Source organism: Platalea leucorodia (assembly GCF_965183815.1).
Source record: "Platalea leucorodia genome assembly, chromosome: 6".
In the NCBI taxonomy this organism is placed as follows: domain Eukaryota; kingdom Metazoa; phylum Chordata; class Aves; order Pelecaniformes; family Threskiornithidae; genus Platalea; species Platalea leucorodia.
In genome coordinates this window covers 34,059,915-35,144,884 of record NC_138828.1, presented here as the reverse complement: position 1 = coordinate 35,144,884, position 1,084,970 = coordinate 34,059,915, and the positions used below count along the sequence as shown (strand labels likewise).

Sequence of the window (1,084,970 nt, the reverse complement as noted above, 5' to 3'; positions counted from 1 at the left end):
CATAAAAAATAATTCTAGCAAACAGCTCAAACAGTCTAACACAAACATCGGTTATTTCCTTGAGCCAATTTGAGGGCAAGTGGAGTATTGCTATAACCTAGAAAGCAACCTTGAGTTGTGCCTTAAATATAGTTCTACCAAATAAACTTTTTAAGGTTGACTTTTTTGCCCTGCTTGCATGCTCATAAACAACACAGCAGTAAGGTTATTTCCTGTTTTACTTTAAGTAGAATGCTTAAATGTGTGCTTAACTTCTGTGAGTAGTTTTATATAATTAATGTCAAGAAGGACACGTGTATTCTGGTGAAGCCTATTGGACATGAATTTGCATTTTGAAAAACAGAATTTATAACCCAGCCTGAACAGATTTTCTGAGGTTACCCAGTGGCTGTAGCATAAACCAGGGTTTGAAACTCTCTCTCTTAAATCTAAGTCTTATGCTTCTAAACACACCTTCTCTCAACTTTCCTGTCTAACATCTGCACTTAAAGTGGTGAAGGTGACAACTTCTGCCCAGATGCTTTTTGTAGTAATAATCTGGAAATTCTCTTATTTTATTCATTATGATCCAAAGGATCTGCCTAAATTCTTACAGATTTATTTTTAAGATAAATCTTTGTCATCATCTTTGCGGTCTTGTGTATGTGAACATATAAGGATTTTTAAGAGCCTGAGGTGGCTGGAGAGAGATACTTGCTGAAACTGATTTTTTTTTTTTTTTAATTTTCAACAGTGGAAATCAAGAAATGTAACGAATGAAAATACAGAGCTTACTTTAAGATGCTGAAAAGATAAGGTATCTTTGAAGGTTGACCCTTCATTAGCCCATTGGTAGTGTTGACAAGTGCTTTCTCTTTGTGTCAGGAGTATATTATGCTTTTTGTTTCATCTTTCTAGGTACTGATAAACCCCATAAAAAAAAAAAAAAATACACTTTCTGGTCTGTGCCAGTACATACATGTGATTATAGTGACAGCATGTCAGCCTTCACTGCAGGGCAAGGAGTAATACATATAATTTTCTCCAGTCTATCACTTTCAAAAAACCTGTAACCTATTTTGTGTGGCTTTACAACATAGGACCATGTTACCTCTTCCAAGCTGACTGCTTTGAGCTATGGTGCTGTGTGTTCTAGGTGACTAAACATTTTGGTGTCGTGCCCCCTGCATCCAAGGGCCATCTGGAAGGGTTATCCCCCTCCAAGTGTGTGACTAATGGCACTGTAATAGCATATCCTTCTGCCTCAGTCAGGTAACAAAGCTACATTATGCAGGAAAATGATAAGTCTTTGAAGTTACAAATACATCATAAGTGATGCGTCATAGTGCATCACAGTTTGGATACTGAGACCTGCGTAAGCAATGATACAAGCTCATTACAAGCTAAGCTCTCAAATATTTGGCAAGACATGTTTTTTCTAACTTGATGCTCTACCTGAACTATTGTTTGATCCTGAACCAATTCATAGGAAGTTCTTGTAATCACAGTCCATATAATGTCTGAAACTTGGATGTGCCAGTATCGGCATTATCAATATTTACTTCAGTTCCTTGTGGGTTTAGAGTATTCCAGGTTATAGGTCAGAGTTTTTCACTTGATCCTTGTAAAATTATTCTTGTCATGAGTAATAAGTCAAATCTAGTTCTACTCGGGTTAATGGGAGCTTGTTTCTGATTTGACTGACCAAAACTATGAAGGCCAATTTTAATACTTCGGCTTGCATCAACTATGTATGCAAGTACATAAACATGCAGTACTGAAGGGAGATCTAAGTGATCACCTTTTGGTGTCGGGAGTAAGATGAACTACAATTCCTGTTCTTTGCCTTAAAAAAATCAGACTTTATGTTTCTTTTTTTTTCTGCTTTTCAGTCCAGTACAAAACTGTAACAATAAAAAGTCATTAAAAGTTCAGTACAAATGAAAAGTGGCTAGAAAACCAATCCCCTACTTAACCCTACTTAAAAAGCTTTAACAGGTGTAGAGGTAGCCTTCCAATGAAGTATTAATCCTTACATACAGGCATATTACTTGTCTGCTTCCCCCACCCCCAATCTCCAATCCACACAACAAAGCAAAGCAAAAGAGAATCCAAGGATAAAGATCTTACTGTTGCATTCTACTTTCAGTAGACAAATATACAAGACACAGATAAAGGTACAGACATGTAGTAACAGCTCTTAATAATTAAACTATTGTTTATAAAAACATTTATCACTATTATGAAGCATTCTTTTCCTTGGTGGTGTTTTGAATACTAATGTACTGCAATTACAGTTTTAGGTTTATAATAAAAAAACAAATGCATTATCCACTGCAGTGGAAAAATCTGAGAGGCTCATGGGGATGTTGTCCCAAAAACTTGGGTCTGTTACCCAGTGTGCATCGCCCAATTCCCACACAGTGTTGAGGTATTTTCCTTTATTATGGAAATGCGCAAATACGGGTGCATTGTACAAACCAGCACACCGTTGATTGTATAAATAACTGTTAGTTTACATCATCTAATACATATTCATTGTCACTTTATTAAATGATTGATTAAAATTCTTCGCCTGCCATGTAAATTACTACTCATGCTCACTACAATTCTCGAGACCTTTACTTCCTTAATCTTTTGGGTCAGTGGGTTTCTTGAGTGGGTGGTCCTTGAGTCAGTGGTGGTGATCCCCCCCTGCCGGAATTACCTTTTCCCTAAGTTCACTTAACTTTGGCAACACTAAGCAGTCCTTTACGGACTGTTAGGGAAGCAAACTATCATTCACTTTAGAGTTCTTTGTTATGAGACATATATATCCTGTTTCATGATGCCATAGTATTGTTAGGGTAAAATGAGCAAGGTTAATCTTTACCGACATCAGGGACAGGGGGGATTGGAATTTGCTCTATGAAGTTTTATTTCTCCCTTTCCTTCCCTCACCAACAGGTTTTAAGTTGGAAGTCTCGCTGAATGGTTTCTGCTACTTGTGTACCTTGATGTTACAAAAATGAAATTTGCAGTGATTCTGTCCAGCTGCTCTGTCTACTCCTTCTGGGACACTGGCAGTGGGGTTTGGATATTTTTATTTTTTTTTTTGTTCACTGTTAAGTGAACCTCTATGAAATGGTAAAAGCTGAACTCTGAAAGGTGGGGTTTTTTTGTTGTTGTTTTTGGTTTTTTAATAACTGTGGAACAGATTTCCTCATTTCTCATTCCAGGAATACCTGTGGCTTTTTACAGTATGCTTGTGTGTTAATGTTAGGTTTCTTTCATGCACATATTTGCACTCAGATACCTGCAGAATGATTCAGACCAAAACACCCTAAAATGTGTAAGCCTGCAGGGTTTTTTTCTTGTATTCAAGAAAATCTGCACCTGTTATTAAATATATGTATTTCATTTCTGACCCAGTTTTCTCTTGTTTTTCTTTGTTGTTAGAAATGCAGGAAGAAAAAACTAGCATGTTTTCAGAAAAGTTATCAAAGATCAGAGTTTTATTTTTGTCAGTAAGACAACCAAGGAAAAGATACATCTCCATGATAGAGAGCTGAGGGGTTTTTTTGACAGCACTTTAAACTATGGAAGTAGTTGTAAGACACATGCCTATTCAGTAGGAATTCAGTTACCTAATTGCTAACTTTTCTTGGAAGGAAAAAAAAAAGTCACATGATCCTATAGCCATTTTAAGTTTTATATAAGGCGTCAACAATAGTCCCAGACTATTTTAGGAATTAGGTTTTCCTTATTACTGGTTGCTCTTAAGCAGTTATAGGAGGATAAATTCAACATGTATTTTAGATCTTTGTCATTTCCAGCTATTTGTTCCCAGATTAAGTAAAGAAACACCCCTGTTGCAAAGTCAGCAGAACTTGCTTACAGATTTCCCGGCAGGCTCAATACATGCAGAGGGTAGGACTGGTCTGTAGAAACACAGCTGAGTGCTGAACACCTGCTTGTTTATACATGACTGGTTGTTGTATTCCACTGGGAGCATGACATGAGTTTTCCCTGTGATAGCTATGGTTCCCAGAGGGCATGTACTCACACCTCTGCTATTTGCTAAGGAAAAGGACTATTCTTCATGGTTAATAAAGTCATGCTTCCTTTGGGACAAATTTTTGTGTTGCTTTGACTTCCAACAAAGGAGCAAGGACTTAAACTGGACTTGGCCAATTTGCCACTTTCACAATTTAAGCCAAATTTTAGCTGGATTCAGTTAGTAATTGCTTTGAACTTTAATCCCTTGCTTCGTTCTTGGAGTTCAATGTGAGCTCTGAAAAAACTTGCTACCTGTCTCGCTCTGCAGGGCAGCCTGGCAATCCTGGCTCTCACCTGTAGGTTCTCCTGGCCCCTAATGCTTCCCTTGGGGAGTGCACTGAAATGACAATCTTATCAGCAAAGAAGTGTTGAGTTTCAGGAAAAAAAACATATGACGAGCTAACAACTCACCTGACTGCCAATATTGGTTTCTTTCTTTTCCATAATGACTGAGAGTAGTAAAGCAACTGAAGATAAGAGCACTTTGGAGGAGAAAAATTATCCTCATTGAGCATCTGTAAACCATTATAACATATTTCGGATTCCTTATACAAGGAATCCATGACACTGAAAAAATGATCCATACCTCATATGAGTTAACATCAGTTATGTTGATGTACAATGTGCAGTAATACTAATTTTAAAAGTTATTTGATCAGAATTTTTTTCTTCTTATGACTCAGAATGCACAGCCTGTACTAGGATATAGTGGAAACATTTTCCAGGAACAAAGCACATGAGCCCGTTTTGGTTTTGTGGCTTGTTTTTGTTTGGTTTTGGTTTTTTTGGGGGGGGAGTGTCCAAACGGGTTGCTGAAACATATAAATGGGTACAAATTGGGATTAAACTGATTAATGGAAAACAGGTCTCTTGACCATTAAACCATGCTTACAAAATCCCTAAATCAGTGAATGCTGTCACTGGGGCTGGTATGTCACAAACAGTCAGGGCATTAATTTGGTGAGTCTTCTACTGCTTCTGGCTATTGCCAGAGATGGTCTAACTCAAATCTAATATCGCTACGTATGCTCTGAGAGTTCAACCTGTTGCTCTTCTTTCCTCTTCCTTCCCGTCCCTTCAGGCACCCCTCAACATACACCTTGAAGAGAGTTTGCATTTGGGAAGATGTTCGGTCTTTGCACTTCTTCATGGGATCAGAAAGTCTAACAAAGACTACTGCTGTATGTTTTGCCCTTCTTGTACGAAAACTTTTACTTTCACAGGAGGCACATATTTGTGCAATTATTCAATTTAGTTTACAGGAAGCTTCTAAAGAGCGCGTAGACTAGACATGTTTTAGAAGCCTTGGAGTAGGGTCTGCCAGGCTCTCTGAAGTGCAAATAGCAGGGAACTGATTTAGAAATTATCCAAAATCTGTTGCGTTAGTGACTAGACTAAGAATTTCTGATTAGCACCTTGTTGGTGAGGAATTCATAAACACATAGAGCTAGTTTGAACAGACTGGAGGTGATAGTACAAGGCTTGTGTTTAGGAGGAATTTACATGCTTTACTGTAGAGATAGCCAAAAGCTAGATCACTCAACCTTCTAATCTCTGACCAAAATGAGGAACCTAAACTTTTTGGTGACAGTATCCAGAACTATTCAGTCTTTCCTTTCTTCCAGCAACCTTTCTGAAACTTGTCTTTACTGTTAGATTTACATAACATAACTTCACAAACATTTGATCTGTATTATGGATTATGAGAGTTGCAGAACACAATGTGAGGAGAAACCAGGAGCAAAAAAAAAGATGAATAAGTAGGGAAGTTGGGAACATGAATGCACTCTGATGTGAAGCAAAAATATAAACTTGTTGAAATTGAATTTATTTTGACCAAACTTTAGTTTCTAATCTCAGGTGACAGAGTTATTCAGGCAAAATGGAGGAAAACAAATAGTGAAGTTGGAAAGACACATTCTAATGTTTTGTCTTTAGCTGTTTTTAGTAAAAAGTAATTGCTGAAGTCATACAATGAGATTGTGGCAGGGAGGATAGGATTGTGCACAAATGAGCAATTTAAAAGATATACAACAACTGGTATGGATTACAAAGAAGCCTGAACTGCAAAACATGTAGTTCAGAGATGATAGTCTCCAAAATTATCTGTTCAGGTTACAATAACAAGGAGAGAGTAGGAGAGCCACACATATAATAATGATTTAAAATAACTTATTTAGGTCAAACATATCAGGAGAATAAACGCACTGCTATGACAAACAGTCTAATAGATCCTCAGGTCTCACCTACAGGAAGAAAATTTGTCTGGGTTAGAGTAATTCAACTCTAACACAAGCTTAACACCTCTTGGCAACAAAATTGTGCATACATCATAGACATTATTAGCATTTGAGGTTTTTTATAGGTACACATCATTGACTACAAGCCTTTGAGAGCTGAGTAATACTTTTAGAAAGGACTAAACTCTTGGATAACCTTGTTTAAAAAAATAAGGAAATATAGGTATGGAGTACTAAGCATTGATTCTACTGTGATGAAAGCAAGCTGTTAACAGGGGCATAGAAAGCTTAAATTACACGAGGAAACTCCCTAAGGTCTTAACAATATAGATGTAAACGACAAATTTCATTAAATATGCTCAGATCAGCACAGAAAAAGGTACCCAACTATGTATTAAAACCTCAATTGTGTTATTTCCATGGACACAGAAAGTAATGTGTTTAATTTCAAAGAAGGTCTAATATCAGAAAGGAGTCCAAGAAATGCTGGAACGTAAGGGTATATTCAGTAGGACAGTTATAATGAGCACATAGTTGTGGAAGGAACCTAAGGTCACCTTTTTGACAGAAAAACAAAACAGACAAAAAAAAAACCCAAACCAAACCAACCAACCAAACAAAAAAACCAACAAACCCGAACACCCAACTTCCAACATGCAAATTGAACATAAAGCTAGCCATCTGGGCAATCGGAAGTATTCCAACAGCATGATGGTACCGCAAAGGGAGTTGGAGAGCAAACTGCTTTCTGATTGACTCCCATGCCTCCAGGGTTTATTTTATTGTGTCTTCGGTGAGAACAAAGACTCAGAGCCAGACCCTGGAAGAGGCTAACTGTCTCCTGGCTTCGATGAAGGCTCTACACTTCATGAAGTGCTTTGGAGCTAATCATGTTTAATGGGCTCCTTCATTAAGAGTAGTGTTTCAGGGACATCCAGTAGATATCCTACAGGCACAGGCTTAGCCCCTAAGCAAGGTAGTAATTGAAATACACCTTTGTAAAGGATTTTAGATGAGTGGAGATAGAAGATGTTGCATTGTTTTTAATGAAATGTTAAATGTAAACTAATTTTCAACACCAGAAGCTACTTTTCACTTTACGGAAGATCAGAAGTGTGTCAAGCACAGGAGCCTAGGGGAAACCTCTAATTACATGTGGCATGGTTTCAGTTACTCACAATATCCTTTGAGGACCAGATGCCAAGGCTGGAGCTACAGATCAGTGACCCTAAATGTTCAATTATTGTTACCAACTTTAACTTTTCAAACAATGACAGGAAATCTTAGCAGCAGCAGGGGTCCAGCAGAGTGCTCCTTCTACTGTGCTGAAAACCTGTGCTAGCAAAAATGATGCTATTTAGTCTGTCATTGTAAAGTTTAGTTTGCCACCAAAGTGAGCCTCAGGAGGGAAAGTCAGACAGAGGACAAATATTCACTGCATTAAAAATGCCAGTAAATAGGTTAAATCCACACTAGCTGTAAATTACCCACAGATGCTCTATGAACACAGATTTTTCAGGAAGACTATAAAAGTTAAACTTATTCACCTCTGACTCATATTTTGAATAAAAAGATAAATAGTTTAAAAGTACCTTATTTTTCTATTATATTACAGTGAACAGAGAGTTTGCTCCTAGTTGCAGCAGATGACTACTTCTTTCACCTACCTAGTGTCATTTCAGGCAATATTTTGTAAGAACATCATTAGTGACATTTCCATGGCTTTTTCTTGTAGTCAGGTGATAAGACATTGAAAAAGTAGCAATGGCAGCATGTGATATCATCATTGCACCTGAATTCACATTGATGTGTCCCTTACTGCCCAAATATTCAAGTAGAACTAATTTAGGAAGGAGAGTGTTGAAATCTGAACTTGGGCAATTGCTTGGTTTATGCAAATTAAAATTAATGAAAATATATCTGAGTATATTCTACTTCTTAAACATTTCTATGCTAAGTTTATTCCAAACCTGTGCTCTTGGAGGCCTGTTTTTGGCTGATGTGCTTTTGCATGTGTGTATTCCAAGCAGAGGCCAAAAAGGGTATTGTTACACAGGGAAGTTTTCTGTGAACTTGAGAGTCTACTGAAAGAGCTACCATGTACATATTAGATGTCATTAAGGTTGGTTGTGAAACACTGGTTTCAGCAAGCTCAGATTTCGTAGTTTTTATTCATACAATTTCCATGTTCTCCTAACAAGAAATTGCATTGAACTTCTGTTCTTCCTCTAACAAAAGAACTGTTGTCTATAAAAAGATTGCAAACAGTTGTATGGGAAAAGATAACTAAACAATTTTGTGTTGCCCCATGGAGATGAGGATTTTGTCCTACATTTCCTTTTTCCCTAAAACACTACGTTCACCAATGCAATTCTTCTGGTAAGAATGGAGGAAGCTAGGACTATGAAATACTATGTGGATGGTCTAAGAATGCTAATAATTATTTTGATTCTGCTTCATCATGCAAGAACGAGCCTACATGCAGCAGTGATTCAGTGACTATTGCTTTGCCAAGCACGTGCAGCAGTGATTCAGTGACTATTGCTTTGCCAAGCACTTGAGATTCCTTTTGTCAATAATTGTAACTGGAGGTGCTCATCCTTATGAAAATTGCTTATAAGCCTATTAAACTGAGGAACCAACACTGGAGTCTTTACCAACATGTTTCTACCACATTCACCGCGTAACCCTTACTAGCATTCACAACGTGTATTAGAGCATACAACAAAAGGCAGAATGTATGATGTTCTATCAAGTACTCTCTCTAGTCATCTCATTGTAGAAAGAAGCTGTGATACAGAGGCAACAAGCTTTATTGGGAAAGTAAGCCACAACTGAATTCCATAAAATATGTCTACTTTGGTATTTTTAGGCTATTTTAGTGTGAGTTGTTAATTTATTACTCCAGCACTCCCTTAGCATAATTTATGATTTTAATGAAGTTTCAATAATGAACAGAGTAATCCCACTTAGATATTACTATCAAGTATGTTTGTTAATGTATAGATTTATGCAAGGTTCAGTAGGTTTTCAGTTTCTTCACTCTAAATGGAACTGTAGTCTCAGGATGACTGGTCGCTTGGAAAGCAGAAGGGGGAAATTGTTGATTAGGCAGCCAAGTTTGTGAGATAACATCTGTTTAAAGAAGTGGCATTCACACCTCCAAGGTAGTGAGACAATTCTGGTTTTGTTAGACAATTGGAAGGATTCTTGTAAAGTAAAGGTAAATAATTTTCTGATGAGGAGAGATGATGACAGTTAGCAAGTCAATTTATAGCCCCTGGAGGCATTCAGAAATGAAGAAAAGCTATGAAATATGATGTGCTAGGTGGTAGATTTCTCTAATGGATGCAATTAAAGAACAGGTTCCTATTATCAGAAAGGCAGAAATCCTGAGAGAATGAGTGTCAGGAATGTATCAATAGCAGGTCAGATGGTTAAAGGGAGAGAGCAAACCTTCAGATTTAATCCTGAGACGTGTTTGAGATGGCTGAGCCAAACTCAGTGCTGCCACAAAGAGATGATCTAAGTATTCCAACCTGTACTCTAAACCTTCCTGTGTCTGCTTTAGTACTTGACTGACCTCCTGATCAGCCAGTTCTGCTCAATAAACCTGCAAAAAACATGAACTATTTGTCTCTTTCTGAAACACTTTTCTGTCACTTTGATAAGCCAACCCAGTTCACTGAAGAAAGTTCTAGACTTAGACAACTGAAGCACTGAGAGGGCACAACTTAATAGAAGGAGAAAATGGTGGAATCAAATTACTTTTTTTCTTTTTGACAGCAAAGAGCCTTTAGTTTGGCACAGCTGTCTTATTACCTTTGGATTAAGCAGTTTTTAATTTTATTTTAGTGTTCTGGGGCTTCTTATAATGGTTTGCTTCTCTTCTGGCTATAGCTTACTTGATCTTGAGGGGAGAGAGGGGAGGGAAAGGGATGACAAAAGATTTATCAGTATCACTTCTCTCTTTACCTGTGCCAGAGTAGGTCTTCTACAAAAGCTGTCTTTTACAAAACATACTGATATTTACCTTTCAGTTTGCCAGAAACCTTAAAGCCAAACACCAGAGAGCACTGTACAATCTTCTAAGCTAAAAATCTGAACAACAACAACAACAACAAAATCTTTATTCCTACTATTCTCCTGCTTTAAGGTTAAATTTTTAGTGTCACATGGGGAGACAGGGACTTGACTTGTCAGCAATAGAGATTTTTGTGCTCTATGCCCACGTGCATCCATGGATGGATATATTTATCTCATTTTAACCTGGAGTTAGAGAGAATTGTCACTTCCAGAGAGGTACTCTCTGGAAATCTAAAAATCGGAGGGCTTGGGAAGCTGTAGTTTTGCTGCTGTTGTTTTTTTTATGAGAATTTGTAGCTACATATTAGACATATAGGACAAATATCTGTCTGCCCAAAACAGAACACTTTATGTATAATATACTCTTCTGCACAAAGTCTTTACCATTTTGAAGTACACAAGTGTAGCGGGGGGGAACCAAAAGGACAGATGGAGACAGTATTACAGGAAGAGTAATGAAAGAGATGGTACACCATCCTGAAAATATGTAAAGATTTGTGTGCTCCACATTTAATTAGTAACACCCCTTACAGTAAAGGTAATCTGGAGATTGAACATGACCATCAAGTTCACTTATGCTACAAAAATATCTGGCAACTAAGCAGCATTATGAAATAACATTGTTTAAGGTCTAGGTTCTGCTATATATAAAAGTATAACAGACAATGGTGGATAACCCTGATTTCATAAAATAGAATACATGGAAATATCAAAGGTTCCATAATGCTTCCAAGATATAGTCTGAAGTAATAATAAAAAGTAGCAGAATAATATTGATCAAGGTGAAGATGATAGAAATCTGACAATTTAGGTCAATTTATTTGGATTCAGATTTTAGTCCAGATACTTTGTCTGTTTTTTGTTTTCTTCTCCCTTCAACCTCACTTGGGATGTCCCTCAGTATTTATCAAAAATATAAACTCCAATTCCTATGTCACGCAGAGAACCATACATACTTTGGGTATTCAATATTTCTTCTTCTTCATAGCTGATGTTTGAAGGAGAACCAACATTAATCACAGTCTAAATGTTACCTTACTACTAGTCATCTTTATTTTCATCACATTTCCCTCTTCTAGTAGTGATTTATCTTTGATAGAGATCTACCATTGATGCAAAAAGGTGTAATCGTTGTGCTCTATCCTGTTTTTTGGTATTTGTTTTGTTTTGGTTTTGTTTTATTGAGGACAAGACTTGCGAATTCAAAAGGCTAGCATGTGATCTTATTCTTTTCATATGGACTGTAGCTGCACTTGTATCTATCTGAGATTAGTTTCTGTTCATGATCATATTTAAACTTGCCATGATATAAAGCATTAGTTTTGTAAGATATAATACAGAAGTATCATTCTCTGACTTATTACTCTATTTTCATTTTCCTGCCCCATAGGTTCACAAGGATTGACCTTTGATTATATGTCCAGTTAGTTCCCTTGGTTTCTTGCACAGACAAGAACAGCTGTTCTGAATTTTTGCACTCTTTCTTCCTAAACATAAGAGTGTGTTATTGCATGTTGCTCTGCAGGTCGTAACCATAAAATATAAAAGTGTTGAACTCTCACACCAATTCTGTAGTCTTGTTTTGAACTGATTATCTCTTAATAATGACCTCTTCCCTTCTGGTGTGCTCTCCTTAAGGAGCGTTACTCCTTTTTGTCACAGGTTTAAGCCACTTGCTGACTGAGGTTCAATGCAAGGGTCCCCATTGCTCAGTCCTCCCACTCACTTTAATTACTATGGGACACAGCACTCCTGGCTCCTACAAAAAGCTGTCAAACAAAGCCAGCTTAGCTCATCCTTAATCAGCTATAAAATCTCTGTTTGCTAAACCAGTGTTCCCTCCAGTCATTCATCACACAAAATACAAAATATGCACCTGTTTCTATAAGCTACCTTCTGTAATTCTCATGTTTGCTGTCTTCTGACTACATTTTTTCTTCTGTGTGTTGTTTTTAACCCTCCTCGTAGTCACTCACCTCAATCTGCCTGCTCTTGCTTTCATTCCCATTCTGATCAAACTCTCTGCTAGGATTCATATTACTTCTCCATTTGCTGCACTGCTGTTGCTCTGAATGCTGAAGTCTCTGAAGACAGACCTGAAAAGGCAATGCAGAAAAGAAGAAAACAAAACAAAAAAAACTTAACAAAAAAAACTAGGCAAGGCAAAGTCTTTAGTATTTATTATCAATGCTTCAAAATATATAAGTTTACAACCTAGTCCTTTTTTATCTTATAGATTTTTAAATTTTATGTCAGATCTCAAACTTTTATAAGTTGCTGTATATCACCAATTTTTAAAAAAGCTTTATTCTCTTATTTTTAATAAAAGTACATAATTCTGTAGGCAGTTTATGAACACTGAGGAACAGGATCTTTTTTCATTCTTAAATATTATAATATGTTATCTGAAAGAAGTACTACAGGGAACAAACACAAATCCAAAACCTGTTCTCAGCTACAACCCTATAAATACAGAGTAATTCCATAGAACTGAGTGAAACTATTCTCTTTTATTGGCATTGCTGCCTCTGAAATGCAATACAGAAACATAGATACCTATTCCCACTCCACTTGTTCCTTAGAACATATAATGAGTCAAAAACGTAGTATATAAGGTTTTGGGGTTTTTTTCAGATTACTAAATGGAATAGAGTGTAATATTAATACAAATCACATTTCTTGGAGATGAAAATAATCTGTGGGCATTCACTAAATTTGTGCTATAAAATGTACTACTGATTTTTATATAACCTCTAAGCTGCTTCTAATCCATTAACATTTCACTTAAAAACCTTCTTTGGCCCAACATTCACTTCTAATTATCATCCCTTTCTATGCAGTGTTATTCAATGCAATAGCTTTTCAGACTCTCCAGATTCATATAAATTTTAAGCTAACAATGGCATTAACATCTGAGAAGTATTTTTATCTTATGCTTATGAAAAGTAATCTCTTTGGTACTACATACTAGCTCCAGGCACCTCAAGACGGAAAATGGTATTTCTCTTCCATCCATTAATATTCGTCTTGCTGATTCCCCCCAATACTTACATTCAGTCTTTTCCAAAATATAAAAAGAGCTAAAAAAAAAAAAAAAAGAATCTAAGTCTCCAAACCTTTTTATTTTTCCTAGATTATTACTTCAGCCTCATCTGCTTTGTGAACACCATTCTGAATGAGTATGTGAGGAACACTTTCTTTAAACTGATCGTTTTCTCTCTCTAAAAGATTTCAAATATAGTGAAAGGACAGTGTTTTCTGATAATACAAGATTGACCACCAGCTAAAAGTAGGACTGTTATTTTTATTGCCATTTCTTTTCTCCTATCAGCAAAGTAGAAAGATGGGATTAATACTTAAGAACAACAACAACAAAATCCTATCCTACCTAGGTTTTATAAATTCTTTGAGGTAAGGACCATTTCCATGGATGTCTCTTAAAAAACAAAACGTGCCTTCTAGCATAGTATATTACATAATAAACTCTGACCCTTGACTGAAACCCTGGGGGTGCTATAAGAGATTTGAATACAGAGGAAAGCAGTTTATTTCTTAAGTTGGAAGACAGGATATTTAAGTTTTGTAGTATGGTGTTTTCTGGGGGTTTTGTTTTGTGTTTTGTGGGTTTGTTTTTGTTTCATGGTGTTTGTTTTGTTAGTGTGGTGGGGTTTTTTTGGTTTTTGTTTTGTTTTGGTTTTTTTTCACCCTCAGAGCAGTATGTACTTATGGAATTGTGGAAAGAAAGTGAAACTGCAAGATAGAGGTTGCATCAGTGGAAACAAGCACTGCTATTTGTCAAAATGGGTTAGAATAAGCTGCTTTATCAATGGAAAAATATGTACTTAAAGTAGTCATGAAGTTTTAAAGGAATTTGAAATGGCAAAGGACATTTGAAAAACATGGTGGGAGAGCTAGCTTGTGGATAGTGATACGGAAGCGAAATAGCACATTAGAAGTATACCAAAAAAGTAGGAGAAAACATTTCTATGACTGTGCAGAGACTTTAAGTGATCAAAATGATCCTGGGTTAATAATTTGGGGTGGAGGCTTTTATTTTTTGGCAAACTGAAAATGCATTCCTGACTCTATATGCATATTTACTATTTTGCATTCTAAAATTCTTGAAATGGGTTAATCCTGAGGACTGTCAGGGTCTGCAAGTACCTAGAGAGTACGTGAACTCTTCAGTTTTATCAATATTCTTTTAGCTCTTGTAAACTTGTTATCAGAAAATTATTTGCCAAAATAAAAACTTTTCAAAATTTCTAACTGGGAGCACATTCTGTATAACTTGACATTGGTTAAGACGAAGTTTCAGAACAGAATAGCATCATACGCTATTCTACTTTGCTTTAGGTGAAACTTCATTTTTAATGCGTTGGTGAAAATTTGAGCAGTTGACAAATGTACAGACCCAGTGAGTGAGCTGACATATTTATTAGCATAGCCCAGGTATGACAGGAAGGTAGGTGATTTCTTTTTTTTTTTTTTTTTTTTTTTTTTAATAAAGGACTTAAGGTTACAAATTTTGCTTTAACGGGAGCTTTGTCATTTGAAGTAATTCATACATTAATTATGCTAAAGCAAATGTGACAGTGGTTACAATGATACTTTTAACATTCACACTGTAGTTGCTGTGTAGGTGATTGTGGAATCGTGCTGTGGCTCATAAGCTAGTCTCATGAACTGCTTGAGGATCCGCTTCCTACAGAGTGGCAAAATAGAAGTGTGCCATCACGTTATGCAGTCTATCAATGGCTGGCACTTAAAAAGTTTTTGCAACTTGAAATGCATGATCAACAAGCCTTCTAATGCATCTCACTATGTTGTTCTAGAAAAGACTATTTTCAGTGATTTGCATTTCTGAAAACAATGCAAGAAAGTTGATTTGCTATAGTACATCTTGTATGTAAAATGGTGAGAATATTTGTTAGTGGGTCTGTAGGAAACTCAGGCATCCTAATATGGAAAGACAAGTTTCACTGTTTGCAACTACAGCATTCAATATAGACACATCTTAATAGTTCATAATACACAATCCTATACTCGGCTAGATCAAAATTCATCATTGTAAATCTGCAGTAGGTCTGGCACTTACTGTATAAGTGCCTGGTTTCTGACACTGAGAATTCAGGGAACATTTGCTCCTTACTTCTGTTTCTGTTCTTGGCTATCAGGATTCTGTTTAGAGTAAAGTAATTTTGCTGAAGATGAGTGCTTTGAATCTTTTACTGAGTATCTGAAATCTCTCCTTTTTGTGAGAATAATGAAGGTACCAGATGATTGTCATTTCTGTATCTTGCCTATTTGAGTGTATTCTCTGTATTTAAGTAGTCTTCAAAGGATTCCTTGCTTTTGCAGTGGGCTAGTTTTGCTTGTACTGACAAAAACATTGCTGGTGTTTGTTTTTGGTTTTTTTTGTGTTTTTTTTTTTTTTTTTTAAGGTAATGGTATTATCTTTTTTTAGTAATCCTAAATTTTGCATAATGCTAAGCATTTTTTTGAGAATTTTTGGGGTGATTTTTCTTTCCTTATGTTTGTTCTGTGTCTTCACTGCCAAGACAGAGCCCATCAAAGGAAGACGTGAAGTTCTAAGAGGTGAAAAGGACAAGCATCAATGTGGCATGTATACTCATTGTGTCGGAGTTCTTTGTTTGGTATAGCTTTACATTTATTTGTTTCACTACACGGACAAAAAGAGATGCTGAAGATAACTTGCAAAGAATTGAACTTCATTAAAAACTTACCTGAGCGAAGAGGAAGAACCATGGAAAAAAAAAAAAAAAAAATCTCACCTATTCCGAAAAGCCTAAAGTGACTAATCTAAATCAGAAGATGATGCATAACTTAAATGATATATAACTCATCCCTAGGCCTTGCCCATTCTATGTTCAAAGCAGTAGGCTTTTAATCATACCAAAGAAAAAGGAGGAGTATGGAAGAAAAATGAAGAAACTAATAGAGTATTTTGGGGCAGAAAAAGAGATCAATTGAAGAAAGGTAAACCAAACGGGCAGAGGGGGAAAAAAACAAACAGAGAAACTGAGAGAACAAATTCAAAGCAAAGCATAAGGAAAGAGAAGACAGTTCAGAGGGAGAGAGGGTTCCTGAGTGTATTTGTGGGGGTTTGAGTTGCAATTTGAGGCAGATTAATTTCAGAAACCCCAGGGGGCTTAATCACTTGCTATATTTCATCTTTTGTGTTAAGTTGTTTAATTTTGTTCCTTGTAATGTGTATTCTGGAGGGATACTATTACTTCTCTGAGTAATTTGGTGGTATTGTTTCTGTTTGGTTTCCTAGGCATGAAGAACACTTTTTATGCAGTAATGGTTCTATATTCCAAGATAATCTTTTAAGAGGATTTCCCTGTTTGCAGGGCTGGAATGAATCTCAGTAGATACTTGATTATCGAGCTCAATCACACAATATTTGAAAAGAAATATTTATTACTGTGTATTTTGCCAACTAGTATGGCACGGTTTAAATTAGCAGTACAGTTTGCTTAACTAAAAGTAATTTGCAATAATTATAAATTTGCTCAATTATTTCTAGAAATATAAATTATTTACTAGGAAGCTTAAGCGAGTATGTTCAAACGAAGAACTGAATGTTCACAAATAGCAGACATAGAAATACAAAGAAACAAACCCTGTCATGTTGGGGTTTTTTTTCGGTGTTTTTTTTTTTTTTTGGTGGTGTTTTTTTTTTTTTTTTGTGGGAAGGAAGCATGAGGATAGAAGAAAGAGGCTCAGGATAGGAGTACATTAGGACATGTGGTCTTAGATACTTCTGTAATCATAAATGAATTGTTTTACTTAACGAATGCACAATAACCTCACCTCAAATCTGCACATAATTGAAAATTGGCTAAATGTCATTTAAATAATGACATCTCCATATTGTGTATATAAATTGCACATAAATCCTTCAAAAACTCATGTGCATATTAGAAAGGATGTTGACCTGCTTCAAAAGCAAGGTGACTAAATGGAATTGGACATGTCATTACTTTTTGGCATCCACTCCTGATATTATGGCCTCTTGACTACAAAGTAATATCACATGCATTAAAATGTCCAGGTTTCATGTAAAAGGAGTAAGTGTTAGATGAACGTGCGGTGTGGGAGAAGAGAAGGAAGCTACATGTTGCATGTTATGTGAAAGAGACTCTATTAAGCTAGCACAGAGTTTCTCCCAGAGTCTGGAAATGAGGAAAGTTAAAGAAACAATGGAGAAAAAGAATCAAAGAAAATGTATATCTTTTAGGGCTCTTTCTGGCCTCTTCAGCTAACCATTTCTTCTCATCTATGACTATGCTCTTTTTAAGATGGAATTCTAGGGCATCTACTGTAACTGGTGTGGCTGGCAAGCACTTCTTTTTATTCCTCTATCTCTCTTTCATTATATTCTGATAGTCCTGGGAACTCTTATTTCTGTTTAGCCACTGCAGATGCAACTGCTTTTCAATTTCTCCTCTCTGTCCTGGACCATGGAAAAAGACTTGGTGGCTAAGAGGACTGCAAAAGTGTGCATCCTTGAGGGTCACACAGGGGCCTGCTGGCTCTTCATTACTGGTAGAGATGTGCGAGAAGAAAATTATCCAGATTTCAGGGCCAGCCATTAGTGGTTGCACCTTCAACTAATAAATAAGGACAGGAAACAAAATCTGATACCTACTGTAATACTTCTGAAATAAGTGTCCTACAAATGGCACCAAGATACAGTAAAAGTAGAAATATCTCCATATACCTTGACACAATGCTGCTTCACTTGATGCTTCTATGGATAAAGCTATCTTGATTCTTAGGTCTATTCCATAAAAAACTAATAAGGCTTTCAAATGGTGTTTTTCCAGGCTGAACCTGACACTTCCAGCCTCATATTGAATTTTAATTGATTCTGCTTTGATATCCTGTTGTTGATTTGCGACAGTTTTGCTACAATTATTTGGACTATTACACTCAATTTATTCACCTAGAGATATACTTCTGTCAATTACTTCACTGTGTAGAATACAGCATATAAGGTATCTTACAGCATTACAAGTATCATGCAATTGGAATAAGAAACAGAAAGTCAATTTAAATGAACTGTACCAAAGGTTCTTTCAATAAATTCAGTACATAGTTCAATGAATAATGCATTGCTGAAGGTGTTTCTAGATATGGAACATCAGCTAATTTTACTCACTGTCACTTATTTATAAAATAGTGTTTGATGTTTTTTACCAAAGAGCAGAAAGCCCAGCAGTCGCCTGCTGTGAATGTGTTCAGGCTGAATAAGCTCCAGCTGCCTGATTGTTTTAGTCTGAATGAAACATGTTGTGAATTCCTGCAGCTATCATGCATCAGATAGTCCACATTTCATATCAGTATAGGCATATTTAATACACAATCCATTTTGATTAGTAAATATTAACGCATTTTCTGAGGTGATTATATTGGAGTCTGTATCCCTTCACAGAAATGGATGTACACATGCAGTAAAATTCATCTGCTGTTTTCTACTGCAGTAATAAACTTTTTAAAAAATCTAAAATAAACATATTTCTTCATATTCTACACTTTGATCTCTCTCCCACCCTAACTTACCTCCCACAAAATGACATGAGCTGGCCAGATAGACTTTAACTGCAATGAAACCTAATAATGAAGAAGCCACAGTACTCTGGAAGGAGGTGGTTGACTCCTACTGTGCAACTGGTCGATCGTATATCTACCAGTCATAAGGGCAACACACAGGAACTTAAAGAAAAAAAGACAGCATAAAGCTGAGTGTGTTTGAACAGGAAAATTGAATGAAGTAGTGTCTTACTGGTCTAAGTCATTCCATTGAAATGAAATACTCCTGTCTGATCAATAAGGGCCTAATCATCTGATGCATACCTTGCAAGAAAATACACAATTTTTGCTTTCTGATATGATGCTGTGGAGAACTGTGTCCAAATCAGTAAACAGATTATGGCTGTGTATGAATAGATAGCTTCTAGCTTCCATAGACAACTACAGCAGTGACAAATTTTCTTGTCTGTTACAGAGATGAGAACGAAAAAAGATAATAAGGCATTTTCTAATTTTTTTTTTTTTTTTAATGCTATAAACCACAACCAGACTGAAATTCTCCTCCAGCTCTGTTGCAGTGTACCCTCAGTACTGCTAGAACCACTGACAGCAGCACCTGTGTCCCTCTATCCTAAGGTCTTTTTTTAAAGAGGTGCTGACTGCAATTATCTAATACAGGAGAGTCTGCATTCTTCTGACCCTGAATATTCCTGGTCCCAATATGCTTTGCAATTTACTACACTTAGACGGCATTTCCCTCCTCCTATTCCAAGCATACAATGCCCTCAGGTATCTCCCTCCTTTGTCCCTTCTGCAAGGAGAGATGAAAGCACCATTCAGGAAATGTTTTCTTTTCAGAATATTTTTGCTCTGTTGTGCTACCTCTGAAAAGATGCAATTTTTGAACACTGAGCATAACATGAGCCCTGGTTTTTGTTCTCAGGTTTAACAAACAAAGAAACAAAACCCCAAAGAGTTAATAATTACTTCCTTTTTTTAACTCCAGTGGGAGCTTGCCATTTCATGTTTTTATTAGTAGACCGATGAATGTCAAAGACTTTAGTACAGCAGATGCATGTTATTGGTTGGAATGTAACTCTGACAACAATAGCATTTTGATCTACCAAGTATTCAAAGAAATTAATCTTTTTAACATTTGTTCTCTTAATCAGTGCAGAGCAGCTGCTTGAAATTTGGCTTGGAAGATGCTTTAATGGTGAATTCTGGGTAATGGACTCAGTTCCTTGAACTGTGAGATGTTAAAAGCTATTGAAACTATTAAATACCTAACACCTTTAAAAAATGAATAACCTTGTGGTATTTTTATTCAATCCAAATTTCCTATCAAATGCCTAGAAAATGAGATCTAAATTCCACATGTGATGAGCAGTCACTAATGAGACTAAATATATTAAAAAATGTTATTTAGTGTGATTGCAGTTTTGAACAGACTAGGAAATACCAACTGTTTATTCAAGACGCTTCTTATCACTTCTGAAGTAAAAATTGTATTTCATGCATCTTTCCTTTAAAAATAACTTTGTAAATGTCCTCTGAGATCCAATAGGTGAAAATATTTCAAAACTTACAGTATAGGGAACAATGCTGTTGGTACGCTGTAAGATGAAAACTATAAGCTCATGGTTTATTTAAACGTGTATAGATGACTTGCAGAATACATTACAATATTCAAACTGAGATAAGAAAAGATAGGTTTGCATTCATATCTTTCATGGGTTATTTAATCTGCTCTGTATAGTTTCCAATTTCAGTACTAATAATACCATATTCTGTTCTGAAATTTTTCATTTGTTGAGTGAAGTTGCTGTTGCTTCTTTGTTATTAGCATATATCTTTTTCTTCTCTCCTTTTCTAGTTAACTTTCATTTACCTGTTGTTTATACCATTTTCTTCCATCTACAATGGAAATATTTCTTTTACACTGCATTCACAATCACCATCTTCATTAGTAATCCTGAGAAGACCATTAGTAATGGATTCATTATCATTTTCATCACTTAAAAACAAGTACATTATTGGATGAGGTGCAATTTTCTTCATATGCATTTTGAGATCCTTGATTTTTTTCTTTATAATCTTTTCAGACAACCCTTCCTCACAATCTATAAAGACAATTTATGCATAGATTGTTAAGATTCTCCTTATTCCTTGTGATACTTTTCCCTGTTGCTTGTCTGGCTATATATGCTTGTGGGGAAAAAAAAAAAAAATCCTCTCGCACTTTTCGATTTTGTTAAATTAGAATGTTTAATTGCTTAGGTTCACTTTATTGAGTTGGATATTTCACTTTAAAGGTCTTTGAGATCAACAAAAGAAATGTTTTAGCAAAAATAAATATTTATTTTACAATGAACATTCCCTCTCATCATCTCATAAACACACACTCATACATAATCCACACATTTTAAGGTATCCTTAGAGGTGTCTTATATAAAATCTGAATTTTTACCTATTTCGTATTGGTACAGTTCTATTGACTTGGAGTAACTTATACCAATGGAACTGACCAGGCTGTTTGAGTGCATGTGCACTTTGTTTAGTACTTATACATAGGCTTGTTATAGGTGCTTCAGTGAAAGAATAATTTCAACTTCATGATCTGGTCCTCACTCTGTGTTTGAATATAGTTGTGGATGGAGATGCATATATATGCATCTATAGACAAATTAAAACAAACCAAACCCCCCAACCCCCCACCCCAACTATAGTTGCCTATAGCCTAACATATCTCTTAGAGAAAATATTCTTGTTTCTTCTGGACCAAATCAGACAGTTGACTTTTTAAAAATATGGAGTTTAAGTATGCTTCATAAAATCAAAAGGCCAAGTGCTGATTAGTGTAAGTTGGCTGCTAACTTAATTGAAAAAGAACTAGTTCCCAACTAAAGATATAAACCCGGACAATGATTTCATTAATAAGGTATTACCTAAAAGCACTCCTATCCAACCCTGAACCCTAGTATATTTTCAAAGTACAAGTATGTAAATTTTTAAAAGTAAGACATTGTAATGCTGGATAGGAATGTATGATTTAAAGTATTTCAAATTTATTAATACAGCATAATCACTAAGAAAATACTCTAAGGCCCATAAAGTATTGAACGTAGTCAAATAAAATAACTTTTTATTGTGAAGAATTATTGGAAATATGAGCCTCTGTTCTACTATAACTTGAAATATTCAAAGCCTGTCTGTCAGCCTAACACAAATATGATTTCATTAATTATCATTATATTTGGAGGAATATCTGGCTAGAAAATAATTTTAGATGATTTGTATAAAATGAGATTTAGTCTAAATTAAATCTTCATTAATCAGTCATTCTCATAAAAGTATATGATTGGCTTTTAATACTTGGAAGAAGCAGAGTCATATGGTATTTTCTCATATGCTTTAATTTTGCTTAAGATGAAACATTTTATTTCTAACTTACTTCATTTGAAAAGACATATTGCAGAAAACTATGATGATTTGTCAATCAATCCAAATCCCAAAGTGTGAAAAATCAGATACTTTTCTGCTCTGATTAGTATGTAATAGTCAGAAGAGTTCAAGAGAAGACTTACTTGTTAGTTTGTCTTGGTTTGGATTTTTTGGTGGTTTGTTATCATGGCAGTTAAAAGAAGACATTTGAGGAAAAAAAAATAAAGGTTCTAGAGGGTGAAAATAAAACCTTATTGTTGGATATATAAGGTAGCATCCGAAATACATCAATCTATTAAACAAATTTCCAAACAGATAAGATGACTTTTTTACCACTTTTCCTGTCCTTCTTTTTTTTTTTTTTTTTTTTCCTTCCTTCATTGGAGATTAAATAAGACTGTACTAATGGCCCTCAATGGGTCACTAGCAGCCATGGGCTATAAAACACTAATAATTTTCCATGAGGCTGTCACATGGAGTTCTATAAGAAATCTGCAGTTCTAAGAAATTAAATTGCTTTTCCCCAACCTCACCCCCAGTTTAACAAAAATAACCACAAAAGCTTGGATTTGGAGAACAGAAGCAAACACAGCACTAGTTACTCTAGTTCTGGCTTCCTACTCGTTTGCTGATCGGCAACCTCTTCCTCTGTTGGCAGCTAACAGAGTAAGAAGGGACATTAGATCTGTGCAAAGATGAGCAGCTACCCATTTTTTCCTATTTTCTGGACAGGATTTTTCCCTCCTGCTGAAGAAAAGATTTTTCTCTCTGCTCTTCTGCCCTGCTGTTGTGAGGTAACAGCCTCACTGCTGGAAAGGAATTGGTGCTCCTTGGTAGGTTCTTGATGTCTGGGCAGGTCCATTTTTTTTGCTCTGCCTCTTTGTGCAGCAAATGTTGGGAAGGCTGAGTAATCCTCATGGAGGTGCTAGGTGAGAAGGATAGTAATAATGATTATACAGTTTACATTGGTTTTATATTAGAAAGATGTACTGCCGAGCTCTTGAACATGTGTAAGGGCCTTACTGATAGGAACCATAGGACACCAAAAATGCAGAACAGCAGCAACAGGGATGAGGAATAAGAGGCTCTCATCTAGCTGTTTTTCTTCTAGGCTATTTAGTACCTCTTCTTAAGCCACAGTCCCTACAGTCGTAGTCACTGATCACAAAAAGTAATCTTGAGTTTGTTTACCCTCCCGTGTGTACTTTTTTGAATTTTTCTATGTTAAGTTTAGCTCATGGTATTTCATATATTCTCCCTGTATCTGAACTCCGATTGTTCTGAATAGGAATTTCTCCAATTACCTGGGTTAAATTCAGATCAAGATGATGTGACATACTGTAGGAAGAAGATTGTTTCTCTTTGACCTCCTGCTCTCAGTGCAATGAACAATTCTTGCTTACAGGGCAAATTCCTGAACTGCATGCACATTGACACCAGGAGCAGACATACAATAAAATCTGACCTGACCTATACTACATTTGGCAAAAGTCCCAGGTCAATCAACTTTTTTTATGTGATCTCCCCTCATCCCCCCCCCCCCCCCCCCCAATATAAAATTTTTGTATGCAGATTTCAACATCACTACCACTGCTGATTCTTCAATATTGCTTCTGGATTATTCTTAATGCAGCATTTATCTTAGACTCTAACCAGACTGCTTTTCTTCCTCCTTTTATTCTCTTCTTATCACAACTCCTAAGTTATTCAGGAAATTGTTGAGTATTATCCCTAATCCTTTTGTTTTTATTAGCTCACACTTATTTTTTTCAACTGGGGCTATATGATTCAAAGTTCACCTTCCCCATCAGAATGCTGCAGATATACATCTTTACACACACACTCACTAATTCTTAAAACTTGGGGTGGGGGGGAAGTGCTTTGTCAATCTGTCCTATTCATGCAGAAAAATAATATCTCCCACTAGCAACACAGGAGGACTGGTACGTAGTGAAACCCTAGCATGTGTTTTGTCTTCAGAGATGACAATGGTAATATTATAAAGCAGAGATTTTTGTAACTGAAGTTCCTTGATGGTATTTTTCACTGGGGGATTCAGATGCTAAGTGAAATCAGTTTATTCAAAACATAGTCCTGGAACATGAGAACAAAATATATCTGTTCCTTTTTACTGTAAACTCCTTTTCACTGTACTGTTAGGTCCTTGCCTAGATTAGTATTCTCTATCAGCAGTTAATTATGTCCTTACTATGAACTTCAGAATAGACCAGAATCTGTAGCTACTTAGCTCAATCAGGGAAAAGACCTAGTGACTTCAGTGAATATCATGCCTGAGGCAGAATTTATTTTACCCTTGTTATGAATTGTTTGATTCATGAGACAAATACAAAATAAATTTTAAAGTAGAAGACTGCTAAAAGGTAATCTACATGAAAAATAAGGGATGAAAGTTGGGAAGTTGTTATCAAATTCAAGTCTCAAATGCAGGAAATTCTACTGAAGATGGATATGCAGGACATGTAGGGGAAGCTGCAGTTGAGGAAAGTGAGGAAGGAAAAAAACCAAAGGTATGCAATTTACCTTTCCAATTCTGTGTTTGGGTCACAGTTTTGTGGACCATTGAAGTCAGTGGCACTTCATAGTTGATTCTGAACTATTTGTAGTTGTTATAGTTGTACTTTGAACTGCTTTTAGGTTATGATTTTTATTTTTGCCTAGATTGGTTTTAATCTACATCATTGCCTGGTGCGATTTGCAGTTTGGTTGCGCAAATATTTGGACCAAGGTGAGAGTGGACGTGGACTGGAGGTGGGTGGAACAGTGTTTGTACGTATGTCGTTTTGATCAGTGGTATTAGTTGAGATGTGAATCCCTTGCTGACATGAGTTATGCCAACTCTGGTCCCTGAATATGCTATGCAAGCTGGCATAGATTGTACTGCCTAAATAGGACACAGAAACAGAAACACTTTTAATACATCCAGTATACTGTATTCTCAATCTAAATAGCATGAAAAATATCCCTGTTACTGTAGAAGACAATCGAATCTTGTTGAGGTTTTCCTTTGGCAGTGGATGCATTTTGGGACAAGTCTTAGTTGTTTTTTCAAGGCTAAGAAGTAGATTTATATATATAAATTCCATACCATCTAATGGTGTAAACTACCCACTGACTTTGGTAATACTGTGAAAGTTTGTATGCACTAACCATGAACCATGTGATATTAAAAAAGGAGGGAAGGGGACCAAATATAAATTTTGTAAAGGAAGTCAAGACTTTGGGTTAAGTGGTCAACACCTTTTTCAGAGTAATCTTAAATAGAAGCACAAACAGTGACAAGAAAATCAAAGAAAATTATTTGAGTAAAACTATGCAAAACTAGGCTATGCAAAGTATCACACTCAAGTGATTAATACATACACGCATTTTTATGGCCAGTAATTCAATAGCAACTTTTCATAGCAGATAACTTAACACAGCAAAAGACATTTCTATCCTCAACAAAACCGTATTTTGAACTCACAAATCTGTTAACAAGAGAAATTAATTAAAATATAGATGAAAAATATAAATAAATAAAACATCCTGGGATCTCTAATTTCCAAAATAAATTACAACAATTCCTTGGAGATATATTGGAGAACTGGGATGGAACAAATAAAGGTCGTGGCCTTAATGATTCAAAGTAGAAATCAATTTCTAAAGCACGATACAGCTTCAGTTAATATGAGTAATCAAGAACAATACTCTAAAACTAAACACAAAAATAGTGAAAAAAAATTGTTCCAATAGGAAAAAGTGCTGTTGTAAGGTATAAATCTTAGCACCACTCATGTACAGGCTTGGGAAATGAACTAACTGCAATCTCTGCCTGACTTTCAAATCTTCTCAAACTGACAGTGCTTTGCTGGTAAGAATATTTCTCTCTATCTGTGCAAAAGCGTCAATGGAGTTTGACTTCTGACATGGATGTCAAGACACACCTGGTAATCACACCAAAAAGTGAAACACATTTCAAACTGGATTCTTCCAAAGAGCCTAAATGACATCAACAGATATGCACTCTTAAGTCAGCTACATGCCTTTGCAGACCTACCTTGAGAAACCTTTCTGTCAAATCTTATTAAGAAAGTATTTGGCACTACTGAATACTTTTAGCAGTTCAGGACTTCCGTCTCCCTCCTTTTTCTGACGCTAGATTCCCTTATTTCTGGTGACTTAGGTTTGTATGCCTCTTCTCCACCATACTTACCCATGAAGACAATGTTGAGAGAAAATTACTGAAATGATGTTGTGTATGTATTTGTGGATGAGGTTCAATTACATCCAGACACATGATGGATGCCTCTAATCAAAAGACAGGGAAATGATAGGATTCAGTAAAATCATACTTATTGCCTGTATGTATGATCACTTCACTATTGCAAATGCATTTAAAAATTAGAAAAATCAGTAATCTTTTTATGTACATACGCTGGTGGGCTGTAGGAATAAAATTATCTGAAAAGGCTGACAAAGATAAATATACTCTGGAAACAAAGTAATAGCACCACAATAATGAACAATCAAAATATTAAAGATGTTATTGTAAGAATAGAAGTTATCTTAACAAAGGGATAGTTTAGAAGTATAATCAATTGCTGTCTGTGTCTAGAGGTAGATGAAAGTGATTCTCAGCTGAATAAGAGAGAAATGTCCTGACACTGGAAACTAATTTTCTACAACTACCTCAACTCTTCTTTAGGTATTGGGGTTGGTTTGTTTGGATAAAATTTGTAGATGAGGAAGCTGGGGCTTGATTTCCTTGGACCCATTTTCTACTTGCTGCTGTTTGTGCTGCATGAGTAAAGGAAATTTGTGTGCCAAACCTGATTTTCTATAGCTTGTGATAAAAGTAACTGAATGTGGGTTGATGAGGGAGGGAGTTTGAGGAAGGAAAAGCCTCTGCAACAATTAATGTAGGTTAGTGGTATGAGGCAAAACCAATGTAGTTGAGAACAGGTTCTTGAAATAGAATTAGTGACCATTGGAGAGGCTACTCTGGACATAAGTAGCAATAAACATCAACTAACTCTGCTGTTTTAAAGTATATCAAATGTAGATTACTGTAGTAAGTGAGAAAGAATTTCCTTTAAAAATTGTGGAGGAGATGAATAGAAGAAGAAAAATCTATCTTCTGCGCTGTAATTTCTAGGATGTAATTACAATAAAAAGACTAATTTTCCAAAAGTGGGAAGGATGGTCTAAATTTTACATTGGAATCGAGGTGGCAACAGCATTCCTCTCAATAAGCGTCCATTGCCTTGAAGTGTCAGGGCTGAGTAGTGCAATGCCAAGCCACACTTTCAAATGGACAAAAATTGCAAGAATTTCTTAATGGGCAACCACTGTCCTGTACATGTGACTTTGTCCTTTGTCAACTTGCATCCCAATACTAGAAAAAAATGTGATGTATTAAGCATTAGTAACACCACAGCATTACATCCAAGCTCAACACAGAAAGTTCATATTCATGCTAGTGGGACAACCTGTCTTTGCGGGGACCTACTAGTGATCCTATAAGATATTTCATTGTTTGGGGAAAAAAAATTACACGGGAGTTTTAGCTCTCATCTTCTCAAAAATATTTCTGGTTAACTTCTGAAAGATGGTGCAATACTTTTGCAGCAACTCCTTAGAAGCACGCTCCTATGTTGGACAGTGGGATTGAGAACTCTGTTTTACAGCAGGAATTCCTAACCTGTTGCAAAGGAATTGGACAAAACTGAAGGTTTGTCACTCTGATGTCAATTCCCCTCTGACATATGTACTTGCTGAAATCTCTCCCGTGTGCACTAATGTAGTGTCGTGGTTTAACCCCAGTTGGTAACTAAGCACCACAGAGCCACTCGCCCACTCTCCTTGCCCCCCTGTAGTAGGATGGGGGATAGAATTGGGGAAAAAAAAGTAAAACCCATGGGCTGAGATACAGACAGTTTAATAGGACAGCAGAGGAAGAGAAAAAAATAATAATGATAAAAGAATATTCAAAACAAGTGATGCACAGTGCAATTGCTCACCACCCACTGACCGATGCCCAGCCCGTCCCCGAGCAGCGATCGCTGCCCCCCGGCCAACTCCCCCCAGTTTATGTACTGAACATGATGTCATACGGTATGGCATAGCCCTTTGGCCAGTCTGGGGCAGCTGTCCTGGCTGTGCCCCCTCCCAGCTTCTTGTGCACCAGGCAGAGCGTGGGAAGCTGAAAAGTCCTTGACTGGTGTAAGCCCTACTTAGCAACAACTGAAACTTCAGTGTGTTATCAACATTACTCTCATCCTAAATCCAAAACGCAGCACTATGCCAGCTACTAGGAAGAAAATTAACCCTATGCCAGCTGACACTGAGACACCTAGAGCTCCTTTGAGATATGTAACCTTCAAATAAGTGAATACAGATCTACTGAGATCCCAATGCTTTCTTATTGTGTGTGAATGCAATGGGTCATTTTGTTTCTCTTCAGGTGCAATGTATCATCCTAATAACGTGCTTTAGGCTCTCTTCTTATGAGAATAAAGTTTCACAAGTCTGCTTGGCTTCTAATAAGCTACTGTTTTTATGCTGCTTCACCCATGTGCTTGTCCATAGTAACAATGAAAAGCTAGCGTTGTCTGTTCCATTAGTAGCAACAGTCTCACAGACAATAGGATATTTCACAATATAAATTTGGATAGCAACAAAATTACATTCAACAGTGAGGTTTTAGAAATAGTTAAATCCCCGTTTGTAAATTGTAGAATAATTCTCTCTCAATTTCAAGTATAGAAGAGACATGATAGGCCTCATTAAATGATCCAACAACTGCAAAGTATGTTACTCTCAAACTATCTAGATTACTGTCTTGATTCATTATAATAGCAGTTGCTGTTCACACTACTAAGACTGAGATTCATTTCTACTGTGGTAGCGTTAGTGCTCTAAATCACATTGCTTGGAGGTTTATAGCTTAGTAACTTATAGATGGCCTTCAACCAAAAAATGTCTTATAGAGATTGTTTGCCTTTGTGTAGAGGTACAGACATAGGTTTATGGTTTCTGGTTTTTCAGTTATAGAGGGAAATGACAAGAGTATGGGGGTGTGTTCAGGAGCAGTGTAACAATAGCTCTACATAAGTGGTGTCAGCACTAAAATACCTGAGGCTTTGTCATTTGAGGAAAAACTTTGCAATAAACTGTTGTGGGATTGGAGATTAAAATGGTCTTCAGTAGAGTATTCTTCATGTTGCCGTTAGGAATGCCTTGTTTGATTCATTGTGCATCAGGGTTAACTAGGCCAACCTTCCTGCAGAAAATTAAAAATCACCACGTTGTTGTAGGTCAAGGGATGGATTCTTGGGAAAAGGGAAGGAGAGTAATTGACACTGAGGAGACGATGTGTAAAATGGACATTGAAAAGATTTTGTATTATATGATTCTGAACCTGTTCAGTATTGACATGCTAAGAAAGCCTGGATCCTTCTTCCCTCTCTTGCTCAGTTTCTGAGTGTTCATTTCTGTTTATCTGCTTGTCTTTTATTTTAATTATCCCTTTAAGGTGGAGAATATCTTTGCGGTGTGTCTAGGAAATATTGAATGCAATGAGGCTCTGTTCTCGCATTCAACTGGTGTTGACATGGTAATATAGTTATTGAAAAAAAGCCACACAACATCTGTGTTGCTCTGGTTGTGTTGCTTAGAACAGCAATACGCTGACAGCGTGAAATAGAAACCATTAGCCATAAGCTCCTCAGAGATCCCCTTGTACATAGATGTTGCAGGTTGAACCAGTTTTCGGGCAGGCAGGACAATGGGATTTCTTTCTTATTTTTGTATCTTCATGTAGGTGATGAGCATGTGCTACGTATAATCTGAAGCATTTCACACTACTTGGCTATCTGACAGAATAGCATAGTTTATTGTCAGCAACCCACATTCACTGGTCAGGAGTAAGAGTTGGGGAGGAATTGTTCATGCCTGTAATATTCAACCAGATTTCCGCTGTGTTTGTATACAAGTTTGTCAACAATCTGTCACATTGGATCCTAAATAACCAGTTTTGTTTGGAATTGTACCTTCTATTTTAACTTCTTAATGGGCAAAGTAGGACTTTTCAAAAAGCACAATAGAAAACAGACAATATACTCCTTATTCTCAGGTGAATCAAACAGGTGGCTGGCATTTGTGCATTTGAAACCTCCCTTTATTCAAACGGTTTAACAAGCGGATGAGGGATTGGTTATATCCATATTTTGCCAAAGGTTATGTACAGAAATTATGATTATTTTTTTTTTCCAGTCTACAAAAGGTGTCTCAGAACCACTCTGTAGAAGCCTACTAAATGATATTTTTTTTCTGAAAGCCTTTTCTTTTCTAGCTGAATCCCAATATTACTATTAACTGGCTATTAAGTGCTGTGCGACATGAAATATAAGTCATTGTAGACTATTTATGCCAGTATGATATAATACTCTGGTCAGCTCATGTCACAGTTTAATAAAAAAGCCACCTAGATATTTATATGGAACTGATTTTAATAAATATAGTATAGCGTAACATATATTTTACCTTATTAGTCTCAAGGTGAGCTGAAACTGTATTGGCAGTACAATTTAGTATTCATAATATGCTTATATTAAGACACGCGCAGTAATGCAACTTTCTGAAATTAATCACTTTTATTTGTATGTTTTTAAACATCTTCGGGGGAGTTGATACCATTCATCACTCTGAAATACTGAAGCCTGTTACTGTATTGTTGTTATTCTGCTGGACGCTATTCAACCTTACTGTACTTGGCATGCCTTTTATTATCTTCTGATCTTAAAGACAGAGGAGACTGTATTATAATACAACCTTTTTCCAAATAAAGTTTTCCCATGACTTTTTGTTACTCTGGGACACAGAGTTGGAGTTATAACTGGGTGCATATGCAAATACCCGATATTGAAACTTCTATGGCTGAGTTAGCTGTTTGCTGTGCTGTCACTGCCGAGGTCAGCAGAGCTTCCAAACTGAGCTTTCCTCCTGTCTTAAGGAGAAAGGGATGCTGGCAGGATTGTCTTTACCATCTGCAGTAGCGTGACTTTGTCCACCTTAGGTTTGTAGGCACAGGTCTTCCACTGGGATGCTAGCAGTGAGGTGTCCACTGGTGCTTGGGAGAAAGGTGTCTGTCATATAATTCCTAGCAAGCGTGTCAAGGAAAAATATTGTGTTTTAATTTCATGATACAAGTTTGATTCACAACAAGCAGAGCAAACTTGGGAGAATTCTGTTTGGAGGATCAGTGCAGCTTTCCCTCTCTAGTTTCCTGTCTTCTTATGTAGCACCAGAGAATTATAAGGGTTATATAATTACAGTAAGTAGGATGGTATCTCTTTAGTAGCTTTTGTCTTTCAGAAGCCTACCACAGTAGTGACAGACAAGATGGCTTTGCTTGTTTTCTGTCTACCAGAAATCACCCACTCCAGCATGCTCAAATGATCTTTTCAAACAATCTGTGGTTAAGAGCAAAAAAGACGAAGTTATTTGTGATTCTACGGAAATTGCGAAGTATGGACCGTTAGCGATACTGCTGTAGCTGAATGCAGGCTTCTGGCTTCACAAAACCAAACTGTTGCTATAAACATTCAAAAGCAAGCAACAATTTACTGCTAACAGGAAATAAGCAAGGGTTGGAATATAACAGCGTAGCAGGTTTTTCTTGGATTTAAAGATCTTGGTTAAAATTTCCTGACTCAGCACCAAGGAGAGATGTATGCCCATTAAATACCAGGGTCTGCATGCCAGATTTGTCCTGTGTGCTCTGAATAAAAGATGCATGTGGCAGCAGCAGGGCTGTACAGGAGGGTGAGGGTGGGAGCAATAATAATATTATTGTGCAAAAATTAGAAGTGAACTGAAACCGTAAGTGTCCAATATGGGGGTCTTGGCTTTGTCCCTGTTGAGCAAACAACTACCCATCCAGAAAACAGATGCTGCTTCTCCTGAAGTCAGAGTAGTACCAGTGAATTTACTGGCAAGAAAACCAAGAAAGAAAACACTAAAGCAAGCTATTTACTAGTGTAAATTTGTGATTGTAATGAGATGGGTGACAGATCTGTGCTTCAGTCTTGATCAAATTGTTTGTTATGTAATTAATGTAAGCATCAGATATTTTTTTTTCCCACAATTTTAGAATGAAGTTTTAACATACACACAAAAAGAAATTTTCTGAGTGAAGTGCTTTACTAACTGAAATTGTGAAACATGTCTGCAGGCAGTTCTCTCTGCTATTCAGGCCTTGGCAGAAGATCAGTCATATTCAATTATATGGTGAGATTTTGGCATGCAATATAGGGGATTTTTAAAAAGTCAGAAATATTTTCACTCGAGACTTAAAAAGACCAGACTTTTTCATTGTAAAGGGCAAATTAAAAAATCCTGGATATAGATGTCTAGGCATTCTAAATCTGCATAGCAAGATTTGATCACTGAGGCTAGAGGCTGAAGCAGTTGTGAGAAATCTTAGCTCTTTTGAAGTATCACAGACCTAACAGTTGGCATGGTAGACAGCGTATATTCAAAACCTGGAAGGCATCTGATGGCACATCACGTAAACTATAACAGCTAATCTGAGAATAAGTGATATTCACATAGTTTACAGTGTGCCCATGTAAAATAAGACTATACCATTCTGAGACTGTGAATAAGTCAGATATTTTTAAATATTAAGGCACCACTAACCAATACAACCGAACTGAATTTAAACGTAGTGTTGCTGGTTTTGTCTAAAAAGGTAGGCCAAAAAAGTGATGATAATGGCCATAGTAAAGATTGCATCCATGAGCTTACATCAAACTCTTGGCCTTTCAAGGAGCTATTCTTGCTTATACTTTGTTTTGATCTGGCTAGCACGAGTTAAAGATCTGTGACTTCAACTGTGAATTTTTTTCCTTACTTTTTTCCCTCTTAGAAGACTTGACAAAGTCTAGGCCTTCTTCCTTGACCCGTTTTATTATCTCAGGTATTAAAACAGTTATTCACAATTGCCATCTGTATCGTGCAGATCTCTAAATGTGCTAGATACAATTCACCTATCACTTACCTGGGAAGTACATAAAGTAGAAAAAAGTTGTGGAAGAAAATTTGGCTTAAGCAGAATCTCTGCAAGGTTGCTTATTGCTCAGAGTCAGAGAAAACAGAAAAATATAATATACAGGGCTCATTAATCAGCATTTGGGGGTCAGGCTGAGGTAAGAATCCTGAAGTGCGATGTCATTTGTGCTAAAATCAACATTTTAACTATTGATCCTACTCCTTAGTAGGGGAAGAAGTTAAGAGGAGACAAAAGTTAGTGTGTTCCTTATGACATTGGTCAAAAGAAAACTCTATAAGGAATTATATATAGAAAACTGTGATCTAGCTGCATTATTGATGATTCTTTGATCTATGAACAATTTTTATAGCATACTGTTGACCTGTACTACCCTATTTCATGTTGCATGCAATAATTGAGGGCTACAGTATCTGAGAAAGCCTTACCCTTGGTTATTCCCTGCCCTTTCTTTTCTTATGCTGGACCTGTTCTCTTTGTTAGGTTTTTCTTAAAAGCTTGTTTTCTGTGTGGGAGTTCTGTACTGGTTATTTCTAATATTTTAAGTCAGATTATAAATGAATGATTAACACCAAAGGAGTACAAGTTTCAATTAGAGTAGAGCCAGGGAGCTCGGCAGCAGGACTTCTTTTTATTCAGTAGGTTGTGAAGGGAACAAAAAAACCCAAAAAGTTGTATGGTATTCTCTTTCCTGCTTTTTCTATTTTTTTTTTTTTTTTCTCCAGCCTCCCATTTAATGAAATGTATTAGCTTGAGCCTGAAAGAAAACAAAAAAAGAAAAGGAGGGAGGAAGACAACAACTTTAATTTCTTTATGTCCCCCTTAGTATTGGGGAGTGTAGAGGAAAAAGAATGCAACCTGCCTATCTTTCAGTGGTGTATGGTCTAGGGGGCCACATTTAGCCCTTTCTTCTATTTTAAAAACAAAGTCTTTTTCACCTTCCTTTGCATCTTTCTCCAAATATGCATACAGGCTGAAATCTGAGAGCAAATTACATGTTCCCTAGGAAATAATACAACAGGAGTGTATTTGATTCTGCAGCCCTAATAACTAAGGAAAAAGGGTTGCCTGAATTAGAAATGCAAAAGTTGGAGAATTTGCAGATACGTTCTTATTAAGATTTTGGATGGATGAAACAAAAATTCTAAGCAGAAAATTGAAATGCTTATGATGGCATCTTTTCATAATTAAAGTCATTTGCAGTGTGATATCTGGAAGTAGTCCTGGTATACATCTATGAATCTAGAGAGAAATACATAAATGAGTTGTGATAATTTGAATTATTAGGCTGGCTTTTAGGCTGAGAAATGTAGCAGATGCTTATTCTTAATGGTTTGAACACAGAACTGAATGGCTGATGCATGGATAAGTGGGGTACACCTGCATAAACTAGCAGCAGAGTAGGAAAACTGAAGATAATACCTCTTCCCAAGTCTACTGTCTTTCATGCTTACTTGTGCCACTTCAGTGAAGCTTCAGCTCAGAAAAGCCCAAATAAAGCTCTGCTCCTCAGTTCAGTTAGGTATACATAAATATTTGTACGATTGAGTGCCTAAATTACAGGGAGAACTAAAGAAAGACCCACTTTTCTGGGAATGAGTGTTTTATCTTCCTGTTTCTCTCTGTTATGTTTTTTTTTTTTTTTTCATTTTGCACAAATGCAGCAACTGTTCGATAACTGAACATTAAGACGCTCTATTTCCCTCTTTAGTGGAAGGAAAGAGCTGCTCTATTTTGTAATGTAAATAAGCTGGAAATCATAATCCTGCCCTGCTCTCATAAGTGCAAATACACTCAAATATTCTTTTTCAATATCCAGTAGTATCAAGAAAAATGCCACATAATTTGTTTCATCATAATAATTAAGTTACTCTTTTTACTACTTTATATTTTATATTTTCTGAAATTGTATCTATTCCCCCCTTTTTAAAAAAAAAAAATTCAAACTTGGATCTCAAAATGTGTAATTTATCCAATATGTTCTCCACATATTGTTACTGCATTCATCATTGTTGTTATGTGCATTAAAAAGCCCTTGTAAACCCGCATTTCTATGCTTCCATATTGGGCTGCATGTTGCACGTAGATAGAATAATTCCAGTAACTGCAAGCATAGCGACATTATTGGCAAACTGTGGTTTTGTCTTCCCTTTCAGGTGGTATTGCTCTTAAATCCTTCCTTTGATATCAGTGTTCTTTATAGAGGAATGGATTCCACCAGCCTTTACTCATTCTTTCATTCAAAGGCAGACCAAGGCTTTGTAACACTCTGAGACAAATCTTAAATAAAACTTGACTATTTTTTAAATCTGCCATTTTAAAAAGCAGTAACTCTGCCACGTTAAGAGGGCTGCAGAGAACTGTGAAACCACATGCCAGAGGTGAGAGCTCTTTAAAGACCATTGTTTCTAGGGTTGACTTATTCAAGAACAACAGAACAATAAAAGGACAAATGCAGATCTGTAATACTGCCGTGATCCTTGACTGTAACTGCATGTCTAATAACTCTTTGCAGTCACAAGAACTTCAGACAGTGATGCTAGGTGAAATAGTGTTGAAAACGTGCATAACATTTCAGCATCCAAAGTCCTCGGGTATCCTAAAAAATCTAAATACAAAACCACATTACTGATTTTCTCCATATGCATTGAGAATTGTATAAAGCATATTTTCCATGAGCTCTCAGGAGCAAATTTTAAAGATGAAAATTGACTAATGTTTATTTTACATACAGGCATGGTAAAAAGGGAGCAACATGCTCACTTCTCAGGTGAAAATATCTATTTTACTTTGTTTGCATTTAACCCTTGTTAATGCATATTTCTTGTAATAAAAAGACTTCTCACTGTGCCTTGAGAATAGTGATCTCTCTTCTAAAGCTGGCTAGTCATCACTTTCCAGATTTGACTAACTGCCAGGATATTTTCTTGTTTTTCTCCTTTCCTCCAGCTAGGATCTGTTATGTGCTGGTTATAGGGGAAAACGGAAAAATTGCTAGTATTGTTTCCATCTGGATATTTAACTAACCTGTATTGGGAAAATGATACTTTTGCTTTTGAGTGTTAGGAGGAAATGAAATTTAAACTTTACATCCGGTAACAGAAATTTGGGACCCTATTTATCATATTTGTGCTCAGGACAACAGCAGTCCAACACGACAGTTTGCAAGGAGACTAATAGACTGCATGGAAGTGTAGCCCTAGGCAAGAATGGATGGATAGGAGCTCGTCTCCCGTGCAATTCTTTTTGCTGGTCTCATTAGTAAGCATCATTATCTTCTGTGGTTCTTTTGGGAAGACAGCAGAATTACCAATAATATGTTAATGTAATTCCCTGAAGAATCATGGACTGGAGGGACAGAACTGCCCATCCATTGATTTGTTGTTATGCCTTGTGTTCACCTACAGTACAGGTATTTAGGACATGTAAGTTCTAAAGATTTCATTCATATCCGCACTTAGCCCACAATCCTTTTGATTCATCAGTCACTTCTTAAAATGCTGTAAGCTGTGAATCTTTTGAATCTATTTATCCCACTATTTCTAACTTACTTCTCTCTTTAGCAGAAGATGCATTGTTCCCTGAAGTTCTGAAAAAAATAAATACTTTCCCAAAAGCTGCACCCCAAACACATTTTCCCTACTTCCTATAAAAATGAGGATATACTAGTATAAAGCCTACACTTCAGCAGAGATCCCCTGGACTATGATGTTAGAAGCAAAAGCCACAATTTTTTCCAGCTCTTAATGCATATGTATATATATACAGACACACATATTTGTACACAGGTATATATAATATATATATTTTTATAATAAAATTATGTATATTTTTATGCACACCTCTCCATGCACTGTATCTCCCTGGCCCTTCAGCTGGAAAAGTTTGTTTCCTGTCAAAATACTTGAAAAGATTCATTATTTACTTTCCAAAGATTACTGCGATTTGACCTTGGCCTATCAGTTCTTAGACAGATTTGACTGCAATGCTCAGAAAATAAATGTCTCTGCCAAAACCACATTCTAAAATGTAACTGACAGCTGCTTTCTTTCCAAACCTTGTCCATTAAAGAACTCTTGAGAAAAACAAACAAATTTAAACCTAAAACATGAGAGAAATTAACTTATCTTGGCAGAAACTTGGAGATTATTAACAAACCGTAAAGTGAAGAGATTGACTCTACTCTGCAGGGACACCAGGAATAGTGATCTCTCTTGAAGAGCATTACTAATAAAAGGGATTGATGATTTGAAAAGTTTCTCTTAATTTTTTACATACAAGGTATTAATAACTAACTTTATTATCTCATCTGACTTCAGAGTAGTGGTCCAGCTGTAATGAGTCCTTGTCCTGGGAGAGGCAAGCTAGTTGTATTTGTCTAGTATGTCTAGCTGGTTTTGAATGGCACTATTTAAAAGGTTTTTTTGATCATATGGTATAGCTAAAAGTTGCATAACATGAGGGTTTTTTGCATTTCATTAAGGCAAGGTTTTTGGTTTTCCTTGGTTCAGAGCTCCTATACCATCCTAAAGAAGTCTGCAAGTCTCAGGACTGTCTACCAAATGTCCCAAACTTTGCCTTGCAAAAAGAATAAATGGCCTGAATCACCTTCCCCACCCCCAACATCTGCACACTTACATAAGAAGAATCAACTTTTTTTTCTTACTTGGACACTTTCAATTTTTTCCAGAGTCCTTCCCCATCCAGATCCAGGGATTACTATGTAGATAAGCATAAGAAAAATCCCTAGAGCAGTAAGGGAAAATAGCCTTCTGGCATGACTGAGTGTAACTGCAGAAGCATGACCTTGTTTACTCCCACCCATTCTTGCTTTCCCTCCATTTTTTGAGAGAGCAATACCTTTACCCACCCATTACATGATTTTAGTTTATCTGGTACTTCATAACAGATGTAGAGGCTCAGGAATTAAACTGATTTTACAAATGAGATCAAAGACCTCATGAGATGAGACCTCTCAATGAGATCATGAGATTGCTGAGTCTAGCACTAACCATGCTGCTTCTAGGTCTGAGAAGCAGTTTGGGCACAGGGAAAGTGATTCCAGGACTTAATATTTTCTCCAGACACAGTATGATGGAGATATATCCACAGTATGATGTGGATATAACAGCTGAGTAAGTGGAGAGGTAGAGGTCTTCAAACAGTAGTCCCTTGCACAGCACAGTAGAATAAAGCTACGTGCTGTTTCAAAGTAGGACTTAAGTTCTTGTTTTTATAGTTACTTTAGGATAATATTATCTAGGGCTCAGTAACAAACTTTAGAATCAAAACTTGATGCAAACACTAACCTCTAAAAGTTTGGAAGACCTCTGAACCAAAACTTGGAAGCTAGAGTCAGTACATTTAAAGCACATCGCATATTTCAAACCCTTTAAAGCCAGAGATAAAAAAAATAATAAATCCTAAATTGCAACCCTACACATTTTCAAACAGCTCCAGCCTCACTCTTCTAATACTGTCATACTTTTTTATCTCAATTTTCCACAAGCACATAGAAGACTGCTTCTGTTCCTGCCTAAAAAGGCTTCAGTTTTGATAGGATTGAGTATTCTAGTTCACCCTTAAAAAGAGTCACTATCCAGAAACAGGTTATTTTCTTCCCTTGCTGCTTTCTGCCTCATGGATCTTAACTCAGTAGTCATTACTAGAGGATACAGGCCATTTAAAAGAGAAAGAGGAATATTTCTCACTGCTTTCACTGCTCATACAATAGCCACGCTTAATGTCTTTGTACATGACTGTTAAGAGACCCCTTTCAGATTTGTTCTCTACCTGAGGCAATTCTCATGCTCATGTTGGGTGGATTGTAGCTATTTTTATGTAAGATGTTTTCCATAATTTCTTTAATATTAAGAGAAAAGGGGAAAACTATGAATAGAAAAATGGGAGATTATGATATCATAGTCTCAGGCATGTCACTGGGCAGGAGAATCCTATTTTCCATTTACTACTCCAAGGCTTATTCAGAAATTTTACTCTAAAAAAATAATTTCACTTGCAACTCTGCTCTTGCACTAATTTGAGCTCTTTTCTCTTTTTTCCTCTAGCAATAAAGCATTTAATCACAAAATACATTATGCGAGATCTTCTTTCATATAGCCAAGGTAAGAGATTCATTATCATTACTACTTCCCTCTTTTTCTCTTCTTCTGCCCCTGCACTTTTTTAACGGGCTTTTAGCCCCACTATAAAACATATGATCTTGCTCTGTTTTGTGCTTATGACTTATGAATTTTCTTTTGATGCTTTTATCAGTGTTGCTGGCAAATTTTTTACTTATCTCCTTTAGTCCAACTTGAAATTAATGAGCGGTTCCAGAGCAAAAAACCATTTACCCTGTGCTGAAGCAGACTACCAATCTCAGGAAGAATTTCTCTGAGAAAACAAAACAGAGCTGTTTTCCTCCTCTCTGTCTGTAAAGGAACACCACTGGTGTATGTGTACTCAAATAAAGAGCAGTTCTTTCATCTCTTTCCAAGCACCAAATAGCATCACCCCCAGAGCAGTGTGCTTAGGGTTGTAGGTTTTGAGGGTTTTTTTTTGCTTTTAGTTTATTTTTTAAGACCACCAGCAGGATTTAGATGGCTGTTCTAGTGCTTTTTGTAGTCCCATTTCTCACAAGAAGAAGCCCTAGCTGATTCGGGACCAACAGCAAAGGCTGAGGGGTAAGGTCTCATCCCCCAACCTTGCCATGTATAGACAATTCAGTGATTTTTGGTTTTCCTTGGTGCTTGAGTAACTCCTAATGGCCTTTTTTTGTAATAGCAATCACCAGGGGCATGAAGGAGAAGGGCAGATCAGAGACAGAGTGCTTTACTTGCAGGTACTGCTGGAAATTCAGGAGCATCCTGGGGCAAGCCTCAAGGGATGGTGGTAGGATGACATGAAGCCATGATCCATTTTACCGTATAGAAATGTGCTAGCATTTAAACATTTACATTTGGGAGAAATCTACTTTGAGCAGCAGTAGTACTGATGTTCCTGCAGTAGCAATTGTCATTATCTCAAGAAAAGAGCTAAAAAGGAGATGAACTGGAGGGACAAAATATATTCAAATGTTATTGCCACTTCTCTGCACCTCTATACTGAGATGGGTTAAAGTAATGGAAAGGAAAGGTAATAATAAAAGTTGAGCCTTGCAAAGCTGAGATGAGATCCTTGAGTATAGTAACAGATGTTTTTTTAGTTCTTGCTTCTTTACTGAGACTCAGGGTTAAACAGCATCTTGGCTATCTTATGGGAATATGGGGCAGGAAAATGGCTGTATTGTTTAAATATTGCACTGCTGAAAGAAATTTTTCTGGCTGCTTGTAGATACCCGCTACTGCAAAACAAGGAGATGTCTCAAACAGCCTGGGTGCTAAGACCACGGCGCAGAGCGATGGTCGCTAGGACCCAGGACCGGACGGTACCTGGTGCGAGGGTGAGGGAGGGAGCCCTGTGGAGGGGGGGGCCCGGCCTCCGCCCCATCCCCGCGGGCTGTGAAGCCTCTTATTCCCCCCCACACGCACCTACTGCCTGGGGGAGGGCCATGGTGTCGCTCCTCTTGGTTTGACTGGTCGCCCCTCTTAATTCGCCTGGTATCTCTACCGCTCCTGAAACTGGGATGAGAGAAGGTTCCAGAAGTCCAGAGATGGAGATCTATAAATAGGGACTCTCGCTCTCTCTCGGGGGCTCTCTCCACCAAACACACCTGTTGGCAAGTCCAACGCTGGATCCAGGACGGCTGATTCTCCTCTTTTTCCCTCTTTCTCTCTCTCCCTCTCTCTTTTTCACTTCTCCAAAGGTAATTAAGTCGTCAAAGTTGATAAATTTTGTAGTTAAGAGTACTGCATGGCCTACCTCGATTTTCCATAAAGCCGCATAGCCGGGGTGGATATAATCGTGAGAGGGTTGGCGGGTATCGAGTATTCGTACTCCACCTCTGCCTCTATAAAAGTTTTCTACTGAAGCTGGTGTTTGTGTACGGACCTTGAGTGTTGGCCCACCTTAATCCACACCGAGAGGATTTGCGAACTTTAGTCGCTCCTCCCCAGGTGGGACGTGACGCTGCTTTTCCAGGCTGGCACAGGAGAGCTGATGGAGGAGGAGACCAAATTCCAGTCTGGTAACTTTTAAGCATCTCCTTTCAGCTGAAAGGGCCTAAATACAAGATTGTCTTTCCCCCATGAACTTTGGGCCCTGCTCCTGCCGTTACTTGTTCCTTTCAGTGTTTATAATAATATTTAACAGTTGCTGCAATTTACCATCATCTGTTTAATGTTTTTATTCATGTTTGGGTGGTAAACAGATTCACAAGCCTATCTTGTGGATTAGTTAATTTCTAAACATCCCTGATGAACTCTCTTTAGAATTCCATTTAACAGAGCCGTAATTACTCGGCTTCTGTGTGCATATACAGCACCTCGCAGGCTGCTGAGGCCCTGACATAAGCCAAGGACACAGGAAGAGCTAGGAGGTTTAAATTCCTCTGAAAGTATTACTATGCAGTTTTCCAATGAGGTAATTTCTGAGCAGAAAAAAATTTATTATAGTAGCCGTGCCTTACTGCTGTAAAAGAGGAATATGGTGGGTAGCTTAAACGAAGGCAGGGCCCCGTCACTTGAATAGAAAATGAAATAAATGTTATACTCGCCTTGCTTTCTTACTATTCTGTGGCAAAACTCACCAGTTTTCTCATTTGGAAGATGGAGATAGCAATACTTCCCTTCTTTAACGATGTTTCGAGAGCTATAGACAAACAACCTGAATGTAGACTCTTTAGTTGGTAAGGTTTTCTTCTGAGCACATGCTTGTTTTGCTAAAGCTCTTGGTCACAACACATGAGAAAATGAGCTTCTAATTTATCACCATCAAACTCTCCAGAAGGCGAAGTCATAATCAGCTGGGACATTTTTATGTAGGATGCTATCTCTCTTAGGTTGGATATTAGGAAAATCATCTTCACTGAAAGAGTAGTCAGGCACTGGACCAGGCTGCCCCGGGAAGTGGTTGAGTCTCCATCCCTGGAGGTATTTAAAAGACGGGTAGACGTGGTGCTTGAGGATATGGTTTAGTGGTAGACTTGGCAGTGACAGGTTAATGGTTGGACTCGATGATCTTAAGGGTCTTTTCCAACCTTAACGATTCTATGATTCTATGATTCTCTCCTTCAAGAGTTTGAAGCTGTTAATAGAGCATAGTCATCCAGAATGCAAGTCAGTGCTTTTGCTGGTGGTGATACTAGATCTTGGGAAAGAAGTTGGCATTTCATGTGAATTCAATGGTCATGAGGCAAGCACATACTTTCAAAAACACACTCAAGCATCTAATTATATTTTAGACAATGAAATACTAAAAAAAAATATCAATAAATCCTACTTGAACCTGTACAGGTTAGATCATCACAATGTTTTAAAATGGAGGCGGTTGCTTTCATTGACTTTCTATCACTTGTAGAATTTACCGTTGAAACTGTTTTAAATTTTCACATTTTATTTTCATTTTTACTTAGAGAAACCCAAGAAAACTACAAAAGTGCCCCTGGAAGGGCCACATAACCTGTTTTATTTCTTGTAATCAGTAACTATTCACGTATCTAAAAGAATGACCATAGAAAACCCCCAAGGAGTCAATTATAGTTCCCAAAAGTTTAAATAGATCAACTACTGGCTCATTGACTTAATGGATCTGATTCACTTTTGCACGAATGTTACTTCAGAAAGCAGGAGTTGTGTGAAGTGGTCTTAGTGTAAATGGCAATCGTATTTGAAAAGAGTCAGCACTTGAGTTTAGTCTTGTTTGTGGTAGTAGAAATTTAAACCATCCTTGTGAAATGGAATATGCCTGATTCTCTGTTACGTTAAGGCTATATCAGTGACATTTTATCAGTTTCTAAAGAAGCTTAATTGGGATTGGTCACTGTCAGAACTGATAGATTTCTAAAGAAGGTAATCGTAAACATAGGAAAGCACAGAATTCTTGTGTCTTCTGCTACATGATGACAAAATAGTTTACTATCTTTTTAAAAAATGGGATTATTAGAACAACCAACTACATTACCTTAAAAAAACAGATTAAACCAAGGCACTATAAGAGCAGTACACTATAAGAGCATGTTTGCCATGCAAATATAAACAATAAGTCACTAATGTGTACATTTACACTGAAATCTTATAACTGGAAACCTGTCAAATATGATATCTGTATACAATTTGAAAAGAACCAGAAAAATTATTTTTTCTTTGAAATGGTTACAAAAATTTTTCACTTCCAAAATTTCTTATTTTGAATATAATTTTTAATACAATGCATTTGAATATAATACGTGGTACATAATATATTATGTTTATAATTCTTTGGTTTATAATTCTTTGGAAAGAAGTCTTCTTTCCTTTGTGTATAAAAGGGAATGGAAAGGGAAGACAAGGATGCAGCAAAATTACTGTCTGGAGAGGAAAATGAAACACAAACCAAAAATCATTCTTTTTATTGTCTATCATCTAATTCACAGCATCTTCACTGCAAGAAAAAGGTGGGGGGGGACTTATTTCAAATAATTTTGACCAGCTCATGCTCTTACAAAGCAACCCATAAACTATGCCTTTATGCACATGCTTTGTCATTACGTATTTTGTTATGAACATGTCATCATTCCTTTGCCAGACATGAAAAATAGAAAGCCAAAAAGGAAAGTGCACTTGTACCTTGAATTATAAAGTGTTATCTTGGTTCTCACTTCTACCTTTGCAATAGGAATACAACCCTATGAGGAATCTTCATTTACGCAAAAGATCTTGTGCTTGTCTTAATGAATACATCTCTTGTGAACTATGGAGAACTAGATCTTCCCCTTGAAAAACATAGCCATAGATATGACTGCATGTCAGAATAACAATTTGAAGGTGCGCTTCCATAATATCTCCTTAATTGGCAATATCTCAGTGGACAGTTTTGGTCCAGTTCAACAGCTTTCCCAAAACAGTAGGAGATAATTTTTCCTTTAAGTGTTAAAAGACTAAATGACATAAAATAGTCCACTGTGTAAAGATGCAAGAATAAAAATGAGATTCAGTCTGTTTCATCTGTATTTGATCTTTGCTTCTTTAAATTTTTAGTCAGCAACTTCATTATTAATACACTAGCTCAGAGTTTCACACCTAATTAATGCCTGGTTAAACACCGTTTAAAAAGTGAATCATGTTTCCTTGAAAGGCAATTCTAAGGCCATAGTTTTGTGTACAATTAAATTGGCATAAACTACTCCTCTGTCTAAAAGAAGCATTTTCTGTTTGGAGGTTAGGTCTGCATAAATAAATAAGTAAATAAATCTGACTGGTGCAGCTTTGAGCAAAGATTGTTTCTCTGCCCCATTTCATTGGGTAGGCACAGCAATATTCATGTCAGCATCCAGCAACGGATGGTGCAGAGGCAGGGCAGGGCTGCTTCTTTAGGAGGTAGTGTCATGGGCAACACCTCTCAGGGAAGTTGGGAAATTTTACTTGAACAATCACCTATTAACACAAATTTCTGATCACTGACCTGAATATTGGTAAAAAGGACACAAACTCTTAGACAAACCACTTGAGTGAAGACTTATCCTCCCCAGGCTCTTGCCATATTTTTGCCACAGAAATGTCAGAACTAGGATATTTTTTGCCTCCCACACATATGTGTTGTCCTGCCCCAGGCTCCACATTGAGAAGCTCAATAAGCTGAGCGGACAAACAAGGTATTGTTGCCCTGCCACTTTTTTTTTTTTGTTTGTTTGGATTTTCATAGGAATTGCAAAAGGCACATTTTTGACACCCAGACATTTCACATTCTAATTTCAAGCCTTCACTTCAAAGCACATAAGCTTTCCAGCATAGAGTAAAGCAGTGTATTTTTGTCCCCTAAAAGTAGGCTGAACTATTTTAAATGAAACTTGAAGGAAAAAGAAATCAGTCCAAGGTAGACATGCAACATAGAAAATGTCAGTCTGAGCAGCTTAAGTTTGTCTGGTGTTGTTTCTAGGCTAATTTAGGCCACAAAGGATGCAAACTGTGTATGGAAAATTAATTTAGGAGGAAAACACCAGGCTCTTATAAACTCTATGTGTTCCTACATATCTCGAATTTAATTTACTGAAATGAAATTCTTATTGTGGGAAGTTTCCAGCAACATTAGCTAGGGGTGTTGCTCTAGCTAGATCCTATAATGATTACACAAAGTGTAATCTCAGTTTATAATGCACACAAACATGTGGCTTGATAGCTGGATGAGCCAGGGTTTCAAGTACTTAGCAGACACAGCTGAAGTCAAACTTTCAGCAAAACTCAACTCAGGTGCTGAAATGTTTCAAAAATCTGGCAGCAGTTATCAAAATACAGGTTCATAATACATTTGGAATTTTAAATTTCACATCTTATTTTAACTCCAATTTCCTATGTTTAGGTAAGGACAGAAAACTTTTTTTTTTACTATGAAAAGGTTTTATTCACCATCAGTGGTACAGCATTCACAACAATAGCTTCATTATGTGGAATTAGAAAGAAATATGACCTGTAAAAATACTATTCATTCCATATGAGTATACTAAAAAGTGCAAAACAATTATCAAAACTTCAGCGTCTTTCTTTGTACCACAAAATTTACAAAATCTAACTGAAAAAAGAACCATGGAAATGCTTTAGCCAAAGTAACAGAAGGAAATTTAGTGTTAAATATTCAGCATCAAATACCTAAAGGGACTACTTAACATTATCATACTGTACAATGTTTAATAAAAGTTATAGTTCCCACGGCAATTTTAATTAACTTTTCTTGTATACAGGTAACATTTCTGAACTACTGTGCTTGTCATTGTTATGTCTTCATATGACCACACAAGGCAGTATTGAAGACTACTTGAAAATCAGTGTGAAACAGAGGACTAAACTGAGGGGTTGGAACTAGCATTATCTATTTATGCAATTATTACTATACATTTGGTAATACTAAATTGGCAGCTCCTGAAGTCACACGAGCCTATGATAATCTCATGGTTTTTCCCCATTACTTCTTTTTACATGATATTGCATTTAATAAAGATATGGTGTAGTATGAACTATACATTTTATAGATTTTTTTAGGATCTATGGAAATATAGAAAAAATAACCCAGCCCAAAAGACAAGGATTAATCAAAGGAGCAGTCGGAATCCTTATCCTACTGTGCTTGTTTTCCTTAGAGCTGGTTCCTGTTTAATGAAAGACACTTTGATTCTTCTGGTTTTTCAACAATTTCAACCTGATATCTAGTTAAAGGAGAAGAAACTCATTAAAGTTCTGGGCCTCAATGTTCTAAAGAAAGCTTGGAAGTTTGAACCTTAAAAGCTCATGAAACTGTAGATGCATGATAGGTAAGTAGTATATATATGTGGGTATATAAATATATAGATAGATAGATAATGAAAATTGTGCACAAATACCTTTTCTAATATTTGAATGTTCGTGGTACTGCAGAGTGATTAACAACCACTGGATTCTGCATAGTGCATAGCAGGTGTAGAAAATGAAAAATGAAAATGAGAACTAATATTCTCTTCATATTCCACTTCTCTGGTAATTGGCAATTCTATTCTCGCTGACTTCCTCATGATTTACTTCTTAACAGCTTAACTGTTTAATTTGAAATCAACACTCTTTTAAAGACTATCTTAAATTTCATTCTGTGCACTATGTTCCTGAAAATGTGTTAAAAAAAAAAAAAAAATCATCTTCTGTGCGCAAAGCTCTGACTCCTTTTTTCACTTAGTGTTTTGTGGCCCTTCTCCCTACTAAATATAGCTTTTAAATTTATTTTTAAAGCATCAAGAAGGGCAGATATTGAATATTTGCTAATTTCTTGCTACAGTCTTAGGGAAGGTGGACTTTTCTGAGGCGTCACTGCAATATGTCAATGTTCCTAGTAGACCTGTTCAAAAAGAGTCTAACTTCAAAACATTTTGATGGGAAACAGAGGAAAAGAATTCATGAGATCTCCCCCTGTCCTGATAAAAGGTTTATTCTACAGCAATTTTCTGGTTTTCCCAGTCTTCAGCTGACAGGATATGTGGATTATGGAGTTGGCCAATACCCAACATACTGCTTGTGGTTTATTAGTGTCCCTAAGGTCACAAAGGGATAAGCTGTCCCACTGAAGTTCTCTTTTGAAGGAAAGAGGAGCAGGAATTAACATGTTCAGGGTAGATGATACTATTTCCACCTTTTTTCATGTTTGTTGTCAATGAGTAGCTGGCAGCTATGTTGTGGTGGGTTTCTCCTGTCTGTACTTCTGAGGAAGAACCTTACCTTTATCTGATATTCACTGCAAGCTGCAGTTATTCCATTGTAGATTGCTTTGGAAAGCTGCTAACTTTAACTGCTTATTTTCAGAGATAATATGAGAGGTTTCCTGTTCATTAAACTGTGGAAGAATTACTCAAGTTAATAGTTGTAGTTACCTCTACTGAAGTCATTACGTAAAATTCAGTGCCAGGGATGCAATTTACTGATTATGACAAACTGATATTGTCCTAGGACTTGTTAAAAACTCTTATTTCTATTAAAAATACACTAAATCTGTAAGAGGCAATTTCCAGTTGCCTACTGGAATAACAATACTTGCAAATTGGTTTTATTGTAGCTTAACTGTGTATGTTATTTAAAGAGCTAAATAGTCAGCTGCTGGTAAGGTGATGAAAATCTAAGCTGCAGAGCTAGGCAGAGTGCAGCTGACATGAGGTTAAGAGACTGAGATTTTCTGTTATAAATAACAATAAGGCTAACATCACAATATTAAGGTTTGCTCTCTTGCTATTAGACTGGAGATAGATAGAGATCAGGGGATTAGTTTATCCTTATGGTATTTGGTTTGGACCTTAAAAGATTATTCTTCAGATGACATTAGTTGGAGCAAAAGCTGAGCCCTCATCAGCAGGGGCTGTGCAGGAATCATCTAAAGCAGGAGTCAGTTCACCACTGCTGTGAATCTCCTGAATCAGAAGAAGAATTCAGTCCTTCACTCATGCTTTGGTACCCCCTAAATGGTGTTTTGACTCCATTTATATCCTATTCTGTTTCCATCCACAAACCTTTTCAGACCTACCTGATCACTAACCAGACACTGTCCATCTTTATCATCTCTTCAACATTACTTCTCGTAGTCCATACACATCAAACTCTGCCTCTCTTGGCTTGGAAAGAACAGAGCAGCTTCATAACCCCATGATGATGGGTGGCGGTTGTGGAAAACTGGAGAGAGTGACTTCTCAGCAGGACTGCCCAGTGGAACTTTTAGTTGGTGGCAGCTGAGATCTCAGTATGCTTTTAGGATCACAGCTTTTGCCCTGCAGTCAGCCTGAACACTGTGAGAGTGTCCAGTGGGGCTGTTGCTGGTTTTACTGCCAGTAAGCTCACTGTGGTGATGGAGAAGTGAACCAGATTTATGTCTCGATGTCTTTTTTTTTTAGTTGCCATGCTTATGTCTAAATTTTGGAAGTAGGAAATCATGTCCCCTCCCTCTCTTTGAATTTCTTTGTTTTTCCGCTTATCTCCAAATGTGTGCTACTGTTTGCATGCACCTCCTCTCCTCTATGTCTTTGATCCTTTTATATTTGCTCCATTAAAGTTATCTTTAGATTTGTTTGTTTTTCTTTGACTCAGACATCAGTCAGCAGCATTGCCTTTGATGGCTGGATTAGTCTGACATTTGTCTGTGAAAATACAGTAATATTTCCACCGAGAGGCACCAATCTTCTGATTTGCTTCTCTAAATTATACAGCCCCTTGCTGGGTGACGTTACAGAGGACATGCAGCAATCTCTGGCTGCAGCACTGGTTTCTGGGCTTATGAAAAACCAGAATCCACACTGGTTTAGAAACTCTGGACTTGATAGAAAGATGCATCCAAATTTCATTAGATGATTTTTTTTCCTTCTCTGATTTTCTTGAAAGGTGACGTCTTATTATGTTAGTAGCTAAGATGTAATGACTTCTGACAAATATTTCTTGCAGATTTATCATAACTATTCTGAGTGAATGTTATCCGCTTACTCCAAGGCAGTGAGTAACTGAAGGCTAAACAAATAATTTGAATATTTTGTTATTCAAAATGGAGAGGAACCTGCTTTCAAGTGTGCATGTATACCCACTTGCATAGGCATAACCCATAGATGTATCAAAAAGACGTATTAGGGTTGGAAACAAAAGCAACACAAAGCATTTCCTAGATGCTTTTTAAAAAATAATTGTATTTCAGCAACAGTCTTCGTATTCATGCTTCACTAACAGAGTTAAGTGCAGTACACAATAAACTTACCTACTTAAAATCATAACAAGAACATTAAAAAGACTGTCCTATTGTAGTGTAACAACATCCCATGGCACTATTCACTTTTAAAAAATCATCTGCATTTTTGTGATATGCAGATAAGTATTTTAAACAGCCAAAAAACTCTTCAATATCTTCTGCTATTTTAGCCTGCTCTTTAGAGTCCAGAAAAAAAAAAAGGGGGGGGGGGGGGGGGGCCAGGGAGGGATACAATCAACTTTGGAGAATAAAATGATATCTTCTTGTTAGGTTTCAGGAACAGATAATTTCTCATTTACAAATCTATGCTTCAGGCAGAATTCAATAAAATATATAAAGCTTTTTTGGCCTTGTGAGATTCTGCAGTGCAGAAACTGGATATATTTTTATTGAACCTATCTTTTAGAAATTTATTGAGTAGCAGCCATGAGGTTCTGTTTCAGCTTCAGAGCAGTGTTGCAGTTTTATTATAGTAACATCCAATTGTAATGCTCTGTTTAAAGCTGTTCAGACATTTGTGCTATATCCCCTCTTTTCAGAAGCTTTGTCACTAAGTCAAATGGAAGTCTGCAGTTTGTGATAAAATGGGCTTTAAAAAAAAAAATCTCTGATCATGAGCAAATGTTGATGTATTATGAAAATGACAGATTATCCATCTTTCCCCCTCTCTTCTAATTTTAACATTTTAATTCATCTATCAATTTATATACACCTTGGTTTTGTGTCTTCATGCATTAGTCTATGTCATTTACTTTTTGTTCCCAACAGTTAATGCACCATTTCAAATTTTCTCCATCTTCACAAGTATTTTTGATTTTTAGGGTTGTGGGTTTTGGGGTGTTTTTTTGCTATCCATACTGAGTTACCAGTGAATAGGCAGTAAGAGGTGTCAAGAGAGAGAGGACACAAGTAAGACCAGAAATTTTTAGGTTTCTGAAGAACGTTCCTTAGGGATCTGAAGTTGGAATTGTGGGCAACAGAACCACAGTTGCTTCTGCTGGCATTTCTTTTTGGAGATAGGAAATTATTTGTTCCTGGAAATTCATGCCACTGATAATAACTGATTTCTTTCAATCAGATTTATTCTGAAGAATATATCCAAAATGTGTTGTCAGGTTGTTTGGGGTTTTTTCTTCTGTAAAATCCTTTTTTCATTCTGGTACATAGAAAGCTTGGCATGTTATAAAAATGATGCAAAATACTTTTAGATAAGACCAATATTCCTTTGGGTATATTTACATCTTGGAAAAAAAATGCCCTATAAAAGCATTCGTAGCAAGTCTACTTGTAAGAAAATTATACTCCTGGAATGTATTTGCAAGGGAAAAAAAAAAAAGCCAGAGATTTTGTTTTTTTCCAAGTTTAGCAATAGCATGCAAGAATGGATGACCAGGAGTTGAGAAGGAAATAAAATGAGAAGATAGGGATATTCCTTTAGTTTTAACATAGAATAATTTTATAATATTTTTGAATTAAAAAGTGATTTGATTTTTTTATTCATAGCAAATTATTTTTCTTAAGGCAAATACTATGCCAATATTAGTCCTAGAAACTTATTTTAAAATAACATCTTTTTCAGTTGTAATTATGTTAATTTAATACACATTTAATGGACAACAGTAGGTTATTAAAAAGCCACATTTTAAGCTGTTGCTACTTGTCTCATACTTTATTAAAAGGCAACATTGCTATTGTTATTTCTCAAAATCTCCATGCAGTGAATGGTGCCTTAGGTACCTCAGTGCAAGCTGACATTTTACTGTTATGTTAAAGATTAGGTCTCCTTCCCAGAAGAACACTAAAATAGAAGAAATACAGTGAAAATTAATGGTTACATAAAGATATTCCATAAAACTGTGAAGAAAACCTGTCATATACCTGGCTAGTCTAATTGCATAGCTATTAGAAAATAACTAGTCTAAATCACGTACATTGGCCAGTTATCCTATCTAGAGGCAACCTTATATACAAAGCAGTTCCAGATGAATATAGCTATGATCTCTCTGCTGAAAACAGAATTCCTGAACCAGTTCTCTTGTCCAGCTGGACATGAATGTGTAATTTGCCCACATAAGTATGCACACATGTTGATTTTGGAAATCTGCCTCTAATTAGCAGGTGTTTAATATTCCAAATGTATTTGTTCAGGTATCCACAAGCAAGCAAGCTTCCACTTCTACTTTGTATGCAAGGAAATTCTCATCCATAGGTTAGTAATGGAAAGTGAATTGAGTTACAAACAGTTGCTAGAAGAGCAGCTAATGTCCTGAAAAGAAAGTCTTATGGCTATTCCACAGTCCTATTAATTAAAAAAAAAAAAATGTAGTAAAGAATTAAAGATGCAGAATAAACTGGGTCTTCTCCTAGGACAAAGGAAAACACATCTAATTATAGCAGCAGTCCCTGATGGTATAACCTGAGGGCTACTCTTAGCTGTCCAGACTACAAGTGGAATAAAAGGAGAACAGTGAAACTATGGACCAGTATTACATAGGCTGAGGTATTACCGTGCCTCTTCCCATGGCGGCGTAGTGTGTCATATCAAAGGCATTCTACGTTTACTGTACTAGACAACCTGCCAGCAGTGGGGATGGGTATGCTTGCTCTTCATCTGTATTCCAGCAGAGGATTAATGCAAAGTATTTAAAGGAATATAATCTATGCTTTATGAACCACACTTCAGTAGCTAAAAGCCAGGTTATATAGTTGCCAAAAAGAAAAAGAAGAAAGGAAAAATAAAAAATGTACCCAAACAGCGGATGTATCATCATATGCACTGTGGCACAGCATGTCGCTTCACTATTTCATCATAATTGTCTAGTTTAGAGAGATCACTGCACCACTGTGCCAAACACTTGCGAAAAGAAGGAAGGAGGAGAACACAACCTTAAAGTGACACTATTTTGAGCACCAAAACAATAATTGCTAATCACTGTATTTGCATCAATACTTTGGTGGAAGAAAGTTACAATCCAGCCTTCGTGTATACTAATTATTTTAAATAACAAAGTCCTGTGAAAAATCTTAGAAAGGACTTTCAAATAAATTAGGTACAGGTAAGATCATCTGGTTTTGGTGACTTGTTTGATGGTGCCTTATCTGAGTCTTCAGTGGCTCATTTAATTGTTTTTTTTTTTTCTAGGCTTTTACCTGATATTACAGATCAAAATGATTGATTAGACATGTTTAACATATATTACCAAAACCCACACCGAGCTTAGTTTTAATATTAGTTGTCCATACCATTTTCCTGGTTTCAGCTGGGATAGAGTTAATTTTCTTCCTAGTAGCTGGTATAGTGCTGCGTTTTGGATTTAGTATGAGAAGAATGTTGATAACATGCTGATGTTTCAGTTGTTGCTAAGTAGTGCTTACACAGGTCAAAGACTTTTCAGCTTCCCATGCTTTGCCCGGTGCACAAGAAGCTGGGAGGGGTCACAGCCAGCACAGCTGACCCAGACTGGCCAAAGGGCTATGCCATACCGTATGGCGTCGTGCTCAGTATAGAAACTGGGGGGAATTTCTAGGACAACCTTTTAACAGGCACAACTTAATTATGGGCATAAATTAATGAAGAGAGGAGATTATTGTAACAGATGAAAAGTCAGCAGTAAGCTACATAAGTCTGGAAAATAAGGGTTTGCTCTTATTTCTATGTCACAAATAAAAGATGTATCTTCTGCACTCATGTTTGATCCAGTGTCCTTTTGCTGAGATAAGATCCTTTGCATCTTATGTGAAAGATCTGAAATTCAGGCCATGTTAGTCATGTTAGCTGAGATTTGTTAAAAGTTTGAGTTTTGTGAGAAGTGGGCAAACTTCGTAGGTGAACTGCCACCACCAAGAAGAGGTTTCAACGGAAAAGGCTCCATTCATCTAGTTCCATTCCCAAATATCTCCTCAAGTAACTCTGTAATCTTTTATTTAAATGGAAGTCAACCATGCGTAAAATCCTCCATAATATTGACACCTATGACTTACAACTAAATAAGTAAATGTAGTATTGTGCATCTTCTCCATGTTGCTAATGTACCAGAGATGATCTGCAAAGTACAAAGAGCTTATTATCATGCAAACAATCTTCTGCTCATCTTGAAGCAGATGGATCCTGTCTTAGTAAAATTGCCACACTTTCTGCAAATGACAGAGCCCTCATGTTTCCACATGTTGGATTGCTCCCAAAGGAGGAAGGCAAACAGATTCTGTTGCTGCTGATGCTGGCACTATTTCTGCTCCCTTTTGCATGGAACATAACAACAGATATGTTGTACTCAAAACTATCACGACCCTTCCCACATATCCCTCTTCTAAAATGATGTTGTGTTTAGAGGAGAGAAACAGGTTTCAAGTGATAACTATTAATTTAGATTTAGAAAGATGAAGGTGCTGGGTTTGCCTTATTGATACAAGAAAATGTTGATAGGGAAACAGAAAATCTTCCAGACCATCAAAACAGTTATCAGGAATTTGTGTAATTTCTGCACATGGGATAAAACATAGTAATCTTAATCTGTAGACAGAGAATTTATGTAAGGAGGTAAATCCGGAGTTTTTAAGAACAGGTCACGCAAATATCTGCCTGGGATGTCCTAGGTATGCAGTTCGTATTGCCTCAAAGGAGGAAGATGAACGAGGTAATCCCATTGGATGCCTTTCAACCCAGCACATCTTTGATTTTCACATCGATAGGTACTTTTGCTGTTTGAAAGAATTAGTGTAATGAAGCACAAACGAAGGTGTTACCCTTTAAATGCTAGATATGTTTGAAGGACAGCCTGATTCATTGGAAAAGATTTTGGAAGGCCTCCAGTTCTTTACTTTTGCCCATCACTGAACTGCTCTGCTAATTTGGACAAGTCGTTTTCAATGTAATTTTTTCCTAAGTGCCACATAAACAGAAACCCAGCTCTCATCTCAGTCAGATGTGTGGTTGCTACTGCAAAAAGAACAGTCTATTTCTCTATAGGCATTAGGTGACTGTTCAATACCAAAATGTCTCTTGGGATGGTCATACTGATAATTTTATTTTTTAAAATTCAGTGACTGTCTTCTTTCATAGACAAGTATTTTGGTTTGTTTAGGAAACGGCAGTTTTCATAAAAGTCAGCGGGAAATGGCCCTTTGATTTTAATCCTGTTGGGTAACTTTTTTCAGTTTATTTTCTGTCTTCAGAAATGAACTGGGCCTTAGCTCAGAAGAACTTTCTTGGCCATGATGATGTAGGTCTATTATGATCTACTCATACAAGTTTGAAACAGAAAAGTAGCTTTGAATCTGATACTATTTTTTAAGTAAGGACAAAAAGAAGTCTCTAGTTTATGAATCTTTAGGACAGCATCATTTTTCTTTCTATTAAAATAATTTTTGCAATAATTCCACAGGTCTGACAACATTCAGAATGTCTGATATTTATTTCATTACATCATAACAAAGTGAGTATTTTCAGATAGTTAGCTCCAGCCTTTGTGTCAGAAGAAGATTGCAACTGTGCTGGGAAATAACCAGGCCCTTCATCATCTTTTAGTTTGACTTGGCTTATTTGGCATGAATCTTGCAGATTTTGATAATATAATGGATTTTCTTTTAATTATTCTATTGAAGAACTCATCTCTTCACCTAGGCCTCCTTTTAATTTTTTTTTTTTTTTAATTTTTAATTTCTTTCCCATTCCTAACGAAGATCTGCAGATGCTAGGTCCATTACACAGCAACTGGTATTGAAAAGTGTTGCTGTATTTCCAATTGTAACAACTGATGTAGCATAACATGAAGAAGTGTCTCAGGAGACTTTGCCTCTGTCCAAGCTCTGCTCAGCAGAAAAGCAGTGCTGAAGTTAAGTATTTTTAAGCCACCTGTATCTTTTCTAGATTTCAGGCCATTTGTAAGCAGCCTGTAAGGCATGATTTCAGCAAACACGGATTAGACTCTCTCAGCTGTCTTGCATCAGTGTGCAAGAGGAATGATAATACAAGAGATGATACAAAGGCCACCGTAATTAGAATATTCAGGAGTAATCCTTGTCAGGCTTCTTAGCCAGGTTTATTCATGCTTATAGAGAAGAAATTAAAGCTTCACCAAAACCTCACAGAGTATGGCACAGTTCAGCAAGGGAAGAGTTCATGTGAGGTGATGAAAACAAGTTGTGGTACCTGGATTTCTTTCTTGAAACTTATCAGATGGTCAAGCTCAGCAATGAAACCTGAACTTCTTTACCTCCCCCATGGTTGCTGTTTTCATTTTTACAGCGCCCTTTGTGTGGCTGATACTTTGCAAACAAATAAGGGAACATAAGAGAAACGTCTCTTGCTGCAGAGGCAGTGTATATTAATAGCTAAAAGCCACACCAACATAGTGGGTTTCATTTCCACTTTCTGTGCAAAGGCAATGCATGTCTTGGTACATCACATCCTTGTATTCTCAAACTAAAACCATCCATGTCGTGTTATCTTTATCTATGTCTGTAATAATTATCTTTTGGGATTATGACATGTATTGTGATATTCTGTTCTTTCCCCACATTTTGGTAATTATTAAATTCCTAACAAACAGTTTTATCACTGAGCTGAGACTCCCAAAGGCATAATTTCTCCAGTGCTGTGACAAGAGCTAATAAAGCCAAAGGCTCAGTCTTATATTTATTTTTATTGTCTCAGAAATGGTGCTACTCTAGAATATGTAAGATTTAAACTGGTATTACTGAGGTGAAAGGTTGAACATAGTCTCTCTAACTGCTCATTGCTTTCTTTTTATGCATCTCACCATCTGCTTGCAATTGTTTATTTTTTCCCCTTCCCTGCATACTTGGTATTCTGTCTCTGAGAATCATTTGAAGATTGTACTCCTGTCTTCCTTCATTAACATGTCAGAGGGTGCAGCTACCAGGACTAAACCGGCATTCTGTATGGTTCAATGGAAATTGTAATTAATGAGAGCGTAAGCACCCTGTAGTCCTGACGTGCCTTTTGCAGACTGTCACTCTGGGTGCCATCTCGTGGCTGCACGGGCTTGTAATGATGGCAGGTTTGCCTCTACCTTGGCATGATGGGTACCCTTGGACAAAATTTTTTCCTAGGTCGATAATTTATAGAGGAATATGAAAGCCATGGATTTTGGAGAGCTTGTTACCCCTGTTCTTTGCATAATGTTCATGCACAAATGCTACTATGGTAATAATGATAATGCTTCCTCATTTCAGATGTTGATAACTTGCCAATGTTTTATCTAAAGCAAATATCGCTCTCACACCATGGCTTTTTGCTAATGACAGATAGATTATGACAACGAAAAGTTTCTTCCCTCCCCTTGTGCATTTTCTGTATTCCTAGTATTTCTCAATAGTAGTTTTTTTAGAAAGATAGTTGTTTTGAGCTTCTTTCTTAAACTTTTTTTTGTTACGCTTTAGATTCATTTTCACCAGGTGCCAAGAAATAGCTAGGGTTGGTTAAGAACAGAAAATCTGGGTTGTGTTTTTGGGGTGGTTTTTTGGGTTTGGGGTTTTTTTTCCAAAAGCAAAAGATGTCAGCTTGGAAACTTTGTAGTAAAATGGTCAGAATTCTAATGCTCTTTGTCTTAAACATGCTTTGTGACCCACTAACAATTTTAGCTGCTTTGTTCCTTTGTTTTTATACTTCATCACCATTGTCATTTTATCCCTCTGTGAGGCTCCACTGACACTTTAAACCTGAGTCATACTTGGTCTCCCTGACTTCTCTGTGTGCTCTGGAGCCCTGTTTGAGTCATACAGTAAAGACTTTGTTACACTAGTAACACAGCTCTAGCGATACAGAGTGTTGCCGGACTTCAGTTCCTTTGAGGAGAAAAGGCTTCTGTGGTTTTGCCCTTGGTTACCTCATAGTAAAAGTAAAGTTTGTATAAAACTACTTGCTTTGGCAGAAGAAGTCATTTCCATTCTTTTCTTATCAGTCACAAATATTTTGGAGATGTGAAATAAGTACATATATGGTTCAGGAGAAAATTTGCCTTAACAAAAATGCCTGCTGCATAGTCTAATGCCACCAAAGATCTTCCAGGCTATTAGATGACATACAATGTGAGGAATACAAAGTTGTGATATAATGCATGTTGTTTCAAATATCTTTTCAGAACCATTTATTGGTATGTGAAAACAGAATCCAAGAAGAACAGATGTTTTAGATGTTTATTTCCTATTGAGTTTTCTAGACTTCTTGAATATCTGAATTTGCAGATACTAGCCCATCCAGACACCTGAGGGAATATGAAGCTTAGTTTTGGTTTATTATATCTATCAAATACATATAAGCTGGGATAACATGTCCAATTGTCATTCCATTTCTTACACATGGGGTGACTAATTGTGGAAAAGACTTTATAGAAATGCATTTCAAGGAACATAATTTAAACTGCTGCCATGTATAGGTGTTTTCAGAAAAGAGATACTATTCAATGCTGTACATAGCTAGTATATGTCTCATTAAACTGCTAATACATTTGTAGCTTGGCTGTCTTTATTATTTTAAGATCACATGAATGTAGCCTTATTTAGCTGAAAGAGTTTTCAGACCAGATCCATATTCCTATGGACATAAAGATGTACAGTGAATTATCTTCTTACGTTGTCAAAAATTAGGTTTTGTTTGAAGTTACCAATTCTTTTGCCAGTTTACAAAATTAATTTATCAGCAGAATTCTTTTCAAGTTAAGATAGAAGTGTCATTCTTTTCTTCTGAGTAAGACTAAAACCAGATCTATAGTAATAGACATAGTTTAAAAATCTTTTTGGTTTTATAGCGTGTAAGTATACTAACATGCAGAGGAGCCTCGTTTTCTCAAATAAATTGTCATCAATGATTCAGAGGGATACATGAATAAATTATGCCTAATTAGCATCACATTTATGGTTATTAAGCATGTTTCTTAACATTAAACATTAGAACTAAGTAATTTTAAATAACCATCTGCTTTCTTACATTAAATCACAGTATTCTTTCTGTAACTAATATTATTCTGTTAGTCTTCCAGGCAAGATAATAAAGCAAAAAAAAGATGTCTATATATGAATCCATCACCAAAGAAAAACAAAATGCTAACAAGTATCAAGGAAATAAGTAATTAATTAGTATTGTGAGTGAGCAATATGGTATTCAGCCTTTGAAAGGCTGAACAAACAAAAGAGTGAGAATATACAAACATTAACATAAGCTTGCTCCTGTTGATATGTAACCTTCCATGTCTGAGTTATGCCAGATGTTTGCTATGTGGCATTTTAATAACGTATAAATGACATTCAGTTCCCAGTCAGGTTGTAAGTTATCCTGAATATGATATATCGTACCAGACTTCTAAATATCAACTGTTGGTGCTGTATCTCAAAAGGGTCCATTTCATTGCCTATGTGGTGCAATGTATCCAGCTGGGGACATGGCCACAAAACTTGTAGATCATTGACGTATTGAGGATGCCTGGTTTGCCGTTTGCAATACAAAAATCTTGTGGTGATTGGATTTGGCTCCATGGGAATACCTGAGTAATGTTGCTACCAGATGCTTCAGAGCTGCTCTCCCAGTTCTGAGAACAGATGGAATTGACGGTATTGAACAGGAATTGTTTCTTTTAGGGGAATAATTTGTCCAACATGTAGATGGAGGGGAATTTCTTCAAGGCTGCCAGTCCAGTTAAATGACTTCAGTGTAATTTTTTATTAAAATGTCCATAGAAAGGTATTTGTCTTAGGTTACACCTTTAAGTAAATAATTTGCATGCATTTTGTATTTCTGTATGAATTTAAGACATTGCAGATCATTTCTTCCAACTTCAAACTTTGACTGCTACATACCCCTTATATTAGTCTTTTGCTTATTCAGAATACAGTGGAATGGTCACTTCTGAGCTTGACTGTTTTGATCATGTTTGTCTTGTTTTTCTTTCTTTGCAGTTGTTAAGTAGTTTAACTTGATAGGTTTATAAACTTTTGAATAGGATAGGTTATATTTAAGATTGTCTCTTTAATCGAAATACCTATGGACAGTCTTTTGGTGCAGAGAACGCATTGGCAGTAGAAACCTAAACTGAGAAGATGTCGTTCCCCGCACGCCCACTCTTCCCTCAAAATCCAGCTCATTTCACCTCTCAGTACAACCAGTATTAAGTAACATGTAAAGGAAAACTTGCAATGTATATAAATAATCTCTGCTTTTCTTATTAAAAGATGAGAAACATTTTTTCAGCTTACATAGAACCTAATGCCTAGAACCTCTACAAGGCAGTTCAGCTGAAGCTGTATTGAAGGGGCATACCTCACCTATAAAAGCATACAATATAAAAAAAAAAAAAAACTCTCAAGATTTTTTAAAAGTAACACAAGACCTTTTGACATCATTGCTGGGAACTCATGGTTCTGTTGGAGGGAAGTCTAATTTCACAGTGGACTTCAGTGAGCAGAATTTTACCCTGTACATTTTCTTTCCCTAGTAAAAGATGGAGGAGTTATTTTAGTCAGAAAAGAACAAATTTAGAATTGGAAACTAGTATAATGATTAGCTTAAACAATTGCAACAGTGAAATGCTTTTGTGACTCTAGCTTATCACACCTTGAAGACCAGTGATTTTTTTAAACAGTCCTCCTTACTGTGCATTTTTAGCACTTTACAAAGGCCGGGTTTCACCATATGTCTCACCAAACCCTACTGAAAAAATATTGCAGAGTATAATACATATAATCAGTTGTATGGCTGTGGAGCACAGCGACAAGGGTCTGATTCTGGCCTGTCTCTAGTTTTACAATGAATGCCTTGTTTTGAATTATTTTTATCGATGTTCATGAGAGCAGAGCCAGAACAATTCAAATGCACCATATTTTTAAATAAGATTTAATTGTATTTAGTTAAATAATACTGTTGTATTTATTCATTCCAAAAGTTGGTTTGAATGCAGCATTCTTAGGCAAATATTTCATAGTACAATTAACTCTTCTGTTTACTTCTTGTCTGTTGCTTTTTTGAGGAATATGGATTTAAGGAAAAAAAATCAGTTGCAATTTTATTGATTGTATACTAGAGGGATCCTGTGAGGATTAACAGCTCATTTTTACTTATAAGTCAGGATTAAGGACATGTTTTTCCTCATTATTCTGAGTAGCTCAAATCAGCAAGCGTTGTCATCGTTGCCATCATTATCATTATTATTTCACAGTAAAGATCACATTGAACAGCATAAGAAAGGTCAACTACTTCGTTTCCTCTACAGTGAGATTCCAAGCGCCTCCATAATTTTCCTTCAAAACAAAGTGGGCGTTAGTTTAAAACTTCCATGCTCTGCAGGTCATTCTGTATAAACGTTAATCTTTAAGTTTCAGAAGAAAATACTGTTTATGTCTGTGATGCTTTGATGGTAAGTTTAAATGGATAAACATTGTAAAATGCCTTTACATTGCCTGTATCTTCAATAAAAAGTCAGATCTGATAGGAGACGACCCCGCATGAATACACAGATGGTTAAAGAAACTGGCTTCATTAAAACAAAATAAGGCAATGGATTCTCTCCTGCTAGGATATTGAGTAAATAACAAGTTGAAATGTTTTTTTTTTAAAAACTTAAAATACTTTCTGACTAGTCTGAGAGTAAAAAATGAGGTTAAATAAAGTTATTCTAGCAGAGTTCTTCAGAGAAGTAAGATGCTCACAGAGCCAAAAAGATCCAGAAAGATTAAAGAAAAAAAAAAAAAAGTTTTAATACTGCCAGTCTGTGAGCCTTGAAATCTGCTTGAGACAGTTTGAGAGACTCAAGCAGCCTTTCTGCATTTGGATTTGCTTTAGCAGGGAAGCCAACAAGGAGGTGAGCTCTCCTTGCTCTGTCCACTGAGGGCCACTAGGGGATCCTACTGACAACAAATACTCTTGTGAGACATTTATTGCACGCCAAGTCTTGCCTCGGATGTTGCACTGGAAGTGGGATTGGTTATAGTTCAGCATGCTATTCTGCACACGTTGCTGCTTCGTCCTGATTCCTCTGTAACCTACTGTTTCCTCCTTGCTTTTTAATGTCAACAAAAACCCCCACAAAATAAAACTCAATAATATCTGTTTATATCTGTTTGTAACAAAAGCAAGAGAGTCACACAGTCTGCAATGCTGTGAATAATACAGCTAGCTGGGGAAATTACTGTCCTTGACACTCACTCATGCTCCATTTTTGAAAATGGGGTGTTTAAAAGGCCAATAGAAGAATTAAGATGCAGCAGGACTTTTTATTTCTATTTACTTTTTTTCCCTCTGCATGCTATCCCTAGTAGGGCTGTAAAGGTCATACAGCTCATTTCACAGCAGGGTGAAGGAGAGAGAGTCTCTTTATTGAAGATATTTGGACTAGTGTAGCACACAGAAGAAAATGAAGATGAATAGGGTATTTGTGGTGGGTGGTGGACGTCATAGATTGCTCTGGTTTTGACCTTATCATTACTTCACTGATAGCTTTAGTTAAATTCAGACACTAGCATGTCAAGCTATAGGCAAATATTAAACCAAAAGAGGTCTAGAAAATTATATTTGAGGTAAACAGTTACATAAAAGAAGAAGGGGTTTAATTACAAAGTAGGTGCTGTAATTGACATTATTTTTTATTTCACAGTTTATAAATATCTTCATAAAACCCTCAAAGTCTCCAAAAGGTATAAGGAACATTTGCATTTATGATAAACTTCAGAAAGTGTCAGAGTTTCAATACAAGTCAAGGACAGGACATTTATATTTCAAGTCAGTCCTTTTAGAGAATACTGAGCATAACCACCTTGCAGAGACAAGCCTTTGTTAAAGACCTGAGACCTTCCCATACAACGTTTGCCCACCTTTTTGAAGCAAAATCTTCCAGAAGACTTGCACTTTACTGTGGCATGTCAACAAGTCCTCATTTCAAGCTGTTTTGCTTTTACTTATTAAAATGCAGGCTTTTTGTGTAGTTTGGGTAATAAAAAAAATAACGTAACCTATTATATACATAGGATTTCTCTCCTTGTTTTTCCTTCACAAATCCAGTTATTTGTTATAAAAGTTATTTGTTATACACAACCTCATATCCCTGAAAAAAAAATTTGAAATCTTCAGCTAGAGATAACTAAGCAGATTTTTAACCTTGGAGTCCTTTTACAAGTCACAGACTGTAAAATGAAAAAAAAAAAATAGGCCAGAATTTTAGTACAATCTTTCCCTTGTGTTTTAGATTTATACAAAAAGGCCTATTTCTTTTGTTCTCTAGTCCTCAAATTGTGTTTGTCCTGCACACGTGTTGCACAGACACAGTCATACACACAGTTTTAATGCTTAGATTGCAGTTTCCAAATGCTGGTGTCTACATTTAGTACATGCCATTATGTACCCAGGGGCAAGACCCTCAGAAGTATTAAAAGTCAGTTTGAATTATACAGAAATGCATTTAAGGATCTGTGTCAAGGTGCCTTGAAATACTGAGACCTAAACACCATCTGGTTCTATCAAAAGCTAATGTGTTAGACGAGTCAAGCAGTTCTGAAAAATCAGGCCACTTAGAGCTTCAATATGTAACATGCTGAGCAACTCCTGCCCTTCAGGATCAAGCTGCTTTTTAAAAACTTAAGTTTGAAATGTTGGACATAATTAATTTTCTGCTACAATTAGTTTGAGGCCAAACAATAGAATACAGTTGCAGATCCAGGCTTTAACTGGATCCTAAGGACATCCTTGCTTTGAAATGTAATATGCCTGAAGAGAGAGAGAGACTTAGTCCCACACTCTTTGTTCCTTATGAGAATTTAAATATTTAATGTGGGAGAATGTAGAATTACATTTTAAGTCTATGTACTGAATATAGCTAAGGCACTCTTATTACATATTTCTCTGTTAAATTTGTTCTTCAGAAATCCTTTTGATGATTTATTTCCCATGTCAACAGCCATTACAGGGAATATTACTGAAACATTTCATGTTATTGTTAATTTTTCATTAGGTTTTATTATTTTAAATTGGTATACTGTTGCTAAAAACCCCACACACTTTATTAACCAAAACTCCTACTGTAGTAAATCACATGGTATAATTTCTGCTGAGCTTTTTGTTTGTTTGTCAGTGTTTTGTTTATATTTATCCTTATCCAAGGTCATAAATAATGAATCTTTCTCTCAGTAGGCCTTTGCAGCCTAGTCCTGAAATCCCTGAGGTTTGTGGTGAAAGACTGTTGAGATCCTAAACCTGATATCACCCAGCCTAGTGTTTCTTTTGAAAGATTTTGTTTATACTGTGTACATCTTCAGCATCACTGTGTGTGACTTTCACTGGTCTGCAAGACTTATGCCTGTATATACTGTCTAAAAGAAAGTAAGAGGGAAATGAAAAAGGTGCTTTGCTGGCAGTCGCCTATTCTTTCATCACACACATAATGTTTCTGCGTTACGCTCATTTTTGTTCCTCCTGGTCTCATCTACAAAAAGAGATTTCTTGATAGGAATCTAAACACAAAGAGGATGATGATTTTCAGCTGTGCTTAATACCGGTTTGTATTGCTTGGAAAACTGTTAGTGAGGTTATTCATAGCTTTGATAACACTTACCTGCTTGCCAGAAATGGCTGTTTCCCACAGCTTTGCTGGGGGCTATGCAAATACCCCAGAAACTTTTCAAACCATAATTTATGAAAGCACTTCTAAAAGCTTAAAAAAGTAGGAGAAAGAAAAGAATGAAACCCCCACAGACACCACGACCACCACCACCGCCACCCCTTGTCACGACCACCACCACCGCCAGGTTAGCCAAGAGCATAGATGTTTGCTGTTGGGGGTATTTCCCTGTTTATGGGTAAGCGTTCCTTATGCATAAAACCAATGAAACAGGTTCCCGTTGTCTGACCAGACAAGCTATGTGTGAACTGCTCAACACCTGCTCCAAACACATTCATCCCTACCATGATCAGCCAGGCTGGAATAGCTGCACAGATCAATTATTGTAATTTCTTACTGTTCAGGAAGAGTATTAACTCCAGCTAGCCTAGGTTCTGATACAGGAGTGCAGTAAGAACTGGCAACGAGTGACATTCATAATGGTCATCAACAGTGTTGTTATTAATGTGAGTACTAAACAGTAAAGACTTTCAAAGATTTAATTTACCTTTTTTGCCACTTGAGACTTATTTGGGTTTGCATTTCACTTGAGTAAGATGATAACATTGATACATGCAATTTTCTAATGCGCTCTTTCCTTGTAACACTTGGTTCAAAATTACCAGGAAAAAAATTGAATAGAAAGTAGAATTGAAGAGTGGACATGTTCTCTACTAGTTTCAAGTATATTACATGTCCTCTTGGTGTCTGAAACTGATGACATCATCTTAGTTACCAATGGCATGAAAAATCTAACTACCAAAATGTTTTAAAACTAATTGTTCCATCAGAGAGACATACGTGATGAAGTACCATACCTTATGCATTAATATCATCCACTCTAGCTGCCCGCAAAAAAAAAAAAAGGAAAGAGACCCTCCTCAAAATAAAAATAAGTTCCTGAAAGGTCTCTATTGGAAAAGCTAAGATTTCACCAGAAAGCTTGTAGTAGCTTCACAAGCTAGAAGTTATAGCCTGGCTTTACTTCTTCCTCTAAGATTTTTCTCCCATGCCTTCACTAGTTCAGCTGCAGTCTCATGCCATTGAGCGACACAACTACAAAGAAGCTATCCTGAGGACTGTGCCAGGATCCAGCATTCATTGTGCCTGGTACAACTGGAACTCATCACCATTAATTAATACTACCAGAGCAATAACCTGGCCCAATCTTCAGCGGTCAAACGAGCAGCACTCTCATCCTAGCAACAGCAGCTCAGCTCTGTGTCAGATGATGATGGTCAAGATGATACATACAGCATAAGTAGGGGAAAAAAAAAGTATTAAAATATGTTATAGCTGATAAGAGAAGCACCCCTTTTTCTTCAGTGCTGGCTTTGAAAATATCCACTTCCCAAACACTGAGATGCTTGAAAAATGTACTGATTATTAGAGTGGAATTTCTAATTACAACATAGTTGACTGAAACATGTTTCAGATTCCAGGAGTAGCAAGAAAATCTCCTAACACAAAAAAAACTGAAATAAGGAATGCCTTGGAATTGCTGCTCGGGCATACGGGTGAATAAACTCGTCATTAGCTCTGGCACAGCACAGTTACACAGAAACACTGTGGCTGTTGCTGTGTACTGATCCCAAGTGGTATGTTGAAAGTGAAATACAGATGAAAAGGAGTGTGGGGTGGATGGAGAAGAAAAAGAGAGACAAATACCAAAGAACTTAGCTTGGAGGGACAGGACGGCTTGACTAGAATTTTTCTCTAGATGTCTTGTTTACTGAATGTAAATGCTTAAAGTTGTTCAAAGGAGCTAAGCAAACTTCCCTCCTTTTCAAAGGATTTTAATGTATCTCACATGGTGCTTTTAAAAAAAATTTTGCACATAGTTTGTTTTCTCTGTATGTTTTAGGAAGCGATTGATGCTGCTTACAGAACTTCATTAACCTCTTCCCAGTTTCTGCACCTGTTTTGTGTTTTCTTCGGTTTTGTTATAAATGTTTGGACTTTAAGCAACCTGCTCCAGGTTATTTTGAAATGTTGCTCCATGCCAACGGCACCTTCATTCTGTTGCCTCCTAGCAGGTTCATTAAAATCTCTGTGGAGTAGCATGCATTTTATTTGGCATTAATTCTAGCACAGCTCCTGAAACAGCAGTTTCTGATTGATCTTGAAAGCTACTTTGGTTTTGGCTTTACTGCAAACCCCTCTGGTGCACCTTGTGCACAGTGTTCACTACAGCCAGCTTTTCAAACAGTTTAAACACTTGGAAAGCTATTGCTACTTTAAGTTTCAGTGAGAGTTCTTGTTTGTTTTTTTTTTTTTTAAATCTGAGGGTAGCATGGTATAAAACACTAGTAAGCAGCTATTTTTTCCTACTGCTGTTCACCTCTTTTCACCAGAACATCTTTCACATTCTTCTAGCTGTAATACCTTTTTCCTGCACATTGACATGATTTGGCATTTGTTTTCATTTAAGCTATGCCAGTTTGCACAACTTTTTTTACTTTCCATGTTAATGGCCAACACCTTACGCAGTTGTAAATTAGGGGAAAAAAAAATCAGTTTACACTTTTTAAGCCAAGTATAATTGAGTTATTTTTATCTCCATTCCCTTCCCCAGCTTTGGAAATTTGTTAAAACAACTGCAAGTAATATATCTAAATCTTTAGTATCTTCTTACATTTGCAGAGAAATGAGTGTTCGTATTTCTGTCTGGAATAAGTAAGTCTTAAATTATAACTATTTTCCAGCAATGAGATGCTTCATCTCTTTTACAGCCTGTCTCAAGGACTGTATTAGTATGTAAAGTACTGCATGGTTCTGTGTTCTTTCTACTGATAAAGTGAAAATTATTCAGAAAACCCAATTACTGCTTTGCTAATGTCTTCTCTGAGTGACATGGCTTTATTGGAGAACAGCTTCTTTATTCCGGCCACTTTCATTCTTACTATTAATTATGGCCATATCTAAAATCCTTACTCTGGGGTAGGACTAAATTGTACTAGGTTTGTAGAAGTATTTACAAAACAGGGAATTCCTGCCCAAATGGCTTCTGACCTAAACATTAAGTAGAGGACAACAGAGGAATATTTGCAGAGTCAGGCATACAGAGCCAATATTGATTAGTTTGGCAGAAAGAGCCCTCAGTACAATGGAACTTACAGAGCTTCAAGCTTCCAAAGATTTTAAAGCTTATAAAGGTGTTCTTAAAGTTTTTTGAAGAAGGATAACAAGAGGGCGAGAGGGTTTTTAAGACGGGAATTTGGTTCAGCCTGACCATCTTCCCCCTCCAGTAGGATAAGGCAGTGGTTGGAACTTTCAGATGGATAAAAATGTTAAACTAAATCCACAGCTATAGTTTACCAGACCATCAGTCTGAAGCTACAAGGACTTTCCACGTGAATGTGTGTTTGTCTCCACATGGAAGGGCACCAAAAGTTAGACTTCATTGCTTATTGCATGTGTTTGATATGATAGATTTTTATCTGTTAGGGAATCCACTGTATCTGCCTATGTTTTTCCACCTGGTGGATGTCCACTTTAAAGAACTCAGATTAAGACATTTTCTCTCTGCCTTATCTCAACAATTTCCACAGATGAATAAAAGTTGGTGGGAAATATTTTCCGCTGCCCAGGATTTTTCTGTGTTCAGTTTCAATTCATGACTTTTAATATAAGATAGCCTCAAACCAACCTTTGTAATAACATTACCCTCCTTTTTTTCCTTTGATGTCACACTAAGACATTCACCATGTTTTTGAGTAGAAATATGGCATAATATCAGTTTTTTTAAATGTTTGATGTTGCATTTGCAGTGCCTCCTTTTCTGCCGCTTTGGAATGGCACTCAGCTTTCAGCAACGAGGGAATTATTTCCCATTTCTCAATTCCCAATGCCCGTCTTTTTAAATTCTGCAGACTGCCATGTGTGTCAGTGCTCTATTTTGCTTCGGAGTTCTGCACTCTGTAAGTTTTTAAGCTGTGAAGCACAATACTAATGTGCTCAAAGATCATCTTAATGCCGTTCTCTTTCCCCTTTTCTGTTTCCTTTGCACCTTTCCATTTGATGACTATTCTGGGGCCTCTTTCTCTGAGTATGGACCTGGGCTCATACTGAAAACCATTTTGAGCCCCGAATACCCCCAGTGAAGTCACTAGCGGTCTTGCAGAGCAGATTGCCAATCATGGTGTTCCAAGACCAGCTGAGCTCAGCTCCCGTTCTCCATGGCTATAAAGTAGTTTTGTACTTCAATTTTACCAGGCGTCTGATTGCATTAGGGATTACTGATATTCTCTGAAACTATGTCCTCTGTTAACACCCTTTGCAGTTTTCTCCCCTTCTCCTTGCCTTAAAGCCCTTCCCTTTTTGATTTCCCTATGTGCTCCACTATGAGCCGCACGGGGACGGCTGTTTCCTGGTACCGCACAGCTTGACTGAAGCCATCGCTCTATCTACATACCACGTAAGTGAGAATAATGTCATAGCTTAAGCATGCTCATGCACGTGGAATAAGGGTTGCTTTACCTCTCTTCCTTTTCTGATGATGTTTTCTCCCACATTAGGTCACTCTCCCTTGCTCTACTCCCATAGTTCTTTACTTTTCTGTGATGTTGCTGTTGGTATTAGACAAAAATAAAACTTTCAAAAGTCCTGAAAGAGTGGAAATATTACAACTCTGAGGAAGCTATGATAGCGTAATTAATCCTTTAAAAAGTCTTATTTCCGTAGTTAAACGATGAATGTTCAAAGGCTGCCCCTATCAGTGCTGCATAATGTCATTTATGTTTGTTATATTTTACTCTTTTATAACAGAAACTTAGGGCTTTACCTACTGTATATCTGCACATAAATACATACACTATACATAGTAATATAAACACATATCATGATATTTACAGAATGACACATCTATCAAAGGGTGAAAATCCAACCAAGGTATCCCTGCAGCTCAGAAAAAAAGAGATCAGATCCAAACTCTCTTTACAGGCTCTTCAAAGTGTAACAGAATTATAAGTGAAGAAACATCTTTTTTAATCAATAACTTGACAAAGACCAGCAATTGCAGCAGAAATGACAGAATAAATTCTCTTTCCTCCAATTGCTTGAATTGTTTCTAACGATAAAAAGCCAAACAACACACATTCACTAAATTACCTTATTTAACGAGAAAACTATAACACATTCAGGCACAACATGGAGAATAAGGAAAATGGAATAAAGCCAAAGGAAAATTAAGAAACATTCATTTCTTTTTTTTTTTTTTTTTGTGGCAAAACATACCCCCTTTCTGAAAAAAAGACCCTTATTCTGATGCCTTTACGGTAAAGAACTGCTCTATATCTAGCTGCAGAGGCTACGAGTGGTGGCAATGCGTTTTCTGAATGAGCGTAGCAATGGAAGGAAACTGGAAGGAAGGTGAAACTCCTCCTGGTTTGCTCTTGGTACAACATAGGCTCACTTGGCAAAATATCTGATAAACATGAACGAAAGAAAAATAGCATATAATCTGTTCAAATGTGTTTCATTGGCTACGATATGCATCCAGCTACAGTATCCATTTTTGAGCAGACATTTCAAAAAGCTCGTTGCTGCTTCTGAATGTCAGCACATTTATATATTCTAATGTACATGTGCACTATGAAAACAGAGATGCAGAAGGTTATGGATTTTTATAGCACGCTATGACTTTTTGGCAGTAGCAAGACCATTTGCACATACTATTGAAATTAGAAAATTAGATTTTAACCTCTAATGTCTTTTTAAACATAGCTAGCACATAAGTAAACAGCTGTGCTTATTATAGATCCAGAATGTAATAATAATAAAAAAATAATCTAATTTGAAGCTCGCCCTTCCAAAGCATTCCTCTGAGATGAATTCTCTTGGCTCCCAGCAAAGGGAGTGGGAGCCAGAGCTTCTCATTTTCCCGAATCGGGCCCTATGAGAACAGTATGTTTGTTCTGTAATATTGTTCAGTAATATTTAATACCCGGAAAATGCAGATTGCCAGCTGTTACACATCATCTCACAGCAATAACACACTGTGATATTTAAATCTTATAGTTATTTTTGTATGAGTGATACTCAGGAAATTTGAAACTTGTCAGTAAATAAATATTTGAGTGTTCCGCTTAACTTGTTTATTGGTACATCTGCTTGGAAACTTGATAATACTAATCAATATTTCAGAAAATTAAGCTAGCAAAGGTGATTGGAAGGGTTTTTCTTTTATGTTTGTGCAAGTACATAAGCATGGTCTATTCTGTTCTGCTTGAGCTGTAATAGCAAATTAGGAGGAATCCTCAAGTTGGGAAGAAAGTTGGTGGAGCAGGCTGAACCAGAGGGCTGGATGCTTCCCTGTGGTCCTGCCTGCACTGCGCAAGGGTGAACTGTGATGAATCGTTGGTTTGCCACTCCTGATTTTCTCATCTTTTTTTCCTCTTTGTGTAGTTTGCTTCTGTTTGTGTCTGTGTGTGCTTAGGGGTTTTTTTTTCTGTTTTTGTCCTGAATGGAAATAAGGCGGCAAGAAAGACTATTCCAGCCGGCAGTGCACAGGCAAGAACCAGTGGAGCTTCTGTTGCTTTTTTTTGTCCTCTCCACACCTGCCAGAGAGACAAAAAAAAAAAATGGAGCAGTTAGTTACAAATGTAGTTGTCTCTCCCCATAAATGCAATGAGCTTCTAGTGGGACAACTGCTGAATGGCTCGGGCGCAGGAACTGCCTGACAGCCGGGCTTTCCTCAGGCAGCACTCATGACTTCAGCGAGGCTGAATGAAGCACTCCACTTTGCAGACTCACAGGATGCCATTTGGAGAGTACGTTTTCAACTGATGTTATTATACGGTATTTAAAGGGAAACAGTAAGACTCCCATGCAGGATGGGACTCCATCTGGACTATGAAAAGTGTATTGCTTAGCAACTAACATTTACGGTTCTTCTCAATTATTTTTTTTTGTTGCAAGTATATCTCCAAACAAGTCTGTCTGGATTTTTTTTTTTTTTAATCCATTTAAAATACAAACAAACAAAACGGAAAGTCTCCAAAACCCAGAGCTGCCTTGTTACAGCATGCGTGGCAATTCCTGTGGGTCCATGCCCAAAATCAAGACTACAACCTTGCATACACCACTATGCATTACCATATAAAAAGACAGACTTTTGTGTAAGGCCCAGCTATCCATGCCTAACTAAATATTCTCTCTTCTTATATTCATTCACTGGTTGTGATTTTACATCTCTTAAAATAAGTGATGTATCTGAGTTAAGAGCTTCCTTCACTTCCTATACAAAGTAAGCATTTTTCTTCTATTTAGATTTCTAAAGTCTGCAGTATTTGAACTTATGAAACATAAAGCATGAATGCACACAAACGTAAGTATACACATACCCATGTATATCTCTGAATACCTGGCCGTGTTTCCCCCTTTATCTGAGAATAGCAGATCACTTTCAAAGTACTTATTCAGCTCATTCTCTTGTTGGATAACCAAGAATCAGCATACATAGATGGTAAGGTGTCCACCAAAAGACTGAGCAACTTCTTAAAACCATATAGTAACACAGGGTAACCCACTTGTGACTCCTGACTTTTAAACAGTTCTTTTGTGCCCTCAGAGCAGTTGTTTTTGCAGAGCTGGCTTGTAGAAACAGTTGGCTCTTACACTGTGAATAGGTTTTCTTGCTAGAAAGGCTATTATGGTGAGGTAAATTGATGTAAAATCATAATAGTACAAAAAAAAACTTCAAGAAGCTGTAGGTTATTTTCTTCATTTTCAAAGAGTTTATAAATCCTGTTTTCTTCATAATGGAAATGTTCACAGATTATTGGAAGCATTTTTCACTTCCCTTGATAGAGTACAGGATGAGGATCCACTGTGCATGAAGCACCTGCTGCACACACTGCATTCTTCTGAAACAACCCTCATACTTGAGCCTTTATGAAAATATTTATTATCTTTAACACACATTTCAGAAGATGCCCGATTAATATTTGAACTGGCCTCGCTGGAACTGAACCTGGCTTTTCACTCAGTGTTTGCAGAGCATCAAGTGGAATAAGGGTTTGATTCCATGACCAATTCTGCTATTCATTAAAAAGAAAATAAAATCATTGTGATGTGAGGGGGGTTTTCTTTCTTTCTTTCTTTCTTTCTTTCTTTCTGTCTTTTTTATATATATTATGTGTTCCTCATGTATTTGTGTGTTTTGGGAACCATTTATTTTCTGTATGCCTCAGGATACAGGGTGACACTAGTCGTGATTTGTCATTTGAAACAAAGTAAGATTTATTGGTGTGAAAAGATGCAGTATGCATACTAGACCCACAGTCAAGTTATTGTGGGTTAATGAGCTACTGTCTGTCAGCTGGGGTGCATTGAATGACCATAGTATCTGCTTAGCCTGCAGTAAATAGAAAGTAAAATATATTAACATAAGGCTCCATGAAAAGAATCTAACTTTCTTAGACATGAATAAAAGAAGTATGAATGTTTATTTTATGTGCACCATGATTTTTCTTCTCGTACTGTTTTTGACAATGCTGAATTATTTTTATTCTTTTCTTAATATTTTTTCTTTATGAAATAGATTTCTGGGATATACATTCCTTTTTATTTGGATGGGCTTTTCGATTTTTGATTTTTTTTTTTTTTCCTAGAATCTGAGGCTATGTGGTACTTCCCTTCTTACCATTGTAGTCTTTTTATTTTTAACATGCAAGACAGCTATTCCAGCACAGACATAAAATTAGTTTTGCTTAATGGATTTCTTGTCATGCATGTGCAAAAAGCTTCATTTGCCTCCAATTTAAAATTTTGTTTTCCTCTGGTGACTCATTTTGCTGCATCTGTGTTTATTCTATAACCTGTGGATAAGGCATGTTTTCCTAGCTGGGAGCTGGCTGGGCTTTTGCTGATGACTGCCATGTGTTGGTTTAGTCTTGCATGCAATTCTGTCTTGATTTCTCTAAAGCTCTCACTGTCAGCATTTCCCCAAGGTGCTCCACACAGTTCTTTTGGGAAGCCCTTCAGGTAGAGTTCCTCTTCAGGCTTATGGAAGACATCACAGATGCTTTGTCCTTTGTAACAAAGTTTATTTCCCTCTGATAAATATGCATACTTCACTGGTCTCAGTGATAGATGATTTATTATTATAGTTTATCTGTTGCTTTATAGATGTTATTTTGGTCACAGTGACTTGATCTGTTTGGGGTTTTTTGTCTTTTGCAGTTCCTACTTGGTATCATTTCATTCTGTACCTTTTCAATGAGCTTCAGCCTGCATCACTGCAGTTTCTGGCTGATAGGAAGAGGCTTATACACCAGCAGGACTAATGACAACAAAGAGGTTGAGCGATCGTTTTCTAAAGTAAATTTCTAGAGAGGCAACAGTGTGAGTTTGAGAACAGTTTTTTGTCTATGAGAGACTAAACTTTGTTCAAGTACGTCTGTATGTATTGATATTGTACTTCTACTTGCACTGTAAACGTTGTCGATACATTTTATTTGTTCTTAACTTTCACTGTAGAAAGGGTAATGTAGGTTGCTTTAATATAGTTTAGGCTTTCTGTGGTATCCTCTCTGCCTCTCCCTAAGTGTCCCCTTATCTATGCTAGTATTCACGTACTTGCATAAAGAGCTATCAGATGTGCACAAGGCTTGCTGCTTTTCAGAAGGCATCCCGCTGGTGAAGCTTGTAGTGGCTTTATTTATAAAGGTACATAAAGGTTTACAACATACATAAAATGCAGGAAAATCTTTTGAGGTTACTGAACACGTGTAGTTTAGCTTCAGAACGGCAGCTGTGGCTACCTCTTTGTCAGAAAGATGGGAGACACCTGTGTGCCAGGGAAGCAGGTGGAGAGCATTATGTGGCAGAAACTCCCCCCAGAAAGAAAGCAGGGGACTCTGAAGGGAGGGTGCTGTTGATGTTAGGTTATGAGTATCTCCAGTGGATGAAACCCAATGCATGAAAAAGAAATACCTGAAAAACAAGAGACAACTAGGTCAGATTCCTAAGACAGGTAAGTGTTGCTGTGCTCCGATTGGTGCACCCATGAATCAGATCTTGATGAAGCACAGCTGATCAGTGTTTGTCAGACCTTCTTAACCTATAAGTAAACGTGAAGAAGAATTTGTTACCTCTTTGGACGAGGAGCTGATGGTAGTAGGAGAACAGAGAAATCCTTCTGTTGGCTAAAGTGAGTTTGGTTTTAAGTGCTGTGGTCTGTCCTTTTGCTCTGCTTTTTTCCTTGCCTTCACCCATCTTCCCTTCACTCTCACCTGTTTCTCAACAAGTAATATCTGGAGTTGAGCCGTTTAAAAGAATTTCTCCTGTATGTCTTGTTAGTACTGAAGGCATTTATTTCTGGTTGTGACAATGCTGACTCCTTTTCTGTGTGTTTCCCTGGGCAAATAGTGGGCCTGACCTTTCCTGAGAAGGTGAAACCACCTGAGAAATTAATGGAAGCTTTACCCAAAGACTGTAAAGTTGACCCCATGTCTTGCAATGGGTTATATCAAGTTGTAAGTCAGTAGGTTGGGCTTGAGCTTGCTGATATCTAGACTTGTGGTTTTCAACATTAGATAGCTGTTGGGTGATGCTTAGCAGAGCGCAACCTGTGTTGTGCTGGGCAGTGTTGTATTTGTGGTGTTTAAGATAAAATGGTTCTTGTATCAGGCACCAAATGACTTGTGGGATGCAAAAATCTTCACCCTTTAACATTTGCTTAGCAGCAGTTAGTATGTTTCTGTCCTCTCAGAATACTGCAATGGCAGAATTATCCTGAAAATTATTTTAATATAGTTTTGTTCATAAAAATAAATATAAACATTAGAGGTAATAGTTTTGTACTTTTTTTTTTTCTTTTTTCTTTCTTTTTTCTCCTTTATGTGGCTGTCTGTGTCATTCAGAAGCTGCTTCTGTGCAGCAGAACCTTCCTCTTTAGGCTGAAAAAGCAGGTATTTTATTAATTTTTTGAGTCAAGATATTACAGACTTAATGTCATGGTAGACTGGCTTATGTACCTCTTCTTACTTGGCACTTGCTACTTTATTAGAGGCTGCTTGTGGCTTTGTCTCCTCTGTTGTTACTAACGTGCTTCAGTGTGAAGTGTTTGTGTGTAAATAACAAGTCACTCCATACTGTTATGACTCAATGGGATGATAGATTTCTTGTTGAAATGAAAAATTAGTTTTATTTACAACCTTCCCCCGAAAGGTTCTGATGAAGATGCTCGAGTACACAGCCATTCCTTCAGAGTCTTTATGTTCCTCCATTTAAAACTGACTTGATAACTCTGTGTGCAAAAAGAACCTATGTCTGCTGCTGCAAATTTTTGGTTTAATGGGCTGTATGCATGCATGGACTCCATAAGCACATGCAGATCACTTAAGTTTGTGGAACAAGAGGAATACTCTATATATCTTTTTCACTGCAGTGCACATAAGAAAAATTATTTGGAAATCCAATACAGAAAGGCACAATGCAGCTTTGGCTCTCCATGCCTGCAGGAGACTAACTGTAAGCTACTGTGACCATGGATGCAATGCTGCCAGATAGTTCTCCATGGGTTTATAAATGTGCATATCAGCCCTCTCACATGACTATGTGCACAGATCCTATTACTGCTGTGTATTGGCTACCTCTAACAACTGAATGAGCTCTTAAATGATAGCAACTACTTTAAAATGCCTGCTGTTTAAAATGCCTCCTACCAAATTGCTTGTCAGTCACTGTAAAAAAGCAGTTATTTCAGCTACTACCAAACCCTTTCCACATACAAAGACTGCTTTTTCTCCTATTCTGCACATGCCTTTGCAGTGTACAGAACCAGTCAGCCAGGCTAATTCCAAAAATGAGAGGAAAAAGGCAAACCTGGTTACTCTTTTCTTTGGCATTTCCCATCCAGTCTTTCTTATAGGTTCTGAGGCTGGAAATATACAGGAATAAGTGGATTCTACTGCATACAGCATCAACTCTGAGTGTTGTGCATAGGGATATATTCTAAAAAGGGAATTGGTCGGCTAGTACTGGGTAAAGGGTGCAAGAGTGAATGTTGTGGCTGGAGTGTACTCTTGTCAACTGCAGCTACTGAAGAGAAATATCTGAGTTGGAAGCAGGCATAGCATTTAAAAGAGATTTACCATGGAACTCCTTTATTTTTGTTATAAAAGCTTGAGGACACTGTTGAACTTTGCTACAGAGTAGGACATCTTCTGTCGGGCAAAAAGTCTAAGCAAGTGGTATGAAACACAATTCTCCGAGTCGTCTTGTAGCTCTTTTTGCTGTCAGTGCCACTTTACTGTCAATGAAAAATTTTTGCCAAAGACCTTGCCAAGTAACTGATCAGAAAAGATCATCTGCAGACCCAGAGTCTGTTCTTGAGGGTGGTAGAGAGGTGGAGTAAAACACAAAGTATTCGTATGCCTGGCATCTAAATCCAAGTTGTGTTGACTGCCAAAGGTATAGCTACAGCTGCTGGCTTAGCTTGGTAAGCAGATACCGCTCAAGGGTAAAGAAGAGACAAGTCAAGAACAAAGGAAAGAGCCAGTGCCAAATAGTTCTGTAACTCACAAAATAATTTGCTTTACAACAGTCTTAATATTCTAGCATTTTTACGGCAAGAGTATGAGAGCCATTCTGAATAATCATATATTATAAAATATCCCTGTCCAGGCACTTTCCAGCAGATGATATAACATTGGGTCAGATTGGTTTTATATACTGTATTTTCTCTATGAAGTAGGAAGAGTTGGGGAATAAAAAGAAACCCAAACCCATAAGCTTGAGCCCTAGTGAATTCTCATATTGCTTTCTACAGGTCATATCCTGGGCTTGTCATAATCCGTAACACAAAGCCTTTCAGAGCTGTACAGCTTGGCCACAGCAGGCAGTTCATAACCTGAAAGACAAGAATATTCCCAGTGAGAGCTGTGTAGCTGCACTGTGAAACTCTTGAGAGTTTATAGAGATGCACTTATGTGTTGCCATATTTAAAGTCTTAAATTTTGCTGCTGTTCCTGGGATAAATAGGATGATTTTGCAGAGACTGTGCATTAGGAGGTTATCCTTTACTTGCAGGGAAAGCAAGCTATGTTCCTATATAGGAGAGTCCCCAAAGAATGCCCCAGAAAAGGCAATGTCAAATGCTGCTGGCATGAAAATTGAGGACTTAGAACATTTGGGAAGGGTAAACCTGCTGAGTTTTTTCTTCTCAGTGTTACCTGAAATATGAAGATCTGTCGAGAGGTTCTTTTGCCTACCCAGACATGTGAAGACCCTACAGATGCTTGGAAATGGAGAAAATCTGACATCTGCAATGTGACAGCACCCAGCAAAAGCAACTTTTAAATTTAAAGCTAGAGAGTGGAAAATACTTGTATGAAAAAGTGCCTTTTCTCAATATGAGAAATATTATGTGCAGTTGTGAATGGTTATGCAAACTCCATGAACTTGGAAAGCAGTTAATTCTCAGTGATTATTTTAGGCACAGGATTGCTTACCATAGTGAAAAAGGTTCAGGTGCACTTTCCTGCAGTTTTAAACAGCCTGAACAACCTATATAACTTCCAAAATTTTTCCTTATTTTCTTTTTTTGGGCAGCTGTCTTCTGACTAGTAGTGTATGAAAAAAAAGTTAAGGCAAAAGAAAAAAAGTCCAAGTCTTTAATCAAGTTTTGCTGATATCATGGACTAGTTCAGTGCCACAGATTTGCACTTTGCAACAGCTGGCTCTAAATAGCCTTGCCAGCAGCTGGAAATCATTATAACCTTGAATCCAGGACCAACATGCCCCCACCCCTATTAAAGTTACAGTATTGCTATATGGCTATAGGAACCCTTGCATTGAAGACACAATGGTCTAAACTTTAGTAAGGCAAAATGTCTAGGATTTGTAAGTATGGGAAATAGCAAGCTTTGATAAATAAGCACTGACTGGGGACCTACCTAAGCTCTTTCATGGGATTGCAAGCTCAACTCTGGAGCTGTAATTCTGAATCTCCTTTGCAAGTGAGTGCCTACGCCCTCTTTCCGAACAGGGCTAACTCGAGGGGTGTGATGTGTATCTTCGAAGCCCTCAGCTGCAAAGTTATGTGGCTGGAGCTGCTCCACAAGCTGCAGGACTTTCATAGAGACTTGCTGTAAAATCAGCAAGGTCGGATTTGGGTAAAGCTAAGCTAAATGTTCATCAGACTACTGATAACTGCTCAAAGGAAGCATAAGGCACTGAGCAGTGGAAAAGGAGAATGGGATGGATTGTCTGTGTTCCGTTCACCTTTATTTTCTGTGCCTCGTGACTTGTAAGCAGCCTTAACATTATTGGGTGCATTTCATTAATTTTAACTTTGCTTTTAGAATGCCAAAGCTTTTTTTTTTTTTTCCTTTCCTGATGAAAAGCCTTTCAAGGATCTCATAACTAGATGCTGAGTAATCAGGTCATAGGCATTTGTGTGTATGCCTAGAAAACAAATCGTGATGTTGAGGTGACTAGTGGAAATGCTGATACTTGGCAGGATTGGGGTAGTTTTGAGCTGTTTGTCTCTACCTGCTTAACTTCAAAAGCTTAGACTGAGTTAATTTTGGCTTTTTGCAGTGCTGCTGAGGAGACAACAGTGGTCCCCATTGGGGTATTATACTGATGTAAAGATTAGAATTCATAGTCTGTATTTTCTTGTCAGCAACTGATATCCTTACAGAGCTTTTTTTTTTTTGTAAGATGCTATTTGTGTTGTTCTGACATTTTATATACATATAAATATTAAAACAAAACAAAACAAAAAACACAAAAAACCCCACACCAAAACACTCAAAAACAACAACCCACAAAACCTCATGAAAGTAGGCAGGCAAGCTTTTGATGTTACTTTACGACTCTCAGATAAATTGAGGTCTTAGGAGTTGATGATAATTATAAATGATACTTCACATAATATGATCTCCATGTACTATCAATAACATCTGAAACTTAGAGGAATGAGACTAAGTTTTAGCAAGACACAGTGTAATTTTTCTAAACTCGATATCAAGAAAGAAGTTAGAGGAAAAAAATAAACACTGTAAAGTTAGCACCACGTGGTCCTGGCTGAAAACTACTGGACACATTCCTATCATCAGGAATGATTAGTAAAAGGAGGGGGCTTTTCACAGTACAGTTTTTCTCTCTTAATGATGACTGCTTTATTGATTCAGGCTGTAAATATCATAAAATACAGTTTAATACGACACGCTATGTGGTTTTGGTCACAATGTTACTTTTTTTAGTTTTGTTCATGTGATTTACAAGGCTTTTGCAGAAAGAAATGAGTATGCCAGTCTTAACACAAGAATTTGCTTGTCAAATGTCTGTTCAGACACTTTTCCACAAATCTTAACTCATTTGAGAACTAGAAAGAGGATAAAGGTTTACAAAGAAACTGAAGACCTAAAAGTAACACGAAGAAGCTGCTTGGTGGCAGGTTTATTTCCCAATGAGGTACATCTGTCCTACCTCTCTGATTTTCTTCCCTTCTGTGGCCCCTCTACAGCTTCTGAATAAAATCAAGGTTAATAGTCCACTGATAAAAGACATGCTAAAGGCTTATCAGAAAGCAGATGCCTGCATTTAAGTCTCCTTACTGTACAGTAACTCTTCTCTAAGTCTAAGAAACCAAAGTGCCCTTTAGCTGTTATGGTTCTTTCCAGGGGTGCAGATTTGTTTGTGGTGGCTCTGGCCATTCTGGCTGTGTACGTTTCTACTTTAGAAAGAATAAACTAGCTTCAAATCTTTAATAATTTACTTTTGCTGTAGCAATATTCTCTTTTTGTCAAAATCTTCAAACACCATTTCAGCAAGGAAAAGATATTTATTAGAAATGGGGTTAATATTGTATTTGGATGCTGCAAAGTGAGGGTTTTTTTCCTCATATTTTAACCATTTGTCTGGTTAAAATAATTTTAAAAATCTGGTGACTTCTATTTAATGATCTGTCAATATGGCGTATGATGAGGAAGCTTGAAGAAAAATGGTTTCCGGGTTGTTATGTGCTGTCACACAGTAGAGATGGGAATCATGGATTAGGCAATACTACTGCTCTATTTTTTAATTTGTCCTTTTTGTTTAAATTGAAGTTACTAAATGCAGCTAGCTAATTTGACTAAATAACATGAAATAATGCTTTATAAGTATTTCCTAGTATGATGAACTGGTCTATTTTAATTAGCAGTTGCTGTTCTAGCTGGGATGAGACTTTAGCTCAAGCAGCTCTAAATCAAGCAGTGCCTGTGCTGATGATGGCCCCTGGCCTGTCTAAACTAGCACTCTCTCTGCTGCTGCATGTAGAAGTACTATAACAATATCAGATTGGGGAAATGGCTTGCCATGGATTGCTGAGGAGCCTTGAATTGTTTTTTATCTAAAGCTTTGTATCTTTTAAAATCAGATTACTTAGTACATGGTGAAATAAATACTTGAGAGGGTTTATTATCCAGAATATCTATTATTATGAAACAGAATTTAAAATCAAGGAGGGGTGAGGGAATAATACCTTCCAAAAGCCTGAAGGCATAAGACAAAACAAAAAACGTGGAGCTTTTCTACCCAGTTCATTATAAAACAATGCGAGATCAGTATCAGGACAGAGCATCACATAATGTTTCTAAATGCAGAGGATAACAGAAGCATTACATTCAGAAATGAAGTTTATAAGAAGAAAATACTTTCCACTGCCCTCTGCTGACTGCAGGCTATGTAGTGATCTGGTTCTGCTCAGCTGCGTGTAGCTATGTGTGCTTTTCTCAAAGCCATGCACTTGAGAAGTAGGTGCTAGCTGCATTATGAATGGAACTGTGAAGGTGAGTCATACTTTGAGGATAACTTTTTGCTGCAGGTGCTACTATAATATCTAAAAGCTTTTCTTTATGCTCACCTGCAACGAGCCATGATATATTGGCAGATGTAAAAGCTTTTTCAAGTCAACTTTGACTGCCAGGTTATATCTGGTACTTAATTTTGGTGTACTGTCTTTGTACCTCCACTGCTTGGAGCCATGTGAATTTTGGGCTCCTAGAAAAGTACAAAACACTGTTCTGGCCTATTTGTATTGCACAATGTCAGTTTTATTCCAGTCACTGAAGAAAAAAAGAAACAAAAATGCCCCTTGGAACAGAAGTTTGCCCTGCTTTTTCCAGAAGAGCATTATGGAACTTTGGAGAGTAGAGGGCAAAGTAAGCTTTAGCATTACAGCATCTTCATGCCTTCTCAGCCCTAGGCTGTTTTGGGATCAAAACTGTCTTTAGGGTAGTTTAGTATGAAGACGTTATAACTTTCCTTTACAGGCGATGCTATTGCTAACCAGGCTTAGGATGCAATGTGAGAGTAATGCAGCTCCTGCTTGCTGACTGTGCTGTGGATTGTTGGGGAGCCTTGACTTATCCACCTCAAAATTAAATCTTTCCCCTGTAACTGTTTGTAGTCTGGATCTAGTACCAGGTTAGGAGATACAGTGTTATTGAAGCAGAAGGTAGAGGCTGACTCCTGTACTATGAATCAGAGCAAGAAAGATAAGGTAACTGTCAGTATTATAAGAATTATAGCCCTATATAGCATTTCTATACATTAATTATAATCTAACATTTGTTCTAGTATCTTTCTCCCCCAACTTCTGTAGTGTCTCTATGCTTTAATTTAAACCAGAAATGTCAACATTCTGCACTAGTTTCTCTGAAGCAACTTATTTGGATGCTATGTGCAGATAGCGTGGTGTGGACAAGCACCAGACACATTCTTCATTTTCTAAACTTGAAAGCTAGGCTAATATTACAGGCCAAGTAATGACTCTGGGTCAGTAGACATATTTCAGTAAATATCACTTGCTTAGGTCAGGTCCCAGAAGTAGATTAATCACAGTAAGATGCTTCCCAGGTTAGTCTTTTGTCTTGTTCTGAGCTCTGTGCAATGTGGCTGAATGTTACCTTGTAGCTCAGGTTAGCTGCAGTCAAGCTATATAGATGAATTCATGGTATATGGCTGTCGTCAGGTCTGAGGATCATGTAGATGTTAGACATGCTTATTACCACAAGGAAAGCAAAATGCAAGGTAGTTTCAATTTTGTAATTCAGTATTTTCCTCAAGCTATTGTTTTTCATGATTGTGCTTCCATTCAGAGTGCTTGCAGGCAGCAGCCTCCTTCTGTTTCGTATTCAGTATCACAAGCGGTCTTCAGGGTTTCTTGGATGCTGCTGCAATGCAACCTGTCTCACTGGCAGCCAGAGCTGCTTCTGAATCCTGCATCTTCCTCTCCTGTAGATTTGAAGTACTCTTGGCACTTATGCATGCACACGTGGGACCTGCTGTAAGAAAGCATGTGCCCGTCATCTGTCGAGTTCAGAGGCCTCTACATCAGAGAGACAATTTGGAAGGTTATATGACTACACAGTGTGAATGCACCTGAGGGTCCGGACATGGGTGGATAATGTAGGTACCCAGCTTATCACACCTGTGGTGTCCAGTATGTTCAGTTTACTGGCTGTAGGCATAATTCTGTATGAAATGGTTGTCTAGCCTCTGCATCCTTAAATCAGGTCAATGATCACAGTTAAATGTAGCTTGGAGGAAGGCAGCATATGAAAGTCTGTCTTTTTCTCTAGTAAGAAACATGGTAGCAAAAGCTGTGCCAAGATTAAAGCCTGTACAGTTATCAATACTTCCATAGATGGAGCACTTGCAAAATTGCAGTTATCACTAATTATAAAAGGTGACCTTGTAAAGGAAGGTAAACCCTAAGAATGGTCCTGCAAAGTAATGTTTTCCTGGCCTATCCTAAAGAGAAAAAAACCCTCTATGGTTATGTCTTGTGTGGTCAAAACACTTCCGTTCAATCAGTTCCAGCATGTTTTCTAAATGAAATAAACAAACTTGCTTTTTCTTGCAAGAAAAACCCTTTAGAGGAAGGTTCATGGGATTTTACCAATTTGAACTTTGGCTTCTGCTTCGCTCTTCTGTGTGTTGCACCCATCTGATGCAAAATTTTTCAGAAATCTTGTGATCTACAGAATGAACCTCAAACCATGAGGCATGTTTGCTTATATATCGTTGGCTGTTACTTTATTTTGCTCTAACACCTTTAATTCCTCCTGGAATTGGGACTGTGCAGTATCTTTCAGGATCAATGGCTACAGAATTGTATTTTAAGGCTGTTTCATTCAGCATCTAAATATAGACAATGGCGACAAGGGGGAGTTCTATTTTGAAAGCAAACTTATAGTTAAAATATCATTGTCATTGGCTGCTTTGATAGAAAGATATCTATTCTAGAGGCATCTGTCTATTGACTGAGTTAATTAGCTATTAACTGACTTAAATAACTATCAACTACGTCTATTTCTATTAAATGAGTACAGTTAATTTAGAAATTATTCAACTTGCAAACTAACTGCCAGCTCTGTAAACAGTTATGGGGACAATTATGATTACGTCTTTCTAGCATCCATTTGATCAGTGGAAATGGAGCTCTGCAAGCCAATTTAAATCCACTTCACAATACATTTGCAAAGTGTAATTGATTAGTACTTAGTGACTGTTCTGTCAGTCAGGTATAGAAATAGCACGCAGATCATTCAATCTATCCCAATCCTGTAGGACAAAGAGGAGTAAAATGTACCACCTTTTATTTGACCTGAAGTCAGATGATATGAGACTAGCTGCTTGTGAAAAGAGTTGAAAATTGTCATTTTCATATTGTCTTTTTTTCTGAAGAGGATTGCAAATTAACAGTTCTTTTCAAAGGAGATTTTTTTTCCTATTAGACTGGTATAAAGTTTTTAAAATGTATTCTAATCAAATTTGAACTATTAATTTGGGTTTGGACTAAATATGCTACTCTTCAGTAGGAATTAATATATCTTCCTACTAGTTCTGATATCAAGCCAAGGTTCTGTGTTGCCTTTGTAGACAGAGAACTCCACAAAGATCACTATTAGAAAAATCATATTTTGTCAAGCACTACAAATTAATGTTTTCCATTTCTGAGTCATTAATATAACAGGATAAGTAAGTCTGCAATGTTTTTTAGTTTTCAATTATCTTTTGTGAAAAATGACTAGAGATGAGTCTCCAAAGAATATTACTAGGAGTTTTCATATGACCTAGCCCCAAAGACTTGTTTTGAGAAGAGTATCTTCTCCCTCTCATGAAAGATTGATGAGGGATTGCCTTTAAATAGAAAGGGTTTTCTCACTCTTCTGATAATCCTTTCTGTCTGTATAGCTGCAAGGTGCTTCTTCCATGCAATAACAGCTACAGCCTTTCGGTCAATCAGAGGTTTCCCCAACCTTTTGACAGAACCTGTGAAAAGTATTTGAGGGGATCTGCAGTTATTTCAATGTGTCCCAATTACATTTCCATGCAGAAGCATGTAGGTCCTTGAAGGGAGCATTGCACTATGTGTGTTTCTCCAGCCCTTCTCCTCAGTTCTGCAGGGCTCTAACTCTGCTCAGGTTCAGTGGACAAGCTTCTTCAACTGAAGAGTCATGAAAAAAAAAAAAAAATTCAAAGGTTTAAGCCTTTAGAAAGTGATCTGTTGGATCGCAAGCACTTTTATTCAGAAAATCAGAGACTGTTGCAATTGTGCAGTTCTCCTACCCGAGAACTAAACCCCAAATCTTCTTTATAAAAGTCTTTATAAAATAGCCTGAAATTGTTTATTTACTCTAGTGGGCACTTTGGGGCTGTGCTTTTTCTTTGTTTGTTATAATTTTATTTCTCTTTTTACCTAGTTGTAAGGTAGGTAGTTACGTGCTCCAAGTCCCTAGATATTGTTTGAGGCTCACTAACTAATGCACTCAGGCAGGACTAGGGAAGCTGCAGTTAATAGAAGAAAGAGCTAGTTACTCACTTTTATAATTTGATAACTGTTTTGGGAATCACAGAGTCACAGAATGGTTGGGGTTGGAAGAGACCTCTGGAGATCACTTAGTCCAACCCCCCTGCTAAAGCAGGTTCACCTAGAGCAGGTTGCACAGGATCATGTCCAGGCAGGTTTTGAAAATCTCCAGAGGAGAATTTACAACCTCTCTGGGTAGCCTATTCCAGTGCTCTTTCGCACTCGAAGTAAAGAAGTTTTTCCTCATATTCAGATGGAACTTCCTGTGTTTCAGTTTGCGCCTGTTGCCCCTTATGCTGTTGCTGGGCTCCACTGAAAATAGTCTGGCCCCATCCTCCTGATACCTGCCCTTAAGAGATTTATAAGCATTGTTAAGATCCCCTCTCAGTCTCCCCTTCTCCAGGCTAAACAGACCCAGCTCTCTCAGACTTTCCTCATAAGAGAGATGTTTTACTCCCCTAATCATCTTCATAGCCCTCCACTGTACTCTCTCCAGTAGTTCCTTGTCTGTCGTGAACTGGGGAGTCCAGAACTGGACACAGTACTTCAGAGGTGGCCTCACCAGGGCAGAGTAGAGGGGGAGGATAACCTCCCTTGACTTGCTGGCCACACTTTTCCTAATGCACCACAGAATACCATTGGCCTTCTTGGCTGCAAGGGCACTTTGCTGACTCATGGTTAACTTGTCCACCAGGACTCCTGGGTCCTTCTCAGCAGAGCTGCTTTCCAGCAAGTCAACCCCTAACCTGTACTGGTGCATGGCGTTATTCCTCCCTAGGTGCAGGACCTTACACTGCCCTTCGTTGAACTTCATTAGGTTCTTCTGCGCTCAGCTCTCTAGCCTATCCAGGTCTTCCTGAATGGCAGCACAGCCTTCTGGTGTATCAGCTGCACCTCCCAGTTTTGCATCATCAGCAAATTGCTGAGGGTACATTCTGTCCCTTCACCCAGGTCATTGATGAAGTTGAACAAGACTGGACCCAGTACTGACACCTGGGGAACACCACTAGCTGCAGGCCTCCAACTAGACTCTGTGCCGCTGATCACAACCCTCTGAGCTCTGCCATTCAGCCAGTTCTCAATCCATCTCGCTGTCCACTCATCTAACTCACAATTCCTGAACTTACCTGTGAGGATGTAACGGGAGACAGTGTCAAAAGCCTTGCTGAAGTCAAGGTAGACAACATCCACTGCTCTTCCCTCATCTACATGGCCAGTCATGCCATCATAGAAAGCTATCAGATTGGTCAAGTATGATTTCCCCTTGGTGAATCCACGTGCTTAGAGATGACATCCAGAATGAGCTGTTCTATCACCTTTCCAGGGATGGAGGTGAGGCTGACTGGCCTGTAGTTTCCTGGGTTCTTCTCCTTGCCCTTTTTGAAGATTGGAGTGACACTGGCTTTCCTCCAGTCCTCAAGCACCTCTCCTGTTCTCCATGACCTTTCAAAGATGATGGAGAGTGGCTTAGCAATAACATCTGCCAGCTCCCTCAGCGCTTGTGGGTGCATCCCATTGGGGCCCATGGATTTGTGGGTGTCCAGTTTGCCTAAATGATCTTTAACTCAACCCTCCTCGACCAAGGGGAAGTCTTCCTTTCTCCAGACTTTCTCTCCTACCTCCGGGATCTGGGATTCCTGAGGGCCAGTCTGAGCAGTAAATACTGAAGAAAAGAAGGCATTGCCTTTTGTGTATCCTCCATCACCAGGGCACCCACCTCATTCAGCAGCAGGCCCACATTTTCCCTAGTCTTCCTTTTGCTACTGATGTACTTGAAGAAGCCCTTCTTGTTGTCCTTGACATCCCTTGCCAGATTTAATTCCAAGTGGACCTTAGCCTTCCTTACCACATCCCTGCATACTCTGACAATGTTCCCATATTCCTCCCAAGTGGCCTGTCCCTTTTTCCACTTTCCATAAACTTCTTTCTTCCATTTGAGGTTTGCCAGAAGCTCTTTGCTCATCCATGCAGGTCTCCTGCCCCCTTTGCTTGATTTCTTACTCATAGGGATGATTGATCTTGAGCTTAGAGGAAGTGATGTTTGAATATTAACCAGCTCTGTTGGGACCCCCCCTACCTTCTAGAGCCCATGGGATTCCTCCAAGTAGGTCCTTGAAGAAGACAAAGTTAGCTCTTTTGAAGTCCAGGGTTGTTATCCTACTTATTGCCCTGCTTCCTCTACACAGGATCCTGAACTCCACCATCTCATGGTCAGTACAGCCAGGGCTGCCCTCAACCTTCATATCCCCAGCCAGTCCTTCTTTGTTTGTTAGTACAAGGTCCAGCAGCACACCACTCCTTGTTGGCTCCTCCACCACCTGCGTCAAAAAGTTATCATCAATGCTTTGTAGGAGCCTCCTGGGCTGTGTGTGCCTACCTGTGTTGCCTTTCCAGCAGATATCAGGGTGGTTGAAGTCCCCCATGAGAACCAGGGCTTGTGATCGTGACAACTTTCAGCTGTCTGTAGAATGCCTCATCGACTTCCTCTTCCTGATCAGGTGGCCTGTAGTAAACACCCACAACGGTGTCACCCATATTAGCTTGCCGTTAATTCTTACCCATAAGCTCTCAACTCATTCTTCATCCACCCCTAGGCAGAGCTCGATACATTCCAGTTGCTCTCTCACATAAAGAGCAACTCTGCCACCTCGCCTTGCTGGACTGTCTTTCCTAAAAAGTACATGGCCATCCATGACAGCATTCCAGTCATGTGAGCCATCCTACCATGTCTCCATAATTGCAATGAAATCATGGCCCCGCAACTGCACACAGATCTCTAATTCTTCCTACTTATTCACATGTTGTGTGCATTGGTGTACAGGCATTTCAGAGAGGTAATCAAGCATGCATGTTTCCGAGGAGGGGTGCAAGAGGATCCACCACAGCCATACACACCCTTGGGGTGGTTGGCCTTCTGGTTCTCATCTTTGGAGGCAGCTAAGGAACATTTGTCACTGCTCTGCTTGGCCTGGCTTAGTCCCCAGTTAGATGCTATGTTGTGAGCATTGCCGCTTTGGACCCTGCCCACTGAGTCCTTCAGTTTAAAGCCTGCTTTACCAGGTTGGCCAGCCTGCTGCCAAAGGAACTTGCTGCCCCTTTCTATATTTACATATATTCCTACTTGCTGCCAAAGCTGGGTTGTTTTTCTAGTTTGTCATTATTATCAATGTCTTTATTACAGTCTACTTGCAGATATTTGGTATACAGAAAGACAGCAGCATGTATTGAAACAAAAATGTAGGGGCAAATTGTTGGTTTAGGTCTCTTTCTTGGTAGTCAAAAAAGATATTGAGGGATAGTTAAGTCACAGAATTGGAAATAATGTCTTAATACTTATTAAGAAATGTATAATATTTCTCCTGGTGCTTACAGCACCCTCTGGAAGGTACAGTGATAGAGATCAGTGAGTGAAAAATACTTTGTTTGCTAGCCAGATACAAAAACATCTTAAATGCTTCCTGACAGGAAAAAGTTGTACAGCTAATACAGAACTGTACCGTATGCTATCTACTGCAGAGCTGCATGCTAAGCCGTTCAGGAAGAAGCAGTAAGGGGTGCGCAGTCTAGTGACAAAGGCGCTCAGATGGGAGGTGAGGAGCTCCGGACACTGTTCTGTAAACTGTTTTGACTCTTTACCAAACATTCAGTGTTCACAATATATAGTGTGTGTGTATATATATATATATATGTATAAATACATGTGTGTAAAAGTATAAAGTATTTTGGAAAGAGAACAGAATGTTCCCCCTCCCTCAAGCTGAGCACACTACTTGGTATGGCAGAGCGTCAATAGCATCGTGCTCTTTCTGGCTCTAGAAGAGACCCGAACTTGGTCTCCAGTTTCCTGAATTGAGGGAACTAATAACTTGTCCTTAACACAATAAGGGAACCACTGTTGGCATTACCAGAACTGGCACCCAGTTAAGAGGAAAAATTGATTGGTCCTTGTGAAGACTTCTGCCTCTTGACTCCTGGGAAGGATTTGGGGCTGTAGCAGCTCAGAGGCAGGCACAGTGTGAGCCCAGTTCGGAGTTAAGTGGCCCAGGGAAAGGGAAGCAGTTCACAGACATTGTTAGCATAGTATTGTACATTGACTAGTTTGAAGTCCTTGCCACATTTTGTACAGGTTTTTGAAGTGCTCAGCTCTTCCCCAAACATAGCATGTAAAACCTTGGCCCCTAATGCTGGCTTTGATACTACTATAGAGGCCGGATCCCCTGAAAACTTAAACATTTCTGTATCTAACTTGTACTAATGCAAGGCTCCTAACTTAACACTTTTGATAAACAAGAAGAGTTATTCAGCAGGTGCTATTCATTTTGTATATCACTTTACCTTCAGCACTGTATCAGGAAAATTAAAGCCAGATCCATTACATCAAACCACGTTCCAACCTATTAGATCATATCACCAGGCTTTTCTTCCCTTGTGGGTAAATAATGACAATCTAGTGCTGTCCCTAGTGCAGAGTTATAATTAAGGTCTTTCGTAGGCAGGTGTACAGTTTATCTATTGTTTAGAGCCATGCCAATATGCTGTGGTGAATCTGCTCTCTGGCAGGAGTCTCAAATAGAGGGGTGTGACATTTATCAGAACACTGATTAGTGAATGCTATTGTATATGTAAAGAATATAGTAATACAGAGTGCAGATATCCTTATTTTTGTTCCAGTGCCCTGTTACAACTACTAGCACTAAATCTGAAGTGTGGTGTCCTGGGGTCCCCCCACCCCACCAGGATTTTCAGAGCTGTTGGCATCTTCCCATTTCAGACTGAAATTTTCTGTGCTTCCTTCTTGTTTAAAAATGATTAGTTTTCTCTTCCTTCTCTTAAGAGACTGGATTACACTGGCTGTCATTTTACTTGACCACTATTAATGTGGCAGTGGGAATAATTCTTTTTTTGCCAGAAATTCTTTCAAGTTTTAAGCTTACATAGCAAATTTGAAAGACAACAATCAGTTTAGAAATTTGGCTTTATGATCAGTGCTTTGATTCCCATTAGCCTGTGAACACTTCCTATAGGATATCAACAATAGATTTCAACACAAATGCCCAAACTATTCCAAGTTATTACTTGTATATTTAAGTATATGAATACTAACTTTGTAATTACCCAGTAAATACCTGGTTTTCATAATTTTCAGGTAAAATATGTAGTTTTCCCAAATATAAAAGTCATAATTTTGGAAAGAGCAATAAAATATTTTTAAAGTTAGAATCAGGACGTTATGAGACCTTCTTTCTCCTGAGCTGTTCTAACAAACTGTTACAGGATGCTCAGTACCAACTATGTGTGCACTTCTACACAAAGATTTTTGTTCTGATTGACTCCTCCTGTTATAAAACTCAGAAGAGCTTGGAAAGAAGGATCGCTCCATGGAAATCAGCTCTACTTTGTCATCACATGAGAAGATGCAAGGTGGTTCTTCTCTTCAGTGGCAAAGCTATACAGCTATACAACCATTTCCTTGAGATCTTCAGGAAGTCAGGGTTGTCTATGAAAAATAACCACTTCACGTCTTGCAGTTCTTTTGGCCAGAATTTTTGGCAGGGGAACTCTGCTAGCATTGTTGTCACCATGTACAGGAGCCTTGGGAATGCCAGGCAAGGATGTCTATGTAGGGTAGTGCCTTCTGTAACTTTCTAATTTTTAAAAGAAAACAACAACAACAACAACAACAAAACAACAACAAAAGAGAACCCACCAAAAAAACGCAACCCACAAAAAAACAACCCCACCCCTTTTTTTTATGGAGCTTGCAGGTAAATGTGGATTCTTGGCATTATCCACAGCTTGTTCATGTCAGACTGCTGTGCACCAGCCCATGAGATGGACTGTGGCATTCATTTCAGCGTAGTCCGAAATTAAACATCTGAATTATTTATATGAATTATTTATATATATTATTTAAAATGCAGATGAGCCCTTTTCTCTTTAAGGTTGTACATCGAAGCAGCATGTTAGTGTAAAATATTTTCCTTGTAAACTCACACCTGGAATTTATTATGATGTGTTTAAAAAGATCAACAAATTAACCACTGCTTGATTTCTTTAGGCTTATGTATGTTTTTGAGGACTTTTTGCATTTGTAGCTACCATAATAAAGACAGCCTTCTGCAGATACACTGCTCGGAAAGCAAATGCTGTACCTAGATAAGTAACTTTTTCAGGCACTGCCTTTAGGGGGAGAAAAAAATCCAAACTTCTTAAAGGTCACTTTGTAAACCAATAGTTTGTGTTAAATGCTTCTGCAGCTCTGGACACTCTCTAGTGGTCACCTATAATTGAACATAGTAAGAAAATGTCATATCTTGTCTTTTTGTCACTTGTTCTTTATCTCTGAGGACCAACTTCCTTCCTCCCCCACTCCCCCACTTGCTTTGGCATTTAAGTAGTTCCATTTCAGTGTATCTCATTAAACAATCTTGCAGATGGCCCTATAGGTATTTTTTTCCTCCACAGCAGAGAAATCTATCAAAATTATTTCTTTTCTTAAAGAAAATATTAGAAAATAATAGTTTTATGTTTCCATCTTCCATTTTTTTTTTTAAAGCAATGAAATGTGAAACTTGATTCTGAAAAATGTTTCTTTCTATGTTTGTCGATCCATCACATAAGAACAGTGTCAAATTACCTGTGCATTTGTCCTCATTTCCCTGGTTTGTACCACACTTAGCATAAAAAAAAAGGAAGTGCTTGGTTTATTTCAAGAAGAGTTTGAGATGCATGGTTTTGTCTTGATCCCAGCAGAACACAGTTTGACTATAGAGACACCTTTGGTGATATTTTTCCCACTCTGTGCCAGCACCTTCCAGCCTTTCCACCTGCTTCTCTGGCAGCTGGATGGCATGCCCTGTCACCTTGTTCAGTGCCGTTTTCCTTGCAGGCGATGCTAGACTGGAGGTGTTATTTCTGTCACCCTGGGTTTTGAGATGACTTCTACCATGCCAAACTGCAGAGGTACTCATGACGTGCAATTTGCTAGCTGGCTTAAGGAGTGCCCACAAACTTTAGTCATTCTCTGGAGGACAGTGACAGCTGGAAATACCTGCTGGGCAGTTGGTGGTTGGCAGAGCCCTGGAGTGGCCCATGCTGCTGCTCAAGGATCTCTGCCCGTGAGGCTCTCTGCCAGCCTTGCTTTAGGCTGCAGATAGTGTGGGGTCTAAGCCATTGGTGACTGCAGGGCGCGTATGGAGACAGACAATCCTTCCACCTTCTTGCAGCACATGTGAAGGAGGAAATAGGAGAAGGGAAGGCAGACTGTTGTCACCAGATTAGAAATACAAAGTTGCTGAGATTAAAGTTGCCTGTAGCCATTCTTATTATGTGAAATTTTGTTTGGATGTTCATCTTAAATGATTATTATTATGAGACAGTACTATTATCACTAGTGATAAGCTGGTCTGTCTGGAACTTCCTTTTCCATGATATTTTAATATATAAAGTCAAGGGCTTAGTTTTGCTTTTATTAGCTGGCTGCGTGTAGCATATCTATGAGGAAATTCACAGATGTGGTTAAGCCAAAAGCTTTTAGTAAAGTTTTGGGAGAATATTAAATTACCTGTAGAAATTAATTTTATGAGAAGTCTGATGTAACACTTGCTAAACAGCACATCTATACTTGCCTGAAGCCTATTAAGCTTTACAGGCACAACACGCTCTGCAAATACTACACTTCACAGCATCCTAGAAATTTAAAATAAGTGTGTCCTTAAAGTTTTGTACTATGCAGATATAGTATATCCCATGGTAATGCACAAGATGTACTTATAAGATGTAAATCCTGTTATTGGAAACGTGCACATATGGTATCTGTCACTGGCTGCCTCTCTTGCAGCTGGCCTGGTACTGCTAGTTGTGTTGATTTCCAGTTGGACAAATCAGTAAAGAACATAATCAGTGTGCAGGGTACTTGCCTTATGAAAACATCTACTTTTAGCTCTGGTAACAATAGGTAGCCAGTGAGAGTTATAAATAACATTTTGAGCCATTGCATCCAAACTGGGAGCTAGTGCCATCTTGCCTTCAGCCTTTCAAGTGCTTATTCAATCACCCTCATCTCACTGCTTAGCATATAACTGTATTTTGTACTTAGCCCAACTGTGGTACAAGTGCAGCTTCATCATCTACAACAGCAGAAAATAAGTGGGGTCCTTGAAAGAATGATAGGCAAATGAATCTCATTGACAACAGCATCAATTAACGTAGTAATGTATTACTGTTGCTGTCAGTAAAGAATACAAGCCTGAGCAATCTTGAGGATCCTGGCCTTGCACGCCTTGCCAGTGCAGAACTGCTAAAGGGTAAAAACAGCCAAATAATCCTTGCAGAACTAATGAGTAACACTTCAAGTGATACTGGTGGGTCCGGTTCAGCATGCCTGCTCCTCCCTCTCCTCATGCACACATAGTTTGAGACCACCCTCCACCGGAGCGTGCTCTACATACTCGTAATTGATCGGTAAAGAGCTTTCAGAATAACACTGCAAATGCATACCACCAGCAAGCTGGCGTTGGTGTTGCTGGAACCATGCTGGTTAATTAGGGCTCTGTGGACTTACAAAGCAGCCTGTAAGTACACCATGGCTTCGGTGTGCTGCTTCTATCCTTTGGTTCTCTGTTGCTTGCTTTAGCTGCAGAAACACGGGGCAAGTGTGTTAAACAGGTCCTGGAGGCACTACTGTGGAGGCATAACTGGTCAGTCAAGGTCTGCAGAGAGGTATTGCAGGCAGTGATGCTTGTTACCAGACCTCTCTGAACCCTAGAATATGCACAGGGCAAGGTAGTAACCATGGTAGTTTACGTTTTTGCTATTATGCATGTGACTGGCATGGTACCTGCATTTGCAAGACTTAGTTGCAACTTCATAGTGAAGTAACACCTATGAAGAGCTAGTTTAGTTTTCACCCACCCAAAGATGATCCAGTAAAAAGCCTTCTTTGGTAACTGTGTCCTTATACCAGTCTTTGGTTAGATAAAGGATATCTTGAGGGAAGATGACTGTTTAAAGTTGATGTTATCAATTCTAAGCTCTTAAAGTGAGTGCTTGATGGATTTCCTGCTTAAAAAGCTTAATGTCCTGAGTCATCTTCAAAATACGTATTGAAAGTCAAGTATTTTAAAGTAAGAAAATGCAAGAGTACTAACTGCAAGAACACTAACTATACATGTTGACTTTTTTCTCCCTGTTTCTGTGTGCATTCCAAAGGTAGGACAGCTTTTGTAAGAAAGAGAAAAAGAGGACGTGACTGACTCATGAGAGTCTGCATCATAATACCTACTTAAAAGGGGTAGGATTAAGATGGAATTTATTGTAGTGCTTGGTTTTCTAATTTAATGTCCTCTTGTTACAATTTTCATGGTTACAGTTTCTTTTGGAAAGATGGTAGTAAAGATTAGCACTTTCTTCAACTCTTAAAATATAAATATATATATATTTTGCATGTTGGTATTTTCAGTTTTTCCTTTTGCCTCCATTTTCTGAATGCAATGAGAATATTCAATGTGAGGGAATTATTTAATGTTGTTTTTTTTTCCCCACCTTTTTAAAAAAACTTTTGTAAATGACAGCTTTCCCAGATTTAAAGACTTTAAAATTCTTATTGGTATAAGGAAAAACATAATTTTTCAGTTTTGTTTCTTGAGGGTGGCAAGGCACCTCCATTTTCTGAAGGTTTTTCTGTTTACTATTTAGTTACTTGCATAAAATTGGAGGATTTTAAACCTTTCCAGCATAATCAGAAAGAATCATAGGCCTGCTGATAGTTATAGATGTATGGAACTTTAGATATGGATGGTAATGTATTTTGAAAATTGTAATTTGCAGTAAAGAATGTACTTGCAAGCTATAAGTTCCTCAATAATTATTGAAACTTGATTGTTTTCTGTTTTGACATAGCTGACTACCCTTTTTTGATAATATTTTTTAATGACAATGACACATGTTCACAAATGTAACTGTCTCAATTCCTATGAAAATGATGCATACTGTTCAACAGAAGTCTTAAGGATCATTGCAGGGCACTCAGCTAAAGATATGAGACTTCATTATGCCCTTATCAAGGAATGTACTATGTAATGTGATTATAAGTGATTTTTTTCAATTAAGGTGTACCAGTTTCCAGTTATAACTCTCTTCCTAGTTAATAATATTTCTTCAGTCTCATTAAGGTATGTTATGCAAGTAACCATTAAGAACTATCATTTAGTTCTTCTGCAAGTAACAAAGGCAAAGAACTGAGGAAGGAGACCCAGCTAGTTTGACAATTCAACCTTACATAAACCAGAGCCTGAAAAATAAAGCATACAGTTTAAACTTTATTCAACCTCCTACATTGAACCTATTCCTGCTGCCCTTATTGCGGTGAAAATACTGTTTCACCTCTGGTGGTAACTTTACATCTAGGCTTACAGGACACAACTTCTCTTTTTAAGGACTCGGTCTTGTTGTGGGAAACAAATCTGTAATTTCTCAGCAATAAAGGTTTAACAAATTCCATTGGAGCTCAGTGCAAATGTAACAATCCTGTGCATGTTGAATTGCTGCTATCTATCTAACAAAAGTATAAGGGATACTATTACCATTTTATTATTTTATTATTCCTAATAGTAAGCACACTAATAACTAACTTCTCTCCTTTTTTTAAATTTGGATTTTATTAAAATTCAGATCTGAATTCTGCCATTCCTTCTGCTGTTGGCTAGTAATTTTCTCTGCAAATAGTAACTCAGGCTACTGGCAAAACAAAACGTTGTTCAACAGGATTCAGGGTATTGGAATCACCTTAAATTGTTACTCTTGTGCAAATATTATTGTATTTGAAGCTCTTGCTTTCTGGAAATGGGAGAAATTGATCTCTTCAAGTGAGTTAGAAATATAATATTAATGAATTGAGATTTATACATTGAAACACCTTCAATGTCATTTATTTTGTCCAGATTATAAAGTATAAGGGTCGTTTTTTTCTCTGTATGTCAACAGGCATTCAGTGGTCTAACATGTGCAAAGCATGTAAATTAGTTTGAACTTCCCCTCCTATGATTTAATGTATTCACATATAGTAATCAAGGCACAGAAATTTTCCCTAAGTTACTACATTAAAACATAAGCAATAATACCATAGTTTAAAAACTTTATGGTTGGATTGTCAAGCAGAATATGTTTTTGTCTAGTTCCTATCAGGATGGTTAGCTGGAACATCCACAATGGGAGGGAATGAAGATTTGGGGTCTGCCGCCACCACCACCACTTCCCCATTCCTTATAGTTCAGGGTGTGCATAATTAAATTCACGTGTTTGTTTAGGTGGACTACAAATCAGAGTTCGTATATGCATGCAAAATATGGGCTGACAGCAATTCCTGCCCCGGGCACCTCTAGATGTCTCAGTGATTTGGCGGTGAAGGTGATTACCTGCTCTTAGTCACAACAATGGGCTTCTGGGCATAACAAGTTGAACTAGACAAAAGGCCTAAAATGCCAGAGAATTAGCAATGACAGGACCCAGGTGGGTGAAGGAAAAGAGCAACTTTGCTGCTGAGCTTAAAAGGTAATTCTCTTTCTCCTCTCCCACTTTAAACTTAGTGAAAAGAAAAAGAAAGCAATGGCGGAGCAGTGAAAGAGAGGCAGTTTCAGACAGTCTATTCAAACTATGAGGAAAGATATTATAAGGCAAAATAGTTTTTGTGACACAGGTTAGGTGTATATATATGGGGATGGTTTATCTGTGCACAGCAGTGCGCCAGTTTCAGGGTCACAACTACACCAGCTGATAAAGTTGCTCCTTCCTTGGGTTCCCATTCACTTCTGAGAGGATGCAGAGTTATCATGTAAATAGGCACTTCAGGGAAGGTAGTTACTCGTGAAAACTTGCCTGATACTTTAAAGTTTTAAATGGACTTTTACCCTTTGCCACGTCCATTAAGGCACTGAATGTCCCTTGTAATTGCAGAGCAGAAGCATCACTCGTGCCATGTAAACAAGCTGTAACTACTTTAATGAGAAAAGAAAAGCATGATGTGATTATAACTAATATTAGACATAGCATTGTAATCCTACACTAGCAGGATGTTTAATATTCTTTATATCTAGTTCCTTATACTGGGTTTAGATGCAAGTGGAGGCAGTGACAGGCTGCAGCTAAGGAACACGACGGAAGAGACTAGACGATAGTCTTAAGACTTGCAAATATTTACCGAACAAAATATTAAGGGGATGCAACTCTAGAGCAGAAGGGCAACACATAGAAGTGCATGCTGTCAAGGACAAGACAAAAGAAGAGACTGGCTAGAGGAGAAAACAATATAGTTATCAAATAAGATTCCTGCACTGAGGAACAAATACAAGTAAAGGCTTGACAGAAGATCTCACAAAGTAGAACTTAATTAATACCAGAAAAACAAAGGACTTGAAGATGACTTAGACAAAGACTAAGGACAGTAGATGAAGAGAGAGGAGGAGTGAAAGGGTTGAGGAAAGACAAACAAAAATACATGTGAGAAGACAGGAGATTCACACCAGTATGAAGATGAGGTGTCATAAATAACTTTGAAGCATGAAGGGGTCTGTCACCAGAACACAATGAGGAGGAGTGCTGTCTGCTGAGAATGAGGACTGATACAAACATGAAAAATCCATTATCAGATAAATAAGAATTTTAGAACGGCTGTCCAGTGTGTGTGGTAAAGGTCAAATTCTAGATGATTTTGAAATTAATCTTGTTTAGTATCTGAAAATACATTATTTGGCATGGCTGTCTGACCAAGACTGTTCCTTTTGCTCTTATACACATAAAAATTACTGGTACCTAAAAGGAATGGTTTCGACATGTATTCAGCACAACAGTGGGATTTCATGGTTGTTTTTTCTTATTAGATCATCTTTGAATTAGTTTACTTCATAAATGTCACAGAACCTCAATAGCGCGCACACACCTACAGGACAAGCAGTTGTTTATAGGGAATCCATTGCAGCTCATATGGTGTAATAGGAGATGAATGGAGGCTTCCTGACACTCAAATTAAGGGAACAAAATGGAAATAGAGCATGAAAAGTGCTTAACAGTGCAACAAAAGATAGGGTTGCTAAAGAAAATAAATCTATTTTGTTACAAAATTGTAGCTTAGAATTGTAAGGTTTAAAAATGGTCACAGCTCTCTAATTATATCCTATTGTCCCTAATGTGTGAATGAGAAGAATGAGTATAATGTTTTGATCTGAAACAGTTGTTTTAAAGTAGTGTTCAGATGAAGAAAAGAAATTACAATATGCAGTTATTTTTTTATTTCATCATTTTAATTTGTTATGTATATAGTTTATTATAAATTTATACAGTCTACAGAGTATATCAGTATAATTACATGATTTCTTTCTTAATCTAACAGCTGGTAATAAAAATAGAGTTCAAAAACACTAAGCAGGCTTTGCTGGGAAAAAAAAAAATGTTAGTGTTTGTTTTGGATGTTGATTAGTTTTGCTGTGCTGAGGGTTATCAGACATTTTGTTTCAAGCCACAGCAGTGATTTTTAAATTTTTCTTCTCCGAATTTTTGACTGAAACAAACCCAAATTTTAAAGGAAGTCAGTCAACACCATTTAATCTAGCTATATAGTAGTACATTTTAAAATAAGAATTCTTCACATTTATTGAAAATTTCATGAAGTTAAACAGATCAGAGCAAAAGGAGATGAAATAGAGAAAACTGTGCAGCATTTGATCTTGTTCTCATACATATATATGTGTGTGTGTGTGTATATATATAAAATATGTATATATATATATAAAATATGTATATATATATATATATAAAATGTTTGACCTTCAATGATTTGTGTGATCTGTACCTACTTTTTCACTCTATCTTATTGTACTATTTTTCTGGACACACGTGCACTACTAGAAACCTCTGTGGCTGATTCTTTAAGATGACAGACACTATCACATTCAGGTCAACAAATGGATATTCTTTTTTGTGGATAAGTGTTACTCTTTAGCAGAAGGTTTAAAATGCTTTCCAGAAGAATATTTTATTATTGGGGGCTGTACAGTACCAGCACATAGTGAAATCTTTTACTTTTCCAAAATGGAACCTGCAGACTGAACTCAGATGAATTAAAGCTCAAAATCTCAAGAAAAAAAAATGACAAAAGGACTTCTTATTTCCATGTGAACAGATCAAAAACAAAACAAAACAAAACAAAACAAAAAAAACAAAAAAAAAAAAAAAACAAAACAAAACAAAAAAAAAAACCATGGCATTATCAAAAAGAGCTAAGTCCCCTTAGACTTCCAGTACTTATTCCTGCTTTACAGACAGCATGTAGCTTTTCCTATGCACTATATTCAAAGCGATGTGAAGACAGATCAGTATGGGTAAGAGCATGACTTAAGATGCTTAGAAATACCTTTTAGGATGGGTGATTTGTTAAAGAGAAAACAAGTGAGAGGTGCTCGTAGCTTGATTTGAAGTGCTTCTATTTATACTGGAGATGCTAGTATCAATTAACCCTAGGACAGAGGGCTGCCATCGTAATGGTTTCTCCCTGAGTAGTTAGCATACCAGCTTCCACTGCCTTCTGTTTTAAGTTTCTTAACCTAGGCCCCCCAAATAATTACTTCTCCGCTTTTATTCAGTGTTACGTTAAGGATTCTGTTACTGTACAGGGCTTAATGGGAGGGAACAGTGACTATCAGAAGCAAGACTATACATCTGGAAAACTTTGAGTTGCCTAAGTGATTAGGAACCACTTCTTGATGTTTTTTCTTTTTCTTTTTTTTTTTTTTTTATGCTGCATATCTTTAAGTCACCATTCTGAAGCAAAAGAGAGAGAGATCAATCTTGCGCAGAAAAATCATGGGTGGGTGAGGATGAGATAACAGATGTGAATATAAGACGACATTTTCGGCTAAGCTGGTGAATTTCCTACATCAAAATATGACTGACTTACATGAGTACAATATGTGCACCGTGACTACCACAAAACTGAAAATCTGGGTAAAGCAGGTGTCACTTTCCTCCTGTTTTTCCCTTTATTTTTGAAGACACTTAACATGAGGAGGGAAAAAAAAAAAAAGAAAAAAGAATCCCAATACAGATGCCAAATCTTGAAAAGTACAGTGAATATAGCCCAAACATATTGAGAAGAGATTAATGTGTTATTCCTACAAGACAAATTGGAAGACTATTAGAAAACAGAGGGAGGGAAGGACTTAGAGGAGTCTTTCCATGCAGGGAGCCTTAAGGATAAGGAGGAGGATAATGATGATGATTAGAGTATGATCCTAGAGCAGAATGTAAAGGTTAGGTGTCATATACAGTATCTGTTAGTAAATTATTGTTTCTTTTCTGTGATGGAAAGGCGCTGACATAAAATTGATTAGGTCCAGGTCAACTTTATCAGTTCTGAGAATGTAAGTGAATAGATTTCCTTTTGAACAGATACTGTTGACTCACCTGACTTGGACTGATTATGTCAAGTAAAACTGTCCTATACCACATGTGTTTTATCCCAGTTATTTCTGTGACCTAGAAATACTTTGCTCACATGGAACTTTGACTTTGAAGAATATAACTTATAATATGCGAAGAGGAAGCGCAATGTAGAGCAAGTCACAGATCCATTGAGACTGAAACCTCGATAACTGAGAGAAGAGAAAAAGTACTTTGATACTCATATGATGCCCTGTAATTGAAACATTGGCTTACTTGAGTTACTGCTTCTATAAATTCAGGTGCACAATATGAAGTGACAATTTCCTCATGGGAAGGAGGCAAGACCTTGGCCCTTTAACAAGATATGCTCAAAATAATGAGGTGCTGTTCTATGCGTTAGCTTCAGAAATATTTGCAATTTAAGACGTACCGATTAATAAATCACAAATGTCTTAATTTGCTGTTCTCAGTATGAGAAACTACCTTATTAAGTCAGACTGACATTAAAAGTAATAAATTACATATACCAAGTTTATTTTTCATAATGGAGCAAAAAAGATAATTTTCAAGGCTGTAAAAATAATGGTTTGGATAGATGAGTTATCTTTCAGGAGAGTGGTGTGGAGATTTTCTTTTAAAAACTTGATGTGCAAAATGCAAGTGCTTTACAGGATTTCCCTCATCTCTGAAAATGAGCTCTAATCCTGCACTATAAATGTTCCTTAGCTGTCCTTGCACACATGTCAGCCTCTCCTTCGGCAACCCTAATCATAAATTGCTGTGATCGTATATAATGTTCTGGGCTATACTATAAGCAATTACAGGGTAAGGCCCTCACTAACTGGGACTTGCTGCTCTGTTTTGTAGGGCTCTTACTCCAGTGAATGGAGTACTCTCTCCCTGCTCCCCCTCCAAAGGACATGTCTAAACATTAGAGAACAGAAAACAATTAGAAACTGTAGGAAAATTTATGTGTTAATGGCTGTTAAAATAATTAACTTATTGCAACAAAAACACTCTGCTGTTTCATGTAATAGAGATTTTACCCTAATAATTTTCATGCTATAGGAACCTTCCAGCTTAAACAAATTAAAACATGTGATTAAGCTCATGTGTGTGTTGTGAAGCTGAGAGAGAAGTTTATAATAATAACCTGGTCACTGTCTGCTGTAACAGAAATATGAGAGTCTTTTCAATGAAGCAGGCAGTTATTTACAAGCGCTCCAGGGTACCCAGCTTTGGAACTGTCTAAGAAAGAGAAATTATTTTAATTACTGTTTTAAGTAACTTAATCTCAGAACTGGCAAATTTTTTTTCTCAAGTATTCACGCGCAATTTTTTTTCATCAACATGATCTCCCATTACTGAATGCAAGAGCATTTTAAGCCATTGCAACTTAAGGCATTATAGGTTATAAGAACACACCATTTGGCTTTCTGTCCTGAACAGTAAGTAATGTCCTGCATGAAATTACTTCACATTACTATTTGTAATGCAGCAGCATGTAAGCATCTCAGCTACCACTGATGAGCTTGAGACTGCCCCTGTAAAATGATAATCTATATAGTCCACAATGGAGGAGGAAGCGGTGTTCTGCTGCCAGGTCTCAGACTGCCCTCAGTTATATGGGTGCTCTTAGACAAAGCTGCAGCTTGAACACTGTCAAATGGAAGTAACCACAACAGTGCCCTTCTTCCAGGCAGCTGGAGTAAGAGCAGTCAAGATTGTGGAAGCTTGTAAAGTTCAGCCAATGCAATTCAAAACTGTAGGAATGAAAGTAGGTGTTAGTCTAGATAGTTAATTTGCAACTTTAGAGGCATGCACTGGGATCCTAAAACTGGTCTTCTCTACCTGACTTCTCTGAAGTATTTAATAGTGCTGCAAAGGTAAATGTGATTTTTCAATGGTCTACTTTTTTTATGTTTGGGCAACAGACAGAATGTGATTTTGTAATGATCAGCTGTAATGCCATTGTGTCTTCACTGTTCAGTTGGTGAAAGTTGTGGCTTTTCTTGTTCTCTCTCATATACTACATAATATTAAAATGACTGGAATACATACTTTATTCACGTTATCTAAGGCTTTATCCACTGCTTCTCTTACCTTCTGTGTTTCTCATTCTTCTTAATGGCTACATAAGAGTTGTATTAATTTTCTAGAGCTAATTTTCCTCTGATAAAATAGTTAACAACAAAAAAGGGTTTTTCCATCCATCATATAAATCAGCTTTGTTTTTTCCTAATCTTTGTATCCATCATGAGTTGTTTTCACAATATGTACTTCTGTTGAAATCTCAAAACCATGGACTTCTAAATGACTGCATTAGCACTCTAGTCTAAATTGAATCCATGTGTGCTATTAAAGCCCCACGATGCTAAAGAACTGCCAAGAACCTGCGAACAGTTTGGTTTTATTAATGTAATATCACAAAAGTAGTCCAATGACTGCAATGGGAAAAATGATTTGAAAAATGAAAAAATATTAGATTAAAAAAATTTTATAATTTTTCTGCAATGTTCACTTGTAACTTGCTGTCTATGTTAAGTGTGCTTCTTGGCAATCTCCTGTGCTAAAATATTCTTTCTACCACACCTCAAAATGTGAGAAGGGTATGATTATGATTGAATCGCTTGCATTTAACGCATCAATTCCTCATTTAAAAGGTCTGGCTACCTTGCTGATGTTGCAAATAAAGAAAGTAAATTCTAGCTGTCTAACCCTTATGGGTTTATTAAAAAAAAAATGGAACTGAATTACTTTTTTTAGCATTAATTTAGCTATGATTTGCACAGGTCACTTTCCTAGCAGGCAAAAGGGCTACAGAAAATCTGTTCATCACTGGTTCTTCTTGGGTTTGCCTCAGTGTGACACTGAAAGCCAGCAATTGTTGCTAATAGAAATTCTTCTTTCTAATTCTCTGCCCCCCCAAAATCATGAGCACTTCCTTTTGTTTCATAACATGGATTTGTCTATGTGAATGGGAAGTGTTTATTCTGTACAAACTTGATTATAAAGCATCACCATGCAGAGGAGAACTGGGCTACTTCTGTCTTCTGAAGTGGAAAATAGAATATAAATATGTTTGTTTATATACTTTTTATATCTGGTTATTCACTTTTTCTTCCATAACGCATATTTCATTCTATTTGAAGTGACTTTGTGGTACCTTTCCTTCATGATAGCAGGAATGTAAGTCAATAAATCAGAGACTAATAAAGATGTACTATTCATTAGACATTACAGCATTGGAGGATCTTTCTATAAACTGAAATCAAATACGCCAGTAGCGTCAATGCATTTCTACCAGGAAAAACTGCTATCCCAGATCACAGTTTCAAAGAAAATTATTGGTTCATAATTAGGCAGTTGATATGTGGAGTTTTTAGATGTTGAACATGGTTCAAAGTTTGTGTTTCCTGCATGTTAAAATGCCTATGTGTATATACATATACCAGGGTACATATGGCAACAGGAGATAGATTACTAGAAAGATTGCTTCGTTTTAAGTGGTAATTTTCTCGGTATTCAGAATGACAACTTGTTTTTAAGTATCTGGACATTTGTGCATTAGAATTTGCTGCAAGGATAAACCCCACAATAACCATTGACCCACTACAGCAGTCATACGTGAGGCCTTTACCTGAATCATTGGGCTCAGAGCATTTAATGTGACCTCTGTACAACTGAGTATATGAAATTTCTGAGTGGATGATATTGTCTCCTCACTTGCAGCTACAGTACTTGAGTTTTATTTAGTTTTCTGTATTTATAGCTTAGCATCATGGAAACTGTAGACAGTTATATAGGCTTCTTAGGCTTATCAACAAGAGATATCTGAAAGGTGATGGAATTAGATGGCCCAGGAAAGAGATCAGACCTTTCTGCAGAAAATAGCTGTAATTTGTGGTGCAGACTAAAGAAAGCTTACTTTTTTTGTTCACTGTAAATTTACAGAGCATGTTTTTGTCATCTTTCTTCAAAGATACATAAAGGCATGGGTCTGTGAGCAAAAAAAAAAAAAAAAAGTACTGTACTCTTTAAGAGTGGATTCAAACAGAAACCAAGTCCTGATTGGACTATGGAACTATTAGTGCAGGGCTGTGTCTTTCTCTGGTTTGTTTGTTGTTTGGTGTTTTTTTTTGTTTGTTTGTTTTGTTGTTTTTTTTTTTTCTCCTTTCCTCGCCCCCCCCTTAGGTACAAAGGAACAAACCCAGAACTCAGGCAGACTTAAAAAGTCAAAGGCAAAACATAAAATGGGCAAAATGGTGTTAAATGTGACATTTTAGTTAATGAAAACTAAGTAAAACCTTTTTTTACTGCTCAGGTGTGTCGATTGACTTTAATGGAGAGACAGATCCTAAACCCAGCTTAGACTTCAATTTGAATAGTATCTTAGTCACTGTTTGCACATTTTTACCCTAAATTTTAACCACATAAGGACAAGACTAATGCATTAATGCTAGGACCAGTTTTTAAGAGCTTGCTTAGTATAGCTAGTTGTTGCTAGAACGTGAAACTTCATGTGTGTATCAAACTTTGATTTGTGCTTTGCTCCTTCAAACATCGCTAAGTGCCGCTTAAATAGTGTATGTGTCTTAAAAGGAGTGAATTTGAAAGTCTTGAAGCTGAGAATTTGAACTGAAGTTGAAGTTGGAAAGAGGTGCCAAAGCTGAGATGGACTGAACTGTTAGTAAACATGTTCAAATAGTAATAAATATCTCATTTCTGTATCCATTCCAGCAAGAATTTGGAGATTAAATTGACTTTTGAAGTATATGTTAAGTGTAGCAACTGAACTACAGCAAGGAGTAAGACACCTCTGTACTACTTACTCGACTGAAAATGCTAATATAGTTGTTCTCCCGATGAGACAAAAGGACACATCAGGACAGCATAGATAAATCACATAAACAGGTCAAACTCTACAAAACATAGGGCTTGCCAGAAAAATGGAATAATGGATTCCATTTAAATAAAGTGTTTTATTTAACTATAAATAAAAGTCAGACAGGAATAATTCCTAGGCATCATGACCGCAGTAAAGTTAGGATTTAAGGTAAGATCTAAAAGGAGAGTTTTTCTGAATACATGTCTTCCATAGGAGTGTTTTCTCATGTACAGAAGACATACTGTGGAGGGAGGGGAAAGCCTGAAGGTGGTATTACTATTAGATTGTCGTCAATAGAAGTAAATTAAAAGACCCAATAGAGAGGACAGAGAACCACTGAAGGCAGTCAAAGCAGAACTGTCCATTCGGGTGCCGTGCAACGGTACTCTAGAGATGCTTTGTTCAGCTTCCTTGTTAGCAGCAGCCTTTTCCTCCTGGACAGAACTGCAGGTGTAACTTGACTTTCCTGTCATTAGTGACAGTAATATTTCACTCTGAGGGCCTGATCCAGCTCCTGTTATTGATTGACATGAACTTCACTGAGAGCAAGAGTGAGCTGTGCCAGAGCAGTGTTTCTTGGGAGTCTGTGGGAGGCTGGTAGACGTACTCTTTAGGTAGCATACTGTGAAAACCTGTCAGGCTCTCATATTCGCAGATAAGTAGTCTCTAAGAAAATTCAGAAATGTAATTAAAATATAGTAATCATTTGTAAAACGTCATTCAAGAAAGTACATTTCACTTGCAGATCAAAGTCAAGACGAGATTTAGGGGGGGTTGTTTTCATTTAAAGTGGGCAAGCGAATCGGGAATGCAGAAAGATTCATGAGCAAAATTCAGGTTAAAACGCTGGAAATCAATGGTTTACCTAAGGACAAAGGAAGGTAATATAAAGAAATGGTTGTACTGGGATAGGTTGAACATTTATCTAGCCTGTTATCTTGTTTCTGATAGTGTCTGGGGGGGAAATGCAAATGCTTGAGGGAGAGTATAAGACTGAGGCAAGCATGTAGTAATACTTCATTACTTTTCCAAACTCAAATCGTTCAGAACTTGGGAAGTTACTAAGCTAGAAGGGCTTTCTGTGTATTTTTTAACCCTCAAAGGATTTCTCTTCCATGAAGATACCCAGGCTCTCCTTGAACTTGTACTAACTTGCTGCATCCTGCAGTCAGGAATTCCACAGCTTTGTTACAAGCTATGTGATGAACCACCTCCTTCTGGTTATTTTAAAATTGCCACCTAGTAATTTTTATTTGGGACACCCTAGCTCTTGTATCAGAAGAGGTGGTGATCATTCTATACTTTTTTCCTCCATGCCATTCATGATTTAGTAGACAGTTGGGGCATATCCTTCTCTTTATCCAGACTAATAAGCCTGTACCTGTTGATTCATAGAGTAATTCAAGTTGGAAAGATTTCAGGAGGTCTTCAAGTCTAACCCCACTTCTTTGTACAGAATCCATCGAATCCTTTCGTCTTCCTTTTTTGAAGACTTTGCAGTTTTACTAGAGCCTGTGTAAACAGAGGATCATGCTGCATAGTCCTTGAGATGCAAGTTCACTATGAGTTTGTACTGTGTTATAATGATGTTTTCTTCTTTGTTCTTTATTCCTGTCCTAGATATTTGTATCTATCTGTCTGTTGTTTTGGTTTCTTGGGGGGTTTTTTGTTTGGTTGGTTTATTTTAACTAGCCTCTTTAAACTGCAGGACATGTAAGAAAAGATTTTATACATTATAAAGTTGTGTTTGTGAAGACAAGTCATGTGTGCAAACTTCATCCAGTTAAAGTACGAGCACTCGTTGAAAATCTGAACATAGAAAATATCTTACACTTCAGTTGAGAGCTCGTTATGTCAGTGGAGTTTTATAAGAAAAGTAGTAACTGTCTTTCTACTATTAATATTCATAATAATGACATAAGATTAAAAGGCAAGACCTTGTACTTAACATAGTATTAAAGATAGAAAATGATAGAGGAAATATATCACAGAAAAACTCTCCCTCAACTACTTTTAAAACTGGGGGAAAGAGTAAAATTACAGCATTTTGCAGTGAATAGCACAGCGTATGTTTAAATTGTGGAATTTGTTATCCACAGAAGACTTCTGTTGTATGTATTGTAAATAGCAAATCTATAATCAGGCTTTAGAAAAATCTGAAATTTTATCCTAAAACCTGTAAATTTATCTCTAATGTAGACTTGTTACAGTGGAATTTTGATAACATTGCATTTCATTTGGATGTGCTTCTGTTGACATAGATCATACACTTTCATGGGTATGCCGCTTTGGATCATATTGGTAGTAATATAAAGATGGCCCAGTCATGGACAAGAACCCAAGCCTAACATTACTGAAGGGAATAAACAACAGGTACATCCTTCATCAAAGAGTATGTAAAGCAAAGGTAGTATATCACACAAAGACTAAGGTTGTATCAGATTGAACTTTCCCCTTGCTTCAGGCAAATAAAGCTTTCATGCCAGGTGAGATGTGACAATAGCAGGTATAAAGCCTGTTACCCATTCATCCTTTCACATCCTGCCATCACTTCTTCAATGAATGTAAAAAAAAAAAAACAGTTCTACAGACTGGTGAAAAGGTGTCTGAATGGAGTTTTCATGTTGGTCATAGATATTGCTGAATGCTGTCTAACTTTTATATAAACCTTATTTACATATGTGCAACACGTTTGGGCTTATCTTTAATGTCATATACACAGCCCTCTGAGGAATAACATGGTATTATTGGTGATTGTGCTTAAAGGTAGACAGACTATACGGATGCTGATCATCAGCAAAATGAGGAAACAACACTTGCCTACTGCTTTATCAGTAGTGGTGAAACCTTAGCTTAATTACCATTTATAATTTTTTGCACCATGCTTCATGGAAATTGTGACTAAGGGAATAAAGTCTAGAAAATTTCACAGACAAAATGATACGAAGATTAGGAAACCATAAGGCTTGGAGAAGTCTTGAAGGCAATGGATTCTGGGATATAAAGAAGACAGGAGACAAGGTGACAATTTCCAAGTATATGAGAATTAGCTGCAGTGAAAGAATTAAGTATTTTTCCATATTCTCCTATGCATCAAACGTGACATAATGTGCATAAAATACATTAAAGATGTTTTTTGTCATGTTAAGATAAGTTTTGAAGGAGATGGAGGGAAGGCTTGAGGAATCTATATTGCTACAGGTTTTAGAAAGGGGTTACAGAAATGATATGGGAGTGGTAGCTACTGCCTTGCTACCAGGAGATGGTCTTTTGCAGGCGTTTTCAGTATGTCTTTTGTGCAGCATAGAAGATCTGCGGTAAAGAAGTGATTTTTACCTCCATTTTTCTGTAATAAAAGTAATGTTGAGGCTGATTCCGCTGCACTGCACATTCTGATGTTGGTATTTAATGGAACAACAACCTGAAGATAATGTGGAAAAGAGCCATAGAAAATGATGGACAGGCTTGAGAAAATGTACTAATGGGCTATTTTAATCTAATAGAAGAATCATAACAAGAACTAATGGCTAGAAGCAGAAGATGCATAAACTCAAATTAGAAATAAGACACAGATTTTTTTATGTTGAGAGTGATTAACTTTTGAAATAAACTGCCAAGGGGAAGTGTGGATTGTGTATTTCCTGAAGATTTCAAATTAATGCCAAATGTCCTTTCTGCCAGTTAGGCTCCAGTTAGGCTTGATAACAGTCCACGAATAGTCTAGTCTTTATTATGAGTGGAATTGATGTTTGTTTTGGGTTGGGTTTTGGGGGTTGGTTTGTTTGTTTTGGTTTATTTTCATTATCAACAGTTATCCTGATAAATTTTGGCTTCTTCCACTCACCTTGCTACAACCACAACATCAGCTACTGACCTTCCTTTTGGATTCTAGTTGGTATCAGCCCCTGGTTTAAGTAGAAGGTGTAACCAGTGGGTCACAGGAAGCAGTAGCACTGGTTCGGAGTTTGGACATGGGAGGGCCAAAATAAGCATTAGATCATTATTTCCTTCTTGTTCTGTTGACTATAGTCAAATCTTGGTTCTTGGCATGCTATAGGGAAAACAGACAAAATTTTTAATTGGTGAAATACTGGAAATCAGATTAAATGATGTAATGATGTTTTAAAGACTATGAATGTATTAACTCATATCTAGCTACTACTAGGAGATGGCAATGGTGTGATTACATCTGTTTAGTAATTTGCACCTTGCCTGACTTAATGCTATTATAGGTCAATTTCTTAAGTAATAAAAGGTAATAAAACAAGTATTTTTTTTTTCTTTTATGATATCTTGATTTTGGTCTTTAAAGTTCACCTGTAAATTGCACTATAAATTTAATGTGCAGTGTCATTACTCAGTATTGAGTTCAATGTTCTGTGCAGTGCTAAATTCAGTGCTTTAACCACAACTATAGTTTACATTGTAATCAACCCAATGGGATTATACAACGTTCTTGTTGCCAGGCTTCTGTAAACTGTTTGACTGTCATTAAGACTGTAGCCATGATAACAAAGGTCTCTCTACAACTGTTCTATGTCTTTTTGCATGTATAAGAATATAGCAGCATTTTTGAAGTGTAAAAGTTAACTAGTAAGAAAACAAAAAAAAAACTTGGGCAAGGAGGGAAATCTCTTTCTTTACTTGACATTTTGTCAATAGGAGAACTCGGCAATAAATATTAGGCTCAGGATTCTTTGCTTGCTTAGACCGCTTATTTACTACCTAGTTAATATTTGTATATTCAGTAGTGCCTAACAGCACAATCAAAGCTTGTTCTGCATACAATAAAAGCTAGTCCCTGGCTCCAGAGTTATATAGTTTAAGTGTCAGCTTGTAATACTCTTGCTCATTTTGCAAAGATATATACTTTGCAAATAGTCATTTTGGATTAAGCCATGTACTACTCAGAAGGAAGAAAGGATGCGAAATGTGGCCCTAAGGATAAGATTCATCTCCCTTAAATTAGCTATTCAAAGTGCAGTTAGACATTTCCTACTTGATCTCTTTTAATATTGATTCAGCTCCCTGGCCCAGGCAGACATTTCCCTTGTATATCTAATGTACTGTACTTTGAACAGTTAGGAGCTTGACTTACGCAGTGCACTTCTGGACTCCTACACTCCTGCTATGATTCTTAGAGCTCCCAGACTTTCCCTGCATTGGTTCCTTCATAGATGTCCACTGTTTGCTGTACCTGTCCCAACTCCTTTTTATAGAATCATAGAATCATTTAGGTTGGAAAAGACCTTTAAAATCATCAGGTCCAACCGTTAACCTAACACTGTGAAATCCACCATTAAACCATGTCCCTATGTGCTACATCTACACATCTTTTAAATACCTCCAGAGATGGTGACTTGACCACTTCCCTGGGCAGCTTGTTCCTTTCTGGTTTTTGCAGAAAGACATTTGAGGTATTCTGTTCCCAATAACCTCATATAAGATGAGGCCCAGGGGAGCAAGAGAGTTGCAGGGAAGACAGTAGCCAAGCTGAAAGCCATGACAGTGCTTATGTCTCCTGGTGGTGTGTATCAGGATCATCTGGATGCAATAGATTATTTCTCTCCTGCACACCTCATCATTTCAGACTTGGTACCTGAGGTAGAGGTTGCTTGCTACCTGGTGCAGAGTAGAGGTCTGAGGCAGCAGGGTAGCTATTCTGGATAATTGGAGGGTTTGACACTGGGATGCCATCAGTAAGAATTGGTGGGAGCAACAGGAAAAGCTCTTTATCATGAAATGGCATGTGGGGAAGGAGGGAAGGGAATGTGCCAGAGAAGACTGCTCCACAAAGACTCATGCTTCTCTGTCCTTTATGAGAAAACTCCCGGAGAAGGTGAACTTCAGAAACCATTTCAGAAGCCTTCAACAACATTTCAGAACACAAGTTGTGTGTCATTGTCTCCCCCCAGATGGGGAGAACCCCCAAATTTATGTAGCTTTGTCTCCTCCCCAGATGGGGAGAACCCCCAAATTTATGTAGCTGTGCTCTACAAGCATCTAATAATTCAAAGGATGCTTACAGACATTTGATCTGATGAGCTAAGCATGGGTCTGATTGTTGCTCCTGCCTCTGCATGAACCAGCTGTGTAATCTTGAACAGGTGTCTTTGCTTTCTCTCACTGCTGGTTTCCCTATGCATGATATGAAGACCGTAATACCTAGCCAATTAGCTTCTGAATTTCAGTGCATGGATGTCACTAAATTTTGTCCACTGTACTAAAGAACTAAAATTATCCAGAGCATATGCTAATCAGCACTGCTTACTAACACCCGTCTACCTGTGAAGTGCTCAGGCATTACGTTAACTGCTGTATGTTTGGATTCATTATGCTAGAGTGGGCCCACATCTATCTCTACAAAGATAGATTATGCAATGCTTAGATTATTCTCTCCCTCTCCCTCTCCCTCTCCCTCTCCCTCTCCCTCACCTTGGCTAACAATCTGGTACTGTTATAAAACTGGGATTGTTATAAATCTCTGCTGTAATATCTATTATACCAGACTGGGAATTGAGGTTTTTCTCTTGTGTGCTTATGGTAATGAATTGCGGGTTACCAAAATTACCACTTATTGTATCCACCAAATGCAAGTCACTAACTGACAAAATTACCAATTACTATAATGCAGGTAATTGTTTTCCTTGAGGTTTTAACTCTTCTTTTGTGGGATTCTTAATTCCTTTAGATGTTGTTGGTATCCATCTAGCCAGCAAAACAAATAGATCTGCTGCTGTTTCTTTACTTTTAATGATTTTTTTTAATAGGTGTTTCTTATTTATCTTGGGGTTTTATGTGTTTTCTGAGAAAGTTTAAATGGAGTTTTCTACCTTGGAATAAATGTACTTATAGAATAAGTATCTATTTTCTGGAGGGTTTTCATTGAACAGAGTGTGTATGCAGAAGAGCTTATGCAAAAAAAAAAAAAAAAGGCAGTGGGAAGGATTAAAACAAGTGGTGTATAAATAGTTTATCAAAACATTAAGTATTATGTCTAGATATAACTTGATATTTCTGTCTGTCCTTGTAATTACACTCCTGCAGAAATGCTATTCTATGCTTCCCAGATAACTTTTAGCAAGCTATTTAAGTATTTAACTAAGGGTTTTTTTGGTGTAGGGTGAATAACGTAGACAGAAATCTCTCCCTCACAGATAAGTGCTTAGGGATAATTAGCTGGAGAGCCTAATCTTGTGTTTCTTATCCATAGTATAAAAGTTCAGAAGGCAGATGTGCCTGCCCAGTGAGACTGGTATTTGTATTTGAACCGTTCATTTGGAGAGGAGAGCCAGCTCTGTTTACTAGTGAAGGAGGAGAGAAGGCACTCACTCTCTTCTTTAATTTGTCCCACCTTGGTTTCCGTGTACTTTGAGATACCCCCAAAGAATACAGTATGTTCAGGAAACTGGTAGAGAGACAAAGCTTTAGTTTTGCAAGTGGTGATAGGAAACTCTCTTGCAGAAACTCAATTTTAAGTTTGGAGAAGATTTCTTTTAAAACACTTCACTTGACCCACAGTATCCCATCCCTCTGTTTAAACAGGCATTTTAGTGGTACAGGCCTGGCATCTGTCCTGTGTGTGACTTGCAAGCTAAAGTTCTCCAAAGGTGCTACCACCAATATTGCTAGCAGGATATTGGAGAGAAGCAATAATTTCTGGAGATCCATAATGCAAACTCTTAAATGTGTTTGTAAGGACTATAATGAAGTCCGATTATATTGTTTCTCAAGAGCTAAAAGCAATCTTTGTCTATATTGAATCAAATATTAAGTGTTTTCCCACTGAATGAAATGTTCTGTCTCATCTGTAAATGTCAGTTGGCAGATTTTATTTGCTCATCCTGTCTTTGAGGAATGTATAGACAAGTTGGTCTTTTTTGCAAAATCTGATAAAAAGCTTGTCTCTTCTTTTGCCCTAGAATTTTAATCAAATAAACTGCTCCCTACTTGTAATAGGATTTACCAGGGAGAAGCCTGCTGCCGTTCACTTGTGCAGTATGGACGCATAGTTAATCTCTTGGAATGAGAGACACTTGAAGGATTATAGGGCAGTGAAATGGTCAGCAGGACCCCCTCCCTGTTCACTTCCAGATTTTTTACTTTTATGTGATCTTTTTTTGTTGTTGTTGTTGCGTAGGTAAAAATGGTTTTAAATGAGAAAGTGCTGCTGGTGAACTACAGTGGGTATATTCTCTCAAGCTTAAATTGTATTTAATAAAAACAAGTTCACAAACATTTAGACATAATATCCGTGTCCTGACCATAGCAAGTAATGAGATAAAAAAAAACTAATCTCTTCCAATTCCTGATAGAAATAAACTCTACTCGTTTTTAAGGTTCCACTATGTTTCTAACCTCTCTCTTCAAAGGAACACTTTCTCACACTCTACCATATATTGCCTTTTGTTCCCATCTTTTTCCAGCATATCCTAAATTCACAATTACATGAATCCATGATTGTCTGTTGCATTTCAGTTCAGGCTTACAAACCCTGTCTAGATACATTTCTTTACTAAATTAGACAAGGTAGCTGAATATTTAGTCAAATGTGAAGGGTTAAATTCATGCTGTTGATTTGAATTTCTGTCACCTGCCTTCCTGCACTTATCTCTACACTATTTTATGTAGTTTCATAAAATGTTTAACAGGTGCTAGAAAAGAAAAGCTGGTTCAGAAAAAATAAAGGTCACTCAAATAAAGACACAAAAATACCAAATGCAGCTAAAAAAGGCTCAACCATTTAAAAGGTCAGATTAAATAAGATACACTGTGGGGTAATTTGCCCCCCAGTTGCTTAACTTTTATGAAAGTTGATGAAAGCTCAAGTGAAAGCCCAAAGGTGAATGAGCTGTGGTTTTAGAAACAGTTTCTGAAGCAAAATTTGATGAAGATAGATGTCCCTTCTGTAAGTTGTCCTTCAAAGATACCTATCCACTTAATAGGTGAATATCTTTGTGCAATGATCACAATACAGTTGTATCAGCTCTCAGGTCTCATAAAGCAAGTACTCTCAGTTAGAATTATAAAGGGACAAAGACGGAAGGAAGTTTAAGAGCTGTCTTGGTCTTTGGTGCATCTGCCCTTGAATTTTTATGTGATGCCTCTGAGTGTTGACAGATTGAAAGCTGGATTATGTGCTACACGTTTGCAACTGATAATTTGTTTTTATTAAATGCTTCAATTTTTTTTCTGTATTCCCCTTTGAGAAAAGTAATGTATTGCTGTCATTTGTAGTGTATGTCAGTGAATGCTTTAAGAAGGTCATGTTGTCAAAGAGCTTTCCTGCGTGCTTGTGGTAAACTATCTGTTTTACGTCCGTCTTTTCCCTTTTACGTTACAGAGAAAGGTTCAATGATATGTATTCAGAGCAATTCTGTTTCAAATATAATACTTATTACCTTAGCACAACTCTTTGGGGGTGGCTCAGAAACTGGTAGGTAACACTCTACTTGCAATGAAAAGAGGTCATATGTTTGTGTAAATACGTGCACCAGGTGCTATCTTATATGTGTTGATCATAAAGAGAATTAACTTATCAGTGAAAGGAAGGAGGAGGAGATAACACTGGCTGTCAAAGATGTTTTTGTCTCGGAGTCTGGGAAAATTGGGAAAAACTTTGGTAAAATTGTTTTCTGTTGTAAGAAATTTCTTATTTGGTTAGCTGGTGTTCTCCCCAGTTTTCTTCCATGTTTCTGTAGAACTAGAAGGGTTAATGAGAAGCTGTAGGTCACAGTAGGATAGTCACATGCCTTATTTCAATTATCATTTAGTTACCACTAAGGAGTGTCTTCTGCTGATGCTTTTGTATCTACAGTGATTGTTATTCACACAAAAAAGGGGATTTGAGGCGTGGTGTTTGGTTGTGCCTGTGTTTTGGGAAGGATTGTTTGTTTAATTTTTTTACTTTTCTAACTTTCATCCAACTTCCATCTGGAGAGTGCTGTTTCAGACCATATGCAAACCATGCTGGTAATCCTGAATCTGCACTGAGTAGGCATTGAACTACAAGCAGAATTCACTAGGAATGTGAGGGAGCCTGGCCACATGCTCTCTGGTGCAGATAGTTCTCACAGTTCTCTCCTTGGTACAAGGAATTAATCTGCAGGGCACAAGAAAAAGCGTCTCTTCTGGTTTTGGGAATTATTGAAAACGGATAAATAGAAAATATTGTTCCCCGGTGTGAAGCTTGCATCTCATAAGTGACTGAATTTTGAGGATTTTGTTTATTGGTCGTATTTTAAGCAGAGTATGTCTGATTGCCTTTTATTTTGCCCTAGTTTTATTGTATTATACATAAAGCAAAAGTATTGAGAGCTTAGCTCCACACCTTCTCATGTGTCATGTTAACATGAAATAAGAAGTATATTTACTCACTTGGATAACATTGTCACCTGAAATATTTTTAGCAGTCTTTGCCTCTTTTTTGTTTTTAAATAGGCTGTTAAGTTGAAATATTGTGGTAAAGATGACTGGTTTTTCTGCATTTCTGTCCCATATTTGTTCCTAGGGTTCCGTTTGCTCCATCAGTTTTGACATTTAATCTTTGTTAAAGATGCTTTCTGATTTTCTGGACAGAATAAACTGCTGCTACCCATTAAGTTTGATGCAACTACAAACTTAGTGTTAAATCGGGAACTGATGGTTGTCATAGCAGGAAGGAATGTCCCAGTTGAATTGCAATATGTATTTTATTACAGTACATGCTTTCTGACATAATCAAACACCCCACTTCTGAAGAAAATTCAGTGCAGAACTCTGTAGTAACTATGAAATTCACCAGTGTTGGGGGCCTATACTTGAAGGTTAAAGTATGTGTTAATAGGACCTTTAGCATACATTTTAATGGGGACTGGTAAATCTCATCTCCCTTCCATGCTACTCAGAGTGCTCCTTTTAAAACAGCTTGAGACAGGAAGGGATACCTATAGGTATAGGCATTGGAACAGACTGCCCAGGGAAATGGTGCAATCACAGTCCCTGGAAGTGTTCAAAAAACATGTGGATGTGGTGCTTAGGGACATGGTTTAGAGGTGGACCAGGCAGTTAGGTTAACGGTTGGACTTGATCTCAGAGGTCCTTTCCAACCTTAATGATTCTATGATTCTATATGTTCATAAATATTCTATTTCTGGGTTTGCTTTAAAATTTACCTTTTTAGCTATAGGATATACTATGTTATACTGTACTTGGTGGCAATCTTGAAAAACATTTTTGTAAGCTTTTCAGCCTTCTCCAGAAAGCATAAACAATACCCAATGTATTGTTGGAGACCATGTAGCAGATATGTAGGTGTAGGAGACCATGTAATACAATCAATAAATACTTGAAGCAATAGCTCCAATAGTTTCTTTGTATACATAATGGCTTTATAGTTCCAAAAATAGATGGTTTTGTTCCTGTAACACTACACTAACACTTCACTACAGTAGCATTCCAGTTGTACTTACTTTAAGTGTTTTTCTTTGTCTCAGTCTAGTTGGGTATAGTTCTATGAATCATTTTAGTATTTTTAGAAGGCAATACACTGTGCACTTTTGTGCAAATCTAAAGTTCCTATACCTTGTCTGATAAAACCAAGCAAAGCAGAGTAGTTTAATGCTTGTATTAAAAAAAAAAAGAAAAAAAAAAAAAATTTACCACAACAAATCTGTAGCTAAAGGTGCATTTTTCTGACCATGTGCTATGGGATAAAATTCCCCAAATAATGTGCAGCTTTCTGAAACTGACTTTCTACTGAGAGGTAATCTTGAGGTATTTACCGCTTCTAAAAATAGAAGGAATCAAGAATTTTTCATCAAAATGGTCTAGTCATGGGAGATTTCGGATACCTTCCTTAGAATCTAACTGCTTACAACTTCTTTTGTGATTTCTGTTGGATGCGCTATTCGTTATCACTACATCTCAATGGTAAATGCGCAGTATGCTGGGTGAGCAATCATACTTTCCCAGTGACTAAGGCCATTTCTGTACATGGCAGCATGTAAAATTCAGAATGAAAAATTGTCTAAATGATAAACAACATGAGTTTATGACATTTCTACTGAGCCATGCCAAACCAACTTCTGTGTTTTACATCCAGTAGTTAGTTGATTGTGCAGATAAGAGAAGGTAGTAGATGCAGTAAGTGTGGATTTTGTTAGGGCATTTTTAAACTTTGCCGAAATAACATTTATTTGTTGTTTTGCTGTTGTTTTGGGTTTTTTGTTTTTTGTTTTTTTTTTTAGCATGTATTGCTCATTGAAATGTATGCAGTGCTACACAATGGTTAGAGCATGTTACATTGTGTTACACTTGAATTCCATTGTGAGTGCCATAAGGTAACGTCACTGTGGTACGGTACTATATTGTTACCCTGTAATGCTCTCATGGTCCAATCCAAACCCAACTCAGTTTTCAGTATCTACTGCTCCTGTTTTAAAGTAAAATCAGAAATAAACATATGCACAAGCCAGCTATTAGATTTTTTTTTTTTTTTGGCATGACCTACTAGGTTTTCAACAAACCTACGCTGTTTATTGGTTTTCACACGTTTACTCCCACATCTTTGTATACTGTCTTCCTTACTACATGCCTGATTACTCTTGCCAAAACATAGAGCTCTGTGTCCTGTTTCCATGTTTCGATCATCAATTAGCACATCTTCTTTTTGCTAGTCGTGCACTATTTCTCCCGTTGCCCAATTTCCTGAAGACCATTTTTATGCCAGTGGGACTTGTTTGGGTTACTTGTTTAAGGAGCAGCAGGTCCCCCCCACTTGAAGAGAGGAGCTCATCTCGCAGACTTAGGCTGTGCAAACTCCTGATTCAGCACAGTGGAGGAGGCAGTGCTCAGAGGTGATGGGTTGAACGGGCTGACTGGAAATTGCCTGAGCAGGATGGGAAAAACTGGAACTGAAGATACTGATAACACAATAGCAACATGGTGTGTTTCAAGTCGGAAGCTGCAATTAGGTTTTAGCTCTTGTATTACAGGCCACTTCCTCATTTTGCCCTGTTACAACTGCTTAACACTGAATAAATTTTTTTATTTTTTTTTTTTTAAATTTGAATCATGCCTAACTTACAGAAAGGCATCCAGTTTCATTCTGAAAACTCAAACACTTCTCTTTTCCTTTTGTTGCACAGGAGTTGTAAATTCCTTTCAAACCTAAAAAACCCTCTATCTGATTTACAGCTTCACCCTGCTTAAGTCTAAAAACCACTGGGCACAATAATCCTGACTCAGCATTTTAAGTTACTAGTGACCAATACAAACTGTAATACAGCTGAAATAGTCTTAGTGGCTGTTTAAAAATTCGGATCAGGCCTTCAGCTGAATGAGCAGCACTGAACTGAATTTTTAGCTGGAATGTGAGAAATAGCAAAGGAAAAACAACCTTTATTTTTGGATGTTTGAATCGCTTCCAAATATTTTACTTCCTGTCCATGCATTGTGGCCATTTGCTTTTTACTATTAGTGAGGATAAATTTTTGCGAGGGAGACTGCTTCTAAAAGGTGAAAATTGAGGCTGTGGGTAGAATACCTTTAATGGTTAAGGACAGGCTATCTCCGCTCCTGTTCAGCGGTAAAGAAGAGTATGAAAGAGTAGGCACTTGGCTTATCCCAGCCACCTCTGTGATTCCAGCCAAACTGTAGAAAGCCTCTTCTAATTTTCCAGCTTCCTGACTGAGAGTAAATAAGTTGAGAGGGGAATGGAAAGCAGAAGAACATCTGACTTCAGTCCCTGCTCACAGCAGGAGGTAGGCAGGTGTTTCCATGGATGAGAAGAAATTATTTCTGCTCTGTCCCTCTTGGGCACACATGGAGTTAGAGAAACTGAGGCATTCTAATATTTCTCTATTCACAGGGCAGTTTGCATTAAAACAGTAGTCCCAGCCCCTTGTGTGAATTTAGGTTAGCCTTTCGAAATACAGGAATAGTGTATGATTACAATGACACATCCAATAGGTTAATAATAGATCCCAAATACTTGGAGGGCAAAGGAATAAGTGAATAAATTACCAGTTCTTACTGATTAATGGAATGGAACTGTTATTTTTGTAGAATTTTTTGTTTGTGTATTTGGAAATAACAAATCACTGTATACCACGGTCTTTTCATAGCCTGTTTAGGTGTAGAAAATATGTTAATTTCACCGCATAGAAGAAAAATTCATAGCAGCAATTAACTCCAGGGGTTACAAAAGCATATGTTAGTTTCTGAATCTTTAAGACACTTGCTCTTGTCAAAATACATTTTGAGAGGGAAAGCCCTAAATATAAATTAGATATATACTTTGTAGAAAAGGATCCGCATAGATAAGTGAACATGATAAATGTATATGAAAGAAACTACTGACTATTTGGAAAGGTAATAGTAGAAAAAAAAAAAATGTTGCTAGATTAGGACAACATGCAGTACTGTTTTAGCCAAAGTGCAAAAGAAGAATTTTTTTGTCACTTGCAATGCAATGTATAATAAATATATTCATATAAATATATGTTCTTTTCATGTACCAGGAAGTGAAAGATACTTATATTCCAAGGCCTAATGTTAAAAAGTTTTAGGATTGATCTCTGCTGGCAGATATAATTCTTAGTTTTTAAGACTCTTGTCATTTATTATACCTGTCAAGCTAATGCTCCTGTTTGTTGTTTATTCCCTCTCTGTCTTTGTACTAATCATTGAAACAAGAGCCTACTTGTGATAATGGGTTTGTATGTGGATCGCTGGTGTCACCATGAAAGGGTGACATTGAAGTTAAAAGAAAGTACTAAAGAAGGTCTCAGGGGAAGTGAAGCTAATTAGTCAAGTTAAAAAGGGATAATTCATTGCAGCCTTTGTCTTAGAAATACATTTCAAAGTTTCATTTCCATTTCAAAGTTGCAGACGGTAACTTGCAGAATTATCATGATGTATGTAGCTGAAAAATAACAATCTGGTTCTTTCGGATTGGTAGCTGAACAATACTCTTAATGGCATGTGAGTCCCATGTCATCATTATTTTAAAAAACTTAGAAGAGCACGTTTCAGGGTGATCCCTCCCAGTTACTTTGAACATGCTTTCCTTCTTAGCTTTTTTTTTTTTACTTACAAAGCTTAAAAAATAATATGCACAGACATATAAAAATCTCTGCCTTTGAAAATCTTGGCAGTTGAAGTTCTGCACAGGATTGTCCAGCAGTAGGTTAGTTTTCTCTATATGTTACAGAATATAGAAGGTACGTGAGCAATCAAACTGCCTTCCAGTTATCTTTACCAAAGAGTGAGATGGTGAGGGCTGTGGCAATCAGAATAATTGAGGTTTTGTTTTAATTCCCTCTAATCAGAACTGAAAACTTTCTGAAGAGTTTCACTTTGGGTAGATAACTTTTGGGTAGATCACTTCTTTCAAGCGAAGTTGCTTGAGAATACAAGGAAACTAATGAAACATTATTTCTCTACTTCAAAACAAAAGAAAATACTTTAAAACTTTTCCAGCAATTATAGCTCTGAAACAACATAATTTATAATGAGCAGTAGTTTATAATCTGTCAAGTGAATGCCCCAGTGACCATACATTTAATTGCAATGTGTCAAAAAATCTTGTTTCCAAAACATAAATAATGCTAATTTTATGCTGTTGTCTTAAGCTAAAAATTATATGTTGAAGGAAAGTATCAAGATGGCAGGAAATGATCGAGTTAATATCCCATGTTCCACGTTAACTTTACCTGTTGCCTGTGTATATCAGGACGTGTATGTTTTTTCAAATTATGTTTATAGTAGCGTACAATTATTTCTAATATAGACACTCATCTTTTCCTGTGGTTAACTACAGTTTATGGCAACAGAGTATCTTCATATTGTTTACAGTATAAAAAGCCCAACACGCAATTCCTATTCAACAAGCCAAAAGTTAATTATAACAGTGTAAAATGAGAGAGAAACATCTGACACATGATACCTGAATCTGCAGTTGAGCTAGCTTCACAATTTAAAAGATATTTGGGAATACATATATTTTGAAAGCTGAAGATAACAGGTATACCAATGATGGCTGACTAAATTGGAATATATACTCTAGCCAGAAGATAGCTTACCACATTTGCCTATCCATAAAGGCCTACTGGAGAATTATGAGGAAGCACCTAAAGCAGAAAAGAATGAAAATAATGGCTGAAATACTACAGAGGATGCTTAATCATGTAACTTAAGTATTATCATTACTGACAGAGAACAAAAGTAAAAATAAGATTTATCCCCTTGCAAGCGTACTGAATAAAATAATTTCTTAAGAAAGGAAGCACTGAAAAATACAGTAAATAGAGTAACTTAATATAGAATATAATTTAATACCTGTAACCTACATAAACTAATTTACTAGTATTTTGCATTAAATGACAATATTAATACATAATGTAATGAAAATATTGTAGTATGAGGAGTAGACATGACCCTTGTGTTTAAAGACCTGATTATACAAATAGATGAGCAGCCACAAATCTCACTGGACTCAACATGTAGCCTTAAAACACAATGCATTTGAGTGTGTCTGATGCTTGCAATTCTAATTCTAAGTAACGTGGTCTGGAAAAAAAATCCTCCAAGGGAAGCAAATCCTATAGAAGAAAGATGTAGTGCAATTTCTGTAGCAGTCAGGTATTCAGAAACTTGAAGAGGGTCTAGATGGAAATACAGATTCTGATTTGGCAGGTAGAACTATTTCCTTAGTGAGACTGCAGCAGTTAACAATGCAGGCCTTTGACATACAGAATTTTCTTGAAAACATGAATAATCTTTCGGTTTGTTCAGAGCTTTTTAATATCTTTCTTGGTGCTCTGTGACATATTGAAATAAACACAGAGCTATTGTTTATTCAAGTAGTATAGTAGGCCAGTATACTCAACAAACAATCACCTCCATTTCTTACTGCTTTTTTTTAACAATACTGAGAGAGAGAAATCATTGGAAATAATTTTGTTTGTGAAACACTTAAATTGATAGCATCTGCCAACAACCTAGCCACAGAAAGCAACAGTAACAAATTTCTCTGTAGCATGTGGGGGTTGCTGTCCCCTCCCCTTTGCACTTTAGAGGAGCGCTTACTCAATTTTCTTTACATAGACAGGTATATTACAAAGAGACCATGTTAGCTTAGGCTTTCTTCATTTTAAGCTTTTAGCATTTACACTGATGGGAGACAGGGTGGTTCTTGACCTTTTGAAGTCATTTTGCTGTGGCCATTACTCACTTTCAAGCTCATTTGAAGAGCACCTCAGTATCATCCTTAAGGCAAGAACTTCACTTATATAATTATTTTACTATACAAAGGGAAAAAAAATCTCTACTTGGTAGTAGAGTCTGATAGTTTAGATTTTTTTTTTTCCCTCCTCATTCCAGTGGAATCGTAATTATGCAATTATGTCAGCCAGTCTTTTATGTCAGCAGACAGTCTTTTTCTCAAAAGACTATTTATTCTATTAGGTAAGTCTGTGAAGTAATCTTTGCTCCATTATGACCAGCAAAACCCCGTGGCATTGTGACTTCATTTTTGTTTAACTCCCTTGTGAGAAAAATTCCCTCTACAGAAGTTCTGCAGAAAGCAGCTCTTAGCTTTTCTCACTGCCTGTGTAGAATTCCAGAGTAACCAGTGACGGAACCAATTTGTGTGGTGTATTTTGTCCTCCCTTCTCCTTTTTGTGTCTGGGTGTTTGTGTACGTGGTGTGTGTTTCTTGATTATTTTGATGTTGTTTTTAAAATAGTGGAAGGCAGTATGTAACATGGTGTACCATTGAGTGGGTAGCTAGTTGTGTCTTTTAAATTATGTCAATTCTCCATCTGAAATGCCTTTAAAATAAAGTGTTTGAACTGAAGCCTACCGTAGTCAAAAGAAAGATTCTCATTTACTTGCACGTGCAAGTCAAAGGGCTCAGACCTGCCAAAGGGTAAGCAGTACTCTATCTGCCTGAATAAACAGTGCCATTCCTCCAGTTAATAGGACAGTGAACAGGAAACTTGAGATATAAGCTGTTGGTAAATGTTGTTTTCTAATAAAATGATAGTATTAAAAGATTTATTTTTTTTAATTAAAACTACTAATATTCTTTCCACAGTTACTCAGGGTAATCACCATATTAACCTAAAATATCAATGGTAACTTCCTCTCCATCATTTACAAAAAGAATGAGCCACAGAGTGACTTGCTAAGAAAATTTATCAAACTGGAGAGAAATGTCTACCTTTTTTTTTTTTTTTTAAGTGATAGGTCATTCAGCCCCATCAGCTGAGGGTGAAACTTCTAATTACCTAGACCATCATCATAGTATGAGTAGACACGAGTAGAGCTGTTTAAGACACTGTCATATGTCAGACACAAGACCCCATTTTCTTATACGGTTGAAGATAAATTCAGATATTCCACTGTGTCAAAAAGCATAAGATGAAGCAGATCTTCATTTCTTTTCTTTAAATGACAGAAGAAATAGAGGAAGATTGAGATTAAAATATATTGGACTGCAAACTAAAAATGGAATCCCCATTCCACAAGGGTACGGTTACAAGTAGAGGCCACCTTTCTTCTGTGTAGAGATCACCTTACTTTCACATTGGCCTGTATCTGTTCTCATATGTAAAGCAGGACATAAAGATTGCTTTTAATTTCAGTGGGAGTGAAGAGAAATGTGTATTTCTATGAAATAGAAACGCTATGTCTCCATGGTCTGTTGTTCCAGTTCAGTAGAATATTTCATCTATGAATACTGATAAAATGAGGGATGTGTTTCTTAAGAAAAGGCAGGTGTCTGAGACTGCCTTCTACTAACACTTGCTTAAAGCCTAAGTAACACTTAAAATATATAGAAATAATAAGCCACTAGCCTCGTTTCAAGAGGCAGGTTGGAGCAGATGACCTCCAGAGGTCCTGTCCAACCTAAACTATTCTGATTAGTCACTGCAAGAGACAAAACAAGCAACGGTGTAAGTACAATCTTTATATTGAAGTGCAACAGTCTATTATCAAAAAACACCTTCCCCCCCCCCCCCCCCCTTTTAGGTTGAACTCCAGTAAATCTTAACTGGATTTTCAGCTTACAGTTCTTCAGCTAAATTATTCAGATTATGACCTATTTAGGCTTCTAACAAACCCTAGAAATCACCAGACTCTTCATAAATCATCTCTACAGAATAGCTGAAAACTATCTGTTCCAGAAGCATAAAGCATTTTCCTGTAGCTGTTGTAATTGCACAAGTCTGGGTGCTTTATCGGAGGACAGAAACACATTCTCTCTTGTGACTGCAGAACTGGGATATTAGCTGTATTTCTGGTTCTTCTGTTGGAAGAGTCATTGAACAACTGATTCTCATCCTTTCTCTCCCCTTTACTCAAGATTTCAGACTCCTAAATACCTAGTTTGGGCTTTTTTTGACAGCTGTTGAGTGCTGCCCTGTGCAAGACCCAGGCTACTGTTCAGACCATCCCATGGCTTCCATGGAGCATGTTCGGTGGTGGGAATGGCTGATCCAGAGGTTTGAGGCTAGAAGAATACAGATTTGTTAATTTAAACCAGGTATCACTGTGAAGGTTATGAAACATTTGTTCAGGGTGTAGAGCAAATTTTTGATCATTTATGCCACCTGTTTGAACATGGTGATTACACTCAGCTCCATCTTGAAACTGTCAGCTTGCTTATATTCTCCCGCTATTAATTTAATCATTACGAATGTGTTGAAATTTTTAGACTGGGTCAGTACTCAAAACTATGTTTTGATAGGAATTTCTGCCTGGCTATTGTTACTATAAAGGGCACTGGGGGCAGGGTGTGAAGAACACTACAGTCTATCCCCCATCCCAAAATCACAGACAAAAAATTAATTGATCAAAATAGCAGTGACAGTCTCTGTTTTGCTGGGAGTCTTGCAAGGCTTACAGCACTGAGGGATCTCTCAGATGCAGAGCAAAAGAGCTATGTGACAAACAGGTTTGGTCTGTGCACAGGAAGGTCATGTTGAGTGACATTCCCTTGTCTGAGGATCTGCTACATGTTAATATATGCATCATCTTTGTATTTGAGGGGCAAAAAAGGGTTGGGGGATTTTCAAGCCCAAGAACAGTCTTAGATATTCCAAGCACTGTTTCCTCCTTTTACATGTTTATGGTGTTAAGGATGCCAGGAAGGTATTTGCTGGCTCTGCTTGTCTTGTGGCTGTGCAGTTAACTTGGGGACAAGGATAAGGTGCCCCAGCTGAAGGCTGCTGTGCACGTCTGAGGAGTGTTTACAGAGGCACAAGAGCCTAGCTGTCAAAAAAAGAAATTGATTGTTTGACTGTGATTATCTGTGAAAAGCCTCGCACCTATGTAGAAAAAAATACTGAATGTGAAAGCTTGGAAGTGCAGATGTGCTATGAACAGAACTGTAATGTAAACCAGCACCAGTGGTTCATGCTTGTGGTCTAAAATCCAGAAGAAGGGCAGGACTATATTATCTATGATGTGGAATGTATGCGGGAAACCAGGATGCGTATCCCAAACTACATTTTTGCCATGGAGTTATTACTGGATGCCCCTTAGGAAGAAGAGACAGGAGGGAAAACTGAATGAGAATGGGAGTTTAAAGGGGACACGACAGGTCTTGTGGACTATATTCAGTTGTTTATGGCCACAAAGTTTTGAGGCTACACTTTCCTGGCATATAATGCCAAAAGCTATGATGGCTGCTTTCAAAGAATCACAGAATACTTTGGGTTGGAAGGGACCTTTAAAGGTCACCTAGTCCAACCCCTCTGCAATGAGCAGGGACATCTTCAACTAGATCAGGTTGCTCAGAACCCCCACGCTTTGTTGTTAGTCAGCTTCTGAAGGAAAAAATGGGTGTGCAAATAATCACAGAAGGTGGTGAATTCATGTGCATAGAAGTACCCAACCTGAGTATGTGTTTCACAGACTCCTCAAAATTTTTACCTATGAAATTAAGCAGCTTCCTTCACACTTTGGGCATTGAGGGCTGCAAAGGTTATTTCCCCCAATTCTTTCAGCACTGATGACTTGCAAAAAAACCCTGAGTTACTGTTGCCAACAAGATGTAAAAATTTTGAGGGAGCCCTCCAATTCATACAGGTATGGGATTATGGTGATAACCCAGCGCACATCCTGTGAGAAAGAGGGCGGTGGAATGGTGAAGGCTTATTGCGGTATAAATCCCTTTCAGGATACTACTCTGGCCTCCACTTGCATGTTCATGTTCCTTAAGCCTAACATGGTTGCACTCCTTTCTCTCCTCTAGATGGTTATCATCTGTTCAATGGTTTATATACATGGCTGAAAAGTAAAATATTGAAATCTGTCATGAGTTACAAAGTGATGAACATCCTTGGATGGCTATGCAGTCATTGATTGGGTGCTAAAGCTTTTGAATTTAATGGATGTTTTTCCCATGGTGGTATCAAATGCTACCATGAAAATGACTGGAATCCTCTGGCAGGTGCCACCTTTGGATATTTGTTTTACACAACACTACAAAAGGTGGGCCACCTCAGAGATGCACTTTTCAGCAGCAGGACAAATGCCATTGCTCTAATTGCAGTGATCCTATTTTGTATAAATACTTCTATTTTTATTGAGGCATAGGTTTTTGTCTCTGGCTTTGACACTTCAGCTGAATGCCTCAAATGCCTATAATCAAATAAGAAACACTGAAGGCAGTATCTGCTTAAAAATTTTGTGGGCCCCAATATTTTTCTGAGATATATACACAAGGAATAAAAGGCCCTGTGTTGATTTGAGAACACTGAGGTGTCCTTTTTCCAAGGTCTACCCTAACTGTCAGATGATGTCTCTCTTGATGTAGCTCTGTTTATGGGGTTTTCTGCACAGCTGGGGAAAAATAGAGTAATGCCAAGAAGGGATTCGCTGCACAGGATTATTAGCAGATCTTGTAAGGTTGACACAAAATCAATCATGATAGCCACCAAGAAATTGAAGTCATGTGCTTTCTTGAGGTTTTGAAATTCAATACTGATGAATGGTGCATGCCTCATGGTAAGAGACTCTTTCAGCTTTGGAGTAAATGGGCTGATAGTCTGTTGCTTGACCACCTTTTTTGTTTGGTTGGTTTTCGTTTTGTTTGGTTGGTTTTTTTGGGTTTGTTCTTTTTTATATACTTTGAGGCATAGAATTCACCTGCAAGGGTTCTTCACAGGATTTTTTTTTTTTAATGTCCCACTGATTTAGGAGCACAAATCCCAGTGAAAATCCCTGTGTCTATTACCAATACAGAATGATGTATATGAAAATGCCAGTAGCTTGAATAAAGAGTAGAACCCAGATTTTTTTTCGCATGGTTTCCCACTAAGCTGATATTAAGCAGAATCTGTTACTGAAATGCGCAGAGCAAAATAATCTTCAAATATCTCTTCACAAACCATGAAAATAAAAGCCTTTGGACTTGGTGACCTGTCATTTTATTGTTGAAAGATACAACTGCTGGATGAACTTGCATAGTCTTCAGCTTACTGTAGATAAAATCCTACAGGCATTTTAATGTTAGATTTATACAGTGAGGTCTTGCCAGGAGATGAAAGATATCAGAAGTATGTCTTTTTAAATTGTCACTCCAGGTAAAATACAGGCTATTTGTATACTTTTTTGGTAGGATTCTGTGTTCATTATATTTCACTTGTTTTGTTTATTCTCCCTGTTTAATGTATACTCATTTGTAACATAAAATTTGTCTTGCAGCCCTGCAAGCATACCTTAGATTTAGCAGTCAAGCTGACTTCTTTCCTTTTCATGTATTGTCTGTAGTCAGAGAAAGCCCGCAGGCCTGTCGCTTCCCCTAACTTTTCCTGTGCAACCCAAATCTTTTTGGATTATTCTCCTGGGCTGCTGATCCAAACCCATTTAAGACTAATAGGTATGTATACGTGTAACTGAGTGAATGAGCTGAAGTCAGATAGGGTTTCGCAGATGTATCTCTGGGTCTGCAGTCCCTCTTTTACTTTGGTTAGTGTGGTCTATGAGAAGAAGCTGATAGAAAGGAGCATCTGATCCCAGGGAGTTCATAGTGCTAGTGTTTTTATAGATATTTTCTAGAGAAGTCAGTGGAAAAACACTGCCCGTGGAATTCCCAGTATTGTTTCCACAAAGGCGTTTTCTTCAGAACCATACATAAGATCAGATGCCGGTGCTATTCCTGGAAGATCTGTGACAAGCAGAGTGGTGAGATCTGAAATTTTCTAATTTCCATGTAAATTGATGTTCCTGCCATAGGAAGTGAAACAAGAATAATTAACACCACACCATCCCACCCCCATGCTCATTTTCTAGAATTTCTATGTCCTAGTGATTAGAGCAAAGCCTGACTGGATATTCTGGTGATTGAAACATTAGTCAAATAATTTCATACCGCATCAGTGGACCTAACTGTTCGTGGCTCCCGTGAACATGGATCATACAGTCATCTGGAAGTAAAAAGTAGGGAAAAGTGTAGCTGATTAGAAGAGTTCTCAGCTTTCAGGTATATGTGAGAAGGGAGCATAAAGTTCTGACTCCTACCCTGGTGTCATGGCAATCTGATATGTGACATGCTGCACAATTAAAAAAAGCACTCAATCTTGCTCTGACACTAGATGACAAAAAATTGACTGTAGACAGAGAGGCAAATTGGAGAAATCGGTGGAGTTCATGAGAAACAAGCAACTGTCAGTGCTTAGCCAAAGAAGTGAGAGCTGTAAAATTTGCTTGCAGTAAATTTTGACTAAGCAAATCTCTCTATATAGAAAATTATTAAAAATTCACTTTTTTTTTACATAATGGAGTGCAAATTACAAAGAGTAGCCAAATTTATTGCATAAAAGTTGGAAAAACTGCTAAACCCATGTTTTATTTAAAACTTTATTTTTGAACTAAGTAGTTGTACAGGGAGGTAATGAAAGGCATAGGAAATCTCTGGACCTTAGATTTTTTGGAGGTTCAGAGACAATCTTCTGAAAATATTAGTTGCCTCATTTCTTGTATTTTCTACTTCTTACACTATTTAGAGAAAGTGGACATATGCTTTTGGCCACAGTTAAGAGAGGTTAGTGGTTAGAAACCAGTCCTAACCAGTTTTACTTTACATTCTTATTTATAATGTGTGCTAAAAATGTGCTGATTTACCACATTTTATACTGTTGTTTCCCATGTTGATTAACTGTATAGCATCAATGAAGGTGAAATCTAGATCCATGACATGCGCTCACTGCTGCAACAACAATGATAGTGCATAATATACGCATTAGCTCATTGGTATGATCCTATGTTATCGGAGTTCGGAATCAGTAGTTTTAACAGATCTTTCCCAGAAATCTTGTTAATCTCAGAACGGCCAACACGAACCATATTTTTGTAATGCATCTTCAAATAGGCTCTTCAAAGCCTTTTATGTAATATAAGAAATCGTATGTAGAAATTAGTTTCACACATTTAGTCTACAGTTTGCCCTAGGTAATAGAAGTCATATCTTCACATATGCCAAAACCAGTATTCTCATGTAATTGTCAAAGCATTTAAGGAATGTTTAAGTGTGTATGTGTAGTCAGAGACAGACACAAAAACACAAGACCAAAAAAAGAAAACAGTCATCTTTTTTTTTTCTTTTTTTTCTTCCCCTAAATGAATAGTGGGGAACAATTAAAAAAATTGATATAACGACATAGAAGAAGGGCCAATATGGGGTATCTGAGGATTAGAAAAAGGAAACTATAACAGAGGATGAGGAAGCAGTAAGAGAAGCTGGTGAAGCTATCTGAGCTCTTGTGAATGCTGTTTGGCTTTCTCAGCCATCAGTGGGACGTTTAGGAGAGACTCTGCAAAGACATTTTGGACAAAAATTAAGATAAGCTTGGGCCCTATGTACATAAACGAAAACTGCTTGGGATATCATAGAAGTACTGTCTCTTTAAAGCAAAACTCTGCTCTGCTTCCCTAGCAAGAGTTTCACAACCATCAGTTCTGGAGAACATCATGAACCTACAATAAGTGAGTCTGTATGTCAACACTTTAGATTATTCAGATCTGTCTAAAAAAATCAGGTATTTTCCAAACTCTGCAGGAATGAGGCAGTTAAGCAGGAAATTCCTTTGCTGACAAATCTATTGAAAATGTTGACTAACTGTGGCAACTTGAGAAATCTTAATTAGGCATGGAATTAATATTTGGAGAAAGCACAAAGTTTAGACATACACCTTTCTGAGGCTAAGTGAATGCCAGGTGAGAAGGAGTAAGTTTTCAAAGTTTGTGTTTAAAAAATGGAAAGTAAAAATACATGATCCAATTACTAAAGAAATTTTATGCACTCAAGGAACACCACAAATTGACAGCTTTGAGTGAAATGAATACATCAGCTGAAAGAAAGTGGAATGTCTGAAAGTGAACAAATTATGTGGAAACAGTCTGATGTATCTAGATAAGTTATTAAAATGTCAGCAGAGTATTACATTAGCAAAATATGGATCCTCATAATTGTCAGGGTCCCACACCTACTTATAAGTATTCTTGGTGATCAAAGTAGCATTGCTAGACATAAAAGAAAAATCTAAAGAATATATAAAAATAAATCTGTTGGATCTCATTGAGCAGATTTTATTTATGATAAGGGATGATCAATACATACCCATCATCATTAAATTTGCAAGGAAAAAATAAACTGATACATAACAATTTTTTTTTTTTATCAAATTAGCTTGTTCTTTTTCCCAACTCCCTCTCTTAAAAGTGATCTCAAAGACTTGTGGACCTATGATTCATCTATATTCTTGATGTTCATTTGCTGTTGACCAGAGTATATTTGTGTTTCAGCCAAAATTATAAATACTGAAGTAAATATAAGATGAACTCAGCAGATTTTAATCTAATGAGAGCAAAAGCCTTCAGGAAAATTCCTGGGCTGAAAAAAAAAAATACCAGGAGAAGAAGTCATACTTTTTCTAAATGCTGTTTGATTGATGTTGTACATTTATTATCTCCATGATCATTAACTTCCATGATATGGAAGAACAGCTGAGATAAGACATTCCTTTTAGAGAAATGAACTACTTCAGGGGTATCCCTTTGCCTTGCAGTATATACTATACACCTTTCCAGAATACAGAGATGGACTTCTGGATTTTTAACTACTGCTGATTAATGAAAATAGTTGGTTGATGCTCTGAAGAGGAGTAGTTTAAGCCCACAGCTCAAATAAGAACCCTAACGTTTCTAGGAATTCATGAAAGTTTAAAGTAAAACTTTGAATCTTGCCTTGCATGGCAGGTCACATTAAGACACGTTTCATACAGAGAAAACAAACCAGACTTCAACGATTATGTTTGGTTGCTGAAATATGTGTGCATATATATGTGTGTATATATATTTTTATATATATATATTTGCATGTGTGTATATATATATATATCTAAAGTTAAAATTTAAAAATTGTTTATTGACTTGTGAAATATTAATGCTCCTAGCTTTATCTGAGATTTTTCTTTACTTTGTTTCTTTACTGTTTTGGGGGATATGTAAGATATGCAATAAAGCTAATATTTACATGCCTTATTGAAAGTAAATGGAAATCATTGAAATGTTGAGAGGGAGGACTTTACTGCTGGTATAACAGGCTGTGGCTTTGTTCTATCTTTTTTGTAGCTTCTTTAGTTCAAAATGATATAACCGCATGTTTGAATTTTAGAAGTTTTGTTTGGGAGATTTTGATGGAGTCTCAAAAATATTGCATCTTTCAAGCAGCTTACAGGTTTTCCCCTATAAAGGAAATGGGCTTTGCTCGGTTCCCTAGCCAGAGAGTATAACATTTTGTCGTGTAAAAATCCAAAGCATCACGCATGTAAAGAAAAGAAGTATTAAGGGAACTTTTAGCAAGAACAGAAAGCTACCTCAATGTAAACAGAACTACCCCAGGTAAATCCAAAGCCAGTAATAAATTGTGTTTATATTATATACAGTATGTGAAAACAATGCAGGTAAAGTTGTCTTAACTTCAGAAGTTTTCTAAGGTTCAGTGCTAGTACTCTAAACTGGAATAGTTTTATACTTTAGGAATAGGTTTTCTTTTTAAAGACACCTCAGATCTACTCTTGAAAGTGCAGTATCAGTATACATGTAAATTTAAATTCAAAGTGCACATAAATACTAATTTGGAGGTAAATATATGTGGATATTTGCTTATCGACTGTACGCACTTTTTTGCCTCCTTTTTAACTCTGCTCCACAATTGAATTATGAAACACATGACATACTTGGAAAGCAAATTATCTGAACGTATGTGAACATATTTGAAGTTTCCTAATCACACAGACAAAACCTAATGAAGTAACTTACCTTGTCTTTTACATCACTGTGTTGTCTGTTATGTAACATTACGATAAAAAGATGGCGTAGCATGCTGAACAGGCGCTGTTAAAAATAGCATGGAAACTTACGTGACACAGATAGTTTTCACATACAGTATATGTCAGTAACTATGAGATGATGTGGACTAGAACTGCCCATTAGAAATCATCAAGCAGAGTGTTTCCCTGAAAACTGGAGAGCTAAAGGTCTCTTGTGTGATAGTCTAAGTGGTATCATAAATGTCACTAACCAGATGAAATGTTTTGGAGGGGTGTTTTTCCCCCCTCTTATTTAAGGCTAAGATGCGTGTTTTGGAAATGTGTGTGGGGAGGTTCAGTTGCATGAGGATGCATATGCAAAAAACTATTTTGGTTAAAAATTGAACAACCAAAAGTTGCCTGACAGCTATTGTGTGTCATTAGCACTTAACCTTTATTATTGTATTGGGTTTGCGTGGCAAGGTTTTGGTAGCAGGGGGGCTACAGTGGTGGTTTCTGTAAGAAGCTGCTAGAAGCTTCCCCCATGTCCAATAGAGCCCATACCAGCCAGCTCCAAGATGGACCCGCAGCTGGCCAAGGCTGAGCCCATCAGCAACAGCAGTTGCGCCTATGGGAGAACATATTTGGGGGGGGGGGGGGGGCGGAACCTGTGCAACTGCAGCCAGAAGAGAGGAGTGAGAATATGTGAGAGGAACAACTCTGCAGACACCAAGGTCAGTGAAGAAGGAGGGGGAGGAGGTGCTCCAGGTGCCGGAGCAGAGATTCCCCTGCAGCCTGTGGTGAAGACCATGGTGAGGCAGGCTGTCCCCCTGCAGCCCATGGAGGTTAACGCTGGACCAGATATCTACCTGCAGCCCATGCAGGACCCCATGCCGGAGCAGGAGGGATGCCCGAAGGAGGCTGTGACCCTGTGGGAAGCCTGTGCTGGAGCAGGCTCCCGGCAGGACCTGTGGCCCCGGGGAGAGAGGAGCCCAGGCTGGAGCAGGTTTGCTGGTGGGACTTGTGACCCCGCAAGGGACCCACACTGGAGCAGTCTGTTCCTGAAGGACTGCACCCTGTGGAAAGGACCCACGTTGGAGCAGTTCGTGAAGAACTACAGCTGGTAGGAAGGACTCAGGCTGGAGAAGTTCATGGAGGACTGTCTCCTGTGGGAGGGACCCCACGGTGGAGCAGGGGAAGAGTGTGAGGAGCCCTCCCCCTGAGGAGGAAGGAGTGGCAGAAACAACGTGTGATGAACTGACCGCAACCCCCATTCCCCGTCCCCCTGTGCTGCTGGTGGGGAGGAGGTAGAGAAATTGGGAGTAAAGTTAGGCCCGGGTAGAAGGGAGGGTTGGGGGGAAAGTGTTTTTAAGATTTAGTTTCTATTTCTCATTACCCTACTCTGATTTGATCAGTAGTAACTTAAACTAATTTCCCCAGGTCAAGTCTGTTTAGCCTGTGAAAGTAATTGGTGAGTGATCCTCCCTGCCCTTATCTTGACCCATGAGCCTTTCATTATATTTCCTCTCCCCTGTCCAGCTGAGGAGGGGAGTGATAGAGCAGCTTTGGTGGGCACCTGGCGTCCAGCCAGGGTCAACCCACCACAGTAGCTCTCAACAGCACAGCGTTAGCTCTGCCCATGGCGCTATTCTTTAGCTTTTTCTCTCTAAAGATTTTTCAGACTGACTTCTACCAAGGGATGGAAATTGTACAAAAGGCCAAGAGCAATGGGGAGCGTTACCTGTTGCTGAACACTGACCCTGTTTCTCTGTCTCCCTGGCAATTTCTTTTTCATAAAGCATTCTTGTCCCTCCTCTAGGGGTACTAAAAGGAGCTGAAACAAAGGGTAGCCCACTTTGATATTAGGCTGGAGTTCAGGAATAAGTCTGTATGTTATATACTGGCTTTCCTTTGAATGGTTATGACCTGCTGGGGATGTGTCGAATTGGGGATGGGCTCTTCTACTTGTGCTCACTTTTACAGCAAACTCTTATAAAGACCAGATGAAGATACCTTTGATGTTTTTATCTCATCTTCATTCATTTCCTTTTTAACTATTTTTTTAAACGAAGATGGGTGCACATCTTTGTCTTTTCCCTTATGTCCCTCAGCACTTTTAAAGCCAGAGTTGAAAACACAAAATAGTTTCAGTGCCACTGGCTCACTCTGCTATGGCAACTTCAGTGTAATATCTTAAAATTGTGGATCCATTTATATTATACCATGGATTTGGTATGTAATACAAGCAATCTATTTCACAGATGTTTTTAAATCTGTGTCTTTCCTGTAATTAATCTTAAATCTTACCAAGTGCATCCTCAACAAAAAAAGGAAGGGGGGGAAAAAAAACAAAAAAAGAAAATAAGTCTCGGAATAACCGCTACTTCTATGGACAGGGCCATTCACTGCAAATGTAGAAGGTCCAAATTAAATCATATGCGAGACTAGCCTAAGCAGAGAGTCCACCTCCCTTAGCTAGAGCATTATTTATAGAAAGCAGGACAGCTCTGTCAGGAGAAGCTCAGGTACGTTGTTTAAATTGCTGAGCTCCTAGCACTGCATTTTCACCCTAGCTGTGTCGGGCTCTGGTCCTAGGTGTGTATGAGAGCCTCTGTCCTGCCAGTGATTTGGTTATCTAGGGAAGGTAAATGTTTATGTTCTGGTCAGGTCCTCTCCTAGGGAACCATGACCTGAGAGCTGCAAGCACCATTCAGCCAGGCCTTATTTATAACCTAATAATTCAGGGACTCACCTGAAGTACACAGATTCAGGTTCCAACCACTGTGTTGCCTTAGAGCTTAATCTGTGATGATACTGCTGCCTCTGGGTTTTTTTTGTTTGGAAGGTTTTTTTGGATAGCAATGTATCATGTAAAGGTTTTGTTTCAACTTGCAGGTTTTGCATTATTTTTCTCTCTTTTTTTTTTTTTTTTTTTTTAAGGAAAATTAAATTGATGGCAAAACTCCAACCATCTATTCAAATGTACACCATTCTTGGATGAGTCCCTTTGTATTGCTTTGTATACCACAGGAAAGTGAGATTAGGATTCAAAATTCACATCCGTCATTTGGTTTACTGTTGTTTCCCATAGGGTTTATAAAAGTCCCCTCCTGCTTCAGTCTTTATCTACAGTCTTGTGTTGTTTTATACATGGGTCTGGATAACAAAAGGTTATCCAGAAGAAGGAGGACACGTTGTGTGTGTGGGGGGGGTTTGTTGTTGTTTGTTTGTTTTTTTTTTCCCCTTAGTCAAAAATTCTGGAAAAATATCATATGGCTACATATGAAACTAGTTTTGCTGCCTCTGGATGCTTTAATGATAAGTCCTTAGAGACTTCTTTTTCTTTTTTTCTGTAAAGGTGGCTTTCTAGCAAATAGGGGAGGTCATTCCCTTATTTCTGCTCCCCTGAGTAGACCCAAAAATTCAGTTCTCACTTCATTCTACTAAACGTCTGATTTTTATATTGAAATAATTCTCATTTTATACCTCGCTTGATAGAAGACAGAGCTAATTAGTCTAAAGTGCTTAATTCATTACTTGATTTTTTTTTTTTTTAAATTCAGTTTTGCCTGCTGGACTTCATCTGTGTAACCCTTTTAATGACTATATTCAAGTTCAAGTCCAAGTTTGATAGCCTTCTGCAAAGTTGCTTTCTTTTGCAAACAAGCAGCTGCTTGCTTTCTATTCGTAGTGAGATTGAAATCAGATTTCTACTTCGTATTATGCCTGCTAGTTTCGTCGAAAGTTGGGGGTAGAAGAATCTCTCTGACAATGTGTTTATTAAAATTTCTTATGCTCTATCATCTACTATATTTTTTTTTTTCTATTTAACTTGGACAGCCAAAAAGGAGACATGGCAGTTCCTACAGATTATTGATTTTTATGCTTCATTTTGTTAAGAGCAGTGGTAAAAAAAATGCCATGGAGAACTGATAGACAAATCATATGCCATTAAACTCCAGTCCTTCAAACTTGTATTTGTGTGTTCAGCTTTCCGTACATGGGAAAAGCCTCTGATTTCACTGAAACTCTCTGAAGCAGAGAGTTGAGCAGCTGTGTTTAGCCTCGACCTAGTTAAGACTTTAACTGATCCGAAAGGGAGTCAGATGCTAACACAAGTTTCTGGATACATTCAGAGTTTTAAACCCCTGAGGTGATTTCCTGCTTTCCAGTTTGTGCCAAGATTCACCTGTCAAAAATGTTTTAAATGTGATTTAATGCAATTATTGTCCCCCCTCACTGGGTACTTCCTGTGTCAGTATGAAAATCACTTTCCGAGAGCGGCAGTTGAAAATCTGGAACTGCAGCTCATCAATTAACTTGGACAAGCCAAGGGCCACAGTCTGATGTGCGTGCCACTGTCAGCTGTCCTTTGCTCCTTAAGCAATTCCACTACGCTTCCCTGCAATTACTTGAGGAGTAACGTATATTAAAGGACCAAAACGCTATGTATTTGTGTAAACATGTCACAGTGTCTGTATACATGAAAAAGAGCAAAAGTGGGAAATAATAACACAGTATTTACAGCAGACCTTCAGACCTGAATCAGAACTTACTGAACCTGAATAACTTTTTTGATACCCAAGAGAAGTATGCAATCAGGCCACAGATATTCAGGCTAAATGGTTTACAGCTTTTGAAATAAGTAGCTCATGTGTCAGTAGAAGTCCATTCAGTTTTGTGCATGTAAGGAGGGTCATAAAACATGTAATTGCTTATCTAAAAGGATAATTTATATGCCTTTGCAGGGTTACACTACTTGGGCAATTGTCTAATAAAGTAATTAGAAAGTGTTTTTTTTACAAAGGTGCATAAATTGCTCAGCTTTTTCTTTCAGACCTTGCTAAGCATTTGAAATATGCTGCTGTTATAGCGTAACATACGCAAGCATTCTGTTTATTGAACACCTCCCCCTTTTTCCATAGCCAAATGACCAACAGAAGTACTGAATGTTATTGAGCCATTCACTACACTTTGACGATATTACTGTCAATATCTTCTTTTCTGAAGATTAAAATGAGGCTTTATGGAGTAACTTGGGGGGGGAGGGTGGTTATGTTCTTCATTACTGGGATGTAGAAAGTATTCAGTGCAAGTAATACTTAAAAGAGCTAAATTATTGTTAACACTTGCTTTTTCAGAATAGACCACAAACCTGAAAGGCAAAAGACAACAGAATGGGGCACTTTGTCATCATTCCTGGTAGTGAAATTGTTCTCAGCATTTCACCCAACAGGTAGGTGCTCAGAAGTATCTTATACTTCACTGGTCATCTAAATGTATACTGACCATCCGCTTATTTTTTGTGACTTAAGCTGCTGAAAAAGAGACAGACCAGAAAAGTACACATTAAAGAGGAAAAATGAAAAGAGATTAAAGAACATGAAGAACAGTAACTGTTGGAATGCTTGTAATATAAATAGATAGCGTAGAATTTTTGTGTGTGTGTGACGGGTATGATGCAGGAACATTCAATATCTGGAGTCATCTAAAGCACGTTTTATAGTCATGATAATAGGAATTGTTTCAGTTTATCAGCATGACTTCACTAATATGAAGAAAATGTTTAACCTAGTCAAAATAGAAAATGCAGCTTTTTTCTTTTCAAAATTCACTTGTTAGTAATTCTAAGCAAATGAAGTAGGCATCAACGAAAAGTAGGTCATAATAGGAAGATAATTTTACTTTGTGTTTCCTTCTTTCCATCTATTGTAGGGTTTTATTAGAATTATATGTTTTCAAGAGGCTCTTTGAAATGAAATCTTTCTGACTGGCTTTCATTGAAAGAGTAGCATTTCAGAGTTCTGTGGCCTTTCCAGTCCTGTTGGGATGGTTATATAGGGTAAATATTGTGTGAACAGTACTTGCAGAAGCCAGGTCCAACTGAGAAAAATAGGTTGTTTATTTTAATTTTAGGTACTGTACAGAAAAAATTGAATTATCTTAAAAATCACCACAAATAATTTATCGTGTTAGTTAGGTACTTTCTTCCTTGCCATGTCATCGGATCTAATGGTTCTTTCTTAATTTATGACAGAAATACTGTGGAATAAGGTAAATGTCAACTATAATGATGCTGTTTGTTATGATGAAAACACAGAGAGAAGGAAATTATGTTTAATGCATCAAAGCAAGAAATTTCAAATAGGTTATTTCAGTTACCTTGATTTAATATTTCTTTTGGGGAGAAAGGAATGAAGGAAAGGTGAGGGATTATTACTGAAAATAACAGTGTGAAAATGTGCATCATAAAGAATGGTTAAAGACTCTAACATATGGAAACATATTTCTCTCATAGATGAAGGACATATGAACTCTTTCAGAGACTACTAGATGTACTAATACCCAACTATGTAATGACCAATTAGTGCCTATTGGCATGGAGAATTATTTGACTTGTCACATGAAGACTAGTGATTTATGCAGTTCTCAAATTCAGCAGTCATCTTCCTCTACCTGGGTTTTCATTTGGTTCAGTTAATGTCTTGTTTGTTGGAAAAACCTTGCACCAGTAATCGTATTGGACAGCAAATCTTAGGCAAGACATGAGATTTATTTTGTACTGAGAACTATTTTTTAAAAGCCAGCACGTAGAAAGTAGCACACACCATAGTTCAAATCTTGTGTTACGACAACTTATAAAATGTTTCTGGGATCCTGACACTAAAAACATGTGCAAGTTCACAGGTAAAAGTAATTTTTCTCATGTTGCTGCCTCTGCTCGAAAGAGACCAGATGGTGTTCAAATGCACCCAGGAAAGAGAGTGGATAGTTTTGGCGGGGAGTTTCCTGTACTGCAACTTGTGAAATCCAAAGTCTGCTTCAGATTTTACGACATATGACCTTGGAAATACGCTTGACTCTCTTGTTTCCCTTCCTGACTCTTGTTTTTCTTGTGTAATCAGAGTGTACTGTATTTGTGGTGAGGACTATTGTGCTATGCATTTTGTCCTGTATCTGCCACAATGAAATCTTAGTCTTGCTAGAAGTCCTAATGTAACACTAATGATTACTACTAAACAGAGATGCAGTAGAAAAATATGTACAGCTTTGCAGGTGCCAGCTTAACTGCAGTATTAAATAACTAGTAATGCCTGCGCTATTTGTCTTTCACAAATAATTGAGTTATATTTTTGTTAAACCACCAAATTTAACAGGCTTCCTGCTAACTTTTCCAAATATGTAAAAGAATCTAATGTGCTGGGTTTTCCCCTTCTTGAACCATGGGATCGCAGAGTAACAATAATTCTGTTTTCCAATACTAAGCCTTTCTGACTATCTCTTCCACTGCCCGCAGTAGTGAAGAGTGAGCTGATTCTGGTCTTGCATGATATGAAGCAAACAGACAGCATGTGGCGTTTCTGGTTCAGTGATGACTTCTGACTGGCCTTTCTTTTACTGTCACAGTTGAAACTCCCTCCTCTCTTCTCAGCAGCAGTGAAGATACAGAATGAGATCAGTTAAAATGTTTTGCTCTTGGTTGGCTCTTTCACTCCATATACTACCTAGAATAGTCCGAGTCCTTCAGCTGTGTGACACTAAAAGCCTACATGAAGAGCTACTCAGATCTGAACTGTGACTTCACCGTGCTCTGCCATCGCTCTGCCGTCTGTCTTTCATCAAAGCTTTTCCACAGATTCCTCTCCACTATAACGCGTCATGTTCTCAGATCTAGTTTTCCAGTCTTCCTGATGGCTTCTCCTCTGTGCACACCTTTCCCAGTGACTGGTGTATTTAGCTTGGTGGCTTCTCCACAGAATATAAGCAGCCCTTGTTCTAGTTATATTATAGCCTGAACCTGCGGCTAGAATGAGCCAAAAGTCACTAACGTTGTCAGGCGAGGAGCTAGGAGTGAGATGGACAGACATCAGAAAGAAAATTTGCGTGTCTTTTACCAGTTGCTAAGAGTGCACTCTCTACATTTGTCATTCGTACCCTACCCAAGCTCTTAGACCTGACTGAGCACTTGCTGAAGTGACTTCTCTCCTGCTTCTGTTAGAAGGCCCACAGGTAGATACTGTAGCTGTAGGTGTCAGCATATCCCCTGCTTCTCTTGCTTCCTCTACTGCCTTTCTCCCCCATTTGTGACTTGCTTTTCACCAGCATAATTGTGAGGTGGCTTTGGCAGAAAGAACCTTATATCTCTTTCACCCTTCTACAGCTCTTGAAGGGAAAGGAAAGAAGTGGTAAAGGGAAGATAGCAGCACGAGCCATGATTGTGAAATGTGGTGAATAATAGGAGGAGGAATATTAGAAAGACACAAAGTGCCAGCGAGAGAGAACAGTGAAACTCTGTGTGTGTATATATATATATACACACACACACTATATATAGTATATAGCAGTGTTGAGGTATAGCAAAGAATCTTCAGGAGGAACCAGGAAAGTCCTGGAGGAGAAAACTCTGCAAAGTGGTGAATAAGAGGGAGTTTGAGAGAGATTCTCAGAGATGAAGGTGGGTGAGTAGCTGGGTGCTTACAGAGACACAGAAAGATTTGGCACTAGACGAATTTGGCTTGATAGTACTCACTGGGCAGATGAAGCAAGAGAAGGGAGAATTTATTCTCTGGTTTCCTTTTAACCTAGGTAAGATTGAAAAGATGTTACATATATAGATATCTCGGAGCACGGCATTCTCTTCTGTGCCAATGAAATGAATGACTTGACATCATTTTTCCTTCTGTTTTGGTTTCTCAGGTTTTTTTTTCTGTTCAGATCAAGAAGTCTTACTGCTATTAGGCACTGTGTCCTCCCTCCAGTAACATAACGGCTTCTAAGTGAGGTACATAACAGGATGGCTCAGGCAACACAGGAGATCTATAGCATGAGTTTAAAGGGAGGCAAAATAAATCTACCTCAGTAGCATTTCCCACTAATTCTCTCTGATAACATTGGTTTCTCTAATGGTTGACTTTACTTCATAACCACATTCCAAGTTCTGTGTAGTGAGGCTAAAGGATAAGACAGAAACTCTCTACTAAACTAAATAACAATGTAGTTTTAAAAAAGCAAAAAGCTTTGAAATCCTTGTTATGTACTGCACAATTTTTTTTTTTTTTAATTTCTTCTGCCCAACGGAATAACTCTTGATTCTGGTTTGGTATTTGTTCCTTTGTGATAAGATATTCAAGGCCGTAACATGCACTGTCTGTTGAAATGCAGTAAATATTTAATGTTCTGTTTATTTGCATAATGGCCAAATGAAATTACTTTCTATCTATTTATCTATCTGCATGTGCACATACACGCACACTCTTGCAGATATACACGCATTCACGTTTAAGCTGTGAAGAAACAGAATGAAGGAAATTGGAAAAAAGATATAATACTTTGCATTTGAAAAAGCGAACTAATTTAGTCCTCAAACTATTCCATTAAGTAAGGGTAAGATTATCCCCATTATTCAGAAGTGGTGACAGAGGCCCAAGAGTGCATGTTTCACTCAGTGTGACAGGACAGATGGAGTCAATGTCTGGGCCACTACTTAGAATTCAAATGGTCCTATTAACCTGGACCTCTTTCATAATACCGAGAACAACCTTAAAGTCGGCAGTAGGCTAAAGCTTTCATTTAAAGGTTATTTGGTGGTCACTGAAGCAAGTCTATTTCCTAACGGACAGTTGTCCTCTTAACTAAAGCCCTCCCACATGACTTCTTGTTTGAAGCTATGCCAGGTAAAGCAAAGACTGAGTAGACACGTCAACTGAAGTAACCTCTTGGAGCTAGCAGCTTTCCCTGAGAGTCTGGGTGCCAGCTCAGTGGCAGAGGAACATTTGCTTGTGGCACATGGTCTCTTGATAGGTCTGTCAGTCAGTTGCTTTATATCAGCACTTTAAGAATGTGTTTATTTTTTTTAAAATATAGCAATGCTAGGTGAGGGATATTTATCAGTTTGTGTTTTTAAAACAGGGGAAACTCGGTGTTTAGATTGAAATACCATTGTCAAATAGAACAAGGTGCCCTATGTGAATTAGGGGTTGGAGGCCCATGGCTGGTTGCCTTACTATCATGAAATATTTATCTGGCCAGCCTTAAGTATCCCAAGTTTTAAAGTTAGGCAGATCTCACAGCCTACATAATAATAATCGTAAGTAACAAGAATTAATATTAACAATAACTTTTTTGCCTCATCACATATAAATTAGGATATGATCTGGGAGTGGCATCCTTATGGGGATGCCCACTGAAATGGCTCTCTGCAGGGAGCTGCCTATGCTGATCTAGTTGCTGAATCTGCTTTTTATCTTTCGAGAGTTGTAGTACTGAGGGTGTTACAGGGTCCTGCGTTTCATCTATAATGTTACTATTTGGTGACAAATCAGAACTTCCAAATATTATATGAAGAGAGAAAAAAAGCACATGCTTCTGTATAGCCATCAAAGAAATATGGAGATTCACAGAATTACTGTTAATTTTCCCTTGTCAGGAGCATTCATTTAAAAAATTACCCACAAAGACTGAAAGAAGAAGCTTCAGTGAAAATGAAAACAAATTATATTAAAAGTCCAGAAATAGCAACCAATCTTAGAAATAGTAGGTGGGCCTTCCTGGTCTTTCTCCCATGTTCAGATGGCATCAATAACAGTTTGGTTATGACTGTTACGTATTTGTGATTGATGGTTCTCTCCTGTAGCAGATGATCAGTTCTTTTTAATCCCACCCCTTAATGCAATAATATTGAACGATCTTATGAAAGAGAGGGGGAGTAAATTAGAACCAAGTAAAAGAAATGTTTTTTTTTATGGCCAGTTGGCACTGCTTGAATTCACTGTTAACAGAAGGTCACAGAGTTTAATGCTGCTGTTTGGGGTTTTTTTCCCTTTTTTATTTATTTTATTTTTAGGATAAGTTTGTGTCTGTTAACAAGATTTATAGCCATGCAAGCTAAGATGAAAAGGTGAATTGAATATCAAACTTCAACATAGGAGGTGACGGCTTAGTAAGGGTCAGGAAGGACCCTACTCCCTTTCCCACTGTGCACAGCACAGAACAGTGGGATGGAAGCATACTGGTTTTTTTTCCTCTGAAGTAATGACTTACGGGCCTTCATGAAAAAGATGTTGGAGCAAATGGACCAGTGGGCTAACCTAAGGTGTAATCCGATTTCACCTCATCTAAACTTTTTGTAAGTTTAAGCAATACACTTGAATATAAAATATTGAATCCTAATGTGCAAAAGGCGTGTTTAATGCTCATGTGTGGGAATGGTAAATACTTGCTGTGTAATTTAGGACTGTCATTGTAAGGCGTAGCTATTCTGTTTACCTCTTAACACTGAAGATTGTAAGCGAGCTTTATCACTATGTTAATTTCTTCAAATAGCTGAAGGATCTCCTGGGACTTAGAATTAAGCAAATCAAAAGTTGACCTCTGCATGGCCAGATCTGTTTGTATGGCCAACCAGATGGGAAAAGGGGCAAAATGCTTTCAAAATTAAGGCTTTAGATGAGTGAAAAGCATGTGAGACTTCTGTATTTAGCTATCTTTCATCTGTAGATAGAAGCTCAGGTCCCAAGCTGACTTGGTTAGGGTAGCAGAGTGTTATGTGTGGGTGTGAGGAAACAAATGTTAGATGGACACTTTTTTTCCCTCTGCTGCATATGTTTTACAAGAACATCCTTTCGTTGCTGCTCCTCTAGGGGTTGCGTTAATGTGCAACACTGTAGTAGCTGATCAGTGGAAACATAAGGTACATCAACAATTAACCACACTTTAGCTAGACTACTAGAAAGAAGACAGCTACTCGCTGTTGTTAGAAACATTGGTTGGTCGATGGTGGTGCTTCTTCCATGGATGCTAATGGTGGAGCTGAAGTGATGTTGATGTAACTGAGGACATTTTGGGAGAGAAATTGTAGTGAAGGAAGAGCAGCGTGGCTGAAACCTGTGGGACTTAAGTTTCCAAAGTGCCTGAGGCAGCAATCACTGAAGTCCTGTGAATGGTGCTCATGGCTTATCAGAGGCCTGCATTCATAGGGTTTTCACAGTATCAGTAGCTCCTGTTCTGGAACTCTGTCTGTCCCCCATCCCCCCCCCCGTCCCCACCCCCACCACCCCTTGAACTTTTTGCAAATGCTTAGCATATATTGAATAAAAGAGACCGTTATCCTTTTTCCAACATTTTTCTCTGAAACCTCCAGCTACCCACATAGCATAAGATTTATTTTTTTTTGTCTATTTAAATGGATGATACCAGGTTTTGTTTTTAATGAATAAGAACTGAAGAGAATGAAGGTGAGGAAGTACAAATGATTTTCTCTGTGGTGGATGCATATGAAGTCAGTGTGCTTATTATTTAAAGTAAGTTTGTTTGAATTTACTTTTTATCTTTACTTCAGTCTAGTTCCTGTCCATTTTTCAGGTAGTGTTCTTTACCACTGGAATTGTTATTCAGAGCTACACGCCAAAAGCATTTTTTTTATTAGTTAGAGGGTATTTGTGAGCTACAAACTCTTGGCTGTGCCTCCTGTCCTGTTAAGTATGTCTACACTTAAGCAAAAATTTCCATTTAGTGTGGCCAAGTCAGGGTACTGGATGCTTTAAAGAGTCAGTAAGGATAGCTGGTTTCTAGATAAGGCCTCAGAATTCTTAGTATTATCTAAACGGAGGATTAAAAAGTTATAATTTTCCAAAGGTTTCAATTACATTTCCTATTCAGCCTACTGTGCATTGTGCATTATTAAAGAGTACTGCTCTGACATGCCCCCCAAAGAAGCGAATTAACATTTCTTGTGAACTCTCTTCTTTTGTGGAGAAGTAATAATGACTCAAGCAGCTCCAAAAGTTTCTCAGATGAATCAGAATTTATTACTTGTAAAATTAATGCCCGTTACACTCACTGATACTGTGCATAAACTGTCATTTATAGGGGGAAAAAAAAAAAAGCCTTTTTTTACTGTTTGCTGTTATCGATAACAGATCTGTGACTTGCACAGAGGATACGGACAAATGCAGCACATGAGTGACATAATTTGTGAGACTTTTGCTTCACGCTGCTCATCATCTTTTGTTCTCTTTATGTACCTTTTCTTTTGTCTCTTAAAGTCAATTTTAGTTGTGATTTGTTACGGCTCTTAGAAGAGAGAAAGCCCGTTCTAGCCAGTGAAAAGATGCCTTGTGCTTTGGATCTGGCTTGAAGCCTTTTGCGTGTTACCATTTTTAGGGAAGTACTCACCTGCCAATGTGGACCTAAGCAAAATAGAAATTGCTGCTGGTATTTTTTTAATAGATTCGATTATCTTGCTCCTTAGCACTGATTCAGTTTGTCTTTTCTTAAAAATCTTTTTTTTTTCCTCTTGAACTAAATCCTTAAATTTTGTAGGTATACAAGTGTGCTTGCTAACTAGTCCCATGGCTGCAAGAAGACACATGCAAGTCAGGAGAAATACGCAAGTCAGATATGATGAACTTAATCTAAGTGCTGTAACTAAGGAGATGCCTTCAAAAAAGGTTCTTTCCGAAGAAAAGGGATTGATTGACCTCTATTTAGACTTCTAAAAGGACCACCAGGTCTTATCAATGGCTTATGTGAGTTCAGGATGTAACTAACTGCTGTGTTGGAGCAATTCTTTGACATCTGCATCCTGTCTCTAGTGTGACTAGAAAAATCAAAGTCAGAAGAAAGTGTAATAAGACATAAAGTGGGGATTTAGGCTAGTCTATAGGAACATACTTAACTTCTCTCTGCAATTCTCTGTCTGTGTGATGGGGATAATGTATTTAACTACAGCACAAGAAGTCTGCGGATTAATCGGTTAATGAATTCATTGTACCCTGAGCACGAAAAGTGTGCTCTAAATGTTTTCCCATAGAAATTTCTCCACTACCTAAAGAGAGAGAAAGAAAAGAGCCAATTCATTGTTTTAAAGAATTGTGAGAATTCCATCAAGAACACAGATAATTAAAGTAATATTAATAGATTTTTAGGTCTTTGTTTTCCCCTTGAGGCCAGGTGTCCCTGATTTTTTCTTCTTTTTTTTTTTTTTTTTTCCTTTTCCCCTTCAAGCAATGTCCCTGACTCAGTTGTCAAAGACCGAGAAGCAAAAGTGCTCATCTAGCTTTGAACTTGATACCTGCTGTGGAGTTACAAGGTTAAATAAATGGGGTGGGGTGGTGTTTTTTTTTTTTTTTTTTTTTTTTTAAGCTGAGCATAACACTTAAAAAAATCTCTTCCCCCCCCCCCCCCCCCTTTCCCTCCCCCAATGTATTTTTAGGCTGTATGCGCTCCTGCCTATGCCTCTTCCTTAGTCCCAGCTGAAGATTTCAAGGGAGATGAGAGCTCTATTTTGTTTCTCCCTTGTATTGCAGATAGGGGGAGGAGGTGGTTATTAGAGAGAAGCGCTCTCACTCGCTCGCTCTCTCTGTTTCTCCCTCTCTGGCTGATAGCACTTATCTCTCGCTCTCTCTCCTTCTCCTAGGTGATCCATTTCTAGGCAACGTGCTGGCTGGTGCTGGAGCTGCCAGCTCTTTCTGCATCCCACCAGCAAAGCAAGCTCCAAAAGCAACCTGCAGACCATCATCTGCTTTCCTCTGCCTTGCTCCGGGCACTCCTCCTCTCGCTCCTGCCCTGTCCAACCACTACCTTGCGCGACAGAGACAGCACGCCGGGCTTGATTTGCAGATTTTTTTTTTTTTTTTTTTCCTCCAGTTGTGGGAAGCAATTTTTTTAGGCGAAGGGTGGGGGGAAATCTCTGCATTACTATCTGCATTACCTTGAAGTTCACTTTGTTTTTTGGCCTCCGGGGGGGCTTTTCCTGCAGGAATCTGGCTGCTGGAAGCCGGATCGCCTGCTCTCCCGGTTGCCCGCTCCTCCTCCCTCGCTGAAGGCGAGCTGTTTGCTGCGGGCTCCTGGGGCTTCTCTGGCCAAGAGGGTTTGTGCGTGTGCTTGTGTGTGCGCGTGTCTGCGTGTGTGTATGTGAGCGTGTGCGTGGTGTGGGCTGGAAGTTGCTGTGCAGCAGCCGGGACCGAGCGGATCCCTGGACCCGGCGGAAGGATGGGGATTGTCTGACCAGCAGAGGCGTCTGCTGCCCGCGGCGGCGCCCGGGCTGGATGGATTTGCTGCCGGCGCTCCCAGCAACTCTGGTGCTGCCCAGGAGCCCCCCGAAGTGACGCGGGGTTTCGCCGAGGGGAGAGGCGCTCGGAGCCCCGGGCTCGCCCCCTGCCCAGCCGCGGCTGTGCGCCAGCCACCGGGATTTACACGCTCCGCCGGCGGCACCTCAAACTCTTGGCTTTCCTGCGCCGCGCTATCCTCCGCGGTGGCACCGTTTGGCGAAGAGAGCTGTTGTTACAAAGCCTGGACCTCCGGAGGAGATGGAAGTTTTTTCCCTCATCCTGGTCGTGTCCGTCTGTTGGACTCGAACCTGGAAAGCGGCGATTGCAGATTCTATCATTCATATCGGTAAGGGGGTGCTGCGTCTGCTGGGTGCTGCTGGACACTTTTCCAGCTCTCCTTTGCAACCTTCCCACTCTTGGCAGGCTTCCTCCCCCCGCAGCCCCCGCTCTCTGTTAGCCCTTGCTCGCTTACCTTTTTGTTTTGTTTTGTTTTGTTTTTGTTTTGTTCCCCTTTTATAATTGCTTTCCACCAGGATCTTGGGCGTCCTCTTTTCCCCCTACCGCTCTGTGTAAAGGTTCTTGCCGGCGGGGTATGTGCGTGCTTTAGACCTTGAGGTTTTGCGTGGCTGCTGATCTGGGGGAGCCAGGGCTCGGGCACTTCCCCGGTCCCTCCCCGCATCCCCTCAGCTCCAGCCTGCCTTCCTCCTGCCCCGGCTCGCCCTCGGGCGGGGGGGGACCGCAAGCCTCCCCCTATTTCCCACACCACCGTGACAGCCACGCAAAGCGCCCCCCTCCTTCCTTCCCGCACCCACCCCATCCCGCCTTCCTCTCCCGCGGCGGAACAGGTGGTTTGGCAACGTGAGCTGCCCCCGGGGCCGCGGCGCTGGCGAGGGTAGCGGCCTCCCCCGCCGGCGGCGGGGGCAGCTGGCAGCGGCGGCGGGCCCCCCCTCCCGGCCGCGGCGGGGCAGCTCGGGTGATGCCCATGCACGGCGCTGCCCGCACTCCCGGCCCAGGGAGAGAGCGCCGGGGCTCCCCCCGCCCCCGCTGCCCGTCCCCTCTCTCTCCCCGTTATCCGGAGCCATCCCCCGCCCGGCAGCCCTCCCTCCGGGAAGCGCCGAGCCCCGCTGCCGAGCGGCGTTTTGTTCCCGCGACTGGCGAGAGCGGGTCGCCCCCCTGCGCCGGCCGGGGATGCGCGGGGAGAGGAGGGCGCTTCCCCCGCGGCCGCTCGCCCATCTGCAGGCACCGCACGCAGGGAGCCTGGAAACGCGGGGGCGGGCGGGCGGCCGGCGCCGCGCTGCCCCGGGGAAGGTGCATTTGGGGGCAGGGCCCCGCCGGGGTTTTGGGGAGGTCCCCGGGGCGGTGCCGGCCCCAGCCGTGGGGCAGCCGCCGTTCTCCCCGGGGTTGGCTTTATAAACATGTCTGCCGGTGCCTGTCGTGGGGATCCGTAGCGGGTTTCAGTGAAAGGGGAAGCGGGAAGAGCGTTTGGAAAGCCGGGCCGTCAAGAGCTTTCCTGCAGGACGCCGATATTTGGGCAATGATGCGCCAGCCCTTCGTGTAGCCCCCCCCACCCCGGAGCCCACGGGTACCGCTTGCCTTAGGTACCGCAACTTTACAGGGGTCAGTCCTTACAGCTCCGTGCGACTGGAGCATCCAGTATTGCACAGGGGAGGCAGCGCTTTATGCCCTCCTTTTAAAGGGAGAATGACTTTTTTTTTTTTAATTCTTCCCAGTTGTAGACTGTTAAAGCGACACTAGGAGACGGTTATGTCTTACGATTTCTTTTTCAGGAGCTTGTAACAAGCCGATCAAATCTTAGGATTTGGGGGGAAATTTTGACTGTGTAGCAGACGAGGAGTTTCTTTGCAATCCCTTGTCTCCCACGCTCCTGGCTGAGGGAGCGTTGCCGGGTGAGCTGTGTGCCTTTGCACTAGCGTCAAGGGAGATGATAGCTTTTCTCCCTTCGTGTTAATGACAGTTGTGTTTGTTTCACTTGTTTATATCTGATGAATGCAAGACATTTTACCACTGATGTTTTTTATAATGCAGTTAGTGATTAGATGCATCAACATAGTAAATTCTCATTGAAAGCAAAGAAAAAAAAATACTAAAGTAGTTGCTTCTCACGCAATTAATTTGTCTTGAGAGACAATTAGTACAGTTGACAAGGGGATTACCTCTTTTTATAGACTGGTTTACATTGCCATGAAAATGGCAAACTAATAATTGTTACACAGAGCTTTAAATTTATTAGAATGAATACACTGAAAATAAATGACCTGAAATTAGAACTAATTTAACACTAAATGGGTAGATAGCTAACTATTCCAACTTGTACAGCTCAGATGAAAATTTGGCCCCTAGTAACACCACTGTATTTTGTGACCTGGATGTTCTGACCCCCTTTTGTTTTCTTCCACTTGTACTGAGTAAACTTATGTATAAAATATTTAGACATAAATAATAAAGTGTATTTATTTGTATGAGTTATGGAAAGCAGTAGCGGGGTACTCTGTGAACAAATTAACTACAGAAGAATTCATAAAGCCAAAGAACAAAACAAAATGCTCAGTTCAGGGGAAAAGAAATACTGCCAGAAGTAGTACTGATGCCTTAGGCAAGAAACAAAATAAATGCATTATCTTTTTCTCATTCTACAGTGTTAAGATATTCAAGTGGAAAATATTTTCCCATGTTTGGGAGGGGCAGATGGTCATAAGAAATAACACGTTACCTGTTCATACCCTTTTTCTGATAGCACTTACTTTTTCAGTATAATGCACGGTCTTGCCTGCCTACGTATTATTTGATGTATTTCCTGTAAAGGGATGTTTTCTGTATTGAATTATGTTATCAGCCATTTCTTAGACAATGACAGAAAATGTTACAATTTAGTGGGTAGAGATTAATGACTTGGTGATGGCAGTGGGAGGGGTACGGTGACTGGTATTTATCTGTGATAAGCTTTTTCATATTTCTGTCTTCTGAATGATTATAGCTGCTTCTTTTGATCGTTAGAGCAGGTCTGTGTGTATGTAAATGCCCACATTTAAAAATAAACATTTCCCTACATCATATTTTAAATGTTGGTAGGGCTGCTTATAGTCTGTAAGTTTCTGCTGCCCTGCTATTATAAATAGGAACCGGCCGTTCAGAAAGACTACATTAAGCACTCTTGTGAAAATGTTGAAATGAATCGACTCCGCTGTAATTTTCCTTACCCCTATATAAAAAAGAAAGGGGCAGGGTTACCATGTCAAAACTGTGCAATTCTGTATTATGCTGCTTCTCTCAGCCCATGCATTGATTGAGTAATTTCATCAGCCCCACATTACTTGATTGCTTAGAAGTTTCCTAATGATCTGTATGCTGTAGGAAGAATCTGAAAGTCGTGAGTGGAATGGCAATGATTTTGTGTTTTATGAGGCTATTCAAATAGTCGCTCTGATTTATGTAGCTCGAAAGCTCCAAAGTCTTTGAGATTAGCCACGCTGCCTGGTATTTTCTTCATACATCAGTCGTCCCACACTTCTCACTCCCTAAACAGGAGTTCAGAACAGTGCTTTAATTAAGCAGGGATTAGGTGGCATTTCTTGTCAACTGCACAATTTGTGTGTGCTTTGTATCTTCTATAGTTGGTCTTATGCTTTTATATTTTGTACTTTGTGCTCTTTTTTTTTTTCCCCTTGACATGTACATAGTAATACATTTGTACATGCATGTGGATCTCCTATTGTGCCTATAGAAATATATATGCAAATATGCGTGTATTAGGTGCAGTAAAATCACCTAGGGCAGTGGTCACATAGTATGATACAGAAGTTTTTGCCGGAAAAATACACCAAAGTTATTTTTAAAGGCTAATTCATCACAGCAGTGTGCAGCAATAGTTCAGCCACCCTGATTACTGCAAGTTGGTTTTTTTTATGTTTATCAGTGGCTTGAGTCATATGCAGTCAGTTATGTACTGCCCTTAGCTTTTTTATTTTCAATGGCAAGTTCAGAAATATATATATGTGCTTTTAACATATATTTGTATGTATACTTTTAAAAAAATATTTTTTTATGTATATTTTTTCCTAAGAGAGAGAAGTACATCTGCTCTTCCTTTACTCCTCTCAGCTTTTAGACTTTGCAGGCCAGAACTGCTGCATTCCCTGTGTTAGAGAAGTTCCCAGCATTGCTGGGTCCTGAGTTTTCGTTCATACTTTTAAGCTCTTCTGTACCACGGATAATAATACAGGGCAATTCCAACATGGGGTCTGTTGCTTACTTCTGCTGTTGATATGGTAGTGCCCTTAAATTGTAAAATTTTTTTTGTAAGGGAAAGGGATTCATCTAGCTTGGTGGTATGCATGCCCATGTTTCATCTTGTAAGCTGTTGTACTACAATGTAGCTTGGCTTGTATTGTGTTGTGCATTGGTAATAGGAATTTAATTTGCTGTGCTATTGGTAAAGCCTCATTAGAAGGTATGTAGTGTATGTCAGTAACTGTTCATTACAGTATTCTCACATAGATTTTGTGAAGCGCAAGACAAGCGAGCAAAACAGATTTATTAAAACCAGATAAATCTGTGTGCCTATAGTGTCTACAGATGAGCGTTAAGGTCTCTGTTTTCCCTGCTCTAGAATGTGCCAAGGTTACTTGCTTATTTTAAACATATATACAGATGAAAACGTGGAATACAGCGCGCTGTGGCTTAGCAGGCAGGAGGTTTTATTAGTAACTATGTTCTACTTAAATGCACAGCATGCGTGACATAATCTGTGTTTCTGTGTGCACTATTTCTTAAACTCTCTCCCAGGTGCTTAGATTTGTGATAGTATTTCAGTCCCTGTAATGTGTTTTAGTGCTAGTTACTCTGCAGCTGAAGAGGGATAATTTTCCATGCCACAGATTATGGCTTGTTATCCTCCAAAGGCATGCTTGCCATTAGGTGTCACTGCTTTCTGGAGTGTTTCTTAGTGATCACCAGGGCCTGATCCAGAGTCTGTCATAATCCAGGTGAGTCGCTTAGTTGACTTCAGAAGATTTTAAACTGAGCCTGTGGATTGCTGACTACAGCAGGCGGCTCCTTTTCATGTTCTTAAATAATTCTTAGCACTATTTCAAGTTCTTTGTCCTTGATAAAGACGGAGAAAAAAACCCAACCATCCATTTTCAAGTGGTGTCCTAACAAATGCCTGACATGGCAATCACTGCTGCTGCTGTGTGCTTTTGGATGACTACTTATGGATGCACGGAGTCCTTATTCTCACAATGCAATCTTTGAAAAAACACACTGGAGAAAAATCTTTTAAGACTGTGACTACATAAACCTACCAACTAAGGTTCATTTAACTTAATGAACAAAGGCATTAAGTATGGTTCTCTTCCACTCCCTGGCCCTGTAAAGCAAGTGGTATTGGCAGGAGATGACTTTTGTAAGCCATTAGGTTACTCCCTAGATATAGACTTGAACTGACATCATTTTCTTCCATTTGATATATAGCTATCTATAATTTGCCATGACAGTCTGGTTTTTGCTGAAATTTATTGGAGGCTTTTGCCTTTTGAGGTTTGTATTTTTACTCTTTGTCACTGCTACTCCATTGCTTGATCCCCGCCCCCCCCCCCCCCCCCCCATGCTAACAATGGTTTTAAAAACAGTTTATATGAAATAGTTGTTCTATTTGGCTATCAGTTTCTGGTTAATTTCCCTAATTACCTGAAATACATATGACAGCATGGTAGAACTCTCTTCATCTACACGCTTTCCAAACATAGTTAGTGTTTTATATCTTCAGTGTTTAAAAAACTTATTAGGCATAGACAACTACTGTTGCTGTTTGGACTTATGAGTGACCAACAGGAAAAGGAAACAGTATTCATAAAATTATCTATATTTTGAACAAATAGGAGAAAATAATCAAACTCTGAAAACATGTTATGTAAGTATATATTACAATATATGGTAGCTTGGTATGTGCAAAACGTTGACTTTAGGTGATATGCTGGTAATGAGGCAAACTAGGATATCCTTCTGCATCTGCAAACTCAGATGTCACTTTTTGGGTGTGTGGTGGTTTTTTTAATTATATTTGGATTCCAGAAGGAATAAGTTATTATCTAAGCTGGTGAAATTGGAAGAAAACTTTGATTTCAGAGGTGGGCTTGGCATGCCTGTTAAAACCCGGATGGCTCCACATTTGTGCATCCTGTAGGCCTTACAGTCCAGTTCATGGCTCCGGTCATGCTGACACCTGTCTCTGAGAGCCCCAGATATACTCATTTGTTTGTGCTATCTAGAAGTGCCAGGAGGCAAGTATGACAGTCACAGCCCAACAGTAAAGCATAACGCACAGTTTGCTGGCAAACTGTCATAGTGGCTGGGAAATGGGCATGAAAGCTCATGTTTCTCTGGGGCATTTTGTACCCTAGACTGACTGGCTGTCTAGCAACTAGCTTCCTACTGGGCTTCCTGGATACAGATGTGATGTCTTTCCTTCTGTGACATTATTTTATCTTCTCGTACTATCTACTATGTCTGTTAGCAAGTAGGGGCTGACCTGTTGCTTGCAGTAGTTACAAAAATGAGCTACATTGGCCTTTTTTAGAGTAACGTTTACCACGGCTTTGCTGCTTGTCTAAGCTAGTAGACTGTATTGGAGAAGGTGCAATACTGAGCTGGTGCAATGTGATACTTGGTATGGAATATGTGCTAAATGCATGTTAAGTAAGTGCGGTGGTGCGGTAGTTAAACCATCCTCAACACTAGGTAAGGAAGGCCTGGACAAAACCTTCTGGGCACAGATTTTAGCTCACTCATGCATTTGAAGCAACACTGGGAGAAAAGGTAGTGCTGTTGTCTCCCACTACGAAGTCGAATTTAATTGTGTAGTCTTGCCGTAGAAGTAGTAATCTAAATGTAGAGACTAAAATGGAAGTACCTAGTGGAAGGAATGGGTGAGGAAAAGGTGTATGTCTTGCCCTATCTTTCTGTACTTCAGTCTCTTCCCATGAGCACCAGCAGGGCAGTTTCCTGTGCTATTCTTCATTACAGGAGTCAGGCTTTGTTTTCTCATTATTGTTGGCCAAATGGTTATATGGGAGATGATGGAGTAAGGGAAAGATTCTCTTCTGTCTGCAATGACTATAATTAATAATGGTTTATGTGACTTGGAGAGTTATAACTGATCTGTGTAACAGGGAGGACACAGGCTGAAATTGAAGGTTAGTAGATGAAATGTACCGGCGTTTGGATGACGGTTATGAAACTTGGCAAGGGAATGGGCTTGAAATTGTGCAATGCTGTAATTTTGTAAGGTTCAAAATTTATATCCTAGTTTCAGTGATAATATACTTAACTCAGAGAAGGAGGTATTTTGTATTCCATATTGTACCGCAGAGTGCACTTCAGCTTGGAGAGTCTTGTTCCTGCTTTGGTCTGGGGTAACCGCATCAGCTCAAGGAAGGGATATTCTGTGAGCTCTAAGTGTTGCATTAAAAAAAAACAAACCCAAAACAACCCACAAAAAGTGACACTTACTGTATTATCCTTTCTCATTAAGCAAGGTATTCCTTCGTAGCATTAAAATTGTAATGGGAGAGGTGGTACAGAGACAAATACTGTAGTTTTAGTCAACTGTAGACTAGTAGATTTGTAAGTGAAGGATTAGATTTAAAGTAGGTTTTATTGCACATGTTAGTGCTGGAATGAGAGGGGAGTAGGGTGGGGAAAAAAAAGATGAAAGGGAAAAAGTTTCCTGAAAGTTATGCTGAGTTTATCTGATAAGCTATGCTCAAGAGGAAAGTGAAGAAGAAAATGAGTAAAAATGCAAGGAGTGGAGGAAAATAAGATATCAAAGGCGAGGGCCACTAGTTTTCTCTGTTTCTGTTTCTTTGGGAGCTGTATAATGTTCTTGTAAGTGCTATGCTAAATGGAAAAGTTCTGAACCAGAAAGGGGAAAATGTGAAGATACAGAATTTAAATGAAGAATTATATGTGTATTTTAACCTATTAGATAACACTCTGTGCTGAAATGCTAATTATTCCTAATTGTTATATTTGCTTTACCCATGAATAAAATATCACATATCTAATAAAATATGCAGTGAAAATCACTGTAAAATTCCTCTTGGAGTCTTTCATGCAGATTTAAAGGATTTAATCTCTTATTTCTTCATTGCTTTTTAAATCATTAACTTTCTATAATCAGTAGGATTGCTAAGGCCAATATCCACTGAACCTAACAATAATTGCTTGTTTTGCAGAACAATTTTTTGTTAGTCCAACCATATCTTTCTCAGAGGCTTAAATTGCGTTGGTGATTTCATTATAATAATTCACTCGTAATAAATCAAAACCAAATAGCACCGCTCTGGTGCTGTGGAAAGTAGCTCTGGATGAGAGCTCTGGAGAGAGCAGAGGATGGCGTAGCAGCAGACCTGAATGTCAGGCCTGGATTTGCTGTGCCTCATTTTAACGTGTACAGATATAACAATGACCACTTTTGCAAATCCATTTTAAATAGAGAAATGAAAATGCACACAGGACCCAGACCTGATGACAAGACAGTAACTTGATTTGTTTTTAAAGCACGCAGGAGCTCAAGTCTGACTGACTGCCAGCCAAGCTTAGGCTCCTGAGCCATTGAGATGTTTTGAAGATGTCAGTTGTCTTCTCAGGAGACAAGAGACTATTGCAGAGTTACCTCACTGATTGCAACCAGTATTAAAAGTTTCTGGCAGTGTACCATGGGCTGAAAGCACACAGTGGGGACATCTCTGGACCAAACACTGTTAAGCAAGGACATTTGTTGTTGTAGACCCATTGCCTTCTTGCAGTCTTTATCGTGTTCAGCTTAAAATATTTGAGAATGTTTTACAATCATTTTATGTACCGGAGAGTTGTTAAAGGGAAAAAGACAGTAGAAAAAGATGCAGTTCTCTTTCAGTGAAGCCAGTGTAGAGCACTGGCAGTGTACAGCCAGTGTACAGTATGGGCTGTGTGTTAAGTGGCAAGTGAATGGTGATAGCTATTGTTGGCTGTATTAAAATACATATGCTTCTCCCTTTCACTGTTTTAATTCATTTCTTTCTCTCTTGTATTCCAAGTTCATGGCAAGCACTTATGATGGTTGCTACGTTCTGTGCTCTTAAATATGTTTTTTTTTTTTCTGTCCAAGAAGACTAAAGTTAAACATACTGTAACACAAATATCTGTTATTTGGACAGATGAAGCTGCTTTTTAGTTCTCTGGAATTCCACTTATTTGCCCTCTTTTGAGACAAATATACCCCCAAAAGTTGATTATCCTGCTTAAGGCTAGTCTTTCCGCAGCTCTCCCCTTTGTGAACATATAGACCCAAGCCAGTATTGCAGTATATTCACTAATATATTTGCTATAAATATCTTTTAAAATGTACTACTCAGGTACTAAAATTCCCAGCTCCGTGATACAGGCTAATAACTAGCAATGGGGTATGTATTTATGTAAGCATGTACAATGTATAAACGCACACTTTTTCAGTAATCAGATGGATTATTCTTTTTGAAAGTATTTGACTGGATTTTTCTTTAATTTGGGATGACATTAGTTTCTACCTTAAGTAACAACACAGAGATATGGGAGCCTTTTTACTTGCAGGAAGTCATAACATAAATACAGATCGTGAAATGGCACCCCACTGTGCTAGAAGCTACACAAATATGAAACAAAATGTTGGCTGTCAGAAGATTTCAAGATGAAGTAAAAGAGAGGGCTTGGATCTTTCTGCGACTCAGACAGTTCGTATACCAGGAGACAAAGTTGCAAATCTTTTGGCATCTTCTGAGATTCATTCGTTCACGTTCATGAATGATCGCTCTGGGTAGAAAGGAATGAAAGCACATAGATATGTCTACAGGTGGGTACTGACAGGGCAGATGCGGTGTGGCTCGTGTCAGTACTTCCCTGGTTTGGGGCACGTAATAACAAAAGTTACAGTGCTGTGAGGTAAGAGAGTTAATGGGAAATGAAGGCTAGCAATGTGTATATAATCATTACCTACAATGCTTTATTGCCAATAACATTGGTTAAATTGGCAAAATAAAACCAGTTGTTATCTCATCAGCTGCCAACATATTACTTTCTGGCTTTACCTAGTACAGGAACGAATGCCTGGTTATGCACGTGCATGCTCACTCTCTGTCTCTTTTGTTGGACAAATATTTCATGGTACAGTTTTGGAAGATGTCTAGGTAGAAAGGAAAGAGCCCTTTCTGGGAAGGTGGAACAATCTATGTTGCAAAATACCCTAGTTTGTTTAAGAGAGATCTTTAAATATAACCAGCGATTCTAAAAGCATCTGTAGCCTCGTTAGCTAGCCTTGCGGAGTTTCTAGAATGTTACTGAAATATTATCGAAACAATCTAGAGAAATGATTTTCCAACTCCTTGGAGTAGCTCTCATGTTATGGAATTGGACTGCATCCTGGAGATACATGAGGAACAGCCATCTACTTGAAAAAGTTCTCTCATCCAGTGCTGCAAAGAGTGTAGGGACTACTTCAAATAAAATGGCTGTGGGGAGCGGGCAGGAGAAAATCGTGTGCTGTATATAATGTATATGCTAGACAGGGGATGATCAGCAGCGCTTGGTGTCGCCATCATGGAGGGTAATGTCTCAGGCACATCATCGATGCTGTGTCTAGCTGCAAGGAGAAGAGGAGTTTGCAGGTAAAGGACAGCATGAGTTGACATGAAACGAAGCGTTATTGGGGGTCTTCTGCAGCAGAGAGGCTCTGGGAGCAGGAGTACTATGGGGAAGGTTCTGGTGGTACCTTCTACGTGGGAGTTTTGGAAAGGGGTGGAGGGTTGTGGTTAGCAGTGGTGGGAGGGAGTTGGTTGGGTGGTGAAGGGGTGCAGGAAACATTTGGAGGGGGCTAGCCTGAGTGATGGGCCAGGCTAGCTTTGTAAGAGTACAGGATACTTCTGCGGAATAGCAGGTAATGTTACACTTACATGGGCTGGAGACTGGGCTTTAAACATTTGGGACAGGCCTTATAGAGGAGGTATATGTGTATGCATACGAGGGAAGCTGGGAAATCCAAAGGAGTGAGGCACTGGAATGGCCCAAATATTACTGAAAAGAATAATAATATAATGCAAACAATGCTTTGAGAACAATATATCTAGAAGGTAATATTAAGTCTTAAAGAAACTAAATTATAGACTAGAAAATGGGATTGTTTCTCCCCATCCAACTTCCTATAGTTTTACTGTAATGCATTTGATTTCTGTGGTACCTTTTTTTTTTTCTTTAGCTGATAATTGTACCTGGTTACTTTGCAGAAAATTGAGATCCCTTTTATCTTTGTATTGCCTAGTACTATTGTACACAGATACAAACAATGAGTACTGAAGTGTCATCTTCCACCCCTCTGCTCCCAGGATAACTCCGAGTATTATACCTCCCTGTGCCTTAGCATTATCCCTCTGATTAAATAATCTTCCTTTGCTTCCTCTGTGCAGCAGTTTATCGCCGGTCTGTACCATGCCTCCGTGTAAACTCAGCTTCTGTGGCTGGCGAGTGGGAGGAAGGGATGCACAAAGCCACAGCTTCTGCTCCATTGACTTCTGACCTAATTTAGGAAGGAAGGAAAGGGGAAATAATGCAGCGTACTTCTGGATTTAAAGCCTGTGGTGTCTTTTGTGGAATGAGAGGGAGAGCTCTAGCTTTCTCCTCCTCTCTTGAATAGCTGTAGAGCTTACATTAAAAGTTAGACCTCTCTTCAGTGAAGCTCCAGAGTGGTGAGTGAATCTGCTTTCATGCTTATCTTGTGGTGTATGCCCTCATTTGGTCTGTTGAAGCTAAAGTCTGGTTTTCTGTCAACATTAGCCTTGTCCAACCCCCATTCAGAGCAGCAAAGGGACAGCCACTAACTTGTATTTCCTCTAAATGAGACACAATAAGAGCTGGGGATAATAGGTTTTTAAATATTTTTCTGTTTGAGGTCAGTGATCTCTAATAACAGGGCTGAATGATGTATGGGAGGAGGAGGTAAATACTTCCTCAGGGGAAGGTAGATAATGATAACATTTGTAAACTGCTATTCCTGAAAATAATCTTCTGCATGATTTAGGAGTTAAAAAAAAAAAAAAAAGCTGTTCATTAAAGTACCACAGGGGTTTTTTTTAGCTTTTTTTTTTTTAAAGGGATGCATTTTTTTCCCCCCACTTTTTGTAAGCCTGCCAAATGTCCCTGAGGCTAGAATTAATTGGCTCTTTGTGTTGTGTCAAGTAAGGAGTACAAATGTTTTCAGAAAATACTAGGTTTACAGACTCCCATCCAGGACATGAAAGGGAGAGAGAGGCTAACTTTATATAAACAAGGTCCTTGCATCGTTTTGTACCATTAGCTTGGAGTAACAAATAGAATATTGAAATTGTCGGTGCTTTGGAAGCTGTTGAAGTCGTCCCTGTAACCCCCATCCCTTCATTCTCCCTGAGCCTCCCTGTAGAACAAGCATGTGCCACTTTCTTTTTCTCTCGCCTCCAGGCACCTGCAATGAATAATCAAATGTCTGCTACTTAGGAATAACCAGCGTTTGGGTTTTGAGGCAGATTCAGGAGTAAGTGCCATGGAGAGGTATTTTTTGTGAGGGGTGCTTTAGCAATACAGCAGAGGTTACCGGTTGCGGTTTGTTTCACAAACTCCCCCTGACCATTTTGGCTTCTCAGGTATTTTAGTATTTTTAATACTGCTGTTCCCAAGGCCGCTTCTCATGATGGTAAGAAGTCAGTGGACGGCAGCAGATGTAGATGTAAGCTTTGAAATGGCTCTTTTGTGGAGGGGTTCGAGGAGTATGTCTTGGAGCTGTTGCATTAAAATTCCAAAGTGTTAAGTGTAATAATGCTCTGACAAAGTGCTACTACCATCTGCTAGTGAGGATTAGTACTATTTAAATATCTCCATAATTCCCAGAAAGAGCAGAGGAGTCATGGTGTGAAGAAAGGTCCAACTCTAATTTAGTATTTTAGTTCAAGGAGTCGCAAACTCTTTGTCGGGACCACTGCCTACTAGAGATTTTGTGTCACACTCTCAGCTTGCATAAAGGAGTAAATATTTGTGGTATATGACTAGTGATGCCTGTTTCTAACAGTTTCCAGCTTGGCCCCCGGTTTTGCAGCAGAATCCTTTCTGTTTACAGCCGCTTCTTATTCATGTCACAGTAACAAGTCAGTGGTAACTACAAATAGAGGTTGTATGGCAAAATAACATGGGAATGTGCTCACCGTGGGCAATTAGAAAGCTTCATTCCTTATCATTTAGCTCTTGTGGACTGAGAAACAGTTCTTTGCGTAGTGTTTCTATGGGGTTTTGAACACCACCTAAACACTTGCCCCATTCTGTACATGAAAGCTGGTCTACACTTAGAGGATGATCTGCTGCTGGAAATGTTCTCAGTAGCAGAACATCTCCATCCCCAGAGTGCTCTCAGCTGAACATGCAGAAATAATGCAGTGTCTAGTAAGAAGAGGGTCAGACCAGTTTCCAACCTATGCCAAAAGTCAGCGTAATTTACTGGTACCTGTTAGGAAATGCTTTCTGTGACAGTATTAAGGCTCCTGTACTCATATTAACCAACACCTATATCTTGCACAATATTTAAAGAAGGGAGCAAGAAGAGAAATCTAGTAATGACAGACTACATGTAGCTGTTGATCACCTAGATTAGGAAGGATTTTGGAGATCCATATTAAAAGATGCATTTTATAAAAATTCCAGTTGAGAAGAAAAGGGAAAATGTGGCTAACCAGAAGTATTTTTGGTGTCTTCCTTTTCCCTTTCCTAAAAAGGATTCACTGAGTTTTATTTACTCACAGTCTTGCACGGACTATAACTAATGGTCTTAACTAGCTCTCCAGAGAAGTAGATTATATCCCTCATATGCCTTTAGCCAAAATGATTTTTGTCAATATTTCTTGCTGAGGTACAGGTGGTGTGTATATGTGTACATATGCCTGTTGGCACAATGGCTATGTGGTCCATGTAGCTAAGACATACTAAGACCAACTCTCCTGGAGGATATACCAGTTCTACTTTCTACTATACTTTTTTGTTATGTTTCCATGCTGTAAGTACAACAGGAACTGATTGTATGTTTGAAGACTCAGATCTCTTTCACTTGTTACTTTTGGTGTAAGGATCTTCACCTCTTCCAAACTGCCCCTCAGGAACCCCTACATTCAAAGCATATACGAGCAGGAACTGAACTTTATTAAGAGGCAACTTGTGATAGGGCTAGGGAGGGCAACTTCTGTCTCGTGAATACCTTATTTTTTTTGGATGGACTCACAGCTATTCCTAGCACCTACCTTTTCACTGACCCCTCTCATTCCTAGCATCTTGACAAAGAATGTGATGGATTTCACCAGGAGAAAGGGAAGGAAGAGCTTGTTCTAGTAGCACCAAAGAGGAAGGGACAGGGAAGGGAGGAGGTGGTTTTGTTGCAGGTCATCATGGAGTTCTTGCCTCCAGTATAAAAATGATGAAATGCTGTACAGTGCACGTGTTCGTTATCTGTTTCTTCCTTTAGAATTATGGGGTCTAAACACTTTTAAAACTGTACAGAAAGGTGCTTTGTGAAATTTAAAGAAAATTTTTTAGAAGTGCTCAGAAACATAGTCTTTATGGTGACTCCTCCTCAGTCTGAATCTGAATTCTCTCAGTGCCAGGAGGCACACAAGGCGCGAACATCGTTCTTCCACTTCGATGGGTCCGCTGCTGCGTGCTCTGGAGTCAAGGGCCACAGCGCAGTCTTCCGTCGGTTTCCCCCTCAGGACACGACCGATCCAGCTCCATCTCCTCCTCCTCACTTCGTTACCGATTTTCTCCATCTCCGCCATTTCTGATGCTCGTCGTTTCTGCAACTTTTTTTTTTTTTTTTTTTTTTTTTTTCTTCTGGGAGGAGGTAGTTGGCCTCCTGACCAACCCCCATGACTTGGAGGGCCAGTGATTTTTCTGTCAGGGTGGCCTTCCCTTAGGCTGTGTTGGTTCGTGGCACCTTCTTCAATTTTATCCGGTGCACCCTCCAGAGAGGGATCCCCTATCCACCACCCAGGGGACGCATCTTCTAGCCGTGCAGCCCCAGCCGAAGGACTCCTCCTCAGTACCTACCTCTATTTATAAGTAAGCAAATGTCTTTTAAAAAGTGTGACTGCCAAAAGGTAGAGCCACCTGGCTGAAAGTGAGTAATGTCAGGGGCCTAAACGAGACAAAACTGAGAGTCAGTTAGCCCAGGAATATCCTGGTATAGTTTGCTGAGGAGCCGCTCATGGTTGCTAAGCCAGCTCATAGGTTTATATCAGGCTGGTTGCAATACGGGGCCAGTGTAATGTCACCCTCCTTTAGTTACCTTCTTACCAAATAACCTAGGACATGCTCCTGGCCACCTGACCCTCCTGCCTTGTGTGTATGCCTACCTTTCTCATTCCCAGCAAGCTGCTTTTATCTCATCCCATCCCAAGTTCACCCTTATCCTCCTACCACAGAAGCCACCTCCAGGAGAGAGTCAAGGCTTTAACCGCATGCCAGCAGTTTCTTGCGCTCATAAAATTTCAAGGGGTGAAGCCAAGCAAGTGGAGAGTTTTCTGCCAGTTGGCTGGTGCTTATTGCAAGCAGTTGTCTGTCTCTCTCACCATGTCTTGGGCCAGTCCCTCCAGACTGAATTTGATACCTGCAATGACGTTTATCATCACAGTACCTATGTTGCAAACAAGACCCTTGACTTCTTGGAGATCAGACCTTTTAAGATAATGTGACTGTACGTTTGTTGATTGGTGTGTAAGTATTTATGTTGGGATCTGGCATAATGGTAGGAAGGAAATGGAGAAGTTTCTGGGGCAACAGCTTTTCAGGCAACAGCTGTCACTAAAATTTGTAGCTAAACGGCAGGAAAAGTGTACCTCATGTTCCCTGGTGCTGTTCATCTAATAGCATTGCTTAGTATCCATGTTGTGGTAATAGTACCTGAGATCATGGCCCTGTTTTATGTGCTGTCTCTGTACATAGTAAAAAGCAGTCCATGGTGAAGTTTCTGTAATCTTGCTGTCTTGTTTTTTCTTGTCAGCTTCATTTACTTAGTCTCATGCCCCAGGACAATGCTCTTGTATTCACCTTACCAGAAAGGAAAGGGAAAGCTTCAATAATAGTTTTAGCCTGCAACTATGTGGGAAATGTTTTTCCTTCTATTACCACTTATTTTCCCCCGTCTGTGCTGACAGATTATATTTATTAGCACAACATAATTTTTGGAGCCAAAATACTTATTAAAATCCTCTTTAAATTGCTTATTTATCAGTCTGCTCCTTGTAAAACAGGATTTTTAGGTTATTGCTGGTGTCATTTCCATAGTATACTACAATACCTTTAAATGGCATTGGTTTGGGTCCTAGGGCTAACTCACCTGGGCAAAGCACCAAACTCACTTTTCCTTGGTCTTCTGTTCAATGTACAGTCTGTATTCAACTGCTTTTATACACAATCAAAACCAAAGAGCAGATAGAGAAATTGGTTTTTGGGTTTTTTTGGGGTTTTTTTTGGTTGTTTTTTTTTCCCCCAACTGATAATCATAAATTGTGCAGCCAAGAAGTTTATGCAGTGGCACAACAAAGGATTTTGCATGCATTTATTTTTATGTCATGCAAAACAATATTTTTGCCTTCAGCTGTTGACCACTGAGGCCACTGACTGAATACAGCCTTGAAATATTCTCAGACTTTAAGTTTTTCCTATTCTGTAAAGATCTGAAAGAACTTGTTGTCGTCTCATCTCACCTGCTGAGCAACCCAGACCATAGTGTGCATTTGAATGTGTTGCTGGATTTGGATGGAACTTTATTCCTGTATTATTTCTTTTCTAGGTAATAGCTCCTACTGGAACGGTCATCAGGATAAAGACTCCTAGCCATGCTCCTTTTTCTCATTTCTAACTGGAATGTGACAAAGGACTAACAGCATTTTCGAAGTAGTCACTGACTGTCACTTTTTCAATCAGGGCATGTAATTCATAGCTCACGTTATTTTCATAATCCTTAAGGGCTGTGGTTGTGTGGCCACTAACACAGTCTGATAGATGTGTGTGTGTGTGGATAGTATCTTTTTTAGGAGGTATGATGGGGAAAAACAGAAAAGATTTCCCATATCACACGTTAGAAAAAGCTGCCAGAGCCATTTAAAAGGAAACAAAATGGGCTATAACTCTCTTCTTACAGATGATTATTTTAGAGTAAACATCACGTCCTCTGTTTTAGAACATTTGGAGAAATAACATATCTACCATTAGGCCTAAAATCTGTTCTCTGCCTTTTCACACTCCATCTCGCATGACTTCTGAAGTCAGTATGAATCATTCCATTGGCTTTATTGGACTTTGGATCACATCTATGTCTACCCAATTCCTTCTTGTCCTTTTATCCTTCCCTTCTCCCTCCCATCAACTATTTTCTTGACTTTTTTTTTATTCAAAGTCATTAGTAGCTGCCAATACTCATAAGCAGCCTTTCAGTAGTGCATGTGGAGTATTCATGCACGTGTGAACTGAGGGAGACCGATTAGGGAAATTGTCACATTTCCAGATTTAAACACAGGTGGAAATCTCACTGACATGTTATTCCTATTATTGTTATAATCTTTTGTATTGCTTTAAGTATTTTTGTCTCAAGATGCAAAAACCTTATTCAGAAGCTAATTAATTTACAGTGAGCTTAATGCCTTTCGGAAGCATTGATCACTGTCAGCTACCACAGGCAGGACAAGATGGACCATTGGTCTACAGGGATGTCTGTCCAGGGCAAGCCCCATATATCTCCTACTCCATGCTTTGTTCTTATTTCCACTAATAGGAAAGGAGAAAAAAAGCAGTTTTATAGTTAAAGAATAAGTCTAAAATTTGTGAAAGGTGGATTCAATTTTGAACTCTTTTCTGACCTTGAGGAAGACATACCATGATTGAAGCATATGAGCTGTCAAAATGAAACCATCAGGGCTCCTTAGGAGCTAGGGTTGCATAGGCTGGGTTGTACCCTGTTCAGCTGTTGTCTTGACTTGTTGAACCTCTGTTTTCCATGTGGATAGTTATATCCCCTTACTGAACACCTTTTGTCTTGTCTGTTGAGTTTGCACTCTTCAGGTAGAGCTCTGTCTCATGCTGTGTTGTATCTGTGTGGCCAATCACAGTGACACCATTTCAGCTGAGAGCTTTGAAGTTTACAACTGTTAGTTGTGAAAATGTATTTTTTGCATCAGTGACTAGAACAAGCTATTCTGTTTCAGGAATGCAAAATTTGGATGCAAGCGATGAGCTTATTCTCTGATATGTTTCCAAGAAGATTGTTCGTGGGTGATGGAGCAGGACTGTTCGCTCAGTTATACTGGAGAGTGGAAATCCACATGCTGATGTGGATTGCTGTTGTGGGCAGAAACTGGGACTTGAGGTGCAAGTTGCAAATATATATGTATATTTATGAAAGCAGTCAAGCTCTAGGTTGTGTAACGGTAGCCATGACAGTGTCTCAAATGGCACTGTAAATGCATCTCCACAGGTATATGAAGCTACCTGTTTCTTTTTTTACATATTCTTATCTGCTGTTGCAGAAAAACTTGTGTTACCTGAAGGATTCGCTCTATTTGGCATTTGCTGCAATATTTTCAAAATATGCAGCTTGAAAACCTAAAACTGGAAATTGTAAGTGATTTTCTGAATTACCAGAGAGTTATGTTTGTTATTTTTTTTCTCTGACATATAGTAAATCGTAAATCCATTGTATAGCATGGCAAATCTGCCAAATAGTCGGCTAATTAAAACCCTGTCATATATTCTACAACGCAAAGAAAGTATTAATGCAGAGAAGTGCGCATCTGTTTTTGAACTTCTGGTTGTATTTCAGCAGGTGGGCTTTATAAGCTTCTTTTGTTTCACACCTTTCTTTCTTCTTACCAAGGTGCTGAATCTAAATGGAAAAGTATTTTGGAGAACTACATGCCCATTGGAAATATTAAGAGAAGACACTGTAATAGCAGTTACCAGGAATAGCCTGCTGCAGACATTGTGTGTTTTTGAAGGAAGGGCACCACTAAATGGATGTGTGCCCAGCAAAATGTATACAATGTGTAAAATGGTCCTAGTGATCAGCTGACTTTCAGAGTAATATACATCTAAAAATGGTCCACAAGCAGGCACTAAAAATCGTCTGTAGGGTCATTGCTTACATTCATCTTTCAAATATATATATTTTTTTAAATTAGTTCAAAGTTGGCATAGGTATCAAAAAAGAGGTGAGCCGTGTCACCTGAGCAAAGAAAAAATTATGTATTCTTCCACTGAACAGGGCACATTCAAGACAAATGTTTTCTCTCTGTGTCCTTACTTGTATGCTGACACTTGATCAGCTTTACCTTTTTTGTGATTCAGATAATGTCCACTGTTATGTTCTGAATGATGTCCTACTGTCCTGTTTTGTGCCTGGAGTTTCTGTAATTTGGGATTAAGCCTCCTCATCTGGCTGTCCAAGTGTGCATGTGTCAGTCTCTCCAGTTGTGTCTCTTAGGGGCAGCAAAATCCCTTCAGCTTGCCTTCCCTGTTCCGTCTGTACAGGTAGCCAAGGTGTACAAGTGTAAAGCATATCGTAAACGTGTTCCTTTATTTGTTACCTCATGGGGATGTCTGTACACTGAAGTCTACAGGTTTGCAGCATTGTATACTTAAAATATTTGAAGGGATTAAGTTTGAATAAGCTTTCAAAAGTTCATGTACTTCACAGCTTATTTTAAAGTAGTTCAGAGTCTTCATCTGGAAGTCTCGTTAAAATCATGAATAGTTTTATGGTGTTTCATGTCAGGCCAAGCATTGTAAAAGTAGGATTTTTTTGAAGTTACCTAACAATTTTAAGTCTTAAATGTTAAGCATGAATTCACATTTTAGGAAGATTTGGATTGTTTATTATGCTGGCTGGATTAGTCAAATCCTATTTAAAATACTCATACGAAGAAATGTCAGCACTCAGTGTAGAACTTTAGCTTTAGTAATATCTTCTGAGCAAACAAGGTCAGATTAGTAGCACACTTCAGAAGTGAAGAATAGTGCCATGGTTAAAGCACTTGACTTGCACTTGGGAGATTGCCGTGTTTTTTTGACATTTCCGCAAATTCTTGGGTGACATTGGGCACAGCATTCATCCTGTTTTATTGTGTGAATAACTGAGCAGCACTGGCTCTGTCACTATCTTCAGAATATTATTTTGCAATTATTAGGATTTAAAAGGGAACATGGAAAAGTTGTGGCATCCTGAACAGATAAGCAGTATCCAGAGCTTCAAAACAAACAAACAAAAGCCCCTGCCTTGAGCTTTTCCATGTCACTTTGAGGCACACTCAGAATGTTCTGTTCCCTCTGAATGATATGATCTGTAATATCTAACTAACGTTGTATTGCCAGATTTTGACAAGGTGATGACAGCATATATAAAAAATGTTTTACTGTGGCAGTGGGAATACTTCCTAGACTGTTCATACACATATTTACTTATAGTCACATGCAACTGCATACTTTTACTATTTTGTTCCCCCAACAATACTCAGAGAGACAATTTACTTGCACTATTACCGAAAATGGAATATTGCTTCTATTTCAACAACTGACTGAAAATAGTTGTTTGAAGAATTTCCCTATTTCTGATTGAAGGTTTGTTACAGAACCATGGCTGGCCCACATACTAATATCAAAAGTGAGGGCAGTTATATGTAAAGAAAAAATATCCTATACCTTACTCTTTTTATTAAAGACAAAGAAATTACATTGGCAGGCATTGGTTATTTTTATAGCTTAATGAAAACTTCCTTGTAAGATTTTTTTTTTTTTTTTTTTAAATGTTGTGCTGTTTAAAAATGATGCCTCAACTCAGAGTGAGACTTGGGTACTTTGGCAATATGGATATCTGCTATCCAAATTGGTAATGTTAAGACTGTTGTTATTGTAGAGGGCAAAGAATTCTTTCTGGTTACTAATGTTTATTTTTCGTGCATACCAAGTATTTTTCCTTCTGTTTCAATATGCATATGTAGCTCTTCTTCTGTGGGTAGTTCTGTATTTGTTTGTATAATCCTACAGTGTTTTCTGATAGATTAAGGAATTAGTTTGTCTTCTAATTTTCCTCTTCCTTATTCATTGTTTGTAACTATGTAGAACAATGATTACAACAAGAGGGAAGAAATGTAGTGTGTTGATTGTTCTTTAAATCCATAGCTGCCTATTAAAAGAGACAGCTATAAGCTCTGTTTAACTGATAAACAGAGTGTTTATTTTTGGAGGGGGGTGTGCGAGTGTGTATGCAATATTAGCAGGGAGGTGGTAGCATTAGCAGGTAACTTAGCCTTCCATATGCAAATATTGCTATTTTTGTGTACCCTACTGGCTCTATTAAAGTTCCGCTGATATTCTTGAACTAGACCTAATGCAATATCCTGTTCTGTAGGAAGCAAGTAATTTGGTTTCTGGACCACAACAGTTCTTAAAACTTCCTACAAGACTCTGTGTCAACTTTGCCCATTGACTTTGCTCTGAATGGAAAAAAAAAAAAAAAAAAAAAAAAAAAGTATTTTTTGCTACATAAAAAGGCAGGCATAAAAATACATTCCCTGAACTCCGAAGAGGAAGCAAATGAGTGTCCTAGATGAGATTAGCCTATATATTTTAACATTTTGAGCCATTCTGGAATTATACTGCGAGTTGTTAGATTAGCTGGTCAGAGTTGTGCTGGAGGATGATATGTTTTAGGCATTAGCACATTAGCAATGTGAAAAAGAGAAACACGCTTCTATTAACAGGGCTGATGGACCAGTCAAAGTAGCTGGAAACTCATTAAGTGATGTGTTCCCAGCAACGCATATGTCTGTAGCGATTGAAAAACACTTAAGGAGCTGGAGACTTCAGATTATGATTCAGACACTTGCTTCAGTAAGGCATTTGTTTTTGTGCTAGCTGTTGTACTTAGAAACATTTCTTAAAATGCTATAGAGAACTACTCTGCAGTTTCCTAATCCCCACACCGTTGTGCAGCTATCTGATGTCTGCAAAAGAATTTAAGGTTATGATGAGTAAAAAGACAAATACAATTTGCAAAATTGTTTGCTTGATTTGTGTGTTTTACCACACATGAGATTGATGTGGAAAATGAAAGACGAATACATGACAAGTAATACATTTATTCAATCTATACTTTCAAAATATGAATGTAATTGCATTCTAGTACTTGTTTGCAGCAGTGTTTGCTGCCTGTGATAGCTTCTGGGCTGCTTGCAGTCAAATGTGAGCAAAATCTGGCTTTCACAGCATCTAATTCAGACTCCATGGCCCCTTGACTTCCAACTGGTGGCTTGAACAACTTCTGCCCTAAATAATTTCGGGGTTTTGTTTTCTAGTAGGAAAACTGCCCTTTTTTTGTGTGGTTGTTTTTGGTTTGTGGTTTTTTTTGTTTGTTTGGGTTTTTTTTGTTTTGTTTTGTTTTGGTTTTTTTTTTCTTTTTCCTCCTCCTGTCTGGCAAGTGATGGCCTTCAAAAGATTTCTCTGCAGCAGAAAAAAGAAAAGTCATACAGGCTCCAGTTGTTCTCTCCCTCCTATGTACAGCCCTCTGTAAAATATCGCATTCTTTTTAATCACAGGCGCCAGGCCACTGCTGCCTTTTCACTCTGTTGTGATGTTTTCCAAGGGGAATTGTAGCTCTTGGAGTAAATGGCAGCTGAGGACAGAGGGAGCAGGTTATCTCAGTGTGTTTTTGGACTAAAGAGAGTCTGCGGTTTCTGCAGAATCGTTTCTTGGCTCAGTTAGTTCCTCTGAGGACAACGGCTTTGCGGTGACTTGCTAGAAAATCAGTGGAATCTTGGACTTTTTGAAAATTAAGTTAAACTCTTCATGCATATTTCATGAATGCTTCTGTAAAGAAACGGCTTCAGTGTCCACAGCATGTGCCAAATTACAAAGTCTCTTTCTCTCTCTATGTATATGTACAAAGTCACTGAATAATTACTGGATTAGTCACTGAACAGTTATGGTGCTTTAGGATGAAGACACCTGGCTCAGCTGCGCAGCAGAGTTCGTTATCCCATTAGCCTCCAAGTATCTGAGGTAAATCTGGGTTGCCTATCATCTTATTTCCAGTTGCTCCTGTTACTGTTAATCTTTATGCAAGAATTTGTGGTGTTATCACTGGCATATAGGGAAGGAATATGTGTTAATTCAGCTTGGATGACCAGCTAGCCCAGTCCCTCCATTTAGCAGAGACAGAAGTGAATACAGCTCCAGTAAAATTAAGTGACGAGAAGTTAATTGAAATATAAGTAGTGCTATTAACTTTATTGTTAAAAAATAACAATAACTTTAGTAACCTAATATATTTACTAACCCAAGAAATACAGGGGAACCACACAGAAAAGGACTTTGTTTAAATTACCTGGTGGTGATGAACATTCTTGGTCAGGTTGGTCCTTTTCCACTGGTGTCTTATTGACTGAGCTGGTATTGATCTAACGGCCTGGGAACTAAATTTAGTTTGTGGCAAGGAGGTTGGGGCTGATGCCTTGTGATCATTTCTGGCCTTGGAAAAGATTATTCAAGCTCTGTCTTTCACAGTAATCGTGGAAAACAATCTGTAAGTGAGAATTTTTCCTGTGGTTCCAATAACAAAGAACTGTAAGAAATGTCATTATTCATATAAAAGTAATTTGGGTTAATTAAAAGAGAATGCATATTTACTTTCAGTTATCAGAATTTTATTTGTTTTTGTTTCTGTTCTGCTGTAATTTTAATTGCAAGTATGTATTTTACCTATAGCAGTCTTTGGATAAAAAGAAATACATGTCCATCGGCGGGGGGGGGGGGAATCTCTTTATTCCACTTACTCAAACCTCTCCTTCTAACAGTATTCTCTCATCATTACTGATGTTATTCAGAAAGGTCTCCTACCACTAATGTGGCTAAGTTAGACAAACAAAAGTCACTACAGCATAGGAAATATGCAGACTGTCCTGTGTTTGGCTTTAGACACTAGGTTTTATCAGAGGGTCTCGAAAAGGTTGTGGATTGTCTCTTCTTGAACAGTGTCTTTCTGTGTAATTTTCATTGGTTTAAAAAATACGATCTCTCTTGTCTCTCAACTTAATGTTCAGATGTATTGATTTTGGAACAGACTGGGGCACGCATACCTAAACAAAATACTTTTCAGAGAACTTCAAAGATTCTCAATTTGCTGACATGCAAACTGAATTTAATGTGATTATAAATTTAAACACAAACCCAAATTAAATAACTTTTCCATAATTGTGTACGTATTTTGTAAAAACAAGAAAAAAAAGCAGCTTTATATGGGTCACGTTACTTTTGTCTTTAAACTGCAGGCTCTAGTTCTAGGTGCATTGCTAGTGTAATGAATTGACCAACTGGTTGAGAAGAAAGCAAACAGATTCTGCTGAATTAAACAGGAAATTAAATGTACTATGTATAAAAAGCACACAGTATATAAAGATGATAGAATTTTTTTTTTATTTTTTTTTTTTTCAGTCAGCAAGGCTGTGTTTTGCTTTGTTTCTGTACAGGGCTGTTTGCTTCCAGGTGGGAAATATACTCCACCTGAGAGGAGGAAAAGTAGCATGCAGCTGTTTTATCTTTTTGTGCGACATTCGCTGATGTAGAGTAAAAAAAAAATTATCTCAGCAAGCTAAAATTCCTGGCAGAGGAAAGTGTTAGATCTGGGGAAATGGTTTGGAAAAGACAGACAACTTTAAACTGCTTTTTCAGAATTTTGCTGGTCAAGGATTGCTTAAGAACTTCTCGCATGTCTGAAGTGAATAAACCATGGTCTATGAATTTCAGTAAGCAGTTGGCGTAAATGAAGCTTCAGAGGAATGATGACGGTAATGTTTGCAATTGCCACACTAGTAGCTTACCCCACAAATATGACCACTTTCCAGAGGCTGATCCCATGCTATGGGTGAAACTAGCTCTCCGGACAATAAAAACTGTCTGAACCCTACAAAGTCACTTAGAAAGTGTGCTGAAGCTCACCAGTGTTGCTTAGTGTAAGAATGTCAGGGCTCCGAGTGACTTGTTGTCATGCCACCTTTAATGATTTGTGACTTGGGCTCCTGGATTCCCCAGTGAAAGATCTCTCACACACATGTCCTCGCTTGGGATTAACAATAACCTGTAATCAGCAAGTAAGAGCTCTTTCATACCAAGTAGTAACAAATTCCTGAGCTTCCAGTTTCAATCACCGCCCTCTCAATGCTGCAGAAAGGAGTAGGTTTTTCCAGAAACAGGAGGTGACCCTGCCTGTTGGGGTAATGGGAGCCCCTCCGGCACAGCCACCAGCAGCCTCTTCCCAGCCTGAAGGGTTAGCAGCGCAAGCTCATATTTATAGCTGGTTTCTTGGCAGGCAGTGCAGGTCATACCATGAGCTGGTGTTCTTTGTCTAGCGAGTGGCAATTTCTTACAGGATTTGGTGTTTCAGCTTGTCCTGTTTGAGGAGAGGAGCTTTCAGGGTTGCTGACTTTGGGCAGCATTCAAGGCCAGGGGCACACGCTTGAGCTTTGACAAGACTCAAGGCCAGGGATGAATGCATGGTCACACTTGTACAATTTCACCTTGTTATTTTATTGTATTGCATGTACTTCTCTGTGTGACAGCTTGAAGCAAGTGTGATTAAAGCTTAAATATTTCGCTAAGCATCCTGTCTCTTTGTACAGGGTTTTGCTGTCCCCACTGGAACACCATAGTAAATTGCTACTTAGGATTCTCTGTGTGAACGAAGAGCTGGTGAAGGGCTGGTTACATGTAATCAATTGATAGCTAAGGAAATAAAATGCTATTATAACATTTATTTGATGCTGCTTAAAACAAGACTCTATATAGATTAGGAAGTATAAAGCATATAACTTTCCTGCATGCCATATTGATTTATATCAAACCAAAGTAATGCATATTGATTCGTATATGCAATTCTGTTGGTGCGTGACAGTCCCTTCAACAGCATCTCCTGGTTTGGTTGGATTTTGTTGTAATGATACTAAACGGCCCACAATAAATCCACCTTAACAGGTCTCCAAAGTCTAGCAGCATTGCCCCAGGACTTGGCTGCAGGGCAGTTTGCAAAACAACAGGGTAATGATGTTTTACTGTTATGTTTTGCCCTCTGAGTTGGTAAGGGACTCAGGGTAAGCGCACAGTTGCAGATATTTCTAGTATTAGTACCATTAGTATTACGAATATTGAGAAATACTCATGTAAATGTGCAGTTTTATTGTTTCTGTTGAACAGGAGTAGAATAGTCTACATTTGAACTTCAAATCAGGCGCCATGTGGGCTTGTGCAGAAATTATATCAGTTACATGTTATGAGAGTCAGAATCCTCTGCTTTCTGGTGGGTACTCATGTAGTATCTGCTTAAAAACATATCATCCAGCTTTATTTTAGAGCTCTGAATTTTGCTTTAACTAGAGGTTACTTGCATGTCAGTGGACAGTAAAATGGATAAAGTTGTCTTTACTAAAGGTATTTATAAGAACTAGGCATGTTCTCTAGTTTCATCTTAACAAGCCTTTTCACTTATAAACCTTATATGCACACTATTCTGTTCATCTAATTTGTTTATGTGGCTATCTTCCCTATGCCAAAATTTCCTCCTTTTGAACATCACACCTTTGACCTTTATACTGGAGTTTCAAAGACACATGCACAACTTAACAATAAACTTAACTTCTATTCTTCTTTCTTTCTTGCTTGCTGATTCATACTATAATGAAAACAAACTTTTTACTTCCTCTCTACAATCATTGAGTTAAGGGATGCTGCCCAGATGAAATCAGTTTGCCCTTGTTGAATTTGTTTGACCGCCTTCTGGACAAACACTAACTGCCTGGCTTTTGTAACACGTATCAGAGAACTGGTATCTCTCCTTTGTTTCATTAACACTTCTTCTACAGAGTCATTTCTTAATGAGATCAGGGACTGGGTAATTTATAATCCTACAGCTGAGGATGTTACAGTTTATTACATTAATAGAATGTTTGCTGCTAAACCGCTGAGATCTGCTTAATAAAATAGATGATTTCTTGAAGGAAGAAACTTTTCCAACCATTTGGAAGAATATATTCAAAATAATGATTTTGGGTGGGAACCTAGGGATAGGATGCAATCCAAACACCTTTTTTGAGCTTAAAGGAGTAGATGAAGACGAGCTTATGGGACTGAATTGAAACCAGGGAGGCTGCTACCTTGAGAACAGTGTTGTCTAATGCCACCAGAGCTTTATAACCCTTTATAACTTTTCTGAGCCTTATTTCCCTCTGTTGTTAACTGTGGATGGTGCATATCCACGTAACTGTGGATGGCACATCAAACCATCAGCAGGCATCAGTGAGGCCTTCCCTGGTTATTCCCACAGTCTTGGAGACTGGCATGCCACAAGTCAGCCTGAGCAGAAAACGGGATGCATGGGGGTACGTTACAAGGCCTCAGCACCCTGGCTGAGCTATGCTTTCATTTCTGGGATGAGTGGTAGTGGCAGTGATTTATTTTCCAAATGTGTTTCAACTCTCCTTTTTATGATGAAGCTGAATGGGATAGTTGTTTTTTTTTTTTTTTTTTTTTCCTTGAGATCCTTACTGGCTAAAAAACATTGGAGTCACTACTGATACAAGCCTCATATTTACAGAAGTTTATATTTGCAACACAAGACTAGATGATTTAGGAAAGCATGTAATGTACTTGCTGTCAGTCTTGCTTATTTTTATTTTAAATTAGGCAAAATTTTAGCTTTCAGAGAACTTAATTACAAGTAAGAAACCTATGATGATTGTAAGGATGATAAAAGCTTTCAGACAGCTGTACAGAGGAGGACTACTCCAAAGATGGACCTTTCAAAGAAACAGATTTAGTGTGGTTTTTTAGTATTACATGTACATGTTTGTGTGAAATCTCAGACCTACTGCTGTCTTGACAGATGGATTTTGGGTTTTATGTTGAAATAGTTTTATGGATAGTCAAAGTCGGTCTTTGAAAAAGTTGAGCTTATCATCTGTACAGCAAAAGTTATTCACTGTATTTTTGGAAAGAAAAGAAAGATAGGATTATGAGAGGGTATCTGCCAGTTAAGAAGAAAATCAAGGAATATAAATCATGCATGAAAAAGAAAGAAGTTAAGAAGAAGAATTAAGAATATAAATCATAGATTTAAAAGAGGAAGATTATGGATTCTGTAATAAGAAAGAATTAGGGTCTAGCATAAACAAACACCCCTATGAATTGATAGAGTTTTAGGGATTTGAGGAGAAAAATCAGTGCACTGTGTTCATTAGTTACAAAGCCCTTCTTCAGTAATAATCTTAATCAATAGACATGTTTTGTCCTGTAAGATCTTACCTCTTCATTGAAAGCTGAGGTAATGACTATTGACGTTTCCAGGGACTTCTGAAAGTGCGACTGCCCTTAATATGCTAGTGTGATCTTAGCTGTTGTTATTATTTTGCCTCTAATGAATATCTGGATGTACAATCTTTTTTTTTAGTATTCTCAAATACTTCAAGTATTGTGCTTATGAGTGACTGTATGCCTTATGAAATACTCCAGCAAAAGTTACGGAGAGACAAAATTAGCGTTTCTGTATGCTCACACTTTATAACATCATCTCCAGAATGCTCCTAGGTTTCTGAATTCAGAGAGCATGACCATGGCGCCTTAAGCCTATCCTAGTTAGTTGTTCTTCTTTTTGGCTGGTACGTGTGACCTTCTGCAGCAGCAGCAGCTAGCTATTAAAGGACATTCAAGGAAGTACTTTGAACTAATTTGTACAAGCCGTAGTCACTGAAATTTAGGACAGTTGAGAGTTTTCAGCTAGTCTTACTAGTATCTCATCATGTTTTGTTCTGCTTTTGACAGATGTGGAGTGAGCTTAAAGTGGCTTTCTATAGTTTATGCTACCACTGTGCTCACACTTAGATGAACAGTTTATTCTTAAATCAGGATACTCCCATGCAGTCAGTGGAACCTAAACCATAGCTGAGTAGACTTGCATGGGACCCAGGCTTGGTCTGACAATATGGATATTGGGCTTGTTAGGTGTCTACTCAGTTTGCAACCTGGTTCATAGGAGGAGGAACAAGGCTAGGTATGACAGGCTTTGAGCAGCCAAAGTCTGGCTTATGCACAGATAGGATGTTCAGGTCTGCTCTCTGGCATTCAGAGCTGTCCTGCCTGGTTGCTTTCTGACCCAAGTCATGAGGAAATACTCTAGGAAATGAGAGGGCTCACCCTTTCCTTGGACTTAGCATAAGCCATGGATTTACAGCAATGTTTATGGTGCTGGCAAAAATGGAGTTGGGCTTGTTCTGGTTTGTAACCCAGACCGATACATTCTCAGCACTAATAGTGCCTTATGTACTCTCAGGAAGTTTCAAGGGTTTAATTTTGCTTTGACTGAAATTAGTAATTAAACTCTCCTTCAGTTATAAGGTAGAGTGGGAAGAGAACTGGAGGATATACATTATCATATTCGATTCTAAATGCTGTTTGGATATTTCTGTTACCAGTAGCTTTACCATTCTTAGTTGCATATTACAAATAAGAATAACATATTCACATTCTATAGAATAGACCTCAAAATATTTGTTTCTTTCTAGTCACTAGTCATCTTTGTCAAAGTCTCTGTGAGGTGATTATATTGTTTAGTGGAAACGGGAGAATTTTTAAAGCTTAATTTGAAACGTTCATTTCTGCTCGCTTGTTTGAGGTGAATATGGCTAGAAGCTAATGACTTGTTTTTCTGAATCACAGAGCCATTTTATAGTACATTCAGAGTAGCCCAGACAACAGGATTTAACTATTGTATTTATATAGAGTATACCTGATTACTTACTCTTGCGATGTTAGAAATCTGGACTAACTCTATAGAATGCTGTTAAACCAGTGAACAGTTGTAGGTACTGGAATTTGTAGTAGTACTGTAGCACTTAGACTCTGGTCTTTACCACAGATTCTACTGTGTTACTACTAAACTGATAAAGAACAAAGATAACTTGAAATTCTAAAGCGCCTACAGTATGAATACAAGATGAGATAACAGCTGGATGTAGGCAGTTACATCCAGACAGATACTGTGGGACTGGATTAGTCAGCTTTGTAGGCAGTCCCAGAAACATTACTGTAAGAAGGGAGAGGAGTCCAGACTTTCTTTTTTTTTTTGGGGGGGGGGGAAATGTGGGTGTTTTTATTAGCTGAGCATCAATGAAGCATCAGAACTGACATTAGTTGCTAGTATTGCTTGAATTATTGGTAACAAAGGATGAGCAAGTAGGAAAGATCACACCAAAACGCTGTCTTCTAATCTGACAGAGAAAATGGAGGTATGTGTTTCATTCCAAATGACCTTATGACCCTTTATAATCAGTGATCATCAATATCAAGTAAGTGCCATTGATGTGGGCATTGCTTCTTCCTGCTGTTATCTGGATTGTCAGAGGTGAAAGAAAGGCAATGTTGCGGTGTACCCTGAACTGACATTGGTGTGAACAGAGATGAAAACATGGAGGACTGGATACTTGCTCTTTGAGAGATGCTGTTTTCCCAACAACTTATTTTTTCCATTAAAACTCTCAAAAGTAATTTTAAACCATACATCAGTGCTCCCCAAATGAAACTGAAGCAGTTTTATAATTGTGCTGACCCTCGACTCCTCTGAAATTCATTGCTGTGGAAGGTTATTGTGCTCTTTTGGTTTTGTCAGATATGCCCACCCACCCAGATCTCCCAAGCATGTGTACATGTGTGTGTGTTTGCCTTTTATTCTCAAGTAATGTTTTCCAGAACGTCAGTATCAAATAATAAAGAGATTATTTTGACAGAAGCTCGGGGATGCTGTGACTGGAAGGGGCATGTCCTTCACAGTCAAATCATGGAAACTTTACCTTCAAACTGATGTTCTCCTGGAGGCAGGCCAAGAAGAGTTGCAGTGCTTTACAAGCCAGTATGACAAAGGAATAAAGTAGTGGGGAAGAAGCGATTTAGAAAATAGAGGTTGTGTGACTATCTAGATGTGATTTTTTTTTTTTTTTTTTTTTTTTAAAATCTGATTTTGCTATTTTAGTTTCTAAACCATTTGCCAGTGAAAAGCTGGGAAGTAACTACTGTTAACAGTGTTTTGGGTTTTTTTTTGTTTTAATTTGATAAACCTAGGTTGGCTGAGTGACTGATTTTAAGCAATTCTTTAAGCTTCGATGAGTCTGTTAGTTTACTGCATCACTTTCTGGAAAAAAGAAAAAGAATGCTAATACTGCAGTCTGTGTCAGTAACCTTCCTTTTGATACAGCTGCTGAGTTCAAATGAAACACCAACATGGAGAATGGAGGGTGGATTTAGCACTGCATGATGATTTTTTCATGTAGAAAGAAGGAAGGGACAAGCATGGGAACTTCAGATGGTGGAGTAGCATATTTTCTTCAGTGTTCATTAGTCTGACAGTCCTTGTGGAGTCTGTCAATATGTAGTACTGATGCATTTGTTTGGATATTTTGTCCTACTTCCCTTCACCAAAGTTGCCTACAAGTTCTGAGCAAAACAAAAAGCCATTATAGTAGCATCTTGGAGCACAATTGCTTATGTCCAGTAATCTTTCCCGATTTGATGCCGGTGACATTTCCACAGGCATCTAGTCCTTTGCAGTGCCAAAATTTCTACCACTTGTCACGGGCAAATCTGCCTTGGTTTGCACAGTCCCCTGAGGCTGATGAGCCTTTCAGACCTACTCAGATGGAGACCCTGGAGTCTGTAAAGTTGAGTCCTCAAACTGAATTCTCCTTCCCCGTGGCATTTGGTATCATATTGGCTTTTCTTTAGTTAGTAACCTAACTCCACTCTACGACGTAGGATGAAGAAGTTACTGGCCTTGAAAGAGTTCAGAAGTCTAAAGATGAGCAAAGCTGTATTCGTACCTGTTTTAAAGGTCTGGACTATGGTGCCGACTCAGCTCAGTGGACTTGGCAGGTGGGAATTCACGTTCTTACTTCAGGCATGTTCCTGCTGATATATCTTATGCGTGTTCTGGTGCCGCAGAATGATTTTTTTTTTTTTTTTTCTTGCCACCAATGAATTTCTGCACTGTTTGGATCTGTGATGTGCAAGAAAGGTCTGAGTTCCTTTATTAAATTTTTCTCTCTCTTTTTTTTTTTAATTAAAAATTCAGACCTTGATTGACTGTGGAACTCTGAGATACCAGTTTTGTTTTTGTGCTTTAATTATACCCAGCTGTTATCTATAGTTTTATCCTTCATAAGCTTTGAGTAAAAGTCTTTGTTACATATTTGCACTGTAAGTAGTACAATTGGCTAACAAAGCACTGACATAAAGATGTTATTCAAGCAACACTTGAATAACTGTGAAAGGAAACAAATTTTAATCTTTTGAAATTTTTCTTATTGTTTAATTAAAGCACGAGGGTTGGGGAAAAAAGAAAGATGCTGCCTCTGTTATGAATTCACTACTCTGTCTCCATTTGGAGGAATGAAACAGCATTTTGGTCACATCTCTGAAATATTCAGCAAATTAAATAAAACCAAATCATAAAGATTTGTGTAATCAGGAAAATCTAAGTCTCTAAGTAACAAAAACCATTTGCTGTTCGAGAATAAATCGGTGTCTCAGGCCACCTTTGCGAGCAGTGAAACAAAAACATAAGTCATTGATCCGTTTCTTTCTCTTTGCTCTTAGCTATAATTTTCCTCTCTTCATTCTAGTTGTCTTCCTCCTCACAAGCTGCTAATACAGGTGCAGTCAGGTGATGATTTCTATTAGAAATGTTATTCAGCACTGCTCTGCTTCTTTTTGGAACAAACGAAAGGCTCCACTTGGTCTCAAATGTTTAACTCTGTGATCCTGTCATAGCAGAGTCCTCAACTGCTGCAGTGAGGTTGGCATCTAAAAGAAAATTTTACCAACTTCAAAGCAAACGATACCAAAGTACTTTCAATCAGAGCTGATGTAAGAGGTAGACACTGACACTAGAGGGTTCTGGCTTGAACACTGAAGCAACAAGAATTCCACATAGCTCCTAATTGAAGGAATTGTGCAAGGAAGAGAGGACACGCTATTCTGGTAGTTTTCTAGGCTTAGTGCTGATTTATTTTATCTAACTAAAACTTTCTATAGTAGGAGTCTGAGTAAACTGGCTATCCAAATAGGATGACTAGACCTATGCCTGGGATTTTTTTTCTGCTTGTGTCCTCTCATTTGCTCTAAAGGAAAATACTAATGGATAGTTACCAGGTTTTATAACCATGGGACTCTTCCTAGGGCTGCTTGGAAGAGACAGGATCCACCTGACAAAGCTGGGGAAAAAGCATCTTTGCCAGAAGGCTGGCCAATCTGCTAAGGAGTGCCTTAAACTAGGGGCACGGTCCTGGGCAGCCAGCTCTAGGTGGCCATGCTTGAGCAGGGGAGTTGGACCAAACGATCTCCAGAGGTACCTTCCAACCTCAGCCATTCTGTGATCTTAATAGAAGCAACTTGAATATACAGATTAATTAAAAATTAGCAACTTTAAAGCAGTCATGTGTGAGGTGATTATGTCGTGTAGGTCAACAGAAAATAACTGTGGTAGTTGTGTGAGGTTTTAGGAGCGACTGGTGTGTATGCATACAAAATATTTCCATTCTGCAGGATATATATAATGGTCTGAACACCAGGGTGGTTAATCTAGGTGCGATTGCTGGTTCTCTGGACTGCTGCAGGTCTTCTAAACCATTCTCTTTGGAGTTTAGGGTTTTTTTGGGGGTGTTTTTTTTTTGTGTGTGTGTGTGCGCATTTATTTTTTCTTTCTGTCTCTTTTTTCCTGCCCTGTGTGTAACTTGGGGAGTAACACTTCAGTACGGGAAAGAAGCTGTGAGGAGATTAAGTAGATAACCTTAGAAAACCACTTTGGTTTTAGCAAATAGCTGTCTGTGAATACGGTAAGCAAAACTTTCTGAGAGGGCATTTAAAGAAGGTACGGAAAACCTCTGTATTTTGGTGAATTCAAAATTTGCAAGAAAAGCAAAAGTGAGAGGAAGATACAGAGACTGAACAGACTGGTTTAGTGTGGGGGAGAAAATAAATAGGAAAACAGAGGTGTACAGGGAAGCATACAAAGAAATTTTCATCTCTACTGTACAAAGGACAGTCAATAGAGGGAGTAGATAAGAGCCATGGTCACATCAGCAGAATTAAGAAGATTGTATCTGTCAGTGCAGGAGTTTGTGTGGAGGCAAATGATTACAGACAGAATAATCATGTTTTCTTCTTAATAAACAAAGTTAACAGGAACTTTCTAAAAGCAGCATGTAGAAAGTGGCTGACTTTTTTTCTTCTTTTAAACTTATCTGCATAACCTGTGCCATGAATCCCTTTTCCTTCAAGCAGTAGGTCTGCCTTTCCTGAAGGAGCAGCAGGATTTGAACCTCAATCTGTCAAATGCAGATAGATCATTAGTCATTTATTTTGTGTGGTGACTCACTAGGTGACCCAGTCTTACCTTTTCATGCTCATCTTGCACAATAAATTAAAACTGAGTCTGTTACCCAGAAGCAAAATGAGACTGAAAGCTATTGACAGGCTTTCCTTTCAATTAAGACTTAAAGTTTATCAGCTGACTTTAGTCCTGGCTTTCTGAAGGCAGATTTGAAGACGCAAATCTGGAATGTTTCTCCTTCTGATAGCTGCAAATCAGAGCTATAGTGAGCTTTAAACAAAAACCAAACAAACACAAAAAAACACAAAACAAACAAACAAAACCCAAAAGAAAACCAAAAAAACCCAACCAAAAACCAACCAAAAAGATTTTTTTGCATACCTTTTGAAATGCTCTATAGTTCTGACATAGAAATGTTTGAATTACTGTGCACCACACTTCACTTACTCCTAACAAACTTAATTAGAATAGCCGCAGTACTGGGATGTCTCTCTGAGGGTAACCTAATGATATGGAGATGCAATGGCTGCTGCTTGATCAGGGTGGAATTAGTTGATGTTCTGCTCAGTGGCACAGCAGCTCCCTGGTGCTGTGCTGCTAAATGTTGTTTAACCAGGTGATAAATAAGTGTGAAATTCTGAATCCTGATCTCTTTTAATGCAACAGATTAAAATGGGAAGTAAACAAATTGTGGTAAATCTTGGTGTTTTTAAATTTTAATTTATTTTAAGCTTTTTCGTGCCATTTAGTCAGGGCCTCCTTCCTCCACCAGGAGTAAAAATATATTTATTTTTAATTTTACAAATGTTTTCTACTCTGTCATAATCCTTTTGTGATTTGAGGGGTGACCTTAGACCTTTTCTTTTCAAGCATTTCTCCATTGTTTGCTTCCATTTTGAATTTCCAGTGGAGGCTTAAGAAAATCTTTGGGGACATGGTTAACTATAACTTGAGATAATGTGTTTCAGCTGTTCTTTCCAGCTCTCAACAGATAGGGTAAAACTGCAGGTAAGATGCAAATAACATGATACTGCTGTTTAGATCTGCTAAATATCTTCAGAACAGCATCCCTTTTACCCACTTCATCCTGTCCATTCTTATCTTGGTCTAAACAAGGAGAAACACCCAATCAGCTTAGAGGATTGGACTAAAGTCTCAAAAATGAGAACATTTATGGTGTACGTGTGTCTCAGATGACAGGGAACTGACGGGCAGGTATATTGCTTATGGCTGCCGAGGCTACTGATCTCTGTGAGCTGTGTGTACATTTAAGACACGGATTGCTAGGAGACACTTGTGATAGACACCAAGATAAGTATATATTTTATTAAATGAAATTTAAAAGTTCTGAAGTGATATTGATGTCAATTTGGGTCCTTGTCCACATCAAGAGTCACTGGGCGCTACTGCAATGCGAACAGAAGTGTTGTTGGGGAGAACCAGGAACTGTGGAAAAAATGGAATTACCAAAAGCTTTCAGCTGGAGTTTCTTTCATATCTTGAACTTGCTCACACATCCAGAGTGAAAATTACTGCATAGAACATTTCCATGAGAGCCTTCATCTTTGTTGTACTTAAAGAAAAAACAAACAAACAAACCATAAAGTATGGATGTAATGACTGCTTTGTTAGGGAACAGCACGCTTTAAAGTTCTGAACAAAAGCTTTTATCTAGTAGCAGGAAATTTTGCTGCTTGGAAGTAGCAGGAAGACATTTCTCTTGTAGGTCTGTGTTTGCCCATACACAGATGCTATATAAGCATTTAGGAGAATTGCATTTGTTCAGTGTTGTTGATAATCACAGGAGTTCAAATTGTTTTCTAAGGTGTCCCCAATATGTAAGTACAACATTCCAGTGCTGTACAAGTAGCATGGGACTTATTGCTTTTACAGGAATATTTGATGTAAGCAGTCTTGCCAAACAAATAAAAAATTATCCAATAATGTGAAAAACTAATAGGCCTTGACTGTAGCTTGAAAAAATGCTGATCCTCCTAAGGATCTAAATCATTCATGATTCAGTCAGATCAGCAGTGAATGATTCTGTGCATCTTTGGCTCCATTCCAAAACAAAGGGCTGGATTTTTGAAAGTGAAGAAATTCGATTTGCATGTGACTTACATTCCAGCTTATTTTGTATTTCAGCAATCAGATGGAGACTTTTCCTAACCTGGTAAATGTTTGGGTTGCCTAACTCAATACATCCTGCTTTTCAGGAGTGCTAACCATCTGCCTTCTGGGTTTGAATCATTAGTCCCTTCCAGAAATGTTGACTTTAGTCTTTTACTTAGTTCTTAAGCCAGCTAGATTTTTATTTACTGGAAAACTGTCATCTAACAGTAATTGTACCAGGATTTGAAAACCAGAATGGCAAACTGACTGTAATACAGAAAGAAAATAAATATAGCAATGAAGAAGGTCAAAATTTAAACTGACCTGAGCCCCAGTCTAACAAACGAATAGAGGAGAAACTGTATGAATTTGAGTAGCCTCAGGAAGTGTGGGTATGATGCTGGCGTTGTTAGTTAGCCAAACTGAGAACAGTGAAAAGAGGAATCAGGTAGTACTAAGCAGAATAAAACTATCACTTCATTATTTTAGGATGCTATAATAATTGTTTACTTCACTTCTTTTAATGTGTATTAGGTTGTAGTGGGCCAATAAACACTCCTTTTTCAGGGTATTTACAAATTTGAGGAAAGCATTTTGTATTACTACTTTAAGTGGAACTAAGCATGGAATTGAAGTCATGTTGATGGAAGTCATCACCAAACCACCCATTGACTTTAGTGTGTATGACCCATACTACTAAGTCTGCAAGACAGGAACTGCGTTTTAGATGTAGCTTGTATGTTGAGGTCATATCAGTTGCTTGTCTATGCGACTGGAATATGTAGATAACATTCAGACAAATAACACCAGTCAGCTAATATAGCTTAAAAAAATCAAGCGTTCACAATGCTAGACAAATATTCTCCTTGTGTACCTACATTAATAGTCTTTATTTATATTATATTTTATTTTTGTTCTACACAGCTTCTACCTCACAGTGCATTGGATAGATTGAACAGATTCCTTCTGTGAGCAACTTTCATACTTTGCTTTTACCTTGATGTTCAATGTGTATCCCTAGATCTTATTTACTGCACTCCATTTAAATTCTTTCTGAAGTCAGAATTACTCATTTTCTCATGAGCTTTTCCATGGCAGTCATTGCCATAGTATCTGAGCGCATCACAAACATTAATGAATTTATTTTCACAACAGTGACTTCCGTTGACTTCAGTCACAGTTGCAAGTGCTCAGCACTTCTGCAAATCAGACCCTAGGGTCTCCAGGCAGGCAACCAGAAAATGAGAGCATGCAATTGCTGACTGTCTGTGAAAGCCCACTATATGTGGGTTTTTCTCAGATGGGATTCATAGATGCTTGCTGACAGCAGTGTTGGTGAGACTGGGGATTCTCTGGTTGCATTCCAGGCCCTGGTGTGGAATGTACTCCATTTACTCCAAATTATCCCATGTCTGATTCCACTTTTCTCCTTTCCTTGTTCGAGGCTCTTTCTCTTTACTTACTGAGACCTTGTTTTCACTACTTAGGCTTCTTGCCAGTGAGTCTCTCTCCCCCTCCTGCCATTTTATGAGTCAGTCTTTTTCTTCTTTTTTTTCCTCACCTCTTCTTCTGATTCTCATTATGAGATTCCTGTTCCCTTCTCCCTGTCCTCTGGATCTAAATCTAGGCTTCATTGTTTCCTTCCTGTTCCATTGTCCCATTCCATCACCACCCCAGCTCCCCGACAGTCCTAGGTTTAGTTCAGATCTTTGTTGTTTTCTTTTATAGCAATTCCATTTCTTCCCCTTAGCTCCTCCTCCTCAGATTTCTTGCAGAGCAAATCCAGACTCCTGTTCTCCAAATTTTCTACATTTTCTTATATCCTACCATTCATATTCCTGTTTGTCCCAATCCTTATCCAAAGTGTTATTTCATTCCTGCTTACTCTGCATCTAATGAAGTCCTGGTTTCCTCTCAGGACCATTCTGGATGCCTTTCCTAAGCATGTTTTCCTTGAATTTTAGACACCCCCCCTTATTTGCCTTCAACCTCCCACTGCTAGTTTCCTCCTTTAGTCACTTTTCTTACCTACCTATGACTGTCACTCACCTTCTCCCTCCCCTCCATTTTCCCCTTATTCTCCCATACCCCTCCTGATGTCTGTCTTGTCCTCTTTTTGTATTCCTGTCATGAAGGTTCCTTTGCTGTGGTCCGTCTTCCTCTTCCAATAAATCTGGGAAAAGTACTGGAGAAACGAGCTGCCTGTTCTGTGCTCCAGTTCCTGGGCCGATTTGACTGCAGTCTACTAGAGCTGCAGCATCAGGGACAGTCTCAGTCAATCTTGCGCTGGAGCTCACCAGTGTGGAGTTGGTAGGGAATTCAGATCAGAAGAGACCTTGTGAATCAGGTGTCAGTGTACATTTGAACCCCCTTGTGTCAGAGGTCTATGAGGGTGGCTGCAGCATACCTTTGAAATGAAACCTGGGTGGACTGGGAAAGGAGGCTGAAATGGTAACATGAGGAGCACTATCTCTTCTACAACACCAGTTTAATTGCCTTTGTTTAAAAAAAAGATAAATTAGACTCGGATACTAGAGGGAAAAAGAAGTGCTCAGGTGGTTATAACAGTGATAAGGAATTTATAATTGTCATATCAGAATACATTTGTCTGAGTGAAAAATTGGCACTATTACCTACAGATTCCCCCTTGCCCCCCCACCCCTTTTTTTTTTTTAACAGCCAAAGGCAGATGAGGCATATTTGCGTCTGGTAATCAACTTTTAGATGAATGCTGTTGTGACGCTGCACTTTGACTTAGCATGTCATCATTTTGTATATATGCAGCTACCCGACTTCTGTGTGCACAGACAGCTATTCCATTTGTTGGCACAAATACAAGTGGAAGCGTTTCCTAGGTTCTCAGTATATCAGTTGATATAAACAAGTGTAAGGAAACATGAAATGTTTATTATTTTTTTTTTTTTTTTCCTTTCCTGTTGAATAGTCACAGCAATTTTATACTAGCTACTGGGAGAGGTGAATTCTTTTAAATATACAGTGCTTACAGAGAAAATTTTAGGGGAACAGTTTTAATTTTGATATGTTGTTACAGAGTATAAAGAGAAGTGGAAAACTAGGACTTCAATGGGCCTCAAGAGGTAATCCTTTTGCCCCAAGTCATTTTATGTGTGTTGTTCCAAGCAGATATCTGTCTTGCCGGTTCTAATTACAGTCTTTCCACATCCTCGCCAGGCAATTTGTCACAGTCTGTTACTCTTTTCGCTGTTTGAAAGTTTCCATTATGTTTAATATGCATTGTTCTTGCTGCAAGTCGAATCCATTAATGAACATGGAAAACAGGCTATTCCCATTCTCTTTGTTAGCAGCCTTTTATGTACCTGTGGATTATCATCCTGCATCTCCTCTAGCTTATCTATAGCCTGTCCTCAATGCCACCGCACATTATTTTGGTAATCGCTGAGATCTCAGATGAGAGTATTTTATCCTGGCTTCTTAAGTACTATTTGTTGGAGCTTATCTGAAATTCTGAAAAGGCAGATACTATATCCAGGCAGGCAGATGGGTAGATTTAAAGGGCTGAAGAAAGCCCTCCTTGTTTACCTGGAAGAAAATTTCACTACTACGTTTCTTTCAGATCTATGTGGACTATTTTCATACCTAACTTGTTGTCCTTAACAGACTTTTTTTTCTGCTGTGTGTTGTAGATTTTGCAGTGTTACTTTTTGTCTGCCTTAAATTCAGACTGTTCAAGGTGCTCCTGCTTCTGTAACTGCATAATGAGTTCAATGCATTTTAGAAGTAACTGGGAACTAAGTTAAATGAAGAACTTTTTGTTTAGATAAAACACTTTTACATCTTTCTTCAAAAAAAAAAAAAGTTAAAGTAATTGTTAAGAAAATGTCTATTTATATGTGTGAAATTTAGACAAATTTGTTATGGTTTGGCAAACAAACCACAGAGGATATAACCTGTTTAGCCCCTTTATGTTTTTCAAGCAATGTAAGGGAACACTAAGAACATAGTTAAATTTTAACATGTGGCTTTGTTGTCTAAGCACAACTGTCTATTCAATCCCTTTGCCCAGCAGCATGGACCTGCTGCACTTGTTTTCAGTGCTCCCCATCTTGTGAGCGGAGCGAAACCTTTTGTTGCCCTGTTTGCATGGCAAGAGGATTGCTCAGATTGGTTTCTTTCTTCATCATCTCCACTTTTCTCAGGTTCCCTGTCTCGGTTTTTGTGTAGTTGGCAGCCTTGGACTTCACGCCCCTGGTGAAGCACACAGTAAAAAAGCATGAGCTTGGGTGTAAGCAGGTGTATGCAAAAGAGGAGGACAGGAATAAGCTTGGGGTGCAATGGGAGAGCAATTGAACTTGTACGTATTACTTGCCAGAGCCTGCGCTTGAACTCGTTCACAGTTGATGGTTAGGATCAGTGAGATGTGATTGTAGGGTAGACATCTAATGTTCTTCTACAGACTGTCTACACAGAGGATCACAGTATGGTTCTAACAGTTATTTTATAAGCTTATTGTATTAATCTAATTATATGATCACGTGTTTTTTAGTTGTTTGTTTTTTTTTTTTTAAAGGCTGTATGTATACATGACAACCTGTGCTACGGGAATGAAGCAAAGTTGCATAGATTGTCCTTTGCTTTCCTTACTTGATGCAAGGCACATGGAAAAAGAGGCAGTGGAATAGAAAGCAAAATAGTCTGGAAAACTTTGCTATGGAGAACCAGCATTTGCTGAATATGCAGCGAGTCATGCGAACTTTCATGTTTGTTCTTTCCTGACTCCCCCACTTGATACACGTGATATTTCATTTGAGGAAGTTCTGAGTGGTTGTAGTGTTAATCATATCATTGGAAATGTGTTTTAGAGAGATATATAGTGGGTTCTAAGATATTGTTTCCAAATTAGCCAGCTACAATTAATTGACTCATGGACAATTATACCTTTAATTGCTGCCCCTCTGTTCCTTGTGTATAATATGGACCACCTAGTTTTACAGGAGAGCTATGATGCTAGATTAATTATGTTTGTTTAAAAGAGGAGCACACTGAGATAATACAATAAGAGAACCATAGAAAGCCCATGAGGAAAGTAATTCTGTATTCAGCGCAGGCTTTGGATCGTGTCCAGTAAATACATTGTGGGATTATGCTCCAGGTAGTGAATGTGGAAACAAAAGGTGAATAACTATCAATTTAGTACTATCCATACCCTGCCTTGAACAAAACATATGTCCTGTAGAAAGACAGCATTTGAATGTAAACAGAGAATATGCCATACGCATACAAGGATGTCAGGGAGAGTTTGTTTAGACAGGCTTATTTCTGGAATTGTCCAATGGCTGAGGTATTGAATTTGCCACTGCTGTATTCTTTAAATGCTATAAAAAGCATACTGGGAATTTTCTGGAAGGAGAACAAGTACTGGGATAATAGCAAGCTAATATATGAAAGAGTAGGTCATGCACATGGAGAAATAGTGCTATGGAGTAAATGAAATGCAAGGTTATATCAGATAAACAAATTAACTATGTCAGGGAGTAATTAAGACTCCGTATTGAATTTCCAGGCCTAAATTTAGTATAAGTAATAAGACTATGTTGGTAAGTGCTTGATCAGTGGAGACAATGAATGTGGCATATCAGGAGAGGTCAGAGACACTTGTCAGGAAACACAAGAGAAATGTGTTATTTCAGCTCACCATGATTGTTGCCTCCCCATGTGAATTGGGTAGTAGCTGTGAAGTCATTTCAGACTAAACTTTTACACACCATAAATGACTTTTCATTGAGGAAGCTAATCAGAGAATCAATGGAGGGGCAGTTTATTGACACAATGTTATTATCAAAGTATGTTCTGTAACAACGTGCTTAAATTCAACATCCTTTCAGGAGCAACAGAAGTCAGAAGAACCAGTACAGCAGTACTTAATTCCACAAACGGGAGTTTTAGAAAAATGAGGATGTTTGTTAAAAAGAAACTATGAGACGCAGTTAAAAAACAAATGAACAAACAAAAAAACCCCAAACATCTTTACAGATGACATGGGTATTGTTTCAAGCCACTGTACTGGAAGCTAAAAAAAAAAATGCATTAAAGCATTTTAGAAAGACAAAATTAAAAAAGCATCATTGTTGAACACCAAGATTAGAGAGATTACTATATACACAAATGTTCTTCACAAAACTGAATCCCTATTCCAATATGAAAAATAAAAAAGAATGTAAAATCTGTTATGTTAAATGTAAAAAATGCAGTAAGGCAGAGCAAACAAGACTGAGGAGGAACTTCCAAAGACTTTTTTGTAACTCACCAGGTGTGGGTTGCCTGTCAGATAGTGTGTAAGGCCAGCGGCGGATCACAGTATAAGAAGTTGAAGGACGGTGCACACACAGACACACACAAAGGATTTGTTGTAGTAACAGTAAATGCAAAATAAATTGGGCAGATTCCCACATGGTGACATCTTATTTTGCAGGAGTTGACTAGAGAATGTAATTCAGTAGAAGAGGCAGGAGAGCAAACTGACAAAATAAGCAGTACATATTGGTTAAAAACATCTGAACCTAGTGGCATTTGCCCAAGAGTTCTAGAGGACCTTTAAGGGTGAAACAGTTAAACTGACCTGTATTTCCTGTGTTGCCTCTTGCCTAACACTTCCTTGATCCCAAAGAGTTGGAATAAGATTAATGTGATGTCAAGCTGTAAAACGATTTCTAGAGAGTATCCAGGGAACTACTAACCAGTAAGCCTGCGTTCAATAAACTGATAGAAACTATAACAAGGAATAGTTATTGGACATATAAATAAGTATGATATGCTGGGGAAGGCTCAACGTGGCTTATTTAGTCATTCCTCACTGTTAGAATTCACTTTGGGGGCTAGAGTAGTCCTGTTGATACAATCTGCTTAGGTTTCCGGAAAGTATTTGAAAAGCTTTCTCACCAAAAAGACTATTGAAAAAACTAACTAGCCATGAGAGAAAATGAGAGGTACTCAACGTGGATAAATATGCTAAAAAAACCCCAAACAAACAAAGAAAAAACCAAACATGCGTACACACACACACGCACCCCCAACCAAAACACCAGGCTGAGAAATAGTGTTTTCTTAATGGAGAGGATGTCACAGGATTTTGCACAGGGGTCTGAATATTCTGGAGAAGTGGGTTTATAGTGACTAATGATGAAATTCTTGCGAGATTGCCAAACTAGTCAAGATAATGGAGAGAAGGAGCAAATTCTAAGAGCAGCAAAAAAGCAGATGAATTCAATCTAAGTAAATGTGAGAACATGCACATGGAGGTAAAAAAAAAAAAAAAAAATCCCAGTTGCAATCATAGACAGTGATGGGTAATTGATTAATTACTGCTTTTTATCAGTGAGATGTAGGTGCTGCAATGAATAATTCTAGGTAGATGTCCTCTCAGCTGTCTATGGCAGTCAAAAAAAAAAAAAAGACAGTAAAAATTATTGGGAAAAGAGTGGAAAACCCTCAGAAACATTTTTCGTGGCTTTGTATAAATTCACAGTATGCCCATGTCTTGAAGACAATCTTAGAAGGGTATGTTAGAACTTGCAAAGGTAAGAAGAATTATTACAAAGGTTATTAAAGAATTGCTTTCTCCTAAATAGCAATCGAATAATCAAGGACTTTTCAGTCTAGAAAGATATGACTAAAGGGTATATGACAGGCATCCAGAAATCATTGTTAGGCTGAGGGAAGATGAATGGAGAATTATTATTTGCAGTTTCTTTCCCTACAAGAACAATAGGGCATCAAATGAAGCTGGCAGAAGGCAGTCTCAAAACGAGCAAGAGAAGATGCTCCTCAAAAGACATAATTAAGCTGTGCAAAACTGTGCTGTTGGGTGTTAGGAATGCTAAGTGCTTTTTATGGATTTAAAAAAGCAAGTGCACAAAAGCAGGGAAAGAGATTTCAGAGGACTGTTAAATATAAATATACCACCGCTGATTGAGAAAGCTCCTAAGCAGCAGATTGCTGGAGGTAAGGAGCTTTAGAATGATGGCACAAGTATGGGAAAGGAGAGACAAAGTGTGGATTTATGATGAGAGGAGGCAAATAATAACAGTGGTAGGAATGGGAAGGTGTGGATGTGCTATCTGAGAAAGGGTGGAGACAGAGAGGAAAAGCGAGCAGAGCTGGTAGAACTGCAGGTGGTTGAAAGCAGCAGTGGGAATTTGGCACCAAATGGTGCGTAGTACTGATGTAATTTAGAAGAGGAGTGGTATGAAAACCACAAGAGACTAGCAAAGGAAGGGAGTTGAAAATGCATATGTTTTGTGTGTATAGCAATATTTCTTCCTTGGATTAAGTGTTAGAAAGCCTATTGATTCTGATCTAATACTATACTGTAGGTTAGTTGATTTGAAATATTAGACTGAGTGAATTTTAAAGTACAAGAATTATATGTAAGATATGTTTGCAGGCTATTGTGTTTAAAGAAAGTAACATAAGAAAGTTTAAGAATCAGAGCTGTATTGAGGTGTAAATTCAAGTACAGTGAAAGTTTCTTAAGTATGTGTTTTCTCACAAGTATGATAATGAAACAGGGATCATCAGGTAGCTTAGTAGATTCATGGAGCTCATACTGTAATTTAATTCCTGGTCTTGTCATAGACCTCTCTGATATCAGTGGTATATGTATTATTTTGTTTCTATGTTGTTTTGTTTTCTTATTCATTAGTTCTTTATTTTGTCAGAGCACAGTCAGTTTAGCTTGTTAGCATAGCAAGGACCAACAGAAACATCAAAATCTTCCAGGTATCCAAGCAAAAGAAAGTAGAAATGAATCTCTATGAACTCCACTGCTGCACATTCTTTAAAAAAAAAAAAATTCCCCAGTGAATGAAATGGTATTATAAACTTTCCAAAGACTTGATTCCAGAGAGGCTCAGGAAAGGCCACTGAGTATGAGGTAAGGGGCTATGTTTTACTTAGGCTGAGACATAGATTTAAGGCTGATAAACACAGTGCTTTCAAAGGCATGCTGAAATTGAGCTCAAAGTCATAGCTAATAAAAGAAGCAGGGAAGAGGATGTTTTGCTTACCGAGTAACTTTTTTGCCCAGATCACTGGTTAATCCTTAATATAGTTATTTCTAACATCTTGTTAATTCAGACATGCAAAATACTTCCCAATTACACATTTCATACAAAACAGAAATTATCCAGTAGAACGTCAGTTCCAGGAACTCTGCTAAATCATGGTGATTGCTCTCTAACATCTGCTAGTGAAAGACAAAGATTTTGTGGGGTACAGTTTTGCTAGATTTATTTGTCTCGTTCAGATTTACAAGAGGATTAGCTTCCCTTTGAAAGCTGATTCCTTTGATTACTAGCATGCATGGTTTCATTTCCAACCTAATATTCTATGCAGAATACATTGCACATGACTCCAAAGTAGTTCTGTTATTTATTTGTCCCGCTGCAGTGGGAGCTGGTTCAGAATGAAAATCCTGTATTATGTGTTGGACAGGTATTAAAGGCAAAGTGTGAAACCACAAAACCCACAAGGTTTACCTGATGATTGTTTTTTACTGCAATTAGCTTAGTCTCAATGTTGCTAATTGGATTACGTGTGAAAATGCAAATAACCCTGGGTTTTCAAGGTTTGAATGAGGAGTAACCGTTTTGCAACTGTTTTTCACACTAAAGGGAGATCTCTTTGAGGCTTAGGTCTTACCTGCCATTCAAATGGACTGTGATCGTGATTTTGGGCCAACTTGACAAAGTTGCCTGGTAGTTGGTATTTATCTGCCTATATAAACGCCAGCAGCTATTCTGGGATCTGGGGAGGTTCAGTGAGTTTGAGTGTTCCTTGAGAGATGCAAAACCATCTCTCTCTTCTCTTTCACTGGTTGTCTGAAGATTGTTTCAGAGCTGGCATGTGATACAGAGATAATCTGTCCCTTTTTTTAGGGATGAGATTAGGAGAATCCTCCTGTTGACTTCAAGGTGTGTCTGAGGTTGTCAATGAAAGCTGATGCCATGTAATTTGGTTTGCAGGCATCCAGTTTCTGTGTCATACAGAACCTTTCACAAGACCATTTGGTGACTGTTACTTCCTCAGATAGGCCTTCATAATAGTCCCAGTTTTTTCAGTCTGATTTTGTGGCCAATATTTGGTGAGTTATGTGATTTGACTCTGGTATACTTAGAGCTTAGGTCTTTGCCTGACTGAATTTTCTTACATTGCGTTTTTAAATGCATTCTGATTCGAAGCAGAATGCTGTTTTTCTGCAGATGGCGCCTTTTCTGTCTGTCATATTTATTTGTATTTTTCACATTTTCTGTGTAAAGTGAAGGCAATTACTCTACCCCTCATTGTGTTTAGAGGTTTTTCACTGGGCTTTCAGTGTTACTTCTGTTATCATTCATTTCTAGAAACCTTTTTATTTGTAGTTCTATGAAATGCTCAAACTGGATATCTGCATCAGTTTTATCTGTCTGGCATAGTCTGTCCGTCTAGGAGTACTTATCAGTGGTGAAAGAACATTGCCTGTCTAGGAGCAGTTATCTGTGATAAAAGGACTTGTGCAGAAAAGAAAGGAAAGGGATATTTTACAATGAGTTGTAGAGATATTCAGGAGAATGTTTTGGATTTGCAATTCTGGGGTCCTGATGCAATTTTTATTGAAATAGTGACTTCGGATGGATAGTGTTTGGTTTCAGGCATAGAGGGTTTGTCAGGAAATAGCGAACTGAGTTGCATTTTAGGTAGGAATTGTAAGATTCCTTAGAGACTGATCTGCCATTTATAGTACATGCTGGACTGCCATTTAAGTCACTCTGAGTCTGGGATGCCTGAAGAATAATCAAGTTGTTTCATCCACTTTAGGTATTTTTTCTTTAAGCAATTTGTTGTAGTGAACTGTCACTGGGTAAAGGCAGAGGTATATTTTAGGTCCTCACACCTGTTTGCAGAATCTATACCATCTGCCTGGTATTGCTGAGCATTGACTAATCTAGTGTTTTATTGCTCTGAATCACTGACTGGGAATGCTACTATACATGCTCACACCCTGCCATCCTTCATTTGATGAGTACTAACAAAACATTAAAAAGTGCTGATATAATACAAAGGAGAAATGTATAGACCTCTTGATTGATAGTTTCACTTAAACAATATTGTGACAAAATAGTGTAAACCATATTTCTCAATCCTTTCAGTATTTAATTATACAGGGTTCCTTCCCCCCTCCCCGGCCCCGTCGATCTCAAATGCACTTGAGTCGTCAGGGGAAAGCTCAGTGAGGTCATCAGAACACAAATATTGGGAGGGGAATATTATTTTCCAGAATAATTTGAAATGATGTGGCTGGAGATGTTACTGTTACCAGGTAACCTGAATATTTGAGTGCTTCGAGTGTGTTTTGAGGGACTTCACGGCAATCTTTTTTACCAGTACGATGAGACAAATGCACTTCAAGACACATTAAGACAAATGATACCCATGTGAATGGTACTATTCAAAATGACTCTACCAAAAGCTCTGGTAGTGCTCTTTTATACTGCCCAAAATTCTACTACTAGTAAGGCAACTTTTAACCAGGGGGGCCACAATGAGAGTCTGGTGTGGTATTTATGTAGATCTGTATTTTGCAAATGAATTCATTGGTGGTTTTTTCTATCTTTATAGGTCTTACGATTCTTTTTCTTTCAGCTGTAAATGACATGGAAATGATTTCTTTCACATCAATTAACGGATCTTTCTTTAACCGCTTCCGAAATGTAGAGGGTTTCACTTTCATTTCAGTCCATTTAATTTTTTTCCATTTCATAAACACAGTATACATACAAACCCACACATTAAAAAGGTTCTTGTGCATGCGTGTTCTGGTGTCAAGTGACAGTTTCATGAAGACTTCTGTGAATGCTATTACACTAAAGACAAGTTCCTAAACATACTTGTCTTTATAAATAATGTTAGACTAATCATAGATTTAGATATAGATATCTTTATTACATAAAGGTTTGTTACATAAGGTTTGTTATGGGATGTTAAAGTATGGCAAGTAACAATAAACACTTCACTGATATTTCCAGTGGAAATCTTAATTCCCTTCGAGATCTATAGACACCATGCTAAAAAAGACTGACGAAACCTAATTACACTTGCTTCATAGTTAAACTTTCAGCTGTGCACTGAATAATAAAATCATTTTTTCTGTATTTTATTCATCATCCCTTCTTACTGAAGACCTAAGTTTGAAAGATTCATTACTGTTTTCCATAATTACATGTGCTTTCAATAAAAATTTGGTTTTACTTGATATAATTACCATTTGCATGTAGTAATTGAAATAAATTTGTGTATGTAAATCAGAATACTTCTTAGCATATAAGCTACTTTTAATAGCCATGTAATTTTATGAAGTTCTGTATTCCTTTAAACCAGCTCTTGTTTTCTAATTTGCATATGCCTAACATGCAAATTACTCATGTTCCCCATATCTCACTAATGTTTTACTTAGTTTTAATTGCTAAACTTCTTTTCAAGTACTTTGAATGGGAGAGTTACCCTGTCTTTCACACTTCTGGCAAATAGGATTTTATTTTATGAGCCTCCACATAATAAAGAGACTTCCATTGAGTCATGATTTGAAAAGCAGATTAAATAGCAAACCCCACGCTACTACTCTTCTTTCCTGCCAGAGTACATGGAGTAGCAGAGACAATGAATTTAGGTGTATTCCACACGCCTTCTCCCTCCAGTGGTCCTTTGAATTACACCAAGGAAGATTTAAAAAAAAAATAATTAAAAAAAAAAAAGTTGCTTCTTCGTTTCCTATGTCTTCCACAGCCCCGTGGCTGCGCGTATGGCAGTGCACTAAAACTGACGCAGTCAACTGCTTGTTGCTTTGTTTTCTTTTTACTTGGAAGTATCTAGTGCTACTAATATAGTTACCCAGCGTAGTTGTTTGTAGATGGAATTTGTTGCTTACCTGTGCTGTAGGAAGTGAAACTGGGAGAAGACATTTGCTGAAGAAGAATTTTGAATATTTCATCATTACCAGTGCCTTGCTAATTCTTTCTTACTCAATTCTGTTTTTTATGGTCTTGTTTGACGTTTTTGGCAGCTCTGTTAATTAAGCAGAAGTTATCCCTGATTAATGTACTGTAAGCTGCTTCTGAAGTGCTATAAATAATGTGGTGATTAATGGCTCTATCCAAACGCAGTCATCCCTTAGCATACTTCACAGATGGATTATTTTAGTGAAATGATGTCCCATTCTCATGCATGTTAGAGACAATGATTGCAGAAAAACTTATCACTCAGTTTTTCTGTTTTCTTCCAAATAATTTATGTGTCTCGATCATTAGGACAATTGATATAGAGAAGCCATTTTGAAAATACAATTGTAATCTTCCTGTGGATTCAGTACAAAACCATGCGTTGCAATTGAAAGAGAATAGCATAAAATGTCTGAGCTCTGGGATTTTCAACTTTGTTCAGCTCTTAAAAGCAAGTTTACAAACCATGCACAAAGAAAATACACACCTTGGAGGACAAGGTAAATATTTCAATCTGAGTTAGCAAAACAACTGTGGTTTTCATGTTTTTTCTTGCAAGTAAGGCACAAAATACGCAGACAGAATTGTGATTTATTTTTTTTTTTTTGTTGGTAATGCCCAATTTGTGTCACAGAAAAGGCTGAGTATAATGAACCAAAAGTTTATATTAATATTTCTGAATAAATCATCTTTATTTGAGATTCTGATTTTAAACATTTTAACTGGAAGGAGACTAGTAGTACTAAAATCAGCAAAGCTTTTCAGAATTTGTCCCTTTCAGAAAAGGAATTCTCTGTACTGTTCTACTTGCTTTTTAGATCTGCGTAACTATTTTGCTTCTACTAACATTGACAGAGAGCCAATTATCTTTTCCCACACCTGTGAATAGAGTATTTTAAATTGTGTGTGTATGCATGCACAAAGAAATCTGTGGGAAGGGGTGGCACTTGGCAATGTAGACAAAGCCTTGGCTTGAAGTCAAAGATCTAACAGGATAGTTGAACACTTTCACGCAGCTAGCCAATTAGGGTAACCTGCTACAATGACTTTTGTACAGGAGTGGACACGTTATTGGTCATGGTTCTGTATTGGCCATGAAGGCCTGTCTATTTGCTTCACAGTCCACTGGATCAGACGCTGGCTGTGTTTCAAGGACTGCAGCAGTGAAACAATGTGGTTCAGAAATTCTGGACTCTGTGTGAAAAATGGTGTTTGTCCAGATGGGATCTCACTGAAGGACAACTCTATGGGTTTATTATAGAGGAGAGGGTAGGGATGGCTGTTATGTATAGGAAACTTCTAGTCTCAAATGCTTTGAATATCACCTTGCAATTGATCTTACTTCCCACTTCTCAGGACTGAGTCATGAGCAGCTTGTAGTAATATAATAGTAATATAATAAAATCAAACTTGCATTATGACCCCATGCGATAAATCTTTTGTTTAGTTTGTTTAGTAATAATTTAGGGTTATTATATTAGTTTATTGTATAAACATTAGGATTATCCCATCATTTTAGAGAAGACGTTTTTGAAAATTCTTAATCTCCTAACTGCAATTTCCTCAATTTTTCCAGAAACCAAGGTAGTAAAACTAAGTGCTACTTCTGTTAAGAGCCTTGCTTATTCAGCAAGAAATATCATCATCCCTGGGCCAGACTGGGCTTCTTTGTTTCTACATGGTCTTAATTGTGACAGTGGGATTCTTTGCCGATAGGAAGAAATGGCTGACAGTCTCAGCCCATTACCTTTAAACAGGTGTTTAAGTAGTATGGTTTGTTTTTACCTGTTAATAAAGTTGTCTTGATTCTAACATAAAAACTGTATTGAACTCTTTCTCTAGCTCTCAAAAAAAAAAAAAAAACCAACCAAAAAACACCAAACAAAAAACAAAACTGAAACCAACAAACAAACAAAAAAACCAAACCCCAAACCTGATGTCTCTTTATGACTCAATAGCAACAATCTTAAAGACGATTGCCTCTCCATTCAGAGACTGTCTTCACAGTCCAAACTTGTACCATAATCATCTTTTCCAGTAAGAGAGGAGAAATGTATTTCTGTAATTGGCCTGGGTAATTGAGAGAGCAGAGGAAAATGAACTGCTGACATGTCCTTTTTTATAAGTGGTGGTGTTTCTTTTCTTTACTATCTTGGTATTGTGTTTGTATTGATGTGCAAAATGCATTACTTGAATATGGAGAAGTTAAATCTTCCGGCATTTGCAAGCTCAAAAACCAGCAAGAAAAGGTAACATGGAAAGCTAGGGAATTCTCAATTTAATGATTTGTAGGAAAATGTAGGTGGTGTGGCATTTGAAATAGCCTCAATTGTTATTGATACTTCTAGCTGATCTATTCGTATCTTTAGGCTAATTATTAATTAAGTCTGTGTGCTGATCTCAACTTTTCACTTTTTTCTGTGCATTTGAGAAGAAGGTATGCTAGTACTGCTTCAACAGTTTGTGTTGTTTTTTTTCTTCCCCCATTAGAATAGCTTTTACAACAGATAGAGTAAATGCATAATTATATAGAGAATCAAGATGACAACAAAATATTCCATCAAGTATTTTCTGAATTGATGCCACCTATGTGTAGAGCTCTTTGTACATTTTAGAATCTGTCCTACATTTGAAAGTACTCTCATACGATAGTTATTGTAGATGTTTATAGCGGACTAATATACTTCTGTTCATAAAGTGCAAACAGATAATGGTGAGAGTACTATGAACAAAATATTTAAGAAAAATAATGTGTATATTATAGCATATTTATTTATATGCCTTTTTTAAGCCAGGAATATTTTCCCATGTGTTTTACATGCACCATTTAGATCAGTAATTTATGAAAACATCAAGTATAGCATACATTCAAACTGCAAACACAGCTGTTAATAAGGAGGGCAGTATATTTGCAAACAGGCATTGCGCTCTTCCTGTCTTCACAGATGCCCTGCTCCTTCTAATAGGAACTAAAAAACAGCTTAACTGGAGTTCAGCTGGCAGGTATTTTTCACCAGTTGTCTGTTGCTATTGACTGTTTTTCCAGTTAGCGCTCTCCTTGTGACCATAGGACAAAATGCCATTGCTTTGTCAGCCTATATATAAGAAAGCAGAGAAAAATCCTAAATCTTAAGGAGAGTGCTTCTCTTCCCCTTCCCAAGAGAGATATATTGTCAGATACATCCTAGAAGTGAGCCATAGAAACTGAAGTCTAAAATCACTTCCATCATTTCACAAGCTCTGGTTCTCACAAATAATGTCATGTGCTACCAAAAGTTTGAGAGAACTGAAATGTGAAAAACTTACTGAGAAGATGTCTTTCAGCTGAGGACAAAGCCATGAGAGCAATTACTAAACTAAGGGTATAAGGTGTCACGTTTAGTGGGTAGGGAGATAACAGATTAACTATGAAGAATAACTTAGTGATTTGTAAGACTGTATCAAGGAGAAAAGGGCATGCAAGGGCTCGTGATACATTATATATAATTTCTGTACTGAAGTGTACAAAAAGAAATTATGTGAATGCAGCTGATAGCTGCTAACTGTGAAATAACATAGGTAAGGCTAAATGTCTGAGTAGAGGGAAACACTTCAGAGTGCAAATCTGGTGATCCTTGAAGAAAAGATGATGTCCCATAATACAAGTACCAGTAAGAAATGAACAATATTACACTACTGTGGGAGGCAGGCTATACATAAAAACAACTTGTCTTGTGGTGACTTACACCTTAGCAAGAGGTATTGTGTTTCACTGCACCTATATTGGACATTAAGTTTTTTGGGGTTGGTTGGTTGGTTTGTTTTTTAATCTAGTATTTGACCATTTTGGCTTTGCTACTCTATGTTGGTGTATACCTTATGCGTTTCCTTGCAAAATCAGGGTTAAAACTCCTCCTGTTGAGGGATTCAGATCCTTCCCCTTATTGGCATAATTGTATAAAATAATTGGTTTGTGTTCTGCCATCTTGGGAAGTCAGATATGCAAGTCTATTAAGCTTTTTAATTAACTCTTAAAAAAAAGTAGTTGTTTTAAGTGAACCGATGTAGTACACTCCAAACTATAGCATATACTTTCCTAAAAGCTAGGATGGAACTCATCTTTCGTCGCCAAATGTCCTAATTTCTGGTCTAAAATGCAGTAAATATACTGTCAAATATCTATATATTTTTTAAAATGGTCATCCAGAAAGAAGTGTGTTATACTCACCTTTCTGAAATTCAGAATTCAAGGTCAAATTACTTTTAAAATATAGTGTGGAAGTAAAGTTTTATTGAAATAGCTTTTATAAAGGTGACACCTTTTACAGTGGCCTTTTTAAATTGAAAGAATGTAAATTACACATTTTTTAGGGCATAAAAGTTACAGCCAAACTGCATTTCCTGGAATAAGGACACTTAGTTTCTCTTGCAAATGGGAATTTATATTTTGCAGTACACTGTCAGGACTCGGTAGAACTCAGTTTCAAGTCATATTTAACACTCTTTCAGTTTTTTTCTACGTAATGGGCAGGTTAGTAGAGGAAAACTAAAATCCAATGACAACTGGCAAGACACATGTAGAATCATTCTGTTGTGGTGGAAGACATTTACTTTCTGTAGTCAGCAAAGAAAATAGACCTACAACTGGAATAAGACGTGTGCTTTTAAATACCTGGTTAAAACAGTTAAGTTCTGTATCTTATTTTTACTTTTGGGTAAACCACTCCCCAAATATTCTCCAGGTTTCTCTGTAAGAAATAAAGAATCAAATCATAATCATCTGCCTTACTTTAAATTTTGAGTAGCTAACTTGAATCATTGAGTTGTTCTTTTGAGGTAAGTGGGATTATGTGCTTAAAATTAATCGTGTTTATGTACTTTGTAATGGAGTGATCTTAATTTGCAAGAACACTGTGAAGTCTTCTGACTTTTAAAGGCAAAGTTCATAGCCGTTATGTATGTCTGTTACATGAGTATGAAAAAATTTACCATAGTTGCAATGTTAGGTAACATTTTCAAATTTACACAGGAAATCTGTAGTCCGATATTCAGTTTTATGTGTATGGTGCTCACACTAGGCAGCGTATGAGGAGAAAAAAGTATCAGCAGTTGTGTGAGGAGAAATGTTCTAACTCAGAGTATTGCTGTCAATGAGAATTTGCCTTTCTGTATCTGCAGCATACAGCCTTCATGTTACTACACTGCCTGCGGTGGGTTGGCCAGCTGCCGGATGCCCACCCAGCCGCTGTCTCACTCCCCCGCCTCAACAGGACAGGGGGAGAAAACAAGATGAGAAAGCTCTCGGGTCACGATAAAGAGAGGGCCGTTGCGTACCTATTACGTCATGGGCAAAACAGACGTGACTTGGGGAAAACTAGTTTAATGTTCTGCCAATTAACAATACAGCAGGATGGTGAGAAACAAAAACAAAAATTAAAACACTTCCCCCTCTCCCCAGTTTCTTCCTTGGCTCAACTTCACTCCTTCATTCCTGGCTCCTTTATCTGCCTCCGCCTGTGCGGTGCAGGGACACAGGGAGTGGGGGTTGCAGTCAGTCCGTAACAGCTCCTCTCTTCTGCTCCTTCCTCCTCACACTGTTCCCCTGCTCCAGCGTGGGTCCTCCATGGGCCTCAGCATGGACATCTGCTCGGGTGCCTGGAGCACCTCCTCCATGTCCTTCACTGACCTTGGTGTTTGCAGGGCTTTCTCACACTTTTTTTTTTTTTCCCTAACTTTGCTCTACCAACTGCTATGCAGCTTTTTTTTTTTTAACCTTTTCTTAAGCACCCTTCCCCTGAGGCGCCGCCATCTTGGCTGAGGGGCTCAGCCCTGCCCTGCGGTGGGCGGGTTGGAGCCGGCTGGAACCGGCTGTGTCCGGCCCGGGGCAGCCCCGGCCTCGCCTCACGGAGGCCGCCCTGTAGCCAGCCCATTGCCCGCGCCTGGGCCCTGCACCTGGTACAGCGTCCAGCCCCTTCTGCCATCTGCTGGTAGCTCATTGTCTTTTGTAGGTTTGTTATGGAGCTTTTCGTGAAATGTTCCTCATTTTAAGCATCCATGTACAGTGGGAAACAAAATCAAATCTTTCTTTCAGAGCATGATTTGACAACAGCAAAAGGAAGCTGATAGTGTGTAAAAAAATAAATATACTCTGCATTTATTTGTTTTTGCATAATTGCATATTGACAAAGGTAGGGAGCATTTTTTTTGAGGTGTTTTGGACATGAGGAAGGCAACTAGAGAATATTTTTGAGAGAGGGTAGAAAGATTTTCCTCATTTTTGGAAGGGAAAGAACAGTATTAAATTGTGTCGCTTGGGTGTCACTGGCTTGTCAAAGGAATGGAAGCTATGGTACGGAAGAAAGCATCACCAGTGAATTGACCAAAGCAATAATAATCACGCATGTATATTTGAGGTAACTATTAAGATTTCCGTATTCAACAAATGAAATACTGTTGTGAAGCTCCACTTTTATCTTAGGGTGATGCAAAAAATTGTGAAGATTTCGTCCAAATCTTCTCGCCTGTTCGGTGCTTTGCCCAGGAAAGACTGAGATGAGATATTATGTTGATATTTATTTACAGGTAAAAATCAAGCCCACCACTACAACAACTGCTTTATGACTAGCAGATTAATAGCTGCAGACAAATATTGTCGATAGGACACAGTCAAATTTTGAAGATGAATGCCTAAATGCCAGAGAGCATGCTACTTCTGGGCCTCAGCAGGGCTGTGGCAATGTTGTCTATTTCTCCAGAAGAAAAGGACATTGGGGGGTTTATGAGAGGGGGAAACAAACAAACAAACAAACAAAACCCCAAAACCCAACCAAACCAAACCACCTTTATATTTTGTAAACATTGACTACCTAGAGTTACCACTGCAGTGAATTATTGTTAGCTGTAGAAATGGACTCCCCCCCACCCCCCCCCCACCCCCCGCTGCCCTGCCCAAAAGCACTGATAGCATGGACTGAAACACAGTAAAATTCAAAAAGTTTTACCTTAAAATAACGGCAGTTATCAAAATATAACATTCTTTCTAATATCCCAAATACAATACAGAATTAAGAGTTATAGTCTGTCATTTCTTCTTTGAGTAGTCCTTAATATGGATTTATTATGGAAGGTAGCAAAATTTCTCTCCCCAGCTTTGGACAGTTGGACCTAGAATGGATAGAAGTTTCTGTACTCAAAAGTATAGCAAGGTACAGGTCAGGGCACTGCTTGATATCCCAGTCTTAGGTGGGAAGGGCTGAAGAATAACAGAATAATAGAAAACAAGATGATGCTTTTAGCCAGATGGACAGGGTGCAATGGAAAAGCATGTGCAAAAATGTGCTGGCATTCCAAAATGTGCGTAAAGTTGTTAACATTCTCCTGTCTCCATCAAGAGAGCTCTAGCATGTTTTTCTTCTAGACAGAAGACAAAATGCTTCTGTTTTAATCCTGAAATTCATGATTCTTCCGTGTTAGGTCTGAAGGCAAAAAATGAGAACTGAGCCCCAACCATATTAATTTGTTTGTGAAATCGTGCAGTAGATTAATACCTCTGTTTCCTATACTGGAATATTTTTAAAAAAATTACTATGAAAAAGTAATCCTATATAAGAAACCAGACTATCAGTGATCATTATTCTCTCTGATGTAAAGCAGAGTATAAACAACATAAATTTTATATGCATGTTTTTATGTGCACATTCTATATTAATCTTTATGCTGATCAGAACTCATCTGCATTACATGTTTCAAATTAATATATACATTAAATGCACTTTAGTCATGCATTTCTAGATGTATTTGCATATAAGTTATAAATAACATTAGTAGGGGAGGTGACAATTTTGAGATAAAAAAAGATATCTGGAGAAGTATGGTTATTTGCTTATTGTTATCAGGACATGTAATTAACATAAAGCATTGACATTTATGTTTCCCTTATTAACAGAAAAAAATAGTTTAGTTATAAAGATTTCAATACAATTTAAAAACATAGTTTTTTAAAATTTATGGATAAATCACTAAAAGCACTTGGTGGTATGTCCATGATGTGAGGCTGCTTTCATGGTTAAGACTTTATCCAACATGTTGGAGGCCGTGTTAGAATTTTTTTCTTTTTTCTATTCAAATGAAGATATAAAATTGATGACTGAAACTTTGGGTTCTTTCCATTAGTTATGGCTTTCTAGTGATGGCTTTCTACATTTTATTTTTTGAACTGGAAGCCCTTCCCCACAATATGGAGAGAAAAAATAGGTGAAACTCAACAGAGCAATTTTTGAAAAGTTTTTCATCTGTTGAGGCAAGAATTCAGCCAGAATTTCTAGCACTTGTGACACTACTGCCAAGTAGCATTGACTTAGAAGTATAGGGTCTACTTAAATGACTGAGGCTGTGGGATGTCTTTGGGTATGGGATCTTCTGTATCAGCAAAAAAATGTTGAAAAAATGAATGTTTCCCAAATATAGTATTTCTTTACCTGTGTTCAGCTGTAGCTTATCATTTGCATCACTCAAGATACAGCCACTGAATATATGTAATATCTATGTAAATATGTAATACTTATGTAATAAGTTGGGTTACGCAACTTATTTTAACATTTTTTGTGTGTTTTAATACAGAACAGGAAATGCTTCTCTGTAGCTTTTGTCCTTAGCTTCCTCTCATTCAATTGATCTATTTCTGTATTTTTTTGCATATGAACTGTTTTAAAAGGCATTGTTAGCATAATGAGCTAAATGTAATGCATTGGTGGAAGAGCATTCTTTGAAATTCCCCCCTGCGCACCCCCACCCCACCCCCCCTTGCCCAGTAGTAGCTTTAGGGAAAGTTGTGGGTTTTTCTGTTGTGTGGTTTTTTGGTGTTTTTTGTTGTTGTTGTTTGGTTGTGGGTTTTTTTTGTTTGTTTGTTTGTTTTTTTCACCTGGACCAATACAGCATCTCACTATGAGTTAAATCATACTTTAAAATGCCTAAAAAAACTATTTCAGAGGCAAAATTACCTCAGATATTATTACAACATAATTTAATTCAGGAAACTGGTTATCTGGTTAGAAAAATATGTTATGACTTGGGAAGGACAGAATGTACTAAAGATGTTGAAATACTCATAAATAAGCTGTTTCTTTCATGATGCTAGTTTTATACTGAAGATAACAGAATGAGATCTGTGATGATCGTATATTAATAATGAAGAGTAAACAGATGATCTGGAAAATGGATTTCATGTGAAGCGTTGGATTTGTTTAAGGAAAGAAAACAGGGTCAGATCCTCATCTAATATAAATTGTTATAGCTCCATGGAGAACAGTAATATAGATGCTGAAAAATAATTCTGTATCTGTGGAGGTATTTTTAGCATACAGCAGAATAGCAATACCATTAAATGGTCAAAATGTAACATTGTTTAATACAACCAGACTTATTTTTACAAAATGAAATTGCAAAGTATTTAGTTATGTGCCTTTTTATTGTTTGCTGTGCAGTTGTCTTTACTTTTTAAGTCATTTCTTTTGGCATGGGTGGAAAGAAGAGCAGGGAATTTAATTCTGAAGTCAAGATTATTTGTTACTTCTAAGTAATTGTTCAGCATTTGGTACAGTACTGGCTTGTTTTCACTTATTTATTTCCTTTTAGATATTTGCCTGACTAGTATATCTAAAGCTTACACGGTGTGATCCTTATATATTGTGCTGAGTGATCCTTTCCTTTCTGGCAGTAAGAGACAACTTGGAAGTCTTTGGTTTGGCCCTAGTTAATGAAAGGTTGAATTTGTTAATGGTACATTTAGACTGGAAGTTTGTATTTCCGCCACTCTTAAGTGCTTTTCTTACTTGTATCTGGGAATGTTTTTCAACCTGCATAGCTTGGCATCATTGGCACTGTATTGTCCTCTAGCTGTATGGGCTACTATTTATTAGTTGTTGGAAACAGATGCGATTCCTGTAATAACTGAATAAAGCAAGCCCTACAGCTACTTTCAGCCCATCTCGGTATAATAGTTTTGGCTAAAATACAAGATAAATTAGTGCTGTTTGAATTTAATTATGACTGTACAAGACCCAATCTGCAAGGGCAGAATGACTATGTAAGGGAGCATAGTACAACCGCTGCGGTGGCTGGCTTTATGGGGATATTTTATGTGTGGTGCATAAAGCTGCAAGTATATTTATGTTAATGGAGCTGGGCATGACCTAAAATATGCTTTGATTTATTGTGTTAGATGGGAAAGAGCAAATTTTGGTCAAAGTGCCCCAATCAGTCAAAGCACTGCTTAATTGTTTGCCTGGTGGAATTCTACAGACCCAGAAAGTGATATTTTTGTTGTGTCCCCACTCTTCAACTGTATTGGATATGCATGAAATATATAGCATTTACCTGCTTGGATTGGAGTCTTAAGAAGATTGTTTCCTTTGTATAACAGATGAAAAATACTGCTTTTTCTTGATAGTGTGTGATAAGTTCTGTGATTGGGAAGAGAAATGGTATCATTTCTACCCAAATGATTTCAGTACAGCTTATGAACTTAGAGACTTTAAACATAGCCATTTAATCATGTTAGTATTACAGAGGATTTAGAATATAGCCACCTTAAACTTGGGGCCTGGGGAGCACATAATACATGTATTGGAGTGCAGTGTGTATTCTTGTCTGCTCTTTTCACACACCCTTGAATTTAGGAGTGGGATGACATTATAGCATTATGTTTTGGTTAATTGTAAACATCCTAGGAGCAGAAGCCAAACAGCAGGTTGCTGTGGCTTTATTATGAAGTACAATATAATTTAAAACATTATTTAAATAAAGATACTTTAGATTCAGTGTGTGGTTGCTGAAGTCCAGACACCCAGAGAGGCTACCTTCAGTACAAGCACAGACTTGGAACTGGAGGAGAGTTAAAGTAGGGGAGGTTGTGTGAGAGAAAGAAAGGGAGAGAGAAATCAACAGACATAACAATGAAAAAAAAAAATTCTCTGGAGAGATCTATGGTAACAGTTTTAAAAGTAGCCTTTATCTAGATGTGCTGGAGACCTGTATGGTTTTGGGAAGAATTCTCAGGCTAAACAGCTGAAGGGTATGGCGTGCCTCTGCTAGTCTTTCTTTTCTGCCTTTCTGTTTGTACCTCAGGTCAGGTAATGTATTTTCTGCTAACACGCACAAATCTCTATCTTGCATCCACATGCAGTACGTTCATTTTTAGCTTGCTTCTCTGTCACCTGCTCTGTATCTTGGCTAGTATGCATTAAACTTTCCACCTGTATGTAACTGTAGATTAAATCAAACCTTACAACTCTTTATCTTATTTTAAATTTGGGGGGGTTTTGTCATGTTTTTGGTAAATAAAATTTAACCAATGTCTCAGTTCCTATCTGTACAAAAAACCCCAGTTGTTATGAAACATGCGTGGTAAATATGTGTACTTCTGCTAGGTGTATTCCTGTTAGACTGAGATCCATATATTCATGGTTGCTTGTTGTGATCAGGTCACAATTGTTTAGATCCCCAATGGCTGCAGGATTAGAGAATAAATTTAAATGCCAATTCAAATAAGCAGTTTTTCATCATCCATTAGTTTGTGTGTCATCTTTTTCTTTTCTTTTGAAGGACAAAAGCAGTTTTGTATAAACAGGACATAAAAATATTGGTGAAAATATGACTTAGATTCTCGTGGACTGAATCATTTAAAATGTAGAAATCAGCAGTAGGGCAGCGGCGACTTATGCCAGCTGAATGGTCTTGTCAGAGGAATCTGACTAGGCAAAGATTTAGCATATGCTAACTTGCAAGTAGATGCAAAAACTCTTTACAGAAGCTGTGTCTTCATAACTTCTTGCATAATAATATTAGTTGTCTTCCTGAAGCACCAGAATAGTACTGATCTTATGGGATATATGACATGTTGAAGTAAAGAAGAAGGTTTGCATGGATTGAATTCTGTGATCAATCAGGCAAGATGATAGTTTCAGTTTTCTTGCTGTTGTTGCTCTTCTCCCCCCAAATAAATATGCACATTAGTTCAAATAAAAGAGATTTTCATTCACAGCCATTCCTAAAGTGCACAGAGGGAATATATTCCAAGTGATTCGCCATAGTTTCAGGGCAAGGCTGCTCTCTACCAGCTCTGTATTAAAAGGCAGTTGTGGCCAGTTCTGCTGTTTGTGACTCATGTGCCCTGGTGTATAAATTATGAGCCACTGCTAGTGAAGTGCACCCTTGCTCTCAGACCCGTAGTAATGTTCCCCCTTCCTGATGGCTGCTTGTGCTCTGGCTCCCCATCCATAGAAGGCCGGTTGTAAGCATTCTCTCCCATTATATACACTTAACACACAGTGTTAAAACCTTTGGCTCCTTAACAGAGAATGCCTATGTCTACACTCTCTTAGCAGAGTCAGTGCTAAATAAACCACACTGTCTTTATCTTCAAAATCTTATGAATTGCCCTGTATCACTAGTAACTGCATTGTGCATCCAAATGTGTGTTGAGTTCTTTGAGGGTACTGTAATTGGATTAGCAAAATTCAGGCTTGATTAATTCGTCATTGTAATCAGGTTACAGAACAATTCACGATGCTCCTGATAACTTAACTCTGAGGGAGTGATAAATGGCTTTTTATGAAAGATTAAAGAATAGCTGACCCTGCTTTGGGCAGGAGGTTGGACCACATGACCTGCTGAGGTCCCTTTGAACCTGAATTATTCTGATTCTATGAAAAACTATTAGCATACATTTCCAAATGCCACGGGCAGATCTTCAGCTGGCATGATTCAGAAGACTTCCTTCAGAAACAATAAGCCCAGGTCACTTCACACTTACCCTGAATTTTTATGTCACTAATGAACTAGCAAATTTTAATTGTCATACTATGTTCTGATGAATATGCTTTTCACCTGGGGCCTTAAATTACGCTGTAAATATTAGTTATGCCTCAGGTTTCTTTGCGATATTATAGAATACTATAGACTCCAGTTGTAAAATAATTAGTGGCACAGCTAGAAAAAGAATCCAGGAGTCCTAAACCTTAATTTTCAGCTATAATCAGTTAACTGCACTGTCTCGACACCAACCATCATGCCGTTTTGCTGTGCATCAGGATATGTATGCTGCTCACAGCATTCCGTGTAAATAATAGAATAAATAATCTTTATTCAAAATTTGTATTAGATGTATACTGATTAAAATAAAAGAAGCCTTCATGCCACAGGCACAGCAACTTTTCCAGATGTGAAAGTTATATAACTCTGTCATGCACTATGACATTCAATGTAGTACTTCACGACACACAACACTGGCATACGTGAAAGCTCTGGGAAAAAATACGCAGGAGAAGGCAAAGGCATACTCCTTACATTCTGCTTGTGCTAGTTTTGTATTTTCTGTCTCAAAATTGTCATTGCAGGCCTAGAAAGAACCTTTGATGTTTTAAACACACAATGTGTCACAAGAACAGCCTGAGGAAGGAGATGCAAAGGCAAAGGAAGAAGGATCATTCTGTATTTGCCCTTTGCATTCATCAGCATCTGCCAGCAGAAGTTATGGGTAAAATAGTGTCAAGATGAAACAAAGCTTTTGTGAGTCCAACTGTCATCCAAAACCAGTATCACCTCCTGCAAATTACTATGAGTTTTAGAGAACCCAGTTATTGGAATACCTTGTTAGGAGCAGCTGAGTGATCCAGACAGCTTTTATGTTGCCTTATAACTACTCATATTTCAGCCTTAATTTTTGCCCCTTTGAGTCTGAAAAAGTTAAAGTTCACTAGCCGTGGGAAATGGAGTAGGGATTTTCTAGTCTGCTAGTAATTTGTTACCTTGGTTCTTAATGAAATGCACTTTCAGCTTTTACTGTCATCTTTGACTAAGTCCACATTATGGCTGACTCCCAAACCAGATGCAAAGTTGCCTTTGTCCTCATCGGTCCTACAGTGAAGTGAACACTACAGAGTGCTTGTCCTTGGTAATCTCTACATCCCTTTATCATGATGATTATTTCTGGTCTTTTTTGGGTGTTTTTTTTTGTTTGGTTTTGGTACAGACTAACTGAAATAATGCGAAGCCTGTGTTGCAATCTGCTAAAGTTGTATTTTTGAAGGAAGAGAGCAAGGGTAGGTGTTAAATGCCATGGGACTTGGTATAAGGAGGCATGAGAGTGTTTGAAGGCACAGAGCCCACTCGGAAAGTGTTGGAAAAAATGTTCCAGGTGTGCATGGGGGGGGTCAAATGAAGTGTAATCTTGCCCCTACTGCATATGAGAAATAGTATCCAGAGAAAAATCATCTCGGAGGGAGCTGGTTCACTTGCTTGTAAAGACGGTTTGTAACTGTGGAAAATTAGAGACCCAGGACTCAGGAGCTCAGTTCCATGATAATGTAGTCATGATTGATAATGTAAGCTTGATAACAGACTGAAAAACTCAATGAGTTTTCCAAGCTCTGGTGAATGTGTCTTGAAAATTTAAATGGGGTAAATGCGTAGGATGGTGTTGTGGTTTAACCCCAGCCAGCAACTAAGCCCCACACAGCCACTCGCTCACTCCCCCCCGGTGGGATGGGGGAGAGAACCAGAAGAGTAAAAGTAAGAAAACTCATGGGTTCAGATAAAGACAGTTTAATAGGTAAAGCAAAAGCCACGCATGCAAGCAAAGCAAAGCAAGGAATTCATTCACTCCTTCCCATAGGCAGGCAGGTGTTCAGCCATCTCCAGGAAAGCAGGGCTCTATCACGCATAACGGGTACTTGGGAGGACAGATGCCATCGCTCCAAACATCGTCCCCCTCCTCCTTCTTCCCCCAGCTTTATATGCTGAGCATGATGTCACATGGTGTGGAATATCCCTTTGGTCAGCTGGGGTCAGCGGTCCCAGCTGTGTCCCCTCCCAGCTTCTTGCCCACCCCCAGCCTGCTCGCTGGTGGCGTGGGGTGAGAAGCAGAAAAGGCCTTGACTCTGGGTAAGCACTGCTTAGCAATAACAAAAACATCCCTGTGTTATCAACACTGTTTCCAGCACAAATCCAAAACATAGCCCCATACTGGCTACTATGAAGAAATTTAACTCTATCCCAGCCAAAACCAGCACAGGTGGAAATAGATGGCCTCTTCCACCCAATGTGGTGAGGCTCCTAAAAAGTCAGGCTCTTTTCTGAAGATATTGGAGAAGAGAAAGAAATAGGAGCTTTTCTTAACTCCATTTGCCAATATGGTATATTATAGAGTAGGAGAAAAAGATATAAGAGAAAAGGTAGAAAAACTGACAGTACATTTTTCTTCCTATATAAAGCGTGAAGAAAATTCTTCTGTCACACCTTTCTATATAAAAAGTTAAAACTGACCCTTTTTTCTGATTTGTCTTTAAAAAAATATACACTGCAAACAATGAGACTTGCTTCTGCTATAGGAAACTTAGCCCTTAATAGTTCACTTAAAACACTATTATTCTTCAAATATCCATTTGCTGTTTAAAAGAAAATCCTGTGTCACTAGTTTGCTAACAGCAAACATTGCCTTCTGTTTTTCTCACAGCAACTCTAAAAATACTGCTGCTTTAATTAATTCCATTTCCACTAACTTCTTTATGGTACATTGTTGGGTCTTGTTGCTTAAAAATCTTGGACAAAACCAAAAAATAATAAAAATAATGGATTTTAATGTTTTTCTCACCTCTTGCTTACTAAAGCTAAAAGCCATGTGAGGATATGTGGTATACCTAGAAGATGCTATTTCGTTGGTTTTCCTTTTCTGTTTTGTTCTGGTTTTTAGTAGTTTGTAAAGACTAACTATTTAGTAGTAATAGAAATTGGTCTCACTTTAATGAAATATACTCTTTATTTCAACAATAGTTACAGACCTTTCCCTATAATAACGTTTTTCTTAGTTCTAAATATTGTTTCATACTTCATATTTGCTATTGTTGAAGTCTTGGAAAGTTAACTTTTACGTTTATTTCCACTTTTAAAATGTTGTTATAACTCTCACAGGTGTTTTCTGTTCTGTGAGGGGATGGGAAGGAAGAGGTAGAAATTTGAAAAACATCATTTGCATTGTTACACAGAAGTATGCATTTTTTTAAAACGTTGTTTATTTTTCCTTCCTAGGGAATTAATTATGTCTGTTCCATTGAGAACACTCATCAACTTAAAGCTCTTAAAGTTTTACAGTCAAGTAATTAACAAGAGACTTGGATACTGTCATCTATGTTAACAGATTCATGATGAATGTTACCTAGTGTAAAATTATCTTGCACCATTCCTATCTGCTTCGCTGCTGCAGGAATTTATCCACTTTACAAAGAAAGTAAGCATGACTTGCTCCTTCTAGAACAGAACAGTATTTGTAATGTGCAAATTTTCAATAACTGTTAAAATCACAGCAGCTGAGCTTCATCTTCTACCTGATGGATGACATGTGGTAGAAAGGCCTCTCTGAGGGCACCTCCCTGCTATAACTTATTTCCAACTCCTGTTCAGAAAGTAAGAGATGATCTAAAAAGTGGGTGTTGCTGCATGAAGAGAGAATGTCATAGATACCACTGGTCAAATGGTACACACCAGCTTTTCATTGAGTCCCTGTAAAGCAATTTCTGCTTTGTAGGAACAGCGGAGTAGGATCCTTTGGGATAAGGCTTAGGGGTTTTTTTTTTTTGTGATGACTTCTCTGTGAGGACACAGTTTCTGCTGGTACTGAAGGGAGGAAGGTGTAATGTGAGTACATCTCTGAGTCAGCTCATTTATATGAGCATTGTCACAACTTATTTATGGTAAGTGAGTTTCATTCCCAGATGCTATTTATTTCACTGTCTGAGAGAGAAGTCCTTTGGTGATGGCTGCAGATGGAGGCAAGTCCTGGGGAAAAAAACTATCAGATGTCTCGGAGCCCTGGTTCAGTATGTGAAATGCCCTTTTTTTCTAGTAAAAGACCTTTTACTACCTATGTTGTGTACATATGAATAAAAATGAAAGTTAGCCCTGCCAAAAGTGCTAACAATTATGTTGGTATGTATCAAGCAGATGCTTGACTCTGTTGTATGTGTTTAGAGGTATTCAGGTCTGACTCCAGACTGTTTCTTGACATGAGTTTATTGATATCTATCTTACTGACCTCTTTGCTGCAGAATGTGGACTTAGTTATTATATAATTTCATCTCTAGTTGTAGCATTGTTTGTGAAGGCAAAATAAGAGTTGGTGGGACAGTGGCTTTTGACTTTATGCCAAGGGCATGTACAGCACTCCAGCCATCACTCTGTAATCTGCATGACCAAGGTACTGTATTGACTGAATTTGAGCACTTTGGTAAATGGCACAACTGGTGTTTAAGTTAATAGGAGTAGGGAGGCACTTTCACAAAAGATGTATTTGGCCTTGGCATGTTGGAATGGTTTGTAAGCCAAGTTTATTTGCTTTTTCCTGCTACTACTTCCCCTGTCTGTGCCAGAAACATTGTTTAGATGCCAAATTTGCCATTTGTGCCCATCCTCTGGCTGCTTTGCCTCAGCTGTATAATTAACATCACTACCTAGATTACAGCAGAATTAAGTTCTTACAGGAGTTTAAATCACTTACTCAAGGCTATTTTGGCTCCATTTGGTTCTTTGCCTTTTTTAAGTGACCTCAAAAAGAACCTCTCCTGTCTTCATCTAGGCATTCAAATTGGGTCTACACACTTTAACTGCATTTTTTTTCAAGATTTTTTTCTCAAGGCAAGAATGACTTCTCTGTTCCTTTTTTATATAAGCCACAGTCACCCAAACGAGTCCGTTTGGTACTGCTTTCAGTCCCTGGGCCAAAGTTTCAAGTTTCTGAGTTAGTTGTCTTATCTGGACCTGGTCTTATATCTTGCATGGGCAGGCAGTGCAATGCTAGGAACATGCTTTGGAGTTCAAACCAACACCCTTTCTGCCTAGCTCTTCTGATTCATCACATAGTGATTACAGTTCCCTAAAGACACGGAGAAGAAAACCTAGTCTCCTTCCAATGGTATTTTTAAATAGTGCGATATAATGCTTCATTTTTTCTAAAGGGGATCTAAAAAACCAAGTAGATAGTGTTTGCTATCAAATACCTGTTCCTAGAGCTGTTCAGCTAGCATACTGCCTCAGCTTAATGGAACGTTTTTGTTAGGAGAAATGTTGGCCACAAATGCAATTCTGCTCTGCTACAACCTGTCCTCAGAAAATGCTTTGCTCAAACCTCTTCCTCCGCCTTCAGTTTGGTATATGAAATTTGAAAAAATAAAGAAATTTGCCAGCAGAGTTCCAGTTGGATTAAGGACACAGTTAAACTAAACTAAATGAGATTTTATATACTGTCATTGTTGATCTTAATACAGTGAGGTTAGTTTTACTTGGTGGTACCTTGAACATAATGCCTACCATCTTCTGAGAATGCAAAATGTGTTATGATCTGACCGGGACTTTCAAAAGCCACTTTCAGAACTAAATTGTAGTTTTGCCTATATTTGCTACAATATCTTGTTTTTCTCTTGTTAGCAGATCTTCTTTGTCTTTTTTTTTTCCCACTGCTTTGTACAGAAGAAAAGTCATAATTAAGTGTGTATCAGGTTATTATTAGAATGATTTTTCTCTTTAATCGATACAATTTTGTTCTTGGAAACAGTGCTGGGCTTTGGATTGCTTTTTGATGAAGCTTACTGGAAATCAGTTTTCTTCATTACTTGCCCAGCAGAAGCATGGGAAATAAATACTGTGTAGGAAAAGGTGTCTCTCATAGTTGCTGCAAGAGATCTGTGGGGAAACTTTCCTCTGAGTAACACCCCAGCCTAGAAAACAAGTGGGCCTAACTAATACATAACCAAGCATGTTGTCCTAGAGTGAAAGTGAGACTTTTGTTCTCACTTTTCCTTCTTTTTGTGTCTAATTCAGCAGTATTTAAGCAACTATCTAATTTTAAGTGCATGAACAGCCCAATTGATTTCACATACTGAAATGCCTTAAACTTTAGGGCAATGCGCTTGGCATTTTATTCCTTTTGAGAAAAGGAACATTGGTGTTTGTGGCAGCACAAGAATTATATTTCTATTCTAAGGAATTGGAGGCATTCGTTCCGTAATAATATTTGTAAGAATTACATTTATTGCCTTGAAGTGAGAGTTGTTATCAGCAAGTAGTTTTTGATGTTAGAAATGGTAATATTTTATGGAAGTAATTCAAGAATGATTGTTTATATCTTTCTTTTTTTTTTAATGTTCCTTTTCACCAAGCCAGCATGATGATATTGTGACATCTTTTAGTGACTGCACTTCAGTCTCCTTATAATGCAAGGGTTCTGCTGGGTAAATGCTGTCTTTTGATTTCTGATGGGAATAGTGTTCATCAAATGTCAGAGAAGATGGTTTTGGGTTTTAGGTTTGTGTTTGGTTTTTTTTTTTTTTTCTGGGATGAGAAGCTACCTTGGATGATTCCTTGAAAAATCTGAGACTTTCAGGAAAGTAGGAATAAGGAGGATATTTGAAGTCAATAGGACTATCAGAGTATGTGAAATCAGTACATTTGTGTGTTTGTGGAGGGGCCTGTTCTGCGTTTTGCTGCAGGGAAGCCAGTGTCAGGACAAGGCATTCATTTATACTTCTGTGAACTGTGTTGTTTTGTTTTCAGTGACAAATTACTGGTTGCATATAGAATATTTTTTTCCTTTGTTTGTCATTGTGTGAATTAATGTATATCATATGTAACTAACCTTAAAGCACTGGAGAAAAAAAAAAAGAAAAAAAAATAGTGATTTGGTACATTTCAGGAATAACTCATGTCAGTGCTGATTAAAGTTTGAGAACAACCTTAGTATTTGCATTTGAATAATGGGGGTGTATTATCTTCCTTTAGAATATCCGCATATATGCTCTGGGGAATTCAAACAATGATTTGTGCAGTATTGGAAGAAGTTCTAGAAAAATCACTGTTGTAGCAGTTGGAGCTAAATATTAGAAAGAGGTGAAAACCAGTTTTAGTTAAAATGAACATGTCAAAGTTCACTTCCTGTCTTTTCGTTCTTATCTATTCCTTTCTGCATCCCACAAGAAAAAAATATATCCTAGTTTGGGGTGAAATAAAGAGTACATATTTTTTTTTTTCTTATTTAGTTTACTTATTGTTTTACTGGGCTTTCAAGTAAGGAGATGTATTTGTGTGTTAGACTGTTTATTTCCAGAGAGTGACCAAGCTACATAGCATGTGAGAGCTAGCAGGAAATTTAATGTGCTGCTTGTATTTGCTGGTCATTCAGATGTTTCTGTTCTTCATAAAACATTAATGATGCTTTTTGCTAAATTGCCTCTCCAAACTAAATAATGCTAGAGAAATGAGCAACTTTATTCTCCTATTTTGATGGTAGCATAGTCAAATACATTAGTCCCTGAATCGGTTGTTCAGACATTTGAAAGGACAGCTTCATTAGCAGTACAAGGGTTATCTAAATAATCGTGCAGAAAGGATTTTCTTGCTGTGCTTTTAAGGAGCTTCTGTGTATCTCTTTGGTTTCGTGATGTAGAATTACAAAATCACTCGGGTCAGAAGAGATCTCAAGAGGTCCCTAGTCTAAGGTCCTGCTCAAAGCACAGTCAGCATTAAATTCAGACCATGTTGTCCATGGCTGTAAAGTCTTTGAGGAGAGACCTTCCACAACCTCTCTGGGTTCTGATGCTTCATTATCCTTATGGTGAAACCCTTTTTTATCCCACCTTTATCCAGTTGGAACCACACATTTCTAGTTGCTGTCTCTCAACCTTCCACTGTGCACCACCATGAATAACCTGGCTCTGCTTTCTCAATAGCCTCCTTGTAGGTACTGGGGGGTCTGCCTTTAAGCCCCCTGGAGCCTTTTCTCTTCAAGGCTGAACAAATCCTCTTTTCTCCAGCAGGAGAGAGAGACAAGCCTCAGGGCGGCATGCCAGTGTTTGAGAGACGGTGTGCTAGTAAGGTCCTTCAGTCTGCCATCTCCGTGGAGGTAGGGGATGGAGATCCATGCGGCAGCAAAGACACAAGGGTTATTAATGTATTAGAAACCACGGAAGCGCCTGAGAATGGTCACATAGGAATTAGGGCTTCTCCCCCCAAAAAGGTGTCAGGATCAATAGCCCAACTGAAGTGCATCTACACCAATGCACGTAGCATGGGCAACAAACAGGAGGAGGTGGAAGCCATTGTGCCGCAGGTAAACTGTGACATAGTTGCCATCATGGAAACACGGTGGGATGACTCGTACAACTGAAATGCTGCAGTGGATGGCTAAAAACTCTTCAGAAAGGATAGGCAAGGAAGGGGGAGGCAGTGGGGTAGCCCTGCGTGTTAGGGAGTGTTTTGGTTGTCTAAAGCTTAATGATGGTGATGATAGGGTTGAGTGTTTATGGGTAAGACTCAGGGGGAAGGCCGACAAGGCAGATATCATGGTGAGTGTCTGTTATAAACCACCCAACCAGGATGAAGAGGCAAATGAAATATTCCATAAGCAGCTGCGAGAAGTCTCACAATCGCTAGCCCTTGTTCTCGTGGGGGACGTCAACTTACCAGATGTCTGCTGGAAATACAACACAGCAGAGAGGAAACAGTCTAGGAGGTTCCTGGCGTGTGTGGAAGATGATAACTTCCTGACGCAGCTGGTGAGGGAGCCAGCTAGGGAAGGCGCCTCCCTGGACCTCTTGTTTGTGAACAGAGAAGGACTGGTGGTTGATGTGATGGTTGGAGGCTGTCTTGGGCACAGCGATCACGAAATGATAGGAGTTTTTGATTCTCAGAGAAGTAAGGAGGGGGGTCAGCAGAATTGCTGCTACCTTGGACTTGCGGAGGACAGACACTGGCCTGGTTAGGGGCCTGGTTGAGAGAGTCCCTTGGGAGGCAGTCCTGAAGGGCAAAGGAGTCCAGGAGGGCTGGACATGCTTCAAGAAGGAAATCTCAAAGGCACAGGAGCAGGCTGTGCCCATGTGCCGAAAGATGAGCTGACTGGCTTGGCTGAACAGGGAGCTTTGGCTGGAACTCAGGAAAAAAAGGAGAGTTTATGACCTTTGGAAGAAGGGGCAGGCCACTCAGGAGGACTGCAAGGATGTCATGAGGGACACACAGGGAGAAAATTAGAAGGGTCAAAGCTCAGCTGGAAATTAATCTGGCTTCTGCCATGAAAGACAATAAAAAAAAGTTTCTATAAATACATTAGCAACAAAAGGAGGGCCAAGGAGAATGTCCATTCTTTATTGGGTGCGGGGGAAAAATATAGTGGCAAAGGATGAGGAAAAGGCTGAATGCCTTCTTTGCCTCAGTCTTTAAGAGTAAGACTAGTTGTTCTCAGGGTACCCAGCCCTCTGAGCTGGAAGACAGGGACGGGGAGCAGAATGAGGCCCCCGTAACCCAAAGGGAAATGGTCAGTGACCTGCTACACTGCTTAGACACACACAAGTCTATGGGGCTGGATGGGATCCACCCAAGGGTACCGAGGGAGCTGGCAGAAGGGCTCACTAAGCCACGTCCCCTCATCTGCCAGTGGTCCTGGCTAACCGGGGAGGTCCCAGTTGACTGGAGGTTAGCAAATGTGATGCCCATCTACAGGAAGGGCTGGAAGGAGGACCCGGGGAACTCCAGGCCTGTCAGTCTGACCTCGGTGCTGGGGAAGGTTATGGAGCAGATCATCTTAAGTGATGTCATGTGGCACATACAGGACAACAAGGTGATCAGGCCCAGTCAGCATGGGTTTATGAAAGGCAGGTCCTGCTTGACTAGCGTGATCTCCTTCTAGGACGAGGTGACCCGCTTAGTGGATGAAGGAAAGGCTGTGGATGTCGTCTGCCTGGACTTTAGTAAAGCCTTTGACACCGTCTCCCACAGCATTCTCCTGGAGAAAGTGGCTGCTCATGGCTTGGACGGGCGTGCACTTCGCTGGGTAAAAAACTGGCTGGATGGCCGGGCCCAAAGAGTTGTGGTGGAGTGAAATCCAGTTGGTGGCCGGTCACGAGTGGTGTTCCCTAGGGCTCCGTATTGGGGCCACTTCTCTTTAACACCTTTATCAATGACCTGGATGAGGGGATCGAGCGCACCCTCGGTAAGTTTGCAGACGAGACCAAGTTGGGCGGGAGTGTTGATCTGCTGGAGGGTAGGAAGGCTCTGCAGAGGGACCTGGGCAGGCTGGATTGATGGGTCGAGGCCAACTGTATGAGATTCAGTAAGGCTCAGTGCCAGGTCCTGCGCTTGGGTCACAACAACCCCATGCAGCGCTACAGGCTTGGGGAGGAGTGGCTGCAAAGCTGCCCAGTGGAAGAGGACCTGGGGGTGCTGGTCGACAGCTGGCTGAACATGAGCCAGCAGTGTGCCCAGGTGGCCAAGAAGGCCAATAGCATTCTGGCTTGTATCAAGAATAGCGTGGCCAGCAGGACCAGGGAGGTGACCTTGTGCCCTGTACGCAGCACTGGTGAGGCTGCACCGTGAATACTGTGTTCAATTTTGGACCTCTCACTACAAGAAAGACATCGAGGTTCTGGATTGTGTCCAAAGAAGGGCAAGGAAGCTGGTGAAGGGCCTAGAGCACAAGCCTTATGAGGAGCGGCTGAGGGAGCTGGGGTTGTTTAGTGTGGAGAAGAGGAGGCTGAGGGGAGACCTTATTGCTCTCTACAGCTACCTGAAAGGAGGTTGTAGCGAGGTGGAGGTCGGTCTCTTCTCGCAAGTAACAAGCAACAGGACATGAGGAAATGGCCTCAAGTTGTGCCAGGGGAGGTTTAGATTGGATACATTTGGAAACATTTTTTCACTGAAAGGGTTGTCGGGCACTAGACCAGGCTGCCCAGGGAAGTGGTCGAGTCCCCATCCCTGGAGGTATTTAAAAGATGGGTAGACGTGGTGCTTAGGGACATGGTTTAGTGGCGGAGTTGGCAGTGATAGGTTAACGGTTGGACTTGATGATCTTAAGGGTCTTCTCCAACCTGAATGATTCTATGATTCTGTGAATCTTGGTGGCCCTCCAGTGGATTTGCTTAAGTTTACCATAATCTTTCTTGTTATAGCCCAGTAGGCTATCAGCCTTCATTTATTCCAGAGTCCATTGCTGACTCATCTTTAGCCAAACATCTGTAAGGACCTCTGGATCCTTCTCAGCAAAGCTCCTAACCAGGCACTTAGGCCCAGCAGTACCAGTGGAAAGGGTCAGTCCATCTTAGGTGCAGGACTTTGCTTTGCCCCTGTTGAATTTCATGAGGTTTCTCATGCAATTTGTATTTATATAACAATAATGTATTGTTTAATTAATTTGTACTTTGTTGTACAGTGTGTCTTGCAACCGATTTTCACAAAAAAAACATAGAAGGGTAGACCAGGAAAAATTTCAGGAAGTTATCCAATTCATTCTGTCTGCTTGGGGCAGGATTATGATGCTGAGACATACCGCACGTTGTTTTTTGGTTTTGGTTTTTTTTTTTTTTTTTTTACATTTCATGTAGTATTATGCATTAACTGTGAAAGCATTTATATTTTTTACAACACTGCATATTAAGTATTATCACCACGAGGGGAGAGAAAGAATGGCTTAGTAGATAAGACATTCACTTGCAAATTGTGAGACTCCTACTTTGTCAATGACCTATTATCTATCTTTAACAAAGATTCTGCTTGTATTTCTTGCTCTTTTTTTTTTTTTTTTTAATCAATCTAGTTGTCAAGGTATGACATTCCTCCTGCCACCTCCAGTGAACAAGTAGCAGAACTACGGCATCTTCTTGTTTTAAAACTTTGAGTATTGAACCTTGATTCTTAATGTAATGTTTATGTTCTTCAATGGCTTGCAAGTTGGGGTATGGGGTAACACAGAAAAATAAATAATGGCTTTAATTCAGATGAAAGAACACACCTTTAAGCAGATCATGGTTATATTGAAATTTAGAAAACCAACAGAAAAATCAGCAATTACTTTATCTAGTTGGCACTATGGGACACTCTCTTAGGCAACATTTGGGGAAGATGGCTGCCACTGCGAATAAAAACTTAACTTCTTGTAGAGCCTGTGCTTTTAGGTCATTCATACTGAGTACCATTTTTAACCAGGTTCTACAAATGACATAGTTTTTCTCAATTTTCCACTTGACCTCAGCAGTCATTAGCATAACCAATTGTTTTTTTTGTTTGACTTTTTTTCCATTTCAAATAATGACAGGTGCTATATCATCCCTATAGGGATTAATATCCCTTGAAGTGCTAGATTTTTTACAGAAATATGTAATTAGATTTCCTTGCACACTTGGAAATCTTAGTACTACTATGTATAACTACTCTTGTTTACCTTCTCTCTCTTTTGTCTTTATTGGAGACTGTACAGACGTGGTACAATGTACTTGTGACAGATTCAGTCCTATTGTAAGACTTATTGTAACTGCCTTGCAAAACATGGTCAGTGAGTCTTAGTTGAGTCACCTTTTAGTTTATAGAGGTGGCAAAGGTTATAAGAATACCCTTCAGGAATAGGTTAGTTCATGCAGAACTTAGTCTGAGTGTTAGCCTTGCTTTAACTCCAGGTATGACCTATTCATCCAGGAGTTCCTCTGATGGAGAGGAGGAGGATATTTTGAAAGGAACATGTTCAATTGCATATGTTTGCTGTCATTGAACAGGAGAGGGAAAAAAAGGGCAGGGGGTAAGCGAGGAAAACTGAACTGAGTGGATGTTTGGTAGGCAGAAGTCTTCCACAGAAGTGGCCATATCATCCTGGAGGCCCTGATGGTCACAGAACTACTCACTGGTAGCAGTGACTCTCTGAAGGTGGAACAGAGTCTCTTAGAAAATGAGTGCTACTCTTTTTGAAAGAGAAAATCCTACCTGTAATGGCTGTAGTGCTTGATTTTCTTACTTTGTCCTGATTTCTGATTATTTGTTCTTGATCTAAAGTTGTGGGTCTTTTTTTATCATTTTCTAAGGCACTTTTAAACCCACTCAGGAGGAGGGGAGGTGCTTTCAAATGGACTCATAAAGGATTATGGTTTGAATCAATTCTGAGGTCAGGAGTTAATTCGGAAGCCTTAGACAGAGCTCACAGTAGCCATCACCTGTAAGCCAGTATGTCTAAATTGACTTTCTTTGGTTTACAGGGCAGTCTTTTTCTGAGATCTTTAAAATGATGAGACAGTGAGGAGGATGTGTTATTGACTCTACCAATGCTGTATTGACTCAGCAGTATTGCCCTATTTACACAGTGGGCAATTTCAGTTCATTATCCATAACAAGCTTGTGTTTATGCTCTTCTTCCTAGCTAGATATTTTTGTACATATTGGCATTTACAAATTAAAAGGTCTATTTTTGACAGATTGGAAAATGTGTGTAATTTCTTACCACTTTTGTCCCCCACTTCTCCTCTGACTCTGCAGATTATTTTTTTTTAAAAGCAAGTAGTCCACTTTGTGTTGAAAAGGGAACCAAATAGCAATATGCATTACAACAATTGATCACTGAAACAAAATATAATTCATTTCAGTATGTGGGAGCTCAGGAAGGGAGAAATGCTGTCTCTCTATTCCATTCCAGCAGGGGGGAATTCCAGTTCTGAGAGTGTAAAGCTAAAAATATCAATGCTGGGTACGCTTTTTTCCCCATATACCACAATTCCCCTCCTACCCCTGCCCCCGTATTCCAGGGATTGTCCTGGTTATGGAACATTTAAATGATTGTTTATATCCCTGTATACATGTATTTAATTAATCTTGTGCTTTGAACCAGTTTCTGGCTTGTAGAAGAATCAGCTGTTTTCTGAGACAAAACTGTCAGTGTCACTATTGACAGTAAAAAAGGCCAACAGCCAAATGACTAAAAGCCAGGCTTGCCTTTTAAAGTCCAACAAAGTAATTTGTGTCAAAGGTAAAAGCAGCTGATGTACTTTCTCCTGTTAGCACTCGCTGTTTCTCTTTTGATGGAAATAGGAGTGATTGATTAACATAATATATTTCCCTATTGAGGCAAGAAAGGAATGGCATCTTAGTTCTGTGAACATCGAGACCTTAAAATGGTGGTGTTTAGTACTTTAGATGCATGTGAGAGTATGGAACAATTTCACAAGGTATCCGAAGAAAATGAAGAGCATGCAAAAATCTGCAGGCAAGGTTTGTAGACTATTAATCCTGTAGGCTTTGATTTTTAAAATTACTCTTCTAAGGCCTAGTCCAGAAATGTGAAAATACAAGGTTGTAAAGAATAGCATCTGAAGTCCCTAAAATTTTTTTTTATTTATTTCAAAGTATCACACGCAGAGTCAAAGAATGGTTGGGGTTAGAGAGTGGAGGTCATCCGGTCTATCCCCCTACTCGGAGCAGGGTCAGCTAGAGCTGGTTGCTCAGGACCGTGTCCAGTTGGGTTTTGAATATCGCCAAGGATGGAGACTCCACTACCTTTCTGGACAACCTGTGCCCAGAGGTTTCAACCACCCTCACAGTGAATAAGTGTTTTCTTATGTTTAAATGAGGTTTCCTGTATTTCAATTTGTTCATGTTGCTTTTGGTCCTTTCTCTGGGTACTATTGAGAAGAGTCTGGCTTCATCCTTTTACTGCCCAGCATCAGGTATTTATACACATCCAGAAGATCCCTGTGAGCCTTCTCCTGAGGTTCTTCGCTGGACTGTCTCCAGTATGTCCACATCTGTGTTGTACTCGGGAGTGCAGAACTGGACTGAACGCTCCAGGTGTGGCTTCACCAGTGTCGAGCAGAGGGGAAAGCTCTGACTTCCCTTGACCCTGCTGGCAATGTCCTACCTAATGCAGCCCAGGATTCTTTGCTGCAAGGGCACATTGCTGGCTTGTGTTCATCTTCTTGTCCACCAGGACTCCCAAGTCTTTCTCCTTGGGTTCTTACACGTTTCATATGCTATTCTTGTACACTGCTTTTGCACAGCCACTTATTTCTGAATCAGGCAGAGAGCAGCATTGCAGTTAAGAGGCCTAAATCCAAACAGGAACTGAGGGTACTCAGCCCTGCAGGATGCACTTGACAATTAGCATGATTGGATCCTTAGAAACGGACTGGCATGCCAAACAAAAACGCCTCAATAGCCTACTGCTAGCAGTTACTGCCTGATTTTCTTCTTATGCTCTGCTCTGGATTCTTTGTTGAGGAAATTTTTCTGTTTGTGCTTAAGGTATGCTAGAGGTTCTCCTTATGGCAGTAGAGAGGTTAAGGGCAGTGATTTTTTTTTTCTTTTTTTTTTTTTTTTTTCCCCCCCAAGCAGACTTTAACAGAGAAGTGATAATAGGAAAGAAGCTTCAATTTTTTTACCAGTGATGGCTTAATAAAAGCTTGGGTTGTTTCAGGAACTATCTGGCTGTTCAAGGTGTCCTTTTTACTTAATTCTTCCAAAGCATGAAAGTACTTTTTGATTCTTTTTGAACTGGAAGATGATCAGCTTTAGGTTAATTGAATCTTTTAAAAATCTTCAAAATGTATTCCTGTCAAGTATGTATATGTAGTTCACAGAGCATTGTACTTGTATTTGACATGTACTTCCACTTTGTCATGGTTCTAAATTGGCTGCTGTTATTATAAATAATGAGCTTGGGAAAAGCTAATACAGAGGTTTGCCCAATTTACTACTATTTTACGCTAATGTGAAAAGCTCTAATTTTATTTGCATAGGTCTTGATTTATAGATCTACTTACAGTTTGCTACACAAAATGGGAAATTTCATTGTTTGACATCAATTGTGAATTGAGAGGGCTTATGAAGGAAGACTCAGTGGGAAACCAAAATACTTTAGAACAAGAAAATCAATTAACATTGAAATGAAGAAATAATTATAGAACTTCCTGTCATAGAAGTCACAATATTTTTCACTGGTCTTTATTTTACCATGGAAGTACCTCTTTTTGCTTGAGTATATATAATGTATACTTACCCCTACAGAAAAATTTATTGTTTTTTCACTGGGAAGGAAAGTATAAGAAGGAAAATGTGGAACACGGTTACAACACTGGACAAAATTGTCTTCTGTTTTTCCCCTGATTTTATTTAATCATTTTAATTTTTATAAAACTTTATTTTAATGTTTGATTTTAAAAATTATTTTATTATTTTATCACATCATCATTGTTTTGATGCTGCATGTAACTTCCATAAACGTTTCTAAATTCCATCTACAAAATGTCTATAGACTTTATATTAACAATAGGCCCTAAATGTAGTAATCTGAAGATTTTACAGGAAGTGCAATAGGATAGTAAAGCTTTCAAGCACCAGTAAGAGTTTGGGGCAGTTGCTGTTTTGCAGAACAGTTTTTGTCATGATTAGATCTTTGAAAGAATAATTAACCTAAGTGATTTCTTCTTCGGTTCTCCTCTTTTCTCAAACTATCTTATGCAGATATTTATCGAGTTAACAATGAGACTTAGATATGCTTAATGTAATGTGAAGTTACAGTATTTTTTTTACTCAAGCAAAATAAATTCTTTTTAAGTCAGGTTGGATTTTGCTCTGGGTTACTCAAGCACTTCATATTACAAGGTATTGGGGGAGTACATAATGAAATTATTGCATGTGTGTAAGCTATGCAGTTGTCCCCAGTCTTCCCCTGTGCAGAGACAGTGTTGGGTTCTGTAAGGAAGACTGCCTATAAGACGACACTATTTTCTCAAAGTCTAATACTTTCTGTATTCAAGTTATATTTCATTTAGAAGTTTGTTTCTGTTTTAATCTGGAATCCTGGGGATAATGTGTTCAGTGTCTGTCCAGTAAAAAGGGAAGAAGTCTCCTCTTTTGCCTTACTGTAAATAAACCTTCCTTCATCTCTTACTGGGTTAGTGTTATTTCCATGCAAGAGAATAACTTCGGCATTTAACCAACATTTTCTGTGGAGTTCAGTCATCTGACCTCCATGCTTTTAGGACAGCTTACATATATTGAAACACAGTGATTGTAACTTCTGGAAGTTCAAAATTGTTGGGAACCGGGCAATCAAAGTGAATATTCTGAAACTGAAATTTGGATTAAGTTTCATGCCCTATGCTGCCTTACATTCTTTAGTGTTCTCTCATTGTAGCTGGCAAGAGGAAAGAAAGGAAAATAAGTATGTTCTCATTCACATGGCATTAATTGAAATTCAAGCATATGGTGTCAAAAAGGTAACATCTTGCTGAAAGTTCAGGTTTACTTACTCATGTAAATGAAAATACTGGTATGAAAAGGGGCTGTAAAACTAGAACTTTATAAATGATCTCATTATACATAGTGTATCCGAAGAAATGACACAGATAAAAGGTTGCTTCTGACATATTTTACAAGACTGTATTCTGAAGCTGGATGGTATATTTAAATTGTTTTGGTAAATTACATTTCCATTAATATAGTACTGATAACACTGGAAGTACATCTGACTATCTTAATCATAAATCAAGAAAACAGTATTATTAAATGCAGGTGCTTAAAAATTGCAATGGAACTATTTACTTATTGAATATTTTATGGTTCATATTTGACTGGCTATTAGGTTACGTTACAGCAATTGTAAATATAAAGCAATTGGAAGATATCTTCTGTTTGCATAGATGTACAGCTTTCATTAAAGGAAGAAAATGGTTGTGTTTTTAATACAGAGCTACTGCTTTCTAGGGTTAGCTGTATGTTGGTTTTTTGTTGTTTTTTTTTTAAATATCTGTGATTCTTTGCATATTTCCACTTAAATTTTATTAGCTGTATGGCTATGATTGGATATCTTACATACTGAGGTTGTGCAACTTGATGAATTTTTCCATTTCCCATCTCACTCCACATTTATGTTCCTATTCTCAACCTCCATTATGGTAGTCTGACAAACCATTCTTCCTCCTAAACAGCCAGTATATAGCTTTAACTTGGGCTATAAATATATACATAGCTGTGCAGATTTTAGTCTAAGCCTTCATAAAGCACGTTCACCAATGCAGGAGAAGGTAAGAGTTGAAATATATAGATGAGGGTGGGGGAGTGAGAAAAGATATAGGTGAGACTGGAAAGAGGAACTGATGGGTGGAAAGTGGAGTATTCAGTGATTTAGCTACTTATCTCCTTTCTTTAATTGATCTTTTGGAGGCATGCTGGCTATATAGTAAATCAAGACTTTTGCATAGGAAGCAGGTTTTCTACTTACATGTAATTTCATGACTTTATATAGCCCATGGATTTAACAGACTGTTAAGTCTGCAGATAAGCAAGACACTGTAGGTAAATGAGACACAGGTACAAAATGAGAGTTGTCACAAATGTGCCAATGATCATAATTGTGAAAATAAAGGGAAGTCACCATGACTCAGTTAAATGACAAACATATTAAACCACATAATTTTCAATATTGCATGTTCATTTTTTCACTTGTATACATTGTTATGCATTTTAGTTTGCTGTGTTAGCTACAGGATATTCCTCGAAGAACTCCTTGTATAGGTCATGACAGACTGAAAGAGATGAATGAGACAGATGGAGAATGAAAGTTTGAGGTGACAATACAGCAATGAATGTAGATCTCGGCTCAGCATCATGTTAATGCAGATGCTTATTTAGAAAACAAATAAGGCTTTAAAATAATTGCAGGTGATGCATTTTTGTAATATATGCTACTTGTCAAATGGTCTTTGAGCTATTTCAAAAGCATATTTTTTTCCATAATTCAATAAAGCATTAGGTAATGATTTTAAACCTCGCTGCGAAAATACGAAAGCAGCCTATCATAGATTTAAGTTAAGAGAATCTTTTCCGTATTTGTTTAAATTTATCTCATCTAATAATGTGAACAATAGAATATATGAAGCATCAGTTCTGCCTATATTATTATAGCATGTCTATATTATTATAGCATACCTGAATGTGAAGTTCTGGGTACTCAGTTGTAGCAGATTGTTTGAATGTATCATTAGATAGTAATAAAATATGCAGCTTCTGAAGTGCAACTGATATGTTCATCCTGACTAACAGGCTAACAAACAGAGAGTGTAATGATTCATATAGGAAAGGATAAACCGACATTTTAATATGCAAAAAATTCTAATTTAGAAGAGCTTGCACAAGTTGTCAAAACCCCCACAATGAAGTTAACAGTTCCTACTCATCTGCAATGAAGTCTATTCTAAAGACTTCATTAAAGAAGGAAACTACAGATGGCAAATTATGGTAACTGTGAAATAAGTTTCCTCAGGGGCACTTGGAAAACTTGTAGTTTTCATTTTTTATCAGGGAAAGTGATGGTCAGTGTCAACAAAATGCAATTTGGTAGTTTTTGCCTTTCTCTACAATTGCCTAGGCTTTGTTGTGGGATTTTTTTTTTTAGATGTGGAGTGGGTTGGTTTTTGTTTGGTTGTTTTTTTTAACAGGTATGTCCTATAAAATTGGATCCTTTCCCCAATAAAATTATTATCTTTTTACAGCTGTTGATATTTCAAAGGAAAATGATTTTCCAAATTGTTTACTGAAGCTCATCAGGAGAGGAAAAAAGAGCGAAAGAAAAGAAAAGTTATGTACTAAAGCACTCTATTTTTATTAGATGAGAAGGCAGATTTCTGTAATTTATTCTTTCTGGAATTTGAGTAGTTTATTTCCTAATAATTCCTTATATTAGTCTGGAATTTTACCTGTATGGAAATTGTGGTATGCCAAATCAGAAGTATTACTTTGTAGTGTAGTAGCTAGTCAACAGCTTACTGTGTATAAGAATAGGGTGTTCATTTTGATCTCTAAGAACTTTGCTGAGACCTTAATATATGAATTACAGTCTCTGTATATGATGCCATAAGGCTTTTAAGCTGGATTATTACCAGTTTAACATGAAACTGGCTTGCAGACCTGCTACTCTGGAACAGGTTTATATGCTGCTGTGGAGGGACCATCAGGGTGTGCACAGGCAGCTGTAGAAACTCATGGGATTTGTGTAGGGGTTCTGGCTGGGGATGCCAGTGGGTCTTAGCTGCAGCCCTCCATATTCATAATTTAGAATACTTGACTGATTTTGTTATTCATACTGCTTTCCTAGTTTACCCAGTTCTCTCCACTCTGAGCCCTTTTGAGGGCATTATGCTACATACTGAAAGTATTTGAGAAGGGAGGAAGAGAGATCTGACTGATTCTTCTGAGCTTGATGAAGGATGGTACCTTTTCACCTGTTGCAGGGCCTGAAGGTGGCAGGACAATCTTGTTGTGTTCACGCTAAGTATTTCTCTTGGGGTGGAAAGAAGAAATTTAAATGAAATAATATTTTACGATATTTTAATTAAGGCTGATTTTTTTTCTTTTTAATTATCATTTGCTGCTGAAGTATTTCCTATGTAGATTAGAAAAGGGAAACTTGCGGATTGTATTGGAAACTTGGATATAGCAGGAAGCAGAGTAGAAGCAGGAAAACAGAAGTTGAGAACACGAATGAACAGAGAGGAACTCTTGTATCTTGGGGGCGTGATGTGACGTGTGGTGACTAGCCTCGTACAAAGTCAGCAGGGCTGTGTTAGAAACACTGTGCTTAAATGAAGTCTTTTAACTTATAAAAGGCTGAACTCAGAATGTTGTATCAGCAATGAAGAGATGCTTTAGATCTCATCATCTCGTGCATTAAAGATGTGAGGTATTTACCCTGTTATTAATGCAGACAGGCAACTTGTAAGTATGTGGAGAATAATAACTTAAAAAAAAAAAAGAGAAAAATTACCTTCAGATTATACTTTTATAGACCATTTTGTAATGGAGAAGAAATGAAATAACTGGAAGGAGTGAAATAAAATAGTACAAGTCCACATAAGTGAAACTGACAATTTAGAAAATTGTCTTCAGTACTCATTTGTCCTTAATTTAATACTTATTTGCAAGTATGCTGCCACGATATTTTTGTCACAGCTTACAACTGAAACAAGAAAAATTTGGAGAGACTGGAAGCTATTAGACACTTCAAAAATCTTTTGTTGAGTACTGTAATATTAGTTGTAATGGAAATGATAACTGAGAGATTGCTGTAGGTTGTTTGGATCTACAATCTGTTATTATCTTAAGTCTTAAATTGTGGAAAATATCTATAAATTCCAGTTATAATTCATTAATTAGTAGCCATCTTATTTCAGTTTTTCCCTGGGAACAGATTAACTGTCTATAGGTTTTTCTTGAATCACTGCATGGTCATGACATCACTTTAAAATGCCCACAGTTTTCAGGCAGTGAGAAATTTAAAGTCGGGTGGAAAATTACTGAGAGGAGGATTCTTGTAGTTTTTCTAGATGGGCTGTCAGAAGAAAGGGCCAAATGTTATGTGGCACTGGCTCTTCATGCAATTCCCAGAGCAACCACAGAGTTTAAATTTAAAATCTGACAACCTTGTCCACCTGAGTTCTGTGAGGCATTTTTCATGGGTAAAACTAGGTTTTAAGATTTCAGTTTAGTTCACTAATACTAGTTAATGTTTGCACGTTTAGTATTGTAGTATAAACTTACAAAAGAGCAAGTCTCCGGTCTGAATGACACTGAAGTCTGAGTTGAGGCAACACTTCCCTAAGAGTTGCTTTAAATTGACGTGTCTGGTACACTTCAGTATTTCAGAAATAAGCACTACAAGCATTGCCAAGAGTGAAAATTACTTTTATTTCCAAGTACAAGGTACATTTATACCTGATTTTGCAATTTTCTAACCTCTCTACTTTTCAAACAAAGCACATTAAGACTGCTGATTCATATAGAAAGCTTTCCATGTTTATGTATAAATACAAATTTTGTATTTAAAAAAAAAAAAGTGACTATATAGATATGTGTGCAAAATGTGTAAGTACATGCAGTACTTGCAGGTATGTTAAAAGCAAATACCATACAAGGGAGTGCATAATGGTGGTGCATGGTACAAAGTTTCATTAATGAAACTCATCTGTTCATTCTTATTGTCACTTTGCAGATTTCTATTTAACAGCAAGTAAGCAATCATAGTAGTTCAGTCATGAAAATTATATAGGAGTCATTTGGGAGTTTAGTGATTCAGAGGAGTGACCTTGCTTCTTTCCATTGTTGTGTTTTTAGCGTTGTGGTGGGTTGATCCTGGCTAGACTCCAGGTGCCCACGAAAGCTGCTCTGTTACTCCCCTCCTCAGCTGGACAGGGGAGAGGAAATATAATGAAAGGCTTGGGGGCTGAGATAAGGACAGGGAGAGATCATTCACCAATTACTGTCATGGGCAAAACAGACTTGACTTGGGGAAATTAGCTTAATTTATTACCAATTAAATCAGAGTATGGTAATGAGAAAAACTAAATCTTAAACCACCTTCCTCCCCACCCCTCCCTTCTGCCCAGGCTTAACTTTACTCCTGAGTTCTCTACCTTCTCCCTCCGCGGGGGAATGGGGCTTGTGGTCAGTTCATTACACGTTGTTTCTGCTGCTCCTTCCTCCTGAGGGGGAGGGCTCCTTACACTCTTCCCCTGCTCCACCGTGGGGTCCCTCCCACAGGAGACAGTCCTCCATGAACTTCTCCAGCCTGAGTCCTTCCCAAGGCCTGCAGTTCTTCATGAACTGCTCCAGCGTGGGTCCTTTCCACAGGGTGCAGTCCTTCAGGAACAGACTGCTCCAGTGTGGGTCCCTTGCGGGGTCACAAGTCCCGCCAGCAAACCTGCTCCAACCTGGGCTCTTCTCCCCACGGGGTCACAGGTCCTGCCAGGAGCCTGCTCCAGCGCAGGCTTCCCACAGGGTCACAGCCTCCTTCAGGCGCATCCTCCTGCTCTGGTGTGGGGTCCTGCATGGGCTGCAGGTGGATATCTGCTCCACCATGGAATTCCATGGGCTGCAGGGGGACAGCCTGCCTCACCATGGTCGTCACCACAAGCTGCAGGGGAATCTCTGCTCTGGCGCCTGGAGCACCTCCTCCCCCTCCTTCTTCACTGACCTTGGTGTCTGCAGAGTTGTTCCTCTCACATATTCTCACTCCTCTCTTCTGGCTGCAGTTGTGCAGGTTTTTTCCCCCCTTCTTAAATATGTTATTGCGGAAGTGCTGCCACCATTGCTGATGGGCTCAGCCTTGGCCAGCTGTGGATCCGTCTTGGAGCCGGCTGGCATTGACTCTATTGGACATGGGGGAAGCTTCTAGCAGCTTCTTACAGAAACCACCACTGTAGCCCCCCTGCTACCAAAACCTTGCCACGCAAACCCAATACAAATATGAATGTTATTGGCACAATAACAACAGTGATGGGTATTCTTTCCTAAAAGAGAGAATCTCTTAGCAGTGGGTATCTGAAGTCATTCTTACAATCTCTTCAGCCATCTGTCTTTGGAGCTTAGCAAACAACTTGAGATGGTGTTGTTGACCCTGTGGTGGGAATTTGTTAGTGTTCACAGTTTGTGTTGGGTTTTTTTGGTGTGTGATTTCTTTTGGGTTTTGTTGGTTTTGTGTTTGTTGTTTTTTTTTAATAATAATTAAAATTTTTTATTAAAATATTAAAATTTTTAATAATAATTTAAAAAAAGCATTCTGATCAAGAACGAACAATGTTCTGTGACATGGTTATTGTTGGGTGACTGCTTTTCCCATTCTGGTAGTAGAAAATCAAAGAAAGCTAATGGTTTCATTTCTTAGCCTAGGTTAGCTCAACATAGTTACTTCATAGATCAGACCTCAGCGTTACTGATGTTTATATAAAACTAGCATTTTACTTATACGTTAAATGTGTACAGAAACAGTAGCTTGTAGTAGTTTTCAGCTTATTCTTCAAGAAGTGGGGTGGAATAGAGGAAGTGAAAATTATTTGAAATTTTTCACAGGCAATTTCATAAAGGTGGGCTTACTTTCAAATTGCAACTGAATGAGAATCTCAGTATTTCCTCTTTTCACACTATGAATATTTTTTAATAATAAATTAATTAAAAATATTATATTTTCAGTTATATCTAGCTGTCTTAGTCAAAATCTGTTTTTCTTCCCTTCAGGCTAAATGGCACTGAATAGAGACCTGATCACTTGTTAATGTTTTGAGTATATCAGAAAATTTTGCTTGTCTTTCAGCCAACAGCTCTCATACGTATTTTTGCTTTGGTGGATCACCTTTGAGGTGGAGCATTGGAAATTTTTCTGAGGATGACTAATCCCAAAATTCCATTTAAAAACCTCCAAATAATCTTGCATTCTTTTGCTCTTAGGATGTTTGAACTTCTGCAGCTGTGAAAAATAATAAAACTAACCTGTAAAGGAAGCTGATTGAATGAACCAGAAGGGAACAATACAGGTGTCTTTCCACCTATTCTGTGTGTAGGCTGAGACTGGAGTTAAACATACAGTCCAATTTACCAGTCTTTTCTGCTGCTTCTGTTCTGCCACCTCATTATTTTGTGGTTGGGAGTTACAAATTAGTACATCCTGTATGGAGGAAAAGATATTCTCTCCCAGTAACAGAAAAAGATATTGTATAGTTGAGACATGAATTTATGATCACAGCTTAAATACATGTCGTCCTTTCACTTTAAAAGCCCAGCTTGCAAGGCCTTTGGAATATTTGTTTCCCTGTCAGAAAATAAAAAGTTGCATAGAATGTGAAGACTTTTTAATAAAATGCTTTAAATCCTTACTCTAAAAAATGTAAATGCATCATACTTTAAATAAAGACCTTAAATAAGGACATTGTTCCTATCTGAAGAATCAGTATTCAATACATTTTTCTAAGTAACTTAAGGAAGTTTGAGATACCTACAATAGAGGTTTTTCAGGCATGTGTTTATTGCCCTCTTCCTTTATGTTCTTTTTCCCCTCTAGTTACTTTTGATCTGAACCTGTGCGCTCTTCATCTGCTGGATTGCTTTTTCTTTCCAGTAAAGGCCATTGTTATGCTTGGAAATCTACAGGGTGATGCTGCTGTTCTAATCTTTGGCACTGGGTGGGTGTAGCAATGGCAGGGTAAAAGTTTCCATGTTTTTTTCATAGCAGGCACTTGACACCTAGAACCGATTCAGACTTTCGAACAGAATAGTTTATTTTCAGAGATACTTCATCTAAAAAATTGCATGATTTGTGTGAATGTAATTTTGACAATTTTCAATAGCAAAAAAAGTCCAAATTAGTTGAGAAGCTGTATTGAGAGAAAAAGGTTAGTTTCCTTTGATAAAACATTTCGTATTTTAATGCCAGTAAATGTAGAATATCCAGATTCAAATGAAATCATATTCTAGTAAAAATGTTAGAATTAAATTAATTGTAGATATACAGAAGGGACAGCAGGTTTACTTACTGAAATATAATGTTTTTATCTGAATTGAATGATTCAACAATACTAACTTTACATTCACATTTCAGTAGTCAAACAATACAAATATTTTCAAAATAGAATTTCATGGGAAATTTTTACTTTTGTTGGAGTCAAAAAACAACTGAAATGTTGGGATATTCTATGAAACGCAGCTTTCTAACAAAGCTACTGTTGGATTCTTGCTTTAGTCTTTTTACTGATGGGTTGGAATAGGATTTCGCTCTAAAATAAACAGAAGGGACTAGTTTCCCACTGTGATTATTGGCCTATCCCAATTTAAAGGTTTTGCAAATGAATTTATGGTAACACCTATGATTTTCTGGGTACATGTATGGCTGCAAAACTAACACACACTGCCTTTCCAAATGTACAGTCTGAACAATTGCTTTTTTAATTAGTGGTTTGGTTTTGTTTGTTTGTTTTTTTCTCTCCCCATCAGGGTGGTCTCTGTGTTCATGTTTCTCTCAAATATAAATTGCTGTATGTATGAGAAGCTTGGCTTCCATTAACCTCCATCTTTTCCAAATTAAGAAATCATATAGAAAGCCCCCAGCTCTGGGGTTTAAAGAAATTAAACACCATCAACAGGAAACAGAATTACCTGTTATTGGCAAACTGAAAATATGGCAGCAGCATCCAGCTTCTAGTAGGCAGACATCTGCCTGCAAGAGGGAAGACCTGTTCATTTACACACATGCTATCACAACTTTTGAAGAATGCTGGCCCTCTTAGCAAATCTAGATATACAGTCTGTTCCTTCTTTGAAACAGCCTTAAATTAGTGCTTATATACTATCCAAGATACCTTTATGATGAGTTTTTAATGACATGACCTGTTTACCCATTCCCGCTTTGCATACAGTGGAAATGGGGTGATTCATTCCTTTTCATTTTCTTTGTCTTTTTGAAAAATGTATTTACTTTCATTCTCTTCAGAGTATCAACACTATAAATCTATGTCGAGTTTATGTAAGGAAAATATATCAAGGAAATTCCTACAACAGTATATGGAACTTCTTATTCTTCTGCATTAGCAGAGTACTTTTTGGTCCAATGCCAAATCAGATTTTAAGTAACATCTCAAGGGTAAAGCTTCATTAAAATAGAAGGATTAAACCATCAAAAGTTCTTCCAAATTATGTAAGTCTCTATGATGCTTTGGTTAACTGGAGCAAATTCATGTCAGAGGCTAGCTTTCTGTCCTTCATTCTTTATATAAATAAACATAACAGAGCCATATTATGGAAACAGTAGGACTGTGTCTCATTCCTAAATAACAGAAAGGATGAACACAACATGGAAAATTATTCTTCTTGGCTATAACCTTCATTTATTCAAGGCTTTGAAGTTACGTTTGGACTGCAGGTTGGAGCAGGGTAACAAAAGAGAGTAAAGTTTATTATGAATGTATTTTTAAAAAGAAAGAAAAATCCAGGCCTTCGAGTTTTGATTTTTTTTAATTTTAATTTTTATTTTTTTTAATAAGAAAGTAACTTTAGTAAAGTTTGGTTGTTACTTATTGCTCAGTATTCTGTGGCTACATTGAGACATCCAGCATTCCGGTGTGATGAGTTTATTGTAAAATGTTGTTAAACTAAATGGTGTATAAAGCTGGTATATCACTGCAGTGTTGATTTACAAAATCATGGGGGGGGCGGGAATCTCTTAATTATGGACCTCTCGGTCTCAGTGCGGGAAGTATAGGCTTGTATTTTGTTTCTTCTGAAAATTATTTGAATGCTATGTGTACGTGATAATGAATTATTGGGTTGTTTTTGAAATACAGTTCTGAATGTGACAATACTGAGAGGTGGAGCTCTCTGTTTCTTACTTTTTGATAATAAAATCCTTGATTCAGTTTTTACAAAAGTGTTTGACTTGCACTTTTTCACACCACAATTTTATAACTAGTTAAATGAAGTAAAATACTTTATCACACAATATTTTTTTTATTGCGAAAACTTGAGTTATCTAAAATTAATATTATGTGAATGTGGAGAAAGCTGATGACCCCAAGCTGTGGTCTGTCCAACCACTTTTGAAGGTACTGCTAAAAAAAAAAACCCAAACTTTGAAAAAGCAGCTGTGAAATAATGCGTGAAAATTTAGAGTGCTAGAGTCTTGGCTTTGAACACTGATGTTTGCTTTGTCACAGAATAAGGCAACATTAAGGGTGATGATCTGAACCAGCAGGCAGCATAAAGTGCAGCGCAGATCCTTGTGGTCTGCCTGCTGATTTCTGCATCATTTTTGCCAAGAGAAGCACAATACCACATTCTCCTGCATTGAAATGGAGCTTCTCACTCTGCTTCACTACTAATGTAGTCAGTGGAAGCTGCAGAACAAACTTTTCCAATCATAGGTTTCTGGTACCCGAGATAACTAGGAATGCATATAATAGTATACATATTAGTAAAATATTTTAGCAATTTTGTAAATGCATTTTTCCAGCTGTGATTCCAGGGATACTGGCTTGTATGTGTGTGTGTGGTACAGCCTTTCATCTGAGGATATCAGTGATGTTTATCATTATACTTGCAGCATCAGTAAGAGACAGTTTGTGTTGTATATTATCTACATGTTAAAAATGGCTAAAGTACCTAGAAGTGATATGATTCTCATTATCATTGCTGAAGATATGTTCCAGGAAATATATATATATATATATTTATAGTAAGGTTCAGTGACAAGTGCTATTCCTTTTTCTCAGTAGAAATAACAGTTTGGAAGACAACAGCACCAGCGTGATGGAAATCTGGTGGTTTGTCAAAATGCCAGTCCAGGATGGAAAAAGTAATTTAGAACTTGCATTCCATGGAGATATCTATGACATATATAAAGGGATGTAAATAGATTATGGATGACTAGGCATCAGAATTTGGCAATATTGAGAAAGAAAAAGAGAGATTTGTAAAGAATTGAATTCCTCGGGATTGTTTCTTATATTATCTAATATCAGTTAAGGTTTGCAGCCTTTTGGGGTTTATGAGACCTTGATAGAATTGAAAGAAAGTGTGTGGGGAGGAGAGATAGCATGTTTTTTGTGGGATGAATTCTATATCTAAATGTATAAAAGAACTGGTATTTATGATCCTGTCTGTATTAATAAGTGGGCCATAATAAAATGCTATTTTAAAAAGACTAATCTTATGAAAAGCTCTCAAATTGCATATTTAAGCTGTTGGCTGCTTCATTTATATGTGGATAGAGAGAATTCCTCTTTCTTCAGCTGAAAGTAACAATGCCAAGACCCATTTTTTTCCTGTCTTTCAAAGATTGTGGATTTTTTTGGTTTAAAGTTTTCACTTTGGTCAATAAAACCCGCATAAATACATTACTAGGAATGGCTTCTAAAATTATCTTTGTTTAACCTTGCAAAAGAGCAGTTTGCCTTTGCATGCAAACCGTATTCCTCTTCTCCTGTCTGCAATTCTTGCCTCTTTCATGACCCAAAATGAATACCAATGAAACTGTGGTGACTGACAACAGTTCCTAAGTGGAGGATGCAGTAGTTTTTTTGCTTTTAAATAGTAACTTAAATATAAACTTCTAAAGACTTCTGGGCTTCTTAATCTCTGTTATTTCTGTATATTCTGTTATTTTTAAAAGTATGTCAAATTATAAATGTAACCAATGAAATAATGAATTGTAATCCATATGAAATTAAAATACGTTGTTGCTGTTGCATTAACTCAGCTGCACAGCAAAAAAATGTAGGGTTCTGTGAGAAAGTGTTGCAGCAAGGGATCTTTTCATGCGTGAACAGTGTGATAGAGGATAAAAAGATAATACACCAAGATCTGAAATAAAAAAAGTGATAGCTTTAATGGAGTTTGGGCAGAACTTGAAATCTGAAAAATGTGCTAATAGTTTGCAGTTGTGCAGAGATTATGGTGACTTAAAAAGCAAGACGAACTAGAATAAAATCAAAAGAAAAATCCTTGCAGAATACAAAGTGAACTACTGTGTTCTAAGGATTATGAAATTACTGTTGTTGTCTTGGTAAATGAAAAAATTCAGCCCGATACCAAATGTCACCTCAGAAAGAAACATCTATATGTATTAGATTAAAGGTATATCTTGGAAGTCATGGCTCTACTATGTTAAGGGAAAAGCAAGTGCATGGAGACATTTTTGCTCCGAAAGTGACAACAGGTGGGTCAATCACAATGTCTTTTTTTTCTTCAAGGAAATAGTACTGGGGCCTATTACAGAAAAATATTGAAGAGAAAAAACACAAGCGAGATATGTGTAAATCATCAGGATTTTGGTAGTTATTTTTTAAGATCGATAGTAAAAAAAAAAAAAAGAAAAAAAAAAGGTTGCTTTTGACTAGAGTTGAAACTAGGAGACAGAGAAACATTTTGAGGCAATAGTAAGTCTTATATTTTCTTCTGGAATTTTGGGTAAATCCCACAAATGAGAACCTGAAAGTGAGACACCTATGAAATGTTTGTATGCAGAAGTGAGCAAACATCTCTCCTCCACTCGCAAATGTGCATGTATTTTCTTCCGTTCTTTTTTCTGAAAGATATTTAGACCCTAAACTCACCTAGTTAGAATTCACACGTGGATAATACAGGTGTGCATTCACACATGCACCTGCATGTACTCTGTGCCTGTTGAGGTATCAATTGTAAATACATGGGCATGTGTGTGGATTTTTTTTTTGTTCTTAAGCTTGGTCTATTTGAGGAAGATTTAACACCTTCATTTGAAATATGGAAATCTCAGTGGAAACTGCAGCTGCTTCTAAAACCCCTCCTTATAACTCTGTGGGACCAGAGAAGGTGATGGACCAAATGGAGTTCAAAGTTCACACACTGCTGCACACTATACCACCAGAGCTGTGTTTGGTGACCTCTATCCAAATCTCCTCTTTCCATTTTAGGGTCAGTTTTTGTAGTCTTGCCTCTGACAACTATACTTATGATGTCATTGGCTTTTTCACTAAAACTGTATCCTGCTGTAAGGGGAAAAAAAGAAAAAGGGGATGATTGATCATGCGTGGGTACAGGGTCATTGTGTCTTAGGCTTGCATCAGTCTTGATAGCAATCCTCAGACTGAAATTATGAAAGTAGACTTGGCTGACGAGCCGATGGGGTAGTTCCTACCAGCTGAGTTTCCCGAGGTAACATTAACCTGTTTTTTGGATAATAGCTGTCCAGCAAAAATCATTTCATGCATCTGCTATGTTTTTTTATATTACACAGTAAATCCTAAAACACATTGTCATGCCATCTGTCAGAAGCTCTTCACAATATTGGGCTGAAAGTATAAGCTTTTTCAGTGGATAACTGAAATTCAATTCTTCTAGAACTGGAAATACAACTGAACGTAACTTGGAAAATAACTGGAAAATTCTGCTTCCAGTACCAGACATCATGGTTATACAAATTGAAGCTTTCATTATTTCACTGTGTTACAGTTCTGAGAGAAGGCAACTGAACTTCTGGGGTGTCTGATACAGTCTTAGAGTACAAAGGTGTCCTTTAATTACAAAGGACACTTTTAAGATGCTATTTTTTACATGGAGAACAATGCCCCATCCTAGAACATAAGACTTTTCCTATCTCCTCTGATTGCTTATTTCAGGTACCAAAGCAAGAATGAGGGGCCTCAGCATCAGTGCAATCTAACAAAGGGGAGATTGTGTCCCCTTACATGATTGTTTTCTATGTCCATTAATAAAAAGAAAGCCTGATCACATTATCTGTGGATTGTTTCAGTGAGGAGATATTGTTGATGAAAGCCGATATCTGATGCAATCCTAGTTAAGTACAAAGGATGTATTAGGTCCAATCTCTCCATGCATTACTGAAATCAAATAAGAGGGAGCTTCTTTGCTGACATCAGTCAGCATTTTTCAGGAAGGATTTGTCTTGAAATACCCCAACAGACTCTTCCTAGACTTTTTCCTAATTTTTTCTGTTACTACTTCATTTTGTTTTCCTTCTGCTGACATTCCTTTCTCTCTCGCTCGATTTCACATATGCCTCATGCTTTAGGTCTCTGAGCAGTTTCACATTTGCCTTAGTTTGTGGTACCAATAGTTGTCTAGCTCTACATGGTCTTAGAGTTGTTAGAGTCTTAAGAGTCGTTAGAGCTCTACATAGTCTCAGGCATCTCCTTCCATATTAAGTCTTACTGCTATTTTAAATAAGGTTGACAATTAGTCTTCTGTTATGGTGCACAATATTATGCTTTTCGTTCTTTGAGCTTTTTCAGTCCTTTATTTGTGCTGGACTTCCTGGTACACTGCTTGGGTTATGCCACAGTGCAAGTAGACCTTTATAACTTCAAGTAAGGAATTAGAAGTAGTTAAGATAATAGGGAACAGTATTTCTTCTGTATGTTCTTTTTTCCCCCTCTGTTTTTTGATTTCTTTTAATCCTGCGGGTTTTATCCTGTCTATCCCATGATTCAGGGTCATTCGACTTGTTCTGTCCACAGTTCTGCTATGGGCTCTATCTTTAACCATAAATAATACAAATCTATAGATAGATAGATATAGCCTGTCCAAGTCCCCTTATATAAATAGGATCAGTCCTAATCATTTCATACAAAATGGCTGTTTTGGACAGAAACAAACCTCAGAATAAAAATATAGGGCTTGATTCCAGTGTCTGACACCTAGGTAATGATCTCGCAGAAATCTATTGAACTACTAGTGACAAATGTAGCGTCTTGCAGAAATACACTCTAAACAAAAGAGCACTTTTGAGTTTTACAGAAACATCATCATTGATTTCTAGTAGTGCCTAAAATGTGCTAGATTCAAATCTGTTTACACAAAAGACAAGAGTCTATAGCAGGAAGAATTCAAATCTTAAAGGAGGGGAACAAAAAAAAAAAAAAAAAAGGTACAGCACAATTGTGCTGTAAAGATAGGTGACTTACTGATAGTGAGGCCTGGTAAGAATATAGAGGTTTTACTCTCACATGCTCCACAGTGCTACCCCTTGCATTATTAGTTTACCTGGGGTTTGTGGGTGGGTTGGGGTTTTTTTGGAGGTAGAACGGATATTGTGATAAAGTTAAGTGTTGTTGATGGGAATCCTTCCTGTGAAGGACAGGGAGTCGTCATAAGTAGCCACGTGAATAGTCTTCCTCCTTTACCAGTGACCTGGATTGCTTATGGTTCACAGACTGAAATTCTAATCTAGTTGAAAAGATTAGAATGATCATACTTACCAAATGAAAAGAAAGAATGATGTTAACACACAAAGCTTGAATATCAATGGATTACTCCTTCTGTACAATGTGCACTTAAGTATGAATAGAAATGAGTCATTCATACAAATACATAATTGTCCCAATTAGGTGTCTGTGTATGGTTATGCTTGCCTGCTTGCCTCCCTTAAATGATGGATTTCCTGAACAGAAAGGCATTTTGTTAATTTGATGACTATACTTACAAACCAACTGTTGTCAGTTTTTTATTGAGCTGTTTTCAGTGAAGGATAAGGTATTGTGCTTAGTGGTTTGTCAAGTACTTAAAGAATGATGGCCGCATGCAGTGAGGTATGTAAAGGATGCATGTTAGCAGTAAAACGGAGAGTGAAGAGTTCCGTGTTTGTTCTTTCTACATAACAGATTAATTCTGGAAGTGAACATCTACTCAGGATTCCCTGCAGCTGCAGTGCTCTCTGAGGAATAAATAAAAGCAGCATGTGAATAATTTTGTCTTTCTCCTCCCCACCTGGCTATTCCTATTCTATGTATTAATTTTGCTGCAGAAACAATGATTGTCTATGACCTTCATTTTCTTTTTTCTTAGAAAAGCCTAGCAGAGACTGAAATGGCGTGAAATTTCAAAATTCTCAGCTTTGTCTAAATTTGATTATGGTTTGGTTATCCTGTTTTTTGACCCTAGTCTGTGGCAGGAACTGTTACTGCTTACGTTAATACAGTTCACCCTTGATACTAACTTGGTCTAAATGACACATAAAAATAAATGTAAAGGCAGAATTCTGATCCCCCCCTGCTACTAGCCACTTCTCTTGCAAAGAGATTCAATTTCTGGCCTGTGCCTTTTTTTTTTTTTTTTTTTTTTTTTCCCTTCTTCTAGAGCGTTATCTGTTTATCCATTTAAGAATCCATACTTATCAATATTATTTTATAGAGATAACCACAGAACAATCCTATGGGAGGGGATCCTGATTTACTGAAGTGTCCTTATAAAATACACAACAGGATATGCACAGGATAGAATCTGACAATATATGATGGTACATGTTTTTGGATATAACTGAAAATAGAAGAGTAGTTATGATGTTGAAGCCTGCTTTGTTCATCTTCATTCATTTACAACTGGTCTGTGCCATGGAAATAAAAAGGAAAAAGAATGGGGGTAAGAATGAGCCGCAGCCAGTTGGGGGAGTACCTCAAAACGGATGTATCTGTTCTTAGAGAGGCTGCATCCCTTGCATTCCTCTTCCATTTGTTTCTTGTTCATCAGAGTGTGAGCCCTGTGCAGTCAATTCTCTATTAGAGAACCTCCCTAAAAATAAAGAACTGGTTCTAAAAGCATTTTTATGTGATGCTGTGTTGTTGTCAGCTACTACAGGTATGATAGTAAACTTTGTAAAAATGACAATAATAATAATAAGAAGAAATATTTTCCATTGGGAAAACAAATAATCAAGGATGTGAGAGTATTTTTATTCTCTGACAGGAAATCAGCTTTTTTTTTTATCCCAAACTGGTTAGAATTATTTCATTGTGAGTTACAGACTCAGATTTCTGAGGCCTGCTGAGATCCTGTTGCATGAAGTTGCTGAATTTTTTTTTATATTACCTTGTATGTGCTGTAGGCTGCCTAAAATCACTTTGCTTTGATAAAGAAAATTAATTCTAATAGTGACTTCATCTGTCTTTCTGCTCCTGAATTTGGTCTTACTGTACCATTTTGTAGAATGCTTTCAGAAGGATTTAAATTATTCTAAAAACTTTTTACCATTGTGGGTTGATCCAGACAACTTTATTGGCAAGGTAAAAATACTAAACACATTTTTTTAATGTGTGCCTTATGTAACTACTGGCTCCTCTTGGATATCTTTCATCAAAGCACAAAGATCTCAAAGCAGTTTTAAAGTCAGTGTAATTCCTCCAACACTTTCAACTTTATCACTGGTATCAACTGGCAGGGCCCATGGCCAAACTGGGAAAAGAACTTGCTAGCATCCCGTCCCCTGGCAATTATTATAAATAATACAAACGGACAGGAAGGCAAGTTTACTAGACTTATTTTCATGCTGCTGGGCTCTTTAGTGATAGCAGCCATGTAGCATAAATGACATATGGAAGTTCTGTTAAGAAGCTTAATTTTTGTACTTGGCTTCATGCTTAAGACATGGAAGGAACTGAAAGGATAGGTCCCTACCATTTTACCTTAATGTTTCTCCTCTGATGGAAATGTTGCTGGCAGGATAATTCCTATATCATGCGTTGCTATTGGTATGCTTAGCTACTTATGGATGCTGGGCAGGGCTAATAGAAGTGTGTTACAGTGAAAGCTGAAATCTAGAGAAAGCAAGTACAAAAGCTCTTTGTAGGGAAAAAACTAGAAGCAGCTGGGTCTTGGAGACATGGCTAAGGAAGCAGCAGTGGTTCAGAAAGGACTCAGGGGCTGATTTTCTACTATGGCATATGTGTGCAAAGGGACTGCAAATCATTCAACGTGAGGACAGAGGACCTCACAAAGCAGTGCAAAGTTAAATTCTGTATATTCAGCTCTCCTTGGAGTTATTTGGATTCTCAGAAAGGTATTGGTATACCTTTTGGTGTAAAATTGACTGTGTAATTATTGTATTTGGTAATGGTAATTCCAAGTAGGAAGCTCTGATTGGATTTCCTTTGCATATCACCCACCTGGGAGAAGAACATTTATTATAAATGTGGTTGAGCAGGAGAGTTCTGGCAGCCAGCTGAAATAGCAACTTGTGTGTTTAAGCCTAAGGGAACTTAAACCTCAGTCTTTCTGTTGATGATCTAGAAGAGCAACAGCAGCAACAGCAAAACAGCTTGTCATCTTGGCAGAGAGAACTTGACACATGACTTGAGAAGCTCCTACTGTAAGAAGAACAGTTTAAAGGTTCTTAGACATCAATATTGTACTTGACTCAATGCTTTTGATATTTTTAGTGGTAATTGGTTGTGTCATTTGCATGTAAAGGATTCCTAGTGTGAGAGTCAGTAGTTCTCTCAGTGCTTAGAACCAGAGGGAGGAGAAAGCTGGTTTTCCTTAAATCTTAGTATAGATAATTTACCATAAGTGTATCCAACAGTATGGTTTTAGTCACATTAATTGAAGCCGTTTCCTAGAAGAAGTGGCCTGTTGTGTCCCAGGCCTTCTACTGGAAGCGAATGGAAGTGTTATAACTGCTTTCGGTCCTCGGGCCAGGCTCTACAGTCATAGTGGGATTCCAAATGGAAGTTGTCTGTCTAAGTGTGCAGATATGCTGCCATTGGCTCTCATCCCTTGGTTTGTCCATTCAGGTTTCTGAGGTGGAAGAACAATTGAAATATGTACTTCTAACAGGTGTCTTCCAAACCTGGCGTGTGCTTGAACAGAGTTGCCTCTCTGATGTCAAAGCAGCTGGAGGAGGCAAGAAGGGAAGTAAAACAAAGTGAGTTGAAGACTGGCTGCCCAGGCACTTTCTAGTAAGAATAAAGTGCAGCTTTGTGCCACAATTGGGGGGCAAGCGTCAATACTGGAGAACTGCTAAATCTTACCAAGCATTTTAGTGGTCTCCAGACCTCCCAAAGCTGTGAAAGCAATCTGGGAAGGTAACGAAGAATGCTTTTTACTAGGTATCCAGTACAATTTTCTTCTTATCAGGCTTCCACTGTGGGAAGTGTCAGCCTTTCTTAGCGTTGCATTTAGTCTTGTCGAGAACACAGTCACAAAACTGTAAAAATGAAGACGATCAATATTTTTATTAACCTATTTTGACTCTAGAGCCTCAAGATTGAGTTAAGTTTAGGTATGCAGTATAATAATGGATCCAGAAAGTTTCTCCTTACCTTAACCTCAGCACAGAAAAAAAACAAAACAGTAAGCTATGTCATGCTTGGCAGTTTATTTTCAGTAATGGAGGTCCTGCCAGTTTGAGACAATCCGAGGCAGATGAGTTAAAGGCATTTGCCTGCCTATAGAAATTGGAAAGAAGTGACCAAGTAGTTGATGCACATTAATTTAATATATGCTAATTCTACACAGGGCATGTAGAGATGGCTCTGCCTCATTGCACATGCCTAGCTTTTCTTTAGTGGCTGTCTTTTAGTTTACTTGCTAATCTAATTCTCTAATTCTCAAAAAAAAAAAAAAAAATAGAAAGGAAGGGGAAAAAACTTACAAATTTCAAAGTAGATATTTTGGTGCAGTGCTTGTACCTGTCACCAAAGCTTTTACACAGCTAGACTCATTCGTTTTTTGTTATTGATGCAGGTTTTTCTCTTCTCATTAGATGAAACATAAGTGTTACACCTTGCTTGGATCTCATTAGTTTGCAGTGGAAATGTTCAAGAACATTGCCAAGAACAGTTTATGTCCTCAACTTATTATTTCCTTCTTATTTTTTAAAAAAGGAAAGTTAGATGGCAAATTGGTGGCGGATAGTTCCCTGAATGAGCACTGAAGACCTGTCAACATATCAAATATAATTGAGTCTGTGAATACAGATCCAACATAGGTACACTTCATAGCCTGTTTGTAGTAGTGTAGCGACAACTAAAAAGCAGAGACAACATCCTGGGGGGGGGGAATTGTTGCAGTGTAGGTGTGCGGTTCATTAATGCATGCTGCAGACTCCTAATTTCAGTGGTCTCACAGTTGATTCTAGACATCTGCCTGAATCTAATTCTGTGTGGTTTGGTTTTTTGGTTGGTTGGGTGGGTGGGTGTTTTGTTGTTTTTTGTTTAGTTTTGTTTTGTTTTTTTTCTTTTGTGTCTCTGCTCTTAGGGTGATTTTCTTTAATGTGAAAAAAACCTTCTATGTTCTATGATAGGAACACGTTAGGTTAAGTGTCAATGGAAATGGTGTGACTTTTTTCCTAAGAATGAATTAAAAAAAAACTAAGAGCAAAGTGAAGAGAGGACTTAATAAAAATGCATATTTAATTGTAGTTCTTGCTTTGCTTTCGAAGCACATTTTCTATTTCATGGCAAAAGGAATATGTGTGTTTGAGCATGTGCACCTCTGTGTGTGTGTATACATGTCTATATAAGTCAAATATATGTATATATAATCCAAAAACTTTTTATTGATTGATGTATGCCTTTAGCCAAGTCATACTGGCTAAGGGATAGATAAAAATATAATCTGGATAGGTGACGTGTGCTACTCAGAAGAGCTCAGAAGGGCTAAGTATATGTGCTGTGTAGGATACCTGTTTAGGAAATAATTAGTCCCTTTATCAGATAATATATTAGATTCTTATCTTTCACTTCAGCAAAGCAGGATAAAATTGTGCTTCATCTCTGTTAATGCATTCTGACATCTAGGCCCCAAATCCCGGGGAAAAACAGCGAGGCCAGTAATATCTATCTCAAATACAGCTATAGATAATTGATTAATTCAATTGATTGAAAAAAGGGTTAAAAGGTATTATTCCCACATTATTAGTATTATTATTATTAAGAAAGTAGCAGGCAGTATAGCTAATGTCAAAGATTTAGGGGATTTGAGGCTATGTACATCTGAGGCACTTCTGAACAGTCTCATAAAACACAATGTCATTGCTATTCCTCTCACAATATTTGGATTCTCCTTTCAGTGTGCAGATCATTAGGAAACTGTGAAGCAATCAAGTAATGTAAGCCCAATGAAATGACTCATTCCATTCCTGGGCTTATAGGGGATAGTGGATGTGTGAAAGTCTGGCTGCTAAGTAGAGCCTGCACTGCATAGCAAGTAGTCTTCATGTGAAGACTACAAGGTACTGAAAACTAGACATGTGTCATCTGACCATGGAAAAACAAGTGCAACCTCATTTAGATTTGCATTTTTTCATGCAAATGTAATCACAAAACAATCTGTAGCTTTAGGACTAGATGTCACTGTGTGGAAAGAGACCAAAATAGCAAAGAAATTTAGAAACGTAGTCATCCATAGTTAATAAGGCTGCCCTCTGCCTTCTTTCTTTTTTCTTAGAGCTGTGTCTACTCTTTCCTCCTCTATCTTGTAGGCCTTTCCAGTCTGCACCTGAATATTTAATTCAATATTAATCTGTGCATTGAGAATGCTATGCTCCATGCTAAAAAGGAGAAAGGGATACTGAAAGAAGTGACTACTAACTTAGGTCTTGAGGTGAAAAGAGTGATTTTTGTACTGTGAATAGGAAGTAATGTTTCCAAGAATGACAGGGTTATGATGGAGATGGATTGCTTTAGTTTAGGGGAGCAGAAGTGTTGTGCAGTTAGGGTTCCTGAGACCAGGAACTAATTTAAGCACAAGAGAAGGAAATTTATCTTTCCGATGTCTGTATAGGTGAGACTATGACAGTGGAGCTAAAAATGAAGTAGCCACCTCAAAGACTTGACTAAAAATGTGAATTCTGGAGGTTAGGCATTGTCGAAGAGAAGGTAAGACTTTTACTATCTTATCCGTGATCAATTCACCATGGAAGAGATAAAATGAAATAGATCATCTTTGAAAACAGATTTCTCCAGAACAGCTTTTCTGGCATGATGAAGTTCCCAACAATTCTTTGAAACCATTTAATTTTTTTATTCCAAAGAAGGTACTAACAGTGGCAGTCATCAGCTTACTTTCTTTGATTGTATTGAATTTTGTATTTCTCTCTAAAGGATTAAAAATAAATCTGTGGAACATTAACAACTGCACCTAATTTTCCAAACAACCAGCCTAACCTCCCCTACAACTTCTTTATAGTTATTAAAACCCACCAAGTTATATGAAGGAGTTATAAAGTCATAAGGCAAAAGATAACCTTAGCATATATTTAGTTTAGCAGAAGGAGGCTAAGATTGTCAGAGGTGAGACACATGCCAGACAGTTTTAGCAACTACTGAATAGTTTCTTGTAACACTGGACACACTTTCAGCATCAGTCTGCTTATTGTTGAGGTAATTTTTGACTTACATTTACTGGAGTACTGAAGAGCTTTAGAAAATTATCACTGGAGCAGTGTCTCATGCTGATGCCTGTCCTTTTTTTCCTCATTCAAAGCATATTCTTTTTATTCTCTTGAGGATAGTACTACACACCAAAAGTCATATCTGGCTTTTTAATTCAAACTCTTGCACTTGAACAGGGCTGTATTTGCTTAATTCTACAAGTGGTCATTAAGTGTAACCACTTATCTTGAGGACTCTGTATCTCCATTTATCCTTCCTACAGTGGCTCCTTGCAGTTTTAACTAGTTGCCTTGGTGTCGTCGCCATCCACGGAGCTGTATCTTTGACGTGATTCTGAATTGCTAACAAGTTAATTTTTGTTCATGCATAAGTGCTGAGCACTCGAATGGACAAGTCTCAAGATATGCATGAAAAACAATAATAGCAGCAGGGGAGAATTATTGCTATACTGACAACAGAAAATCATTGATATGAAGTTGGTTCCTAGGTGTTCAGTGGTGCTTGGATGGATGTCCTGTTTGTTTTAGACATGTAGTGAGAGGCATTAAGATTCTGAGTGGAAGTTGCTAATCAAACAAATGTGTCTGCAGAGCAAGCAAGAAAACTATGTCTTAGTATTTCTTGCGGAGGGGCTGCTATGGTCCGATTTTTCCTAAAATGTAGGTTATGTAAAATTGAAATAACACAATATTAAGCCAAGTACCGTACCGGCTTCTTAAAGAGGCAAACAACCCCTACTACAGATTCCTATACAGAATCACTGTTCAGCTTTTTAAAATACTTCCCCTAGAGTGTTTGAGATTCAGATGATACAGGAGTGTCCAGGTGCTTGAGAACCTGAAAATAAAATTAATGGATATATTGATCAATCTATTTTTATCATTCATGAACTTCAAAAAATTAAAGCAGAATGTGGAAAATCTGATTGATCTGATTTTCTGTTTTTGAAGCATTTTATAAATGCTTCTTAGTCTACCTGTTGAATCATTTCTAGCCACATGGAAGGGTGGTAGGAGGCAGTGTTGTAGGTTCATCTGGAAATAGTGGGCTTTAGGCTGGGGTCAAGTACAGGTTTGTAACTTCCTATGATATTTTATGCCTGGGTTAGTCACTCTCCGTACCTCCTCCCTACAAATTCCTTCAGTTGCAGCATATATTTTTAAAAAAATCTCACTTCCTCACTAGTTGATACAACCAGCCTTTTATATGGGGAAAGCTAATGTGGGACTGGGGAATGGGCAAAGTCAGGGCTCAAAGCCATTTAAAAAAAGCCCCGTGGGTGGGTGAAATCACTGAAACATCAGAGGAGAGATTAAGGCACCCAGCTACTGAAAGTGGCGGCAGGGTGACTCAGGCTTTTCTGTAGTTTTGAAGACAGAAGAGGAAATTATAGAAGAGCCTAGTCTGTAAAAGAGGTTGTAGCAATTGCTTTGATTAAAAGAGGAGCTGGAGAATACTCTGTGCACAACTTCCATATAGTTAAATAGGATTTATACTATTCATCAATGATGGTGTTACAGTTAAACCACAAGGGTATTTTCTGTAGTTCTTTTCTCATCATTAGTAATTAGAATGATATTTGCCTGTCAATATAAGTCGTCATCTCACTAATTAGCACACTACTCTGGTGCAATTTGTTCACCAAAGCTAAAGAATTAGAACTGCGTCCATGACTCATCCAAAAACACAACTCGGCTCAGAAAGCAGGAGGGCTATGCCATAGTTCAGTCTGTTAGCAGAAGAAATAGGTTAGTTCAGAAAGAAAAAAGTTTTAGTGACTAAGACTCCAACAGTTCAGTCTAGTCTAATGGAAATCAGAGGCGAGGCTTTACTGATTTCAGTGTCATTGGGTAACCTTTGAAAATCAGTTGAGTGGTTAGAAAACTTAACGTCAGGCATTAGGATTTTTTTTTTTTCTTTTTTGCCAATAATTGGCTATAGTAATGACTTCGCAGTTGGAGTATCTATTTTAAGTGTGCATTATGTTAATATGCATATTCATATTCATGGAATATCATAGGCAGCAGAAAGGGGACTGGTCTATTTGCTCTTCTGGTTTGAAATTTCCTTGAGATACAGAAATTTCATTGTTGTATATTTTCAATTCAGTTTTATGACAAGCATATACTGCTTCCTCTAACGAAAACCATTTGTAACCCAATTCTTCCCATGCTTTGAATTTCCTTCAGCATAAAGAATCTTCTTCACAGTGATGTGGAGTAAACTGTTTTTAAGAAATGAGGTTTTGTTCTGTCCTTTTTCTTCATATTTTAACTTTTCTTCTCCCTGGAAGGCTTCTTCTCTGAGAGTTGTGAGATGCACGTTATTTGTTACACTGGTGCGTATGCTACTACGTTATATGTTGCTATGTTCTTCGGTGAAATGGCTGAGAGCACAGACATGGTAATGAGCTCTGAAGATGGCAGGAGCAATGACAGTGGAGTTAAATGTCAAAAATTGTACTTAAACTATAAATTTTTCAGCTTCTTAATTGTTGAGATCTTAGTCTCTTACCCTTTGGGAGCAAGTGCTTTCACTTGTTATCCTGTTGTCACAAAATCTTCTGGCTACTGATGTAGTGTCTGAGTGTGCAGCAAAGCCTGTGAGACCCAGGTGCCAGACTAAAAGAAAAAGCAAGGGAGGGAGCTAAGTCTTTTTGATTGTCTGATTGCGGGGTCTCATTTTTGTATCTCATACCATGATCTGTGCCTGTGGAAGACAAATGTGACTTAAAAATTTGGAAGGAATAAGTATTTCAAAACTAAAAGGCTTCTTAGCAGCAACAATTAGCTTTTTTCTCTGAAAAATCTAGGGGAAGGGAGGGTGAGAGTAACCAGCAATGCCCATGTGCATAACACACCCATTTTGTGGGTGTGTTACCTTCAGTTTCTATCCCAATCTTTTTTTTTTTTTTTTTTTTTTTTAATATCTCCTAATGAAATGAAATCTCAAGTTCTGCATAATTAGAGAAGTTCTGTGTTGGCCATTGGGTCAGAAGGCTACTGACTGGAAAGGAAATGAGTAATTGATGTTATCTGTGGCATTAAGGAGGGCTCTGAAAAAAAAAGAGGTTTAATGGGATGTAGGCTTGAACATAGTAAGCGTGATGAATTTCACCTGTCCTGTAGAAATCTCTAACCCTTGTTTCTGTTCGTCCAATTAAAGCAAGAGGGGAGAATTTTTGTAATGCAAATAGAGGTAGTGTGGCATTTTTGGCAAAAAGGAGTATTTTCCTTGGACTGTGGCCAGATTGCTCAGTGTACTAATGGAACTGGGTAAAAAGTTAGTACAAAATTACTTGTGCTGCAAAAATGCAGATTTTTTTTTTTTAAACAAACCAGAAAATCAATTCCTATTAAATTAATTCAGCAAATCGTTCACCCCAAACGCTTTGTTCCATTTTTGTATTGTTTATTTATGACATAGAGCTATGTAATTTCCAAATTCCATTATTTTATTTAACAAATCTTTTTACAATTTCTGAAAGCAAAACAAACCAGATTAACATAAAACAATTGTTTTTGAGCTGTCAAAATGGTCGCCTTTAGCCCAATGCTAAATGATTTCTACTTACTCAACTTTTCAAAATTGCTAATGAACTCCAAAATTATTAACCATGCACTTTTAACAGACCAGTTGTGTTTGAAACCTGGAAGTTCAAAATAAGAAATGTAAGAGATGTTGAAGTTGGTTAGTGATGAGGTTGTTTATGGTGTCTGTAGGAATTAAGTATCATTTACTTGTCTTTGGAATTATTGTGTTGAACTTTGCCTTCTCTCATCAAAATATCTGGGGGGAGAAAGAAGAAATATGTTCCAAGGATGGAGTAGGAAATTGAATAGTTAAAAATATAAGGTCCCGAGGTGTTTCTTTTGCTTTCTTAATTATCCTCTTGAAGGTGGAAAGGGTAATGAAGATTATAATACAAAAGTTAATATTCATAGAAAGATATCTAAAGCTAAAACAGAGGAACCTTATGCAGTATGTGAAACAATATATCAGTTGCTAGTAGCAACTGCTGTAAAATACTTTCCCTTGTAACTCCCACTTTTCACACATCTATAGTTTTCCTTAATGTTCCCTCTCAAAAATAAAATTTTCTGAGTTTTTTTTCTTTCAATCATTACTCAATCAAAAGAAAATGAGAGAAATATTGTCTAGGTTATTTTTTCTACCAATTTTTTTTAATAGAGACATGAGAAAATTATTTACCATTTGAACTAGATGTATTACTAATTGAAGGTATTTGATTTTTCCAATATAAACCCTAGATGTGGTAATTGCAAGCTTTGAATGGTTGTATGAAGATTAAGATTAGTTCTTTTCTTGCTTTGATATCTTTTCATGGTATTGAGACCATTATCGTATGACTATTGTGGAAGCTTTTTCATCTGTAATCAGATCAAATGTTAGTCTTAGATTTTAAGGATTTCTAAAGCTTTTGGATTGTGTGAATAAATTAATCTCTGATGGTTTTTCCCTGGGGGTGATTTCAGGGTAAGGGAGGCAGGCTATAAGGTATTCTGTTTCTGGAGTACTATGTGGTTATTGTCAGTCTTAGGGTCCTGGGCCATTCTGTCAATGCCCAGCAAATGACTGTTTCATGATCACTCTGTATCCTTGCCCCAAAGCAGATTTTGTTTTGTAAAATCATAATTAATAGGATTGGAAAGGACCTGAAGAGGTCAGACACTCATCCCTCCTGAATCTTCGCACAAATGTTGTTACATTTTTATGTTGGGTAGTTAAAGCAAGTTGAAAATATAAAAATAAAAAATAGAATGAGGGGAATTCCATATGAATTTTCTTAAAACCCAATGAAAACGTCTTCCTGTTCTGTCTTCAGAAGTCAGGGAAGCCAGAATTGTTTTCCTTCACACATAATGGCTATTTTTGCTTCTCCAGGATTAATACTGTTGTTGGAGAATCTGGGTACTTTAAGTGCATAATAACACAAGTACAAATTAGGGCAGGTCAGACAGAAGCTTTATTAACTGTGGTCATAGTGAGAGAACATTGGGACGGTGTCTCCCCCTCTGAGCCCCTGTCCTCTGCCAAGTGATTGCAGAGACCCAACCTATAGACTATTTCAGAAAAAAAGAAAGAGGTGAGGAAAACCAATCATGTCAACCTTAATAAAGCCAGGTACCCATACCTGGAAAGGATGGGCTCAAGTAGCTTGCTAACTGCCACAGTTCAAAGAAAGAATCAAACAGTAAATAACGTGACAGTGTGGGGAGAGGGCTTTTGGTGGAGCCTATAGGAGTGGCACACCCGGAATTACCTTAGCTCAGAAGTGGGGAGTTGGAAACAATCACAGCTTCTTAGCTTTTAGTTAAAAGAAATGTTATTTTAGTAGAGATCACTTCTTAGCCAGACATCTCAAATATTAAATATTAATAATTTTACCACCACACTGTCCTTCCTTAGATCTTTCCTCACAGATCAGGTTTTCTAGGTTTCATTGTCATCACTGATGTCCTGGTTTTGTGTTGTGGTGGGTTTATTTTTGGTGGTGGTGGTGGTGTTGTTTTTTTTCAGAGGACCATCTTATGGTCCACCACCAGACTTATATTTTTCTTTAAGTGATGTGTGCAAAGTGGAATGCACTCCTGCAGCTTCCTTCAGAGCACTCTGCACAGAGTGAAAGAATTCACTGGTGTCTTTTATAGGCTAAACACCACTTTATACATCTTGGTGCGATGTTTATCTTTCCCTGTAAAAACATAAGTGTTTACTTATGTTGTTTGTGATCCATTATAATATGTAAATTGTGTTCTGCAAAAATATTGCCTAACTTGTCATTTTTCATCTTCTGTTATAGAAAATATGCTGCACCCAATGGGGCAATAGTCTTTTAAGAATTCGTATGTTTATAATTATGCTAAACAATTAAGAGCTCATATGACACTTCTGCTTTCAAGATTAGAGGCTTGCTTTCCGTGTGTTTCCCTCTTCTTTTATCACAGGAAATTAAATTGTGTTTCTGTAGTGGCTACTATCCCAGACCTCAACACATTTTACAAGCATTACCTAGGAAACCTCAGCACTGAATTTTTTGTAGATATTTTAGATCCTTAGGAGAAATGATTTCTTTATTATGATTGCAAGCAGGTCAAACAATTGCCCGTATGTTGTCTAGCATTAGTCAGTGATCTGTAAAGTTTAGCATCATTTTTATTCCCAGTGAAGCTAATGAGATTAGTCATAGAAAACAATCTTTCTTAGCTGAAAGGATCATACCTCTGTAAAGGCTTGTCTAGCAGTTGAAATCCAACTACAGAGGCTTGTGCGATTATTATCTCGGTACTGTTAATCACATCAATCATTAGTAATGTCTGGTTTTCAGAATCCACCTTCTGAACATCTTGGATTAGCAAAGAAAATATGGGATTAACAAATAAAAACTCCAACCCTCTCAAAAACTGTCTTGGGGGGTTGGTTTGTTTGGGTTTTTTTTTTTGGTTGGTTGGTTGGGTGTGTTTTGGTTTTGGGTGGGTTTTTTTTGTTTGGGGTTTTTGTGGTTGGTTTTTTTTTGTGTTTTTTTTTTTGTTGTTTTTTTTTTTTTTTTGAGAACTGCAGAGGGGTTTTTGTTTCTGCTGGTTTTTTTGTTTTCTGTTTTGGTTGTTTTTTCCTAAAAGTTCTTTCCGTTTCAAAGCATGAAGGGCCACCATAATGTCACAGCTAATGTGCCAAATAACTTACACGGACTGGGCTTCATCTACAAAAACTAACACGTTGTTATTCTGTCAGAGAGATAAAATTTCTTGTAATCTTTTTCCATCATTATTTACTATAATCTCTCCTTCTACCCCAGAAATGTTCTGGAATTTATAGCCGGTCTGTTGTGTTCTTATCTGGTATTTGTGTCATCAGACTTTCTTCACTAATGATAGAAGTTTCAACTGCTCGAGTACTGCAAAAGGCGATAAATACTGAACCTTCATTAAGTTTTACTTTTTTTGTTGGCATTGTGCATTACTCTAGCCAAAGAAGATGCAAAGACTGGACGTGTTGCGAGCTCTTCTGTAGTCAGTTGAGAACAGTCTATTTGATACTGAGAGTGAAATCTCCTAGATGTCATCTTAGGAGTCATCACTGCATTTCTTCAAGTGCATTTTCTTATCAACATAACAGGGCTTCATTCAATGAAAGGAATGTTGAATTGAAACAATAGATTACATTTTAATAATACTTGACCCAGAATGCACCAGAGATGTTTCTTGCTCAGTGAAGTATGGCACTCTGATTCCAGTCTTTTCCCTAATTTAGAAAGCTGTGGCACTGACATGGCAGGACTGTAATTTAAACACTTATAATGCAAGTTCTGGTGATATAAATCCTGCAGAATATAAGTGGTAGGAAAAGCATGCCTGTTCAGACTGCCATCTACTTACTTCTAATCAAGTTTTCCCATGAGGTGTATTTTAACTTTCTCAGTTTTCTTTATGTAATGTTTAATTCAGGCCTTAATCTTTGTTAATGTTGAATATTTACTTTTACTATTGTTATTTTATGGCATAAATCCTGCATGTAGACTGTGTTTTTGTTATGCTAGCCCCGGTTCAAGTTGCTAGGGAAATGCTGCCCTGTGCTATTCACAGTCTAGGCAAATTTAGAAAAAAAACATTCAAGACTTGGCTGGAAAGAATATAGTGTTACCTCGTGCCTCAGTCCATGAGTACAGCAAAATATCTCATACTTGCTCATTATTATCCAGTTGGCAAGGGGACTAATCTATTGTTTGCTCAAACATTATCAGTCAAGCAGTGAAATGCTTAGGAATATTTCAAAAAGTAAATATTATACACTTGAACTTTGAGAATGCACTCGTACTTGCAGCTGATAATGCACAGATTAATTCTGAAAGATACCACTCTGTCTACAGTGTCATAGGAAAAAAAAAAAAAGTTTGTTTCTAGATAATTGCCTTTTTCATATACTACATGCTGTGACAAAATTACTCAAACAAGAAGTCATTGTTAAATCCTGAATACCACGTATCAGAAACTTTCTTTCCTTGGGAATTCTTTGAAAAGTTGCCAAAAGAGTTTCCAAATTTCAGGAGGCGCTTCATTTTATTGGCCTTCAATGTAAGGCAGTGTTGAAGCAAGGTATAGCAAGGTGGGTTACCTTTGTGCCGTTACAACTGGGGCCTTACAGCGTTTTTCAGCTAATACCAAAAAAAAAAAAAACAAGAGCAGTAATACCATTTTTATACATTAGCTGAAGAGTTCCCATTTCCCCCTTAGGGATGATGCAAATTGTAATGATAAAGATATACTTCCTGGTTGAACACTTTATTTTTCCAGTATTCTGAAATACTTTTTTAATGCTATGCTTCTTAAAAATATGACCATTTTCTCTAATATACAGAAGTTTGTGATTTTAAAAAAGCACTGAAGGGAGGGTTAGATCAGAGACTTCATTGCAGATTCTTTGGTCTTCTTTAACTGTTATCTACATGTGCATCATTTCAACTTAAAAAAAACAAAACAAAACACAAAAACCAAACAACTGAGAGATTTTATGTAGCTCTATATAGTAGTTATCAAATGCTTGGTTTTGCATTTTTATTTCAGTGAACGTCACCTGATCTGCTACATCCACTTGTTCTTACCTCCTCTTCCCCAATGAACTCTTCATGATATAAGAATCTTTCTTTTTTCAGTTCTAGGATAGGCTTTTTGAGATACTGTGATCACAGCTGCATGCAGTATTCATTAAGTAGCTACACCAAGGATTTGCAGAATATGAAAATAATTCCTGTTTTATTCCCTCTTCCTGTCTGAAGAATTTATTGAGATGATGTATTCATAGAACTTGCCATAATATTGTGTGCTGGGAGGTTTCACACAGTTTTTAGTAGGAAGTTATACAGCTTTCCCCCAAACAGTTTTCTATGATTTCCATAAATACGAGGAACTTACTATCTCAATCTCTACCTGAAAGGCAGGACCAGAAAAAAATGCATTCATTGTGTAAACATATTTGCAGAAGTGTACTAAATATTATGAAGGCAGAGTTTCACTCCAAAGCTGGCTCCACATCAAACAGTTTTAGAGATTGATTTAAAAAATGAAGATATATTGAAATAATAAGTGGAAACTTGTCATAATAGATTTGTACATGGGAGGATAGTTGACGTGTACAGCTGAGATCAAAGTACCTGATTTGCTAAAAGAATCAGTGTTTGCTAAAACATCTTGAAATAAATTTCATTTTCTCCGTATTTCCAGCAAACAAAGGTGACCTGCTAAGGTGGAGAAAATAACCAAGGGAGCAACTATTTCAGACTTGATTCTAACAAATACCGAGGATAGAGCTCAGAGTCTGAAAGCAGAAGGCCATTAGGATGAAAGTGTTCTGAAAACACCTTAGAAACATAATACTTCAAAGGACTGCTTGGACCACTGAGTACCATCTCTCTGACTACAAGAAAAAGAAGGAATGATAGTAGAAAATCAGCGGCAGTGAGCATTGAAAGGTAGACTTCAGCCAACTTATAAAATAATTACATAGAAGAAGTCATTTAAGGGATAAAGGTCTTGGGAAAGGTTCCTTAAAGAGGCAATATCAAAAGCACAACACAAAATGATTTTGATGTAGAACACAGATAGGAAGTATATTAAGAGAAAAATATAGTTTAATCAGAGCTTTCTAAGACCAGAACAAACTATATGGTAAGTGGTAATAGCACCATCTTGCTAATGGCACATATAAAAGGGTGACACACGTATAGGGACAAAATTAAAAAGATGTAGAAAGTTCCAGTGACTAAAAGACATTAAAAAGCCATAAAAGTGTTCTATTTGCCATGTTAGTTGTTAAAAGAAAACAAAGGAAAACCATAAATCCATTGCTTAAGTGGGAGGAAGATAAAATAATGGATAGCTTGAATGAAGCTAAAATGCTCCATTTTCTTCTATGTTTCAGGCCTTTTAAAAAAAAAGTTACTTATAACATTTTAACATAATTAAAATGAACAGTAGGATGAGAGTATAGGCCAGAATAGGAAAAGCACAAGTCAAAGAATATTTATCCCAGCTCAGTGTATTTAAGTCAGCTAGGTCTGATGAGGTTTACATACAATCCCTCAGGAACTAACGGAATCAATGGCTCAGAAACGCAGCGCTGTGTATCTTTGAGAGCTCATAGAGGATGGGTTGGCCCCAGAGGGCTGAAGAAGGGCAAACAGAGTAATTAATCTTTCAAAAGAGGAAAAGCAAGCGTGACTGATCTAACAGTCTTTCTTTCCCAACTTCGAGAGTTGAAAAGAGTCTAGAGCAAATTGACAAACAACCAGTTCTTAAGAACCCAGAGAACAAGAATAAGCCAATATGATTTTGCAAAGAAAAAATAACGTCAAACCAATGTGACTTCCTTCTGTGTAGGAAAGTTTGCCTAGCAGGTGTGATACGGTGAGTTCTTTGGTAGTCTCGCAAATGACTTTAAAGAAAAGAAAATTGTAAATAATGCAAATACAACATGATTCTAAGATATTTATGCCTCATTGGTAACCATGTTTACAGTAATCATCACTAGTTCTCTGTAATTTCATTAAGAAACAGGAATCACAGTCCCAAAGGATGTGAAATTACGTTGTTATAAATTTTCAGAGATTACCTGAGATCAGTAAGGTGAAATCGAATAAGAGGAAATATAAAAGGTTTATTTATATTCCTACTTAAGAATTAAAAAAAAAAAAAAAAAAAGGATTCAAGACTGGAAAATGGAATAGCTGAGTTGAAATCAGTATGATAGAAAATCATCTGGGACCTGGTGTTGAAAAGGAAATAATAGAGCAGAAACTGCATGACAAGTCAACAGGGTAATGAAAAAAAAAAAACAAACCCAAAACAAAAAGCAAGCAAACAAACAAAAATAAAGCAACCAAAAAAGGATTTAATTAAGGACTCCAGTGTCGAATATAAGGCTGCGAACATTTATTTTACTCTTTTCATCAGCAGTGGAAAACCTTATGCCGAGTTTTCTGTTTCATTCTGGCCTCTGGACTTCAAGAAAAAGTTGGACAAAGTCTATAAGCAGTTGACAAAAGTAGGAATGCTAGAAAATGTGGTTTTTGTGGATTTTTGGAATATCTGCATTTGACGAGTTTGGAGTAAAAAATGTTGGGATTAGATGTGATTGTCTTATGTGTAAAAACCTTTTATGGAAATGGAACTATTCAAATTTGTATTCAAGGAATCAGCTGCCTTAGCCAAAGTGAGATTTAATTAAGGCATACAGAGGAAAACTAGTTTGGAGAAACTGGACGTAAAGAGGAGACTTTCTTGGTGCAAGAATGGCTAAGTACTGGACTAGGCTGCGAATTCTCTCTGCTAGGAGGGGATGTTAAAACAGGTAAAGCAAGCACAGGATCGTCTGACTTTTTTTGGTGAGGGAGGTAGGTGAAGTGAGTTATTTGAGGTATTTTCTAGCAGTATGTTTGTCTCTTGTTTCTAACTTAGAAAAAACAAGGTAGAAGATATAATTTAGTAATATCTCATTCTAAGGGTAATGCATTTTTCTGAATTTTTATTCCTACTCCCTGATGATGTGAGTTGATCCTTGAGTGCAAATCGTTGTAGCTGGAATTGGCATGGGGGCAGGAACATGCTGTTGCTGAGAGCTTTTGCCATGAGCAGTTTTCCAGGTAGATTTTTTTTTTTTTTTCTTTTAAACAGCTGATGGTCAGCACTCCCTATTTTAATACACCTGCTGAGTACATGTAGGCAGAGCTGATGGAGATCTTAGCTTTGACCTGTTCTCTTCTGTAAAGGCACCTCCACAGCTTTCAACTGTGCTGTACCTCAGAAGGATCGCTATGAAGGTGCAGCAGAAGAAAACCATATGCAGTCTGCTTTAGGTTCAGTTAAAGCATGGCTTTTTGTACTAAAATAACTTCCTGTTGTAACAACGATTCTGTTGACCCCTGCAGCAATCACGGAGGCAGAATCTGAAGGCCTTCCCAAGGAAGAGAAATCTGTTTTTTTCCTGTAATTTGTGGAAGAGCACATTTTTCTAACTGCAGCTTATATTTTAGTTTTCTCTGCGTTCTTGTTTTGGCATTATACTTCAATTTCTTTCTCTTAACAGAGTGGCAGTGGGAAGTAGCAAGGATCGTTGTATGTAAAGTTAGAAAGCAACATTTTGCTGATGGTTTTTGAGGACCTGCATGGCTTCCCCCCTACACCAACAGCCGAGGCACTGGATCTGTGAGCAGGGAAGGAGCTAGACACACTGAATATTTATGGGATGTGATAAAAATGAAAGAGGAAAGATCTCTTCCAGAGATGGGAAAAAATTTACTACAAACCACCAAATCAGGAAGCCAAAGTCTGACTGAGACCTGAATCTAGGCAGCAAGGCAAATAAGTCATCACCACTGCTACTTACAGTTCAGTTTAGATGCCACTGCTACTCACAGACCAGTTTAGATGCAACCTCTCTGTTTTGGTTTTATGAAAGTGGATAATGGCATTTATCTAATCTCTGAGGGGAGGTATAAAGATTAATATGCTAAAGGAGGTATTGTGGCTAAGAAGCTTCAGTAAAAGGAGTCTTTGCTAGATAATGGGAACCTGCCAGCACATCTTCATAAGCTGTCAAGTATATCTGGTCTAAAGAGTAAAATTAGGAAACACAAAACATGGAAATTACTTAGGTGTTTTTTCACACTACTTCAGAAATTTGTTTACTACAATCAAATACGTATGTGTATACACACACGCAAGCACAGGTGCATGTATGTATACATACACATTTGTATATAGACACATAGTTTTTGTGTATATATATCTACACACACACACACAGAGGGTGAGAGAGAAAAAGAGAAAATATATATTTAATGGTGCTTCAACACCAGTTTCCTGTAGGTAACAATAAAGCATCCAGAAAGAGCTTAAGGCTTCAGTAAAGGACTAGATCAGAAAGGTAGAAAATGTTACATGAAATTAAAATAAGTCCAAGAAAGGACAGAATGATTGTAAAGAAATATCAGAAACGTTAATTTTAATGAGCAAAGTGTAATAGAAATATTTATGGACCACATGGCTAACATATGGGTACTGTAGTTTCCTGAACTCCCCACTCAGTGTTGGAAAGTAGGAGGTCAGGAAGCAACCAAGTTAGAATGCTACAAATTACAGCACAGGCTCTAGTCCCCCAAAATACTAAGACAGCAGAATCATGATATTATTTTGAATAAAATTTGAAAGAGATGTATTAATGACTATGCTCCCTAAGTAAGTATCACTGAGGCAGAAGCAATGAAGAAGTTGGAATAATCCTTTATAGTTATGCTCATCTACATGATTGGCACAGCAAGCAAACAAAAATAACAAATAACTGATTTGTATAAGGGCCCAGGGGAGTATACATACTTTGACACTGCTGAAAAAGTACTGAGTCTAACCCAGAACATTGTAAATATGGGAAAGTGGGAAGAAAGTGCTTACTACTTTTGCCTTTTTCTATTTGAGTTGAGACAAATGTCCTAATAGCAGAAGATACATTGCTGTAAGTCATTTGGATAGCTTTACATGCACCTTTATAAAAAGAAAAAAAAATTCCTTATAGTTTTTTTTTGGTTTTTTTTTTTTTTTTTTTTAATGTCAGTTCAGTGGTTTGTAAGGATCTAACTCTATAAATTAAGTAAAGCTACCATGGAGGCTTTTTGGAAAAGTTATGAAGAACAAGGAAGTTGTGTTGCCTTCTGGTAGCATTTAAGTATGAAACACATTTACACTACAGAAATAACATATACTTTGGTAAATAAATTTGTTTTAGTTTGGCACTCATCCCAGTAGTCTGCTTCTGAAAGGGTTACTTGAAACATGGCAAACTCTGTTTTAACAACAGCCTTCATTCCCATGGTCATTCAAGCACTCCTTTTCTCCTGTTCCCTCTCAAGGACTTATGTTTTGTCTTGCAATTAAATACTTCACCTTCTGGATGCTTAAATACTTGTAAGCTTTGGCTGTGTTTAAGGCTGTGGTAAACTTTTGCTGTAGTTAGCCATAGACCAATGCTGGATAGTTGTGATATCATTCGTATAGTGGATGTCTATCTTTCTCTGTTACATTGTTTATATTTAAATTTTTGCAGTAAAGATAATAGATTTTTTTTTTTTGTGCTGATGTTTATGAGTGTTACAAGAGAAATATTTCCCCTTGGCAGAGCATTTCTCAAGCAGTGCCATAGGTTTGACAGTTACAAAGGAGATTGGTACTGAGATTGGCAGTCACTGTGCAAGGAAGACTGACCTCAGGAGGCTGAAAACCCAATAGCTATTTTTAAAATTTTCAGAAGCTCCTTTTGCACTAAGGAAAGTCTGCCTGAATGTTTGTTTAAATGGGTTTTCCAGTAGGAATAAACCTTTAAAACTTTCAAATGACTGTGAAGGCTTTCTCCTTTGGAAGACAGAACTCAAGATAGCTCTTGCTGGCGCAAACCCATTTTGAAGATTAGGATTTTTCATTTGAAAAGTCAAAATAAGGCTCTTACAATTAAATGACCACAGGGAATTTCCTCTTCCTACGCTTTCGCTCTCAGCCAAGATAACACCCAGAAGAACTATTGTGTAAATGAGTAGGGGATCTAGATTATTAGTCAGTTATTTCACATGTGTGAGTAGCTGGTTTTTTTTATTTTATTTTGGCTTTTGCTTTAAGAACGATTGCTAGGTAACTCAACTCCACCAACACCGTTAAAAAAAAAAAAAAAAATCAACTGTCTTCCTGCTCCTCTCCCATAGCTGGTAACTGTACCACCATGTTGTGGTTTAACCCCAGCCGGCAACTAAGCACCACGCAGCCGCTCGCTCACTCCCCACCAGTGGGATGGGGGAGAGAATCAGAAGGGTAAAAGGGAGAAAACCCGTGGGTTGAGATAAGAACAGTTTAATAATTGAAGTAAAATAAATTAGAACAGTTAAATAGGCAAAGCAAAAACCGTGCACGCAAGCAAAGCAAAACAAGGAATTCATTCACTCCTTCCCATCGGCAGGCCGGTGTTCAGCCATCCCCAGGAAAGCAGGGCTCCATCACGCGTAATGGTTACTTGGGAAGACAAACGCCATCATACCCAATGTCTCCCCCTTCCTTCTTCTTCCCCCAGCTTATATAGTGAGCATGACGTCATATGGTGTGGAATAGCCCTTGGGCCAGTCTGGGCCAGCACCCCCCCGGCTGTGCCCCCTCCCAGCTTCTTGTGCCCCCGGCAGAGCAGGGGAAGCTGAAAAGTCCTTGACCGGTGTGAGCGCCACTTAGCACCTATTCAGAGACAGCTTAGCACTACTCAGCAAGAACCAAAGCGTCAGTGTATCCTCGACATTGTTCTCATCCTAAACCCAAAACACAGCCCCATACCGGCTACCAAGAAGAAAATTAACTCTATCCCAGCTGAAACCAGGACACAACAATAACTCAGTCACTAGAGGATGAGCAGGAATATGAGAAATATTGGGATCCTCTCTTCCTTGAAATTAATTACACCATCATCTCTTGTTTTATATCACTGCAACTTTTTAAAACAAAAGGAATCTCTAGAAAGTAGAGAAATAAATACAGGGGTGCATTATTTATTTACAGGGCCTGATACTCTTACTGAGCTACCTTGAAGGATTCAAAAGTAGAAACTGATAACTTGAAAGACCAAGAAGGTTTCGAGAGCAATAAAATATTAAAAGAATTAACACTGAAGTAAAGTAGCTCACAGCCTGAATTAGAACTATTACTTCCTTCTTCATAGCCTTTGGTTACCTTGGCCCTTGAATTCAAAGTGACAGTGATGATGCCAGCTTGATGCTACTTCAGTTCTGCTTTGCTCTGTGGAAGAGGTGTCTCCACCTACTGTATAAATTTAGCATGCTTCACTACGATACAATGTGCCAGGCTTTACTTAATTTACTTTTGTTCTCCTTCAGAGAGTTCACATTCTTTGCATTTTAAGTTTCCTTAATAAGAGGATGCTTCTGGCTTAAAGTTGCGTGGCACCTTTCGATATCATTTTCTGCCAGCGCAATTCTGTGGTCTTAGCTGCTCAGTCAAGATTGCAGCATGCTGATACTTCTGTTAGAAAAAACCTGGACAAGAAAACTTTGTTCTTATATAATGCAAATGCTTTAAGGAATCACTTACCTGCACCTAATAATCATCTGCCATTGGGGATCATTTGAATTTAAATCTGCATTAGATTGCTGTATATTTATTCTTTTTTTTTAGTTAACAAAGTGAACTACGTATATACATGTAGCATACTCTCAGTAGTAGGGACAAACTATGCTGGCTCTTGAAGAAAGCAAGTAATCAAGTACTCAAATTATGTATTTCTTTTTTGTGCACCACACACTCCCTTGTGAACACGTACCCAGAAGGCACTGTTGACTCATGGTTTTAGAATGACATTGGAGCTTCTTATATCTATTCCCCGCTGAGCCACTTATATGTTTTATGACCTTTGGCAAATCACATAATTTTTCTTGCTTTCTTCTTTTTTTAATTTATCTCCTGTGATGGAAAGAGAGGTTAGCAGGGATATCCAGGCAAGTGTAATGTTTTTCAACCTCAGGATTGTGCCATCTGATTTTTCTCAAGCCAATATTGCAGCTAATCAATTTCTGTTTGTTTTCTGGTGATTCTTTAAGTCACAACTGCATAGCATGCACATAAAATTAACTGATTTGTAATTTTAATGCGTCAGGGACAGTGTGCTCAACTCTATGCTGTCGTGCTTAGGGCTAAGTCTGCGTTTTCAAGATACAAAACTAAGAAGTCTGAGATAAGACCAATGTAAGGAAGGGGGAAAAAAAAATCAAATAATAACTGCTGATACATAGTCTGTCATCCAAACCTAATGGATATTTTCAGTCTCATGAATATATTCTTTGTAACTCTTAAATAGTACTAAATCAGTCATGAAGATTATAAATTGTGAAAATGAAATGCACTAATGTAGTGTTTTAAATTTTCATACCAGTTTGAGTACTTGCGTGACCTTTACAAGATAAAATAAGCTTTCTAGGTTTAGTATGCACAATTCAACACACAGGTCAACTTCCAGGTCTAATGAGAGGGGGAGAAAGAGAAATCTATCAATCTGTTGAAGGCAGTTAACTGGTAACTTGGCACTTGTGTGCCACCTTATGCATTCAGATATTGATAGGTGAACTCTGCAGATGCATAGTCATGTCTACCACTGAGTTTCTAGCAGAACACCTTGAGTTTTTTTCTGCAGATAAAATAGTTATGGCTCAGAGGAGACTTTATAGGTAGAAGCTGTTTTGATATTACCCTGAACTTTCCTGTACTCACTTGGTACGAAGGGAAAAAACTGTGTTTTTAAATCAAGGGAGGTGACCTGTAGTTCACTTGATGAAGTTCTGCTGATGGAAAAGAGGTTTCAATTTTAACATGAATCTGGTGGTCTAGGTAACTAACCAATATCTGTGAATCATGCAAGTACTTAATATTTATGGTTAAATTTATGATCTCGCTGGGACTGTGGAAGCTTCTAGAAACAGCAAAGTGACAGGTTAACAGTCATTGTAACTTTCACAAGAACAGTTTATCAACCTAATAGGACAGTGTCTGCAAAAAAGCCATAGACCTTACGCTTATGTATTGTGAGATGTTATTGGTTTTCATTACGTCTTTACTGTTTACATACTCTCAATTTTAGTTGTTTTTGTGACCTTCATTATCTTTTTGCATTGCATTAAGCCTCCTGATAATTAAAATTCTGTCAAGATTTTGTGATGGGTTTTCTTATGAACTGTCACATGTGCAGTTCATTAATTGTTTCTGTTTCTCTTTTTAATTAAGATCATAACTAAATGATATGTACATAAAGTAACAATGTCCAGTTTTTTTTAGCTGTGTGCGCAGAGGCGATAGCCATGAGCCTCTCAGTTTATCTGGCGTGCATGCGTTTATACAACTATGTTAGTCTGTATTGCCTTCACATTTTATGTCCTTTTACATGTTAGAATATGCATGTGATTAAAAATCCAAACAACAGTGGACCTTTTTAGTATTGTGACAGAAAAATGTGGAGTACATCTTTGTTTTGTATCACCCAGAGTTACAAATTTAGATATGGACCAGCACAGATGTCAGAGTATCATAGAAAGTTAAAATCTGGTTATGATGAATGCGGCCTATTTTGCAGTATTATTGAATTCTTGAGAGAGTAAAGTGCTACTTAAGTATCTCTAATTGCCAAGATTTCTGGTTTGATGAAAAGTGCTGTGTGCTTTGAGGCATGGATAGCCTAATATTTGCCATTCTGGATGATGTTTTGTGGAGAGGGCTCTAGCAATGCTGCATAACAACATCTCTCTCACTGCTTAGGCACCATACACTCCGCTGTGTGTTTATCTCCTGCTTTTTCAGCTTCAGATTTTCAACACTGGAAGATTTGGGGTTTTTAAAACTGCATTTTATTAAAATGATGCACAGATGTAAATATGTTCATGACTTTCTGCACAGAATAATATTCTTTTCCCAGTGCAGACCACTCTAAAAAGAGGAAGCAAGTCAAAATTTTGGCCCAAAATCTGGTTTAGTTGAGCCATACAAGATGTTGTCAACAAACTTTGAGTCATTAAATGTACTTACCAGTTTCAGGACAGCACAAGGAGTAAATCTAAGGACTATAAATAATCTACAAATAGTTTACAGTAGTGTTTTCCCCATTCTTCTTAATGCTACAATCCCTCCAGAGCAAACATATGTGATTGATTTGATGACGTATGTGAGTGATTTCCATTTAGTATTAATTGCTCAGAAGATGGTTGTCTTGCTGATACTGTGCTTTGCCTTTTCTTCGTTAACATCCTGAAAAGCTTCTGGTTACTAGATACTTGCCAAATAAACCCGCATGTTAAATAATGTTGGGATTTTCTGGTGTTTTGTTGTTTTTTTGGGGAGTGGATTTTTGGGGTGGTGGATCTTTTTTTTAGCTAGTGAAGTAGCTGGCCTACAGAGCTTATAGGTTTCAATTAAGATTTTCTGCTATGTTACATTCTGGCCCTGGAGTCAGCCAGGTGCAAAGGGAAGGGAGCCTTGTATAGAGAAAAGAAACAAAGTTTTGCAGACTGTTCTTTGAACAAGTACTGTAAAACTGTTAGGGGAACCATCTAATAGAGAAATCTGTCAGAATTAAGATACAGCTTTATAGGAGAAGAATCTTGGCTTAAACTTGAGAGCTATTTTCAATCCCCAGGCAAATCAACTTCTCTTTTATTTTATTTTATTTTATTTTATATTTTAATGGTACCCCTTGGGTTGTATTTCTTAGTAGCACTTTCTCTGCAGAAGTAGGTTTTTAATGCCACTGCAAATGCAATGATAAAAAATAGGATAAGGCTCTTTAAAGTAGCAACAATATATAAGGTATATTATGTATTCTGATCTTTTTTTTCATTCTCTATATAAAGTTTTCTTTAGATATTGTTTCTCATTGCTCTCTAGGTGTTCTGAAGAGCCCAGAGGCCTGAGAAATACTATGTTTTGGACTAAAGTTGAAAAATGGTCCTAATTGTTGCAAAATTTTGTGCTAATTTCCTAACATTGGCAGAAATTACAATTGAAAGTATAAAAGTGAAACAAATTAGTAAGTACGGATTTTTATAAAGTCATCTTGAGAGAGAAACCAGAAATTAGAAAAGGCCTTTTCATGCAGTCACGTACTAAATCTGAGGAGCTATGAGTAAGGAGCTAGTTCCATTTGGGCAAAACACACTGAAGGAAAAGCTCAGTATTTGTATGATTCCTGTCTAGCATAGCTCACAGTAAATGTTTTACTGTGCTTTTAAAATACTGAATAAAATGTGCCTATTTAAAATCTACAGAGGAAATAATTGTAGCTAAGCTGATGATCAATGTTTATTGCTATACTGCTTATTAATGTTGAATTTATTCAAATTAAATTTTGCTGACAGTCTTCTCAGACGATTTCCCTAGAGTTTCATACAAAAGTATCTATAAGCTCTTAATACACTTTTATGGAAAGCAGTGCATGTAAATATTAGTGTAAATTTGAGAAACTGTTGGGAAACTACTGTCTACAAGAGTGAGATGTTGGGTCACAGACCCTTCTTGTTTCCCAGACACAGTTGTGTCCATTTCTTCCCTTAGAATTTTTTTTCTCTTCTACCTATCAAAATCTCATGTTCTCTATTTTCGCTCCTTGTTGACCAGGCATTAGGGATGATTAGTTTCTTGTTTGTAGCATGAAGGACTTCTTAGTGCTTGAAAAGTTTGTGTTGTTAACTCTGTTTCTCTGTCTCCAGTCTCATTCTCTGAAGTTACTTTGGTCCCTTCAAATATCCGGGAACGGAACTAATTAATTGTGTATCACTTTTTCATAGGGTGACCACCAGGAGCTCAAGCATCTCAGATTATATGACATTACATAATCTGGTCCAAATTAACTGACATAAATGTCATTAATGTCATTTTCCTTCATAGCTGCTTTGGGCTGAGTGTTGAGACAACAGAGAGATGTGTGAGCTAAAAGCGCAGAGGAAAGTCTTCTTGCTTCAGGGCCTTCAAGCATATCCAGACCTGAAACCTCAAAGCAAGTGCTGTGGCTTTTTGATCCTGTGATTATGTATATTGCATTATGGGCAAAACCTCTCAGTCAAGCCTGTTCCATTGGTTAAAGTCTGTTGGAATAGTTGACTGATACGTTGCTTGGCTCTTTGTTTCCCTTCTCACATAACCAGCCTCCATCTCTGCACTCAGATACAGATTTTACTTATCGTTATATCAACATATATATATATATATATGTTGTGGTAATTACTGTTTATAGGAAGAAGTTCTTTAAATTTAAAAAATAACATGAGGGCTCATCTAGAACATGGGGACGTTAGTCCAGTAATTAAGAAAAAAAAAAAAATCCAGATAAATGAGTAAAATGTTTCCTTTCTGCTTCTACCCTGTGCCATTATCCTTTCAGAACAGAAAAACAGACCAGTACAAAGATGAGCTTTTCAACATGGTAACATAGGCAACGTGACATCTGGAATAGATTTCCAAAGCCCACTTATGAAATACGCACTGGTCACAGTTTCTCCTAGCTGCAAGTAGTTACTGTTCTGAGTTCTTTTCCCCTAATTTAAATAGAAGAAAGAAGAAATTACGGTAAGCAAAATAAAGTGAGAAATATGGTATGGGGGAAAAAAAGTTGAGAAAGAACATGATGAGCTTGATCTATAACTTTCAAAGTTTCTCCAGAAAGAACTATTTTCTCAAGTATTAGTGGATTTGAGTCTCAAAGATATCTCTTGGTTTCCCTCAAGCAATCACATTGTAGCATGCTCTTTGAGTTTTGTTGTTGCCTATAGCCATCCTGTTTTAATGAGCAGTTTGAATCTTGGGGATGAGTTGAACAGTTAGCTCTTAGAACCCTATCAAGTCTAGATCTCATCTGTCGAAGAGTTTTAAAGACAGCTCTAGAAGGTGAAATATAACTGGGGGAGTGAACATGTAAAAGCAGTTCCCTGCTGCTTTCTTACAGCTATTTGGAATTGGTTTTCATTATTTTATTTTTTTTTATTAACATAAGTAAGAATTAAATTGAACAAGAGATAGTCAGGAGGTTTTGCTAAGTGTAATTCAACTAAGTTGCTGCAGCATCCTCTTCATGGTCTGAAATACAGCTGGGTTGAAGAGTTCAGGTTCACATTTACATACAGCGTGTTTTGACTGTTGGCTGAATTTAATTTCTGACAGCCCTAAATGCCTTAATGGAATACAGACGTAAGAGCAGAGACTATTTGCTTTTAACAGCTCGTCCTATGAGGCACACAACCCTTGGGTGATGCATGTAGAAAAACACTCAAAGGCTGAGCCAGTTTTGTTTCCTGCCATTCCTTCGAAGGGAAAGGAAAAGTATGTTACCATGTACTACTGTGTCCTTAGGGCGGGCTGCACCATTCTGTGATGGTATTAAGCCTGATCTGAATCTAAAGACTGGTGATAAAAATGGTAAAAAAAAAAAAAAAAAAAAAAAATTAGATGGTCAGACTGAGAGAAAGAGCTGAAAATATCTTGAAACAAAAGGAGGGGAATGTAGAGTTTCTATGCTGTTTTTTTTGTTTGGGTTTTTGGTTTTGTTTTTTTTTTTTTTTTTTTTTGATTCTGCTTCTTTATGATGTAGGCCTAGAAGGTTTAGCTTCTTTAATTTTTTTTTTTTTTTTTTTCTTACCAGTTTTATCAATTCTTTTGCTGGAGATCTTCCCGGTGCTCATAGCTCCTTTGGCCCTTAATCACAAGGATTTCCTTCCAACTGCTTTGCCAGATGTCTGAGTTAAATATGTGTTCACCAAAACAGAATATTTAAGAAATCTGAACAAAAGTCACTTTCTTGCTTATTATGTCAAATATAACTTCTTCACGGCTCTGAAGACATAATTCTTACAAGATTTCTAATGCATATTCATTTGAGGAAAAGAAAATCCTACAGAATTTTTTTTTTTTTGAGGCCTTTCTGTATCTTTCCAGAGACAGTCACTATTGACTTACTTTAAAATACAGAAAGATATAAATCATCTACTACTTACTACTTCTGCATATCGCTCAGATATCCATGAAAAAAATGGAGAGATCTTTGCCAAGGGATTTTCTCAGCTTGCAAGAATCAAGGTTAAACCTGCACTAAGCAGACATGGTCCCCAGAGTTCTTGAAGACAGGGTGGATAGAATCAGGCATTTTAATTCATTAAAAACTTTCTTATTTTAGTATTTCTTTTCAGTCCATATTGGAAGAAAATAATAAATGAAAGGGAAAAGCATTTTGAGGTAACCAGTAGGGAAGAATATCATGTTCACTTGAAATTTGAAGGATCCAGCTCCAAATCGGGACTGAGTCTTTAACTCTGCCTCAACCAGAATTTTCATCCTGGGCTTCAGAAGCTTTCTTGACTGATCATTGTCCAAACAAAGGCATTAAATCTGAAGGACTGGGGAAAACATGTTCTTGAAAAACTTTGAGACACAGTGGGAGAGTACAATAGATACAACTAAGCTAGTAAGAGCAGATGATAGTATTTGTATGTCGTTGCTTCTCATGTAAAGTATTAAATCCAGGGAATTGTTGCTTTCGGGTGCACTTAGATTAAATCTGGTTAGTGTTTTAAAGCATTTGTTGGATTTCCAGGTTAGAGTGCAGCCTGGGTCATTAAGAATCATCAAGCACTTGTATCTTTGCTTGCAGGAAGGCAGGGTGCTTTGCTGTCAGACTCTGAATGTTAATCCAGGTCCCTCCTGGCCTCTTGTCATGGAAGAGAGCATCTGGGGCGTTGAGGTGGGCATATTGCTGGCATAAAATTTTGGCGGAAGCCAGGCTCCCCTCAGTAGTGTCTGTGGGACAGCTAGAGGAGGTGTTAATGCTGTTCAGGTTTGGATCCAGGCAAACTAAAGTTTATCTCCTGGGTGTGGAAGCTGCAGGTGCCAGTTGTCCTGTATGCCCACCTTCTGCAGCGCTCTGCCAGCTGCAGAAGCTTCACATCAGAACTGGGATGGTTACAGGCTTTCTAGTCTGATGCTCAGAAAGTTACCTGAACACCAGCTTTCTGAAGGTTTCAAATGTTTTTCGTGGTCTTCCAGAAAATTGTGTGTTTCCCTGTCCATTCTTACAAGTGAATAGCAGATCATCTCCCAGCTGTGCTGGGATCAGGAAGAAATGAGCTTCAAGACACAGCTCTATGAAGATACTGTTTTATTTATTCTGTTGGTATTTTTTGAAAGCTCTCAAACACTCTCACTGTTTTTCTCAACCTAAAATTTAGCCCGTCAGTGTGGCTGTACTGAAAATGAATGGAAGAAAAAAAACCAAACACGCCAAAACATAAGAGAACAAAAAACCTGTACAGTAGAAAGGCAATGAGCATCAGTGTAGAAAACACAAGAGTCCTGTTTGTTTCACACTGACAGTTTGAACTACTCCTTGAAGAAAGGTTTAGCAACTGTCACTGTCATTTGAGTCAGTTTGCTGACATTTAGCTGGAGGAGCTAAGAAAATAGATCTCAGTTATAACTCTAACTTTTATTTCCTTCTGTGGTAGCAGAATCAGTATCATCAAGGTCTCTGGTATTTAAGCTTTCTGGCCCCCACCAACAGCACCTTTTTTCCTGCTTGAAAGTTTGTATTTTTAATTTGTTGTTGTTGTAATATACTGGTGCCCAAGCATGCTAATGATTCTTCGGAAATAAGCAAGTCACCTCACCTGCGAAGTCCAGTGCACTATAACATTTCCCCCCGCCCCGCAACGGTTTCCTCATCCGCATGAAACACTGTTGACATCAGAAAGCCAGCTAAATAGAAAATGTACCTTTGGCTTTACAGTTCCAATTATGACAGGGGCAAGCATCATCTTGTTTGGATTGGGAAGCAAGTACAAGGGCCACTGCTTACCACTGAACAGTAGAGAAAAGCATTTTTCTATTCCTAGTCCCCATGGATGGCTTTGGTCTTTTAGCACTTTCATGCTATGCAGAGTTCCAGCTATCCTTTTTTTACTCTCTTGTTTTTGGCGCAAGGTCATCCCACAGAAGACAGCCGCAGGGAAAGATTTTACAATATTCATGCAGAATTAATGTAGATCTATACAACAATTTCTATGTAAAGGAGAGCCTAGTTCTATTTTTTTTTTTTTTATTTTGGGTTTTATTTTATTTTATTTATTTATTTTATTTATTTTATTTATTTTATTTATTTTATTTTATTTCTGGTTAGAAGGTAATGTTCGGGCATCGAGACCAAATTTTGCCTACTGTTCAGGTGTCAGTTGTTTGTCTTGCTGCCTAAGACTGTAAGCTGTAGTTTTGAGCTTTGTGGGTGAGAATTCATTATAGTAATATTTACTGCAGTTAGACATGTTAATTGCAAAAACACGTATGTTTAGATAGGATACAGGTGTCTCTGCTTTATGCTGCATATCCTCACACCAAATGAGTTTTCTTTGATTTATTTTAATATAATTAATAAGATAGGAATTAAATACATGCAGACTATTGTTTCTATGTTGTTAAGTATTTGTGTTTGGTGTTACAGAATCTGCTGTCATTTAAAGTCTATATTGCTCTTTCTTTTTTCTTTTCTTGTTTATCTTCATTTCAGGCTTCTCAGACAAAAATCATTAGCTAATTCTCAAACTGAGTTGCTCCAATTTCCCTCTCTAATTTATGCATGCAAACCACCCTTTCAACAAATTTCTTTGTGACCCATTCAACCCAACTGACTGTTAACCTGAACAGATGTCCAAAATTTTACCTATTATAGCAGATGGCTATCATCCTTAATCACTTACTGGTGTCAATGAAGAGCCATTTTTGTTGAGGAAGAGAGAAAAGGGACAGGAGATTGGTCTGCTGTTTGTTAGGCTGGCCTTTAAGATGATCTTTATTATTGGAATTTTCCACCTTTTGAGTTGTTTGTTCAGACCATATGATCTGGTACCATTAGCTACAAGCTCGTAGAGCCAGTTGAAGATTGGGCTTTCCTGAAATAAGATTTCTGTTTCCACATGAAGACAGTTTTGAGACACACGCATTCTTAACTTTAAGAAGGTATGTGCTAATATATACTTACAATACAATGGTCTCTTCTCAATGCCACATCTATTTTGTTAGTTGGCAAAAATGTAGAATCAGACAGAGAGATGGGTGGGTTAGGGTCAAGCTGACCATGGCTGTACATTACCTGAAGCTGTACATGCCCCAGACATAAGTACTTTTATATTCAACGCAGTTGTAAGGGCTTCTGGTTCTAACACGCCGTGGCAGGTAATTAGAAGAGAGAGCTGACAGCAGGACTGCTTGTGCACACAATGAAATAGCTCTTTTTGTTCTAAAGAAGGCATGTTTGCCCTTCAGGATCATCTTTAGAGGTCAGTGTTGTTGGCTATCAGCTGTAATATTAAATGCAGTACCCATGCAGGGTTGCATTCTTGATCTGTTCTTGGACCAACTGAGTGACAAAAGCATTCAGGAGACATAGCACTGAGAAGAAACATTTTCTCAAACCATTAGCAGTCATGGCAGTGCTCAGGTAAGCTGAGAACCCAAGTTCTTTCTGGTTTGACTGACAGTTTTTTTGTTTGTTTGTTTTTTTAATATGACAAGAGACCAAAATTGGCTTGCTAGTGAAGCAAATGTAGAAGTATTTCTAGGGAGAAGACTATTCATGATCTGGATAACCCAACCATAGCCATTCTTAAACTGTTTTTATCTGTTATGGTGAGGAAGTACACATTCATTAGGCTGTAGGGTGAGAGAAAATACATCCTCATGACATTTGGAACTGAATTCTAGAAACATTATATTGTAAGGTTTTTCTATAAAACTCTTTTTTTATTAATATACACCCTTTGAATAGCTAATTATATCTGAGTGACTCCTGCAGTTTTCCCCTCCTAGGGTTTGCACACATTCTGCAATGCAGAAAGGGACGTTAGCTGAGTTTTATGCTGGTTATTTTGTGTTTGGCAGGTAGCAGGTGTTTGCTTTACTATTGTCTGAATTATATTTTAATGGGAAAGACACATGCCGCAACAGCACAGTTAACTGGAAAATAAAGGCCTTTTTACTTCATTAATAAAGTTTATGAGAGAAAACTGAAGCGCTGTGAATTTTTTGATGCTGGAAACTGTTGGCAAACCTCTTCTTTATCAGTGGGCAAACTGCCCTGAAATGCTGTGAGTTGATTAACATCTGAATGAGAAGTGCAGGTCTTCTGGCTGCACTTTCCCTTTTTGAGGTTTATTTTATTCTTTCAAATAAAAGCTGATATCCTATATGGTTAGATATCATAAATGGAGTGCTCAGTTTATTGTAGGTGAATGAAGATAACTTGATATTTTAGAAACATTCTGCAGGAGAAGGTAGCCGTAAGTTTTGTGTCGATGAAGAACAGAAAAATTGGATTGTATATTCTTTTCAGTTTATTATACAGAATCAGTATAAGCAACTGAATTCAAAGGACAGATGTTTAGCTACTCTTCCCTGTTTGTGGTGGTAAAAAAAAAAAAAGCCACCAGGGCTTCATAAATTGTGTTAAGTCCCTCAAAATTTGACCACGATCAGGCCTGAATAATTGACATCAATTTGTGTATTTCGTTTTTATTTGGATTAAAATAAACCATCAACAATATATCCCAGGTCATCGCATGAGTTATAATTTAAGCTCCTCAAGTATACAGACATCTAGATAGCTCAACAGTAGACTAATTATGTCTGACTATATTTTAATTTTTTTATGCTGTTAAAACAGCAATGAAGGATTACATAATTTGGTAAAATTACCATCTCTGAAGGTTGTGAAAAACCACATTCTACTATGTGGCAAAGCTTCTCCTGTCTCGGACATAAATTATGCAGTTTGCTGGTCTAATGAAAGTAGCACTATGGAAGCATTCACCATTTTTCTTTACCGGGGCTGGCTAACGTTGAATGTCTGATTACTTGTGCTCTGTTGTTGGTTTTTTTGTTTGTTTTTTTTTTTCTTTTACTTATAGCTTTGATTCCCCTTTTAACCTTACCCTGACATTAATTTACAATGTAATTCTTTCTTTGTGCCTTTATAACAGGTGTTTATAAGTACCGGTGGAAAGTAGTACTTCAAAGGGATGTTGACAATTCAAAATCTTGTCATTTTCAAAAAGATCAATTTCACAGTGGTTTCAGAAATTGCATCTAATTCTGGGCCACCCTGCCAATTTTGTTGTGTTCTTATAAATGGAATTTCATGTGTTTTATCATCCTTGCTTTGTTGTTTAAAATAGTAATATACCAATGAAAATGAAAGCTGACTTCCTGACTATAAAAAGAGGTGTGACAATTACTGTATAAGGAACTCCATGTAGTTCATAAAGTTAATGTAAGGAATAAAAGAATACCTGATTTTTTTTTCCCATCAGTAATTTTAGATACAGTTAATATAGTGTGTTTGTAACACCGCTAAAGTGGCACTCACCTCTTCAAATGAACATCAACCTTTTTTAACTGAAGAAAATTCATTCAATATAGTGTGTTTGTAAATCGGTAACTGTGACTAAAGGTTAGTACATCTTCAAACTGTAATCATGTTCCTTGGACTGGTCATCTGAAGAGAGAGAACTGTTGGCCCCTTTGTCTGGAAACATGAACCTTTATTTCTTGAGGTAGAAGGCAAGCCTGGTAATTTAGACTCTGCAGTTTCAGAATCATAAAACGTCTTTGGGGTTTTGTGAATAGACAATGGTGTGCTGTGTCAGTTGAAGTTGTACTTGTTCTCCTTAATGCAGAAGCCTTTCAAGTCTCAGTCTAATTCTGTTCTGTACAAAGGGAAAATAGTTTTGCAGCGAAGGCGGAAAGATATTTCTAACCCGGAGCAATTCACAGTCTGAGTCATTTGAGGCTTGGTAAACTACAGTCAGCATCAGGCTGGCTTTCACTTAGAATAAACAAACAAACAAACAAAAAAAAGCAGAATTAGTATTTTCTACAGAAACCAGCCAATTGCAAGGTGTTTCAGTTTTGATAAGAAACTGATGGTGATGAAAACCACATAGAAGCCAGACAGGGTTCCAACGGAAACATTCCTATTGGAGAGGAGTTACCATCAGAAACTTGCCTAGTTTCTTGCCAATTCTTTTTCTGCATGCTTGGCAACTGGCCTGAATGATTGCAGAGTTTTATTTTTTGTCACCATCCAAAACTTCTCCTGGCCAATCTCCTTCACCTATATGTTCCTCTAATCTATGAGCCCTTTTCTGGAACTAGTAGGCGTCTGCTTTTCATTGCCTTGACCCCTCATTCTTCTCAGTGGAGTAACCTTGCTTTCAGTTCCTTGAAACCTCTCCCTGCCCTACTGATGCAGAGCACAGATCTTGCAATTGTTAGGCTGAGTGTTTCTCAGACACAAAAAAAGTTCCCCGAAGGTGCTAGAGCTCTCTAGTCTTTATGTTCAGTAACATTTTTACCCAAGGTCTTCCCATCTGAAGACCTACCAGTTTGTTTCAGATGTTCTGTTTCCTCTCTAAGACAAAGTAAATATTTAAGAAAGAGGTGCATGAGGTGGTCTTAGGACTGCCACACCTACTCTGGATAATGATGCAAGAAGGATAAAAATAAAAACCCAAATGAATCTAGCACTGTGGAGGTATTCCCCAGAATCTGTCTTTGAAGACTTGACTTAGGGGAATCAAAGCAGCAGTGAGCTAGCTCTGCTGTGGAACAGAAATACATCTCTTGCAGCTACTCAGTCTTGGGTGGAAACAGAGTTAAGGTGAATCAAAGCAAGAGGAGAGTGAAAAATGAGCCTAAATCAAATGGAAGAGATTAAATTTCTGTAATTCAGGCCTTACTGGAAGATAGCTGTGTAGAAGAAGAAAGTTTCTAAAAAGTATACTCTGCAATAAATCTTTCACACTAGAATTACTTATGTTGATCTTAACTTTCTTGAGTGTGCTAGCACAGAAGAGCCTTTGACAAAGAAACTGTTTAGCATGCAGTATTGATCTGATGGTTAGAGGTGCTGAGTACCCAGAATCTCACACAGAAAAGGTGAATGGAGCACATCTCAAATGCCGTCTAAAAACACTGCTTGCATATGAGAGTATGCCTCACTTTAGAAATCAGAGCGATACTGATTTTACGAAGACCATTACATGAAGTTAAGTACATGTTATCCTTTCTTATTAGGAAATAAAATGCTGAGGCTGTGTTCACACCTGTTGGACACGGGGCAGAGCAAGGGAAGTGTTTCAGGTTCCAAGCATGAGGGATTTCAGAGAACAGCGACAAAAATGTTTGTAGATGAAGGTATTTTATAAGGAAAAATGCAACGTGTCCAGACAGCATTGGTGCAGTGCTCCAAAGATTATTGGGTATCTAAATGAGGTAATTTGAATACTAGAAGCCTTATACCTGTTTTAATATTTCATTTGGGTTAATCTGACTGGGGAAGTGTTTACTCTGAGTTAGTACCCTGTACTGAGGCTATAGGCTGACTGTCTTGCAGTTAATTTCCATCTGTGTTAGTACATTATCAGTAGACCAGAAGACCCTAGGTTCTTGAATGCAAAGGTTAATATTACTAGGCTTTCAATAAAGTTAGTAGCTATTGAGTTAGAGGGAAATCTAAAAGCTTGTCTTCAAAGCCAAGTTCACTTTTGTAAGGTTAATGGTACCTGGGTTTTCAACAAAATCATCTGTTCCTAAATGAGTGGAAGTGAAATTCATGCAATGCAGGGTGTCCAAGCTGATGACATAAATTCTGTTAGAGCAGCATGCCCCCAGGAGGAAAGACAGATGTGAATTTTTAATCTCTTCTTTTTGCTGGAGGGGTGAGTTGGGAGGTGGTAGAGATCTATCCTGTTGTTAGCTTGATTTCGCAGACAGCAGAGAATGAAACTTTTCATAAGCTTGGGCTGAAAAATTCCCATTTGACATCAATGTTTGTAAAGCAGTGCCAGAATGCTGCCTCTTGGTAACCAGAAATAACAGTGCGTACTAATCTTTAATGGATTAAGAAAAGTCACTGAGTATGCTTCTAATGACAGCAACGGAATATTGTCTGGAGTCTGAAAGCTTTTCAGAAGGTTATGAAATTGTGCCTGATGGGCAGGCTGCAGCAGTAGGTGAGTGCTTTGGGCAATTTTGTCATCAGCTGTTTGCTGTGTGCTGTTCTTTCCCATGTTAACTTCATTAATGTCTGACACATCGAGGAGAATTACATTGACCGATCTGCAGTAACAGCCTGATTCAATGCCCAGTGAAGCTAATGGATGTCTTTACACTGGCATAAGTTGATTTTTAGATTCCAGATGCTCTTCATTGCATATTTTAATTAGCACCATTGTTCTCAGAAAAGAGAAATGACATCTCTGAAATTGGAAACGGCATATCGGCAAAATGATAGAAATTTTTGCTCTTGCATTGGGACTGATTGATTTCAGTCTTAATGTAGTATTTCTATTTAAATTAAATAAAGCCAGACTAAGTCTCATGATGTAAAATGTTATTTTGAAGTCCTTCTAGAATAAGTAAAAACATATACTCCACATTACTAAGTCTTTATATAAAAATCCTTACAACTTATTTCATTATTATTACCTAATATTGGAATCATTGAGCTAATCTGTAACATCAGATTAGCAATGCTGCAGGATGTCATAACAGTAATTATTACAGGTAAAAATATTCTCCTGATAAAATGGCAAGTATGCAATCACTAGAAGTTCATATATGGGGGAAGTCTGGCCTAGTGCACTTCTGAAAAAGAAAATTGATAACTATGCTAAAGCTTTTCTGATTTTAGCTATTGGATGATAACAGCAAGGAAATGGTCCAGAGAGGAATCCAGACTAAGGTTTCCTGACTTCCTGAATTCTCACTTTGATGGATTCATTTGCATTCCCTTAGAATATGGACATTTACTGATTATCTTTGAGTCGCTAGAAAAATCGGAGGTAAAGACAAATTCCACCTGAGGGCTCCAATGGTGACGGATGATACTTAGCTGAAACCACTGTAGTATCAAAAGATTGCACAGTTCTTCACGTACTTATCTTCATAAAATTTCTGTGAGATTGGAAAGTGACTATTATCAGAAGCTTTTGGAAAAATGTTATTTTTCTTTCAAAAAATAGGGCCAAAATATAAATGATGACCTATTCAGCTCTTATTTCTATTTGCAAACAGCCAATGATAATTTAATTATGTTGATTTAAATCTGATGTAGGCTTCTGAATTGAGTTGATTCATAAAAATGGAGAGATTTTTCTCTTAACATTTGCGCTCCTTTCTTGTAATTTCTATTTACTTCTCCTCCTACTTATTTGTGTTTAGGTGCAAGAAAGTGGATGTAGCAGGAGTGCAGCAATTAGGGTTTGTCATGGAAAACAGATAGATATGCGACTCTAAGGTAATACTACAGCTGGAAATGAGGGAAATGGAAGTCACAATTTCTTTTAAATAGCTTTGTTTTCAAGAAGTCACTGTAAATGTGTAACTGAGAGTAAAAGTTTGGGATGGAAAATAGAGAACATATAGAAGTGATTAGACTTTTTTTGTCACCTTTTCCTATTTCATTTTTAAGCATTGTATTTATATTCTAAAGGCAGACTAGGATTTATAGGTATGATTGAAAAACATGTTCCTGAAAGAGACGGCAAGGCAATGGAAAAGCTTAGCGGATGAAGTTAGGAGTAGATGGGAGATAGTGTGGTGAATGGAGCAGAGAAAAAAAAATTGGAGCTAAGGCTGGAAAGGGAAAGAAAGGAGGTGAGAAGAGAGAATGCAAAAAAGGATCCAGGTGTTAGTGAACAGAACACTGAAAACCAAGATTAAAGAAGAAATTAATGAGACTTTTGTAAGAGGACCCTCGCTTGGTTGTGTCATAGGCTGAGGTCACTTAACATGTTTCTTTCAGGGACATTTCCCACAGGATGAAAATGGTATTATTTGGTAATCAATCCTATTACCCAGTTAGCAAGTTAAAGTTGAAGCATGTAGGTGTGGAAAAATTGCCAAGGGGAATTTGTTCTTTCCAAACTCTGCAGATGGTGCATCCCAGAAATTTCAGGATATTTTGCTCAATAATCCCTTAAAAATACAGGGAGTTTTTGTTGTTATTTGTTTTTTTGGTTTTTTTTTTTGTTTTGTTTTGTTTTTTGGTTTTTTTTGTTTGTTTGTTTGTTTTTAAATCATTTGCAGTGGGTCATGATCAATGGAGAACACACTGTCCAGTCTTTTAATACCACTCAAAACATTTGTCAAAGAACTCAACTTTGGCAAGCCATTTAATTTTTCCCTATTTCTTCATAAATTTGTAGAGTTTTAAGTAACGAGACTACTCTGTAATCTAGCAAATCTTTCGTACTTCAATGGTGTCATCAGAAGCGGAAAAAGGTTGGGAAGCAGTAGTAAAGTTTAAAAATCTCTCAATGTGTAACCTGCTGATTGGGGTAGCCTGTTAAGTCCTGTAACCTTAAGTGAACGTCTCCTTCCCTCACTCCTCCTAGGAGGAGCTACGCAGTTTATTCAACTTCTGGATGTCACTTTTAGGATATCTTGCAGCTTAGAAAATTTTCTCCTTTTTTTGCAGGTGCCCAAACTTTCCTGAAACAGACTGATAGACCTCTGCTTTTTTTCATCCCGCTCTCCCTAACATCATTTATTTCTCATTTGATTCCCTGCCATTGCAGTGACCTAGGGGTCCTTAGAAGCCTGTCTTCCTTCCTGAAGCTTGAGGGTTAAAAAGAGTAATGCGATGCAGTCTGTGTGATTGATAAAGAATAGATATCGCAGTCTTTCCTATTTTGTCTAGCAGGGTGACTTTCTGCCATCCATTGCTTTGACAGCCTCTCCCTGTAGGTTGTAATTTTGGTCTTCCTTCAAATATGTGTAGGCCAGAACCCTGGCAACTTATCTTTTTATCATCTTTTGATTTCATTCATAGTGGCTGTGGTATAAGCATCTCTTTAGGCAGTTCCTTTACTTGGCCACAGGGAAGGCAAGAGGTGGCATTCCCTACGCTGACAAACGTGTTGCTTTTCCTAAGGGGAAACCTGAAAGGAACCAGTTTGCAGTGTGCGTACGTTTTGTTGTTGTTGTTCTTTAAGCTCAGGGCTAGTTGCCAGTTTAATCTGTTTTGAAAATGAAACAAAACCAAAGCTGCCTTCTGGCTTGTCATTGACTTTTAAGGTCTTGCAAGTCACTGTCCTTGGTACAGAAGTTCTGAGCTTGAATCTATGTTAGGCTTCATGCTTTCTTGAGGGATAGTTCACTCACATGTTCGTTTACCAGTACAAAAAAACATCTGAATAAGGTCCAGACCTTACTGAAGTCCTGGACAGTGTTTTTTCAGGAAATGTGTCCGTTTGTGACACTACAGGTAAAATATTTTCCTAGAGAACAACACCTTTTATTTTTTTTTGCTTTCACCTCATCATTTATAAATCTCTTTATAAGACAAAACAATTTTCATTAGCATTTACTAAGTTTCATTTCATTTTTTAACATTTTATTTTGGCTTAAAGAATTATTTCTTTACCTGCATGTGAAAAAAATGTAGAAAAGCTGCAGTTTTTCATTAGAAGTGGTAGAATAGCTATTGTCTCAAATACCTGTAGAGCATTCAGACTTTGCCCACATTTGAATCCTAACTTGCATGTCCCATGTTGAGGTTTCTAATTCAATATGAGCTCTTTCTGCCCACAAGCGCAGAGCTGGCTTAGGCTGACTTAATGATCAAATGACTGGTCAGGCTGCCAGTCATGATTAAGAGCATGATTAAATTTTGGGAGACTGCTCCCTTCAGAACCTAGTCATTGTAAAGCAATAATTATAAATGCACACCTACATGTATAAATATATATGCGTGTGTGTGGTAGCACACATGCATGCACTGGAGAGGTGTGTCCCCCCAGCCAGCGCCTTCTTTTGAATCTCTCTCAGCTTTGTAGTGAGGAGGGAACACAGTGAATTTCCCCAAGAGATTGGTTTCATTTCAAAAAGGGAAAACCACTTCCTGCTTCCTAAAGGGTTATTTTTGGAGTCCTTTTGAAAAAAAATTAAATTAAACCTGCATGTGTTTCTTTAAAAGAGCGGCTCCGGCAGATGCAGCATCGTTCGCAGCATATTCTTCTTGAATCCAATGGGATGAGTGTAAGTTGCCAACAACAGCAACAAAAGATGGTGGTGGGGGGAGGCAGAGGGAGAAACAGAAAATGTGTTGACAGTGGATCTGACCGACACAGCCCAAAACAATAGGATGCATGTTTAGCATGACTGGCTCTATTCATTCTCCTGTCAGCACTTGGCGTGCCTGCCTCTCAGGCAGCAAAGCTGCAGGAAGTGTCTCTTCCTCACACAATATATAGAGAATTTTCCTTGACACTGTATTCTTCAGCTGCTAACGGATGGTCCTGGTGGGTTTTTGGTTAACGAGCAGCTTTAAAAGATCTGGTAACTCAATAGTAATGATGCTAAAGAATAATATGCATGCATGAGAAAGGCCTATTATATAAATCAGCCTGGTGAATGTTGAATGGGTAAGCTTTTCTCTTGTGCTACACAGCACAGTATTTGAGCCTGCCGAAATGTATAGGAAAAACACTGTCTGCACCCTATAAATGCTGTTTTTCTGGTTCAGATTACCTCAACTGCATTGAGTCCTAAGGTGGCACATGATCAGCTGCACTTCAAGAATGTGTTTCCCTCGCAGCTGACAGGCAGCCCATGCCACATTTTCCTTTACGTAGAACCTCAGGCCACTATTTAATCACCTACCAAGCCCTTTAATTTGGCAAGAGAGATGCTTGAAAATAACATGTAAAAAGTGAACCTCCAATTACTCTATATTTGCAGTACTTCAGCACAGTACTTCACTTGCACAATAGCATTCTGTTGCAAAACAACTGTGCCCACTTCAGGTTGCCTGCATAATGCCTCCAACCCTGCTGCAAATCCATGGGAAGTAATGCAAAGCTAGAAACTCTTTTTTAGTAACTTGCTTGCCATTTCTGCCTCTTTTGATCTCATCTTCAGCTTCCGGAGCTGCTTTTTTTCACACTGACTCCTGTTTGTAGGATTTGCAATTAAAAAAGCAACTATATTCAGTATATATTTAAATATATATATATAAAATATATATAATCAAATGTATTAAATTCATTTATAGTGTAACTTAAACTGATGGATGTATGAGGATTCCTGATGAAGGGCTTCAGTCTTTATCTTCTGGTGATTTTTTTACTCCCTGGAGTACGAGCTAAGCTTTTAGCTTTGGTTTCCCATGGTTGATAAAAACCTTTGTCTGTTTAATTTCCATGCCCTACCATCATTGAGTCTCCGCTTGGTGAGAATCTGGTTTTGAATGGTTTTGTTTTAAAGATGATATGTGCTCGAGCAGTGCAGAGATGTCGAGCAGTCCTGCGTGCGCTGATAATCTATTGAAGAATGCAGGCCGAGTGTCAAGCTCTTCCTGAAACACACAGAGTTTTTCAGGTTTCTCAGGAAATGTGTCACAAATAATCTGTCTGAAAATTAGTTCTAGTTTCTCAAAGAAGCACTTGATTATAACCCTACCAAGACTATTTCAGTACATGAACAGCGTAAGTAGGTGAAAGGTGGGTTAGCCTCTCTGCAGTGATTATCATGATTGCTTTCCTGCTTGCTGCTTAAAAAAATCCCCTATTTTACAGGCTCTCTTTTTACTGAAATGGCAATAAATATTTTTTTAAAAATACAGATACTATTTCCGGTATATGAGGGTAACCTGGTACTTGCGTGCTTTGCAGTGGAGCCACCACACACTTGTTGAAACTTGGTTCTGCACCCCTTTACTTTCAGATGATGCCAAGATTTTGATATGGTTGATAAAAACTGAATATAGTGTTCAATAGTGAAAAGGCTGCAAAAAGCAGCCTAGGAGATACTGGAAGATATTTTCAAAAACAGATTTATTTATTAATTAAACAAGAGTAGAACTGCAGATTGCAATTGATTCTTCAAATGTTTTTGGAAACACAGGCTACAAAATAAAGATACTGCCAATGACAGGTGCATGGATAGCTATTTACTGCTGGATTCTTAGAAAAAATAATCTCATAATGGGAGTTTATTAGAAAATATTTTTTCTTTTGCATTTAAGAAGTGATTATGGCTGCTAAATCACTCTTAATTATTATTTGATGATCTTATTGTACATAACTTTTCCCATCTCAATATGAATTTCAGGTATTATTTTTGTTCCTGGAATTCTCTCTCTCTTCTGCATATTTCTGAGAATAAAGTAACCTAAAATAAAAAGTGCAAAAAAGGCAGGTAATATGCAAATCTATATTTGTAGTATGGTAAACAGTCGTATGGAAGAGGAAGTTGGACGATGTTATTTATGGAAATTCAGGTGAAAATTACACGGTTTTATAATGACTCAGTAGCATAAGTGTTTACTTAAAGGAAGAACAACTGACCCCACAAGCTTTTTTTTTCTTTCAGATTCACTGCTTTTTCACTTTTGCCTGAATGGTTATAACTTCTTTGGGGTTATAACCATCTCTGAAAAATGAAGCTTGAGACATGGACTCATATATAATGGACTATATATGCTAACACTGAAGTATTGTAATGGAATAATTAGTCTTTGTTAGCTTTGTTGTTCTTACATGGTCTAGGATAGTGCTTATAAATCCCAAATGACCTCTACTTGACCAATTTTTATTATACTTTTAGAAAGCTGTGCCTTCGCTTTGAAAATATGATGTGCTATTTCTCTTTGAGGAAACATATTCTTTTGCTTCTTCACTCTTTTTCAGAGAGTGTGTATGTATGAGTATGCACAGATGATAATTCTAGATGGTGTTCTCCTTCTGTGAGCTGGTACATGCATTTTCATTTTTTTAATCTAAGTTTCCATGAATTTCATATTACAGGCTGGCTTATTGCAGACTGTAAATATAACAACGTGACCTTTTAGAGTGATGTTTTTATTTATATACCCTGCATAGATAGGGAAGGGAACTTCCTTGCCACCTTACATAAAGAAATATTGAGGGATTTTCTAAAGTAATTGGAGAAGCAAAATATGGTAAGTCATTCATCTTCAACCCTGAGTAATAGTTTTCTTCCTAATTTTCTGCACGTATGTATTCAGACACAGAGAACTAAGATAAGCAGAAATAGAGACTAAAAGCTTCTGAGGATAACTAAGTATTCTAACGTCAGTCTATATGAGGTGGAATAGTCAGCTTTATGTGTTCAACAGGGTAAAAAGTTACCCAGGCATCAAACTTGTACCAGCTACTGGGCCTTAGATCAGAAACACTCACGGTCTGCATGTGTGTATTGCGGTTATGCTTGTTCTGAGATGACCAAAGAGGAAAGCTGAAGCTTCAGCCAGAATGCCTCTTGGTCTCTGCAAGCATAGCTCATGACAAAGGTGCGCTTTCAAACCTGGTTCTTTCCTGAGTTGTGAGAAGCAGAGAAGTATAGTATGAAAGTCCTTTGGGATTTACAGCCTTGAATCTTCTACAGGAGTCGGATGCATGAACTCGTTTGCCTATGTAACACAGTGGAATGTGGGAGGGTCCTGCAATTTCCTCATATCAAAGAACTCGTAAAAAGCGCACAAGATCTCTGCTCATTTTTTTTTCTGTCTCAGGAGTTTAACTATGTCCCATGAAAATATCCCAGCCACTATCACAGTGTCCTGGTACTCTGCAGCAGGCGTATTTTCAGCACTGGTGAAGATGTTCTACTGTCCAGAAAATAATTGAAAGTTTATTGATGCAAAGCCCCTGAAAGTGAAGGAGGGAGGGGAACAGAAATGTGGGAAGATTCTGTAGGGTAATGACTCATCTGGCAGGGCTCTGCGTTCTTGTTCCCTCCTTCAGTGCCTGGTGTAAATTTTACCTTATGCTTCAGGGACTCTTGTTCTGACATTCTATTTCTAAAACCAAAGAGGAAAATAATGTTATCTGTATGTGGGGAAAAAAAAGGGCAGGGGGAAGAGAAAAGTGGAAAAGCTTATGTATGAATGGTGTGTAAGATGTTTTGTGAGGCTCATTTTTCTTCAGCCTGTTAATAGGAACCATCAGGAGATGTTTCACTGGGATGACTAGAGGCTGGAAAAGTAATACTGAAAGAAAATCTTCCACAATCTAAGAATCAGGGAAATACTTTTTGCTTGCCCTGTCAATCCAATGAATAATATTTTTTTCTGTAGAGTATTAGCTATTTTTGAGGTTTGATTCCCCGCCCCCCCCCCCCCCCCCCAAGAGGAAGGAAGTGGAATTTTGCTCATGACACTGTGGATTGCAACCTACAATTTGATTTTAGAGCTGCATATCTGAATACAGGCTTTCATTGCATTGTATCTGGAACACAGGATATGGAAGAGGAGATCTGGATGTGAAAACTTGCTGTAGTCCTATTTCTCCAGTAAATATTCCTCTTCATTGAGGGCTAGTTTAGTGTACATACTCTGTTGTTATGCAGCATGTACGTAGCTCTCAAATCCTGTGCAGTATAGTTTTCCTGTTCCTCAGGAATTTTCTCTTACAGTAAACTTTACTTTGTTAACAGTAAATGATTGTACAGTGATGATCTAGCATGGGAAATCGTGACTTCCGTAAAGAAATACCCACTTTTAAAAATAAGGGATTTGGAGTAATGCCTTCAGCTGCAATCTAATTCCTAGAAATGCCTTTTCTGTTACTGTTAAATACAGGATATTTAGATACCCTCTTTTTGCTTGGAAACAGGCCAACAAGAGAAATATATTAAAAAAAAAAAATCTTCTAAGAAACTAGTTGTGTTTGGAACAGTCTGCTGGGGAATCCCTGTAGCAGTGCTTAATTTTGCAGAATTTTTACTAACCTCTGGTAAGGAGATCAAGTACCAGGAGTTATGCGCGCACCAAGCATTTATATTAGGTAGAATTCTGGTGTAGCCTTGTGGAGTCATTTGGCAAATTAATTCTGCATTCTCCCAGATAAAATGTGCCACAATATACTGAAGGTATTATGTATTAATTGGCAATAATAAAGTAATAATTAATAATGTGCAGTAATAATTAAGTGATACAGTAATAATGAGATTCAAAATCTGTAGACAAATTTTAAAGCTTTATGTCTAATCATGTGACAGGCCTGCAGGCAAAGTCAGTGTGAGCTAAGTATACTCATCTTTTCCCAAACCATAAAAGAACTTTATTAAGTCAGAAGTAACTGGAAAATGGAGCTAAATGTATCCGCTGAAGTATTTAAGTGCAAAGGAGGGCAGAATTTGGATTCTAGGGTTGAACATAACGTGTCCTTCTGCTTTGTAAAACAATTTCCCCATTTCCTTTAATGTTCATATTTCCCATTTACAGCAATTACTGGGGTTGTTTTCTCAAAGTTGCAGAAGCAGTTTATAAGAAATGTCTTTTCTTAAACTAGTGAGCTGGGAGAGTTGCTAATAATAAAAGTGACTACAAGAATAGTATGAAGGTTATGCTTCTCACATGGGTTTCCCTGTGCATTCATCACTTGGGGACTTATCAAATGTGACAGAAAATAAAATGCACATTTTTTACAGGTGCTTTTCTGCTGACTCAAAGAAAACAAAACCTTGATCTGTTCCCAGGATGTTGGTCACAGGAACTATTTTAGGTTGTATTAGTGTTTTGCTCAAAAGAAAATCTATTTTTTTTTTAATCCTAGTGGGAGTTTTACTTGTTCTTTATTATCACTTCTGTAAATTAATAAGCAGATTGTCTCAAAATGATCTGTTGGCTACAACTGGCTGCTGCCAAAGTGCTTCTTTCTCACTTTAGTTGACTCCTCACAAACTTGAATTCATCAGTAGAGTTCATGCAATAATAACAACAATTTTTATCCCTCCACACGTATCACTTCTGGATTTTTTTTTTTATTCGTTTTCCAGTTTCTACATTGCATGTTTAAATTGGAATATGGTTAATAACACAATATTTTTTTCTTGTTTTTCCAGTATAAGTTTAGCTTTTATTTTCTTTAGCTACCTTCCAGCTTGCAATTTTTTTTCCTAATTTCAATGAGATGTTAAAATTTAAAAAAGATCTTTACTTAAGTTACTGGATATCAAGTCTATTTAAGTTAGAATGATTTTCAAGACATTACACACAAGATTTTTGTCACTTTCCGTTTACAGTCACTTCACTTAAACAAACAAACCAACCCCCCCCCCAAAAAAAAACCAAAAAACAAACCAAGAAAGCAAACTGAAACCAAAACCCACAGCCAAAACCTCTCAAAAAAATGCCACCCAAGCCCCTTTTCCTATGAAATTTTCAGATAAAGTGGGATCTATAATAATAGCATACTTACTGTCATTTTATTATCAGTGTTCCAAGATTATATGTTAAGTGATAGAAATAAAGACAGGTACCTTGAGTAATCAGTTTTTATTAGGTTCCAGTTTTGACAAGCGACTAATTACTGAGTGTCTGAGCAAGTCACTGTACATCTGCTTAATATTCCTTAATCTCTAAAATGGGAATGTAATTATTCACTTTCATATGGCTTTTTATAAGTGGTTCTTGACAGGCGATAACTTAAAACAAATGTGTGGTTCTAGGTTTCATTAAAAAAATCAAAGGTTAGACTAGTTTCTCAAAAATATTTGTGAACTTGGGGTGATTTGAGTTTATAGCAACTGTGGACCTGGAGCTGGAGGTTGAAATTATGCTTCGTTTATTTCTCCCACGGTTATTTCTTTAAATGTTAGAGCAATAGGTTCTCAGCCTCAGGTTTGTAAGTAGCCTATTGCGTAGCACTATCTTAGGAAGTCTTCTACAAATGTGGGAAAGAGGAAGGGAATATTGGCATTGAAAGAGATGTCTGACACATCCATAGTTTATGGTAATACCTCGGCTGCTGCCTCACTCTTACCTTTTAAGTTTGCCTTCTAAGAGTACAAAAATAATAGAAGCCAATGGAAGAAACAGCTGTTCTTCATTCCTCACGCGGTTTCTGTCTTAAAATCAGAAATTATGACTTGATTTTAAAAAATCCATTTTTTATAGACATATATTGCACCCTGGAAACTACTCTTTAGCAGAACTTGACTACATTTAATTGATTTGCGGTGAGGCTTTGGGAAATGTAAATTCACAGGCATTTCATATGACAGCGTTATAATTTTAAAAGAGCTTTATATTGCTGAAGAACTGTAGGGTTATTAAAAACAAAGCATGAAGTCAAATTGCAGCAGAGAATTGAAGGAATTTAAAGCAGACCTTTTTGGTCATATTTGGTGTGTCTCATGTAGAATGACATTAAGCTTTCCTTAGTCTCCACTTCTTCTTTTGCCCTTTCCGAAATAGAAGCATCATTACCAGAATTTATTGGGTGAAATTTCTGAAATAAAAAGTGTAACTCAGCTTATCTGCGAGTTACACTCCGAGAGTCTATTTTTTTATACACGTGTAAATTATGAGTTGTGAAAGTAGAAATTTTCTCTAACATGAGTAAGAACTACAAAGATGATCTGGCACTATCTTCTATAAAAAATGGCAAGGAATTTAAGTATTCAACATCCATGATTATCCAGTCAGTTTGAGCCCGTAGCCCTGAATATTTGGAGAGCAAATTTTAGAGCAGCGTGCATTGTCCTTTTACCAACATGATAAAATACAAAGTTTACAATTAAGGGGAGTAACACTAGTTCAGCAAATTCTGTACTGAGAAGTAAATAAGATACACGTTAGTAGAAACAGGGTCGTTTGTACTCTTTTTGGAAAGTGGCTATTTCTTAGGGCATTTTTGTATGTATTTTTTGTGTTGAAACTGGAAACTGATTGCTTCCAGATTTGTTACCCTCTGTGATGTAAGAGTGAAAGAGGTTACATATGATAATTTTCAGCTGGAATGTAAATTGCATTCTACAGGACAGTCCTCCCTTGGAACGAAAATGGGCTAGATGACTGTGAGACTAATTTGTTTGGTTTCTTCCATTACCCTTCGAAGAGTGTGTTTTGTGTGTAGATTTGCTGAATGCATCTCCTCCAGCAGAATAAAAACCTGCTCTAAAGAATAGAAAAGAAAAGCTGTTTAAGAAAAGGATTAATTTCAGAGTCAGCCTTTGCATTTTTAGACAGCCACGAAGAAGTTTTTCACTGCTGCTTTCCTCCCTGTTGTTGCTTAGTTCTTGACTGTGGCATTCATAACACTACACCTGGGATCAGACAGATTTTTAAAAGTAATGTATTTAACAGGTATCTGTCTGTACTTCTCTGATACCCAGAGAAGGTGTGGATGCCCTGTCACTGGAGGTGTTCCAAGGTCAGGTTGGACGGGGCTTTGAGCAACCTGATCTAGTGAAAGATATCAGTGCCCACGGCAGGGGGGTTGGACTAGATGACCTTTAAAGGTCCCTTCCAACCCAAACCATTCTGTGAGTCTATGGTACACTCACTCAGCACCTCTCCGTCTTATTTTTTACAATGAATAGAAGGCTGGATTTATATACTGTGGCGCTCAAGAAATAACCTCTTACTCCTGTAATGCCCTCCCAATGGCCATCTTTAGTGTCAACACCCGTATTTCGGTGTTGTAAGCCAGGCTGCTCTATTGCATGGAATGGTTAAACTATTTGGAGCAAAAGGCTTGTGTAAATTTTAAAATGAAACAGGAAGGAAAAAGCAGAAAAATGCCCTCTAGAAAAATCTCACACTGTAATCTTGGCACTTTTACATCTGTGTGTGTGTATGCAGGCATATCTTTGTGTATTAACATCTCTAACATAATGGTAATCTCGTTCTCCACAAAGTTCAGCTGCTAGCGGAGTAAGGTGCTGCAGCTGCTCCACGTCATAAAGAAATGAATTGGCAGCAGTCTTCCCTCCATCTCTCCCTAGCAGTCTGCATCATTTGATGAATTAAAGCATTAGTTTGTCTTTCAAAAATTAGAAAGCAGAATTGCACATAGAGGTGGAGCAACAAGTATGAGAGCGGAAGACAGTAAGCAATGATAAATGCTTAACAAAAATTTAGGGTTTTTTTATGATGCAGTCATCCTTGTTGACATTGCTTTGTGAGGTGTTCTTGCATTCACAAGTAGGGGCTAATAAAAATGGTGAAATAGTAGATCCAAATCAGTGTTTGCTCTGGTTCTAAAACAGCATATAAGCAAGCTCTGAATGTACATTATAAGGTTTTTTTTGTTGTTGTTTTTGGTTTTTTTTTTTTTTTTTTTTTTTTTCAAGAATGCAGATACTATTCAGCAAATTTATGATCATCACACTAACTTTCTGTATGGGATATTAATAATGTGGCAATAATATCTACCAAACCAGATGCTTTTCACAGCTAGACCCCAACTTGATAGTTATGGATATGATAGAAAACATGAAAAGCTTCTCATTATTATCAGCTCATTTGTTGCATAATGAATGTGAAGCTATTATCACCATAGTTAATCACCACATCAAGTTTATAGTGGAACAGTGCACAGAAGATATCTTAATTCTTATCCTGTGAAAGGTACATTGTGTATAAAATGTATTGTTTATATGATGATAATATTGTGCCCTGCTGCATCTACAGAAGTAGATAGCAGTCTCCAATGACACAACAGGCATTTTTGCAGTACTTTTCAATTTGCAGGAACAAATTCTTTGTGGCTCTGCAATTTGTGCAATCAGTTAGTTGGCTATAAAAAAATGCAAGATGTACGTCAATTGTTATTCCTTTGATATAGTAGTTTTTACACTCATTTTCTACTGAAGGATCACTTAAGTTAATGAGAATGTAGAGCAATTGAGAAGGGATTTCATTATTTACCAGGAGATGTTGTAGAATCGCCTTTTTAAGATGCCTTTGATTGTGTTGCATACGAAAAAAATGCACCTGAATAAATGTTTTTTAGCAGGACCCCGATGTTTTGCCTTCCTCTCCCTCTGTCCTCCTCATCTTTGTACTCTCTTTACAACAATAACCCTTTCCAAAAAGGGACTGGCAAATGACAGGTGGGGTTTTTTTTAATGAGATTAACAAGACTCAGCAGACAATTTTGACAAATTGTACCATTTGTTGTATTAAATATAAGTGTAAAATGGTGGTTTAGAACTTGAGAACAATTAGAAATGCCTGTCAAGATGAGCTTAAAATAGCTCAACAGTGATTGGAAATTGTTCGTGCTTGTGCATACGTGCCTGACGGACAGTGTAAATAAGGAGGATAAGATCTTCGATTCTGTTCTTTCCAAATGTGGACATAATTCCCAATGACACCAATGTGTATCCACAATGTTGCAATAGAATTAGGCAGAAAAAAAATCCAAGGTGCGTACTAGCACTGCAAACTGTGAGAGCAGTAATTCTCAACATTTCCTAAGAGCTCCACAGATGTCCCGCACTTGTTGCGGCCAAATGAATTGACCCCAGACTATCTGTAACTGTATTAAAATTAAATTTTGTAAAGGCAATGCAAAGACAATTGATTCCATACCTTTAGGCTCGTGTTTCATCTTTCCTAGAAATTCTACATTGCTTTGTAATTAATAGGTTTGACATACAATACCTGAAGCATTGGTTCTTACTCTATGTAAATCTGTTCAGAAAAGCTCATAAAAAGCTGAGTCTTTGTTTTTTTTTTGTGAACCTGTCAAGCCACTCCAATACTTCCAAAACTGGGTAGTATATTCTAGAGAGAAAAAAAAGAAAATTGAAAAAAAGAAAAGGTGTAATACAGTGGAATACCCTACTGTAGTCAAATCATTTAAAACAAATAACAGCCTTCAGAAACAAGCAGAGCTATATTGGCTGTTTTACTGTGAGACTGGGGCATTAAAAAACAACCGTGCTTCAGCAGAAGAATGGAGGGACTTTTCTGTGTTTAGACGATAACTGCACTTTTCTTACTTTCACTGTATTGGAAACAGACTTTGCCTCTAGCAGTTTGCCAAATTGAAAAACTTATAAAATTCCTCATTCACCTCTTTGTTTCAAATATTTAAAGTTAGAAAACAAAAAACAACAAGGAGAAGGAATTGCTGCATTGTTTACATGATGTTCCAGCCATGTAGCTGCACTGAGAACAGGGGAAACTCAGGGAAACTGGCATTGCTTTTGGCGTGGCCTGGAAAAATATCAACTGTTCCCTATCAGAAGTAGACCTTTACAAAAGTCCGTTGAAAAGAAAATGATAGTACATCTGATGCTTCTTTTGCTTGAGCATTCTTGCATCAGTGGTAATCCAGAAACTTCACTGCAGATTCTCTGGTCTCACATGTGCCACTTAGTCACAAGTGGACCTTCCATATGTACGTGTATTTCCATATGATTTAGTGTTGGCAAATATGTTCTCTTAAACTGATTATTTTAATTTTCTTTTACATGTCTGATGATAACTAGTGGAAGATATGTGATGATGTATTGTTCAATTTCTTGAGCTGTGCTTGTAAAAATATGAAATATATAAAGTAGAAAGAGAAATCACATGCCTTTACAGTTTGGCAGGCAGGGGGACATTACTTTCTCCCCAGAAGCAGCTGGCACAGGTGCTCCTAGGCCTACCCTGCTGTCTCTTTCACCATCATCAGGGGAGCTGTGAAAGTCTTGAAAAATTAAAATGAACAAACAAGTAGTGTTTTGAAAAATTTCAGCTTGGCCTAGATGCACTCTGGTGCTAAGATCCCTGTGGTGCAGAGCAGGGAGCCTCTGGGGAGAAAATGCGTGGGGCTGATGATTTAAGATGCAAGGGACTGGCTCTGCCCTGAGCTAGAGCCCCAGGTTGGCCCCGTATGAGCCAGCCATGGTCCCCGAGGGCTGGGGGGCTTGATGGCCAAGCCCTGTGCCACACCTGGCATCTGCAGTGTGACGTGCAAAGTAGCTGAGGACACATCTGCTGTAAACTCCCTCTTTATACAGAGGATTTCCACTCCCTTTGTGCTGCAACGACAAAATCAAGCTTACTGTGCCCTTTCTAAAGGGTTTCTAAAACTTAGTTAACTTAAAAGAGAAAGGCGAAGCATGCTGATATTTTCCCTTCGCTGACAAAATCAAGATGTGATTGCACGTACTCAACTGCCTATCAGTCAATAGAGAAATTTAACAGCAGCTCTAAATGTGTCACAAGTGAAATTTAGGGTCCGGCTGTATTAGTGCATGCTGAATATCATGATAGTGGGAGCTGCATATGCAAGGGAAGGTCTCTGTATGTGACCTTCTAAATTACTATATGAGCTCAGGCAGACTCTCAAACGCATCAAGTCCCTCTTGTTCTTGTTGACAATAATTCCATTATAATATAATTGGCCTTCTAAAGCTGTATGTAATTTATTCATTCAATCAGACATTTACCATTATAGTTAAAAATGAATAGATTCTATAAAAATTTTCCCAACCAGACAGTCATATGGCCTAGAAATAACATGGGATTTTATTCTAGTGTATCTCAGGATCTCAAATATCAGTGTCATTGATTTAAGCCCCAAGAAATTAATGTCTCCTAACCCAATTTCTTATGAGGGAGCTAGACCTGTGGTGATGCGCTTATAGCCCTGCAGGACATCTCAGATGAGGTTTGCCATGAGGACCCAAAACCCCCAGCTTCCAGTTCTGAGTGCTAACAGCATGGCCATCCTTCTCCCAGCAGCTGCATTAGGTTTCTCATTCATAATAATAATATAATAGCAGCAGTTGAGAAAATACATTGGAATTGGATTCAGATACTGGAACAGGCTGGCAATATCGGTGGGACAAAGAATTTTCATAGAATAGCAGCTGCTGAGAACATCAGATAGTCACCTAAAAAGTTACTGTGTTCTACATTTCCCCCTTTTATTCCTTTTCTCTCCAAACATTCCTGGACTTGTGAACAAGTAAATTATTGGGCAAAGTGTATATTGCTTCTGTTGGTGAGGTATGTGTGTGCAACATTGTAAAGTGAAGATCAAACTTATGTGCTGAAATTGAACTGTGACCTCAATTCACCATGGCATTTAATCTATGTACTCCCCCTCCTCTTTGAAACGAGGTACTTAATTTCCTGAGACTAATATGGGGCACTGAGGTCCAGAAATGTCATACTTTCATAGATAATAAAATTATAACACTTGAAAACACTGCAAGCAGTAGACTTTGTCCTTTCTTAGTCAATAGAAAGATTAACATTAGTTTAAATCTTTTTGCTTTTCATCCTTGCAGTCATGACACATTTCTCTCCCATTTTTATGTTTTCTGGGCTGATTCCAGTAGACTGCGCAAATTACTGTAGAAATAGCTGATAATATCTAATTTGGATTATGTTTTTATATGTATGGGTCAGTAGGACAAGTGATCTTTGAAAAGCCTTTCTAATGATGTCATTGGTATTTGGTGAACTTATTGAGCATTTGTATGATTTGATCTATATTCATTTAAATTGACAGATTTCTGGTGACGTGGTAGAGTGCGAATGAGATAGTTAAACACAAAGAATTCTCTGCTAAGCTACAGGACATTATTGATGTGCTGAGGGTTTTTAAAAAGCCAGTAGAGAATTATATTTGTGCTGTCCTCATCCAGATCCTGAAATAAAGCTGAAAGTAATGACATGCTAATAAAACCGGAGGGGGAAACTGGTGCAAAGTAGTTGCTGTGTCAGCATGTCGGCTCCTGATGCAATCATGGGAATACTCCTTGAGTATAGTTAGAAATGACATGTTTAGTGTGAGGCCTGTTTCAGCTGAGGTGAGCGATGGAGGGTGGAAGAAAAACAAATAGCATCTACTTTTGTATAATTTTGAAGACTTTTTCCCTTTGTAAATAGTTTTGTTGCATCATTTTGTAGAGAGAGAGAGTCTTACAGTATCTGTAGGAATAATTTGCTTTTTCTCCTCAGCTGTTCATTACTTTCTGTAACAATTTTTCCTATAGCCAAAAGGGTTCGTTTTGGACACGTACTCCAAATAAGTTTGTGATCATTCCAGTTCTCTTATTTTGCAGCTCTACATGAGGAAATGAGAGAGTATGTAGCTCTCACTATAGAAGTAATTTTAAAGTGTGATACCCTTTATTTGTTCATTTGGATTTTTTCTTTGTTTGTTTGACTTGGTTAAAAGACTATGTTAGAAAGAATAAGCATCAAAACTTCGGTGTGATTTCAGGCCTCAGCAAGGAAAGAAAATTCAACCTAATACAAAAGTAGTTAGGGCTGCATTTCAAGCTAGCTGTAAACATGTCGATAGACCTGTTTCATGTCAGAAAATTCACTCCTGTCAACCAGAGGATGATTCCTGAAACCACAGGAAAAGGAAAATGTTCCAGCAATGTTAGCACAATCCAAAAAATGCCTTTTACCTTTTCATTGAAAAGGTTTTTCTTTGAGAAAACAAACAAAAGTAATAATAATCCCCTCACCTGTGTAATGCAGAGACATATATAGACACATGGAATATAGTTGAAATAAAACACAGGGACCTAAAAATGTATATATGAGAGTAGGAACAATTTCAAAATGATTCAGGGTTTTTGTGTTGGTGTTTTTTGTTGTTGTTGTTGTTTTAGTTTTCCAATTGCATTTGAAAACTGTAATTAAACTTTGAGAATCAATTATGAAATAAAAATGAAAAAACATTTCTCTTATCACTGTTTAAAGTGTAACGCATGTGCTGCTGTGCACTGCCATCTCCTGAAGGAGTAGTGTCATCTTTATTATATCTTAAAAGGCTTTTTGTGGAGCTAAGATAGATACTCGAATGAATAAGGCCTTAGTTTCTGAAGGGAGACAATCTAATTCCTGCTGGGATGCTCAGGCGGGAACTATGGTTACAACGTTTTTTGCAATTCACCTATATATTTATTTGTTTTACCTATGGAGATACTCCTACACTAGAGCATGGATAATGTCTCGTTTCTGTGAGGCAGCTTGTTTAAAACATCAGATGTAGTATTGGTTAGAGGAGAAATTTTGAAATTTGTTTCTGATACATGGAGCTGTAAATGAAATAAGCGGCGGTCAGCGCAAAACTGGAGCAATTGTACTACAGTGAGAAAGAGCGTCATTTGCAGAGGCTGCATGGAGTTTCACCTAATCCGGTTCCTTATACGTCCGGATGCCATCAGAGGTAGGATTTGTGTCAGGCTGAGAAATGGGAGAAAAAGGATAGTTTATTAGGGATATCTGTGTGTGAAAGAAACAAGAAAGATTCTCAAGAAGGTTCATTTGTTGAGAAACTTGATGCTGGACTGGCGAATGCACTGCCTTGGGAGCAGTTCTCTGCTGCCTAGTGGAAGGGCTGTGGGGCTGAAGAGGATTTTTGTGATGGCGCATGCAAAAAAACCCACTAGATAACTTGGACTTTTCTGTATCCTCTACTCAATAAATGACCTGGATTATTTTGGGAACAAATCCAGGCTTAAGATGACGTTTCCCAGCTGTAGAGTGAGAAGCTGTACTCCACAGTGTTGGCTGGAAGGTCTTTGTTTTGCCATGCTGTTCTGCAGCACAGTCAACAGCTGCCCTGTGTGTGTGCATGAAACCTGTGCATGTTCACTTCCTTCCAGTGTGGCATTCGGTACAGAATTACTCTACAGGGATAGAATTTGACTAATTACTATCATTATTTTCCAACTTTTTTTTTTTTTCTTCTTAATTTTAAGCTTGTTACTTAGTAGCCATGTAAAATTGTTCCTTCAAATGTTTGTTATCAATGTTTGCTGGGCTATGTCATCATCATCAGTATAGGTGTATTCCCAAAATGAAGCATGTGTGGGTTTGAACTGTTCCATGATGTTAGAAACAAACATGTTTTAAGGGATATCATTGGGCAAAGTCTTTTGTACCCTTAAATGCTACCTGGATACACAAATAGCCATTTTTGTGGAGAAGACATGGTTTGCAGCGTCTTGTATACCAAGCATATTCTTGGCCATGTGCGGCTTTGCTTTATGGAGCTAAATAAAACAAGGGAAATAGAAATGGAGGCAAGGGAGAAAATGAATGTTTTTCAGCTGAGATTTGCACGGAGATGACAGGTGAATGAGGTGGAGAGGTAAAGAACAGCTGTTCCAGATGGCAGCAGCTTCAGGAGGGAAAATGCTGGAGTCAAAACGGTCAGATTGTAGGGAGAGATGACGCTCATGTAGGATGAGTGGTGCTGGCAGGGACATGAGTGTTGGAGGTCAGTGGGAAAAACATGATAAACACTGTGTATGAAGTTTATTTCTTTTAAAGTAGCCATTTCCTGTAAATGAATCTTTTTCAGCTCTTTTCAGCACTGATTGCAGGTATTTACCTGAAATAATCAGTGATCAGTGCTTTCTATTATCTTTGGCTGCCTCACTACATATGCTGCCTTAGTTGAGTTTTGTATTGACAACAGACAGTCAAGAATAAATAAACCTGAAAACTGAAGAAATTTCATAATGATTAAATACGGTTTTCAACAGTCTGTTTTTGAAGCATCCCTTCTGTCTCTTTAATCTACTGCCTGGAAATGAAAACTTTAAAGGTACTTGAAAATATAACAGCCTTGATTTGAGGGTTTTAAACAATATAACATTCTTCACAGGACTATAACAGTGTAATTTGAGACATCTCTGCATAAATAGTTCATACAAGAAGCAAATATAATAATAGGAAATTAGTGATGCTTAAAGTGACACTATAGTTTAAAGAAAGCAAAAAAAGCTAAAACCTCTGGATTAGCCTTGGAGTTATTTTTCAATACACCTGAAGAATAGGCTGTGCGAGGGTTGGATACCCTCACTCTGCCAACTCCTACTGAGTGTAATGGTTCCCCGTTTACGATGCTCTGCTTGAATGTTTTGGGGAAAAAGGCAGAACAGTCACTTTGACAGATTTATAAAGGGAGAAATTATTTTAATTAACCGCTTAAACTTAATTAACTCACTTCGAGTTAGACAGTTAGCTGGAGTGGTTGTTTTACAAATCCAATAGGGATTAGACCTGAAATTGTTTATATCAGCTGGTGACCTGTCTATTGACCATGGTTGTCAATTCTAACTCATTTTCACAGTGCTGCTACCATTTTAGGCTTATTCTCACCTCATGTGAACTTTATATTTTTTAATTGTCTCTAGACATGATGTTAAATGCATATCCTAGCCCATTGCAGTCATTCAATGCATTAAATGCCACCTTTGGAAATGTAACTAGTTCTCATTTCTTAGCCATGTTCTTATACAGATACTTTGTTTTGTTCTTAAATAGATTTCCCCAATATTTCTAGCTGGAATTAATGCTTCTCTTCAATTTATGTCTTAAATTATGTCAAAATGTAGCAATTCTGTATATTGTGAAGTAGCTTCTGGACTCTGTGTTGAGATACCGGCCCTTCAGGAGTGAGTGAAGGGATGATGTTAGAGTGTAAAATGTCTTAAGTGCTTATGATTAATACTTTGGGATACTGCAGGCGAAAGGTGCAACATGATTTTTGTTCTTTATTTTTTCCCCCAGGGGCGATTTTTGATGAATCTGCCAAAAAAGATGAGGAGGTTTTTCGAATGGCAGTTGCTGATCTCAACCAGAATGATGAAATCTTACAAACAGAGAAAATCACGTGTTCAGTGACATTTGTGGATGGCAACAATCCGTTTCAGGCGGTTCAAGAAGGTAGGACATCTAAATAGATTTCCTGCTGTTGTTACTGCAGAGGCATGCAAAATACTACCCTGATAGCTTCCTTGCTTTATGAGAAATTTGTAATTATTGTTGGCTTCTTTTTACATAGAATATCAAATATTGCATTTGATTTTGGATTTAGCTGCTATGGTTTGTGTTGGTCTAGTGACTTCAAGCTATAAACTTAGCTTTTATCCATTTTGTAAGTAAAGGCTCTTGAAAAATGGTAGAGAAGTCAGACACAGTTTGCCTACATCTTCCCTCTTTTTCCCAGGCTGTTTTGAAGTTATCGTCAAACCGATAGTACTTACTTTACGACTTTTTAATACTAATTTTTGGTTTAATTTCGTGCAACTAACAGCACTTAGTTGGAAAACATAGGCTGTTGTGTGGATAACCTTTTCAGCGCACACACCTGAAAAAGTTACCTATTTTATAGGAGGGATTAGAGATAACCTGAAGACTCAGAAAGCCACCTGTGTCCAATATGATTTTGTACTCAGTCCATCCTTTGTCATTCCCCAATTACTGGACAAGATATGAGGATGTTGCTTTGGGCTCCTGTGATAGCGGTAGGATGATAACAGGACTCAATATTTGAAAACCCTCTGAGCTGGATTAGTAAATCGCTGGTGTGACTGAGCAGCTGTCTGGAAAAACAGCTGTATGAAGTCTTTAGAAATATGGATTCAAATTTGTTTCCTAAGCATTCTTTATTTCTTTGCCATTCTGGCACACTAACTTCTGTCTGAGATGCAGAAGATATTTATTGTAGGTATATTATTAAACTTTTCTTAACAAGAAAACAAAATTTTGATGGCTTTCTATATCCTTATTGGCTCTGTATTGACACTTGAGGTGGAACTTGAGATTTAAGCAGCAAACTTGTGAAGAGTTGCTCCGATACTTGTGAAGTCAAAGATCAATACCTGTTTGGCTTCAATGGATGATTGACAAAGCAATGTTAATGAAAAGGCCTTTAATGCTTATATGATGATTTTTTTATCAGTGACGTTCTTAATTTTTGAGAATTTAGAAATTTTTTTGTTCTGTTAAATTTTACAAGTGGATAGCCCTGTGTAATGGGAAACATTACAGTCTGGGCTTGCTAAGGCTGAGGCAGAAAAAGAAGTGGTTTTCAAAGTACTCCAATTGGAATCAATTCAATCTATTTTCATCTGAAAAGGCCAACATAAAAACCAAAGCTATCAGATACTTTTAGAATCCAGAGGGGGAAAATGGGTACGTGAGGTCAATCTTTTTTTAGATACTTTCCGCACTGTTAGTGTTTAAGCTTTTTTCCAGTTTATCCAGGATGGATAATGTTAGCTGATGCTCTGTGATTAACATTGATTAACGCTGAAACTTAGCAATTAATTTCTTTTATCATTGTTAGAACAGTTGCAAATTATTTCACAGAACGATGTTTTAATCAACTTATTTGTTTCTAACTTAAAGAAAATAGGAGTGTCTAGTAAAGTAGAACATTCCAAAGGAGTTAATGACCTGATCTTTCAATATTCAATTACTTATTTTTTGCAAAAGTTACATTTGTCATTTTTGAAAATATCTTGGTATAGTCAGTATTTGAAATATGAATGGAGTAGATTTGACAAATTTTATTACCATGTGTTGGGGGGGAAAAGGTCTGTTGTGATACTGATGAGTTCAAGAAAGTATTTGCCAGTAATAACTGTTCCTTGCAAATGAATGGTCAAATACAGCTACATGGCTAGCAAAGCCTCATGTGCGCTATCTTTGAAGTGCCCTGTGGGTTTTTTGGCATAATTTGTGTGAATAACAAAGGTTGCATCTTTTGCGTGTATATACCTGTGAAATTTTGCTTGTCAAACTATTTTTACCACAGTTAATGTGTTTTCTTTTAATTTGTTTTAACTGAATATAGGCATAAGCTGCATTATAATGTTTCAGTTATTTTGCACCAGTTTTCTCCCTTTCTTCCACATCTTTATATCACTTGCCCCCTGTTCTCAATTGGATTTCTTACAAGCATTAGTAGCAGAGAAAGGGACCTCTGTAACTGTTGCCACATATATCATGGTTTATCCCTTGGAAAAACACTCAGCCAAAATGCACTACACTAAACACCAGAAAAAAATCATTTAAACACTCAGGCTATTTCTGTATTCCAGTGTAAAAGAAATACTAGAATGACGCTAAATCTCATGTTTTTAAATGTGTATGGCATTTAGTATGCCCAAACTTGCTGTTTACATGCCAGCGTGACCCTTTCCTTGGAAGCCTAACAACACTAATGTGAGTCTGAGGCACCGTGGCCTCTCCTATCAGGTAGAGCCTAATGTGCAAAAATTGTTATTTATTTATGATTATGTTCTTCTATTTATTTATTTATTTTTATATAAACTGCTTAAAGTTTGCTTTTTTTTTAATTCACAATATCTGGGGTTTTTTATGGTTTTGACTTTTTTCATCTTGTCTAAACTACAGAATAGCCTTTAAAAGAAAAACTTTTAATGTTTGGTAAAATGTTAATTTAAAGCATTAAAGCCATAATAATAACTTAAAATTGCTCTTAATTTGTCTAAAATATGTCCCTTTTAGTGAATAGAGAAAGTTCTTAAAAAGCTTGCCTAGGATTTTGAATTTCAAAAAACAAGAACTCATGAGCAAAGATCTGATAAAACAAGTCCTTAGGTACAGAGGAGATATTTACAAATTTATTTTCATAATGATCCGCTAATGGACAGCATGTATTATTTCTACCTTTTATTTCATTTATTAGCAAAATTAGCAAGTAACTCCCAAACAACGTAAACAGGAACACTCAGATAATATTGATTTGGCGATGTCAAGATAATTAATTTGAGAGGATGGGCTGCTGTGTGGTACTTACTGTTCTTTCCTCTGAATCTGTTTTTATAAGTTATTATGGTGCCCTGAAATGTCTTCCATTTGTACCTTAGGGCATCTCATTAACAGTTCTGATTGGAGCGATGAGACTGTATTGCAAAGCTGAATGGTTTTATCCTAGAAGAGCTGTGAATGACATGCCCCATAATATCACTGGAAGTGCCCTCAGGGACAATTTATAGGCATGTTCTAGTGCACAGAAATAGGAGGTGAAATTGAGTTTCTTAAGTTGGGGAAATTTTTCTCCCCTTCGGTATATGCTCTGTCAGAGAGGGCCAACAGCAAGCATGATGCATGCGGTTTACCGTGCGGCGCGTGTTTGCATGTCAGCATCGTGGGGTGGCACAGGCACTCATCAGGATGGGATGAGGTTGAGGTTGCCCCGCAAGGGGGGAGGCAAGTCAAGGGCAAGCCTGGTTGGTAGGTCGGGGTGAGGGCCAGCGAGGTGCATGGCCAGGTGTGCATAGCTACAGCCTGATGGGCGCAGGGGAGAGTTTGCAGAAGAGGAGAGTTGCTGAGAGGTGTGACTGGGGCACGTAGATGGTGCATCCCAGGTCCTCCCGGCAGCTGCAGCCCAGTCACTGAGATGCGTCACAGTGACGTGCACCTATGGAAATGTCCAATAGGGCATGTTCCTTCCTCTCGTCCTTTCTTTCTTCAGTAGAGAGTACTTCACGATATTTATAATACTTTTTATGTGATCTCTCAAAACATTTGTGTGCCTGTGCGATTGAGAGAGGAAGAATATTGTGGCTGGCTTTTTTATGCTGTGCCCATGTCGAGTGCTACAAAGGGAAAGCAGGAATTTAAGTTTTCTTCGTATAGACAATGAAAGAAGTGGGCATACTCAGTTTTTGCATGATAGCAAGTCGCTATTTTAGCACCATGAAACAAGGAATTATGATGCCAGATCCATACTAGTGGCAATAATAATATATATTAGCGTGAACTTTACTTCCTTTCTTGTGAAACTTCAATTTACAGAATTTAAACAGGGGTGGGATAGGCCTTCAAAAGGCCTGTTTTTTTTTTTCTCTCACTGGGAAGTTTGATTGAAGTAAATACATCGCTTCTTTCTTGTTTGTCAGAAAATCATTGTGTTCTCTTATTTTTCTCTTACTTTTGTTATTCTTGTGCTTACTTCAATACACTAATAATTAAAGCCTAAATTTTGTGGTTCAAAGCCTGCTATTTCCTCCAATCCTTAATTTCTCATTAATAATGTGATCATATGGTTGCTGAATGGCTAATGTGAAATACGCAATAGCCTGTGCATTTTTGTGGGATTCTCTGCTGAGTTACCTTGGTAGACAAGCTACTAAATGTCTGTTTCAGTCCACTGGTAATGATTCTCTAAATCCTCCTTGTCTTCTAAACGTTTTCCACAAAGTCGTATTCTTGCAATACTGTTTTAGTTACATTTGGGGAAAGGTGTTTTCCGTTGATGCGAGTGTTACTGTCTGCCGTAATTCCTATCCCAAGGCAAGTGGAAGGAGGGGGGGCTTTGGTAACTTGAACCAGAGGTAACACTTTGGCTTGTGCTGATCTGCCTCCTTGGGCAGCACAGTTTCTGCAGCCCCCGTGCTGCCATTTCCACTTGCACGCCAAGAGTTATGGAGCAAACTCTGCATGTGTTTGCAGTGCTTGAGGCATCCGCAATATCTTGGAAGGTTGTCGGAGCTCAGCAGGACCCACGTCCAAAGATGTGTAGGGTCCTCGGAGATCTATTGCCAATATTTTAAACCTCACAGCAAATATTTTCTTTTTACTTGGTGCTGATATTTTTTTAGTCCTGATCCTTTCTCCTACCTCCTTTTTTGACAACATCATGTTTTACCTAAAATAATATCTCTATAGTAATCCAATGTTTTCTTCTATAGGCTACCTATAATGCACAACAAATAGATTTGACTGATGCTATTTGAAATCAGCTTTGTTTGACAAGTTTTCCTGTTGCAATCATATAGATGTGGGTTTTCTTTTTCTTTCTTTTAAACCAACCTTTTTGTCATTCAGGTTAGTCACCAGAGTATGCTTACAGACACCAACTCAAGCCTTCGTAATGGCTTTTGAAAGCTTATTGTGATCAGTGAAGTAAATAAGGCAGTGAGTCATAACTAAATGAGATTCAGCTGTAGAGTAACAGAGGTTTGTAGGGCAGCAATACGTATGAAGGTCACATGCAGGATTTTATTCAAGCAAAGTTTTATGGTCAGAAATTACAGCCTGATGGATACATCTGCTTTGGCCTTTGGGACTAGATGAATGTAACAAGATTGTCCTTTCCCATTTCTCTGTTTGCTGTAGAAACCTGTTTAAATCCACAGATTTCATAGACTGCTAAACTTTCTTTCACTTTGTATCACTTATTTCTTCAAATTTCTTAGCCTTTCTTGTGCTGTTTATTAACCAGTACATGTTCGGTCTGAGATTAAACCTTTACAGGGTTGCACTTCTTCACTGCCCTTCCATTTCATTCCAGAGTTGCTTTCTTATTTCCCAATAAAATGGATTTTGATGTGAAATGATATTACTAATACTGAGGAGGAAAAAAAATAATTTTCAACTAGGATTTGAACTACAAAAAGTTAAGGTTGAAGAGGAGAAGCATGTCAATAGTGATACAAAACTCTATTGTAAAATCAGAAACTGTTGGAAATGTTTGCAATTGAAAATTCTTGTATCATCAGTACTTTCAGAAAATATGGCAAAAAATCTTTTGAATTGCCTGTCCTCTGTGCATCCACATAATGTACCAGCAGTGGTGGCACTGTGCCCTGTTCTCAAAGTGCTGGGTGAGAAGCCTGGTACTCTTGCACAGGCTTTGTTCTCATTTTAGTCCTGCTAACCCCACAAAATCAATCAGATCTCCAATTTGCAGAAATGCACCGCGGGAGTCCAAGTGTTGTCAGCTTAAGAAAAAAGATTTTACAACACTGGTGATAACATCATGACAGTTGGGAAGACAGTGGTTGCATGGGAGAAGATGAAGAAGGGAAGAGTGAGCATTGACTGAACTAGAAAAGGGACACGTAATAGAGGCTTAGTTTAGGAGGAACAGGATGCATATTTAACACATTTTCAGCAACAATTTCAAAGCTATTATGACCATCCTTTGCCTGGAAGTAATCTGCCCAGAGCATACTGCAAACTGTAAAAGGGGCCCAGATTTATTTTGAATAAGGCCTCATAATGTTACAGCAGTTACAGTAATTGCAAGACTTCCACCGCTCTCCAGTCTTTGAATTTTGGGCTCCAATGTTTTCTAGTTCCTAATTGTTTCTCTAGTAATGTTTTCTCCAATTGCAAGACAACTTCCATTATCTTTGTTTCCAGTTTGAAAGCAAATTCTGGCAGCTGTAAGCTGCACTAGACTTTCAGATACTTGAAGATAAAAAAATCATTTATCTTCATCTCCAAAAAAATCCCTCCAAATCCAAATAAATTAAAAAAAAAAAAGAAATCAATCCATCAAGAATGGATTTTTCCGGGGTAGTTTAAGCAATATGAGAAATATGGTTTGAGGAAAAGAGATGCAAACCTCAGCAGTCCTTAGTATTTGCAAATAGCAAATCTACAAAAGTTAAACTATACATCTTAGTGCATTTGAAGAGCCTCTTCTGAAGTATGCTTTCCAAATCGCTGAGCCAAAAGGGGGAAAAAGAGGCTTTCTACAGTGCAGGCTAGGGTAAGATCCTGCCATCTTTTAGTTGCTGTTATCCATGTTGTCTCACAGAGTACCTAAAACCCGCTGAACATACGGTTTATGACTGCTGCATGTCTTTGTTGTGGTTTAAGGAAAGAATATTAGTGTTTCTATGGAAACCAATTTTCTTCAGGTGACCAGGAAACCCAGTAGCATCCCACTGTTACACTCAGCTGCATCACAGCATTCAGATGCAATGATACGGCTGGAGGTATTTACGTAAGACCACACATCAGATCAAGGACTAGTGTTTCAGAGTTTGCATTACCTACCCCACTATCTTTCCGGAGTCTTTTTTTCCTTCTGCTTTCTCATCACTTTAAAACAGGAGGAGTGCTTTTCCTAACACTGATGCCATTTGCCGTTGCCAGTTGCCAAAGTTTGGCTCAACATTAACTTTTATGGCAGATTTTGACATTTCTATCAGAGCTTCCACTTTCAAATGACAGGCAGGAATTTTAATAGGCTTGAAAGAATTTCATTCCCAGGCTTTTGCTTAAGAAGCATGTGATTGTGAGGCAGGCTATTAATCTCTTTACCATTTTTAAAAAGGTTAATCAAATAAATGAATAAATAACTGGACAAGTGCGATGCCCTTTCATGGAGTGCAGAGTGAATTTTATCATATTAGTATAGGAGTAGCTAGATAGACTGATATTCTGCAGTACTTACACTTTAAATCCAGATTGGATCATTTCTGATTTTGCAATATGCATATTTCCACTTGCAGTTCACAAGTGCCCAATACATGTTTTCATACATTAAACTCAGTGCTTCGGTCTGCTGTGTTAATGTTCTCTGACACACTGCTAGTGGTTTACTTTTAAGAGAGCTATACAAATTGTGATGTGACTAAATAATATCAGTAGTACATTTAAATGTTTAAAGCCACTGTGCCTGAAGGCTTTTGGGGTATTTTAACAGAAGTATAGAGACAAAGCAAATGAGAGATGCTTCATCTTCCTAGATGCTAATTATTTAGCTAGCACCCTAGGCTATCAGTCCCCCAAAGTAATGTCCTTAAAGAAGTAATGGACACCCTATCCGGATTTCCCCCCCGTCTTTTTGTGAAGCAATGTCCACTAAAATCACTACAGCAGTCAATCATCACTGTCCAACCAGAAATGTATATTCCCAGACAGGCCTCACGGCCTGCAAGCTTGCAGCAGGTTGTGGCAACTACCAAGCAATAAACAACTGCATTCAATTGTTTTCTGCTATATGGACTCCTCCTGAGTCCTCTTGTAAAATAATGTTAATCTCGGATTTTGCTTTTGCTTTTCCTAACTAAATTCTCTGAATTAAGCGAAAGTCACTAAGTCTTTGTTTCACCTGAGAGTTGAGGTACAAATATGTATCCGACTGCATACAGATCCATGTTTGCTGTATGCGTCTAGATCTGTGTTTGTCTAAAAGTCAATGTAATTAATTAATTTTAATTAATTAACTGCTTAATTTAATTCTTCCCTTTGAGCCTTCCTTGCTCCTCTTCTTTCCCTTCTCAAATATCTTTTGTTTCACTTACAAGCTTTTTTTGTTGTTGTTGTAATCTGTTAGCTCTTTGGGCACAGGCTGTATTCTTAGGAAGTACACTGATCTGTATTTCAGGCAATTGGGTATTTACGTGATGCAAATAATTTTAAACATACTCCTCTCTATGTATATAATCAGAGACAAAGTGTACTTTATGGAGGACAGTAGTGTTTTAAAATCTAATTCTGATAATGAGGAAATGAGCTATGACACTCTGGAGGTGAAGCCTGAAGTGAATTATGAAGGTCATTCTCTTAGATGGAGAAATTAATTATATTTTAGCCTGGTTCCCTGTTACTTAGACCCTTTATATTGTACACTACCAAGTAATTTTGACTAAATATCAATTTATGAAAAATTATCTGAGCAAAAGAGAGCAGTTAGAAGGACAGATTTTGAAACTATGCAGTGTTTTATTAAAGCACTAAACATATCAGAAAACCATAACCTTTCATGTTATCTTTTTGAAAGGATGTCTGCTCTGGGATTTTAATGGTCATTCTATTTGACTGTCAGTGTGCGTTTAGCTTCTGTGGTTACTGGCCCTTCTGAAACTTTTTTTTCCTCCTTAAAATCCAATCTTTTTCAGTTCTTTATTGTGTGGTCTGAAAGAGTACTGAGGTGAGCCAAGCCACTCTGAAGTATGCAGCCGTTAAGTGGAGCACTCGCAAGGGAAGATGCAACAGATAATGTTGATGGTAATCAGAAAACATTTACTCTGAGACTGGAATAGACACGGGAGCCTTGCAGAGCCTCTCATGTGCTGTTGACACACAAGAGGGAGTTTGGCTTTGGGAACTTTTTGTAAGGGTACAAAGCACTAACACATGGGACTTAACTTCATGTGGAAATTAAGCACCTGCTTAAAGGCTTTCCTGAGCAGGGTTATAGTTAAGCAATCCCAAATCAGTCACTTAATTTTCTTTGGCAGCTGGTATTCATTATTTTGTTTACTTTAAGGGCATATTTTCTTCAGAAACATAGATCTTAGCAGCATTTTTCGCATCCTGCACCTCTGGTTGCACAAATGACTGTGCCAGGTGGCTGTAGCTCCTGTGCTATTGCTGGAAGCAGAAATGTGGCTGCAGGTCATGGCCATGCCCTGTGATATCTGGAAAAAAGTTTGAAATAGCAATGAATCTTCCAGAGTGCCAGGCCACAAAACACAGTTAAATAAGTAAAAGTCTACAGAGGTTTTGCTTCTGACACTATGTTTTATGACAAGAGGGTTATGATGTACTGGGCTTGGTCAGCACAAAGTGCCAGAGAGCTGTACTCAGAAATTGCAGTTTCATGTTACAGGTAAACAATTTATGTTCAGCCCATCCCTTTGTGACCTGGTGCAGGAAAGGAAGCCAGCAATTTTTGAAAAATGTTATGTTATGTCTCTTTAGTACCAAGTTGTGGCTCAGTGGCAAGCCTTGTGATAGCCAGCCCTTGCAAAGGGCAGAGGAAGGGAGCATGGTTCCACCTTCCAGGTGCAGCCAGACGTTGGACCAGCTTTGCTGTAATTTTGGGCACCAGAAGCTGAAAGCAACTGGTTGTTAATTGGTCAAATACAGAAGCCAGCTGCCCTAAGTGAAGAGACTTTTGCATTTCTGAGATGCCATTTCAGTGAAAAGGGGTGCCAAAACTTTGTTTCCTGAACAGAGAAGAAGAATGTTTGGAGAAGATGAAATCCATTCAGACTACCAGAAGGAGTTAAAAAAAAATTCCTGGGTTATAATAGCTAACGTGCTCTCTCATGGCTGCAATCTGAAGTGTGAGATGATGCAAAGAGACGGACTTGTCAAGACACTTGTAAAAATGCTCGGTAGTTCTACTTGAAACATGAAATTTGAGATTCTTCCTGAAGTCTTTGCCAATCCTAATCCTCTGATAGAAGAAAGGAGAAGGGAGTAAATGGGTATAGATAAAGGAATAAGACAACTTCCACTTGGTTTTCTTGCCTTTCCAATGTTTCCTATCTTTTTTATATATTTTTCATTTCGTCTTAATTTGGCACTGATAGATAAAGTGCTGAGCCAAAATCATACTCTTCTGTGTGCTTGGCTCATTGAGTTCCACACATCATGGGCTAGAATTTATTTGAGATTTACTCTTGATTTAGAGTAGTAGTAACTGAGTGTAAAACAAACCTCTGAAAACACTAACTTAAGAAAATGTTTTTAAGTAATTTTCTTTGCTGTGTTAGTTCACCTATGGCATTAAAAGATGTACTGTTCTACCTTATCTTTATCTTGAAAAAAATATATAAGTATTCAGAAAAGCATTTTTCTGTATTCCAGAAAGCAAGACTTTTTCTTTGTAGTCTTTACTAGTAACAACTTCCTTCCTAATAGGCAAATTTTATCTTTCAATACCAGATAACAGCATTATATTGATAGTTCACAGGAATTCTGTAGTTAGAACATTTTTTTTTTCATTGACTTTCATTATTTGGAGGATTAACCTTTTAAAAGAAGGTCGGCATTGAGGGAAGCCCTGTGCACAGTTATTGCTTGGCCCTATGAGTCACACTCAATTCACAATTATTTAAGCATAGAATATGCTTCTTTTTCAGTATTTGTCAACTTCTTTTTTGGAGAGCCTTGGAGGGAATCAACATTTTGTTTTTTATATTGCAATACACCACAAAGAATTTCTGTAACACTGTTTTGTTTCTTTCTCTCTGCATAGGATCCCTTGACTCTCATCAGTTGATACCCGAAAATATATCATTAATTTTATTGTGAAGGGTTTTTTTTGGTGTCAGAAGGGAGAATAAGCAGTCATAATTCATGTAAAGTGCTACTTAAACCTTCCACCAGCTGAGCCTTTAGGTCAGTAAGGCTTGCTTGAAGTAGGTTCTGATTCTTCGCAGACAAAATGCCATCAAAAATAATTTGACCAGTTGCAATGTGTTACAGAGCATAAAAATTCTTTAGGAATTGGTTTCCACATACAAAAAGCAGTTGTGGAGGTAACAAATGGGGCTAGGCATGGCTAGCCTTCATTCCTCCTTTCGATAAACTTAGCAAGAAAGGCAGTGTGTTAAGATACTTGTTTTTAGCAAGTGCTGTAATCCTAAGACTCCTTGGAATTTGAGCAGCAATAGTTCCAAAGCTCAAATCACTTCTTTTAAATGAAATATACCTGTTAAATGTATTTGACCATGCCAAGATCATATATCGGGAATTTCTAACTCTGATTTTTGTGTCAAGTTGCTAAACTAGGTTGATACATATAATAGATTTGCCAGTTCACATACATTTCTCCTTCCCCTTTGGGTGATTTTCTGCTCTTCAGACATCATTTCATGTGCAATCTAACTTTATGAGAAAGTTAGAAGCTGCTATAAATCAGCAGATGCTGTTTTCTTATCTGAAGCTGAAGAAGTAATTTATTTTACAACATAAAAAAAAAAGTGAGTTCAAAACTGGCTATGGATAAGTGATTTCACATTTGATTTGATAATGAAAAGCAGAATTTTGAGTAGTTTTTCTTCATGTGAATGCTTCTTGTATTGCTAAACTATAATATTTTCTTCCATGAACAAATTCTAGAGAACTGCTTGAGCTTTTCTTTAAGGGATGACCATAACATATCCACTCCTCTCCCCTTGCCCAATTTATTCCTGTGGGTTATTTCTGTCTGGTCATTGGTTATTTCTGAGAGTGCTTCTTTTTATCTGGCCCGTTGTTATGACATGACTATACAAGAATCTAGAACAACTTTAGTTAGCTTTAGCCGGCATTGTGAAAGAATAAAAATTCCAGACTCTAAATTACCTCTGAAAATCAGTATGGTTACTCATGCTTGGAAGCACCAGGCTAAGCAAATCTTTCTGGTAACTTCAGTGAGATCAGTTGTACAATAACAAGTTGGAAAAGATTACATGTAAAAAATCCATGGACTCAACAATGTGTCTGTTGTTGTGATTTTATTCAAAGTCAAGGCTGAAAATAATAGAAACAAAATGGAATCAACATAAGTTATTGTCTCACTGTAGTATTTTGTGTGTTTTGCAAAGTTTTCTCACTGCATGAGATCTTGGTGGGTGCCACTCTTCAGTAGAATTTATTTCAGAGTTCAACTCAGATTCTTCACAATGCAAAGGGGTGTTCAATCTTAGTAAAAGTAGCTGAAATATAGTAAATTTAAGAAAGGTCTGTCAAAAAGCAACAGAAGCAACGTAGCAAATGAGACAGACTGCCATCATATTTTTTCAGAGAAAAATTCTTTATCACAAATTGACAAGCTGAACTGTGCCACTGATTTTTAGGAAAAGAGTGAGGGATGGTACAAAGTAAAAAAATCTGAAAGTAACATTTAAAGATTTGTTAGTACCTTTCCAAACATGCCTATCGTCATGCATGTTAGAATGCAGTGGTGTTAATGCTAGAGATTTTGTTAAACTATCCAAAGGGCAAATGCAACAAGTTCATGGTGACTTTTTTAATGCTTTCTAGAAGATATAGAAGTGAAGTAAACAAAAATGTAGGTGTTTATTACAATAAAAATGGCTTGAAGTCTTTCTTCCCTGCAACCTCCTCAGATTTTGAACATTGCTGGTGATACGGAGCTACTTGGGAAGCAGCGCAGGATTAATTGCAAGACTCGTATTACTTATATAAGAGGGCTTGTACGTTTTTGAGAAACAAACATCCCAGCTGTAAGCAAGAGATTTTGAATGTAGTTTTTGGTGACATCTCTGCATCACAGGAGATCTGTACTTGCTACTCAGCTGCAGGATTACAGAGTGAATGAAGGTTCTCTTAACGAGGAAATTATCACTTTCTCCAGCTTTTCAAATTGCTCTGTTTCTTGAGGTGAGTTAGGCTGGCTATTTTGATTTCCAAAGATAAGTGTAAGTCTTCACACACATGCTACTATTCAGACTTTGCAGAGTTGGAGAGCTTTGGAAGTATTGGGGTGTCTGTGTTTGTGGCTACTGAAGGGGTTAACAGACTTTTCAATTACGTCAGAAGAGTTTAGTACGAAATAGTTCTCTCTCTTCTGTAGAGAGCTGTATTCTATAAAGACTACAGAAATGCTGGAGAAACATTTGTACATACAAAAAAATCTGTGCTATTTCTTTCTGTTTCTTTATGGAACCTGAAGAAGAAAGGATTGCAACCTCTGAGGGCCTCAGTTGTTACACACAGAAGAACTTATGCAAAATTAACCAAATTTGTTTTAACTGTAAATATTTATCAAGCAAGAGTAAATTATATCATGCCAAGGTCTAAAATGTATTTGTGTATCTGGTTCTTTTGTAACAGGAAATGAAAGAAACCCTTAGAAAAACATGAAATGCACCTACTTGTCATGAGTTAAATAATTTACTCTAGTGTGGCTGACTAACCCAGGATACCTTTTTCTTCCCCCCTCAATTTCTACTGAGGACTCTCAAATTCTCTTAATAGAGTTGAAAAGCTATCTCCCATGGGGTTGGGTTATATCTTTTTTAATTGGTGTATAGATCACAGAAACAGATATGAAGGGTTTAAGCCTAATTCTCTAGCTCTCACTTTCAAAATAGGAATTGAGTAGAAACCCATGCCTGTAACCTCTGTTGAACTCTGCATAAAGCCTGAACCGCGACATTGCAAGAAAGGAATGGGTTTGTAGTTTTCAGCTAATATAAGGAATCTGAGGATATTTCTTCAAATCAGCCATCTGTATAAATTCTTGGTATTTATACCTAGCAATGCATTAATGGAAAAGAAAGTACTGCAATTAGGAAAAAAAACCCCAAAGAATAGTTTTGGATAGAAGTATGTGTGGGTACGTACAGGATATTAACTTGCGATAAAATTGTTATAGTTACCAAGGCTACAAGAACATACATGATGTCATCTTAAAATGCATCAATAATCTTTTCCGTTAAACCTATCATTGTAGCAGCAACTTGAGCATTTGAAATAGACATTTCCTAAAGCTTTACCTGGCATAAAAATTACCTGGCAGAAGTATCTGTCACGCAGAGTCATTACATCTGGCAGCTGGAATATATGTCTAGATAGAATGGATTGCAGTTTTGGAAATATCAGACTTCTGGAAAAGTAAAGTATGATTCCCAGGTTGTACGTTACACTTGGATGAAAGTGAACTTTGAAATGTTTACCTGCTTTTGATAGCTTGTCTGTCAGGTCTCCTAGAGTTCACTCAAATTCTGCAGTCTGATTATTTCTTAAGTTCTTTCTTTATCTCCAGATTCATATAAGTTAAATTTAATGATAAGATTTCGTATCTTGAATGTTGCTATAAAATTATATAAAGCGTAAGTATATATGTGTAAACTTAAATTGTCTGGTTTATGAGGTTTACCTTTGCTGTTTCCAGGCTGCTTCTTCAAACAGTTGAACCAAGTTTTGTCTTTCTGTATACTTTGCTTTGGACTTCGCGAAATTTGGAAGGAGCGCGTGCTCCTTGGCTGGGTTCCCTGTGGCAGACCTCCTCGTTACAGATCTGCAGGGCTGTGGTCATAGGGACTAGTAACAACAAACCCACAGTGGGCCAAAGTGGGATGAAGGTTACTTTGTACCCAGAGAAATTTATTTGTGTTAAGCTAGGATATGAATTAAAAGGGGAATAACTATTTCTGATCGAGTCTTTTTTTGGTCTCTTCTAGTCTGCAGAGACTATTGGCTATGAATGTCCACGAAGGTATTTACTTAAGAATAGCTATTTTGGAAGAAATTTCCATGCAGGTAGAATCTAAGGTATTCAAATTTCAGATTACTTGAGACAAAGATTCACCGTAATGTGTAGGGGGAAAAACAAAAAACAAAAACAAAAACAAAAAACCCCAAACAAAAAAATCCCTTACTGTTTAGGACACTTTCCTTTGCTTTTCTTGTTGCTTAATATTCTTGTGTGTAAACAACTTACCTGGTTTGGATAAGATGGAAGAAGAGGGATGGGAGGGAGCAGAAGAAAACTTCTTAGTGCTCCTGGAGGTGGAATTTTCCTATCTTGTTTTAGTGTTTTATTTGGCTATCTACCTATACAACATGAGGTTTTGGATAGCATTTAGTTTTCTGCAGAATATGTAACATATAAGATTTCATTACAGACAAACTGTCTTGTGATCTTACTAGGAGCTGCTCTAGGGACAGTTATTGTTTCATGCAGTTTTGCCTCTCCAGGCAAATAAGAGTTTATGCAAAGCCTAATTTGGGGATTTTCTAAAATATATTGTAAAATATGTGTTTTCCCATGAGTGTACCTGCACTGTATCTCAGCCTTATACAGTTATCAGACTGATTGGCACCAATTATAACCTGTCCTCTAATTCTTTATCACCTCTATAATTTTTCATTATTTTATTTGTGGTGGTTGATACCACAGTGAGAGGCCTGTAGTTATTGGGTCACACCCCTTCAGTATTGCAATAGTAACACTCTTAGTGTTGCAGAAAATCTCCACTATTTCAAGTTTTATTTTAAAATTTAGAACCAGCATATTAGGAATTATTTCCTCAGGTAACTTTCAGGATTCTCGGATTATAGACATTTAGCTTTACCGATTGGAAAACATTTCTCCTTGATGGATGAGATTGTTTCCAGAAAATAATGTAAACAGATACTGAAAATGCATCCTTTTATGAATGGTAGTGCTGCTTTTCCCCGCTGTTTCTCTTTGCAGCAGCCCGCTGCCAGCAGCCCAGCCTTCCTATCCCGCTGTCTCTCTTTGCAGCAGCCCACGGCCAGCAGCCCAGCCTTCCTATCTGATTACAGCATCAGCATTTGGGCTGTTCTGAAGGGCTGTCTGCATTGTGTGATGATGATCCGTCAGAAAAAGCAAGACTGTGATAATATAATGCAGATCTCCAAGTAGAAGAGAGAAATACTCCCTAGACTGAGCTAAAACCGCTTGCCATACGCAAGTTTTGGAGGCTCCCAGGAGTGGCATTTAGCATAATGCATGTTGTTGGAGGCTGAGAAATCCAGGGATGGGGTAAAGATGTTTCAGAGGACGATAACTGCTATCACTTGAGCATCATGAATCTGTTCTATTCCCTTTACCCACTTCCTGTGCTATCATGTTCTGGTTGTTTTCAATAGTTGTACAAACAAATTAAATCTCCTTATTCTAACCAGAACTCTGAGTACGGGATAGACAAGCCCAAATTTATTGCCTGATTCACTTTTTGCTCCTTGCTCTGCATTATTGTAAGAGGGCAAAAAAGCTTCATGTTTTATTCAGTTAATATAATGTATATTTAATTTACATTTTTAATGTTTTTGAGGGTGAAGGATAACAACTTCAGCAGCGCTGAACATGGTAATTGAATTGATTGTAAGGTAATCCTAAGATTCTCAGAAATGACTTCATTGGGAAATCTTGTAGAGCCTTAAACAAGCGTACCAGTCAAAAGCTCACCTGTATTAAACTGTCACCTTCACCTCAAGTAGCAGGGAGTTACAGCTGCGCACCTGTCTTACTGTTGCCTGTTCGTTTCATTTCAAATGTTTGCAGGAGGAGAAACAAAATCTAAAGGGATGAATGGAGGCTGCCAAGGCATGCTAAACACTGCTGAATGCTTTCCTTAATTTCTTCGTCACTGGAAATGGTTGAGGTTATAATTTTGAAGTTATTACTTGTGTACCTCCTGAGAAATGGAGGAAGAAAAAATGACCCATATTAAAAGGGAGTATATAAAGTCTGTGATAGTGAGATTTATGTCTCATAATGCAGTGTCTGCCTGCAGGATCTGGGTTTCTAAGACAGCATTTTTTACCTGCGTGGCTTGTGTGTTATGAAAGATACCACAAATAAGATGAGACAAATGCACCCCGGGAATTCTGATGGCTAGTGTATGCCTTCTGCTATGTTGTTGCTGATTTAGAGAGATGGGGACAGTTCTATCAAGCAAAAGGATCTGCATTCTTCAAATTAGATGCTGAGGTGATAATATTTTCAACCCGCTAATAAATGTTCCAAAGTGTGAACTCAGATAGAAAAATCTCTTTAATCAAATTAAAGTAATTAAAGTTGGTCCAAAGAGGCTATTTTTCTATAGTGTGTAATTGTACTGCTTACGTTTTATCAAACAGTGATTACCAAAATAGAGCTCACTTAAAAAAGAAATTAGGTACTGTTTTTACAGTGTTTCTTCAATATGGCTGAGTGACCGCTTTTTTGTGCTACTTATAATATTGGTGGTAGATGCAAGTCTCCGTTTGCTTAAAAAGATGTATGTCAGCAGAGCTGGTGTCCTAGTACTGAACCACATACATACAGAGGCACAATATATGCTTTCTTCTTTCAAACCTGCTTCTACATCTTCATTCCAATTTATAGTTCTAGACTGGTGCATAATACACATCTTTCACTGTTTTCTTCTTTTCTCTAAAGCTTCAATTCTTTTGAAGCATTCCTGAAAATCAAGGTTTTTTTTTGTTTTTGTTTTTTTTTTTTTTTTTTAGTGTGAAATTGATAGTTACAACATGGATATGAAAATAGCCAAAGTGTCCAAAACAAAATTTTTGACCTGAATTGGGTGAATCTTTCCAAGATTCCTCTCCTGCCTGTTCCTACAGTGATATATCTTCCTTATTATTTTTATCCTTCTGGTGTATTTTTTTACCATTTGGAAAACAGAATTATGAAAATACTCATTATTACTTATCTGAAGTTGAAAAGGTGTTCTATACAATGTGCAGGAGGTTGGCATTTTGTTCATTAACTTTCTCTTCATTAGGCAGATTTTTCGGCTGCTTAACTTTGTAGTGTATTTGTCATAAGAATCGCCCAAAAAAGGTGGGTGTGTTGTGACTCACCGCATCAAATATCCTTGCACCTCCTACTGCCCCTTTAAAGCCAAAATATACATATAGAATGGGTCAGGGGATGATTTCATTGAAAACACTTATTTAAAATTAGGTCACAATAATTTCAGCAGTATCAAGCCATAGCGTTTGTAAGGCAGTTTAATTCTGTATGAATTATTGTTTAGATAAAGGTTATTAATTATCATCTGCTCTTCAGTTAATGGCAACATGCCAAGAAAGCACTCAGAGGCCTCTTTGTTCACCTGTCTATCCATTGTAGTGAGTTGGAGTCAACTCGAGTATTTGGCTTTAGAGCAGAAAACTTCAAAGAAATTTGGCTGTCAGGCTTTTAAATTCTTTCTATTAATAAAATGCAGATCTGCAGCATCATTTTTAATGTCCGGATTTAGGTAGAGAGGGAGGAGAGAAAATTGATTGGGAATTGTATTACTACTGTTGTGTCATCCCACCTACTAGCAATTGTTAAAATTATTATTACAGGTACATTAGTAATAAACTCCAGTCAAAGCTGTCTCCAGTTGTGGCTGTTTTCCTAAGTCACTGATCTCTTTTGAAAGTTACTTAATTTTTATTGCTTATTCAGGTATAATTTCTTCTATCCATCACTCTTTCCTTTTTTTTTCCCCAAGAATATTTATCTTTGCAAGACATGACCACACAGTGTAATATATTTTTACCTACTAACAAGTTACGAAGGCCCAGTGGAAATTGTATTATTATGGCATATACAGTGCAATAACCTATTCAAAAATATGAAGAGAAAATCAAGGGAGAGTAAATTTATTTTCATTACACTTATGCTATTTGACACTCGTACTTTTTTATGTAATGAACTAGTGCTTTCAGATGAAGAACAGTCAGAGAGTGTGTAATTCATCTGTGTATACTGTAGTGCAGGGTTGTGAAAGAAAAGCAGGACACTTCACCAAGTAGCTCCACAACACAAGTGATAACTTCCTCCAGCCAACTCCTGCATAGCACTGGGAGACCTGGGAAGAGCATCCACTGGCTAAATGAGCACATCATCCCCAAAGAAGCAATTGTAGGAATTTGACTCCAGGGTTGACAGACACAGCGCTGCTTTAAATGTGCCTGTCTTTTATTTTTAGTCTAACTATACAACAAGTGGCCTGAAGGGAACCATGCAGAGATGGTTAAACACTTATACAAAGGAGTTTATGTATTTATAGTGAAAGAACAATTCTGGGTCTGAAGCATTGGTTTAAAAAATGGCATTAGTGAATGTCACGGTTATGTTTAAAACAAGCAGCAGAGTCCTACATGGTATTTTGGCAAAAGGCAGCCAGTGTTAGGCTCTTTCATTCATGATACAGGTTTTTTCCCCTGAGATTACCCTGCTCAGTTATAACCAAAGAGCTCTCTGATAAATTGTCTAGGTGCAAATACGGTTTTCCAGGAGATTTCATCATTTAGAAAAAGTTTTACAAGAAAATGATGTAAGGCCTCAAGCAGAAGCTCTTAAAGCAAGAAGCTTTAACTTTATGTATTATTAAAAAACTATAACATGTAGAGAGAGCCATGTAAAGAGTGGTTACTGAGAATTGTCCTTGAAGCTGTCCAAATAATCTTGGCACCAAATAATTTCTTGTCTTTTTGTTGCACATTTTATTTCTGAGTTTTTGTTTAAGATATGAGCATGTATTTATACACCACGATGTATATAAATAAAATGCGAGACTGCAGCAAACAGGAGGCTTAGCAACCTTTTGTAATGCTTGGTACGTGTATTAAGATGTTACTTATCTGTCAAACATCAGTACCGGTTTAAACCATTTTTTCCAGCTAAAATTTTTACTTTGGCTATGTTAATAGGCTAAATCAGCAAATGAGAAAGCACGATGGGATAAGGAGGAGAGAAATCGGCATGTGGCTTGTTGGCTGTGGTGTAGAGAGTGTGACAACGGGTTGGCTCCAAGAGGAGGAAGATCAACTGTTCATAGTCTTTTCTTCCCATGGTGGTAGGTTTTGCCCCACTGATGCTTGCAGATCACAACAGTGTGATTCAGCAGGCTGGGGTTTCATACCTGGAAAGTTATAGAAGTGCCCAACACTGTTATTTGCCTAGGTACCTTTGAAAATAATTTGTGCGAGTTCAACATAGAGTAAGAGGAATTTATTTATTTCCACAAGGAATTGTAGGGCGAGATGAGAACTTCTCATCCAAGGAATAGTTCTGCCTGTGCTTTCACTGTAGATCCACATACCAAGTAAGCCCCACGCCCCTGGGAAAGAACCGAACCCAAAGCTTGAGCTGTGTAACAACTTTCTGTGAATGACTGACATTCAGGATATCATTAAATGTAACTGCAGGCAGCTTTCTGTTATCTCACACTTCCACTGCAACAGTTTTAGACTAGAGGAGCATATTTTACGACACCCTCTCGCCTCATGGTACTCCTACACTGAAGGATCTGCTGTTTCCTTTCATCTCATCCCTTCATTCATGCTCTACGCAGTCATAGGAAGACTTTACATTCAACTTGGTACACATATACCTGGCAGCACAGGACAAGCATCTGAGGATACAAAGAGCTGCTGGAAAATGAAAAGGTCCCTAATATTCTCCTTATAGGGAGAGAGAAAGGGAGAAAATGCTATGATGTACGCATTTTTTCAGACAAGTGGAAGGAATGGGGGAAGTGGTACTGGCAATCAAATGTCTTGGTTCCAGCAATGGAAGGAAGAGGAGGTATAAAATGGTGACTGATGAGGAACTGTTAAGAATACTTATTGTATTTCCACTTTCAAAATCTACAAGTAATGTCTTTCTTCCCTCTACTAAGATACAAATGTCCAATGTCCTGACATAGGTACACACCATGCTGCTGAAATTGGCATTATTGGGAAGGAGGTAATTTTTTCCTGCCATCAAACCAACATCGTGCTAAATCAAGAACTCCTTCCAAAGCATTGTAGAGATAGATGCCTCAGCTCTGCAGGCATCTCAGTAGCAGATGTGCACGCAGGAGAAATGCTGGGAAACACTTGTATTTGCTGCACATGGCTTCCTGTGCTTGCTTCCCAAGGTCCTCTTTGTGGTTGTTGAGCAGAGCTTTCAGTGACAAGTCCCCACAAGCTGCTGTCTTTGTCCATGTCTTTTTCCTCCAAACTCTGGTGGTTCTTGCTTGCTCTGGACTTTCCATGTTTGTTGACTCAGTTAACTCTATTTGTCCACCTTTTCTGTCTGCCTGTCACTCTCTCTCTCTGGAATTAAAGAGCAAAAGCCAAATTGGTTGAAGGGATAAACTGAGATCATCTTGTCTAACTCCATATGTGATTAGCTAGAATAAGAATTATGCCTCCTGAAGTCTGTAAAGCATTACTGTATATTATCAAATAATGTCTTTGTTTTCATCCACAGGCGGATGGATATTGAGTTAGACAAACGGATCCCTGAACAGTAATTTTTTTTTTGTACCATATGAGGTTTAGGTTGTATTTGAGATCCTGTTTGATGAGACAAGCTATGCAGAGGGAAGCAGATCATGTGGGCTTTACTAATGTGTAAAAACTGGTTTCTTCCTTTTCTGCTTGCAGTAAAATAGTCAGAGGGGAATTTGTTAATGGTTCCAGGAGAATGATATTGCTGGGTTAGTAACAGGGATGTGAAGTAGAAAACGTTTTTTTGCCTGACCAAATGGCCAACTTTTATTCTTGTTCCACTAATGTCCTGTTCCACTAATACCTATTGGGGAATTCAACACATATTTTATTAGGAGGATCATAAAATTCTACTCAGCCAGCCTACCCCATCAAACTTCTTTGATGTGATGTTAATGTGCATGTGCTTATTTTCATTGTCTGGTTTGTTGTGAAGATGATCATCCTCTCCTCTCATAATCATTATAAGTGGAAACAATGAGTCTTTGCATCTGCACTGATAAGTTTTCATGGTGATTTTATAAGTCTAATTTAAGCAACCATCTATTTTGGAGTATAGGGATTTCTTAATTAAACACAGTTAGGCTTGAGCTTATGCTTTATATTTCTTGTCAGAGACAGCATCAAGCACTGTTACAGGCATGTAGAACAATTGAAGCTTAATTGTGGAATGAGATAAACACGCATAAAATCCAATTTCTATTCTTATTGATCTCCCATATATTTCAGTGAGATAATTTATGCCTACGTACAGATGAGTAGGTCAGTTGGAGAGCAATTTATACCTTCTTCTGAGGCATCAGATCTTGCTGGAGGAGCTGACAGATTGCAGACATCAACCATTCCACCCTTTAGCATGGTAATAAGAAAACCTTTGTTAATGGACTTACTGGATTTGTTCTTTATTGGGTATTGCCATCAGTCTGGAAGCATGAATACAGATAATGCATGATGCCAGACTTCATTTAAGCAAGCTAACAGTAGTACTTAAAATAGAGTGGAAAGATTTATTCACTCCCGGTTTGGTGTGTGACTTGAAATCCCTTTGTGAAATATGTCTATTTTGTATACTTTTTTTTTTTTTTTGTTAGTTTGTCTATTGAAGAGTGGCTGTGTTTCTCAAATGTAATGAGCTCTCACAGCACTGCTTAAATAACATTCTGGTAGTGTTATATTTGGAGCAGAAAAACCTAGGGCACAGCGCTGTGATGGGTATGGATTTCACAGTTATGGGGATTCTGAAGGCAAGAGCTTTCATTTTTATTCTGCTCTTATACTTGGCAGCTTTTAGCGTTATGCCTATTAACTTTTATAGATGTCATACATTTTTATGTTAATGGTGCAGCTTTGAGTATAGTGAGAAGCTCAACTTCTGCTCGTCAAACTAGTGTACAAGCAAAATTATGACGCTTCTTCAAAATGGTTAAAAAGCTGCTTTTATTGTTTAATGTCAATTTATTGCTTGTGTGTTTTTATGGTAAAAAAGGATTTTTTTGAGTGTATCAGGACTAGCAGAACTCAACACCTGTTTAGTAGAAGGATTTATACTTAATTTTATTTTTGTAGGTGTCAGCACTGGCAATTTCAATTTTGCTGAGGCTCGTGCTACATTTCACAGTGAGGTAGTGGAAAAGCACCTCTGTTTCTGTGGAGTTTCTTTTCATCATGGATAATGAGTATTCTGGCAGTTGTGTGTGCCTTTGCAAAGTCCCACACCCAAAGAGTATAAAGCCTTGTTTTATTTCCTTCACTATAGCTAGAGGCAAGTTTCTGATTTCATACAAAATCTTGTGTGATTCTTGCAAGGGAAACACCATTTGTAGTGTAGGCTGATGTATCCCAGAAATAATTGAGAGCCAATCTGTATTAGAAATCTTCCAGCAGCATGAAGTAGCCAGTGAACCATGCAGAGAAAGAAAAATGACTCCACCTCTGTTCTGCTGGAAGAGCTCCTGGCACAAAGGAAAATACACTGGCAGAAGGATGCTGCTGTAAGTCATTTGGCCTTTTGTACGTGCCTACCTTGGCAGAAGTTGCTTCCACTGACCTATACTGTTTCCTCACTTATCAGCTCTGTTTCTTCCATTGTTCTTCTAGTACAGAAAGGCTAGACACTGTGCTTTGGTTTTGGGTAAGTTTAGGGTTTGTTGGATTTTATTTATATTTTTTTTCCAGAGAGAGAGAGGAGATAGGTGTAAATTTTTGTTATGATTTCTTGACCTGTGTGAAGAGATGCTAAGAAGAAATTGTTTGTTTCCTTCCCTTCTTTTGTTTGGTAAGTTCCATATCCAGAGTCATTGCTAGGAAAACGTCCTTATTTATAAACAGGTGTCCATCAGATCCAGGAAAGTACAGAGTGGAATGCAGCGCATTTCAAAATTTGGCTGTAAAAGTATTGTAGTAGTATTTTGCTTTCGGTTTAATGTTTCGCAAGTACAAAGTTCCACACACACTCACAAAGTCAGTGTTCATTGTGGGCTACTTTTTGTTTTACCTCACCCATTTAAGTTCAGATAGAGGCAAAACAGGAAGGATGTAGTCCATCTCTATTCCTTGTGTGACCTTGATCAAATCACTAACGCAATTTCCTTGAGATAAAGAAAGTAAAATGGTGTCAGTAGAAATAGTTACTTAGGTTTTACAAATTGTTGGTAATTGCTGAATATGGTGATGTTAATAGTCAGAAGCTTCTTTTCCTCTTGAATTATACAGTGACCTAATCTATCAATAGACCTTAGCCAAATCACCATTTTTTTAATGTGTGTATGTGAAACTGGACTTACTATAAATTAAACTCATGAGAAAATTCACTATTATGTTGGCTTCTCATTCGATCACCTACTGTTCTTTTCTTGAAAGTCTGGTGTAAGATTTTTTTTTTTTTTTTAAAGTGTTTTCCTCTTTTCCCACAAACCAGCGCAACAGTTGCTATTTCTGCATGGTCTTTTTGTCAGCTTGGACGTTTTTTGATTTACAAATCATAATTTACTGTTGTTCTAGATGGACCTTTCATACCAATGTAGGATTTTTTTAATTATACAAATTCTAACCAAATACATGATAAATAGCAGCATTGTCTGCATCCCAACTAGAGATGGCCCTACTCTAAGATAAGAGATTTTGTTCATTTGAGCAGCATGCAAGTTTGGAAGTTCAGATTTGTATAGCTGAGCTATATAACCCAAACCCCAACCAAAAATCTTATAAATGCCATTTAATGTACTCAACATTTGCTCTGTGATTGAAAAGAAATATGATGTCTGTGGCTTGTTTAGCCATTTATAGCCTTAACTTTACCATATGTATGGCCATGATTGTCCACTGACTTGCATTACCTATATGTGTCTCCACATAATAAACCAAGGGAATGTTAGAATTATTTACGTGAGATCTCTGAGGCATGTGAGATTAAAAAAAAAAAAAAAAAAAAAATCAATGCCTCTCTGAAACCTTTCAAAATTAATTATTTACAACATCTGGATGCAAAACATTAGCAGATTAAAATGACACTATTTTTTGATCCAGTTGGCATAATTTGTGAAGGACCGTACACAGGTGCTAATTAGGAGAAAATCAGCCCCTGTCAGCCAAGGTGGAAATATCAAAGATGAACAGTAGATCCAGTGGAAAAATGTCTGGTATATCTGCCAAGTAGGATTTAATTTTTATCTGGTGTCATTTCTGTCTGTGACTTCCAAAAGGAGAGCAGTGATATTGTTATGAACACTGATGGGGCATGAGAAAGACAGGGTGAGCACTGCTGAGCCCAATGGCTAGGTCAAAATAATTCAGTAAATTCAGTTTACCTCTGGTAATACATTCAATAAACTTATTAAGTGCAGTTAGAGCAAAAGCAAAACAGAAATGATATATAAAAATGACAAAAGGAATGAACACAGTGTTTGGCAGAGGTAGACATGACTCTGTACCATAGATATGAGAGGCCTGAGATTAAAAGATTCTCTTTTTTTGAGAGTGTAACTAATCTGTATGGTGTGTATTAGTGAGTTTCTCTTAGTTTTGAACCAGGGCCATGTAATTTATTCCTGGAATTACTGCAGTAATACTACTCTTGATTAGTACTAATCTCTCTCCTTTGGGATGTAGTGCAAAAAGTGAAATTTTCAAGAGGGTACTTTTAAATGTTAATTTTTTTTTACATCATCTTCGCTGCTTATTATGATTGTTTCTTTCTTGCCCATTTTCCTTAAGAAATATGAATTATAAAGGAAAAATATTCCTTTATTACTACAAACAGAAGAAGCCTTAACAGATCTCAGCCACATTAAGAAAAATAAAATGTGTAAAATCTGCATCACAATTCAGATAACTTTGTTGTACTGTAGAATATGTCTGTTGTACTATAACAAATGAGTGTTAGATATTTGCCAAGCATAATATAAAGGCTCAGATCTGGTAAGGTATTTAGCTTCCTAATTTCTGCTAATATTCTTTGAGGATATTGGAATGAGAGTTAAGCCTCTGAAAATCAGTGACGTAACTTCTTATGAGATAATTATGCATAAATTATATCTACTGTATATTGAGTAGAGTCTTTTTAATGTGATATACAGATAGATTAAGAAGAGATAGTTCATGTACCATATAAAAAAGTGGAAATTTTCAATTTCTTCTCCCCCCCCCCCGTGGTGTCTGTATCCCTTATTTTTATTATATATCTTATTGACTAAGTTGCTTAGGCTGGGAAAATAAGAAAGGTGTTACATCCAAAAAAGTTTAATTTAGAACAGCACAAATATTGTGTAGACTGTAAGATGTACTGATAACCAAGTTAACCACAGTGAAAGAAATTACTGAATGGGAAAAGCAAAGGCTCATTAAATCTAATTAAGTGGTGATTTTGCCTCCTTCCTTCTCACTCAAAAAAATCACAGTTTCTTCAAAAGGAAAAAAAGCAATCTGGTGTCAGAGCCAGCAAGGTAAAGTACTGACTTTGTCTACTGTGTGTCTCATAGATTCTCATTAGCCATCCCATTTGGCAGTCTGCACATAGACTTTAGATTAGTTTGCTATGCAACCAACAAAGCACCAAAGACAGGAGCCTTTTTCTATCAAATAAATTAGTGAAGTGGCCTATTTGTCTATCCTATCTGTTAGGTAAGAATCAGAATATGTTTCTATCATTAGAAAGATGCAAGAAGCAATTAGAGGCTGCTGTAACAACATACATATCATATATAGATATAAATATGTAAATAAAACACATTTATTTTGGATTTTATATCCGTTCCACCTGAAGAAGTTTTCTGATGTGGACTGTCATAAGCAGCTGGGCAACTTGACCTGTTCAGAGTCATCCCCATCAAGTATAGGATGGGTGAAAATCTCAGTTCTACTAGATTTTCGGATCAGAAAACAACTGGCAGTGACTGTTTCTTTCTTTTTTAATTTCGAGCTCCTGCAGCTGTATGTACAGTGAATCTAGTACTGAGGGGTAGATTTCTAGCAGGCTTTTCCTCCCAGCACCATGCAGCAAAATACCTTTGTTTGTAAGTGAAAAAGGAAGAATATATACCTTATAAATCTGTGCTTCTCATGGATATGTTTTTTGTACAGCATAATGACTCTGCTGGTCCAAAGGTGCAGGATACTCTGTCCATGACTAGAACTGTAAAGGACAGAAAGGTACAACTTGAGGATAGAGAGGAGCTAAGAAGTTTTGAATTTGGCTGCTGACAGAAATCATCATTAGTTCAGGGTTCCTTATATATCCTTGTGCTGAACACTTGAAAATCCTACAGTACCTTTATTTTCTTGCAAAAGCAAACTTGGCAATCACAATCATCTGTAGGGAAAGCACTTCAAGTATTCCTTCCAGTTGGCAAGATTGGTGATGGGGTGGGGGTTTTTTTGTTTGTTTGTTTGTTTTTTAAAACTGATTCTATATTCCAGTGATTGAAAACACTTTCCAAATCATTGGAAATGTTTGTGTTTTACTGCAGTGTTTAATATTCTGTTTATCTCCACATGCACAGACTTTCTGGCTTCTCTCACACTGCCCAGCCAAGTGTTCCTTCCGACATGAATTGAAGCCCCATTAGGTCTAGCACAAATACCTATATGTTTGCAGAAGATTTGTAAATAATGTTAATATTTACTACCTCTGGCATGAGGAGCAGGTGGTCAAGTGCGACCTGGTATTTTTGCATTTGTAGGTATTGTGAAGTTCGCCCAGGTTTTTGGACAGGGTACGATACAGCTCTGGTGCACCCGGTGTTTCCGTTAGTGCTTTGCCCAGATTGCAATTTTGTGCACTCACACATGCCCTTTCCAGAGTGCAGGTTTTTTTCCACTGTCCTGGCACAGCAAGCTGCTTTACGTCCCATCACTCTGTATCCATTGCACCCTTCAGGTGATGGGAGCTGTTGCTTTTTTTTTTTTTCCCCTCTTCTTTCCCTCAGTGAAAGTATATTACCCCACTATGCACAGAACCTGCAGATACTGAAGATTGCCTGAGGATGAAGCTCAGCAGAACCTCTGAGAGCTGCCTGGTACAGAATTAATATTGCTCACTGAGCTCTGTGCCATCACAGTTATTTGGATTTTTTTTTTTTTTTTAAAGCTAACTGTTCCATTGTAGGTGGATCTCAGAGGTTCAGCTTCCTAATTCCTGCATGTCAGTATAAAGGCCTTTGACCAATATCTGATTAAGAAGACTTAAAATAGCTTATTTGATCAGATACATTCAGAATGAAGGGAGAAAAATGTAACCTTTGGAAAGACCTACAGACCTGCACTTCAAGCAGAGAGTAGCGTTGGGACATCTGTAGATAAGCTCTGCGATTATGGCTTAAGATATGACGCAAAGTAACTTAAGCTATGAGGAGGCAGAGAAAATTCTCCCAGGTGTCTTTCTGTAAGTTGTGGTAACATAAAGGAGATCAGTCACCAGATTTAGAGCTTGGCAGAAATTTTCTATCTCAGGTCAGGTCAACAGGATACTTCAGAAATCATTTTAGAATGGAATCATCTTTCCCTTCCTCTGTTGCAGTTTGTGCAGTTAGCTATCTCAGCATTAAGGAGGTAAACTGAGGTAGAAGTGATATTTCTACAAAATAGAATAGATTATGCCCCCGTTCTTTCCAGTTCTGCATGATTTGTGTGTACTTTGTGGTGTCCAGTTGAAAAATGATCTACTCTTTGGGCAAATAGTGATTGCATGTCAGCAATACAGAAGTGGTGACAGAAGGAGAAATGATACAGATATAAGTGCTCATCAGGATGGCTACCCCAGCATCCAAGCAAGCTGGTGAGAAGGGTCTCTCAGCATACTTTTGTGTGTCAGGTCAGCTTTTGCTCCTTGATGAGTTAACCTCCTTCACTGCTTTTTGCATTTTTTCACACTTGCATTAACATGTTGCTTAGGAAAGTGTTTATAATCACATATGGGACCCATGTTGAGATGAGAACAAGAACATGAACAGAACTTATAGGCCCATATTTATAAAGTAATTTCACTACATCTGGGTTGCTACTGTGTTATCACTGGCAGGAAGGGGACAGGCTGTTGTTCATCCAATTTTAAGCAGGAGTGAAAGCGGTTAATGGTAGATAATCAATTTGAATGTCCTTTGATTTTCCAGCTCCCTTAAATATGCTATTCCTGGGACTGTTGTCCCAACTCAGCTAATAATTTGATTTCACAGATATGAAGAATCAAAATTGTCTTGCTGTTTAGAAAAGAAAAAATATTTTTAGTTGCTTTTCTAGGTGGCCTCATGGAAAGCTCATGAAATCCCGTAGGTGACAAGGGGGCGGGATATAATCCAGATATTATGCCATTATGTTGCCATGAGTTGTGTGAGTAATTCTGCTTTCAAAATTGGCTCTGTGGTGACAGGATTGTGTCAGGGAGACAGGCAAGTCACTTTTTGGAATATAGTCTGAAAATTATGAAAATTTCAGAGCAATTGCTTTCTAGATGTGATGTGCCTGAAAATTAAGATGGGCTGTTTTTATGAAAGCTTGAAGCAGGCACCTCCTTTTTATTGCAGTATCTTTTGTTTCTTCTAAGGTCGTCTTGAGGCGATAGCTAACACTCTGTAAACAGGATTGTTATCTTAGAAACTTTATTTTGCTGTACTTTGTACCTAATGGCTAATTTCAGTAAACCACAATTCTTAAAACAATTTGGGTAACAGAATCAACAGGAGTGTTTCATTTCAGTATCACAAATTATTTCTGGTGACAGATTTTAAGCAGTCTAAAAGAGGATGGAAGTAGGAATTGAGATTATGGTGAAAGAGGGGAGTAAATCTGCGCTCTGTCCCCTTCCCAAATCAAGGCCAGTCGATTAACACAGCAGTGATGAAACCTTTTTGGACAAATGTCAGCAAATCAGGCTACAGGGCTTGTTCTGCCTGTAGTCTAAATGGGTAATAACTCCCAAGTGCCTTGAAGCCAGACAGCTTTTCAATCCCCAATCTGAATTACTGCTGCAATTTTAACCTGGTTACGTGAATAAATCATTCTAAAAAAATAAAAGTAAGAGGATATTGAACAGCCTAAGTATTTATAGCCTCTGGTTACACTGGTGCCGGACACAGGGCAAGAAAACCAATTTCCAGGGGTGGCCTACTTCATACATCACTAGTCAAGTATGCTAAAGTGCTGATGGCTAGGAACACCTAACTATGCATGATTAGACCACGGTGGCAGCACACATTTTTTTCCTTTTATGTTCCTTGGCTTGAAATTTAGAGGACACATCACTCTTCAGCTTAAAAGATCAGAGGTCAAGAAGTTTCAATCTCATCCTTCTCACATCACAACCTTCATTTCATTTTTCTGTCCAAAACACTATTTAGATCCATGATTAGATGCCGTGGTGAGAGGCACTGAAACATCTATGTCTTTTGCCTGTCATCTGTCTGTCTCAACAAACTACATACAAACTATGAACTAAATGTGAGAAATAGCTAAATAAGGCCAGGTCATTGCAAGTATGTCCCCCTTTTCTCTGTTGGATGTAAAGCAGACTAGGACTAAGTGGAATGACTTGGTAGACTATCCATGTGTTTGCATTATCTTGCATAGGTGTGATGGTGGCACAGACCAGGAAGTCTTTGAAATGCGAAAAAATTGCAAAGATGAATCTGTGTTCTAAACTGATGCTCTAATGGCATCCTCCCAGGCCTTTTGCTGATGGGAAGTTGCATCACTGGGCTTTAAGCAGATGAGGAAACTCCCCACAGAAAAAAGTTTTGCCAAGACTCGAGATGAGTTCTTTAATCATGGCGATTGTTTATTGACTCGTAGGTAAGAATTCTAAAATATCTCAAACTGAGCAGAATGCTTATATTCGTTGATTGGTGTTGGGGTTTTTTTGTCCTCTTCTAGTGCCTGAGAAGGAATCCGTGACAGTTTGATTATCAGCCAAGTCACCTATATCAAGATCTCAGAGTTCCGTATTTCTAGTATTCAAGCTTTGCAGCTTTGTCATACAATCCCTCAGTTGACTTGTTAAAAATATGTAGTTAATATTCCCTACCAGAATGGACCAGAGCAGCGCATTACATGCTTGTACTATCATTAAAATTGTGAAGAAGGTATCTAAAATACCCCTAAACTTGGTGGCAGTCCTTTTGTGCAAGTGTAAGTGAATGCAGAAACTGCCAGGTAATAAATAAGCAGGTCTCGCGGTCTTCATTCCTCAGATGTATTTGAGGAGGTGGTTATTACCTGAGAAGGTGGTTCTGTGTTATCTCAGTCTGGCCTGGGAGTGCTGGGACTTATTAATTTATTAATATTTAAATTTTAAATGGGGCTTATTAGTATTTAATTTTAAATTAACTTGTTAAATTATGACATTTAATGCGCATGTGAGGTTGCATGATCTAACAACATCCTCCCTCCCTCCACTCCTGGCCATGTGCTTTTTCTGCCTCCTTGAATGATCTCCGTGGGTCACTTATTCCCTTAGGAAGTCGATCCAGTTTACCAATCTAGGAGAAGACAAACCCAGCCAAAAAGAAATGAGTCTCCTGTTCAGTGGAAATACGACTGTGAATAGGAGGGCAGGAGACTGGGATTTGATAACTGCCTGTTTTCATAAACAGCAGCTTGTTGGATCAGCTGTCTTGTGAAACTTCGTTCTCAGAGCAGTTTCAGGACTCACAGCTTCAGCCCTCCCTGGCTAGGGTGCACAGCAGAGGTCTTCCTTCTGGCAGCAAAGTGCAGTCCAGGCTTATATAAAAATAATTTTTATTAGCTCTTGCTTGGCTTTTAAAAATAATTTAAGAAAGTCTCCACGTTATGATGAGAGTTATGAAGCTCTGGATGTGACTGCAGTCCCGTGAAATGTTTCTGACACAGGGAATCGTGTACATTAATTCAGTTGGTACGAGGTCTGTACTTCTCGAAGTAGGAAGTTAAGAGGTTTTCCTCACATGTGCGTAGGGAAGACTATGGCGCTATTGATTCTTAAAACTGCCTTGGACTTTCAGTCTTCATACCTGAAAGAATGAATAGCCTCAACATGTATGAAGGCATCTTCTATAACAGTATAATGGTGTACAATAGGATGTGTTACAGAGTTTTTGCTCTCTTCTGAACTATCTGTTAAAGGTCTGATGAAGTCAGAAGCTGTCATCATCAATTTGGTACGGTCTCCTTTGTTCTCCTGTGCTTTGCAGCAATGAAGATAGACAAAACAGGATCAACCTGTAATACAAGGACTTCTTTTTATGTTCAATAACATTTATAGCTCCTCATACTAAGAACAAATCAGCAAAACCTGTTTTTCAAGATGTATAATAATACTAGAAGAAAACAACAGCCATCTAAAGCAATTGGATAGGTGCTGCATGGTCAAGCTCCCTGAAGCCTCTGTCACTGGCTTACTGGCTTGATAGACCAATAGCCTGATGCAGTCTGGCAAATTCTGTGTTGTTAGACTTCAACAATGCAGTTTCTGTATGGTTTTTAAGATTCACTTAAGGAAAAACATCTTTGAATGCATTTTTGTGTAATTGTAAATTATTCATTTTAGCAAATTTGTGATCTCCTTTTCTCTGCGTGACAGTCACCTTTCTTTTCCCTTCATGCACACAGCTGAATTCTCCTTTTCTTCTCCCTCATCTCCAGTTTTTATTACTGAAAATGTAGCAGGCGTATTGGTGCTTTGTCACTGCCCTCTGAGACCCAGAGTTGTATAATGGAAGACAAGGTCATGCCACAAATGTATGAATTCCATTTCAATTTGTTAATATATGCAAAAATAATATGAATTATTTGAAACTGGATCAAGTTCTTAAAAAGGAGAGTAGAACACAATTTGTACCAAGCAGAAGATGTGTCAAAATCCTAAAATTCTTTTTTCACTTTTTTCAGTAGTCCCAGACTAAATAGTGATGGAGAAGTGCAGAAAGTTGGCCACATGTACCACTTGATTAACATTTTTGTTTTCGTTATTTCCACATATAAAGCTGAGCAAGCAATTCAGATATTTGTGGGGATAGATGAACCTTGCTGAACTTCTTCAAACAAACTCTGTATCCTCTTTTCCTTATTTGCTAGTTCTAGCATGCAACTTTGCTAGCATATTAGTATGTTTCTAATGACAGTAATGATGTGTGAAAAATGCAACTTTAAATTGCTATACTTAATTATAGCTATTTTTCCCTCTCTGCTCTCCTGCAAACTTGTTTCCTTTTTTATTTAATAGCCAGTGATCAAATGATTTAATGAAATGATCTGTGGAGGGTTTCTACTGAAAGCAGATTTGACACCTCTAATAATTCAAGAGGTTTTGGCTCATTTCTTAGGAGAAATGGCTTTAAAGAGTCTCCAGGGCTTCAATATTAAGTTCTGCCTATAATTTAACTTTTGGATACTGTTTTTAAGAATGCAGTCTGTTCAAAATTGCATTCTTTGCTATTTAAAGCCTAGTATTCAAATGATCTGATGAAATTATCTCTGGAGGTCCACAGTGGTCTAAAGCAATCTCTCGTGATAGACGTCAGCTACCTTTAGATTGAGCTATAAAATGTTACATTAGTTACTAGGTTTCAGGAAACGCTGTCTTCATCCAAGAGATCTTATTAAAATCTATGGACCCTTTTAGCACCTGGATTAGCTGCGAATGCTCTGAGTAAATATATTTGAAAGAAAAAGGAGGCCAATGTCTTTTCTCTAAATTCCTCTTGGTTATCATCTCAGGTGTCAGTAAATTGGATGTAGAAATTTGAGGTAGAAATGTGCTTTTTCTCCTGCAAGTGAATGTTTCTTTTGCCTGTAGGGCACAATGTGAAGCCTACTGTCTTCTGCTCAGGGGACGTGTTGCATGATGACAACAGAAGGGGGGTTTATTTGTATTCTTTTAAATTCTAACTTCAAAATGCTTTTAAATTTTAACTCCAGGCAAGGGTGGGAAGAGGTTTGGGGTGGGAAGGAGAGGCACATGGGATGGCAGGGGAATTGGAATTGCTATGAGTGGGTTAGAACAAAACAGCTGAAATGGAAGGAAAAATTGATATGCTAACTTATGCCTCTGGTGCCATGTTACGACAGAAATAAGTTATGCAGAAGAGAGAAGTTTATGCTGAAGTTATTGCAGCAGACAACAGCATCTTTCTAGTGCATATATGAGCTTGTGAACTAGAAGAATACCTCTTCGAGGGCAGAGATATTAGCAAAAGAAGAGTAGCGTAAAATGCTCTCTTTATCCTTTCCACTCCATTAGTGCAACAACGTAATGAAGTTTAAGTGAGATAGTTCGTTATGATGGAAGCTTTGCCTCGGTGCTAACCCATAGTGTAGAGGAGGTCATGCACTGCAGTGTCAAAGAAAATCAGTGCTAATGGAGTAACTTAATTAAAAATAATTGCATATGATTCTTTCTCTTAAATGTAAGATTGATGTAGGTTATTTTCATCTGCTTAAGGTTAAACTCAGTTTGCTTAAGATATCCTATGTTCTTTCTTTTCTTCTCTTATTGACATACAAGCTGAAGTACATTGAAATGGTTCAAAGATTTGGAGAGTTCAGAGTTGGGAAAGACACACCAGGCCATCAAAGTCTGTTCTTCTGCTAGGCCTCATTAGCATCTATTCATTCCCTCATTCCTCAGCATGTGTATTAATTCATGTCACAATAAGGACGGTGTTTATGAGGGCAAAATAGAATTACATGTGACAGGACATGCTACGTGTTACCTAGCATCTGAACATAAAATCTGGCCTTTTCTCATTCAGTGACTTTTTCAGCACTGCCTCAGCTTTGATATGGTAGCTGCAGACTATGACCTATAAAAGTGTATTTTCCATATCATTCCATGAAACTGGCAAATGTATCTTGATGGAAGATGAAAAACAGGTATCCTGTTAGTCTTTTGTAGAACACTAATTTAGGTACTTACCTGCGTTTTGTATTGCCCTTGGGTAAAGCCTACAGAGCATGCATTTTCTTATGGCTGATGTGCTATTTATTTACTATTCTTGCATGTACCAGAAGGTAGCATTTAAAAGTATAAATATTTGTGGATGGAGAAGGAAAAAGGAAAGGCAACAAATGCAGTTGTGCATATTCTTGTTGTTGAAATTGGAATATAGTGTTGATTCATGTTATCATCCCATTTTTGCTGTAATGCGTTCCAGGGAAGATCAAATTGCCTTTATTTGTGTCACTGTCGCCACAACTCTGGAACAGTACCTGTACGTACCACAGACTGTATAATCTTCCACAAAATATTATCTAGTTTTACTGCATAGTTGACACTTTATGAAGTAGAAAAATAAAAACCAAATGGCAAAATCATGGCAGCCCACAGTCTGTGTCTTGCTTATTGTTGTGCAAAGAACTTGTGCCTTGAAGAGCTGTAAATTAGGTTGCAGAAATTGTTTGGGTTGCAACTCAGGTCAAATGCCTTCAATTATTAAAAGGCATACCACTACAATCAAATGTGCATTGCCTCAGAGAAAAAGAACTAAAAAAAAAAAAAACCCTCGGACGCAAAACAGGCATGCTCAGTGTTGCTTCCCTCCAGAATTTAAGTAAACACTGGGACTCAAAAACTGAACTTGCACTTATCTACTTTCCTGCTTCCCCCATTCTTTTAGCTGATTTCTAATATGATTATGATTTTTGTTGCTATTTTGAGACTACTGAGGGAATTGAGCGAGTTCTTAATTTTTGAGAGAGTTCAGTGATTAAAGCACCTGCTTGTCTTTGTGTGTGTGGCTGCACTGATATGTACTGTGAACATGCTTATTCTTCAGTGTGGTACTTCCTTTGTAAGACAGAATACTTCGCTAGCGTTTTGCTAGTATGAGCTAGTGCTGATACATTTTTTTTCTCAGACAACTCCTGTAAGCTGCTAGAGAGATCCCTCAGTTTTCTACTGAAAGACCAATGAATCATTAGTACCACAGGAGAGAGTTGTCATGAATTCTGATTAATCTGTAATACACCACCACTCCAACATTCTTTTTAATGGAATTTTTGATTAGATTAATATTTGAATTATAAGGGTTTTCATCAATTCCTTCTGTAAAAGCTGTACATGCAAGTGGCATTACCATTTGGGAGTATTTTGTTGGCAGAAACTATAGAGGACCAGTCCCATCTTGACATCTCAGTCCAAAGTCTGCAGGGATCTGTTCATTCTTGTAATGGTTTTCCTCAGCTTCTCTTACAAGCTAAATATAGTGACCAGTCACTACTGCCAAGACGTTTTCCCTACCTACTCTTTTCACAGACTGATGCCTGCATTTTATTCCTTTCTAGGCAGATATTTTCAGCAGACTGACTGAAAGAGAATTAGGCGGGCATTGGGTATCTGGACTGGGTTTTGGTGTTGTAGTGCATAACCTGCTGTGTCAGAGGCTGAATCTGAACGTAAGGCAGTGTCTCTGGTGTACTCAGACAGTTCCCCTTGTAGGATTAGCTGTCCTGAACAGGTTTAGTCTGTGCCCTGTTTAAAATTTTGTATCTGATTCATATTTCATCCAAATTTTCTTAGCCTTCAGTAAGGCAGAACCTCAAAGTGTTAGTTACTGTATCTCCACCTCTTGAACCACTGAGAAGACTGTGCTTCAAATCTTTGGATGATTTTTATGAAACCTAGAAAAATAAAAGTTCTTTTAGTTCTGCAGGAAACTATCAGAGAAGCTTCCATGAGAGCTTTTAGATGATGGTAAATAGCCTTAATTTTTGAAAGTTTTCAGGCTGCAGGAACTCTGTAAACATAACAGCGAGCCTCCTGGAAGGCAGGGAAAGTAGAAGGCCAAAGATTCCTCAAAAACTGCCATGGATCTGTCTGGAAAATGAATGGATTTGGGCAGCATTTAGATAATACACTAATACCTTCCTGGGAGATTATAAAATGGATCATGTATAAGGTAGTTCCACATTTGTATATACCTCTCCTCTCCTTTTATTGAAAAACACTTCAGTTATTTAGCAGAGAAAACGTCACTGTACTTGCCAAACAACTAGTTGATGTATTTTGTGCATTGGTATATTTACCAACTAGTGAAGAATATTTAGCAAATATGAGGGGGATAGTGTATCAGACTGCATTTCTTGAAGTGCAAATAAACTTCTGCAGAATACCTCAATATAAATGCATATAAATGTGAATTTCATCAAAGTGCTTGATAAACTAGATCATTTTTTGAATTATGCAAAATAAGCCAGTACTACTGCTGAAATTATGAGAGCGATCAAGCGTTAACCTGAAGGAAAGATCCAGGGAGTTCTACTTAATAACAATAAGTCATCAAGGAGACCGGCACTGAGCAGAATAGGGCAAGTGTCTTGGAAATTGAAACTTACTGTACACAAACCCATTTTTAGAAAGCTAGCTCTCCAATGAGCGTACATAATAGATTTTAAAAACATGACTGCAGTTCCTACATGCAAGAGTCATGAATTTTAGGAGGCTTCCTGGCAGAGTTGTGGTATCTGTGGGAGAGAGGGTGCAAGCAGAAGTGCAAGTTTGTGTGTGGGTAATCAAGCTTCTCGGTCTTCAGATGAGAGCTCATGAGTTCATATTTTGTGTGATAGAATAGTCTCACAAATATTTGGCATTCTGTGGGTGTGATAAGACTGAGTCTACAGTCTACTGAAGCTATGTCTTCTAGGTGGATTCGCCTAGACTCTTCTCTGTAGCAAGTGTCTCCAAAAGACAAAAATAGCTTTAAATCCAAAAGCCAGACTCACCTTGAGTCTAAATTATAGCAATTAATATTTTAAAGCAGAAAATACCCTCAAAATAGCCATGTAAACTGAAACTGATATTAAAAGTTTACAAATTTTACTCTGCCTGACTTCTCTCCACTTGTGGTCTTCACATCGCTCTCCCTGGTACCACCAGAGCCTTTCTGCCGGGCTTGGTTTCACCCCAGCAATTCTGTGGCTAGAGACAGTGTTTATGTGTCTCCTCTGGGTCTCCAGATAAAGGCTTTTATCCATCACCTCCGAGGCCTGACCGTGTGTCTGCTTCTCACTCCTCTCAGCCGTTTCTGCTGTCCAGGCTCAGGTCCCTTTGGTAAGCTCCCATTCTCAGTCCTCCTCCTTCCTCCCCTCTCTTCACTTACCTTGCATCTCAGCCCCAAGGAAGTACTTGCTGTCCCCAGAAGCTTCATCATGACCCAATGTGCAGCAGCAGAACAAAGAAAATAACAGCTTTCTCCCTGGTGTGCACCCCCAGTGTGCTATGTTACAACATACCTTATACAGTATACATGTACATTATATAGTAAATGGCAAATTAAAAATAAAACAGATAGTGGTCATCACAGCAGAGCATTGCACATTTGCAGGAGAATGTAAATACGTTAGAAAATCAGCAAAAGTTTAGAAGTGTTGGATATGCTGTGAAGACTGAATAATATGCAGAGGATAAAAAGGGACACAGTTTTTATTCACTAACAGTCAATTCGTGGTAATACTAAGGTCAATGGCAAAGCTTTCCCTCATTTCATTAGAACTGGATTTGGCCTTACTTACTTTTACTTAAAACACCCTGAGGAATAAAAACAATATTTAGAGTTGCAATGAAAAGGGTAGTGCAGTGGATACAAAAGAGAAAATATCAATAAAGTGGAAATGTCTTTAGCGTTATGATATATGGTCGTGTTAACCTCAGACTTGAAATACATACTGTGCATGGTTTTGGCTGTCTAATATAACCACCTGTTATATTAGCAAGTAGAAAAGCAAGACCATACATGAGCGGTGATCAGGTCAATGCAGATAACAAAAACATATTTTATGAAAAAACAGTGCAAAGATAAAATTTTAGATGAGGGATAAAGAGACTGAGAGATGACCTCATTTTTTTTTTTTCTCTCTCTACACACATTAGGCATTATACACTGTAAAAGAATATGAAATATGACCTGTTCTTTTCTACTTGCAGGAAAGACCTGTTATTGTAATTCACAGTCACAGCTGGAGACAGTAGAAGTTTGGGCTAGGTATACGATGGGTTCTCTTTTCTCATAGTTCTTAAACTGCAGAACAGTTTGTCGTATAATGCTCACTCATTCACGTGTGACTAGCAAAGAATGATTTTTAAGGAAGATGTCTTCCCTCAGTATTCTTGATAAAAGATACAAATAAAAGTATTCTCACTTCCTTCTGCTGTATTTTGCCTACCTTCATCTTCATATCAGAGCTGTTCTTTTTTATGACTGTAGTTTTCCTTGGCAGTCTTAAGTGTATTATGAGGTTTCAGAGCTGACATTTTGAGGGTTGAAACATGTTCAAGCATAATTTAGCAATGCTAAAAGAAACCAAAACAATTTAGAGAATTAATTAAATACAACAACATGACTGTCCCATGGGGTCATTTACTGGCAGTGGTAGTGGCAGGTCTTTAGGAAAAGAATAGAGAAGTACTTTGGTTTGTCTTCTCACATCCCTGCTACAGCTACTGCTTTGTGCTTTGCAGGCCTGGGTGAGTTTCCATGAATTGTGTTAATCTGTTTTTGAATGCACATGTGCTTGCATATATAGCCTGTAAAAACCACCCCAAAGTAAAAAAAACAAAGTATCTTTTTTTATTACATACTTAATTTCCAATAATTCCTTTCTCATCTCAGTTTCTCTGCAATGAATTTCCAAGACAGCAAAACTTACTGTCTCTTAGATGAAAGTACCAAACAACCTCTCTCTACCTAAAATATCATCTGCAAAAAATATGTCAGTGTACTTCATAGTTACGTGAAGAAAGAAGTATCAGAAATTCAGCTGTAAGTTCTGTAGAGATCAATTTGAAAATCTATATGCATGTATTTTGTAGTTGAAAGTGAGGTCTTAGGACATATGTACTAATTATGGGCTAAGCAGACTGATGTTGTTCCAAAGACATGAATGTGCCAAGTGGATCTTTGGTCTTGTATAAACAGTTCTGTTTTCATTTTTCCTTATTTTCTCTGTCATAAAACACAATTATGAAAGTGGAGTGTTAGTGATACTGTAGATAGCTGTGCTCATTTTCAGTTAATTAAATGCAATTCTAGGATGCTGTCTGGCTTTAAGAAAAGCATAGTTCATGGAAGTAATTTCCTTTCATGTATTGTGATAATCCTTAATTTAGTCTGTTATAAGTTTAGATGCTTTTAACTTCCAACTGCAGGTTTAGTTTGATCATTTAATCTTCTTACAGTAGCATGGGAAGGGCCGTTCATCTTCACACTACTTTATTAAAACAACAAAATAAGCTTCTTACACGGATAGCACCGGCAAATCAGATCCAATAAGAAAAGCACAGAGAAGAACTAATGGCCAGGCTAGAAACATAATTGATTCTTTCCTCTGGACTTTTAATTAGAAATGTATACATTTCCAGTGGTTCAATTTACTTCATAGAAATGAATCATTTCTCTTAAGTTCACTTTCATATGTTTTTTCTCCTCTAATGGGTTGTATCTTATGTATGTTCCATAATGCAGTTTAGTCTTCAATATATTTTTTTCACACAGTACTGTATATGCAAGGCTGTTGTCCACATTTTATGTATTTTTGTTTGTTTGTTTGTTCCCAAAACCCTACATGGAACTTTTTCAAGTAGAAATACTTAGACATCAAGCCTTGGGCTGTATGGATATAACTTTACACTCACTACTTTGGTGCTGATTACCGCTGTTACCAAATGCTCAATCAACAGGGTGGAACGTTTCCTTTTTGCCAATTCAGGAGACTCCAGTTTCCAGGGCTTTGTCTTCTCACTAGTTTGCTCAGGAGAGAAATTGTGTTTTGCTGTTTGTTGTTTACAATGCAGATATATGCAACCATTTTACAAAAGCTGAAGACCTAGTCTGTTGCGATCATGGCAAATAGTTTCTGGATTTTGTCATTTAGCTGAGAGGGGACACTTTGGATGTGATGTTTGGACAATCACTAACAATCATGGACCTATGGCTATGTCTGACATGCAGAGACTGTGCTTTTTTTGGTGTTTTGCCTTCGGGTTGTGTATTGGGTATAGGTGTCTTGTAGGTTTGTTTTCTCCCCCTATCCTGTTGCAGAGGGGGGGAGTAAGAGAGCGGCTGGGTGGTCATCTGGCAGCCAGCCAAGGTAAAATCCACCACAGGTTGTAAAGTTAGTTATTTTAGAATGGTGCTATTTACTCTTTGAGTGAGTAGAAAAGTACAAGGTGCTGGGAAAATACGCAGGGATCATGGAGAAATGCACCTTCCCCATCCAACCTGGGGACCTGATCTCTGAGAACAGCAACAGATGTGTTGCAGACCTGCATGACAGATGTGGTAGGGTCTGAATTTGCTTTATGATAGAAAAGGATTCAGTGAACCTTCATTTTCTAATGAAGTAGTATGGAAACTCCAAACTGTTTCTCTGAATATCAGCTGCGGAAACTGTAATTACAGATATAATGAACTTCTAAAGTCTTTGCTTGCCTGAGAATAAAGTAACAAAACAAACTTCAGTAGAAAAGCTTCAGGGAACTACTTTTAATCTGTAGTCTCTTAAGAAGCAACTGTAGTTTGAGGGAGTTCAAGAACATCTGGATACAGATGAATCTATATGGTAATATTGGGAATTGTTCTGTTCATCTGTTCTTAAATCCCTACAAGATTTTTCTTATTTTCCAAACCAACTGGAACAGGGTAGTGCTGGAGAGATATTAATACCGGTTGCTTTGCCAGTCTTCTAAATTAAAGAGGGAAGGGGCAGAGAGGAAAAACAGAAGTTCTCTGACAACTATATAGCTCCAGGTTTGTGCTTATTCCAGTTAGATCTTTTAGCAATTAATACTTAGTAAAAGCAGAGCATTTGCTGTCCAGCACTACTGATATGCCTCACAGAGGAAGAAAAATAGCGTTAGTGAATGCATCAGGATTCTGGTGCAAATAGTCACACCCTGCCTCAACACTAATTTTGTGTCGTGTGTCCCCCTGCTTTTTTTTTCCTGATTGTAGTGATCTGGGTTAAATCTTGTCTTCCAGCCTGTAGAAGTACACTTGAAATGGCTGTAGTTCTGTATATTAAGTGTCTCTGATTTTATTTCTGGCTTGCTCAAGTGCTTGTCACAAATTAGAATACTACTCCTCCTCCTGTTTCTGTATTCCATTTCCTTTTCTTCTGCTTCTTTTTTAGAAACTGGGTTGCTCATGAAGGTGTGTTTTTCAAATACCTTTCTTCATTTTACTTTCTAATTACATGACAAAGATGGAGTTATTAATGCTGTAATAAACTATCTGACTGAGTTAGCTGGAGGGAATTCCATTTTTGCTTAACTTCCAACATTTATCAAACCCTAAACTGCTAAAAATTAAATTGGGGCCCTTAGAGATAACACTTCCTTGCCAGTGTTGTGTTGAATCTGACACCAACATCCAGGGGTTATATTCAGTATTGCTTGATTGGCATAAGTAAAAATCAAACTGAAAATTACATCACATTTCTAAAACATGAGGTTTTATCTTTGCTTATAGGCATTGCTTTTGCCTCTTATTATAAATTAAAATTACAGCTAGATGCATCAGTATTCCGTACAAATGATGCCTAATATTATCAACTGTCAGGTCTAACAGATATCAAAGGCAATTCTTGGCCCATGTTGCCTTGACAACACATCTTGGTTTTGGCCTTCTTTGTCAATTCAAATTCTTGAGTTCATAGAATTTAATTAGGCTGACTTTTTTTTTTTCCTGAATAGGAATCATTCAGGGATGCCACTGAATTGGAAATACATTCAAATAAAACAATTAAAAGTGGATGCTATAACAATTTGTTTATATTATCTGCTGGAAACTGAACACATCTTACCTTCTTATCATCTGCTCTGCTATGAGGTTTCAGTGTGCGGGACTGTCACCTAATGGAGACCCATTCACTGCAGTTATTTCTCCCCCCATACCCCCCAATCATTTCTCCAGATTCAGTGTTGGAAACCTTTCTTTGAGGAGCTGTCGCTGAACTATAGAACTGTGCTTTTTGGAAAGCACCGAGCTTAGTGTTTCTAATGCTGCAGAGCTGATGTCAACACGTGATAAGGTGCTTCAGTGGTTCATTGCCTCCAATGTTAAAAATATCCTCCTTATTTTTAGGCTGTATCAATCTTACTTCAGGTTTTGGCCATTAATTTGTGATTCTTCCATTATCAAATTTTTCTGCTTCATGTAGTTCTTAAAGACTGTAATCAAGTCACTCTTTCATGTTCCTTTAGATCAGTGAAACAGATTACCGCTCCTTTTTACAGCATACTTTCCTCGTTCTTTAGGCTCAGGGCTTGAGGCTGCGTTTTGAATCTTCTTCGGTCTTCAACGATTTTGCTTAAGTATGAACAGCCAGGCAGGACCCAGCAGTCCAGTAGTACTTCGATTCAGCGATAGATGCAGAGGTACCAGGACCCTCCTGAGCCTACTCAGTGTTTGCTTACCTATACACATCCAAGCTCATTTTTTGACCTACACCATTGCAGAGAGTTGCTGAGGTTCATCTGACAAGGTGCTGTGACCTGTAAATCTTCATATTCAGATGCTGTTCCCTAGGAGAATGTCGCCATTCATTAAATCTAGTCTTTGCTGTTGACTCCTAGGAACATCAGAGTATAATAGTCTACATGGAAAAGCAAGAAAAATGAGGAGGGGAAAAAAAAACAAAAGCAGATGATTTAGTTCAAAGTTGTCATTACAAAATTAAATTACATCCTAGTTTTGTAGAAGAGAAAAAAAAAAAAAAATCAGACTTTGGTATTTGTTTTGACTCCTACCCATACAGATTGTTTTCCTCTAATTTACTTGAAATTCTGGGTTTACTGTCACTCAAAGTCATTATCTATTTATTGGTCTGCTGCTCAGTAAAAGGGTAGAAAAAGTGACAAATCATCGATCAAGCTGGAATATAAGTGATCTTTTAATATAGTTTTGTTTTCAAAATAAATAACTGCTGAACGACAAAGCCGATGACTTGCCTACACATCTTTTTGTCTGTTTCCAGCAATTTCTTTTCTACTGGAAAATTCAAACTTTCACCTCTTTGATGCAACTCAGTCCACTTGCTACTATTGTAGCACAAAGCTATATTTGTTACTGCATTTGTGCCTCTAAATTACTTACTTTAATAAATACCTGATAGACCACGTTCCAGTTTCTGGAGAACCTTTTAAAATTTAATTTTGTTATTTTCATAGATATACATTTCAGGTGAAGATTTTGTCAAGAAGGCATTTTGTATTGCATTTCTTCAGTTCTATTCAAAGAGCAAATGGACAAGTACTTTTGTGGTGGGATATTTAATTATTGCCATTTAGAATGAGAATACATGTTCATTTTTGTCTTCAAGAAGCTGAAATAACACAAAACCGTGGGAAAAAAAAAAAGACAATTTGTTTACCTACATTGGTCTATGTTTGAAGAAATACACCAGCTGTGTTATTCACACAACTCCAACAGCTTGTAGGTTTTCTGTAACCATTTTGATCTGGAAAGAGCCAAGTTTGTTGGGTTGTTTGTTTGTTTGGTTGGTTGGTTTTTTTTTTTTTCTTCTCTTTTATGCTGGTAGTGATTTATGGGTTTTGTTTGCGATAGCACCAAAGGTCCCAGTCAGAAATGAGCTATCATTATCTATTCTGTGCTTAGCTGCCTTTGCCTATGAATGGGCCATCTAGTATTTTAGTCCCGTTAAAAGGAAAACACAGTAATTAGGACTAAAAAACAGAAAGAGAAGGGAGGAATGACAAAGTTTAGCATTACAAAATATGACCATGATTTAAGATAGCTTTATAGTTTCAAAGTATGGCGTTGCGTGTGTCGATAAATAAATTATAACAGTTTTCTGCAAGTGCCACTCAGTTTGGCCATTATTTCTTAACTAATAGCTTTTATGAATCATAGACGAGAATTAATCCTGAAGAGAGATTTATTGGAGAAAAAGGCAGAGTGCATAGAAGAGGAAGGTACCCAAATAAAAAAAACAAAACACCAGAAACACAACTTGTGTATTACAAAACTGCCTTAGAAACAACTTCTCTTTTTCCCTCTCAGACTGCATCCTTTGCTCACTAGGCCAGATTAATTTGGACTACAAGGGTGAGACATCTGCCAGTGTAAACTCTATCTCAGCATAGGGAAAACTGCCCTTGGCACAGCAGACCATGGAGATTGTGCAGGACAGGGGACAGCTTGTTGCATTCATGTGCAAAGAAGTATCTGCATTCAAGGCTTCTTGTTTTACTCCCAAACTTCTCTCTTGCATTTTTAAAAAACAAATATTTGCTTAAATAATAAATACCAATTTTAAAAAGTGCACACATCTTTAAAAAACTTTATGCTTATACTTTACAAATATAGCTGTTCCACAGAATTAAGCTTCTTCCTGACATATGTATGATTTTTATCCCTAGCTTGGAAAGTATTGTGACAGACTTGAAAGCATGTTTAAGATACATTTGTGGAGCACAGGTTGTGTCTGAACTCTGAAAGCTTTGGAGCAATTTTTGGTTTGCAAGGAAGGGTTATAAGAAGGCTCTATCAGAGAAATTGGAAAGTGGTTCAATAATAGCCCAGTGTAGATTTAAAGGAGTGAGTTTGAGCTTTGAAACTATTACTGGTAATTCAGTTTTCTGAACTGGGAGTCCAAGGAAGTCTCAAAATGATTGTAGATGTTACTCATTTTTGTACCTCAGAAAAATCTGTGCCTCAAGTGTATTAGCTCAAAAGGCCTGGGATAGGCCCATGATTTATGAAGAGATTCCTGTTGGATTCAGTCAGAGCCTGTTTGAATATCGTGATATCTCATGAGGTTTTAGGTTGAAAGAAGCGTTAATAAATTTTATCTCACTTTCTCCTCTCTTTCCTCTTTCCAAAGGTACTATTTGACTTTGCAGCAAAGGGCCCTAGTTCAGGTTGTGGAGCTCAGCCCGTGGGTGATAACTTTTTGTTACCAGTGACGAAGGGCGATACCCAGGTGGCAAAGGGCTAGAGAAACCTTCCGAGGGTGGCTTCTCTGTGGTGATCCTCCTCTACCCCCCAGCAAGCGTTGCACATTTTTTTTTTTTTTTTTGAGAATGCATTGGCCAAAGAATTCAAATTAATGGGGAGAAGTGGAAAGAGTGATAGTGGACCCACGCTTTTTCCTTAAAATTAGGCTAAGCGTGTTGTGCAGGTTTTTATAATATTTGTTTTTGTAGCTGTGAACATTTTTCTTTGGTACTCAGATACTGAGAAAACAGTCTGTATGTCAAAAAAGGTGGCCTTCAGTCTGCATAAAAGGGTGGAGGTCTGCACCCTGTTGCAAAATTGGGATTGTGCCACAAATAGGCTGAATATCCTGATGGGAGCTAACAAGGAACTGATAGCACCATCACGGAAAAATGCTAGGAGCAGTCAGAGTTACAGACTTTTAATCTGCAGTGAGTATTTCTGCACATGGTTCTGCATATGCCTTTTCACTGCGTGCAGCTCAAGTAATAAATATTCATATTTATGCAACTTCACAAAGCATCATATGAAAACTTTCAGGCAAGAAAGTACACAAAACAGAAGCAAAGAGGCAGTTTTGAACTGCTAGCATATAAAAAAGGAGCAGAATACATTTTAGTGTAGGTTTGTAAAGAAATGCAGTGATTGTTATGTGAGAAAGTAAAATGCCGTGACACTGCACTCTGTATTCACACATGCTAAAGGCAAACTGTGCCTGGCCACGCGGTTCTTCACCCGAGGGCCACTAGCTTTGCTCTAGTTCCAGAGTCAACTTACAGCCACGTAACAGCTTGGAAAATCCTCAGGGATTCGAGTACAGGCTGATGAAATATAATACTGTACAGTGGCAATGCATATTTTTTTAGTGTCTTTCCTCTTTCTGCATAAGGCAACAACTTCCTTTTAGGGTTAGGTTTAGCGGAGAGCCCCTTACTTTTTGGCCATTTATATAAGTTTGCTAACTACAGTATGAAAATAAACTAAATCAATGGAAACATGAATACTCTAGTTACCTACAAGTTAGGTAAACATGACAGACATTGTTCTTGTAGATGAAACAAGACGTCTTTAATTTTGACATTCTCACTAGGCAACTTGGCAAAAAATCACAAGTTATTGTTGTGTTGTGCAGCTTCAGCATAAGACCTTTTTTCCTAATTATTTTGTGCTATGTTGTAGAACATCTTGTAACACCAAAAACTCCTTCCATATTTTCTGAGAACTAAATTTCTCTCCTAGTATTAAGAGAATAACCTTGCTCAGCAACTTTTTGGCACATCAGTGGTATGTTCTTTCTCTTGATTGGGACATGCATCAGATTGCTGTGTAAGATTTATCTAGCAGTTTCCGCCATACGTACATTGTACAGACTGTATGTCCTGAAGATATTAGGTTTTGCTGCAATTTTTTTAGCAGGGGAGCAATAACCTGCCAAAATCAAGGATTTATATGAAGCAAAATTTTGAATAATAAGTTGCATAAACAGAGAGTAGATCTTTGATACCGTTCATGGGTCCTCTAGGAAACAATAGTGAATGTCCCGTCATGTTGCTTGATTATTTCTTTGAAATGTTCTGTATATTCTGTGCTGCCAATGTGGTATAATTTAGAAAGTTGCCATTTAAATCCACATATCTTACTGTGATATTAAGTGTATTTAAACCCCATAAAATGCCTTCTAATTTATTTTTCATTTAGTCCATTTAATAAAATAGCAATAATGTTCTTTCAAGTGAAGGTTATGGAAGGAAAATTGCTCCTACTTTTAAAATATACTCCTCAATTTGCTGTTCCATTTATTGCACTGCAGAAGTCATTTACCCTCTGGAACATTCACTTAGAATAAAATTATTGCTTAATTTCTTTAAAAAACACTGGAGATTGGTCATGTTCTTCATAACTTTAAATGAAATTTTGTACATTGTTAATGCTTCACGGTTATGTCTAGCAATAAATTCAAATTTAATTTATCCTTGGTATTGTTTTTGATTTTGCTTTCTGGAAGCTTTGTCTTCTTCCACAGTCTTTGGAGAGGTATTAAAGAATGACAAAAGCTGTTATACTGATGATGCTTAAGTTATCTTAAAGTGTTTTATGATCCACTGCTGTTGCTCTCAGGTTTCTTCTTGTTACAGAAGAAACCAGTTTTAATATAGCCTATATCGGCTTTGAAGATATATGAGAAAGGCACACTTGGTTCACTAGCACTGCTGGGAGGACATGCATTTCTGATGTTCCCACATGCTTGGAAGACATCTAGGAAGAAATGTTAAATTAAGTTTAAGCCCTTAAGTCCGGTCAAGGTCCAAGCACCATTTCTGTGTTAGGAACCTTCTGTTCTCCTCTTCTCTTGCATCCCCACATGCAAGCCTTTCCTTCGATCGGTTCTGTATTCAGAAGGCAAAAGTCCAAGACTGAGAAGTGGATCTGTAACCAAGACATTTTAGAATTTCATTTCTGTATTTCAGTGATTTTCATATGAAGTATTCTCAATGTACAAGTAACAATATGTGTTTTCTAAACTGCCAGCCCTACATAGTACCTCTGGGAGCTGTAAATCAGGCTGCAACTTTAATGATGTTGCTGTGCTTAAATGATATTTTTCATTGTATAATTGCTCTCCACTTATACCTGTGCAGTCCTGTTATTTTCAGTCAATATGAGTAGTTGTAACTCTTTGGAACCGGTGTTCTGGTACAGAAGAGCAGAGCTAGTGTCACTGCTTGCCTTTGTTGACCTGCAAACTATGGCCTTGGCTTATGCATCCTCGTGGAGCAGTTGCGTTGCTGTCTAGTTGAGCATTACACTTGCCATACTATTTTATGGACGAAAAAGCCAAACAGCCCCCCCCCCCCGATGCTTCCAAGGTCAGTGCAGTTTAGGGACATGAGGGAACATAAAAATTACCCCTTTTAGATTTTAGCTTGGGTTTAAGATTTTAGTTTCAGGCCACTTGCTATTGCCTTTGATCAGTTCTTTTCTTGAATCTCTGAGATTTATGTCTTAGGCTCTTAATTCTTTCAGATATATCTGCTTAGTCCCAAAGACTTACATCTTGGTGGAGGAAGGTTCAGGAGTATGGAGCTTGAGTGACTTCTTCACTCTTAGTTAATTTGGGAATCTTACAGCTTTCATCGCAACTGAGAACTGTCTGCCTTCATTTCCAAAATAGAGAATTAATCCATTTGTCACACTTTTTCCAATCTGAAACAGGGGTATTAAATGCCAGTGATGATAATCGTAATTTCTATTTATTTACTTATGAGCACTGATGGTACTAAGTGAGTTTCACTTAGGAAAATTATTGGTCTTCTTTGTTTGTCCTATTATTTGTTTATCTTGCATCTAAATTCTTTGCCATTCATTGAGTGGCTCCTAAATATCTTTTCTGAATATAATATCCTGTCAGACGTTAGAGCAAATAAAACTTGGAAGATACAGATAACTGGCCTAATAGTGAAGATCACAGTGGCCTTAACAGAGTAATGTGTTGAAATAGAAAGCTGTAAATAATCACACATGCTGTCTGGGATAAAGACGATGTGATTTTTCTTCTTCTGTACATAGCCAGGTGTGTTGGTGGAGGTCGTGTGGTTAGTGAGTACCTGAGAGAGGCTGGGCAGTCACATAGTAGTCAAACGTAACGGCAAAGAGTTTTTGGTCAACCTGGCTATACAAATAGATTGGATTACTTTGCTATGAAAGGTCCTTGTTAAGAAGGAGCAAATATGACATAACAAATAGAAAAATACTGAATCGTGCATGAAGTGAAAATGAGGAAACATAGTAACTAGTAGCAAAAACGTAACGTGGAGTAAATAAAACAGTCTAGGCTCTCATGTGGTGCTTGTGGTTGACCTTAAATCTCTACCTGGGTAATGAATATTTGAAATGCAAAGCCTTTCTTCCTATTCATATTCTGATGACATATTTTATTAAAGAAATTTTTTTTTTTTCAAAACCCACTTGTGATTTGCAAATTGTTTCCAAAGAGCTGAGCACATAGCAAAAGTCACTACTTTAGCCCCACAGTGCGAAAAGGCACCTTTGAAAAATGTCTTGCAATGATGATGAAAAAGAGGAGGATCCTTTCTCTTTGTGTGGGAAGGTAATGCAGAAGTGTTGTAGCAGGTGTATCGATACCTCAGATGGTAAGACAAATGCCTAGATCCAAGTCTTTAGAATAGCTTGGTGTGCTTATACCCAGACAGAAACACCTACAAATCTAGTTTCAGGATGGCAGCGTGGCTTGTGCTATCTTACGTTAGTTAAGAACATATTGTTTTAAATATTTCTTCCAGTTTCAAAATTAACATTCCTGCATTTTGGCAACACTTAAGAGAGCTTGTTCTGTTGTTCCTAAATTATTAATGAACTTTCTGTAATACCTTTCACTTTGTTTGTGGTGCCATTACAAGCTCTGCAAATGGGCTCAGATTTAATTTAATGAGAATTTCCTGTATGTACAGAACAGTGTGGGTGTGTGTTTAGAGATGCACAAAATTGTGTGGGTTTAAAAGCATGATGATTTGTTCTTTTGGAGTTTGAAAATGAATGTTTAATTCCCAAGCTCTTAATGTTTTTTAGTAAGCAAGTACGAGCACTTTTGGTAGAATCTGCATGAACATTTGATTTTGTATGGCTTGGGAACAGAGGTTTCTTTTAAACTCTTATGAAGGGGAATTAGACATTATCTGGAGTCAGAACTGTAGACAGACAGATAAGACTGGACTGGTACTTGCTCACTTCCCCTTGTGAACATATTAATCTGACCTGTCTATCATGTGTCCACCTTACCCTCCCCCTTTTCAGTCCATTCTTACACACAGTGCAATCTCCACATATTTCCCAAAAGGAGAGTTTGCTTTACTAGACTGAAAGGCATCATAGGAAGTCTCTCCTTTTCTCCTGTTTTTTTTTTTTTTTCTTTTTTCTTTTTTCTTTAGTGTTTTGTATAAAAACGAAGCCTAAGTACTTACAAAGTGTAAGAAAAAACAGTCTGTGGGGGATGGCATTTGTTTAATTTATTCAGCTCTTAAAATCTGTTATCTAGGTGCCTCAGGTCTCTTGGTTTTTATGAGGTATTTATGATTGTTTGTTTGACAAATTACATTTATGGTGTTCTCTTCTCAAGTTTACTTGGATTCCCAGAGTTAATGCTGTCTTTTCCTGAGGAGCGGAGTGGGGCAGTGCTTTTGGAGATCATGATCACAGTCCCTGAGAATAACTTCATATTGCACAGAAGTAGCCAGGGCTCTTGAGTCTTCTCAAAGGATGATAAGGATGCTGCAGCCTGCCCTCTTCAGCTTGAGAAAGAGTTAGCTTAGAGATGTCGTGGTGTTTTGAAAAACATGAAGGCAGTGTATCTGAGTTAAAGTGTAGGGGTGGATAGGAACTGCTTGGCACACCCCCGGTCCCCATAAAAAGTGTTGCAAGAGGAAGCTCGCTCTCCTCCATCAGTAATGGTCCAGCTAGTGGTTGAGGTATCAGTAGCGTCTATAACAGCTTCTTTCTTCGAAAGATATTTTTGTGAGAAACAATTAGCACATTGATAGCAGTGTTGTTTCTTTCTTCATGTCCTTTTTAACAGTGGTGTTGTCTTCAGGAAATGTTTAATTTTCACCTGGCATTGGTTGTCATTTCAAAGGGGCTAAAGCAGAGCTCTTTATCTCCTCTCCATTAGCACAGGGTACAGCCTTCCCAGTTGCTGTGGGCAGTATCGTCTCTTTTCTGTTGTTTGGCCTATAACCTTGATCTCATTCTCAGTTTTGATTACCTTTTATATCGCGGCATCTGCTTTCTTCTTACATGATTTTCTTCTTACTTGACAGCTCTAACATACAGCTTTTGTTAGCCACGCGCAAATCTAAAAGTCATAACATTTCATATCCCAATAATGCAATATTCTGTTTTCTGGTCTTGGCAGATGCCATATTTTCTGATGCACATCTATTCAGAGCTGCTGCCAAAATATTTTACTTAACCTGTGACTTGGAGCATTTTGCCTGCTCTCAGCTAACCTCTCTCATGGCCCTCCCTTTCTCTATCACATTAGAATAAGATGCTTATTTTTTCTGTTAATGACACTGAAGGCCTTTCCCAGCCTATGTATTGTTTGTGTGATATCATGCTGTTGCATCCTGTTTTAGACAGCCTGTGATGTAAGGGTTTTGTCACCCATGTGTTAGCGTGCTAGTATGCTTTCTCCTTTTAGCTTGGGAAGCACTTGCATCAGCACCCAAAAACATCCACCACCCTGTTTCTCCATTATATCTTTCCTTAATACACCCTTTGTCTCTAGAAAAAGCTTGACAACAGTCAGGTGACTGGTGTGCCTGTGGTGCTGACTACCAATATCTCATTGTTTTCATATTCTCCCTGGCTTCTCTCCATCAATTGTCTTGTGCCTTGTACCTGGACTGGCAGGTTCTTTAGGGCAGAGGCTGTGTTTGCAGTCTGACAGGGAGTCAGGAAAGGCTCTAGTTAGTATGAGAGGATAAAAAAAATCCTAAAAATACAGGAATGTTATATATTGGAAACAACCAATATACAAGTAGGTAGTTATATAATGGCTACTTTTAATAGGCAAGCCATGCCTCTAAAGTCTGTTACTTTTGAGGAATGGATAATTTTCCTCTTTGTCTTTTCCCCTTTTCACACACTACAATTGCTTTCAAATTTTGTTATCTATATCTACTAAGAGGGTGGTTTATTTGCCTTATTTAAATGTATATCCACAGGCTGAACTGTTTCTGCAGAAAAAGGAAAAGGAAGAATTAAAAAACCCGAACTGTTGGATAGATTTCTAAAATTTGAGGTGAACCCAAGGAAGTGAATTCTGAAAGTAAAGAAAAAAAAACCTTGCAAAGCTTAAAAATTGCTATAAAGGAAGTTCCACATAATTTTGCCTTGAACTATGAAAATCTGTACTTATAGCTTTGTATCAAATATAACTTAAGACACCCAGGCATCTGTTGAAAACTTGTTTGATTACACACTTGGGAAATATTTGTGTAAAGCTTACTGTTCTGACTAATCTGATAAAATGTTTTACTTGTAATAATATCCACTTAGAATAGAAGAAAACAGGGTATAATTCAGGCAAATTAAATTTGTCTTCCAAACGTAAATACCAACGCAACTAAGCTTTTTCAGCTTTGTACTTTCCAGCCTTTCTAAGTGAGACCTCTCCTTGGCATCCTGGAGCCTTAGGAGCCAGGCGCTGATGATACAGTTCCCCATCTTGTGGGGTTTACTGATGAGCATCATCTTTGAGCTAAATCCCAAGACTATTTTTTTACCTCCCTCAGTCTTTCTCTTTTGCAGTGCCATCTTTTTCTTATCCTTCCACTTTTCCAAGTTCCAATAATTTGCTGCAGCATAGCTGCTTTCATTTCTTCTTCTAAACAGAACTACAGTGATATTTCCAACCTATTGAATATAATGTCACTTTTCATGTTCTCCAGCTGGTTTTTGGTTCCTGTTTTTTTGTTTGTTTTGTTTTGTTTTTTTAATGCTCTTTTTGCTCTTCACCACCACTGGAGTAGTTATGTGACTTGCTTTATGAGATAAAGCAACTGGCCTGTTGAGGCCGTGATGCCACTTGCATCAATGGCTCATGCTTGATGTATCAGAGGTAAACAAGGCAGGAAAACGTACGTTGTGTCTTGCCGAAGATCTAAAGCTATTTCTAGAGGAAGTATTCGTTTGTGATCTCTGTGGTGAAGTCCTAACACCCAAGAGCATGACATTGCCTCTTCACTCTGGCTTTCTTGCTTTAAATGAAAAAAAAAAAAAAAAAAAAAAAATCTTTTTTTTGTTTTCTATTTTTATACATATTACCAATTACAAACTCATAATGTAAATATTTTCTGCAGAAAATAAATCAAAAGGGAAGTAAATCTTATCTCAGTGTACTTGTAAAATAAACTATTTTATTTTATCTTAGTGATTTAGCTTTACATTTCTTATACCAGTGAAACAGACAGCTTCAAGTTATTAAAATGATTGTGCTACTGTGCTTGCAGTATTATTTTTGGTAGTATGAAGTTGCATTTCTATTTAAGGCCTAGTTGTAGCAGTAGATCATATGAAAATCCAGCTGTTATATTTGTCATCATTGTAGTAAACAGGTATGGATTTGTAATTATACCCATGTATAGTACTTAAGCTTCTCTTCCACACATGCAGCAAAGAGCATTCCAATATATAATATTTCGATTTGAGATATGGCAGGCAAAAACATGGGAAAATTATTTATCCCAATGTGTTACCTAAATTATTAAGCGTTTTCATGCCCATTTGTTCATTCCATTATAGTGATAATGATAATAGTTTAAAAATTACTTTAATTAATAGGACTTGTTTGTGCTAATTGCTGGCATCTATTCTTTAATGCAGCATGTCCATAGCCATGCTTCAGCTGAGGGGTGAGGGACTGCTGTATATTGAGAGCAAAACCGTGCTCACCTTGTGCAACGTAGAGGCAGGTGGCCTGCGGTTTTCTCTTTTTGCCCCCCTAATACTGGGGCTGAAACGACCTGTGATTTCAGGCTGAGCAGCGGTATGGACTTCACTGTATCAGCTGTGTTGGTGAGACCTAGTGCTGCCACATCACTCACATCTGCTTTTCCCATCTTCCTTCCATCTTTCTGAAATACTTCTTTAAGTCCATATTTTGCTCTTAGAACAGTAAAGCTGCATCTTAAATGGCATGAAAGATACAGCTTGTCATTTCTGAAATATTCTGAGCTCTGTATTAGTTAGCGAGGGCTCATGTGGGTATGTGCATGAAACTTACTTTCTTTGAAATTTACTTTTCTATATGTTACAGTGTTTAGTAGCTAAATTTGAAGCAGTGAATTTGGTTCAGACAGTTTCAGAGTCCCTTGGGATGCATTTAAGAAATAGGAGATAAGTAATACCCAGGCTTTCCAGACCTTTTCAGATCACAAAAATGAGGATTTGGTTCCAAGCAGTACTGAGAATCCCAGATCCTGAACTAGAAACAAAGACACACTCACGTCTATTTACTGATTTGTCACATCAATAAAATTTCAGCCCTTTTTGCCAGCCAAAATACTGTTCCAAGTATTTGTCAGGCACTTTGGCCAAAGAGTGCTGGAAGAGACTAGGACATGATTCATTTAGGTGTATGACGTTTGGGGAAGCTTATTTGAATTTCTTGGGCATCTGTTGTCACAAAGTATTCTTTTAGAAAAGAATGCAGGAACTGTGCTGTTGGTCTTTGCAATTAAACACTTTAATCATGAACAACCTTCGCCTGTGAGATGCGCTTCTCAGATTCTCAATTCTGGGGTGCCACTAGCATGGCTCATCCCTCCCCTTCTCTTTAATCACTGCTCGTCCTAGGCAACACATACTGTATTTACAGCACAAAAGCTTTCGTATATATTTGACTGGAACGGAATGGAGGGTTAAGCATGGGAGGTTGGATTTTCAGAAGTGTACAAGTAATCTGGAAGCAGTTTCTTAGAAAAATCAATGGGAGTTGTGCTCCTATGTCATGTAGGTATTTTTGAAAATCCCAGTGAAACACTGAAGGCTTTGTAAAAAGTAAACAGTCTTAGAGTCACTTAATGAACCTTAAGGAAGGTGTAAAAAGAGAGACTCTCTTGGAGTACGTATTTTGCTTTTTCCTGCATGCAAGCAATTAACTTCAATATACTTGTATGGCCAAATTCACCCATTGCTGAGCTCTTGCACTGTTTGATTCTATAATTTATGCTGCAGTAGTTAGTTTTATCAAAATAAAGGAATGATAAACACAGAATATTCTTGAGTCCCTAAGACTTGGTTCATGTTTTGGTGTACTGCTATGTTGTTAACTAGAAAGCAATCTATTTGTTATGAGAAGCATAGGCAAATCTTCCCTCACTAACACTGGAAAGTTCATTGGAAAGATCATAATTCTTCCCCACGTAGAACTTTCTGGGAATGAAACAACAGTGAGGAAGGAAAAAAAAAAAAAAAAAAAAAAAGAAGAAAGATTTTAAACTGCTTTAAAATGTTGCTGTTAATGCATTAGTACTTATTTTCTTTGTATTTGAAAAGGGGTTCATTGCCTCTGCAAAATAACATACAGTTTCTTTTTTTTTTCCTTTTTTTTCCTGTGCTTTTGGAGAGTTGGCAAGGGATGGAGAAAGCTGCATGATTTTTAAAAATTGCAATGCAGTGCAAAACTTGACCCAAATTTTCCAGACAGTGGAAGGTTTGAGCAAAATCATGTTGAAGGAGAGACAGTGTGGATTTGAAAGAACAGTATTGATGGAAACAGCAAGCATTGCTAGATTCAGTAGAGAAGAGAAAAGATCGTGGATTTCATTGCTTAAACGAGAACTATTACACTGACAACCCCTCGATTCCCACCATTTCCCCTGCTATCACTGCTCTCTCTGCTCCCTCCCCATCCACACACATCCTAAAACTCAGTTTGAAAGAGAACCCTGTATAAGTTGTCCACTGTTTCTTTTCCTTCTTTCCATTCCTGTTTTCTTTCTGTGCCATTAGATTAAAAAACAACAACAAAAAAAACCAAAAAAAAAAAGCAGAGAGGGATTAGAGGGATGAGTCATGAAGGTAGAAACTTACAGATTGAAGTGAAGCCCTGATAATGAATAATATAAGTGGAGTTGTGTAAGAGTAAGGAAATAATTTTCCTTTCAAATAACAATAAAAAATGATAAGGGTTTAATTTTACATTTCCTCCTGGATTTGACAGCGACTAAGAGTTTCCTTGTAGGAGCAGTTCTGCTCCCATTCTCACTAGTTACTCTGCTTCTGAGAGGCTCCTACCATCAGTATTTGCTCTAGGTAGTGGAAACCAGCTGTCAAAATGAACTAGCACATGTAACAATCTTTCTGCAGTGTCCTAGCATCTCATTTGGGGATTTGTTAAATAAATTAAAAAAAGAAAAAAAAAAGGGGGGGGGGGATTTTTTATTTTTAAGATCAACCAGTCCTACTGTAGAAATCTTGCTAGCAATTGTGAGAAACCAAATACTGTGGGGTTTACAGGTGGAAGTGGAACTAGATTCCTTATGGAATGAATTCATTTATTTTCAAGACTAACAGATGTCAATTTCCATTTAATTGGAAATAATACCTCCAGTTCAAAGATCACCTCTGAGCTCTGGTTATAATATGTTAATGACATAATGACATAAAATCATCCAGACCTAAATAATTTTAGAGACTGCATTTTCTGAGCTACAGTACGCTCTGCTAGTGTCGAGTAATAAAAACATAAATCAGCTGCAGTTTTTCCTCCTGCATGCACAGCACAGCACATCCAGTATTTTGACAGACAATAGCTAATGGATCAGAAAAGACCCCAAAAGACTTTTAAATCTCAACAGAAATCTGATTTGTGTTGCATTCATAGTTTGCCATTATTTTGAGTGAAATAAAATTAGGCTGTGTCATGAACGTCATATTCAAAGTAAAGATCAATACATACATTTGTTTTCTGACATGCTGATTTTGATTTGGGGAAAACTAGTTTTCTTTAGCTACTGCATGTCAAGTTTTAGCAACGTGTATGTGGGTTTAGTGTCTCACACCAAATAGCTGCGTATGCTCTCTAGAAAGAGGTGCAAAACAGCAGCATTGGTGAAGTGCAAAAAGTAATGGTTAATGAAGTCCTACTGTGTGATATGTCTTACAGGCTAAAATCTGGATAGAGCTGTCAGTTGAGTATTTTGCACCTTTTCCAAACAGAAAGCAGGAAGATGCTTATTCTCTTTAAGGGGTTCTGGGCACAAGGACTTCATCTTTTACTTGTTATGTATCCAGGCTGGGCTTACGCACATCTCGCCTTCATCAGTTAGCAGGCTATCCTGAACAACCAGGCCGGATCCAACAGCTTCAGGCAGAATGTGATTATTCATTGTTTTTTGAATTTAGGACCTGTGTGTATTTCAAGGCTGGAGCTGACTGCAGCCATCAGCCCCAACCCAAACCACCTGTCTGTGTTCACATAAACAGCAGACATGCTAGGAGGATTATGAGCTTAATGTTTCTACCATGTGCTCTCTAGTTCTTTAGTATTTATTTAAAATGTGCTAAGCAGTGTTTGTTTTACAGTTGAACAGTTCTAGCAGTGCACTGGAAGTTGCATCTGTTGTTGGCTATTTAACCCCAACCATCATAGGCAGTAGAGTGTGTCATACCTGTCACAAAAGTACAACAGCAAACAGGGGACCAAGCACCAAACTTTTTTTATTTTTATTGTTATTATCAGTATGCTCCGCAGAGTCAGTGTCAGAGGCCTTGATTAACACAGGGTGAGAGATAAGCTCTTGTGAATTGATGCTAGCAAAGTGCTGGGGAATTCAAAGTAGCACATTCTCTGGGTATTGCTTATTCCATTATACCTCACTGCTTGCCTATCGTCTTTTTACATTACCCACTTCCCAATGATTGATTTTTAAAGTGACAGAATGTATTCCTTTCATATTGTAAAGAGCTTAAATGTGTGCACAGAGATTATGCAATGAAAAGCAGCAGACTCTCCTACAAAATCAGCTGAATGCTGTAAATGTGTTTTTTTATTTTTTTCTTTGATTATGAATCAGTTCTTAAGGAATCAGTTATATACACTGTACAATTCAAAGACAGATCCTGTCTCTGCACAGGAAGGCTAATGTGAATCAGATGGGAGGACAAGCAGTGTTTTTTAAGATAAGATGGGTATTTATCAGCAAAAGCGATGGTTGTGAAATCTTTTCATTCTCAATTATTATTGAAAGTCTACATTGTATCAATTTTAATGAAGAATGGGTAGTGAAGTGGGGAGGAAATGAACCAAGCTGTAGTTATTATATGGGAATATGCAGTTTCAATCTGGTCTTTCAAAAAAATAGTGAAAAACACATATTAAAAAAAAAATCACAGAAATGTCCTGTCTTGTGCCATTGGCACAAGAGCCGTACCAGTGGCCTTCTGTGTACTAGGCTCGATGTGGTTTCCAAAACCTTAAATACAAAACCTTATGGTGGCACCATGTATGTGTTCTTTTGTCTTCATATTTTACTTTCCATTAGATACCAGGTCGATATTAGTGAGATTTAGTTGTCAACTGCTGACCAAGCTGCTGTTCCTGTCAGTCAGGAGCACCCTCTCCTCCTGCTTATATTCTTCTCAAATCTTTTGCATTCTCCAGAAAGAAGCCATTTCTCTGGTCTATAGGCTAGACCTTCTTTATTGCCTGTGTTATCTGGGCATGGGACTTGCTTTGTATTCATTTGAGATTAGAGATCCTTCCCGGTTCAATTTGTCTTCTGTTTAAATGATTTAGGCATGCTGGTAGTTGTTTGTGTCAATCTGAAGTGTGTGTCTCCTTTTTGTCAGACAGCCCAGAAAGTATCTAATTCTTGCAGTTCAAATTCCCACCAACGTTTGGAATAAGTTGGGGAAAAGAAAAATTGTTGCTTCTGCTTCTAAGATCAGGCAGGTTTGTCAAACCAAAACTTTCTGCAGGAATAGTCCTGCCAGTTTGGGCAGTGTTAAGACTTCTCATCAAAAGTAAAGGCCCAAAAGTACAGATACAGAAAGCCAGGATGCAATTCCCATTCTGCCTGATTCAAACCCTGGTCTCGAATATGCCACATTCCTGCTTTGTGTTCTTTGAAATCCTCTCATTTGTAAGTGTGCCATGTTGTATTAGTAATTAACTGCTCATTAGATCTGGAGTTTGAGCCTTGCTGTCCTGTGCTGTAGGTGAGTGATGTTAAATAATGTTTAATTATTTGTAATAATGCCAGGTAGAGAAAAAGTCCATCCCTGCAGCAATGCAGCAGCTAGGACACCGTCCTCTGTCAATGGAGATGTAGGTTCAAGTGCAGCCTAAATTGTTCAGGGCCTTGGCTTGGGATCTCCCAGGTGAGTGTGGGATGATTGGCAGTTTGCTTAGCAGTATGGCTTTGCTGGTTTTGCTTTATTTAAGAAAAAAAAAAATTCATGCATGCATGGGAACTTCCGTAGCCTTTTAGCTTTTGTGCTGAGCAGTGGAGGTTCTCACAGCACAGCAGTAGTGGGGCTCAGCTCATCATCCCAAACTGCTAAATCTCATTTATCAGCAAAGAGGCTTTACACTGAAAAACTGCTAGTGTCAAAATAACTCCATACAAATAGTAATAGTCTCAAAGACTAAGATTTTTCCATCAAATAATTTCAAGGAACAAAAACCCTATATGATATATTAGATACCTAAATTGATTTATAGATACATATAACAGGGGTCTAAAGAAACAATTCAGAACACCTCTGAAGCCGAAGACAGAATAACACCCTGTGTAGCTTTCTTGAACCTTCCCACGGTGCTCAGTGGAAGGAATATAATTCCCTTTCAGACTTTGTAGGAAAGTTCAGCTGCATAGCAAGCTGAGGGGTTATTTATGAAAATCTTTAATTATGTGAACTGTTCCTTATAGGTCTCCTTTATCTCTCTAGTTCTGTTATTAGCAGAAATTGCAAAACTTAATTCTCTACTTCTAAAGGAAATAAACTTGAAACATTATGTACAATTTCTAGAAGGACAATGCTTGGAATCCTTCCTTTTGTAGAGATCAGATTTGCTAAAGGATGGGTGCTCCATTTCAGCCCCTTTTTCACTTTCACTGTGTATATGCCTTGTTAGCAATACTATTTAAAAAAACAGCCATCGCTCGGATATGGCTAAATACTGCTAATAACTCTGGGAGCGCTAGTCTAGGTGACCATAGTCAGAGGTATCCTGAATGGCACATCACTTACCTTGAGCAGGACTGCTACTAAAAATGCTGGTAATAGTACTTGGTAGTTATTGAGATTATCTCAGCAATTTTTTTTTTTTTTAATTTTCCTTTGTGTAGGCTGGGCTTTCTCCCTCGTATAAATTGCACAGGAGAATGTGTCACATCTGAAAGTGTCCCTGAGGTGAAATGTAAAGAAGAAACTGCTGTTTTGTATTCTCTGGGATGTCCAAAATCTGCCTGTCTCTCATTAAGCCATTTTGTATTTTGACCTTTGTATACTGAAACAAAAGATCTTTGGAAGTTTCTGAAATGAAAAATGTTCACTTCTTCTCCTTGAGTGCCTCACTGAAGTACAAGTATGTAGTTCAAACTGATTAGAGATCTTGGAAACAAGGGGAAGTAAGTATATGTCACAGCATATATTCGCAGAGAAAACAAACAAAACAAAGAGGAAAATAGGTAATGAAAATGAAGTGGAAGTGAGTGCTATTTTTGTAACATTAGTGGACTATGCATACGTGCCAGATTTTCTCCGACATTTCACTTTTCATAACTTTTCATAATATATTGCTTTATTTTAATGTTCCACGCTAAAAATCTTGCACATTCAAAAATATGTCATACTCACTTGCCATATTGAGAATGAAGACTCTCAGTGTGACTCAGTATAAAATGCCTATGTTGCTACAAAAGACTGAAATTAAGGGCCAGTGTGGCTTGATTTGGTTTGCACAAGGACATATTGGATCAGTGAAATTGAAGGACAAGTTTTTCATGTTTCACTCTTGCAGGAGAGAGTAAATAAATCACAGCCTGAATCCTGCCATTCATAAAGAGCGATTAGAAATCAAGGCGAGCTTGGATGTCAGTTAATTAAAATATAAAAGGGAAAGGAATTATGAAATATAAATAGCCTAATGAAGTGAAAATTGGAGGATGCATGGCTTTTCATAGAATCATAGAATCATTAAGGTTGGAAACGACCTCTGAGATCATCGAGTCCAACCTGTTAACCTAACTGCCTGGTCCACCTCTAAACCGTGTCCAAAATTTTGAGGATTGTTCATTATGCACCACGTTAAGCTCTTAAATCATATGCATTTGACTTGCTTAGCTTTGCTCAAAGATGTACTAGTCCCAGTAAAACATAACCTGCCTGATATTATTATATGTTAATACACTTCTATATCATTAGAAACCCTTTGCACGTGAGATTCCCCAGAAGGAAAATAAACAAGTTCAGTATTTGAATCACTAATTAAATGAAAGAGGATAAGCGGAATTTCTCTGAGCAACTTGGATTGAAAGAATCCTCTAGGTATACAATATAACATTAAGTCTTCGTGGCTATGGAATTTCAGTACTAAAAATATTATGCAACATTTTAAAATATGAAATATTTATAGTAAAGAAAAACTTCCATATTTAATGGAAAAAATCTCATTGTAGTAGTTGTTCTTGCAGTTTTTAAAAACAGAGATAATTCTGTATAGCGTGACATGCCTGAAGACAAGGACTATCTTAAGGTCATAGTCTGTTGAATCGAGACATTTAGAAGTTCATGGTAGAAAAACAAAGGATGTGCATGATGGTTTGCTGATGGAGTCCTAGGTAATGAGTTCTTTTTCTCTTGGCCTTCCTCCTCTCACACTCTGACCTGTGTGTTGCTCCTTTGTTTTGCTCAGTTCTTTCTATGACACCTCTTGATCTGTGTCTGTGCTCGCACAGCTTTGTGCAGAGACGCGAGTTCTCCCAGTCTGTGCTCAGAGCTACCACCAGGCTGTGTGAATGTGGTAAGCACAGTCCTGAACCCGGGCTACAATACCCCGTCTCACATTATTTCCTCGGGCTCAGGCTTTGCTAATGGCAGTCTCGCTCGTTTGGTCAACTGTGAGTGCACATGGGGACAGCATGTGCCTATCAGAAAAACACTGTCTATTTTTTTGTGTGACTGTGTCACATACCTGGGTCCCTCTGAAGTTGCTCCCTTGTCTTTAGTTTTATATTGAGTGATTCTGGGTTCACTGACACTGAGCCTGCATGCACATCGTAAACACTTGGTTGAATTCTTTACAATCGGTATTAAGTATGTGTGTATTGGTTGTTAGAATGTATCTTTGTATTTGAAGACCTTTGCTATTCCTAACTCTTGTAATCTGTTGGGTTTTTTTAATTTTTTCAACTGTATTGTTGAAAAATTATTTTATTCCTTGAGACATGTTTCTAAGTGTTGCTAGAAGTTAAAATTTCATACTAGCAGAATACATTCGCAATATTATGAGATATTTTAGCTCTAGTCTGAAAAATACTGTTAAAAGATCCCAGTTCTAACTGGCCTCTCCGTATAAGCTTATTTCTTCTTCTGCAGTATGTGTGTGTCTGGTATTTCAGTTATGCCTAATTTCAGTGATCTAACAAATTAACATTGAGAAATACCTTCCCTTGGTTATGATCTGCTTGCAGATAAGCTCAGTAGTCTTTTTAGCATTATTTTTTAACTATCATAATAAACATTTCATCTTTCAATCAGCCATAAGAGCTACTGCCTGCATGTTCATCTGAATCTTACTGTTGGAAAGATTGCTTCAATTTCAAAATGCCAAGTGAGCATATCATTGTGGTGATTTACAACAGAGTCATGGTGTAAATGTTTAAGATGGAACACAGTATTAAGTTTTTTGTACATAGCATTAGACAATTTACCTAAGTGATCTACAAAAAGTATTTTTGCAATAAAGTTTTGAAACAAAATAGTAGCTGGGTGCAACATTGGGTGCTAAGTAGTAATTCTGTAATATCTTACATATCTATAATCATATACTGAAGAGGTTGTAGTAGCTGCAGGTCTTGAGGAATTCTGTGTGATGACAGTGGGGAAGTTTAAATGCTCAGGTGAACACTGGGCAATGTTCATCTTGCTATGTAAGTATCCTAATAGGGAATCAAACTGTTACAGTGAGCCAGTGAATATTTGTTGTCTGATAGCCTGATGACATTGTTAAAACACCTCTGAATCTGTGAAGATGAAGTCCTGGCTCACTGCTTGTGACTGCCTGCACTTTTCCTGTGGGTTTTAAAAGAAGACGACAGAAGGAAATCTTTATTCCAGATATTCTATTTCACCTATTCTTTCTGGGAAATGTAGATGGCTTAGGATCTTAAAAAAACCCCATGGTCTTCTGAATTCACAATTAGAGGCCAAAATCAATGACCTGTGTTTCTAGTACTGGGGGGATGGAGGGGCCGTCAAGCTGTCTACAACAGGAACCCTGAAGTGGTAAATCCTTTTGAACATCTGGACATTTATTCAGGTGATTGTTTGGAAATTTATAAGTGTTAGATCATTAACACTGAGATTATTAATATGATCTTTGCCACCCTAGCGTCTGGATGTCTCCCAGATGCTAATGAATGCACCCATGCAGCATGGTAGTAAAAAAAGAAAAAAAAATTATCTCCTGTTTGCAGACAGAGAATAAATATTGAGTATTGCTACATTCCCAAATCTGTCAAAGACAGTGGAGAAATTATCTGTGATTTGCCTAAAGTGAAAGAAATAGAAAATATGTGACAAGGCTGGGAATTGAACCCACAACATTTGGGTTCTAGGGAGGACCTTAGCTCTGTCTTCCTCAATAAGCTTTGAAAATTATAAAAGCATCTTGTCATCCCACAGAAGACTCAACACTTTTCATCTAGAGGTATCAGAGGGTATTTAACATTGCTAATGTGAATTCTAATTCATGTAAATTACTTCACAAGTGTGGCACATTTCTACCCAAACAGTTTTTATTTCACTGAGTACTTAGCATTTAGTTCGTCTGTGGAGGATGATGCATGCTAAAACATACCTGACATAATATGAAAACAGCGGTATTTTGTGGAAGTGATACAGGAATAATACGTAGATAATAGTGCTCTGATGACAGCGATACATAACAGCCACTTGCTTTTCTTCTGGTGAAGTGCATACAAGCTAAACATTCATTTTATGCTACTAAAAACTCAAAAGACCCCATAATTATTTTAGTCCTTCCTTTCTTCTTATTTTCCGTATACTTCTGGTTGGTAAATGGTATGTTAACCTCTTTCAGAGGATTCCCCAGTTCCTATCCAAAAGAGGAAGCAAGGATTTAATCAGCCCTGTCCTCATTAAAATCTTTCTAACGTAATCTGTTGTTCTCAAAAAGCTTAGCCTCAAATCTACCAAACGTATTTTAATTATGTTTTAGATGGATTGTGTCTGGAACCATGCGGTTGCTGAAGCAAATTAATCCATTACATCAGCCAGTTCAAATTCTTTGTCTGTATGAGAACGTTTACAAAAGATTCACAGACTAGCTAAAGACACTCAATACAGCTTTTGGAACAGTGGTTTCTTATATTTCATCTTTTTGTCCCCCACCTATGCATGGAATCTGTTAAAAAAAGAAAAAAAGACAATGTATGCTTCAGTGATGCGTATTTTTAGCTCACAGAAGTAGATATTAAGAATGATACATACCATAGTTGCACTCAGCAGTGAAGCTATGTTAATTTATCTAATTCCATCTAAAATCTGTATAACCTGTAATAGAATTACTACAATTAGGAATTTACTACTGAAAGCATGCAATAAACAGTAAATGCAGTAGATGATGCTAAATAGAAAAATAAATTTTAGGTTAAAGTGTGCTATCCTGGAAAAGTTCGTTTTCCATGGCAAATGATCACTTCCTGTTTAATAAACAAACACTAAAGAACCAGGGAAGTCAGTGTGTGGATGGATTCATTAATCATTTTTTAAATCTTGCTAAATACAGTTTGTTGTCTTCAAAGTACCACTAATGACTTCAATTAACTTTGAAGTGTATCCTTTCTCTCTCTGACTGTGCCTGTAATTTTGAACCCAAGAGGTCTTTCTAGTCTTCGGATATGTTCGTTCCCCATTTCAAAGTAAAATCCAGCCCTAAGTCTCCTCTAACTGCCTGTATCCATGAAAGAAATCTGGGACAATGTCACAACTTTTCCTTCTCCTCCCATCTGGACTCCTTGGGTGAATGGGTATCTGGAAACCTAGTGGACTTGTTGGTGTTTGGTCAATAAACAAGTATGGTTGTGGTCTTTATCCTGTGGGTATTTGTGAGGAATGATGGTAAGCACAGTTAGACTCAGATTTTAAAAGAAAAATATTTAAGTTAATAGGCTGACATTGAAAAGAGTTGAACATTCAACAGCTCATAGGTTAAGTCACTCTATACTTGAAAGTCAGACCTATTCTTTTGGCAGCTAAGTATGTATTTGGGAGCTCGCCTACAGAGTATCTTATTTCTGGAAATCAGAACATGAGATTCCCAAGGAAGCTGAAATACCCATCCTCATTCCATTATCTGCTCTCCATCGATTATCATCTTCAAGTCTTGGAATAGGAAGGTCATCTAATAAAATGCAAAGTAGAGGAAAAGAGGGTAAGAAGAAGAGTCACACTTGGACAAATGGTGAAAGGAGGAAATATTTCACACGCTTATTATCTTTGCTCGTGCTTTTCTATATCTTTCTCTTCTCATTCCTTCTTGTCAATTTATGGGAGGGGGATGTTTTCGGACAACAGGGATGCTGTAGGAATTCCAGCATGAAATAGCAGGACAGCTCAAGACACTGTTAAAATGCATCTCAAAGCAAAGTGGGACCTCACTCTGGGCATGCTCAAAGTAGACAGATTCCTTTTCCTTATTAGTTAGTCAGGGAGTGCTGATGGAAAAAAGCATTTTCCCTGGGTGCAGCTCAGTTAGGAGCCCTGGTCCCCTGGGGCCCTGCAAATGGGATTGAAAGCTCAGCAGAGTTTGGCATTTAAATGCACTTTGGCTTGTGCTCAGTGCAGTTTAGCGCGATGGCATGGCACAGGCAGAAAACTCAGCTGCAGAAACAGCGTCTTGCTGCTCTGCTTTTCGTTATGTGAGCGTTAAAGTGCCATCCAGGAGACTGTCTATATGGGCTCATGGCTGACTGATCGTTTGTTTTCTATAGCTTTCATATTCCTGTGGCTTGTATAGTTAGATCTTCATGTGCTAGCTCAGACCCTGCTCTTGGAGTTCGTGTTTGTGAGAGTTCCCAGTAATGTCATGTGAGGTGAAGGGTTTCTTGCAAAATTGCAGTCTTCAGCTGGCAATCTTAACACTTAAACAAACATAGATCTCAATAAATTCCATATTGTCTGCTCTTTTTTTTTTTTTTTTCCTTCATTGTTCATTTCCTTCCTGGTAAAGAAAAACCACGTACTTGACAGGATAAATGACTCCACATCATTTTTGATCGGGACTGGTTTTTTCCTATCTGTAAAATAGTTGGGAGTCAAAAAAAACTGGTTATTTCCTTGATAATCTGTGGGTAAGATTTTTAAAGTGGGCATAAGTCAACTAGAGAGACAGAAGTGGAAGTATCTCATAGCCGCATCTCCAAACATCTGCCCATGCCTGAAGTGATCTATAGTGGGGGCATTTCAGTTCTAGTTATTAGCAATTTTTATGTTACGCTAAAAGCTTTGCTGTACTGTCATACTTAATGATAAAAATTACAGCTATGACTTGGAAGAAACAGTTTGAGATACATAAGCTCCATTGCAAGATAATTCTTATACTTCCAAATACTTGTATGGACGTATTTGCTTTAATCTTACCATTGCTTTGCTATAGAGTGGGAAAAGGAATGAATACATAAATTATACCAGTTAATAAAATTGTATAGACTCTTACAAATGTTGCTCAAATTTCATCTTTAAGGTTAATATTTAAGTTGTATTCATTTATTGAATTGATTCTTTCAAACCAAGTCATCTTTGTGTTGATATTCACATTTGAAAAATGAAACCCATTTAAGACTGCAAAATCTTACATGATTTGGCATTAAAGACAAATGTTATTTCATATCAGTTATGTTGTGTACCACCTTTAGATTGCTAAATTAGGGAGGAGTTTGAAGTCTGTGATGAAAACATGTAATTGATGATGTTTAACTTGTTAGTTCTTTCTTAGGTGCACCTTTCTCCACATTTGAAGTTTACAAGCTTTTTCTATGACATATATATATATCTTTGCTAGGCATTTGTCTTTGCTCTGATTTAAAGGGAAAACATTTTTCTGATGAGCATTGGCATTGTCCTCAGTGAGGCTGTCTTACATTGCAAGACAGCAATTTATTGCAGTAAACTGGAATTAATTAGAAGTTAGTGAAATTGTTTGAGCATAAATTTTCCTTAGCATTTCTAATATCCTTTCAGCCATCCTGTTCTGTGAAAAATGCTGGAGAAGGCTCATAGGGGACCATGTATAGTGCTTGTCTGTATATTATCAAACTTTATTTTTGTTTTATTCAAAATGTTTTGCCTGCAGGCTGCTGTATATGTTTGTTGACCTCTTTTCTCAGCTGATGGTTGCACTCTCAATCATAGGAAAATTGATCTAATATGTTCTCAAAACTGAGAAGATGAAAAAACACAGTTAAATATTTTAGAATTCAGAAAAAAACATTCAGTATAGGCACCAAATATAGCTTTACTTATCTGCTCTGAAAACATTTTTCTGTGTCTTCAGACTGAACCAATATCTACAAATTCAATAGGTACTTTTAACTATAATCAAGCCTTGATTTTTTTTTTTTTTTCCCCTAAACAGTGATATGTTGTATTTTCATGAATATGTTTGCAAAAGCGAACCCTTCCATCCCCAGCTCAAGGAAGAGAAACCTACTGTGATTACAGCTTCTTTGAACCAGGCCTGACTAGCAAGTTCCCTTCTAATGCTGCCAGTATTGAAACCAGTTACTGGTTTAATTCTTGGAATAAGATGACAATTTGCTTGTCTTGTCTTTGATTACGGGGGAGAAAAAAATTAAATATGTTACCTTTAAGGCCAAAACAATGTACAAAACGTTAGCCTTCCTGTTGACTTCAGAGACAAGTGCATTGCATGTGATAGTTGTTGACTTCAATCAATACAGCTTCTGTGATGTCCTATGTTTTAAGTCCCTGACTTATTGGGAATTTTGTTCAGTCAACATATTCAGGAGCTGAGTAAAACTTAGAGATATTGAATGATGAATATTAGTACGGTTCTTTAACAGCACAGCGAAGGAGGAGAGTGCAGTATGGTACAACTTACTTATTTTTCTTAATAAATGGATCAGGTATTTTTCCTAACTAATAGCTTTCAAAATGAGGTAGGTTATATTTTTTTTCTCTTTAGTTTTTTTGCAAAGTTTTTGCCTGCTTTTCTAAAGCAAACTGTGAGTGCTTTTGTTAAGTCTGGAAGGCAAAGGAAAAAAGAAAAGGGGGGTAGGCTGAAAGGCATTCAACCCCGTAAAACTTGCTGAAAAAGGACCACCTTACAAAAGTGCTATTTTAAAACTAATTTAACATTTTAGGGCACAAAGGTATGATACACTTAAAAAAACCCCATATGTGGACTTGTAGAGAAGCCAATGCATAGTCTAAATTTGTTTTGAAGAAGGTAAAACAGTTCTGCAGTTAAATATTTTGATAACTACTGACATAATTGGTGTATACATTTTCTGCAACACTTTCCTTTAAAAGACTGCATTGAATCATTTTTTTATTTCTGTCATTTTGGCATAAACACAGAACAAGTCCATTTTTTTTCCTAACTGAGGTCAGTAACTAGGCATAAAGTTTGCTATGTAAAGAAAATTATTCCCAGCTAAACGGTCCCCAACTTTCTCAACTATGCATGATCCTCACCCTAAGAGATTTCTGTTCATTGGAAAAATTCCTTGGTGTGACCTAGATCAGAGCACTGATAAATCTCTGAGGATAAACTCTCATTTCAAATCTGGAGAAGTATTCTGTGGAATTCCCCTAGATTGGAGAATGTTCTTGGGTTCCTCAAAATGTCTTATGCAAAAAAAAAAAAAAAAAAAAAAAAAAAAAGAAGAAAAAAAAAGTAATATAGTGTATTAATTGAACCCCAATTGCTCAGATGTGTGACCTGATTCTCATCCATGCAGATATGTTGTCTTTGTCAAAGTTAAATGTAAGATAAATTACTAAAATACCGTGTGTGGCAATCTTTTTTGGGGGTATCTATTGGCATCAAAAACTATATTGGATGATGTGTGAATGCATGTGTTCTCTCTTCTGATCTTTCTTGATGTTGAAGCGCTAGCAATGCTATTTGCAAGATGTCTGTTTAATTTTTTTTTTTTAAGTTTACAAAGCTACATATAAGCATTGAAGGTTCTCAATGGAATTAAGTATTAAAGAACCCTGAAGCTACTTTTAGTGCTGCAAAATGAGAAAATGGAGATAAGAAAGTAAAAACATGCTCAGCATGTAAATTTATGTTTCCAAGTAACAGGATTTGGCTTGGAACCAGTTCGTTGGGTTTTTTTTTTGTTTTGGTTTTGTTTTTTTTGTTGGGGTTTTTTATTATTATTATTTTGTTTTGTTTGTTTGTTTTGTTTTTTTTCCCTCGCCTGTAGTGTTTAAAGCAGTAAGAATGTGGCAAGGAGTATTAGATTTTTACAGTGGGGCTATACCACTGGAAACAGGAAAATGTCTAACTCAGCAGGCTATCGCTGGCTATTGTGTGCTAGATTTCTGGAGACTTGTTGAACAGGATTCACGTGGCTAACAACAGTTAGTTAAACTGCATTTGTCATATGTTTGGAACAGACTGTATCTGCTGGATTCTCACTACTGTCCTCCAGTTATATGCATGGAGCCAAATTTAGTGGGAATTTTGGCCTGCTTTTCCTGTATAATCTGGACAAGGCATGTGTCATCTTCCTTTCTCTGGTCTCCTACCGAGTCCGGTTGTTGGACTCAAAAAGCATTTGATCACAAGCCCAGTGATCTCAAATAACATATCTGAATAACCATGAAGAAGAATTTCTTCTCAAGATGTCATGCTCTTGACTTTCCCCAAGCAATGTGAAAGAATTACATTCCCTCTTATTTTCTGATAGTGTTGAAGAGCTTCACTACTACTCTTCCTACATCTCTGCTTCCTATGAAAGTTTCAACACCTCAGGATCACGTGAAAACTCTGGACAGGTTTCGCCCAACCTCTGCCACGTTTGTATATTAATAACCATTGTAATCTGTAATCTGTATTCTTCTAGCTGCTGCTTCTGTTTGTGACTCATATTCTTGCTGTAATTTGGATGATAGATTTCAGAACAAAAATTGAGTTTTATTTTTAGATATTGTAACTCACCATGAAAAGTGCTGTGATTATACAACTGGGCAGTGTGGTAATGAGAATTCAGTGTCAATATTCAGTATCAGTATTACAAGTTGAATTTTCTGTTGGTTACATGCAATTGTGAAACACATTTTTAAGAAGATAGTAACGTAAGAATAAATAATGGAAGGGAAGGAAATTTGGTGTTGTGTGGAACTGCTAATACAGTTTATATCTATGAATTAATTTTCAAAGCAGCTGGATAAATTCTGGACTCACTTATGCTTTAGTCATTCCAGACAATAATTTCTGAGACTGGTATCTGAGATAATAATTTTGAGTATAAAATTTTGTCTGCACACTTCTAGATCTTACTTGTAGCTCTTCATTGCTTGTCCATTAGTTGTTGCCTTTGTTAACATTCTTAGAGATTGAAACAAAATCAAGATAAGCAAACTGGAAGATAAATATCCAACTGGATACAGCAACAAAGAACGCTGTTATAAATCTTAGTTACTGCTTTTCTTTTACATTTGTCTTCAAAATCAACAAACTATTCAAACAGACAGAAATAGGACCAAGCAGTATTGACGCTGGTTTCTGTTGAGACTGAGTTAATTTTAGCAGTAAAACTACTCTTTTCCTATCCTTGGGAAGACAGCTTTGTGTTTCTTCTTGATATGCATCGTTTCATTGGACAGAATCTGAGCTAAGATCCTCAATTTCTCTGTCTTGTTCCAATGAGAGTGAGAATTGGATGCTTAACTTCTGAGTTCAGGAATACAATACCCATCCTAAAAGCACGAGTGTCTGGAGTTCTCTTTTAGACTATCCAGGCAAAACCCCTTCACTTCCCTAACCTTTTTTTCTTGGTCTTTGAAAAAAAGGTCTGCAAATATTTGGTTTGAGTCTTATCTAGAGTGTAGTGAGGAGCGGAAAATAAAGGGAGAATTCTGATTTCAGGCACGTTGAGTGCACCTGTACCCCCAAAATGCTGTTCTCTCTGCCTGGGTGTAAGTTTCAAACTTCACTGGCCGAGTGATAATGGGATTCAGTCTCTTGTAAGGGGTTTCAGGAAGGTAATTTTGTCTTTAATTTCTAGCAGTAACAAAAAGAGCAACAGGCATATTATAAGAAAACAGCGTTTATGGCAATACAATGTAAAAATACTCCGATGAAAGAGCTGATCTGCATTTGTGCTTGGTGTTGCAAAGTCCAATGAATGTTATGCATTCATTTTAACATTGATAAATGTAAAAGGGATTATACAAAATGTACCCTTCCTAATTAATTATTTTACAGGACCATAAATCTGTTTTGATATTATTACTCTGTGGTAAGATATAGGTGTATATTGCCCTTAAAAAGAGTACAGCTGTTCTGCGTTCCAGAATACAATTTAAACCTCTAAATAATGACCTAACTTACAATTACATATTGGTTCTGTTTTATGCTTTTCCACTTATACTCTGTGATACTGCATCACCATAAGGAAATCGATCTTTCTAAGCAACAAAGAAATGGAAATTTTGCATAGGAGCTCTCAGAACTGTGTGCTCTAGTGTAGGTAATATGTGGACCTGCAAACCTGACCTGACATCTCTTTAACCACACAGCTATTAATGTTAAGCAGAAATTAACATCTCCCAATCCTTCAGCACTGTTGCGAAAGAGTGGAATGCACGTCACTCAAAAGAGAGAAGCAGCAATATGTTTTATTAAGGTAGAATAATAACTTTGACAGAGTTCACTGAATGCGATAGAATTTAACAAAGTTTAACAGTGGTTTACCAAGGTTCAGTCAGTTTCACGGCAAGGTTCACTCTGTTAATTACTGCATGGAAGAAACATACAAAGGAAAATTGAGCTACACACGAGTTGGAATGATTCACACAGAGTCCAGGGATGCAAAAGGGTAAGGAGGACCTTCCTGTTGAGTCACGAGGTTCAGAGTAGACCCCCTTGCTTTCTAAACTCCCAATGGAGCTTAGGTGCAGCTAGGTCCAATCTTAGTCTCAGACTTGGACAACAATTTATGTCTAATCTATCAATTCAGCATGCAATCAAAGTTACCAAGACAAAATCAAAGTTACCATACTACAAGGCTGTGCGTGATACTGGTTGCTTACCAAAGATCTGCCATTGGTAAAAGGTCTCTGTGCCTTGAGGAGCAAACTTGAGAGGCATCCCAGCTGAAGGGGAGATCACTGCCATGCAGCCACGCTGCCTAGCAGGGAGAGCTCAAAGAAGGCTCACTTAGGCTGTCATATTTATAGGATAAAGTGGTTGGCTCGTAGTCAAATTGCATGCAATAGGAAAGGTACACATGAGGCTCCTTGTACCCACAACTTTCTTTGTTCCTTAATAAATGAGTCTTGGAAACGTCGCCCGCTATTCATGTGTCAGTTGCATGATCGGTGATCTGATGGTCATATGCGTCGATACTCCCTGTGACACTCGTTTCCTTTGTGGGTTCTCAGAGAACAGATCAGAACCAGAGGAGTTCTTTGCCTGGCCACAGCTCAGGCGTTTACCTCCTTTGGAGCCCGTACCAAACTACTGCTAGTTAGGTTAAGAGGTTGAGCGCATCTGTCAGAAGCACTAACCACATGCTATGATATGATGCCTTCTGACATTCACAGTCACTTTAGCTTCCAGGTCACCTGGATAGGGGAAGGCATTAAAAACGTAGGCGCCTTTTCTCTCATCAGAGTTCACTTTCCTGCGATGTGTAATTTTAGGATAACACATTAAGATACATCCTGAATATTTTGTTGCTGACAGCACTTTTCTTGTCCCTGTTACTACAGCCTCTGTAACTGTGGTGGGTTGACCTTTGCCAGTTATCAGATGCCCACCCAGCCGCTCTCTCACTCCCCCTTCTCTACAAGATAGGAAGAAAATAAAATGGAAAACCTTCTGGGTTGAGATAAAGACAAGGAGATTGCTTACCAGTTACTGTCAGGGGAAAACAGACTCAACTTGGGGAAAATCGATTTAATTTATTGCCCGTTAAAATAGATCTGGTTAGTGATAAACAAAAATTAAAACAATTCCTCCCCCTCTTTCCCAGGTTCAAATTCAGTCCTTCATCCCTGACTCCTCTACCTCCTTCCCCACCCCGAGCAGTGCAGGGGGATGAGGACTGGGGCAGTACCTTGCAGTACCTTGCTCTTTATTTAGTACGAAAAGGTATTTCCTTATGGAAAACATTTTGCTTCTGCAATGTCTTCTGCAGCCTATTAGGTCTTGGAAATCCCCTTCAAAATCTCACATGACAGAGTGTGGAAGCTGTGATGAACTGTTGTGGTTTGACATTTGAAATTGAAATGGATGAGTTTGAGCATCATGTTGTTTAATGAAGCAAACCTTTTTTCAAAAGGTGTTTCTGATTTTCATTGTGCCTTGCCTGCTATTTCTGCCTTTGCCTTCAGAGTTCCCTCTTGAAGGAAATGCTTGTGGATTGATCAGAGTTCCCCCCTTTCTCTGCCAGCTGTCCTTTTCTTTGATTCTGTCCTTTATCTCTAAGTCAGAATGGCATGAATTAGTTCATATAAAGTTAACTTTGGAGTCTTGATTTTAAAAAAAAAAAAAACAAGTCCCAAAGAAAGGCTGCCTAATTCTTTTTTGTTTTTGTTTTTTCTTCTTCTTCATTTGCTATTGCAATTCAAATAGTTGAAATGCTCAGGTAGCCTATTCATAGGATTTTTTTTTACTTTTGTCCAAGTAAAACAGTTTTTGACATAACTTGAATATTGTTTTCCACTAACATTTGCTGCTCTCTTTCATTTTTATTTTAATTCATCTATTGCTAGTATTAAATTAGATGAGTATTTCATGAAGTAATAATTTGTAAGTTAGCATTAATCCAGAGCTCTGGATCTAAATTCAGAATTTCATGATAGTTCAATTTCAAAGCGATAATTAGATAATCCTTATCTCGTATGTCTTTAGTCTAACATATTTTCTGCAAGTCAGTGTGTGAATAAAGTAAATGGTCATTTTGGCTTCAGCAGAAATATATGAATGTATACAATTTTTCATGATCCCAGTATAGGTTGTCAGGTTCTCATGGTGAGAAGATACCACATTTTCCTTTGAGATCCTTCCACAAGCATCAGTTCAGAATTGTCATCCTTACCCTCTCTGTCTTAAGTGAGCAAGCTTTTATTTTTCCCATGCATCAAATGCAGTTTATACTGTCAACTGTAGACACTGTGTCAACGGCTTGGTTTGTTTTCTCCACAAGTTACCCATTGAGTTGTTTTTCATGTTGCCTCACAGGCCTGAAATGGACTATATCATCTTATGGGCCATGTAAGCTTGTTTGACTTGAAATCTGTCCTACAATCTTGTTGTTTTTGATTGGCCTTCCAGCTCTGGTCTGTGCTTCTACCCCACTAGTACCCTCTGGCTTCTTAAACCATTGAAGTTTCAGCATTATTGTTTAACAGCTGTGACCTCAGAATTGATTAAATTCAGTTGACTTCACCTTATTTTGTATGGGAGCAGATTTTAAGCTTGTATAAAAAAACAGAACCTGATTTTTCTTTTCTGTAACACTATTGTCATAAATAGGAATCTGTTCAATAAAAAGGAAAATCTAGATGTATTAAGAAAGAGACACATGTTGTTATTTTTCATTTAGTATGGCTAACACTTCATTTTGAAACAAAGCGCAAAGAGGAAAACCAGCCTCTTTGTTTTTCTGTAGAAGTAGTAGATAGCATGGAAGGTTGTATAGACCAATTGTTTCATTGTCCTCCCTACACAGCTAGTGCAACCTCCCGCCCTCCCTGAAACAAAACAAACAAGCAACCCCCCCCCAGCCAAACATATTATAAAATATGAAAAGCCAGTGTTGATTTATTCTGTATTCTAGGTAATTACTTACGGGGTCCCCTCAGTTGTGTGAGAGATATCAGTTGTTTGATGGTATTTTGAGAACCAGAGATTTGGCATTGTCATGCCAATAGACATTTCCTTTCTTGCAGCTGCACCACTTGAAAGATCAGAAGTCTTGTGCTAGTATGGTAGAAAATTATTTTTATTTCACTCTATTTTCTTTTTTTCTCCTGTGTCCATGCAATACAAGACACATGCAGCCTTAGGACTGTCAGTATATAAAATAAAACAATCTATACTGAGGTAACATACACACTTACCATATGCTGACATGTGCTGATCTGATTTTAATCTGTAATTTTCTCCAATAGAAAAAATATGTGGAAGTTTGTTTTATTTTTGTTGAATTCTGAGAAAGATAAGAAACTATTTCTAGAGACCTTTAGAAATAAATGGGCTTAAAAGGTTACTAAATTCTTTTGTCATTGCTCAGGAGAAATCTCCAAGAGGAAAGACAAAGCTTTCTAGTGAAATATTTTCAAATAGCAACATTCAAATGGTTTAAAAATGCATATTATCTTTTTCTAAGCATCTATTGTGTGTGTTATGTATGAGCACCCATTTCTGGCCCTATGTACATTTGCTTTTTTCCCTTAAAAAAAAGAAAAAAAAAAAGATAATTGCTGTAAATCTCCATGTGATATTAAAGCCCCACTTGGCTCACACTGATTAGTATAAATTAAATATAATGGTAATCAACCTCAGCGTTTAGCATGTGATATGGAAATCTGTGATTTCCATTGATTGCAATGAAATTATACGTATGCTATTTACGCAATATGTGAATAATGCAAAAATACTTTTTACCACTGGTATTAGTATATTTTGCAATTAGTCTGTATCTTTAATCCTAGGAGGGTACAGAACAGTTCACGAATTATGACTGTAGTATAGCAACAGCGATTAAATGCATGCTTAACTTGAAGCACTTAAATAGTTTCAGTGAAGTCAATGTAATTACAACTGAAAAATTGCACTGGATTTGGGTATGTCAGTACCAGCGGTATGCAGCCAGTGCTGGATATCTTGTGTGTACCGGTGATCTCATTGACACCCAGCTGCCATCAGGGGAGTTGTATATTCTAGTACTTCTGGTTCTTTGCAAAACACTCAAAGACAGCCTCCTTAAAAACTTCTGCCTCTGAGAATGAGGAGGTTTCAGCAATACTCTTCATTGCTTTTTCATCAGTTGTGTTTCCTCTCGTTAAACCGAAGAATTGGCTTCATGGCTGGCTTCACCAAGATCTTACCCAATGCTTAATAAAGTAACACATTTACATTTACAAAGTATGTCTTTTGTTAAATGAATATGAAAAAGTGAGAGGAAAATGTGTCTTTTCAGCTCTACTAAAATAATGAAGTATGTGGACTTTAGGTTGCTACAGTATTGTTCATTCCTAGAGGAATTACGTTCCTTTACAGCAAGTTAAGTAATTGTGCCACATTGACGCTCTCGTAAGTGTCATTTTTAAGTGACATTTTAGTTTAGTTGCAAAACTGTCACTGTAATTCAGATAAGTTATTTAATTGCTGATATAAAATCTTCTTCACTAATGCATGTTTTTCATTTCTTTCAAAATACATTTTCCCCTTACAGGTAATAATAACTGTTAACTCAGCAGGTAGACCACTCTAAAGTCTAAAACAAGTGTATGTTTAAATAAGGCTAACAAAATTCTAAGAGCAACAAAGTGAGTGAAGCTGAGCATTAGCTGTAGGAGAACGTAAAGGAATGTCACACCCAGTTGCTGCAACCACTTAGAAAACACTTTAGACAGCTGAAGGATTAGGGAAGCGAGTACAAATTGGGGGAAAGCAGAAAAATAAGATATTAAAACCACAAAAGAACTCTTGTCAAGAATAAATTTTGCAGAATGTGATAATAACAACTTAAATATGCGTAGCACCTTCCAGCCCCCCAGTTCTGAAGTGTTTTGCAAACTAATAACACTGCTAAAAAGACATCCGTTCGTGAAAAGTGGCATCTTTCTAAGACATGGTTAGATAGAAGAGACAAATAGTTTTTGAACAAAACTGAAAATTGAGCAAAGTGTCTGAGCCATTTCCCATATGTGAACTCCAGACAGTCCAAACAGTCTGAGTTTGGAGACAAACATACTGCTGAAGGAGTTTTCTACTCAAATATTACTTCATCATAAAAGCATAAAGGGATTAAATATATCCTATCTGTTTTGTACTATTGTGACATGTAAGCTTGAAATCATGTAAAAATGGAGTATTGCAATTTAATTGAATGTTCTTCTTCCTTGAATTAGTGTTAATTCATTTGACTTTGATACAAATTTCGTTTCCAGTTTCGAATGCTAATGACACATAATAAAGAAGTTAAATACAGGCATGTACCTTGTAGAAAAAAAATCAGGAACAAAAGAAAAGTCATTTAACTAATCAAAATTGTGTGGAAATTTGGAGCAGGTTTAATCTTGGTTTTATACTTTTCTTAGTGAGATCTTCTTATGAAAGGACTCTTAGAAATCTTTTTGGAAGAAGAAAGACGGAGTCACCTTTTTCAGCTTTTTGCACATTGCACCTGTCATATATTTAAAAAATCAAGAGGACAGAGATATGCCCTTCTGCAAAGGACTGCTGTTTGTTTTTGGGTTTTTTTTTGTTTTTGGTTTTGTTTTTTTTTTTTTTTTTTTTTTTTTTTTTTTTTTTTTTGATGCTTGTATTGGTGAAGTTATAGCTCATTAAAATATGCTTAAATCTAGGATTAGAATCTGAACTTGGGAATTCAGATACTGGACAGGTCTATTTATTGAAGAGTCTTGCAAACCTACTAGGATTAAGATAGTGGTTGGCATCTGAAAGGATGCTTTGGTTCATGTGTTCACATGCATCATTAGACCATAATTAAAACAAAGGTTAGGGCTGGTTTGAGACAGGAGCTACTGATGAACTCCGGTTATTAGTTTTCTTAAGGCTTACAGAACTAAAATTATTTTTGATACCAGGTGGAACACTACTGATGAAATGGTTAGTTGTTCAATGTGTGCTTTTGTAAAGTTAAGATCCCTTCAGCTATGATAAAAAAAATAGGGTTAGGACTGCAGTTAGGAGTAAGATTCCAGCAATCAGGGGTAGAACAACTGTATTTCTTTTTGTGCTGTGCCAGTGCCCCAGATTTTGGATGAGTGCTGGTATGTGGAGGAGCAATAGATGACTTCTGCTTTCACTATGTAAGAAAAGTATTGCGTTGCTCTGGTTCAAATTTCCAGTTAAAGGAAGGGGTTTGGAAAGTAAGAACTTAAAGATACCGTCAACTATGTAATAAAGGAAGACCTACCAGACTACCTGCTGCTAGTTGTGTTGACTAGTTAAAGATAGAGGTCAGGTTAGATTTTGGGAATAAAGGTTTGAAAAAGTTTATTGCAGGTTTTTGCAGGGTCTCAGGGAATAACACAAATGACAGAAGCAGCAACTTTCTTAATTTTGGTGGCGTTTTGGGTCATTGCCATTTTCTTAAGCTTGAATTAGGGCTATGGGAAGAAAAGACTTAAAATAGTCATGTAGTAGTCACGTAGGATGAAGATGGATATGAGAGCAGATTGCATAACTTTATTTTGGTGCAGAAGTGTGGCCAATGGACTACGATTGAAGACAGAATTATGGTTAGTATCAGAGCACAGGAAATGAGCGACCGAAGTGTCCTCTTTACTGTAGGACTATTCAAAGTGTTAGGTCCTAGTCCTTGTATTGGAGGAACAAGCATCTTATATGTCTGGATCAGGGTTGGAGATTGGGAAATTAAAAACCTAGGAGGTCAGTTTATTGAGCAAAGCCTTAGGAATGTAAGCACGCTGTGGTGAAGATGTGGGCTGAAGAACTTTAGTTAAAGCCAAAGTTACAGCTAAGGCTCGGAAGAGCAAGCATGTATGGACTCAGTGAGTATTTCAGGAAAGAGTAATGTTCAACTAAGCTAATGTGGAATAAAAAACATGTCCTCGTTAACTTTTTCTTCTAGAAGCCAGCATCTCCAGAAGGAGAGGTAAGTGTTTAAATTCTAATGATTATTCCATAGAAAGTTAAATAGTACCTAAAGACTGATTAAAAGCTAGATAACTGAATAGGTAGTTTAGTCCAGTGGTCGAACTGCAAATGTGTGATTCTACCCTAAGAGAAATATGATTATAAGCCTAGCACTTGGATACAGTCCTGAAAAAACTTAGAGGCAAGTGACTGTTTCAACTCATCCATGAACAAGATTGTGCACGGACTCCAGATACACCTTAAAATGATGTACTTGATGTCTTGCAACTGTATCACTCTGATTGTATCATATAATCACAGAATGCTTTGGGATGGAAGGGACCTTTAAAGGTCATCTAGTCCATCCCCCCTGCAATTGGCAGGGACATCTACAACTAGATCAGGTTGCTCAGAGCCCCATCCAGCCTGGCCTTGAATGTTCCAAGGATGGGGCATCTACCACCTCTCTGGGCAACCTGTTCCAGTGTTTCACCAGCCTCATTGTAAAAAAATTCTTTCTTATATCTAGTCTGAATCTACCCTCTTTTAGTTTAAAACCATTACCCCTTGTCCTATTGCTACTGGCCCTGCTAAAAAGTCTGTCCCCATCTTTCTTATAAGCCCCCTTTAAGTATTGAAAGGCTGCAACAAGGTCTCCCTGCAGCCTTCTTTTCTCCAGGCTGAACAACCCCAGCCCTTTCAGCCTTTCCTCATAAGAGAGGTGTTCCATCCCTCTGATCATTTTTGTGGCCCTCCTCTGGACCCACTCCAACAGGTCCATGTCCTTCTTGTACTGAGGACCCCAGAGCTGGACGCAGTACTCCAGGTGGGGTCTCACCAGAGCAGAGTACAGGGGCAGAATCACCTCCCTCGACCTGCTGGCCATGCTTCTTCTGATGCAACCCAGGATACGGTTGGCTTTCTGGGCTGCAAGGGCACATTGCCGGCTCATGTCCAGCTTTTCGTCTATCAGTACCCCCAAGTCCTTCTCGGCAGGGCTGCTCTCAATCCCTTCATCCCCCAGCCTGTATCGATACCAGGGATTGCCCTGACCCAGGTGCAGGACCTTGCACTTGTCCTTGTTGAACCTCATGAGGTTCACACAGGTCCACCTCTCCAGCTTGTCCAGGTCCCTCTGGATGGCATCCCATCCCTCAGGCGTGTCAACTGCACCACTCAGCTTGGTGTCATCTGCAAACTTCCTGAGGGTGACTGTACACAGGTCAGCATTCACCATCAAGTGGATGCAAGAAAAAAAACATGAGTGGGGGAAGGATTGACGCTGCCTGTATATATAATTAGCAAAGATAACTGAAACAAAAGTGAAAGTGTGAGCTGAGAGTTTGTGCTTTTAGGTCAGTACACTTGGAAGAAGGACCCCAATGTATGAAGTTGTTCTTTGCAGTGCCTTAGTATCAAATGCGGTGGGACTTTTTTTTCCCATTCAAAAATGAAATATGTCGCTATAGTTGCCAGACCTTTGATCACTCTTCACTATGATCATTTCTGGGCTCACAGAGCTCCTACACAGATGGTAAAATATGCTGATGTAGTACGTCTCTCAAATGACAACATTTCTCATGCTAGAAAGAAGCATGGTGTGCCTCTGTGAGGGATATCTGTGTTGCTATCACTAGAGTTAGTTTACAGGTAATGATTTGGACCTCTTTTTTTCTTCTTTGGGAGTTGGTGTGCACACAGGAAGGAAAAACAAATACCAGCATTACATGAAGGGGTATGGTTTAAATAGAGACGTTGTAAGTTACAAACATGACATCTGCCTTTCTTGGCAAGAGAACTGAGAACCTGGCATGAGAATGTTTTGGAGCTATGGGGATTCATTTCAGAACAAGGTCAGAAACATAAAAGCAAATTACATGGGCCAGTCTGAACATTATTTTTCATTAAAAATCAGTGCCCAAGCTTACTGTTAGATGCATTATTATGACCATATGTTAGGACTAAAGAAAAACAAAATGCATTTGGAAGATGCCATTGATCTTTAATGAGTGTGCTGTCTGTGACTTAATGAAGCATACAGCTTGTCCAGTTCATGAAGTGGAAGGGATTTTCATTGGGGACATGTTGACATGGCAAATGCTTGGTACATTTTAGCCTTCACATTGTCATTTTTACAGTACGGTTTGCTGCAGCACTGAAGATGCTTCGACCTTCATAATGCAGCAAAACAACAACTGGAAGTTGAAAAGAATTTCCAGTGAAAGGAAAATATGGCAGCATTACTGTTTTTGATAATTCATTTAAAACTGAATTTAATTCTTGCTATGTGAGAATGAGATGAGAGAATGAGGTATCATTGCTAATCTTGCGTGTAACAAAATGGTATCATCTCTTCATGGTAGAAGCTTTTTAAAAATCATTTCTTTTAGAATGAGGGGTGCCAAAATGCACATGCAGTCTGGAAGTCAGTATTTCAGGTTTGTCAAGTTTCTGGAGGCTTATCAAATTTTTGAATAATTTAATTCCATTGAATTCAGGAAATTCAATTTCCAGAATTTCTGGAATTCCAAAGTTCACACAGATTTCACTGTGAATGATCAAGCACATGGAACATGTCTAAAGGAGAAAAAACTGCAGTTGTTTACCCAACTGTTTACATTGCAAAATCAGTAGAGGATTGTCTCGGTGGCCAGCTTGGTAGCTCTTGTTCCTTGTCCCTCACAGGCAAGGGTGGGAGAAGTGTGATATTGTCGGGCCCTGACGGGAATGGACATCAGGGTAAGAAAGCACTTAAATAATGACAAAAAATAAAAAAGGTAGAATTTTGTACCTTGTGTTTTGGGGGTTCACCAGCCTGTCGCTGATGGCAGCTGAGGAGGTGGGTAGTGCTGGACTCTCTCTCTGCCCTGCACAGGCATCACATGCCTGCCGAAGGGCCCCATGGGCATGGTGAAGCAGTGCCCCACTTGCTGAGTAAGCCCGTTATCATTTTCATCTCAGTGACTCTTTGGGAGACAGGTCAAATGCTGTGCTTTGCAAAGGAGGAAAACCTATATGTTTTGTTAGCTGAAAATGCAACAGGTTGATAGGGTCCACAAATACAGTTTTCTCACAGTATTAGCCACTTTTTATGGCATTACTTTTGCAAAAGCAATCAATTCTACATGTCATAATCAAGTAAAATGAGGTGTTGGCCACTACTAGTATATACTTTTGAGCTAGCATGCAGCTGAAATCCAATTTGCTCCAAAATACTAGGGGGCATCACAAGAACTCATTGAGATAAAGAAATATTTAAATAAATGCTGCAGAATCTGGCCCTTCTTCCTTTGTCTATCATGCGAAATTTTTTAACTCTCCAAGTGTAGAAAATGACTTGCATGATGTTTGCTCTTGATATCTCTAAATCTGATTTCCAAAAGCTAAGGGGTGTGCTGAAGGAGGTATCAGTTTCTGGTATCTTTCATCTTTGCACTTCACAGTCAGCAAACTCAGTAAATGGACTTTTGGCCGAAGCCATTACAGGTGTTCCTAAGTTTTTGCATTATCTTATATATTTCATCTGTAAACACATAATCCACAATAAAAGTGAAAAGTGCCCTAGAGAACTGAAATTGCATTCAAGTACATATCGTTGTTAGGCTTTTTTACTGGGCACAGAAGTGCCTGAGACATCCTAGATCTTTGCCAATATGATGTTTTCAACAGCTTAAGATTTTATATATATCTATATATATATATAGATATATGCATTTCTATTTCCCCCCTACCTAATTTTACTCAATTATTGAATATTAAATTCCGGGACTTGTGTTTAATTTAATTGTCATATTAATCATGAGTACACAGCCTCATTTGTCAAACAACCCCCAAGTTTTTCCTAACCGAATGTCCAGCCTGAAAATGATTAACAGAGATGACAAAAAAGTGGAACTCATTTTTAAGCAACATACAACTGTCATTAATTTTAGGTGTTATTTATTGCAGCGGGCAGTCCCTTTCCAAAGAGGTGCTGTATTAAGAATTCATTCCTTTACATTGGTAGATAAGAAAAATGAATAGAAGGTACTGCTCAACATATATTCAGTTAGTATAAAAAATTAAGCACTGAAATGGCAACCAAGGCTAAGTTCCATTTTCAAAGCCATGAAGTCTTACAGGTATGTAAGACAAACTTGAAAATGGAATTTAAACCCCTAAACCATTGAAAACTGTTCTTAGCCTTACAATAAACTCAAGCAAAGGGACTAGCCATGTGTGTCAAGTTAGGCGTATGCATAATTCTTTTACAGAATCAAGGCCTAAATTTGTCACTTTAAATAGCACTGGCCCATTTTACATGCACAGATTAAACTGACTCTTTGTTTGAATCTCCTCACAGTAGGAGCTCTGAGCAGCTCCTTGCAGTCCAGGTGCATAAGTGGCCTCAAAGTAGTCTCCTCTGTAAAGCAGGAAAATAGAATTGATGAGAGAGGGGGAAGAAGAGAACTAGAAAAGGGAGTTAAAAAATTAAACATGATGGCTGTGCTTGAAAAAACCCTTCTAAGTTTTCAAACATTATCACATCTTTCAGAAACAAACACCAATAATTTGAAAATTAAAGGCTTGACTTTCAGTTGCAGAGAATCTCTAGCTCCCATTGACGTTTGCATCTCTTCTCACTCCATTAAAAAGAAACCCATAGTCAAGTCCTTACGTGCTTTTGTAAATTGTGCACAAAGATATTAACATGAGTCCTTTTCATGTTTTTATTTTTGAAAGAAAGGAAAAATTAATTGTGTCCTATTTGTCTTGTTGCTTTAAACACTGGCACATCATGTTAATCTTCTGTTTGTTCAGCTGTCACCTAGATACCCAAGCTGCGTTATCTGACTTCAGAATAACATCATACCTGACAGTTTAAGGATCGAATGGCTAATCTGTGGGGATGTGCATTATGTGCCTTTAGCTATTAATCATTGCAAACATTCAGAAAAATTGTTTGTAGCCCAAGGAACCATTAATAATATTCAAGAATAATTGTTTTGGAGGAGGGCAAGACTGTAACGCCATTCTGTTGGGGGAGGAGAACTGTGTTGAATATAGCTGGTGGACCTTGGCAAAACTCCCACTGGGGAGGCCAAGGGTTCTCCGCCGCCTTCTAGTATTTACATCAGAAGTTGTGGGGTTACGGTGGCGAGGCTAGCTCAGTTTTATGACATGGTTTTTGGGCACTCAGCTTCAGAAGCTTTGAAGTAAACAGATCTGTAAGTCTGGCTATACAGGTGCTTTTTAGTGCTTCCAACTTAAAAATAGCTTGAACTTACTGCAGAACTCCTTTAGAAATACCTGCATAGAGGAAGCTTCCCTTTGCATATTGAATGCAGTGTGGCCACTTCACTCCCTTACCTTTTGTGTGGAGTGATCCAGGCACAGGGAGCCCCAGTTTGCCTTGGCTTTGCCCGTTTCTTACCAGGTGCAGTGTTGAGGGGGACTGCTTTTCTTTTTTGAAGAGTCTGGCAGAGTTTGAGGGAGCACAGGAAGAGGTTTCCTCCTGTAGAGGAGGGGCAGGCAAGTATTGCTGCGCTCTGTGCACATTGCCTGCGTAGCTTCATAATGCATAAGTCATAATCCAACATTCACGTTAACTGTTGATGTGTTACACTGTCCTTACATCACTGTGGATTCTCTAAGTTGATGAAAGCTGGAGAGAGGAACGCCAGGATTTGCTTAAATCCCCATCCTGTATATATATGTGTATGTGCCTCTCTGTTGGTGGATTCCTTATGGTGATGGGCTATTTTCAGTCATATTCCATATATAGCTATCATCCTTATATAAATCAATGCTGACTCTTAGTTTCTGACTGGATGTTGCCCTGCTGCTAAAAGGTACTGAAAAGAACAATAATGACATTTCAATAACATTTCAAATGTTATTTTTAATACATTTTGAGATTGAAAAAGGAAAAAGTGCTTGAGAGTAGCTAGTAATGTTTTGGCTGTGTGTAAGATTTTCGTATCACAAGTCATCTCACTGTTAAGAATTAAAAATATTTAAATTCACATAATATTTTGTAGAGGTATTGAAATAACTGTCAAGCAGAATCTAGGCATATCAAACTGCTCAGTGGTAATGTGTAATTTTGGTGGTGATCCTGGTTATCAGTAAACCTTAGAAGTCATTTAAAGTTGCAGTTAGCAATTCTGCACAACTGTTCATCATTGCTCTTTTCCACTCCTGATCCTCAGACCAGTTCTCTGATCAGAAATTTGCACATTGTCTTGTTTTTGTAGCATGATGAATAACGGAACATCATTTCATCCACTATCAAACAGCTACAGCTGTATTTTTTAATACATGTTGAACCTTTGGAATACTTGAAGCTTTGAAAATAAAACTCTGTACAAGACCACAGTTCTGACTGGCTCATCGGAACAGATCATGATGAATAGATAATATTGTGTTTTATTACAGTAGTGTTATCACTGTGCGTAGGTTTTACACAAATAATAAGGTGAGTCCTGCTCCAAGGAGCTTGTGATCTTATTTATTAGCTGTACTAAATCTTAGTAACAGAGTGGTAGGAGGTCCATTTGGCAATTAAGAACTAACTCGAAAAATACAGATATAATGCATTAGCCAAACTTTATAGAGCCAGTCATGCAAAGAAAGTGAAATTATATATAATATAATTAATTACTCCACACAATACTTACCTTGAAGCTCTTTTTTCTTGTTACTGTTTTTTTTAAGTCATACTGTGGCTTGAAGGATCACGATGTAAGCTAGTATAGCTTTCTGCAGAATAATTTAAGCAATTTAGATTTGATAAATGCAATTGTGAATTATGGGGCATTTAACACCTTTTTCCCCCTGTGTTGTATCTGGAACTGGATAATGCAATTCAAAAGATGTTTTGACTTTATCAGTTTTGTTTCCACATTGAAAACTATTTTGATTGTCTTGCAGGGGAAAGAGAAAAGCTTGATAGTGTATGACACTTTCCGTTCCTTAGAGAAAAACTCACCAAAACCAAATACAATAAATTATTGGGTAAACGTTGTCTGTCTTTGAATCATATGCAAACTGTCTTGCTATCTCCAGAAAAGAGCAAACCGAGAATTTTACAGTAAATACAGTGAAAACTTTGCCAGTAAAGCTTATCACTGTTATATAGTATGATGGAGACATTAGATTCCTGTCTCATCATAATGATACCAGAAAGTAACTATTTTAATCTGCCATATCATTCTGAGAATGAATTAGCATGATTTTTTTTTTTAAACTGCATTGTGACTGTTTTGCCAAGAAGTACTGTTTTGTTTCATTTTGGATACAAGCCATTTGTCTCCTCTATGCTCTGAATTAATATCACGAATAGTCCACCTGAATTTTACTTACACGGTTAAAAAACCCCAAACCCTATACGTTTGTTTTGAAGAGAAGCCTGCAAAATTTCTCTCATTTTGGCCTATCTTTATCTCTCCTTGTTTAGGAAACAAAGCATTTATGATGTGCTTTTTGTGGTGCTGTTTATCCGTTGTTTATTCTTTCGGTTTTTTCCCTTCCTTTTTTTTTTTTTCCTATATCTGCTGATCTTACACTTTTTTGTGTCACCACTATTCTTTGGCAGAGCCATTTTTAAATATTTTTATGCTCAGAAAAAATAAAACCATGCTTAAGGTTCTGTAAAAAATTTAATTATTCTTTCATGTAATAGAAAAACATAGAATTACCATTTTAAACAAAAGTTAAATTTAGAAATAACTTTGCTGTTGGTTGGGCCAATGGAGCACGTATATGTCCAAGAAATCATATGCTCCATCCCCTCAGGGAAGTATTGAAAAAGGCAGCTGCTTCAAACATACTTGAGAATATTGTCCCTCCTGTCCCATGGACTGCTGCTAGCCAAATTGCTCTTTGAAGCTGGAGAATGGCAGTGGCCGAAACTGTTGCCTCCTTCTTGGTGATGAAACGACAGGAAATTTGGTACATTTCACATTAGAATCATATTAAAAAATTACTTAATATCAGCTCACAGTGGTATAACAAAGCCCTCTAATCTACCAAAACGTCAATGTAAGATGCAGAACTAATTTTGTCCTGGGAACCAAAAGGCCATCCCCAATAAAACCTACTTAATCTCTGCGGTACTTGAAGCAGGTACAGAGAATTATCGCCATTGTGTGGGTGGAGAGTGTGAGGCAGGGGGGAGCGCGTGTGATTTACCTGGCATCTCATCTCATCTCTGCAGCCAGGGATGCTGAGGAGTCATGCTTACTGCTTTCCCACGCAGTAAACAGCAGCTCTGACTTTGAAAGAAATGGGAGGAGCCTAGTATTGCCAAAAATGATGATCTTGGGGAAAATGCGAGTGGGAAATGTATGCTGCAGCACATGGCTTACTCAAGTTTAAAAGAAACATGATAGAAATCAAATAAGAAAAACTAGTCAAGCATATTCTCTTTCCCAGCATACGTTGTTAGTAAAGTGGGTTTGCAAGGTCACTGCTAAAGTAGCATCACTTCACAATCTAAACAGAAAGTGCCCTCTGTCAGCTTTTATCAAAAGTTCACCTTAAGAAACTTCTGCACTTTAATGTCCTTAACAGATCATAATATAGTCAATGAAAATTGAGCTCTTCTCCCCTTTTTGGTAGCCAGAGGGTCACGTGTTGTTGTTCGACTAGAATGTGGCAAGTTAATCTGAGACCTAAGATAAATAAGCAAAAGTAAATGTCTGTATTGCTGGCAGCATCCCATAAAAGTGGTAGCCATGAGCATTTTAGCTATGGGTTTTTCCCATATAAGTCATGCATAATGTACAGTAGCTCTCACTAAAGCCAATGAAAGCATGAAGAGACACTGCCGGAAAAGATTAAGTAATATGCTGCAAGGAATGGAGCTTCTCAGTAAGAAGCAAATATCTAGAGTAGGTAATGATAATCTATTTGCATTCTTTAGGATGCATTTTAATCTTCAAAGATTCGTTTATAACCTACAGTCTAGTCCACAATGACACTTCCAGCCTTATTTTTCTATATCCCCTGTGCATTTTGAGCTGCTTTTTCATTTCTTTCTTGGAACTGCTAAGTTGGTAGAGATCAGTGTTGTTTACTACTTTCATTTTAAGCAGGGTATTTCCAAATGTCTGCAAGGGCTGCAACATCTTAAAGGCTGGGGAGGAAAAACATATTAAAGACTGTACGCTTCTCAGTTTGCTCATTCTCTATCCTTTTATATGGGAAATTACACAGCCTCTTCAAAAGCAGCCTATTCTCAGCACCAGATCAAATTAAAAGTGTCAACACAGTTTGGATGCTTTCAGTTTCTATTTTTGATCTGCCCAGCCTTGCATTGTAGGTTCATGGCTACAAGCCGACAAAATTCCAGCATTTCTTGATGGATGTTTTCACTCTTTTTTTCCATGGAGTGAAATTCTTCTTCATAAAGAGAACCAGAGAAAAAGGCTTCCTACCATTTAAAAATGTAAGGGGAACTTTAGTGGTCCACCGGTGGTTTTGCAATGTTCATCATTTTTGCAGATGCGCCTTTACCTGAAATGTATAACAGCAGCTGGGGGAGACTGTTTCCCTTCACCAGCTGATACAAGGATTTTTATGTTAAATTCAGCGTGTCAGATAGTTGTCTAAGCCCTTCTAAAATAAATGGAAAGGCAGATACCTTCCAAGGGTAATTCATCCTCTTTTAAGATAGATGAACTCAAGAGCCCTTTGTAGCTTCCTCTTTCCTTCCATTGACTAAAAAGAGTATCTGTCTGAGTGGCGTAGATCTGAACAACTAACTCTTAGGCATCTAACTAAATTGTTTAAATCTGATTAAGATGTGTGCACCAAAGTGTGGCTTTGGTCCCCCCTCCTCCTTCTTAAAGGCTGCCTTTGACATGATGCCCCTGTCTTGAATGCCAGAGGCTGGCTAGTGTAAATAGCATTTGTATTGCACCTGCAACCTCAGCCCTTTCGAGGAGACAAATGATATAAAAGTGCAATTTTTGTCTAGTTTTATTCTTAATTGACTTTTGACTGTATAGGATTAAACTTCATTCTTTATCCCTCTCCTCTTAAAAAATAAGCAACTTTTATATGTATAACAACAGTGCTTTTAGCACTTGATAAACATACCAAGGGATTTTTTTAATCTCAAATTTTATCCTTCTGAGACTTTTGATTCTTGGAAAAATGATGAGAAATCTCTGGGGAAAAAGCTTTCTGATAGCTCCTTAGAGTCACGAATGGAGCAGAAAAGTGTTGAGTTTTTCGATTGCGTTTGTAATATTCTCTCTTCAAATTTTAATTCGCTTGGGAAAATCAGGCAAGGAAAAGAAAACTCTAAAGCTGAACTTTTTAAATCTCAGAAAACTGGGTAATTTAGGGTCTGTGATGTTCCTCATTTTAGCTGTAGTGGTCTCTCCATCTCTTATATGCAATCACACCTCAAGTTTTGTATCTTCAACTTCTGCTACAGGTTCATTAAAAATAATAGGATTAATGCCTTTTCTTCTCTCATTCTTTGTGTGGTGTTTTTAGAGTTAGAAGCTAGTTATTTCTCTTTTTTAACGTCATCGCATCTGGTTTATCAGCTCAATTGCTGAATGTGTACACTGTTTAGTTCAAGGCCAGCTAACAATTGTACTTAGTGTACAGACCTTTTAGTCCTCAAAGTAGGTTTATATTTAAAACCCTAGCAGTTTATGACCTTGATCAAAGGAATTACTGTGGTTGTTCTCACCTGGTTGGTTATTTTACCTCCACAGGTATCAGAAAGTAAAGAAGGATACTGTATTTGTATTTGGACTGTATTACTGTACAGTCCAAATGCCTGACAATTTAGCTAAGAGAGAGGTTATTGTTTAGCTAAAGAAAGAACACAGTTCTATTGATGTGTATATCTATAGTATCCATAAAATGTAGCGATAATGGGATATCACAGTTACTTCACTTATTTATTTTTATGCTTTTTTACTGGTCTTCCCAGTCAACCTCGCGTATCTGTACTGTCTTCACAAGTACTTATAAATTGGTTTGGTATGTAACATAGTTGTCAGATGATTTTTGTTGTTAAGCAAGTGTACGTTTCTGGGATATCTGCTTGAAAGAAAGAGAAGCTGGCAGACCTTCATACTACATATTTCAGAGCATTTCACAAATTATTTCATACCGATCAGAGCCTACATGTGCATCCAGCAGTGTCCTGATTCCACAGTGTGCACAAGCCCTCCCTTCCTACCTCGGTGCTGTTGCACACTGGTTGCTTTTCACAGAATGCCGAAGGGTGTAGCCCAAGCATCACTTTGCATGGATGCCATCCCAGGTGATCAGGGATCCATATCATGCATCATACGAGAATGCAAAAGCAGCCCAAGAGCCTATATAGGTGTTATCACCATCATGACTGGAGAACATCCTCCTGTGGTTTCTGAATTAGATGATAATGGTAATGCTAGAACATCCTTTCAATATTGACTAGTCCAGGTATTTTCACTGTGACCATATATCTGGTCAGAAAGAGACATAGTTTTGCAGACTAACTGCTCACTGGTGATCTGTTAATGGATTATGCTGTTTTAGACAATTTATAAACAATAAGCTTATTAACTTAAGGAGCTCAACAAAGCATTATCAATGGACATCTTTTATGCTGCAGGCTTAGCAGATGTTTTACTAGCAAAAGTGTGATAAGGCTGAGAAGGATAAGATTGCCATTCCTGCTCTGCTATATGTACTGCTATAAGCACAAAAAGACTGTGCTTTTTATGGGTTTTATTCTTTTTAAGAGGAAAGATTTAACATAAGAAATGTTTAACAAAAATATGTATTTGGTGCACTAATTTAGCTCAAATGAATTAATCCTCATTCTCTCATTGTTCTGCCCACCCAAAATAATATTCCACTGATGTTCTCATTTATCTAGTACTATTTGATTACAGTAAAATAATTCCTAACTCTGAGAGTAGTACTGATAGTATCTTAGAGTTGATGCTTCTTACACTCTTGCATGCTTATGACAGTTCTTTTTCAAGAGAGTAATAGTCTAATGCTGGGTGGATTTCCCTGTAGGACAGGTTTTATAGACATATAAATAAAATGAAGTTTGCACTAGAAAAACTGTATTCCATTCAGCAGACAGATTTGTCTTTCCCATAACTTTAGTCTGTCCTTGCTGAAGAATGTGTTAGGGAGATTTACTTTTCTCTTGGAACAGATAAGATTTATGCACACAAATGTATGGCCATGCATCCTACAGACTAACGTGTACCTTTAAGAGTGGTGCAGAATGCTGATAGTCAGAGAAGTTTAGCAATCAGGGTATCTCACTTTCCCAGGTTCAGCCTTTTCGTATACATGTGCAGTGACAAAATACTCTACTCCTAGGCTGCAGTGATCCATGATCCTCAGACAGTGAAGCTCACTGATGTCACTAGTAAATAGTTCAAATTAGACTTACTCATTGAGTTTCTTCAAGAATAATTCTTTGCCTCAATTATGAAAGAGCTTAAGGATAAAGCAAGAAATAAGGTCCTATTCAGAAGGCCATTCAGCCATCAGCAAACACATCCCAAAAATCTAAATATACTAAGATGGGGGAAAAGTTTAGGTAAACACTACCAGGAAGCCCGAGACTGGATTTTTTTGCAGTAACTGATTATCATAAGGTTTTATACATTCAGCTCACCTTCATTTAAATAGTGCCATGAAGTTTTTACTGTTTCTGCATCACTGCTTGAAGGTCAATAAAAAGATCAGATAAAAGATGACTTTTACTTACCTTTATCTTCAGTCAGATTATGTAAATCTGACATTAAGATGTGCCTTCTCATAGAATATCCAAATATTCAACTGTATTTCTTAATATTCTTTGTGTTGGAAGCTTTCTGCTTTCTTCAATTTCAGATTTCTTTTATATGGTGGTCAGTCCAACAGCAGACTGAAAAACAGAGGCATTTTTAAGGCAAAATGTTGTTCCTTCAGCAACAACAATGAAAAGGATCTGTTGAAAAGACTGTGCTAGCAAATCATATTAGAGAAAAATATTTAGCTGCAAGCTATGTATGATATATCAGGCTTTAGAAAAAGAAATATTTCAGAAGACAAAGAGCAAAGTGTTGTAATTGAAAATCACTGAAATGAGAAATTTACATGTGTATATAACAGACTGAGCAGCTAGGAAGGGAGAAATTGGTAGCTCTTTCACCCTTGCAAACTTACTAGAGTGAAATGAATTGATCCTATTAGAGGCAGAAAAGCATTTACATTAACACCACTGGGACCAGAATTCTACTTGTGTGCGATTTCCCTGGACCTGTACTCCTCTCCACCCTTTCATCCCGTCAAGGTTTCACTCTGTGCCATGGTAGGCACTTCAATGGATGTGATATAGGTATACGTAAGAGAAAATAAGTGTGTTCACAGATTATTAGTGGTGTTTGCATTTATTTCTTAGCAGGCACTTTCACTGGCAAAGCATAGGAACCCTGCTTTGGCTATTAGTGACACTAGGTTAAACAGTTTTGTAGTCTTCAATTGACTATACCTGGTTAATGTATCTCAGCCAGATAGCACTTGACATGAATTGCACAGTTCTGAAAGACTTTCCTGCTTTTCTTTATAGCAATCTGAAGTAAAAAATCCACTTAGATTTGTAAGTCAGTTTATTTTAAAAATCCTCTAATATAACTAATACTCTCTGGCTTCCACTTTCCCAGATGCGCCTGCTGCCCCTGGATGCAGTCCAAGGATGCCTGTCACTTACTCAGGCAGTTTGTACCACATTTAACCCTTTCTTTTAAAACAAGGACTTCTCCTAAATTAGATAACTAAGGGCAAATTCTTATCTTAGTAAAACCAGTGTAAATACAGAGAGACAGATTCTATACAAGTATTTTTTTTATTTCACAGTTCATTGTATATCGTAAAAACCAGTTAGCCAGTGCCTGTAGTGTTACTCATTTGTTTTTCTTGTTTGGCAGAAAGGTTTTAGAGCAGATGTAGCACCTAAAACTATACTTTTAACTAATTTTAAGAATGACATAGGTTACCAGTTTTGGTTTTTTTGAGACTTATAAAGCCTTTATAAGCATTTATACCAAGTTTTGTATACATCCTATATACAAAGCATTAAAGTACCGTATAAAATACTACAGATTCTGCACAAATGTCCTGCAGCTAACAGGAGGATACTTACCTTTTCTGCTATTCATTCATATTATTAGTCTTCCCCAGCGACACTGCACATCTGAAACTTAGATTTGATTGTCTTAGACCATCGATGCCAGTTTGACTTATCTGTAACAATTACGATGACTTCTGTCGATCTATGTACGTTCTTACCTTAGGATGCCTGAAGCAGACTGAATGTTGAATAGGGCCATATTTCCGTGTGCTTACTCTGGGTTACACTGATTGAAATTTTGATGGTGGAACGCACAAGGAAGCAGCCAGAAGCATCTGCTATGTAGTGTATTACCTGTGTAATGCTGTGTAATGTGCATGTAGTTCATATTTCGCGCAAATGTAACATATCCTCTGATGACAATACAAAAATACACTCTGAGAAATCGTGTGCAAATTGGAAAGGATGTGACATTAAATATTTCTAGTCTCTAGATGAGCGAGCAGCTTGTACCAATGGAGAAAAGGAATCGCATGAAATGGAAGGCAGAGCACCAGAAAACAGATGGACATATGAACTCAGGCATCTAATTGCAGTACGTACCATATTACTAAAAATGAGCTGTAGGGAGAGGCATCAGTGAGTAATACAGTGTGTGGTCAAAGTGAGATATGTTAGACACTACACCGAATCTACATGGAAAGCTGTTGGAATGATTTTTAATTGGAACATTTTTATCTCTTCATAACTGAATGGTTGTGTACTTATTCAACTTCTGAGAGCTGAAAAAGAAATTTTAAACAGCTCTCAAAAATATGGTGATAGTTATATGTCTGGAAAAACTTATTGAAACAGTTTTTTTTGTTCAGGCTCTATCTTGAATACTGGTAAATGGACAGAAATTCAGGGAAAGAGCTATAATATTAGGAAATTATCTTGTTTTACTGATTTACTTTAAATAGCTCCAAAATAATAATACAAGAACGCTGATGCATTAAGAAGCTCTCATCAAAGGTAACTAGTCAGGGATCTCCTGCATTTCCCAGAAGTTAGACATCATTGTCACTATTCCAGGGTTGAGCAACCATAAAACATTAGGCTGCATTAAAAAAGGAATAGAGTCAAATGCTGAAAATATTATAAAGCAGTCACGTACATCACTGGTGCAGTATTTTGTGGAACCTGATGTTCGCTTTTTCTGCACCACTTCAGACAAACCTATATCAGATAGGGTAAACATGTAAGGGACATGGATTATAGGTGGTGGAAATCTACTAAATGGTCTTATTTTTCTCTTAGCAAACATCACAGCTTATTAAAAGAGATTATTAAGGCTTTCTGCCCTTGACTCCAAACTCTGAGAGACTGAATGCATTAATATTTAGCATCAAAATCCCAATTTTCAAGGAGAAAGCCTTGCAATGAAATATCATTTGAATTCTAGAAAACATGGACCTTATAAAATTGGCAGAGTTCGTGCTGAACATGAATTACATAAACTCTTACTATAAGTTGGTGTCATTCATTTCAGGTACCATATCACTTTCAAGTCGACTGAACACTTAAAAATGTGAATTTAGGCAGCGTTTTGCCCTGTCAGCATCATGTATTCTCCCTTAATTTTAGTATTATTAATGCTATTTTTTTATTTGTAAACTTAACTTTCTGTTAAGAAATTTTAAGCATCACAATAAACACTAAGCAGCTGTGTTTCAGATTGTGCATTGTTAAATATATTAATTACAGACTTGTTAGAGGCCATAGCAGTGATATATTTATTGGAGTAACAAGTGCTGTTTTCTTCTTCAAGAGAAACAAATACCCATTTCAAAAGTTTCAGAATTTTAAACCTGTAGTATGTCAGCCAGTGCTTTGCAATTCAGGAAATCATAAACACTAAGACAGTCCTATATCATCTGTAAGTCTACCCTTGGGGCAAATTACCATGACTTCCACACAGCTACCTTAGGAATTAATTTGACCCGTAATACTCAGAGCATTAAGAAGATTTAACCTCTTTTTACTATCTACTAGCTTTGGGAAATGTCCTGTGTTGTGAGATCCCACAGTCCATTTAATTTTACCGGTACCTGAGGGAACTGGCTTTTTAATTACACTTCTGGCTAAGAGAACGTGGACAGGATGGAACTAGACGAATGATATTTCATGGAAAATCAATGGGCTAATTATACAGAAAAAGCAAAGCTCCATTTCACTTTTGCTTGAAAGTCAAACATACTGCCCTTACAAGATATGACTCTTGCTTGTAGATGTGGTTCCTTCCTTCATTGATGAATGACATTAATCAAGATGCTATGAGACATGGCAACAGAATACAAAGGTCAGGGAAAGAAGACATCCTAATTTTGATTTTGAAATCAGCCATGGATTCAGTAATGGTTCTTATTTGAATCCTTTGTGTTTTCTGAATGAGTCACAATTAACTGCTAATTTTACAGAAGAATATTAGAATATTCAAAGAGGTAAATAATCTTTTATGCCATAGTGTAGAAAGCTTTACATTTTTTTTTCCCATTTAAATCCATAAAAAAGAAAGTATGGATTCTTCCTTTTTTGTCAGTTGATTTCATTTTAGAAGAAATGTCTATCTGATTGTAATCCTTCTTTGGATAAAGTCTCTCATTGCTGTGAGTTTCTTCTGACCAAGTGTGTCGTGGTTTAACCCCAGTAGACAACTAAGTGGGATGGGGGAGAGAATTGGAAGGGTGAAAGTCAGAAAACTCATGGGTTAGATAAGAACAGTTTAATAATTGAAGTAAAATAAAATAGAATAGTAGTAATAATAATAGTAATAATAATAATGACAATACAATAATAATATACAAAGCAAGTGATACACTGTACAATTGCTCACCACCCGCTAACCGATGCCCAGCCCTTCCCCAAGCAGCGGCCACTGCCCCTTGGCTGACTCCCCCCAGTTTATCTACTGAGCATGACACCATACGGTATGGCATAGCCCTTTGGCCAGTCTGGGGCAGCTGTCCTGGCTATGCCCCCTCCCAGCTTCTTGTGCACTGGGCAGAGCGTGGGAAGCTGGAAAGGCCTTGACTGGTGTAAGCACTACTTAGCAACAACTGAAACATCAGCGTGTTATCAGCATTATTCTCATCCTAAATCCAAAACACAGCACTATACCAGCTACTAGCAAGAAAATTAACTCTATCCCAGCTGAGACCAGGACAAAGTGTCAATACTGATTATGTTTAAAGTGAAGTTCATCCCCCTTTTAATTAGGTCTAGATGATGTGATTTATGAGACTAGTGTCACTGAGTGTTAAATGTATTATTATTTGAAGTTTCATGGTACAGTTCACAATGATTTCCATAACTCTTCACCAGTTTGCGTAGCTTCAATACGTCTTCACTTTCCTGTTTGAAAACTTACCACTCAGTTAATCCAAAAACTGCGTGCTAAATTGCTGCAACTTGTGTTTTTAAGGATTTTTTTTTTTTTTTTAGCTGAATTGATATAAAATAAACTAAAATAGAACATGGAGAAATTCCCAGATCAAATGCTTGGATCAAACATATTTGAACGTTTAGAAGCATCTTATTTCTGCTTCTAATTTTATCTGTAATGATAGGTTCTCAGCTTTCTAGACTGTTATGTGCCAGCCAAGCTGTTGTTCAGGTTGTTGTGACTATGCAGGTATGACTAAGTGTGAATTAGGTAGCAGAAGTTTCTATATTGAGCTCTGGCCTCATGTTCTCCATCCCTGGAAACCCTGACTGGCAGCCCTCAGGGTATGAAGCTCATACAACTCTCCTAATCAGAGAACGTTACTTTTAATGCCTAATGTATCTTATACCTTTGTCAACTCTGTTAGTCAGTTGGGACCCTCTAACTCAGAATTAGTTCCGGCAGTATGTGCCTTTGGTTTGTAGTCTAGTCTTGCATAGCCTCCCATTATATTGCAAGACTACTGGTGCTCAGCAGAGTGTCTAGGAGGGAAGCAAGCAGTGAATTTGCAAAGCAATGGAAAGTCTGAGGCAGCAGCAGCTTAAATCAAGACATCAAATGTTTTTTGTTTTGTTTTTTTTTTTCTTTTTCAGGAGCTATGGACAGACCCTACCTTCTCTGGGTTTCATTTTTTCCATCTTTAAACTCATTATTGTAATCCTTTCCAGCAGGCAGAGGAACGTTTTTAAGTTTAATCAAATTTAATGAACAGCTTTGTAATCCTCCTATGACATTCACTATAGGAACATCTTGTATCATTATTTATTTTCCAAATGTTTTTACCTGGTTAATGGGGGAGAAGGTAAACAAATAACATGCACACAAGGAAAAAAAGGATGGTCAGTAGATGGGGGAAATTAAACAGAGAAGAATGGTAAGGAAGAAGTAAACAAGAGAAAAAAAAAGGAAGTCAGGAGAATAGCTTGCAAAAAAAAAAAGCAAAGATGAGGAGAAAATCTGTATCTGAGTGTTCTTTTATGCAGCATATGCATTTTGTTTGGCAATATCTCTTAATATATGCCTGATATACATATTCTGCTGTATTAGAAATACAGATTAATTATGAGCACAGCTGCATTATATGTACATTATCTTTTATTTGCCATATCTGAAGCTCTTTAACAGTAAATAGAAAATTTTATCCTTTTTTTTTTTTTTTCCCCAAGGTTTACTTTCCTATTTCTGCTACTCCTCCTTGTTTGGATGACTTCCTTTGTTACTCGTTTCAGAAACCCAGTAACATTTTTGTCATCCTTTGTATTTTGTGTCGATAACTTGCACACTTCATGCTTGAAATTCTTTGAGTGAATCTCACTCCCTGATAATTTTTCTTTCTTTCTTTTTGTAAGCTTTGTATGATATGGTATGGTTTATAAATTGTAATTTTCGACTTCTTAAGAGCACAGATGTTAGGAATGATGACTTGCACTGTTTTTTATATAAATTTGTCTTATAATGTCTCCTAAAAGACTTCTTCCATCTCTGTTGACTGAGGCTATAATTCTAACAATAAACAGTTTGGAAAGTCAGAAATTCACCACATACTTGTTTCCTAATCCAGTAAGAAGGTTAGTCTTACCTCTGTATCTGAACGCTTTTTGAGAATGCGTTAATGAGTGTTCAGAGGTGTGAAGATCCACAGCGTGCGATTATCCAAAGCGGTCATGTTACTGCTGTTTATTTTCAGGCCAGTGGATGGAATAAGTTTTGAGTTTTTGCCCATGGGAACCAACTTGTTTGACTTTGTACTTATGGAGGAAAATGCTCCACTGTTTTTGCAGCTGTTTATTTTCTGTCGATCCCACATTTTCTATTCTTGACAGGTCTAAAGTACTTTACCCTTAAATTCTAGATTTGGCTTGTAGACAGGAGAGGTTATAAGAAATGTGATGAAAGTGTGCATTTCTGAGTGAACATCTAGACTGAAGTTCTGCAATGTTTGGGATTTGCTGGTCATCCAGAAAGTATTACTCAAGTCCTTGTGTGGCCATGAGCGCAGACTGAATCAGTAAGGGTACTCCAGACTTTAAAACATACTCAAAGAGCTCTTTCTAGTCCTAAAAATGTCTTACATGTTGCTCAAGAGAACATGTGCACATTATTGTTTCCTTCTTCTATAAAAAAGAACTGAGAGATGGATGGAAACTCAAAATGGGTGCCCGAGTTGCCTGGGATAAACTAAGTATCGAACATGCTGCTCTGGTGATATTTCTCCATGAGGTGAGATGATGATCTGTGAAGGTCTGCAGAGCTGTACTGTTTAGAGTTTCTGGGTTATTTCTATTAAATATTGAACTTCTGTTGTGATAAACCTCAAGCTAGGAATGAAAGTTGTTTTGAAGAGCGTTTTTCATATGGCTACCTTGATATTAACTGTGTTTTACTAGTTTAAAGAAGTTTCAGTGCGCTGTGTTTCAGCTATTGTTACAAAGATTAGGTAATATGATCATCACCAAGTTATTTACTCTTAGTTTAAGACATAGCTGGTGAAATACATATGCCACATTTCTCAAAAGCAAGACTTTACTCATATCTGCAATGCAGATAATTGACTTCAGGGTTAGATTTACAGTGTACATCCCAGCATGTTTTCGACATTAGAACTAAATACTTTTAGCGCTTCAAAATGTCTAGTGAGTCAGATTTGGTCTGTATGTCATCCTGAATGGAAGGGTGTTGTTTGTTTCTTAGACTTTTTATTTGGGAACAGGCTTAAAAGGGTGATTTTTCTGGTACACGCATCATTCCTGTTAGTGCTTTAAATGAATCCCATAGTGAGACTTTCCAGATGTCGTTTTTTGTTTTACTTCTTACTTCTAGAAAGGGGTTGTAAGATTTCAGAGTCAGGTAAGGTCCATCTTTTTGTAAAGACCTTGTTTGGAAAAGCACTGAAACGTAACTGCACAACAAAACTTCTCAAAATTTGCTCATGCAGTGTATAACTCAAGGTTTCCCTGGAGCACCAGTATTTATAAAAGTTGCAAACGGGGATGAGAGCACTGAGATTATAATAACATATCATATACCTAGCCTAGATACTCTTATAGACAGATTTCTGTCTTCGATGAATTAAGAGGCTGCCAAAGGAGATACTTAGTCAGGAGTGGGAAAGCAATTGAGACAGTTGGTCCAGGCCTATGCTTTGGGTTTTGAACCTGACCCAGATTAAGTGTGTCGCTAGCTCTTGAAGCTTTTTCCAGCATTTTCAGCTGCATCATGGCAATCACAAAGTATGTTTCAGACAGTAGCATGAATATTTCTTATGCTTTCTGTAGCAGAGTGGAAAGGGCATTGTGGGGATGACAGCAGTAGAGAAAGCAAAAATTTAGCAGTGAAATGAGGGTAGAGTAGCAAAACCGAAGAGTTCTTGTTTCAGGAGTCAGGTCTGGGCTGTCAGAGTGATTGTGAGAGACTTGAGAGACTTATGTTTTTCGATTAAATACTAATTGAAGTACTGTTTTGTCAAAGGGAAAATAAGTTGACAGGAGAAAGCAGGAAGGTTCTTAGGAACCAGAAGCAATATTAGTGGAGTATGAACCATGAAGCTGTATTTGCAAAGAGGACACGGCATGTGGTATTAGCAGCTACTCTGAAATCTTGACTCTGACCCTTTTAACTGGCATCAGGGGATGTTTAAAGAGTGTCTGCGGTTTGAAGGTCACACAGTCATGACAGGCATGTCAAAATATTTGAGAAATGGTGTATAATGTGATAAACAATTTTCCATAGTGGCTTTTTTCAGTGATCGTGGGGGAGAGAACAACTGTGGCATTAATTGTAGTTAGTAAAATTCACACTAATGCAATAGAGGGTGCATATACACCCATATAAATACATACCATACAAATTGTTGGCAAGGTATCTGCGCTTTTGGCACTTATGTGAAGAAAGGCCCTACTTTAATAGATGTGCAGTGAGACTTATGGTTGCCATGGGAACTGCTACTCTGCGTTTTGTGAGAATGTGCTTATTATTAATGTTGCACTCATATTGAGATTTTAACGCAGGCTTTTTTATTCTAATTGGGCTGGTTGTGTGTATTGCTGCCCAGCTGAAAAAGCAGCTCAGAACAAATGAGTGTTTTCATTATTAGATGTTTATCGGATCCAGAAACACAAAGAAAATTGCTTTCTGTCAAGGCAAGGGGAGAGAGGAGAGCCACTGAGCCTTTGTCTCATTAATTTTACAAGAAGGGAAGAGTAGTTAGCAGTTAGCACATGAAGATAACATCTGTTTACTTTGGTAAACCTTACTGGAAACTTGATAGGTTAAATTTTAATACAATGCTTCTGTAGGCTATCACGAGAACAAATGGAAGTATGATTTTATTAGAGAGCTCAGGTAGCATTTATTTTTCTGATCTTATTTTCAGAATCTTTTGGATAGACCTTAAACAGAAAAATCCATTTCAAGTAAACGGATTTTAATAGTGAATTTTCAGGAAAACCTTGGAGACTTCAGAGAATGGTCAAGAGAGTGGCAATTTTGTATTAGTGGGATGATAATGACAATTATCAATGGGTTGTTCTAAAGGGACAGTAATCTTTTGTAGAAACTGTTCTGGTAAGTGTCCAAAATGTAATTTGTTTGGCTTACTGGGAGCTCTCTAAAAATTAATCATTGTTGTCAGAATGCATTCCTTAAATTGATACAGTCAAGTTTTTAATAAAACTTTTATTGTTTATAAATAATGAAAATCTGTCCTCTGCTTTCTCAAAGGTGCATCTTTCTAACTATTTTATGTGTTTGTGTATTTTAAATTAGTTGTGCACAAATGCTTCAACCTTGTTAGCTGACACACAGGTTCTAGACCAGGACTGTTAATAACTTTGGATAGACAGACAGACATATACATATGTGTGTGTATATTTACAAGTAACTGAAACAATTTTGAAATTCACTGTGGATTTTTATTAGTATGTCTGAATGGCTAAGTAAGGACATTTTGGGGAACTTCTGTAGTACGTTTTCATGACACTTTGTTCATGTGGTACTTTCTTTTGGATTTCTTTTCTTTATCAGAAGTTTACACTCAAAGAAATAAATTCCTAATAGCAGAACTGGAGGCAATTAATTACTCAGAATGTAATGTTTTCCAGCACTGAGTTGGTTCAGCTGTAGATCCAAACTTCCCGCAATAACTTGTTTCAATAGCACAGACCATCCTAACTGAGAACAAAGTAATAAAAGTAATGAGCTCTCAATGAATCTGTTAAAGGAGCTGAGATGAATGAGAGTCACTCAGGCTTCTTGGAAAGCAGACTTTTGATAGTTTCTCTGACAGCATAGGGCAGTGACAAGTTACAGCTGTGCTTGGAAGAAGTCAGTTAGGCAGCTGTGGCTGAATGCCTTCTAATAATTTAATAAATGGGAGATAAGGTGTAATTTCCTTTCTGATAACTAGAGACCAAGAGAATTGGCCGTCTTGAAGTTGATTATGATCGATTTAGATCCTATTTATCTTGACTTCCTCCTCTGCTCTGTGCTGATTGCTCAGTAGCTTCCTAGTCGAGGTTTCCATTAGGAGATCTGGTAGGCATTACTACGAGAAATGTTTTGTGCCTTTTCAAAATAAAGTCCCACAGGGGTGGGATACTGCATGAATGAGTCCTGAGCTGGACTGCCCAAAGAGGGGAAAGGTAAAGCTGTAAGAGGATGTGGTGGTTCACTTTTCAAAATAAATTTGACATTTGTTTTCCATACCTGTTTAAGCTGCTACTTCAGGCTTGAAAAGCCGAGGAAACCTGTTATCAGTGGAAATTTTGCTGGGCAGTGATTAAAATATAAAGGATATAGGGATCACAAACTAAAATGACACATGGAAGTTGTGAGACTAGCAAAATGGGATCATGATTATTTTCTGTGAGAGGTTATCTTATTTAGAAAAAGAAGTCTCTCTAATCTGAACCTCAAACACACAAGATGTCAGTAGAATTGCACACCTGGCTGAGCCCAGTGCACTTTGCCATTCCAAGGCTTAGTAAATTTTCTTTAAGAAATATTGGTGTGATATTATGAAGTGATAAAAAATCAATGAGGCAATCATTTCCCAGTCAGATGGAGTGCTTTGTTGTTAAATTGATTCTTTCACCTGGGGCTGCAAGGGCTAAAAAAAGTTGGAAAGCATTGCTGGGTGACTTGATGGAGATTTACTTGCTGTGTTATTCCAGAGAAGGCTAAAATGAATCTGCAAATGATGTTTTTGACTACAGTAGGGCACCTGCAATTATTCACTTCGCCACTCATGGAAGACATCATTGATTAAATTCCAAAGCCTATTGACTGTAGTGGTGCGGCTGAAATTATTCTCATCTTGAGATTCTGCATTTACAGGGTGCACTTAAATTAAAATTGTTGTTTGTTTTCTTGTTTTTTTTTTTTTTTTTTTTTTTTTTAAAGAAAAAGTAGATATATGGAATGTGTTCACTATTAAGAGAGCTTACCTCTGAATTATTGGCATTTTGTTTCTGGCAAGATAAAATACGAGATGCAGGTTTAAGAACTAAAGTAAGAGGTAGGTCTATTTGCAATGAAGGGCTCAAATTATTTCCTGTACCTTCCGGTGAGATGGTTAAAACTGAGCTGAAAGATTGACAAGAATTTCTCAGTTTTCCATGTCATTTGTGTCATTTTCTACCAGTTATGACACTCATAAAATTATGAAAATATCATTGAAATGCTGTACTGAATGTTTCAGAACTGGGACAATCTGAATGGCATTGGCTTTTACAAAATGAGAGAAAATTAACAGTATTAAGGGCTTTGTCATAAAAACGAATTGAAAGTCATGTAAAAATGAAGCATGTCACTGTCATCCCAGAAACAAAGGAGAAACTGTTTAAGTCTGAGTGACTGTAAAATTACAAAGGAGAGTTATTTTGTTTTCAGTTATGTTATCAGTAGAAAACAGAGAAAATCCTTAAAATCCCGCTCCCCAGTAAGTAACTGCTGTGAAAGTCCGGTATGTCAACAATTTAATCTCAACAGAAAAATATCTTTGAGAAGGAAGTGGTCTCTTTAGATAAGTTAAAACAGACATAGCCATCACACATGAATCTATATCGACAGACATTGAGCCATTTTCTGTGGATCTGTTTTGATCTCTATCTGTATGTTGGCCATTACCTCTTCAATTTAACACACAAAAGCATACCCTGGAGTCACCTAAGTCTTTACCAGTGCTAGGTAGGAGATGAGCATAGGTGATACTTACCTCCACAAATTCAAATTGCCTTCATTGGTCTAGCCCTGTGCTCTCAACGCACATCGTCATTTCCAGGTGTGTGAGCCTTGGGAATCTATAGAAGTGGAGTGATCAGTGTTTATTGAGATAAGCCTGTTAATGGGGAACAATAATTCTTTTTTGCTTCTGCTACTTTGTGCAAATAGGAAACGGTGACTTTGGGAAAAGTTAGAGGTTAACAGGGGGGGAAAAAATCCCAGCAGAACTTTGAAAAAGTTATGTTTAAAAAAACCAAGGCTCCTAAACTGTGTGATAATAGCTTTTCCTGTCTTTGTCAATGCTTGTGAATTACTGCACTAGGCTAAGAGGAACAAATTATCTTCACAAATCTACCTGGTTTTGTCCGGTAAAAGTGACTGAGGTACAATATGCAAACTTTCTGTTTTAACCCAGTGTGGGATTAAATGTGTAATGAGATAGCAGAGTCTGCTTGCAGTAACACAGGTGAATTGTTTTCTGTTCAACTGGATCATAGTGATGATGTTGGGTTAAGAACTGTAACGGCTTGTCAAAAAAAAACATTTTGGTAGTCATCACTTCTTTCTTAGGGAAATTTCAACTCCTTTGTGGTATGAGCGAGACCTCTTAGCCCAAAGCACTTTTCATGGTATTATGTTCTCAAACTTGAAAGTTATCAGCTGCATCTGTAAAATGCGTAATTGTGAAAGCTTGTCTTGCAGTTGTTTTCATATTCTTGTAATTTAGAAATCATTGTTATCCTTTTCAGAAACTGAAGTCTTGCTATCAAAGAGCTTTTTTGATGAAAGAACAGCTAAACAAGTGTCACTTGCCAATAGTTCTTTAGTGCTGCTGACCCTCATGCAGAAGAAATGACCTAATAAGCCCGGTTTTAAAATACTTTATATTCTGTCTTACTATAAGATGCAAAGCCTGACCTTTGCTTATCAAAACATGTAGGATAATAGCAATAGCAAGGGGAGCACTGAAGTGCTGCTGGTGAGGTTAACTGGCAGGTTTTGCGGCTTGGGAGGTTTTAGGTCACAACCTACACAACATTAAGTTAAACTTCAGCGTTTCTGAACTTCAAGGGCAACTAAAAATGAGACCATATACTCTCTCTTCCTTTTGCCATGTCGTTTGGGGATCTTTGTTACAGAGTAATGGCCAGGGGAGCTGGAAATTTCCGTCTTTCTGTCGCTATGATAACAGATCCGAGTTCTGAAAAACCTCTCTAGACTATCTTAAAAATTGAAATACTAATTGTAGGTTTGCAAGTATAGCTGTGATATATAATTTTAATTCACTCATGCAGTGGTCAGAAAGAGAATCAGAACAAAATCACAGGCATTTCGGGTAATAATTACAGATATTTTTAAAATGTTTGTTCTGAAAGGGCTGCTGATACGATAAAAAATGAAATCCCTCATGCTATTGAACAAGTAATATGACAGAGGTTAAAATAAATAAATTGCTGCTGAGATTTAGTAAAACTCATGAGCGCATGTTGAACATAAAAAGAGCAATCTCATCGGTTATGTATTAAAGTGCACAGACAAGGTACCTTTCAAAAAGGTTCGTTGCTATTCTGAATCTCTGAAGTGTTTCTGTCACTTTTGGCAATGTAACTTGTGTATCTGTCAATTAGTCTTATAGAAAAAAATATTTCTCCTTGCTAAAGGCTTTTAAGCTCTGAAGTTCAAGTTGAAAATAAAGGGAAGGTATTAATTTCTGGCTGGAAAGCAGAATTTTTTGACTCTTGTTATATTTACATCTTTTCTTAACTGATTATCGATCCTGGAAGAATCCTGAGATGTATCTTGATATTTTTGACTGCATAAAAGCCTGAGGCTGAGTTGAAGAAACCATCATTTATTATAAAGATTATTTCAGCTGATCACTCTTCTTTTGAAAGCCAGATACATAATGGGAAAAGAGATACTTGTAGGCAAATCTGTTAACTGTCTACATCATTTAAAGGGGTGGCTTTTCAGGGCAAAAGGCACATTTCAGTATCCATGTGGGTGTTGCTATGAGGAAACATGGCATTTTAAGACCTCAGATATGGTCTTTCTTTGTAATTTCTTAGGACTGCCAGAAGTACATGTGTATTTGGATTTCAGTTTGGCTGCCTTTGAAGAGATTACGCATCTCAAGTTGTGTATTTTTAAGTGGGTAAACTGGTTTGACTTTGCATCAGGGTATCTGTGTGTGCAATTAAGAAACTTAGAAGTTGTTCTCATGATGCAAAAAGTTATTCCTGCTTTCTGAAAAAATTCCAAGAAGCTGATGAAGAGCTGAGATATGCTAGTTCAAGAAGAAAATGTAATTTGTGTTTATTCAGATGGTATTATATTTATTTTCTAGCTTTGGACCTGTTTTGTGTATTTCAGTCTTTAGATCATTCAGACTTTCATTCCAGAGAAACGAGGTACTTCTACATGAAATACTTAAACAGTATCGTCCCAAATAGAAGGATATATTAATGCACAGAATTAGACTTGTTCTGTCTCAATAAGAGGAACCAAAGTATCCTGTGTACATATCAAGAAACAGGATTTATGGCACAGCACATGAGGGTACCCCAAGAGCTTTGGTGTGCAATGGTAAGTGGGTTTACAGACAGAAGGGCAATGGAATACTAAAGATTAAAGTAAAGATTAAATCACAAAAGAAGAGAAATATGGTTTCAAATGAATCCAACCAGCTACTGTAAAGATTTAACCAATTTTCAAGAGAGGATGGGGTCATAAGGAAGGGCAAAATATGCTCTTCTAAAGTCCTTATGTTTAACTCTTTCACTAACATCTGGGTTTAGTAAGTTAGCTGCTAGAAATTTTTTCTGAGATGACTTTTTCAGCAACAAGCAATCAGAGCAAGGTGACAAACAACATTATAAGCGCTGATATTTTACTGAAACTGCTGAAAGGCAAAAGTCTTCCAGTGCTGGTGAGGAGAGCATCAGTCCTTTGTGGCAAATTATTTTAGCAAGAAAGTTCCATAACTTAATAAATGCTGAAGTTTGAAGATTAAGTGTTGCAAGACATATAAGCCTAGCCCATATTTAGATACTTCAACTGTTGGGGTCTTTTTGTTGGGTCGTCCCCGTCCCCGTGTCCCCCCCCCCCCCGGCAATGCAACACTGGAGGTATTTTTATATCTCGCTTAGGCTGCATCTAGACACTTGTGTCAAAATGAGAATTTTACTCCTGTAGTATTGATTTCTCTGTACACTTTAACCCCCTCTCCCTGCATCTGCCCTGTAACTTCTTCCTGAACTACCCAGTTCAGGTGTGTCTCTTCCAGAGATCCAAGGTCTTACTCCAGTACAGCCCAGCTACATAACCTGGGCTCAGATGTCTGAGAAAATTGTGAAGTTATGAGAGAGAGCTGTGAGAAAGCCTGTAAGAAAAGTTTTAAAAAAGGTAAAATTACAGGCAGAGGCAGAACTGTAGGGACAAGGATTGTTAGTACCTCAAAGAATTGAAAGAAAAAGAGCTGAAGTGGAAAAGTATAAAAAACTAAAGTAAAGAAAATGGAGAGGATGGTTGGAGGTCAGCAGGTGTAGCTGTGAGCCAGTCAGGTCCTTCATGCCAGCAGAGGTGGTGTGCGGTGGCAGCTTGGCTGCATGGGGAATCTGCTCCAGGGAGCTCCAGAGGCCAAGCCCTCTCCTTTGGGCTTGGGTCTGCCTGGCCAGCAAAATCCCATTGAATCTTTTATCAGGGTAGTGAGTAGCCTAGCAACTTTTAAACTTGCTGTCTTGTGTGTGTGCTCATCAATAAATAATTGCTTTATGTTTTTAAGCTGTGTACGTACTGCTGGTTCAGTCTCTTTACACATGCCCTAATAAACTGACACAAAAGAGGGTTGGCAACACACCCACCCACCTACCTAACCAAAAAGGTGATTCCTACAAGGTATCTAGGTATTCAAAGGAAAAAAAAAAACAAACCACAAACAAAACCAAAACCAAAAATCCAAAACACTTTTTCAGCACAGCATATCCTGTGCTTCCTTCTCATTCCTTCCTCAGTGATGTACAGGTAGGACAACCTAAAAGGGAAAAAGGTGATTCAGGGCTGTTGAAATCCAGTTGCGTTCTCACTTATTTATCTGCCTGTTAACTGATGTTAAGGATGTGGTTCCAAAGATGAAGCGTACCATGACTGATGATTCTCAAAGTATTTTATGTTGTCTACAAATTCTCTTGCTGCTGTTTCAATGGCAATTGTAGATGGAGTACAATTAATGAATATTTCCCCAGCAATTCAACATTGCATAAGGTGTGTGGGAGATGTATTTTGATATTTCTGATTGTATGTGTTTCATATAATTTCTCAGTTTAAAATCATTTCAAGTTTTAATATCTGTAAATCCAACTTGATTTGTATCCTGACCTTCGATATCAAAAGCTTAAATCCACTGTTTCAACAACTGCTCAGGAGGAGAGTTGACATTGTCTCTCATTTAATTTTGATTTGCATTTTAATTTCATATTTTTGGGGCTGAAAATTCAGCTTAGTTAAGAAGAGACTTATAAAATATATATCACTGGAAATCGTGTTTTCTGCTTTGAAATTTATATGCTTAGTATGTGAGTTCAATCCACCCTCATTATGTCTTCTGGATAACAGATTCTTTCATGTCCTTCTTCACCCAGACCCTTCTTCTTTCTTTCTCTCTCTCTGTCTAATGTAATGTCCGCATTGAAATTAAACCCTATGCAGTAATAATCCTTTTCAAGACATCATTGCTAAAATGTACATGACATTTTAAAATATTAGATTTATTGAGAAGAATTAATACAGTCAAAACAGGGAGATAATGACATCTTTTTAAAGGTCACAGTCAATTTGTATGGAAACCAATATTTTATTTACAACATGGTATGTTAAAATACTTGGTGAGCAACACAAGGTGAATGCTCTGGACCTGATTGTTATTTTAAAAGGCTGAAATCAGTTTACCCCATTGATTTAACTAATATAAAGAATGGAAACGGGCAGGTGGTTGGACTACTTCTAAGACACTAACAGAGAAATATTTTGTTTGGTCTATAAATTCAAGATTTTCTTACAAGTACTACTACTTGGTGCAGCTCAGAAAAAGAAAAAGCCAGGTGAAGAAAGAGAAACATAGGATAAAGATTTCAAATAGATGTAGTTATAAAGCTACTGGCAAGTGATTGTGGCAGAGCTGTGGATGGAGAGAAGGGTACAGAACAAATGTGATAAATGCCAGAGGGCAGTGGTACTTTTTCTCATAGGTCCTATATTGAAGCTTCTTGGACTTTTGTAATTTTAAGCTAGCGATGTGTTCATTGCACGTGTAGGACATCTTTAAAGCAGGATTTATGCTTGTGTTAGCGGAATTAACTCAGTGGCTGGATGCAAATCTATTCTATTCTGGACTTTAAAATATGCAGCTTGTTAAAGGGGTTGCAGATGAATATATAAAACCAGAAAGAACAATGAACAAAGAAAAATACCACATGCAAAGGTGTGAAGCAGAAAATGAAAGATGAAGGGCTTTTCGTTGAGTTAAAGGTGGTGGTGGGGAATCTGATGAAGAGGAAACGCATGCAGAGTGAAGACAAGAAGTAGGCAACCTGATAAACCTAAGGATACACAACAAAAACCAAACAAACCCTGCTGGGAGGGTTAGACTTTCAAGTAACCCTACCTTGTTTTACACTTCTGCCAGAAGCCAAGCTTCATTTATGTAAGGTGTAGAAGTTTTAAAGGTGAGGTTTTCAGTAAGGGGCCTGAAGAGTTAACGTTTAAGACCTACTTTTTCAGTAAGAAATTATTGATCCTGTTTCACTTTCGTGGGTTATTTTTAATGAAGCAAATATATATGTCTTTAAGCCTTCTGCTTCTCTTTTCAGAACATGATCATTTAGAAGTGGTCAGGCAGACTGGTCCATATATATTCCTCCTGCTTACTTACTTCTTTCACGTAACATCCATCTGGGAAGCTTCAAAGAGAGTCCTGATGACAGTATGCCTATAGGAATAGGAAAATGCTTAGCAGATAATTGAGTCCTCAAGCTAGACCTGATAAGCAACTTGAAATAAAATGACTGCAAGAAATTCACGTAAAGGTTTATGACTGTTTGCAGCGTACAAGTAATGCTTCATCTGTCTATGAAGTGTTCGTAACTATAAAAATACACAGCTTAAAATGGTCTCAGACAGATCTGATAGTTTGATAGACAAATTGGAGCAACATAAACCTTTGCGCTCCTGTGATTTAGGAGGACTAAGAAAAAAGGACCTTAGACAATTATGTTCTGAATTGTTCTACTTTCAACTTCTATTGGTCTCTACATTTTTATTCAATTGAGCAAGTGTCAGCTAAGCATTCTGTCAATGGGCTTACAACAGTGATTGATACAGTCTCCTTCACCAGATGGAAATAAGTGATTTTGAAAGATGAAGCAGTTAAAGTGATTTTTCCAGAGCACTGTAGTTAATGTGTGTGTGTGTTGGTGTATTTATGTGCATATCTGGCTGGTTACAGCCAGACTCGGTAGTGCGATAGAGGGCCTCCTAGGTAATTAACTTGCTGCGGATTTCCTGTAAGTATACAAGCAGGCGATGAGAGATTCCCTCAAACATTTTTAAGAGGGTTTTACAAGTGAAGATAAGTGTGTGTGTGTGAAAAACAGAGATTGAGGTTCTCAATGTTAATTTAGGGAAAATATAAAATTGAGATTTCCTGATTGCAACAACCACGGCTTCATTGGCTTAGACACACAGAGTAGGACAACATAGACACAGATGTTAAGGTTGTAGCGTTGTTTTTACAATGTAATAGACATAACTGTTATTGAGCATAGGTTGCATTTAGTACATGCATGTAAGGTGACCACCCCAGATGATGAGGATGTTAAAAAAAAAAAAAAAAAAAAAAAATCCTTCAGGGGGAAAAAGCAAGGAGATGCATTCAGCTGAATTTGAAGTGGTTTTCTCCTTTTTTCCAAGGTCATGGTCTACCAGTTTGGATTCTGTAGTGGGTTTCCTTAGTCATGGATCAAGAGCATCAGGTTGTTGTTTCTGGATCTGCTAATTTCAGGGGCTAATAACTAAGGCTCATCTGCTAGGTCTTTTGATAGTTTGCTAACTTTGAGACACAGCAGAGGAACACCTGCTCTGGGCAGCTTCTGTTTTTTCCTTGAGCTGTGGAAGAGTATGTGGTTAGTCCTTGTCCATCAGGAAAGAACAGTCTTGCTGGTCTCTGCTGTATTAGAGGACCATGTGCTTGTAACACAGATGAGTCTGCTTCTGTTACGGCCTGCTAAGGCTGAACAAAGGAGCTGCTATCTACTTTTTGACAATTTGCTAGCTCAGATGAGTTCAGACTTATGCATTCTTGTGTGCATAGCATGCAATCATCTTTCTTGTTGGGGCTCTGATGAGGGTGGCCATTAGTGAGTCATCTTCCTGCCTGGCCAAATCTTTCACTAATGGGAAATCTTCTTTTAAGAGTAAAAGTTTCCAGGCAGAATCTGGGCAGGGCCCTGAAACTGTTATTGTTACATGCAGCTATTTGAGACCAGGCAGATAATTGCTGAGAACATCATGGAAAGTACTACTGCCACTGAGTGATCATTAACAGCAGAGTCTGGACTGAATTCAGCACTTCCCAGCTGGCCATAGTCAAGAAATGGAATTACTAGAGTAACTAACTTAAGCAAAAAAAATCGGTATTTGTGTCTTTGCATTTTGTGTATATATAAACTACTTGTGTGAATACATTTGCTCATATATTCATAGAAATGCAAGCTTTATTCTTAACTACATAGTAGCTGAGCCTGTATTTCGTATTAAAAGGTAAAATAAGCTTCAACAGGAAGCCCTATATTCATGATCAACAATAGATTTTTACTAGAATGTTTAACTGCATCCTCTGTGCCAGTATTTGAAATTATTTGAGTTTGGACTATAGCATAATATAATTTGACACTGGTAGCTCTGTAGAAATTTTAAAAACCTGCTGAAGTGATTTTCTATTCACTGCAATGTGCTTTGGATGATCAATCATTAATAACAGTAATAATAAAAACCCAAGAGGTTATGCCCTTCTTTAATTTTTGGGAGTTGCAATAGCACCTTTGGGATTTTATCATGCACCTCGGAAATGAGTAGCAAAACTGCTGTTGACTTTGGAGACTGCCATGTTAGTATTTACAGCATGCTTGCTGCTTCTGGGCTTCACAGATGGTACCTGCATTGGGCCTGGAAGGATCCTCTTTGGCTTCATTTGGACTTGGACAATGTCCCATCTTTGAAACAGTTGGTTAATCCTGGTGGCTGGAGGTCACAAAAAGGGGAAAGATTTATACAGGCGAGTACAAGATGGATTTGAACTCTAGGCTCATGTCCCTGAAATTACTTTGTAACAGAACCTGCGTGCATGTATGGTGAACTCGAAAGCTGGGCCAGATGTGGAGGACCACCAGTTCTCCATTGATATAGCTATCACTTGTATTTGCAGTGCCTTCTAGTAGGTCAGTAAATCTTTGGCAGAGAACATCTGCACTTGTTTACACATTCCTGAGCTTTCAGATTCGCTGGTACGTGCTCCTCCACCCTCAATGTTTTAAAGATACAAAGGCTTTGTATGACTCAGAATACAGTGCTGTAGAGCTCAGATTGTATTTCAGTATATTCTATAGTCCCTACAGGATTGTTAGAGGCATTGGATGAAAAATCAGTCAAAATAAAGTTGAAGGAAAAGGAATTGGTGCTAATGAATATGGAAGAAAATTATATAGATTTATATTGTATAAACTTAATTGAGATTAAGTACTTGCAGCAATATTCATGCGTGCACCTTCTTTCTTGTATGGGAAGACATTCAATTTTCAATATATTGCATGTGACGATTCATGGCAGGTATGTTATTTTGTACAGCAGGATAATATCATTCATCGAGCTATTTGCAAAGGACAGGATGAAATAATAATAGGAAATAATGGGTAATTAATTGTCAGCTCAAATTCAGCCTCACATCTTGATGTAATTTTCTGATTTGGATACATGGAAATTTTGAAACTTGCTCGCTTTCCTAGGGTGATAAGAACAGCATTGCAACTGGGCCTTTTGCATCTTCCTTCTTGTACTTTGCTGTAAGACGAAATTTGACTACTTTCACTACTTTCACATTTGTAAGTTGGAACAGCTTGTTGTACAGGTATTTTCCTTCCGATCAGGATTTAATCGAAGTCCTGGAAACTAATCCCCTCGGTGCAGTGTCAACTAAATTGACTGGTCACCGTTGTGTTTGCATGCAGCCACTTGTAACGTGGACATGTAATACAGGTTCCTTCCCCCAACAACCATCTCAGTTTACAGGTAATCTATGGCAAGTGGGAAGAGGGCAGGATTGCACATCTGGAGATTAACTTGAACAACTGCATGGAAACATCTGTATTTACTGCAGTTATGCAGACACTTCCCCCCCCTCCCCCCCCCCTTTTTTTTTTTTCAAGTGGGTGGCTATTGTTAAGATGTTCTACCATGGCTTGTAGCCTCTGTTACGAAGCACAGTTTCTCTTCGGGGTTTGCTTTGTAAGGAACTGTAAGATCCGTAATGATTTGGAAATCTAAGCCTGGAAAGAGCCAGAAGTTGTGAATGGCTCCTGTTGTAGTACACAAGCTGCTGCAAAGGGGGGGATGTCGCAGAGGCAATGTTAGTTTAATTTGCAAACGGGCTGAGGAGGAATTGTAATATTGAGTATGATTCAATAAAATCAGTGTACAAAAGATCCTACAAGCAAGGACACCCCCCAAAAAAAAAACCCAACCAAACAACCCAAAAAGCCCCAAAACCCGAACGCCTCAGTTCGTCTGTTTAGGGATATTTTAAGTGCATTACAGTGATGAAGCACTGAAGATGTATGTGATTTCATATCAGGACTGTACGGATAGGTACTACTGAACTTGATGGGAGAGTAGCAAATTTCTCATGGGAGGCCTGTTTGTCATCTTTACATCAGTACAGTGTAATGAAAACATCTAGACTTAGGATGCCTAAGTCCTAGGACGCAATCTTAGCCTTTTTCTCACCTCTGGGAGAGTAGCGCTCTCTTCCCTGTGTGTTTGGCCTCATTCTGAAAATTTTGCATTGCTCAGTCTGATTCCCTGTCACCTTTCTGCTTTTCTCGCCTTTCTCATCTTTCCTTGCCATTGCTTAGATCCTGACATTTTTCTGAAGATCCAATTCCTGTTAAACTGAGAGCGTTTGAAGTAAGCATATGTATATTTAGAATTTACTGATGCTTCTTTGAAGAACTGTTCTTGCATTCTTTGAATAGTTCTAATGAGTTTCCTTAGTTTGATTTAGAAACATAGCACAGCTCAATGATATTGTAAAGACTCCAGGTGTGTTTCATAATACATCTTATGGAAATGTTTGATGCTGCAAAAGAGAAAGTCTGGTTTTGGGGGTTTTATTTTGTTAGTGAACTGGCAGACAAAGAACAAACTAAGAACAAAAACTGAAGCTACACCCTACCATTTGAGGTGATAAATATTGTTTGTTTCTGATGCCAACCAGATGCACTGCAGATAATAGGCTTAGTATAGGAAATCGTTTTTGATTTTACATGCGAATGACTCAGCACTTTATTAAAAAAGGGCTCTATTGCTCGGTTAATGCAATGAATTAAATAAAATCACTTTCAGAAATTACCTTGGGGAGGGGCAATCTTGTCTCTGGTGTTTTTTTTTCTTCTTAGATGTAAATGAAGGGCTTGGAATTGAGCACAAAGGCATGGACACAATAAAGAAAACCTTAGCTATCTTTCATCTTTAGTTCTTAGGTAAATGTGTTAGGAAATCTTTGGTGTGTTGTCCTTGTCTTCTGGTTCCACTGTGTATTAGATCTCCAGATAGAGTAAAAGTCCTTAAAACATGCCAGTGGCAACAAGGGCTACATCCCTGGTGGCATTTAAAAGACATGTAGATGTAATGCTTAGGGACATGGTTTAGTGGTGGACTTGGCAGTGCTAGGTTAACAGTTGGACTTGATGATCTTAAAGGTCCAACTTAAATGATTCTATGATTCTGTGTCAGAATTGGGTACTGCGGTGCAAATCAAAAGGCATTCTGTTAACATCACTGAATTTATTCTGGAATTATGTTTAACGAGGAGTGTTTTCTCCTGGAAAAAGTAACTGAAGTGATGTACTTCTCAGATAATGCCTTTTAGGAACTTGGCATCATTTAGTGAAGTCCCTAGCTTGGTGTTTCATGTGAATAGCTGTACTTAAGAAGTAATCTAAGAACTGGATGAGAAGAGAAAACTGACAGAGCTGTTGTTTAGTTCATCTCTAGGCAATTTGATTGCAAAACACTGTACCCAACACATTTTGAATGAGAGTGTTTGTGCTTTCAGTATGGCCTTGGTTCTCCTGTTTTCGACAACCTCTTTTCCATCTTCATCTGAATACTGTATTAGCAGAAAATATTGACTCTAGTTACAGAAATACTTCTGACTGATAGTGATCATGAAAATATTAATCAGTTTTCTTCAAAATCACATGGAATGTCTGCTAAATATCAGCTATGGTTTTTAGAAGTACCATCCCTGAAACTCTCCATAGTCTGAGAATTTGATGAAAACAATTTATTTTCCTTATATTCAGCCCTGTGGCATTTTTTCTTTTGGAAACTGAAGTCTGGTAACTTTTTCCTGTTTTGTGGGATGGTGGGATTTAGATAAGTTTTGGTTCTTTTTTTTTCCCTCTCTCTAGCTGGGGAAGAATAATTACAGCCAGGCAAATTAGGGGTAAATGTTAGTTTGCTAGCTAGTCTGTGGTTGTGCTCAGTCTAGGTACTCTCAGTTCTTTACTCCATTGCAGAGAGGTACTTTCTAATGACTTTCTAAGATTCCTTAGAAGAAAACAGGCCGTTATGAGGAAATAGTGTGATACGCACCAATGTCCTTGCCTATTTATATGCAAACTTATCCTTATGTAGAGAAGCCCCAAAAGTATTACTTACGATACACGTTCAGAGGTTTGTTACCTGAGGAGTAATACAGGAGAATCAAATAACTTACCATTTGTGTTATCAGTGATTTGTCCAGTCGTGTCTTAGTGTTTTATGCATTAATTTTGTGTCTTTGCTTGATTGTTAAACTTATTTTGTTGTTCTGGAGAAATTATTCAGGGGGAGTATAAGATGTGTGGATGCCATCTGTTTAATATTGAATTTTTACCTACAGAGCTAATGGATTGGGAGAACTAAAAATCATTTCAGAATGTAAGAAAATATATAATTGTAAATATCTCTTCCTCCAGGTGGATTTGGAGGCATTTGCCTTCATTACTTTCATTACTATGCTTACAGGAGACTTCCCTCCCCCTGCCCCAGAAGGGCTCAGCATCTGCAACTCGGAGTGATGGGTGATGAGTACACTTATACGTTGAACCAGAGGAGTTATCTGATAATGCTAGGATCTGACCCTTACAAGTTTTCTCTACTGAAAAAACATTCACCAGGAATTTGAGATCAGTCTCATAGTGCCTAAATAAGATATGTAAGTCTGCGTGGTTACCTATATGCTTGTATGCATTCTCAGACATATTTGTGAGTAACAGTCATTGCGTTAAGGCAAGGAAAATGTTTTGGGCTCTGTGTGGTGGGAAAGACATTAAGTGTGTAAATGTGTTCCCAGTTAAGCATGCAATTGCCAGTTCTAGCTGGGAACTCAGGTGCATAATGTCTGGAAAACTGCTGTTCATTCAGTGTCTGTGTCAAATCATCACTTATGCACCTGCAAAAATGTCTCGCTTCTAGCTTTGTTGAGTAAGTTTTCCTTAATCATTCCCCAAACCTGTACCAAAGTGGAGCTGCTTCTTTTCCTGAGGACAGGATTGTGGTAGTTTTTATCGCCTTTTTTTTTTAATCTTTATCACATATTTAATGTGTTTTTTTAGTAAACAAAAGCAAAAAATTGCCTTGTGTTTTTAAGCCAGTTCAGTGTTCATGAAAGTAAGAAAAGCTCCCATTTGGGAGCAGGGATATTTAGGAATTGTCGATTTTGTTTTCTGTCTTAAAATTATTTGTTGAGTGATGGTGGAGGAAAAAAAGCCACGCACAAAAAAGCCATTAAAGGGCAAACAAGACAGGTTGCAGTAAAGCAAATAAATCTGCTTAGCTTACAGTCACCAAATGCCATAGGGAGTAGCTGCTAGTGAACTGTACAATTTATTCAACTACAAATAATCTGATGGGGTTTGTCTTCACTGTTTTGTTCATCTGGAGAAATATGTTCCAAGAAAAAAGAACCCCCAAATTCAGAAACCTGCACCAGTGTCTGTGAGTTCACGTTTGCATATAGCTAACTTGCAAGCAAGAACAAAGATACATGCAAGTAAATGGTGCGTTTTATAGCGTAGGAGTTACTGAGGAAAAAAATCTGGAGAGTTAGGCATTAGCTAACACCTGGGAGATATTGCAAACCTAGATACATCACCAATTCAAAAAAGATTAACAATTTGCTTATGTTTTATCAGTGCAGTTGCTGCATCCTACTGATGGCAGGAAAAATTCAACCGTTTAGATCCAGAGTGTGGCTGGCATGCCGACCTCAGGGTACCGTGCAGCAGGACCCAGCAGGCATTGTATAAAGGGCACATAGTCTTTTCACTTCCAGGCGGAGGATGTGCTGGGGGAGTGTGATCTACACAGCATCGCTTGCCCGTCAGAGAAAGGGCAAAACCTGCTCTGTTGGTATGGTGTCGATAGGGCTCTAAGCAGGCTTGATCACAGCAGGAGGAGGCATGCCAGTGCTTTCTTCATATTATGGTTGGAGCAGATTGCCCTGAATTATTCCACCCTGATGATGTGCATCTCTCATGTTCAGACACATCTCCAGGCTTGCAGCACTCCTCCCTGCCCCCATCCCCTTAGTATGTAAAACTAGGCTAGCAGCTCTCCAATGCAGATAGTCTTTATCTGTCAAATGTGGTCATGTCCCAGAGGCTCAGTCTTTCTGCTGCATGTTAGCATCCAAAGGATAGGAATTCTCTGCTTTTGGTGTTTGATGGTCTACTTGGAAAAATTCAAATGTATGGAACCGTCTTGGAGTGCTCTCAGGGTAATAGACTCATCATTATTTCAGGCGTATAGAGCTTCTTTCCTGACTGTTTGCAATGAATTGCAATACAGTATTTTGGATACAATTCTTTACTGTTTTCTTCATTGCTGAGGTTCTGCCTTGCTATCGATAGAAACTGTGGCCAGCTTGACAGCAAACCATAGGCCAGCCTTTTTTCCTGGCGTTGACACCAGTGAAGTTCTGTAGGACCTGACCATGGCTGCATGCGCCAGGCTCTGTGAAACTGCATGTTATTCCTCTTCATATCGAGTTACCATGGTACAGAATTCCTGCAAGGTGATGTGACTCCTCAGATGCTTTGACTGATGTTGGTACTCTTGGACAAAGAATTAATGAGAAGTGGAAATGGGAAAGTAGCAGTCATTAGTCATGCAGTGATAGTTTGGGAAATGTAACACCTGTGGGACTGGCCATCTCTAGATCTTTTCAACCATGAGCCTTTTCATTTGTGAACCAATTTGTAAGTTGGTATTTTAGATCCTGAAGCACTCACAGACACTTTGAAAGAGCTTTTCTGAAAAGGACAAAACATGTCTGCCCTGTCTGTCTGAGGCAAGTGAGCTTTTATCACATTGAAGACCAACCCCTGCCCACCACAGGTGCTGTACTAGTTCAGTTGACCTTCACTCTCTAAACAGAAAGCACTGTGATCAGACCTCTTGATTTGTGGCCAGGCACAAAATTTAACAAAAGATTGTATAGGAAATCACTTATGACTCTGCTTTTCTCGAACTGCCAGTGGAATAATTTCCCTGCCTTGCCTTTCTGGAATAGATGGGGACAATCCTAACCGAAACTCTTGTCAGGTTAACATCAATAAATTGAATTTCCTCCTTCCCCACCAAGACAGCAGCTATGCTCTGCTTTCTGCAGAGTCATTAGACGGAAAGGGAATTTTCATCCTTCTCCTGTCTATGAAAAAGAGAGGTAGGGGAAACCCAGATGTTCTGCAGTAGCTGCAGAAGCTGGACACCAATTATATTTCTCTAAGTAATCAGCAGAGAACAAATTTATCCTTCTTAAATGGAGGCCCATATGCTCATTGATTGTAGCCGTACTGTACAGGCTGCTGTTTCTCGTGCACTGTGTTGGGGGTAAAGAAGGCTGGAGGGAATAAATGTATTTGGCAATATTAAACCTTTTATTGTAGGAGCGGGAAAGCATTTGTGATTGCTGAAGCTGTCAGGGTTTACTGCAACAAACTGAAACATTCAGATAGAATGATCTGTGACCTAACGATTGTAATGATCTCTTATCAACTAATACAGATGCTCTTTGCAGGTTTAGGGTCAGCACATATTTAGATATTGCTGTATTAGGACGCTGCTGAGTCACATACAGGCATTCTTTCCTTCCTTGTTAAACCTTCTACTGGGCAGTGATGGCTTGAAATTATATATGAAAGCTGAAGGACAAGGCTTAGATAAATACATACCCTGGAAATAGTATGAATGCTTCAAATATTTTTAATAATGTGAAAAATTTCTTTCCTATGTGGATTGGTGTACTGGTAAGAAAATATACTGTATCTTCACTTTGTAAAATGCTGCATGTTATTCAGAGATACTGGGTGTAGTTTGAGGAAACTAAGTAGTTCGAGAAAAGCAAGGGTGTATGGATTTTGAGGAAAAGAGAAACTTTCAGGAAATACTTCAGGATGTAGAGGAACACATGGTGGACTTGTGGCTCTAAGTGCTACTGAGAATTGCCTCTCATTAAAGCTGTTCACACGTGAGGATTACAGAAAGCTGAATAATATTAGGGAAATTTTAGACACTTTTTTGCAAAACAAGATTTCTGGAATGGCACAAATTATCTTGATGTTTACTTGCTCATTAGAATATCTGTCATAACAAATGTAACTGTTACTTGCCTTTATTTGTGGGAGCATGAAGATAATTTTGCAGTATGTTTTTAATCAATTGTGTTTCTATTCCATATGTCAATAACATCTGTATGTTCATAATTTATGCTAATTCAGGTGTTTCAGGACAAAGCTGATCTTTGTAGTTATAAACATCTTAGAATTTATTAACAGATGTGACTGTCATAAAGCACTATTTGACTGGAATTTATTAAACTATTAACAAACGTTTAACACCTCAGAGGGGACTGTCAAAGGTGAACACTATTATCTAACCATGTCTAGACTACTTGTCAGACTAGCACAGGAACTGGCAAGTCTGCTATTTTTAGTTAGGATTAAAATAAGTAACTTGCACTAGAAAGTGAGGTTTGTGATATCCAAAAATATCAGGTAATCAGCACATGTTTTATCTTTGATTATGATCTCTTTTTATCATACTTAGAATGTATAGGAGTTGTATGAGTTTAATACTTGCAGTACTTTAATGAGAGATGCTGTGAGAATGATAGTGTATTACCACTGAGCAGTACTGAGTATTTCAATTGTTTGTATGTATTTTGTGTTAGTTCTTTGAACTTATTCTTTATTTTAGATTTGAAAAAAAACTAAGAAAAATAGTAAAATTTCTGAAATGTCCTTTTCTGAGTGACTATGATCAAGTCCCAAAGTTTGTTGAAGTCATTATGAGTGTCTCCTTTGATCCCCGTGACCTTTGGATTAGGTTGTAAGCATTTCATGTTTTCCTGTAATTTCTCTCTTCTTTCTTTGACATAGTGACATACTTGGGATGTGTCCTGAAGTGCTCTGGGAACTGAATTGTTTTGCTTCTGAAAAATTTATCTTCATTGGAGATGTTCTTGGACTCTGATTCTTTGCTTTCAAAAAGTATTTAAGCATCAGGGCATTACCCAGCTCCAAGAGACATGAGTTACTAAGGTAGTTGATCTCAGTGAGGTTTTTAGTGTAAACATTTGCTATCTATATGAAAACTATCATTTTTTTCATTATATTGACCAAAAAGAAAAACAATATTTTAAGCCATTAAAACTGGCTGATGATTTCTTACACTGAAGTAAATCACAGTGTTCAAAATTCAATTACTAGGAAGGAAAAAGCCCTGTTTCCCCAAATGCTTCCTTTGTGCAAACAGCAGTATTACCCATAATTAGTGTTCTCTCCAGGTTTACTACTTTGAATATCAGGAAGAGTTGAGTACATCTTTGTACCCAGCAAGGCATCATGTTTACTGAAATTCTGTGCTATTTAGCACACAACCTACAATAGAGAGATTGTGGGTTCACTGCATATTTTTCTACCAGAAAGTATATTTCTCTCACCGTTGGGCCCAATTGAATTCTACTCTTTTATAGGACTTCAGGGAACGCTGGGTGGGGTTATTAGAATCGTGTTTGGTTTAGACCTCTCTTCTGTCTTTAGATCTGTACGTTGGGTTTCCACTGAGGTTTTTATGTGTCCATTGATAACAATAGAAAATGTCTACATGATACTACAGCTTCAAGAGGATTAGGATGTGGTTACCTAAGAGACTGCTTCTTTTCCATGGCCCTGTTTCCACAGCTGTTAACAGCAAACTCACCCAAGGTGAGTTTGGTGCATGGGAAAGAGGAGTCAGGAATGCATCAGCTCCCTGCAGCTTCTGCCTTCCCACTTGGTTTGCAATACTAGCATTTGCTGGTGCCTGCCTTCTTACCATCTACGGATGTAAATCTCATACTTTCTTCTTGTGGCATTCAGATTTGGGATTGGCATCTGGAGTGCTGATCTAGTCTCTAATTAAAATAAGAACCAATACAAACTGCTAAGACAACCCTGCAGCCCATTTCTCCCTTCAGCTTTGAAGAATTTAGTATGGTTTTTGTTTTGGTATTTTTAATAAGAGTCACTGTTCTTCTGTGCATCCAAGGAGTAAGCTTCAAAAACTCTGGAGGAAAAGACGCGGTTATTAAAATGTAAATAAGAAGATAGTATCTACCAAGTTCTGGTAGCATCTACCAAATTCTGCTTAGTATCCTTTAATACTTCGAGGCACATGTAAATACAGTATTATTCATTGTCATTGGACACCGTCCTACTGGAGCAGTGATGAATTTGTCCACATGCATTTGCCTGCTGTGTTGATTGAATTCAGACACTGCATTCAAATACGAGGTGTGCTTAGGAGCTGCAAAATATAGGCTTTGGCTGCTTGTTTCCAGCCGTGGCATCTGGGTGATTGGCTCTGTCCTCCTCTCCGGCCTCTTGTCCAGCTCCGCTGCTCAGAACTGTAGCAGCTGTGAAACTTTCCATAGGGGCTAGCGAAGGGTTAGACGGCTGCTGGGTAATTATGCAGATGCCACTGTCAGGAATTTAGTTCCCTGTTTGATGTCTGGAAACATACAGCAAAACAGCACTCTGATTTTTTTTTTTTTTCACAGTCTCTCTGCAGACCACACACTTGTAATGGTTTTAAAGGACTGCCTATAGGTATTTTCTTGGAATGTAAAAATAACCTCTCATACTCTGGCCCCTGAGCCAGTATGTCCTAGTGCTGCTGTTACTTACACTTTATATTTGTGGGCTGGTGACATATGGGGGGGAGGGGGGTTATACTTCAGAACTATTGGGTGCTTTTTTGTTAGTCAAAAAAAAAAAAAAAAAAAAAGCAAGCTTTGGTTTTCCTCCAGATAAAACTACTATATTTATTTTCTTATTCTTGGGACAGTGACAAATTAATCCAAGCCAGTAAGATGGTATTTCATATTATTAACAGAACTGGGTCTGCACCAAACCTCAGAGCACAGAAGTAGTCCATAACCAGATGGGACTTTGCCTGTCTCTTTCTCTATCACTTTTATAGCAGGGTTTGCAACCCTAACCAGCTGTCACCAGGGCCCACACATCAAGATTTGATTCCTTTCTGCCCTTTCTGCTCTGGTACTGGCGGGTGCCGAGTGCTTGCCCTCTGCCGAGCCCTGTGGCTCATGTTCTTCTCCCATTGAGATCTGGAGGCTTCTGTGCAAGGAGAAGAGGTTTTCAAGATAAAACTTCTGCAGAGCTTATAGGTGCAGCACTGGCTGAAGGCCTTCAATGGTATAGTCCTTGCCATCTGGGATTTTAAGTCCAGAAACGTTAGGGGATGAATTGAGGTGTTCCTTAATGAAATATTTGAGAAGCCTTGGGCAAAATTTGGGTCACATGATGGACTTGAGATCAGGATAACTTTGGTGGCGTGGTGTTTTATAATGACTGCTCTATCCAGTGCTAACAGCCAGCTCTAGTAGTTACACCTCATGCCTCAGTGCCAATTTACTTTGGTGGCATGTGACATTAAAGAATGAGTATTACTTGTTGGTTGCATCCTTGTGTTGAGTTCCTTACAAATAACTTAAGCCAGCTATCGATACCCCTACAATGAGTTACACCTCACTTACAGTTAGACCCACTGCTGTGTATTTATGCGGCAAATTACAGGGTGACGGCTGAGCTATTCGATCCGTCACAAAACCAGTTAGCTTGTACCAGTAGTAGCGTAGCTGTATCGGCTCCAGAACCCGCTGCAGCCTGAAATGCTACTGAGTGTAGGAGTAGAGGTATCAAAATCCTGCTGTGCGTGGCAGAGCCACTGCAGGAGGGAGCCCCCAGGAGAAGTTGCTCTGTGTTTACTGTGACACGTGAATGTGCATAGGAGAAGTGGTGAGTGTGTTGCTCCTCATCAAAAAGTTTCTGTTTAAAAGTAAAACAGCAACAAAATTTGGCATGCTGTCAGAACCTGATTTTATGATGGCAATATTATAATAATGTTGACTTTTAATTAAATGAAGTTGACATATTTTAAGTCTGCAGATTAACCATCTGTTGCTGCATTAATGAATATCCTTCATGGCATCAGATCAGGACCCATGTTTTGTTACGTTTTGCTTTTTTTTATTTTTTAATTCCCCCAGATAGCTTTCTGAAACATATATTTGTTGATTAAAGCATGAAATATTGGCCAGAATCAATTTGGATTAGGCATTTACCCACTGCTGGGCAATGAACTTTGTGCACAGGATTGTATTTTCTGTATTTCTGCACTCCTTCTAGGTTAAAATGTTTCTGAGCAAGAATTTTTGGTAGTCTTCTGTACTACTTCTCTGTGCCAAATACCTTCCTTTGAACAACACCTTCTGATTTATGGTTTGTGAGAAATCTTTGTTAACATGCATATCTTTTGCATAGACAATTAAACTTGGAAGTTCTTCTGGTTTTCTTTATGAAGGTGGGATGTTTCAAATGACTGTGTTAACTTAAGCAAAATATCTTCATGTATATGTCTTGTATACTGAATTTTTATCTTCAGCACCAGATGTATTGTGCATAAAACAAATATTGTTTTGTAAAAATTACTCCTGCAACCAGCAGCTAAACAATATGATTAGTTCCATAATGACAAAGAAAGTAGCTGTAAAGAAGACATTATGCCATAATTTGCACCTGCATCTTGCTTTGCTTTAGGTATTTATACTGCTCATTACTGATAGGAATTTTCTGTTTATAAAATGAATTAATTTTACTATAACTTAATCTAGATGAGCATTATTTGTCCTCTATTGCCCTTCTATAGGGAGTTGTTTGGATATTGTATGTGCTTCCTGACTTACTCTCAGAATGTAATTTTTTTTTGTAGATTCTTACTGTTTTCATCTTCTACTCAGACCCTTTTGTGAACACCAATTAAGATGTCTTCCTTTCTTTGAATGCTGGACGTCTAACTTACGGCTTTGTTTCTCTTGAGAGGGAGTTTAAAATAATGGCAATGGTCAAGCTGGTTTTCATGGAGGACTTTACTCTTACTGGTGACTGTGGAGAAGGGGAGGGACAAGTCTTCTGTGAACAGTAGGTGAAGCACAAGTGGCCTCTTCTATCAGACTCCTAATGTTGGTCCCATGCAGAAAGCAGACCATGTTGAGCACAGCTGGAAAGAACAGGTCTGGTACTTGATTTTGCAGTGTATTTTTTCCAGCCCTGAGTTACAGATCTTAGTCCTTATGTTATCCTCAAAACAAATAGTTTGGCTAATGAGAGGTGGTTTTTTTTCCCCCCTCCTTACTTAAAGAAGTATGGTAGCTGACAGATGCATGTGAATAGCTTGATACATATCATGAATTCTTTTTTTCACAGAGGGTGTGCAGGTTCTTTTGGGATCTCAATAAGAAAGGAACAGACACTCGAGGTTGATTAGCGACTTTATTGAGTAAAGAATGGAAGTAGTAGAAAAGGAGATAGCAATAATAGAAAAGGTGATAGCAATTTTATGTCCCTTCTGATGTTAAGACAAGTAGTGGGAAAAGTGATAGCAAGCTTAAGTCCCTTCTGATGCTGGGAACCTTGGCTATCACAACATCAGACAAACCCCTTAAAGTTGATCACGCTACGCAGACCTCATCCATGATGAGGTTTGTCAGCATTGTGGTCTTTGGAGGTTTCATAGCATTTTCTTAAAAGTAAACAAATGTATTCATTGTTTCTGCTGTCAGGTAAAGGAATGTTATGTATAGGTATGCTGCTTTAATCTGAAGTTAAGACAAGGTATGTAGATTGTGTCGTGCTAGGACTAGGTGGGAACAACATACAGCCTCCTCCATTACAAATGCGACAGCTAAGTTTGTCCAGCAGCCACCGAGGTCTGCTGAGAGCAGCACATTCCTATGTGTCTCCATAGGAACAGGTTAACGGCTATCATGGTAGATGCTCATGTTACATAGTAATTACTCATGTTAACATTTGGGTCTCCACAAGCAAGGCTTGTGGTTATACTCTCCCTAGGTTCTGCCTGAAATCACTGTCTCCTCATTACAACATCTTCTGTAGTGGCCCGCTACAAATTCCTAGCTGGTTTGCGAAATGGCCAGATACAGCTAAGGTGCCCTGGAGCAGCCATTTGCATGGCATGGTGTTTGCCAATAAAAACCTCATGGTGTTGTCCAGGCATTCCCCTTGCTGCATGAAAAAGCTGAGTGATGAGCGGCTTTGATAGATGTCCTGTTTTACTGAAGCCATCTTCTCTGCAGCAAGGGTCATAGTCTAACTCCTAAGATGAGGAACAGAGAAAGGAAGAGCTCTGTTCCTGAATTCCTTGGGGAGAACGCCTGACGTGCTGATAATTTAAAATCCTTAAAAGTCAGATGCTATCTGAGTCAAGATGGATATCTGGCAAAATGATGGGAAAGTAAAGGCAAACCTGTCTAGGGCTATAGAGTCCACAATGCCATTTTAATGTTAATTTTCAATTTTAAAAAGCAGCCTTTGAAAACATCATCTTCTATATATCTACAGGGATATGGCATGGTATCTCCCATTAATTTGATTAATTCCACATTTAATAACGTTTTACTGCAAACAGAACTCACTAGTTAACTGCTGGATTTATTCTAACATATGAAGAAAAAAAAAAACCTCTTGAGTGTATAATAAAATTATTAGGGTTTTTTTTATAAGAAGGGGAAAAAAAAGCTTTGCACTTTTGTTAGTATAAATGTTGTTAGGCTTTGATATACACATTTTTCATGCCTAATAACTGATTGATATCATTCATCAGTATAATTTGAATCATTGTTATCCTGAAGGGAATTGCCTGATTAAAAATATTTATCTCTCAAGAAGATGAAAGAATGCCAACGTATAAAAGATTAGCAAGTCAAATTTTCTAAATTCAATGCGAAACCAGAAAGTAAAAGGTTTTCTTTGCCTCTTGCAGCAGCAGAGTGTGCGGAGCTAGCCTCCCCCTCGCTGTATTTTCCCTGTGTTGGAAGGAAGAAGCTTAAGCTACTTGGTGAGCACTTCTAGTTTTGAGATCTTCCCGGTAAACAAGCTGTCAATACTGATCAATCCAAATGTCACTTCAGCTGTGAAAGGGCTTGTGCCTCAGCTACTATTAACGACTTGTGATAGAAATTAAGTTCGTATTGGTCTTACATGTTTTCCTTCTCATTGTTACCACCTGCTCAGACACATTACGGCAATTCTTCTGGAAGCCAAGACTTCACCTTGTGTCTGGCTGGCACTCTCTCAAACTCCCTCCCTTCAGCTCTTGAATATCAGTTCATTTAAATAGACTGCCAGCTGTACGAGAGAGCTGGCCTGTAGCTGTAGCTGCTGTCTCTTTGGAGGCAGCCTGGTGCTGTGTGGTTTGACAACCTGAAACTGTGGGAAAGATCTGTGAAAATTAATTGGGCTTCCACCAAGAAGGCAAGGTCAGGCTTCAGAGTCCTGGTCCTTTGGTGATGGGCTCTGCAACCAGCTGAAGGTCAGCAGCTGTTGTGGGTAGTGGCACAAGTGAGCGCAGCTCTGTCCGAGCTGTACTGGTCGCACTGTGTCACAGGTGCCAAGGTGATGGTAGACTAAAGCAACCTGTGGAGGCAAAGCAATGGAGGTTGCCAGGGAAACCTGATTTTTTTAATCTGAATGAACATAGAACATGAAATATCGACATAAACACTGTTATGCTTCATTTCCTCAGGATGCAAACTCAAAATAAATAATAAAAGTTGTCAAGCGTTATTGTTTCTATCTGCTCTGGAAATTCTGTTAATTTTAGCATGATGAGATCTTCTTGTCAACAGAGCTTATATTCAAGTGTTGTATAGTTTCTGTGTGCAAACATGGGAGCCTAGAGAGCAGAGCACACAGGTTTATGGTTAAAATCACAGAATCATTTAGGTTGGAAAAGACCCTGATGATCATCAAGTCCAACCGTTAACCTAACACTACCAAGTCCACCACTAAACCATGTCCCAAAGCACTACATCTACCTGTCTTTTAAACAGCTCCAGGGATGGGGACTCGACCACTTCCCTGGGCAGCCTGGTCCAATGCTTGACAACCCTTTCGGTGAAGAAATTTTTCCTAGTATCCAACCTAAACCTCCCCTGGTGCAACTTGAGGCCGTTTCCTCTCATCCTATCGCTTGTTACTTGGCAGAAGGGACCAACCCCCACCTCCCTACAGCCTCCTTTCAGGTAGCTGTAGAGAGTGATAAGGTCTCCCCTGAGCCTCCTCTTCTCCAGGCTAAACATTCCCAGTTCCCTCAGCCGCTCCTCATGAGACTTGTGCTCTAGGCCCTTCACCAACTTCCTTGCCCTTCTTTGGATGCGCTCCAGCACCTCAATGTCCTTCCTGTAGTGAGGGGCCCAAAACTGAACACAGTACTCGAGGTGCGGCCTCACCAGTGCTGAGTACAGGGCACAAGATCACCTACCTAGTCCTGCTGGCCACACTATTTCTGATAAAAGCCAGGATGCTCTTGGCCTTCTTGGCCACCTGGGCACACTGCTGGGTCATATTCAGCCGGCTGTCAACCAGCACCCCCAGGTCCTTTTCCGCTGGGAAGCTTTGCAGCCACTGTTCCCCAAGCCTGTAGCGTTGCTTGGGGTTGTTGTGACCCAAGTGCAGGACCCGGCACTGAGCCTTGTTGAACCTCATACAGGTGGCCTCGGCCCAGCGATCCAGCCTGCCCAGGTCCCTCTGCAGAGCCTTCCTACCCTCCAGCAGATCAACACTTCCACCCAAAAGTGTGTGAGGTGTGAAGACTCCAAAATAACTATGTTAAGACTCCACATACAGCACATTTTTTGGTTACTTTCTTTTTAGCTTGTACTGGTTAGTAGTGAGTTAGTGATTTATGGTTTGATGGAGAGAGCATACTGGAAGGTGATATTCTGTAGTGAAAATTCACTGGCTGGAAATAATGTTTTGGTGAATAAATAGGACAATGAAAGATGATCCAGACACATTACATTAAAATATGTCTAAGAAATATCTAGCACTATGGAAGTGTGCTGGTTTGGCATTATATTGCACTTAAAGTATACAACACTGCTGCATCCTTGTGAACCTAAATAATTTGTTCTTGTGTGTGACTTTACTTTTTTAAGTGTGGGGTTCTGTTTTGCTTTAAGAAAAAAACTTCAAGATTGGACTGCAGATTTCTAGTCTTCTGGTCAGAAAGAAAAATATGTTAGGGGGGAAATAATATGAAGTGCTGCAGAATTTGGGGGACAGAGCTGGATGCAAACTCTGCTCATACGCTCATATTCTCTACTTGTCTGAGCTTGTTTTGCCCAGCAGCACCCTTTTTCAGTGACTGGAGCAAGTGAAAAAAGTGGTAGGATTGTACTAGCATGGTGTGAAGCCTCAGCGAATAACCTCTGCCCTGAGAAGGGCAGTTTTCATCTGGGAAAGAACCATGACTTAAATAAGGGCTATAGTACATGCAAAGACAATTATCATTTGATTGCGTGCATCTCTGGCCTCAATTTCTTGTATGCCCTTTTTATCTTCATAGGATGGAAGCTCAGCATAAAAGGAAATAATGTCATGGGAAGTTATTGCTGTAAGATTTTGACAGCCAGAAGGAATTTAGATAAATCCTTCATGCAGCCTGGCAGAAATACTTAAAGGTGATACAGAACTACATTTCTAAATGGGGAAAGCTATGAGGAAAGTTCAGGCTTTTATTTTAAAATGTGGGATTGGAATAAAATTTGAAATTCTAAGTAAATGAAGACAAGCTAGCACTAGAGGAGGTACAGCTGTACCAACACTCTACTACACTAAAGCTAATGTATGTGGATGTACTGACTCAGGTAGCTTTGTCCTGTTCTCATTGACGCAACATAGACATGCATGAAGTGGATCAAACTCTACTGTCACAAACATGAACATTAAGTTAAAACTAAGTATATTTAACCTTAAAAAAGAAAAGAATAGAATTTACTCCAGGACTAAACTGTGGTAAATAAAGATCAGGCACTGTATTATGAAAGCTTATGGTACAGGCTAATAGGGTTGATAGATGAGCACAGCACTTCCACGTGTTTCTCTCTGTAAGGAGCGTAAACGAGAATTTGAAATGCTGCAGATGGAATTGTGAAGCTGGGGATCTGTTGCCACTTTTGCTGTTAAGTGTGTGTAAATCTGAGGAGGACTTGTTGCCAGTACATCCATCATTCCATTTTTTTCCAGAGATAATTGTCTTAAAATAGCTGATACTACAGTACGGTCCTCGATTTTTTTTTTTTTTTTTAATTATTATTATTCACTTTGAATGGGAAATGAATCAAAGTGTGCAGGTCTTGCCCTTTAATAAAAAAGGCTATCTCTAAAGCCAGCTTTCTTCTTCTACGTGGCTTTTGGACTCTAGGTGTGTAGAGAGTTAGACAGATATCAAATGCAAACTCAGAATAACATGCAGTACATCTGATTTGCCTCTTACTGAAGTTTTTCCTTTCAGAGTGAAATATATCTGTCTGCCTGATAGGTTTTTTTTCAGCATTGCCACTGGCAAACATGGACCTCCATGGCCAGAATGGCAACGTATCAAAGTCTCGCTCAGTGCATGACTTCAGCTGAGCACAACTTGGTCAAAAGGTAGAAGGGCGTAATGAGAAGTACATCAAGCCACGGACAAGAAATCACATGGAAGTGATTTGGACTGAAGTTTAAATACGCATAAACCCTATCTTAATAGCATTGCTCAGTGTTTCTTAGCTACATAGGTTTCCCTTTCACAGTGTATCCAAGCTACAAGTATTTCCCTTTCCACATGACATACCACATGCTAAAACTTTTTTTCCCACTTCTAACTCAGAACTTCAAAAGCAATCACCATTTGTGACAATGGCAGCTATTTGGTTAGTAGCTGAGCTTAATTGGAGCTGAGCTTGATTGATTGTCTTGTATTAAGTGTGTCGGAATCATGCTTTGGTTAATATAACTAATATTTATGAAATTTTGTTCCATTTTGCTGTAATTTATGGTTTATCATTCTAAATGCATCCTTCTAATGTAAAACTCAAATGAAAACTGACAGTTCTTCACAGTGCTTCTTCAGAAACTGTCACTTGATGAACACCATTATCAGCAAAAATTTAGGTTGTTGAGTTTTTAATAAAAGTTTCCTGATATTATTTAAAATAGTCTGCAAAAGTAATTATTTAGACATAAACAGCATGTAAATAACCATGGTTCTCTTTCCACAGGAAGAAAGCTCTTCACAGAAACATTCAAAGCATACCTTTCATGTAGGAACTTTGGGTGGTATTTCTTGCTGCTGGTGACAGATTGACAACTGTTTAACCAACTCTTGCAAATCTGTGTTCATTATCTACTAATAATTATCCATTGACTTGTGTGGTCTAAGTCCCTAAAGTTTAGCCTGTTGCAGGCAAAGGTGGTGGGGAACACAAAACTCTCTTTCTCAACCTGAGAGCTATGGTTTTGAAAACATTAATCTGAAACATCCTGAAAACAACATGCAGAATGGGAATTTTGGCTTTCTTTAAAAAGATATCATGACCTAGATCTTCCGTCTTCTTTCATGCTGCTTTGCGCTGTTCCGGCAGATAGGAGCAGCAGGGCAGCTGGCACAGCATACTGCCCAAGGAGTGTGCTGGAGGGAAGAAAATCCTTTGGTGGCATTGTGCCAGGAGAGCTGTCTTATTTCATTCCTCTTTGCAGCCAGCACTATGAAATACGTGTCAGAGGACACCTTGGGAGGAGGGGGAGGGGAAAAAAAATCAGCTAGAGTAAATCCCAGAGTCCGGAAGGGCTTTGTTTACTCTATCGCACTTGAGCGCAATTTAGAGCAGTCTTGAGGTGGCTCCAATTTGTGATTTGATGATAAAAGGAAAAGGGTAAGGCCAAGGTATAGCCACCAGTCCGTCAACAGGATCAGGATAAGTGCTACCGTGAAACATTCATCTTGAATTTATTGAACGTTGATGTAGAAAGACAGCATGCACAAACTGTAAAGACCAAAATAACAGAGCTCAGTTACAAAGTTTGAAAAATAGAGATAAAACTTCCATACCTGTTCCTCAGCGTGAATTGGGGGTACGGCTAATTTCAGAAATAATTCTTCAAGTGGACTAGATGAGAACAGGAAACCTGTGCGACTTCTACTATCAGCCAGCCTGATTTTTGAAGTGTACAACAACAATGGACAGAGATTGCTTATAATCTCTCAGGAACCCTGTTGCTGCACTCTGTGGTATATTTTCAGAGCAAAAGGATATTGAGGAGTATTGAAAAGCTAAATTTCAATACAACTTCAGAAAGAAAGAGTCAAGATCGCAGCCAGCTGATCTGTTTAAATTTAGTTGCCAAGGCAATAGTTGCAAACTTACGAAATTCGACAGAAATCTTTCTATAATGTATATGCATTCATATAAGTACAAATTGTGTCAGAAAATATGAATGTTAGGATTGCAAAAATCAAATATCTGAAAGATAGGAGATACCAGAATTAAAATTGCCTGCAATCAGTAATCCATTACTTTTTTGTATATAGTTATATTGTAAAACAGTTTTTCCTGTGGGCTTACGCATTATTTTCTCAGAAGTCTTATATGGTGAGGAAATTGTCAGTGTGTGTACTTGTACTTTTAATCCTTCCCCCTCCCCCGCCCCCCGATGTATATCTGAATGTTGTATTTCAGTGCACTTCATTGCAACTTCACGCTAAATACTCTACATCATCGTTATCAGTGTTGTAGTGGGAATTTTGTATTAGAGGGCCGTGGTCTTGAAGAGCTGCATAAACTTTAATGAATTTATCTTAACCATACCCAAAGGGAAGTTATTGCCTTATCTCTATTTTACAAATACATGATTGACTCTTCAGGAGATTATAAGCAAAATTGTCAAGCAAACATTTGTTTGAAGAGGCATGATCTGAATTTTCAGAAGTATCAAGTTTTTACGGCAATGTTTCCATTCAGAAAACTGCTTCAGTCAAATACAGTTGCAGTTTGAATGCTTAGCACTTGTGTAAATTTGGCCTCAGGTGTTGCCCACTGTGCATGCAGGAAATGAGAAAGACACAATTAGTAGCCATCTGTGAAATGTTTGCCCAGCATCACACTGGAGCTCAATGGCAGAGATGGGGATGGAATCCAATTCTCCAGAGTAGCATTCAATTGTCTTCACCATCAAACCCTCATTTCTCTTCCGTCTGTCTCTGGCTCCATTTTTTAACTCCTTGCAGCATTGGCAACAAATGAGGCATGGACAGCAATCTTCACTACTCAGCCCTGATTCATTCGTGTCGTACTACACACTGGATGAAGCACTCATCCTGCGGGAGAGGAATAAAAAGTACCTTTGTGAAATTAAAAACTGATAATGTATAGAGAACTGAATACAGACATTTTACCTAGGTTTTAAGTACTTGTCATTACATCCTTAATATTCTTTTAGTGCAGGTCTTTTGAGTTTGAAATATTTTATTTGTTATATATATGTGTGTGCATTTGTGTGCTTGCTTAAATAATTTCTGCAATAATGGCAACTGTTTCTAAAATGATATGCAACCTTAGATGCACGTTCGAAATATTATGTTCTATAAGGCTTATAGTTGAGGAGTTTGGGAAGAAGTTGACATTATTAGTAGTAGCAGTAGTATTTTAAGCTTTGACTTGAGAGTAGAAATGAACAGTTCCTAATCTGGAAAATGCAGACCAAAAAGAGAAAAGGAATCAATATGCCTTGGGAGTTAATTCAAAACAGAATGTCAAAATGATAGTACCAAGGAAGAATGTTTCAAGAACAGAGCTGAATAGTGAATTCTTCTGCTAAATATCTGGAAGGTAACTTAGATATAGAAAAGTCAGTAGTTTCATGTTGTTTACTGTATGAAGCATGTCTTAGTTTCACAGATTTACTCTTCTACGTTGAGATAATTTGCTCTGTTGCAGTGCCCATCAAGGAGCATTAAGGTCTGGAGATGAGAGAGAAAGATGTGGGGTTTTTGGTCTCCTTCAGGTTTCCCTGAGGACCCGATAATAATAGACTCTGTGTCAAGAAAATGTCCGGAACACAGCTTGAATCTCAGACACTCAGATCGCTGCTTAATCTAAATCAGTTTGCCAAATGCATTTTCATCAAGATTTAGAACTTGAAAACAAACCCATAGATCTTCCAGTGAATACGATGTTCAGATCTATTAGACTGGCTATCGCTTAAGGCTTTCAGATAAGTTAACTGCTTAGAGAAACTACAAAAACACCCCAAACCTAGCTGTTTGTGTGCGATGTGTTACCCACAGGTCATGGCTGGTGAGCTGTGTTGATGAGGCTTCTAGGGCAGCAGCAGTGGAGGTGGTGTGCAAGGAGTACAGCTGAGTTCAGAATATGGGGGTCAAGGCAGAGTCGGGGATGGATGGGTCAAAGAGCCGAGAGCTGGACATCAGGGTCTCTGTGTACAAAAAAGCTCTCAAGGACAGTACTCTGCAGACTCTGCTTTCTGCCTTTAGGGCCCGTCTGCACTAAGGGTTTTCTGTCACTGAAACCAGTCAAAGCCAGCTCTTGATGTTCTCTAGCATCTGTGTAACAGATCACTTGCTGATGCCTCGTGGGTCACTACACTTCTGGTGTGTTAAATGGTAGATTCCAAGTAGACACAAGCATGCTCCAGCTGGGTTTGCAGCTGCACCAAAGTCCTGTGACCACCCTGTCATCTGCTGAGACTTGCTATGTATTCTTCGTTGCACTAACAAAGTCATGATATTTGGTTTTATTATTATTTTTAGTTATCCAGAGCCAAGGCAGTAGGAGTATATCATTGTCTAGGATATTTTCTGTAGACGTTTTTTATTAAATAGAGTCCAGCAAACAGACGCTTGCAACAACAGTTATTGCTGCTTATGGCTGCTTAATGCCACCACACAAATAGCAAAATGGTGACAGCACATGATTATCTGTGTTTTATTACTAATACAGGATAGAGCATTGCGACTGCACTATTATTTAAAAAAAAAAAAAAAAAAAAAAAAGATTTGAATTAGTGATGGAAGTCATGATCCAAGTCAGAACTTGACACAACAGTTTTTGTTGCACTCTCTCATATCTTTAATGTAGTGAACTGAAATGTACTTTTTTACATGGAACTTTAATCGCTGTGTATAATATTTCTTGGTTAATATAATATATGTCTGCATAGGAACTTTAGGCAAGGATACTGATTACAGGCCTGCGATGTTGATAAATATGTAGAAAATGCATGTGTGTATATGATTCATATGGATATATTGCATGTAAATGTTACTGTACTTATCCTCAATCAAAATGAGAGCCAATTAAATGCTTCATAGCAGGTAACACACTGTGTTATAATTAGGGATAAAATTCAGGAGACCTAACTCAAGACTTTTTGTTCTAACCACTGTTCCTGTAGTAACTTTCTTCCTGGAACAACATGGTCATTTATACAGGTGTTGAGTCTATAGACTATGTAATAGTGACAAAAGGCACCATTAGGAAAATCCATGGGTGACAGCATTGTTATATTTAGCTTGCATATCTTGGGATCAATAATGTTAAATGCCTTACGGGAAAGTTCTCCATACTGTAAATTTTATAGTTGGATTGTGAATATTTGAGCTTAAAAGAACAGTTTTGACTTACAGATTTCATAGTCTGTGTCCTGTGTTTAGCTGGAAAAAATGGGGGAGGAAAACCCCAGAGGTAAAAGACTTCGTATGTGCTGAAGTATGAATTACTGTTCCATGTAATATGAATTGTCTATTGAACTGAAGTGACTTACTTTTTTTGTCTCATAATTCCTGAGGGTAATTGCCATCTCAGGTGGTAGACAAGTAGAGTAATAGTATAAAGCTCTCTGGGGAAAAAATAGTATTGATTTGCTCTTGTTTGCAATCAATATATATTTTTTTTTCCTCTTATGTTAAAGCCTGTAGTTAATTAATGAATTAAATTCTGTGTACATATCTGGACATTGTGTTGTTGGTGACCTCGAGACACCTGGGAGCTGGTACCAGAGAGTAAAAACAGCAAAAGAACTGCAGCTTGTACGTTAAATCCTTAATACCTCTTTAAACCTTAGGTAAAAACATGTACAACCAGGAAAATGACCTGAAGTTTTGATGTTATCAAGCCTGAATTAATCTAACTAAATCAAAGTACTTCTGGGTAGTTTGGTATACAGAATAACTATATTTACTACTACTAATCTCTGTAGTGCTTCTGTGGGATTTCATAAGCTTAACACGGTTTAGCCATGACTTCTGGTATTGACATAGGCACTGCTGGAAATAATATGAGGTGTCCTCTTCCTTTTTATTTTATACTGTAATGGGGCTTAAAAGTACTATGCTATTTGTGCTGGTGTGCTTATGGTGAGAGGTCAAGCTAAAGAACTGAGCAGACCATTTTAAACATTGTGGTACTTTTGGAAGAAAAGGTAGGTTAAATTTAATGTCTTCAACAAATTCCAGTATGAGTGATTTAAACTGTTTTCCTGAAATTCTGGTATGACTTGTACAACGCACCTGTGTTGAGGGATTTCTTTTTAAGTTAATTTTAAATTAATCTAAGACTCTTGATGAGGTCATAAAACTATTTTGACAAATCTCAAGAAAAACTGACCTGAATTAATGTTTTATTTTGGAGCCAAATAAAAGTGATTTCTCATATGTTGTGAGAGCTCAGATGTTTCTGAGCTTAGATGAATTAAAACTGATAAATCAGTCTCAATAAATCCACACAGTGCTTGGATAGGTCAGTTTCTTCTGTAGTTCCCATTACATACCGTGCTGCATGAACACAACTATTTTGTTACAGAAAGGAGCTTCCATAATTTATCCCAGAAGTGATTAATTAATCGTGTTAGAATCCACTAGAAAAACTGATTTACAGAATTACACATTTGCCATGTGTAGATGCAGTGTATCATGATTTTTGCTGTATTCTCTGTTAAAGGTACTTTTAAGGAAACTTTTAAGGGCATATAGGAGCATGCAAAATGCCCCTTTTCAGTCTTAACTGCTACATTGTCAGCTTAGAACATTGATTGACTAAAGCCTTTGGATACTGAAGAATCATTTAAAAAAATATCATGTATAGCTGGTGAACCTCTGTCATTACTGGACATTAGAGTCTATCCCATGCTCATAATCCCCATCTTGGGAAAATGCCCAAGAAAAAGCACTTTGGCTATTTCTGCTGTGCAGTTATCATATCATGAAATTCCATAAAAGCAGCTATGGATTCTTATCAGTCATCACCATCCACCAATCTTGAAAGTGTGTCTACTTTGACTTCATGTATTCATGACTGTGTCTGTACTGCACTGACAGGCTTCCCCAGGGATCCAGTTTCCCTGGCTGGTGCCTAGCGGTGCCGGTAGAGTGTCCCATCTGATGCATGTGGGTGAAACCTCAGGAGCACCCACCGTCCAAAGTGGGTGCAGTCAGTTTGGATGACTCGCACCTTACAGGGACCCACTCAGAATGACCAAATTCTGCCAACATATCTCCCTAAAGGACACATGGCATGGCCCACACCATCCGTCTCCCACTGCTGCCGGGGTGCTTCCACGCATGGCAAGCTTCTTTGGAGAGTTGCTCTGCCCAAAGGTCAGGGAGAAGATCTATGCCTTCCTGTCAATATAGTGTGTACGTGCAAAACACTTTTAACGGAGCTATCCACAAAACCACGTGGAAGGTCAAGGAGGTCTATTCTGAAGTAATAACAACTGTTCATGGAGGTAATCCTCTTGCAGAGAAGATCCAGAAGGGCTTTGACAAAGCGGCTGAAGTCTGAAATGTGGAATAAGCACATCTTTGGGAGAAGAGAGAGAGAAGGAAAGCACACCAGACTTCAGGAATGGAGGAATGTCTTGTAACAAAAGTGGTGAAACATCCTGCACATCTGCACAATAGCAAGATTCTCTTAATCAGGTCCTTGGCCTTAGCAATATCATATGGCCGGTGGAAAGCCTCTTTCTGGGGAGAATGTGCCTTAGTCTGTCTGTGGGACCAGTAGCTGCCAAAATATCTTCACCAGCTCTTCTCTAGAGGTGTAAGGTAGCCAGGAGGAATCCAGAGCGAGCTACAAGGGTTCATCTTGAATACTGTGTTCAGTTTTGGGCCCCTCACTACAGGAAGGACATTGAGGTGCTGGAGCGCATCCAAAGAAGGGCAAGGAAGTTGGTGAAGGGCCTAGAGCACAAGTCTCATGAGGAGCGGCTGAGGGAACTGGGAATGTTTAGCCTGGAGAAGAGGAGGCTCAGGGGAGACCTTATCACTCTCTACAGCTACCTGAAAGGAGGCTGTAGGGAGGTGGGGGGTTGGTCCCTTCTGCCAAGTAACAAGTGATAGGATGAGAGGAAACGGCCTCAAGTTGCACCAGAGGAGGTTTAGGTTGGATACTAGGAAAAACTTCTTCACTGAAAGGGTTGTCAAGCATTGGACCAGGCTGCCCAGGGAAGTGGTCGAGTCCCCATCCCTGGAGCTGTTTAAAAGACAGGTAGATGTAGTGCTTCGGGACATGGTTTAGTGGTGGACTTGGTAGTGTTAGGTTAACGGTTGGACTTGATGATCATCAGGGTCTTTTGCAACCTAAATGATTCTATGATTCTGTGATCTGGACCATACCTTTTTTTTTTTCCACCCTAAATGAAGAGGGAAGGCCTGCATCAATAGTCTCTGTTAGGGAACCCACACCAGCCCCTTAAGGAGTAGGAGCAGCATGTCAATGAATGTGTTTCTGGATCACCTTATATTATGAATGAGTTGAAAGTAGGTGAGGGATCCTGAAAGAGGACTGCAGGATAGAGTTAAGAGGCAGTGACTATGCGAGGGTTATTATTATTATTACCCAAACCTCACATGAGTGCTCTTGTCTTCCAGACTGGCATATGGTTTAAAAAAGATAAAAATAAAAAAGCTAAGGAATACTGGTGACCTGTTTAAGGAGTGACAGTCTTTTTGATCTTTTTTCTTACCAAAATGTTGCATTTTGAGAACAAGGGTTTATGCTGACCTTGTCATCTCTTTTCACTCTAGTGCAGGATGAGAACGCAGAAAAAGAAGTGTCTCCTTATCGTGCGCTCCTTGTTTATTGGGACTCAGGGTGGACTTTAATCTGGAAATAAGAGGTGGAGAGCTACATCCCAGATTACAAATGCTTCAGAGTGTCTGTTGTGGTTTAACCCCAGCTAACAACTAAGCACTACACAGCCACTCGCTCACTCCCCCACTGGTGGGATGGGGGAGAGAATTGGAAGGGTAAAGGGGGAAAACTCATGGGTTGAGATAAGAACAGTTTAATAACTAAAGTAAAATAAAAATAGAACAGTAATAATAGTAATAATAACAACAATAATAAAAACAAATAATAATAATAGAAAGCAAGTGATACAGTGTACAATTGCTCACCACCCGCGGACCGATGCCCAGCTCATCCCCCAAGCAGCGATCATCGCCCCCCGCCCCAGCCAACTCCCCCAGTTTATATACTGAGCATGATGTCATGTGGTATGGCATAGCCCTTTGGCTGGTCCGGGGCAGCTGTCCTGGCTGTGCCCCCTCCCAGCTTCTTGTGCACCTGGTAGAGCATGGGAAGCTGAAAAGTCCTTGACCAGTGTGAGAACTACTTAGCACTACTTAGCACTGCTTAGCAAGAACCAAAGCATCAGTGTGTTATTGACGTTGTTCTCATCCTAAACCCAAAACACAGCTCGATACTGGCTACCAAGAAGAAAATTAACTCTGCCCCAGCTGAAACCAGGACAGTGTCTCAGACTGCCTAGGGCACAAAGGGAGGCAGTAACATAGTACCAACAAGACTGTCATGCCCTTCTGGAATGCTAGCTGGAGGCTGAGGTCCCTCAGCATCTAACCTGGCACTGGGACATAACAGCATGAGTCTCTGGTTGCCAGTGGTCAGGACTGGGACATCAGCCATCTCCTCTTCCACCACAACTGTACTTGCTCCCAAACTATATCCTGCACACTCTGGACTGCTGAATCTGAGTTCAGCTGTGTGATCATGGCTTGTCTTGATGCCACACACATCTGAGCATGGATGAATAATCTGATAACAGATGTGTTCTGTGTGCATGGCTCATATTTTGTAATGTGATACGTAATGGCTCATAATTTTGATGCAAAGACTGAAAAAGACAAGAAGGGGAGCCTAGTAGCTTAATTTTTGTTTGGCATGGTTGGGTGGTCTTTCAGACTATCAGTCTTTCTGAGGAATGCTTTATTTTTCAACTTCCTATAAGGGTGCAGACAGACATGGTTTGTATTTCTGTTCCTTTTCTGAGTTATCTGCCCTTTCATGGAAATAGCCTCTAGTATAGAAGTAAATCTGAAAAGATCTTAAGGGATCTTTTTCTGTGGCTAAGTGCTCTCTTTTAGAATAGTACCAGTTTGTATTGGCCACAGTAAATAAATGTGGCCTGTATAAAAGTGTTTCATAGCTGTGCTTTGAATATTGTGTACTTGTCCAGTAAGAAGAATAAAAAATAATTTTATGTAATCTGACTGTGCTCTGAGTAAAATATTCTACTGTCACTGCAAAGGGACTTACCTTTTTATAAATGTTCTCTTTTGTATTTTTGTTTGTTTGTTTGTTCTCTCAGCAGATGGGTAAATCCATGCAGTGCTGCTGAATGTAGAGCCTCTTTCAAGGTTAAGTAGTCCCTTTGCAAGGCCAGTACAGTTTGCTTGCACGTAACAAGATATTTTTTTATACTTGATAGCAAAGTGTTTCTATGGTTTATAATGTTTTCTGGATTTGCTGCCCTGTATGCGAGTGTGGTGGTCCCCAATGGGACTTTGCAACTGCAGGAGCTTCCGGCAGGAATTTGGCCTGGCAGCCAGGGGGCTATAAAAGGTCTAAGACCAGGAGCTGCCAGTAGGATTTGTCTTGCCACATGCTAAGCTGAACCTGCAAAACATCATGGGCTTCAAGTACCCCAACTTTCCAAGTGCTTTTGGCCCAACAGTTGAACAGCCAGGATTGTGTGTTTGCATGTCTGTGAGTGTTTCCCCAGAATTCTGCACGTCTCTGCTTGAGTGGTAGATCACCTACTCTCAATAAAATTAAGCTGAATGTAGGTTGTATCTGACTAGTTAACTACTCTGGGTAAAAGGAGCAGTGACAACAGAGATGGGGAAACATGCAGGAGAGAAAATGAAGAATGAATGCTGGGGAGGGGCAATAGCATCTTGGTCCAGACTATGTGATGGCACCATGGGCAGGGAAATATTTGGGTAGCATATAGGTAACACTGTACACAGGCCCTGCAGTGAATGAGTATGTGGGCAGGCTGCTTGCTGTGCCCCTACTCTCCCATTCCTCCTCCAGCACCTTTGTTGTGTTCCTGGGCTGCCAATGTGATGAGTAGGAGAAGGCTGGAGAAGGTGTGTGCATGAGGTGGGGACCACTTAGGAAATCCAACAAGGGAGTCTTGCATTAGAAAAGAGTATTCATGCTGACACAGGCTCACATGGGCTAAGGCACTGTAGGGTGTCCTATGTTTTTAGGAGAAACTATTTTTGTTTGTGTGTTTGGAAGTATATAAGGGGGAAGGGTACGAGCAGGCCCTTTCTGTGTTGTAGACAGGTTAAAAAGTATCTCAGAATAGAAGTGCTCTTCGTGTGGTATATTTATGATGTACAAGAAGGAAGGATCTTTTAATAGATCAGGCAGAGAAGTCTGGCAAGGGCTGGTGGAGTCACAAAGTGCTGGGGGGTTTCTCAGTATCTGATGATGGACCGCTTAGGCACCTGGCAGGAAATGTGCTCTCGGCTAAGATTTCCTTGGGTACTTTGGCCATCAGGAAAGGCCTGAAAATAATGTGGCAGTAGGAATAGGTGCCCTGATGTACCTACCTACGTCCTGGTGTGTCCTGGGAGGAACACGTGAAGTTCTGAGGGATGACAATGTTATGTAAATAACTCGCCTGCCTGATATTGTTGTGCAAGAATCCTCCTGTTAGCTGGGGAGGGTCTGAGGACCAAAATAGAGTGGAAGTGTCTTCTTTAATGGCCCCGGTCCACAGAGCATATTACCTTTACTGTGGTCCTAGAGAGAAACCTGGCCAATTTAATTTGCATATGAAATAGGAATTTGTTCCCAGCTGGTCTTTAACGCACAGCAAAAATGTGTTTTGATGAAGGTATTATGTTTTTGTAGTCTTGTGTTCCATACCTCCACAGGCTACTTTTCAAATCTACTTCTTTACAAAAAAATAAAAAATGCAAACCTACATCTGCTTCATTGTTTTGTGGCTCTAGTAAGTGCATATAACATGTTTAATATTTGCTTAGATTGGAGATATTAGGTTCCAACTGTGGATATGTGGGATTCAGTGAAAACTTGCATCCTTTGATGGTCATAGTTTTAACGGTAGGTGTGGTACAGAATGCTTCCAGGATGTTGCAGCTGGGATAGTGTGTAAGACAGTCTAACCCATTGCCACTATAATACCTCCCCTATACAGACAAAACTGATGTATTAACTTTTTCAAGACTTGTATAACTTCTCATGCCAATAGAGTCATTGAAAACTGAATTAGAGATGGGGAAATAATACAGGTTTATTTAGAAAGAGTAACTTTACACAACATTTGTAAGTCTCAATTTTTAGGTTGCAGAATCATTAGATATATAGCAATGTCTCTTCCCATTGCTTGCCTTTTAGCCTGAAGAAGGAAAAAACTAAAATACAACCCTCAAGCACTGGCAAGTGTTACAGCTTGCTCGTCTGTTCTTATGTAGGGCACTTTGGGATTGTAGAAGGGTTAGGAAAAGATTTGTGAACCATTGACCTGTTCTGTTGCAGACAGCAAGATATCTCAAATTGAGAGAACTTCTGCTGGCTATACAGTTTATTCATTCATCCTGGAAGAATCATTGTTTTATATACATGTGTGTGTGGATATGTTGAATGTGGGTTTCTCAGTGGCTCCGCTTTATAGCAACTGTCTGAAAGAAAATACAAGCCCTCCCATTACTAAGTGTTGGAGACAAGGTAAAAGCTGTCCAGTAGAGACCGATGAGTTGGAGAGGAAGTTTTATGAAGTCTCTTTTCTATGTCAGATCTATGCTTGATGGCCAAATGTGGCAATCTTCCTGCAGTATCTCCCCTGCAACATGTTAGTTATGCTTCTCTTCCTGCATGTCCCGATCCTTCTGACTTGTTTTTGATTACACTTGCCAAAGTCCTTCTCTTGATCCAGAGTAAGTAGTAATTATTTTTAATTAACCATTCATTGGTATTACTTAGAACATACTGTAAATTTATGTACTTATATTTTTTAAATGTGGTGCACTTTTAATCAGCTATGCTAGCTAAGAAACTATAAAATGAAACAAAGACTTCTGGGCTGTATTCTTAAGAGGTGGAAGGATTTGTTTATCAGGCCTTTAAAAATATATAACTGCATTTTTTATTATTATAGTATATAAGCAATGTAAGCTATAGCATATGAAGAAAGGCGTGTAGAATCTCTCAGGAAGATTTACTTGAGCATTATTAGTGGACCAGTGAGTGGTCTGGAGTTCTGTCAGGTTAAGGTATTACTGTAAAACAGGTTTATGCGGGGTGTCAGAAAAGGGTGGACTAACAAGTCACAGTCTTGAAATTGTGCTTTTTTACAGTTTGGGTTGTACAAGGAGAAATTGATGGACCTCTGATAATTTGCATCTCAGACTTACAATGACATGATGGTGTTTTATTTAGAATTTTTTAATCTTAGGCAGTTTCTCCCATGTAAGAGAAAGGACTACTTCTTTGGGAATTTACTAGCATATACCATTATCTATCATTTTTAATAGTACTTAAGCTGATGAATGGTATGGTTATTATCTTTATATTACTGATTTTGAAGTCTTTCTCAAATTATTGATTTTTCATAAGGGCAATATAATGTACACATGAGTAGAGTTGTTTTGTATATAAAAAGTTGTAGGACATATCAATGCTGTGCATTGGAGCACAGGTTTGTGCTTCCAGATCAAGCAGAGACCTGAGTCAGTTAGTCTGTACCAGAGGAGTAAGTGCTAAAGTGAATACGCCTACTCGGGTCAAGAAGCACTAAAGCCTCATTAAGTAAGTAAACTGGCAGCCAGGAAATACTAGTTGTGGCCCACCACACTGCGAATGTAACTCTGCAGCTTCTGAATCTATGTGGGCTTATACCTTTGCCATGCCGTTGTGCTCCTTTGTGCTGCTGGTCTGTAAGTCCCTGGCTTTTAAAGATGATTGTTTTCCAGTTTCCCTCTTTCTCCATGAGAAGGCTTCTCTCGGTTCTTTAAGTGTCTAGCCAAGGTGTCTATGTTAGCTGGATCAAATGGACTGGAAACTTTTCTACATATCCCCTAACATGCTCTTTTCTTTCTCTGTTTTACACATTTGAAGTTGATGTTACTTATGTTAGTTCTTTCTACTTCTTGTGGTTTCTTTTTACCCTTGATACCTCTTTCTACTTGCATCTGATTCTGTGCTTCAGACTTCTGGCTTGTACACGAGCTTCACGGTATTGTTTTATGCTTTAGTAATTGCAGTCTAGTTTCCGTTTTCTGATATGCTTCTTTCTCATGCTTAAAGTGAAAGAAAACTCATGATGTAGCTAAGGTGGCATCTATGGCTGTACCCCTAATTAATATCTCCTTTATCCCTCAGACTCTTGAGAAGATCAGTCTTTTGATCCTATGCTAAGTTAAAAGCTCTTTCCGTGTCAGGGCAAGCTGAATGCCTTACCCATACTATGGTGTGTAAACCTTGCACTGTGATCTGTCTTGCTTACAGCTGTCACCAGTTTCTCTGCATCTGCCTCTTCAGCAACCCCAGCAACACCACTGCCCTGGGGGCAGCAAGGTGGTAGCGGGGTCCTGGCCATCCCCAGCAGCCTGGTGGGCACACACAGGTAGCAGCTCCTCACTGCAGTGGGGAGGGATGGGTCTCCCCAGGAGGTCCTGAGCATGGAGCCCATAGGAGGTGTGAGATGTGCCCACAGCTACTGGCCCCGGCAGAGTGCATCTCCTTGCTTACCTGGAGCTAAGCTGAGCACATTCGACTGGGAGGAGGAATGGAATTAGTATTCATTCAGAAACGAGAAACCCATGATAAATTAGTGATTGTTACCTTTTTTTTTTTTTTTTTTATGGTGGGAAGGATATTCAGAAAATCATGTCTTTTTGAGAGATAACTGTGCTGTCTGGAATGGTCTTTTTTTTTTTTTTTTTTTCTTTTGCACTCACCTTGATAGATTTTGATGTACTACAATAGCTTCCTGTACCCAAGATGGTATAAGTGCTTAGCAAGCTCATGACTTGCTATGCTAAAAGTGAGTGAGCAAACAGAAATCGTAATTATTGTGTTAGTCCCCTTCTTATACAGAACATCAAAACCAATCAGTTGGCTGATACAATTTGTAGTGTATTCCAAACAAGCTGTTGGCTCTCTTTTTAGTAATTTGCCATTTCTTCTTTGATAGACTCTATTTAACATTTGGGTAAAATAATCTAGGAGAGAAAAGTTTTAAATAATGAGCAGATTTTTTTCCTTATTATTCCACAGTGGATTCTGGTAGTAGTCATTATTGTTTTTATTAATTGTTTTTAAAGGAATTTGGAAGAATTGTTAGAAACTTCTTGCTATTTATCCAAAGAAGTGGGTTGGACACATTGGTCTTATTCTACTTAACAGGCAAAAAAAAAAAAAAAAAGGTCAAAATCACTGTTTGACTAATGCGGTAATGGAAGTCCCAGGCCCTGAGCTGATTTGGGTTTTTTGTTTGTTTGTTTTCTACATATCCATTGCTGTGATATCAAAATAAAATGTTAATTAGTACTCATATTTTAGACAATTAAAATTACTTTTTAATTGTGTTAAAATGTTACAGCAGTGTGCTTTAAGTTTTAGAATCTGACAGATTAACAGCATTAAATTAATACCTGGTTACAGTAATTGGATATTGGTAACAGTGTTGTTAGCAGAGAGATCCTATTAACTTGTTTACGGAGCTGCCTTACATGGCTAATCCAATTTGGAGCTTAGCATTAATTATAGCAACTCAGAGATGAATGGATATTGGGTACAGCACCTTTCTGCAGGGAAGAGAGTTCTGGTGCGATAGTGTTAGTTGCACGGATAACTGAGAAACGTCCGGGTTTGGTAAGAGCGTACCCAGAGAAAGCTAATCTGTGCGATCATTGTGCCTGGAGATCAGGATTGTCTGTACTTCTGGAAAGGAGCAGGCTCCACAGGGGTGTCCTTGTTCCTTGCCATAAGGTGGAAAGGGGGGTGATTATAAATTTGCATCTATGAGAATGCAATGCAAACGTTTGTTTGCACACTTTCATTCTGTGTTTGCATATAGTGTGCTCTAGGTGTTTAGTTATCTATATGGGCAGAAGTGTGTGCTGGCTCACAAAAGGTCTTACCGTTGGGATGTGTGAATATAATAGTTTGGCTGAATTTGAGGACAGAAGGAAGGAAACGAGCCCCTTAGCCTGTCCTACATGATACTTGCATCCGAAATTTGGTTGACCTTGTGCTAAAGTTGCTAAACTGGTTGACATAAGAGAAATCAGGGCACAACTAGGTAACTCACTTTGCAGTCCACCTGAATGTAAATGATTTGTGTTGATGAATTTGTGGTTAGCTTGCTTTCCACTCTTGTATCCCCTCTTCTATATGAAGCTACAGTCTGCCTGTTAATGAATAAGGCTATAAGAGTATTATTTTGCTTTCACCGCAGTCAAACCAAAATAGATGGGAGACTCTGGTTCAAATACTATGAAGTGAAAGAATGGCTTAAACTCTGGTGTTGCACATCTGGGTTGAGTACTTTGGTTTTTTGGATGAAAGTATGGTTGTGTTTCTTGCTTAGCGAGTTTTTGCTCATGTGGGTTTTTTTCTAAAGCCTCTTCCTAGGTGAAAAGTTACAGCAGACTGATGTGTATTGAAAAAATTTGCTTATCATATTAAGTGAGGTAAAATGTCAAAAACCGTTATTGCACTATTGTTTTCCCTGAAAAGTATAGGATGAAGAGAAAGGTGGCAATAATTAAAACTGCCTTTCTATGTTCTGTGTGGCTTTCAGTGATGAAAAGGATCTTAACCAAAACCCACATTTAAAGATTTTTGTAGCAGAATTTACCAGGTTGTGAAATGGTATAGCTCTTCACATGCAGTGTGCCTACAATGCATACATGAAGTTGATAGTCAAGTAAATTGCCAGAGTTACAGCCTTTCTATTTTTTCCCTTATTTCTTTTGCAGACTCCCCAAACTTGGCCTCACTCAAGTCCTCCACACAGGTCTGTTTCTGTCTAAACTGAATGCTCCATTTTCCTCCTGTACTTTTTCCTGCAGCATCCCCTTATACTTAGTATTTCAGAGCTGACAGAATTGGGTATTCATGGAAAACATATGCAAGATTCACCAGGCAAGGATTTTAAATGTCACAAGGTGAAATTATAACACTTTTGAAGTCAGTGACAAAACTCTCTTCAGCTACAGCAGGACCTAGATTTTATCCTCAATTTTTAAGCCCAAATAAGCACTTCAGATGTGAGATTACCCACTTCGGAGTTTACGGTGAAAAAACTTGAAAAACAGAGAATTAATGGCTGTTCCAGAAAAAGAGTCAGCAATTAGATAACAATGAATTAAAAACTGTGTTGTGTATTCTTTCCAAGGTCATATTATGCTTTCAGCTTCTAGGCTGGTACTGACATATTACAGACCCATGCAACGGTATGTAACCTACTTTACACTGCAAAATGCAAAAAAAAAGGGAAAAATGGTGTCCTCTCTATATTGTGCTAATGTGGAGTGACCAGGTTATTGGAATTAAAGTCAGCTTCTGTCCTTTTATAATCAAATGAACAAGTTTAAAGATTTTATGTAAATGTTGAGTGAAGCAGAAATGCAGGTTTTAGTCAAAGTGACTTGGAGGACATGCTTGCTTTCTCCCTTTCCCCCCCTGCCTCCCCTCCAAGACTGGTAAGCAAATGGAACAGACTATCAAGTAAGCACGCACATTTCAGCCACCCATGCGAAGCTCTCAAAGCGTGAAAGCACAGGCACAGTTTAATTAAATTTATCCAAGAAATCCCCAGGCTAAAAAAATAAGTAGATAAATATACAACACTAATCAGACTGTTCCTCTCTCCATTAGTATCTGTGGAAGTGTGTGTTTATGGACATAGGAAGGCACCCCTCCGCCACTGTATATAATGATCAGTTTGTATTCAGGACTCAGAAAGAGTCAGTTTTATCTGACTCATGTCTTCAAGTGTTCTTTTTGGAGGCTGAAATATTTGTCGGAAGTCTTCAAAGTCTGAATGACTGATTTACAATACTCATAAAGCTTTTGTTTATTAAATTGAACCCGTCAATACTACTTAGTTCATGCTCTCCTGTTTTCCATTTTAGACGTTGCTGTTGAACAGGAGAAATAATGTGGTTTGAAATGAGATTGCGATGTATGATGTAGTGGTAATAGTTACCTCATTTCAGCAGCGTGGGCGAGCTCCTTTCTATCCAGGACAGAGTGTTTCCCTGCAGGCTCCCTCTCGGGTAACTAGGGAAGCTTGTTTGATGCCAGACTTTCTGTGAAGTGCTAACCATGACTCAAAGCTGATGTCCTTTCATGCTGATGTCCTGCTCAGGTAGAGCTAAGCGCCTGAGATCCGTTTCTGTGAGTTAGATGATACACCTTCTCATGAGCTGTCACAGTGACCTACACAAGCACCATCAGCAACGATTCAAATGTCAATAGGATTAGGCAGCAAAGGAGCTTCATCCTGGCCTTTCTGTTTGCTACTGCAGATTTCCATACATAACGCAACTGTATGGGATCACAGTACCTTGGCTCTCAGTCGCCTTGGCAAGCAGTCTTTGCAATGCGGTTGGCATGCATAGAATATATGGGGAAAGACCACATCCGAGGTGCAACGTATGGGAAAACCTGTGTTGCTTGAAGACATATTGCTTGAAGTAGACATATCTTCTGTAATCTGTGTCACACAGGTGGTGTTGCTCAAAACTGATGGAGTCAGCACCCAAATGGTGTCACAGGAACATTAGTAAAGAAAAAACTAGAAAACTTTTTAAAGAAATAGAAGTCAATTTCAGGAACATCATTTTAGATTAAATTTATAAGAAATAAAGCCTGCTAGACCACCTATACAACCTTTCTTGAGATTGGGATGTACTGCTTAGGTAAGAGGGAGTATAATAGGTCATCTGTCATAATTCCGCTTGAAAATCTATCACTCCATGCTCACCAGATCATTGTGTTGGGTGTCATGTTGGTGCGCCTACGTGTTTACAACAGTCCTTCATAAAGGAAGGCTGCAGCCCTTGTTCTCTTTTAAGGCATGCTGTGACTCACAAATCTTTCACTGGTATGGATCCTACTTGCCTAGGTCTCCAAGATCAGTATTTCTCTTTCCTTCCCATTATATCCCAATTGCAAATTTTGTGAAAGTTCTGAAATCAATCATTCTTCATTTTAAATAGCGTAAGAAGTGCATACAGCTAATCAAAACAGTCATTTGAATACCTTCCTTCACTTTTCTCAGTACTCTGAGGTGCATTGGTAAAGACATATTGGCATTCTTTCAGAGACAGTGGCTGGTCCTACGATTAATGATTACAGTAATCCCATTTTCACAGAAAAACCTGACAAAATTGAGTTGCCAGTTCAAACTTTTCAGCATGCCCCCTCCTGTGCCAGAGAAAAGATGCTTATCCTGTGTGTAGGTGAAATGAGAGACAGGGAAGAAGTGAATGCTTTTTTTATTTTTTTCTTTGCTTTTAAAAAAAAAAAAAAATCAGGAAGTCAGTGGTGCAGAAATTTTATAATGAAAGGAATTTATACTAGTACATGCATTCCCAAGTTCCCTTGCAATTCAGTTGTATTCCAGTTGCCTTAAGGACTGCATTGTAGCTGCATTCCTGCTGGACCTGCTGAGAAGAAAATGAGGTGGTTGACCATAAACTTGTCAATTGGTAATGCTTGTGAATAAACTGAATGCTTTTCCAAAGGAAGGCTTACAGGCTTCCAAAACACAAAATATGATCTTGTTGTCCTTTAGCTTGAAAAGGTTGAAAACAAATCTTCTCTAAGGCTCAGAAAAAATCTTTAAAAAAAAAAAACAACCTCAAAAACCAAAAACTCTCAAAACAAATCAAGATCTCTTTCATAAGAGGAAGAGATAGTATAATGTACCTTGTATCTGTAACGATAAATCTCTACTGTTTTAATGGGGCAATTATTTCAAAATAGAACTTGAAGCAGAAATCCTGGATGTTTTTGAGAATTTCACTCTCCCTGAGTACAGGGACGCAAAGAGCTTTCCATTTGCCTAATCCAGAGGCTGGCACAAACTTTCTGCCCCTCCCTCGTTTAGTCTGGGTGTTACGATGGAGCCTCTGTTATGCCAATGGGCTTCACTACATTAGGGGTCAGTCTCAAGTTATGTTAAAGGAGTTGCATGGACTTTGGCTACAGTTTCTCTTTAGTTTTGGTGATAATCACATAGATAAAACACAAGAGCAATTTTTACTATTACATTAAATTACATTTTAAACCTAATGGAGATAATGTGCTAAAGTCACAATTGTGACACATTGTAAATGTGTTCAGTAATTCTGGTCTGCAGAAGCAATTCTGCAGAAGAGCTGTTCAGCTTTCGATTTGAAAAATTTAGCAAAGGTTTGTCTAACAAATGTTGAGAGAGACTGAGGAAAATATCTGGTATTGGAATGTATAATTTGGGTTTATATCTTGGTTTCAGTTTCTGGGAGAGGGAACGGGCACCTTCCCTTGTTGGTGTTTGAGTCAAATTGCATTCATCCTTTCAGGATTCAGGTGTTTAGAGTTTTTGCCTACAGGTGTGGTTAATAGGCTCTTTCTGTGCAGTGGAAGTTACAGTAAACTTTGTGCTGTTTTGGAAGGCTTCCTAAAGATCGTGCTCAACTACAAATACCTTTCTCTGTACTAGGAAGAGACATGAAAAGATGCAAATGATTATTTAAAACGCAACAATAGAAAGGGAGTGGATATATCATTCTCATCTGTATTATGCCATTGGGGTTTTTTTGTTGTTTGGGGTTTTTTATAATTTCTGTCTATTTTTTTAGATAGATATCTAAACAATCTGTGTTTTTTGGGGAAAGAGACAGTCTTTTTATTTTGCCAAAATGCACTGGTTTAGCATTGCTGTGGTCTTGCTCCAGAACTGCAGGCTTTGGGATAATAGCGGCAATAAATAATAATGATGCTGAGAGTTGATCCAGATGTTTATCCTGAGGTTAAAATCATATCAACAATACAACCAGACATGATTTGCTTTGTCTTCTTCCTCCTAAAGAAACAACATATTATGACAAGTCAGGATGGTGAGCAAAGGATGTTCTTAGCCATTCCCTTAACCCATTCAGCAGCCCTTTTGCTCATCCCTATAGCTTCATCTTACAAACTGGGATCACACAAAAGAACTTTGGAAAACCTTTATTTCATAAAGTGTTTCTGAAAAGAAAGCCTTTTCTAGTAAGTCTTCATATCTGAATTCATCAGAAGTAGCAGGTTAATTTTTCTTTTTTCCTTAATGGCATTTGAGGTATTGGTAGCATTCATTAGGAATCCTGTTGCAGAGTTCTGTAGCTGACTTTATATAGAAATTTTTGGTTTTTAGAAGAAGAAAAAAAAAAAAATCCCCCCAAACCGTCATTGCCCATTTACAAAACATGACTGAATTGAAATGTTTGTCCAGAGAGAACATGGCTGGCAGCTGCATAAGGCTTAATTACTTTTCCTGCAATTGACTGGCTGTTTCCATTTTGCAAAGAAAATGCTGTTCCTTTTTGCATAAACCATCAGGAGAGCAGAATGCAGTAGTAGTGTTACTTTCCTTCTCCACCCCTCCCACTATCCCTGGAAAGTGGGTGCTACACAGAAAATCATCTTCTTCCCACTTGCATGAAGATCCCACTCCTTAAAGGTGCTGATGTCCTCCTGAATAGTGATGAGTGGTAGCAACATCCACGTGACATCAGTGAGGACTGCTGGCATGATGCAGTTCTTGAGAGGCACCTCCTGCAGGATAGGTCCAAGATGCATGAAGAATGAAATCCTTTCTCACTGATTTTAGCGATGGCATTTTTTTTCTCATGTTTCTGTTTTGTAGGCTGTAGGTTATGAGGGTGAAAACAAGTGAGATGTTTACACCTAGCTGTCAGAACAGTATCTTCCCTACCAAAATATCCTTGGTTTACTCTCATATGTAAATGACAGATTTAATTAAAATTTACCCTTAAAATGAGGAGAGGGGGAAAAAAGGGGGGGGGGGGGGAGGTAGTTCCTACCATCTGCTAAAAAAAGCAATTACAAAACTGAAGTGAATAAAAATGGTACTCTATTAAAATATCTCTATGTCTTTTTCTTCTTTTGCCCCTTATATCTTGTCATTGAATACTTAGAATGACCTAAAATGTATTTAAGCAGACAAGAAACAACCACCCCTGCCATATTTTGAGAAATTCAAATACTGTAATTTGGTACACAAGGAAGTGTGTTAGACACTGTGTCTTGAAGTAGAGACGATTTAAAAACTGCAAATCCACATATATCATCCTTTGTTTTTCTGAGTTACACTTTGTCTTGCATTAGTAAAATTGGTCCTGAATCAGGAAACACTTAAATGCATGTTTTTCCTTTTCATTAAGGGGGAAAAAAAAAAGAAGAAAAAAGGATTGATATATCATTCATTCTGTACAATACTGGCTATAGAACTTCCCAGAATTATTCCTATATAGAGTGAAATATCTTAGGCTTGCAAAAGCATAGCTTCCCATCTAGGTTTAAAGAAAAGCACAAACACCTTACCTGTAGGAAGTTACGGATATTTTATGGTTACCATTGTAATTGTAGAAGATGCTTTCCAAGCATGTTTTTTAGAGCTGGGCTGCTTCAGTCCATTCCTTTTTACTGCATTATCGAAGTCTTTGGATATAAATTGCATTAAAACATGAAGGCGAATTTGACAGTGTTTCTTTAAATAAATATCGAAGTTCTTTTTAATAGTGTTCAAAAAGAATATAAAAATGCTAAGATTTGGTCTTTAAGGAAGAGAACTTAAAAAAACCCCAAACATATGTGTTAATATGATCTCCAGCATGAGTAACACGGGGTTATCCATGCAAATTGTATGTGTCTGTATCTAGGAATGACAATGAGTTAAGCTAGCTTAACCATTCAAGCAGACTTTGAGCCAAGCGGATTGAGAGAAAAACTGACAAAAAGTTCACTGAGCTTTTAAAACTTCATTTCTAATAACCTGTAGTATTGCTACTTTAAGGGTACTTTTCTCTAGAAAGTTAATGATACTGAGTTTCCAGTTGGTTTTTGAGAGAATACAGTTCAGTTACTGACTCCAGGACTTCTCTCAGGGAGGGAACTCGCTGTGTTTTGGGGAGCTTTAGCATTGATATAGACTGGGCAATAAAAGTTTTTTCAACTGCTGTTGACCTTAAAGGGCAGTCTGGTTTATAAGCGATAAATAAGAGGGAGACATATTAGATGGGCAATAGCTGAATTCATCTGTTGTTAAGACTCACTAGTGAAAATAAGAAATCTTCCTTCAAGTCTTGTGAAAAGGGTAGGTTCTGCGGGGCTGGGGGTCTCTGTAAACCCATGATACTTGTTGAATTTTCTTTCCTGTTTGGGATTCTTTGTGCTAGCTTGAGGATAAATGTCTTTCGGGCCTGAAGTATCTGCCTCTGTGGCAAAAGAGCAGTTTCTTGAAAGAACAAAGTCCAGTTGTCATGTGTTGGGATTTCAGCTGCTGTCATCGTTGCTTGAAGTGCTGCGGCCAGCAGCTGGTTGGTGATCATCAATTTGGGGTTTAAGGTTCTGTGCATCCACCTTTCAGAAGAATTCAGGGGCAGTTGTTCCACCTTTCCTTAAGAAATACCGCCCTGGATTCTCTTTCTGGGTTAACGCGTCCCCCATAGGAAGAAGGGAAGGAACATCAGAGTAGAGAATAGACAAGTGAGTTTCAGGTTGTTTCACACTTTGCTTGCATGGCCTGTAGTGGGAGCCTTTGCAGTGGTGGGTGGAGATCACAGCACCCTCAGAGCCGCTCAGGCAAGGTGTTCTCCCCCAGAGGCGGCAGGATCGCTGCAGCAGCAATGGGTCGTGGCCGGCATCTGACCTGCATCCCTCAAACAGCCGCGTGCCTCTCCCCCTTGCAAAACCCAGCATCCCGCTGGACCACAAAGCTTGCATAGCACGGGGTTGTTTCATCAGTTCTATATCCCATGCAGGAACGCCTGCCCAGGAGCAGATACAGGGATAGTGGTGGATGCGGGGCAATATACCATATTAGACAGTGCAACACTCCAAACTAGTGGAAAACAAGCTCCAGTATGAGAAACGGTAAACTCTGCTTTTCTGTTTCATCTGCTCAGGCTCATACAGTGAGCAAAGATCATTATGGCCTGAGTAAATTTACAGCACCATTGTTGTTTGAAGGTGAATGTTATTTTAAATGTGTGGAAATAATTCCCTATGTATATATTCTCTCCATGGTTTTGGTATTTTAAAAATCCTCCATGAATCCTGTCTCATTTCTGAACCCAATCCACAGCCACTCATGACAATCTGAATATTACCTCTGACACACTGGAACCTACTGGTTTGTCTGTTTCTAGGAATATAATGAGTGTGTGTTTGATGATATTTAGGAGCAAAACTCACCATTCTCTCTTATTCCCTGTCACCTTGGTGTTTGATTAATGCGGCTGAAGCTTGACCTTTCAGCCCTGGTGTGACCCTCTTAAAGAGGTTCACAATTAATGTGCTGCTTCAGAAGAGGGCTTTTTTTATTATTATTATTATTGCATGTAAACTCAGTGTGGAATCCAGCTGAAATTTTTGAAGCATATTCACTAAAGTTATAAAGACCCACATAGACTACATGCCCCAGCTTGGGTACAAAGGAAATGGCCAGTAAAATATTTTTGGGGAGCATCCCTGCAATCCTGTGACTAGGCCAACTTCCATAGCTACAAAATCCTTTGATTTGGTTTTACTGTTTTTGTAACTAAACAACTTGACTTTTCTGGCTTATGTGGCTGTTGCACATCTCAGCCATATTTCTGCCTTTTTGATTCACTCTTGAAAATCTATACTTCCTGCAATTTCTTCCAAGAGAAAATTGATGTGATAAGGGGGTGACCCCTTTGGCTTATCTTCAGCTCCTTTTGTTTATCCATGTATTTAGAAGAAATGGAAAGTAGCCAACTAGAGTAGTGGAGGTGATTTCCAGATTAGTTTTAGACCGCACCATGACATCTACAACCCTGGAGCTGAAGGCCCCTGTGTTACCAATTTCCCTTTTTTCACAGCTGGCCATGTGCAGGTTTGCAAGGAAGGTTTGCAAGTAGGTTTTTATTGTAGCTGACTTGGTTCCCTGATGCAGAAACCATGTCAGAAAAACGTATCGAAAGGTTATCAAAGCACATGACAGGGCTGGCTCATTTGGACACCCGTGGCTAGCCCTAAGAAGGAAATTGTGGGGTAAGCACAGGTGGCCTTTGAGCTGTGATAGGAGCCTCTACTCAGTGAACCTCTTACCTCCTTGGTCAGCATAGCCCATGAAGGTGGTGTCTGAAAGTTGGATCTTTGCAGACAGACTGCAAATCAGAGTGAAGGTGGCAGAAATGTTTTAAAATATATTGCTTATTTACAAAATAGTTTTAAATTTTTTTTTAAAACAATAGCATACGATCTTTAATTAATTACATTTTTTTATTTTGGAAAAAGTTCTAATAACTGAAACATAGTAGCATTTAATTTCAGGTGAGGAGGACTATTTCTTTTTGCCTTTTTTTACCCCCACTGCAATAATAGAGGAAAAAAGAAACCCAGATTGACCTAAAATCACACACACAAAATTGTTTAAGTGTTTTTCACTTATACCATCAAAATAAAAAAATAGATTTGTTCAGCTCTAGCTAATCCCATATTTCACAATGAGTCCTAGGGTACCTTTGCATAACCTTTGACTTTTATGCTTCAGTGTTCCCACTGAGAAGGAACAGAGCAGTTTGTTGTTTAGCAGATGGGGTGGTTTGGAGTCAGTTATGCTGGAAGAATATTTTGAAGACAAATGAACTGTGCAGCTGGGAGAAGACTACTGAAAGGAAGACCTTGAGAACATGCTGACGTATCCCCTCTCCTTTGTTAAAGCTGTGCATTCCCCTTTATGTCAGAGTGATATTTCTTTCAACGTTGAGAACAAACATAAAATTCTTTTTTTTTTTTTTTAATAGAGATACATTTTTAAATTACTCTGCAAAGCTGTAGTTGTGTGGAGCAGGGGGAAGAGGAGCTGAGAGGGTTGTAGCATTTGTTCTCTCTCCTCCTTCGACTTCCTTTGTAACCCATGGTAAATTGCCTAATCGCAACACCTTAAGCTTCTGTTTGTTAAAATGGGGGTAAGGTTCTCACACTTCACAGGAGGTGAGAAATGGTATTTATTCATATTTGTGGAGTGTTTTGAAATTCCTAGAAATTAGGTGTTATAAAAATGCAAAGTATTCTTTCTTGATAGCAATTTAAATGTGAAAGTAGCATTAAAATTTAGCTCTCTAACTTTTTCCTTTAAGAAGAGGAGTCTTCCCTGCAGAGATCTTACTCATCTTTACTGACCTCTTTGCATTGGAGCACCTCCAGTCCTGCAAAACATTTTCTCATGAGATTGATATTGGCGAAAGTTACCTGACTTGGGCGGGTTGGTGTATGGCTAGGAACTCAGGTGCTGCTTCACTTATGGTAGAGACAGCCTAAATGCATTGCAACTTCCTATAATTTTTCATGTATTTCCCCATTTCTGTTTTGCATTTCAAAGGTCAGCACATGAATTTGGCAGTCTCCAAATGTTGTACAGACAAAGGGGTTAAGGCTTCTAATGTTTAGTTTTACTTTTATTGCTCCAGCTTAAAGAAATTGTTGGTAGGGAAACAGATGGCCTGATAAAATTTTGTTGGGTAAGTTTATGATTTTATATTCACTTATAAAGTGATCTTGGGACATACAGGGGTTATTCTGGCATAACGTAGAATTTAAAATCAAGCTTTACTCAGTCATCTGTGATTAGGTCTTTAGGAGCAATAGAGTCTTGCTGCAGAGTAGTGTTTTTACCTCATTTCATCATTATTTAAGAGGGCTGAATAGCATGCCTTCCAGTAAAGACAGGAATAGCTGTGAAAATGCATGACTGTAGCCCAATAGATAAAGCCCTGTCCCCAGGCAGAGGCCAGCCGGTCTTTTGTTGCTACTGCCCTTCACAGAGATAGGATGAATGACTTGCACCTCGGATTCTTCCTTTTCTTCATGTACCAAGTCACCTCTTTCTTTCTGTCCCTTTGAATTTTGCAGTGTTTCTCAGGCACTTGTTCCATTTCAAGAGAAGAATGCACTGAGGGACCCAGTTTAGACTTTTGTATTGACCAACAGTGAATAAACAGAAAGTTTGAACTGCTTCTGGTAGGGAAAAGTTTAGCCGGCTTCACCTGCTACCAATAGGTTGTTACTGCAAAGATGCATATTTTTCTCCTGCTGTGTTTCTGCTGCTCTACTTTGCACTTAATTGGTAGTGAGCTTCTACCAGGTGTGTGCTGAGCTACTCACAGGATGAAAGTGCAGTGGCATGTAGTTTATGAATTCTAACTGGCCTTATGCAGTAGCAGTGCCATGGCATTCAGGTTGGCCAATATTTCAGTGCCTGCAGTCATATGCTATAACAAAATGTCTTGTAATGCAGTATGATTTTCATAATAGTTTTGGTCACTTTTAGGCGCTTTGGCATGTAAGTGCCTGGACAGGAGTGCGTATGTTCATACAAATTGTGGGTGCAAACTGAGAAAGCAGTATCACATACGCTTTTGCGTGTAACCACTACTTTTCTGGCTCCTAAAGTCAGCTGCTGAGTCTCAAAGGCAGTTAGCATGAAGAACTTGACCCTCATAGGGTCTACCACCAATCTACCACCCTCGCATAGGGTGGCATGTGTAAAAACGTTGAAGCAGCAAGGTGGGTTTTGCTTTTACAGTTGGGGATTGATGGAGGCTCATTTACAGCTCATCAAGAGTTTTGTGTGATCTGTACCAGGCTTTGATTACGAGCCAAGCACTGAATATGATACAGACAAAAATGCCATTATCCAAACTTAGCCAGGTGTGCTTCGTGCAAATTTTCACTGAAGTCTATTGCATTTTAAACCATTACCATTTAAAATGGTAATTCACATTAGTCTTAAAACACATAATTGTAAAAATGCTGGAAATAAAAGATTTTTTCTTTTTAAAAACATAATTGGAAAATACCCCAGTGAAACATGTATTAAAACTAAACATGAGCTTCCTATAACTTACGGGCTATGACAAAGAGGAAATACTGTGTATCAACTGTTCCATTAAAAATGCTAAAGCCTACTTCATACCATGTGATAAAACATCTCAAACTTCAGACTTCTTAGTAGTACATCTTCTTCAAGCAAAAATAGTTTTATCTACTGAAAAAATGTGGCAGATATTTTGGAGTAGGGGCAGATTTTTATGCTATCTTATGTTGGACAACTTGCGAATCTGGGAGGTCTGTCTTCCAAGTAATAAAATTCTTTCCTAGGTAGTACTTTTGATGGTCTTTTAAGACCTGAGGGCTTTTCAATCTTGCTAGCTCACTACGACTGAAGCAAGCATGAATGTTGCACAGCGTATGCCTTCGGTGCATCCTCAATCTACTTGGAAAAAACTGTTGTGGGCCATTGCTTTTTGAGCAGCACACCTTCACTGGAGCTGTGCATTTGAAGAGTCAGCAATGGCAAGCTTGCCTTTTTTCTGAATCTCAGTCTATCAAAGGAAATAGAAGAGTTTCACTGTGGGAAGGAGATTTCCTGCTGATACCACCTAACAATGCACTTTCTGATTTCTGTAGCTTCAGTGAGAAACAGCTACAATAATGCTGGCAACTGAGGGACTGGTAAAAGTGCTTGCTCTTGAACATTAGCTAGAGTCTGAAGAAAGTTTCAGTGAGATCTTAAAAATGCTGTACCTCACACTTCTCCACTGTTTGTTTGCTCTTTTTTTTTTTTAAAGGAATTCTAAAAATCCTATTTTCATTAAATGTCTTCAGCACAGCTAGTGTTAATTCTGGCTCTAAATCACTTGCCAGTAGGAAACCTTTATCTGTAAAATTATCAACAAATGCTGTACAGCAAAAGTACAGGATCCAATGTAGAACTTTCCCTTTTATTTTATAAAAGCATGTATGCAGTTGTGGGCATATATGATCAGTGAGGGTTTTGACTTGATTCAATGCAAATTTAATTACCGATCCTTTCTGGTGTGATAGATTAATTTTGGTATAGCTCGAGTTGTTTGTATAGCCTTCATTCTCAGTATATAGCATTCTTGCCTACACGGACAGGCAGTATAGGCTGTAATAGGATTAATAAGGACTTTCCATTGTAAAATAGTTGTCAATTCTCTGTATGGGTGCATCAAAGCAGAAAAGAAACCCAGCTGGTTTAAGCCAACATGTTCACATATCAAACACTGTGGTCTTCACCTGTCTAACTCTTTCTAGTCTTCATTTACATAATTATGTCAAAGAAAAAACTGACTTTCACTCACAATCTATTTGAACATTAATTGTACATGAATGAAATCTTTTAATTCTTTCTTTTGTGACTGGAGAGATTAGCTGGTAAGGCATAAATGAACAGTGATTAGAAAATTGAGCAAAATTGGGGATTTGCCAGTGGAGGGAAAGTGTGGAAATAGGTATGTCTCTGGCCAAGTTTCACTCTTCTTTGGTTCATGAGGTTAATGACTATATGCTAGAGATCTCCTTCGGGTTACTGAAATTGCAGACAAAAGTCTCAAGTGAAAGAAGGGTCAGAAAGGGAATCCTCTTCAAGCAAAACTGCTCTTTTATTGAAATCAATGCCAGAGGAGACATCTTTGCTCAGTGGCTGGAATATATTATCCTTTTCAAAAGGCCAGTTGAAAAAGATTCAATAGATAAGCTAATTTTAAATCAAAAGCTGTGTGATAACACATTAATCTCCCCTTGTCTGACACTATCCACCCAGGAAAAAGACAAATACACAGGCTTGGGCTGACCCAACATAAGGAATTTGACCTACCTGCACAAGTTGCAAGGAGGGAGAACGCCAGTATGTGCCCAAGGGCAAGATCATCGGGGGGGAGCTGTGAAGAAACTGAAGTCTTGAGCCACTGTAAGGTCCCACAAAGCAGTAACAAACATATTTCAAACAAAGCTGCAGTTAAAAGAAGCACCATGTGAGTGTATGCCTTTATAGTTCTAAAATCAGCCTTCCCCAGACAGTGCTTTCCTTATTGACTGAAATTAATTTCTTTGTGTCTGCTTCCTTTCCTCTGGTCCTCAGTAAGGGAAATGGTGTGTACTGTGTGAAAACTACACATCCACATTGTATGGTTAGGAATCACTCTTGAAGGTGAGTTGATATTTTTCTCTCTTTTTGGGCGGTTCTTATTGAAACATGAATGTCCAAGGTTTACGGGCCACAACATACCCTGTTTGCCATCTCTGGACATAACCTGCACTGTGCGTGTCTCAAATACAATTGGAGCTCTGTACCTGCCAAGTGAATAAATTACGCTACATAAAGGCAATTTGTCTCTCAAAATTGATCAACCCAATTGGCTTAAAAGTAAAGAAGCCAAACAAAAAATCATGCAGGTCTGCTGAAGTTGCACCTGTGGTACAGTGATGTGTATCACTGACTTCACTTAAATCAACAGCCCACAGAAGCGTTTCAGATACTTGAGAGTGCCTTACTCTGGCTGCTGGCCGAAGGGATCTGAAAGCTGTATTTTTTTGAAAAACATGTGATATTGCCTTCTTATTTCCTGTAAAATAAATTAGATTTTTCTCCTGAATTTGGGCAGATTACTGATATGATGAAAGCACTTGTATTTTTTTGATCTTGCCTTTCTAGTGTCCGGACTGAGAGGTGGGAAGGGCAGGTGTAAAGATGAGGTTGGTGTTGTGCTGTTGCTATGAAGGGAGAATCAGGGACATGGTTTAGGAAGTTGGAGGCAGATAAATTATGGAATTCTACTTCTGACTGGTTTCGTTAAACTCCAAGTTGTACGTGGCGTTGGGCACATTGTTTCTCATTCCTTGTCAGTTATTCCCAACGTGGGAATGGATGTAGCAGGAACTGCTTCCTGGAAGGTGTGGCAGGTAAATAGGAAGCCTCTTTTTAAACATCTCTTTTGATATTCTTTAAAAAAAGGGCAGCTATCTTTTGTTTTCTACCTGTTTTTGATTAATATCTCTGCAACTCAAGATCAGCCACGTTTGTAAAGCAGAATAGCAATTCCAAATTTAATGCAGGCATTACAAAACACGGTATGTTTGTAACTCAGTAGCGTTACAGCTCAGATCTCCAATGCAGCTTTTCTCCCAAGGCTCTGACTTGCTCTTGTATGAAAGATGAAACAATGAAGCTGTTACAGAAACAGATCACCTACGAAACAGTTTCCAGCAAACAGCATCTAAGAAAATTTGCAAGCACAAGCAGTGCTTAACGCAATCAGCTGAATTGTTTTCACTTCTGAAAACATATTATCTCTTATTAATGCCTTAAGCTCACTGGATGTTGTTTGTGCACTTAGTTCCATAGCATAAAAATAGGAAATCCTTTCTTCCAAAAAGTAATTAGACTTTTTGCTCCTTGTTTTAATTTGAGCAATAATTAGTAGTCATAATCAAATGTTTAACTGAGGCACATACCCAGCTCCTGAATGTCGGCTGCCAAGAACAAGGATGAAATCCTGTCCAAGGTGATATACTTTTCTAAAGATATATAGCATGTAAAATGCAGTGCTAGTATATAGCATTAATCAGGATGTCACAACTTCCGAAATGAGCTCCTGTCAGGGAGCATATATCGGTGCTCTGGCTGATAATGGCCTTGCTAATTTATGACAGACTACCATGTCTGTAATAATAAAAAATCTCCTCCTTGTGCTCTTTTGATGTTTTCCCATTGATGCATGTCATTTTTTGAACAGGATAAAATAGCTCTGTCATAACATATAATATCTCTGTTCTGTAAATGCAGAATATGCTATTATATGGAAGGAAAATGTTATACGGTGCTGTGTAGGCAAGATAATATAAACAGCTTTGTATTGTGTTTGGTCTTGGGTAACGGAATCATTTATCCAGTCAACTCTTCCCCTCCTCTGTTTTGAAAGAGGCTTTTTAAAGAAATGTACATAAGGTTTAGTTCATTTAAAAATGAGTTTCTGACTTCAAGAGTGCAGAAGGTTTAGTTTCAAATCAGTAAATTGATCTATTGGTAAAATTACCATTTTACAAATCAAAAATAACAGATTATAGTAATGGCTTGTTGGTAGTGAATCTCTCTGGAAAGAATTCTTTATTTGAATCCTTAAGCTACCTTGTTCTCAGTTTGGACTTATCCATTTTATGAGTGGAGCCTTTCTTATTAGTAAAACAATTACAGGAAGCCCTTTTAATGGTATGTTTCTAAAAGTGTAGTTTATTATGCATAAGTAGAAGGTATTTAATGTAGTTTATTCGTAGTAGGCTCTACTGCTTGTAATTTGAGTGCTAGCTTTTTGGGTAGATTTTAAGAAACAGAGTTTACTAGTTTTGGAAAGTCAATAGCTAGGTATGGCACAATATATGGAAATTCACATTTATATACTCATAGTGTGCATATTTGCAGTGTGCAAGAAGAAAATTGGCATCCAAGTTGAACACTACCAGATGGTTAGAAGAAGCTAAGATATAAACTATTGATGTATTGCATCTATTTTTAAGAGAAATCAAAGGGTAATCCTTGAGAAATCTTGTCCAAAAAACTGTTGCTTTTGAAGGCTATTTCAGCTCTGGGGGGAGTGCAGTTGGATGAGCAAGTGTTGCTTCCTGTAAAAATGTAGAGCATCTCTGAAATTTGAGCATGCTCAAATACTTTGCTCTCAGCCCTCAGGTTAAAAAATTTCCTTAAGTACACCAGCCAGTTCATGCCAACTTCTGCTCTCAGTTTAGGAGATCAGAAATACTCTTCTTAAAAATAATAGCAAAGAGTATTCTCGTGTTGAATACTCTTGAATTTTCACAGATGTGTAGTGCCTCACTACCTATCGTAATGTTACAGTATGTGTGAAGATAAAGGCACAGGATGGTCATAAGAAGTTGTTACAGTCATAAGCTACTGGTGGAATCTCAAATTTCCTGGTCTTGCTGACCCACTTCATTGTATCATTACTCTTTGTCAAAGTCTTGGCAAATGTCCTGCCCACTGGGATGTGGGTGCATGCCTGGAGATTCAAATGCCTTTCTTCACATCTTGCTTTCCTCCTCCTTTGCTGTCAAAATAAGATTAGCAGTTCTTTAACCTGTTGCAGAAGTCTCTGGGGACGACTTGCAGCCCCCTGCCAGAAAGATATTTCTTGTGTCCCTTCCCCATACAACTGGTGAGCGCAGTGCTGAAGGGATGGGTGTCCATGCTGAAGGTGATGCCCTCTGCAACATAACCTTGTGGTACGCTCCACCTGTTCTGGAAAGCCGCAAAAATCTCTGCTGAGTATTTTGATCTGTCACTAGCATGGACTCCCCAGGGAAACTGAATGAGGGGAAAATAAGGTCTTTCCAGCAAAAGGATGGATGCAGTAAGTGAAAAGATTCAAGGATTCATAAGTAGTTTGAATAAATCACTGTCTGAAATACAGGGACATTTTTCTGTCTGCCTACCTCTCTGTGATGTTTCCCATCAGCATGGTATTATGGAGCTATTTGAAAGTCATCAGAAATTTTAGGATGCCATCCAATAAAACAATCTAAAGAAGTCAGTTTCCTAAAGTTTTCCTTATGTTCAGAGCTCCTTAAAATAATACTGAATAGTTTTGGGGAATTGGCCTTTTGAAATAGCAAATACCAATATTTCTTCTGTACCAGGTTGGGCATCTGACCTATATTTTGAATCATTACATTGAATCATTGGCAACTATCATTTTCTAGTCTACTGATGACTTCATCTTTAACTCCAAAAATGAGAACCAAAGAAAGGTTGAAAGAATGAGAAAAATACTTTTTGTGATAAGATAAATAGCACCACAGTTTAATTTATTTTTTAAAAGAAAATAGAGAGATATAGGAGAAGTACGAAGTATAAACACCTTCTCAAGAAGGAAAATACAGGATATATTTTTCTAATCAGAAGAGGAAAGCATAACAAAAAGTAAGGGTGGAGAGATAAAGGCAGGTAAATTCAAAAGGTTTAATGATGGTGATGTGTTAATTCAGCAGTGACATAAGCCACTAGACAAAGTAGGGAAATCCCCAGTGTCTTGATGTCTTCACACAGGACTACATGCCATTTCAAACTGTGTAGCGGTAGTAGCCAGTTATTCATTGCATGTCTGTCTGAGTCTGCTACTCTCAGTGGTGCTTAGTGTGACAGAGGGCTTGCACCAAACCTCTCACCATTTTCTTTTTCTCCCTCTCTGTCATGCCTATGACAGTTGTGAACAGGCAAATCTTTCCCTCAATACAGCTAGGCCAAAAAAAAAGTCATATGAAAGGCAGTGGATTTTTTCTTTTTTCCAGAAAAGTAGTACAAGTGAAAAATTGGAATGGCCATTATCATAGCAGTCCAATAAATCCAATGCCCTGCAGAAAACTTAGGCCAGCAACAGTAGGTGGAAGTCAGTAGAGTACAATGGTCACCTAGCCTGGAATGTCCGTTAGTTTATTAACCTTAATAACGGAGGCCTGAATTCAAGACAGTCATTTGGAAACTCTTCAAACCCTGGTGGTATTGCATTACTGGCTCTTGTGCAATGGAAGTTCTCTTCGGAGACTGAAAAAAAATCTGTGAAACAAGGTCCAATGAAGCGGATATGTTTCTGATGGGGAGGGAGGTGGTGGTGGTTGTTCATTGAGCCTTTTCTGGTGTAAAATGACATGGTCGAACATTAAACTTCACTTGTTGGAATAAAAGGTTCTGCTAGATGATCTTTGTTAGCGTAAAGGTAGTATTCTTGCAATGCTTCTTGCACTTTTTTATTCCAAAAGTAGCATTTACTACAGTCTTTGGGGTTTTGTTGGTTGGTTGTTTTTTTTATCTTTATAGATAATCATCTTTCTTCATCTTTATATATAAGGGACAGACACACACAATTACACATCCTCTGTATCATATGTTGACCTATAGTCAGCAAGAGATATTGTTTTTATAAGAGTACCTGAAGGTATCAGCATGAGGAACAAAATTTATTTTTCTACAGCTAGTACAGAAGATAGCTCATGTCACTGCTTCTAGTAATACACACAGACACACACACACATATTTATACGTAATCATAACTTCAATGAAATTCAACCATAATGGCCATAGGAAATGTAATTCTGGAAACATTATCCACAGGGGTCCAGGAGACAAGGAGCCTCCTGAAGCTGGGTGATTCAAGAGACGACTACTGTCTGAAATAAAACTTCCTAACCTCCTTTTATCAGTATAATAGCTATCCTCATCAGCCTTTTTGGTACATACCAAATTACAATATGAAGACTTAATAATTTCCTGTATGAGGTATATGGACAAAAAACACCTGTGCATTTGTGGAAAGTTCATATTTTTTGATGTGAAAATTCTCATATAATAATGCTATATAAATGAAAGGCTGTTATTATCGAGGTGCTGGAGTGTGTTCAAAGAAGGGCAACAAAGTTGGTGAAGGGTCTAGAGAACAAGTCTTACGAGGAGCGGCTGAGGGAGCTGGGGTTGTTTAGCCTGGAGAGGAGGAGGCTCAGGGGAGACCTTATTGCTCTCTACAGCTACCTGAAAGGAGGTTGTAGCGAGGTGGGGGTCGGTCTCTTCTCCCAAGTAACAAGCGATAGGATGAGAGGAAATGGCCTCAAGCTGCGCCAGGGTAAGTTTAGGTTGGATATTAGGAAAAACTTCACTGAAAGGGTAGTCAGGCATTGGACCAGGCTGCCCAGAGAAGTGGTTGAGTCTCCATACCCAGAGGTATTTAAAAGATAGGTAGACATGGTGCTCGAGGACATGGTTTAGTGGTGGACTTGGCAGTGATAGGTTAACGGTTAGACTCTATGATCTCAGAGGTCCTTTCCAACCTTAACGATTCTATGATTCTACTCATAAAGAAAGATAGGAGTTAGGAAGGCTTGAGTATAAAAACCAACAGATTAGTTTTAAAGTTGTTTTAATTATGAAGTAGAAAGCATACTGCATAATGAAAGGAGTTTGCTGGAAATGCTGTAGACTTCAAAGGCATAACATTTTTCTCCAGTAAGCTATTTGTAAAATTTATTTAGTAAGTCCATGAAACTTTTACTTGGAAAAAAGGATGTTGATTAATGTAATTATTAAGAGGCTCCTGGAAGGTAAGCATTGAACTGACCTCACTCAGACCAGTGGAGAAGCAGCTTAAAGGGCTTTAGTGAGACTGCAGGGTGGAACAGGACTGCAGGGAAAGGAACACTGACACACTGACTAGTGCTTGACTTTAAGCGCCTAGGAGGCCTGACTGCTATTCTGGCTTTGCTTTAGATTTCCCAGGTGTAATCAGTTTTTGGATGATGCACGTGGGCAGTCCAAGGAAAAGGGATTAGGGTGACTACTTTCATGTGAATTCTCAAGTACGAAGCTGTGCTCCTTCCTCTGCTCTGTAAACCTTGATTTATTTTCATTGCGCTGCACCTCCTAGCTCCTTATTCAGCGTGCTGCGTGGGGCATTTTTCCCTTGATAGGTATAGAGTTAAGCCCTCCTCTAGCAGAGGAGCAAGAATGAGCCAAGAGCTCTCCTTTCCTTGCTGTGAATTCCCAACACTATGTTATAGCTTATGCAAGGGGAGTAAGGACAGCATCACTACTGCCTCTAACACTCTGCTGCGTTTCGCTACGAAACCGGAAGAACGAACATTATATAGTCTTGGGCAAACAGGGAATAGGTAGGTGCCTTACAAGAAAACTGCCGTGACTGGTAGACTATGTCATTTCAAGGTGCCTCACATTATGGAAGCTGCAGTGTGACAAGGATTGACACCATTTTCGGCTGGTGAATTTTTGGCAGTATGTATGATCAATCTGCAGACTTCAGGGTTTCTTGTTCAGTTTGTAGTGGCAGTGGAATCATATCTGATGATTTCCAGGATAGGGACCCCGAATGCTGTTTGTGCTCTGTGATGCAGTCATTGGAAAGTTAGATTAAAGATGTGTAAGTCCTTTATTGGATTTTATCTCTCATTCCCAAAGGAAGCAGTGCATAGCCCTGCCCTTCGTTTTGCTCTCTCTTTGTTGTATCCCACAGCTACTGATGAACATTCAGCTCATCGCTGGTTAAAATAATGTGAAGGAAAATGCCTTAAAGCAAAATGTATTGATTCACAGTACGAGAATAACTGCATGATAAGAAAGCACTGAAACTTTTTTTTTTCTCTTCGAGTAAGTGTTAGGCACAGAGGGAAGTATTCAGATCAGTGATTGTAAAAAGGAATTAATGGTAAACAAAAAAAAGTTATACTAAAGCTCTTCAGAAACGAATACACAGAGGTTTCAAACTATGAGTGGGTTGCACTGTTTCATCTCTGGATGAACAGAATGCCCAAAGACAAATGCAGAGGCCAAATCCATAGTCACTTTAAAAGGAATGGAAGATGAGTGGCAGACTTGCAGTCCTTTTTCTTTAAAATATTCAAGCTCATTTTTTAAAGAACAGTGTCAAGGGGAGAAACTGAGAGCACCTTAGCCAAGACTATGAAATAGCCAGATGGTTACAGTGGGCTGTACAGCTTCGAATCCCTCTGATCAAAAGGGGAGAACCTGAGTTTCATATTTTGTGCAAGCCCCTAACTATTGGTAATGGGAAATAGCACCAACCAATGTCAGCTGTGACACTTTTGCAATCAAACCTCAAACATTTAAATCTGATTTCAAATTATCATATGAATATGGTTTCAGTTAGCAGCTAATTTCAGAAGTGAGAAAATTTTTCTACAAACAACCTAATGGATGAAAAGCACTTGTGTTTCGCTAGGTTCCACAGTCCTCAGTGAAGGAGAGTAGATGTTCCTAGCTAATGCCATGCTCTCTCTTGTCCAGGCTTTTAGAGAGGCTGGGTATGAAGCTGGAAGCTAATCAAACTAATCCACTGTGATGTCCGAATGATAGGCATCCCTTAATAAGGAGCCTGCAAGAGATCTGTGCGCTTCAGTATTCTTTTAAATTTGATTGTGAGGACTTCGCTAGGACTTATATTGTACACAGAGAGTTGCGGCTCTCCCTGCTCCTTTTAAAGAACCAGACCTCTTCTGTCCACCCAGTTTGAATGGTCTTGACAGGACTTGCGTGGAGTGGATAAGTTACTAGAATGTTGAGACCTCAGAAGCTTATGTGAGGCAACAAGGCACTTCAAAGGTCTGAAACAGTCTCTTTTTGTAACTGGCATTTTGAGGGTCATTTTTTTTGCTTCTTCCTAGCTTTCAGCTAAACAGTAGTGATGCAGTTCTAGACGCGCTGTATAAATATTTTTCTATAAGCAAAAAGAAGTATTGTGAAACCTTGGAAGAAGAGAAGATTAATTATTTTTGTCTCAGCTGTACTGCCTTGTGCTGGATTGTTTTGAACATTGTTTTGTTCTTAGCAGTCGAAGACAACAGAGCACCTTTGTGCCAACAAAGATGAGCTGGTTTTGTCTTTTCTGCTTAAGACATATGGAGTCTGAAAGGAACTCTATACAGGGATCAATAGTGGACCATTAAGAAGACGAAAATATGGTGTAGAAGTGGCAGCAACAGGAACTTGAAAATCTCTTTTCTACTCCTGGCTCTGCCTGTGGCTGGACAATTTACTTACTGTCTCTCTGCCTTACTTCCATCACATGTAAAATGACTATATTAGTGCTTTTGCAACAAGAATGATTATTAAGGCTATTCCTACAGCTGTACAGTGCATGGAGAAATAGTGCGTTGTTTCATACCCAGCATTAAAGCAGCCCAGGCAGTAAAGCTTCTTGCCTGCAGTTAAGCTAGATACTACATCCAGGACCAGGGGCTGCCATTTTCTGTGCAGAAATTACTGACCTGGTCAGGGCAAGCTGGTGTATGTCCGTGTGGCACTGCATTGAAAGGAAAACATTGGACAAGATGTACAGGATATTAATATGTGTATAAACACCTTAATCTCTCTTCCAGATCAGTGTATATGGCATTTCACATCCAACAAGAGAGACTTGTATTTTTAGTGGATGTCAATAGGTAAAACTCAGTGGAGCTCAGGTGATTTACACCCGCTGAATATTTGGCCCCATATTTTCTTCTGCCTAATCCTAATTAAATGTAAAGCAGTGGTTTGATTCTGTTTCCTCACTGAACACTGACTAATGCTGCAGTGCCTTATTTCTGATTTTACTGCTTCTGGCCTTTCCTGCCAGCAACTCTTTTCCAGATAAATGTGGGGAATTTTTATTGACAGCTTATTTTAACAGATCTTATGATGAAGGATGTTTCTGTTGCAGAGGTAGAGAGCAGCTGTGAGATGGGTTTTACTGGCTATGATACAATTTATCTAAGTTGTCTGTCTTGCTGTGACTCTTCAAGTACTATAAAAAGTAGATGTGAAATGGTCAAGGAAGAAAAAACAACAAACTCACCTCAGAGTAAAAAGGTACTTTATGTCATGGTGTCGTGCATTAAAGCAGGCTAAGAAGAGCACACTCATGCTGCTAGTATCACTTCTCTTTTAGGTAAAGCTGTGTGGGGTGAAGTTCCTGTCTAAAATAGCAGATGAATTACCACGTTGAGTTCAGGTGTGGATCTTGAAAAAGGATTGCAGTCATAAAACCAAAGAAAGACAGCATTCAGAGTGCTTGTCCTATCTAGGTAATAGTTAGTTTACGTGTGTACTGTACCTTTCTGCCTAGAAAACGTCACAGCGCAAGTTTGGGCCCATTGCCCTGTTTTACATAGATCCTTAACATGAAGAGACTGACTCACCAGCTGTATCTGATGGTAGGAGTCAATGCTTTGCTTCCCCGCCCTTTGCCTTCTCCTCAGCTGCATGAAAGGAAAGGAGGAGGTTATTTAATGCCACTTGTAGAAGAGTCATGGATTTGCATTTGCCAGAGATACAGGGTGGAAGAGAGAGGAACAGAAATAGTCCAGTTTGGAAACTACAGCCTTTGTAAATACGTGTGCATTGAAGCTGTTGTGGTCTTACAGGCAAGAGAAAACAGCAGAAGAAAAATGTTCGAGGAGTAACAGTTTGACAGAGGTATTTTGCTAGCTGAGTTCAAATTAAATGATACTTTCAGCTGCACAGTCTTCTTAAGAAACAATAAGTAGATGATAGTACATACAGTGTATGAATTTTTATATATACATACAGTTGTGTATATAAAATGTTACATAAATTCTATATAAAAGTATTACTTGTTATATTAAGCCTATTTAATTTATTAAGGGGTTTTGGATGTGTGGATGCTGCCAATGTTTATAAACTGTATGTATTACCCAATGACTCATTTCTCAGTGAGGTGAAATCCTATGATTTAACGTTTCCAAAAGAACCAACCCAAGGCCTATTGGCATCATGAGAAAACATGAACTTATATGGGCTTCATCTCGATCTCTAAACAAATAAATCAGTTTGTGCTTTCTAGCTGGAGAAGGTTGCTCTAGTGAAGGAAAAAAAGCAGATGCATGGTGTTTCAATGAACAGTATTTGCAATAGAATGGATAACTTTAATTCATTTCTAATATCTGCTGATTTTTTAATGCTTTAAAAACTAGAGCTCCTCTTCTTGTTGACCTAATATTGTTTTCTTTATCTCTGTTTTGCATTAGCAGCAAACATGGCAGGAATCTGGAAAGACAATAGGCTTTTGATGAATTTCCAAAATTTAAAAATACACATCTTTTCAGATTTTACCTTAGTTACATCCAGGTGTTAATTCGAAGCCTATTCATTTTACTCTGGTTAGTTTTAGGTAAGTTTTTAGTGACTGTGGTTATGAAAAACTATTTATCAAATATCTTAAAATTTCTCTTACTACTTTTAGAAAATGCAATATGAGCAGCCTAAAAACTTCTTCCTTTTTTTTTGCCTTCTTCGACCCAAAAGCTATTCCCTTCCCACAGCAGTATCAGGTGTCCTAATGTGAAGTGAAAACTGAAAAATTTATCAAGCTTTAAAATAGATGCACACAAACCCCAGTAATCAGTACAGTAATTTCTTTTGGATTACTTTTTAAACTAGTATCTTCTGGAGTGTGTTACCTCAGTACATAAGATTTGGAAGTTAACACTGGTGATTAACATCTGTGCTGGTTTTATTGTTCCAATTTTAGTAGCCTTTGGAAAGAAACAGGAGGTTGAATTATTTCTGGTAGAAATAGGAATAAAGTAATTTTTAAGTTCTAAGGGTTCTCATTCATTTCTAGAGACTTCTGTTCACATCATGCTTTTGGGGTTCTTGGGTTTTTTTGCTACAAACTGTTAAATACTAGCAAAACATAAAGGGTAGGTCAAGTTTCAGTCATTTCTTAAATGTCTCAGTAATGCCTCTTTCATGATTGTAGTCACAGTGGGATTTTTTGTCATCATGATTGCACCATTAAACAGGACTGTCTCACATAGTGACACTCTTCTAGGGTGGTTAAACTAAGATAAGCCTTTCCTATAATTAGTTATGATTTTATTTATTTATTTTTAAAATTTATAGAGATTGTTCATCTGGAAACGGTACACTGTTTAAAGGTGCTTTGCCCACTTGATCCTTTTTAGTTTGTCATGGATAAGCTAAAGTGGGTAATGGTGAATGTACTTAATTTTATGCAACCGCAGTAAGGGCTTCTGATTAGTAACATGCAAGAAATAACCTCTTGAGGACAGGGTGGTAGTAACAGCCACCATTTTATTTGTTGCTTGAAAGGTATGAAGTGATTTCCTCTGTGGAGGCAGAAATCCCTCATAAGTTGATAGCTGGGACCTGACTTAGTGCCCTTGAGAGATTTATAAACTGGGGAAAGAAGTAATTGTCCTTTTTAAATATTTGGAGAGGTGACACTTGAATTTGCAAGGTTTGTGAAGAAGTTGCTTAAGCATTGCTGTATGACTGATTAATCCCCAATTAATAAAATTTATGCCGAAATGGCTTCTTATATTAGTAATGGCAACAAATGACCTTGACATATTTATGCATAAACCAACTTACTATATATAGCAATGATATTAAGCAGTTTTTGCAATTTGCAATTAAATACCTTAGAGGCTTTGTACCCTTATTGACCGTTTAAGCATCAAAGATATTCTACAGCATATTTTCCTACTTTCAGCAGTTATCCTTGAATTTACATGTTCAGCCTTTATGTCACACAGAGTAGGCTTTAATTAAAATAGTCTTAGAATTCTATAACTTAGACTTAAATGAAAGTTTTCCATAAGGAAAAAAAGAGGTTCCTGTTTTGTTTCTGCAGTCTTGAAAAATCATGTGTAATACCTTGACTTCTGTAATCATCACTGAGAAAAAGGTTTCTTCTGGAAGTTTTCCGTACCTACTTTTTTACTGTATGGAAGCAGATTTTTTTTTAGGAGCCTCTTTAATTAGGCCGAACACGTACTTCATGGAAGAAAACTGTGCAATGAAAGTAGAAGTCCTTTAAAGTGTATTTTGAAATTTGGTAAGGGTACAGACAAGTTTTAAAAATCTAATACTGCAAAGCATTTATTATAAGAATAGTTTAGTTGCCCTGTTTCCGTTGATGCTGATGTTTGTGATGAAATGGAAAATGTAGGTATTGGCAGCAGAATCTGGACCTCAGCAAGTAGAGAACATTAAAAGAATAAAAAAAATCTTACAAAATAGCACTCAGTGGAGGGATAAATTGACAGTACTTTTCTTCTTTAGTACTTGAATTTCAGTAGAAAGAAAAGTGCATATATAGTGTAGCAAAGTATTTCACAAATGCCAACATGTGAACCTGAAAGCTTTTTTTTTTTTTTTTTCCTTCTTTTTCTCCCCTGGAGTGGAAATTTTTAATCTTACAATATTACTTCCACTAGATTGACTATGAAATACTGCAATTCCTCAAAATCAGATCCACAGTTCAGACTGAGCCCTGGAAAGAGGGTTACACTGACTATTAAATTAGGCTTCAACTCAGGTAAGGTATCCACATGGTTACAGGTTCTGTTTAGTTGCCCTCAGAGGATTCAAATCATGAGCTCAGGTTGCTCATTGGGATAAAAGTGCTCTGCCATTTTGGCTGATGAAATCATAGCATTTTTTAACTCACTGAGGGATTGTTTTAACTTTGAGTTTTATTTTGAATGAAACTTTAAAGGAGATGAAGGAGGGAGAAATGACCAGAAAAATGAAGCTTTCCTCCTGTTGCAGACCATCTTTTTGGGGACTCCTGAGGTTCTAAGAAATGTCAAACTTCCTTTTCTTCAGCCATCCCTTTGGTATCTAAAACCAGTTGCTTACAGTCACCTTCAATTCAGACAATATATTATGCACTGTGTTCCATCAAACGTGTTCAGAGTTACTCTTGTAACTCCAAGATTTTTTAAAATATACTTTTACACCACAAAGTACACATTCTGCTAAGTGAACTTTCAGTGAGTGAACAGCTTTCTTTTAGGTAATTAGGGGATTAGGAACTCACCAGAAGTAGATTTTGTTTGTTTGCCTGGTTGTTTATTTATAGGAGCCTAAGACTGTTCAGATAAGCTGCGGTTCCAGCCTTGGCACATGTTAACTTTTTAATTATTCTTCTCTTAAATAAATTCTTCCTTAATCCCCTTTCGCTGCTTTGTATTCTTCATGTATTCTTTCATGGTTGTAGAAACCTTACCATTTTTTCTTCTGCATAGTCTGTTTTTCACCTTTCTCAGAATACCTTAAAATTTCGTTGGATCTTAACGAACAGTTTGGACTGGTTTCATAAAAGTGATAAATAATGTATGGAACATTAATAAAGGGCTTTTCAGTCTTTCCCTCCCTCCTTGTCTTGGGAATATTCCATGCGTATTTTGTAAATTAAATGATCTGCCCATCCATTCATGGTAAACTTAGATGAGTATATGGACAGAATGGAAGAGGTGACTAACTAAATCAAGAAGGATTAGAGAGCCCTGGGAGCGTTGGTAAGGGACTCTGGAGCACAGGTAGTTTTTTCATCAATCCTCCTGGTCAAAGGGAAGGGATTTGAAAGGGCCAGTCAAATCTGGCAAATCAACAAGTGGTTGCAGGACTGGTGCCACAGCCAGGGGTTCAGCTACTTAGATCATGGGACTCACTTAGAGAAACTTGGTCTGCTGGGGGCTGATGTGGTCCATCTGTCAGAGAAGGGGAAGAGCATCTTCAGTCATAGACTTGCCAAGCTGGTAAAGAGGGCTTTAAATTAAAGTTGCCGGGGGAGGGGAACCTCAATCCATCCCACTCCTACCAGTTGGATGCCAGTGCCAGGAATAGATGCCCAGAGCCTGGAGAAGGGTCACAGGTCAGCAAGAGTGCACCTGAAGAGCAGCACAAAGGAATTCCAGCCAGTAAGTTGGCTTCATTGGGGCCCAACATAAATGCCTCCATGCAAACGCATGCAGCATGGGAAATAAACAAGAGGAGTTAGAGATGTGTGCACGCTTGCAGGGCTATGATCTTATCAGCATCAGAGACACGTGGTGGGCTGGCTCCTGTGACTGGAGTGTTGGAATGGAAGGGTGCAGGCTCTTTAGGAAGGACAGGAAGGGGAGATGAGGAGGGGGTGTCGCCCTCTATGTCGATGACCAGCTGGAGTGCATGGAGCTCCGCCTGGGGATGGATGAGGAGCCAGCTGAGAGCTTATGGGTCAGGATTAAAGCAAGGGCAGAGACAGGTGGCATTATAGTGGGGGTCTGCTACAGGCCACTTGACCAGAAAGAGCGTGCGGATGAGGCCATCTATAGACAGATAGGAGCAGCCTCACATTCAGGAGCCCTGGTCCTCATGGGGGACTTCAACCACCCCAATATCTGTTGGAGGGACAACAGAGCAGGGCATAAGCAATCCAGGAGGTTCCTGGAATGTGTTGATGATATCTTCCTTCTCCAAGTGACAGAGGAGCCAACGAGGAGAGGTGCTATGCCGGACCTTCTTCTCACCAACAAGGAGGAGCTGGTGGGGAATGTGAAGCTCAAGGGCAGCCTTTGCTGCAGTGACCATGAAATGGTGGAGTTCAAGATCCTTAGGGCACCGAGGAGGGTGCATCGCAAGCTTCAGGAGAGCAGATTTTGGCCTCTTCAGGGATCTGCTCAGTAGAGTACCATGGGATAAAGCCGTGGAGGGAAGAGGGGCCCAAGAAAGCTGGTTAATATTCAAGGATCTCCTCCTCCAAGCTCAGGAGCGATGCATCCCAGCAAAGAGAAAGTCAGGTAAAAATGCCAGGAGGCCTGCGTGGATGAACAAGGTGCTCCTGGACAAACTCAAACTCAAAAAGGAAGCCTGCAGAGGGTGGAAGCAAGGACAGGTAACCTGGGAGGAATACAGAGAAATTGTCCGAGCAGCCAGGGACCAGGTTAGGAAAGCTAAAGCCCTGACAGAATTAAATCTGGCCAGGGACATCAAGGGCAACAAGAAAAGCTTCTATAAGTATGTCATTCATAAAAGGAAGACTATGGGAAATGTGGGTCCTCTTTAGAAGGAAATGAGAGACCTTGTTACCTGGGATATGGAGAGGGCTGAGGTACTCAATGACTTTTTTTGCCGCAGTCTTCACCAGCAAGTGCTCAAGCCACACCACCCGAGTCACAGAATGTAAAGGCAGTGACTGGAAGAATGAAGAACCACCCACTGTAGGAGAAGATCAAGTTCAAGACCATCTAAGGAACCCGAAGGTGCACAAGTCCATGGGACCTGATGAGATGCATCTGTGGGCCCTGAGGGAGCTGGCAGATGAAGTTGTTAAGCTACTGTCATGGCAGTTGTGTGAAGTTCCTGCTGACTGGAAAAGTGAAAACATAGCCCCCATTTTTAAAAAGGGAAAAAAGGAAGGCCTGGGGAACTACAGGCCAGTCAGCCTCACCTCTGTGCCCGGTAAGATCATGGAGCAGGTTCTCCTGGACACTGTGCTAAGGCAGATGGAAAATAAGGAGGTGATTTGTGACAGCCAACATGGCTTCACTAAGGGCAAATTGTGCCTGACAAATTTGGTGACCTTCTATGACGGGGATACAGAATTGGTGGATAAGGGAAGAGCAACAGATGTCATCTACCTGGACTTGTGCAAAGCATTTGACATTGTTCCACATGACATCCTTATCTCTAAATGGGAGAGACATGGATTTGATGGATGGATCACTCGGTGGATAAGGAATTGGCTGGATGGTCACACTCAAAGAGTTGCAGTTAACGGCTCGATGTCCAAGTGGAGACCAGTGTTGAGTGGCATTCCTCAGGGGTCACTATTGGGACTGGTGCTATTTAACACCTTTGTCAGCGACAGGGACTGAGTGCACCTTCAGCAAGTTTGCCAGTGACACCAAGTTGTGTGGTGTGGTCGACACGCTGGAGGGAATGGATGCCATTCAGAGGGACTTCGACATGTTTGAGAGGGGGCCCATGCGAGCCTCATGGAGTTCAACAAGGCCAAACACAAGGTCCTGCACGTGGGTCAGGGCAATCCCAAGTACAAATACGGGTTGGGTGGAGAATGGATAGAGAACAGCTCTGAGGAGAAGGACTTGGGGGTGTTGGTTGATGAGAAACTCAACATGACCTGGCAGTGTGCACTTGCAGCCCAGAAAGCCAACCGTATCCTGGGCTGCATCAAAAGAAGCATGACCAGCAGGTCGAGGGAGGTGATTTTCCCCCTCTACTCTGCCCTTGTGAGACCCTACCTGGAGTACTGCGTTCAGCTCTGGGGCCCCCAACATAAGAAGGACGTGGACCTTTTGGAGCGGGTCCAGAGGAGGGCCACAAAGATAATCAGCAGGCTGGAGCACCTCTCCTATGAGGACAGGCTGAGAGAGTTGGGGCTGTCCAGCCTGGAGAAGAGAAGGCTCCAGGGAGACCTTATAGCAACCTTCCAGCACCTGAAGGGGGCCTACAAGAAAGCTGGAGATGGACTTTTTACAAGGGAGCATAGTGATAGGACAAGGGGTAACGGCTACAAACTGAAAGAGGGTAGATTTAGATTAGGTATAAGGAAGAAATTCTTTACTATGAGGGTGGTGAGGCACTAGCACAGGTTGCCGAGAGAAGTTGTGGATGCCCCGTCCTTGGAAGTGTTCAAGGCCAGGTTGGATGGGGCTTTGAGTGACCTGGTCTAGTGGAAGGTGTCTCTGCCCATGGCAGCAGGGCTAGAACTAGGTGATCTTTAAGGTTGCTTCCAACCCAAGCCATTCTATGATTCTATGATTTCCCATCTGAAATTGTGAAGGAAAATATGTGCTTGCTTATTAAAGTGCTTCTAGAATTAAGTAATATTTGTGTAGTATTTTCACAATACAAAACACTGGTTTAGGCTCAAATATTATTGGTATTTCATATTATCTTCTGGTTCTTGTTTTTTTCCATACTTTCATGCTTCTGAGAATACAAAAATACAACTTCTGTCACATACTGAAATTTCAGTCTCTGTATATCTGTTGACAGCATTGCAAGAGGAGAGAAAGCATTATTTTTAGTACAGGTTGCCATTGTCACAGGAAGAAGCATAGTTAATATTCACTTGGATAAATTATTGGGATCTTATTATTTTGCTAGTATTCAAATGCCTGCTTATTTTATATTCTAGTGTTTGACTGTGGCAAATACGTTGCTATGCCATTAGGTTTCTTGTGTTAACAGAGGAGGGTGCATGCACAGCACACACCTGCTCAGCAGCTGGCAGTCTCAGGAGGGTTTGCGATGACATATTTGCACAGAGCTCTTACTGTTAGAGCCCGTACAACCCATGCACAAGCAGGGAGTGAAGATAGAGGGAATACAGTAAAAATTTTGTTTATTGTTTTGTTAGTTTTTCCTTTTCTTCTTTTCTGAATTCTTCAGCAAGTCGAATATCTTCTGGAACCAAGCTCTAGGTTTGGTATAAATCTTTAGCACGTGGTAAGAAGATTGGAACAATCCTAAAGATTGATGTACTGGGGTGAATATCCAAATCTGCATGTGCCAGTTCCTCATCCTCTGTGCTGGTCTGCTTTAAATTATATTCAGGCTTCTTTCACCCAGGTTGTCAGGAGCTGCTGTGGGCCAATGTAACAAGGGTTTCTCCTCCCCAGGGAACTGTTGATTTGTGAAACCAGGGAGACATGTATGCTTCTCCACATGGGTTTTGTCTGTTTTGTCTTGGGTCGCAGCTGCTGATGCTTCACAGGTTGTTTTTCCGCAAAGTTTTTGTTTTCACTTCTGTTTGGTCACTGACATGATCATTGCTCACACAACAAGGAGCAGACAGTGTCTTTTCTGTAAATAAGCAGTTCACATCCTCCCCTCTCACCCTGGGAGGAAAATTCTCTCTCCCTGTGCACTTTCCAGGCAGGTTTCCACTTATATACCCACTCTTGTCTCTTGTTGTTGGGCAGAGATAGACGTGACTGTGGGCTGAGTTTCTGTCCCATTCATTTCCCCAGGGACTAGTTCATAAAAGACTTCTAAAACCAGCAGAGTGACTCTGGGACTGAGGAGTTGCTTCCCTGGAACGTGATTGTGGTGATCAGCTTCAAGCAGAGGAGAGATCAGTGTTGTGGTTTTTCTCCTAATTCAGTTTTCCGTTCTTGAACAAATGTGGGTGTTATTTTGTTTTGTTCCTTTTTACCTTCAAAAAGGATTTTTCAATGCATAATCATGCATCATCTCCCTCCAAAGCCTTGGAGGACAATTTAGGTCCCTGTAACCCCTGTGATTTTAGCAGCTACTGAGAGGCATAGTGGTTAATTGGAGATGATTGGAGGCAATTTCCCTCAGTGTGACATTTTGCTTTGCCAGGCACTGGTAGAAAAGGCAAGATTGGATAGGAATTTCAACAAAATGGAGATAGGAAGGTGCAAACAGGTTAAATATAACACCCTTTTTACCAAATATTGTCCACTAGTTCTAAGGACAGTTGTTTTGCCATTGAGATGCCTAAGAATGCAGTATGTATGCAGAGTGGTGGGTGGGACAACTGCGGCTGCAGAGAACAGAGATCCTCTTCTGTGAAGCATCTTATTTTTTAGTATACAGATATTTTAATCTTTGGGCATTCAGAGGTTGCTGTAGCTGTGATGAAATGGGCAAAAAGAAAAGGTTTCTCTGTTTTAAGAGTTTGATTCTTCTGTTGCCTTTGGCCCTTATTCTGAAAAATATAAAATGGTTGGCATACTTTCATTTGCCATTAAGACAGCATGTACATAAGGTTAAGTATGCAATTAGGTCTCATCTAATAAATGTGCCCTTTGTCAACGCATCCTTTTACTCTCTGGAATCTAATATAAGCATGTATTTTCCTAAAATTTGCAATAATCAACCTTTAACTGTTTAATAGATCAAATGATGCTGCCTCTTCTGCTATGTTCAAAGGCAGTTAAACACAATGTATTCAGTCAGCAAATGACTGGCTATGTAGCCATTTAAACCCTCAAAAGCATAACCTGTTACTAGAGATTTTATGTTGTTCATGCTTGTTCTGCGAGATAAATGTGCAAAGGAGGTAATGGGCTGGATCTCCTGCCTTCAGGAGGGCCAGGAGTCAAGATTCCCAGCTTGGCTGAAATACTGGGAACTACACTCGTTTGCAGAAGCCGCAGAGCTGGCTCTGGCTTTCTGTGTTACAGTTTCTCTCTGTCTCTAACCTGTTTGCAGTGTAGGTTTTACTGTAGTTTCCAGGTCTTGTACTCAAAATCCAGCTTAATTTTAAATCTTTTTATCTCAAATATTGTTAAAATGTTTTCTATGATGGTGTCCTCCTGGATATTTTATGTGTAATTTGCTAGAGGAGTTGTGGTTTGTGACTCAGGATCTGCTTGTTTGCTCTGATTTGCAGCTGAATGGGACATAATATAATGACATCAGTATTTGCATTCAGTATGTGCTGTGTGAAATCCCTGATGCCTGGTATATGTTGTATGCAACACTTGGTGTTCCTGTGCTTTACTCCCTGCTAAAGACCAAGTATCGCTTTTTTCCCTCTGATTTAATTTGTTGTCTAATGCCTATGTGCTTTAGCCACAGTATTTGCAGCTTGTTATTTGTTAGGAGTGTTGTGTGTCATTTAATACAGTGACATGCTCCAAGGTACTGTATGTGAAACTCTCTATTTGGTTACACATTCCAAAGGTAATTAGTCTTGGATCTTTTCAATTGTTTCCTTGGAACACCTGTGGAATAGCCTTACTAAGAGACAGCAGAGTACTCTTTCCTTAAGAAATGATGAGCAAAAATAAGCTGAAAAAATTACAGTGACCCTTTTGAAATCAGCGTGAAAGTCCGCTCTCTTACTGCCTGTGATTTAAAACAGAAATGTATATTACTGAATCACAGCATTCTGGTTTGTGTATTTCTTTAGCTGCTAGCAGAAGGAAAAAAAAATCAAGCCCTTATGACTTCTGTTGTACAATAAATACAAAATTGTTGATTCTAAAATGGTGTGAGCATCCTCGTACTCCCTGAGTGTCTGTTCTCTCTAGAAGCAGGCTACTTTTAAAAGAATAGTGAGGTTCAAATTTCCACATCCAACTTGTAGGTATTTCTATTTGAAGTTTTAGCTTTTAATTTGTTCATTTGTTCATTTCACACTGAATTGGTCTTAAAGAGAATATGTATGTACATATAAATTCAACTGCTTTTAATGCTGATATTAAGGGTCAATATCTAGGTTAGGCACCAGACAGAACAGTACCATGAAATAAATTGCGAAAGAGATTGAGTACACCTTAGTGTTTTGTCAAAAAAGGAAAGTCTTTGGACAAAAGCATGTAAGGTTGGTGTAGTTGATATAGCTCATGAATGGTAATTATAGATAATTAGTCCCTTGAATATTTAGCATTGAGGTAGTTAATGAAAAGGTCCTAGTGTTTTGCAATGGTGGTAAAGAGTCTGAAAGAAACCTGGTGTACCCTAATAGACTCTGTCTCTTGGAGCACAGTGAAAAGGTCGTGTTGTGATTGCTAATATAAACTGCATTTCTTGCAGGCAAAGGGACCAGACTCTGACTTGGTTCTTTTGAAGAAATTCATCTTCTGAGCTGATGCCACAAGACTGCAGATAGTAAAGCACTAGATCTTAAAGATAGATAAGACCATGCCGTGCTCTTGCATGAGGTTATGATTCCCTAGCTGCACTCATTTCATTATAGCCTGGAGAAAGGGAAAGCAGTGTGACAGAGCATGGCATCTTTCTAAACAACTACATCAGTAGAAACCCCCTGCAGAATTTTAAGTCATTCATCATCTTCCCACCCTCATCCTTCCTTGCTGTGCTGATAAAATACTTTGCATCCATTATTAAAACACATCTTTCTGTATTAGAATGGCCCTGCAGCCAAAGCTGTTCTCTGCTTCGTTATGTGAGGCCGGAAACTATACAAACTTCTAACTTAATGTGTTTTCTGACAGTCTAGCATTGTCAAACTGCTTTTGGTGACTAACTTTCTTTTTTCCATTGTTCTCGTGGATCACAAATCTGCAAGTTAAAATGAGGTGACATATTTGTTTGTGGTTTGCATAAAATTGAACGGAAAGACTTAGCACAAACTTTGTTAAAAGGAAACAAGAGACTTTAATAATGGGTGCTCGAAACAAATCACCCAGTTTTAATTCTAACCCAATGTGAGTTGTAGACTTGGTAAAAATATTACCTGTGCCCTGCCGTGTTGTATCTGGTATACAACATCACCCTGAATATGTCTTACCTTAACTCAGTCTTAAGATTGGTTGCTATTTAAAGTGAGTACGATGCACAGGATTTATTTAGTTTTTGTGTGAATCTAAACAGAGTGGGCTGTAATGTGTGACCATCTGTCTAAAGGAAGAAGGAAAATTACATTTGAGTTGTCATATGTATTTTTAAGTCTTATTGGAGGCTTCTGATGGTATGAAATGACATATTAGATCAGTATATAAAGGAATAAATCGAAAGGGAATGAGTGTGAACGAGGTCCTCAAGGACTAACGCAATATTTTCTTGTATAAAAGACTTGTAGCTGGTTTTCTCATATCTGAAAACAGCAAAGACAAGACAAAAAGGTAAATCTCTGAATATTACTGAATTCTTCCCTAGAATGTTATTTGCCCATGACGATAGGGGTTGTCATACCCTGTTGCAGTGGTAATCTTAAAGCATACACAGGCATTGCAGGAACGACTTTGGGTTCTGCTTTGGCATGTTTCATACACCCTAGCTTTCAGTATCTGCCTTTAGTGGGACTGGTTAAAGTCCCACATAACAACCTGCCGTGAGCACAGTCAACCTGGACTTTGCATAAACCTGATGCTGGCAGAGTTGCTTGCACTGGTATCAGGGGTATGCTTCGCTGATGTAGGGTGACTCCATCGGTCCTGTTTTCTGCTAAGTATCAGGAAATCCTCTCTCTCTGTCCCTGCCGGAAGCCCTGAGAATTAACATGGTACAAATAAGTTTGTATATATACATTTACTTTTATATTCAGAAGCAGGGAGCAAGAGAGATTTAGGAGTGTAGATGCTTTTCAAAGGAGGTCTTGAGGTGGGAGGAAAAATGACTTAGTTGAAGTTTTGCAAGAGTAATACCAGTGCCTTTTGGGTGCTTGAGTACAAAAGGATTAAAAACAGCTTGCTATTTCATTCGAATAAAAGAGCAAATGAAAGACAACAAGCCTACCTACCAATAAATTCTCAATGCTTTTTCAGTAACAAATTTCCAAATCCTTTGTTGCCATGCTGTCACAAGGGTCTATCCTGCTGCCCTAAGTGTGTGGGGAATTCATAGAGCTAATTCCCATAACGCTAAGAGGAATTTTGCATGTAAATCTTTTACAAGGAGGTTTCATAGGTATTTGAATGAGACGTTGCATTTTATCTTACCAGTAATCTACAGATTTGAATTTTCCTTAGTATTCTCTGACAGACCATGACAAAACACTTAATAGTGACACAATGGCTCGTTCACAGCTGTTATAGTCTATTGTGCTGTATGGCGTAATTGGGGAATGTTTTAATCCATTGACGCTCCACTCTGAGTAACATGGATTATTGACATGCTACACCACGGCAGCACTTGCCACAAACTAACAGTCAAGTATCTCCAAATGTTCGACAAGCTGGGACTCTGTATTGCACATATGCTATGGAAGATGTATTATAGCAGCTACTGATAGACAGTAGACAAAAATCTTTACAAGAATTGTCCAGTACGTGCTCTCACACACCAGTAACCTTGAAGTGTCAGCCTGTAAAGCTCTGTGTTTTGTCATGGGGGGGCTGCCAAGGAGAGAGACTTCCCTAAGTTCGCAGTGCTTTGCTGAAACAAACAGCATGGGTTTTATTTGGACGCTGAAGATCCTTGAATGTGTTATGCTGTGGAAATAGGCATTTCCCATTCATGATGATTTCGGCTCTATCTGATCTAGAGCCAGACATCTGCAGTTTTCTGAATTGGAAGCCATCTTCAGCAAATTTTAGTTATCTTTACATATGAAGGTATGTAAAAATTCATTTAGCCTAACATGAGCTGGGGTCATCCTTGATATCTGCCATTCATTCAGGGAAGTGGCAGGTTCTACCACCTATATAATTGACTCTAGATACAGAACAAGGTCTGACTAGTGGAAACCGCTGATACTTCCAGCTTATCATTGCTAGCTTTCAACTTTGCATATTTAAATATAAATTTAAATGACATCTCCTCATATAGAAAGAAAAGACTTAAGAACGCTATGATAAAAGAGCAATGTTGAGTGAACTGGAGCGCCATGTAATAAGAGTAAACAAGGGATCCTGTTACTTAAGGAAATTTGTGAATATGGGAGAAGGAAGAGGAGAAATCCACACAGAGCCCTGCAATGCTGTTTTTCCCTGGCCTACGGTGCACAAAATTGTTGATAAGTTGCAGGAGAAATATTAAACAGAGACCTGGACCTCTTATCATATGTTGGGTATCTTAGAGTGTCTTAGCATTGGGAGAGGGTTCCAAAAGTCTCTGGAACAGATGCAGGCAGTCGGGCTCTTGGAGAGTTTTCTGGGAAGGTGGAATTCAGACAATGGCTTAGGGGTAAATATTTTAATACATAGAAGCACCAGTTGTATGACCAACTAGTTTGTGGCATCATTAACTTCCAGCATCAAATGTTTTTGGTAAATGATTAAACAGCAAAGCAAAGAGGCAAGTGTATTTTGCTGGTATGTATTTCCAGATTTGAATAATTCAATAATCTTGACATGAAAAATAAAAATACACAGTTTGTATGTCTCACACATGTTTGGAAACTCTGATGTGCAGCAGCTTTTCAGAGAGGCATGTTAGAAATTGAGAAGCTTATTCAAAGCTTAGGCTGCCAACTGAATCTGCAGCAGGCAGGAATTTCACAGGGACAGCTTGTTTTTGCAAAGTACCCTGCTGCTGCTTTTTTTCTCGGATGGAAATAACCAAGACTAGATTTCTGCACTGCCCCCCTCCCCCCCATATTTTTGAGCTTCAGATGGAAACAGAAAATGCGAAGGAGTACAGAATTATGTATTCTCTTAGGGCAATAGGATTTATATACATAGTAAGAACGAATATGCACATGGTACATGTAAACAAATGCTGTTATATGTGAGCCTACATCATCAGGGCTTTTTCCTAGCACCCAGAAATGAATTGTCACCAGCACTCAAAAGTGGCTTGTGTTCAAAGGCAACTGTGTATAGTGAGATTCATGTACTTCATGCTGCACAGTACATATAGAATTATAGAATCATTTAGGTTGAAAAAGACCTTTAAGATCATCGAGTCCAACTGTAGATATATTGAATAAATAAAGTACATAAATAGAGACACTCTCCAGCTCTGTGGAGTTCAGTTTGGGCATTTCCCAGCTCTGAAACCCTTGCTGTCACACTTAGCCAACTATCAGCAGGTGTCTTTGCTAAGAGTCCCCCTTCTCCCTGCCAGAGCTGTGCCCTTCTCCTGAAAACACAGCCTTTTGCTCTTCACTGAGCACACATGAGCCCGAAGGATAGTAATAGATTCATCAGCCTGTCCTCCCCTGAAGGATCAGAGCTAGCCTGATTCAGCACAAATATTTGCTAAGTTAATTAGACTTCTTCTTTAATCTCAGAGTAATTTGAAGTAAGGTTTGGGTTGATTCTTGTAATATTTAAATGGATGTACGGGTTCTTGCTTCTTTCTTACAGCTTGTAGTTTTGTCACTGTGAAGCCATCCGGTAAAAAATTGACTTTTCATTCAATTATTCACTTATTTTATATGATCCTCTTACAGATTTATGTATGATCTGTGCTATATTTCTGGAATGACTAAGTAGCTTTGTCTACCTGAGCCCATGTAGGGTGAATCCCGTGGAGCGTCTCTATGGTAGAGAAATAGTTATTGGAAAGTGTTCATAAATCTTTCACAGTTTCTGCTTCGTTTTGGTAGCATCTTCACCAAGCCAATCAATAACAGAGTCTGTCATGTCTCTTGTGCTTCCTGACCTCTTTAGGAAGATACAATGTTGTCAAAATCATGAAAGAACATACTTCATCAACTTATATCACCCCCGGTGTAGCAGGTTAGAAAACTGAGATCTCTCTCAAAACTATTTTCGGATCATCTCCTAAAAATTACCTCCTTAAAGTTTTCTTAGAGTTTACACTTTCAAACATTTTTATATCTGTGGCATTGAAAGTGGAACATGTTTTTTCCTGTCTCCTTGGAGACATTGAAATTGAGATGGTGTTTATTTTAACCTGTAACATAAGCAAACTGTAAAAAACATAAAATGTGTCCCTACTCTGCTGATGGCTCATAAGTAATTTTGATCCATAAAAATTAATGGAATTTGTCTGGCATAAAGTGGCATTAATGTGTAATAATCAGTGTTTTCCTGCAAAATATGATGTCATTGTTTACCTAGGCATGTCTAGTGTCTGCTGTAAATAACTAAGATTGCAATGAGGAGCTGGGGATGAAGAAGTGAAGTTGAGCCTGGGAAGAAGGTGAGAGTGGGGGAAGGTGATTTAGCTTTTGTCTTTTTCTCACCATCCCAATCTAATTTAATTGGCAATACATTAAATTACTTTTCCCCACATTCTGTCTGGTTTGGCCATGATTGGTAAATGATCTTCCTGTCCTTATCTCAACCTATAAGCTTTGTCATCTTATTTTCTCCCCCTGCCCTGTTGAGGAGGGGGAGTGAGAGAGAGTGGCTGGGTGGGCATCTGGCAGCTGGCCAAGGTCAACTCACTACGTACAAAGAAAATGAAGATCTAACATTAAGTTTGAAACAGATTTAACTCCATAGTCAGACCTTTATACAGAGGGCAACAACATTTGATCTCAAAACAGTTGTTCCACCAGTATATTCTCTGAAGTTCTTCACAGGAGATGAAGGAAAGGAGTCAGTATTCACACTACCTGAGCTTGTCTTTTACAGTTCTTCACATTCTGTCACTAAGTTGACAAGAATAAATTGTCCTTCAAATTGCAAAGTCCATTTAAACCATAGCCTATGTTAAGATAGTATTTCTGGCAATTATATTAATTCAGCAGTTTACCAAAATGAAAATGTGTCCCCTTAATTCATCCACTCTTTATCATGACTGTAACTAGTAATAAATTGTTTACTTGCCTATCAAAACATTTTTCTTTGTCTGCAGCATTACGTGTATGCGCTATTTTTCCTATACAGTAGCTAGTATTGTTCCATTTTTCTAGTTATTGTATCAATTTGAGCTGAAATGGAAGATACTGGAAATATTAAGTTTTATCTCCAAGCAGTTACAAGTTTTGAGAGACTGTTCACCTGTAAATGTATGTGGCATGGGAACACTGAATGTAATTCTCCATGTGTATAATCATTTTTTGGTTTTGCAAGTTTGACCAAATAAAAGCTACCATCTTCAGTACTAATCAGCATCATCAAGCAATTAAAATTTAGCAGTGAGAAATGCTAATTCAGGACAATTAAACTGAAGTTTTCTGTCTCAATTGGTAGCAGTTTATGGACTTCTGCTGCTCTTGAAACAGGTTGGTTGATATTAGCTTTTGGATTTATGAAATGCTGAGACACAGATGTGCTCCTTTTTCTCATATTCAGGAGAGTAAATGGCTTGCTTGCTGTTTGCTTTTTAACTGCCAACTGAATAATGTCTGTCTTTTTTTTTTTTTTTTTAATTGTCTTTTTTAGTCGTACATGTGCCTGAAACATTTTTTTGCTGTCTGTGTGGGTTTACAGGATTGACCTCTGCCTGTAGATTTTCCCTTCAACTCTCTGTGGTCCTGGTATGCCTATGGACTGGATTCCTAAAGTGAAAATGAATTCAATCCTTCATGCTTTATAAAAGCAGCTGAGTTGTGTACAGTCTGCTTACTAGTTTCACGTATTTTGTTAGCCACAGGAAATTTCTTGTACAAATAGTCTAGCTAGCAACATTTGTCTTCCCCTGCACTTGATGTCTCGTATTATGGTTTAGTTTCCAGTTGGTGTGTTTTAGACAGTGTAAAGATACTCTTGGTTATTATTCCATCTGCATGGCTAGGTCTATGTAAATAAACAGTAACAATACTAATAGTGTGGAATCCCTAAGAAGTTCATGATCTTTCTGGATCAGCTAGCAAATAATGCTTGCTTACAACTATCATGAGCAGGCTGTAAGTGCATACAAAAGCAAACTATATCTTGAGTCCCTGAGACCTTTTTCTCCTTTCTGAAGCTGATTAAATAATGTAAATGCAGGCATACATACATAATAAGCATCTGTGTGGTCGGACTGCCAGAAACAAACACATTTATCACCATTGCTAGGGACTTGTGTTGTGCAAATGTGTCATCTAAGTTGGATACAGTGGCAGCTCTGTAGACAGATTTAACAAGATTAGATGACCTCCAAAAAAAGCTTTGCAAGGCATTACGGATAATGCTATGCAAATTGACAAGCAACACAGAGAAAAAGCTTAATAATTACTCCTTCTCCCTTTTAAAACATTTTTCTCTTGTGGAGGTCAAGCCAGGTTAATTTATAGAGTCTGAAAGTGTCTGTTACACACACTGTGGTCGTTTTTCAGAAAATGAAGGAAAAAACCCAACCAGTTTAAATTGGGAAAAGTGATCAGTGCAGATTATGTTAACAGGTCGTCTCTGAGCCTCAAAGGTCAGGGAGTTTCGGTTTACAATTGGACAAGCTCCAACAGAACCAGCACTCAGAGTTAATGTGACCCTGCTGGGTTAGAAAATGATTTAAAAGGACCAAAAAATCCCCAACAAACCATTGAAAAGTAATTGCTCCAGGAGTGATACACTCCTGCATTGAAGGATTTCTTCTGGATAAACTCAGTGACATCTAATTTAAGGGTCATAGTTACCACAGCCCTGTCTCATGAATGCTTTCTGACAGCACGACTTTTCTCATCAGAGCACTTCATCCTATCGAGGAGTTTGCAGAATTGTCCCCATTGGGTTGAACTTGGATAAAATATTAAAACTTTACTGACAAATCTAGCTTCTTTCCTTGGTCCTACAGACAATGAAGTGATTAACTTTGGGTGTTTTTAGTAGTCCTGTGAGCTTCAAATAATTAGTTATATGCAAATTTCAACGTTTTTTAGGGAACTGCCTTTAATCATCCACCGTAATCTTAAGAGGATCCATACTACAGCAACTACAGCTTGTGTAGATGGACTCGAGCTTGTTCGGTAATTGTTTATACTTCACGAGATCAGTGTGAATTGTAAATCCACTGCAGAACATGGAAAACGGAAGGTTGTTTTTAAAAAAAAGGACATAGGCATGGTTACATTGTGCAGTGGAGGACAGAGTGGGGAGCCAGGCGCTGTTGAGTTTTTGAATCCCATCTTTTAATCATCCCCACCCACCTCGTAGAGTAAACTTGGAGCACCCTGACTAGATTTCTTTCAAGTGAGTTTCAGTTGGCAGATCTAGCCTGTTGATTGCAGGGCGTGCAGTCCACAGGCCCAGCACAGCTCCAAGTTAACCCCCGCCCGAAACATGGGAAGTGTGGACACCGTCAACTGTGTCACTCCTGAGGTTGGCACTTGCTGGGCCTTGCTGCTAGCTAATGTGAGCTGTTCTCTGAGATACCTTGGAAGCTGGAAACTGTACTGTGGAAGAGGTGCCTGTGTGGCTAAGCTGCCCTTCTTAGTAAGGGCTTAGTAGCGTTATTGCACTGGCCATCTGTAAGGCTTTCCAGGGTCAGTCATAAGTAGTACTGACCACACTGTGAGCATGTCAGATCATGGCTTTCTAGACCATGACTAACCATGTAGGGCAGGTGAACACATAAATTTCTAAATGTCTAAGGCAGAAGATTTCTCACCAGCCTGAAAGAGAGTCAATAGCCAGCTCAGATTTAAATTTAGTAGTGGTTTGGGACAAAATTCTCCAATGACATTTTGAGAACTTCTGTCAAAGTCTCTTTTGAAAATGAGACACTGATTACTGTCATTGGGGCAGCTTTGAGAAATGCCTACCTGAAAGTGGAATGCGCATAGAGACGTCAATAAATAAAGAGAGACCTACCAGTGCGTTTTATGTAAGGCTCTCAATGCAGACTTGTGGAAGGCAAAGCACTTGTAATATCATGTTTGGTGAATGACTGGTTGGAATTATTGAACTCTGTTAACCTTCATGTAATGTTTGACACAGCTCTGAAATCCATTTTGCAGCATTTTCATTAAAGATTAACAGCCCATGGTCAGAACTACTCTCCCAACTTGACTATGGTAATAAGAAAGCTTGGTAAATAACTTTTTTTTTTTTATTCAAATCAAACCCCAGTTCCCATACTGTTGTTATTTTGCTGTTACTAATCACAGCCAAACTTTGGAGTCACTACCAAACCATGATGAAGGAGTAAAGGGTCAATGGAAGGTAGCAGAGCCCTAGCTGATACTGGGACCACATTGCTCTAGGCAGATATCACACAAACACGTTACAGGAACATGTAGCTCAAGCAGAGAATGGGAGTAGACATAGGAGCAAGGGGAAGTGTACTGTTTCATGTCATATAAAAAGCCCGCGTTAAAGTACGGTAGAGCCTCCTCATCTGTTCACTCGAAGGCTACAACCCTAGCCACTTGGCCTTTTTGCTTACTTGCTGTTGGGTTTTATTTGTATGCTTTGGTGGTTTTTTAATGCAAGGTCTGAATGATATAGGAGGGTAAAGAACTGTCTGTAAACCACTACAGAGGCTTCTGTGTTGCACTCTTCAGTATGCTCCAATGTCATCCATTATATCATTTGGAAATCTAGGGATAAGGAACTGTCTACAAGGCAGTGCAGAAGTTTCAGTGTTCATCTGTTCAGTGTGTTTCAGTATTAATTCATAATAATGTTTGGAAATCTAATCATTTAGTTAGACGGGTCTCTTTGGTATAATACCTTGGACTTCTGCCAAATAAACACATGTAATTCATTGACCAGGTGGCCTCAGCCCTGTCTTCAATTTTGCCTTTTTGTCTTCCTGTTGGCTCACCATGGATGTTTAGAAAATTTTTGCTTCATTCAAACTGATTGTCTTGGTAGGGTAAAAAATTAATCTTAGACAACAAAGAAAAACATTTCTGCTTTCAGGAGCATTATAAATGCTGAGAAATTGTTTTTCAAGACAAATGGTGGATTATGAAACAATAGAAGAAAAACTTGGAAGATGAGAACAATCACAAGACCATCAGGCTAAGATAACCAAGAAAGCCTTTAAAAATATTCTTTTTTCTGTTCAAGGTGGTATATTGCTGTGATTGATTGTTGCCGTGTTAGTTACGGATTACGATTTTAATTTTTCTGCTTTGGGTTGTTTTTGTATTATAGAAGAATGCATCTTAGAATCATAGAATTGTTTAGGTTGGAAAAGACCCTTAAGATCATCAAGTCCAACCGTTAACCTATCACTGCCAAGTCCACCACTAAACCATGTCCTCAAGCACCACGTCTACCCGTCTTTTAAATGCCTCCAGGGATGGGCACTCAACCACTTCCCTGGGCAGCCTGGTCCAGTGCCTGACTGCCCTTTTGGTGAAGAAGTGTAAGTAAGTGGGTTCTAGGCCACTGCCTCCAAGATGACTATATTGTTGCTTGTGTGAAAGTATGAATAAACAGAGCGCATGCTAGAAAATATAAGCCAACTGATGCAAGAATCAATTTTAAAAAAAAAAAGCCAACCCTCCTCTACATACAACACTGCATGGGTGGCTAAATGCATTGTGTTTTTATTTACTGAGTTATAAAGCATCAGCTATTGGACACTGCCAGAGGCAACCTGTTGCATTACTTCTTTCAATAGATAATCTTTTGTTGCAAATCCACTGTTTCTTTGAGGTCAATAGAAAGGCAGGACTGCTTTCTGTTTCTGAGTTTTTCATGTTCTGTAACAGAATGACTCATTTATAAATGTGCGGTTTATTCCTGTTAAGGAAACTGGTAATTTAAAAGTTGGTCTTTTCCTCACCTGTGCAAACATAAGAAGAAACCACCATCTGATAGAATTAATTTAGGGCTAAAATTCAAATAGTCTTCTGATGTCTGAAACTTCAGTGCTCTCAGAAAATAAAATACTGTTCAGTTCATGAACCCTAGCAAGCTTTGCAGCTGTTTACTTCTCCCCATCCCCTTTTATTCCCTTGATTAGATATCAATTTATAGGAATTCCAACAAAAAGACTACCCAAGGGAAATTAGTCTGTAAAGTCCATTTGAACATGAGAGTTCAAATACCCTCTCTACTGAGCAAACAAGAAGAGGAGTAATGAATATTAAACTAGTCTGTCCTCATTACAGCGTAACACCTGAGAGTGCATAGCTATAATCCACAAAACACTGGCTTTGTAGATTTGTGGCTTTTTCTAGTATGAAAGGGTCAGGTCCTCCAGCACCTGTGAATTATCATTACTATATATTGACTCTTCTAGATTTATTTTCATGTAAGCTAAATATTATGATTTTTCTTTCACATATAATAGCCATCATTTCAAACAAAACATCCTCCTCAGTCTTAGTTTTGAAAAGAAAATTTACTGCTATCACACAGTTCAGGTCCAGGTATTAACTATAGTCTCCCAGTAGTTGTCATTTATAATAAGATATTCTTCAGAATGGAATTAACCCAAATGTTCTCAACTCTCTGTTATTTGGCCCAGTTGCATGTTCAGAATCCTGTAAATAATAGCCAAGAACTTACTTAACTTGCACGCAAGTACATTTTGTACACAAAACGTAGTTACTTCTTTGCACAACAAATATTTGTTGTGCATCTTCTTGCTAAATGATGCAGATACTTAAAGTTTATATAGGTTTTAAAAAAAATCCAAAGCAATTAGACAAATTCAAGGATGAAACAATCCCTGAAGGACCATTAACTGAGGGACACGAACTCTGGTTTTAGCCAGCAGTAGCTGAAGGTTGAGCAAATATGCTAGCTGGATGTTTATTTTCTAATTATCCTGTGTCCTGGGCTTTGGATCTCATTTCCAAATGATAATGTTAGAGTAAGTTTTTGAGTCAGGCAAGGGGCACCCCAGTTTATACCAAAAAAATCCATTTAGAAAATCTGTTTCAGTATGATATCATGCATTATCTAAAAAAAAACAGACACTTGGGTATGATTCCTGGTTGCCTTGTATGCTCATGAAATAATGAGATTCTGTTTGTCCTTTGAAGGGAAAAATATTTTAGATTCAGTTGCTAAATTTAATGTGAATATTGGTAAGTAACTCCTGTGATACTTTCATTTTTTTAAATAAGAAACCCAAAAATTCTGCAGTTCATTCTCTGCCTTCACAAGTAACACTGGGATTTCAAATGTTTTAAAAAGTGTATTTTATATGTTGTGTCAGGCATCACACTGTTGCTTGTTACTGCTTTTAGGAACGTGGAGTTCAGCAGTGAAAGGTGAACAAAGCTCTTGAGCACAGTGCCGGCATTTCTAAAGAATATTGCTGATAAATTAATTAAGAGCAGCATAAAGAGATGAAGCATCAACATTAATGTTTGATAGCACAGCATAAATCTTCATAGTTACATTTGATTCATTGTAACTGGGAAGCAGATCATTACAGGATATAGCTTTTCTGGCATTGTTTGTTGGGTTTTTTTTTTCCCTTGTGAATCCTGAGTACTGTCACATAAAATTACACAATTAATTCTTCCTACATATTTACAGACTGTAAGGTTTGTCATGACTGACACACATTTAAGTGCATGCTGGCAATTATTTGTCGGAGTTGCTTTGAAAAGCAAGCCCTGCCTGATAGTATTATCCAAGTGCTGAAGACCATGTAAGAAAACATTTATCTCAGACCCAAAGTTTGTTATATTTTGTAAGTCAGTGGTATACAAATATGGAGGGGAAAAATAAAACCAGAAAAAAAGCCAAAATTCCCCAGGCTTTTGTAGTTTGATGCATAAACTGATCTATAGTGAAGTTGAGGGCAGGTGTACGGTTCAGTTGTTAGCATATGGCCAACTAGACCCTTTGACTTGATTGTGCACATTAAATAATCATGTTCATGAGTTAATTTCAAACAGATGTGTTTATAGCATAAAGTGTACATGACTTGGAAAATATGGCCATAAAAGTCTGAAATGCCTGTTTCCAAGACTGCAATGAAATGGTTTGTATTAGTAACTGTTGAAAGCAGACTGTTCTCAACACAAATTCATTGAAATGTTTTGGAGAGTTTGCAGTCAGAAGATAATTTTGCGTTTTTACTGGCTTCATTAAACATCATCTTCAACTGGGAATCATAAATATTTTCCAGATTGATAGTTCTACTCTCTTTGCCACACAGACTCTATCTGTTTGGTGTTAAGTCCTTACAATTTTGAATAAGAAACTTGCCTTAACACTGATAAATATTTTAAGGAAATATTTCTAGTTTGGAAGGTGGTTAGACTGGTTAATAGAAGTATTATTATTCTGGCACATTAAATTATGATAGATACTTGGACTATGCTCTTTTGATTGTGATCTGTTTTGTTTTCCTGTGGCTGTTTAAGTCCTCATCTTTCTGTTCCCTTGCATCTTCAGCAGTTGTTTGCCTGCGCAAAACCTAGTTACTCAATTAGATGTTTGCGTTCATCTGCTACATGTTTCCAGAGGCGAAAGAAGTGGCATGAGAACCACGTTTCCAGCCTATCTGTACGCGAGAAAGATCTAAAGCCACAAGCAATTTTAGACAGATTTTGAACACACAGGTCATATTAGGGTCCTAGCTGGGCAATTCGGGACATCCAGCTCACTTCATTGCTTAAAAGGTATCCTTTGTGGTGATCTTTGTCACACTCTACCTTTTTGCACTCTTTTCTTCGTTTTCTCTTCCTTCTCTTTCCCGCCTTGCTGCTATGTCATTTTTATATAGCTGCTTTTTCTAGTTGGAGTGGAGTTGTACGGATAAGGCAGTATTTTGCAGCTGTGTTTCATCTTTTGACAAGTCCATCACTTACACAGTGACTGGAGCTTGCATTTTGTATCAAACTCTCCTTTATGCCCAAGCATCGTGTGCTGCTGGGGAATGCAAGCAAACAGGTAGGCAGCTAATGATCACATCAGGTGCTCCATCTTGTCCTTGTCTCCCTCGTAGCAAAGAATGCCTTTTGTTACATCAGAACTTAAGCTGGCAGCACCCCAACAAAATCTCCAGCAAGCCTTTTTGCTATGCAGTAATCTTCAACCAGCTGGGACTGGAGAGCCTGAGGAATTGAGTTATTCCCAGCATATAAAGAATATGCTTTATACTGACTTATTACAATACAATTTCTAGCAGTGGTACCTTTTAAAATACCCATGTGATAGCTCTGGGGTCTGGCCGTGTGTCTCAGTGTGTAAGTAAAACTTCAATCCTCCTTAGAGTTAGGTGATAAATCTTTCTGTTCGCTGACAAAAATTCAAATCTCTATTTTGGTGAGAAACCAAGCACTTTGAATCTAATTCATGGCTTCCTTCCTGAGTACTCCATGAGCTTATTTTAAATAAAACAGCCGTAATTGTTAATAATAAGAGCTGGTAAAAAGAATATCTCGTATAAGCTGGAAATTATGATTTATTTTGGCAGTCACGTGCTGAATTCAAGTGAGTAATGCAGACAAGATGGGGGAATGCCTCTGGTCGCTGATCTGTTCTGCTCACCTGACATTGACAGTCCATATATCCTTACCTAGGTCAGACCAAACTATTATGTTAGTAATAGAGCATATAAATGTAATATAAAAATGTAATATAAAACAGAAAAGCCCAGAAATTTATTTTGCGTGGCCACTGAAGCTGTGTCTCAGGTGTAACATGAACAGTGTATTAAAATCTGCTCACAACTGAGATGAGCAGAAATGACACGCAGCCTGGTTGTTCTCTAGGGAGACAGAGGTGAAAAACCTTAGCTTATTTTCTGTGCTCTTCTAAAATGAAATCTTAGGTACCCTTAACATCTGTGACTAAGAAAGCATTTGTGGCTCGTTGTGGGTACTGAAAACAATAGATGCTCTACAGACAACAATATGTAGTGGCATAATCTGAAAGCTGAAGCTGTTTTTGAGAGAAAATTCAGCAGCTTTTACTGCCACCACTGAAAGATAAATGGCAACTGAAAATATTTTTGTCTTTCTTTTGACATCTTAGTAATAACAAGGTTTTTAATGCCTTAATAATACAAAGGTAGCCTTACTATATCAGTATTTCATCTTGTTTAGCCAGTCCTTAGCTAGTGAAGATGAAGAAAAGAGCGGTGCAAGAATTTATAAGGCAAATACTGCTCTTCCTGTAACTGCAGTAAATCTAGTCCCCATAATGTATGATTTATTTGTCTGCAGAAGATACCATATTTCAGGATGAAAAAGATGATACAAGGGCTATGTCCTTTTGGACAATTAACAGTTTCCATGACAGGTTGTACCCTGATTTGACTATTGAAATGCCTCTATTCTAGGAAGTTAATTTGGTACTTTTGAAAACAGTTTTTAATGTTGGATTGTCATGCAGTATTTTTTGTTGGAAGAAGAATGAAAGCAAGAATTTTTCTGTTAGTAAAAGCTGGGATTCTTAGTTTTTTCCCTTTCAACTGCTGACAACCTCCTCTATTTGACAACTGGCACAATCTACTACGCATGCAATGCTGTATTTCTCAGGAATTTTCCATCTCATAGGCAGAAGTGTTGGGAGAGAATTATTTGTCTCAGTGATGATTTTTCATTGATCATGACAAGCCTGATAGCCTCCTTTCTAGGTTTGGGGTTTTTTTAAGCTGGTTGTAACTAATTACTGATGATTCAATGCATATACAAATATGTGTAACAATGAATGCAGCTGGGAGGCTTGCAAAAAAAAAAAAAAATCACACTGGTTTTCACTAATTTTGGAGAGTAGAGGGAAGAGCCAAGGTTACATGACTGTCCATATTAATTCATTTCTTCATTTTCAGAAGTCTGTGTTTATTGAAAGATAATTTTACAAGATGGAATAATGACTGGATAACCATAACTCACTCAGTGAAGTTTTGCTTTTGTCACTATTTCATTTACTCCATTTACTTATTTACCTTCTGGGAGAAAATTCCTTCATATCATGTAGGTTATAATATCAGCTGAGATATACAGATCAAATATTTAGTCTAATCCCAACCGGAAACTTCTAATAGCTTGCCATACCCAATATTAGCCAGTAGCGTTTGGACATATAAGTATATTGTAAGCCGTTTCTTTGTGCAACTTGTAGTACTACTGAGCAGCAGAAACTTCGAAGTCTAATGCATGTTTCATTTAAAGTAACAGCTTTGACTCAATACACCTTTACCCATCTGTTCAGAATAGTTTTAGAAGGGTAGAGGTTTGGAGAGATCAGTCTGGTAAGATATTTTTCCATTGCTGTAGTTTTCTCTTGTTTCTTCTGCATCTTTCTGTTGCATTTCTGTTCATCTCAAGGAGAAGGCCAAGCTCAACACCTGACTCAAACATTTCAATAAGGCTTCAAAGGGGGCTTCAGCAAATCCTAACCATCTCATGACAAACTTTAGTATTTCTGTGCATAGTCTTAATATTCAAAATGGCCCTGAGAAGGGGGAAGGATCACTACTTTGCCAAGAGCTCTTGCCAGGAACTGATGTTTTCTCTGTAGACTTGTACGCTATGTGTCTAGTGGGGAAGAAGAATCATGGTAGCATAATTAAGCTGCAGAAATTAACATCAGGAAGATTTAAAATCTGGGCCCAAGGAGACCTGAAAGTTGAGGAGTAAAAATAACCAGGCCTTATTTTCAGGTTCTGAAAGGATAAAGCTTGTAGTACTTTACAAGCGAGCTTGCATTGTGTTTGTGCATCTGAATATAGCTTCCGTTATAAAGAAAATTTGTAATGATTAGACTGTTGTGGGCTGGATTCATTAAAGGGATTAGCTTGTGTTTGGGCATATGTGTTTATGTAGCTATATGTGTGATATGTGTATATAAATCTATTCCCACACAGAAGACTTCATTAGCTTTAACTTCAGATTACTAGACAACATATCCCACCAACACAACCTGTAAGGAGGGGCTGGGGGGGGGAAGCTGTTCTTTCCCGTATTCCTCACTCTAGGTTGTATTCATTAATTATTTCTTTTAATTACTAGTTACTCTTTCCATGCCTTATGCAGAAACTTTGAAAATCTCTTCATTCCAGATGATAGCGAAGCAGTTCAGACTTTGACTGTTTCCTGAATTTTTTTGATGATGGCTGATGCTGTTATCAATGACATGATGTGTTCTTTGACATGTTGTTTTTCATAGACTGTAAACTTACAGACTTTGTAATTTCCATACTTCTATATGAGACAGGACTGAAGATGGAATTTGTGAAAGAAAACCATCTTGAGTTGTGGTGCTTTGGAAATTCAGTGTATCACACTGGTCTTCTTTTGTTCTCAGTTTTCCTGTATTTACCTCAAATTCCCTCTACTTTTAATATGGTCTGAGAGTATGTAATCATTATTTGTGATAATGGTGACATACGGATGGTTTATTTAACATCAGTCAATGAACTGTGGGGCAGCTGAGCTTGGTGAGTAGTGCCAGTGCTTTACCAGGATAGTTGCTGTGGGCAGCTCTTAACGTGGTGACACCTCAGGAGTCATTCAGTCCAAACAGGACTCCCCTTTAAGGGTTCTCTCTTCCTATTCTTCCATTTCTACTTTGCTTTGCAGAACATATGCTCCTAACCCGTGGTTTGCATTCTTAGAAGCTTATCTTTGCCAGAAGAACGTGGCCGTAGTCATCTATTGAAGGATTGCTCCCTAGTGGCTTATCTAATAAAATGATTTTTCTGGAAATGTCACATACAAATAAAGGCCAAAGATCATTCGGCATCTCTGCCAGACCCCCTCCATCATGCTACGCTTACTGTCACAAGACATTTAGTTTCATAAGAGAGCAGCTGTGCCAAGTGTCACTAACGAAAAATGAGTACCAGTCAAAACTGCTTTGGCTTTGACTGCAAAACCTGCAATTTGGGCCAGGGTTATAAAAAGCTTGCAAATATTCATCAGAAGTCAACAGTCACTATTGCTCCCATGCTGTCTGTGGAATGGGTGGGCTTTCCCTCAGGTTACCAGTGCTCTACTTCATGTTACTCTCCTTGCATTTGCCAGGGGTCCTGCATGGTGATTTCCTCTGCTATTGGAAATCAGCATAAGGACTTCTGCTATGGCTACAGACTCCTTTCCTAAAACGGGGGAAGGCCGGGAGGCTGCTACATCTAGGACACAGGGTTTTCTCTAATGAATGGAACAATTTCTTTTAAGGTTATTGGGGTTTATGGAATTACCGAACATGGCAACATTGGCATCTTGATTTATCTTTTTATTTAAACCATGATGAGGGAATTTATCATAGTGATCGGATCTACTCAGTTGGCTTGTATATTCTGTGACACATGGAATACGTGTTATCTGGGCTGGGGTAGGTGGGTGTGTCACTTTTGGGTCCTTTTTCTTACCCTCCTGCTTATACGCATACTACATGTCAAGATGGCAGATGAATAATGTGTTCTTTAATCTAACTGTATATTTGCTCTACTTAATTTCTCTTGCTCTTTCCAGGTCTCGAATTCCTTTCTCCCCTTGATTAGTAACCATGGTGCTTGTAATGTGCGGCAATTATAGATTGGAACATACCAGCATAGGGTAATTTATGCAAAAGTAATTACTTAAATGGCTCTTCATTATATTGCAATCAAATCCTAGATGCTCTGGTATAGATGTTACATATCCGATCTCAGCATGCTACTTAAAGTCTTTGAGTCCAATTCTGAGATGATGTAAATCAGTGCAACTCATCTACACAGCTCCAGTGCTTTGAGAAGGGCCGCACAGGCTAGTGCAAACTGATTTACAGGTATAAAAGAAAAGAAATTGAACTTAAAAATTAGCACAGAAAGGTAGATCTGAGTGAGGCTAAATTATTCTGAGAACAATAGTCTCAACTGTCTATAGCAACAACAGCGATCGTATTCTTTCTTCTCTGAAAGTCCTTCGAGATAATTTTCTGTATTGTTACCTTAGCCACTGAGTTAGCCATGAAGTGGTGAGTGATGCTTATGTCAATTTAAACTGTAGCTGGCTTTTTTTGTTGTTTGGGGAGGGAGCAGTGGTTGCTGGCTGGCTGAAGACCTTAGCAGTGTGGTAGTCCCAGTTTATCTTTCAATCCTGTTTAAGCTTTATAATAGCAAATCTGCCTTTGACTGTTCTCTCAGCAGTTTGAGGCAAATCTGACAGTAGCTCATTTGGAGGACTGCACTGTGAGATGTATAACTGAGGCTTCAAAATGTCCTAATGAAATTAGCATGTCTACTTCATGTTGCAGGGTAGTGATGAGCATTTGTAGAGATAGTTGCTTTAATTCAAAGTATTATTATTAATTGCACTCTGAGTAATGTGGAAACTCAACCTCATTTCCTCTGTGATTCACAGTGACATCTAAAAATGGCCGAATCCTCTGATGATGCACAGAAAGGTTATTATCCACCATGAAGTCTTTGTGCAAGCACTATTTCTGCATTTTAGGCTATGTTTGCTCTGGTTGGAGTGAGTGCAAGGAAAACCCTTTTTGCTGATTCCAGTTTTCATTATATTCAGAGATTTGCATAGAGCACATATAGTTCAATCAAGTCTTATGGAAAGTAATTCCAGGAAAGTCTAAAAATCTCTCAGCTATGGTACTTAACATGGTCAGCGGGAAATGCCAGTGAGAATCCATCCATCTTTCTGGTTCAACTGCTTTGTCATTAGATAAACAGCATGGCATCTGTGTTTCACAAAAGTATTTCTTCCAGCAAGAAACTGTTTCCAGCTTTGTATGAAGCAGTTCAGTGCTAAATGTCTTTATTTCTTTGCAATTCCACCTCCTGCCCTCCTTTCTATTTATTATGAGACAATGGCAAACTGATCTCAATTTGTGTGTGAAGAGGTGATGCCACATGTGAAACATTTTAATGTATACCCTTGGCTAAGTTTGTTTATTAAAACTGTTACTACTTTGATTTAATGATTTTATTAGTCGGCTAGTCTGTGGGAGATTACTGAAGCTTTATTTACATGTGAATGTGCATGTGAACTTCACTTCTAAGTGACAGCTGCATCTTACTGTATGTCTAAATAATAAAATTAAACCAGGTGCTGACTGAAACATACTGTTCATACAAGTTTACTTTCAATTCATACTTTGAGGTTACCAAAACAGAGGTAAAAATGAGAGGTGTGAAGAGACACTCGGTTTATTTCCATTACCCTTCTACTTTCAGGACATTTTATATGTCAAATATCTCATTTACGTGCAGAAGAGCAGTGCAGTTTCCCATTATTGAGCCTTAGAGGAATTTCTTTTTTATCATATCAAAGGATTGGTTTGGTCAACAAGCTTTTGTTCTATGAAAATACTTTAATTGCTAGAAAATGACCTAGTGACCTTCTGTTCATCACAGCAAGGACCTCTAGTTAGAACACATTGTTGTGTTCTGAAAGACATTGTATAAAAATGGCATCGTACAGTGGCATGCACCTTGAAGAAAACTTCAGCAACAAGTTTAATGCTGACCAGAGAGGCAATACAGCTGCACTAGCATAGTGCTACAGTTGGGATAATAACCCCAGACTTAGATATTTCGTTGCAAAAACATAACTTTATAGGAAGAAAAGACACTTGCTATTATTTTGCTATTATGAGTAGTTTTCGACTATCTAGTCTGCAGAGATTTATGGAGGCTTTACTTATATTTGGATGCAGAAATCTGAAAGGTAGGTTACCCAGAACTGGTGAATGTAATGACTAGCTTGAATTGTAAATACCACAGATTTTAATTTCTCAAGAAGAAAGGAAAGTATGTGTATCACGTACATGACATTTGAAAAGTGTTTCCCTATACACAACCATACAATTTCAAACTCTACATTTTTTTTTTTATTTTTTTTTTTTTTTAGATAAAGGATCATCCACTTGTCACTAGTCCTGGGCACTTTTAGCTCATTTTACAACATTTGGAAAGACAGTGCATATCTGAGGCAAAGATGTCTCTGCATTCCTCCTGCAGATTTTTTCAATTTGGAAGATGCATCTAGCTGGTAAATGAATATGTGATTATCCTATGTGAGATTACGTGGTCATTTTTTCAGCCTGCCAAGGGAGCAGGACCGCTGAAATAGCACAGGTTTCAGCAGTCTCTAGCCTGAAGTACCTGGCAGGTTGATGGATGCAGTGAGTGCCACACCTCTGGCTTTGCTGTTGTCCTTGTGCTAGCTAAATGAAAGCTAATATGGGGTTGTCTTCCTGGCTAAAATCCTACCTTCATGTAGTACATTGATCAACTTAGATTGTCATGCACTGAAAAGCATAAAAAAGGAGCTCTACAACAGATGTATGTTCCCATACAAATGTAGCTGGTGAGAAGTGATGATTCAGGAAAGCAGGCCACAGTGGCACAGTTCTTGCTCTTAGCCATTTCTTTCCTAAATATACATTATCAAGGCCAGAGTGTCTCCTTTTCTTTTCTTGATTGCCAGTTTTGCTAAAAGGAACAAATTCATTTGAAAAAAAAAATAACTTTAAAAGAGGGTATATTATTTAAGTTATTTGAAACTGAATTATAAATACATAAAACATGAACATTAGTGCTTTGAAATGTGTGCCTGGGGTCAAACTTGTGGGTATTGAAAAAGCATATACGCAGCTTTAATTGGGTCCCAGCTGAGCCCAGTGGTGGAGGGGTGGCACAGGGGCAGAAAACAGTGTGCTTTTGTTAAAGATGATATAAAAATATAGCAACTTCACGGTCTTCATTTTGATATGGGCCCTCTGTTTTTTGGTGGTCCAACCCTTCATTTTTCTGTGATGCTCTAGTCTAGTAAATAGGTCAGATTTCTCTAAATTCTTAATTAAATTAGTGAAGGAATTTACCTTAGTCCTATTTGCATTCCTTTATGTCTCTTTCCAAATACTCAAGAGAGTGTATGGATTGGTGTTTCAGATCTGCTGTGTCACCGTTAGTGCTGTTTACTTCATGGGCATGATGAAGGTATTTAAGTCTATAACAATAATAATGCTATATATTTAGAACCAGTGACTTTTTATTGATGGTAAAATGCACAAGTAAAAAGACCTTCTGCCCTGATGAGGAAAATCTGAGCTGAAGATTTGTTTGTGAAGTTTGTAATTTTGGGTTTTTTTGTCTCTAGTTTAAAATTGCTCTCTTTTGGGGCTCTTTGTTTTTAATCTTGGCATGGAACAAACCATTTCTTCTTGGGTAAGTATATAATTGTATCTTGCACTGGAACCTTTAAGGAGTTTCATTTATTTACTTATGGAAACTGTCCTATTAATTTACTCAAGATGACCCTTGGCTAACAAAGAGAGAGATGGATGTTTCATTAAGTAAAGCCCCAGAGTCTATGTGGAGGATGAGAATGAAAAAAACAACAGCATGAGCTCCTCCGTACTGTATTGTGTCAGTCGAGTGGTTAGTTTCAGAAGTCACCATATTGAACTGGAAAGAGCAATGAATTTCCATTCCTTTTTAGAGACGGAAAGGAGAGGGAAAGAAAATCTTTCATGTTGTTATGAGCTGTCACTAGTTAGGATAAATTTTGTACTAAGGAACGCATACATGAGTGACGTGGTTTGGGTACTTTCAACATTGGTGAGAAAGATTATCTGAAATCTGTAACTAATTAAAACTGCATAATTTAATAATTAGATTTAATTAAGGAAAATTGTATCCAGTTTTGACAACCTGCATAACAAAGTTCTCCTGAATTACTATTTTTATGTTTCTTTATTTTAATTCATAAACTGGCACATTGACTGCAGAAATACTTTGCATTGATGTTAGAAACCAAATAAACGCTACCTGTGATTTCACATTAAACAAAATATATTTGATAAACTGTCACATTATAATGCTTAGGCCAAGATTTACATGGATCCATTGATTTTGACAGAGTAAGTACCTAAGTTTTTTTTTTTGGATCTGTCCCATAGTTCTTTACTTTGAAAGTTGTATAGAATTAGCATTTATTTTTCTTACTCATTAAATAGGTTGTGTTGAAGTGATGAGGTCCTGAAACGGTCTCCTGAGATCAGGTTTTGTGTTGTATTCCATAAATACTAAATTAGTCTTGAAGTGTTAGGATTTCAGGTAATATCACAGTAATATATCCTTGTCCCAGAGAACCCACAGTTGTTTTGTTATAATGATCCACTTTAGGTCTCTTTCATAATCTTTGTTTTCTACAGATATGGTGTCTGCTTAGCCTTCTACTGTAGCAATGTGAAATCTACAGAGACAGCAAAAATGAGAAAATATTTGAATGTATTTATCAACATTGACATGTTGCAATTTACCAAGTTATTCTCTGTAGCCCTCAGCTTCACCAGATCCACCTTTTTTTCCTGTTTTGGAATACACGAGAAATGTACAAAGCTCTTGAGGATTTGGAGTTACTCCAGGGATAACAATTATTTATTGAAAATGTGATTCTGCTTATTTCACTTTCAAATGCTTCATTTCATGACTGCAGAAAGTATTACTCTAATTTGCTCCATGAAACTGTGTGTCCTGTCTTCCAAGGTATCAGAAAAAGATCTGATATTTCAGAGCTGTTCTGTTCTTAAATAATATCAGACTTCACAAAAAAACCTTCTTCCAGTAGAAGGCTCAGACCATAGTATTTTCTGTTTTGCTGATAAACACGCTTTCTGGGTCTAGGACCATGGTAGGCAGAATCTGGCAAGGCTGTTAGTAGCTCTAGAAGAGCCAAGTAACAGTCATCTTGGCATAAGAAATGAGCTATCAAGGGAGAGTAAAAAGGTTGGGGCTCTTTGGTTTGGAGAAGAAAATGCAGTGGTGAGGATATGGCTGCGATGAACAAAATCATAAAGCAGAACAGGGCTGCATGTACGAAAACTATGGGAAATCCATTTACAATATAGAAGAGAAAGTACTTTTTTTGTTTGTTTTCTTTAACAGTGATATTGAACTTCTGGAATTTGTTGCCAGAGCAGAAAATGCAGACAGGCAAGAGTGGGAGGTTCACAGAAGATTAGTGAAACCTGTGGGCAGCAGGTTCATAGCAGACATCGCAGGGAACGGGTAGGGAAGTCTTTTCCATCCAACATACCTGGGTGAGTGACTGGAGTTGCCTGGGAAGGGGAAGTGTGAATGGACAGACTGCAGATATCCCACGTAGCTTTTCCTACTGCCACAGTCAGAGCAACAGGGTAGATTGGCGTATTCCGTTTCATGTGGGGTACAGCGATCATTGATCGAGAGAGCAGGCCCAGTAGGGTATTTCTTACACTCTTAAGTAAAACTGCATTTTAAAAAATATCCACAAAGTGCAGTAGGAGTTGCTGAATTTGAAACATAATTTGTTTGAGCTGTTTGCCTGTCTCATGGTTTTCTTTTGCCGTTATTGCTTTTAGCATGTGCTCTCTTCTCATACATACAGCAAGAGCAAAAACTCCAGAGGGCTTCATTCACTCTCTCACTTTTTCCTCACTGTTCCCCTGTGTATGTTTACCTAGTTTTAGTCCTGTGACACAAAGACGTATGTATTGCATGTACATGCATTTGAATCTCGCACAATTCTGAACCACTTCATAATTTTGTTGTAAAATCTGTGTAGTGTTATTCCAGACAAATCATAAACTCAAGAAGTGCTACCTGCTGCCGACCCAACTGCAGAGCACTGTAACAGGTTGTATCTTGTCCATCTAGCTATGAAATATGGCTGGACCATAGCTTTGGAGGAAAACCAAACCACCTGCATTTAATGATGCTTTCCCTTATTACTGCTCTTACTGACTTCCAATGTGAAATGTAGTCTCCAGTTATAAATGCAAGTGGACATTAGCTATGGTTCTCTGGTGGTGTGATTATGGAAATAAAACTAACAAAAGCTACTCTACTCCTACACTCCACTTCAGTAATCACACCCTGGGAACACAGTGCAATTAATGGGCTTTGGCTAGCTGAAAGTCTCTGCACAGTTTTCCTTCAACTCTGCAGGAAAGTTCAAATGAACCAAAGGCACAGCTTTGGTAGATAAGTAATAAGATAAAGAATTTGGATTCTTTGTAGGTGCTTTGAGATTTGGGGGATAGTGACTCAAGAAGCATTATGCAGTTTAGTTTGCATTGACCAGTGCTTGCAGAGTATTGATTGTGTCATACGTATATCCAAAATCATTACTGGCGAGGGGAGAAGTCTAGCATGAAAGGATTAAAAAATATCCTGCTACAAGATGAAATGTGACACGCTCACAAAGAAGATAAAATCAACATCAACACCTGTTGGTAATTCAGAGATCTAGAGAGGAATTCCACATAGAGTAGCAAACAATAAGCAAGTAGCTTAAAAGCTAAATTAAAGGAAGGTTTCTTGAATCTTTAAGAAACACAATGTAGTTAGTAAAATACATGATCTTACAAATTGTTTAGTGGATAAATGATGAGCTTACAGCTTTGCATTGGATCACCAAGACTGCATTTGTTTATATAACTTGGTGCTGCCCTTTCTCCTTTCTCTGTACATTTGCCAAGAGGGCATAGAAAGAATTGTTTTACTCAGTTGTTGAGTTAAGCCCTTGCTCACTGGAGTTTTCTGATTCAGAAATAATGTAAGCAAGAAGCAAGTTTTGTAGTATATCTTACGTGGCAGTGGGTGAGTACTGTGTATGTGTTCCCAGCATAGACAGCTGTTCTCGTAGGCTGGAATGATAAACTTCTTCCTTCAAAGAGTATGCAGGGGTAGAGGTACGCTTCATGTACTGCAGGCACACCCAAAGATTTTGCCAGGAACCTGAAAACATCACCAAGTTCATAAATGAGCATCGTATTAGTATTCCTCTGTCCACTCTAACTGGGATACTTCATGCATACTGATAATCTGTGTAAGAAACTGTTAAGCTCGCGGCACAGAGAAAGGAAAAAATCAGTAAGTATATGATGTTTTTTTCTATGTGGGATATTGCTTAAGGAGCAGGACCCCAAATTTCTGTGAGCTCTAATGCTGTCACCCCAGAAATGACATAGTCTCACCATTGCTTCTGTATTTTTGTCTCTTTGATCCCCAAATCTCCATCAAGGACAAAATAAATTGAATACAAAGATTGCATGCTGTCAGTATAGCATAGTGATGTAAGTACAACTTACATCAGTTTTTCCAGGGATAAGCAGTGTTGGCTTGGTGTAGGAATTTTGTGAAACACCCTAATCCAGTTCATCCCGTAGCCTCTCTAGAGAGATTAAAATATCCCATTACCTTTACATGCTCCCTTTTGTTAGGATTAGAGACACGTTCCTCCAATGGGAAAGAATGGTGTCATGTCACTCATGTTGACATGAGCAACAATGTGATACCCAAATAAACCAAGCAGCAAATACTCAGTGCTCTGTAAATGAGCTCTGTATAGAACTTTCTAAGCAAGTAAAACCCTACATAAAATGCATTTAGAGGAAATTAAAATAGGATCTAATCCAGAGCCCACTAAAATTAATAGAATAGTTTGTGCTTACTGCAGTTCTGTGTGGTAATGAGTACATTCAGAGAAACTGTGATCTGCTTACAAATATTTTCCTAAAGAGATGAATAATACACATTTGCTTTGAATTATTCACTCTGACCCCAGTCTGGGTGATTCTTACGAAACTGCGCATAAAAATCATTGATAGATCCCAAAGGCAGATTTTACTGAGAGCTTTCTGGAGAGTTTTTTGAATTACTAAATCTTCCTGTAGAGATCAGCGCTTGCATACCTTCACTGACAAGCGAGAAAGCTTTGACAATAGTCAGAACTTATTAAGGGCATAATTGCGGATGAATGGCAAGACGTTTCACATATAATTCAAAGTATGCTTCGTACATCAGCTTGAATATTTTAACTGTTATGTAGAATTTAATAGAGAATTAAATTCTAGAGAATTGTAAAAAGAATCTGTAGAAAGTTTTATCACAATTTAATCATTCAGTTCTGGTATCTGTTAAACCTTTTTTGCCTCACCACAGAGCCCTGCTGTTATATTATAGGACTATTTCATATGGTATTCATCAGCTAAATTTTAACTAAATATTTGTTACTATAATACAAAAGGGACTGCTATAAAAAAATGAAATCAAGCTATACGAATAGGAACATTTCAAGTGCTTTAAAATGTGTGGTTTGGTTGTTGTTTCATTTAATGGGCAAATGCCAATAATTTTTGGCTGAATTTCTAGGCAGCCTCAATCATTTTTAGAAACAATTTTGTTTACCTTATATATAAACGACCTTGGAGAAGGATATGTTACAAAAAGATTGTGCTACTAGCAAAACCAAACTTTGGCTGATGCTGGTAACTCAGAGTTTGTGTTGTATCCTTAAATACAGTATGTCTCTAATCCACTAAAATAATCCAGTACTGCTTTCTATGCCATTAGTGGATTAGAGACATAAAAGTTTAAAGGGCAATGAAACTGAGACCCAAAAGTAATAATACACATGCTACAACCAGCAAAGGGAGAGAAACGCAGACTTTAACTTAAGAAAATTATTTGTAGGTAATACAGTCTGCATAGAATACTACATGGCAGCAGAAAAAGGAGGCAGAGCTTGTAAATAGAAAATTATGCTTATAATTAATTTTAAGTTATTTTGGCACAAATTGAAGATATAATAAAATTGCATTTGGAGTAATTTGTGCACTTCCAGTGACCTTATAATAAGAAGGACATTGCTGAGATTAGGTTGCAGCAGAGACCTCTAATTTACAGTCTGCAAGATGTGAAAGATTAGCCAAATTTGATCTGTGAAGCTCTAGGGGGACTAGAATGAGGGGGGTATCTTCAAGGTGTATAAGACCCTGGGAGAGAGGGAACAGGAATGATGCTAATATACTATTTTTAGAGATAAGTAATTTAAACCACCAAGATATATAAGAATTTGTGGAGTGAGAAGAAATTAATTCATAAGAAATTGCATCACTTTCTCTATGCAGAGAACAGACCTAATGTTCTGAGTCAGCATTCAGTAAATTGGTCCAAGAGGGAGCCGAGTGAGATTTTGAAAATGATAGCTTATGGACAAATTTGTTTTTGTACAGCTGTGTTTGCTACTTATCAAGGTTTCTTAAAAATAGAGCTGATGTCCAACCATCACCTTTGCACTTGGGGGCAACGGGCATATACCCACTTACCTAAATGCCTTTTCTTTTCCCACTGCGACAACACTGGTTTTTGCCCTTTCACAAATAGCGATGGGGAGGGAGTGCCTGCATGCCTGAATGGGTTGCAGTGCTCATTAGTCCGTTTGCTGTTCCCAGCTATGCCTGTTGAAGACATCTTTCTGTCAGTGGAAAACAGTGGGTCAAAACATCCCCAGACAAATTATTTTCCTCTATTGAAAAACATGTGAAGCAGAGAGAGACTCTGCCATGTCTTCTTAAAGATCACAGTGCTGTAAACAGCACCCACTCACAGAGTATTCAACATTTCCTTGTGCCATTCCCAACTGTTAAAAAATGTGGATGTGTAAAGGCAATGAATTCTCTAGGTGCTGTTAGCAGGTGATAAAACTGGCAGTAATGCTGTTACTGGAGGTGTTGCTTTGTCAAAAGGAGCCATTCTCTCAAAAGGAGCTGCACTAGATGATTCTGCAGATCCTGCGGGTGAGTCATCTCTAATTCGGTTGGCAAAACAGTGATCGGCATGGTAGAGAACTCATCAAGGACTCACCTGCTCTCCTAGACAACTACAGAGAGATAGTAATGAAACGTCTTTGGCTTAGGCATCATTACACTTATCTTTGAGATCCCTTTCAGCGTTTTTCAATTTTATGGCAGCTGCAGGCTTTTTTCTGCTCTTTGTCAGGCCTCATTCATTTGTATTATTTTTTTCTCATTGGAGAGCTGTGTAATTTTTCCCAAAGCAGAGCTATGCGTCTTCTAGCACTAATAAAATTCTTGTCTCTTTTCATTGCAACTTGCCTCCAGAGCAGGGCCTTCTGGCATACTCTGCAGCACAGGATATAAAATAATCAATAAGCCCGGATCTGAAAATGAAATGCAACATTTGTTTTGTTACTGAGCTCTCCATGGTCTAAAACAGATGGCTTTGTGATGATGCTTTTAGTGTGCTCATAAGGATTTTTGAGTCCTGTATGACTTTTATTTTGAAAATATAAATTGAATGAATGGCTACTAGCACAATGACTTGACATCTATTATACCCCTTCACAGATCAAGAACTATAAGTGATGTACAATTAGAGCAATGCTTAATAGAACTCTTGAAATTAAATGGAACTGTAGCATATTGAGTGCATAAAGCGCTCTCACTATTTTATGTTGAAAAATATTTTAGTCTATCTTTGTCATTGCTTCTATGGCTGCTTGCATATGTTGGTCTGTGCTTCTCAGCTTATACGGTGGCAGATAGTAAATGTATACGCATCAATACGGTTAGTAAACATTATTTATCTGATGGTGGCAGGCGTGAGACAAAATGTGGGTTTTATGTGTATTTATTCTTTCTATATTCCTCTGATTAATTTTTCTTGCCAGAATATATTAGAATTCAGTTTCTGTCAGGTACAGTGTGGTAGTTTAAAAATAAGAAGAAAGAGCACCTTTGTACTGCTGCATAACCAAAGAGGTGGTGTTTCACTACATAAGAGATACCCCTTATCTGGAGTGAGATTTGCTCCATTATTCCTGGGCATTCAGGAAGAGCAACGTTGTTATGGCAGTCTTCCAGATAATGTCCTTTTTAAGGTGGATAGGAGGGATAGCCAGGACACGTTAGCGAGTGAGTGCTATTTGATATTCTCAATTGGTAAGAAATTGTATCCACGAAGAGCATCCCCTCCTACATCCATGTATAACTGCAGTCAAGTCCTGATGTCTCTTCTTCAGTCATAGGGCAGCACTCAGCTGTGATGCTGTTAGCACAGGCTAATAACCATCTGGTTATTGCCCCCTTATTAGGACACTGGTAGACAGAGCTGACAGAAATGCAGTAACTGATACACGTGGGCTTAGACGGTCCAAGCAGATCTGAAGCTCTTCTGTTGCTTGAGAGTTGTCTCAAAAAATCTTGCAATATCCCCAGTACACCTCAGGAAGCAGTAGTAGCTTAAATGCACGTGAAGAATTCATACCTTCTTTGAAATCAGTGTGCTCTCTTGTCACAGACTGTTGTTATGGCCAAATAAAAAAATAGTATCAGCGATCTTTAAAATAATTACTATACATAGGCTGAAAAGTATTGCAATCAGTTAGCTAGTGAAAACTCGTTGCATTAATAAATGTCAAGGATTCAAAACAAAACTATTGTTCGAGATTTTTCTAAACTTTGACAGAGGCAGAGAAACTTTCAGTTTGCCATCTACTTGGGATTAATATAACTTCATTTTAGTTGAATATGAGTGAAACAATTGGTGAAGAAAACTTCCTAAAACCAACGGCCTTCTGAAGATGAAAGATATTTCATAAAGCCATGGGTTGACTGATCAGTCAGTTACCTTCAGGAAGCCGTGGAAGTGCTCCGGTTCCATCCGTTGCCAAGGCTTTTGTTTCCCCAAGAGGAAAAAGATGCTCGAATTGCAAGCTGTGGGAGATAATGAGTGCTCTAGCATTTGGCCAGAAACCAAACGTGCTACTGATTTGGGATGGATATTCCTTCTAGAAGCACCCAAAAGAGGCAAAAAAAGCACTTTGAAATGGTTGAATACCCACTTTTTAAAGATCCAGTACCCTCAAGAGCGGCTAGTCAGACCATGTCAGGACTTGGAGGAGGAAGAGGGGCATTTGCATCAGTCTAATCACATTTTAATATTTAGAGATATCTTTTTTTATTTTCTTCTTAACTTCACCTCAACCCAAACATCAAATCTGGAGTGTAGGCTGACAGTGCAGACAGTATGCCTTAGAGGTTTAAGTGGAAATAAAAAACAAATGGGACAGAGAGAATTTATAGTGAAAGTTTCAAGCGTGTTATTCCCATATTGTAAAAATGGTCAACTTTTGTGTGTCCTGAAGTAAGAAGCAGTTCTTAATATTGCCTGCTGTGCCACTGAATTGAGCAATCTCAGCGAATTACAGTGAAATTGATTAATTTATGGCAGGGATGTGTGGTAAACACTGAGAAAACAAAGGCATCTCCTTGAAACATTTTATATTTGCTTTAAGAGTTCATCTGAACTTTAAGAGGCTTTTATCATAACTGTTTCATTCTGAAATTAAATTTGTGTGCTCAGTGCACTAAAATTTCTTTGAAAGGGAGGGATTTTGTTTCAAGTTCTGCTGCTGAAACATTTCCTAAATATTAATTTTTTGTAATGTTGCTCCTTCATCTCACTGATGTAGAGATGTTGTCTGCTGATAGTAATTAATCTTTATGCACCCCATAGGTCACTAGCATTCATTTTTGTTACCAATTTACCAATAAAGAATGCATATAGTCCTAGAAGTAGTATGTGTATCTACGGTAAAAGCATTTTCTGTTTAGAACTGTGATTCCTGACTTTATGAATCAATGGACTATGATCGGTTCTCAAACGTAACATTCAAACCACCATAAACCATTATCAGAGTTGCACTTGACAATACTTTAATGCTTCTGCTATTCACTGTAGCCTCAGAAGATCATGGCTTGAAAATCATAGAAAAACTGGGAGTTGGACTGTTTAATAGAATAAACACAATAAAACAAATTGTAGGTTCCACTGACATCCACTGGAGCAATGTTGGAAATGCACATCCTTTCTGGATGCAGTGGAGGCAGTTGGGCCTTGGGGATTCACCTGTGCAAGATGATGAGTAATATTCGTAGTTCTGCTCACTTTAAAGGTTTAATCAGAAAAAAAGAAACTAAAATTTACAAACAACAGAGATTTCAGCAGTACTCTGAATGGGCCATACTCATTTCTCTGTCCAGCAGAGGCTGTGGAGACTTGCACTGGCTGTACAAATACAAGATATAAAGCGTTAGTTTCTTTCCAGTAAAAACTTAGGAAAGCATGGCCCTAAATGTAGAATAGGTTCATTATATTCGGGTTTAAGATGTAGAAAAACAGAACATTTCTTTCCATTGCTAAAAGAACAGCTTTTTGATTACTTAGTGAAACTCTGTAATTGTGAATGCTAGATCTCTTCTGATAGAAATTGTAGTCTTAATTTAAAAAAGCTAAGACTTCAGACACTGAGCACCTTTAAAGTGTTTTCCCACCTTTAGAATATGAGAACTGTCCTCTTCCCTTATCACCTTTGAGGCAAACTCCAAAGGAAAGGTCACCTCCTTGGAACTGGGAGGAAAAAATTATTTGCAGATCAAATGGCACTGCAACTGATTGCTAAGTCATCAAGATTTTCAGGCTAACAGTCATCTATCTTTTCATACCACGACAACTCTTAGTGCTCAGCTGACTTGCTAGCTATGAAACAGCGTTCCTCAGCAAGCACATTTTCTGCCTTTTTTTTTTTCTTTAGTTTTAAACATATGTGTGTACTAAGCCAATTCAAGTACTAGTGGAAGTGATTTCTGGTTTTGACTGTGAGTATCATTGTTGATCTGGTTTTACAATGGAGGATGGAGCCTTCATGGTCATACTCAATCTCTCTGCTAGTCTTTAAACATTTTAGCTAGTCTTTATAAGGCCATACAATTAAGTTCTCTAGGTTAATCACTTCAAGGAATATTTAGCGTGTCTCCACAAAGGCTAATCACAGTCCATAAGTATGGTGATGGCCATTCTTCACTGCCATCTCCATCTCATAGAAATCTTTAGGAGTTATTGGCAAAGATAAAAATTTGTCTAGAAGGATATACAGCTTCTTTGTCTGCCTTGGCTGCCAGATATAGTGAATTAGCAAAGTGCACCTCTGATTGCCTTTGGCATTCTTGTGGTGTCGGTAATCTTGTGCCACTAAAAGAAAAGATATTTCTTTAGTTATCCATCAAGAAATCAGTGGACAGCCACAGTCTTGCCAGTGTGGATCCCTGTTGTGTACTTGCTGTTAGTTCCAACCCTGGGAATTCCCTTACTGGTGTCACGTCACTATGGAGCTCTTTTATCAGTAACACATCTTCCAAAGGATATTAAGTCATTATGTTAGATCCAATAAAGTTACTGAAAAGAAATTAAAAAAAAAAAAATTCAGGGTCTGATGGAAGTCCATTTAGAGTGCTATTTTTTTTTTCTGTACAATTGCCTAAAGACTTGATTATTGACTGTGCTGGATAATCTGTCCTTTGCAGCCTTCCTCCTCTCCCCTCCTCCTCCCCCAAATCCATTACTGGTTTCATACGGTAACACAGAAGAAAATATTTTTCTAGGATCAGTAACTGTGGGTATAGCTTCTAGTCTAATCATACTTTTGAAGAGAGAGAGAATAATAACCTCCTTCTGGTTATCATTTATGATGGAATTGTGGTAGATGGTCTAAAAAACTCTCTGCAGCCACGGGAGAATACATTCATTCCCGTCTTCAGCTCATCAGGGCTGATGTTATAAAAAATGTTTTCCAAGAGTCTAGCTTATGGAATGTCAACAAGATCTTTGGATAAATGAAGATGAAACTACCTTACCTTATCTAACTTCTACTTCAGGCAGAACAAAGGCAGTGAAGAATGTACAACTGAGCACCATCCTTAAGTTATCTTTTTATTTATGCTGCTGATGCTGCAAAATGGGGCTAACGCTTCTGTCCCGATACTTTATCTTCCATTGCAGAGGCCACAGAGTTAAAAACAAAACAAAACAAGCTAGGGAGATCGTTCTTTGCAACAATTTAGTCCAAACTGCCTTCCTGACTCTATTACCAGAATCTAAATTTTCCTGCATAATGACAACTTTTTCTGAACCAAAGCTGCTCAGACTTTTATTCTCAACAAATACCTTGGAAGAGATGCTAATGCATATCTAATTAATTACTTTTTTAATTAATTGACTTTGAAAAGTTGAAAATCATTATTTCATAATCACTTACTTGCAAACTATGGGCAAAAGCAACTGTACTATAACTGTGAAAAAATGTACTAGCTTGGTGCAGAATGTTACAAATGAACATACATCTTCAGAGGCATATCAAAATAAACAGGAAGATCTCTCTCGGGACAGATTCTGCACTGGAGATGCAGCCTTACTGCCATTGTTTTCAGTCCATCAACAGAGGTGGTGATTTTCTCAGGTTCTGCCTCAGGACTTGTGCTGCATGTTTTATGTTATGGCGGGGCGGGGGGGGGGGGCGATTTCTTTCAGTTCTTTCCAGACTTTCTTAGTATTTAGTTTCAGATGGAATTCTGATGGAATAACATTTTGATTTTTCATTCCTCTTGCCATAAGCTAATGAGATGCTTAAACATTCAAAACGGAACAAAACCAAACACAAAAAACCTTATTACTACCTCAACAATTGTCTGAAAAACAACAACAAAAAATTATTTATTTTTTAAGGTAACCTTAAAAAAGGCGGGCGGGGGGGGTATGTGTAAAATTAGAGACTTGCTGCAATGTGTTATTGATTTCACAGTTGCTTCTTAATTTTATCCAGAGTACTGTTTTTGGGGAGCAGTGGGGAATGGATGAATGAAAAAGAAACGATGAATACGTGGGCTTTTCCTCACAGACATGCAGCCAGTTCTTGGCTGAAGCACAAAAAAGCTGTGTGTTAATAGCATATAGCAACAACGTAAGGTTGGAAATAAAGAATAATATCATGCCTAATGAAAACTGCCAATGCAATTTATGCAGGTAGGATGCAATTACCCAAATAGGAATATAGCCAGAATTGAAAGCATCATACTTCATTTCAGAAAATGCAATGGCTACTTCTGATATAACAAGCAGGAATTTTTTCAAGACATTTGCACACCCAAACCCTAGTCCTTTACATGCAAACGTAAGGGTTTTGTATATTGCTGCCTCAACCATTGATGTATTTTTGTGATTTTAACATACTTAAGCAGAAGAGCTGGGTAGCTATTCCCCTCAATCTTTAAAAAAGAAAAAAAAAAACACTTCCTGTGATATACTGTTCTAGATGTGTTGTCACTCAAAATCTTAGAAGGGTTTATATTGCTCGGGCACATTTTAAATACATGATTTACCAGATTGGCTTTTAAAAAAGGCATTGCTGTGGGAGTATGTTCAGATTAAAAAGAGAATATTTGTTTCATACCTCAGTCTTGTTGCAAATTTTTTCTGAAAAACCCAAACAGTATATAAACATTGAGTAAATTATTCTAGGACAGTATTTTTCTGAGTGTTGCTGTATTTTATATAGAAGACTATAATATGCAGTAGCCATTTGAGGCTGAATTTGGAATTGATATGGCAAGTGATGTAGTTCAAGACTTGGACTCCAATATTACAACGTGTTCCACTTATCTAAATGTCATTTACATGCCCTTGAGCCACAAAAAAAGAAACCCTAAAGTCACGGTAGAAGGCAGTTCTCCACTCTTCTCATGTGTGCTTTATCTACGTGTTTTAGTCATTTCTGCTGGCTGGATTTTTTTCATGAGTTTCTTCTGTGATTTACCCTGTACCGCTTTCCATACTGTATACCAGCCTGGGCAAGCGGATCAGATGACCTGCATCATTAACAAGTGAATGTGAACCTGAAGCCCAAGTTGATTTCACATATGACTGAGGGCTGGAAAAACACATAAATCATATCTTTTCAGATTCTTTTTGTAGGCTTATTTAGGCTTGGTTAGATCAGCTTCTGAATATTGTTCCATGAACAAGTGTTAGTCCTGGTTTATAAAATTAAAATATCTTCTGTAATCTTCGGCTTTCTTTGAAGTTTAATCGAAAGCAGGGGGACATATACACTGTTGCCTTACTAAAGTCCGTTCCTAACATTATGTTTCTACACCTGCACAGATTCTGATAGTGCAGTTTCAGTTAGTTTGTATGTTCTTTCAGGCATATAACTAGTATACCAAGAAGAAAGAGACTGAACTTCTTTTGTTGTTTAGTAAAGATTTACTTTGGGTTGGTTTGACTGAACTTGAGAGGTTGATGGTGAAATGGCACTTTGGAGAAATGCCATATAAGAATAAATCATTGTGAAATAAGCTTAAATTGTCCTTAACTGTGACTCTTTAATCCTATTACAGAAGACTAATTAGCACTAATGCGTATTTTGGAACTTTTCAAATGGTGGTTTTCCCCTACTCATCATACATTAAAAGATTCACATTCAACTGGCATCATTTTTATGTAACTGAAAGATAATATGGCAAATGTACATTTTGAATTTTCTCGTATAGCATCCATTCACGATATCGTTCAGCTGTTGAGACTAATTAAGGTGATTTCATTAGCAGTACTCATTTCTGGAAGGAAAAAAAAAAAAGAAATAATTTATCTTAAGTTGACATTTGAGCCTTCCTGCAGTCCTCAGATCTTTGTTGTCATTGTTGTCCTTATTGGTTCCAAACAGCAGACAAAATAGGAAGTACTCCTAAAGACAGCAGCAGACTGACTATGTTGCTGAAGCCAAAGGAGAAAAGTTTTGGGTGTTTCAAGTAAGGGACCAACCTGAATGTCATCTTTGGCTAACCCTTTGCACCTGCCGATGTCCCGTGCAGCAGCAGAGGCAGCTTTTCTGAGGAAGCCATAGTCATCTCTTCGCCAGTGTCAGCAGGAAGAGAAAGCCCTATTCGCCTCACCTCTAGTACTTCTCACTCCTCTTTCCGCTTTTTCAATTTACCTGTCCAACTGCAGTTCAGGAGCAGACCCTCACCCTTTCCTTTCCTTTTCCCGTGCTAGAAAGACATGGATGTGTAAAAGCTGACTTAATGGGAGAAATAAGAAGCAGGGCAGGCAGAAATAGTGTCAATGTAGACAAAGATGTAAAGAACACTGACGCTATGTCCCCGGGCACTGAGTCAACTGACATGAATAGCCATCGTGTATTCCAGTGAGTTCACTTCACCTTCAAAAGTCAGGGAGCTGAATAAAAACACCCGTTGGGAATGGCCCTTGGGGCTTCTTAACCTCTGCACAATGACTGGGAATCGCTGCTGGCTGGCGTGAGGACCGTTTCACATCCCAGTGTAGGCATAACCTAGGGGAGGAGGAGTAACACAAAGGTGACTGGGGAAAGAGAGAAAGCGGAAGACATCTCAGGTGAGGGCAGATGAGAAGGGAAGAATACTTTCACAGGTAGTGGGGTAGTGCCATTTTTCATTATCCAGACCTTCCCTAAACCAGTCTCCAAGACATTTTACTCCCAAAACTGACCCACTGGTGTCAATGACCATTTGAGTAATCCACTGAATTCAGTAAAGAAAGCATCCTGACCAGCTGAAAAATTCCTCCTAAATAGTTGTAATAACATTTTGTTTGCTTGATTGTAGTTATATAAGGTATATTTTAAACATTTAAATAATATTTTCCTGAAAAAGATGACAATTTCTTTTTTCATATTCAAGCACATTTTATTGTTTAACTGCCTGGTTCTCATTTAAATCAAAGGGAATTAGGTATCTAAACACCTTTGAAGATCTGAAGTTACATCTAGAAAGATTATTAAAAATGTAGAGCTCTGTGGTGCCTCAATATAGTAGATGACAGAAATCAGAGAAGATGTTTCTAAAAAAAAATGGGTGCTTTGTTGGTGTATGCTTGCTTAGTTGTAAAGAGGGTGCTGAGTTTTTGGTGCATGCTTTAAAATATATTTTTACTTCATTGTAAATGAAGTAAATACTTCCAAATACTTCCAAATGAAGTAAATACTTCCAAATACTGAAAATGTATAGGCTGGGTAATTAATTTGCATCAGATGAGCATTTTCAGAAATTAGTATTTGGCCAACAAATGTCTACTTTCAAATTATATTTTTAAACCCCTTTCTTTTGCTGAACATGCCACTGAATTTGCTGTAGATCAGATAATTATCCTTCATTGTCCTTACATTAAAATCAGCTGAACTCCATTCAGCTTTTTGACTTCTAAGTCTTATAATTAACTTTTTTATAAAATATTAATGGAAGACAGAAAACCTGGGAGTTTCTTAACTGCAGGACTTGGAGAGTGACAAATTAGCAGAAAGAGCTGAAGAGGTTGAAAACTCTACCCACATCCTTAGTATTATTGATGGAAGTATCATGGGGGAATTGAGGTCATGACACTCTAGATCTCCACACGTATAGCAAGACTGGCAGGTCTAAAGACTTTCATCCTCTCCCTCTGATATCCTTATGTTCTTCCAAATACAATAAGTGTATAACACAATGAAATTCCCCTCTCTAAAATTACTATCTAGAATAAATTTCTAATTATTTTCCTTTTATTCTTTTTTGATGATAAGATGTTTACCATGGAACACTAATGCTTACGAAAACAATACGTAAAGGTTGGAGGGAATGTGTTGGGAGAAAATAATTTTTAAAAAATTAAGGATAATAATAACTTCTAAAATAAAGTTTATGGAGGAATAGCAATGAAGATCACTGGGATTGTGAAAAACCCTTGTGAGATAATATTCCAGTTCTCTGAAGAAAGCAATCTGAATAAAAAGTAGAGTTGGACAGAAATGAAAAGCACAGAAATAATTTCTCTATGGGTTCAGGCAGAGCTGTTATTTTCAAACTTAACTTTCTTTTTTCCAGTCAATTTTCTTATGCACAGACCTTTTTACATATTGTGATCATTTTGCTTATAAAGAGATTCCTGATTAGCATGTAGAAAACACAGAGGCTTTCATTTATGAATTAAAGCTTGTAGTGAAGGCAATTACACAGCAAACCTGTATGAGCCTGTGTCAATACACTGGACTACAGGAACCCTCTTTGCCTTTGGTGTTGCCTTACTTATGTGCTTGGAAGCCATTACTAAGAAACCTTCAAACCGTTCCAGTCACAGATAGCTCCTCCTGGTGCTGTGTTACTGGGTAATGTTCAATCTTTATGTTTTCAGAAATCTAAGAAAAAAGGATACACCAGTAGGAGAGACTTGAATCCAGGTTATGCACATACTTACCTGTTGTGGCAAATCAGATCCTTTAGGGAAACAGTAATACAGTTTATACAGTGTGTTCTGGGTTCACAGTATGACAAGGCACAAGTTTCAGTCCTAAAAAAAGTAGATCATCTCTGTTACTTTCTACTCTTTCCATGCAGAAGAATTCGTCTGCCAGGGATTGTTCATCCATAAAGGTAAATCTTTGTAACTGCTTGAAAATATTGTCAGTGGACACTCTAGATGCCACTGTGTTTTATCTTAACGCTTGTGCTATAGGTGCATCAATGACATTTCTTTCAGACATTCATTTTAAAATACTTTAATAGTCCTTTGGAGTGGAAGCAAAAGAGGGTTCACAACTGTTTCTAAATCCTAGATTTCCCTCCTCTTCTTTCCCTTCTTAAAGCAGTAGTCAGACTTTGAAATAGCTGGCAAGTGTTGCTAGCCAAGGCTGATAGAAGCAAGATAGCTCCAACTAACAAGGAAAAGGTTGCAAATATATTTCCATAAAGTAGGAATCTGTAGTTGTGCTTCAGGTACTGGCACAGACACAGGAAAAAAATCAATAGTCAAGTTATCTGTAACTGACCTAATGCGTGAATGTAAGGTACCTCACCAAAAAGAGGCTAATGTAGCACTAGCCATTACTTACAGCCAGGGGAATTCTGCAGATGTTTAGAAAAAATACCTTAACAGCATTCTGTATGGGCTGCCATATAAACAACACTAGAGGTAAATGCAAACATATTTCAAATATATTTCAAAACAAAACAAACAAACAAACACATGACAAAAACATTAGTAGCAGGCCATAATCTGAGATGTTTTGTAGCATCGTGGGATTTACTAGAGATTGGGGGGGGGGGGGGGCTGACTATAACCTGCCTGCCATATGTGGTATGATTCTAGGGTGGTTTTTTTTTTCAAGTACAAGTTTCAGCAATAACAAAAGGCCTAAATTATTGCTTTGAACTAGCATAAATTGGTGTGGTTCTATTAAAATCACTAGAGCTACACTGATTTATATCAGTTCTGCTTCTCAAAGGGGTTTTTTTGATGGTCTGATGAACTTGTTCCTACAACAATTAAGTGAAAGATGATAGCTATAAGATGATATAGCAGCATCTGATTGCTGCTACAGAACATGACTCTTCCAGAAGTAATTTTTCAAGTTAATGTATTGCATCTAACACTCATACAGGTTTCTTTGCATGCAAACTTTCCCTGAAACTCCAAATCACTTGGGTATTACTGAGATGTAATGTTAAATAATCAAACTGCTTATCTATTCAGGTTTTTAAAATGCAGCATTTACCAAGGTATTTGAGTACCTTTCACGGATGCTAAGAACACTAATGCATTAAGTCAGAGAAAAACCTGTTAGGCAGGCAGGCATTACAGTTTATGGATTAGTAACATGGCATGACCCAGGTTTCTGAGCAAGGCATGTGCAACACTTGGTGGGCTCTGTATTGGGACTGATGAGAATCTCTGCTCCCAGGTGTAAGTGGTTCCTGTACAAAGTCATTAAGACCAAACTTTTGCTATTCTTGGTAAAGTATAAAGGACATTACAGTCCCACGCCATTTCTAAAGAGTAATTCCTGAATTGATTCACAAATTCATTTGCATACCTGCCTCAAATTACTGATGCACATCAAAGTGCTAAGCATGTGCAGAATCGCAAGATTTCCTTTTCCAAGTGTCTTGCTCACTTTACATGCCTCTTTCTCTCTAGCTAATACATACTGCATGTTGGACTGTCATACACAGTGGTGGCAAAATGGACAAGTTCTGTTACTTCCCTGGCTTGTGAATGCAGTTTAGGAAATCGGCGATCACTTGTTGTGCAGTCGATGCATTGTACGGCAGAAACTATACATTTCTAGTAGGCCTGTATCTCACGCAACTGTTCGATAGCCATTTTAGTATAAACCAAAAGGCGTAAGCCCTAACTGAAGATGTTTGGGCAAGCCTGCAGACAACTCAAAATACTAATCTTGAGAACCATAAAATTCTCCTGTACGTAGTAGTAAGGTGTTGATTCCAGAAGTCAGTGTTAGCACCGGAGCGTACTGAGAAAATCTTGCAAGAAAGAAAACAGGAAGTCTGTGAAATACAGCCAAGACTTAGTGGATGGGAGACGTGCCTAATATTAAGGGACAACGAAGACTAGCGAGTTCCTGACATGTACGTTTTTATTTCGTTTTTCCTCCTTTTCCTTGTGGCATTTTCCATATTGGAACAGACCTCTTGCCTCACATGTAATAAGTCCTGTTCAGGTAGCGTGCGGCTCCCACTTTATAAATCCGCAGTGGCTGCTGTTTAACTTTTAATGGTAACCTTTTTATGTTAACTGTCTTTAATGCTGACTTTTTTTCTGTTGTCCTTCAGACGCTTCTTGCTAGGAAAAGTAGTCCTGTATATAAGCTTCACATTCTCCTTCATTTCTTACACAGATGTTGAGGATTATCTGGCTGGGCTGATCTCTTGCATTTCATCACTAATCTCTTTTGTCAGCTTGTCCATTCTTCAGATGTTATCTATTCTTTTGAAGTTCCTAACTTCTGTCCCTCATATTCACTGAAGAAACAATGACAAAAGATCCAGTGAAAATAGCAGCATAATTTACATATTTCAGCTCTTTCTTTAGACTAATGCTAAATGTATAGCATTATGGCCTTCCTGGTGTCTTCTACCCGTTGCTTCATACCTAGGATTTATTAAGACTGTGTTGATCAATAAGAGATAAAAATTATAGCTTTTTGTACTTGTCTGTAGTTGAAAATACTAATATTTGACTCTCAATCGTGATGGAGGACTCTGTTCCTTTTATATTTTTTCCTTGTTATTAGCTCTCCCACACCAGCTGTCTTCAATACAAAGGCAGGCAGATGTCTGCTGACAGCTGTATTTAGAAATTAAAGTGCTTTCCAGATTTGAATCCAGGATCTAAAATGTTAAGATCAATGCACAGTGTGGAGGTGAGAAACTGTTGTTTTCAGCCGAGTTTCATCTGAGTACTACATTGATCTATCGTTCCAATCAGTGTTTCATCATGTTCCTATCCTAGGAAAATAGCAGTAGGCAAAATTGCACTGGTTCACAGAAGCTCAGCAAGCTGATATTTATTTTTGAGAAGATGCCATATTTTTTAGAAATACAATACAAATTTATCAGACTGATGATGTAGTAATCCTTATCTCTGAGGAAGTCCACCCAGGAGGAATGTTAAACTGGTTTCATATGTTTTCACCATTAATTAGCATTCCAGATAGATTACTGGGAGTCGAGCCCTTAGGTTGCACCAACACTATCATATTTCAGAGCTGTGTAAGCACAGTAGAATTTCTAATCATGTGTTTTCTTCCTCTACCTCTGGCTCTTGTAGTCAAATATCTGTCAAACAAGTCAGTCAGAAAAGTTAAATATATTTATAAAGACCTAGAGCTATTTTCTCAAGTGGAACCACATACCTTGTGGTGTAGAATTTTGGAATGGGGAAGAGCTTTTATGTTATTATTATCAACCAGTTGCAATATTTGTGCTGCAGCATCTGGGTATAAGAGAGGCTCCTGCATTTCTCATGGTGGTTGTGGGGGGAATAAGTTGCTCCTGATGGTAATTTCAGGCTATATTGTGAAAAATAAAAAATTGTTCTTCAGATGGGTTGGCTCCAGTCAGCAGCAAAGCACCCACCCAGCTGCTCATTTACTCCCCTCTCCCACAGGATAGGGAGAAAACAGAAGAAAGGTGAGAAGACTGAGGGATTGAGGTAAAGACGGTTTAGTAAGTGAAACAAAAGCTGTGTGTGAAAGCAAAGCAAAATAAGGGATTTATGCACTCCTTCCCATTGGGAGACAGCTGTCCAGCCACTTCCTGGAAAGCAGGACCTAAGCATGAGTTGCTTAGGAAAATAAATGCCATACCCACAAACACCCTGAATTCCTCCACCTTTCCTTGAGCTTTTATTGCTGACTACGTCATACGCTATGGAAAAATCCCTTTGGTCAATTTGGGAGTTGAATTGAATTCCAATTTGAATCCCCTCCCAACTTCTTGCCCACTCCCAGCCTACTAACCAGGGTGGCAGAGTGGGAAAAAGAGAAAGCCTCAAAGCTGTGCAAGCACTGCTCAGCAATAACCAAAACACTGGTGTGTTATTAATGTTGTTTTAGCCACAAATCCAAAGCACAGCACCATTTGGGCTGCTACAAAAATGTTAATTTCATCCCAGCCAAATGCAGTCCACTTCCTCATCTCCTAAGGAAGAGCTGTTGCTACTGCTTTTTGGAGTCCAGCAGCAGCAGGCAGTGTTCTTCATTTAAACCGTCCCAAAAGCATGCATTGTCCTGGCAGCAAAAGGTCAAACTTGGTGAGCATCACTTTAGGTTGACCAATGCCAGTGACCAGTGCCTGACCTCCAAACAGTGCACCCCACCTTTCTTTCACCCACGTCTGCTCAGAGGTCTTCTTGATGTGGTGACAGGTCTCTTCACTGCCCTCAAGTCTGGGCTTTGCCTTAAAATTCACTGCTCAACCCTGAGTGTATTACTGTTGTACCTTGTGTCACAGCTCATTGAGCCACATAATTCTGCATGCATCACCATTTCTTCCCATAGTAAAAATGCTTGGCATCCAGAGATGGCATTATGGTAAAGGTGGCGTGCGTGCTTCAGGAGCAAAGGTCTCTCAAGGCTAAGAAATAGATTAGTAAAAGCTACAAAAGCAGCTGACACATTATATACATTATACAGTACTTTTGTGATGTATTTGAGATTTTTGTGAGAAAATTAACCCCTAAACTCATTGTAGGTCTATTTTTAAAACAGTTTTGTTCTGATAGCTAATATATTTTAAATTCTGTTTAAACAGTTTATGAGATGCCTGTAAGATAAAACATCTTTATTCATTGGAGAGTTTTCTTCTCTCAAACCTATTAAAATTTCAAGTATCAAACATTTCAAGTCCCTGAGCCAAAATTCATAAAGCTTTTGATACATTATTTTACATAAGTAAACAGCCATTGTGCCTCATGAATTGATGTTGAATGTGTTATATTAAATTCTTAGATTCCCTGGCTGCTTGGGTAGGATTCTTCACTTTGCAGGATGGTCTGGTTTTACTTATTGTGCAATGCGGTAAATGATTAATATACTAATTGTTACTAGAATATTGGATCTGCAGTTCTTCCGATTCAGAATTGATTCCACTCTGAAGAGCTTCCCCCCACTCCTCCTCCACTTACTGAAAGTAATAAACCCATGCCTTTCCTTTTCAAAAGTAATTGAACCACTTTAAATGTGAAAGTCTAGATTGTCTCTACATTGTCTCTTCAGTTCTCCCACGCTACTTCTTCCCCTCTTCTTGCACTTTCCAATAGCTTCATTGCCTTTTGTTTTCAGTATAACAGCCTCTGTTTCTTCTTAATTTTAGCTTGTCTGAATGCCAACTCTTTTTCTTATTCTTTCTTCCTGATGTTGCTTTGGCTGCTAGGTTTTCAATTGCTATGATTTTACATGATCTACTCTTCTTCAGTCTATGCCCTCTATATCTTTTTCTTCATTGTTTTACAATACTGTCTCCTCTTACTTGCTCTTCAAAGTATGCCTATCTTTCTTTGTCCCATTTCTTTCCTAAATTCACTTTCACATCTGTTTCGATCCCACTTTCCTGATAACTTTTTACTCATTTTCCCACTGTTTATCCTCTACACCATGTCTTTTATTTTCCCCACATCTCTTCCTTTCTTGAATGGACCTAATGTTTTGGGTGGACCTAAAAGAGGATGCTGGCCAGAAGGAAGGTTTGCTACACCAACTTCCAAGCCCTATGTGCAAAATGAAGAAGTTTGGGGTTTCTTTATTTCTTTTCCCTCCTCCAAATAAAAGCGGGGCTTGCTCCGTATTAGAGTCTGGTCATCAACCAAAGATTTTTAAATACGTTTCTCAATTTTGCAGGGGCTAAGAAGCATGTCCCTTTGTTTCATGGTGCTAATTTATCATCTTATGGCAAATTGTGTGGGAAATTACTTAAAAACAAAATAGGAAACAATCAGATAAGAACTTTCTTGAATCTGATTACAGCAAGCAAGGAATTTTCCTGAAGAAAAAATAATGACATTAATAACAGATGTTTTGGGCAAATGAGGCCAACATTTGCTTCTGTTTATATTTGATGCACTCATTAAATATAGATTTAGGTTGCGTGAGCTGTTCAGAAAACATAAAATATTTAACTGCTACTCCGATGTTAATTTGTAGTAACAGGCCCCACATGTGTAGTGGGATGTGGTATAACAATATTTATTCTGAAGACCAAGTAGAAGATGTGATGATACACAGTTCTCATTCTCTGAAATTCTACCTAAAAATGGCACTGGAATTCCAGCCACAGTCTGTGACTTTTCTACATGGACAAAAGTCTGCCTGCATGAAAATACACGCAAGCAACAACAAGCGTAATAAATTCATGACTCTAATTACACAAAAATCTTTATTACACTCAGCAAATGATAGTGACAGCTACCTACCACAGTGGCTGAACTTCATCGGTTGTTATTATGATTCTTTGTAAGGCTGTATGTAGAAAACCAGTTTCAGCAGCATTTCCCAAAGAGTTACAGGTTTTTCTTGTGGCTGGAAAAATCCTTTCAGTCTAAGAACAGAAAGATTTAGTCAAGTGGTGTATACTGCTGTGGTGCAGATTTCAGTTTTCCCTTGGCTTGTGTGAAGAAAACAGAAAGCTTAATTTGCCTTTTCTGGGTATCATAATACGCCAAATGATTGTGTAAGCGGCTGGCCAAAACTAGAAGATGCTGGCTTGGCTGAAATGGTGGAAGCAGTAGCCCAAACCGTAAGGAGCCCGGGGACAAGGAAATAAGGCAGCGTTATTAGGCAAGATTCGGCAATTCCTGTTGTCAGGAAGGCAAGATCTGTAGTGAGCTTGGCTAGTGGTGGCCAGATGGATTAAAGGAAAGTAGCCAAAGATAGGTGCTGAAGTTTGGAGCTGTTTACACACCAAAAAAGTTGAAGTTCACAGTTAAGTTTCATTTGAACAGGCAGAGCAACACAGGTAATAGTGAAGGCCCTGGTGGGAGGAGTTACAATAACCTCAGCTTATACTGATGAAGGCATAAACAGGAATTTTAGCTATACAGAAAGCAGGAGAAAAGGTGGATACATGGAGGATACTTAGTAGAAACGTGTGATACTGGTTGTTTCTTCTACTAAGTACCCTCCTTGAACCCAGCTTTTCTCCTTTCTGTATAACTAAAATACCAATCCAACAAATCCTCAGTGGAAAGACAGCTAAAATGAGTAAGGGCTTTGGGAAAGAAAAAGGTCTTTTCCCAAAAAGACAGCAAATCTGTTGCTGTGTTAAGTTCAAACTGATGGCAAGTCTTCCAGGGAGATGCATCAGAGAGATGGACTCAGTATCATCAATCCTGCACGTTCAAACATAGTTGTAGGATGGGCACAAGGATTATATTTTATTTTCTCCCTCTCCATTGACATTTGGACTTTTGGTTTACCCTTTTCCAGTGTATTTTCAAGATCCTGTCTGCAGTTATTATTTTGAATACTCTCATCTTTCACTTTCAAAAAAGTTATGCTGAGATCTGCGTATGATCCCAGCCTTAAAGAACTACACAGTGTTGAAAAGTTTGTGGTAAAAATATCTGGTTGTAAATTTCCTTACGCTTTTGATTCTACAGCAATAACAAAATTGAAATTTAAGTATAATTAGGTAGCTAACTAAGGGCATACTTAGAACACCCACATATCTGTTGAATTGTCCAAACAGTTTGGAGATGTATTTAGATACATCCTGAGCCGTGTTATCTTTTTTAACAGAATTGAATAGCTTGAAATGGAGACTAGCCTACTGAGGCTGCTGGTTAATGTGCCTCTGTCATGTTCAACATTTCAAGGATCATATGTCAAAGAGAGTTTATTTTTAAATTGCATTTTAGTCTCTGATATAGTGTCTGCATTTTAGAAAAAAAAAAAGCCCAGCAATTGGGGCTAAGTAAGTGTGATCACTTTTATCCTGTCAGTATTAATTTTCCACACAATATTTGGAATGATTTCATATTCTGTTTAAATGAAATACTTTCAGTTCTCTCAGTGAAAAGATAGCACAGCTTTTGAATAATACGCATTGCCTGCTTTGCCTCTGTGTACTGCCAGCGCCTGCTTGCTTCACCAAGTCATATCTGGCATAAAGCTGACTCTGTGTGTGAGCAGATTTTTGCTTTTAGCTCCTCCACAGTGAGGGCTGGAGAGGCAATAATAGCTGCGAGTACTGCAACTCATTCCTACAGTAACTTTAATTTTGAAAGCAGAAACGGAAAGTGTGGTTGTCTCTTTGTTACGTGCAAGACAGATGAATATAGGAGCTTGTTCAATAAAATAGTTGGATGAATTACATAAATTTCAGTGGTTTGAATTCCTTTGAAAAATAAAAGGAATTAGATTATGCGTACTATAATTTCCATAGCTAAGACTGGCATAATTGCTGTCTCAGTTCAGGAAACTATCTTCCTATCATGATGTTTGTACAGTTTAGCTAGTCTGCATCATGGTGGTAACTGTCATGCTTGGAGGTTGTTTTATATTCTTCTACTGAACGAAGAAAGCAATGAAGCTTCACTTTTTTTTTTTTTTTTTTTTGCTACAGAAAATGAGGCTGTAGAAAGAGAAATAAAAGCAGACAGATTTTTTCTTCTGTGTTTAATCAATCAATAAATGTAAGAAAGCTATTTTAACAAAAAAGCAGACTCGACTTGTAGGGTCATGCTTCTTCTGGAGTCAGCCATTTATTGAGTAATGCTATGGCGCAACTCCCGAAGGCGCAGGCGTGGGGAAGCTTCTCGGGCATTTCTTAGATCTAGCAGCAAGGGCAGCTCTTCCGCCCAGCATCTCAGGCTTGTCCAAATCACATTTAGTGTAAAATGGAGTGCATGTCTAACAGGGAAGGAGATCTTGTTTGAGAGTATGATAAATGTTTCTGAGACTCATTTGCCGTATCTCTAAAATGAAACAATTCAAACATGATGTTAGGGCACTATAAAATGAATGGCATTGCCATCCTTTGCAGGCTGGCTACAGGGAAGGACACTGTTTACATGGCAATATTTATGTATTATGTTTTCTTTTGCTGCTGGTAGCATTTTCAAGAAAATGTTTCTCTTTCTCCTTTTGCCTTTGTATAACTTAGATGGTTTTAAGAGCTGGAGTTCTATTTTTCCCCACACATTATGTCCTCTTTTATATTGAGGAACATCTTTCCTTATATCTCGCTTATAAGGGAGGTCAAACCCTGGAAGAGGGGTTCAGAAAGGCTATGGGATTTCCATTCCTGGAATTTTTCCAAACAGAGCAGGACAATGCCCTGAGCAACTGGATCTAATTTTGAACTTAGCCCTGCTTTGAGCAGGGGGTTGGACTAGGTGACCTTAAACGGTCTCTTCCAACATACATTTTTCTGCTTTTCTGTGATTATTAGAACTGAGCTGCGTTTTTTCATGATAATTGTAAGTGTGGTATTAGATAGCCCTGAGACTGATCTATTTTGGCATAGGAGTGAGTGACGGGAGTATATAATTAATTTCTAGAACAAGTTTTTATTATCGTTCTTAAATACATAACCAAGGAATTAGACTTACAAATAGGGGGGTGGGATGGTTTAGGGCTAAACCAGCATGACTATAGGTTAGGAAGGAGGAGTAGCTGTCTCTAGTGACTGGAATCTCTGCCACCATTCGTTTCATTTTTGCCAACCCAGAGAAATTGGGAATGAAGACAACGGTTTAGTTTGTTTTGTTTACAACCCTGACATGTTAATATATTTTCTGATTGCTTCTAATGTGCAAGTATACAGTATTCCTATAATTAATGGCTTTCAGATAACTGTTTATCAACCTGCTTAAAGAACAGTTAATGGATTATCCTATCTAAGCTTTCATAATGTCTTTAATAGATGGTTTACAAAGAGGCTAAGGATGTTGTATTGCCGTTTTGTAGAGCTGTCTCAAGGATGTGACTTGCCAGTTTTGCTGACTGGCAAAAGAGGTGGAGGAAATTAACTTTTAGTTAACCTTAAAGAAATTCATCTGCTCCTGCAGAGAAGTATGTATTTAGCATTCACAATTCCCTTTTATCAACCTAAAAACACTCTGTAGCTTGTTACCAACTAATAAGTGAAGAGAGCATTTAAGAGATCAGTAATATAGTAAAATTTACATTTTAGAGCCTTTTTTTGAAGATAGCATTTCTAAGCAGTTTAGAAGATCCCTGGTTTTAGGAGCGCGTGGTATTCGCACCTCTAAGTTAGAGTTACACCTCTAAGCTTTAAAGCATGAAGCTCTCCAGACGAGGCACCCCCGATGTCACTGGTGATCTCTTATTGTCACAGAAGCTGTAAGACTGCTCCAGGGTGGACGTCCATAATTCACTGTAAGAGCGAGGTAGAGCCTGTATTTCACAGAAGCCTCAGGGACTGCGTTTTATATCAAGGGCACCACATTCAGTAAAGCACGTGGCTGTACATTTGCACAATTTTTCCTTCTTTCCTTCTTTGACTAGTGCAACCCCTTCACAAGTTTTTAGTAGGAGAAGTGAAAAGAAGGTATGAACTAGCAACAAGACTTGCTTGAGTATGTTGTCCCTGGTTTTCTGGTCCATTTGCAGAAATGCAGCTCAGTTAGTAATCTCAGAAATTGTATTGCTGAATGCTTTTGCATAAGTTTGAAGGTTCCTTTCTTGTATTCTTCCATGAACTGAACTACTATGTAGGGGATGAAGAAGAGGAGAACAAAAAGGATTGTCTGTATTAGAAATATGAATATATTTGGCAAGGTGAAGGAATTGGGCTTATTTAACTTAAAAAACTGAAGGCAGTAACACTGTTCAGTGACATCAAAAATGACTGGAAGAGTGCAGGAACAAAGGATTCTCCAAATGTACTTAGGGCAAGAAATAATGGAAGTAGATTGTGGCAAGGGAGTCTGAGGTTAGATACTAAGAAACACTTTTAAACTGTAAAGATTGTGAAGCATTGAAACAGATTGCCTGGGGAGACTGCACTATTTCCATCTTTTGGAGGTTTTTAAGAATAGATTAGACAAATATCTGACAGGAATAGTTTATATATAGTTGATCCTGCTGCGGGGACTTAAATGACCTCTTAAGATCCATTCCAGTTCTCTTTTTCTGATTCTTTGTAAATAGTATGAATCGGGCAGACTTCTCAAGATGCTTGCTGAAACCCAGATTTTCTATGTTATGTTTGTTGCCACAGTCAAAAAATGCACTGTGTTCAAAAATGCAATGGATTATGTATTACGTTTGGTCATATTATGTTTGGTTGTTATGTTTGGTGTTGGACGGATAACACTAATTATTACTAAATACTAACAATAAAGAAGTGTGATGTAGGGAAAACATGATTTAATATGTCCCAAGAATAAAAAGGAATGGACTATTTTTGTCAAAAGAAATTTTCAGTGGGAAAAGTTACGGAAAAAATCCATATAACTGATTATGTTGTCTGGACTTTGATTAAAATTTCCTCAGAGAAATATAATGGGAAAATTACGATATTTCAGTTCAAGCAGAGTTTCATTTTAATTCCAAGCTTTGCTTTCTCATTTGTATGGTGTTTCATAAGTCAAAGCACAAAATACGACAGTCGTTTTTGACATGTCACAATGTGATTGATATGTCAAAATATGACACAATTGATTTTAAAAGAAAAGAAGTTGTGAAACACAGTAAAGTTTTTTTTTTAAAAAATCAGGCAACTGGTAAAGATTAGGGCACTTTCTTTTCCTAGTCAGATTGTCCTTTGATTGTTTTATAGTGAAACAGTTGGATGCAATGCAATGACACAATCTTGTTTTAACATACTTTATATATGTGTTACTGAAAAGAGCTGTTCACTGAGTTAGCACACTGACTGCTAAGCCTGTTCTTCCCAAGTCGGTGTGTCCTTTGCGTTTCAATTTCAGCCAATTGCATTTCAATTTCACCTTTCACGCTGTCACTTCGAAACAAGTCTGTCTCTTTAGCCTCCTTGGAAAGTGTAATAGAATAGCCAGTGCTGATGCTACGGGTGGAGTAATTGAGAAATTAATAGTGTAAGCTAGTGAATGTGAACAAACAGAATTTTAACAGTTAAATTATTTATTTTATGGGTTTTCACTTCTTTGCCACATGTTATTAAGAAAACATTCAATTAAATGTTAAATACTGCAAGTAGAGTGTGAGAGATGTTTCTTATTGGCTCATTAGAGTTACTCCCCTCTGTTTTGTTTTTTTTTCTGTAGATCATTAGTGTTGCTGCACCTCCACACCTGACTCTAAAGGTTATCACCTGGGTTTATCAGGTTCTGGGTTGTATCAGGAAATGAAGCAATAGATAAATTGGTTCTTCACAGGTTGGTTTGTTCTTGCCACTTTGAACTAAGGAACTGACAGGAGCTCATAGACTTTTCACTTTCTGATGCATCTGTATATGAAAAATTTCTGAGAAGGTGAGTGAGTGTAAGAGTGTTATTATTATTACAATAATCAGTCTTTACTGTGAATTTTCTGGTGTCCAGAAATAGGATTATGAAGTAGCAGGTAATGTAATGGATTTAAGAAAATCCAGAAAGATTTGAGTGTGGGCAAATTAATCTCTTTTTATATTTTTAAGAAAAACATATTAGTGTGAAGTTTGCATTTCAGAGGCATGGTAAAGAAGTAGTTATAATCTGTTAGAGTAATCAAAAGCAAAATATACAGTTCATTGTAAACAGTATTTTAAAATAGATTAAATGTGTTAGCGTATTCTGCTTGCTGGAATTACTGAAGAGAGAGAACTTTATTCCAGAGGAAGAAAACAATGGATAATGAAATAGCTTAGAGAAGGTTGTTGGTTTAGATGAGGAGTGACAGGAGACAGATTGCAATAAAACAGCTTAGATCTTTGTATCTGAGATGCAAAAATAGTTTTCAATGAATCTTGAGAAAATAAATAAATTACGGTCCTTTATGTCTCACTATGACCAGAATCAACCAATTAATTTGAGCTGCATATAAGCCATTGCGTATTCTGGAAAGAAGAAAAGAACTGTCTTAGTGTGCAAAATACAGTGTCAGAGTAGTAAAGAAGGCGACATTCTAGGCAGTTACTGGTTTTGTAACGCGTGGAGTTGGCCATTTAGCATTTCCTATGTTTTCTGAAGTCTTCTCCCAGTACGTGATGGTTCCAGACCCATAGACCTGGGTAAGAGCAGAACAGGGGTGTCGCAGGAGAGACCTTCTGTGGTTGTTCCGTCCTCCAGGGCAGGCAACTGAAGAGGTCAGCAGCAAGAGTACACTTACCTAAGTGCCCGGTGCTATATGCTCAAATGCTTAAATCACTACACTAATGTGTGATCATATAACGTGCAAAGGCATGTGTTTTGCTAAATTTGTATTGCGATGATGGCAGTATGTGCGCAGCTGCAGCGCTTGCCTCTGCAGTGTCAGGAACCTAAAAGGGGATTTTCTTCTTTTTTTTGTTTGGTTATGTTTTTTAAAAGTGCTGTGTGAAGTTGTTGCAATAGCTCAGCTGGACATCTCTATTGCTACTGTTAAACTGTTGCACAGAGTCTAGGGTAGGTACAATGATTCCCTCCTGCGCTCTCTAATCAGCTGGTGGGTGGCTGGGCATTAATTAACGTTGTTATAAGTGGGGGGGGGGAGATCAGAAGGGGATAACAGAGCATAAAAATAGACTGTTTATCAGTAGCTATGTACCTTTTCTAAGTTGTGCTATTTTAAAACTGAGTATAATTAGAAGAATAACTCAGAAGGGAAAGAGGAAATGTTTTGCTTGCTTTTACTGATAAAGGTTTGCTGCACTCAATATTTCTTAGAGTTGGGATCCTAGTTTGAGGGGAAAAAGAACACTGTTTTCATTTATATTGGCTTTGTAATGAAACACCTGTGGCAGTCCCAGGTAATAACGAGACCTGTAAGAGCCCATGCTTTAGTGGTAGCACAGGTGTGAGGCTCCCTGAGTGGTGAAGAGCTAAAAGTTAGGTAGTGTTTTTCATTGCTTCACTCGGAGTAGGGAGCACAGGAAACTCCAGAGCGCTGCACTTTCAGAAATGGAGTCCTTGGCGCTTTCTGAAGACAAAGCTTTCGTATGAAATCTCATGTTGGGCAACTAAGAGTTTTAGATATATTTGATAAAAATATTCTGAAGTCAGCAGTAGGCAAAGAGCAGCTTCACTTGATTTTTGAGGAAAAAAAAAGATATATAAAATAAGTCAGTCTGTTAAAATAGTTCCTTCGTTTTGTTAACAAGCACAAATACAACTTTGAGAGCGTATATGATTTTTCTAATAGTTTGAGGAGCAGAAAAGTTCACAGTTATAGTCTGACAGTATTTTGAGACTTTTTCCCTTACAAAATGAGGATTTGACCCTTTAGTCTGCAAGTGTTGTCTTATATAAATCCTTTCTAATACCCAGTTTATTGACATGATAAGGAAGACTGACTCTTCTGCAATGCTTCATAATAGTTCAATTTAGATACTTGACTTTGGTGAAAACCTCATTGAATCAGAATCTTTAGAATTATAAAATATTTAGAGAAGGGGAAAAACATATTAGATCATAAAGTCTGGTTTTTCTGCTGTCTCTCAGACAGCAGGTATATCTGATATTAAACTGCTGCTCAACTTGATCTTAGCCAAAGGGTTGGGGTGATTTAAGCTTTGTAATAACTCACCTTTTGGAGTTTTCACTGGGATATGAACACATCGTTGAGGCCATCTGTAATAATTTCATTATGGCTAGCTTTCTGAATCACAGATAAGTGTCTCCCAACAGTTTTTATTTGAAGAAAATTCTGGGAGAATATTCTTGTATTGTACATGGAAATGAAAAGGCTGTTTGAGAAGATAGATGCCTTTTTTCAGGCTTGATTTTCTTGCCCACGTTTGCAAACCGTAAAAGTAATGTTTATTCAAACAAATATTGAGACAAAAGCACAATGGCATTGTGGTAATGAGAAAAACAGAGGGAAAAGTGTGTTTTATGGAATGATGTCAAATAAGATCTCATACAGCACACATTTGCTGACTGAGGAAATCTATGGATTCTAGTCAGTTCCAAACCGACTTTTTTTTTTCCGGCTTTGTTAAACTATGCAGTTGAAACATATTAATTAATTGCATTATCAAGGCCTGTTGGTTGATACCTTCTGCTTATGTCTTGACGTTCCCTGAGGGGAAGGAGGCTGTGCTATAGCGGAGAAAGTCATTCATCTTGCGGTAAAATGTACTGGTGCATACATAACCTTATATCCTAACGTGAAAAGCATGTGTTTGTCTCATTTTCCTATTGCTATGTACGGCACTTTTTGTACATAATTTCAAGCTGGCTGAGATCCAGGCCTAATATATAGTCAGTCACAACTGAGAAGCTGATATGTTGAAGTACTGGGATCAACAACAGGAGGTATTCTGAGAGTTTTGGTGCTATTGGAGAAAGAAAAGAAAAGAAAGGAGACGGTTCATGGGGATATTGTCAGTGTTGTGATATGGGCATTTAAATAAAATGTAACATCTGGCTGATTGCCAAGCAGTTCATTGGGCAGATGCAGGATTATTTTAGCACTGCGCTTATGCCAGGTTTTATTATTTTTTTATACTCCATTTAATTATCGAACAGGAACATTTGTGAGAACTTTACTAAATTAAGTTTGGGGGAGAAAATGTATTTTAGGATAGTTTGCAGGTTCTGATAATTTTTACTCTGCAGTGTGTATAGCTTTGCGGCATTACTACTGTGTAGTGTTTCTACAAAAGAAAAAAAATCACTCGTATTTGTGAGTATAGCTGCAATAAATCCTTTTAAAAAAAATGTAAATGGGTATTTTGTGAGCCTGTATATCTGTGTGGGCCTACAGTAACACATCTCTCGCTGACCTTCCCAAAAAGCAGAGTTCTGCCACAAGCTGTGCCTGAGCTTGTGTATGGCCTTGTGGTCTTCTATGGTAAAAAGGCACAATTATTTCTGATGCAGAGTGGCAGAATCTCGCCACTAGAAATGAAACTCGTATCATCTCCTCTTTGCTTGCTGAGATATTCCCTTTGACGTTGATCTTTACACTTTAGCTGCAGCAGAAAAATGGCAAAGGCTACGGCAGGAGGAAATATCCCTCGGCTGCTGTGGAGCAAACCTGGACCTATGACATGGGTTTAAGAGTTGAGTTCAGAACTGAGGTGCTCTGTTTCACCCCCCCACCCCCCCCCCCCCCCCGCCAAGGATGTGGTGGCTGGGTGCCTTGCCGAACTACAAATGTTCTCAAAAAACCTGTAGGGGAGGGAGAAGCAGCAGCAGCTCTACCAGTGCTAGGTCAAATGAAGTGATCCTGTTTTCTGTGCTCAGTATCGTGTAGAACATAGGGCCAGTTCTCTCTGGTTAAAATTATTTGTGGGAGTCTATTCATGTATTTGAGATTACCTGGTGATTACAGGAAGACTGAAAATAAGTAATTCTTTCCTTCTGTCAACACCAACCACTCCACCTCCAGTCTCACAGCCACAATAGCCAGATGTCTTACCAAACTGAGCTGTCAGAATAGCTTTTTTTTTTTGCATTTCAGTGGAGTGCATAAGATGGAAGAGCTTTAGATCATTTCTGAAGGAAGGAAGCAGCAAAGATTGGCTTTAGCATCATATTTTCCTGGTCCTTACCTTTGCATTATCCTTTCCAAACCATGCATCATGCAGCTGGCCTCTTGCAAGATCTGGGGAATATGATGGATGGGATGTCAGTGGCATAGAGGCTGTTTCAGGTATAAAGGAGCTGGAGATTTGAAGGGGACCCATACTGAGATCTAACAAGGTTGGGAGAAAACCCCGTAATTCCAATGCTGTAGTAAAGGTCTGGCAAGCTGGGTTGTTTCAGGACGCTTTCGCAAGTGGCTGATACTGAGGGTTGTTTGGTTGGTTTTTTTTCTAAGATCATTTGAATGTTTTTTTTTTTTTTAAATGCATTATTTTAATAAGTGGGCAAGCCTGCCCTTCAAAGTGTAGGGAGTCACGCTGCTCTCTAGCAGGAATCCGACTTCAAAACAGGACTGGCTGCTGATGAATAATAGAAGATAGGAAAAAAGTGAGAGCAAATGAGAAATGAATCATTGTATGTAAATTTGTTTGAAAGTCAGTGTCAGTGGTCTAATCTGAACTGGAGGGCACAAAAATCTGTTGAGCCATTCTGGTGTCTTTCAGCTCGAATGTCAGTCGGTCTAGGCAGTGAGCTGGTTCCACAAGATTTTTGTTACTTCGAGTTCTATCCAATTTCAAACCCTGTTATTCATTTCTCGTAAGACTTCGTAAGATCCAAACCAGAAGATTGATTTAGAGCCAGGAATTAAAATGTAATACTTTTTCTTTGAAAAATGGAGCAGGACTAAGTGTGATAACTCTTCTTTTAGTTTGGCTCTTGAGGATGTTATGTTTCCTGAGTACTTCGAATGAAGGGTACTTTTTAAAACTAATTTTCAGTCACTTTTAGCAGCTATATCTTTAATACTAATAAGAAATGACTTGGAAAACTGCTGTGAAAACTGAAAACAGGGACTTTGGCATTTAGTTTGCTTCAGTGCACTACAGATCGCTTTCTACAGCTCATGCCTCCTGAATGCTGCAGGTAGAGAAATATGGCAAAAAGAATCAGCAGTAAGTATGAGAGAGGGGTTTGGTAAAAAGATTTGACTTATTTTTGTCCTCAGTAACAGAAACCTTAGCTCACTTGTATTATTTTTTCTGTCTGGCTTCTGGTCTTTTTTCTCAGTATGTATATTCATATTTAACCTCATATTATTCTGATTTATTGACCACTTCCAATTAGCTTAATTCATGCCCGTTCGTCACTATTTGAATAAAGTTACCAATACGTTTTGTTCCCATCACTCTTAGTGATGATAATAGGCTGTTGCTATCATGTTCACTGTTCTACCTTGTACGTTTATTTTGGGGTGCATTTCCTTTGTGAAACAGTGAAGGGACAGGGGACTGAATATGCCAACTTCTTGCTACTAACCTAAAGTTCACTGCAATTAAATGGGAAAAGGCTTTTTATAGATATTTCAATGGAATGTAAAATCCGTAGTGGCAGTATACAAATGCAGTCGGGTTCAGCTGAGGCTTTGTGACTTCCTTTTCAAACACAGCACTATTAAAAAGATGGTCAGCCGAAATTCAGATTAGATGAATTCTGCAATTTTTAGGCACAGAGAATTTAAATAGAATAAGATTCTTGACGAGAATACAATGGTGGTGTCGAAAATCATGAGAGGTATAAGCAAGATGAATTAAGAATTATTCATTTATTCTCTCACTGTTTCTCACACTACTTGATTGGGTGTTGTATGGTGCAGAAAAGTCCATGAAATCATCTCCGAGAGTGTCTAAAGAAACAAAAAAACAGTCTATAGACAGTGGGACTCATTGCTCCAGGAACTTTTGTAGGCAAGAAGTTATAGTGAGTTCAAAAAGTGGGGCTTGTTTGCACGTGTCTTGGTATACTCCCTGCTGTCTGGGAGGGAAGAAGCACAGGGAAAAAGCAGATAAATCTGCCAATTAGGTAGTGAAGTGGGGAGTAAGTTAATGCTTTTATCCAATTTATATGGCATAACCAGGTCCAAACCATCTAACGTATTTTTCAGAGCAGTGTGCTAATGCCTCTTTAAAATCCAATCAGAAATTGAGTTGGAGACAAATGAGGCATAAGAAAAGATGGCAGGCTCTGCAGCCAACTAGTGTGCTGAATAGATATTGCACAATTTGTATGAATTTGAAAGAAGAGTAGGAGCGGGAATTGAATAATTGGAGGGGTCTTTGTGTGTGTGTTGTGGTACATATGTGTGTGATGCGGAGTCTGGTCCTTAACCCTTCTTCAGCATAGATGGTGCCTTGCTTTATGAATAGCCTGGTTATCCCCACGGGGGGAAGAGTAATGCTGTTTGTCAGAGTGGCAAAATCTAGTTCCTTGAATCCAAACCGGTGACATATCTTGTTTACTTTATCACTGCTTCCCTTTGTAATCGATCTGAAAGTTCAGCTGTTGCAGAAAAGTGACAAATGGTTGGCGCCCTGTATCTGTGGAAACTATCTGGGAGCTTTTGTAAAAGCTGGTGAGGCTGTAGCTGGTAAAGATGTAATCTCATGAATGGCAGAGCAATTGCAATCTGAGAGGTAGAATGGAGATCTTAAAAAATAAAAGAAACATTGGAGAATGCCTGATGAAATCAGATAAAGCTGTGATTTATTTCATATGGAAAAGAATAAGACACTGACCTTTGTGTTTGGCTGCAGGTTTGCTGAAGCATTTTCAAACAAACACTGATATTTTTTTTTTTTTTTTTTTTTTTTTTAGTCCTTGGGGCCTGGTGTTTCTCAAGAGGTGTGTCTGAAATTAAATGTATTGGATTGTTCCTCCTTACTGCCCTCTTACAACATTTAGAGGAAATGTAAATGCGGGTGCAGCAAAGATCATGTTTTAATTTTGCCATCAGTTCTCCAGCTCTTTTGAGAAATAACATTTATAGAACTAGGTAATGTTCTATAAGTTTAAAAATGTTTTATGAAAAATTTTGTCCTTGAATTTTAAAAATAAAGGAGATGGCCGGAGTTCAGCTGCTCTTGACATGCAGCAGCAGTGAGTGGAAGCATGGTCTTAAGTTATATTTAACCAAACTTGCTTAAACACGAAAAGGGTGTTAAAAAACCAACCAAACAAAAGCCCCTAAACCCACACCACCACCTCCCTCCCCCTGCCCCAGCACAAAAAAAGCTATATGTTGTTGACAAAAAACATTTCCTCAACTGAAGAAAGAACTGCAGAGCAGCGTATTGAAATGATTCTACCTAAATAGTAAAAAGGCAGGGTTACGAAAGAAGCCTAAGACAGAAAGACGACAAAAATTAAGGCAATAACAAGGTGGGTGCTCTGTACAGAACAGAGCTGTTTTGAAAGCATTCAGGGATGCACAGAAAATGGCCCACAGCCCCCAAGAGCTGTTCAGAGTGTTTCTCTTGGGTTCCTGGCTGGAGCCTAGTTCCCAGCAGAGTTTGATGGGAGAGACTGAAAACCTAGGGAAGTTACAGGGGAGATCAGTGGCCTCGTGCAGCGAGGGCCTGTCTGTATTAACAGGCATCGCTGAGTGTGGGAGGTCAGGGTCAGTCCCACTGCGAAGTGGTGGGCATAAATCCAGTTTAAGTGGGCTTTAAACACTTTAAAACCTCTCTCAGAAGTCTCCTATGGCTTACTTGTTTCAACTGAAATTACATGCTGATTTGCACCTGTGGCATTGGGATAACAGATCGTCATTAATATCTCCCTAGCTATTTAGAATTTGCCACTAACTGAGAATTCCTGAAGTATTATGTAGTTACCGTTGCTATCGAAGATGGTACTTTTCTGCATATAACTCTGAAAGTGTACTGTGCCTTTGACCATCTTCATGATGGGCATGGAGGTGGGCTTTTCAAACAAAGTATAGACTGAACACCTTTTAAAATCTATTTGCAAAGGTATCTCGTAGGTCTTTCAGTAGAAATGTTACGCTTCTGGTTCCTTTAACTGATGTTACTTAAAACTCTGTTCAGACCACAGTGCAATCCACACATTCCAAAAAGACTACATGGACTTTTCAGAATCTTAAAATACATAATTGAAAATTATTTTTAATTTTTAATAAATGAAATAATCTTATTTAAAAATAAAGCTCTCCTCCATGTAAAACTAAATTAAATAGATAAATCTTTCTACCAGAGCAGGGCAAAGAGAAAGCATGTTTCATTCATGTAGCAAGCTGCTATTTTACACTGATGCAAATAAAACTACGTGTGAACTAACAGCTGCTCTGAAACAGATTACTGCATCTTGCAATCTGTGAAGGGAGCACAGCTGGAGAAATCTGCAGAACATTTTTAGCTGTAAATCAAACATAAACTAGGAAAGCATTAAGTACTGTACATATAATAGCATCCTCATGCTGTACATAGGGGAAATGGCTTCTCTTTTTAGGCTGTCTTCTACAAAGTAACCAGCCAACCCGTAATTTCCAAGGTACTCATTCCTACTTCAAGCACCTCACTGACGATACCATGCACATGTTTTACTGGGTTTGTGCAGGCTTACGTTTTCTCTGACAGAATATGGATGTGAATACCATTTTGACTTGAATTTGTGTTGTGTCCTTCCTTTGAGTAAGATGTTGGTCTAGGATGGACAACAGGTACTCAAAGAAATACTCATGTCAACCCAAAGAGAAGATATTTCTGACTCGGAGAAGTCAAATCTGTCAAGCAGATTTGCTGCTTGTTTTGTTGTTTGAGAAGACAAACTTTTCTTTTTTCCTCTAGTGCATAGTTCAGACCCTTGAGGAAAGCCATGGAGGCTGGGTCTGTTTCTAAAGTGGTGAAGAAGGGTTATGCCTTAAGCATTTGTAAAGTTAGAGGTGAACTTAGAAGTGACATCTTTTGCTTTAACTAACTAATCAAATAAATAAAACCTGAAAATCACTCAGTTCGTATTTTCTCGCTCCCAGAAAAGCCACTTCTTGTCACCAGGGAGAGGTAAAACTGTCACTCCTCACCCTTGACCATAGCTCTATATTAGCTTGACCATTTTGACTGGCAGATGTTAGTTGGTGAGCTGAGCCAAGAGCCAGCCTGGGAAAGGATGAAAAGAGAACCACCTGAGATGGTTAGTTACATGCATAAACTTCAGAGGCCGTTAGGCTAGTAGGTAAAAGTGAAAGCAGTGTATTAAGCCTCTGTACACTGGAGATTTAATGAATAAATATTTGTGGAGTTGCTGAAGGCAAAATAGACCAAAGTATACAGACATATCAATCCTTTAAAAAAAACATTTAGCTGTTTCTCTGAGCTGGAGTCTTCATCATGTTACGCCGTAGCAGAAGAGCACAAATATATTTGCATATAAGATATGGTATAAAAGAAATGTAAAGTGGTATATTTGAAGTGTTGTAAAGCATTGCTTTGTTTATGGCTAAGAACTCTATGGCAGGTAATTGGTTATGCTTAAATATTTACATAACTGCCAGCAACAGTTAAGAGTTTTGACTGGAAGAAAATTATCTTTCTACTGCTTTTAAAGATTTACCTTTGCTTGGCTTTCCCCCCTCCTCCCCCCTTAATATACCAGGTAACATTTAGCTCTTTATAACCTCAAATGCTTGTTTTCCTTTTATAGATCAGTGCTCTAAGTGACTGTAAGTGCTGAAAAGGGCCTGATTCAGCAGAGCATCCTAACAGATACATGTAAGCTTTGCTGCATCAGGAATATTGTATAGAGGACTACAATTCTATTTAGTTCAAATAGTTCAGAAATGATTATCTGAAGTCAGTGCTTGATGCTAAGGGCCAGTTCTGTCCTTTGAACCAGAATTTATTTCTTTTTACATTATGGTGTGAAACAATGGCATTTGCTCTTTGCAGTTTGGTTAGTGGCCATGGTACTTGTACCATATCATTCACCTCTTCGTCCTTTGTTTTGGTGTGCCTTAATTAGCTATAAATAGCATTTTTTTTGTTCATGCCTGGTAACTTCCAGGTTAAGCAGAGAGCTGCAGAATTCTGCCTTTCTATGGAAATAGCTGTAACACCAGTATACTAGTTACCAAATGATATATTCTGGAACATAGTTTTTAGGGAATGGAGATATGTCAACAAATTTTGCAAGCAAAGGAAAACTTACTAATGGGATGAAAGTTAAAATGTCTCCTTTTGTGGTGAAGGAGAGTGTGTTTTTTCTGCATGTATTTGATTTGTCATTAGAGTCTTTGTTCTTTTCTAACTTCTTTAGCTTGTAATGAAAGTTTTATTTTTATTGCTTAAATACTGCTTTAATTTCTGGTTAAAACAAAGTGAGTATAGCTGTAATGAAGCATTATCTGCAAAGACTGATTTTTGAATTATGAACTCCTTTTTTTTGAGGCACTACAACTTATTTTTTATTTTACTGTGCTATGCTTTTATCCACATTAAAAATAATCTGATCCATAATATTTCATATTCAGGCATTGCTTCCTGAATACGAGACTAACTTTGTCATTAAAGAGGACAGCTGAAGCATATAAATAAGAAAACTAGAAAGGCAACCACAATGGAAAAATATTAGCAGTTTCTATAGTCACATTAAACAAGATGCAAATAAATTGCTTTGTTTTCCCCCCACATAGATTAGAGCTTTCTCTTCTGAGGGTATGCAAACACAAAATGAAACAAACTAGCAATAATTCTGGAGTATATAAAAGCCATTTAAATGCCCCAAACTTGTCTTATGATACTGATGTGTCCCTAGACTCTACTTTTATATCAAATAATTCCACCCAACTCTGACTTACAAAAGTGACTAGAAAAATTTTAATTTAAATGAACAGACTTGTTAAACTAGAATTACTTAAGCTATTTACACTGCAATTGACTGTACTTATTGTAGCTCTGAACTCCCAGAAATGGCAATGAAACCCCATATAGCTTTACTAGGAGTTCTAACATTGTTATGGCTTGTGTTGATTATCAGCTGTCTTAGTTACCAAAAGTGCAATGTATTTTCATCCCATTTAATTCTGGGGAAGGAGAAAGGGGCAATGGTATCTGATACAGAAGCAGCTTTCAGCTGTAAGAGAGAAATGAAAGGTGCAGTTTTTTGTGAATCAGTCAGATAAGTAGTTGCCTGTTGTGGTTTAATCCCAGCCAGCAACTAAGCCCCACACAGCTCCTCACTCACTCCTCCCTGGTGGGATGGGGGAGAGAATTGGAAGGGTAAAAGTGAGAAAACTCATGAGTTGAGATAAAGACAATTTAATAGGTAAAGGAAAAGCCGCACACGCAAGCAAAGCAAAACAAGGAATTCATCCACTACTTCCTATCAGCAGGCAGGTGTTCAGCCATCTCCAGGAAAGCAGGGCTCCATCATGCATAACGGTTACTTGGGAGGACAAACACCATCGCTCTGAACATCCCCTCCTTCCTTCTTCACCCAGCTTTATATGCTGAGCACGCCGCCATACGGTATGGAACAGCCCTTTGGCCAGTCTGGGGCAGCTGTCCCGGCTGTGCCCCCTCCCAGCTTCTTGTGCACCTGGCAAAGCATGGGAAGCTGAAAAGTCCTTGACTAGTATGAATACTACTGAAGTAACCAAATAACTAAATATGAATAAACTGAATAACTACAACAGTGTGTTATCACACTATTCTCACACTAAACCCAAAACACAGCACTATACCAGCTACTAAGAAGAAAATTAACTCTACCCCAGCTGAAACCAGACATTACCAAATGCAGATTTGAAGTTGAGTGTTTGGAGTGTGGGTTGTTTTGTTGTTTTCTTTTTTTTTTTTTTATTTGACCTTGCAATCAAGTTTATGCTGTTTGAAGTAATATCACAATTATTTGTTAACTAAAGCATTTCAGTGCCTTGCACACTATTCTTTTGCACTGGAAAATTGACTGCTGTACCATCCTCCTTTACATTTCACAGCCAGAACAATAGGTACATTATTTTTGAAACAATCCATTTAATGCAGATTACTCCTGGAGGGTGAAGATAACTTCATGTTGAAATTGCAGAGGCATGCTTGATCAGAAAGGAAAAATAGAACAAAATAATTTTTCATCAAACTAGCCTTTGCTTGTAAAGCGACATTTTTTTCCAAGAGAAGAATTGAAGACTGTTAGATTAAAAGAGTAACTGGCTTATTTTGGTACTGACAGGGAAAGCAAAACTGTTTCAGAAGTTAAAATTGAAGATCTATAACAATTAATGGTGAGGTGACTCTTGACATCTTATTCAGGCAAATGTGTACTAAAATGCATTTTTTGTAATTCTTATTACATTCTGAGTTCATTTTGAAGGGTGGCTTTTCTTCACAGCCTGCCTCACCTTCTGGTGCAAGATGGAGAATTTTCCCAAACAGATTTTACAGGGAAAAATAGAGGGTTCTTTAAAAACAAACAAACAAACAAACAAACAAAACACACAAAAAAAAAAACCACCACCAAAAACCTAAATGGGAATAAACAAACATTTATGTGAGATTTAAATGAGCTGAAGCTACTTGGAAAGGGCACAGTACAGTTAAGCCTAAAATAAATTTTTAGAAAAGCATAGAATAATTTTTCTCCATTCACCTCATAACCATCCCAATGCACAGAAAACAAATCATGAATATACATTCTGTACATGTGCATTACTTCCAACAATATTAAATAGTTTTGAGACATTTCTAGGGGAAATGTGCCATAACACAGCACTAATAGAAATTAAAGACAGATTTGTTCTAAAAGCATCCCCATGTATTGATTTTAAGTTTTCAGAACAGAAGAAAATATTCAATAGAAGTGAACAATGAATCTTTCACATCTGTCTTATGCAAGTAAATAACAACAAAAGGGAAATTATTCTATGCACAGAACTTAAGTTTTTAAAAGTTTAGCTCCTACATCAGTAGCTAAATGAAGAGTGAGTTAGTCTTCTTGAAGAAGACCAAGTAAAGTCTTGGGGATTTCATTGCTTCAAAGGAAAACAATAGAGTTTCCACCTCCTTTTCTCAGACCATGAAACAACTCAGGAGCTTGTCTGTGCCTCAAACCAATGGGACTGGGATGCAAAGTGCTGTAAGGGGTTCAGTTTCTAGGTACTGTGTACAAAAGGAATGAGTAAATTGCTAGTCGTTATCATCCAAATGAAGCTTCAGGTGATTTCCAGAAGGCAGGGTGTGGTATAATTCTCAACTACAGCTTTCTTTTAGTGTAGGTAACTTCTCTGTGCTCCCACAAGGCTGGTTTTAGAGAATGTACAGCAACAGAATGGTAAAAAGACATTGTAAGAGCTGGGTGTGCACTACATGTCATGTTCACAAGAGTATAAAATGTACGGTGCTAACAGAGGCTTGCAGCTAACTGCAAGCAAACCTGATTTAACATTGGATACCTAGGAAAGAGACATGAGCATCTGGGTTTAGTTTTGAAAGAATATATTAAGCAGGAGTGAGAGTAAAAAAAAACAAGAGCAACAATAGCAACCTTCGGATAAAATATATTAGTGTAATTAAAGGACATGAATTATAAATATACAACATGGTAAACAGTAAGAGAGAAAAAGAACTCATGGGTCCTCCAGAGGCAGTGTTGGCATAATTGTAGGTACAGGCATCGTGTTTTATCATGGTTAATGTTCTAGATAGAAAAGACTCCTAGGCTGTAAAAGAAGGGCAGAGCGCCCCCATTTTTTGTGTGATTAAGAGTTGTTCTGAGGGTTGGTTTTTGTTTGTGGTTTTTGGTTTTTTTTTTTTTTTTGGCAAATGTTAATAGAGTTTGGACTTCCCAGTTTAGCCCTGCCTCAACAAACCAAATATGTATAGAGAGGTTGGTGCATCACTGGTTTATTTGTAAATAAAAACTGGAAGCTAAAATGTATTTTCAACCTATTTCACCTTTTTCCCCATCTTCAGCACTCTGCCAGAAAATGGGAAACCTGACCATGTCAGGGAGTACTTTATACTAATGGTATTTTGTGCCTTCTTCATTGGAGAATCGTACCCAATTAGAGAAATTAACAATGAAGTTATACACTCTATATAATTCCCATTTACTCCTTTTTTCCCTCATTACCATTTATAGTCATTCCCTTTAATTAATTTTCTTTCTTTTTTTTAATATCTATCTTTCCTAATCAAGACAATGGCTGTCCACAAGAGACTGCAATGTTAGATGAATCTGCTAGATTATATTATGGTTTGTTGCTGTCGTGGTTTAACCCCAGCCAGCAACTAAGCACCACGCAGCCGCTTGCTCACTCCTCCCCGGTGGGATGAGGGAGAGAATCAGATGAGTAAAAGTGAGAAAACTCGGGCTCAGATAAAGACAGTTTAACAGGTAAAGCAAAAGCCGCGTGCGCAAGCAAAGCAAAGCAAGGAATTCATTCACTCCTTCCCATCGGCAGGCCGGTGTTCAGCCATCTCCAGGAAAGCAGGGCTCCATCATGCGTAACAGTTACCCCTTTCTTCTTCCCCCAGTTTATGTACTGAGCACGCCGCCATACGGTATGGCGTAGCCTTTTGGCCAGTCTGGGGCAGCTGTCCTGGCTCTGCTCCCTCCCAGCTTCTTGTGCACCTGGCAGAGCGTGGGAAGCTGAAAAGTCCTTGACTGGTGTAAACTCTGCTCAGCAAGAACCAAAACCTCAGTGTGTTATCAACATTATTCTCATCCTAAATCCAAAACACAGTGCTCTACCAGCTACTAAGAAGAAAATTAACTCTATCCCAGCTGAAACCAGGACAGTTGCTCATATTTACATCAAGTCTTATATCAATGCATGATATTTTTATTTGGAGTAAGCATCTGGCATAAAGCCAGGAAGAGATGGTGCCAAAACAAGTGTCATTCTACTAGGGTATCAGAACAATTTCTTCTCACGTTGCTTTTCTTTTTCTTGGTTTTTATCTTTAATTTATCTCGTATTTTAATTCTCTTATTTTAGTGACAGTTTCTCTGTTGCCATCTTTGCTAAAAATAAGATAAGCATTCAAAATAAACTTTTGAAGACTTCTTGCCACAGTGGGTGTTTCAAAAAGCAAACTGAGTTTACAATTGCCAGCAAAAAATACTGTCTATAACCACAGCATAGACCTCATACTATGCTTCATAAGCTTTATGTAGCCAATGTTCAACAAACACTTGGAATGTCAAGCTTTGCTTATACCGAAGGGCCTCCTAGTTTTTTTAATATGACACAGTTAATTATATGAAGTGTTAGAAAGCACACCATTCTGTTCAAGGACTTGCCTTTTTGTCTTCCTTGCAAGTATGCTGTGTGCTGTACTCAGCTCTCAAATGATTGAAAGAGGAATAAAGATATTATAGGAAAGTAGTCACGTACAGTTAATTGTCAGATCTCAATTTAAAAAGAAGGAGCAAGCTGGTTCTCTCTGTTCCCAGTTATAATTGGGAATGTCTCAGAATGAAATTCACTTGGCAGGGGAACGTGGTGTGTTTCGCTTTTGCCTTCCTCCAAAGGTGTGCGGTGGCATCCTGTGTGATTTACTTTTGTTTCATTAAAACAGACTTATTAGAGTTGGGACATCAGTGGGACATCTCTGATGAGATTGATTTGGCATAATGAGAGTGAACGGAGATGACTGCACCCTAATTGGGACATTTTAACTAAGAATTCCACTTAATGGAGATGCATTCAACAAGTGCCAAGGGGTAAAAGTGTGATTAACCAAGTCTTAAATAAGCATGAAATTCTAGACTTTGGCTGTTTAATGTAGTTTCTAGGTAAAGGTTAAAGGAAATAAATTATTATTTTTGTATTTATTATTTTCTTTTAATTTACTTTCTCCCGTGTGTGTATAGGTATAAAAGTGTGTGTCTATATGTATGTACGTAAGTGCTTTAAATATCCAGTTGCCTCAGTCAGGACAAGAGTTGTCCCCTGAGGATTCTGTCTGAGTTTGTGAGATTACAGAGTTTCTTCTTTATTTATTGAAAAGTTTAATTAGTACTGAATGACTTAAGCATATTTACAAGTTGTTGAGTCCCAGTGCACTTACCAAAAAACAACAGAAGCATCAGTCATTTATCAAATGCTGGGCAAAAGCTCCAGCTGTGGTGAAGCACGTAGAAATAAGACAAAACTGTTCATCATTATCAGATACTTCCACTTCTTCAGATCTTTTGTAATTTATCTAAAGTGGATCTTAATCAGCCCTGTTTGGGGATTTTCAGAAACAGTCCAATGTCATTTCTTCCCCCTTTTTTGGAGACAGTGAGCTAAGCTACTTACACTGTCCAAGTATGCTAAGTATCAAAGCATGGCAAGAACCTCAGCAAAACAATGAGCAAGTGGAAGTGCAGGATGTTAGAACAATTGTCCTGGAAATCATATAAATAGTTAATAAAATGTATATTTATTTGAATATATTACTTTTCCTGTAGTGTGCCAGCACTGCCGAGGGCTGTGGTGCTCTTTACTAAGACTAAGACTCTTTACTAAGACTAAGAGTCACTAGACAGAAGACCTAGCTGTTGAGGGCACCATCAGACCTGGGAGGTACGGCGCTATCGCCCTGTCTGTGCAGTTTTGTTATGCTTTGCTCCTCTTTTTCCATAGAGTAACACCAAGATAAAGGTAGTTGGAAGCATCTCTCTCAAATTAAAAGCATTTGCATTATAATGTTGCAGGAACATCTGTCTAGTTTCATCTCCTGTTAATAATTGGACTAATATCTAGTGCTCTAACTTTGGCAGCATCGTTAGTTGCTAGCTGCTCCTGAAATGTGATGGGCACTGTTGATGTAATTGATGATCCACTTTGACAAATAAACTCAGATACAATGGGAAAGGAGTCATGGGTTCATGTGAATTTTCCTATTCATATCTGAAAATTCCTTTGTCTTGGGACCTGTAAGTTTGTTTTAACAGGTCAATTGGACCTTTCTAGAGACATTTAATAGGAAGGCAATAATATAATTTCTCTAGATGTTGAAGTGAAAAAGTTGTAGTGCTTCTGATTGAGGAAGTGCTGTTTGTAGAGATGCAGAGACTTGGGTGAGTGGTTATCTCTGGGCAGCCAGGACCCTTACCCTGTACCCACGAGCCCTAGGATGATGCTCAATATGGAGGACCAGCGCATAAGCCACTGCTGCTCTAGTTGATTTTGTATGTAAAAGACCTTTGTGTTGGTGATCTTTTGTCATTAGATCAGTGGCAAATATTTGTATGAGCTTTTGCATGTTCCAGAGAAACGTGTGTGGTTTAAAACAGAAGGTGGTGAGGGATGGTGAAGGGAATAAGGCAAAAAGGTAGGTGTGATTCTTCCTCTGGTCAAGGACTGACTTGGCTGTTCCCATGGCAACAGAGCTCAGTGCTCTCCTTAGGCAGCTGCTGATTACACTTTGAATTTTATTTGCATTCATGATTAAGGAGGAGTATAAAAGGACTGAGGTAAAGAAATAAAAAAGCAATAAGAGGATAAAAGACCTTTCAATCAGTGCTCCTCAGAAGCTTTAATTATAAAAGTAGATGGAGGGGGAGGGAAAGAAACAGAGATGGAAAACGATGGTAAATTTTTAGAAATTTTTATTTAATGGGTGAATTACTGTTTCCAGAGGTATTGGAAGGATTGCTAGCACCACCGTGAACAGCTTCTATTTCATAGCTTTATACCATGTAAAAAGTAGATTTCTTCATTATAGGAAGAACTACTGTGCTTCAGTATGAAATACTCAATCTAAAGCTGTATTCGAGTGAAGGATTTACATTATGTTAAAACACCTTGGGTTTTTCAAACTTGACTCTACTTTTCATAAGGCTGCTCTGATAATGCATGTCACCCTGACTTTTTAGTTTGTTTTATTGTCTTACATCATTTTCATCAATCATCACAGACTTCTATATAATAAATGCATGTCAAGTGTATACTACATGTTTTTGTGTCTGTATAGTACATATGCATTTATTACACCCAAGTAAAGAGGGAGAGGCTACCACTGAAATTCAGAAGCAATGGTGGTTTACAAAAGTCTCCTCTTCTACCCTTAATAATTGATGGGCAACTCAGTCAAATTTCTGGTGTCATTGAAATAAGAAGCAGAATTTGGCATTTCTGATATACTTTGCAGTGGGTGATTGTGAACTTTTTTACGTTCCTTCTAATAATAAAACTTTATGAGTCTGACAGTAAGCAAACAGTCCCTTGCTTTCCAAGAAAAGGGGGGTTGTTGATAGGAATAGGATTTATCAGAGGAGGAGAGTTTAGCTATTGCCTTCAGTAGAACTAAGTTTTCTCTATGGATCTTCACCATCTTCCAAGTGCTGCAGCCATTTTTCATGACAATTGATATGTTTGTATGATATCATTAACACCAAGTTAAACAACTGTAAAACACTGCAGTAGTATATAATCATACAATTAGTTAATACATCTGTTATTACTGAACTGCTACAGGATTTGTCATGTCCAAATATGGAAACCTGACTCTAAAAAGCTGTCCGATTTCTGTTTCTATCTGCTTTTTTCTATCAAGTTTCTCTCTAGCCAAATACTTTCCAGGTTGCAGTTACTGTCATGGCCATGTATGCCCTGGACTGAACCAAAGTGACACCAGGGAAGCAGGACATTTCTCTTTCTGAATCAAATACATACGGAGAGTTAGGTGGTCAGGCGCTGAGGCAGCCTGCAAGTATTTGCACAGAAGAAGGGAAACTGGGGCTTTCGCACCTGTATTTTGACGCAAGTTGAGAGGAATTTGACCGTGGATACTGTTTATGGTCTTGTCTGTATTTCTAGCCTTGCTCTGTATTTGGTAAGCCCTAACTGTTAAAAGGAGGAGCTGGTTTTAGATAGCAGCTTTCATCTGGGTGAAGAGAGTTGTGGCTGTTTGGTTAAGTGATGATGGTTAACAGGTATTCATCATGTCTGGTACATTGCAGCAAATTTTTAAGGTTACTTGCCAGCTGGTGGAAATATTCTTTGGAATGATGTATGGCAAAGGAGACACAGGCTAACAGAAATAAACGTGTCAGTAGCTAACCTCTAGGTAAATATACACAAAATTAGTTCTACAGAGTTTTCGGAAACTTTGAAATTGCTATCATTTCAAAATTAAAAGTGATGCATTTTGATATTAGCTGTTAGAATGAGAGGTGTATAAATATGAAAAACAGGTTCCTAATATTAAATTCTCGTACCTTGAAAAGAGGTGCATATGAGGACTGAACAAAACAAAACAAAATATATAGCTTTCTATTGGGAGATATTTGTGTCTTTTAACAGACAGTTCTAAAGTAAAATGGCTCACCTCTAGAAATACTTTCTTTTAAATATTGTTTAAGGTTTGAATCAGCCTTTGTCTTCAACAACTAACTTACTTTCTGAGCTTTTCAGCTAAGATAACTTGATTTGGCATAGACATCCCACGTATTGAATGCCTCTTTCCCTCCTCCAGTAGTATTTGGAGTTTTCAACCTGCAAGATGTAATATTTTTTTATTGAACCACTAGCCTGTCTATTATGTCAAAAAATGATTCAAACTTTGAAAGGGTACTCAGCGGGGAATACTGAAGAAAATAGGTATTGAGAAGATGAGTGAGGAAAAAAACACAGAGGGTATCATTTGTCACTGCTGAAACTCATTACTGATGTGAAAGAGATCTGTGAAGAGCTGAGCATTTCTACTAGAAGATGTCAGAATCGTGTTAAAGTGAGATTTGTTACAATACACGTGATGAAAATGAATGTTTACTGCTACTGTGCTGTGGTAAATCTGATGCTACAAGGAAGCAGGCTACAAGTATACCCAGAGCGCTGACCGTTGTGTCTCTAGTCTGATCCCTTCAGGTATCAGATGTTCATCTTGCGTGGATGCATGGGCCACAGTCCTTCAGGAATGTCTGCTCTGCCGTGGAACACCTTCTCCTCTTGCTCCAACCTTTGTCTTCTCTGCTACTTTCATCACCTCCTCCCCCTCTCCATGTTCCCTCCTCCTCTCTCTGCCCAGCATTTTCTGCCCTTTCTTAAGCACCCTTCCCCTGAGGCGCCGCCATCTTGGCTGAGGGGCTCAGCCCTGCCCTGCGGTGGGCGGGTTGGAGCCGGCTGGAACCGGCTGTGTCCGGCCCGGGGCAGCCCCGGCCTCGCCTCACAGAGACCGCCCTGAAGCCCCCCTGCTGCCAACGCCTTGTGACATGCTAAAGTAATTTTATTTGTTATTGTTTTTTTTTTAAAGAGTATGCTAAGAATATTAAAGCAATTACATTGGAAAACTGTTCCAATACAACCCTGCTATTTCAAAGAAGCAGAAAGTATTTCCTCAGGAGAATCACAGGTTTGACAAAAGATAGGGGAGGTAGCTGCACGTGTGTACCCACATACAGACCCAGAAATGCAAGGCACAATACTGGTATTGCTGATGGAGATAGCATGCCGTTGGAGAATTATAACAGGCCACCCTGAAAATAGTGTTTTGCATTTATAATGATGGTGTTAGTTCTTCTTCACGTTCATCAGAGGATATTGACAAACAAGCAAGTGTCCAGGACTGTATTTTCTGCATTTTAGTGGCTAAATTAAATAATGGGCCTAGGTAAGTATTTTTAGATACAGTTCCTTCCCCCTGTGCCAAACAAATTATGCAGAGTGGTAGATCCTGGCCATATAACTTTCATCAAGGTAAAAAAAAAAAAAAATTAGTAAGGAGAAGTTCTCAGGTGTTAAAATGCCAGCAAATATCTTTCTGGTGCTATCTTTTTAATTTACTCCTATTTTTCAGTCTAGGAAGTATACTGGGAAACTGCCATGTCAAGAAAACAAGTTCCGTTCAGCTGTACAAGTTTCCATGGAGTATGAAATAGTCTCATGAAAATAATCTGTGTTTTTCCCTGTGTTTCCCTCCTAAATTAAAGTTGTAGAGGAAAATGACCCTAGATTGGTAATGTCTGTGAAGTGCTTTGATTGTAGAAAACAACTTTCATGTACTAAACTAATATGACTGCCAGTTAAGCTAAATAATAAACACAGATTGCCTTAAAAATAAGGCATTTGAAGAAATGTTTCCCATTCCTGAATAAGGGATCTTTTAGCTGTATTAATTTCTGAAGCAAACACAGAGGTTTTCTGTGCTTTAAATGAATTGAAATTGATGTGGTCTGAACGATTTGAGATGTACACTTGCATGCATGAATGTGATAAAAATAACCAAATAGAGCACATAAATGCTTGAGTAATGCATGTTGTAATTGTAATGTCTAGCTTTAGCACTCGCAAAATGATTGCAATATACATGAACGGAAGGACATATTTTTAAATTTGCGGCCAAAATGGACTGCAGTCAAATTTGAGCTAGCTAAAGCATTTGGAAAAAGTTCAGGTAGTTGGCAAGCCGTAAGCTGGCTGTTAATGAATGCAGGATATACTGCCATCTTCTTCTGGGCATGTGGATATTTCTTTCTGTACTTTGATTTTAGTGAAGTTTTTGGATAATATATATGTTTACTTGGTTATATTCCTCTCAAACACCACCACCCCCCCATCCCCAAATTCTGTTTTTGAAAAAAAAATATTTGTCTGTCATTCTGGCAAGGAGTCTATTACATATTTAACATCATGGTGGGTGTGGTGTGCTGTTTGAAAATTGCATTCTGATGAGAGTTAGTACGTGTTGACTTGGCAGCAGATTTTAAATTTAATTTCTTCCATCCTAGATGTTATGAGAATACATAATCTAGATGGCCCTACTCCTAGGAAATCACTTATTCTGAAAAGTGAACATTTCTCATGTGCTGTAAATATGGGACATTTTTTGATAAATCATTGCATCTGATGAACAAGGTTCTCTCTGACATCTGCGAGTCATTGGCGAGCCCCAGTCCTAGAGGTGTCTGGTTCCAACATCTTTCCCCCCTGCTCCCTCCCCTTAAACTGGCAAATGCAATATAGTAGGGAACTCATGCCTCTATCAGAGCAGCTTGCACTTAAATTATAATGGATTGATTGGCCTGCACTCAGGCCAACTACCATTCCCATAAGTTGCTATTTTTGTGGTCTTTGCCCATATGAGCTAATAGAGCACTTGTAACTAAATATGCATTTACACGGGTTTTTTTCTCAGGTTTTTTTCCCCTCTTTTTTCAAACCAGCTAAAAATCAGTGCAGCTTTCTGAGCTCTTTTTGAAGGGATGCAATATCTCTGCTGTTTGCTTCCTATATGATAGCTACCATAGTGCTTGTGGTCAAACACCAGTCACCGTTTCCCACAGAGAAGATATTTGCTCCTGAAGTTGGACTTGGCACCTCATGGCCAATCACCCCATGGCCAGTGAGCTAGCAAGAGTAGTTACTGTCTCTGTTTGCTCTGCAGGGGGCTGTTATCTAGTGAGATCACCTTTGCACATCACTTCTCTGTAGCACCAAAAATAATTAATAACTGGAAGACCTATTTCTGTGTTCACTTCTGGCTAACAACACCACAATATCTTGTGTATGTGTTTTGGGTTTGGGGTTTTTCTGACAGCTTCTTAGCACTTTCCAGCTGATGACTCACGCAGTTCCCCATTTCCAGGCTATTTAGTTAGTGTGATGGCTCTCGGGTAGCTGCTGATGTGGGCTGTCATTGTGATCTGACATTTCCTTGGTGGAGGTAACAGGAAGTCTGTTTCTGTAAAGGCCATGAAATTTGGAGCCCCCTGCTTGCTTTTCTTATAAATCTGAGAATATTGATTCCTCCAAAGCCTCTCTACAAATGCCAAAGGGAGTGGAAAAAAATAAACATTTTCTTCCCTGCTCCGCTTTTTTCTTATCTATGTTTCTCTCAACCTGCTGAAGTTGTTTACATGCGTGGGTCTCTAACAACGTTCTCTTTACAAGTCCTTGAGAGAGATGCTATGAAGCAGTAAGATGTGGCAGTACCTTGCAATCATTTAAGGAATCATTATTAAAAAATCAAGATTAATTTGCTGCTCCTTTTTTTAAGCTTTTTTTATAAATACGTTTAGGCTAGGGACGTGCCCAAGCCATTTAGAAACATAAATATCCCTCATACCAGGGTTAGTTTTGACAGCAGCAAAGAAAGATGCTGTTCTGAGGTTCAATGTCCAGGCTTGCATTTGATGAAAGAAAGATGACAAAGAATTAAGGGGACAAGAAAGTTTTAATTAAATGTGATGTTTTAAGGATGATCTGATGGCTTAGATCCCATCCAATGACTCAGCAACCTGAAGTGGTCTGTGTGTAGTGAGTAAGGAGGAAAGCACGCTTGATGTTGTTATCCCCTGCTTCCTGAGGGATAACCAGGAGTGATGAAGTTTCTCTGTTAGGATTAGAAGCAGTGTTACCTTCAGCAATATAATTATGATTCTCCTGATGTTACATGGTGCTTTTCTTAACCTCAGAGTACTGAATGGTACATCCCAGTTGATACAGAGCAATACTATCAGCTAGGTTTAGTAGTTCTCTTATCTTTCTAGTAAGTGTTATGGGATAAGGCAGCTTCCCCTAGGAAAAATGGTACCAAAGAAATAGAGGGCAAATGAAAGCACAGTGGATCTTTTTTTTTTTTTTTTTAACAATTCCATACCAGCATGGAGTTCCATTTGCTTACACTAGCTCTGAATTTGACCCAGTTTTTCCACTCAGAACAAATTAATTATTGCTAATGGGAATTACACTGACACTTTTTTCCATTATATGTAAAAATGGACCTATTGTGCATGCTTCAGCAGAAGTTACTTGGAAATATGTATGCAGGTCCACAATGGATTCCACCCCGCCCCCCCCCCCTCCCCAAAGTAACCAGACAGGTTAACATGGTGACAGGATGTAGAATATTTGCCTTCCTATTTCTATTTTCAGTGATTTTTGGATCAGCATCTCGAACTTTTGGCTTCCCCCTTATCCCAGATGAGTGCCATGAATGCTATTTCTAGCTTATTGTGGGACAACCCTGGTTCAGTCTTTCCTGCTGCAGCAGTTTAAGTCTACACAAATAAATACTTACAGATTCTTTTAACTTTTCTCTTTTTCACCTGCACTCTTTCAGTAAATACAGCCAAGGTTTGAAGGTAGGTCATTGTCATTTTCGTGTTTTTAATGTTTTTGATAGCAAAGCTCTTAGATGTATTGTTTTTGTTCAGATGCAAAGCAATAGAGATTACTGAAATCTGAAAATATCTGGGTGAGGTCAATTGTGTCCCATGTAACTCTAAGTTTGATATCTGCTATCACTGTCTCATGAATAAAGCTCTGTGTGCTCATTTGTGGTCCCTGCTTAACAGCATATCTGCCTCATAAACTAGTACAGCCAAGAAATTTCAGTTCAGGAGAGAATAAAAGCAGAGTTAGAGGAGGTATAAGGTGGATTCCTGCAAGTGCCTAAAATGAGGCTTTTCATATTTATATTTTTGGTTTTAATATGGTGGGAAGCGTCCTTAGTTTCTGTAAGAGAATATATCGGGTGGGAGCAAAAGGTTTGAAAGGTTTTATTTTAAGATACAATCCTTGAAGCATGATATGTTTTTAGTTTCTTTTTTTTATGTTCAGACATTTTACTATATTGTTTGCATTTCCTGTTTGCCTGGCAGGTTTTTAGTTGGGTTGGGTTTTTTGGGGGGTTTTGTTTTGGGTTTTTGTTGTTGTTGTTGTTTTTAATTTGAATAACACAAAGAAGTGAGTCCTCTTAGACGATTCATCATAACTATTACTCTCTCTGGCAATCTAAAAAATGGCAAAATATTGGGTAAACATCAAATCCTGTTGTGTACTCACTTTGATTTCATAATGTCACCTACTCTAAGTATACACCTTTGTCTTTCAAATCTATATAAAGTACCACCATGGGATTCTTTATATTGCTAGATTTGAAGATCCTGTATCAGGTTTTTTTTGTGCATGGATTTCAGAAGGACATCTCATTTACATTTGAAAAGATTACGAGACTGTGGCATAGAGAGTGTGTTGTTGGGTACTAGGATAGAGTGTAAATTTTTGATTTGTCAAATGCTCTGTGATCATCTGCAGTAAAGGGGATAAGTTACCTTAGTGTTCTCACAGGTCACAACAGGGTGAGATTAAATACATGAATTAAAATGGTAGCTATGTGCATTTACTCTATCTCACCTGAGTGCTGTATCATTTGTCCTTAAGAGCAGCAAGAGAGTTGTAATTCCTTTCCTTTAAGATGTTTGCTGGATATGTGTTCCATACACCTTCTCAGCAGTCTACTAAAGGCAGCTTGGATGATGTGGGATTTCATGCCTGTGTGCAATTAGACTTCTTGGTTTGGCTGCTGAAAAGAAGTGATTCAAAGAATGAAATAAGAAAAAAAACTTTATTCCAGTAGACAAGAAGTATCTGCTTTACCTGAAGCAAAATGGTTTGTCTGAAGTTTTTGTAAGAAGCAGCAAGGGAGGTGAGAGTCTGGATTCACAGAATTCCTAAGGGAGGAGATTTTCTTCTTTTATATGATAGCTGAGTGATTCGTGCACGCAGTCAGTATATAGGATGCATGAATTCTTTTCTGCCACAAAGGATTTCAACATGTATCTCTCATAATCACTGTACTATAAGGATAGAGTGTCTGATGGGACAATAGCAGGCTGCTGGACCCCTGGGTTACAATCCTTGTTCCATTAAGCGTTTTACAGACTACGCCAAGTGAAGTGGTCGGAGAGGCAGTCTGGGGCTTCACCACCCAGTGTATTCCTGTCCAAGTAGTAGCAGGCTCCCTTAGACTGGGGCACATGAGGTACTAAGCACAGAAGAAAATTGGGTATAAATCCTCTACATCCTGAATGATGGCTTTAATTGCTTATGTGTTGATTACATGTGTAGGCATTACTCACAAGTGGTAAGTCTCTCCCAGGTAAGCAGGGCAATAAAAATTGTGTTTTCCAGCAAGCCTGTAATTAATGAAAAAATTCTCTCAGTACTGCAGGCCCTCAACGAGTATCTGCATTTGGGTTGTAAGGGCTGCATCACATAAAGGAAAGTAATTTAGCACTGTGGCAGAGCAAGTGGGTAAAGAGAAGGGTTTATGAGCCCAGATCCAGGTGAAACAATTTAATTCTGGAATTTGAAGGCCTTAGCAGCCTTCTGGATGAAAAACTGGTGACTTTTGCTTGCAGAGGCAACTGCTGGTGAGAGTTATGAAGAGGTCCTGACTTAAGTCTTCTAAAACACTGTGTCTGTAACATGCTAGTTAAAATCCTGCAACAGCCTGTCTGTGCTGGGGTGTACCCATCCTGCCTGGAACAACTCTAGCGGTAGTGATAGATGTCCCAAAAAGATGAAGTCAAGGCTTTGCTTTCAATTCCACTTTCTGTCATATAGCCTTAAATATATCTGTACAAATTGACCTGAGTTGGTAAAATTCATAATGCAATTGTTATGAACTCTAGTAGTCCTTCTTTTAATATGATATTACAGAGTAAATGCATGGCATACACAGTAAACATAATACTACAGTGTGCCTGAATTGGACTGGTTGGATTTTTTTTTTCCCCCTTGTAATTTAGATTGCTTTAGGCATGTGCTAGCTTAGTTCAACTTGTAAGACCTGGTCTTTAGTTTGTTTAAATTGCCGTAATTTATCGTATATCTGGCAGTGACTCCTTCCTGTTCATACCAGCTTGGAAAACCAAATGGTATTATAGATGGAAGTTACAGGGTGAAAACAGTAAAATCTAGAAAGGTGGAGTTCCTTTTGGCTGATGTTTTAAATGAATGTGGAAAGAAGCATGGCCGTCTGTAACTAATGGCAAAGTCAGACAAAAAGCAATCCCTGCGAGCCAACAGTTCCTCCTCCTCTCTCACAGATTCCTGCCTCCCCAGTGCCAGGCTGTCTGTCTTTATGTTAAGGTTTCCCTGGTCTAGTTAGGTTTCTAGCTTGCTTAACATCATAAGGACATGCTATTTAAAAATCCCCTCGCTTGAAGTGGTCAGGTTTCTGATTTGCAGAATTGCTAATGCTCTTTATTTCAGCTGCAGGGAAGTGGTTGTAGCCTGTATTTTAAAACAGTTGCCCTACTAATTTTATCATTCTTTACGTGAGCAGCGTTCCCTATAAAGTGTATTGTTTTGTCTAATCTGTTTTTCACAACAACAGTGTTGTTAACAATTTTAAAAAAAAAACAATAGTATCAGTCTGCTGGAACAGTATTATGTCTTATAGTCTTCCTTCGTGAAAGGAGAAAACACTTCACAAATAACAGTAGTCCCCAGCTCTGCAGCAGGATGTGCCAGTGCGAATCCCTGAGTCTGTGCCAGCTCCTATTAACACCAAAAAGACAATAACTGAAGGCAGTGGGCAGTTTACATATTCTGCAGCCAGAAGGAGTTTCTATTTCTGTTATACTCCCAGGTATAAAAAATTTGCATGTGAAGAAAGCTGTCCTTTAGCTGATAGAAACATGCGATACAGTGACATCTCAGTATACATGTGATTACAAAGCAGCAGGATATGATTGATTGGGGGTTGTATCTCAGAACTAACCATGGCCTGAACAGCACATTTGTTCTTTTTGAGAAACAGCTGAATCAGATCCTAGAAAAGGTGAAGTATGAGGATGGCTTGAGGTCTGCAGCCCTCTGAAACTTCCTCCCACCTCATAAGAGGTCTTATGGTACCTTTCATTGTTGTCCTCCAGTGAAATCTGCAAACTTGGCTTTTGGTGGTAGACTTGGAGACCTTCCCAAGAATCTTTACATGGAAATACAAGGGAACTGAGCTCCCAGGCTCCTCTGTGGAAGTTCACATAGAGGACTTCATTGCAAATCATGGTGTAGATAGAGGAATATCTATATAGCTAATTGTCTTTATGGCAAACAAAATCTGAGGTTAACACACAAGTTCCATGGTGAAATTATGGCTGCAGTTTGTTCCACTGTGGAGGGTAGGTACCCATTTTGTCACAAACGGGTACTAGGCTGAAGCACTTCATCTAGGTCTCTTCAAGGCTCTATGCCTGCATCTCCTTTGAAGAGAAAGGAAGTCTTGGAGAAACAAAGCCTCCCAAGGTGGAGTTGGGATAAGACGTGTTGGTGATGCCAAACCTGGGAGGCATTCCCAAGGCATTTAATGTAATTGTAATCACAATTTTAGATTGCCACCAAAACCCCAGAATCTTGGGATGCCTTAACTGCCAGTTGGCACCAAGCAGTCCAAAAAATATGAGGTGATAAGAAAAAAAGCATTTCTTACTGGAAGAAACTGTTGAGGCTGTTAAATTAGTGGGAAAATTGTTTTAAGCAGGGCATTTTACTGCATTTCCAGGGCTGTGTCCTTATTTTTCAAATAGATAAAGACTGAGAACAGGTCTGGGTGGTTTTTTGTTTGTTTATTTTCTGTTTTAAATACTCTACTAGTTTCTGTTTGCAAATCTTAAAGATGCATGAAGATACTAGCCTTACTCTTTGCCATTCTTAATTTAGCATCCCTGGATTTTCACCGTATTTGGTTTTGGCTCTAGAAATGGCAGTGATACTGAGAATAAGAGGATTCTTTTTTTTTTCTTCCCTGCTCTGTCTCCTCTTTTATTTCTTACTTTGGGAAGCGTGATAATTTAACAGTCCTTATATGTGTTTCAAACTTCTGTGCAAATCATCTTATTCCATGGTATTTGACATTGCTCATCTGCCTTCACACAAAATAAAAAGGAATGAAAGCTGCATTAATTCAAATGTCAATTTTAGGCTAGAAAAGGCTTTCATTTTCTATTGTGAGGACAAAATCACTGGATTTTGGGTCATCTCTTGCACTAATACTAAATATGTGCCTCTGTTAATTGAAGCTTTACCAAAGCACTGACCTTAGACTTTTTCTGTGCTTGGATGACTTAAAGGCTTAGAAATGCAGGCAGCTTTCATAAATGATGGAGACTATGCTCTTAAAGTTGAAGCCTGTCTTTTTCTCTTTATTTTGCATTTGGCCCGTGCAGCTTGTCCCAGAATATTGCTGTGTTCAAGGAGAAGTTGGATATAGCCATGTGATATTTTCTGTGTATACATACCTATTTGTGCGTTTGGCTGCTGCAGACATACCAAGTAAGAAAATTCTTGCATCTAATTTCTAAAAAAAATCTGGTATATTGATGACATTCCTATTAAAAGTAAGCTGGTATCAAAAGCAGCAAGGGGGAGAGAATGAGAAAAAAATGCAGGCTAACTAACAGTGCCTTAGTATATAGCAGTCTGAAATTCCCCTGCTGAAAAATGAAAATAATTGATTATATGGAACTTGAGAAATGGCAAAGTGTACTTGGCTGTCTCCTCACTAATTCATAGGCAAAGATCAGGCATAACTCTTGGGAAAGTCAGAAAACTTCACACCTTTCAAAACTGGTGAAATGAGATCAAGGCTATTTGCTAAGCTTAAGCCTCCTGTCTTACACAAGTTCTGCAGAAATGGACTTATGGAATGGAATAATGTACTGGAATTACGCAAGCTCATGCGTTACAATGCATTTTGAAATTATTTACTCTTGGCAGCTAGTTAGCTGTAATTAAATTTCTGAAAACTCACCTTCTTCCTTTTTTCCATGGAACACCTTTTGCAGCACCCTAATGAGATGCAGTGGGAAAGGTAGGCAGTGTCTGTTCTTTGATCAGACCAGCCCAATGGCAGAAAGACCATGTAGGCATTACTACAACACCCTTGGCAGTGCTCACGTTACTAAGAAAATTGTGCTTTATTCCGTCCAAAAGAAATATTTTTGAAACTTCAGCACTTTTTCTGTTGTGCATGCAGGATTCAAGCAGCAGACTTAGGAATTTAGAATGCCACTTACATAAGTGCCGGGTCCTGCACTTGGGTCACAACAACCCCATGCAATGCTACAGGCTTGGGGAAGAGTGGCTGGAGAGCTGCCCGGCGGAAAAGGACCTGGGGGTGTTGGTCGACAGCTGCCTGAACGTGAGCCATCAGTGTGCCCAGGTGGCCAAGAAGGCCAAGAGCATCCTGGCTCCTATCAGAAATAGTGTGGCCAGCAGGACCAGGGAAGTGATAGTGCCCCTGTACTCGGCACTGGTGAGGCTGCACCTTGAGTACTGTGTTCAGTTTTGGGCTCCTCACTACAAGGACACTGAGGTGCTGGATCGTGTCCAAAGAAGGGCTACGAAGCTGGTGAAGGGTCTGGAGCAGGGTCTGGAGCACAAGTCTTATGAGGAGCAGCTAAGGGAGCTGGGGTTGTTTAGTCTGGAGAAGAGGGTGAGGGGAGACCTTATTGCTCTCTACAGCTACCTGAAAGGAGGTTGTAGCAAGGTGGGGGGTCGGTCTCTTCTGCCAAGTAACAAGCGATGGGACGAGAGGAAATGGCCTCAAGCTGTGCCAGGGGAGGTTTAGGTTGGATATTAGGAAAAACTTCTTCACCAAACGGGCAGTCAGGCATTGGACCAGGCTGCCCAGGGAAGTGGTTGAGTGCCCATCCCTGATGATATTTAAAAGATGGGTAGATGTGGTGCTTAGGGACATGGTTTAGTGGTGGACTTGGCAGTGCTAGGTTAACTGTTGAACTCGATGATCTTAAGGGTCTTTTCCAACCTTAACGATTCTATGATTCTATATAAATGGACCAGCAGAAAAACAGACTTGTGTCTTGTAACTCCAGCTTTTCAGATGTGCTGCTTAATGTGTTATGTACTTCAGATATTGTGGTAAAATGAGAATAACTATACTTCCTTGCTTTCATAAAGTATTGGACATGCGTGAATGAAAAAAAATACTGTTTATGCCAGTTCTTTTCTCTTTTTTGCCTTTTTCCTCTCCTTTGGCATGATATCTGTAGTACTGCAGATCAGATGGTGGTATGTAGTACTCTGGTTTAGTGCCAGTTTCAGGGCATCCCTGCAAGCTAAATGATGGTGGGTCCTTCTCCCACATGGGCACAAAACTCAATACTGGAGCTAAACATGCAAGCGTGATGCCCCAGAGGCATTTGACATCTGAAGCAAACGTCCCTGAGCTTTGTGCCTCCCCTGTGAAGTTGCCTAGAAAAAGCAGGCTGAAAGGAATGACACTATTTGCAGTCCACAACCAGGAGCTGTCAATATGCACATATCAATATACATATTTCTCATTCACATCCAGTCGTGACAGACCAACTCGCTTGAAACTCATGAGGTGATACCAATGCAAAATGAGTAAATGTGCCAAGAAGGCAGAATTCTGTAGTGGAGTCAATACTCATGTTGTATGGAGTTACTATGGCAGTGTGTTTCATGAAAGAGCTGGAGAAAAGGGAGAAAATCATGTCAGTCACTCCATGAAATGCTGCAACCACAGGATTGAAGACTGCAATGAAGGAATAAAGTTGCGGGTATCTGAAGTAACACAGAGAGCACTGGTAATTAGATCCAATAGCAATTAAAGGTTTCTAAGAGAGCTAGGAAGAAAATTGTATCTATCTTCCATTTGAGGGAAAAGCAAGCGAGCAGACTCAGCAGTTCAACTGCTTCCCTCCACATGGTGTTTCTGCATGTGGCACTGCTGCCTCTGCATTATACGGGCTACGGAAAACGACTTCTCCAGTTTTGGAAGACGAGACCGCTTGTTTTTAGCTCCCCACATAGTTTGTGTTTGTCAGGGAGAGATACGGTTCTAAAATGTTACTTACAGGCAAAGGGAAGCTTTGCCTCTGATTGCAAATATGATTTGTGTCAATTGATTTCTGATAGTTGGTTGGGTTTATCTTTTGTTGGACACGTGTCCCTTCATTGTCAGAGATGGGTTTTAAATCTCCTGGCAATACTGTTTTACCATGGTGTGCATGGTTTAGAACAACTGCTGCTTCCAGTTAAGGTTAAGTGTTTAGTGTTACCCAAATGGTCCTTAGTGAAAATGTATATTTTCCATTTCAGAGTTATGCAAATTTTCTTTTCTGTGACATTGGAAAAAGTCAAGGGAAAAGAAAAGCTGCATTACCTTCTTTTCCTGGCATCTCTTGCAACTATTAAAGTCAAAGCAATCTCAGTAAAAGGTTGCAACTGGCATCAGAGGAACACTGCATCATTATTATTCCTGGAGTAAGAGAGCAAAAATAGATTCTCAGACTTAGGCACATTTTGTCTTCTCTCTCCTTCTCTTTGCATGCTGAGGCTGCTGCCAAACCCTGCTGCTGCTTTGTCTATAGCATGCACCAAGTTGTTTTTTCCTCAGTGCCCTTTTAACTGGCACGTTTGTCAATGCATTGCCTATCTACCACTACGGCCATTACAGTACCACTGTCACTGACCTCCTTGCTGTATCTTCTGCTCTCTTCCATTACTCCCACATTGCAGCCATCTGTATCCACCTCTTTGATGTCTAAATGGATTTATTACTTCCCAACTGCAAATCTCACTGCCTCGTCACTTACCAGCTGACATTTAAATCCTTCTCTATGACCTCAAAGCTGTGATTACATCCCTTTACTCTTCATATTCCTTTATTGTTGTTCCTTGCAAAAACCTATGCGTTCTCTTTTTTGCCATCCCCATGCCTTATGCTAGTACTGTTTTAACATTTCTGAACTCATATATTCACTATATAAACATTGTACCCTCAACCCTTTTTAAATGTTTTCTTCTGGGTTTCACCGTCTTGTGTGGTTGTTAGTGAATATATAGGTTGTCTGAGGTTGATAGGACCAATCATGCTCTATGTCAGATATGAAACCATATTGAGGATGTTTGTAATTAATACGAGCCGAGATGCTGGATTCCTCTGTTGCTGGTGCTAGATACCCGGTCTGATACAAGTACCTGGCTTTCTCCAGAATGCCTGAGCATAAGTGTTTGTTTCCCAGGAGCTGAATTTTCCATGCATGTTTTTTTCCCCCCCTCTTACCTCAATACCTTACAATTTCCCTTCGGTTGAACACTGTATCTGTAATTTTCCTTGTGAAGTGATTACTCCTTTATTGAATACTTATAATACATTCCCCACATCTCCTGTCATTTTGTATTATCTGCCAAGACTTTGTCTCCCCCCTACAGTTCTGCTTTTATTTACCTCCTTCATTCCCCATTACATACTTGCCTGTGTCTCAATATTTTGGCACATGCCCCCCCCCAGTTCCTCATAATCAGCAGTGCTCTTGCTCTGGAACTTTTTGTCACTTAATCCTGTTGTAGGCTACATCGCCTTGCCTTTCAAATCTTTCCTCTTCATAAAGCTTAGTTATATTGGGCTCAGAACATAAAACGCTTTCAATGGCACACTAATGCGCAAAACAAACAATGAAAAGTTGCAACAAAAAACTTTGTTTCTGGTCTTTGTGCATGTGTTAGCTTGGCATGGAAAACAATTTCCTTGCTTTGCTTTCTGACCTTGGGCAAATAATTCCCCTTGGCACATCTGTTTTTTTTTTTTTTTCTTCTGTGAAACAGAGATGAAGATGCTGAGCTTCTTTGCAAAGCATTTTCAGAGCTACAAATAAAAAAGTGTTCTATAAAAGGTAGTTGATATTTTTATTCTTATCATGATTGTTATTCTGTGTGTCAGTCAGCGAAATAAGCACAATGTCTATTCTTAGCAAATAATAATGGTGATAGTTGTTTTGACTCGTCTAAGGTTTTCTTGAGTGGCTAAGTTGCTAATGGAACTGATGTTCTGAACTCCTACAGACTTCTCAGTTTTTTCACACCATGTATTTTTTGCAACTGATGTTCTGTCTTCCTTGCTTTTTATTTTCATACAAAGCTCTCTTATCTTGATGTAGAGTCTGTTTTCCTCTTTCATGGCAAATGCAAGATCTGGCCTTAGTATTGTTTGCTCTTCAAATTGCTCTGTTCGATTCACTTGTCTAGTAGAATTGCCTCTTTTTTCTTTCTTTAAAAAAAAAAAAAAGTGTGTGCCTTTTTTTGGCTTACGAAAATACTTTTCTCTCTCTACAATGCCACACACACACACAAAAAAAAAAAAAAAAAAAAGTAAGTTACTCTACTGTCCTCTTAGCAGAACATTCCCTGAATGTTTGCTCTTTGCACTGTAGGAAAGAAAGCTCTCCCAGACTGCTGTTCACAGATTTCCTTTGGGGGATGGTCTTATTTTGAGCAGTATTGTTCAGTTACATCTATGCTTGGGAGAATGCCAAGCTCATCCAGGGCAGCACAGGCAGCTCTTTCCATTGTAGGGCTTCCAATTAAACTAATGCTACCAGCTGTGTGTTCTTTGTCTGCCCTGGACTAGGTTGTGGTATTGTGCTTTGCACTGCATCTCTCCAGCAGAGCCTGTTGTCTCCATATTAATAGTTTGGGCAAGAAAGGGGAGCTATGAAATGTGAGCATTCAGAAAAGAGAGGGGATTTAAAGGAACTTCTGGCAATGTGAATTATGCTAAGAAATGGGCCTTCTAACCTTGGAAAAAATGGTTGGGGGGAACACAAACATAACCCTTTATATTTAGATCACACAAAAGTATTTTACAAAGGTGTCAAAGTATCATAATCACCAAAGCACAGGAGAAATCAGGTTACTCATTCAAAACTAGTCATGCAACAAAGTAATGGCAGAGGTCAGACCAGGTTATGAGCCTTCAGATTCTCAGTCCAGTGCCAAGTCCTCTAGATCTTGTTGTTTCTTGACATTGGAGGAGATGAGGTGAAGTAGGTGGGGAAAAATTTTAAAAAAGAAGAGGTGGAGGAGGAAACATGACGAGGGAGAGTAAGTTGCTTTACCTGGCTGGAGCAGATCCTAAGGAGAGAGGGAGAACAGACAATGGGAGGATGAAAGCCAATGTTCTGCAGTGCTCAGGGGAAGAAAAAGCAGATAGGAAGGTAAAGTTAGATCCGATATAGAGAGGGTGGAAGGGAAAACTGCCTGACAATCTGACTGATAGGTGGCAAGAAAAGTGTAATTTTTGTCAAATGGCATCAAGTTCAGTGTTTTATTCTCTTAACAAGAATGTTGCCCTGGCTTGTTTTGAGCAAGTCCATAAAATGAGAATTGTTGATGCTCAAGGCTTAAACAGGTTTTGTTATTGATATTTTTTCCCCAACACTTCTACACAGACTTTCAAAGAACACAGGACTAGAGTAAATCCCTATGATTTTATCAGGATGTTATATTTTGATAAAATTATCTTTAATTTTATATTAAGCTGCTTTAAGACTTAGCCTTTTTGTTTCCATATAATTGCTGCTATGCAGCAATTGTCTGCTCTGCAGCAGGCAAGCTAGCTATTAAAAAGGGTATCAGACACTATGTGCTGCTTAATAACTTCTCAAACAGTGCTGGTTAGGGAAATTAAGATTCAGCAACAGTGCAAGGGCGAAGATGAACAAAGTAAGGGATGGAGGAAGTTGCACAGTAGACTAAAGTAATATATGCTTCATCATTAAATAGGTAATCAAGTGTAATCTACCAATGGTTACACATGAAATGAGAAGTTTTCATTTTGCTGAATGGATGAATGGAAATTGCTCATGCAACACTTTGAGCAAGGATGCTGGCAGTAGGTGAGATTTGGCTTGTGTCAGTGAGGGATCAGCACAAAAAAGGGAGGATTTTGGAGTCATTCTTGGGATCTAGGCCCTGATTTCCCTGGATTCCTTATTTTCCAATGGGCTACATGAACTTTGCAGATAGACATCCCTGTTGTGATGCCAGTACCTAGAGGTCAATTGTGTGATGTGTCTGTAGTCCTTTCTCCAATGCATGTCACTGCCTGGCTTTAATTGATTTAACCTCCTTCTTTCCTTGCTTGTCTTCACCCATTAACACCCATATCAAACCTCTCTACAACAGTACTGGCTAGCATGGTCTCATCTTCCTAGGTCTGTCAGCACTACAGCCACTTTTTACCTCTCGAGCATAGGCACCCTGAAAAGCTGTGGCACTTTTGGGGGGAGTATACTCATGTTCACGTGCTACAGGAGCGGGCAGCTAAAGCCATTCTTCAGCTGAAGATTTGTGGCTGTGTAACTTCTTTAAAATGTAGGAGGTTTTTTAATGTTTTTCAAAGCAGTTCAGCCTTCTTGAAGGGCTAAGAGCCATCACTCCTCTGAGACAAAGCCTGGGTGCAATTGTTGAATAGCAGGTGAAACCAGATTTGAAAAATACAAGTGTAAGAAGTTGTACTGCTGTTTCTCTGCCTGGTGTGGTAATCTGGCAAGACCACGTGTCCTCTATGTGCCTCTTCAGAATTGCACAGAAGAGCTGCAGGTTGGCTTGCAGGAAAAAAAAAAAAAAAAAAATCTGGACTTTTGTCCAAAAAGAGAACTTGTGGAGCCTTCCACTTGGTAGCTTTTGCAAGCTGCATTTCTTTCAAGCTCTCCCATTGCAAGAGGTGGTGTCAAAATACCTTTTGTGTATAAATCTTGCCTCCCTCCAAGCTTGTGAGACTTCTAGTTTATTTTTTCAAGGCTTAGATGATTTATTAAATTTTAATGTGATGGATTTAACATTACCATAATTTGCAAAGCCTGTATACAGGAAGTAATCTGACCCAGAAAAGACTCTTACAAAATGCTTTTCAATAAGAACATCCAAAAGTGGTTGTGGTGTTTTGTGCAACAGAGATGCAAATGCGCTCTCTAGTAATATTTTTTACTCTTAGATATCAGAGGTTTGGATTATTTTTCCCAAAGAAAGAAATCCCAAGGCTTAGGAAGCACAGCTGTTAAGACTCAAACACAAGTTTGTTTTACAGTCAGGACAAACTAAAATCCCTTAAAGGTTAATTACAAGTGAATTTAAAATACTGTTAGCAGTCCAAGTTGTTTATAATATATCAGAGGGGAGGGGGAGATTGGCTAATGTTTACAGAGAGGATGTAAATGAAGTGACTTTCTATAACCTTATCAAGAAGAGGAACATGATAGATTCTGTTATCTGCACTGCAGAGGAGAATATTCTTTAAAATCCAGTCAATAATATTTCCCCCCACATCTTACCCTTATTTCCTTCTGAATAGTTTTCAGGATATATTAAAAATGTGCTGTCACTCATCCTGAAATAATTCGTTTCTAAGTCAGGGATGAACCATTGTGTTATGAAGGAAAAATAATTTGCAAGAGCAGAATTGCTATCCAAAAGTGACTAAAAAGATTTATTGAAAATTTGAGGCCAGGCTCACTTGATCATGGGTCTTATAATCATATTTTATCCTTACTTCTTGCATCTGAGATTATAAACACCAAACAAAAAGACCTGTAGTTTATCTGTTTAAAGTTCTTGTAAGTTTTCATGACTTTTTTCATGTGAATACATTATCTTTCTGCAATGAATTCATGAATGTTTGGGGACTGTTGTTTAAAGGTGACAGACAAAGACCAAAAAAAATTGCATTGTGGTTAGCATAGCCACTTGATGGGGAGGAAACAGAACATCTCAATGGGAGAAATCCAGACTTTAACCTTATTCCTTACCCTTTGCAACAGGGAATTTGCATGCTACGGTCCCTCAGTCTTCATCAGCATCCTGAAACTAAGAAAGGATTTGAGGAGCAAATCAAGAAATAATAGCTTATATTTTCAAAGCTACACAGAAATTCTGATTGCCTAATATCCATTTATTAGGTGTTCAAGTCACCTGATGTTGTATTTTGCCTCTTGAATCAGCTGCTTATCCTGATTTGGTTGTGGATTAGTACAAATAGGGCGATTAATTTCCAGAATGCATTAATAAATCTGTAATAAATACTTTCTTCATGGCTAATGTATGGGGAAAATCTGAGATTCTTATGGACTAGATTTTTCTCCCTGACCTCTGGATTGCAGGTTCCTGGCTATTTTGTTGAAATGGGGAAGGATCTGAGTATCCTTCCAGGTAACCTGCGATCCATCTGGTGGTGAATTGTACAGACCCCAAAAGAGAGTAAGAAAATAAAACATGTTTCTGTGGAAAGGCTGTACTCACCTTCTACAGAAATCAAGAGAAGGCTAATTTGACCCAATTGTATGGAGCACTCCTGGTTTCAGAGTCCTTGGAGCACTTCCAAAAGTCAGAGCAGATAAACAGTATTTTCCTTGTGTATAACCCCTCACTCTCCATCCCCAAACAGATATCAGTGAAGAGAGTTTTTTGGTTTTTTTGTTGGTTTTTTTTTTTTCCCCAGCTTCACATTCAGCTAAATAGCTTTGAGGCACTACTCTGCGTGGGTGATATGTGGAAAACATTCAGGAGCAGTGAGACTGAAATGAAATGCCAGCTTTGAAAAGGACATCCAGGGGACTGACATTGGGGTGTCCAAGTCAGGCCCATGGGACCGGGACTCTGGGAACAGCGTTTACATCTAATTTCTGTTCATTCAACATATACTCAGTCAAACAACACTACTGTTCTGGAAGGAGCCTGGTAGTTTCTAAATTATAGAAGATGAAAAGGACCCTAGAATACACCTCATTACTTAAAGGGATACTACCCAGTGTTTATGCACAATATTCATCATTTTTGAAAAAATAATATTAAGTGTTGGTTTGACTTTGTTTAACCAGCAATTTAAATGGGAGCAAAATTAAGCTGTTACTGAAGTCTCCAGAGATCTTATACTAATTTTTTTTTTCACTTTGGCTCATCAGTTTGTGGTTTGTGAGGCTTATTTGTTATGATTTATTATCAGGAAGAAAAAGGGAGAAAGAAGTATGAAAATGCTCACATTTGTAGCAATAGTGAAATCTTAGTAGTCCTTTTTTTTGGTGCTGCTTATTTATTCCTACATCTGTTTTTAAACTTGCTCTTAATTATAGAATTTTTTTTTTTTTCCTAAATTGCAGCAACTAGTAGTTATTTAAGGACCTACCATTGTTTCCATTTTACAGAGAACGCATTTTTAGGACACATTTGTAACCATAGCCATTTAAATTTTGCTCTGCTGGAAGCACTTATACAAGCTGATAACCTAGATGTAAATTATTTATTTCAAATTGCATTGACTATGCTCTTTATTTTAAAAAATAGCACAGTGAACACAAAATTAGGTTTTTTATTTTCTTTAGATGTCATGCCAAACTAAATTAGAAGAGATTTTACTCCAAAAGATCGCTTTTTTGTTACTGGCAATTGGCCCACCAGTGTTGGACATTCAGTAACTTCGCATTTTAAGAAAGACAAGATAAGCTGGAGAGTTAAATGTAACCCTGGGTGCGTGCCAGTGTGTGCTATACATGAGACAGTCTCTATGTATATCTACAATGGAGAAACATTTAAATTGTCTTATTTTATAGACATTCCTGATATTCTCTCTACACAATGTGTAAAAATCTGTGACCAGTTTTATTCCTTTAGCTGGTGAAGATCCAGTTTTTAATAGCATCCGCTATCTGGCGGTTATGAGGGCAAATTAATGTCTGGACAACTTACGTTTAAACATAACTTATGCTATGAAACAGTAGTGTTTTATAAACACTATTACTAATGTTCTGTTCCTTCTTTGTTACGCTTGCAGTGGAGCTGTGTACAAGTCCATTTGAATTTGACATTTCTACTGTCCTGAGGTCTTAAAAGACACAGCAATATTTTTCTTTCTCTAGGTAATGGTAAACTAATATTCCTTGATTATATTGGCAGTAGACTTAATAGCAGCTTGGAAATACAATCTCTAAGGAGGTCATAGCAAATTAAATTGCAATGGAGGTTTGAATGGCAAGGTAGCATTTATGTCCTTTTATATATGTGTGTGTGTGTGTGGATTTTTTAATGCACATGGGACAAAATATAACTTGAATATTTCAGGCTCAAGAAGGAATACAACCAGGATTTCAAATATGTTTGAAATAGATCTTTTAGTCAATTGATAAGATAAAGTTGAAAGATCTGGATCACTAAGGAAAGGATTTAATAGAGCTTTTGTTTGTGAGGGGAAAAAAAGGGTTAAGAAAATGTGTAGACCTCAGTCTTATGCTTTTTACCAATCAACTGTTGCACTGGAGCCAACAGAAGTTTTGCTTGGCTAAGGAATATGTGAATATCATACATGATAGTTTGACATATTGTATAGGCTTTACTTTGTGTGTGTATGTATTGTAGAAATTATATTTCTCTTCAAAGAATAATCCAGTTAGACTGACTCAGAGGCGAACTCTGCAACTCATGCTCTCATTTTCTAGAAAAGCTGCCTCTGAGATAACAGCCCTTTCTCCAGCAGCTAATTCTCTGTGTATTAAATAGTCTCTAAGTGTACAGGAATAAGGTCCATTTGCGAGCATAATTAAGTGCATATTGCCCCAGTCCAGCACACACGATTCTCGTAAGCGTATCATGGAAGAAAGAGCCACATGGGTAACTTCAGTCCTGAGGCTATTGTAACAAATGTGGTGCAGTGTCAAGAGAGATGATTTTAATCCTTTATTCAGTGTGTTTGCCAGTATTAGCATTCGGCCCTGTGGAGCTAAATGTTCCGTGCTGTTTTCTTCCCCTTCATGTTTCAATAACAATTTTCACAAAAAGCATGTTTCCCACTTCATAGCATTACAGGGAGTGTACTGGTTGTTCTCACTCTGAAAGTGCGCCTGGAAATTTAGACATTTTCAAGCAGTTTTTGTAATGCAGTCTGACTCTGCTACCTTTTTAAAAGTCGTGTTTGAGAGACTGAAGGGTCACACTACATATTTTATTCCAAACGGTGGCATCAGGACCATGTAGACTTAAATTTTCATTGAATTAAAAGCAGGATTTTGCAAAATCTAACATCAATTTTATTCGTCTATTGATATCTAGCTATAAGGATGCCTATTGACGTATAGATATCTACAGGTATTTATTGATCAATAGATCAATAAAAATAGTTTCTTTCTCAAGTAGTAGTATTCTCACTGGAATATGCAACCTAGATATTGCAGTACTTGGTGCAGGAGAACCATATCAGGAAAGAGATTCAGCATATCCCTAAAAAGATAGGTTGACAAGCCTTTCATCTTTGTTGAAAGTGATGATGAAGAATATAAACAAGTGGCATAAAAGATGAATAGCTAATAAGATTGTTTTGAAATGTTCTGAATATTAGAAACTTGCAAGATACTGGTAATTTTTTTTGTCCAATTACCAATGATAGTTGTTACTTTTCTGAAAAAGGATACTTGTGGTTATTGAAAATGTATTACATTTAACCTGAAACCCAAAAGCTGGCCCAAAAGCTGAGATATATTCAGAGCATATAGAGAGGGAACACTATCCTGAGCCAAAACACTTTAAAACCTCTCTGTGGGAGCACTCGCCCTCCCATATTTATCTGCATGAAGGAATTCAGAAGTGTTCCCATCAGACGGAGCCTCAGTGGCATCAGTACACTCTTGGAATCCACCGTGGCATGTTCCAGATCTCTGTATCTTAAATGAGAATAATGCACTGGCTTTAGGAGAAGGTGGTTCCCTGCATTCATGACCTCCAGTGCTGTCCTTTGGCTACAAAGTCAAGCTCCCGATAGGCCTGAATGCAGAACCCCATTCCTCACACTGTAAATATTCCCACTGAGATCAATAAGTGTTTGTGGAGTAAAACATTACTCGCTGTGAATAAGAGCCATATGATATGAGACAACAGGTCTGGTGCTAAAATATGGTTTTGTATTTTTAGGGGAATATATTCTCACATGTGGGTTTCTTGGTTTTGGCTGCACCTGTCGTGTGTGCAGAATATTCCTGCGAAATAAGTAACTGCACAGTTTAGTATTAGATATGCATATGTAAATACATATTACTTTTTACCAGCCCATTACCGAATTTACATGTGTAAATGCAGGTTAACCACACGTGTAGCTTTGCCAGTGGCAAACTGAGTATTTCAAAATTTAGCCTTGGGTGTGCTCTGGGGAATTATGCTACAAGCCTGTGCTGTTTCTTCATTCAAGCGCTCAAGTCTGTTAGAAACTCAGTATAAACACTTGACTCTGCTTTATTTCACAGGGTAATCCTCCAAAATTACAGACCTAATCATTATTAATTCTTTTGATATTTATTGATTGCATTAACATTAATCACGATAAACACCTTTGGTATTAATGTGGATGTTATTGGTATTGTACTTCAGACTTTCTGCTGTAGCTCAGCCCTCATTAACAGGACCATTAGTTACAAGGTGTTATTTTTTGCATAAAAAAACTCCATGCCTTTCTTACAGAAGTGAGGAGAGTAAATGTATATAAACTGTTTACTGAATTTTGAAAACGTTTTGTTATTTGTAAGACTAGCTTTTTTGGTTGTTTTTTTTTTTGCTTGTTTGGTTTTTTGCTTTTTTTTTTAAAAGAAGAGTAAGTTACATAAGATTATTGCATCTATCTCTTAAAATCCAAAAGCAATCCAGTTTTTGCTTGGACAAGTTAATGTACATAATTATATGCAGTTGTCTTCAAAAGTTGACCATAACATTGAGCTGTTATGTCTTCAAGTTTTCTCTGTACAATGCAAAGACCCTATTCATGGAACTGTTGTGCTAGACTTTGAAGAGTGCTTATCTCCTTGGGTGGTCATGTTAATTCGGTAGCTGGAATGAGTTCTTACTGTTCCTCAGAAGACCCAGGGGTGGTTCTCATTTTTCAATGAATATTTCATTTCCGGGCAAGGTGGATGGGGCAGTCTTCCAGTTTTCACCACATGACAGCCCAAAGTGAATAGAGAAGCCTCGTGATTTTCATGAATTTTAGGTCTGAATTACTCAATGTGCAAAATTTTATCCATATTTCACTTGATGGAACTTGTTGCGTTTCAGTTCCCAGTGTCTGCATTTCAACAGCAAAATAGGCCCTATGCACTGAACTGCTCTCATCTTGAATATTGCTGTGTTTTCTTACAGCCTGTGACCTGATGAACCAAGGCATCCTGGCCCTTGTCAGCTCCATCGGCTGCACATCAGCAGGATCCCTGCAGTCACTGGCAGATGCCATGCACATCCCTCACCTCTTCATCCAGCGCTCAACAGCAGGAACACCGAGGAGTGGCTGCGGTCTCACCAGGAGCAACCGCAACGATGACTACACACTCTCCGTCCGCCCCCCTGTCTACTTAAATGATGTTATCTTGAGGGTGGTCACAGAATATGCCTGGCAGAAGTTCATTATTTTTTATGATAACGACTATGGTAAGTAATTTATTTAGCAGGGTGATTTTTGTCAAATCCATAATTCTGTTGAAAGCAGTCACATTACATGTTTATAGTCTTCCAATAGATTACGTTTTGCTTGTGAACATTTATGGTTCTGTCAGCATTCACAGCACCTCAGAGAAATCTATTTCTAAAATCCATCAATGTTTACAGGTTTATTTGAAAATTTCTTTGTTAGAGTTAGCTGATAAATGGAGAACTTACCTGGCTTTCTATTCCGCCAGCGTTTATGAAGCATAGAAGTTTTTAGCAAGCTCTGTTGTTTTTTGGACTATAGAAATATAAGATGGCAATTCAAGAGACAACATGTAAGATGTTACATTTTGTAGAATTGATTCTTGCATACTGAATCTCCCCTGTTTGTTGGCATATATTTGATTGGCCAGAAGCCGAAGCAGTGGTGAATGCAGGACAAAGACCTTAGCAAGAATGAGCTGCTGTTCATAAATGTAAATCTTGTAGAGTTTGTAGAGAGAACTTCTGTAGAGCAAAGAACTTGAGGAGGAGGGCCTGGAGAAGACAATGTTCCTTCTTTTTTGAGTTCATTCAGTGTTCCTGAAAGGTGCTGAATTGATGGTGGTTGTGTGACAGAGTAAGTGCGACGCAGACGGCGGTATCACAAGACTGTACCATCCAGCTTGGTGACTCAGCCAAGTTTGGTACAGATATTGTCTATGGTTGAGAGGAGAGCTGGACAGATTTCTGTTGTATAGGTGCATTATCTAACTAATTTTATGATCTTTTTTTCTATGGAAAATTGCTTTGAAACCAGACCTGTTTTCTTCAGATGAATCCATTATTCATAAGTAATCATGACTGGTTTGGATGAACATTTGAAAACTTATTTTCAAAGTTAAATCTTCAAGTTATGGAAAAATGCTCACTTCAGCAATTTGCTGTGTATAATGTCTGGTTCATTCAGGTCAGGTATTATTGATTTTTGTTCCCTGGCTACATAATAAATTCTTAAATTAGAAAGACAGAAAATGATGAATAGGAGAGTTCCTATTTATAACAAAGCAGCACCTAAAAGCACCAGCCATGGGATAAGGAGAACACACATAAAAACCCATCCAAAAAGCTTGCAGCAAAGAGTATTTTTGTTCATGTTTTATGAGTTTGTGCATTTAAGTACCAGTGTACCTATGAAGATCATCATAATCTTGCCAGCTAAAAGATATCTTTTTGCGTGTATTTTTGAGTTTAAAAACCTCAAACAAATTTTATAATTAATATTTTTGAATCATTATAATTTAAAATACTAGTTTTGAATTATTCAAGTTTCATTATTTAATTTGAGAATGCAGTTCAGACTCTGTGTCGTTTTGTCCTTGATTTCTGGATAAGAATCTCATTATGGTGTGACTTATGTAACACCAATGCCTGCCTGCAAGTAGCTCATTCAGTGACACATCATCCCCAGACGTGACATGTGGCAGATATTAAGTCTCTCCACCAGCCTCTATGGTGTTCTGACTTCAGTAGTCTGCAAGTAATGCCATACCGGCCAAGCCAGGTTGGTAATCTGACTCTGATCAGTGATCGCTCTCACGTACATCAGGAAAAGGTGCAAAAAAATATTCTTCGTTTAGTATATACTGAGCAGTATGTCCCCTTTCTAACCGTTTGGGTGGTTTGGGTGGGGTTTTGGGGGTTATGTGTTGTCTTTCCTTTTTTGGTTTGTTTGTGTGCGTAGTTTGTGACTGAATAGAAAGATTATAAATGCAAACTGAGTTTTGAGTTAAAGTGCAGCTCTGAATAGGGCTGTTATCTGTGCAAAGGTATAATGTTTCTTTAAATTGTGATAAATCCTTGATTTCAACAGCCATCCTAGGGCAGCGAGCAGTTTCTATATTCTCTTTATGCTTCCTACAGTTTCTTTATAAAACTTTACGTTGCTGATTTCATTGACTGTCTCCTCCTTGGCTTTTAATAAGGAACAAGAGAGCAGAAGCTTCAGCTCACTGTCTCTAACCCAAGGCCTCTCTTGTTGTTTCCATTACTGTAAGAGTTCTCTGTCTCTCCAGTCCCCCTTCTTGCTCATACTGGAATGCCTCTCTAATTCCTCACAACCCTGTTTCAGGTGAAATCATTAGGCTTGACACAGTATTTTGCCTGTTCTTAATTCTCTTAGCCAGTTTTTGATCTATGGTGGTAGTTTTCCTCGTACCTGTGATGAAATTATTTTCTTAGCAGTCCCTAGAGAGCAATCTTGCCAGGAGCTTATTATAAACCTTAACAAATTTTGTTGCTTTCTCCCCTTTTCCTGCTATTTTATTGATATACTCAAAGCATTTCCAGTGTGTTAATAGTGCACATTTTCTCTTTACGGGTTCTGTATTGACCAAAGAGAGGTTTGCACAGAGGGAGGGGCAGAGAAATTCAGGGTGTGAAAGGAGGAGCTGGAATCACTTGTTACTGGATTTATAGAGTGGAGAAGTCTGAATTCAGTATTCACCCTGCTTTGAGCAGGAGGTAGGACTATGTGACCTGCTGAAGTCCCATCCAACTCTAATTATTCTATGTTTCTGTGATGTTTGAGAAAGCCATTCATTTAGAGGGTCTATAGATGTGAAATACTTAAAAAAAAAAAAAAAAAAAAAAAATCATCCCAGCATCAATGTGGGTTTTATAAAAGAGAGTTGGCCCAAGAACCTCAGAAGAGCTTGAGGAAGGGAACACTTCTGCTAGCTTCTGTGCCTGTTTTAGAAAGAAATCAAGACTGGGCATGCAGACATGGGACCACAAAAATGATGAGAGGGATGGAACACCTCTCTTATGAGGAAAGGCTGAAAGAGCTGGGGTTGTTCAGCCTGGAGAAAAGAAGGCTGCAGGGAGACCTTGTTGCAGCCTTTCAATACTTAAAGGGGGCTTATAAGAAAGATGGGGACAGACTTTTTAGCAGGGCCAGCAGCGATAGGACAAGGGGTGATGGTTTTAAACTAAAAGAGGGTAGATTCAGACTAGATATAAGGAAGAAATTTTTTACAATGAGGCTGGTGAAACACTGGAACGGATTGCCCAGAGAGGTGGTAGATGCCCCATCCTTGGAACATTCAGGGCCAGGCTGGATGGGGCTCTGAGCAACCTGATCTAGTTGAAGATGTCCGTGCCAATTGCAGGGGGGATGGACTAGATGACCTTTAAAGGTCCCTTCCATCCCAAAGCATTCTGTGATGATTCTATGATATGGGGTGGGGATCCAGGGGCAAGCCATCCTGTCGGTCAAAGTGTCAGTGCAGCTAAGGGTGGTTGCAATTCCCTCTGGAAGATCCCGGTCTCATTCCTCAGCTTGCCTGAGAGCATCTGCCACAGTATGAGATTTATTTCTTTTCTCAGCTCATACAGACCTAAAATCAAATTCTGTTTGGAAGCTTTACTCAGTTTAACTGTATGCAGCAGTTTAATATTAGACATTGTAACGTAAAGTTTAGTATTAAACATTAAAGTAGGTGGGAGATCAACGCTTGTATTAGAATTAAATTCGTATTAGGAAGATATTGATATATTCTGCACAGTCATCTGCAGAACTGACACTTGTGCAAACAGAGCAATTTCTTGCTCCAGTGGGTTTTTGTTGTATGTGGTGATCTTTCCTTCTCAAGGTGTGTATCATAACATTAAGTGATGTCTCCACAGCAGTAAATGGCAGTTGAGAAGTAATGTGAATATAGATTCTGATATGTGTTAGTCCTTTACCTTTTCCCATTGTTTCCATCTTTTTGTAAGTCAGAAAACATGAAAACACTGTTAGACTGACTGGTTCCAGCAACCAGCAGAATTCTAATACTTTCCTTTCTGAGAAATTATTTTGTATAGTGATTTAATTTAATGATTTATAACAAAATACTTTAGTTGTATTACTGAAATTATTTCCAGTAATACTTTCACTCTGTGAAAGAAAATGTGCCTTTCATATTTAAAATAAATTATCCTACGGTAAACTTGGGCTCATATCCAAAGTAAATACTGAACTAAACCAGATCCCTTGTACCTTTAAAAGAAGCTGCAACCATTTATGTGTGCATTTATCAATATCATAGGTTTTTTTATACTATGAATTGAATTGCTTTTGATTTTTATCTTGCAGTCTATCATAAATTCATTTTCATTATCAGAGAGTTAGAGATTGTTTGTAATTGGAAACGTGTCTTTCTGCAGGCCCAAGAGTTATTTTCCAAATGTTACCCTTTTTTAAAACTCCCAAATTCTTTTTTGAATATAAGTAGACAAGTATATTCAGTTCTAACATTTTAACACTTCTATCTAAATGCTAGAAGATTCAAGTCTGCTTAAAGATTCTTTACCAACAAAGAAGGTTAAAGTCTCTGAAGGAAGCAATTTTTTCATTAAGTAATAACCAGCTGGGTTTTGAAGAAGTGATGTAGAAATGCATTTCTGAAATAATCGATATCTAAGTTTTTAACTGATGTTTTTTTCCCAAGTAAAATTGTAAGTAGGCTGACTCTTCTAACACAAAAGACACGTTGATAATAATCAAAAAAGTATTTTGCTGCTGTTGACTTAGTTAAGCTGAGTAAGTACTGAAATATTTTAGTAAAGCCACAGTCTTTTGTTAGTGGTAGAGTCTTGCCAGTAACAAATGTGAGGCTAACACGCAGTGACAGTTAATGAGTGAGGAGACAGGAAAAAAGAACATTTTAACTTGAGCAGACTTAGGTGGAGTTTTTTGTATTTCATTCACTACAATTGTATCTTTACCTTTAGGGTATAAACTCAGATGAACTTGTGACAGTCAGAATGAGATAAGTCATCTTTTCCCTCTCCTTGCTCTCTGCTGGGATGATCTAGATCAAACTCCAGTGAAAAGAGTGCAGTCAGTCCCCTTGTATTTCGTGTGTTTTGTTCCTTGAGGTAAAACAAGATAAAGGCCTGCCTAGGACATGAAATCTGATTTTGTTTAAGAAAATTTCATATGAGGATATTAGAAGTGTTCAAGGACAATTCTGCACTTCTGTCAAATGCCATGAAGGACAGTCTTCTTGCACAGTTAAAAAGTAAGCGGCATGAAATGCAGCAAAATTATGCAGTAGATTGATGCCTTTCTCAACCTGTTATTAAAATTACTATCCACACAGTATGTACAAGCCAAATTTACTTCATTTAAGCATCCAAATTGGCTCCTACTCTTTTTATTCTTGACTGCTCAGCTCAAGCTGTAGGATCCCTGTGCTGCAGAGGGTAGCTGTGCATCTCCTTACAAGCCGGTGTAGAGACCGGGCAGTTCCTCCACTAAGCCTCTGAACTATTCCTTAGGACCATCAGCACCCTCTTCAGTAAAGGCATTTTCAGACTGGGCACTATAAATGTATAACTTATACCCTTGGAAATTGCAAAGCTTAGATTTGTAAAAACAACCACTGACATCTGTAAACATTTTGAACAAGCTTTGCCAAGTTATTACATCTTTACTTTATGGTTTCAAGTTCAAAGCAAACAAAATGCAGTTTGAATCAGCAAATCCTACCTCACCCACAAACTGGCATCTGACAATGGCCAGTCTCCAAATACTAACATGAAAAAGACCCTCACATTCAGTCACAGAGGACAACAAATGAAATAGTCATTTCAGATCTGAATGTATAAGCCCAGGCTATATAAACAGAGTAATTGACCTAGAATCCCAGCATGTTATTGGTTTTTATCTCTGTGGTGTACCAACAAGGGGCAAGCTTTTGTAAGTCATATCTTACTCTTCAGGCAGTTTACAGTTCACTGTATTTTCCAGGAATACGTAGATACTTTTCTGTAGTAGTAAATTCTTTATGAAGAAACCAGTCAATCATTGCAAGAACATAATTGTGAATTTTGTGCAATTTACAGTGTAGGTATCTGTGCATTTCTAAGATGAAAGAAAGAAAGTCTAGCTGTTTAAAAACATTTATTTTTAATGTTTTGTTGGTGCCAAAGCAGATAGAAAGAGTCTGCACTTCATCTGGAAAGGTTGGGAGAATAAGATTTTTTTCTGAAGAATGAATTGTGTCTTATTTCCTATTCTCTTTTGTAGTGATGGCAGTAATATTTTAAAATCCTTCTGTATTTTATATTTAAAAAAAAAAAAAAAGTTAAGAAACCCCACTTCTTGATTGATGCCATATTTACTGATTCCAGGACTAAGATATCTTTGCTTACAGTTTTTTTGACCTTTCTACTAATACTATGTATATTTGGCAATGGATATTTGCCATCCCCTTAGGTAGTAATTTAATTTTAACTTCTGTAAAGAAAAGAAATGAAACAAGCATTAAGGCTATGAAGGGGATTTGCTCTGTGAGGCTAAAGGAGGCATTCCCATAGCAAATGGAGGTTGAAGAAGTAATTGAAGACTTTGCTGTGAAAGGGAAGGGAGGAGTTTAGCAGTAGGAAAGAGTTTAGAGGGCATCTGTATCACAGAAAATTCTTCATGGATCTCCCCTCTTGTTCCTCAGCATACACAGGGGTTTCAGATTATTTGCACACCAGGAAAGGATGAAGGCAGTGGTGTGAGGTACCTGGTCACATCACTAAAAAGATGTCTCAAGCTCAATCTGAGGGAGGATTTCGGAGAAAGACAATAAAATACAATCTCAAGTAGGAGAGCAGCGAGACCTGTATTACTGAGGATTCCAGCCTAACTGAACAGGTCTGTGAAACTGTGAAGATAAAACAGAGCATTCTCCCCACCCCTGCCCCAGGAAGGTAGTTGTTTTCAGATAAATTGAGTGTGATGCTATAAGAAGGGAGTACTGTTCTTCAAAGATCCTGGAAAAGAAGGGATTATACTTGGAACTCGAAAGGGTGAGCTGCCTGCAGAGAGGCTGCCTCCTGTGTTGTAAGAGGGGTGATATTCTGAGATGATGCCCATCTGTCTGTATGGGCCCTGGATTCCTAGTATCTCCTTGAAAAAACATATAAAGTAAGTAATTCCCTTGACACTTTCCTACATACACATTTTCCGGAAATAAATATATGATGACCGCTGACAAAGATGTGCTTGAAACCATAACATTTTCAAATCATTTAAAGTTTTAATGCAAGTTTAATAAAGATTCATAAAAGAATCATACTCTTTTTAATCGATTGCAAATGCTTATAATTACCCTGAGGCTGTTTTCAGCTGCCTGATGACTATAATATCCTCAAGTCTGTCTCCAGACAGTCTTAAAACTGTTTATGACTCAGCTGGCTCTTTGCCAACTTCCCGTACTCATTTACTTCACTGTGCTTCAGTAAACATATAATTAATTCAAGCTTATTATTGAGCTTTTTTTTTTCCCATTAGTATTTATTATGTCATCCAGATAAGGAAAGGAACATGTATTTTTCATCTGTGTAACTTTAATGTGTCAATTTATATTGCAAGTTAGCAGCTGTTTGTGAGAACTTTCATAACAACTTGCTGTTGCTGGTTGGCATTACCACTGGAAATTGAATATATATTTTGGTTGACCCTAAAATTATTCAACTTCTGAGATAACTGAACTATTCTATAAAATTTCTCTAGTGGAACAATGGCCATGCTTCTGCTTTTTAACCAGCTAATAGTTGAGGAAATGCATTCCAGGAGCTATAAGTGAGTATGTAGAAAAATAAGACAGAGTGTGTCATTTGCTCATGTTGCTGTCTTTAAGGATGGAATGGATAAAATATTTAAAGGCTTGGACCGACAGCCATCTGTGTTGCATTAGTAAGGAAGGAAGACCAATTTTTTTATTATATCTGGAATTTCAGTGCTGAGGTCAAAATAAAACTATAGATGTTCTCCTAATATCTGTGTAATGGGCAATTGCTGTAAGTGGGGTGTTATCTTGAGGTTTTGCAGAGGTATGAGATTTCTTTCATATATGCACAGTCTGCAAGCATCAGAAAAGTGACTTATTTTAAGAATATTTGAATACCTGAACCTTGCACTGATCTCCACTAGTTTGCTAAGTATTTTTCAACACATTGTTTTAATATCTTCTCAGAAGTATAAAATTGAGTTTGTAAACTGATATTTTAGCAGCTAAATAAATGAACAGTTATCAAAAGAGGAAACTATTGAACAAAGTACTTTGCATGTTGAATGGAAGAAATTATAGCACCATTGGAAAAAAAGGCATGAGTTAGGCATAACAACATCATAATTATCAGGTAGTATCATAAATTGAAAAGACAACTTCTCTCTGAGAGTTTTAACCAGTCAAGAAAAAGAGGACACAGAGAGACGGGAAAAAGCTAGAAACTGTTTATTACGGTATTTCTAAATCTTAGTTTATCGGCATTGCTTTTGTAGCTTATGTTCTTCACAGCACCAGTCCATTCATAAAATATTCCTGTTCCTATAGTGTAAACTTTTAATCAACTGAAAAAATTATTGAGGAGCAGATTGATGCACAGTCAGAGAACAATTTGTCTTAAGTAAGATTATAACACACATAGTCACACTTGATTTATTACCAGGAAGTCTGTAAGGATAGTCACTTCACTGTTCCCAACCACCTCCTTGGAAAGGCATGCATGGTTCCTCATGCTTATGAAATCCAACAGGGAGCAGTAGGGACCTACGGGAGCATAGCATAGATTGCTTGCTATTAAATAAAGGTATATATCTAGGCAGAGGTATGGAGCTCTGTTGTGCAGTTATATAGGATTTAAGTATAATTTTTCAAGTTTGACATGATTTCTAAACAGCACTAGGCTCTAAGCCATTATCTTTGGAGGCACTAGGCAGGGAAAACTTCTTTCTTTGCAAGAGGTTGTTTTACTCAAAGGAAACTCCTAGAGCCTTTTGGAAATCTCTAATGAAAACTGTAGTAAAAAAAAAAAAGAAGAGGTAGAAAGCAGGTTACACAGTCAAAAGTACGTGATTATAGAATTTATTGGCTTGTCAGCCTTCACGAGTGAGGGGTGATCACAATCTGACTCCCTTTCTATTTTTGAGAAGCTAAGGTAGCAGCTGATACTCTTAAGGATTAGTTCTAGCTTCAATTTTATTTATCTTTTTTATCCTTTGCTTTTTTTTTTCTTCCTTTCTTTCTAGTTAAAAAAATGAGAAACTCAAAGGAAAATCCTGTGTCGATCACCACTAAGGTTGGAAACTTAAGTGTTGCAGGATTTGAAAACTGGAAAAGTTATTATGTCTCCCCCAACATTGATCCAGCTGTTTGAGACTATCTATATGGATTTTTTTTTTCTTATTTAAAGGGTAATCTCTAATAAATGATATATGGCATGAAACAAAAAGTAGCTAATGTAAATGACATTTGGGCGATCCTTTAAAATAAGGATTACATAGACATTTCAGTAGTGCCATGACAGTTCATATCAAACAATAGAATTGAAGTTACATGTTTTTATTATAGTCTGAAATGGAAACATCTTCAAAAAAGAAAAAAAAGCATATATTTCTTCCTTTTTCTCAACTGGATGATATTTAAGAAACTTGAGAAAATTTGTTGTGGGGTTTTTTTTGGATGTGCGAAATTTCAGAAAATTGCAAGCAAGGTTGGAAAAAACCCAGTCATTCTTACCATTTACAAATTTTCAGTTTCCCCCAAGAAATATTGCCCCACTTGCTAGGTTCCAGAAACTTTGATAATGTAAATGAGATTTCATATGTAATTAAACATTTGAGCTTAAATTTACTTATAATGAGTTTGAACTACTGCTATAATCTCTGAAGCTAGATCATCCAGCTGAAACAGTTCAGGTAAATGCTCCCTCTCAGTTCCCAAATGCTACCATGAAAGAGCTATGTAGATGGGGTTTTTGTTTATTTTACTTTGGAGGTTCACTGAATTATATATAAGCTGACTAATGAGAGGGAATCCCACTGCTGTGAAAGTAGGATGAAGGACTGTTATTGAATCATCATGCTATATTGTTGTTTTCCTCAGTCTAGATCTTAACCATGTTAATAAATATCAACACGTGCACAGGAATGTGAACACTTTGCCTCAAGGCTTTAAGCAGAGCAGTGACACCATCATAGTCCAGCTGGAGCTGCACATCTCCCTCATGGGCAGTGCATTTCCATAATTTATAGTTGCTGTCACGTTAGCCATCATTGTGTAAGGAAGAATCACTGCACTAGACTTATAAAGCTTTCTTGATAAGAATTTGAACAGTCATTTGTTATTTAATGGCTTTTCTCATCAACTGTACAAATAAAGTGGTCTTTTGTGTAAATCAGCCAGTGAATATTTATGACAGGTGCATTCATCTTTACTGCCACAGCTGAATCAGTTGGTATTTATCATCTGGATACTGTGAGGAAAGTGGTCTCAGATCTGAAATGGTATCAGAGGGAGGATGAGCTAATGACTGTAAACCAGGTTTGAGATAACCACAGTGCTGAGTAACAGCGCTTTGTAATTCGGGTGGAATACGATGATAGAGGTGGATAGATTAATTTATTACCATTGGTGAATAGTGCCATCTTTCTCTTCTCCTGGTCATAGTGTGATCTGAAAATTTTTTAGAAACTGCATCTACTTCAAACTTGTAGATTTCTCATTTTTAATAAGGATATAAGAGGTACTTAGCTTGTGAGTTGTTTATTTAGTATTTGCTGTTCATTTTGTATGGCTTATAAAATCTTCACTGCATATACATACTGATTTTCCTGTATGAGATGCCTGAACCCCAGCATATTTTATTCTAGGATGTCCTGATCATTAGAATTGCCCCAAGATGGCTTATGGGACTTGCTCCCTCTGAAATTATTCCTCTGCATAGAAACAGAGATGGCAAAGGAAAGGTACGTAGGGCTAGAGAGAACAAAGGAGTGAGAGGAACATCTGATCCAGTGATAAAAAAACCCTTGTGGAAGGACCACTTTTTTTTTTTTTTTTTTATTGTAAGATCAGATGATGGAAGTCAGGCATCTTCTTGTATGAGGTGTATCACATATATAGCGTAGAGACCTCAATGAAAAGAGAGCAAAGACACAATTTCTCCTGTAATCTGGTGTTGAGGAAAGCTGCAGATTTTAAATCCTCCTGATCTCCTGAAAATACTGGCACCTTTTCCCTGTCACCTGGCTGTGTATATTTTCTGCCCTGCAACTGCTGAGCTCTCCATTAAATGGTGCTATTGTTTGTGTTAGGTGAGGTCTGAGTGTTCTTGCTGGGTTAGTCATTTAAGGAGATTTAGGTATAGGACCTGTAGTCTGCGAAGGATGCTTAGCTTAGCAGCAGCATTTAAGATACTTACCTGTTTCTTATGGTTTCTCCAGTATTGAAAACATTGTTCAATGAAAAAACGGTGTGGGTTGAGGTGCTTGCACTCGATTTGACTTGCTCTTCATTTCCTAAGTTCTTTCTTACGTCAGGTCCACGATAACTGACACAGTAATGACAAGTCTGTGGTAAAGCTGATGCCTGAAATTCAGATCTCAGCTTGAGTCGTGTCATGCTGAATACCTGCATTTGAATATATCAGTCAGGTCTCCAGAGCTTAGGAGGCCATGGGCCTTGCGCTCACCCATGCAGGATGCTCTGCACATGCACCTCAGCTGCGGCTGCAGCCAGTCTGGTGTGTCCAGTGTTGGACCTTCTGTGCACCAGCGGTGCAGAGCATAAGACTTTCCTATTGACCTCTACCTTGTGGTGGTGTGGTTATGTAAGGGTAGTCAGGGAAGGTCATTTCCAACAGAGTCCTTAATCAATTTTGTTTGCCTTGCTTTTTGTTTATTAGACTTTCCAAGCCAACTTCACAATCTCTTAAATAGGACACAATTTTGCTTAAAAAGAGAATGTTTGGTAATGTTTCATTTAAATTTCCAGTCTGGTTTAACCCTATAGCTGATGCTGAGTATCTGACTACAGAATGGTACTATATTCTTGTGCACACATGTGTAGAGTAGAAGCGGTGGCTGCACAGTGAAAGAACAGAAAACGTAGTACTAACTAATAGTGGCATGAGTTGGGAGAGGAGATAGCAACTTTGGCTCTAGCATTGGTCTGTCTCTACGTGGTAACTTTGGCTTTCATCAGTAAGGAGGATAATTAATACTAGTGATAATGGGCAGCTCTTCTGCATTTCTGGAAATGACTCTGACTCATCTGATTTAAATGGAAAACAGAAATGCGTCTTCTGGCTGGGCAACAGGTTGGCTAGCAAATTCAGGGCGAGAAACACCTGTGTTCCAGACATGAACAGTCCTGTGTCTCTGCGGCGGAGCCATCTGTGCCACAGGTTGCCTGCCAGATTTTTCTGCAGAAGGAGTTTATCTATTAGAAAGATGATTCCACAGTGCAGTGTGGATATGTGCCACTTTCAGACAATCCACACAGGAAAGATAATGCTGCCCATTCAGTGGCAGCATCTGTTCTTTGGCGTACACTTTGAATATGATCATTACTAGTGACTTGCTGCTGAAATATTGGAAGCACCATCATGATTTAAATAGCATTTAAATAGCAGGGTGTTTTTATGTGCTCTCTGCTGTTTCATAGTAGCAGGTGAGCATCGCCAATATCTCCTTTCTTCTACTGGGTAAGCTGAGGTGTAAGCAAAGTCTGTATTTATTTCCTGCTCATAGCTTTGTGTTGTATCAATGCCAAAGGCAGAAGTAGCAAAGAAGTTTTGTGGATCCTCGTTTGGTATCTTTTCCATTAGGATGGTGCTGTTTTCCTAAAAGTATATTACACAGATACCATACTGTTGGCATAGTCACCTGTCCTGGTTTTAGCTGGGATAGAGTTAATTTTCTTCTTGGTAGCTGGTATGGGGCTGTGTTTTGGGTTTAGGATGAGAACAATGTCGAGGATACACTGACGTTTTGTTCTTGCTGAGTAGTGCTAAGCTGTCTCTAAATAGGTGCTAAGTGGCGCTCACACCGGTCAAGGACTTTTCAGCTTCCCCTGCTCTGCCGGGGGCACAAGAAGCTGGGAGGGGGCACAGCCGGGGGGAGTGCTGGCCCAGACTGGCCCAAGGGCTATTCCCCACCATATGACGTCATGCTCACTATATAAGCTGGGGGAAGAAGAAGGAAGGGGGAGACATTGGGTATGATGACGTTTGTCTTCCCGAGTAACCGTTACGCGTGATGGAGCCCTGCTTTCCTGGGGATGGCTGAACACCGGCCTGCCGATGGGAAGGAGTGAATGAATTCCTTGTTTTGCTTTGCTTGCGTGCACGGTTTTTGCTTTGCCTATTTAACTGTTCTAATTTATTTTACTTCAATTATTAAACTGTTCTTATCTCAACCCACGGGTTTTCTCCCTTTTACCCTTCTGATTCTCTCCCCCATCCCACTGGTGGGGAGTGAGCGAGCGGCTGCGTGGTGCTTAGTTGCCGGCTGGGGTTAAACCACGACATCACCTAATAAGTGTAGAACTGTAGAATAATACTGGACCTCTGTACCTTTTGGCCCTTCATTCGGTTAAGACTCAATATAATTGTTTCATTGTTTACATTTGCAGATATTCGTGGCAAACAAAGCCATTTGATCCCATAATCTGGCTTCTGGGACAACCCAGATTATACAGGACATCAACCAATAACTCCAGTGTGTTTATAATTTTGGGTCAAGTGATTATGTTCTTGTTTTGAAAGGACAAATAAAACTTTGGTGGTTCCTGCTTACCCTGTTCTGGTGTAGGAGAATAATATATGGATTTATGCTATAGAATTTAAGTTTTTTAAAAGGCTTTCATAGCCTAAGTAACTTTTGCCACTGATATTTTGATGGTGAATCTAGATCCCATCTGCATGTGTTCCTTGTACTTCAATAATTTTGACTCCCAACTGGTCAGTTTTATCCAGTTTTTATTCCATGTATCTGGAGGTTGAGTAACTCTTAGAGTGGGTGAGCCTCAGGAACTTTAGAATGAAGGGGTTAAAGTGGAAAGAAGTTATTTGCATAAAACTAGACATATTTGTAGCAGTTCAAATAATCTTGTTGCTTCTTAAATTGGTATTTAAAGTGACAAAAAAAAAATCTAACATCTCTGATTAGATTGAATTTAATTTTCCTGATTTAGATATTAAATAGAAGCTGTAATTAGTATCTGATTCTCTTATGGAACTTTATTTTTAGGGTAAGGCTGTATTTTATTCGTATTTAAACTATTCTTCAAGTGTTTAGTAATGCTGGCATTTCAGCAGTGTCTGAAAAATAGGGTTGCAGTGCTGAATGCCTAAAATAGCTTAAATGCCTAAAATACCATTTCTTTCCAGTTCATGGTATTTTAGAGCTCTAGCCAAGAGACCCAACTGCTGATTGTGACAGTCCGACTTCCAAGACTAACCTCGTTGAATTATTTCTGTGGACTGTTTGATTATAAGCTGTTACGTGGCTATTTCTTAATAATTTGAAGTATCTCGGTAATCTGGTGCCAGAGGAGGATGGCTGTCTGTAATATTCTCTAGTTAGTACATCTCTGCTGGGGAAACAGGCAGACTGTTTTCTCTACTGTGGAAACTGAACTTTGTTTTCCTTATGCTACTGTTTATGGCCAAAAATAAGCAGATCATGGTGTGAATGTCTAAGCTTCGGGTATTCTTGATAGGGCTGCTGGACTTCTGTGAAACCCAGAACTTCTCAGATGTCTTATTTTGCCATAACCTGAAGTCAAACGCCAAACTCACCTGTGTTTGTCAGAACCTATAAACTTCAGACTATGATGGGCCCCCTAAATCCTCAAATGTATAGCTCAGTAATAAGAGTATTCACTCGGCTTGGAAAAGAGGAAAGCCTGAATTTAGTTTTGGTACAGCTTTTCCAGCAAAGTCAGCGTAAAGATTTCTAGCTCAGGTATTTCCAGCTTTTCCCTGAAGGCCCATCAAGTCTGGATGCTGGAGTATTCCTGCTAGGCTCCCTTTGGGCCATGTAGTGTTCATCTGCTGTGGTTACTAGCTAGACCTTAGTTGCGTTGATCTTATACTTTCACCATCATAGTTCCTGTGTTAAATCCACATGTGACATCTCCATAATCTTCTCAAGGGTATATCACATGGGTTTCTCTGTCATGTTGCTGATGCTTTGCTGGGGGCGGGGAGTCACATAATTCTTCCCCTGCAGCCCAGACTTCCAGCCATGTCTGCCTCATGTTTGCAGGGCTGACCACAGTGGAGTGCTAGTAGTGCTGCTCTCTTGATGGCTAGCAGAGGGTGCCAGGGTCTAGGCAGTTTTGGGGGAAAATTTTAGAAGACTTCCTCACAATATTTTTCTCAAAAGGAGTGATTTTTGTTATTTCCTCTGGTCTTAAAATGAACTTCAGTTCCTCTAAAAGCTGTCACCTGTCAGTGTACCCCTATGAGAATGCAGCTACTGCAATCCTGATGAAGTAAAACAACAGCTACATGCTCCACTATGCTCTGTGCTTTGTCTTGGGCTTACACTGAGTAGTTATCACAATGTGCCCGTGCGGTGTCGCTTGTATCACCTGGAAAGTAGAACGCCCTAAGGGCCAGCCAAGAGCCTTTCCCTGGTAGAGTTTATGGCTGTTCACATAACATCTCTTCTAGGGCATAGAGTCTGTCATGCTCAGGCATCCCTCCAGTCTGCTTTCAGTCTTATTTTTCCAGCCTTTTGCTGCCCTCTTGCATCACGTACAAACTGTATCTAAGGTGCTTTCAGTCAAATGAACGCTTTTGAGGTTTCCCATCCCATATTTACTCATCCCATGCTAGGATTAAATAGAGCCTTCCACCCCCCACCCCCTGTATAAGAAGGGTAGGGAGTAGGAGATGATGATAGTTGAGGCTGAAAGATCTCAGAGTAGCCAAGCAGTTGTGAAAATCTAAGCTTTCTCAAATATGAGATGTTTTGTGAATAAAGATACATGAACAGCCTGTGGCTTCAGGTCTGACCATCCCCTTGGAAAATGAGTGATCGAGACAAGGAACTGATAGACCACCAGGGATGTAGGAGGGAAGCAGAGCAGGAACTGCAATCCAACAGGGATGGGATTGACCAAGTTGGGTGGAAGTGTTGATCTGCCTGAAGGTAGGAAGGCTCTACAGAAGGATCTGGACAGGCTGGATCGATGGGCTGGGGCCAACTGTATGAGGTTCAACAAGGCTCAGTGCCGGGTCCTGCACTTGGGTCACAACAACCCCCATGCAATGCTACAGGCTTGGGGAGGAGTGGCTGGAGAGCTGCCTGGTGGAAAAGGACCTGAGGGTGTTGGTCGACAGCTGGCTGAATATGAGCCATCAGTGTGCCCAGGTGGCCAAGAAGGCCAAGAGCATCCTGGCTTGTATCAGAAATAGTGTGGCCAGCAGGACTAGGGAGGTGATCTTGTGCCCTGTACTCTGCACTGGTGAGGCTGCACCTTAAATACTGTGTTCAGTTTTGGGCTCCTCACTACAAGGACACTGAGGTGCTGGATCGTGTCCAAAGAAGGACAACGAAGCTGGTGAAGGGTCTGGAGCAGGGTCTGGAGCACAAGTCTTATGAGGAGCAGCTAAGGGAGCTGGGGTTGTTTAGTCTGGAGAAGAGGAGACTCAAGGGAGACCTTATCGCTCTCTACAGCTACCTGAAAGGAGGTTGTAGCAAGGTGGGGGGTCGGTCTCTTCTGCCAAGTAACAAGCGATGGGACGAGAGGAAATGGCCTCAAGCTGTGCCAGGGGAAGTTTAGGTTGGATATTAGGAAAAACTTCTTCACTGAAAGAGTAGTCAGGCATTGGACCAGGCTGCCCAGGGAAGTGGTGCAATCACAGTCCCTGGAAGTATTCAAAAAACCTATGGATGTGGTGCTCAGGGACATGGTTTAGAGCTGGACCTGGCATTTAGGTTAACAGGTTGGACTCGATGATCTCAGAGCTCCTTTCCAACCTTAACAATTCTATGATTCTGTGACCGCCACATATCTAGGAGAGCAGATTTGGTATTCTAATGGGAGAAATATTTTTTTGGTGGGTTTTAACCACAAGTGCCCTCATAAACCTGAGGAACCTTTATTTTCAAAGGAATGTTTCTTCAGAAATGCCTTTTTGTGTTGGGTTACTGGTCTCTCTTTTTTTTTTTTTAACTAATGCCTGTGTCAGACGGTGTCTGTTTTGTTGGCTCTAAGGCTGTGTCTTGTTCCTCTGAATGAGATCAGATGGGTGTGCGGGAGGCTGGCATGACAGCAGGGAGGGAAGATTGTCCTGCTGAACATCCTCTGGGAGAGCAGGTCTGAGTGACTGCTGGGGAGAGGAGTCACATCAGGGAACTGGTGATCTAGCTCCAGAAAAAAGATTGAGAAACTGCAGTGGTGAGTAGGGGTCAGACAGTGAGGACTTAGTAAGGCTGGAGGGGTATTCCTGAGGTCCAGGAGACCCTGCTCTGACTTGTGAAGTCATTGAATGATTTTAAATTTTAAGCTCAAAGTTTGGTTTTTTAGATAAAGCCATTTGAAAGAGCAGGGAAAAAAACAAACAAGTTTTTTGCTCACTCTTGTGGAATTCAAAGGCTTGGACCAGCTTGAGGTAGCATCACAATGTGAGAGTACCCAGCCATTTCAGTTTGGGAAAGACATTAAAGATATTACAAGCTAGGTGATGAACACAGTTAGCATTTCGCTGATCAGTTCTTCCTTTCCAAATCATTTTTAAAGAAGGATTTACTCAGAGCGAGCCAGAAAGCTCTGCTAGAGCAGTTTGCCATGGAAGAACTTGTTAAATTCAGCCAGCAGCAGCAGTATCAGACGAGAGCAGGCAGTACCATTGCAGCTATCTGTCTGGTTTGTGTTTTGTTTTTGAAGGAAACAAATAGCTGTGCCATTTAGAACAACAGTAAGACTTTTTGATGAGTGAACAGCCCAAGCTTCACTTAGATACATTAAGGTACATAGCATTGCAGTGGATAACATGATTTTGAGTCCCGCAAAAGAAAACAGTCTGCTTCCTACCTTCCTCCCCCTCAGTTGCCCTCTGACAATGCTCACTCAAAGGAAGCACTGTGTGTTACAGTCATCATAGCTTCACTGCTCTTTATGGATTTTAGAGTGAAAGTCCTTTAAGAAAAATAAGGAACAAGTGTGATGATCAAATGACCAAATGAGGAAAGTTGATAGGAATATTTGTAGGTTTGTTTTCCAGGGGTTCTTTTGGACAGTAGCTGATGTATGGCCATACTTTCTCTTCTTTTAGTACTTTTAAGAAATACCATAAGCATAGCTCAGGAAGAGCTCCAATGAATATTAAGTGAAAGCCCATAGGGTCTGCCTGACGCTGAACAAAACGCTTTTGTGAGATGAATTGAACAGTTATTTGTGTCTTTTTTCCACTTACCAATTAACATCTTGTTTGGCTTTTGATCTTCCTAGATATCCGTGGAATACAAGAATTTTTGGACAAAGTATCTCAACAGGGAATGGATGTAGCATTGCAGAAAGTAGAAAACAACATCAATAAAATGATCACAGGGCTCTTTGCCACTATGCGAATAGAAGAACTGAACCGCTACCGGGACACTCTGAGACGGGCTATTCTTGTAATGAACCCCTCGACAGCCAAATCATTCATAACAGAGGTATGTGTTTATCCCTGGTAACTTCTTGTTTTGTTGACCAAGACTGCAACTGTTTGCCAAAAGATTCAGTTTATTTGCCTTCATAAAAATAATCAAACTAAAAAGCCCCACTTGAAAACCCTAGCTAAAAATTTAAATATTCTCTCTTCAAAGATCATCATGAAAGGATGTTTTTTCGTGCTCATTGTTCTGGTTTCAGCTGGGATAGAGTTAATTTTTCTTCCTAGTAGCTGGTATAGTGCTGTGTTTTGGATTTAGGATGAGAGTAATGTTGATAACACACTGAGGTTTCAGTTGTTGCTAAGTAGTGCTTACACCAGTCAAGGACTTTTCAGCTTCCCACACTCTGCCTGGTGCACAAGAAGCTGGGAGGGGGCAGAGCCAGGGCAGCTGCCCCAGACCGGCCAAAGGGCTATGCCATACCGTATGGCAGCGTGCTCAGTACATAAACTGGGGAAGTTGCCCAGGGGGCAGTGATCGCTGCTCGGGGCTGGGCTGGGCATCGGTCAGTGGGTGGTGAGCAATTTATAGTGTATCACTTGCTTTCTATATTATTATTGTATTATTATATTATTATTATTACTACTACTATTACAACTCTTCTATTTCATTTTACTTCAACTATTAAATTGTTCTTATCTCAACCCACGAGTTTTCTCACTTCCACCCTTCCAATTCTCTCCCCCATCCCACCGGCGTGGGGGAAGTGAGCAAGTGGCTGTGTGGTGCCTAGCTGCTGGCTGGGGTTAAACCATGGCACTTATGAGTGTGCGTACAGAACAGTACAACTACATTCTGCATGAGCAAAAGCATTTAGCAAATATGCAGAAGAATTAGCCCTCAAACTTCTGCTCGAAGCTCGTGGATATTGTATTGCTATTTCCTTGCTCATTGTATGCCTCACTAAAAAAAATCTTTACAACTGATGATAATTTTATTATTATTTAGATATGTATGATATGTATTTGTGGACAAAATGTGTTTACCAGACTGGCATTTCATTTTTTATGTAAAATAATGCTAATAATGACCTGTTATGTACCACTGAGTAGGAGTAAGGTAATGAAATTTATGAAGGATTGGATCTGAATGAAGAATTTCAGACGATAGCCTAAAGTTATCTTATGTATTTGAACAAAAGCTGCAAGCAATATGGACAGAATTTTCAAAACGCTCTTGAGGATTTAGAGACGGCAGACTTGCATGTGGTATTCGACTATGACTTGTGTATTTTTTAAAATGAATGGCATTGTTCTTTTTACACAGCACCGTGCTGTTTCAAATGTCGTTTTCTTACATGTGTGTATAATCTTCCTCATCAACCAAAGGTTAAAAATATTTGTTTTCTGTTCCATAAAAATACACTTTCTCTCTGTAATAACTTCTCTTTAGATTCTTTTGCAACTTGCATTACTTTTTGTTTATACTTTCCTATTGCCTAGGTCTTCAGAAATTGAGGCTTAAGAACTAACTCTGTATATGCAGTCTCAAGTGAATGCCTTTTAGGAACATTAGTTGGAAGAGGGCTTTTTTGTTTCTTTTTGAATTTTTTTTCTTGCTCTTGTTTTTTTTGGCTAGCATTCTGCTGTCCTCATTACACACTGAAGCCTGCTAATTCTGAGTTATGAGGGTTTGCTGCTCTATCCAAATGTCTGTAGTGCCTTATAAGATGTAAACAATTTGTGGGCATGTTTTAGATTGTTCTGCACTGTTTTCACCACCCAAGTCACAAATGTTTTATTTTTCAGTAAGTGGCATTGTAAGATATTTCACATTTTAACCTGAAAGCAGCAGGGTTCAGGGCTCTAACTACAATAACTCAGTGAGACAAAACTCCTGTATTTTTCCTTAAGAGAAACACTCTTTTAAAAAAAAAAAAAAATACACTTTCTTTATCATTTATTTTTACACACTAGAGCATAGTAACAAAGTCATTGTCATCTTTTGAGGTTGCCATGTATGTGTTGTCAAGAAACTAAACACTTTATTTTAGAGTTCTCACTTTGGCATTGGCCACTCAAGACCCAAAACCAACCAACCAACCAAACAAACAAACAAACAAAAAAGCTAAACAAAACCCACAATCCCCCTTCCCCCCCGAAAAAAACAAAACCAAACAAAAAACTCCCAGTGTTTGTCCTTTCTTGGAGACTGTAAGACTACCAGGAAAGGTCATTATCTTCTTTTGTGAGTGAGGTTCAAGGAGAGAGTCTCACATCAGGCTTTATGTTACAGGTTTTGCCAGCATAACAGCATTTATTTGGGGTGTGATGTGTGACTGATAAAACTGACAGCAGGAGCCTCTCAATAGGAAGAGTTACTCAAATAGAAGTATGATGACTGCTGTACTTTATTTCTGTTGGTGGGGGGGGAATGAACTACACGACAACTGTGCTCCAACTCTCCATGTCTGTGCAAGGAGAAATTTGCTGGGATAGCTTTGCCAATGGATATTAAAAACTGTTATTTTGTAGTTGAACTGTATGGGCAAACAAGTTATAAAGCCTATGGACCGCCAATGGGTTAAGGCATTCCTAAACAATTCAAGCACAGACATGCTTATTCCAAAGACTGTGTCTGATGCATGATCAGTTTAACTTGGAAATTCAGTTTAACCTAGTGGATTTAGCATGTAAACCTTACAAAGTTAATAAGAAACAACTGCGTATGTAGACAAGCCCTTGGGGTTTTTTTATGGCTTTTCTGCCCAGGAGATGCTTTTGGCTGCCTAGTTGGATTCAGCTCTCAGCCTGTCTCCCCAGACCTCACATAGTCTCTGCTGCTTGGTCCCTTCTTAGATGACTGATTTGGCTGAACCCCCTCATTGTTTAGCTGAGAAGAGGGTTCATTCACTCTGCAACAGCTGTAGTAAGCATGGGCTTGATTACTATGCAAGTAACAACTTTTCCAGGGTAAATAGTCAGACACTGGCCTCTGTAAATAGGCAGTCTGTAAACTGGAGATTCCTTGTGGTAGAATTTATCTTTGTTTTGCTTCTTTGAAATTCTTATTTTTAAGTAAGAACATTCTGGGGTTTAATTTTTTTTATTTTTTAAAGCAGCATTGCTTTTTTTCTGTTAGATCCCTTCTTTCTCTCCAGCTTTTGTATCTCTAGAGCTTGCAGAGATGAGATCTATACTTATATACTCAAGAAAATGGAGATTAAGATGTAAATACTGTTCTGGCTATGAAGATAAAAACCCACCTTCTCTTTAACCATTATGTGTTGATTTGCCCACTGTAGGGCATGGAAAGGCAGGAAGACTTGGGAGCAGGTATCACAGCATCTCTCCTTACTGGCTAAAGGATTAATGTAAAGAGGAGGGAGAGGCCAGCCAAATTCTCTAATGTCCTTCACTGCTTTGAGCTCAGGATGGAGGGGCAGAAGGGGAAAAAATTCTGCTGAAATAGTGACATTCAGTGGGGCTAAGGAGTACGGAGGTATGGAGCTAGTGGAGATTGGGACCTCTCCCCAGATCAGTTTCTGGCAGCACCTGGGGAAATCCGTTGCCAGAGATATACTGGTGCCTTGTTCAGTTTTTTTCAGTAGGGTGCGTTCTTTCTGTGCTTTCAAATAATCACCCAGGTCCCACAGGTGAAGCAAAATATTCCCATTGAAACTTTTACTGAAAAGCACCTCAGAACCAACCATCTTGCACAAAAATTGCTATGCTGTCTGACAGCACTGGTGACTGATGTGAACTGTGTGCCACTTGTTTGCTTTTTATTTTGGGGTGGGGTTTTTTGCATGTGTTCTTCTGATCTGTAATGAACTTGCAGGATATGAAAAGTCATATAGGGGAAAAGGAAAAGGAATAGGACGTCCTTGCCAGCTCAGCATGAGAGTGAAAATCCAGGGTCAAGCGGCAGAAAACAAAAGTAGAAAAAAGAGGAAAAATCACCTGGTGCTTGAGCAAAAGAGCAGGGACTTTTTGGGCCAAGAAAGTCTGTATCACCATGTCAGCCTTGGCAGGAAGGTATCTCAAAATAACAGTAGGAAAGGTTTAGGAAAGGGAAGAAAGAAACCACCCCTGTGTTGAACCTGCCTTAAAAAGCGAGGACCTATAAAACCAAGTGTGGGAAGGCTGGGTAGGAGGAGGAACAGGCCAGGAAACTCAGGTTGCAACGGAGGTTCTGTGGATAACAAAGCAACTTTTAGGAAGCAAGACTTCAGGAAGCAAACCAAGTGTCCTGAATGGGGCCAGATTGCTGTCAGTGCATCTCTGTTTACAACTTTATTTCTGTTTAGCTAAGTTGATAACTACCTTATCAACTGTGTGCAGAAATATGAGTGGTGTTCTGTGCAAAGACTCTAGGAGCTGATAACAAGACTACAAGGGAGGGATGATGCAGCTGATTTGTTTTTTCAGATATAGAGGAAAATTATGTTGACTAGCGGAAGACTTTACACATTGAAAATCCAGTAAGCCATGGGTGAAAGAGCCCTAGCATCAGCCAGGGATTTTGCTGGAGTTTTGACAGGCAAGCTCTGGAGGGCCTTGGTCTAGGAGCTGAAGACACTGCCACCTCCAGCTATCAGTTCTTCCCCTCGACAGAGGGATTACCACCCCAGCAACAAACACAGCAGTTGTGTCTGTATACCTTGCTGCCCCTCGCTAGGTTGTTTTTCTTAGTCCTGTTGCAGGAGTAGCGACCTCTTACAGAAAGAGTTGAGAACACTTTTTGGCTGCAGCAGCAAGATTCAGCAGTTAATCTAGCAAAAATTTCAGAGAATTGCAATGTGTGTCAGCCAACAAAGCTGTTGTGAGGGCTTGACAATTTGAAGCCATCAATACAGTGAGCGTTGTCAGTTCCCAGATTGGAGAGAGTACTACTCTTCAGCTCACTGTACACAATATGTTTTGTGTAATTAAAAATATTAACTTTTCATTATTCCAAAGGCTCCATTCTGCAGTAAACTTCAAGCTACTGAGCCCCATAATGTCAGAACTTCAAGCATGCAAGTGATTATGCTAGAGATATTGGAAATGTTTACTGTTAAACATCTATTTAAATTTAAGCTCACATGCGTCACGGAATTGGGTTATAATTACTTAGATGTATATTCAACAAAACTGGCAGCTGCCAAATCTGAGAGTTGTAGCAAGAAGTCCTGTATGTTGACCTGTGTGCATGCAGACATGCTTATTGTACCAACCTTTACAGGTGCCGTTTTATTTGTCTATATTAATTTTCAAAGAAAATTAAGACTATGTAGCTTTTAGGCATTAGTGTGATCTACTACATATGATTTTTGCAAATTAATATGTATTTTTTTTCTACCCCAGGCTGATGTGGGACAGTACTAAAATAAGGTTACCTTGGATGAAGAGAAGCTACACTACTACTTTAATAAATAAAAGAACTCTTTATAAATGAAATGTTAAAATAGACAGGGAAAATAGAATAAAGCATATAAATGAAGTACTGAATGCTATGTACTGGGCAAGTGAAAAAGAGAAAAGGGAATGTTTAAGGAGCAAATATAATTTTAAAATGCTTTATGTTATTGAACCTTCACCTTATTTTTTCTAATGGTTACTGTGAATAGAATGAGAAGTAACATTTATTCCGTGAAATGAGATTATTCCTGGGGGCAAGTGTCTTGTTTTTTATTATATTTGATTATTATTCCTCTGTTGAAAATAATATGTCATTTTAAACGTAAGTATTTGAAAAACTACAGTTTTTTCATATAGTGACATAGTTATTGTTTTACCAGGTTTCAGCTTTAGATCTGATCATGCAGCAAAGCACAGATCCTTTAGATCTAAAGACAATGATTTGCTTTAGTGTTACATAGTACTCTAAACAGGCTTACTTCTTTAAACAGCTTATTTGCTGTGAATTAGGAAAGTCTACTCAACGTCTTTTCCACCAGGTTTATTCAGCCTTTGTGTGTCCAAACTTCATGGAAGCTCAGTCTTTTTTTTGGTTTTTGTTTTTTGGTTTTTGTTTGGTTGGTTGGTTTGGTTTGGTTTTGTTGGGTTTTTTTGTTTGGTTGTTTTTTTTTGTTCTGTGATGCTGTGCTCATTGGGTTTTACATGTATCCTAACAAATGTTACAACGACATTTGGCTGTTTCATTCTTCTCTTTGTATTAATAAAGAAAACTAGCCTGTCTTTAGTCAAAAGCATGATATACAGACATAATGTGAAGTGAATGCAGCTGAAAATAGGAGTAAAGAATCTGATGCACCTGGGTGCTACTACCACTGAAACCTGTGGCAAAAATTCTGTAGTTTCCAGTGGCAGCAGATGGCAGTGGTTTTTGTTCAGGTGTGGACAGATAACATACCTAGCAGGGAGAGGTGAAAGATTCCAGGTAGACATTAAGTCCACATAATTAGCTCTGGAGAAGACATTATCATCTAATGCATCCCTTAACTGCACGTGCTAGGTGGTACCTTGCCTCTGTATGTGGCACAGCTGAATTTGTAGCTCAGCTATTAGTTACTGTTTGCCACAGATGCCTCTTTAAAATCTTGTAAATCTGAGCTTTTGATCTTCTGCCATTTAAAATCTGCTGGTTTGGCTTTTACATGTGTGCCATAGGCTGCCAGTCCCAGGTACATTCAGGAAGAAGCATCAAATTGGGATTTAGGAAAGCTGGATTCTCTTCTGCCATTCACGTGCTATGTGACTTTTGAATGTGTTACTGAATCACACTTCATTACTTCTTCCCCTGATAAAAAGGAAGAGTAATGGCTGCGTACCTGTGTATAGTGCATAAAAGACAGTAACATTACTTTGTGTACATCCATATGTTTTCTGCAAAAGTAAAAGCATATTCATCTACTATCTAAAACCCATGCTGGGTTTTATGTTTTCAAATGAACTCTACTGCCTGAAGAATTTCTACTTGTCAAGGCAACATGGAGATTGGATGAGAAAGGATTTGCCAGTTGAATTCAGCAGTGATGAACTGATCCAGTGATGGACTGGAAAAGCATCTACAGGTCTCATGGGAAGCCTGTTGGATTTTTCCATTAGACTGAGGGTTGCCTTGATGGTTCATCACATTTGTATGTACATCATAATTTACTGGGCACTGCTGAGTGTAGTAGTAGCTAGTAGCAGGTAGCTAGTTGATGCTAATAATGAAAAAGGCAATTTTTCCGTCATGCAGATATGAAGGATCGTTTCCTTCAGAGATTTTCAGCGTTTTCTTTGTGAAAGTTTATTCATGATCTCTGGGAATTTTTAAGCAATCCTATTTACATAAAATACAAGTCTGAAGTCTCTAAAGGCAACAGTTGTTCAAGCAGTTCTCTTTTAGGTGGCAGTGATGAAGGTGAAGGATCAGCAGCAGCCATATGAACTTGCTTACTGCTATTTTTTTATCTCCTTTTCCTATCATTTTATTGTAAGTGTATATGTTGGTTATGAAGAATTATACTGGAATTTATCTAGGAGAGATGGCCTTCAGAGGCTAAAATCGTATCTTCCACTGCCAATGAGTCTGTTTCTCTGTCTGTCTTAAGTAAGCTGAATGTTCTAATCTTTAAGGTCATCTTTCTCACCAATTTTTTTTTTAAGTATTTGAGCTTTTTAGACCTGCACTCTCCTGTAGAGCATACTTACCTTTTTTGATTCCATTCTCTACATCATAGCTTGTGGTGGAATAAATCCCATTCAGCAAGTACCACTGTAATTTGTTGTTGTTAATGACAATGTAATTAAATATATCTTCTTCTTTTTTTGTCTTTCTCCAGCATTAAACACAGAATTTATAGCTGCAAACTGAGCTAGAGGCTTAAAGGATTTCTTACTTCATAGGATCTTCCAGATCTCTAGTAAAGGGATGTTCAGAATGCTGAAGAAGTTGAAACTTTCATCCTTTAAATGTAGCAGAAGAGTCTCTCTGACTTTTTTTAACCTGCAAGAAGGAAAGCAGGAGTCTTGGAGGATTCTAGATTTTACCTTTCAGTAAATATCTGAGAAAGTTCTTGCATTTACCATTTAGTCCAATTCCTTGACTTTTTATGCTCTTGCAGCCTTGAGTATAGGCCATCCAGCTGATGGCTGAATGATGGGATGTGAAAATTCCTGTTATTTTCCTGTGCTTGATGAACAGAGTGATGTTGGTATAGATTTTAAATGCACTTGCTTACCATAGGGTACAGGTTCAAAGATGAAACATTTTAGTTGCAGAAAAACAAAACAGGAAAGTACATCTCAGTGGCAAAATAAGTCAGCTCCAAAGGGATTTGTATCATATGTGTCATTACCGTGACTGTCACCTAAAGCAATCCTTTCTGTTTCTGTATTTTCAGGAAAGTATCAGGAGGCGAGTGAAATTCAGGTTCATGATGTAGTGATGATGTTCTTGGGGCAGAATGCAGTGCTCACTGTAACTGAGGTCGTTTATTTTAGTATCTAAAATGAAAACGAAACATCATGGGAAATCTATCCCAACATAGAGGGTCTAGATCTAGAAGAATAAGAGCTGGCGGCTGTCTGCAGGTCCTTTGCACTGATAGGAATTTTAGAACTAGGGCTGTTCTTGCTGTTCCTGAAAAGTAAGGCTGCGTATCAGTAGGCTGGAGCTCAGCTGGTACATTTGTGTTGTCTGTGTGTTGGTTTTGTTTCTTAATTAAGGTTGCTAATAACAGCAGCTGAGGAGAAGCAGGCTATGGGCATGCTCATCTTGCAATCAGCCATGCCTCATATGCTTGTGATGTGAAAAGTGAGACAAAAGCCTGCCTGATGTTACAAGTGTGGTGGTCCCAATATACCCTGAGGATCATACCATGGCTGTCTATGCTTTTACACCCTTTACTATGGTTTTGGTGGTACAAGGAGACCCTCATTGAGGTTTGTGTCCAAAGCCAATATGAACTGGAGCATTTGTGTGTTTTACAACATAAGAGGATAGCACAATTGTGAGATGTGAACCAGGTCTACCTCTCTGGTGTCAACAGAAAAAGCTGTAGTGTATTATTTGGTTTATAAAAACAAAACTTTTGTTAATAAAAAGTGCTCATGCATTCATTATATAGATGTATGCATGACAGTATGCATGACTGTAATTGTTCTGTGTCTTGTTAGCAGTACAAATATTTACACTATCAGAATTTCTATAGTTATACAACAAAATTCTTCATCCTCGAGTATAATAAAACAAGGAAAATACCCTGTTATATGTAAGCTTTGACCAGTATTCTGGATTTGAACCTGCTTTCTTCTTCGAATTCTGGAACTACCTAATGAGCTTTTAAAAGTTTTGCTATCCTTAATTCTCTTTCTATCCCAATCCGTAACTTGGAATGAAGAGTCATGAGTCTCAGTACAACTCTTTACTTTCATTACAATTTCATAAGTAATTTATTACAAATATTTACAAAAACTATAGTTAAACTGCCAGTGTGGTTGTGTTTATTTGAGAGAAAAGAGGAGGAGCTTTAATGATTAAGTACTGAGTTGAAGATGTAGTATGTGCTTTATGAGAATCTCATAATATTTACTGTTGTGCAGAAAACTGTTTGGTTATGCTTTCCTATAAATTTATTTCTGTAACTCTACGTGGCTTTTAATGTCTCAGTCATCAACATTATCTTCTTTGGGATCTTGCTGGGTATGTTTTCCGGACTAAAACAAATAACTGTAGGGCTCACCCTCTCATGATCTTTAAAGATGTAATAATTCTTTTCTTCTTCTATTTGTGTTGGCTATTCTTTGTCCTGCTTTCTTAAATTGCTATCATAGTTAATTATATTCTCCTGTTCTTACACCAGTGATTTTAATTGGATCTGATAGTCTTGGTTACTGCTTATCCTTCCTCTCTGCTTTTATAGCTTCACTATAAACACCTCTGTTGTGTTCCTCTTGAGAGACAAATGTCTTCCCATAGAGAGCAAAGTGCTTCAACCAGCCAAACGGAATAAAGAAATTAAAAAATATGTATAAAACACATTAATGAAACAAAGCTATTATATACACATTGGTAGAGACAGTCAGTGTATTAAAGTACGTATTTTCCACAGAGCTGAGGGTGGCTGATTCATGTAGGTGTTATAAAAAGCCCACTCTAAACATCTGCAAAACTAATATGCAGTTGACTGCCACAGGATGAGTGTCTTTTTGAAATAAAATGACAGCTAGAGAGGATTAACTTAAAGCGGAGATAATCTGACAAAACTATTTCTAATCCAATTCTTCCTCTGAAGTCATATTGCCTGATTGGCAGAACTGTTCTGCTTCCTTCCTTCCCACCAGTATATAGAGGTATAGCCAGTGCATTAGCTTACCTAGGTTTCCCTAAAATATAACTAATTTCCTAGCTACTATGAAAATTCAGTGTTGAATGTTTCTAACCCTGAAGCACAATTAATTGACTTGTAATCAATGAATATCTAGATCGTTTTGTCCACCTGTTAGACTGAAATGAGGAGAACTAATAGGCATTAGTTCTTCTATTTTAAAAACATTCCCTGTGGCACTGATGAAGCTATCTCATTAGTTTGCTCTAAAGTAAAGATAGAAGTTTATACCCTATCACCCCTTTCATAGTGTTTGCTGGGAGTTTCCTTATGAAATTTAGCTGAGCAGGATCTCCCATGTTTTTCTCCTTTTTTCAGTATGCATGGTGTAGTTTTATTCTGACTGTAACATTTTTGCCATGTATGCTTCAGTAATCTTCGTGTCAATTTAAATTCTTTCTTTTAAAATTTGGTCAACCAAATTGGATATCTGCAAATAGATTAACAGCACATTAATAACAAGGCTTAGTACACAATTAGAAACTAATTGCTATAATGATGGGTACCTCAAGATTCAGCTTGCTTTTGTGGACACTTCATAATCAGCAGTGCTAATTTTGAAGACTGGTCTAAGATAATTTATGCTGTTTTTGAAGTACTTAGAAGACAGTAGCTGACTTTGTGGTCTACATGGACTGTAAGGAGTTGTGAATTGCTGATATCAAGAGCTGATTTTTGCTTTAGGCAGTATTAGTTTCTCACCTCCCCACATAATTTTTCCCTAGTTAGGACTTGTATTATTTAGTTTATTTATAAATGGTTTCAAAAGATTTGGGTTTTTTGTCCTGGTTGCTCTCGTTTCAAATGGAAAATTAATGGTTGATTCATATCAGAATTTCCATAAATTAAAATAACAGCTGCTTCTGCTGATTGCAAGAATAGATGTAAAAAGTATCACTTTGATTTTGTAAAAACATGTTGTCTACTGGTTTCCTATGTCATCCACGCTAAGGACCCTGTGCTTCCTTGGAGGGTTCACTCATTTTATCTCTACTTACAAGTGACTAGGCAGTCAGCGCTACTAAAGCTGTCAATAAACCCAAATTCTGCAATGAAAAAACAATAGATGTCTCTAATTATTGCTCATGAAAAAGCTAATTACACGAGTACTAAAGTGTGTGTGTGAGGCTAACCTGCTTTTGGGACATTGGTAGCACTAAGCTTTCTGAGACCAGATTCTCTGGTGTAAGTTGCCAGAAAATTTGTCCTCTGATGAATGCAAAAAACCATGGTAATATGAAAAAGTAGCTAATGCATCACGTGGTGGTACCTCTTCAGGATCCCCCAGGACAGAACTTGCCACAAAGTCACCGAGTACTCTTCTTTGGTATTTAGGCTGCATCCTTTTGCTCCTGGCATGTTCAGTGGTGATCTATCAGTTAGCTCTGGCACTAGCTATGATACGTGGTAATCAATGAAGCTGAACGTTGAAGAGGCCGTCAGTGGGGGGGTTGGACTAGATGATCATTAAAGGTCTCTTCCAACCCAAACCATTCTATGATTCTATGATTTTCTGAAACAAAGACTGAAAAGTGTTACCATACTCCAGACTGTTAGGGTGTCCTGAAACGTAATCTTGAGAACCACATGAGATTTGCTGGGGAAGGGAATCAAAGTTTATCTTAAGATAGGTAAATATTTTTATCTTACAAAAGTTCCTGTATTTCAGAGCAAATAAAGAATGGGAAGCAGTAGGAGTTTATGCTGTCAGCACAAATTAATTTAAGAAACAGTGCCTGGACATGAAAACACAAGGAGAAAGACAAAGAGGATACTGTTGGCCTGCTGTATTAAAAGAGGAAACAAGTCTGTTTTGTTTGGTCTTCTGTGCCCTATCTGGCTTCTGACCCAGCATTGCTGAGGAGTTAGATGGATACAAATTCAGAAGAGATTAAATGAAGAGATTGATTTTTGTCAACTTTCTTTAGGAATTAGGTAAATGAAGTAGCCTTAAGTGGTTCACATATGACATTCCTTTAGTTATAAAGACACCAGAGCAGGGGCTCCTTTTAACTCCTCCTCAGGTAGTTGGAGACAGGGCACAAGAAAGCCTTCAGGCAGTGCCAGCTTGCCTTAACTTAGGGAAGTAGACTGATTTTCATCATGTGACTGGGCATTTCTCTGTGGGATTAGAGTGGAAAAAAATCCCACAGGTTATTACATATGTTATTTGCCATTTTTGCATTGAATGAGAAGTGAGATGTGCTGAGGGGGAAGTAGGGGAGGGGAAAGGGAAAAGGAATTGGATGATTCAAGCTTTCTCCAGTTTCAATCAACCAATGATGAAAGCAGCTTCCCACAAGCTCTCGTTTAAAAAGAGACTTTAAAAAATAACATACTTGGCATTTTGAGATGCTCTGAGGAATGAAAGCTTTTCATGTGTGATCTCCTTAAAACAGAGTTCATGTTTGAATTGCCTGGATATGTATGAACAAAGGAAAATAATGTGTCCTGAGAGCCCTTGCAGCTTTCAGAGATAGAAATGTTTTTCATAAATAAACACCGTAGTACTGAAATTTTCCTCTCTCAGGAGAGAGGGGCTGTTGGGTCTACAGAGTTGTTGCTTCATGGAGAATGCTGCACCTGGGGCCTGTGGTGTCTCCAGCATCCCCAGGTGATAACATGGTAGAGGCATACCTCGTGGAAGCCTCAGGCTACTTTGGGTCAGAACTTTTCCAGGTGCTTTGATGTTCTGTCAAGGGCAAAATATACCTTTCTGTCTCTTTAGCTGTTCAAATTGATGTGAGCTCTTCAAACCTGAGCTGTACAGTAGCTCTTAGTCCCCTTCAGAGTGTGATTCAATCTGTCAGTCTGGCCGTAAACCATTCTGTGGTTTACAGAATATCTGGGTCATTTTTGCCTTCTTGGTGAAGATCTGTTTCTCTGCATGCTCTGGTGGTTTGGTCTCAGATGAAGTTAGATGGTAGTCTGGAGGGTAGGTGGTGCATGCTCAGCTCTATCAATGTGGTTGTCTGTCAGACTCTAAATTGGGCAACTTTGAAGAACCAGTGTGTGATAAATATCAGCCAGGTTTGAACTGTGCATCTTAGAGCTAAAAGCTTTAGCTAGTGTTGGAAGAGCCAAGTTGCAGAGCCTGTCCATATTCTACAGATCAGCACAGAGAAGAGCCTGCAAAATACACTCAGCCGGTTAAAATGTACGCTCAAAATGTGTAAATTACACCACACTTCATATCCCCTGTTAATTCTTTGGCACATCCTCATGGTAGCAATGTAAATATGGATCTGATTTGTGCTCCTTTGATATTTTTTTTATTTTTTTTTTCTTTTAAACAGTTTGCCTTAATTTTAGGAAGTGGAAATTAATTATAAAATAAAAACATGTTTTATTTATATACTGTTTCACATATATTCGTCTAACACATACCTAAGCCAAAAAGTGTGCTTGTAGTGCAGAAATCATGCCAGCAGTATGCTGCTGTTGGAATCAGTATTTAAGGAATAAAGCCTGTGGTTTCTGTTCTGTAAATTAGTTAAATGTTGGAAAAACTTCATTGACTTTAAGAGCTCAGATCCTGACTAAAGCCAGCTAAGAGGTTTTTTTCCATCAAAAACTTTCAAGTTTCCTATGGTCTGTGGATCCAAGAGAGTCGGGCAGACTACCTGAGAGCCTGGGTTCTGAAATCTCTTTCATAGAATTTCAAAACTCTTGGGTTTCATTCCAAGCTGGAATAAAACCAGATTTTCAAATACCTACATCCTCTGCAGAGTTATGTGACCTTTTTTCATGCTGCTCTTCTCCTGACGAGCTTTTAAATTTACTTCCAAGCCAAGTGCTTTACATTTCAGCCTGGTGTATTACGGTCATGGCTCTTTCATTACAGAGAGAACATTACTGTCTTTGCTGTTAAAGGCATCCATATTAGGGTATTTAAGTATCCGTATTGCCAACTGCTGAGTTTGGGCTGAAAGTACTTTTTCATTGTCCATTTCATCAATCTTCATTTTAATCTTGTTTAGATAGTGGCTGCCAGCCTGCTACTACTGAGGATCCTAATTAGGCTTGCAACAGTGAATCCAATCAGACTGTCAAACCAGTGTCAAAGAGGACGCAGAAAGCGAAGTGCTATCTTCAAGCTAGTTGACAGACTTATGCAGGCTAAAGTGCACCTGGATCCACCACATGCACATTGAACAAGAGAGCAGGCAGAATGGGGTGAGAGATCCCATAATGTACTGCCACTTTCCCATCCCAGCTGTCTGATCACACCCAAAGTGTGTGAAAAGACAAACCCCTCAGACTGTTCTCCCTACCTTTGCCATTGCCCATGAAGATGAACCATGGGCAACTTGGTGAACCACATCAAAAACTGATGACAGATCCAAAAATCGGTGCCGTCATCTGACTTCTGTCCATTATCAGAGGGAAATGATCAACTGAAGAAAGAAATATGAAAGTGCCTGTTCAGGCCTGAGGTCTAAAGGTAAACTGACAGGTAGATGGAAGCACATTCATATCTGATTTCTTAGAGCTATTTTGCCACAAGCAAACTTACATATAATATATGTAGGTATATGTACTAATAGTACAGAAATTTAGCAAAAGAACTAGTAATGAAATACAGGGTCAGTTCTGGTAACTTACAGATGCTTTTCTTTGTGCTAAATTTTTTTTCTAGTCTGGAGATCTGAGAGAGATGAGTTGAGATTTATTTTCAGAAAACAGTATTAAGAATATATGAAATTAACTGAATTTTTATTTGAATCCAAAATTAAAACTTAATCTCACATTGTCATTTCTGTTCACTATCCTTGTTATATCAAGTAGCCAAATCAGAGGCTTTACAGTATATTGTCCGTGTCTCTATCAGTGCAGTGATGTTCCCTGAGGTATAACAGTTAGTGTTTACGCAAGGAATTTTTTGTTACGTTTGTATGATACTAAAAACATACATATACTCAAGGTTTTTGATACTTCTAATGTACGTTACAAAAAATAGCAAAAAGATGTATGTCTCAAATGCATAATGCTTTCCCTTGGGAGATGAAGAATAGAGGCATAGAATTCCCCTGGGAGAAATTGTTGGAGCTGCTTTCAGTTTTGACAAATACTTTGTTTGGATTTTAAAATAAATTCAACAGGATTAAATTTGTTGAGTTCAAATATGTAGTAAGAGTGTGAAATACGATTTTAAGCCTCGTACAAATGTGCATCCCCTCACAGGACTGGGAAGTAATATTGCTTGATGTGAAAAGCTACTTTTCTGATTGAGGTATTCTATTGCAGAAGGACCTGAGAAAGTGGAAAGAGTCAATGAAGGGCAAGGAAAATTAATGATTGTTGTGGATCAATTTAAGTGATTAATTAATTTATTTATTTATTTAATTTTTCTTAAATTTAATTTATTCAAAATACATTTATTTCCATAGTTTGCTTGCGTTCTGAACACTTGGTATAGTTTATACTTCAATGCAATTCATATAGTTTCCACTTAAGAGCATTTTACTCTTTTGACTCTTTTGCATGTATTTACCTCTTCATTTTAAGGCAAGCCTTACTATAGTGAATTTTCCCTTTACCACAATATATTATGAAAATCCTTTAATGTTTAGCCTGGTAAATCTTCCATTCAGCAAGATTTTCAAGATACCCTGTACATCAATTGTTACTTAAAATCAGGTGTATCGCTTCGTCCTTCTTGCCTGGTTGACTTTCTAAGATTTGCGTGGAGACATACATATAATACGGCTACGGTCTCGTTGCTTTTGTGTACCAATTTTAAAGATTTTTGCCACCTTTTTTTCTTAGGAATGCAGAGTTTGTCTTCATCTGTAACTGCGGAATCATTTGCAGCCTCTCAGTCTTAAGTGATTACTGCTTGATTCCATGTCGCTTTGGATAGATCCCTTTCTGCATGTTGCTGTCTTCTCTGCCGTTGTCACTGGTACCCATATGGACCACAGTCAACAGTTCACTCTCTTTGTGGGGCCTACCCCATACTGTCGGAGAGAAAATCAGCATGCAGCTCCCACTTATTTTGTGTCTGACAATAAAATTTTCCATATCTTGTCCCTTCTGACCAGATGACATCCTGCTTTTCACAGGATGACTGAGTTAGATCCTCCTTTGTGTGATGATCTGGTGGTGTTCACACAAAGTCTCATTTGTGGTCTGTTTTTTTTTTCTTTCTTTTTTTTTTTTTTACCTTGCCAGGAGTTAATGTCCTGCTGACTTGAGATACCCTTCTTCCTTAGTAGCACACAGCCTGCTAGGGTGGAGATATGACTGCTTTATCATGTCCCTGCAAACTTTATCAATATGCTGCTTTGTCTTTTTGAATTTATCCAGTTCAGTAAATCTGACTTCAGGACAGAGTGCTTGGGATTTGAAGATGATGAGCTGTCTGCCTTCTTTTCACAATTCTTGCTTGCCCAAGGCAATCACGCCTACTGCACTCAGTAACACTAAACTGGGACTTTTAGATTCTGGTTGCTTGAAGATTTTTGGTTTTCTTTGTTTGATCCATCTATTAAATTTGATGCTTGTTTTCATATTCTTCGAGAGTCAGGGTGGAGAACCGCATAACCTCCTCACAGCTCATAGTTCAACTGCTATTGCAGCAACCTTCTGCTTTACCGTGTTGACTTGAGATCATTCTGCAGTTTTAGTCCTGCACCTCTACTTGCTCAAGGATTTCACTTCTTGTCCTGTTGGGTTTTGCTATTTTGATTTAATCTTATGTGATATATAAAAATACCAGATTTTCAGCAAGGAAAATTTTGTAACTTTTGCCATAAAATGTGGCACTTAGTGGTGAAAGTTTATTCTGAGGCACAAGACAGTTGATGAATTTAAGATAAATAGTGTTAGATGTTTTTCACAAGAGCATATTTCACACCAAAGCGTATCTGTGCAAATAAATAACATTTTTCTACTTTTTCACAATTAATGTGTTTCTCACAAAAAGTCTTCCCTGATTCCTTTTGTATGACTCTTAACTGATTTTCCTGGTGGTGCTTATTTTTTTCAAGGAGCTCATATCTCGCATGATAGCTGTAGGGTGGATTTGTTTGACACAACCCATTGCTGTTAATATTTTTTGTTCAATGTGTAGAATTTTGATTATTCTGTCACATTTCTGCACATTCTGTACTAGGATGTTTCATTTTTTGTACATTAGTGATAAGTATTATGTTTTTCCATACTCGTAATTCCCTATGAATTGAAGTTCTCTGTTTATTAATGGTAACAAAGGTATAAATATATATTCACATCCACCCATCACTACATGATAATTTTAAAATATGAAAAATCATATTTAGGATGGAAAGGGCAGTTCTTTTCTCCTTAAGCTTTTGATGGTTATAGTTATTAGTCAACAAAATTTATCAACACCACTAAGTCCTTGTCTCTCAAAGGTTACTATGGTGAGTTTTATCAATTGAATAGTTCTTAGTAATCCAAGCTTTCATCCTATGCGTGATTCTCACAGTATGGATGCTGGTGATTTGCAATTGGGCATAATTATTTCCTGCTGTCTTCTCTATGTACGTAATGTCTGGAAAATTATGTTTGTGAACATAAATTCAGGATCTGCTCTGTGCTGATGACTCACAGATTTACCCTCTCTCTGGATTTTTGTCCAACTTAAGCGTGTTCCCTGTCTTTCAAAAATATGTCCAATGTCTAATCACCCAAAATTAAGCAAGTCTTAATCTTTATTTGTTTATTCTAATCATTCTGGGCAAGCTGCTACATTCTCATCCATCCCTTATTGCTTAGTTTTGCCCTTTCTCAGGATCTTCACATCTGTCCAGTGTTTAAATTATAGCTAATTCTGTCTAGAAAGTAACTTTGAGGTGCAGACTTTCTCAATAAAAGGTGCATAGCTACAATTTGTTTCTTGCAATTGCAAAATCTCTTTCTCTGGTCTTGATAAATACAATCTCACCCAGCTTGAAGCTATTCAAAATACTGATGAAAGGTTATTTTTCTAGGTTGTTGCTCTAATCATCTACCTGTTCTTGGGTCTGCCTTCTTAGCGGTGTAGAACGCAAAGCTTTTGCTTTTTCTCAGAGCCTTTTTGAAGTATTGAACATTGCATTTTATATTTTAAATGGTGTTCAGATGTCAGCTCTTGTTTGCTTTGCCCATCTGTTATTGTTCGTTGCTTTCTTTCTCAATGATCTTGCTTCTGCACTTGCCCTTGCACGTGGAAAGGGCATGCTACTAATTCATACTAAACCAATTTGTTATCCTGCTTCAAACCTTTCCTCGGAACTTTTTTGTCACCTCGCCTATGATTAACTTGACAATGTACAGGCAGCTGTTACATTGAGACAACTGCCTACTGTGGTGACTAATACTGCCTTGCTCCTTTGTACTCCTCATCCACCTGTCTACCTGTCTGTCTACCTACACAACCTATCTATCTTGTTTCTACACTTCAGATGTTACCTTTCAGAAGGCAGGTTCTCCCTCTCATCTTTATGCATGTGCCCAGATGGGTTTTGACCTTTAGGACTTCCTCGTGCAACGTGCAATGCTATTAAGAATTTACTTGTGCTGAGGCCCCACGCTAGCCTAATTTCCTGGCTGTTGTGGTCCCACCCTCCTCTCTGTCCCTAATTGCATGTTGCAGCTCCTTTGTGCCAAGTCTTTCACTTCTGTTTGCTTAGTTGTTCCAAAACGCTATGATTCTATGATTCTAACCCAGCAGGTAATTATCCATTTTTCATGTAACGTGGCTAGAATGTTACTTTCTATTAACAGTCTCCAAATAGATGGAATGCCTTTATTTACTGCATCTGTATCACCAATTAAAACTTCAAATGTGAAGCGTGTTTCTTGATGTTGTCATAAAGCCATGAAATAATAAGAATATTTAATGTAGCTCTAGTATGAATTGGTTGGTACAAAGAATTATTAAAATGTGTGTGGAACTCGCAAACTAAATTATTACTGAAAACCTTGGAAATAAGATAGATAATCAAAAAGCATCTCAGGTAACACGAAATATGACAAAACCCCGTATAGTTAAAAGAGAAAGGTAATTCCAATAAAACTTGCAGATTAAACTCTCGTACCACTGTGAAGGATGAATAAAGTTTCAGTTCCCATAGTTAATGCATTGAAATGTATTGTAGTATGAAGAATGATATTTCAAAGAGCTGAGTAATACTGAAAGCATAAGTATGTGCAGTTGTAATGACTGTACCATGCAACTCGCGTCTTTTCTAATTTACTAAGGTTTTGTTCATTGACACTTATCTCTCTTGTATCTGACCTGGTAGTAACTCCTCATTTTCCAAGAGGATAGTCTGTCAACTCTGATTCCTGTGGGGGGAATTTTAGCCACAGAAGACACTACATGTTACAATTTCATATGTAATATTTGTAGAATAGTCTTGCTGAGTGCCTACTTGCATTAGGTACTGTAAAAGTATAGGAGGGATAAAATACCTCTGCTCTAAGACTTAGAATCATAGAATTGTTTAGGTTGGAAAAGACCTTTTAGTTCAATGCTTCAATCTAAACCATGGTTTGCCTGATTTGTACACATCAGAGTATTATATCTGGATAGAAGCTGTTATTCAGTGTGCATATCCTAATTTAATTTCTTGTGCTGTTTTACAGCCATAGCCACTGAGGTACAAAGTTATTGTCTACATCTTCCTTCTATCGATTGTGATTACTGAAAGGGAAAAAAAAAAAGCAAACATTTGTTCAGATTAAATCCTAGGTGTTCTTCATAAACCAAGCTATCATAGAGAATTTCTTAAGTCATTGGTAAAAGTAACAACATTTAATTTTCTGCGGTTTGAACACATTGGCTACATGTGGGTTTCTCTCTATTGTTAGTCTCCTGTAGATAGTTGCACACATTTTGATTTATCTAGTGCAACATTACCTCCACAGTTGGCCTTCTGCAAACACACACCCTCTGGAAAGAGAAATTAGCCTTTTGTGCTCTCACTTTTAACATTTTCCAAAAATGAGTGTCGTCTTCAATATTTGTATATTCCTATAAAGAGAGAACAATGTATCTCTGGCTCTAAGGTTGCATTTCCTTCCCTCTTGCATCCCAGATGAATTATCTTTGACATTTCCAGTTTTGGTGATGATGGAACCACAAATATTTCATTTTTAAAGATCAAATTATCCATAGCAATTAGTACCTCATACAATGTTGGGAACACTGTTTTGTGTGACAGATGGGTAAATATTTTCCCTTGGTTAACCAACAACAAATGTTTCTGGTAATGTGGAATGTTGGGGCATCATTTAATTACAATCTTTAAAATAAAGCTATTTTGAGGCATACGTTTATTTCATCTTTGTTAAACTTTCTGTGCTGTTTCCATCTCATGAACAAGGTGGAACTGGCATAGTAAGACTGTAAGAAAAATTTCCAGAAGTGATAAGATATTAAAGGACCTTAAGTCTCACTTGAAATGTGACAGGTATTTATGCTTGTAACCTTCAGCAATGCTGAAGTAGACTTACCATCTCAAATACCAAAGTCACTCCAAGTGAGAGGTTAATCAGAGGTGGAAGTCAGTATCACAGACTATCTGAGTCTACAAGACATGCCAAAGCAGAAGACCATCTTCTCTCACACTGCAGTTTCCACTGGCACAGTGGAGTATCTTTCATTTATATGAACAAATTATTTGCCTATATATATATATATAATCCCCAAACAGTTTATGAAATTATTTTCAAGGAATATACCTTTGTTTTCAGTAACAATTAAGTGTTTTCGAGTTATATCAGTCCTGATAATGTTAAAGCAGTTTTTATTTCAGTAGTACATTGTGAGATTAATGTATCAATTAAGAACTACTTGCCAGTATGAGAAAGAGAATGGAAGATGGCCTAAAACATAAAACTTTATTGCCTAAACTGAAAATAACAGAAAATTCAAAATTGATAAATAAGAGGTCATTTACTCTTATGTCTATCTGGCATTAGTGATGCCAAGTCATACATAACTTAGAAAAAACAGTGAGAACAGTGTAAGCAAGCAAAGTTCATTTGGGTAGCATGTGTGGCCTCAAAATAGGCTGCCTCTTTACCAAAAAAATAATTCTTTCAAGGACATGGTGTTGAACTGACTTTCCTAAAGATGCTTGCCATGATGTTCAGTGACAAGAGAGCACACACTTCTTTTGCTGTTGCGAACTTGAAGCTGTGTTAACCTATGCCCATTCACACTGAAGAGGTGACTGCTATTTCTGGCACTAGTTTGTGCCAGTTAGTATCTGACACAGGGACCCCTCGTGCTGAGGAGGTTATTCAGACAATGTCCATCTCTTGGAGAGAGACAGTTTGGTTTATTGTGTCCTGTGACACTGGAACTGGTTTTCTTACCTGTGCAGCTCTAAGCACAGGCTTGAAAAAGGTCCTTATTTTACACAGTGATTTCACAATGTCTCTTTCTTTTTTGAAACGATTAGACGTACAATAAGAAAATATTCTGTATTAATAAGACTGCCAATATCCATTGACCTTTTATTATTTTTAGTAAAATTGCTTTCCATTTCTATGTCTTTTTACATTTTCAAAGTACTTCACAAGCATTAATAGTTTAACTAAGAAATCTGGTGGTTTGCGTTGCTGTTGTAGCAGCTTTCTTGTTGTATAATAGAAACTGATCTTGGAGGCATTAGGAAAAAGAGAGTAAAAAGAGGGCAAGAACAAGTGACGCAGCTACTTTGAAAATGTGAATTTCATTATAAAAGTAGCAAACATGAGATTCCCATTGTTTCAAATATGGTAGCTCAGAATTGTATCAAATTGCCCTGTCTCAGTCTTTAAACCAGTAAAAGACCTCACAATTACAACAATAAATTGTGCCGATCATCTTGTATTAGACGCATATAATCTCTAGGCTGCAGCTGAGACTTTCAAATTTTTTTTGAGACTACAGAGCAGATTTGGAGAACTATTAAATGAAAAATTCATTTCAATTTTTCAGAGTTTTTTTATGAGTGTGGAATAATATCAGAGAGATTTGTTCATAAGTCTGTTTGAAATAGTTATGGAGACGGTTACTCTGATGACATGTCTCAGGCTGTATGTGATATTTCATACATACTTTCCTGCAGTTTTCTTTGCTGAAGTTCATTCCTTGTCACTAAGTTGCTGGAGCTTTTGTTTCCTTTTTTTATGCTTAAACATAACATACAAACATATACGATCTAAATAGTGAGCAAATGTAAAATGGTCTTTGTTTTGATTAATATAGATTAGTTACAGTCCTTAACTTTCTTCATTGTAATCCTAGTAATTGTGCCTTGCCCTTCAAATAATTGAACAGCAATTAAATAATTAAAATTTACTAAATTTAATAAAATTTACTAAATTTAAAGAACCTAGGAGAATTAGGCGTCAAATTGCCATTAAAACTGGGAGTTTACCAGTCAGCACTTGGAGCTCCTAGAAGAATCTGTCCTTCACAGTTGGAAATGATCAGACCTCTGTCACATGTCTGGTTCATAAGATTTTATGTACATTATTTGAAATTAGTTTAGAAAAGATTTAGGGCTGTAAGCAAAGACTCATTAAAAAATGTCAGACACAATTAATTCAACAAGCTTTCACATTGCAATAGGAAAATCAAGACAGGTCACGCTTTTAATTTCAGAACTAAAAAAGGACAAGATATATTCCTGCATTTGCCTCAGAGAGCAGTGAGGTTTCCAATATCAGTGCTTTCAGTCCTTAAGGTAACTACTGCTCTACAAGGCAGACAAGGAAGTAAGCTTTGAATCTAAATTTAGATACCCATTGGTAGGCTCCTGATGATACGAAATGGCAATACTCCATCAAGCTGTTAATATAGATTGGGTTAAATCATCTAGTTTCAGAATCTGAAGGCAAAATGACTTGAGAGGCATGCCAACATTCAGTTTAAATTCTTAAAGATATTAAACATTAAAAATGTTGCCATTAAGTCTATACTGATACTTGAAAATCAATTGCTGACATGCAGGGAGTTAAACATTTAAAATTCCCTTTGATTTTTTTACCCACATTTTTCCTCAGTGGAAATTTTATGAGATGTAGACCTTTTTGAATCCCAGCAGGTGGGTTAGTGTTCAAGTGTGCACTTAGGTATTGCTTTGGCTACACTCTTTTAAAAATGTTTCTTTATGGTATAATAATTTGATGCCCACAAACTATCACACATGCCTTAGGTATCTCTTAGAAGTAAATACACTCCTGTGTTTTATTTGGTGTATCCGATTATTTTTTTTTATATAATACATATATGTAACGTTTGTAACAAAATCCCTATTGACAATTCATGTAATGTAGGTGTGAAATCCGTGGGGTTACAAATCTCAAGTCATAAGGATATATGTTCAAACTGCTATTGTAACGGCATCCTGATCAAGGAACAACTCAATATATGTGGAGATGGCAGACTGGAGAGACAAAAGATGCTCCTCAAATAATAATAGGCAAGTTCAACCATCTGCATTATAAATTACTCGTTCAGAATATCTGAAAGAGAATTCCATTACGTGTTTATGTGTATATAAAGAAGGGAATATTTTCAACTTTAGCAGTAAAGGGGCCTGATCAGAAAAGAGAAGTTTTGAGACCCCTAAACTTTAATGAGCTGCAAAGAAAAGCCAATATTTGGAAGTTTCTTTTGGAATGTAAAGTTAGGAAAAGAAACCTTTCTGAAGCATTTTCTTTTCATGATGCTAAAATATAACTAAAAGTATAAATACAATACCATATTAATAACAATAATAATAAAAATACAGGCATAAAAGCATAAATCCATAGCAACAACGATATCAGGGTGTTTCGATGTGGATGAAATGAGAAAGTCAAATTAAATCATTCTGATATTTCACTAGAGAGAACATATTACAACTAGCGCATTCGCATAAACCTGTGAGTTCGCACACACATAGGAGTTTTTATAATGCGGGTAATTGTGTTTGGGGTGAGAGGTTGGTAACAGATGAATTTCTGATGGGTTGTGCCTATGGGGTATGTTTTAGGCAGACATGAGCTTTCTTTGTCCACACTTAGGGCGGGGAGGAAGCTAACCAAGTTTGGATGATATCATGTTGAACATCACTTAATTATCTTTGCTGACAAGAAGGGTATATTAATATAGTGTGTGCTTCTCCTGACTTTCATTCAGGTCAGAGCGTGGGTGGAGCAAGCTCATATTTGTTCATAATATATTGTGCAGATGCAAAACCTGAAATTAATCAAAGTATCATTTGGAAATTCTGTTAGAGTACACGTGGCTTTGGGTTACTGAGGTTATGATCAGATTAAATGGATCTTTGAGTATTCTTAATATTTTACAGAGTGCTAAAACTTGCTCACAATTCCTCCAGGTTTTTAAATCTCTCTTCTGGGTACAACCAGTGTATTTATAATGGAAATATCAGTGTCATTTTTCAGGAATAGAATGCTTTACAAGTCTTGATTCTAGTAATACATATTCATCCATATTTACAGAAATGGTTATAGTCTTGGGAGGTAATGTGTTATAATAGAAAGGAGAGCTTGGAAATCCATTTGCGTAATTAGAAGGTTTTGTACTTAATGGACTGTACAACAATTTCATTTAATGTATTTATTCTCTACTGGCTAATAAGTACCATTTGTCGCCCCCACTCCTCAGATCACTTCTCTATCTTGAAGTGATGCTGTAAGTCCAAGCTGGGCAATTACATAATGCAGAGAGAAGTAGGGGAAGCCTCTTTTTGGGTACACTTGCTTGTTAGGTAGCTTTTTTATTTTTAAATATGTTTTGAAGCTGTTCCCAGGAGTCTTTTTTTCCTCATCTTAGGAGCCATGGTCTACTGTTCTTATCTCTTTGTTAGACGTACATGATCTTTTTTTTCTTGACTTCTGAGTATTAATATTTTAAAGACAGACATTTGGAGGAGAGGAGGAAGGTCACAAACTATTCAACAAAGCTTAGGAAAACACCAAATCAGTTTCAAGGCTACAGAAAACACAAACCATGCACTATAGTTTAAGCATTTAAAATTACGAAGTAGGTAAATTGGATTTTTATGGAAATTTCACAGAAAGGCTCGTATTTCCAAACACCAGTATAATATCTGAATTGAGGTGAAATCCGCATGCGATTTGCTGACTTTAAAATTCAGCACTTTCATTTTATGCCATTGAGCAAAAAACTAATTTATTTTTTTATCCATATTGCATAACTAACAAAATGAAATTTTACCCTCTGTTGACTGGCAATACCTTGCATTAGCCAAGATGAAGTCATTAGAGAAGCATTATAGCTTTGCTGCATTTCAGGGTCTGCTGATGTTTCCATTTACAAGCCCTGGCTTTCAGGGTTATGTAAAACCAGAAGTTAAAATTTATTTCCAAGAAAAATTGAGAGCTTCTGTCATCATGGAAGCAGGGTTTTTTATAATAAAATAGAGAAAAGAAACCTTGAAGATATATGATGACCTCTTGCATTAATTGTAGGGGTCAGTAACCTAAACTCCTGTGACTGCTAATGACTTGCTCTGTAAAGGCAGACAAGTCCCTTCACTTCTTGGTGGCTGCCACACCTTCGTCTTTTTGAAATTCAAGTACTTGGGAAAGGATCCTTTTGCTATGGATTTTAGCCACTTGGCTTAGTTTAGCCCAGGTAAAATGACCTAATAACAAAGCTGTTCAGTGCTGTGAAATGCAGGAGCATGTTTCTATTTTCAAGAGTAATTGAAGGTGTGGAAGGTAGACTGATCTTAAATGACGCTTGCTTGAGTCATATCAAATTGGACTGATTTCAGCCGCATCGAGGGCCGGACCCTCAGCTATATCTCCCACCAAATAAACTATATTGGCATAGGTGACTTATGGATCTCAGTCCCAATTTTTTGTCATGCAGAAGAAACTAGACCAAGATAAATGCAAAAACTGTGTTGCATTCTAGCAAGGTGTCCTTGTCTTACACTTTCAGGTGTCTGAATAATACAAACACGTGAAAAATAATTTGTCTCGTGATAACTTATCTGACACCTTTTTTCTCATGCAGTTTTCAAGATTTGTGCTTCAAATGAAGCAATTTAGTGATATATCACCTTTATCACTTCAGATTCCTAAACAGTATTTGGAATGGTCAGGAAAAAAAAACTGTTTAAACTTTATAGTCAGAACCGTGTGTGTGGTCCAAACGCACCAGTAAATGCTCCTTCGAGCTAGAAGACTTAGTGCAATCATTTGTTATTTGAAAGTTACTGAATAGCTGCTTTAACAAGCTTAAGTCAACACTGTAATTCAAGAACTTTTCTAGCAGCCTAACAAACTCTCGGAGGAATGTTTCAGTAGCCTGGTGTCTGAAAAGTGTAATTTTCTAAAGTGTAAAAAGCATTTGAAATATTTACTTGGTGATTCAGACTAGAATACTGCAGAAAGCGAAAGTGTTTTGCTAGGTCTCTAATGTGTTTTCAGTGGCTACAGAATGAGGAATGAAGTCCAGCACTTCCATGGAAAGGTCCCTTCTGTTTCTTTCCCTTCCTTTCGAGGGGCATGGCTTCTACACTATAGTGCAAGCAAAAAAAATGGAAAAAAAGGAGGAGTTCTTAGGCGCTGTTCTGGCATTTCTGTTGTGTTTCTGGTTTTGTACAGCAAGAACACAGGGCTCATGCTCCTGTAAACAATTGAATGGTACTCTCAGAAACAATAGCTGCCTTTTTTGTAGAGGCTTAGTATTTTAGAGGAAATGCATATTTAGGGTTCAAACCTGAGTGCCTGGAAGAGACAGTGCTAGCAGCTTAACTGTTTTTCCATATAATGCTCTTTCCATCTTTAGAAAATGCTGAGCTGCAATAGTGGAAGGTTCTGGTGAAGGAAAGCCCTGCTGTGCCTTTATCTGGAAGTTGGCCGCTTACAGTGGAGAGAAGAGCTAAGCAAAAAGGGGAAGGAGGTCTTCTGGGTCTTCCCTCTCTTTTAACCTGATTGTAGCTATCACAGTGAACTACAAGAAATGGTCATGATGTGCTCAGACACTGTGAGAGAAGAGATACAAGTATGATCTTGTGATGGGTAGAGGAGTCCCTGCTGTCCTAAGCAATGTGCTAAGACACTCCCAGCAAGTTATAATCACTCTCGGAGGGTTTTCTTTGTTGTTTGTTGTGTTGTGGGTTGTTTTGGGGAGGGGGGAAGTTGGACTAGAAATTGAAACAGCACTTGTTTCTTACTGATATCAAGTACTGTGTATAAGCTGTTAGAATTTCCTCTTGTCTTTTATACTATCAAAGGAAAGGTCGTGCTGTTGCACTTGTGCCCACTAAAGGTAGAGAAGAAAGGAGCAGTGCAGAGGTCCTCCTTTCTTCTTTTATCTTATCTTGGCTGTGTTCGAGGAACAGAGGGCTATGAACTGAAACAGTGCCTTCAGAATTAGTCCTTTGCTCCTTTCTTCCATATGTCTTCCATTTTCCATCCTCCACATCAGTGGATTGTCTAATCTGGCTGTTCATGTTAGGTAATAAAAAAATATTTTTCTTAGTAATTTGAGCAGTTGTTAGTTGTTGGTTTTGATTCCTTCTAGCAAATGTAGTTATGCAAAAGTAAAATGCTGTGTAGTTATGCAGTTTATTTCTGCATATAATGTAAATTTTGACCAATATTGATATTATATGCATATTAAATACCCTGAACGAATCCTGTAAACTGGCAATGAATGTCATGTAAAGAAGCTTTCCCTAATGGAACCTTGGAGAAAACAGAAGAACATAAATGTGAAAATCCAGAGCAAGAAATGAATCCCCTTACCAGTAGTCATGTAAGAAGCTTTTGCAAGCTGAAAGCTACAGATATTATTAATACACGTTTTTAAAAGCAACGCTCATCTAATATCTGTATAGCATAGTTTATATCTTACCCCAGAAATCATCCTATCGTAAGTATTCTAAAAAAAAAGATACTATACTATATAGAATCTATACTATTAAAATGTCAAAATATTGCCAACCAAAGCAATAGCTTTGCATGGAATATTGATGTACATGTTGCTGTTTTTCCTCACAAACACAGCAGATGAATTTAGGAGAAGTCAGACATGTAACTAGCTAGCTTTCTGCTGATTGCTCATATGCTCTCTGAAGAATACCAGTCAACCATATATTGCAATTACAGAAAACACTGTATTTATACTGAAATAAATATGAAAACAAACAAACAAACAAAAACAAACAACAACAACAACAACAAAAAAAAAAACAGAAGCAACATGTTCTGCCCGTGGGAAAGGTTTTCAGCTTGGCTTTATTATGATTTATGATTTAAGCTTGGTGTATTATTGGTGGAGCTGGGCAGTGGAGAGGGAAGAACTGAACCAGCAATCAGGTGCCCTGAGGAGACTGATACTACCTCTTACTTTCTCATATTCCACTCAAACAATTTTGGAGACTGAGATGTAAAGACAGCAATGTAGATGCAAATGGCCATTCAAAAAGTTGGGATTTCTGTTGTTCTCTGAATTAATCCTGTCCTTAGGCATTTAAAAAAGATTGTATCCACAGAATTGTTCCACATATCAAGGGGAAAATAATCTTTTTCATAGATTTGGACATAATGGATTTTTACTCAGAACATGAGGTTCATATAATTGTCTTTTTGAATTATTGGTAAGCTGGGAATGATTATATTATTATGGTATAAATCCAAGGGCCTTAGGAATTAGGTAATGGGTTCTCATGAGGTTTCCTTATTTCAGGAAGGGGCAATTCAGGTGGTGCAAATAGCTTCCTATATTTGCCAAACAGGAAAAATACTCTCCCTATCTGGTAAGCCAAGTGTTTCTGAATATCATGTGAAAAATATTTGGTTGTCAGATCCTCAGGAGAGAAATGCCAAAATGAACCCATCTTCCTCTGAGATCTCCTGGCTTCACTTGCAGAATCCCAGCTAAGCAATGGCTAAAATTATTACCCAGAAATTGGCAATACTTTACAAGAAGATTTCAGCAGAAATTAAAATATATAATAAACACCTCGTGAGAGAGTAGGAGTGAGTCACTTTGAAATATTAGACCAGTGGAATTAGAGTAATGAAAAGTACCTAGACTGTAGAACAAGTTGCTGCATGAAGCCATTTGAAATAGTTGTATGCAAAACATTTACAGCCTGATCAGAAAATGTGTCCACCCTCATAAATACTGATGTAAATGATTATTACTTTTAGAAAACGAGCACTCTGACTTTATCATCATCCTCAGGCTACCATCCTAGTCATACATGGTTTATTTCTTACTGTCCTTCCATCAGAACGGAAAGAACAGGGGTTTGGGGTTTTTTTTTGGTTGGTTGGTTGTCTTTGTTTGTTTTAGAAAAATCCAGGATACAGCTTTGAAAAAAGAAGTACACAAGTGAGAGATCTACCCCAGAGGTAGTCAGGTGTCTACAAGCTATAATATGATACTGTGCCTGACATAACTGTGATACTGTCCTGGGATATTGTTTGGCATACCTCCTCCCGACTCCCCATATCTCTGTCTCTCTCTTTGGACATCAGTTTAGTAAAGTGAATGCAAGAGCCTTCTCTTGTTAACTGAAGTGCCTTTTTCACTGTTCTGGGTTTCTGTCTGATTAACAAAGGAATTTGGCAGGATTTGTCAAGAACCTACAGAAATTACACCTCTCACTTGTTTTCTCTCACCTCCTGTGTGTCCCCCGTCCCCCCCCCGTCCCCCATCCCCCCCCATCTTTCCTATGTAATTGTATAGCTATAGTTAAAGCTGAGAAAGACTTTTAGGAGGCAAGTTCTATATTTTTACCTCCTCTCATCTACATCTGAAGCCACTTTGCTTAGTTTTAATTTCATATTCCATTTCTTTTACTCAGTTGTGACTGAAAATGTAAGAGGGGAAGGTAGTGGAGTAGTTTGTATGAGAGAAGAATAAGGATTTTTCAGTCTATTACAGTTATTGCAGAAAAGCTATTCCAGAATGATTTCTCTACAATCCACTTTTCCACGTGGAATAGAATGTTTCATTCTGTTACAAATTAGTTCTCTCTGAAAGTAAAGGTTTCTGATGAAACCAAAGATGAAGACGTACATATCTTGGGCTTAACTCTTAGCCCTGCTGAAGCATAGTATCTCTTGTGCTTTTTAAAAACCTTTGAACCCACTATTAGTTGAATTTCAGGTATAAATACACTGAGTTTGCTTTTCCTGGACCTCACTTTTTTTCGTGGTGGGTTATTTCCTTTCACTGAGCTGGGTCAAGTTATCTTAAAATGAAAGGAACTTTAATTTTGATTCAGTTTAGGACTTTGGCTATGGAAACATAATTTGAGTCTTAGAACATGTGAGAAGCTAATGCTTGTACATGAGACAACTTCGTCAGTGTAAGTGCACATGAAGTTACCGCATCCCATATGAAAATTTTGTCAGTTCCAAACTTTTCTTATAATTTCCTTAATACTGCTTTTCCAAATAACTGTCTTCCTCTTTTTGTCATGTATAGCTTTACTAGCAAATACTTGTGCTGTTAAACTGTTTTTTTCATTCTGATACTGATATGGAGCATTATAGAGGCCAATACCGACCTCCTTTCTGAAACCCACTACTTCTTTCCATTCAGCTTTCTAAGCATTTTCGAAAAGTGCTTCCCAGCTTGCTTCTACTGCAACACCTCAGAATTAGTGAACTTAAGTTCTCGGGAACATGGGAACAGACTTTCACAATTGCTTTAAATTGGCCAGGCAACAGAACTTCAGAGATGCCCTGTCCTTAAAGTAAAGTGTAAACAACCAGCGCATGATGAAACAGGAGAATAAGTTTTTGTTTGCTACTGCTTTCTTCTAAATGCTAATAGCTTATGGCTTCTAATAATAGAAGGTCTGATCCTACAAATCATTGTAAATTCGAACTTCAGTGGGAACTGTTCGCATATAGGCTTCATGACACCTTATTAGCTGGTGTTACAGCAGCTCTACCGTTGCTTATTTTGAACTCTCTCCTCTTAGACACTGTCCTGGACATAGTCTGTGGGCATTCAGAAGAAAATATTTGTTAATTAATGAGCCAGGGAAGTGAAAGAAATCACTGTTGCTACAGAGGATTCCTCCTTATTTCTCAAGACAGTAATTTTGTTGCTTGCTGGCATTTATGATTCAAACAGTGTACTAAGTAAGAGGTGGGAGAGAATAGGAACTGAGGTGAATTTTCATAAATATACATTAGAGGCAAAAATTTTGCTAGTCCCTTGAAGTTGCATGGCCTATTTTTATCCCCAGCTTGCAGTTCTGTTTGTTTTTCTGGTATCTTAAAACAATTTAATTTTAATATGGATTGCATCAGCAGTCTTATTAGAAACATGCCAGCTGAGAGAATGAGGCTCCAAGATGTATATGATCTCAAAAGACCATAACAGAAAATGGAAAGAAGTGTTTTAAAACAAATGTGCAGGGGTGTTTTTAGCAGAAAAGGTTGTTATTATTATGGTGAGGTTTTGGACAACAAGTAGTTGTCAACATCCTGCCCCTGTCCTTGTCTTGTGCTTAATTTACTGCCAACTTTAGCTTCTATACAAGATGCAAAGAATGACATAGTCCCTGCACTGTGACAGCCTTTTAACCTTAAAAATTCAGGTAATGTGTAAAGCAAGAGACAAATCAGTCACCAAGCAGGCCGTGCTCTGCAGTGGCGTATGTGTCTGATGCTATTAACTCAGTGAAGAGAAAGGAGCTGCTCAGCTTTCATTTTGCACAACGAATTCAATACAGCATTTGATTCTTGGAAAATACAAAAAATGCTCAGAGAAGGCAGTTGAGTCTGCAGGTTCTCACTGCCCTGGGAGCCCTCGCTCCCCCTCACCCTCCCAAGGGAGGCCACATTTCCAAGTGGGTATCACAGAGACAGCGGGACCCTGCAGCCCACAGAAGGACAGAGCCACGCACTGGGGATTGGGATTTTGCATTGTAGGAACAGCAATGGCTCCTTTTTTGCAGGCAAAGCAAAAGCAACAATGGGTTTGAAAGGAAAGGTGGATCAGTGGTGCATTTTGTTCCTTTTCCACGTTGCAGTGCTGCTGGATAGACCTTCAAGAGCTGCATTTCTTGGCACTGGTATTTGGGGGTGGCGTGGGGGTGTCAATTCACGTTGTTTACAGTAATTGCAAGTAGGTAGCCTGGCACAGAATAGTGTTTCAATCTCAACACTGCAAACCTGTCTTCAAATAAACAATGAAATTATTCAGGTATGGGTTTAATCCTGATTTTTTTTTTTTTTTTTTTTTTTTTAATAAGGAATGACAGATCTGCTACTCTGGCTCTTTGCCCTGCTCTGCCAGGTAGCTCTTATGCTGTCATTTTCAAAGGGTGAAGGGACTTGCCTTCTGTCTGTGATTTGTAAAGCAAGCCAGAAAAATATTATTACTGCTCCTCATTAACAGTTTGTCCCTGTTTTCTGCTGGTTTCGGTGTTTTGTCTTTTTGTTCACATGAGGCAGCAAAGATGCTTCACTGACAATGGTGTGTCCATGTCTTTTCAAGTAGAGTTGTATACCGGTTCCTTGCACTGAGTGAGGCAACCTGCTTTGGGGAGATTCAGGGACATATCCATTACTTCAAAAAAAGAAAGAGAGGAAAAAATACCTCTACCTGAAATGTCTTCCTTACTGATGTCTGGACAGCTGACTAATGATTAACAAAATTGGCTGTATTCTGTCTCTTGTTTCAGCTCTGGAAGCTGAAAAGTATAGAGAAATACTTGAAGAAGCTCTCACTTGTTGCAGGTGGACAGACAGATCTATTGCTGGGTTCCTGCTTTTGATATATTGCACTTCTAGTAGTGTTATGTGTTCATGATACAATAGAAGTTAGTGGGACTTTGTGTATATATGTATATAATATTGATCTATATATACTGAACTGGCCTTGCCTGCTTTTCCATTTACTCTTGACCAATGCAGTCTCTGCCTGCTGACTTGCAAGCACGTCTTGTGTAGGGAAAAGATGTAAAAAAATCAACCACAACAAGAATGATTTCTTAGAAATTGCGCAAGAAGAGTTCTGTGATAATTTCAGACCCGGATCAGTTCTTCTGCCTGTTCACAAAACAAAGTAGGACAGGAGAGGAGGCACTTCAGGAAGGGGCTTTCTCACAGATGAACAGGGTGGGTTCATGGGCAACTGTTATTGCTGTGACAGATCAGCCAGATGGATCCCCACCATTTCATAATTGTCAATTAGTGGTATCACAGAAAGATTAGGGCTTTATTTGGAGGATTAATGAATTGCTGGCAGGACGTGTGTGTGTGTGTGTGTAAGGAGTGATCAAGAGCTTTCCACTGACCACCAGAAGTGTCCTTTCTCCAGCAGAAAAAAGGACTTGTTACAGGATATTTTCAAGTTGTATTGAGTGTCTGAGGCAAAGCACAAGAAATCAGTTTTCATAACTCTGTCCGTTCTAGCAGATAAACTTACAGATCCTTAAGCATTTGAGTTGTACGTGCTATTATTTATATAAGGTTTAGGATTCTTAAGTAACCTCATAGTTGTGATGCTGTTATTTCCATATTTCTCCACTGAATACCAACTATGTTTTACATATAATTGGTGTGCACATTGTGTATTAATATGAACTGTGAGCTCTCCAGAATGCACTACAGAATATGGAGCATAATGGATTCCTACCCTGAACTGAAACTGTTAATTACCTAAAATAATAAAGCCATAATAGCACCTTCAGTGTGTGTATATTTTGCAGGGGAAAAAAAGGAAGGATAGAGATAAAGATGTGGTTATTGCCTTGACATTTTGCTAATCGGATTTTATGCTGAGCTGGAGTTCAGGAAAAGCACAGCAAGGGAAAGTAATAGAAAATGGGAAGGAAAAGAGCAAAGGTTGGAAGGTACAAGGGGGAGCTTTGAGGTGCCATGCAATTATGATCATCTCCTCTGTTGAGCTTCCCCTGCTTGCCTGTCTGGTTTTGATAACATCAGCTCTGAGGTGGAGGGGAGAGCATTACTGCAAGGCATCTAGCAGTTAGTGAGCATCACCATAAATACAGAAATCTGTGGTTTCGTATGTCGCTGTGTATTATCTAACAAAGTTGTTTGGGTTTTGGGTTTTTTTTTTTGTTTTGTTTCTTTTTTTGTTTGTTTGGTTTGTTTTTTGTTTTGTTGATTTTTTGTTTTGTTTTGTTTTTTTAACAAACCTGTGGGAATTATTACATGTGAGTTGATAATATAAGGGGAAGCCAGTCCTTCTTCCTCTTAGTTGGTCAGTGTCTCAGATGCCCCTATCTTGCTTTCTTATCAGTCATTGCTTCCTTTGCTCTTTTCTGTGTTTTTATATTTGATTTTGTTTAGGCTAGCTGATAGGGCAGGGGACTTGGTCGTTTTGAGGGTGTACTGGCCATATATCCAATGTTTTCCAATTGCTTTATTACTGAAAGTTTAGATGTTCTGTATGCGCATAAAGGCAAGTGCACGTATTATTGCGTGCATTTGTGGAACTACCTAAGTATATATTTCATACTAGTTCATTTCTCATTTTGAAAGTAGTTTTATTTAAGATGCCCTTTGAAAGCTTATATGTGAAGATCTCAGTATTGCTATCATTGATTCAAGCTGTGGGGAATCATTCCCACAGGTGTTACGGAACTTTTGGTTTGGATATATATAATTTGACAAGAAAGTACAGCATGCTGGTTGGAGCAAATAAGAGAGGGGCTTAGCAACAGGTAGCCGTGTGATTATAAAAGAGCAAGTGGGCGAAGTCATTATACGTAATTAATAGGGTTTTATTTCAGGCTTTGGGCTAAGATGGGTGTCTGTCATCTTCTTGTTCTAAATTGTCAGAAAGGTTAAAGTAAACTCCCTAGATAATATATTCTTATATGCAGATTAACCAACTGCCATGAGAATTCATTGAGTCTATATATGTATAGGACTCTGTATAACTCCTTTTGGCTCAGGGCCCCAGAGAGACTTCTGAATAGAAGTATATATGGATGCATGTGAGATTTTTTGCTTTTTGTTCTTCATTCAATTACTTTTTTAATTTCTTCTGACTTTTCTCTATTTCTGCTGCAAGTATACTACAGAAAATACATTGTTTAGCATAAAATGCATGTACGTATACATATATACAGAGCTACTTTTTCCCCTGTAGCTGAAAGGTTTTCTCCAAAAGCATACAGCTATAAAATTAAGATAAAATAGTTATAATTTATCCTGGGAAAAGCTCGGTTTCTCAATATTAACTAAAACCATAATACTTTGTATATCAAAACACTTCTTCAAACATAGTTTTGCAGGACATGTGTACATATTGCATATGAGCAAAAGAATCAGTTTCTGACAACATATTCACATGCTTGTATTAGCAAACATAATTAGCATTAATATGTTTGCATTTAGTTGGGTTAACTTAGGTACTTCTCTGTAGCCTGATTTTTTTGGCGTGCTGAGTATCCACTGGTCCTCACCTGATAAGTGCTCAGAGCTTCTAACACTGAAGCCATTGTTCTGTGTTCAGCAGTGTGCCCCTTTGATTCTCCTGCAGGAGTACTCTGAGAAGCAATTGTCATGGTGAGAGAATAACCTAGAAATAAAGCTCTGTTTTCTCTGATTATTCAGTGTTCTTCAGTATGTGGTAATATGAATGGGTAAACCACAAACAGTCCCAAAGTTTGGTGAAAATAAGAATCAGAGGGCATGTCCAGCTAACTAAACAATCTTTAGTCTGGAAAACACCTAAGAATCAGTTTTCAATAACTGTTGTAATATTCCTCGGTTCTCGCAAGATCACAAATACTACAAGAATAACTGTTTTCCCAGGGTATATCTTAAAACTTATCTTCAGTCAAATCCTGGGAACTGAAAATCAACTACTGTTGAAGAAAACTCTTTTCAAAACTTTGTGGAATAATTTGAATTTAGTGCTATTCACTCTTTGATTCAATCAGACTGCCAATTTGTTACATGAAAGCATCTTGCTTGCTGTAATTACTTATTTTCTTTTTTTTTTTTGAATAGCGAGCACTACAGATTTTGAAGGCAATGAATTTGTGAAAAGAAGCACAATGAAACATTTTATTAGGAGAACTGTTAATTGTCCGTTTATTGGAATCACTAGAGTGTTGTGTGAAAGTAGCAACTAAGCAAGAAGTAAATAAAAAACCTCTCTATTATCCAAAAAGTTAATGGTTTCATCACCAGGACTATGTACAGTGGCTTAGTCTTGGTTATATTTGTCACTGTATGTATTTTGTATTTGAAATAAAAACTTTCTCAATAAGTTGTTATAGCTGGGTTGTAGATCCGGTGGTAAAATTTCATGCTTTCTTTAAATTAAAAGGAAAAAACGTCTTAATAATGGGAGTGAAATGAGGCTAGCCACTATGGTTGATGTGCTAATATGCTGTTAAAAAAAGGAAAAAAAAAAGAGAGCATTAATTTGTTATGATAAATTGTTAATTTGAAAGCAAGACAGATTATACCAGTTCCATAATTAACTGTAAATGCTTCATCCCAAGGACTTGTTTAGCACAGTAACTGATTGAATAGAAAGGACTGAATAACTGCAAGTAAATCAACAGGTCTTAAACAGCTTGTGCCCAAACCTCTGTTCTCCCTGTGTCTCCCAAGCATTGCCATGGTACGTCAGTAATTGACGTCCTCAGAAGGAGAAGGTGTACTCTTGATTTATTTTGTAAGATCTAAACAGGTATATTGATACTGTTCTGGGTTCTGATATGCAACTTCCCACAATCCGTGAGCTAAAGAGTTTGCTTATTGAACTCAAAGTTCACATCCAGCTTCAAATCTCATCGAGAAATGGTTCACAGTGAATATCGTATTCTATCTGGGGGCTTAACTTCAGGCTAATTGTGGCCACTGTAGGAATGCTGCCTTTTTCACTGTAGCACTTATAGATGATCTAGTTTAAATATAATAATAAATTTCCATTATCTATATTTGAGGGGGAATGTTGTGCCACCATCTGCCTCAATGCCTTGCACTGCAGGAATCTGGTGCCATCACAGAGTCATAGAACCGTTAAGGTTGGAAAAGACCATTAAGATCATCGAGTCCAACCGATAACCTATCACTGCCAAGTCCTCCTTCAATATGAAACTGGATAAACCATGAAAAAGCGCAAACCTAATAAAATGAGACATGGCCACATGGGGTTGTGTATGCCTGGGACTGATTTGTATTTATTGATTTAAAATAAGCTTGGTAGAGGCTAACTTGTCTTTGTCAGTATTTGTTACGTGCTTTACCTGCCTTAATTACAGAGCTAGAGACACTTTAAGAAATTAATTCATTGTAGTCCGCTCTGTCCTTAGTCATTTGCATTGGTATTCATCTATAAAGAAAAGACCGGAATACAAGGAAGGTTTCTGTGTATCTCAGCGTGGGAAAATATCACTATCACAAAAGCAAAGGCACATGAGAGCCCTTCACACCGAAACTCTATTTTTTTTTTTTCAAAATTATTTGGAAAAGTCTTTTTTAGGTATATGTATGTGATTATTTTCAGAGACACTTTCTCTTCATTCCCATGAGCAAGTTGTGCTTCTGCCCTGATAAGTCCCTAATATCATCCCATTATTCTGAGAATGAAGCGATAGCACTGGCAAATAGCAGCAATTGGTTGAAAGCAGTCAGCTTCCACTGCATGAAGCAGGGTCAAAGGTCCTGAGGCTGTAGATAAAGGTTTCTTCCTACCTTTAAGATTGAGGCAGCAAATAGACCTTTAGGGGAAATATTGCACCTAGATTCCACAATATAAAATATAAATATATATTAAAAAAATATAAAGTCGTATCTCATTTTAACTATGTATATTAAAATCTAGGTGTCTAAGCTCGGCAAGTATAAATTGGCAGAGGTCTGCTGACTTAGGTCTCTTTTTGGGGACCAGAGGCTCAGATGGTAAAACATTAGCTTATTGGACCTATTTTAAGACACAGTACTCTGGTAAACAGAAGTCACTTGTTTAAATGACTATTACACAGCAGTTTTCCAGGTTATGTAAGGACAAAGGCTGAATCAATTTATATTGGCTTCATTATCTCACTAGCCAACATAAATCCTTCACTTTAAGTTTTGGACACTGTCATAAATAATTCACATAAAATACTATAAGCTCCTTTTACTAGGTTTTTCTGTGCTGCCATGGAAACAATATAATTTGTCTCAGTGTGAATACAGCTTCTAAAAGTTATCTTTGTAAGGGATATAATTTGGGACCAAATCTAATATGGTCACATATCCCTTTTCTATTTTTTATATTGTCATTTTGAGCAAATAGGAAGGTAGAGGGTTGAAAAAGGTGCAGACCTTGAAAGATTTGTGTTCCCTCCCTGAGATTGAAACACAATGCAAAATGAGCCAAGTAGGTGTAAACTGCAAATGGTTCTTCTCTGAGGTGTTTTGTTGTCTGAGGCTCAGTGCTCTGTGATTCAATATCCACAGAATTTCCCTGATGTTGCCTTCCCTTTAGGAGGGTGTCGGTTTCGCTTTCTTTTATAGTTCACATTTTAAAAATCAGATATACTTTTTTGGATGTATTCTTTCATATCCGTAGTTAGTGGCACTTACTGTAGCTACTGAGCAATAATATTTCAATAGTGCTTATACAGAACAAGTATCGGGGGGTTATTAGTGTGTATGTTTAATCCAGAGGCAATGTGATGAATTTGTGTTCATTTTCTTCCTCGTCCTTTTTCTTATGGCTTCCTTCAGCTTTCCTCCATGCTTACACAGCAGAAGAGGTAAAATTCTAGTTAATTAATGTGCTTGAGATTATAAAGGAAGCTTTCCAGACTAAAATATAGAAAAATCCGTTACGATTGCATCGATGTTGGTCACTTTATTATCTGATTTAGTACTTTTGTAGGTGCATCCATACTAGCCCCAACACATGCTCTAACGTAGACAGGCCTCAGGCAATGTTTAGTCAGCATTAATAAGGTTTGAACGCTGTTTAAGTGCTCAGTAGCACCGACCAGCTCAGCTGCAACAGTGCTGGGAAACTGGATATTACTTTTACCAGTGTGAATATAGCTGAGAATGCTCCTGCTTTGCTCATCTATCTGGTAGGCAATACCTTCTTTCTTGCTTTTCAAAGCAGGAGACTGGTTTCAGAAAATTCAGTATTTTTTTTTTTACCTCACCATTGTTATCATTTATTTGCAGTAATGTGTTTTGCAGCTGAGTCTAGGACCGGAATCCCACTGAGGACAAAATTATGTTAAAAATGAATAAAAACCATTCCCAGTTACGTTATGTTCCATGTAACTGTTGTAGTACATTTCACAATTGTTCCTTTCAATATTGTCTACCCCTGGAAAGGAAGGTACATCCATACATCCTCCCTCCCCTTCCCATTTATACGTGCCCTGATCAGTAAGGAGATAATGTGACAGAATCTGAAGTGAGCAGAGGGGACCTAGCAACCCTGTTTAGAGCCTTTTTGAGTGTCTCAGTAATGAATTGTGACAGTTGTAAGTGGTGTAAAGCCCAGAGTCTATGCCCCAGTGTGAAAGAGCACCCATAGCTAATATGTAGGAGGTCTGGTGCATGTTCACCCTGCCTGCATATCTGCAAAGCACTGCCCTGTCTCAAGTGCAACAGATGGGAACTTGTTGCACTTGAAATATAGGCTCATTCCTCGCGTGAGAGCATGGTGTGATACCTTCCTGTGTTTTCCACTTGTCCCTAGGACCAGAGGAAAAGCAGAAGAAAAATGTGGTTGCAATATTTTTGCTTGTGGGGACTTGAAGTTACAGGTCTGATTTAACCTAGTGTAATGTTTTCAGTGCATCCATCTCCTTGAATATGTATGCACCTGCAAAAAACACCATAGGGTTTCAAGAAGCATACATCCACAGACTGAACAAAGCCTCGGAGACTTCCAAAGGGGGCAGTCTGTACACTTTTTTCCAACTAGGCGATGCCAAGTATATTTGTGCTTTAAATGCCCTTTAAACAAGTGAAATATATCTGTGGATGGCTGTGGGGAGCCTTGGTGCATGTATAAGGTTATACTACAAATGCAGTGGGTTCTGAAATGTAATGAAAAGCGTGCTACCTCTGAAAAGAGGTTTTGTGTTTACAGCATGAAATATTCCAAGATGTCAACCTTTATTTTTAATTGCCTTAGGTGAAGGAGTATGACTGTTCGTTCCTTTCCATGTATCCCTCCTCATACTGAACCAAAGCAGGAGTTCTTGTCATGATACCTGTAATCCTAGCTACTATCAGATAAAAATCTGATTTTGGGGTTGGGAGATATAGTACTGCATATTTAATTCCAAGTTTTTTTGTTGCATTTGTTCTCAAAGTAAAGGCAAAAATTATAGTCCTTTCTTTAAAATGTCAAAGTATAATCATAAGAACAGTGATAACTTCTTGCTAGAGAAGGTGTCTCATTTGTTTCAGTTATTGCTCAGTCACATGCCAGGATGCCATTGCTAGACATCATACAAGCGCAGAACAATAGTGATAAAAAATATCTTTCATTGCCATAAATGTATATTTAAAAAAGTAATCTATTGGCTATTGAAACATACATTCAGGAAGATTCATATTTTGACAGAAATAAGGTACTGCTCTGCTTTTATCTTCTTTTGCCCAGGGGAGAGTGAAATAGATACACAATAAGCAATTTTGATGGCCTCTTTTCCATTTTGGAGACGTGTTATGGTGTGTGGAAAGTCATGGATCAAAATTTGAATCTTTTTCAGCAGAAGAATTTTCTATGATGTTGATGAGGAAAATTTTCTGTGTTCCAGGATCCTGGAAAATGCCTGGTTTGGGAAATAAATTTAGGGTCTGGATTGTAACTCATGTAAAGGACATTTTCACATGTACAAAGATACGTTTCTGATCTCTCAGAAGAAGCTGACAGCATATAGGACAAGACACGGTAGATGAAACGAATAGGAATAAAAGTGTGGTGCATGCATATAGGTATACATGAATTGTGTGTTGTAGGACAAGAGGAAAATAAGCTTGTTTTGCTTAGTCAGCACAATGTTCTGTTTTCAGATAGCTGTATTTTGTAGCCTATATTGCAAGAGTCAGACATCGAAGTAATGAAGGTTTTAAATATGTTTCCAGGGTGGCAGTGCAGAAAATGATCAGAACTTGAATTTCTCATGATTCCTTAGAGCTTTTGTCTTTCTCACTGAGCTTTAATCCATATCTGTCTCTCATGAACTTTAATCCATATCTATAGAAGGTCCCTCCCCTTCCCTCTCAAAGTTTCTGGTTGATCGCAGAAGAGATTTTACTTTTAATTTTTTCCCTTTTTTGTTTTTGTAATAATTCTCTTGACTCCTCTAGAAAAAAATGCTTAGTGTGCATATAAGAAAAAGTACCATAAAAAGAAGTGATACGAAGGCACTGCCTATCCAAGTGGCAGGAAGGGGGAGCAAAAATTCACAGCTTCCCTGACTGCTCTTTCTGTGACCGCCAGGGAGAAGGCTTCTTGCTCAATAGGGGGCCAGCAGCCAAAAAGGCTGAAAAAACAGAGGAGGGGAATACCCAGAAAAAGCAACAAAATACCCAGCAAAGGCTCTGCTGGTGCAGTTTTCCTCTGCCTCTGAAATCTTTCTTCTCATCCTGATGGTGCTTCAGTGATGGAGATAAAATGTGGCGTTGGCAGATGAGAAATCGTGGTGACTCCAGGCAGCGGTCTGGGGCTGACAGGGCCCATTGGCAGAGTAGGCAGCACGTAGAGGGAATACGGTGTGCCCCTAAAAGCAGCTATAGAAATGCATTCGATTGCAGTTAGTTAGCAGTGTCTGAGCAGGTATGTTTAATTGCATGGCAGTGTGCAGTGATCACAGTCCCTTCTTGCTCACAGGTGAGGTTCCTGGACAGGGAAGGGATGGAGGACATGGGAAGGGTTTTCCCCCATCCTGTCCCTACTCAGCTTTGGGAAATGGCTCAGGCAGTTGCCTGACATTTGACACAGCTCTACTGGGCTGTGCCAGCCTGTCTGCCTCGGGTAAGTTGGGATTTAATTGGACTTGAGATGGGCCATAATTATGCTCACACATTCAGAATTTTGCTTAGGTGAACAGCAAACTTCACTGTAATTTTTCTTGATGACAGATGTGTATTTCTCTTACTTCCTGCGTGATAGACCAAATAATAACCTTCCTAGATCATTGTGATTTTTTTTCTTTCTGCCTTTCTTCCTTTATTTTTATTCTTCTGACTGGCACAGCTTTGCACTCTGTATACTTGGAGGCCCACAGAGGACTTCTGATGTACTTGCTCCCAGCTGAAAATATAGCCTTATAGCTAACTTGTTTTTCCTATCAATCAGTCTGGAGAGAATAGTGCTCGATCTTGTTGATCATTCTTGTGTAAAGCTCATGTATCACTTCAAGGATTCTCTGGCTATTGAGTCTGTCAGTTTGTTTCTATCACTGTCCAAAAGCAAAGACCATGTGCCCATAATATTAATAGTTGGAACAGGAGAGATATATTACTGTTCTGGTTCAGGTTAGTCAAAAAGGATGATTGAAAGAATGCTATGAAAATACAGTGCTTAAAGGTAAAAAGATGTTTGACAGTACCTGTGGGAAAAAGAAATGCAATTCTAGAAAAATTATGACATTCTGTAATGTGCCTTTCATAATTTACATCAAAGTACCCGTGCCGGTAATCTCTTATACATATGAATTATTTTCCTCACATGAGTAATTTCATCAACTGAGTAATTACACTGACTTTAGAGGGACTGTTACCATAAGTATGAGTCAAGTTACTGATGTTTATTGATCTAAACTCAAAAAAAAGCAATTAAAAAATATGGTTTTAGCTTCTTTTCCATGAAAAAATACTGTTGGAATCTGGGCTTAGACTGGAATGGTCTTCAATACTTCTTTTTGCAAAAGTTAAAAAGGTCTTCATTTTAGTTTGTAGCTCCTTTTGCTAAGGCTATCGTTGCTTTCACAAACTTAAAATGCAGAACTAATTGTATTTTTAACAAAATGCATGTTGTTTTTCCTTTTCTGGAATGCTCAAATCCTCTTAAAGTTCTCCCACTCTTTTCACTTTTCTCCATCAAAGCTTTCCAATTTATTTTTAAGAGATGATAGCAAGGATCTAATTTAAGCCTCTTTGTTCAGTAAGGCAAAAGAAATGGGCAACTGTTCCACAATGAAAACTCAAGAAACAATTCTTAGCAACTTAATCCCCATAAATTATTAAAGAACTGTATGGAATGGCTCAAATTACTCTATGTGTGTTAAATGCAGGTAGTTTTCTGTTTTTCTTATGATGGCAACCTTTGCCTCTCCTATAATACCTCTGCATTTTGTTTTTAATATCTTAAACCAGAAGTGTTTTAGAATATCTACCCATACTTGATGGCTAGAGAGTTTCATCTGCTTCTGTAAATAAACGCACGTTAGCTGCTTGTGCTATTCTTTCACTGATAAAGTACTTTCCAATCTATTAGGATCTGTCCCATACTAAAGGTGAGCTGATGTCTCAGCTGCAGCTATATTTCGGGTGTGCTTGGGTCTGCAATTCTGGAATGTTTGCATCCCCAGTGTCTGTCCTTCAAAAAAATAGATGCTGTTTGGGCACTTTGGATCCAGATGCAATTACTGTGTGGAAAGAGCTTTTAAACCAACATCCAACAACAATGAAAAAAATGTACATATTGTCTTTTTAGGGCTGGAATATAATTTAACCTGTATCAGTTTCTGCTGAGTTGTCGTACCTCTGTTAGCTTAACTGTTAGCAGCTATAGGAATGTGATAATACACAGAGTACTTTGTATTCACCTTGAACCTTATTTTGTTAATAACTTTCAATGATATATATGAAGAATTTCAGATCTAAGCTATGCAAACAGATTTCTGGCCAACAGTTTTTTTGGGGAGAAGCTGAATCTGGACTGTTTTGCATGGTCAATGTTAGGACAGACATTGCTTATCATAAATACATTATGGTAATATTAAAAATCTTTAAATTATGGCTTAAGTTCATGTAGTTGACTGGCTGAAAGTAGGGTAATAGCAGAATTTCCCAAAATGTAGGGGTACTTTATTAGGAAAATTTAGAACCATTATGAAAAAAGGCTGCTGTTTCAATGCATGTCCTCTCTAAGACTCAGTGACTCCTTATGCAGATCTTCTGGACTTGCAGTGCCTTTGGACCTTTAGTAAGAGTGATCCATTTTATTGATCTGTCGTGAGGCACACAAACCAAAATGGCTGATGGGCTTCACATTTGATGTTGCAATTTGGTGGTCAGAGTATTTTCAATATGTTTAGGATAGATTTTTTTTTTCTTGGTACATGTGCTTTTGAGAGGATTTTTTTCATAGGGAGCTTCAAGTCTGCAGCCAGTTAGAACTCTATTAAACTACTCTCGATTCTTGAACTCCTATTACTAGAAAAAATGCTTTCAGCCAGTGTACTTGGAGAGGAGCTGAATGCTAAGTTTATGTGCAAGTCAGAAATGTGGGCTATCTCTCTTGAACCTCTGCCACTGTTCTCTGCAGATATGTGAAATGACAGGAGAGACACCACCATAAAGCTGAAGAGCAAAAAGAGCTGATGGCTTTAGTGATATTTTGTCACTTGAGCGGTGACCTTCATTAATAACGCCTACAATAGGAAAATCAAATACTTTCTCTTTCAGTAATGTCAATCTGATGCTTGGCAACAAATGCTTTTAAGGAGGACAGTGAAGAAGAAAAAAGAGCAGCACCATTACAGTCTGTAGTGTATGATTAACATTTTCCCTGCTACACATTCACACTAGATCTTGAGTTTGCTAACAGATGCAAAAGGAGTTGAAACCACATTTCTGTATCACTAATAAAATACACAACACGCTGCCAGCATAATCAGGGCTGGATTTTCAAGGCAGTCAACTTACATTTAAAAACCTGAGTGGAATGGGCAAGTTCTCGAAAGCACTCAGCATCCTGCAGCCCCTGTTGAGGAATATCTGTCTAACTTACAGATGCTGAGTAATTCAGAGGGTCTGGCCCTAAAATATTCCCTTGATACTCTTGGAAAAAGAAGGTGAACTAAGCCTTGCATTTTCAGTTTGAAGATATAAAATCATTTTATGTGTTTAATAGTTCTCCTACTTAAATTTTTTCAAAACTTTAAAAACAACAGCACCCGCACCTAGTATCAAAAAAAACAATCAACCAAAATTGGCCAAATCAACGATTTCAAATTTAATTGGTATTTTTATTTTTTTTTTTATTAATTTGAGTTGCTGGTACCTGGGGTGGACAAGGAAGTATTTTATAGAAATTGACTGCTATTAAGAAAACTGATATTTCGTCTTTGGGTTTTTTGTTTGCCTGCTTTTGAACAGTGGCAGTCTAAAAGTATTTGTCCACACTACCAAATAGCTTTCTGAATCAGTGACTTGTATTGCTGTTCTTCCTTCCTTCAATTTCTTCCTCAAACCCCATGTTTTTCACTCTTTCTGACAGTGGTTTCCATCCTAATTAACTATTCTTCTCATTTAAACTGGTGTAAAGCAAGAGTAACTGCTCTAAAATCTGTAGAATTACTGAGGCATAAAATCAGATGTGGATGAGAAGGGCAAGGTTGTTTAAAAATACTACCTTTACATGATTCCTTTCCAAGTTTTATTTGAATCAGCGACCTTTTGCTGAGTGCAGTCAACCTATACTAATGCACACTGGGAAGGAATCTTGTGCCTTACAAGTGTACTTTTCTTCAGTCTTAACTGTTCACTGTCTTACTAAAGTGATAACTTAAGTGGTTAATCATGATTCCTAATTAGAAACATTAGGTATATGTTTCCATATTGACAACAGGTTTAAAGAGGTAGTAAATACGAATTTGCATATTTTTATATGAGCTACCAAAAGAGCATATGTTGAAATTATGACAGGTACCATTTTATCATCTGTATTTTCTTCCTGTAAGCCTCCAAAGCTCTCTTCACTAGCAGCCTAATTACTTAAAGCATACATTAAGAATGGTCCATTGCCAAACTGACATTCCTTTTTCCTCTACAAGTTAAAGCCTAGAGTTAACGACTGTTTGTCTGAGCTTCTTGTGTCATGTTAACAAGTTGAAAGGTTTCTTCATAGCAGTAAGACTTGGCATAAACCTGCTGCTACCTATAAAGTCTGCGAAGGGTTAAAAGCAGGAATTTAACTTTTCATTCTGCATACAAAAATAACTTAAATGTATGGATAAGATAAATTTAAATCCATAAAAAAGCTTCATTAATCCCCAGCTTTTCCTGTTGTGGAGAAATTCTGTCCTTGGTGAAGTTGGTTACAAAGATGTCAAAATCAGCAAGGCAATTATTTTCCCTCTATTGGAGGACTTGTCAACAGCCTTTAATCTAGAGTGAGTTCACTCAAAGGGTAGCTCCTGAATGTGTTTGAGTGTGGGAGATGGTGAGGTGCTTAAAACAAATAACACAGCTGGGAGAAATCTCTGATTCCAGTTCTTAATCTATACAGAGGAGGAAATTTTGAGACTTTAGCATAGATTTAGGCTTATGTTTGATTCTTCACCTTCAGAGGTGATGACAACCAGTTTGATTCAAAGCCCATGTTCAACCCAAATACTGAAGTTTTCTGCTTAGATTTCAGACTTCCAAATGGAAGCTTTTTTAAAAAAAGAAAAAAAAAAGTAACAGATAAAGAACAAGAGATCTTCAGGCATCAATTTAGTACCATCACTACGAACAAAATCTAGTTATGTGTGAGAGATTACAAGAAGTTCTTAACAAGAAAGGAAGGTACGGGCAATTGTACAACAGTAATTAATCTGAATTTCTGAATTTGCATGGGAGTTTAAATCACTGTTACTTTGAAATAAGCAGTTTCTAGGCGGGACATACATTATTGTTCATTGAGAATACTATTCTACTTTCTAGCAACTGTCTTGCAGTGCAGGTAGTGTAATGTGCACATGGTTCTGAGTTAAAGCCAAGTAGTTTCAGAACAGATCTGTGGAGTTTTTGTTGGGTTTGGGTTTTGTTGTTGGTTTGTTTTTTTTTTTATCGGAGTGGTTTTTACAAACACTTTTCACAAGGAAAATCGGAATATAAATCAAAACATAAATTTGGAAATAGCAAAACTGACTGTAAGAATAAAATAACCCTTAAAATGAAAGATGCTTAAATTCCTTATAGGTGTTGGTTTAAACCTATAGTCTACAGGTTGACCGCAGAGGAGGATGCATCGTTTTAGTTTCCTATAAAATAAAAACATTATTAGCTTTTCTCAGTGATGAAATGAAAAATTTAAAATGGTCATTTCTACCAGACAGAATGTGTTTTTATTATGCGTTCTCAATACAAGCCTATGGTCATACTCACTGAAGTATTAATGCTGTGTTTATTTACTTTTCTTGAACGTTTAACTGTTCACTTGTTTTCTTAAGCATGGGGCTGATTTTTCTACTTGAATTGCCTCCATCTCTTAAAATCTCAGGGCAAGGGAGATGAGATCTTCCCTGGAGCTTGACTTGTTTCAAATATAATTAGGATGGCAAGTCAAGTCAATATAAAACTAATTATTTAGTGGAATAACCCAATTCTTTTAGTTTAAAAGTATCATCTTTTGAAATAAATCTGAAAAAAACGGAAAACTGATCAAGTAGTTCAACTACTTCTTTCTTTGTCAAAGAAATGTGCTCTTATGAGACACTCCAATGAAGCCATGTCAGCCATCTCACCTTTGCTTAGGAGGAGACTAGAAGATGTCGTTCTGCCCTGCCAAGTGCTGTAGAAACTTGCTTTTTAATCCTTGGTAACTAGATGACTAGTGGCCTAGGGATTTCTCTATCAGGTTTCACCCAATATATTCTTTTTTTTGCTTAGAAGGAACTTGAGGGAAAGGAATCCCAGAAAGGGATGATGGTCCATAAGAATAAAAATAAGTATTGCCATGTGCGTTTTTTTCCCTCTCAAGAGTAGAAATGGGTAGAGATTAAAATTAGATTCCAAAAATATTGCCTTCAGTAGAGAGAGATTTTTATGAGCTTTAGTTTCTGGTGTGCAAGAATGAGCTTTATAAATCAGCAACTGATTTCCCTACTGAGAAGCTCAAAGGCTAGGAGTGGAGACACAGAAATGGTCTTGCTGTGGCACCAGCAGGAAGAAATGGTACAGATAGCCTGATAAAATGGTGGCGGTTTAATCAAGTAGCAGCTAGAAGGAAAAAAAGGAGGCGGGGGGGGGCAGAACTTGGAGACAAGCTCGGGATTTTCATGCACAAGTCCTGCAGTGTTTAACTTAGTACAACTCCATGCATTCAGCTTTCCAAACTTCAGATCAGTTAAGGCAGTCTTCAGTTTATAAGCTAACTTTCTTAGTACTACCTGTATATTAGCTATTTAATAGTCTTTAACTTTAGTATTTTGCTTTGCATACCACTGCGTGAGGAGCCATCTATACTACAGGAGACTGCTCTAGGTGCCCAAACTAGTCAAATCACATCTCTTCAGTTAAAGGAAATGTTAAGAAATGACCTCTGACTTCTGTTTGTTTAGTGGTGGTTGTTTGAGTTGGGTCTTGGGGGGGGGGGCGGGGGGCGGGGAGTGGCTTCCTGTCTCACATATGTGTGCAGGAAGCCTGGTTTTTATCATATCTTGGTGATCACCAAATTGCTATGTCCCTGGGAGAGGAAATTAGGTCGAGGCATATATTCACCAATAAAACAACAGTGGTGACTCCAAGAGGTTGTTCTATGAAAAGACACGGGCAACAAATCTGGTGGTACTGAACGAAAGCAGTTTACCAGTCTTCCAGCTGGAAGAGTGCAGTTCAGATTACAAGATGACATAAATGGGACATATTGTAGACATAGGAGGTTTGGAAGATGTTAGCAGAGAGTTTGTATCCCAGCTCAACTCTTGGGAAAACTAACTTTCTAAATCACTTTCTAAATTATTTCAATACCAGCCAGCTCCAAAACAAGAGATTATGCCATGCCATCTGTTGGCTTTTGTGAAAAATCAAATGGAAAATGTGGCTTGTTCAGTGGTGGTCCAGCGGAAAGAGATTCACAGTTGCTACCACAGCTTCTGGTGGAGCAGAGAATTAACAGGAAGGCCAGCTCTAGTTGGAGACTCTTTTCTTCAACATTTTGAGAAATGAGTCATGACATCTGGGTGGCTTGTTTTAGAGCAGTAGCAAAGGTAAAACTGTAGCCCAGGGCTCTCCCCTGTCTTTCAAAGAGGAGACACTTGAGGTGGCCAGATTCTGTATGGATCTTTTCATACATGCAACATTACTGCTCATTAGATGTTTGCAAGACTTGTCTGACTCATTGCGTATGTGTGGAGGTGAATTTTGAAGATCCAGAATAGTCTTCCTGGGTTTCCTTTATAAGGGTTCTGATCTGTATCTTGTAGTTTTGGCCACACCTGTGGGCCCATATCTATAAGGAAGAAGAAATGTAGAGAACTTCTAATGTCATTTTCCATCAAATTACATACCCTTTTTGTTGGGAAGCTATTTTGCTTTCTTGTTTATTATTGCACATGCAAAAAACTTGCATGCTGGCATTACTACTGCTTTATTTGCTTTAGATTGTCTTGCCTTTAGCCCATTTGAAGGTTTGAACATGAACAATAGAAATAGTTGTGATAAATCGTCAGGCTCTTCCAAAGATTCAGAAGTTCTGGAGTTACTGCCAATGACAGATGGTTTGTCCTTGCTCACCACTTGTGTTCTTGACAGTATTTTTCTGCTCTCTGCAAAATTTCCCTTGGTGTATCATTGAATTATTTAGAAAAAGAAAATTATTTTCTGCTTCATCTGTGTTCTTGCTCATTGGTTCAAGAGCATCCGTGTTTGACTAAGTGAAACACCTTCCTCATGAAGCAGAAATTTGATTTATTTTAATAAGGGTGTTAGGAGAACTGCTGGAGTTTGACATGAACACATTTCTAAAGTTACGAAGATGTTAAGAATGATCTTTTGTATCTATTGCTGTGGATTTCTATGACTGTATGAGTGGCACTGCATACTCAGTGGCTTGTATCCTTTGCTGCAGGATTTATGCAACTAACGACACAATGTTTTTAAATACTCTGGTGTGAACTCTCAGACTGAGCAGTGGTTGAGTGGGTAAAGAGTGAATTTCTTTTTCAGTTTTTCCACAATTTCCTGAAGTCTATTTCAGAACTGGCCTGCTAACTTGCTGCTTTGATTCTTAGTACTGGAGAATTATGTCATATGGCATTAAATACTGACAGCCTATAGATGAAAAAATGCTGAATTCAGAAAAATTGTTCTTTGAAGTTGTTGGCTATATTGGCCATCCTCTGCTTGTTCTCTGACACTGATTTAGTTGGGTAAGACAGGAATGTGTGAGTTGCTATGGGCATTAGATTGCAAGGACGCAACTCCCCTGCTCATACTGGAGTTCATCTGCTTATGTATGTCCCTGCACGGTGGAGGCACTCAGTGGTACAGCAGAAATGCCATCTCAGCAGCACAAAATGCTGGTTTTATTATTGTTTCAAATATTTACCCTTTCAGTAAATAAAAACCATCTGAACTGCACAACAGTTGATGCAGAATTAATATGTTTCTGCTTCTTTTAGCTACTGGTGATACAATTCATCACAGTTAAGAAAGCAAAATATATTTGGAAGCACAAAAGCAGCCATCTTGGGTTAGACCAAAGACTGTTTCAGTGTCTTATCTCCAAAGCTGGCTGTAAGCGAATGCCTTAAGGGAGAAGTAAGAACAGGGTAGACATATAAGATACTGTCTCCTAATACTTTCCCAGCTAGCAGCTATGTTTAGCCTTAGAGAGCTTTCTGCCTTGAATACAGCTTTGTGTGTTTAGTAACCCACAGCTGAATTCTTGTATGATTTCCCCTAGAGGGAGTGTGAAAAGAGAATTTGTCAAACATGTGCGTGGTTTTCTTTGTTTTGGAAAGGATCAACTCTCCTCCATCCAGATATTAATCTGTGTAGGATTTTGGTGTTCAGCCCTCATTATGAATGCATGCTAGTTTTTCTCAGTTTTAGCTTAAGAGGTGAGCTGCATAAGCAATATGTTCACCTGCGTTCTGTCTTGTATGGAAATTTCCAGTCTGTCCCTTGCCTTTCAGGAGTGCACAGCACTGCTTCCTGGCACAGAGCCAGCAGAACCAGTGGATGAATATGAAACTTGCATTGTTTTCAAATGCTTGGGGTCTTGAAGCCCCTACCTCCTACACGCCCCCATCAGATTGTTTTGTGGCTTCTCATATGTGGGATATCAGATATCGTTTTCATTGCTGCCCTTATGCCTTTGCAAGCATTATTTTGTACATTTGTTATTCCCTGGCTCAAAACACAAGTTCATGCCAGCTCGCTTGATATGCATGCAGATGTGAATTTCAACCAGAAAAAGATCATCACTCAGATAACAAATACGTGTTTTAACTTTCTGAACATATTAGTCATAGAAACCTTCTGCATTATATAATTCTATTGAAGCTGTGTTATATGTGCTTTTAGGTTATGATCAATTTTAAGCAGAACCAGCCATGCTCTTTTGTTTTTTTTATTTTAATCTTATTTGTTATCATCCCTTCCAAGTGACTATGTGGTGGCTTTTTTAAGTAAACAAAACAGCAAGCTCAGTAGATAGACAAGGGCATTGTGGAACATTGTGTCATGACTGTAAAGGCTTGCTGTGTCCAAGTAATGACTGTTTTACTGACAGATAATTGGATCTAGGTTGTGTTGCTGCTGGCTTTAGATTTTTTTTTTTTTTTTTTGAGTGATTTAATATAATCTCAAACTTGTAAACTTGTGCTTAACAGCTGCTGATAGAGAGAATCTTCTGACTGTCAGATTATGCATATGATTACTGTTAGGGTTTGAAGAAAACTTTAGGATTGAACGACCTTTTCCTTCAAGCATCAAAACTGAAGATTTACATAGTGTTGTACTTACTTATTTTCTGTAAAACAGTGGCTGTGCTTGTGCATTCTTCTACTCTGAAAAACATAAGCAGCACAATAGTTGGAAAATATCGGAAAGCTGTTAATGATGATAATAAAAGTATAGTGACCTGCAATTCATACAGACATAGTCAGAATGTGCACTGCTCAACTTTAAAGTCAATTAAATGGGCAATATAGGCCATACTGGGAGAAGAGATGTTCAGAGGTGAGGGACCGAGTTACAGCACCCTGATCTTGCTGAAATGGACAGCTATTTTGTGAGTGGTATCAGCGGGACTAGGATTTCATTAGGTAAAACCAAATGGTCCAAGGTTGAAATGATAGCCTTGAAATCCCAGTCTAATGCTGAGTCCCAGTTTAGATGTAAATCTATATTTCATCAAATAAAATAAATGGTAAAAAAAAAAAACAAACTAGCAACTTTCTCAGGGCATCATCAGGCATCTTTTTAAGTAACCACTCTCAATACTAGAACAAGATTTGGGTGGATGGGATAAGGAAAATGCCAAAAAGCAGCTTCTGGCAGACTGAAAGGGAAAGTGAATTCTTAAATCAGGGGCTATTCATAGCCCATCTAAACTTACAATATATTAATTTGAGTGTCTCTGAGTACATTATAAGTTTACCTCAATTTGACATAAGCTTTTTGAAAATGGCTTTAATATTAGATTCATGAATGCATAAACATTAATAGACAAAACTTGATCTTTCTGTTGAGGATTTTCAACTGTAACTAAAAAATGGATGCGTTTTATCTTATTATTTGCAGGCTGTGAATAGATTTGTCACAGGTAGCCTGAGCTGTTTGAAATAATAAGAGTGACTTGTGAGACCAGTAAGCCTCTTTCAAAGTTTGGCTTAAGTGGTCTGTGAGCTGTACATAATAAAAACAGTGACACTTAGAACCATACGCTGTTGAAAAGGCTTTGTCTAATTGAAATTTGAGAGTTTGGGCAAAGCAGATACACAGAACCAAGTATTTATAAAGGAATTAAATGAACTGAAACCAAAGTTTTAATGGAAGATAAAGTGCATTAAAATCTGATCAGCCAAAGCTTCAGGCACAAAGTGATCAACCCCACTTTTACTGTGTTATTAAAAAACGAACAGAAAATGTGAATTTTCATTTTGTGGATTCCTTCATTCTAAAGTTTAAGTTGACTGCCATTTTGAAGCAGAGAAAGAGCTTAGGAACCCTTTGTGGAACATAATTATTATTGTCCTTCCCCTAACACCACTGGGAGCCTTGACTCCGAGGGCGTCCCTCTGGCAGGCTGCATCAGAGCCACAGGAACCTCAGGAGACCTCATCTTGAGCAGAGTAGTTAAGGCAGAGCAGACATTCCTGGTGGGACATCCTGCAGCCAGAAGTTAGGAGGGACAAGGTTGCCAGGAACCTGACAAGTAACCAGAAAATGTGTCAGATATGCTGCTTTTTTTTTTTTTTTTTTTTTAAATATTCTACTTGCTTTCTGCAGAAATGTATGTAGATTGACTAGCAGAATTGTTTCTGCTTCAGTAAGGTGTTGATTTGCTTTGTCTTATGGAAAATTTAAATGTCATCGCTTGTGTTGTAAATGGCATAAGCTTTCTATGCTTGGGAACTTTATAAGGAGCAAATGCTCCCTTGAGAACTTTGTTGCTATTCTGTCCATTTTTAACCTTTCTGTGTTCCTGGATGTGTTTGTCTTCCAACTGGTTTGATATGAGAGATCTGATTAGAACAGCCATGCACCAGTTCAAGCATCCTGGCTGGGCCTGTTGTGATGCCTCCCATCACTTAGTTATTCAGTTTTTATCCTGTTCCTTTATATGTGCCGTATTGACGCCTACTGTGGGGAATGCAAGAAAATGTCAATGCAACATGACAAAATATACTGTTGTCACCACAGAGAAAGAGTAGTGAGTCTAAATTCCATGTACAATGAGGACGCTGATTCCTGGTGCTAATAATATTGAAATTTTCCAGGAGCACATTAGGAGCTATGGCTCTCATTTCCTCTCATTTCTTATTGGTGCTGTGAGAGTTTCAAATAAGAAGTCAGTTCATATACTGCTGCTCTTGTTTTTTTTTTTTTTTCCCCCCATTCTCTCCAGATCAGAATTTCCAATCTTGCCTATAATTCTAGTAAATAAGCAGTGACCTCAATTCTAATGGCCTTTGAATTAATAATGAAGGTTATCAGTATGGGGTTTTTTGCTCCTCTTAAGATTTGTGGCCAGTTAAATTGTTCTCCTTTGAACGTGGCACAGTATAAATCGCACTCATCCTTGGCAACTGCTAGTTGTGTTGCTCATCATTAAAAGCCAAACATGGCTGCTGTGCAATGGTCCAAGTAATAACAGCCCAGCACTAGTCATCTACTTGAACATTAAAACATTGTAAGTTCCAAGTCTTCTTTCAATTTTTGTCTTTGTTTTTTTGTTGTTTTTTTTTTTCCTGGGATTCAACACAGTTTCAAGTATCCAGTAGTTTTGAATTGTGAATCAAGATGAGCATGGTGATTATACAAATAAAAAGGGATTAATTAAGTTTTTAAAACTATTTTGGTGTCAATGCTAATTCAAATGAATTTACAAAAAAATTTAAAGGTGTCCAGCCTTTTCTATAGTTTGTTTCTGGCCTCCCTCCTGTTGATGATTTCTTTCCTAGCTAATGAAAGCAGTATTGTTTTCCCTCTTCCACCGTGAAGGTGAATCAAACATGACTCGCCACAAAAGTGTAGTGGATTCAAGGAGGGAAAGAATAGGGCTGAGTGAAACATGAGTTAAAAAGTACATTTTCAGTCCAGCACAGAGGCAGCTCCTGGAATAATTTTCAACAAAGGAAAGGAGAGGATGCATGGGAGAGAGGATTAGAGGCCCTCTGTGCACAGAGCCTGGGACAGGCCAGCATTCATCATCCCTGTGACAGCCCTCTTTCTCAAGAGAACCTTTTCGTCCCTGCTCTTTGCATTTCTATGAACCCCGCATTTGTGGTGTGGGGTTTTTTGGTTTGGGTTTGTTTTGTGGGTTTGTTTTGTTTGGTTTTTTTTGTTTTGTTTTGTTTTTGTTTTGTTTTGTTTTGTTTTTAATTCACAGGCTTCCCGGGTAGGTGTGCACTGGAAAGGCCTTAGAGGCAGGAGCTATAAAAATCTGACAAGAGTTACTTCATATTCATTTTCTGCCTTCCTCTCTGTTGCTCCATCTCAACACACAATATTAAGGCAAAAACGATTTCATTTTCTCCTCAGTCAACTGAAACATATTCTCTTCTGTGATGCCAGTAATGAAATGTATTTTCCAAGTTTAATTAGCAAGTCAAATACTAACACAAAAGCTTCTGCAGAATTTTGCTAAAGGTTCTCTATCCTCAGTTGAATAACAAAGGTCTTCGAGAGCATGTGCTTTGGTTTTTGTCATTTGCAGAAAGCATCCATTTCATTTTTTTTCCGGCTTTCACAAGCAAACTGACTGATAGCTGGTTTGTTCTCTATTTCAGGTCGTGGAGACTAATTTGGTTGCTTTTGACTGTCACTGGATCATTATAAATGAGGTAACTGTCAAGCGAACATTGTTGTGAACCATGAATCCTGTTTTCAGGCTTACTGACAATATTCATGCTGATCTTGACTTTGCCAACAGGAAGCAGTAGCTATGACAAAGTTCAGGCATGCTGGGGGAGTGGATGTTGCTTAATAAAAACAGAATGACAAGTTCTTGGACTTCACTGTTTTGTCTTGCCTATTTTAAACAGAAGTCCTTCAAAGAATAAATGGAAAATAAAACACCCTTTCCTTCTGAGTATCTTGAAATTTCATATTTGACTTGAGCTGACTGTTTTTAGAGGATCTTTTTAAGATCTTTTTTTTGTATGTAATCTTTTGTAATGGAGTGCTTGTGTTTCATTTCTATTTTAATGTTTTTTCTTAATAATAAAAATAATAATAATGAAATCCCATCTTTCCCTTTCCTTTAAGAATTCCCCTAGAATTCAGTCATGGTTGATACCCAAACCTATTGATATTACTGGGAAGCTTTTTGGTGGGCGTCTGGATCAGGTCATATATGAATGTTCATGAAGGGAAAAAAGGAAGAAAGTTAAATTGAGATCCTGTTTTTAAACTGTGAAATAAGTTCTTCCATGAATGCTTGTCAGCTAGAATATGATAAGTTAATATATGAAGTAGCTTTGCTTATAAAACATTGAACAATGCAGTTGTTCTTAGATTTGATGGCATTCAGAATTTTCTTCTGTTTTATGAAAAGCAATTTACGTCCAGAACAGCTGAATTCCCTGGGGAGATAGCTCTCCCCTAACATGTAGATCATACGACTCCTGTATATTCTTAGGATAAAATACTGCTTGGAGATATTGCCTCTAAATTCCAGGGCTACTCTCTGGATTTACTGTGCACTTCTGTTGTCATGCTTAATTACTAGATTTTCATTAGTACAGTGTGCTAATAGTGAGGCGATTTAATCCGAAGCATTTCTTTCAAGGTTATTGTAAGGTATAACATTGTTGCAGTGAGATTGTACTTTGGCCTACTCGTTTAAAGCAGTGGATTTTTAGCCAGTTTTCCCTGGAGAAAAGTATGCTTCAGAAAGTGCTGTGAAGACAACCCAGGTTCAGCAGAAATTATTGGTTTGGGCCCTGCATTGCTCCTGACCAGTGATGTGTGTTTTCTCCAGCACTGAATGGGGTAGGCCTTGCTGGTTGAGAACCCAGCTTTAAGCTACATATGGTCATGAGAACAACAGAAATGTTTTCTTCTTCCTGTCAGATTAAACTAGAATTCACTTGTAGCGAGTGGAATCTTGCCGTAAAGTGTTCATCTCTACTCTTCAGAGTTAACACTTATTATTTTAAAAAGATTATTAACAAAATCTAAAGCAGTCCACCATCAACCTCCTGTATCAATAGGTTAGACAACAATTTCTTAGGCAGAGCCCAGATATTGGCTTGCTGTTCAAGTTAAAGACAGTGTCACTGTTTTTTCATTTTAAATGTTATTTGAATTAGAAAGTTCAAAAGAAGGTGCTAGCTTTTAGCTGTGTCAGCTCCTCCACCCTCAAAAAGCAAAATAAAACTGAGGGTCCATTCCTAATGTACACGCTTTCTCTTTGCTTTTTATTCAGAAATTAGTGTCTCTGTGGAAAAAATTCTGCTTTCTGAGCATTGTTATTTGCACATGGCAGCAGATTAAATGGCAGAGCAATCGAAGTGGTTACCACTCTAAACTGCCTTCTCCACTCCAAAACACTTTTTCTGGGCTGCAGTCCCAACAGCTAGGAGAGCTGAATGATGTACGCAGGGAAACATACATCCTCCCTTCTAGTTTTATAGTCTTGTATGTGAAATAGGTGAAAGCTGTGATTAAGTTCATTCTCACAAACTGTGCTGTAAACTATAGTCAATAAAATATCTGTATTTCATTCAGTCATTCCTGCTGTTGGTTATAAAGAAGGTGAACATGTTTAATGCTGTCTCAGCTTAATCTGCTTCTGGACCTACATCCATATTCCTACTTAAGTAACTTACATGCAAGCTCTGTTTTTTTTCAAAATGCTAATAATATTTTGTGGACACAAAAATCAGATTAGCAATAAAGAAGATTTGTAGATAATGATATGGAAAGAATCATGTTTTGCCCTATTTTTCCTTATCACTATGTTCAAATTACAACAGAAATGTAAATGTTTCCTGATTGATGAATGTTGCATAACATTACTTGCTTATTGCAACATTTTACCAGTTCAGTAATAAGATCGCAATGCCTCCACTTTGGCAGTGCGAGATTTGGAAATGCAGTGATTTAAGGGCCCCTTACTGTGTAGCGTATAAAATACCTATCTCCACATCCAAGTCCATTTGATATGGTTGTCCATTAACTGTTGATGACCACAGTACTTCCATATGACTGTGAAATGATCTCAGAGCTCTGTCTGTTTTGTTGCTTACATAAATCTTTTGTGACAACGTAGACATCTGTGTTTGTGTGGCTGTATTGGCTAAATCAGACTGTCAACTAAGAAACTGTAACACTGCTTCTCTGGCCTCCTAATTTGAAAATCTAAGATAATCTATTACAGTGAAAATGCATTGTTTTGCAAAATCCACATATGATTCAAATAATACCTTGCAATGAGACACCAAAGAAAGCTGTAATTGTCTTTCCTTTTCCATCACTGTGCCAAGGGGTTACAACACACTTACTGTGTATAGTAATACAAAAGGAAATACCACCTTCAGTTTTGTGATCAGGAATCTGCTTAGGCTTTGTGAGGTGACATCTGTTATTTTAATTGCTCACTTTAAAATGCTATAATGCCTGGAAAGAGTTCCTTAATTTTTATTGTCCCATTAGTTGCTATTTTACATAATACAGCAAATTTGCTTGAAGACTGTGTATCATAATGGAAATGCATGTGTGGGAGGAGGGGGGTTTCTCCTATACAATGAAAGGATTCATAATTTTTTAAAGCATAATACATCGTATTAGTCCTTTGCGAATAATACAAATCTCTTCTGATCAGTGCAGTCAGCTGAGGAAACACTCTCCAAATAAATATTCCTATTTCTTCAGGGCCTTAAAGCAGATGGTGCAATTCTTTATTTAAAATTTGCAGGAGTCATAGATTTGAATGCAGTCATGATAAAATATACCTTAAGAAAATGTGAGAATGGATTTCTCACTCTCTCCCCGCCCCCCGTCAGTCTGTCTCTGCTTACTTCTTTTCCTCTGCACAATAGTAAACATAACCTTAAAAAGCCCAAGATAGTAAAATTATATTTCTTTATGACTCTTAAATCATAAATGTACAGTGAGCTTAGATTTTATTTAGTGGAACTGAAGAAGGGGCATTTGTATGATTTTCATCACTTTTCTTTCTTTTGCTCTTTTTAAATGAAAGAAATGTCCTTTTTTAAATTTTAAATCCACGTGTGTGTCAAGCATTTTCCTTTGTTAAGACATTCAGGGTCATCTTACTATGCCCAAGGCTGCCACCAGTTCTCTATTACTGTTGTTTACTCAAGGACAGCCCCAAACACTTTCTACTGCCTACAGTTACCACACAGGAGGTGAAAATATTAATGCTACTGTACAAAGGATTGGTTGGATTTCATGTGCAATAATATGCACAGTTATGACCAGTTCTATTAAAATTAAAATGGAACAGGTGCACAGAAAAGCTGATTTGTGTGAGAAGAGACTGAAAAAGTTGGCTTGATTGGCCTATGAAAACAAAGACTGAAAGAGGATATGCTCTCTGTTTATAAACACATATAGTGTGTGAATAAATGCATTGTTGTCAAGGGCTAGAGGACAAGGTTGGCACAAGAACAAATTAGTTCAAATTGCCCATGAATAAATTGAGGGCGAAAGTTAGTAGAAGGTTTCTAATTACCAGAGGCATCAGAGTCTGGAAAAACTCCTTTGAGAAGAGGAGGAAAAACCCCCAAACTCTTTTAAGAACAGTTTATGGAAAAAGATCCAACAGGTTTACCTGTCGTAGCACAAGAAAGGACTGGAGGACCCACAAGGTTGTATTCAAAGCCTACTTTCAGATGAACACATGTTTTTCCTAGGAGAGGGCTGGTCCTCAGCCAATGCATTCAAGCTTGTTCCATTGTATTTCAGCTCAATGCACTCCACCATGAAGACGATCGTAGAACATGACTGTTTTAAGCTCGAGCAGCTAGATCAGGTCCTAAAATCACAGCTCAGTTCCAGGAGCTCACATAATTCTACTTTTTAATATGGATAATTGATTAATAGTAGCATTAGAGGTTCCTTTGAACCCTTACCTTTTCCAATGGTGACGGCAGGTCAGGTGTGAAATGCCACCCTCTTTGGTACACGTTGGTGACTAAGCTTCCAGCTCTTTTTTTCAGACAGGTGAGAGCCAATGGACAGACTGACTTAGCCTTGCTTTCTCCAAGCTCTTGGATTTTTTTTTCTCTGTGAAGGCTAAAATTTGATTTCTTCTTACCCTATCAGTTTTCTCTTTTTCATCATCCTTCCCAGAACCTAAGAAACCTAAGGGAGATATAATGGAGCAAATGATTATGCAGTTCAAGATCTCCCTTTACTTGTCTTGGAGCTTCATCTAGTTAGCCTTCCGCTCAACTGCTCCTCTTTGGAAAGTGCTGAGAAATTCAGGAAGGGCATAGCAAGTATGCTATGGCATGGGCACTGGCAGCCTGGAGGCCTCAAGGGGGTGTGCAGTGGCCACCCTTTCCCGCTTTGCCCCCTGCTCAGTGCTGCTGGCTTTTGGAGGAGGAAGAAATGCTCTCCTCTGAGTGTCATGAAGGATGTGATGAGGACATGGCAAGCACTGGAAAATAGGGCATGTCCAGTATATGATAAATACTGGAATCGTCTTCTTGGCCCAAAATGAAGATGTTTCCATAAGAAAAGGTATTGTTGTCTTTGGTGCTTATTACAGGATCATGTAAATAAATTCTTTCCCTCCATGTCTCTCACTACTGATGCGGTCGCTCTGTGAAGAATAGTAAGTCTCTGCCTAGGTTGCTTATCTTAAAATAACGAGATGAAGCTGAACGGCAATGTATATTAGGTGTCTAGTAGGTAGTCTTGCTTCCCACTGGAGTCTCTGCCTGATATGTCAAGGTGATCCTCTTTGGTTCCCTTTTCTTAATTCATCCGTAAAGAGCTATTAATTTAAAATAGCATTTCTTTCCGTCTTTATTTGCCGACTCAGATGAAATGTACATCTAGTTTTATTCTTGTTCCATTTGAAATAGGACAGCGTCCCCTTTATTCCAAGTTCAGACCAACAAAAGAAAGGTTTGGAACTATATACTGAACTTCTGATTTTTCTAAAAAAATCCCCACATAATCTAGCTCAGATTTATACAGGTGCCAACTCAGTTCAACTTGGCCAACTTCGTAATTTTTTTTGACATTTGGTGCTTGTATAACAGATCATCTGCCATCCTTGTATCATTATACTGTATCCTCCTTTGAAGTGCAAATGAAAATTGTTTCCTCTCATACAATAGTTGCTTTATATAGTTTTCTTAAGTCAGATCCAAAATTCAAGAATGAGAGATGATATTGGAGAGTCATTATATAAAAGGCTTGTCACTCAGTCAATGCCAAGTATTAAAAAAAATGACAAAGAAATATATAACAAATAACTAAAGTTGAATTTGGGTTTGCATGGCATTGCTTTGTTGTTAACCTAAAATCCGAATTTATGATATAATTGGTGGAATTCACAGTATTTAAAATAATAGCTGTCATTAATCTATTGATGTATATACCTTCTGGGCAACAAGACAAAAATCTCTTTGGTGTTTGGATTCTGTTATTAGTTCCCAGGTGGATGTATAACAATATGAGGTAGTAACCTAAAGGTTAAAATGAAAACACTCTAATTAAAATGCACCTAAAAATGCTGAATACAGGAAAAATAAATACACTTTTGAGGCAGAAAAGATAAATATTTGAACAGCTGAAAGTCAAAATATCTTTTAAAGTATTATTTAGTAATATAACATGGCCATGCAGGTAGGTATCAGTTTTTACATTAGAATGAATCTAATAGTCTGGCTGTTATAGTTTGGGCATGGTGTATAATGAAACCAGGCAAACTTTTTTTAAATCCTTTGAGAAAGGGTATAGTTTAAAATCAAGATAAGAAGTTTCTTGAGGTCTCCTTTCCAGTTATATTGAAAGTAGTATAAAAAAAATTACATGCATTTTGCTAAAACAGCATTTTATTTTTTTTTACCTTGCAGCTAGTGAAATGATACAGAGTAAATGAAAAGATGGCATCTTAAGCTGAGAGAAACCATTATCTATGGTACATTAAGGATTAATCAACCAGAAATGCAAGATATTACACTGGACACAGCTGATGCCATGTGTTATTTTTGTTTGCAGAAAAATCTATATTTTATAAAGAACATTAATAACAGATGAATTCAAAAACTATGACAATCTGTGAAGAAGAATAAAATACTTTTACTGTAGTCAAGAGAGTAGAAGTTAAAATTTACATCTCATGTATTTTTCTTCCAAGCTTTAAAGGAAATAAACAAATGCTGGTATGTCCAAAGAAGTTGCTTCAAAATAATTAATTTAAAGAATATTAACTGAAGCTCCAAAAAAAAAAAAAAGCCAAAATTACAGTGATCGTTGTCTTAACACCTAAAGAGCTGATTTTTAAAAAACTTGGCTTCCTTTTCACAAGAAAGATTCTGTAATTTGAGTTCAAATCTATCTCCTGGTGTCTCTTAAGTTCCTGATTATGGGTATAGATCAGGAAGCTAGAGGCAAAAAATGATTATGGCGTTTAGTTACACTTTTAAGAGCACAGATGTACTGTATCCTTCAAAAAAGGAAAAGCTATAAATAATACGAGTGAGAATCGGAAATATTCAGTGGACTGTGGCTGTATGCAAGGGTATGTTAAATGTAGGCTGCTAATAGGAGCTCCTCGAGCACCTCCCTTACTGGGGGGGTATCCACAAATTTAAACATCTGGAAAGTTTGGGGCATCAGCCTCTGTAATTAAGACAGATTATGGACAAACAGTTCGGTATGATGAAAAATAGATTTCAGTTAAAAAGATTGAGCCATTTTGTAGATTATTTCTTCTGCTTTACAGAGGAATAAAGACACAGAATTGCCTTGAAAGATACCAGCTGACCCTATTTGAGTCATCAGGAAAAGGCCATGTTTAACTAAAGTTCAAGTTGTTATGTGAAGGTTGGAGTCAGTTGCTGTTGCTTGTGAGCCCACGTTCCTCTTGCTCCATGTTCCCTGGGGGCCTCATTGTTCAATGCTGTAAAACACCATGTTGCCAAACTGCGGGAATTTATACTATGTAAAAAACTGTTTTTCTGTTTTCCCTAACCTGCCTTAAAGTTAAAATATTAAGGTTAATATTTCACACATTGATGTGTTTACTTAGTTATTTTGTTTCTTTAAAGTGTGTGTCCACAGAGCTGAGTGTTCAGCTGTAAGCCTTAATAGGTACCCTATGGAGTAAAAAGTTGGTTTTAAATTAGGTCTTGCTATAAACAAGCGCATACACACCTAGAATGCTCTAATGCATTTTCTTTGCCCTTTTGGTAAATGATGTTTGCTAACTTGCACATTGTTTATAGGTTCTTGATATTCTGTTTCCAGGAAATGAACACTTAAGGCCTGAATAATTGCCTGTACCTGCACAGCTCCTAAGTAAAGCTACACTTAGAAATACATCATGCTATGACTTCCTACTGATTTACACATTATCTGCCAAAGATGCTGTGAAACACTTTTAAGTAAAAGATCAAAGGTAAAAGGAGAGGGAGAGAAAATATAAAATGAGACAACTAATCCCAGTTACATCTACAAAGTTTCAGTGAGGTTTGGGCACCATACATTTTAAACTTTTGCAATTATTGTAAGGGTGGTATGTCAGTTGTTTTAATGAGCACACATACATTCTTTTTGAGGCTACGGCAGAGCTCGACAATAGCTGTGTAGCAATCCCACGCCTCTTGATCCTCTCAGTTTATTTTTGTTTATAATCTGGTGGTAACATTTCTGTATTTTAACTCATGCATATTCTCTCCTTTGCCTTATCTTCCAGGAAATAAACGATGTGGATGTGCAGGAGCTAGTGAGAAGGTCAATTGGAAGGTTAACAATTATTCGACAGACGTTTCCAGTCCCCCAAAACATAAGTCAGCGCTGCTTCCGTGGCAACCACAGAATATCTTCATCACTGTGTGATCCAAAGGACCCTTTCTCCCAAAGCATGGAGGTAGTTCATATACCAGTCTATTCCTACCTGGGAACTGTCTTTCTAGATAAGTTCAAGGTTTTTCCTCAGGGGCTTAGTGTAATTTAATGTTTATTTTTCATGTCCTCTCTGGCATGTAGTTTAACGGCTCGTGGCATGACAAGAAAATACTTGGGTGGGGGGTGAATGTGACTGATGGACAAGAAGAACTCGCTTGATCCACAGCAATTGAGAAAAAAGTCCAAAAAAGCCACCTGATCTCCAGCCAGTGGGGTAGTTGTTTTGTTGTGCTGCTAAATTTTATTTTTTGTCATCTCACCAAGAAGAATTTCCTCCCCATAACCAATGTCTCCTGAGTTGCCATCTTCTCTAAGCCTCAAATGTGTTGTCAATAGGAAAGCCTTCCTGGGAAGCACCTGCCTCATCTGTTTCAAGTGTTCAACTCTCCTGAGTTGCCATCTTCTCTAAGCCTCAAATGTGTTGTCAATAGGAAAGCCTTCCTGGGAAGCACCTGCCTCATCTGTTTCAAGTGTCTTGGTGTACACGCCTAAATCTATGCCTGTGTTCCAAAGAGATCTTATTTTCAGGGTTGTTAATTACAAATCACAGTCAAACTATAAAAGCCTTCATACCACATGAAGTCAGCAACAGGATCATGGTCACTGTCCTCCTGATTTCACATGGTTTTTCCAAGAGCAAGTCCTCTCTCTCTTGTATATCTGGTTAGGCTTCATCATGAGAAAGCTATGGCAAATCAGGAGTGTGAAATTGGCTTAAGATGTCAATTTTACTTTGGTTTTTTTTGTGTGGTCATTTATGAAGTTGTGGAAAGATGACTGCCTTGGCAGCAGTGCAGGAGGAGCATATCTGACTTAGCAGCAAAGAGAGCAGTTGTCTTGTGATGCTGAAAGAAAGGAGTGAGAGAAAACAATGGGAGAGAAACAGGGAGGTGTTGAAGAGTGTCCTTGCTTAAAATGAAAATATGTGAGGGAAAAAGGAGAAGTGTGGTTGGCCTTGCTCTGTTTCAAGTTAGCTGTCAGAGCCTTTGCCTCACTAATTGTTCACAAAGCAGCCATTAAGCAGCTATTGATGACATGAAAAACTTTGGCTATAGCACAATGCACAGTGATCCTATCAGAGTTCTTAAAATAAACAAGGCTGTGTAAGGTCAAGAGATACATAGGATATCTCTAGAGGCTATTTAGCAACTGTGAAAAATCTTTCGGTTGTGCCGTTCTGTTATGGCAGCATGGTCCTAGGGGGAACTTTGGAAGTCTATGGATAATGCGTAAAAACTGAGGGTGTGATTACGTGCAGCTGCTAGAGATTGCAAAGAGCAGTTTTAATGAACAAAGTTACTAACTAGAGCAAGGCAGAAAACAAGAATCGTGCATCGATGGGAGCCTTCATGTTTTGATTTATTTTCTCTTCAACTTCACCTTCATTTCATTTTCACTTCCACAGTGAACTGACTCTAGGAGAGAAAAGTTCTAGAAATCAAAGTTTATTCTCTGCAAATTGACAAATTCCATTTAATGTGTTACATTGGACCTTATACCTTAACCTGTCCTTCTTGATCAACCTGTAGCTTGGAGAGCTGTAATATTCCTATTGAAAGCTTTCATGACATTTAAGTTCAAAGGAATGATGGAAGCTTGACTGGTTTAGCTGTTCTGCACAGTTGAGTTGATTTTTTTTCATGCTTTCCCTGAGATGGCTGCACTTCATTGGTAACTGAGTGAGACAATACTAAAAAATGAAAGGAAGAAAAACTCTGACGCGGTTTCCCCTATGTCTTCGTAAGATGCACAGACCTTCAAGTAGCTGTGGGGTTTGTTCATTGTTTCTTTGTTCCCCCCAACAATATTATAAATTAACTTCTATTCCAGTGGGGAGTTGGAACAATTTATAAATTGAAACTTCTAATGCTTTTTTTTTACGCCATCAAAGTGTGACTAATCAGAAATATTCTCTGGAAATTATAAGGGTGGATTTCTTGATTTATTTTTTCTGAATAACTCCCCCTAAAGTCTGTGTGAATAATTAATTTTTTTCAGCATCTTAATTAAAACAGTGAAAAATATTTTAGTAAATATCTCTCATTGTGTCTCTGGGATTGTCCTAGTTGAAACAACAACTTCTATAAATTTGTATCATTTTGGTGGAAGGAAGTTAAAAACTGGATTCACAGAGGTATTTAGTACCGTAACCCTTTTGTATAAAAACTATGTGCAGTAGTCTAGGTATGCATAAAATAAACACCGTTAATGCAGATTAATTGCTCCTACTTCATCTGATTGCTAAATACCTTTCTTCTACACTCTGGAACAAAAAATCACATCTGAAATTTGAATTGCATCAACAGGAGGTTGTGCAGTTAGATATTGCTTGGTAATGCAAGTGTCCAGCCATTAGTCTAAGAGACTTGGAATAAATAAAGGATCAGTGAATGGATACCAGGCAACGTGTTAAACGTCCCAATAAATTTATGTGGGAAATCATAGAATAGAATCATAGAATCGTTTAGGTTGGAAAAGACCCTTAAGATCATCAAGTCTAACGGTTAACCTAGCACTGCCAAGTCCACCACTAAACCATGTCCTCAAGCACCACGTCTACCCATCTTTTAAATACCTTCAGGGATGGGGACTCTACCACTTGAGGCCACTTCCTCGCATCCCATCACTTATTACTTGGCAGAAGAGACCGTCCCCCCACCTGGCTACAACCTCCTTTCAAGTAGTTGTAGAGAGCGATAAGGTCTCCCTTGAGTCTCCTTTTCTCCAGGCTAAACAACCCCAGTTCCCTCAGCCACTCCTCATGAGACTTGTGCTCTAGACCCTTCACCAGCTTCGTTGCCCTTCTTTGGACACGATCCAGCACCTCAACGTCCTTCTTGTGGTGAGGAGCCCAAAACTGAACACAGTATTCAAGGTATGGCCTCACCAGTGCCGAGTACGGGGGGGACAATCACTTCCCTAGTCCTGTTGGCCACAATGAATAGAAGTATAAATTACAGCCCCGCTCTGTGCATCAGGACAGTTACTAATGAAGCATACTTCTGGTAGTGACAGGGAAGGGTGAGTTTGAGAAGCAGAAATTAATCATAGTGTTTTTATCATTGCGTTATCAGTGATTGATTGCTGTAAATGTTAAGCTGAACTATTAGCGAAGGAATCACAATGCTTAATAATTGCTGAACTCTGTACTCCTGAGCCCTTTTAGTACTTGATGAAGGCCCAGCTATATTGCTCTTAGATTAGCGAGCGCATCCTTCCTCATGAACTGTGACAACACTCTTCTATTCCCATGATATTGGGTATGGAAGCTACATTGAAAGCAGTGTCATTTTGTTGGGAAATGATGACTTGGCATCTGTAGCCCTTCATATACCAAGTTAATCTCATTAGTGACCTTATTGCCTCTGCTCTCTAAAGGTTTGGGTTTTTTTTTCCTTTGGTGAAGGCTTATGTAAAATAAACTTGCCTCACAGCATAGAAATAATTCTTTCTCTTCCCCTGAAACAAATGTCCCTGTGGTGGTGACTTCTTTGAGGAAATACAGTTTTAGCCAAAATGCTTTGAATTCTTTGTAGGTTTACAATACACAGACAAATCATCCAAGTTATTTTAAAAATGCCTGATTAATCTGAACCCAGATCCTCAATCCGTGCTTTTCATCCTGTTATGCACAGTGATGCCTGGCCTGTGCATCTGCGGAAAGTAAATTAGTTCCTGGGTCATTACTGGAATGGAACTACTCACAGCCACTAGTGTCTCCAGAGAAGCTCGAGTAAGAATAAAGAAGCATCTTCCAGAAAGAGGGAGCGAAGGATCATTGTCGTTTAAAGAAAAAGGGAAATAGGGATCAGAAGTTCTGCATATTTGTGGTACTAACAATGTAGAGTTGTAAAGGCAGTAGAGGATCTCGGGAGTTTATCAGGAGGAAAAGCAGCAGACCATTAGATCTCCTTCAATAAAATATGGAAGGCAAAATGCCCTAGGAAATTCTGGCAAGGTAAGGAGAAAGGTGACCTCTTTCCTGGATGCTAGGTGGGGAAGGAGTCTGTCACAAAACCTTTCTGTGAGAACTGTACAGAGCAGATTGCGGATGACACAGGCAAAACCAACGTAAAGATGGAATTTACATAAGACAGTAAAAACATAAAAAACAAGTTATATGGAAAGGAGTAATTAGGTAGGAAGACAGGCTATTTTCTTTTCTCTTTTTTTCCTTTTTTTTTAAAGTGATGTGTGGATTTGCCAGTCAGTGTCTCAGATTTTCAGCATTATTGTGCTTGACATACACACCCTTCCAATAGCTACAGGACTTTCCCAGTCTTTGGACCTTTTTAAGAGATAGAATAGGGGCATTCTCCACAAAGTTAGCATACGTTCCTATTCTAAGCTTCCTTCTTCTTCTAAGGTTTTGAGCAGATCATCTGTATGGAGAAACCCTTGCATAGAGCAGTCAACATATTCCGCAAATCTGGGAAATGTCTTTTGGCTTGTCTGTGACTGATGCAGGAAAAAACCAGCAACCTTGCCTCAGTTAGAAAATTGCTGCTGGCTAATTTGTTTTCAGGCACTAAGAGTGCTCTACAGCCCCCTTCATACTTCAGCTGAGGAAACTGAGTTTCCCTCAATAACTTCAGGCCCCATAGCTTCAAATGACCAATAGGTTATCTAAAAATAATATTCACAAAGGTCCTTCTAATTTCTGAACATCATTTCTCTTCCCAAGAACCTCTGTACAGGAGAGCTGAGGTTTCTCTTTATGATACTGTTAGTAACTTAAATGTTCCTGCCATTTGAGGACAGAAATGACTGAAATAAAGCTATATTGTAAACTACATGTTTCAGAAGTGTTCATGAATTCTGAGCTTCTGTTCTTTCCTGTTCAGGAACAAAAATCATGCTGAAATTATTTATTTTAAATTTTCAGAGTTTCTGTTTTTCAAAAGAACAAAACAATCTTGAAGAGAATTTGATGGTGTCCAAATATCTGGTGACTGAAAAATTGAAAGTTGCAGGCAACTGGTTAAGAGTAAAAGAAAGTCTGTTTATGTTCACAAGTAGGGCTTTAAATCCTGCAAGTGGAGCTGCGCCAGTGATTGGGCTGCCCGTACTTCACATGTAGTAGTGCTTTGTAGTGTAGTAGTTTAGTTTGTTGCTGCAAATTGCTTGTAGTGTGACAGCCCCTAGCTGCAGTTTCTACCAGAGCTGAAGATATGACCTTTTGACTCTTACAGTTTCTTCTTAACATGAAATAAGCCGTTTCATTACCAGAGGATTATGGGTGAGGCAAAACAAATGATGAATTCTGGCTGCTGGCGGACGACCACAAAAAATAATGCTAATACTCTTTTTAATGTCTTTGCAGATTTCAAACCTGTATATATATGACACTGTCCTCCTGTTGGCAAACGCCTTCCATAAGAAGCTGGAGGACAGGAAGTGGCACAGCATGGCCAGCCTCACCTGCATCAGGAAGAACTCCAAACCCTGGCAAGGAGGACGATCCATGTTGGAAACCATTAAGAAGGTACCTTTTCCCTGTGTTTCCGTGTCTGTTGTTTCTAAAATACGTGCATTAGGCAGTGTTTCCTTCTGAGGTGCATACTATTCTTGCCAGTACCAGAACTGTCTTTTCAAACAATAGTTCTGATATTATTTACAGTTTCTGAATGAAAATAGTCTTTAGTTGTTTTTGTTTCTTTTCCATGTCATAATGAGCGTATTTGAAATGAAGTCAATGAGTTTGTTTACCAAAACTACCAAACTACTACAATTTTCAAGTACGAATAATATCCTATTGAAAAAGTGCCACAGGTTAGGAGGTAAAGCAGATAGATTTACTATTTTATTTGTAAAGGAAAAAAAAGGTTGCAGAACTACACTTTGGTAATGTTCTGTGGAATTTGCTGTTGCAATGCTAATGACATTAATATAGTGAAATAACAGAAATGAGAGTGCGGAAAACCCTAATTCATCTAGTCTATATCCTGCCCTTGAAGAACCGTTCCTATAACAGTCTCTACAGTGCTTTTTTCAGTGTTAAGCTCTCACTACTTCCCTGTGATTATTATTTCATACCTTAATCATGCTCATGCCCAAGATGCTTCTCCTGTTCTTCAGTCTTTAAAGATATTTCTTCTTAGTTATTCCCTTTCTTCATGATATTTACAGCCTCCACATACTTAGAGACAATTATCACAGCCTTCTGTGTCAGTATTTAGTCAAAATATGCATAGGTTGGTAGTTTACCCTTCCCTGTAAGTTATTTGGATCAGTCCCCTTATGTTATTGATGTCTTTCATAAAACTGCCTTCTCATTTGTCTGCATGTACTTCCTGGTAATGTATACTTACATTTAAAGTGCTGGTGGTGCCTACATTGTAAATATACAAAAAATCCCAGGACAGTAAAAAAAATAAAAATTTTAAAAAATGGTGCTTTATTTATGGTTTTCATTAAAAGGACATAAAAATAATTTAAAATATAATGTAGTTTCAATAAGTTGCTGTTCTGTATTAGGTCTTTAACTACACCAGAAATTATGGTGATGCAGGCAAAATGTAAGGCTCCTTTGAACACTGCTTATTTTTTCCCCAGTCCCGGGTCAATCTGCATTAGCTCCAGAATAACAGTTCAAGGCTTTCTTTGGTGCCTGTCCCTAGTTTCCATTCTAATAGTTTGAAGTCATGAGACTGCAAGGATAATCCAGGACACATTTCTTATTTCAGGGGCAGGATATGGCTTTAAGGGACTCTAAACTGTATTGCCTATCAGAGCAATTTCAAATTCACATTTGGCAGTCCCATGTATTTTAAGCTATGTTTCAGGCAAGGCTGGTTTTGAAACTTTTCTTATCAACTTGCATTTTGTAAATACAGTTGCACACTTTTTCCATTAATAAACTAAAAGCTATTTCTACTTACTCAAATCCGAACGGGGTGCCTGAGCTGGAAACGTCAAAATACCCACTTACACTTTAGAATTAGAATTTACTATCTGCGCTGGAGTTTCAGGCAAAGTCTGGTAGCCCTACTAGCATCTAAATTTAGAAGCACTCCACCATGGAAGGGGCTGCTGACCGTTTTGCATTATGATTATTTGCTTGCTTGTGTTGTTTGTGGATGTGAGACTGATCCTGTTCTCCTACACAAACATCCTTTATGCTGTTTCTTACCACCATCTCATCTCTTTGCATCTCAGAGTTTAGTCCATTCTTTGCCACATAGTCCTAGCTATCCAGTTTATCTTCTTTCCATTCTCACCTCTTAAAATGATGTGATTAATAAAACAAACTCCTTCTGTGACCTTTCACAGAAGAGCTGCACTGCGTTGAGGATCAATTTATGTAGCTCTTAACCCTGAAACATAAAGAGAAAAGGCCAGGAGACATATGAAAGCATTCAAGAAGGCAGGAGCAAGTGGAAATTCCAGGGTTGTGGTTAGCTTGCTAGAAAATGAATCAAATGCCAAGGAAATTTCTGACGTGTGCAGCTAGCCAGGCTTGAATCCTGTTGCTTTTGGGTTTCTCTGCTATTTGAATGAGATGGCTTTGATAAGAAGCCATTTTATTGGTGTAAAATGAATAACACAAATACTCCTTATGCTGCATTGTGCTGACAGAGATGAATTTCTAGAAGTAACGTGCTAAAATTGAAAGGGGGAAGAGTTAAGGAAAAGATGCCTAATTCCAGCTTGCCTGCCTTCGAAAAGGACTAGCAACTGAAGTAGCTGTTCTCCTGGCAGCAGCAAAGCAGAGGTGACGTTGCCATCTCCTACTGTGCACAACTGAGCTCTTGTTGCTAAAAATGCAGGGAAAACTAGCTCTAGAGGAAAAATCTACCTTCTAGAATCAGATACCCAGGAACAGGACTATCTGGCAGTGTTTTAGCTGCAGAGGGAATCTCTCTGATTTCTGGAGAGGAAAACAAGAAAAGAGATGGGAAATCTCTGTAAGCTACACACAGAAGAAGGTAAGACAAAGGGGTGCTGATGTTCTACCTGCAGCAGCACTTGTTAAAAATAGAACTCTGGTGGTAAATAAACTAATTTCTTTATGACTAATGAGCTAGTAGGGAATGAGGGGGAATTAGTTTCAGACATTTCTTGAAATGGCAAAATAGCTGTCTGAATCATTCCCTATTGTCATTTGTTACTTTTCACTGTTGAACATTTGATTCCTGCATCGCTATTTCTACAAACAACTCCAAAAGCTGTTTTTTCTGTGTGAATTCAGCTGATTGGACAAAGCCAAAAAAAAAACATTTTAAGCCCACTACAATTATTAAAATCTAATATCTGTTTCTACCCATTCTGGAACTGAATAAATAGTTAAATTCATCAGGAAATACAATCCTTCTAATGAATTTGGCCAGCTCTAGCAATTAGTTCTGAATTCACTTCTGTAATAGGAACTATCCCTAAACACATGCTCACTTGTTTATTTCTCAGTAAAGCTATTTCACAGTGAGAGAAAGAAGTGTTACTAGAAAATAATTCTACTGTGGGAAAAATTAATCTTCCCAAATAGCCTGAGAATAAATATAGGTAGGATTATATGGAGGAACAACTCAGAAAAATGACATCAAGTTACTGCATATATCTTCTCTCACGCTTACCTGATCTCTTCCCAATCACATTTGTTTAGCTCACTGACAAACAGCAAATTTTTAGTGCTAGCAACAACATAGAGCCTATTCCTTTGCGGAAAATGAGCTGTACCTCGTGCTGTTTCATGAATCATGCGTGGAATTGTCAACTAGTTCTTGTCTCAGAAATGTCAGTGATGTTCAGTGGTGACGTGCAAAAAAGATGCCAAATTATTTTTCAGGCAGTAGATTAGGCTCTCTTCGCTAGCAGCTAAAAATGGTATGTTGAGTTGAAAACTCAACAATGTTTTCAATATCAGATTTTTTCAAGAATAAAATATGAAACTCATATTTAATGCTTACAGCATTTTTTTCTGCCTGTAACCACAGTTTTTTCCTTAATTGCAAAATAGCTGGTGTCTGAGCACAACCATATTTTGAAAAAAAGGGGAAGTTTGAACAGGAACTGTGAGAGCAAGTACGATGTTTTATAACTGATGACTGGCAAGCTGACATTCCCAAGTGAGGTCCTGACTGCTGGGTAAATAGTGCTTTCTTCAGGGACTTACAGTATAGTAGTGCCTAAGCATATATAAACCATAGTTTATCTTACCAGTCTAGACGGGACTCAAGTAGGCTTTAACTATATTGCCAAGCTTTATAATAGCTCTGCAAAGCCCAGAGCAGTGATCAGAAATGCAAGTAAAACATTTTTGCCCTAACAACTGACATTTCACTCTTCAGTTTTAAGTGTGTCAGGAAATTGCATGGTTGTGGCTCAACCTTAGAGGAATTTGAGAGAGTAAATAATAAATCTGTCTTCATTTTTCCCCCAATAGCATTGTTTCTGTAAGTTAAATGGAATGAAAAATTTCTTTGACTCTTACCATTATCATAATTAACGCTAAAATAACTTGGAAAAATCTCATTAGGAAGTTACTGGATCAGTTGCTGTCATACAGGTGGCCATTTTCTCTGTGATCTTCTTCCACTATGTGTTAATAGAGGGATAAAACACATGCCATAAAGTAAGTGTTTTAGAGGGATCCACACTTTGAAAGACTATGCAGAAAAATTGGAGCAGTGTCCTGAAACTCTTCCTAGGCAATACACTGTCCCACTCCATCAGCCCATAGCAATAAAACAGGCATGTGTAAGCCTTGTAAAAAGGCTGTGTGGGACAATGAGGAGTAGTAAAGAGCAATAATAGGATTGCCTGGCCTGCAGGTCCAGCAAGGTAGGGCCCAGGCAGGGAGGGGAGGCATCAGGACCTCCAAGAAGTTTTCTATGAGATTTAGTCTTGTTGTTGGTATTATTTTGGTGGTTCTTCACTGTTTTGTCTTTCTACCTCTGCCCTTTCCAAGCCAGGAGCATTCCCATCTAATCTGAGCTCTTATTACATTATTTGCAGATGCACACAGTCTAGGAAAGAAAGCTCTAATCAAAGACACTCTTACATGAGAAATTTTCAAAGCATGATAAAATTGCTAAAATAGAAGAATGAGAAAAATTGTTGTTATGGTTACCGCTGGATTTCAGACAAATAAAAATAACTAACAGACTTACAGTTTGTATCTTGCCCCAACAGTTGCAGCCATTTAAAAATCAAGGTAAATAAAATTACACAGTGGTTTTGGATTGAGATTGAATTCCAAATTATGGTAGGTAAATCTGTTAACCTGTACTATATGTTAGGGGCTGTGTATTTCCATGGAATCCTGTGTTTTCTTAAAAAGTGGATTTCATTCTTTCAAATGTAACTGAGGTGAAATACTTCTTCAAATGATTTTTTTTTTAATCATATTTGCTCTAATAAGGACAAAGGTTTTAAAAACAAAAAAAAATAAAGTTTTAAATTGCTGTCTCAAAAAATCATTTGCATTTTAGACATGATTCTATCTTCACGTCCCATAAATTGCTGGAAGTACTCAATTTGGAAAATAAAGTCACTTTCATATTCTATATTGAAAGTTCCCAATTTAAAACTACTTTGTCACAAAATAAGGAAAACACTTTCTCCTGTACGAAGCATCTGTGTTAACAGATTTTAATTTTTTTTTGTTGCATATTTCCTTTGTTTTATCATTTTGTTCCAGAGTTTTCCCTTTCTTTTTCCAGACCTTGCTTGTGGCTCACTTGGAATCGTGGTGCAGCTCAGGTGGTCTATAACAGTTTAATTAATTTTCAGACTTTACATACCTCAGACCCACAGATTTCATTCACATTGTGGGGGAAAAAGTTTTAGGAAGTAATATAGAAAATATGAAGTATAATATAATAAAAGCAGTATATCGTAAGGGGTCAAAGTGGTGCAGGACTAGGAAGAGGTGTATGTCAGGGAGGGCAAGTCAGCCAGATGGAGGCTTTTGGGGATCAGATGGGGATCCCAAGCCTTGCAGGTCTGTGCTGCTTTGCAGGCATTTCTACATCACATGTACTGTGAAATTCTGGCTTAATTAATCAGAAAGCCAGATGAGACTGTATGAGAAAAAGGAATGTGGAAGAGGTTTTTATTTCTGGTTTGCGAATAGGATGCAGTCAAATTTCAGTTAGCAGGAAAGGTTTATATTTGTGAAACTCAGTTATTTACCTAAGGATATGTTCAAATGATTTTGCAGGTAAACACCAGCTCATTCTGTCTTTACTCTGAACTGGCCAAAGGTGTACTTACCTCAATCTAAAAGCCATGAAGGTGTGATTATTACAGGATTGTGCTCAAGCTAATAAGTAACCTCAGTGTCATGCTAACCATAGCAACATGCATCAAAATTGCCTGGCTGGCTCTCACTGAGGGTGAAATGACCCGGAGTCTTCCTGCAAAAGACTGTGCAGATGTACCCTTAATCAGGATGATGGGTTTTTCCTTTTTTTTTTTTTTTTTTTTTTTTTTTTTAATTTTCTTTCCAGTGTCTCATCCAAAAAATAAATAGAAAAGATTAAAGAAAGATTAAAAAAATATATGTACACAAAGTATTATCTTGTTTTTAACTGAAAATGGCACTTCATGAAATATTTATGTATTATTCCCTGACAATACTAGTCTCTAGTCAGTTTTAAAGGTATTATCTCAATGATCAACTTTCTTATTTTTATTATAATCATATTAATGTTTCATAAAAGGGTGACCAAATTTTGTTGGTTCACAAATAATAAAGCTCTTAACTGAAAGAGCAATCACAACTGCAAAACACTTGCCTTATGTTTTGAAGAACAGCTATGCATTTCATATGGTTTTACACCAGAGGCAGATTTTTTTCCTTTCCATACTTAAAATATTGTTCAATTTTTTTGGAGGAATTGGGTTAAACATCTAATTTTCCCTGAATCTGAAAACTGAAGAAATTTTTTTAAGGCTAGATGTTTTCATTGTAGGCATTTCATGTGGCTCTGTTCATTTTACAGTTCAGGTCATCACAGTTCTTATACAAAGATGAAATGTGTGTCATGTTGAATTAACCCTGGAATATTTTCTGAGTATTGTTGTCGCATGTATAGCCCTTTCAACTCTGATTCTTTATAGTAAATATTCACTGTTCCATCTTTAGTATTTTAACCCCTTCTGACTAAAATGTAAAGAAGTAAAAGCAAGCTTGAAAATATGCTGCATTGTTGCTCATCTCATGCATCCTTAGCAGTAGAGTTGTGGAGGAAAACAGAAAAATCACTATATTCAGCTAGAAAAGCCCCTCTTCATTTGTGCAGATCACTTATGTTGGGCTCAAAAAACACCTGACTTGATCCAAAACTCAACCTGATCTTACATGGAAATCTCTTTTGGGTGAGAAACATTTGGGGGAAAAAAGCAAAAATAAACAAACAAAACAAAGTTTTGTGCAATTTCTTTTATATATTTGTTATTAGTTTTGCTTCCACTAAAATTAGTCACAAAACTTTTTTTTTTTTCTTCATCGGGCTGGAATGTTTATACATATACGCTGGTGGGTCAAAGAACAAAAATTGGAGTGTAAATACACTAAAAGTAAGATGATTGCTTGTATTGCATCTGCTTAGCATTGCTGAGTTTGATTCTTCTGTGAGGAGCTTAAACGATTAAGGCTTCAGGATTTTTAGGGAAATGTGGTCTTTGGAAAACTGTCCTAATTCTGGTAGTTGTGTATGTATTCTGCATAGTTAGTGCACAAATCCCTTGGAGAAACAAAAGGTTATTATAATTGGTTACTTCGGATTACATTCTCCTTTTTTTCCAATAGGGTGGAGTGAATGGCTTGACTGGAGAACTGGAATTTGCAGAAAATGGGGGGAATCCCAATGTGCATTTTGAAATTTTGGGGACAAATTATGGAGAAGATCTTGGCAGAGGCATCCGCAAGGTGAGGCTACATATATTCAAACAAGAGTCTATTTTTACTGATTTTTTTTTTTTTAAAACCTTTTTTGTCTTCCGTGTTAACAGAAAAGTGTTTGATGGCAGATAACATGTTGCTGCGTATTGTTAAGAGGATTAAGAAATGGGAGAAAAGTCTTGAACTTCTAGATACTCATCTATTTTCTTATTGCAAAGAGGCCTTGCAGTAGGTCGCGTTGATCAATGTTTTGTTTGTAATACACAATGTGTTAAGCTGCTGGTTGACTGTCCCAAAAGATCAGTGAAAGCTGTTGTTTTGTAACCCTTGCAACCCATTTCCAAAATAGAAAATTTTATATTGAATTATGTTTAAAGTACCCATATTGACACGTGATACTTAGAGTGAAAGTGGGATGCTGCAACCATTAGATGATTAAAATTCATAGGTACAGAAAGAGAAAATCTGTTGTAACATAGGAAAAAATTCTGTAACCTCTTGTCTTCATGAAATAAGTACACAGTGTTTTTAGTTGAAATTAACTTTTACAGAATAAGTATAATGTGTACTTAACTGCCAGACACAGTCCAAATACTTGGACTGAGGTTGTTTAAGGAAATGGCGTACATCTCGAGCAAAATTACTTTTTCTTGCTATTTCAGCTTTGCTGGTCTGTAAAAATAAATTTAAGTCCTGTGTAAGGAATGGTGGAAGCAGGTCTCTATTCGCAATACATATCCTTAACTTTGGATAACTGCCCATCTGGGATGGCAAAAGTAGCAAAAATCATATGGTACCTCTTAGGAAAATAGAAGACTAATAGGCTTTTCCAGGAGCAACTCTCCTTCAAAGACAGACCTCTTGAAAGATAATATCAAGATCTCTTCATTTAGTGTGTCAGATTACACTGTTTTTTATATATGAGGAGCCTGAAGTGATCGTATGAAAGCAAATGACAGAGAAAGTTATCTTAATATATGTAAACTGGTTCCGTGTGTCAGTGTCACTATATGATGAAGTACATCATTTGTCTGCATACCTTCTGCAGTAACAGATAAGTGCTCTGAAAGAACAGAGAGATAAATAAGAAGTTAAAAGTGTCTCTAAACTCCTGAAATTTCTCATCTGCTTTTCATTGGAATTGTTATTCCATTTATGCTGTTTCATCTGTTGTCAATACCTTAATGTACACACATGCCTATAGCTATGTCACCTTGAGCAAAGATCCTGACAGATGCTTCGAAAACTAAATGGAACTAGATCTTCTTGATATTTGGAGGCGTGCTTTGCAGAGTCTTTAGGCGACCAGAATGTTGGATGAGCCCTTATTCCCTCACCTATAAATTCAGCCTGTTTCGACGTATTTTGATGTGATTTATTTTCCATGCTATGCATTGAGAAGCTATTTATTCTTTAGAGCAACCAGGTTGTCCTTCTTAAGAGAAATCTGTATTTCCTCATTTAATTTAATTGGTTGACTTTGGCTGTTTTTTGACTTCAGGCCTGTCTAGGTGAATGCCTGAGTGAAGCATTAAATTCTGTTCTTCCATTTCACAAAAAGATAGAAGAGAGAGAGAGACCCACAGAAAGGTCTTGGAAATACAGAAGTACAAAAAACCTCCCTAGCCTTTCTAACTCTTTTCCGATGGTATAATTTAGATTTACAGTGCAAATTTAAACTATGGTACAGTTTACCTTTAAAGAAGACATCAATGACCATGGGCACACATAAGTTGTGCAAAACAATGAGATAGGACAGTCTTTTTGAACCTTCCTTGTTTACCCTTTATCATAGTTCAAGGACAAAGAGACATTCACTGTCCTTGAGAGGAAATAGATTTGAAGTTGGTCAAAGAGAAGAGAGTTTTGCACAGAATATAATTAGACCATGAAACTCAGTGTCACAAGACCCTGTTCAGGAGAAAAGCAAAGTTAAAAAGTAAGATAGTGAAAATATGTATTTTTTATATTTGCCAATTAAAATTAAATATAGGGATTATAAGAAAATTTTCCTGTTGAAGGTTGCACTATAAATGTCTGTCCTTAGACTTTTGTGATGCGCTGCAGCTGGTTAAAAAGAAGAAAGTGTCCAGAGCAGAACAGATTTAATCTGTTCCAATTTTTTTTTTCTAAACAACATTCAGTGATCCAGAGAAAGCTTTAGAAAGAGTCCAGGTGTAGAGAAAGGAATATTCTTTAGAAAGAAATTTCTGTATATATTGTGAGAATGTAATAATTGTTCCTGGAAGCATCTTTCAAAAAAAAAAAAAAAATTCCAATTAAATATTGTAATTTTTTACACTAAATTGAATAGGAAAAGGACTTAAAATAAATATGGTATTTATAATCAATTCACAAAGTTAAATAAAAGCAAGTTGGGGATCCTAAAACATTTACACCAGAGATAGAGAAGAAAGTAAAATTTTAAGGGGAAAATGCCATATGTTGATTTTACTCTTTTGACCAAAGTTCATGTATTTTATCTTTGATTAGGTTTTACTTTACAATGTATGAGCCACTAGTGTTGGAAGCAAATCACAATAATTACAGGAGTCAGATATATTTTTGTTAGCTACACTAATTAAAGTGCACTTCAGATTTTCATGTATTTAGTGGTCTGACTACAGAACTACCTAACCATTTTTATGTCTCAGCTCTAGTGGAAGCAGCTGCAATTAGCAGACTGACTGAAATTTCTAAACAAGTGCATCTTCTCTAATTAACATGTTTCCAAGTACTTTTATAGGCAATAATGAAGGGTGAAATTGTGACAAAAGCCCCACTGAAGTCATTGGGACAAGAAGTTCATACCAAGTCAAGTGTGTAAAGAATTTAATTTTTTTTTTCCTGAGGAATAATCAATTGATTTTAATTAAAGCAATTAAAATTTTCAAACACACACGAATTTGTCAACAGGCCAAATTCTGCTCGAAATCAGTTCTATTTGGGTTCCAGAGCCATTTGGTTACTTCTGAAAAGTTCACTTATATTCACAGGTTAATATTCCTAGAACTTAAAAAAGCAAACAATTTGGGAAACACCAAGAATTCGTGTTTGTATGTGTTTTTATTGGCCAAATTAAGCCATGTATCTAGCAGAAACTGTCTGCAAGTCCCCTCCTTCAACTTTCAAGGGCAACTGTCATACCTGGAAAGCAGTGGGAGCGTTCATGTGGAAGTTCATTGTGTTGGGGTCCTTCATCTAGTGACAAGTTAACAAATTCAGGAGTGGGATTTGCCTGAAATACAAATTTGGTACCGTTATGTCTGTAAATGCCATCCTTCACCTTGCCGACCATGGATCGCTTAGGCTATATGTGTTGCCAAAGTTGGGTACTTGGGGTAATACAGTCAGATTGCTGCCAGATACTGATTTTACTGACACCAGTGGTGTTACCATCCCAAAGGAACTGCAGAAACACTCTTGCTTTTACACATCATGCTGTGGCTTGCGTTTGTGCAGATATAGTTATATTCAGTGGGAGACACAGGTGTATTTCTGACATTTCTCTGTTGCATTTGTCTGTTGGTGTTTGACATTTGAGTATGTATTCTTTGACATTTAAATTTCAGTGCAATACTTTTATCTATACTGCTGAAATAAAAGCTGCCGTTCCTCTGAATAACCATCCAACAAACAAATGAACAAAAGGGAGTTGATAGCTCAGAGGAGTACTGTCTTATATCTTAGTGGTGTAGAAAACAGCACTGCAGAAATAAAGTGGTTTTCATGTTTCTTGCTCCATGTAATTCAGAATGGGCTCATCCTCAAAGGCTCTTTGCTACACCTTTTGAAATTTAGAGGACTTTCCTCCTTGTCCCACACTGGTTTTGTTACCACATGTAGACATTTGGAGATCATGGTGCATTTTGCTCTACCTCTATATCCATATTGGCATACACCCACCTCCTGTGCATTTCTTTTTTCTTCTGAAGACAGTTCCTGTCATTTCCATCCAGCGGGGGAATGAGATTACATGCCAGCCTCTTGCATCTCTTCCTCTCTGCACCAGGGTGTCCATGTCAAGGCTTTCTTTGCATTCAGGACACCTAGGGATGCCTCAAAGCAAGGATAGAGCTGTGGGCATGCAGGAAAACAGATACCTTGGGTGGGACACCTGGGCTTCGAGCCCTCCACATTTGTCTGGTAGGAGAGTAGGGCTCTGTCCTAAATGATTTTGATATGATGACCTTAAGGAGGAAATGTTATCTATTTTAATCCCGGGGATATCTGTAGCACCAAGCATTTCATATGAATGTGACCGAAGGCCTTTGGCCATAATGCCTGACAGATGTGTTGTTCCTTCCTCCTTCTGCCAGTGCGAATGGCAGGGCCTTCCCTATGGAGTCAATGCACGCATGCTTTTATTTCACAGGTTATTAAGGGTTACGTGGAACATTCTATAGTTGTGTTATTTATTCAGAGGTGGGAAATTGTATTGTATTTGTTTGGTTTCATTCTAGTAAAATAACTGCTATTTCTACTTCATATGAGAACAGTTGTTGATTACAATAGTGGCGTTGCTTTGTTATCCAGTATATAATATTTTTCTTACATTTGCATCATGAAGCAACATATATTCCAAGTGTATATTTTGATCTTCGGGAAGTTGCTGTCTCTTCTTAAAAAGTTAAAACTTATTTTTGCATCTTTTATCCCTTATTCCCTTTTGCTTCATTAGGTAAAAAGAGAAGTTATATAGTTCTGCTGACACTTATAACTAACACTATTTAGTAACCAAGAGCAGACAAAGTATCTTCTTCTTGGTTAGCTTCTTGGTTAACTACTTGAGGTAAATGATGGGTTTGCCTGTTCCCTTTGTGATTGTGATCAAAGGTAGAGCTCTGTAATGTGATTTTAAAAATGTATTTATATTGGCACCTGATACTTTAAGCTGTGATCTGTTTCAGCTGTTTCTAAAGCCTGACATGCAATTTATGATGTGACTGAAAGATATACTTGCAATTTACAGAGATATGGTGTATTTTCTAGTGAGCTGAAAAGAAATGTTGCTGTGCCTGACTGCTTTGCCTCTAGTGTTGATAGAAAAGATGGACCCGGCACAGTACTAACATGATACTCTCTCTAAAGCAACTTTAAATACATAAGCAGCCTGCTAGAACTGAAATAAACTACTTGGTACTAAAGGTAAAGAGGTAATTAAATACTTTGGTGAACTGGGACCTGCTGTTCCAGTTCAGCACAGTACTTCAATTTGCTGTAAACCTGCTGAAGAGTACTATTTCCTTCCTTTATTTAGTGCTATCCAATAGATGAAGATACAGTGACTTATTCTTTACTTTTTGCTAGCTTCTGCAAATCTTTTGTGAAGTTTCAGTGAAATTTAATTTGGTTGGAAAGTGTTGGGAATTTGCATGTTATTACAATGAAACTAGTGTTAGTAGAGAACTGTGATTTACTTGAAAGTGCACTTCTGTTTAGAAGTCAGACTAAATGCATATTTGAGTCTAATGCAAAATTGAAAAAATGTCTCTATCCATAATTCTATTACTGGATTTTAAAAAATATAAAAGTTTAAAAAATTTCCTTCTCTTTGCTTTTGAATAAAGCATTTTCTTTTAAAATCTGAGACTGCGGAGAGACAGACTGACTCAAAGGAATCAATAGTGTACCATTTGGAGAATTTGTCAGGTTTTGGACTCTCTGAATCAGATAAGGGAGGAGGGGGGGGGAACCTAAATCTTGGTGCTGGACTGTCCAGGTGCCTGCCCTGACCTTGGGCTGTTTGTCTGGATGAGTGAGTATTTCAGTGTTCATAACAAGTACAAAGTAAAGAAGCCAGAGATGGATTTGGTGGCTTGGTGGATGCTGCCACAGCAGTATGGAAGACTAAGGTTCAAGTCCTTCTTCTAGTGATCATTAATAAATGCGGAGCAGAGCTGCTAGTACAGGCAGTGTTATGAGCAACATGTTGCCCATGAATTGTCCTGTGAAGCAGGACATCACCAGGAATACGTGAGAGCCAGGATCAGGTTTATGAGCAAAATCACGTAGAACACAAACTCTCAAACTCCAAACTAATGCCCACAAAGCCAAGGCAAACATAGTGCAATAGAGACATATTATCCCACCTCTTTCTTCTTAGAAGCAGCACAGTCAGCCATGTCTGCTGAGCTCCGGTGTGCTCAGGCATTTGAACATAGCGGGACCTGTTGTAAAACAGAAAGGTGATTTTTAGGCTGTAAGACAAGTGAATGTCCAGATTTCCCAGTCTAGAATAATAAGGTTAAATGCCTGGGTTAAAATACAACTCAAATAATTAAGATACAGGTTTATCCAATTTTCAGCACGCAGGTGGATGACTTTTAGTAGCGAGGTTTATAGGGCTAGAGGAGTGGGATTTGAACCCCCCAAAAAATCTTTCAAGCCTCTCAGTAACTGCAGCACTCTAGAATGAAGAGGGGGTTGCTCCTGCATTGAGAACAGTGGAGGAAAAGGGAAAATGCAGGGTGGCAGGAGGGGAAAGTGCCATGGGACCCTGGGGAGAAGCATTGATGTCAAACAGAAATTCCCCTTAGGACCTTGGCGCTCTGTAGTATTTCTCTTGGCAATTTTGGCAGGGATGAGTCCTTCTCTCTTTTGCTTAGAATTTCTATTCTTGTCAGAACTGATATGAATGTTCTTACTGAAAACTGCTTTCAGTGGATTGGGAACTGCCTGTTTTGACTGATTGCTTTCATTAGAAAGAGACAAATCTTTTTTACGTGCTTTGAATTATATTGTTTCATGTTTTTTATTCATTTTTGTTCATTGGGATAAGAGGTTACATTTTACCCATCTCCTGTCAAAAATGCAGTTGTCTTGACAGCAAAGAACAAGAGAAATATTTTCCACTTTCAAAGTTGTGTTTTTAATTTCCTTTAATATCTTGTTATGACAATGGAAACTTGAGAAAAATCAGTCAAAAAATAATAATAAAAAAAAGCTAGGAATTGTATCAGTAACTCCTGTTTTCTGTTGATGCTGCTAGGCAAGTGGCTAACCACAGAGGCTCCTGTGTGATTATTCTGTACTTCAAAATGGGTGTAAGAGCAAAGAATGATACAGAACTTCATCCATTTCTTTCTCACAGCAGAGATTTTTTTGTGTCTTGAAAAATTTTGAATAGCAGAAATAGCATGGTGGTTTTTTAATAACTAAAGTGAGAAAGATAATTTGGATTTGAATGTTGGTCAGGGTAATGTAGCATGTGAAACTTGATACATATCTGTTAGACATTTTTCCTTCATTTTTGGGTTCCTCTCTTCTTCTTGAACTGCTTGCAGTTGGCCACAGGTCAACCAGGCCAAGGGATTATATCACTTTTGTTTTTTCAAACTCCATATTTGCAATTAGTAACCCTTTACAGTTTTCAGTAAGATTGATTGGGCCACTTTTGAAATACCTTTACTATGGCTATATGGCTTTTTCTTCTGCTTGAGTAGCTGTGAAAGCCTTCCGGTGAACATGGATCTGCAGAACTGGCTGGCAAGTTGTGGTGAATTTTTATCCTCAAATACTTCAGCTGAGCAAATTAGCTTTGTAACTCACTTCAGAGATCTGAAGTGCTTGGGAACTTTGAAGTGCCTCAAAACTGACATTTTGAATAATGTCAGAAGGAACTGTGTATGATTTAAGAATGAACTTAATGCTTCATTGACCTCTCAGACAGTAATGCTTGTATGCGGTTTTGGAAATGCCATTAGGGACTTCTCTTCACCTTTAAGGGAGCACTCGGTGGGTGCTGCTTCAAGAATGTGGCTCATCATCCCTGAAATTAATAGGAGAAAACACTTAGCTCAACTTGGAATTACTTGTTTTAAGGTGGGGATTCTCGATGAATTATAGGTACCTTTCAGAATTAAAGTTTTCAAAAGTTTTCAATGCTTGTCTTTTACTCTTTGGAGTTGAAAGGATGATCATCTGATGAAAATTGCTTCATCTAATTGATACTTGTAACTAGAACAAACATACATTTTCCAGTAGTAGGAAGAAGTAATGTGTGTGTTTAACCCTCCATTAATCCAAAAAAGGGGGTGTTGTAGCTAATTTATCATGTGAAAAGATAGATAACTGTATCTTCAGTAAGTTTAATATTTCCATCCAAATTTGGATGTAAATTGAGTATCCTAGTCAAAAATTAATAGTAATTGGAAAACCATGTAGACAGGAGAGAGGAATGATAAAAAATTGAGCTGCTTCTTTTAACAGGAGGCATGAAGAGATGGTAGTAGGAAATGGGTCATTTAGCTTTAGCTTTTGAGGGTGGTGAAGGGTATTGTTCAGTTCTCAGAATTAAGAGCTCAATGCACAACCTTGCAAAGGCTGATACGTCTAAGGGTTATAACACAGATCTTCATCTATAATACATGGAAGTAGAAATACACAGATTTCACATGATTTGATAAATTGCTTTTTTCTTCAAGAACCACAAGCCAAGACTGACACGATCAGATGGCCTACTATGTCCTGTCAACCATGTCTCCCCACAATAATGAATCATAGAATTGTAGAACAGCTCAGGTTGGACTTCAAAGGTCATCTGGTCCAACCTTTCAATAAATTGTCTCTAATTTGCACATTTTGTGAGGGACTTCTCCTTGTGTTGTGTCATAGGGTGATGAATGTTGGTTGAGCCCCCATGGTACATATGAAAAGCCTGGATGGCTCATAATGATCAAAACTTTGCTGGTACAAGTTTTAAAGTAGGCATAACTGTCATCTTTCACAGCAAGATCTCTTTGTTCCAAGCTAGCCTATTAGCAGGAAAATAGTAAAACGTGTCTTATTAGACACTGAATATTCATGTATAGCAGAGATGAAAGCAAGTTGGTTTGGTTTTTTGTTTAGTGTTTTGGGTTTTTTTTGGGGGGGGGGGGGGGGCGTGGTGGAAAGACTGTATTTCATTGAGCATGATGCTGAATGATATTTTGTTGACAGTAGTAGGCAGTATTTTCCTGCAGTGGGGTAAGCGGCCCAATGACCTTTGCTTCTGTGACCATAAATTATTCAGTGTCACTTTCTACTAAAGCAGGGAGAACCCAAAACCAAACTTTTAATCACTTTAGTCCTCCCTCCACAGGCTGTGGGATCTAGAGGAGCTAGCTAAGTCATAAGCTGATTGGGAAACTGGTAACTGAACTCAATGAAAATGCAGGGCCTGTGGATTTCCACTGAGAGCACCCTCTATATATATGTATATCTCTATATATTTACCTATGTAATATCTACCACCCTCAGCCTCCACAGCTGTAGAAGCAGATTTACAGTGGGCAGGAATGTGAAAACATCCATGAAGCTGCTAAAAGCTCCCAAATTCCTCAGAAGGACGTAGTCATCTATAGGCAAGTGTCAGAAAGAGTTACCTTAGCAAGAGTCCCAGGGTCAGCTGTCCCCTGGCAAGAGGAGAGTGGTGCCCACCGGGGAGAACAGCTTGAGTTGACGGGGAGTCTCATGTTTGGGATGGAACAGAAAATGCATGTGGGTACAGTGGTTAGCTAAAGAGAAAGACGAGAAATGATGCGTCGAACTGTGGAAATTACTTTCTGCTGTTGTTAGCACAGCACAGCTGAAAGTACAGTACATCTTTGTTGTGGTGTTTTTAAGACAGATAAGAAACTAATAGAGATATTTGAGAAGACAAAGAAAAGCATCCCTGTGATTTCAACTTGAATGCTGTATCATTGTTTATAATGTAGTTTCCAGCTAAATTACTCAGCTTATGTATTTTAAAATATGGCTGAGTTTACTAGGCATAAATCATCATTTGTAAAGTAAAAGTTTTCAATTACTTTTTCTTATCTGCCAAAAGAACTTCAGAAGTAGAAGTGATATTTCATTTTGTCCTGATATTGCATTTATGGCAATGCTGAGATATGTTTCCCATAAAGTGGTTATAGTTGTATCCTGCAATTAAAAGAATCTTAAAAGTGATTTCCAGAGGTAAAAAGTTACTTCTGTGTAATTGGTAAGGGCCACCTTTTGAGTTCTTTACAAATGATAAAGATGAGGATGATGAAGCTTTCGATGACTTGACAATATTTATAGTTCTTTCATAGCGTTGAAAGATTTTTATGATTCAGCCTTAAAATTACAGTGCTCAGATTTTTGCCTGTTCTAAAGTTATGATATAATTCCTTAATCAAAGGGTAAGTTACAAAAAAAGTTTATAATAAATGCTTTTGTCATGGTGCATTCCTGCTTTAAAATGCACAGCAGAAGTAACAGAAAAAGTGATATGTATTAAGTGTCAAATACTTTACGTTTTCATCTCAGTAAACAGAATGAATTTAATTCAATAGAACCTCGTTTTCTGAAAAAACAAAGCTTTTCAGGAAATTGTAAGCACTAACAAGGCTTTGAAACTCTTTAGGCTAGAAGTAAATGGGGGGAAAAATTATGTTTTAAGGAATTTGGTAAGGTGTGTCTGGCACCTGTGGGAGATGTGTGCTAGAAAATAGTCTCATCCTTACTTCCAATCACACTTCTCTCCATTTCTCAAAACCTGTGAAACTTATTATGGCTGTTTCTATCTCAGGTCTAGTAGTGGATGGAATATTTTTCATGAGCAAACAGAAAAGGGTAGGATAAACTGCAGAAGGGCTTCTATTGAAATTTGAGCTCAAATTAATTTTGGTCATATATGTAAAACATTTTATGACTTGGTTTAGAAAAATGTAGCGAAATGTATCGAAACTGCTATCTTTGATTAAAAAAAATTGAACATGATAACATTTGGATTTAAACTAATAACTTACTAGCTATAAGTAATAACTTCAACATATTTGCAGACAACAGACACATGTATTGACAGTAAAGTGCATGCTATGCTGCAGGAAATGGTATGTCCCTTAAACACCTGGAAATAAAGCCCCTTGTTTTTTCATGGATTTATTCAACATTTCTATGTAGGAGAAACGGTTAAAGAAGCCAAAGCAAAACTGGAGACTAGGAGCCAAGCCATGGCTAAAGCAAGAAATAAGGGTTGTTTTGCTATGGCTGGGCCATTCACTGTTTCACGAGTGATCCCAGTGTTATTGCAGATATTGCCAGAGTTCTCTCTTCTCTGTTACTGCCACGCTCTGCTCTCCTCTGCTAATCATGCTACCCTTTATCTGTATTATCTTTGACAGTTTTGTGTGCTTCCAATTCATTTACCTGCTGGTTTGCCTGTTTGCATTCCTTCCATCTCATTTTTGCTTCCTCATTGTGTCCCTTGAAGCTCAGATCTAGTCTCAGCTTTGCTGCATTTTCCTGATCTATGCTGAAGCAGGCTGCTTCTGCACCTTATCTAGTCATAAAGCTATTAGTCTGAAATGCCTTTGATTGTTTTTTAAATGCACTTTTATAATAATTAATTTACTTATAGCTCGTAAAAATCTGATTTAAAGTATGCATTCTAATGGGGTGCCTGAATAGTGAGCCATCAGTGTTTTATATGAATATTTTCAAGCAATGTGCAGTTTGTATGTACCTCTACTGATTTTGCGTTATAACTTGATTACTTTTAAAAGTAATAGAATTATATTTTAAAGCCTTGATACTGGTGTTTTGCATCAGTTTGCCTCTAGAATGTTTCAGTACTCTAAACTTATTAGTATTCTGAATTAGTAGTCAGGTACTCTTAGCTCTCTAAATTTATTAACTACTGATAAAATGTGTGATTTCCCCATTGAATGTGCATGTCTGAGATCTCATTAGTCAGTTTATTTTAATCTGTGTATTATATTACTTGAGAAAAATATTTGACATAAACATACAAAGTAAGAAAATATTTTAGTTAGGGTCTAGTTAAATAGCATATATACATGATAAAACCATACTTATCACTCACCAGAACAGGGTCAAGTAATGCAATTTTGGTAAAATATTTATTAACTTCTTAAAGGGAGTATCAGTCTCACTCATGCCACAGCGGTTAAACAGTTTTATAAATTCTTTTTCCTTGTATTCATTCCTGTCTTCATTAAGAGTTATCTTCACCTCCCTCTTCATCTTCGCTCTGCAGCAATTACCTTGCCTTGCAATCCCTGGACCAGCCATCCAGGCTTGCTGCTAGGTGTATGTTTCTTGCTGCTTCATTCATTTTTTTTTTCCCTCAAATTACAAGTTCTGCTTCTGACGTCGGAGACTGCGTGAACCTGCATTGTCTTGCAAAGTGCGTCACAAGTAATGTTGCATGAGCAAAGAATAACATCTGAGAATTTCCATGCTTTGCTGCAGGGATGTAGGCAATAGCATAAAATGTATGAAAGGTTCATTTGCACACTGGAAAAACCCGCTCAGAAAAGGCTTACAGGAGGGATAGTCCAAGCTTTGAATTAGAGAGGGGGGTCTAGTTCACTGTCAGAGAGGTTTTGTTCACACAGTGGATTTTAGCTGGTGATGGGGATCAGGGGGTGAAATTCCACGGAGTTTATTCCAGAATGGGGCTACAACCTGGAAAACGAAGTGCCACATGGATGGATTTTTGTTATCTCTGTAACAGTCTGTTGCAGAGTAAGGAACAGATAAGGTGGACTTTCTGTTCTACAATGATAATAGTATATGGACATATTTTATCCAGAAGCCCAATCTACAGTACTTGGATAGTCAACGTCTCTGGTTGCTAGCAGAAAGATTTTAAAGTACAGCCTTTTGATTGGTGTAGACTAAGGTAAATTGTATTTCCCCAGTATTTTGTGACCTATTTGTTCACAAATTACCTTTTCAAATATGTTTGGAAGACTAGAATAATTCACAGCTAGTTTGGTCTACAGTAAAGTTATAATATGAGTCTCTTGATACGCTTGATTCTGGATAGTTAAATTGATTTCTCTGTTTGGCCTTGGGGTTTGTTGTATGCTGAACAGTGTGTGGAAGTTATTGTCCTCTCTCGCTACTAACTTTACTGCTGAAGACCTTACACCCTGCTTGCTTTTAGCTTTGCCACTTATTGTGTCTGCAGGAAAGCAAACATGACAAGACCAACTAAGTGATGGATATTTCCCACATGAGAATACAATCTTTATGTCGCTTTGTGACTGTAGGCCACCAACAGATTGCATTAAACAGGGATTGATGCACTGAATACAAATGTTTTCAACATCCCTACATATTGAAGCATTTCTGTTCAGTCCAAAGTAGAATGAATTTCACATCAAACTGATTTCATGGCAAAGATTTTCATGCTGCTTCTGCAGTTTGGGGGGGATGAGGACAAACATGATAGGAAACTTTAATAAGAAATTCTGATCTTCTTTTTCTGATAGTGTACCACATTCCCATTTGTTTAATGTGTTCGGTATGTAACATCATATCCCACATTTATTACAGATCGATTCCTCCGAATTCTTTTTGGTTCCAGTTGTATATTCCTTCTAAGTTTTATTAGGCTCTTTTCTAACAGTTTTGTAACATCTAAATTGTCAGTCAGTCCATTAGTCATTAGAAGCCGCTTTCTAGTTTGTTGTGCCACTTTAGCATAGTAAGGCAAATAATTTCTGCAAGAGAAAATGAAATCATCAATAAAGAAAACACAAAATGTTATGATACCTTGTTAAAGAAATGTTTGTTCTCATCATTATTTTATTTTGTATTATCTTATTCATTCCATTTCCCTTAGAAAGAGAGGAAAAACCCATATATAAGTGCCTGGTCTAGTTAAATCCATTTAAAAAAAATTATTTAAAAGTGCTCTAAACCTTCAAAGACCATTGATAAAATCAAGTAGAAATGTATTTCTCTCTGTCTTTTCCCCTTTTTCCTTGTTTCGTTTCTTTTCTTTTTAAACGCAGTTTTACCATATCTTTTGAAATGTGCCTTGGCAAGTGCAGATTAATCATATATAGTCATGTGCCAGACTGGCCAGGTTCTATCATTACTGTGATCTCTCTTAAATCCTGTTGAACATAAACCTCAAAATCTTTCTGTAGAAGACAAAATATTTTCCTGTGGATGACATCTATCCATTGTAAGGTTACATGTTCAATTGTTGGTTGTTATCTTAGCTCGGCAAAACAGTAATCTTCACTTGGGTGTGAAAAAGAGAAGGGTGCTGGCTTTTGCCAGCTCTATTTTTCGATCTGTGGGGATAGCAGTAGACTCAGAATTGCAAGAGGCTGTTGGCTTGAAGATGTTGCAGTCCTTTGGAGACCACAAATAACAGACTTATGACAGATACTATAAGGAAAGATTTTGGAGTAGGACAATTTAGGCTTTTTAACTTAAAAGTCTTGAGATAACCTTAGGCAAAAAAATGGATATACTGACTCCTTCAAAAAAATCAATCATCCTGAACAACATAGTACAGCTGCTTACCTGTAACAAGATCATTAAGAGCTGGGAACAAAAGCAGCCCTCTAACTTGCCATTTGGGGTTTTGAAAGAAGAGAAAGTGTGGGAGAGGGCTAAGCGGTAAAGCCCCCACGTTCTGGAGAAGTCAGCTAAAATTGACAAGAAAACTTACACACTGTTATGAACCTGGCTTAATCTTATGAAATCTTATTTCATAAGGACTCATGGTTTTATCCATAATCTCTTTCTATTTTTTCCAGTTCCAAACACAACGGTACACTTACTCAAGGGTGGGAGGATGTTCCTTAAAAATAATACAGCATCAGTTGAATGCTGCACAGAATTTAAAATTAAATGTCTGCAGAGATTATTTGCTATCATGCTTGCTATAAAGTTATATGGCTCTTGTAATCTTCTAATAATTTGAGATATTTCACTGCCCTCTCTTGGTGAGAGTTAAAACTGGTCTCTTGTTCACAAACCTTAACCCAAGAGCAAAAAGGATTTTTCCTTTGGTGCAAGTGTTATTTACTAGGAAATCGTAGCAAGTTGGATATTGTGGATAAATAAGTATCCATGAAGTTGTGATGGTTGTACTGTTTATTTCAGCTTGAAGTTTGTGAGTGAGCTCACTGGTTTGATCTATGTTGTCTGGACATATGCATCATATACAAACATCATGACAATATATCCTTTTCCATAATTATATAGAAACATTTTAAAAACACCTTAAACAAAGTCTGTGTGTCTCGTGAGCAGTGAAAAAGCTAATGGCATTTTAATTGCTTGCTGGAATAATGAGCTAGTCACTATTTTATTAAAACCTATCAATTTTAGACAGCTAATTCAGGTGCATATGTTAACTAGTAATCTCCCTCTAAAATGTGTAGAGGGAGGTGCTGCCCTAGAAGGCAGTTCAAAACTACGAACAGTATCTGGAGATATTTGCTAGCTAATTTCACAGTTTAGTTTCAAAGCCTATAAATATCCTTCCTCCTCCAAATCTCTGTGAAAAGAAGATCAAGTTTTGCAAGCTCCCTGAGTTACCCCTGAACCAATGCTTCTTGCCTGATATTTGGGAGCACTGAGAAGTCATAACTGGAGCCTTAAACCATGACCGATTTCCTAACCACGTGCTATTATGAAAGATTTTGTGAAACATATCACAAAAACATGAGCTTTGATTTCTGTGCCATGATTAAATCTGATTAAATTAAATCAAGGACTGTAGTTAAACTTCAGTCAATTCAGTGTTTTACTTCAAAGTAATCAAGCAAATTCTTCAATGATAGCATTATTGGTTCAGAAAGGCTGTAAATTTATACTGCAGGAGGGACTATAATTTAGAAATGCCACAGATTTTGTATATATAGCTTGCAAGTCCCAAAGGGATCATTTTTGATGGAAGTTATGTTTTGCCATATATTTCAGGAGTTCTGTGTTATGGCAATATTTACGAAGGAGTGAATGGGCAAAAATAAACCAACAAGTCTTGTCTTTTGCCAATGTGTTTTTTCAAGCCAAAGAAGTAAAAGAAAACAGAAATTTCATAGATGTCCAGAGCCACGTAAGCAGCTCAGAGTCTATTGTGTTGCCAAAGCACAGCCATGCTGAGAAATATTTAAACGCAGTTTGCCATTATTAGTAGCATAGTAAAATTATTAATACATGCTAGATGTTTTTAGACAGAGCAATGACTTTTTCTGTACCAAATGCAAATTTGGCAAGTGCCCCTGTCCCGAGCTGCTTGGTTTGAAAGGACAGAAGAGTAGACATGTCAGCAGTAGAAAGTTTGAGCTGCACCAAGAGTGCAGCAAGTTCCAAGGAAAAAGCTGAATGAGAGGCAAATCGTGATGGAAAGACAAGAAGAGCCTGCAGATGCTCACAAAGAGAAGGGATCTGCATGTTTACTGCCTGAAGTTGCTATTACCCTCCAAGTAACTCTTTGTTACTATGCAGGGTGTCTTCCAAGAAAAGTTTGCTTTTATCCTGTCCTGTCTAGCATTTAGTAGGCAGCACCATGACCTGACTTTTCACCAGAGGGTTACCAGGAACTCTGCAGATCATCCAGCCTATTGTTTTCTGTCCTGCTTGTGATCTGCATCCAGCAGCAGCCCTCTCTGAGCATCAAGTGGGGAGCGGTGGGCTTTTCTGGCATGTGGCAATATCAGCAGGTCTGACTTTAGAATGAATGAAGGTCATTCTTTATATGAATTCTCTCGGCTCCTCAGCAGTTTAGCCCATCAATCTGTAAGGAGCTTCTGCAAATGTCACCTTGCAAACTGACTACACGCTTTGGCAGGAAATTAGAAGGAGCAAAAACAATTCAAGAACCAGGTTGAGAGATGGTTATTAATTTTTTTGTCTGTGTCTTTACTGAAAGAGGAAACAATCATATCTCTTTCAACACAGCAGAAAAAGAGGAATCATGACACGTTTTAAAACTGCAATATATTTGATGCAGCAATCTTGGTACACAGTGTTGTGAAGTGCCTCGGGGCTGCCACACAGTTCCCTGCCTTCTTTCTTGTGTAGCTGTTATTTCAAGTCAGTCTTGTGGGATATGTCCCATCCCCTACTGCATTTTTGAAGGAGGCAGATTCACGACTAGCTGTTATTCTCTACTGACTATTTCTGTATTAGTAGAAAGGCCAACATTTTAACTTGGAAATACTAACCTGGCTGGCTGGTGCATTTCTCCACATAGCCCATGTATGGGATTTGACTAGTCTGGACAATCGCCACTTGAAGGTGAGTTTTAGGCTGAGAAGTGGTGCAAATTAGAGACATGAATATGGGGCAAGCCCATAGGAGATCAAGGTGGGTGGTAGGGAGAAGCCCTTCAATAATGCTGTGGAACGGCAAGACATCTCTTTTCCTCTTTATTTCTAGTTTCCAATATCACTTCGTGATACAACAGCAAGGATGTTCATTTTCCTGTGCCCTGTCAATGTGGGAACAGAAGAGCTTTGAGGAAGAAACACTGTTTTGGGAGAAGTGTGGGAAGGGAATGAATACGGCTGCTTCTGATGCTAGCTTTCTGTGTTGTTCTTTTGCTTTGTTTTTGCTGTCCAAGGGTTCCAAGTACACGCGGTCAGTGTGAAATGCCAAAAGCTGGATACAGATATCTTCTCTGCTCCCCTTTACAGTTAGAAGATCACTGTCCAGCTTTAACTACTGGCTTCCTAGTAAGCTGACAAAATAATCAGGAAGAAACATTTACTTTTAGCCTTTTGCCACTGCCTTCAGACTTCTCTCTGTAATTCAACTAATGAAAAGAATTCCCAATGCAGTGCCTGCTTGTAATTTTGACTCGAATAATTTATCTTATTTATGTAGAAATAGTTATAATGCCTTTAAATTACACCCCTCTCTTAAAGCACAGAACACTGGGAAGACCTGGGATAGCTGAGAAAAATTTTTGGCTGAGCTGTTTCATTTTAAGTTCATATAAAGCTCATTAATATGTATGCGCATATACATACGTACATATAGGTGCACGCACACAAAAGCTGATGGCCTATAGTTTTCCTATAACACCCTAGGCCACAGAGCTCTCTGTGTGAAAATAGGTTGCCCAGCCTCAAATACAGGATGTTCAGAAATCCTGAATGCCCCAAAGCTGAGATGGACTTTTGACTCCAGGTCTTTCTATCTATTTCTAAAGCCCTGAGGCTTTTCCCTCCTGGAAGTCATACATCTTTTGGAAATCTCTGTTTCAGAGGGTGCCTAAGTTCCTGTGAGGGATCGCTTGCTGCAAGTCTGGAAAAGACTCATGGGTTGCTTATGGACAGTAGCACATATTATTGGACTTTCTTTGTTTTTATTCCTGTTCTTTCCATTGACCCCTCTTTGAATGGAAAGTCACACCATCTTCTCTCTTCCCAAGTGTCGATGGTAAATTCAGAGCTTTGCCATCACAGTATTCTTTATAGCAATAATGAATACATTATGCCTGAGACAGTCATAGGAAATTGTGCCTGGGGTTTAACTTCTGAGATTAATATCTTTACAGGGAGCCATTTCACTTCTTGATTTCTCTTTTCTTCTTAACCTCCAGCACTTTTGTCCTTACCTTCTTAACTCTTAATATTTTTGTCATCAGTTTTTTCCTTCTTTTTGCCCCTCCTTAACATGATGATAGATAGACAGACTCAGGGAAGCTATCAAATTGTATTTTCTTCTTGTTCTGCTGAATGACTCACTTACCAGACTTTTATCACTCTAATGTAAGTGTGTAATGAGCCAAGTGACTTGGATCAGGAATTAGAAGAGGGTGACTTGCTGTTTTGTTTTTGGGTTTAAGCTTTGATAGAGCCGTTCATTAGAGCTACCATGAGTCCTGACAACAGATTTATGAAAAGGAGATTATTTTATTTTATGCTTTTATCTTATGTTATGCCATGGTCTCTGGTCATGCTTGGTTATCACTTATTATGGTCATTTCTGGCTTGTTTCAGATTTGTTTTTTCTGCCATGTGGTACTCCTTAATGTTTACTCTTCAAATTTTGTTCCTGATGTTTGAGCATTAGTGGATTTGTTAGACTGCATGCTCTATCTGTGGCATATTGGATTGATTTTTCTATTGGCTTGAGTTATTCTTTGCGATAGATCCTCTTCGCTGTAAGCTGGTTTTATCTTCCTGTAGGCTAGATAGAATTCTTCTTCACACACACAAATGCATACAAACATATATATACTTTTTGCTGGAATGCTTAATTTCATTTTTTTTCTTCCAACAAGACCAAATTATCTCCAGAAAATTTGGAAAAGCTACTTGAAGACCCTTAGATATGTTAGACTCCCTTTAGGTGTAAATTTTCCATTATGACCCTTTAGGGTACTTTAGAAATGGCGTGGTGGAATACACACTAAATAAAAAAACCCACATAGCCAAAGTTCCCGTTCTTTCTTGTGGTAGGATATTTATATAATTAACACATCAGTAATTAAAAAAAAAAAAAAAAAAAGAAAAAAAAGTATATGTTAATCATTAAACTGTAAGATTATAAGATGAAACAGTGCACTGTGTAAAAGCAATTTTAGCTCTGGTTTTAAGTGTGTGTAATGTAAATCAATACATATATGTTAATTTTATTTGCACAATCATTCCTCAGAGAGGGAAATATCATCCCATACTAAAAGTATACTGGATGAAAACACTAGAAGCATAGAGAAATGGTTTTTGCTTAGTAGGGGTTAGATAACTAAATTTACAAAGTTAATGGGAGCTAAGAGTCTTAAACATCTCAGAAGATGAAAGCACTTAGATTTATATGGCCAATTAAAGATTTAAGTTCCTAAGTTTAGGTGCAGAAGTAATAACATTTAAGGCATTTTTACAACTTTACAGGTGTTTAATACATTTAACAAAATGTTCAGAACTGTATGGTCAATTAAGATCCAAGGATGATTTATCCATGTGAATTTTAAGCCCTATATATTAATTTGTGATTTCTTGGTTACTTGGTTGGTTGTTTTTTTTACCATGAAAAAAGTACCTGCTTAAAAGCAAATGTGCTTTCTGGTAGCAAAGCTATTTCCTGTGAATTTGAGTGTCTAACTTACCATCATCCGACATCTTCAGATGCCTCACCAGATGAAAGCTGGTGTAGCATGTTGGAAAAAACAAAGGAAAACTGTAGCCCCTGGTCTCAAAGATCACATGGAGTGAGGTTTACTCCTTGAGGTAATAATTAACTTCGCTCTCCCCGTGCATGTTTCCTCTGGTAAAGGTATATGGTGTGCAGAGAGCATACACAGTGGAAAGCTTTCTGCTCATTTCAGCTGCTTTGAGGATTGTGCCACTCTTCACACAGCTCTTCATGATCTAAGGGCCTGGGCACAAGCAGCGCATTTGAACCATTCGCATTGGACCTGTCTGAAGTGATCTCAGAGGTGCCCCTCCTGACTCCAGTCCCCCACCACACTTATTCAGGCAGGGGGACAAAAGGCTGAGGTCAGTTAGTCACCATGGCCATCTCTCACAAGGGCCGGTGTAAGCCCTCTCATCTCCTCCTGCATTTGATCGGTAGGAGCAGAGCTTGCTGCCAACAGTGTGCGTATGTATAGTATGTAGCATTTAAAACGTCAGTGAAATACCTTTAAGAAATCAATGTCTTCAGACAGAAATGTGGTTAAGGGAGCGGTATGCTTTTTTTTCCTTCCAATTTTAATTTCAAAATCCTACAAGTTCAAATATATACAAGTTTACAGACAACAGGGGATAGGGGAAATTAGTTCAACCTATTTTTTAAAATCTACATTTAGTTCAAGGTCCTGAATTAATGTGGAATGTAGACTACATTTTAGAAGTTTACTGACTTTTCAGCATGAGCGTTTTTTCCTTTGCTGAATATCACTGTTTACCCCCACTCCATTTTGTTGCTAAAAACAGTAGAGTTAGCACCATATGTTTTGGAGAGACTTAGTGAGACTGTTGAAGATTTTTCATAGAAAGAAGTATAATTCTAGACACTGTGTTGAAATTAATGTGGAAATGTTGTAAAAATTACTACCTACCTACTGTTCTTTGGTGAATAGGGCCTACACGATTACAGCTGAGCATCTGAAAACAAGATTGGGGGTTTGGAGGTATGTATGTGCCTTCATTTTGTAACTTCTCTCTTTAAAAAAGCTACTGCAAAACTTCATGGTTTTGAGAGTGGGTTTTTGAAGCTCCCAAGACAGTATGGGGAAAACTTTACAACTTCTGTTCAGCTTACAAGTCCTCTGCAGCTTGTGAGCCCGATGTTTGCTAGCGGCTCACCACAATGGTGCTACTGTGCTCTGTCAATGAGTAATTGTGCCATTCTAAGGCAAAACCCAGAATATCTTCCTGAATTTCACAGCCTACTTAACAACAAAAATCATTTGAACGTCCATAATTATTAGACGAATTCTTCACTCCCGTTGATGCTGGGAAGAGAGAATCTGTGTGCTTGCTGCTGGACCCGCTCTGTCTTTTGGAGCGGCAGCTTGATTGCACTTCCCTTCTCAAGAGCCATCGTCAGACTGTCTATATTGATTTGCATTAAAGGTGCATTGTGCTTACCAGAGATTCCCAGCATAATCCGTGAACATATCATAGCTTCTAATCAATCCTATTCTTGTTCTCCTATTGTGCTACGATTTCTGTGCAGCTTAACACCTCGATAGAGATCGTCTTTTTTCTTACTATTATTCTTTTTAAGGAACTGAGCTGATTGCCTGAACTACCTTGCCTGAGATTAGCTGTTACCTATTAAGTCTGTTGTGACATATAGTAAAACCTTGGAAAACTGGCAAAGGCGGCCAGCTATACAACTACACCATTCATGGGCTGTAAAGACAGGGCAAGACATCTGCTGTATAGAGAGAGAGAACTGGAAAATCTGTAAGTCTACAGTATGGGGTTAGTATCTATAGAGCAGTATCAGAACCAAGGAGGTATCAAATAGTATAGGCGACATCCTCAGCATCAGGTTGAGGTAGTACTCCAGCCTGGAATGGAGACATTTCCTTTTTGTACTTTGATTCAAAAAAATGGGAGCTTGGAAATTCCTTAGGTAGCATAGACTTCGTGCTTCCCAGAATTCACAATATGAACTTCAGTGCACCAGACTGATGTGTATCATGGCTTCTTCACTGATATCTGCAACCAGTTTTATATATATACACACACAAATAGATAAGATTATCTCTTCATATTCCTTGGCCTTAGTGTTTATAGTGCTTGATGTTTATTTACCATGTGAATATACTTTTATGTATTTTTATTCTGACTGGAGAAAGAAATTGCCTCTGTTTTAGCGTAATACATCTTTTCTAAGTGCTAACATTGCATCTCTCTTTTTCACATTTCTTTTTTTACTTCATTTCTCTGCCTGTTAGGCTGTCACTAAATGCAGAAGTGCTTTTAAATGCATAATTGGTATGCACATTACCGTGGGGGGTCTGATGTGTAATTAGAAAGACACCAGGAAATGGGTTCCCAAATAGTTAACTCTAAATAAATGGGCATAATGAAGCAAAGGGAGGAGCTTGAACTGGAGCATGACACTAATTGTTCCCCACAAGGTTTGTAGCATCTTCAAAGTGACCCCCCTCAAGCCCCTTCTGATTTTGTGTGTACAGAATGTGAGTAGTTTTATTAGAATAAATTTAAGGGGTTTTCTGTCTTGTCCATTCTTGGAATATATCCCCTCCACCCCAAACATCAACAACCGGGCATATCTTGAATTAGAATAACCTCTGGTTTGAAGGTTACAAAACAATCTCAGATGACAAATTCTGCAAATTTTATAGAGTCAAACATGCTTTAGAAGACATTTTCAATTTCATTTTCAACATGCATGGTACTTGGATATATTCCTACGCTAAAATTTAAAGTTGCTGCCTGCAAATTTACTACCTTGGACATCTGCATTAGAAGACAGCCAGCCATAATCCAGAAATTACAAAGTGGATTTAATGTATTTCAAGTATTATAGAATGTGGTGCTGATTTTCGGTGGGAAAGTTTCATTTATCTTTTGTAAAATAAGGCAAATTATATAAATCTAAAAGATTTTATTAGGTTCTAAGTTTTCCCTTAATCATCTTATTCACACTAACATACTAGCTCAGTTTTTCAAGAGGAACCACTACTAAGTTAGTTTCCTTTTTTGCTTTCAGAGATGGAGATATATCATTATATTTACAGTGTAGTCTTGTAGGCAAATATAAACTCATTCTGAACTGAAAAATATCTGTGTGCTAAATGAGTGCAGTCAAACCCAAACTAAGTAAACTTGATTCTTAGTAAAAGTCCTGGAGAGGGCCTAACACAGGCAATTTTTTTTCTGTTTTTTTAATCTCTCAGCATGAGCTAAGCTGCTGCCTTACATCATCCAATGTAAATATAGAACAGCTTTGTACTTTATGTATTTAGAGAATTGACAAAAGCAAGTAAAAATACTGAAAATGAAAAGCTCTGTATCCCCACATGATGACACTTAAAATAAATTTTAAAAAAAATCCTTTAACTTTATTGGGTGTAATACATATAATGAAAATGCTCAAATGGGTTTCTAGCAGAGGCAAGTAACTGGAGACATTTATAAAATTCACATGCTGAATAATGGTAAGTCTACACCATACAAGTGAACCATAAGTATAAATTTAATACACTTACTTACATCATTCGACTCACTTAGTACAGTCATAATATTGACTGGAGCTCACAGATTATTTTTGGGTTTCATATCTATCTGTTCATTTTTGTGTTGCCGTTTGGAATTAAAAGTATCATAGCTAGAAGATATGAATCAGTCTTTTAGAGAAAAAAAAAAATCCCAAGTCGTCTCCTTCCTTTGATTCCAAAAAGCTTTTTAGTGAAATTCTTAACTACCTGTTTGAATCCACAAGTGAAATTTTGATCTCAGTGAAGTTCAGTAGCAGAATTCCCACAGGATGTCACTTTTCCAGGTTATATGTTTTCAAACCTAGTCACTTCTGACTTTTTCTTCATATGTAGAGCTGGACTAATCTTGTAGAACCAATGTTGTCAAATAAAAAAAAAAAATACTGTTCAATTTGTGAAGTTTCTGTCTGGGTATGCAAGGGTTGTAGGCATGGGAGGGGAGGCAGTACTGTAGAGGAATGAATAGAGTTGCATTAATGGGAGGAGGGGCAAGCGTGAGTATTTGCACATATTGTTTCAGTGTTTTGCAGTGTAATATTATTATCACAAAAAGATAGTGGTAGTATTTAATAATAAATAAGAGAGGTCTGATTTTGGCTGCAACAAATCTATTTCGGATAATATAAGAAGGGGTTGGGAAGGTCTTCTAATCTGATACACTTTGTTGAAGACTGATGGGGAATGCTTAAGGAAGAATAGAAAAACATTGCAGTCCCTCCATAAACCGTCACACCTTCCAGCAGTGCAAGTTTTAAAGACTTCTTGGATTAAGATAGTGCCTTTGTGTTTAACGAACCTGGATTAATGGATTTTTCTTTATACTTTTTGAAGCCTTCTAAGGTTTTGATATTCATGCAAATCTCAGACTCCCTCCCCTCCTTCCTTTGTCCTTTTATAGTTAAATTTGTTCTTTCCTATGTACTTCACATTTATCAATACTGAATGTCATCTGCTGTTGTATCACAGTCACTCAGTGCCATGAGATCTATCTGAATTCTTTGTCATCCGTTTTCATGTTTACTCCTTTGAATTACTTAGCACAATACGCAAACTTTGTCACTCTGCCGTTCATCAGCTTTTCTAGATCATGTATGAATATGTCAAACAGCACAGATCCCAGGAGATTAGTAAAGATCCCAGGATATTAGTAATATCCTGCTAATATGAAACTGTTCCTTTCTTCTTATAATTTTTGTCCTTTAACATTGTTTATCTAAGAAAGGACTTTCCCTTGCATGCCGTGACAGCTTCTGCTATTTGTGGCTTTAATCTATAACAGGCATGTTGTTTCCCCCCATAATTCTGTATTTAGCAGCACAGTTGATAATTCTGTTTAGCCTCTTCCAGTTTCCTGGCGACTATGGATGTTTCTATTTGTGAACAGTGCACGGTTTTTCACCCCAAGTCTTGGAAGGAAAGAAGGAAATCTTAACCATAAAACTTGAGCACTCAATAATCAGTCTCTCCCAGAGCTGGAGTTGTCATAGCAAATGCATGTTTTTGGAAATGTGGCTTGAGATTCCTACTGAATTTCATTTTTCCATTTTGTAAATCCAGAAGTTTGCCTGGAACAGGAGTTCTGCAATATAGCACTTTCTATATGTGCATAACTATTCTCAGACCCCTAAATTTTTTGTTAAATGGAGTACCCTGAAGTAAAAGTAATGTAAATAAGAAGTAATGTGCATTCCAATTGTGCAAAGGCTCTGAATTCATACAATGTTAATGAAGGTTTTGATTAATACTTCCACATAAAACTAGAGGAGATGGAGTAAAGCCTTTTCTAGTAGCTCCCCCACCCCTGTTTCTGCATTTTAATGAAAGCTTTGTTAATATTTAAAATGCATTTAAAGCCTTGAGTGTACACGAAAGCTATGCAGTTAAAAAGACATAGACATTTTATTAGGCAGAGCTATTTGAACAAAAGGATAAATGTCAGACTAATAATGCCAACGACAAACTCTGCAACTTGCAACATAATTGAAGATTTTAAAATATATTTTGCAGTTTCATCCTGTACCAAAAGGAAAAAAGTCATCAGCCAAATACTTTGCTCATACTTAGACACTGCAGACAAATCACTGCTGATTTATTCACAAATACTTTATTTAATAGTATATCTTTTGTTAAATATTGTAACACAGCACTTGTGGGCTACTGATGTGCTATGGGACTATAATAAATCAAGTAATGTGTTCCTGTTAACTGAATGAAGTATTTTAATAAGCAAGCCTGATTTATGTAGACATTTCCATTTAACTGACTTGAATATTGTGCTGTATAAGAAAGAACTATGTGCAATATAGTTTCGATCATGATTTTTCTAATGGATTAATTCATAGGGGGAAAAGAATACAGTCATTTCAGATTTGATGCTTAGTGTGAAAAGTCCCTGGAAAAAAAACAGACAGGTAGAAGACAAAAGAATTATTTTTCTTACTGCTCAGTGCATCCAGTCACAGAATGCTCTAAACTCCCTTGACTTGTATTTAAAGTAGATGTGTCTACCTTTAACAGCCGGAAGCCTTCATTCCTTCATTCAGTAACGTCATATAGACCTTCAAAAAAAAAAGGCATCATGTTGTACTCTGATGGTGAACTGCAGTTTGCTTAGCAAACATTGCATGGGAATACGATGACTTGATACATTCATATGAGCCAAAGGTCTGTCTTTAAAGTTTGTGTAGTTACAGTTACCTTTCCCTTATAAAAACTGGTGAAGTTAGGTGGCCTTGCAAGGTCCCTTCCACTTTCTTCCTCAATTATTTCTTCTTTACCTCCCTTAATGCTTAGGCAGGGAATAATCTTTATCTCTTTCTTTTTCTTCTGGTTACTGACAACCTGGCCTCTTCCTTTTCCCTAATTCCTGGATGTGAGTTCCGCCTATTTGACATGGGTAGAAGAAAGGTAGGAGAAATTTGTCTCTGTGGATACCATATTCCCAAGTTCACTTGACCTATGCACTGTGTCTTGCTTGTTCCGTGCTTATTCTAGAAAAAAATTACAACTACAAATCTGTGGACACCGCTAGAGATTTTTGGTGGTTTTTTACAGGTCAAAAAGCTGTGTGTTTTGTCCTCTGGATGTAAAGTGATTGAATTGTTTTACCCAGGGAGGATTGATCTAATGAGGCGTTGATTTCAGTTGATATTGTCTCTTCATGGAACTTCTATAAAAATCAGGCCTAGATTGTGGAAATTTGAGTATCTGGAAATGTATGTACTCAAAATCTGTGGCCATGTTTGTAAGCACAGGTCTTTGACTTTCTCATGATCATCAAATGTGTATTAATATCTCTGTATGTGTATGTGCATGGACATGTACGTTCATGTAAACTTCCGTTAAAATGGTTTTGAAAGATTGATCCCCGCCCCCCCCCGAATTATTAATTTTAAGGCTCTAATGTAGCATGTCAGAAATGCTAAAGTATGATGAGAAGTAGGTCTGTAATAGTGTAATCCGTTTTACATATCCTCATACGTTTATCTTCATTTATTGTAGTGGTTGAAATCAGTGAAACTACTCACATAAGTAATATTTGGCTTCAGGCTTCATCCCTCTGTAATGGTACCTGGTAGGCTGCAAAACCTGATGTTCCATAGGGCCTAATTTCTTACTATTTTGTTTTATCTTCACTTATTCTCCCTCATTGCTCCACACCAATGCGTTCACTTGTGTGCACAAACACACGTTTGTGGTCAGCATTCATTGTCCTACCAGTAATAACAACAGGATTTAATTTTCAGCACTGATAATCACTTGAGAACTGTGTGAAAAGAATAATTCCTGGACAATATTGTTTTTACTAGTAGAATATTCAGAAGATAATCTACGTACTACGCTGATTTGTAATTTGTGTACAGCAAAGCTGTAGAAAGGGCAAGGTGAGAGAGAGTACCAGCTAGACAGCAAATACTGTTGAGCTCCACCAGATGCTTCACTGCTACCACCCACAAAAAGAAGGATTGCTGGCAGCAGTGTAGCAGTGACTAATTAAGAGTCCGAGGAAGAGGGGTAGGAATGCAGTAGGTGCAACTATAGCTCTGTCCGTAAGTCTTGAACTGACATCCAAATATAGATAATATATAAGCTGAAAAAAACCCAGGTGCTTGGCAGCTACTCTAGAATAGGATTAGGCAAAATCCTCCTTGGCAAGAGAGGGATATTACACTTCAACATGGGAGAAACGTGGCAATCCTAGCTTTATAATGCTGCAGCTGAGGTTGCCTGCTAGCTCTTCAGATTATTGTGGAGAGCGAAGCAGTGGGGTGGCCCCATCTTTTTGCAGCATTTTTGGTGGTTCCTATAAGCTTCTGGCACGGTGGAGTGGAGCAGCCTGCCCTGCCTGTTGCAGCACTTGCTGTGATTTCTTCCTTGTCCTAAGGCATCCTGATGTTGTGCAGGCAAATTCATTGTTATGTCTTGAGATCAAACTGCTATCTACATTTCCTTTTCTAAATGGATTTTTTTTTTTTTTAACTGTATATCTGATTCTTCTCTCATTTTCCTCTTCTGCTATCTTTCCCTGTCTTAGCTGTGGTCTGAATTACTTTGTGTTTCGTTTTGAGTCATCTTTTTTTGTAAAGGAAACTCTCCACACCACGTGGCATTTATGGCTAATCATGAAATCACAGTGTTTCTTTCTCCATTAAAGTTGAACATAGCGGTTTTATAGCCTCTTTTGGGGTTGCTGTTAAATATCTTACGTTGACTGTTTACTGTAAAAGCACTTCTATTTGCCTGCCTATAGATGAAGAATTGTATGTATTTTCCTTAAGTAGTTTCGGATGAAAACGCTTCATTGTGAGACAGAACTGCAATTGTGTACACTTGTCTTAGGTTTATTGGTATTATAAATGTAAAATCTGTCCTTTTACAGTACTTAGAGTACTTTCTGCCAGAGACTTCACGAAGTTTTATGCTGATTAAATAAGAGGCAGCCTGAGTCCAAGAAATACGTGTAAACATTTTCTTTGTGCATTGGGATTTTATGTTAGAGACAGAATGTCAATGTGAGCTTTTCTTTTAGCCTACGGTTAAATCCTGGCTCAGACACTACTGCAGAAATTACAACCATTTGATGGGTTTCTAGCAGCCTGTGCAAAAGAGGCTGATGTTCTCCACCCACTTGAAACAGGAAAAATAAATCTTTTTTCATCAGAAATGGCTGCCTTATCTTTTCATGGACAACCAGTTTCAGGGAGGGTGTTAGACACAGAAGCTGGCTCCTCATTCGAGTGAGCCTCATGCACAGATGTACTGTGAGACAGGCTTGCGCCCAGCTATATCAAAGTTCTGGAGATGAGATTTTCACTCCTATCTGTAACCCCCTTGCTGTGCTTAGGTCATTATTCTACATCTTGTTAGAAACATAGTGTCCTCCGACTTGTGAAAAAGAAAATCTTGTTGATACACTGAAGCAATCTGTATTCACAAGTAAGATGCAAACATCAGTAAAAAGTAGCTCAACACAGTAAAAGCCAGTGTAAATGCAGTTAGCGCACAGTGCTGTTTAAAGTATGTCCATGCAAATTTAGTGCTGGAAATTATACTTTTAACTCTCTCCAAACAACAGCATTTGAAGACCAACCTTCCATTTCCTGATGCAGTTTGGGTTTTCTTCATGTATCCTCCACCCAAGTGCAGAACTGACTGGTGTTATTCAGACTGGGAGAGCTGCATGGCTCTTAACTTGATCCAAAACGCCTGCCAGAAGAAATGCAAGCAAAATGCAAACAGCTAGACTAATGACCAAGTTACCTGTCATCACAGTTTTAGCATTATAGGTCTGTTTGATTAGATTATTAATTTGGAAATGCCAGGTTGTCTGGTTCTGGCTAAAATTAACAGGTTTACTTTTCCAAGGACAGGGCTATATGTTAAAACACCTCGAGAGAAAAGTTGGGCATAGAAGGAAAGGTTAGTGTTTACTTAAGAAAAAAGATAAATCAATGGAGTGAACTGAAAAATCTGGCACTTAAAGACATTTAGGCAAAGTGACTTTGAAAGGAGGGAGAAAAGGGGATTGCAGTGCTGACATCCGGTCATGTGTGTGTGTATATATATATATGGTATATTATATCTACTCGGACTCTTCTCAGAAATCAAATAAAAGATGGAAGTAACTACATTTCACTATCTGCAATCAAATTGGGCAACATTTGGCTTGATGTTATTTTTTGGAAAAAGAGAGAGACATCTATATAAAAGTAATAATGTTTAGACCCTATTAGCCAGTTCAATACCCATCTACCAAAAATGGATGTCAGTCACTTTCTTGTAAAGGTATCTAGCAGAAGCATAAACCTCAGCACTGTCATTTAAATCGTACTCATATTTCTTTTACTTTCATCTGCTTGTTTTTGTCATGATTTTGTTCTCCACTTCCTTACATGATGATCAAATAGCTTTATGTTGGTGAAATGTTTGATATAAACCAAGGAATTTTTTCCTTCATTATTTTTCTTCTTTCTGAGTAATTTACACTTATCAGAGAATGGGATAACTGAATTGCCTGATAATCTGGCAGGGCAGGCAAGGCATATAATTTTTTTCATTCACTGAAAAATGTAGTAACAATAGAGTTTTTCTAAAGTATATCTTTCGCCAACAAATATATTTTTTTAAAAGTCTTTTTAGAAGCATCGGGTTTTCCATTTTTATTTCCCAGTCAGTTGATACTGGAACTTAAATATCAAGGGAACATATGCATTTTAGAAACATGAAGGGCACCTTTATCTGCATTCTGTGAAACTTCTGTCTTGGACAATGTGAATGTTGCTTTTGGTATATTTTCTGGCTTTATTTGCTGGTGATAAAAAAAAAGAAAGTGTCTTGGCTCATAAAAATATTCTGAGATGATAGCAGGAATAATAAATGGTACAGAGATCTGACAACTTGCAAATTGTAAGTGTGACTGCAAAATATATGTTGTGTGGGCCCAGGGCCTATATCTACACAAGAGAAGACCACAAATTTGGTATGTGCTGCCTGCTAAGACAACATTATAGTAAGTCTTTAAAGAAATAAAAATGCACTTAATGAACAATAAATTAAGAAGAAAAAAAATAGCCTTATTTAATGATCTACAGAATTCTGCTTTTATACCCTTACAATATTTTTGCACAGGCATGGCTCATGGAAGTTCTAGCTACATCCTCTTTGATAAGATACTCACGTTCCTTTGTTTTTTTAAAAGCTATTAACGTTTTCCCAATTGAAGAGAACATGGCTCATAAATCCCTGTTCCAAATTCTACAACCCCACAGCTCCTTATGTAAAGTGAGTCTCCTGGAGAGGTAAGCAGCAAACTGGAGAAAATAAGTGCTACCTATTTATTTGTGGAGTGAAGGAAAGGCAATGGGAGAGGGCGCTGAAAAGGGAAGATTTTCTCCGGGTGACTCACCTTTTGACGTGAAAAGAAACAAAGCATTTATTTATTTATTTATTTGTTTATTTATTCATTCATTTATTTATTTATTTAAAACTGCCTTTGGGCTTTTGAGCTTGATTTAACATTGTTTGTTCCAGTGAGGTACGCAACTGATGTTGGATTATATGCTTCATGTTTTATAGTTTTTGAAGGCACAAGGCTGTTTATGGGGGACTTAAGTTTCAAGAACAGATGTTAGAAGTAAATATGTACAGGGCCAGATTCAGGCAAACAGTTAAGACCATGCTTAAATTCATCCTTACTGAAAATAATAATAGAGCAATGAAGCCGGTATTTAATTGTTTAAAATGTGTTCAAGTTCCAATAGGACTAAGCAGGCTTATGTAGTATGTGTTATCCTGCATAAAGCTAGTTTCCTAAATAAGGTTGATAGATGAGGTTTGAACATCAATGATGTTCTTTTGGCATTGCTTTGTGATATGGCATGAAGGTCTTTTGGTTTTGTAGGACAAGAACTGCTGTATGAAGTCAGACTAAAAATCGACCTAGCCCTATAGCCTGTTTCTGACAATGGCAGTAGTTGCGGCCAAGGAGAAAGTATTAGAAAAAAGTTGGTATGTTGTCCTGCATTCTGGCTTTGTAATCTGTAGATATTTCAAGCAACCATATGGGGCTGGCAGATACTTATTTACTCTACCTGTCTTAGTGTTGGTAAATGACCATACACACACTTAAGTGACATTAAGAGTATGAAAAAGAAATTTTTCTGGAAGATGTTGGTTGTCCATTTTTAATATTGTCAGTATGATACAAGTTGACCATTCTCCATCCAGTGCCAACTAATGAACTCCTTTGTTTTTAATTATGGCAATTGACTTTTGAGTCCAGATAAATGTTATTACTGCTGTGATTCCTAGGTTACCATTTTCTAATCATCCCAATCTGAAAAGTGCTTGAGTCCTTTGGCACTTTCTTATTTTTAAGTACAGGCTAAAATTCCAGTGACATCTGTGGCATTTTGGTAGATAGAAGCCAAGCCTCACCATGAGCTTTTATTATGTTCCTGAATAATATCCACTGCTTTCTGCAGGGATGGAGAGATTGCGTCTAGCAGACAGTAGGAAATAAGAAAGGAATGAAGAAGGGATATAAAGAATGAATGAAAGATAGAGTCATAGACCAAAAGAGGACAGAAATAATATTGGCATATTAGAAAAGAACTTAGAATAAATAAAACAAAGCAAAATCAAACAAGACTGTGTTTAACTAAGTTAACTAATTCACCAATTAAATTAGTGCCCCAAACACAGAGGCTTAGAATAATTATTAGAACAGATGCTTCTAAGCTTTATTTTAAGATGAGTTCTAGGTAATTTAAACTTGTATCACAGGATGCATGTATCACACAAAAGTATACGTTGTTTTTATTAGAAACTTTATTACAAACAGAATGATTTAGAAAAAGATTATTAGAAAATTTTATCGAAAGAGTCTCACAACATGTATGTTACAATCAGGACGGATCTGTTTGTTAGTCAACTGAAAATCTGAAGTCAATGCTAATTAGGTCACAAGAGAATGAAAACAAAATAAATTTGAATGTTTTAAGGAGAAGGTGAAGTGAAAATGGAAATTAAATATGCTGTTATTCATTTTCTGCACCTGATATTTTTCTCTTGGTAGTTCTCAGGTGAAGTGATTTAATTCAGTGTCGTGTCTGAGAAATGTGTCCGTTTTGAAAAATATATTATATGTATAGCCTGTATTATGATCTTGTGACGCACCTCAAAATGGATTTAGCACTCTTGCCTGTAAAGATGCTTTAAGGTGCATTTCAAATCCTTAAAAGCAGAGTCTGCAGATTGAGGCCAGTGCTATCAAGACTGGGAATAAATCAGAGAATCTGGATTTATACCTGAAACTCCCAGGAGGGGAAATTCTCCCAAGAAACACTTCATGTGACAGATTTAAGCTCCATAATGTTTTCTGCATTCAGGTATAAATCCTTTTATAATGAAGAGGAGAAAGGGTAACACTAGTTGGGATATCAGATCTCCCCTATAAAATCATATTTTTACCTACATCCAGAACCAATGCAAAAAATACTACTCCCTGAAAAGCCATCAAAAAGCTGACTTTTAATACATGCCCTAGCATTTCATTTTAGCTCTTAGCATCACTCATTAGGTTGAAAGAGACCAGGAAACACATCAAAGAAATTATATAAAAGAAAGTATCATATGATATGCATTCACCTAAAAATGTTCATGACAGTAGCCTTTATTTTGTTCCTCTAGTCCCACCGCCATAAGATCCCACTGCTACAAGTAAGGGTTGGTGGGATCAAGTCCTATTATTATTCTAGAATAGAGATTGCTCAGTCTTTGTGAAATTAACATCCATACTGACAAATTATACAGAGCTGGAAAACTGCATCTCATTTACATATAAACTGTCTTTACTTTTTCAAGCAAAATAAATATTTCCAGGGTCAGACACTCTCATGCTAGAAATTGTCATAGCTCCAATTCCAATTTACATCATTGAGGATTTGCTCCACTGCCAACAATAGAGTCAAGTAAATCAATGAATTTAACTCTTATCTGAGTTCATTTAATAATAGCATGTCCGCAGTTCATAAACTAATCCTTCAGCTCCAGGATAGCCATGGGCATTGTTGTAAACAACATTTTCAGCCCCTCCACTGCAGGATTTTCTTTAAAAGTGTGCAGATAAAAGTACTTTCACTTTTCTTGACAACCTGCCTATCCATTTTATTATTGTCATTGTTTTCCCTCAGGCTCTGCCAAGAAGTTTGTGCCTGCAGCTTGATCAAATTATATGCTTTTCCTTGATGTGAACATGTAAAACATCATTGTGCTTGGCTCAGGAAATGATAACAAATTACAGAATATCCCTTATTTACGTCACTGATTCGAATCCAGTCCAAGCCACTAGTGACTGACTGTCATCCCTAAAATAACCCTTATGAAACTGGAGAGAGTCTTAATAATTTTAATTTTAGAAATGAAATATTTCTTGAATACGAATGAGAAAAAATCTAAAAATTCACATATGGTGTAGTTGAGCTGCAGCTGAACTTGAGTGGAAAGGGAAAATATTTCCAGCAGATGCTGAACTATAAGGCAGCGCTTGATTGACATTGACATCTTAGAATGATTGAGAACAGAGGTTGCTTCTTCTTATATTTTAATTCACCAAATGGGAGCTTTAGTTCTTCTCCCAGTCACCATTATGATGATAATATTAGTACTGATTAGGTATCTAAACACAACAGCAATAATCATAATGCCACCACATAATAAATAGCAAAGGCAGTAATTTACATAAAAAGCACTATCACCAATTACCTCTAATAATGAGAAATAGAGGAATGTCTCCACAAACATATCAATAATACTCTTCTCCACCCACTTTTAGAAGCTCCAAAAAGAGAGAAATAAACCCAGCGAATCCTAGTTGCTTTTTACATCAAGCTTTGAAGTAAGGCTATCAAGTCTAATCACACAAATCAGTTATGTCTCAAAAATATAGTCAAGATAAAGTCTGAGGTCTTGCTTGAAAGATTTAGTGTGTCCATATGAAAAAAACCTGTTCTTTCAGACAAGTAAAGCCATGTTCTGTTTTACTTGGGTTTTGATTCTATGATTCTACACTTCCTTGGTAGTTGTGGTATCGAAATTCATGCATGACTGCTCATTTGGTGCTGGGTCATGAATTTCCTCAGTCTTATGTATATTGATCCCTGAATTTTTCTCCATCAATATTATTATTTTTAGGGTGTGGAGGGCAGAATTTAGTCAATATAACTGTGTTAAAATAGAAGTGCTGTCCAAAATTCTTAAGATTTATTGGGTTTCACATTAAAATTAATCAACTTGATATGATTAATAATCTTTGACAATCGCATAGAATTCTCCCAGGTAATTCAGTATGTAAATGAAATATTTAATATTGGATCGTTATTTCTCGAGAATGAATACCATTTGGGATTTCATGTATGATGATGGATCATAATCTTGCAAAGAAAGGTATTTGCCAAAATTAGAACTGTCTCTGGAAACTTTCAGAAATCTCCTTGGTCTCCACAGCAATTTATGACATTTATTTGAAAGTTTTAAAATTTATATCAGCTTGTGTGGCTCAGGAATGTATAAGTAAGCACGTCTACATCATATTTCAGTTTGCATCACTGAACTGAAATTTCTTTCACAATTCCTGTTTGATTTACCATTTTGAAATATTGTTGTGTTATTTAACATAGCACTTAAGATAGTCTCATATTACAGATATGTTTCTGTGTATGTGATAAATCAGCATTCAGGGTAGGAAGCATTTAACTTGGTCATGTTTGTGATATCAGATTGTTGATACTGGGCAAAGAAAATTAAACGCGCTGTTCTCATTAACAGCAGTGGGAATTGAATTTACAAAGTAGAGAAGAGAAATCTATTCTTGCATTAACTCTGCAGGCCAGCTCACACCTTGTGTTAATAGAATTCCATCTGTGTTATCTACCAGTTTTCAGCCTCTCTTAAGTAATCTGGCATTTGACTTGTGTTTTCCGTAGCATCAACAGCCTGTCAGCACGTAATAAACCATGCAATTTTGAGAGCCACGGGGTTGAAACCAAAATATCATAAAATAGGATGTTTGGTTTTGTCATGAGTGCTATATGCAGTGAATGTGAATAGAATTTGTGTGAGTGTTTGCTCGAGTCAACTTCACAGGAGATAGTTTGTACTGAAAGGTAGTGAGGTCAGTATAACAGCTGTCAATGTATATGGGAAGCCAAGGAGTGCTCAGACTGTCTAGGCAATCAGCTCAGGGCTGATTTTGTGGCAAAAGGAGTGCTGGAATGCCACAAACTTCTAAAAAGATGGAAAATTTTGGTATAAAAGTGACTTCTGGAGTCTCATTCTGAACTGTTCCAGTTTAGACTTAGGCCTGTGGTTATCTAACCAAATACTCGTGTCACTTCGGTATTCATAAAAGTTTATTTCTTTTCGATGGTGATATCATAGAATCATAGAATACCAGGTTGGAAGGGACCTCGAGGATCATCTGGTCCAACCTTTCTAGCACAATCTAGACAAGATGGCCCAGCACCATGTCCAGCTGAGTCTTAAACGTGTTCAGCGTAGCGGAGTCAACCACTTCCCTGGGAGATTATTCCAATGATTGACTGTTCTCATTGTGAAAAATTTACCTCTCGTGTCCAATTGGAATCTCCCTGGGAGTAACTTGTACCCGTTACCCCTTGTCCTCACCATGTGACTCCTTGTAAAAAGAGAGTCTCCATCTTCTTTGTAGCTCCCCTTTAAGTGCTGGTACATGGTCATGAGATCACCTCCAAGCCTCCTTTTCTGAAGGCTGAACAAACCCAGCTCTCTCAGCCTGTCCTCATACGGCAGGCTTCCCAGACCCTTGATCATCTTGGTGGCCCTTCTCTGGACCCCCTCCAGCCTGTCCACATCTTTTTTTTATAACGGGGACCAGAACTGTACACGGTATTCCAGGTGTGGCCTGAAAAGTGCTGAGTAGAGAGGGATAATGACTTCTTTATCTCTGCTGGTGATGCCCTTTTTGATGCAGCCCAGCACCCTATTGGCCTTCTTGGCCGCAGCAACACCCTGTTCACTCATGTTGAGCTTCCTGTCCACCAGGAGCCCCAGGTCCCTTTCCACGGAGCTGCTCTCTAGGCAGGTGGATCCCAGTCTGAGCTGCAGTCCTGCATTATGTTTTCCCAGGTGCAAGACCTTACACTTGTCTTTGTTAAACTTTGTAAGGTTCTTGTTAGTCCACTCTTCCAGCCTATCCAGATCTTCCTGCAGGGTGGCTCTCCCTTCCAGGGTGTCTACTTCCCCACTCAATTTGGTGCCATCTGCAAACTTCATCAGGCTACACTTGATCCCATTATCCAGATTGCTTATGAAGATGTTGAATAGCGTTGGGTCCAATATCGATCCCTGGGGGACCCCACTTGTGACAGGTTGCCAGTTTGAAAAAGAGCCATTTACCACCACCCTTTGGGTGCGGCCCGCCAGCCAGTTCCTCACCCACTGCACAGACCACTTGTCCAGGCCATAACACATCAATTTCTCCAGGAGGAGGCCATGGGGAACCGTACAGAAAGCCTTGGAGAAGTCCAGGTGAACAACGTCGACTGCTCGCCCCATATCAACTGAGCAGGTCACTTTATCATAGAAGGCCACCAGATTTGTCAGGCATGATCTGTCTTTTGTGAAGCCATGTTGGCTTTTCCCAATCACGTGCTTCATTTGACTCATGATGGCCCCCAGGAGGATTCATTCCATGACTTTCCTGGGGATTGAAGTAAGACTGATGGGCCTATAACTACCCGGGTCCTCCCTTGAGCCCTTCTTGTAGACAGGGGTAACATTTGCTTTCCTCCAGTCCTCTGGGACATCCCCCGATCTCCACGACTTCTCGAAGATTATAGAGTGGCCCTGCAATGACATCAGCCAGCTCTCTCAACACCCTCAGGTGGATGGCGTCAGGGCCCATTGATTTGTAGGGGTCAAGCTCCTGTAATAATTCACATACTGACTCCTTCACTGTTGGTGGGTCTGTGTTAGGATCATCCTTGATTTTTGTTCCCAACACCTGGGATCCAATAGTGTTGCTAAAGACAGAGGTGAAGAAAGTGTTGAGAACCTCTGCCTTTTCAGCATTGTGGGTGACTGATTCACCTCTACTATTTAGTGGTGGGCCTATGTTTTCCTTCTGTTCCCGCTTGCAATTTACATACCGGAAGAACCCTTTCTTGTTATTTTTGATGTCTCTGGCCAGTTCCAATTCAAGCTGAGCTTTTGCCTTTCTAACTGCATCTCTGCGCACTCTGGCAATGCCTTTGTAGTTCTCAGTGGACAATCTTCCACTTCTCCATCTCTGGTACGCATCTCTTTTGGTTTTAAGCAGACCCAGGAGCTCGTGGTTGAGCCAAGGAGGCCTCTTGCTCCGCTTACTTCCCTTTCTTTTATAGGGAATAAACTGCTTTTGTGCTTCCAAGAGAGCAGAGCATCAGTGGTAGAGCATTTAGAGCATTTGACTACAAGAACGATAGGCATTTATGAAACTATACTCCTAGCACCCTAATGAGGTAAGGTAGCTAATCTGTCGCAATTTAGAGAATGGGAATTCAGGTGCTAAATTCAATGCCTGTTCAAATTGTTGGAATCCCTTGATATGACTTGAATACAGACCAAGATGATGTAATAGTTGGGAATGGCCGCAGTCGATAGGAATTAGTTTATCTTTGGCAATGAGATCCTTGTGTGTTAGACAGCACTAAGAGAAGAATTTTTTTTGAAGTAGTATTTTTTCCCTATCCTTTTTCTTTTCTTTTGAATCTTATCACTACCAACATGTTCCTACTGAATTGTGTTTGAAGATCACTTGGAATGATAAGAGCCCTATGGAAGAATTGTTGGAACTTTGTCTATATTGTACTGCAGTTCTCACCAGCATTGACCATGGTTATTTGAATTGCTGCTCTTATATGAACACTGCATCAAGGAAGAAATTCAACACTTATATTCCTCTTAGATATATATGGTTTAAAAAGCACAACTTTCAGATAAAGGGAAATTCATTCTTTTCATCACAGCTGTCAACATTATACCTTTGACTATATACATTTTAAGAGGTTCATTATATTCCTATGGTTTCAAAATAGGAGTGTGAGGTGGAAAGGGAACAGTGATTCTTTAATGTGACATTGACAATAACCTACCCTTTGAGGTTTAGAATGGGTCATAAAACAGGCAGATTGTGATCAAAGGAGATAATGAAGATTTATGAAAAGATATTGAATTTTCATTGAGTTAATTGGATCCAGAACTTCTTGGCCTGGACCTTCATCTATTTTTTGTGTCTTTCCTTGAGGGTGTGGGTTATTTTTTTTTTGCTTTTTCCTCTTTTGCAAGAATATACCTTTATGTCTGATTCTGCTCGTTTGGACAAGATATTGGATATGGGGCATCACCCTACGTTTCTCCCACACATCCCACTTGGGACTATATGCATTGCAAGTGCAGGATCTTCTGTGCTATAAAAGAAGTTTCATGTTCATCTTAGCTGTGTTTTGGGGGAAGATGACAGTAGCCTCATTACAGGAAAAATCCTAACTCCACTTTTAACTTATGCTTTATAAGGCCAGTTCCCTTGTGCTTATGGGCTTTGCTGGATTCAGGTAATTGGAATGAGGCAAGAAAATATTGTAAATTGCATTAACTTGCATCCATTATCCATAAATCTTAAGGAGGTACCTGATATGGCAGCAGTAAACTTTAGGAATAGGTTTTTGAGAACTAGCTAATTTATACATTGTGCAACCTGGCTCTGAGCCAAAAGAATTGGGTTTGGGTTTTTTTTCTCCATGCATTCTCTACACTTGCAGATGAACTCAGATTATATACATTTCTGCAGCTGCAATGAGTTTTACTATTCTAATGACACAGTATCTTTTCTGTCATCTTCTGGTTTTTTTGGATTTTTTTATTGTTGTGCTGTTTCACTGTTGCAGAGAAAGCAAATAGCAAGTACATAGCAAATGCATCTGCTTGGCATAAGAACAAAAGCAAATCCGAGAAGCCTGATATTAAACTCTAGATTTTAGAATTGCAGGTCTTGTGCTGTAATAATTAGAGGTTTTACAAAGTTGTTAACACAAAAAATTCAGGAGAGAGCTTTTCTGTATTCCAACTAATCCCATCCTTTGTAGTCCCACTGCACACCTGTTATTTCTTATGGAATTTCACTTTCGTTGCTTATTAACTCATTTCCTAAATTCTAACAGTATGCTGACAGTTTTGCTTATGTGTTTTGTCTAGGAATGCTGGGACTAAGAGATGCAGGGATTAAAACCAATATATGACTCCAAAATTAATATTTGCAGATATTAATTTGATTCTGTGCAGCTTTGTAGCCTACATGGGCTGTTAGAAATGCTCGTGCTGTTGCCAGGCCTATGGCACAGCCTGGAGCTGGGGGTCTGTGGGGATGGCTTTAAGTCATCCATAGTAGCTCATCTTCCCTCTTTGGCTAGGAATTCTCTCCTAACTATTTGGGCCAAGGATGCGACACAGAGTCCTTTCCTATTAGATGATCCACTAAAGAGTTTCAGACATCCAGTCAAAAAAGTGAAATGCTGAAGTGACGATCTGAGGCTCTGCCATATTCTGGTTTTTATTAATTCTGTCAATACCTAAAAGCTATGAACAAATCACCAGGAACTGGGGCAGTTCATTCTGTGAGATGATTTATTCACAGTGAATTTTTCAGCCACATTCCTTAAGAATTTGAGAAGAGCAACAAAAATGGGGCTGAGCACCATAGCCGGAGCACTCTGATCCAGAGATGCCTGAAGTCAGTAGACTCTCATCGGTTTCTTTGGTCTTTGATTTAGGACCTGAGTGAAAGATTTAGCTGTTTGCAAAATTCTTTTTTTAATATGATTTCTGTACTAGCTAAAGAAAAGATAAAGAAAAGATATTATTTCTTGAGTGTCAGAAGGTGCTTTATCTTTTGTTCTTCTACATTTAAGGAAGGGTGTGTTGTTGTTTTTTAAGGTATTAATTCAAATTATGATATGCGCCTATGATTGATTTCAAAGTGGAGAGTGTGAGTTAAAATAAAATAGCCAGCCTGATGCCTCAAGAAATTACAAATCATTGAGTCAAGCCTACCTTAGAAAAGACAAGTTTATCCTATTCAAAGAGACATTTTTCCTTAGGTATTTTACATGAGAACCCTGTGTTCTACTAAACAAAACGAAAAAAGAGCTCTTTGCTTTAAAGAACAAACAGCCATTCCTGATGCTCAAAGAATTGTTTCATCAGAGAAGAAATGGCAGAAACCAAACCCATAAAATAGTGTTGTGGGGTTTTTTAAGTCTGATTAGGAGCAAGCCATTATCTAATCTGTCAGAAACAGCTTCATGAAGTCCACAGGAAATTTCAGGTTTTCAATGCTAGTGATACATACTCTTAAAAGTGTCTTTTGTTGTGTGATTGAAAACAATCTCTAAACAGCCTGCTAAAATCTAATGCTCTAATTCTAGTGTTCTAAGCTATGAATTAGGACTTCTGTCCCATTCTGTCAAGAAAAGGCATATTAGCAGGATTTTAAAATTCATCTAAAGCAGATTTTACCAAGATGACCTAGCACCTGAGTTGTAGGGCAGTTTAAAAGTGAAAATAGTGAATGGAGCTGTTGAATTGAGCTTCCTGTCCCAAATAGCATTAAAAGTAGGTCATGACACCCTTAGGGTTTTTTTTAATTTTGAGAATACTTTTTTTTTTTTCAATTTTCCTTTTGCCAGGAGTTGGAAAAATTTTGCCCTAGTTTAAAAAAAAATAAACTAAACATCAGTCAAAGACAAAATCTGGAACCTTTCCAGCTAGAAAATACGAAACAAGTAGAAAAATAGTAGGAGGGGAACTTCATAGAAGTTATGCTAAAAAACTACCTACTGTATTATCCCTTTAAAAATAAAGACTTTAAAGCATTTCCAAGGTTGAATACTACTCAGAAATTAGAAAATGACCAATTTATCTGAACACTAGCTTTCATAATTCAAATGATATATGTGTATGAGTTATGACAGAGTTTATTTTACCCTGAACGGACATCTGGTATGGAAGACTTCAGCCTGGGTAGTTCAAATTGCCAATATCAAACAAATGAAAAAAGGATGTTTCATAGCACAAATCATAGGGTGACCTTAATAATTACTGATTAAACCTCCATCTATTATACGTGTCCGGTAATACATCGATTTACGCTATGATTCTGTATTCCAGCTGCTGTTAGTTTTGAGGTCTATTTATATTCAAGCAAAATGTCTTGTTTTCCATTTAAATATTATCAACCTTCTTCAGGAAACTAGGCAATCATCGTTGGTAAAATTTGCAGATAAGTAGAAGAACAGTTGTCTACTGTAAAAAGCAATCTGGATTAACTGATAAACTGGGATCTGAAGAATCAGAGTCTTATAGGAAAAGAGGACTGTTTAGATGGGAAGATGCAGCTAGAAATTGCTTAGATGAAGAGGCGGCTTTAAAATGCCCAACATTTTTCACACTACTTAAAGAAGTTTGCTTTCCCATTTCAAAGGCATCAACTGCCTGTGAAGCACATGGACAGGATGTCCTGCCGGAAAGCATCACCTTCAGATGGAAAGGGCTGCCCTTCACTTCTCATTTAGATTATGCCTGGCATCTCACTGCTGTCTGACTGGAAATCTGGATCATGTCCTTCCCTTATTTACCCCGATTCTTAGTTTTGTGAACAATGCTGACTATATGGCCTTTGAGTAATGACATCTACAAGTTTGCAGTGCAACAAAAGCTCTTTCTTTTAAACAAAACCTTTGGTCCTCTGTTCCCAGTGTTTCATCACTCTAACAGCAAAGAATCGCTTTTGCTGCAACCCATGACTGTTGCTTTTCATTCTTTCATTGTACACCACTACCAAGCAGTGTGGTTCCATCTTCTCTGTAATCCTCCCCTCCACCAGTTATAGGCAGCAATAAGATTCCTCTTCACATCCTTCTCTCCCGGCTGCACAAACCTAGCTTTCTGCTGGCTATGCTGTTGTTAATGCAGCCTGGGCTACAAGAATATAGGCCATGTCAAAAGCCTTGCTAAAGTCAAGCAAACTGCCATCTCCTCATCTGTTGAGCCAGTCCGCCTGACTGCAGAAAGCAATCAGCCAGCAGATCAGGCTTGATTTGGCTGGTAAATCTCTGCCAGCTGTTTTTCAGCACCTCCCTGTTCTTTGTGTCTTTGGAAATGCCTCCCAAAGGGGCTTGCTCCCTAATCCCTCAAAGAACTGAGGTTACATCGGCCAGTATTTGCTTCACTGGGTCCTCTTTCTTGTGCTTTTTGAAGATGTGTGTGATGTTTGCCTTTTTCCAGTTACTATGACCTTTGAAACATCAGAGTTTTGTAGTGATATCCACCAGCTCTCTCAGCCGTATCGGATATATCCAGTGCCATCCCACGGACTCATTTGTTTGTTTAAGCATCCCATCATTGATTTCCCTGTGTCATGGGTAGTACTTCATTCCCCCAAACTCTGACGCTAGGTGCAGGAGCTGGAAAGCCCAGGAACAGACCTTGCCAGTAAAGATTCAGGCAAAGAAAGCATGTTCCTCAGCTGTTTCTGTGCTTGTTGTCCCTAGGCTCCCTGCCCAATGAGCAGTAAGCCTGTATTTTCCGTAGAATCATAGCCTTCCTTTTGCTATGGATATGCATGGGGAGCCCTTCTTTCAGTCCTTTCATATCCTTAAATCTCCTAGATGCCCATAACTTCATGTGAGTGCCATCCAGTTTCCTGCCTGCTTTCTTCAGATAGCTGACAGTGTGCTAATTAGCAACTCTCCTGTGCGCTCTCTCCAAAAAACTGATCATTGTGTTTTGGTCTAGAGGCTAGTATTCCTGGCAAGCAATCCTATTGTGGTGTTGAGGTTGAAGAGATCATCTTCAGGACTGTCAGGCAGGCTATTTTATGTAAGGAGTTGCTGTTTATCTAGCCCATAATTTTACCTTCCCTAACTGTGTTTTTGGCTTTTTGGTCTACTTTATTTTGTTCTACAACTCCTTTTTGACCTATCTCCATCATAACTAATCTATTATAACCAAGGACAGTCAGGCCTATAGGGAAAAGGTTATATCTTTTATAAGACCAAATAATACAGTTGGAGGAAAAACAAGAAAGCTTTTTTGTCTCAGAGGACTTTCATCAGTTCTCTGAGCCCAAAGCTTGTTCTCTCCCCTGACTATATCTCTTGGTCTAATAAAAGATATTACTTCTCTCTACAAGCTTAGCCTGTTCACAGAATTACACCATCAGAGCCACAATGACACTTCAGTATGAGCAGGGAGACAGAAACCTACGCAATTCAAAATAGTGTGTATATGTTAACGTTATCTGTTCAATACAGTCATTCTGAGCATAGTGATGATTAGCACAGAAATAGACTGGGCTGATTAGAGAATTTTTTTCAAAAGAGATATGACCCTAATAGCTATCTGGAGATGGGAATAGAAGATGCCAGTGCATTAAAGGTAGGAATAGACCTGATGGAGTGGCTTAAACCTTGTTTTCATCAGGGAAATAGCATGTAAGATGTAACTGCAAAGAAATATTGAGGAAATTCTCTTAGCTACTGAAGTGAGATAATTATGAATACCATTAGCTGGGGAAGAAGGACATTAGTGAATATATTATAGTTTAATACATTGTTAATAGTTCTCTGAGTTTTCAAATCTATCTTAAAAAAAATCACAAAACACCTAGACAGACTGGTTTGGGTGCCAGGGGCTTGGACTTACCACTACTTGTTTGCCTAAGGACTTGGTTTTGATTGTTCAAGAATTTTAAGTTTGCTAAAAACTCAGAATGACAGTTACTGAGAGTAGGACTATCATACACTGTGTAATGCTTACACTAAGTTACTGTTAATGCTTACTTTAGAAAGTATGTGGTCTGTATTTTCATGGATTCTAAAGCTGCTAAGAATTAAATTGATAAATGCAGATGTGCATGCCAGAATCCTGATAGTCCAATCGCAAGACAAAGATGTTCTATAAGGGCAATGTGTCCAGCCAAATAAACCGGCATAGCTTTCTGTTTGTTGAATGCTCTGGAGAAACTGCCTGTAATCTCCATAACAGGAGCTATTAGAGCATATTATTCCATGAACAAAATTGTATATGAAAAATAGATTAATTATTGACTTAGTTTTAGTGCATCTTGTATAGAAGCATCTTACCTTTCCTATAACAGTACAGATTCTCATTTTAATAAGTGTTTTAATGCAATGAAAAGTGAGCTGAGCATAAATCCCCAGTGTTGTACTAAAAATGGAGACATATTCAGGAGCTATTCTAGGAAGAAATATAGTTGCATTTGCAGGTGTAGAGATAGGGTTGGATCCTCAGCTAGACTAATGAAGCTTATTTTCACTAAAATACTCCGACTTACACCAACCAAGACTCTAGCCTTGAATGCCTTATGTTCAGGTTCACATTTGCAAAACATGATTGCATATTAGGAGTGCAATGAAGTGCAGGTTAAATGAATAATATATAGCTATGTCAACACGGTTAATGAAAGTATCTAGTGTAAAGTGTTTAAATCAGAACTAATACTGACAGGCTAATAGCCTTCATCTCCACTTTAGACAATGGATAGATGCCACACCAGGTAATAGGCTCTTTTGACTTTTTTTTTTTTTCTCTCTTCAGCCTGAAGTAGCAGATTTACAGCATATTACCTGGGGTTGCATAGATGGAGGTTAGTCTGGCAGTGAAATTTTAAAAGACCATCATATTCAAAAAAAGAAGATGATAATAAGTAGGGGAAGTTTGCGTTGAAGTCTGAAACTATAGTAATAATGTTGTCTTTCTAAGTTTATGTAAACCAGTAAAATTCTCTGTCACAAATATAATGGAGATGAACACTCAGACAAGAGTAGTCCAAACTAGAGTCAGCTTTCAAGCAAGCACTCTTAGCCCTGAAGATATTTACACTTCTCTAGTGTGGCTGTTAGCCTTAGGACCTACTGATTGAAAGATAATTAGTGTCCCCAGTGAAAAGCTTTGAGTGTGCATTGGAAGATAATGCAGTGGTACCCACAGGCTGTTGAGAAACAGGATTCCAGGATTCTGTTCCTGGGCTGTGCCTAAGATTTGGAGGGATATTATTAAGTCATCTTTCCAACTAAAGAAATTTCTCTCTTCTCTTGGGAAGGAGCTTAATATTCTTACTTTCACCAGCATAGCATAAAGGCTGTGATTCTGGCATATCCAGGGGTAGATCATACAGAGGGAGAATTCTTAGACGTTTCCGACCCCTCAGTAATTGGTTATACAGGGGAAACAGCCTAGTAGCTATCTGGCAGGCAACATAAACAAGGTATAGCTGAAACTTGAAGAAAAGTGAGGACAAAATACATTATTTTGGCTCTATCTCTAATGATAATTATGATCACAGTAAAAAGCTCCATTACACAGGTTACTAATGCATATGGTAACGTAGTTCCTGCCTCAGATTGTTTACAGTCCCATCAAGTGGGTGCTGTTGAAAACGGGAAGCAACAAGAGACCAGGGCAAGTATAGTAGCTGTAATGTGCTCAAGAAGGCCACGTGAGCCCAATTACTGATTTGTTAACATAATCTTAAGGTAGACATTTCTTCCTTCTTAAAAGCAATAGATGTTTTCAAAGGGAAAGATGATTTTAAAATTTGTAGTATCCCTTAAAATTAAATCCTAGAAACACTGTAGTGATGAGCACTGTATAACTACTTAGACGGTTAAATAATCTCTGCCATATATAGCACAATATGTTCTTAGAAGGAGCTTTGCAATATTAAACTAACTTTAAAAAGTCTCAGTGGTTTAAAGTTCTTAGTTTTTTTACACAATTTCAGCATTGTGTATGCTAAACAAGATCTATTGGGGGAATATAGTGTACTAGCAAATACAGTTCCCATCCATTGCAAGATAGATTTATAATGTATTTCTGTGGTTTTAATTACTAAGATATATTGCTAATTTATTTTTGTGGCAAATTCTCATGTCATTAAAGCGGTGATTTTCATTTGTAATAAAAATGTATTTTACTGATTCAGCTATTCTAGAGAGGGCTTATTAGAAGTGTCAATTCATCTTTTAAACTAATGGTTTACTATTTTTGACAAGGATCCTTTGTCTAAGCCTTCAGATATTCTACTACATATCATTTGCTATTTAAATGTTTCTGATACATAGATTGTTCTGACAAGCGTGTTTACCATAATAAGAGCAAATACTTGCACTGTATGGAGCAATGAGTTTGTAAAATCACTCACACTGTCAGCCATTCAGGTTCTTCAGAGCAATCTACTAAAAATGTTTTGTCCTGGTAGGCAAAACTCAGCTTTTTCCTTCCCAAAATTCTTTAACCTTCCAGTTTTGTCCAACTGATGGTAAAGCAAAAGAGATTTTTTTTTTTTTGTTAGCAATTCTCAAAGACTGCTTAGAAATTTTGTGTCTGATTGTCAGAGTAGTTTTTTATGCATCAGAGAGAGTCATAGCCTGCCTCTGTAATGCTATGTTATTGTGGTGTTTTTTTGTTTTTTCAGTAGTAAATAATAGGCATATAGAAATGTTTCACTTTTTTACAAAATGTTCTACTACTCATCTGAGCCCTTCTTTAATAGGCAACCTTTTTTCCCCACCCTTACTTCAGCATATGAAATGCTCACTCGTGCCTCTGCTTCTCTAATACAGAAACACCCACTCCTGTATGTGGCTCCGTTGAACTAGCTGCTAACAGATCCTGCTAGGGTTTAGCTCTTCTTCTCTGGAGCACTGATTAGTAGTAAATACAGTGGGCTCCAAACTTGCATTAAACCATGTATGTTTTGTAATGCGCACAAGTGTAACATAAACATTTTGAACAGTTTTGTACAGTCTAACTCTCAGCTGTGATTGCTGTACATCATCACCACCAGCAAAACCCACTGTGCAATCAGAGTTACACTTTTCCTGGTAGTCAGATGATGATGCCTCTGAGGTATCATTGAGGGCATCATCAGAAGGCTGTAGGAACACAGTCTGTCTTAGGGACAGCCTTGCTGCTACATAATGATGTAGCAGATGTCCTGTGGTATATAGAAAGGAAAGAAGCTGAATGTATTGTCTGTGCTGAAGGTGGGTTTATAGTGCTGGTAGTTAGAGAGGAAATTGCTTTTGATCATTAGCAGTATAACATTTGGTTATCAGCATAGCAGTTCTGTTAGGGCCTCTAGCACAGAAATAATTTCAGTAACAGTTTATTGATGCTAAAAAGGCCTGTACTTTGGAACTAAGGCTAGATCATCTGGAAGCAAAAGTCTTAGAAAGGATTATCTAGACCCAATGGAACAAGGGACCCCTGGTATGAGCAGACCATGACCTAGTTCCTCAAAGATTTGCCAGTGCTCAGTGCTCCTGGTCTCTGTGCTGATCTGTAGGACCCTAGATGAACACATCTGCTCTCATCGCAATTGCATTTAGTGGGGAGAAGTTCCCTTTCATAATCCAGGTTGTTGGCCCTGACCGTCTCCTCAAATTCACTCTTGACCTTTCTGTTCTCCACTGCCTAAGCCTCATGGTCCAAAAATAGCCTTCAGAAGAAGTTCTTGCTTCTTCTCAGCTGTTGCTCAGTACTGGTACTCTGCCTGGTCACCGCTCTGCTGTTTTTTCATTACTTCACTGTCAGTTCTGATTCCTAAGCAAGCTGCTCTGTGCTGAAAGAGTGGAAAAAACACCCTGCAACCTTATTTGCTTTACTACCAAACTCTCAAAAATGTATGATCCAGTAAATCACTTGTAATATCTGGTCTATAATGCACTGAAAACTGGTGACACTCTAGCCATATACCCTGTGAGCATGGGTTATATTGGAATAATACTTTCTAACATATCAGTGACAAAACGCTGCTTTAATTTACTAGTCAGCATCAGGCTAGTAAGTTTGTGACATATCTAGCTTAGCAAGCGTCTTTTTTTTCCTGCCTACACTGAGAATAAATCCTGGATTTAGGAATGGAGTATTGATCTATGTGTAAGCAAAAATTGTTTCAATCTCTGTATTTCCCATTTAAGCGTCACGGGAATCTGGAGAATCAACAGAAAGCAGTTTATCATCCAGTGCTACGCTTGCTGCATTATCATGTTAGCTTCTCTGTAGTGAGAATCTACAAGGCAATATTTGAGTAACAACTTTTTTTGGTTTGCCTCTTCTCACCAAAGGTCTCCATTCTTTAGGCACTCTCAGGAGTGCCTTCACATATGTGTATATAAAATGGAAATTAGTTAAATTGGCCTTTCATGTGAATTTCTCGTGCTTCATCAGCTTTTTTTTTTTTTTTTTTTTTTTTTTTTTTTTTTTTTTGTGTTCATGCTGTGTGAGCAAGTGTTTCATAGTCCCTGTGCCTAGGAAGCATGTTGCACTGGCATGTATAAATAGGAGATGCTCTCGTCAGATCTTTCTTTCTTTCTTTGTACTACATCGAAGAAAGAGCTGGCAAATTCTGTGCTGAACAACAGAGTGTAAGCTACTTTGATGTTGTGTAAACTGAGCAGCTTCTAGACAGGTACAAATATGCTTTAAGATATGTCTATCTTTTGTGCTGAGCAGTGGTGCATGTTCTCACACTACCTCCATACTAATTCCTTTGCCTCTCATGTTAGTGATGAGAGGGTGAACATGTCTGAGGAGACAGAGACCCACAGTCTTTTGGATAAAAATAGTATTTTATCACACGTGCCTCTCTCTGACTTTGTATCTGGGATTTGGAAGGAGCATTTTCATGCCAGTACATCAGTGCCTTGAGTAAGGCAGGGATGTGTTTTTCTGTGTCTGTTTCTTATTCTGTGTTTCAGGCTGAAGTTAAGAATGGTGTAGCAATGCCAAACATGCTAAGTATAAGTATATATTTAAAAATGAGGGTGTCCTCTTTCAAAGATTTTCAGAACATGTATTTCTATGGTATGTGCATCCTAGGAACATTTCCTGCCCTTTACCCAAGTCCTGTGAATGCAACTCTTGTTTTTCATGCATAAGGAAAATCACAGCAGCAGTACTGCTCAAGGAGCATTCAGTAGGTAAATAAATAAATACATCTACTTTTGAGTAATTAGTGGTGGAGTATTGCTTCATTTAAAATCCTTTAGCCTGCAAAAGAAAAAGGGAGATTCTTGTATGTTATACCTGAAAAAAGTAAACTTCATAACATTGTGCTTCATATGAAAAGATAACCAGATGTGGAGTTCGTTGATGCATTTCTGTGCAAGCAGTGGTGTGATAATTCTGCTTACACTTCCAAAAAAGGGCTAAAGAGGTGCCACTGAGATTAGTCCAAATGTTCTGTAGCCTCATTGGAGCCCATGTGTACCAAAACACACCGTTCCTTGTCAGCTGCCTTTAAAACAAGCACAGATTTCTTTAGTACAAGCACAGGTCTGTACTACTGCTCTACTACTGCAGTTCCTGGGCTGGAGCTAGACAACAGCCTTTCTTTTTCTTCCTGGCTTGGAGAGTGATGAAACTGATACACAATTCTCCATGTGGATTTACTTCCAGAACTGACTCCCGGGCTGCTAATTCTGGGAATATATTCAAGGGGAGATTTTCATTGCAGAAAAGAAGCCAAGGTGCTTCTCAGCGCCTGTGCCTGCTCACAGAGCTGACTGCAATGCAGTGTGGAGTAACTCAGCACTGGCAGCGATCTGCTGCAGAAGCAGGGCGTTCAGCATAGGCCAGTTTACTCTGAAGGATTCACTTATGTGGTTTATTGGACTGGGTTTGTTCAGAATCCTGCTCTGTAAACCCACTTCTCTCTAAGTGAAACAGTGGTGGTTTTGTTCTATTGTATTACAACTTTGATTTATTTCTGGAAATCTGCCCCCCAGAATTTTTGAGCCTTGCAACAGTGCAAACAGTTTCTGTTTTATATTCCACTTTCTCAGGCCCTTTCTGAAAAATGAAATCCCCAAAAAGCACCTTACTAAGCTGAAGGGAAAGCTGGGAGTCTATTGAAGAATGTCCGTATGCGCCCAGGAAACTGATGACAAGTTGAAATGTGCCACACGCGTTTTGTTGCTACCTGTAGAGAGGGAGCTTCACACAACCCAGTGGAAAACAATATTTTTCATTGTTTGCCATTGATCAGGTTTGATCGAAGGTTTTACCATGATACAAAAGTCTTATATATTGTGATCTAATACGAGCTGGAGTAGTAACTTTGAATATTTTTCTTTTTGATTTCGTAAAGATGCAGTGATGTCCCAGCATGAAATGGACTAAGTTCAATTATAAACCCTGATTTTTTTAATTGTTTTTCAGACCTTACATGACTTAGATAAAAGACATCCTTTTAAACTCTTAAAATGCTTAATGAGAAAGGAGATGAGGATTTGCAATTAAAAATCAAAGTAACTGTATTTAAATTGCACACAAACCTGAACTTACTTAGTATTATCAATTTCCCTGGAATAATTCAGACATCAGTGAGCAAGCTTTCAATGTAAAATGAAAGTGATATTCATGAGTTTTACTCTGGCAGTATGAAGAACTTCGGTAGTCTAAAGGAGGGATTGCCTCCTGAAGAGAAAACAATGTGTGTGTGTGTGTGTATGTGCGTTTTGGGGAAAGTTTATTACTTTCTGGTTTTTTTGGAGGAGGAAGAGTCTATTTTATGTCATTTTAAGTTATTTACATCACCTGATAAACTGTAACAAGGTGATAACATGGACTCTAGACAGTAAAATATACCATAAAAGTAGATGTTAGACTTAATGACTAATATCTGTCTTTAGTGAAGCTTTTTTTTTCCTTCCCAACTTCCTGTTGTTCACGGTGTATTCTGGGTGATATATGGCCAAACTGGGTCAAATCATCAAGTCTGAAAAGTAAGTGTGTTACTTATTTCGGGTGGTTACAGGCCTTTCTGTAGCCCTTGACCAAAAACCTCAGCCCCCAGCAACATGCTCTTGTCAGCTGTTATCTCAATTTTCGGCAAAAGGAGAACAAAACCTGCCTCCTCACAGAGGTCGTTTTGGCTTTCAAGCAATGCCAGAACATGCCAGTAGCCTGCATGCGTGTGCTTTCTCTGTGCTCTGGGTTGCGGTACAGGACAAACGAAGGACGGATACTTTCCATGTGAATGCTTGCTGGCACGGCAATCCCTGAGCACCACTGGGATTTTCCATCAGGGGCTTTTCCTGCACAACAATCCGCAGTGCAGTCACCAAATGGCAAAGGGGCAACATCTGCATTGGGTCAAAGGACAGGCTTTTCTGAGTATTTGACTTTAATTGAAATGTGGAAGCAGTGGGAAAGAGATCACCATCTGGCTCATTAATATCCTTGTTTGGGTCTTTTGCTCAGAGTTCTGTAAGGATTTCAGGGGACAGGAGTGAAAAAAATATGAAAGGTGAAAGCAATAGAACCAGGGTCATACAGTAATGTATTTCATTAAGTACCATCTCCCTCATAACATGAGAGGGAGGAGCTGAGGGGAATTTTCCTGAGAGAGGGCTGCCTGAGAGAAAAGGAGATCCAAGGGCTAAAGAGGAAGGACCCAAAGTGATTTGAAAGATGAGTCAAAGCTGGATGAAGTGAAAAGTGAGGTCCCTTTACCGACCCAAGACCTAAACAAAAAGAGCAAGACAGGAAAAAGGCGCAGGAAGCAGCAGGGAAGAAAGTACACCGAAAGTACACAGGGAAATGGCAAGAGACATTGCAATATAGGAAAAAGCAAGATAACCACAGGTTAGGGAACCACTGGGAGTATTGAATTCACAGAGAGGACTAGCAAAGGAAAAAAGGATGTTTTCCAAAGATAAAAGAGAAGACACTTAGAAGTGGGAAATGACAGATTAAAACCACCAAATTTCAAAAGAAAGGGAAAGCAGTAATAGAGAAAATAAGCTAGAGATGAAGGGGGAGAAAAAAGTGAGGGACCGTTAGAATGGCACTACCGGCTTGGGGAGATGGTTCATTATCTTTGAGATGTGGTGATTTACAATACTTTCCAAAAATCATACCATTAGAGTTCCTCTGGAAGCTTGGCTCATGAGCTTCATGAGTGGAGCATGCAATGTGAGAACAGCTATGCAGTCTGTGCTTTTTTCCCCATGTACTCAACATTTGTCAGTGGTTTAAAACATCCAATTATAACTTCTGGCACCAACCTGGGTGCATGAGTCCTTGAGAAAATATTGAGTCAAGAGCTGGTAGGCAAACAAACAGCAGGTTACCAGCAGGTAACTTTCCATTAGCTTTTTTTATTTCAATTCAATAAGAAAAGGAAATCTGGACAGTTCCCAAAGCAAAACATTTTATTAACTGTGTGCAGCGTTATTCTGCCATGTGCTTTGGCCTGGAGGAAAGAAATTCTTGCTTAGGTCACTTGCACTTGTGTCTATGATTGGTTAATAAAACAAATAGACCACCTTGACTGCTGCAATTATAATCCTTAGCCACCAGACATAAAACTAAACTTGGGTATTCACATTCTCCTAACATAGCTTGAAAATAACAGAGTGAGTCCAGGGGCAGGTCATTCCTTCTAGTCCAGAGACAAATTAAAGCAATAAACCATACTGTACAAAATAATTAACTGAATGCACAGAACTATGTAGGTTTCACCACACAGAATGTAGGAGAAACAAGTGCTGCTATACATTATCCAATTTGTTGAACACAGTATTTTCTATTGATTTTAACAACTTATTATTTGTTGACTATTACCTAAGCTCCAGTGAAGGGAGAAGTTAAACTCAGAAAGGTTTCCTGTTAACCAATCGTATTAGGGAATTGCTGTGAAGAACAAAATGGATCCTTGTTTCTTTAATCAAGCTCAGGAGTACAAAGGCCCTCGGTTAACTCCTGGCCATCAGACTTTTTGTAGATTTGGTTGACCAACCGTTGGGTGCTGGCTAGGGAGCTGAACTGAAAGGGCTCTCTAACCAGGTGACAGTGTCTGACTAGATTTTTCATAACTGACAGTATCAGAATGACAACAGAAACATATCTTTTCTGACATTTCTTCTGTGAGATATAATCTTTCGTCTGTAGCTTTTAGTTTCTGATTTCCCAGTTGCTGTTGGACATATTAAACAACAGCTGACAAGAGGCATCAGGAATACTCTGTGCAAAGCTATTTCTATGTAGCTTTACTTGAATTTTGCCTAAACTGGTGTCCTAGCAAATTTTGTAAATGCTGAATCCACACATCACCAAAAAAACCCCCTTTTTCTTCATTATTTTTTGTAGTGTATCCCATTTTGAGTCTTCCCAGCACACTTGGGATTTAGAATCTCCTAGCTGAGTGCTGTTTCATGACAGCTTCATGATGTCTTTTCCAGTCGTGTGAATTTATTATGCTTTGGAATGGAAAAGGGCATTATTAAAATGCATTTCTTCTGTTGAAGTTGTATCTTGGAAAAAACCAGTTCCTAATATTTATAAGATAAGATAATAATATAGTAATTATTATTATTTTCTATAATTATTTATAACATATATTTATTATATATACTATATATTATAACAATTATATATTAATTATATATATTATATATTATATAGAGTATAATATATAATGTAATATAATATATATAATATATATATAATAGATATTTTTAGATATTTTTAGATATATTTTAGACCTGGGTGAAAATTAAGAAGGGAGTTTCTGAAGAACATATGGGTACTGCAGGTGAGGAGGCTGGTATTCGTGTGGGTGACGGGCTCTCTTATGAGCTGCTAATGGGGTGGTTCCTCAACAGTGCTCTGTGGTGGGCATTTCCACTGGAAATGTTCTGTGAGGCTGTCTGTAGTAAAACCAAGAACTTGTTCTTTTTTCTTTTTTTTTTTTTTTCTTTTCCTTTTTTTTTAAAATGTCAGGAAAATAAAGGTAAGAGGAGTGATAGTAATCCTGGTGTCCTGATTGATTCCAGTTGCAGATGTAATGGTGTTTTATCTTTCAGATTTCCCTTGCAGCTTCTCTAGAATATTTTCTGGTCTTGACATAGCGTTGCTATGATGCAGTCTGAGTTCAGAGGTGGTTGCATTGCAGTGCTGGATGAACTGGTTCCCGTGTATTTTCTATATTAATTGAAGTAACAGAACACTCTACAATCTCCTGGAGTGACAAGCACTTAAGTAATGCATTTGTATCAGTATTCTGGTTTTACTTATTTCCTGTGATTGTCCTCAACTGTGATCACACCAGGTCAATGTATTTTTCTCAATGAACTGACACAGTTCTTATCTGCATTTTACTCTGCCAGAAAAAAGTGAAAGCTCTCAGGGATTCAGCAGAGTTCACTAATTTCATGGGAAGTAGGGGAAAAAATTAGGCTCTAAGCTCTATCATAACGGCATTATATATTTGAGTGTTCCAAGTTCATTATAAATCAGTGTCTGGAAATTGCAGATATACATAAAATAGATTTTGCCTATTGTGATATTGATATACAAATTACAGACCTTCCATAATGCATAGCTCATATAGGCAAAAATTTCTAATGAAGAAGCACCTCTGCAAAGCGAGGTCAACTCTTGGCTCTGCCAGCAAAACAGGAGAGAAACCCATTTTAATAATGAAGATAGAGGGGAGAACAAGCTGGGAGGTGAGGTGATCAGAAAGAGATTGTAAGTTAGATATCAAAGGAAGCGGAACATTGACAACTTTTCCATCTTCATAATTTCATGTCTGAATGTAGCAGAGTGGATGCTGTCATTAAAACAAACAAAAGTAACTGCACCTGAAGTACAAAGCTCTATAAATGACAAAATTCATATGGTATGAAGATGACAAGTACTTGCTCAATGGAGAGTTCCCATCACCCATATTGTTCTACATAAATCAACCAGAATTAGTGTGAGATTCTGTTATCGCCTGATCTATTCTCTCATTTCAACTATTACAGACAGAACAAAAGAAAAAGGAAGTAAATACAAAGGCAACAAATGTTTTGCAGAAGTGGTTAAGCAAGAGGTAGAGCTGAAGAGGTAGCTTCATATCACCCCCACCTTGGTGTTTCAGCAATAGTTACATTTTCTTCTTGCTGCAATGACAAGTTCAAATTGTTATCAATAAATGTTGATTCATTTTCACCTAATAACAGTAAGCAGCTCCCACTCAAAAACAATTCCAACTTTATTGGGAAGGCATTACACATTTGTCTTCGCCATAACTGTGCTGCATAAAGGAACAATGGAATTGAAAATTAAAGGAACAATAATTGAAAATAAAATGTGCCTTTTTAAAGGAAAATTAGTGCTATGCTAAATTTCCAGGAATCAGATATGTTGGGTTTTGGTTTTTGTTTTTTTTTCCTTAAAAAGGTACAATGGGTTGGGCTAAAAAGTAAATTATATAAATATGTACACATTAATGTATGTAATTAAAAGTGGACTTTAACCTCAAAAGGATACAAAGGCTTTTCAGTAACTTCCTAGGGTTTTAAATCTGGCAAAAGCAGTACAGTTTCTGTGGTAATTATACTTCCAACACATTTGGATATGATAATTGGATCTAAGTTCTAATTAGTTTCTTTATATGACTAAGAATGACAATAGCTGAATTAATTTAATGTACTTTTGTTCTGAACTTAGTGCCGTTTTCAATATTTTTTAATACAGAAAATGTAGATTATCAAACGCTTTGCTTTATAGGATGGCAGTGGTTTATCACATACAGTGTATGGTGCACACACTTCAAATACATTCACTACATTCCACTGCATTATTGCAGGTAACACACTTCAGCAATTAGGTTATTCAGCTCAAAGTGTTGGAGGGCTTTGCCAGAGGAGTGATGAGGACCTGGAAATATCAGCAGTGCATCCATACTGCTGTGAACAGCTAGACATGCTGTGGAGATATAGAAGAAGCAGAGGTGGCTACTATAATGTTGTTGGTCTTTGTGACCAGATGGGAACATGAAGTGAGGAAACCAAGCAGTGATAGTATGTGCTTTTATTTGGAAAGATGAGTAATTGGAAGAGCTTAATACGATGCCTCATACTTTAGTTCCTCCTCGCATCCTATTGCTACTTTCAACGATTTCTGCTGGAGTTCTGAGTCCAGTAGATCCATGATTTAGTTATTACTTGAGATTAAAGGTATGCTCAGCATTACCCTTGCTCATTCCCTGACAATAATATAACCTTAACTTCAAAATGGGAAGAATTAGGACAACTCTGAGCACTCCTGAAAATGGCAGAGAGAAATGGCTACATTGTTTCAAGGCCATCTTCTATTGGGAAACATATCTCTCTATCATCACAGAAAGGTTTGGGTTTTTTACTTTTTGAGGCACCTACTTCTTAAGGAGGCATCTTCAAAGAATTGATATGAATTGAAATTAAATAATTTAGAAGTTGCCTTAAAATAGCCTAGTGGGCGTAATGAAGAAAACAAATATTTCAAATGGTCCACTTCTTAAATTGTTCAATGTATTTGCTTGGAATTTGTTCCTTGTTTGTGTCTCACTTTGAAAGATCTATGAAACGCATATACAAAGGCTTTTCCCATGAAAAACTGAAAATAATGCTTTCTGTAAAGTTGTGTTCAGTCACAGTCAGCAAAGGTACTCACCTTTTTTCACAGACACCTTCAGCTGGTTCAGGCGCCTTGCCATTTCTGTGTGCATTAAAGTACAGTAATGTTTTGGATGTTTTACAATTGATATTTCTCACAGATTGTAAGGTTGAATTCTCTGAGACGCTAATCTTAGTAGAGGCCACTGGGCCCATCAGTAACATACTGATGTTAATCTTGTTTTTGTCAGAGCAAGATCTTTTGTGCCTTTAAATAGGGACATGAAAACCACCTGGGTTTAGAGGCTTGTTAGGTACCCGAGTCAGAAGATGAGCATCCCTCCATAGATTCCATGCACAGTCCATGGAGAAGGCAGTTCAGAGCAAGAACTGGTGCCTGCAGGTGCCTACCTCTTTCTCTATATATTTGACTGTATAACAGATTTACATTGGCAATTAGTTTACATGCCATAATTGAGACTCTGCTCCAAAGTCCTCTGAGGTCAGTCATTGTCCTTCTGTTGGGTTTTAGATTTAACACTGGTAATCGTACTGGCCAGATGAATGTGGGAATGAATTTCAAAAATGAAACCGGTAATGTTTGTATGTGGTGCTAAGGGATGAGTGGTTGGTTGGTCTGTTTCTCTGTACCCAAAATAAGCATCTACCGTCATGTAAGAATGTAGGCAGGTTATGTTTTCAGAGAAGCTAAATTACACATTAGTATCTACTAAATTCAGATTGAAAGGCAGTTAGTCCTGGAGAGATCCCTGAGAAAAAGCTTCTGGCCATAGAAGCCCAAGAAATACAATAGCACCAATGCGAAGTATCTCATAGCTGAATTCCTTTTTCTGCATTATCTGTTGCAGTCCTTTCTCAATACTGTGATGTGCCTATCCAATAGTCTTTACCTCAGTCATCTTTAAATATGATTTTTAACCTGGCTAAAAATCACTACTGTTTCATTATCAATGAGTAGTATAAGCTTTAATTAAAACTGGTGTAATTCCTTTCATCAGGGTTCTGTTAGGAAAGATGGGCTGGAGCAGACGGCGTGCTAAAGTTATGGTAGCTATTATTTCTCCAATTAGTGTATTACTGAAAGTAAGGTAGAAATATTGTTACAGTCATACTACTTTTTAAATGTTTTTCATTAATATAGAAGTCCTCCCTCAGCATTTCTAAAGCAATACATATACCCCCAAACCCCAGGCGCTGTCATCCATTGCACAGTGGTATTTAAAAGCACAAACTGATATCCCTAATTGTTTCATTTGCAATTTAAAGATGAATCTGTGTGCAAGCCCTTCCCTGACTTTCCATCCCATTGATTCCAGAAGGTGTTCTGTTTATTTCGTACGTTCCTGCTTAAAGCCGCCTGAGAGGAATGCGTGGCAAAGTTTTATGGGCAATGAGGAAATGATTTCTGTTTTGTCTTTCAGCTTGGCTGCTGGAATCCCATCATTGGTCTGAATGGGTCACTAACAGACAGAAAGTTGGAGAATAACATGCGAGGAGTGGTTCTGCGTGTGGTGACTGTGCTGGTAAGCAGATCCTTTTACACTAGCAGGAATGTATTTTCTTCCTCTTGCCTCATCTTTTTATTAAGTACACAATTTTACCAAGAACTTAGTCGGTGTTCAAGTGTCTGATTTCAGCTTGTCAATATGAGAGCAATGGAGCAATTTCCACAAAATAAAATTATTTATCAGCACAGTTCATTTCAGAGAGGGAATCAAACACATTAAAACCTGTTTCTTCCACAGACACGTGCTAAATTAGATTACACAACCATATGAACTGATAAAGGGCAACTTCAAGTGCCCTGTTAGCTGAAGTTACCTAGCTGAAACTCTAAATGATTCATACGATGTAGCTGCTTTCCAATTACCTTGCCAAATTGAGTGCAGTCTGACACCACTTGCTGCACTTGGAAAATATTCAAGATCAGCTTAGAGTGAGTAATGTTAGTTCAGTAAAATATCTACTGTCCCCTCCTAGCTCTTCTTTAGCCAGGTTCTTCCCCTGTGTGGACACCTTGCATTAAGCAGCTGCAGCAAACCTGTTGGTTTAAAGCTGAACAGAAAATGTCCATCAGAATAGGAAGGTATTTTGTGATATAAGGCCAGTATATTCCCTGTCATAAACTTTGGCTGCTTGAGCAGAAGTTGTTAGAGTGGAAAAAAAGACAAAAATAAAGAAAAAGAAACGCATATAAGATGTATAGGCCTCTTTGGACCAATGCCCAAACACAAAGTTGACCCAGGGCTGCAGAAATGTAGAGGTTATATTGAGCTACTTCCCTGTCTGTACTATCTACTCGTGTTTTTCATTACCGATTCAGTGTTCGAGGGGTTGACCGCTTGCTTATGAAGAACAAGGCAAGAGTGGTTTCTATGGTTTGCATTGCTGATATTGCATCATGAAGGAAAGGGCTCAGTCAGGGGTGGAAAGTGAAATCACCAGAGCGTGTCACTGCCACAGACAGAGCAGTTTTGTACCCCTCCAATTACTTTATGGGTCTTTAAAAGCTATTATGTGTCAGGGTGTCCAGTCTGTTCCAGCTCTTAGTACACTAGAGAACTTCCTGTGATAATATCTACAAAACAAAACAAAACCCCAACCAAATAAGAAGGGTGAATGCACAGAAAAAGACAATGCAGTAGGGTGGGGATTTTTTATACTTTAATTGCATGTTCATCAATGTAGCATCATGGTGGCAGTGACTGGTCTTTGTGTTTTGCCTGATACTCATGTTAATTGATTCAGTATAATTTTCTGTTGAAAAAAATGATCTGTGGATGTTGTCTAGCAAAATAAATTCAAATTAGAGTCTTGAACTTTTTTTTCTTATTTCTTCTTCTTTCCTCTCTCCCCATTCTATTCCTCTGATTTCATCCCCAGTTATTTTAGTTGCCTTGGCAGAGAGCATTCTTCTTTCAAGTCATTATAGCATGAATATTTAGCAACTTGCAAAAATACAAAAAAGTCATTGGTTATGCTGATAGGATTCTATTTTAATAATAAAAACAGAAGGCAGACATTTAAAGTTCAGCACACAGCACATGGCAGTTCAGTCTCCTCACTGCAGTCCTCACGCGCTGCCTCACGTGAGCACACAAAAGCCATTTGGTTTTGTTGACGGTTTTAAAGCACAACTGGTGACAACTTCCATGCACAACTAATGAAAAATACAATTAGTCTGAATTGTACTTTGTTAAAATCTGCTAACTTATCATTTTGCTAACTGAATCTCATTTTGTGTAGAAGGCAATATATAGGGAAGATGCAAATGATTCTATTGCCTTCAGAGCACAAAACTTCCTTTATTCTCTTAAAATTGTAGAGCTTTGCATGGCTGGTCAGTGCAATCTAGACAAAACCAACTGTGAACTGTGCTACAAATTGAGGTTCATTTGATTTTACTCAGCAAAGATGGGAGGCAAAGATTTTGTAAACTGCATGAATAAAGGGAGGAAGCAAATACTTATTTAAACTCATGAGCCAGAAATAATATTTTTCACTAGCAGTTCCCTTGACTGATGGTACTTTCCCCCAAATGCCAGAAATCAAGAAGATAAAATACTACTTCTCCCTCATCCACAAACTCTAATGGCTGAGAGAGAGGCAGGCAGGCAGACAGACACACATTGACAGAAAATCAAGCTACTAACCAAAAGCCTGAAGAGAAGTTGGACAGTGCAGACGCTAGAATTGCAAACTGCTAATTATTTCTAACCTCTTCCTACCTTTGGATATCCACAGATGTTGCTGCCACCCCTGTGGGTGACAGAGGATTATTTAGGGTGCTTAGCCTCTAGCAGTTTCTCTTACTGCTCTTACTATGCATAAGTAAGGGTTATACATGAGGATATGCTGGCTTCTGAGTCTTACTTTAATCTGAGACTTAAAATATAGCTATCATTAGCATATCATTACTTCAAACATATATGTTGCTGTAGGATAAATTTATAGGGCCTTTACTTGTTGCTAATTATAGCTTGGTTCCCATCTTTATACACATAGCTTATTACAATGGTGCAATTATGTTATTTTTACTGGAATAGAATGAATAAATAGATATAACATTTGAATTTGAGTGGAGTCTTAGCCTCATGCCATAACACTGGAAATGAAGCAAAACTATATTAAAAAAAAAAAAAGTATTAATGCTTGTTTTCTCTGATTTTAAAATTAGACTTCTAGTCCCTCTATTTGTTGTTATTCAACTTAGAAAAACTTGTTCTTAGAAAGACTTGTTCAACGAAGACACTGACCAGAATTTCATTAAGCCCTATTCATTTTACAGCTATTATCAAAGGAAATATGCTGTTAAGGCCATTAATTTTGTGAAATACAATAAAAATTTCAAGTTATAGTTTGGACAAATCAACAGAACTCTTTCAGGTAAATCTAGACCATAGTAATATGTGAAAGTGCAGTGTTCATCTGGTTTTATATCTGCTGGATAGGACAAAACTGGAGATTTATATTTATCCTGTATGATGAAAATGTGTGATTCTTGCCTCTAATGTGAGTGCAGGAGGGATTTCACCCATCAACTTTGTTTTAGCGATGATGTTTATCATATTTCCGTTACCATCTTTCTCCAAATTCTTCAATTAAGTCAATAAATTTCTGTTAAAAGTGAAGAGTCTATTATTGACTATGAATGATTAGTTATTGTTATTAATTCTGCCAGTTTCTAATAATATGGTCTTGATCTGGTGAAACAAGAAGGCTTATGTTAACATTAAATAATACCTTTGAATATTATTATGTTTCTTTTTCATTGAGATTTGAGAAGTTAACATTAATTTGCTAATTTGTTCTGTTAACACTTCAAATCTCTTGTGTCTTTCTGGATAGCAACCCATCTCCTCTTCAAATTTCATTTCGTTATGCCTTCCGGTTGACCAGGACTGGTTCTAAAAATTGCAGTAGAATTTGAGAGGATAGCAAATTGCAACACCTGGGTTATACTGCATTATACTTATTATGAAATGAAACATTCTGCAGTCTGAAAATGATAAATGATTGCGACTAACTTCCACAAAGCAGTCCTTCAAAAAACGAGTGCTGAACAATTCCCGTCACCTGCATCCATCTACTAATTCCGTTCCCTAGATAAATTTAACAATTATGGGCTATGTATCTGCAGATCCAAACCAAAATCTCTTTGTGAATTTGACAGAATACAGTATGTCCCCAAATTGGAAATTTCTGGTTTCATTTGGCAGTGAATCCTGGCTCCGCTGAAGTTAATGGGAATTCTCTCCTTTGCATAAATAGGAATAAGATACAATTCTTTGTGTTTTATTCTGAGGGGAACTATAGTCATGCCTCTGTACGTGTGATTCAACGTTTTAATCTGACTTGGATTAGTGCCACACTTTCTACACTTCTAGAAAAGGTTTATTTTGTCTTACTTAAATATCAAATGCCTCTGTCTTAGACTCCTTCCCCACATACAGCCAAAGTTTGAACTTTGTGTTTGACAAGTTATTTGTAAGTTCAAGTGACTTGCTGGTGAATTTCTGAAATGTATTCTGAGTTTCTGAAATGTAGCTCAATCAAAGGTCACCATAATAACTCCAAACAAATTCAGAGTGTCTTGAATGAACAATTGACCAAGAACAAATTTAGCTAGATATCCATTTTGGCTATTTCAGTTTATCGTCCTCTTTTTCAGCTGCTCAGTTTTATTGAAAGGGAGCTAGAATACAGCAGATATTCTCATATCATCATCTTAGTAGCAGTGGCAATTAATGAATTATTCATATGAATGTTAAGCCATCAGAAATGGAATGAGATTTGGCCTGTTTGACAATGAATAGGCCAGCAGGTATTCACAAAATCATGTTTCTAAAAAAGCCCCTGTTGTTTGAAAAAGGAAAAAGTTTGAAATTCCCCGTTTTAAAGAATTAACACCTTGATTGAAAAGTACAGAGCCTTTTCTGGAAGTTCATAAGGTATAACTTGCTAATGGTGCATATATTTGTGACTTTACATGAAAATTCGATTCAGCTCCGAAACAGGAGGCATGTATTTTCATATCTGGATGGTTCTGAAAATGCAGGCAGGATGAAGGAAAGAAAAATAATAGCAAGCGATACTGAATTATGCTTTGCCATACATCCCTATGTACTATTTCTTGAGAGTTATTGCCTAGGTTACTTGCAAAGAGCAAGGTGGACCAGAGGCAGTTTGGTGACCCTTGGCTCCAGATTGGCACTGTGGGATACGGTGTAGTGAGAGGGCTGGCAGAAGGGTAGACAAGCATAGCAAAAAAAAAAAAAGAGCATCATTTACACCAGGGAAAATATTATCATAAACACACTAGTTTAATTCTCAATGGTTGGCATTAAATGCATGAGCATTTGTTGCCCAGATTAGGAAAGAAACAAACCTGAAAGCAGGCAATATCTTTAGGGACACAAGCTGGCAGGAGGTCTGCATCTTCAGTCCCTTTGTCTGTTGAACTCACCACTCAGAGAAAAGATGAAAAGTAAGATACGAAGCTAAGTCCTGGTTTTAAAAGCTGAGAATGTCTTTGGGATTTGACTTTCAACGCTGGTTTAAACAATGTAACATAAGTCCTTTCCAAGAAGCTAGAGTAGCTTTCAGAGTGATAGGAAAAAGGAAAGGCGTAAGAGAGAGGAAATAAGACAGCGTTCAAGCATATGCAGAGGAATAAACAGTCAGAAGGGATAAGGGATAAAAAAATGGCAGGACAAAAACATCAGTGAATGACTGTAAAATAAAGATCAACTGCAGCAAAAATTATATGTGGGATACCTCAGGAAATACTGAATAAATATTTTATAATAGTGTACAATTAGAATTGTCTCACAGATAATGTCTCTTCCATTTTTTCCCATTTTTTTGGTCCTCACTTTTCTCACATAGTCCTGATCCCTTTTCCCACTTTCACAATTGAATGGTGAATCCTCCTTCATTCTGTCAGGCTGCACTTTCTATGCACCAGTGCCTACAATCTTTTAAAAAATAATTTTAATTAAGGCACATATACAAAATTATATGTTGCTCTGGTCTCAACATTATCAGCATATTGGACTATAGTGCACCGCAGTGAATTTCCTGTGGCAGCAGAAATGCCTTAGGAGGTGGTAAGGTTAAGAAACATTACTTGACTATCTTCATCAGTTGTAGTATTTGTGTTTTGAGCAAACGTATTTTACTCTTTTACTTGTAAGGGATAAATCATTCATTGATGGCCATCTATGCACCTGAGTTTGAATGGCAGAAAAGCTGTGAGTGATGTAGTTTATTCCACCTAGAGTCTGTCATAAAATCTCTATATACTATAACTCAGTAATGTATTCAGTATATACCATGTGTGCTGTAGTTAAAATATTTTAAAAATATTTCAAGTTTTAGAATATTCCATTGCTAGTTGTAAGGAATGGATAATTTCCTAGGCAGCAACAAATCCCTGTGTCTTGATTTCTCTTCCTTTTTACTGCCCATATCGATCTTTGAAAGAAAGTTGGAAAGAATAGATCTTTTACAGACAAACTCATCGAGAAAAATGTTCAGTGAAATGGTGGTAAATTATAGCAACCGTGGTAGAGGTGTTCATTTCATTGGTAAATGAATGAAATCATCAGGAGCAATGATGCATGAGAGGATTAGGCTCACTCTTTACTATTCTTCACAGTTACCCTGGCTGTTGACATGAAAGCTGTCATTTGGTATGAGATATGCATGATGAGACTGGCTTTTGCCTATAGAAAAGTCAGTTGGTATTGGAATATCTTTTCATGGGGCAGATGTTCCAGTTTGGAAACTTGAATTCAGATTTCAGGGCATGATTCTGGACAAGCATTTACTGAAACTGAAATTTTGACATAAAAAGAAATTATTCACTTTTACAGGTTTTAATAATAGTTTGCTCATTCCTAATATAAGGAGGGTTTTTTTTTAATGGCTTGAGATGTATGCTGACTATGAATCAAGTTTTACTCTCCTAAAATGTTATTATCATATGTTTAAAATTAAAAATGGAACTTAATTGCTCTTTGGTCAAAAGTTTTCTCAATGATTTTAAGGATAAGCAAACTATTAATAGTTACAGCAAATGTTTCCCATCACAAGGTAAGTATAGCTCTCAGAGCTCCAATTACACTTTCTAATGCAAAGAATACTTAAGCATTCAGTTGTAAGAAGTCTGCGGACTCTGCTTTGTCAGAGGTCTGTCCAGGAAGAGTAGGTTCATGTTTTTCTTGCTTGGTCTAGGTCATTTTATCCTGAGTCAGAGAAAGGAAAGAAGGTTTTAGAGATTCTTTCTAGCTTTCATTTCCATGAAACCACATCTATTTCTAGGCAAATAAAAGAAAATAGGTTGGTATTACCGGAATAAAAGAACATAGTAACATGTATAGAGAATTATAAACTAAGGAGAGGGGTTTGCAGGAGCAGTTTGTGTTGATCTAACTCTGCTCAGAAACTTTAGTCAGAATTACCTGTAGTTTTGGTATTTTTAAATATTGAGTATGCAGGAAATGCAATAGTGTTGTTATCCCCAGACTCTATATAATGTGTTTCATTCTTAAGTAAAGAGATCATCTTATGAAAGTACTGGTTAGAAACAATTTAATTGTAAAAACCAGGCACTTTTGTTGCAGTTCTAAGCCTGATTATGTTATCTCATGCTCTTCACATAGACACTTTAATTTCTGAAAATAAGGAAAGACATCTAGACTTCAGTTGAGCCAGGTATTGTTAGAAAGTAAGGAGATAGGGCTGGGAAATACTATTTCCACAGTGAGACAGCTCTTTCCTGAAGTTCCTTAGTTTTTATCTTATGCTCTCAAGCAGATAGAAACTCTAAGGCTGAGAGTTGGTAACAATTGCGTTATGCAGCAGTTATAATTATTATGAATGTTTAAGAGAAGACTTGATATGTGTCCTTCTTCCTCTTCACCCTTTTTCCTCACCCTGCACAGCAAATAGCACCTACTATTTTTCTAGCTTGCGCATCCATTCAGCATTTCAGGAGCTATTAGCATACAAAAGTTGCTCCTTAAGCTCTGGTGCCTTCTGGTGCCGACTGTACACGTCCTAGCTTACTGCACAGGCACAAACTTCCAGAATACATACTAATGCCTTGCACTGAACAAGTCCAAACTTTCTACACTGTGCTAGTCAGCTGGAATACTAATCCCTTCCCGACCTTTGTAACCTTATTTCTGCCATTATATTGGCCATAATTCAACCCTACTCCTCCCCTGCATATATGCAGACAGCATGCCATCTTTACATTCACATCAATGTGTTTAATAAACTTGGGTGCTTAATGAAAAAATTGAATCTTTAATATAGAATAGAATGATAGAATAGTTTGGGTTGGAAGGGACCTTTAAAGGTCATCTAGTCCAACCCCCACTGCAGTGAGCAGGGCCATCTTCAACTGGATCAGGGTGCTCAGAGCCCCATCCGACCTGACCTTGAATGTTTCCAGTGATGGGGCATCTACCACCTCTCTGGGCAACCTGTGCCAGTGTTTCACCACCACCATTGTAAATTTTTTTTTCCTTATATTGAGTCTAAATCTACCCTCTTTTAATTTAAAACCATTACCCCTTGTCCTATCACAACAGGCCCTACTAAAAAGTTTGTGTTATCATTGCAGAGGAAGTGGCAATATTAAAGCAACGAAGCAGAGAGGAGTGGAATTTGTGCATTTCTTTCTTGGGGACTAAGAACGATGACCTATAAACAGAGATGGAAGAAAATAACGTTCCTAAAGTGCCTCCTGCCCTCAGCCATCTGCCCTGCTTCTCTTCCGAGGGTTGCCAGCCCTGTTTAGGGTTACTTTACTAAGCACAAAAAGGGGACAGGAGCCATTACAGCTCTTCCCTTGCAATTGATCGGTGTTGATAACTGAGCACTGTAATTGGCACACAAGTCTCCTCCCCTAATCCTCCCATTCCCTTTTCCTCTATCTGCAAGCATTTGCATATGTATTTGGCTTTCTTTTGGAAAACACTTTGATTTTTTTCTCAAGTGGTACTGTACTGTGATGAGATTTCCTCAAAATGTTAATGATTAAAATTATTATTACAGCAACAGAAGCTGATATCCCTTGATAGAGGCAGAGCCTCTCTTTCCATTCCTCTTCCCCCCACCACACCTGTACAAGGGCCAAATTGAAATTGCTACTGACTGGGCACAGGTTATATTTAATAGCTGTTTTATGTCCCTTTGAGCTACCTAGCTTGTATTAAAAAAGGTAGGTCATAAACCTTATTATTCACAGTTATTCACACTGCACATGCCTACCGTGATCATTTGTTTTACAAGCTTTAATCTCAGAGCCTGCTGGGAAATGCAGCCCCTTTTGTTTTCAATTAATATTTCCAATCCATATTTCTAAAGTAGCAGGTGCTATATACTAGATCAGGTGAATATCAAGGAATTCAAATGTTTTGGGACATGGCTGGGGCCACAGTTTGACAGCAAGGTAGGTGCAATGCAAAACCTGGTAGGACCAACTTAACTCATCTGTATGTCAAGGGCTACCTCTCAAGGCTCCTTAGCTCTTATCTTCTCACTGACCTTTAACCATCTGCTCTGTGGGCATATTTGCATTCCAGAGCAATTCATAGAGTTCACAGAGCACACAGGACATTTGGCTTTTAAACAGAAAGAGGTTCTTACTCTGATTGTAATTATCCTTCCATACTATGCAAGATAGAAAAGGAGGTGAACTGCATGACAGTGCAATGTCATGAAGTATTATGTGGATTTGTTATGAATAGGAGCTCTTGCATGGCTGCTGGAAGAAGTATAATGCAGCTCCCAGCAGGTTAGTATACCCATACTACGCTTTTGCTAATTTCAGTATCTGAGCTAGCTACATTAAAGCTAGCATTGTGCTGTTTAGACATACTCTAAAACATTCCAATCAATTCCAATCTCAATCCATATTCCTATCATGTAACTATAATGGTTCAGAAAGAGCTATTAGGTGCATTAAGTTATTGTGAATTAAAATCAATACACAAAGCTTGGCTGCATCCTAATAGGCTGTTGCCATAGATTGCTTTGAAAGAAACCTTAGTCCCATTGCAGGGCAATGGGAGATAGAGGTGGAGGAGTGGGTGGCTTACATTTTTTGTTTGTTTCTTCTAAATTGCACTAAACTAAATAGCGTAATAAATCCAGAAGCCACCATTGGATTCAGGAAAAAAATATTGTTTAAAGTACCATAACTGAAAGCACGAACTCATGTCTTGTTGAAGATGACAATAAAACTGTCATTAAAAGAAAGCGAGAGACTAAGCACATGCATAAGAACAGTGGTAAATGAAGGCCAAATTTAAAATCCCCTTCCTTTAATATTGCATTCAGCTTCTGGGACATGAACTAGCTTCTTGCTGCAGGCAAGGCGACTTTTCTGTTAGTACAACTGACTTTCTAATCAGTCTATTTAAAAAGCACAGGATCCTAGAACAGTGGTTTTTGATGCCAATACTGTTAAACAGCCCATTGGCACAATAGGATATTGAATGAGTATAATACCTTAATTATCCAAGTTTTTGTAGGTCTGAAATCTTCATCTCTGTTTTAGTGTTATTAAGGGGTGGGGATTGTGTTATGTTTTGCAGCAACTTTTATAACCGTTGCTAGTGGGAGAATTTCTGTAATGAGAAAATGAAATGTTTCAATTAAATTTTGGTCATTGATTCTAACATGAAGTAATGTACGTTGCTGTTCAATTAAAAATAACAAGCTGCTGTGCTGTTCCTAGCCAAATAAAATCCCCAAAACAGTGGTCAATAAAGCATTTGAGGAAATTAAGTATTTGGGGCTGCATATTTCACTGAAATCTTTTGAGGAAAGAAATGCAAAATGGCTAACATTTAAAAGTGGGGGGTTAATTATTTTATGACTCAAGAAAAAAGTAATTATGCCTAGCAACAAGCCAATAGCATTTTGTGCTTGAAAATGTTTTGGTTATGGTTTATGAGACTTAGTGCTTCTTGTTGGTTGTAATGGCTGTGCTTGGTCATCCAGCAGCCATTGGAAGGGAGTTGAGAGATCCAGTAATGAGAGCGAATTTCACTTTTGGGAGCAGTTTCTTAGCATTTGCAGGTGATGAGAGTTTTAAAGTGTCACAGTGAATATTTACTTCATGTGATTGCTGGGGCTCTGCTTGGGCCTGGTGAGTCATTTAATGTGCCTGTCCACTGTTTCTAGAGTCAGTGCTGAGCACAGATTGACAGTCTTGCCCGCAGCTGAGCTTCATTTCTTGCTTCTGTTTTTTCCTCTCTCTTTCTACTTTCAGTAGAGAAGGGAAGACTTAATGAATACAGAGTGTCAATAGTAAAGTATTATATCCCAGTGTGTTCAGAAATTTCTAATGAGTAGACACAGAGGTCATTTGCATATGCTTTATGAATTCTAACGGCCCATATAATTACCTAATTTCACAACTCTCTTCCAAACATGGTAGAAGCACGTAAGGCCATCCGTCTGCAGTTTTAGAGTCAAGCCCCAATATGTGTTGTAAATCCCAGCAGTGATCAGTTAGTCTGATCTCACAAGCCAATAACTTTTTGTATACTTATTAATTTCTGTATAGCCTCCTGGTTAGTAAGTTTTTCTGCCTGTGCTAAGAGGAAAGGAGGATTCAGCTGAGCAGGAGAATAACCCCAAACATTTTGTTTTGCTTTTGCTTTTCCATTTATAAAGTACGTCCTAGCATTTTTTTAGCATTTTTATCTTTAGAGCAAGCATAGGACTCTTGTAAATGTATCATTGCTCCATATAGCTTCTATCCCGAAATAAGTCTCAACTTAAAGCCACAGAATCCACCCTTGTAATTACAGAGAAAATCTGTCTTGTTGCCCGTTCAGTGAGCTCCTGGTGATGTGGTAGGTATGTAAAATCATTAACAGCTGGGCTGAGACCACCACTTTGTTGTAAACAGGCCAGTGGATGCAACTTTTTCTTCCTCCCACATATTTAGTTAGAATGCTGTGTTGAATATTTGAATGGTGCTTTTCCTGTTCTTTCAAGAGTTTTCTGTAATTTGTCCAAAAAAGAGAGAATCTATACAAAAATACCAGAACCTCCAAAAGCTGATTTTCATTGAAGAACTAAAAGATGACTATCAAGGCTTGGAATTTAAAGTCACTGTTCTACTGGCTGCTGAAAATCATCCCAAATAGAGGCTCTGGGTTTAGGGCTGCACTTTTTCCCTACATGTAAGATGTCCCTGAACGCTTCACAAACAATCGTTCTCTTGCTGTCCCTCCCTGCCTCCTCTAAGGCCTGAACTTATTGCTTGACTTTATCACCCACCTCTGTAGCACAGTTAGAAACCAATGTTTCTCTTTGATTGTCTAATTAATTAACATAACCTAGTTAAACTCAGAGTAATTGTCCTTTTCTGCTATTTAGCCTGAGTATTGCTCCTTTCGTTTTCAAATGTGAAGGTGTTCTGTTCCCAAAAGCTTGTCTCTTCTTTCTTATTTTTAACTTTATTAGGTGGTCTAGTATAGGATATAAAAAGATTACTTCAGTCCAACTATTACATCCAAATTACTGGCATATGTCTGAGAATTTCAACAGAGTAAATAAAAACTATATTTTGTACTTTTAATCTTAGACTCTTCAAGCACTTCGAAAACCTTGTGTTACTTCATTTTTATGTGCACCAGAACCTAAGTCCTGAATAGGCAAAACTGTTAGCCCTTTATCTTGTTGGAAAAAACAATGAAGTGAAGCATTTTTTTCTACTAATCTTGAATCTAGACTGCTCCAAGTTCTATACTATCAACCTCTGATTTCCAATGATATGTTTAAAATAAAACAAAATAAATTCTCTATCCCCTACTTCCCACTGTGTAAAATTCAGGGCAGGGGTTGAGGGCTGGTTTTTGGATGTGCGATATTCCTTTTTGTGCCTATATTGCCCTGCTATCAGTTCTCCCTGGACTAGGGCACATTACAATCGCTGTTGTCCACTCGCAATGTTACCCTGGCAAGCAGTCCTTTCAAGAGTAAGACTTCTCTCTCTCTGAGTCTAGACGTCTCATTTCTGGATCCCACCTTCCACCTTTGTTCTCATCTAATGCTTGCTTTCCTGTATTGTTTTTTTCTGCTCTTACATTCATGGTTCGTCAGAACACAGATACATATGTAAGTACACGTTTTAAAGTGTTAACATAAGGCAGAGGGAAAACAGTCTATGGTTAAGGCATTTGTCCCTGACCCAGCACACTTGGATTCACTTCTCCGCTGTACGAGTCATGAAATCTGTGCATTTCAGTCCTGCATATGGAAAATGGCGATGATAACTCCTTTACTCAATCAAATATTTCAGTGATAAACCCTCATTTGTGAAATGTGCTAAAATAATATTGTGTTGCGCATCCGAAGATAGGTTTGGGCCAGATGTCTGAGCTGCTTAACCATCCCCTGATACCAAAAAAGGGCACATTCTTGATACTTCCTCACTTCTGCTTGTACAGTCTTACTCCACTGCTTGTCCTGGCTCTGGCATTCTTCTGGATCCCTGGCAATCAGATCAACTCACCTGACAAAAATTGAGTAGATTTGTGATGGTTGAGTAGTATTACTTTAATAAAGGAACCAAGCATCACCAGAGCTATTGCATGAGAAGGTAGCTCTGGTGGGAGGAGGATGTTAAATTATATCAGTCTTAATACGTAGCATGTTGCTAACCTATGTCAGTCTTAATGTGCAGCTTCTTCCTTAAAAAGTTTTATAAACCTAGTGATAATAGATAAATGAATGGAGACAAGTGTTTTTCTGAGCTGCTTCTCCAATGTTCTTACACTATCATGTCATCTTTCCCAACACTCTCCTTTTTCATGCCATGTTGCCTTAATCTTGGGTCTGCCTTTAGCCTTCCTAAGATGTGCTAGTCTGCTAGCATTTTGCAGCTTCTCTTGCTCAGGGGGTAATCATCTCTGGAACAAGACTTTGCCTTCTTACAGTTGTAAAAAGCAATATGCACAGCTTCACCCAATATAAACTTTACCTGTTTGCTGCTGACTTTCATTTTGCTGCAGGTAGTACTGGCTGTGTGGTACTTAGCTGACTACCAGGGTTAACCCACAACACTGTGTAAAATCCTTTAATCCACATTGAGTCTTAACACATCCTCCTCTGTATCAGGGCAGCACAGCTTAGATCTCAAGAAGAAACCAGACAGTGATAACAGTGGAGCTATTTTGAAAGGAACCCTTATCATAGGCTTAGTAGAGCTGCATTCAGTTAACAAGGAGGCACATTGGGGGTTAAGTAGAAGGAAAGTAGCTCCTCTCTAAAAGGATCTCCATTGAGGTTGGATGCAAAGCCATCCCCTAAATGTATCTGATGGCTATGGGGCCCAGTGAGGCAGATCATCCATCTTACAAAACCAAGAAGTTAAGGGGGAGAAATCCATTCATTTCCTTTTTTTTTTTTTTTTTTTTTCCTTCTCAGTCATGCATGTTGTGACTTCTTTGCTTTTTTGCTTTTTCAGACTTCCCTGACTTTACAGGCTGCGAAGTCTGCTTTTGCCCCACAGAGGCTCATCAGTCCCCTAGAGAGGTGTCTCCAAAAGTAGAAGAAAAAGAGAAGCAGGATCAGTGGCCTTCCTTTGATCACTGCATCCTGGAAAAATTAAGGTTTCAAGGGACTCTTGAATGGCATCTGTGTGAAGCAGGGCTGATGTTAGAACAGGTTGTTGAGGACTGTGTCCAGGTGTGTTTTGAGTATTTCTGAGGATGGCAATTGTATGGCTTCTCTGAGAAAGACCTGCTTATATAGTCTGAGTTACCACTTGCTTTGGAGACAAAGTGTATCAGGATTTTCTTGAATTTATTGGGGTCAAATGGAAGCTTCATCATCCAGCTGAATTTTGCCACCTCCAAACTCATTAGTTAGCTTGTGAGTTTTTGACACGTACTTTCTATGAGCTTATTTTCTGTTCTCATTATTTTTCTGTTCAGTAGGTGAGAAATGTATTGGCTGGTTTTGTGCATTTTCTTTCTATAAGATCTGCTTTCTCAAAGATGGAGACAATCATTTTAACATCAATATTGTAGGGATGTATATCTCTTTCCATAGGAGCTCCCATAACACCCTCCCAGTGTACAAAAGGACAGCTGACATAGCTTCAGCTTGCAGCATTTATGGGAGGGAAAAATCAAGACAAATATTTTTGCCCTCTTTCAATGCCTTCTGAGAAATATAAACAATTACAAAGAAACATAGCAATAGTTTTGGTTTCTTTTGTCTGGAATATGATTAAATATTTTGCTGCTCCAGGCTTCAACAGAAGTTGGGAAGTGTGAGTTTCTTTGAATAAAGCTATTTGATTATTTTTATTTCATTATTTCATTAAATGTTTAGCACACTGGACATTGTGGGTTTTTTGAAATCTCTCAACAGCAAACAATGTTACATAGCTTAGTAAAAGACTGAAATTAGTCATGACAAACTGCATTTTAAATAGTGTTTTAAATCAGTACAATTAGCAATTGCTTTTTAACTACCTGAATAAAAATTCAGTTTATGAGCAACTTTTCTAATAACTTAGAAGTGGTAAGAATAAATCCTTTCTAATATGAAAATTGTCAACTTCTAAAACACCCTTTGTACACACAAATCTTTAGAATTTTGTGCATGATGTGTTTAGATTGATAAATTGCAATATTTATTTTTTTGTGGAAACATTTTTTCCCAGCAGTTTTGAGTCTATATATGGGGAATCTCTCATCCAAGTGATCAGCAAAGCTGAATTCACTCTGTTTTCATTTAAGAGAGGCTTTCATCAACTTAGTGTCAATTCCTTCAATGTTCTTGGAACCCAGGCACTGGAGAACTATTTTAAAAATTCACTTGCATTTGCTGTTTTCCATTTTTATTCCATTTCGCTGATCTTGGAAAATTTGGAAGAAAGAAATTCTATCTGGCAACTGGGAAATAATAACGTGAGACAGTTAACACTGCTGCCTTTTTTTTTGTTGTTGTTTTGTTTTTTGGTTGGTTGGTTTTGCGTTTTGTTTTGGTTTTGGGGGTTTGGGTTTTTATTCTGGATTTCCTGCAGTCAGGAAAGAACATCCAGCCAGTGCAGTCTGGTTGCATCCTTGCTTCTTTGGCAGCATCCTCAGCATGTGGCTATCCTCATGAATGTTAACTCAAGCATTTACAAATGATGCTTACTTATTCCGAGAACATCTTGCCTGCAATTCAGTGCTACCTGTTCATATAGAGTGATATACTAAGAAACTAAAAATATTTAGTGAACTATTAGTGAAAAATTTGTGAGAAGTGCCTTGGCTTCAAAGTCATAGGCAGAGATGAGGAGTAGAATAATAAAGAAAAAAAAATCATTTAAACACCAACAAAAATGCCTCTGGATATACAATTAAAGTTTGGGCCACAAATACTGTGGAAAATCAATCTGTTTTCTCTTGTATGCTTGTGGGTTATGCAGACTAGGAGGAACTGGTCGGGTGGTTTCATGTGCTCGTCATGGCCAAGCCATGACAAGCCAGAACTTTTTTACACCTCAGAATAGATGTTTCTGATAAACTTATACTAAATTACAGCACCATGTAAAGAATTAAAAGGAAGAAATGTAACATATTTCCAAAAAAATACCTAAGTGTTACAGTGCCTTCATGCCTTTTGGGGGGATTTGATACTTTTGCTCTACTTGGGTAAATCAGACAGATACTCTCAGGAAAAATAAAGAACAAGCATAAGTGAGATCCATCTATGGCAAATATATTTTTTGTGCTTAGAAATATGATCGCCTTTTGTGTTTCATTTTAAAAAGAGGTGAAGGAGAATGTCTAGAAATTAAATACTCCACAGGAAGAATAATAGAGAGGGGGAAAAAGAAATTAAAGTTAGCCAAAAAATCATCTCTTCCTGAGAATGTTATTAGAAATATTAATTCAAAAATGGAGGAAACAATTACAGATCTTGGGGAAAAGAAAAATAAAAGCATGTTGTTTGGAAATCTTACCAACCAAATCCAACTTTCAGTATCTATTTACATCCTTTATTATGGTCATCTTTTTGATGAATATTCACCAGTCTTTCTTATAGACACACTTAAGTGCCATAAGTGATTCTCCCTAAACTAATCAAATGGATGCTCTTTGGATAGAACTATTTAAAGTCAACCACCTTATACACAGATTCAGATTACAGTAGAAGGACAAGAGAAATGCATGTTTCTGCAGTATGGCCTATTTTGCCATGTTTTTCATTCTTTACAGCAGGAATTAGTAGTTTCATTTATCAGATATTTTTTGCCCAGCCAGTGAAAACTGGCAGCACTGTAGAATCCTCTGTATTTATGGACAGACATATGACTGCATGTCTGCCCCGCCAAGCATAAGTGTGGGCAGAAGGCATTACTGAAAAGCATTTCAGTTGCAATGTTACAACAGAAGATTTACTTCTGAAATACATAGTAGAGAAGAAAAATTTCTCTGTTGAAGTAAATACATAATACAATAGCATTTCACAGAATGCAAGAGGCACTGCTAACAATGTGTTGTAGGAAGGTTTTGTATAAATAGTATTTAAATAGTTGCTCCTTTACTTTTAAAAAAAACAGCACCCAAATATGGCATGTAATTTCTTTACTAACAGTTGCCTCCTTTGTTTTCTATTTAGGAAGAGCCCTTTGTCATGGTGTCTGAAAATGTTCTGGGAAAACCGAAGAAGTATCAGGGCTTCTCAATAGACGTGTTGGAAGCCTTGGCCACTTACCTCGGCTTTAAATACGAAATTTACGTTGCACCAGATCACAAGTATGGAAGTCCTCAGGATGATGGGTCATGGAACGGACTGATAGGAGAACTGGTATTTAAGGTAAGGTTATTGATAACTTACTAAATAAGGTCACGTGATAAAGCTAAATAATACATGGTATATTATGTTTGCACCAGCCAGTAACCTTTTTTAATGAACCAGTGATAGCACTTTGTTCATTGCTTGTGTCGCCAGCATTTGATAGTATGCCCAAGTGCACTGAGCGGTAAAAAAAAGCTAGAAATAGTGCTTGCTGGTAACTATTTAAGAAGCAGGGCAATCTCTTTTTTCCAACCAAAGTACAGCAGTATGAAATCTGAATACAGTCAAATAATGGGATGCACAGCATCCTAATTAATTTGGCAAGACCTGACACAAATGAGTTGAAGAGGCTGTTCAAAAGAGGAAAAATTGGTATTGCAGTAATTAGTGATACATTACATAAATAATGTATAGCACTTAGAAAAACATTGGTGTGATGAATACATGAAGTATATAATCAACAGAAAATGTTTTATTGATATATAATAAGACTTACATTATGTAGATGTATGAATCAAGAGTAGTATGTTCTCTACTCTGTAATTAATAAACCATTTAGTCTACTTAATTTTACATTAAATGTTCAATATTGTATCATAAATAAATTAAACCAAATAAATGTGCCATATTTTTCTTTTTTTTTTTCCACTCTTCACATCTTGTCTGTTTGCAGTTTTTCCCATTCAGAGAGAAATACATGGCTATGCAGACTCTATTCTGCTGATGTCTCATTTGTGCCGCGAACATACGCATTTTATTTGCTCTTAGTTAACCTGTAGAGGCAGCTTTTACAGCTATAGAGGCCTACATTTGTTGTTTTTCCTTAAATAACTGCAGTAGATATCCATGTAAATAACTTACTGCTTGTTTATGGAAGTGCTTTTCCAAATCTGCAGGTGGAATTTAATTCATAATCATAGCAAAGAATAAGGAGCAATGCAGTTAGATACAGGACCTATTCATTAAATCCTTCAGCTAAAAGTTAACAAAAAGATGGAAAATAAGTCTTGCAGTAAAGGAAAAAGAAAAACAAAATTAAAAATGGAAAAACAATCCCCATGGGAAAAAAAACCCTAGTGATAGCTTTAACCTATTCTGCGTTCCTGAGCAGTAGGAAGCCTGTTTGAATGGAAAACAACCACACATGCCGTACCTGTGGCATGGTTCATATATCTGTAGCACAGTAATAAACTTCCTTTGCCATGTCCTTATTCCCTTATGAAGCTGGAAGCTGGAATGCTGTAAGCTGGAGCCACTTAGAAAAGTATATTTTCTTCCATGTTCTAAACTTTAACAACTAAAAATCCCTCATCTAATTATGAGACATAACACCACAATGGCCTATTGATTTATTTTTATCATTTTTTTTGCTCCTTGAATCTGGTGTTATACTCTACAGCACTCAGCAAACGACTGAGCAGGCCACTGCATAACACAAGCTGGAGGGGTCTTAGTCCTAGATGGCTCTGGAGATGGAAGTGGGCCTAGAATGTTTTTTATTTATTTGAAATGAATGATTTGTAAGGCAGAACTCATAACTGAAATCAAATGGTTCACTGAAAAATATGTATGGCATTCTTGTCCCTGTAGTAGGCAGGGACTCGGATAACTAATAAACACCCTTAAGGTGATAACCACCTAGATCTGTAAATAGATGTCATGAGTGGAACAGGTTTGCCAGTCTGTTATAATTTTGCTGTAAATGAGTCTTAATGGATATAAATTTTTTCTGTACAGTTAGAAAGTATGAAGAATTAATGGAACTGCATTTGGAATTCAAAGAACAGGTTTTCCCACTACTATGGCAGTGCATAATTTTTTATCTTCCTTACCCCTTATAAAATTGACAGTAAAGGTTCACTCTGTCCTTTCCCATTCTCTGTCCCTCTTAAGGCAAAAGAGAACCTCTGGGCAAGCAGCCAGTGTATATCTACCCCTTACCAAGTGCAAGCTGTTCTTGAAAGGCTGCTTTCTTATTTACGGTGAACTAAGTTCTGCTCCCAGAACTCCAGTATCTATCTGCTTGGCAACTTTGTAAGGGGAAGCAAAGGAGCAGAGAATAGTTTTAAATTAAAGGCCTAACCTGTTTAAAATAGTGTTTCCTTGTTTTCCCAACCAAGTCTTACATGATAGTCTGGCCAACATGTGGAGGAAATCCAGAAACAGAGGGAGTGCTCTTTGCCTCTTAGTGCGTGAGCCAGAAATCAGTTGGGGACAATGTATTTCTGCAAAAGACAAGCCCCACTCAAGGGTAACGGAAAATAGCTGCCTTCGCTTTTTGAGTGCACGTCATTGAGCAGGCTGTCTGTGGCCGCTGCAGAAGATGTGCCACATGAAATGGCAGTTGCTGTAGCAAGCACATAAGTTCTGTGTTCAAGATCAATGTATGCTGTTTGCATTAACCTGATTCAGCGTGCAGCAGGCTCTGATGCAGGTCCTGGTATCAGTGAGAGCAGTCCCGGGCCGCTCCCATTTGCAGCAGCTCTGCTTGCGCTGCAGCACAAGGCAGAAGCCCCATGGTGCCAAGTACATGCCCTAGGTCCACAGCTGGCCCCACGGGCATGAGATTATGCCAAGTTCACTCTGTTCCAGCTTTGAAAACAAGGTGCCTGTTGGCTGCTAAAATAGGAGCTGGAATCAGCAGATCAACTGGCCTTTAATTTGAATTTGGAAACTGATTCAAGCCTTCCTCCCTTTGATTGTGACAACCTATATTAGGTACACCCTTGCTCCGTACACCTTCTCTTGTCAAAATAAACTGAATGTAACCATGCTATGGAAAGCTTTCTGTTTGCTGAGTGCCTGAACCAGAAGGCCTACAGAGGAAAAATGCTCTTTGAGAGAGGCACGTGGTGCTCTTGCCCCTCTCCTGTCAAATGACCGGGGCTTTCAGCACGTCTCCCAGAGCTTCAGCTCACAAACATGATCAGTTTAGAGAGCAGCATCTTTCTGTGGAGAGGCTAAAACCATCTCAGTGGAGCAGTGCTTTACCACAAATCTTTCTCTTGTTGTTAGTTATCTGTGTCTTTTCACAGCGCTTCCTTTAGTTTCCCTCAAGTCCATATTACCAGAGGGATGAACCTGTGTGACAGGCAAGAGAAGTGGCTAATGCCACTTCTGAGAGAGGACAGTAGGCTTTCCAGCATGGCTCTGGACTTCCCAGTGATATTTGCATCCATCAACCATTATTTCCCATATTTCACCATGCTAACCTTGATTGCTAGGATTTTTTTCCAGTGAGGAGCCATCAGGAAGCAAATAGCATAGGAAAAACTGCCTGATTGCACTTAGGTCCATCAGAAAAGGAAAACTAAATACATGCATAAACATTTTAAGAAAAACTGCAAGTCAAGTAGAAGGCCCTTTTTTTGCATCTTCCTACGGGGAAGTAGCATAGGAAGGAAGCAAGCATACAGGGAGGACAAAGTGAGAAGAAAAAATAATAGCTGAGTAAAAAGAGAATTATTTGGATGTATGTATGTTAACTGGAGCAAAAATGTCTCTGTGATTAATTTTTGCATGTCCATATTAATAACTGCATAACATGTGGGACTGTGGTTTATTGCTTCCAGCATTCATTGAAACTTGGTTTAACATTGAAAATGGGTAAAATGAAAGGCCTCACGGGAGCAATTTAAAGTAGATTCATTTTTTTTTCCCTGTTCTTGATCATGAACCACAGGAATCATCATAAGATTGCTTTCTACGTGTATGAGATGTGCTTGCTTAAGCAATAGCATAGAGGCATTTCAGGGATTTCTAGGCTTTGCCGATGAGCGAGCTAGTTCTGTGACACCAGTAGCGATGCTATCAGACCCATTTGGTCATTTATTTGGGATTTTCTGATTCTGGTAATGTTGCTCTACAATGACCTCAGGAGAAGTGCTGTTACCGAATATAAATTCCTAAGCAGGTCACGTAAAGAAAAATAATGCCCTCTGCTGTTTTTTTCAGTCAGTCAGTTTCAGGAGTCACAGCTTCATTCATCAGAACTGTGTTAAACAAACATCTAAGATGCTGATAGTTGGTTGATTTTGGCACTGCGAAAACTTAGTGAGTGGAGAGTTCTACATGTTTATAATTCAGATTGGAAGCTTTACATCTAAATATTGACATAATTGCATGCATTTGCCTTTCTATCTCAGAAGCACTAAGTGAACCTTGACTTCTTCAGACTGTCTTCTCTGATCCAATTTGACATGTTAATGACAAGCATTTAATTTTTTTCATCTTCCAATTTCGATACAAGTTGACAGAATTTATATGTAATTAAGAATGCTCACCGTCAGTAGACCAACTATTAAGTTAAGCCTAAGGTTGGTTTTGTGCTAAACATACAGTTTTCTGGTAAATTGGTGTTTATGAGTCAATTTAGTAAGTTAAGAATATGAGTTGTCATATTTCAGTGTAACCTTTTTTTTTTTTTTTAAAACAGCTAAACGCAAGTGTACTGAGAGTTCAGGACTTCTCTCTCTCCTTTCTATTTTTCACTTTACTACCACTATTTAATCGCAAGACATAATTATATCACGATTGCTGCTGCAGTATGACAAAGGAAACGCAACATTTCCACTAGGACAATGTTGTTCCTCTGTCATAGCTGGCTGATAACCAAAGTGGAACCATAATGCTGGGGAATTTGGAGAGACTGCTCCCCAGAGATGTAACATAGAAGCAGTATTTCCGCAAATATCATATACTGTGCTTTTTCATGCAATGCATTTCTATGTATTTCATGGAGAAACATGTCTCTCTCTAAAAAAGGGGGGAAAAGCAGAAAAAAATCTATTAGTCATTCAGTCCTACAGTAATCTATTATTTGGTAAAAGTGTCTTTACTTATGTATATTGCTTTTCAGTGAAGAATCTTTAAACATCTTACAAATACAACTTGAATTAGCATCTCACAATAATCTAGTGTGGTAGGGAAGTATTTTAGTGAAGTGTTGATAATTAACGCAGCTGAAGTTAAACAGCAGGGGCTAAGTCTAGGACTTTTTGTTTCCATGTGTCCTCCTTTAACCCTGAATTCCTATTTCACTTTTTGACATACATTCAGGAAAAAAACCCAAAAGAACCTTATTCATTAAATATAACCATATTTTCCTGTTTGACAGCTATTGGTATAGAGCATTGAACTTTGACATTTGTAAATTATTTTAAAAATACATTTATATTCACAGTTGTGGAAAACAGTTCAAATTCTTATTGCTTTGCAACAGTGGAGCTAAGACTTAACCGTTAGCAGATACTGTGAATCACTTGAGTCACTTTTTGACCAGAAGTTTTATAGTCAGAGAATAGAGACTCAGATGATCTGAATGTTCCCATGGACAATTCTGATGACATTTTTACTTGGATTACTGACTGAGTTTGCTGCTGCCCATGGGCAAAGGGCAGTTAAATCATCACTCAAAAAACATTGGTAGGAAGGGACATGAAGTGAATTCATGAAGCCGTGCTTTCAGCTATTGCACATCAACACAGCTTCACTTAAGACACTTAGTGAATCTAACGCACAAATTAAACCTGAAGCTCTAATTCATGGCTTTTAAGCAAATCAATATTTTCAAACACTCTTTTGTCCAAATCATCAGCCTCCAGCTATCTTCCGCCACTTTCTCAAGCCTGCGAACAATTAATATAAAGTTAAAATAACATCATTTAAACTGAAGTCTTAAGTGCACTGTGATTAAAAGTGTGTTTGTACCATGGGCTGCAGAGTGTTTTGCAGATGGCATTAAAAGAGCCCAGATGATTTGCAAACTTGATTTTAATCAGTTTCAGCTGCCATACCTTCCCACTTAATATTTGACATTGCATTTCTAAGGAGCTAGTAATCTCTGCTTTCTTTGGGCAAAAAAAAAGAAATTCAAGAGAGTTAATAAAATTTGACACAGTACTGAGACTTTCAAGCCTTTGTGCTCTCCTCACCCCCTTCCAAAGGACCACACGCTGATTTAGGCAGAAGAGAAAAGGCTTAAATTAAACTAGTAGCAGCTTAAAGTATTTTAAGTACTCTTTTTCATATTAAAATATCTAGAATTTATAGTCTTTTTGTTCAGTATTTGGGCTTTTTTAAATGGTGTTAATGTGTCTGCTTTAAATACCCTTTCTTGTTTTCACTGCAGTTCTAACTATACGTGTGAAAAGTAAAATAGCACCTGCTGTAGTTGTGCCTGGTGTCTCTGGAGACCTAATACCCAGACATGCTGTGAAATACAGTGATTAGATCAAGGAATGTTATTCATCATCTTCTCATCTGAAATGGGTTCTTTAAATTACAAAAAATGTAAATGGCATAAAGCAAGTCTGAGGTAGCTGCAGAACAGGTAGAGAGGAATTGCTTAGCAGGAGGATATAGAGGAATAAATAGTAAAGGAACTGCACGGAATATCGGCTCTTCTGCACTTCAGACTCTGCAGCCCAAATTGTTGGTTTTCAGAATGTCAAGCGTCTCCAAAATCCCAGGATATATCAGATGTCCTTTGTCGTGCAGTGGCCCTTTGTCATGATCATCATGTCATCAAAATGTTGGATATCATGTGGCTCTGTCAGGCAACTAATTTCCTCTGATTGGAAATGCTATACACAAGGTCTGCCTTTTGCCATGATGACAATGATGGCTTCAGTAAGCCAGGCTGAGAAAAATGACCAGAGGTAGATTTCCTCCAGCTATTATCTGTGTCTGAAGTATTTTGATTCCTTGGAAAATAACAATGGGAGAGCTAATATGTCCAAGTCCACCAAGTGAGGTTTGCTTACAGAAACTAAGACACGTGGTACAGTTATTCTGTTCAAGCCTTAGTCACATTTCTGTGTTCATATATGTGATGCTTAAGACATTGGCCTTGACATCTGCTTCTCCATAAGTTTAGCTGCTGTAAATCACAGAGGAATGAAGATCTTTTCTGTAGCTCCCACTTATGCATGTTGTTCTCTCTCCCTCTTTCCTCAGAGAGCTGATATAGGGATCTCTGCCCTAACCATCACCCCCGACAGGGAAAACGTAGTGGACTTCACAACACGTTACATGGACTACTCAGTGGGCGTGCTGCTTCGAAAGGCAGAGAAGACAGTGGACATGTTTGCTTGCTTGGCACCGTTTGACCTCTCCCTGTGGGCATGCATAGCGGGCACTGTGCTGCTAGTAGGGCTACTGGTCTACCTCTTGAACTGGCTCAACCCCCCACGCCTTCAGATGGGATCCATGACCTCCACAACCCTCTACAACTCCATGTGGTTTGTGTATGGATCCTTCGTGCAGCAAGGTAAGAGACAAAGGGAGACTTTGCCTCTGAGAGAAAAACCTATATATTCGCTCCGTTGCTATAGAGACCTTCCTCTTCCCTGCATTCCTCTTGCAGCCCGCAAGGGACTGGGAGCACTGGAAAGCCTTGTGCTGTAAGTTTTCTAAGACATTTGGCTGCCAGTGTGGAAACCGTGAGAAGTTCAGAGCACTACATGCTAGCTTGCTTTGATTTGTAGTTGTCTGATTAGAGAAAGCTGATTTTTCTCGGGGGGGGAGGGGAAGTATTTCTCATAATCTGCGGGAGAATTATTCGTAGTTAATGTGAGTGCTATGTTCTTCTGCAGTCAGACAGAAAATGTTGGGATTTAGCTTTTGAACTAAGTTTAGACTAGTCACCAGTGCTAAATGGTCTTATTGTATCTGATATTCTTTCCTCCCTCTTCTGATTTATCTCAATTTTCCTATATAATGTTTAGACTCAACCTTCTCTGGCCTTCCTGGATGCTTTCTCAATCCCCTCTACCATCTGGTGTAGCCCAGGCTATTCTCCAATTCTGTTTATATTCCCAAGTCCTTCACAATCTACGTCTTCCGTCAGAGCTTTAACCATGCATCCTAAAGACATCAGGGACTACAGATCTTGGCTTGGTATATACTACTTAAAATTCTTGTCTGGAAATTAGGGTTGTAATGCAAAGTGGAATAAGAAAACACAGCTTCATGTGAGAACAAAGACAATTTAGACAATAACACTTGACAACAAAACAGAACTAATACCTTCTGGCATATCCATGTAATTGTTCATCAGTCACTGCTGGCACTGCAGGTTCACCTGTTTGTAATTGCATGGAGCATCTGCTCTACAAAGAGCCATGGCCACTGCATCCTCAAAACTCCCAGATAGTTTTTTGGATTTTAACTTGAATTTGGATGGAACGCTGTAGGTAACAGCATCATGTTTATGTAACACTGACAACACGTAGTTTAGAAATTACATTATTCCTGTTAGAAACAATCAGATGACATCCATAAAAGCTAAAGGTATGTGTGAAAATCAAGTATGAAACTCCTGGAAGGGAAAAAAGCTAAATTAACACCACCATCCAAAAAAAGGAGAAAAGCTAAAATTGAGAATTTCCACAAGAGGTATGATTTTAAACACATCAACCTAGAGACATTATTTTTTAAGTTATCATTTGCATTGAGCAGCGATGGCCAGCTGAGGAAAGCTGAAGACATTGTTTCAAGTTTGTTGTGGATTTTTTTTTAAAGAAAATCAAAGACTTCAAAGCCAGCTGAGAGCTACAAGTTTTTTGAATATATGTTGGTGGGTTCATAAAGTTTTTTTTCTGTCCAAAATATTCTGGGTGTAACTGCTTAGGGAATCCAACTGTGAGAGAGCAGTTGGTCTGTTACAGAACTAGACTCATGAAATCTGTCTGCTTGTTAGGTTAAAACTTGTGAATTAGTTTCTTTACTGCATGAATGTGAGTAATTTTACATAGGTGTGTTTCTTGGTATTAGCCTTAGTATCCCTGCTGTACTCCCAACATCATTAGTCCCTAAAAGCTTTATAGGAGACTGCCCAGCAAAGGCTTAAAGGAGGCAAAGCTAGTTTAATCACACGCTTCAATCTCATGAATTATCATCTGAATTGTTTGCCTTATGTCTACCCAAGTAAGTCTGTGTTGTCCAGTGTCTTGAAGTTTCCTAAGTCATACATCCAGAGTAGTAGCCCACAAGGGAGCACTTAAATAGATGCTTAGCTGGCTTACAAAGAAAAAGTTTTCCTGACCAGTCAGTAAAAATGAGTACTTGAGGAGGGCTTAGAGGGAAGCCTTCAATTAAGCATAAAGATGAGGAAGAAATTAGATTTAAAGAAGTGGGATCAGATGACAAAAAAGCAGAATTTACTGGAAAAAGCAAAGAAAAGGAATTTGCTCAAGGAGATCTGCATCCACTCCCCATGGTAAGAGGGTCATGAGGTGCAACTCAGTAAAACCTGCTGGTGGCACATGGCAGCTGGGACCACCAAAACTGTTGTGGGACTTCAGAAAAAGAAATTCACAGAACTTGGAAGGTGAGCCCTGTTTATTTACAGAGAGAGATCTTGCCACCCAACCAAGTGGATTTTCAGCACAACTCTTCAGAATCCACTGGAATAATATAAAATCTTCACTTGGCTCCTACTGAGTGAGGGGAAGCTATAGATATGTATCTCCTTCAAACAACAAGAGGACAGCCCTTAATTTGCTAGAAGGAAAAATGACACAAATTTAATAGGGTTGATACAAAAATATATGAAACTTGCAGAACAGTTTAAACATAAAGAGTTAGAAGACCTCAGAAATCCAGTGCAAAAGCACGAGAGATCCATTTATAATGTCAGCCCGTATTTCACACTCAATTTCAATATAACAAAAACTATATTAGCTGAAGCGTTATTGTTTACTAACCCTTGTGAATATAGACAAATGAAAGTAATTTCCATTGACAGGCTAACTGGCTATTGTGGTAATTTTGCTTCTGTTTTCACTCATCAGCTTTTCATTCAGCAGAAAAACTCCACAGGTTTTATTTGTTTTGGAATAGCAAATCTGTTGCTATTAATTGTGATTGGCATATCTTAAGTCTGGCAGCATGGGACATTTCAAATACTGTCACGTTCACTTAAGTCTTTCAGCTGCTGATTTAAAACATGACAAGGTACTCATTTCTGTTCTCAAAACATACAGCCAAAGATGCTTTTATATCCTGCACTGAGAGAAACAATGCTACATGAACCAAGGATTGATAGTGCTTTGATAGTGCCGGATTCTTTGTTTGGGGCTAGCAAGCACGTTCTGGCATCGTCTTCTCTTTCTTTCCTCTAGCTAAAGGAAAGATTTGCAAGCACACAGGCTGGCTCCGGACCTGCCATGGCTCTGAAGACAAAGAGGCCTTTGGTGCAAAAATACAAGTCACTCTTTAAGGAAACTCATAGCCTATTTTGATTGAAACAGAAAGATCGTCTTTTGCTTGTTTCTTCTGAAATAGTTAAAAACACTGCAGATTATAGCAGGTAGCTTCAGTCTGCTGTGTCACTTTGTATTTTCTTTCAGCCTTGACTCTGATGTTCTGATCAAATTCTCTTAACAAGTTTTAACCTTTTGCAATTTTTGAAACACCAGAGAAAAATACTGTGTCATTGTCTGTAGACTAGAGTCAGCACAGACCAGTCCAATATTTTTTAAGGCAGGTCTATGATTACTGTCATACTTGGTAGCAAAATGTAAGTATCTTTAATTGTTTCCTTTAAGGTAGACTGAAACTTAATATCACTCCTTCTTATATCATTTAAACTTAGGTCTTGAACTTGGATTTCAATTTCTTTTTTCCCCATGTTGGAGTGACCGGTCTAGGTACCATTTTGAGACTCTCATAATATAGAAGTATATTTTCTCTCAGTTGCCCTTTTAATTTTATGTTCAGTCATTACAGAGATCAGTGTCTGTGTATTTATATATGTTATTTTTGTAATTTTAAGATACATGTGATTTTTTTATTAGAAGAGACAATTTTGAGGATAGAGCTGCAGTGTGACTGGGGAGGCTCAATTAATATAAAAGTGTATAGACTGCGAAGTGGGTTTTTTTTATTCTGTACTCAAGCCCTTCATTTAAACAAAAAATGATGGCCAGTGCATTGAAATGCTTTGTCTTACTACCCAATATACCCACTGAATCTGCAATATACTGTGACCACTAAGAAGGCAGAGACTTCTCAGTGATCTTGGCCATGTGGTGCTGTGGATTATATTAAAAACAAATGCTTCTTACTCTCAACTGCTCATACAGGCATGCAGTTCTGCAACACACATCTGTTATCTCTGAGTTGTTTATTTATGCCTAAAGATGAAGCAAATTCATAGATTTAGACTGTGGAGGATTTCAGTTATGTTGAAATTTAGTGTCATGGCTTCTGAATGTGTTTTTTTTGCACTTGCTCATCTTCTAAAACTAAGTGGCAAAAGCTCTGTATTTCACTTCTTTTCAAAATTAGCTTTTGCCAGTTGCACAGATGTTGTTAAGGTTTCCTTTTCCGTGGGTTTCCTCTCTCTCTCCCTCCATATTTCCTCTTGGCTTCTCAATCCACTTCTCACAGGTTTTGCTCTCTGCCTACCTTACACTGCAGCTGGTGGCTACCATTGCTGTAGCTTTCTTCTTGGGTATGACTTGTGACCCCACTGGTCATGCTGCTCCTGCTCTTCCCATTGACTTGGTTCCTCCCCAGGCCTCTATTATTATATATTCAACAAAGCTCAACAAAGAGAATTGCGAAGTCCTGCCCCTGGGGAGGAACAACCCCATGCACAAGTGCATTCTGGGGGTCACCCAGCTGACTGAGCAGTGGCCCAGGTTGCCCAGGGAGGGTGTGGAGTCTCTATCCTTGGAGATATTCAAAAGCCATCTGGACACGGTCCTAGGCAACTGGCTCTAGGTAGCCCTGCTTGGGTGGGGGCTATTTGGACAAGATGACCTTCAGAGGTCCCTTCCTACCTCAACAAGTCTGAGTGATATATTATCATGCTATATTATATAGGCTTTGCTCAACTTACGTGCTATTCTATACAACCACATTTTTTCTTTCTCTTCAACCCTGGTATTGTTGCTATTCCTTCAAATTTAGCCCTGATTAAAATATACCAATGTTGGAAAGCAGCCATATGAACAGGGACCAAATAACTGTCTCAGAGAGGAAATTGGGTTTACTAAAAACTTCCATCGAGATTAACTGAATCAACTGACTGCAATGGCACAAGGTCTGTTAATACTTGCTGAGAACCTAGCTTAATCTCCTGAAGGTTTTCTATTAGCTTCCTACCACTTTATGGGCTCCTGTTATGAAATACTCTAGAGAGCACTCTGCTCTCACCGTTACTGGAGAAAAACAATGATTTAAGAAACAGAAGCTGAGGATTTAGAGTTATTCCCAACCCTTTTTGTATAATAGATCGTTTTTTGAGACAGGTGAAATGCTGCATAATTTTTGCCAAGAACTTGCAGAGGAATGTTCTAGAGGATTTTATTTTGAGAGCAGCCTCTCAAATTTTGCTTCAGAATACAGTGATAAGCTTACTTAGTTTAATAGAATTCAACTGAATGTAGAGAAAATAATGAAGTTATATGGAAAATTACAATGTTTCGTACTTAATATAAAAGACAAAATAGAAAGACTTTGTCTCTCTCTTATCCCACCTTTCATTTTACTTTGAAGTTTTCTGTAAGAGGAGGTGTTTCTGAACTGAGCTGGCAGGATTTTAGATTATGCAGGTAAATATGCAAGGCTCTGTTTCACTTGGAAATGTCTGTAAGAAAGAGAACTAGGCAGATTTTTTTTTTTTTTCGCTATAACAGGAAATATCTTTACAATGACTGAATCATTCAAGATTTAATCACTTCTCAGTGATTGCAACAAAACAAACGTTCATTTTAGTTTTATAAATAGGGTTTGACCATAGGATAACAGGTGCTTAAAGTATTACCCGCAAAAGTATTCTTTTCTTCAGAGACCTTAATACTCTTGCTTGACCTAGCAAAGTTACTAAATGAATTATGTGAAAGCATCACTGGTGGGCCATTTTTTTTATCCCCTTATGTTTTGGTTAGTTTAAAATGCTGGTCACAACTGGAAGTGTTGATTGGTCATCAGTGGTGTCAGTAATGGCCAATTATGTTCGTAATGCCCAGTAAATGAGCAAATCTTACTGTTTGCCTTGTTTAAATCACATTTTATAAGAGCAATAAAATAGACTCCAAGCCTTAGCATTTCTAAGTCATTATAATACTTCTCGGATGGTTAAAGCTGCTCAGGCTTCTCAGTCTTGTTCCTTGTATTACCACCCAAGGTGTGATATAATCCTCCTGAAATGCACTGCTTGGAGTGTGCTGTTGCTTAATAAATTACTCCATCTTGCTTATCTCGCTCTTGGCATATCCCTGTCAGCAGGAAACCATTATGCTGTAACAACACATTTTCTTAGTGACATTTTCTCTTAATTAACTGTACACCAATCTCTATTTAATATTCAGGGGAAAATTCTAAGAGCATTTTGAAAAAAATGTGTTAGAAATCAATTCTCTCTTCACATGCGATATTTAGTGGTGAAACCTAATCATTTTTTAAGTTTAGCAAATCAAAAAAGACCCAATATAAAAGCTTTAGGACTAAGACCTAGTTCCCGATTTGGACTCTGCATCTGATCTGCTGGCTGACCATTGAAACTTCATTTAATATCTTGTATATCAGTTCTCAGTTGTAAAATGGAAATATTACCTATCTTCTTTCATAAAAATATGCTTTATGTCTTCTGATTGAAAGCAAAACTTAAATGCCAGTCGCATTAATTAACAATTTTAATTGCTCTTCAAACTAATGCCAGGTCTTGACATATTCCTATAACAAGGGGAACAGACTTGCTGAGCCTAAAATGCACAGCACTAAGCTGAGAAAATGAAAGTCAGATACTAAACACGTTAGGAAACAAACCAACCTCCATGTTTTTCTAGCACATACACCAGCAGGTATATTTGTGACATTATAGTTCCATCTTAAAATATTAAACCCCCAAATTCTCATTTTATTATATTAAATCTAGGCTTATGTATTAGTAGGTATATGTACCTTCATAAAGTCATCTCTCTTAAAGAGGTGCTGCAGCCTTGTGGTACCCATGCTCCTTTTCCGCATGTCTCAGTGGTTTGGCCAGTCCTCTTGACAGCATCAAAAAATAACTAAGTTTTGGCAGTTGTGTCCTGTGTCTCAAATGTGTTTGGAAACTACAAGTGGTCACTGGAACTAACAGCATATACTGAGAATTATTGTCATGTATGCAGTACACATTTGCAAACAATGGATATAGCTTTATGTGTATAACACATTCAGAGGTTTATTTGATTGTCTCTTTTTGAAAATGTAATTCCAAGGAATAACCATGCTCCAAGTAAAATGTTCAGTAGTGTGGGCATTTGTTTGAAGCAATGTGATATCACTAGCATTAAACTGCCAGGGGATATGCTTGGATTTTCCCCTAAATTGAAGTTAAGACTCAGGCAGTCCTCAGAGGCATCTAAAATAATGGATTTCTATATCTTGTGTGCACCTGCTTGCTTGAGTAATAGCACTGGGTACATGAGGCAGTATATTTAGAGATGTTGTGTCTGACACACCTTCTGTGAGGAGGTGGAAAATGAATGGTGGTGTGAAAGCCCCAAAACACCTTCATTCCTCTGGGACCAGCTCCAAGCCTGATTAATTGACTGAGGAGGTAATGTCTGTCTGGCTATGGTATAAATGCTGATCAAGACCAAATGAGGCAAAAGGGACAGTAGAATTGGATGTCTGTGAAATCTATCCATCTTTCTGTGTTTTTTTCAAAAGCATCCTAAGGTGAATATTTTGCTCAGAACAATTTCTTTAATTCTTATGGTTTCTAATATGACTTTACACTATATTTGAGTAAAGAATGAATAAGTTGGATTCAGATTAAGTAATCAGTTTTGACTTTTGGGGGTTTGCCTGTGTATAATATATATTTAATTGAGGAAACAAGGAAGAACAATTTAGCCAGGAACTGAATGTTTCCTGCACGGAGGAGGACTGTAACCCACATTTTTATCTGCAAAGATGTTTAGAAGCTGAAGGGGCAAGCCTTACTCATCCGGCTATTTGATTTTCCTGCACAGAAGCTTACACTTAAGTTGGCAATTTTGGCTGTTTAAGGTAGGGAGAAAGTGAGAAATGAGTTTTAGCTTTATTAAAAATACTGCCCCTCTGCTTGGATGACAGCGATTTCATCTACAAACTGATCAGCCTTTTTCAGTGGAGGTTATCCAAGACACCAGATGAACATGGGTTTAGAGGGGAACCCATGGTAGTTTTCTATTGCTTTTCTGGGCTGTGGGGAGTCCCTCCTCTGCAACGGCTGTGCCATAGCTGTATCCGCCCATGTGGCTCTTCTTCATAACACCAACTGGTGGGCAGGTGCCAGGAAAATTGCCTGCAAACTGTAAAGGCAGGAGTGGCAAAGAGGTTTTGAAGGTGCTGACAGGAAAGACTCCCTTCTTCAGCTGTTGAGATTTTTTTCCTCAGGCCTTTTCTAATATTAAAATGTGTATAAAAGCAGTAGGCCAAAATTAATATTGAAAGGAAGCAAATAATGATACCAAATTAATCTTTTGATTAAGTTAACTAACCCATTGCTTTCCTTGATTGCTGAGATTAAGGTCCACTCTCAGCAAATATGGGAAAATGAGAGCTGTTGGGTTTATTTGTATTTTTTTTTAGTCAGCTTCCCAGCATGCAACTGAAGGGGATTGCCTTCACTGAAGCAGCATCCCGGTGTAGAAACCTCCTGCTGCTTAATTTTTATTCTTCCAGTGTCAATAGGGGAGAGAGAGATCATAAAGTAGGACTTTACCTTTTCAGTGCATTTGAAGTTAGTGAGATGGTGTTGGATTAAAAATGTGCAATACCTCATCTACCAGACAAAAACAGATGAAGGAACACGTGTGGTTTTGACTGAAGAGCCTGCTTTTCCCCTCACTAGGACAGAGTAAAGATAACAGTGAAGGGGAAAGAGAGAAAATCTTCTGCAAGCAGGCTGTAAGGGTATGGTGACAATAAATCTGTTGAGTGGAAGTGTTTGTTGTTCATGCCTAGACAAACTCGCTAATAGAGCATTTTTAGGTATAAGCATGTATTCCATTCTTAAAATAGCTTCTTTCATTTCTATATCTGTCCCCAAAGAAGAAAATCCTCACTATCTAGTAAAGCCATCTTTGAAGTTGCTTTTCACTTCTGATGAATCTGAGTCATGATCTTAAGCAGGGTGATAGCTGATTTGCAGTAAAAACCAGGTTATTTGACTTTCAAACATAAGCATTTGTACTGGGGATTTTCATCAATAAATGACATAGCATTATTCTCAGTGAAACTTAAAAGGATGAGGGTTTTCTTCTTTCCTCTGTTCACTATGAACTGTCATAGTATTACTTTAGGTCACCTGGGTTTTAGAGATCACTGTGATAACAACATTACAGGATGTACCTGAAGTGGAATTTTAGTCTAAATTTTAAAATGTGTTATTTAGGAACATAATTAGAGCTCCTGCATTAGCGATGATTGAATTCCATAAGGTTAGGAGTTCATTGCAGAGTAGCACTCTGAACATTAAAGAATATCTAGAATTAGTGACATGAAGACTGAACTAATGTATCTGAGATGCCTGTGATTCACTTGCCTCTGAAGTAGTCAGGTGCCACTCTGTGATGATGGATGCTTGGAAATCTTGCAAGAACAGATTTATAAAGCATTTCATAATACTTTGAAAGTGCAAGCAAAAAACTACCTTTCAGTATGTGATTTTTTTTTTTTTTTTTTTTTTTTTTTTTTTTTTTAAAATTCCCTTCACCTCAAAAATCTGGAGTTGCAGAGCTGTGTAGAGGTAAAAAAAGATGATGGAGAAAAGTACCTGTCAAAAGACACGGAGGCTTTACTGGAATTATTGTTTGTCCTTATGATCTCACTGAATTGTCTTTTGTTTTGCTTGGTTCAGAGTTGCTCAGTTTCAGCCAAAGGGGACTCTTTCTCCCTCATGTTCATAATGTCCTCCCTGACAGGCTCTTAGCTAAAGCAGCACTTTAATACCTCATTAATGACATTGTTCAGTTTAATGTTAATTGTATGCACAGATGGCCTGTTTTCAGTCCATTGTGCATAGTTCTTTTTGCCATCCTGGAAGGTACTACATACAACACTGTCAGTAGTCTATGGAAAGGCCACCACTATGCAAACTGTATGTGACAGTTAGCTTCTTAGCCACTTATGAATATGTACCATAGAAGATAATCGTGGTTGATTGTTTGAGGCTTTAGAGCATTTGTATCCAGCCATTAGTAATAGGGAGACTGGGTCTCAGCAGCTCTTGACATCTAATCAGAAGGCTGCCAGTGTGCAAGGTTATTTTTTAAGAGCGGGTGACAATATTCTCTAAAATAATAGCTAGCATATATCATTTTGATTCATTCACAATGGCTGCAAATAGTGCCTTTATATGGGCATGCAATCAGGTGCAATCTTAAAAGCACACATCACAGCCCTATAGAAGAGCATCCCCGGAAGCTCCTTGTGTTCATTACACATGCACATTGAGCTCTAGTCTGTGTTTGCCTCCACATGTGTGTATGTTTATAATTATATCATGTAAAATTACTGTCCTATGTTTTAACAGTGGCAACAAAAGATTATCCGGTCAGAGCTTCTTTTGAGCAAACAGCTGTTGGTAAAATTGTTGGGCTTATTGCACAATTATTTATGATTACATAATTGAATGGTACCATATTTGATAACCCCAAAATTAAATTTGAAACCCTGCTAAGTCTTCTGATAAAACAATACATTTCAGCAGCATTAATACAAGAGATTTTGGCCAACTTACTCATTAGAGGTGGGCAGCAAGCCTCACAGTTCCAATGTGGTCATAGTTATAGCAATCAAAAGATTTACTTTCAAATATAAAGACTTGCATGATATTTCGGCATCTGGATATGTGTAGTATAAGTCTAGTAATGCTGCATCTAAGAGCTCCCAGTAACTTAAGCAAATACAAGTAGACACCTCCATCTTCAAACTTTAGCTGCAGTCATTACTCTTCTTTTGTAATGACAGCAGAAGAGAAAAATTAAATATACTTTTATAATACATTGTCCAGAACTTTTAGAAGCACTGTAAAGTCTATCCATCCCCTGCCTCTGTGTAATTATGTTGCACAAGTCACTACAATGTATTGGCGTTAAATTACTGCACACTATTATTTGTAACATTTTCTTTTATCTATGATGCACTCTGCTTTTCAATTGAAAAGATCATATTTTGCTAATTTCACAGAAAGATGCAATTTGACCACTGCAAAGTTGCTAATAGCTGAAAGAAGTAATTTATTTTGTGGGTCTAGGCTTAAAAGCCAGGAATTAATTCCTGTAGCTCTTAAAGTTTCATACTGTAAATACTACATAATAGAAATGCAAATCTGATTCATATATGTTCTTGAAGTATCACCAATACCAGGAGAAGCTAGACCACAGCCATTTGCTATATGGTGATATGACGTGCGTCCCTTCCCAACTTTTGCCTCATTGTCACTGTTTCAGCAAGATGGGTGGAAAGAAACGATTTATTGTTGGGAAGGGAATTATAAATATACTATAACTAATATGTTATGCTAACATCATTTTAATCAGGTAATTATTAAAGGACTGTTTGGCCTTTAAGGACATTGATTTAATGGGAATTAATTTAATGATTGAACACTGTTTGTGTAACATTATCATTGCTAGTGATGCAGAAAATTGGAATCTCAGCTCAGCTGGAAAGAGGTTAGACTTTCCATTATCACATTAGATCCCTTTCTTCTGGAATGCAATTATTAGACCCTTTTTATACTTTCAGTATGTATTTAAATGTTTGAGTTTTATCTAAAAATTTCTGAGGAGAAAAAGTAAGTAAAAATGTTCATCATTGTACTGTTCTCATTTTTAATCAGAGGCTTGAATTTCTGTTTAATGTAGTCTTAAACAAAGTCCATTAGATTTTGGTTTTGGCTTGCTATTGCTTCTCCCATGAAACAAATTTTCTCTGTTTTCATTCTCTGCTTTCTTCTCTGCAAACCTGATCATTATGTTTAGGATTAATAGGGGTTTGGTTTATGGAATGGTTTTACAGCTATAAAAAAGCAGCAGCTTTAAAATGTAGTAGCAGACAAAGCGCAGTTCTATCTAGATTATTCTGAGGCTGAATCCTGGATGGTCTAGTCACAGCTTAGGAGTGATTTAAAATAGACTCTGACCCATTAGTTCTCAAAATGAAATGGTGAACATTATAGAAAGCCTGTATTAAGTACCTGAGGATTAAGACAGAGTTAAAGCTGACCTTTATAGGTACAAGTCCCATTTACCTAAAGGGATGTTGTATCTCACTGCCCTCCTTGATTTGCCCTTAGTAGTGCTATTGTCACAAATTATTTTTCAGCTTTATAGACCCTCTGACTACTGTTGTGTATAAACTAGATGCAGGGAGAAAAGAGGGGCTCTGTATAAACAAGTGATTGGAAGCATGTAGTGAATAGCTGTGTCTGACAGATTTTTGCAGATAGATTAATTTTCAAACAAAATTTTAATCAAGGATGTCTATGACAGTTCCTGCTGTATCTTGGCAGAGTTTTACAAGGGAGTCTGATGGCCAAATTACTAGCCCTCTGTCAATAGAATGAAGTCGTTGCAGTAGAGACAGCAAGCTGGGCAGGCTTGGTATTCGAAGGCAGAAAAATAATTTGACAATAGAAGTAACAGTGACTCAAACTTATAAACACTCTGTAGGTTGCTAACCCAGCAGTGAGCCAAGACTGTAGTAGGCTGAAATGCTTTGCACTGGGTAGCACTAGCCCTTTCCTTCGTGCCAGAGCATTTTCTAGCTTCAAAGAAGAGAGTTTCAAAGAAAATGACTGAGGATCCTGTGTTCCAAGCAAAATAGTTTGTGAGTAGTCGTTTGGGCCATCTTTTGGATATTTCTATTTGTCCATAGGGTTACGTGTCAAGACCCTCTGACCAGATTTATGAGATGGGTACACTGAGATGCAACTTGAGGGCTTAGTGGCAGTGCCACTGGTCCTTGATTAGCCCCAGCATTTGAAATCTCAGCGTGGCTAATCTCTTCCTATTAATGAGGAAACAGAGCTGAGCAATGAGCCTTAGTATGCAAGTCAAACACCAAAGACACATCAAAACAGTAGCAAATAGAGGATTTCCAGAGGGAATTTGCAAGATATGAAATATAACTTGGAGGTCATTAATGGCCAGCAGTAACCAAGAGTGACAAGGTAGCATGGTAATCTCTCTTTCAGATTGGAGCTGGCTCATGCCTGGCCTCCTTGGTAGGAGGTTGGAGAGAGCCTACATCTAGCTGCACAAGGTTGTGTGTATACCCCAAGGTTAGCTGACTTCCAGAGTTCTTGATAAGGTTCTATAAGCATGTGTAAGATGCAGCTTCTTAAACTACTTTACAGATTTCAGATGACTAGGAGAGATTTGAAATAAGCCTGAAGGAGAAGAAAGACCATCTCAGATATTCTCCCTGTCACGTAAAGGGGAGAAATAAATGAGGAGAGCTTTCTTTTGTGGATCATTGCTTCCCTTCTGGGAGGGCAATGAGGCTGCCCACCCAGCTGAAAGGAAACAGTCTTCCAGGGAGCAAGTGTAATGAGATTAGTGAGGGGATCATTACACTAACAACAACAAATGGGAGAGAGTAAGTCATTGTTTAGTTCAGAAGTGAGACATTAAGGGAACAAAAAATTAATCAGGGCACCAAATGACTAAGTGAACACATTCTTTGATTGCCAGAAACCTGAATAATAAACAAGAACAGTTGGAATTACTCACGAATATAGGTTTGGTCTTGATGGTGTTACTGAAATCTGGTAGGAACATATGACACTATGAAGTACTGAAAGACAGATGGAGAAGGTGGGCAAAAGGGGAAGAGTGTCACTATGTCAAAATGGCATTAGGTATTTCAGAGGCATTGAGAACTTGGAAAGAATTGATCTTGATTTCTTGTGGGACCATGTGCTTATGGCTGGAGCACAAAATGAGATGGGAGTCCATGTCTGCTGTAGACCACCAAATCACATTGGAATAGAGAATGATTGGCATATCTGTAGTGCATAAGGGAAAATGTGAGATATAATAGGGGAATTCAATCTGAATGATGTATGTTTCAAGTCTCAGACTGCCCATGCTGAAGCATCTTGAATGCACATATAAAGCAGATGGAAAGAAAAAGGAATGTTGTTCGTACCAAAGAGTTAGAAGCTACAAACTTCAGGAAAAATTACATGGGGAGCAAGTGTACACAGAGGTGAGTCAGAGCTGAGAACAACAGGAAGGAGGGCTTTGAAAATTTTACTAGAAGCTAAAGAAACCTTAATGATAACGGTGCATTAGGTGAAGGTGATACCATTCAAAATAGTTATGCCAGAAAGGAAATAAATATTTCTCTTCTGTGTTTGTGAAAAAGCAAATTAAATACTTCCCATGTCAAGAGCGACTCAAGAGGATGTTAAATGGCAGCTACTAATGTCAGACATTTTCAAATCAGCAAATCCAAACAAATTTAACACAAACATTTTAAAAAAGCTTGCTAAGGAGCTTCCAGGACCGCTACTTGTTGATCTGAGTCCTGGAGCATTGGGCAGGTTTAAGAAAGCTGACCAAAAAATCTAATGTAAAACCTAAAGACCAAACTGAACCTTCAACTCAAGTGTTTCTTCCATCTTAATATATGGAAGTAACAACTTGAAAGACTTCACAAATATAGACAGACACTTAACGGTTCCAAAACATATCACCATTAAAAAGTCTGGTATTGAAGATATATATTTACACAAAACATTAGTATTTCTCAAAAAGTACAACAGTCCTCCTCCTCAAAATCATCCCGAAAAGGAGGAGAAAGGCTGTAGAAATAATGGGAAAAAGGAAGCCAAAGCATGTCCATGGTAAGTACACCAGTGGCATAGAGAAAAATGTTTTATAATGTATTGCTGTGAGCCACACCCAAGCCAGACACTGAACAGTACCTGAAAACAGAGAATACTTCTGAAAGCTGATAACAGAGGATACGCGAGGAGATTTGGAGTATAGACAGAGATAGGATATGTTTGGTTTGTCCCTTAAGCACAGTGTTTGACATACAAAGGACTCGTGTTCAGCAAAAAGAATAGGCCAGCTATAAACTCAGAAGAGCTCTAATGCTGTTGGAGTAGGCATCTGAAAATGTCTCCTCTATCAGTTGTGTGCTAGGAAGATACACATCAAAAATTTATCTAATATTTCAAATGTTAAGATTAATGAATACCAACATTTCCATGAATTTACAATGGCTCCACTAAATTATTTTTACGGTAAATATTTAAAAATGTTGAAATATTTAGAAATGTTCATATTTTCTTATATTTCAAATATCTTTTTTGAAATGTTCTTTGTTTCTCATTTACTTCATGTTTATTTTTAGCAAACTAATATGTGAGAATATCTTGACAAAGAAAACCCCCACTACACATAGCTTTTACTATTCTAGGTTAAAAAAAAAAAAGTGCTTGATCTTTTGGATTTGATGGAAGCTTTTATAATCACTTTTGTAAAAAAAAAATGGTTCCCTTCCAATCCTAGTGCTTCCAGTGAACCAAAAAACCAATTCCTATAACTTACTACCTAATATATTTGGAGTATTTTCACAGTATTAATAGTAATGTTAGTAATAATACCTAGGTGCAGTGCTCTCTCTTTAGGAAGTAAGACCTGAAGAAATGTTTCATGTGTGAAACAAAAAATCTGAATGTCTCTTTTCATATATAAATTAAAAAGAAAAAAAATCACTACATTTTAATAAAAACAAAATGCTAGGGGAGAAACAGGTGGTGTGGTGAATAAAAGCAATAGCTGGCTCTTGAACTTGTCCAGACCTTGTAGAATCTGGCTGCCAGCCCTGCCTCATGCTCAGTTCCTTCCCTACTCTCAATCCTCTGCAATCTGCCAATATTTGCAAGGCTAGGGAATTCAGCCACTGATTTACAAGCTTATTTGGAAGGCATTACCAATTCAAGGGGTTATATTCCCCTGTTGAAGAATACATGTCATGCCTGCTGTGGTCAATGGGTGTTAACTTCAACACACAATGTAATATTACAAACTTGGGTTATGACATGCCAGCTTATATGTTATGGAAATGAATGCACTCTGCACAGTTCAAGGAAGAATGGAAAAGTATGGGTGAAAACTGAAAAGAAAGGAAGAAAAATTCATGATGAGAGATTTTCTAACAACTTCCAAGCTGCATTTATTTCACAGCTGGTAGAAATAGGTACAGGCTTCCTTGACTGTAAAGTATTTTTTTGTCCTATACTGCATTGAACATTTCCAATTGAAAACAGGAGAGATTTTATATTATCAAGAAAGTTTTTAACAGAACAATAGCAGTAGCTAATGCCCTGAAAGATTCTGCCTTTGAAGAGGTCTGCTTTGCAGAGTTTTGTAAAGATAACAGAGCTCAGTCAAACTTTAGGTTTTGTTTCTCATGGCAAAAATAGCTGAAATATAAAAATGTCTTTCCCTCTTTGTTAATACAAACTACTCCCCTTACACCCACTGTCTATTAAATGTCCCTTTCACAAAGAAAACATAAGACGTACATTGATCTAAACTGTTTGCAACAGAGCTCTACACTTTATATTTGTGCAAATGGAAATTGCAGATGCACAGCATAATTGATGTGACTGTTCTAACAAGCTAAAGGCTAAACTGCAGCCAACTCCCAGTCCTTTGTGTTTTTTTCCAAAGGCCAATAATTCACTGAATGTGGACAGAATTTTTGCGAGAAAAAGCAAAAACAAAATCTGTCCCCAGATAACCCACCCTATTATTTCTTCACCTTCCTTTTCCAAGCACAAGCAAGATCCTTGTTTTCGAGTTTAGTAATATTAGAGTTCCTCAGCAAAACAGTCACAATTAACATATTTTTCATGGTTCTCAAAATTATCTGAAAAAAACCTGGCTAAAACTCCTTACACAGAAATTGAGCTCGTTGCAGACCTCTAGCAGAGACTATTGCAGCTTAAATGATTGAAATTTGACAAAGTTATTTGCAACTGAGATACATTCTTGAAGTGAGAATGGTAGAGTAGCCTTGATGGTAAGCATTAGTGACAAATTGAGTTTTGTCTATAATAAGAACCTAGTCTGTGGGATTTCCCTGGCAGCTGTGGTTATCACAAACAGAAATTGCAAGCCGTGATTCTTGTAGTGTCCTTTCTGTAGGAAGGGCAGAGCCTTCTCATGCAAGCCTCTCTCTTCACAGATGGAGCAGCTGCAGCAGACTCCCAGTCCAGCTCTCAGCTCCCCCCAGAAACATAATTTAGTAGAGTTATCAAATTCAGGACATAGAATAATGGTGGTTTATGGTTTTTCTCTGTGTGTGTAGTTTGTAAAGTGCACTATTGTTCTCAATAATCAATTCTGAGTTTTCTCAACATTGTGGGCTCTATGCTGCCAAGCTATTTGCTTTAGTAATAGTAAAAAAATTATTTTTGAGCTGTTAAGCAAATGAATCTTATTTATAAATATTGTGCATTCCCAGTGAAGTTGTTAAATCGATATTAAATCAGAGAGTGACCTTATCTTGCACATTTACTGCTTGGATGGCTAGTAACAAAAACTGCATCACTTTTCAGCAAGATGGCTGCCACCAGGCTTGAACTCAGAAATACCAACTGCTGTTAAAACTTCTCCAAGAAATGTTTTGCTGGGGTTTTCTGTCCACAAAAAAAGAATTTTTTTCCATTGCTATCTGAAACACTTTCATAGTTCTGGACTACACAGATGAACACAGTTTTACTTCAGGCAAACAATTGACAAATCCCTGAGAACAAGATGTTTGAAGAAACAGCCTATGCATTTTGAATTATTCAAATTTAGTCCAGAATTATAGAATACCAAGATCTCACAATTTTGTGATCCACAATTTCTGTTTTGCCCATTTTTCTCATTATTTCATTCCTTCTTGCCCGTAATCGTCTCTTGTGATTTTTGACTTGAAGAAACCTTTAAACTTAATGTTAACAAGGGAGAATAACTTAAAAGATATTAGAAATCTGTATGGGAATTGTATAGGTTCACATTTTATCTCCTAAGGTGGGTTTTTCCTGATATTTAGGTCTGTCATAATTATACATTACATTGTTTGCATTGTCGAGACAATGCATGATTTTTCTTACCTTCTGATATTTAGCTTGAAGCACTTGGAAAGAAATGGGAATAAACAAAAATTCATAAGATAAGTTGCAGCCTAAGCCTGTCATCTGAAGTAGGCCAGCATTAAACTGGTCTAGGATTGATGAAGGAGAGCTGCATTAGATGAGAGTGGGAGGACTAAAAGTAATTTCTTTCACTGTCACTTCTACAGTAATTCAGCTCTTTCAGAAAACTCTCAATAAGATTGCTTTTTGCTAGTTCAGTTTACTCTGGAAAATATCTATTCCTTCCCACACATGCAATCTGAAAATTTTAAAGGCAGATTAGATTTTTAAATGATTTTTAGTACACATCAAAAGTGTCAGCTGAATTATACTAGGAGCTGTAGCCACAATATAGGTGATCTATAGGTAGTGGCGTTTTATGCCGCATTATACCCTTCTGCTAATGTATTGGAAGGGCCCAGCCTAAAGAACAGTACAGCCTCTGTATTCATATGAGGTCTATCTCTTAAGATGACAAAGCAACTCCAGGACTGCTGAGTGTCTTCTTTGATTTCAGTTTGTTTCATGAGTGGAGCTCAGTACTTTTAAGCGTTGCTTAGCATGCTACAACAGTAGTGTTTTTAGTATGACCACAACCAGCATGTTAACTCACATTGATTAATTTTGCTATAGAAATGAGGTGTGACAGGATAGATTTTACTCTGGTCACCAATGTGTCCAGAGTGACACATGGCACCAGGTGGTCCCCTTTGCCTTTAGGGGTTATTAAGCTTTGCTGGTATGATATGAAAGACAACAGAAGGGAAAGACTTGTTTTATCTTCTTGGTTCCCTCCTCCCTTGCATTGTGTCCTGTGCATAGCCTATTGTAACTAGAATAAGCTGTCGTCCATAAAGATGTCCATGCACCTGAAACTCGTACTAGATATTGGGAAGCAGACCCCTGGGAGGTCTACATGCATGTCTCTTCTGCATACTAATTTACAGTCAAAAACAGCGACTCTTAGGTCTGTCGCCCTCTTTCATGGTAATGTTAATAGAAAAACAATGATTGATGCTCTCCTGAATTATTTGGTGTTCTTCTGCACTGAGAAAACATGTAAATTTGGACTGAAAGAAAACTCTAGAAGGTTTTATCCCTAGAAACAAAATTAGGGGAAGGGAGCGAAGAGGTTTCTTAAGGTGAGCTGTCATGGTGCGGGAAGTGTTTTAGCAAACAGTACAATAGAACAAGACTGTATCACATTAAGTCTCCTAATAGATGCCAAAGAAATGATACCATGGCAGTAAAAGACCTTTGATTTTTGTTTGTTTGTTTCTTTCACTGGGAGAGGTGGTGTACCCTGCCTGTACTGCTTAAAAATCATGTACCTATGTAGTGTCAGTCCTGCTTTAGAAATGGTGGTTTAAGAAGCGTCAGTGCAAAGATTTTAGAGTAGGGGTAGGAGTGATAAATTGTTCTGATATGTGTTTCTTGAACGCGTACTTGGATGCAAGCTTTGTCCTCAAGCTTCATTTATTGACTGCTGATATACAAGGTACAACTGTGAATTAGGAACGAGACTTCACAAGCACCTGGGTGAACTAAAAGCACTTGAGATGACCAGCACTCACGGTTTTTTAAAGTCTATTGTTAACATGGGCGTTAAAAAACAAAAGTAACAGTGAATAGTGGGGACAACCTTACCAACGTATGGGAAAACTGCACCATGTGAACAGTAGGGGAATGCTGTGGCTGAGGGGTCTATGATGGCTTTCATGGTCACTTGTTGCACAGAATCCTCTCTTGAAAACTAGAAGGCAGGTGTGTGACTTTCAGTGGTCCTCTCTTTTCTGACATTTCATTTCAATACAAAAGTGTGAGAAGTTAAAGTTTTACTCATTAAGCTGAAAAATGAAAATGCAAGGATGTCCAGGAGATCATTGGCTTCTACCCATTTCAATTCAACACGAAGATTATCTGCAGGGATTGGCACCTGAAAGTTAAAAGGACAAACAGCCTGTTCTGATAAATTGATATAGTGGTCTGCTCTTTTCATTTTATTAAAAATAATTTTAAAATCAAATATTCCAAGGACATTGTAAAAACTTGTAAAGTAGAAATATTCTATTAAAAATCATTTAAAGTTTATGTGGGAGAGAAAACCAAATCTTCAGATGTTGAAGTTAATGTTCATCTTCGAAAGTCCTTATATTGAAATAATATCTCCCAGTCTGGTTGGTAGATTCTTATTTCAGATAATTACATGGCATCTTGGAAATAAAAGGAAATTTATTTCCGACTGTGCAGGTCTAATATAGATTTTGTCTTTCAATACTGGAATTCTTAAAAGGTAAAGGATTTCAATACTTATATACCAAAAATACAAATGAATTAAGTCAGTTATTATTTCACATAAGGTACAACTCCACATCACTGAAGTAGGAAAAAAACTTCAAATTTGTTTATTCTATGGTGATGCAGAGTTCCAAATACTTTGTATAGGTAGGACAAATTTTGAACAAAACAGTAAGGTAATCCTTCATATTCAAGCATTGATTAAATATCTAGTTTGTGTACGTAATTGAAAATTATTTGTACTTAAAATAATTGTAATTTGTATTCCTATTAAACTTACTTGCTGGGGAAACGTGAAGGAGTATTTGCGTAAGCGAAGATCCAGCACAAAATGCTTACAGGTGACTGAATCTGTAACAAACTGCTTTTCCTTTTGAAAATCCCAGCTATTGTACCATCATAAGATTTTGCATCTGAGAAAGCTACCTCAAAAATAACGACAACTTTTCAAATTGCTGAGTATGGGGGGGAGAGGAAACGGGTGAACATCTTGAGCTGTTGACTCTGGGTGGTTGCTGCATTTACCTGTCCTCCCTTGTTACTTGTAGCTGTGACAAAACTTATACTGCAGACAAAATGAGTATTTTTAAAACAGTGAATTTTCCTTCATCTAAAAATCTGTGGTTCAAATGTTTTTAAGTGGAAGAGTTCTTTCAAAGACTCCAAACTAGTGTGTTTTGAGGGCAGCTATTTGAATAAAAAATAATGCTTTTCATGGCTTGCTAAACTGGGCTCTGTTCTCACATGCAGTGGTATGCAGCTCAGATCCTCGAAGGTTTAGTTGCTGCTAATGTTTTGTTTACATGGCAGTTGAATTTTAAAGGAAGGCAACTATAGGAATACAAAACAATTTTGCATTCTTCTTCAGTACATGTGATTTTTTTTTTTTTGCACATCGAAGTTCACTTGCAGCAAGTTGTACACACATATGGCTCTCACGAGCATCTGCCTGCCTACAGAACTGTGAAAAAAATTGTGTTTTGATGAGGTTTTTTTAATCTTATGTTCTCAAGAATGCAAGAAAAACTTAATTATCATTTGTAGATAAGATCTCTAAGGAAAGGACATTATAAGAACTTACTTTTGCTCTTTTTGTTCTGAGATCTTGAAGTCTATTTCCATTACTGGACAGGACCGGCAGATGAATTACAATTAAAGGCACAATAGCAAAAGAGATTAAATACAGTCACGACGGCCAACAGTGTGGGCTTCCTTTGGTACTTTTCGTTGCATAGAAAGTGTGGCTCCAAGTCCTGCTCAGTTTACTATATCAACCTGCTTTAGTAGAACCCTGCTGACCTTGGGGCCTAGTTCTCCCGAGCAATGCATGAGCAATAAGGATCTGGGTTTCCTTCTGCCAAATGAAAATTCTTGCTTTTCCTTTTTCCCCACAGGAGGAGAGGTTCCATACACAACCCTGGCAACCCGACTGATGATGGGGGCTTGGTGGCTTTTTGCTTTGATTGTCATCTCCTCCTACACGGCAAACCTAGCAGCTTTCCTCACCATCACACGCATTGAGAACTCCATCCAGTAAGTTGATAAAGAATGAATTGAGGGAAAGGAGGGTGAACATACATATAGAGGGGTATGAATGTTCTACTTAAATGTAAGAAAAAAGAGAAATTTTTATCATACTGAGAAGTAGTTTGGAAGCTAAAAAAATGACGATATACCATAGACTTCCAGTCTCCCTGGAGACACTTTGTCTTTAGGATCAGACTTGTTGGCCTCTGGTAGATACTCTTCTGTGGCACATATACATACATATGTATGCACACATTTTGAAATGGCAAAGTATAAATTGTATTTGAAATGGCAAAGTATAAATTGTTACTGTGTGTTTTCAGGCAATGCTTTCCATTCAAATGCATCCCACAGTACTTGTGCTCTAACACTTTGGTCAGGAGGAGCCCAGTGCTTCTTCAATATATGCGGAGCTCAAAGCTGAATTCACCTTTTCTTGCCAAGGCGAAGATGTGTTAATAGCAACAAACAATACAAATTCACTTACTAGTCACCTTTGCTCCTTCTGCTCCCAGGTGCTCTCTTACTACACTAGCAGATCACATTGTTCTCTTTTTTCTGTCTATTGGTTCTTTTGCTTCATGTCTCCCTAACATGAATGTCCTTGTCTTCTCCTGTTCCTTTTATGGTGAACTGTTTTTCTGTCACACCTTCCAATTCTTTTTTCTAGATCATGTCATCTCTCCATACCACAGGAACCTTTTGGGTCTCCTACCCTCTCGCTCTGCCCTTCTGTTCTCCTGTCTCCTCTCCTTCAGCAAGGTGCATGCTGAGTTATCCTCGCTCCCACTGCTCCAGTGACCTCCCCTACCCCCAATTCCTTCCTCTTGGATCAAAGCAGAGACTAGAACATGCAGTGAAGCATTAGCTAGCCAAGCACTCCAAGGGGCAGCTGGCCATTTTTCCATAGCAGGTTTTTAATCTTGAGGTTACAAGTCCATAAAAATATGTGAGAGTGACAAAGTTAGCCTTTCCCATAAATCCTTCTTTGCAAAAATGATAGAGTGACTTTAAAGAAGAGAGGCACATTCTGCTGTATTTCTTCCTCCAGAAATGTAAGAACCCAACCTTCAAGTCAGGCTCAATGCTGACCTTGGGGAAAATTCAGTTTTCCCTCTCCAGTTGTTGATTCAAGTCCCTGTCTTCTGTGTATCATCACCTAAGGTCTTGCTGCCTCTGGTTCAGCTGCTTTCCAAATCTCTTTGAAATGCCCCCTGAGACAGTGAGCCACTAGTGTAGACTGGGCAGGCGGAACCTTGGCCTCCTGTGAATTCACAGGGTAGGTTCAAGTGCCACTGCATGCCAGCCAATCACTGCAGTCTCACTAAGACATTTATCCCCTAGGTGAGGATTTTCTACATACTAAAACCAATCCAGGCTTTAATAGCGCATGGACAAGTAAACATCTGCAATAGCAGCCAAGTTTTATTTGCAGTTGGAAGCCGAAGCTTGGATCCAAGAGCAGAAGCAGCCCCTCACTTTGAGTGCATGGTTATCTCCTGACTCTCCTCATTAGGAGCATTACCAGTCCTTACTCATTCCCAATTGGAAAAGAAGTGTCTATGTTTGTTATCCTTCCTTTCCGGGCTAACAACCTCAACACTTTCATCTATTAGAGGGGTAAGTGCTCCAAGACAGAGACATGTAAAACAGACTAAAATCACCTGAGCAAATCATTCTGCTGTCACAGTTGTATTACTAGTTAAACCAGGTTATCGTTTTCTTTTGAGATCTGAATAACAGACTTTGAGATCATAGAGTGCTGCAGGGGTATTTTGACACAACCCAAATGTTTGACTCGGTAGTCCCGATTATAATACCTTCACAATTTATAGGGGAGTAAAATGATATTCTGTGTCAATGTTTGTTGACATTGATCTTAAGGTTTTGAGGGAGGCTGATTTACTTTTTTTTTAAGTTTAAAAAGCTTTCCATTTGACTAGGGAGCATGAAGAAACAACATAGGAATTTGTACATGCAAAATAAATAATAATGATATATTCAGTCATTCAGTTGGTCCTTATAACTATGAAATAAGCCTCTGCATCCTGCTTTGAAATTATGTCCCTTCTAGTTTTGAAGTAGTCCAGAAAAATGTTCATATTACTGTGACAAATGTCTTGAGTTTTCTTATCATGTGTAAAAAAGAATAAAATATACCCAAACTATAATTTAATACTTCTTCAGCCTTTTTCTTGCAGTTTATTATGATGTCACTAGAAAACCCTCAGTGGAATTCTGAGGTTATTATGTACAGTTGGGACTACATTGGTCTTTGTGCTGTATTATTTATGGGCAAAGTCACTGAAAATGTTTTATTCAGTAGAAAACGTTGCAGCTGGAAAGCTCCTGGAATGAAAGAATGGAGACATTTTTCAACAGCGCTTGCAGCTCAAAAATAGAGTAATTAGAAGTGTTAAGTATCCATTAGGGAATGAAGTTATCCTAACTATGGTGGGAGTGTAAAACTTTAGTTTACAAAACTGCCGAAATTGGAACTCAAACCAGCACATAAGAGAGAGGCTGTTTGTTTACCATGCTAAATTACTGCGAAGTGGGAAACATGAATAAGCAATAAAGAAAAAAGCTGATGCTCTTTTTTTTTTTTTTTTTGTAACAGATCAAATTGTACCTTGGGGAGCTTTGAAGGCCAGAATGGAAATGAGTTTAAGTATTTAAAGAAAATAAACCAGATTCTGCTTGTAGTGCTATCCAGCCAGCTTCAGAGAAGTCAGAAAAATGAAAGAAATTGAAGTCTGTGGGTTTGCACAGATGTAACAAGCAGTCAATAGGTTTTCATTTCAGATTTCCAGCTAGCATCAGATATTACAGTGTATTGTTGAAGGTACTGTCCTTGTGGTAGCTTTTACGAAAGACAGGAGGATTCAAGCAGCCCACAGCACATTTCATTTCCATGAAACGTTTTGGTAGTTACTGCATTTCAGCTTTTAGATGTGTAGCCAGTTTGTGTTCAGAGCTCCTGCAGCTTCTTGTTCTCAGCTGGTGTGAAGGTTGGGCCACTCTTCCCAGTCAGTGCCTCATGGTATCCAGAAGCTTATTTTGAGAAGAAAAGCATAGAAAATTTTGTTAGGCAATGCACTAGAGAGGACTAGTGAAATGTTCCCTTTCCCTAGAGAGTCTCAAAGTAGAACTTTGCTGTATAACCTTACTTGAAGTTGATGGCATTCGTTCTCTGCTTCACTGATAAATCTGGATCAAATTGTTAGAATTTTTAAATGAACTTAGAGGAACAAGAAGAATAAGAGTGGGCATTAATCTCCTTTTCCAAGCAAAGGGCTACTCTTAATACCTTTGGGAGCTCAGCTTTTCATCTTCTGACAGTATCAGGAGTAGAGGCCTGCAAGTCATAAAGTAGTTCCTAGATGCATCTTTTGTTTACACTTGACCCACATTGCAGATGGCATTTAAATCAAGACAGTCAGCATTTCCAATGCCAAAACATTGTGGAAGCAAAACAAAGCGTAATTTCTATGTTCCTTAAATCTTTAGATCACTGTCTCAAATGCAACATGAATGAATAACAATTAAGAGTGGCTTTTCTTGGTAAATGCCAAATAAATTTGGAGGTCTCGAGCTATTTCTCGTAGGTGCTGATGCTGTGAATTTCCTCACTGAGCCAGTATTGCCATTGCTGTGTTTTATGATTCCTTTAGGACAGAATTAGAGTCCATTGCCAGAGACTGATTTTACTCAGATTGCTGCACTTCACTGTTTTCCTGGGTAAAGGGAGGGTGTCACCACCTGCTCACGGGCACTGAAATTTTGCAGGAAAGTTGAGGGGGTGAGGTGGGCAGAGAGGAAGTCAAAGGATTTGTCATATGAAAGACCGGTGCTAGGTCCTTTCAAGTTTAAATCAAATCCACTTCTAAAAGCGTGAAAGCTTAAGACTTTAGATTGTATGTGTTATGGGGGAGAGTCTGAATTTTCTGCCTTCTTAAAATAAGAACTTCACATTACGTTCTCCATGTTGTAAGTAGTATGTCCTATTTGATAGGTGAGACCTCTGCCTCCAAATAATGGAGGCATAGCAGTAAAGGTTGTCTTTTGTCATCCCTGTTTTGCCTAGTCATTCTTTTCACAACATTTTTCCTAAACCATGATTCACTTGAAGCTAAGATGTCCCCAAGGCTTTTAACAGCTCAATACAACTGCCTACAAGTTTTCTGCAAGGGGGGGTTACACAAGAATACAGTAGTTGGAGTAGATAATACAGATAATTCAGCGTTTTTCCTTACGCTGAAAAAGAGAACGTTTTTTAACCTTTCCTTTAATGTGGTTCACCCAGAACTACAAACTAGCTAGCAAGCAGTATTACTAGTTTCTGACACAGCTGTTACTGCCAACATTCAAATCTCTTGGCTTACTGTGCCCTGTTCCCTAACCCTGCCTGTGAATTAATCCTTAATGTCCTAGAAAAAAGAAAAAAAATAGTATTGGAAATAAATAGTATTTATCTGAATTAGTCATAAATAAAGACTTCAGTGTAAGCCATGACATCAGTTATTTTCTCCCAAAATTTAGTGACTACTTCTTGCAGACAGTTCTGTGCTACAGTCAAGTCTAACAACACGGCTAGCCTAAATCAATCTATAACCCAGATCTACAAAGATACTTTGATGCCCAAGCCTCTGACCTCAGTGGTATTTAATCACCTAAAAAAGGAATTTGGTTATTCCTTTATGGAGCTGATCTTTGTTTTTCTGCATTTCCTGTGTACTTTTTAAACACTTTTGGCTGACATTTATGAACAACATGTCACCAATTCTAAGTCTAGGATTTGAATTTATAGAAGAGGGTATGCTTTGGGGAAAGAAACATATGCAAATCCTAATATGATTTTTTTCTTCAAGTTGAAAGCAAAGATAATTTTTTAAATTACAAAGTAATTAATTTGTACTAAGCCAGAAAATGAAAGTGACCTGACAACTGCTGCCTGATTAAGGTGCAGAATACTAAACAAAATCAGCAAGTGCTGAAAAATACATGTAGCTGTTAATAATTCATCCTCAAATGACTCAATTCATCCTCAGAATAGCCCTATATTGTAGTTAATTTGTATGGGATAATATTGGTATTATACCAGTAAGTGCAATGAGAAAAAAACTTACCATAAAGACCACACGTAACATTTTTCCCCACAATGCTTCATGAGCGATAACCAAAAATAAGCTGAACTGTGACCTGACTGCATGGTTGCTTCCCTATAAGTAGAATTTTTCTATATGAAAGCTCAGTTAAAGTTATTTTATTTTATAAGAATTTTTTCAACTATATCTGCTTTTTTATTTTTAGACACTTTTAGCATTCACTACCTTATTGCTTCAAAATTAGAAATTCAAAGAGATAAATGTTTTAAAATGTGGAATTATAATTCCCTTACTCATGTTAGGTGTGTGCTTTGCTTTGCAGGTATTTCAACTGAGATCAGTAAAACTACTGCAAAATTAAATTCCCATCCAGTGTGGATAATGGTATTAGAATTTGGGCATCAAAGGATACTCCATAGGAATTAATCAGTTTGACAAATACTTTTTCCTTATTTTGAGATCTGGTGTGGCAGCTGTGTGGTGAGACTGGGTGACATAGTGAGGCTGGGGATTTATGTCTCCACTAAATGTATTTGTCTGAGCAGAGAATGAGTTGTTTAATCCAGGAATAAAGGTACATTGAACAATGTGTAACCTACAAGCCAGGCTGGAGGCAAAGTAGTTATAAAAATTCTTTCTTCTGGAAAGGAACCTCACTGGTTTAATAATTTTATTAGTTCTGTCAACGTTTGTCGTTTCTCTTTGTTTTGCTGTACCTTGGCTGCGAGGTTGTGAATGTCATTCCAGTAGTCTGCAGAGTTGCAGCTTATAAAAAATAGTTTCTGAAGGAGGTCATATATATTATGATCCCATTTGACATGTTTGTGTGAGGGGATGAAGTCACTGATGTGATAGGTCTTTTCCATTTTTGCAGCTTGCCTACGCAGAAGCATACATACCTCAGAGGCTTGCAAAACTTCTTTCTCACTCCTCAGCATAGGGTCAGGTGAACCAAAGCCTGGGGTTTACCACTGAAAACAGCATTTAGTGCATCCCTAGAGTTTACTTTCATACTTGTCTTGTGCTTGTCCTCTCGCCATCATTTTCTCAGCATAGAGCAGCACCTACAACTGTGCAAAGATGTAGAGCATGGCAGCTGAGAGGCATCCTGTGTTTTAGGATAGCACACCAAACAGTAAAGAACTGCAGACTGTAGTTAATGCCAGGCTTGGCAGCTACAACATGCCTTCCTGAAGGCATCGACATAATTCTCCTCCTTGTTATTTCACTGCTGGTGATGCCTTTGTGTGTGATGGCACTCTTGCTTGCTTCTCAGACTGTTTGTAATACGCTTGCCATACCTGATTGTAGTACACTTCCGGACTAACAGCTCATGTCTTGTGTTAGTTTGCCTTTCTGAAAATAGCAAGCTTGTTTTTATAGCCACGAGATATACAGAGGAGCTGTTTTTCTTTTGTGCTGTTTCTAACTACTGTTTTGTGGCAGCGGTTACACATATCATTTATATACTAGTTAGCAATAATATTTCAGAAAAATGCTTTGTTGCTTGTTATATGAGAAATTATATGGCTATACAGAGTCTTGTAAAGTAATGATTGCAATTTTGCTAGGTGTTGTCACTAGAAATTGGAGACTCGGTAAATACTTTTTGTATACTTTTCTAGCAATATGTATGACAAATAACACAGCAATTACAGGACATTACAATATGCATCCTGTGACAGTTTGTTGTACTTCAGAGCACTGCCAGGAGATACAGAAGTGTATTGACAGCAGCAGCAGCAGTAACACAGAATGGGTGAATATAGTATCTTGCATTTATCTAGTGCCTTTCATCGGAGATGCTTTTGACAGATAGACTGTCAATGCAACAGTAATACACAACACTTTGCCTAATGGTGAAACAGGGAGAAAGTCTCACCAAGGTCCACCTCTGTCTACCAGAGCGCCTTTCCGCAGAGCTGCACCCCAGCCTGGGTTGTTGCAGGGGGTTATCCCTCCCCAGGTGCAGGACTTTGAATTTGTCCTTGCAGAATTTCACACCACTACTTTCGGCCCATTCCTCCAGCCTTTCTAGGTCCACCTGAATGGCAGCCTGTCCTTGAGCAATCAGCTGGTCCCCCAATGTCATGTCATCTGCAAACTTGACAAGAGGGTGCATGCTTACCTCCTGCAGGTTATTGGTAAAGACATGTCCCAGGTTAGACCTCTGTGGTACCTGTTACCAGCCTCCAGGTGAGCTACCCTGTGAGCCTGGTTATCCAACCAGGAGTTTGTCCATCTGGTTTCCCACCCAGCCAGAGCTAATGACCTATTTGGATACAAGAATATTGTGGGAGACAGTATTGAAAGGTAAACTACATCTGTTTCTCTGGTCTTGTCCACAAACCAAGTCATTTTACTGTAGAAGGCAACCAGATTGGTCAGGCATGACTTACATTTAGTAAATGGATGTTGACTGTTCCCAGTCACCTTTTTCTCCTTCATGTGCTCAGAAATGTGCTCTGAGAGGACTCACTCCATGATGTTGGATGGCCAGCCTTAATTCCATGAATCATCTTTTTTGAATATAGTCTGGACATTTCCTTTCTCCAGTGGTAAGGGATCCCCTGCAATCTCCTTCGTCTTTCAAAAATTAAAGCAAGCAGCCTTGCAAGGACATTGGCCAGCTCTCTCAGCACACTTTGATGAAGCTTGCCAGGTCCCATGGAATTCTATGGGTCCAGTGCTCTCAATCAATCCTTGCCTTTCTGGTTGGGATTTACCTGACCACCTACTGCTGGTTGTTCATTGCCTCCTTGAACCCTGCCTCTAGTCACAGAGACCTGGGAGACCTTGTTGGGGAAGAGTGAGGCAAAGAAGGCACTGAGCACCTCAGCCTTAGCTGTGTCTGCCGTCCCCCTCAACAGGTCTACACTTTCCTTGTTCAGCTCTTTAGTTCTGCAAAAGCTGTTCTTGTTACCCTTGAGGTCCCTCGAAAGCATCCACTCTAGCTGAGTGTTGGCTTTCCTAATGCAATCCAGAATTGTCAGGAAATGTTTCTAAATTACTCCTTTGTACCCTGTCCATACTTCCACCTTCTGTATATTGTTTGATGAGGTGAAGGTCTTTTGAAAGTCTTGGGGTTTTTTAGTAATTTCAAAGTGTAATAGATGATTGAATTGCTTTCCCTGCTGGCTACGTCTAATATTCAGCACTGATCTTTAAAATTGTATCAATCCTTATTTCAGTTTATTTATTAAACCTAAGTAAAACATTTCAGTTTTTTACTTTCATAATTCCCTGGATTACCACTAGAGCCTTTTAAAAATATTTACTGTTTCCCTTTCACACACTGGCTGTAATGAGGTTTCACATTTTTGCGAACAGCTCAGACGTTTCATGTTTAGTCTTTCAGAACTCATGGGTGTTTATCTGGACTCGATAATTTTTTTTTTTTTTTTTTTTACTTTTCAAATACAAATTAGCCACAGTATTTATTCTCCTGATACCTTAGTCTACTAGAATGTCACATTTTTCTTCCTAGAAAAGGGCATGTGTCAGTTAGTCTTCTCATAGAAGACCAATATACTTGATTTCAGGAAAAGCTTCATCTAGCAGCTCACCTTTGATGATCCCATATGTGTACTGATTCTTTGCAGGTTCCCTGCTGCTTATGTTCTTGAAGAGGAATGCCATCTTGTTGGAGAAAGAGGAGAGGATTGTGGGGTTTTTAATACCATTAGTTATTTACTCTTCAAAATTAAATTTATCCCTTCCTTCTACTTTCTATATATTATCTGCTTAGAATTTAGCTCTTGTTCAATGTTTTTCTAAGCCCATATGTCTGAATTTCAAAGGATTTCTTTTTGACTCAACTAACCTCTAAACCCTTGCCATTAAGCTCTATTGATTTCTCCTTTTCCTGCTTTCTGTTGTGTTCAGAGGCATACATATCCTTTGAGATCCGATTACTGTTTTCTTCAGTGCCATCCCTGGAACACCTAAGAATTCTTTTTTTTCCCCCCCTGCAGGGCCATTTTCACTTCCCTCCTTATTTACACATTACAGAAGCACAACTTGGAATTCGATGAGTTTCTTACTTTTGTGTTTGCATTTTCTGTGGCTGCAATGAGCTTTTACAATTTGCTGTTGCCTACTTTAAGACAGTACTCAGACCCTTGATTTGTCCTTAGATGTCATCTGCTAGATTTGTGCAGTTTATACAAAGTTAATTTGTGCCAGGAAAGCTGTAATTGGTTTTAGGCACTAGACATATTGCAGTAGTTATTTTGAAACTTTAATGAACACCCTTAAAGAAACAAAGGTACAGGAAAGCAATTCTATAGGACAGGAAAATAAAGGCTAAGAGGTAAGGAGACTTTAAAGGGTTCTAATATACCTTTTTAAGTCCAAAGCAGGGTTGACAAAGACATATTTGGGATGCTTAGGAACTTCTAAACTGGTTAATTTTTCTTGCTTATAGGGAACAGATAAGACTAGATAATATGTAAAATAGAGTACGTTTATTGGACTAAACGACATGGACCGTGATGAAAAGACAGTTCATGAAACCACAACAGAAATCTTCCTATTGCTGAAAATAACGTAGGATGGGACCTGCTTTGTGTGATGGGTGCATAGTTCAGCGCAGGAATAGCACTAAAAAGCTGCTCTTCACTCTGTAACCCAGTAGCACATAAAAGTACTCAGCCCAGGTGCTTTTGGCTAGACTCAGTGAGTCCTGGTGCTGACACTCCTGCTCCCCAGCAGTGGGATGTGTGTAGTGGCACCGTACTGTCGTAGGCAGTTACTTCTGTTGAACTTGCTGCATATGGCTGGAGGGACTGCAATACTCCCTTCTCCCCTTTGCCTCTGCTCAAAGGAGCTCTCAGCATTTGACAGGATCCTCTTACTCCTTCTGTTCTCTTTTCATCCATTTTCATTTTTTCCATCCCTTCCTTTCACTTCGTATTCCTCCTTGTGTTTTAAAACATAAAAACAATTTTTCAGTCTCACTTTGTCTTTTAAGAAAAAAAGAAAAAATCAAACAACAAAAGAAACTGGCTTGACAGCCGTCTTCCTGTGTGTTGCCCTTTGCTTGCCTGCAGCTCCTTCCTCTCGAAAATGTGGCTTCAAGTCTCCTGTGTCTCTTTTCTTCACCAACCATTAAGGTCTCTCCAGGATCTCTCAAAGCAGACGGATATTCCTTACGGCACCGTCTTGGACTCCGCAGTCTATGAGCACGTCCGAGTGAAAGGGATGAATCCTTTTGAGAGGGACAGCATGTATTCCCAAATGTGGCGGATGATTAACAGAAGTAACGGCTCAGAGAACAACGTCATGGAGTCAACCGCAGGCATTCAAAAGGTACTGGTATGACTTCTTGCTTCCCATTGAAGGTGCTCTGGTGTAACATCACATTTGCTTAGTTGTTGCTTTTAACTATACGGGAAGCATTTGTACCCAGGTAATGATCATGCCTGGTACCAATTTCTGCAAGCCCATTGCATCAGCATGGAGGATTGGGACTTCTCAGCTATGTAGCTTGTTTTCAGCCACATTTTAAAATGTAAGTACCTGGGGTGTTTGCTCTGAAAAGGATTTATAGGTATGAGATGAATGCATTTGTCAGGATGTAAAATGGGAATAGGATCACTGGACTTATAACCCCAGAAGACATGTCAATGTACTGTACAAAACTTAAAGCACTTTGAATACAAGACATTGATTAACTTATTTTTCTACACTCCTGACACTGAAATCCTTGGCTTTCAGTTGTAGCTCTGAATCATGTATGTTTTGAGAGACAGGCAGAAAAAGATGATCTGACTTTAAATAAGTCTCACAGCCTTCTGTAGTGAGTTTAGCAGTGGGAAAATACTTTGAGAGCAGGATTCAATTTTTGTAGCTACATTTGTGAATGCAATAGTTCCCTCCCATGTTTTTGGTTGACAGCTACAGCCTTTATAAGTAGTACATGAAAGGGTTCAGTATGAGAGTGAATATGGCTTAATGAGTGACTGTAAACAAACTTTATCCCTACCATTGCAACTTCATATTCAGAGTTTTAAATCAAATCTGAGAAATATCATATTTTATAGCTTTTATTTTAAACTTCAAAATGTGACTACTAATTAGAGCCAATATCCATGAAGTTGTGTGTTCACTTGTTTTAAGCCTGGTTTAGACACTTCTAAAAATACGGACAAACTCTGCCTTTTGTCTCCACCAAAATCCATTTGCCGGGAAAACCTGTCATTTCTGGGTGTTTTCACACTGGATACAAACATGTAAGAGAGTATGGTAAAAAAGAATGCTGAAATCACTGTTGATCTCTTGATAATAAAAGAACCACAAAATAACAAAGATTCTTTCGAGTTTTAAAAATCACTAATCCACCCTCTGTATAATTGAGATCATATTTTCTCCTCTGAAGGACTAAACAGCATGAAAGAAGAGGCAAGAGAGGCCCTGGGGAACTGCACTTTTGAAACCCCTTTAGAAAAAGTCATAACCTGAAAAAGCAAGGAAAAAAAGTCTGAAAATTTATTGGCTAGAGGAAATTGCTTTTTTTGAAAAAACATATTTTAGCTCCATTTGTAAGGGGCTGATAAAGTTGAGTTTTGCCTTTTGTATACAAAACACCTGCCCTCCTTCTGGTTTGCCTTCCCAAGTTATACTAAAAGTTTCAGAAGAATCAAAAACCAGAGCACGTCAAACACAGCAGTGTTGACTAATGGCTTTTAGCTGAAAAAAACGACCAGTGTATCATGCTGGCAGGTAATTCCAGATTACAGTGTTTGATTTCTCATTCCTGGAAACATGGCAGTTGCTGTCTTAAAACCTACAAAACCAGAAATATCTGGGTTCTTTAATTTCCCAGGAACAAGCAAATTATAGTGTTGAAAAACCAAGTTGCAGCATGTGAGTAAGCCAACCACCCTCCAATTTTAAAATATCAAAGGGCTCAGGCCCGATTCTAATGAACACACACATCCACCTACGTGTGTGCAGTTTCTCCCCTTCTTTCACTTTACAGGAAGAAATGACACATAAAAAGATTATTTGCCCATGGCTGTTCACACGAGCTTTTGGGAGATTGCATTTGGCCTGCTCAGGAAAAAAGCTGGATGAAGAATGTGCTGTTAAAAGCTAGTCTTAGGCAAGGAAAATTAATATTTAAAAAGGTAACTGATAAGAGGCAGAGATTATAATCTCTGTAAAAAACTTCAAAAAAATGAAAACATTTCAGAGGAAAGAATTCATGGGTCCCCTCGGCCTATTTATATACTTTGTAATGTTCTTCAGGGTCTTGAACAAATTTAACCGGCCACATCAGAGCTATTAACTTAACCAGATTATAACCCTGGACAAGCTAAGCCAACAGGTTTCCCTCTGTGCTTCATTTTGTTTCTACCATTAATCAGCACTAAAGCATGACTGAATAGCAGTTTGTCCAAGCTCTCCAAGGCCGTTACTTCGGCACACGTTCCTGGAGTGCCAAGTGAGGACTGAGACTTAATGAATACTTCCAAATGGGTGCGGGGAAAGCACTAGGCTGCCTAATGACCATGAAGGGACTGTGATAGGGGGGACCACCATGGGAGAGAGGTGTGCAGGAAGGATGTTATGGATGTGGTGGACATGCTCTTTAACAACGCTCCCTGCTGCACCCTCTCTGAGGTTAAACGGGGTTTGCAAGTAGCCATTGCAGAAGAGGCTTTGCCAAACATTTTTGTTATATCTTAAAAGTCCTTTAGTTTTGTCTTGCCTTTATTATGCAGATTACAGTGGAGCTGGCACTCTATTTTGAGGAAAGTAGCAGTTTAATACTAATGTATATATAAACAGGGGAAAGGGGAGGGGGATCAACCACCGATTCACTCATCGCATCATCCCACTTGCTCAGCAGGATGGCATGCTTGCTGTACCAGTGACTTCATGGGGAATGGCACCCGTGTGAGTGAAAATACAATACAGCCAAATGACAATGATTGCGTAGTCCCATTCTGCATCAGGCAATCTACCGCTTTGACCTGCTTTTCCTGGCAGGAGGGCAGGGCAGGCAAGAGAAATAAGATCGGAAGACCATGCCGTTGTAAGTTTTCAGGTTTTGATATTTATTGGTTCTGTTCTTCTCATAAATGAGGTGCATATGTATCACTGTGTGTGCTCCTATTCCATCCATAGTGAACAGCTATATACACCATCAGATCTGGTTAGAGAGCAGCTGGATAGATTTACCCTGAAGAGAGAGCAGAGTTTTGAATACCTCAAACAGGAGGCAGCCTGCAAAGCGCAGGCACTTTAGGTATTTTCTGCCACTTATTGTCTCTTCCTTTCTCAAAAGGCAACAAAAAGCAGTTGAAGATCTGAACTGAAGGTAGGGAAACCAGGACAAGTTTTTTGTCTTCCTGCTCTGTCAAATCAAAATGGATGGGGAGGTAGCTGTATTCCTATATATGCTTGGATTATTCTGGAGAATATTCACTTTTATCTTCTTTTTTACTTTATTATTCATAAGTGTTTCGTGTATCTCAAATTGATTTTCCTTTTTTTTGCATAGGTTATGAAATATGCATCTCATTCTGTCAAAGGAATCTCTATTTTCACGGAAGTTATTTATTCGGAGAGGATTTACAGAGGCCTATGTCATGCCTGCTTAAACATTCATTGAGGACTCCGAGAAAAATAATTTAGGCTTAAACATATCACATTACATACATCTTTATGTCTTCTTAAAAAGCACATTACCCTGCTTAATCCTTTACAAGCACCACAGGCTTTCCTATCCTTGTAACTATTCCCATTTAAAGTATAATGAAACGCTTCCATTGTGCCCCTGTCTGCTCTTTCTTCCCTAGAGTATAATAGTGCCTAATGCCCTATCCTACCCACCTTGTTCCTCTGAACATGATACCATAGCCTACAGCATCTACATTTTTCTCAGCACTACAAAGTGGAAAATTCCTTTCCCAGGCTGCATAGGCAGAATCCAAATATGTTTGAAACTTCTGTCTATTTAACATTATCTGCAAAATATTTAGCCGGTAGGAAACTTGTGAATGACTGTCAGGTGAAATAATGCTTCTGGATGGTGCATTAAAAGAAACTCCTCTTAGGGTCTTGTAATATTTCCTCTTCAACTTGCATACAGTATCAAAAGGAATTTGGTCTTGAGATTTTTATTTTCTTGTGATCCTACTTGTATTGCCAGTGGAAACACGCTAGCAATTGCTTTTGTTTTCCCTTGACACTGTGGATGGCACTTTTACCTTCTTGAGAATACTGTGATAGTAATAATATTGTTTAAACTACCTGTGAACAGGCCATAACAAAGCTTTGCTAAGGTGATTGGTCTGGGGAAGAAAGAGGTAATAATGATTTGCGATTCTGTGCTAGAACAAATTGTGAATAACTGGACATGGTTATTCTTAATTTGTTTTCAACAGTAGCAACAACATGAAGATTTCTATTGATAGGCCAAAAAAACTCCTGAATTAACTAATTATCCTGATTTACTCACAAATTAGCCACTGGAATTGCCATTCTGGTGGCAGATACACTGATCACACCACGAAAAGATCTAGTTAATATGTGCAAGTCCATACATCTTCGTTGTGAACATTTCTGGCCATGGAGTTGGCCAATAAAGACAGTGAAAACAAGAAATAACCAAGACAGACTTTTTGGATATTGGATCTGTACTGTGATTCAGCTGTTTGACAGTGGCCAAGAAAGGGATAGGAAGCAAAAAAGGCAAGAGCATATAAAAATGCTGGGACTGTACTTCAATCTCCCTTATGTCTTAATTCACTACAAGGGGATCAGCTACACTATGCAGCTGTTGGTTAGCAAACTGATTATCAACTCAGACACTGGTTCCCTGGTTCCCTTCTGCCTCCAGAGGTGATGCTGCTTGGGCAGGTGAGATGGTCCTGTTGCTGCTTTACAAGTAAGAAGGTTCAGGAGTACCCTTAAGACCTAGACATGTTCGGCCCCACAGCTGAAGGTGCAATTTATCTATCATGCAATTACCCTCTCCTGCACAGTCCACAACTTGGAGCTGACAAGTGCCTGGGGGTACCAAATGTACCTGCTGTCCTCACTTTGTATTATTGTGAGTGGTCCGGCTCCATCTTATTTGTCATATAGCGTCCTTTCCCTGGAAAGCAAGTCTCAACATAAAACCTGAGCCAGATTTACCAGTGAAGTGCTGTTAATAATGACAGGAGGAATGCCTGATCCACTGACACTAGCATGTTTAATGTCTCATAGCTTGTCAACATATCAGTTTATGGGGGTGGAGAAGTGGGGTATGTTTCAATGCAAAGCATATTTCTTATAGCCTTATCACAAATTGGCTTCAGTTTGCATGAGCCAAAAGAATAATCAACCTGGAGAAAGATTTTTTTAATTTTTTTTCCCCTATAATCCTGTGTATCTTTACTTCCATATCTAGGGCTTAAACAAACTTGCAACAGTGCAAAAATATAGAATCCTGACGAGAAAACACTACAAACGCAGTGTGGTGTTACTTTCAAGCATGATCGAAAGGCTAATAGTTATCTGGATTAGCTTAGGGGGTCAATGTGTTTTGGATGTGTAATAACTGATCTGTGACAGTTAGCAGAGCATGAAGAAGATTCTGTGCATAGTTTTAGAAATGAAATGTGAAACTGTTTTCCTGCTGCCTCATTTTCTCAGAAATCAAGGTAGGCTCAACAAAAGGCTTGCTCTCCCTCATGAATGCTCCTAAGCATATACCAGTTTGATCTAACTTTGACTTTCTAGAGAGTTTTCAAAGGTTTTATCTGGAGTAGAACACCTGTAAAATTATTTTCTGCAGAGTTTGGCTTTATTCAAATGAAAATGTAAGTCAAAATTTGAGTCATCCTACATATCAAGAAATGGATCTACACGGACATGTGTTCATCCAACAAGTAAGCAAGCCAGCTACTGCCGTATTCCTTTTGTCTCCAAAGTTTCCTGAAAATTTTATCTGAGTTCATCTTCTCCTCTTTCATCTTACATGCTCCCAAATGCACCTTCCTCTTTTTGCTCTCACTGAAATTCCATCCAAGTTGCTCATGACTTCTGTTCAAAGGTCAGTCTGCATATGCCTGCCAGTCACTTTGACAGCCTCAGATGTCACTGGCTGATGTCCTGCTGTGGTGCCATGACATTCTACCTTCCGTGACTGTCTTTGCTTGCTCTCTCTCTTATCTCTCTGTTATTTTGGAGAAATTTTCCGATGTGTTCTCTGATTTTTGTGGGCCCTACATCCAAGACCATAGTCTTTCCTATCTGTAGCTCATCCCTGAATATTCTCATATCCAAACAAATTCAGCTAGTGACTCCAGGGAGATAACTTGTAGTTCTGCTTCTCTTACACTGAACTAAGCTCCTTTTATCTGAAATAAAATTTGTGTGTTTTTTTCTACTGTATTTTCATGAATGTCTGACCACTAACTTAGTTCAACCTAAAACTAGTAGCTGACCTCGTAGTCTTCATTTTCTTCCCTGTGACTTTCTGTTGCTTAAGCTTCTGTGTCTATGTAAGTTTTGCCAGTTCACCTTCCGTAACATGTCTATGATTTACCCATATAACTTCCAGTCCATCACTTCAGTACTTTTCAGTGTTATTTTCTCTGGCCTTTACAAAGCACTCTTTCTGCATTTAGTTCTATTGAAAATGATCCTAGGAGAAAAAGAAAAAAAAAAAAAAAGTAAAAAAAATCATCTTGAGTTTCAAGGCCCTTCATGGTTGATTCTGACTCTCCCTGTAGCTTTCTCATTTGTGAATTGGAAATCATTCGTGTGAGCTTCCAGTGCAACTCCTTTTTCAAGCAAGTATCTTTATACTTTCTCCAAGGACTCTTCTGTAAGGTATGAAGTCTTCCCTCAAGACAGTAGTCTTTTCTTCAAACTCCTTAACACTTTCCTTTGTTATTACACTAACAAAAACCTTGACAACTAGATCTCCAGTGTACTATAATCGCTACCCATCACCTGAACAGCACTCTTTTGTTGTTGCTTTATGCTCTTTCCCTTCATTTGGCTTATTTTAACTGCCAAATAAAAGGGGAGAGAGGAACTCACACTATAGTCATCTATATACCATCGTAGATGCGATGTGGGTGAAACCAAAGAACTACTATACCCGAGAATGAAGTTAACGAACATGACCATTATCAGAGGAAGAGTATTTCTCAGAAAACGACCTCGCTGTGTCTGACCTTTCAGCCTTCATCCTCAAAGGAGAGCTACAGCCTGACTTCAAAAGATGAGCATGGGAGCTAAAGTTCATAATGGTCTGATGCAATATAAAAAGATGGGGGGGGAGATTTTATTGAGCAATTGGTCCTTACTATCTCTCTTTTTCTTCAGCTTCAATGGTGCCAGCTACATATTTCTCTTGAACTGTCTCATTGATTACAATAATTGCATTAATCTCAGAGACAGTTTTCTAATCTTGAAGTTTTCTGCTTGTTTTCAGAGAAGGTTTGTTTGCCTGAAAGCGTGGTTATTTAGAGGTCCCCCCACAGATATATCCCTTCTTCTGTTTAAAGGTAATTCTCTCTTAAAACCTTGCTTCACTTAGATCCTTAAACTGTCATGGCTACAACTATACTCCCATCATGTGTAACTTTAGGTGCCTAATTTAGGGGCCCAAGTTTCTCTCCTAGCTATCACAGACAATTTCCTTCTCTAGAGAGTGGTTGGGAGTGCCTAAGCTGGGAACCTATTTTTCTTGGTGGCTTATTTTGTACAGTACCTATCAAAATAAGATCATATTCCCTGACTAGAAATGGCAATAAAAATAAGAAATAGCAAAATATACCCTGAGGAACTAATTTTGCTTGAATTCTGTAGAATTGCATTCTGCAGAGAGCTGAGTCCAGAGTTTTCAGCTGGAGAAAGGATGGCTGACAGCCCTTTGAGGAGTGAGCATGGGTTGGGGGGGGGGTCCCCATCCTTCATCCTGATGACCAAATGCAAAGCTAAGTACTTCACACCTTAGTCTGTTTCTAACCCTGTAGTCATCTTTTTACATGTCAAAACAGTCCAGAGAGGAAAATGGATTCCTTTGTCAGTGGAGATTTCACTTGGGGGTTCTTTGGTGTAGAAGTGGACTAATTAGGATGGTGTCATGAGAGGAACACCTGGAGTGCACCTGTGTCCTGACGGTAGGAGACCAGGTCTGTAGAAGTGTGCAGGTAGCTGCCACTATAAGGCTACCTGTAGGAGGAGTTTGTAGCTGGCAACACTTAGTTTATCCACCTTATATCTCCTTGTGCCTTTTTCTGGTAGTGTGCAACTCTGGGAATTGCTGCCAGAGTAGTATGTATCCCCATTTGTTTCCATGGCCGTATCACGTCTGAATACCATAATCCCGAGCTTTATATATGAGTGATCTTAAATTTCTGAATACCTAAGCAGCACGAGTGCTGCTTTCATTTGCACTGGCAAGTGATTAATTGTAGAAATTCCGAGCTCCCTCTTGAAGCAGGGATTTTTAGAGGATGGGAAATTTTGGAAGAGAGTAGGAAGTAAGAAAACTGACAATTAGGAAATAATTTAAGAAAAAGTATAAAAGCTGAGCATGACTATGTCAGGATAATGCTCAAAGAAAATTGTTTTGCTAACATTATTTGTTGCTGAAGTTTTCTCAGCTGGCCACGCTCAGTATCAGGGAGGTACCTATTAGAAAGAGTGGCATAAACAGAAAAGGATGCTGAACCCAGCTCTCCAAATGAGTAGCTTAATTTGTGCATATTTGGGTCTAACAGAGCATTGTTATTGTCATATGCCATAAAGAAAGGTGTCTGAGTATTTACTATGTGATGAGGGCATTTATTATGCATTAGCCCAGGAGAGGTCTGAAAGAGAAACAGCTCTCATGGGTGCTGTTACAAACCATCTCATGAGTAAAATACAGGCTTTAGTAAAGAGTGCAAAACAGGAGATGTCTTTACAGATATATTTGCAGCAAAATGCAAGTTCTGCTGCATGTTACTCTCTCAATTAAAACCAAAAGAAGATGATGTTCTCCTTTCTGTTTTTCAGCTGCAGAGGCCAGGAAGGGTTTGGGAGAGGAAGACTCTTTGGGGCAGAAGGGTACTGAGGGGGCAGTTTTGTAGGGTGTCAGTTGTTATTTGGGCACAGCTGCTAGAGTGACGTTGGTCCTGATGTGGCATCTTACAGTGAAGGCGTGTTGGGTATATATAATGGAAAAGCAATACAGGGGAAACTTCTGCTAGATAATAAACTTTTGCTACTTTTTCCAACACATAAATCTGCTTCTCATGCAGTTGCTAAAATTGTATGTACTATCTTCCTAGGCTCTTCCATCTATGACGTCTCGCCAAAAAAGAATCTGATCAACAGCTTTAAATGGCCAAAAACTGTAGGGGGATGAGCAAGCAGTGCTGGAATGCTAGTAGAGCAGTAAACCTCCCCTTGTGTGTCAGCAGCTTGTGGAGGGATATACCCTTCTTTGGATTTTTGAGTAGCGGGTATGGTATCTCAGTTTTTATTACTGTGGGGCGACTTCGAACTCAGCACTTACTGCTCTGCTCTATTAGCTCTTGGTGTCTTCAGAAACTGGATGTGCTGCTTGTGTGTCATTCCACTTTGGCAAGCGGTCATTTATTTTGATTTAGCAGGAATTGGGATGAATATGACATAACAAGTCCTGTAATCCTTTCGGCCTCTGAGAATGCTCTTTATTAAACAAGAGAGATTCCTGACAGAAGTTACAAACTCTTACAAATAGGCTTTCCTAGTCTGGCCGCATGAGATATGGGCCATTTCTGTGCAACCTGTGGGGAAGCAAAGCTTGGGGTGAATAAAATGTCCTCCTTGAAGTATTTTTTGTTACTTTTTCAGGTCACTTCTTTTAGCTATTTTGCTGTGGGAGGGTGATGAAAAGATCTGAATTTGTGCAGTTTATCAACTACACATTTTCTTTTTTGCCCAGATCTAGTTCCATATCCCTTTTTCAAAACCCTCAATGGAGAAGGTCTGTCAAAAATTGCTGCCTCAGGGAGAAATAGAAATTTGGATTATGTCTCCTCCTTTGTTGGTTCCTCCTGTATTTCCCCTGCTTTTTTTAACTTACTCATGCAAAGGCTGTAGTAAAGCCACAGCTCCCTCACCGAACGCTCTCTGTGGCTCACATCCCTTTCCATGGCAGAGAGATGTGTCCATGCTCCAATTCCTCATTTTGGATTCTCATTATCCTAAGAAAGAAAAAGTCTGTAAAGTGCCTGACAGAAAAGAGTAGTTTGGCATTTGGAGCAGTCTCGTTTGGCTACAGGGGACACAAAAGCCATTAGGCATCAATTATTTTGGTCCTGTGAGCTCTTATTTCTCCATTTTATCTTCATTAACTTAGTGCTTTTCCTACAGAGGTTCTGTAACATTTCCAGGTTCATGAAGATGAATAACACCACCACACCGAGGGTGTCTGGGGACTACACAGGCTCCTATGCAGCTCCAGCAACCTCAGCTCTTTCTTTTCCTTCTGAATTCTCGCTTCACTTTGTTCCCTCCCTCTTACTTTTTCATTTTTCTGCTTTTTGCACCTCCGTCCCTTCTGTTTGGATACCAGCTACTCCAACTTTTTGCCCAGCTCTCTGAGCCTTTCTTCTATCCACCTTTTACCTCTCTATGCGGTCACACATCTCCTTTGCTATCTCCATCGGCTTACATTGTCTCACCGTTTATCTGTGCAATGAATTCTGCGACTTTCAATTTGCGATCAGATGAAGCTTTCCAAAACTCTGCCTGTCACTTTGAAGCCCAGTTGCAGGCTCACGGTGTGGTGGGCTGCACTGGGGACGTATGACACACAGATCAGGGGAAATGCAGACTCTGTCTAATGATCAATAGACGGAGACAGGAGAGCACACTCTTGCTTCAGGCACAGAACTTGGTAATGTATTCACTGTCTTGCTTAAATGTTTCCAGCTATCATTTTTGTGTATTAACATATTTTAATAATACCCAAATACATTGTGATGCATTAACAAATGCAAATGGTGGGATTGAATGTAAGGTTGTTTAAAGGATATATGTGACAGAGAAAAGACATGAATAGAAGTAATGAGAAAAGGATGTATAAAACGCGCTGTATATTCCAGCTCTAAAGCATGGCGTGGACTGTGAGGCTGCAAGTCTAACACGGTGAGAGAGGTATAAGAGGTAACAGAGAGATCTTGTTTCATATTTTCAGAGCTGCTATACCAGTCATTCATAAAACAGTTTGGCAGATTTATATAATTTCTGTTAAATAATTTGTTACTAAACAAACAAACAAAAAGTCTATTTCAGAGCCCAGCAAATGCAACTGCAGTCAGTAGATCTGTAGCAAGTGTCCACTGTAAGACCCATGTAAGTCCATGTAAGCCCATGTAAGTCCCTCATGAACTAATTCAGAATTTTTTAATTCTGATACAGCTGTAAGTAGTATGAAAGCAAAAGAAGATAGCTCAAGGAGAACCTGCAGCTGCTCTGATAGCAAGATTTTAGACTATCATCTTCAAATAATCAATACATTAATAAGAATATTGGTAGGCAATGAAGTGAAGTAATAAGGATGGTGCAGGAAAATTAAATTGTAAACCAAAATGCACTGGCAGAATACTTAGGAAAATCAACCTTTCTAGTTTCTGGCATATATAAGTGTCAAGTATCTCAGTATCAGAAACTTTAATTAAAAGAGACGTTTGCCCTTAAAGTCATCCTAGTCTTAAAACAGGAGGGAGATGAAAGTCCAGTGTGGTTTAAGATATCATCTAGACAAAAAAAGCACAGAAAAGGTTAATTTTTCAAATACAAAAGAGGAACCCAAAATTTTACCTATGCATCCCCAAAATGGTGTTTATGTTTACAAACTCCAGGTCTGTGCTTCTAAGTACCTATGTGCATTTAAATGCAAGTACAGGTTGTAGAGCCAGAGAGATCTCTAAGGTTTGATCTTAAAACATCTGGTCTGGGAGACTGGAAACTGAGCAGACTTTTGCTGCTGGCTGCTTTTTGATGTTGTCCTCAGTCATCTGATTATACATAGTGGGAAATATTCTAGTAAAACTGCATTTTGTTCAAATATATCAATCTATTGAACCCCAACTGTTTTGAGGGAAAAAAAAATGTTTATGTTGTGTTTAAGGAAGGAGAGAGGAGGAAGAGGATAGTTGTCACACAAAAGTAATTGGTGTCCTGCTCAGCAGAGTGCCAGGACATATGATTAACTTTTGTGGGCTTAAACCATACTCATGCCAACAAAATCCTGAGGTTGAATGTAGGAGGTTATTTCTTTAAAGGACAATTATAGTAAGCAGAAAGTCTCCAGTGAGGAGGCTGTCAGGCTGCACTAAGGTCTGGTGTCAGGACATGATCAGCAGCTCTTGCGGGTGCTTTGCTCTCTAGCCTTATTCACTTGCCTCCTCTGAAGCGAAGTGAAATGAAAACACACCTCTTTAACTCCCACTGAATATTTCAGGGGGTTTCAAATCCCATTCAGCTGGAAGTTTCACACAGCTTTCTTCCTAACATCTGTGCAGGGCTCTGAAATCTAGGAAAGGAGTGTTTAGAACTAAAATGGGACTCTGCATGCACATCATGGCTGTGCATGCGGGCTGTGGATGGCTCCTAGGATGGACCAGGGAGTAGCCCAGCAGGGCATTATTTGGCCTCTCCCTCCTGACATTGTCTCTGAGCTCCTTTGTGGGTATGCAGAGGACCTTTCTAAACATTACCTAAACAGTATCTTCAGCTCCTGCAGGTTTTGCATGGTTATAGTCACCAACATGACAGTACCAGCTCAGTGGAATAGAGGATCCGATGGATGTAGAAAAATAGTTTTCTCTCTCCTGTTACTCAAACCTGCAAGACTGGCATGTGTCAGTGGTGTACTTGCATAGGCAGTGACAAAGGAAAATGACAAAAGACCTTTCATTCTCTTGCATTAGCCTGACACCTTTCATGTGCAACAAAATCCTTTGAAAGCCAAACAAAATAGTGTTTTTTCTATACCGTATATTATGATGCCTCCTGCTACTGTCTTTTTCTGACCTGATTCAAGCAACTGAGAAGATGTTTTCTGAGTGCTTTTCTTGGAAAGAAATGTAGATGGAGTGAACTTTCCAGCCATCAAGTTAAAAAATTTAGAAGGAACAGCACGGCATTGAGGAAGGTATGCCATGTAGGTAAGCTGCCTTTCTTAAAGTGTGTCAACTAAAAATAAAGCTAAAATTCTTCTGTTAAATAAGCAGAATCTTTCCTTAGGCTGAAGAGTAATGATAATTGTGTTTTTTCCACCATTTTATTCTCTTTAGTTAAATTGCCAGCAAGCAGTTTATGTCTCTCTGCCTTTGAATTAGGTGGCAGAGTTGTCCGGTTTGAAAATGTGACTACAATAAATCAGTTTCTTTTTAATAGGCAAGCTAAGGCAGGAGAGGATTAAAGTGCCATGTGGAGTATTTTAAGAAGCGTTTTAACCAGGCTGTAATCACATTTCATTCTTCTATCAGTTTGCATAAAATACCCAATCTAGACAGACTGCACAACTCCCTCGCTGGGACTGCAAAGGCAGGAGAGGGTTGTTTACCATTCCTGGCTCTAAAGCTTTCCCACTGCACAGGGGTTGATTGGTGTTTGTGGCTGTTTGCAGAGTGGCTAGTTAATCAAATAAAACAGACTTCATTCGCCACTGAATAGAACAGAGGGAGGGGTATAAATACCAGGGACTATATCAAGATGGGTGGAAAATACAACGCATCTGTAATGAAAAAAACAGTAGATAAGCAACTGTATTACACAAACCTGTAAGTACCGAGGGGTTCTGGTCATAACATCAATCAAAGAGCAGAAGCTTTGGTTGTTTTATTGCTCTGACCTCGGGGCAGGATTTCCTTGTAATGCCTTTCTAGCAAGAATTCTCAACCTGTGAGTAAACAAATCTAGGACATGGCACCTTCCCCTTACTGAGTCTTGTCCCTAACCAGGATACAAATTCCCAGGAAACCTCAAAATTTCTCATCAATCTTCCACTAAGCACTGACTGCAATTCCTGAGTATTCCTTTGTATAAGAGATGGATGGCCAGGACATCTTTCTTGTGATTTACCCAAGGTACTGCAACATACCTTGGTCCAAAACAGTCTGAATTTGTGGCCTCTGGGAGACACTGAAAAAAATAATCTGTGTCCTGCAGCATGGAGAAATGGCGTGGGCTAGCTTCCTACACAGCAGGTGGTCAGAAGAAGATGACGAATCCTAATTTGAAAACCTCTAAATTTTGTTCCACGTGTGGCAGGAGTTCTGAGCCTGGTTGTGTTTTATGTGACACTTCAAGTATGCACTGGGGAGGCTGCTGGAACTGGGCCTCTCAATGGGCACTGGTACCCTGTCACCTCATTCATGGGTCTTCACTGAGCAATTGGTATGAGAGAGGACACCAGTGTGCTCATCCCTTATAGAGGAGAGGCACACAGCTACTGCTTGCTCAAAAGCAGAATTTGGCATGACAAAAATAGGTGCTTATAAGCAGCAGTATCTTCAGAATCCAAATTTTGGCCTCAAGTGCTAAAATTTTGCTCAAGTCATCTCTTTACACACAAGTTGTCACATGAATCTCTCTTGGACTCCCAAATGTTGCAGTTCACAGCATAGTCTGGAGACAACACACAATAACGTAGGTGCAGATCAGGCAGGTGTAAACAGCAAAGGCAGCAACAGTTTCTCACAAAAGGAAGATATGAGCATCAGTTAATGACTGTTTGCAAAATGCTTTCAGTCCTTCAGATGATGCTATTATTAAATTGAACATCTTTGCTTATGCTATAGTTGTGCTGAAAGCTAAATGAAGGAGATGGTTTTCTTTAAACAGTATCTTATTCTTGATTGACTTGATCATTAAATCATTTTGGAGTTAACAAAGTGAGCGGCAGATGGAACACAACAAAGAGAGCAGAACAACAAAAAATTAAACATGATATGAAATCACGGAAGAGAATCAAAGTAGGCAAACCCAAAAGTAAATCAAAAGAGCTCATACCAAAATTCTGGCTAAAATAATGACATGTAACATAGGTTTGGGAATGACTACAGTTGTGGAAAATACTCAGGGTATTATTTTGCCTTTCCATAGATGCCAATAACAATCTTGATTTAGAGAATTGTACTTCTGAATACGTCCTCTCATGCTGTGCTGTTGAGAGTCTCCCCACATTATCAGACACGATAGCGGTTTTGCAAAATTAAAATGAAGTTTAGTGGAAATATCAGCCAAGCATGTAACTCAAGATCACATAAATTCTTTGCATCTGATGGATTTTACTGCCCTTCTTGCTGTACCTCTCCACTCCCAAACTATTGTCCTGCTTTTCAAAATCTTGAATTGCCCAATTCAGCCTCTCAGCAGCTGGCCTCTCCACCCATTTTTCCACCTTCCTAGAACATCCCATCAAAAGTTTGCCCTGTCTTTCTACAACACCCTTTCTCATATCTTCAGAGTTAATTGCTCTCTACATCCAACATGAGAAATCATTAGCTCAAATTTGGCATTCATTGAAAACAATCAGTGGTAGACCTCAGCTCTGCTCGTATTTGCATCTGCTAATTTGGAAGCTGACTTGACTGTTCCAGACCTCATGAACCGAGTAATGTGGAGGGAAAATCTCATAACAGCAAGCGTTGCTTTACATAACATTATGTAACATCCAGATCCATTCCTAGCTAAATGAAGACAAGTTACATCCAAATGACAGAGAAACTTGCAGAAGGTTTGTTTTTAATTTCTTTTTAATAGTAGTCCTAGGCCTGGTGGCGTTTCTTCAGTCCCCATAGAGTTTTACGTGGTACACTTTTTGACAGACACTATGTCAAATTGTATTGTATCCTTTCATTGTTTATATTGCACACATTCTATGCAGCTTTCAGTATGTTTTAGTTATCACTACTCTATAAAATTTGTAAGCTATGAGGTGTTTCTAACACCCCATGACAAGTTTTATGTACATTATGTGACTGCAGTTTTGATTCAGTCTTTATCATATTATACTCAATCTGTAGATTTTTTTTTATTATTATTATGCTCTTGCCATATTTTATGCCCTTACAGGTCTGTGTTTCGTCTCTCAGTTCATTCAGCTCAAACATTGCTAGGCCTAGGTTGTGCTCTGAGTGTGTGCCCCGTGTAGGTACAGAGTATGTCCGTTGAACTATTACTTATTCAGTAGCTGCCAAATGTAGATGCCTGTACTGGGCCTCAGATTCCCATTGAACTTGCATTATTGGGTTCTAAATAATTTGAAATATGACAAAAAGAATAAATACAGCTAAAAAGAAGTCAAAAGAGACAAGAGAAAATATTATTGTGGTTTTATCTTCTTCAGCTACAATAAAATACACTCTTCATAGATATGTCATACATAAGACAGAGGATATATTTTCCTGGCATAGTATTTCCTCTGCTTTCTTGTATACATCTTGTGAATTAAACTTTATCTAAAATCTAACGTGAATGATATAGCAACAAAGATACTACATTAGACTTGATGTAGGTGTCCATCAGTAGGAATTATGCTTTCCATTTGCATCTGAAGGGATCATATTTTCAGAAGAGCCACCCACGCACGTGCAGTTGCATTGTGTACGATGTTCTAATATAACTGAACACAGAAAGGAGATGTATCTACACACAGAGCACTGCGCAGCTGCATAGGTTTTTGTGTCTTGTGCGTACAGATGTAGGCACACAGCTGCTTTTCCTGAAAATTTGGTCAGGCATATATCACCAATTTGTGAGCAGCTGTGTAGCATCCTTTAATATCTCCCTAAACAAGTGAAGAAGAAAATTGTGTTCATTGTTTTCCATTTAAAAATCCATATTGAAGGAACAAGGAGCATGCTAATACAATAGACCTGGGCAAGTAAATTTTTTTTTTTTTTTTTTTTTTTTGCTTTGGCAGCCAGTTAAGGCCTTTTCTCCACCCTCGCCGCTGTGCTGGCAGCTCACATTTTCCCAGGTGCAGTGAAGTACTGTGGCGTCTCTCTAGTTCTTCCAAAGCCAGAGAAAAACTGCAATTCTTCTCTGCCTTTAGTATATACATGTGAAACCTACTATCCCTCTCATGGCATAGTTCTGTAAAAGAGAAGTTATTTTTAAGATAGGTTATGATATAAATGTAACTAAGAATTAACCATCAGTTTAGATATTCTTCTTGTAGTCAACGTCCAATTTGTTTTTCAGTAAAATAAATGAGAAGACACTGAATGAGATTACGTTTCCTAACGAGGTAGTGGCATTTTTCAAGCCATCCCCATACCGATGCTAGGTGATACATGCCGCACATTGGATGAAGTGCTAGAATGTCAAGTTCATGATTTTATGATGGTATTACTTGTGTTTTTCATTTTTCTTTCCCATTGTTTGGTGCTAACTGATGAAATTATTTCATTCACTCAAGTGAGACATTTACTGGTGTACATGATTAGCTTGGCACCTAGCTGTCCATGCTGCGCACACAAATACCTGATTTGCAAGTGCATTGTGTAACTAAGAAAATCTTAACTGATGTACCTAATTCTAGGTGAAATGCTACTTCATTTTAAGAAGGCAAATCATCTGATTGCATTGTATCATCACCATTAAAATTGAAAAACCCCTGTAGCATCATTTTTTCCATTCCATAAGTATTTTAACTCCAGTTTTCTCATTATTCATCTCAAAGATGCCTTGGCATTTTTATTAATGTGGTAGAACTAGAACAAGTACTTGAATTTAGCCCAATTGTATTATATTTTTCAAAAGAACACCAGTGACACAGGGTATACACATCAAACTCAAATTCAGAAAATAAATAAGACTGGCTGACTAATTGCATTGTATATTTACCAAAGAGCTATTCTTCTTGTTTATGATATAATGAGATTTCACGGCATATTTTGTCCAAGTTTTAACCTGAGAGGATCGGGCAAAATGTAAGGAGACATAAGTTTCCACGATTTAGCAGACTTAAAGGAAATCTAGAGTGAAGCAGGAAATACAATTGCTTATTGTATTAATGATTCTATTTATATATGTTTAGATTTTTTTAAGATGCCTACAAGTATAGATCAAGTAAACCAGAATGAATTGTCATTAGGGATTTATCCACTGGAATATTACAGTAATTGAAACTGAAACTGTGTAAGGAAGGAGGTATTTTTATAAAACATTTTTTATATTTAAAAGCTCTAAAATTGTCAACATGTCATTATAGGATATTTCCATATTGAACTATTAACTTTTGATCAAAATGTTTTTTCATTTTGAAATGTTAATCCATTGCAGGGAAAATAATTCAGGTTGAAGTAAACTTTTTGGAATAAAATATTTTCCAGTTTGGATTTTTTAATTTGTTTTGGTCCCAAAATTTGTGATACTTTTCCTTAATTCAAAACCGGGAAACCCCTTGTGCAGAAAGATAACTAGTTTCTGTCCACCTCCATTTATCATTTTCATCAAGCAAAAGCTCTGTGTTTAACATTATCTCTCTGAGTTTGTGTCAAGTATACTGCCCAGGAATTTCTGCTGATTTCTGTTTCAGAAGAAAGAAGGGATTAGAAATCTTTCATGAAAAATATCTGTCCTGAATGAATTCTCCAGGATGATAAGGAATCGCGTGATTGTTTTAAAACAATTTTTTTAGTTGATGTTTGGCTGCTGTTTCCTAGTTCTGTCAACTGTAAACTCGTTGCTGGCATCTGAGCTATTGTGCGGGCAGGTCAGGATGAATTAGAAACAAGTATAATGGGAGTCTGTGACTTGCACTTCATTCGTTATTGACAAAGGTGTGCAAAATGAATGTTACAGCCTTGGATAAATGGAAATGCCTGCACAGGCTGTAGCCAGAGATGAACTAAGTTGTGTACACTTTAAGGCAAAGGCTGTAAGTATTTCACTCTGTAAGGATGTGAAATCCCAACTATCACCTGAAATTAGAGTTGCAATAAACATATGAAACCCTTAGTTGGATGTGAAAAGTGCTCAGATGCACGTTACATTGGTTTGGGTGCTGTCTGAACTTGAAAGTCCTTCTGGATACTGTTTACATCTTTATTTACCATTGTACATAAAGAACCTGGATGCCTGCTCCTTTATGTGGACTTGCTCTGCCTGGCAGAGTCTTAGGTGTGCATTTTAAATGACTGTAACTGTATTCTTTGTTTTAACTGTTTTATATGAGAGATTTCCCTTCCTATTTGGTGACCGCAAACTGCTGAGTGTTTTGGATTGCAGGAGATGTGCTGTCTGTATTTTCCACCCTGGCACCCTGCTCCCCCAGCAGCTTGCTGCAGGGCGGGCAGCAGCAGAGGAGCTAGCTGTTAAGACTACGGGGACAATATGTGACAGCTTGTTAGGTTGTGTCATCTTCTCAGTTGTCTGCATGGTGATAGCAAGCAGGCAGTCTGAACTGAGTAAAAAATGCTGCTGCACTCGTCGTCTTCCTCCTCCCACAGCTCCTAATGTTTTCCATGGGTCCTAAACTGCCAAAGAAAGAGAAAATCTTCTTAGCTCAGATCTGTAATGTTTTCCTTTCCCGGGGGCTCAAAGTATCTTCTTGCAAAAGTTAAACTGCATGCAGGAGCAGGGTCTCCAAAGACCTGACAAGCCAGTGACAAGGGGCGGTGTGGCCACATGTCAGAGGAATAAAGGCTCTTAAAAATGCACTGACAAGGGGATACAGGAACATTTATTTGTGCAGCATCCGCCATCTGGGCCGTGTGGTCAGAAGGGACTGACCCACCTGCAGGAGATGTGATCGGGCTTAAAATAGTTGCTCTAGCTGGAAATACCATAGGGCAGAAATTTCTTTGTGGAGCTTTTCCAGAGTGCTTTGCTGGAAACCCTCCATGGTGCCAATCTGTGCAGCAGCCTGAAGGAAATACTTAGTTAGAGACACCCCGTGGTAGCCCTTATTGAACTCTCAGGGAAAGGGGATGCCAGGTATCACTGAAAGGTAGAAACCTTAAGGGGCTGGAACAAATCTCAGTCTGCTTCTTTCCACAGCCACATGAACCGTTGTGCTTCAAGGGAAGATTCACTGCTAGAGAAGGTTGATGGTTTGTTGCAGGTTTTCCAGAGGAAGAAGTAGCTTTCAAGACCACCAAAATCTATATGAAAGCAGACTGATGTGGAAGCACTGAGCTTTATGATCTGAACCCGTTCCTTCGTGCTCCAGCCCAAACTTGTGAGGCGCAGTGCAGGTTGCCAGCAGTTAGCGCTTCTTGTCTCCTGCGGGGTGCCAAAATGAGGGGAAACATGCTAAACTGTTGTGCAGTGTAATTTTGGGGCGGGGGGAGAAGGGCTGGGAAGCATTTCTTTTGGAGCTTCAGGATACTGTGTCTAGATTTGCAGTGCCAAACTGGCTCCATCCAAACCTGGGCAGGAGATGCTTATCAAAGAGAGAAGGATAAAATGGTACAAAAAAAGATAGCTAATTTTTTTTTGCATGAGTAGTGGGACATCCTGAATCCTACTACCACTATGAAAGTGGTCAGAGCTCTTGCACAAGGAATATAAAAAACCGAAAGTCAGTTTCTTTAAAATAAGTTTCTAAAATGAAACTGTATTGTTTCAAACGAGCTTTTACTGGCATTTTTTTCAGTAACATTGATAGTTTTGCAAAGAATTTTCTTGTAGTGAAAGTTCTTTTTCAGATGATAAATGGTTTTAATGAGTAGTTTTCTGACTTTTGATGATTTTTCTATCCTTGCAGTTGGTATTCCTTAAGTATTTCTTTGAATAAGGAATGCTGCCCAAGAATTGCAGTTAGATTGACTTTGCTACTATTCTAAGGAATAGGGAGAAGCAGCCTTGAGTTAGCGTTGTGCTGGATCGATTTAATTTAAAGAGGGATGCTGCTTCTCTAAATTCACCTGCATTTATCTTCTTCATGATGCTTTAATCCACAGAATTTTACTTTTTCACCCAAATTAAGAGGATTGATCTGAGTACATTTCCTCATTTAAATGTTCTTTTTTTGGGGATTAGCTGCCACAAAAATACAAATACATCAAAAGGGGGGAGTCACTTTAGTGACATTTTGTTTAAATTTGCCTCATTATTGAGACTGCAACTTGGCTACCACAGATCTAAGTTTTTGAGGAGCCTGAAGTGCTTTCATATCATTTCTCTATATGACCTTCATTGGTGATACCCTTAAAATAGTCTCCATTACTATCTGCAGCACTTAGTTGTCATAAAATAAATGAGAAACTGGCATAAGGAAAAAAAAAAAAAAAAAGGTTCCTTACCTTTCAAAGGTCTGCTTTGCTGAGATTTATTTTTTTCTGTTGTTTTTCTCTCCTATTTCTCTTCCATCTGAAATTTACATTAGCTGTAGCAAACCTGTGGTTCAGCTGCATGTCAGCAATCAGCATGATCTGCTGCCTTTTTAGTGCTTTGCTGTGATTACCTGGAGAAGCAGCTAGCTCTGTTCTCCCACCACCCTCAGAAACTGTACCTTTGATTGGCCTCCGCTCTGTTTTGCTCTGCTTGTTATTTTCTTGTAACTTACAAGACGCGTTTAATTACAATGGCAAAATGTGAATGCACTGAGCACTGGAAAAATTCTAACACAAAAGCGCCCTCTCATTACAGAGCTCTCATACCTGAGTAATTCTTCTAATTCCAGATGAATTATTCAAGGTCTGCCCAGTATAACAAGCAAACATGTGATCCTGAGGCTTTTCTCAAGACGGTGGTGGCGGGTTGCATATGAGGAATTAATGCTTTTCCTGATGAAGTTTTATCTGGAGCAAATACACAGGTCATTGAAGCTGATATGACAATGTAATGAAAGATAAACTTCATACTGAAGAGGAGATGAGGCTGGGATTTCTAACCTCTTCTTTCTTCCCCTAAGCTCCCTGGTATTTCATTTCCTGCTGCTGTTCGCTCCTGGGCACTAGCTCAATAACGCTTTTAGAAATGTTTCCACACTTTTCTGTTTAAATAAGTACAAAGAATAAGTTTCAATGTTTGTCAAATAGTGCCCCTTGAATTTAAATAGCTTTCTATAGACCCTGCAAAATGACATTCTAAAGTGTTATTATTATTATTATTATTTAATTAGCCGCTTGCCTTGATGACTGAATAGTGTTTTAGGTATAGAGGAGTTTTTATTCTGTGCTCTAATACCACCATGGGAATCCAGCTCCCATCGTGCACCACAGAGAGCTGTTGGTTAGATTTGTATTCTGCCTCCTCGATCGCATGACTGCATTTCACTCTTAAGTTATCCAGATCAGCCACACGTGCTGGCCTGCAAGGGAGTCTGGGGCAAGAAGCTCCAAAATTGTGCGTCAGAACTACAGAAAGTTTAGTTTTGAGAGAACTGTAAATTAGTGAGTTTTATTTAACCAAGCTGAAATGTGAGATTTTATTTCACTGGGATCCAAATAGAAGTTAGCCAGAATTGCGCTCTTTGTGAACAAAACCAGGACTTGAAACTTTTGTCCCTGGAGGAAAACAAACTCGAAAATGAGAATTTCTCTGAAGGCAGAAGATCTGACTTCTGCTTCAGTCTGATAAACAGCAACTTCACTGGCCTCTTGCAAGAGGATTATGGAGATCAATGTGTTTCCCTTCTCTTCTTCTGAAAAAAGCCTCTGTTGTGAATGCCATCAAGCTGTTCGGCAACATCTGACAACACGAAAATCTAGATTTAAGCTTCCACCACAAATTTTATCTTTGCCGTTTCCCATTTCAGAGTACAATATCCACATTATGTATATTAGCTCTGACTCGTATATTTGTAAAATGTTCATTCAGTTTCGTTCCCTCTTCTTCATTCCTCATGTAATAGCAGCTTTGGCGAGGCTGTTTTGTAGAATGGAGTACAGCCCTCTACAGGCTGCAGGTACTGCATGCTTGCTGAATATGCAAGGATTATGTCAAAAATTTAATTTCTGTGTTTATATATGCCAAAGTCTCAGGTCCACACAGATAGGCATAGGGCTAGCAGCAACAGATGGTGGTTTTCCCCTGTGTAGTGAGTGCAGTGGAATGGTCCATATTGGAGAACACAACCCTCAAAGCGCTGTACAGAGCAGGTGATTAATCGGTGTCCTTGATTGGTTTTAGGTCAGAGCTGGAGTCGCTGCTGCTATGCTGTGGAAGAGTCTCTTTCTGTTCATGTGTTCTGGGCTAAAATACAACTGACAACTTTGTAGGCAGGGAAAGGTGTACAGCAGTCAGAGGGGAAGGATGGTGCCTGACTCATAATGGAAATGAGTAGAAAAAGCATCACCACTGTGCCACCAGGCTGTAGGCAAAGGGTATTCAGAAAATGTGCTTCATCAGCATTATCTAATAATATTCAGATTTTCTTCCAGGAAATTAATATCATTTTAATCAGTTGAAACTTAACTTCAGATTTCCCTGGCCTTAAAAGTTGCATTGTTTTTATAACAGGTAACACATTTTATGTATGATGAAATATTTAAAAGAGGTCTGCAGGAAAAATAACTGCCAGTTCTGTTCAACCTGCAGCCTATTATGTACATTTTTTTCTTTCATGAGGATTCTTTGTATTTCTTCTAAAGAAGAATTTAAAATACAGAAAAGATATTGTCCAAGAATTCAAGTATGAAAAATTGCAGTAGTTGGTTGTTGTTTACTTACAATTATTTATTTTGAAATTTATAATTTTCTAGACCTAGAAATGTGTTTTTAGAATGCTGGAGTTGTATACAAATACATTATTCAGCCTACTCTGCATGAATGGGTTAGCTGTAAGAAGAAATACTATCCACATCCGTGTTGGCATAAAATACGTGCATATGCAACAGTGTAATGGCTTTAAATGCTTTCCTCATATAACTCAACTGGGTTTTGGTGGAGTCATCAAAGATAAATTTTAACTAATACCTACAGGCAGGGCTTCAGCAAATAAAAATCTCATAAATGTGCAGTGATAGAAAATAGAAATATAACAGCCTTATAGAAATAGTTTTGCCATCTATGTGCTGATGGCCCCTATTCTGTGTAACAACTCTTTTTACAGTAACTCCTTTGGAATTGCTCACAAAACCGTGAAGTCAAGTCAAGCATTTCTGTCTGGTACTGCACCTCCCAGTTCCATTTAACGACCAGTGTAGCGCATGAGTTCAAAATACCCTGATGAACAACTAACAGGTTCAATTTTGCCTGTAATTTTTTTTTCCTATGGCAATAGTCATCAGATACTCCAAAAACCTTTTTAGCCTCTGGCATACTGACAGGCGGGATGCCACAGGGAAGGAGACTGAAGTGTCAGTTCGCCATGCCCTGGAGGACTGGAAAGCTGGGGTTGCTGCTGAATGATAATACACTGCCCTCCTGCAAATGCTTCCCTGGTGATCCTGGGCTGTGCAGTCGTGTGTGAACAGCATTCAGATTTGCCACCAGCCTGAAATGTTATTATCTCAACACAAAATGCCAATATAATGATGTGGAAATGTAGAATTAGGGATGCAGATCTTCTGTGAGTAGTGGGTTATATATATTACAAAGAACAGTTTCTTTTTCCAAGGAGATTTTGCTTCCATGTAGCCCCCATAACTGACTGACTGTAAGCTCCTTAACTTTTTCTCATAATGCAGAGCTGGAATTTTTGCTGTTCATTTTGAGGCCCAAAGTGGAAGTCTTCAGCATAGCTACTGGAAAGCTACAATATATGTGCTTCTCATAGTAAGAGGGAGAGAGAGAAGGATATAGGTTTTTAATTGACATTTTGTTCTGAAATTCCCTTCTCCTTTCACATCATCCCCCCTTTTCATAGTATAGCTACGCCTTATTTGTTGGTGCAAATCTGCAAAATATCAGCAGTGTTCCAGATATGCTATACTCTAGTAAAATTTTATTCTTAAATCTTTAGGCTAAAACCAATCTTAAGCTGTGTGAAAGATCCACGGTCAGGTGGTTTAGACTGAATCTCAGAAGAAGGGTATGCTAAAAAGGGAATCATGTGCCTCCTGAGCTGCCAGATAACTGATTCTCTCTTAGCAAGACAGGTGTTTTTCTCATATATAAAAATTAAGAATTGGAGACAGTTCAAAAGTAGTGTCACTGCTAATGGGAGGACTGCACTGATAGATTTGCAAGGAATCTTAGAATAGAACAGAATCATAGCATCATTAAGGTTGGAAAAGACCCTTGAGATCATCAAGTCCAGCCGTTAACCTAGTGCTGCCAAGTCCACCCTAAACCCTGTCCCTAAGTGCCATGTCTACGCATCTTTTAAATACCTCCAGGCATGGGGACTCAACCACTTCCCTGGGCAGCCTGGTCCAGTGCCCGACAACCCTTTCAGTAAACAAACTTTTCCTAATATCCAATCTAAACCTGCCCTGGTGCAACCTGAGGCCATTTCCTCTCGTCCTATCCCTTGTTACTTGGCAGAAGAGACCAACCCCCACCTTGCTACAGCCTCCTTTCAGATAGCTGTAGAGAGCAATAAGGTCTCCCCTCAACCTCCTCCTCTCCAGACTAAACAACCCCAGCTCCCTCAGCTGCTCCTCATAGGACTTGTGCTCTTATGGAAAGATCAAAGAAAGCTATATCCAGCTCAGCTAAGTAACAGAAAGTTTCATCAATAATTGAAAGGTGTCAGCCCCAAAGTGAGAGTATTTAGAACTGCAAAAGGAAAAATAACTAAGAATGACATAAGAAAGTTTTTTTTTTTTAAAAAAAAAGTAGTAAAAATAAATGCGTTGAATAGCAATGAAAGCTGTTAGACTGAGGAGTAGTTACATAAAGAGAGTGATTGCAAGCATGGCGAGTGCAACCTAGGTTTGCTCCATGGATTTGAATTCCCTCGATTTGTAAATGGATAGGGCAAAACTGCTAAAGAGGATGTATTTTATTGCATGGAGCAATCATGTGTTGAAGGTAGATGGCTGGGATGATCCCTGCTGGCTCTTCAATCTCTTTCCTGCCCCGTGTGCTTTAATTGAGGCTCACTGTGATCTTATCTATGAAAAGTAATATCTTTGTGGGAACCTGAACTGTGATATTATCAGGTCTGCTCTAAGGATCTTATATATACCACTTCATAACGGATATTATTGACAGTAAGTGCTTTTACCACTTTTAAACATTCTCATTGTGAGTTGTTTTACAGCAATGCAGCCAAATCAAGAGAATTTTTCCTGACCAGCTGAGCAGCTGATAAGTCTCTTTACAAGCACTTAGGTGAATGCAATGCACTAGGACTTTAAAAGGGTGGGTTAGGACTAAAGCGGGTGTCAAAACATAACCCTCTGCTCTTGCCATCGCCTCAAAGGTTATCTCCCCACATGTAAAATTACTCGTCTTTTGAACCTCACTTTTCCTTAATTCCTTTGTTTGGAAAGTCCATCTGATCCTTTTCAGGATTCATTTCCCCCCTTCTGATCTTCTGCTTTTGTCTCCTGTTTCCCTCCCTTGCTGTCTGCACATCATGATTCTTTTTCAGGCTGAGTCATTATCCTTTTGAATGCTCCTAGGAAGGGCTTTTTTCTCAGTCATGCTATCTATTTGTCAGCCAAGTGGTGCCTGTAGGAAGATCACAATAACCCAAGCTAGTAAGAGCTCTGTGAGTTGCAGTGCCTATAAGACAAGAATACAAGTTGTATTGTTTGTTAATGGCGAGTTCACTTCTATTCCTTATTCTGTCCTTGTATCCCTTATATCCCATTTAGATAGACCTAAACTTCCACGGGGAGGCAAAAAAAAACCATTCTTGACCATTTTCAGGGCCTGAAAATTAAAACTGACCCAGTCCTGCATTTGCGTGTGTGTGTGTATTTTGAAAAAGAATTTTCTTTATCCTGCCCATCATGTGGAGTCCACAGATAATATGGCTTCTTTTTGGCTCCAAAATCTGCACAAATCCTCCCCGTACCTTGCCTACAAATGGAAATAGGAAATATTCCCTTTCCAGGCCTGTAGTGTCTAATTCAGATTGATTATGCATGAAAAGGAATGTGTCCCAAATGCAATCATTCCTTGTGCACTACATCTTGTGAGCAAGCAGCCGGTGTGGCTTGCTTCAGTAACTTTTATATGTAAACACTCTTTAAAAACATAATCTACATTGTCAAAGCCTAATCTAAATGATGTACTGACATTGCTTATTTTGATATGCTGACTTGGTTTTGAATTCTCTCTGGATTGCCTGGCCCCAGATGGCTTTTTTGTGTTTTGTTTACTTTTCACTTAGCTGTGACATATTTATTCCCATTAGATGTACAAAGTCAATGGGTTCAGCCTAGTTTTACAGCTTAGTTGGCTAGTATGGCATAGGGAAAGCGCTGAGTGAAGCCAAGCAGAGGGTCAGGAAAAAAGCAATGTGATTCTTGAGGTCTGGCATAGAGACCAAAAAAACAGAAAACTAGTAAAATATCAGGTAGAACAGCTAGAGATTATTATTTTTTTCAGAAAAACATGATTTGACTGGAAAGTAGAAATTCACTTAAATAGGAAAGGATTTGTTTAGACTGAATTTCTGTTTTTAAAAGCTTGCTTCTGAATAAGTGCTGAAATTTTGTATACGCCCCATATATTTAAATGAAACATCTGGATTTGTTTCAAATGTGAACGGATAGTAAAATGTTACTTTAAAAGATTTTCAATATAATGAGTTGTTTTGGATTTATCTTAGTCAAACAGTTAAAATGGCTTACATGATCTTACTGTACAGAAGTCTCTGAAGATATGTGAAAACCCTTCATGCTGAGAAAAATAATCCCAAAAAATCTGGTTGGCATGATCTTGCCCACAATCATGCACAGAGCCCAAAAGACAAATGGGTGTTCATGACGTCTGTGGCAACCTGAAGCATGACTGAAATGTGGACCATCTTGAATGGTGGTCTTCCGTCTAGATAGCCAGGCCTACCCTTCCAGCCTCTCCCAATGTAAATACATACCTTTCCTCTAAACTGTTGTTTTTGCGTCTCAAAGAAAAACCTTAATGGGGGATTTGGGGTGGGCACCCAAACTTCACTTTCTTTAAAGAACAGACTGTGCTGAAACTGCCACATTTTTAGGTGCACTGACCTGCTTTTGGACTTGACAGTCCATAGTCTGAGCTCTTCCTCTGTTTACCGCAGGTGAAATACGGGAACTATGCCTTTGTATGGGACGCAGCAGTACTGGAGTACGTGGCCATCAACGATGCAGAGTGCTCTTTTTACACGGTTGGGAACACTGTTGCGGACAGAGGATATGGGATTGCACTGCAGCATGGCAGCCCCTACCGAGACGTTTTCTCACAAAGGTAAGGCTTTGGAGAAGGAGGAGCAGGTCCTAAGGGAAGGTCTCTCTCAGCTCTGGACCCTTCTTTTAATTTAATTTTCTGTGAAGGGAAAACATCTTGTGCCTGCAGTGCACTTCATTTCTTACATAGGTATTCATTTCCTCGGAGACATAGGACTATTCACTTTTCTAGAAACTACATTAAGAATACTTTGTGTTACTCTTATTTGGATTGTTCTTGTTTCTTTTGGAAAACATTAGTGAGATAGGCTGAACTTCATTAGCAGGAAAATGAGGAAAGTGTTGATACATTTGTTTTAGAGGGACAGCATAACTCAACCCGTCCTGTTACAGAAGCCTTTTCTTAAAGAGAAAAAAGTAAACTCGGACATTGATGGGAAAACTGAAAGGGATGAACAAGAGCATTTGATGTTTCGGGGAAAAGACCCCTGTTAGTACCCAAAAGCTTAGATGCTTATCCCAATACTAATCAATCTCTCTGGCTACAAAAGTGAGATATCTAGAGAGCTTCTGGTACTGTGTTTCTACTAGGATTGGAAATACTAAATTAATGTATGTATTGTGCCTTTGCAGTATTTGTGCTTCACTCTAGTATTGATTCCTAAATCAGGCTGTGCGTGAAATGTGAAAAACAACCAAACATTTAAAAAGTGTAATATCTGTCGTCTGGCTTTTGGGAGAAGATGTAGGCTAATCTCGTCATCCTTTTTCATTCTGACCCTCTTCTCTCAACTCAGATTCTAATGGTTTGTGTTAGATGCATGTAACAAAATTTTACAGTAGCTGTGATGGAATTTCTTTTGTGTGGTTGCCATAATGAATGTGAACCATTGTGTCATACGAATACGCTTCATTCAGGCTATTGGCTTTGCCTTCGGTCCATAGAATGAGGTGGGGGAAAAAGTAGTCAATAAGTAACAATATGCAGATTCAGAGGAATCACTGTCTGCTCACACATACTGCATGAACAGAGAATGCTTGAATTCTTTGAATCTCTTCTGTGTTGGCAGTGATTTGCCTGAATTTTGTGCTGACATAGCAGTAACATAATACAAAAGTTCACAGGATCAACAAAAATTTAATTTCAATTAAACATATATATGCTTTATATATTACAGTTAGCATTATAGGCAATTATTTACTGAATACTTTAATATGTTTATATTCCAGCCTTGACCAGGCTGGCTCTGCTAAATCTCTAGCTCTGTAATGTTCAGGGTCTCTTCCTGTAATCTTTTAAAGAAATGCTTCCAGCTGTTAGAGATCTCAGATGCTAGTCAAGGTTTTAAGTCATCCTCTTCAGAGCATTACCCATGTAAGATTGAGTACAAAAATTTGAAGACATGGAGGAGTTTCATAGGCTGTGTCTATGTTATTAAATACAGTTAACCTGCCAAGTGGCATGGCATGGCCCATGCCCACACAGATGAGCATTCTTCATCCCTGCTGCCACCGCTCTCCAAGTCAAGGTGGATGTATCCAAACTGCCCCTTAGGGACTGCTTCTGACATCATTTACATACTTGTTATAGTTCTCGGTACAGGGGGGAAATGGTCACAGCTGGTTCTGGTAAGCGATTATCTTTGTCACAGTATTCAGTACCTGGAGAGGCTAGGTTACATCTTCTGACACACTGCCTTTAGCAACTTCTGGATCATTGGTCTGTGCAGGCGTGACATTTTCAAGTACAATTTTATTTTGTAACAAAATTTCAGCATTTCAGTGTATTATTATATCTTGAAGCTGTAGGAAAGCAGAAGGGAGCATAAAAATTTGCACATATATAGATCTTTTTATCTGAGGATCTTCGAAGCAATATTTAAATATTAGCATCTCAGTGGAAAGTAAATGCCATTTCCATTTAATGCTTAGGGAACCCATAGCGTAAGGAGACTTAAATGAATTCCCAAGGTCAGATGTTTTTCCCTGGTGGAATCAGGGATCATAGGCACTCGGATTTCCTCATTTTCCATTTCCTGCTATAGTTATCATAGTTCAGTTGGATGAAGAAAGGGATTATTTGTGAGATACTGGGCCACAGGAGGGTCTGGATGGATACACAAAACTTAGCACTGATGAGCAAGTAACTCATTACATTATCAAGAGTAATGGTTGAACAGAGAAATTGGAATTTGCTTGGAGTGGTGCTATCTACTGGAGAATTTAGAGAGCCTGAGATATATATTCTGAAAATGTGTGGGCTGCCCTTTAAATTTTTATTTCTATATTATGAAAGCATATTATATTGCACTTCTAATTATGACCATAAATATAAATTTACAGTTTGAAGCTGTGAAACACCATATAAGAAACAAACATATGAAAGAGAAAGCATGCTTACAAGGTAGCTTACAAGGTTTTGTTCTAAAAACCCTTCAGTACTGTTCCTTATGATTACTTCCATGTGGTTTTCACAAATCATCTTTACTTTTCTTCCTAATGAAAAGGCTGAACAACCTTCAGCTGCTGCAGCCTGCATGCTAAATAGAGGGGAAAATAGATTTCACTGTATAGGATTAGCAAATGTTCACATGAATATTTCACATTCTTTAATGCAGTAGGGAACTTGTTTGAAATATATTGGCATTTCTTGATCTTTCCCAAAATAAATATATTTATGTGAAAATACAGGGCTTCTCTTTTATGAAATTTCATATAAACCCATAAGCTGCACAGTGTTAAATCCCTCGGGTGCAGCTGTAAAAGGTCTGGCAAGCTTACAGGAGATTTTGGTCTCAGTGCAGGAAGCACAGGCACGAGTTTAAGGCTTTTCATTACCTTTTCTGAACATTCAGGCGATTCCCAGAGAAACAGGAAAAGAGATAGAGAGGTGTAAACACCCACCCCTTCTCCCCAATGCTGTGGGGCATGAGTTGCAGTCAAGATAACACTGTGGTAAAGTTTAAGCATTTGGGATTTCCCAAAACACTCTGTGATGTTTGGAATGTCTGCTACGTTGTTCTCCAGGGGATTAACACATGCAAAATACTGTGGCTTCTGGGGACTACAACAATATTCACCTGCTCTGTGAAGTATTCCGGACTCTACAGGAGTTTACCCATCAGTTAGGCTACTTAAGAAAGGCATTAAACCTGCAATCAGTTTGAAATGCTGAGGTGCCATCAAAACACATCCGGGGCCTTGCAAAAATTGAATGCCCTTAAGTCATTTCCTCCCATAACTGATTGTGGCGGCGTGCCCCTTTATACCACAGGCAGTTTGTGAGGTGCTAAAAAGAAGCCTGAAACAACCGAGAACATTGTCAGAACCAAAGCCGTGGTGACGGTCCTAGTGGCCATGTACCTGCATTTGGGATGTGGGACCGCAGCTGATGACCAACTGGTTACCTGGTACCCACCACACTGAAGAAGCACACAAGCTGCAGTGCCCTGAGCACAGTGCGGAGCCGGTGCTGACATCTGCCCTGCTCCCAGCCTCAAAATGCTGCTACCAGCTTGTGCCCATGTATTTGCATGGGATGCGATCCTACCAGTATGCAATGAGCCTCCAGTTACCAAGGAACCAGAAAGTGAAAATGCTTATATTAGGCTACAGCTAAATTAACGCAAAAGGTTCAATATATACTTGATTTTAAATTGATGCAATTAAGCAAGTATCATATGGGAATGTGCTGCCATTGATGTACACTTGCTTGCATTGGTTCATCTTGTGTTTATAATTTTACAGATATAAGGTGATGCCTGTACCCTTTAGAGAGAAGAGTAAATGCTCCTACATATTTGAACTGATGCAATTTAAAATCAGAATTATTCTTACAAATGCAAGTTTGGGTATAATGAAATATTAGTGGAGAGTGTGGCAAAGTGCACATCACTTAGAAACTCCATGCACATTTGCTGGGCTCTTAAAAAATTAATTCCAGCCACACCACAGAAGATGAAACCCTGTTCAGGATTACTTTCCAGACTCAAGGAAATCTACCATTTTGGGGATGAAAAAAATGTTTTTGATGAGAAAAGTTATACCGTTAAAAGTGCAGTATCAATATGCCTTCAATAAAGCATTTTGTGTAGGTATGGTTTAGTGAAGGAGAAGGGTAACCAACTGAAAGCACTGTAAAGAAATTGGTCTTTGAGACCTTTATTTTTCACATGCGGAAGATCTCTTCTAGGCCAAAACAAAAACATGAGCAGCAGTGAGTGGTTTGACTGCAGAATGAGATTGGCTTTTTGCTGTATTGGGATGGCAAAGTGGCCAGCTGGGGTCCCACGTAGTGCCTGTGACCACTCTGTGCCTAATGCTCTCTCTGAAAACAGGTGCTTCAAGCCCATCCTGCACATAGGTGTGTGACTGTAGCACAAATAATATAGAAAATAATCTGGGTAATATTTGGATGATGGACCTGTCATAGCATCCTAATGACTTCATTCACATGTTGCAGATCTTAACACGTCTGGCCATGCCATTAGGCAGCCAGTTGATGTGCTCAGGTAGATTGCTCTCCCCTTTTCTTTGCCACTAAGGCTTAACCTTCTGAGCACCAGCAGCCTCCAGGCAGCATGTCAGTTTTCTCTCTATATATATTTTTCTTTCAAGGTAATGACAGGGGCTTTAATAATAGGAACTGCCAAATTTCCTAGGAGAGTTTGAAGAGGATGTGTCATTTGGTTCATGAGGAACTGTGTGCTGACACTAAATTTAACACCTGTTAAGAAGTCTTTTCAGTCCTAAACTTTAAAACTTCCATTGCACCCCTGGGAGGTATAAATATAATTGCAAACTGTTTTCAGATTATTTCATAGGATGTCTGTGCTTGCTACAGTGTAGCAGCAATGGCTCAGGTGCTGCGCTGGCGGCTGGCTTTTGGTGGGGGTCAAGGAAGGGGGTGGCAGTGAAGCACTTGGATCCCACTCACATCCCTGCTTCCTCTGCTGGCTGGCTCTCTTCTTCTGCACTGCAGTCCTGGCCATGAAGCCTGTTAGAGGCAGAGGGGGAGGAAACACCAATTTCATACTCATCAGAGGCCAGCAGCTGGCTTTTCACTTAAGTTACTAGAAGCTGTCAACACGCAGTACCGCTGAAAAATCAAGCCATAGTTGGTTTGCATTCCTCATATCCCAAGAGCATCCATGTGCATTCTGCCCCAAAGACTTCACTGTTAAATAAAAGAAAACAGTGACGATAGGGAAAAAAAAAAAAAAGGCAAGATTGCCGTCAGAGCCCACAGTGTGGGACTCTTGCTTGTTGTTCATCAACTGTGTTTCCCCAAATGGCACTCACCCTGTCCAAGCACAAGCTTAGGGACACTTAAAGTTGTCTGTGTACCAAAAGAACAAACAGCAGTTGCATACCTCCTGGTGGTCGTCTGTGAGAGGTGGGGTATGCAGTGGCATAATGTCTGGAAGGTACAACTACCATATAGCTTCTGCAGAAACCTCAGATTGAATTTGTCATAAATCACAAAAGGTCGCAAAGAATTTGTGTTGCAGCTAGAGAAGCCAGTCACTTCTCTCTGTCCTGGGGGAAAAAAGAAATGGAGACTTATAATGATCTCCCCACGGCAAGCTTAAAGACACTTCACTAGCAGCAAGTGTTGCACTTTCAGATGTCCAAAACTTTGGAGACAAAGAGAAGAGCCATCATGTAGCGTTTCAGACTCCCCCTTAGCAAATCATTAGGGATATACTTTAAATAAATGGTATGGATTTTCTTTTGTCCTTTTTTTTATCTCATCAGCAAAACCTTGAGTTTTAGAAAGTTCCTGCCCTGAGTCGTAAATATGTGTTCTTCCTGTCTCCTTGCTATTAATTCTCTCTCCTTAGTTTTTCATTCTGTGTCTTGGAGGTCACTGATGTCCAAAGACTCCAGCACAAGGAAAATTACTTCCTTCCTAACTACCTTGATTTCTTTTTCTGAGTCCTTGGGACTATGTACCCCTTTCTTTGAGGAGAACCTCCCCTACTTTTTTTCTTTTTTTTCTTTTTTGTGAAAACCCAAGAGAGTGTCCCTTACTCTCTGATTTATCTTTTACCAGCTATGGGGAAAATAAGAGTTTTGGATTACATCCTAACCCTGCAGAGGACTGACCATAATGATCTAATTGGATTTTTCATTATTAAATACAGTGATCATCTGCAGAACAGTGGATGTCTTAGCTCATCTTTGCTTTGCCTTGGTTATTTGCTTAGAATTGAAATACTATTCTGAGCTCTATATATAACATTCTGAAAAATACAGCAGAGAAACTAGTAAAATCCCACCCCTGCCAAGAACTTTTTCCTTATTATTCCAGAAAACTAGAAAACTCCCTAGATTGGGACAATTACTGGACTTGAAGCAAACTCTTGAATTTAAATAGAAAACTTTAATTCTTAGAGCCTCCCCTTAGATCATGTCACAAGTTCATATAACTGAAATTACATTAGTGAGAGGGAAAAAAATCAAAATTAATTCCAGATTTCTGAGCAATCTGACATGAGAATCTAGTCTTAATTGATTCAGATATAGTCACTGTTAATAAAAGCCTTAGCTTCAGAGTAGCACGTAATAACAAGATAGTTTCTCAGATTACCAGGGTACTAAATAAAAAAAACCCTGTAGTAACACACCAATGTAATATTTCTCAACCATGCAAAATAACACAGTCTATCCTTACTTTTTGCTGTCTACATTAGACTCATAGGGGTGAAACTGGGACTTTCATCAGGCCCTAGGTCTCAAAACATGTCCACCTTCTTTTTTCCTTACGCAAGTCCTCCAAGATAAACTGCAGTTGGCCTCCATACCGGGAAACTCACCTTGTGGAAGGGCTGCTGAGGGAGCCAGCTGCTTGCCCCGGCAGAGCTGCAGGGTGGTTGCATTCTGCACAGCTCACTCCCAGGCCACCAAATCCAGGCTGAAGACCTGTAACCTCAAATAGATTATGAAGAATGTAGCTTCATTCTGATTTAAAAATATGGCATCCATTACTTCATATAAAGCCCTAGCAGAAAGCTTTTGTCCCACCACTGGTCTCTCTTCTTTTTTCTATCATCAAGCCCACGACCATCTGATCAAGTTTACAATTTTCTGTAATCCTGCATGAGCACATTGCTAATAGCTTTCCCCAAAGACCAGATGATCTGACGTTGTCCCTTTTGCATTCTACTCCACTAACTGCCTAATGCAGAGCTGCAACTTTTGAAGATTCCTGCACTGTCATCAGAAGCGTTTCCTGGCTTTATTATCCATTCGTATATACCTTGCTAGCGGGGGCTGCTGGCTGTAGGACTGCAGAGAAGCTGTGGCTCCCACACATCACGTTGCGAGAGCAGGAAAAATGGTTTTATTGATTCCTGATGGTGTGCATCTGGTGCTTGCAGGTCTCACAGTAGAGTCATGATTAGAAGTTGAAAGAGGTGGAGACGCCTACAGAAACACAGACTTTATCATAAACTTTTTAATATGCTATAGTATTAACTGATGAGGTGGGTTAAAAGATTCTGCAGCAGGTCTGGAGTTTATAACAAGCACATAATGGAAAATTAATTAATGAAAATATATACAGGCAGTGAGCAGATTAGTGGGCTTTTTAAATGTACCATAATATTAATTGATGGAGTAAGTTAAAGGATCCTGAAGTAGCAGCACTGAGATGAAGCATGAGAAAGAAAATCATAAGGGAAAGGCATTAGATCTTCTTGCCTTCATACAGCATGGAGCTATGAGAATCAGAGAGCTGCCTGCTGGCTTCATCATGGGAAGGCACCTCTGCATCCAAACGATGCTGTGGTGAAGGAGTTGCTGCGCATTGGAAAAGAGGTGCCATGAAAAAGTCAGCTTCATGCCTTCTCTTTTTCCTAATCAGTGCTCACTTTCAGAAAGGGCACTGCATTTAAAGTTTCAGAAAGGAAAGCCAGGTAAGCTGTTTATGTGTATTATTAATTCCACATCGTTACCTGTGAACCACCCCAAAGAAAACAGTCTAATGCTAATGTGTTATATTGACAGTAGATATCGCTTTGCAAGCTATTTCTTACTACTTTCTATCCACTTCTCTAGCCTTAGGCACCTCAGGCTTGGCGTGTAAAATGACCAGATATTACCCAGTGACGTGTGTGCAGTACAGTCAGTGGAAGCAGTGTTGCTCATCCAACTATATGGAAGCAACGTTTCTTGTAAGCTGAGCTGTTTGTGTGTTTTAAAGTTTTACAGAGTGAGTAAGTGCATGGCTGCAGAATTTGAAACTGCTTGGTTATAAATCTGGTGATGGTAAAGCTAAAAGAAGTCTCAGCAAGTGGCTTCCCTCCAAGAACTTGCCTTTTTATGGATTCCTAAAGAAGAGATTAGGTTTACGGTTAATGCACACTTTCCTGTAGTACATTTTTTGATTTCTGGCTACCTCTCTTATGTTTGTGTGCGTCAGTCTCGAGATGAGCAGGTTTAACTACTCCCTCCAACTCAGCTGGGCAGCAGCATTGCCTTTAAAATGGTGTGGAAAGTGAGTGCAAAGTTTTCCCTGCAAATAGGAAGGATCCAGTCACGCAGCTGTCTTGACGACAGAACCGTAATAACCACAAATAAGGGTTTGGCTCGCCTACCCCATACCAGCACTAGCTGCCGAAGGTTCCTGCCTCTTGACCTAAGCTGCTCAAAACACTGGTCGACCTATTTCAGTTAAAATGAGCAACAGTAGCAAAACAGGAGAGAATAATAGATCTTTCCTAACCCGTTTTGTTGGCTTAAAAGGTAATTAACCTTTAGCTGAACCATAAAGCTAGTCTTCAGCTGGTCCTGTTTTCCAGATAAAAATGAAAGACTTTTACCTGAAAATAAAGCTTGTTTTCCAAGCTGAAATATGCTCTGGTAAATAGTGAACTTGATGGTATGACAACTGGGGGGATTTATCTATACCTGAGCTAAGAATTTCGCTTCCGTCCATGCAACTGCTGCATCAGGGGCTGCCTCAGCCTGCAGAGATTTCCCCTGCCATAAACCACCTATCTACTATTTGTCACCCATCCTTGAATTGTCGGTAGGCAAAGGAAGGTGCTAGCCTTGATGATGACTTCAGTCAAATTCGGAGGTAGGGAAAGGAAAAAAGAGTGCATGGAAAGTCTCTAGAACATAGAGCCAAGGAAGAGTGGTAGCAGGGTTTGTAGCAGAGGTGTCTTCCCTTGCTGAAACAGGATGCGAGGAAGAAGAAAGCTGGTTGCAGGGACAGAGGGAGTGAGAGGAGAGGCACCAAGGAGAGAGAGGCGCTGGGTGCTTGCAAAAGATTATGGGGGGTGAATAAATGGAGCCTTCCTTATTGCTCAGCTCCATGCAGGGAGGAGATTAGCAAAGTGAGAAATCTAAGGAAACTACCCAGAGAAGCTTTCTGCTGTGTCTCAGAGCAAGCCCATGGGGTAGGTTGTTCCCTGGAGCAATCAGGTGGAAACTGGAAGGAGGAGTCAGACAGTATCCCCAGCAGGGTCACCAGTATGTCTGAGCGTGGTGGTTAGAGAGGATTGGGTTAGTTGAAAGGTGAAGATGGGGTGGGGAAGTCTTTACTCTCTGAATGTATGGGAGCTCAGTAGCCTTGAGGAAAAAATGCTTTGGGGATGAGGTATCACAAGATCTTAAGGACTTCTGTCCAAATCCCAGAGAAGACTTGGTGGTGGCAAGGAAACCAAGGCAGTAAGTTGCAGAGACGCTTGTGTCAGGATTTTTGTCTGGCACGGTGTAAACAGTAAGTGGCTTTGGAAAACTTCTGTGCTGTGTGCTTCAGTTACCATGTAGCCTGGCTGGGCCGCACCGCATACCAGAGCCCCTGAAGGTCTGAATCGTGGGAAGCAGGCACATAGACACCCGGAGTGTGCACCCAGCTGTCCTGCTGCTGCAGGCGCTACAGAGCCTCTGCCCAAGCCAGGCAGAGAAGTCGTGCTGCTGCGGCTTGTCCTGGCACAAGCACCACAAGGAGCACCAGGTTGCAGCACGTCAAAACCCAGGCACAGGCAGCAGGTGTGCTTAACTGGGCTTTGCCAGTCAGATCCAAATTTCCCTTGAAATATTTCACAGACCTAGTCCCTAGCATCGGCCTGGTTCAGAACAGGCTCCCTAAAAAGCTCACCTTGGTTCTGTAGTTTTTTGAGGTGTCAAAACAGACAGAAGCATTTGCTAACATGAATCAGTTGGATATGTTTGGGACTCTTGTTTGCACAATGTGTTTTATTTGCTGCTTTAGTGCCAATCGGGTTAGGGTAGCCCAAAATAAAGCAGGGCCCTGATCCCAGCTGTCATCTCTCTAATAACTTTTATTTTAAAAAGTGGCTTTCCAGACCCAGGTTTTGTACTTAAACATGGCTTCGTTCTGCTTTATGACTAAGTGCAAGCAGAAAAAAAGGATGATATGGCTGAGGAAAAACTGCGCTTGCCACTTTATTCATAAAACACTTTTGCAAAGTGCATTTAGTAATTTGCCATTGTAACCACCTGCACGCAGAGCTTTCAGTGCAGAGCTCTGACACTGTATTTAGTTCATACTTTGACTGCTCAGCTAAAACTTCCATTTGTATGCATTTATTCTGCTTCACACATTATGTTATCAGTCACTTTCAATATTTCAAAGTCACAGCAGTCTTTTTCTGACATACATTTGTCAGAATGAACTGCCTTGATTGCTGTTATTACAGACCGCAGTTCCTGACTAAGGGAAAAGTCTTATATAGAACCAGAATATTGAAATTGCTCAATAAAACAATAGATAAAACAGAATAAAATTAGACTAAATGAACAGAAATAGATGCTTTAAGTGGCCAGCCAAAAAAAATTTTAAAAAAGGAGGAGAGAAGGGCAAGGCAGGATTTGTAATCCCACACAACAAAATTAACCAGGAAAAATCTAATTTTTTAACTTCATATGCAAGGTATTGAAAATTGCTCTTTTCTGCTGCCTGGTAGTGAGTCAGTAGAGTATGTCTGTCTTGGACTTTCTCTTAATCAAATACTTTATCATATTCCTCTAATGATCACTCTCAATAGAAGGATTTCAATAATCAGTCCATTATAGTCACAGCACAGTATAACGAGGGGCTTTGGCCTAGCTCGAGAGGGTGCTTACACTCCTGATTAAGTCCTAGTGATAATAATTTATCACGGCAGATGAGCACATCTCTCTCTCTTGCATGTGCTCAATAGCAGGCAGGAGCTTTGCTCGTTCACTCTAAAACCTCCTACAGTTCAGGACTGAACCCGGGGGGAAGCACACTTGTTTGGAAAGGTAATGATCCTTTTATGCTAATTGTAATTAAAAAAAAAAATTTCCTTATATTTGCTACTCTTGTCTTCAGCTGAAAGAATAATATAACAACAGGTGAATTTCCAAAGCAGTAAAGAAAAGCTGCCACTTAATTACCAGGCTTTGTAGATGACTACATACTACAGCTGCTCCCACCAAAGCAGAAAAGGTTTCAACTAGTAACAGGCATGAAAGGGCAAAATAGCTTTACTGGATGCAGTTTCATAGGTGGGATGCCTAAACATCACCAAAGAGATCATTAGTATCTCCAAAGATAGCAGATTCCTGCAGAAAGCCCATTAGAGAGATAAGTTGTTATTTTGCGTTTTTTTTTTTTTAATTAAAAATTCAGATTTTTTAATTAAAAAAAACCAAACAAACTCCATTACAGTAACATTTGGAGAGAAAAGTAGCAGAGTAGTAAGCACAGATTTGCAGTGTTGAGAGCAGGGATTAGAAGTTCCTGACCCAGGACTGATTTTTTTTTTGGCTGTGCTTAGTGTATTCCTAGAGCAGCATGTGAGAGGAAGCACACAGAAGTGAGCCTCGAGTTAGCTGAGAAGTATGCACGCTATTTTTAATATTGTTTGGTTGTATTTATTTCCTTGGGTTTGGAGGGACTTTACTTAATTAGTAATGGAATTTCAGATCATGGAATTACACCAGATTTATACTGGTTTAGCTGACAGGAGAATTTAATCCTATAAATATGTCTTTGGCATAATTTAGATGTAAGGCTCAAGATTAACATCCCCATGAAACAGGGAATTTATGTTCATTTCTTTTTTTGCCCGTGAAGTACTATGCAAAGCTACAAAAATGCATCAGCTCTGACAGTCATGCTTGCGCAGTGATCAGGGCTTTCAAAAAGCCATCGGGGTTCACTCACAGCATCAAATTCCCCTGCGTTCTTCCACCATTTTACATAAATCTGGAGAAAAGTGTAAAATCCATAGAAGAAAAGCAATTGAAAATGAAGCATGGTTAAAACCCAGAGGAAGTGAAGGTTTGTTGATATTCTTCATATCCCTCTTAAATTAGAAACACCTACAACGCTCATTTTTATTTTTTTAAGAGTAGCAATCTTGCGCCCCGTTAAATATATAAGGCCTCTTGGAAATAAGGGGTTTTAGATAGAACCGCTGACAGGTGTTTAACCCAACAAATATATCCATGGCTGTATAGATAAGTAGGTCGCTGTGCTGGCAGCAGCATTTATATTTTATTCTCACTCCCGAAATGAAATGTTTGTGTGAGTAGCTGGGCCGGCAGCAGAGAGCAGAGGAATAATGTGTAGCAATACCCTCTCCTGCTTTTCAAGCAAAGGGGCTGTCACTCCAGCTTGCAGGGGGAAGCTAAGTTCGGGGGGATGAATGACACATACAAGGTAATTCTGCAAATCACTCGGCCAGCTAGCAAAGCTGTTGCTTCTCCCACCACCCCTTTTCTGCCCATTTTCCTGGCTTTTCCTTCTTTATTCCTAGTGCAGGCCACATGGCTTAACTGTTCACTTGTTCTGAGGCCTTTTTTTGTAGAAGAAATCCAGGGTGGTTTTGGCATTGGGGCTTTTTTAAGGGCTGAAGTTACGAGAGCTGCACCGAGAGGTGCAATAGCTGAGATTAAGGGAGGTTGCAGGCTGCGGGGCCAGCACAGCCACAGGCTGCACACAGGCACAGCATCCTTCCTCTCCCTCCTGCCAGCTTTATTTCAAACTACCTGGTGCCTTGGCACCACCAGCTGCTTCCTTTTTTTTGCCCAAAGCGCTTTCCTACTGCTACTTCAGTTAACGTGGACCCTTTTCAGCTGCTTCAGTGTTGTGTAGAAGCCTGTTGTCCCTTGTGCTGCCAAATAGGGAGAGTGGTCTGCAGTGGGGCCCCACGGGGTGAAGCCCCAGGTGGGTGCAAGGGAGCAGCGCCCGGTGTGGCTGGGCAAGGTCTGGGTCTGAGAGGTGCAGAGAGGGCTATAAGTACTTGCCTGCTTGGGTTGGTGGTCTCAAAACCACCTCAAAAACAAAACTGGTGTTTGGGATCAGTACTGTTGTTCATTGTGAAGGACAGAGGATTTTTTATTTCCTTTTTTTCCCCAGTTCCTAGGAAGTGTGAGTGGTTTGTCTGTTCATTGGGCTGAACCGTTGTCATCTTTTTGCTTGTGTTTGAAATGAAGCCTGGGTAAGCAACTCTCACCAGGAGACTTCTGTCCTGGGCTGGCAGGACTGGGAGCAGACCATGCTGGGCTCCTTTCAGCCTATTGCAATTCAAGATGATTCCCGCAGTGCTGCATTTCAGGTTCAATTCTGAAGATTTGCTTGCTCACAGAGAAGCTTTCTCATCCCCCACAGGCACTTGCATACACACTGGTATTTTTTTCCAAACTGAGGAAAAAGTACCAATGCCAGCCCTTCATCTTGGCTAGGCAACGATAAGCTTCTTGCTAAAATTTTTAAATGTTACAGCCCTTTAGATCACTAATATACATCTAGCTGATCCTTTACAGCTGGAATTATCGCAGGGCTGAATCTTAATAGTAATGGTGCAGGTTATCTCTGTGTAAATAGCGCAGTATCTTTATTCAGCAGGAGAAATGCTGCAGGTCTGCACTGATATATTGATCTGGATAAACGGGATAATTTATTCCTATCTGGAGGCACCTTCTTAAAGTTCAGTTTGTGATGCTTGCAGTTAAAAGTGATGGTTTACTGTTTGTGGATATGGCAATATACCTGGTGTGCTGCCTACAAACCAAAGTCTTTTTCTCCGTAGGCCTGATGCTGGACTTCATGAGCCTCTTGCTATACTGCCAGCGCTAATATAAACATTGCACCTGGGCGAGAAAGTTCCTTATTTCTGTCTGCTGTTCTTTTCAGCAGTCTCCATCGCTTTCATTTGGGGCATTAGTGGCGCTTGCCTTGAGTCATAGTGCTTTGACAGCAAGGCTGCAGGAAGCTTTCTGGGCAACATCTACTTTTCTGGAGAATTGTTTCCTGGCTGGAGGTTTATTACACACTCTGAACTTGAGCTTTCTTTCAAAGAAATTTCAGCTAAGTTTTTGGACTTGGTTTTCATGAAATGGAGTGATTTGTGCTTGAAGGAGGAAAGAGTATGATATTCAGGGATTTTTTTTTTTACTCAAAATAGGTAACAAATTATGAAATTATGAAGCAATTGCTCAAGGCCTTGTCAATCAGAACTGCTGTTCTTAGCACACCGTTTCTCCTGCGTTACCCTGTCTGCTCCATGATAACACTGTTGTTAGCTAAATTAGCTAGTATTAGCTAGATACTTAAATGTCATTAGAAATTCTTAAACTGAAATCTTTGTTAAAGTTGAAAGTAGAAACCCATTATTTGATAGAAAGAAATAGAAGAGAATACTTATAATAATTCCAGAATCAGTCATCATGAAATGAGGGAAGTCTGAATTAAGGTTCCACATCAAAGAAACCTAAAGGTAAAGGATGCAATTAATTCAGTCAGCCAGCTCCAAATCAGCCCTATAATGATGCCATGCAGTTAACCTATGCTTATAATTAAGGCATTTCCTTAGTTATTAGAACTTCAGGTAGATAAAAACAAGTGTGTTTATTTCTTTTCTTTTCAATTTTGTAAGAACATGTTAGATTTTTATCTTCAGATGATTACTTTGTGGCAGTGATGGGAAGGCCAGCAAGCTGAAAGCTTAGGAAGTTGAAAATGCGTGGGAGGAAGGTGCCTAATCCCGATTTGTGCTCTAAAAATCTTCCTTCAGCTTTTCATACATCAGTATGAGATCCTTTGTGGACCAGGATGCTGGGCTAGGTGTTGTAATGGCCCTTCGGGCCTTACTGTATGCAAATCTGTTCACTTCATTTTAAACTGCTCTTCCCCTGCCATCAGCCTGCTGCCTTTCTCCTCCAAGCTTATAGTTTGCTCCTTTGCAACATCTCTCCATCCTGTTCAGGGCAGTTAGGTCACCCTCAGCAGCATATGTGAATGCTCCAGCCTGGGATGTGGATAGCCCTGGGACACCCAGGGGATCCTCCAGATTGCTCACTGTCCATACCATGAACCCACTACTAACTTCCTGTGATCTGTTCTACTTCATTACACTGCTTATTGAATTTTGCTAGCGGTATTGTCTTTCATACTCTTGGGATCAGCATCAGTTGTCATGGCAATTACTGTCAGATGATTGCAACTTGTATGCTTGGAGGAGGGTAGGAAAGCTGATGGCCAGAAGAAGTAGCAATTCAAAGAAATATAAAGTATCAGTTATTAATACTGCTTAGTGACCAAAATGTTTGGGGCTGTAGCAGTTGGTAGATAGTTTGACTTCAGTCAATAGCCTGTATGTCTTTCGCATTAGCTCCTAGATTAATATTATTGGTATTGGTACTGGTTTTAGTAATTATGATGACATTTGAAATAATTGATGAAAGAAAAGGGTCGTTTTCTATGAAGTTATTCTTCAAGTTGCTATAGTAGTCATATGTCTGCCCATCCTGCATGTGGTTTGGCCATTTTATACTAGGAAATAGTTTACAAACGAGACCCAAGACATCTTTGAAAAAACATGGACTCTCATTAATGTCCTTTAGCCTCTCCACGATGCTTAGCCCCAGCTTCCCTGATGCTCTAGGGAAGAAAGACTGCAGAAGTGGAGGCTAACGACACGTCTCCCCTCATCTGACTGTGTAACGTTGTGGATGGGGCCCACAGGCTGGTATTTCCACCTCAGTGCTTTTGAACATTGGGCCTGCCTATTGACACTTCTAACATGGGTGGGTTGGGTTGGTTATTTTTTTTTTACGAAGCAGAGGCAAGAGCTAAGTCCGAAAACTTCTTTGCATAAGCTTGAAGAAGATCCACGCATGATAACAGCACGCCATTACTGCTAACTGAAGTATGGATTATTTTTACCAGATGATAAACACAAAATAGAAGACTCATACCCTCAGCTACTAAACCTCTCCACCCACTAAATTTCCCCCACGGGAATTTTGTCTGTATTGACTGAGGAAGTTGAAATCCTTGTAAATAGACATAAATTGATAGACAAAATGCAAGATAAAGAAAATTATGTAAACACGCCAGGTGCGTTTACAAGAGTAATCTATCAATGCTCTTTTCGGTAAAACAATGACAGAGAAAATTAGTAGAACAGGGCCTCGAAGCAGTATTACAATATATAACTATTCAAATATGCTCTCCCGGGGTCTTCTTTTCTTGAAATAAAACAGCCCTTTCCATGCAAAACAAGTCTGGGAAGGAGAAGTGCATGTTATACTTGTTCAGTCCATAGCTCCATAGACAGGATCAAATTCATTTCTGTCAAAATTTGGAGAAAATGTTTCACAGCCCTTTAAGTCAGATAGACCTAATAGGATAAACTTATGTGTCTGGCACATCTTGGTATGAATTGGTAATTTTGCTGAGCAACTTGCCACAAACAGAGATGTTTCGAAAGATCCCAGGCTGCTTGATGGTTAGTTTATGTTTAGACAAAGAGGAGAAGAAGGATCTTTAGCTTATTGATTGGCAAAAGTCTGGGCAAGAGTTGTCTACTTCTCTATTAAGAGTCTGGCTTTCATAATGGAGTGAAAAGAGGAGTCTTCGCACACAGGTTGTCACATACGTGTTTCAGCTTACTGCAGGGAGGCTCTGTCACATGCCTGCGAAGTTGCACAGCCAGTTTTCCAGCATCTTTCTTAACCACACGCCTTGCACAACAGCAAAGATTTTTGCCGCATGTTGGGTAGCGTTTTAAAACCTCTCAACAGGGGATGTATCAATATTGATCCTGTGCTGGAAACTGCACTTCCTGATGCTTCGCTCTTTTGTAATGAACCCCTCGAAAGGAAAAAATGGGCTAATAATACTCATTTCACCAGGGTCTCAGGAGAATGGAAGCAGGTTTCTTGTCACACTTGAGCTGACAGTTTTCTGATTGATGGCGTTTACAGGAAGTTGAAAGAGGATTAAAGCCTCATGATGCTGGTTTATTTCAAGAACATGACATGTTTGATATGATAATAAAGTGGGAATTTTTCTTCTGTGGCTTTTATGGGCTTGGGGTTGTTTAGGATGGAATTGTGTATAAAGCGATGGCTGAAGTCAACTGTATGTGTTTCTGAGGCGGTCGGATGCAAGGTGACAGGAGCCATTATAAAACCCTTGGCAGTTTTTTGCTACAGAGACCTTGACAGCAAAGCCAAAAGGAAACTGATACTGTAATGATTCATTTCATGTGGGAGGCCAAAACTTTTAGCAGTGTTGGAAGGCATTTTGCCATAACATGCTTTAATTTCACAGTTGTGCTGACATTGTATATCGAGGATTATTATCAGCAAAAGGCACTAGAGAGAGTGGTTTGAGATTACAGATATTTAGAGGGCTGGTGAAGTGAGAGTTAATCTTATATTCCTTTGTGGGCATGTAATGAGTGAGAGGAAAGAAAGTGCTTCCCAGTATCACTTGTTAGCACAGAATAAAGAGTATAAAATCCTCAGAGAAAGGAGGGGTGGTCCCTGAACCATCCATCCATCAAACACTCTGATTCGACCTTCAGCTCACTAGTATATGTGTTTTACCCACTAATAATAAAGCCAGAGTAATAGTGTTATAAGCCTCAGTACTAAAAGTGGGTTGCTGTAAATAAATGTCTGCTGGACCAGGAAGCCTGAAGTTAATAAGGAAACCTTAACTTTTGAGTAGAGTCTTCAGGGTCTCACCGGCATGAAGTTATCATTATTAATATCCCCTGCGGAGCTCTGAAATAACTTTGCATTTACTTAGCTATTTATATGCTCACTTACAATAATATTTTAAGTAAGCTTGCTTGGCATTAATAAAGTTATTGGTTCATTACTATTATATAGCTGTTTTTATTTGGAAAGACCGCTTACTCTAGGCCATTGAAACGGTTTTCAAAAGCCAGCTATTAGCAGCCGTGAACCACACAAGGATCTCCAGAGGTCACTTTAGCTTAGGTTCTCCGAATTGCCTCTGATGTGGTCTTTGGGCAGAGATCCCTCTCACGTTTTCGCTATACAGGGAGCTAGGTTTGGGGTTTGCAGCTGGGCAAGCCAGGTGCTCCACAGCAGGTTTGCCAGGCAGGCCTCCGGAGGGGGAGCACCAAGGGGCACTGGCAGGAGGAGGGCAGAGTGGAGAAGAGGTGGAGTGGTGAGATGAGAAGTCTGGTGTCCTTCATCCACCACGTATCCCCCTTACCATTGGGGGAACGCCAATGGGGCATGCCAAAACCCATTACTGTTGCGCTAGGGTGCTTGTTTTAGATCTGCAGTCCGAGATCTTCATTTGTCTGATAGAAGACCCAAGCGACAAAGCTACAAGCAATTTGCTTTATTGCTGTTACGTGACCACAGGAATCAAAGGGATCTGCTGGGTCACCGAATCCATTATCCTGCTATGATAGGCAAGTACACCATATGAGTTCTTTCATAACTTCATCAAGTGCCATCTCAATACCAGTCTGGGGGATTTTTGTTCACTGGAGTGTTTTCCCCTGGAAGGTCTGTTGTTTTTCTGGTTCTGTTCCTGCTGGGAAGCTTTTCCTCCTTCGTGTTTCTCCCAGGGCATTCTTCACAGTACTGATTTCTTCATAGACAGTGTGTAACTGTTTGCTTTTGTTAACATTGGCTTTTCCTTCATATTGCCTTTCTCTGTCACTGTTTCTGCCTTCACTCACTCTCAGTTTTTCTCTTTTTCATGCAAGTCAGAAAGGCTTTTATTCTCCTGAGATAGGGTCTCTGTTCTCCTGTTCATCCCTGTATCTCATATCTGCACCAGTTTTGATTTCTTGAAGGTGGGTAAGGGCAGTTGTGCAGAGTGTGTTGGATGAGATTACTCCTGTAACTTCCAAAATTTGAATCAGAAATACATTGCTTGGCATATTCTGGTACAGCATTTGCCTCTTTTGTAACTTCAGCATGCTGGTGGTTGTTAGTCACTGTTACACCCCAACCTTTGCTGTCCTCATTCGTGTCCAAGCGATGAATTCCCAGCTGGTATGGTATACTGTTCCTCATCAGCTGTGCACTCCAGCCCTCAACGTGGTAAATAATTTTTACTGAAACCTCAGTAAAAATGGTAAATATAGGAGGCATCCACAAGACAAAAGGCAGCAAACCTTTAATCAGGAAAGAAATGTATGTTATTGTTATTTATGTATTTATAAGTTGTATTTCAAAGAAAGAAAAAAACTTTTGAAGAAACTCTTGCCTGGTTTTGAGTTTGAATGGTAAATAAGGAAGTAATGTTCAGATGGAGGTATCACTCCATGGCAAATTGACTTCAGTGTCTGTAAAATTCATAGAAGTAATTACTATGACCAGGCCACACAGAGTTTTTGGGATGACTGTCATCTTTTTTTTTTCTTCTTTTGGGTGGGGGGTGTGGGTATTCTTTTCTTTTGTTTTGCTCTGAAACTGAAGATGGCCTTTGGTAGAAAAATCCCAATCATGTCGTTTAGTAGCAATGTAGTAATACCAGTTTGTTCATCTGTGTAGGAAAGGGCCTCATGTGAATGTGTTGCTGTAGTTCAGCAAAAAAACCTTTATTTGGTTATTCTTTTTTTTTTTTAAGAGAGAGCTCAGTTACATTCACTTTTCTCACACCCACACTCCTTCAGCATAAAAAGAATGGTAGCACAGAAGAAAATGCCATTGTTGTAAACTAAAGATTACAGTTCTTCAAGCAAGTCTCTATTCTTTACAAACCTGGAGAATAATAAATGCAGATTGCATCAGAGATGTAGCTGATGATAATAACACAACGTTTGGTCTCTGATTATTCATTGTAGTAGGACAATTACAGGAATCTTGACTTTTTCTATGGTGCTATTGAGATTTACTACACTTCATTGCAAAAAAAATGCAGAACAGCCTTGGTGAAAGTAGAACAAAGTCTATTTTTCTCTTTTTCTTATAGTTAGAAGCAGTATTTGTGATTGCCACCAAGAGCCTGGTTTCATATAAGAGCTATGAGATGAAAAACATGAATTGCCTCAGTGCTCTTCACCTGGGTCCTGAACCTTTTAGCAAAATTGGACTTGCTTTTGAGGCTCCAGCAAAAGCCAGACTCTGGTGCGTTTCCTGTGGGTTGAAATTTTATTGCGAGCATTTTGCACTAGAACTACTGTTATCTCTGCTTGACAGATAAATTCATTATGCTTTCTGATGGATTTTTACATGTTAAATGACATATAAAATACTGTTGTTATTTGACAGGGATGGGCTACTGGAAAGTAATAAATAGAGTCAAACAGAGGCACTTTCTTCCCTAAACACTTTTTTGGAACGACAACTGCATGTTTTCATTCAAATAATTGGAAGTTTTCAATGCAGGTATACTGCTATATCTGTAGGAGAGATTTGATCTGTGGTCATTGAGACATAGTTCATTTTTGGCTAGTACTAGTAAAAATAATTGCGATGTCAGTTCTGTACCTGAATTACTTGTGATAGATATACTTCTGGATTAGGCAGTCTACACTCTGCAATAATGAGAAATGTCAGGTTTTGGTTAAAAAATGAGCAGTGAAATATCTCTGCAGGTTATTATCACTTTGAGGGATTGTGGTTCCTCTCCATTATTCCCTCCACTATTGTTGAATTGTCCAATTTAAGTGAATAACAGCGCATTCTTTCTAGAAACTGTTGGTGAGAGCCAAGGAAATAAAATGTAATAGAGGGATCTATTACATAAAGGGTACCTGTATATAATAGCCATTGGCAAAGTTGGGAGACAATAGCCAGAAATCAAATTCACCAAATGGAGAGGGTTTTTTGTTTTGTTTTTCAAAAGTCTGAGCTACACATACTGAGCAACCCAGTCCTACTAGAAAATGCTTGCTTTTGTACAGTCCCTGCTAATATTGTTGACACAGCAGTCTCACAGGTTGGACACCTTCTGCCTTCATTAAAACTCATAAAGCTGCTATTTAAATCTTTTGTAATTATGCATGACTAACTATGGAAAGCATTTAACTTCATGCACTGTCACATTTGTAAAAAAGAGAGCTGTATTTTAATTTTTCAGAATTCACAGTTTTCTATATGCCCTGCAAAATCAGCTTTAATTTCTATCTCTTTCTAAAAAGAGTGCATTACCTTCCAGACTGACTGGATAAAAGGCAGGGATAATTCAGAATTTTGCAAGTCTTTTCTCACCTATTCTCAATCATTGACTAGATCCCTCAGGATCGGCTGGTTGCAGCAAACTTTGGGGGTTTTTTGTTTGTGCAACTTGTTACTGAAGCAAACAAGTATCTGCTGAAGTAGATACTTGCCTTTGACAGCTGCTTCTTTAGTGAGTACAAATATGCTCAAATTTCATTTTAAGTTAGCAGTATCCAGGCTCTGGTCATCTTAAAACTAGAACTTTTGTGTATGTCCGCCTGCACAGAGGATGCTTGAAAAAAAGCATTGTTCCCTGGATTGTTTATTCCTTCAAGATTTCTTGCCATTTGGCACAAATCTGTTCCAGCATGCCGAGCATCCTTTCTGTGGGGAGAAGAGAGTCAGATTCTGCAAAAAGTCCCTGCTGGGAAATTAGTGTAGATCGAACAAGGGCTGTACTACCACAAGGGATCTGTGGAGCTCTTCTTCTGTCTCAGAAACATCTTGGAGCTTCCTTTCCTCACCCTGGTTTTGCCAGGTCCATTGGGGTTGAGTTACCCACATGACCCAGTGGAAATACAAAACTTGTAGCTTTATGGGCTTCAATGGCTTTAGGCCAGTTCTGATTACATATTTAGATGAAGCATAATAGGAAGCTTTAAGAAAGCAAATTCTGTTTTTAACGATAGCTATCCTGTTTGCTATGGAACTTGTTAAAATACCCTAAACAAATCATTATGCAGAGTTGCCAGATTTCATTGCTTAGGTCCCAGCTGCCACTGTGGCCCATGAAGGCGGTGTATTTCTGAATGAGGAACAACCTTCTTTTCTCTCTTTTATGTTTGAAAAGTGTAAGACAGGCCAAAGTGTCATGCTTAATTCGTCTTTAGTGAAAATGTATTTATTTGTTTTCATTTTGTAAGTGAATTTAGGATTTGGTCTGTGCAGGGAGAAGGAGGGAAATCAAGAACCGTTTTCTGGGCTAAGATCTTCTTGTGCTGTGTGCCAAGTCTTATTATGAAGCAACTTTTTTATGGCCACATTTCAAAGCCTTGTATAACGGAGATTATAATAAAAATGTTCCAAGGGTCTACATCCATAACAGTGCTGGGTGTCGCTATTATACGGAATTTAATTTTCTCTCATCAAATTTCATATTGCCACAGTATGTTGTGTCTGTCTTTTTGATTTACATAAACAAATTTCAGAGTAGCTGGGGTATGCTGGCATGATGAGATGAACATGAAATGTCATCCACCATCTTAAATACTCTGCGTTGTCTTTTTGTTGTTATTCCTTACAGGTAGTGCTGCTGCTGCTCTGTTAAATAGGTTTTCATTCATTCCCAGTCCTTTTAGTTCTACTTTACTTAATGATCCATGCCAGCAAGTAGATCCCAGTTTAGAACAAAACAAAATAAAACTGATTTTCCTGGTTGCATTAAATTTATTTTACAACCTAAAAGCTACCGATTTGATTCTCAGCTGGAGCGGCAAAGGCTGCACTGGTACTTGGGTAGAGCCGTGGCAGCTGAGACCCTCCAAGATGAGGCGAGGGTGCAGGTTAGCAGGTTTGCGTGCTTTCATCCCTGCAAGAAAGAGGCCAGGAAATTTCCCCTTGCATGCTTTCTCCCACGCTGCCCTGACTGGGGCAGAGGCAGTTCTGCAAATAGAAGAAAACCTTGCCCTTAACACAGGAACAGGAGCTGGAGATGGAAAAGACTTGTTAGATCACTCAGTTCATTTTCCTGACAAAGCAGATCTGTCCTCTGCCTTTCCCGGTGCTTCATCTGTCCTCTGCATTTCCCTGTGCTTCTGCTGTCTGGGGTTTTTTCAAAGTGGAATGAATCAAGTGTTTTATCCGGTCATTAATAAGAAAAACCTCACTCTCTTGTGGCACTCCTGTCTTTCTTGCTACAGGAAATATTATATTATTGGTTTACCCAAGTTTCAGGGCTTTGTACTCCGTAATGGTAGTCTTTTAGGCATCCGCTATCTAATTTATATTAGATGAGCACTATCCATTTGTATGGTGCCCATGACCGTGGTGTCTGAGCACCAAAGTGACAGCTTTCTTTTCCCTTCCTGCATGCACAGTGGGTTGGCATGATTTATGATTGTCAGGTCTATTTTTAATACTTATGCTTGTGTGTGCGGATGTGTTTGTTTTAAATGAGTTGCAACAGTTTACGGAGCTTGCTGATTTTAGCCCGTATCAGCATTTTCTGGTGTGAGATAAGGCAGACCTTTCTATCATTTCCCAAATTCCCAGCTTATTAAAAAAAGCAAATGAGGAACAACTAACCAACCGATGCAAAAATGCCTGGGTGCTGTGGTTACAGACAAATCCAGCCTTTCCACATCTGTGACTGGTGCAACTCGCCCAGCAAGGTCTGCCGGCAGTTTTGTAGCCTGCAACTGCTCCTCGATCTGGTCCATGTAAGATCCCAGCAAGAGCAAAGCACCTGTGAGCCGGAGCCGTCCTACCCTGGAGGCCCTGTAATTTAGCATTTGTGATGGGCTAATGTCACTTTTCCTCCCTTCCAGCTTTCTTCTTTCCGGGTCGAGGCTCCTCAGCCGGCAGCAGCACAGGGCAGAGCTGATCGCTGCTGCGTTTATTCCTCTGTCTTTTCTGCTAGCAGTCAGTAGGACCACCTTGCATTGCTAATGCTCTGCTTACTGCAGTCTAAATGTGTTGCCTTACTTCAGCTTTAATCTCCCCACTCTTGAAAACCATCCCCAATTAGGGCAGAAGACGACTCTTCCAACCTACCGAGGTTTGTTGGCATAATGTTTACTGCCAACATGCAGCCTCCTTTGGCTCAAAAAGTAAATCACACATAAAAATGTCATCTCTGATTCCCTGCAAAATATCTGTTTTCTCTGAGAAGTTAATTACTGATTTTGAACCAGCTGAAATGAGGCCTAATGATGGTCTTCTGTTAATTTTTGACAAGTGATGGCTTGATTGAAACTAACTTTACATAGCTTCAAATGTGAAATTTAGTTGCGATGCATTTCTATTTCCTCAATTCCTCCAAAGACAATGCCAGAGACCAGTTTATTTTCTGGACCTTCAACAACACAGAAATTGCAAGACCAGAGCAATGCAAACAGAGGTATTGTGAAAACTCTCAGCAGATGATGCTCGAGTCTGCAGCTGAAGCAGCAGGATTGCACAGTAGCTAACCCGCACGCCTAGCGTCCAGGTAACAGCAAGGCAAGACAAGTGGGCCTGGCACGTGGCAGGGCTGAAGAAGGCAGCAGGCAGGAGTGACACTGATGGGAACCTGAGGTTGCATATATTAGCTAAGCTAAGCTTTCAAAGTGGTTTCTTCTGTTGTTGTTGCTGTTAAGATGACTGAGCAAGGGAAATGGGTGAGTCATTACGAGGTCGCTTTCCTTGCCCAGGTGCCTGGATGATGGATGCGTGAATGGCTGCTTGAATTCGGAAATGTTTCACCCCAGCGGGCACACTTAGACCTCCCCGTGCTCATCAGGTCAGCTTCAGCTGAGCAGGGATTTATTCTGCCTCATTCAGCACATCCCCACGGTGCCCTGGCCTCACCTCCCTCTAGCCCTGCGCTCCGGGAGCCGCGCTAGCTGGCTGCAGCCGCCGTCCCTTCCCGGGTGGAGGCACGTGGAGCTGAGCCTGCGGTCCTCCTCTCCTCCCTAGTTTCAGGGAAATCAGCGCGTGCAGCCTTGTTTTCGCAGTTGCGCCACTGCTCAGTTCGGCGCTGACGCTGCGCAGTGAAGCATTTTACGGGCTTGTCCATTATCAGCAATAGGAGCTGTTTTCTGTTTTAAAGGGTGATTTCAGATGTTTCAGTTATTTCCTGGGCATAGCAAATATTTCTAGCTGTTCATCCATGAAGCCATCAGTTAGACTATTATTTCTTTTTCTTGCCTTCAGCCTCTTGGTGGAAAGGTTCCATTTTATTTCATCTTTATTTTCCTTGGGTTTTGTTTTGCACATGACCTTAATACTTGATTAAATTAAACATCCTTTGTCCCACCAAAGTTTTTCAAACCCAACAGGATTAGGCCTTTGGTGAGTTATTTCAGAAGCAAAGCCACTACCTCAGAGTAAGTGATTTCCTGCCTTTCTATGTTTTCCTGCCAGAAACAATGAAAAAAGCCACAAGAGACAGGAATAATGCAGTCTTATTTAGTGAGCGTCGAATGTAGAGTCTGTGTTATTTACACTCTATCATATTAAACTGAACTGAATGTTTGCTTGACATCTACCTTTGTGTACCAGGCCTTATTCTGATGGCAGAAGGCAAATAAAGAAACCCTGGAAATTAGGAGAACAACACTGGCTTACAAATTGGTTGGACCTAGATGGTAGTGCTTGTCCAGATCCTGCTTTTCTTCCCTAAAAGTCTGGCATTGGCTTTGCACTGAGCTCTCCTCAACACACATTTTGGTTTCAATAAGAAGCTCTAATGAGTGCAAACTTCACCTCTTCACCATCCCAAAACTGTAGGTCCCCTTGGATTCAAAACGCATGCTCTTTCTCCTCATCTGGTCTCTGTAGCTGGGTTTTCCATCATCTACCCAAAGTCTGCCAGTGGACCAAAAAGTCATTTCTTCCTGAAGTTTCCCGGCAGGTGGTTGTTCTCTTCTACCAGTAATGTCCCTGCCCGTACCGCTTCACCCGGGGAGATTGCTTACCTGTAAAGTCAAGGTGATGAAGTACCTTGTGCCAAGCTACGATTAGCCTTTCCTCCTCTGCTTTACTATCCCAGCCTGCCACCCAGCCGCAGTTCCTCAAGCAGGTTTGTGATGGCCACTGCTGCAACTGCTTTCCCAGGCTGGAGAAGGAACAGCCAGAGCCCAAATGACTGGGGAAGCAGAGAGCTTTCTGCACCTCATAGCTTTATAGGGGGCTGTTCGAAGTCATTTGAAAGGAACTGGGGAAGAGGAGCAGCAGAGGGGGCAGAGAGAAGGTAAAGAAACCTATACGTTTACCCTTCTCTTCTAGCTCAAAAATAAGGTGAGGTACTTAATCATATTAGGTTGTACTTAAATCAGAAGACTATTGCTGAATCTTTTTGTGACTGAAGCCACCAGGGAAGCGTATATTTAATGTAATGTGGGATTCTGATTCTCAACATAATTTTACAATTTCACTGATTTTCCCTTTCATTTCAAAGACTTGCTGTCTGCCTTTCATTGGCTGTTTACGTAATGCTTGAAATTTTGACAAGCCCTTGCGCATTTAATCCATGAAGACACATTCTCTTCCCCATCAGCAAACACAGCTGTTGGCTGCAAACTAGGAAGGCTTTGCCATAAATAAATCTGCAGGTTCTCCCCGTGTTGTCTCCTGCGCAAAGGTCTCCACTGAGAAACGTCACTCACCTCTAAACCAAAACTGACCACTCTTCCTAATGACTGCAGATGGAGCCCGCTTCGTCTTCACATCTCCCTTGTCGCCTGCGGAGGCAGAGACTTCCCAATGCCTCCGCATGTCCCCGCACGCTGATGAGCGCACAGCATCTGCACTGCAGTCCCTTCATCCCCGGGATGCTGCAGATCCCTGCAGTCCCTGCTGGATGGGCAGCGGTGGGTCACCACCCCGCAGGGCGGGAGCAGGAGGTCCAACAGGCTTTCCACCTGTGAAGGAGCCACCAGCTCCAGGGGTAGCTTTTCGGACTGGGCCCTTTTTGGGGTCCCTTCTGGGCCAGCAGTGTGTTCCCAGGTGGGAGCCCACCATGAGTTCCCTCCTGCTCTCCTGCTATTGAACTGCTCTTCTTCCCTTTTCTGCAACTGGCAGATGTACCAGTTCCCCGCCTCAAGACACTTTTATGATTTCAGAGAGGTGGGACAGGGAGAAGTAAGCAGCGATCGAAGTCCAGGCAGATCCTGCACGACTTGGGCTGTTTCTCCTGGTTTCATCAGCCCTGCAGCTGCTCACGTGTCTCTACCCCGCTGCCTCCCTGTTCACAGCGGTTTGATATTTTCTCCTCTGGCCCAAGGGCTTTCTCTTTGTAATTCGCTTTTCACTTGAAACCTCGTGAAGGAGAGACAGCATGCCTCTGAGCTGGGACTGAATGGTGCACAAGGCTTTGAATCTGTAACAAGCAGCTGGCTGCAGCTCTGAATATGATCTAATAGGGAGAAACATGCCCAACAAACTCCTGCCACATTCACTTGAAGCAGGAGAGATTTGTACGTACATGCTTCTGCTGAAAGACTATATTATGCGGAGCATGCAAAGTATCGACTGCTATCCATTTTTAGAGCCATTGTTAAACAGAAAATTAGCATCACGGAAGAGGCAGTGGGAGATTTCTCTGTCTCCCCTCCCCTCCCTCCCCTGGTACAGTGTCTTTATTCTGTTTTCTCTGGTTCTCTTTGTCTTACTGGCATACTGGTCTTCTAACCGTCCTTTGTTTCATTTATATTGAAATCAGCTGGCAGAAGACAAAGTTCACAGCGTATATTTAAAGCCCGTGTTTTTGAGACAATTAATTATTATTTTCCTCCGTCTTTCCCGGGAAGCCGCTAGTGATTTGTTTTCAGGTTCATTTCATGAGTGTTTACTGTCATTTTCTCTGAACTCTGGTCTTTTCCTTTCTCTGCCTGTCCCTCAAAATGTTGACCACATGCTGGCTCTGCTTTGCATTTCTGTATCTGAGTTTGCATTTTAATATTCATTAGGTATTTGTACTGACAGCCCATCAATACATTAAATTAGTATATATGCAGCTAACAAGTATGGTACATGCTTAACTGACTTATAACAACATTAAAACAGACAGACACAACAGATTGTCTCAGCAGGGTTTAATAAACTGTACTTATCCACAGTTCCTCTGAAAAACAGACACACAACTGCAGTGTACAGTGCTCCCTCGCATAATAAGATAAACAGTAAACGCACTGAGCTAAACGTGTTTTGTTCTTCTGATGAGAAAATTAAACTTTCTTCCATCACAGAGAGCTGCTTCTGTGGTTTCTAGTCTTTTAAATAGTTAGGCTTTCAGTTATAAAGTACCATGCATTTTAATTCCAGAAAGTATTTAATGAACATCAAATAATACTGGAGTTGATAAAAGGCATGCACAGTTATGCATTACTCTACTCATTCTCATGCAATGCTTTGAAGGTATTGAGATGTCTGCAAGTAATTAGTATCGTCATTAGAATATCAATTTTTTTCTGCTAATTAATGCTAATGTGATTAAAATAGGAGCTTTTTTGGATAAGAGGTATTATCTCTTCTCTATGTGAGTGAGAAAGTAGCTCTTCTAAAACAGGCAGAAGAAAGCAGGCAGAAAATGATGTCAGGTGAGAGGAGGAGAGAGCTTCTCAGTTTGTTCCTTTGCAAATGTGACTGTCTCCTGCCCAGAAGCTTCCAGAAGAAATCTCCTGCCTTGCCTCTCGGAGAGAGCACAGACCCCCTATTGCGTTACATGCATCAGATGTGTCTGTTTAATAATTTTAATATAAAATGTAATATATATGTAATATATATTACTCATATATCCTGTTTCTCTATAATCAAAAATTATGTTATTAAAAATGCACAAAAGTGCTATAATAGACAATAGCCACTTAAAAATCATGAGTGGAAAGTGTTTTGAAATTAAGTATTTATCTAATCTTTTTCAGCTTTGTCCTGAAACATGTGCTCATGTAATTAACTTTGCTGATGTGAATCATCCTTTAACTCCAATGGAGTTACTAAAGAAGCCTCTTATCCTGCATTAGGGCATTAGAAGTGCTCACACTCCCATCAGCTTAAACCACGGTGGTCCCTCTCCGAGCATTTCATTTACCTCAGGCTCAGGACCCAAGTGTGGGTACAGGCACTGCTGCACCGGGATGCGCTTGGGAAGAGTTTTGCGAAAAGCGTAGGGCTTGAGACAATCCCCTAAGCAGCACTGCCCTTCCCATCGCTTTTGATGGCCCATCAGTCAGCTCCAGCCACCAAGGAGCACAGAGCAAATAAGCAGGGCAGTACGCTGCCGAAAGAGAAGCCAGGGTTAATGTACTTACACACTTGAGAATAAACATGGGGAGCATTTAAGTATGGTCCATGTAGCAAGTCTCTAGGCAGCAAGGTACTCGGGCGCTAGAGCTGCCGGCATCCTCCATGAGAGCACGCAGTCGCCCCGGGATTCGAGAGATTCCTTAGCAACATGTTTAAACATCCTTTTTAAAATAATGATTTTTTTTTTTAATCTTTTTGTTTTCACTTGATCTCTGTGTATCTATTTGTGGTGGAGAGCTGTTGACTTGTTCGTTGTTTAAAACATTCGAACTTGTTTAATTTTTTTCTCTCCATTAATAAACAGCATAAAACATCTGAGAAACCGGCACTGGATGCAGCAGCCGTACCTCAGCAATGGCAGGTGACCTTTAACATCAGATTTTGCTCATTTTCATAGGGAGGGAAAAATCAGCAGAAGCGCCATTTGAGTTGTTCTTGCCCAGGTAATGTCGCTCTGATCGGTTTGAGGCATCTTTTCTGATAGAGAGAGTGAAAAGCCACTTGTTAGAAATCATGGGTAATTTCTCGCAGCCTTGACCAGACTTTATATTCTGGAAAGTCAGAGGCCTTTCCTTGCATTACTTTTATTTACAGTTTTTAAAAGGAGACGAGAAGAGACCCTCAGTGTTAACTTTCTCCCCAGACTTGTTTCTGTGGGGCCTCCCCGCAGCCCTGCACGATCTCTCCTTCCCGGGCCACATCCAGCCTTGCTGATGCCCAAAGCCAGAGCTGTGGAGGTGAGACACTGCCAACGTGGGACGGGAGGCCCCAGGAGAAAATAGCTAGCTTATTAGAGATACCTGTGCATTTTTACTGATAACATTATCCCCACCCAAGACCATACAGGTATGTTGGGTGGTTTACAATTACCATTGCTTTTATGAACCTTTAAGAGCATCCCAATTTTTTCTCCCTGTATTTTTATTTCTTGTGGATAGTCTGCAAATTTATAGGCAGACAGCACCTAAAAGTCCATGCTGTGGGCCAGGCAGTAATTTTCTTTCTCATAAACAGGCTCTTACAGACCAACCTCTGTAAAAGATACACAGGTCTGGGAGTGCTGGTGCTTTTAGTTCATTAGAAGATGGGTTTCATTTCTGATGTGGCATTACAAATAACCCCAAAAGATAAAAGGGATTAAGAGATGGCTATTTATTTATTTTATTATTATTTACAAATGCTAGGATATAACACTCAGTGTAACAACTTGGAAATAAGATATGTAAGTGGGGAAACTGCCCCAGAACTGGAGAAGTCTGAGAGCAGAACAAAGCGAAGATATGTTGCAAACATCTCTGGTTCAGGCTTGCTCCAGGAGTTTGCACTTAAATGCAAACAAGGTGGCATCAAACTTTTGGCAGCAAGAGATGGTGTTCCCAGGAATACTGCTGTAGATCACAGAGCTGCTAGAGCATGTCTTAATCCCTTTTGTTGAGTACTTAGCCAATAACCACCCAGGTAGTTTTGTCACTGTCCCATCTCAGCTATCAGACAGCTATTGTGAAAACAAATTCATAAATAAATACCTTCAGGACCATGCATTTGTTGACACACGTTGCCGGGGGGGTTCCCGCTGAGCCAGCGGGGACACGTTGTGGCTTTTCATGCTTCCCCTTCGTTTTCACCATTTTGCTCTGCAGCAGTCTGGAGGCAGCAAACGAGCTGAGCAGTGCTCCCTTGAGCTGCACCTCACCTCCATTGCAATTTTTCTGTTTTAGAGAGGTCTAAAACCTTCTCTAAAGGTGGAAAATGCCCGTTCCTCATTTTCCAACCAGAAGATGATGACAAAGAGTAATCAAGTTTATGTTTTGGGGGAGAGAGACATTTCCCATTCCAGTGGTGTTGAAGGTTTCCCCATCAGTGTTCTGGTGAGGTTGGCACACTGCTACAGAGATGCCATTTTCCAGAGGGGAAGTTTTCACTTGTCGTTTTTTAGCCAGCCCCTAGAACTCAGTCTTTTTTTTTTTTTTACTGTTAACGCCAAATCTATGTTCTTGCTCTCTTTCTCTCAGTTTGCAGAATTAGAGCTGCATTTTGCTATTGCCTTTAAGGAAAACCTTGCATTGCTTCCAGTATTGCTTTTCAAAACTAATAGTATCAGAAAGCTGAGTTTACTATAGTCATTAATCTACTTTCCTCCCAACAGCCTTGGTGTTGGTCTTTTCTGGCATATGCACACTGTGTGTTTCACTCGTATCCTATTTTTCTATAGAGCTTTAATACGTGATTTGGGAGGAAGAACTATATCATGCTATTTAAGCAAATGGGGCTTTAGGACTGCCATGCATTCCTCCAGTGAGCTATAATCACCCTGACTGTGTCACAGAGCCTGTCTGATTGGGACTGGGGGGCTCAATAATGAATCTTGAATCTGCTTTATCTTTGAATGAGTCCAGATGCTTTGTTAGATACCAGTTCTGTTCTCCCTCCTTTCCTTTTTTTTTTAATCTCCTCTTTTTTTTATGTCAGAATGAATTGATCCCAGGCTGCTCCTCTGTACTCTGACACTCCTGAATATGGAAGTGTCACTGTAAAATGAACCATAGCAAATTCTTAATAAGCTACCTTCAGAGAGAGTTATAGTTTTTGACATTTAGTTATAGATTTATCCCTTGTGCAGGAAGCCTCTTTCATTTCATGCATGCTAACTGTGGTGAGAAAAAAGTCATTATTAAGTATTTTTCATACTTTGGTCTGTTGAACAGCCACATCACCTGCACTGCCAGGCACTAGCAGGAGCAAGAGCAGGGAATGGAAGGAAGGGCAGAAGAAATGGGGACACTCTGTGTGAAACCTATGGGCTAAACTCCTTTCAAAGAATAATAGTTTTAGGGTTCCTGTACCATCATACTGGGTTGGTATCAATGCTTCGTATTCAGAAAGCTGCTGCCAGTTATCTGGGCTTATTGATTCGGGTTAGATCAGGGCTCTGCACTGACTTCCGTGAACCCAACCCTGAAAGCAGCTATTTCTGCTGGTGATAAATAATAATAGTTAGGTAAATTTTTAAAAATATTTACATGTTAGAAATTAATTTGTTTTATATAGTACATTATCATTTTAATAAATTAATAGTAAAAAAGAAGTAACATGACCACTAACTATGAAATTTATCACTTCAGTTTGCTGATATTGTGTCATTCTCACCTATTTATTTAGAATAAATAAACTGAATAGAAACTGTAAACAAAATCCATTAATTCATCTAGCAAATCCCAGTTTTAAGAGAACAGTGAGATGCTAAAGTTCTGCTTATAAAAAAGCCCCCAATATTCTGGTTTCTGAGCTAAATGCGTATGGGTCTGGAAACAATAATGCTGTGTTCACCTGTTCTGTTTTTTAAAGTGATACTAGGCGCAGCAATTTTAAATTGATGCTTTGGACCTGACAAAAACCCAAAGCCTACTGACTATTTTGTTCTCTTTGGTACATGTAACAGTAAATATGTCGTTGTAAGTAAAACCCATCTGACAGGGTAAAGAGCTGCTCCTTGTCCAAGGAGCACAATCGGAAAAGCGTATGACTATTTTCTTCCAAAAAGAAGCTTACAAACATGTCCAGAAGGTACACTGCCCAGTCTAAGGTTAACTGTGCTCACTTTTTGTTCCTAGCAGTGAGCAAATCTCGCTCAGAAAATTGCAAAATCTCCATTCCAGCTTAACTAGTATGATTAAAGGAATGACAGTGACTTCAGATACTAATATTTTTTTGGAAGATATACAGTCTGTTTCGTAGTGTTGTTATCAGCTCCCTCTCTCTTCTCCAAAGATATTATATTTTGCTCTGTTTTTTCAAAATCAGGTGTAGCAACGTATTTGCAGAAGTGGCACTAAAGCTTATATAAAGCAATGCATATGTAAGATAAAATAATAATCCTGCAAAATGAGGGAGAGATCCAAAGCACACCAAAGCCAATTATTCCCTTCCCAGAATTTAGTAGACATTGGCTTAGTCCCCCGTCACCTGTCAGCTTGTTTGCTGATTTTTTTTTTCCCTTTAGGAGAAAAACAAAGGTGAGCTCTTGAAAATGAAGCAGTCTGTTGCCACAAGCACTGCTGCACACACCTGAGGGCAGCATGCCTGCTGCAGCCTGCTGTGGGCTGACCCTCCTTTCGGCTCCGGTTTCCAAACTGAAAACTACCGCCACTGCAATTCTGGGTCTTCGCTCCTATGCAGGCACAGTGGACATCATCATGATGCCCAGAGAGACTGATTTTGGGGTGCACCCCCAGGTGTCTAACCAATACCTAGTGTGTTTGCATGTGCAAGTAACATGCCCTGTGGTCACAGCGATTAGCACCTCTATACAGACTGGACTGAAAATGTCAAGTCCAAGTCCTGGGTGGTGGGATATGAGGGCAGATTAGTGTGGAGGTACCTGATACAGTGCTTTATGATCATCTGGGGAGGCTGGCTGCAATCCTGCAGGCTGATAGACCCAGGTACCTGCTCTACAGGAGCAAGCCAATGTCAAACATCTGCCAGGAATGGCCTCAACAGCACTGGCTTTGAAAATTTAACGGTAAAAGTTAAGTAGAGGTGTTACTCATTTCCCCACATAAAGATAATGTGCTGAAATACAAGGTTGAGTTGAATTTTAAAAAAGAAAAAACCTCCTAATTGCATAATTAAACTGTTGCAAGAAATGAAAGGGCAATGCCGTGCAAAGCATGGCTAAGCAAAAAAAATTGATGATATGCTTATCTACCTGATAAATAAGACTGAAGGATCTGTAAAGTGTCTCTCTGTGTGTTGCAGGGAAATGCGGGTTTGTTAATACCAGGAAAGACAAAAACATTAACATCATTGGATTAGGAATAAATAGAGTATTGCCATCAATATCAGACCATATTTTTAAATGCTACTTTCTAGGCTGGTTTTGGTGTCCTGGCATGAATTCCTCATTTGACCCTGTGTGCTATTTTTATGCAATTCTATGAGACAATTTGGAGTAGTTATAGTCATTTTCAGGTAGATATTAATTTTACTGAGCTATTAGGTAGTTCAATCCAATTCCAACTAAAATCAGTTGCCAGGTATTTATCAACTTCAGTCAAAGCAGCTTCTTACCAGATATGAGGTTTGGGACGGTCCTCCCTTCTGGTGACCTCCATTCCTTGTGTCCCATTCCTACTCACTCTCTTGTTTAAAAAGCATTCAAGGTGTTAAAACTTAAGGTAATCTTTTACATAGTACATGTCTTTTACATATTTGGGGCCAGGGAGGATCTTTTTGTCTGGGGGCTCCATTGTTATCTAATGTAAAGAACACCTACTAAGTATTTTTCAGCTGACAGATAACGGTTGTGTTTTATTTAAAAATTTAAAACAAAACAAGAAAACCCCCAAAAACCTAAATGCTTTATCAGATGCATTAATTAAAGAAGCTGCATGTTTCCAGCTGTGGAAATTGGGTGCTCACTGAAGTTCCCTTCTCTGGCAGCCTGCGCAGACTGATGCCTTTCTCCCCCTCCTTAGAAGGCCTTAATTATGCCACAGGCAGCTACCTTGTTCTGTTCAGTCTCATATTCTGCCACATTACCATTAGAAGCAGAAAGAACTAATTAAATAAGTATACTAAATGACTATTTTCTCATTCATTTATTCTCTGTCCAACCTCATTGCGTATTCTCTTTTAGTCAGGGGATAGATAGAGGGAGGCAGACCCTGTTCTTCCATTGGTTCTCAGGGGCTTAGGCTGCCGTTAGGACTACTTCAGTAATACATAGGCTATTTTTCAATTCCTTCTGCATTCTCACATTGAAATCCACTCCCTCGGCATATACTGTCCTCCACTTAAAGGCATCAGAGGAACCCAAAATTTAATCCTGTTTCCCATTTTGTTTCAGCATATTAAAATTTCAGCTATAAAAGAATGCTGGGATTCTTTAATAAAGACATATTGGGTCAAACCAAACTCAGCAGCCTGTCCCTGATGCTGGTCATGCTTGCAGTTTCCCAAGCGTATGAAAACCTGGTGGCTGATGCTCTGTGGGTTTGTACTGCTTTTCTGTGGGAAGAAAAGGAGATGCAGACAGCAGCAGACGTCCCATTTCCCCACTGCCTCCTGTCTCTCTCATTAGCCCAGGAAAGGAAAGGTCCTTTAGGCAAGGAGCAGGCTCCCATTAGCTCGTGGGCATTCCCTTTCTGCCTCATGTCTGAGCAAAGGGCAGCTCATTGTATTTTAAGCCTCTCTTGGGATGTCAGGAGCAGAAGGTAGATGATACCCATTGAGACTTTAGGACACAGGGCTCCATGCGTTGTGTAAAATACAGTTCTGAAAACTATATAATTTATCAGGCAGATGTAATTCCATCAAGGGGTTCTGGAGATGGTGCAAACCACATCATCCAATTATAGCCTGGAAATTCAGTTACTGTGCCTGCAGGAACAAATACTGCTCTTATATCCCATAGTGTGATTCTGCAAATCTTGTCTGGATGGAAGCAGTGTGGCCCTCTTCCCTCTCAGCGCAGTTGCAGAAGTATTTGTGGGGTGCATTTTGGTAGAATACAGGCCATATTAAAAATGTTACTAGCTGATGTGACAAAAAGCTAAGGTGAATGGAGTGCAACTTCTCTCTCATGAGCTCTTTACTTAAATTCCATTGTAACCGTTTTAGTACGCAGTTAGATGCAATCAAAGCAACACGGCCAGAAAAGCAGAAGGGTTAATTAGATACAATATGCTGACTTTAGTACAAAATACACAGAGCTTGACTAGTTTAAATTAAACATTTGTGTTTGATTAGGCTCTCCATGTCTTCATATAGAGAGACTGTGTTGTAATAGAAAAGATGATACAGATTGAATTTATGTCAATCCAAAGGATTTTTTTTAATAGGAATGAGAAGTGTTGAATTATCTGAAGACTGAACCTCTCTGTGGGTGAGGTAGAGTTTGTTTTAGATGTGTTTTATAGTGTACCGGGAATGGTTTTGCTGGATTTGCTGTTCATGTGCTATTCCTAAAGGAAATATTAATGCTCTTAGGGCCAAGTGCTAAACCTCTGATATGTAAAGACAACTCCCGAAGTACTCATTTGGCATTACACAAGAGTCATACTTAATCTTTAGAGTGTATCGTATTTTGTTATGATTGAACATGTTGACAAATGCTATCAAACCTCTAAAATATGGATTTATTTTATTAACAATATATTTATTTTTATTCAATTGAAATAATCAGTATCTGTCTATCTAGTCTGAAAGGATGTTGCGCCTGGCTTTCTAATATTAAAGTTCCCTTGATTCGGTCATAATCCTGTCAGTCCTGACACCTGAATTGAATGCAGTTTGACTGAGTTTTATAATATCTGTGTCTTCATGTGAGCTGCCTCCACCCTGGCCAGGGCATCGAAGGCCCTTTAGTATTTGCCTTAAGACCAGGAAACAGTCTAGAGGTCAAGACCAAATTTTTCTCTCATCACGTAAGACAGATGCACATCAGAAACCTCCACCATTCTGATTTTTCTGGATACCTCAGAGTGCTTTCGGATGTATCCCATTGCGGGAAAAGAATACTAAAAGCCTGGTTATCAGCTGTGGTACTAAGCCACAGCACAACGGTTGGCCCATCAGGCCCCATGCAACTTTTTTACACTGCCGCTGTCTTTAGCTACGTGGGATGAATGAAATTGATGGGGTTTGGTTCTAGCTGGCTTGTGTGTAGCTTTATATAGGTCAGTCTTAGCAGTTCCAGACTGAGCTTTTGCAGTTGTGTATTGAGCTTTTAGAAGAATTTTTTTTTTTTTTCCCTGAACTTCTGCCTATTTGAATTTAAAATATTTGAGCGCGGCGATGGAGATTTGGTCTCAGCTGAGAACATACAGGCAGACTTAGCAGTCTACGCTCTCACTCGAATTCATTGCAAGAGAAAGGCGTGCACTGCCTTGCCATGCTAACTATGGATGGATTGGTACCAGCAGAGAGATGTGGCCCATCAGGCATCCACAAACCCTGAGCTCTCAAGTGTGTCCTGAGAGCGAGCAGCAGCTCAGAAGTAGCTCCTTCACAAGCCACGTTAGCCCTTTACGCTGTGCACTGTGCCGTGGGGCCAGCTCCTGCCTCTGTGCCTGCAGTGAAGGTTTGCACTGGCTCTGGGCATCATCTGGGTAGAGACTGAGTTTGCAAACTGGGGTTTCCATTTGCTGAAAGCAGAACTGTAACAGAGAAGGCTGCTTTAGGCTCTTTGCTGCATCTCACCTTCCCCCTTACATCAAGTGTGATAAAAGCTGTAAAAGACCAGGGAAGAGGGGATGCCAAGCTGATCTTCCTGTTAGCACTGAACGTCCTACTTCTTCAGATGGGGATGGGCCCTCACCGCTTGGCTGAAGTCATTTTAGGACTTCACGGGGCTCCAAATGCGATCTGTGGGCAGAGAGACTGCTGCTTTTGGGTAGCTATCCTGGTTGCTAAATGCCTGTTAAAATGCAAAGTTCCTCCCAAACAAAAGATTTAATAAAAGATCATTTTTCTTTTACGGCATTTTTTACAACCACTGCAGTGTATGGTACCCTCAACAGTTTTACAGCCCCCTTGCCATTGCCTTGAGTTTACTGGCCGTAGTAATATTTATAGACAGTGCAGACATTGTGCTCTGAACATATAGTCTGCTAGCCAGCATCAAGGATGATTCACAGGACCAATTTTTTTATGTGATGAGATTTGCTAGTAAAACAGAACTCATATTGTTTATTATTCACAATTTTTCATGCTCTGAAACGTTCTGGTCAGCCTTCTTTATTTCACTAAAACTTCATTTGGAAGGATTTTTGCTTGTCGGTATTTGAGCTCTCCTGGTATTTTGAAATGAAGATTTCAGTTCATTTTTCCCTTTTACAAGGTTGGATCTCTCCTATAGCAGATGTAGCTCTTCCACCCCATCCTCCCATGGAAAAGGCTAGTCTGAATATCTAAGATGAGGATGTGGGGGGAGGTAAGAAAAGCCACACATTTTATATGATGAGGCAAATAGTTTAGTAAGTGGCAAAGGGGAGCGTAGCTTCGCCTCCAGCGCTATCTGAGATGGTCGTCGCTCTCAACCAGGGCTGGCAGGATGGATGGAAAGACGTGGGAAGAGAGGAGGACTGTTGTGCAAGGTGCTGCATTCCAATGGACAGAGAGGAGGCAGAGGGAGATTAAGAGGGCTTTTTTATTGTTTGATGATTTAACCAGTCTCCTCAGCAGTCTGTAAGTGCTGCAGTCCCATGCTCAACATTTTATTCCTTTAAATTCTGCCCCAGTTGGGGCAGGGCATCTCTATCTTCCCCGGCTCCTCTCTGCCTTTCTCCTTGTTAGCAGCCTTTGTTAGTGAGGAGACATGGTTTCAGGAACAAAAGTAGAACCAGCTAGGATGAAAAACCCAAATGCTCTTTTCCTTTAGTGCCTCTGGTGCAGGGGCACAAAACCTCACTTAGGACCTGCCACATCCAGGTCCTCACTCATCTATTAGTTTTTTTCTAGTCTCATTGCCCTTCACAAAGTGTAATGGTCTCTTGCATAAGATTGCAGGAAAATCCACACATCAAGGCAAGCTGCACTTCTGCTTACTTTATTTCTGTGTATGGTTGTCACTTCTGGCCTGTACAGAAATCCCCTGTATGTCAGAAACAAGGTTTGTCCTGGTGCACTGCTCCTGGAGAAACAAGGCTTTCTCCAAAAACACTTCTGATGTAGAGTAACTCCACTTTCATGTGGATAAAATGGCTGAAGCTCTATTCATCCTTCCTTCCTTCCCACATTGAGTGTCCCTGCCTCTGTCAAAACCTAATCACAAGTGAAGATGTCTCCCACAGAGGACCTCTTTATAACCATAGCAACCCCATCAGCAGCTTGCGCTCACATTGCAGAGCTGCTTGTTGGGCAGGACAGCTTTTCTTGCTCAGAGGGGGCACCTGCAACCGTATTTTCCCTTTCTGTAATGAAAGCAGGAGAAAAGCAAATCTAAGGCTCATGTTTACTTTGTCTTGGACATGTGGTGACTCTTTAAAAAACAGACAGACTGGAAGAATGGTTAGAATAATACGAATGAGTGGGTAAATGCAATTTCCAAACACAGCAGTTACATTGCAAAAGAAGCTGATGATTCATGGACATTAGCAAAGTGCTTTGACCATCTTTTCAAATGACATTGATATTGTTATTGCTCTTACAGTGGCTGAGAACTTTTTATTGCATTTGTTTCCCTTTTCAAAAGTAATATGAAGGCTGTTTTCCAGAATAGTGGCGGTGTGTATCATAGCTATTGTCCTGACAATAAATAGTTCGGTGAGGTGTGTTGGTTTATTCCAGCATTGACGGCTCTTGTATTAACTCTCTGAAAATTAACTTTAAAATTACATCGCTGGGTCCAGTGTGTATAGTTTCAAAAATTTTCAAATCAGTGCTATTCACGTTTCAAACAGGAATATTTCATTGCTTCCCTAGCTGCCAGCTGTGCCAGCTCAGTGCTGACTTAGCATTACAGTTAATAAAGTTTCTCCAAGCTGCATTTTGCCTTGAGTGACTCAGTGCACTCTGCTTTTCTTTTGGGATGAATTGGGGCCCTGCATTCAGGTTGTTACAGTCCACCTTCATATAAATAACTACGCGCCTAAAGATTGTCAGAAAGATGAGTATCATGTTCTTACTTAACTTGGTTCACTCTGAAGTGGAATAAACTGCATGGAAATGAGACCTTTGTAGTCATTGTGTCTCGGTTTTGCAGTTTGCCTTAACCCAAATTAGCCCTCATAGAAATTGTGAAATTGTTGAGATGATTTCAGGAAGGAAAAGAAGGCGAGAGGAGACAAAATATGCTGGGATGGTGACATAAATTTCTTTCTCTTTCAGAAATTCAGCTCAAAAATGAATGTTAAATATTGACATTAAAATGTTAATAACAATTTTTCTATTCAAAATTAATTTTATATGTAGTTGTCTTTCATTTCACTTTAAAAAATGAAAGTTCTTAGACACTTAAGTCTGAAACAAAGCATTTTGCTCTAGGCCAGATGAAATATTTTGTTAGAAATGAAATTATCTTTTTCTATTACAAACAGCCCCTAAAATTAATTATTTGGAGAGTCCTAAGGAGAAATAATGGGAATTGAATACGCAAGTTGGACACTACTGAGTAGGCAAAAAGGACTTGTTGTTTCTGTTTGCAACACTGGTGAGATTTTTATTGGCCATTAATACTAAGTTCATTTCCGGTACGGATACATCATAAAAATTCAGAGCTATAAAAGCAGTCTGGAATCTGAGAACCATGACTTATCATGAAAGATGTTAGAAGCTCAAGCTATGCAGCTTATCAAAATGAGAGAGAAAAGGTGATCAGTTGTGCCGTGATTGTAGTGTGATTACGTGGGAAGAAAATTTTGATAACAGAGTACTCTAATCTAGAAAAGAAAAGCATAGCAAAGTTTAAAGGTTGGAAATTGAAGCTAAATGAACTCAGTCATGAGTTAAAGCTTGAGGTTTGGTTTTTTTGGTTTGTGTTTTTCTTTTGAACAATGGTAATTAAGTTTTGGAACAATTCCATGGGCAGGGAAGGGGGGCCATGAAAGATTTTCTATTAGTTAGAGATTTTAAATCTCTCAGAAAGATGTGCCTTCACTCTAGCACCAGCTGGGTTTGCGGTGGGAGCTGTAGGTGGAATTGTCTCTCTCTCCCCCTCTCTCTCTTCTGCAGGAGACCGTGCTGTGATGATGATCCTTTCTAGCCTCAGTAGCCTTAAAGTTTGATGGCATATTTTACTTTTTAAAATCAGCGTTGCTTATTGTCAAAACTTAGATTAGTGCCTAAAGGAAGAATGTCCGGACTTGATTCATGATTTAAGAGACTGTCTTCTCAATTTTGGAGATATGTGTTTTTAAGTTATTCTAGTACAGAAAGAAAGGAATTAATTTATGTTAACATTATACAGACCTAATTTTAATTTCCAAGGTTCAAACCTAGATTTCTAGAATTGACAGTCAAGCTTTACAGTATCCCTTAGACAAAGTTCTTTTGCAGAAACACTTTCTGTAATGATATTTATGGATCAAGACAGGAGAGTAGATATAGCCTATTGGCTATTCATTGTATTTGAATGAGGATGTAGAAACTCTGAAAGGAATTACATTTTTGTAGAGGAAATGTGTTTTTCCCTGGCAGCTCAGAATAAAAGATTGATTTGTACTTTGCATTATTTTGCCTCCTCTTCAACGAAGTTGCAAATCAGGCTTTCCTATATGAGAGCACAGGGCAGCTGTTCCCTGGTAAAGTACTGAATCTGTATTGCTTGGCTGTTACTTCTGAATCTTTAACACAGAGCCAGCTCTTGTATGGATGGTAATGTTCAGAAATATTACACCTATCCCCAGGAAAAAATGTTGCGAGAAAGCCATGACTGCAAGTGCATGAACAAAATCGGGAATTGCAAGTATGAGCAGTTCTATTTGAACAAAAAGAGGAATTGCAAGTATGAGCATTCCCATTTTAAGTGATGTTCCACAAGCCACCATGATGAATAAAATATTGAGTTAAAATTATCAAAAATGGAGCCAAACTGCCTTCTCGGAAATAAGTAATTATATATGCCAAGCTGGGTGCTGAAAATACAATTTGTAATTTTTGTTTTACCATTGCAGCACTAGCTTTTCAAGTATTTTTTTGAAAGCTCAGCTTGCATAGTGCAAATTTTGAATCACATTTGAGTGTAATTTTTCGACACAGATCAGCTACTGGCAGCACTTGAATTAATGGTGGCTTATATATTTGGACTGTGAGCAGTAAATCCTGCCTTCATTGTCATGTTTGACACTGTGCATTCTGTAAGATCATAATATTTAGCATGTATCTTGAGATTTGTACGGAATATTTAGATTTCCTATTTATTTTGCACTATATATAGCTTTTACCAAAAAGAATCTTAAACGGATGTTGAGCAGGTAAATGATTTTTTTTTTCATAGATAAATTAAGAGAACTGCAACTACTTTCCCAAGCAGTGCTTAGAATCAGAAATAAATCTTATTATGGTTTGTCCACATCAAGAATGTGTCCATGGTGGGTGATGCATTCTTGACAGAAAAGGAAATGTCCTTGTCATAACTCATCTTCTGAACTTGAAGTGGACCACTGAGAGAAAAACCTAATTCATGAAAATTGAGTGGAAAAAGACCTTTGGGCCTAACTCTTCTTGTTAGGTTCAGGAGGTGTGCTTTCTTTACACAGCACCGCACCTGAAATCATGTCTATCCTTGATGAAGGTGGAAATCCTGTTTCTGTTATCTTTGAGGGTCTGCCAGAGGTGAGTGGCTTGAGATTCTGGTATGGGATCTCTGCCCGTGACAGTGCTGTGGCCGTGCCTGTGCCTCTCATGCGTGCCAGGTGGGAAACGCTTTTGTGAGCTAGGCAATCCTACTTCAGATCTTCCACAAGCCTGAAAGCTGCCAGTACGTTTCCATGAGTCCTGCTGTTCTTTGGGCAGCCTTTCTGACCAAATCCAATGATCCTTTCTTCTTCTAGTGATGCACCAGGGGGTATACTTCAGCCTAGTTCCTTGGATATTTAAGAAAGGGGTAGCAGTGTGGATTACTAAGCCTGATTACAAGCCTGCTGGGAAATATACTTTTGGCCTCCTTCAGAGATCAGTTGCTCCTGTGGCACTTTACAATGACACTTTCAAAAGCTTCAAGAGCACTTCTGGCACCAGTGTTGGGACCATCCGTCCAGCATCCTCCCACTGGCATACCCCCAGAAGATCAGATCTGTGCTTCAGCCCTCTCTCCACTTTGACAGTTTTCAGGAGCTATTGGGGCAAATAAGAAATACTTTCCAGCCGCAAGGAGGAGTAACGTTATACACCACCTCCGGCTTCCTGTTTGGGATATTACAGATGTTACAGATACTGCTGGGAAGCTGTGGCTCTGCCCTTTAGCACTGGTGTTCTTTTCTGTCCCACTTGCATCCAAGCAAGTGAACAGAATGTGTTTTCTGCCAGCTAAAGGACATCTGAGTCTGCTGGAAGCAGACAACTGTGGTGACGTTGATTACCAGAGTGAGCTAGTGGCAACAAAACATCTTTTCCAACCTATGGATTGCTATGAACCTTCAAGTGGCTTCCTATTTTTAAGTCACTACAGTGTTGTTCAGGAGTCCTCGTAGCTGTCACATCTTCTCATTGTAATCATGAACATGAGTTTTCTTACCCCACTGACAATGGGTTCCTCAAAGCTATGGTTGTGCATTTCAGTCTTTATAAAAGAGTATGCCTCTTTTATAAACTGAGCTTGAACCTTGCAGGAGCAACTGTTGATCAGAAAGACCTCCCATGTAAAGACTTCAGCTTAAAGTTTGCATGAATCTTCCATCCAGATGTCCTCTGTAAGTCTTATGAAATGGCCTTAAGTCTCAGAGTTAACCTGATGCTCTCCAAGTCTTTACTCCCACCCAGGAGAAGCATGCTTTTGTGCAAGATCTAAAAAGGACAGGTTCTGTATTCCCCCTATATTCTCCCCATTAGAGAATTTAACTGAGTGTTTACAACATTGCAGGAAAAAATGTCGCAGAGGAATGCTTTTAATGCTGTTTCTGTTAGGATATGAGCTGTGTAAAACAGTGCTATATCTTCAGCATCTGCTACCGATCTCCTTGGCCAGAGCCACTTGAGCATCCAGCATGTTAGGATGCCCTTAATGAATTTCCAAACATGCAAAGTAACAACTTTGTTCTAAGTTATGTGATTTCAGCTGATGTGATTTTTCCAAATTAACATCAAGATCAGTTCCCAACTGGATAGTGCAGTGCAATAGTCAGTATTAGCAAAGGGATACTTACCTACATCGAGAAGGGTTGTGGGGTTTTACTTTCTTTTTCTTTTCTGTTTTTCTGGAGGCAAGAAGACAGAAGAGTGATCACAGAACAAAAAGGCTATTTGCCAATAACTCCTTTTCAGCAGTCTCTTGTGGAGCAGGCATCCACAGTACTCCACCACATTCGGCTTTACCTTGAACAGAATAATAGGACCACAGGGGATGGGAGCAGGGACAAAAGCAGCCAGTAATGCACAGCCTGCCACCTCAGGGCAGAGCGATGGCACCATTTTCAAGTGCAAAGAGGGAGCTTGGGCTCCAGGGCACTCCCTCAGCTTGCAGTTGAGGCACCAAATCTCAGAAGGATGAGTCGGTGCAGGTAATACTTCCTTGGGGATGAACAACCCCTTTTTGGCTCAGCTACAGTTTCCTAGAATCACCTAGCAGACCAACAGCCACATGGGGGGCAGAAGACAGAGCATCAGGTTTTCCACCTCTGCAAGTTTGTCTGTTGTATTTGCAGAGAAGAGAGAGCAATGCTTGCCATGGAAAAAAAAAAAAAGCAAGCAACCAACCAAAAACCCTAAAAACCCACTGAGCATAACGTCCATTGCTATTGATTGACTTTGTTGAATATCATGAGTTATTTAGTTCCATAGCAGGGGAGCTCTACAAAATGAATCTGCAATCCTGGGGAAAAAAAATGAGTGTTTTTTATCCACTAGTACAATTCTGAAATGCAGCAAATACAAGTTGTGAGGGATTAGAAGTTTAGTGCAGTGTGCAACTGTGGTCCTATTTAAACTGCACCCTCCATTAGAGCAATGCTGTCTTGTGAAAAAATTACCTTCCCATTAGAGGACAAAGCTGCTCTGTAATTAAGATAATGATTTTTTCTATAGTTGTCTTTTATCTCATTTTTCTAGCTAGTTTTTTTCTTTTCCACTATTAAGTTTTTGAAATTAAACATGTTGAGAAATCTTTTACAAGGTGCTAATAAGAAAAACTGAGCAACTGCTGGCTGCTGAAATGAGTCAGCTGAGGGATGTTTTTGCTTAACTTAGCCCAGTGGGAATAGATAATAATCTAGTGAATAAGAAAGACTCCACGTTTGAAAGGCCATGGTCTCCATTCTTAATGAAGTGGCTGTGCTGGGGACCTTTTCTGGACTAGCATCTTATCAGATGCAAACCATAAAGGCATTGAGCTAAGCGACATAGCTATGGCTGCATCACGCTTATCTCTGCATGGTGGGTACTGTATGTTGGAGGAAAATCTGGCACTGTAAGTACAGCTTCATATGGCTGCTCTTCCCACCTGCCCCTTGTAACCAAGAGGGAGCTGGGGAGTCGTCCTGTATGTTCTGTCAAGGTCAGTATTGACCTGGAGCTCGTGTTGTACGAGCACTACGAGACAGGGACCTCTCTCAGCGCCTCTCAAAAGCTTCATGCATGCTTCCGTATAAATCACTTTTCTAAACCATGGTAGCCTAATTAAGAGCTTTTTGTACCTTATCATACTTGATGGCTCCTGAGGTGAGGTGGGGGCTCCATGCCTCATTTGCTGTTTGTAGCATTTCAACAGGGCAGGATGGGGAAGGCGACAGCGCTGTCCAGGTTAAGAAGTGCTGTGGTAAGTAATTACAAGAGGAAAAATAACTTTGCTGCTTGACTGCCATATGTGGTATTGCATGCTCCATAAAGATGATGGAATTTGCCTGCTACCCTGCTCTAACACGGCTGTGTACGTGTGTCTGGTGGTTTCAGTGCCCGCATTGAGATCTTGTATCATACTAAGGCAAAAAGCAGTAGTGTGAGAAATGTTCATCTCTCTTTGAACAGCATCTGCACATGAGAAAATGTTGCAACATGTGCTCCTTGTGGTCTAGTTGCACCCCTTTTGACGTGCTGGCATTCCCCAAACCTGCTGGCACTCCACCAGGATATTGCTGCAATATAGTGACATACAAGATAGAGTCGATATGTCATGAATATAGTTGTATCTAAGATGCAGTCATACAAGGGAAAATTCCATAGGGATTTAGTGATGGGCAGGGCTTGTCCTGGTGGTTAGAGATGGACTGGGTGGACCTTTACTGCCACTGTTTATAATGTGGCAAGAAAGGTAAAATTGCCCAAACCTATGGTCTATTTTTGCAAAATCCTGAGATGTTGGTGTTATTTAGCTGCTTTGGAAAACATTGCGTGAAATTCTCAGCTTGGGCGATAATGTATTGATGTTATAAACTGTGTGTCAGTATGAAAAGAAATTAAATTCATTACATTTTAAGGCCCCATGACTAACAAGCTTTGTGCCATTTTCCCATGTCTCTATGGAGCACACAAGCACCTGTCTCTCCAGTGCCACTTACCAGGTAACTTTGTCTTTTATCAGACTATCATAAAAGCCCTCATACATGATTTACTGAGATAGAAGGCAGGGACACTATAAAATTAGCCCATTTACTTTCCTTGGCTACTTACCCATGTTGTCACCAGTCCCTCTCCAGGCAAATGAGGTCAATCAGCTTGACCACTCCGTCCCCTCTGCTAAACCTTTAGTTGCAGAGAGCAGCTCCCACAAGGCACACAAGGTCAAAATCTCCTTGACAGAGAATTAGGCACTAAATGCCCACGGGGCTGTGGGCCCTGGTTGGGGAGAGATTTGCCATTAACTCTGCCAGCACCATGCCTCCTTAGTACACTGACCCTCCCAGCCTGGGGACATCTCCCTGCAGCTAAGGGGGACTTCGCCAGGGTTAGTGCCACAGGTCCCTGTCCCCCACTGGGATTTCCTTCCCCTGTTGTAGGTGGCCTCAGTTAAATGTGCTGTCTCAGCTTCAGCCACCCAATTATTTCTGCCAGCCTAATCACCTCCCCTTGGCTGTGCTGCTACCTGTCAGGTATTTACAGTCTCCACTCATGCCCCATCTCCACCTCTCTTTCCTAAATGTACAATCGCTTGTCTCAGCCTCAGCTCATAACCCTTTATCCTCTAATCTTTCTTAGGTTTGCATGTGACCTATTTTGCCGCCTTTTTAATCTGTGATCTATAAAGCAGAAGTAAAGTAATATTATGAGGTCAATGGGAGTGTATTGCATCCCCTCATTTGCAGGCTGAAGAGAAATAGTGAAGGTCTAAAGCACTGCACACCCCAAAGTTGTGAATTGGAGCCCCAAAAAACAGATATTAGCTTTTCAAGAGGGATACATTTAAAGAAAAGGAAATGTATCTTTCATTTTCCTCTCTGGTTTTTAAGCATCTTAGAGTGACGCTGTGGCAGTTCTCCCCCATAGCAAGGAAGACTGCAAGCAGTGAACAGCTAACAAAATGCAAACCTGAAATTTTCACTGGCCTTTCTCAGCTTGTACTTTAGGGAAAAGACTCTTACAGGAGTTGGACATGCTGCTGATGCAAAGGATCAGTGTGTCCAAGAAGCATGGAAGTTTCTCCATGTGTTTTCTGGATATAAGACTTCAAGCAACCTTGTGATCTTAAATCTCTCCCTTGCAAGCTGAGCCCTTCTGCCCCTGACTTCAAAATCTAAGCAGGTAAACAAGGCCGATGCATCCCAGAAGCCACTGTAATGTGGCCACTTATCCGGTCAAGTCTCTTCCTAGCCCCAGGGCCACGCACAGGGCTGGGAAGACAGGTTATACTGCCAAATGCAAAACAGGTTCACGTCCTATGATCAAAAATTACAAAAGAGAAACCTGAAAATATAGCATGTCCCCCAAAATATTTTAAAATTAAATGTGAATCTCTTTTTCTGCTGAAACCCCCCATCAGCTGGCGAATCTTCACATGGGATTTATTCTTTGCTTTATTTATTTAAGAAAAAGAAACAACAAGCAAGCAGTAACTCTGAACTTCATTCTTAACTCTAAAGGGTTTCACCTGAAACCTGGTTAAACTCAAAGCTTGCACTAAAAATAAGTTTAAAAAATCCATAGTGTATCATGTTAAATATTAATTCAGTTTGCAAATATGTGCACAGTCTTAAGGAGCTCATCTATCAGGAAAAGAAACCTGATCCCTCTTGTAGATGTGAACAAGAACCAACTGTTTTGTCAGTGTTACTGCTCTAAAGTAAAACAGGTGTAAGAAGAGAATTAGCCAGTATGAGTATCTTTTTGCCTGCAAAACTTTCGGTGCTGGGCTGCCTGGCCTGGCTTTCCCCTCTGCCAGCAGTGGCATTAAAACAAAATACGCCTCCCACCCCTGTTATGCTAGTGGCTGCCTTGCTGTGCAGGCTTCTGTTTCCAGCAAGGGCAAAATCTCTGCTGCCCTATCCTGCAGCTGGTTCCCTTTTCTTTGATCCCATTCACCTGTAATTGGAATTACATAATAAAAAGACACAGCCTGTGATTAGAGGCTCCTTGGGCAACCTGTTGGTTCATTCCCACAGTGTAGGCATGGCCTTGTGCTCAATGTGTTGCTGGTTGGGATGTCTCTGGCTGCAGCGCTCTGCTCATCCTAAGAGATGGGAATGGAGAGAAGGTAGGTGTCAGGAGGCAGAGGGTTTGCTCTGACTTCTGAAAAGTAGTCAGTGCTGCTGCCAGCCCTCAGTAATCTTTCTAACCAGTATAAAGAGCTTTTCTTGAGCAGGCAGTGTGGATGAGCTTTTCCTTTTCACATCCAGGTCCTCCCTGTGCCAGAGAGAGTGATGAGTGGCTACTGCAGGCTCTGGTCCAAGAGCAATACAGCTGAAGGTGGTCCTCTCCAACAGAGAAATGCTGTGCTGGGTATTTAATACTAGTTTTTGGAAGAGTTGGCTGGAAAGCAAAAAATCTGATTCAGAGAGGGGGAAAATAAGGAGAAACCTAAGCTTTGGTATCTGTTTTTTCCAGAGGCTTACAGATCTCCTTAATACAGGCAGGTTCTGTATCTGATTTTCCTGCACCCTGCAGTAGCTTCCTAAACAAGAGATTTACTTGCAGGGGCAGGAGTCTCTTATCACTGTCTCTTGCATGACTTCTCTTTTCTACCTGATAATCCCCATTATAAAGGAGATCCCCATTATAAAGGATTCTAGTCCTTGCTTTGAATTGGGCAAACAGGGTAGGCGTCCAGTTTGCCTACATTCTGCCTGTGTATCTTTCTCTCTGAGAAATTTGGCCAGAATATCCAATTTGACCTGATGCCCAACCAAAAAGGGAGGATTGGAAAGGAAGAAAAAAGTTATCTTAGTTTATAAATGAAATCAGAATTAGAAACTAGTCTAAACAAAAAAAAACTTATTGGAATCTGCTCAGCCCTAAATATCCATATAGCAATCTCCATGGAAAGCTCCCTCTAGCATCACTATCTCCACAGTCAATCAGAGCCATTACTGAATGTTCCTGGGGTCTTTTTTTTTTTTTTTTTTTTTTAACCAATTCTCAGAGGTTGGGTACATTTTTATTAAAAAAAGGTATTTACAGAACTCTGGAAAATCCACTTTCCCTCCATGCTGGCTAGAAGAATATTCAAGGGAAACTTTAGCCAGATGCTTGGTGATTAGCAAAATCCCAATTAAAACTGTTTTATATAGTTGATCATAGTTATATGAAACTTAGAGCAGCATGAGTGCACTGCAAAAAGCCCCTGCTCCTACTTTTTGCCAAGCATGAGAGGAATGAATCTGAGATTACCTTAGGTTTTTAGCTATTTACCCCCAGCTGCAGGCAATGTCCATGAGATGTACTGCAATACATATCCTTGATCTCTCTCTTCAGTCAAGTGGTCCCAGGGAGAGAAGTATCCCCTGGAGCTTGTCTCCGGGTATTTGCAAGATCTGACCCAAATTAGGTGAAGAAATTGTAGTTAAGGACAGCATGTTACGCAAGGTCTGAATGGTGCAGAGCTTCAGGGTGCCAAGTGGTGCTGTAAAGAGCTGGGAAATGTTACAGCTTTTCTGGGAATGTGGAGAAGGAACTCAGTCCCTTCTTCCATCACTCCCTTATGTCCCTGGCCACTGGTGCTGCTCTAATCCTGTCAGAGCTGGAGAAGGGCTGCAGTACTGCCCAGCTGCCATGAGGGCCATGTCCCTTCCAGCTCTGCTGGAGCCCGTTGCCTTGGGGTTCCCCTCTGGGCCGAGCCTGCCCAGAGCTGGGCCCTGCCGGTAGCCCTGGGGCTGTGCCTGTGCTCAGGAAACGCCTACGACCAGCAAGAGAGAGGCTGCGCTGCAGCACAAGCCTTCGAAAGCTGTCATTGATGTAGAGGCTGAGCAATAGAGTCAGCCAATTGCTTGCTCGAGAAGTCATGGCTAATACACTTTCACGTCTTTGGCCTTTTCCACCTGTCATGTAGCCTGCCAGACTGCTCTTTTTCCTTGCCTTCTCTTTTTTCACCTCTCCTCTTAGGAAAACAAATAAATATACCCTCTACAAAAGGGAACAGAGAGAGTAGGGACCAGGTTCAGCCACTGCTTCCACCACTCACCTGAGGTTTGATTTCGCTGTGCCTGCTTCACAGTCTCTGCCTCAGCTTTCTCCTCTGTAAAAGCAGAGTGATACTTGCTGTTAATGAAAATACTTTTAAGATTAGGTACTTTTAGAAAATTAACATAGCGTGTTCCTGAAATTTGTCTGCAGTTATGACAACTTGCTTATAGAAAGTCTCCTGTGGGAGAGAAGAGACAAATATTTTGAAAGGCTTACAAGTTACTGTGATGATAAATGCCAGGATCTTATTTTTCAGACTGTTCTGTTTTACCTTCTCTCCATTCCCTACCTGGGGGCTGCGTTACAGCTCTGCTCCCAGCAGTTGCAGGCAGCTGCTGGTTGCAGGGGGAGAACTCCTGTGGCATTATTTATGGTAGCTCTCAGTGAGAGGACAGTGATTTACTGTGCGTCATCTTCTGCAGCTGTGAATTTGCAGCATGGCGACAGGGCCATTCGGTGGAATCCTAATTTTCAGTATGACACAGAGGTAGAGAAAGGTGAACTGGCTGGGTAAAAATAAGAACCTGTTAATATCCTCCTTTGCTCTCCCACAGATAAACTTTTACTTTCTGGAATTGGGAAATTAGGGTTGGGAATATCCTGCCATTCGAGTTCCCATCTCTCCTGCCAGACAGCTTTTCAAAAGAAGTCAGGATAGTCTCGATTCTTCCTCTAAACTTGGGAGACTTTATTTTTTTTATATGGCTCTCTTTCTCTTATGTCTCTCCTCCAAACTCTACTTTTGAGTGCAGTGGATCTTGCTAGGGAGACTCTCTGATGGGACCTGGTTGTCACCAAACCTGCCCTGTGCTCTGACCTGAGCAACATGCAGCAGGGCAGCAACAGGAGCCCTCGTCCCACCCTCAGATCTGCCTCTGCTGGCAGAAAGGAGGAGCTCGCTTGTCTGTGCTGTCAAAAGGAAGCTGCAGAATTTGACCTCATGCCCTTGATCTTGAAAAAGAGATGCACAGATCATCTGAGCAGGCTCACCGGCTTATCCAAATTGAATCTCAGTGCCAAGTCGCTTGGTTTTGACCTACACTATAAAATTGTTAAAATCCCTACAAAGCCATTGTCATTCTGCAGAGAGGAGTTGATCAAATAGCACCCGGGAGTGCCTTGTGTTTTATTTCTGGGGTTACTTCTTTTGGCCACAGTTTATCTGGCACAAAGCACAGGAAAATAATGGGTTACGTTTTATAATGTTACACGGCAAACCCTGGTATTGCTTTCTGTCAGTAGTAGTGAACCATGCCAGTCTGCCTTGGTGTGGTGTCACGAGAGCGTGAGCAAGCCCAGCCCAGCGGCCCCTGTGGGAAGCTGCTCCGTGGGCTGTGCCTACTGGACAGGGAGGAAGGGGAGAAGGAGGGGAAGGTTCAGTTAGTGCTCCCAAGGTTACTCCTCTGAGATTTGGATGGTAGAAATTGCATAACTGCAGGTGGGATTAATCATTTTGTAAAAGAAGTGACAGTAGGTACAATAACAGAGGCTAAGTGTGCCCATTGTCCAATCTGGCTGACTATGAAAGATTTTTGCTTCAAGGCGTCTCTGTTAATTGCAGATTTGGTTGGTCAAGCTGTAAAACACTTCTAGGATACAAATGATCTGTGCTGTCATTGCTATGCAAGCTTATGGTTCGTATGTCTCCTATTCCCCTGAGCTGAATGGAGTATAATCTTCAGGTCAGTTATCAATCGACTGGGGAGGGGGGACCTCTCTCAAACCACTGAAACTTCCCAAACACTGAGAAACAATTAGGGGCTCTCAGACTGAAGAACTAAATACTGAAATTGTGGTGTTTACTGTTAAGAATAGAATGTCATAAAATTGCTTAGTTTAACCATGTGGACTTTGATAACCAAGATACACAGTGAAAGAAGGTAGAATTCTTCATGAAAATCACTAAATTTTGTTACGAAATGTCAAATGCTTTAAAATCATTCAGGAGTTAAAAAAAAATCAGCCCGTACTATTGCTCTGTCAGGAAGCTGATTTCTTTTTTATTCTTTAAACATTCAATTTAAAAATTAAGAGTGAATTTACTCCTTGAAACTTTTCCTCCTATTATTTCTAACTTATGCTTATGTACATTTGCTGTTGAATGTAATCATTGGACACTTCAATATGAAATATTAGAAATATAGGTCGTAAGAAGGGAATGGTCTTGCAGGTGACAGGAGCTTACTCCTACTCTACTTACCCTTACTCTCTTATTTACTCTTCTTGTTCTATGGAAAAGTCTCAGTTCTGACCTGGATGGATGAGTTGCAAAGCAAAGTAGTTATTTCCTCCTGTTTCTGCCTAGGCTGAAACTTCTGACAGAAGATTTAGGTATGCTAGTGGCTTTGCTGTGTGTATATTTTGCCTAACAGATTTGTTTTGGATGGAACAGGCATCCCTCAAGTTTGTGTGAATAATATGGGCCTAGCTTTGAGGAAAAAAGGTATGAGGTGAAATGCAAAGCTTCAGATGCTCATGCCAATTCCTTCTGCTCTGCTTCCTCCAGCAGCAAAAGTAATGGTAGGTCTGGATTGCACTGCCTTGTTCCAAGGCACGAAAATGCAGAGGCCAAAAAAAATTCCATTGCACACGTGAACAGGTTCAGCCCTTGCTTATTGTAATGCAGAAGGGACCAGAGGACCTGATTAGGCAACATTTGGGAGAGAAGAATACAGCCAAGCTAGCTGGCTGCAGCTCTTGAAAAACTGCAGCATTACCAGGGAGATGCCTTTATTAACAGAATAAACACTTGGTCCTCCCACAGATTGTTATCTAGATTGAATGGCACTCGGTTCTTATCAAGGCACTTCTCTGTAATATGAAAATCTCCTGTAGCGTGATCTGCCAGTAAACACTATGTTGCTTAAAGCCCTGATACCTATCATGCAAAGTAGACTGCAGCCCCTCAGGACACATACTGCAGTGGAAGGTGGGCAATAAACCATCAATTATTAACTTTTGGAATCCCCAGTAGCTAGCAGGGTTTCTGAGCCAGGCTGCTTTACCTCTCTATCGCTGGTAGTCCTGTGAGGATACTGAAAGATGGTCTGTCTTCAAAATCTGCCAGTAAGCTGTCCTGTCTCCTGTTGGCAGAGAACCTACATACACAGGGTCGGCAGTCTGGCACACCGGTGCATTATTGAAGGTAATTGCTAAATCTGGCGAAGAAGAGGGACTGGACCAATTCCTAGCTTATCTCCCCACACATAAGAGCAACATGGTTACAAAAGGCAGCAGTAGCACATCAGTTAGGGCTGCACACAGATTGAGTGTAGCACAGCAGTCAGGCAGCTTCTTTGCTGGCAAAGTGGTACTACTTTATCTTTCATCATTTCCTTCTATGCCCAGCGAGGTTAAAAGATCTGAATGCTCATCAAGCTGGAGAAATTTATGATCTCATGTGTCTTTGAGGAAGGCTTACCTGATGCACCTTGGAAGGGAAAGTAGGCAGAGCTAGCCCCAGACCAGCCGAGGTGCCCTAGGCAATATTTCCAGGGGCACCTATCTCAGGCAGATCTATTTGTAACTTGGGCCAGGCTTGTGTCAAAAGTGTGGTTTGACACACGTTTAGCCTGAACAGCAGGAGTAGCATTTCTCAAACTGCGAGATGTAGTGTAAGAAATCTTAATTTTTTTTTTAAGGATGGTCGAATTCACTCTTCAGTGCCTCCTGTAATTTTGGCAGGGGCTCTCATAATTTCCTAGGCAGAATTGTGGCAATTCCTTAGGCTTCCCCAGATAGCCACTGTACCGCTGTGTGTATGTAAAGAGTATTCATTAGTATGATTTGAGAAGGGCTTTAAAGAAAGAATACATTTTGGAGGTGTCTCTAGAATAGTTCTTCTATGAAATGCTTTTGTTTGGGAGAACAAATCCAAATAATGAATTACATTTTGAAGCACTAATATATTGGATGGGATACCTTAAACATTTTCACTTTCAGTGTCCAAATGACTGTTTGGAGAGGGTTCTGCTCAGTATAGCATTAATCTATAAGGTTGGTTAGTGCAGTGTTCATGTTCAGAAGTACTGGTTTCAAACCCCAATGTGTTTAAAACCCTGGATGGGAATGGATCTGGGAAGCTTTCACTACTGTAACCAAGTACCTAGGAGATAAAGTCTTTGAGATAGTTTTAAATGTCAAATTTCAGACACAAAGCATATAACTGTGATTTGATCTTCAGACTCTGTATATATCTGTCTAGCTTCTCCTATTCTATCAACAACTCCGTTCACCTTGGAGATAGCTTTAAACTATTGATTTTGGTTCTTTATAATCCAAATGATGATATTTAAATCAAGCTATGTAAATCATTCATTTAAACACTATCTAAAAGAAAATTTTGAAGGATTTTGTTTTCGTTTTTAAGGGCTTAAAAAAAAGCACTGGTCAAAGTTTAAAAAACTGAGAGAATCATCAGCTACATATTTTGTTATCTTTGCTTATGTAAATAGCAAATAAATGTCAAATATGCAAGTCCCACCTAGATATCTTACTTTAAAAATGAGCTGCTCTGGACTGTCAGTTAACAGCACTTAATGTGACTGATGTGTCTTCTGTTTCTCAAAACGTGGATGTAGGTAGTTTGTATAAGAATGAGGCTTTGCGCTGCCTGAAGCGTGACTCCAAGCAACGATGATCATTTCCAGATTCTTACAGTAAAATGAAAGATCTTTTCCTGCACCCAATAACCCAAATATCACAGTGTGCTTAAGGATGATGCTGACATTTTCAAAGACCACCCAAGGTGTTCCCTTTCTGACTGCAGATCTGCGCTGGGTCTCTGTGGGACTTGCTGTCTTTTCCTTTTCAGCTCCCTTCCGTCATTTTGCCTTGCTTTCATTCTGCCTGTTATCAATTCATTGGAGCCCAACTTTGATATTAGCAAAGACCATATTGTCATAGCTGTAATGAGTGCTTGACTTTTAAAGGTAGCATAAACATATACAATATATAAAAATTAAAGTTCAGTAGTCACCACAACTCTTAAGATTAATCATGTTAGTAATTTGATTTCTCATGTAATTGCTTCTTAGCTGATGATGAGGCTTGCATATTCATTCAGTGCTAGGTCAGGTTCAGTGAACTCCTCATTTATTTATCCTTCTCATAGGACATCAGCAGATGGTCTAAACAACTTAATTAAAGTTATTCCTTATGATCTAATTTAAAAAAATATATATTTTTTTTTTCCTTAAAAGAAAAGACAAACATCTTAATATTTCATTTTGGTATTTTCGTAATGAAAATTTTTGGTGTTTAATTTACGCAAATTTACACAACTGGTGTTCAAAAAAATCTGAGAATGAACTAGGTTAAATAGCAATTGAGCTAAATAAGTGTCCATTTGCATCTCACTCTTGAAAAAAAACAATAACAAAGTCAAACTAAAGTACTTTTTTCAATAGTTTGCTTTCTCCTGCTAAGCAGGAGAGTAGTTCTTTACATGGCTTGTTAACCACAGGGCTTCTCAGGCAGGGGACAGTTGACACTGGAGGAAATGTCTGGTCGGGTGAGATTTTGGGGAGAAGACGTCTAAGAAGTACGTGGTGACTGAAAGGGCACTTTCCAAGCTTTCCATTTTTGGCTAATCCAGGTATCCTGTACTGATGCATAAAAATGCCACTTTTGTCACAACCTAACCAGAAGGGTTGGGTTCCCAAGTGTGCTCTATATTGGTCTCTGCTGTCTGTATGTTAATGATGAAACTCCCACTGACTTTGGACATTGAGGTTTCATGATTTTGTGTAAAATCATCAATTATTTCGGCTCCGAAAAAAGCTTCTGATTTGCTTACATGCAGCTTGAGACCTGCGATTCAAGTCCTCAAGTTGTACGTGTGTAATCATACTGTCTCCCCATATAGTTAAAATGTCATTTATGACTGCCTCTGGTGTTGCACAAGCATTATTGTAGGGGGCAGTTTGAAGAAAGTGTAATTTTAGGAAGGAGCGCTGTCTCCATTCCATGGCAATCACGTGTAACATCACAGCTGATCTTTGGATCTCAGAGATGATGTTGGAAGCATGGCAGCTAGCGAGAGAGCCTTTCCCGGTGCAAACGGAGGAGAGGCAGTGCAGAGCTGTCCTGGTTGTGGGGAGCGCATCAAAGTCTGCTTCGTTCTTCTGCAGACTCCATGAGCTGTCCCTGCCTTCACCTGCATGGACTTGCTTTTGGTTTATGGTAACGAAAGCAAAAGGAAAATTAGGCTCCAGGCATTCATGTGGCCATAAAGTACTGAATCTTTTATAAAGCTTAGTAACTGTCATTTTTCAAGTAATTTTCTAAAAGAGGACTGGAATACAGGTAGTGCATAGGAACCAATATACCTTGAAAGTACATGTCTTTGTTTTAATAAGGTTGACGGCATACCATGACTCGCCGTAATGAATTAATTTGGTGTTTACCGTAACAGCACTGAGCTTAATGAACTCATGATATTTATGCAACTGTCTGTAGATATTCTCATGTCATTTGGGATTTATAAATGGGTACTAATACTTTTATCGCTGCGTTCTCCTGAGCAGGAAAGACCTGCATGGTGAAGGGCCAGTTAAGCTCACCTCAACTTTTTCCATATTAAAAGTAAGCAGAAGATCTTCAATAATTTGATTTTTGTCCTTATCTAGATTTCTGAGTTGTTACTGTGCGGCTTGAATAAAACTATTATAGAGCTGTCCTTATAAAATTCCACCACAGTTGTGTAATAAATATAATTAATATCTCATTTCTTATTACTGGAGATGCTGTTTCATTTAAGTTTAGCCTTCTGTATTTGAGAGAGAGCGTCCACATAAATTTAACAGATTTAAGTAAAAAGTAGTTCACTAATTTGAAGAAAGTGATACTAATTTATGGGATCCAAGTCATAGCTGCATCTTCTGAAGCTAATGGTTTATTGTTGAGCAAAACAGAAGGTCAGCTGCTTTCTGTCTTTTAATATTGTTTGATATGCAAATCCTTAATGCTGAACAGCAGGTCTGGTTTACTACTGCTGCTTCTATCCTATCTAGAAGGCGAGATGCTTATCCTTGTTTCTGTACACTGACTTCCTAGTGGCAGCAGCTTGATGCCGAGCACTGCTGAAGGGCAGATCGGAAGGCGACCACCTGCCTGCCCTCATGGGGCACAAGTTAGTTGTGTTTAAATCTGGTTGGGGTCACTGCCAGAAAACAGGCTTTGCAGCTGGACCCAAGGGCACTCTTTTGCTGGGTTAAGTGGTGGGAACGGGTGGTGAGGGAGTGCGGCTTCGTCTGACCTGGCAGCCCAAGCTGCATTTGGCTGGCGTGAAAAACTTCCTCTCATGGAGCCTGTGATTGGCAGCTCATTAAAACGCTGGCTTAAAAAAAACAAACAACAAAAAAAAAAAACACACAAAAAACCACAACCCCACACAGAAAATCAGAAAACAGTCTCTTCAAAACCAGCATTTTTGTTCACAGATATCAAGATCTGTAGTGGAAGGAAGGACTGGAATAGCAATGATCTCTCTGCCTCCAGGTGCTTTGGTCATCTTGCAAGATCTCCTAGCATCTCCTCGGTCCACTTGGGAGCAGGCACTGGCACTGCTCCCCTCTTTCTTTCACCTTGGGACAGCTACTTCTGCCCTACACCTTCCCACACCTCCTTCACCTCTGGGCTGTATTTTTCAATGATCTGGTGCCCTTTTTAATTCCAGGTTTAGGTCTGGGGATGGCTAACTAGGTAGGGCAGCTGGTGCCAGGCAAGCAGCCATTTCTGGATGAAAATCTTCCCACCAGTTCTCTGAACACTTCCAAGTTTTATGTCTGACCATTCCCTATCTCTTTATTCCGTGTGTTTGAGCACGACAAAATCACACAGGAATATTTGCCTCCTGTAGGTGAATACAGATACAACCTTCTCTCTCCTCAGCAGCTTCATAATGGTCCGTGGCTGTAATACGATGCAAACGTGATTTGTTGGGCAGCTGGGGAATGACAATATTTGTTGGTACTGGAGAGAGCATCAAAGTCAAGGCTTTGAGCATCAACCTGCGTCTCCCGCAAGGCCCCAAAGATAAGGTCAAAACAATGAAAACTCATCAGGTCTCAGTGAGACAATGAGGTGCCACCGGCGGGGGAGGAGGTTAAAAGGACCCCTGAGAGCCTCCTACTTGCCTGTCTCCATCGTTATTCCCTGTTTCCCTCCCCATGGCTGGGGCTGCCTCTACCCCAGGCAGGAGGCAGCAAGCCGGGCCGGGCAGCAGCCATTCCGCTGCTGCACCGAAGCCCTGAGCCAGCCTTGCAGGTGGCACCTGCGAAAGCCGCTGTGCTGCTGAGAGGGGGGCCTGCTTTGCCAATACCTAAAGCCTGCTCAAGGAGATGCAATAGGAGCTGGCATCACTCCAGTTATTGCTGTGAATAAGAAAGATTTAGGCAGTTGCTTCACTGAAACAAAAAAAAAAAACATCCTTGTGGGTTCCTACCTGTCTACTTTGATAACTGAAGGATGGTCACAAATCAGCTTACTTTATATCTTGTTTTACGAGAGGGGAACTAAATTCTACAAAGACTTGGTGCCAGATTTTTGTTAGAAAAGCGCCTGTATGGAGCTTTTGCCTGAGGAGTTTGACTCTTGGCTAGCCACTGGAGAAGTTACTTGAGCTCTTTCAACCACGTGGCCCCATCTGCAGGCACGAAGCACTCCCAAACACGACCCGTGCAAGCTATGCATCGGCACAAGGGCTGGGACTTTGGCTCAGGCCCCCAAGGTGCCGCCCACTGACGTACACAAATAGCTTTTTTTTATTATTTATTTGTTTACTTTTTCTCCCCCTTTCAACAGTGGCCATTTGTTGCATGGCTCTGTGCACCTCCTCTCTGCAGCAGCCTGATCCTGGAGACTAGAGCCAGAGTAGCACCTCATCATCTCCTCTTTCTCGTCAGTGCCGATGGTGAAGTTATCCCTCTGAATAACACATTCCTGGTGCAGGAAGCTGATATTCTATAACCTTCGACATCTCAGACCATGCATTGGTGTTTCTGACCTCAGTGTAAATGGTCTGTCGCGTCTCTTGCTCGCTACTGATAGGAAGAATAAAACAAGATCAAAAAAACTGTTGTCACAGATATCTCAATTTTGTAGCATTTGTGACACCTTGCTATCATAATAAGTTGGGGGTTTTTTTATCTGTGGGTATTTTGCAGGAGTAATTACATTTCACTGCCAGCAACATATGTAGTTACCAAGCTGAATCCAGCCCTATTCCCATAGATTCAGTAGGATTTGTTCACATCCCTGTCAGATTTGGAAACCACAGACAGTTTAGTTTTCTGTGCTTATATCCACTAGACATCACTTGGCACTGTGAATTCAGGACCAAATTAGTTAAAGTGCATGCAGACATTTTCTTTTGTGCAGCTTAATAACTTTATGTCATTGTCTTGAAAAATGTTACTGTAACACTTTGCCTGCCAGAGTATTAAGACCTGCACTCTGTCCATAAGCAAGTTTTAAAGGTCATGTTTTTCAGACAAATCAGATTATTTCAATATATAGGCTTCTTTTGTAAGCTTTTTAAGACTATGATATTTCAAAACAGCAGGAACTCGTGCGCCCTACTTATTACTTTCCACCACTCTTACTACTGGCTTATGCGTTGCAGTTCTACTCCATGCCAATACAGCAGGCTCGAAGGAGCCGAGACTGTTGAGGAAAAGTTCAGTTGTAAAAATCTGGGACTTGTGAGAAGAGGCACTTGCTGGAATGATAGCATTTAGTGCATCATTATCATTCCGAGCATTTAGTTAATGCATTATTATTTTAGTCATTTATTAAATTTGAAAATCAAATATCAAACTGATTGTAGTGCCTGCCACCCAACAGGTACCTGATTAGATTGTGTAAGGGCACCCCCCAGGAGCCGCAGCACCAGCACGTATTTTTATGGAAAGAGTGCCATCGTGTGGGAAGCTCCTGCAGCAGCCAAGGACGGCACTGCCTGCCTGCTGCGCACGCCTGCAAGAAACCTCCCCTCACGCCTGTTGTTTTTCACGGAATTTCAATAAAAGTACGATTTGCATTTCTGAAAATGTGCTACAAAAAAGAGCAAGTTGCATAACTAGGAACAGGATGGTAGTGTTAAATCTTCTTAATATGTTAACTATTATTTTGGTTTCACAAATGGGTGAGTTCAGAAACCAAGTGTTTACTAAGTCTAATACAAGCAGGATCTCCCTTTTTCTCTGTATGAAGTCAATATAGTTAGATATTCGTGCTCTTATAATTTCTCTTGATATGTAGTTTATCTCTCAACATCTGTTTTCAGCTGCAGTTTTACAAGGCTTCATTATAAGCTTTGAATTTCTCAAGCTTTTCCATGTAATGATACAATTACTATCCCTGGTTTCAGCTTCTTTTTTATGTTTTCCTTTAAATAATTGAACTTATATATTACATCCATAAAGGAAATTGCCAATAATTAGCAGGAGTACAATTAGGAATAAATCTCTGTTAAGGAACAAGCTAAAGTTCAGTGTCTTTATGCAAATGCCTATTGTTGAAAAGATGTCTTGTGTAATCAGGAATTATACTGACAAGTGAAGAATCATTTAATTAATGAGAACAGAGCAATCATTTGGATGGTTCGTTCTATTACTGACTGAATAAAAGAGAGAAAATAGCCCTGCTCAGGGATTAGAGCTGCTGCTGGAAGAAATAAGCCCCACAATATTGTTCTGTTACTGCCTTGTGTAGATAGTACAGTAATTTCTAAATATAAAAACACATATGCCAAATGTTTGGATTGGGCATTGAAAATTAATCTTCTATTACTCCGCAAAAATTTATACAAAAAGGTTCTGTTTATGCCAACTGTCTGCTGCTCCTGCTAGCCTGACAGACTGGGATATTTGGGCCAAAATACTCACGTAAGTCCTCATGCAGGGTGCTAGGGCAGTGAGAACCAGAATTATGGTGAGTTATGTCTGTAAGCACTGTATGCCATGATAGAGAGTAGCGTATGGCCTGTGTTGGCAGTCACAGAGGAGTAATTATGGTGGGAAAGGACCTCCGGAGGTCTCCAGCCCAGCCCTCTGCTCGAAGCAGGTCCAGTTAGGTCAGGTTGCACTGGGCCTTGCCCAGTGAGCCTCTGAGTATCACCAAGGATGAAGATATCACAAATTCTCTGTTTCAGTCTTTGACCTCTCCCATTTTCCTTTTATCTAGTCAGAATTGCTCATGTTCCAGTTTGTCCCAGTTGCATCTCTTCCTGTCACTGGGTCTGGCTCCAGCTTCTCTACACGCTCCCAATAGGCAGCAATGACAGCAATCCTGCATATGGTCCCCATGCCTCCAAAGCTCCTCTGAACACGGATGTCTCATAACAGCTATTCTGTCTCTTGCAACAGAACAGAGTCCTCCTGTCCTTGACTTATCCCTGCCCCCTCAGGAAGCTTCAGGATGGGGCTTCTCTAAGTTGGTGTTGGATTTGGGACAATTCAAAATATAGCCTGGACAATTCAAAATATAGCCCAGGCAATTCTGACCTTGTTCGCCGTTCTCCAGGGCTGGACCTTCAGCAATGTACTGTCAGCAGGCATTGCACAGAATTTGTCCCAATTCTTATAAACACAAAGCTATGCAAACAAGGTGATTCTGGCATCTCCAAAGCCGCACGTATCACCTGCAATATGTTCCTCAAGGGTACTGTTCCCTTTGGTACAGCACAGAGGTGGACAAGCAGTTCCCCTCTGAACAGGTCGGGATCTCAGCCATGGGATGCACGCGTAGGTAGGAAGCAGAAACTCGCACCAGAGCTGTGCTGGGATTTAAGCCACTGGTGGCTGCCTGAAGTCTCCCATTCCTGGTAGGACTACAGCGTAAGTATATGGTCATTCGGATGTGCTGTAGAAAATTTAGTGGCTTCATTGATATGCCTACCCTGATCAATTGGCATTAGAGATTGAATGATCTCTGTATAGAGCAGTTGCCCTGTGCTTCCGAGGTGCATTCAAATTCCTGTTCATAATACTGTATTTTTCTGAGGTTGAGGTAGACCACTGCATTGAGCTGTTTTGGTAGCCCAGAGTCGGTGGGACAGCTTTTCCTCCTCCTTCGGTGCAGTACAGTCTCTGGTAGCAGCATCCCAGACCTCTGCTGGTTTGTATGCACTTGGATTTTTTGCATGCTGTGTCAAATGATTGCACAAGTAATTGTTTGCTTTCCAACACTGAAACGAAAAACAAATTTATTACACTAAGGAAAACATTCCCCCTGTTTTATACTTTTTAAGTGTAATTGTTGAATTTTTTATTTTGGGTAACCAGATGCACCCAGCTGCTACTCTAGTCACTTCTGGATGTTTTTAAAAAAACACTCCAAACAAAATTCTCATTCCTTGAACTATTCATCCCACAGGAAGTGTAGCTAAATATGTTGGCCTTGCAAACTGTCCAGTAAATCTTTGGCGGTGGGCTGGGTACGTAGGTGCAAGGATGAGTGAATTCCACAGCAAAGAACCTTCCTGTGGAAATCACCTACCAGCAGGTCACACACTCCCATTGAGTAAGATTCGTTCAAGTCTTTACTGACTGCAACTGATATGGTTCTGCTCTCTCTCCAAAGCAGCAAGTAGGTAACCTGCTAAAGATCAGTTTACAATAAGGTAACATGTACACTGTGGTACATCTGAACTGTATTTTTTTTTATTGAAATGTGTCTTCTTCAGCAATTAAAATGCAAAATATGTATTGTCAAATACCTAATGCACTACAAAAGTCAATTGACATAGTCTGTAGTGAAAGACAGTTAAGAAAATACGGTATATTAAGCAAAGCATTTTCATTAAGGGTCTCAGAAGGAGAAAGAGACTTGTATGTGCTTTCCTGTATCTAGAGTGGCGCATAGATATCCATATGCTCAGTCTTACAGGCAGCCCCATATTCTGGCTTTCTTTTCTGGCTAAATCAGCCCATCAGGATTCATCAGCTGCTTGGCTTTCCGAGACACATGGGAAGGCTGCAAGCAGTTGGATTACATCCTTGCGCTCTCAGCTGCCACCTCCGCTGCCCCACTGTAACCCCTGACTCTGTGCTTTCTCCTCAAGGATTTTGGAGCTGCAGCAGAACGGTGACATGGACATACTGAAGCATAAGTGGTGGCCGAAGAATGGTCAATGTGACCTTTACTCATCTGTGGATACCAAACAGAAAGGAGGTGCCCTGGACATAAAAAGTTTTGCAGGTGTTTTCTGCATCCTCGCTGCTGGGATTGTCCTATCCTGTTTCATTGCAATGTTGGAAACGTGGTGGAATAAAAGGAAAGGCTCCCGGGTTCCATCAAAAGAGGTATTAGACCCTCCATTTCTCCTGGGGAATTTTCATGCACCCTAAAGATTGCTGCCTTGACTTTCTAGCATTAGAGAGGGTGGGAAATCAAATTCAGAGACATTTCCTTAGCTTCCTGATTGTTTAAGGTAAATGCTGTTCCTCAAAATCTCTTTAGCTATTCTTGCTGGAAAAGCTTGAATGAAAAAAGATGTATATTGATGATGTATAAATATGCAACTATTCTGAGTAAAACACAACTGTTACTTGTGGAATAGTACATTATTAATACATCAATATTTAGTTCCCATTGGTGAGAGCTAATTCTCACCAGTGAGTTCAAAAGTTTCTTGGCTGCTTCTTGAAAAATATGTCCCCTAAGCTCAGTGGCTGAGTCTTTCAAAACAGATTTTTAGTTTAGCCCTTTAATCAGCAATTAGCTTCTTAAATAAGCCTGTCCCCATTTTCAGAAATGTTAACCTCTTGAGACTTCCATGAACTTCAGTTCTCGTTATTTATCTGAAGTCCAGGGAAGCAAAAGTACATTAGAATTTTCAGATTCGGGCCAGACTTATTTCTGAAATCTACTACAGACTTGTTTCAGAAAATCTTGGATGGAGAACACGGGGAGATATATTATTTTACACCAGAGATGAGTTTGCTTTTACACCTGCATGTGTAATGCTTTCCTTCCCGTGGCAATCTACCTGTCCCTTTACCAGCCATCCGAGCCTTATGCGGTCTCACAACAAATTTCTTACCCTCATAATTAAGTCTTTAGCTCTACAAAATACTAGAAAAACATTAGGAAAAAAAAGTTATTAAAGTATACTTGGCAGCAATGCCCAAAGCTGAACCTAAATATGAGCTTTAATGTAGCACTATCAATTATAGCTTTTCTATCTGTGTAGCATAGACACATCTGTGTAGCTTGTGGGATATTGCTATTAATTTGTGTGCAGTGGTCTCACTTTCTCTGCAGTTTCTCCGTTGTGTGTGTTCCTGCTAATCTAATGCTGTGTAATCAGGCAGGATTAATTACACTACCTAATTAGACAGCATTGGCACTGATGTTAGAATACATTTAATCTTTTCTTGCCTGTTTTAATTCCCAAGCTTTTTTTTGTTGTTCAAGATCTGGACCGGACCATTATTAAAAGAAAAAAAAAAGAATCTCTAGTCTTTAAATTGGGTTTCTCAGGAATGGAAACCATATAGTTTCAACTGGTAAATTATTTTAAAAACCTAAAATTTACTTTATTGTTGTTTACCTAAACTTTCAGAACTTCATACTTCATATTTATCTGGTGCAAAACATGAAAATAAATAACAAAGGAAAAGAAAAAAACAACACGGATATTTTATATAACTATAAAATTTCCTATTTCAATTTTCAAATGCAGAGAAATTCAAGTGTATACTTTCCACAAATGGTATAATTTGGCCTCCTTGATCTTTGTTATGTGGTCATTAGCTTAGCATTTACAATTGCATCTCCACACTAAATTGAAAAGCTTGGCTCAAAACTGAGTTTAACGTGGACGTATGTGCTGAATGTCCCCACTATCCTGGATGTGGGGGTCATTCAGCAAAGAAATACATCTTAACTAACTTTCTTAAAATTCATTTTAGCTTCCATGACATCCATTGGCTCTTCCAGGCCACTAGTCCAGAGTCGGGGGTCAGATTGGGCCAGTTTGTGGTCAGCAAGCCAACCCTTTTTCCTGGTGGCTGCCATCTTGTGCTCCAGAATGCAAGCATTTATACTGAAAAAAATTGTCTTATGGTTGCGAAGATAACATTTCGGTCGCGTACCAGAAGTAATCCATTCAATGATGTCTGCCTGAGTCTGCAGACAGCCTTAAACGGTAGCTCTGAGAGAAGTATGAACCGCCCCAGTAATCTCAATGGGATGTTGACTCTGAAGCCTGATGATAATTTAAATGTGAAAACTGCTGAATATTTCACTACTGATCACACAAGAGAGAAGAGGAAAGATCATTTTATGGAGATATGCACAATCTTACTGTGAGTGGGTCTCATTTTGGTGTATCGATTGGGTGGAGATCGGGTTGTGGGCTAAGCATGGGAGATTATCACCGCTTACATATTTTCACTGGTCTGACCCTAGCCCCAAATGCATCTCTGTAAGAGAAGAGAGAGGACTATTTTGAGTAACTTATAGAGGCTCAGAAGTGATGAAATTCCAATCATTTCCTGATTGGCATTTTAAATTACAAAGTGTTTGTATGCTTTTTCAAAATTAAACAAACAAACAAAAAGAACCAACCAAACAAAAACAACTGGGAAAAAAAAAAGGAAAAATATTTAGGACTCTCCCTCAGAGACATAGTCATGACTTGCACGTGCTAATGGAGCCTCTGTGTATTTCTTTAGCTTCCGATGTGGCCCCAGTTCTCCTGCATCGGTACGCAGCTCCAAAGTTTTTAGGAGAGAGTGTCTGGTGAATGCGTTTGGTTTTGGTGTCACCTGTGTGGTTGTCATGTGCATCCATGTCTATGTCCACATGTGAATAAACTATAGACAGAAAGCTAAGTCCAAGAAACGAGCACTGCATTTTTTCCCTCCCGTGATGAGCTCAAACCAAAGCCTCTGTGGTCAGCGATCGTCCAGTCCCTGGGAGATCCCTGATGCCCTGTTCCCTGCCCCTTTTCCCCCCAGTTTGTCTCCCTGTCCCTGCCCTCGGAGAGTAAAATTCCAGAGGGGAGCTGGCCTCTCAGTCTCCTTCCAGTCAGGATCTGTTTTCAGCGTGGTACCAGTGCAAATATTCGGTGATCCGTTTTGCTAAGTAGATGAACTCCTGCAGTTTGTTCTAGGTGTGGACTTTTTCAGAGTGCTTGACTTCATTCCTAGGCAAAGAAGGGATCTCAAGCCTATTCGGTATACTAGGAGTTTTGCCATTGATTCAGGGAGCTCTGGATCAAGCCAGTCATTGAATTGCAGTAATCAAGGCTGGAAGTCATCAGTGCACATCTATCAGCTGCCTAATTATCCTCTGTGAGGTCCTAGAGTGTGAGATATTTCTAGTGGCCTGGAAGAGCCAGTAGATTTCACAGAGATTAAGGTAAATTTTAAGGTTAGTTGAAATCCATTTTTGTCCTGAATGAGCTGCGCTGCCTAGCCTGAGGGAATACCCCTGTACATGTAAACTTAATGCGGCTTTGAATTAAGCTTTGCAGTTCAGTAAAAATACCTATGTACAATACAATACAGGTGATTTATTGTGTCACCCAGGACTTTCTCCTCTTTTTTTCACTTCTGTGCATTTAAATTCTTGATTATAACAAACCAACCCTTTTAACTGAGTTCTCTGGGAGGAGAGATTTAAGAAGGAAAAGGAACAGAGGTAAGAGGAGGGAAGATATATTATAATAAATACCCCAGGCCACCTTCTCTTCTTCTCACCCACAAGACTGTAATTCCATCAGAATAGATGGAATTGCTTCTTTGTAGGTAAGGGGAGAAGGAATCCCTCTTTTGGCATTGTAACCCAAAATTGCCTGGTGTACTCCTTTCTGTGTGATGTCCATGAGTCACCAGTGCTTGGATTTTTGTCTGGAAGTTCAGCTTTTCTATGCCGCAATTTACATTACAAAGGCAAAAAGCAACCTGAGATGTTTTTAGCCCTCCCTGAAGCCCTGAGAGGATGACAGAGACGGCAACCTGATCCCTCAGGGCCTCCCATGTTGACATTCAAACTTAGTCCTCATGGCAGAGTTGAAGAACTGGCATCATCCCAGGCAGTTGAGATTATGCTTTGCTTTCATGGCACAAAGTTTACAGTTATTCAGCTGTTGCTAGTCCAACCCACCTAGCTCCGAGCTTAGCTTTTCCTGACGGAAACCAACTGGTAGCGCTTGGAGGTTTATTGTTCGGATTCAGGGTTTGAAGGTAGCTGTGGTGTAAGGGTCTGCCTCGGTTTGGCTTAGCCCACCCAGCTTCAGGCAGTTGGGGGTGTTTGCTGGTGACGTTCAGAGATGCCGTCAGCTATCTGCCAGCTGTAGTTAATTGTGTGTTGGGCTTCCCGAGCAGTTCGGATCGTACTGTGAAGCTTCAACCCAACACAAATGGTGATGGTGAGCAGTGCTTCTTGTTTTTCTCATTCCCCAGGACGACAAGGAGATCGACCTGGAGCACCTCCACAGGCGTGTGAACAGCCTCTGCACAGATGATGACAGTCCCCATAAACAGTTCTCCACCTCGTCGATTGACTTGACCCCGCTGGACATTGACACTTTACCCACACGTCAGGCACTGGAGCAAATCAGTGACTTCAGAAACACTCACATCACCACAACCACCTTCATACCAGAACAGATCCAGACTCTGAGCCGCACACTGTCTGCTAAAGCTGCTTCGGGTTTCTCCTTCGGCAGCGTGCCCGAGCACCGAACTGGCCCTTTCAGGCACAGGGCACCCAACGGTGGCTTTTTCAGAAGCCCCATCAAAACAATGTCATCTATCCCTTACCAACCAACTCCTACTCTGGGGCTGAATATCGGTAGTGACCCAGACCGAGGCACCTCCATCTGAGCATCAGACCAAGTTTCTTCACTGTTTCTTTTTTAGGACTCCCTTTGCAAGGAGCAGCTGTAATATTGTGGGACTAACATGGATGTAACCTTTTTTCTTTTCCTTACTTTTTGTTTTTGAAGGTTTTTTTTTGTTTGGGGGTTATTTTCTGTTCTTCTTTTTTTTTTTTTTCTTTCCTTTTATTTAAGAATCAGGATTATTAGTAACAACTCTTCCTCCTCCTCTTCTCTGCTTTCTCGGTCTGGTCTCCTCTGTCTCCCCTTATTCTCTTTACTACTTGAATCACTTATTCTTTGGTTTATCACCACATTAGGTTTTGGTTACTTCAGGCTTTTCATATACTTTAAATATAGGAAACGTGCAGCAATTCATGCATAGAAAAACTTTGAGGATTACTTTACAGAAGGGCATTCGCTCCTCCTCCCCCACCGCCTTTTTTTACTATAATTGCAATAACTTAAATCCTTTTCATGTATTCTGCTGCATCCAGTCAGCGCTCCACTGCTGTGTGTCCTTTTAACTGTGGACCAAAGGCAAACCCTGCAGTTTAAAAAACCGAAAAATTTAAAAAAAGGCAAAAAAGGAAAAAAAAGGAAAAAAAGGAAAGCAAAACAAATTAAGTTAGAAGACCATTCAGGCCCCATAATACAAGAATGCAATTTTGTAGGATTACAAAAAGCCATTACTATGCCAGTAAAGACTACAGTTAAATCTACTTTTGCACTGCAACAGTGCATATGACCTTTATGTGATTGTACAGTGTTAAAAGTTTTTCTTATGTACAGTAAACTGTATCATATGGCAGAAGCCTCTGTTGTGTTAAATAAATTAGTATCTCATACATATATATATATACATATATACACACAGGTATGTATATATATATACATGTATATATAGCTATAAAATGGCAGCCGTTGCTATTGCAATTCATTTAATAAAGCTTTAGTAAAAATGTGTTGTATACAGGAAAGATGTACAGTGCAGGGGGTCTTTTCATTTAGAAAAGACAGGTTGCTTTAATGTTATTCTGACTTGCATCGTTTGCCAACAGAGCATATTTTATACTTTTTTATTAGAACATCCAGGGCAATTTGACCTTTGTACCTAGATGTAACTCCTTTGGTTAGGTTTTGCATTGGCTATTGAGTATTCTATAACGCTAACCTTGATAATTTTACTTTTAATTAATTAGACAAATGGAACTCTCTCTTAGGTAACCACGTTCATGAACAACTAATATAGCTCTAGAGAAGTTTAAACGTAGATCAAAGGTTAATAAATTATTTTCCGAATCAGTACAGTTGATCGATACAATAATGGTGTTAGTGGAGAAAAAAAAAAAAAAAGCCCTCGCGAAATAAATACAGATGTGGCCTTAATTATAATCACGTATTGTTCTAAGGAAAAAAAAATATCAACAGGCGCTCATTTTAACCCTTTATATGTTAAGTTAGATTTAGAGGAGCTATGTATTTTTTACATTAGTGCCAACTGTATAGAACAAGAGAAAGAACAGCAGTGAGAGCAAAACCAGTGCCCACTTTGGCACCAGCTTTTTAAAGTAACACTGTTACCTGTTAGAAACGTAGGAAGAGCTTTCAATTTGTAATCCTTAAAACTAAAAATGCAGTTAAGTAGAAAGCAAGCAGTTTATCCTGTGAGTTTTTTGGTTTGGTTTTGTTTTTAATGCAACCATACACTTATTTTAACCTAACTCATTCTTTGGCTAGGATTAATAGGAATCAGCCTATGTGATTTGCTTTAGGATAAATTAAAAGGTATATTCTTCAGATCTATTCTATTTTGATGCTAATTCTGTTCTGGGGGAGCATCTTGTACTGTCACTGTTTTTGTACTAAATCTTCAAATATTGTCTACTGTGTAAGGCAGAACGAATTCTTATCGTGCAAAAGGCCATTTTGTTTCCAGGGTAGCAAGTGTCTAAAAGCATGCACAACTTGCTTCCCCCTTGTACCATTCATGAACTCATCCACACTTCTGAGTAAAACAAAAAAAAAAAAAAGAAAATTTCTTTCCAACAAGCTACGTAGGGACATACCAGATGTTGCAGTGATTTTAGCTATTAAAAAAAAAAATGTTAACCATGTACGATATTTAAAATAGGCCTATTTTGATGTGTTGCCTATTATACAGATACACAAAACACTTTTTGGAGGCCTCAGTTACAAGTGGCAGAGCTTTCTGTGTATAATTTGTCTAAATAATTTGTCTAATAAAATTGTTTTCTAAACCTGTGTTTCCTCCTGTTTAATTGCCGAGTGCTGTGGGATTTTGGGTCTGTGGCAAGGCGTCCACTCGTGAACGTTTTTGCCACAGTGTTACTGAAGGGGATTTAGCCCACGGAGATGGGATGAGCTCGCCAGGCTGCCGTGAGTCAGCTCAGTTGTAGAGCATCCATGGAAATCACCGAGATTTACCACGTGTAGCAATGTCAGGCTTAGATTTCAGAAAACGTATACGGGCAGCATTTTGGAGAATGATTTTAGAGTTCATTGGCCCTGACATGTACAGGACGTGATTTGTAGAAATACTGCATCCCACCTCCATCCTTTTTAGTGTAATCTAGGAATTTTCTTGGAACATGGTCATTATTTTTATAGAATCACATTCTGCCATCTTTTTTTGCACAAAAGTTAGTTTGCTGTGATACTGGACATACACTGCCTTTAGATTTGACAAAAGTTTTAGTGTGAGAGAATTTAGCCCCTATTTCGTTATGGCCTTCTCAATCCTTAAGTTTCATTAACACGTCAGATTTAATGGCCTAGTCATTAGTAAGTCGCGCGGGATGTACTGCAATAATGTCAGTCGTGATGATTTAACGTGCAGCACCCAAAGTTTGTCTGCTGGCTTTTTACATTCAGTGTATTTCATTCACTGAATAATATTTTTGACCTCTTACAATTTTCTATTAAGCTTAGCAGGCATTCAGGAGAATTCATTTTATGATTTCAAAAATACATTGGAAGGATTCCTCAATTCATTGCTACATTAAAAAAGATCTGAATCCAGATAATGTAAAAATCTAAAGGAAGGTAGATTATTGAAAGTGACTTGAGGTTAAAATTTAAAGGTGCCTACGCACTAATGCCAATAGGCTCGTACGTCAGTGGGCACTAAATGCCTAGCAACGGGATGCTAGAAGCTTTTATAATCAGGCTACTTTTATTATTTCATGAAAATCAGCCAGGAGACAAGCTCTACTTACTTTCTCTGAGGCAGAGCTATGGCAAACTGAGGCACTGACCCTACGAGCCCTTAGGCACGTTACAGTGTGTCTAGCAGGGGTTCCCTTAGCCACAGAGATGCCTGCGTGATTAGGGTCCTAGTTTTAGGCTACTCCTGATCTGGAAAGTAATCATGAGCTCTTGGAAAGTGCTGTCCTGCTGGCACCATAAGTCACTCACTTTAACATAGGCATTGTCCCTGTCACTTACCGACACACCTCTCTCGAGCTGGGTAGTTCTACAGCTACTACCTGTGTACGCTCCAGAACAGGCTAGATTAAGGCGAACCCTATGTGACACTTCTCCTCCCTTTCTTTAAATAAAAATCCAGTGAAGCAATAGTGTTAAAGACTGCCAAGTGTTTCTGCTGCAGTAGGTCCACTGGAAATACAAGCCAGCTGTATATAAAGATGAGTTGTTCGCATGGTGATTCCAGTCATACAGCCATTTTGACGTACCAGCTACAAACAAAAAGCGAGCAGTGGAAGAAAACATATTTATCTGATTTCAAAGAATCACTTAGTAAGGTGTTCCTATTGACCAATGGTGAGATACCTGGAGATAAAAAATAGTCCTGCTGTGCCAATCAAGTGAATGATTATAGCTGTCACTGACTCAGCCGCAGCATGACCAGAGCCAAAGTCTCCTAGGTTTCCCTCCTGTCTTCATAAAAACAAAGTGCTAGTATCGTTTCCCTAAATAGATCAGATTTTTCAGAGGTATCTTTTTCTCTTTCTTCCCCACTCACGTAGGGTGCTACGAAGTGATGAGAACGCAAAGCTGCCGTGCTTGAACACTCACTGCAGCTGGGTCAATACGGCACACTGGAGGTTAACACCCCAGATAAGTTTAATTTCTCAAATCGGCACGAAGGTGATGACATGAAAAGTAAACCAGCTTCCCATGCGCATGCTCGTGGGTGTAGCTACTGAAAAAAACAGAGTGTCCAAAACAACAAAGGCATCATACCAACACGGCCCTGCTTCACCCGTTTTTCTCTCTGTCCCAACATCCGTGTTTCCTCTTCACTCTGCGGAGCTGTTTTGAAATAAATGTCAAAATCAAGTATCTGCTCCTAAGAATGAGTCATAGACAAAGTTCTTGATAAACACTGGGACGTGAACACACGCATCCACGTGTCACATCAAGACCAGTGGGCAACTGCGAACGCATCATCACAACCCATCGGCTTGTCATGTCTCACGCAAGGCGTTGTTCGTGAGGTCAGAAATAGCCTCCAAAGGAAGGTCGGTGCAGGCAAAATGATTCATGGCCTAATTAATTCCTAACCAAAAAACTATAACAATACCCCAAAATTACAGGAGCCATGAATTTCATGAAAAAATGACCTTTCAAGAGGTATAGTTATAAAAATAAATTTATTATCTGTCAAGACTTACAAAATCTGCCCCCCCCATCCCATTCATCACGGTGGCGTGACGCTTTGCGCGTACTACAGAATTTATTTCTATAATATTCGTCAGAAGGAAGGAAAATATTACAGCCGGAAAACTGAACTGTCAAGTCATTAACTACTGTGCTCCAGGTCACACAGGAAATTTGAGGCAGAAGCAAGAATTCAGCGTCTCAGAACCAGTTCACGGCTGTAAGGAGAAAAATAAATCTTTCCTCCCCGAATGCTCAGAGAAGGACTTTCAGCTGAGAGGGGCGAGAGGGCGAGAGGGAGGAAAGCAGGGAGCCAAGGAGGGGGCTGCACCGCCCAGTGGGCTGGCAGTGGGAAGAGGCAACGGTTGTCCCAGTCGCAGGCCAGAGACACAATTTCGTCCCTGCTCCCTTCTGCCCCAGCAGTCATTTCAGACCAGTTTGGGCCCCTTAAAAACAGCAGGGGCTGTTTCGGGCATACCTGAGGCTTGTAAGCAGGGCTGCAGAGGCAGATACATACAGGTCACGCGTTTCTCCGTAGCTCCCACCAGAAGTGGTGTGTGAGCCCACCAGCAGCGGAGAGGGACGTGTATCGGGGCAGGAGAGCCTTCGCACGCCAGGTTAGCATCCCACAACAGGGAGCTTCCCCACAGGTGCTGGTCACGCTGCCCAAAGCAAGGCATACGTGAATGGGCACGATGACCGTATGAGCCCCGGCACAAATGCCTGGGATCAGTACCTGCTATACCAGTGGAAAAAGCAAGGTACCTGCAGCCCAGCACGCACAGGACACCCCTCCACCATGACACGACAGCTCAGTGCTCCTGTAGCTAATTATTCCCACCAGCACTAGTAAGGCCAACCTTTTTTTTTTAAATGAACGATAATTTTTCCCCCTTCTTAAAAAAAAATGCTTGTGTCCCATTCCTTGTTCCAAGCAGATGATGCGCCAGCACAAAATGGGATAAGGGACTGCTGTGGAGTGCCAAAACAAAAAATTAACAACAGCTTTATTTGCAAATTCAGCTGTCATCCATTATAAGGCTGACCCCCCCCAAATCAAAATAAGGAGTTTAAGGCCAACCCATTAATTAATAAAAGGCGGAGGGGGGGAGTGCACACGCATGTCTGCATGAAGCAGTCGTTGGGCCCCTCAAGTAACCACACAGCTGCAGGTGCTTCCCGAAATTGCTACCCTGGCCCGTGCCGCAGCCGGCGTGGCAGCATGGTGACTTGGCCTCCCAGGGCATGGACCCGGCAGCTCAGGCACAGCCTCTGCCGAGGCACAACACGCGGGTTTGCTTTCGCAGCCTCCTAAGCGCCTCGCGTTACAGCCCACCAGGTGAGTGCTCTGCCGCTGGCCCCCCCCACAGCTCTGTTTCAGCTGCTTGCTTGCCCCCCCCCACCTCCATTTGACCCCCAGCACCAGAGTCGGGGAGGCTATGGGGAGCAGGAGGAGAAAGGAAAGGGGTGTTTATTTCAGGGCAAAGATGCACACGCCACCCCAATTTGAGGGTTCACACCGGGTTGCCCACTAGGACAGACAAACCTTGCCTGCCTCTCCCCTCCCTGTGGGGCTGCGGCAGCAGCTTTGCCATGCAGGATAAACCTTAACCATGCCATCCCCGTCCCCCATGCTGGCACATGGCTACAGGTGGGACATCGCCGGGAAAATGTAGCAAGCTGGAAACCAGCTGGAAACCAGCCCCCACCTTCTCAGCAGCCCCTTCTAACTACGCAGGCTTCCCTGTTAGCTCTCTGACTACATGCGGGATGTATCGCCAACGGCGTCAAAGCCCCGTCTGCAAACATCCACGGGAACCAGCCTCACGAAGGGAAATATCATCTCCTCCTTCTACATACAGGAAATCGCCCCACCTGAATCTAACTTCTGCTGCCACTCAAAGACAGGCTCAGAGGTGTCACTTACTCCCCTAACTCGGCTGCAGAGGGACGCTCCTTTCCCACTCAGCACAGCCAGGGGCAGCCAGACGATGCTGTGGCAAGCATTTTGCCTGGGAGCCTGGTGTGAAGGTGGTAAATGTTACACGACTGCTAGAAATTAAAAAGCACAGTTGGAAAAAACAACAAAAAAACCAAAACAAACCAACACAACCTTCTCACAGATTGTTTCTGTTCTATTTGCCTCGCTCTGCCAGTCTAGCTCGGGTCCCTGTCAAGTGCCAGGAAAAGAAAAGGGGGAGCGGGCAGCTCTGCGAGTGCTTTGCAGCCCTGCCGCCGCGGGTAAGCGTGCCTCCCTCCCCCACTGGCCAGGGACGTGCTGCTTCGCACACGCAGTGGGGAGGTCTTGTTCGGTTTTGAATATTCCCTGTATATGAATATTCACTGTGGGCCACAGTAAGAGTAACCACAGCTGACCCATGTTGTTACTAATTAATTCTTTTGCTTACACACAGGGGAACGGGAGAAAGAAAGCAAATACTGTGAACAAAGCTAATAATGTGGTTACTCGCTACTCCTACTATATCTGACACATTTTTAAGGAATAGCCTCTGTGGCATGACAGCGAACACAGCAAGAAATTGATGTAGTGTAACAGAAAAGCATGTTGCTTTACGAAATAGTGCTCAGGCCACACTGGAATGGTTTGTCTTGCTCTAACTTTTACAGACCTTTCTGAATAATATCTGCTGTTGCTTGGATCGGTTTTATATTTCTGCAGGTTTAGGAGACTGCAGATGAAGTTTTCTTCTCCCCCCCCCCAACAAAACAGAATTCCCTAAAACACTTTATATGATTAAAAAAGAAAAAACAAAAAAAACCCAACACCTGTTAGACTATCTATACAATACAGAAGGTATAGCTGATAGGGGACACAGGGAGCTTTGTTTTTCCTACATCAGGATGAAAGATAGGTAGCAGTAGAGCTGATACACCTGGAAGTCTGACTTTTGAAAGACATATTTATTGTCTTCAATAAGTATCACCGTGATCTTCAGTTTTAAAGGCTTGTTGTATCATCTGACAAACGCAGGCCTATTCGTATATACATTAGGCCTGTTATATATATGAGTTGCTTGAAAAGGGACAACTTATTTCCGTGAATATTTCTAAACATTTATTCCATAAATATTGACACATACAAGCAGCTTTCCTTCTAAAGCTTAGAGCCAGCGGGTTATTATCCACAGCATATAGTAATTTGCTGGAGTATAAATAGACGTTAACCTGGAGTACGGACATGAGTTTCTATTTCATGGATTGAAGCCATGTAAGGAACTAGCGGGTGCAGTGCTTTTGCATATGTACCTCCATTCATCGCCCCACACTTCATTTTCCTGAGTGAATGGCGGTCACTTGCAAAAGCATGGCCAAAAAAGGGGGAAAAGATGAAAAAAAACAGTTAGCACTGAACTCGGCAGACTGTTTGCTTTGTACAACACCCAGCTGGATTTTTCGCTTATGAAGACCTTTTGGCTTTAATCGGTTAATTCTCATACCAAAGTGACACCGCCCAGTTCAGCGCTTGTGTGGATGGCCATCAGACTGAAGGGGCTGAATGTGTCCGTGTCCCGCAGCGGCAGCTGCGCGGCAGGCCCGACCTGGGGCACACCCGCCGCCGCGGGCAGCCGCCGCGGGCACTCACCGCGGCCCCGGCCGGCGCCTCAGGGCTGCCGCGGCCCGGCCCCGCCGCGCTGCGCGCCCCGCGGGCGGGGAGCCGGGGCGGCCTGGCGGCAGCAGCCGGCGGGAGGCTCCCAGCTCCGCCCGGCCGCTGCCCGGGCGCCCCGCGGGCCCTGCGGATGCTGGCAGCGCCCGCACCGAGCCGCGGGGACGCTGCCGCTCAGGGGAAACGAAGCTGAGCAGCGTTTTGCCTCTCAGCAGCTTTGCGCGTTGCCTGGGAGCAAACCTGCGTTTGAGGAGTTGCCCTCCCACCAGGCACCCTGCTGCCCCTCCCGGGACTGGGGCTCAACGGGAGCTTGACCTGCCTTCACCCCCAGCCGAGCGGGGAAGCCAGGGCGGGGAAGGCCGCTGCGGCGGAACGGGGACGATTTTCGCGGCGGGGAGCGGCGGCCCGGCCCGGCCCGGCCCGCCCCGGCCTGCCCTGCCCGCCGCCGCCCGGAGGGTGGCGCTGCGCGACCGCCTCCGGCTCCCGCACGGCGGCGGCGGCGGCGGCGGCGGGTTCCCGCTCCGGCTGGCCGGGGCCTGGGCGGCGGGGGCGGCCCGGGGCGGGGGCTCCCTGTCCCCGCGAAGGCCTGGGGGTGCCGCCGTCGGCTTTTCGGCTCCCCCCGCCCCCGGCAGGCGCTCGCCGGTTCCCCCGGGGGAGCCGTTGGCAGGAGGAGCCGCCGACGGGGAGAGCCGTTGGGGGGGAAGCCGTTGCGGGGGAAGCCGGGGGGGGGGGGGGCCGCGGAGGCGAGCGCGGCCGCGGTGGTCCCGCGGCTACCGGGCGGCGGCCGGGGGAGCCCCATTTCCCGGGAGACGGGGCGGGCCGCGCCGCTATGCCGCCGGGATAATGGCGGGGGCCAGCGCCGTGTCACCTCTTGTGTGCGCTTTCCAAAGAGGAGCCCGGGCGTGGCGAATGGGACACAGACCGCCATTGTGCCGGCGACACTTTAATCGCCCACACCTACAATATTCAACCTGTTGCCGGCAGAGGGGCAGCCCCGGGGCGCACACCCCACCCGAGGGGCTCGGGGGGGAGGACGGGGACGGGTCGGTGGGCTTCGCCGCCATCTCACGAGGCTTCGGCGGGCGTCTTCGGTTGCGCGGCCTGGGCTCCGCGAGGCCGATGGGCAGGTGGTGCCCACCAGGCAGCCGTGCCACCAGAGCGGGCGCCCCGAGCTGGAGAGACCCGTCTCGCTGGAGAGACCCATCTCGCTGGAGAGACCCGTCTCGCTGGGACCTGGGGAGGCACCGGGCTTTTGTCTAGCAAAGCAGCTCTCGCTGGGCATTGCTTGCGCGCTGCCTTCCCAGCAAGATGTTGTCTCCTCGTGCTCTCGCCAGGACGCAAACGCGCGCAGGCCTGCAGCAAAAATAATTTCTAGTGGTACGGGCGCGACAGCCGCGCTGAAGCACGAGGTGGGTTTTTGTGCTCACAAACAAGGCAGGGTGGGATGGTGGTTCCTCCTGCCATCCCTCCCTCCGAAGCCAAGCCACTCACCTTCTCACACTGAACGCTTGTGAGACCCACACAGGGGACGTGACGTGGGCTGCGAGAGCTGTGCACCCAGGCTAGTGAAGACTGGGGGTTCCTGGTGAAAGCTCTCCAATGCCTGGCCTCAGCAGGCGGGCAGCTGTGTCTAACTTTGCCTTCTGCCTCAACGTAGCTCTTGCATGCTGCAGATGAACATTAGGCATCACCCTGTGGGAATTCCTAAAACTTTTACGGAGTTCAAAACATCCTGCTTGCCTGGAAGATAGCAATGCTTACAAACTATAGCAAGTCTTCCTCCAGCTCTGGATCCAAGAGATCTGTAGCTCGGGGGTACGCCAGAGGTACAGATCTTGCCACAGGCAGGATTTTGCAAGCCTGCTGCCGCAGGAGAACCGCTTCCCAAGCGCTACAGGACTGCAGCTGAGCGTCGCTTCTCTGAACACAACCGATGAGGACACCCGTCGCAGGCGCTGCGAGCAACACTCCACTGAAGCTGTCGTCCCATAGACTGAAAAGGGGCTTCTGCAGGGCTCGGCATTTTGAGATGCTCCTAAAGCTTAAGCCCCTTAAAAATGCTTAATTTTCATCATATGCAGGATTTGTTCAAGAGCATTTTTAAATCTTCAACTGCTGGGGGGATGTATGTGTGTCTTAACCTCATGTAGAAAAAAAAAGAAAAATAATTATTCTGGTTCTACTTTTTTTAAAAAGAAGTATTAAAAAATTCTTAAGACATCCTAATTTATGAGGTAGTAAACCAGATGGAAGATGTCTTCATATGGGTTTGTTTTCACAGCCTTTCACAGGGGTAGTTCCTGAAAGTTGTGTTGGTGCTGTGTTGTGTTGGAAATGGATTGTTCTTAGAAGCCCCCATGCTCTTTGCTGTCAGAGATTAAACAGGAGGATTTCCCGTGGATGGCAAGGTAGTATTTTTTCTTGGCTGACAAGTGTTTATTTCGTGGGGAAATACTCTCTGCTCTGCAGGACAGATGTGAGGTGCTGGTCAGCAGCAGCTTGGGTCCATTCACTTGCTTTTCTCCCCTTAGAGGAACCACTGTTCTCTGCATTATTTTGGTTTCTGTGACTGTAAATATTTGCTCTCTGCATTTGAGAGACCTTCTCTCCTCAGGAGACCTGCAAAGGTTCAAATTCCAGGCTGGCATTTCCACTACTAAGAAACCTCCTTCAGGCACACGGCTGCCTGATTGCCAAGAGCTTTGCAGGTGATGGACGTGAGAACCCTGTATCGAAGGCCCAGTACAACTGAAGCAAACCCCCACACACACACTCCCAGGTTACTGCTTTAGTAACAACAGGTTACCGCTGTTGTTGAGAGGCAATGCCCGCTGTTTAAGATGTCAGATTTTTCCTTTTTTCCTCTTGCTTACATGTCAACTGTTATTTTTTTCCCCCTTGTCCACTGAAATACGTTACTGCTGTGCCACAGAGAGTCTGCAAGCTAAATTTTTAGTTTATACTTCAAGCCTATGATTACAATCTTTTCCCAGAGCAAACCTTTATAACTGTATTCTGTGCAATGGCTAAAGCAACAGTGAAAGACGGAATGCTGTGGTGATGGGGTAAAAAAAAAAAAAATCTAATACCAGCAGTTCTACATGCCTAGAAATCTGGAGTGCTTACACTCCCCGGACTCTTGTGCAAGAGCCATTGAGAGCAACTGGAGGTGACCAAATGTGATTTGAAGGGAATATATTGTCTTGATGGATGGATGGATGTTAATTCTCTGATCTTAAACCAAATTAAGTGTTGTTCTTATGCTGTAAAACTGTTGATGGCACTGGTCATTTTCTTGGTTAAAAGTAATTTATATCAGTAAAACATAGTAAGTAACAGCCTAATGAAAGAATGCTAGACACCACTTGTTTTTAAAGCACTTTCTAACACGCAGTGCCTTAAGCAGGAGCCAGTTCCTGGCGTTCTGTTGTTGCTCCCTTCAAGAGTGACTAAAATGACAGACCTGTGGGTGGTGCGCGTGAGCGCTCGCAGGCCCAACAAAATCGTTCCTGCTGCAAAGGGTGAACGAACTACACCTGGAGTAACATCGCCGTTGAGGAGACGAGGAGACCAAGGATGGGGGAAGGTATAAAGCCTCCGACACAAACCGGTCCCTTGGGAAACACCAGTATCACAATACTAGCGTTTCCATTGCATTAAAGCAGTCTCGCACTGCAAGGAAAAGCTTCCAATTCTGCGCAGGGTATAATTTTTTTTAAGTCATTAACTCTTCTTCCTCCAAGGGCTTAGCTCTGGGACATACTTGGTAAGGCAGATCCTAATGCAAAAGCTGCCTGTCTGAGCTATTGCCAGGGTTGCAGTTACTGTCAGCAGCAGTAACCGAGCAAATGCAGACCTCTGCGCCTCTGCAGCCAGACTTTCCAAGCTTAGGACAGGAGGAAACTGCTTGCTGCCTTCCAGACCGGGTCCTCAGATCATCTGGGGCGACGGCAGTACTTACCAGGCCACGGCAACAGCCCTGCAAACCCCTGCGTGTCGGTTCTTGATGGTTCGGTTTTGTTTGTCTGGGGGCCTGTTGTTGAAAGCGTCCCACAACTGAGTTGGGGCCGTGCCTCAACTCTCAGAGACTTTGGTGGGAATGAAGGCATTTAGCAATTTTAGAGGAAACTCCTTGCCAAGCTGAGTGTAAAAACGAGAAAGTGTTTGAAACAATGTGACCAAAGGAAAATTGTTGTTATTAGTGATGCTTCCTTGAATATAAAGTTTTTATTTTTAAAATCAGAGCATAAATTAAATTTTCAGTACCAGTTATAGCCATTTAAATAAAGGGGCAAAGTGTATGTAGGTATAAATTCTATAGATAAGATTTCCAAATATATTACAAAGCTGAATTCGTTATGCCTTACAATGACCCCAGGAGGTAGGCAAGTATTGTTACAGCGATGCTTTGCATTTCTCTTGGAGGCAGTGGGAGTACTTGCGCTAGAATTAACTGTACATAACAGAAAGCGTCTGCAGGGCTGGGCCCAGAGTGGAGGTCTGCACTAGATCTTTACAGGGGTAAATGTCACCAAGAAATGGGAATTAGTTTTATAGACCCTCAAAGAGTCGAAGCGAATGACATCAGGTAATGGTAGCGATCTGCCCGGGAGGATTGCTCTGCAGAAATGAGGGCACGTCTGCTTCGGCGGCGACGCGGTCCCAGTTATTCACGAGTGGAGGGGGGCAGGTTCCACAAACATTGGGGTCTATAGCGATGTCCCAGGTACCTGGGATTTTGCGTTCCTTGCAGTCATCACTTCTAATGTGTATTTAAAACACATCTGACAGTAAAGCATCAGGCACTGATCATAGGAGAAGCCTAAGGAAGACTTGCTGCTGGACCCTCCTCTGCTTTAAGCTCAGCTGCTCTGAATAATGCAAAATCCAACACTTTATTTGGGTGAATATTCTGATGGTGCAGTCGATGAGACTGAAAATCCTTGGGCTGCGCATTGCCTTTACGTGTTTGTTGTAGCTCGCTGTAGTAGCTTCTAGACGGGCTTTGCCGCTGCAGGGTGCAGGTGGGTGACGAGGTGGGCAGGAACCCCGCTTCCCTCCCCGCGCTGGAGGCGTGGGCAGGTTGCGTTTGGGATTCAGCCAGGACTACCTGACCTCGGTAAGCGACACTCACAACTTAGTTTCTATCCACTCATGCGTTTAACTGCCTGAAGGCCAGATCGCGAGCCAGGGGAGAGACATGGGGAGGGCTCCCCCCGGCTGTCGAAAGGAAGGGAGGAAACAGGAGAATGTGTGGAGAAAGCGGGGCAAGGGAAGAGAAGGAATAAAATACTTCCTAACCGGTGGGGATGCCTGCAGAGCAGCCGGCTGATCTTGCAATGGGACTGAATGAGCAATTAGACTATTGAGTACAATTAAGCTGAGGGCTGACCCACGTGCTTTGTGTGCTTTGAAAATGTCTCTGGCTGTAACGATAGAGGAGGCTTTTTGCAAGTCTGTTCTCCCCCCCCTTTTGTAACCCGTTTTTCTGTAACACTAATATGTGCCTGACCCCGAGCTGCTGCCTCGGCCCTGAACCAGACTGGGGGGGGAACGGAGGAGCGGGGGGGACTCTGCATAAAGATACGGGGATAAGTTTGGTTTGTTTTCCTGTGAAAGCTTTGACACTTTCTTAGAGAGAGGAGATTCATTTTCAAGGCTTCCTACATTCCTGCTATTGTACAGTAAGTGTTTCAGACCGGTGTGCCTGTGTTTCCGACTCCCGTGAAGTTCCCTTTGCGGCAGGGCGTGCCTCGAACCGCTTCAAAAGAACCAACTTCTACAAAAGAAAAAAAGAAACTCAAGTAGGCTTGAACATACAAAGAGAGGGAGAAAGGGAAGAGAAAAGGGCCGGGCAGTGTTGAATACAAAATGAGTTCAGCCAGCCCCAGGAGTTCTTCATCACTTACATTTATCTTATTCTGGGAGAGCAGAGCTAAACCCAGTGCCGACATAAACCACCCTTTGACTTTGACTTTGACTCTGAGCGCGTCTCTGCGCACAGCGGATACGGGCATACGCAGAGCAATGGGTTTCAATGAAATATTTTTTTTTCCCCCTCTGAGCGGTGGTGTTGGTGGGGAAAACGGCTTTTTGTGCGTCCCCTTTCAAAAGCAAACTATCAAGTGACTCTCAAGTGCCTCCAGTTTCAAAGCACACGCTCACAAAACACACGCTTGAAAAATAAGCGGCTGGTAGTGTTTCTCAGTCGGGCGGACCATCCGAGGAGCATGCCGGGGGGTTAGGGCTGATCTCCCCTGCACTCTGTAAAACCACTGCGGTCCTGCTGAGGGAGGCCCCCCCCAGCACCTGCCAGGAGCCCCAGCCCTGCTGGGAGCGTGGGGTACCCAGAGGCCAGGGCCCCTCCTGGGCAGCAGTCGCCCCGCAGCCGCATGGGATGCCAATGGGCCGCCGCTCCCCTCTGTGCCTGGGGTCTTGGCCAGGCAGCCTTGGAAAGCGAAAGGCTTTGGAAAGCTGGAGGATTGGGCCTGCTGTCAGGGAACAACACCCCCATGGCCCAACCATCCGGGAGTGAGGTGTTTAAGGCTTCAACGCCGCACCGTCATCGCGCTCCCCATGCCCGCAAGCTTGCCAGGCTTCTGGAAACGCATGTCAGCGGCTCCTGCTTGGCAAAGCTCGTGCTCATCTCCAGGCTTTGCCCTGTGGTCCTCGCATCAAGCAGCTCGCAGCCGCAGCGCCAGGCGCTTGAAACGGGGATGCACAGGCTTAACCCCGGGGAAGAGGGTACGGGGGGCTCCTCGCAAGGCAACCTTGTGCCACCGGGACCTGGGTGCCTGGGACGGGAAGAAAAGCCGGAGGGTTGGGTATTTAGCTGGCAAACAGTACCGTTCAGCACGGTGGAGAGAGGGCTGGGTTTTTTTAATGATAAAAGCATCTATGTGTGTGCAGTAATATGATAGGAGCTTATAAAAGTTGCTGATGGATACAAATAGCCAACTTCATTAATAATACACAGAAACAAGGCATAAACTTTTGCTCCTTTTCATCTTTCTTACCAAGTAAACACTTTTGTTTTGATCAGAAACTGACGATGGGTTTGGGGGGGGGGGGGGGGAATCCAGCAGCTTTGCCTTTGAAACATCATTGCAAGCAGAAAAGAATAATGAAGGCTTGCTTCAATTTCTTTTTAAAGAAAGCAAACCATCAGCGTCCTGTTTGCTCGAAAACATCCAGCTGTTTGTGGAAGGTGGGCCCCAGGCGCCCGCAACGCGCTAAGCGCGCTCAGCCAGCCTAATGAAGGGATAAGGTTGCTCATTTTATGTCACGGCCGCACGGCTTTGAGCCGCTGCGCGCCCTCGCTCCCTCCCTGGCCCGCGAGTTATTCACGTTTGAAAAAACATATCTACCTCATACTGTGCCCATCACTTTGTTCTCCGCACGCCCATTCACAGGAGCAAACCTCCGCTTCTCCTCTTCGAGCGGGCGGCGGGGGCCGGGGGGAGGCCGAGGCGCGCCCGCGGAGCTCCCTCCCTGCGCACCGCCCCCGGGGGGCCGCTGCGGCCCGCACGCAAGCCCCTGCCCGCGGGGGACCGGGACCCCGCCGACAACGCGGCGGCCGCGGCGCAGGGCAGGGGCGCCGCCCCGGCTGCCCCCGCCGCCGTTTCGCACCTACCGGCTCCCGCGCGGGCTTCCCGCCTCTCCCCGGGATCCACGTGCTCGCCTCAAGGGCGCGCGGGCGGCGGCCCCAGGCTCAGCCCCCGCCCGCGGCGCGGCGCTTCCTGCGGGGACCCCCGCGGCAGCGCCCGGGGCGGGCAGCGCCCGCTGCTGCGGCCGCACCGAGCGCCGGACGGGCCGACGGCGGGCATCCACCGCAGCCTGCGGGGCTCGGCCCGGGGCTGGCCGGGGAAGGAAACGGGTGTTGCCCCCGGCGGCCGCCACGGAGCGTCCCGAGCGGCGGCGGCGGCGGGGCGGGCCGGGTGCCGCCGCGCTGCCGGGGCGCTCCCCGATACCCGCCCCCCCCCCACCCCCGGCCGGCAGCACCGCGTGCGGGGCGGCCGCCAAGCGCCTCCGCGGGCGGGGCGGGACCGCGCGTGCCGCCGGCCCCGGCTCCCCCCCCTTCCCCCCCCATCCCCAACCTCCGCTCCCCCGCGCCGCGCGCCGGGCGGGCCGCGCCCCGCGCCCCATTGGCTCCCCGCACGCGCCGGCCCCCGCGCGCGCGCCATTGGCCGCGCCGACACGCGACCGGCGCGAGTGGAGGGCGGGCGGCGGGAGGGGTGGGGCGCGAGGGAGGGGAGGGGGGAGCGGGGGGGGGGGGGAAGGGGGGGACCCCGGCGCGTGCCGCTCCTTAAAGGGGGGCGCGGCGCCCGGCCGACACCGGAGACGTCGGGCCGCCACGCGCGAGGCAGGCGGGCAGCGCCGCGAGCCGGCCCGGCCCTGCCCTGCCCCCATGGGCGCGCGGCGCCGGCGCTAGAGCCATGAGCCTGCCGCGGGCCGCGTGGGCCGAGGGCGCCCGGGAGCCGGGGGCGGCGGAGGCGGCGCTGGGGCCGGAGGCGGCGGGCGGCTGCGGCTTCGCCGCGGGCTGGCTGGGCGTCTGCTGCGCCGCCCGCCTGCCCGCCGCCTCGCCCCGCTACCTGCTGCCCGGGGAGGAGGAGGAGGCGGCGGCGGCGGAGGGCGGCGCGGCGCGGGGCGGCGGGAGCAGCCCCGGCGGGGCGCGGGGCGCGGCGGCGGGCGGCGGGCGGCCGCGGGGCGGCGGCGGCGGCGGCGGGCCCGGCCTGCGGGCGCAGGTGAGCGGCGTGCAGAAGCAGCGGCGGCTGGCGGCCAACGCGCGGGAGCGGCGGCGGATGCACGGGCTGAACCACGCCTTCGACCAGCTGCGCAACGTCATCCCCTCCTTCAACAACGACAAGAAGCTCTCCAAGTACGAGACGCTGCAGATGGCGCAGATCTACATCAGCGCCCTGGCCGAGCTGCTGCACAGCCCCGCCGCGCCCCCCGACGCCCCCGGCAAGGCCGAGCACCGCGGGGCTCCCTTCGAGCCGCCCTGCGCCGCCGGGGCCGGGCCGCCGGCGCCGCCGCCGGGGCCGCCGCCGGGGCCGCCGCGAGCCTCGCCCCCCGGGCACGGCAGGACTCGCTTCCCCCCGCCGCCGCCGGCCGCGGGGGGTTACTCGGTGCAGCTCGACCCGCTGCACTTCTCCTCCTTCGCGGAGGGCGCCCTGATGGGACAGAGAGCCCCTTCCCCCGCCCTCCTCATGCCGCAGCCCGGGCCGCCGCCGCAGGAGAGGAGCAAAACGTCGCCCCGGTCCCACAGGAGCGACGGGGAGTTCTCGCCCCGCTCCCACTACAGCGACTCGGACGAGGCCAGCTAGGGCGGGGGCGCCGTCCCCAGCACCCCCACCCGGGGCCGCGGCCGCCCCTGGGAGCACGGACTCCGCCGTGGGGAGGGCCGCCGGCCGCCCTGCCGTCGCGGCTCCCCTCGGCGGCTGCGGAATGCGGCCCCTCTGCTCCCGCCGCCGGGCAGCTCCTCGGTGTGCCCAGGGTGCTAGCGAGTGACTGTGCCCGCCCTGTCTGCCGGGGTTTGTGGTTTTTACTTCTAGTTACCACTTTCAAAGTTTCTTTTGCCTAGAAGTCGTTGTCGTTCCCTCCTGCCAACGCGGCGCCCTGCAGCGCGGAGCCCGGCTTGCGCCGCCGGCGAGCAGCCGATGCGCAGGGAGGAAGCGCGGCCGCGCCGCCGCCGGCCCCCTCCCCGCCCGGGCGTGCACCGCGCCCAGACCGCGCCCTCGGGGCACCCGTCCTGCCCTGGCTCCTGCTGCTGTGGAAGCCACGCACACACACCTGTACATAACGCGCCGTCTTGTCCTGTAAATAGCGGAGAAAAGGTGGATTTTCCTTAGCGCACCACGTCGGCGTCTTTTGGGGGGGGAAACTTGGCGCAAGCACTTTATCAGCGGCTGGAGATGCGGTTTCAAGAGGAAAGCTACAAACTAACTGCCAATTGGAGACCAATATTTAATTAAGCCACTTAATCCTAACGCTCTCTTAAAAACGAAACCAGTTTTGTCGTGTCAAACTTTTATGTCCGTTTTATTTTGCTTTTGTGGTAATAGGAAACGTATTTATTATGGAGTGTTTGCTACTATTTCTGCCTCTCTTTTTTTAAAAAAAAAAACCTTTTCTACGACGAGAATCGTTTATTTTAATTTTAGCAAAGCCAGCTGCCATTGTTTTATGTATTTTAATTTTAATTTTTTTTTTTTGAGATCGAATAAACGTGGGAAAAAAAACAAAACCAGCCTGAAAGCGCGGTCGGGTTTAGCTTTTCTCCTCGCACGCCCCGAGCCGGGGTGCTGTCAAAACCCGGCGGCGGAGGGTGAGCGGGCCAGCCCCGGCCGGCGGTGCCCCCGGGGCCGGCAGACCGCGCCGGGCGGGCGGGACGCTTGGCTCCCCGCAGAGGGACCGCCGGGCCGGGGGGGTCTGTGCCCCGTGTGGGGCAGGGCTGCCCCCGCTGCCCGCACCGCCGGGATCGGGCCCCACCTCCGTCCCGCCGTTCCCAGCCGAGCAGGCGTAATGGCAACAAGTGCAGGGCGAGGGGCTGGGCGCTGCTCGGTAGCCGCCTGTCCCCGCACCGCCGCTCGAGTCACATCGTTCCCGGCTTCTCCCCCCCGCCTCTCCCCGGTCGGGGACGCGAGCGGGTCCCCCCACGGAGCCTCCTCTGCGGGAGCCGTGCGGGAAGGGCTGGGAGCGGGCGGGGAAAGCCGGCGGGGCTTGGGGGACGGGCGAGCAGCGCGGCGGGTGGCCGGGGGAGCAGGATGTGGCCCCCGGGCTCGGGTTAAACCCCAGGGAGGGGGGGCTGATGCTTTGCCCAGCCTGCCCCTGACACCAGACCCGGGGCTAAACCGGAGCCGCCGCCGGTGCCGGCGTCCCGCTGGGTTCAGCAGGTGACACCTGGGGGGGTCTAAGGGGCGATCAGTTAACCAGGCGCGGCCGGCAGCGAGCAGCCCCCGCGGGAGCGGAGCCCCTGCGTGTCGCTTTCCCCTGCAGAAACGGGGCACCTGCCCCGGGCAGCCCCGGGCTGCCGCACTGCCCCGCCCGCACCCCCGCCCGCCGCCGCCCCGTACCTGCCCAGGCCGGGCACGGTCCCGCAGGGTGAAAAGTTCCTCGGCAGGGTCACTTCCCTTCCTAAAAAACGCCAGCTTTTTCGGGGTGGGCCACCTTTGGTCAACGGCATTTATTTCGGGGCTCTGGGAGCCGGGCTCCCTTCCTAAGGAGCACGCGTGGGCTCCCAGCACGGGAGTGGTGCGGCGGAGCAAAACATCACCAATTTTTGGGGGGGCTGGGGGTGTTGTTTTGTTTATTTGTTTTGTTTCGGGTACGTGCCCAGCGCGGGCGAAGCGGCTGCCGCCGTGGGTGGGGGCAGCGCCCCGCGCAGGGGCCCGGCGGGGCGGCCGCGGGCTGCCGGGCTGCGCCCACCCGCCCCCGGCCCCGCCGGCCCGGGCGCTGCCCCGGCGGCCGCGGACAGGCGAAGGGGTTGAAAAGCGCCGATCAAAACCCTCCCCGCTCCCTGGGACGGGGTCCCTTCCCCCGACAGATGAGCGCACCGCAGGGCGCAGTTGGTGCTCGCAGCGACAGCGCAACGCTCGCTGTCTGAGGGTCTTTTGCTTCTTCTTTTTTTTTTTTTTTTTTTTAACACTTCTTTGAAAGAGATACCCAGCCGCATTTCCATTTTTAAGGTTCAGCTATAGAGTTTGCATAACAACCGCTTGGCAGCCCCCCCTCTTACACTCCGTTAACAAGCTGTAACGTATAGCTGCAGGTTGCTATAATCTCATTAATATTTTGGAAACTTGAATATTGAGTATTTCAGACTGCTCATTCCCCATATGCCAGGCCACTCCCGCTATGCTGGCTGGTTCCTTTCTCTCCATTATTAGCAATTAGCTCCTACCTTCCAAAGTCAGATCCAAGTATCCAAGATACTAGCAAAGGAATCAACTATGTGTTGCAAGCTAAGCATGCTTAATATCTCCCAAACAAACAAAGAGACAACATTTCTTTAAGTAATGAAGATGGATAAATCGCTTTATTGAGCTTGCGACAGTGTTTGTTTTGTATAGACTAGCGCAAAGTTTTTTAACAAGAGCGGGGACGCGCACCAGCCCCTGGAAGCGGTTTCTCCTGCTTTGCTGCTTCGTGGGGTTTTATCATCTTAAACGGGCTTTTATTTGAAAAGGGCGAGGAGTCAGAAGCGCACTATCCGAGCGTTAAATTTTGGCCGACCGCTGCGCATCCTCCGGGGTGTGCAAAACGACGGCGGGGGGCGGGGGGGGGGGGGGGGGCTGGGGAAGGTGGTGGCCTTTGTGCGAGGCGCACGGCGGCTCCGTTGCCTTTTGAGCCGCCGGGTCGCCGGATAAACCGCAGCCGCGGGCTCCGGTGCGGGGCTCTGCCCGCCCGTTTCGGCGGCGGGGTTTAGCGGGGAGATTTCGGGGGGCCGGAGCGGGGCGAGGCGCGGCGGTGGCGGGGCGGGGGGCGGGGGGGGCGGGCGAGTTTGCATCGCGGCGGCCGGAGCGCATCGCTGCCTTGCAGCTCTGCGGCTGCTGTTTGCTCAACCTCTGGCCTCGGGGAGGGAGGAGGGAGGGAAGGGGAAGAAAGGGTTAAACCCGGCGAGGGGAGACCAGAAAAGCGCAGGGACCACGGCGGGGTGGGGGGTAGGGGGGAGAGCTAGCCGTGGGGCCAGTGTTTCTTAATTAGAGCGGGGCGGACAATGCGATGGGGCGGACAATGGGGGGGACAGGGGGGCCGGGGGGCGGAGGGGGGGTCTGGCCCCGCTCCCGGCCGCGGTGCGCCGTGTCTGGAGCGGAGCACGCGTTGTCAGCTGGTGAGCGCAGCGGCCTTTCAGGCGGCTCCCCAGGGAGCTGCGCGCCCGCGGTGAGCTCCGTCGTCACCCCCCTCCCCTCCGTCATCATCATCCTCGGCCTCCTCCTCCTCGGCGGCCCCCCACCCCAGCCGAGCACAACAGCCAGCATTCAAGCCCCCTTCCCTCCCTCCCTCCCTCCCCTCGCACAACAGCAGCGCAGTGGCAGCCACGCCACCTCCCAGCAACCGGCAGCACGCGAGGGCACCGCCGGGGCACCTGAAAGAGTCAAAGCCAAAGAAAGGGAGACAAAGGAGGAGAAAAGGATACGCAGGAACGGCCCAGCGTGTCTGCTCCGACAGCGCGGGGCGGCGGGCGCCCACAGAGGGACGGGCGAGCCCGCGCGGAGGCCGGCACGCACGGGCGCACACACGCGTGGGCGCAGGCACACGCCTGCACACGCTCACAGGGGTCCGGGCCGCTGCAGCAGGGATGGAGACGCGCAGCCACCCCCCGCTTCCTACCCTGCAGGGGCAGGGGGAGCGCCCCGGCCCCTCTCCGCCCCACGGCCCCGGCCCCGCGTGGGGCACCTCCCGGCCTGGGCTCCGCTGTGCGCCCCCGGCACAGGCGGCCCCAGCTCTGGCACTGCCGCCCACGGGCACCGACCCCGCCACCCGCCGGGAGCCGGCCGCGGGTCCGGCCACCCGGCGCCGCACCTGCCCGGGACGTGCCCGTCCGGGAGAGCGGGGAAGGAGAGAGAAGTGCGGGGAGAGGGGCGGGGGGCGGCTTCTGCGTGGGCCAGGCGGGGACCCTGCCAGCCCGGCGTGGGGAGCACCCGCTCCGCGGCCAGCCCGGCCCGCCCGCGCTCCCCGGCGACAAGGGGACAAGTTGTCTGGCCCTGTCCGAGTCCTTGCAACGCTGCAAGGGGCTGTGCCCGGGGCTGGGTGTCCGGCGGGGCCGGGGCCGGGGCGCGGAGCCGGCAGCCCTCCCGGAGCTGGGGTCTGGCCCCGGAAAGCCATATGCTGCCCTGCCGCCACCCCCCCGTTTAACTTCAGTCTGACTCTCCCAAAGTCCTTTTTTCGGAGCTTCTGCACCCCCCGGAGAGTTAGGTGGCTGCGCTGCCCTTGTGCGGTGAATGCCCTGCCTCTTTCGGCTTTGGCCATTTCCAGGCTGCCCCGGAGCGGGGAAGACAGAGAGGCCTCTTCTGAAGTGCTATCAAATGGCACAGGATGCCTTCGGGAGCCCAGCCAAGGCGTGTCAAAGGCGGTTTGAGCGGCGAGGCATTTAAACGCTACAATGGGTGGCTTTCTGGCGTGTGCTTTTCTCCCTCCCGGCTCAGGACCGGGAGGAGGGAGAAGGCTTTTACCGAGCTGCGGCGGGGATGGGTGCCCCCCTGCAGCCGGGAGCGCTCAGCTCCTCTGCCGCTCCCCGCTGCTTGCCGCCCCCAGCGCGGTTTAACCGGGGATGCGCGGGGCGGGGGGTGCCGACCCGCCTCAGCACGGCGGGCAGCCGGGACTTGCGGTGGGAGCTTGTGCCGAGGCGGGGATGGGCTCTCTGTAGCGCTGTCCGGGAAAGCGAGGTTTGGGAGTGGGAGAGCAAATCCCCTCCGCGTGTGAAGAGGTTTCTTTTTGTATTTCACCCCAATTTGTTTTCCCCTTTTCTCTCTCTCCTCCCCCCCCCCCCCCCCCCCTTCCCCCGGCTCTCCCCTCTCGTTATTTCCCCTCTGCTCCCTTCTCCCCGGTCCCCCGCGGCGGACACCCCCTTCCCCCTCCCGGGCTCTGTACGGAGGCAGCAGCCCCGGCGAGGCGCGCTGCCGCCGCCGGGGTGCCCGGGCGAGCGGCGGGCGGCGGCGCGCACCCGCCGCGGGCGAGCGGGGCTGCCGCACTTTTATGGGGCGGTTAATCAACTGCACATCAGCGAGACAGCGCATCAGCCCATCTGCTTGATATATATTCAGGAGGGCTCCAGCCCTTTTGAAGTCTAATTTCTTCCCCGGGAGAACGCGCCGGGTAATTTACCATCATTTCTTAGGCAGGGCGGCCAGCCGGTTAACCCTTTCCCCAAGCGCTGCCGCCGCGGGCTTTCCTCCCGAGCGAGCAGCTTTTAATGCCTCGTCGCCTCACCGCAAACTTGTAAAAGTGCCTCTTTCTTTAATGGTACGTGACTGGCCGAAATAAGACACCCAGCCCACCGGCACGGTAAACCCCTCTTCGACCTGTCCGATTGGCATTTGAAAGATCTGCTTGGGACAAGCAAATCCCTCGATCCCACCGGGTCAGCGCGTGTCATTTCATCTCCAGCCACCCATTAATGTTTTTATGTTTCGAGATCTTTCGTTTGGGGGGTTTTTGTTCCCATCCGATGCTCAGCAACACGGTTTTATACAGAGGCAGAAGCAAGAGGCGCACAGGATGGGCAGCGAGCAGCGCATCCCCTACGGTCCGCGCTGCAAAACTGCGCTGCAAAATCCTCTTAGGAAGAGGGTAACCGAGCCCTTGCCCGGCAGGAGCGGGAGGCACGCCGCCCCTCGGCCTGCTCCCCGGCGCTGCGGGACGCTGACACGCGTGGGGGCGCACGGGCGGGCGGCACCGCGGGACGCCGCACCGCTGGCGGGGCACCGGGGTGGGACGGGCCCGGGAGGGCGGCCGGTGCCTCTGCCCCGTGCGGGGCCGGGGCGCCCGGGGCTGCTCCCGAGCGGTCGCCATGCGGCACCCAGCCCGCGGGCACCCCCGCGGCGCGTCCGGGCGACCGCCCCGGAGCTCCGGCCCCGGGCAGGGGAGGGCGTCCGACCCGCAAGTTGGTGAACTTTTATTTATTTCTGCTGCGTCCTGCCCGCAGGGCTCTGCCGAGCCGGCAGATCGGCGCGCCGGCGAAGCGCTCGGCTACTCCGCGCCCCCCTCCCAGGTGTGAAGTTTTCTGGTTCAGGGGACACTTTGAAATAAAGCCTGAGACCGTTTCGCCACATCGCCTGCTTCCCATAAACCCCCAAAAGCAATCCTCGGGCAGGGCCGAGCGCTGCTAACGCCCGCCCGGGGCCGCCGCCGTGCCCTCAGCCCCCACCTGCACCTCGCTTATCTACAGTCAATATTTTCATCCTGCCCGAGGAGGGACCGATCCTGCTCGCCTCCGGCTCCGGGGCGGCCTCCGCGCCCAGCAGCTACGCCCCGGCCTCCCGCCGCTCCCCCGGCACCGGGCGGGCACCGGGCCGCCCCCGCTTCACCCTGGGAGCAGTGCGAGGAGGCCGGCTTTTTTATTTACTTATTTATTTATTAAATCCACCAGCCCAGCTTCTGAAAGAGCCGTGCACGACAATGTCTCCAGCAACAGATTTTCTCTAAAGTCCTCTTTCAAAAACAGGGAGGTGGTGGTGCATTATTTTTTTTTTTTTTAACATAGAGAAGCAAGTCCTTTTGCCTAAGTGTTTTGCAGGGAGAGGTACCGCCGGTGGTGAGGCTGGGAGGAGGTTTGCTGCCGGTTTCCACTGGAACGGGATGAGGCTGGGAGCCAGGGGGAGCAGGGATCCCTGTCAGAGCGGGCATGGGGCTCTTTTGCACTCCATTATAAAGAAGCAATGGAAAGTGGGCTAAGTACTTCCACACGGCTGGTTTTCTTCGGATTTCAGTTGCTGTGGGCAAAAGTATCACTTCACTATTTGTTTTGTATTTACTCATATACATACTCTTTTATTATTATTTTTATTTTTCTCACGCAAGTACTAATGCTGAACTAAGGGCCAGTGTTATATGAAGCTCCCCCAAAATGCTGACTCTCAGCAAGCTGTGATGATTTGTAGGATGACTGTCATAATTATGCACTCAACCCTACAGAAATACTACAGTTGAGAGCTTCACTAAGGTTTATGTAGGGGCTACTTATATAGTTCTCAGTCCCTAAGCCTCTCCTCGGTGTCCTAGGGAGGTATTACCCTGTCTGTGGAGAAGGACCTGGGGCCCAGCAACGTTCAGGGACTTGCTGTGGACACCAGGAGCCCAGGACGAGAGGCAGGGCATGAGTGCAGGCTGTGTGCCGCCTTCTTCTCCTGCAATACACTTTCTTCCAGTCACTTCAAAAGCATTTCCAGTTGCAAGATTTTGTTCAAAGCAAATGATATACAGCCTGGGGCTGGCTTTTCACCAGCAGAGAGGTGGTTCATCGTGCCTAGGGTCATTCTTTCCCAACACCCAGGGAAGCAGGATGCAGGGCAGATGCCCTGCCCCAGCTGTAGCCTGTTATTTAGGGTGGGCTGAGGTGGAGTATTCTGTTGTAGGGTGAAGCCAAGGAACACTTTGGGAAGGATGGCAACTGGATGCAGGCTTCTGTGAGCAAAATCATTTTCCTGACCCATAGGTTGTTCCCTCATCAAGTTTGATGAGGAGCACCTGGAGGTGAGGCAGCCAAAACCAGGCTGCATAAATTGCTCCTGTTGGAGCTTCCTCTCTGGTGTGGGTGAGAGCGTGGGCCTGAGGTAGTTTTCCAGGGCATGTGAGAAGGTAAGGCACAGTCTGATGTGCAGAACATGCAGTACCCACTGGTCTCAGGCACCTCTCAGGTAGGAAGAATACCTGTTATTTTTCTGAAATTACCAGTGCTGCAATGTTTGTAGTGAAGCTGTGATAAATACAGCCAGATTCGCGTTGTTATGTTGCACCACTTGCCAGAATGTCTTGCAAAACTACTCTCATAGCAAACTTCCATGTGGTTCTTCTCTGGTTATGGAAAGACTTCTGGATGAAATCAATTATACCTCTATTACTTGGCTAGAAAAGCTTCCAAATAACCCTTTACCCTACCATTTGGTGACTTCCTCTCTGCATTGCAGAATATCCTGAAAGCTTTCTGTTTAAAAAGGCTTGAAAAACTGAAGTCTGGTGCTGTGAGGGTGGAAACTGGGACAGAAGAGCTCTGAATTGCTATTAGGTTCCTAGGGTTTGCCTATGGAGAAAGATAGCAAAAGCTCAGAAGCATCGCTGGCTGCAACTTTGGGGTTAGCAAGTAATGGGATCACTTCACTTGGATGCTGCTGTTGTCTGTGACTGCCAACTCCATCCCTGACACCCCTGAGGGGAACTGTAGCGAGCAGTATTCAAAGCTGAGACTGCAGGAGTGATGCACGTTTCGAGGAAAAGCGGTTTTCGTTGGTTTCATTAGCTAATCCTGGAAAGGTTACCGGGTATCATTGCAATGATCCTGTTTCGCAGCTGGGCCCCTTTAGGGGTGTGAAGACTCTGTGCTGTGGTTTTAATGGCGAATTCACAACCTTGTCCTGCAGGTTTGAGCTGCTCCAGGGGCTGGGGCGTGGTCCGGTGTAACTTAAGCAGCCGTGAGGGCCTGACAGCACACTAGGAAGTTCCTAGTACTGCCACGCACCTGCCTGGGGCTGCTGTGACGCTTGGGTGACACCCCCATGGCAGGTATCCCTAGGCCTGCACCTGCAGCACTTCCACAGCTGGAGCGTGTGGTGACAGCCCCAGAGCACAACCTCCCCCGTGCCTGCCGATGCTGAAGGGTCCCTGGCTGTGCGTGGGTGTGTGGCTATTAACTATAGAGGTGTCTGTAGGAGGCACTAACCTCTATGTATCCCTGGTTAAATGAGAATTTAAAAAGTGATTCATAGTTTTTTCACTAGTATTCCTACCCCTGGGAGAAGTGACATCTGGAAGGAATACTTCTGTCTTTGGTTTCCTTTTGTTTTTCTAAGTAATCACAAAGAGTAAACAGAATAGCATCATCCTGGCCCAGCTGAAAACAGTGGGTCAAAACTTGCCATAGAGACTCTGCAGTCATAATTTCAAGTGTCCTTAAAACAAGGAGCAAGAAAAGTCATTCCCAAAAATAAGAAAAATGAAAGATGAGCATCTAGAGCCAGGCTTTTGGTTTTCCAAAGCTGCTGAGTGTTTTCTGTTGTTTCTGTGGCAATTCTGCTTAGCAGGGGAGGAAAACTCAGCCTCTTACTTCAGTACTGAAGTGGCATCTGTGGGTGCGTCTTGCAGTCATATTTATTATACTTGCACACCTTGACAATGCTGGTGGAGATGATGTAGGGCCCTGACCCAGAGATTCCTGAATTAGATGGTGGTGCAGGATCAGGGTCTACACAGGATCGGCAGGCGAGACTGAATAAGACTCTTCAAAGTCTGCAGCAAATATTGGGAACAAATAGCTTGTTGTCTTCCTTTGGCAGACCTTTAATTTGTTTATTCAAATAAAAACCCAATAGATTATCAAAGTTGAGAACATTTTTTTCATGAAAGCATCAATTTTGATGGATCCTCTTGATTTTCAAAAACTAAAATTTGAGAAATGTAAATGCAAAACATCAAGTCAAGGTGTCTATTTCACTGAAAGGAAAAGTTACAGAGGCAATTCTGAGCAATGCAATGCCATGCCCTGCTAAAACTCGTGGCCCACTTCCATATCAATCTCAGTTTGCATTTCTTGCAAATGTTATAACTCTTAACAGTAAGATGAAGCAAACTGGTTCTGGTAATTCAATGCACTTTTGCATTTTGGTGAATTTGTTTTTAAGATCACTGGCTTCTTGGTGAGCTTACTTGAGTGTTCATCTTTTGGAGAGAAAATTGATACTCAAAAAAAATCTTCAGCTGGAGCAAGAAACATTTTATTTTATTAATGGGCAGCATCAGGTAGTTTAACCAGCTTTGTATATTTTCATTTCCACCTCTGAGTTCAGTTTCAGATTTTTGATGATACTAAATAGGTTTGAATAACAGTGTTAGCATCTGGCCCCTACTGAGCTGTTCAAAGATATTGGCTCTACTTCTGGAGCTTTTTGAAAAATTATTTAAACTGCAGTGTCAGCATGATCCATTTCAGCTTTTCTATTGCCGTTTCAGATTTCCCTTTAGCATCACATTATCTAGGACAAATAGGTGTTAATGGCAACCATCCTTCAGAAGTAATAAGCTACAAAATTGGTCAAAGGAAAATCCCGTGTGGAGTACACTGTATGCCCAAAATGAAAAACCACGAGGGGGTCACGATTTCCCCTTCTACAGGAACAACCTGCAGGAAGAATAGTTTGCCCAAAACAAAACGTACTTAACAAAGCTTTCATATTGTAAATAGTAGGACACAGTTATGTTTAACAAAATAGCTGCTTATAGGCAACTTCAAAGGTTCTGTTGATTAATTTAAAATTTTAGGTTTACACACCCTGCAATAAACTTTTTTATTAACGTTTTATTGCAACTGAATTTGAACAGAAATGGCTTTTGCGCTCGTCTAATACTGACGGGGTAACTGCCCCGGGCAGGTGTTCCGAAGGATGCCCTGAATCAACAGAGCGAAGCCTGACCCAAGTCAGAAATCGCCATAAAAAACCGTGAAGCGGCGCCAATAAAACCGCCCGGTTCGTAACTCCGCTTCCCAGCCCCCAGCGTGCCGGCGGGGCCGAAACTTCTGCACGGAGGAATATTTCCCCGCGGGGATTCCTGGGGCCGGGGCCTTCTCACCGCGCCGGGGCCGGGCCGGGGCCTCCTCGCCGGGGCCGGGGCCTTCTCACCGCGCCGGGGCCGGGGCCGTGCATGGCGGCGGGCTCTGTCCATGGTAGCCCCGGGAGCCGAGCGGCGGCCTTCGGAGACTCTTTCTGACGTCCTTTTTTTGTCGTTTGTTTTGTTTTTTATAAATTTATTTATCCCTGCTGATTGACTCCAGTTTTGTTTCTTCCATTTAGTCCCTCCCTGCTAATACAGACTCCTACAAAAAAAACCCAAACCCCAACCACCGCGGTGAAAACCTTTTCACCCCGCCCCGTTTAATGCAGTGTGTATTTTTCATCTATATAGCATCCATAGCCATAAGACCCGAATAATATGTGAAGCACAGAAGCTTGGCTCGTTACAGAGGTGACACAGTAGTCATTTCTTCTGGGGTCTACGGGTTGTCCGTTGTATAAACGGTGCAAGATAATTTTCATTACGATATAACTGAAAACAGACGATATTGATCCAATCTGTATTTCAATTTGTGAGCTTTAATATGAAACAAAATATTGAAGAAAAATAAATGCTCTGAATGAAATATAAAGGTACAAAGTTCTTAGAATAACTGTGCTAAGAATCAATTTTTAGACTGTTGAATCTTCAGGAATGCTGTCCATCGAGAGATCTGTGGTTTGGTGATTTAATTTAACAATATTGCTCATCCAAAAAAAAAAAAAGTACCACGTCAAAGTAAATCCTTTGGGCTGTTGAGCAGGTGATTTTGATATATACGTGAGAGAGATACACAACGACTGGACAGGACTGGTAACCTTAGTAATTAATTGTTTGTGTGTGGCATGGGTCATATTTTCAGAGTACAGAGCTGATAGACCCAAAGCTGCAAGATAAAATTCAGCAGCACCACCATCCCCCTGAGAAGAAAGCCGCACAAGTGTTTGAAATCACTGTAAGCCTCTCCTTGCTCTTCTCAGTGCCTCAGTCTGCTAGCTGATACGAAACAGCGGCTCTCTACTGTAAGCTAGCATCAGTTAGGAGACATTAGCAGGTGGCACAAATCAGGGGTCAGGCTTCTTCAGTGTCCCCCTGCCTGGCTCTGGCATGCCAGTATAGCACACTGTACTGGCAGGGGTAAGCTGTGGAGTTATAAGCGAGGCCTTCGCTCTCTTCCTTCTTTTTTTTTAACTGGATTTCCTTCTAACCAGTCTCTGAAGCCTAAATGAAGGATGCAATTGGCACATGCAAAGTAACATTCTTGCCTAAAATATCACCCACAATTTTTGCATAACTTGATCCTTCTTTGATGCTCTCAACATTGGAGTCTTAGTCTTTTTAAAACTTACTTACTTAGCTTAGTTTATCACAAGGAAGCAATCTCTCTCCAGAGCTCATAGTCTGATCCTCCTCTCTGTTTACACACCAGAATTGCCTCTGTGTAGGGAGAATCCCAATAGTTTGTGGCTGGCAGGGAAATACCTGTTTCCTTCTGAGCTGGCTTTACCCCCAGGATGTTAACCTGTCCTCTGCTGTGGTAGAGCCTCCACCTGAGAGAGACAAGAAGCAAACAGGGTGGAAAAACTGGGTGGGAGAGGGGTATTTTCTGGGGGGGGGGAAGTAAGACAGAGACATGGAGGCTTATGCTGGTTGAAATAAAACCACTATTGTAAATAGGTATAAAATGTAAAACAAAAGGTAACAAAAGCAAGGATTAAAAAAAAAAAAAACAAAACAGTTCCTGTAGAACTATCATCTGTCAGAATTTGCAGTTATATTACAAAGTAGCATGCTTGATAAAATTAGTTTTTTTGCATAATAATTTAGTCCTGATATAAAATCAGAAAGAAAGAAATGCTTATAGCATTAAAAAACCCCAAAACAACCCAACAACAAAAAAAACAATGAAGCAAAAGTATGGCATTCAAAAGTAGGTGTTTCTTTCCTATGAAAGAAACAATGGCAGAATCGCGTGTCTTGGATCCATGGTGAAACAACAACTTTTCATCCTTCTAAGAACTGTAGTTCCAACTTCCTTCTCTCACCTTGAACCTGTGTGTGAATTGGAAGCTGTGGGAGGCTCCTTGTTTACCCTTCTCTGCGTAGTTGTGCTTTGCTCAGGCATGGCTGAAAACGGAATCTGATTGATTTTTTTTTGTTTTGCGTTTTTTTTTTTTTCATTGTTTGTATTATGATAACATTCTCGGTAGGCAGGTGAGCGCTGGAACGACACGGGTGTAGCTCTTTATTACTCTAAGTTATCTTTATGCTCATAAATAAGCCTCTGGAATTGAATGGGATTACTCAGCTGTGCAAGAGTGCACAGGATGTGCCGATAAACCCAACTAAAACAAGCTATCCAACGTAATTAAAACAAGGATCCCATGCATGAAGCAAGCCCTTGTTGTTGGTGTTCTAAAACATTATTAAAACGATCATAGCGTGTTTCATGTTGACGTTGGTGCTTGAAGTTTCACTATATTTCTAGCTTTGGTGATTTTTATGTGGGCAGCTTTAGGTCCTGCAAAGCCCTGCTCACACACACATGTGTGTTTTAGCTGGGGTCATACAGATGTCTCATTTAGGACTCTAATGTGATCACTCAGATAAGGGTGGTACGCCCTGGCTTTGAATGTCTCGTAATCATTTATGCACTTAATGTACAAATGTACCTGAAAGCAATTAAAGCAGGCGAATTGACTGGATCAGTGCCTTGAGGATCTCTTCCACACTCGTTAATCTTTGCCGTTTAGGTTTCGGAAAACTGGGTGATCTTCTAAGTCATAAAATGCATCTCTCCCCTTACAAAAGAAATAGATCCCTTACCAGATTCATACTTTTATTTAACTATGAAAGTACTTATTTCCAGGGGCATTTCTGTTGGTTGGGTTATGTGGGACAGATCACAGCTGAAAAAAGAGGAAAGCAAAATAGGAAAGTTCCTCTCCTTCACTTAGAAGTTTACTTCCTTCCCATTTCTGTAGCAGATGCAACTGTTAATTTGCCAGCACAGCAATTTCTTCTGGCACGGGAACTGCCCATTGAAAGGGCTGCTACTACAACTCTGTGTGAACCCTCTACTAGGGGGCTCCAAAACAACGGTGTTTATAGTGGGTGTCTGCCCTTTGCTACACAGCCATAAGGGGTGTTTCAAAAGCCCCCTACACGAATGAATACCTATTCAGTTAGCAGATGGGGATTCGGGAGGGTAGGCAGAGCCCGGTGTGCGGTACTGAGCCCAGCTCGTTGCTGGGCCTGTTTTGAAACTTCACATAGCAGCGCATGTGTGCGCGTGCTCTTGCTCAGTCTGAAGAGAGGTGGTAAGTCATTCCTAAGAAAAGGTGGTAAATTGGATAACTGAAGAGCAGCTTCACTTGATAGTGATAGCACCGAAAGGTTTAGTCCCACTTGTAACAGGGAGGTACAGTGTGACAATGGAAAAGTCAATGAATTGGCTAAATATTTTTCCAGCACAGAAGTTTGATATTCAGATTTCTTTGCATTTTAGCTGCAAGTTTAGCTGACTCTGATTTTATCCAGGTTGGGGTTTTCTTGGCGTTAGTCCTGTACCTTTTCAAAATGATTTTTTTTTTTTTTTGAATGGGCAATAAAAACTGAGCGCACACGACAGGGTGTGTGTTTGACTGCCTTACTGTCTCTTGGCCAGGTGGCACAAGGCCATACAGGCGCAGCATAAACGTGTCTTGTAGAATTTCAGTGGTGGTATAACGTGTATTTTATGGCTGAAATAAAACACACGGAAAAGATTTCCTTTTGAAGCTTTATGTAAAACTTGCGTCACAGAAAGAAAAGGAAAAAATAATTTAGTTTCTTAATAGGTTACTTTTATTTCTCAGATACTTTGGCAGTAGTGTGAATACAAAACAAGCCCCAAACCCTGAATGTGACACACAGGTGGATATAATTTTTCAAAATGTCATTGTATGTTTCTAGTCTTATTAGTGGAAATTGTTTAAGTGCTGAGTCTTTAAAAATCCTTTTATAAAAGTCTCTTGAGAGGATTAGAGTATTAAATTTCTCAGAAGTTGTTTTGTCAGTATTTAATTTTTTAATGCAACGCATATAAAGGTTTAGCTGTTGGATTTAACTGGAAATAAAGCAACTGTGTATTATTTTCTTAGTACAAGATTTTCCTACAAAAATGCTCTGCTTGTTTGCTAGGTTAAGAAAGATATGACTTTTTGATTTATTATATTGTTATGATGATATCATTACTCCTTTCTCTTTCTCCAGTGTATCTCTCTCTCCCTCTTCTCCATTTTTTCCTTAGCATCTGGGATTTGGACTAGACATAATGTTGCTTATTCCAAAATCCCTCTAAAAGCATTTTTTCTTGCCCCTCGGTTTCATGCAGTAGTTTCATAGTTACCCCATGCCAACTATCTGTTTATATCCTCACATTTCATCTTAAATTTTCATGTGTTTCCTGACATCTTCCTTCAAAAATGTTCAGGCTCTCTTTACCTGCCATATAGCTATGCTATCTTTTATTGACCCATTTCCTTCACCTGTGACTGCAGGATGCTTTCTACCTTCTTTCTGTTCTTTTCCTCTCAACAAAGCCCCACACTATTTTCTTCACACTTTTTTTTTTTTTAAATTTCATAGCATTTGCCATCTGAAAACTGGAAGTTGTATTATGCACTTGGATGAAGTAAGCCTAAGTATCATGCTGGATTACGTTTGGAATTAACATCTCCTTTTTAGATATGGAGGACCCAGTTCAGAGCTGCTTGTCTAAGCAATGTGATACCGCCAGGAATGAGCCGACACCTCCTGACTTGCAGTTACCACTACGAGCTAGTCTCCGAAAGCAGAAATGATCAGAAGTTAGATGTTGCCTCCTAGTGAGACACCAGCGATGGTATTTTCGCTGGGATAGTTGTGTTGCCAGGCTTAGCCCTGAGACCACTGGTATCCAGAGCTTAACGCCAGGTGCTCCTGTCCCTGCCACTCTTCATGTCTTCATCCCTCTTGCCCTGGAAACTTTTTCAAGTACATCTCTGTTTACTTCCTAACTTTAAACAATTAAACTTGTCAGGATTTTCTAATTAAACAGCTTCGTGGGGGAAAAAAATGTGTGGCTTTGTAGTGTGTTTTGCAACCCGTTCTGCAGAAAACGTCTCAGTTTCAAGTAACTTTTCTTGAGACATAGGGAGGTTTTGCAGGCTGCCAGGAACCTGTAGCTCTGTCAAAGGTACTGGGCCTTGAAGGTCTTCTGCCTTTCAGAAGTCAGCCATGATGAAGACAGACTCAGGCCTTCCAGTGTGCATGGCTCTGTGGGAAGCCCCCAGGGTCAGGATCATCATTAACCTGGGGCAGCGAAAGGCCCTGGAATCCCATAGAGGATGGTTTGGGGGTCTTGGATTATCCTGAGGGAGCCTAAAAGAAAAGCGATCTCAAGCAGTGGCAGTGTCTGGACTTAGCATGATCCGCCCAGAGCCTGGGACTCTGCAGGGCAGCTGCTGTCAGAAACTGCCATTTCTCTCATTGCACAGGTATCACGCAAAATAAATTTCATTTCAGAAACTCTGAGGTGGCACGTTGAAAATCTGAATTTCCAGTGAATGAGCACTGGAACAAAATTAAGTCTCAAAGCATTGATCTTCCAGCCAGCTTGACTAATTTTCCTCTCTTGAAAGGCAGAGGATTTACCACCAGCTCATTGTGTTGGTGAAAGTACCACTAACATGCAGGAATCTGATTCTGCCCTCTGCCAAGGGCATCACGGAGGATCAGGCCTCAAATGAATTGTAAGCAAGAGAGCCTTCTTTTTTTTTTTATTATTTGTCAGCGGGCATGAATTTGGTTTTCCCATGAAAAGTATAAACTCTAAATTACCAGTTTTTACAATTTACATGCATTTAGTAACAAGTTCCTCAGCACTACTCTGTATGCAAAAGCCCACTTCAGTCGGTTTAAACCAGGCTGACGTTCATTCATTGCTAGTGCAGTATCTGAACACTCCTGGTTACAGCTGTAGCCAAAGTTTGGGTGCCTCTTTGACGCCAAAAGAAATATATGCAACTTTAGCTTGAAAACAACATATGGATGCCCAATATTTGAATTTCATGGCATGCTTAGTTTGGATCACATGTACTTTTTTTTTATTGTTCACCTGTTCTTTGGGCAGCTTCAGCTTCCTTGTGCAGGTGTTGAGGAACACATCTAGGGCAAGCTGAGAGCCAGCACCTGGGCTGAGCCCAGAAGTGACTCGAACAAAACTGCTGCCAGTGCAAAGTAACGGGAGCAAGAAGAGGGACAGGTCTTAGTTTAGATGCTGAGCTGGAAAATTAAATTAAAAATGAGTCTTCAGAAGTCAGGGCCATCACAGGAATGTCAAAATGAGCATCCCCTGACCCAGCTTTTGTTGCTGTGCGGGGAAGCGGAAGCTCGTCCCTGCATGGAGGGCTGTGTGTGCCCCTGAGATGGCTCTGCTTCATAGACTTTTGTAAGCTGTCACTTGCTGGTTGGGGCAGAGATCATTTTTTGATGTTTGTGCATTGACTGACAAAATACGGTAATACAAGTGGTAAGTGGACACCAGTGTTTTGCTGAGCCATGGGGTGGAGAATTGAAGTGGCATTTGTGGATGCTGGGAAGATGCCCTGAGGGACAGGGATGACATAGGCTAGTGCTGGAAAACAGGAGAAATGTTTTAGAAACCTGTCAAGGCATTTGCAGTGATTTTTCTTGCTGCTCTAGATGTTCTTTGTGGTTTTTGTATTACTTTATAAAGGTAAGGTTAGACATTTAATTTTGCTATGTAACAAATGCTGCAAAAAAAGTAGATAAGTATTATAGCTCATGTTAACATGAACTTTCACCTTGTTACACTTTTATTTGCTCCCATTTCTTTCTTTCAAACATGTAAGCGATATCAAGGCCTGTAAACCAAGCTGCTGGAATAAACTAGAAAATGGCATAGACCAGGCAGGAGAAATAGGGTGGGAGGGATTTGGCTGCAGGTTATCAGCCATTAATTATTCATTTTGTAAACAATGAGGGAGTGTAAAAGCAGCCAGGGCAGGTAGGCAGAGCATTAGGTTGTAAGATAATAGAGATAGGGGAAAATAAGGAAAAAATCCTTAGCAAACAAAATTGAATGTTATTCATAACTGTCACAAGCCTTCCTATACCATAAAAGAAAACACCAGTGAATTAGTAATCATTTTCATTAGGGTAATTGCACCAGTGTTTGACGACAGACTTGGATATGACGCATATGACTTCAAAAGCCAGAGTTTTACAAAACATCAATAGAAAAGACATAATTTGGGGAAACAGCTGCAAGCATTTTTTTACCTCAAGTTTGAGTAAAACCATGTCACAGATCTCAGAGTTGGTTAGGACAAAAAATGCTTAGGATTTTACTTACCTTTTTCCTTTTTTTTTTTTCTTCTTTTTCTTTTCTTAAAATTCTGAGTTTGGCAAGAGGAGGAAGTAGTGAGTAGAAAGACAGATGTGGTCATATGTGTGGGGTTTTTTTTTTAGCCTTTCTGGTTTTCTCTCCAGTGTGTCTGAGACTACTTACATGCTCTCAGTAGCTTGTGTACATATCAGTCTTATATGGCATCCTATCAGTGAGTATTCATGCAGAAATGATTATGTTGAAGTTTTCTCGGCAAAAAGGAACTGGAAAAGCAAGAAACATGTAGAAATAACTTATCATCTGCACAAGCTACTCTTTAGCCTGAAACATCTTATCTAAACTCTCCAAGCAAGCATGTAATTCTGACAGGTAATGATGCCTTAATCCAAATGGCGTTTAATAAGGGAAAAGCCTGTTTTCTCCAGGACAAAGTAATTGCTATAACTGACATGGAGTGACACTTGTTGCCTGGATGTATGAGAAGTGAGATGCCTTCCAGGAATCTGTTTTCTCATGCACAATTTTACTGTTAGGGAGATTATATCTGGGGTGTCTATTAGGGCTGCTGTGGTACATGGGGTCCTGGCTTGCCCAGGGCAAGCTGGCAGGGTGAAGGGCTGCCCAGCCTGGCAGTGCTGCTGCCTGCCCAGGAGGTAGGGGAGCTCTGTGGCACGACCCGCTGCCCTGGGCCCTGGCTGCCCAGCTGGTTGGGGAGCACCGTGAGCCCTTCTGACCCGTGCACCCATGTTTTCTTCCAGGGAAAAGGGGTTGGGGCAAGGGAGGTGGATGCTGCTTATCCTGCTGTAGAGTTGGGGTATGCTGCACTCAGCATGCTCAGGTCCCACGTTTTATACAGAGCTACTGAAATCCACTGGCCACTGCGTGCTCAGCCACCCCTGCGACCCCTCCCCACTGAACTGCTTCCCCAGGCAGCAAAAGCTGGGGGCATCACACAGCTGCAACCGCTTCTTCTCGGGTCCCTCCCCTCTGCTGTGCTGGCCCCTGCAAGGAATTAATGGGGACGGAGTGGGAGAAGGATCTCTTCCACCCTGGCTCCCACCATCCCACATGCCCAAGAGAAGGCTCTGCTCAACATCTGGACCCCCCGGCAGGTGTGAGGCTTTGGCAGAGCAGGGGACAGCACATAAAACATCTTGAAGACTTGCTTTATTCTCCCAGGAGGGATTGGCTTTTTTTACTTTTCTAAACAGCAAATGAAATGCAAAAGAGGAATTTTAGGATCCACCAATAGCCCCAGAGTTTAAGGTAGCATGCACTACCATGTAAGTGCTATAAAAGGCATGTTAGGTGACTTAGTGACACTCTTGTCTCCATTAAATTGGTCTGCATTATGACTGTAGGTAATAATATTTTCACCTGATGAGCAGCAAAGCATAAAACATCATAGTAGAGGGGGATGTGAGAAGTCAATATGATCTCAATAATGCTTTAATGAGGAGAGAGCTGTAAGAGTTGAAGCATGCTTCTGAACTTCACCATGTACCTCCTGCCTCCAGAGGACCCTATTGCGAGAGCTGATTTATAAGGTGATGTTTAGACTTGGAGTTCAGGTTATCTCAAACATTTAATGGTCCCCTGGTATTTTTAACAACACTAAGGTCTTGCTATATTGCAGCTATTTTTCCATCTTTTTTTTTTAATGTATTTGATTACCCATGTCATTTCTGATCAATACAACATCCGTAAGTCGTGATCCAAGCTGCTGTGCAAGGCTGCAGCGCAGCGCTGACAATTGCTGTTTCACCTCAGAGACAGCTGCCCTTCTGTGGCAAATAACAAGATCCCCGCATAGATCTTTTCTTTTTTTCTTTTTTTTTTCTTTTTTTTTTTCCAATTTGTTCCACCAATAGACCCTCTGAGATCCGTTAACATTGTTGCATGAATATTTATCCTGCATTCCTGTATTTATTTCTCTGGTTAGGGAAGACTTTTGATGCCTACTGAATGTTTAGAAATACAATTTATGTGCACAGCACATTTAAACATGTCAAGGATTTTTTATTTTTGATGACTTGCTGAGCCCACTGGGAATAATTTTATTGTTAAATTTTGTCATTATAAAAAGGTTATTTCATAACTTTACTCTTCAGAGCTGAAGCTGTTGAGGTAAATGCACTTGTAAATTAAGATGCAGGTATTGATACACTTAATGGAGCCTTACAGGCTAAAATGCCAAAAGAAAAAAAGAACAATGCTCACCCACATGTGTAGTAGCGAGTTTTGAAGGTTGTGAATGAAGCACAGGTTTCCCTTTACTTGGGAAGAGAGTACTGGTGCTGTAGGAAGTTGCAGAGCGTTTGTGTGTTGATGCTAGTTTTTCCCTGTATCTTCCTCGTACTTGGGTCAAGCCCTGCCCAGCGTTAAAGCTCCACTAAGATTATTCTCTCTACTGCAATAATGTGATTTCTGTTTAAATGACCAGTTAGTTGTTACTAATGCTACTTTCTGAGAATCGGTTTTCAAATTATGTAGTTGATGTAAGGATTTTGTTTTGCCTGTAATCTTGGTAGCTTGATAATACTTCTGAAACAGCTGAACAGAGTCTGTGATCACTCCAAAGGCTCTGAGGTGTGCCTGAGCCCCATGAATAGCTGTGTGTGACCCAAAATGAACCATGCACGTCAGCACCAGGGATGAAAGAAGCACCGGTTTCAGTCAAGTGTTAAGACAACCATGGAGATCTCTCTGCCCACGCTTCATTTGCGTGGGGTTTTCACAAGTGAGGGGCAAACTACATCTTTGAGGAACTGTGTTTCCTTCAGAGGACCAGAGTTGGGATGCTGCTGCTTCTCCCACAGTGAGCTGGGTGTGTGCCTGTCGTGGGGCTCTCCTGGCAGGCAGAGTTGGAGGCAGCATGTGGGGCACCTGTTGCGTTTGGCTTTCTTCTCCACTGTATGATGGGACACCCAGAGACGTGCTTGAGTCTGTTTTAATTCAGGAAAAAAAAATCACTGGGTGACAAATAGATATGGGACAAAGTCTTGGAATTTGATAAGGAAAGAAGCAATGTCCTACACAGTTCTTGTTTATTCCAACCAGCGTATATCCCTATACAACCTCTCTCTTGTTTATTCTCTCTTATTTATGCCTTTCCCTACAAATGTTCAAATACAGAGTATGCAGGCAAGAAGCAAACTCCCCAGGGGGGTGACATGGCATGCAGTCAGCTGAAAGGGGAACGCTGCTCTCCACCAACCTGAGCCTGCAGTCTCTAATGAACAGAGCCACGTGCTGCATCTATATTACTTCCATACCCCATCTCAAGTATTTTGCGTGTCAGACAGCAGGGACGAGCTTGCAGGTTTGCCCGCAGGAAGGGCTGGGAGCATGTGTCCCCTCTCACTCGCAGGATGAAAGCACAAATGGGAAGGCTGGGCCAAATTACAAAGCCAGTTTCTACTCAGGCCATTCTGCTTTCCACTGCTTTGCTTGATCTCTTCCTCTTACAGCAAACCACACCTTTAAAAGGCACTGAATTTAGCATCTGAAATAAATTTCTGAAACAAAGCGCTATATTACCACTCTTAAATGACATCTAATGCATAACAACCATAAAGGCTTAGCTACTGAGAAAGGCACAAAATACTTCCACATCCCAATCTTTTCAGCAGCTTACGGTTTTCAGTGTCCCCTTCCGCTATGCATCTCTATAAATCAAATTTCTGTGTTCATTGCTCCTTAGTTTTTACACTATATTAATTTTACTGCTAAAATAAAAAGGTGAAAACAGGAATGAGTGTAATGCTTATTTTTGCATCTATATCCCTGTCTAAGTTTGTTACAGGCACGTTTTCTACTTCTCAGCAACGGTTCTTCGGTGCTAGCAAAAAGGGAGGGTGGATAATGTGACATGCATTTTACTCTCAGCAAGCTTGTTATACCAGCTCTGAATTTTTCATGAAGGCTTCAGTAACCTGTAGCCGAAGCTCGGGGGGTTTCCACCACAAAGAGGTGGATCAGCTTAGCTCTCACTTCCCATCTGGCACAGGGTGACAGGGACAGTCGGGGGCTGAAGGAAACCTGAAGAAGAAAAAAGTTCATGTGGGACATCCATTGTGATGCATGAAAAGCTAAACATGTGCCTCTTGTAGGGACGTAGCTTTGAAACACTTACTTATCTCTGGCTTCAGATTATATTTAGTCAGGGTGTTTTACTTCAGTCACTGGCACAGCTGTCCTGTCTGTAAATAATACTACAGATAGACTCCCTCAAACCTTTATTTTGCCAAGGCTGCACTTTCAGCATCTCTCGACAGCTTGTACCACAAATTCTGTGCCTGCTGCCTGGCTAAAGTGAGGTTGAAATTAGAGTCCGTATCACAAAAGAATTGCTTGTCAGTTTATTGATTATTATTTTTTCTAAATAATAAAAAATAAAGCCTAGACCAAAGGAAGTGATCTGTTTTTTTTTTTTTTCATTCAATTAGTTAAAAGCAACCCAAAAGGGGTCTCTTTAGAAATAAACTGATATCTAAAAACACTTTGAAAACAACACCGTGTGTTCTGCAGTCTTCTAGCAGTTGGTTCCCAGAAGCGATATAACCCCGCTGTGTATGGGAGCTGAGCTGATGCATCCCTCTGAATGGCGTTCTGCACACTCAGTTATGCAAAAAGTAACCATCTATGAAGTATTTTATAAACAATGTGAAAGTTGGAAAGACAAAGATTTCAGAAGTTACAGGGTGCCAGACTAATTTTTGTCATGAAAACTCACTTCCTAAGGCTGGTTTTAGTGTCTTTAAATGCTCAGGAGATTTTTTTTTTTTTTTTAATTACATTATCATGGAGTATTATTCTTCTTCACAAGATGCAAATATTGTTTAATTAGTTCATTTGCTGGGTAACTTCTGTTGTGAGAGTATGTACTGACCTACTGAATATGTGCTTCAGCTGGCCCCTTGCCTTACTTACTGTATGCAGTTTATACCCTACTCTGTACAACAAAGCAGCTATTTTAGTTGTAATTTTTTTTTTCTGCAGATTTTTTTTTTCAGTATCTGGAGTGCTTCACAGATACCAGTTTAGCTCCAAGACTACTCTTTAGGATAAGACAATAGGGTGGGGTGCTTGGGGCTTTTTGGGGAGAGGTGGAGGCAGGAAGAGAAATAATGAGACTATGCCTAAGCTCTGGACCAACTTGGGGTGGTCAGTCTAAGATGCTTATGGTGCTGTAGCAGGCATGGAGGCCATCGCTGCTTCAGCTGTTGCTAGTCAGCTTTTCAGAAGCAGGCTTTTCCAAGAGGCATAGAAATCGCAAATACACCTGTGAAGAATGTGGCTATGTTCCTTGCCCACCAGTGTTAAGCATGTTTGTATTAGAGGATGCCTTTACAGTCTAGGAAGGGCTCGCTCCGGTACTTGCTCTAAAGTGCAAGGCCACTCTGCCACCCCTTGACTGCTTTCTAGAGCACTCGCGATTTCTGCAACCTTTGAGAGAGGCAACAGCCTTTCTTGCTACACAATCCTGATTCATTGCCCAAATGCATTAAATGAAGCAATTATCCTCTAGAAAAAAGAAAATGGTCCGTACTAACATAACTAAAGGAGGTATTGCAGCACATTCGTAACCGCAACTTCAATTCTGGTATTTCCTGAATTTTTAGGCAGTGATGTTGCACCCTTAAATTACTGTGATTTCTATGTTTAATTTTTTTTTAAGTTGTTAGTAAAGTAAACTAGAGTTTCTGCTGTGTGTCTTTGTATTAACATTTATGTTGGCCATCAACAGGACTAGATCCTTCTGTGACTTGAGCTAACAGCTCACAGGTAACAGTAGTTAGGTTTCAAGCTGGAAGGAAACTGTTGTTACTGATGGTTAAAAGTCCATTCTTCTCTCAGGGTTCAGAAATCATTGCTGTCCCCAGGGAAGTGTTGAGGCTCGTGGGTCTGAAGCTGTCTGTCAGGACTTCATGCACCCACTGCTCGCCCTTGCAGCAGCCCGGCTTCTCCCGTGCTTGACCTGCTTCCCCTCTCCCATCGCGCTGCTGTCCCAGCCGTCTTCATTGCTGTCCTCCCTGCTTTGCGAGAGGCAGCAGTGTGAGCGAGCGTGGTCTCCTTGCCCTCAGCTCCTCTGCCCAGGGCTGCAGCTGCAGGGGAACCTCTTCAGGATTATTTAGTCCCTGGACCCGTGGGATACAGCATCCTTTTGGTAGCTCAGCAAGAGTGTCTGTCAACAATTTGAACTTTTGCAAGCAGAGTTTTTCAGTGGCTTATAATTTGGTCAATTCAGGTGGACTTTTGCATGCATGGCAAGAGGTGCTACAACTGAAGATGTTTAGCCTTGTTATTTTTCAAAATGTTGCCAGATATCCCACTTGGGATTGTGTTTTTTCCAAAGATTAAGAAAAAAAAGTGAATGAAGTTATGTGACGCATAATACTAAAAAAGACCCTAGGTGAAATATTTGTAACTTTTTCTTCATAAAACGGGGAGAAAATCTCCCCAAAGCTATTTAGTTGCTTGGTTTTTATTAGCTTCAGACCACGGAATTTATTTAACAGCTACCTGGCACTTGCCTGTTGTTACAGCTACTTTGCTTTCTTGGTGAAATTAGTTTTCCTGATGATGGGTTTAATTTCTACGTATGTATTTTTGAGAGAGAAATGGCAAGTATATTCACCAGCCCTTCTAGCTGTCGGGATTATGTGCTGATGTGCAGAAACCTTCAGGCAGAAATATGCATAAGACCTTACTCGGTGTGGCATGAAACAGCTGCAGTTGCAGGAGACACCGGGCAGCCAGGGCTTCCCTAGGAAGCATCCATTCCTCCCTTCCAGTGGGACTGTTTGGATTTGGTTAAACAAAGGGAGCTGCTTTCCTGCAGTTTGGTTTCTTGCTCCTGGGGAGCCTTGCAGAGCCGGGCGAGCAGGGGCAGCCCCAAGCACGCCGGGGAGCCGATGACAGGGTGGTGTGTGCCGAGCACCGAGCTGCTGGGGCCTGCGCTGACGAGCCCGGGAAGGGCAGAGCTGTCTGGGCAAAGTCATTCTGCCTCTGTCAGCGCGGCAATATTTCTGCAAGGGAAAGGCTCCCGGTGCCAGAAAACGACCATGTTTTCGGCACACGTGTGGTGTGCGTGTGCACGTACGCACCGACGCAGTGTTACTGAATGTCAGGGGTAAACAACCACCTGCCAGATAACAGGCTTTATTAAAATTATCAGTCAATCTTGAGATGTCAAGGCACAGTCTTCCCGAGAAGCCTCTTCTGACAGATAAATGTGTTTGTACTTGGATTGCAAGCTGCTTGTCGCTGCTTAGCTAGCAGGTTTAGGATAGGTGCTTAACGCTGAAACCCAAATCTGCTAGTGGCTATGGGCCTTTTACCCTCAAATACCTTTTCTGCCTGCCAAAGTGTGCTCTAGAAGCCACCGCAAGCAGTTATATTCTTCTCATGTGACTGGGTGCTTTTTTGAACAGCTTTACATCTGTGATAAGGAAGATGCTTCCCCCCCACCCCGATAAGATGCTCATGTCTATATTTGATCATGGGAAGTAACATGGCAGGCACTACAACCCCCCCCACCCCTCCAATTTTAAAGTCCAACCCGAACCTGAAAGTTCAGAATTACAAATGCCCAGAGCCAAATATTTTTTTGTTCTGAGCTGCATTTGTCAGTAAGATATTAAATAATCAATGTCAGGTTCGGCTTTTGTCTCTGGGGGTCAGTGGATGTAACCTGTTCCCCGTAAATTCACGGTTTATGAGGCAGTGGTGATCTCTGCACAAGTGGGAGATGACTTTTGAACTCACGCAGCCTCAGGCAGGAGGAACATTACACTTTATGAGCATGTTTAGAGGCTGTTAAGGCTGTTTAGAAGCTGAAAAGTCTTCCCTTGTAAATCATGTAACTAGCTTAAGACAATTCTGTTTATCTTCAGACAAACAAACCCGCCTTGCAAACACATCCCTTCTATCTATTCCTACTGGAGAAAAATAACAAACAGTCATAAATGTTATTTTCGTTGCCCTTTCCCTTAGGGAATGTATGCAGCTAAATTTATTATTGGCAAGGAAATTCATAGCAATCTATACTAATGTTTTTCTTTTCCATGTTGCCACATAGTCCTAATGAGAAATAACCCATGAAGGGGAAAGAAAATGCAAAGTTTATGAGTTCAGAGAGTTTGCAGCTCGCTAATGCTGACTATATGGTTTTCTCCATCCCTACAGAGGATGCCCTGTGCTAAACTGCTGCTCCTGACCCATTTCCAGGTAGCCCAAGACACCTCTTGCAATAAAGCAAAGGATGGGGTATCTCATTGTCTCGAAAAGAAGACAGCTTGGGTCAGTAAAACCAGTGTTGCTTTCCCCCTGCCATTCTGCAGGAGCAGCTCACCTGGCTTGTCTGCTCCATTTTTTTGCCTGTATTTCATCTCTGTTCAAGACCCTCAGAGCCCAGGGAAGGTTACGTCAGGTTAGGGGAAGCCAGGGAAAGCAGACGGACAGCTGCTCTGTCTCCTTCCAAATGCAGACAGGAGGGGGAGAGTGAAGCTTCTGCATTTATTTTGCATTATCTGGGGTGGGGGGAAAGGTTGCGATATGTCTATTGGCATTTTCTATGTAAGGGTGACTTCTGCGGGAAAAGAGAATTGAAAACATGAATCTGATTCTGACAGTGACTTTAGCATCCTCCCCTTGCAAGTGCTTGAGTCTGTGCCTAAGCCTGGCTGTCAGGAGCGGGCTCTGAGCGAACAAGTGTAACAACATTCAAACCCACGCGTGTGCTGTGCGCTAGCTCTCCGAACATCTATTATTTTGTCACTTTTAACATTTTTTCCCTAATTATTTACAGACAGCCATATTCATACTTACAGGTATTTTGGACTATTTCTGTTAAAGCAAGCAGAGCTTTGAATCCTGTTGTGTGAATTTGTTAATTAGAAAATGAAATAAAGTGACGCAAAACCCCAACAGTTCTCCCCCTCTACTCAAAACCAGCAGTTAAGTACAGAGTAAATGAGATCAGACGGGACTACTACTACTAGCAAAGCCAGCTGAATGGGCAGCCTTACATAACCATAGTTAGGTTATTCTTTCTCTACACAGTTGTTAGCAGTCAGATACATATTTAATGGAGTTTCATTATATCCTATAAATGCTGGCACTAGAATACTTTCCCCAGGGCATTCTCTGAATAAAAGAAAGGAGAAAATGACGAACGCACTTAGCACATGCATCCACAACTTCATGATAAAAGCCAGCAGTTCCCCATACAACACCTGTTGTTGTAGCTGAGTTAATTACTTTTCATTGTAATCAACTGCCTGAAATATTTATCACGGTGCCTGTAATTTCCCAAATCTGAAAGCGACACCCATAAAAACAACATCACTTTGACTCTAATATTTCAGGTATGACATTCTGTGGGTTCAACTTTTTTGTTTCGGATTCCTTGTGGGGTACAGCTCTTAATTCTCATCAGAAACTTCCATTAATTCAAAACTTTTTTTAGTAAAAGTGTATCTTCCCTGATGTTACACCAAAACACTGCTGCTTACAGTAGTGTTTCTATAGCATTATGGTTATTAAATGTAGAACAACATAATGCTTCCTTCTTTCTTAATTCCATTTTCAGTCTCTTGCCTTCTCCTAAATTACAGGATCTGTAAATCACACAGATGTGTGGTGTGGCCCTGATGAATAATGTAGACTCTATTTTCTTTGAGATACGAGACATGATTTTTTTCTCTCTCTCTCTCTTTTTTTTTTTTTTTTTTTTTTTGAGAAGAGGTTTGCAGAAAGGCAAGAGAGTGAATGGAGGAGCCCTGTGGCTAAGCATCTGGGGTAGGTTTGTGGAACTCTGTCCTGCAAGCCACCTGGCTGTACCTGAGTCTGCTCCTGTTGTAGGTGACGGAACATGTTTTGTTGCCTTGCACAGAAGCAGGGATGCATCTAGTAACGTCAAAGAGGACCCAGCACTCTTCAACTTTTAGTACTTTATGCAACAAAAATTGCACTAATATAACAATGACTGTCCCCAAATCCAGTTTCTTCACAGTTTCACACAGTCATCACAAAGTGAGTGTTGAGTGGAAAACTTGAACAACTTGAGAGAATGCCCGGTCATTGCACTCCAGATTTTGACCAAGGGTGGTGCTGGTACTCAGCAATGACTAAGTTCCTGCAGTGCAAGGAGATGGTTTACCTTCACAGTTTTCCCCAAAACCCAAATGCTTTATTCTTTGGAGACCCTAAGAACATTCATTCTTCCCATGTAAAGCTGAGGAGTGTTGTCTTTCCCCTACACCTAGAGAAGCCTCATTAGCACAGAAAAAACTGGTTACCTTTGCAAAGCTGGCAGAAGTGGGGGAAAAGCAAATCGGCAAGCTGTGTTCTCTTTTCTAAAGCTTTCCCTTCCCATAGCTTTGAAGCATGGACTACAGTTAGAACTAAGAGAGGATATGTGGGAAAGAGAAAGCAAAAAGAGAAGGGAAAGCTACACTGTGGACCCTTAGGAAATAATCCACTTCCTAATCCCAGTGCACCCTAAGTCAATCCTCAGTGCTCCAAAGGAAGCTGTGAGGTTAAATGGTCTTGGCACATGTAAATGATATTGGCGTGAGTGCCCAATAGGGTGTTTGATAAATGTAGTGCTTCTGCATCATTCAGCATCCTACATATGTAGGAGTCAGGCGTTGAAGGACAGGATCTTTTCCACCATGTTGTGTCTTTTGAGAATTATTCTCCTTGGCAGAGTCCTCTTGGCCAGGACATGACTAAAACTGAACAGGTTCTGCTGCGTGGACCCCTGTGGTTCTGCACTCCTACGTGGCTGTGCTTTGCTGGAGCTTTTAAAGTAAGATACTAAGCCTGAATGACTGCTGGCAAGCTAACTTGTAAGCCTTTCTAGTTATAAGAAGGGTAAGAGTGTATGAATGGTATCGCAGGAAACAGATAAGCCTTTTAGATGCCCTTCTGGCAGCAGAGTGAGCGAAACGGCACAAAATGCAGTCAGGTATCTATCTGGAAGCTATAATGATCGGCTCAAACAAGCGTATCCTTTCTAATTTACCCTGATGAATGAATGCTTTTTTTTTCCCCTTCTCTATCACAGTAATTTTTGGTGTCCTTATTTGATAAAAGGTAGGAGAGGCAGAGTTCTTTGGAAGTCACGCTCCGTGGATGTACTCTAGTAATGAGAGAATATTTTCAACCAAAATGAATAGGTTTTCAAGACCTGACTGAATAAAGCCCCAGGTAACCTGGTCTGATCTCCTCGCTGACCCCGATCTCAGCAGGAGGTTGGACTAGACACCTTCTGCTGTCCCTTCCAGCCCAAATTACCCTATGACCTGAAGACAAGGCACCTGCCTGTAACCATACACTAAGCTGTTGCGTGGTAAATACATGTTAACCAGTGGTGCTAGCTCCTTACTCTTACCTTTGGGATAAAGAAGGTGTGAGGTCTCCTAGAGAGTGACTGCATCAAGCTGGTGGAAGTTGTAGTAGTCCCAAGATGACTCTAATCTTTGTCACTGACTTTCTTGGTTTAGAAATCAGGTATTTTTTTTAATCTAAATTTTACCATTTGTTTCACCTTTTGTTTTTTTTCTAAACTGGTAGTCCCTAAAAGTAACGTGCTGAAAATTTCCCAGTTTAAACCTTAGCCCCCGGGGGGTGGGGAGCTCTACCAAACCTTCAGCTGTTTTCTTGCACGTTTTCTCTGCTTCCGCTACTTTTCAGGTGTAGCCCTAGATGCTTACAACTCTCCAGCTTACTTGTTTGCCTTGGGAAACTTAGTCTGTATGACTTTGAATTGTATTTTCTCAAGTATAGTTCTCAGGTTATAGGGGACTGTGGTTAGTTGGCTGTTCAAGGCTTTAAACTCTAGGCAATTTAAAAAGAGAGTTGTTGCAGATGAGCTGTCCATCAACAAGATTGTTATTCGTAGGTCTAATGTCATATCCATGTATAACCAGATTTTGATTGACAGGAAAGTTTGTTTTACAAGGAGCAAAGGTCAACATTTCGCTGACAGCTTAACAATGGAAATATTGCATCATCAGTATATTTAATGGAGAGATACATACATCTACATAAATGTAACATATGATGGTGAAACACTGGCACAAGAGGAAGCTCTAAGCTTGGATGAAGTTTTGGAATACTTGGAAATAAGAAATTATCTGTGCTTTATCCATCTTTTTGAGGAATAGACTTAAAATATCTGTGGGTATGGCTTGTGCAATGAATTTGACCCACATCACGTAGAAGCGCCTTCTCTGCAGGGCACTGTGGTTGAGTGGACAAGACGTTAATTGACTTTGTCAGTGACTTCCTTGGGGGACCTTGAACAAATGACTGCACCTGTGCATCACTTTCCCCTCCATTTAAAAGGGAGAAAGCACTTTGTCTGCCTTGAGTTTTTGGAATGAAAAACTCCCTAAGTACTTTTGGCTATAAAAGAGTCAGTTTAAAAAAAACTGGAAGAAACATAAAAGATATCAACAACTGAAAAGCCAGATGTTCAGAATATCAGTCTTTCTGGCAGGCCTCTCCCGATCCCTCTCTGCTGGGGGGTTTCCCTCTTTCATTTCTTTTTTAAACCTTTCTGCTTTACTTTGTCAGGTGAGCTCATTTCCTCTCATCCCAGCCTGCTTCTCAAAGAACTAACATTTCTTGACTTTACCTATGAAAATTACTTTTGCATTTAACTTACATTAAACTAAAGCAGAGACTAAGAGAGAGTTATATATTGCTATAACAAAATTGAGCTATCATGGTTGAGATTTAAACTACTTTTTTCTCCATTTTCCTGTCCCATGGCATTTGAGACTGCCTTTTCCCAGTCTCTGCTCTGAAGAAGTTATTTTTTTGTGTGCTCTTTTTGTACTGCAGCCTGTCAGTTTTGATCTGCGCAAGTACCTGTGCTATAAACCCAAAGAGACTGAACTGAATAAATGGGTGAAATAGAAATTCAGAGGACAAAGCTCTCCAAACATCCTCCTTGCACGCAGCCTAAGTGTTTAGTTAACATTTGAATTAGACGCTGAAGGTCAACAAATTCAGGCCCTGCCAGAGCAAGTGGGTCACTGGAAGCTGTAGCTGAGAGCTCTCCCCACTGCCCTGGTCCCTTTGTTCGCACATGAGGATATCACAAAAGGCATCATCTCCTCCGCATCAGATTTCTTTTCCCCACTTCTCCACCACAGTTACCCCATGCCCTTCAACCACTAATATGTGGACTCTTTTCCTGGTGTTCAGGGTCCCTTTCCACGCTGCGTGATAACTCCTGTCTTCTGCTATATCTGGAAAACTCTGGACCCCAGGCTACCCAAAGCTGCCTCATTTTCAGAGGATCTCATACCATAAAAGAGCAGAAGGCATGATTACAAAATAGAAACAATGATAATGCAGTGAAGTAGCTTCCAAGGAGTGTTACCCATCAAGTAATTAATTACTTGAATAATGGATGAATTTTTATTTTTAAAATCTAAAACTCAGTACTAATCCTTTTTCTTAACCTAAAAAAAAAAAAAAAAAAAAAAATCACCTAATCTGGTTGAAATAAAAATTGATAGCAGGAATGACAGCTTTTACACTAAGTAATTCAGCTTTGTAAGCTATTAATTTTTTACTAACATTTCTTTATTTCTTACTGTACTTCCAACTACTAATGCTCCTGTTTTGCACAAGCAGAAAAAGGCAGAAGAAAAAGCAGAGAAGTTGTGCCATTCATGCCTGCTAGATACTGACACAAGCAAAGCTGGGCAGAAGCTGTTATTCCCCTTCGCTTGACAACAAAAGCCTATGGTTTTTGTTTTGCTTTGTTTTTGATAGACTTCATATTTTTATTAATATCTTCTATAGTGATTTTTGACATTTTGGCAAATTAAAATATAAATCAACAATATTTGTCCCCAAGCCAAAATATTCTGCTCCACCATACTGACTGGAGTATTTCAGTTTATTTCAAATTTCATTTGTGGTGCAGTTGCCTCATCCCAAGCAAGCTGACCTTCAAACACTGGCCAGTGAGGGAAAAAGGAGGCTCTGGACTTAGGTGAGAGTAACTCCCTCTATGCAGAAACGCATTTGAGGAAGGGGAAGCACCACGAAACCTACCCCCTTGTTAAGAACCAGCGTGCATCCTGAAAAGCTTAGCAAGTGCTCCTCCTGGGAGGCTTTCGTTGACTTGGTAAGGCTTCCGTCAGTGCTTTGAACTACCTCTACCTGCAGCATCTGCCAAGTACATCTTCTTGGTGAGGACAAATGATACAGTGCCTTGTTAGTTGTGGGTTTAATATGACTAACAACACTTCCATCTCTAAATGACAACTTATCTATGGATTTTGTAAACCACGTGAATAAGCAGTGGCTGGCAGCTTAGCTAAATATAACTCTTTATGGGTGAACAAGGGATGAACAATGCCAGTAAGGTTCCTTCCCTCCTGATTCACCCAAACTGGCTCCTGAGATGACTGCACTTACCTACTATAATTAAATGTTCTCATCTGCCTGGTGTAAGAGCAGGTGATGTGGCTCTGTAATGCAGCAATGCTACCTGGTCAAGGGAAATCTTGACCGTTGTATGCTGCAGTTCAGGGTACTGTTGAGGATACAGAGGGGTTTTAGTGGCCAGCTCTTTCCTGAAGCCCCACTCTGTGTGCCTGCAGCAGTACCGGGCAGCGATGTTGCGTGCAGGGAGGCTGCCAGCCCCCTGCACGGCCCCGAGCGCGGCACGCCTGCTCTCCCTGAAGGATGGGGTTTGCCCATTAGGATAACAGGCCAGCAACAGGCTGCCTTTCCAGCAGCAGTCTAGATTTTAGGCAGTGATGGCTGATCAATGTGTATAGCTGTGGCTCTCGATACAAGAGGGTGCATATTGGGCAAGTCTATTTTGAAAGCGGGGATCCAGCAGCTTTCATGTGTGACGGTGGCCAGCAGAGGAACTGCCTTGCAGCTTCTTTCAGGTGGCTCAAAGCAGGCTGGAGCACAAATGCTTTCCTTTGCAGCTTGTTTTTTTTCCAGTCCTGGCTCTCCAGTGATCTGACCAAGGGTCAGCATTCAGTGAACCCCGAGTGGCTGACACAGGCTGGGGAGCAGGCAGGCGTGTGGTGTTAGGTGCAGGCACCATTAAACAGTTTTTGAGCCAACAGAACTTTGCTGCTTTTAAAGGTTGTTTTTTTAAACCTTGTAGAATTTATTTGTATTTATTTTACTCTGCTTTACTGCAGCATGGTTGCACCGGTTTGGTACTTTGTATGCATGCTGATATACCATTATAAACATGCTTTATTCCTCTTCCAGTATAACAGCAGTAAAAGCTGGGCGAGCACCCGGCCGGTCCCGTCGTTAGGCTACCCAGCTGCACCAGGGCAAGGGCAGCCCCACATCTGTCGTGTGCCAGGGGGACGCGCTGCCAGAAACCAGAGCTTATTTCTTTGCCAAGAGGAGCAGGAGCAGGGCCAGCGCGCTGTGAGCCCAGGCTATTCTGTGAGCTCGCACAGGCAGAGAAAGCTGACAGGCAGCTCTAATCCACTCTGCTGGTACCCGTAGATGACAGAGCATGAGCGTAGGAAGGAAAAAAAAATAAAAGTTGCACAACAAGCAGCAGGGTTGGTTCCTGAGTAAACCATAAGGAAGGGCTCTGTTGGGACCAACTGTGCACATGCCTGTTAGCTTAGAGGTAGCAAATGTTGCCTGTATTTATATTTATGTTACCCCTCCTTGCAGAGGGAGGTAATATGCCCTGAAGTTGTATACGTTACAGATACAATGTAGGAAGACACAGAGTCCACACCAGTGGTGTAATATAAACATGTTTGGTGTAGGTTTTCTTTAATTTTACCATATAGAAGCAGGCATGAGCCTCATGTCTATATTTCTAAATGGTTTGCATGGCATTCACTTTCAGGAACTTCCAGTTTTCATCCTCAGACTAAATTTATAAGAGGATATCACATTGACATTACACTGATGTCATTGTGGATGTTTTTTGGTGAACAAGTTAGGGGATGCAACGGAAAGAATATACAGGTCAAATGTAAGTGCTTCAGCTAAGCGATTGCCACTTACTGTATGTTTGCACTATTGCAGGCACTATGGGCTCTGACCCAGCTGACTTCAGCTATTAAACTGTAATGTTAATAATAATCATCGTAATCTGTGGTTTGCTGTGGCGATGCCCACTGCCTACAGGCACAAGTTTTCAAGGAGCGAAAGGGAGGGCTTTCTATCAAACACACTTGTGCCCAAGTTCAAATTTACCATTTTTATCTTCAAAGCCCAACCCAAAGTAGGGAAGGGACTGCCTCACGCCTGGGAGATCATGACCTCCCATGACAGCTACATGCTTCCAAAACAATGGATCTGTCAGCCACAACAGAGAGACTTGGAAGTGTGGGAGACAAAGATCTCTAGGCAACTTGGCCCACGATTATGGAATGCCTGGAGGAGATCAAAACCACCACAAAACTTGCCACCTTCAAATCAAATTTAAAGACCATGGCTTTTCATTTGTGCTTCCCCCCAGTACACCATCCCCTCAGAGGAAAGAAGAAAGTCGGTGTAAAAACACGTGCTTGTAGGGGTGTGGAGGCAGGAGGTAAGATGGAAATGTGGATCTGTTTAGCTGTTTACTTGCATGGGAGGCGCTCGGGGTCCATGAGGAAGAGTCTAGTATAAATGTTCAGCCACCTGAGCATAGTTGGAAATATCAGTGGAACTTATTACAGGGACATTTATAGAGATATCTGTCTTACAATTTTCTTTACAAAGTGCTATATCCAGACCTTTATGAAACTACCTTAGAAGACTGATACTAATAAGTTGAGCACTAAAAATGAAGGCAGTTCTGAAATAAATGCCTGGAAAAAGGTGAGGATAAAGAGAATATCCCTATTCAGTTTCAAGTCTCTGCTTCTAAGGCTGTATGTGATTACATAGAAACAGGCATGGGCCTTACATCTACATTTCTGAATGCTTCCCAGGAGGTCCACTCTCATGGACACTTGACATTTCTCCTACATAAATTAAATTGAAGTGATGTCTATGTAATTTAGGATTGGAGAATTAGAGGCACCTCCCAGGGCCTCTCAAGAAAACTGCTGGCATTTTGTTGATATTAGCAAGTATTTCTAATATGAAATGTGTCCTTTAGTGGGAAGAACAACATTGTGTATATAAGGAATAACACTGTACGCACAGATGTTCCAGGAAATGAACTGATGTTCTTCTTTGTAGTTAGAACAAAAGTAAGCAGAGAACTGTGATCTTCCTTAGCTAGTGAATATCTTACCAGTACTTTCCAGTCCTCAATTCCCTATACAATCTTTTAATCCTTAAAATATGCATCCTTCTTCAGTATGTTTTGAGTGACTTATCTATGTGTCATAAGCTTCATTTATTTGATTTGCTTTGTCGTTACTTAGAGACTTTATTTTGCTTGAATATTTTTTAATATATTCTGAAAAACAGATTGACAGCCATCAGAATTATTTCACATTGTAACACTTATTCTTTCTGTTTACACTTTTTGACTAAACATTGCATTCATTTAACAGTAAGCAAGGGTTCAGAGATAGCTTATTGTTTCATTATGAACTACCTATTTACACTCAAAGCATGAATCAGTCACATATATAATAGCTGATAGTAATACCTGTACTTCACATTTTATCCCAAGCATCAGCAGCTATCATCTGCCCTTTCCCATGGATGCAGGAGTAGAAAGTCCTGTGGTCCTGACCCTTCTCTTAACAGTATATCTGGCCCTTTCCTCCTAGGCCCAATCCCTTTTATAACCCTTTTCCCCAAAACTTGGCAGATGCCTGAAAGTGACTGGGGGATGCACTAGAGACTGAGAATCAAGAGAGCATTTTGTAGGGGTGTAAATGCAAATAGAGTCACCTCTTTGAGCAAAAGGTGTTAACTGAAGATGGGTGCCCCATATGTGAGAGAAGGATGTTGCAGGAGGAGTGCAGATTAGTAGTGGGCAATAGGGAGAGAAAGGAAAAGAAACGGCCTTGTCTACAGACCCCTGTGATCCCGGGGTCCCATGTCCACCTCCTGACTCTGCTCCAGGAGACTTGCTCTGGCCCATTCTCCAGAGCTGCTGAGATGCCTTGATCCATCCAGCTTGACCTGTAGTATCAGCTGCTCGCTTCTCCAATTAAAAATGAGTCTCTTATTTCAATGCAACTGTTTGTTCGCTCATAGGAAATAAAAGTTGCTCAAGGTCAATTGCTCAAGACAGAGTATTAAGGTTTTGTCCAACTAAACTAGTATAGATCTGCAGATGTATCAAGAGAATAGCTTCATTTACCTACAGGTTTACACATTCTTGCAGTTCTTAAAAAAAACCTGCCGGTAAGCAGTAATTTTGCCTGATTAAACTCTTCTCCAGGACTATGCCCTCTGGTGACATCCTAAATAATTTCTTCTAGTGCAAACTGCAGTAATACCATTGTATACAATCTAATTTCGGAGGCCTTGGTAGTAAATTTTCTGGCACGTGAAGAAAAAAATTCCATTCTGTTGGTAAGAAGTAGCATTGCCAATCAGCAACAATGAGAAGAGCTAAGCATTAAGGAGCCACGTTGCAATAAATAGATGGCATACATTGAATATCTTGTTTCTTTTATATTAATCAAGCTTTCTCTTTTTGATAAACCTAGTTTTAACTGAGCTCATTTGTTAAGATGTTCTAAAATTTCAGGTAGATTATCCCAGACAGGTGAAACAATTTGCACCCTCCAAAAAGCAACAGTAAAGTAAAGGTGCTTGGTTATTATTTTTCTTCTTAGTGCTGTTGCTTCAAAGGTGGGCACTAAGGACCAGAGATGGCAAAAAAAATTTTCTTGATATTTTGGTGATTTTTGAATATTGTTTCTCAAGGAGGCAGGGACGACACTTACCAGGCATTTTCTACCCAGTAACTTCACTTATGTATCAGCTTGTTGGATGGTAACACAAGCAGGAAGAGAAAGCAATGGTGTCCGTTCTTTTTTTTTTTTGTTCTTGTTGCATCCCAGCATGCGATACAATGCTGGTCTTGATGGTCTGGGTTGCGTTTTTCTTCTTATTGTCTTTTTTAAGACAAGTCACTTGTTATGTGTCATCGGCAGCTTCCCTGCCTTCCTGCCATAAGGCTCAGCTAAGGTGTGTGGGTTACTGCCCTGTGGAGGCTTTACCCCTCCAAGGTCTAAGCATGTTTCCGAGGTACTTGCAGGACACGCACTGCAGAATCAAAGTAGCTTTTGTCACAATTGTGAGGCTTGAAGTTCAAACAAGGCAATCATCCTTGAAGACATGGGAGGCAGAGGTGACTTGCTACCCTTTGCTACAACACTGGGCTTTAACTAGCCTCAATACAGCAAACCTGTGCTCAGGAGAGCACTACGGGGGAGGTAGTGTCCAATCCCTTGTCCTGGGAGTTTGCTGAAAAGATTCTAAAAATTGCAAAAGGCATCAGATATGATGGTTTCTTTGGGAAACATTTTGATCTTAACTTCTAGTTCTGGGGAATAAACACAAAGTCTTTTCTTGCTATGATACCTGGTTTCAAATAAACATGCCATATTCAGAGCTGTGCTGAGGCTGCACAGGAAGAACAAGTGTACTATCATTTAAAACTTGACTGGATAAACCAAGTAGAATATTTTTTGAGAGCAACCTAGCATTGCCAAATGAGATGCATTTTACAATTCCGCGTGCTCTTTCCTATTAATTTGTCTGTGTATTTCTTTCTTACCCTTTGTCTGGAAAGATAGCTTCTTAGGAAAGTGTGCGCGTGTTTACGTCAGTGTGTGTGTTGCTATTTGCTACTGATGTATTCTTTCAAAAATATTTTTGTGCTTTTATAAGCCCATTTTTCATATGGGAAATTCCAGAGGAGCATAACACTTCTGATTTTTGTTGGATTTATAAAAGCTGGATAGAATGCATGGATAACTGTCTTCAGTGGGATCCATGGAGATCTCCCTTTCTAGCTTTCTGATGTTTTTTTTTGTCTTAAACTGCAGCTAAATTAATATCTTCCTCAAAAAGAATACTTAGGTATTAATAAAGCTGATTTTTTTTAATTGCTGTGAGTAGAAAATAATATTGAATGTTTGTCACACAGGTAAACTGTTTACAGTTTTCATCAGCCACCACACTATATTTACATCTCTCTTACCAGAAGTCTGCAATGTGTTTTGCTGAACTACAGACAAATCTCAGACTCTTCACCCACATAGAATGTCCTAAATTGCAAAAGTCAGTTTGCAGTCAGAGTTTTACCTGACAGACCTCTTTAATTAGAGGTGTAACTGAATGCAGACATTAAGCCTGTGAAACGTTTGCCTACAGAAAGGCACCAGATTTTCCCAACCTGTCCCCTGATCTTTGTATTCCTGGGGGTGATTCTGGATGGAGTCCACCAGCTGGGCTTTAAATGCTCTTTATTTGACTGAAGGCATTTCTTGGTATGGGGGTGGCAGAAGCAGGTCTCCCTGTCCACACCAACAGCAATCCTTCCCCATTAATCCTCTCTGTGTGGCTAATCCTGCTCCAGGTGTAGGTGGTGGCTAGGCACCAGAGCTGGCGGACCATTGGCAGATGCTTTTTGCTTGTTTGCCTGTTTTTGCCACATGGTGTTTTCTTTTCCCAGAGGAAAATAAATTCCTGTCAGTTCCAAAATGCCTACTTTGTATGATGACAGCCCTCTTTGCTTTTTATCTCCGAAGAGACCCAGAGCGAGGGAATTGTTTGGATGCACAAAGAATTTCTTTTACAGAAGAGAAATGCTTTTGCTTGTAGGCTGTGATGCAATTCAGCTTTCTGCAGTATTAGTTTCCACTCCTTTTGTTTTTCACTGTCAGCAAGTGTTACCGAGTATACTACACCGCATTTTCCTGTCTGTGACTAAGGATTTCTCTGTTAGCCGAGGACAGAAATGATAGCAAAAAAGGTCTTGGTGGCCGTGGGCCTTGTTCTTTTCAAAAAGCCCACTCCCATGGCAACAAGGCCTATTAGAAGGTAGCAGTCTTGTCACCACAACTTTAAGTCCTAATAATTCAACCAAAAAGATAAAACGAAATGTGGCAACTTTATCTTGCTCAATCTTTTACATAAAGTCATTTCTCAGAAACTTGATCAGTGGTAGAGACAACAAGTATTTAAAGGGGAGAGGCTCTGAGAGGAGAAAAATGCATTCACATCCGAGTTTTGAAAGATGAGTGAAAGACGGAAGAAAACATGATATTACAGCAATCTTTTTACTTCTCCTGCACAGCGAACAATTGACCCAAAGTTTAGGATTTTTAGATTTTTACGATTAGTAGGCCAGCTGGAGGTTTGAAATTTGCCTCCTATCTGAAACAACATTTGCTTTATGAAACAATTATTGATTGCAAACACTTCTGGAAAAAAAAACAAAAACAAAGAAGCAAAATGAAAAAAAAAAAAAGAAAAATAGTTGACATACTCTTGATCAAAGCAGTTATATTTTGTTCAAAGACCATTTTAAAAAGTGGCTTATATTTAAAAGGTATGTAGTTTCCTAAAGGTTGGCAATGTCGTTTCACATTTCTGTTACCTGTCCTGGCTTCAGTGTAATTGCATGAATGTAACTGACAGTGCAGGCTGGCTTTAGATGTTGAGGAATCATTAATCTGTGTAGTTATTATAAGTGGCTCTTGCCTATATATTTCTATGTAGTAAAGAAACGCCACTTTCTGCCCCTGTCGCAATGACAAGTCGAGGTGTTAGCATAGTATGAGATGGTTTGAGCTGAGCAGAAGTGGTAATAGGGGTGCTGCTTCGATGCAAGATAAACTGGAATTTAATTTTTGATGTGAAATCCATCGCCAACCAATAAGGTTGTTGGGAGTAACGTGTGGGGCTGAACCCAGAGTGTTTTGAGAATGAGAGTGGGGCTCGCTCGTCTTAGGGAAGGTGGGGGGAAAAACACCGCAAGCAGGGACTCATCTGTGTGAGATGTGCAGATCCATTGCTTTAACAGAGCTGCCTGGTATCCAACGTAAATTGCTATAATTGGAAGACCTCAGGTGTGATACGTTGCTCAATGTACTGCAGTCACCTTCCAAAGTACAAAACAAGCTTGTGGAGCAAGCAGCTGAGAAACCGGACAAAATAAGCCAAACAGAAGAATGAAATGGCAACTGCAGAAGCAATGGCGTTTCACAGGGTCCGTGCACTTTCCTTCCAAAGGCAGGTTTTGATGAGGCACTGCTCCTCACACTCTCCAGCCCATGTTCTCTCTCTTCTGGCATTTGCTTGGTAAACACCTGAGCGATAATCCCGCAGGAGGGCTGTGCCTTATCTTTCAAAATGGCTGAGACACGCACGCAAAGTGAGCTGAGGTTTATTTGTCACTGTCTTAAAAAGGGAGAGAAATTGTGACCATTTAGGTAAATGAATCCTAATACGTGAATGCCTGATATGCAAAAGGAAGTAGCAGGTAATAAAAATAATCACAAAGCCATATAGTTTCCTTTTTACTCTGGAGCTCTCGTTTTTGGTACTGGGCATATCCTTGCATGAGGCCAAGTTACTCTGAGACTGGATCTCCTTTCAGAGATAAGAGCAGAGTAATTTGTTTCCCTTTGACGGGAACATGGGTTAAAACATTCTTTGCCAGTACTTAGATCTTTCTTTGTTCTTTTGTTGGTATAATCAGAAAAAGGACTAAAAGACCTTTTAGCCAATAATAAAAAAAAAGCACCAGCTTCTGAAGTTCAGTTTCTCCTTTCTTGTGAGGGGTAATATCATTACAGTATTTTGTGATCTAATGCACACAAATTTCAGTGCCGTCACTAAATGCGAGCCTGCATTAAGTCCTTTCATAAATGAACATGTACCTTCAACCTTGGTTATTTTATTGATGTTGATATTCCTGTGGATGAAGTTCTATTTTCAAGAGTTATTTCTGATCAATTATTGTGGACATTAATTACTGTATATTAAACTTCCGCAAATCCGTTAAAATTTGATTTTCAGTAAATTTGGGTCTACTACCTGATTTGATGTCTGCATCAGTTTGTTCTAGTGACTCAAGTGAAAACCTCATAATACCCTTTGTGAGGAAAAATCAGATTAAGCTTTGTGCTTGGGGGAATAGATTTTTTTTTAATTTTTTTTTTTTTGTCCCTAAGCAATGTTGATGTTAGCATCATTTTAGACATTGTGTTCCTGAGTCAAGCATACAGAGTGTGTGCATACAGAGCAACCTAAAAATGTCTAATACTTTTAGATCTGTGGCATGAGGGTTTTTCTTTCCTTCTACTTTGTTTTGCTGCTGCTTCTGGGTAATGGACTGCTTCTTTGGGTTGAACATCTAATATGAAATGTTCAAAAATGTCTTTGCTACTGTAAAAAAAAAAAGCAGAAAGAGAAATAAAGGGCACACAACTCCTGTTTGCAGTGGATACTCTTTGAGCTGGATTGGTAAAAGATGAGCTAACACATTCAGGCTCCAGATCAAAAAAGCACCTAGTTTGAGTAGCTGCGTGCACTTCAGTGAATAGAAAACTAAACTAGTTAGTTTGGTTGCAAAAGTAGTTTAGAAAAGTATTTGAAATAATGAAATTGAATTTGTTGTTAAAGGTATGGGGTTTTGTTTTTTGGTTTTTTTTTTTTTTTTTTTAAGAGACAGAGCTGAGGGAATGATGGAAAGACACAGAATCCTTGTAATTTCCAAGCAATTGCTAGCATTGAAAATGCTACATGCTGGGACTACTGCTTCCCAGTCTTTGACTTTTTTTTCTCCAGAGAGTTTACAATGCTCGTGTACTGAGCATGTCATTTATTGGTGCAGGGCAGTGGAAGTTACATAGTGTGTGAAGAGAGAAGTGAGTCTAGAAAATTTAAGGCTTTTGTTATTTTCTTGCTTGTTTCTACTAAAGTAACATGCAAGATTCAGCTCCTGCTGCTTAAAATGTGCACCTGTAACGGCCTGCTCATAACTTTGGAAGTGCAGAATAGGGATGTAAAAAACCAGATCGATAAGTACTGCGAACTGTGGTCCTTATTACAGTACAGTAGGGCTGGTACCCGGTGGAATAATATGGGTGGAGAAGAGGATTTTGGCCACCTGCCTGATCTTCTGACCATCCCACAGTCCTAGGGATAGTGCTGCTGCGTGTGCCGGCCTCAAGTGTACAGCGTCCCACAGCACAATCTGTGCAGCGTGGGTTGCGGCACCCTGTGGATATCACATGAGAGATACATGCACATATGTCTGCTTGGGAAATCTCAGACAGAAATGGATAAACTTTCAGGACAGTAAAGAAAACTGAGTTATTCTTTGGAGTAATGAGTGCTGTTCCTGGCTTGGGCCCTATTGTAGAATGGCACGTGAATCCGCACGTGAATTTTCATGTAGTGGTAGGTAGTGATAGGGAACATGCTGACTTGCTAAAGGCTGTGCTATTTATAAGCCATTAAGGAATCAGGGATTTAAAATGCTACAAAAATTGTTTTCTGCCATGCATAGACATACAAACTGAGGTACAATATTTTAGCACAGATCATTAAGTCACTTGAGCAGCAGATGTGCATAAGACTCCTCCATCACAGCGTTGCATTTCATTTTCCACTGAGTTCTCTGGTATTTCCTTATGGATTATTCTTCTGCAGGTTTTGTTTTTGTTTTCTAAACTCAACAGGAGATCACATATATACAAACACCCATGCACAAGGTATGACTTGAGTTACCATCACACCCTGGAGAGTCCTACCGCTTGCTGGTTTTACATGTCTCTCGTGTATGAGGATTTTCACGTGATGCTGCTCAAACAGAGCAACCGGGAGGCAGGAACAATGTCCCTCTATACACCGCTGGGCCTGCATTGTTCTGCACATAGCCCACTGATGAACGTGAGATGGCAAAGTCATCGTCATTAGGCGGAATTTAATAGCGAATCAAAGTTCAAGGGGAGAATAGGCTGATCTCAGCTTTAGCCTCCCTTGGGTCCTGCTGAAAGATTAGAGGGAAAGAGCAGGGCCTTGCTAAGTTGAATGTATCAGATTGTTTTTCAGGAATAGTTATGCCTCTTGTAAACCCCTGAGAACCACCCAGTTTAACTCTTTGGAAAAACAGATCCCACAAAGCCTGGGAAGAGGGGGAAAGGACCTGTAGAGGAGGGAAAGGAGATGCTTGATTTTATTTCTCTACTACCTGTTGCAGAAAGAATCATTTCACAATTCAGAAATTCCAGTTTGTGTAACTTAAGCTATGATTTTCCTTAAGAAACAAAATCACTAAGCTTTATTGGGCGTATGTGACCCAAAGAAGGCAGGCTCCAGGAAGACTGAAAGTATAATCTTTCTTGTTTTCAGTGTACTTTTGCCATCCCAAATCCTTCACCATTGGAAGATTTTTGCAAATTCTTTGTCAATTTTCCACATAACTTCTCATAATGCCGCACATGGGGTGTGTGACAGCTGTCGCCATGGGGCAGTGAAGGAGTTAATGCGGAGTGTGAAGAGGGGGAGTGACCCTAGGAAAACTCACCTACCAGCACCTGTACTTCAGCATCAGACAAAGCTAAGAATAAGAAAGCAAAATGCGTTAGGTGATCTTCCTCTTGTGCTCCCTGCAGTGTCACTGGGCACTGGCTCCTCGCCTCTTATTTCCAGCTTCTTTTCAGTCAAGGCACGCGGTGAAAAGACAGATGATGGCAGCTCGGTGTATCAGAGCCTGGTGATCAGCTGGGTTGTCCCAGGAGCTTTATTCTTTTGTTAATGCATTGGGATGTGTTATGTAGCAGTGATAAAATCACTACAAAGAAAGCTAAACATCAGCCAGAGAGATCTCCACATTGATATGGAACTAAAAACCCCAACAAAATAGGTAAAACTGGCCTTGGGGCCCCTTTTTCTCCCTATCTCCCCGGGAGCCTGACTCCACTGGGCTGTGCTGGAGGTTGTCTCCCATAGCATCTTGCACTTTTACCATGTTCCTTGCAGTAATCTGGGCAGCTTCTTATAATTCAATAAACCTCCCCCTGAAGTCTTTCCAGGGTCGTTTCTGTGGTTTCTCCTGTCACATCAGCAGGAACATCAGAACATGCCTTTTCTTCCTTTGCTTTCTTAGGGGAAGCAGAAGCTCTTGAGGATGTAAGGATGTTTTGGGGTTCTTTGGTGAATCTGTTGCTTTATGTTCAGGAAATAGATAGGTAGGATTGGAACACATTTGGGGTTTTATGAATGTTTATCTTAGTTGGGTCTGTTTAGGTACTAGCTGCCAACACATTGCAGTGCTGATCCATGCAACAGGAACAGCTTCAGTATTGATATTTTTTCAGTTTGATACCAGCATTTCTGTCCATTCACACTATTGCAGAATCCAGAATTCTGAGAGTAGCATGGAAACATTTTCTTTTTTTTCCCCCATTTGTTTTGACAAGCCTCTGCTCCAAAATTCATATGAATGCCCAGCAATCTCTGCTCTAGACCTTCTTGTCCTCCCTCCCAAGATAGCTTCAGCTTTGTGACCAGAGGAAAGCTACCAAATAAGAAATTGTACCCTCAAGAGACTTTTGTTTTTAAATCCCTTGTTCTTGTTGGAATGGAGTTCCAGTATTTAAAATGGACTGAATCTAGCCAAGTTACTGGTCTGGATGAAGACATTATCCCCTTCTGTAACATCTGTGGCTCAATACCAAACACAGACAACCTCACTGCTTCCAACCTGGGACTTCAATGAGTGTCAATCTCCACTCTCCTACAAGCGTTCCCAGCAAGTCCAAAGTCTCAGTTTTTCAGCTGGGCATGTTAAAAAAAAGTTTTTTGTTGTGTTCTAAATGTTTTGAGGGTCTCCGTAAAAATTCAGCCTAGTTCATCCCAAGGTCTTTGGTACACTGCAGGTACATCTGTTGGCCCGGCTAGCGCTGCCTGCACCACATGGGGTGTCTGCCTGAAAGTCAGAGCGGATTTTAGCCCAAAATGTCTTATAAAATGTTCACAGATCGTGTTCTCTAAGTCAAAGCCACATCTCACAAAGGACCTTTAACTTACAGAAAGTCAAAGCACACTCACCTGGGAAAAGGGTTTGAGCCAAACATTTTAGAATAAGAGACCCAGGATACAAAGGGCACCAGGAATAATTGCAACATTAGTAGGCAAAAAACTGTAGCTAACCATCCTGTCCAGAGAGGCATGACTTTGAATGCTGATCAAGGCTATTTTGTCTTGCTGACTGCTTATAGTTTTGAGAGGTAGACTCATGGGAGTCTTACTAAACCACTAACTCACCATGACTGACCCCAGTGTATCTGCCTTTCACACTACATGACTCTGCGCCAGCAAGCTTGAGTTTACTGATGTGTTTCAGACTAATTAAGGTTGGTTTTCTTTAGCATTTCTAATGAAATCCTACCTCCCCAGAAGTATGTGCGGACACAAAAAAAAGACCCCAACTGAAAACCGAAATGAAACAAGAAGAGTTACACAATAGTGACAAACTATTTTCTTTCTTTGCTTTATTAACCTGCATAAATGTTGAGTCTCTTTCCTAAATAGCCTTAAGCAGTACAGATATTTTTCGCTAATACAAAGATGAGAAAAAAAAGAATGCTCCTTTTTTCCTCAGAAGAAACACTGCCTCTGCAGTCTGTGTGGCTTTCTAAATTAAACCTGAACATTAAAAGGGGTCAGAGCATTTAGGGAAACACAAAGACTTTGGGGACAGTTGACGTTTAAATAGATCCCTCCATAAGCTGAGAGTTTTCTTTAATTTCTTTTTTTGTATAGTAAGCTACTTGGCAGAATGCAGGATGAAACTATCCTCATACAAAAATATACTAATTCCCTGAGGAAACTTTAAAACCTCATCCGACGTTCACTGCCATTACCAAATATTCTAAAAAGAGGGGAGAGGAAATTTAATATCTGGATTGCTTCATTTAAGAAATGTGATCTGCCTCTAAAGTCTTGCTTGTTTTTATTATTTATACCTCTATTAGGAAACTGGGCAGCAGGGGAGCCTCTTGGACACAAGGTGTGTGATGAACAAGAGCACGCATAGGGATAGTGCCCTTGAGTTGGGACTGTCATGCATGCTTGTTGAAATGCAATTGCCAAGCCTACTTCAAAAATGGGCTTAGGGCTACCCTCCCTGACCTGGAGGGTTCTTGGCAATCTGAGACAGGAGCTGGGGAGCCCAGCGGGTGCTCTCGCTGGCTCTGTGCATGCAACCTAGGAAGAAACTCAAGACCTGTGCCGGAGTCCTGTGCACTTCTGTCCAAAATGCTTTCAGGACATTTTGGGCCCATAACATCAAAAAGGAAAGTTTTCCTGACCTGTAGATGTCAGTACTCTGTGCTTGTACCTGACACCATGCTTGCAAAATTCCACTCGTCCATCTAGGAAGGGTTCTCAAAAAAACCATTTGGGCAGATGTAAAAATAGGCAAATTTTCCGCTGTATGTGTGTTTATGTATGCGCTTGCATGTACAGAGACAGTATAGAAAAAGCATAGCTATATATTGTATAGTATATTGATTGCCATTTGCTCATTACCTATGTCAACAAGTCTTTTGTAGTATGTAGCTAGTTACCATACCTATAGTACCAATACAAGGAATTAGGCTGGTAATATTATATGAAAATGTATATGTTACATATTTCTAAAGCAAGAACTGCCATGATATACTTGAGATCAGAACTAGAAGCTTTCTGGTTTTCTATAGTATTAGGAACACTATTATAGGATGCCAGGACACGCATGTGCTCGCTCTCTCCTTCTCTCTCCCTATACATATTGTAAATCAGTGGTTGGGGGAAAGGGAATAACGGTGGTCCCACCATGGCATTTGAGTTCTCAGTTCATGAAAAGTGCACTAGACGTTGCCTGTAAATATATAGTCCCTTAGAGTTTCAGAACAGAGAATAAAAATCTAAAAGAGTAAAAATGAAAATTTGTCCCGCTGGTTGCAGTGAAACCAGAGAGTTATAAAGGACCTCTGAACAATATTGAGTTTGGGGTAGCACAATCACATCACAAAAGATTTACCTTCACTCTGCAAACTCAATATAGGGCAATAACAATCTATTACAAGCAGAGCAATACAACGTCAAAGGAATATTTAAAAGAACTAGACAGAACCTTTAAATCACCAAAATTGAGTTAGGTTCTCCCAAAGGAAATACCCTGGGGACAATTCCTAGCAGGATTTTCAAGAGGTGTTGTTCGTTTACCAAAAGTTATATTTAATGTATATCTTAAATATAACCAGTAATCTGGCTTCTTCTAAAAACCTAGAGGGCAGTAAGCAAAAGGCACCACCTCAAGGAATGATTAGGGTAGCAAAATGATAACAATTGCTGTGTACAAGCATGTCCATGTGTCCCCTAGGTCAACATAAGTGATTCTGTTGTAAAGCCTCTGTCTCTGCATCAGCTGTGGAAGTAAGACACACAATATCTATGATATACACCATCCCCTAAGTGGGCAAGTCAGCCTGCAGAAGGAGGAGATGGGATACGTGCCATGTGTCTCTCATAGTCTAATTATAGAAGTGAGAAAACCACCAGGTATAGTGAAGGATGGAGACTCTAGCAACATATCAGCTCTCCAGGCACGATTCTGGTCGATGCTCCTTTTTCAGTTGCTGTTTATTCTTGCCATAACTAAGGATTTATAAAACAGTTGTAACTTGGTAAACTGTTGAAAGTAACCGGCACTGATGTTGCATCAAATATCCCTCTTTTCTGAAACATAACTTCTTAAAACGTCACCTTGCTGCCTATTCTGCATGATGCAATAGCTTCGTAGCACTGAGGAGGCATTGCTGCAGAGCGATGGAGTAATCTGACGTGCAAGAGAAGCTGATCCTGGCTGTAGTGGCAGAGCTGATCCCATGGATGCTGTAGGGCACTGCAGGAGTCATGTCGGTGCAGCTGCAGTTGCCTGTGCCTTCTGTGGGCTAACACAGCGACAGTGTGGAGTGACCCAGGATGGGATGATGAGTCTGGCTTACAGCGATGCTGGATCAGTAATCTTTTCAGAAAAATCCCCCAGAGCTCCCTGCCTGAGTCTAAAATCCAGCTGATAACTTAGCCGCTGCCTATGCCATTATGTAGAATTTGCTATGAAGACAGTCTTCCTCTATTACCTGCTCAGTTCCCTTGTGGCATCAATACAAAATCCTATTGCAGCCATTGACTAGGGGCACGTGTAAGGTTTTATTTAGCGTGCAAACAAGAAGAGTGCCTGTCTAGCGACCAGGATCACCACTTTTTGAACACAGGTTGGATATGAACTTTGCAATCAGTAATGAGGAGAGATGAGACAGAGCTCGTGCCTATTACCCTGCTTTTCCAGATGCAGGAAGATGGACAAAAGTGAGTTTCGTTGTAGTATAGGTAAAACAGAAACCAGTGATGAATAAACTGTTTCTCTTAATGACGAGAAAGCACTTTTACCGAGGAGGCACTAACCTCTGTATAGACAACTGCCACGATAACTAGATGCTGATACTTCAAAAACATTCAGCAAAGAAAACCAGATTCGAGAAGGTAATCACAACAAAACAACCTTCTCCACCCGTGTCTCACCAGTACCTTCGCTCTAAGGTGTAACAGAGTATGTATAGAGCGATTAAGGAGGCAAAATAGGAATTACTGTGCACCCACATTTCAGGAGAATTTGATTCCAATTAATGGAAGGGGCAGTTTGGTAGTTAACTAAACTGCCTTCAAATCAAAGATAATTCAGAGCAGGTCATGGGATTGGGTTAACTGCAAAAAGCTTCTTGCTTAAATCCCCAGGTGATACCTGACACACCCAAGCATTAACTTTTTAGATGGGAGTACAGAAGATAAGCTCAGAGTCACACAGTGGTCTCTTTGCATTTGGCCCAAGAACCAAGCTTAAAAATACAAACAGGCTGTCCTGCACAGAGGGTGAAATACTTAAATGTCAGAATAGCATTGTTAAGGCTCTATCTGTATGCACAGCAACTATCGTGTGTACAGCAGAGAATAGAGCTCGCTTCGTGAAGGCAAGCAAGAATAAAAGCCCTGTATCCTGTTTTAACAATTCCCAGGTGGCTTTGAAAAAAAATTCTTTAGCAATTAAAATGTTATTGACCTCAGTGACATGTGTATCATGTGTCTCAAAACCAACAGTAAATATACAAAATGTTTATGTAAATATATATATGTTTAGTGCATAGCACTCTAGTGAACAGAAGAAACATTTCCTTAATAGTTGATGAAAAACTTTCTGCCTTTTAAAGAGGGTATTGAGAGAGATTTATTGACTTCTGCTTTTTTCCATGTTCTTCAAAGGGACTATTGTAGGACATTGGGCCACATAATCCTGTGTCTTTACACTGCGATGCATAGGAGAGGGGTGGGGAGTGCAAGAAGCCAGGTTGTTCCCAGATGTCTGTGAAAGAGCTGGGTACCACTGTAATTACATATGTTGAGGTAATACAACAAGTGTTTTCTGTCCTGAAAATGGCCTGAGCACACCAGGCTGTGATGCATACTCAGCTCTTCTGACCTAGACACTCTGGAAAAGCTGAGACACCTCTCCACTTTCATGGGTGGGGGTGTCTCTGCCTGCCCCCTGTTTCAAGACACTGTTGGGAGAGCAGTTGTAGCTGCTGCAAGGGGGTTTTGTATATAATAGCATGGGAAGTACAGGGCACGTTGCTGCAAAATTAACTTGTAATTTCCTCACTGAACTGAGTAGTCCTATGCACAGCGAGAGGGTTAGTGCAGTCGTACACCTGCTCAGCCTGAGGCAGAAGTAGCCTTGGTAGCCTGCAGTCAAATTTATCATTGCAGCAAAGCAGTATGTTTCCCTCTGTGAGCTGGCTTTTGGAGCATATTTCTCCCTAGGTGGTTGCTTGCATTTGTGGGATCGCATGAAGGTAACAGGAATTCCAGGAACTGGCACTGAGAAAGCTTTGCATATTTGAAGTATTTAAAGGAACATTAAATGGAAAGGGACACAACATTGATTGCTGCATTCATTTTGCTGCTATGTACAGAAGTTTTCTGAGAAGGAGATGGGGGGGAAAAAGGAGTTATTCAGGAGCGTAGTTCCCTTAAATTCCTTTAAGAGAATGAGTTTTGTCCTTATCATCTATTTATGGGAATGCATCTGTAGTGAGACAGGGAAGAGGAACAAAGAGAACTGCTCTAGCAGCAAGAAGGCAGCGTGGGAATAGTCATGAAGAAGTGCTGTTTGGGCAGTCTGGAGCAGGCCTGGTAGTGCTCCCTCTGCTAGGGGTCTGGAGCCTCCTGGAAAGTAGCTCAGGAAAGAAATGTGGCAGGAGATGTGACAGGAAAGGGGATCTCCTCGTCAGTCAGAACGAAAAGTCAACTGTGTTCAGGGCTAGGAACAAAACTTCGGTGAGAAATGACTTTAGGGGAACAAGGTCTGCTCCTGTCTCTCTGTTCCTTTTTACCACCAACCTTGATTTCTGCAGTGTTTGGCAGAGACAAGGATATTTTCATATCTCCCAGGGAAGGAATTAAAAATGAAGTGTTTTGCAGCCGACTTTCTATATGTATGATTAGTATGTGTGACATATCTGTCCGACTTTCCCTGATTGTATGCTTTTGTTTTGCCTATTTCTTCATGTGGTGGCTACATAACTTAAAATATATTTCGCATTTTTTTAAGAGAAGACAAAAGTTTCATTGTTCCAATTTTTCTCTGCTTTGTATCATCAAAACCAACGTAGCTGTATTTGCTCTGCAGGACTTCAGCATCTCTGTCCTGCAAGCAAGTGCCTCTAGATATATTTTGCCATCAGTCTGTAAGGTCCAAACATAAGCTGCTGCAATACAAATGTCACTCCAGTGTAACATTTTCTGCAGCCTTCATTTCAGATGGGATGAATGTCAGTTTTGGAAGTAATCTCAGGAAATTAACCTGAACCTGAGAGTTTTCAAAGTTTGAAGTTACGCGTGAGCTATTTCAGAGACAAGCTTTAACTGTTCTCTGTGAAACTTCAGCATTGTCCAGACCATCATTCTGACTTTGCTAGTCATGTTCAAATTGTATGAGGCTTAGTCCACGGAAAGCTTTGCTAAATCTGTGGCAAATTGTTGCAAAGGAAGGTATTCCTAACCGTGAGGGAGTCTGGCAGAGTCTGGGCCAAGGATAGCATGTGTTTATGCAGTAGATATATTCAGACTTGCATCTTTTCATTAATAAGTTATCAGGTGTGACTGTGGGAGCAAGACAGCAAATCTGGATCTGTGTAAAACTGAAAACAGAATAAATCAATCTCTTTTTGTTTTCTAAGAATGAAGTTTGTAAGTTATGCTGCAAAAACATTATGCAATCCATCTGTCTTTTATTCTTGGAGTACTGTCTCTGTGGACTCAGCTGCGATAGATCAGCCCAGTATAACCAAGACTGAGAGAAAGCAAAAATAAAAATCTTTGTACTTTCTCCTGAATTGAGGATAACAGTGGATACAGGGTAATGATGAGGTTGTACCAGTCCCACAAAAGGAGCTGGCACCAAGTGAATTGACATAGGACAGTCCCAGCCTGCCAAGAGAGAAGGGAGAGGGGTATGACTTCAGTGGCCAGACATGAAGTATCGATCAGAAGAGAAGCATCTCCCCTTCTACTTGTTTACCCAAATCCGTGTCTGTAGCTCCTGTCATTAGTAATTTTGAAGCTCAACCTTTTTGTCCTCTAGAAATAGGCTCCTTTTGAAACTCCATAAAGTCGGAGATTCAACTGCAAGTAGACTATTGAAGGATAAAGTGTTTCTCCACCAACATTACACAAGTCCCTGATGATCGGGACTATTGGCAGGAACTGCTTTCCCCTGGACAATAAAAGGTATGTTAACAAAACCCCCTCCAGACAAGAGGGCAGTAGGTGGGTAGGTCCTCCCCATCTATAAATTCTCATAGTGCTTTCATTTTCACTTCTGTGATGCTAATAGTTTCCCTCTCTAATTTCTCAGCTAATTAGCTTGTCTATTCCATGCAGGTTGGGGGAATGAAAACATAGCTCCTCCTGGAGCTCTCTGATGTTCAGGCAGACATCTTGAGAACACAGATCAAACTGATAGTAGGCTACTTTATAGGGCCTTAAAAGCCACTAAGAAACTAGCAAGGCCCATTAGACTTTCTGTCATGCATATGATGAGAAAAATATACCAGCATAAAATCCACATTATTGTCCTACCATGACAGCAGCAGCTATTGTGCCAGGAAGCTTTTTGGACGGTAGTTCCACCTTAGTGTTTCTGCTCTGCTGGCTGGTGGGGTTTCGGGGACGGTATCCAAACAGAGGGGGCTTTGTGATAGGCTATCAGCGACCCGTAAGGAGTACAACACACAAACCGCTGGTTTGACAAGAAGGAAAAGCTCAATAAAAGCAGTGTGACCTCTTTCAGTTTCCGATTTCAAGCCTTAACATTTACTTCCTCACACAAAGATTGGTTTGGAGAGCTGGTACCATGTTATATTCCAGGCTCTTTTCATCGCAAGCAGAGTTTAGCTGGCTTTTCTTAGGGGCATTTCTCCTTAGCACTTTCCTCTCTGATATATTTAAACAGACAGGAGAAAACATTGCACTTTAACAGGGGTCAACATTCGCTTTGTACCACAAATATTTTGCATCTCCTGAGCTAGAAATTAATGGCGAATGATACTTTTTGCCTAAAGTTCTATTTTATAGTCTAAGCAATCTATAAAGAAAACAAACAATTACTTGTTCTTTTGTCTTCAACTCATTGCTAAATAATTATTTGTCCTTTAACAATAACTGCTCTGCAGTTATGTTGCAATTCATGTGCTAGAGAACCTGGAAGAGCTCATAGAGTTTCACAAACTGTGCCTGCAAGACTAATTCAGACAGATCTTTCCCAAAGCTCCCTGCGAAAGGGACTGTGGTCTCTTGTTGTCATCAGGGTCCGCCCAGCTGACGCTACATGGAGAAGTTCAATAGTCAGCATGGAGCTACCTGCGCCAAGTTTCACCAGAGCACCCCTTCCCTACTCCTCAAACGGAGGGTATGTTCATGGAGCACAAATGCTCAGAATTACTGCTCTTGTAATTTTTCTGGTAACGTTTTTAAAAATGTGCTTTGATTTGGGCTTGTGTTTGGAAATGCCTGGGAAGTGGCCAGGTTGGTGAATCTGGATTGATTTTTGACTGACTAAGCCTCTTTTTTGGAAGAACTTTTTCCTCTTAGCCCTTTCCTTCTCAAGATGATCTGTGCTGGTAAGTGTTTTAGTTCCTCTCCAGTGAAGCATCATGTTTATGTGAATTCACGTGTTATAACCTCTGAGCATGACCATTGTCAGGCAGTATTTCTCTTTCTGTTCTTTCAGGATGGACCCTGACTTTTTCTGGGTGTCCTAGTTGAATTTCTGTCCCTAAAAGACTCTAGCTGAGCAAAAAGCTTGGGGATATTAGACATGACGTGTACAGCCCTAACAGCGTGCTCAGAAAGGGCCTGATGGCATGGCCCATGACTGACAGCTGCTGCTTATTCTTAATTTCTTATTTTCCAGATGGGTTTCCAGACTGTTGTGCAACAAATTCTACCACCTTTTGTGTTTAACCATTGTGGCAGAGGAGACTTGCATGAAGCCCCCTTGCTATTTTGTTTTATTCCAGGTGCTGGCCAAAGATGATAGCTATAGGTGACATGCTTTTTTCCTTAACAAACTCAAGACGTTATCTTGGCACTGTTGACAGATCTTACCAGCCTGGTAATGCTGGGACTTAATTTGGCTTTCTGAATGTGTCAACGCAATCTACTGCTGATAGATGCTTCCAGTATGTCTCTGAAATATGTTTTAATGTGGTTTTTTATTCAGTGGTGCTAAGAGTGTCTCCCTATTAAGACTGTACTTAACAGAGATGTTTGCTGCTTGCTTACATATGAGGAAAGTGAGATATGTCTTTTGGAAGTTATTTTTCAATTAGTTTTCCAAGAATTTCTGTTAAAATCAAAATACTGGTGGTTTTGCTCCATGACAGACCATTGTTTTTTTCTGATTGAACTTTGTGATAGAATAAGTGCATACTTCTAATTTACCCTGACCTTAAAACTTACTGAAATTTGTGCCATTATGTTTCGAGAACTCTCTTTAAAGAAGAATCGATCCTACATTTAACATACTTCACTAGTCATCAGAGGCTAATTTATAATAATATTCTTCAAGGGTGTCTCTGAAAGATACTATTCTTTCAAACAAATGCCAGCTCCCCTTTGTCTCAGACCATAGCAAAGAAAATCAGCAGCCCTTACTTACTGTTTTGTACTATAGTTTTTATCCAGGAATGCTAGATCTGCATTGGTATTTTTCCCCAAAAAACAAACCCAGCAAAATAAGAACAAAGGAACAGTGCTCAGATTTCTCGATTCAAGGCTGGATTTATAAAGCTGGCTGCTCTTCGGTCAGCAAGTATGTCTGTGGTAGAAATCTTTTGTAGCCTCTGCTCCACCAGCCCACTGCATCTGCCACAGCAGGCAGGGTAATGCAAAACCCAAGGAATCAAAGTCCTTCTGTCCGAAAGCTGCCTTTGCCTTTACATTCACTGCCTGTTTTCTTTCCAGAGTGTGTTTGGGGTGGTTAAACTGTTACCTGCGAACAGTCATTTTTCTCACTTAAGCACAGATTAATTCTGTAAGTGATAAAGCCAGCTTATAGTGGAAGCAAAACTGCTCTCTGACTTGGGTAATCAATCACAACTGCTGAAATTAATCCACGCATAAACGCTGGGCTTCAGCTTTTAACTATCCACTGACTATGATCTCTGATTTTAATTTTCATGTCTTAGTTCTAGAAATAGGAAACTTATATTTGAAAATGTTCACGTTATTTCTTAGACTGCTCCTGAGATTTTAAAAGGCTCACTTGGTTACTTCACACACACGGTGTTTCTGGTCTCTACAACACACCGCTTTACTCCAAATTCTTAGCAGTCCCCATCAAGAGTTTCAAACAAATCAATAAAATACATAAACAGTCAAGGCAGAAGGTGACCGTGTTATCAAAAAATACTGGTTTGTGTGTGAGTAGTTTGAGGTAAATAGTCTTTGTTTTGATCAGAAATGTATATTACTCTTAACCCATTTTAATTTTGCTTTATTGTAATTTACATTACCTATGGTGGACTACTTTGTTGTTGTTGGTTTTTTGTTCTTTAACACTCTGAAGCTTTCCTTATTATTTAAAAGCAAACTTTTCTTTTTGATTCGGGCTGCTGGTAGAAGGCTCTGTCTGAGAGTGAGAATTAATGCTGACTGTCCTGTCCCCCGCCAGGCTGCACTGACTCCCTCCGCCGTCCCTGCAACCTCTCCCATGCTGCTAAGGTCCATGTCAGACAGAGCCCCCTGTCATGTTCCCCTTTCACTCGCTGCTTTCTTCTGAGAGCTGTCACCACCCCCTGGAAGCACATCTTCAGTGTAGACACAAGGCTCCTACCAGCCCTGGCGGCAGGCTGGAGATGTGAAAGTAAAATTTATGTCTAGTGGGACTTGGTTTGCATGGGGTGTGTTCAAATTCCGGGTTATTGCAAGACAGGCTGTGCTTGTGCCGAGTATGGGAAACAAGCCTGTCTGAGGGCAAGCACAGACACTGCTCGTGGCGAGTCCTTCCTCCTCCCACTGAGACTCCAGTTCACCGGGAGATGTTTAAAAAGTCTTTGGGAGAAGTCTCCTTGAACGCCGAGAGGCAGGATTGTCACCTGCAGTATAATTCATAGTTGCTTTGCCTCAGTCAGTTATCAATGGCAAACGTGTTAACATATCCCTTTTAACGTATTAAGAGGAATTTAAAGTGTAAGCAGTCAAGCACAGGAAAAGCAGGAGGTGCTGGAGGGAGACCACATGCACATCTGGATTTCTGTCCCTTTGCATATGCTCGCCCTTGCTCTCTTTAATTGTTTGTTTGTTATTTTGTTTTTTAAAAAACGCCAAATTATGGCCTTATCACTAAAATTTCATGAGGAATAGTACTGGGTGCAGGTGCCCAGGAACTGGCAGTGGGGGGCTGCAGGGGTGGCCTCTGTGGGGAGAGGCTGGGGGCTGACTCTGGACACAGGTGGTGCCAGCTGGCTGCAATGGACCTACTGCAGGGCACAGCTGTTCTCCTGGGAAAATGTATTTAAGAAAGGGCAAAAGGCTGCCCAGCAGTGAGGAGTGAGGGAAAATAGTGTGAGAAACAGCACTGCAGGTATCAAGGTGAAAGAAGGAGGAGGAGGTGTTCCAGACACTGGAACAGAGATTCCCCTGCTGTCCATGGAGACCCCTTGCTGGAGTAGGTTTATCCTGCAGGACTGCAGCCCGTGGGAAGGACCCAAGCTGGAGCAGGGGAAAAGCATGAGGAGGAAGGAGCAGCAGAGAGGGGCTGTTATCAACTGACCACAATCTCCAAAATCCATCCCCCCGTGCTGCTCAGGGAGGAGGGCCGGGGACGGAGAGCAGTTGGGAATGAAGAAGTGGAGTCAGGGAAAACGGAGAGGAAAGAAGGTGTTCTTTAAATTTCATCTTTGTTTCTCACCATCCAAGTCTATTTTAATTGGTAGTAAATTAAATTCATTTACCCCAAGTCGACTCTGTTTTGCCCATGATGGCAGCTGGTAAGCAATCTCCCTGTCTTTATCTCGACCCATGAATTTTTCCATCTTATTTTCACCCCCTGTCCTGTCAAGGAGGGGGAGTTAGAGAGCAGCTGGGTGGGCAGCTGGCAGCCGTCCAAGGTCAACCCACCACAGTAATATACAGATTTGGAAGGCAGGGGCAAAACTTTATTCACTTCATCTGTTCACTAGGTATTAGTCAAGACAGAACCACCTGCAAGTTACAGCAGTACTGAAAAGAAACCAAAAAGTCCAACAAAGTTTCCACAGAAGCACGGATAGTGAAGTAAATTCTCTAGGTTGAGAAACTGTGTCATGTATTTCTATTAGATCTTTTTCCTAACCTTGAGCAAATGCACAGCTTTCTCATCTTTTTTTTTTTTTTTTTTTTTTTTCCCCCTGAACTTTCCTCCAGACAAAGACTGTAATGGCTTGTTTTGGTTTGTTTTAAGATTGAACACCTTCTTTGAATGGCTGTCATTGGTGGCTATTTAAATTCAGGCCTCACTATACGCTGTGAATTCAGGACTGCTGCTGATAAACATGGAAGAACCTTGTATGAACTGAATGTTTCTCAATTTTATTAGAGTAATTCACATTTGGATCCTTTCCCTGCCCGCACACCTCTTTGCCCTGTACCTCTATTTCCTTGCCAAGTCATGTAAGCCTCTGAACTTTTTTCCCCAACTAAATTTCTGGACTCCGAATAGAAAGCAAGTAAAAGTTGTACTGTTAGCCTGCATCACCCCTTCTCACCCCTTCATGTCACAACTGAGTTCAACCAAGTTACAGGCTCAAGGCAGAAGCCTCTTGATTTCCAGAGCAAGGGACCTTGTGGCATGCTTGTTTCCCTAAAGTGTCCTCTTCGTTAGCGTTCACTTTTCTCACAGTGCCTTCAAGTGTCAACCTTCTGGGCACAATTCAAATCAGTTCTTCCAAACATTTGTATGTGAGGTGAGCTTTGAGATTTGGATTGCTGTCCAGGCTGGAGGTAACTTCATTTGTACGTTGGTGCATTTTTATTCTTGAACAAGATGTGCAGCTATTGTAGTTTCTCAATGTGTCAATAAGATAGGATATGCAGCATGTGCAATGGATTCATACTTGTCCACTACAGTTTAAGGAAAATTGTCTTGTATGACAGGTTAATTCTAATTTTAATCAAATATATCAAACAATCCTACAGATAAAAATGGATTAATTCTATGAACATCTTATTTATCTCTTTTCCCAATTTCAGTTTGGGTCCTATGAGCCTATAGAGTTATGGGTGCTTATGAAATGCAAATGGCAATGTTGTTCCTAAGCATGCATTTCCCAAGTTAATTAACTAATAATATGATCTGTTTGAATAGGCAAAAGAATTTACAAGCTTCAGTGAGTTGAGTTAAACACTGGTGAAAAATGGTCTTGCTGACTTTCGTGAAAATCACTAACTGTGCTTTTGTGGCTGTGCACAGTAAATCCTACTGAATTTTCTTTCCTTCTCCTTGAGAAGATAAAGCTTTAATCTCCACCTGGTCCTAGTCTCACTCTGGTCTATACATCTAAGTTAGATCCCTAGAAAACTGTCCTACAAGTCAGTGAGTGTATTTATACTCTCCTCCAATCTGTGCAGCTCGGCTTTAAAAGCCAAGTATTTTCTACAATTTATGTGAAGACCAGTTCTTCTGACTCTAGATAGTGATGGCAGTAGTCATACAGGTATCCCAAAACATTTGACCAATGCAAATTACACCAAAATCAGCCAATGTCCATTAATAACAGGGAGTGTAACTCAATCTTATTAGCATCATGCTAAAAGGATAAACGGGATAAAATGTCATGTTCAGGTCCACATTCCCTCTGTCTCAAATACTGGATTTTGGCTAGCCAAAATCTAGAATTAAATTTCACATAGTTTAAAAAAAGGAAAAAAAGACAAGCAGTAAATATTCTCTGTGAAAGCAGTGACATGTCCTCCAACTGGATGGTGAATATCTACTGCTTAAAAGTCCTTCCACGCTAACAGTTAATGTGACAGTCATAGACTGTGGTTGTATTTAATGGGTATTGCACAAAACTGATTTTGAAGCACACTTTTTATAGGTTGGTAATTCTGATGGATCAATTTTCTATGTGAAAATGAATTGTTTTAATATAGCATGGAACAAATTTGCTCCAATTGTACAGAGGTTTAAAGACTTCAGTTGTTTTCATCACCTGGCTGTTAAAGATGACTAAGTGAAATACTGAAAATAGGACTGCAATTTTAAGATTGCAGCCTAAGGAATAGCTATTGAATGCTGTTCAGTGATAAAGGAGCATTTTTTGCAATCCAGAATGAGAAATTGCCCAACATTGGCAACATTTTTTTTTTTTTTTTTGGTCATTACAGGCAGGATTTGTATTCATGCATTTAAAAAAAAGGCATCTTTAGGCAGGAAACAATCTGCTGGCCAGTGGAAATCCAGACCTAACATTGGAGGAGGATGTCCTTAACTGAGAAAACAACTTAGCATAGGGCTGTGCTGAACAATAAAATCACCACAAGCAATGTATTTATTTGAAGAACAAAGACTATCTTTTGACAGAAAGGAAAGGGTCAAGGGGGGAAGAGTGTGTGAAATGTTGCCATTCAAACAGTGAGTTTCTCTGTGAAGCAGTGTCCCAGGTTGTACCAGCTCTGTGGTTAAGACCTCACTCTTACTTAGCCTTACATTTTGTTGAAATTTTAACAGAGCTGATACACAGCCAAGGTAGTATCAGATATCATGGCACAGCCAGCCTATAATCTACTTCAGGTTTCCGCAACTATTTCTCTATCTTGTGGTGCCTAATGCAGCTGTGGAAGGTATGTCTCACTTTCGTTTCAGAAGTAGCCACAGAAATGTGGCCAAAGAGTTTAAATATTGAATTAATAACATGTTCCTGGTTTTCAAAGCACGTACTTGGTTTAATATCTAAAAGTTCTTTCTTCTGTTATGCAATCAGAAGCTTTGAGAAACAAAACAGCCTGAAAGTGGCCACACCAGGAGGTGACATGAGTGGGAGCTCATTCCCTATCAAACATGATGTTACTTCATGGCAGCTAAGAGTCCAGTATCCCATGCTGGTCCAGTTAAGAGGCCATTGTGGAGTGAGGCAGATTTTATGATATGGAGCAGATTCTTACCTCTGTCACTCCCAAGAAAATCCCGCCATTCTGTTAGTTTTAGTAGTGTTGTCTGAGCACACACTGTAGTGCAGATCAGCAAAGAAATGAGTGAGTCCTCTCTTGGACTCACATGTTCCAAGCTGAGGGTTTTCATAAAGATTTATAGAAAGCAACTCTCATCAGATTATTCTGAACAGCTTGAGGAGGAAAGTTTTTCCTCATAGTGACAAAGCATATCAACTGTTTTGGAGAATAGGAGCTTTTTTCACCTCCTATCCCCCCAAACACACAGCCCGGGTAAGCGCCAGCATGGATAATAGGTACTGTTCTCTTAGCATTGTTTCTGTTTTTACTAATTACCCTGGCTCGTGATGCTACACTCTCAATGCAGTTTTAAATCTATCCTTTTCTTCCCCAAGGATCTCAGCAAAGGCATGCTTAGGAAATACCTGTCAGTCATTATTTTTCAGGCTGTTGGGAAAGGAATACTTTCTTTTCTTCCCAGGTTCCCAGTGAAATAATTTGCTTCATGTTCATTTTTTGAATAGCAGTTAATTACACCAAATCACCTTCACCTTCACTTTTCTTGGGATAACCTTCTAAACAGTGGCTTTTTCTATCTTAGAAAACTGTGTTGAAATAGAGAAAATTTGGTGGCTTTTGCGATAACACCGAATCCTCTTTCACATTAGAGTTTCTGCCTAGAGCATTTCTTAGCCTTCTTACCCTTTCTCCCTATTCCTCTTTTAAGACTATATCACAACATTTCATATTTTTTCTCTCAGCCTTTTTGTTTATGTTTAAAAGTAATCTTTAACACTAGCAACTTTCTACAGTTTACAGATCTACATGACATGCTAGTTTCAACATTTGTCCTAATGTGGCCTAGGGGAGACTTTATGTTTGGTCGATTCATGTAGACTATTGTGTCTTGAGTATTAGAAGTCTTCTATTCAGTAGGACTTTAGCACCTTTTCCTTGTATTATGTTTACGGATCATGAATTCCATGGGCTGCACTTTGGGTGGTAAGTATTTCCAGTGTTAAGAACTAAGAACTATTAAGAGCACTGGCTACCTGTGTTTCAGGTGAAGTAAGCTTCAGTTTATTCTTGACCACTATGGCAGAAAGCCTGGGACCTGTTGGAATAGCCTTCCAGCTCTGAGTACCTCTTATGTGATACAGATGGCCCCATTTCTGCAGAGTTTCTTAGCTTTTAACAGACAGTAAGTGGGCTTATTAATTGTTCCTCCTTTGTATTTTAACATAAATCTAAGGTCTGATGAGGACAAATGGAAACATTCTTTCAGTAAGTTATTGACAAAAGTCTTCAACCACAGAAGCGCATGTCTTGGAACAAAGACTGTGCAAAGCATCGAGTACACAGGGGAAAAAACACCACTGCAGTAACAAATGCACAAACATCGACCAACCTGGTAGCCTTATTTGTTGCAAGGAGTAAGAAGAGCGATTATCCACTGATAAAGGTGACATATTTTTGGCTGCTCCAGATAAGCACTTTTCTTGCACTCTGCTCACAAGGATAGCTGGATTAGTAGGTGATCATCACATAACAAAGCTTATAATATGTCTAGATAATTGGGAGTAGAATCCAAAAAGGAAGGGTGAGGAAATCCTGTCCTTAAAATGTAGGTGTCCAAGGAGTGGCTTCTGTACAAGGAATGGTTGAGCAGGCTTGGACTCTTCAGCGTGCAACAGAGGGGAATTAGTGGGAGGATAGCAGGGATGAACAAAATAAGGAGCAGCATGGAGAGAAAAGATAGGGATGTGATGTGTGTTGTTTCATCTAATACAAAATCTAGGGCTGTCCAATGATGTGAGGAAGAACCAGGGTATAAATGAATGCAATGAGATGTTTTTTTCACCCCATCATGAAGTAACTGCATGGAACTTCTTCCCAAAGGATGCTGTGCATTTGAAAAGTTTACATGGGTTCAAGGGGAGAACAGAGAAATATTTGAAAGACAGATCCATGGAGGGCTAGTAAATAAGACAAACCATGTCACTCAAGAAATCTGAGCTGAAAGCAGTCTGAGGCTGAGATAGTAGCTGGGGAAAGTGCCATATACTTTGTCCTTTTCTCAGCCAGGCACCTACTTCTGGCCACCATCAGAGATGCTGGCCTAGAGGCGCCCTTGGGATGATTCAGCATGGCCTTTCCTGTGTTCCCCAACCAAATTTGACATTGCTCTCTGTGAGACTTCACTAAATCAAGATTGTCTTCATATTTTGCTTTGAACCCTGATAGGGGACTTCTTCCTTTCTTTAGACCATGCCTGAAGCAATCTTTCTATCCCACTCATTAAGTCCCCGTGAAAGATGGAGGTCACTTTGCATCCCCTTCAGGGACGCAAGTTCTAGGGGAAAAGTTTGCTGTTTTCATCATATAGCCTTACCTGACATAGCACATGTATTAGCATACATTGAATGTTTTAGTATAGATTACTGCAATGTAACCTATCATCAAATATTTTACTCATGTGAAATGCCCTAAAAGAGGGAATGATTTTATTTGCCACCCAGATCAATTTCCAAGAGACATGTAATGTTGAGTCTCAAAAATTGCCTTCTTCATAAAAGGCAAAGCTGACAGATGCAGGTTTTGTGGCTTTAAATTAAAAAACCTTGTGAAGATAGATATATATATAGAGATATATATATATATATAAATAAAAGAGAATGCAATGCTCTAAAACAAAAGCAAATAAAAATTCAATGGGCCTTCATATACTGGTGTTTGTACTCAGAAAGCAAGGTTTAATAAAATTCTTTAATTTTATGGCAGAAGACATGTCAAGTGCAGTTTACATTTCTCAGCCAATAATCATATTTTCTTGCAAGTGGCTGATACATTTATTTTTTACAGACAGACACAACAAATAATAAAGGTTTTTATTTGAGAGGAGAAACAAGCATTTTTATCAAGATGAAAGGGGTATAATAAATTTATGAGACCTCACATACAGCTATAATATAATAAATTAGGAGGATTAATGGAATTGTGGGCTACAGTAACCCTCACTAGTAGAATGCCTATTTTATGGAGCTTGATAATATAGTTTATCATTGACTCCATGGGAATTCCCACAATATATTAGCTGTGGTGTAACAATAAAGCACACACAGTAAGAGGCATGTCTCTTTTGACACACATTCTCTTCCCACACTTATTTTACCAGGGAAACAACTCCGGTGCAGTTTAATTAAACTGCACCGCAATGAATTAGTCCAGGTCTTAGCCCCCTGACAGTGAGGAGCCTGGCATTACCACAGGGGGCTGTCCCCCCGTGACACCAGAGACTGCAGAAAACCTGGGAAAAAAAGTGTAGGGTCTCTCAAGTGACACTGTCACTGTGCAAGGCTTTAGCTGTCAATCACAGGATCTGAAAAAAGCTCAGACCCCTTTGCATTCAACTTTATCTGCCTACATTTGTTCACTTTGATCTGACCTTTAGGAGGAGATCAGAAAGTGACGTGGAGAGGCATTTAGAAGACTTCCCCATTTATGAAGAAGGCGGACTTCAGTGGCAGATAAAAACCCACATCAGCAGATGTTCAGCTGATGAGACTTTTACTTATCTGCATGATGTTATAGTTTTCAGGAATAGGAACTAATCAAAATTGGTATTCTGGAGAAAAGCCCTTTTTTGTAAGGGGAGGTGGTGCAGGCGAGTGTTGAAATCTGAATCCAAGTGGAAATGTTTAGGTTACGCAAGCAGATGCGACTCACAGCACTGCAGCCTGCGGGATTCCTTGGTGTTAGACAAGCTGTTGGACTGCCTGACTTTGCTCCTATTACTTTGAAACAGAACATACCTGGGGGGGGGGGGGGCGGGGAATCCCTCTGTATTTAGACATTGCCAGGAACAGAAAGGTCATGACAGTCTTTGGGAAGTGTGTGACTCGTTAACTATCCCATTTTAAAAAGGGACATCTAATTTTGTGGATGAGCTTACCCAAGTTACACTTGTTATATGACACCATTGGATGGTGTAATGGTTTGAGTTAAATCAACTGAAGAGCAATCTGTTACCAAATTTCTATTCACCCAGAGGTACTCCAAGAATGTGATCAAGTCACCTTAACTGGAATACACGGAGGTCTTCAGTCTCCCAATAAATGGCATTTTCCACTCCTTTAATCAACGCTTTATATCTTGTATCTATCTGTCACAAGTACATTGAAACAATCATAAGGTGATACACTCTTCAAAGAAAAGAAATTGATAATGATTTTTAAAACAAAAAATTGAATTGTATAATTCTCATGATCTTGGAGGGGCATTTAATACAGACAACAATATTTCCCTAGAGCCAAATGTTGGAACGTATAGAAAGGTAATTCCCAATAAAACAGCAAAACGGTCGTCCATTATTTATAGATATGCCCATATAGAACTTTTTACTAATTCATGAGACTATTTAGGAGTAGAAAACCAGAATCTAATCTTTTAAAAATGCATTTTTAGTGAGGGTACCTTGCCAGACTCAGCTTAACACTTTTTTGTATGTACGTGCCACGCCACAGAGGAATTCATTAGACAATGGCAATTAGATCTCTAATCATTTGGCACTGCTGGAATTACTGCACTCTATTTAAATGCCAGACATGGTACCTTAGTGATTGGTTCATCCTGTCGCCACATTTCCATCAGCTACCAAGCCTGAGAAATGACAGTCACATTAGATGTCATGTAAAGCATCTGACCTTGCTCTCCTAGCACTTGATCTTTGCACTTCAAGTGGACATTTATCATTGTCCTGCAGAGACAGAACTCAGGTGGTTCAGATTCGCCACTGGTTTTCATGTTACAAAGGCATTATAACATTCCCTTAACTTTATCGTTCTATCACAGGAGGGATGGAAATACAATTTTGCTACCAGCTGGCCAGGTGAATTTACTCACTGGAGGGAGAGAGGAGCAGGTTCCTGAGGGTCAAAAGACTATAAATAAGAGGTGTTTAGTCTCAGAGGACATACTCTTCAACTCATACAAATTCCCGATGCTCATAACTGCTTTGCCAGTAGACTCGAAGACTTTTATTAATCAATTTTCACTGCTTTGTTCTTTTTATGACACAGGGAATGCAGAGGTCAGAGATTTTCAAGTGGAATAAACATAGCAGATAACAGCAGCCATAGCTGCAAAACAATGGTCCCTCAGCTTCAAAAGAAAGAGAAAATCCCATCTGTAACTAGTAAACTTTCCATTACATTTCTCTGAATATTGAAAATAACTGTTGTGACTCCAGTTATCTTCTCAGATATGCACGTGAGGTTTCAGGAGGACTTCAGTTCGGTCCCTGTGAAGACTTTGGCATGGTGTGCTATTCCCCAAAAAGATCCAGTATAAAGCTGCTTTTTTATGCTAAAGTCTCATGAGAAAGCTAGTTAGGACTTTCTCAGATATTGGTGTTTCAATTTGCAGGTTTCTCTGTGTAGTGGGGATGGGTTAATGCAAACCATGGGTCTGAAAGTCGTGGCTAATTCCTATCTCTGGATAAGCTGACTGGCTATTTAAAACGGTGGGGAAAGTTTGCATCCAATTTCAGATTGCAAGTTTGGGGCATATCTCTTCTTTTAACACTTGAAGGGATAAATCCACAGCTGAAATAGCTTTTAAAAATAAGGTCTGCAAAATTGGGTTGATTTCACTTTAGGTGTGGTATTTTTTCAGGGACTCTACCTGGGATTCTCCTTTATCAGTGCTACTCACAAGTGGGCTTTTTGGAGGCAGACAAGGAAAGTGGCATTTACAGGCATCATCTTGTCTGACTACCCACTCTTATTTTAATGTTTTCATGACCACAGTTTTTATCCAATCCATTAACCTCATTTTGCCTTAGTAGCTAAACAAAATTTGCTGTGATTACAGAAAAATACAGAGAGAGGTAAGATAATATAAAGTGGCTGGGAATTTATTGTAAAACTCAGATTATTCAGAGTTTTGTTTCTAACACCTGTTTTCACCTGTCTTTCAATTTTTTAAAATACTTATGTACTAATTGATAAAATTGCTGTTCAGGAACAGGGTAGAGTTTACTGGGAAATCCTAAGTTTTTGTTATTGTTTTTTACTTAACTTTTCAGGGAGAGGTATGAGACTTTTTCCACTGAATCCCCTCTGCCCTCCCTCCACCCCCTCAAGTAGTGACAACTGTCACTCAGAGGTGACTATCTTTTAGGCCAAGGCCAGGATCTTTTCCGATTTTGTTCAAAACTGACTCTGTAAGGTTAGGCATGAAAATAAAAGTGTTTCAATCTTCAGAATGACTAAGAAACTCAGAATTTCCATCAAGTCTTAAAAACTGTTTTGCTGAGATCCATATATTATTTTAGATAACTTGCAAATTCTAACTAAACAATTAAAGATGGGTTAAATAATAAACTATTAGAATACAGTGGGTTTAATTTAAGGGATTATATGGTAGTAAATTAATTAATTATTAGAATTTCCATTCTGATTATAGGTTTTAAATGCCATCTATAATCCCAGTATGGTTAGAACTGTAAACCACAAATTAGTGAATAAACTCACACTCTGGCGTGTTGCCTTACTGTGGGAATAGACATACATTTGGACTTCTGCGAGAGGCAGGGCAGACTCCATCCAAGTATGCAAGAACAAAGGGAATGCTATTTTGTCTCGTGATTCACCACCATAGTTGTCAGCTAAAACGTAGCTGCAGGTTCTTTATTACTGCTGCTAAGTCAAAAGAAGCATGAAACTTTTTTCTTATGCCAAGCTGCCAAAACAAAGGGTAAAAAAAAAAACCCTTGTAGCTACAAAATGTTCAAATTTGATCTAGGAGTTGTTAGGAGGGCTTATACGATGCTAGGCTTTTCTTACTGCAACATTTCTTGCTACTGTGGACATGCCGATGGGATAATTGGTTCTAGCGTGAGTTATGCACCCAGTGCCAAAGGTGAGAGTGAGAGTCAAGGTCAATGATCTGACAGTGGTGTCCGCGGCAAAGGGCATTTTTGTGACTCACAATTCTCATTGAGGGAAGGAGCGCTATGTTCTGTTGGAAAGGCCGTTACTTTCTTATTTCACTTTTGATTAGATCTAGTTTCTTCCTTAAAAACTTTACTAATCATTTCTCTGATTTGGAATTGTAGAATAAATACATCGGCATGTCTGATCACGCTTTCATTAATACAATATTATTTTAGCAACACAACGGTAGAGTAAACCTAGAATTTTATGTGAAAGGGTCAAACCATCTATCTTTTATGCTATAGCTTTCACAATAATGCAACTTTAATCAGAAATGCGATTCATAAATTTCAGTGCAATAAAGTAATATTTGGGACTCTCTCATTGCATTTTGGGTGGATGAAGTCTTGCTGTGTCTGAATGCACTGAGCACTGGCTGAAATTCACAGCTGGTTTTGTTTTTGGTTTTTTTTTTTTTTTCTTAATCACTCCTGTCCTGGATAGCAGGTGTTTTAAGAGGATGTCGAAATAAATCTATTCGAAGCAAGTGTATCAGCTGTGCTAATATAATTCTTTATGTCTGAGGACTTTGCATAGCTGCAATTGAATTTGAAGGCCATGTTGATTCTCTGTACCTGAGTTTGAGACTAAACGTAGTTGCTGTTCACTAGCTGGGCCTCCTGCAGAGGATCTTGACATCAAAGAGACAAACTAGCTAAGTCATAATTAGCCCCAAGCTTGTTTGGTGTAAATTGTAAACAATATATCAAGTTGACTAATTGTAATGAGTCTAACTACCAGACACTGAACCTTAGGGATTGGCGCGCCTTGTCGCCACATTAGCTCTTGATACGGCATCTGAGAGAAGAGCGGTGCACGGTCTGTGCGCCAGGAATCCCAGCACTTGAACCCGGCGCTGCTCGGGGACATCCATCAATGTCTGCTGCGGGCAGGAGTCAGGTGCCCCTGCTTCTCCGGGGTTTGCACAAACAGAGCAACTCAGCTGCAGGATTTCTCACATTAATCTACGGAATTTGGGAGACTCTTTCAGAGGTAAAAAGGTTGAAAGACAGCAGAAGAATTGTCAAAAAAGTTACAGGCTCTGTGTTGCCATTTTCAGGGATCCAAGCGGTCTTCTGAAACACATAATTTTATTAAGGGAACAACTGAGCCCCTTCTTTCCTATTCCATTTCAAAATGCTCAAGCATCTAGAAGCTGACGTATCTAATCTATGGGAGGCTCACTAAATATTTATTATTTACCGGGAAGAATTTCCCCGACATCACATAAAAGCAAACGGCACTAAGCTGGGTCAGAGAGAGTCAGTGCATTTTAACAGACAACAAAACCCCTTGGACTAGTAATTTTGCCTGACTGATGTGGATTCACTGTACTTCCACATCACGACATGCCACTCTTTCTCAAAGTTGCAGGTTCAAAGGCCGCATTAGGCACAATATGAGAAATGGGACACTGTTTGTCTATGGGTGTCTGCTCTATCACAGTATGAACATCATACAGGAATAGATCAAAGATTCCTAATGGGGCAAATTTTGATTTGCTCATATTAACTCTGAATATAGGAAATACACATATACATATGTTTTAGGTAATGTGTAGTGACATAAAGGAACGATGATGAATGTACTTGCAAACCAGCAAGCTATTACAAGGTAAGAAAAAAATGTCCTTAGGTTGTCTGGTGAGCCCTTGATGAGTTTTTAGCAGCCTCCCTCTCTTAGCAAGCTATGTTTCTCTATTTAACCTTACTAAGAGAATTTTTCCCTGTTCCTCAACAAAATTTGCTCTTGTAAGTATATTAGGTGTGAAAAAAAAAAGGGAAAATATTTTTAGGAGCAAGGAGTGTAGATAACATCTGATACTGAACTATGGCGCAAGGAAGCAAATTACGAAAGCCGCAAAAATCTTTCAGAATTCAACTGACGTACACACTGGGGCATAAAATGTCTGTCTGCAAGAATTAAGGAAGGGTTCTTTCATTACTTGGTCACAGCTCTGCCCTCTTACTTCACTGGAAAGTGAAAATGTTTATCGGGTTATTTCTGGCTTCTAAGAGCAGCGGGCATAGCTTTTTCTGCCACCCATGCAGACACAGAGCCTGATTAGGTCATCTTAAGCTGCAATTCTGAGTAGACTCATGAAATGCTTTCTCAGTCTCAAAGCAAACAAAAGCAATGCTGTCTTCAGTCTCACAAGGACCCATCGTGAAAAGGGAAGACCTTTTTCTCCTTCCCTTTAAAATACATTTAGTGCAAGGTTGAGGAAGCTGGAGATTGCAGCCAGCAGCCCACCAGCACCATGAAGGATCCACTCCTCCCGTCAGAGCTGCCTTAGTCCTGCAGGGTCACGGGGAGGAGTGAGCAGTGCAAATGCGTTCCAGCCATTAGTCATCTCGTCAGTTATTATGCTAAGCCCAGAAGAGAAGTTATGAGTTTTACTTCCTGGCTTTTAGCATAGAATCACACTGGGAAAAAATACGTCTGAGAGTCTTAATTTGCCAGTGTCCTCTTTCAAAAGGACCTTACTCTTGTGGTTACTCTCCTGAAGGACAGCGGTGTTCATATTTGACAGGTTTTTGTAAATTATTTGTTGTGTTTGTGGCATCTGTGCAAACTGTATAAACCAGCATTTCAACTGTATCGAATTATCCTTAGCCTGTAATACCACTTCTAATCACTATATATCGTAGTTACCTCTCCCCTTTGACCCTTGCTTAATCTGATGCTGTTAATTGTCCATAAACGATTCAGGTGTTCCTGGATTTCTCACAGATTCTCTTTATTTAAACACTGCAGCTAAAAATTCCTCATATCATAACGGCAAGCTTGGGGCTTTGATACTTTATGAGACTGAGGAAGCTCTGCATTGGACAGGCTCTGGAGTCACTGGTTTCTGAAGCAAGCAGAGTTTATGGGCCAGTTCGCAAACGCCAGAAAAACAGAACAGAATCAATGTGTCCCCAACAGATATTGTCCGTGTCGGTCAGTCTGTGAAATAAAAAACAGTTTCTCCCAAGTGAGACTCACTGTCCCCTGGAATCTGAAACCCAACTCTGCCAACTTAACTGGTTTATTTTAGCGCAATGGGAAAAACAGTGAGTCTTTGTCATAATGACAAAGGTATAATATTTGCTTGTCACCAAATCCTACCCAAAAAGAGGCCACCAAAGACATCATGCAGTACGTTTCAGTTTGTGACAACAATAGTATCCCTGTTGTCTCCAGCATCCCAGGAAAGCTATTCCCCATTTTGAGGGGATTCAAGACATTAAACAGGGACGCACCTGGCACCAGGTCAGAAGTTTTGTTAGCTCAGAAGGACATTCAGAGATGCAGATGTGTAGCTTGTGTTCAAGGCTTAACGTGGTCCCAACACTCAATCTTATACTGATTTGCAGGAACGTGTTTTGGAATTAGCTACAACTAACCTTGCTGCACCGCAGGACGATAAATAACCTTATCACCTCTGTGCTGAGCTGATAAAGGATCAGCCGGGCTCCGCTGGGCACACGCAAGTTGGTGCACTTTGGAATTGCTGTTTAATACCTGTGTTACAGAACCTGCTGTTTGCCAACAGGGTGTGCTCCCCTGAGGCGAGTCCACGGAAGAGATGCGTAAAGCAATTAAGAAGATTGTTATTCTAAAGGGCTGTATCAGCTTACCCTTTTTATTACATTGCTCCCCCCTGGAGAGCTATCACAGGGATCCAGGGAATCAAGCAATAAAAATCCACCACCTTCATTAAGCCTGCATAGCCTCAGTTTGTAGCAGCATCATTTTTGGTTAGTATTTTTCTACCTCAGAAAGCAAGTCAGGTGGTTTCCCCATGGTTAATGTAGAAAGTCGAAGGAAGAGCTTTTCATTTTGGCCAACCACTATTTTAATCATACTCAGATAAAATTGTGTGATATTGATTGAGTTTGCATGAAAAAGGGAATACATCTAAAATACAAAAAGATAGCTGGGGTATGTGTGCTTTTTACAACAGGGCTGGAGGAGCTAGCAGTTGAAGGCAAAAGTGTTAATTTGTGGCCCATTAATCATATAATCTGAAATCTGTATTCTACATAACAGAAGATTATCCTGTGCCTCAGCTACTGTGGGATGGTGGGGATCCAGCCCCTCATTTCTGCCTGAGTTTAGATCTTCTCTGTCCATTTGGTCAAGATGAAATCCCTTGACTCTTGTGAGCTGCCTGGAATCGAAAGGCTCTTCCTGTTTGTTTCTTTTTTATCCATTGGTAATGTTATTTTAGTAACACAGCTCTCCGACCAAATTTTGAGATGATCAAACTTCTCTCTGGTTTAAATGGCTTTACTGATGATGTGACTATTTTAAAGACTGTTACTATGCTTTGGAAGTGGTCACTGTGGGTACATCTCATATGCTTTTACCTCTTCAGGGATCACATTTGCCGCATTTAGCACTTTGGGTATTTTACCTAAAACATTTTGTTCCTCTCTTGTGAAAACGCAAGGAGTGAAGCTGAGATAACTGGGACTGAATACCTATGCAGACAGATCCTAGAGCATAAATATATGTATTCTGATGTTCATTTCACTCTTGGGCCCTTATTAGGACTTTGAAGTTACATATGATGATAATGAAACAGTTGGTGAAGTAATTTTAAGAGCTAAACAAGAATAAGTGAACCGTGTGCAATATTCTTTGTAGTCACTGGAAATAGAACATGCATCAAACATAAGTTTAGGTATCACGTTATAGCAGAATGATTCCCAGTATCCACACTTTTTAAATGGTGATTTAAACATTTTCACAGCTGTATTCTTGTAAAAGTTTCATTTAACCATGCCTTAAAGTATGCAGTTACTTGGAAAAATACATATATTTTTAAACAGCCCTGCACTAAGATTTGATTGTGTAACCAGAAAGAAAATAAATGATGGCAACATCATTGTGTCCCTAAATGCACAAAGTAAGTTTAACTCCAAAGTAATTTTTGTATTGATGCTAAGATCCTGACTTGACTTTTAAGAGGAGGGGGAAGAAAAAAGTCCCTGACATTTCCCTCTTGGCCCACCACTAATTTTTAGAAAACAATGGTAATGGTAATGTAAGCTTTCTCATAGCCATTGCTGTAGGAATCTCTGATAAAATTCAAAGTGATATACCACTATTTGAATTTATGTCTCTCTGTATCGAGCACAACATTTTGTCACAACCTGCTTTTCTACTTTTTTTTGCCGTTTTCTTGGTCTCGATGGTATGTCCTTCAATTTCAAATGAGAACTAAGCCTATCAGCACGTATTATATCATCAGTATACACTACTGCAGGAAAAAAACACAGCTAAAAAGTCTTTACGATGTTCATTTAAGATGTATAGTTTCTTCAACCAGGTATCAATTAGTGATCATCAGGCAATTAGGAGTGGTGTTTTGGCCGTCAACGATGTGATCTGTCCAAGGAAGAGAGAATAGTGTTTTTCTAATGAAATATTTTCATTATTATGCTAATTCACCTTAGCATTTCTGTGGTTCAGGTGTGGTGCCCACACCTTGATGGCTGTTAGTGAACCCTACTGTTGTCACCATCTCCTCGGAAGACTCTTGTTCCTCTCAACCTCTGTGATATCTGCTCCCAAACCCATACTGGCTAGCAGGATTTATCATATCATATCTAGGTGTCCCAGTTCATAGATTTGCTATGTGGCTGGGTCAGAAATGCCTTTTTAATAGTCATTTACTTTGAACTCACCCTTTACTTATTCTAGGGGGAAACGCTAAGAAAAATATTTCTTTAAAGCATTGCGACTAGCTGATACACTTCTAAATATTCATAAAAGATACAGATAAAGGAAAACACACCATCTACTTGCATCAAGATTAAATCTGAGAGGGGATTTTTTTTTCCCCCTGCCATCCATTTTAGGTCTCAGTCAGATCAGCAAACTAAGCTGACTCACCTTACACCTCCGAGCTCCTAGGGAAACCCTGATTCCAGCAGAGAGGTAGGAAGCATGTGGCCAGTTTGGGGGGCACAGTAATTTTTAACCAACTGGCCCAGCCCTTTATTTGCTTCTGATCTCTTCAACTTGCTACTATTAGTCAGGTATTTGCTACCGCTCTGTTTAAGAGAAAGATCTGGCACTCCTTTAAATAGATTAAATTTGGGTGTCAATTTTTCGGAGATGCAAAAGTCGTTTTGTCAAAGCAAATGTCATCTCTTGCACTTGACTGGCCAGTTAAGAACTCTGACTCGGCAAGAGGTAAAACTCTCTTTCAGTTTTCCTGACTTGCTTCATATTGTTCAGTATCTTAATATGTAGCTCATGATTAGGTCTTCATTAGACCAGACATCACTTTGTGGTGTCAACAGGTTTGGTGTGATTATCCCCCTAAACCTTTTTTCTGGCATTATAATATCAGTGATACAATCTGCAAAGCAAAGCTTTTGAACTGGCAGTAAGAGGGATAGGTTGGTTTGGGGGGGGGCGGGGTTGAAGGAAAATTATAAGTAAAACATATGTTAAAATAAAACTGGATTACTAGTCCCACAGATGTTCAAAAACATAGATTTATCTAGCCCTGTTCAAAACCTGAATTGGCGTCCACACAACAGGACCAAACACAGGATTAAAATGTAGATGGATCTCAACCCAAAATCTGTATTACATGCAGCAGGGCTGGGCAATCATCACCAAGAACATCTGGGTAATGAGCAAGGAGGAACAGAGGAGCAGGCTGAATTCATTCCTCTCTTCATCCTTAAAGGTAACCAGAAGTCTTGAGCAGATTTGGCATTTTTATCTGGCATCTCCTGGATAGAAGCATGTGCTATGCAGCACACATCCATGGGGAGCCCGAGACATCCGACCTTCATGTGTGTGTTAAATTGAGGAAGAACTGTAACTAGTGCACGCATGCTGTGTCATCAGTCTGTGCATGTGTAAAAGCCACTGGTGTGAAATTTGCATTCAGAACAAGAGGCTCGCGCTAAGTGGGGCAGCCTGTAAAAACCTAGACAAAAGGCCATAGTCTTTGTATCCCACCTGGAGAAAATGTGGAGAAAGCAAGTGTGTCTGGGAAATACGGACAGTACTACTCTTGCTACTGTTTGGGCAAGCATTTCTGTGACCCCGTAGGGATAGACTGTGCCTAAAAAGATGCTGTCATTTTCTATTAAACTTAAACGTCTACTTCTACTGTTAGATTATAGCTAGGGTGCTGCAGCTTTGGGGACTGAAGCTGATGAGAGTGGTGTTCCTGATCATACCATGGAGCTTGGTTTTCTAGCTAGGATGCAAACTGCACTGGCTCAAACAAGCTTTTTGGAAATTGTTTTCCCTAGAGAATGGATTTCATGATGTAAAAGTAAAAGGAAGAGCATGTAGTCTTTGCTACATGATCAATATACGCCTAACTTTCTAATGTTAAATTACCTACACAAAATAAAATAAAGCTGGGTCCTTGATCTATTCTGAATGGAGGAAAGAAAGGGCAAGAGAAATAAATTTTTTTTTCACATGAACACATCATAACTATGAGAAGCATTCAGGCAGCAAGATCACGAGTAGGATATACGACCATATAATAATCTAGAAAAATAAATAAAGGTGGATAACATCCTGTTTCATTTATGATGTACTGTATTGTAGAAGAGAGTGGCATTTTCTTTAGTTTGAGTTCCAACAGGACAAACAGGTATCCTATTTGCACATCATTTAATGAGATACAGATTGTAAGAATATGGCATGCAGAGGTAGCCACCTTTTCTCAAGTGCTTTGGTTTGCATGTGGAAACAGTAGCGTGTGCTTATGTGTTCTTTTACTTACCAGAACTCATTTGTGAGTATGTGAGTGAGAGAAGGTACACTTTACTAGGGACACTTTCCAAATTGTGGCTTTGATTCTCTGACAAAGTATGAAGAACAGGCTGGCATTTACTGTGCCAGACAAACAGAGATAAGCATCATTAAGCTACCAAAAAGTCAGAGAAAGAATATAAAATCATCACAGATCCGATCATTTTCTAATCACAAACTGAGGGAAAATTTTTCTGTTAAGTGTGCTTAACTGTAAGATTTACAGGCACCAGTTTTTCACTGTGCCATGTTTACCTGCTGTGAAACTTTTACCTCCAAATCCATAGCAAAAAATACCCTTCCTTTTTTCCTTTCCCACTTAAAAATAAACAAAACAAATGGGTTTTAAGGACTATGTCTACTTCAAATCAATACTCACAACTATTTATAGTCAGTCTCAACCTTTTCAATACTGACTTTTACTGCAGACTAAGGAAAGCCAAATGAAAGTTCCTGCACTAGTAGCTATTAATGAAAGTCACATTTTACAGCTCTGTAAACAAAACACAAGAAGTATTTATGAACTTTACCAAATGAAAATTCAAATAATTCGTGCATTTAACTACTCTAGTTTGATTCTAAGCTCCCTTTCCTAAATATATGTTAGGTCGTGTTTCCCAAATGTATTCAGCCATGTGATATGTAGTACCAGCTCATTCATATCAGATGAAGTGTGACTGGAAATAAAGCTGGATCTTTTTAAGAAGACACAGTCCTTTGCTCCATATTTCCAAACCAAAATAGCCAAGTTCATTGTATTTTTGCCTACATTTCATCACTGCTCTTCTTCCTTCTAAGTGAAGACTAATGTAAAGACAATTGCTAAAGAAGCAGCAATCATAATACCCTATACTAACTAAATTCAGACTTACGGCTACTCACAGGAGAAATACATGACAGATCCATTGTTCTCTATTAGCAGGATATTGTCCCAGTATATGAACACATGCAAACTTTGAAGGCTTTGAATATTTAAGGCAAGACACTAGTGGCTCATCCCAGTGGGAACCACAGAAAAGGGGAACCTGATTAAATTTAATGTCATTGTCACTTTTTTTTCCATTGCTAAGAATTATATAGGTAGCCATAGCTACCACACTGTTCAGACACCACGACCACAATATTCTCCCTCAGAGGTTGGCGTCAAGGGCTGAATTATTCACTCAAAGAATGTGATTCATTACTAGATGTGATTCTTGCAGATTAAAAGATTTGTCAGTATATAAAATACATGTACATATTCTAGCAGCTTATTTTAGAATCATCATTGTTATGCCCTTGCTAACCTTAAAAGACACCAATTTTTATTAGTATAATTTAAGTTTGGAGCACATCTGCCCCTGCCCCATTCAGAAAGCTCTGAAGTAACAGAGCAGCTTTTTACTGTTTACTGTACAACAAATGATGAAGTTGAAAACTAATGTAGGAATACGTAGAAGGCTACTTATAGAGCCTGCAATTAAAATAAGAATGTTTTTAAACTAGTTTCTTAGAAATGTTTGTCTGCTTGAACTGTTCCCTTATCTATTGTTTATTCTGTCAAATGAAACCTCAAATAAATATTCTGCTTAACTGCAGAAAGCGCATAACTCTGTTTCTCCACTGCTGTTTCTGTTGCTAACTCCCATCTTCCCCAGACTTGCCTCACAGTGCTATTCCTAAGTTGGATAGACTAATTAGACTCATTTCCATCCCAAATAACTTCTGTGAGCATGCCTCATTTACCACTCACTGAGATACATGAATAAAGAAATGTCTCTATCTACGAGGATCTGCCCAGTATAAAGCGGCTGGTACCTCTAACGTGTTTAGAGAATAACGTTTTCTCCTGTACATGATACTAGTAGCCGATTTTATCGTTTTTTCCTTTTTACTCACAAGGAAAATCGAGTTCTAAAATAAGTCTCCAGTTCATGGTGCTGACAAAGCTTAATACCGCAACAATCCTTTCACAGAGGCCGATTACTCTGACTCAATACCGCAGAGTTTTGCTGGGTTTAGGGACGCGACAATGACGAGCACAAGACGGGCTGGACCATTAACATTTATGCAACTTGATCTCAACAGGGAAGCTGATGACAAGCAAAGTGGCAGAGAGCCCTATTCTATCCCCCCTAATTGTTTCCAGCGTGTAGTGTACAGCAGGATTATCGGGAAGAGCCGGTAGGTGAGCAGAAAACTGCTCCGCTCCAAGTGATTTTCTCAAAACCTTCAAGCGCCTGGATCTCTGCTCAGAGTCTGTGGGAGCTGCGCAGGATGCGCTCTGCAAATCAAGCCATAAAGCTACACAGAGCGCGCAGAGCCAGAGGCAAAATCTGAGATCCGAGAGTAGAAATATAGATACGAACACTAAATACTTGTAAACTGGTCCACTCACCAAAGCTCATTTTAATTAATGAATGAAAGAAGTTTCTTTTTTTTTTTTAATTAAGCTAAAGAAAATGTGTTTGTGGCAGAGTGGCAATTTGTATTATGTTACCTTAGACAGAAGAAAGCAGTTGTTATTATTATCTAGTAGTGATGTTTCTCAGATTAATTGGTCTGTTTTGTTTTCCAGAAAGATTTCGTATCAGTTACCCTATTTTGAATTCAAGAAAGAGCTTTCTGAATAATATAGGTAGGCATTTTTGAGTAGTTAATGCTCTAGGTTGGCAATAGGTAATTTAACTACTGTAGCTTCTAACTTGCCAGAGGCCCTTGCTCAAATCAGGTATTTTATTCTCCTGCAAGCAGCCCTTTGAAATTAAGGTGCCTACTCACAGCAAACAACTACTGAGCTGAACTAATGATGAGGGAATCAGACGACCGGACCCTTCACTTAATAAGACAAGAAGCACTCTGGTCTCTTCGGACATTGGAGCCCGTGTGGCTTCCGATCGCCATGCCATTTTCTTAGAGGTAACCCAAATCCCAACAGAAAAGCTTGAATTTGTGGCAGCGTGAGGGAGCAGCACCAGCACCACAAACGGCTGCGACCTCCTGGAGAGGTGTGCGGCCCTGCTGCAGCACGGTGTGCCAGCGCTGGCGCTCTGGCTGGCCCATCCTGTGCGACGGAGCATGCCCTGCCCCAGGCGCTGCTGGCGGTGGGAGCGCTACCATCCCCGGCTCCCCCCGTGCGGAGGGATGCTTGCACTCTGGAAGCCTCTCTCAACTACAGAAGCAAGATAATCAGAAAGCAAACATTGCCCCAATGTAGTTTTAAGTCAATATTTTGAGCTGCTGCCTGGCCTATTTGATGACAGCCAGAGGTTGGAGGTCACCTACCTGTTGATGACAGCACCAGGAGTGCAGGAGGCAGAGTCAGCAATCTTCCTTGCCACTGTTCAACTAGGTTTGTTTGCTGATTGAGTATGTCAATCACAAAACTCATCCCGTTCTCTTCACTGGGTGCTTTCTGCTGAGACAGAAAAGAGGGACACCGAAAACCCCCAATTCTTCTTACTGGTAACTCCTATTTTTAATCCTTCTGAAGTGTTTTCCCTCTCTCAGAAATTTCTGGGAGACAGATAGCAGGGAAAAAATCCGGAGGGTTTGCCATTGAGCCTGAATGGGATCAGGATTTGGTGCTAAACACTAGAGCTTGTGTCCACTACATTAGTGAGAGAGCGAACACAGAGGCCATCTGTATAAAGCGTGTGGAAAGCCGGCGCCACGGCTCTGCTCCGCAAAGGAAGCCTGGCATCTAGTGGACGTTCAGCTCCTGCACCACTTCTACCTCTTCGGTTAGTAGAGCTGGGGGCTACCTATACACCACCCCAAAACTGGTCCTGACCCTACGTTCATGTGCCTGACCGCAAGCTGTAGTGAGCTTTAGTCCTAATTGAAGTTAAAGTCCATGCCGACTCTTAAATCTGACCAGTTCCCACTTAAAAAGGTGCAGTTCAGCTGTATTTTAAATAGCTCCTCCACAGAACTTGCCTTGGTGCCGTACATCCTATTTCCTGTGGGTTTTCCCCACAATGTATGTAAACATGTGGAAAAAACAATGTCAGAAGACACATAAGGAAATCGTCCTGAATACTTGCTCGGAATGAGAGATAACAAGACACAATATCCATAAAAGGTACTGTGGAACTCACATTATTGCCATTACACGTCAAATATGTCTTTATTAGTTGTGCCAACATGATGCAAACCCTGCCAAATTTCTTCTTTCCTTACATTCTGAATTTAACGTGAGCGCATAGAGTACCTCTCTTTGAGTATCAAGTCAACATTTAAATGATTTATGTTTCTTTTTCTTTTCTTTCTTATTCTTACTCGGAGTTTATTAGAGGCCAAGGTGTAAGTATGTGTTATGCTGTCTAGTTGCTTTGAATAGATTTGTTCCTTTCACTTAGAGCAGTATTTTTCTGTACTTACTCATGCTAAATGATATTTTACTATGGACTTAGTCCTATTAAAAAGAGTAGGATTAATTTTGAAATAAGGTAATATGCAATATTAACAGAAAGAGAGGACATGACCCATGTAATTATTAAATTATTTTATATTTATGAATTAAGTAAAATTTTATTACATGGGGGTTTTACAGTATTTTAGAAAAGAAGAACTTAAACGCATCATTTTCTCAAAGCTAATTCAGTACGACTACTATTACAATTGACGGATCTAAGTCTCTGAAAAGTCTTGGCAGTAGAAAAAGGTGCGTCTTTAAACGGATTTTGTTGAGCACGCTACAAATCCCAGTTTTCTCCCCCTGGTGGCCATCAGAACGAGTTCGCTTCGCTTTCTGCCTCAGCAGCATCCCTGATCCCACTCTCCCTGCTTAGGTGCTTGACAACCAGATTTCTGCCAGAAATGAAAACTGCTAGTGGGCCAAAATTTAGCAAAGCAGTCATTCTTTGCTACAGATAGCAGTGGCGAGAGATTTCTCCAGACTGGCACTCAAGACGTTAACGGAGCAGTAATGAAATTCTTGACATTCGGATGATGGAGCTTGACTTGCTCTGGTGGAAAATTCTGCCATGATTAGATCGTTTGACCAAATAGCCATAGAAAAGACAAAGACCTAAGAATAAGTATTTTATTATTCTTAGTCTTTTTAAAGGAGAGAACGTACTTGAACTTCGTTTACAAAGCTAAGACAGAAGTGACAGAAATGTTAATGACCTCACTTAATGAGTATTTGAAAACTGAGCTGCCAGCATAGCAGTGAGTTAGAAAATAAGGCACCACAGTACTTGCTAGGGAATACTTAGTAAATATCCTCTTGGCTTTTGCAATGTAAGCAATACAATGTGTTTATCTGTGTTTCATGTGGCATGCCGATTAAGAGGCACATTTGTTTTCATCCCAAAAGGTTTATTCTGTTTAAATTGAAAATCTCGACAAAGCCTTAAATGTGAAGCATGTCTTCAGAAACACTTATTAAATATTCCCATTGCCCTGCCCTCCAAAAACAACTGAATATAAAAAGTCAGAAATTTAAAAAACTCTGGAGATGAATTCTGTGTGGTACCAAGCTCCTTTTGTGCTGGTTCTCACAGTGGAAAAGGGACCTCTTATAAACACGCGGTACAAGAACAAACAGGGGAGAACATTGCATTTTTATGGGGTCATGTCCATTAGTCGGGAGCTGCTTTATGGACTGCTCTATCAGCTTGTTTTCCCCAGCTCTGGGGCTGGAGATGCATTAGCTGGTTGACCTCTGTGCTCCAGCTCTTGGCTTTGCTGGGACTGCAGGAGAAGGAGGAAAGTCGCCCTGTTTCAGTGCTGGTCATGGTTGTCTGTCTTTCTGATGTTCATCACAAAATGTGGTTGGCAGCAGGGATAAGAAAACTCGTCAGCCCCAGCCCTTAGCAGACCAACAAATGCCTGACCTCAGCAACAGCTGCAGTTACTGTAAGGGGCTATGAACTCTGCCCGCAAAGCCGTGGCCTGTCTCTCCTTTTGTCCCTATGTTACAAAGAGGCAGAGACCATGGAGGGAAGAAGAGGCGGGTAGGTAGAGGCAGTAGTATCTGTCTCTAGGAGCTGTAGTTTGGTTCGTCATAGCTTGAGAGCCAGAGTCCTTACTCAGCATTCGCCTTTTCCCTCTTTTTGTTCCTACCTCAAAAGCAGGAGCTGGGAATTTGGGGGTTTGTTACATCCCTAATAATCTAATTACAACCCATATTGGAAATAGACTCAAACATTGTTTTTTCTCATTTGAAGTATATACATATTGACGAAAGAAAACTGTAATGTATTAAAATCAACTGCACAGGCTTGTTCACATGATATCGTTGTCTTACGAGGTAAAAACTAATTAAAAGGCTAAACTAAGGAAAGCTTCCATGAGGTCTACATGACTTTCTGAATTGTCCTGTGTTGTTTGTTAAAATCAGGTGCAAGAAGGCAGATTAAGAAGCTGGGAAGAGCATACTAATGAAACAGAGGGAGAAAGAATCATTAAAAAACTGTAGCTCAAAGGGGCTGCAGGAGATCATCCAGTCCTTTCTCTGCTCCAAGACAGGATCAACTATACCTATGTCAGCTTTGACAGATGTTTGCCTAACTGGTTCTTAAAAGTTTCTAATGATGACAAATTCACAACCTCACCAGATGTTATACTCCAGTGTTTAATTATCTGTATGGTTTGAAAGAATTTCTTAAGCCTAACGCAATCACTACTTGTTCTGTTTTTCATTAAAATAGGGGACAGATGTTTCTCTACCTCTTGCAGTATCTTTCTGTGTACTTGCAGACATGTTCTCCTCGGTATTCTCTGCATGTCCCGTTTATTTAATCTTTCTTTAAAGGCCATGGTCTAGAGAAAGGAGAATAAACAGAGGTCTTTTCTGAACTATCTCCAATTTAGCCACAACAAAAAAAAGCTGTATGTCCCAAACTATGTCCCAAACTGGACACAGTGCTCTTGCCTTACTGGGCACTGGGTATAACAGTTCTACTCAAAGAAAAGAGCAGTCTTGGGGATGTACTCGTTTTCATACAACTGAACATGGTGTTTCTATTTTTCATGGTGGCGTGACCTGTTATCACTCCCAGACCTGCTTCTGCAGAATGGTTATGTAGGCTTTTCTTTTCCTCAACTGTATTTGTGCTACTCTTTTTTTTTTTGTCCTGTGTGGAACCTGTGCTTTTTGCTGTTGCATAACGGGCAATTTTTTCAAACCATTTCTTTAATTTGCAAGATCGCTTTGAATTTTAATCTTGACCTCCAGCATGCTCACAGTCCTGTCTCAGTTTGGTGTCATCTTCAAATTTGGTATGTGCGGTGTGTGCAACCCTGACCTGGGTTGCAAATACAAGGATTGGACAGAAGCCATGTGAACACACCCCATTTGATACATTCTTTTCTGCTGACCATTCACTATTGGGCCATTATCCAGTTCTGGAGTTTAATCTGGATCGTGTTTCTATGGCTTAGGGGTATGCTACGGGATACACCAAGTTATGGGTATGTCACAATGGCACACTACAAAAAGCCTTACTGAAGTCAACATATGTAACATCTGCTCTTTTCCCCATATTCATAAGCCTTCCTGCTCTGCTTCAAAAGAAGTTAAATTGGTTTGACATTGCTTTTTCACAAATCCATGCTGGCTGTTGCTCCTTAGGTGTGTGTGTGGGGCGTGTGTGTGGGTGTGCATTAAGTGCTTATAACTTCTTGGCATTTTATTGGCATAATCGTTCCCTCTCATTAAAGTGTTTCAAGCTTCAGCTGGTTGTGTTGTGGCCCTGAAAATTCTCTTTCACTTTAGAGTAAATACAAAATCTCACTACACAGACAGCAACAGAAAATTGGCATCCTTTCCCCAAACGTGTGAAGCTTTTACTGTGTGCAAATAGTTAAATGCAGCCTAATAACAGTAATCATTACTTGCAAAGTTTATACTAATATGACAAAACTGAATTAAAAAGCAGTTTTAACTACTATTAAAACTATTCAAAAATTGTTATGTAAATCCCAGTTTAACTATGTGAGCTTTTCTAAGTCCTATAGTTTTAAAGATAGCTTCTTAACAAGATTACCAAGTTTGGCAATAAGAAGTAAAAATATTTTTCTAATATTAAGATGTGTTTTTAGGAATAAGGCTTATTTTCCTGGAAAGCAAAATAAAGTGAAACAAAGTGCATTGATTCAATTACAGAAACAGAAATGAAGGAAGGAACACTGATCCTAGGAGTGGAAGTGCACCTGTATTTCATCTATTCCTGTATGCAAAATAAGGCACTTAAACAAACCTTTACTCAAGCTTTTAAATATAAAAAATTGAAGCAACAAATTACAGTAGGTTATAAAGAAACTTGAAGAAAGTATAAAAGTAGTGCAAAGAACTATTTAAGTTTTTATTTTAGGAGAAAAAATGGTCTAAGTATATTGAGAGTTAGCAGATTTTTTTATCCAGTGCAGGCAAGGCTTCTTTTAGCACTCTATTTGCAGTAAAATGAGGTTTTAGAATTTAAAAGCATGAATAAAAGACAAAGGAAGGGGCACAAAATAACACGTAAATGTATCTAACGAAACACTGTATATGCCTTGCTCCAGTTTCTTTGAGATTTAGAACAGTACACGACAGAACTCTGTTACTGCTTATGCATTAATGTGCCAGTGAATAAATTTTATTTGCTTAAGGCCAAATACAGCCTTGAAAGATACTCTTTCTGAAGTCCAGTTCAGTCCTTCTCTCTCTCAAAAGTAGCTGGAAAAAAATAGCTGGATCAGGTTTTACAAGTACAATTTTTTTTTTTTTAAAGTGTGTTTGTGCAAGTGTGTATTTGCTTATGTGTATTTACTTATGTTTGTATTTATTTATGCAAGCCCCCGTGACATTGTTTTGGTGAAATATGGGGACAGTTATATGAACACTGGGCCAAAGAACCTTCATCTCCTATTCATTTTTACTCTCAGCTTATGTACTATGCAATGTCAAAAATGCAACAGTATAGGAGAGTTGCAGCAGTGTAGCCTGAGAGCAGTAAGCCAAAAAGTAAGTACACAAGCATACATTGGAAACTTATTTGTTTCACTTGAGTCAGAAGGACTAAAATATTTTTTGACAAGCACTTTCGAGCTTACGCTCCTCACCAAATTGTTCCTTGAAACAAAAAGTGATTAGTTTGTGATTTGCAAATAATATGGGAGGTCTCAACTGTGGGTTGACCAACCCAAGATCCTTGAGCATCATCTATGTTCATACACTTCTGAACTTAAGTTGCCTTTAAAGTCCTGAGGACTGGCAAACTGATGCCCACAGGATCGCTATCATCTTTGAAACCCAGTTTCTCATACTGACTAGTTTGCTTCTAAAGCCTTGTTGTGGTTATTTCTTCAGTCGTCAGCTATTGACTTTGGGCTTTTATTGATAGCCTTAACATGCTAGTAGTTTTCCTTGTAAGGTACAAACTGAACATAGTATAAAGAGAAATAAAAAATGTGTTTATAAACAATGCAAACTGTCTTGCTGAAGAACTGTATCTAATTAATAACCTGTGGGCACTTTTTGCAATGTAACTTAGCAAATGAAGGTGCTGCGTAGAAAAGCATCTTCAAAAAGTCTTTCTAAGGTTCTCATTGTGGGTCCATTCTCAGCTTTACAGACAGCAGCTTAAGCTCACTGCCATAGCATCATCCTGTGGTCATCTGGTGGAATCAAACCCTAAGCACATGCCTGGGTTTTTTAGATATGTCAAGTTTCTAGCAACCAAACAATTGGGGAACCATTATAGCAGGTTTTGTCATCTACAGATCTGTATTAAAAGAAATTTCCCCAGTTATTACAGCAGGTTTTGTCATACAAAGATCTATAATATAAGAAATGTCCTTAGTTTTTAAAATAACATCTTAAACTCAGAATAGTCTTCAAAACGTAATCCAATGTGCTTCCTGACCAGTGCTGTTTTAAAAATAATGGCAAGGCTTACTATTATACTGTGTATTTCACTAGTTAATAACACCAGCAATTACTTATAGGAATAAGACATGTATGTCCCTTCTTATTGTTCCAAAGGTCATATATTCAGCAGTTCAGGCAAAACTGGTTTTGAGGAAACTGCATTTTCGTCAAATGTATTTAATTCCTTCAGTATTAAATAAACAGCAACTACTGCTTTCCTTTATAGCATAATTTTTGGACCCAATATTGATTCTATGCACTTAGGATATGTAGGATGCCACTAAATCAGGGGTGTTGAGGGAAGGTAAATCATGCACTGGATGATCATCCTTGACTATGCCCTATCAAGAATGCTTAAAATGATCTAAAGATAGTCTGCAGTCCTGCGGTGAACTCTGCATGGGCGATCTGCTGTGCACAAATGCAAGTACAGCAAGAGCAGAATGAAATGTGAAACTCCTTGATTGTTCCAATGAAACTGATATTCCAGCCTCAGACAGATTTATCTACAACTCAGCATGTGCTTGCAAGGAACAGATCTGGGCAGAAGAAAGTCCTCTGGTATAAACCATAGATTTAAATGTATTTCATGAAACTGAGCTTTCCATCAGGCAACGTACAAGGCTCGTTCAGACTATTCTGCTTTCATTTCTTAGCACAAGAAGAACCGTCAACTATAATATCACAAGGTCCACACCTTCAAGAGGTACATAAAATGGAAGTGGTACCAATCTTTGTAGCTGCCATTCACAATAAAATTGCTACTCCAACAGACAGGGAAAGCAGTAAAGTTTCGGGTGTTTTTTTTTCCCTTGGACTGAATTCCCGACTTAAGCAATTATTCCAGTGCTGGTATTGCACACAGTTTAATTACTTTAAGATCATGAATGAACTTTGAGAAAATATATAGCACTTTAAAAGTAATAATCACATTTTTGTAAGCAAACAATTTATAAATGTCTCCATATTTAGATAAACTAAATGTTTTCAAAATCTTATTTCATAAGTAGGAAGTATTTCTGGGAAATAATTAGCGGAATTCTACTCTTTGTGCATCAGCAATAGATTGGGCATTACTCCTTTGGACCAGTACTATTCAGCATGCTTCAGGAGCAGTTCCTGCTTTGTGTAGGAAAGTTCATAAGAATCATATTACATATGAAGAGCAAGGTACAGAAACAATGAGGAAACCCTATGTAAGCATGCAGAAGTATTAACAGGTAATACCTGGCCAAAGAAGAACTCCCCTGGTGTAGGTGTGATCTTGCTGTGTCCCTTCCAAGACCTTGCATATAAAGGCCAGAGGTGATGCCCCAGGAGAGCCTGACAGTGCAAATACTCTAGTTTGCACTCTGAACCATGGTATGCTATCATGACCCTGTAAGGTGTCAAGCGCTGATGCAACTTATCAGCACCTAAACAGTCCAGAAATGCCCTTTGGGCTTTCCTCTGAGATTGCTTTCTGAGAATAGCTCTGCTCCTTCCAAATACATGCCCAACCCTCTCTCATCAAAATGAAGTTAGACAGAAAAAAAAAATTCAGTTTGAATGGAAATGCCAAAGAATTGAAGTGTCCTAAGAGCTTAGAGAAAATGTAGCACCTTCCTTCTATAATTATTATTGTAAATAATATTACTATAAATAAATAATTTCACAATTGTCAAAAATGGCATCTTCGAATGACTGTAGTTTACTCCAGGGGACTGTTTGGCTGCTGTAACATTGAGCCCAGTTTCCTAAGGAGGACAAGCTTCCAATCAGGCAAACCCTCCCTTCTTGCTCCCCACAAAATCTTCTGAAATGGACATCCGAATTTCAACTAGATTTGAAAGAGAAGCAGAAGTCCTCACAATAAGTAGAAGTTCCTTGGAAGTGAAACTCGGAGAGGACAAGACAGAACTGTTCTGTTCCACAGTCAGCCGCTCAGCATCTACAGCATGTGCTATGGTGAGGCAGCTCTCTTTGCTAGGTGAGGGTATCATGCGGGACTTCAGTGGGGAGCTGGGACACTAGGGAGAGAGGGAGAGAGGAGGAGCTGAAGGACAAAGACCTAAACTAATAGGAAACCAAGCTTCATTAACTCTACTGTTCCCAAATAAAGTTGTTTACCTTCTCATTGAGCCATTACAAAGTAAAACAATGACATACAAAGGAGCAGGACTACTTAAAATGCATGTAAGTCTTTGCAGGAGGGCAGCACAGCATTCAAGGGCAGAAAGTTGTGCCTATTAGGCTTGCGCATGCTGCTATTTCCATCACTGGAGGAATAATCACCATGTTTACTGGTGCAGAATCCACTTTTTCTATGATTAAGTAGTGAATCATACTGCATATTTCTTCCGGAGCATCGTGCTGGAAAACACATGACAATAAACCTCAAAATACTAAAAAAAATCAGTGGAAGTATAGATGTATATATAGATGTATAGTTTCTGACAAGACATAGTCATTTGAGAGCTAGCCAGTTTAAAAAATATGTTTAGCTTGATTTCTGAGATAGCATTTGCCCAAGTGAATGAAATGGGTAACAAGCACAATGTCCTAAATTCTAGAGTCAGTTTTTCTCTCTCTTGTTTCTTAATCAAATACATGCAAAATCAAAAAGAGCAATTGACTACTTCAGAGAAGTGGAGGAAATTAAAATAACTAAGATGTGTTTATTTTTTACAAGTAAAACAAAGAAAAAAATTATTTTCTGTAAGATTAATCTTGAAATAATAGTGCTTGAAATAAACTACCTTAAATAACCTCAGATAAGAAAAAAGATACTGGAATAACATTTTCCTGGTAAACATGAACCACACTAGACACATTTAAAGTATCTTCAGACACAAAAAAATGAGACTTATGTAAAGTAATACCAATACAAACCCAGTCATACTACAAAACCAGCCTTATCCTCTTATTCTTCCCCAAAGGGTGTTCTTTTTTATTGTCTGCTGAATAGAATAAGCTGTCTATTCAATGGACAATAAAAAGGAACACCCACTTGGGTAAGAGAGAAAAGAGACAGCTCTGGGACAGGTCCGACCTGAGGCCTTACTCTGTAATCACTGTGCAGCTCACACATCAAAATAGTTTGGATATTCATATATTTAGGTATGGTGAAGTTGCTACAGCAACGTCATGTACTACATACAACTCCCATCGCTCTTCCAGCTGCAGCTGAACTAGTTTCAACATTTTATTAGATTTTTTTTTTTTTTTTTAATTTATGATCAAGTACAAACCCATCTGCATTTGACGGCTTGTCTTGTTGCTCACAATCCTATACAATATTTGGGGGCAAGCCCCAACAGATGTGCTATGAGGATCTATCTATGTCACAGACCCTGTTGTTTTTATACCACAGTACCACATCGGTGTGTTCTCACGTTGCACTTGACGTAGACTTTCCCCCCCTCACTTTTTTTTTTTTTAATACAAAATGACACCCCTACCAATATTCCTTGAAGTGACAAGGCATAAAAAGGGCATGAATCAAAGATGAAAGAACAATAGTTGAAACAAAAGAGACTTGTTGGGAATGGCTATAGACACATTTTGTCTTCGCTCATTGTTTACTAATGAACAACAATTTTACTAATACCTTGTCAATTTGTAAAATGTAACATAAAATGTGACTCTTCATATCTGGACAGATTTAAACTCCTATTATCATACCCTTAAAATTGAATTTACTTCTACTAAAGATAATGCAAATTCAATTTGCAGCAATTTCAAAAAGAGTCATTTTAATCTGGTATTTTTGTTTTCTTTTGCTTCTCTCGGTGTTTGGGCCGTTATTATATATCACGGCTCTATAAACCTTCATAATTATCTCAGAAGGCCTACATACCATCTGGTATGCTCCTCTTTATCACTGGCATAGCAACAAAACTGTAGCTTAAGTAAAAACAAGTAAAATTTAACAGCTCTAATGTTGCATGCAAAGCAATTCTGTATATAGATTCTTTTCAAATTTCTGCTATCATTCGTCCAAAAAATCAGCCTTCAAAACAATAGCAGACAGCAATCTGTCAGTTCTCCAGAAAGCATGAGCTGTCTAACTGGTGTTATTAGCACCTCAAAAAAGGCATTTTGCCTGCCTTGCTTGCCAGGAATTCACGATAGCTTGTTAATAATACTAATACCTACCAATTACCTACTCTTTTCAAGTTCAAAGCACTGTAAAAAACTGAAATAATCTGCTGCAGCATTTTCTAGGTTCATGCTAATTCCTGTTAACCCAATGCTTTTAAAATCTTACATGTTCTGGAGTGCTGAATGTAATCCCTTTCATTATCACTGTTTTTTTAGCTTGTACTTGCTTTCTCTCCCAAGTTCAGGAATTCGTGTCTTTTTTTTTTTCCCCCTGAGACTGGTTGTCCTGCCTGCCTTGTCGAGTCACAAATACAGACTGACCTGAGTGTATGCTCCCCTTTACACTTGCTTTCTCCAGTTTCAGCTTTCTTTTCTCAACTCTTCTATTTTTACTCTTTCAGCTTTTCAGCTTCACAGCCTATTTGTCTCTGTATGTTTACCATCATTGTTTGACTGTGTCCTCGAAGTCAGTCAAGCAATGCGGCATAACATCCATCGCCCGTGTATTTTGTTATCCTCTCCTCATGGAAAGATTGGTGTAAGTCTTGTCAGGATTCGTAAACTATAGATGTTTATATGTGTTGCTTTATATGTATATAAGTTTGTGTGAGGCAATCACATCAGAGATGCTAACACCAGTACTAACACTCTGCAAAGAAGCTGATGAGCTTTGCGATGGTTTATCAGGTCCCAGGAAGGAGCTAAACCCACGTGCTCAAGTGAAAGTGTCCCCATGGTCCATCCTTTTTCCTCCTATAACCCTCACCCAGCTTAGCTTCTGACGTATCTACAAGCTGCTTTTTTCCCATTTTTGGGGGTAACTTGCCTTTCAAGTGGGTGGAATTTCGAGTTGGTAGTAACACGACCCTGTGCTGACAGGCAGATCCCTCTCCCCTTTTCAGACTGATCTGCTGTTTGCATTATTTATCTTAGATATGAGTTGCAAAGCAGAATTCTCCTATGAGTGCCCTAGACCAGTTGCCTTTTTATATGTCAAGTGTCTCTAGCCCAGGCACTTATCCTTCTCCAGCACAATTTAGCCCTCCTCAGAGGATAACCTCAGGGGACAACCTCAGATGACCCCTGCACCATCTACTGTTGCATCACCAGCCACGTCTGCAAATCCACCTGTGCCTTGGCATCCACCTCTGCAGGGGAAATCTGTCTTCTGTTCAACTTACACGTTCAGCTGCAACTTATTATTTGAATTTGGGATTAACACAATGCATCTTCCAACCAATTTCAACTCATCTGCTATCCAAATATTAGATTAATATTTGATTTGGAGGCAAGGCATCTTCACTGAAGCTTGATTTGGAAAGGGGTCCCTCCAAATCCTTTTGCTCCTCAAAGCTTATCTGCCTGTTCAGTACTGAGTTTTATTTTCTTGCTCTAGCACAGACCAAAATGACAAACTGTTCTGTGGCAGCCCTGAGGCTGGAGTAAGAGGAGACACTACTGATAAGTAGGAGAGATGGGTTTGTCACTTTTATGTGCGAGGTGGAAACGCCTTTTGAAGCCCGTACCACTTCTCCTTGTCATTTGCCTGATGGAAAGGACAGGAGAACTGGAATCAGGCACAAATGAGTCGAACCAGCTGCTCGTGCTGGGTGAAGGCGACTGTTGAGCACCACGACACGTTGCAAAAGGCTCAGTGGCAAAGGGAGCACCAACCAACCTCCATGAGAGTCCCCTTCAGAAAACCAAACTTTATTATAATGATGATGGTGATTCAGTATGAGCAGCCAAGACCTAGATTTGCTGACTACTGGTGACAGAAACTAATTTTGATAGAAAGAAATTTCTAGGTAATGTATGTGTAGGTGGCATTTCTGGAAATACCTGGACCAGCTCCAGCTTTCAGGCCATAGCAAGTTTGTCAGATAAAACGCTTAGCCCTGCCTCTGTGCAGCCTGGTAGTAAGTAATGCTGACAGAGGCACATAACCTGGTATGGCACAGCCACGACCCTCGCTCGGGCGTTTGGGCTACTGCAATTTAAATGGCAAATAACGTCAATGGTGAAGGAGCCCTCTGCGAGCCCGGTGCTACACAGCTGGCGCAACGGATGGGGAAGTGGCTTTTTTTCTGTTTTTCTGTTAGGTAGCACAGCCTCTCCAGAATGTTAATAGCTGCTGCACCTGGCTCCTCAGTATAATACTTATTCATTTCTGCCAGGCCTTAAAGCACTTTATTTTACAGGTGGCTAGTATTTGAAGGGCAGATGTGCAAAGGTAGTTTCGGTGCCTCTCTGCTGCTTACAGTATTGAAGGGCACCATTTCAGCCCCAGCAATGTCCTCAGCGCAATGCCAGCGAGGCCCACGAGCGGCTGCCTGCGCAGGCCACGCTGCCGGCGCTCTGCCGCCATGTGGCATCAACTGACACCCACAGCGAGGCAGCGGGTCCTGGCCCAAGGCTTCCACGGGAGGGGTTTTTCCGTCTAGCCCGCCAAAGGGACACAATGCTGCAAGCACGCTGAGGAGCCTAGGCTGAAAACCACCCTAAATCCTGCGTTTTACGGCTCCAGAGCTTTTATCACGGTCTTTTTGCAGTCCCCCACCCAAACTTTTCAGCGTGGCGGGGTGTGGTAGCAGAGGCATACACCACCACTTGGTATCAAAATGGCGCTCACGCAGTACCAGCGGCTGGGCGCGGCAAACCCAGCGACAGGCAGGCCCCAGGCGCGGCGCAGCCCCCGGCGGGGCAGGCGCAGCCCCCGGCGGGGCAGGCGCAGCCGCCCTGACAGGACAGGGCCCGCCGCCGCCCCGCGGGAGCGCCCACAGGAGGACGAGAGACCTCCGGGGACCCTGGGGGCCCGCGGCCGCCACAGGGGACGCCCCCGAGGCCCCGGCCCCCGCGGAGACCAACAGTCGCCCCGCGCGCGGGGAAAAAACCAGCGCGCGCCGGTCTCGAGGGAAAAGCCGCGAAGGCGCCGGCGCCCGCGCGCTCCGTCCGGGCGAGGTGATTGGTGGGGAGGCGGTGACGTCATAACCGAGCGCCGACGCCACCGCGCGTCGATTCTGCAGGGAGCGGGCCGTTGCCGCCGCTGCCGGGGCGTGTTGTGCTCTCCGTCGCCCGGGTCGCCGCCCGCCAGCCCCTCTCTCCCCTTCCCTCCGCGGCGGCGGCCGCCGCCAGGTACCTCGGGGGCCGGCCCGGGCCGGCCGGCGTGGCTGCCGCGCCCGCCTGCGGCCCCCAGCGCCCCGCCGGTGTCGGCTCCGGTGCGCGGCAGGTGCGTGCGGGGCCCGTCGCGGGGGCCTGGGGGGTGGCGGCCGGCGGGGGCGGGGGGAAGGGGGCCGGGGGAGCGGGAGGGCGGGGGTGGGCAGGTGCCTCCCCGCTGCCTGACAGCGTCGCCGGGCTCCTGTTTCCGTGGGAACGGGGATGCGCGCTCGGGAGCGCCCGGCGGCGGGGCCCTCGGGCGGCTCCCGCGGCCGCCGGCCACTGCGCCGGCCTTTTCCCGAGCTGTGTCTGATGAGCCCTGCCGCCTCTTTCCTTTGCCTGGCTTTTCCCACAGAAACTGCCCCGGCGAGCCCATCTCTTCTCCTGCAGACAGGCGCCATAGGATAAGAGCATGAGTCTCTACAACTTGGACCGCTTTCGCTTTGAGAGGAAGAGAAAAAGCGTGGAGCAGGAAACGGCGTCTCCTTCGGCAGCCCAGGGGCAGGCAGCTCAGTCTGCTGCAGCGGGTGGTGCTGCTGGAGGGGATGAGGATGAAGCCACCGATGACAGCAACAGGCCAGATACTCCAGCTTCGGATGTGACAGAGATAACTGGTGAGTCAGGTGGTTTGCGTGTAGCATAAGAACAGTGTAAGCACTTCATTTCTAGAAATAAAATAATTGTTGTCTTTTGGTTTTGTTTTTTTTTTTTTTTCCCCTTTGCTTATTTTACAAATGTGCTTTTCTATGCACACGTATTTCACGGCAGTTTCCACGAAAGTGTCCTTATTTGTAGTGGTGCTTGCTCTAATTGAACCTGTGTGTTTATAGTCAAGTTGGAAACCTTCTTGCAAGTAAATGTGAAATGATTTTTTTCAATTGAGTAAACAAGCTACAATTTAAATGTTTAAAGTATATTATGCTTTCCTATTTATTAATTATCTTTACTGGTGCTTATTTTACACTAATATAGTATCTTGGGGTTTTCAAAGGAAAAAAAAACCTCTTAGTTGTCTGATAAATGCAGCACAACATAGACTTAACTTTTTCACTAGAGTCCTAGGCTGATGCAATGTGGAATATCACAGAGAAAACTGAAAAGAAAGAAAACAGTTTCTTTTCAGTTGGGCCTGGTTTTGTAAGGAACTGAGAAACCTGCTGCTGATTCTCACAAACTGATTGTGTTTATAGTTTTGTAGCAGTGTTTGTTCTCTGTTCTGGCAGTAGCTTGTGGTTTTCATGGAAATATTGAAAAACTTGCTTGTGTAGTAATTTATTGGTTTGTTTGGCTGATACACTAGAGATGTGCTGTTTCTGTTTGGATCCATCAGTTAATACTAATATCTGTCAGGGCTCTCAACTGCATAATCACATTCACCAGTAGCTTTTCTGTTACTGAAGGAGTAAGAATGGAAAAACAAGAACTATGTGTTCCTGATTATTTTATACATTTCGGACATTCCGTATAACTTCTGATACAGATGTCAATATACAAGCATTATTGGAGAGATCAGACAAACTTTTGACTATGCATTTAGTCGGTAATGGAGCAACAATATCAGTTGGTGTTGTTTAACTACATTTGTTTTGCATACAGCTTTCCCTTGGTGGAAGGCAGTTTATCATAGTACCTTATCTATGCGATAACAGAGAACCTTTCATGTACAAGGAGGAGTTCCTCTTTTAAAGGTGAGCCAAATCAATGTTATAGCAGATTGATATTTAGTATTCCATGGAATTTCGTTTTGTGCGGGTTGACTGTTTTCAGTTGACAGGAGTGCTCTCATATTTACATTAGTAAATATTAATTGGTGCTTTATGTTTAAAAAAAATATAAAAAAATCTCTAAATCTTGGCTGGAGAGTTGTCAGTCTGGAGTTAAGTAGCCTGTCCGCTAGCAGAGAGGATGTTTTGGGGGCAGGGAGAGCTTCACACAAGAAGCAAGCAACTGTTAGTTGTGGCTTCTGCATGCGTGTCCTTTGTAATGGATTGCATGAAAAAACTGGCACTCTGCGGAAGTGCACTTTGGAACAGGTGGTGTCTTCCTGTTTGTGATAAGTCACTGCCTCGAGCAGTGTAGGAGTTCCTGAATGCAGGTACCCTTCTTGAATGGTGAACATAGATGTGAGGTAATGGATGGTGCTGCTTGTTTTGTGGCTTCGTTTGTTTTCGTCATTTTTTTTTTTTTTTATATTATTCTTATATTTTTTCCTTTAATCTGCCTGTGGACTTGACTTTGTCAGTGGAAGCATGTAGGTAGACCATAGACTACCAAGGCTGACAAACTTTGGAGCTTGTTGTTTTTCAAAATACTGGTCTCCCTTGGCTTATATTCTACAGGGGTAGGACTGAGGAGGAGAAGGAATGTGATAGCCAATTTAGAGGCATGAGTATGAGTTTAGACATGAGGTAATAAAAGGGCAGCCTAAAAGAGGAACTGGTGTGGAAGGCTAAGTAATTGTGAGAAAAACTAGTGGGAGATGATGGTAGCTACCAGTAAAACAGAGTAGAGTAGGAGTGCAGACAAAATTACAGCAAGTGGCTGACTTAAATAAGAGCCCATGGACATAGATGCTGGTGTAGAACTGGGGTGCTAATTAACATTTAAAATTTAGATGTAATTATTAGTACTTTGTATTTACATAATTCTTCAGCTTTCACAGATATTGAGTGTTTAAAGAAGATGGAGTGGTTTGGTGACTTTTTTCCACTTATTTGCACATCGTTACATAACTCATTTAAAAGAATTAATTAACCATTTTAAAAATCCAATAACATTTTCTACATCTATAGAAGTTAACCGAAAATAAAACACTCAAATTTTGTCTGCAGGATATGAGGCACTTAAATGTAAAAGAGGAAACTAGGTTTGATTAGCAGGTGCCTGTCCTCCTTGCTTCCTGATTAGCGACAGGAAGACAGACGTTTTCTTGCGTTATTTTCTTGTATTATCATGGAAAAGATACAGAGATAACCAGCTTATGGCACTCTCTGCTCTCTCTACTGCTAAATACGTAAGTTAAAGTATGGAGTTGTTTTGTACAAGAAGCAGTTTACACCAAGTTAACTAAAAATAACTTGCCCTCATGCTCAATAAATCATGTGAGGACAACAATTGCTCATATTTCTTCTGAAGACAAACACAGTGGATTCACAAAATTCTGGTATGTGAAACTGAGGAAACAAGAGGACAGTGTTCTTTATTTCACGTACACAAACAAAAAAATTATTAAATAGCTGATGGCTTTTTTTACTGTTTGATTTGGTATCATGCAATCATATTGTGCATGTAAAAAAATTTTAAAATCAGACTTTTTCCTTCAGGAACGTAAATAGTTCAGTATAATTTCCTAGGGATTTCTTTGGATTTCTGTTTTGTCACGTGTCCTGAAATATGTATCTAATGAAAAATATGATTGTTTTAATTTCATTCATCTTGGAGAAGATAGTCAGATGATGTCTGTTGTGTCATGAAACACCTTTATCTTTTTAGCTAATTTTTTTGTTTTGTTTTCCCATAACAAACCAATATTGGTAGATTGTTATGCACCCTGGATATGTATGTATGTAATGCTTCTTGTTGCTTTGTATGGAACGTGCATACCTTACACTTTAATAAGCAGTTTGTAGTATGATGGCCAGAAGAATTGGTCGTCTTTATACACTTGTGTATATTCAAAATTATGCAGGCTTGCAGTGACTTTGCAGCCAAGTTGTGGGTGGCAGTTCTGAACATCGCTTAACTGAGGGGTAGAAACCAACTACGGGGGCAGTTATCAAATTGTATCTGAAAAATACCTCTCTAAAGAGTTGGAAAAATGCATTGGAGTGGTTTACTACAATTTTCTGTAAAGATTAATATTATTTACTAAATAATACGCACATTTGGTTTCTATTAGTCTGTTAAGAAAACAGTGATGCTATCTTCTTAGTTTTCAATTAGATGTTTTTAATTATGTAAATAGCCTGATGTGCTAAGGTAATGAGATTATTCCAATTGCAGAAATGCAGCAGAACTGTATTAGAACTATACAAATTAGAATAATTACAATCATGAATTTCATAATGAGATTTGTATTCAAAAAGCACACTTACAAAGCCTCAACAATGAATTGAAATAAAAGTTGTAGTTGAAATTAAACTATTATATATAATCCCATTATTGATGGTTGATTTTGTTGATAACCTCTCTGTACAATTCAAATATATATAACCCAAATGACTGTACTATCGGGTTACGATGTTGAGAGCATCACATCATTCACTTGCACTGGGACTGCTTTTTTTTGTTCTCATCTGTTGTCATTTTCTTTGTGATCTGAGGACGTCACGTCTTTTGCTTATGTCACAGTTCGTAGAGTATAATTCTACTTAAAGCAGTTCTGGAACAAAGTAATGACTGCGGTACCTAGTGAACTTTGCTGAGGATTCATGGGAAGATATGTTGAAGTAATCATCATTTTAAAATGGTCTCTTTAAGAAGCACCTTAGAGTAACACTGATCTTTAGGATTATTTTAGCAAATGAAAAAGACTTTCCTTTGAAAATGGAAGATCAGTTAGCTTGTAGACTTGAGCAACACGCATTTGATACTGCTTTCCAAAACTGGGTGGAAATTACTTTCCATTTGACAGTGTTTGTTGTACAGTGTCAGTAAATGTGGTAAGCCTCTAAGTATTACCTCAGTTTTGTTTTTATTTGGGAGAGAAGAGGCTGGCTTTCTCTGAGTGTGATGTATGGTTTGTGTAGGAGGTTATATTTAGAATTATAGGGCAATGTATTATGGCTCTGCACTAGGTATATGCTTCCTGAAAGACTCTAGTGAGTATGATTTAAAAAAAAAAAAAAAGTGAAGTTTTTTCAAGAGCAGTTGAAGCTGTGTGTTTACTGACTAAACAAAACAAAATATTTGCTCTAACATTATGAAAACAGTTGCATTTGACTACCTGTATCCATAACTTAATTCTGTCTCCATATAATCATGGACAGTTTGATCCGGTTATTCTCATGGAGTGTCTTTGTATGACAGCGAAAATCAGCTGTTGTTGGGTTTTGGTTTTGTTGTTTATGTCTCCAGTTAGGGAGACATGTGTTTTCTTATTTTTGGCCTTAAGAGTCAAATACTCGTTTTATGATTGCAGGCATTCCTTAATAGTCCTTTTAAACTGCCTATAATCAGGAAATTCTGCCTCCAGTAATTACATGCTGTGGCAATAACTGTTTCATCTGTTACTACCCTACAAGGCTATAATTTGCTCTAAATATGAGGACTTCTTATTACATATGTGATTTCTGCTCCCCCTCCCCCCATTAATAAGGGATTCTGTTCAGTGGAATAGGGGGAGGGGAGGGGAGAAGGTAATACTGCTTCTTTTTGAGAGGGAGAACGCTTCTTCCAGGCAACTCAGCATTTCATAGGTATAGGAGTTAGGAGTTGCCATGAAGACTGAACAGTGATTGGTATTTAAAGTAAAAATAAAATGAGAAGTCACCAAGTGAAACAGTAAATACTCTTGTTATTTAACCTCTTCCAAGGTGTATATTATAAAGAATAAAACTATTTTTAAGATAGTGTTATCTTTGTAAACTTTCCTTGCCTTTTTTTTTTTTTTTTTTAAAATGCAATAAGGGTGCTTCTTAGCAAAGGTGTCATGAGTACCTGTCATTTGCGTGTCGTGCTACTTGCAGAAGGAATATGTTTGGAATACAGGCTAACCTACAAGGCAAAGATTATGAAAACTGGCTCAATCAATTCTGTTAATTCAGTAGAGATGTGAACTTTTCATGTTTCTTATAGACCTGTTTTGATATTTCCATTCACATCTTTTTATGCATCCCGTATTTCTGTCCTATCGTGATAGCCCTTGCTCAGCTAGCCCAACCTTATAACCTTCAGCATTTTTCTGCTTTATTTTTCTTTGCTAGAGAGGAATTGCTGAAATAAATTTGCCCACATCTTAATGTTTAAATGTAATAAAAATGTTTGATACCATCCCAAAGGTCTCTTTTGCTCTTCTCCTGTATTAATCTTAAAATTTATGCAGTTTTCAGATAAAGCAAATCAACTGTGTCAAGGACAACACGTGTCCTTTCAAACATGGATAGATAGAAGAAGGTGCTGCTGAGGAACTTTCTACTGCCAACATGTTGGTCTTGGTTGCAGGGAGGCCTGTCTTAGGAGAGTATGTTACTGCTTCAGAACATTTTTAGGCCTTCCTAAGTTTACACATGTATTGGCTTTTCAAGATAACAAAATTACTTTGCAAAGTGAGACTTTTGCCTCTTGTAAAAATCATTAGCATAATCCTCTATCATGTTTTGAAAGTGATAGAAAAGGTTTAGATTTTTATAACTCAATTAAAATTGAGGCCTTTTATCACAGATGAAGGGATTAGACACCATGTAGCTCAGTTCTGCCTTTGATTACCCAATGAATTTATTCTAGCCTCTTTCTATGTCTAGTCTCTGCTGGCAAATCAGCTTTGAAGAATGGCATTATACACTGTAGTAACTTGAATCAGCAAGTTTCTGGGTTAGTGAACGGAGGCAGAAGAAACTGCCTTTAATTCCAGACGAAATTATGGTTTGAGAGTTAGCAGCTGAGAAAGCACCGCTGGTGTTTGGATTATAGGCAGGTGAGTTTTAAGAAAGGATTGAGGTGCTAGAGGGGAGAGGATGGCCATGATGCTGTATTTGCATTATGAGGATGTAAAATCCTTTTATATGAGGACTTACACTGACAGTTGTATCATTAAAACTTAACTCTCCCAGGAGTTTTGTAGCTGACTGTCCTGTACCTTCCCTGTGTAATTGTTTTGGTCTGTTCTCTTATTCGTGATTCAAAGCTCTCGGTGTAGGAAATGAGTGTGGAGTTTTTTTCCGCCCATCCACCACCCCAAGTCAGAGTACATTACTGTCTGTTGTCCTTCACTGAGGCTCTTAATAAACCATAGCTATTCTTTCTCTAATTTTGGGGTCTCTTCCATCTGTTCTGTCTTGCTCTGTGTTCTCACCCATCTTCTTACAACGTAAATCAGATACTGTCAGCAGTGGGCAGCTCCTGTGTGTTCAATACCAGCCACACAGGTGGGATTTGCTGTGTCGTGTCATGGGGTAAAAGGCTCATCTTCGCACAGAGGCAGAGTCGCAGGTGGGGGAGTACGAATAACCTAATCGGAGGAATGGCCCCTGCCCTGGCTTCTCCCAGGGCTGACACAGGAGGACCGTCAGCCCCATGAGTTGAGGGTGATGCCCATCACTGTCAGTCAACAGCAGGGCTGTTGGGAACACCGCTCAGTCTGAGGGGAGTTGCTGCCTTTGGGGGTATGGGACTTACTATGAGAGGCAAGTAAGAGCTTTTTTGGTTTGTACAAAACTTGCTATGGGATGTTTAAGGGGAGGAACCACAGATGGGGAAGGGTAGGGATCAGAGTGGTTTGAAGAGGAACAAGTGTGGGGAGAATAGAGGGATAAGGGGGTAGTTGGTTACATGTAGACAGGTCAGTATACTTGTCTGTCCATGCCCTGTTCGTGATCACCATGGTTAGTCCTGCCTTCTTGTGAAAATACTCTTCCAGCTACTTTCCCAGGTGAGGGGAATCAGTTCTGTGTGCACGGGGCTCTAAGTGCTAGCGGCTGGAGTGAGGGCCAGGGGTCACAGGGGCCCATGTGTCTGGGGTGCCAGCAGCTGGAGGGACCAAAGTGAGCGGAAAATCAAGTGACAGCCAGTGTGGGTCGCGGAGGCCTGCGTGTCTGGTGCCGCACCCCTGCGGAGGGAGTGGGGGTACCAGGGGACGAGCCGGCAAGCAGGCGAAGCAGCCTGGGAAGCCAGGGAGGGACCAGAGGGTCTGAGTCACCCATTTGCGTGTGGGACAGCCTGAGACAAGGGGACCCGGTGCCAGCCGCTGGGTAGAGGGTGGAGAGATCCCCGGCGTGTGTGTCTGCGAGCCTGCGCAAGGGGGTCTGTGCTGACAGCCAGAGTGGGGTGCGGGCCCTGGGGGTGCCGGTGCCAGCAAGTGAGGAGACTGATGCTCCATCCTGAGTGGAGTGGGTGTCCGAGGCCAGCGACTGGACGGGTCCCCGGGGCAGGGTTGGAGTGGCAGCAGCAGCAGATAGGAGGTAAAACTTGCCAGTCACCTGGGAAACAGATTCTTCTTTGGCACAAAAGACAGACAAACCTCTTCTTATGAAACCTGGTCAGTAAGAAATATGGAAATGCCAGATTAGAGAGGTTTGTAGGTGGAAATTAAAACATGGGGTTATCTGCTGAAACAGAATGCCAAAACAAGGCAATTCTTACTTGTTGTAACTAACTCTCTGACAGACCGTGATGTTCTTTCGTGAATTAAAAGCTGAGAGGACGATAATTACTTGCTCTTCCTTCTTGTCACTCCTCTGTTTCCAAACTGATCGACTAATGACTGGTTAGAAGTGTGTTTCATATTTTCAATAGGATTTTCCCTAAGGTCATCTGAAGACTTAAGGCTTCAATGATTGCTTTTTTGAACTGTCATTGAACCCTTATTTACATTTCCTCATGAATATTAAAGAAGTTTGAGTTACACTCACTCCCATCCCTTTAACCAGCGTTAAACTCCATTTTCAAGTTATCACTTTTCAGTAGTGCACTATGTAACATTTGGTACCATATTTTTTTAGTTTATTGGGTACTTTTCCCTTTCAAAGCCAGTATGACCTGGTAGTTTCCTGTGTCAGCAAATCACTTGTACTTTTAGGATTTACCTTTGTTTCCATCATATGGTGCCACAGTGAGTTATTTTTTTTTCTGTAAGATTACTTTCGTACAGCAAATGTTCTCTGCAGCTGGTACGTTCTCTGCTCCATGCGTTCTTCTTCCTCTCTTCAGTCATGCCTCCAGGGTCCGTAATTTGTCTGGTCTTAAACAAAATGACTCAGCTTACCAACTATTCTTTCTTTGCAGCACTGGCTGTTTTTACAGTGGTAAAGTGGTAGAAAGGAATGAAGTCTTGAGTGCGTGAGACTGCTGTACTAGGTCAGGCTACCTACGGTTCTTGGCTCATACCTTTTGTAAAATACCTTGAGCGCTTTTCTTCAATTACTGGCAGGAAATAGCATGCTTAAGAGGTGGCAGTTGTGTCCAAGTATTTAGTTCTGTTTCATGCAGGTTTAAAGACAGATGAGCTAGAAGCTGCATGTTCAAGTCCACGTGTATCAACTAAAAATTGCATTTTTTCCTTAGGGTTTTCTAAAGATGGTGGCAGAACAGTTCTGGCCTCCATAGGCAATGGATTGAACCATGTGTTTTGCTTTGCCCAGGCTTACATGGGAGCATCAGAGTTTTAGTTAGAACCACCTTGAAACACACAATATATGCAGTTAGACCATACTGTGTCTTAGCTGCATTTGGTACTGTGCTGAAAGAGGGCAACAGGGCAAAGTCTAATAAAGTGTAGGCTGTCTGATTTTATTGTAGTGTTCTAATCCTCTTTTCACTTCAGGTTCAAGACCTATTTTGCATGTCAGGTTTTGTGTAGATTTCCCTGTGTGGTCATGTTTTCCCCATCTAGATATGTGCATGGAGTTGGTTTCAGGTGTAGCTGACATTGGGGGACTTAGTCATGCATTATTCATGACTGAGTCAGGAATTATATAAATAGACTGGCTGCTTATGCTTTTGGTTGTTTTACAAGCATGTTCAGAACTGAAAAGTTAATACATGCTAATGCACGCATAGTGGGTCAATTTTGCAAGTGTCATTGAAGGTAGTATATGATTGGTGAGATGTCTTCACAGTGACATATCGTGATTATGTATGGATTCTGTATATCCTGATGCTTTGTATATAACGCAAAGCATCCTTCCATATGCTAAGTTTCCTTGTTAAGAATCATCTGGAACATAATGTGGAAAAGACTGGCTAAATAGATTATATCTCTATAGGAGTTGCAACTTACCTGTCAAGTTCCTTGGTGTAGCTTCCCAGTGTTCTGCAGTATAACACTGACGTTCCCTTTCTGAAAAGCTATCAAGACAAGCAGATCGTAAATCAGCCATCAGATGCACCAGTATGTTTCTATCCATGTCCTGATCAGCCTGGAAGGAGTTCAGAGGATTTTGCTGATTATCCATTTTTCCAAAAATAAAAATGTATTTATAAGTAGCTATTAACCTAAAATACATGATCTCTTAAACTTTGTGGCATAAAAGTTATTTGTTTGATGTAAGAGGGCTGAGGATCTTTTGCCAGGTAAGTTACCACTTTAAGGAATACAGTTCACAAGAATTTTCCATGCATAAGGATGTGAGTTCTGTTTAAATGGGTGCTGTACATAAGGAAGAAATTGTATCTATCTGGTGCTTTAAGTACAGATGTCATTGTTTCCTATCTTTTCTCCTATTGAAATGGTTTGCACAGGGTACTCCACCATCCCAGAAACTCCTGAAGCCAAGAGGACAAGGAAACGATCTTGTTTCAAGCATCGAAGAGGGGTACAGTTCCTAGATGTGTCTTCAGACAGCGAAGATGAAGAACCGAGAAACTTCAGTGCTGCAAAAGAAAACAGGGCTCCAAGGAGAGATGCAGTTATCATGTATGCGTTAAACCAGTTTTCTGTAATGTTTGTGCAACATGATGTGACGTTCTAAATTGAAATACTGAATTGAAAATCAGAGGCTAGGTTCTGGTTTACTGGTTTGTGATTTACCTGCCCCTAACTAAACTTCACTGGATTTCTAGGGAAGAAGAATCCAGCTCTTAAGCCATTTTCTCAGATGAGACACTTATAAGGGAGGAGTTCTGTGATGCTGAATGATACATGTGATGTTCATTATAGGTTTGTGCGTTTGCCCCTCTGAAATCCTTTTAATGGCATTTGGAAGCCTAACCATAAAATACTTGCTTTATTAGTTTGAAACTACATTGGAGTTGATTTTAGCGTGCTTCATTTTTTTATGAAACCATAGTGGACAGGAAAGCAAGAAGAGATTGTGTGTAGTATAAGAGTTCCTGACCTAAAACTAAGTATTATTTGCATGATGTGTTTGCTGTGCCTAGTGAAAACTTTTTTTTTAGTGATTTGGAAATTTTTATTTTTTAATAAGTTGGGAGAGAAGAGAATGGTGTGCAAGAGTCACTTGCGTGGGTGCTAGAAAGGCAGCATTGAGAGTGCAGGAGAGACAAGATGTAGACAGACATCTCACTCAACCAGTTGGAATGGTTTAAAGAAACCACTGCTATTTATTACCTGCTAGTTACATGTCTGTGTGACCGAAATGTGGTAATTTTCTGTGCCCCTTAACTGTTCTTGTACTAAACAAAACAAGATGGCTTAACCTGCTTTTTTCATAGTCTGGCTGAACTAATATGCAGCAAACTTTTATGGGAATAGCAACCTTAACAGGCATAGCCTCTTGGCAGATTTTCAGTCCTTACACAGAGCATGGAGTTACTGGAGCTTGTCAGCAGAAATGAAATAATGCTTTTCTCTGCTGCTATTATCTGAAATTCTTGATTTTTTTTTTTTTTTTTAATGCATCTTCCCTGAAGTTTCAACTTAAGGCAGATACTTGGTAAGAAAAAAAAAATTTGTAGTTAGCAGAGTGAACTCATGTTTCTGTCTATGGTTTAAGTGGTAGATTGTGCAAGGATATAGAAAAGGCAAGCTGGTTGCATGCACCGAATTGGCTTGTGCGCAGTCTGTGTAAACATAGTTACACTGCTTCTGGGATCAACCCGATTTGGAAGCAGTACAGGCAGTTTTGTACCATGGGGAGCCGACGCTAATAAGCCATGCAGGATCCAGCTTGCAGAGCGACAGCTTGCTGTTTCTATACTGTATTCCGCTTACTGGGAGTGAGAGATAGACAGCAAATGGGTTTGATGAACATAAGCTACATCCTCTTGTACTCGTCTTGTGCAGCTCTTGGTCTCTTATGCACCAGGCACCCCAGTGCCCGGCCCTTTGGCACGGGGCATTGGCTCAGGTGGTGATTGATGTGTACTGAACCCACTAAGCTGTCTCACCAGTGGCATTTTGGTTGAGCTAATAAATGAATTGAGAGCATGGTGGGAGTTAGCTTGGATCTGGCCAGGCTTATGAGCTCTGGCTTGTGCTGAATTGAGCCTAACTTTGCACAGAATCAGTCAATCGAGTGTCTTTGCGCTGTGCATTTTAGTGCGTGTGTTACTTGGTGTTTGCGGGTTTTGTGAATTTTTTTCTTTTTGCAGGGTATCCCAGCCCCTCTTATGCTGAGTAAGGGACAGAGCAGAAAGCAGAAAGTTCAGAGCAGAAAGCACGTCATTCCTAAAAGGAGGTGTGCCGCAAGCTTCGCTACTAGAGTCGCTGTCTGGACTCTTGAAAAAAGCAGAACTCTTTAACACAAGGTTTTGTGGGTTGGAGTCATACTCGTTTAGCAGTTAAATGAGTGTTTCTTCATGCCTGATAAGAATGTGATTATACAGAGAGGACAAGATTTATATTTGTATCTCTGGCTTTGTTGACAAGTATCTAAATGTTAATCCCCAGTAAGAAAGGCTAGGGTAATTGCAGTGTTACCATTTCCATTTGGATTGATTTTCTTTTTTAAATGCAGCTTATAAAGAAACTTTTTTCCTTATCAAGGCTTAAAAGATCTGAAATATACTAATAGAATGCTAATATGCCATTTCACCAAGACTTTTTTTAAAGTGGATACTGGATTCACCTTCTGAAGCTTACGACTAAATGGCTTGGTGGATTGAAGAGGAATTTGGGTTATTTTTTGTTTTGAGGATTTTTTTTTTTTTTTTTTTTTTTTTACTCTGAGGCACAACCAGAGAGTTCACATGACTGTGTGTACCTTTTGAACAGGATAGGGAGAAAAGGATTATTTGGTGAACAGTTGGCTCAAAATAGTGTGTATCTTCTACATAAGTAGCATGTTACTCCTTTGTCCAGAATTGCATTGCAATCTGCCTGTTGCAACTGCTAAAGAAAGATAGCGAGGAAAAACAGGTTTATTTTTAGTCTTTTACCTATATCTGTGTAAAGAGACCTGCAGGCAAGCCTTTCTGATGGTGAAGTCCCTATGAAATGGCGAGCTCCGTACAGTTCAATTAATTTTCTTTCAGGAAAGGAGATTTTTGTGTGTCTTTGGAGGGCAGTAGGATGGGAGACCTGTGCTTACGTTCAGTCTTGTCTGTGCAACTGAATATCGTGAAAAATATATAGGGATTGCTTTTCCTGCAGGTTAGCTCTAATAATAAATCTTCCAGTAAATTCAGGACTTTGCTTTTTTCAGAAAGGTTCTTCCCATATTTAGATGTTTAAGACGCCACATGAGGATCTTTGAATTTTCTTTCTCCATGAGCTGAGAACTAGGACAGAGAGTTGATACTGCACCTGGAAAGTTTTTACAAAGAACTTAGCCACATCTGTTTATCTGTTGGGCAGATAAATATTAGCAAGACTGTTTGAGTCAAACTTGAGGTGGTCTGATGTAATTCAGGTAGCTGAAATGATGAAAGGTACTAAGACGGTTGTTGCTAAATTGGCAAGTAAACTTTTATAGCACAATACAAGGATAAGTCATGGTATTTCCCTTGTCTGTTCCTCCTTTCTTCTTTCCTTTGCTAAGTTGAAGTGTGTTTACTGCAAACAGAAGACTGTACTTAATCATATATGCTTTATTTTGTCCTCAATAGGAGGTATTACTATGGGTACAAGTTGATTCAGTGTTAACTGGATGAATCTAAACATATTTTGTGTGATCCTGTTGGTTTTGGTTTACTGTAACATTCTGGTAGTGTAAAACATTCATAAGCAAAAGTAAATCTTAGTTCTTTTTCTCCTCCCCCATACATCGTAGTTCTGAACAGTCTGATGATGACGAGCAGCCAGAAGATGAACTGCCCCAGTTGCCATATGTAAATGGTGGGGATCAGCTGCCGGCTGTGAAGAACGGTGTAGAGGAAGACATCAGAGATGCAAAGCTGCAAACACTGAAGGAACTTTTTCCCCAAAGAAGTGACCACGAATTACTACAAGTAATAACGCGCTGTTCTTTTAATTTATTTTGATGACTATTTTGTAGGCAGTATTCATGAGCCTCTGGCTTTATTAGAGGGAACAGCCTTAAATCTTATTAGCAAATGGGTATATCAAAGTAATGTATTTTGGAGGAACTACAGCCACGTAACATTTCCATATACACATGCATACATACACAGACACTTACATATATATAAAAATGAATACACACACACGCGCGCACACACACACAGGGTGTATATATCTATATATATTAAAAAAAAAAAAAAAACAAACTTTATATTGACTCAGCACCAGTGAATTCCAGTGTATAGAAAATTTTTCTATTATTTCTTTCTGACGTTTAATCTTAATTATAGCTGTCTTAGTTAATAACTATTGATAACTGATGTTGTTGGAGTGCAGCTAACTGATTAAATGCAGAATGAGTGAAATCATTGCCGTCTTCTCCAGTAGATGAAACGTTGCACCCTTGCATTTATGAAATTTAATACTCAAAAGCCTTTAGTACTTCCAGTGATCCAAAAGAGAGTAGGTTTGAACTTACTATAATTTTTTAATTATGCTGACATAACTTAGCAGTTGACTTTTTTTTTGCAGTTGATAGAATCAGCACGTACAATGGATGAAGCAATAGCTGCTGGTTTGAAGTTCAATGACGAAGGTATGTTTAACCAAAAAAAAACCCCAAAACCCAAAAAAACCCCAAACTTTAGAAGCTGTAGCTAATTCAGTGAAGTCAGCTTGGTTGGGAGGTATTTGAAAAATGGTAAAGCATATGCTGAAAGTTATACTATTGTTTGTTTATTGTAATAACACAAAACTGAAATTACAGGCTTTGCAAGGGGAAAGATGAAAAGAGGATGTGGGCCAAAATCCAAAAATAGAACAAAAAAAGGGGAATTTGTTCTGTGAAGCTCAGGATTGCTTTACATGTGGGTCCATAAGTGATTTCTGTTCTTGCTGGTTCCTTCTTTCTCCGGAAGTTGAGGCAAATAGTAATGGGTTAGCAATAATAATAATTCTAAATGTTGTAGGTGAGAAATCTGGTGGTATGGAAAAAACATACTGGAATATGTAGCCACTCGTAACTAATATTGTTTGTGTCAAGGCCTATCACAATTTTCTCTTCAGGTTAAATTCAGGACTTGCTTGTAATTCTGAATAAGAGCTATTAGTCTTAAACATTAGACAAATCCCCACAGTTCTCTAGTAAAACATCCCCCAAACCATGACCCCTTATTTAGGGTTTTCTGTTCTGCATCTGAATTTATGCAGTCTTGTGCTGTTATTTAAAAAACAAAACAAAACAAAACAAAAAACCCAACCAACCAAACAAAAAAACCCTCAAAAAAAACCCCCAAAAAACCATCAACCAAAAACCGAACATGTGATGTAGGAGTGTGTAGAAAGTGATAAGCATGTATAAGGGTCATCATTCTTGGGCTTTGGGTTTGTTTCTTGACCTCGCCTAAGTCCAGGGTTAAATCTCTTGTCTTATATTAATCTTTTTGTCTGATTTACTGGGGTTGGTGGGGGAAGAGTGGAAGGTTGGTATGAATATTAACGTCATTATAAAAAGCTGATCCGTTTCAATCTCCATCTGTTTGCAGTTCAGTTGTCCATGGTTCTCATGAGAGATCTTCATGATTTGGATATGATGGAAAACGCTTGATTATTTTAGTTGTTCGAAGTGGTCTTTTCATGCAGTATCCTATGGATTTAGAAGCAATATGTCTAGGAAGCTCATGTGCTGAGGGAGAACAGTTTTACTCCCTTTCTAAAGTAGAAGATTTTTTGCTAATTCAGTTCCCCCTGATTTTTATATACAACTTCAAAGATTTTTAACAATTTTTTTTTCTTTTTTTACCCAACCAGACCAACATTTTGAGGTTATCACTGTGTGCATGATCAGTTTCTATAGATGGGTCTTCTTGGATGCTGGCAATAGAAAACTAAAGCTGGCATATTTTTGAGGGACACATCACTTCTGAGTGCTGCTACTCCTGGAAAATCCCTTCCTGGAAGACTATGATTACTTTTCAAGGGTTTTGATTAATACTAAACCAATTTAAGCTAATATATATCCTTAAACTTTGTTGCAGTTCACAGTGTTTGAACTGAAACACTTTTATTTCTGGTATGTAGTCCCTGCCTTTTGGCCATTTTTATGTTGATCTAAGAATGTTGTTTCACATCCTTTTAATACGAGCCCACAGAAAAATCTTCTTGGCAGCAAAATTCTCACTAATCACAGCTGTTGTATAAAATATTTAGTTAGGTGTAAGCATGCCTGAAAGTGATGGTATAAATCACCTCATTTTGGACACATTTTTTAAAAATGGAGACATTACTGAACATCTGCTTATCTATGTCAATTTATGATATGCTTTACTTGTTGTGAAGTGTTGACTGTGTGAGAGGTCAGGGACAAGATACAGTTTTGTGAAGCTAAAAAAGTCTTTGCTAAAAAAGTGTGGCCGAGTCATCCTCAAATTTTTCTGTCCTTTCAAAATGACAAAAACTTGTATTTATAGCTTGAATTCAGTAGTCGTATATAGCTGAAACAAGAAGCGTTGCAGATGACTTAGAGGTGTGAAGATTGGATGTGACATACTGAAAATATGTGTATGAATGAAAGATGTGAAGCTATAGTAATACCTGCTGCTTGTGATTTGTTTCTGGTGTTGTTTTCTGTACATATTGAAAACCATGAAATCGGTGAGGGTGCTTCTGAGCTGAAGCCTCATGTAAAACTGTCTGATGTTCACTGCTTTTTGAAGAGCCAGAAATGACTTTCTTTTGTAATGACACGGGAAGCCACAGTAATAAGGTGTTTTTTTTTTTTTGTAGTGGTAGCAGCAAATAACAGTGGAAGTAATTACAGATGCCTCTCTAAATTTCGAAACCTTGGAGCTGCTTTTCTCATTGCTCATTAATCATAAAATTTACAGAGAGAATAAGGATTCCTCTGGAAGGCTCGGTGTGCCCTGCCTCCGCTCCAAGGATGGTTCCCATCTGGCAGTAGTAGAGTTTCTTCGTCCCCTCAGCTGCATGCTCCCTTAGCACAGGAAGGAATAATTAAGTGTACCTTGTAAAGTGAATGTTTTCAGAAAGCTGGGGGGGTGTGTGTGTGTGTGTGTTTGTCATTTGCAGATGTAAGTTTCAGAAGACCACAGGTTAATTTATAAATAATTGTGTTGATAGGTTCCTGAGACCATGGTTATCCAGATCCTTTGCTGCAGTTTAATTGCCTCTAAAATTGCTCACGGTAGGGCTGTCTTCAAAGACTATTGAGTGCCTGCCATGACTTCAAAGCAGGAAGATCTCCGAAATACTTTTATATGGAGTCCATGTATTTTTCAGGGCAAAGAGGTTTGCAGGGTCACTGTTCATATTCAGAATTATCCATCCTGAATGCAGTTTTAATTGAGCTAAAGCAATAATAGCGTGAGGCCTCCATGACTTCTAGTGCTTTACCCAACAACAGCCTGACAGCCCTTAGCTTTGATAACAAGATAAATGCGCATTTCTCAGAGTTGAGCTAGTAGCATGGCTTTTCCTGGCAGTAATGTTTAAACAAGGTTCTTGGGCAGAAAGGTCAAGGTCTGAATGGTGAAGGAAAGCTGCCTCCCCTCCATTGCCACATTCTCTGGATGCTTTGAACTGTGCCTCTGGTATATATTTATACCTATATATAAAAATACGTAGACTTTGAAAAAAATCTTATCAGTGTTTTCTGGTATCTCTTGCCAGATCCTTCATTTAAGGAAGAATTGCTGATGCTTTACTTTTCTGCCTTTGGGATATTTTAATGATTTATTTTTTTTTTAAATTTAAGTGTCACAGCTCTGTTTATGTCAGAGAGTGAATGAGTCTAGTAGAAAATTTATTTGAAAGTATTTCCACACAAAATGTCTTTTTGTGCAAAGATGTGGCTACTTAATTTTCCACAACTAAAACTATTTTCATCATCCAGGCAGTCTTTTGGATTGGAAAGCAAGCGTGCTTTTTGTACGTGTGTGTGTGTGTGTGTGTGTGTATGTGCTTGTTCACGGGTCTCCTTTGGCCGTCTGGGAGGGAAGGCTGGCCAGAGATGCTGGTATCAGACATCAAAGCTCTATAGGCAGTTAGTCTTCCAAAAAAGACATAACTTGCAGTACTACTTCAGATCATGGACTAGGAATTTTTACAATAATTTGGTCTGGTAACAGTTGCTGCTTCAAACAAAGCTAATGTGCAGAAATAGTGGTAATGTGTTCTTACCTTCATGAGCTATGCATGACACCAGTCAGAAAATGTACCTGGCTGGGCAGGTCTTAATGCTAAGATGATAATCTCTTGATAATCACCAGGGCCCAAAGATACTCAGAAAGTTCTGGCTCATATGAACTATTCATAAGTAATATGGTTATCACTGATATTTAGTTATCACCAACTTAATATGCATAGTTTTCTTTAAGACATTTGGATTTAATGTTGAAAATATTTGGTGGTAACCTCTCTGGTGTGCACCTCAGCCAGAAATCAGTCATCAGGACTTCCAGATTGGCAGTGATGTACACATTCCAGCTCACGATTGGGGTTCAGCCTTGATTAAATACCAACTTTCCAAAAGCAGTCAGCTTCAATAGAAACAGACATATATACGTTTATGCAACTTGTGTGTAAAACAATTAGCTTTTTTTTTTTTTAATAATTGCCATTTCAGTTGTTACATATGAGAGGTAATTGCTTGATTAATTGCCAAACTACTAAATAAAACTTAGAGGTAAATAAACATGTACTTTCAAGCAGCTGCTTTGCTTGAAGTTTCAATATATCTGTAGACTATAACAGAAAACTATTATGGGGACCGGTAAACATCTTGCGCGGTTAATAAGTAGCTACTATAGTGTTGGTTTGAATGATCCTACTGTTCTGGGGTGAACTTAGTGAAAGTAATTAATTCTTCTTTTCTGCCTCGATTCTTTTTAAAGCTGCCTCTCGTAAAAGGAAACTAAAAGGTTCTCCCACAAATTGCAAAAACAGAAATGAGCAAGTCGCAAAAAAGCCAAAAGCTAATTATGTAAGTACTGTTTTTTTCTCTCTGTGCATTGTAAAATAAGTGGAATTACCTGACTTGGTGAATGACAGTGATGTCATGAACTTGGTGTGTTTTATCAGAAAATCCAATCAGATTCAAATCTTGCCATCTGAATGAGGTTTTTCTACTTTCTCCTTGGCAATTCTGAATGGAATTACCTGCTTTGTTCTTTAGTATTTGTGGATTTGTATCCCAGTAGCCTGTTCACTGCTTTTGTGGAAGTGGTTGATGGCAGGTAGCAGTATGTGAGGCACTGAGTACCATTCAGTTCTTATGAGCATCAGTGGGAGCTACAGGCTATGAGTTACCTTGCCTCATCAGGTCATTCCTTGTGTTTCCTCAAATAGATGAAGTTCAACATCTGTTACTACTGTTCTTCTGTGTTATAAGAGTAATGTTGTTTACATATATATTTGAAACTATGACTTAAGGAAATCTTTAAAAGGAATGAATTGGTTACTTTTAAAGGAATTATTACTTTGACCTCTGCTAATAAATAGGAGCTATGTAATGATCCTGGTGCATTCAGGTTGGTATTTGGCAGATCGTATGCACAGTCCTACAGTGCTGTCATGAGGCCAGCTCCCAGGCATCCCAGTAGACATCCCTGAAAACCACTTAGGGTAGAGAAAGGGAGTTCTACAGTAAATACTGGAGGCCGGATGGAGGATGGTGACTATCTTTGTGTTGAAATTTAACCAAATATTGTCCTTGGTCAGAACAAAATGAAGAAAATGCAGAGTTTTCCATGAAAGCAAAAATAATATAACTCGGATATTCCCCTGCTTCCTGGAGGACAGCTGTGAATTTTGTGAGGCAAGATTTGCTGGGGGTTGGGTTTGTTCTTCCTCACCAAACCCCTGGGTTAGGTTACAGAGGAGACTTTACTGAATTATTACCCAGCCAGCCTAGCAAACAGTGCTTCACTGGACCTGGTTTCATGCAGCAGTTTGATTTCTGTGCTTAACAGTTCCATTACAGTTAAAAGGGGAAGGATTGGGAAAAATAAAGCTGAAACATGGGTTTTTAGAAATTGTAATAGAGAATCATAGTGAGAAAACTTGAAGGGCTTTTTTTCTCGCTCTTGCTTTTCCTCTGGTTCCTAAGACTAGAGGATACTTTGCCAGTTATTGTACATACTGTAGCCGTACTCTTGATGATACCGTAGGCTCATTGAGGAAAGGAACCATGTCCTCTGTTACTCAGGAGTGCTTCTGGGTCATCAGGTTTGTGCTCTTTCAGCAAATAGCATCATTCAGCGAAGTAAATATTGATCAAACCTGTTGGCATCTCTGCTGTAGATAAGTAGATCTGTAACCACTTTGCATTCAAAGCTCTGTGAAGAAAATTGCATAATTCTTTGTGGTGAATATATAACAGAGCAGCTTGTGGCATGTAGAAGTTTTGGCACTCACTCATAAGAAACCTCCCTTTTTGCAGGCTGATAGTAGCTGTTAGTGAAGCTATTGTTGATGAAAACTTTTGCCAGCTTTTGATGTGACTCTGTGGTGCTGTGACACAGTATTTCTGGATTTTTTTACCTGTAAATCTTCATATAAACACACCATTTGATACGATTATAGACTCTGGTGGTTTAAATACTGCACACTTGGTAATCTAACCTAACTGACTGACTGTTAACCCTGCCATCTTCTGCCTTAAGTATCATCCAGAATCACTACTAACTTTTTATTTTAAAGAAATACAAACTAAATAGTTCTCAATTATTTATATATTGGTATGTATCTTTGCACTGTATATGCTTATCAAGTAAAGAATGCCAGTCTTTCATGATTGAAGACATTTTCTATGCTTATGAAAGTTTTGGTCTTATTTTGATCATTGGCTATGTATGAGGAATCACTTCTGCAACTTGGATTTGTCTTATGTGCTTTTGTAATTTAGAGTGGCTCTTTAAGGATAGGCAATATTGATTGTTTTTAATTGTAGGTTTTTTTCTGTTTCTATGTTTGTAATTTACATTAAACCTAATAGATTTATTTTTTTTAATGCAGCTGGATGAGTCAGAACCCGAAAGACAATGGGAGAGGCAAGAGATGCTTGTGAAGAAGCTGCAAAATACGTTCCCTGGGTTGGATAAGGAGGTGAGCTCATGTCTCCTGATGGCATGTCAGGTTTTGACTTCTTAAGAAAATTGCAGCTGTTGATAGTCCAAATGAAACAGTCCTTACACCAGCAGCACTCTTGGAAAGAGCCCAGGGTAGGAAGGTCTGTGCTTTTGCTGCTTTTGGAATGTAACTTGCCCTGAATTGAGAGCAGTTGCATGTAATCAGGACTATGTGGAACTTCTCATCCTACTTTTTTGGTCCCATGACAAGCCTAGCATATTCAAATTTGATGAACTATTATAAAAATGCATGGGGAAATTACCCCTCCCTCTCTCTCACACTCTTCTCCCCTGGATGACTAGATATACTGTGCACTTCGTATTAGTTTAGTACCTGACGATACTCAGCAACTGGTCAGGGCATTTTAATACTGTGCTTCAAATTGTTGGAAGCAAAGCTTGTTTATGTGTGTTCTTACCCTTTTGAAAAGTGGAGTGCAGCTCTGCCTAAACTGAGTATATAAGGATAAACCAAAGGGTTTTCTCCTTTTGATTTCCTTTATTTTGAATCATATGATTTACAGGGCGTTTCTTTGCCTTGTGCAATTAAAATTAAGTATTAGTGCCTTAACGTTATTATGCACAGAAATTTAGTTTTTGCTTATCTTACCACAATACAAAATTTCTTATCTTTTACTAGGAACTGAGAGATGTACTTCAGGAACATAACTGGGTGTTTCATGAAGCACTGGAGGCCCTGAGAGTATTTGCAGAAGATGATGAGGGTAAAGACAGATTTATAATCCGTTTTATCCCAAGATAAAACAAACAGACACGTGATACAAATCTTTACTAATGTCCAGCAATGACAGTCCTGACAGCACTATGCCTAGAAACTTGCACTGATATTTGAAATTAGTATTATGGGGAGGATAAAAAACTCTTCTTTCTGCATTTTTAAGTGTCATGATTATTTTATCTTTTGCTCTGTAAGTAGAGATAAATATCTTTGCCTTGTTAATACAGATTTACATAAGAAGTTGCAATTACCTATGGGTATATCATAAAATATATTTTGAAATGTGTCAAAGCTGACATCTGCTCCGCTCCTGCTTGTTTAAAAATGTTTTGTTTTTTAACTGAAGTAATTTGTAAACCAGTAATTGCAAACAACCGCATAGGTGACAAGTGACACACGCTATTTTATCCTTCTAAAATATATTGTAGGAGAGAAAAATACTAGAAATAGGCCTTAAATTATGCAACCAATTTATAAATACCAGTGCGTTCTATGTGGTAGGGAGCAAGAACCGTGATTCCAGGTAAATCTGCGAGTTGTAACTTAAATACTATTTAATGAGTTGATTACTTTTCAGTGTGTTACACAGCTGTCAGATATGTATATGTTTTGCTGTATCAGCTATTTAGGTATTCTTGGGATAGGATAGTATTCTTAATTGGATTCTTTACAAGTGGAGAGAGTTATTAGTATGCATGAGGTTGCGCCCTTGCTGCTGCTGCTTCTGAGAAAGGTAGACATTAAGGTTGGAGTCAATCAGCAGCAAGCTGGGATTGGGCAGAAGACAAAGCATTTCAAGTGGTTTCTTCCAAAGAAGGAAGAAAAACCCGTACAAGTCACTGCTGCAAATGACTTGCTCACATTCTGTTAAATAACCTCTATCTTATTTTAAGACAGTAGGGTTATTTTGGTCGGAAATACCTCATTCTTCTGGTTTCTTTAATAAGTGCTTGTTTTTGTTGTCCCACCTCTAATGCTGTACTGAAATGCATTAAAATGGAAAAAAATATATAATTTTTGTGGTGAAAGTAGGCTTGTTTTCTGAAATCAGCAGAATTAATATCTCTGCAGTTGGGTGGAGTGGGACCAGTATCTCATCCCAGTGATTCATGAGAGTTCTTAATGATCTGCTCTTACCTCAGAGCTTTTGCAGCTCACACATATTACGTAGCGTTGATCATCTGTATTTTAAGATAGTTACTTAAAACCTTCTGCTATTTGAGCAGTATACAAATTAGCATTGCTCATCTTATACTCACAGTTGGTACTATTTACATGTTTTTAAACAGACTTGCGTGGTGTTTGCTCCTCTTTTCTCTTAGTAACACCTGCTGTTGAGTTGTTGTGTATTAAATACTAGAATTGTGTTTTATATCTCTATAGGTTTTATTTTGGAAGAACGGTGGGTTTTAATTTGCCCTTAACCAGTATGCGTTGACTTGTTGCCTTCTATATTGCATGCATAGGCATGGAATTTCCTCCCAAAAGCGAAGCTTCTGACTGGACCGAAGCCTCTGCCAAGAGTAGAAGTGATGAGAGTAAAGAGAAGCCAAAGCAGAAATCTTCTGGGAAAGAGCAGAACGGCTTTCGGAAAAAGGACAAAGGCAAAAGGAGCATTTGGAGTACTAAAAGAGAAACAGAAGACTCAGAGGATGAGTCAGCTTCTGAAGATGGTGGTAGCTCCCTTGACGAGGACTACAGCAGCGGCGACGAAGTGATGGAGGATGGCTACAAAGCGAAAATCCTCAGCTTCCTGCAGGATGCTTCCCCGAGTGAACTGACTTTGATTCCCCAGTGTTCTCAGAAGAAGGCTCAGAAGATAATAGCGCTCCGGCCCTTTAACAGCTGGGAGGCTCTGGTAGGTCTGCATTCTTCTTTTCCTATCCCCAGCCTGCCTAGAGTCAAGGTGGCTTCAGCCTAGGGAGGCTTAGATGGGTGGCCTTATCCTGATTAGGCTAAAATGCGATGTTCCTCCTAAGCCAATAGCATTTCAAATAGTGTCATATGACCTGATTTTGAATGAATTAAGGGGTGATTTTCCTGGAAAACTCAAGCTGATTGGCTGACATTACTGTCACTCACTCTGTAGCATAGAAAGTTGGTTCATTTCACTGCAGAAGAAGAAATTAGAGCTTTCACTTGGGAAGGAGGTGTTTCCTAGCCTGTTCTGAGATCTTGTAGCTGAAAACCCATGCAGGAGGCAAGAACGTGGCAGGACCTTTACTGCAGACACTTGAATAACAGCAGCAGCAGCTTGCAGGGTAGCTCTATGATTGAAGGTGCCAGCATGGATATTTTCAGTTTCATACAAGAAACAGTTGTTGTCTTTTTTCTTTTTTTTTTTTTCTTTTCTTTTTTTGTCTTTAATCTACTGCAGCTTAGTCTCTAGCATGGTTTTGCTAGCTGAGTAATGCAGCCATTTTTTAGTGGAGTGAGCTGCTGTGTTTTTATTACTAAAAGGTAAAGCATCAGAAGGCTAAACCACAATCCACAACAGAAGGGAAAACGATATCTCTTGGTAAGTAGATTATCTACTGTCACTGGGATGTTACTTTCAAATGCTTCCCATGGTTTGTTTGTTGCCTTCGCATTTCATGCAGTTTCAGTTAACTGCAAGACATAAGACCTGATACAAGCAATGTCCTGGTAAGGAATTTGAAGTGCATTGCAGCAGATTTTCTTGTTTAATTTGTTAGTGCTTTGGATTTTAAAGCAGTAACTGTGCGTAGGCCCTCTTACAGAGTAATTGGTATGTTTTTTCATCAGTATGTGTTCTGAAACCTCCCCTATTGATGTATGCAAGATCCACTTGTATTTTTTTCAGAGCAGAATAGACCTTCTTCAATATGTGTAAAACAATAACATTTATTATTCGGTGTGTGAAACGTTTTACCACAAAACAGTAAGAGATACTAAACAGATTTTTAAGGAAAACGAAATGATCTTTGTATGTTGTGCAAGGGGGGGAGACAAGAGGAGGATACTTGGAAAAAAAAAAAATACAAGGTGCAGGTATGCTGCAAAAGAAATCCGTTTTGCCCCAAGCCTTTGGCTTCTCACAGAACATCTGTCATACGGCTATTCCTTTCTAAACTTGTTGGATTTTGCCTGAGCTTAATTCTTTGCAGAAATATTTGCTACAGGGCTGTTCTTTTCTCTGTGTAAAATCTTTAACAGAAAAAAAGCTGCATGGGCCTGTTTACGTTCAAAATTTGTCTTTCATGAAGACTGCTGCTGTCAGCAACCATATGTTTATATAGTATTGTGAATACTTGCCCAGAGTAGTAGTTTGCAGCAGATTTTAGCAGATGTTTCATATCAGTGTGGATTTAATTGTTTATAAAGATCCAGTAGCTCAGTGACCCAATGTTTTTCCTACTAATTAGTAAGAGTGGTAGAATAATGGAGAGAGCTGATTCAGTTTCAGCATTAAAGAAACTGGCTTAGTTTTAAGGTCTCTTTTTCCTGTAATGGTATCTTTTGTAACACAATGTAAAGCACTAGAAGTTGTTACCACTTGCTCGTTATTAGAATTGAGGAATATCTTAAGACTCTCAACCTGAGATTAAGACTAAAGCCCACTTATTTGGAAATTGAATGTCTTATTCCAGGAAAACATAAATTAAAATGGCTTTTTTGTTCTAGACAAGCTTTTTAAGTTGGACTAAGATTATTTTTTTTTTAGATGGATTTAAATTAATTTCAAGCTTGTGAAGTTACTAAAAATGCTTGAAAGTACTTATTCTTTGGAGCAGATATTTAAGACTGATATTTAACTTGATCTAGTAACACTTAAAATACACAGAAAAAACATTAACAAGCATGCTTCTCAAAAAATAAATGGAGAGAGCTGAAAACATCCTTGCTCACAAGGATTAATTCCTTTGCTAATTTAGAAATGCCCATACTCCAGTCTTCACTGCTGGAGACGACTAGCTGGGAGTGCCTCCTCTCAAACACTAACTTGCGTAAAGAGTGCTTGGATATGTCCTTCAGGCTTTAGGTGTCTGTCTCATCATTCGGAGAACTGATGCCTCTCTCCAGAATACATTGTGTACGTAGGGAGAGTAGTAAGTAACAAAATAGATTGGGATGCGTGCTCTGAGAGAGCAGCTTTCTGAGTACTCCTTGTATTCACAACTTAAAATTGCACATTGCTTTCGGAGGGCAGAAGGTTTGGAAGGGTGATCCCAGGTGCCTGTGCCGTAGAAGCAAGCCCAAGTGTGGAGAGACAGAAGAGGAGGTGTGATGCCCAAGTGGGAGATGCCAGAGCAGAAGTTCATGAGGAGCAGCTCTCCCCTGCTGGGAATTGGGGCTTGTAACACAAGGCGAGCAGATGGGGATGCACGGGTAGGCAAGCTAAAGGGTGCTCGGCAGAAAGCGGGGCTGCGAGGGCTAGGAGGAGGAGGAGGAGGAGGAGGAGGGAGGAGCACCGAGAACACGGCTGGCTGTGGAGGGCAAGGCGAAGACGAGGGTTCAGAGCAGGCTGCAGTACAGTGTAAAGAGGAACGTTCACCTCCCTGTGTCTTGGTCTGATGTCACGGTTAGGTAGCTTTTGTGCAAGGGGCCAGTGTTCAGTGGTGTTTTCCTCTCAGTGCAGGCCTGCTCCGTACCGGCTTCACGCTCTGCACGTCCCCAGAATAGACACGCATTAGTGAACCGACAGCCGTTAGAGATACTTCCCCTCCTGCTGGGTCCTTTCCGACGCTGGCTTCCCACCTTCCTCTCCTGTTCGCTTCAGGGCCCTGGTGATGCCCCACTGGCACACATTGTGGGCCGGCAGACAGCATGATTTCTTTCCTTGGTGGAAGCACTTCTGGGCACCCACCACCCCTCCTCCTCACCCTCACTCCTCTAAAAAACTCGTTGTCGCTTAATTATATTTTAACAGTGCTTTCTTTTCCAGACTGTTGGAATTGGCCAGTGTTGGAAACAGCAGCTCTCAGTGCCATTTCCTCAGCAGACAGGCTGTAAACACGGTCCCGTAACGGCAATACCTGCCTGTGTTCAGTGTGTGCCACGAAGCAAGGGCAGAGCCAAGACTGGCTCCAGAAGGAGCCCAGCTGAGCTTTTGGGGTCTGGGGAGATGTTCTGTTCCTTGGCCTGTTGTGTGTGCTCAGTGCAATTTCACACTCTTTCTGGTGAATGCAGAGGTACAAACTGGAGAGAGTTTAATGCTATTTAGTTTCTCATTTTTAAGTTTATAATTGTTAACTGCTTGAATTTCCTTTTAGCATAGAAGCATGTGCATCTGTATGAGATTTACCGTATCCTCTCATTTCTCTCATTCACAACGTTATTCTATCACAAAATAAGCCATCTCTTTTTAGCATTTAAAGACTTCATGTGAATTAATGTCTATTGTTTTTAAAAATTGCAACTTCTTAAGGAGTACATGCAAGTTAAACTGACACAAAATATTACATAGAAATTCTGACATAGCATATATTTAGCTTATCATTTTTAGGGGAATGGGAGAACTGAGCAGTCAAAGATGGACTTACTTGTCCATCATATTCTGTATACTGCAATAGTATATGCGCTAGGAGATATAAATTTAAGGGAGGGTAGCTTCAGCTTTTTTGTCAGCTCTCATCTTGTTTGGCTGCACACGTACAAACTGCTGTGAAAACCAAACCAGCAGGAAATCCGGAAGCACCTTGCGCCAAAGCAAACTGAAGGGAAGCAGCAAATGCATCAGGTTAGAACTGGGAGCTGCTTAAAGTTTGGGGTTTGTTGATCAAGGTGGAGGCTGACTTTCACCCTTAAGTAGTAAAGTGAAATCCTAAATCACCTTCAAGTGGTGTAAGATAAGCCCAAGTAGGACGCACCAGCATGGCGGTTATGCACCGTGAGGCACTGCTGCAGCCTGGGACTCCAGTAGACCTTTCTTCAAAGCGTGCTGTGGAAGCTCAAGGGTTCAGTTGTCGGGGATGGTCTCACATTTTTGGACCTCATTTAAAAAAAATGAACCTGGGAGGATGTCAGAACGTCTTGTAAGCCAAAGGCCACCCAAGGATCTGCTTTGTATTCTGCATGACAGGGTAACATTGTGTGTTTCACATGTAAACCAGTGGCTAAAGTTTTTCTTGTTGTAACTTGGAGATGAATGTTAACGTGCTGACACAAAACAATACATTTTCTGTTAATAACAGATGGCTTCATTCTCCACGCCTTTATTTATAGATTACAGGATTTATATTCATGCCAACGAAAGCTTTAGGCATCAAAACAAATGTTGAAATTTTTTAATCGCCTATTAAAAATCATGTTCTTTACGTCTCTCTTTATTTCCAAATAGAGGTGTCTGTTTAGAAAACTTCTTTGCAAGTGTTGACATGTGTGCCTTAGCCTGGTTTAACCTATAAGTGTTGGTAAACTTTCTGGGTTTTGTTTAAAATGGAACAAAACCACAAACCAAAAACCCCCAAAACTGTAATGGCAGACTGGCAGTAGATGGCGCTTTTTTTTTTTTTTTTTTTTGTGGGGTCAAAGCATAGCCTGCTTGTACACTTCAGCTTAATACAGCTTACTTTTGCTCTGCAATGTGGCAATATTGATCAGTACTTACCGTGTAATAGCTGGATTATACGACCCCTTCTTTTTTTAACGAAGGAATTCTAGGAGGATATATGACTGTAAAGTCTTGTGCTAAATTTTAACAGATCCCTGATTTAAAATTCAGAAAAATCTGTGTGGAAATTACTTCTGTTTTTAACAAAAGAACAGCAAATCCAAAGGATCTTGTATTCTTCAATTCTTTAAATCTATTAATACAAAAGGAAGATGTCTGTTCTTTACAGTAAAATAACTTTATGCATAAATATGCGTGAAAATACTATAATTAACTATAACTATATAAATATGAACCCAGTCACTGCAGAAATAAATTTATTAGAAGGTTTTACACTTTCTGTAGGTGGCCCTACATGGAATCCAGGAGAAGCTGATGGGCCTGAAGGGCCTGTTGTGACAAAACTTCAGGCTTCTTGGCTCTAAAACAGAGAATATCCATATTGTAGTGAAGATATGAAGTTTAGAGGAAGGAAATATAAAGTAACGAGTGTGGACTTGAGGAAGCAAGTGGTGGAAGTAAGGCTTTTGTGTCAAAATTAATAATGATTTATAGTTTAAAAGGAAAAAAAATAGGAAAGTTTAAGTTTTAATTGAAGACGGTGTCACATGGTGGGTCTGTGGCTGGCACAAGGTTGTGAGAATGAGACTCGTGAGTAGCAATTCTCACAACAACAACGAGATCAAGAGGTCTTGGAGAAAGCAAGTGTTCATGATTGATGTAGGAAGCATTGTGATATGTAACCATTATTTAAAAAAAAAAAATGATGCTAGATTAGTTGCATCTTCTAGCAAGCATGAGTGAAGCAACCTCTGCGCTTAGTAGTAGACTCAGAGTACAAAGCAGTGGAGAAGGTTAGCCTTGGTCAAGGTGGGAACACGTGTTTTGAGAAGATGAGGACATGGTGGCAGAGCAGTTACAGCACTTACAGATCTCTTCTCAAGCAAGATAGGAGGCAATACCCTATTGCGGGATCGGGAGCCACAGTGATTCTGAACGTGGGCTGTCCATGTGGCTCAGCTGCAAGCTTTTGATTCAAACACTGGCGTGCTTCATCTTTGTAAACCAGGTGCATTCAGCAGTGGTGGACAGGCCTTGTGTTAGTTTGTATTTACATTGAGATTCTGGTATCTTGACTTATCCTTTGCCAGCTTGTTTGCTATGACATTTAGAAAATGTATTTCTCTGTTTTATCTTGTTTGTCTCTCTGGAAAATGAGGATAATACTGACTTGAAACATGCAGATGCAAAAAAATTGAGAAACTGAATGGTGCTAAAACCTTGTTGGGATGATGGTAGTGCCCATGAAAATGTATTGGCAAGTGCTAATGACCGGGTAGATTTGTGTAAGTTTGTGTTTCATAGATTTCCCAGGAGGTTGGGTTCATTGCAAGAAAAAAGAGTTTGGGTGAATCTTAGCTTGGTGAAGAAATTCTTCTCCAACACTGAAATGGGAAGAACTGAAAAGAATGAGCTAATTCTTGCTGATCTTTTGGGCCTGTCAATACTTGGTGACCACAAAAAAACCTGACATAGATTTGGGAAACTTCTTGTCCTTTAAATATTTTTTTTTTTTTCCAGTCTGCCGAAGTCTGGTTTGAATGTGCCGTTTGTGGTACAGTTAGAACTGGGACTGAGTAATGCTGAGCTCTGGACAGATTCATAACAAAATCTTAATAGCCTTCTTCATAGGTTGGTTTGCCTTCATGCCTACATTATGTTTACATCTTATATCTTTAGTATCTAATAGGAATTGCTTAAAAGGAGATCTAATGATAATCAGTACATTTTTTTCTTCATTTTATGGTTTTGTTCTGCTAGTGGGCCTGGCCTTCAGAGCTTGCTTTGTGCTGTACGTTGCGTCCCCTTGAGGATTTTGAGTTTAAAGCTCCTATATTTTACATTAGAGACTCTTCAGAGAAATTGTCTCTTTATTTAAGATATGTTTTACAGTGGACAGAGCTGTAATGGTGACCTTCAGTGTGGATTCACGCAGTTTTGCAGTGGGCCAAGTGTGTAAGGAATATTTGAAGTTTTGAGAGGAGGTCGGGATGCTGTTGCTGTCTGCTACTTGAATTACTTGCAGCCTGCAGCAGCCGTGGATTTTCACTGTAGCACCTTTGCTGCTATTACCAGTGTTCATAGTATTTTTTTATTATTATTTTGCAGTTTACAAAAATGACTAAGACTACTGGTTTGTCAGAAGACATAGTGTGGAACTGCAAGATACTGCTGAAGGAGAGGGACGTGGTTCTAAAGCTCATGAATAAATGTGAAGACATTTCAAATAAACTGACAAAACAAGTAACCAGGATTACTGAAGATGGAGGATGTGGATGGAACATAGAGCAACCCTCCATCCTGAATCAGAGGTATCTTTCCCTTTTTTATACTTACAAGGGTGTTGGATAATAAGGTCTACTTGAAGACTGGGATTTTCAAGACTGTAGTCTCTGAAAGTAGAGTTTGTCTGACACTTAGCAGCTCTCAGTGAGCTAGATAGTGATATGCAGCACTTGAGGGAATCCGACAAATGTTTTTAAGTGTATCAGGAAAGCTGGTGAGGAAGATAAGAACATAAAAAAGTGTAACAGTGCTCAATACCTTGTTTTACTTGCTCCAGTTTTTGATGAATGTAGGAGCCAACCTTGAGTGATGGGATCATGAGTTGTCAACTTATTTCAAACAAGAGGCCAAACAAAACTGCTTCTGTAACGGGGGACCTTACATTTCAAAGATGCCAAATTGAAATGAATCTGAGCAAACTTGTAAAGGTTATCAGCTGGACTGAAGACCTCGGTCAGGAAGTTCAGACGTACAAAATGATCTGGAACTCTGTATCCAGTAGGAGGGGCACCAAGGATGTGTTGGGGGGAAGGATTTATTTTGGAGAGGTAAATTGGTAAGGATCTCCAAATAGATATTGGGAATAAAGAGAGAGCTTAGGGGGAATGGAAATAGGTGTGGTGGGGGGCATTATCCTAAGGGTTAGGAATCATAGGGCTGAAGGGGGGATGGCTGGAGTAGCAACCTGGATTAGACTTGGAGGCTGTTAGAGGTAAATAGAAAAAGGATCTTCAGCTGTGTCAAAATAAAACCTGAGAGGAAGAGGGAACTGTTTCAAGGGAGCTTATCAGTGATGTTTCTTCTTTGGCAAAAAATGCTGAACTAGGTGACTTGCTGTTGAGTCTGGTTTGTGGGTTGTGTGTGTTTGGCTTTTTTGTTTGGTGGCGACACCACCAGTAATTGTAGAACAGAGCAAACTTAGTGATGTAGCTGCTAAATGCCACTTAATTTTTTGCGTGTTTTTTTTTTTTAAATTAGCAGTTGTGTAACTGATTTTAGCTGGTTGTGGATCACTGATTTTAGATGAAAGGTATTTATTCTAACGTTCATTTTGGTCATTTAAGATGTATGAAAATTCAGATAAACCACTTTGAAAGTTCAGAAATGCTCTTTGGTATTCAGGTGACTGATTAAATAAAGTTTGTGTTTTTCACGACACAGGGAGATCCAGAGTGCATTAAAATATAGACAATGTTAAACTTACCATTCTGTGATTAACATAAGTGTAAAGTTTTGTTTCATGGAGAAACAAAAGATGGTAACATGTTAAGCTTGATTTCTTGACAGTTTGGAACTCAAGCCATATCAGAAGATCGGTTTGAACTGGTTAGCACTGCTGCATAAACATGGATTGAATGGCATATTGGCTGATGAAATGGTAAGTGTGAAACTGATTATTTAAGAAACTTTAAAAGTTTTGCAGAAATGACTTTGTTAAATTCTTTCATTTCCTAGAAACCCCAAGCACATTATAAGTAATCTGTTTTAGCTAATATAACTTAAACTGCAAACAGCTTCTCCAAATGTTTAGAAGCTGCTGAGCTCTTACTTTCAATTTGAAAGTCAAAGGTAGCCTAAGATTCATGGACACTGATAATTGCAAGTGACATGGTGTCTTCTGATGCAATGGAAGCAGTTTCTACCACAACAGATTATCCTCAAACCATTCATTTTAATAGCTCCTTGCCCATAAATATAATTCATTCGACTTGTCCAGCATTTAGTTGTAGTAAGCCCCTATCTTATACGTTTCCCCATCAGTTTCAAAACAGGTAGTTAACAATACAGAAGAAACTTAAGTGGGTAGAAACCTTTTCTGCTTCTCTAGAATTTCAGCCATCTCTTGTCATTATGCTCCCCATAAGTTTTGAAATGAGAGGAAAAACTTACAGGTTTGAGGTTTAGTTTGATGCTGACACCACCAGTAACTGTACAACAGAACAAACTTAGTGATGTGGCAGCTAAATGTGTTGTCAGTTGCTTTTAATCCTGGCTGCTGGTCGTCTTGTGATGAACCATGAGTGAATGTATGGGCTTGCTTCACTAAGACTTAGTGTTCACTTAGTGCTTCACTAAGACTAAGTTGAGTGTTTCTCAACTTCTGTATCTTTCGTATTTGTAAGAACTACCTTATGCGCATATTTTATGGTAGATAAGATAAATTTTTAAATCCATGATACAGAAGACAGGAAAGTGAGTGTTGGTAGAAAAATAAGCTTGTCTTAAAGAAATCTAATTTCCATATTAAATTCCACTTCAGAAATAACTGGAATATCCTTTGTACAACTGGCTCAAATGGAAAGAAAAAATTAGTTTCCAAGTAATCATTTGTCTGCAGCACTGTTTCAGGACAGGAGATTTTTGAAGAAGATTTGAGGGATGAACTTGAACTAAAATGAAGAACTTCATAAATGGAAAAGATGAAGCCCTGATGCTCAAATGCTGAGCTGAAAAGATAATTGAGTTTGACTGCGATTGTACTTAAGAAGGAATTGTCTTCTGTAAAACAATGCAGTTAAACAGAACAGTTTTTCTATGCAGATTTGTAATCTTTAGTTAACGTTGACTATGCTGTCATTGTCTTATGAGTACAAAACACTATTATGTTCTACAGATTGTAAATTTTGTTAAAATGGATTTGTTTTCTCTTAGGGCTTAGGAAAAACAATTCAAGCTATTGCATTTCTAGCTTATCTCTACCAAGAGGGCAATAGGGGTCCCCATTTGATAGTTGTGCCGGCTTCAACATTAGGTAAGTTACAAGCTTCAAAATAATTTGGTTTAAAAAAAAAAAAAATCATGTAAAGACTGTGAAACAAAGACAATTTTGTGAAAGAAAACTTCATTTTCTTATGGTGATATTCAACTCCTTAAGTAATTTGAACTGGAATGCAAACCATACTGAAGGCATGCTTGTTCTGAATTAATTAGACCTAACATGGATTTTTTTTTTTTAATAAGCTCTGTATGCTTCACAAAAAATAGAGCTGTTACAATTTGATCTTGTTTACCAAATTAGTCTTTTTACTTACCAAATATTGGCTGAAATTCCCAGTCTTCAGGCTGTGCTTAGGATTAGGTTTCATGGCATTTGAGACATTCAATGTCTTTTTTCTTCTTTGCTGCACAGAATCTGTCAAAGCAGACCAAAATCCTAAAACAATAAGGCTGACTGTCTTTTAGTTGCGTGTTTTGATTGTTCAATGACCTCAGTCGAAAGCAGGAATAATATGGTGGAATAAAATGTTAGTGAGGCTGATGAGTTTCAGCAGAAACTAGTTCTCCGTGGAGTTAAATTTGATTTTGTTGAATGATTATAGAAAGGAGAAAGCAGCAAGTTTAATTTAGAAAGAAAATGCTGTTTTTAATATAACGTACTTATTTGGGCTTCAAAAATTTCTCTTAACACATCAGAAAAGCTTCCGGTTGTTCAACATCAGTTCAAAATCTCCATTTTCAGTGTGCTTTTAAAATCCACTAGAACCCCCTTTTTTTTTTTTTTTTTTTTTTTTTAAATAAGTCTTAAAAATGCATGTTACTTAAAACCTGAGGTGTACATAAAGATGTAAGTGAAGGTGCTTCTGTGAAGTGAATCGCAGAAGCTCATGAATTGTAGTGGCAGGTTGGCCCAAGCCATCCAGCACGGGGATGCCTGGGAAGTGCGGTCTTCCTGCAGCTTTCCTGATGCTTTTCTGGAGGCGTCTCCTCAGCCCTGATCTGGGTCTGGCCCAGAGACCCCCTTCTGCTGTGGTTTAGGGTCAGCATTTGTGTTGGCTGTCAAGCAGCTTCCCCTTGGGCATGGTAACGTCACCGCTGGCGGCTCTGCTGGCGGCACACCTGGAGCTCGGTCGAGTTGTCAGGCTTCCTTGCCTACTCCCCAGGCACTGTCTCTCCTGATGACACCCTTCTGGATGCAAGTACTGACAAATGAAGTGATTTGCTTTCTGAGGAAGTAACTGTCTAGGGAAGAAATCAGACTGAAAAGTTAACATTGTATTATTTTTACATAGTGGTTACAGGCCATGCAGGGTCTGTTTCTGTAGGAGTTTAAAGTGCAAGCTGGTTAAGCAAGAGTTACTTAAAGCCCAGTTGTGGGTTGTTTAATTTCCCTAAATATTATCAGTTTGCCAGTGTTTAGACATAAAGTTTTTTAACCTTTAGGAGAATTTAAAGGGATGATGTTTGGTTTAATGCTGAGGCATGTCTGAACTTATGTGAGACATAATGAAGTATAAATGACTTGTTTTTTATTTTAATGATGTCTTACAGATAACTGGATTAGAGAAGTTCATCTATGGTGTCCTGAACTGAACGTCCTTTTTTACTATGGTGAGGAATCTAATTTAGAAATGAATACAATAGTACAGTTGCTTGCATGGTCAGCTGAAGAAAAGATGAATTGCTTTTGGAAGCATTGTTTTAAGACAGTTGTTTAAATACACATATTTATTGCTGAATGTATTTCTGTGTACTGTCGTAATTTTTATATGTATATAAATATGTGATTGCACTCATTTTATGTTTTGTCCTTTTGTAGGATCCCAAGAAGATAGGAAACATCTCAGGGTGGACATTAACAATAAAGTTGTTGATTTCAATGTGATTGTAACTACGTAAGTACAGTAATTAAAGAACAAGTGAGATTTAGTTAGCTCCTACTGACCTCTAGTGGTACAACAAAAAAAACAATGTTTGGTGAGATGGGAACTTATTTTTGTTTTCAGGTAATGGTTAACTAGGATTTTATTAATGTATAACAGATATTATGTAACAGATGCTTTAGATATTATATATTAATTACATAATACATGCTAATAGATACATATTACTTTGTAATAGATTTGCACAATTTTTTGGAAAGTGTTACTGAGAGCACTGGCTCATCAAATAAACTGTAATTATTTGCCAGTATTAAACTGTGTTATGGTCGGTCGCTTCTAGGCAGTTTTACTTACTGCCCCTCATGTATTCTCTCCATAACTCTTGAGAATGTAATTTGATTGTGATAACAGTAAATTCATGTTAAATTTGCATTTATTGTGTCTTTTGATATCTTTCTCTGATAGATACAACTGTGCAATTAGCAGCTCAGATGATCGAGGACTGTTTCGCAGGTTGAAGCTTAACTATGCAATTTTTGATGAAGGTCATATGCTCAAGAACATGAGCTCTGTACGCTACCAGCACCTTATGACAATTAATGTAAGAGCTTTAGTTATTGTTGGGTTAGAGAGGACAACTCCTGGATTTTTTTTTGTTTTGTAGTTATGGGCTGGGGGACAATGGGGTATTAACTACAAAGTTCATATACAGATAATGTTCCAGAAACTACAGTATGCAAGTGGATATAAGCGTTGGTGTGGTCTTAGGAGTGGATACTGCATTGTGGACTCTTTCAGGAAAACAAGCTCCCAAAGAGACATAGTAGATTTCCTATAGCATCATTACAATGATGGTAGTGGTTCAGTTTCAGTGTTAAGCAATTTTCCAGTTATCCCACAGTAGTAAAGATTGTAAAAATATTATTCTGATCACTTGTGGTGAAACATTGTAGTATTTAAGGACCTGATAAGACTGTGCAAGAAAAGCTAGCTTTAAAATATTTTTTTTTCTTGTAGCTTGCAGCCTGAGTCAGCAGCATTTGAAAAAGAGAAAATTTGCATACAGCTCTTTCTTTGATTATTGTCATATAGCACTGTAGTATTAATAAAATGATAATATACTTATTATCACTTATTCTGACTTATTTTTCAAGATCATTTTCATCAAAAGCCTTTTTAAGAAGCTGATCTTTAAGCAATTAAACTGTGGCTTGTACTTGCAATTCAAAACTTGTGCATAAGTACTGTATGACATTAGAAAACATGATATGGGACCAACCATTAGCACATTAATTTAAAAAAAAAAAAACAAACAACAACAAAACAACAACAACAACAAAACAAACAAACAAAAAAAAACCAAACAAAACAAAGAAGAAAATCCCTAATAGAGCCAGGAAGGCTTTTCTTACATCTGGATTAGGCTTATTGAATAGTCTTAAATTGATATGTGCTCAGTTCCCCACAGATCTGTAAACGGTTTCGTTGACTTAACCAGGAAATTATTCCATGAGATCTAAATATATATTAAGTTTAAATAGGTATAATTTAAACCAAGCTCATTTTCTCAGTTCTCCATAGCTGTGTTGTTTCTGCCAATATTCATTTTTAACCTGTTCAATTAATGTTTCTCACTTCTGTTTTCCACTTTGGACAAACAGGCAAAGAATCGCTTACTGCTAACAGGGACTCCAGTTCAAAATAATCTGTTGGAATTGATGTCCCTCTTGAATTTTGTTATGCCGCATATGTTCAGCAGTAGCACAAGTGAAATACGAAGGATGTTCTCTTCAAAAACAGTAAGTACTATGTATTCTCTTCTTGAAAATAACTTTTTTTTTTTTTGCTAGAAAACTTCTGTTGCTGCATAACTTCTGTTTTATAGGTATCTTATGGAAACAGGTAATGTGATTATGAAAATCTAGAAAATGAAACAATGAAATAAACCACTTAAAGTAAGAACGTGTCACAACAGGGTATCTTGGAATACTAATGGTCCTGTTAGATCTGTCTGTTCTGGCTGGGTTTTTCATCAAGTTAGAATAGTTAAGGTAGTGTTGTTAGAGCTGAAAACTTCATACTGTGATTGAATTCTTGCAATATTTTCCTTAGAAGAGTGCTGAAGAACAAAGCATATATGAAAAGGAGAGGATTGCACATGCAAAGCAGATAATAAAACCATTCATCTTGAGAAGAGTAAAAGATGAGGTAATGTTTTATCTTTAAAATAATGATTTCATATTATTTAAGGTCAGTGCTAGTTTTAGATGTTTATCTAGGAAGAGCAAGAAACTTGAGCTATCTTTCAGGAGTTTGCAAGTAAAAATGTGACCTGCTGCAGCTTTGGGTTTTGATCCTTAGTATTTGCTGACCATTTACAGCTGGGAATTTTAGTTAGGAAAGATCACTGAAAGATGATTCAGTGCACTGCAAAGCAATAAGTGAGAAATCCTCCACATTAACCACAAAAAAATATTTGTGACTTTATAGTAATGACGTTTTATTTTAACCGAAAGGATTAAGGCAGTGAATGTACATGTATGTATTTGTGTATATGTATGACTAGAAATGTGTGTTTTTAAGTTATTTTGCTGTCATCAAAATGTTTCTTTTTCATTCTATAATCCAAAACCTCTTTAAATTCTTCTATTTAGAATTGCATATATAAAAGAACAGGAAAACTTAATAGTGATCCAAAAAGTGTTTCTGTGTACTTGCACACTTGAGTCGTCAGTGGCTTGAAGTGGGTATATCTGATTAGCAGGGGATTAGGTTCCAGGTATGGCATGTATTATTATTCCATGCAGTTTTGGAGTGTGCAGACCGTGTTACTTGATTTGGGTTATACATCACCCCTCCATGAAGTTCTGAATAATTTGAACTGCTGATTCAGTTAGCGAAGTTGCAGCCAATGAAAGGAGCTGGGATGGCGAGAATGAATAGAGTAGTTTAAAAGCAGGCTTGTAAGATAGTACAGAATTACTGACAGTTCACTACAGTACAGTTTTTACCTGGTATGTTTTTATTTTGGCAGGTCCTTAAACAACTACCTCCCAAAAAAGATGTCATTGAATTATGTGCCATGTCTGAGAAACAGGAACAACTATACTGTGATCTCTTAAGCAAGCTCAAGAAAACTATTAACAGTAATGGTATGTGAGGGTCTTGTTTCTTTTTGCTGGATTTTTTTTCATGCCCAGACATATGTTGAATGTGACTAGAAAGCCCTTGCTTTGTAGAAATGTCTAATACTTATAAACTGACTATATCCCTTCTATGAATTTTTCCTAAGTTCAGGTAATAGGTGAAATGTCAAATTCAGTTCTTACAAATAAAGTTCTCCTGAGAGATAAAGATGTGTCAGGCAGGCTTCTGTGTACTACTTCTGAATATACCTTATGTCTTTGTTTACAGAGAAAAACTCTGATATGGGAAATGTAATGATGCAACTTAGAAAAATGGCTAATCACCCTCTCTTGCATCGTCAGTATTACACGACTGACAAGCTCAGGACCATGTCCATGCTTATGCTCAAGGTAAGGTGACGAGATTCAGAAGCAATTCTTTATTTCTCGGAATTTTTAATGCAACTTAAATAGATTTTTTTTTTTTTTTTCATTGTCAGTCCTCTGGTCAAAATTGTGTCTTTGCAAAACTTAATTCATCATTGCTGCTTTTTATTTCTCTGCATCTATCCAGCGCTCTAATCAAGCTCTGTATGTGTTTAACACTGATTTTTGTATCAGATATTAGAACGGAGGTAACAGTTGTGGGACTGCAGTCGTCTCCTTTTCATTAGCTCCCCCTTAACACCTCTTCCCTCTACCCCAAAATTTAAAACCAAAGTACTTAGGAAAAAAATTTTGGGTGGGCACTTGAGCTTACTACTATTTTCTGAGTAGCAAGAAATCTAGGCTGTACAGAACTAAAATAGGGAAGGCATAAATATTGAACTGTTGAGGATAATTTTTTTATTTTTTTTTTTTTTTTTTTTTTTGGTAATTTGGCTGGGGTTAATGCCTGTGGAGTTTGGGGAAAATTGTTGCTTCTTTCTAAAGTATAAAAAAAAATCTGAACGTGCAGCAGGTGCTCTAAGAAAGTTGCAGCTGGCTTTATATATCTTCAGCTTTGTTTTAAAATAAAGCCAGTCAAGGTTGGGGGGAAGGGAAGAAGTGACCCATTGGTTTATGAAGGATTTTTGTCCCTTTTTATTCCTGCTCATACCATCGTACTCTCCAGATGTGGCTTTTCTTTTCCTCTTTCTTCCAGGCATGACATCCCTCTACCCACCCTACATCTTGGGCTGGGCTTCCCATGTCTTCTACCATCTAACCAAGGATTGGACCTCCCTTTTAGGGAATGTGTCTTCAGGGGAAGAGGTCTGATACAGGGGTAAAAGGTCGTAGGGCTTGATGGGAACTAGGTAATTGCTATGGAGGTTGAGCGTATACTTCTTAGTTTTTGGTAGTACAAGTTCTTGTAAAAGCTAAATTGTGAAGTAATGATCTTCTACTATAAACCTGGGGTTGCAGAGTTCATCTTTTGTTGCTTGCATGAGCCATGCTCTGGTATTTGTCCATGTCTAGTTGTGCTACTTTGTTCTTTCAGAAATTTTGGATGTTATTGTGTGGTGGTTTTGTTTTTTTTTTTCTTCTCTGTCTGGCGAGATTGTGTATTGCATTATTTCCCTTCATTTTTGCTAACAGGAACCCACACATTGCGATGCTAACCCTGACCTTATCTTTGAAGATATGGCAGTAATGACAGATTTTGAGCTGCATTTGCTTTGTAAGCAATATTCTCATGTCAGTGACTTCAAGTTAGACATGGATCAGATCTTGGATTCTGGAAAGTTTAGAGCACTGGAACGCATTCTCTCCGACCTTAAAGAGAAGGTTGGTACTACAGATGGCTGAAACCATCTTTTCCTGTCCATCTAAAGGGTGGCTCTAAATAAGTGGTTAAATTAATATCTGCTAGCTGTATATGGAACCCAGTTGCTTTTCTGTGGAGTATTACAGTGTGATTTAGTGCATGTGCAATATGGCAAAGTGATACTTAGAGCTTTTAATGTTGTTTTTTCCTGCCTACACATGTCACTTTAGAGACAGCTGAAATACACTTTCCCATTTTTCCAAGTTTCAGAATATTCATCCAGAGTTAACACTACTTTCTCTATGTACAGAGGGCTAGCATCATTTTCACAGCTCATGAACTTTGACCTTCTTTTGGCAATTGAATAAGACTGTATTACATTAGAATAATCATGTATGTGTTAAGCCAGTGTAAAGGTAAGAAGAGGTCACTGCTTTGAGTCATAGATTCAAACTGGCTTATTTTACAAATAAGCATGTACCATAATACTTCAGAGTATCCTGAATTTGCGCAAGTGTGTGCTGTGCATCTGTTTGATTATATCAGACAACAGAGTGCTGCTGCTCTGTATTATATGGTATATAGCTTAAATTTCAGTTTTTAATGAAAATATTTTGTCGATATTTATAGATGGAGTAGATCTGTCGTGCATTTGATATGTGATTTCCAGATTTCTTGACTCACCTAAGTACAAAGTAACTAAAAAATTATTCCACTGACAAAAGGTGGGTTAATGCAGCAGAAATACTGGATGCAGTATCTTCACTGAAAGTCAGTCCTGACTCGGTGAATTTCACCTTAGTCTTTTAGTTTGGAAAATAGGGATTCAGTCAAAGTAAAATCACGCATTTGCACCAATAAAGTATTTGTGTAGTTCGTTATCCGTAAATGACATGTTTTAAAACTTTTGTTTTGCTTTGTCATTTCCAGGGTGACAGAGTTGTATTGTTTAGCCAGTTTACTATGATGCTGGATATCTTGGAAGTTTTCCTAAAACATTGGCAACATAGATATATTAGGTTGGATGGAAAAACACAGATTTCTGATCGGTATGTGACTTCTTTGCTGAAGATAAAAAAATGCATGTGTACATGGCGGGCAGGTGACTTAAACCCTTACCTCTGTTTTCCAATGTATAGAGTTCTGTGGTCACTGGGCGTTGACTATAGAAGTGGGTTTAATTTTGGATTTCAGATCCCCTTAGTAAGGGTGAGGCTGAAAGGTGAGTTTTAGATGGTCAAGTTATAGTCTTAGCCATCAAAATGGAAAACTTGTGTCTTCGGCAGTTCATGGTGTGTTTGATTTGCTTGTGTGTCAGCATGCCATAACAAAAGCTCACCTGTAGATATTCCTTGGAAGTATAGTATATCTCTGTTACAACAGGCAGATAAGCCCCTTTGTTTCTCTAAGACAAACCATTTACTCTGTCCTTCACAGCTGAAAATGTTGCAGTGGTTTTCTTGTATTTGAGCTGTGCTGGTTTTCTGCCATTTCCTGTTTCATGACTTTTTAAAATTTTTTTTCCTTTGTTTCGAAGACCTTGTCACTTCTTGCTGTAGTATTACTTCCCACTTACAGCTGAAATCTGTTACATCCCTTGTATGTACAAGTAGTACAGAAGACAGTCATGAAGCTAAATTCCTGCCCCCCCCCCGCCCCCCCATTTTTTTCATGTACTTCAGTCTTCCCTTGTCCTCCAACTTGTTCTCTGTATTCGGTGATAATCCAAAAGCCTTTTTCCAAGCCTATTTGCAGTCTTTGCTATCGATCTGTCGCTCTGAGTATGTTTCTCTGGTCACTGCTGAGGACTGTTGGTACCCTTTTTCCTTCTACATAATATCATCTGTATTTTTGAGCTGCTTTGCAATGCCACTGTCCTCCCTTTCAAAAGATCATCATCCTAACTTCTGTATTCAACTCTGGAGCCAGTGTGGTGTTTTCTTCAAGGCCTGATGCATGTTTTCTTGTGTTCTGCAGGATACATCTAATAGATCAGTTCAATACAGATATGGGTATATTTGTATTCCTCCTGTCAACCAAAGCTGGTGGCTTGGGAATTAATCTGACCTCAGCAAATGTTGTTATTCTTCATGACATTGATTGCAACCCATACAATGATAAGCAAGCAGAAGACCGATGCCATAGAGTAGGTCAGACAAGGTAAGACTTTTTAATTATAATACTTGGCTTTTCTTGGAGGCAAGCTCTTAAAGGAGGCTAAAAGTACAATATTTTATGGTTAAAAATTCCATTTTAAGCAGAGACTTGCATAAACCAGCTCTGGGTTGTGTGGGAGTTAGGTAATTGTAATTGTCTTAGCTCATGTTGCTGCCGGAACAAACCTTATTTGCATTCTCCTCCTTTTTCCAGTTCTCTGTAACTCTCAAGTTCTCTATAATTCTCAACTTTCTGGTGCTAGGAACTATTTCAAGGCAGATCTGAAGTCTGTGGGACTGGTTGGCAAAGCTGTTTGTTCACTTCAGGAGACTTTAAGCTCTAAAGTGCCACCCTGTCATAAAGAGTGAAACCATGGACTGTTTTAGAGTCCTCAGAATAAACTAATGTGAGCAACAGAATATGTTTAATAACTGGTACTTCAGCTGTAGTATGGGATGAGGGGGAAGCTGAGTTGTTTCTATCAACAGAGATTTTTGTGACCGCCCAGACTTTGCGGTGGCTGGGAGTGCAGGACAAAAAAAGTTTTCTGGCAGTAGAGAGCACAGTTGGTCCAGACAGAAAAACTAGAAACATTTTGTGTTGCCCTTTTGTTCATTTCCTCCTCCTTGTTTTAAACCACTGCCAGCTGAGCGAAGGCATAGCATCCTTCCCTTTTGCACTAATCCAAAGAAACTATAAAAATGGATTTATCCTGTTTTGTGGTTTTCAGAGAAGTAAAAGTCATAAAGCTAATCAGTAAGGGGACTATCGAAGAATCCATGCTCAAAATCAGCCAGCAGAAATTGAAGTTAGAACAAGATATGACTGCAGCAGATTCAGGTAAGTCTCTCATATGTAATGATGTCCACTTAAGTGAATTAAGGTTGCTGCAATATATTATTCTGAAAAAACAAGGTTCTTGATGCAGAGAAGCCTTTTTTTTTTTTTTTTTTTTTTTTCCCCCCCTCTCATGTTAAATAAACTAGAAAGATGTATTTGTGCTGATTACTGTTTGGTTTGACAGGACGTGCCATCTGAGTCTGACCCACAAATCAATGGCAGACTCCTACAACTAGAGGATTTTGTACAGTTTTGGGGATCTAGACTTTTGTCTGTTTATGTGAAATATTTTGAGCTGTGCTAACACTTGTTTTTATTCCTCAGGAGAAGAAGGAACCATTCCAGCAGATATAGCCACACTATTAAAAGCTTCATTAGGTCTCTAAAATGTAAATATGTTGTGGAATTCAAGGAAGAAAGGTGATGTTGTACCCCAAGGACTCTTACATTACTGATGACCATGAGTTTTATGAACATTTATAACTTTTTGTAGTTTCTTTATTGTATTCCTCATGGTATTGAAAATTTTTAACACCAATAGCATTCTTTTGATGCTTAAAAACATAAATGGCCCAAATGTGCCAACATCGGATGCTGAATAAACATTATTTTACAGATCACTTTTCAAAACGGGGACCTAAGTAGTAATTGTTTTAACAAATCTGCTACTGCTTAAGATTTGTCAGTATTTTTGTAATTATTTCTACCTCCAAATATATATATATAAACTGTCTGTTTCACTGGATTACGCGTGTAGATTTTTTTATATGTGCCTTATTTGACAATGCTCGAGTCTGTTTCTGCTTGTTTTGGTTCATTTGATGTACCGTATTGGTTTTGTATCAACTTGTTCAAATAAAATTCGATAGATTAACAAAATGTTTTCATTTTGTGGTTATTGGGGGGGGGGGGGGGGAAGTGATAACTTGCATGTTATAAATCAAATAGGCAGCTTTCAAACTAGCTGAAATGTTCCATTTGAACTGACTTGGCTTTATCCAGCAGTAGTTAATTACTAGTGTTTCATTATACACTAATCACAGTTGTGTTAGGATATTGCTTATAAAAACAGAATTTCTGCCAAATGGAACTTTCCACCCAGGTTGCAGGTTTTTTTGTCAGTCCTTGGTGTACATACCAGACCTGCGCTCTGCCAATGAAGTGCCCTAAACACAAAGCTTATGTCTTGCTCTCTTCTTGAAGTTTCGGTGAATTTTTAATTCATCTTGGTGAAATGAAGAGCTTCAGTGGTATCAATGATGAGGTGTGCCTCCACCTGAAGTTTATAATCTGCTGGCAAGGATGTGATTTGAGGAGGTGGGAGAGGACGATGTCCATGTCCCTGGACAGAGGAAAAGACTGTAATTTTGTCTTTTGAACTCGGAGTAGTTAAGATTCAGACCGCTGCTTTTTTAGAAGCTGCGGGAAGGCAAAGTATGGGGAAGTCCTTATTGCCCCTGCTCTTGGTTAAGGCCTCAGCTGCTGTATGCTCTGTGCAGAGCTCAGCAAATCTGTACCAGGCTGAATCTCTTGGAGGATTGCGTCCTAGAATTCACTCTGGTTTGCAATATGGGGTTGACAGTTACCGCTTTTCTATATGTGGTTATCAAAGACAGAGGACATTTGATGCATCTTTTGAAGGAACTTAAACAGTTTTATATGAAGAGGAGGGAAGAGGAGCTGGAGTCCATGGTTGCTCATGGTTTCGTCTTGTCTTCAGATACTGCTAGTGATTAGTCAGTGAGGTGATCTGTGAGTTGGGCATCCAGGTTCTTTTGTTTGGTTATGGCTGTGGGTATTTTTTCCAACTGTGCATGATTTTTGCAAGTACAAAATGGATGGAAAATGAAAGCCCTTAAAAAGTTTTCAAGGTTGGAACTAAACTTTACTTGGCTTTTACCAGAAATCTTCTGGGGCTGTGCTGCGTGTTCCAAAATGCACAGCTGCAATAGGGTGGAGAAATACTTTATTATATGGGAAGGGAGAAGGGTAAGAATCAGTTTGTCTACTGTGTTTCTTTAATTCCATCTGTTTTGTTGGACTAAATAGTGGAATTTAACAGACAACCACAAGCTGCAGTTCATGAGGTTGTCTGTTTCTGTTGAGCATGATCCTAGCCCAACTCTTGACCCACTGTATTTGCATGTTCTCACCTGTTTGCTTCAAATGTGAAATGAAACCAAATGCCTGCCCTATAGGGTGGTTTGTGTGGTGTGGTGGTTTGGTTTGGTATGTGGATGTAATTAGTTAATGTAGTCTGGCTGAGCAGTGGTTAGTCTTTAAACCATCACATCCCTAGACCCCTGGGGTTAATACCTGTCTTTAAGTGCTTTGAAGCTCATATGTGTTTCTACCTTTTTTTTTTGTTTACGGTAACTGTTTCTACCCTCTTTAGTTGGGGATCTTAAGAGATTGTAGAGTCACCATCCTTGGAGATATTCAAAAGCCATCTGGACACAGTCCTGAGCAGCTGGCTCTAGGTGGCCTGGCTTGAGCAGGGAGTTTGGACCAGATGACCTCCAGAGGTCCCTTCCACCTCAACCATTCAGTTATTCTGTGTCTCTGGTTGGGAAAGATGTACAGGGTAAAAAAAAAAAAAAATACAGCTATCTTAAGTCTGTTGCTGAAGAAGAGAGGACAGTGGGAGCTGAAGAAGGAAAAATCTGAAAAGAGCTACAGCAAAGCGTGCAAGGAATTGCAAAGCAGGTGGAGACGCCATATTGGAATGAGCCAAAGATTGGACCTTGCTTTCAGTTCTGCCAATACCTGGTTTGTCTCTCAACTGTTAGAGGTTGGTAGGTGTCACTCATACAGTTCAATGAAATAATACTTACGGTGGGAGGGAAAAGCAAGTGTGAAGGGAAATACTTTCCCAACAGTGGCCATCCTCAGCCCACAGGATTGCCCAAGTTTGTTGTGGTTTATCTGCTTACACCACACAGTGGAGTCCTCTTGCAAGCACTTGTCTCCCCTTGAGTTTGTGTAAACCGCTTGCATCTACAACTGTCCATGTTGCCAGGATTTCCACCTACCTCTTTTCCCCAGTGCCAGAAGAACAAACTGTTCATTCATTTGTTCTAAACCTGGTTCCTACCTCTGCCACCACCGCCCCCCAACTTGTGTCTCCTACTTACTGGGAGAGAAAGATACTGAGCTGCTGAATGTTTTTGCAGCTGGTGTACTTAGGGAGAACTGGTGCTGGTGTGGGCACCAGCTCGGCTGCGTGGCTGTTTGTATGGTGTGTTTTTTTGGGGGTGTGGTTGGTTTTGGATTTGTTGGGGGGTGGGGGGTTTGTGTTTGGGTTTTTTTTGGGTTTTTTTTTTTCAGTATAAACTTCAAGAGGCTAAAGAAAGAAAGTGCTTGAGAAATTTCAAGTTTGTTGACTAAGTGGGTCTTTGGTTTTTTTTTCTTTTTTTGCTTAATGTCCTTAGTCCTCCCACATATTTATCCTCTCTGTTAATTAGCTGCTTTCCTCCAGATTAAAAGTCTGCAATAAACAAAGTATTGTTGAGATTGCATCTCTCTAGGAAGGTTTATTCATCTCTTCTCCCTTTGAGAGCCCACAGAACATTAGTTGGTTTGATCAAGCATTTTATTAGCAGTGGGGGGAAGGTGGTTGAAACCACACCTCTCCCTCAGGCTCTACTCTACTAAATCAGCTTTTTAATTTCTCTCCGATAAATGGATACAAGTGGTAGGTCTTGATTTGGTACAGCATACCCATCTGAAATTAATTTAAATTATTTTAAAATTAATAACTTAGGACACTTGTCATGTTGAAAACTAAACGTGCATTTGTGTTTTCCAGTCTGAACAGCTGATCTACATTATAGTCTTCGGTCTTTTCTGGATCCAGGCTGCAATAGCTGGAAGCGCTTGCACTCTGTCTCTGAGAGCCAAAAGCCTGGGGTAGTTGTCTGCTAGGTCAGGTTTACAGGACAGAAGTGTTGTACTGCACACATCCCAGTAGAAATCAGCCCATGTTACCTGGTGGAAATGGGACATAAAGCAGTAAATTTTAGTTGGTAACCTCAAAAGCTGGGGCTACTAATGTTCTGAGCAACCTGCAGAAAGGAAACATGAATTGATCTGTTTTGTGTAAGTGTTTTTGTTTTGTTTTGTTTTGTTTTTTCTCTTAAAGCCTATAATTACAGAGCTAGTAGTTAGGTTGCAATGCAAGCCTTGACTTAAGTAAAAACTGGTTAAATAAAGTCCTTGCTACAAATACTACTTGCATTATAATATTAATCTTTCCTGCTGAAACTGTGCTGCAGAAAAGTATTTTAATTGGTTTCCAGTTTTGGGTAAAAAGGGGGATTATGTTTTCATAGAGGTTTTTTTCTAATGTCCTCTAAATTGATCAGTAATTATAAGCAGAGTTCTAAACAACTCCCATCTGTAGTGAGTAGTACAAAAGCATTATAATGTTTTGTGTCAACATACTTCTGGTTTAGAAAATGCAGATCCTAGTCCTGGTTCGCCTCATTTTTCTAATAGTATGGAAAACAATTTTCACTTTGCAATTGAGGCAACCAATTGCGTGTTGGTAAGAACAAGGAGTTAAGTGTGGGGAGAGTTGTTTCATGGGCTGGCATAAGATCCAGAAATTCAACAGTAGTCAATGATTTTAGTCTTCTGGCAACCTGATTGGAATGGGAGAAACAAAAATTATACTTACAGACTTCCCTACCAGCCAGTTGTTATTCCCTAAGAAAGTATCCAAATCTTTCAGTAACTCAGGTGCTTTGTTGGTCAGGATATCGTCAAATGCTTTTTTCTGGGGGAAGAATGAAACACAAAGATGCACACCAATGTGTAAGCACAGCAGGCAGCAAAATTGAACTTTTGGGGGGTTTCTTGTGAAAAAGAATGCTGAAATCTGAAAAATGCGACAGTCAAATCATTTGGTCTGACCCAAACCTTAGAGTACTCTCAGTTCTCTTCCTTTGGAAGAAGGAATGTGTTAACATCCGAGTCAGGATTAATATAGCAAACAGCAATTATTTAAGATAAGTAAGTAAAGAAATGTAGAGGTAATTGGCATTTGGATACCTGCAAAGGCGTACTATAGAATTTAGGAAAGCTGAGGTAATTACCCATGAAGTAGGTTAGATGCCCAAAACATGGCATTGGTGGCTCAGTGAGCCATGACTTAAGCCAATTGCTCCCTTAATGAACACCTGAGAGCTCCTGGATGCTGAGGCACGGTGTGTGGGGTGGTGCTGCTTGTTTATCTGCTAACGGCCACCCAGCAGCGGCAAGACAGGAGCCCTGCCATAGATTGGGAAGAATCCATCTATAAAATATATTCCAAATGTCTCACGGTCATTTTTTTGGGACTCTTTTTGAGTGTTACGTTTTTTAGTGTACGGGGTCTCAACTTTCCAGAACCCCTTAAGCTCAGTCTTTCTGTGCTGTCAGTCAGATGCTGGTCGGTTATCTTTCCTTACCAGCCCTTCATGTGTGAGATATGGAACCTGGGGTTTGAGCTTTTGCTGGGTTTATCTTTGAACTTTTATGTTAGCAGGCTCTTCTGCTTTTTTGTCTCTGCAGCAATGAGATTTGAGATGGTTGAAATATGTTTTTAAAGGCTGAAATCTGTATTGAAGGGTATGGACCTTAGTATTTGTATGTTAATGGGTGAAGGATGGGGTTGTGTAGGGTGGTGGCTCTCCGCTAGCTGTTTCCCATAGCAGAAAGTTTTAAGGCTGCTTTTAAAGGGTTAGCTGTTTTCTTTGGAGAGGGAAACTGTTTCTGGTTTTCTCTTCTCACCTGCATGGAAGCAATTGAGATTGCAGACTGTTGTGATCATCTGGTCTGACCCATGTAGCACAGTTTGGGCAGTTAATGTGTCTGGCCTAATTTTGGAGGAACGTACTCAGGCTTGGTTAAATAAGCACTGCTATACAGGAATGGAATTATTTCAACACCTTTGAAATTCAGATTAATGAAAAAAGAATAAAATTTAGAAGAGGGAGCAGCCTAAATGGTCTGAAAAAACGCAGGCTGAAGTAAAACCAGTATTTCTGCAGATGCGTTTGAAAATTAGACATTATTTTCTGCTGTCTGTTAAGAGCTTCGTAACTGAATGTTGTGACTGCAAGTAACAGCCAGAAGTCTGCAGTCCAGAAATTTCATATTTGTACCCTGTCATATGGCATTTCCTTTTTTTTTTTTTTTTTAGGTAAATTCCCCACCACGCCCACCCCCACCACCCCACCCCACCCCCCACCCCCCCCGCCAAAAAAATCCAAACTATTGTGTGATCATGACAGTAATGACCTTCCCCAACTACAGAAGTACACAGTCAACCCGTGAAGCTGGTGGGGACGTGACCAGGATCCACCTTCTGGAGTGGCATGACCCACTTGTCTCAACCCTGGAGGTCTCCAGCAATGCATGACAAAGATGATGTAAGGCCAGCTATTTTTTTGGGGGGTATAGGGTGAAGGGAGAGCCTGTACCTGGCACGGAAGGAGCTTCCGTGGGCAGCTTCTGTTCCCTTTACTGTGCTTGGTTTTTTCTTTGCTACTGGCTAGATAGCATAACACATCCTTTCATCCTTCTCTGAGGGATGGGTGTTCCTGTAACCACTTGTCAGGCCTAGGGAAGTTTTCTGACTTTACTGTGTGTAAATTACTTAACTCTGGCCCTGTGAGACCATAAGATGCCACTTCTACCACAAGGTGGTGGCAGTGAACCCGGGAGGAGAGAAGGAGAACGGCTAATAGTGAGAAAAATGTTAGAGATTCCCAGAAAGTAAGTTTCTCAATCTTCCTTGGCCCCAAAACACTCCCTTGCACACATACGTGAGTACAGGCATGTAAGGGTTGCCTGTGAACTCTCTTCCCTTTTAAATTAATCACTGGTGACATGATCTGGGCCCTTATTTTGGAGAAGTGCTTGAGTATGTGGTGGGACACATGCAGGCGTTATCATGGGAGTTTCCGTGTAGTGGAGTAGCGGTCCTGTGGCAGTAGTGCTCTTCTACACTAACACATTAGCAACAGTGTGGCTGTTCCTAAATGATTAAAAATCATGAGTCAACCTCCCCTCCTCAAAGGAGGAAACTTCAGGAAATCACGTGGAGATTAAGTAATTCACATTTTTGAATACTAAAACCTCCAGATACACTTTCAGATTTTCCCCTGCAAGATTTCAGAGCACTTTCATATCATTTCATTATTTAGTATTGGTTTTGGTCAACATTTTGTACTCTGTGGTTTCTGTAATAAGATACCCTAGGCTCTCTGAAATGTTACCTTTGAATAAATGGAAGGTGGCTGCGCTGACAGTTAATGGTGAGACCTGTTGTTACACTACCGCTTTCCTAAAAGGGTCAGGTCACCTGCTTGGGTCAGAGCTGTGCGGAGCCATTGTAATGCCGGAGTTAACTCATCCATCACCCTCTTCCCCAGCAGCTGATCTGCATGCTTGCATTTGGGGCTCTGGTGAGAGGGGCTGGACTGATGCCAAAAGAAAAAACCCAAATGCTGTAGGACTTGCCTGTAACTGTGTGTTAAAGTAGCCATGGCAGCGTGTTAGCCTGCCATCAGTATTTGCAGAAGCACCGCAGAGGACAGAGGTGGGGCTGCGGGGATCTGAAGAGCACGGCCTCAGTGACAGTAAGGGATGTGCTACCTCCCCTCTTTAGCAGTGCCTGCTGTCCTGCACCACCCTGGTAATTGAAAAGCGTTTGTCCCTGGCAGCTGAAGTTATTGAAGATTAATACTTACTAAAAGCCAAGTACAAATCAAGATACAGAAGGGCAAAAGGAAGATGGGACAGAGCTGTTAATCCTGTTCAGTTAAAAAAAAGGGAAAGATTTGCACTTATTCTGTTTGCAACAAGATACAGGTATTGCATGGTGCTGGCTGGGATGGAAGTGGCCTGTCTTTCCCCTTTGAAGAGCAGTTTGATGTATGCATGTATGGCATCCTGGATTCAAGGTGAACCAGTGAGGGGTGGCTCATAATGGCCTCGTCGTTGCTTCCACCAAGGGTGGGAAAAAATCTGGTGAAGGAGGAGGTGGGAGGGAGCAGAAGGCCTTGGCTGGATTAGCCTGAAGGAAGAAGCACAGAGCTCCTGCAGCTCGGCTTTGCTGAGGTGAGGTGATGGACCCCAGGGGTTGGCACACAGCAGTTTCTCCAGAGGAGATGCTCAGGTGCAGAGTCATGGCTTATGTGCTATCTTTTTTTAAACTAGTGATTGTCTTACTCTCACGTCCTGGTTTTTCTCTGCCCAAGGGAACAGCGTCATGAAATCATCTATGGTGTCCACAATGGCATCAGCTAGCGCCTGTTCCACAGGCGTCTGACCTGCCAGACCTGTGGGAAGCAAGCATATGAAGGGAGGTTAGAGACAGCATCAGCAGGAATTTTTGATGCCCCAAAGGTAAACCTTGTTCTTTGTGGACATTTCCATAAACACACATGCTCTCCGGGGCTTTTTTGATGCCAACAACGTGCATTTGACTCCTTGCATCCAGATGCAATCTGATCTACCTTTGCTTTCTTCTCTGTCCAGCCTCATATAGCCATCCGAGGTAGTGAGTTGTTCTTCCCACCACCTGAGCCCGTGGCCTGACTACTGCTTCTTTATCCTTCTCTCTGCTTTCCACTATCCCAGGACATTCAGTGAGGGTCAGCACTAATTCCTTTCTGTTAATCTTTCTCTATCCCAGCTTCCAATGTCCTTATCCATCTCATGGTCTTTCTGTTGCTCAACACAACCTCCAAAAGTGCCTCTGTGAAAGTCTGCTTCTCTTTCCCTCTGTCCTGCCTGTTCAGTCCCATTTTGAACCTTCTTGTGACATCCTGCTTTCTTTCGATTACTTCATGGTAATCAGGCACCTTAGCCAAACTTTGTCTTGTTTACAAATCTGCTTTCCTCCCCTGCTGTCTGTTGGCTTTCCTGCAGTCTTCTCAATGCTACTACTTTTTTCCCTCGCTTTTGTTCCACAGACCTGCGTTCATGCTTTCACCTCTGTGCAGGTTCAGGTCGTCCTTCTCTTCTTCTCTGGTTCTTTAAGCCTCACCTGGAAGCTCTGTGGCTCCCATAAACCATATGCCCTTCCTCTGCCAAGTCCTCTCCCTTACTGAAGCTTTATGCTTTTAAAGGAAAGGGATGTGCCTCTCCTTTTGGGCATCAAGTTCTGTGAGCCTTCAGTAAAGAGTGACGGGCACCTAAAAATGCCATTTCTTAATTTTAAAGGTTCAGTGACACATACGCAGACTTAGCAGCAGTAGCGAGTTTTCACTATGAATTTGAAAACATTTTTTTTCCCTGCTGTAGCTGACAGTGTGATTAACAGCAGAAGGAGAACAGCATGGCCTGAGTGTGCTAGGATTTGCCAGAACCCTAGCCTTTGTGGCTGTGGCAAGCCGGTGGAAAAGGGGTTGGGGGAATGCCTATGTCGGAACTTCAGACCGTAAAAGGAGCACAGCTCCAGATCGGCCTCCCGATAGGAGATGGGAGGGAGGCAGCGTGGGTGGAAGGCAGGCTTTCTCATCGTTTTTCATTACCAGGTGGACGCTCGTCATTCTCTTCTCTTGCAAGTAGTAGATCGTATCAAGGATGGAGTAAATTGGCAGGAACACAGTATGCAGACATGCCTGAAAATATGTTGTGCTAGTGCTTTGAAGAATAAGGCTTTGCACTTCTGCCTGTTTCCTCAGTTGAAAATGTGAGATATTTTGAAAGGCAGGTTATGTCTCTGTGCTCAGAGTGTAAAAAAAGTAGGATGCTACTTGCTTCCCAGCCCCCCACTTCAATTTGCTGATGTTCAGCACACCATGAACACGTCCGCCTTTGACCAGACCAGTTTTGCAGATGGTTTTGAATGACAGCTTGCTGACCTAAAGCAATCCTTGACTACTCTCTTTGATTACTTGCATTACTAAGTCTTATACCATTTTATCTAACTGGTCGAGGTCAAGTATTTCCATAGCATGTAAGTATTTAAAGATGCAAGTGATGTCACCATCTGATCTAATCTCTCTGCCAGCTCAGAATTGTTGCCTAAATCTGCTTCAGAGTGCTCTGCCTGCTGACTGTGATAATCTCTAATGCTTCCAAAACCTCCTCCTCCTGGTCATCTCTCTGGTTAGCCTGGCAGCTCAAAGTTTAGCTCCATGGAAAACTGGCCTGAGAGCCTTAGGGAAGCCACAGGTACATGCTTTCTGTCATGCAGTGACAGGTGAATAAAGTTTACTGGCTGGAGAAGTCAGCCCAAACTCCAGGCATTGTGTGCAGAGGGGAAATGCAATCAGACGTGACGGGGGATCATTTCTGAGTTTTCCTTTAGGCATATGCACTTACAGTGCAAATAACAAGCTCAGGCACGTGACTTCAGCTCTGAACATCGTAGCATTTCACACTACAGGTTGTTACTTTGAATCTTTTTTGTCTTTTTTTTTTTTTTTTTTTACTTTCTACATGACATTTGAGTGACACTCAACCCCGTTGTACAGCATCCTAGCAGATGCGTCTTGCTCTGTTTCTTCTTTCTGATCTTGGAACTGCAGGGGCTGTAGCCTGAGATCTCATCAGGATTGTCACAGCAGCCCCAACCCAGTGAGCAAAATTGGCAACAAATTATGGTAAGAAAGGCTGCTGAACATGGGCATGCCACCACACAGTGCTTTTTAAACCATCACTTTTTGAGTGGCACCTCTAATAGCATCCTATATGGTACACTGCATTGCTGTGGTCAGCACTTGGCGCTGGCAGACAAACTACAGATGCAACGAGAGGCTGATAACCGTTAGCTGTTTGTGCCTGGGAAAAGCATTAGCACCAGTATTGCCATGCTGATGTTGACTTCTGCTTGGCTGGGCTTGCCGAGCTGTTGGTTTGTTTCTGTTTTTGCTGTGGACATATTTTTCCTGAGCATTAAAGGTGGGTGCAGAACAGAGCAAGAAAATAATCAAACATGTGTTACCTGATTCTCTGGCAAGGTATCTTGCTATTGCCAGGCTCTGGTGAATGGTAACTCCATCTACTTCCAGAATGGGGATTTTGCCGAATGGGATAGCTTGGAGGAGAAAGAAGAAGAAAAAAAAAAAAAAAAAAAAAAAAAAAGAAAAAATGACCAAAAGTTAAATCATAGCCCTTAAAAGAGGGAGTCTGTAATAGTTGCACTTTTACCACTCAGAGGGTGTGCATTGCCATAGCACTTAAAAGTTTCACAGTATTTCTGTAGGGAAATGCATGGACTGAAAAAAAAAAAAGTAAGGTTAAGGATATAACCAGATTGCACTGCAAGAAGGTGACTGTAGCATAGAAACCAGGTATTGCATTTCCAATTTCCTAGCCTTGTGCTATAAAGGCTGAATGTGCCCCTAAGTATACTGAATTCCTTATGCAGGGAAAGTTTTCAGTGGAATCTTGGTTTTTCCTTCTCTTCCCTGCTTTTTCCTCCCCAGGAGAGTGACTGCCAAAGTTAAGCAAAGTACTACTCGAGATTCTGTAGTGCAGGATTCAGCTGTGGTATGAAGTAAGAGATTGGGTAAAGATGACAAAGATGCTTTTTCATTTACATTTATTTTAAATTCAGAAACAAGGATTCAGAGAACTATCTGTATTTCAGAACTTATATCGTGACAAGGCATTTCACTTGACAGTCATCGCCAAGAGACAAACGTAGCTTTCACACTGAACTGCAAATGCTAAGAAGATACTCAAATTTACTTGGCGTGGCTTGCATTCAAAAAAACCCTCAGTCAGTCATGGGGAAGAAGCCTCCACTTTAAGCACAGGGGAAGATAAACTAAGCAGGCATCATGGATATCTGTAAGAGAGTTTGAGATACGAAATCAATCTTACTTTTCAGTTATTAATTTAGTAGCATAATGTACATGAAAACTTGGATTGCTGTTTTGCCCCATTTTGGAGAAGCTGCTGGCATGGTATCAAATGGGGCTGGAACCTTGGAGCAAAGCTTAAGCTGGGAAAATCTGTCACGTTTAGGGTGGTGAGAATCTGCGTATGGGAACCCGGTGCTGTTCACCTTTAAATCTCTGCGTTTCAAGGGATGCTATTTCGAAAATTCCAAGTACATGATTGCAAGTGCTGGTCACAGCCAAATGCTTTGTACCCGACTTTCATGTGGATTACACTTTATGTAAATGATATGTATGCCCATCTTAAGACTGTCTTGCGATGTAAAAGGGCGGTAGTGGAAAAGTGAGAACATTGGCTACTGGAAACATGCGAAGTGTTTTCAAACCCCGGAGAGAGAACTGTCTTTATGGGACAGCTGGAATGACACTTCTACTCTATGAGATTTTTTTAGCTCTTAATGAAAAGGCAAAAATAATGAAACCGCATGCATTTGTGACCTGCTTACCAAGGCAACTTCATCAATGAAGAACACTGCCACGTGGCTCTGTGGTTTAGCCTGCAGTATGTGAATCACATTAGGTACAGAATCTTAGATGTCAAATCTGTATCTGCAAAATGAATTTGGCAGCTGCGCAAGACATCCAGAACTCCTCTGTGCATTTTTTTTTTTCTGCATCTGAACACAGTACTCGTAATACACTTCCCCCTGCCCAAGTTCAGCACACCGTGAAGCTGGTATAAATTTTATGCTGATGACTAGCAGAAGCAAGAGAGCTCAAAGAGCATTAGCTACTGTACCCCAGGGAGAAAGCATGCACTGCTAGTTGTTATCGAAATAATAATATACTTGTTGCAGGGAAGACTTCCTAAGTTTATTATCCAGAGAGCAGCAAGGTCCTGGCAAGTCCATGTATCGCCTCATTGAGAATCCAGAGAGGAAGCAATGCGTTCCCAAATGCTAAACTGAAAAGCTCTCCGGTTGTGAAAATGAGAAGCACCTTGGTTCTGTGCTGTGGACTAACGGTGCAGAGTGCCCTGAGCATCACTGCCTCCAAAGCCACAGAGCTGTGAAATAACGTTTGCTCATTCAGGATACCAGCGCATCTTTCAAGCAAGCATGAATCGAAGGGATAAGAGCAGGCGTAACTGCTGGACGTGCCAGTGTGGTCAGCCTACAGCCATCTTCAGATCCCCCCAGACCACACAAGGCTGTACACCAATGTCTGACAACAGGTACCAGCAAAATTGCAGCCAGCTCAGGAGCAATAACTGCTGCCCCTGAAGGAGTTAACCGGCCTTTTTTGGAGGCCACGGTAGGAGTGCCCCTGGGCTAATGCACTTTTGGCTAGGTCAATGTGACTAAGCCAGCCTCTGTAGCAATAACTGTCAAAACAGGATGATCGCCGCTCAGGTTGGGAAACTACAATTGCCTCATCTAGAAACAGAACAGACCATCTTCTGCTGTGTTTACATATGGGGGAAAGTCTAAAAGCCACAGCTTTGACTGATGTTTCATTAAGTTGGTCACTACAAGGAAAATGAAAGCTGGTTTGTTTGTATAGATATATATATATTTTTTTTTTTTTAAGAAACCCTTGATTACAACAAAAGGAGGAAGGCATCTTTCTGACAGTTGAGGAACATGGATTAAGGTGTGAAAAGCAGTTGGGTGGCAGATTGGTAGTAATCTCTCAAGTTCTGTTTTCCAGGAATCTGATCATTTCTGGATTAACTTCTTTTTTTTTTTTTTTCATAGCAGTCCACAGAATTCAAGAGAATTGTTATTCATTCCTTGAAAACATGAGTAGTGCCAACAAAATGCTTCCTCCTCAGTGCTGAGCTATTTTCTTAAGAACTGGTTATTCTTTCCTGGAAAAGAAACTGTGTTTATAATTAAAAATATACAAATACAGCATTGTTTTTTGTGCAATAGAAATATTCATATACTTGCATGATTCATAATGCAAGTATAAAATTAACAAATGAGAGGAAGTTTTATTGCACATTGTCCTGCAAGCCTTAAATGTCCAAAAGGCATTATACTTTGATTTATAATGAGGCTTGGGGTTCTTTTGCTAAGAGGCAGCATATGTATTGCCATCAATACTAAACAATGGACTATTTAAAGCATAACAGATGGCAAATGGGAGATGTTCCTTCCTTTCTTGTGTGTTCAAAATACCACTTGATTTTTTTTCTTATAAAGAACAGGGGGGGAAAAAATGTAATTTGAATATAAATGTAGGTTTGTGTTTTCTTGCTGATAGAGTGTATGTATATGATTATACACTGACTTTTGTCGAGTGTTAAGTTAATAAGCCGTAAATGAGTGCAATTCTGAGAGGTCTGAAGAAAGCACACTTGTGCTGTGCAGATCATTGTGAAAATCTGTAATTTCTTCTTGGGTGCAGGGCATGTTATTCTTGCACACCAGAAAGTACGGCAGATATCCAAGCTGCTTTACAGCTGAAGAAAATAGCAAAGAACAGTCAAGGGGCAGAAAATATTTATAATACATCTCCTCTGTATTGGAGGAAAAGGTATAATGGCTTATAAAGTTGCATTTTCAGTCTGGAAAAGTTTAGGAAAAAACAAATCTCCTTGCCTTTGAAACATTTTTATCCAAAATTCATGTAACAAAACCAAAGTTTTTAGTAACCTGCAGTGAAGTATCTTTTTGCTCTTATAACTTAAAAGAACAGTTTCCTGTATTGATAAATTCATAGCAAAACCAGGAGATTGATTGTATATATATGTTTGGCTGTTGTGGGCAGGAATATGTTCCCTGTGAAAACTGGAGACTTACTTTTCCAAGGGGAGAAGAGGTGGGTGGGTTTGTGTCACGCAGTTCATCCTAAGGAAGGACACAAAGAGCCTTCACACTGAATGGGCGCAGTTTGATTGCTGGAGGCAAGGTCAGCGTTTGACAAATGACCTCAATGTGGCCTCTAGACACCTTGCCCGTAGCCCATTTTTTGAAGAGCAGCAAAAACCACAGCCAGGCCAGCTACTCAGGGGCTCCAGACTACAACAGAAAACCATCTGTCTGCACATGAATTTAAGCAGTGTTACCCTTAGACTCACGGATATGGGCCTCTGTGGCTTGCTTTGAGCCTCCTGTGGTGCTTTTGGCCCTAGCTCTGCTCATTGACAACACACGTTCAAGGAACCTCTGGGGATGTCCAAATGTGCCATGCGTATAAGCATGGTATTAAAACTGCGAAATTTTACACGGTTTTGGTGAAAGGCATGGTTCATGCGACTCCAGCTGAACAAAGCACATAGGTCGGTTCCTGCCAGGCTCCTACATTAGATGAGCAAGTGAAAGAGGAGCCACATGAAGCTGGAGTGTGAGAGGGAGCTCATTTGGGTAGAATGAGGGTTGTGGGGGCAAATCATGAAACAACATGCGTTGGAGAGCAACTGTGAATGAACACTTAAGCCAAAGTAGTGTAGACTGGAAGGCTGTGCATGTCACTTTGTTAGTTTTTCTTTAACCTTGATCACTTAGGGGGCTGCTTCATACTTACATCAGTTTATACCCTTGTGTATCCATATGGATGTCCTCTTCGTGTTTTTCAAAACAATGTTGTCTTGCAAAGTTTCCAACTCCCACTTGAGCAAATACATTTTAAGAAGGGAAACCAGAAAAATCTGTTGCCGTCATCATACAAACAGCGTAATTTCTCAGATATACACAAAATATATGACCTTTCTCTTTTAGTTTCTGCTTGCTTTGTTGCTCGTCTGGAGTAGAAGGCACTATGAACACTTGTGTTGATTTCCAGATTTAGGTTGAAAACTCACTGAAAAGAGGAATGGGGTTTTTAAAAAGCATGCTGTTTGGATAACTAAACCTGTAGTCTTCTTTAAAATGAACTTTCATCAGCAAAATGCTTTTCCTGTTATCTTCATTATTCATTGTTTTTAGGATTGCATGCTGGAATGAAATCTGCACAGACTTTACACTCCCCATGAAGAAAACCTTGACAGAGGGTGAGTGTAAGTTATCAGACTGATCTGCAGTCTCTCTTCTCATTTTAGGAAGGACGCACCGAAGTATCTGTGCAATGTTTAGCAGTTGGATGAATTCCTTTTAATACATACTTTAATTGTTGGCTTTTGTGACTAGAACTGTGACGTTTATATCATCTCTGGATACTAAGCAGGGCAGATGAGGCCTGATTTGTGTTAAAAGCAAGGACATCTGTATAAATTCTCTCCATCCTGTGAAGTCCCTGAGGACTGTGATAACTGTTTCCATCCTGGCACACCTGCAGGTTCTCAGTAGTGTTCAGGCCTTCCCTTTGACCATGAGCTCCTTGCTCATTCTCCTGGGCACGACCCAATGGATGGTGCTCATGTGGGCCTGTTTCTCTGTCAAGGACAGGGAGGGGAAACAACACAGAGCTGAACACAGTTTTGTCCAAGCCTGGCAGCTAGGCTGCTTGGCTGCTGGTGCAGAGAAATCAGAGCTTAGTGCTGTGCTATGCTTCTCACGGCTGTTATCCCCCAGCCACTGAGGAGTCCCTACGCAGATACAGTTTTTGATTTTCTCCTTCCTTTAGCTCTTTCTTAATTTTTCACTCATCTTAACTTCTTCATTATTCTTTTCCTTATCATCTCTGTTCTTTCCTCCCCACATTTATCCTGACTCACCTCAGCTTTGCTCCCAGATGTCAGTTCAGGTTCCCCTATTTCCCCTGAGTTGACTTGCTCTTCCCTATGCTTCCTCCTGCCTGTACTGAAATCATCCATAGCCTTGATGCTAAGCAGCCTGTGTTTAAGCACTTGATTGTTCCTCAAAACCTGAATAATTAATGGTTTTGCAATCAAGCAGCTGAGATTGATGCCATAGTAAGGCAGCAGGATTGGTCAAAGATAGGGGAAAATGAATGTCACAGCCATGCTTCTTACTGCAATATCTCTGTCAAAATAAGTTCTCCTTGAGAACTAACCGTAACTGCTTTTCCTTTCCATTCATATTTAAATTGGATCATGAGAAACAAATATGTGAGATACTTTGCATCTTCCAATAAGAAGTATAGGAAAGATGCATTTTTTTGTAAGGCTGACAAAGGAGCAAGGCCTCTGGGAAGTGATTGGCCTGGAACTGGAGGCATCCAGAATCTGTATCTTCTAGAAAGGGATGACCAGGATGGTGCTTTGATCTAACCTCACCCGAACTTTAGTGCTGTAGCTATTACAACTCATATTCTCCTTGGAAATTATTGTTAAGGCCTGCTTTTTACCCAAAGACAGCTATTTACACATCTTAGCTAGAGCTACACAGCAGCAAGTCACTCAGGAAACAGGACAACTGCTCCCTTGAGGAATTCTTGTCTGCTGTCAGGTGCCTCTCAAGATTTATCTATTCTCTTGGAAGTATTTTCAGTGCAATAATTAGTCTGTCAAGTTTCCTGAGGACCTTTCAAACACCATTCCACCCCTCCTAAACAGTTTATGGGACGTTTACAGCCGTCAGTGCAATGAAAGCATCCTTTGCTATGACGATAAAGTCTGTGTAATTGCCATTGCGTCAAATTCCCTGAATGAGCCACAGAAAAAAAGCTGTTACTGCACGCTAGCCTAATATCTCAAGGGGATGGTAATTTTGTGCACCATTACAGTGGATTTTCTGCTATATCATGACTTATGTCAGTGCAATGATGCTTTTTGTGAGGAGCCTGTTATGTGGCAATATAGATCTTGAATGAGTCTGTTATGTGATAGTGTATAGATCTTGAATTGACTACCGTTTAAATGGTGGCACGGTCAAGTCAAAGTCTGTTCAAAAGGAAACGTAAAATGTGAGTTTGTTTACTTATTTAGATAATTATTGTCTTACATAGAGTGAAGGGTCATGTAAAGCTGCTACTTGATCTTTGTCTGTTTTTTAAAATTCTGTGCTAAAGCTAATCAACGCTAATACTTACATACTAGCTTGCTTAAGCTTGTTTATATTATAAACTATTATAAACTACAATCCTTGCCTGAAATCAGCAACTGGAAAATTTGCCAAAGACGATCTGATTAGTGACAGAAGGGAAAAAAAGAAATGTTGAAATATAGAAATTTTCATTTCAGAGTGTATAAGCCAAATGACACAGGTTTTTATGTTATAATATGCCTCCCTCTTGTATAAAAAAAAGCACCACTTAGGTGTAAACAAAATCAAGTGAGACAGTATTTTTAGGAGTGAGGAGTTACTTATTTGCCTGAAGGACCATTAAGACTACAGCTTGCTGGGGGGAGCCACATGAAAAATGCCGAAACAAACAAGGAAACCCATCACACACTTCAGTCCAGGTCAAAATTAAACTTTCAGCAGCTGCAAGTCTGCTTTCTAAACGGCCTTTCTGCACATTAGTCTCAATGCACACGTTTTCTATTTTCTCATCAATTTTACGGGAGAACTAAGAAATCAATCTTTTCTTCAGAACAATGACAGTATTTTCTGGCTTATAGTGTATGATGATTTGGCTGGGAGGTTGGTATTTGTTGCAAAACCTTACTTTAATTTTGTGAAAATTGATGAAGTAAACCTCTCCTCTGTGCAGAGACCTGACTCCTTTTGCTCTTAGACAAACTTGCATTCTTTGACTTGTTCCCTTAGTAACTCAAGAAACATGAAGTTCTCTCCTTGTCCAAACTTCTTCCCTAAGTATTTTTTTCTTTATCTTACTTCTCATACTTGAATTTTTTAAAAAGAGGGACATTATGTTGTGCTTGCAGACTCTGTAGTCAAAACTGGTTTCAGATCTTTCATAGACAAGTGGGTAAATGCAAACATGGTGTATGTAAGTGTGCATAGCAATTTGTCTGGTATTTCTTAATCTCCCTTCAATATATAATTATGTAATTGGTTCAATTAATTGGACCAATTTTAATGATTTTTGAGGATTGCAAAATAAGTGGTGTACAAAATTGCTATTACATTAGCTGCTGTTACATCAAATGGAGCTGTAATTCCCCTTATCATTGCTAAACACTTACCACCCTTTGGTTTTCACCAGGATGAGACTGACTGGAATCTGCTACTTTATTTCCTCTTTTTTTTTTCTTTTTTTTTTTTTTTTCCAAGTAGACCCAGTCCAGGCAAATGGGGAGAAAAAAAAATCCTGAGCTTCATAAGAAAGATCCGAATACAGAATATGAATAGCAGTAGTGTAGAAGATCTCTCAGCAGAGTGAACTATGCCTTTGTATGCACAATGGGTTGGATGGATCCTCTCATTTCATATTTACTGTTAAACACAGCAGTAATTGAACTTTTTTGGCAAGGATTCTGTTACTTGCTTTCCTGAGGACTGGTGCCTTTTCCTCTTCAATCCCTGCCTCGACAGAGGGAGCTGAGGCACATTTTGAAAATTCAGGATAGTAGAGAATGCAAGTGGTTTGTTTTCCTTATGGCGAATGGTGCATCTCTGCTCTATGCAATATTGTTGTAGCGTTAAGACGCACAAACCCTATACCACCTAGTCTCTAGCTAGGAGACAACCATTTCTTGTGTTGAGTCATGGCCTGCAAAGTCCGTGTTTAGGTAACTTAGGGCAGACTGGAGCAGTGGCTATTGCTCTTATTGTACAGTGTAAGGTTGTTTGCTGCAAAGCTCTGTTGCTACCTTTTATTCAGAGTGTTGCTGAATGATTTGCCTGTGGGAGATTACTTTGTCTGGAAATACCATGAGTAATGATTGATTGCTTCACAAAGGAGGAGGAGGAGGTAGTCATCAGTTAGTTGATCTCCAGGCAATTTCCTTAGCAGCATTACATTGTTATGCATACAAACAAGATACCTTTACTCTTGTTTTAGTTGACAAACCTCTTAACTTGCATATTGTCTGCAATGCAGATGCCACTGGTGGCAAATGCCACCATTACATTGGTGCTTGAGCTACGATTCAGGGAGCTTTCCAGAAGCAAAAGTTTAGCATCCTGGTATGAGATGTAATAGCTCTTTCAGACATGCATCCAACTATTTCTTTGTAGGTGCACATTTTCCTGGCCAATTAGCATGATACATTCCAGTTCCCATCCACTGACTGAATGACTGTGTGTCTACAGAAGTCTGAAATTCAAAGAACTCTTAGGCCAGCATAAATTTTGCACAGATGATTTCACAAATCTGAGAGCAGCAGCTCCCACATTTTACTAAACTTCTTATCTGCTTTGGAATTTCATCTAGGGATCAGTCATAGGAGAGGCGGCTATGAAAGGCTGTTATGCAGAGAAAATGAAAAATCTTAACTAACCCTTGGTAAACCTGCTAACAGACTTTTCACATCACAGAAAGAGAAACAAAGACATCCAAAGGTTAAATGACTTAACCAACATTCATTAATGCAGCAGATACAGCTACAAGCTGTACGGTTTAGGATTTCTAAGGTGCCTCTGCTTGCAGTGTTTTGGTGGTAATGGCGTTGCAGCTGGGCATAGACTGTAGTGAATAAGTACTGTACCTATAAAGCCTCATTGGGAGGTTCATGATGTGAGCACTGAAGAAAAGCATAGGAAGGATTTTCCTGCATTGTTTCTTGCACTGGCTCGGACGCTGGGGTCATCATCAATATTCAAAGAGATGCAAAGCCTTTACCTTGTCTGATAGATCTGCTGTTAGAACATCTTGTCCTAGCATATGAATGCCTCTGTAGTCTTTAAGTCACTACTTATGCTTTGTCTTTTTAATTTTTCTTACTTAAAAATCAGTATGCAAACCTCTACATAGAATTATACTTTGCTAATATTCTCTGAACTTTGTTTCAGGACGTAAGTGGATGTGTGTACATGTGAGCACGTGAGTAGTTAAGCATGAAAAAGGCCTATGCAGAGCTTTCTTCAGTTTATCTGAATTCTCAATCTCACCTTTAGTTTCTACCCTGCTTTCCTGAGAATTGCAGTGGGAGAGAAATAAGCTATACCACATGGTCAACAGGCTTAAGTTCTTACAAAGAAAAGGTTTCAGAGTCAGTCATCTGTAAATGAAAATAGCCTGTTTCCATTGCTTCATTTACACTGCGCTCTGTGCATTGTTAGCCAATGTTTTCTAGATTTGAGCACCACAGATGGCTTCAGCTGCCACTTGGAGAGCAGCAGTGCTTGAGTATTTGTCATTCAAGTCACTGCGAACATTATGGGAAAGACCAAATTTAACTGCACTCTACAAGAATTTGGTAGCCCACTGGCTGGGGTTAGTAAAAGATGTGAAAGCCTATCAAGAAACATTGCTTGATTAATAGAAATCACCTTGTGCATTAGTTGTGCCTTTTCCCCAAACTAAAGTAGTTATTCTTCATTCTGAATGTGAAAAGTCATAGCCTGTGTAGCAAAACATGGGCCAAATCCATGAAATGAAGACAGATATCTCTGATTTCATATTCCCAGTCTCCAAACTCGATCTGTTTCATTTAAACTAAGGCTAATTTAATGAACAGAAATAACAAATAGCTTTAATAGCTGGAAAGACGTTACTTTAACTGAAAAACGTGAAATGGATGGGGTATAGTAGCCCGCAGAGTACTCTTGGAAGGGCTGGTAAGGCTTATTCTTAGGAACAATTATTTTCTAGCACCTCTTTTGATCCTTTTGTTTTCTCTCTGCTATATCAACTGATTTCATTTGTTTTCTCACATCACTTCCCTCTCTGAAGCCCTTTCTGGTTGCAAAGGAGTGACCTTCTTGACACTTATTTCCAATTTGGCTTTCTAAAACCACGGTGAAGGCTGCAGTGTGGTCTTTGAGACCAAATGCTCCAAAGAAGCTGAGAAGATTAGTATGCATTTGGTTAGCTTTAGACAGAGAAAAGCTGAACTGAATTGATGAGAAGTAAAAGCCCAGCTGGATGACAGCAGGTAAGTCATTTTAGATTATCTGAAGATTTGGATCCGGACTTCTGAGAGAGCATCAGGAATGACATTTTGGCTGTCTAGACAATAAAATTCCCCCAGGCTTAATTAAAGCCAGGAATTAAATGTATTTCTGCTCATGAAACATATAGGTACCTCTTCAATTGCTTTGCCTTTTGACAGCATTTCTAGCAGAGCTTTGGATATAAGATCCCGTGCTACGTACTTGGTTTGATTTTGGGCCAGTCTGCTGCTTCTATCCTGTGGTCTTCATACTTCTTGCCCGAATAGGCAAACAGGTAGCGGCTGATTTCTGCTCGTCCTCGCAGATTGAAGTATGTCAACTTGTACTGTGGCATGCTGGATCCCTGAGAGGGAAGACACGAGGTTGCTTTAGATATGAGTAACTCAACTCCTTTTTACAAAAGCGCACCATATGCTTGTTTTTGAAAGACATGCTTGTACGATGCAAGGGACATACATATTGCACTAAGCCATGATGTGTTGTTCTTTGCAATCATTTTTCTGCATTTGTCAGCCACAATATTCAGACATGGACAATGACAGTTAAACCTGCAGTTCCTCCTTGTGTATCTCCAGAAAGATGGCTTGATTTTTTCCACCATATTTAGAGCTTTCACCTTTCATTTATTTTTCTTGTGACTCCAAAGTCAGGTCATTTTTATGAAGTGTTTTTCAGAGTGCAAATCTAAAATCATGTACTGTAACAGAAGATAGTTGCTGTCTTGAGCAGCAATTTTGTTCAAGCCTGCCCTGCTCAGTCTCTGCTGCTTATGGAGACCTTCACCCAAGACCAAATAATGAGAATTGCCAAACTGTTGTGATTTTTCTCATTGACTATTACCCTAGTTGTGTAAGTAATTGACCCAAGTTATTTTAGAAGGAAAATTTGCTATGGAAACCAGTCTGCACTGTTGTTTTGAGAAAATCATCATCAAATTCTCTTGTACAGAAGTCAAAAGAAAACTTGAAATGACTTTGTTCGGTTTTCGTGTGTTTTTTTTCCTTCAGTTCTAGTTAGAAATCATGTAATAGGAAGGCTCTATTTGTCGGTGTAACAGGCAACAAACGAAAATACTCGTGAGTTTGTACAACAAGGATGGTGCAGGATAGGTGAACAACTAAGGCCACTTTAAACCAAAAGTAAGCTTTTACACTCTGCACACATAGCACCTTAACAAAAGAGATCTATGAGCTCAGATGAGATTTAATTGTACTGGCTAAAGGAAAATAAAATAATCTTCCACCTCCTCACCCAAAGCAAAATCCATTCTCATTCTGGCCTTAAAGTAGACCTTGCATGTCATTTAGCATTCTTTTATATCAATCAGATTCAGAGCATTACTAATAAAGCTCATCTGCACTAGGAAAGAAAGGAAACTTTTTTTTTTTTGTGAGTAAGTGCTAATACATAACCTTGCAATAAAAACAGCCCCCTATTTAGTCATCTGGCCTTTGAAAACATATGCTTGAGGGCAGATGTATCATCAGCTTTCACTTTAGAGGGAGAGGCTCTTTGTTCAGACACTGGGAAAGATTGCACTTAACTCACACTGAAAAGAGCAAACTACCTTTGCCACTTTCTCCTCAAAAGTCAAAACATCTATTTTCTGTCCTCAGAGTAGCAAAGGCAAAAAAACCAACAACAACAAAAACCCCAACCAAACAAGCAAACAAAAAAACAACCAAAAAACCACAGCAAATGAGCACACTGGCTGCTGCTTAATTTATCGTGCAAGTTCCCTGTGTCCCCTGCAGCACACAACAGGGTCAGAAGAGATTATTAATAAATGGAGATTTTTCACAGCTGATGGCTGTGAGCAGAGATGGAGAGTTACCAATGGAGATATCTACAAGTGCTTCAAAACAAAGACACCACTACAATTATATTTTTTTTTAAGTCAAGCAAGTGTGTTCCTTTGGACTGTATAAAAGAGGGAAGCTGCAGGCAAAATGAGTTACATTAGGATGTGATTAGTTTTCTAGCTGTGTTAATTACCAGAAAATACATTTGTCTGCAGCTCACAGATTACAGGTGTAACTGTTTCTTTCTCTAAGGAGAGAAATTTTGACAATTCCAAATTTTTCAAGCATGTTTTAGGTAAGTGGCAAAACTTTGCTCCTCTATTTTCAAATTTTGTGCCCAGATTTATTACTTATTATAGTTTATTGTGCCTATATAATAATACTATATATTATTATACTTTATTATTTATTTATGCAGGATGAGTTTGGATTATATGTCTCCAAAGTTAATGTAAGGAGAGAGGATGCGACTTAGTGATTTGGGAGTAAAAGGGGAAAAAACCCCCACTTGATTCTTACTTTCCAATTTTTATAGAGGCAAGCGAATACTACTGATTCAGTCTGCATTTGGAGAGTATCCAACCTTTAACATGCAAAACCCACAGTGTCTACTTCCCTTCTTTAGGGGTGTCTGCAGAGCTTTTTTCATAAACAGCAATAGAAGTTCCAGTGCCCTGGACTTACTACACTGCTCACACGTGGCTACAGTATCTCAGCTACCTGTAGCCCGCTTAGCCCTGTGTTAGCAGAAAGTTGTCGATAGCCGGGAGGCATTTAAAAGCAGAAGAACAGAAAATTTTAACATATAGTCATGAGGAAGGCAGTAGACAGCTATATATAGAGCGGGCTGAAGATGAGTGAAGCGTAACTTTTCTGGTGGCGAGTGTTTTGAAAGAGTCTAATTCTTACTGTGGGAGAACTTTATATACAAAGACATGTATAATCAGGAGTAATGAGGTGATGTAAAGAAAAGGGAATTTTGGCTGAAGATCAGGAAGTCTTTCTGGCTGTTGTAGTAGACTGGGGAATATTTTGGTCTGTCAAGGAAGCAGTGGAAACTATTGTTTGAAAGGTCTAAAGCAAAGCTAAACAAATTTGTAAAGAATACACCATAAGGAGTAATCAAATATTTGCAGTGCTGATGCACATTTCAGCTTATGATTTTTTTTTCCATCTGTGAAGAAAAAAAACCCAACCCTACAAGGAGTTTACCAAAAATACTTGACATTTTAAAGACCTCTATAACCTTACTGTAAGCATGTTTTTGTAAATGTTTGTAGGTTTTATTTTTTATTTGTATTCATTGTGAAATGTCAGGAGTAGTGCTTCCCAAACAATTACAGATACATTTCTAAATGAAAGAAATGGTTGTGTTCGAAATAGCTTTTTGCCAAACATACAAAGTAAGTTGTTGTTTTTTTCCTTACGTTCCGCTACCTCTTTTTCCCAGTGTGTTTTGTAAAGGAATGGATCATGAGGAACAAATTAAAACCATTAAAAAAATGTCCAAAATTATTAAATGACTGAAAAATGTCACGTCTAGGGGTAAAAGGTCTAAACTGGGTCTTCGAGTTTGTGCTTTTTTTTGGGGGGGGGGGGGGGGGGGGGGCGGGGCGGGTGCAGGGGAATCTTACAACTATTTAAAATTATTTCTTTTTTTTTAGGTTTAGTCATGGCCTAAAATTACTGGAAGATGTTGGTGGGTGGAGGACCCTAGTGCCCAGACTTGCAAACATTTCGCTACCTGCTTAGTACTATTAAATCTGTTTGGGTGAGTTTGTTGAAAATCCAGGTGCGTATAAATGCAGGAGGGGGCTGATTTACCTTCCACCAAAAAATATGTCATCTAAGCAGTGTTTTTAAAATTTCTAAAGTGATGAATACGTGTCCGGGACCCACCCATACACCTGCCCTGCCCTACATTGACAGAGCCCGTGGAAACCTCAGCCCCAGTTTTATCGCATACAACTTTCAAAGCAGTGAACTGAACTAGTCTAAATTTATTATTAAATTAGCTTTAGTACTTTAAAGTTGTTGACCCGCTTAGCTGATTTTCTAGCTTTCCTCTGCGGCTTTCTTAAAGCCAGCTTAACTGGCTTTAACATACCTTTAAACAGAAGATTAGTGGATCTTGTGATTAAATTCAACTTTTGGAGCTGCTCAGCAACAAAATGAAACAGAAAATCTGAGAGAAGGTCAAATATGTGTAAGAGGTGGCATCCTCCATGTTACTCATGAGTCAAAATTCAGGTTGAAGTGACAAGCGTCTCAGACATCTTAGGAAAGATTTCAAATAATTTAAGACTCTTCGTGTCTTTATGGAGATACTGTATTACCTGATGAATTTGGGATGCTTTTATTCCAGTTGAAGCAGGACCAAGCAATCAATTTGAAAACTTCAAGCAAGATAGAGTGATAAAACAGAGCCCAGGAAGGAATCAGTGTCATTTCCTGAGAACTAAAACACTGAATTTCAGATAGCACTAGTACAGAAGACAAAAAGCACTGGCAGACTGGAAGCTGTATGAACACACTGGGAAGATACAGAAGCAAACAGTCCCGGTGTCTGCAAGGTGTGCAATACTTTTTCTTTTACTGGATGATAGTGTATGTGTCCCTGCTTTGTTTTAAAGGGTGAATCACAAGCGCACCGCCTGCATTTCGCCTACTCAAGATGAGTTTCTGATGTGTGCCCAGTGCAACCCAGAGCAGGCTGCCTCTGCCAGCCAGTGCACAGTCCTGCACGCCCAGCCTGAGCCTTTGCCCCGTAAAAGTAAACACCAAAACTCTGCTGGACTTTCTAGAGGAACAGCGTTTCATCTCTGTTTTGGAAAAATCCAGCCCTCAAAGTAATACAAGGAAATACTCCTCAGGATAGTAACAGACACCAAAACCTGGATGCAGATACTCAGTATGTGAATTCAGAAAACAGAAACAAAAGGCAGCACTTTGTTTCATTTTCTTGGATAGGGTTATTAATATTTGAGGTGACAGGCAGCAGAGAGCTTTTTCCTGAGCTGGGGGCAGAGAGGGAGAAACCAGCTAAGTTGAGCTATTTGTTCAGAGCCATCCAAAGTCTGACACAGGATCTCATGGTGCAAAGTCCTACTTAATTGTACTCCGCACTGTGAGAAATTAAGGGTTTTCTTGCCTTAAGGTTTCATCATTGTTAGAGGATTTAAAAAAGCCCCACTCTTCCCTCCAGCAAGCAAGACCGGTAGGGTTGGGTTAAGGTTCATCCGGGTATTTCTAAAAATCTGGGACTCAAACTGTCTGCCTGGAAGAGACGAGGCATTGCACTATGTGTATATTTAACATGAGGGTTCTTCCTTAATTTAGGAGTCACTTACGGAAAGCACCACAGCTAGCACCTGACACAATGCTGCCCCGGCCATAGGCCTGCCAAAAAGGGGAAGCTGGAGGTCTTGGCTGCCTGGTGCCATCATCCTTGCTTGAATTGCAACCAGACCAAGACTTGGTCCTTGAGGGAGCTCAGTTTCATTTCGCTGTGCAAATACAACTTAGGGCTGCCTCTGTGAACTCAGGGCCTGTCACTGGCCTCCAGGAATGCAGGCTGGACTTCAGATCTCCTGGAGGAAAGCCAGTGCCTGCTGAAGGGCGTGAGAAGGGAAGGTGCTGCCATGTCTGAAGAGGAAGGTGAAAAAGTCTCTCCAAAGACTAGTGAGTGATGGTTCTGTCAATGGATACTTCTGTTTATTTTATTATAAGATTAAGCTGTTATATCAGTTCAGAGTGTTTGGATTGCTGGAGCTGATATTATACATTCCATTTTCATGATTTTATAAGATGAAAGTACAACAGCGAATCAGCTTTCACTCACGTAAGCCTACAGGTATCTTTCTGCCAAGAAGCATCTTGCTTTATGAAGTGTGAAACAGAGATTGTGCCCTCTCTAAGCAACAATCTAGCCGAAGCTGAAAAGCTTGGTGGATGTTTTTTCTTTCTTTTTGTTCTTAGTGCTGCTTTTAAAGCAGTTGCTATTTCTTTACAAGGTGTTTCTGCAAAGTTGTCCTGGAAATTAGATGAGTAGTTTTGAAGGCCCAAGCAGCCTGATCTGGGTATCTTACTGGAGTGGAGGGGGCACTGCAATTTCAGCCAATTCATATATTTACTCATGTATTTCTGTGATGTCCTAGATGTACCATGCCACGCATACAGCTTGAAGTTCTTATAACCAGTATCAGCTGAACATTTTCCATTAATGGTAAAACACTGGGATTTCAGAGGGAAAACTATTCCTTCTCTTCCTTACTCCCAGTCACAGGACCCAGTAGTGCTAATGTCAGTTAGGAAGCTCACTTTAGAAAGGGAAAGAAGAGAAGCTGGCTGGGTCTATGGGGTTTTTTCTTTGTATATACAGACAAAAGAGTCTTTACACATTAGATTTTTTTCCTTAGGCTATTATCTCAGGAGTGACTTATCCAAGTATGAAGCATGGTTTTTTAGTTCTATTCCTTAGGGGTTGGGGAGAGTTGTGTCACTTCATGAAGTACAAAGAAAGATTTTTAACCAGGAAAGAGATTTACTCTGCCTTATTTCACCTAAGAAACATTAGGAATATTAAGTTCAGTTTTGCCTGTCTTGCTTATTATCCTTCTCAGATATGTGAATTCTTCATCCCTGTAATTGGAGAGATGAATATTAAAGCAGCTTTCTCCTTCCTCAATTTTAAAAAATGTTTCCCTGTCCAAGCGAGTCTTCCTGCCTTCATTTTTTGAATTTTCAGTTTTCAGAGGAGGCAACCAGAGAGACAAGACTTAAATAGTTATTGCAGAAGGTAAATAAAGAAAAGCTTCCACAGCTATAACTTTATAAAACACACTTTGCAGTTTTAGCAGGGTAGGAAAGATAGAAAACTTCTGTGTCCAGTATTTCTTCCTTTTATTTAACCAAGCTAACAAAACAGTCAGAGAGGTTTGGGGAAAGGCGTGCTTGGTTACCTTCTCCTGCTTGAGCAATGCCGAAAGGGCAGGAGCCAGCTGGAAAGCAGCCTTGCCCTGTCTGCCGGGCACGGTGCAGCTCTCCTGGTTGCTGATCAAATCGAGTGCTGCAGGAATGCCTTAAATTTTTTCCCTCGGATGAAAAATTATTCTCTCTAAAGAGTCCCTGTGTTTATATTTTATGTCTAAATTCAGAGTTGAAATTACAGGTAGAAATAGTGATTTATTGGCCCTTTTTGGAGAGAAAAGAGTTTGATGGTGAGAAATCACTCCGTACCAGCAAGAACCAGCCACGGGGTGGCTGTTGGTCCCCTTCTGACTCCTTGCTTGTGGGGAAGGTTGGCGATCGCCTGGTGAAGGCACTGGCTTAATCCAAGCTGTTTATCCAGATGTAAGTAACACTGAGACAAATAACTTCTGCCTTTCTCTGGAAAAAAAAAAAATGAGGGGTACGATAGGTATCTTACGTGAAGTACTCCCTGAATGGGGAGGCTAATGACTTTGAGATTTTTGTTGGGAAACAGAGACTTGAAGAGTCAGGATGGTCCTCTCTTATTGCACAGCGAAAAGGAAAAATGCTCATTTTTCTTTTCTCAAGCATAAACTTCTCCTGCTTTTTATATGGAGTCAAAAATATTAGAGGCTTCAGAGATATTTTCAGCCTTTGAAAACTAAAAATAGTAGTGATTTGTTGGTTTGTGGGGTTTTTTTCCTGCCAAAAGATGTTTTTATTAATTCTTTTTTAGCAAAGAAAATAAGAAAATTTCTGCCCCCCTTTTGGGGGAGAAGGATTAGAGAATATTGGCAGATTAATGGAAGACTGCAAATCTTCCAATGGAAGATTTCCACAGCAGTCTGTGTTTTGACAGAGAAAAAAATGAAAAGCTTTAAGTAATTCTATCTAATTCCTGTCAGCTCTCAGCCTGACATAAACTCTCTTTCTGAAAAGCGATGGTCTCTTTTCCCACTCCACCCCAATTATAGAAAATAAACACTTTAACTTGATCCCTTATTTTTCTATGTCAGATAACAATCTGGACCTTGGAGAGAAAAAGAGAAAAAATCTGCACACTCTTTTCTGTTTAATACACAAGTCATGTGAAGTAAATGTTTATGCAATTCGATGTAGGGTTGAGTTTTGAAATAACAAATCCCAAGTGTAATGGTTGTGGCCTGATACTTAGCATGATTTTCAAAATTAGATATATGCACAGCTTAAAGCACATATATTTTTTTAGTGGGATTTTGCATGTCTTTACCCAGTGTGCTTGTTATTTGCAACCTGTGCTGGAAATTAGCCTCCTAACATGAGAAGAGTTTTTAAGGCATTGCTGTGGGATTACTGAGCAGTACTGATGATATGAGCATGTCAAGTGACCTGATGAGTAAAGCTCTGCTGTGTGAGCGTGGGCTTTTGAAAGCCTGATCTGTCAATGTGTGGATTTAAAAAAGAGACTGTAGGAGAGCTTAAAGCAATTATCTGTCCAAAGAAGCTGCAGGATGGGTTTGCTGATGTGGGAAATTGGAACTCTAGAAAAATCCTTCAAGAACACAGAGGAAAAAACACATCTCTGTGAAAGAGGAGGATTAGAAAAATATTTATTCTGAGCAGTTTTTTTGAAAGTGAGAGTCCAGTGTGACTGGACGGTGAATGGGTGGTCACTGTCAAGGCTGTTGTTGAAGGAGAACACCAGGGTCCACTGGGTTTCTCCAAGCTGACTTTGTAGCTGCTGCTCTTCATGTGACTGCCCCTCAGGCAACTGCAGTCAAAATGATAAGAATTCAGATATTTTGAAGTTCACCCCATTCATTTCAACTGAAGGGAATGAGGAAGCGCTTACATGTCAGCAGGTACAAGAAGGCAGAGAGGCAGTGACGGAGAGGGCTTCGCTGGGCTGCCTCGGCAGCATGCTGCTCCCTCTGCCTTGTGTGCCATGCTCTTTGGTTTAGCACCTGAGCATCTGTGATGACTTTGCTTTCTGTCTGATCCTCAGTTTTTTGATTTGCAGCTATTTGGCTTCAGTTTTATGTAAATAACTTTTAAAATTGTTTTGTGCAACCTCCCAAGCTGTAATGAACTTCAAATGAATAAATTGCACACCTGAGACCATGAAATACTGGTAAATAAAATTGCAAGAGGAGAGATCTCAGGAAAGATGCAGACTAAGGAGTGGTTAGTATAATTTCTCAGGAGAGACTATTTAAGTCTTTTATTTCCTCATCAGATGTTTTAAGAATTCCCTGAAGCATTTTGTGGTAGAACAAAAGCCTAAATAATCTTAATTCTTACCAACACCAGTCATTCCTGTAAAATTCATGCCTTGCATCTGTCTCTGTAGTCTTCACATAAATCAGCACCCCCTCACAATATCCCTACAAAGTAAAGAGCGCAGTTGCGAGTCACGTCACTGTGTTAAGTGGTTTAGTCAGCTCTCCAAAGGCAGCTGCTGGTTTTGCCAGGATGATTTCATGTCTATTTCCTGAACTCTCAAGCTTGTCCAGCACAGTAATTTGTATAACAACAGTCTTGGCCACCTAGCATCTTTCCTTGGATGTGAAAAAACGAGGATTTTTTTCCTATCCCAGCCACGGGTACGTGTATGTGTGTGTATGTATGTACAAGGAGCGGTACAAACGCCAGCTCCTTCCCCCTGCTAGCCTAAACTACTTTGTTCTTGAACCGTTACGTGTTGTGAATCCTCTGTACTACTTGCCGAAAATAAACAAAATTACAGGCATGAAAGAAAAAGGATTAGGTAGGTTTTTCAGGATAATATATGTTCCCTGTAGCCAGGATGAGTGAGATCGGGCAGTTTTATTCACTTTGCAGAACTTTCCAGCACCACCCACCAGGTCTCCTGATCATGAATTCCTGGTGTCCTCCTGCTCTGCCCTAGGGCGCCTGGCACATACCACCCTGCCCAGGAGGCACCAGTGGGTTGGGCTGGGACACAGATCTCATGTATTTTCAGATATTTTGGAATTGTTTTCACAGACAGAGCAAGCCTGAGGAGACCCAGGACATTGCTAAAGCGCTCTTTGGACGTTGCCAGGCTTCTTGAGAGGACCAGCAGTGGGAAGTGTGGACCTATGGCCCTGAGCAACACCTGCGCTGAAGCCTGGGGGGTCGCCTAGATTTGGCCATAAGCTGTAATTGTCCAAGACCCCACGCCTTATGGTCAGAAACTGCTCGGTATGTAAAACCCTAACCTTTGTGTCCCTACACTTAAGAAGAAAGTAGTGTCCGAGCAGCAGTTTGCAGCCAATTTCACCTTGGCTCATGGAAACACCAGGCAGAGTCTGGCTCTGGGGCAGTGCCCATTGCTGCAAGTTCCCTGCTCTGCCCCAGAGTACCCTGGCACAAAATTCTTATTTACCTGAGGTGTACAGTTACAGAGACTTTTGTTCCACATTTGTTCTTGCCTGTTGTCAAGCATCAACTAAAGAAAGATTCTGAGACCTTTCAAACCATCCTTTCTGTATACCTTTCTTTGTGCTCCTTCTTCCTTTGCCATCTGCTACCCAAATCCAAAATGTAGATGTGTCTGACACGTCTGAAAGTGCTTGTTTTCTCTCCTATCCCATTTCATGCTCATGCTTTACAGAGTCATTCCAGCAATGTTTTTAGTTGCTTCTAAAGAGGTGCAAAACTAAGCATTTCGTTTTCCCAGTTCATTGTAGTAGCTTATTTGGTGACAATTTTAGCAGATCAACTCCACATACGTGAGGTTCTTTAAAATGATGACACTTTAAAATGTATATGTGGGATTTGGCAGATTGCTTCCCCCCTCCTTGGGCTAACTGGCAAAAGGGTAAAAACTTCACCTGTTTGAGATTTGCAGCATATATGATAAGTCTTCAGCTGATGTGAATAAGCATAGCTTTTAGTAGCATGGCATGACACTTGCTAATCCAACATGAGCAATATGTCAGTGGTTCATAAGCTGTGTAATTACTTGCCAGTTAAGATTTTGGTCAAAGGTATTTTGAAAGCGAGCACCGTCTTCAATTACTTCTGCTTTCTAACTGCTTAGTAGAAGGTTGCATACAGCAACCAGAAATCTTAAGAGCCAGCCCTTGGAGCAACAGAGTATGTCCGTTGGTGACACAGGAGTGTGCTGCACTGAAGACGGCTGGCTAACATGCCTGTGTGTGCACAAATCCAGAACTCTAAGAATTACTTTGTGTATATTTTCTGTTTAAAATTTGGAGAGCTTCAGTCTTATTTATATCCAAACAGATTTGATTGTGTGTCTGGGCGTGCATGCAGCTTCAGCAGGGAGTAATTCACACTATGTACGCATTTTTAGGGAGAGGTGGATTCTATTTTGGATTAAAGAAAACAAAAGAATAAAAAAAAGTAAACTTACAGAAGACCTCTATGTCTAATTTTTTTTTTCTTTACAAAAGTTGCAACTTTTGAGTACGAAAATACTAGTGTTTACAAACAGTTCTAAGGAGCATAAAAGTCCGGGAAAAATACTTTATAGCTACGGCTTGTTTGCTCGGATAGTTTGAAATGAGCAGTGAATAAAGGATGGCTTTTAACAGAGAAAATGTGTGTGGGAGGATTATGCACACAGGCAAATGACGGCAGTTAGAATTTAAAGACAAAAAAATCCTGAACAGGTATTCAGAATATCATTTTGAAGTAAAAGACAAAAATCAACAACAAAAAAACCTTGTGAGTTTTAAAAAGAAGAAAAATATAGCAAGTAGGAGCAGATGTAGGAGGTTTTCCTCTATAGAATAAGAGTAGGAATTAGGACATGAGTATGTTAATCCATTGGTGAACCAGGAGAAAGGAATTTAGAAAATGGACAGAACAGTGCACAAAAATGACCTGGAAGAATTGGTTGGTGCTGCTTAATATTCATCTAATTCCTCCGACATTAGCCTAGATTTGGTTTGGTTATGTAAGTGGATGCGTATAAGTCAGCCTTTTCATGTAATAGAATATTGCTTTGAAATGGTTTTTCACTTACTGAAAACTCCCTGCAAAATGTCAGGAGCTTCCCCACACCAACTTTTTGCAGCTCTGCTGATGAGGTTGTCTTTTTTTTGGAAGATGTCTCTCTGACAAGTATCCTGATTATCAAAGTAGCTCAGTACTGATAGCATCAGGCACTGGTGAGAAATGGGAGCTTGCTGTAACAACAGGCTAGTGATCTGCCTTTTTGCCTCTAGAAAAGCAGTCCATAATTTTTGAAGTCTGATTGTAGCAGTGCATGTGGTTGCACAGATGTCTTAAGTACAGCAGGCAGTTTAAAGACGCCTGTAAGTAGCAAAGAAGGTATATAGATGGGGTATTTGATTTACACTTGCAGTGGATGCATAGAGCTCATGGTTAGCCTTCGCTATGCTGGTAGCACCGGTCAGAGACTTATGTTGAATAAACCTAACAGAACTCTAAAAATGAAATAGTCTCAGTTCTTGCTCTACATGTGGCATAATTGACAAGAATAACCCCCACTCAGCTGGCATAACAGTAGCCCTAGGGAGGGCACAATAGGATTAGAAGAAGAAAGGGGAAAGAGAGGAGCCAGACTGTGGCAGCAAGCAAAGCCGAAACAGAACTCACTCTGGTGCAGTGATAGGTGGTCCTTTCCTCAGTGCACAGGAGTCCCTCTGAGTGCCGGCCTCAGTGGAAAAAGCTCATATATACTCTTTATTAATATGCAAACCACTCCCCATGACAAGTATGCCATCATGACTCTCTCTCTCTCTCTCTCCCCCCCCCCCCCCCCCCACACAGACACAGACACACACAAAGCAAATGCATCATTCCCTCAGATAACAAGCAAAGTTTATGACTTTTTTGGACTAGTCCAGCAAATTGGGTACTGGAGTTTTTCAGCTTGTGTTCAAGGGCGAGAAATACTTTGAAGTGCCATTTGAAAAATAATAATAATAAAATAGACACTGGGGAGCTGAGTCAGATGATGGGTGTTTTTTTTAAACTGTAAAAAGTGTTGAGCAAGCCAAGAAATGGCTGTCTTAGATTATTTCTGACTAATGTGAAGCCCTCCAGTATCTGACCTAATTATAGAACAATGCCTTAAATAGCTGCAATCTCATTAAAACAGAAGAGCCAGAAAGTTATGCACATCAGTTGTTAGAGCTCTGTGATGTTACTGCTTCTCATCACTCCTGGATGTTGTACATTTTTGTTTGTTTTTTTTTTCTCTTTTTCCAATTCCTTTGTACTTTGACCATAACAAAGTCCATTCAATGTTGCTGTGCTTTGCTTTCCTCTTCGTGTGCGACCAGAACACAGCAGCGTTGGAGCAAAGCTTTCTGGTGTTAAAGAGATTGGTTTGGTGTGTACTGCATAAATCTGCTTTGAAGCCTCATTCACTTTGTATAAATAGACAGTTGTAGGCGTTCTTCACAGGTGCAGAAAGCAGCACTAATGAAAGTGCTCTCCCCTGGGATGAGGAGATGCCAGATCCTTGTAGGTCCCTCCATTAATCATTTGCCACAGGTCAACTCATTTCCATGCAATACATGTTTTCCCCTGGTGAGTTTTCAACCACCAGCAGCCTTTACAGCTAAGAGAAAGTTTACAGGAAAAAAAAAAAAAAAACCACCGAAAGTGTCTTCTCATTGGGACTGCTGTAATCTGAGTTCTGAGCCAAACTGTCAAGGCCAACCTTAACGGTGGCACTTCCTTGTTTTTGGACTTGCCTTGACTGCAGATTCGTGTTTTAACATTTCTTCTCTCCAGCATGTCAATGGGAGGGTGGTGGTTTTGAGCGCATGCCAAAAAGGGAAATTTAAAGTGGTTTAACTAAAACCCTATTTCACCAGTTTTTAGTTGTTCTTTGTACATAAAGCAGCCTCTATGGGGCATGACAGTTCCTTCAGATGCAGAGAATCAGCTGAGGTACTTATTTTTCCCATTTCATTAGCAGAAAACTGAAGCAATATTTACAGTTCTCAAAAACTTTGATCTTGGAGAGAAGTAAATGGAAGTAATATGAAACAAACTTATTTTACAAAAATTTGCAAGATTTTGAGTCACTGAGAAGTTCAATTTACTTGATGTTGGAGCAGAGAGTGGAACACAGCAGTATGTTGTGGGTTCTAGTTCCCAGTCTTCTCAAGGGGAAAGCAGAAGGAGTTCTTCAGGAATTGTTTTCAACAAACAGCAGTTTCCCCCTACCTTGGCAGGGTTGCCAGTGATAATACGTGGTAAAGCATGAGTAAGAACATTGGTAAACTAGCTTTTGCTTTCAATGTGAGGTGGTTAATGAGTTAAAACTGTACCTTCACTCCAAGAGTTCCCTTTGTTGAGTTGATATGAAGCATAAGCAGTTCTTTGTGCTACAATTATACCTCAAATGAATGATGAGGTAGTAAAAAGCCTTTTTTCCCTTTGCCTGTAGGAAATCTTCAATGCGAATCCGGGAGAAAAGCTTTCCAACCTGTGGCAGAAATTTGCTGAGGACCAACTCTTTAACTTTGTATTTTCGAATGAGTAACTCAGTCCCTGTCCAGTGGAAGCTGTGCTCAGGCCATGTGTAGTGGGCAGGCATTATTCCCTCCCCTCGACGCTGCTCTGAGCACCTTAGGGTCTGGCAGAGAGTGTGGTTATACAAACAGTAGGATTTAAAAAGGTTGCTGCTCAGAAACACCTATTACTCAGGTGAGTACGGTTCTTTACAGGATCAGGAGGTAGGTTTCTTCTGAAGAAAAACTAATTCTTCCTTTCTGCCAGATTCTGCTCACTGCACATGTGAACGATCAAATAAATTCCTGCGCTTCCTGAAACAGGAAGTGATTTGTGCCCGCAAGTTTAAAATAATGAAGTTAGTAATGCGCTGAACTGATTTAACCTTAGCTCCCTCTGTTGATGATTTCTTACAGATTAAGCTCTCCATTTCTGTTGCCCTTTCAGCCTGCAACAGCTGTTGATGGCATGAAAAATTTGCTGGACTGCGAGTTGTATGCAGTCAGGCTGGGACTGTGTATCAGTTTGTTGCACGAGGCTCTTTGCCTGAGGTGTCTTTTTGCTTTTGTCCAACTTCTGGAAGCTTTAGGACTGGGAGAGCAAACTGGTCAAGATCATAATCTATTAAATGATGCGTGTATAAAATCTGGGTGGAGAAACATCCATTCATGTCAGACACCTTCCCCTTGGACTGTGGCAGAGGCATTTTCATAGCAGGATCTGTGGTGAAATGCCCCGGGACTCAGCAGTTTGCATTTTGACAATTTGCCCTTTGGTCAAGGAGCAACATCTAGTTTTCTTGTATCCAGCCGAGCCCCATGGACAGCTCTGCAGGCCTGTGTCTGGTGATTGCGTGGAGTCATAAGTCAGCAAAAGGATGCTTTCTGTGCGTTTTATACAGGGACGTGAAGACATTAACTAGATGACACAATTTCTTTCTTGGTCAGCACAGAGGCTCTCCTCTCAGTTTGAAAGCCGTAGATAAATGCAGAGGACGCCACATGGATTAAAATTAAATCCAAGATTTAGTTCAGCAGATGTCCCTTTCAGAGCATTCGCAGGCTATTACAGGATCAATACACTACAGGGCAGATCTCTTGCCCCATGATTCCTTGAGTGTTGCAGGATCACTCTATTGACTCGCAACCAGCCCTTCCCCACCTCTTCTTTCCCAGTCGCTGTTCCACCTTGCACCCCAGCGTTAATAGTTAAGCAGAAGATTTGAAACAAGACATAGCATCTCATGCTTTTGCCCAGGTTTTTGTGTAAGTCTCTACGGTGAGATAGCCTGCTTACTGTGTGTGTCGGTAGAAACATCTGCAGCAGAAGTGTTTCTTGATTGCTTTGGGAACAGTAAGGGGCCAGCTTCCCCTGAGCTGAAATGGGAGTAAGTGCATGACCATGCTGCAGGCTTTTCCCTGCTGGAAGGGAAATCCCAACCAGGCTTTTATGGCAAGCCAGCTTTTGCACTGGACAAGACATGAGCATCTTATCGAGACTGGTAACCTGCAGTTAATGCATCTACTTGTGCATCCAGGAGAAGAAATGCACTTGAGCCAGAAGTTTCACTATAAATTTAGGTACAGCTGTCGTGTTCACTTCCTTAGCAATTTCCTCACCTCATCCCTGCTTTTTTTCTTTCTTTTTTTTTTTTTTTTTTTAAATTACAGTGTCATGCTGCTACTATAGGCTTGAGCAAACGAACATGTAGTATGAGATATAGGAAGTGAATAATGATAGCTTTCATAATTTTTAAGCCCCTTAATGAGGGATATTAAGCCTGTATTTAGAAACCTGCACATGCAGCAAAGGTGCTTGGCCTTTTATGTTCATATGTAATAGAGCTCAGCAATTTGCCTTCTCTTTTAGCAAGCAGTAAATTCAGCCAGAGAAATTCAGCTTCAGACAGACCTAAGTTTACAAACAGCTTTATTCAAAGAAGTGCTGTGGGGGGATTGAAAATACTAGATATTCATTTTTGGAAAAGTTGACACCTTTAAACTTTTTATTGTGAATTAACATTCTCATTGCTTTTTTCTAACTTGAAATATAACCATAAAAAAAAGGTGAGTGTACTTTAAAAACTGTCTGTGTGAATATAAGCACGTTCTAACATTTGCAGCTTGCTTTGCTCATGCGTGTTGCATTGCTTTGTTTATGATATTTTGTAAAAAGTATACAGAAGGGTCATGAATGCATTTGAAAGACATTATCCATTCTTAATCAAGCATCCTTCTAGTGTTGCTGTAGCTCTAGTAAAAGGCAATGTTTAATGATCAATGAGATCATTAAATGAGCAATAAGGAGATTTGCTTTTGAAGCAGAGCAGCTTAGAGAAGTAATCAACTACAGAGAAGCCTGCAATTTGGGGGGTTTGGGTGTAGCTGATAACTTTTTTCGTCTGCTGCTGGCAGCAGGGAGCTTTTTTGCATGGAAGAGTCAAAAGCAACAGCTGAAAGATTCATCTTCAAATTGCTGCATGGAGAGCAAAAGCAGTAAAAAGCAGACCGTTAGAGACAGTTCTTCATGTTCAGAAACTATCTCTTGGATTTATTTGTAAGAAGTAGGAAAGTTCATGGCTGCGGGTGGTTGTGTATGAAAGACCCTGATCCAAAGCCCAGTGAAGCTGGCTTAAGGACTTGTGCTGACTCCAGGGGGCTCTTCTCTCAGGTGCTGGTTTTGCACTTGTGAATACAGGCAGGGTTGTAATGGCTCATGCAGTTGAAGCATTTGGAATTACTTTTTCTAGTGCATTTTCTTCAGCATTTCACGTAAGTAACACTCAGTCCTGAGTTAGCTGGCAGACTATTTACTTTCTTTATCTTAGCACTCCTATTGATGAGAAACTGGCCAAGGTAAGGAAAACCTAGTTACCCTATAGAATGCATTTATCCTAATAGCATCTCCGGCTTAGCAGAGGAGCAATGACACTCTTCCCAACTCATAGGGAGTTACATACATACATGACATTTAAGCACAAAATCTTGATGAATAGCCAGAGGATCCATCTATTCAGAAGATGCAGTTCAGCACAGAGACACAGACTGAAGGTCCTTGGTATATCAGCTGATGGCTGACCCATACCTGGTTTTGGTCGCTGTACTGCTGCTTTGTTTCCCCTTACATCCTGCAGAAATTCCCTCATGGAACTGAAAAAACCGCAGAGCGAAGTCAGGGCCAGTCAGCTGCTTTCTTATTTCAATTAATGTTTTGTTATCCCTCTGTAAAAGGGAAGTAAGAGTTAAGAAATAAATATCTGTGTACAAGTTGCAGAAGACAAGAGAGCTTTGTTCCTCATATCGTGCATGTGGTCAAAGTATTGATGAAAATTGGAGATGCTCTCTGTTTATGTTTGGCTAGTTAAATCACGAGCTTTCATCCCCCTGTGGACCCTTGCAATTGTATCATATTGCATGAACAACTACGTAAAGGAATCAGATGTGATTTATGAGTAGGACAATAATCTGTGATTCACAGAAGGAGGCCAATGCAATTAGTGAAATGTTAAGCCTCGTAACATAATGTAACATGTGCTGTCTGCCCGATTCCACATCAGTTTCAGCAGGAATAACATTACACAAATGTGTTACTTAACAAGCAAATATCAAAAGCTTTTAAAGAGAAGCCTTCTTAAAAACATTAAGCTGCTTCATCTTGTGAAAAGTACTGGATGGTCTCACCAGGAAGCCCCCCGGGGAGTCTGAGCAGGCGCAGGACCTGGGCAGGGAGGGCACGCTCCCTGTTTACAGATATGCACTGAAAGGCTGAAGGAGGAGAAATCCTTCACTTCAACCTTTTGAAATGTGAGAGTTCCCCAAAAAAATAAGCTCTCCACGTCATCCTTCATGATTCAACAAAATGAATCATTCGATATCACAATCACTTTCAAGGAAACTAAAGTGGATTAAGAAGAACAGGGTTTAAAAACTTTGTGGGTTTTGGTTTTGGGTTTGGGTTTTTTTTGTTAGTTTGTTGTTGGTTTGGTTTGGTTTTGTTTTTTTTCTTTTCCAGATGATTGCTGTAGAAGTTTTCTGTTCCTGGAAGTAGGTGGGGGCAACCTGGCAAAGTGAGTGAGACAAAAGGATCAATGTTTAAGCCTTAGTTTTGCTACCATGCAATAGAGCCGTAGGTGCCCTGTGGAGCACATAAGTGAAATACTTCATCCTGTCCAAAAACCAGAATTCTACTTTTAAAGGAGCGAGGAGTCCCCCATGGCTCCAGTAGTGACTTTCCAGCAGCAACTACTCTAATCACGACAGAAACCAGTACTGTTAAATCCAGTATAAATGCACTAGGGGAGGGGAATACTTGCATTTGTTTCCAGATGACAGAACTTACCCAGTTCTGTAGCTAGCCTACATCTAAAGCTCACTGTATCCCCAGTGTATTGGTATGCTGAAGGAGGTTAGAGGAAAGAAAAAAGAAAAATAAGAAAAAATAAGAAAACCGTGTTGAAAATATGAGGTGACGAATGAACTTGTTTAGCTGAAACGCTGGATGTCTTTGATTAACGGTTAATCTTGAGGAAGAATTAACACCAAGGGACTGAGGCAGTTCTTGGAACTGACTGCAGAGACAGGAGGAAGAAATGGTGAATCACCGTCTCTGTGCACCAGAAACAAATCTGAACTCAAAAACCAGGGAAGCTTTGAGTGTGGAAGTCAATAGAAAATTAACAGAAGTGAATACAAAATTGTCTTGGATTTATGAGCAAGGAAATAATCCATTTATTCTTTTGTGCTTAAGCAGAAGGGGACTCTGCGTCTTCTGCTTTTCAAAGACCATGGCAAAATAAAAATAATCTCATATTTGGATTACTAGCTGTTCTCCTTCTTCAATGAATTAAGCAATAGTCTGAAGTGCTTAAACAGAAGTTACTCAGGTGTTCTTTGTCTGAATTTATACTGGGTATGGAAAAAGCAAAGTAGGTAGGTAAAAGGGGTTTAGCCTCGTCTATTCTTCGCCCCATTCATTTGCCTGGTGGTTTCTGAAGTTGCAGACAGACAGCTCTTGCCCAAGCACAGCTTGATCACATTGTGTGTTCCCGACTGAGCTGGATGTGCTGTGCATGAGCCACACGCAGCACGTGGTGGTGCTTCGGGCTGGCTGAGGCTTATGGAGACCCCAGCTAACGTGTGCTGCCCTGCCCCATGGCCCAGTCACTTAGCCACCCAGCCTTTCGTTCGCGTCCTCTCGCAGCTCCGGAGAACAGAGGGATGTCTGCCCTTTTCCTTTTTCTCAGGTGCCAGAGAGCATAAGATAGCCCTGCCAGCATGGTGCACAGAAGGATGATCTGGGCCAAAATGCAGTTTCCACCAGCAGTTGCGCTCCATGTTTCCACTCTGATAACCAGACATAGAGGTAATTAAGTGCAGAGCAAAACTGCAAACAGTCTCTCTTTACACTGCTTTGTTGAGGCAAACTGGAAGAAATACTATCTTTTCTGGTAACGTGCTCATTTGAGTTTTGGGGAGATATTTGGAGGTATTATTAAGTGCCTCGGACACGTTTGGGTAGACAAGATGTATCCGTCATCAGCAATCAGCTAGAGGCATTTGCTCATAACAGTACAGTTTCCAAAGTGACAGAGGTGGCACTGAGCAAAGTGACATAGCTGGAGGAAGTCACTTTTGGGGAAAATGATCTTATATAACACCAATTCAATTAGTGTTTTCTGTTCGTGCAAAATTATTCATCAACTTCAGTGATTTGAGCTTTAATTCATATGAAGACCAGAGCTTGCTCTGTTAGGATTCCTGGATTTGTCTTCTTTTCTCCTCAGCATAAGAGAAAATAATGTGAAATGACTCCAACTTTCCAGAGACAAGCCTTTCAAGGTCAGTATCAGTACTTTTATTGCCTTGCTAAAGTCAGAATACATTCCACCTTACTGTCTCTTCCCCTGCAGAAGTCTGAAATGATCAAGATTCCTGTTTGGCGAGTTGCTGCTAAGAGGTTTCTGGTTTTGAATGCTTGGCCCTCCATCAATCACAGTATCATGAAAATGTTTTTCTGCCATCCCTCCTCCTTCCAATTTTCTTTTCAGGAGATGCAAATAGCGTAACAGTCTCTGAGAAATATTAAGACTTTCAAATGGCCACCGTCCTTCAGTTATTTGCTCCTCTCCTTTTTTCCATAAACTGCAGACTTTTAAGGAGTGAAAATCAGAAGAGAGTCTCCTGCTTTTGACAGATGCTGCCATATAACTGACTTCACGCATCCAGCAAATACTGACTGTAAGGACTGTAAAGGGGCTACATATATTTTGCTGTTAAACTTACAGCACTTTTTTTTGTTGTTGGTTTTGAAATACAGAAAGTCTTAGTGGCAGACTGCAGTGGTATTTGCCCAGCAGCTCATTCTTTGTGTTTACTGCATATACTGGGAGTGTTACTATTGCACTACTTAGAGGGTTAGACAAGTACAACTGGCACTTCATCAGAAATCTTGCTGGGTTTGTGTGCAACTGGTGTTTGAGAGTCCTTTCTTAACAGAAAGGAACAAACCAAAAAAAAAAAAAAAAAAAAGTTAAAAGTGCACCATGTGAAAAGATTGAGTTCTGCAGTGTTGTACACACTGATAGTTTTGTCATTGCCTGCTACAGGAAGGAAAAATACTTGGACGTTGATTTAAAACATTCGATTTACTTGTACATGTTTTGGACAATTCCATCTACCCTCATAAAATTGTAGGAAAACATAAATTGCTTGAACTACAACTATTTTGATGTCTTAGCCAAAATATTTGCTGTAATCTTAAGGCTTTTCGCAACATCATCTTTTATCTGTAAGTGTGTTTTTCTTAGTGAAAATAGATTTTTCCAAGAACATTAAGTACCTGTGTAAGTTGTCCTTGTCTCCATGGTGTTTGTTTTTTTTTTTTTACTGTTCTGATAACTAAGATAATTTCTTACCTGCAATTTCTTGTGGAGTTTTGACCTATTTAGCAATGTCTTACTGCATGGCACATGGTTTGATGTACAATGCTATTTTATACTAAGCATCAAAATTGTGAATATACAGCAGTCCACAAGCTCACCCCAACCCTCTATACATTAAATAATCACTGCACTTCTGCAGGGGACTGAAACTGAGACAAGATAATGCATCCGTCTGTTTTCTTTTTTCGGTGCTCAGCTTTTCTGGAAGTCGTGATGAAACCACTCACCCGTTCAGACAATGCACCCTTTTCTTTCCACTGATTCAGACAGCAGCAGGAAGGTAGGAAAGCAGGTTGCAACATGGGGCTTGGAGGAGCTGACTGTGTTGTTAGGGTGGGGTTGAATGTCAGATGCATGGTTGCACCAGGCGGGTTGCATGCCTAAAGATACAGCAGAGGTATTTGTCCAACCCTAAATGTTACACTGTCAGTCCAACAGCTTACCTGCAGGCAGCTTTCTCACCTCTTTAACAATCTTCTGACCTGTCTGAATGAGTGATTGAGGAGTTTTTCCTTATCCAGGTAGTCTCCTAGGTTTGCTAGCAGTCACCCAAGCCGCCCTCATCTCATTTCTATATCTCAGTCTCCCTGCTGATCTGCATATAGCAAGGGCTGCTTCTTTCCCATCACGCAGCAAATGCCCATAGCTCAGACAGGGCATGAGATCCCTCCTGGAAGGGTGGCAGTCAGAGCTGGAGAGACACAGTCTACACTCACAGCCAAGTGAGAGCTCAGACATTTGAGAGTTCACAGGCTGAGTGCCATGTCCTGCACAGATCCTCGCCTGTGTGCAAGCAGCCTTGAAGTCTTGGTGTATGCCTGAGAGAGAGAGACAGAGAGTACTTGCTAGGGTACCGCTGTCTCTTTTCAGACGCGATTTTCCCCTTACTCTCTTTTCCCGATTGCTGCATTCCCTGACACGAGATGATACTGTATCATTTCCTTCTGTGCTGAGTGTGAAAAGCATAGAGTCTCCTTGAGTGGTGAACACTATCTGCTTCTCGTTGCAGAATACATTATCCTGATAATGGATTTCCTGTCTTCAGGCAATAGAAAAACATTGCAGAATCTTTTCACCATGCTGCGTACGGCCCTTCTTCCATACTAAAATGCTCCCTACTGAGTACTTTCTGCTTTGAAATTTCCACTTTTGTTAAGATGTCAGTAAACTTACTAAGTTCCTTTTAATTTTTCTTTTAGCCAAACTCTGCTATTATACAGGTTTTCAGTAATACACTTTTGTTGTTTTTCCTTTAAAGAAACAGCAAAATCATTGGAGAGTTGTTCTGCCTTTTTTACCACAGTATTGAAAGAAATGAAGGTAGCTTTGTGTTCTTGATAGTTAATATAATATTTTGCAAACTTTTGAAAGCTGTTGAGTTAAAGTAACTGAAATTAAAGCTGTACATTCATTTAAGGAAGTTGATATAAAAAAAAAAAAGGAATAGTGTTATCTGCCTACACCTTGCACTGCTAATCTCTTACCATGAGTGAGGATAATTCTGACCAGAAAGGAAATGAGAAGAGTCTGCAGATGATAAAATCCAGCTAGCGAGGTAAGGATCCCTCTTTTCTGAGTTGTCTGTGGAGATTTCTATCCCCAGTAGAAGCTGAAGAGTGACATTTCTCTTTCCAACCTGAGAGGGATCAGTTACCTTCTGATAGAAATCAGAAAGGGTAAGGGCTTCAAGGACGCTGCATGAGACACAGTGCAGTGCTCTGGATTGAAAGTACAGTAAGAGTTTATCTGGGAGTAGCTGTATGTGCATGTTAGTGTTTGAAAGCAAGGGAGAATTTTGTCACCTGCAGAAGTGTATTTGTTGATCTAGCTACTCAGTGGCTCAGGAATTTATTTGCATTCTTCAGGGGAAAAAAAAAAAAGGTAAAAAAGGTAAAAATGTTGGCACACATCCTCTAAGTTTAGCATAGTTTACGCTTTCTCACAAGGTTTATTTTACATAGGTCTTTCCACTCCTAAGCAGAGAACTGAACCAAAAGCAATCACAGGCAATGCAAAGATTATATCTTTTAGCACAATGAGTTGCTGGAAAGAGGATTTGCCCTTTGTATGACTTTGGTTGCAAACACTTTAGCCGACCACTAGTACTGCAGATGACGTGTTTGTTCCATTGCTGAAGCTATCTTTGACCTTATTTCCTCACATTATCTGCCATCTAGAGGCTAATCAATAGGAACTATTTGCAGTTACTTGTAGCCCAATGAAAACAGCTACAGATGATGCAAAAATTGATGTTATATGTGCAAGAACATAGCAGTAATAGAATAATTTTTTAGTGTTGCTGCTGCAGATTATGGTGTTAATGTTAGAGTTGTTTAGGTTGGAAGTGATCTCTTGAGGTCTTCTAGTCCAGACCCCCTGCTGAAGCAGGGGCAGCCAGAGCTGGTTGCTCAGGACCATGTCCAGTTAGGTTTTTGGTATCTCCACAGCCTCTCTTGGAAACTTGTTCCTGTGTTTGACCCCCTTCACGGTAAAAAAAGTGTATTCTTGTTTTCAGATGGAATTTCATGTGCTTTAACATATATTCATTGCCTCTTGTCCTGTCCATGGGCACTACTGAGCAGAGTCTGGCTCCCTTATCTTCACCCCCCTCCCCTCGGGTATTTATATACATTGATAAGATCCCTTGAGCCTTCTCTTCTCCAGGCTGAACAACCCCAGCTCTCTCAGCCTTTCCATATGTGAAAGATGCTCCAGTCCCTTAGTCATCTTTGTGGCCCTGGGCTGGGCTCACTCCAGTAAGTCCATACCTTTCTTCTACTGGGGTGCCCAGAACGTGACTGGAGCTGGTAAAGGTACATTCACGAGAAACGAGAACCTAAAACTTTTGTGGACTTGTGCTATCCTCTGGGAAAAGTTTTGCTACCTAAGTAAATTATGCAAATTTAGGACTTATTCCAGGAAGGTGTTGCACAATCTCAATTTCTGTAGCACTTGATGTGAGCTGTTAGCACTAAGCAAGACACTTGAACCCTACACAACAGAAATGTGAAAACAGTATCTGGCCTGTTCATGATTAAGTTAGACTTAAAGCCACTTATTCCTAAGTGGCATCCTTGCAGTGGTCAAATGGTGATGCTATTTTTTAATAAACTGAGTAGAGAAGACAGAGCATGGATGTCAAAACCACTGACGTTATGATCTATAGCTATTTTTCTCCTCTTCCCTATTGGAGCACAGTCCTGAAAGTCGTCTCTTCTCTGAATTTGAAATTGGTGACTATCTTCCTAGTCACAGGATGGGAGGGTTATTTGGCAAGTCCTGAATCACTCTTTGATTCTGAAATAGTGAAGGCAGAAGCCTGGAAGCAAAGTTTCCTGTTCTTATGGATGACATACATGAGGAAATGTAATTCTGAGTTTATGAGTACTGTATACAATCAACCTAACTTATGGAAGTTTATGAAAGTGCTGTTGTAAGTAGATTTGCCAGAAGAAATATTTTACCTAATTCTTAGAGATAGGTATCTTTCAAGCAAAGAGAACAAAGACTGCTGAATAAGTAACCCAGCTGTATTAGACCTCTATGCCTCAGAGAAATTGGTATTTAAATAAAAACATCTCCTAGTAGCACATAGTTGAAATTAAAAAATTATTAAATCCCTCACCAAGTCAATGGAAACTATCAGTAATTTGGTGAAGCCATGTGTTTACTTGTAATATGCACATCCTCACTCCAGAAAAGTAATAGTTTTCATTTTCCAGAAGCTAAGGACTTGTCAAATTGGCTTATCTAGTCTCGGGTGTTCATAGTGAGACTCATTCCTTCAGACCCTTTTTTCCAATGCTTTCCAGCTGGCATTTACTACACTTGTAGACTGGAAGTTCTGCTGCCCTCCCACTCCGGGAGCCCATGAGGTAGGCAGGGCTCTACTCAACATGCCAAATATGTCAGGCCCCTTGGAGAGTCGTAGCAGAGGCTGTATGTGAGCTGGTAGAACATGTACTTTGAAGGCAGGTTCCCTAGCAGCAATCAAGTGTTGTAGTGTACTCATCCCATTCGCAGGGGTATATTTGCCACAAGACATGGTCCTCCTCATGTGACCTCCACTTATGCAGTTGCGGTTTTCATTAGTTGGACAAATTTGATTACGGCAATTTCTCAGCAGTTAAGCAATGCAGGTAAATGCAGCTGTTAGGGCTTTGTACTGTAGTACAGTACAGAGTAGTAGTGAAGAAGCTTCAAGAAATATAATGTTTGTGTAAGGATCACTTTCCAGGAATGGATAGAAATGAGACCCTGACCAGCAGACATGGACCTAGCGGGGAGGATGTGAAACACCGAGGACTTCAGCTGCCTCTGTGTAAAAGACAGAGGAACACCTAAAACATAAGATACTTTAAGCTGGTTTGAGATTAATATTTGGTCCTTGAATACTTGTGTTTTGGGTGAATATTACTTAGCTTATCGAAAGCCATCCAGTCACTTGTAATTCCAGTCACTCCTGTGCATTGCCAGGAGGGTACTTGCCAAACTGAAATCAGGTCTGTGGCGTTGATCATATTGACTGGCAGGAGATGTCCTGCTTGAGAAAGGCAGTGGACTGTCTTTGCTGCTGTCCCAGGGTGGTCAGACATGCCCTGTTACACACCCAGGGCTTTAGGACTCCGAAAAAGGGTACATGTTTTCACAGATAATTGAACCATCAAAAGCTGCCATGATATTGATTAAATGAAATAAAAATGTGGGAGGGCACCTAAATCAACTTCTAATTAATAGGGCAAAAAATTGTTCTATAGGCGGCAAGCTATTCAATATCTGCCTTTTGTAAGTAAGTCCTGGTGCACATCCTTTGAAAGAATTAGTGGTGGTCAGTGTCAAAAGCAGGATACTGTGCTGGGTGAAACTCAGCTCTGACTGTGACTTGTACAGTTTCAATATGAATAAGGGATGGTTTCAGAAGAGCTGCAAGACAGGGTTATATAAAGTATTGATACTGCAAAAATAGGGCAGGGTTAAAGTAATGTCGTTGTGCTACTTCCAAAGAATATTTGTAAATCACAGAAGAAGAGAACATGACAGATTATCAACAAATAAGCTTAAGGAATAGTGGATAAAACTGCACTGTATGATTTAAATCCAAGTTAAAAAAACCAAATATTTGTTATAGGAGCACTTATTCAGGAAAGCTAAGGTGAAGTGCTCTTTGGAATATGTGCGTGACAACTGGGAGAAAAGTTAAGACAAACACAGAAATACAGTTTTCTAGCCCACACCCATTGCAATGACTATCTGCAGTAGAAAAGATATATGCATATTTTTTGCAGCGTTGAAGCTTAGCAAATTCTTTCTTTTATTGCTAA

General features: G+C 39.2%; 4 protein-coding genes across 10 annotated transcripts; 3 read left to right on the top strand and 1 right to left on the bottom strand.

Annotated features, from left to right (window-relative positions):
* Positions 1–148,072: 148,072 nt before the first annotated feature.
* On the top strand, positions 148,073–883,941 carry GRID2 (glutamate ionotropic receptor delta type subunit 2; the record flags this gene model as incomplete). Of its 2 annotated transcripts, XM_082316172.1 has the most annotated exons (16): positions 148,073–148,160; positions 301,609–301,764; positions 576,876–577,160; positions 595,427–595,632; positions 651,259–651,312; positions 659,373–659,546; positions 664,908–665,069; positions 672,339–672,458; positions 730,838–730,939; positions 748,074–748,271; positions 755,211–755,523; positions 777,084–777,222; positions 787,439–787,634; positions 815,398–815,564; positions 879,168–879,408; positions 883,519–883,941. In XM_082316172.1, the coding sequence occupies 16 exons, from the start codon at positions 148,073–148,075 to the stop codon at positions 883,939–883,941; spliced, it is 3,024 nt and encodes a 1,007-aa protein (XP_082172298.1). The 2 variants fall into 2 exon arrangements, with proteins under 2 accessions (XP_082172298.1, XP_082172299.1); XM_082316173.1 differs by lacking the exon at positions 576,876–577,160.
* Positions 883,942–900,638: 16,697 nt separating this feature from the next.
* Positions 900,639–901,529, top strand: ATOH1 (atonal bHLH transcription factor 1; the record flags this gene model as incomplete). Its single annotated transcript, XM_082316404.1, has 1 exon — positions 900,639–901,529. The coding sequence occupies one exon, from the start codon at positions 900,639–900,641 to the stop codon at positions 901,527–901,529; it is 891 nt and encodes a 296-aa protein (XP_082172530.1).
* Positions 901,530–993,331: 91,802 nt separating this feature from the next.
* On the top strand, positions 993,332–1,037,568 carry SMARCAD1 (SNF2 related chromatin remodeling ATPase with DExD box 1). Of its 6 annotated transcripts, none has more exons than XM_082315482.1 (24): positions 993,332–993,500; positions 993,783–994,041; positions 1,003,823–1,003,997; positions 1,007,254–1,007,431; positions 1,008,036–1,008,099; positions 1,012,415–1,012,503; positions 1,014,537–1,014,626; positions 1,015,290–1,015,374; positions 1,016,855–1,017,246; positions 1,024,132–1,024,334; positions 1,025,596–1,025,686; positions 1,026,961–1,027,060; positions 1,028,578–1,028,637; positions 1,028,846–1,028,921; positions 1,029,375–1,029,510; positions 1,030,571–1,030,708; positions 1,031,025–1,031,117; positions 1,031,944–1,032,061; positions 1,032,324–1,032,445; positions 1,033,616–1,033,804; positions 1,034,715–1,034,833; positions 1,035,762–1,035,944; positions 1,036,672–1,036,781; positions 1,037,106–1,037,568. In XM_082315482.1, exons 2-24 carry the CDS (start codon positions 993,840–993,842, stop codon positions 1,037,165–1,037,167), a joined length of 3,075 nt encoding a protein of 1,024 aa, XP_082171608.1. In that variant the 5' UTR covers positions 993,332–993,500; positions 993,783–993,839; the 3' UTR covers positions 1,037,168–1,037,568. The 6 variants fall into 6 exon arrangements, with proteins under 6 accessions (XP_082171608.1, XP_082171607.1, XP_082171609.1 ...); XM_082315481.1 differs by having other exon boundaries at positions 1,031,022–1,031,117; XM_082315483.1 differs by lacking the exons at positions 993,332–993,500; positions 993,783–994,041; positions 1,003,823–1,003,997 and adding an exon at positions 1,004,161–1,004,240 and having other exon boundaries at positions 1,031,022–1,031,117.
* A 3,035-nt stretch (positions 1,037,569–1,040,603) lies between these two features.
* HPGDS (hematopoietic prostaglandin D synthase) lies at positions 1,040,604–1,058,827 on the bottom strand (the record flags this gene model as incomplete). The annotated part of the gene is made up of 5 exons (XM_082315023.1): positions 1,040,604–1,040,768; positions 1,041,460–1,041,558; positions 1,044,999–1,045,108; positions 1,047,724–1,047,816; positions 1,058,695–1,058,827. The coding sequence occupies 5 exons, from the start codon at positions 1,058,825–1,058,827 to the stop codon at positions 1,040,604–1,040,606; spliced, it is 600 nt and encodes a 199-aa protein (XP_082171149.1).
* Positions 1,058,828–1,084,970: the final 26,143 nt, after the last annotated feature.

Excerpts from the sequence above, each read along its gene's own strand:
- SMARCAD1 (XM_082315481.1), top strand. The coding sequence starts at position 993,840 with ATGAGTCTCTACAACTTGGACCGCTTTCGCTTTGAGAGGAAGAGAAAA. Across the intron at positions 1,032,446-1,033,615 it reads TGTCCATGCTTATGCTCAAG|GAACCCACACATTGCGATGC; the intron begins GTAAGGTGACGA and ends TTTTGCTAACAG. Across the intron at positions 1,033,805-1,034,714 it reads TCTCCGACCTTAAAGAGAAG|GGTGACAGAGTTGTATTGTT; the intron begins GTTGGTACTACA and ends TGTCATTTCCAG.